This window comes from Mixophyes fleayi, chromosome 4, assembly GCF_038048845.1.
Source record: "Mixophyes fleayi isolate aMixFle1 chromosome 4, aMixFle1.hap1, whole genome shotgun sequence".
NCBI classification, from domain to species: Eukaryota; Metazoa; Chordata; class Amphibia; order Anura; family Limnodynastidae; genus Mixophyes; species Mixophyes fleayi.
The window spans coordinates 120380865-121534297 of record NC_134405.1 but is presented as its reverse complement, the minus strand read 5'-3'; the positions used below and the strand labels follow the sequence as shown (position 1 = coordinate 121534297).

At 39.8% G+C, this 1153433-nt stretch overlaps 2 protein-coding genes across 3 annotated transcripts; one reads left to right on the top strand and one right to left on the bottom strand.

The window, feature by feature from the left end:
- The first annotated feature begins 106167 nt into the window (after positions 1-106167).
- APBA2 (amyloid beta precursor protein binding family A member 2) lies at positions 106168-390192 on the top strand. Of its 2 annotated transcripts, XM_075208106.1 has the most exons (13): positions 106168-106308; positions 231079-232073; positions 263342-263422; positions 273471-273522; positions 281036-281181; positions 285428-285463; positions 301529-301615; positions 319443-319628; positions 332158-332337; positions 332560-332772; positions 340493-340612; positions 385095-385235; positions 390062-390191. In XM_075208106.1, the coding sequence occupies exons 2-13, from the start codon at positions 231117-231119 to the stop codon at positions 390131-390133; spliced, it is 2271 nt and encodes a 756-aa protein (XP_075064207.1). In that variant the 5' UTR covers positions 106168-106308; positions 231079-231116; the 3' UTR covers positions 390134-390191. The 2 variants fall into 2 exon arrangements, with proteins under 2 accessions (XP_075064207.1, XP_075064208.1); XM_075208107.1 differs by lacking the exon at positions 285428-285463 and having other exon boundaries at positions 390062-390192.
- A 13668-nt stretch (positions 390193-403860) lies between these two features.
- On the bottom strand, positions 403861-1053542 carry ENTREP2 (endosomal transmembrane epsin interactor 2). The gene is made up of 11 exons (XM_075208108.1): positions 1052138-1053542; positions 819903-819959; positions 656345-656455; positions 593280-593411; positions 530770-530877; positions 495916-496076; positions 493812-493947; positions 463279-463354; positions 459359-459943; positions 407518-407843; positions 403861-404559 (listed from the first exon to the last, which is right to left on the bottom strand). The coding sequence occupies exons 1-11, from the start codon at positions 1052363-1052365 to the stop codon at positions 404374-404376; spliced, it is 2106 nt and encodes a 701-aa protein (XP_075064209.1). The 5' UTR covers positions 1052366-1053542; the 3' UTR covers positions 403861-404373.
- Between the last annotated feature and the right edge of the window lie 99891 nt (positions 1053543-1153433).

Below are 1153433 nucleotides of genomic sequence, written 5' to 3'. Positions count from 1 at the left end.
ACTTTTTCATTTAAAGGCACCATCTTTCAAGTGTAGTGTTTGTAAGTCTAAGTCATATTATACTTTTGGTAAAATTGGTTTATTTTGTTCCTCTTTATGGTAATTAGTAATAGAATTAAAGTATTAAATAGAATTAAAGTATGAAATAGAATTAAAGTATTAAATAGAATTAAAATATGAAATAGAATTAAAGTATTAAATAGAATTAAAGTATGAAATAGAGTGGTATAGAGTTGTAGTGTGGTATAGATAGAGTGGTCCCCACAATATAATAATAAAACCCTCAACTGGTCTGAATTCCACCAAACAAGTATCTGGACTGCGTAGTGTGGTGGCCCCGGTACACAATTTGGTACCGAGGCCACAATATAATTAAAAAATTGGGCATCAACTGTCACCGTTGTTTAATATCTGATACACCTAAATATGGACTGCACAGTGGAGTGGCCCCGGTAGTAAATTTGGTGCCGGGGCCACAATACCTCCTCCAACTTCCAAGTGTAGTGTTTATAAAGACAGACAGCGTCGAAGTGTTATCAGTTGGCTTTCTTAACCCTAAAATTGTCCCTGTTGCAAATATTCGTGCAATGGACAGTTACTTTTTTATTGAAAGACTCAAGCTTTCAAGTGTAGTGTTTATAAAATATAAACAACAATACAGTAGTTTTAGAGCACGTCAAAAACTCTTGTTTTAAATTATGACACGGCATTTTACTTTTGGTTTAATTTCTTGAATTTTTTAAAATTTGGTTTTACTTTTTGAACATGGCAAACGACTGTTGATTGGTCATATAATGCCAAAAAAAAAGTTCCAAGATGGAATTGTCCTTGGGCCCTCACACCCACCCTTATGTTGTTGAAATAGGACATGCACACTTTAACAAACCAATCATTTCAGCGACAGGGCCTACCAAACAACTTTGGCTGAAATGATTGGTTTGTTTGGGCCCCCACACCAAAAAAGCTATTCATCTCTCCCTGTACAGACTAAACAGGCTCTACTGAGGCAAGATGTCGTCCTCATCCTCAACCTCTGATTCCTCTCCCCCTACAGTGTGTACTTCCTCCTCATCACACATTATCAATTCGTCCCCGCTGGACTCCACAACCACAGGTCCCTCTGTAGTATCTGGAGGGCAGTGCTGTACTTCATTGAGGAATTGATTATTCATTTTTATAAACATCATTTTTTCAACGTTGTGAGGAAGCAACCTCCTTCGCCGCTCACTGACCAGGTTCCCCGCTGCACTAAAAACTCTTTCCGAGTACACACTGGAGGGGGGACAACTCAGGTAAAATAGAGCCAGTTTGTACAGGGGCTTCCAAACTGCCTTTTTTTCCTGCCAGTAACAATATGGACTGTCTGACATGTCTACTTGGATGGTGTCAGCAAAGTAATCATCCACAATTTTTTCTATTGTGACAGCATCCAATGCAGCGAGAGTAGACATGTCTGCAATGGTTGGCAGGTCCTTCAGTCCGGACCAGATGTTATCAGCATCCCCGCCAGTGCCTCTTTTGGGAAAACTGAGCTTTTTCCTCGCAGCCATAGATGTGGAAGAAAATGAGGGTGGAGCTGTTGGCATGTCACGGTCCTCTTCAGAGGACAATCTCCTGACCAGCAGGTCTTTGCACCGCTGTAGACTTGTGTCCGCCGGAAACAGAGACACAACATACGCTTTAAACCGAGGATCGAGCACGGTGGCCAGAATGTATTCCTCTGACTTTAAAAGAGTGACCACCCTCGGATCCTGGCAAAGCGTACGAAGGGCTACATCCACAAGAGCTACATGCTTGGTGTAATCGCAATGGCTTACCAGCTCCTCCCTCACTTTCTCCAGCTGCTTCTGCAACAGCCTGATCAGGGGAATGACCTGACTCAAGCTGGCAGTGTCGGAACTGACTTCTCGTGTGGCAAGTTCAAATGGCTGCAGAACCTTGCACAACACGGAAATCAGTCTCCACTGCGCTTGACTGAGGCGCATCCCCACTTCCTTTGCCTATGTCGTAGGTGGCTGTGTAGGCCTGAATGGCCTTTTGCTGCTCCTCCATCCTCTGCAGCATATAGAGGGTGGAGTTCCAGCGCGTCACAACCTCTTGTTTGAGGTGATGGCAGGGCAGGTTCATGCTTTTTTGATGTGCCTCTAGTCTGCGGTAGGCACTGCTGAATGCCGAAAGTGTCCAGCAATTTTGCGCGCCACCGCAAGCATCTCCTGCACACCCCTGTCACTCTTGAGGTAATGCTGCACCACCAAATTAATGGTGTGGGCAAAAACATGGGACGTGCTGGAAATTGCCCATATTTAATGCCCGCACAATGTTACTGGCATTGTCTGACACCACAAATCCCCATGAGAGTCTAAGTGGGGTAAGCCACTGGGAGATAATTTCCCTCATTTTCTCTAATATGTTGTCAGCGTTGTGCCTCTTATTAAAGCCTGTAATACACAATGTTGCCTGCCTTTGCACGAGCCGCCATTTTGTAGTTGCTGCTACTGATGCAGCTGTTGCTGTTGCTGCGGAAGGGATGCATCTACCCAGTGGGCTGTCACAGGTCATATAGTCCTTCGTTTGCCCAGAACCACTTGTCCACATGTCCGTGGTTAAGTGGACAGTGGGTACAACCGCATTTTTTAGAGCACTGAGGACACTTGATCGTACTTCTCTGTACATTTTTGGTATCGCCTGCCTAGTGAAGTGGAATCTCGACGGGATTTGGTACCGGGGACACAATACCTCCATCAACCCTCTAAATCCCACTCCACTGATGGCGGACACCGGGCGCACGTCTAACACCAACATTGCAGTTACAGCCGCAGTTATACGCTTTGCAATAGGGTGACTACTATCGTATTTTGTGGTCATGGCAAACGACTGTTGGACGGTCAATTGTTTTGTGAAAGACTTAGCGGTCTTACGACTTCCCCTCTGGGAAGATGACCGACTAACAGCAGCAACAGCAGCAGTGGCAGTAGTAGGCGTACCGCTGCAGGATTCTCGGATGAATCCCGTATTGAGGAGGACTCAGTCTGGCTGCTGACTTGGGCTGCAGGACTGAATCTGATGGAGATTGTGGAGGAAGTTGACGAGGAGGGTGTTGCTGGTGTGTATCCAACTGGACCACGGGATTTAGGTGTCCCTGTACCGCTGAGGGTCCTAGCCCCAGTTCCTGAACTAACCACTGAACTATGAAGGTTATTCAGGTGACGTATAAGGGAGGATGTTCCTAGGTGGGCCAAGATCCTTACCCCTGCTTATTTGAGCTTTACATAAGCTACATATGGCCATACATTGGTTGTCTGGATTTGGATAAAAATAACTCCAGACCGAAGAGGTGCATTTTTTGGTCTTCTGACCAGGCATGACGATGGGCTTTTTCATCCATGGACATCAACTGTTTCCCCCCCCTGGTGCCTCATTTACAATAACCACACCACCATCCTCATCATCAAGTTCCTCCACAGCGCCAGCTACATCATCAATAGCCTCCTCCTGAGCCACCTCTTCCCGTACAGTGATGGGAAGGTCAGGCTTGACAACCACCAACATCCTTGGACTCGCCTTGTGGATTTGTGATAATTTCTCTTTAGAAGGCAGAGTTGTTTGCTGTTTTGTTGCTGACAGCATAACTCTCTTCAATTTTTTGTAGGGGGGGGGAGGAGGAGGAGGGCTAAGATCCGTGGGTGAAGCTGAACCACTAGTCATGAACACGGGCCAGGGCCTAAGCCGTTCCTTGCCACTCCGTGTCGTAAATGCATATTGGCAACTTTACGTTTCTCCTCAGATGATTTAAAGTTTCTCTTTTTGCTACTTTTTCTTAACTTGGGCTTTTTTGGATTTTACATGCCCGTACTACGAGATTTGGGCATCGGGCTTGGAAGACCGACGTTGATGGCATTTCATCGTCTATGTCATGACTAGTGGCAGCAGCTTCAGCATTAGGAGGAAGTGGGTCTTGATCTTTCCCTACTTTATCCTCCAAATTTTGGTCTCCATTATATGTAGCACAAGATACTGCAGAATGTGTGAACTTGGTAATATTGCAGTACCAATGGACTTATACTGCTGGATTGGTTTTGCAAATTTGGTTATAATTATTATATATTTTTTTTTTTTTTAAATTTTTTATTTTTTTTTACTTTTTTTTTATTTTTAAAAAACTTGGGAATAGTGGGGAAATAACTATGCCCTTAGAAGCACAGAGCACCAGGACACAGCACCACTGGACTGAACAGGACACGGCACAGGACCCAGCAGCACTACGGAACTCAGCAGGACAGAGCACAGGACACAGCACCACTGGACTGATACTGCAGAATGTGTGAACTTTGTAATATTGCAGTACCAATGGACTTATACTGCTGGATTGGTTTTGCAAATTTGGTTATAATTATTATATTTATTTATTTTTTTTTGACTTTTTTATTTTTTTTGACTTTTTTTTATTTTTTAAAAACTTGGGAATAATAGGGAAATAACTATGCCCTTAGAAGCACAGAGCACAGGACACAGCACCACTGGACTGAACAGGACACGGCACAGGACCCAGCAGCACTACGGACCTCAGCAGGACAGAGCACAGGACACAGCACCACTGGACTGATACTGCAGAATGTGTGAACTTTGTAATATTGCAGTACCAATGGACTTATACTGCTGGATTGGTTTTGCAAATTTTGTTTATAATTATTATATATTTTATTTTTTTTTTTAATTTTTTATTTTTTTTTACTTTTTTTTTATTTTTTAAAACTTGGGAATAATGGGGAAATAACTATGCCCTTAGAAGCACAGAGCACAGGACACAGCACCACTGGACTGAACAGGACACGGCACAGGACCCAGCAGCACTACGGAACTCAGCAGGACTAGCACAGGACACAGCACCACTGGACTGATACTGCAGAATGTGTAAACTTTGTAATATTGCAGTACCACTGGACTTTTACTGCTGAATGTGTGAACTTGGTAAATATTGCAGTACCAATGGGCTTATACTGCAGGATTGGTTGTGCAAATTTTGTGGTAATTAAAAAATATTAAAGTAGTTTTTGGTATTTTTTATAAAAAACTTTTTTTTATTTTTTTAAACACAGGGGAATATTGGCGGAATATTGCCCTTAGAAGCACAGAGCACAGGACACAGCACCACTGGACTGAACAGGACACAGCACAGGACCCAGCAGCACCACTGACCTCAGAAGGACAGAGCACAGCACACAGCACCACTGGACTGATACTGCAGAACACAGCACAGCACAGCACAGCACAGCACAGCACAGCACAGAACTAAACAGCACAGAACTAAACAGCACAGAACTAAACAGCACAGAGGACCACCTAACACACCCTCCCTCTACCCTGATCAATGCCCGAGTGAAGATGGCGGCGACTAGCGGGGGAATTTATAGGATCCGAGTATCGCGAGATCCGACAACGGGATTATGAGTCAGAGCCTCAGTTTCACATTTGAATTTGGCGCCAATACCCGGATCTGTCTCGGATCCGACTCGGATCCGCAACGTTCGGGTGGGCTCGGATTTCATAAATCCGAGTGCGCTCATCCCTAATATATATATATATATATATATATATATATATATAATATATATATATAATATATATATATACACACACATACACAGTATATATAGTTGGATGTAGATCTGGGGTTTTTTTAAGGGTGTGCACCGGGCACTTTTGGGGTTTTGGGTTTTGGGTTCTGCTTAGCTTGAGGTTTTGGGTTCTGATTTGTTTTGCCAAAACACCCCACGAAAGGTTTTAGTTCTGATTTTGGGTTTTGGGTTCTGATTTTTTTTTAAAAAGCATAAAAAGTGCTAAAATCCATATTTCGGTTTTTTTTTCACTCCTACACTATTATTAACCTCAATAACATTCATTTCCACTAATTTCCAGTCTATTGTGAACACCTCACACCTCACAATATTGTTTTTAGTCCAAAAGGTTGCACCGAGGTAGCTGGATGTCTAAGCAAAGCGACACAAGTCGGTGGCACCAACACGTGGCCCATCGTAGGTGGCTGTGTAGGCTTGAATGGCCTTTTTCTGCTCCTCCATCCTCTGCAGCATATAGAGGGTGGAGTTCAAGCGCGTCACTACCTCTTGTTTTTGTTGATGGCAGGGCATGTTCATGCTTTTTTGATGTAGCAGGAACAGTGAACGTAGTTTAATATCTGATACTAAGATTTCTGGACTGCGTAGTGGAGTGGCCCCGGTACCCAATACCAATACCTCCTTCAACTGTCTAAATTCCACTGCACAGATGGCGGACACCGGATGCACGTCTATCACCAACATAGCTGTTAAGGCCGCAGTTATCCACTTTGCCATAGGATGACTACTGTCGTACTTCGTGATCATGGCAATCGACAGTTGGACGGTCAACTGTTTGGTGAAAGACGTAGCGTTCTTGGGACTTCCCCTCTGGGAAGATGACCGACTATCAGCAGCAACAGCAGCAGCGGCAGTAGTAGGCGTACCGCTGCAGGATTCCTCGGATGAATCCCGTATTGAAGAGGACTCAGTCTGGCTGGTGACATGGCCTGCAGGACTAAATCTGATGGAGATCGTGGAGGAAGTTGACGAGGAGTGTGTTGGTGGTGTGTATCCAACAGGACCAAGGGATTTAGGTGTCCCTGGACTGCTGACGGTCCTAGCCACAGGTCCTGAACTAAACACTGAATTATGAAGGGTCTTTAGGTGACGTATAAGGGAGGATGTCCCTAGGTGGCCAAGATCCTTACCCCTGCATATTTGAGCTTTACATAAGCTACATATGGCCATACATTTGTTGTCCTTATTGGGATAAAAATAACTCCAGACAGAAGAGGTGGATTTTTTGGTCTTCTGACCAGGCATTACTATGGGCTTTTTCATCCCATGGACAACAACTGTTTCCCCCCCTGGTGGCTCATTTATGATAACCACATCAGCATCCTCCTCGTCAAGTTCCTCCTCAGCGCCAGCTACATCAATATTCTCCTCCCGGTGTACAACATTCACACCTTCATTAGCCAAATATGTAACTGGACTGTGGGTGATCCTTCCAGCATATGCAGAGGGCTTGCTGCAAATGGTGGAAGGAGCCACCCCTTCCCGTACAGTGATGGGAAGGTCAGGCTTCGCAACCACCAACACCCTTGGACTCGCCTTGGCGATTTGTGATGACATCTCTCTAGAAGGCAGAGTTGTTTGCTGTGTTGTTGATGACAGCTTAAGTCTCTTAAATTTTTTAGAGGGGTGGGGAGGAGGAGGGCTTAGATCCTTGGGTGAAGCTGAACCACTAGTCATCAACACGGGCCAGGGCCTAAGCCTTTCCTTGCCACTCCGTGTCGTAAATGGCATATTGGCAAGTTTACGTTTCTCCTCTGATGATTTGAATTTTATTTTTTTACTAATTGTAGTGAACTTTGGCTTTTCTGGATTTTACATGCCCTCTACTAGGAGATTGGGCATCGCCCTTGGCATTTCATCGTCTATGTCATGACTAGTGGCAGCAGCTTCAGCATTAGGAGGAAGTGGGTCTTGATCTTTCCCTACTTTATCCTCCAAATTTTTGTACTCAATTATATGCAGCACAAGAGAGCTTACCCCTAAACCACACACACTTTGGGACTGCTGAAACAGTGAACGTAGTAATATAGATTGCAGTTCCTATTTTTTTGGACTGCAGAAACAGTGAACGTAGTAATATAAATAAATGGTGATGATGATGATATTGATTGCAGTTCCTATTTTTTGGACTGCTGAAACAGTGAACGTAGTAATATAGATTGCAGTTCCTATTTTTTGGACTGCAGAAACAGTGAACGTAGAAATATAGATTGCAGTTCCTATTTTTTGGACTGCAGAAAAAGTGAACGTAGAAATATAGATTGCAGTTCCTATTTTTTGGACTGCTGAAACAGTGAACGTAGTAATATAGATTGCAGTTCCTATTTTTTGGACTGCAGAAACAGTGAATGTAGAAATATAGATTGCAGTTCCTATTTTTTGGACTGCAGAAACAGTGAACGTAGTAATATAGATTGCAGTTCATTTTTTTGGACTGCAGAAACAGTGAACGTAGTAATATAGATTACAGTTCCTATTTTTTGGACTGCTGAAACAGTGAACATAGTAATATAGATTGCAGTTCCTATTTTTTTGGACTGCAGAAACAGTGAACGTAGTAATATAGATTGCAGTTCCTATTTTTTGGACTGCAGAAACAGTGAACGTAGGTATTGCAGTACTAATATTTCAGGACTGCAATAATATATTGCTCTAGAATTTTTTTATATTTTTAAATTATTTTTTAATATTTTTTTAAAAAATTTTTGTCTAATTTTTTTTTTTTTATTTTACATTTTTTGGGGAGTTTTTAATAATTAGAAAATTACTATGAACTTAGCACAAAAATGCACAGGACTAAAGCATCACTGGACTCAGCAGGACAGAGCACTGGACACAAGCATAAGGCGCAACTGGACTGATCACGCAGGAGCACCACTACCCTACAACCTCCCTCTTCCCTGATCACAGCCCAAATGAAAATGGCGGCCGCTAGCGGGGAATTTATGCAATCTGAGTCTCGCGAGATCCGACGCGCGCACTGTTCGGGTGGGCTCGGATTAGCGGAATCCGAGCCCGCTCATCCTTAGTTTTTTTTAGTTTAAAATACACATTTCTGTAATGCACACATGTCTGAATGTAGATTTTGTCACACCTTACACTATGCTTGGAGAGACAGAACAGGGGAGAGAAGGACAAGCGGAGGCCAAGTACAGTAAGGAAGTGAGAGCTTTTAATGTCTACTGAACGTAAAATACATTTTTACAGTTGCTTCTGATTGTAAACACATGTTATAGTATGCATGCGAGACTGTCATCACTACTGATCAGGACATAGACTAGCTCTGTAGCTGGAGCAAGAGATACAGCAGAAAAACTAGTAACTTTGAGTTGCTCAGAGCTTGATTCTGACACCGCTGTGTGTGCTTGTGTTTGGCACATCCCTACTGTAAATTGACTACGGACAAATGCCCCTTTCCCACCCCGTTCCCTCCATGAAATCATAGGCTGTAGTAAGTGTCCTTTGCATAGGAAGATGGAGCGGAGATAGCTGCTTTTATTATTATTATTTTATTATTAATATTTTATTGGTTTATTTATTTTATTGGTGTATGTCCTGGTTCTGGGCATGCACAGAGTGATTTTGCGTACAATACGTTCAAAATCAGCAGATATGTGACTTGATGAATCAGACCCAACATGTTTAAAATTCACTTAGGCTAATATGAGTTAAAATACCAAACAACATCCAGTTAAAAATGACCACATTTGAAATCTTTAATTCTGTCCTGCAGCAATTTAGAAATATATTCTGTAATCACCAGACACCATAACGCTGGTCCAATATAAATACTGGTGCACTGAGGTATATTCTACACAATTGAGGCAATTCAACTGAAGTAGTTTACCAAGGTCAAATCTATTATTTATTTGACAACATAGTATGGATTATTGGTAGGTACAGAAAAGGACATAAAATGAGCATTGAATATCCTTGTGCTCAGTTCTAATGTTAGCATGGTTCTGAGCTACACTAAGTGCAAGCAGAGGACACATACATTCAGCTGATACATGTTAGAGTAGGTAAGGATGGTCTTTTTAGAAAGGGCTTCAGCACTAATCACCTCCTGAGTATTCCAATGACCAGGTCTGCCATGAGGAATTTTGGGCCCCCCGGTACTGCAAGTTCTTGGGGCCCCTTCCATAGCCACTGAAGAGGGCAGGTTCCTCAAATTACACTGGCAGTACAAGGCCTCCATTTATGCCTTGTACCACCCCTCCCCACACCCCATCTTGGCACCCCTACCAATGACTGGAAAAAAATAAAAATTGTGCCTGAAAAGAAATAGAAACTAGACTAATGTCTATAGCCATTTTGTCTAACCTTCTCCTGAGTGAATAGTAAGGGTTTCTGGAGTGTGGAAGGTAGTAATGTCCACATTGTAAGCGAAACAGTAGACATATTTACCCAAAAACCTGCTAGTCCAATAAGCAGTGAGTAAAGCAAAATGATGTGCCAATAAAGAATTATCTGCTGGTTGACTTTAACTTCATGAACTGTGTACATTAACACATTTATAAATCATGATAAGACTTGTAAGGTTTGCAAACTGCATTGTCTCACTCAAGCCCTGTGTGATACAGAGCATTTGTTTGTGTATTGTAAAACTTCCCCTTAATATCAGAGCTGAGTCCTTAAGATAAATTGCTACTAAAGAACATCAATTTTAGAGGGCACGCCTTGTCCCAAACTACCATTTAGTAGAAATCCATTGGCTATTAGATTAGTATCTGGTTTGCTCTTAGATTGTATTTTCTTTTCAAACTGAAATCAATAATGCTGTATGCATTACAGTGCAATGTAAAACTTCTTTCTAAATCATTCTCTGAGTTTATTACAAGGAAATGTCATGGAGCAAGCATCTACTATCCACCTACTTAAAGTAGAATAATACAGCATACAATGATTATAGTTAAGTTCTATGTCTTGGTTATACAATAAAAAAAATGTTTTACTGTAGATTTAACACAAGCATGACAGTCCACTTCTCTTTTTATTAATACATTTAGTATTACACAAACAAAGATGAGGAGATTATTACAACCGGATATATACAGATAGATAAAATATCATTACTTCAACACAAAGCAACAATGTCACTCTGTCTGTATTGAAAGTCTTCAGACCTGCCAGCTTTGAATTTGTAATATAATTATTTCAGCAGAAAAGCAGACACTTATTATACATGCTATGGTATAAAGGATAGTCTCTTTTCAGTATGGCAAAAATGTAATTAATGTAACGCGGTATTATCCAAAAAATTATACACTGTCCTCTCCCTTATAACTTCTTCTATAAAAGTATTATTCTTTATTTCTACAGAATCAATATACAGTATTACACATCACTGTAGAATCAGAGAATATTTATTCATTTACATCAATCTCTTCCCCATATAAATCCAATTTTCCTACAATGGTACAAAAATGCACATTTGATGCTCTAGAAGGTGTTGTGTGTGTGGACTCTTAGATATGTGAAGGGCTCACCGGTAACTCCAGCGTCCGGTGAGCTACTTCCATCTGCAGCAGCTGCCCCCTATTGCCTGGGTCATGGCCATGTTAATTTTGTAAGAGGTGGGGCATGGTGTTTGATGGGCTACACCTTAAAAAGTATTAGAGTTATTAAGCTGAAATGGAGAACCATCTCTGTGTGTTGAGTGCCAAATTATTATTTATTTATTTTTTTAACCTAATCTAAATTTGAAAATCTCGCTGTTTTTCTCCCAGCTCTTGTTTTGCAAAAAGTCAGCTTTTACGTTTGTATTTTTAAAAGCGTGACTCAATATGTAGTCCGTTTAAAGACTAGTGGACCATTTTATTAGAAAGCTATTGTGACAGTAGAGTGTCTTTGAGGGATGACATTGTTGGGAAAAATATTGTTTTTTTTAAAACTTGGTAAAATGTACCCATTTCAAAGATAGGTGACTTCTTAGCATTGTCAAAGAGATGTGTGTGCTGGGTGTACTCTGAGTGGCTTCACTTGAGAGAAAAATATGGCTGACTTCTCTTGCTTAGAGATTTTAATCTCTGAGCTGGAGGAGTTTTCCATATTTTCCAGCCACTAGTGGGCTGGTTTGTGCTTTGGGCCTATGTACTTTCATCTCATGTACTACTTACATGGGATGATAAGTAAGCCGGGTCCGTGCATTGGCGTTTTGAAGTGACATCATGTTCAGCAGCAGGGCCGGACTGGGACTAAAAATCAGCCCTGGCATTTATAGTCCACAGGCCCACCTCAGTTCCAGCAGGAAAGAAACCAAGGTGGGCCTGCGCGGCGGCACCGAAAAAGGCGTGACCACATTGTGTTGTGGGTGTGGCCAACATGGGGCAAAGATACATTCATTAAAATAAAACATTACATTTATCATGCCACCCCGAGGCACATTATGACACCCCCAGCCCACTGTACTTATCTATGCTTCTGGTGCTGCTGACATCCATCAGGGTGGGAACTTCCTGTAGAGTGAGCAGGGAAGCTCTTAGTCTCACGAGATTACCAAATCTTGTGGTACTTAGAGCTCCTCGGCTTGCTCTGCAGGCTGTGTCCTATCCAGAGACTTGGAGCAGCTATCCGCTCCCTCTTGCTAACCAGAGCTAGATTAACGCTTGGGGGGCCTGGGGTATTTAAGACAGGGAGCCCCTATTATGTAACATGGCTATCATTTTAGACAAATGTTAGACAAATACACAGGCAATACTGTGTGCAATACTGTTAGTTGCACGCAGCTCTGCCTTCACAAGCAGTACAGTGTGAAGCGGGACATACCTCCCAACTGTCCTTGTAGTCGGCCCAAATCTCACTAAACGAGACAGTCACCAAAATTCGGGACTTCCCCACCAGATTTAGGACAGTTGGCAGACTGTCCTGCTCTCTTCTACCTGTCTTGTTAGTTTCACCACCTCTGGCTCCTGGTGACTTTAGTTCAGTTGCTGCTTGTCTGGATACTGGAATGCTGGAGGCCCTATTTGGAAAAAAAATGGGTACATGCAATTTAGAAAACTCCAACCAGCCCTGGTGTTTAATCAATACAACCCATGTTTTATAATTAGGCCTCCCTCCAGTCCCAACATTAAAATACTAGTATTCACATTTAATATAAATAGTTGCTGCTGCTGCTGATAAATAACCCTATTTCCCTCCCTCCAAACAACCCCAGCAATAAATGAAATAGCATTTACGTTTAATAAATATACCTATTTCCCGCAACCATCACTGCCATTAAATAATTCATATTCACATTTTTTTTCACAAACAGCCCCACTTTCAATTAATAGCCCCCAAACCACCCCATCATTAAATTAAAGGTCCAATCACCCTATCTTAAATTGCTAGGTACTAATATAAAATTAACCCACATCACCCCACAAAATCATATTATGCCACACAGTAGTGCCCCAAAATCATATTATGCCACACAGTAGTGCCCCAAAATCATATTATGCCACACAGTAGTGCCCCAAAATCATATTTTACCCCACAGTAGTACCCCAAAATCATATTTTACCACACAGTAGTGCCCCAAAATCATATTTTACCCCACAGTAGTCCTCCAAAATCATATTTTACCACACAGTAGTGCCCCAAAATCATATTATGCCACACAGTAGTGCCCCAAAATCATATTATGCCACAAAGTAGTGCCCCAAAATCATATTATGCCACAATAGTGCCCCCAGTTGATATTATGCCACAATAGTGCCCCCAGTTGAAATTATGGCACACAATAGTGGCCCAAATCATATTATTCCTCGTTTTTTGTGTGGCACCTTCTCTCTCCACCCCCCACCTGCCCGTTATTGTCTGGCACCTTTTGTGTTCTCCCCCCCCCCCTGTTATTATCTGGCACCTTTTATGTCCCCCTCCCCCTGTTATTGTCTGGCACCTTTTATTCCCCCCCCGCCCTGTTATTGTCTGGCACCTTTTATGTTCTCCCCCCCCCTGTTATTGTCTGGCAACTTTAATGTTCTCTCCCCCCTCACCCCGGTTTACTTACCTTCTTCTCAGCGCTCTCCTGTCCGCTCTTCAGCTGCCTTCCAGGACCTGTACTGATCACATGTGCCGCGCACAGCGCTGCGCGCGGCACATGTGACCAGGAAGTGTCAGTGCACTGACCGTCCAGTGCACTGACTGATCGAACCGGCCCTACTGACCATCGGCCCTTCTGGCATTTGCCAGAAGTGCCAGATGGCCAGTCCGGCCCTGTTCAGCAGTAGGTAACAGATTGGGTCAGGAAGTTACTGTGTCAGTGTAATGGTAAGTCTCTGTTTCTGTCCTTTCAAGGTGTCAGAGTTTGCATTTTAAATGTCAATCTACTCAATGTCGGTGTACTCAGTATTGGGAAAGTGAGTACAACCGATTAGCCCTGGCATAGCTCTCATTACAAAGTTGAATGTCAGAGACGGCTGTTTTAGAAACCATTTTAAATTTCTGCCACCCACTGTGAAGTCACTTAATTTATTCACTGCACTGAGCTGGGAGCCGGAGATTTAAAAGTGCTTCTGTGACTGGCTCACAAGTGTGTAATAAAAAGCTGTAACTATTGTAATGATAATATTTGACAGATCTACATTCATAAATGTGCTTTTATCCCAGTAATAGTTTAGAGTACTATATAATGGGAGCATATGGTAGGGGAGGTATTTATGAAGCAGTCTGTAGCAGCACTCCACCACAAAGCACATCTCCAGGACGAGTCGGCGGCCCCTGCACTGCTCTTAGGACAGGCCTGTCAGCAGCTTCATTAGACTGAGGGCTGCTGGGCGCAACAAATGTTCCAATTGGTAGATGCTGGCTGCCAGGGTAGTCCTGTTCACTGCTGCGTGGAGGACCAACCGAGGAAGGGGAAGAAGCAGAGGAGGAAGACTGGAGAGAGATTCCTATTGTGTAACACCGATAAAAGGATCAGACTACCTCAAAAACATGACAGCATTATTTGTGGGCTTAAAGGGATCATTTAAGGAGGCGTGGGGTCCACAATGTATTTTAGTAATGATTTTCAATTATAGAGGCAGCGCCTCCTTAAATGATCCCTTTGTTATCTGATCTCAATTCTTCCAAATCAGTATAATAAACATTCAACTTCTCAGTGATGTAGGAAAAGTGCCAGTCGGGTAATCCATGTCGGGGTAAGTAGTATCGGGCTATTGGTAGTCGGTGAAATGATTACCACCGGATTGGAGACTGCAATCAGCTTGGCAGAAGCAGCATTCTGAGTTGCTGAAATTGATCAGGTGACTATATCCAAGATGACAGCTAGCAAGTACTAATTTTGAGGAAATCTGAAATGGAGGCTATTATCACCTGATTGGCTGAGAGGAATCACGTGACCGAATCCAAGATGGCCACACCCATACTCTGATTCAGGAGGGATCTCTGGAGTGGAGACAGACTGGACAGCATCTTACTGAGAGGTCTGAAACCAGTAGACCATGTGAACCACAGGGACAACTTGGAAGGGCAGCGAAGAGGTAAGTGACAGAACCTGAGAGTCTGATGTATGACAAAGCCTGTTTAAAGCAATGGTGGCAATGTGATGGACCATGCAGGATATTCCCTCCAAATTATGACTACATAAAGAGGAAGCAATGATCGTCAGAACACCAAAGACTTTGTGGCAGGGCTGTTATAAAAGTCAAGGAGCCAGAGAAAGGTAGCGAGGATTTTATGATTAATACGCATGTATCAAAGTTTAGGACTTCATTGTGACTAGATTATTGTTGTTTGACAATGTCCTGATAACTACAAACAGATTTGAAACAGGGTGTACATTCTTTATTTACAAAACACCTCTATGTAGGCTGATCATCTTGTACAAGGAACTTGTTTTGTTTAAAATTGAAACTTGTGGATTTTAAGAACAACAAGACCTAGAGCCAAGGAAAGTCCTGGCCCAGTTTTTAAAAGGCCTAGGCTGGAGTCACCAATTGTTATAAGTAATGACTCAGAATAAGGTAAATTACATTTAGACAGTTTTATAGAAATGTTAAATGTTCTATTTTTTTATATAAATTGTGTTTATGCATAATTATGTAAATACCAACATCAGATATGCAAGCAAACAAACTCCCAACAGCTGAGGTACAACGTTACAATATTTAAATATGTATAGCATTAATAGTAACGCAGTACAAGGGGAGTAGAAAACAGTACAATTCAAGTATAACTGGAAACAGAATTTTCTAAATGACAACACTCAAGAAATAATAAAATTCAAGTCTTTTTTAATTGCATCTAAAATCTCTGGAGTCCTATGTTTACAGAAATATTTGTATTATTATAGCCATTGTGAAAATAAGGTTTAGTGATTGACAATTAGTAAAAAAAAAAGTGAAACCAATAACAAATATCAAACTGTTAAAGTATTGAGGGTTCCCATTACTATGTCTAGTAGCAATGGGAACATTTCATTCAATATTATATTTACAACCACTGGCTCTGAGGTAAATTTTTCTTTTTAAAATATATATAATATCGTTGATTCTTGCAAATTAATGCTCCACTCATAATTGTCCACTCATAATTGTTTCTATTTTGATTTATTACAATGTTGTATTATTTTGTCTGTCATTTTATTCTCATTCTATTGTTCTATATTATTATACCTTTAATAATCTCTTTAATACTGTTTATATTCTATACTCATGATATTTGTTCATAACTAATTTATTTTATCGCTTTGATTTATTCATCCACAGGACAAGAGTTCTCATCATCAAATTGAAAAAAAGAAAGATTAGAAAAAGTGTATTCACCTGTGTGTAATTCTCTTTAATTGTATGTCCTTATCTTCATTTGTTCATACATTTAACATTGTTCAAAACCCAATTTTTATATAATCCCATGATAAAATCCTTTAAATCAATTTAACTGTGAGTTGTCAACACATCACTGTTACACTGGCCCTGGTAAAAAGTAAAAGAATAGATAAAAGTTAAAAAAAAAAAAAAAAAAGCGTGGGGTCCCCCTGCTATTTATGCTTAACCCTAGTGCTGCTTGACTAGTGCTGGTCCCGTGAAAATCGGGGAAAAATTTTGCGTGGGGTTCCCCCGATTTTCACTTTACCAGCACTAGGCAAACCAGCCAGGGTTGGCGGCACTATAGCAGGGGGACGCGCGGCAGGGGTCCCCCTGCCATAATGACTAACCAACCCTAAGCTGTTCAGCGCTGGGCTGGATTCCCTAGGGAGTGGGGTCCGCCGAAAAAAAACGAGCGGGCCCCCCCTAGAAAGAACCAGCCCAGTGCTGATAGCACTAGGGCTCTTCCTACTACCCCTGGGCTGTGGGTAGTAGGGTAATACGGCGATAAAGTATTAAAAAAACAAACTGACACCAATTTTTTTTGTGGAACTACAAGTCCCAGCCAGCCAGGTTGCCAAAAACAGTGTGGCCATGCTGGTGCTTGTATAACTACAAGCACCAGTATACCCACGGCAGCCAGGGCATGTTGGCACTTGGAGAACCACAAGTGCCAACATGCCCTGACATCCCTGGCTGGTACTACAGGTCCCAGCAAGCCAGGGCAGTGTAACAGTGATGTGTTGATACAACACGCTGCTATCAAGCAGCGTGTTGTATCTGGCATGTATAGAAGCAAACTCTCCTGAGTTTGCTAACTTGCAGCTTCATACATTGGAGACTTGTATAGCTGCAGTGGCAAACAGTGGTGAGTTTGATCTCTGGCGATTTTGCAAGCAGCGATTTTGACAGAAGCAGAACTCTGGCGATTTTGTATGAAAACTCAGCTTCATACATCAGCGAGTTTCAACTCTCCCGAGAAAATCGCTGGAGTTGCAAACTCGCACTTTGATACATTTACCCCCTGGTGTCAAGGGCACTAGGAGTTTCTACCCAGGATTCACCAGGTGTGATTATGCTTACCAGAGGGGCGGAGTTTATCACAGTGATCCTCTGGGCAGTATGGTGAATTGTTGGAACAGTACAACAACTTAGGATAAGAAATGTCAATGGAGAGTCAGCGACTTGCAGCTCTGCAGCAGGAGAGTCAGCGACTTGCAGCTATGCAGCAGGAGAGTCAGCGACTTACAACTATGCAGCAGGAGAGTCAGCGACTTGCAGCTATAATGCGGAGGTAGGTATAACAACTGATGTGCAGTGAAGACTCGTGCCAGTGCAGGTGGGTAGCGGGGAGAGTCAGTGGTCTGCGGATAGCAAGTTGTACCACTGCTGTGATGGGAAGAGTTGTCCAGGTGCAGGTAGGAGCGGGAGCGTCAGTGGTCTGCAGATAGCAAGTTGTACCACTGCTGTGATGGGAAGAGTTATCCAGGTGCAGGTAGGTAGCGGGAGCGTCAGTGGTCTGCGGATAGCAAGTTGTACCACTGCGGTGATGGGAAGACTTGTCCAGGTGCAGGTAGGTGGCAGAATAGCGGGTAGTCTGTAGCGGCAAGTATACCACTGATGAGCAAGGGAGACTTGTCCAAATGCAGGCAAGCAGCTGAATAGCGAATAGTCTGTGGCGGGTACGTTACCACTGATGAGCAGAGCAGGCTTGTCCAGGTGCAGGTATGCAGCGGAATGGCAAGCAGTCTATAGCGGGTACGTTTACCACAGAAGAGCAGATAAGACTTGTCCAGGTGTAGGCATGCAGCGGAGTAGAGGTAGTCTGTAGCGGGCAAGTTTACCACGGATGAGCAGAGAGGACTTGTCCACAGCAAAACCGATCATACGAGCAGAACACAGGAAACACCTAGGAGTCTCAAGGGAATGAGAACCAAGAACAGGCAACGATACTAAGGACACAGGTGCCTTAAATAGTGAGTGGTGATTGATTCACCAATAGGATCAAAAGCAAGGTTTTAAGTTCAAGAGTCCTGCACATGCGCAATCCAGTCAAGATGGCGGACGGCCGCGGCTTAGGACAGGCGCCGGCAGGAATGAGAGAGAGCCACGTACCAGACCAGAGGCACTAACCGTCCGGTGAGTGACATCTGGAACATGTCTGATGGGTTAAGAAACACTGATATAGATTCTTGAAAAGAGGTACTTTTTTTTCTCTAAGGGGGTCAACAACCATAAAACTATTTTAACATGTATTGTTTGGGTTCTTTATGTAAATAAAAATAATTCTGTATTATTTCAGATGCTTTAAATTGTTTAGCGGTTGATAACATAACCATAAACCTTTAACCTAAACACTCATGCGATGTAATAAAAGACACCACATCGACTTGTTGGCAATTAACTTTGTTTATTGAATTAACCTTGCACTGATATGGTGGAGGGAGTACACTGTACTCAGTCTTGGTTACTGATCAATATAAATCAGGATGTCCCATCACGAGCCTCATCCTTGGGACATCCGTATTTATCCACTTTTTTACATAAGCACACCGTTGTAGTGTATCCCTAATCTAGGCAATTAATCCCCCTGGCATTCTGGAAACCGAAGCCTTCTGGGCTAATTGCAATGCACAGCAAGCCAGCCTCCAGGGGCTGTACTTGCACCAAACCGAAGCCGACTTTGAAGTGAACGGGTTCCAAAAGCCTCACTACCATCAATGTGCAGTTTACCAACCTTGCTTATCGCCTGTACAGTGTTCCCCTGCCATGCTAAATGCTGCACTAGCCTCAGGACCCCAGCCCTGACATCAAGTCCGCGAACCAGTGGCTGCACAAACCTCTGGTGCTAGACCAGCACATCCGTAGCATACCAAGAGCCTGTGCACCAATTGGCACAACCTACCTCCGGGGCTAGACCAACACACCCCTACATTACCGTGAGCCTGTGCACCAATTGGCCCATCATACCTCCGGGGCTAGACCAGCACAACCGTACCTTACCATGAGCCTGTGCACCAATTGGCACAACCTACCTTGGGGGACTAGACCAACACATCCCTACATTACAGCGAGCTTGTGCACCAATTGGCCCATCACACCTCCAGGGCTAGACCAGCACACCCATAACTTACCATAAGCCTGTGCACCAAGTGGCCCAGCATACCTCTGGGGCTGTACCAGCACCTGTACCAAATGTCAGAACTCGTGCAACCTCTGGTCACACAGCATCAGACCAGCACCTTAATCCGGGCAAAGATACGGAGAGCACCTCCCCTACTGCAGAGCATATGAGCAGGAAGGAGAGCACCAAAAGCCAATTGACACCGAATCAAGCAGCCGGGAATGGGCGGGAGGGATGCTTACCTTTATCCGAGAGAACTGGATGACTCCTCCCTGTGATTTTATTAGCCTGTTCCCTTTGTTCTGCGCCTTTATGACAGCTACATAGGCACCACCACAAGTTCCATGACTTGTGAAAACTTAGTGAGGCCAAATAGATATGTACACAAACTTTTAATCTCCCTCAAGCTTAATCCATCCTTCAACTCTAATTCCCCATGGTCCACTTGTTATTTCACAGAGGGTTAAAGTACAAAAGCACCTGCATAGTAACCTGACAAAAATCATAATTCATCTGTGTGATGTCCCAGTGTCCTGTTAGGGTTATAGCAGTTTCCACGAAAATCCCATAACAAATATATATTAAAAATATTTTTGTGGTGGAAATCACAAACATGACACTTCTTTGAAAAAGTATGTGCTTTAACTTGTAAAAATGACATCGCAAACTGACTTAATATGGGCACTGCTAGTAAGATGCATAAGTACCATTAGAAGTAATAGCCTATAGTGTCACAATTTGCTTCAAGCCAGACTAATATTTAGTTGGTTGCTACAAATATATTTACAGCACAATTAACCTAAATTATTCCGCAGGTATAGGGTTGTAATAATCAGTTTCAATCTCCAACTTTTTTTTCAGTTGCAGTAACCTGTTTGAATTAAAGGATTAATTGGATTATTCTGTTTGAATGGATTAATTTGTGTTAAAGAAACTTTTATTATCAATTATTTTATTCAGTAGTTCTTTATTGAAGTAAAAAAAATAATTTAGGAAAAGACAGAACAAAATGTTATCATACTGTGCAGTGGCTAAGGTGGACAGATGTCTATAGATCAGAAAAATACTTACAAAGATTGAAAGAGTTTCTATTTAAGTTTCCACAAGAAATGCATCCTGATATTCTGGTTACGCAAAATTGATAACATCAATTGTGTGAGTCACTGTTAGTAATGATTCATTCAACATGAACTGTTGCTCCCAGATACTTTATTTTAATTCCTCACATGATACTTGGATGGTAAAATTGTACTTCAACCAGCAGCTAGTTAGCTGAGCATCATGGGAGATAGAAACAGCAGGTATTCCAGACATCATGCAGCTATGGATGCATCACCTCTGCTATGAATGCAAATGGTTTTAAATACACTTAAAGCCTACAAATGTCTAAAACGCCAACACTTTCTTAACACAGATGATATCAGGGGTGATGTGCTGCCATTAAAACATCCATTCGAAAGCCTACTGACTCATTTTTAATGCTTGAATTAATTTTTTATTCCAGGGAAGTCTCTGAATGGAACCTTTCCATGACTGTAATTCATTCGTGAGATTTGTTGCTGTGCAAGGGATGAAGGCTTTAAAAGTTTTAGATGATTTACATGTTTATTTTATCCCTTTACATAGAAAAGGTGCTGCAAGACCCAAGTACAGGTTAGAACCAATGTTTATATTGAAAACACATTTATTTATTATAATCATTACTTTATGAGTTTTTCCTTATAGTATAAGACCTATTAAAACAAGAAATAATTAACGGTATTGGGCAGAAAGGTTTGTGTAACATACTCATTAATAATACCAAATGCCTAGTTATGACTTCTCTAAGAGAAATCTTAGGTTTTGTTCCAGAAGAGGAGTCTACATTAGGCCAAGATGCTACTGATTTCACTTTAGAATTAGTTCCCACTATGTAACTTGTATATAACCCTAGTGTCAAGAGCTATTTATAACTCAAGCAGGATTAGACCCCAGTTGCTGATAAACTCTGCCTCTGGCACCAAGCAGCACAATACCAAGATGATACAGGTTTAAAATGCTAAAAGTTCAGTCTTTAATTTGAAAGACAGGTCATCTCCAATACTTCTTTAGAGTATATCTGAATCACAATGCGTAGATAGTAACGTCACACTTCCCAAGAAGTCAAATTACACACACACTTCATATTTTTTATAGGCAGCAGAACAGCAGTATTTGTATGTCATATAACTAACAGCACGTAAGACAGACAAGTTCATGCTGGTCAACATATACGTTTATGTTATGTAATGTCAGAATGCACTCACAGACTCTGAATAGTAATCATAAGTCCCAATGTAGATGGAAGCTGAAAGACTGCTGGAAGGCACAGTTAAAAATATGATCATCTTTGCGCTGCCTTTTAAGTGTGTGTGTGTGTGTGTGTGTGTGCGACTTTGACCAAGACTATCCCTTATTCAAAGACAAAGGGACCAAATTTAGGCTGTGTTATTCTAGGAATAATGCGGCCTGCGCACTATTACCGTTAGCACGGTAATTTTAACGCTGATTTTTGCTCGCACCTCTCAGGGCCGCAAGTATTAATCTATATTAAAATGACTGTATTAAAGGTAATAGTCCTAGCGCTGCGTTTATCCTAGACTAACGTGGCCAAACTGAATCGATCCCATAATATGCAAAACGGGAAATCAGTCTAAGCGCACTGTGACACTGGTCTATGAAAATATAGGAGATTTGGTGAGAAAATATATCAAATTTAAAACGTAGATAAATATAAAGGAAGCTTTGTGTAGTCAAACAAGGTGTTTATATAAAATCACAAATAAAAAATACATTTAATTTATAAATTGTACAATAAACCAAGAGATAGGCAAACATAGCTATGAAGCCTAGAACAAAATAATGGCTCTTAGCTGCTCAAAGAAAGCTATGTACATATAATAAACAGAAAACAATCTATGTGCAGTTATCTGCTGAGTGAATACAAGGTCATAAAGATTGCTAGTTGTGTATCTGATAGCTAAGGCTGCTCTATATGGAATCATGGCCGCCATGAGGAATTTCTTAGGTACTTCCATAGCTGCTGAAGGAGTCAAGGTTACACCAGCTTTACGGCTTCATCATGAATTTATCAGTAATAGACTATAGTGTCACAATTTGCTTTAAGCCACACATGTTTGGTTGGCTGATACAAATATATTTACAGAACAACTAAGCTAAACCTTTCCACAGGTATAGGGTAGTCATAATCTGTTCCCAATTTTCCAGGGTATTTCTCAGTTGCAATAATCTGTTTGAATAGTGACGTGTAGAGGTGGGGGAGAGGCATTTTATAACCCCACATTCATGCATATGCTAATTGAGCGATTTTAATTGGATTGTCGGACTTACTGTGTATTGTGTTGCCATGGTCACTTTTCAGTGTGGTGATTTTCACAACAGGATACAGTTCTCAATAAAAGCTTTTGATATCATAAGAGTGATAAGTAAACAACTAAATAAAATAATTAGATCAGATTATGCAGCAGTGTTAGGCAGTGATAAATGGTTGTTAGCTTTATTAAAGGTGGTAGGAACTGAAGATAAGGTGTAAGCTAAATTAAATTGAATGGCAATGTGTAATTTAAATTAATTTTAAAGTGGTAAGAGTTTATTATAATGGTGCAAACATGTAAATGAAAGAGGCAGTGTGTAAGCAACTGCTGCAGACAGTCATTTTTTTTTTTTTTATAGGAATGAAGCCAGTTCCAGGTCTATATTCAGACCTATGGGGCTGAGTGTATCTAAGGAATAAATCTATTTCTCTTCTTATTTTGCTATTTTTGTTACATAGTTTTCTACCCTCCCACACTTTCTGGGGAATTTTTTGATTCCTATAAATTGATGGATTGATGCTATTCACTTTTGTAAAGTGCTCTGGAATACTGTGTGTATTGATATTCTTCTTGCTGATTCTTAAATTTTCTGTGATCCTTCTTTTTAAATTTTTGGTGGTTGAAACTGTAATTTGCACGGGTATTGTAACAGGTATATGGCCCCGCTTGAATCGCATGTCATTTTCTCAATTTCTCTGAGTGGTGTGGGATTAGAAGCATGTTGTAGGTTTGGTCTTATTGTTGCTCAGCAATCCACAGACCACATATCTTGTTCAGTGGATGAAGCCTCTTTTTTTCTCTTGCAGCCTGGTTTCTTTTTCAATTATTTTAGCAGCTTCCGCAGTGCTGCAACCAGTGTGGTTTTAAGATTTTGTGCTTTCCTATAGACTGTTCGTGGGTTTTTTGGGAGCATGCTTTGTAATTTTTCAATCCCCCAATAGAATGTGCCAGTGCTTATGGAGGATTTTCTCTAATGATCTATATTGATCATTGTATGGCGTGATAAACAATAGGTTGTCGTTATTTTGGTGGGCTTTTGTATTTTGTTGTATTAACTGTCCTATCAAGATTCTCCATTTCCTTACATGTTTTCTCAACTATTTCTTTGTTGTAGTTTGTTTCCAGGAATTTTAGTTTAAAGGTAGAAGCTTGTACTTGATAGTCTCTGATTTTCTTCTAATTCTGCAAAATTGTCCTCTGGGAATATTTGTTAAGCCATTATATAAGTTTTGGTGTTTATTTTGTTCTCTTGAATGAATATTTCCAAATCTAAGAACAAGACTTTTTCATGGCTAATTTTTTGCTGTAATTTCAACATTGAGGTTGTTGGAATTAATACGTGTTTGGGTTATTAGTCCAGATGTATACATTTTCCCCTGTAGGCCACAAATAAATAGTTTTGCGCAAATGTTGTGCCCATTGCAGTTCCTTGTCTATAGTGTGTCACGTTGAACCAAAGTGGTTAAGTTGAAGAATGAAAGAAATGACTGCTACAACAAGACTGTTCCACTTCCAACCAGTCAGAATAAATTCAATTTATTCTGAATGGTTGGAAGTGGAACAGTCTATTCCTGAGACTATAGGTCTTCCAGGTGAATCTTATACTTTCTTGTTAATTTTTGGGAGATGGCAAAATATGGGTAGTCTTTGTATATTCTAGGTCCTTATTATTGATTAAAGTAGGGTCCTTTATTACATATGTGATTTCATCCTGTAATAGTCTTTAAGCTTCCTGTGTGTAATCAGTCCTGATTTGTATCACTATTCCCCCGCCATTGTCTGCGAGTTTAAAGATGATTTTTTCCATTTCACTCATTTTTGTTTTAGAGTAGATTTCTCATTGCTGGAAGGTGCAGAACTTTCACGTCAACAGAGTATATCCATCACCTGAATGAGAAATCACTGGTCATGAAATGGACAAGCTGCAACAAACTCAATGCCATTGCTTTCAGGAAGATATATACACAATGGGATCAGTAATAACTGGCAGAGAAGTGGACAAGTTGGAAGAATTTCAGCGTTAACACTCAGAATAAGCTGGTCTCAAGGAACCAGAATGAAAAACATAGAGAGAAACTGCAGTAGGATGTACAGAAGCAACCATGGAGTGAAGACAGGTTGATCACTTATGTCTCCTAAATACCATCAATCCACAAAGTTCAGCAGGTGTAGATAACGCTAGACACAGCAGATACATTAACAGAATAAATGTAATAGTTCAGTGTTAGATATCAGATGTAGTAATGGAGCACAGTATATAGTTTAGTGAAAGATAGCAGGAAATGGAGTCAGACACAGACAATGCAGGAATGGAGTATAGCAATAGTTCAATAAGTATAGGCTTCAGCATTAAGTAGTACAGAGAGGTTCAAGGCTAACAGTAACATATATTAGCAAGATTACAGGCAAAGAAGTACAATGTTGTCAAACAATGCATGGTCAGAATGTCAGGCACCTAGCAGCAGTAGTTAGTACAGAGCAGGATTGGGATACAGGTAACAAGATTAATGGAAACTGGTGTGAGAGACTTAATCATTTGGCAAGGGATTGGACCATATAAGCACATAGGGGCGGGCTGGGCTGGGGGAAAGTGGGTTCATATGCCCCCGGACCGGACAAAAAAAGATTGCTTTGGGTCGGTCCCTACAGCCGTCCTATTGTGGTCACATGGGACGCGCACCATGTGACTGGTGGCGTCCTATGTGTGAAGAAGAGAGGAGGAAACTGCCCGGCACGGATGGAACCAGGTAAGTGAGGGGGTGCTGTAGCGTGTGTGTGTGTGTGACAGCATATGAATGTAGAGTGTGCTTGTGGTCAGCATATGAATGTAGTGTGTGTTTGTGATCAGCATATGAGTGTAGTGTGTGTGTGTGTGACAGCATATGAGTGTAGTGTGTGTGTGTGTGTGTGACAGCATATGAATGTAGTGTGCGTGTGTGACAGCATATGAATGTAGTGTGTGTTTGTGGTCAGCATGTGAATGCAGTGTGTGTTTGGGGTTAGCATGTGAATGCAATGTGTGTTTGGGGTTAGCATGGGAATGCTGTGTGTGTGTGGGGTCAGCTAGGAATGCAGTGTGTGTTTGGGGTTAGCATGTGAATGCAGTGTGTGTTTGGGGTCAGCATGTGAATGCAGTGTGTGTTTGTGGTCAGCATATGAATGCAGTGTGTGTTTGGGGTTAGCATGGGGATGCTGTGTGTGTGTGTGTGTGTGTGTGTGTGTGTGTGTGTGTGTGTGTGTGTGTGTGTGTGGGGTTAGCATGTGAATGCAGTGTGTGTTTGGGGTTAGCATATGAATGCAGTGTGTGTTTGGGGTTAGCATGGGAATGCTGTGTGTGTTTGGGGTCAGCATGTGAATGCAGTGTGTGTTTGGGGTTAGCATGTGAATGCAGTGTGTGTTTGGGGTTAGCATGTGAATGCAGTGTGTGTTTGGGGTTAGCATGTGAATGCAGTGTGTGTGTGTGGGGGGGGCTAGTAAATTAATGTAGTGTGGGAGGGAGGGGGGGTCTTAATATAATGTGGGAGGTAGGCTATTAATTTCATTGTGGAGTGCAGGTGAGGGCTATTTATTGGGTGCTATTTTATTTGTGGGGTGATGGTGGGGCACTTTAATTTAATAGTGGGGCCTATAAATTTATAATGGGGTAATTGGACCTTTAATTTAATGCTGGGGTGGTTTGGGAGATATTTATTGATTGTGGGATGTTTGTGGAAAATGAGGTCTATTTATTAAATGTGATTATGTATTATTTATTGCCTGTGATTGTTGTGGGAAATGGTAATATTTGTTAAATGTAAATGCTATTTAAATTATTTCTGGGGCTGTTTGGAGGTAGGGGAATAGATTTATATATTAAATGTGTTTGCTATCTAATGTCAGGGTTGGCTGGAAAGAAATAGATCCATTTAGCAAATGTGAATATTATTATTATAATGTTGTGGCTAGAGGTTGGCTTAATTATAAAATGTGGGTGCTATTGATTTAACACTGGGACTGGTTGGAGTTTTCTAAATTTTATGTTCCCATTTTTTTTCCAGATAGGGCCTCCAATATTCCAGGATTCGGACAACCAGCAAATGAGCTAAAGTAACCAGCAGCTACAAGTGGTGAAAGTGACAAAAACAGGTAGGAGAGAGCAGGACAGCTGTCCTGAATCTGCTAGGACAGTCCCGAATTTCGCTTTGGACAGTTGGGAGGTATGTCCTGCTTCACCGTGTACTGCTCGTGAAGGCAGAACTGTGTGCACCTAACAGTAGTGCACACAGTATTGCCTGTGTATTTGTCTAAAATGATAACCATGTTACATCATAGGGGGTTACCCTGTCTAAAGTGCCCAGGCCCCCCAGAGCCTTAATCCAGCTCTGGGCCTGGGCATAAAAATATATATATGAATTAAGCAACACTAGAATAGGCTTTTTTTTATATAGATAAATATATATTGTACCAAAAACCACTCTTTAAGGATGGGCCACTACTTATGGGCCAGTGCTGTGTGCTTGCCCCCCGGGCTAAAGTCTGCCAGCCCTCCCCTTTGAGCCCAGGTATTCCCTCATGCATCAAACCAGAATTCAATCTAGAAAAGGTCTGTGAACCATAATTCCTAAAAGATATATTTTATTTCACTTTCTTTATAGCAAATGTTACTCTAGTACTCTAGACTTTAGATGACGCCAAGGCTGAAACAGTTTGTGACACCCAGTTCTATGTTGAAGTCGATACCACAGTGGGAGCTACCCTTGTTATTAAGGGCTAATAGAAAATTTAGAAACTAGTAACAGAAAAAGAAAGAAAAGTTTAAAAAATGTTGAATAGAAGGGTTGCCACTGCTTTATTTACATAAATAGAGACAGGGGTAATGGGTATTTGGGCCTTGACTCAAAGTTAAAGATATAGGGCTTAATTCATTAAGGAAAGTAAAGCAAAAAAAAGGAGTAACTTTTCATCTTGGCAAAACCATGTTGTATTGGAGGGGGATAGGGCATGTCCTAGATCAACTTTAAATTTTGCTGCTTTGATAATATATATATATATATATATATATATATATATATATATATATTTATATTGGTTTGATCTGATGCTGCCATTTGGGGCTGAATGAAAGACAGCAGCCATTGAAGTAGAGTTCAAACAACGAGCTTAGGAGTGAAGTGGAAGAAATGTAGATATGTGTTGCTAGTTATATTTCTTACTTACTGGTGACTGAGATACAACTCTTAGGGAGAGGTTCAATTAGCTGCAATATACCTGAGAACATCGCGGCCGCAGGATTTTTGCATGCAATCTCAGCTGATTTTTCATTACGCCCCATAGAGGTGCGAGGAAAAATCAGCAGAGAATTTCCTGTAGTAATGATAAAAATGTGCAGCAGCGATGTTCTGAGGAACAAACTCTGCTATTTAAATCTCCTCAGAGTGAAAAAAATTAGGGATAATGTGGGGAGTCCTGAAGATGACAATTTGTGTTATGTCGCTATTGCTGAACTGAGATATCTTTTGCAAAGGCAATAGAAACTACTGAGAGTAGGTGGTTACTATTATAAAAGAGTGTGTTTGACCTGCTTCAAGTGATACAGATGTTTGCTGAGCTAACAAATTGTTACTGTTGACAGAAGTTGTAGTACTACAGGAAAAATAAGCTGCTGAATAAAGAGAAGTGAGTTTGCTACTAACCATTTTGTGTGAATTTAATTCAGCCAATGAGGAACAGCCATTACAGAGAAAGTTATGCTATTTGGTATGGAAATCTATAACTGCATTTATTCAACAGTCAAAGGATTTACCCTGTTAACTAGTGTGTGTAATTACACATAATTTATTCACAAGACTGTGTTTTAGTTCAAGTTGCTGATCTGCATAGAGTGTGATTATTAAACTGTGCTAGTACTTGTCTAGAGAAGAGTAATAACTGGATCACCAGGGACGTAAGAGGTCTCTATTCAAAAGCACCTGTGTAAAGTACTGTGTCCAAGCATTATCTGTCTAGTTTAGGTATATGCATAGACTGTGATGGATCATAGGCCACCGGTATGCATCAACAAGAGAGCTAAAAGTATTATTGTGCATTTACATGGATTTTGGACTGGTACATTGTGATGTGAACTGTGTAAAATAAGGTGATATTGTTGCATAACCTGTATAAAAAAGTTAAACTACTAATGGAAATAATGCTGCAGGCTGTTGTGCAATCAAACCAGCTAAAGTAATTAGATTGCCAGAGATAACTCATCTTAAGGCACTAAGTGAGAAGTAAAGGTAGGACTGCAAGGCAAATTTTGGGAGTTGCTATGCAAATGGTTAGCATTCTAATATTTAAATGTTGCTTTTATTATTGTATGTTGATCTGTTTTATGCCCTGTGTTTATTTCATTTCAAAAATATATTTTTGCTATAAAATACAGAAAAATAGTTGCTGGCCAGTCCTCCTCTAATAAATGTACCTGGGCGGATTTTTCAATATAACGCTCAGGTTTTTATGAAGTTTGACCAAAGAAACTGAAAATATGTTATTAACATGTATCACACAATAAAGGCAATGCTATCCTGCATTGATCTGTCACCTTCTATTTGAATTGAATTCTTATATTCATACAGGCATATAGGGAACAATTTATGAAAACTGGTGCAATGGAAAAATAGTTGTAATACCCATAGGAACCGATCAGATATTTGCTAGAAGTACACTACACAATGATATTATTCCTTTTCACTGATTTCACAGTTGCCCTTTAATATTGCCTATATTGAGGTCCATTCTAGCCATGTTCTGAAGCCATTTATGCACCTCACAAAATATGAGCACAGACAAAGCATCATTCTATGTTTTCCAGTTATGCCAAGATTGTGAGACTATTTATGACCAACATAAACAGTCACTAGAGGTTTATGCAAGCCCACGGGTACAAACTACCGGGGCCCAGCCTGCCGGGGGGTTTGTTTTTCTTTTTTTTTTCCACCAGCGGGTGCACACCCGCAAATTGGAGGTGTGGGTAATGTTAATGGGTAGGGAGCGAGCTGACAGCTGTCAGCAGCTCCCAGTCCCTGGACAGTGTGTGACATCACACATTGTACCAGCAGCCTGGAGAACAAGGAGGAGGAGTTCCAGCTTAAATTAGGTAAGTGAGCTGGGCTGGGGTTGTGGGGGGCAGGTATTATGATGTTTCTGCTGGGAGGGTGCTTATGATGTTTCTGGGAGTATTTTGATGCGTCTGCTGGGGAGCTATAATGTGTCTGCTGGGTTTATGATAAGTCTGTGGGGATTGTAATGTGGCTATGGTGGTTATGACAATGAATGGCTTATATACTGCATGCTAAAACTAAAAATTAAGAGGCGTTCAAAAACCCTTAAAAATATATACCTATATCCATATCTATCTATCTATCTATATATATATATATATATTAAAATGGATAGATAGATATGTTTAAGGGTTTTTGAGCGCCTCTTCACTTTTAGATAAGACATACATTATAATAAAACACCTCGCGGCAGAGGATCCAACTGTAATTGCCAATTACAATTGCAGAATGTCCGTGTGCCACATCGCCGGCAATTGAATCTCCTCCATATTGTTACTTTATGAATTAATTATTTTGGAGTTTAAAATTTTATATAATTTTCTCTCATTATTGAATTTATATTTAAGGGTTTTTGAGCACCTCTTAATGTTTATTGTGTGTTTATCTTTGTATGGGGTTGCAGAGCCCCTAGAGGCAGCCATTTTTTCTTATACACTTACATTTTGTTTCATTATCTGACCATTTCCAAACATATAGATATCTGTGATTATTTTTATCAAACATATTTTGCTTGTTATTAAATTATATACTGCGTGATCTGTGTTGTGTACTGTGTTCACTAATTACTTTCCATTTTTCATGTACCTATACATTTTACAAACAGGTCCCAACATTCCAGGATCCATACAAGAATTCAGTAGAAATTTCTGACAAAATCTTCGCCATGAAGTGTCTCGCAGACGTTCCTTTGTGGCTAATTGAATTCCCCTCATAATGTCACGTGTAAAGAGGTGCAGCCACAGCCAAGTTGGCCACTCCTCCTTCGATGGCAGCGGCAGTGCACATCTCCATTTCTCCTACTATGTGTGGAGGAGGGCCCAGAAAGTTGCTGTAATGGGCCCCAAATTACCCTGGGGGTGAGCACCAGAGGGTCTAAATGATATAGTCTCCTATGCCTCAATATAAAATATGAGGGGCACATAAAACTATATGGGCATACTACCTACAGAAAAGCATGTGAGGCTGCTAGGGGCCTAATAGCCATATATTGGAATAAAATGTAAGGAGGTTATTTGACTATATGGGGTGTATTGGCTATATGGTTGCATGTGAGGCTATATAGATGAATACTAGCTATGTGGTGGATTGCAAAACTACATAAGGATATTGACTACATGTTGGGATATTTGAAGAAGCATCTACATTTGACTGATATGGTATTTATTTTACCTTGCCTTTAATTTTCTCCATATGTCAGTTTACCATGGCTAAACCATGCACGTCAGGTATTTAAATATTTATATTAATATGTATTTTAGATTTATATTTTCTCTAATAGCATGGTAATTCAATTCAATAAATATGCACTCATATGATTATAGTGCACTAAACACCATTTACATCCAGTCCTTTGGAGGTGCTAAGCATGGGACAATGGCACAAAAGGTCAAGGTTTGGACTTAGAGATTTAGTAAAGGTCATGTCCAATCTTGTGCAAAAATTATACTTGTTTGTATCTGTATTGGAATATAAAAAAATATGTTATGTGGGGCGCGTGGCCTAACGTGGCCATATAGAACAGACATCTTTCTCTGAAGCTCCATCTCTATCGCTGGCAAACCAGCTTTAGTTTGGGTATCCCCTATCCCTTCACCTCCAGACCTCATAAATAAATGCCTAGGAACATCAGAGGTACTGTTTGAGAATGTTCATGGTGCTTTAAACTGCCGCGTAGCTTTGCATCGACCTGAAGTCTATTTCACACCATCCAGGGACTGGCGTGAACTACAGAACGATTGCTGAAGCAGTCATCCCTATTGTGCATGCCTTCAGCATTCACCTCAATATCCACTGCGGGCTGGACATTCTGCTCTGAGGATAGAGTGGTGGTGAAGCTGTTTCTCTTTGCAGATCTGCAGTCGCCCCAGGCTCCACTTCATGGCTCTGCTGCTGGGACTCAGACACCAAAGTTGGGTATCCCCTGTTGAGCAATTCTGTGACTCCCCTACACTATCGAGACTTCCTTTTACTGCCTGGGAAGGAACTTGTCAGTCACTCTATCTCTATCTGAGTCCTTGCATCCTGTTTACATCTGTGGGTGTTTCCTATATTCTGCCACAATTCTGTGGACATTATCAAATGTTGAAAAAAGGGACCTGCTCATCCAATTAAAGTCTTCTTCTAACAGAAAAAATGGAATTGGACTCCTCCAATTGAAGTTCAGATGGGACCCTATAAGGGATACACCAACGCCATTTTTTGCCCTCCTATCCCCTGCTTAAAACTGCATGATAAACTTCCATGTTTATTCTATTCAATTTTATTGCAGTTCTCTCACCAAATTATTTCACTAGAATGTCATTGAGAAATGACTATAGAATTATTCAGTGATCTCACATAACAGCAATTATATATTATCTAAGCTGTTTGCTGCACTGTGGTATTTCTAACTCCATTGTGTTACATCATTGGTACCTGTCCCTGTTTGCCATTCAATTTCTGATCCGCACATATCCTGAGCATTTTTGTCTAACATCATTTTCCATTATCCCGTATTCATCTGATGATATCTGTACGACTGTGTTATTTCCTTCCATTGCTTTGATACCCACACACAGGCCTCCTGACTGGCAAATGACCTTCTCCCAAACCACACAATCTTGGTCTGATTGACGGATGTGTAAATGTGAGTCGCCACCTCCAGACCTGTATCTAGTGGACCCTCAGCGAGTGTTCATAGATTATTGTGCAGTGTTTTCCTTTACCATCTTTCCCCACTACCCCACCCATCTCTTCATATTTCTACAGAAGAACTTGGATTTATTTCCAAGACAATTATGTCTCAAAAGCACAAAAAGCACATTCATGGCTCCTTCACTAACTTATTTGGCACGAGAGGCAAACTCTCCATCTCACAACCGGACCAACCTGAAACTTCGCACTTAGAAGTTGAACTTCATCCACAAATACAAACAGTGAAGACTAATCTTGAAAGAGACAAGACAACATACAATCAAGAATTTTATAAAGTTGTTAATAATTTCAAATGTGAAATAACTTCACTGGGCAACAGAACAGATGCACTTCAATTTAAGACAGACAAACTCTGTCACCTGCAGAATGTGTTTCATGGGGAGATATTAATTATCTTTAATCTCTCCCTCTCCACTGGCATCTTCCCCTCCTCCTTCAAACATGCTCTCGTATCCCCCATTCTTAAGAAACCTAATCTCGACCCCACTTCTCTCTCGAACTATCGCCCCATATCTCTTCTTCCTTTTGCCTCCAAAATTCTCGAGAGGCTCGTCTGCAGCCGTCTCACCTCCTACCTTTCTGAATACTCCCTCCTTGATCCTCTCCAGTCTGGTTTCCACCCCCTCCACTCCACTGAAACTGCCCTGGCTAAAGTCACCAATGACCTCCTCTCTGCAAAAGCCAGGGGCCACTTCTCCCTTCTCATCCTCCTTGACCTCTCTGCAGTCTTTGACACCGTTGACCACCCCCTCCTCCTTCACACCCTCCAGTCTTTCGGCCTCTCCGGCCCAGTCCTGTCCTGGTTCACCTCTTACCTTACTCACCGTTCCTTCTCTGTCACCACCTCTGGGTCTCTCTCCCCCCCGTCCACCCTTCCAGTCGGGGTCCCTCAGGGCTCTGTTCTGGGACCCTTACTCTTCTCTCTATAGACCTCCTCCCTGGGTGAACTCATCAGCTCCTTCGGCTTCAGCTACCACCTTTACGCTGACGACACTCAACTATACCTCTCCTCTCTTGATCTCTCTCCCTCCCTCCTCTCTAGGGTGTCCGCCTGCCTCTCTGCCATCTCCTCCTTGATGTCCTCTCGATTCCTCAAACTTAACCTTGCCAAAACTGAGCTCATAGTTTTTCCTCCCTCTCATACCCCATCCCCTTCTGACCTCTCCATCACTGTCGACAACACCTCTATCTCCCCTGTCCCCCAACTTCACTGCCTTGGTGTCATCCTCGACTCCTCTCTCTCCTTTGGCCCCCACATCCTCTCTCTTGCTAAATCCTGCCGCTTCCAGCTCCGCAACATCGCTCGCATCCGGCCCTTCCTCTCCCAAGATGCCACCAAATGCCTTATCCACTCTCTGATCATCTCCCGCCTGGACTACTGCAACCTCCTCCTCACTGGCCTCCCCCACTCTCATCTCGATCCCCTTCGATCCGTCCTTAACGCTGCAGCTAGGCTTATTTTCCTCTCTCGCCGCTCCTCTTTTGTCTCCCCCCTCTACCTAGCCCTTCACTGGCTCCCATTCCCCTTCAGAATCCTCTTTAAGCTCCTCACACTCACCTACAAGGCCCTCGCCAACTCCACTGCGCCCTACATCTCCACCCTCCTCTCTATTCATGCTCCATCCCGCCCTCTCCGTTCTGCCAATGACCGTCGCCTCTCTTCCTCCCTTATAACCTCCTCCCACGCGCGTATCCAAGACTTCGCCCGCGCTGCCCCCCTCCACTGGAACAAGCTCCCTCCCTCCATCAGAACTTCCCCTAATCTGTCCAGTTTCAAACGGGCCCTAAAAACCCACCTTTTTCTTAAAGCCTTTCTGTCTCCCACTTAACTTCCTACCTTATCTTCTGCCTCTGTCCCCCTACTCTCCCTCTCTCCCCTGCGTCTCTCTGTCTGTCCACCCCTCCCCTTAGATTGTAAGCTCCTCTGAGCAGGGCCATCTCTCCTCCTGTTTCCACCACTTCTAACTCTGCTCTCCAGCTACTTAGCCCTCCTCCTCGAGGGTCCTCCACCCCACGTCCACTCTCGCTCCCTCCTCCCCCCTGGGGGTCTCCCTGTCTTCCGCGCCCTCCTTCTTGGGCCCCGTCATTTGCGGATCCTCCCTCCCCCTTCCCCGCCCTCTCTAGCTGTGCATTGAGCTTACTGAGTTGCTGTGTTTACTGTACTGTGCTGTCTCCCATTGTATTGTAATTTTGTTTCTCTCTGTACGGCGCTGCGTATGCCTTGTGGCGCCTTATAAATAAATATTAATAATAAATAATAATAATAGGGAGCTGTCCCATTTGCATGAGGAGGTAGAGGCTCTGAAAGAGGAACAGTAGGATTCGGAAAATCGCTCTCACCATAATAAGATCCACATACTGTTAGGAACCCCTCCAGCCGGCACAACACAACCCGGAGTCTACTCTGCCAATTAGGTGTTCACTGGAGCCCCTGATGGTGGGGACAGACTGGGCTGCAGACTGACAGAGGGTCGTAAAGTGTGTACCGGCTGGGGAGAACCCAGGCAAGCGGGGTAAGGTCCAAGCGGAGGTCTAGGGCCGGCAGCAGGTAGCAGATCCGATAAACAAACCAAGGTCAGGGGACACGAGCAGACAGGGAGGTCGGTATTCAAGCCAGAGTTCAAGGTCACGAGAAACACAGGCAGGGTCAAAATCCAGGCAAAAGGTCATACACGGGTAGTCAGTAGAATTTCCAGCAAACAGGAACAAGGCAAAGAGCAGGTCAGCAGACTGGCAAACTGGAGCTATAACCGGCAAAGAGGCAGCAGACCTCATTGCCTTAAATACAGACAACAGCCAATCAGAGTTTGCCCCTGGGAGATACATAGCTGCAGACTAATTGCCTGCCATACCAATAGACCAATCAGGGCTATGAGGAAAACAGCTGCAGGCTAATGCCTGTTAATTAAACATTGAACACCTAATAGCCATCAGGCTATTACAGACCTGTGCGCACGCGCCCGGCTGTCCCCTTGTTGCCGGGACGCGGCGCTGCTTTGTAAAGAGTCCGACCGTTGCTTTGGCAATGGCCGGGGTTTAGGAGGAAGTGACGTCCCAGTCGTCATGGTGACGGCCGGGACGCCTGGGCACACAGGAAGCGAGCCGCGGAACACATACAGAATGTTTTGGAAGATATTTATCCTTCAGAGCTGCAGCCTTCCCTCAATGACTTATTTATACATATTCTTCCAAATCTCTCTGGCACAGACTGCCTCATGGAGTGGTCACATAGGGCTCTCAGAGCCAGACATGCGGATCAACCTCTGCGCAACATCATTGTCCAATAATGGATTCTTATGGCTACTAGAAATACCTCCTCAATAGCCTTTAGGGAAATGGATGTTCAATTTTTTGGAGATCTTGCCCCTTCCACAATTTAGAAATGGTGGACCTTGAACCTGGCACCAGAGTTCTTCATTAACATAACATTAAATATCACTTGTGCTTCCCTTTTCAGCTACAAGTTTTTTCAGCTAATACTACACATTATGTTAAAAACCTGGATCAAGGTCAAGGAATGTTAGCAAAATTGGATATTCTCCCTTACTCCTATAATCCTCAGAATGGCACATAGAAACTCAGGCGTTCGACTCTCCAACTCCTGACTGGCCCAGAGTTCCTTGATGTTGACTCTGGGACAAGTCTTCAAGATTGACCCTCTATTACTCCTCATCAATTCTTTTTTTTCTCCCTCCCCCCGACCTTCCATCTTCTCTTACTACACAACTCTCTCTATTTTCTGGAGAGCGATTTGCTATGTAATGTTTGTATTGATCTTTTCAGTTCTATCTAGCTGGTCCCTGTCAAGATCTGCCAGCAGCCCTCTGCATTGCATGCTGCTTTGCATTGGCAGCTCCTGCCTCCAGAACTATAGGACTTTAAATTTGTGTTCGTTGCATATATTCTGGCAGTACCTCTGTTCACCAGAGATGCTGTTCTTGTGCCATTTTCCTATGTTATTTCTAGGGGTTAACCTGTGTCACTAATTATCTCCTGCACTTGGGTGTTCCCTATTTATACCTGCCTCTCTGCCTCTCCTGTGCTGGTCATTGTTGTTGTTTTGTTGCCTCTTGGTTCTCCTGTGCTCTTGGACTTCACATCACTACTCCGGATCTCTCTTCATCTAACCTTTCCTCCTGCATCTGCAGTATTCCTTGCAACCAGTATCAAGTCAACTCAGCTATTACTGTGCAGTTTTAGCATTATTTGGTTTGTACTATTTATCTGCATTTTGAACAATAAACATCTATATTCTTTATCACATCCTGGTCTCCATAGTTGTTACTTACTTTGAAGCTTGACAGTCCCAGATCTTGTCAGACTTTCTAAATGCTTTTGGCTCACCCCCCATGCACCCTATATTATTGGCATATTGTTTTACAATGTTTATATATAGTACTTTTGAACCCCTTAAGGGTTTCTTTGTTTAAGGGTTCCTGCCCAATTGGACTTTCTTTCTTCTATTTTTTTTTCTCTTTTTCATTTCTGTCTCTTTTCTTTTCCTTTTTTCCTCCCTCCCTTCTAGAAGGCCTAATTTTCTCTCTCTCTGCAGTATGTTGATTGCTTTATACTCCAGAGACGACACCATCCTGTGGTCATGGCCCTGAAAGCTCTCTCCATCAACTCCCCTCGCAAGCGTTCTTTAGTTCTGGAAACCTGTAAGAGGGAAAAGGTCTTCTGCTAAGAAACCCATTTCACAAGTTTTCATATGCAGCTATAGGGTAAGCAGTTCTCCCAGACCTTTTTACCTCTTCGGACTGTAAAAAAACAGGGTTTTGCAATTCTTATTCATAGTAAAGTCCCTTTTTCTGCATTATACCACCTATGCTGACCTAGAGGATTGTTTTTTACTAGTAGTTGGCACTCTCCATTCCACCACATTGTTATCTGTTTATGCTCCAAACCAAGGACATGGCCCTTTCTTCACTAAACTTTTAAGAAAGATTGAGAGGCTGGCATATGGGCATGGTGTAGTAGGAGGTGACTTTAATGTTATTCTGGATCTGGCCTTAGAAAGACCTCCTCCCCCTCCCAAAAATTGGGTGCTGTACCCTAAAGAGACTCATTGACTTTGTTCGTTTTACTGAAACAGCACAACCTATATGACACAACGCAGAATAAACCCATTTTTCAGCTACTCATTACATATGTTCTCGGATTAATTTGATTCATGTCTTCCACTCACTAACAGCTTTGACCATATAAGCGGGTATCACTTCCTTTTGCTGGGCTGATCATGCAGGTGTGTATATTCTCTTGGATTTACTGCAGCAATACCCTCGCCCATGAAGATGGCACCTGAATAATTTGCTGTTGTTAAATTTGACAACTTTCTCAGGCATCAAAACTGCAATCTCATATTATTGTCAAGAAAATGGGTGTCCAGAGATTGCACGAGGTATCGTATGGGAAGCCCATAAAGCCAACATACATGGTCACCTCATTAGTGCTTCCTCGGCTAAGAAGCTTTCTGCCATAGAAGTATTTTCCCTTGAGCAACGTATAGTGTTGCTCTTGGCCCAACATCAGCAAAACTCTGATCTTTCCCTGCTCTCACAGATTGTACAGTCTATGAATAGTCAATTAAACACAATATTTTCTTATCTGGCGTCCTTGCTGAGCAGTGTTTCTATGATAAAGCTGATAAAGCAGATTCTATGTTGGCTAAAAAACTGTGTCAGAAACATGACTTAGGCCTTATTGATAGAACTCCCTTACTTATGACCCCCTAAAAATTGTTAAGGAGTTTAGGGAATTTTATGCCTCCCTCTATAACCTGCCTGTGCCTTGGTCCCGAGGGGGCCCTCTTTGGCTGGTCTAGAGTCGCACCTGGCTCGTGCTTCCCTCCCCAAACGCATTCTGCCTCAACTTTCCTCTTTAACTTTGGATATTACCCCAGAGGAGATCTTGGCTCCCATTAAATCTCATCCACCCCTGAACCAGGCAATTTACGGCCCAATACTCTAAGAAATATTCAGGGGTTCTTGATCCTCATTTAACTGCTTTAATAATAAAGTGTTAGAAAGGGCATCCTTTGATACAGCTATTACCTTGGCCTGTCACAGTTATTCCGAAACCTGGGAAAGGCCTAATGCTCCAGTTATACACCAAGTTCTTTACTTAATGTCGATTTAAAACTTTATGCCAATTTTTTTTTATCCTGCCCTTAGTTCACCCTGACCAGGGATGCAGGCACCAGATAACACCAGGAGGACTTTCAGCCTGATACATGACAGTAAAATCCCTTCCATAGTTATAGCACTAGACGCTGAAAAAGATTGTATATCCTAGCTGTTTATGTAAAGGGTGTTTGGGTTGATGGACTTCTTTGGCAAGTTTCTGAAGGGCATCTTGGCCTTATACAGCTTCCCTCAGCTACAGTTTCTGCTAATGGTCTTTTCTCAAAGTCTTTTGGAAATGCTAATGGCACACATCAAGGATGCCTCCTCCCCTTTGTTTTTTTTTTCACTAATTATAGAACCAATGGCTGCCAGGGTGCATGCTAATAAGCAGATTTTAGTGTCGCCACCAAAGAGCAAAAACTATACGCGGATGATATCCTGGTGACCATAGCTAGCCCAATAGCCTAACTTCCTGCACTTTTAACTGAACTTAATTTATATGATAATTTCTCCGACTATAAAGTTAATCCAGACAAAATGGAAATCATAGATTTTTACATTCCTCAGGTGGATAAATCCTTCCTAGAACAAAACTTTCCTTTTAATTTAATATTACAAAAATGTAAGTGCCTACGAGTCTACATAACAAACTAAATGTTACCACCAGCTTTTCAAAGCAAACTTCCCCTACATTCTGTCCCAAATTAAGTCAGATGTCGCTTTGTGGTACTATCACTTTATTTTTCTGATAGGTTGTGCTACTGCTATCAAAATGAATATCCTGCCTAAACTATTATACCTCTTCCAATCCTTCCAATTCAAATCCCCCTCTACATTTTCAAGTTCCTTCAACATTGTACCTCTAAATTCATATGGGCAGGTAGGTACGCAGAGGTTTTCTTGGGGCGGGGTCTGGACATCTCAATTTTCAAACGCTGCTACCTCTCTGCCCTGCTTGTTCAATGTGTCTTATAGTGTAACTCTGCAACTTCCAGAGTTTGGTTCCTCCTTGAGGCCGAAGGTCTGAGATTACTCTCCCCCATTTCCCTACTCTGGCTCCCATGGGCTCACCTCCCGTAACAAGTTCTGGCTCATCTCACTGTCTCTCTTCTTTAGCAATTTGGGATTTTGCATTTAGGACATTTGGTTTATCTACTCAACCTTCTCCAGTTATTCTACTTTGTAATTCACCTCGGGCTTACTACCATCTGAATTTTTTCATTGGCACTCATTGGATACAATGTGCCTCTGCCAGAGAACCACGGGTGGCCCAATTTCCACTATATACTCTGAACTTACCCATCCTACTGAGTTTGGTCAGGATACCCATGAACTGGCCTGGGAGCAGGTTTGGGTGAATCTTTAGATGATGATGAATGGGCTGAGATTCTTGAGAATGTAGCCTCAAGTTCCATCTGTGTAAAAATAAAATAAAATGCGTACAAAATTATTTTTTGCTGGTACTATATGCCGACTCAACTCAAAAAGATGCTCCCTGACGCTTACAATAGATGTTGGCATGTGTGTGGTGTGGTGGTGTGGTGAAGGCACATTTGTTCACATGGGGTGGAGGTGACCACTTCTGGCTAGACATTTAGGGCCTGAGTCATTAAGGAGATCAAAAGGCAAAAAAACCCCATAAAATTGATCCTGGACAAACCATGTTACAAGGCAAGGGGTGCAATTTTGTTTAATTTGCATGTAAGGAAAACACTGGCTGCTTTTTCATGCAGCACACAAATACTTGATAGCTTTATTTTTACATTGAAATGTAAAGTTGATCTAGGACATGCCCTATCTCAACTTTAACTGTGTTCCCACATTTTAAATTTACCTCCCTTTCCAATGCAACATGGTTTTGCAAAGGTGCAAATTTTCTCATTTTTTTGCTTTGCTCTCCTTAATGACTCAGGCCCTAAAAATCTGATTTTTGCTGTTATTCAAATTGATATCCCCTAGATCCAAAATATTTCCTTCTACCTCTTGGATTCCCCGCTGCCACTCATCATCAGAACAAACTTACCAGGCATTTCATATCGGTTGCTACCTGTTGACTTGCTGACAATTGAAAACAGCATGCCCCTGCCTTACTCCAAACTATTGTTAGCAGAATCTGTCATGTGCAATGGATGGAATTTATGACCAGCATTATTAGAAATTCCTCTAAATTCTTCAAAGTCTTGAGCTCATGGTCCATGTCCATTTCTCAATTCAGTTCTAACTTTACTTAATGCTGATGTTCTCTTTTTCTCATTGTATTCCTTCCTCCACCACCTTTTCTCTTTCTTCTTTGGTGGATTTTAGTCACACCACCCTTCTCTCTTTCTTTTTTCCTCTCTTTTTCTCCCTCCTCACTTTAAACAAAAAATGAAGTCATCACATGCATGTTGATATGTTTGACAATGTTACATATAGTTATGTCTCTGTTGATTTCTTACAATATCAGGCATTTTGAGTTTTGCACTGATATTCTATCATATATGTTGTCATGTCCATTTACAAATAAATACTAAAACTGTTAGGCTGCCGGTCTGATAACAAACTTACAGAACTGATGGAAGAGGCCTTCGCCTATAGCGGCTGCCTTTCCCATAGAGCTTTATGTGCTCACAGGTAATCGGATGCCCCAGGACTTAACTGTAGTGCAAGTCTGTTAACAACATCGCAACGGCAGGGCCGGCGGAGGCTGAGTAGATGGTAACGGATGGTCAGACGTAAGTTGAGGTCAGAGATCCGAAGCAAGTAGAATAGTCAAATAACACGCCAAAGGGTCAGGGTCACCAGCACGACAGCAGAATCCAGAAACAAGGCAAATAGGGTCACAACTGGAGGTCCAATAGTAAACTGGCAGAGTATCCACAGGAACCTGGGAGAAAGCAGGAACAGGACAGGAGCAGGTCAGCAATAGACAGAATCCATGCTATAACCGGCAGGGAGGCTAAGCCCTCCCTGCCTTAAATACTAGAGGTAGCCAATCACAGCTTTTGACCTGTAATTACCCTCAGGAAGTGATAATTAAATAATGCAATATTTAATTAGCCCGCAGGCTTGGTGGCTGCCCTGTGTTGCCGAGTCGCGAGAGCTGTCAATTCAGCGTCCGGTCGTTCCCCTGGCAACGGTTGGGCCGAATACCGGAAATGACATCCCGGTCGTCATGGCGACGGCAGGGGCGCCAGGAGGAGACTGGAGCGAGTTGCAGCTGTGCCAGCGGCTGCCGTGGCTCATAACAAAAACTAAATATTATAATAAAAATGTGCTGTAAACTTTATCACAAAGGTTAGCTAAAGTGTCAACTGTATATTAACAATTTACTTACACAGGATGAGTTAACTGCTAAGATTACTTGACACCTGTTTTACATAGAAAAAAAATGTATTATTGATTTAGCCATCATTTTTACCAGAAGTATAAAATCTAAGTGTTCTCTGAGGCAGTTTCTATTTGTTGTTTGCGGGCATAGAAAATGTACAATGCTAAGCAAAGTACATTGTAGGAAAGATATAATTTTGATAGACATACCACCATCTAAACTAAAAATAGTTTTCAGGAAAGCCCCCAATCTTCAGACACATCTTACCAGAAATCATATACCTATGAGCGAACATGGTTAGAGACAAATGTGAAAACAGGTTTCTATCATTGTACAAAATGTAACAACTGTAAAAAAGTAAGTTACCAATCCACAAAGCATATTGACACATTTAAATCTCACCAATTGGGTGAACAGTACAGTCCTCATAGAATTGTTTGTATATAGGCAATAAGGGTGCTGTGCGCTGGGAATATCTATTGTATATTGTGTATTCGAAGAGAAATATAGGAGGCTGCTCTTGTCCCAAGAAGCACGCATGCCTGATAGGTGGAGAGTGCATTTATGTAGTATATTAGTGTCAAACGTAATGAATCTTTATTACAGTCGTAGGCTTGGGTGATATCAAAAATATAGTAGAATATATAAATAAATATATGTAATATACTCACTGGTTTATAAAATTCAGGTTTAATCCTCAAAGTGTCCATTTATGCCAATGTTTCCCCCAGCTAGTGACCTTCTTCAATTCATGCCTTTGGCATAGATTGCTTGATGTTTTTGTGGATTAAAACTCACTTTTGTTTGAAGAACTGTGTAATATAGTACTTAAATATATAATAATATATACACTCAGGGTCTGCTTTATTAGGTACAACTTTCTAGTACTGGGTAAGACTTTCCTGTACCCCCAGAACAGCCTGAATTCTTCATGGCATGGAATCAACAATGTGCTGGAAACATTCCTTAGAGATTCTGGTTCATGTTGACATGATGGTATCACCCACATTTGATGGCTGCACATTCATGCTGTGAAACTCTTGTTTCACCACATCTCAAAGTGCTCTATTAGTCTGAGATCTGGTGACTGTGCAGACTATTGTCATGTTTGTGAAACCAGCCTGAGATGACATATGCTTTGTGAAATGGCACGTTATCCTACTGGACATAGACATTTTATGGTAGGCAGAATGTGGCCATAAAGGGATGCACATGGTCAGCAACAACACTATGATAGATTGTGTCATTTAATTTATGCTCGATTGGTTTTGGGCCTAATGTGTGCCAAGAAAACATTCCACACTCCGTTACACAGGCAGGTTGAATCCATGGATTCATGTTTACATGAAATTGTGACCCTACCATCTGCATGTTGCAGCAGAGGCCAGAATTGGCAGATATTTTTCCAGAACTATTCTGTTCTGGTGAGCCTGTGTCCACAGTAGCCTTACTGACAGGAGTGGAACTTGGTGTGGTTTTCTGCTGCTGTAACCCATTCACTTCAAGATTTGAAGTACTGTACATTCATAAATGATCTGTGACACACCGGGCGATCGGGCTGCACACCCGATCCCCGGCACTCTTACCTGCCTCAGCCGACCACCCACTCCGTCCTGGGCGCCACCATCTTCGCTCCGGGTCTTCGCATGAGCAGACCCGCTCCATTCATTTACTCGGCTCCTCTCCTATTGGCTAGGGATTTTGGCTCCAAGTTTAAAAGGCACCTCCTCTGAATCGTCAGTGCCTGTTATTTTAGTTACCTTTCTGGTACTAGACATGGCTCCTGTCCAGTGTAACCTGCTTGTCTGCAGAGCTGACACTCTACGCTACTCTTCATTCCAGTGTGGTAACCTGCTGACTACAGTATAGACTCTTCTCAGTATACCTGCCGCTATTCTAGTGCTAACCTGCTTGTCCACAGAGCTGACACTCTACGCTACTCTCATCTCCATTCCAGTGTGGTAACCTGCTGAACTCAGTATTTTCACACCACATTGTACCTGCCGCTATCCTAGTGGTAATTTTCTTCTCCGCAGAGCTGACACTTTACTCACTTCACCTCAGTTTCAGTTGTAACCTGCTGACTTCAGGACTAATACTTCCTAGTGTATCTGCCGCCATCCAAGTGGTAACCTGTTTGTCTGCAGAGCTGACTATCTACCCAGTGCTTCATCTCTGTTCCAGTGATAATCTGCTAACTTCAGGACTGACACTTCCTAGTACATCTGCCGCTATCCCAGTGGTAACCATTAGTCCGCAGAGCTTACACTTCATTCTAAGCTGCTTGCTGTCCATCCCTGCTGATTCCCCTAAAGGGTTTCGCCCTGTACTCCTAGTAGGGGCTGCGACCTGCGAGACAGACGCAGCTAAGGCCAAACCGCCTTGCGACGGTCCCTGATGAATACTGTCTCCTCATTAGACTTCGCACCCTACCGAGTAGTGCCAATATGGGCAAACCTTAGGATCCAATCTTCGCAACCATGACATGCTCTTCTGCGTACCACTTTGTAACATATGTTTATTTGAGTTACTGTAGTCTTCCTGTTAGCTTGAACCAGTCTGGGCATTCTCCTGGCATTGCAGAAAGTAAGGAAACTTTGGAGTTTTCCTGGACATCTGGGAAGTCGTTCACCACCATAAGTGACCGCTACTCGTGTGTATTGTATTGTTCAATTACATGTATTTTGTGATATTCTGTGTACTGTTATAGTTGTAGTAGCCATTGGAATGATGTGTACCTATGTTTAATAAATCCTGCCAATTATTAAGAGATATCTGACTAAGTGGTGAAAGAGAACTCAGGGTACGATAATGTAAGTTGCCACTAGGGACCTGTTTTTTCCCAGTACATTGTCAGTAGTCCATTATATAAGACTGGGGGCTACTGAATGGATCTTCAGAGGTTCTAGTTCCTGGTATTGTCACACTGCTGAGGTTCTCTCCTCAGCCAGGGACTGTGGTCACTCGATCACTCACTGTGGTTTCAGTTCTTCAGGGAAAAGTCGCCCTCCTGTCTCCTACTAGCCACTGAGTGGTAATGAATTTATACTGTAAACATCAATGAAGCAGGAACTGATGTGAATTGTTAACTATTCACTGTGATGCGCTGCATAATATTGTGGCCCTATCTAAGGAAATTTGATTGTTCAATATGTCTTTACTTTTTTTTTCATTGTAAACATTTTGATGATGATAAATATTTACCAAGTACCTCTAATGTACACAAATTTATAACAAATAACTTTGTCTTACAAACAGACATCATGGGCAATGCATTTCCACATTACAGGCATCCAAATGGGATATAATATTCTGAATTTACAAGACGCTTACAGTATTGCACAGAACTGTTTTCTGCCACATTACATGAAATAATGAGACAACAGGATAAGTATACTGTACATTGCATAGCAATTTACTCTATGCCTCAGAGCCAGAGATATATTCAGCAGAAGATGATGATGATCGTAATTGAGGTTTCTGTTAGGAAGTGAATTCCACTGATCAATACGAACGTGAAATACTGTAGGAGTTTTAATTTAGTGTTTGAGACATAATCTGGTGTTGAGATTAAAACTGGCAGCTTTCCCCATGGTGATGTCAATAAACATTTGACATTTTAATAAGGTTTTTATGTATTAAATTATGATCTAAATATAATAGGCCTGATGTAGAGTTGGACACAAAATGAGCATAATTAACACTGAAAAAAGCATATGCAAAAGTAGAATATTTTTGCCCATATGCAGAGCCACATTTCAAGATAAATCCTGTTTCGCATCAGCAACATATGCGCCAGAGTTACTCCAAGTGTAAGATATTAAAATCATGGCCAGAGGCGCTAAAAGCAAATGCACCATGCTTATGGCAGGCGTATTTACAGTTAAACCAACCCAGAAGGCAAATGCACGTATAGTGAAAACTAGGTTCTTTAATGATTAAACACTATTTCATATCACTAAATCAACTCATATTACCCCTTATGGTGTACTGCGACATTCCCATTACTACCTTATGATATATTTCAACCTATTCAGATGTGCTCATTTACTCATAAAAACACGCACTTCTTAATGTTTTAAAGCACCAACACTAGTCTCAGATGTAAATTCTTTATTGCCTGCAATACATCACATGTGCATAATGTTAGAATGCCTCATTAACAGTTGATATGTAAGCCCTATTCTTAAGGAACACTAGAATTCCAACAATGCTTATTGTGTTAGTTGTTATTAAAGTACACTCATATGATAACAAATTAGTAAATATGTTTGTTTGATAATGGTTATGTTTCTTCTCTCTCTTATACTAGCTCCTCTATGTATTTATCATTGCTAATCATATGTCACTGACTCATTAGCACTTTGGCCACTTCGCTACTAATATCTTAATAGGTAAATGTACCCTACTGTCTCTGTAACACTGACATCTTAATTACACTGTTCATGAATATTCCATTCACTTCATTTGAAAAACATACACACACATAAATAGTTTGCAAGGAAATAACCAGATGTGATCAAAGATATATTATTTATTTTAAACATAATTTTGGTTAGAAAAATAGATTTATTTATTTTTAATTTCTAAAAAAAAAAAATCAATGTATTGGACAATATGCCACACAGACATGGCTGCAGATTGCCAATTTCTCTGTGCAGGACCACCAAACATGCCTTTTGGCAGTGCTTGCGGACTGTGGCTGGCAATTGCTCCATCTCACCAGCATATGTGAATGGTAAAAAGGAAACATATTAGTGTTACAATCATCATGTGTTTAAATAATAAATCATTACATAATTAAAAAGTACACACATAATCTTGCTAAATTGGGGGATGGGTGTTTGTATGTAGTAGAAACACCCAACCAACCAACCCAACAACCCTAGGAATTACACTACATACATATGTTATACATGTCATAGGAATGCACTTTGAAAATATTTACATTTTCAAAGAGGAGAAAATTTACCTTCAGACACAACAGCCATTGTCTGTTCCCCCTGTGGTCCCTCTTCTGCCACCTCCTCCTCTAGTGTCTGAGCTGCCTGCTCTCAGTGTGGTAGCCCTGTGTTTTATTGTTTTGTAATCAATAGCTACATAACTCTAAGACATACTTATGTCCAAAGTAACAAACCTTTAGGTTTTTAAAAATAGGAGAACAAGACTTAATGGATAAAAAAACGAAAAAAAATATTTTCAAGTGCTAGAGGGTTCTTTCCAAACCCAGTCCTCAGGGAACCCCAACAGTGCTGGTTTTCCAGGTCCCAAGTGAAATAATTATACCACCTGTGGATCTTTCAAAATGTGTCAGTCAGTAATGACTACACCTATGCTCCAGCAAAGAGATATAGAAAACAAGAGCTGTTAGGGGTCCCTTAGGACTGGATTTGGGAAATGCTGATATTTACCACGGAAACCAACTTTGTGATATAAACACAATTCATATAGAGCACTGTATCAAAACACAAATCAATGTGATGGCGATAACAAAAATATAAATAACATACTTATATTGAATACGATGCAATCTGGAAGAAATCTTCTATTTGTTTTCCCAGAATAATGTCTAAATTCATAAAAGAAAAAAATATGTAAAATAATGTATTTCTGTTGGTATCAATCCATAAAAAATTTCAACCAATCACCACAATATAAGTGAAAGAAAAAACTGTGATGAAAAAAGTAAAAATATAAGGATCTTTACTCTTCTCTTTTATGTGACAGGAGCTCAGGCAGAATAGAAACCTCCTGTGGAGCAGAAAGGTCCCCTAGTGGTGGAGGTTATTACTTCAATAGGCCTTATTAGGAATGTTTCTTCTCCAGATGTTCTTTTCTTCTTAAAATTTTATTTCCTCATACAAGGGAATGGATAAAAGAAAAGACATCTAGCATAATATTGTCTGAGATATGCGTATGCTTTTTATTTTAACACTTTAAAAGTTTAAAAAAAAAATCATCCAAAGAAACTTTTTCATACAAAGAGAAATACAATATGGAAATATATGATGTAAGTGCTCCTACCAGACAAAAGATCTTGTTTGCCCAGGAAAGTAGAAAAAAACTGATGATTGAATCCAGTTCAAATGGAGCAGCACAATGGATTGACATGTTTATGTAGCTTTGTTTATGTAGTTTGTATCCTCCAGCTCATTTTCAAGCTGATGTGCAGTCTTTATCAAGGTGGATTCTTTTATTTCAGTTGTAAATTAGCTTACCTTAAACCTTGAGGTCAATTTCAGAGGGGCTGCCCATGATAAATTAGTAACTAATTCTAAATATCATCATTTTTATATGTATTGTTGTGGCTAACATAATTTAAACTGTAACTTTGACTGAATAAAACGTTTTTTACAGTTACTATTGAATATATTTGAGATGTCTGCTAATAACTTATTTTTATAGGTATACAATGATTGGCTCATATATTTTAGGTGTACTAATAATTGGACTAGTACCTAGAATATTCCTATGGAGATTCAGATCCACTTGTAGAATGCATTGCTCCATATGAGTTTTGGGTAATAAATACAGTCATGAATATATACATGGTATGCGGTTGGTTGTTATTAGAGATAAGTGCAGTTTAGATCTGCACCCCGCCTCCCACATTTTCATCTCCTTACAAATATAAAATCAGTTAAAGTTTGTGAAGGCGATGGAAAATTATAAAGTGGTGCAGAGGAGTCATTACATCAAGGACTGTGTTGTTTAGAAGCTCTAATACTATCTATGTTTAGCTGCTCGATCCAACTGCCATTACTGTCTACTGTCATTGCAATTGTTATCTCAGTTCTTCATTTAGTGATCTCCACTGCTTCCTCAACTCAATGACAGCAGCTGTCGCTGCACAGGGGATACGTGAGTCCTGGCGCTGTTTCCAGCAGGGAGCATGACACTAAAGTAAGGCCCCAGGATACTCATGGTTACTCCAAGTTGGCAGGTAATCACAAGAGGATGGAGATTCAGTTACTATTAGTTATTGCAACTGGTGAAAACCAGTTCCGTTTGGTAGCAGTTGACTATTTGGTTCTTGTTTCATATCTCCACCTTCTGCTGTCTCTCCTGTCTGCTGTCACATGAGAGTTCAACACTGCACAAAGAAAATTATGTGGCTTGGGAGTCAGCTTTCCGACCAATATTATCTGAAACTTCAATTGACAGTTTACTCTTCGCTGAAGTCACTACAGAAGCTAATTATTGGAAACAAATTCTTGAACGCATCCTGCATGTTGTTCTTTATATTTCTGAGCAGGGATTGGCATTCTTTGGTTCACGTTCACGCATTGGTGACCGTAATAACGGAAACTTTCTAGGTATAATCGAGCTTATCAGCATTTATGAGCTGAATTTATCGAGGCATGTTAAATTTGTACATGAATCACTCATGCACAACAAACTTATTGAGATGTTTGAGTCATTCGCCCAAGAAGCAATTCTTGATGAAGTTAGAAATTGCTAATCGAGTATTGGAAAATTTGATAGGATTAAAGTTGGATATTCAAGCATGCATTGGCCAAGCCTACAACAATGGATCTAACATGGCTGGCAAATACAATGGAGTACAAGTATTTCTGCTTGAGCGAAACTCATACTGTATTTTCTCCAGCTGTGGAAACCACACACTAAACCTGCACTGAATCCTGTAAGGAGACAATTACTTACTTTGAAACTGTGCAACAAATGTACAATATTGTGAAAGTCAAATAATTGGATGAAGTTGTTTCAAATTAATAGCCATCAATTTAATTGGCTTTATCTAAAAATATGCGAATAGTATGCCAAGGCGTGGAAGGGTGTATTACGTAATAACACTAGCGAACACTTCTTCATACATTACACTCACACATTCATTTGTAAATAGTTCACCTTAATGAAGTTCTAGCACATTGTCTTTTATAATCAAATGTAATAGATTTAATAGTTTAATATAATAATGTTAAAACCACTTTATTGACAACTAAGGTTCAGGATAAAGGAAATGTATCATGTTTGGTGTCATACTAAACCATTTTCTGTCATCGGACATCTGCTACAATCAGTTAATTGATCACACCTTGCGTATGCTAGTTATGGATGATAAAAGATTAATGCTCAAAATGATATTGTGTTTGGAATGCTATTAGGCTGATTTGAACCAGTATTTCAGCGGGCTCCTGAGGGAAGATACATAGGCAACAGTTGGAGAGTTGACCCCCTTCCTTAGAGAGCATCATTTGAACTGACCTATGACCTGCATTATACTGGAATGTCCTAAATCTTGAACCAATGGAAAAATACCATGACATCCCCACTGTTTTGTTATGTACCACTAATTGTATATAAACCAGGCATTGAGACCATCATTCAGTTTACTTTGACCACAGGCTTCAGGACTGAATGACTGTATACTGGATCCAGTGTGGTGTGTGTGTTTCGGCTGTACTTTATTTTATTTAATTGTTATTTGTTTCATCTTGCTATTAAATCTCTTTGTGCGTTGGAACCACATTGATCGCAGCGGACAATATTTATTGATAGCGATTAAACAAACATAACAATATCTTCAGTTCCTCTCCACAGATGTAGGAAATTCTGAAAGAGCATCTCCCTGATTCACTTCATAATGCATCCACAACTAGATGATCTGCCCGCATTGATTCTGTTATTCCAGTTGCACATCATTTGCATTCTATGGGAACGGCTTTATCAGATATTGAAATTCTCAATCTCACTGCACAAACTCGATCAGAAATTTAGTACAGTAAGAAGTACTTGTCGAAATTTGAATTCGTCATCTCTGTGGATAAAGCTACTTACAATTATCGACGAAAATACCCTCCATATTGAAACACACAATGCCACATTGGACGTTGAGCTGGACAACATGAAATGTCCTATCAAAGACATTGAACAGATGCGCAATAAATGGGATGAGATCATCATAGAGTACAAAATTGTATCAAAAAACCGATTCCAACCGAGTTCCCCACCAGTCGCCACTTACCTACTCAACCTGATGCTGAAAAGCACTACAGGGTCAACGTTTTCTATGTAGTCGTAGATCCATTCTGTCTGGTCTTCAGCGTTGATTTACTTCATTGGAAGTAATTTGTAACTTGTTTAAGTTTCTTTGGGAGTTCAACAAAATAACTACTGAAGAACTGTGCTCCATAGCTGAAAACTTTCAGCAATAATACAAGAAAGATATTGCCAAAATTTGAGTGACCTAATTTTCCTGAAGCAAATATATAGAAAATAAGCCAAAGGAACTTCTTACAGAAATCCTAGAATTAGGACTTTCTGGGGTGTGTCCCAACATTACAATTGCTTTGTACATTTTCCTTAGTTTGCCACCATCTATTGCTTCTGGTGAACGAACGTTCAGTATGCTGAAGAACATAAAAAACTATCATCGCTCAACTATGGGAAATTTGAATGGGCTGGTCCTGCTCAAGATTAATTGTGAAAGTTGGATTTTTTCAAATTGCTGCATATGCAGAAAAAAAAATAAAAAAGCACTTGGAAATCTCCAATATTCCAGTGCATCTGTATTATTTATTTGTAAATTTTAATAAGATTAAGCATGAAAATCAATTCAAAATACATTTTAAATGCATTTTTAATGTTTTTTTTTAAAGAAAGACAGGGTGGGGGGCCTCTTAATTTGGGTTTCCCCAGGCCTCTATGAACCTCTGAAAGGGCCTGGTTGCACAGATATATTATCATATAAACAAGGAATTGTCTTTCACACAACAGGCATTGTGCCAATCTGAACATAGCACAGTAATAGGCTAAATAATTTTATTGCACATTAATATAAAACAAAAGTTGACACACCCAATACATCAAAAGGCATCAGATTTCAGTGCAAACCAACTTCTAGGCTCTGATACAGGTATATCATGTTTCACTAACAAATCTCTAAAATGCAAACTGCTATTATAACAAAATAAAGGTGGATCTTGTAATTGATCATCACGGATTCGATCTGTGTTAATAATATGCCAACTTTTTAATATGGCATCCTGATGGTCTTTGTAGCAGCCCATAACATGCTGGTAAAATAAATTTGAGATGATTTCACTTCCTTAGGTTTAAGTGCTAGTAATTCTGTGTGATCAACAGACAGATAAAACTCTGAATGACATAATTAATTTCACATTTATCATATGCCTTTTTTAAGACCCTCATTAGCATATCATTAAGGACTGCAGGTGAGGCTGGGTACACACTACAGAAAATTTTTCCTGATGCGATATCTTTAACAATTTTACCAACGGGACTGAAGGTCCCGATCAACATGCCGATTCATGTGTACACTACATGTTTTACAAGATTTACCTTCATATCTGTGCTCTTCATTTGTCATAACCATCGGCTGCCTACAATGCTGGCCATGAGTGCATTGTAGGCATTCAGAATTTGCCTGACATTGTTCCATCTTTTATAGAGACTTTTAGTCCGGCGATAAAATCAAATCAAATGATGCAATGTGCTTTGGTAGGATAAAGCATGAGCATGGGAGCATAAACACTAATGCAATATTGGACCTAATGGTCGTTTATTGTGTGATTGGCATGACAAACGGGAATCAGAATATACAATGTTTATATCCAAAAAATGATGGTCAATAAACTGTAGGATAAAGTGAAATGAATGGTTATGTTTAATGAATTAGTTCACAAAACTGGCTAATTGATTTATCAAAGTATAAAAACATGTAATTAGACTAAAGGTGACTGAATGTTCATAAAATAACCATTCACTTATTGACACATAAACAATTTAGCATATGAAGAGGCCATATTTGACCCCATCGCAGTTCCCTGAAATTGTCAATTTAAAAAGCTGTTCAAAATGTATTGTTTATGTAAAATAATATCTACAAGAAGCACCAAAAAATCTACTGGTGGACCTGAATAATATGGGCTAGAGATGTTTGGTCATCTATCATCATCATCACCAATTATTTATATAGCGCCACTAACTCCGCAGTGCTGAACAGAGAACTCACTCACATCAGTCCCTGCCCCATTTGGGCCTACAGTCTAAATTCCCTAACACGCACACACACAGACACACACACACACACACACTAGGGTCAATTTTGTTAGCAACCAATTAACCTACCAGTATGTTTTTGGAGTGTGGGAGGAAACCGGAGCACCCGGAGGAAACCCACGCAAACACGGGGAAAACATCCAAACTCCACACAGATAAGGCCATGGTTGGAATTGAACTCATGACCCCAGCACTGTAAGGCAGAAGTGCTAACCACTGAGCCACCGTGCTGCCCAATAACACCATCACTGTGTATGTTACTGGTGTACAAACTAGAAACATCTAAATTCAATAAGTAAAAAAGCTCAATAGATAGCCAATTAATGACATCAGTTGTAACTCATATGAAGAAGGATGAGTTTTGAATCACATTTTATATATAAAAATGAGGGTGGGAAATAATTCAACCTCAAACATAAAAGCATTTTCACAGTCAGTAATTACAAATGATAGTCCCTTCCTTTGTACACTCATTTCAGAATCACTCAGAGTATTAAAAACCACAAATTTATTTTTAATCTTATTGTGCTTACGGCCTCCCCTTTACATGGTTTACTTTTAACACTTTATCATTTTGCTTGCTTCTGGTGTCATCTTTCCCCTTTAAAAATAAGAAGCAATACCTGAAGTATAGGATCAGAATTAGTTAAGAACATCAGCATAAGGCTTAATTAAATGTCACTGTGAAAAATCACTGTGCAGTAGTTCTTTTCTTCGAAGGTAAGTAGACCTGATGTGAAAGTATTAATCAAAGCTTCCAATTTGGATATCTAATCAACTGAAGAATCTAATAATCAAATCCAATCTATTTCAAGGCAATAGTTTCCTTATTTTTACATTCATTGTCAGAATTGACCTGCTCTAAAACCATCAGATGTAAAGAACACAAATTCAATACTTGACACCATTGTTTGTAAAACACCAGATTATTCCTGCCTAAAGTTGGGATTATATCTGAAAATCACGTGGAAATAATTTTTCCTTGTGATATTGTGTAAATTAAGCCATTTAAATTCAATTCAACATTATCCTTTTTCAACTTAACTAGATCATTAAACATTTCCATTGGACTGTCAACATCAAATACTAGGCTTTCAGTGTTGCTGAATGGAATCCCTGAGATGTCTTTATCCAAAAAATGCTTAGTGCGTCCAAATCAAGACCATGTCCATCCATATTAGGAACAAATGTCTGCAAAAGATTTTCAATAAAAAATGGCAAAAATGCAATCAAGTAGAAAATGGTGGTGCAGTTAAACATAAATAATTGCACAAACTAGAAAAGGAAATCTGCACAATACATACAGTTGCCTAAAGCACACAATGGAGTGCAGGGAGAGAAATTAATAAAACAGTCCATCAAAGGAAAGCAGGAAGCCAGTTCACCAAATATGAAAAAAATGAAGGAAAATTATTGCATCAAGAGCAGCCGTAATCTTATAAGCTCAATGACCATTTTAGTGCTCCTTATGTACCTTTCTCAAGAGCTAAAATAAATGTACAGTTAACTTACCCCTCTTACATACCCCCATTGGTGCTATAAACCAGAAAAATCTACTTTAAAGCCACAACCCCATTGCCACTCAATGTTAATTATTTAGCCAATCTAATAAATAGGCAACAGATGAGGCAGATACAGCAGTCATGTGACCAGAATCAATAGAACTATCATAAATAGCACACAGCTGTAATGCACTTGCTGTCATATCATTTTGACCCTTTCATTACCAGAGGACCCAGTCATCTACTGCCACTCACTGCATTGATGGACCTTCTGGCATTTAAAGTGTTAATGACGCAGATGTACTCAGAAATTAGAAATAACATAATAAAGCATACCTGTAAAGATTGGTTGGGTACGGGTAAATGATGGCTATAATTCAGAGGACACCTACAAATAAAAAATTAATTTGCTAAAAACCAATTGAAATATAAGCAGACTTACCTGAAAACCATCTGTGCAGATCACCGATGGGAACAGCATGCTGACTGCAACTTATTCCGATTCGACAGGTCTTCAGCAGTACAATAGTCCTCACTTTCTGTCTCCAGGTGATAGCTATTAAAATTTTTATAAGGACATTAATGAGTTAATTATTTTGCAGTAATGTGAACCTGTTGCCAGTTGCCAAGAAAAAAATGTAAGTGTGATTAAACCACCTTGTCTCTGTTAAGTTAATTGGATAGAAAAATGTTTTACTATACCAATAAAGCAAGCAGCTCATGATTTCCTACTACAGAATGTCTAGTAGAAGTTGTGAATCCTCTAATTTGCCTTAAGCAATATTTCGTCATAATATCATATTGAGGACAAATAATTGTTTAATGTTCAGCATAAAGTCCAGAATTTTATTTTTTTAGTTTAAAATCATTTAGAGGAGGAGGGCGGGTATTCTGCTAAATCACCCTCCCTAAAAAAGAGTCTAGATGCATATCTGGTAACACTATGCAAACAGGTGTAGTACTCACTCTGCATCTTCTCCAATGTGTATTAGTTATACTGTTGATTTCTAGCAAGTATAAACATTAATGCAAATTTGCACATTTTGGAAAGTGTATGGGGAAGATAAGAAGAATGTCACAGACCTGCATAATATTTGTTTTGTGACATCACACACACTGGCCATTTTTCTGCACTTGCATCAGATTTGACAAGTACATGCAATGTGGGGGGGTACAATAATATTTTTTGAGGATTTTATTTTGTAGGATGAGACCTTCTAATGAAATTCTGTGCTTTTCTTTCTCAAAAAATTTTGTCTGCTGAATCCAACTACGATGTTTGTAACCGAGAACTCCGCCATTAAAAGGACCTTCGAAGAATGAAGGTACTGGTCAGTCATTACTGATCACAAAAATTTGCTGTATATCGAGGCAGCTAATAGACTAAGTTCAAGACAAGCTCGTTGGGCACTATATTTTACACAATTCAATTTCATTATTATATTTAGGCCCAGCTCCAAAAACCTCAAAGCTGAAGCTCTTTTCCACAGCTTTCTTCTGAACCATAATCTTGAGTCTGAACTACTGCCTAAAATTCCTGCTTCTTCCATTTCATCAGGGCTCACTACCCTATCTACCCAATTGTCACAAAAGCAAGATCAACCTACTCTCAAAACATCTGCTCAGCTTTTATTTGTTCCTGCTGGTTTTAGGAAAACAATGCTTAAACCTTTATCCCGTTCTGTGTGGTGGCAATCTATGTATATGGAAGTGAAAGAATTTGTCCTGTCTTGTGAGATATGAACTAGAAATAAATCTCCTAGGAGTGTTCCTTCCGGACCAGCTCTTGCCTCTTATACATTCAGCAAAGAATTAACTCTCATGCGCTCATACTCCAAGTTTAACATGCAACATCTGATTACTCAGGAAGGCAGTCTCATGTCACATCCTATCTTAGGGGTGCCAATCCTTAAAAAATTACCCAATATCCAGAATATAGTGAAAGGTGCACCATAGGACTAGGCAATTGTCATTGAGGAATACTAGCCAGCATAAATAGTGTGGAATCCGTACAACAATCAATAAATTCTATTTATTAAAACATCAAATGACATAAATGCAGACAATAAAGAACAGATATCAACAAGACAAAAATACATTTTTTTCTTCTCAGGTGATTATAATCACAACATTGTGCTAGTCATAATTATCCTGATATTACAGGTCTCCCAAAAGAGCAGGCAGATCTTGTATTAAATAATATAAAAACTCAGTACTTCAGACACACAGTATTAAATAATTGCACAGTGTCAAATCTCTTATCAAACTCTTTCATAAAATCTGGGTATATACTCCAAAGTGAATGGCCAGTTCACCTTTTGGAAAAAATTTGTATAGAAAATCTTTATGTGCTTCCTATTGTAATGCTGACATCATGTGGGACTCGATCAGAAGCATAAATTGCAAGAAAGTTTAAACTTGAAAGCAATTTGGAGTAATTTCACCCGATCAGACGTGATAACTGTCAGGGGAGGACTCCCATTCATATTTTCCACAGAGCCAGAGATAGTTCACGATCACGGTCTCTCCACAGTAATCCACATGCTGAATCAGCATAGCTCTTGTGTGTTATAACATAGTCCCTTTCTTCACATATGTAGCAGTTTAATGTGCACAAGTAAAGATTAACAAATGCCTGCTCGTTTGACCTGCCCAAGAGTACAGGATATAAAGTAACTGACGCGTTTCGTCAATAAAAATATGAGAAAGTCATCAAAATCAAATTCCGGGTGGTACACCCAATACACTTAGTAATACATGTGCAAGGACTCAGAGAAGAAAGGGAATATATCATACATCGGGGCACTCTGTGAATTACTGATGACCATAATTTAAACTTAATTCTTTATTAGAATTATTTGAAAAAGAGAAATTCCCATTTATTCTTGAATAATCACTAGTCGCGAAATAATTAAAAACTAAAAGCTAGGGAGTGCTGTGAAGGTAGTGAAAACTAATAAGTGTGTGATTTAAAATGACATAAAAACTACCTCCTTTTCTTCTCTGAGTCCTTTGTTATGCCACCAATATATGAATGTAATTATGTCCCTTTTTTCTGTTGGGTCTAATCTGTAGGTCACAGGAATTTCAGCATAGAGAAGTTTCCAAGCAGGTCTTTGAAGCAGGTGATGTTTATTTGCTCTCACACTGGTTGAAGGTACCAGTGATCAGGTCAGATGGAACAAGAAGAACGAACATAAATACAAAACAATGCTTTTTTATACAGTTTTTGGCTACATGCTTAGCAGAAGGTATACTGTCTTCCTGTCCCTTTAACCAATTTGGGTTGATTCATGCAGTCTGCATGCGAATCAACCCAGAGAGGTCACCACTTTTTTACATAGATACTAGTGGCAGGTGGAAATATATACTTCACCCCTGTGCTCAAGCTGCCAGGGAGAGGGGGGCTCAGCCCACTCTCCTCCCCTGGTGCCGTTCTGTCTGAGGCCGGAGATTTTTTTTTTAAATCTCTTGTTGAAACTGACTTCCAGGGACTGGGCTCCGGGGTCTGGCTCTGCTCCCTAGCTGAAAATAGTACCAGGGGTGAGCAGCCAGAATTCGGGGCAGCAGTCCCTGCCCTGTCACTAGTTGAAGCTCTTTGAGCTCCAGCTAGGGACTTAGCTTCCTGGGACCCCCAGGAGGTGCTGCACCTCCTGGACCCATTGTATTCCAGGAGGCTGGTTACTAAGTCCCTCCACTGAAGCTGGCTGCCGGAGGGTGAAAGGGGTCCAGGGCTGCCTCTGCAGCAGGGGCAAATGCAGGATTTGTAGAGGGGGGTTTCCACACCACGCCGCCAGTGGGCATGACCAGCATGCATGGGGGCGTGGCTATAATTTTAGACAGTGCTTGACTGCTCTCCAACTCTTCCTATCCCCATAATATACATGGACAATACTGCGTGCACTACTGTTAGGTGCACGCAGCTCTCCCTTTTCAAGCAGAGCTGTGTGAAGCGGGAGCAGGGTCCAGTCATCTCAATTATACAGTGCCCCAAGCTTTGAGGGGGGTCTTCCAGACACTAGAAAACCCCCCTCGGTTTGCCTATGTGCAGCGCCACAAGGTAAGTTTTTATTTTACTTTGCACATATACATATACACAATCACTTTATACACATTTTTACTTTTAAAATATACATAGTTACACTCCCGGCGCCTTGCTGGAAGTTAACTCTTTCAGCGCTGAGCGTCGTTCTTTACCGGTGCTGCAGCGCCTACACATATACATTTTCATTGTAATTACACTTTTACACTTGCTGGGGTTTAACTCATTATATGCTGCAGCGCTGGGTGCTACTCAGTCAGCGCTGCAGCGCGCACATTAAAATACATTTTTATTTAAATAACAGATATTTTTATTACCAACATTTCATGTGGCGCCTAGTGCCAGTGATTTATCCCCTTCACTTCAAGATGGCCAACGCATGAGTGTGGTGGCCGGTACTCGGGGGGCCTGGCCGAATAATTATAATAATAATAATAGTAATAAATACACTACAAACGTATCTGTTATACTGAACAGTACTGTAATCTACTGCCTATATAGGATCAGTATTCACGTTAATGTATGAAAAAGGATTATATAAGGAAGGCATTGTTTAGACCTTCTTCAGACCTCACTAGTGATTTAAGAAGGCTGTGTCAGATATACTCCATAAAATATTCCTTGATGCATGATCTAACCAAGGCCTGCTTGCTGAAAATGGGGTCTCCATGCACTGTATCACAGGAATGAAGTCTTGTCTAACAACTTATTGAAGCTCAGTCATTTTAATTGTGATATTATGTATTATTTATCGATGCTTGTATAATTCTTTCTTTGTGCCTATATTTCAAGATTGTAATCTTTATAACCTGATACATTTTTAATTCAATATATATTATTATGGGTGGTATAGGTGGTGGTATAGTTAAGTAAGTTATAGTTAAGTAAGTTGTAGGCAGCACGGTGGCTTAGTGGTTAACATTTCTGCCTCACAGCACTGGTGTCATGAGTTTGATTCCTGACCATGGCCTTTTCTATGTGGAGTTTGTATGTTCTCTCTGTGATTGCGTGGGTTTCCTCTGAGTGCTCTGGTTTCCTCCCACACTCCAAAAACATACTGATAGGTTAATTGGCTGCTATTAAATTGTCCTTAGTCTCTCTCGGTCTGTGTGTGTTTATGTTAAGGATTTAGATTGTAAGCTCCAATGGGGCAGGGACTTATGTGAATGAGTTTTCTCTACAGCGCTGCAGAATTATTGACGCTATATAAATTGATGATGATGAAGTAAGTATTTAGGTACAAAAGACATGTCTCCACTAGGTAATTATGAGTTGGAAAACAAAACTCACTTTAATTATCAGCAATCGTAAAGCAAAATGACAGTGGCTTAAAGAAAACAACATAAACAAAAAATTAGCCCCCATAAGGAGTGCTGACTCACTTTTTTGTGCTCTATACCATTTTACTGTAGTTGCAGTCCCTGTAATGCTGAGGTTCTCTCCTTATTCAGTCACTGTGGTCACTTGCTATGGCGCTAGCTCTTCATTCACATCAGTCCCAATGGAGTTGGGACTGATGTGAATGAGGATTTCTCTGCATGGCTCCCTCACTCCTTATCTTCAGAAATCCCCACCCTCATCTTGGGTGATTTCAACATCCCCATTGATAACCCACCTTCCAAAGCTGCTTCCAAACTACTCTCTCTAACCTCCTCATTTGACCTCTTCCAGCGGATTGAATCATCTACTCATCAGGATGGCCACTGCCTTGATCTTGTTTTCTCTAGTCTATGCTCAGTTTCTAATTTCCTTAACACACCCTTCCCCCTCTCGGATCATCACCTTATCAGCTACAAGCTCATGCCCACTGCTCTAACCTCTCTACTGTCTAACTCTGCCAAGTCTCCTCATACCCGCAGAAATCTTAACTCTATTAATCTTCAACAATTTTCTACCTCTCTCCCAACACCTTCTCTCCCCTATCTCTACATTCTCCTCCCCTGAGATGGCAGTACCTCATTTTCACCAAACCTTAGCAATGGCCCTTGATCAAGTGGCTCCAGCGACACTACATACTACACATCGAATTCGGTGTCAGCTGTGGCACACTACAGCAACGCAAAATCTTCAAAAACTTTCCTGTAAAGCAGAACGTCACTGGCGTAAATCTCGTACCTCTAATGACTTCTTCACATATACTTCTAACTACCGCTTCTATCGAAATTCTCTGGACACTGCAAAACAAACATACTTCCAATCTCTCATCTATGCCCAGGCTTCTAACTCCAAACACCTTTTTAACACATTTAAATCTCTTCTTAATCCTACCACCCCAAACCCACCGTCTACTATTAGTGCCCAGTGTAAGAGGTCCACTGGGGAAGGGGTGGGGATGTCCGAGTGCCCAAACGCCACAGGGGAGGAAGGCCCCTGACTTTGTGTGCAGGGCACTCAATTTGCTGTAAGGGGAAAGGAGGAAATACGGGAGGGACAGCCCCACAATGTGAGTGCACCAAGGGAGAAGCCCTCACCGCGGCTATACTCACGGACGCGACGGCAACTCCCTCTCTCCCTTCCACTCCAGAAATCCTCCACAAACCTTGTCTTATGAACCACACCTGCAAAACAAGGAGACAAAGCCTCAACAACACTCCCTTCCCCAGCACCCCAGGTACTCACTCAATCCCGAGGGACTGCTCTGGAACACACCGTACCTTCTCCACACACGGAACACTCCCACGCCCTGAGACGCTGTCACTCCACAGGCCTTCACCCACGGCCCAAGCCCTGGCTGTTAAGCCCGCCTTGTCCTGTGGCTCAGGACTTACGAGCTCTTCCGGACGGATGGAAGGGTTCTTTAAATCGCTTCAGAACACTGCTTGTTAAGTAGTGTTCTGGACCTGCCTCAGGACCTAGCATCCTGCTAGACCTGGGCCAAATGCCCACTACCAACTATAAGGGCCTACCGCCCACTCACCATCAGGGACCCTCTGTCCCGCTAAATGCAAGGACCCAAGATCCTGCGACACTACAGGGCAGCTGTCCTGCTACACTAGCGGGAGCCTATTGCTCCCCTCACCCAGAGTCCTCTCTACTCTCTACTCTAAAAAGGGCCTTGTGCCCTGCTACGCTCACAAAGGGCCTTGTGCCCTATTATGCACACAAATGGCCTTGTGCCCTGCTACGCTCGCAAGGGGCCTTGTGCCCTGCTACGCTCACCAAGGGCCTCGTGCCCTGCTATGCTCACAAAGGGCCTTGTGCCCTGCGATGCTCACAAAGGGCCTTGTGCCCTGCTACGCTTTAGGGCCTCTTGCCCTCCTGCTTTCTAGCTATGGGGCCTGATACCCCTCTAGCCTATAGCTGGGGCCGTGTGCCCTCTGAACACTACCTAGGGCCTTGCGCCCTCTGAACACTCTCTAGGGCCTTGCCCCCTATTGCTGGCTATGGGTGGGGCCTTACTATGGGGGCCTTGTGCGCACTGAACACCTACAATGGCCGCCTCTAACTGTTCCACAGGCCTAATGCCTGAAAGGTGCCCCCGGGTCTTGTGCCCGAACTAACGGAGGAAAATATACTTACCTGCTCCTCGCAGGAAACTCCGCTTGCCGCGCCATCTTCAGGTCTTCAGACCCTCCAGCCGCCGGCGCCTCTTCTCCTGTTCGGTGCTCCTGGAGTCTTCTTGGTGGGGGTGCTCTTAGCCCTTACAAGGGCTCCCTGCTGATGTTTACCGCGCCGGCATCTTCTTCAGCATCTTCGGGTGTCAAGGTAGCTCACAGCCCTTACAAGGGCTCCCTGGCACTTTTGGCGGCTTCAGCAGTGCTGGGCGGCACTAGACGTCTTCTTAGTTCTTCTCCGCCACCGGACTGAGGAAATGGCGGCACCCGGCGGCTTATAAAGCCCTGATTGGCTCGTGACAGCGGTGTCAATAGTTGAAATGGCCGGAGGCGAGGCTCGCCGGTCCGGCCACTGATTGGCCAGCAGCGGGAAGTGAGCCGTGATTGACAGACAGCGGCAAGATTGATTTTCCCTGCGATTTGTTATTCCTCTGCTAAATTTCTCTGTTTGTCTCTACACTGGTTGCCTGTTTTCTACTGAATCCAATATAAAATACTTTTACTAACCTACAAGGCCATCAACAAAGCTGCACCAACATACATCTCCTCTCTTGTCTCAAAATATCTCCCAACTCGGCAACTTCGTTCTGCACAAGATCTGCGTCTCTCATCCACCCTCATTACATCCCCCCATTCACGTTACAGGACTTTTTTGGGGCTGCACCACTCTATGAAATTCATTCCCCTGCACAATAAGACTCTCCTCTGGTCTACAAACTTTCAAGCGTTCTCTGAAAACTCACCTCTTCAGACAAGCTTATAATATTCCTCAACCACCCTCTTAACATCACTAGATTACCCTATTACCACCCATTTCACACAAGACAACTCAACTACCCCCTGACCAATATTGTTGTGTGATGGGATCATTTAGCTTACAACTCACTTTTACCTTTGCAGTTTGGCTGGACCGAAATTCAAAATGTAGACTTAACCTCATGTATCAAACTCCCATTGTCCCATAGATTGTAAGCTTGCGAGCAGGGTCTTCTCAACTCTTTGTCTGTTTTACCCAGTTTGTTTCTTACTGTATTTGTCTTCAATTGTAAAGCACTACAGAATATGTTGGCACCATATAAATAAATGATGGTGATGATGAGGATTAAATATTCTATGTATAGGGTGCAGCATAATATGGTGGCACGAGCACTAGAAAAACAATAAACAATACATCAATTGTGCAGAACTTCTCTACTCTTTTATTGCAAACATCTTGATGATGATAAATATTTACCAAGTATCCCTTAGGTATATAAATTTATAGCAAATAACCTTGTATTACAGACAGACATATATGGCAACGCATTCCTCTATACCAGGCATCCAAATGGGATGGAATTTTCAGAATTTTCTAGATGCTTACAGTATTGTGTGGAACTGTTTTTTGCCACAGTACATGAAATAATGAGACAACAGGGTAAGCATGCTGTACATTGCAGAGCAATTTGCTCAATGCCTCAGAGCCAGAGATACATTCTGCAAATGATGGTGAGGATAGAAATTGAGATTCCCGTAAGGAAGTGAATTCCACTGATCAATACTGACGTGAAATACTGTAGGAGTTTTAATTTAGTGTTTGAGACATAATCTGGTCTCTTGAGATTAAAACTGTCAGTTTTCTCCATGGTGATGTCAATAAACTTTTGACATTTTACTAAGGTTATTGTAGGAAATTATTAATTAAATATAATGTGTATTACTTTTTGCTGTTGACTTTTGCAGGTATAAACATTATTGCAAATTTGCACATTTTGGGAAATGTATGGGAACGATAAGAAGAATGTATCAAACCTGTAGAATATTTATTTTGTGACATTATGTGCCCATATAACTGCATCAGTTTTAACAATTTAGTGCACCGTGAGGGAAACAATCATTTTTTTCTCTTTATGATGAGAGTGACTGACTGGATCAGGGCTTCTATTGTTGGACACAGGCTAGCCATACTAATGCAACTGAATATGTGATCAAGTGCAAGAATTAGATTTCATTTTGTGGGATGAGATCTTGTAATGAAATTCTAGAGGTGGAAACTGTGCATTTAGGGAGGGTTTTCACTTTAGTAGTACCCACATAGCCTTTGTGAAGATACAAAATCCCCTAATTTCTGAATGTCTTTGGGTTGGCAGTGATTAGGTTCTGCCCATTTTTTCCAGGGGGAATTCCTGACAGACCAGATGATACCTTACACTCAAAATTTAACTACGACATAAGCGAGACATCAACACATAGAGTTAAAAATAAATTGTGAGAATGTACAGGCAGATGCGGTAAATGGAGGGCCCATGTCAACAATTCCCCACGGTGCACTGAGCTACATCCATTACTTACTATATATATAGTGGGCAGCCGCTAGAGAGGCGTAACCAAACCATCAGAAGGAGTGTGGTAAGCCCATGGAGGACATCTAGCACCATAGTGTAGTATATAAAGAATGCATACATAAAGAGTTCACTTCTTGGTCTGCCCCTTAGTTGGGCAGAACAGTCACCAAAAAATGTGATTGTCCCACTAGAATCAGAACATTTGACATATTGTCCTGTTCTCTCCTACCTGTTCTTGTCCCTTTCACCAACTGTGGCTGCTGGTTTCTTTAGTTGCAGCTTGTCTGGGTCCTGGAATGTTGGGGGCCCTATTTGGGGAAAAAATGTGTACATTTAGAAAATTCCAACCAGCCCCGGCGTTAAATCAATAGCACCCACGATTAATAATTATCATCATCATCAACAACATTTATTTATATAGCGCCAGCAAATTCCATAGCACTTTACAATTAGGAACAAACATTAATAAAACAATACTGGGTAATACATACAGACAGAGAGGTAAGAGAACCCTGCTCGCAAGCTTACAATCTATGGACTTCCTCAAGCCCCAACATTAAAATAATAGTTTTCCCATTTAATAAATAAACCTATTTCCCTCCCTCCAAACAGACGCTGCAATAAATTAATAGCATTTACATTTACCAAAAAGCAGGATGAGACAATGCACTTTTGTATTGTCCTACGGCCATATATGTGCATCTGCACAAGAAAGAAAGCACTGCTTCCCAACTCCCCATGAGTAATTATAAAAGCCAGAAACAAACAGACATGCTCTGTTTTTATTTTGTTTTGCAGTAGACATTATTTGATACCCCACTAATTTGCATATACTATTGTTTTTTACAGGGCAGTCATAATATAATCAGAATGATTTTCATATGTACAGTACACACAGAAGGCAGTCATCTGCAGTTAAAGATACTGCTACAACACTATTCTCGCTATATACCCCGCCTGCACAACCCTAAAAACATATATGCTACCAACCATATACAATTCAAGATAATATGAAAAACTCAATGGGAGTGGATGCACTCTGGATATATATAAATGCAGTTGATGTTCCTCTTTTTCCCAGTCATAAAATCTTCTCTTAGGATCCTGGCAGAGATGAATACCAGGCTTCAATACCATGGTGGAAGTGACACATCAGAAAAGCAGCTTGCTGCTCCATACTCAGGTGTAAGACTGGTAACTATAAGCAGCTGAAATCTAGCATCCTGGAGCGGATTCTGGTCACCGGTATGGGTGGGGTTCAACAGTATCATGACTAGAGCTCAGGCTGCTGAACTCTGTAAAACGCTTAAAAGGGGTTGCAGCTAGAAAAGAACACTGTGTTCTGGATGATCGAGATTCTGGTTATCTACCATTGTATCTGAGATATGGACAAAGGGCTCCAAAGGTGACCACCGCAGAACGGCCCTCAGACATATGAGAAATTGGCCACTGTAGTAGAGAGATACAGTGTCTTGCAGCTTATCCTGTGTTGCCTGCTTCAAAGTTAGTGCCTTTAGAAGTGATGGTATGAAAAATGTAATGGTAATGAAAGTGAACGGAATTTGATAAATGTACAATGAAATATGTATAGAAGAACAGCGCTGTGGAGAGTAGATATATATTTACTCTCCACAGAGCTGTTCTTTTGTATATATTCTGTTGTTTTTGTGTAGGGTTTGCAATAGGCCCTGAACTAGCTGCAGTGGAGAGTGGCTAAAATAATATTACTATTACTATTATATTATTATATGATTGTATTATTCGAGTGTGGATACATTTAGATTTTTGCTATTGATATAGAACAACCCTCCCTCACTGTAAGCGCCGTATCTTGTCCCTTGGTGCGAATCAGGTTGTTACTATCTACATTTATACTGAAGGCAATAGGAGGAGTGGCGATATGGCATACCACAATATACACCCCCATTTTGCCCAATATATATATATATACATACTCTGAAAGTCAAACAATTGGATGAAGTAAACCAAATTGATTAATATTGTTTTACCATGCGATTGCGATCAGTACGCCACGTGTTATGACGCAATTGCAAGGATAAATAACGCACACATACTTTAACACTGACACATTCATTATGTAAATAGTTCACCTTAATAAAGTTCCAACACACAGTAATTTATATTCGAATGTAATAGATTTAATAGTTTAATGTAATAATGTTAAAACCACTTTATTGATATCTGAGGTTCAGCATTTAGGAAACATATCCTGTTTAATATCATTTTAATCCTCTTTTTTACCACCAGACATCCACGACTAAGAGATCGCATCTTGCGCATGCAAGTTATGGATGATAGAGGAATAATGATCAGAATGATATTGTGTGTATAATGCAAATAGACCAGTTTAAAGTAGCTTTGCGGTGGAAAGACACATATGCAGCGGTTGGAGAGTTAACCCCTACCCTTGGAGGGCATTGTTTGAACCGACCTATGACCTGCATTACACTGGACTGTACTGAATCCTGAGCCTATGGAAACATGCCAAGACATCACTGCTGTTTTTTTATGTATCACAAACTGTATATAAACTAAAGGTATGCACCGGGCACTTTTGGTGTTTTGTGTTTTGGGTTCTGATTAGCTTGAGGTTTTGGGTTCTGATTTGTTTTGCCAAAACACCCCACGAAAGGTTTTGGTTCTGATTTCGTGTTTTGGGTTCTGATTTTTTTTTAAAAAAGCATAAAAAGTGCTAAAATCAATTTATTTTTTTCACTCCTACACTATTATTAACCTCAATAACATTCATTTCCACTAATTTCCAGTCTATTCTGAACACATAACACCTCGCAATATTGTTTTTAGTCCAAAAGGTTGCACCGAGGTAGCTGGATTTCTAAGCTAAGCGACACAAGTGGGCGGCATAAACACGTGGCCCATCTAGGAGTGGCACTGCAGTGGCAGACAGGATGGCAGTTTGAAAAACTAGGCCCCAAAGAGCACATAATGGCCAAAAAACAGGTGCAAGCTGGAATTGTCCTTGGGTAATCCTCCACCATTTTTTCAATTGTGACAGCATCCAATGCAGCGACAGTAGACATGTCTGCAATGGTTGGCAGGTCCTTCAGTCCGGACCAGATGTTCTCAGCATCCCCGCCAGCGGGTCTTTTAGGAAAACTGAGCTTTTTCCTCGCAGCCACAGGTGTTGAAGTAAATGGAGGAGCTGTTGGCATGTCACGGTCCTCTTCAGAGGACAATCTCCTGACCAGCAGGTCTTTGCACCTCTGTAGACTTGTGTCCACCGGAAACAGAGACACAACATACGCTTTAAACTGAGGATCCAGCACGGTGGCCAGAATGTATTCCTCTAACTTTAAAAGAGTGACCACCCTCGGATCCTGGCAAAGCGTACGAAGGGCTTCATCCACAAGAGCTACATGCTTGGTGGAATTGCAATGCTTTAACATCTCCTCCCTCACTTTCTCCAGCTGCTTCTGCAACAGCCTGATCAGGGGAATCACCTGACTCAAGCTGGCAGTGTCGGAACTGACTTCTCGTGTGGCAAGTTCAAACGGCTGGAGAACCTTGCACAACACGGAAATCAGTCTCCAATGCACTTGACTAAGGCGCATCCCCACTCCTTTTCCTATGTCGTAGGTGGCTGTGTAGGCTTGAATGGCCTTTTGCTGCTCCTCCATCCTCAGCAGCATATAGAGGGTTGAGTTCCAGCGCGTCACAACCTCTTGTTTGAGGTGATGGCAGGGCAAGTTCAGCCTTTTTTGATGTTGCTCGAGTCTGCGGTAGGCAGTGGCAGAATGCCGAAAGTGTCCAGCAATTTTGCGGGCCACCGCAAGCATCTCCTGCACACCCCTGTCACTCTTCAGGTAATGCTGCACCACCAAATTAACGGTGTGGGCAAAACATGGGACGTGCTGGAAATTGCCCATATGTAATGCCCGCACAATTTTATTGGCGTTGTCTGACACCACAAATCCCCAGGAGAGTCTAAGTGGGGTAAGCCACTGAGAGATTATTTCCCTCAGTTTCTCTAAGAGGTTTTCAGCGTTGTGCCTCTTATTAAAACCGGTGATACACAACGTTGCCTGCCTTGGAACGAGCAGCCGTTGTGGAGATGCTACTACTGATGCAGCTGCTGCTGTTGCTGCGGAAGGCGATGCATCTACCCAGTGGGCTGTCACAGTCATGTAGTCCTTCGTTTGCCCTGAACCACTTGTCCACATGTCGGTGGTTAGATGGACAGTGGGTACAACCGCATTTTTCAGAGCACTGAGTACACTTGTTCTTACTTCTCTGTACATCTTTGGTATCGCCTGCCTAGTGAAGTGGAATCTCGACGGGATTTGGTACCGGGGACACAATACCTCCATCAACCATCTAAATTCCACTCCCCTGATGGCGGACACCGGGCGCACGTCTAACACCAACATTGCTGTTATTGACGCAGTTATCCGCTTTGCCATAGGATGACTACTGTCGTACTTGGTATCATGGCAAATGACTGTTGGTCGGTCAATTGATTGGTGAAAGACGTAGCGGTCTTACGACTTCCCCTCTGGGAAGATGACCGACTACCAGCAGCAACAGCAGCAGTGGCAGTAGTAGGCGTACCGCTGCAGGATTCCTCGGATGAATCCCGTATTGAAGAGGACTCAGTCTGGCTGGTGACATGGCCTGCAGGACTAAATCTGATGCAGATCGTGGAGGAAGTTGACGAGGAGGGTATTGGTGTTATGTATCCAACAGGACCAAGGGATTTAGGTGTCCCTGGACTGCTGACGGTCCTAGTCACAGGTCCTGAACTAAACACTGAATTATGAAGGTTCTTCAGGTGCCGTATAAGTGAGGATGTCCCTAGGTGGCCAAGATCCTTACCCCTGCTTATTTGAGCTTTACATAACCTACATATGGCCATACATTTGTTGTCCGGATTCGGATAAAAATAACTCCAGACAGAAGAGGTGGATTTTTTGGTCTTCTGTCCAGTCATGACGATGGGCTTTTTCATCCCATGGACAACAACTGTTTCCTCCCCTGGTGGCTCATTTATGATAACCACATCAGCATCCTCCTCGTCAAGTTCCTCCTCAGCGCCAGCTACATCAATATCCTCCTCCCGGTGTACAAAATTCACACCTTCATTAGCCAAATCTGTAACTGGACTGTGGGTGCTCCTTCCAGCATATGCAGAGGGCGTGCTGCAAATGGTTGAAGGAGCCACCTCTTCCCGTACAGTGATGGGAAGGTCAGGCTTCGCAACCACAAAAACCCTTGGACTCGCTGGACTTGGACTAGTTGTTGATGACAGCTTAAGTCTCTTAAATTTGTTAGAGGGGGGGGGAGAAGTGCTTAGATCCATGGGTGAAGCTGAACCACTAGTCATGAACACTGGCCAAGGCCTAAGCCATTCCTTGCCACTCCGTGTCGTAAATGGCATATTGGCAAGTTTACGTTTCTCCTCAGATGATTTTAATCTTCTTTTTTTGCAAATTTTTGGGAACTTTGGGTTTTTGGATTTTACATGCCCTCTACTAGGAGATTGGGCATCGGCCTTGGCAGACGACGTTGATGGCATTTCATCATCTATGTCATGACTAGTGGCAGCAGCTTCAGCATTAGGAGGAAGTAGGTCTTGCTCTTTCCCTACTTTATCCTCCAAATTTTTGTACGCCATTATATGCAGCACTAATGAGTGTACCCCTAAACCACACACAATTTGGAAATGCTTAAAAATTGAACGTATTAAATGTAATATAGATTGCAGTACCTATTCTCTTGCACTGCTTAAAAATTCAATGTAGTAAATGTAATATAGATTGCAGTACCTATTCTCTTGCACTGCTTAAAAATTGAACGTAGTAAATGTAATATAGATTGCAGTACCTATTCTCTGGAATTGCTTAAAAAATCAATGTAGTAAATGTAATATAGATTGCAGTACCTATTCTCTTGCACTGCTTAAAAATTGAACGTAGTAAATGTAATATAGATTGCAGTACCTATTCTCTGGAACTGCTTAAAAATTGAACGTATTAAATGTAATATAGATTGCAGTACCTATTCTCTGGAACTGCTTAAAGAATGAACGTAGTAAATGTAATATAGATTGCAGTTCCTATTTTTTGGACTGCTGAAACAGTGAACGTAGTAATATAGATTGCAGTTCCTATTTTTTGGACTGCTTAAACAGTGAACGCAGAAATATAAATTGCAGTTCCTATTTTTTGGACTGCTGAAACAGTGAACGTAGTAATATAGATTGCAGTTCCTATTTTTTGGACTGCAGAAACAGTGAATGTAGGTATTGCAGTACTAATATTTCAGGACTGCAATAATATATTCCTCTAGAATTTTTTTAGACTTTTTAAATTATTTTTTAATATTTTTTTTTACTTTTTTTTGTATAATTTTTTTTAATTTATTTTTTACATTTTTTTTTGGAGTTTTTAATAATTAGACAATTACTATGGACTTAGCACAAAAATGCACAGGACTAAAGCACCACGGGACTCAGCAGGACAGACACTGGCCAAAGCACCACTGAACTGATCACGCAGGAGTACCACTACCCTACAACCTCCCTCTACCCTGATCACAGCCCAAATGAAAATGGCGGCCGCCAGCGGGGAATTTATGCAATCCGAGTCTCGCGAGATCTGACACGAGACTTGGACGTCAGAGCCTCAGTTTCATTTTTTTTGGCGCCGGAAATACCCGAACAGTGCTCGGATCCCGTCGAATCCGCACTGTTCGGGTGGGCTCGGATTAGCGGAATCCGAGCCCGCTCATCCTTAATATAAACCAGGCTCTGAGTCCACTGTACAGCTTACTTGACCACAGACTTCAGGATTGAATGACTGTAAGCTGGATCCAGAGCGCTTGCGTATGTATCGGCTGTACCTTATTTATTGAATTATTTGTTGCATCTTGCTATTAAATCTCTTTGTCCGTTGGAACCAAACAAATCGCAGTGGACAATGTTTACTGGTAAGCGTTAAAATGACTTTAATAATATATATATTTATATATATAATCCTATTGTGTGCTCCTAACACTTCAATACAATATAGAGTAACTAGTCACAGAACAAATTATAGAAGATTTGCGCATGCTCAGAAATGGATGTTACGCTAATAAATGCAATGGCATGCAATTCATGTCTGAACACATTTGACACTTATTACCTCCTATGACTTAAGAGGTGAAACAAGCAAGGGAAGTGGTAGACGAATGTAGCCCAGATACTGTAAGTGTATTATGACGCAGATGTGTTCGATTCAAGTTTTGACGTTATCATAAGTCTTTTCAGACATAAGGTTTACAGCAGCTCCAGGGCAGGTGAAACTGATGGTTCATAGTGATATCCAAACATATCATCATCATCATCACCATTTACATAGTACCACTGATTCCACAGCGCTGTACAGAGTACTCATTCACATCAGCCCCTGCCCCATTTGAGCTTACGGTCTAAATTCTCTAACATACATACACAGACAGAGATGTGTCCTCCTAACATTACACCATACTGCACAATCAAAGAAAAAACACCTGACTGTAATTAAATTGAATTAAACACTTAATACCATTCTTTAGATTCTATTCATTTGTTCTGGCTCTTCATTTCTTCAAATTTTCCGTTTTCTTCTTCTTCTTGAATATTTTCTTTGCTCCTGTCTGTGTTCTATTTTGTATCTCTCTCCTGCATTATTCAGTGTAATGACTGGCACTCAGCTCAGGATCTCTTACATACAGTAAACAGACTATGCTCCGAACTTTGGCACGACCAACCTTACAAAGCATTTAGCAGAGAGTATTAAAGTCCTTCTGAAACTCCGTTGGCGGCATGAGAGAGTGAGGATGATGCTCTAAGGGCAGGGTGTGGATGTGATGAGGGGACCTGATTGTTAAGAATGAGAGACTGAGGGAGTTTCATGAACTTGTTGAGCCTTTGTTATGGTCAGCAAGTTCTATGCTCTGCGGTGAGATTATCCATACTGTTTGGGTGTTCCCAGTGAAATCGGGTGGAGCCAGGATTCAGTGTGCCTGTGCTTGAGAGGGATGCTCCAACATAGAGAGATAGAGAGTGAGAAGACAGAATGTGAGGTTAGCACAGTATGCCACTAGCCTAGCCCACATATGGGTCAAGTGTTGTGTGAGCGTGGGTGCAATTTTCTGTACTCTGTACTCTAAGTGCAATTAAGAAGGAACTAAGAGAGTTGGAATGTGACAGCATGTGAGCACACTATGTCACAAATCGGGGTCTTGGTCCTGTTTACACCACTCGGTGGTACCATATCATCGTACGTCTCCCTCCTGGTCGAACGCAGCATTCTATCCTGGGACAAGCATGACTTCTGTCTGCAGTACTGGAGGCTGCCATCTTGGGTGAGATATTTGCCAACCATCCTGCTGAGTGGGAACACCTGATGTCATTCACCAATTGGCTTCATCTGCAGACTATAAGAGTCTCCTCCTACACTCAGCAAATTGCCAGTGCAACACTTTCCTAGTTCCTGAACTCCATAGTTGCTGTATACAGATCTCAACCCTTCATGTGAATTCAGCTTCAGCCTGGTTGCTGCTTCAATCCTCCTGCTGTATTCAGATCTCCACCATTTATCCTCTGAGGGTATTCAGCCACATCCTGCTGCCGTATTATGGACTTCTCTGTGTGAGTTCAATTTCATCTTGCTGGCTGTTATATGAACTGCAAACCAATAACCCTTTGTATGAATTCAGCTGCTTCATCTAGTTGCTGTTATATAAACTGCCAACCAGTAACCCTTCGTGTGAATTCAGCTGCTTCATCTGGCTGTTGTTATACGAACTGCAAACCAATAACCCTTTGTGTGAATTCAGCTTCTTCATCTAGTTGCTCTTATATGAACTGCCAACCAGTAGCCCTTCGTGTGAATTCAGCTGCTTCATCTGGCTGTTGTTATATGAACTGCAAACCAATAACCCTTTGTGTGAATTCAGCTTCTTCATCGAGTGCTGTTATATGAATTGCAAACCAGTAACCCTTAGTGTGAATTCAACTGCTTCATCTTGTTGTTGTTATATGAACTGCAAACCATTACCCCTCCATGTGAATTCAGCTGCTTCATCTCGTTACTATTATAGGAACTGCAAACCATTGACCCTTATGTGAATTCAGCTGCTTCATCTTGTTGCCGTTATATGAATTACAAACCATTGACCCTTGTGTGAATTAAGCTTCATCCTGTTGCTGTTATGTGAACTCCAAACCATTAACCCTTCTGTGAATTCAGCTTCATTCTGCCTGCTGAAATAAATATTTTGTTATTTATTCCTTGTGTGGATTAACCTTCATTCTACCTGCTTGTGTACAGACTCCAGCTGTTATCTTCTCTGTTATCTTCTCAGTGGATCCTCCGTCTAACATCCTGAATACAAGCTCTATGAGCAAGGCAGTCATCCGGCCTCCCAGTTTCCACTACACTCCTGCCACAACTAGTCCCAGGGGTCCCAAGACGGATCCCAAAAACCCTATTGCCGTGACACACTAAAATGATTGCTGCAGTGTAAGGAAAAGAAGGAGGAGTCAGAATGATAGCCACAACTATGACATCTCAAAACTCTTACTTTTCTTGATGAGACTCACACAATGGGTGTCACGGACACGCTCACAGCTGCCGTGATTTTAGGGTGATTGCTATATGAGGTCACACACGATTCTAGCCCGCAGTCTCTCTTTACCCATCACACAGGTTATAGACCTATTGAATCGCCCACAAACAGAACTCACTGCCCCCCCCCACATTCTTCAGGTTTGCCACCACCTATTGAAAACAGGCAAGAGGATTCCAATATACTGTTACACACTGGCACACAAGGCTTCTAGCTATCCACAGACTAGCAAAACCCACACCAGCAAACAAAGGGTTCACTCTTCACACCTCCAGACTGTTACACAAATGTAAATGCAAGCACACACTAAGCTTGTTAATCAAATGTATCAACAAATCACACACTTGCATTCAAAGGGTTAATTTGGTCAAGCTATATTCTTCTTAAAAGGCTAATGGATTTGTTAGAGTATCAAGGATGCCACATATTAAATTATAGATTTAATATACAAAAATACAGGGCATTCAGATATAAAGAAACATAATGAATAAACAATTACTAGATTGACATACACAAGCAAAACAGTTTCAAATTAAAAGAATTAGATTAAGAGTACAACTTACATTGAAGTGGTATATTGTGCCTAGGGAAATTGGTTTGGAAGATGGACAGCTTATCAATGTGAATTGATTTCCCAAAGTCTGACAATTTGCTGTAACTGGTTTCAGCTTTTTAAAGACACTTCCATACCTCCTCCTAACCCAGGGGGGTTGTGGCCTGTGACACCTTTTCAATCACCATTTGCATGTTGTCTGATTTGCTACCCAATACTATGTGACCTAACGTTTCTGTGGAGCGTCACACAGACCCAATTTTTATTTATTTATGTATTTTTATTATTAAGAAATCCCTTATGACTTTGTCGATCTCTTGATAACAAACATGATGACATTTTGACACTGTGACGTACCTTTTCTAAAGATATGTGATTTTAGCTGTTCCCGAATACCTGTACCTGTCATTCACAAGCCTGGTGTGATTTCTACTCCTCAGTATGGAGAGCCGCCCGGATTTCCCAAAATATGAACTATGAAGACATTTTCCTTTGAAGCTCATATTTCTATAGACCTGTGTAGGCCTTCAAAATTCAAGGATCTCCAGCTGTGAGCAGCCCCACAAAGTCTATTCAGGTGTCCAAAAACTAACTTGTGTCAGCATATATCTCACAGCAAGAGCACTTTGAAGCTGCCACAGGTGACACTGCTATCTTCTCACACTGGAATGTGCAAAGCCATGAAATACATTTACGTCAGACTTTCTGTCTTCACATTTTACACCTTAGTAGCTAAATTTATCAATTGATTCATTTGATATAACATATTTACAGTTATTATTCATCCCTTATAAATAACTGAAAAAGTTCCCTATGATCATGACAATGGGGTAAAAAGAATACAAAGGCAACAGCACTGGCAGAAATATGGCCACACATAATCCTTATATATGAGCGTACTATGTAACTTAAAATGCCCAATATCAGAGGTTAAAGAACCCACAGGACAGGCAGTAGGACTGCACTAAGGCCTTAAGGGGAAAAGAGACTTATTGCAGTGCTCATTTGAAACTTTTGTTTATATATGATTTTATTTTTTTACCCTTGGGGGTGTGGAACTAATTAAAGAGTTTTACCAGCAGCGTAGATAAAATAAGGTGAAAGGATCAACGCCACTGATGGTGACCAACTGAAAGCTGGTGGTGCATGCCTTCATGTCACATGTCATGGGTATACCACTGGAGCAGCTCTTCTAGGAGTAGGTTTACTGCCATAATAATACCAGTAATATGGGCACATTACTGATAGCATATTAATGACCATTATCACAGAAGAGCATATTAAAGGCATATTATGGCTTGTTGGCACATTACTGTTATATTACTACTAATAATATTTTAATAAATATCTTTTTGGGCATTATAAGTGAAGGGCAAGACCTAATATTACTTATGAACACATTAGTGGTATATTTTGGTTAATAGACATATTATTACCTAAGAGCAGGATAATGGCATATTACTGCACTACTTATTGACATATTACTACTAGTTTACAGAAATTGTCATTGTTATATGATGTGGGAGCTAATGTCACTATAATATATAATCTAATGTGGGTTATTTTGAGCTATATTATAGGAGGCTTATTGTGTATGTACAAATGTAGGGAACATTACCATCATTGCATTTTTTTTAGATTTAGTATATATTATGCTTTATATTTGCAGTCTGGATTAATGTGAGTATTCAGTGGTGGGTGTTTGAATGCAATTTTGACACTGGAGATTCCTATGTTCTTGGTCTGCCATTGAATGAAATATGTACCTTTATAAATAGGTCAATGCAATGATAAACTATTCTACCTTTTACCTCTTCAATCTGGATTCAGTAACCAGATTCCCAATGGGAAAAAGAAGGTGCATGTTCAGTTACAAATACTGTATGTCACACCTATGTTGCAATGGTTTTCGCTCCAATTTTCTCATTTTAGCTCTGAAGTTTCTATAAATGTATCCCATACTGTAAGGGTTCTCAGAACAAGCACAGATAAAGTTGTAAGTCTTTCTGTTGTGATTAATAAACCTTTATATTTAGTGGTATGAAATCCAGTTATCTCTAAGGCTATTTTACATCTTGGACAAATACAGCTGCATGCGCTTAGGCTATCATTAATAATTTGAAAAGCAGAAAACATATGACCATGCCCCCGATCTGCTTGGCCATAATATGATCCACACTGACTATATCCTCAATCCCATTTCCCTGTGGTAAAAAAACAAGCAAACCAGCAAACAGGACTGTCCCTTGAAAATAATATTATTGGGATTTCTAGTTACGTTGGCCTGTATAGAAAGAACGTGAAGCAGCATGATATGCTGATCAGTCACCTAATGTTGAATAGAGATGGTGTTGGTGCTGATGTTGTTGTCAGAGGCAGAACTAGTTAGCTATGGGTAGCAGTGCAGGCAGGTGGGGAGGAGGATAGCAGGTCACCTGACCTTCTGCATCTGTCATGCAGTGTGCCCCATTATCTCCATGGGCCCTGGTGCACAGCACCTGTTGCACCAATGGTAGTTCCACCACTGGTTGTTGTCTTCCAGGTCCACCCCTGCTTTAAGCAGCAATAGCTCTGATAGAGCTGGGGAACATCCTCAGATTGATTAAAAAAAAACAAAAAAAAACAGTTGTACAATTATAATTTATTTACATAGCAATGACATGTTATGCAGCTCTGTACAGAGAATGTGTTAATGCTCATAAGTCCCTCCCCTAGTAGAGCTTAAAATGATAGTTTTCTATCATAGGCAGATATATATACAAATATACACACACTGTGGCCAATTTCATAGGAAGCCAGTTAACTTGACAGTATATTTTTTAACTGTGTGAGGAAACCGCCTGAAGGAAACCCAAACAAACACCGTGAGAATGCCGATAGTACTGTGGTCAGACTCAATCCCTCCGAGCTCTAGTGCTGCAAGGCAGCACTGCTAACTGCTAGCATTATAAAACCTAAAGATCAAGATCAATAGATTTCATACACTTCGCTGACTCCTATACTTACCTGCTGTATTTATAATGGGCACATGAATAATGTTCAATGTATTCTTTTTTTCTAAATGTACTTATTTATTGCTCAAACCAAATTCTGTGTGATTTTTGAATAATGCTTGGTAAACACCCCGCTAGAGATCAATGTAAAAAAACATCCACATTTTCTTACTGCTGCTACAGAAGCAAAACAGTCCTGCAAAATAACCACTCAATTATTTTTTTTACAAGATTAGCATTTCAGTACATAAGCACCAGCTGTCATCATTATTGTTTGTCGCCGAAAAGTTATCTTTGGAATAGAAACACAAAAACTGAAATGAAGACATAGCACTGTAAAAATAGCATTTTCCATAGAACATAGAAAACCAGAATTTGATAGCTAAAAAATGACTTGAACATCTAGGGGAAGATTTACTAAGCGGTGGTATTTTTCACGGTTTCACAGCCCACGCACATTGCCGGAGGTTTAAACATTCAACATTTACTACTCATTGGTTTGGAGGGAGAAAACTGAAACCACTAGCAATGTGTGTGACAGTGGTGCAAAAGCATATTTTTTTTGAAAAATACCAATTTCTGCTTACAATGGGTTTAAAACAGTTTTTTTTTTTGTTAAATCTTGTCAGTGTTTTCTGTGTGTGAGTATCAGAGGGGTTTGTGCACTGTGTTATGTATTTTTTCTCTTTGTTTTCTGTGTAGAGTGTGGAGGGTGTGGAGAGAGAGAAAGGAGAGAGGGAAGGAGTTTGGAGGAAGAAGATAGGCAGTAAGGCTAGGTACACGCTGCAAGACACATGACAATCATGGGGAGCCTATGGGGCTTGAAAGTGAAGAAATCCAGCAATGCCAGGGTACCCTCAGTTCTGAGACCCTCACTCCCCCCGACAACTCTGCTGATGTTCCCGCTCTGCTCTTAATATATGTCTCTGCTCTGTGGTGATGTTGTCTCAGACTAATATGAATCTTTAGCACGCAAGACATTCAGTAATCTTGACAGTTTATAGGATGCTACCTTTAGCTCATGACACCTTGCCTTCTGACTGGGGAATCAGATATATGTATGTGACAGAATTATTAGTGCACTTAACTCTTGGTACCTTGACGATGTCGGCTATTGAATGCCTACAACCTGTTACCACACAGATTGGAATGAACCTGTGGCCATAAAGTGTCCAGCACATAAAAATGTGTGCAGCCAAGGTTTGTTCGATTGAGGCAAAACATTTGTACATTTCCTGATCGCTCTGTGAGGCCTCCGCTGACCTGGTGCTGGTGCCACTCTTTCTGACTGCCAATTATCCACACCCACAGTTGCAAACAGGTTTCTGCTCTTTTTTTAAAGGCATTATAAGCCAGTGGCCTGACATTTCAGTAATATTGCAGCTCAGAATCACTTCTTATTGGTGTTTTTTCCTGCAGTTTGTAAAAGTACAGCTTGATAAAATTCACCCTTTGTATTCTTATTATTATGTCTAAAGTGGCGCTGTGTAAAACAGCGACTTCTAGTAGTTGTTAGTGGATATGCCTTTAGAAAATCTTGCAGCTGTCATGCCTGTGTCTTCTCTTCTACACAGGGACAGGAGCCTGCTTCCGGCTCGCTTCTCGCGTCTGGTTGCGGCATAGCACTATCTAAAAGATAATAATCACCCCGCAGTGCTAACGATTAAAAAATGAAAAGGTGACAATAGTCCAAATATATTAGAAGTTGTCTTCCTTCTTGTGCTATGTAGTTTCAAAACTCACACGTGCTGCCCCCTAGTGGTTTTGCACTCACCAAACTTCAACGTTTGAACTGGCCTCAAACAAGAAACTTGTATGATGTATTCATGTCATCTAGGAGACAAGCTCTCCATTCAATTACCCACTACATTATATGGAAGCATGTGTAATGAAATAAAAGGAGCAGAACTAACATGATCTCATTTTAAAACCTCTCAGCTTTTAATATTGACAAAATCCAAGTTCTAACTCACATATTCACAAACATTTAGCTCCAATAAAAATCCAACAAAATGAATGTGCATAATAACTCCTACCAGAAGAACTGAGATAAGTAAGCAGCGTATAGAAGATGTAAAATGTCCCCAAGGTATACAAAGCACTGGATGCTTATCTAGTTCACAAGAAGTCTTCCTGGTAGGATGGCAAGTAATAAAATTATTGATCTTATAGGCTTGATTATTCTCAACAAATTCTTGAATTTTATTACTCTTGTTAGTGTTTTTAATGGTCTGGCAAGCCAAGCACATACCACATCTAAAAAAAGCTTTTGTTTTTATCTGACCTGCAGAAAGGTTTTCAGGTAGCGCTCCTCTGACAAGCCTATCCCTGAAATTAGGGGAACTTTTGTAAATAAAACAAGATTTATTTGGCAGAATCTGATGTAAATCTGACCTTTATGTGACACTTCCAAAAATTTTTGAATTATATTCTCTATAAGTTTATGATGATGACTATATTCAGTAACAAAAGATAATATAGGTCTATTGGTATCCTTTGATTTATATACTTTAGGGTATAAAAGATTGTTTCTTTTAATATTGAGGACCTTAGCCTGAGCCTTATTTAGATGATTTTCTAGATAACCCTTTTCTTTTGAAGTTTCATTTCATTTCATTCATCTGAATAGTGAGAGCTTCAATCTCTGTACAATAGCTATTTAGCCATCGTTCATGGTGTTCACTGTTGACATCTGTCGGCATTTTATAGCACTTGAACTGTATGCAGTCCTTATTAATATAGATTTCCAGATCTAATAAAATAATAGATTCTGTACTCTCATTGAAAGTGAACTTTATGTTCCAGTTTGTCACGGGCACTAGGAGTCTTTACCCAGGGATCACCAGGTGATAGGCTTACCAGAGCAGTATAGATGGTAATATGGTACTCTGGTAGCAGGGTGATCACGGAACAGGAGATAGCAGATGATAGAGATGCTCAGGAAAGTCTATGACTAGCAGCACTGGTAATATAGATGAAGTAATGCACGAGGAACTGTATGGACAAAGGACACGTGAGGGTAGTCAGTGGTCTGCGGTAGCAAGTTGTACCACTGCTATAGTGAGGAGGAATGTCCAACAGAAACGAGGAGGTGATGAGAGTCAGCGGTCTGCGGTTAGCAAGTTGTACCGCTGTCTGGGTGAAGGAATGGAATCCAAGTGGAGGTATCCGGGGAGTCAGTGGTCTGCGTTAGCAAGTTGTACCACTGCTATGTGAGAGGATACTGGAACAGGTGACACAGGAAACAGGGATCAGTGGTCTGCCTCTAGCAAGTTGTACCACTGAATATATGTGTGAGGAGGAGCACGGGGAGAGACTGCAATACAGAGGATACACGGGCACCTTGAACTTGATCCACAATAACATGCACAATATAGTAATGACTGAACAGCACTGCAATTATAGAAAGTCACAGAAACAATCCGGGCAAATGATAACACAGTCAATGATGGCAATAGTCTCAGCGGATAGTAAACTCCAGAGGAGAACAAACTCAGTCCAGCAAGATATGCAATACACGAGCACAGTCAATGAGAAGTATGCATACCGTGGTTCAGGAGCAGGCTGTCAGACAGGAGTGCAGAGATACCTGAACGGCTGGAGGCCGGCAGGAAGCGAAGTCCCTGGAGGGTGAAGCGGTAATCAAGTAGGTGCAGCGCACAGGTAGGTAGACCAGCAGGGGAACAAATACTCAGGAAGCAGTAGTATGAAGAACTGGACTCCTGGAGGACCCTGAAGAGTAGCGATGGTCTAGACGAGATGAAAGCAGTGAGGCGCAGATCCAATGCAGACTAGCGAGTAGAGACCAGCAGGAACACGGAGAAGCACGGAGAGCGGATCAGCTGTTGTAGACACGAGTAGAACTGAGGAGTAGCAGCCAGCAGGACTCTGCAGGTACACGGAGGTAGCAGATAGCAACCAGCAGGTGCAGCCACGATGAAACACGGGAGAGCAGAGCTGAGCTGGAACTGTTGAGCACGGAGAGCAGCGGATAGGAATCAGTTGTAGCAGTCTCGAGGAAACACGGGAGAGATGAGATGAGCTGAAGACTGAAGCGCACGGAGGCAGCAGATAGGAATCAGCCAAACAGTCACGATGAAACACAGGCGGGTTGAAGTGGTCTGAGGACTGTAGTGCACGGAGGCAGCGGATAGGAATCAGCTAACAGTCACGATGACACACAGCAGAGTTGAAGTGGTCTGAAGACTGTAGTGCACGGAGGCAGCGGATAGGAATCAGCTAACAGTCACGATGAAACACAGCAGAGTTGAAGTGGTCTGAAGACTGTAGTGCACGGAGGCAGCGGATAGGAATCAGCTAACAGTCACGATGAAACACAGAAGGGTTGAAGTGGTCTGGAAACCACAGGAGTAGAAGTGGTCTGGAAACCACAGGAATCAGCAGCGCTGAATACACGAGGAAACACAGGAACACCTTCAGAGGCTCATGGGGAATGGGACTCCAAGATCAGGCAACGTGGTATTGACCACAGGTGCTTAATATAGGGAGTGTTGCCTGATCTGCCAATTAAGTTAAAGGAACAGGTACTGAAGATTTTGAAAGGGCTGCGCATGCGCAGACCCTCAGGATGGTGGACGGCCACGGTTCCTAAACATACGGGAAGAAGCACTCACAGTCCGGTGAGTGACAGTACCCCCCCCTTTTAAAGGTGGGCACAGAACGCCTGGAACCGGGCTTGTCCGGATTTTTGGAATAAAACTTCTTAAGAAGAGCTGGGGCATTGAGATCTTCAGCTTAGATCCATGAACGCTCCTCAGGACCAAAACCCTTCCAATGAACGAGGAAACGGAGAACTCCTCGCGAAATTTTTGCGTCCAACACATGAGTAATCTCGAAATCCTCCTCCTGATGAACTTGAACTGGCTGAGGTGCTGAAGGAGGAGCCGAGAAACGGTTGATGATGAGAGGTTTGAGCAAGGACACATGGAAGGCATTGGAAATACGAAGGTTCTTAGGAAGTAGAAGTTTGAAACAAACTGGATTTATCACTTGAATGATCCTATATGGACCAATAAAACGAGGAGCGAATTTCATAGATGGGACCTTCAAACGAATATTTTTGGTAGATAACCAGACACGATCTCCAATTTTTAGTGGTGGAATAGCCCGCCTCTTCTTATCTGCGAAAGACTTATATTTGGCAGATGTCTTCTTTAAACAGGTTTTGACCTGAGACCAGATATTTTTGAAGGTCTGACAAACAGTCTCTACAGCAGGAACTTGGGTGGGAGGGAGGGCAGGAAATTCCGGAAAAGACGGATGGTGACCGTGAACCACCAGCACTTGACTTTTTGAAGATAACTCCTGAGATCCATCTTCAACGTCCGATGACGTCACGAACGCCCGATGAGGAGGAAGGCGTTCAGACTGAACCTTATCGCACAGATCCGTAGATGAAGGATCCTGTGGAGGAGGACCTGGTGGAATAGACGAATGCTGTCTTTTGAATGAAACCACTTGAGAGAGACAACGATGATGACATTCAGCTCCCCAAGATGTAACTTGAGAAGTGCGCCAGTCAATCTGGGGAGAATGACATTGAAGCCATGGAAGGCCTAAGACAATCGGACTTGTCGTAACAGGAAGAATTAAAAACGAAATCTCTTCATGGTGTAGCACACCAATCTGAAGCGTTACTGGAGACGTACTCTGGGTGATGAGACCATTGATGAGACGTGATCCATCTATAGCAGTCACAGTAATCGGTGTTTTCAAAGTAATCACTGGTAGGGACCATTGATTCACTAGGGATTTAGAAATGAAATTTCCTGCTGCTCCAGAATCAATCAGTGCTTGAGACTCAAAGGATTTGGTAGCAAAGGAAATCGTAACATCCAAAGCGCAGACTTTTAATTTCGTAGAAGATGGAGAGGACTCCAGGAACCCTAACCTTATCTCCCCAGTATTGGTTAGAGCCCGGCATTTCCTGGGACAAGAATTGAGCATATGCGTAGAATCAGCACAATAGATACAAAGTCTATTCTTTATTCTTCGGTCCCTCTCCTCTAAAGTTAATTTGGAGCGACCTATCTCCATGGGTATCACCGGAGATGAAGCTGGGTGAAATTGAGGATTTGAGAGAAGAGGTGTTTTAACCGAAGTTACTTTTTCGGAATCGTTCTCACGAAACCTCATGTCTACACGAAGGCAAAGGGAAATCAAATCATCCAAAGAGGAGGGTACTTCTTGTGAGGTCAGTGCGTTTTTCATTTTATCGGAAAGCCCCTGCCAGAAGGCGGTGATCAGTGCCTCAGCGTTCCACTGAAGTTCAGAGGCTAATATCCGAAATCGAATGACGTACTGAGCCACAGTGCGAGATCCTTGGCGAAGACGGAGAATGCTGGATGCAGCGGAAATAACACGACCTGGTTCATCGAATACACTTCGGAACGTGGAAATAAATTCGGCACTATCCTGTAACAATGGATCGTTTCTTTCCCACAGAGGGGAAGCCCATGCGAGAGCTTGTCCAGAAAACAATGAAATAAGATAGGCCACTCTGGAACGATGGGTAGAAAAATTTTGAGGTTGGAGCTCAAAATGAACTGAGCATTGAGTAAGAAAACCCCTACAAGTTTTGGGGTCTCCATCGTATTTTGACGGAGTAGGCAGGTGAAGCGTGGAAGCCGTAAACACCTGGGATGGCACTGGGGAAACGGAGGAAGGCACAGGAGTATCAACAGTAGTTGTGGCATCTTGCACAGACGTTCTTTGGGAGGCTAACGCCTGGTAACACCGCAGTAAATGCCGTTGGCGAACTTCCTGTTGCTCAATACGGGTAACCAGATGCTGCAGCATCTCTTTGGCTGTAGGTTCCGTATCTGGGTCTGTCATGGCCTGATCTTACTGTCACGGGCACTAGGAGTCTTTACCCAGGGATCACCAGGTGATAGGCTTACCAGAGCAGTATAGATGGTAATATGGTACTCTGGTAGCAGGGTGATCACGGAACAGGAGATAGCAGATGATAGAGATGCTCAGGAAAGTCTATGACTAGCAGCACTGGTAATATAGATGAAGTAATGCACGAGGAACTGTATGGACAAAGGACACGTGAGGGTAGTCAGTGGTCTGCGGTAGCAAGTTGTACCACTGCTATAGTGAGGAGGAATGTCCAACAGAAACGAGGAGGTGATGAGAGTCAGCGGTCTGCGGTTAGCAAGTTGTACCGCTGTCTGGGTGAAGGAATGGAATCCAAGTGGAGGTATCCGGGGAGTCAGTGGTCTGCGTTAGCAAGTTGTACCACTGCTATGTGAGAGGATACTGGAACAGGTGACACAGGAAACAGGGATCAGTGGTCTGCCTCTAGCAAGTTGTACCACTGAATATATGTGTGAGGAGGAGCACGGGGAGAGACTGCAATACAGAGGATACACGGGCACCTTGAACTTGATCCACAATAACATGCACAATATAGTAATGACTGAACAGCACTGCAATTATAGAAAGTCACAGAAACAATCCGGGCAAATGATAACACAGTCAATGATGGCAATAGTCTCAGCGGATAGTAAACTCCAGAGGAGAACAAACTCAGTCCAGCAAGATATGCAATACACGAGCACAGTCAATGAGAAGTATGCATACCATGGTTCAGGAGCAGGCTGTCAGACAGGAGTGCAGAGATACCTGAACGGCTGGAGGCCGGCAGGATGCGAAGTCCCTGGAGGGTGAAGCGGTAATCAAGTAGGTGCAGCGCACAGGTAGGTAGACCAGCAGGGGAACAAATACTCAGGAAGCAGTAGTATGAAGAACTGGACTCCTGGAGGACCCTGAAGAGTAGCGATGGTCTAGACGAGATGAAAGCAGTGAGGCGCAGATCCGATGCAGACTGGCGAGTAGAGACCAGCAGGAACACGGAAAAGCACGGAGAGCGGATCAGCTGTTGTAGACACGAGTAGAACTGAGGAGTAGCAGCCAGCAGGACTCTGCAGGTACACGGAGGTAGCGGATAGCAACCAGCAGGTGCAGCCACGATGAAACACGGGAGAGCAGAGCTGAGCTGGAACTGTTGAGCACGGAGAGCAGCGGATAGGAATCAGTTGTAGCAGTCTCGAGGAAACACGGGAGAGATGAGATGAGCTGAAGACTGAAGCGCACGGAGGCAGCAGATAGGAATCAGCCAAACAGTCACGATGAAACACAGGCGGGTTGAAGTGGTCTGAGGACTGTAGTGCACGGAGGCAGCGGATAGGAATCAGCTAACAGTCACGATGACACACAGCAGAGTTGAAGTGGTCTGAAGACTGTAGTGCACGGAGGCAGCGGATAGGAATCAGCTAACAGTCACAATGAAACACAGGAGGGTTGAAGTGGTCTGAAGACTGTAGTGCACGGAGGCAGCGGATAGGAATCAGCTAACAGTCACGATGAAACACAGCAGAGTTGAAGTGGTCTGAAGACTGTAGTGCACGGAGGCAGCGGATAGGAATCAGCTAACAGTCACGATGAAACACAGAAGGGTTGAAATGGTCTGGAAACCACAGGAGTAGAAGTGGTCTGGAAACCATAGGAATCAGCAGCGCTGAATACACGAGGAAACACAGGAACACCTTCAGAGGCTCATGGGGAATGGGACTCCAAGATCAGGCAACGTGGTATTGACCACAGGTGCTTAATATAGGTAGTGTTGCCTGATCTGCCAATTAAGTTAAAGGAACAGGTACTGAAGGGTTTGAAAGGGCTGCGCATGCGCAGACCCTCAGGATGGTGGACGGCCACGGTTCCTAAACATACGGGAAGAAGCACTCACAGTCCGGTGAGTGACACAGTTATTTTTATTTAAATAATTATAGCATTGAATAAGAAGCTCTCTTCCTCCATTCCAAATGAAGAATACATAATCAATGTATCTGTGCCAGGATACCAGGTCTGCCCCAAAAGATGTTTTTTTCCTATATGGGAATTCTCCCAAAATGGTATATAGAAATTGGTATAGCTTAGGGCAAACATGGTACCGATAGCAGTGCCCATCCTTTACAGGTAGTATTCATCATTAAAATAGAAGTAATTATTCAGTAGAATAAATAGGATACTTTCCTTAAGCAACTTTACAAGATTTTTCATATATTTAGTTTTACCAAAGAAAAAAAACTATTGCTTTAGGCCCTTTTCATGGTCTATTTTAGTATACAGGGATGCCACATCAGTCGTGACTAAATAATATCCCTCCTGCCACATGGTCTTGTATAATTTTTTCAAAATGTCACTGTCATCCTTCAAATATTAGGGGGTGTTTATTACTAGAGATTATAAGCAATGATTAATATTTGATGATAGATTGGTTGTAGTGCTGTCAACCACTGAAATGATGGATTTTTCCAGTGAGTCTATTACGCTCTTGGGAATTTTAAGTAAAACATAAATGAAAGGTGTGGTTGGGCTTTCTATTTTTAGATAACAAATCTCCTCTTTATTAAGAGTGTTACTATGTTAATATTTTTTAATGAAATGTACAACTTTCTTATGAATGTTACAAATGGGATTATTCTTCCATTTTTCAAAAGTTTGGGTGTCTTTTAATTGCCTTTCAATCATGTACTTGCTTTTATCTATAAAGATGAACCCTCCCACTTATCAGCTAGCTTAATTATGATGTTAATATTTTCCTGCAATTTCTTTAAGGCCTCTTTTACTTTGGCCTTTAGATTGAATGTTGATATTTTGTATTTTTTTGCTTTATTTTTTTCCAAAGTTATTAATTTCTTTATCGCATCAGATACCGTTTTAATAAAATTTCCAAAAAAGGGCCCTTAAGAAGAAAATAAAGTAGATATTTTCTTGAATTTGTTAGCTTCCATCATTTGATTTGGATCCTCAATTTCTATTTCACCAATCTGAACTTTTTCTTCTGTTTTAGAATGAAATTTTTTTCAAAGTTAATTTTCTTATATATTTTTGAATATGAATAAGCACCTCAAATAGATCTAAAGGATTGGTAGAGGAAAACTTTAAGCCTTTCACAAGAAGTGTGCTTTCGCATAATAGTCTGGAACTTAGATTATATTTTTTCAACATCTACTTTCTTAATAAGATATTTATTCGCTCTGTTTAGTGATAATCATTTTATATTTTTATTTTTTTAATATTGCCACCCCTTTTAGCTTTTTTTATGAGTTTTTATTGTTCTTATTTTTGTTTTTTGTTTATTGGGGATTAATGTTTTTTTTAATAATAATATCTACTCCGCCTCCATTCTTTTCTCTAGAGTCTCTTTGTAGTTAGCACTTCTGCCTCACAGCACTGGGGTTATGAGTTTGATTCCCAGCCATGGCCTTATCTGTGTGGAGTTTGTATGTTCTCCCTTTGTTTGCATGGGTTTCCTCCAGGTGCTCCGGTTTCCTCCCACACTCCAAAAACATACTAGTAGGTTAATTGGCTGCTGTCAACAATTGACCCTAGGCTCTCCATCTCTGTCTGTCTATCTCCCTGTCTGTCTGTGAGTGTGTGTCTATATTAGGGAATTTAGACTGTAAGCTCCAATGGGGCAGGGACTGATGTGAATGCGTTCTCTGTACAGCGCTGCGAAATCAGTGGCGCTATATAAATAAATGATGATGATGATGATGAGTCTCTTTGATGTAAAAAAAGGAGAAGGACTTGGACTTTTTAATAATTCATATCTTTTTCATGTACCTGGGGATTAGAGATCTTTATTGTCAAAATATCCTTTGTGACCTTTATTCTCTTTAGGGGGACAATTATATTTTGCATTGTTTTGCCACTGATTTTTCTTAAGTGATCTTGGGTAATTGATATCTTTAGGAGGAGACTGAATAGGGCCCCTCCATAAGATATAGTTCTTCTTCCTCCCAAATTAGTTCTATTAATACAAATTATTGTGAATAATCAAAAATACAAGATCAATCATTTTATTACTTGCCATTCAAAGAATATTATTTATTTACTAGAGTGTGGGTGTGGCCTATTTTACATGGGCAAGACTACAAGAATGTTGAAACAACGCATCTCGGAACATATATGGAATATTAAGAAAGGTGTAGTCACACTCAGTATCACTGTACTTAAGGAACATCATAATTTCTCAGAGAAAGATCTAGTTAATTTTTGGGGTATTGATCTAATATGTAGCAATTGGATATATAGGAATATTGACAATCAACTTGCCAAGACAGAAATGTCATGGATATATAAATTGAATTGTCTTATTCAATATGGACTTAATAAAGATTTCTAGATCAAATGCTTTTTGGTTTAAAGTTGTTAGATCAAATTCTATTCTGATGTACTGATTTCTCCTTCTTTGAGATCTTTTCAGGTTTCTTCTGCCAAATTTTCTTGCCTATGATGTAAGCAATAAGAAGATTCATTTAACAAGCAATAACTATGTGGAGCAGCACATTGTGTGTATTTTTTTATGTATATAGTTGTTTTTTTTTGTTGAAGCTAATTACTTCTCCTGTATATATAAAAACTATTTTTCAAAGATTGCCATTTTGGCACTTTCCTGTAATAAGAAAGTCTGTTTAGGAATAATCATTAAATTATAATCTTATAGACAATCGTTATGTGATGTATTACAATAGTCCTATGTGATGTATTACAGATTGTGTGACCATAAAAAAACATTTTCCTTTTACTTTTAGCAAGAGGTGGAACACAAACAAAGAGGACCGGAAAGGCCAGGTATGGCACTTTGGTTCTTTGTTGGAATGCAAGGGACGCAAGGCCGGAAACAGCAAAGGATAGCAACTTTCTAGCGTATCCACAATTTCGAACTAAATTAATATAATCTTTTCGAGTAACCCAAATAACTATCTCCAATATATATGGAGATTGGCGGTCAGGAGATAAGTCGGTATCATATGACACTTTACTGTTTTTTTGTATTCTTATCATAGGTATAATTACAAAAATCCTATTGGTGAATGGGATTATAAGATGAAGCCGAAGTCGACACACCTCATCCGCCTTGATAAAGACCCTCCGTCAAAACCCGTTGGAGGATGAAATTTTAAGCTGTGCACCATCTACACCAGGAAGACTTCTTGTGATCCAGATAAGCATCCAGTGCTTCATATACCCTGGGGACATTTTACATCTTGTATACGCTGCTTACTTATCTCAGTTCTTCTGGTAGGAGTTATTTTGCACATTCATTTTATCAGAATTTTATTGTAGCTAAATTCATGTGAATATGCGAGATAGCACTTGGATTTTGTCAATATTAAAAGCTGAGAGATTTTAAACAAAATCATGTTAGTTCTGCTCCTTTTATTTCATCTCACATGCTTCCATATGACGTAATAAGGAATTAAATGGAGAGATAGTCTGCTAGATGAGATGAATACATCATACGAGTTTCTTATTTGAGGCCAGTTCAAACGTTAAAGTTTAGTCAGTGCAAAACCACTAGGGGTCAGCATGTGTGAGATTTGAAACTACATAGCACAAGAAGGACGACGGCTTCTGATATGTCTGGACTATTGTCATCTTTTCATTTTTCATTGTGAACACTGTGGTGTGATTATTATCTTTTAGCTAGTATTGTACTATGTGGATTTTTTTTTTATATGATCCCTTTGAAAGATATATTTTAAGAGAAACATGAAATCACAGAGACATCAAAGAAAATAAGTATATTGTTTTATTCATATAGTGTATTCACATTTTGTATCTCAGAGAGATCACAAGTGCTTAGGTTTTCCTAGTTACTCCTATGTTCATGTTACCTGTTGTATTGGTTACACACTGCTGGGCAAGTAGGCACTGTGGGGTAACATGAGGCTCCTCTTAAGCTGATGTGGCAAGACCCGGGTGTCAAATGCACCTGTATGTGACATTAAATCCAGATAAACATATTTTCATTTCCTTTCATATCCTAACTGCACACTTCTGAGGAAGATTTTATTGTCACGTTATTTTGTTATGTTTAAATACCTATTCTGGTATAAACTCCACTCTTGATCAATATAGTAGAATTTATTCAATATACAAAAATGCATGTAGAGACCACATCTAGATTTGACCCTCAAAAATTAAATTATTCCTATAATTATCATAAAAAAATAATATATTAAAATATATTTCCCTTGAAAACAACAAGATTAAAAATTAATATTTGGTATTTTTGACCAGAGTGTGACATTCTGAGAGAGAGAGGTTGTGACTTTTTTTCTGTGAAATTATCTGAAATCAATGATGCAAGAAAAATGTTAGATACTTGCAAAATAAATACGGATGTAAATGCTATTATGTTTGCTTTATGTATTTTTTGGGGTTTTTATGTGCTATGATTGAAGGAATAGTTGTTATGGTAACTACACTTAAAATACAATTTAAGCATATTTATATGCAGACTTAAAATGGAGCTTTCACTCTAATGTAAAATTTTATGATTTAACAGTATATCAAAATCATGTTAGCCATATGTTTCAGAAACCTTTACACCAGTGTGCAAGGAAAGGTCTAGTAGGTGTGATTGTGTTCTGGCACAATGAGCATACAGATAGCGTGGGACCACAAGAGGTGTAAATAATTCATTTGGTGTCACCACCAGAGATCTGGGGGTCTGTATTGTGTCACCAGTAGAAATTAGTAGTGGCATGTTTTATAAAGCCACCAGGGATTGGAGGAGGTGTGTGGGTGGCCATTATAAAGCAATTATAGATTTGCGGTCTGTAAAGCAATGCCACCAGAGGTTTGAGGTATGAGTCTGCATTATAAACACAATAGAGAATTTGCGGGAAAGGATGTGGGATGGCCAAGTCTGTACTATAGAGCCACTATAGGTATGAGGTCTGTAAAGTAAAGCTATCACAACAACACTCATTTGAACATACATTGCATGTGGGTGTGAAAAGGTTAATCAAACAACAACACCAGGTCTGTCTAAAAATAAATAAATTCCAATTGTAAAGCGCTTCGGAATTTTCTGGTGCTATATAAATAAATGTTGATTATGATGAGGAAGATGAAATTCTCCACTAATTATTTTTCACATTCACTATTAGCTACCAAGTTCTGACACTTTGAGGAAGTATTCAGATACTCCCTGACTTATGTCAAAATATAACTTCAACCTGATTTAATTAGAATTATTGTTAACCAATTATCTGATTTAGATGTAGTGTTAAAACTAAGCCTAGCTGACATGTAAACCCTTTAAGAACACAAAGTCAGAATATTATTAAATGGTGTTTAATACAATGAAGAAAGTCACAAAGCTTAATGTATGTAAAAGAATACTAAATTGACATACAGAAACACAGTTGCAAACAAGTTTATTAAAACAAACATGAATAAAACAGAAATTGAAAACTCAAGCAATGTTCATGGAATCTGCATAGGGGAATAGCACTCAATCGGGAGAGTATGGAAAATAAAGGTATGAGTAGGTGGAAGTATTTTCATTAATCTCACTGGAATGTTTTAAGATAGAATGAGTGTAAAGGATTTACGTCAGAAGAGGGAAAAAAAAGGAAAAGGACATTTTTTAAATGAACCAAAGGACATTTGGGAAATGATCCCAGTCCTTTTTGATTTTGGATAATGTAAGTGGGGAAAATAGTTTTGAAAAATTCTTGGCTATTTTTGTATATATGGACACCATTGGGGAACAAATTTAGGCACAAATGCTATATGCTTTGATATAATTCATGGATTTGCAAAGTGTTTCAAAAGAGAACTACACAGATGAGAATAGATGCTATGTGCCCCTGGTTTAGGAGATATCCAGAAAATGAGGCAACATTGTTACTGGAAAAGTGATTTTCTAATACCTAACAATATGCCAAAGGGTCTGAAAGTGTATTGAAACCTTAAGTCAGCCAAGGATTATCCAGGGGTGATTACGGATAAATGAATGAAGTAAAAGGGCTGTTGAATCACTCTGTATGTCTCTACACTGGTTGCCTGTTTTCTACTGAATCCAATATAAAATATTCTTACTAACCCACAAGGCCATCAACAAAGCTGCACCAACATACATCTCCTCTCTTGTCACAAAATATCTCCCAACTCGACAACTCCGTTCTGTACAAGATCTGCGTCTCTCATCCACACTCATTACACTCCAAAAACATATTGCTAGGTTAATTGGCTGCTATCAAAAAAAATTGACCCTAGTCTCTGTCTGTCTGTCTGTCTATCTCCCTCTTTGTCTGTCTGTGTCTGTGTGAGTGTGTGTCTATATTAGGGAATTTAGACTGTAAGCTCCAATGGGGCAGGGACTGATGTGAATGAGTTCTCTGTACAGCGCTGCGGAATTAGTGGCGCTATATAAATAAATGATGATGATGATGATGATGATGACTACATCCTCCCATTCCCGATTACAGGACTTTTTCCGGGCTGCACCCACTCTATGGAATTCTCTCCCTCGCACAATAAGACTCTCCTCTAGTCTACAAGCTTTCAAGCGTTCTCTGAAAACTCACCTCTTCAGACAAGCTTATAATATTCCTCAAACACACTCTTAACCTCAGTACATTACCCTATTACCACCTGTTATACAACTACCCCTTGATCACCATTGTTGTGTGACAGGATCATTTAGCTTATGAGTCACTTTTACCTTTGCAGTCTGGCTGGGCCGACTGCAAATGTAGACTTAACCTCATGTGTCAAACTCCCATTGTCCAATAGATTGTAAGCTTGCAAACAGGGCCTTCTCACCTCTTTGTCTGTTTTACCCAGTTTGTTTATTAGTTTACTATGTTTGTCCCCAATTGTAAAGCGCTACGGAATATGTTGGCGCTATATAAAGAAATGATGATGATGATGATGATGGAGTGGATGGAAAGCCCCCTTTGACCAGCCACCAATGGAAGGGCTGCATATTTTCCTGTTGGGTGTGATCCCTATAAAAAAAAAGAGCCTGGGAAGTTAAGGCTGATCCATTATTTGTCATTTTCAAAGGGCTACTCCGTGAATGATGGTATTAACAAGGCAACAGGCTTGGTGGCTTAGACATCTGGGGAAATGGATGCTAGTAACAAAACATATATAGAGTCCATGTGTGTTTACTTTCAGGTCATACTGAATATTTTTACTTGTTAGGATGTGTGTGGGAGAAAAAAAAATTATATGGACAAATGTTTGCCCAAGGGCTGATCAATATTGTGTGTCTTGTTTGAATCATTTAGTTCCTTTTTAGAGTGGGTTCTAAGAGAGCAACCAAGAATCAATTTGGTGGTCCACTATGTGGGCCCAAGGGACTCATAGGTATGTGCAGCATTGTTGTGTTGCAATGGAGCAGCTGGGGGATCATTTCATGGTCTCATAGTGCAGGACAAGACAGAATTCCATAGCTAGTCCATGAAGTTCTTGGGCATAGACACTGATTCTATTTTGGTGGAATGCAGGCAGCACAATATAATTTGTTTTGAGGGCATCACTATGTAACAAGGATCATCCCCATGGGATGAATAGTTAGCAATAGGTTGTATAAGCATGTATGTGTCCCATGTCACTTTATCAGAGAAAAAAGGAAATGAGCGAGGATATAAAGACATGGGACGAATGAGAAGACTATGTGGCCAATTTAGGTCATAGATAATAGCAGCCTGCATATTTTTACAGATGTGTAAGGAGCAGTGTTGATTAGGGCATACTTGCAAGATGATTCGTGCAATGAGAGATGGCCAAGTGGATCAGTTAAGGCAGTTTTGAAAAATAAAATAATATGGTGCTGCTTCAATTGTTTCCAATAGTGTTGCAGTAGAGTTATCGGGTAAAGGCTTTCAGCATAGATGTCAGGATTTAGAGTTCTGGTAACTGCAAATTGTAGACTTTGTTATTGTATTATCTCATTCTAAGAGGTACTACTGTTTCCTGGACTTCTGCTACTCCTGCAGTTTTATAGTTAACCAGTTATGCTTCATTCCCTGGAAGATAACAAATGGGAACTATTGTTTGTTGTTTGGCATGTAAGAGTCCGGCTCTCCCTGCAATCAATACCATATCATTGGTGATATTAATTATGTGTATGCTGTATTAACAGACAAATGCACTCCTTTATTTACAGCACCATCCTGTCTGCACCGAATTAAAAGATTGATCCCAGTTTCCGGTTCTGCTTTTAAAGCTAATATCAATCCTGAGATACCATTCCAGTCTAAGCACTCCCAAATCACTGTCAATATGAATTCTTGTATGATTCCTAGTTTGTTAAAGAATTCTGTATCTTCGTCTGTGTCTGATTCCATTGGTATCAATAGGAGAGTATTTTACTCAGATAATATGTGTGTGATCATGGCCATTAACAACTTATCTTCTTCCTCGTCCTTAGTCGTCCGCTTTTTCTCATCTTCTAAATGCAGTTGCTAGTTCTGTTGTGTTTAAAGTAGAACATATTATTTTGTGCTAAGCATTTATCAAGAGTTGAGAATAGGGTTTTTGATGATGTATCTCAATTCCAGATTAATAAGTTTCATTAACTGGTGTCAGAGGCAGACAAGCACAGCTGTAATTGCCTGGGGTTTCTTTGGCAGATGACTTGTAGGAGATAATCAATGGTAGCATGGCTACTGCCAGACAGAACACAGGCAGTGTATGGTTCAGTATGGTGGGAGCATCATAGCTGGGAGGCACAGGTGGGGAGTTTTCCAAGGGGACAGCACTTGCCTTGTTAATCAGTGACATGCAGTGTTATAATACACTTTTTCTGCCACCACAAAGGATATACTATGAAGTCCTTATGTTCACCAAAAGCACTTATTAATATTACAAACTTAAATCATATATACATGTAGCATGAGCCTCACTTAGCTTGGTAAGTTCACAAACAATCACGGAGAAAATGCTAGGTTAAATCTATCTAATCCGAAAAATGTTTTCAAGGCTTAATTACAAAACAGTTAATTACAAGACATACAAAATAAGTTGCACAAATAAGTTTCAGAAATAAAATAGGTAACAAAACCTGAGTCACTAGCTTACTAATTTAAGACTTGGCGTGTGAGAACTACAATTTGCGAAGGATGGCAGACTTCAACCTAGATACTGTAGGGCTCTTCTTTAGAAACAGGCAAATAGCAACTGAGGGCAGTTTATGGTATTGATTAAAATCCAACTATCGAGGGCCTTTACACACCTAGGACAGTTAGAGGTGAGAAGGAAAATATTAGATTAAGTTATAAAAATGGTTATATAAATTATAGTTATGGTTATTAATATATGTTTGTGGATATAAACATGTGAGACTATCTGCTTTCTCCATTTCTGTAATCAATAAATGCTGCGGCCAATTTGCATCAACGTAATTGTTGGTGTCAGTTTTTGATGAGTTATAGGTATGTAATTGTTGGATTGGAAGAAAGCAGAATTGACTCTGTACTGAAGTAATATGTAGGTACCATTGCAAACACATTGAGATTAGTCAGGACATCTGAATGCTAGAGGATATTAAACTGGTCTTGTTCAAGACTTTATCATCATCATCATTTATATATATAGCGCCACTAATTCCGCAGCGCTGTACAGAGAACTCACTCACATCAGTCCATGCCCCAATAGAGCTTACAGTCTAAATTCCTTAAGACACACAGATAGATTAGGGTCAATTTGATAGCAGCCAATTAACCGAATAGTATATTTTTTATAGAGTGTGAGAGGAAACCAGAGCGCCCGGAGTAAACTCACGTAAACACGAGAAGAACATACAAACTTCACACAGATAAGGCCATGGTCAGGAATTGAACTCATGACCCAGTGCTGTGAGGCAGAACCACTAAGCCACAATGCTGCCCAGTTCAAACAGAAAACAGAAAAAAAAACAAAATTGGGCCTGATTCATGACGGCACGTAAAATGAACAGAATTTTTTTTATTGAAAAGACAATTTGAACATTCGCACGTCCATATTCAACTACAAGCAGATCTGAAGATACGTCTCTTGGTGAATACGGGTCTGCTCTGACAGACAAGACACTGCAGTATACATCCAATACATATGTGAAATATAAAGTAACCAAGAACACAACTCAGTACCACGGGATCATTGTATGCTCTATGGCTGACGTTCACTTGGGCTTTGGTGTAACTGCAAAGTACACACAGGAGTGTAGGAAACTTGACCTAATGGCTATTATGGTCTTCCTCCAAGCTGACACTGGAGACTACATCAGGAACGAAGAGACACTTAAATAAATCAAATGGCTTTTTAAGACTTTCTTAATTGGAGGACTCCTGCTCCTGTAATACTACAGTAAATAAGCAGTGGAGATGGTCTGTTGGCTTCAAGTACTTGCTCAATACAACTTCTGTCTTCAGTTATGGGGTTTTTACCTCTGTTGAAGATACGGGTCTATCTGAGCTAATAATAACTGTTTGTTTGAACTGCTGATTCTACAGCAACCGAGAATGCAAACGTGTTGTTGCAATTCAATTGTGGAGGTGAATGCCGACAGATTAGGATGGCCATGCGGCATGGGAGTACCCGGCACCCTGCTCAGGAAAGTCACTTAATAAAGTCTTCAGTAGTCTTACACGAAAAATGCAAAAAAATTTATTCATATAATATAGTCATTAAAGACAAACAAGGGTTTCCCTCCCCCACCCCCATAAAATACATTTGTTAGGATGTTATTAATGTCTACTGTACATAAAATGCATTTTTACAGTTGCTGCTGATTGCAAACACATGTTCTAGCATAGATACACAGCCGTCATCACTATCACTCGGCATTTACACCCACCCTGTAGCTGGTGCAAGTGATATGACAGAAAAACACGTACCACTTACTCACATTTAGCGGATTGGCAGGTACTAAAGCATTTTCAATTGTGCACAAAGCCCGCTACTTTTCAAGTAGGGAACTTTGCCAGGGATTCCAAAAGTAAGATTTCTTGGCTGTGTGAGGAGTGCAGTGCTGCTTTCCTGTACTAAGAGTAGTCTCAGAAGAAAGTTTTTCTCAGAGCTAAGAACAGCTAGAACAGTGTTTCCCAAGCCCAGTCCTCCAGGAGCCCTAATAGGGCAGGTTTTCCAGGTCACAATTGAAATAATTATACCACCTGTGGATCATTCAAAATGTGTCAGTCAGTAATGAATACACCTGTGCTCCAGCAAAGAGATATGGAAAACAAGAACTGTTAGGGGTCCCTGAGGAATGAGTTTGGGAAACACTGAGATAGAAAAAGCTGTCTCAGATCGATTTTCCTGCTGGCGTAGTATCCAAGCAGTTTTTCAGCAGCTGTTTAATCACTTATATGATAGGTTATAGGAAAAATAACATAGACACCTGTGAAGTGCTTTTTGCCTGTTTTTCACCTAAGCATAAACACTGTTTGCAGCTTTTTAACAGCTGTCAGAATAGGAAATCTGCACTGTGTGACTTCCTCTAGGCAAAACCAATTCATTTCAATAGGACAACATGTTTTTTAAAAAAAAAAAAAAACACCGTAGGAAAAAATCCATCAGAAAAAGAACTCATGTGATACCATTCATATCGTTGGAATCCACTGAAATTAGTGGCATGCAGACTAACACAAGCTCTTTGGCAGGGGGAAAGTGATTATATTCTGCATAAATTGAGATGGTCTTATTAATGACGTGCACTTGATATGCACCGCAAAATGCTTTGGTTTTGCATCAGTGCTGCTGGATTTGAAGAGTGTGCAAAAGTGTAAACATCACATCAAAGTCCAGCTTCCTATCACTCTTTTCATTAAATTAAATTTTACAGTTTTTCTCCTACAAATCTTTGTTTAAACTAATTTAGGCTTAAATTAGTGATGAGAGTGAGGAGACATTGGAACTGTCTTTATAACGTGTTACTTCTGTATGTGTGAAGTTTTGTTTAAATTAAATTGCACCTACAAAGACCACCAAAGTACAACGACTCTTATTAAAAGTAAATAGCAGTCTGCTCCTCAGCACAGCAAGGAACTCCCCTTAAAATGCACCCACTTCACTCTTTTATTGCATGTCCATATTCACTTCCCACAAAATGAAATCTCTCTTTTGTGCCAATGCCCCTATTCATAATCATGCAAAGAACCCGATCACACCACATAAATCCACCCTCAGTTTATGTAAAGGGCTCCTCCACAAACGCTACCATTTTGCTCTGCATAGCTACGTGTACTTCAGCAAATCAGCACCAAAGCTGATATTGCACTGTGCCTTGAATATTTTGCATATCATAAATTACCTCTTGAGTATTTATACATCAGTTACATTAGTATACACATGAAATATCTCTATCCAGGTAACACCAGGTTACATTTTCACATACAAGCAGTGGTTTAAGTGAGCTGGTATATACGGGTATGCCATACTGCAAATTCTCCTCCTTCTCCTATTCACTACATGTTTCCATTCCACCACTTCTAAACATTTTGACTATTACATTCAGGTTTAATTAACCTTTTTTATTGCACCCAATTATACTATATACAACACTGACACCCACCCATCTTGGTGGATGTAGATGCGGCCTCTTAGCAGTGGTGCACCACAGGGATAAGTAATTACCTTCTCTTATTTTTCTTCATTCACTCTTCAATGCTACTTCTTCTTTATACTTTGCCTAACTGGCTCCTCTCGGTTCCTCTTCACTCACAGGGTTGTGACATCACAACGCCGGGCACTCTCTTATTTTCTCTCTGGGAATGTGCGAGCAACATGGGCAAATTGCAGGCGGCTGTTGCGCCCCCATGAGCTTGTGACCACCCGCACCGCCCTCGTTGCAGCTCTGACCATTTTACTTGCCTAAGGGAAAAATTGTAAGGAATATTTTGGCATTTAAACTAACTCCACACAGGAATATCTGCATATTTTCAGAAAACTTAACTTTAAGAAATTGAAAGGATATTCTTTGTAACTATATAATTTAAAATATTTGATTATTTGACCCTAAGACTATGCCACTTTCCCCTTATGTTTCTTTTAATTGACTTTTATTCTGTATCTATGGTAATACTGGAAGGCTGGATACTTGAATCTGTCCTCCCCTAATATAACAATATTTAATGTTCAGTATTCGTATGTTATGTGCTATGATGATAATCTCACACAATGTTCCATATTGACAGCTTTCTGTGGAGTTCCCTCCCTTCTACCCTACCAGTTCTCTGTTCCTCTTGTCCCATAACCCCCTAATAATGCATGTGCAAGTTGTATCTGTTTACATTGTTGGTATTTTCTGCAATGTTATTTATGTTTCCTTGAAAATAAATAAAATGTTATTCTAAAAAAAAATGTTTCTTGTTTCAAATATGTACAATGTATAGTTTTGTGGTAATTTGCATTGTTGGTGTCAGCAGGATCCACAAGGCCGCCATGTTGAGAGACCCTAGACCTCCCTAAGCAAGAACTGAAAAGTTTCACAGGCGGGGCAGACTTACCAGCCTTGTGTTTCTTGGGGCAGATAGTAAATTATTTGTAAGTTTAACTCGGGAGCCCATTGTTTTTGTGAAGTGTGTGGGGTTATCTGTGCTTCTTTGAGTAACAAACCACTGCTAACCTGCAGCCAACAACAAGCACAGCTACCTCCAACCCCCTTGCCCCACATAAACACACACACTTCTTTGTTTTCTAAATACTGAAGTATGTTAATGAAACAAGGGGTATAATGTATAAAATTAAAGCCCCTGTCTATCCTTTTTTTATTTGTCAGTGTTCTGCTCTAGTAGATAACATTAACTGTAATACATACTTGCCAACTCTCCCGGAATGTCCGGGAGACTCCCGCATTTTGTGAGAGTCTCCCGGACTCCCGGGCGAGTGTGGCAATCTCCCGAATTCTGCCCACTTCACTAGGAAGTGCCCCACTTCCTAGTGAAGTGGGCAGAATTAGATCCCAAACGCCGCGATTCCCGGTGAATCGCGGCGTTTGGCCCCGCCCCCGCTGTCAAATGACGCAATTTGCGTCATGACGTCACAGGGGGCGGGGCCGAAATGACGCGATTTCGGCCACCCCGCCCCTTCACGCCCCCCTCCACTGGCTGGCTCCCGGAAGGGAGCTGAAGAAAGTAGGTAAGTATGCTGTAATATTCAAATATTCTGTCTTCTCATTGGGCCATGTATTCCTTTCACATACATGGTCGCCTCTAACACTGTGTCATTTATTATTATTATTATTATTATTATTATTATTATCGTTTATTTGTTAGGCTCCACAAGGTTTCCGCAACGCCGTACACAGCACAAACAGTACACTATACAGGGTAAAACAATACAGAACAATAAACACAAAGTACCAGAACTTCAGAAACTCCAGGCAGGCAAATACTGTAAAGTCGGAGCAGAAGAACAGGTGTGGAGACAGGAGGGGAGAGGGTCCCTGCATATACGAGCTTACATCCTAAGGGAGGGTAAAGAAAATCAGGCACAAGAGGGAGCCAGTGAAGCAGAGGGGAGAGTAAAAAGGAGCCAGGGGAGAAACAGAAGAGATGAGAGGTTAGTGGATAGTTGGTAGGCCTTAAGGAACAGGTGAGTTTTAAGTGCCCGCTTGAAGGAGCACAGATTGGGTGAGAGACGGATGGAGCGAGGGAGGTCGTTCCAGTGAAGGGGGCAGCTCGGGAGAAGTCTTGTATTCTAGAGTGGGAAGAGGTGATCAGAGTGGAGGAGAGGCGGCGATCATTGGCCGAGCGCAGGGAGCGGGCGGGAGTGTGAATGGAGAGGAGGTTAGAGATATAAGGGGCAGTAGACTGGGAGAGAGCCTTGTAAGTGGTGTTGAGAAGTTTGAAAAGGATTCTGTAGGGGAAGGGGAGCCAGTGTAAGGCAAGACAGAGAGGGGAGGCAGAGGAGGAGCGGCGTGAGAGGAAGATGAGTCTCGCAGCCGATTTTAGTATAGAGCGGAGGGGGACGAGGTGGGAGCAGGGGAGGCCAGTAAGGAGAAGGTTGCAGTAGTCGAGGCGGGAGATGATGAGAGCATGGATGACAGTTTTGGTGGCATCTTGAGAGAGGAAGGGACGGATGCGAGCAATGTTACGGAGTTGGAAGCGACAGGCTTGGGCAAGGGATTGAATGTGGGGGGCAAGAGAGAGAGAGGAGTCAAGAGTGACTCCTAGGCAGCAGAGTTGAGTGACAGAGGAGATAGTGGAGTTGTTAACGATTATAGAGAGGTCATGGTGGGAAGGGAGTCTGGGTGGGGGAAAGACAATGAGTTCAGTTTTGGAGATGTTAATTTTAAGAAAGCGAGAGGACATCCAGGATGAGATGGCTGAGAGGCAATCAGTTACACGAGAGAGGAGGGAGGAGGAAAGATCAGGAGAAGAGATGTAGAGTTGAATATCGTCAGCATATAGGTGATATTGAAGACCGAACGAAGAGATGAGAGCTCCAAGGGAGGAAGTATAGAGCGAAAAGAGTAAAGGGCCAAGAACAGAGCCCTGAGGGACTCCAACAGGGAGAGGGGAGGGGGTGGAGGAAGAACCAGACGTGGATACAGAGAAGGAGTGGATAGCAAGGTATGAGGTGAACCAGGCATGGACAGAGCCCGAGAGGCCGAGAGAGAGTAGAGTTTGCAGCAGGAGGGGGTGGTCCACGGTGTCGAAGGCTGCGGAGAGGTCGAGGAGGATGAGTATGGAGTAGTGACCCTTGGATTTGGCTGATAGGAGATCATTAGTAACTTTAGCCAGGGCTGTTTCGGTGGAGTGGAGGGGGCGGTAGCCGGATTGGAGAGGGTCAAGGAGGGAGTTGTCAGAGAGGTGTCTGGTGAGGTGGCTGCAGACAATCCGCTCAAGTAATTTGGAGGCATATGGGAAAAGATAGATAGGGCGGTGGTGAGCAAGAGAGGTGGGATCAAGATTGGGTTTCTTGAGGATAGAGGAGATAAGAGCGTGTTTGAATGAGCATGAGACAATGCCTGAGGAGAGTGATAGGTTGAAGAGGTGAGCGAGGTAAGAGCAGGCAGTGCGAGAGAGAGAGCAAAGAAGGTGGGAGGGGATGGGATCAAGAGGACAGGTAGAGGGTGGAGAGGAAAGAATAAGGGAGCGAACTTCTTCACCTGAAGTGGGGATGAAGGTGGACCACAGCTGGCTAATGGCGGAAGGTGAAGTGGAGAGGGGGGCGGGAGAGCAATGGGAGGTGGAGATGTTCGGTCTGATGGCTTCAATTTTGGAAGAGAAAAAGGAGGCGAAGTCAGAAGCAGAGAGGGAAGGTGGGAAAGCAGGAGGGGGGGAGAGGAGTGAGTTGAATGTGGCAAAGAGGCGGCGGGGATTAGAGGACTGAGAAGAGATAAGGGACTTAAAGAAGGATTGTTTAGCGAGGGACAGGGCAGAGCAGAAAGAGGAGAGGATTAATTTGAAGTGAAGGAAGTCAGCCAGGGAGCGAGATTTCCTCCAGAGGCATTCAGCTGTGCAAGAGCACTTTTGGAGGGAGCGGGTGAGTTTGGAGTGGCAGGGTCGGGGAATAAGGCGACGACGGCGGTTAGAAGAGGCCGGGGCAACGGTGTCCAGGGCAGTAGCAAGAGATAGGTTGTAGAGAGAGGATGCCTGATCAGGGCAGGCCAAAGAGGGAAGGGGTGATAGGAGAGTATTAAGAGAAGAGGAGAAGGAGATGGGGTCGATGGCATCAAGGTTGTGCCTGGTGATGGTGGCTTTAGGCGGGGTGCAGGGGCGCATGCAGGGGGGGTTTCTGAGTCTCCAGAAACCCCCCCCCCTCCGCGGATCAGTCGGGCAAAAGCATGTGTTAAAACATGCCAAAGATTTTTTCTATTACAGCATCGCCGCGACGCTTCTGTCACTGCGCCACGACTGCTGTATAACCCCCGTTCGGCGAGAAGGAGCTGCTGCGCATGCGCGAGCGCAGCAACTGCTCCCTTGAATACCCGGCATCACTGGCTGGCTTCCCTGCTGGGGCACGGTAGGGCTTGATGTTTCAAGCGCTATTTCAATTATTAAATAATAAAAGCGCTTCAGATACTGGCCACAATTAATCTGATGTACTGTTTTATTAAAAGACCAAAGACTCCATTTCTGGGGAGCCTGCAGGGTATGCAGAGCTTTATGATTATATATAAATATTGTATTATAGGATTATAATGTATAATAGGATTATTAGGAATCCTATAACACAATATTTATATATAATCACACAGCTCTGCATAACCTGCAGGCTGCCCAGAAATGGAGTCTTTGGTCTTTTAATAAAACAGTACATCAGATTGATTGTGGCCAGTATCTGATTTCACCCTGTAACCCAATAACAAATCTATTTAAATATATATATATATATATATATATATATATATATATATATATATATATATATATATATATTTATTATATATAGTCCAAACTTGCGTCATGTTATAAATGTTTTTTGTTTGTTTTTGTTGTTCGTTTTTTTTCATATACATTAGCAATGTTAGTTTTAATGTGTGTTATCAATACTATTTTGATGTGCGGTACCATTGCTAGTTTTAATATGGAGTTTTAATACTCATTTTAATGAAGGGTTTAGATTGTTTTAATGTACAGTATTTTAGTGTGTGGTAGGAATGATTTTTTTATGCTTTATTTTGCTTTGTTCCGAATTCAACTATTTGGAAACCCCCCCTTAAAAATCCTGCGTTTGCCCCTGGGGTGGGAGCAGGGGCGGAGGACAGAGTGAAGGAGAGGAGATGGTGGTCAGAGAGTGGGAAGGGAGAGTTGGAGAAGTCAGAGAGATCACATAGGTGAGAGAAGACAAGGTCGAGGGAGTGACCAAGACAGTGGGTAGGGGAGGAGGTCCACTGAGTGAGGCCAAGGGAGGAGGTAAGAGTGAGAAGTTTGATGGTGGCAGGGTCTGAGCAGTTGTCAATGGGGATGTTAAAGTCACCCAGTATAATGGAGGGCAGGTCAGAGGAAAGATAGTGGGGGAGCCAGGCGGCGAAGTTGTCCAACATGAGTGGGTTTGAGTTGTACAGTACAAAAATTATTCATACTTTGAAGTTCAATATTCATGTGATGATGTCTAGGGACCATGTTGCAGTATACATACTGCAACAAGGTCCCTAGTCCACATGGTAAATTGCACATATATATCTATAGATATATATATATATATATATATATATATATATATATATATATATATATATATATAGATAGATAGATATGTATATAGATATATAGATATATATATTGATATATAGATATAGATATATAGATATATATATATATATATATAGATATAGAGAGAGAGAGAGAGAGAGAGAGAGAGAGAGAGAGAGAGAGAGAGAGAGAGAGAAAGAGAGATATCTATATCTATCTATCTATCTATCTATCTATCTATCTATCTATCTATCTATCCTCAATTGTTCAAATAAAATGAACAGACCAGCACCAGCCAGAGTACAAAAACACAACAGCATTTTAATAGAAAAATACAAAAAAGTCCGGAATAATCAAACAAAAAAATACATTTGAAAACATTCCCTGCCCATGGATCGTTTCAGTTACAGTTATTTATACAGTATATATATTGCAACAAGGTCCCTAGACATCATTGCATATATATATATATATATATATATATATATATATATATATATATAAATATATCTCACATTGATGCTCAGCCAGTACATCTATGCAGGTTATGAGTGATACTGTCTCAGCAGACATCGGAGCACTATTTTTTTTGCATTTTACTAACTGTTAACTTCCACCACGCCTAAACTAGAGAATAAGAAGCAATAGCTAGAATTGCTTGCAACTGACACACATGAAAATAGGACTTTTGTGTATATATGAACTACACTGTCACTGCTGAAAAATTTCAGGGAACAAATCTTTAAAACCTTGGAGTGTCTCTAAAACATATGGACAATTTAATAAAACATAATCTAAGAAGTTATCACAAAGTCATTGTGTATTGTTGGAGCAGGTAGTTTATTCGTTAATACACTGCAAAAGAATTGAACAGGGGTAGTAAAGTGCATTTATTAGAGGATCACATTTCACTGAAGTTATGGATCTATTCATGAGCCCTAGAGTAGAACTTCTAGGTAGAAAAATACTACTGTTTAAAAACATCAACATTTAACCAGAGTGAACTGGAGCAGATGGGGATAAACAGGCATTTACCAACATTCCCCTCCAGTGTATTGCTCACACTGCATTTCTTTACTACAAGGCACAGAGGCCTAGAGGAGGAGGATGGGGCAGCCGTCACTATGGTAACAGCCTCATCCCCTCCCTCCACTCTCTGGTGCATTCTTCTCCCTTTCTCAGCCAAGGGGTTGCTATTTCTGCTTATACAGGTTGCAGGGCAACCACTGAGATGCTTTGTCCATGCAGCTTCCCGGGTTAATTAGTAGTCTCAGCGTGTGGCTGGGAAGCAAGCACACAAAAGAGCTGTTTGCTGCCTGAGAATCTGGAGCTTCCGCAGAGAGGGAGACACACCAAGGCACTGCAGAACAGGTAGGGGCATATGCAACTTGGCAAGGGATGCAATCTTTTACATGCACACCTCCAAAGGGCTGACCTTTTTAGTGAGAGATTTGAAGGGGTGTGGAATAAGCATGAAAGTAGAGTGAGACAGGGACCACAATCCTTGCATCGGAGGCTTGGGCATGGCCCCATTTGTTTATATTATTGAAAGACAGGATCTGGCTGGAATGTTTATTTTTTATTTTCTAGCACTATAATACATGTGATACATTTAACTATATAATATTTATTAGTTAGGACGGCGTCTTTCTGTATCATCAGCATTGTTTGTTTCTTTTAATCTGTTGCTAAAGGGAAATTGAGGATGCCTTTAAAGGAACATTACATGTCCCAGTAAACATCTGCAGCTGGTAATCACAGGGGTTCAGACCTGTAAGTGGAATATGCCCACAGGACCTCCTTGTTAGTTATAGGAGGTGCTGTTCCTGGTCCTGAGCAAGGTGCAATGAACAGGAAACGTACACACCAGCATGATGTGGTAGCTGCTTCTCTCATCGTGATGTAGTAACTAATAACGTACTCATCGCTATATGCTTATTCCTTTTGAACAGCACTGCTTTGTGTACAGCTTGTTACACATATTATGCAGACACACCTAGTCTTTATCCCAAAGAGCTTACAATTCAGTGAACATTGATAATGGAGTGGTACACAGTAATACCTATTGGTCTTTAGCATTGCCCACTTTAAACACACAAGTGCTTTGTGCTATTTCACATTTAACCCTTACCCAGTATTTCAAACTCGTATATAAGCACTATTATATGTCTAGTATGTGTATGTGTGTGTCTGTGTTTATTACATAAGGCATATTTTCTCATATATTCTTATGTACTGTTAATTCTTGGGAAAGCTGTAGTGCAATAAAAAAACAGCTATAAATAATGTTTTTTTTTCTGTTAGCTGACCTTGTCCTTGTGTAATAATGTATACATATCAGTAAATAACTTTGTGCTGTAATGTTGTTACTACAAAGCATTAGTTCTATTAATGGATCTAAACATTGAAATTTAAAATATCAAATTTTGGATTATTAGCCTTATTATGAATGTTAGTCATCCATTAGATGCCTGCAATCTGGCACTAAAGAAAATGATTAGGGCTAATGATTGCATAGCTGTCCAGGTCACGGAATACAAGTGTTAAATCTAATAACTCTCAGTCATTGCTAGTAAGCCTTGCTGCTTTGATTTTTAGCTTTATGGTTGTCCATGGAGACTTGCTACATGGATGACAAATGATTCCATTAAACTGTCATCTTTAGGTCAGCAGCCACCATACTTCACTCACTTGTTCTGCTGGTCACTTACTCGCTGCTTATGGGATAATTCAATAGCTGAATTTACATATGAAATTCCCCCTGTGTTTGGTGTAATGCTCTTCCTCTCCTATTGAGTCTAATGCAGCCATAATATGTAGAGCTCCATCATCATTTCCTTTAATGCTTTTTTTTTTGCACTTACATTTTGTGCTTTGAAAGACCTGCATAACATCTCAGAACATGACACAATAATGCACATCTCATTCTATTATATTCATTTTTTCATCTGGTTCTTATGATCTTATAACAATATACAGAGAATAGTTGCATCATTTTTTATAACTTTATCTGCAATCAATGATGTATAACAGGATTCTAACAGGAATAACAGGAACTGTTCTGTGGATAAAACATGACCCCGTAATGTCAAAGCATCTTTAAGAAATTTTTACAAGAGGAATTTCAACAAAAAATATAACAAGAGGCTTAATTGGAAATGCGTTAAAATAATTATGCCTTCTGCTAGCTTTTTTAAAAGCTATACAAAGTACTCAGTGTCCTTATCCTTTCTTTACCTCTTGGATACATAACTAGGTATAAAGTGTGGGGTAAAACTTGAATACAATATGCTTTATCCACAAAATAATTAAATATTTAACATAATTATGGTGCTCATCTATTTTGTATCACCTAATACACTTTGCAATATGGCAAAAAATTGTAAAGTCATAAAATTGTAAATTGGTCTTAAAATATAATAGCACATACTGGAGAGAGTAGAGGAAAGTTCAAACATATATATATATATATCTATGAACAGTTAAAGTGAATATTCATCTTTTAAAAAGAAAACAGAGGCAGAATAACTGTGGTCATGAAGATAGCAAACTTGATGTCACCCCTGGCCCATGGGTATAGGTGCCCAGGACTATATGGATGGAGGACATGCACTATAGTGACCACTGCCGTCATTGGCCATCCCCTAACAGACAGCAAGGAGTGCTTTATATCACACACTGTCTCCACAGTGTGAAGCTGTACGTTAAATCACTCTATATTTCACAGATATAGCACATAAGCTGGGCATAGGCAAACTGAGGGGGGGGGGGGTATTCTAGTGCCTGGAAACTCCCCTCCAAGCCAGGTGGCTGGACCCTGCTCCTGCTTCACACGTTTCTACTTGAAAAGGGAGAGCTGCGTGCACCTAACAGTAGTGAACGCAGAATTGCCCATGTATATTATAGGGATAGGAAGAGTTGGAGAGCAGCCAAGCACTGTCTAATATTATAGCCACGCCCCCATGCATGATGGTCACGCCCACTGGTGGCATGGTGTGGAAACCCCCCTCTACAAATCCTGCTTTTGCCCCTGCTGGGGTCTACCACACCAGGAGATTTTCTTCTACCCTTTACCTTATTAATCAGGAATTGTTTCATACAGCTACTTCAGCCTGTTTTCAGTTTAAAGACATTATTTATAACATGAAATCCAACATCTGTTAGGATGGATAGTAGTTGCAGATGAATACGTACATCTGAGAATTCAAAGTGACCAAAATAATATTCAGTTAGCTAAGGATGCTGCCATGGGCCTCATGTTCTCCTCCAAGAACACAGTATAGAGAGCAGTTTTATTAAGATATTAGTGTACCTCGAGCAAAGACCAAATTAAGAGTAACTTGTAAGCTTTTGCCAAAGCCAGAACATATCATGATTTCACAAGATATCAGTTGATTATCATTAACATTAAGAAATATGTTTTAACGTTTTCTTTATAAGTAATGATGCTGCCTGTATTTATTACATTAATAGAATTCAAGGAGGATGACTTATTTAATGCTGGGAATAGTTGTAGAGTTTGCGCTAGGTTTAGGGTTAGGATGGCTGGGTTAGGAGTGATATTGGACTCATATGAAATTGAGCCTCGTCATCCCTTGTTTGATGAAATCAATTTCTTCCTGGGATACTAGGAAGACAGAGGCACTTTTGAAGATTTCCTAATCCAGCCTAAATGTGTCCCCTCCTGTTGAGGTGGATCATAGGCAAATGCTCAATTCCATTTATTCAAATGATGCTTCTTAGACTTCATTTACACCGTCTGGTAATGGTCAGGATCAGTTGTAAAACAAGTGATCCATACGTTTAAACTAATATTGCCTCCATAGAATTTAGTAATTTAATAGTAAATTAGGCAAGTGTCTAAGCATGTCAAGGAGCTCTTGACCATCGCATTTCAGGAGCCTATAATTATACAGAAGTGCTCCAAAAACACATCCATATACAAACAAATGGAATGGAATCATTGTCAAAGATGACATCACCTAAGTCCTTGTGAGACATGTAAGGCAGATGATCAAATCATCATTCGGGTAATTCTGTAAAGTAAGCAAGATACAAGATAAATTATAGAAATAATAATACAAAGTGCTATAGTATTTTGGACTTAGTATTGCTCTTTATAGTATATATAATAAAAAAGGTCTGATATGAATACAAACTTTTAGCAAATTCTGTTATTAAGAATCTTATATGCTATAATAAGCTGTAAATGTACAGCATATATGCAAGTCCATTTAAAGAATTGCATTTGCTCAATGAATAAAGGCCATTAATATGAAGCTTAGTGACGATTACTAACCTTTGCTGCTTCAGTGAAGTTCTGACTCACTCTGTGACTCAGAGGTAAAACATAAATAGTGAACGTGTAGGTTAAAAGTGTTTGGTGGTAGAGGAGGGCTCAAGGGGTATGGAATGAAATAGAATTAGGGAGAGGATGAAGAGTTGAAGAAAATTTGCATTAGGAACAATGAAGTAAAAAGGAAAAGTATTTGTAGTATGAATGATAGTGTTATGAAGGAGCTGGGAGGGGTGACAGACAGCAGCAGTAGAGAAGAGATGTTTATATCAGTCAGCATGAATAAGAGAGGGTGGGATATGGGGGTTTGGAGAAGGGAACAGAGAAATTCTAAGTAGGGACTGTGAATGGGAAAGGGTTTGGAATAGGAGGTAGGTAGTTTTTCTAGGGGAGAGTATGGAGTTTTGGAGGAAGACTGATGAAGACTTGAAGCATATACTATAGATGTCTTTATATACTCATTACAGCTAGAGCTGAGGCTTCCAGGGAATCAAAATATGACTTTAAATCATACTTGCCAACTCTCCCGGAATGTCCGGGAGACTCCCGCATTTCGCGAGAGTCTCCCGGACTCCCGGGCGAGTGTGGTAATCTCCCTGATCGGCAAAATTCGGTTTAAACGTTGCGATTCACCCGGAATCGCGGCGTTTTCCCCCACCCACGCTGTAAAATGACTGAATAGTAAGGCTGCCACACGTTTGGGGTCTGTATAATAAATCTATCAAAGATTTGGGGTGGTCTTCATTATAATGTCATCAGAGAATTTAAGGGTCTGTAACATCACCAGAGAATGTGGGAAGCTGTATTGTAAAACCAACAGAAATTTGAGAGGTTATATTTTAGAGTTATCTCCAAAACATCAATTACATTGAATAGTAGCTAATATGAATTGTGTTTTGATTAGTGCCTGTAAGAATTCTCTCTGTATGAGTCATTAAGATGTTATCTGTATTACATATAGGCTATACAGGTGCTCTCTTTATTGTATAGAGGTCACTAGAATGTTCTCTGTAATGTATATCAGTCTTTAAGTTGCTCTCTGTATTGTATATCAGTCATTAAAATGTTCTCTTTGTTGTATTGAGGTCACTAGAGTGCTTCCTGCATTGCATAAAGACCACTAGAATCATCTATGTATTTCTTTTGGTCACTAGAAAGCTCTCTGTATTATATAAACATCACTAGAATGTTCTCTCTAGTTTATAATGCTTATTAAGATGTTCTTTCTATTGTACATTGCTCATTAGATACTCTCTGTATTGTATATTGGTCACTAGAATGCTCTCTGTATAATAAATTTGTCATTATAATGATTTCTGTATTGTGTAGAGGCCACTAGAATAGTCTCTGCATTGAATAGTATTTAGATGGGCAGGGCTGTTGTAAGCTTTGTGGGTGCCCTAAGTGCCCCTCGCACCTCGGGGTCAGCCCACTCACCCCCGCTGCTTTTTACCTCAGCTGGTGTAATGGAAGGGGGGATGCGGGGGCGGCATCTTCGGCTACTGTCGATTTGGTAGTCTGATGCTGGTCAGTGACATCATAGCCAAGCGCCAGTCTCCCAGCACATCACTGATATCGTGGAGCAGCATCTTCACAGGTAAGGAGCCGCCAGCTGCTTCTCCTGCATTTCACTCATTCAGTGTTTTCTGCGCTCCCTAACCCTTGCCTCTCTAGGTGTCCACCTAGGATTGCTTGGTAGCCTTGGCTTTGCAGATGAGGCTGGCAGGTGTTATATTTGATTATAACTATTTAATATGCAAATTTTTCACATGTTTTTTTCATTGAGACGCTCTGGTAGAAGAGCCTGGGCTACTTGCTTATGTTAGCCCTCCAGGACAAAAGTTGCCAGCCATGCCTGCTGCTGAAGACCACTGCTGTTTGGATGTGGCTGTGGCCTGCTCCTTCTTCTTGCTCATGTCCTACTCTTGTTCATTCTATGGGGTATATTTACTAAGCAGTGATTCTCTGCTCTTTGCTGTCATTTTATAAAATGATAATTTTACTAAAGACAAAGTCCAGAGAATCAGTAGTTCGCCTTTCATTTCTGTTTCTTCTCTCTCATGCCTACCTTATATATCTTTTATCTATCTTCCACCTCACTCCTCCTTCACTGTTTACTTTGACTGCCTGACTGGCAGCCTTACTATCTAAGGCTGGGTACACACTTCAGAATTTTCGACCAATGTGTTATCTACGATTGTACCTAGGACTGAAGTTCTGACCAGTTGGTCGATTCATGCGTACACACTATACAAGTCTGAAACTATTCTTGCACTAACTGCCCAGCCAGGGATTTTTGGCTGTCATAAAGTTGTCTCAAAAGATTGTGATTCCGTACACACTGAAACGATATATATGGGCTCCTTGCAGCAATATACCAAATAAATTAAAATAAAGGACTGAACTTCAGCAGCAAAAACTCCCACAAACTCAGATTCCGGAAAAGGAAATACGTAATCGCCATTCATTCTATAGCACATCTTTGTGTATAGTGTAAATTTGTTCGCAACTGCACATTTACTACAGTTTACTATGGTTTATTTATACAACTGAACAACAGGAAGCTCATGGTCTTTTGCTAGTCGCTATGGCAAGTACAGACCCGGAGGATAAGAGGGAGAAAGTATCGGACCTGTAGGACCAAAGAGTGGTTCCAGAGGAGATTCTCATTTTCTCATATGCCATTGCTACAGGAGATATGGGACAACAACCCTGATGACTCCAGGAATTTCCTGAGGTTGACTGATCCTACGTTCTAGGAACTGCACCAACTTGTCACCCCACTCATCCAGAAGTAGAACACCCATGTAAGGAGACCCATATCTTCAGAGCAGAGACTGGTTGCTACCCTAAGATTTTTGTCCAGAAGGACACTGGCTAATCTGAAATACAACACAGCAATTTCACTGTTATGAAATTGTATACATAAATACTATTATGCCACTCTATTTAAAAAATAATTAAATATAATGTTACAAAATTAAATAGATGGACACATGTCACATCAGGAAATAAATGATATTGTAATGTATATTTTCACATATGATAAGAATACATGTTGTATATACTTGCATAGAGGAACACATAAATGACATATGTAGCATGTAAAACAGGTTTATTATTGCTTCTCCATTAAAAGCACATTATTCACCTTTGATTTACGTTTTGACACCGCACCATGTGGCAGAGGTAGAGACAACAACATAAATTTAAATATACACTGAGGGGGGAATTCAGTTGGCTGCGTTACTGTAAAAAGTAAGGCGGCCTGCGCACTATTACTGTTATTCTGGTAGTTTTAACGCCAGCTTGTTGCTCGCAGCTCCCTGAGCTGCAAGCAGAATGCCGGGTTAAATTTATCGTAATATCGGTAATAGGTTTAGCGCGGTGATACTCGGTGTGGAATTGAATTCCCCCCTGACTGTCTGACTTACAATAATACAGTAATCTACTGGCTAAATGACTAAATATATTTTACTGACTAAATAATGATCTAGTAATTTACTGACAGACCAACAATAATTTAATAGTTTACTGACTGACTAAATAAATTTTACTGACTAACAATAATATATTTTAGTAATATCTAGTGATTTACTGACTAAATTACAAGCTTTATTTTCGGAATTTACGGACAACTCTCTTTGTCTTTCCTGTACTTTTATTTCTGCTCTATCTTTCTCATACACATGCCTTCCTGCATTGTCCATTCCCTCTACACTATTACTTTGGTCTTTGTTTTATCTCTGTTTAATCCTGTAATCTTTGTTATTCCCTCAGAATGATCAGTTGGTGTAGGATTGCAGACATGGTGCAATATCTGGGCAGTTTGGTTGTAACTAAAATGACCAAACCTATCACTACACCTACTTTGAAAATATTGGTGATTGAATATATGTCAAGGTAGCATTAAATTTTAGCTTTAGCCGATCACCCCTGAATATATAAATATAAAGCGACAGGTGGTAAATTACAGTTAATTTGAAAGCAGCATTTGTCTCCTATCATTTTGAGTAACCAGCGATTCATAACACTATATTTACTATACTGTACAGTACACTATTGTAACCCTTTCTAGATCCCATAAAAATATTTTCTTAACTTTAAATCGTGTAAAACTGATTAATATGATACAATTGACTGACCTTAAATCATATTACTTTGTAAGTGAGAAGTAACTTATATATTAAGAACAATAACTGAAATGTTATACATAATAGTCACACATAAATTAACACATGTACCCTCTGGCCAAGGCACTAAGGGCCTGATTCATTAAGAAAAGTAAAGCAAAAAACGCAGGGGCTTGCACCTTGATAAACCCATGTTGCATTGGAGCGGGGAGGTTAATTTAAAATGTGGGGGACAGATTTATAGTTGGGGTATGGCCATACATGCCAACTCTCCTGGAGAGTCCGGGAGACTCACGAAATTCGGGTCAGTCTCCCGGGCTCCCGGGCAAGCTGGCATTTCTCCCGCATCCCAATCTCACATCAAGAATCGCATCATTTGACGCGATTCTCGGTGAATAACGCCATTTTGGAGGGCGGGAGGGGGCGGGACGAGGCCAATCGCGTCATTTTGGCCCCGCAAATTACGTTTTCACGGGGGGCGGGGCCAAAATGACGCAATTGGCCTCGTCCCGCCCCCTCCTGCCCTCAAGTCACTCCCCCTCTCCCGGAAACTTGTTTCCGGTAGTTGGTAACTAAGAGTATAGCATGTCCTAGATCAACTTTAAATTTCAGTGTAAAAATAAAGCTATCAAGTATTTGTGTGCTACATGAAAAACCGCCAGTATTTTCCTTATGTGCAAAATAATAAACTAATTTGCACCTCTTGCATTGCAACATAGTTTTGCCAAGGTTCAAAGTTTCTCTTTTTTTTTTTCTTTCCTTTCCTTAATGAATCAGGGCCTAAATGTCTAGTTATAGCTCTGCCATGGATATTTTCAGTGAAACCCACAATCCTGCAAAAGTAGTGATAGAGTGTTTTTCTGGGGGCAGTTCCAAGAACCAAATTGTGGGTATGCACCTGTGTATGTGCAGTCGGATAAGTAGGTGCATTTGTGTAAAATAAAAAGTGATTCTGGGGAGCATTTCTTTCTAATTTGTAAAGGAGTCTTCTTGAATTGAATTGTGCCATGTAAATGTAGTGTAATAGCAGTCCCTAAGTTTGAGAAAACGTTTTCTCACCAAGAAAAATACCAGGATGTTGCTAGCCAAGTACGTCATAGGAAGGACAGCATAGCAAAGCAGAAAAAGTAATGTCAACACACCCACAGAAAGAAATATGTAAGATAGATATGTATTAGAAAAGTACCTACTCAGTGACACAGTCCCCAATGGGCATACAATATAAACATACCTGTACATACATATAAATACATTGTGCAATTACATACCAAAATATAAAAATGACCATCTTATATAGAGCCCAAGTGGCACCAAAGGTGTATAACACAGCAGACTGTAAATCGGTTGATATCACTGTCGCCATTACAATGTAATGTCATCATAACATTTACACCTAAGTAAACAAAAATAGAAGCAAAAACAGCGTAGAAAACTGTATTGTTGCATCAAGCTGCAGCAGAATAAAGATGCTTTATTTCCGCAATCTAATTGACTTCTGGAAGGTGGGTGGTTACCATAATAATCGTGATGCAGGTGTATAATTAACAAAATACACACATAATAATCAGTGTAACACACGTATGTAAAACTAATAAAGTAACTTTTAAAACCATAACGAATATTTAACTAATGTACAGTATATGGGTTAAAGAAATACAGACAGTTCCTTATCTTCATGAATCTCTTTTGGAACTAGTGTGTCCATCATGCAAATACAGTGCAATTCATTTTGTTTTAATGTATCTTATACGTCACCACATCTTATATGGGTGACGTTTTCCACTGCAAAAAAGTGGGACTTTGATGTCTTCTTTTAGTACACACAATATAATATTAACTTCTCCTTTTCTCTGCTTGCTGGACTGTTTCTAGAAGCAGGATACCAGAAAGTAAGTCATTACAGAGGCCAGTTGTCAGCTCTGTCACAGCCTGTATTTTATTGTGTGAAAAGGCTGGTGACAGGCCATACCCATCTGTTACATGGAAAGCATTGGCTATTTATAACATCTTCTCAGGATGACAGAGAAAGATGTCACCTACATGGACTGTGAGCTAATGAGTTTAGGAATGTGATAGATGACAAATAAGGTAAAGACCTGCTAATTTGAAACTAGGGTGATACTCTGAATGTACTTTTTGTTGTGATCTATATAACATACTAGATGCATTCAATGTCAAAATGTATATCATTGCTACACAAATATAGTTCTTAAGGCTTTGATAGATCAGTCTGTAAACTTGCTATAAGGTCAGGGATTGTGCTTCCCTCTCCTTGCTGGACTGTGTACATTGTATATGTATTTTTTTTTCTGCATTTAAGTAAAAATCCATGGCTCCCCCATTATAATGCTGTCAAAGTGGAAACATGCTGTACTTGAGAGCTAAAAAAGACAGCAAGAGTGAACAAGACTCAGGGGTAAATGTATCAAAACTTCCAAAAAAGGAAAAGTGGAGGTGTTGCCCATAGCAACCAATCACATTCTATCTATCTAGCTATCATTCAGTAGAATGTACTAGATAAATGATAGCTAGACTCTGATTGGTTGCTTCACTTTTCCTTATTCCTCACACCATTATTATTGACATTTATTTATATAGTGTCAGCATACTTCACTGCACTGTGCGATTGGGAACAAACACAACGAAAAAAACAAGACTGGATATTAACAGACAGATAAAGAGGGCCCTGCTCTCAAGTTTACAATCTATAAGACAGTAGGAGTTTGATATATAAGGTTAAGGGCTATATATATATATATATAGCACATTGGTCCAACCAGAGAGCAGTGTACTTGGTTGTGGCTATATGATGCAGTCACACTGCAATATTGACTTGTGGTAGGTTATTTGAGTTTAGAATTAGATAAATGTAAGTATTGCATCGACTGTGCAGAGTGGACGTAATTGGGTAGAATAGCTTTATGTGGTGATTTGGAAATTGGTTAAACTTTCTTAGGGGTCTGTTTATCAAGGATTTTTCCTGTGTTGAACACCCAAACAGTTTTCGGGTGTTTACCGTGAAATTACTATGTATTATTGAAGCATCGCAGCAGATATCTCAGATATCTGCTGCTTTGCATTTGCTATCGTTTTTCTGAGCACTCCCCATAACAGTGTATGGGAAGTGCTCAGAACCGCTATGTATGAAAGTCTAATTAGAGAAAATGTTCTCTTTTTCTACATGTTAATGTACGCCATCTGAAGCTGGCGTACATTAACATATCTGAAAACTTTCGCGCTATCCAGCTCTGCTCTGAAGAGTAGAGCTGGACAGCGCATGTGTGGAGGGATCATGTGATCCCTCCCTGTCACTCATCCTACAGTTTGCCATCCAGGATGCTAGTGCGCATGCACCAACTTTTCAGTCGGTGCATGCGCACTAACAAAAAAGTAAAAAAAAAAAAAAAGAGAAGATCACCGCAGCCTTTAAACTTGAGAAAAGACTGCGATGATCAGGTGAGTCACTTCTCAGGGACAGCAGTCTATCGGCACTGCTGTCCCTGAGAAGTTTTTTAATACATAGCCGTTACTTTTCAATCCTTATCAAGGAGATAAGGATTGAAAAGTATCAAGTGAAAAAAAGGAAGGGTCATAAATAGACCCCCAAAAGAGCTGAGTTTGAAGGAATGCTTGAAGGTTTAGTAATATGGGAAAATCCTTGTTGTATGAAGGAGAGAATTTCGCAGAATGGAGGCAGACCACGAAAATTGCTATAACCAGGATTTTGAGCAGGTAATAATTGTGGATGTGAAGAGCAGCTCAGAGGTGTCCAGTTTGGATATTTCGAAAGGAAGAAATTGTTTTGGTGCATTTTTGTTTATGGCTCTGAATGTTAATTGAAGCATTTCATATTGGATTCAGTAAAATACAATCAGCCAATGTAGAGACTGGCAGAGCTGAGCAGCAATAGAAGATTGTTTTGCAAGGAAAATTAGCCTAGCTGCTGCATTCAAAATAGATTTTATAGTCAGTGGGAGATGATGAGTGCATGTATTAGTTTTTTGCAGTGTCTTGTGTGAGATATGTGCATATTCTAGAAATGCTTCTTAGTATGTAACAGGATTTGGATACAGATTGGATACAGATTGTCAGGACAGTTGTTGGTGCATGCATGGGTTCCCATACTAAGTGGCTAGTAGGCAGAGGCTGGCTGGGTTGGGGGGCCATCTAGCCTCCGGACCAGTCCCATAGTGGACTACCTTGGGCTTGGTCACTAGGCCACCTTCATTTTCTTTCCTTTAAAATAGGATGCTGCGAGTCGAGTGTTGCCGTCCAGGGATAAAATTTGCCAGCCTTCCCCTGGTAGATGGTCATGCATAACTAATGCATAAACAAATATTTTCAGATGCTCCAAGTAGGGTTAGTAAATAGAAGGTACGTCAGATATTTTATACTAGATATCAGTTATTAAACATAAAATAGTCTGGGTAAAACTAAGTAGTGTTATGCCCACTTAAAAAAAAAAGAAAAGAATATATTGTAATGTTTTAGCAAAGGAATGCAAGCAGCAAAGTGTTGTCAATGGAGAAGTATTAACTCTGATGCCAAATTCATCTTTGGATTTGACACAGCTTAATCTTCACATAATGCAACTGGGATATAAACCAAAGCAGAAATGTGAAGGTCCTTATCTTTCTCACATAATATTAAACTAGTGTGTGTTATCTCTAGTAACATCCTCTGTGCACCTGCAGTGGGCTTTTGTTATTTTCAATACAGCTGATAATATTTTCTTTTTCTCTTTTTTTTGCCAGTTCTAGCAATAAGACATTGCAAAGATAAGAAAAAGGATAGGGATGATACAGTAACCAGGCCATATAAAAATATACTATAAATTGCTGACACATTTAGTTTGGTTCATGAAAACATTTGTGTATGTGTCTGAATCCATTGATGTCATAGGGGGCTCTGTCATTCCTCCATCCATTGACAATGTACACTAGTGATGACCAACTTCAGTGTGAGCTTGTGATTATTTTGTTAAAAACTATGCTCATTTTGACAAATGTTTTGAAACCAAACCAGCCTGCTAATGATAAATTAGATGAAAAGAAAAAAGGTATGATTCAAATGGGGCACTCCTATGAGGTCAAGTGTCAAAAATAATGTTAAAAACTTAAATCTTTATTCATTAGTTCATTAAAAATATTATAACATATATCAGGATCCTTATTCTTGCTTGCCTACTTTCAAATAGTGCTGGGCCATCTATATATAGATGTATACAGATACAGATATAGATATAGATAGATAGAGATAGAGATAGATAGATGTACTTGCTCAGTGACCCTTGTAGGTTTTTTTTGCAGGTTTTTTTCTTTTGCAGGATTATTTATTCTCATTAAGAGCCGTGTCTATGGGGCCCCCTTGCCCGTGATGCCCCCGGGCAGCTGCCCATCGTGCCCAATGGAAAAGATGGCCTTGAAATAGTGAAGTCCGGAAGATCCCACACAGGGGGCCTGACTAGAAGACGGGAGGGGGAGGAGCGCATTTTGCCACCCCCCCCCCCCGCAATGAAAACAACGTTTTGTCACGGGGGTGGGGCCAAAGTGACGCAATTCACCGCGGATCGCATTATTTTCGCTAACAAATTGCCAGATGCAAGACTTGCCTCTTCTTCTGGGAGTCCCGGAGACATACTCGGATTTCGGGAGTCTCCCAGACATTCGGGGAGAGTTGGCAAATATGTCCTTATTTAGTACCACCACCAAAAATATTTAAAGCAAATTGAGTGAAACAGTGAAAATGTGTAAAATTTTGTAACTTGCAAATTAAAATACGCAGTAAATTGTGCAAAACTGTGTGTCTCCTTTATTAATCTTATTGTTTATTATTATAATAATTATACCCTTTATAGTACAAGTTTTTAACATCTTTATTGCTCCCTTTAAATTCAGGTATAACAGTATTAAATATTACAATAATAGTAAGTAACAACACCACTCTCTGGAACATCTATGATGTCCATTCACATATGAACTGAGACTGCTAATTAGAGATGGGCGGGTCCGGTTCTCCGAGAACCGAACCCACCCGAACTTTGGGTATCCGAGTACCGAGCTGAGCAGCTCGGTACTCTCCCGCCAATTCCGAATCCAAATCGAGGCCGAACGTCATTGTGACGTCGTCGGATCTCGGGACTCGGTTCTCGCGATACTTCAACTTTATAAATACACGCCTCCACAGCAATCCATCGCCATTTGACAGAGGGAGAGAGCAGGGTGTAGTCATAGGCTAATTAGAGCAGGGACAGAGAAAGAATACAATATTGTTCTTGCAATTGCTCTAACCAAAATCGCTAGTGCAGAGAGGAGGATAGAGGTTTATTATTTTTTCTTCATATTTGGCACTCCCCAGCGCTTTTGGGTTGTCCCCCATAATTGTGCATTAATATTTCTGGCTGTCAAAAGTCATATCTGTCAGCAGTATCTACTCAATAAATGTTAGCACTCCTCAGTGTTTTTGGGGTGTCCTCTCTAATTGTGCATTAATATTTCTGGCTGTCAAAAGTCATATCTGTCAGCAGTATCTACTCAATAATTTTAAGCACTCCTCAGTGTTTTTGGGGTGTCCTCTCTAATTGTGCATTAATATTTCTGGCTGTCAAAAGTCATATCTGTCAGCAGTATCTACTCAATAATTTTAAGCACTCCTCAGTGTTTTTGGGGTGTCCTCTCTAATTGTGCATTAATATTTCTGGCTGTCAAAAGTCATATCTGTCAGCAGTATCTACTCAATAAATTTTAGCACTCCTCTGTGTTTTTGGGGTGTCCTCCCTAATTGTGCATTAATATTTCTGGCTGTCAAAAGTCATATCTGTCAGCAGTATCTACTCAATAATTTTAAGCACTCCTCAGTGTTTTTGGGGTGTCCTCTCTAATTGTGCATTAATATTTCTGGCTGTCAAAAGTCATATCTGTCAGCAGTATCTACTCAATAAATTTTAGCACTCCTCTGTGTTTTTGGGGTGTCCTCCCTAATTGTGCATTAATATTTCTGGCTGTCAAAAGTCATATCTGTCAGCAGTATCTACTCAATAAATGTTAGCACTCCTCAGTGTTTTTGGGGTGTCCTCTCTAATTGTGCATTAATATTTCTGGCTGTCAAAAGTCATATCTGTCAGCAGTATCTACTCAATAAATTTTAGCACTCCTCTGTGTTTTTGGGGTGTCCTCCCTAATTGTGCATTAATATTTCTGGCTGTCAAAAGTCATATCTGTCAGCAGTATCTACTCAATAAATGTTAGCACTCCTCAGTGTTTTTGGGGTGTCCTCTCTAATTGTGCATTAATATTTCTGGCTGTCAAAAGTCATATCTGTCAGCAGTATCTACTCAATAAATTTTAGCACTCCTCAGTGTTTTTGGGGTGTCCTCTCTAATTGTGCATTAATATTTCTGGCTGTCAAAAGTCATATCTGTCAGCAGTATCTACTCAATAAATTTTAGCACTCCTCTGTGTTTTTGGGGTGTCCTCCCTAATTGTGCATTAATATTTCTGGCTGTCAAAAGTCATATCTGTCAGCAGTATCTACTCAATAAATGTTAGCACTCCTCAGTGTTTTTGGGGTGTCCTCTCTAATTGTGCATTAATATTTCTGGCTGTCAAAAGTCATATCTGTCAGCAGTATCTACTCAATAAATGTTAGCACTCCTCAGTGTTTTTGGGGTGTCCTCTCTAATTGTGCATTAATATTTCTGGCTGTCAAAAGTCATATCTGTCAGCAGTATCTACTCAATAAATTTTAGCACTCCTCAGTGTTTTTGGGGTGTCCTCCCTAATTGTGCATTAATATTTCTGGCTGTCAAAAGTCATATCTGTCAGCAGTATCTACGCAATGGATTCAAAGCAGTCCACATATGATCTAAATGAGCAACCAGGTTCTGTCACCAGTCCTGATGTTAGTGTTCCCAGTACGTCATCTGGCCAAGGCGATGTCAAACAACAGAGTGTTTTCAAATTAGTGCAAAAAACAAAAACCAAAAAAAAATTTACTGTATTGAAGCGAAAACGAAGTGTAACTGAGCAAAAGTTAAGTGACGATAAAAAAAAAATTGCAAGCATGCCATTCTACACACGCAGTGGCAAAGAGAGAATGAGGCCTTCACCTTTGGCTATTAGTGGCAGATCCCAAAAAGTTACCCAGCCTACAATTGGTGCACAACTACTGTTACGCGTCAAAGCTGAGCTGCAAGATACCAGTGAGGCATTACAGGAGAATATTTGCTCTGATTCACAAATGACAACAATCCCTGTGGAGAGTCCATCCAACAGTGGGATGTCTAATCGTGAGCATTCTGCTGATGTGTGCCTTAATAGCCCGAGTGTAGCCGGTGATACCCAAATTGAGGATGCCACTTTGGAATTAGAAGAGGATGAGGGGGAGATTTGTGTAGGCGACGAGGGCGCTAATGAGGATGTTGATGAGGATGAGGTTGTTTGTGTAAGTCCTGCACCAGTGGCAGCAGTTCTGGCACGTGACAAGAAAAAGGCCATTGTCATGCCTGGGCATAAAACAAAAAAATCCACTTCTTATGTGTGGAATTATTTCTACCCAAATCCAGACAACAATTGTATAGCCATTTGTAGTGTATGTGAAGCCACAGTCAGTCGAGGGAGGGACCTTAACCATCTTGGAACCTCGTCTATGTTACGCCATTTAACGAGAGTTCATGGCAAAGTGTTGGGAAAAGCTGAAAGTTCTTCCCAAAAGAATACAAGCACTCCCTCATCAGCTAAGACCCTCCGCTCACCGACATACCGACGGCCACAAAATACACCCACCACACCATCCTCATCAATATCCTCAGTAGCGCTCGGAGTTAGCCCGGCATCCCACTTAAGGCTGGATGACTCCGGCACTATTATTGATTCCTCTGAAGAAAGCGTTAGTCCTGCTGCTGCTGTTGCTGCTGCTGGGGGTGAATCGTCATCCCAGAGGCAGGTGAATAAAATGAGCAGTCCTACATTTCAGCAATTAACTGTGAAACAATCCTTTGCGAGGGGAAGCAAATATGACAGCAGTCACCCAGTCGCCAAGCGAATCACAGACGCCATGGCTGCAATGTTAGTGTTAGATCTGCGTCCAATCTCCACCATAAACGCAGCTGGTTTTTCACAGTTAATTGAGGTTTTGTGTCCGCGTTACAGAATTCCATCGCGACACCATTTCTCCCGTAAAGCTATTCCACAACTATACCAAAAAGTGTGTAAAAATGTAGAGATTGCGCTGAAAAATGCCATTCTGCCCACTGTTCACTTAACCACAGATATGTGGACAAGTGGAAGTGGCCAAACCAAAGACTATATGACTGTGACAGCCCACTGGGTTGGTCATTCACCTTCACCAGCAGGAACAGCAGCAGCATGTACACCACTACGTAACATTTGTCACAGGCAGGCCACTCTTTGTATCACCGGCTTCACTAACAGGCATACGGCTGACAATTTGTTACGCAAACTGAGAGATGTGATTGATGCATGGCTTATACCACTCGGACTCTCCCCAGGGTATGTCATTTCAGATAACGCCAACAATATAGTGCGAGCATTACAGCTGGGTGATTTCCAACATATTCCCTGTTTTGCTCACACCATCAACTTGGTGGTGCAGAGCTTCCTACGAAACAACCGTGAGGTGCAGGAGATGCTTTCGGTGGCCCGTAAAATTTCAGGCCATTTCAGGCATTCAGCCACAGCATGTAGGAGATTACAGCAGCTCCAAGAGCAGTTTAACTTGCCCTGCCACCAACTTAAGCAAGAGGTGGTAACTCGGTGGAATTCCACCCTGTACATGCTTCAGAGGATGGAGGAACAGCGCAAAGCCATCCAAGCATATTGCACAAGTCATGACATTGGGAAAGGAGGGGGGATGTATTTCACTCTTGCACAGTGGGGAATCCTTTCAGTGCTGTGCAAGGTGCTGAAACCATTTGAAGTTGTGACATGTGAGGTCAGTGCAGACTCTGCTAGTTTGAGCCAAGTCATTCCTTTAATTAGACTATTGGAAAAGCAGCTTGAGAAAATGAAGGAGGAGCTGAAAGCAAGCAATTCAGCAAAGTATGTTGGCCTTGTCGATCAAGTACTTAATTCGCTTCACAATGATCCTCGAGTTATTAAGATCTTGAACTCGGATCAGTACGTTTTGGCCACTGTGCTTGATCCAAGGTTTAAAACCTACATTGAGTCTTTACTTGTAAATGAGCGAGATGTGAACTTTTGCAAGGAGCTATTGCTCAGCAAGTTGGCCGCTGAACTGGGCCTCGGCTTGACGACGTGTCCTCCTTCACTTTCTCAAGCTGTTGCTCGTAAAAAATTAAATTTCCAAAAAAGAAGCAGGGAAGACACAGGGGGCAGACGAGAACAATTTAACATCTGGGCTGGTTTGAAGGATTTTTCAAAAAAAAGTGTCACTTTGCCCATAAGTCCATCCAATATGAGTATAAACATGCAAAGGATGGTGGAGGATTACTTTCAAGAGGTAGTTGATATGGAAATGTCAGACAGTCCCTTTCCTTACTGGGAAGAAAAGCAAGCTATTTGGAAACCCATGTACAAACTTGCTTTGCAATACCTAAGCTGCCCACCCTCCAGTGTGTACTCTGAACGAGTGTTCAGCACAGCAGGGAACTTAGTCAGTGATCGCCGTAGAAGGTTACTTCCCAAAAATGTGGAGAAAATGATGTTTATAAAAATGAACTACATCTTCCACGAGGAAGGCCTTCACCATCCAAGACATGCAAGCACTGACTGTTCTCTAATGGCGGATTCAAGCGGCGATGAATTGATAGTCTGTGATGATGACGATAACACTGATGAGGGTGAGGATGAAGCTGAAGATGATGCCGATAACATCTTTTTAAAACTTTCTATGTAAGTGTAGGGTGCAATCTACCCCCAAAGAGGAAAGGGACTTGTGGCATTTCCATATCACATACCATCTTGAAAGGCTGCTGTTAGGGCAATTTATCCTTAAGGGTAGGGTGTCATAGACAGAGTGACCCTAAACTGGCTTTGTCCATTTTTCATAATATTGTACAGTCTATAATGGCTGAATTTTTTAGTATTTTATACAAGTGGAGGGGGGCCTAGAGAGACAGAAACCAAACTGGCTTTCTCCATGTCAATTAATATTGTACAGTCTATAATGGCTGAATTTTTTAGTATTTTATACAAGTGGAGGGGGGCCTAGAGAGACAGAAACCAAACTGGCTTTCTCCATGTCAATTAATATTGTACAGTCTATAATGGCTGAATTTTTTAGTATTTTATACAAGTGGAGGGGGGCCTAGAGAGACAGAAACCAAACTGGCTTTCTCCATGTCAATTAATATTGTACAGTCTATAATGGCTGAATTTTTTAGTATTTTATACAAGTGGAGGGGGGCCTAGAGAGACAGAAACCAAACTGGCTTTCTCCATGTCAATTAATATTGTACAGTCTATAATGGCTGAATTTTTGGGTATTTTATACAAGTGGAGGGGGGCCTTGAGAGACAGAAACCAAACTGGCTTTCTCCATGTCAATTAATATTGTACAGTCTATAATGGCTGAATTTTTTGGTATTTTATACAAGTGGAGGGGGGCCTTGAGAGACAGAAACCAAACTGGCTTTTTCCATTTCTTTACATATTTAACTATAAGTGTAGGGTGTAATATACATTCAAAGACGATGGCTGCCTTGCCAATATGCATAGATGGAGAGGAAGACAATCTGTTTTGTGTGTAGAATAGGCCTACCAACGAAGAATTAAACTGTTTTTTGGGATGATTTATTACCTCAACAATTAGATTACTTGTCTCTAAAACAGTTGGAGCACTAAATTGGGTTAATTTAGGCCCAAAAACATGGATTTTCCCAAAAAATAGCAAAACAAAACCAAACAAAACCAAAACCAAAACCAAAACACGCAATGGAGGTTTTGCAAAACCAAAACCAAAACCAAAACACGACGGTAATCCAGATCCAAAACCGAATCCAAAACCAAAACACGGGGGTCAGTGACCATCTCTACTGCTAATACAGTTGTTGTATAGACTTTTGGCACATCGAGTGTCCACTGATAGATCAGATAGTATCTATCCAAATCTCATTCATTCATACACACATGCAGTAATTAACTGATGTATCCTTTCTGCAGATTCTAAAGCCTGTTATCTAATACCATTCATACATAGATGTAATATATGTTGAAATTATGGTCAAAGAATTAAAGGGAGCTAAAAGGATGACATTTATGGCAAACACCGAAGCGTGCTTCACTAGAGTTCCAGCTTTCTCAAGGCAGAGAAAGTGATCAGTTAATTACTGTATGTGTGTATGAATGAATGAGACTTGGATAGATAGTATCTGATTTATTAGTTACTTACTATTATAGGAATATTTAATAGCATTTGTACCTGCATTTAAAGGGAGCAATTATTGAGATTAAAATCCTCTAATATAAAGGGTATAATAATTATGATAATAAATAATAAGATTAATAAAGGAGATATGCGGCTTTGTAGTATTTACTGCGTATTTTAATTCACACATTATCCAATTTTACGTATTTTCATTTTAGCTCTCATTTTGCTTTAAATATTTTCACTGGCTGTACTAAATAAGGATCCTGATGTGTTATAATAGTTTTAATGAACTGGTGAATAAAGATTTCAGTTTTAAAACTGATTTTCTCACTTGACATCCTAGGAGTGCCTCATTTAAATCACAACCTTTATTCTTTCCTTTTCTCAAATTTAGGTGTGATTGTGCACCCTCTTGTATATAATATAATAATATAATTACAAAACCGGCTTAGGAATTTAATAAAAAATAAAGTAGCAAACTTATCTCTCAGTATAACTACATCAGGGCCACCAACCTTTCATTGTGTACTTTGTCTTCTATCACCTTTCGAAACATTTAGTACCAGATTTCTAAGGTGTTATTTTAATTGTAGATCAATGGTTTCCCCATTTGAAATAATTAGTTTGCTAAATGGTATTAATTATACATTAGGGGATAGTATCTAACAGAAGCTGGGTATTTCATTCTACTGAATGTACTGAAGTCTAGGGTTTTTATAACAAAAGAGTACACATAATGAAATCTGTGAGTTAATAAATACAGTGCAAGTTAGATTATATTTAATTTCTTCTACATAATATACAGTTATTTCAAAAGTGTTCTCTATGGGTAGAAGACAGATAAAATGTATAAATGGAGAGTAGTAGGCTACATGGCAGCCTAGACAATTACTCTACATGTCAGTCTAGAATGACGCTACATATCAGCCTAGACCAGTGTTGATACATGTCATTCTAGACAATGACACTACATGTTAGCCAAGACAACGACGTTGCATGTCACCCTAGACAATGGCGCTACCTGTCAGCCTAGACAATGACGCTACATGTCAGCCTAGACAATGACACTACATGTTAGCCAAGACAACGACGTTGCATGTCACCCTAGACAATGGCGCTACCTGTCAGCCTAGACAATGACGCTACATGTCAGCCTAGACAATGACATTGCATGTCACCCTAGACAATAACGCTACCTGTCAGCCTAGACAATGACGCTACATGTCAGCCTAGACAATGACGCTACATGTCAGCCTAGACAATGACGCTACATGTCAGCCTAGACAATGACGCTACCTGTCAGCTTAGACAACGACATTGCATGTCACCCTAGACAATGACGCTACCTGTCAGCCTAGACAATGACGCTACATGTCAGCCTAGACAATGACGCTACATGTCAGCCTAGACAACGACATTGCATGTCACCCTAGACAATGACGCTACCTGTCAGCCTAGACAATGATGCTACATGTCAGACTAGACAATGACGCTACCTGTCAGCTTAGACAACGACATTGCATGTCACCCTAGACAATAACGCTACCTGTCAGCCTAGACAATGACGCTACATGTCAGCCTAGACAATGACGCTACATGTCAGCCTAGACAACGACATTGCATGTCACCCTAGACAATGACGCTACCTGTCAGCCTAGACAATGACGCTACATGTCAGCCTAGACAATGACGCTACCTGTCAGCCTAGACAATGACGCTACCTGTCAGCCTAGACAATGACGCTACATGTCAGACTAGACAATGACGCTACATGTCAGCCTAGACAATGACGCTACCTGTCAGCTTAGACAATGACGCTTACCTGTCAGCCTAGACAATGACGCTACATGTCAGCCTAGACAATAACGCTACATGTCAGCCTAGACAATGACGCTACCTGATAGCCTAGACAATGACGTTGCATGTCACCCTAGACAATGACGCTACCTGTCAGCCTAGACAATGACGCTACATGTCAGCCTAGACAATGACGCCACCTGTCAGCTTAAACAATGACTCTACCTGTCAGCCTAGACAATGATGCTACATGTCAGCCTAGACAATGACGCCACCTTTCAGCTTAGACAATGACGCTACCTGTCAGCCTAGACAATGATGCTACATGTCAGCCTAGACAATGATGCTACATGTCAGCCTAGACAATGAGGCTTTTTTACAAAAGTGGAAAGCTGTGCAAATGCTGTTTTTTGCTGAAATACACCCGTTTTTACATTGCATCTTAGTCTGCACTGGACACAACTTAAACTAAGGTAATATAGCCCTGCATGTCACCCCCGCCTGCACTTGATTGGATACATTCCTGGGTGATAACTAACATTCAGTCTCTTAATATGGTAAGTCTAGTTCATGTCCTTGCAGACACTTACCTCACATTTCTTATGGGGACACCTGCAGGAAACAGGAAATTACAAATTCACCTTGACCTACATATGCAACTTTTAAAGTGACACATCTACGTAACAACCGATATCCCCTCATTCTCTTAAATGACTTAAGATATAAATGAAGCTAAACCAAGTACTTTAGAAGTACAAAGTAAAAATTATAATTAATAAAGTTGTGCTAAATGGGTAGCAATTTGGACTTTTTACTCTTTTTGCAAGTTGCATCATCAGGTAAATCCACAAATCTAGACTCAGGCTGATTCTCCAGTTATGGTTCCAATGACTATGAAGTAGACATGCACCTCGAGATTACTTGGTGGGCAAATAAATGCACTTTCTGAAATAAAGAAACACCATGGGTCTGCATTTTTTGCGTTTTGTAAATGAGCTTTAATGTCCTCAAATGATCTCTTCCATCAAAATCTATACAATATATATAGAGTGTTGCAATTTTTCTTAAATACAGGCATCACTTACCTTCAGAAGCATAATTAGCAGTGTATTATTCCAGAAAGAGTAAGAACAACATAGATTCATCTACAGAATGTCACCTGCCGATCATTTTTCATTACTACAGGCGGTAAAAGTACAATGTTACAACAGTAAACTGAGCTGAACAAACAGAATCATACTGACATTTATATCTTGGGGCTATAGATACAGTAACATATCTGCGCTACGAAAATTCTAATCAAAGATGGAATCCCACCTACCAGCCAGTACATCACTAGAACTAAGGCGTTGATAAGTAAGAAGTCTGTTAAGAATATGAAAAAGATTTTTATGGGAATGATTAGTGAATTGAAAATGTAAATATATATTTTTTTTATTTGCTTGTTTTTTCTTAATAGGAATGCTTCATTTAAATATTTGAACCATGTACATTTATCATGTACCATGACAAACCACTCAAAACATCAATAACACATAAAACATTTTTATTGCCCTGTAAGGTCAGTTTTTACAAAGCATAATTAGGGAATTTTTAATATGCAACAAGAACACAATAAAAAGTTCAGACTGGATTTTTTGTGACAGGTTATGGGAGCAAGGTAGCATCTTTGCAAGTAAAGTTGGTGGCTTAAGACTTCATATATAACTTTTAGATATGTGTACTAAATAAGCTATTAAATGTTCGGCTATTGTTTAATAGAATGTATGATTATGGTGTTTTTAAAACCGTTTCGTCCAACCCCACCCAAATAAAAAATGTTAAAAAATGTTATTTAACATTTGTTGGTTAGTCACCAACAGGTAAAAAAAAGGTCATATTTATATCTCAAGTTATAAGGGAGTTATATTAATGTAGAATTAATACAGTGCTGTTGTGGTAAAACCCATTGTGCAACTCATAGTAACCAGTATTGTGGTAAGTGAGGAGTCTCAGGGTTACGGGATTGAATTATTGTGATGAGGGCGATAAACCAAAAATAAGGTTTGAGAGAAGAAATGTAGGATGGGTCCTGATGCTTTCATGATTTGGCAAGACATTTAGCCACTGCCTGGATATGGGATGCCAGTTTACTAGAGTGTTTGTCTGCTTCATCCAGAGGGTATATTCATTATATATACAACTAAAATATACTATATAACATATATAATATTATTAATTGATACTTATAACTAATAATTCAGTTTAGCTCTTTATATTTGTACCCTTATTATTTAATGCAAAGCAGTATCATTCTAATTATGGGCATGGTTATTGAATGAAAAGACTATGCCAAAGCATAAAGGAAGGCAGGGATTACACATGTCTTTGCACCTATGGGATGGGAAGTGCAAATATTCCGCTTTCTCAGACCAATTGTAAAGAGAGGGCACACGTTAAGACTCTATAGGTGTCTATATGTGTTTACAATGCAGTCTCATTTGATAAAAAAGAACATGTACATCATGTACTTACCAACTTTTTACTCTTTCCCTCTGGGAGATCCTGGGTGAAGTGTGAGAATGGAGGGGGGCGGGTCAATATGAGTCGCGCCATTCTGGTCCCGCAACACAATGATGCAAAAGCATAATTTTGCCATGCGGGTAAGGCCAAAACGCACCACGGAGTATCCCTTCCTACCCATTTCACTACGAAGTGGGCAAGCTGAAGGAGAATGGCCTGCACTCCCAGGAGACCTGCCCAGGATTCAGGAGTCTCCCAGACATTTCAGGAGAGTGGGCAAGTATGATGTACATGTTAATGCAGGCAATTTACATTATCATTGTCTTTACAAAGTCATTACAGGGTATTGCAGCAGATTTAAAATAGGCCCAGCTCTAAATTATTATTAGAGATGGGTTTTTAGAGAACGTTTAAAGATTTGAAGGCTGTGGGAGAGTCTCATTGGGCATGGTGGGAAATTCCTTAAGTGGGGAGCAGCACGGGAGAAGTCTTCTAGGTGGGAGTGATGACCCTCAAAGTGTGTTTGTGTAGTGATCGTCTGCCCATCTGTTTCAGTTAATGTTAAATCTAAAATGTCTATGGTATTTTGATACATCTCAGAAGTAAATGACAATTTAAAAGGATTACTTTTAAGGCATATGATGAAATAGAAGATGAAGTACAACCCCAGATAAAAAAAAGATTTTATATATCACAACAATAAAGCACTTTGCGACAAAGGGGCAATTAGTCCAGATGTATGAAGTTCCCATTTTCCTTCTCTGGAAAAGTATGCATATTACACTGTCTTGCAATAATGAGTCAAATTGTATGTGTAAATAATTGACCAGGCAACAGTTATCTTCATATTTTAGAAGTAAAGCTGATCTAGAAGGAGACAACTGGGCATGTGTAACCCTCACCTACCCTCTGGTTTCCCTATGAAAAACTGTTATATAAGGTCTTGTGATTAGATATTATCCTTGTAATATCCTTCTTCATTGTTGATTGCTGCATGATATCATGTGTTCTGCTGAACTTGTATTTTTATACAGTGTAGACGAAACATGAACTGGATGCATATGTATTGCTTGGCTCAGTCCCCTGTGGGGGCGATAGGAACAACTTGTACCCATGGTGTAACTTGTACCAATTGGTGTCTTTGGAGTTAGCAATTGATATGGTCAGTTTACTTCCCAGCATGAATTACATTCATTCACAGTGTAGTGCACATATAACTGTACTGCACAAAAAAATACATTTAAAAGTAGAAAAAGCTCTAGGACATAATGAATTTCCATATTTTAATACACAGTATTTCTACCCCAAGCATTAATGTGTCGGGCTCAATCTGACACTCTCCACACAGTTTCAATGTTTTGCTACATTTACAAATTAAATTAATACAAACTAGAAACCTGTATGTGCCTGAAGCAGAATACTATGTAAACGGCTTTGATGCAGCAAGTGCTTTCTTAAAAACATCAAGGTTAATATGAAGTCAATGAACATATGTGAAAACATCATATTTTTAATGAGCCAGTGGCTAAATCATTGATAATACATCATGCATAAAAGGGTAGTAGTAGCTATGCTGCTACTTTTCATTCAGTAGTGCAGCAGTGGGTGTAAAAATCTTAAAGCTACCAGTCTATGAAATCATGTAATGAAACAGAAGGTTATTAATACAGTTATGCTGGGTGAACATCCTGGGCCTGAGTCATTAAGGCACGCATACTGAGCGCATTGTGCGTTTGTTTTAAACTGCGCGTAACTCAGCGCTATATACTCCTGAAGTCAACAAGGAACAGATCCTATGTGGAATATAACATATCAAAAGAATGCACAGGAAAAAAATAATCAATTAATGTTACATGTCAATATTATAGTCATGGAAATTTTTCTGGAAAAACATGTATTAGGGTATACTTAATGTCTACTGTACATAACATACCATGTTACAGTTGTTCCTGATTGCAAGCACATGTTATAGCATGCATATGTGACTGACATAGCTAGGGCTCAGGACTTAGACTAGACCTCTAGCTGGTGCAAGAGATATGGCAGAAAACCCGCATACCTCTCTGATCGCCCGAGTCTGACTTGGACGTTACCTCCCCTTGAAATCGTAGGTTGTAGTAAGTGTCGTTTGCGCTCGAAGATGACTTGGACGTGGCTGCGTTCTGTTACGCATTGTCTGGTTCTGAGCATACGCAGAGTGATTTTGCAGACAATACGCACAAAATCGTCAGATTCTTAATGACTTGCGTCCCCTCTGTGCACAGCATTTAGAGGCAGGGACAAATACTACAGGATCAGAGTTTACAATGACATTATCATCGCTTGACGAACATGCAACGAGAAACGAGATGTTGGGAGTGGATATAACACCTCGTGTGTTTTCTTTCCAAGGGTAATGTAAGAGTAAGAGTAATGGGAGAATAGCAGGAGTGTCAGAAGATAATCATGTCTCATTTTCAGCAGTGCTAATTAACTCCACAAATGTGTTACTGCGTCTTACTGGGTGCTAACAGGCAGCTAAAATAAATGTATTGAATTGTTTTATTTGAATGGCCAGAATTGGATGAATACCCTCGCAGATCTCAGAGGTTTCTATCTATGCACCAAAGTATTTGATGTGCACAATAAAGTGTACTTTGAAGAAATGAAAAACTGTGAGTGGTGACAGCACAGAGGTAGTCAGTAGGTCTGAACACAAAAGGAAATAAAGGTATATTTATATTTTTTTCAGAAACAAATCGCATAATAGAAACCCTTTGTTCTCTTAACCTCGTTATTAAGTATGTTATAGGTATGTACATCTTGTTCTGAACAAAGTATATGTGTTGATTGTCAGTTGTGCTCTCAGGGCTATATACTGTGGATATAATCATTCAAATGTCAGATGTATTAGATACTTTATGTCCGCTAGCAGGCAGAGTTTTTGTGAGTCTGACACCATTCCTAGTATATACCACCATGTACAGAAATTCTGTTTATGTGTTAATATACTAGATATGACGATGGGCAATGACTTTGGAAGGCAAGTGCACCCCAAAGTACAGTTTCATTGCAAATATTAGTCAGGTCCAACTCTAGCAAGTTTATATATTACTAGGTGTGTATAACTTAAGCTATTGGTGTAGAAAGGCTCATCTTGGATTTACATGGACAGCAGTGTTACTAATGTGAAACTCAGAGTGACGTTTGGACAATTATCATCAGGGGATAATAGCATAGACTAACGGGCCCATCATATGATTGACTGTTTTCACATCTGTGGTTATATATTAGAGACATATTTAGCATAGATGCTGGTATGATTAATTTGTTAAGCGTTAGAAAGGAAATGAGTAACCTTGCTTAAATGTCATTGTGAAGTTGAAAACAAGCTTCAAGAAAAATGCAAATGATTAAAATAAAATGAATAAAAGAAGAATGAAAAAAAGAAGAATGTAATAGTGGAAGCAATTTGCCTGGTATATGCCAGGACTATAATCCCACAGAATGAAGCAGCAGCAGAAATGTCTGATCTTTCTTGCCAAATATAAGTGTACATGGAGGGAGGCCTTACAAGGATAATAATGGAATAATACATACATTGGTCTATTTATTAAGCCTTAAATCATGCACCAATGGCTTTTTCTACATGGTTTATGCATTATAACATGTTTATTTATCAATAGCCTAACACAGGCGATAAGTTTCACATTAAACCACAGTCCCCAAAATTCTCAATGGAGACTTCTGTCTGGGCCAATTAACAAGCTCCAAAAAGCCTAGCTTTTCAGGGCTTGACCCCGATGGCTAACGCCATCGCAGGAGAGGGTCTTCGGATCGCTCTCTTGCAGCCTTAATGCTCTCCCCTCCATTATCTAGCGAAACATGGCTCTTGCGCATGCCCATTAAATATTCTGGGTTAGATCCCAGAATTATTGTAAAAGTTAAGTCATTGCCGGGACAGCCTCTTATCGGATGTGCTGTCCCGGGATAATTTTTTATTAAATGGCCACGTTGTATTATCCCTTATCATTGCGATAAGGGATGCTAATTAAAGGTGGTAAGGGGAATGTGGCCATTAATAAACAGGCCTCATAGAGTGAAAGAAAGATTTTCAAGCTAATTCATATAAGCTTTATTTAGCACACAAGTATTTAACAAAAATAGGCAACATAAAATATGTCTTCTTGAGTGTCATAGTGGCTTTGTGAAAAAGCGAAATACAAAATACATTACACGTATTTTAGTTTTTTTTGTCTTGGATTTCGTCTGTTCTTTCATAAATTATTTCTGTATAAATAGATTATACATTATTGATTTACTTTGTAGGATACCTCTTGTTCTAAATGTGCTATTGAACACGTTACTTTATGTTATGCTGACTGTCAGAGCATATTTAGCATTGTAGCTCTTTAAAGCATGTATTTCCACGTGTTGCCAGACCCTTATCCAATAAAATGTAATGCATGTTTATACTGGCTTAAAGTCAATACACTTTTTGGGCATTCGTATACATCAGAGCTTTTATTTTAATAAATATTATATAAGTATTGAATCTATTTTTTCAGAATACAGTGTCTTCATGTAATTTGGAGTACCGGGCCCAAACTACACTAAATTACGTTTAAAAAATGCCCACTGTTTCCTCACACTGCACATGGTGTTCCCCTTTTTAATTAAATTGTTTAGTAGTGCTCTTCACAGTGACTGTAGGAAGAAACAATTAGTGATCAGGTGTGTACTTTCAAGTTATTCGTGAACAGCAACTAAAATGTCCTGTTTCTTTTCTAGCTTTCTGGATAATGAAATTCTGTATAAGTGATCCCATTACCTTACCTGATATAATAGATTTTAACAAACTTAATAAAGGATACTCAAAACTTTAAAAAAAACATATTTTGGGTGGCATGTGTGTTCTTAATTCGTACTAGAATTCATAGTTCTAATAACTTGAGATCAATCAATCTAGTAAGTCCTCAGAATCTGTCAACAGTCCAGCGATGCACTCCTTGCTCCTATTTTTAAACAGGCTACAGTGTTGTTGATGCCAGTTACTAAGGACCACTGCAAAGTCTGTGTGTGAGGTTGTAATATATAGCTGTCAAGTAGAAGTTATACTGTATACTCATCCTTTGCACAGAGACTGACCCATTTGAACAACAATAGCCACAATAGCAACAGAGATCAGCTCTTTCCACAAAGATTTCCCCACCTTTGCAGAGACACTCCTCCCATTTACAGAGAGAAAGAGAGATCCCCTACCCTTTACTTACTTACCTAATAGGGTTATGAATATCCCTGTGATCAGAGCCCCTCATAGCACTATAAGCGTCTCTGTGATGAGAGATGCTCATAGCTCTCTTGGAGCGTGCAGCCATCACCTTGTTATGTGGAGTCTTCAGGTGGAAAATAATGATTTGCACTGCACGTCTCTGATCAAAGGGGTTGGGTGGCAGTGTGGCATGTGACAACAGAATTGCTGGCTCAGCAGTAAGCCCAGCAAGCATTTCCACTTTAAGACAAGAGGCAATGGAAATGTGGTTTCCAGCCCGAACAACATGAACCCTCTAGGCGTAGACACAGTTGGGACCACTGTAACTACTGGTCAGTGTCTCTCATGAGTGAACGGTCTATCTATGCATTCCCATGGGACAGAGGCATCTACAATACTGTTGGGTGTTAAAATAAGCCCACCTTAATAGTAAAAAAGAGAGCATCGCTGGACCGGTGGAGCACTCAAGGATCCTAGATCTATATCATGGAGAAAGCCAGACCCCAGGTAAGTAGAACTGTATATTCTAGAATAACATATTGAGCTCCACTGTAAACTAAGTGTTACATTTTGGGTGGAGTTATCATTTCAGTATATATAGAGCCAGCATACACTTTATTCTATCCTTTAGAGAAAGCTGTCATTTGCAAATAGCTCCTTCGGAATGTGGTAATTTTTTATTCTGTATCACTCTGGTTCAAAAGCCATATACTATGTGATTGGCTGAGAGGTTGCTAAAACTGTTTCTGATGTGTGTGGGTGGAGGGGGAGCTAAAACGTTGTACTTCATATATGCATATTTAAATTATGGGTTTGGGATTCAATTCTCTTTTTATCTCACATAAAACAATTAGGACTTGCTTTATGTATTTAGACAATAAAATGGAAAATAAACAGGAAACAATAAGGAAATATTTAATGCCTGTAATTTAATTTAATGCTTGCTTAGTTTACATAGTGGCTTCCCCGATTATTTTGAAAAGGGATAGATGGTGTGATAAGGCAATACACTCCAGCAGCAGAAATAATCAGCTTGTTTTGCATTTAGAACAGGGCTGCAGTGCTGAATAAACAAGATAGCAGCTCTGAAATGTAGCAAACACGGTTCTCTTGTTTATAGGTTCCACATTAGAATGGCAAACACTACTCTACATAGCTACATAGTCTAACAACACCTGCACAACAGTGATAATGCAACAAACTACATCTATCATTTCAAGTCATTAAAGCCCTAGCTCTGTCTACAATTATTTTCTTTCATTTGATCTGTCGTATAAGCAGTTATACCTTTATGAATGCCTTTAGTATCTAAGCCAGAAGTTATATTATAAGTTACCATTATTTCACGGAAATGAAGAACCCACAGGTGTTTTTTTTCTTTTTAACTGAAGAAAGAGCAAAATAACAACAAAGATTCATTTACTTTGCAGCTAACTAACGAGGGTATCACTGTAGTCCAGAGCAGGTGTGAGACCGTTGTGGGCATTTGCCACTACAGCACCTCTGAGCTCGTACATTTAATTTCCCCAGCCAGTTTTAATCATACTCATAAGTATTGCTTATATCTAGGGTAATGTTTTGCATAGTCATCCCTGTGTGGGTTACTTGAATGTTTGTCTGCTTAATAGCCCTTTATTAATACAGGAACCTGCATCATTTGCCTTAGTAATAACAACATTGCACACATAACAGAATGGAATAATTGTGCAACTAAAACTAACAAATGTATTTTAAAGCAGCAATCCCACATAGGTTTTTGATTGTTTTTCCCTTTAAATAGTTATGTACCATTTAAGCATGCATGTCGTAGTCATTTTTCTTAGCTATCATCCCACAAATTATTATCTCATTTTCAAAATCTCTTTGGAGGCAAAATAAGAATGGCTGCCAGACATAGGCATCTTCAGTATGTTACACAGATGCAAACTCTGAGCATGTCATGTGATGACAGAGAAGGAAGAAAGAGGGGAAGGATTTTACATTGAAAACAGAGCTCAGATGGGCATTCCAAAGCCTATCTGCTCACTAGATCATATGCCATGTGCCTCTGGTTGCTATGGTAATCCCATTCCACCCCTAAAAGTCTGCAGAATTATAAAGTAATAGCAGTCTGAAGAAATAAACCAAGGAAAAAGGTAATTACCAGGCTTAATGCCTGTCACAGTTCTTTATGTAAACACAAAAATACACCTAATTTTTTCATGGGATTGCTGATTTAAAGGTGATACCTTTAAGATTAACTATTGCAAGTATTCAAGTATATAAGACCCCATCATCTGACGAATTAAGTTCAGAATTTATTATATTGCAAGACACAAATCTTCTGAAATGGCAAATGGGGTGAACACATAAAGTTTGAACAGAGATAAATACATAAACTACTGTAATGTGAAAAAAGCATTTGGTGGGAAACAGTTATTAAAGTAGAGGTGTAAAGTGTTAGGTTGTCTGCTGATACACATACCTTTGTATAATAAGTAACTTGTGTCAGGTCAGACTTTATGACTGTTAATTAACTATAAGTCCCAGGCTCTAATATGAAACTATTTGTAAACCTTAGAATTCTTCCTACAATTAAAATTTCTAGATTTTTCTTTCCTTTCCAGTGCATGAATTTCCCTTTCACTGGTAAATTGTTGCATATTAATCTTTTTTTGACATGTGCTTATATAGCACCATGTAGATATCTGAGCATTTCCTGACTTTTATTGGGTACCCTATGCTGCCGGATGCACAGGTGGATATTCCCTGAATATTATATTCCTCCGATTAACTGTTATTTTGTCTCTACCAAGGATGCATGGGCTTGTATTACATTTTTTTTTTCACCCATTTGTTTCAAGTTCTAAAACAGAACTCAAAATCAGAAAATTCCTTAAATTAGGAGTGGTGGTTCTGGGGATATTTATTTTACACAGTAATCCATTGCCACTCCCTTCAGAAAATTGCCTACTTACTGTCTCTTGCTGTGGGTCATATGTCACAACTATTGGTATTGTTTCTGGCTGCTCCTGTAATACAGTATTGGGGGTTCTGTGCATCTGTCTCTATGCAGACTGTGGTCTGTAGTATCTGAATATAAAGTAGTTCTTAAAGGGATGTCTTTTTCTGAGGTGACATAATAGATTGGATTGGGATGTAATGCCTGGCTGACGATAATGGAACGCTTAGTGTGTTGTAGATGAAAGATGTCATACATACACAGTGCACAGTGAATGTCTTGTGAATGGCAGCATAAATTAAAGTGACAATAGCTATATCATGCATGGGCTGAACACAATGTCCATTGCTGTATTCTGTCTCTGTCACTGTTTCCTTGTGGAACATCTAGAAGACATCTGTTATTTTTCTCATTTGGAAGTATTTAGAATTTCTATTTTCCAATACATCTCAACATCTGAAATGGCTAAAATAGAACTGTTAAGATTTGTTATGAAAACATGTACTTTATTCATTCATTCGAAGCTATGCACACACAACACAGACTTTTGCTTAAAATAACTGTAAAATATATTTTAAAAGGAACTAAACACCTTTGCCAAAGGACAAGGCCATATTATTTTTGAGAATTTTCTGTTTAGTCTTGTTTGTTTGTCCCTAAAATTATGCCACATATTTTTCTTCTGCCCTCTAACATAAGCAATGAGAATATATTATTTTGGGCATGCTCACCTAGACCTTTCTATATGAAATGTGGGCTTCACATATCTGACCAATCATAATGAAGCATCTTTGCTGCCATAGAACTATATTCTGTTTTTGACAGCCTCAGTCTGCTTTTACTATTACTCATTTAAAACCAATTAATTAGTCCAATAAGAGAGTAGACGTATTTTTGAGTTTGCTGATTAATATGCAATTTATTTACCTGTGCTAGGCCAAGACAACTATAATTTTAAATGTAATCAAATTCAAAAAATATCCCCCAGATAAAAGTAAAAAGATAAATTGACTAGTTAAGTACATTTCAAGCATTTTCTTTTGTACACACACATTGTTCACGGTATAGAGCACTTACTTTGTACCTCGGTTGCTAATTTTGAAAAATGACTTTTAGGCAAAACAAAAAAAACTAGTATTTTAGAGAAAAGTGAAGCACTCAGGGCTTGGAACATTTAGAGGTCAGCTTAGAATGATAATGACTTTGTTATTTCTTTGTGCGACCTGATCAATTTCATCGTCCTTTACGCTACTTAACATCACTAGTTATTTCTCTTTGGAAAGTGAGCAATCCTCAGCTAGTCACTCACGTGCTATTTTTTTTACTTACATGGCCAATCACTGTACTTTGTACACCCCCATGCTGGTATATTAAACTCTGACCCAGTCAGAGTGCAGGATGTTGAGCTAACCTACCATATGCCAGTGTTACCTGTCCTCTGAGATTTTCCTGATTTGTCAGGTCCCCCATTGCTTGTATCAGACCTCCGTTAGCCTGTTTCAGAAAGGCAGTCGTCTTGTCAATTCTCTGCCTCTGTGAACTTTTCATTTGTATGAATATAATGTGAAAATATATCAGACCTTTCACTCCTGTACTCCACTAGGTCAAATATGATGTGAATCTTAGCAAGTTATATACAATCATTTATTTTGTTTTTGTGTTATGTAAACATTTTCATATTGCATGATATTCCACATATTATCTTCTGGTGTACTATAAATATATGACCCCTTATATACTTGGTCACTGAATAATCAGAGTTGTAATTATTGCATAACAGAACTGGGGTCATAATGTCATCCTGTCATAAATGTCATATTTTCATCTTAGTTTATTGGGGGCTGAGAAGTATTAGTGTTTAAAGGAAGAAATTAAATTTAAATGGAAACATTACTTATTATTAGTATGCAAAATAAAAGATAAAAAAATAATCTGTGCTCATTAATAGTTCGTAGGCATAAAAAACATTCCCATTATTCTTTGTACAAGATCTTTCACATGAAATGCTAAACCCTCAAGTAGATTGTAAATATTATATTCGTCTGCAAAGTGACTTCGGATTTGCTATTTAAACCCAACCAAATGTTTTTCTCTTATCCAATTAAAAACCATATTGCTGAGGGGTTCCTACTAGATTTCGCTTTGTGTGTAACAGATGCTTTCTTGTCATATCACAGCTAATTTCATTCTTCTCTTTATATTCAAATATGAGACACACCAGCTTCCATCTGTGCCTGCTAAGCTTCTTAAAATGGTTTCTTTCAGAGCTCACTGACTACATATACAGTGTAATCATATTTATTAGGCAGATCAAATTATGTGGGATGAGGAACCAGCCCTGAACCAGTCGATTGTGACATTATATCAGCTATCTTCCTTTATTGAATACTCAGATCTATCCTGCCAACATTACAATTTTGTCGTTTTACATCTATGCATAGTGACTTTACAAAAAGTCTTTATCCTGTAGAGTCCACAAAATCCCGGTCGCTCATCAGCCATTGAGAAACTACAAGTAACAATATTGCCTTTCATCCAGGACATGGAGTGGGGACATGATTTAAAAGATTAGGGACAATGCCTTATGAACAATAGGGTTGGCTAATTGTGTCCTGCTTGACAGGGTTGTTGTGATGTGTGTTAATTGTGCTATTTCAAATAATACTGACATTTTACCAATACTTCTACTGAACACCGATATGAGGAAATCACAACTGTGCAATCATAACTGATGGAATTACTAAACTCCAATATTCTCTAGGTATAACAGATCATAAAATAAATGATTCTTGTGTACTATAAAAAGTAACATTTACAGATTATTAAAATAACAAGACCAGTCTGTGTGAATCGAGTTTTGTAGAACAGGCTGCTTCACAGAGGTGTGAGATTCTGTCAATACAATCATGGAGTTCCAATTTTGCTTTACTATTCCATAAAATGCCATTTGTAAATTCTCATTTCATGATCTATGCCTATGAATAGAGCTGGTATGACATTGGTCATACCATTGGTGTGGTTTGGAACACTTAAGGTCAAATTCAACTGTGAAACTTGCTGAATTTTTTGAAGCCATTTGAGGAATGAGGCAAATATTTTGTGGAACAGTTTTGAAAAGTTTGCTCATCTGTAGTAACATTTCATTAGGTATCTCCTGTATCGTGACTAATAGTCTGTGCAAATTAGTCTCTATTACCCAGAAGAATGCAGTATGAATCCTGTATGTTTGCATGATCTAACATTCTGACCTTTAAATGAAAACTTACCGCGACAGGGCAATCTATTAATTCTACTTACAAACGATAATGACAAACCCACATTAATGCTGTTGTTATGCTCTCTGCCTTTAAAATGAGAATTTCAATGAAATGTCGTCATGTGACTTAATGAATTGTGATTGTGGAACAGCATATGTGGCTTATTAAATGTACATACAGATATGGGATCTTTTATATGAAATGCTTTCATGTACAGTTTTTCCAATAGGGTTTTTTCCCCATAATTTTGAACATCATACCTATAATTTTTTAATGTTCATTTACAATTACCTATCTTTCCTCACACTTTTCATAACATCCCGTGCTTAATAAATGATGTAGCCGTGCTTATCACAGTGACTATAGGTGTAGGCACTTGGTGATCATGTCTGTGTGTGTGACGCAATCACCAGCAGAAGCAATTGTATATCTTGTTTTTCTTTCTGGTTCTCTGAACTTTCTGCTCAATTGTTTCCAAATGACTTGTTGTATTAGCCACTTTCTATTACATCTGAATAGGCAGTTGTGTGACTGTTTTTATGTTGCAATAAAATGTTCATTGAATGACAATGTCAAAGGCATTCTGTAGTTTTGCTATATAACAAAAGAATAAATATACAACTGAAACATTTTACTACTATACAAAGTAAGATACCTGACCTCTGTGCTAATTAGTATGCATTGTGACAGCACTTGACAAAATGTGTTGAATAAATGTATGAGTCTGTTAAGTGACTTTTCTATACAAGTTAAAGCAGTGACTATAAATAACATGTGATACTTACTGTGCTATCAGTATCCTGATGTATTTTCTGTATGTATTGTCAACAGCTAATATATGGACTATTGTTACATTATTACAAAATCATAAAACAAATTGTTTCCTCTTTAACTCCTACATTGCTAAATGAGAATGGGACTCGTCCTGTATATATGGCTACAAAGGTCAGTCCCACTTGACCTCAGCAGTGCATGGAGTTTTGGGGAGGAAGGAAATAATACTATTATTATTATTATTATTATGATTTAGGCATCTGGTGCAAGCCCAAGGGTAAGAGCCCAGGTGTGGGTTGAGGCTCTAGAAGAGCCTTCATATACCTCTTCACAGCTCCTACATGTAAAACTCTCGCTTGAAAGGAGGCGAGTTTCCTCTTTTAAACTGTGGTGCTATTCAACAAAATACACCAAACTACATTTTCATATATGCAGAATATGCATATACTATTCATATATAAGTAGGTATCCCCCTTCCTTATTTCATTTTTGTTTTTACGCAGAAGGTTTAATTCTTGCAAATGTTTGGCCTGAGATTAAAATTTGTATGACTGCAAAAGTATAGACCGCTCCTCACATAATTGTTTACTGTTCTCTGTGTGACATGCATTCATTTATGTGTGAGTGTATGATACAGAAAACTGTTGACACAGTGACACTGTTTTAAAGGTCTAAAACATACTTGCCAATATTGGCAATTAGTGCTCTGGGAGATCGGGGGGAGGTGGACGTGTTGGGGGAGGGGCCCGGTGGATTGTGTCATTTGGCCCCGCCTCCTTAACGGCAATCATTTTTTGGACCAATTACAGCATGGGGCAGGGCCACAATGGCGCGTGATTCACGTCATAAGCCCCGCCCCCACCACCTTACTATTGAGTTCTTTGGGAATCGGGAGGTTTGCCTGCTCTTCTGAGAGTGCAGGAGGACTCCCAGAAATTCTGGAGTCTCCCGGACATTCCGGGAGAGTAGGCAACGGTCTAAGAAGGGACATTACGGTGAGGTGGGGATATATTCTAAGTCTATTTTTAATATGTAATGTTTAATAGTCATCTACTGCTAGCTATTGTTTAAGCTATTCTATTACTGTAGAGCTACAAGGGAGAGCTGGAGCCTGGAGGAAGTCTTAGTAATGTCACAATGACATTACAAGGTTTCCATGGCAATAGAAATGCTACATGGCCCAATTAAGAAATGGAATTTCCACATTGAGGTTCATAGCATTTATATTGAATATATCGCTCATATTGAATGCTGTACTGTATATTGCCTACCTAGGCAGGGCCAGTTTTAGACTAGATGGGACCTAAGGCAGAAAGAAAATATGAGGCTGTCTAAGATTACAAACTGCATACAAATTAGTTCTCCAAGCAACAGAAATTATGAGATTACCTGTGCTATAGGTATGTACCATATTTAGGCTTTTAAAAGTGTTGAGCAATTGGGAAGTAGTTAACTCTACAGATGCTGCCATTACTTGTCCTGTTACACTTTCTATAACATATATTGCTGGGTTTATTATTAGGCTGTTTTGCCCCAGTTCCCATTACACTATGTATGTACTTATAAATGTTTGTCTTATTAAAGTAGACTTGTCAATAACACACAGTCATTCCTCTCAACATGGAATTGGGACAAAACTAGCCCCTCCCTGATCCACACAAATCCCGCCCAGAAATGCCCATTTCCCAGAAACGCCCATTTTGGGACAGAACTCCAACCAGTTTTGCAAGCCCCATTCCATTTACAGTCCTTGAATCAGGACAGTTGATATGTATGCACAGAGGAGGCTTCCATTTTGTTTGCTGAACTAAAATTCATGAGGAACCGTAACTCATGAATATAAGTCAGACAGGTCTCAGTAATGACACTCATTGCTTCCTAGCATATATTGCATATTGGCACAACCCACAAAATGTGTGCCTCTACTGTGTGTAGCTGACAGGTCCACTTTAATTGACTGTGGGGTCTATTTATCAAGACCCTTGAAGGGTTTCTGTCATGGCCACACAATTTATCATTAAAATGTCATCGGGGTAACTGAGCCATGCTCAGCTCTCTGGTGACACTGGCCAGAAGCAGTCTGGCCAGGCCTGTACAGAGTCCATCTGCTTTGCATGGGAAAGCTTTAACCACCAAGGAGGGCTTATTAAATAGGTTGAAGACCTAAATCCAGATTTAGAGCTTTTCCCTTTTTGATAAATAGACAGATATGGTTACATATGTGTATGAGGCACTACATAGCGAACTGTGTGCACTTTATAATCTTCAGGTAACAGCTATTGAAAAGCAGTGTGTATACATACCCGTTTTGTATTCATCTTAACAGCAGATAACCTTGGATTGAACTGAGCAGACAAAGAATCTTACAGAAATATGAGCTCTCGTGCTCTCTCAGTGGCGGTGACCTGCAATATGAGGACAGCTTGTATTAGACGTTTTAGAGGAATTGTGAATGCAGCATATTTCTTTATTTCTTATCAGCCAACTTTGAATTTACAACTAGTACAACACACACATGAAGAACTGAGAGGTATAGCTACTGAATATACTGAAAGACACATACATGTGGGCAATGTTAGCATATCCAGTTATACTTGAATAAGGTCAGGGGCAGGCTGGTCTGGGGGGCAGGCCGGTCCCATAGTGGACTATGGGGAGACGTATGTGGGGTTAGACGTGTGTGATTTCTGCACTAAGTGGGATTTTCTCACAAAGTGGACGAAAATGCACAGTTAGACAACACAGTTGGACAAACATTGGACTACATTTGACTTGCTTTTACTCCCATCAATAAGCAACATCTGCCACAGCCTATTTCAGCACTACTTGTCTATTTATATGGAATACTGCTAAGAGGTAATTCTTAAAATACCCTTGCTTTTTGCTTTTACCCCTTTTATCACAATGTTTCACAAATTGCTTTTCTTAGTCTCCTTTCATGGCATGATCTTTAGGACTGTGTCATCTTTCACCCCTCCACCAACACACAAATTTGTTCATATTGCACCTGCATTACTCCACTCACCTCTATTTAACACCCATGAACTGTTGTCCTATTTATTATCTCTAACAAGTACAGCCTCCACCTGTCGCCAGAAAATAAAAGGCCACACATCTTACAATCCCCTTGCCTATCTTTCGCTCACTCTGCTTCTATTAGCTGGTGATATATCACCTAATCCAGGTCCCCCACACTCCTCACACACACATACATCAGAACACTACTGTTCTATAGCAAACCTCAAACACATCACCTGTCTCCCCTCTCTTCCCAAGTCCTTTAAATGTGCCCTTTGGAATGCACGCTCTGTTTGTAACAAACTTACCTCCGTTCATGATCTCTTCCTCTCAAAAAACCTCAACCTTCTGGCAATAACAGAAACATGGCTCATGCAATCAGACACTGCCTCACCTGCAGCACTTTCACATGGTGGCCTCCATCTCACCCACACCTCCAGACCTGAAGGCAGACAAGGAGGTGGGGTTGGACTACTTCTCTCCCCACAGTGCACATACACAGTTCTACCAAATGTCCCATCACTCACGTTCACATCTTTTGAAGTACATGCTATTCGCATTTTTAATCCATTCTCCCTACGTGTTGCGGTGATCTATCGTCCCCCTGGAGCACACCAACAATTTATTGAGGATTTCTCTGCATGGCTCCCTCACTTCTTATCTTCAGACATCCCCACCATCAGCATGGGTGACTTCAACATCCCCATTGATAACCCACCTTCCAAAGCTGCTTCCAAACTACTCTCTCTAACATCCTCACTTGACCTCTCCCAGTGGATTGAATCATCTACTCATAAGGATGGCCACTGCCTTGATCTTGTTTTCTCTAGACTATGCTCAGTTTCTAATTTTATTAATACACCCTTCCCCCTCTCGGATCATCACCTTATCAGCTACACTCTCACCCCCACTGCTCTAACCTCTCTACTGTCTGACTCAACCAAGCCTCCTCATACTCGTAGAAATCTTAATTCTATTAATCTTCAACAATTTTCCACCTCTCCAACACCTTCTCTCCCCTATCTCTACATTCTCATCCCCTGAGATGGCAGTACCTCATTTTCACCTAACCTTAGCAACGGCCCTTGATCAAGTGGCTCCAGCGACACTTCATACTACACGTCGACTTCGATGTCAACCGTGGCACACCAAAGCAACACGAAATCTTCAAAAACTGTCCCGTAAAGCAGAACGTCACTGGCGTAAATCTCGAAGCTCTAATGACTTCTTCACATATACTTCTGTCTACCACTCCTATCGAAATGCTCTGGACACTGCAAAACAAACATACTTTCAATCTCTTATCTATGCTCAGGCTTCTAACCCCAAACGCCTTTTCAATACATTTAATCATCTTCTCAATCCTCCCACCCCGAACCCTCCATCTACTATCAGTGCTCAGGATCTTGCTTCCTACTTCAAGGACAAGATTGACAAGATCAGACTAGAAATGGTATCCTCTTCCTCAACAAGCCATCAGCTCATTTCCTTCCCACTACCCTCTGACACCCTTTCTTCATTTGACCCCACAAATGAAGAGGAAATTTCTACGCTCTTCTTATCTTCCTACTCTACCTCCTGTCCTCTTGATCCTATTCCCTCGCAAATTGGTAGATCCCTGTCTTCTGTGCTCATTTCACCTCTAACTCAAATCTGTAATCTCTCACTCTCTACTGGCATCTTTCCATCACTATACAAGCATGCAGTGATTACTCCTATTCTAAAAAAACAAAACTCCGACCCAAACTCTCTCTCAAATTACCGTCCCATCTCTCAGCTCCCTTGCCCCTCCAAGCTTCTAGAGAGACTTGCCTACACTCGCCTCACACGCTTTCTTTTCGCAAACAACCTGTTGGATCCTCTTCAGTCTGGCTTTCGTTCTCAACACTCCACAGAGACTGCGCTGACCAAGGTTGTTAATGATCTGATCACTGCTAAGACTGAACGCCATTACTCTCTCCTAATTCTCCTTGATCTCTCGGCTGCATTTGACACCGTTGACCACTCTCTTCTCATACAAACGCTGCAATCCCTAGGTCTTCAAGACACAGTTCTATCCTGGTTCTCATCTTACCTCTCTAATCGCTCTTTCACTGTTAATTTCTCTGGAGCCACCTCTGCTCCGCTTCCCCTATCAGTTGGAGTACCACAAGGCTCGGTGCTTGGTCCTCTGCTGTTCTCTATCTATACTGCTTCTCTTGGAAATCTAATAAGTTCCTTTGGCTTTCAGTATCATCTCTATGCGGATGATACCCAAATCTATCTATCCTCTCCTGATATCTCGACATCTGTGTTGTCCCGTGTAACTGACTGTCTTTCTGCCATTTCATCTTGGATGGCCTCTCGTCAACTCAAACTTAATCTTTCTAAAACAGAGTTAATAATATTCCCACCCGCCAACAAGAGCATACCTGACATTTCTATCTCTGTTGATAACATGACCATAAATCCCACCCCACAAGCTCGCTGCCTAGGTGTAATCCTTGATTCATGCCTATCCTTTGTTCCCCACATTGACTCTATATCTAAATCATGTTACATACATCTAAAGAACATTTCCAGAATCCGCACATATCTCACACAAGACACTGCTAAAACCTTAATTCATGCACTAATCATCTCCCGCATTGACTATTGCAATTCCCTCCTTACTGGTCTTCCCAAAAACAGACTCAAACCCCTAAAATCTATTTTGCATGCTTCGGCAAGACTGATTTTCCTTGCAAATAGCTATTCCTCTGTTGAATCACTCTGTATGTCTCTACACTGGTTGCCTGTCTTCTACCGAATCCAATATAAAATACTTTTACTAACCTACAAGGCCATCAACAAAGCTGCACCAACATACATCTCCTCTCTTGTCTCAAAATATCTCCCAACTCGGCAACTCCGTTCTGCAAAAGATCTGCGTCTCTCATCCACCCTCATTACATCCTCCCATTCCCGGTTACAGGACTTTTTTCGGGCTGCACCCACTATATGGAACTCTCTCCCTCGCACAATAAGACTCTTCTCTGTTCTACAAACTTTCAAGCGTTCTCTGAAAACCTACCTATTCAGACAAGCTTATAATATTCCTCAACCACCATCTTAACCTCACTACCTTTAGCCTGTTACACAATTTCACACAAGACAACTACCCCCGGAATAACATTGTTGTGTGACAGGATCATTTAGCTTATGAGTCACCCTACCTTTGCAGTCTGGCTGGGCCAAGATGCAAAATGTATACTTAACCTCATGTGTCAATCTCCCATTGTCCCATAGATTGTAAGCTTGCGAGCAGGGCCTTCTCACCTCTTTGTCTGTTTTACCCAGTTTGTTTATTAGTTTATTACGTTTGTCCCCAATTGTAAAGCGCTACGGAATATGTTGGCGCTATATAAATAAATGATGATGATGATGATGATGATCTTGGGCTGGGTCACTGGGCCACCTGCATTTTCTTCCTTTAAAATGTTCCTAATGGGCTGCTGAGTCGAGTGTTGGACCCCAGGCTAAAATTTGCCAGCCCTCGCCTGGATAAGGTTAAAAATAATACATTTTGAATGTGTTTTAAGCAAGATCTGCAGCAGGTACGAGTTTTAAGCCAGGGCTTAGGGGCAGGGCTGCCAAGAGGAATTCAGGGCCCCGGTACAACAAATTCATGCCCCCCCCCCCCCCCCTTATAGTCGAGTATGCTAAAAAAAATCTGAGGTGTGGTCATGCACTTGGGGGCGTGGCAAATGCGCCATTGGGGCGTGGCTAACACATCAAAATCAATAGGCTTTCAATTCGCTGGAGCGTCACATATGTCCAAGCACTCCTAACTTTCAGGACATCTAGCACCACAGTGTAGTGTACAAAGAATGCAGTGTGCACACAAAGAGTTCAGTCTTGGCCTGCACCTTACATTGGGCACAACACTCACCAAAAATTGCCATTGTCCCTACTAGAATCACAACATTTCATATACTGTCCTGCTCTCTCCTACCTGTTCTTCTCACTTTCACCACCTGAGGCTGCATGTTTCTTTAGTTGCGGATTGTCTGGATCCTGGAATGCTGGGGGCCCTGTTTGGAATGATCTAAATGTAGCCATTTTTTTCCAAACAACCCTGGAGTTAAATCAATACCACCCACGATTAATAATTAGGCCTTCCTCCAGCTCCAATATTACAATAATGTGCCCATTCATCATCTCCTTGCCTTATGATCACACTGCGCCCTGCATGCTGCCTTTGCCCCCTTCACCTGGCTCCCCTTCATCACACTATACTATGCTGCTCCCCCCCTTTGTCAATCCCACTGTGCCATGCTGCCCCCCCACCCCCGATTTTTAACCCCTCTGTGCCCCCCCTCGTTTTTTAATCCCTCTGTGCCCCCCCTCATTTTTTAACCCCTCTGTGCCTCCCCTCATTTTTTTACCCCAGTGCCCCCCTCGTTTTTTAACCCCTCTGTGCCCCCCTCCTTTTTTAACCCCTCTGTGCCCCCCTCCTTTTTTAACCCCTCTGTGCCCCCCTCTTTTTTTAATCCCTCTGAGCCCCCATCCTTTCTTAACCCCTCTGTTCCCCTCTCCTTTTTTAACCCCTCTGTGCCCCCCTCTCCTTTTTTAACCCCTCTGTGCCCCCCCTCGTTTTACTCCCTTCACTTATTTTTTCTTCTCTCTTCTTTCTTGATCTTCTCTGCTCCTTTGTGCACCACTGCTCCAGACTGACTGAATGCTGGGCGTGACATGATGACGTCACACCCGGCATTCAGTCTGAATGGAGCACAGAGCAGCAGAGAGGAGGGACGCCGGCGCCGCGATCACGTGAGTATGTTGTTTTTTTTTAACTACCCTGCTCCCCCTACCAACGGGCCCCCTGACATGCCCGGGGCCGGGTAATTAGTACCCCCCCCCCCCTCTCGGCGGCCCTGGATGGGATTGGATTGTAACATTCCTCATTTGTGCACTTCCATACAAACAGATCTCCCAGACAATCCATATATATATATATATATATATATATATATATATATATATATATATATTAATGTCCAGTCAAAAAGGGAGTAAAATGCCAGTCTAATAATGTAAGCTAATTGCTGATTTGGATGATATTGTTATAGCTACACATACATATTTTTGTATTGAAAAAATGTCTAGTTCTTAGTATCACTGTAGGTTTATTTGTGAAAAAGTGTACTGGACTACAGTTGTATATATTGATTCCAATGCTACTCAAAGGAAGTCGCATTTTATTGGGAGGAAGGTCTTTAATATATATTAAAGGAGTAAACTCAAATAAAGGGCATCATTTAGAATTACGAGCTAAGCAAAAAAAAGAAGCAAATTTGTTTGTGGACAAATCATATAGCGAGGCAAGGGATGCAAATGCATTTATTTGTTTTGCATGCAGGGGTAAATCTATCTGCTTTTGCATGTAGCACACATGCTGGACAGCTTTATTTTTACACTGCATTTTAGAGGACAGCTAGGAAATGCCCCCTCCCAGTTCCGAATCTGTCCTCACATTTTAAAATGTTCCCCTCCCTTGTTTTTTTTTTTTGCTTTGCTCCTAACTATACATGAGACCCAAAATGTTTAATGCTAAAACCCTCTCTATCAATCATTCAATGCTGCAGTATTCCAACATCCAGGACCCTTGCTATTTAGGAGATGCTGGACTCCCTAGCATAGTGGTTCTTAACCTTGTTGGAGATACTGAACCCAAGTTTCATACGTGCATTCACCGAACCCTTCATAGTTGGGAAAAAAAAATAAAATGTTTTTTTTTTTTTTCAAATTCAAAGCATAGAGATATATATTTTATTAGTGCACAAAATGAACCATGCATCAGTTGCACATAAAATCAGTGTGTTCAAAAACATAACTCAATAAATATTTACTGCAAATCAATGTGACTTTTGCTGTTGCATTTTAGAGACAAGTTCAGAAATGCACCTTCCCCTTGGCAAGTGCCACTCTCATATCGCGGCAAAATCTGTTCCTTTTCTTCATTTTTATGTCTGCCATCCTCCAAAAGGATTGCTCGCAAAGATACGTTGTAACAAACGGTATGAATATCTCAAGGGCTTTCTTAGCAATAAGAGGGTACGGTACGATTTGGTGAAACCAAAACGTTGAGAGCATTGTTGTTCTGAAGACTTGCTGTTGAACCTGGCTCTGCTGAAGTTCAATGATTTCGTCGAGGTACTCATCATTGACATCTGCTGTCGCAACACTGAATGGCTGTCTTACCCATGCTGGATATGACTCTCTGGTGGGGAAGTATCCGTTGAGAGACTTTGCAAGCTCATCTAAGTGCATGGCAATTGCTTGTTTCATTTCCCGGGTACAGAAATGTCTCCGATTCCAAGCTCATCTTCGATCTTACTTACACAGTTGTCCAGCAGGGGAAAGTTTGCGAAGTTATCATTCTCTGATCGCCGTTTCCATAAAGATAGCTTTTTTTTAAAAGCCTTCAGGTTTTCTTCCTGCATCGATGATGTTGCCTCCACCCCCTTGCATCTGTTGATTGAGATGATTGAGAGCATCGAAGATATCGGCCATGTACGCCAAAATGAAAATGAACTCAGAATTTTCGAAGCAATCTCCATGACAATGTTGGTGCTAGCGAAAACAGGGCTAATTCCACACGCCTGGCAAAAACACGATTCAGCACCTTTCCTCGGAATAACCACCGAATGTTAGAATGGTACAGAAGTACCTAGAATTCAGAGCCCATTTCATTATACAGCTATTTGAAGATGCGGTGCTTCAGAGCACTATTTCACACATGGTTAACACATTCCACTACAATTTTTAATACTTCTGCCAGTTTTGGAGGCAAGGTTTTTGTTGCCAACGCATGCCTGTGCAGAACACAGTGTGTAACAATGATGTGTGGGGCAGCGACTTTCACCAGCGCACCAAAACCAGAGTTTTGTCCCAGCATGGCTGGAGCTCCGTCCAAACAAATTGCAAAAACCATATCCCATGAAAGATCGTTGCCTCTGAAGAGGTCAACAACAAGATTCTTCACGTTGGCTGCTTTAGTTGTTGTTGTAAGAGGCTTACAAAATAAAAAATCTTCCTTTATCATGTCGTCTTTCACATAGCGCACAAATACAACAAGCTGGCTTAGATTGGAAACATCGGTGGTCTCGTCGAGTTGGAGGCTGAATTTTGCTTGGCTTGAAATCAGATCTTCAACCACTTGAGCCAAGATGTCATTGCTCATGTCATCTATTCTGCTGCTGATGGTGTCATTTCAAAGAGGAATTTGGGACAACTTATTTTCAGCAGTTTTTCCCAGCATTATATTCGCCATCTTCAACGCAGCTGGTTTTACGAGTATTTCACCAATTGTGTGTGGTTTTCCCTGCTTTGCGATCAGGTACGCAACTTCATATGATGCTGTTAAGATCGGTTTGTCGATGGGTACAAAGCCGAGAACAGGCAGAGTGGACCTTTCATTGAATCTGGCTCTCTTCACCTTGAATTCAGCAAGCATTTTGTTCTTGTATTTCCCATCTCCATACAGCTTTTGGAAGTGTTCCCGGTGCTAAACTAGAATTTCTCAACTTGGCATTGCAAATCTTGCATTGAGGACGCTGACTTCCATCACATTCTGTTATACACGTGAATCCATATTGTACGTATTTGTCCGACCACTTTCTTATTTTGCTCAACATAGTACGAAGGGATTGGAATATTAAAAAGGAAATCACAAATGACGTACAATCACGACAGTCACAAGTCGACTACTGAGCGTACTAAGTTCCCTGCAGCACAGATAGCAAGGCCAAGCGAGCAGCCAATGATGGCCATGCTGAGCACGTGACGTCACGAATCATATGAGTGGGGTGAACGGCAGGGCTACCAGGTTGTGCCATGTATGGCATTTTTTGCCATAAATTACGCAATTTTTTTTAGAATTTATTAAAATATTCGTCAATAGCCTTCAGTTTCTTATGGTGAAACATTAAAAATGCCATTTTTATTGTATTGTTTGAATACCAAAAGTATATTAATGTCCCTGGCGAACGGAATGGACACACACCTCCGCCGAACCTCTGAGACTAACTCACCGAACCCCTGGGGTTAGATCAAACTCAGGTTAAGAACCACTGCCCTAGCACCTGTGTAACAGCTAATTCTCAGTGCTCATAAGAACATGGTACTTGTGTTTCCTAGTTGGTGGCCCAGACATTTTCATTCTGTTAGCTGTGGTGATGGGGTTTTAGTTTGTGATTGCAGCTAAAAAGCAGCCCTGGCATACAAACCATATCAGCCCACATTGGTGTGCATGCTCACTATTATGTCTATCATCTCACTAATGGGACTGTCTGTGCCACTGCTGACTGATATACTGAGTAGCCAGATTAAATTAGAAAAATGTGGAAATTGGCCCACTGATACGCTCAGATACAGCCAATTTCTAAGAAATGCCAGAATTGCCAATTTCATTCTGGGCTTGGGGTTTATCATTAGACATATAATTTAAAGAGCTAGGGGGGTGGGAGTAATTTACACTGAAAAGTGTAAATTGCATCCCGTATTTACACAGTATTCCAAGTAGCACAGATCTTCAGTTCCGTGCGACTCAGAATACTATGCAAATTGCACCAACACACCTCTTTATCTGTATTATGGATCAGTGTGCATGATACACTTCATTAGTGTATGACTCACAGCAGCCCTGTAAAGCAGATAAATTATTAAATAAATTCATGTAAAAAAAATAGTACTTCTCCCCCCAAACAGCACTAGGGTTGGTTAAGTTGTTCGGGAGGGGGTGCACACCTTTTTTAAAATGTAATTAATTTTTTTACTTTTTTTTAATACAGTAAGGTTTGTTTCAGAAGGTTTGTTACAACATTGCCATAGGCACGCCCGCTACCTTCCTTCTACCTCTCTCTAAGCGAATAGAGGTGCAAGGAGGGGATCTGTCTCAGTCAGCAGTCAGAGTACAAGCTGAGACAGATCCTTGACTAAAAGTGCTTATTCCGCTGATCAGTTGGACCTGCATCCAACTGTACATCAGGCTCCGAGTCTTTTACTTGTGCTCTAGCAGTTTAGTTATAAAGAGTCATGTCATAAACATAATGAATCACTGTTGCAGTGTATTATGCAGGCAGCCTTTGCAGGCCAGAGAGGACAAACAGGAATGTAGCTGTAGATTAAAGATGAGCTGTAACTGTGTCCAGGACCAAGGGTGTGAAGGGCTTTGAAGGGTGGAAAGATAGTTTAGTATTCAATATAGTGCATAATCAGAAAGCTGCATCAGGAGAAGGGTAAAGAAACCAATAAGAGGATACAGTTACCATCTATTTGAGCAGATTGGAGGAATGACAGCAAATGGGTTTGTGAGAAATAGTAAGAACTAGTAGATTTTAAGAGACAACATGGGGAGAGTAATCATATTTTAGCAGTAAAGAGAGAGATAAATGGAAAAACCCTTAATATTGTGCAAAAAGCTAAACTGCAAGATGTGTGGATAATGAAACTGAATGGTCCCTTATTTAAAAGGAATTAAGTTTATATTTATGCTGTTTTCATTCGTTGTTAGTTAGTTTAGTTTTAAAGCACTTAGTACACCATTGAATTTACTCTTGCGATACACTTGCGTTCTCTGGCGTATGGTTAGTTTCTGAGCATGTGCAGAGCAATATAACGTGAAATATGGCACATATCAGCAATTGTGTTCCTTGATGAATCAGGCCCAAAATGAGCAAAACTCCCATTCAGTGACTCTTCTAGACCAAGTAGCACCCAAGACGAAAACTACCTTTTGCATCCACTCCTCAAAAATGCTATTACCTCTGGATAGTGTTTTCAGCATTCCAATCATGTGGTGTAGCAAGGAGCCATGGCACCTGGAAACAGTAGTTGCTCAGATGCCCCCCCCCCCCCCCCTCCTTTTCTATTGTGCAATCTGCATGCTGCCAATGGGGGCATGCCTAAAGGTATTGATGTGCTTGGCATCCCTCCAGACACTTCGCCCATCAAACTCTATGGACGTACATTAAACAGATGTGGGTAAAATAGCTACCAGCACTACCAAGCAGTTAACAAATGAATACATTTATTTCATTAAAAGAATAACTACATTTTACCATGGCATGCAAAATGTATTTCTTTATTTTTGACACTGTTATCAATTTTGCCCCACCATCCCTCTTTATCATCCCCCTTCATAAGAAAGACTCAATTGTTGTTCATCAGCTACCCTCCAATTATTCATCACTCCCCTTCATTATACCTCTTCATCATCCCTCCACTCCTGTTATTCATCACCCAGACTCATAGGTGATTGTAAAATCAGGACTGATGCCAGTGCCCCCAGCATGCTGTGCCCCTGGGCAGCTGCCTGGTCAGAACATGTGTTCAGATCATTCTACCCTTATCAGAATAAGTCCAGCTCATTTTATGTGAATGGGTATAGGCTGATGTGACATGATGTGGAAGGATCGGGACTGAGTGGATTGTGCATAGCCTGATTTCTTCCATGGTTCCAGTGAGGAAAATGTTGGGAAGTATGGCTACGTTTTCATGTCTGAGTGCTTGCTTTCTATTCATGTGCATAGTTACTTTAGTGTGGAAACTATAGGCCTTTGGAAGAGGGACATAAGGATAATTGTTATTTTACTTTTTCTAATAATCAATATTTATTTTCAAACTACATAAAATAAAGTTTATGAGATGCAAATCTATGCCTAATATTCAATTCAGATTTTCGTTGCAGTGGTAATGTCTGCTGAAATACAAATGAATTAATACATGCAAAGAATACAAAAATACAGCATTCTTATTATTTCTTTACAGTCTGCTCACTGCAGCTATAAAATAATTTTACACAAATTTAATACATCTGGTATGCATGATTTTTATTATTCATACAGTTTACAATGCTTTGTTATGATTAGCCTCATTTCTGGTGTTTTAGGAGATGCTACAAAAAATGAGTTATGTAAACAACAATTATACTGGAAAATTTAAATTTCTACTTTTTTTCATGTAAATTGTATCGGATAGTACATATTAAGCCTTATACAGAAATAATTAATTGACTGATAGAATTAAGTATTTTTTTTGTATAAATGCAACATATACATTGTATATAAACACATAAAATCACTTAAATGGAATTCCATTTAAAATATATTATGATTATGAATATATGACCCCTTTTAATACCTTCCTCTGGAGAGGCTGAATTCTATCAAAATAAGCGCTCCAAATTCTTGATTTCCAATCTGTCAAAAATAAGACTAGAACGTATTGGAAAACTGCTTTGTTACCGAACAATTTATTGCATTCTTGTAGAGATTGTATATTCATGCAGTAGATCCCCTGTTAGCGTTGTGAATGATTAATAAAGGTCAACATTTGATTGTCCCACAATCTTATAAGTCTAATGGGTATATTTACTAATCTGCAGGCTGAAAAAGTAGAGATGTTGCCTATAGCAACCAATCAGATTCTAGCTGTCATTTTGTAGGATGTACTAAATAAATGATAACTAGAATCTGATTGGTTGCTATAGGCAACATCTTCACTTTTTCCAACCCACAATTTAGTAAATATACCCCTAACACCTTATAATCCCTGTCTTGTATTTGTCCTGTCAGTCTGAGCCATACATTCTTACTGACAGGGCTTGCACATTTATTCCTGGCACAAATATTAGCAGGCTGTGTGTTTGAAGTATTTTGGGTAAAGTCCTGGCACAGCATTTCTTTCTTATGCACTTGGAAAGGGTGAAAAGGATCACTGATCAGCAAAAGTGGTGGAATTGTTCTGGTTATCTAAATGCTGAAATATCATTTATCCTAGTACTGTATAAAATTGCACAAATATAAACAGGTGAGCAGAAAAGAAGTTGGATACATACATATAAGGGTGGGGAAGGACCCATCCATGGCTCTGAGATGGATTATGGATGCGGTCTATGCAGTCACACCTGCAGGACTGCACGCGCAACATTGCAGATTCTATAGGTTACAGCTCATTACTCATTATAGTTTTTAATTAATAAATAACAATAATTATGTTTTTGTTTTAATGGAAACAAGAGTTACTCCTATGTCAAAATATTAATTATACTGAATACTATTGTGAGGATAAAGATGGATATTTTCTTTTGTAGTCCAGCAGTGTGATTGGGTGTCTTTTGCCGATCACAGTGATTGTGCCTTTCGCCTTTTGTTGTACTTTTCTCTAGGCCTCTGAGAGTAATCTTGGGGCCTGGTGCTGCCTGGCATTCAGCCTCTGGGAGTCTAAACATGGACTCTCCCCAGGCTGTGTGCGACACCTAGATACAAGTCAGTGCTGTTACCATGGTGACCAATAAGAAGCTATTGGTTTGGTTCAAGCAAGTCTTATAGCCCAGTCTTTTATGTGGTTCAGCTGGGGTCATAAATAAAGCCAGAGTCCCATTGGCCCCCACCATAATCTGCCACCAGCAGGCCTCGAAAGAAGGCCCAGGCCTGGGTACTTTGTTGTTACTCCACCCCCCTCTTGGAATTCCTCCCTCTGGACCATACCAACCAAGAAAATTTTGTGTGTGGGAGATACTAATATATCTTGTTCCAGCACATTTACATTAATTAGAAATGTGCCAGAATGAGCCACTTGTCTACAAGAGCCAATCACAAGTGGCCAGCATTAGAAAACGCTTGTATTTGATTAGCGGGTGCAGGAGAGTCCCAGAGATTTACAACTTTGATCATTTAGCATTGGTGGGTGGTGGGTGTGGGTGGCGCTTTTTATGCAGATATTATGGTTTGTTCCTTATTTCCATTTGGACTACTTCAAATTAAAAAAGAGTATTTTTTAAAATAAAGTGGTCAACTAAAGTCAAAGGGTTCAAGTATTTCATTCAGTTAAAGTTTAAATGAAAATGTTGCATTTTTTTGTTGCTTTTTGTTAAATTTTGTTAATCTGGACAGTAGTTTTAGGGTCTTAAGGATCTCCGAAAACAAATATACTTTTTTCTTATCACTCACACTCACACTTATATTTACTTGGTTTAGATTTAGCCACAGTCTCAGACCATCTCTTTAAGTCCCAAATTCAATACAAATAGAAGAATCCAAAACTACACACAATCTGATAAGTGAGCAATTGTCCTTAAGGCCTGTGCGCTGACACGGCCGCATCCCGTGTCATGGAAATGCGGGTGCCGTTAAAAAGCAGCCGAAATTGCGTCCTGGGGGCGGCCGGCCCAAACATCAGTGAGAATGAGCGGCCTGGGGGACCGATGCCCCCCTGCCCCCCGGGCCAGCCCGCCCCTGGTCCCTATGGTCTAAGATTAAGAGCGCAGTGGTATCATTCAAGGAGAGTTACTTACTAACCCAATTTTAAATCACTTAGATCTGAATATACTACACTATTAGGTCTCTTGATTATGTAAATGAATAATGGTGCCCCTTGATGATTTAAATTAATAAAAGTACCCCTTTGATTATCTTAATTAATAAAAGTGCCCCTTTGATGAATTAAATTAATAATAGCATGCCTTTGTTAATTATCATCATCATCACCATTTATTTATATAGCGCCACTGATTTTGCAGCGCTGTACAGAGAACTCACTCACATCAGTCAGCAGCCAATTACCTACTAGTATGATTTTGGAGTATGGGAGGAAACTGGAGCACCTGAAGGAAACCCACGCAAACACAGGGAGAACTTACAAACTCCACACAGATAAGGCCATGGTCGGGAATTGAACTCATGACCCCAGTGCTGTGAGGCCGAAGTGCTAACCACTTCGCCACCGTGCTGCCCACTTAAAAGCATTTAATAACAGTTCCCCCTTGGTGGTTGTAATTAATAATAGCGTACCCTTGACAATTATAATTAATAATAGTGTCCCTTAGATGACCTAAATTAATAATAGTGCCCCCTTAATGATCTAAATTAATAATAGTGTACCCTTGACGATCATAATTATTAATTTTCCTTGCAAATCGTTTTACATCTGCTGAGTCACTCTGTCAGTCTCTGCATTGGTTGCCTGTTTTTCAACAAATCCAATATTAAATTCTTCTACTAACATACAAGGCCATCAACAAAATTGCACCAGCATACATCTCCTCAATTGTCTCAAAATATGTCCCAACTCGACACCTCCGTTCTGCACAAGATCTGCATCTCTCTTGTCACACTTCCTCCCATTCTTGGTTACAGGACTTTTTTCGGGCTGCACCCACTTTATGGAATTCACTCCCTCGCACCACAAGACTTTCCTCTAGTCTTCAAACCTTCAAGCATTCTCTGAAAACCCACCTCTTCAGACAAGCTTATAGTATTCTTCTACCACCCTCTTAATCTCCCTAGGTTACCCTATTACCACCCTCTACACAGCTAACATAAGACAACAACCCTCTGACCAACATAGTTGTGTGACTGAGCATACAGCCCACTACTTTGTAACCTTTGCATTCTAGCTGTACAAATATTAAAAATGATGTAGCAATTACCCTTCTGTATCAAACCATTGCCCCATAGATTGCAAGCTTGCGAGCAGGGCCTTCTTACATCTACGTATGTATGTATTACCCATTACTGTTTGTTCCCAATTGTAAAGCTCTACGGAATCTGCTGGCGCTATATAGATAAATGATGATGATGATGATGTGTCTCATAAGAAACACTTAACATATATTCACAATGCTTTTGGCCTGGTACTGACTGAAATCCTGCTATATGTCTGATGTTTCACTCAAAAGTAATACTAGGAAAACTTGAATATATTTTTAGTTTTAGAAGTGCCAATGGGCAGTTAAATATACAATAAAACAAATAATTTAAACCTGCCACAATTAAATATTGTGTATTAAAATCTCAAATTGCCTTCTTAGCACCAAGTAACAGAGCTACTGAGTTTCCATGCATGATACCCCTGGGGCTTTGGATATACTCACCAAACCTCCTAGCCTGGAGAAAATATACAAATGGTTCTGGTTGTTGGCTGGAACATATTCGTTTAATATGGTAAAGAGCCTTTTTTATTTTGACTTCTCCAGGCTTAAACCAAAAGGATTATGTTAGCTGAGGTTCTATAGATGAGTATCCTGTATTACGACAGTCCAGGTTATGAAACTAGTGCTGGATTTAGAAAAAATGGGACCATAGGCTGAAATCATGATGGGGTCTCATGCTTAGTGAAGTCTGGGCTAGCAGCTTAGAATCATAGCACAAATGCCAGTCACATTGCCCATACCACATTGCCGATTTCAGAATACAGAACGTATTGCACTGCACCCCCAGCTTTTTAAACTATATATTTTACATGAGACATATATTTTTTGCAGACATACATTTTGAAGAGGTTGTCCACCACCATCCCCATTTAAGTCTTCAACCCCATTTACATGAAGCAGGAAACAGGACCTTGTTATATATTTCTAGGCAGCAGTGAAATTTACAGTCTGGTCTGAATCCTGGCTTCAAGTAACGGAGTATGGGGGTGGGGAAGCCCCTGTTTGCTACATGGAACTAGTAAGGCATTAATTATAGAGGAAGTTGGCACTGGAAGTCACTTTAATGAAATCCTAGGGTGGCGTTTATACAAGGAAAGTTTTCCAGATGCGTTAGTTTTGTTTTATGATGGTATAGCGCTGCACTGGGTTAATTTTATGCTTTATATCTTAAACACTTTTAGTCTTGTGTTTTATTGCACAATATTACTTGATTGTACTGCACATTTTTGGTTTCTCACCAAAGAAGTGTTATTTTGCATGAAAACAATCAATTTATCTGCTTTCTGTTACCATTAATTAATACTTGAGTAATGAAAATTAGTTTTTAATTTTTTTAAAGTAAAAAGAGTGAATGTGATACATATATATATATATATATATATATATATATATATATATATATATATATATGAATTATAGGGTTGTATAATTTCTGTATTCATTATCCATTTTGTTACAGCTCTCTTATTACAAAGAATAATGTATACAATGTGAATGTGGTCTATGGACCACATACACACATTAAAAGAAATGCAGTAGTTTTTGGGAGTTGCCTGGGAATAGTGCTGACCTTATTATGGCATTGTGCGACATTACTGGAGGAAGGGTTCAAATATAAAAATCCAGACTGATACACTATTATTCCAGAAATATTTGCGAAGGACCACTTTGGATAGCAGTGAAAGACAGAGGTTCCCATTTTATTGCTGAATAGTACAATAGTACAAATACAATGATAGAAATGTACAATGTTTCAGGGTACAACCCAAAACCCTCTACTGTTGTGGCCTGAATGGTCTATTAAACCATTTTTATATTTTATAGGTTGCAGGCAAAGTGGAGGCAGACACAAACTCCACTGTTTGCCACAATCTGTACAGAGCATATGAATTACGTTTTACTGGCCACAGTTAAGCAAAGATATTGCTTATTTTACAATTTATTGACATGAAATACACAGCTGTAGGCTGCAGTGCTGTGACACGATAAGGGATTGTGCTGGTCCCCATTAATATTACGTCTCTTTCGTCTGTCAGATCTCTGCTCGAAGTATGTGAAAGAGAATGTGCAGTGACTGGCTGATCACAATACTGTAGCATCACATGCAGAGGTAGGACTTTACATTCTGACCCTCTGCCCACAATGCTGCATCTTGGCTTGAAAAAATGCCAAAAGTTTTGGTCCTGGAGAAAGTGAATAATAGGGAAAGACTAATTAAATAGATCGCTCACATTTTAACAATGCCAGTGCACAATATATCTGTTCAAATCTTCCGTGTCCTGATCACTGCCAAATACAAGTGGGCTTTTTGTCTTGAATGTAAAACATTACTTTATTGATTATTTGGCACATACCGTATATACTCGAGTATAGGCCGACTTTTTCAGCACATTTTTTATGCTGAAAAAGTCCCCCCTCGGCTTATACTCGAGTGAGTCCCGTTCTCTCAGCTCTTAACTTCCGCAGTGAAACGCATTTGCGTTCCACTGCGGAAGTTAAGTGCTTAAGAAAATCCCTCCCTCCCTACCAGACACAGAGGAGAGTAAACACAGGGGGACACATCCAGAGCTCCTCGTCAATGAGACAGAGATGCAAGATGTGTGTACTGTCCTAAAGACAGCCTAGTAGGAGACGGGCGCAGTACCTGGGGTGAGCAGTTTATCTAGTAATTATTAATGACAAACATATCCTCCAATATTTTCCAAATTGTGGCATCTGCTATCCCATGTGAACGCTATATACACTATATATACACTATATATACACCTTACTAATATGGTTGCTGATTTTTTGGTACATTTGGAGACATTTTGGGAGCCTGAGCTTATTAATAGAAGCAAGTCATTTCCCACCCTAGGCTTATACTCGAGTCAATAAGTTTTCCCAGTTTTTCGTGGTAAAATTAGGTGCCTCGGCTTATATTCGGGTCGGCTTATACTCGAGTATATACGGTATATGGTAACTGACCACACTAACGGAATTTCACTGATTTAGACACAAGCATTCTATAGTAACAGTACAAAGCTATGTATCAGATGATAGAGACAGTTTGTACTGATGATGCTACTACATCTGTAGCATAAGACAAGGCAAACAGACTGTAATCTATTCACAGCTGGTTCCTTTTTAAGGAACTTCTTCAGTGTAATGATTTTAATACATTTACCACAGTCTGGGCACAAGGACATATTGGCATTGTTGTTGCCAAACCATTGCCAAAAATAATGAGGCTGAAAATTACAGCTGTAGTGTACAGTGATCAGGGCTTTCAGCTGAGCATCAAACCTGTCAGGACAGACAAATAGCATCATTTTATGTTCTCAAGTCTAAGACTGTAGTTTGCACTGACTTCTGGCCCGTTCCTTGTAGTCTAATTCTTCAATGTCATTCATTGGTAATTGTTATAAATTTCCAGTATAAGCGAGAGACTTCTACATCTGCCAGAGCTGTGATTTAAATGTGACATTTTATGAAAATGGTTCACATAGACGTATCGTGTAGTGTTTCTAAAATGTGAAAATATGGAGTTCTTGCTCTTTGATTTGACTGGCTATACATGTCTGACAAGTAGTTCTACATTTTAAGTGACAAAGGAAATCCATCAGGAATAAAGTTATTTTTATTTATTTTAGTTTAGTGATAATGCCTTCGCATCAGAGGCTGAGCCTTGTACTGGTGCTTAGATATATGTACTGGTGCTTAGATATATGTACTGATGCTTGGATATATGTACTGGTACTTAGATATATTTGGGTTGAAGCTATTTGAATTTCTAAAATCTGCTCACAAAATATTATCTACTATCTGCGCACTGTGGAGTTTAACTAAGAATGTTTTTTCTCTATATTTTAAGGATTTCTTTAGACCTAGAAGCCATTTCTCGCATTTATGTTCCAAATAATTAGTTTGTAAATCACCCCACTTGCTTACTTGGTGGGATAGATTGAGGATAGGCATGCCATTCATCCCTCCTCTAGTCTAAATGCTGCAGGATGGGGCAGACAGGATGAGCTGTTACCAGTTTAAAGAGGACTTGTCACCAAAATTACCAATTTGTTGTTTTTTTTTATGTAAAAAGAGGGACTGACACACAAACATCAGGAGAACGCCCTGTAAGTGACATTGTGCTGGAGAGACAGCTCAGTTGTTTTGTAAATACAGCAGTACCTTATCAGTGGAGTCCTATAATGTAGTGGTCTAGCATGTACTTGCACTCATAGCTGTCCAGCTGAAGGTTTGTTTCCTTTTGCTATAGGTTACCCCAGCAGGCCTTCTTGCTGCAGCCCCGCCCACCAGAGGGAGAGAGGACATATATATTTTTGGTGACGGTTAAGGGGGGGCTCACTAAAAAAAATATTTTTAGATGGTATTTCTTATCCTTTAACATAAGTCATTTTTGAGTGGTGCTGGTATCCTCTCTCTAAACTAAAATATATGATATATGATTTACACTATTATGATAATTAGAAAATACGCATACACCTACCTCTCCTTGTTTTAACCTTAAAGTACTGACTGCCTAAAACAAAGCTTAAATATGAACATGACGCCCCCCCCCCCCCCCTACAGAACACTGGTCCTCACTGGGATGAAACATCAAAAAAAACACATAGTTCAGCAATTCTTTGAAGCATAATGAAGCAATTTTAAAAGTAATTTAATACAACACAAATCAAGATTGGCAGCTCAGAAGTGTTTTTATTTAAACAATATAATTAGAATAATGAAATATAGCCGTACACGTGTGTTTCTCTATGAATAACTGAATCATCTGTCCTCCTTTGTATGCTTTTATTGGTTCAATGTTGTTCATTTGGTAGTTTAATGCAGATTCCTATTGTTACTTTGTATAATATAGTGACAGAATACATCTTAAAAGAATAGACAAAGAACATAATAATAGGACTTCTCTGAAAAGACGTGTTCATTTTGAACTTCAACAAATCAAATATTTTATAAACTACTAGCTGTGCCTTACAAAGAAAAACTGATGTTGGTGATAAAATGATTTCAGAGATTTATTTTCTTGCAGTATTTTCCTTGCCACAACACTGCTATTTTTTTTTCTTTCGTGAAGATATATTGTTTCCTTACCTAAGCTGCCCAAGTAACATCCAGACAGATGCTACATATGAGTAATGAATGTGTTTTTATGGTACAACAATAGAGTACTTATTATATACAGTTCAGATTGTGATTCACTTGCCACCTGCGGTTTAATGTCACTACTTCATTCAGGATTGTCGGTTAAATGTAGCCTTGATTTTCTGTTTTTTCCCCCAAATTCTGTCAAGTGTCCATTGTCATTGTATCATTCAATGATAAACTTAAACTATTCAGCACCAGATTATTATTTTCATTTGGGCAGCTAGGTAATATTTCTGCCATTGTTATCTGCTTAAAGACAACCTGCCCTAAAAAGAGCTAAACAGTAAATATGACATTGTGTCATGCTTTGTAAAGCTAAGTGCAAATTTACATTCAATAAACACTATGGGACCCATGCTGAGTTGGGTGTATTCCTGTTTGCTTAGTTTGAAATACCCAAGTTTGTACTGCTCATGCCCACAAACAAAAAAAGGTCTACTTCCAAATGCAGATTTGGTACTTGTGCATCCACACACTAGAGGGGCAGGACAGGGGATTGTAGGGCTTGTTCACTTAATTGCGAACTTAGGCATACCCGTACGGAGTCGTATATACATTAGATGTATCAATTGCTGGTGACTGACGACATGTGCAAATGCAGGTTGATGATGACGACTTCTGATTGGCTGGTTGCGGATTCACCTCTAAAGCTGACAGATGCTTTCTTCATTAATTGTGCCTATATTATATGATTCTGTGAGCGTATTTCGGCGTTCATTTTTTCACTCCTTTCCCTTTGTACATATTATATCTACTTTAGTATGGAGAATTTTATTTAAATCAAACTTACAGCAAATTTATTATCGAAACAAATGTGAAAAACTTTTCTTGTGTTTATGACCTGTTTGGGTGTAAGTTACCTGCTTGTAAGTAAACCTGACACATATGCTATTGGTGCATCTTGAGATGCCTATGCCTCAGCTTATGGGCGAAAATACGTTATTTTTAAATACGGCTTATTGTTTTAATGCATGTGCACCTATGTCAGCATCAGCCAAATAAAAAAACAATTAGCAAGGAGCTAATGTAAACAGATGAAGGACATTTTTAAAAACTGTAAATGTACCCTAAATAACACCATGTACTTTTCCTGCGCTAACTGGTATATTTATGATTATCCAGCGACAACATAGATTTCTTTTTACCGCCACTTTTTTTGCAGCGATAGGAAATATATTATAGCCACAACTCACATTGAAAATATGGCTGGAGCAGCGGTAAGTTGAGTCTTACTGTTTCGCCAACCAGTCTTGGTGCATCTGTACATGGGTGACCAGGCTTAAGCATGAGTGACCCATCTTGCCACATTCCTTGTTAAATAGGCTTCCCCATGATTTCCACCCATATTTACAGGTGATAGGGCTTTTCACAGCTTCACAAATAGACCCCTTAGTCTGGCCTGACATCAGATTTGTCACTATGGGGCATATTCAATTGTCTGGGGTTTCCACTGCGGAAAAACTATTACCGGTATTATGGTAATAGTAAGCCGGATTTCAGCTTGCAGCTCCCTGACCCGCGAGCTGAAATCCAGCGAGAAAAGTACCGTAATACCGGTATTTGCACGCACTACTACCGCAATGACGGTAATAGTGCGCGGGGCGCATTAAATTGGGCTGTAACGCCAACAATTGAATATACCCCTATTAGTACTATTTATTTATATTTGTTTAAAGTGATACTTTTCTTGCTTAAATATCATTAGATTAGATATCAATAGATTCCCTTTGCAGATTAATTTTATAAATTCCCTTAATCGAGTTCCCATACTCTGTATTTCTGTAACATCAGTTTGAGAAATTAAATTAATGAGAACACATTGAGCATTATACCACATGTCAGCCTATATGTACCTTGTAATTGTTCTTCCAGTGATGGAACTAAATCAATTAATAAGAGTCTGCCTGTTCACATTTTTTAAAATTAATTCTTGAACCTGTTCAGGCTTTGTACGGTTTAAGATTTTAATTGACTTATCAATCTTTACAGCACTGCACCTTGTGAGCTGGTGTGCTGATTTCAGTACTGTGGAGAAACTGTTTTTAATTTTTTTTTATTTTTTTTTACACAGTAACTGGTAAACACTAAGTAAATACACCTCAATAAACATGATGCCAATGATAAATTTGAATTTAGGTCCCAGACTGATAATATAACTAAATAGGTGAACTAATATAGAATAATATAGACCAGGCCTGTCCAACCTGCGGCCCTCCAGGTGTTGTGAAACTACAAGCCCCAGCATGCTTTGCCAGTAGACAACCTGTTGATAGCTGGAAGGGCATGCTGGGACTTGTAGTTTCAAAACATCTGGAGGGCCGCAGGTTGGACAGGCCTGATATAGACCCTTCTGAGAGACAGCAGAAAAATTAAAAATTATAGAAAATTATAGAAAAATTATATTTACAATCACTGAGTGAAATATCTGGTTTTGAATGTAAGTCCACAGTTGCAAATATTGTTAAAATTGAAAACTGAAAACACTTGCAATGTTTCTTTGTTAGACTACATGCGAATAAATCACAAAATATCACTAGATCAATATTACATGGATTTAATATCCAGATAATGATGCTCATGTTACAATTTATTGCTTATATCTGATTGAAAAAGATGTTTATGTAAAATGGCCAAACTTAATGAATCTGTTCCCTGTTATTATTCCTTATCTGTGTGTACTCTCAGATTCTGTCATTAAATAATGTACATTCAACTTCCCCAAATCCACATGATTGTTATGATGGATGTTTCTATCATGCAGCAAGGTGAGAGCCTCATCTCCAGCAGCAGACTTCTAGGTACAGCAGGCAGAGAGAAGGAGCTTTGGTTATTTTACCATTGAGGAGCCTCATAATGCGTATGTGTTAGCAAAGCTCATGGTCACTACACATCAATCATTGGGAAACAGAGTTTGGATAGTAGAGTTTTGCTTTGAATTGTAACAAAAACTTTTTTTTATGATAATGTTCTTTATTACAATGTTGTAGCCTGCCTTTAGTTACCTCTATGTGGCAGTGACAGATCCAGTTCAAGGATTGGCGATTGCCACCCCTAGCAGTGGACATTGCACTTTGCAACATTCTGAAATTCCTTTTGCTGCTGGGAAAGTAAAATCTACCTTTCTGGCAATGAAAAGGATTTTAAGTGACAGGTGTACCAGATCCAGTGACCAACTGGGAGGAGAGGGATGAGCCAAGTCATGTGACTAGCCAGGATGGGAGGGATTTCGAAACTGGGGCCATAAACACAAAGTTTAGACCCGTAAATAGTGAACAGATAGATATATATATATATATATATATATATATATATATGTATGTTTATACACACACACACACACACATTATATATATATATATATATATATATATATATATATATATATATATATATATACATATATGTATATATATATACACATCACACAGTATAAAAATTCATTGTGTGTACAAATAACCTTGTTAACAATTGAACTCAACAGAGAGGGGTAATTTCGAAAGGGTTAAAATATAAATTGATAATTTTAGCTATTCCTTACTTAGCTTTGGTACCAATGTTACAGAATTGTTATCAGAAAATGAATTTAGGTAATTGAGGAATAGTTAAAATTAGCAGTTTACGTTTTATCACTTCCGAAATTACCCCTGTCTTTTGAATTCAATTGGGCAAGAGTAACACGAAATTTAAGTACAGCAAAACTTATCAGAAAATTAATACAGAAAAATATACAGTAATGTATATGGTAGTGGTTAATCATACAAAATATGTAATATGTAAGGGTAGGAGGGAATGTAAATGGACACCAAAACTTAGCTGTTTCCAGGTTACAGTGTGGCTGGAAAGATTGATTAGGTATTCTCTCCTTAGTGGTATGGTCAAAGTTTTCTGACATGTCCTTATCTAATATGCTACATAAGACAACCTTTTACAACCAAGCACTATAGCACCTCTCTGCCTTAAAACAGATTGTGAGGCCGATTCATTAAAGGGAGAAAAGTCCTATTGTGATTAGAGATGCTCACTGACCCCCATGAAGTGGTTTTGGTTTTGGATCTGGATTAGCTTCATGTTTTGGTTTTGGTTTTGGCAAAACCACCCTCGAGTGTTTTGGTTTTGGTTTTGGATCTGTATTTTTTTAGACATTGCTCAAATATGTTAAAATTACCTAATTTGTTTTTTTTTTTCATCCTACATTATTATTAACCTCACTAACACTAATTTAAAGTAATTTGCTCTCACAGGTCACAATATTATTTTCATACACTTTCAAACAAATATTGCAGCAGTTCTTGCCAGTGATAAGAAAAAGGCCATTGTCATGCCTGGGCTTAATACCAAAAATCCACCTCTTATGTGTGCAATTATTTTTACACAAATCCTGACAACAGTTGTCTAGCCATTTGTAGCGTTTGTAAAGCCACACTCAGTAGAGGTAGGGACCTAAACCATCTGGGATCCTCATCCATGTCACGGCGTTTGAAGCGAGTTCAAGGAAAGCTGTTGGGTAAATCAGAAACTTATGTTAAAAAAATAACAACAAGCAGTCCAGCATCATCTGCTTCCCTTCTCTCATCTAGATCCCAGCACCTGCAATCTACACCCACAACATCGTCATCATCAATATCCTCACAAATGCTGGGAGTTAGTCCTGCATCCAAGTTGCTAAGAGTAGATGACTCTTCCACTAGCCATGTTTCCTCTGAAGAATTAATGAGTGTTAGTCCCGCTGCTTCTGCTGCTGGGGGTCGATCTTCAACCCAGTAGAATACTACTAGTAGTTTACAACAATTGACTGTTAAACAATTTTTTGCTAGAGGAAGAAAGTAAGAAAGCTGTCACCCAGTCGCAAAGCGGATCACACACGCCATGGGGACTATGCTAGTATTAGATCTGTGTCCAATATCCACTTTTAATGCAGCTGGTTTTAGACAGTTACTTGAGGTCTTCTGTCTCTATTACCAAATTCTGTCACGGACCATTTTACTAGAAAAGCTATTCCTCACCTCTACCAGAAAGTTCGTAAAAATGTAATTATTGGGCTACAAAATGTCATTCTACCCACTGTACACTTAACCACAGATATGGGGACAAGTGGGACTGGGCAAACTAAAGATTATATGACTATGACAGCCCACTGGGTTGGTGATTCGCCTTCACCAGCAGTAACAGCAGCAGCATGTACCCAAGTACGTCACTTTTCCAGAAGTAGGCTACTCTGTGTATCAGTGGCTTCACTAAGAGGCATACAGCTGACAATCTGTTACAGAAACTAAGGGATGTCATTGCAACATGGCTAATCCTGCTTGGACTCTCCTGAGGATATGTGATTTCTGATAACACCACCAATATTGTTAGAGCATTACAGTGGGGAGGGGGGGGGAATCACATTTCCTGTTTTGCTCACACAATCAACTTGGTGTTACAGAACTTTTTAAAAAATGACAATGACATGCAGGAGATGCTGTTTGTGTCCCGAAAAATTTAGGGTCATTTTCGGGATTCTGCAACAGCATGTAGGAGGATGCAGCAGCTGCAAGAAGACTAGAATTTGAGGGGAATGTACTTTAGTCCAGCGAAGTAGTCACCTGTGAAGAGAGTGCAGACACGGTTAGCTTGAGTCAAGTGATTGCCTTAATTATCATTTTTGAGAAGCAGCAAGAGAAATTGAGGGATGAAATAAAACTAAGCAAATCCGCTAACTATATTGATGCTGGTATGCCTGGTAATATTTTGGGTAGAATGGTATCTTGGCAATTTTATGTTTTTCTACACTTTTTTTAGAGAAGTTTTTTTTTCTCTAAAAAAGGTACAAGCTTTTTATTTACATTTTTGTTTACCTGACTTAAAACCACTATGCACTTGAACATAAGCTTTAGCACATGAGTTAGAGGGATTAGTATCATTATGACTGAGACTGGAGAGTGACACCAACAATGTCACCCCTCCTGTTTCTGTATGAGCTATGGCACAGTACAATGTCATTGGAGACTTTGAAGAACATTACAATTTCTGTTTCAGCACTGAACCCTGCCACCTCTCCTGTTTCTGAGTGAGCTATGGAACAGTAAAATGTAACTGCAGATTTAGACCAAGCCAGTCAGACCTATAATTTCTATTTCAGCAATGGCTCATAGCAATGGAGCAATCCTCTTTGTCTGTTGCCTATTTAACGCAGTAGAATTTGCCTGCAAATTCAGAAGACAAGCCTGCTAGCCCTCCTATTTGTATTTCAGCAATGACTCTTAGCAATGGAGCACTCCTCTTTGTCTGTTAACTATATAACGCAGTAGAATTTGCCTGCAAATTCAGAAGACAAGCCTGCTAGCCCTCCTATTTGTATTTCAGCAATGACTCTTAGCAATGGAGCACTCCTGTTTATCTGTTACCTATATAACACTTCTGAATTTGCCTGCAAATTCATAAGAAAAGCCTGCAATAATTAGTATTTGTATTTCAGCAATGACAATTAGCAATGGAGCTCTTGTCTTTGGGTGTATATAACACCCTACACTTTTCGGTGCAAATTCAGAAGAAAAGCCTGCAAGGGCTAGTATTTGTATTTCAGCAATGACAATTAGCAACGCAGCTCTCCTTTTTGTGTTACCTATATAGCACTCTAGAATTTTACTGCAGAATTACACCAACCCTGACAGCACTAGGTTTTTATTTTTATGCAATGAAAATTACCAGTGCAGCTCTACTTTTTGTATGTTACCTATATAACACAGTAGAATTGGACTGCAGAATTACATCAACCCTGTAAGCACTATTATTTGAATTTTTCTGCAATGAGATTTAACACTGGAGCTATGGAGGTCTCCTGAATGTCACTGATTACTTTCTTTAACACTGCTACCAACCTCCTCTTTCAATTCTCTAACTTTGCCTGCTCAACTGTTCTACACTCTATGCTACCCCTTCTGTATCCCTCTCTCAAATGGCGCTAGATCGCCGTGGAGGGCAGTATTTATAGATTCTAAAACTCCCGAGATACGAGATACGACGATATCATGATGATGCTTTGCCTCCTTTTGGAATCCGAAATAAGCGCAAAAGTACCGAGCCAACTACTCGAATCCCCTAAGTTTGGGTGTGTTCGGTTTCCGAGGAACCGAGCCTGAGCATCTCTAATTGTGATAGGGGTTTTTTCCATCGCCCTATGCATCTGATAGATATCGCTGTTATCAGCCATGAGCCATGCCAGTAGCAAAGACCTTTGCATGTGGAAGCCTATGTAACAATATCATGGTGGTACTTGCACCTGCAGAATATCTGTCTTGAGCCTACTTATTGCTTGGCATAGCAGAGGCAGATTGACTACCTGGAGTTTATCCACCAGAGACTTTTAAACTTGGCAGTAAATATATAAATGCCCATAATGCCACAGTCATTTTACATTCCAATTACAATTTACATTTCTTGCACTAAAAACCAATACATGCTTCCTGTAATAAATATGATTGATATTATCTTGAAAACAAAACTTGCTACCTAGATAGACAATCAAATTTTTAACATACCTGTAGCTATTGGATGGTGCAGTGCTTTATCTCATGTGTCATTTAATGCAGCTCTAAAAACCTCTTCCAATTTGTCATACGAGTTCTCAGGCTACAACACTTGCTTGTTAACAGATTGGTTTCCTGGAATATATTTGTGTCTGGAAAACAAAACTATGAAATCTGTGCAGTCTGTTTATCTTGAGTTGCTGTGTCTTTTAGGAAAAAAGGACACTTTTAAATCTCTCTTTTTTATTTACTTTGTTTGTGTTGTGTTCAGGAAAGTAAATGTGAAAATCTGTCAGTTTTTAAGCTATGATTTTATATAAAGACCTTCTGATGTCTCCCTCTCCTCCTCCTCCCACATCCCTCCCTTGTACATTTATGTCTGATAAGAACGTACTTTTCTCCACATTTGAGAAGAGGAGTGGTGCAGATAGTTGTGCGATGATAACAAACACATATATAGAAGTAGGTTTCATCTTCAAAGGCAACAAGGATAATGGTGGTACTTCCAATTGGCTGTATAATTAATATTTGTAGCAGGCAGTGTCACAGAATATACAGAGCATTAATTCTCATCACAGTAATAATAAAATGTAAGACCTGGCATGGCTTAACAGTCCTAAATAATATTGCAGCAGTCATTGGGATCATCTACTCCACTGGTGTACAACATGTGGCCTGCAGAACCGATACAGGGAGATCTGGGAACTGCCCTATTTAAGGAAAAGGAACATATTTAAACTATGACTGCTTCTGGTAGGTATACTGTAATGATGACCTGAAAGCATTATTGACCATTCAGGTTCTGGTCGTTAGCAATGTTAGCAAGTTCTGATGATTTACCAATTGTAGAATAGTGTTTTGGAGAAATTAGTCCGCGATTTGTGCTATATTTTATGTAGCAGGAACCTAGATCTACACTAGACTACCTTGATCCGTCTTATGTTACCTAGATGCACAATCTGAATGAAAATGATTCATAATTAAGTGTTGCATTGCTATATTTAAGTTTTTCTTTCTAATGACAAAAAAGTACTGCCAACATACCCAAACAGAAATTCTGCCTGACAGCACTTGGTAGAAGTAAGCACATAAATTAAAGATGTGTCTATTGAGAAATGAACCATTGAAGCAACCAGGGAGAAAGCACAGATAGATGAAAGGTATATAACTGCCTATGGGGACCTGATTGAAGCACAGCATGTCAAACCCAATATAAACCAAGTAGCAGGTTCTAGTCTTTGTCATATTCTGAGCCACCTGACCATTCCTTTATTAGAACAGAAACCCCGCAATCACGACAGGATAATTAAAAGCAAAAAATGTTTCCTTATGACAGATGGATCGTGATTTTTTGTGATCAAGGGAAATAAACGGCCTTTACTGTGTAAAAATGGCAACCTCTTCTAAAGGCAATATGGTAAAGCAAACATGCTATACACATATTCAGGTATATTAACAAGCCATCACGACAATTGATAAATAGAGGTAGAAGCACATTGAGACATGCACTGTAACTGGTCTGACAATCCAAAAGAACAGCAGATTTAGGGAAGAATTTAATTGACTTTACAAGTCCACATTTGACATGTTCATACAATCACATGGAGTATCAATCAGATGGATCCTCACAGTTATTTTAATTCCTAATAGAGCTTTGCTAATTTTTCAACAGCAAAATATTTGTCTCATTCTGCATTTGGCAGCAAAATTTCATACATATCACCGGCGGAACTGGGCCTTAAGTGTTTCCAATCCTAGCCATATCACATCAGACAGTAGAATTAATTGATTGTCATTGTCCCAGCTCTATTCATAGAGTGTAAAAGAAAATGTGATTTACAAATACTGTGCAGAACGGCAAAGCAAAATCGGAGATTGTATTGTCAAAACTTCACACTACTGCAAAACAGCCTGTCCTTCCACAAATCTCAATTTGCGCAAAATTTAACTACAATTATGCTCAACTCTACTCATGAGCCTTGTTTTTCTACTAGACTCTAAACTGCTTATAACATGTGTCTGGGGTGCTTCACACACCTACAGATACATTTACATATGCAGCTTATAGCAGACCGCAGGTTTTTAAATTGGTTACCATTTTGACGTGGCCATTTTCTTATCAGAAGATAAGAAAATGGCCACACACGTACAGCAGATAGCGCCATCTGCTGATAGCCTTTATGGTCATGCCCATTGGAGATCTATTCATCTTGGGGCCACATACGTGGTGATATTGCTAATATGCCACTGTGCATCATGGCTCATGTGTAGTCAGCATAATAGATACAACACTGAAAATAATTGTAATGGGTATCTTAGCATGGTTGAATCATTTTCTTCTATATGGTCCCTGTATTTTTGATATTAATATTAATCATGAAGAAACCCACCAGGTTTTGTGAAAGATTTCAATTAACCCCTCAGCAGCAACTTTATAATTCTAATAATAATTATATTCTGTGTAGTTCATTAAGTGCTTATATAAGAAAGTACTCTCATAAACTGATTGCTATTTGCATATCTGTTCTGTTTTTGAGCAATTTAGTTGTAAACCTCTAGCCTTGCAGTTAGTACCCTCTAGTTGCCGGATAAATTCAAAGTTGATCTGCACAATGCTATCTGAATTTGGCTTTTCATTGCTACGATTGTCCTGCTGTATTAGAGTGCTCAAATTTGGATGGTATGTGTGCTGTCTGGAATTTGAGATAAGGATTGGGCTGACTCATACTATAGAAATGGAGATCCGCATCACATGTTAACTGTGTTGGGGGTGGAGAAGATAAATTCAGCTAAGTATCGCTGTTATAATTCTTCTTGATTTGGGAAGCTCATTATTCATTAACTGGATACCATCGATTTACTTTAAGCGATTGAAATCTATGAACTAATTATCCTATAGCTGGGTCTATGAACTTTGGCCTTTATTAGTCTGCTTTGTACTTGGTCATCATCATCATCATCAATTTATATAGTGCCACTAATTACACAGAGCTGTACAGAGAACTCCCTTACATTAGTCCCTGCCCCATTGGAGCTTACAGTCTAATGTCTCAAGCATACACACACACACACACACACACACACACACACACACACAGAGAGACTAGGGTCAATTTGATAGCAACCTACTACTGCAACCTCCTCCTTACTGGCCTTCCCCTCTCTCATCTCGCTCCCCTTTGATCTTTACTTAATGCAGCCGCTAGGCTTATCTTCCTTTCTCGCCGCTCCTCTTCTGTCTCCCCCTCTACCAATCCCTTCACTGGCTCCCCTTCCCCTACAGAATTCTGTTCCAGCTCCTCACTCTTACATACAAGGCCCTCGCCAACGCCACTGCACCCTACATCTCCACCCTCCTCTCTATTCATGCTCCATCCCGCCCTCTCCGATTTGCCAAAGACCGTCGCCTCTCTTCCCCACTGATCACCTCCTCCCATGCGCATATCTAAGACTTCGTCCGCGCTGCCCCCCTCCACTGGAACAAGCTCCCTCCCTCCATCAGAACTTCCCCTTATCTGTCCAGTTTCAAACGGGCTTTAAAAACCCACATTTTTCGTAAAGCCTTCCAGTCTCCCACTTAATTTCCTACCTTATCCTCTGCCTCTCCCCCTTCTTTCCCCTTACCTGCCTCCATCCCCCTACTCTCCCTCTCTCCCCTGCGTTTCTCTGTCTGTCCACACCTCCCCTTAGATTGTACGCTCCACTGAGCAGAGCCATCTCCTCCTGTTTTCACCACTTCTAACTCTGCTCTCCAGCTACTTAGCACTCCTCCTCGAGGGCACTCCACCCCCCGTCCCCTCTTGCTCCCTCCTCCCCCCTCTGGGGGTCTCCCTGTCTTCCACGCCCTCCTTCTTGGGCCCCGTTTGCGGATCCTCCCTCCCCCTTCCCCCGCCCTCTCTAGCTGTGCATTGAGCTTACTGAGTTACTGTGCTTAATGTTTACTGTACTGTGCTGTCTCACCTTGAATTGTAATTTGTTTGTCCCTGTACGGCGCTACGGACACCTTGTGGCGCCATATAAATAAAAATTAATAATAATAATAATAATAATAATAGCAGCCAATTAATGTATCAGTATGTGTTTGGAGTGTGGGAGGAAACCAAGAACCTGGAGGAAACCCACAAAGCACGTGGAGAAAATACAAACTCCACACAGCTAATGCCATGGTCAGGAGTAAAACTCATGACCTCAGTGCTGGGAGACAGAAGTGTAAGCCACTAAGCCACCGTGCTGCCCAATCATGTAACGTCAGTCATGTTGAGACTCTTTCTTCTAATGCTTCATCCATCGTAACCTTAACAGAAGTAATTAAGCAAACAATACAGGAAAAAAATTAAGGCGGTGATCGAAAAGTTAAAAATGGAAGTGACCTCACTTGGTGCCCACACTGACTTACTAAAAGCAAAAAACGGATTCGATATGTAACTAACAAGTAGCATCAACAAGAGAAATCAATGAAATGTGGAGCATGTTGAGAATGTCAAAAGAAGGAACAATGTGCAAATTAAAAATATACCAGAATCTATCAGCCCAGAAGCTCTTCCAGACTATTTGGAAAGATTTTTCAAACAAATGTGTCCAGATCTAGAGTTTCATAAGTGAAACTGGATCGTGCCCATTTGACCCAGAGATCCAAGCCACCATTGGTTCTGCCTCCATGTGATGTGGTGGCTTGTCTCCATTATTTCAAAAGTAGAAAGTCAATTATGGCAGCCACCAGACATGTCTTTGCCATTACTTACGCAGGCTCAAGTTTCCAAAGAAATTATTTCATCTGAGCAATGTCACCAGAGCCCTCCAAAATCACCAGATAAAATGCAGATGTGGCTTCCTGTTTCAATTTTTCATATCTCATGAAGGGTACAGCCACTCAGTGAAAATACCTGGTCAGGAACTTAAGCCTCTTCAAAATATGGGTGTAGTCAGAGCCTGCTGTTTCTTCCACCTCCAAGAAAGGAAATAAAGCTGCTTCTCTAGAGTGGTGCACCATATGGTACCAGGCCTGTCCTTCATCTCTACAAGAAACATCTTACTAATTGAGAATGCTCTAAAATTAGCTGACAAAATAGCTTAAACAGATATATTTCTAAAACAATCATGGCACTGACAAAAGACACCTATGTTCTTTTTGTTGAAATAATAGCAGCCCTCTCCCTACCGTTCTACTCCGACTTACTAGGTGATCCGGGTCGTCTTTGGTGGTTGATATCAACCATGCTCTACCAACGGTTCATATTTAAACATGTGATGGGATGCGGGGGATGTCAGAAACAGCGCTGAAACAAATGCATTTTACTGTTATATCTTTAATGTTTACTGTTCTTTATGGTTGCTATTCCTATTTGTTTTACTGCTCACAAGTTATACTTACTGTTAATGGGATTTACTCCTTCAAACAATACTAGCACAGGTTTCTACAGGTAAGACCATATCCTCCTTGCCTGGACTGAGCCTTTCCCCACTGGTGCCACCAGATTTACTGTTACTTCTCCCCAGGAGAACTCCATTGGAACTCTAAATCCCCCTACTTCTCCACACATAGGTTCTAAGTGACCTGACATACTGTCTCCAGAGGTTCTTTGCGAGTCACATTTCCCCTGCAAGGGTATTAATGACACATATTATATGCCCTCTAAATATGTCTAGTGATGGATACCTCAACCAGAGTCTACTTTCTTCCTTATTACTCTTGTCAGATCCGCTATACCTATGACCTTTTGTTGCCCTCCCCACCTCATTTGGAAACCCATTGAGCTATCCTGCAAGAACAACGATAAAATCCTGGTGACTCTTTAAAATGGCATAGGCTTAAAAATACTCACTTTCAATGTAAATGGTCTTAACTCACCTATTAAGTGCATTATGGTCATACCATATTTCATATAACAACAAACTAACCTAGTCATGCTCCAAGAAATGCAACATTCCCACCCTAGCCTTGCTTCAATAGGAAATCCCAAAGCATTTTATTCTACTGCAGAAACCAACTGTACAGTAGAATCCTCAGAAGTGATACTTTATACTAGTGGGCAATGGTCAAAATGGACATTTAGAAGTGGCGGTATGAAAAATGTAATGAAAATGTAAGTTAAAGGAAGTTGATAGTTTTACAGTGAAAGCAGTAGGAGAAGTGGCAGTATGGTATACCACCGTACAGGGCCACCATCAGGGGGGGTACAGGGAGTACAGCTGTATAGGGCCCAACAGCAGAGTGGGGCCCCACCAGTCCTGGGCCCAAACAAATTTATTATGGGCGGTGGCTTCCGCATTGAATTAAGGGAGGTAGCGAACGCCATACCTAGGCAGCAGCTGCACTTGAAATTATTATTATTATTATTCATTTTTATTTATAAGGCGCCACTAGGTGTCCGTAGCGCCGTACAGGGACAAACGAAATTACAATACGAGGTGAGACAGCACATTACAGTAAACAATAAGCACAGTAACTCAGTGAGCTCAATGCACAGCTAGAGGGGGGGGAGGGGAGAGGGGAAGGTCCCGCATACGGCGGAGCCCAAGAGGGAGGAGCGGATGACAGGGAAACCCCCAGAGGGGAGAGGAGGGAGCAAGAGGGGACGGGGAGAAGAGGGTCCTCGAGGAGGAGGGCTAGGTAGCTGGAGAGCAGAGTTAAAAGGGGTGAAGACAGGAGGAGAGATGACCCTGCTCAAAGGAGCGTACAATCTAAGGAGAGTTGCTGGGGGGAGAGACCTCTGCGCGCAATTAAGGATGCGGCAGAGGGCCCCCTTGTAGGCACCATTTGTGCCTCCGCTCCCAAGAAGTTGGGGCCCATAGTTGCCGCTTTTTGCTCCAGTCCCAGCCCCCTAGGTGTCCAGCTCCCGAACAGTGATTAATTAAGAACGTCACAGAGGAGCCGAAAGGAGATCACAAGAAGACGCAGAGAGGTGAGTAAACTACTGCAGGGGTTAGATGGAACCAGGGATGGGGGGTGACTGTAGAGAATGGGGGCGGGAGGCAAATGTTGGGTAGAGAATTATTTAAAAATGAAGGTAGGGTGAGAAAAGGAAGGAGGGGGAGCCTCTGCCTGTTACATTTGTACTGGGCCCTGCAAGTTCAGATGGCAGCCTTGCCACCATATACACCCCCACTTTGACCACTGCAACTTGGTAAATGCCAAATTTTTGACAGAGTGTCTTTTTTGGCTGAATTAAGTAATCTTTTTAATGAAAAATAAGTTTACAATATTAACATAATGTGCATATTATAACAAAGATTATATATGTATATTGGGAGTGGCACCGTTGTGGCAGTGTCTTCTTGGCACTACCTACTGTATTCCCTAGTGTAGACCACCCCAGACCACATATGTAAACAATGTTTACACACCACATGTAAAATGTGATCGCATTTGACAAATGGTGTCACTTTTCTTAACACAAATGCGTAACCTCTCTAATGGGGTTTTATCTTATCCATACATAGAATTGGTCATACTGTTTAAGAAGACAAGCATACATTAATTTTGTATCTCTAATGATATGTTTTACCATTTATTTTCTTAATGTAAATGGTCTGCTGTGTCATGGGCCTCTTAGTTGCCTTCAACACCATGTCTGAAATTTGGCAGCTACTGTGCTATATTTACTGAAAGAGATAAAAAATGTTTGCTTTAGTTGTCTGTTCTTTCAAATGGTTAAAAGAGATAACAAATATGCTGCAACATATACAGTATTGCTTCTAACTGGGCAGTTTGTTAACTCATACAAGTCGGGCTTGAAACGTCAGCTAGACTTGCTCATGAAGATAGATAGATAGATAGATAGATAGATAGATAGATAGATAGATAGATAGATGTAGAATATTGAATATACCAGTATCCAGAGGGCAACAGTTATTTTCTGGTTAAACGCAGGTTTGTGTAAAATCCATACAAGCCCAACCCTAATGAGGCTGGGTGTAGGGGTGGAACTCCTGCTTATGTTGTGACTTTTGTTTTTATTTTTTGTGTTTATTAATAATGTGTTATTTACTTATTATAATCATTTAAACATTTGTTATTTACTTAATATAATCATTATTTTCATTTGTTTCCTATCCAGTGGGGGTAGGATACAAGGAAAGATATAGCAGTGTTGTGGTGGAGGAATGTCGCGGGACATAAAAAGGCCTAACCTTTTCTTATTTCTTCTAGAGTGACATATTACTATTAATAATAAATAATATTACTAACACACTTACCCTTCGTACAATTGACAGTTACATCATCATAGCCAAGAAACTGAAAGTTGAAGTCTGCATTCCATTTGGAATAAAGAATAATAGTTCTCAGAGAAACTGTTTTCAGAGAAACTGTGATGAAATATGTTTTGGCAATTCTAATTAGAGAGCGAGCAGATGGCAAAAGCCTAATAAAATGACTCTCAAAATAAATGAATTTGCCAAGCTTTAATCTTTGATTACGTGCATGATTTCTCCATTTATTTTCTGTGTTGCTTTTGATGTCCATGCCTTAGGGTGATGGCTCCTGCAAGTACAACAATAACATAAGCTGGCCAAACTACTAAGTGTGTACAATTATCTCAACAAATAATAGTAAGCTATAAGAATTTCATGGCTCCTTTGGGTTTTGTTAGGGAACGTTGGCCTTTATAAAACATAAAGTGCTAGACACTGCCAGAAGGCAACCATCTTACATGAAAAATAGAAAGTGCCTGGATTTAAAATTAGCATTAATTTGTATCTAAATTAAATAATATGGACACTACTTAAAACAGAATTGGATATCAGTAGGCCTGACCTAAAAAAGGTCACAAATGTTCTAACTATAGTAATTTCCACTTTGTACATTTAGTCCCATTCCTAGGGACTGCAGTGTCATACGGGGAGATTCAAATGGCTGCGAGGACCTTCACACAATACCACAATTGCAGTACAGAAAATATTGGTCATTTTTGCTCGCACTTCTCTAATGTGTGAACAAAAATGAGCACAGATTATTACCCGAATCATCCCGGACAGACACATTGTGCAAGATTTCTACTGGACTTTTTAACTATTTGAATCTCCCCCTTAGTGTGAGCACAGTACATTCATCCAGTCTGTTTAGTAGGTTTGTCAGGGTGAGGTATACCTAACAACTTGACTTACCAGCCATAGATTAAATTACTGTTTGTGCTGTGTGAACATGGTATGTTACTACTCTGATCTCATAATGTGATTTGATGCTGCCTAGCTCTGGTAGTAGGTCCCTAATCATGTCCCACTCCCAATGAGCCATTTGTAATGTAATGACTGATCATAACTTTGGAGACTGTAACCATTAGTAGCAACACAAGTCAGTGTATTTCCCCTAGGGCTTGGTCCACTTAGCATGTTTAAGAAGTTGATTGTGCTTGTTTTGTTTGTAGCATTTGGGTATTGATAGGTAAAGGATTATTCCAGAAGCTTAACATTTATTTGCAAATTCATAAGTAATCAGATAAAGTCACTTACATGGGGTCCAGCATTCCACTCGATTCTACAGTTCCCTTATGTCTGTTATGGTTTGGCAATGCTCTCTGTACATCTGCTGGAACAGGGTTTTCCAAGCCTGCAGAGTGAGCATATTTTCTCTCCTAATTGAGCAGGCCGAGAAGGGCAGATTAGGTGTTTCATACAGACTACAGCATATGTAGAATAATGCACCTGATTCAGATTTATAACTACAGAAATTACGTTTCATTTTGATAAATTGGATGTTATAATGAGATTTAAGAGGTAATGGGGCCTATTTATAAGCCTCCAAAGCAATTTAATAATAAGAAATTAATTAATGTGGCAATTTATTAAAAGTGATTTAATAAATAGTCTTGAAATTTGCTGCATTTGCAAGTTTTTAAGATTTTTTTAATAAGACGATTACAGCAGATATATTTGATATTTGCTGAGGTCCCAGCCTTTTCAATCACAAATCCAGTCCCCATAGTAGCTTACGGGTATTGCGGTTTTACACAGTTTATCAAGCTCCGATATTTGGAGCTTGACCCTGCTAGCTAACACAATCTTAAAATGGCCATTATAACCTATGGGGAGAACATCCCAGGAGAGGGATCTTCGTGCTCTTCCATCGCAAATTAAGTCAAGCCAAGAACTTGTTAGTAAAGTGATCACTATCGCTTTCACTTTACTATACTATTTCACTTTATTATTCGCTTGGACAGGCTCCTATTGGAGCCGCTGTCCCAGCTAATCTATTTTATTAAATTGCTACGTTAATTCATTTCTTATCATTGCAATAACAAATTAAAATTAAAGGGAGCAATTTGCAATTGGTTATAAATAGACCCCAAAGATTGTGGACATTTGGAGTTTTAGTGGAGTCCATAAGCCTCTTTACGCAAGTAATTTGACCAGACATGTTTATGCCATATATTAAAGGTCAAATAAGCTGTAATTTAGTAGAAAAACAATCTTTAAACTTAAACTACTTAAAGTGAGGTTCGAGTGTTATTGCAGGCTGTATTGTCAGGTGAAGTTTCCAAGAAAAACAAGTTTCTGTAGTAAATTGCATTAATGATCACCAGCCACTGTAATATATGACTTATTAATTAGTGTACTGATATTTTTGTATGGTTTGGTAAGGAAATATCAATCATCCTTATGTATGTTTAATCTTGGTATTACTATGTATATTATTAGAGATGTGTGAACCACTTTGGACAGTTTCAGATTTCTTTCTAAAATCCATGTAAGTCCACAGTATGGAACGTGATTCATTACATATTTTTGTCAAATAGAACCAATTAGAAGACTATTAAATGAGATGAGCACTTTCTATTATGTGGAACAGAAAATGATTAAGTTAGAAAGGGAAAGATAAAAGCAGATACAGGTATGCAGTATTTATTGTTTTGCTAAAACAATGGGGATGAGTTAACAAAATTATTAGCAAACCAAATTGTGACACGCCTGCTAATCTCTATTTTAACTCAAACAGCTAAATTGTAATATTCCAGATTTCAGAGAGTCAATGTGGAAGTCTGTTCGAAATCTCTACAGTATTGTTACACAAAATATGATTTCCTTTCCAGAAACCTCCCAGCCAATCATGATATATAATGGATTTGAAAAACTATTTTAACTTGATACCCTCATTATGCAGCTCAGTCATAGATCACCATATATCCTATGACACAGTACTGATAATCTAAAGTAATTGCACCTACTTTTGAAGTAATGGCATAACTAGCGATAATATAATTGTAAGGCCAACAACAGTTCATACATTAGTTGTATAGTTTAGAAAATAGCCATATAATGGCACTGGAGCCTTATATAGATATGAAGCCTGATCTATCTTCGAACGAAAGTCCCTTAGGGGGGAATTCACATCCCCCCGAATTTCCGCGGCATTAAAACTATTACCATTATTACGGTAGTTTTAACCCGGCTTTCTGATCTGCTTGCAAAAAGCCTGCATTGAAACTACCCTAATAACGGTAATAAAGCACATTATTACCGAAATTACTTTTACTCGTAATGTGACTAATTGAATTCCCCCCCATTGAATCAGTCTCTGTGTGATATAGGTCTGCGCATGCTCAGAAACGGACCTCATGCCAATGAACGCAATTGCATGCAATTCATGTCTAAACACAAATGACACTTTCAAATGCCTACAACTTAAAGGGCGGAACGTGGGAGGGAAAGGGAGAATGAACGTAGGCAATGTACAGTGCGTGTGCTAAGGGCCTGCCAATGCAGATTCGGACGATTCAAGTCCTGGGTTTCTCTTAAGTATGCTTTTTTTAGCCATATCATTGCATCAGCTACAGGCCAGGTGTAGGTGCTGACTGATAGTGATGATTGACATGGAATAGTCTTTGTTTTAAAAACTACACATATATGTGAATCTAGCAAGCACTGAACATGTGTATGCATGGAAGATAGACTATAAAAATGTATCATATGTACAATACACATTAAGAACATACTGATTTATATATTTACTATTAAAACAATAAAAAACAAAACGCTTTTAACAATATTTTTTTATGCATGTGCCTTTATATTGCACATATGCATATGCGTATCCTCTACTGCGTTTGGTCTGTCTACATAGAAAAGTAACATTTTGGCAGAGCTACTTAGAGCGTAATACCCACATTCAAACGGAAGCGTATTTTGAGATCCGCTTGTATTTGAATACGTTCAGAACTACACTCAAGTTCCGTGCTCGTTATTTAAACTTAAGTTGCGTGCAGGTGGTGTCCAAAGATTAATCTGGCCCATCTTGTTTAATATAAAGAATCCTGTGCAAGACTTATAAGTGGGACTACAGTAGTTAAATATAATGTACAAATAAATGATGATGATGATTATTTATATGGCAAACCTTTTATTGGTTGAACTGCCTTTACTCCCTTTGACTTAGTTAAGGAGGAACAATAATTGTAGAAGAAAACTATATATAATATTATCTGTACAGCTCTGCGGAATTAGTGGCACTATATAAATGATGATGAAGATGGAATGTAAGAATGTTACCTCAATTAAAATATAAAATTAGCCTGGTACAAGGATGGCTGTTGAATGCTCCCACTGCCGTTTCTGTACCTGCGGTATTACATTGAGGCAAAATTCATGTTGATTGAGACTTGTCAGAGCCTTTTAAAAGACTTCAGGAGGACCAATTACAGCAAAGGTTAGATACGTAAAATATGAACTGTAAGTTTGTGATTAATTTTGGTATGGAAAACATTTGCTTGTACCAAAAGGAACCCGCTTTCAATAAATTCAAGCAAAAATATGATCTTCCTCCTGTTTAAACATATAAATATGGAGACAATTTAAACACTCAAAATGTGACAATATTCATTCATGTTATATGTGTACAAGTGTTTAAAATGATCAGATCACATCTTATAAGGTTGCTTGCTGTTCTGTTGATCAACTATCTAATCTACTTCAAAGATATGCAGTCTACTTAATCTTAGTTTGCATGTAATCTTTCCCTGCGAAGTGCAAGCATAGTAAAATCCTCAACAGTATATGAGTCATGTTTGATAAAATAGCTCGGTGGCTCTGTTGTTTTAGAGAACAAAATATCAACCATTTGGTGGAAAATATGATAGCATCTGTGCAGCATATCAAGAGAGCATAAAATACTATAATAGGACTTCAACAAACCATCTTTCACATATTTTTATATAACTAACCTTAGTGCAAAAATGTGATTTTAACCTTTGACATATGGAATAAAAACACTCACTTCTGAGTTTGGCCCTATCAGCAGCAGCTAATGTTCCCTCTATCTCTCGATTACCCTCATCTGTGTACTGCTGTAAGAAGTCAATACAATCTTATATAACTAAAATAAAATTATAGTACATTGCCACTTAACCTTTTAATGCTTGCTTTAATGTTTGTCTTCTTAGTCTTGGAAATTGTGGGTGACTCTAATGTTGACTATGGTCATGGTAAGGTGACCTCATAATGTAGTCCTTGCTTTCATATGAGACCTTTATCCCCTTATTTTATAATTTTGCTCTTATATTCTGCATGAGGCATCATAAAAAGGTACAACAACAAAAACAATTGCACATCTCATTCTGACTCCCATGTCTTGTACAATAATTCAAGTACTGATGTAAAAGTGTATATGGATTAAAAGCACAATAATTGGACCTCAAATAGCAAGTCTTTCATGACATTAGTGACTACAAACATCCGCAGATTAATAGGACTCGTGCATTAGCGATGTCACTAGTTCCTAGTGAAGTGATGTGTTTAATATTGGCTCACCCATGAAAAAATAATTTTTTTTGTGCAGATAAAGGATAAAAATAATTTTGCCACAGGAAGAAAATAGTTAACCAATATTAAATGGCAAAATACGCATATATTTTTAAATGCAATCAATGTAGATATTCTGAAAGATCCATGAATAAAGGCAGTTGTGGTGAAACCCTGTGCTGTACAGCAGTTTGTGACGTCGACATGCTGTTTGAGAAGTATACTTTATTGGATGTTTGCTGCGACATCCACATAAGTGGAGTGAAACATCTGCAATTTCAAATATTTTAGTCATCCCCATTTGTAAATTAGTATCTTCCATGCACAGACGCAGTATATTTGTATGAAGACAGTGAATACTCTTTATTCTGGTAACATTTTTGCTGTTTTGTATTACATCTTAACTAACCGTATGCTATAGTACTGTTTTTTTTTATTAATATAACTTCCCAGTGTTTTCACACCTATAACCACATATAACATCTTAACTGACACACTTTACACATTGGTTATGTGTGTCAATTATTACCAGCATGTGTAATTCTCTATTCCGATTATTTCTCTCTTCTCTCCCCTTGACATAACGAGCATCTTTGGAATAACTACTGATACTGTATGTCTTCTTTACCAATTATTCCGTATAATCATTATCTTCTAAATTGTTTTAAAATTAATGCATATTTTAACATTCTATATTGGTTCGGTACTTTTATTACTGTTGTTTTTATCTCTACACTTTGTTCTTTCATTCCTTGCCATGATCTGAGTGCAGCACGATAGCTTTGTTCTACCGCTCTATGTATCCATGATAGCAAAACTTAGCAGGACACACTCCAAAACCAACAGCAGGCAGCGAAATTACTAGCTCCTTGGTGGCTGCTGACCACTGTACAATCCTTTCAAACAGTACTATACAAAAGGCAAATTGCTCAATAAATTTATAGACAGCAACAGGTGCTTTTCTAGACAAATAGAACAAATAGGGAAAAAGACACACAGTCCTTACATTGTCTGCTGGAGACATTGGGATGCCTCATGTATGATTTGCTCTCAATTGAAAAATACAGAAATATGTGTGATCTACTATAGGTTTTCATTGTTTCCAGTTTGAACTATCCTATTAGCTGAAATGTATACAACTGAGACACCTGCATTGTATTCATATTTTATAAGCCGTTTTAATTAGTCTTATTTTGGTGGTAGCAGCTAAGTGGTGGAACATTCTATGTTTGGGGTTTTTTTTGTCCTCAAGGACAGTCATGATCTTTCCCTCCATGGAAGTACTTCTGAAAGTGCTCTAATGGAAAAGCAAAGTGCTTTTATTTCTACTTATGAACCAGTAGCAGTTTGGAGCATATTCAGTTTAGGTGCCAGTAATTGTCCATTTTGTGTGTGTGTCGCAAATGGACAGTTCTAAACATAGTACAAAAATAAAGACATTGTACTATTGCAGTCAAAGATGTTTTCAAGCATAATGATGACAGAACAGGATATTAAATTATGTTCATGCACTAAAATAATAGACATAGGCTTATTATCCATTCCCCCCAGTCATAGCACATATACGTCCTGAATAGTAAAAAGCTGATGTGGAAATATAAAAAGACTAGCAAATATGAGGCTATTTTGTTTTCAACTATTGGATGCTTGCCTGGAATGTTGTCTCACAAGTGGATCTCGGTCTTAATGCGTATGAAAGATTATTTTTTGCAGCAACAGAGGCTCAAAATCAGTCACACGTTTGTTGTGACTCAGTGACCTGTCATTTTCCACAATATCCACTCCTTGGTTACCATTACATGTTTTCAGGTCTTTAAAATGAAAAATATTGAGCGTGTTCCTGCTTGTAGATGCTTAAAAAAATCACTTTCCTGATATCTTAGACTTTTATTTTTCAAGGACTTTCCTCTGCTATTTATTGATACTTATGCTGGGAATAAATCTGTAAGTGTGATATTGCACAAGCTATGTTGAAATCTAATCACGCTACTCCTGTCTGTCTTTGTTATACCTCAAGGCAAGGAAAACCTGCACTGCTAGGACTCCCGAGGACTGGATTTGGGAAAAACTGTCCCAAGGAATACCCTATCCCATTCATCTCTGTTTGTGGAAAGCAGATATACAGGGTTTCAGGAACTACTGATTTCACCATTGCAAAGGACAGCACATTGTAGACTTTCCGCTTGCTTCTAAAATGGACCTGTCATTCCCTCCAAAAAAATCCAGCTGCATACACTGGAGGTCATCTATGAGGGCACAGCGATGCTCAGCAACGCAAACTACAGTTTTGGATTCATTGTCTGCCTTGATTTGTGCAGATGGACCTAGATTTCCGCTTAGGGCGCAAAGGTGTGCGGAGTGAAATGGCTAAATTTGTGGTAAATCAGAAGCAGAGGGGAAGAATTGGGCTAGTGAAGGTATGCCGACAGAAGCATGGACAAGGTACACTGGTGCACAGTTTTGTGGAGCAGAACAGAAATTTAGTTTTTATTCTGTACAGCAAAATTATTTCAATAAGATAAAGGGGGTGTAGAAGGCACATTTACAGGGGTGTTCCATACAATGTATGCCATTGCCCTCTGTAAAAGGACTTAAATTCTGTGCCAGCTCAGAGTTGGTAGCGATCAGGTCTCGTTCTATCATGTGAAGAGACAAAACACTTCCCATACACAGTGTAATAAAAATAAATGATTAAAAAGAACAGAGTGACCACCCCCAAATCCTCAGTTAGCCCTAGAGCCAGACAGCCTGGATTGGGTTCCAATAGCACAAGGAGATCATGAGCATGAGATCCCACCACTCAGTGCAGAGCTAATACGTCTGTTCGGGGAGGGGGAGTGTGTGTGCAAAACTTGCATGCACCCCCTCGCTGAGGCTTCTAGCCCTGCGGTAGGGCAATTATCAAATTGCACATTCCAGTGTAATGGACAGGGTTCCCTGCCTGTTATACCAATGAGTATATAAATAAGCATATACAAAATTTTACAATAAACTTTTTGAATACAATACTAATCTTGTTTTTTTTTCTTCTTTGAATAGCTGTATAATAGGTGAAAACAAACTCAATATATCTCATTAAATATATATATATATATATATATATATATATATATATATATATTTACTGTGGCAGGGGTCTGCACGCTGTTCATCTCACTGTTGTACTGGAAACCAGCCCAAGCTTTGATATCTAGGTGTACTAAGAGTAATATGATAAAAAGCTTTACACACACAGTAGTACCACATGTAATAAGAACAGCCTCATTATCTTGTCACTCTTATGATTTAATTAAGCCATAAATAAAACTAAACGTAACAGTAGTTTAGGAGAAAAACCTGAAATGTATTCAGTTGAAAGAGTGGTACTAAATGGATAGCAAGTATACATTTGACATTTACATTTTTGCACAGTGAAGCTCTTAAAATTTCTTCTGCCTCTCTGCACTTTGAGGCAAACATTAGCTTGTGAACGTTACTCCCAAGTACGGAAGTTTAGGTGGCATCTGGTGTACATCCTAACTGACCTCAACTAGTTTCTTTAAAACATAAGTATTTGTCTAGTTGACTGTGTGTTAAAGGTACTTAAAATAACATAGACTCCAAAAACATACTAGTAGGTTAATTGGCTGCTATCAAAATTGACCCTAGTCTCTCTATCTCTCTCTGTCTGTCTGTCTGGCTCCAATGGGGCAGGGACTGATGTGAATGAGTTCTCTGTACAGCGCTGCGGAATTAGTGGCGCTATATAAACAAATATGATGCTGATAATTGTCTTTTTGTTGTTTGACTAAGAGAAACATTAGGAGGGATACATTATTCTTTTTACACTAATAGATTGCCTGTGTTTTGCAATTTAGTATTACTTTAATGGAGTGCTGTACTATCCTCCAGCCTGCAGGAATCATTATATAATCCATAGAAAAAATAAATACAGGTATTATACAAATTGGTTTGTAACATTTCTTAGATGCACTGCACAACAACAGATGTTCCAATCAGTGTGAATAGCAGCACAGCATACAATATTCAAAACTAATTAACATCCTGCTATGTCTTTTTGGGCTCTTCAATAAACTGCAATGCCACTAGATACAAAAGATTTTACTTTTCCATAATTTGTCTTTTTATCTGTGGCTTTATTTTAATAGGACTTTGATGATGAAGTTGACCAGTCCATTTTACATTAGTAAAACAAGTGGTATTTGATACAAACTCTGAAAATGTTTTAATAAAATGAAGTGATTAGCATCAGGGGCATACATCGCTACCCGAACACTTTTAATTAATATGATGTTTAATAAAATTTGTTGCTACTTGTGTCTTTGAACTATTTAATTAGTTTGAAATCTCATCAATTTTTAACCTCCTTATTTCTAAGAGTCCCATTTGTTTCAAGTTAAGCACATCATTTATCATTTATAATTAAAAACCTGGATTTTCCAGTGGAGTAATTTTTACAGCTGATGCATTATTGCGGGGTAGAAAATCATAGGAGCTAAAAAGATATTTTGCTGTTTCAACAAAGTGGCATATTGCAAAAGTGTGAGTGTGATATACATAAAAGTTTAATATGTGACGCACTTGTAACTAGCTTCATATTTAGCAGAGAGACTGCGTCTCCCATTCCAGGGGCGCACGCAGGATTTTTAAAAAATATAGAGAGAGAGAGCTGCTGCACATGCGGCCTCGCATGCACAGTAGCTCCATTTCGCCGGCATTGTATTGATCAGCAGCCGCGGTGCTGTCAAAGAAGTGTCTGCGGCGGTGCTGTATTGTGCTACAGTACAGCACCGCCGTGGGCGCTTCTTTGACAGCGCCGCGGCTGCTGTACAGTACAGTGCCGCTATGTAGGGGCACTGTTTAGCCCCCGTTCTTCGCAGAGGGGAGGGGTTACTGGAGAACCAGAAACCCCCCCTGCGTGCACCCCTGCATTCATACCATACCCACAATGTAAGAGTGAAGTACTAATCCTAAAAATATATACCATTGAAATGAATAAAACTTGGGAGTGAACTGATCATTCATGAACCTGCATAAAAACTGCTGGGGTGCAAAAGACTAAATGTAATGGGACAAGTTGGGTGGATAAGGGTTTTATTGCAGGCTGGGTTATCTCAGTCACTTTATATTGTGCCCACATGCAAGAACAATGGGTGAAGAGAAGGCATTTACAGGGGCATTCCCTGGTCGGTTGTAGTTTCTACTTGCTCAAAGACAAAACAGGAGTCAGGGGCAGGTTGAGCTGGGGAGCAGGCGGGCCGGTCCCATAGTGGGCTACCTTGGGCTGGGTCACTGGGCCACCTGCATTTATATGACAATAAATAGCCCTGTAATCAAAATATTCAAACACACAAAAGTGACACATGTAGTAAGGACAGTCACTGACGATGTAATGATTAATATGACATATATAAGGAAGGTTTGAGTAGAGAAAAAAATACGTTTTATTTAATGAAGGGGTGAACCTAACGTGGTAGGAGGGAGGACTTTGGGAAAACATGGCTCAATGTCAGGCCGACCTCATCAGAAATCCACCTTGTGTGGCTGCCTTATCCCAGGCTCCTCAATCAGTTTTAACCACTCTCTATAGAAAATATTGGCTGTGCCGTGAGAAACAGTATAACTTAGTGTATGCTAATACTCCATTCCTGGTACTTTGTTGTGTTTTTAAGCTCTGTATATAGCCTGTATGTAGCAAATCTCCTTCTTATCATGATGTTTCTTTGGCGTACAGGCACATTTGCAGCAGGTAGTAAATAGTTAACAGGTTTTTGGTCACAGTGGTAAAATAAAATACGTAATGAAATGAAATGTGTCTCAGATGACACTCTCTATAAAACCATCTGATTTATTGTTGTCCTTCATAATATCCCCAACAAGACCTTGGCATGTTGCAGATTTCTGTACTGCAATCTGGCAAGACAAGGTTCATAGTTTTGAATTATTGAATGCCATGACCCACAATTGATTTTTCTTTTCTGTGGCAAATCATACAAGGGAAAGTTTATCTCCAGGGGACTAATTAACTTATGCTGCCTTCACCAATAACAGCAGAGTTGTGAAGATCTCTCTTTTCAAAGTGCTTGTAGTTAACACTTGCTTACATGACTGGGCCTGGGGAGATGCAATGTAAATGCATATGAAATACATTTCTCTAGACTAGATCAAAAGGTTTGCTTCCCTCTATTTCAGCTCAGCGGTGTTTTGTCGGAATAGCAAGCGTAGAGAATACATATCATATCCTAAGGAGAAGCAGCAACTTGTATCTGTAAGGACTATTAAATGTGCTATGTGTGCTAAACATTTATTCTACTTTCTCGTCATAGTACACACTGCTTGTCTAATTTGCCCTACTCTCATACTGATATTTATTTGTTTTTCTATTTGCCCATCGAAAATCTAGCTTTACGTACCCTCAATCTGGGTGATGCTTTTTGAACTCTTTAAAGCATAAAAGTGACCCTTTAAAGGGAACAGAAATCAACACCTACATGCTTAAAGAAGGAACTTCCCTTTAGTCAATTTAAAGCTAAATATCGCTAAATATTACTCACCTGTTAAAAGCTACCCTGACAATCTTAACAGCTCACATTTGCTTGTGGACTCATAGCAAAAATAAAAAACAATGCAAAAATGTAACCTGCCTAAGTACCCACCACACATTATTATACTAAATGTGGCTAACACAATGTGCACCAGGGGGTAGTGACACCATTCTTAGCATTGCAGTGCAGATAGTACCAGCAGTCGATAGCCTAGTTATTGTGTACCATATACTGTATAATACAGTAAGCTATGCAATTGCTGCACACACTCTGCTCTGCAATGCTGAGGCAGTAGGAAAAAAACTACCCTGGTAGGAGAAAATAGATATTAAATTAGAAATGTATTGGTGGGTAGACGGCTCACCACTAATATTAGGTCCAGCGTGCTGTTAGAGAGATGCCAGACTTGCCAGTTAGCAATCTGGTATCGTGCAGTTAACCAGGCCATTGTGCTGGCTATTTAAGTGATGTGTGGCAGCCTATTAGGAAAGCTTTCAAAGAAAAAAATCTGTCCCCTAGAGGGTATATACCCACCTGCCCCCCCCCCTTCTCCCCACCCAGCCTAGCCAGCCCCTGATGAAAGCACAGCCAACACAACAAAATTGGTTATGGTTCCCAGATTAGGTCTTTACAACTGAGTATGTATGAAAGAGCCGCATTGGAGGTTCTCAGCAGGATCTCAGCAGGGTTACAAATGCAGACATGTAACGTGCATACAAGGCAAATTGCAGTGCAGTATATGTCTAAAGTGAATAAAAATTGAACATTTTGCCTTTGTAGTCAATGTAATAGTCCAATTATAAAGGAAACATGATGTAGCTATTAAGGGACTATATAGCTAACATTATGGTAGCTGTAACTATATTAGCTATCCCTGCCAGTTAATGATATGTGAGTTCCATTCAAGCTTTAGCGTGAAGATGCACTGCAATTTCAATATTGTGCAATTATGCCTTTTAATGGAGTGAATATATTGGAATCCTCATGGAGCCATATAGATTAATGATTTTTACATAGAAGTACTCTTTAGAACAATTTATTTATATATAGCATATGTATAGTGCTGCACAGTGCTGAAAGAACAGGTCATTGCTATGGCTACAAAAAGTGTTTTGGGTATTGAATGATAGTGACATGGTAATTCTGCCTTCTACTTTCAAAAGTGTATAATCTTCTCAAGACCTATGCAAATAGATTTTTCAGTGTCTTTAAACCTAATTCATAATTGCATGCCAGTAGAAAATAAACACTTTGCTTAACAAGCTCAATTTTGCAAAATAATATAATAGCTTGCTGAATTATAAAATGTTTGACATATTTCAAATGCTATTTCCTGACCTAACGAAAGTAGGGATTTGGACACAGAACTTAAAATTAGCTTAAAGTTTAACAGTAAATAAACCTGGGGGTAAATGTATCAAGCTGATATTTTTCCGGCAGGTTTGAAAAACAAATCAGATTCTAGCTATCATTTATTTAGTACACTCTACAAAATGAAAGCTAGAATCTGACTGGTTGCTGTAGGCAACACCTCCATTTTTCAAACTCGCTGGAAAACTCTCAGCTTGATACATTTACCCTCTGATCTTCTGTGTAGAGTAATTAAAAGAAAATTAAAAGAAAATCTTCATATGAGTCATTTTGCACCACTGCCTTATATTGTTTCTTATATTACAGTAGTTTGAAATTAATTAGCATTTGAATATTATTTAAAAATTAAAATACCATTTGCATGTATAATATGTGAAGATTTTATTTTGATTTAATATAGAATTGTATCATTGTAGCATGGCCTGTCTTGAAACTGTGGAAGGCCATATGACTATTATTATACTTTCTTTTTACTTTTCTATTCCATAAAGTGTACATTTCAACAATCCCATGAGATTGGGTTTCTAAAGGCTACTACCTTATGGTAATCTAATACCCTCTCTCCCACTGTTGTCCTTCTACCTTGAAGATAAAATTATGTATTTATTAGCAGATCTCACTTTGTGCATACACACCCATTAGTATATAGGGTTTGGAGAAACGGTGCATTGATAGGACATTATCATTAGAACCCTGATAGCCGTGATAAGTCAGATATATTTATCATGGCTTATCACTGCGATAAAAAGGTAAGTTATTGCTGCTATTTAGCAAAAAATATAGCTGGCGCAGTTGAGTATCTCCCTTAGTGGCCTGGAGCACTAAGGGTTAAATTGCCACTTTGCCATGCCGATCTTTGTACAGATTTGGGCTTTCAGTTCCACTGAAAAAAGCACAGTTTAAAAATTGATAACATTTATTAATAAACTTAAAAAATGTATTTAGAAACCTAAAGGGGCATATTCAATTGTTTACTTTTTTCGCCGCGGAAAAAGTATTACCGATATAATGGTAATTGTAAGCCGGATTTCAGCTCGCAGCTCCCTGAGCCGCGAGCTGAAATCCAGCGTGAAAAGTACCGTAATAACGGTATTTACGCGCACTATTACCGTAATGACGATAATAGTGCGCGGGGCGCGTTATTTTGGGCTGTAAGGCCAACAATTGAATATGCCCCTAAGAATGAAACATTTTTAAAATGATTTTAATGTGATCATGTCATCCTAAGATACTTGTGAAGTAGGTTTCCACAGGCCAATCTTACTGCCGGCAGGGTTATCAACGGTGAGAACAGTGTTACCTCTGGCAGTAACCATTTGATATGTAGAGCAAAATAAAAAACTAATATTAAAATCGTCCTGTTGCTGGGTAAACTCCCATTGTCACAGGCAATGAGGCTCTTTGACCTTTGATAACGCTCCCCCTGTGTCTTGCTGCTGAAAGATGTTTTGGTTTGACAGTTTTGCACCATATTTGCCCATAACTAGTTAACTCATTATAGCTTTTGCTTTTGATCTTCCATCATTCCTGGTTACCACAGGTTATTGGGGCACAGTGCTACACTTTTACTGGTACTGTGTCCTGGATTAAATGAATATGCTAATCAGCTTTAATCAGCCATAACCCCATGTGCATGCACCGCGTGCATTGGATGCCTCTAGTACACTTTCTGCTCTCTGTACTGCTTTCTATGGGATACAATAATTGCAAAAATTACTTATCTGTCAGTTGTTTTTTGTTTTGTTTTTTTACTGTTATTAAGTTATTTGGTGTTGTTTTTATTAAGGATAAATGATTGAATCTGCACTTCTAGATTCTCTGAATTAAAAGAGTTAGGGAGACAAAATGTACATGCAAGGTCAATAACGGTCTAGATATATTTCCTACATTATTGTTCTTTAAAACATATGCTCCAGCTGTCCTTGTAGATAAGAGGTTATTGCCAGGGAATATACTGAGGTATCGCTCTTGGGAAAAATACAACAACACTGTTTATCTTAATCCTTCTTGTGTTGCAGTTGCAGAGCAAGTAAACTACGCAGCATCATTCTTGGTATGTTTTCTGCTATGGTTAAAATAAATAGAATCTGGGCATTTTAAGGCAAATATTTGAACATCCCAGGAGCATTTCCAAGTAATATATTCCACATACTGTTTTAATTTTCTTTTTTAACAGAAAAAAACATGGTGGCATTTGTCTTTGTGCCGCTGTGCCATGGTGGGTTTAGCAGAAGATAGCTCAGGATAATGGATGGATCTGTCATGAATATCTGCACAGTTCAGTTCTCCAAGACTTAGAGACTGGGCATAATGTTTATATTTGACATGCTCAGGCGCGGGCTGGCAAAGTTCAGCCCGGGGGCGCACAGGCGGCCGCATCACATGACACGCGATGCGGCTGCTTGTAATATTCATTAAATATTGTGTTCAAGGGGGAAGAAGGGTGGGTGGCCCAAATAGCTGTCAGACAGAGATGCCCCCCTGCCCCCCGGCCCAGCCCGCCCCTGGAAATACTTGTACAAAAGATCTTTTCAGCATTGTTTTTTTAAGGGTTGACATTCGCACAACCTGGGAGCACAAGGTGCACGTTCAAAGCTGCACTAGGCAAATAAACCAATGTTTTTAATGTTACAAACTCCCAAAAATAATATTTGAAATAAATAAAGAATAAAGAAAAAAAGTAAGTTGTCCACTTACTTACCCGTGTAAATTAATAGATAATGAGAAACTTACAAGCAGATAAACTGTAGAAATTAGGAACAGTTTGATATATTGCGAGGTCAGAATGGATAAGTAAATAGTTAGTGACTCGTACTTTAGCACCTCATTTGCAGGGGAATCTCACCGCACCATATGGGCAAACAGGTGATTTGCACATTTTTCTGCATGAACCAAAGCTGACAGAAATGGAGGCAGTTAAATATATTTATAATTATAACATAATTTCCAAATGTATCTTTTCAATTATACTTTTCTTCTTTTTTTAAAGACTTTATTTATTAAAGTAATTACAATCAACAAGGATAAAAGATACAATAATTTTTTTTAACATTTGTTTTGAAAGTAAAACATGTATATATTATTGGGTATGATTTAAATAAATATCTCGTTATAATATATATTATTATTATTATTATTATTATTAAAAATTATAAATTAATAATTACTTACTATTGTTATTTACAAATGCAATAGTCAATATCAATATTAATTATTATTAAACATTATAATACAGCAGATATAAGATTCCTTTTTGTGTATGTATGAAAGTTGTAGGAATTTAATTGTAGAATACACTCATAAAACCATATAATATAGGCATGAGGAGAAAAAAAAGTGTGTTATTTTTCTAGTATGTTATTGTCCTTGTTTCACTATTTTATTACTATATTATGTTTTTATGAATATTGAAAATAAAACCATATCACTAAATTTATTTTTCTTTTAAAAAGCAGAAAAAAACATACATCATTATATATTAATACAGCATCCACATATTGTACTTCAGAGTGCTGTACAATGTTTTGAAAGTTAAGATAAAGGCCTAACACAACAATGGATATCAAAATGTCAGCAATTTATCTGTCCCTGAGGTGTGTTGTAATTTCTATTATTTCTAAATAGTTATATTTTTGACTTTTAGACTATGGGTGCTCCCTGGATAACTATAACTATACTATTCAAAGGGGAGTTGTAGGAAAGGGTTTTCCATTGAAAGGGGCACTTTTTATTTCCAAAATAATTTTATTGTGGCATTGAAAATCACAAAAGGGCTACAACATTGTAAGGCATGGTAAAATACAAAACAGAAATAGATTCATTAAAACAATGAATGTTTTCCGGTTACAAAGGGGCTCGCTGAGATCAGCAAGAGGTGAAATGAATACATGAACCATGAGAGTCCCAGGAGATAACCAGGTAGCCACATTTTTAATTGCATACTAGGCCTAACCATGGATAGAGAGCTGGGGCAGCTAAGGGAAGCCAGCAGTCAGTGTCATAAAGCCAGACAAGGACTAAGAGTAGGCACAGTCTTAGACCAAAATTACATACTAAAACCTATGAACTAAAAACTAGTGCTCATCCGATTCCAGAGATCAGCGATCCATCCACGGAGTAGGAGGTTGGATATCTCAACAAGTGTGTGGAGAGAATGTAAGGGGTCATCGTTCTAGTAAAAGGTGATGAGATGTGTGTGTGGGGGGGGGGTGGGGGCTGGTGTCAAGAATTTTTATTGTGTTTTGTTTTTAGCCAGTCCATTTGAAATAGGAAGATGAGTCTTCAGGTGGCCATGTCTGGAGATAGCGGAACAGAGTGATTCCATTGCTAGAGGACAGCTTTACGGCCCACTGCAGCCAATAGCATCAACAGCTTTTTATCAAGTTTCGGGATGTCAGGTTGATCCGCTAGATAGCCCAATATAGCCCACTGGGGAGTAGCTTCAGAGAACAGGAAATCAGTTTGTCCCAGAATGCACATATATGCTGACAGTCCCACAGAAATAGGTTCGCCTTAGGTTTCGTACATTTCAGACAAAGACTGTCTGGGGAGAGGCCAATCCTGTGTCGTCGCCTGGAAGATAGATAAGCTTGATGTAAAATCTTATATGTCATGTCCTGGTAGTGTCCTTTGCACCTGGAAGGTACAAAAGATGACAGTATTTGAAAGGGAGGGATGTGTTCAGGTTTGATATCTGTGTATAAAGCTGAGATGGAGTGGGGCTGATCGCTGCATTCCGCTCCTGACGGCCACCATGGTGCTTTCGTGTCTGCACATGCGAAGACCCGATCCTCTTATGATCTTTGACCTCATTCATGGGAGGCTCATTCATTCCACTCTCTCTATTTAAAGCATCTCACTTCAGTCCTTTGTGCCTGTTCTATTAGTTCATATTGTCTGTTTATCTCTCTAAGTCATTTCGCTTAATAGAGCTAGAGAACCTGGATCTAGTCTGTTCTAATGTCCTAAAATGATGCCACACTCGTATCATTAGTCCAACGTATGTTTTGCTTTAGGCTTGTTAACAGGAGTTCTGTACAATAGTAAAACATTGCCTGGTATGTAGTTTACTAGGAGAAAAAAGGAAAGACATGGAATGTGAGGATACAGAGCATTCCAGTCCCAAATAAAGGCGGACCATATGTAATCCAACCCATTCTTCCATGCTGGTTATACTCCATAAAGCACTGGTCATTGCGTCCATCCATACAGTGACTGCAGTAGAAGGGGCACATGGAAACTTATCACCATGTGCTATCTCTTGCTGATAAAACATGCATGCGTGAAAAGTAACTATATCCTTCCCAAGTTTGCATTTTGTGGTATGTCATCATGATACTTATCCCCCAAATCATCCTTTCCACACTGCTGACTTTTTTCATTATGAAGTAATCAGGTCCTTTTATTACATTCCCTTATTAGAGAAATGTCAAGAGATGAAATTATGTATGCAGAAACATAACCTGTGGTTGGTTGATATTAATCATGTAAAGTGAAGTACAACTCACATTTTTCTCTGAAATACACCTCCATTACCTGAACTGAAACTAATTTCTATATTTCATGGTCAGTTGCTTCATAAGCATATTCATTAAAGGTAGGTAATTAGAAAGTAGGTTATAATTATTTATGGTTAGGTAAATTATTACAAGCGTTGTCTGCCTATCAATGGCAATACTATAACTATAATGCCTTTCAAGGTCATTAGCACAAGTGCATGAAATTAGTTTAACACTTTTTCTAGAGCAGGTGGTAAAAATCAACCGGTTTGCACATAATGTAGGCTCATTTAGTAAAGTGCAAACATGCAGTACTACTGTACAGCACAAAAGCTATGTTGTGTCATCATACACCTACTTTTATGCAGCTGTATCTAGTTTTATATGGGAGTGGATGGATTTGTGGATCAAGATTGTGGTGTCTGGGTGGTACAAAAGTTTGCAACATGTGATATGTGGAGTTGGGCAGATAGTAAGTGTTCTTTGCTGAGTACAAATTAAGCACATAGGTGCAGTTTAACCAATGTATTTAAAGCCTGAAAATAAAACAAAAGTGACATATGAATAAACACAATACCAATGTCCCCTCATTCTCTGGATTCATTTAAGACATAATTGGACCTGAACCGAGTCATACTTTAGGAGATAAAGTGAAACATTTAAATTAATGAGGGTGGAGATCCTAAAGTATTAGTAGGTTGGGCTTTGAAGTAATGTTTCACTCTTTCCACCACATACATTTTCAGGAGTACCCAGAACCCTGCATATAACAAATAAAGATATGCAAAATTGTCAAACCTGTGCTGCTAAATATTCAACTCATTCGATTTGGCCGTAAAATTCCCTAACCACTCTACACAGCAGAAAGAATTGACTATATTTATAGATTATAAATAAGTTGGAATGGATGATGGATAGAAAAATAAAAGGATAATTGAGAGAGAAAAGTGAGCAACAAATTGAAAAAAGAACAAGGTTGAGAGAAATAGGAGGAAGCAGAATAAGCTACAGGTAGGAAGACAGCAATAAAAGAAAGAACGAGAAGGCAGAAGAGTATGGCTAAAAGAGGATTCAAATAGTCAATGTTCTGGTCACATACTGAGACCTTTGTCAAGCCTTGACAAAGGTTTCAGATTGTAACCAAAATGTTGACTATTTGTCCTCTGCCTCTATGTTTATTATTTAAATATTTTGAGAGCAGAGTGGGCCCCTCAGGAGGGAGCAGGGGCCTTAAAGCTGGGAGCAATTATCATCATCATCATCATCATCATCATTTATTTATATAGCGCCACTAATTACGCAGCGCTGTACAGAGAACTCATTCACATATATATATATATATATATATATATATATATGTATATATATATATATATATATATATATATAAACTTGTTAACTTTAAGCCTTCCTGTCCCTGCAGCTTTCTAGTTATACAATTTAATTTGTTTCTATGGGTGAAGTAATATGAAATGGAAATTATTCACTGTGAAGTGAGCCAAGAATTGGACTCTGATTTTCAGCTTCATTGAGCATTAATTCAGAGTAGCTAACATTGTCACTCACGCAATTATATTCAAGCCCAGCAAATGTCAGACCGAAACCGTCCATACTGTTCCTCTACTCAAGCAGAACCCAGTACAACTGCATCGCCTTCTCTCATTAGTCATCAGTATGTTTTGGGGAAGTGATATAGTTACTGATAATTTGAATGGTGAATTAATACAGTAAGTGTTTTCTCCCAACTCACTGTTCTGCCGACCAATGACCTACATCTGTTTTAAGTAGTTCAATGCACCATTTATAGTCCTTTTGTTTTCTTTTTAGTTATTAAAGGAGATTTGTTTCAGATAATTTAGTAGACAGAAGATGTTTGTACTCACTTACAGCTGTTCTGCATTATAGAATTTTGCATACTATGGACCTTATGTAAAAAGTGATTGCACACCACAAATCACTTTGAATTTGAAATGGTGCACCTATGTGGTCCTCCCAGCACACTTTAATGGGCACATCTACACTACCGTCGTTGCAGATAGCTCTGCAAACTAGAACTGCGCCTAGGTTTGTGGGAACTGTACCAAAATGCGTGAACAGAACATCAAAGTCCAACCACCTACCACATTAGCACCACTTCTGTCTCTAAATTACATTGTTCGAGTTTTTCTCCTACAATATGAAATAACTTATGATAATAACAACAACATTCACACATATTTGTGTAACATCAAGTAGACACACAACAAAACTGGAATTAGGGGTAATTAAAGATCACTAAACCTAATAATGGCCACACATTGCAATCTAGTTGTTCAGCTAGATCACCAAACAGTTGGATTTGTGAGCTGTTTAACCATTATTTGAGAGTCAAATGTTTGAGAACCTGATAAATGATCAGATCAGACCACTTATGCTTTCTTTGCACTTTTTTGCTGTCTAATTGATTCAAATTTTAAGGGTTACAAAAGAAAAGCATCTACACACATCAATTTTACAGCCCTGTTCTTGAGATACCATGCTATTTTCATTGTTTGTCAATCTGTGGCTTCCATTCCACTCCTAACATTATGATACTGCCCATGGGCCTGATTCATTAAGGAAAGTACTCTTTTTTTTAAGTTTTCTCCTGGACAAAACCATGCTACAATGCATGGGGTGCAAATTAGTTTATTATTTTGCACATAGGGAAAATACTGGATTTTTTTCCTAAATCAATTTCAAATTTCAGTGTACAAATAAGCTATCAAGTATTTGTGTACTACATGAAAAAAAACAACCAGTTTCCTAATGTGCAAAATAATAAACTAATTTGCACCCCTTGCATTGCAAAATGGTTTTGTCCAGAAAACTTAAGTAAGGAAACTTATTCAATTTCTTGCTTAACTGTCCTTAATGAATCAGGCCCCATAACATGCAGCCCTGTCCTTGCTATCATAATTAGGCAAGATCGCAATCACAAGTTCAGCAGACTCAACTCCGGAAATGTTATATGCGGCTCTGAACATTTTGATGATCTAATGAGGTTACAGTTTGTTTTCCCTGCTCACTTCAGAACAGGATACATATGGATGTACAGGAGGATGATAACTAAATGATAACTAAAAGCTGCTCAGACTCCACTCTAGTGCACTTTGAAAAGCCTGTTTAAAAATAACCTGGGGCAAAGTGACTGAGACCTGTATTATATCAGAGACGTTTGCTTTCTACAGTAGTCATTCTTGTTGCAAGGAAGAATAGCATTACTGCTTCTGTGCTTGAGTGTGCCTGCATCTGCTTACAAGCATTGTCCCCTGTCTGCCAGATTTACCTGTGATTTCACAATTAAACATGACAGCACTCAACATATCTAAGTACTGCCTAGGTATGTACCATGTGCATATCCTCATCATTGAAATAATCTTCATTTATAATTGTTCTACTAAAACTAATACTAAGGGGTATATTTATCAAAAGAGCCCTATAGGGGTCATTAATGCAGTGCCTAATATGGTAAAAGGGCTATTGTTTGCGGTGTTAAGATTTGCCAGCTTTCTCTGACGAAAGCTTCCCCATGCATTTGCATAGGGAGGCCTATTTAATTAGTATTCCATAGTACTATTACTGCCTCAATGCATGTTCTATTATCAGCAGTTCAACAAAGTTCTCATCTGAATAAGAATAAAGCATTTTAATCGTTTTAAAAAAAAAAGTCATTTATTTTTAGACTTTTTCATTTTTACTTTTTCATTAGTGAAGCTGAACCCCAAATCTGGGCTTTTTAGTTCTACTCCCCATGCGAAAACTAACTTGCCTACACACATCAGTAACCCTTCCTGCTCTGGGCCAGTAATAGCGGCGATAACTGATTCTTGGGAAAAAAAATTATTTTGTGCAATGGGGCTCCCAATAATAAGTAGGCCCCTAAGCAGCTTTTGGAGTTATGAGGAATATATTGTTGAACATGTTTTGTTGTGCTCATATATTCATCATGTACATTTTAAGTGTTAATTTTAATTTGGGCACATCTACCATATTGAATTTTCATGTTAGCAATGCCCCATGCAGCGAGTTAGCACTAAGCTACTCATACCTGATGATTTGGTCATAGAAATAGCTCAACTTATTTCTGTATATGAACGTTACTGCAGCCATTTTGTTCTTAATGCGCAGTATCTGAGAGCAAAGTAGCAGGTGAGGCAATGCTATTATCAATAGCAGAAGCAACAATAGTCAGTTACATAATTTGTCTTAAATCAAAAAGTATTCATTATTTTATGGAGTCTGAGATTAAGCCTGTAAATACATTTTCAGTATTCTCCACTATTTCATTTCTAACAGTCACCACTATCACCAAAGTCATTGTTCTATTTTTTTGTTCTCAACATTCTCAAACTATAACTAAATATATCTGTATACTAGATGCATATCTTTTTCACTGTTTGTGCAGATCTTACAATGGTGAATCTTTCTTTTATGTCATGTTGATATTGTAAGTGTAAATCCCAGCGAGCACAGATGGTAGGTTAGTCCAGGAAAACAGCAGTAAGTCGTATTACTGCATAATCAGTAGAGAAATTTCACACCACCTACAGAATAAATGACCCAGAGAGAAGGAGGATTTTGGAATAGCCAAGTGAATTTATTACTGCATATTGCTCCAGTTCATATAAGAATCAAGTCAGCATGAAGCAAATTGACTATTCCTTAGAATAAATTGTTTGTATGTGCACCGAGCAGAGGAAAGTGTTTCTACTGCAGGCTATGTAAGGTCCAAAGGACTACGGAACTGCAATCTGGTTAATTGTTGTGTGGATTGTACTGCTGGATTTAAATCTAGCATGCATGGGAATATCTCCCAAGAGAAATTAGGGTGCAACATGCTTGCTTCTTCCTCTTACAACATCTGTCTCTTTTCAACTGAAATTAAAAACAGTTATTTTGAATGCAATAAAGGGACATTTCATTTTTCAAATAAAAAGTATCTTTTTAATGCTAAAACGTTAACAAGTGATGATATATTTTGTTGCTAAATAAAAAAAAATGACTACCACCGCAACTTTGTAATCTGGTGGGAATTCCAGATGTGCTCCAAATGACGTAGAAATGTAGGTTATCAGGATATATTTTTTTGGGACCAAATAATAGCATATGATTATTCACTGACTTCAAACTTCTCTAGTATTTTTGTAATAGTCAAAGTCTACTATAATTTATTATAGATGACTGTGGATTATATTGTTAAAGTAATTATTTCATTACACAATGCTTATAAAGGAACTTTAAGAGGACTTTGAAATGATGCAAAATGTTGTATCCTGTGACTTCTCTTTAGAGTGTCCTGGTAAAGTAAAGGAGATGTTCAGCCATTTATTAAATGTATATTCCTCAACTGATGACAAGATGAGCTGCATACATTTTATTTGTTATTTTGCTATTTAATACTAAAAATAATGTACACACATACTTCCTGACAAGCTAGGTAAGGCATGGTACTTAGTACATTATGCTGCAGGGAGGCTTTGAGAACACACTTTCAACGCTCTGTTAAAAGCAAAAATAAAGTGCAAGGTTTTGTCGTTTAACAGGTGTTGTTTTCAATGCCCCGTTTGCAGTGCCATCTGCTTGAGAAGAACGACATCATATGAATTTTCTCTGTAACACTAAGGTAAAGTTTTTCGTAGCTACAACACTGTTGCAACAAAGTAATGAAGAATACTAATAGTTGTGGCTGCCACCAATTCTATTGTATTAAATATTTTAAACTGAATATAAAAACGTCAGTCTTTGTTTCCTTCTTACAAGTATGTAAGATAAAATAATGTCAGTATGCCCTTTTCTTCGACAGAAAACGTAAGAAAAGTTTATACCAATATTCTTATTATAAGTAGGGAATATAAGTAAAGACACTTTTCTGTCGATTTTGAATGTATTATACGCAAAATCACTCTGTGCATGCCCAAAACTATGAGATACGTCCGTGAACATAGCCCTGTCCCCAGGGCCGGATTAAGGGAATGGAGGCCCCTGGGCTAAGGGGGCCTCGATTCCCCTGTGAGGGCCCCCCCCCGTGATTCGAGCCGCCCCCCCCCCGGTGAGCCGAACCGCCCCCAAGGCACTTACCTCCTTCTCCTGGCGTTGCAGTCCTTCCTCGGCACGCTGTATGCTCTTTACTGAGGAGATCTTGTGAGATTGAGACTCACGAGATCTCCTCAGTAAGAGACTACAGGGTGCCAGGGAAGGACCGCAGTGAAAGTGCTCAGCAGCACTGATCGCGCCGGGGGTGCCCCCGCCCCCAACCGATCAATAATGCTGTTGAGCACTTTCAAGGGCCCCGTGGATGCCTGAGGCCCCTGGGTTGTAGCCCAGTTAGCCCTATGGTTAATCCAGCCCTGCCTGTCCCCTGCGTCCGTGAACGCAAAGGACACTTACAACAGCCTACAATTTCAGGGAGTGAACAGGATAGGGCAGTTTTGCCATAGCTAATGTACAATAGGGGCATGCCAAACTCAATGTCACTTCTGTATCAAGCTCTCAAAGTTACTTGTTTTTTTGCCCTATCGCTTACTTCAGCTACAAGTCCTGTTCAGTAGAGATGACAGTCTCGTATGCATGATATAGCATGTGTTTGCAATCACAAGCAACTGTAAAAATGTATTTTATGCTCAGTAGACATTAACAGCATCCTAATAAATGTATTGCATGGGAAAAGCAAGCACTTTTTTTTAAAAACTGTTTTATCATTAATGCGTATATTATTAACAGATGATATTAATTCAATAATTGTTTTTTTCTGTGTGTTCTTTTGTGAATTTATGATCCACATAGATATTGCAGTCAGGGCCATCTCAACATCATTATGGGCCCCCGGGCAAAGCCCTGCACCGGGGCCCCTATATATATATATATATATATATATATATATATATATATATATATATATTTTGGCAAGAGCATACGCAAACAACTTCTTCCTTTTTATGTAGTTTTATTGTCAGGATGGTAAATGTTTTGACACCGTACAGATTTCACAGCAATACTTGGAGACCCTAAACGCTAGCTAGACATAGCTCAGCTCTCTCAAGGCCAGCCAGCTTACCCAGCGTTGATCTCCGTGCACAAATGATATAAACAAGCTTTTATACCTAATACTCCTCCCCCAGCCTTAGCTTGATGGACAGGTGACACACTCACCTTCTCTTTAAAAGGAAACGCCCATCACTGGCTCTGTAATTCAATCAGACACACCCTGTCTGTTTGCTGAGAGGAAGGATTTCAAGTCATGTAAGTTAAACCAAATTTAAACTATTGCTTTTCATACATAGGTCTTTACGTTCAATCTAGGTGCATTGCTGCACAAATGTTTTACTCTACTTCCCTGCTTTCTCTGCATATTGCCAGCTAAATGCCTCCTTTTGTTACAATATATAGATAGATATAGATAGATGTACTTGCTCAGTGACCCTTGAAGGTTTTTTTTGCAGGTTTTTTCTTTTGTAGGATTATTTATTCTAATTAAGAGCCCTGCCTATGGGGCCCCCTTCACCGTGGGGCCCCCGGGCACCTGCCATCATGCCCAATGGAAAAGATGGCCCTGCACACACACACAGACAGATAAAGACTAAGGTCAATTTTGTTAGCAGCCAATTAACCTACCAGTATGTTTTTGTAGTGTGGGAGGAAAGCGGAGCACCCGGAGGAAACCCACACAAACACAGGGAGAACATACAAACTCCACACAGATAAGGCCATAGTTGGGAATTGAATTCATCACCTTAGCGCTGTGAGGCAGAAGTGCTAACCACTAAGCCTCCGTGCTGCCCATAATAATAAAAATAATTTCTTCCGTAAGAGACATGAAGACCTTACGGCCCTGCCTATGGGGCCCCCTTGCCCCTGCCCATCGTGCCCAATGGAAAAGATGGCCCTGATTGCAGTGACTTGTGCAGTAGAGCACAGCAGACTTGCCCCCAATTTCAACAGCACACGTATCTTGAGATCTGTGCCTTGATGAATTCAGGAGTACACAAAGAATAAATATGGGCGTTTAATACTAAACGCAGGTTGCTCTCAGAATGCATGCCTTGATGAATCCGGCCCATGTACTTGAGCTATTTTGCCATTCGGAGCATAAAAGGAAGCATCAATCATATATAAATTATTGAGGCAGTCTTTATTTATTTATTAAGTTGCAAAATTAATTTATGATTTACTTATGAGGAAAAAATTTCTTTAAACATTTAAGGGGGCAAAATTATTGAATTATTATATTATTCTGGCACTATGTAATGCCAAATTGTGCAACAAATATAATATTATTAATGATATTAAGTGATTACTAATGGTGAATATTATTGTTTCAATTGCACAATTTGGCATTACATAGTGTCAGATTAATATAATAATTCAATAATTTTGTCCCTTTAAAATGTTAAACAATTTTTTTCCACATAAGTAAATTATAAATTAATTTTGCACCTTAATAAATAATGATTGCCTCAATAATTTATATATGATTGATGTTTCCTCTTATGTTCTGGATGGCAAATTCTTCAAATAGCATGCAGAGGCAGGTATTTAAAAACCTGTCTTTTGGATGGCGATTTTAACCAAACCAGCTTCAGTTTTGCTATTTCCAAAACCGCCACACATCGCCAGCCATTTCAAATCGCAGCCTCAAATCGCCAGCGATGTGTGGCGGTTTCAAACCGCACCCAAACTTGATTCTTAGTAAATCTAGCCCCTAGTCTTTCAGCTAAGTTTTGTGCTGTAGGCCATACACCATTTTAGTTGCCCTTCTTTGTACAGTCTTTAATGCATTTATATCCTTTTGGAGATATGGCCTCCAGAACTGAACACAGTATTCTAGATGAGGCCATACCAATGACCTATACAGTGTCATTATTTCTTTCTGCTACTGATTCCTCTCCCCATATTATGGTACCGCGCATATGAATACATCCGCATATAGTTTTTTGCTTGACCTGCGTCTACTTACACCTGGAGTAGTGGAATGGGGGACATCAAGCATGGCTGAGTACATTAATTGAGAATTCATGTAATTGCAGCAGAATTACATGTGAGCACATCCGCAGATATGCCTCTTTGGAGGATGATCTCCTGCAGGTGCTGGAGGACTGGTGCAACAATATGTGCAGCGATGATCATCACTCTCAGCAGCACTGCCTCCAGCTAGTAATTCTTAAGTCATTGATGTCATATAATCTCAAGTTGTGACCAACTATTCCCACTACTTAACTGGCATTTTCCAACAAAGTATTAAAAAGTGAAAGTTTGATGTAGGATTGTTTAGTTTGTCCCATTACTTTTGGTCCCTTAAAAAGTGGGAGGCACATATAGAAACCGTTGTAATTCCTACACTGTTCACCTGATTTGGATGTAAATACTCTCACATTAAAGCTGAAAGTCTACAGTTAAAGAACATCTTGTTTGTTTCATTTCAAATCCATTGTGGTGGTGTATAGAGCCCAAAATATGAGAATTGTGTCGATGTCCCAATATTTATGGACTTGACTGTACCTCAAGATATGCCAGTAGTCATTATTAATATATAACTTGCATCAGAACTGTAGACATGCTAAAGATACGCCTCCTAAAATGAGCATCTAAAGGTACTTGCAGCTCTAAATAGGATGCAACTCTAAGGGGCATATCCAATTAGGTTTCCGGTTCGCGGGAATGCACCGGAACGGGCCGTGAAGTCAATCCACGTTACCGCAATAATGTGGATTTTTGTGCGCACCCCGTAGGGTTGCATATACGAAAATCTGCGTTATTGCGGTACCGTATTACCGGCAATACTGCGCAGGTTGAATAATTGAATATGCCCCTAAGAGGCATGTTTAGCTATTGTGCACATGCCCTTACTGTATGGCACGTACGCCTCTAATCTGCCTCTCCAGTTAAAAAAGTCTACAAGTGCAAGATACTTATAACTCTAAATACGGAAGCAAGTTGTGCGTATACATAAAACTCATAGTTACAACACCTAAATGCACTTATATACTACTCTAAATTAGGACTCAAATGGAAAGGACACAGATATAAAAAAAACCTCATGTGTTTTGGAGAAAATAAAGATGAACAAGATATGAAGAGGGATAAAATGGGAAGGTAACATAATAATAATATAAAATAATATTCATTGAAAGTGTGAAAATCATAAGGTCGTGATAACTACTAGATTCATTGTGGAACAGAGTAATAACATTCCACTGATCAGTATTGCAGAAATGTTACATGCATCATGGTCTCGTGCTCTGTATTCAGCTATATGATAGCATAATAAATTGGTATCATTAACCTCTGTAGGAAAGGGATCTTACGTGGAAATTGTCATTTTTCCTAATGGATGACAGAACACTGCATTTTCTATTTTTGGTGCGTTGTCTATTTGTTAACTAGAAAGAGGATATACTCTATTCATTAAGAAAAATAAAGCAAAAAAAATTAGTAACTTTGCATCTGAGTAAAACCATGTTACATTGGAGGGGATGCTAAATTTAAAATGTGAGGACAGGTTTATAGTTGGGATATGGTATGCCCTAGATCAACTTTAAAGTTCAGTGTAAAAATTAAGCTATCAAGTAATTGTGTGCGACATGAAAAAGCAGTCAGTATTTAACTTATGTGCAAAATGATAAACTAATATGAACCCCTTGCATTTTAACATGGTTTTGTCTAGGATCAAAATACACTTGATGTACACGGCAAAACACCGTGGTTCAAAGGTGCAGCTGGATCATCCACCCAGCGCAATTCATGCTGAGAGGCGAACTGCGCAAAGTATAAAAGTCCAGCCTATTACCATTTGAAAACTACTCCTTTCATTAAATTAAACTTTTTCTGTTTTTTTCTAAAATATTGCTCATTTTAGCCTCATTTATGACAGTGAGGGGACAACAAGGCGGATTTAATTACGCGTGACATTTTTTTGTGTGTGATACTTTTTTTACATTACTCAAAGTGTGCCTAGAAATGTACTTTTCTGCAGCATGGAGGTACACTATGGGTCCCATTAAGTATAGAGTGAAGACCACCAGCTCTGAGCTGCTGCAAATTTCAAGTCTTTTTACAGAGTTTAAATGGCCATTTGCCCCTCTGTTCAGCATGGAATGCGCCTAAAAATGCATCACCTCCACTCCTTTATCTTATTTCAATATTATGGTCTGTCAAAATTAAATCTCAATTATGTACTTGTCACTTTACCCAACTAACTCCACCCAGCTGCTTTGATCTGCCTGTGCCAATGTTACCATCTTTCTCTTTAAACATATCCACTTTGGTATAGATCCAGATGCACTTGTCAAAACTGATGCATCAAAGCAGTTAAAAAAACAGAAGAATAATGAAACGCTGATAATAAACCAACAAAATGTCAAAGACTCAGAGTCTCGTTTTTCCAAGAGCAGAGAAGGGATCTACAGAGATGATGGAGAAGCATCGCCAAGCTCCCCCCAAATTTTTTGCCATACAATTGTGCATACATACTGGGTGAATGAAGTGTTTTTTTGTGCCTATGGATAAGAATACCTAAAATTGCCCTGGTAAATGCAACCCCTCCATAATTTCCTGTCGAGTTACTCATGTCAACAGTGATAACATTTTCCTCCTGGTATTCCTCATTTATTTCCCAGTTGCAACAACCCGGTGAACATAGCAGAGATGACTATTCCATACAATGTTTTTGCGGAAAAGACCGTCTCTGCTTAGCATATTGCATGTGATCTTTCCAGGGCCGGATTAAGGGAAGGGAGGCCCCCGGGCTTATGGTACTGTGAGGCCCCCCCAGCCATGAGCCCCCCCTTCCCCATGAGCTTACCTCCTTTCGTTGTTCCACTCCCTGTAGCACTTACGTGGTACGCAGTAATCTCATTACTGAGGAGATTTAAGGAGATTACTGCGTGCTGCGTAAGTCCTACAGTAACAGCAGGCAGCTAACAGAATAACATTTGCTGTTAGCTGCCTGCCATTCTCCTTGAACAGGTGACAGTCGAAGCCCCCGACCCGATGAATGTCGGCGGACCCCCCAGCTGCCTGGGCCCCTGGGCTGTAGCCCTTTTAGCCCTATTGTTAATCCGGTTCTGGATCTTTCACACCCTGGACCACATTTGGATGGGGTCTAATCTTTACTGATTTACTGTGAACTATGTCCTTCAAATAGGTCATGTCTGTCTGTCATTTGCTAATAGAAAAAAAAAGTTTCTGTTCAAATTTCCTAATTGTATCAAACATTTTCAAATTACCATGGTCTAAAAGGTCTTTAATTGAGAGACATTACTAAATAATATCTTTCATTGGATCACAGTGGTGTGTAATAAATGATTGAATCAGTGGATCATAAAAATACTAACAGCATTTGTTTTGCATAAGATAAGGCAAAGCTTTTTCCACTAGTAAATGGGTATAAGACATACTGTCTTGGATTCAATTTTTCAGCCCCCTGAATTTCATGGAAATATATCCTTATAGATGTGTGGGTGGTAAATGGAAGCAAATACTGAATCTGTATGTGTTTTCATAAGTGCTCAAAAACATAACCCCCAGTGTGCTAACAAGTAACTTCAATTACTTTTCATGGGGTTTTAATTAGTGCGTGATTGCATATGAAGTACAATTAATGTATCTCTGTGTTTCACTCTGCACCTGGTAGGGAAATCATATGGGACTGTGCACGGATTATTTTAATGTGTTTCAGAACAGTAAGAAATAAATCACAGACTGATTTGTCATTCTAGCTTTGGGACATGTAATGTTAGAACAGGGTTAGACAACAGGTATGGATTATCTTATCAGATTCCTGTTTGATGTATGCGACACAACTAATTGTTTAATTATTTCGCTCTTGAAGGTGTTGAACTGAAACGCTGTCCTAGGGTTTGTTATCAAACTGTACCAGCTGCAAAATGTTTGGAATAAATAAAGAGAAATAATAAGTATTGTGATAAAAACATTATTATAACCATTTGTATTATTAACACTTATTTATATAGCACAGTGCCTCGTGCAGCCTAAATTATCTACCACACAAATACACACCCACTAACACAACCTACTAGTATGTTTTGGACTGGAAATGTATTTAATGGATAAATAATAGACACCTCTTGTCTACCTTGTTGATAATGATGGCATGTTGGTGTTGAACTTGGTTTGAGGTTTGGCAATAAATGCAGATATGAATTTTACAGGGAATTATGGTTGTGTTCTGGTTTTGCTGTCGGGTAAATAAGCTAAGCATACAAGCCATTCATTTTACGTTGTATTGCTGTGCACTTTTTGGTTTATATTCACTGACCTTCATTTTTACTGAAATAATAACTTGTCTAGAGTTAGAAAGAAGGTCCACTTTGGAAAACTTCCTTCTTGGAACCATGCTGAAGTGCTAAAATTGGGGGTTTGGAGTATTACCTTAATAAGGTACGTTGTCTGAAAATGTTAAAGATATATATGACCCAGGCTTATTGTCTTATGTGCTTTAAACCCCAGGCAGATTGTTTGTGTTTGGGAAAAGCTTCCCAAAGACAGCTGTTTTTCGGCTGTAGGAAAAGCCTGTGTAATTGTCCCTGAGGTTATGGATGGAGAGAGTGATTGGACTCCATTTTTAAGGCCCATTTTGAGTTTTCTAACCTTCTAGCCAGTTGCTGGATAATCAAGAGTTGCACCTGCAAGGTACTGGTAAAAAGCTACTAGGCAGTTTCCTCACTCTTGCCACCTGGGAAACAGGTTAGATGGCTGTGGAGAGACACTTCAATTTGTGACCAGTATGTGCTGATATTTTGTGTGTATGACACAACGCCCTTCACTTGAGAGAGGGTGTTCCTCTCTATTAGTTAAAAGCCGGACAGGCTAGGAATTTTGTTTATGTTTTGTTTTGATACATTGCGAAAAAATCTAGCTGAGGTTAGTTGAATCAAGACACTGGAGTGGTGTGATATATTTGGCTGATGCGTTTGAAGTGTAGCCGTCTAACCCCAGGAAGTGGTACCCCTAACCCGATCTTGGGTTGCAAGATCGGATTAGGGGTACCCGAAATGGGCCTTATGAATGGAGCTCGCTATCTCTCTCCATTCATAACTGCAGGGAGCCTTACACTGTCTTTTCCTACAGCCAAAAAACACTCTGTCGGAAGCTTTTCCAAAGCAAAAATCTCTTTGGGGTTTTAAAGCACATAAGACAGAATGCCTGGGGCATACAGTATATATCTGCCATTTACCACTTTCCTAGCGTTTCTGTCACATAATATATATAGCACCCTTATAATATTAAATATTTTGAGTCTCTTTAGATAGAAACTAATACAATACTGTGTCCTTTTTATGGTGGTATCTTCAGTACAATGATCCTAGTGTGTCTCTAAAATACAATAAAAGTGTGGGCAAATTTATCAATCTTGACCCCGATGGCTAACGCCATCTGATGATGGCGTTTGCCATTCAGACCTATGGGGAGAGCATCGCAGGACAGAGATCTTCGGATCTCTCTTTGGCAGCCATCCTGCTCTCCCCTGCATTAATTAATGGAAATGACTTCTGTGCATGTGCAACCCTAGGTCAGAACCCAGATTTTTTATTATTACAGAGTCATCGTCAAGACAGCCTTCTATTGGAAGTGCTGTCCCGACATTTTAATAGTAAATTGCTCCTTAAGTCATCTGTCATCACTGCAATGACAGATGATACTTGATGGGGCTAAATTGTGAATTATGGTAAATATGCTCCAATTTCACATTAGAGACAGAAATATAATCACTACATTACCATATGGCTTTGTGTTGGACTTTTTAATCGCATGTATGTAAAAGTTGATTTACATAGTGCCACTGGATATGCAGCGCTTTACAGATTTACAAAACTACAGTACAGTAACTTGGAAAATAAATCCTGATGTTATATGTATTTACCAGCATTTTGTACTTTTATACTTTTGATGATTTACATGACTGATAAAGCCTATTTTCTGTAGAGAATGGACTTTTATATTTGCATGCACTGCTGCTCTCTCTGTGAATATTATGTTATTACTTCCCAATGTTGTGCACCACAGCTCACTATCCCTTTCTCACAGTTTACCAGTTACACATTATGCCAGTATACTGCTTCTATGCTATTTAGAATTTAGAGCTTCAATACATATTGTTTTAAATGGTCCACCCAGTGCATATCAAGACCCCTAACCTCCAATCTTGTTAGATGACTCTGCAAAAACGAAATGTACCCATTTAGATTCCTGTCTTGTGTCCTTTTAGCATATTTCACACAAAATAGGTCTAAAATAATGTGCAAATGCAGCAATGATCATTTCAAGTAGCTGCAGAGTTTCAGAAATTTAATTGAAGGTTCGTTCATACTTATCCGTACTTTTAATCAGGCTCATTCAGGGGCGGATTGGGAACTTAAAGTGGCCCTGGAAAAAAATTCTTGAAGTGGCCTCATGTGGGTGGCACCAAATCAGCTGTAGGAGGGACCAACACAAAAGTAGGCGGGACTTTTCCTGGTAAGGTCTATGACCAATCCGCCCCTGCCTGGCAGTGTCTTCTGTCTCTCAGTTTGAGCCTTAAATGATCAAACTGTCTTGCTTTGTAGCTCCAACCTGGTTATATAGTTGTATAGAGAGGAAAAACACCAATTGTGCAGTTAATGTTTGATAGGCAAAAACATATGTATATATATATAAAAAATTCAATGGTCAACATTAACTCTGCGGAAAGCTTCCTGCTTATGGTCATGGAAGTATTTGTCTCTGACAGTGGGGGTTATGTACTAACAAAGCACAAAAATGATGGAAGTCCCAGTCTGAGATTTTTTTTTTGTGATGTTATAATCCTCTTTAATAAATATTCATTTAACCCAGAAAAAAAAAATACAGTGAGTACCTAGGACTGTCCTTGGAAGTTAGGGACATTTAGCATATGTGACTAATACTAATAGACTCTATAATAATAATAATAATAATAATAATAATAATAATAATAATAATAATAAAAGTAGTCATTATCCCATAAAAAGGATAATGTTTGAAAATTTAGGTGGACAGAGAAGACACACTATCCTTAATTTGAATGGACAGTACCAACTTTCAAAGGTTTGCTCTTGGAAATGTCCCTACTTTTTATATCAACCAACTACACAATAAAATGCCCTTTCCAGCATGTTAGCTGCAATTCTTACCATTTACTCATCAAATTCAGTATAAATGAAATGACGCGCATTGCATTGATAGACATCATACAGGACATACTAGGCTGCACTGACCCAACAGCAAAGAGTCTTCTACATTTTAAATATGTTGGCAAATATGAATAGAATAAACATTAGAAGTGGAAATAGTGCATGATGAATGTACGATATTAGCGTTACTTGAATGTGTTTTAATGTTAGTTATGCGGTGTCAAACAAGTTTTTTGTGATGCCAGTTTACAAACTTACCTGTGCCGGCGCCGCTCAGCTCCGTTATGCAGTGCAGTGGACAGAACCTGTGTGGAGCTGAAGTATCGCGAGAGCCTCTGCAGCCCCCTCTCTGTGATAGGCAGCCTCCATATTCGCTGCCAGGACAGCATCACTGCCGTCAGCCTCTTCAAGACAAAACAAATGAGAAGCGGATTCCCCCCTCCCGATCTCTCTACCACCCACCACCATCCCCCGCGCCGCCGAGAGACAAATTAAAAAAAATGTACTAAAAGAAAAAAAAAAAGACATGAGGCAGTATCCAGACGGCCTCATTAGGCCATCGGCCTCCCGGTACAAATTCCCTGTGAGGCCTATGGTCAATCCGCCACTGGGCTACCATTGTGTTCTAATAGAATGCATCACAACCTAATTGTCATTAGTTAATGCGCACTACCACAATAATTTGTATTGGTAAAGGTGCAGTACATAACAAACTCATGGAAAACATGATAAAAGTACATTAATTTTCATACAATTTTCCCAATTTTCCCAGCACATATGTGTGAAATAGCCTTGACAGCATAGTGTAGAAATAGAAAATAAATCAAACAAACTTTAGCCTTGTAGTAATATGTAACTAATGCAGTTGAAATAAATGAATTGGCTTCAAAAGAATTATTATTTGAAAATAATATTTTACTGTAAAGTTTCAAACAATATTTCTTGAAAAAAAAACCTACTGAAGATTTCTACCGTTGTGTGATGGGTAATAGTAATGATTCTATTAAAGCAATCCATTTGGGCATTAACATTCAGACTGCTATGTACAAGTAGTACTTTATTTGTCTGGGAACTTGAAAATAATGATCAAAGTGCAATTTTAGAGTGTTTTATGTTAATGTTTTCTTGGCAGAGACAGAAACATCACTACTTTTTCAGAAAACATTTCTTCCTTCTCCCATTAAAGCTAAAGGACATATAAATGTACTGTGGTATTTTGGCGGTGGTTGCACTATATCCTTTTTCTATCATGCAATCCTTTCCAAAGCCATGTTACCCATTTATTTAGAGAACTTTCATTAAAGTATTCCTTAATATATGCCAATATTATTAGTAACCTTTGTGTTTTGTTCCAATAGCCTATACTTTTAGAATGCTGTTTAATGCCTGCGTTAAACTCTGTGATTCACTGTTACTATCTGACACTTAAGCACAATAAGCCGTAGTATTTGGTTAAGATCACAACCTGCATCTTCCATGCTCAGAGTGAAAATGAAAATCTCTGGTTAACTTTCTGCATTATATTTTTTATTATATCCTGCTCAACAATTTATCTTCCAAACTAAAATATATATATATATATATATATATATATATATATATATATATATATATATATATATATATATTGTTTCATTGATTCAAACAAACTGTACAAATAGAAATCTACTATACTAATGTACAGCCTTTTCTTCACTTACATACCAATGCAATTTCCGGTTGTTTAAAAAAAAACCCAGAGGCATTTTGTGAAGGTGTTCCTCCTCTAACTCTGGGGTGTAAATTTATCAAGCTGCAGGTTTGAAAAAGTGGAGATGTTACCTATAGCAGCCAATCAGATACTAGTTATGATTTAATGAGTACATTCTACAAAATGACAGTGTTGAGTCTGATTGGTTGCTATAGGCAACACTTCACTTTTTCAAACCTGCAGCTTTAGAAAAAAATGCCCCTGGGTCTCTTGATCACATTCAATATCATGTCCTCAATCCCTTTTCTTTACGTGTTGCTCCCAAACTTACTGTACATTATTTATTAATCAATTGCAAATTCATATTTTCCACCCTCCTTCCAGTGCCGGATTATAATAAGGGTAGATTATTTTCCCATTAAAACTCTCTGGTGTGGTCTGTAGCCTATGGGTCTATTAATTAAGGGTGAAGAGCCCTATTGCTTGCTAAAATGGATGCGTTCATTGGCGAAAGGGTTCTTTATCGCATTCCCCTATACATTGAAGGTGTTATCGCTGGTGATTAGTATCTGCTAAGCTCAAGATGGCATTACCAGAACAAAAGCATTCAAGAAATGCTTTATTCCTTGAATAAATAATTTTTAATGCAGTAATGTTATAATAATATTACTTGATGTTAATTGAGCCTAAAAGCTAGATTTACTAAGCTGCGGGTTTGAAAAAGTGGGGGCGTTGCCTATAGCAGCCAATCAAATTCTAGCTTTCATTTATATAGTAATTTCTACAAAATGACGGCTAGAATCTGATTGGTTGCTATAGGCAACATCCCCACTTTTTCAAACCCGCAGCTTAGTAAATATAGCCCTAAGTCTGTGCTCTCAGTTCCACTGCACATTCCATTTCAAGTTGGCTCGCACATGCGCAGAATGATGGAGACTTGCGCTAGGTTAACTATTACCTGCCCATTAGCTCTTAACTGCCTGTGCAAAAATTTTTCAGAAATTTGAGTGGTAAGTAGTTTTCTTGTATAATAAAAAAATATATTTACTGCAGAGATGGGGAAAATGTTACTTAATAGGCCCTCAGCGTAAATATGTTGTTAGGTTATAGTGAGTGGTTTGCTATATGACCCAATGTGGCTATCAGAGTATTATGAGTGTGATTGTGATTCAAAAGAGCATATAGTATAAATGCTTTTTCATGAAAAGAGTAAAGCTATCTATTTGCATTGTTCCCCTTGAAAAAAACATTTCATTCAGATCACGTTTCCCAGTATGCAATATAGCAAATCAAGTGAATTCCATAATTAGGCCAATCCGAAATAAAGATTATTTTACCACATTCCAAATGAGTAAAAACTAGTAGCTGAAGTAAAGTTCATTGAGCGGAAGTCGTTTACCAAATTCCCATAGTGCCCTCAGAAAAATCCTTTGTTAAATTATATAGTGTTACCATTTTTAAACTACTTGTGGCAGTTAGGTAAACAAATGCACAGCCTTCCTCATTATTTGGTATTATCATTATACTATTTCCCATCACTTCGCTAGTGAATTTACATATATTAGAATAGATCCTATTTTGGAACAGCATAGAATACTTTTACTGTATGACTACTAAAAGTAGGGCACTTATGAAATGTATTACATTACTAAATCATCATCTCTTAACCCGACAATGAAAAATTCATGTAGAACTTAGTAAGTTTAGGCCACATCCATGCTGAAGTAAAGTGTTCTGGTTATAAAGACAGAAAAAGACTGCTGGGCTACGAGGCACATGCTCTGATTTGAATAACACAGATTATATATACTATAATTAAAAATGACCAGATGTACGGGTCTTATGGGCCTGATTCATTAAGGATCTTAACTCATACTTACCTACTTTCTTCAGCTCTCTTCCGGGAGTCTGCCAGTGGAGGTGGGCGTGAGGGGGGCGGGGCGGCCCAAATCGTGTCATTTCGGCCCCGCCCCTGTGACGTCATGATGCAAACGCGTCATTTGACAGCGGGGGCGGGGCCAAACACTGCGATTCACCGGGAATCACAGTGTTTGGGATCTAATTCTGCCCACTTCACTAGGAAATGCGGCACTTCCTAGTGAAGTGGGAGGAATTCGGGAGATTGCCACACTCACCCGGGAGTCCGGGAGACTCTCGCAAAATGCGGGAGTCTCCCGAACATTCCAGGAGAGTTGGCAAGTATGTCTTAACTTGAGAAACTTCTTATTTCAGTCTCCTGGACAAAACCATGTTACATTGCAAGGGGTGCAAATTAGTTTTCTGTTATATTGGTCAAACCAACAATAAAGTGTCCATATTTGTGTTTTAAGTATAAGGATATAAATAGAATACTTTCATTAATACGGAATTACTGGCAATATATGTTACATAGTTTTCTTCTGTGTCTGTTTTCAATGGACAGCGGCCCTCTTCACTGACAGTGGCTTTATATTGTAGAGAAACCACACCTCTCTGTATATATGCTGGATATAATTCTCAGTAATTGTATTATTTAAATTGTGCAATTAACTTTTACTAATATAGAGTACTAAAAATTTTTTATTTCCAAGTAATGGTAGACATTGCAATAGTTAGATTTGGCATGTAAAGAACCCAAATTCTATTAGAGTGCACCACACATATATTTTATCCTTTATTTATATAGCATCTACATATTACAAACTAATTCAAAGAGAATGTTTTACTCATTCACTCATTCATCTCGGCTCGGTTGTAGCTAAAATTCCAACTACATTTTGTCAGAGTCCAACTGACGTACCAGTGTTTGTGGACTACGGAAGGAAACCCAGACGAACAGACAGAGAACATACAAACTCCACATAGATAGTGCCCTGGTCAAAATCTAACCCATGGCTCCAGTTCTGTAAGGCAGCAATGCTAACCACTGTTCCATGTTATATAGTTACAGTTTACAGATTCCATGTCTAGAACAAGGCAAGACAAAGGCAGTGTAGTTTTTTTTTAGTGTAAATATGCTATTATATATACTAATGTGCTATCTACTATATAAAAGCCTAGTGGCGTGTGTCTGTGTGTGGAAAAAAAAAACCAAGCTGCAGCGTCACCTGCTGGGCGAAGTTATACACTGACCTACTAAATTCTTAGTGTGTGTGGGAAAAAAAAACTCAGAAAGGGCTGAAATTTGCTGCAGCGCCACCTGCTGGGCGGAGTTATACACTGACCTACTAAATTCTTACTGTGTGTGGAAAAAAAACTCAGAAAGGGCTGAAATTTGGTATACTAAGATGTTTTTAATTTGTTAATTTAATTTGTTATTTGTTAAAAGTGTTTAGAAAGATTTTAAAAAAAAATATATATATTTCTTGAAGAAGAAGTGACAGTTGGGAGTGGTTGGTGGTTGCCGGGGGTGACAGTCCGAGAGGAGTGTGATACTCAGGACCGCTGGCTGAGAGAGATCCCTGTGTCTGGATAGACATCTGGATAGATGTAGCGATAAAGATGAAGGATGAGGTAAGGGAGAAAAATGATGAGGTGGTGACATGTGGACAAAACCACGTTAAAAAAGGGCGCTTATGTCGGGAAGTAACGCTCTTCCCCTGAGGATGCCTGGCCTAGCCCCAAATGCATGACAAGAACCTTTTTAACACCTTAAGTAGCTTGATTTGACTAGAATGCATGAGTATCATGCACGGGTTAACTTGTTTACTATAATACTTTACTTTTAATTCATTAATCCATTCATTTAACTATTTTATACCCAGAACTCTTGCAGCCATATAAAAGGCCATTTCCCTCGGTCAAGCCATACTTGGGTCTGAGTCCCCCTGGTTCAATAGGTCATTGATTAACAGTTGTGCTTAAATGCATTAATCCTTTACGAAAAACATTTCCAGCAGTATGTCTCTGAATAAACAATCTTAATAGTGAATGCTTACCTGCATGTACTTCTTGGAGATATAGAGGGTCACATACAGACTAATGGAGCCATGCAGAGATGTATAGATGTTTTTATATAACATTATGCATCTGGTTTTCTGTATTACTATATGGCATGGACTTGCGGAGGGGCAAGTAATTGCTCTGTATAATGTGCAGTTTGGGGTGTTACATATGTATATTGGTCATGTTGCAACTGTGAGCCAGGCACAGAACAAAAAACACTGCCTTTATTACATATATATCAATGGTTTTATTATATTGTAAAACTGAGCCTATAATCCTCTTTTTCATATGAAGTGCTCCTAGAAGATGCAAATCGCTTCCTATTCAAGTATAGGCTGAGCCCCCATCTACAGGAGGAAATGCCCCTTCACTCTTCACTCTAAAGGTTATTTAAATGTCTGATTTCACAAAATGAAAGGTCCTTTTTTCACGTGGATGCAACATGAATGTGGCTAACTTGCACTTAGTTAGGAGTCATGGTTCATCCAGCTTCCGCCATCAGAAGGAGGAACACTTCCCCCCCACATTGGCTTGTCTCTTAACCCACCAAGGCACGACCTGTATAATACATTTGCGCATGGTATCACAAAATGATGTCATCATTTAAACTGAAGACTGTATTTTTGCTGCGTCATAAATTATATTCCATCTGTTTATTATTATAAGGCATTAATGTTTTATAAGGACAGTTAGATTTTTCTGACTTGTCACTTAACCTGATTCTATCGGTAATTTAGATGACTTGGTTGACTGTTCCATGTTGTACAATTAGTCCAAGTCTCTGCCAAATTTTCATCAAGTGAAGACATCTTTTCCTTATTAGCTGTTATCCATTCCTCTCTGTGGACAATCTACCAAATAAGAACACTTGCAATTTAGCAATATTTACCTGTTGTATAGTCTTTAGTGAGTACTAAGCTCTACAGGGCTACTCATTAGTTAATATATTCCCTAGTGTCTTAAAAGTCGGTTTGTTCTTGATACAAATTGTGCTAATTGTATATTTAGAATCACTGCATCACTGTATTGTTAAACATAATGAGCTATACATTTTCTCTGTTCTCATTGACAGCCACCATTACATTGATATTAGCGTATGCCGGGTGAAATGTCTAGAGACACCATCCTTGGATATGAACCTGTCAACCCCAAACATCAGAGTACAGCACAGTGCTGTCATATCTGTCATTTTACTTGTGGACAGTGCATTTAAATGCAATAGTGCAAGCAATTTGGTAAGCAGGTCAGAAGGATTTGTCAGCTGCTGTATGACCGCAGCCTCTTGCTACGCTTTACAAGGAACATTTCCATGAAAGGTATTAAAACTACATATATTGATTTATTTTTTTCTGAGCTTCAGATTAATTCAGTTTTTGTGCTACTCTGGCCACTGTGTGCAGACAGAGGTCAGACATTGAGTGTTGGATTCTGGATCCTTTCTAACCTTTCTTCCACCAGAAGAACCCACATCTGCAGGATTAAATTAAAGCTGAGAAGGCTGTAGGTTGATGTCATTCTTAGAAAATAGCCCCAATAGATCCTGCTTTTTATTTCTGTTTATGTCATATTGTTGTTTTGGAAAGATGCTTAGAAAAGCTCATTCCACCAGGTAGGAGCCAACATGTTTTTATAACACAATAACCTAAGAACTGATAAAAACCAAATAATTAAAAATGCAATATGGGGGTAAATGTATCAATATGCGGGTTCTTCAACACCCGCGTGTTCAGCCTCTTCCGCGATTAAATTTCAAGCGGCGCTGCATTGTAAAGGGAAACTTCCCTTTACAATGCAGCGCCGCTTATAATTTAATCGCGGAAGAGTCTGAACACGCGGGTGTTGAAGAACCCGCATATTGATACATTTACCCCCTGGTGTCAGATTCGCCAAAAAGTCTCTTTTTATGATTTGAACTACCTAATGAATTAATTATTGAGTTATCATTGTACAGTTTTTTGAAGTTCATATTTTATGAATAACACATGAGAGAAAAGATGATTGGTCCAAGTAGTCAGGATAGGTCGACCATAACTATCAGCTCCCCTCACATGAGGCCTTCAGTGTTGACAGAGTGCATCTAATGCTGCTGCTGAGAAATAATATGAATACAGCACCAAATCATGCATTATGCAGTAAACATCAAGGCTCTGCTATCTGTCTGCTCCCTGGAGAGCATTATCATTTCCTGAAAGGACCATTACACCTGTAATGCAACTTGCTTGATATACAGTAAATGAAATAGACATATAAGGTGCACATATACATGTCAGATAATGGCATAGACTTGGAAACACTGTGAATGTGGGAGAGCACCAGATGTCTCCTATATCTATCAAATAACATTTTATTTACAATATCTGTGTAGCCTACAGATGACAGTACTTGTCATCTGTAGTTTATAGCAGTGTATATTTAGATTTACTAAGCAACATATGATGGATTAAAAGGTATTGTTTCAAATGGTGAATAATTTGCTACTAATAGAGATTTTCTTTCAGGCATCATCATGTAGTAACTCCATTGTTCTCCACTGTTTCTGCCTCCCTGCCATTATATTGTTGGATAAAATACTCTCCTGATGCCCATTTAAGTAAATTAGAGGATGCTATTATTTTATAGATTAGTACAACAATAAACAGGGAAAATATTCAGTGTCAAATGAAAACAAATATTTGGAATACACGTTATACATTTCCTTGTAAGACATCTTATTACAAAGCATAGAGATATAGTTACATAATACTTCATCTCAGCATGGTTCTCAATTCTTTATGTTCCCAATGCAGATTTCCTCTACTTACTTACCATCTGCCCTTCTCAACTCCCTCATCGCAGCACTTCTAGTTAACGCCAAGGCCTATTTATTGGCTCTGCTTATGATGTAGGGTTATAGAACAGCCAGCTCATCATCCCATGTGGCCAATCATATTATACTAAAGCATACAAAAAGCTCATTCCCAGATCAGCTAATTATCCAGAACTGTTGTGTTTTAGTGCATGATCTTAATTCATCTTGCTTCCATTAGCAGGTGGATATATGTATATTTTTTTCTGGTAATGGAAACAAAATAACCGCAATCATTTTCTGTAATACCAACAGCAACCTTACTGTTTACAATTTGTAGAAAAAATGTTTATTTGAATATGTCATTTCACACTAATTGCAAATATCTGCTCTAATGAACTCGAACCATTAGTTTCTAAATTGATTTAAATTATACTTTTTCGTTGGAACAGAGTGCCTCTGCGTTACTGGGAGCAAATGCCAGCAAAATATTAGTTATGTACTTCCAGATGTCTGCGATTTTGCATTTTACTGAAATAACTTCTGATCTTCTGCTATTGGATCACACATTTTGAGTGTTTATGGTATACTCATTAAAGGTTTGGCCATTTGACTAAAAGTAAGTCACCCAAATGAACAAGTGTGATAGAAATTAAAGACGCTAAGGCTGCCTGATGCAATCTATACCAGCGGTCAAACTGACATGGCTGTAAGCCAAAGGACAGCGAGTGTGTTTGCTGATGGTGGGATGCTTTGGAGCCATATATTTTTATGTTTTGCAGATTTTAGTTGCATACATTATGACTTGGCTTCACTGTAGTCCACATAGAACCTGAAAAGCCCTTTAATGACATGTAGGTGAGAACAAATCCTTTTCATGTGTAGCAGGTATAGAAAGTGTTTAATCAGCGCAGTGTGTGTAGTTGCTGCAGGAAATTATGTGGCGGGTTTCATTAAGATTTTTCTCTGTCACCTTAGCAGTTGAATTGGAAATGTGTTTGCTAGTCAAGGTCTTTACATGTATATGTAGTGAAAAGTAGTTCATGACACTTTTACTATCCCATTGTTTATATGTGCTCATGATTCTTTTAGATGTTAAATGAAACCATGGAAATAAAAAAATGACATGATTTTTATTATGTAATTAATTACTCATCCCTGTAGTAAGTTTCTGCCAGAAAATAGGTCACCACAATATAGATATGTTGTGTTTGTCTAATTGTATGCTTTTTAGTACTAAAACCGTTTATGTTAATCCATTTTAGCATTGCCAAATATGTAAACATTAAAATTCAGTGTATTTTATTAAAATGTACCATTGCACTAGCATCATTTTTTGTTACAGTGTAATAAACCACAAGCTGATGGGAATGGCAATGCTAATTTAGGTACATAACAGTATTTTAAAACTGCATATTGTCTAGCTGCATTTGTTTCTGTGATTGGTTTCTTCCTTGTTGCCATATAGTGTATTAAGTTCACATGCTCATAACTAATACATAACAACTAGCTTTTTCATAGAATCATAGGGCGAAGGATTTACCTACACCCTAGGAATTGTGGCTACAAACTGGCCTGTTGACAAGCCATAGCTTATATATAACTAGCAGACAGCCGATTCATTCTTGTTAGCTCATCAACAGGGAAAGGTTATTTGTTGGCCATTAGAGAATTTTCAGACAGTGTTCTTATTATGGTAATAGTTAGATGGGCTAGACATAGCTAGCTCTACGTTATAAATATTACAATAAGACCTTTCTTATAACAGAAGGTGTTCATGTGCTCACCAAAAGGTTAAAGTGGATATATTCATATATTTTTACTGAGGGTATTAATAACGTATTTTAATAGAATACTCCATGTATTAATAATTAATATTAATGTACACATCTATATTAATTTTTTGTTGGGTTTTTGAGAGGAGACCGTTTTAGCAGAGTAGTCAGGTCTGCTTATGTAATACTAAAGTTTAATGTAAAAGCAGTACAAGCTTTTATTCCAAAACAGCTTTTCTTTTCTTGAAGCACAAATTTGCAATATGAGAAATCTTCATTAGTTCGTATAGTATCTGCATTTATTTTTATACTTTTCTCAGTGTTGGATTACAAGCTCTAAAAAGAGTTGTGGTTTGAATTGTCTGTGCTCAATTTTGAATTCTTTGTTGCTGTTGCTTTCTAAGCCCCATGGTACAACAGATGATGTTAAAATACCTAAACAGAGCAAACCGGTGATGGAAGCATTAGAAATGGAAGTATATTTTCCATCAATGATTCCTAAAGTAAGTTAGACATGAGTTGTGTTAGTCATCAGTGAGAAAGCTGCAATGTGCTCTATAATTATGTTGGTATTAAGGAAATCTTAGATTACTGCATTATAAACCACAGCTGTATCGTGCAATTTTAAGTCATTATATTGCATATGCTACCAGTTTAAATGACTTTTATAAGTTGGTATATAGTAATCATTGATGTGCTTGTTATCACTATCGTGTAAGGATGGTGATAACAGAAGAAAATGAATGAAAAAGTGCTAAAGTGCTTAATTATTTCAATAAAGTAATTTTTCAATTATTAATGGCATTAACATATGTATTTTCATATTTTTATATATTGTTTAAATATTTAATTATTTTTTATTAGTGAACAGAAAGCCTAAGCTTGGGCTTTCATTTCCACTGCTCATTAGCGAGCTTGCTAACCAGGTCAATGCATGCACATGCCCCTAACCTATAAAGCACTCTTTAACGCCTGCCATTCTGTCAATGACCTCCTCTGTTATCACCACTTCACACTTCTGCCTTCAGGACTTCTTGGAACTCTTTATCCCACCTGACCAGACTTGCCCCCAACCTCCAATTTTTCAGGTGCTCCCTCAAAATTCACAGTTTCACACCTGTCTGTCCGGCCCATCCAGATACAACTCCTTCCGCATGCTCCACCTACCCCTTCTATTCCTTTCTCTCCACCATTGTCATCTCTGTTTGTTTCCCTGCCCCTCTAGGCTGTTAGCTCTCACAAGCATAGTCCTACCTACATCCTGTCTCCTCATCCACCTTGAAGGGTTTTTCTTTCTTCTAGTTGTGTCTTCTAATGTAGTTGCTTATTCTGTTGGTTCATCTTGTATTGATCTTTACTGATGCTGCAGATTCTGTGGTACCTTATAAATAAACTATGATGATGATGATGATGATATCCACCGAGAATGTGGAGTCGAGGTATGTTAAGTCTTACCGCTCCCGATCAGTAATGCCTGGCTGCCCCGGTGATAGTTTATTAGTAAATTGCTTCAGCAACTGCTTTTCTATTTCTGCATTAAGCGGCAATAGAAAATCAGCCTTATCATCACTGAATGATATATTGGCCCATAAATATTATACTCACAGAGCATATAGTACATAGGTAAAAATGCAATTTTTACTTCGTAAATGGCAAAATAGTTTTCAAAAATAAGCAATGTCTAGGTCCCAGGCTAAAATAAATATATACAATAATGACATAATACAAACTAGGAATACAAGTATAACACAAAGCTTCAGGAAATTTGTAAGCAAGTCCTGACAAATGCCATCTATTATATCAGCATTCTAAAACATAATAATGGAAAAACTGAACTCTTGTGTTTATTAACTAAAATTAAATACTATTTTAATATGCTGTGTATTCCTGTATTTCATTCTATATTCCTCAGTAAACTAAAACCATGTTAGAGGGAAGCTGAGTAATCCATAAATATCTTAATAAGGGAAGTATTAAACTTAAAACCTCTCTGGACAGTTAACCTTCCCCTGCAGCTGTATGTATCCTGTAAACACTAACAATGCTCTCTAAGGGGTTGATTTATCAAAGGGCTAAATGTCCAATTGCAGTTGAATACAGGTGTCTTTGCCGACAATAGAGCTTGTTCTCACTTTGCTCTATACTACAAAAGGTTAGTGCAGGTGATAACACTGCTGTCAATAGATTCCCTGATGCGTAAATATTACTTCTTCTGGATCTAAAAGACCTAAATGTGGTCTTTCAATTCCACTGCGCATGCATGAGACTGACCTGGTGAAGGCGGTAAGTTAACCTTTACCACTAGAGGCCAATATTGCGGGGGCAGTCCTAGTGATATATTAGATATTTTTATACATTGGCGCAATAAGTGGCGATAAAAAGTCATCCTTAACGTTGGAGAAAGGTGGCCTATTGATAAATAGACCTCTTTAGGTGTTTAAGTCTAAAGCAAGTAGTGTGCGACTTACCAGTAACATTACAAGCAGAAATGGATACTCAATACTTTATAAAGAGATTCCTGGAGTCTCACAATAGTCTTGCAGCAGATGGTGCTAATACCTTATTGAAGGTGAGATATCACAGGGGATATTTTAGAGGAAACAACATCCTTTCACTTTCTACTTTGTGGCAGCAATAAGCAAGTTTCCGTCTTTATTTAAAATGTCCTATTTCTTTTGGTAGTCAATGGTTGAATCACCTGTTTCTTTCTATTTGGCAAAACAAAGCCCAGATGTTTCTGCTTGTGAGTCAGATTATTCTCACTGTCAGTACATTTCTATGACTCATCCTTTTTCTCAGTGATTCTAGCAATGCCATGAAATTACATATTCAAATAGTTTACCAGTAGTATTACAAATAGGAGTGGGTGCTTAATGCTCTTCAGGGATTCCTGGGGGTAAATGTATCAATGTGCGCATTTTGCAAGTCACCGATATTCTGCCACTATACAGGGCAGATAAAATGGCAATGTCTTTACATGCGCAGATTGATACATTTACCCCCTGAAGTCTCCCACCATAGTTTTGTTAATATGCCAAAACAATCACATGGACTGATAAACTAGGTAAACAATGTAGATATTAGGATATTTCCTGGGGTATTTGTCCTATTTTACCATGGCAGTTTTTGTAACTGGTAAGCTATAAATCACTATCATCATCATCATCATCATCAATTTTTTATATAGCGCCACTAATTCCGTAGCGCTGAACAGAGAACTCACATCACTCCCTGCCCCATTGGAGCTTACAGTCTAAATTCCCTAACACACACACACACACACACACACACACACACACACACACACAGACAGACAGAGAGAGAGAGAGAGAGCGAGAGAGAGAGAGAAAGAGACTAAGGCGAATTTGATAGCAGCCAATTAACCTTCTAATATGTTTTTGGATTGTGGGGGGAAACCAGAGCACCCGGAGGAAACCCACACAAACACGGGGAGAACATACAAACTCCACACAGATAAGGCCATGGTTGGGAATTGAACTCATGACCCCAGGGATGTGAGGCAGAAGTGCTAATCACTATTCATTCAACTGTTTTACTGCATACGGCACCTTAAAGGAAGTGAGGGATGGTATTAGGGGACAGCACAAACTTCAGTTCACATGGGTATCCTGGATTACTGGTTAAAAAGTATGTCAGAGCAATACTTTTTTGGAGGGATTAAAGCAGATTGATCTTCATGGAGAGACACACGTAAAGTACACATGGGAATACTTCCAAGACAGATGACAGATAAAAGATGGGGAGCAGAAAAACATGTTCTCCTATCTCCACTTCTGCTCTGTCATCTGCCTTTCTAAGATGTCATATATAACTTCTGAGAGTTTCTGTCACCCTTCCACTCCGCTGTCAAAATGGAACAGAGGTGATTTATGTAGCCTATGTGCTCAGACCCTATAAATACTATGATTGCCTCAGTCCCCATTTAAGATTGCTTTTGAAATTGAGGATGTGCTTGAATGAGTGAGCCAAATGTAATTTCTGTGTAAAGCAGTCCTTGTTAATTTCAGAGTATCACATGTCCTCCTAAGACCTTAATGGCTTCTTTAGACAGCAATGAATAATTATATTTCTCCAAGTTTGCCATGATCTGTACTATCACATCTGTACTATCACATTTAAATAGAATATATAAATGTGATGTTGCTGCTGGTAAATGCATGATTTCATCTGTAGAATTCTAACTTTCTCTCTATATATATTTTCATAGAAACTTTCATGAAATGATGGTCATGTAAAGTGTTGAATATGGCAAACAGAAAACGTCAGAGCACCAGAGCCAGCATGCTGGACCAAAGACCAAGATCCTGCCCTTCTTCTCCTCAAGTCATAGGTCGTGATAAAGAGGACTCTGTTTACGAGGAAGCTGTAGTACATGAGTATACAAATACACTGTTACCTAACAGCAGGCACACCACAAACAGCCAGGAGGAACAAGACTGTAATGACAATAGTGGTGATGGTGACTCAAGCTCTGACTATGTGAATAATACATCTGATGAGGAGTATGATGAAGGGCTTCCTGATGAAGAAGAAGGCATCACTTATTATATACGATACTGTCCCGAAGATGATAGCTACCTTGAAGGCATGGACTGCAATGGAGAGGAGTATATTCAAAATGAAGAGCCCCATATACAGACAGATGAATGTGTTGAAGCAGTGGAAGATGAATGGAGAGAATCCAAGATACAACAACAAGATTGTAATGATGGAGAAATAGGGCAAGAAAGTCAGATGCAAATTTTGGAGGAAGATAATTCCTCCTCCTTAGAGATACAAGACCAGGAGGAAACAGCACAGTATAGTGAAAATGAAGACGTATATCAAGACTACTATCCAACTGAGGCTAATGGAAATTCACTTCCACAATCCCCATATCACACAAGGAAAACTAATGGCGATGTGGAAGATCAAGAGGAGGACATTGACCAGATAGTGGCTGAGATCAAGATGAGTATGAGTATGAGCAGCATCAATAGTACTACTGACATGAGCCCTGAGCATAGTGGAACAGAAAGTGTGACAATAGAACATAAGGAAATATGCCAGAAAACAGATACTGGCCTTTCTGCTAACAGACATGAAGGTCGACCAAAATCTTTAAATATTCCCTCAGCTTCGAAACATGCTGGTGACATGCCAAGAAGTTATAAAACAAAAGTTCGGACTCCAGATGATAGACAGAAGTGGTCTCAAGAACAGGTTGGTTGCATTTATTTACAAATCCAGTTTGTATTATATACATTTTTTCTTGTTTTTAGCTCCATACTGTAGGTGATACTCATCTGCACTCTTCACTTCCCAGCTTGCTGTATGTTTTTACTTTTAGTAGATCACAATTTATTGCTTACTTATTATCATGAGTTTATCCTGATAGTAACTTGAACAACACTAATTACTGTGCATGAAATATAGTTTGGTAACCCTTGCATTAAAACAATTGTGGGTAACTGCCAACGAAGGGGCCACATACTAAAATGTAGCTCCCTAGTTCAGAGAAATGTAACTTCCTAGTAACTATAACATCACAACAAACACAATGAACTCACACAGTCTATCTAGCTGGTTAATCCATGATTGGATAGTTATGCTTGCTCACTAGTTTAACTAGTCAGTTAAGGATCAGCTACTGTTTGGTCGGGTAATCTCTTCATGCAACTGCTGTGATCTCATAATGTAATCTGATTTTGCACAACAAAGGTAATGTATGGCCCCCTTGTGGCTCTAAGGCCCACTTGTGAGGCTCTGCATTAATATCATATTGCCCACCAATATTTATTATATGAAACATTAATTCCAATAGATGGTTAAAGGGTCCCATCAATTTGTTTTACAATAATCGCTCAGTTTGTAAATATGCTATTGAAGCCATTGGGTGTTTAGTGCTGCTGTAATCACTTTGTAAATCAGTTAGATCAGTGAATCTCACGTAGAAAATGAATATACTAGGTCATAAATCAGTGTAAATTATTTAAAGGGTTTTACCTGCTTTTGAAAGTTTAAATGTATGTTTATTAGGTAATTGACCCTGGGTTGGTTTGGATATTACCTTGGTATAACAGTATGTTAGAACACGAGCTTGGTAATCAACATTGATATCTAAATAAGGTCAGATAAGTGCTGTGTGCCAGACATTGAAAGAATGTTTGTTATGAATTCATTATATTCTTCATTATAACTTTTTTTTAACTTGGAAAAATATAGATGAACATATAAAAAAAATTGTCTTAGGGGTCTATTTACAAAGGAGCAGTTAGCCATAAAAACGGAGAAAACAGTAGTTTTCTCTATAAAATGGCCATTTTTCCTGCCATAACCCATTTAACATGGCTTATAGCAGATTCCACATATCAATATGGGGACTGTGAAGGTATCCAATTTACAAAGCTTTTCACAGCAAGATAATGCCATCTCAGGATGCCGTTACCTGTCATTTTCAATGGGATTCATCTGATGGACCAGGTTCTTTGGATCCCTCCCGGGTGAAAGCGCTATGTGCATAGCACTTTTTTTTATTTGCCAGTAGCATTAGGCTACCTGTGAACTATTAAAAGTCTTTGTGGAAGGGGGAAGGGGATCAATGCCAGGGCTCCCAGAGCAGCTCCAGAATGGTAAATTGCAGTGGAGCTGCATCATACTTCCCAAAATGTGAGAATTACTCATTGGGACGGGGGCTTGGCCACGGCACGGTGGGGGTGTTTGATACATCTTGTTGGAGTGCTTTTGAAGTGCTGGGCTGCCCGTACTGTCCTTCCCTCTAAACACCTCCATTACCGTGCACACCAGAGCAGCAGTGAATGAGACATACCTCCAAAATTTTCCACCTATGGGACAAAGCTGTCCGGATCAGGATGGCTGGACAAAGCCCTCAAATTGGGATGGTTGAGAGGTATGTATCTTAGACAACTACAATACTATGTGCACTGCTGTTAAATAATTCATATTCACATTTAATAAATAGTCTTTCTTCTTCCCAAACTCAGCCCCGCATTCAATTAATAGCCCCCACCATTAAATAATTTGCCCCATCCACACTCCACCATTAAATCAGTAGCCCACCTCCCATTCACATTACATTAAGACACTCACTGGCAATAAATTACTAGCATTCACATTTAATAAATATTCTTATTTCCCAAAAACAACCCTAGCATTAAATAATTAATTTTTACATATAAAAACTCCTTTCCCCCAGACCTATCCCCATGTTCAATTATTAGCCTCCAACATTCCAACAAACCACTACAACATTAAATTAAAGGTCCTATCACCCCACCTTAAATTAATAGGACCCACTAATAAATTAAATAACCCCACAATTGCCACACAAATAAATGAATAGCACCATTAAATAACTGACCCCCAGCATTAATTAATAGTCCACCTATCACCTTCATTACATTAAGATTGTATTTCTGGAAATCATTAATACAAACACTTCAGTTATTCCATGTGCATAAGCGAACACAACTTTGTACTAGTAGAATATTCATATATTTAAATCTAAAAAGTCAAATAAATGGGTAGCGAGGTAAAGTGGCTTTCCAATGTAACTGTGTTAAGGGATGCAAAATACTCCATTACATGACAAACATACAAACACACCACACAGCTCATATAACAGGAGGATGTTCTTGTTGAAACTTAAAGAGTCATCGCTGGTCATGTTTATGCCATGAAATTCCCAATATGAACTTTACATTTCACTTAGTCGCAAGTAACATGTTCTGTAGCTATAGTGTTCATGCAGCTGCTATTGGTCCTAGAGATATAACACCACCAGTTTAACTGGTTTACCTGGTGGTGTTGTGAGACATCTGACATGATCCGCCACATTGGTCTCAAGCAATACTGTGGCCATCCAGTTCTAGTTGGGAAACTGAGCCTGTCACACAAGAGAGCATCCTGTCTACATGTGTATCTGTTTCCAAATACAACTGGACAGCAGGGAATGGCGGGCGGGCGTGGGAGCGTAGCAGTATTATGTAATCTGCTGGATCTCCACAAAAGCTATAGATTTTGTAACGTTATCATGGCAGAGAAAATATTGTATTGTATGTGCTGAGATTAAAAGTTTATTTTCTATCTAGAGTTAAAAATGAACTATTAATGTTTAACCACTAGCTATTACTTTCCTATATCTGCAGACCTGTTTAGATAAAAATGTGCATTTATTGATATATTCATTGTATAGATATTTGTGATAGCTGGCTATGGCTGCTTATCTCTCCGCACACATGTTCACACTCTAGTTTCCTTAAAGCTATTGCTCCAGGGCATCTATAAATTAAGTAGAATGAGACCACCCTGTTGGTTACTTAGATTATCGCTCTTGCTCAAGCGGGCAATTTGAACAGTGGTCGGCTAAACATGGATGTTGTGAAACGTGCATTGTTTACAAAGACACAATTAGACAGCCATGGGCTCACAAGCCAAACTCCTGAGAAATAATTTACAGCATAGTGACGTGAGAATCATGTCCAGCTTGTAGTTGTCTTCTACACTGACGGTCTCCTACACTGACCATCTAAATGGATAAAGCGTCCATTTTGAAAAGTTTACCATGTTTCTGATTGGCCAACCAATCAGAAACTTGGTTCATTCAGATGGAGAGTTAATGAGACTCTCTATGACAAACTGCGCTAATGATTGGGAGGTTATCCCTTGTTTTGCCCTTGTTTTTTTTTTTCTTTTTTGGGATTCAAGATGGATTAAACAGTCAGTGGCTGACCTTTTTGGATCAAGAAAAGGAAACCAAAAAGATCTTGTTTAATAAGCAAATCTAATGAAAAATGATAAATGTTTTCAATTTTTTCCCCCAAACTTACTTTTAGATATAATGCAGTGGCGTACGCAGGGGGGGGTTTCTGGGTCTCCAGAAACCTCTCCCCTCCGATAACGCAGTGCCCCACTTAGCGGCACTGTAATATACAGCAGCCGCGACGCTGTCAAAGAAGCATCCACGGCGGTGCTGTATTGTATACAGCACCGCCGCGGACGCTTCTTTGACAGCGCCGTGGCTGCTGTATAGTACAGTGCTGCCAAAACGGAGCTTCTGCGCTTGCGCGGTGGCAGGCGCAGTAGCTCTCGTTTTTTTGGGGCTTTTTTTCGGTGGGGGGGGGGGAAACCGCCCCTTAACAATCCTGCGTGAGCCCCTGTAATGGATAGGGCAAATAAGAAGTGCACAGGCATACACCATTCTGATACTTGTAGTTCCACAAGAGTCTGAGAGTCACTGGTTGCTAAGTATTCTGTACTATTTTGTCTCGTGTCACTCCTCTTTTTCCAGGTTTCTCCAGAAGCGCAGTTGGTGCTAGACTACGTTAGATCAAAATCAGAAGGCCAGAAGATCTTTTTACTTTTTTTTAGCAAATATTTTTTAATGAGGGAGTATATGTATTTTATTCAATTAAAACTTATAAAAGAAAAGTGGGTGTCATTATTTCTTATTTTTTATAATATAATAATGAACAGGAGTCTTATGGAATTTTAAATATTTTTCTTATCTTAGAAATTTCTGGCACTAAAAGTTATGGTCCTAGCTCCTAACTCTTGGAGAAATTTGTTGAGCTAAATATTAAGGGGATGGATAATGTTTAGCTGGCCTGAATTTCAGTCTGTCTATTGAGTCATATTGATTATTTGTATTACAAATCTCAAAAGATTTAGGAGGAGACTGTTTTCTTATTATGGTGGCAGAATGTCACCCATTCTGTGATAATACCCAACCCAGAAATCTAAAATCCAACCCTTAAGATTTTTGCCAGGCCTTTGTCGTACATTTGATTATTGTGATGACAACAAACTATAACTAATTGTTACTTCCGAAATTGTGAAGCAAATGACTCCAACTCCAGAATACATTTTTGGACTTGTCGATAAATTTACCTATAAAGGTGTTGTTGCAAAAACTGTAAATATTCTTTCTGTATTCTGAAATAATTTTTCTTGATGTAAAATATTTATGCATGCTATTTTAATTCTGGGTATGTTTACCCACCATTTATCTCATTGAAAAATAACTTTAGCTTTAATTAGTCACAGGTATTTTTCTGACTTTAATTCCTTGAGCATTCCATCATTTTAACTGCCATATGTCATATTTTTGTCAATAGTTCTGTTTTTGTCAGTAACCAGTAGTAAATAACAGCTTTCTGTCACAGTGACGCTATAGAGCAATTATAAACTTGCTACGATAAACCCAAAGAATCTAGCCCAGAAGAGGGCGCCGTTTACTCTTCTTAATCTCTGGAGTAAAGTTTTAAAGAGAATCAGAGTTTCTCAAATTATAATAACTGAGAATTGCTAATACTGGAGTTTAATAGATGAGATTTCCCAAGAGGATTTATATTCAAACATTTGAAAACTCTATACATGTAAGCCATGACTGTAAGAGGACAGCATGCCCTGAGGCACTAATTATGGTAATTATGCATATCATGCTGTATTAATTATCTTTTTGTTCACTATAACTTGAATAATAATTTGATGGGGAAAAAAAAGTTTTCCTTCAGCAATTTCATATTAGTCACTTATTATTAATAAGAGTACTTCCAGTGCATCTTATTTATCTTGTATGATAACTTATTTATATATGTCCCCATTATTTTCTATGGAATTAAAATATATAATCTACCCAGAACTGTACTGCTGATGTTGGAAAAGTTTTAAAAAAATAAGACAGTTGATTTATAGTTTTATGAGCCCAGTATTCCTTCACTAATTATCTTTGAAATGTTTGTTTTTTAAGTACTTTATGTTCATTAGCTCTATTCTTTGCTTGTATTATTGTCTTTTGACTCAGCTGCTTTCTGTAAAACTCATAAGTTTTAATTGCTTACATTTCCAGAACCAAGCCAACAGATTTCTATACAAAAGAGATTGTAATGAATACTATTATATATACACTATTCTTCAAACTGAGATTGGCTCAACTCCAAGCAGACAAGCCAACAATAAATCCAGAATTACTCTATTCGTTTAACAACCACTTTGCAAAATGTTTTCAGCTAAAACGTGTTTTCACATCTCTAGAATCCAGGAGTTGTGGATTACCACAAAGATTAAAAACATGTACAATCATTCTGAAAGCCCAAAATAAAAATCGTCATCAGCATAATTTCTGTGTAAGTTGCCTCCAAACTCTGCAGTGCAGAGGAGCCAGAATGCAGATCATACAAACCACACATAAAAACACAGGTACATACGACGCAGGAGGAAGGAAGGGCAGACATGAAACAGAGAGGGCCCTCCTCGTGAGAACTTACAGTCTAGAGAGAGTGGGCAATGCTGAGACAATATGAGTGAACTCAGAGTGGAGTTTGGAGCAGGAGCTGGAAGTACACCCAGAAGAAGTAGTATCAACTGGGGGTAGAATAGGCTAAGAGGTGAAGAGGTGAGGTTTGAGTGCTTGACAGATTGAATGCTCAGGGAGATTCTGGTGAGGCGGAGGTAAGGAGGTCCACAGGGCCATAGCTAGGGCTGTGGGATAGGAGCGACCACCCAGGGCGCAATGCTGAAGGGGGGCGCAGTTTATTTTAGGTTCTTTTGGTTAAAATTGAGGGCTAGGGGGGCAGCATTTGTCTTTCTCGACCCAGTCGCTAGAATTCTAAGTTACGGCTCTGGAGGTCCATAAGTGGGGAGCAGCAATGAAAATATAATCAATACTGTAGCTATTATAGATGACATATTCTTTTTTATGGGCAGAAGGAGCAGAACACCTATAAATGTTTGCTATTGTCATTGTAAGTCTTCATAGCTGAAGCATACCTTATTCACTTCCTGTTCTTTCTCGGTCTTATTTGTCTTGCTCACATGCACTTAAAAATTAGTTATAAGTAATACAGCAATTACGGTTACTTATTAAATTTTCATTGACCTGCTCCTTCTGTGGAAGTTGAAACTGTGTTTTCCAGGTGCTCCTCTGTTCTGTGCTATAGCACCTGCAAAAGTTGCTTATTTGCCTTAAAAAAAATGGCTGGTGAAAATGACTGTGAGTGGTGGGTGTGAGTGGTACTTGGGGCTTCTTATTGGTCAGCATTGTCACACCTCTGTAGGCTGTAGCGCAGCACTGCGTGTGGAATACATTGCTTCTATTAGTGCTTTGTACTATAGAATGAATGTTCCAATGTGAATTTCCCAGGGCTCCACTAACATGAAGAAGCAGGACAGTGAAAATCAGCAAGTGTTGCGAGTAACTTTTACTCCTGTCCTATGTTTCCATCTAAGAAGGGATGCGCCTGGTAAACTATTTAGGCTGTCATTCTCTGCTTCCTTTATTCACACACAGTGAAATGATTAAGGTTGTTACAGAGCCTTTGTAAGGTATTACAGACTTTGTTTTGATTATTGATTATGATTTGATGTTGTACGTTTGCTGGAAACATTTTGAGTTGGACACATTTGCGCACTGAACATACGTAGGAAAAGAGGTATGTAAGAAAAGCGTACTTATATGTATATGTTGAGTTGTACGCTTCCAGCTTAAAAATCAATAGTAATTACACCAATTGTACGTCAGTGTGCATAGCTATAGATATTCAGTATGTGTGTGTGTGTATGATATCTACATATAATATATGTAGACTCCGCACTCTGCCTGAGAAAGATTGACAGATGCAGATGCAAAATGCTACCAAAATTCTTATTCATTCTTTCATCATCTACCTGACTACAGCAACCTCCTGCTATCTTGCATTCCTCTCATCCTCCTATCCCCACTTCAATCTTAAATGTCGCTGTAAGAATGATCTTCCTCTCTCAGTGCTCCATATCTGCTGCACCACTTTGCAACTAACTACGCTTGCTCCCTGTGTCCTCCAGAACCAAATTCAAATTACTCACCCTCACATACAAAGCCTCAACAACACCAGCTCTTCATACATCTCAAATTTCATATCAAAATACTCTCACATCACCCTCTAAGATTTACCTCTGGCCTGGGCTTCGTCTGGTCTCTGGGAACCACCTCTAACTCCCACCTACAAGACTTCTCCTGTGCTGCTCTCCACTTATCAAATTGCCTACCACGCCCAATCAGACTTTTCCACAGCTTCAAATATTTAGATGGTCTTTGAAAATCCTACTCTCTATTAGAGTTTACCCAATTCCTGTAGATAATGCTCACTCTAATGCATCCTCACAACTATCCAAACATACACTCTGAACCACACTTGTTCCTCTTGTGATATTTTAATAAATTGTGGCGATAATAGATTTTCTATTTCTGCGATAGAAAAATCTGTGTTATGGACACATATTAATAAATAGGGACTTATATGTCTGATTAGCTGATAAGTTTTTAGTTTTACATTTTTGTGAAAAATCGTAACAGAATCTTCTCCTGATGACTTACTGTTTGTCAGGGTTCCCAAGGTAAGACCACGGAGAGAAAGTAGGTGAACAAAGTGTTTTTTTTACAACACAGGTAATACAGGTTCAGGATGCAATAACTGGTAAGGCAGTAATATAACCACAAATCTTAACTGCGGAATAGGCAATACTGTAAAGTGATCGTGAGATGAGTAGCCTGCCGATTGCAGGGTTGGATACCTCTGGAACGGTGGTGAGAAGTGTAGCCTGCAGATTGCAGGGTAGATACCTCTGGAAAGGTGGTGAGAGATGTAGTCTGCGGATTACAGGGTTGGATACCTCTGAAAAGATGGAGAGATGTGTAGCCTGCATGTTGCAGGGTTGGATACCTCTGGAAAGATGGAGAGATGTGTATCCTGCATGTTGCAGGGTTGGATACCTGTGGAAAAGTGGTGAGATGAGTAGCCTGCGCGTTGCAGGGTTGGATACCTCTGGAAAGGTGGTGAGATGAGTAGTCTGCAGATTGCAGGGGTGAATACTTCTGGAAAGGTTGTGAGATGAGTATCCTGCGGGTTGCAGGGTTGGATACTTCTAGAAAGGTGGTGAGATGAGTGGCCTGCGGGTTGAAGGGTTGGATATCTCTGGAAAGGTGGTGAGATGAGTAGCTTGCAGGGTTAGATACCTCTGGAAAGGTGATGAGATGATTAGCCTGCGCGTTGCAGGGGTGAATACCTCTGGAAAGGTTGTGAGATGAGTAGCCTGCGGATTGCAAGGTTAGATACCTCTGGAAAGGTGGAGAGATGAGTGGCCTGCGGGTTGAAGGGTTGGATATCTCTGGAAAGGTGGTGAGATGTGTAGCCTGCGGGTTGCAGGGTTGAATACCTCTGGAAAGGTAGTGAGATGAGTAGCCTGATAATGCTGAAACACTTGAGAGCAGACAGCAGGTAAAGGCAGAAGTAAGCTGAACAGGTTACACTGAGAAGCAATGAGCTGCAGAGAGCAGAAGCACAGAGATACGCACAGGATAACTCAGGAACTGGATGTATAACTCAGGAACTGGATGGATTATGAGCTGTGTCAGCGGCACTGGAATGAACAGCAAAAGCACATGTCAGGTACACAGGTAAGAATAACCAGGACAGGAGTCAAAGAATTGCTTCCTATTAGGTAGAGTAACCTGATGATCTGGCCCATACTGCAGGACGAGGCTGTCTATTATGGAGTGTAATCATTTTGAGAAAATGACCTTAGCTCAGCAGGAAGGGAAACATTTCAAGTGCCACAGTGGCCCCTTTGGTGGTATGGTGGTACTGCAGGCTATATATATATATATATATATATATATATATATATATATATATATATATATATATCGAGAATGACCAACATAGCTCCTGGCAAACAGGGGCTGCAGGAGTCAGATCGTGACACTCTTATAGTTCACACTGCAATAGAGAATTCTTTCCAACCCCCACCCCAACTAATGTTCTGTTTATGTAGAGCATCTTAGTAGACCATAAAGTATTACAGATAATAAAATAGACAGCATATAGTATTTCAGTTTAGCACTGTATCAGAATCTATTCAGAATATCTTTTTTTAGGTAACATTTACACTGACATTACAACTCTGCATTCAACATGCAGATGTAAAGAGATATAAAATAAAAAAACATTGTACTAAATGAGATTTTAAATATTTGCGTTTTTGAGTTATTTTGTGTAATTTTGAGTGCTTCTTTTTCCATTTTACTGTGTCTAATGCATGTCAACACAGTTGAAATCTTACATTCATCTGAATGAGTGTGGCTCAAGTGTTTGCACTTGTGTTTTGGCTTTAACAACATGGCATTTTCTTTTTTGACAGAAAAAGCAGTCAATTGACACTTACAAAGGGAAAATATGTATATTTTCTATAGTTCCTTTACAGATCAAGAGGTGCAAGAAAAGTAAAAGTTAATATTCGCAAAGCCAGGGTCTGAAATGCTGGGAGGTATGAACTTACTTCTATTCCGGTAATAACTTTTAAGGTTTCCATGTGCTTATTCACAGCATTTCTACATTATTTGGCCTGTGTACCCTAACCCTTTGCTATATATCTTATAAGTGCGGGATTGAGCACTTTACAATAACTCATTCTCAATAAAACAAACCTCAATGTAACAGGGAGTCGTTTCTTTGGGGTTATACTTTGCCCTGGCTGAGTATTTTGTTTTTTTCAGTGCAGTATGAAAATCCAGAAATCCATGTAAACTCGAAGAATTTGTCATCAAATTTCCCCAGATCCATGTCCAGAAAGTTGAAATTGCCTTTAGGCAGTTGATGAGAAAACAAGGAATGTACCCAATAAATTATCTTTCTCTTCCTTGTGGCCTAAATTCTTATGTGAATCATAGCTACGTCCTGAAGCATCAGACTGCCGAGAATCACAAATCCCATTTTATTTCAGCTCGTTGACAGAAATTGAATTGTTGGTAATAGTCTAGGTAGAGTTGGTACCCACATATGTTTAAAAATGCAGTTCGGACACATTTGTGTACACAGTTAAATCAGTGGTCATAGTGGGCTGGTAGCTGGTATACTGTGGTAAGTCATGCTGCCACTTTCCTGCTGCTCTCTTTGTAAATCTATCAAATTCCATTCACGTACATTTTCCATATCTCCACTTCTAATTTCTCCCTTCTACCACTAGTTAAACACATATTAGACACATATGAATGCATAATAAACACATGTTAAACACACATACAGGCTGTAAGGTTTTATCTATTTTCACTAACAATAAAATAGTTGCAAACTCCAGTGTTAGTCTGCCATATGATATTGATATATATTTACTAAATAGGTACATTCCTGTGTAAACAGTGGCCCTCTTACAAGTATCATATGTCTGAGATACTGATTTGCATCAATGGTAGTGTGTTAAAAGAATAGCTCTGTTTCTGCTTTATATCTAATTGCTTTATATCCTAGAGGCTGAATACATTATACACTTACTAAACTTCTAATGAGAATCAAGTACTTGATATAAAGTGTTGAATCTTATAGTACATCCATATAAAATATTAATCTGAATATGCTGCAGCAGCATTTTATTTTAAATAAATTCTAGCTATGGCACACACATCAAGAGACTGCTTGGGCGCTATCCAGCACAAAATGGTGATACTCAGAAGAAGAGGGCACACATCCAGACTTAACAGCGGTTAAGATTGTATATACACACACTATATGTCTGCACACACTTGACTAACAAAGACTATTGTAATAAAAATCAATAAAAACGTGCAAGCACTCTCATCTCCCTGGTCTCCTTGAGATTACCTATCTCTGGCATGTTTATTCCAGATACACCTATATCACTCCAATTTCTTTGATTGACATAGTCCTTGGCTCTAAATCCCTCCCTATCTTCTACCATCCTTTACTCCCCCCTTTTTCTATGTATATATACAAAAAGGAAATGTCCTTGTTTTCTATATATGTTATGACTTTATACTTGTATGTCAGTATCCAATCTTTCTTTGCATTTGTTGTACCATTCTTTTATTCACAACCAGGATACTAAGTAAAAAAAAATCTTAAAGATTAATTCCACCAAAAACTACGCTACAAGTGTTATTTTGGGGGGGAGCTCACCAAGATAACTGAGATAATGATTATTGGGCATTAAGTTCAATCTTCTATAGACCCTGATTCGAAATTTGCAGCTCACATTTGCCGTTCAGGGTTCACCATTTGAGGTACACTGTTCGAGGTTCGCGTTCACCATTTGTGTTCAGCATTTGCAGTAAAACTAGTGTTAATAAATATTTTTATTTTAAAATATTCTGTAAATAATATGTTTAAATAATAAACAAATATTATTTTATATTTTTTTAAATTTAATGTGGCAAACACTACTGTAGTTCACTATTTGCAAAGAAACATTAAAACTGTATCAATTTTAACTGAAACACAAACGGACCAGATCAGTCATGTGCAAACCAGCTAGAACATTGTCAAAACTTGAGAAAATCTGGTGAGTTTTCAATTTTTTGTATTGATTCATCAAATCGGTTTGCAAATCAATCCGCACCTGGTTCGAGCGTCTCTGCTGGAGAAAATAGAAAGAACAGTTTTATAACACAGCCAACAGTCCAGGTTTATAGAATTGATTAAATAAGACTTTGTCCTGATCTGTGTGTAAAGTACGGAAGGGTATTATAAAGCATGCGAAGCGTAACGCCTACACAGAAGGGCTTTCTTTTAATCAGCCAGACTATAAAGTTGTGGATCTCTCAAATAAAGTAATGCTTAAATAAGTAACACCAAAAAGACACACTATATTAAAGATGTTCATTTTGTAGATGTGCTCTACAGCCAGTGTATTCACAGCCAAGCTGTAGTGGCTGCATTGGAAATTTAAAGACACAGGACACATATTGAGGTATGGCACACAGTGTGGTTACAAATATCTTTAGGCCACACACTTTATTTATTTTATGCCATTACTCTTTGCTTCACACCGACCATATTAATATTTGTGTTTTACATCTCATGGACCACCACATACCCAATCCCTTCCTGCGGCCTCTACCTTCAATCACACTGCAGATAAGCCATGTATAGTACTCTCAATCATCCAGTATCGTCATTGGATGCACTACAGGGAATGGAGGGGGATGCGAGAGCCCAGTCTATTATCAGATAGAACTGAAACATGCCAGCTGACATATAAAGCTCAAAAGTAGATACAACATAAAAATATGATGAAGATGATGATTATTATTATTATTCTTAATAGGGGGGTGGGGAATTCAATTAGCTGCAATGCTCCTCAGAACATCATGGCCACAGGATTTTTACAGTAATCTCCACTGAGGTGCGAGGAAAAATTAGTTGAGATTTTACCATAGTAGCAGTAAACAAGCAGTGAGGAACATAGCAGATAATTGAATACCTTCCTTCTAGCACTATTATTAGTATTAAAATCATATGGCATTTTATGGTAAAATTTCAACATGTTCGAAAAGTCTACTGTAGTTCAAATATTTTATCTTGGAATTATTAGTTTATCTTGAAAGCACAAGTAAATGCAATCTCTGAAAAATACCTCAGTGATCACCAGGCCAAGCTGGGTCAATCCTCACAGCAATATACACTGATCCACCACAACATTAAAACAACTGACAATAGGGAATAACATTGATTATCTTGATACAATGGCACCTGTCAAGAAGTGGGATATATTAGGCAGCCAATGAACAGTCAGTTGATGCATTGGAAGCAAGAAAAATGGTCAAACATAAGGATTTGAGTGATATTTACCAAGGCCAAATCATGGTTGCTAGACATTTGGGTCAGAGAATCTCCAAAACAGCAGTGCTTGGGGGGTGTTCCTGTTATGCAGTGGTTAGTACCTACTAAAAGTGGTCCAGGGAAGGACAACCGGTAAACCGGTGCGCAAGGTTCATTGATACCCGTGATGTGAAGGCTAGTCTGTCTGGTTCAATCTTACAGGTGAACTACTGTAGCACAAATTGCTGAAAAAGTTAATGCTGGCTATGGTAGAATATTGTCAGAGCACACAGTGCATCGCAGATTGCTGCATATGGGGCTGTGAGGCCGCTGACCAGTCAGAGTGCCCATGCTGACCCGTGTTCACCACCGAAAGCACCCACCTAATGGGAACGCAAGTGCCAGAACTGGACCATGGAGCAATGGAAGTAGTTGACCTGGAAAACAAGTCAAAGCCATGAAGGCCCCACCTTGCAATTTATAGCACCTAAAGGATCTGCTGCTAATGACAAGTGAAGCCATAAGCTAAACGTCCTTAAATTCAGGTGTTGGGGTTAACGTCTGGTGCTTACTCATTCAAGGTTAAGTCTTCTGCAGATCCCAGCCAATAGAAAGTCCATAGGAGTGTTTTTAAATATAGTATATAGCCCCTCCCAAAGCATGCTGGATCCTCTTTCTCTGCTGGAAATCCTGTCCGACAATTGTACAGTGTATAAATGCTATGTTTAACCAATTTCTTTTCTTCTATACAGAGCAGGCACAGTTGGCAGAAAGGTATTTGTGAGTCGATGATAAGTTCATACCGTGCTGTCGCTAATTGGCCACAGGTCGCTACCCTCTTGGAAGTACTTTGGCTGTTGGTCCCCATGTGAGGGGGATTCCTTGACCTGCCTTGTGCAGGCACGTCATTGTGAGTCACTCTGACGCCAGATATAGCACCGGCCAAACATAAAGGACTTTGTGCCTGGGACCAGTGGTTAGTGCCGGATGGCCATGCACTGTTTTGTTATTGCTAGTTGTTGTGTCAATTTACTGTTTGTCTTCTCCTCCACCATTTATCTTTAATAAACTGTGACCTATTATTTTGTCTATGAACTCTGGTGTCATGTCTTTATTTTAGTATTAGTATTTAAGACTTAAGGTGTGTTTGGGGTTTATAGCAGTGAAAGTGACACATCTTCAATCTGCAGTATGACTTGGTGCCAGACAATATTAGGTAGATACTTTTAATGTTGCAGCTGATCCGTGTATATTAAACCTGATCAAAAACTGCTTTTAATATTTGCTGTGATTTAAAGATAATTTATAAGAACAAAATAATTACCAGCGTGCTGATTTCTCCTTGCTAGGACATGTAGTATATTTATATGTCTATCATCGTTAGAAAAGAAAGTTCAATCCACTCGTATGTTATGGGGTGGAAAATGCACACACATTATTTCTATACTTGTATAAAGGAACCTAACCTGCACTGATAAGTGTTTGCATGTGTGTCAGTGATTATTCATATTGCTGATCAGCAACTTGCAGCTTATTTTAGATAACTGTGTAATTAGAAAGCTGTCGTGATTTTTATGTCACTGTACTACAGACGCTGACATCTGCAGAACAATGCCAGTGGGTCTGCTTATCAATTTTCACCATGAACTAGCAAGCCGCTAAGATGAATTAATTGGTCTGGGCAGCTAATATCAGGTGTGTGACAGCAAATGAATGTAATTATCCTGTGCTAGACAATAAGGCATATTTTTGTTCACCAACATGATTTGTTTGGTAGAATATATTAAATGTTTTACTTTCTTGTCCTATTATTCTGTCTAAAATGGCTCTTATACTTTAGTGCTCATAATTTAAAGGAGGATGTTATTGGCAGTAATTCAGGGTCAAGATATGAAAAAACCAAATCTAGAAACACAGAGGTGAAGGACTGACTTGACAGAAGGGAGGCCTAGGTGCCTAGTCTCTTTATAAGCAACAACCAGACGGTGCAGACAACTTGTAACTGTTTTAATTAAATTATCTGCAGATAGATAGATAGATAGATAGGTAGATAGATAGATAGATAGATAGATAGATAGATAGAACAATTTGTTGGCAGGAAGATCTCAACATCATTATTCACATAGGCATACCCTGTCAACACAAATACTGTAAATTTACTGACATATATGACAAAAATAGCCAATTTTTACATGCCAGTTTTGTGCGTATAATCCGCAAATTTGATCTGCACATGCCCAGAACTAAACACAGCAACAATCAATTAATCTTCATAGGCAAATAACACTTACTACAGCTTGTGATTTCGGGTAGGAAATGGGGCTGGGAAAGGGAGATTGTCTGTAGTCAATATACAGTAAGGACGTATCAAACTCAAGTACAAAGTATCTGGGCCCGGTTCTGCATGGGGGCCTGGCCTGTGTAGTCGGTGTAGTGGGAGGAGCCTACAACCTGGTGACCTGGTGTGGCCACACCCCTTTTGATTGCTATGGAAGGGGCCCAATAATTTGCAGTACCGGGTCCAAAATTTCTCTTGGTGGCCCTTACTGAGACTACATCTGATTTCTGAGCTTTCTAAGGTTTTACATTTTCCTGCCAATTGTCTGAAAATGCATTCCTTCTGAAAATTGCAAAGACTAATGCAAGGGCAACATTTGGATTTCAAGTAACTGCATTTGAATACTTTTTGGTGTTTATATTTTTCTACATACAATTTCTACATAACTGAGGTGATTAAAGTTGGGCAGTAAAGAGAAAATAGTGGGCAATCACCTCTAAATAAATTCAGTGGCTGCTGGCTGATAAAAAAAAATATTTACTCCCCTGGTTGCCCAAACTCTCACTCTCCTCCTACCCCACTATTTACTACCCCACTTTAATGCTGGGCCAGTTTGCAAACATTGACATTTATTTCGCCCCTGCTGTCTCCCCTTACTCCCATGACCACTAATCCAAACTTTCCCCTGGGTTGGCACTAGGGACTCTCAAGGTATAGTCTACAAGTAAGGTGATCAGGTGTGGTCAGCTAGGGGCCAGTGAATGTGTTTGCGGCTTCTCTCCCTTACAGGAAAAATTGGGCCTACCCCCAACCGAGTTCTTGCTGTACTTGCAGGCCAGACATTATCTACAGTCAAAAGCTGTTATGGAGGGATCAAGCAGGAGCCTGTCTGGTTTCAGGAGCTGTGCTGAGTCTCCACGAAACCAATTGCTCATTGTTAACCTCTACCCCACCCTATCTGGCTATGCCTGTGCATGGGATACAGAACTTGGGAGGCCTACCTCCCACCAATAATGAATTCAGGGCAGATTCAGGGCACAGCTATGGGGCAGCTTGTGCCCTGACTGTTGCTAACCTCTATCTTGGCAAGTGGAAGGGGGACACTGTATTCAATGAGGATATATGTATGTACACTGACCAGGTTCTTACCTGGGCCTGGTACATAGATGATATTCTCATTTTTTGAAAGGCAGTGAGGAATTGTTCCATCAATTTATTGCAATTTTGAATGAAAATCCTAACGATTTAAAACTAACGTTCAATATGAGTCAAAATCGAATAGACTTTCTGGATATCACCATCAGGAAAAATATAGATGGTCATCTTGATACAGACCTTTTCAGAAAAGCCACGGCAACAAACAGTGTCCTTCACAAAAATTGTTTCCACTACCATCCAGTTGTCCGTAATATTCCTAAGGGAAAGTTCCTTAGGATCAAACGGAATTGTTCTAATTTCCAATATTTTGTAATTCGGGCAAATGAATTAACACACAGACTAATAGAAAGAGGGTGTAGCAAAAGATCAGTCAAAAGAGCATTCAATGATGTACGAAGAAAGGATCGAGATGGCCTAATCTACTCATCCAAATCTCTGAATGATCAAAACCCAATGAGGTTTATAGGAGATTTTTGTGAGGAGTGGAGGGAAATCCAGGCCATCATCCAGAATAACTGCCCAATTTTCTTATCAGATGAGGGATAGAAAAATATCCTAGGGGAGAGAGTCCAATTTAGTTGGAGACGTGCAAACCAACCTCAAAGATAGACTGGTAAAAAGCCACATTATTGATAAGTGGTCGGAAGACATAATTAAAGGATCATATCATTGTGGATGCTGTAAAGCTTGTGACCATATGGAAAAGATGGTAGAAATTACGGATAAATACGGAACAAAACATTGTATCAATGGATACATCAATTGCAGTACTAGTGGTGTCATATATGTTTTGAGATGCCCGTGTACTAAAATCTACATGGGCAAAACCAAGAGAAAATTGAATTTGAGAATTCTTGAACACATTGGATCGATTAGAAATGCCCGGCGGGATAGAGAATGTCTAAAACAACTGCCACCAGTAGCTAAGCACTTCCTCCATAAACATGATAGTAACTTTAGAGGACTGAAATGCTATGGAATAGAGAAAATACTGATGGGGATTAGAGGAGGGGAAATTGATAAATACCTTTTGCAACGTGAAAGCAGATGGCTTATTTTTACTCAACTCTCTCTCTCCTCAAGGACATAATGAAAATAACAGTTATGTTAGTTTATTATAGGAAAGAACAGGAGGAGACTTTTAGTTATACCAGTATTAGATTGTAAGTTTTTCTCTAACAAATACGAGATGAATTCTGAAATTCGGTCAATTATGGTATTTATGATAGTAGAATGAGATTTCACACCTAATTAAATTTATTACACCTTCCTATATATATGGGAAAATTCAAAGAAATAGGTAACATTTTTCAGAAATTCCATGGAGAAAAATATTCAATAAATCTCAAGTTATAAGAGTATACAATATAATAAGTAAAAACAAAACAACGCATGGATATGAGTATAAAAACCTAGATACAATCTCAGAAAATGTCTATCAGTCTATGGTGAAACTCGATACAATGTACAACCTGTGTTTTGGAGAGAATGAATCAAATGCTATTAAGTGCAGTATTTAATCAATAGCCACATAAAGGACGAATGTGAGAATCGATGGCATAGCATAAAACATCTGATAAAATAAACTATCTGTGACTTATGTTGAGAAATATCTGAGCACAATTAGTTGAAATATCTAATTAAGATACAATAGTACGGGGGTAGACGTTGAATCTACTGCATTGGCATTATACACACATGTAGCCACGTATTACCTGTAAAGAGTGATTATCACCAGTGTATATATTAACCACCTCTTGGAAATTTGAGTCCTCTCATATATATATATATATATATATATATATATATATATAAATATATATATATATATATATATATATATATATATATAGTGCTTTTTTTGTAAAAAAAAAAGGTGCCGGAACTCACGTCTTATTAATCTTTTATGAAAATTTTTTATATATATATATATATATATATATATACACACATAAATTTACTCCCTTCCTTGCCCCTCACACACTTGACAATTGTAAAATAAAAATAATAACTCCTACCTCCTCCTGGTTGGCTGGTAAGGCTGCAGTCCAGATGACTGATGGAGTAAACGCAGGATATCTAGAGGGGAGGCCCCATATGTTAATTTAATAAGACAAACATAACAACTGGACATCACTCATCTGTTACACACTGACATGTCCCCTGCTGCGGCTGCCTACCAACTTTTCTCACATATGGCCGCTAGCTATTCTCACCCCTATTCTGCACCCTGGTTTTTTTGTGGCCCTCTCTTTCCACCTCCCTCCTTTTTCTGTAGCCCTCTTTCTGCTCCCCTTCTTTATTCTGTAGCCCTCTTTCTGCTCCCCCTTTATTCTGTAGCCTTCTTTCTGCTCCCCCTCTATTCTGTAGCCTTCTTTCTGCTCCCCCTTTATTCTGTAGCCTTCTTTTTGCTCCCCCTCTATTCTGTAGCCTTCTTTCTGCTCCCCCTCTATTCTGTAGCCTTCTTTCTGCTCCCCCTCTATTCTGTAGCCTTCTTTCTGCTCCCCCTCTATTCTGTAGCCTTCTTTCTGCTCCCCCTTTATTCTGTAGCCTTCTTTCTGCTTCCCCTCTATTCTGTAGCCTTCTTTCTGCTCCCCCTTTATTCTGTAGCCTTCTTTCTGCTCCCCCTCTATTCTGTAGCCTTCATTCTGCTCCCCCTCTATTCTGTAGCCTTCTTTCTGCTCCCCCTCTATTCTGTAGCCTTCTTTCTGCTCCCCCTTTATTCTGTAGCCTTCTTTCTGCTCCCCCTCTATTCTGTAGCCTTCTTTCTGCTCCCCCTCTATTCTGTAGCCTTCTTTCTGCTCCCCCTCTATTCTGTAGCCTTCTTCTACTTTCGCCCCTTCCCGCTTTCTGTAGTCAGTATTACTTACCTTCTTTGCATACTTCTTTTCACTCTTCTTAGTTCGATCGCTGCTCCTCCCGCTGCCCTGCTTCCGGCCGACGGAAGCAGGACACACACACACACACACACACACACACACACACAGATGCGGTGCTGCACTGTAGCAGCACCGCAGAGAAAAAAAAAAAGTAAAAAAAAAAAGGTGCCGGAACGCCGTTCCCAGCGTTCAATGGGAAAAAAAGCACTGTATATATATATATATATATAAAATCAACCCTACAATTACCCAACTTAGGTGGAGTACCTAATTGACATGTAGCTATATGTATAGCACCTATTAGAACTCAGTGTATAGTATTAACTATTTACATACCAACATAAGGATAAGCCTGATATGATATCCCATATGTGATTCGCACCCAGTTGGAAATGAGCATAATTAAGTTCAGCATCTAATCAAGATATAGGGGATGTCGTTGGTACCAATTTCATAACACCAATATATTCAAAACTTTACTAGGGAGCAAAGACTGATACCTATGCACATATTGTTTATTTCTTGGCTTTCTGAGTACATTATATGTAATTAAACCCACAAATATTTCATTTGAGACTTTGAAGAAATTTGTGAGCAAATAAGAGACTCAATATTTCATATTGTCATTAAGACACCCATGGCCGATCAACTATTAGTAGGAATCTTATGTATATTTAAATACAATATAATGGGCTAATATGATAGTGTTCTGCTCCAATAATATATGATAACGCCACTGTAGGGTTCCTCTGTTATATTTTAATACCCAGCACATATACACACATCATAATTTGTAACCAATATTTCACCTTTGTGTCTGAAAATCAAATTATTTTAATAAGCTTTCAATAAAATTAAGTTTTAATATGTAATAAACAATTTTCTTGGAGACAGGAGTGTCTCTCTTGTTCTTTTTCTTTTATTTTCTTTATTATGGGTGTAGATTGTGTCCATGTAGTTGGTCATGGGTGCAGGTTTTGCATTTTTTGTTTTTGCAAGGAAAGGTGTCAGTCTCTGATGGCGATGAGTGGGCACTTCTATCAAGGAGATTTCTTATGTTTGTAGGCTGTTTGTATGAAAGGAGAGGTAAATCTGGGAATATTTCCTTCAGTTTTTTGTCTTTCTGAAATATGGGTTGAAGGTCAGCAGCAATTTTCCCCAAGATGTTCATGTGGGGATTGTAAGTGACCACTAGGGGCTCCCTGCTGTTAACCTCCTTCTGTTTGTAATCCAGGAGGCTACTCCTTGGGATATTTGTGGCTCTGTGGATCTGTTCATCTACAACTAATGGATGGTATCCTTGTTGTAGGAATGTACTCCTCAGTGATAGCAGGTGTTGTTTTCTGTCTTCACTGTCTGAACAAATCCGAATGTATCTCAGAGCTTGGCTGTAAATTATGGACTTCTTTATGTGTCCTGGGTGACAGCTGTTCTATCTCAGATATGCTGGACAGTCTGTAGGTTTAAATCTGATGTTTGTATAGTATTGTTTTTAATTGTATATGGTCATGTCCAGGAAATATATCTGAGCTCATGAGTAGTTAAGAGTGAGTCTAATGGTTGGGTGAAATTTGTTTAAGTTTTTATGGAAAGTCAACAGCTCATCCTCAGAGCCCGTCCAGATTAGTAGCAAATCATAAATATAACGAAAGTATGCTAGAGGTTTCATTGTGCAAGTTGATAAGAATTCCTCCTCTAGTTTAGCCATAAAAACATTAGCATACTGAGGTGATATCTTACTACCCATGGCACTTCCCATACATTGCAGGTATATGTCTTTCCCAAAAGAAAAGTAATTATGATTGACTACGATCCTGTTCAACTGCAGGGTCGGCTCTGTGGATAGACTGTTTTTGATGGTAGTGTTGGCATGCAGCTATGCCATCCTTGTGGGACCTGTGCCATCCTTGTGGGTCCTGGGACCTAGTGTCTGACCTAGGCAAGTGTCAATGGTCTTTTGAATATAGCCAGGCCCAGAGACAGATATCTGAGTAGTTGTGTATGCAGAGGAGTTAGGCTTAGCCAGGCAGAAAGATCAGAGGAGAGAGATTATCTGAGGTGCCCAATAATATATCTCAGTGATAGATAATTTACTTCGGGAAAACTCTGTGTCATTTTGGGAATCAATCTGACTTAATTGAAAGTGTAAATTCCTAAGGTGGGGATGAAGAGCCTGTAAGAAGGGCTTAAAATCTTCTGACTTAGACAATAAGGTGTCCATTTCTTTGAGGAGGGTCTCCCACGACTGAAATGTGTCATTCTTCTCAATGTGTACTCCTCACAAGCCTATTCCTGAACTTGAAAGTAGGGTTTCTGGTTTTATTTTGTTTTTTGAAAGGTATATGCAAATTATCATTTCTTTATTATCTTTTTGTAAATAAGCCTTGGAAATATTTTTCAGATTAAACATATTTAATTTAGCGTATTTCTCCGTGATTCCTTTCGAACTTACGATGTCCAGGGAGGCTCATGGTACATGTGTATCTTATTTAAGTGTGAAACATTAATAAGTGGTTCTGGTGAACGTAAGGACACCATAATAATGCCTTCGTGGTGGCAAAAAGGGTGTTTTCATTGCTAAGTGACTGAGGTGACACCAGTCATGACCAGCTGTTCAGATTGCTGTATCTGAGGCAGGCGGAGCGAAGAATGTAAGGCAACCAATGTGCTTAAATAAGAGAGTATTGGAGGCAATAAGGATGAAAGCGACAATTTAAGTTGTTAAAACTACAAGAGACTGAACATTCATTATGGAAATACAAGGGATATAGCAAAATATACTACAGCAAATCAGGTTAGCAAAGATTGAAGCTGAAAACTTATTGTAAAAGATATCGGGCCTGATTCATTAAAGAAAGTAAAGCAAAAAAAATGAGTAACTTTGAACCTTAGAAAACCTTGTTATATTGGAGGGGGGAGTAAATTTAAAATGTGGGGACAGATTTATAGTTGGGGTAAGGCATGTCGTAGATCAACTTTTAATGTCAGTATATAAATAAAGCTATAAAGTATTTGTGTTCTAGATGAAAAAACAACCAGTAATTCCCTTATGTGGAAAATAATAAACTAATTTGCACCCCTTGCAATGTAACATGGTTTTGTCCAGAAGAAAAGTTACTTAATTGTTTGTCTTGCTTTCCTTAACGAATCAGGCTCATCAAGTCTAATCCAAACACATTTATGTAGTACATAAACAGCAAGAAAAATAAATGCTTAACAATGAGATACTAAATGGCTCAATGTAGGAAAAAATGAAAAACTTCCCTTTACAATGCAGCGCTGCTTGAAATTTAATCGCCGAACACGCTGAACACGCGGGTGTTGAAGAACCTGTATGTTCATACATTTACCCCCAGGTCTTTAAAAAAAAAATTTCCATCTGTATTCCTAAAGTAGAAAATAGGTTGTGCACACCATTAAATATTACACGTCTAACACAGAAGAATGGCAAGTTATTCCTAAAAAAAGATAACGATTGATAAAGCACTTAGTGCAGGTGGCATCCACCCATGTGTGCTAAAGGAGGTAAGTTCAGTCATTGATGGATAACTATTTCTTATATTTATGGACTCCCTCACAAAAGGCTCAGTGACAAAGCAGGTATGCTGTCAATCTTTTAGAGGGGACCAAGATCAGAACCAAGTAATTATAGACCTCTGAGCTTCACTTCTGTGATGGGTAAATTACTTGAATGGATTCTTGGGGATGAAATTCTGAAATATATTCTAGGAAATAATTTGATAAGTGTCAGCATAGTTTCATGGCAGACCAATCCTGCCTAATAAATATGATTACTTTTTATAAGTAGGTCAGTTTCAAACTGGATTTTGGTATTGCAATTGAATTTGAGAATTTATTATTTTTAACATTTATTTATATGACACCAGCATATTCCATAGTGCTTTACAATGGGAATGTGTTTGATACTGTTCCAAATGACAGTCTGGCACATAAGGTGAGAGAGTACTAATATGTACTTAGATATATAACTGATTGAAAGATAGAAAGCAAAGGGTTGTTATAAATGGGGTACCAAGGGGTCAGTATTGGCCCTGTACTCTTTATTCTGTATATTTATTATCAACTGTTAGACGACCTAGAAAGTAATGTGACCATAGTATTGCTAAGCTATGCAAGTATTAAAAGCTGTTACATCTTGGACCTTTAATTAAGTGAAGTTTCTAAAGTTCTGCATTTTTTTTTTAGCCATAAGACTCTTGAGGGCATAACAATACATTTCCCCTCCTGCCCCTTCATGTGTCCAAATAGAATTGCCCACCATTATTAACAAGCAAGGTCAAGACATATGTCAGGCATACAAGTGTGTATATATGTACCCCTTAATGGAGAAAGCATAATGAAAGGCCTTGACAGTGTTAATAGTAAATGCTAAAGTTACATTACCCTATGCGCAAAAGAAAATATTGTGTTGAGTTATTAATAAATGTAAAAGTTGTATTTTCATTATAAAATGTCATTAAATACAAACACAAAATACAAATGAAATTAACTACAAATATCTATTTTTCCCCTTAAAAATCGAATGGAATTCTTCTATTCTGCAGTAATCCAAATAGAAATAGAAATTCAATTTTACGAATAGACGGCTGTGATACAATGTAGCTGGAACGCTAATGATTTAAGTACTATCAGCTGGAGGGGTCAATATGCAATTAGCTAATCAGAAACGTATTGTTGCACAAGCCCTCCAGCACTCGAAAGTGATGCACATCTCAAAAGGCATAGCTGCTGATATGTCCAGGTCAAATTGCAATTACATGTACATGAACATTACTGTACTTGGCCTACACTTGTCCGCCCCTGTTCTGTCTCTCCAGATATAAGGAGAAAAAAAGACGTACGTCCACCTCTAAATTAACCTCTCTATGTTAAACTTTGTAAACCCCTGAAGATTTTACTATAATGTATACACCCAGCCATATATACCCCTAAGAATTGCCTTAGAGAAATGAATTGTTAATGTAGGCACCCATCTAATTTAGGTCACCTTCTTGCAGCTTGATCAAAATGTGCACTAAAAACCTCATGTTCATTTCAGATATTATATAGCAATATTACATATACTAATAATAGACAAATGTTTCTTTTTTATTGTGATTATTATGTTTTTAGACTCCTGCCTTTTAGTCGTGCATAATGTAAAGTCAGTCACAGTGGCGATGCACCTTTTCATACTTTTCTCAAATTTGAGTGTGCAAATTAAATCCCAACTTTTTATTTCAGATTCACTATAAGCTCGGCCACCATTAACACAATAATAAAAAAAACTCCAAGTCACAGAACACGTGCAAATTTATGTACAAACAGTGAGCACTCTGGAAAGCCAACACATCTATCACTTACAAAATACATCAATTTTGGCAAGAGGTACTCCGGGAAATCGGGGGGAGATGGGCCATCACAGTTTCTGTCCAATTACAGCAGGGGGCAGGGCCACGATGACGCGCGATTCCCATCATAAGCCCCAACCACTTTAATATAGAGGTGTTTAGTAACCAGAAGGTTGCCCTGCTATCCCGCGAGTCCGGGAGGACTCCCAGAAATTCAGGAGTCTCCCGGAAATTCCGGGAGAGTAGGCAACTATGGTACATCTGTGTTCCATACTGTCTCAAGTAGGTGCAATTATGTCAAGTATGGGCAGACATGGCAGCTTGGCAGAAATGCTCACATATTGCCTGGTTTTAAGTTAGGAGCAAAGCACAGAAAAGGAGCAAATTTGCACCTTGGCAAAACCATGTTGCATTAGAGGGGGAGTTAAATTAAGGGTGTGCACCGGCCACTTTTAGTGTTTTGGGTTTTGGGTTCTGATTAGCTTGAGGTTTTGGGTTCTGATTTGTTTTGCCAAAACACCTGACGAAAGGTTTTGGTTCTGATTTATTTTTAAAAAAGCATAAAAAGGGTTAAAATCAAGTTTTTTGTTTATTTTTCACTCCTACGCTATTATTAACCTCAATAACATTCAATACCAATCATTTCCACTAATTTCCAGTCTATTCGGAACACCTCACACCTCACAATATTGATTTTAGGTACAATATTTGATTTTTGGGTACAGTAGCAACAGTGAACGTATTTTGAAATAGCAGTACCTATTTTTTGGTACAGCAGCAACAGTGAACGTAGTTTGGAATTGCAGTACCTATTTTTTGGTACAGCAGCAACAGTGAATGTAGCTTAATATCTGATAAGCATCTATGTGGACTGCGTAGTGGAGTGGCCCCGGTACCCAATTTGGTACCGTGGCCACAATATATCACCCTCAACTGGTCTGAATTCCACTGCACATATGGCTGCTCCTACATCCTCTGCAGCATATAGAGGGTGTAGTTCGAGCGCGTCACTACCTCTTGTTTTTGACGACCATGGTACAGAGCATTCATCATTGAGATCCCATCAAGTATGTCAAAGACAGACAGCGTCAAAGTGTTATTTGTTGACTTTGTGAACAAAAAAACTGTCCCTGTTGCAAATATTCGTGCAATGAAGAGTGACTTTTTCATTTAAAGGCTCAAGCTTTCAAGTGTAGTGTTTATAACATCATTACACCAACAGGTAAAAATACTTTTAATTGGGATAATGGAGCCACAAAGGAAATTGCACATATGTAATGCCCCCACAATGTTACTGGCGTTGTCTGACACCACAAATCCCCAGGAGAGTCTAAGTGGGTTAAGCCACTGAGAGATTATTTCCCTCAGTTTCTGGACTGATGCACCACTGGACTCAGCAAGGACAGAGCACTGGACTGATGCACCACTGGACTCAGCAATGACTTTTTTGATTTTTTTTAAAGGATTTTTGTAGAATTTTTCTTTTTTTTTCTTTTTATGGAAGAATTTTTAATACTTTTAAAATAAATATGCACTTAGCAGAACAAAGCTCAGGAAAAAAGCACCGCTGGACTCAGCAAGGACAGAGCACTGGCCAAAGCACCACTGGACTCAGCAGGACAGAGCACAGGACAAAAGCACCACTGGACTCAGCAGGACAGAGCACTGGCAAAAGCACCACTGGACTCAGCAGGACAGAGCACAGCACAGCACAGCACGAGAAATATCAGGACAGAGGACCACCTAACACACCCTCCCTCTTCCCTGATCAATGCCCGAGTGAAGATGGCGGCGGCAAGTGGGGAATTTAAAGGTTCCGGGTATCGCGAGATCCGACAGCGGGATTATGACTCAGAGCCTCGTTTTACGTTTCGGAATCAGCGGGAATACCCGGACAGTGCTCGGATCTGACTCGGATCCGCACTGTTCGGGGGGCTCGGATTCCAGGAATCCGAGTCCGCTCATCCTTAAGTTAAATATGGTAAATATAAAATGCAGGGACAGATTTATAGTTGGGATACGGCATGTCATAGATCAACTTTAATTTCAGTGTAAAAATAAAGCTATCAAGTATTTGTGTGCTGCATGAAAAAACAGACAGTATTTTCCTTGCGTGCAAAAAAAATAAGTCAATTTGTTTTCCTTGCATTGAAACATGGTTTGTCCAGGTGCAAAGTTGCTCTTTTCTTTGATTTGTTCCTAACTCAAAATCAGGCCCATACTGTGCATATTGAATAGCCCAGACTACAGCGTCGCTTAGACGAAAGCGAGTGGAACTGTAGCTAAAGTGCCACCTAAAAAAATATAGATCTTTTTGTTCTTGACATCTCTTCCGTAAAAGCTTCATAGGGAAATTTTGGCAAGGGGAATTTAATATATGCATTGTTAGAGGAGGAAATTACTGGGTAGTTAATTCAGAATAGACCATCAATCAGAACTGGCTGAGCAATATTAGACACAGATGAATTTGTAAGTATTTCATTTTTTACCATGTTTTTCCTGCCCTTCAAATTATGCCACCTGGAAAAGCAGCCTGTCCCATTAAGAGGCCACCAGTGTGGTTACACTTTTATGCCTCCAAGAAATGAATCAGCTGTATTTTAAACCGCTGTTAAATTGCTGTAGGCCAAAATATTGCTGTGACATTTATAAAGGAATTTTCTAAAACCAGTATAATATTAAGGACTATTATTACAATAGTGTCTCTCATTCAGGAAAGGTCAACACTTAATCGAATAGATATACTTCTCTCCTGATATTTCTAAAAGCCAAAAGGGACACAGTGTTAATGTCTAAAAATGCAGCCCCCACAGTACAAATGCTGATTTGTAAAGTCATGCGCCTAGTTCATGTTTCAGCTGAGTTTATGTGAAGAGCAAGAAGTACACGTCACATGGCAGCTCTCATAAGCTTTTCCATGTTCTGATGGGAGAGGTTGGGTGGATGGGTGGCTTTCATAACTAGGTACACTTGTGTGCCTCATTTTATTGAGGGTGCATTTAGGAGGCATTTCCTGGGTTGGGATCAGGCACAGATGCTTTTGCCCCAGCACAAGGACTTATTTTGTACACATCCTTGGAGGTAGCAGGAAACATGTCATAGTCTATATTTTCTATAGGAATCCTGTTGCACCTTCCAGGGACACTTTATATAGGAAAGTACAATTCTACTGTATCAATGTAACAAAAACATTACATGTTTCTGCATAACTGATTTTAATATGAGAGGAACCTCCATTCTGCTTCTGGGCTAAATAAAATATATTTCATCAGTAGGCTCCAATGGAACAGTTCCCATACTAGCTTTATAAATATATGTAATGTCAGAATACTTGCTTGGCTTTCTCATGAAGAAAACATATGTGAAGTCAGGAGTATATTTTTGGCAATGAGAAAAATATCTCTACATTTGTAAAACTTAATTTATATTATATCGTACTTGCCAACTCTCCCGGAATATCCGGGAGACTCCCGAAATCTGGGTCAGTCTCCCAGACTCCCGGGAGAAAGGGCAATTATCCCGATTCCCGACCGCCTGTGGAAAAGTAAATGGAGGGGGCGGAGCTTATTGGCATCATGGTTGAAAAGGGTGGTGACAGCATTGGGGGTGGGGCTAACCACACAATTCTTTGAGCCCCGCCCCCACACACACACCTGCCCCCCCGGTCCTCCCATAACACAAGCTGCCAATGTTGGCAACTATGTATTATATTATTCTGTTTCTCTGAGGATCAGTTTCAGTTTTAGCTCAGTTTCCTATAGATTATACTATAACTAAAAAGCTGTAATTCTTCATTGTGCTGTACATTGCAGTTGAGTAGATTTAAAAACACTTGCCATAACTTTTTTACTTAATTCCTATAAGGTATGAGCTGTGTCTTTGTTTTTAATGTGTAGTGCTAAATGAGTGATGTCACTACACAATATTTATAACTGATGACAATATAATCTACTGTACATTATCCCACTGAAAGTAATACCTACAGTATTTTATTGTCCTCTTAACATCATTGTTCATAATATTATTATTATTATTATTATTATTATTATTATTATTATGTGTTATTATTATTCACCAGGGCTGCCAAGAGGAAGATCCAGAGATTTTGGCTGAATTTTCTACCATGTTTTCTGGCAATGTGTGCATGCAATGTCCGCGCACCACATCGCCAACAGTTGAATTCCTCCCATTATATATTAAAATGCTACATATAAATTGTTCCTCTTGCGCTCCTTCAGAATTGGGGAAGGGATTAAGGGATGCAGCCTGTTAAATCCCTTGGGGGTACCTACTAAATTCCCACAGGTATAAGACAAAAAAATCGGGATAAGGCGCAAATTGGGTGGTGTAAGAAATAACAGGTATCCAAGTGCCAATATGCATACAAGTATTACAATATATACAGATGGGAACAGCAAATTGCTGCAGTGTTCAAACAAAATGATAATAGTCACAGTAAAATGTGAACTGCAAGTATCAATGCTACAGTCATTTTCACAGAAGCATTTCAATGGTGTTCATATTGGTCATCAGGGGTCTCCTCCTATGTCTTTCCAAGTTTCTCACTGAGCAATCACACATATAGAGGGGAGAGAAGAAAAGACATCGGTGCCCCGATAGTGTAATACTTAAAGAATTGTTTAATGAACAAAGGATAAAATACACTTACATTTCGTAAGTGTAAACATGCACATCAAAGTATCTTTAGGTTCACATAAATATCCTCCGCTCGTGGTCCGTATCGCAGTCAAACTCCGTACAACTTCCGGGTTTGGTTGTCCCGGTAACAAATCTCAGCTCTCATTGGTACCCTACGCGCTTCGTCATTAAGACTTCGTCAGGGGTGATATATATTAAATTATGTATATATATATATATATATATATATATATATATATATATATATATATATATATATATATATTAAAATGCTGTTGCTCTCACCTACCTGTTACTTCAGCTTTCACAACCTGGTACTGGATTTTTGTATGGATCCTGGAATGTTGGGACATGTTTGGAAAATGTACATGAAATATGGAAAATAATTAGTGAACACAGTACACAGCACAGATCATGCAGTATATAATTATAACAAGCAAAATATGTGTAATAAAAATAATCACAGATATCTATATGTTTGGAAATGGTCAGATAATGAAACACAATTGTAAGTGTATAAGAGAAATGGCTCTGCAACCCCATACAAAGATAAATACACAATAAAAGTTAAGAGGCGCTCAAAAACCCTTAAACATAAATTCAATAATGACGAGGGAAAATTACATAAAATTTTATACTCCAAGCTAATTTATTCACAAAGTAACAATATGGGGATGATTCAATTGCCCGTGGCATGCAGACATTGTACGTTCACATTGCTGGCAATTACAGCTGGAATCTCCGCCACTAGGTGTCCTGTGGACGTTCCTTAGATACCTCAAACAGACACATCATAAGTCCCCCCAGAGAAATCACAACCCCCCTGAAACATTATAAGCCCCCCCAGCAGATACATCATAACCCCGCCTCCTCCCACAACCCCAGCCCAGCACACTTACCTAAGCTGAGCTGGAACCCCTCCTCCTTGTTCTCATTGCTGCTAGGACAATGTGTGATGTCACACACTGTCTGGGGACTGGGAGCTGCTGACAGCTGTCAGCTCGCTTCTTCCCCCTTAATATTTCCCGCACCTCCAATTTGCGGGTAAATAACAAATTACTGGACTGCGGAGCCCCCCAGGCAGGCCAGGCCCCAGTAATTTGTACCCGCTCCCCACCCCTCTAGGAGTCCCTGTTTCTCACTCTCACACCACTGCAAAATACATGCATGCAAATTATAGTGTTATCAAGCATTTTCTTTGCAATATTCCCGTCTGGCTTTTGTCCATGGTAAAATCCCTGTTGAATGTTCCCTGTTAGCCATATATACAGTAATATGCCTAGAACCATGCTCTGTATAGTTTATTGTTCTCTGTTGAAGGTGACTATTTTAAATGCAACATTACTATAATTATGTCCAGTGATGTCATTATGGAACTTATAGCTATGGTGTATGCTGGCTTTGAGTCTGCAACTCGGTTTCATGTACACCCACCAAGAATCACAATGTTTAAATTATTTTCAAATATTGGTAACTACTTGATATTACAGTTCTACTGATTGGATTGCCTTTGCTTCGTGTGTGTAATGAAGTGTTTAAATATTTATTTGTCTAGGTGTGTAACAGTGTGGAGCAGCCCAGGAAACAACAGCGCTCTGACCTGAATGGACCAATTGATAACAACAATGTTCCAGAGGTAAGCAGTTCTGTAAGACAAAGCTTCACACACTGACTTACAAATAGTGATTTACAAGACCTATTATGACATACAGGAAATGTTCTTCTTATATCTCCATCTATAGGGATAGATCATCACTGTTCATAACACTGCTAGTTTATTTCATGTGTTCTCTGTCAATAAAGGATGCACTGAGTCACAATGTGAATTTTGGCTTCTAGGTCAAAAACATTTTTGTTTATACTGTACATAACACTGCAGACACAGAATGTAAGCCTTTATCTTAACCAGAGCCGGATTACGGCTATGGGGGGGGCTAGGGCACTTAAGACAGGGGTACCCCTATGGTCTAAAATTAAGAGCATAGTGTCATCATTCACAAGAGATAAATAGTTACAAGTAGGTGGTTAATATATAAAAAAAAAAGAAAAAGTAAACTTAGTGTGCATTATATTATATGTATATAAATATAGATTCTGTGATAAGCACGGCAAACAGATGATGCTCACACAGTTTTGCTGAACGACTTTGCTACACTTCATTCAGGGATGTCAGAACGTCTCAACCAGCAAGAGGTGTAATTCCCATATAATTACATGACTTGTTAGCAGAGAAAGTAAAGTAAACCATACAGAGCCGGATTTACACCTCATGGAGCCCTAGGCAAGATATCGGTTTGGGCCCCCCCCTTCACACACACAGTGGCCCCTCACACACATACACACACACACATAATACACGCACGCAGTGGCCCCTCACACACACACACACACACACACACACACACATAATACACGCACGCAGTGGCCCCTCACACACATAAAACACGCATGCAGTGGCCCCTCACACACACACACACATAATACACGCACGCAGTGGCCCCTTACACACACACATAATAAACGCACGCAGTGGCCCCTCACACACATAATACACGCATGCAGTGGCCCCTCACACACACACATAATACACGCACGAAGTGGCCCCTCACACACACACATAATACACACACGCAGTGGTCCCTCACACACACATAAAACACGCATGCAGTGGTCCCTCACACACACACATAATACACGCACGCAGTGGCCCCTCACACACACATATAATACACGCACGCAGTGGCCCCTCACACACATAATACACGCACGCAGTGGCCCCTCACACACACACACACACACACACTATACTACCCTACCCCTCCCCCAACTTACCTTTTTCCATCTAGGAGCTGTGCAGTCTTCATCCCCCTTCACACATGGGACGGCACCTGTGATGTGGTGCACGTCCCATGTGACACACAGCAGGCCACACAGAGGATGGAGGGAGGAGACCAGCCACCACACTAGCCCCGTGTGGCCCCTCCCCCGACTCACGGCACCCAACCCACCCTCCCCCGACTTGCGGGGCCGTTTTTTTATAGTTTTTTTTTCTCAATTTGCTCTTGTCCCCCCCTAGCTGGGCCCCCCGAGAGCCGCTAGGCCCTAGTCAGGTGCCTAGGTTGCCTAGTGGTAAATCCGGCCCTGAAACCATACCATGATGAGATTGTACAGTGATGCCTCTTTATACCACCCCTTTATAACACCAGTATTGCAGGTATTTTCTCAGTACAAAAGTGCATTCAAATATTACAGTGCACACTCTATAACCCCAGAGTAATGCACAGGCCAAAACTACTGTTATAGTGATGGTGGCATTATAAAGAGGGTGGCAAATAATGGAATGAATACTTTATTAACGTACGTTTGTGCAGAGACTACCTGATGCTAAGCGAGGGTGGTGTTGTAAAGAGGCAGCACTACAATTACATTGTATGTTATGTACTACAATAGAAAGAACAGCGAGTTCCATGTCCAAATACTGCAAACAATATGTCAGTTTGATGTCAGCAGAAAGTTATGACAGATGCTGTCAAGTAAAGAACAAGGGGAGATTTGTCCAATTAAAGTAGTGCCAATCACTCCATGCACCAAAAGCTGTATTATATCAATTCATGATGTGTATCTGACATGTTTTCTTTGTTTGCAACACATTCCAAAGCTGTATGTTCTGTGTATGCCTATAATATACTACATAGCTACAATTAACCAGATACAATCTGTGGCTGATGTTGCAAACTGTGGGTTTGGACTAGAGATGGTCACTGACCCCCGTGTTTTGGTTTTGTTTTTGTTTTTGGATCTGGATTACCATTGTGTTTTGGTTTTGGTTTTGCAAAACCGCTATTGCGTGTTTTGGTTTTGGTTTTGTTTTGCTATTTTGTTGGAAAATCAATGTTTTTGGGCATAAAGTAACCAAATCTAGTGCTCCACCTGTTTCTTGGATAAGTAAGGTAATTCTAAAGCTAATAAATTAGGAAGAAAACAGTTTAATCCCCGTAACGCCATCCTTAATTCTGCACACGAACCTGATTGTCTTCCTCTCCATCTTAGCCTATTGGCAATGCAGCTTTCGTCTTTGGGTGTATATTACACCCTACACTTCTAGTTAAATATCTAAAGAAATGGACAAAGGCAGTTTAGTTTCTGTCTCTATAGCCCCCCCCCCTCCACTTGTAGTTGAATAGAAAAAAAGCAGCCTGGATAGACTGAAGAATTAAAATATAAAAAAAAATGGACAAAGGCAGTTTTGTATCTGTCTGCATCAGCCCCCCCCCCCCCCATCCACTTGTAGTAAAATAGAACAAAAGCAGCCTGCATAGACTGTAGAACTAGAAATTCGAATATACAAAGAAATGGACAAATGCAGTTTGGTATCTGTCTGCATCAACCCCCCCCCTCATCCACTTGTAGTAAAATAGAACAAAGGCCACCTGCATAGACTGTAGAACTAGAAATTCGAATATACAAAGAAATGGACAAAGGCAGTTTGGTATCTGTCTGCATCAGCCCCCCCTCCATCCACTTGTAGTAAAATAGAACAGAAGCAACCTGCATAGACTGTAGAACTAGAAATTTGAATATACAAAGAAACGGACAAAGGCAGTTTGGTATTTGTCTGCATCAGCCCCCCCCCCCCCCCCAATCCACTTGTAGTAAAATAGAACAAAAGCAGCCTGCATAGACTGTAGAACTAGAAATTAGAATATACAAAGAAATGGACAAAGGCAGTTTGGTATCTGTCAGCATCAGCCCCCCTTCCCCATCCCATCCACTTGTAGTAAAATAGAGCAAAAGCAGCCTGCATAGACTGTAGAACTAGAAATTTGAATATACAAAGAAATGGACAAAAGCAGTTTGGTATCTGTCTGCATCAGATCCCCTCTCCACTAGGAGTAAAATAGTAATCTATTCAGCCGTTATATAATCTAGAAATTAAATAGAAATTGAGAAAGGCAATTTGGTATCTGTCTGCATCATAATCATCAACACCCTCATTAGCGCCCTCGTCGCCTACACAAATCTCCCCCTCATCCTCTTCTAATTCCAAAGTGGCATCCTCAATTTGTATATCACCGGCTACACTCGGGTTGTTCAGGCACACATGAGCAGAACTGCTGAAAGGGCCCCTCTTTATGGGTACACTAACAGAATGCTCAGGATTAGACATCCCACTGTTGGATGGACTCTCCACAGGGATTGGTGTAATTTCTGATTCAGAGCAAACATTATCCTCTAATGCCTTACTGTTATCTTGCAGCTCGGCTTTGATGCGTAACAGTAGCCGTAAGCACCACTTGTAGGCTCGGTAACATTTTTGGATCTGCCACTAATAGAAAAAGGCAAAGGCCTCATTCTCTCTTTGCTACTGCGTGTGTAGAATGGCATGTTGGCAATTTTTTTTTTATCGGCACTTAACTTTTCCTCAGTTACACTTCGTTTTCGCTTCAACACAGTAAAAAAAATTTTGGTGTGTGTTTTTTGGGATGATTTCAAAAGACAGTGTAGTTTGACATCGCCTTTCCCAGATGACGTACTGGGAACACTACCATCAGGACTGGTGACAGAACCTGGTTCCTCATTTTGCTCATATGTGGACTGCTTTGAATCCATTCTGAGCCCAAAGCACTTGTAGTGCTACAAATTGTTTTTGACACTGCTGCAATATAGTACTTTTTTCACAGCCAGATAAATTTCTGCAAAAGAATGGGGGACACCCCAAAAGCAAATAGAAGTGCTAAATGTATTGTTTTTACAGTGCTGCAATATAGTACTTTTTTCACAGCCAGATAAATTTCTGCTAAATAATGGGGGACACCCCAATAGCACTTGGAGTGCCAGAAACTGAACAAAAAAGCCCTCCTCTCTTCTCCTCATACTGCTGTAACAATCTGGTATTAAGCTTTCAATGCTGCTTAATACAATAAATCACTGTCCCTGCGCTGATATAGCCAGTGTGACCTAACCCTGCTCTCTTCCTGTCAAATGGCGATGGATAGCTGTGGAGGCTGGTATTTATGCTTTTTAAATCTTGCGAGATCCGAGCTCAGAAAAACGAATACGTCACGATGACGTTTTGCCTCGATTAGAAACCGAATGGGCGGGAGAGTACCGAGCCTGCTCGGCTCGGTATTCGGATACCCTAAATACCCTAATTGGACCAACAGTGCTGCTAGGGGTTAACCCTGTCTTGCCTTGGTTGCAGAGTTTAATAGATAAACAGTCTTCATCAATGGGTCCCCCACAGGTCACAGGCAGATATGTGATTATGGCAATAACACTTGAAGATACAAGACATACTCTTTGCAACCTTTACGCCCCAAACATTTTCAGCAGAACCCTATTCCTTGATATAAGTGATAAGCTATAATCCCATTATCTATCAACTGACAATAGCTACCCCAGTACTATACAGAAAAGTCTCACCCAATGCCCAAGGTCGTCAAAAACAAAGTAGGCATTCAATATGTCACCAATTACAGGTTTCAGGTATCTGTAGGTTAAGACAGCCAATAGATTTAGAATATACATAATTATCTTCATCAAATAATTATTTATCGCACATTGATTATTTACTCATCTCTAACACATTAACTAGCAGAACCCAAGAAACTCAGACTGAACCTGTAGGCCTCTCACATCACACCCCTATATGGTTTTTAATTGAAGGAACCGTTACAATAGGTGGACACAGACAATGGGGATTCTCCACCAGTTTAACAAACTCTAAACAATTTAGAGATATCATGGTAGCAGCCTGAGCCCATTATACTATAAGCATCTTAGAACACACTACTGACCCAATTCTATATTGCAGTCAGATAAGCAACGCTCAGGGGCAAAATGATGTCTTTTGCAGTATTGTTTAAATGGACCGGTCTGAGGCGTACTGATCAGCACAAGCGGAACTTACACACCGCCTTCCTAAACATGAGAAAAACAACCACAAATTGGCCAAAATTATATAAATAAGGGGACATTTCAATATTATAAATTCGGAAATAAAGCAGGGCGAATGCTCTCTAGTCTAATAAAAGTAGATAGGACATAAAGAAAAGACATTGTAGCTATACTACAAACTTTCTAGGAAAATCTTTATATATTAGACAAAATAAACTATGAGGCCAAAAACAAATTTTGGGACATTAAACTTCCACATATTTTCAAACAACAAATGGACATGTTTACACAACCATTCTCTGAACTAGAAATCGGTAAGGTGATTAAAGGACTGAAGTACTTTAAATCTCCAGGGCCAGATGGGATGAGTAATGAATTCTACAAACTCTTCCAACCTCCAATTACAGAATCATTAACACATTTTGTCAATACATTCTTAGTTAAAGGCAAACTTTCGCTTCACTTTAATAATGATTTGCTTAAAATAGCACATACCCCACAAATGTTCCCTAAATATAGTCCTGGGCGACAGAGCGTGGGTTACTATCAACAACAAATACAATAGAACCTATCAATTAGAGATGGACGGGCTCGGTTTCCTTGAAACCGAACCCACCCGAACTTCGGGGATCCGAGTACCGGTACTCTCGCGCCTATTCGGATTCCAAAACGAGGCAAAACGCCATTGTGACGTCGTCGGATCTCGGTTTTTGCAAGTTTTAGAATCAATAAATACCCACCTCCACGGTGATCTAGCGCCATTTGAGAGAGGGGCAGAGAAGGGTTATGTCACAGTATAGAGCAGGAATAGAGCAGTATAGAGCAGGCATTTTTCTAAATTTGCACTACAAAGTGTTTGGGGTGTCATATACCCCCTTCTAAAAAAGCTGAATTGTCTGAGTGCTGAACTCGTAATATAGCACAATATTTTTCTGAATTTGCACTACAAAGTGTTTGGGGTGTCATATACCCCCCTTCTAAAAATAGCTGTATTTTGTGAGTGCTGAAATTCTAATATAGCACTGTATTGTTTTTTTTGGGGGGGGGGGCTAACAGGGATTAAACTGTATTTTTCTGAATTTGCACTACAAAGTGTAGAGTCTAATATACACCCAAAGACGAGTGTTCCATTGCTAACAGTCAATGATGAAGAGAAAGACAAGCAGACTTGTCTGTAGAATTTGCAGGCCAGTTACATTGAATAAACAGACACATAGGGGGATAAGGAGAAGTGGGAGACAGAAAATTAATCATCTTCCTCTTAATCAGGACTTTCAATGGTGTTATAGTCTCTTAGTAGGCTGTGAATCAGCCTGCGACAGTCCTGGGTGGTCATCTTCTCCCTTTTCAAGATGAGGCGATTCCTAGCAAGCCAAATAGCGTCTGTAAAGCAGTTCATTAGGCTCCAGGCCGTCTGGATTTCTCCAATGATGTGAATCCCAGGAAATAATCCATAAAATACTGAATTGTATGAAAGGCAAGTTCTGGGCACACTGTCCTTATGTTCATGTTCCAAGACATCCAACAGTGCCTGTGCAAAAAAAATGCTGTACTGTTTCCCTTCTGGTGATGCAGAAGGGGCAGTGGACATATCGGCACAGGTTCCGGGAGTGCATGAATGTCCTGAGAGGCAGACATCCCTGGATAGCCATCCATGCAATGTCTTTGTGTCTAGTAGTCAGCATCTTAGAGGCCACATTCTCCCACACGTGTTTTGTTGTGTTTGTAATCAGCACTTTACATGAAAGGTACCTAACTAGATTATAATTTTGTGGGAATTGGGGCTGATTCGAAGCTCACTGATGAACTGGCTTTTTGCTAGGAATTTCAATGGCTCTTTTTAGTGCATTGTCTGGCACCCTGTATTGGTGTGTGTCTGATAAAAGCACGCATCCCTGGGGGGGGTCAGCGCTCGTTGCCATGTATTAGCTGTAGAATTACCTCACTTATCCAAGAAACAGGTGGAGCGATCGTTGCCATGTATTAGCTGTAGAATTACCTCACTTATCCAAGAAACAGGTGGAGCGATCCTTGCCATGTACTAACTGTAGAATTGCCTCACTTATCCAGGAAACAGGTGGAGCGATCCAATGAACCATAACTGATTTCATGATCCAAAGAAAATTCCATCTTTTCCCATTTTTCTTTTCTGCCACTACTGTGTGTCAATGTGTCCTAGATATGGTAGGAACTGCCGTGTGTTTGAGTCATTGCTCTGTCACTTACCATCCAGCCAGTTCGCTGCAGTATTTGGCTGAAAGTGTATGAAAAGCATATTGTGACCTGTGAGATGGTAAAAATTGAATGGAAATCACTGGAATTTAGTGTTAGTGAGGTTAATAATAATGTAGGTACAAAATAATAACGAAATTATGTGATTTTACCCCAAAAAATGAAATTTAATAAAAAATAGCTAACCAAAACCAAAACCAAAACCCGCAAAGGTGGTTTTGGCAAAACCAAAACCCGAAGCTAATCCAGATCCAAAATAAAACCAAAACCAAAACACGGGGGAAAGTGAGCCTCTCTACTATCAATGCAGTAAATATATCACTTTTTTGGGTAATTCTGACTATCCTCCTTCTTTAGAAAAGTCAACTTTTTTTTTCCTGGAAAGTCACAGGCATTACTGAAATTAGAGCTGTATTTAACCCGGAAGGCACCATGTACAGCTTCCAGCATTTCACAGAGAAATATGAACTTCCAAACTATGCTCTACTGTATGCTCTACAGTATGCTCTTTTTTTCCAAGTGTACTTACTCACAAATTGGAGGTAGCTATTTTGTGGGATAAACCATGTCTCAGCGTATATTGTTTCAGCCCCTGAAAAAACAGCCAGTATTTAACTTATGTGCACAATAATAAACTAATTTACACGCCTTGCATTGTAACATGGTGTTGTCTAGAAAACTTAAGTAAAAAAACTTACTCCAAAAATTTGTAAGTTCCTTAATGATCAGGCCCATTGTTATTACCATGCTTAGGAATCAGCCTTCAACCAGCTTTGGCTACAAACACACTAGTTTTAAAATTCTCAATTGAAAATGTGTTTCTATGTCAAGTTAAGTGCATGTTCATGGCTATAAAAATAAAAGTGATTCATGCTTACAAACTATAAAGGTCAAGTGACAAGTGCAGGTGGGGTGTGGCACTGCAAATCACTGAATTTTGCCTCTCCTTACCTCGCTGTTGATGCCATTCGTGGCAAATCGTGTCATTGAGGCCCCCGCCACTTGACTAAAAGAGGACGGGAACCAGAAGAACTAAATAAAATTTATGAGTCTTCCAAACATTCCTGGATAGTAGACAAGTATGAAATGATTGTACCAAATGATACATACTTGTGTTTATACGTGTGCTTACATTATATTGACCTGCAGAGAGTTTTTTGAATACTTGTTGAATCTCATTGCATCAGACCTGTGTTAGAACAGTTGGAAACTTAAATTCATCTCAATAGGAGTGCATTGTAAACGCAATGAGATGCGGTTAAGAAGAAGTATCTCCACATGCTTTTGACTTTAACAAGATAACAACAACCTGTTTTTTCACAGACACATTTTAGAAAAACACAGATTGAACGCACTTGAAAACACAAATCAAACGCATACTTAAAGCAATGTAGTTTACATGTGTTTTTACTAGCATTATATTTTACTTTTAAAAAAAACCTTGTAGATGTTAGTGTGTGTAGCCTTACCTTCACAGATTGGTAGGGAAGCTGTAATCTCCCAGGCTCCTCAATCTGCTCTGAAAAGAGGGACCCTCTGCTGATAAGAGCGGTAGCCTCAGGGGGCTATGTGGGTGCTCAGGAAGTGTGCAAGGATCTCCCATGGGGGCCACAGAGGAGTAGGGGGCATGGTCATTAACGGCTGCACCTCTTACACCCAATGTATTTCAGCCACTGGTCACAGACCCTATCCCCATTGCCTATTGATTGCAGGCTCTTGTGAGCAGGTCTCTGTACTACAGCATGTTTGAATCAGTCTGTATTTCTGTTCAACATTATATACTGCCAAGCTTTGGTGAAGGACAGTGGAATATGAGTGATTATAATTATAATATTTCCCTGGAAAGGAAAGTACTTATAGAAACGGTGATAAACAAACGCACAGGCTGCACTGATTTATGGTTACTTACTCATATAGCTAAATAATTGAAAAGGTAAATTATATGCACAGAAAAAGCAATAATTATAACAGTGAAATAATAACATTTTTAAGTTGTTTTTGATTGTCTTCGTCTGATGACTTAATTTAAGTGGCTGTAGAAATAGAATATGTGTTTTTGCATTCATCATGTACATATGTAAAGATGATATATTTATATAATTAGAGATTGTGTCTACAATGTGGTATATATTCTCACCATGGTATACAATATATTGTAAATAAGTGTCAGTATCCTATACCCAGTAGATCACTAAAACGCTATACTGAAGGTCAGGGAGCTGCTCAGTTTCATATAAATCTGTTCTCTTCTGTAGGAACTGTCACCTTAGAGATATAGCTACATTTTATGCAGATTATCTATCTTGGCTAATCATGGAGTAGTTGTTAACAACTAAATATGTTACCAATCAGATGACACAATACATTGCTACCTGAGTTGCAGTCTAATAGTTGCGGTTGTTGTATAGTTTGTGGATGAATAGTGTGATCTACTGTATTAAGTGTTTAGAAGTGTTAGTAATATTAGTACAGTCATTTCCTCATTCTTTTGTTATGGGCAATATATAATATTCTATTTATTGTCAATATAGTTAGCAGTCTTTTTCTTTTCGCAGCAGCAGCAGCAGCAGACAAAGAAAGCGGCATCTTTTCCTAGTTTTGTGGATGGTAAGTGCTTCCTTCTGTTCTTTTCTTATCCTGATGTCAGCACTTCATGTTTTCAAGATCTGAATAGAGCGTTACAGTTACAAGTAAAGGGAATGCAGCAAGTAAGGACTCCCCTTTAAAGGGAAAATGATAAACAGAAAAGGAGGCAGAAGTGGAATAAATATGATTGTGTATTATAACGTTAGATACATGTAATTGTTAGCGTTAGGAACATTTCATTTTTAAAAGCTGTAAAACTATCATATTAAAAGTGCTAAAATATATAAATAGTGTTAAAATAATAAGACCAATGATCACAGCCACCGGCCGCTTTGTCTGTACGTCTGGGGTTGCAATCTATTTCACCCTGTTCGTCCTACCTTTCCCTCCATTCTGTGCAAATTATTTCTGCAATTTTAAATTAATTAAATATAATTTTATAGCAGTTTTCTTACATTCTCACGTATTCATGCATTAACAATTTAATTAACTTCTTTTGCTTACTGCTATATTCTTAGGTTGGGTCTGGGCTGGGGGCAAAAGACCATTTATAAAAACTATAACTACAGCCTTCAGGGCTTGGTCGGTGGGTTCTGAAAATTCTGAATATATATCACAGACTTGTTCGAAATTGTCATCTGGTGATTCCCATTTGCTGCAAACCAAACATTTATTTAAAAACATTTTATATCAGTTTGTATGTATTACAAAATCATACTTTATTGCATTTAACAGATGATATTTCATACTTGACAACTCTCCCGGAATTTCCGGGAGACTTCCGAATTCCGGGTAGGTCTCCTGGACTCCTGGGAGAGTAGTGTATCCTCCCGAATCTGCCCACTTCCTAGTGAAGCAAAGAATTGCGTTATTTTGGCGAGGGCAACATGACATGATTCGTCAAGCCCTGCCCCCTCTGCCCATAGCCCCTCTGTGAACTCCGGAAGGGTTGAACAAACGTTGACAAGTGATATTTACAGGTTGCTAGATTGCACTGCTTTGGTCTCTTTTAGGTCATGGTGCCTTACCACTCTCAGCATCTGGTTAATATCCCCCAGCTAGGATTATAGCATTATGACACAAAATTTGTCTATCTCTTCAAAAATAAATAAGTACAAAAAAACGGTTTAGCATTAAAATGAAAACAAGCCCTCTAACAGTACACACAAATAATGAATGCAAGTAAATAAATGTACATTAAACAAATAGACAATTTTAGTAGTAAACATAGAAAACATCTTAAAAAGTCTGTTTTCTTTCAGTTCTAATTATTTCATTATTTTCCTACATCTCAGTTAACCTTATGTAATCCTCTACAGAGTCTTTCTAATTGTTGTATATTTAAGATCACATTTTCCAATTAAAGCTAATTATAGTTTTTCTCTTTCTTAAACCCTTGCCAATCCTGCATGTACTTGTGAGTTTCTATAGTGTGTGTAGGTTTCCTACTGATGCACTAGATAAATGAGATGGAAGCAGAGCAATAATCCCACTCACCATGAAAAGACTATCCAAACAGATGGTGGAAACCAGCTGTCACCTATACTTTTAGTGAGATGCTTCTTGCACCTTCCAGGAGGGCGTTATGCGGGAAGATGCATTTCTAGGCGCATTTTAACTTGTAATAAAAACCTTTAAAGACAGAAAAGTGACATATGTAATAATTAGACATATTCCTGTAAAATAGGCGTACATTGATTTTCCAAAAACGGGTTGTGGACAAATAGAAGCTCTATAAGTGGATCTAATCCACCTTGTACAACAGTTTGGTTGCAGATAGAGACTTTATGGATTTCTGACTCATATAATACAGTAGCAGTCATAACTTTCACCTGAGAAACGTATCATATTTGCATGAAATATGCATCAGTTGGCATGGAAAGTGAACCCATTTTATTTCAATTTTACTGTATTTTTCATGCCTGGAAAATAACCAAAAATACACACAATTGAAAGTGTGTACAGCCAACCCTGAGAACACAACATACTCTACAGGCATGGCTGGATTAAACCTTCCTGTTTTTGCACAGGAAGAGATTTTTGTCTCTCAAAGCCAGGGCTCGAGAGAAAGATGTCTATAGTATGTCAATTGGCATTGAGAGAATTAATAGTTAATGCATCCTGGCCTAGTAATATTCATGCTGATGGTTATCGGGCTGCTTGGGTCCTTTGCAGCAGTATTCTACGAGACTGAAACATGTTTCTCTCATATTGGATAGCTAATCTGTTTTACTGTGTTCAACGTACATTTGTTTTTTTAAATAAGCAGAATAATTTTAAAAAAGTGAGCAGACCATTCCCTCTCGATGCATATGGCAAACATAAGGAGAAAATATGGTTTATGAAAGTGTGAATACTAAGAATATAGACTCCAGGCAGTCTGGCTCGCACATGCTCCCTCGAACTAGAAGCCTGTACTTGAGCTTCCAGCTCCAGATGCAAAAGATATTTTTTTTAAATAAAATGTAAAAAAATAGATTAAAAAATAAAATAACTCTTTATTTTAATAATGAAGCATTTTTTTTCTGTGGGCACGACCTAATGCCATCCTGAGATGGTGCAATCGGAGGACAGCAGCGAAACTTGTACTTCTTTCTTTCCTTAGTAAATATGTTTCCTAACGCTTTGAATGGGAAACCATCACAAGAGGCCAACGGCGATGACTACTACCAGCAATAGCCAGCAATAGTTTTGGATTTGGCGAATAGGAAGCAGCTCTAAATCCTCCTCATCTCCCATTGATAAATAGACCCCCAAAGCACAGCTGATTTCCCTATTTGGACTTCACTGATAATTACTAAATTAGCATTTTTTTCAAATGCACTACTTGTTTGACCCACATTTTGGTATCACAGGACTTGGTAAAGTGAAAATACATCAGTTCTTTGATGTACGGCGCTACGGATACTTTGTGGCGCCCTATAAATAAAAATGAATAATAATAATAAAAAGTTCTACTTTTATTTTATGTATTTATTTTGTGGTTGTTTGCTTACTATTTATATTGTTTCCATTTATGAACATATAGCACACCATTGAGCACAGTACAGTAGAGCTATCTCCATTACCAAGGTGCTGTCAGAAACACTAATTTCTACCTGAGAAAAGGAGAGAGAGGAGCTAAGATGCAGGAAATGACTTTAATTATCATGAAAAGTATATTGATCTGTTTATTGATTATAGATTAGTATAAATAATTAATGGCAATGTAGAAGAAAGACCAGTGATGAAAGTGGAGCTAATTAATGCAATATAACATTTTCACTATTTTATGTCAGTGGCAGAGACAGATAAGCAATACAGCCAAAGACGTTAGTGTTATTTAATATACTATAAGAAATATATCACTCATTTAGGGTCAAATAACTATGATACTACATGTGAAGCAGTTAGCAAATTTGTGCTATGTAGACACAATAAAGTAACAATAAGCAATGCATTGAGTTGTACTAGGAGTTTAGCACATAGCTGAAACTTGTAATAGAGGCACACATTTTCTACTGGGCACAATGACATCCTGGGACAGGCACACTTCATGTACATTTCAACGGAAAATAGCATGGGATTGTCAGAGTGGTAAGTAACTGATTTCAAGTTCGGAGGTTGTCTGTATTATTAACCAAATATCTGGTGTCTGTATAGAAAAGTCTCCAAAGTTTTGGGGTCTGTACAGTAAAACCAACATAGGTCTTTGGTCTGTATACTAAAGCATAGGGTCTGTATAATAAATCCACTAGGGATATATGGTCTATATAGTAAAGCCACCATAGGTCTGTTTTTTTCGTAGTAAAGCCACCAGAGATTTGGGTGGTCTGCGTTATAAATCCACCAGAGATTTAGGGGGACCACATTGTAAAATAACCAGAGATTTGGAAGTCTGCACTCTAACGTGGCCTCCAGAACAGGGTTTGCATTAAAGCATATTCACTAGTGTGCTTTGTGTTTGCTGTAGGGGTTACTAGAATGTTCTCTGTATTGTATAGATGCCATTAGAATGTTCTCTGTATTGTTCTGTATATTGTTTGTTATGATGCTCTCTGTACTGTATCGCTCATTAAAATGTTCTCTCTATATTGTTTATTGTTTATTAAGTTGCTCTCTATAATATATATTGGTCAATAGAATGCTCTTTATAAAGAGGTCACTAGAATAGTCTGTATTGAATAACACTTAAGCACACCTCTTTCAGTGTGGACATGGATTTGAGCAAGGAAAAGTGTTTAAAAAGTAATGTGATAAGTTTTAAAATTGTCTATATTTGGGTATCAGTTTGCTACTGAGAATTGTTCATTCCTTTTAGCCTTTCTACAAGCATCAGATTGCCCAAAAGAGCATGTAAATGTGTTTCTAACTACTGTGGCACTACTATTTCTGTTTTATTTTAAAAAAAACTGTTTTGTATTTATTATTTTGCATGTCAATTTGTTACCGCCATTTAAATTCAATTAGCATTATGACTTTTTTCATATTTAATTACATTTATTAACGTTCTGTCTTCATTTTCTTAAAGAATTTACGTGTTAGGATTGCTTTTTATAACATTTATGCAGGGAGTTGTTTGGTTTACATTGTCTCTGATTGAATAAGGTTGTGTTTGCATTTTCAAATAAAGCAATGAGTAACTGAAGATGTTCTAAGAGTGCCAGCTTTAGAATAAATCTTAGTGGTGGTTGTATTTCGTGTTTAATGTGAGTGTTAGATATATGGGGGGGGGGGGGGCTTGGTAATTTTTAGACAGGCCAGGGGGGTTTTGATTTAATTGAAGGGGAAATTAGATCCGAGAAAGGTATTTTCCCTCAAAAAGAGCAACGGCTATCTCTGGTGTTTCATCCCTTAGTGAAATATTGCAACATATGGAAAGTTAAAGAGCTGAAATTGCCTCTCTGTAGTTAGCATAATAGGTATGGCAAAAAAAAAATGTATGTATAAGGCATTTCTGCTCTATTTTAGGGCTTTTTATGAGAATGTTGTAGTACTGTATTTGACAAACGCAGATGACAGAATGATACAGACATACTCCTGTGATCTAATGTACTGTAGAAGCGAGGTCATTTAAGTAAATTTACAGATGCCAAGCAGTCTGAATGCTCAGCGGGAATATGAAATCAGCTTTTAGACCACTTTTACTTTTTGACATTTCAGTGATCTAGCAATAAAAAGCTTGTAGCATTTTTAACGTTAGACACAGTATTTAGAACAAGAAGAATGATTCAGTGGAACACGGAGGTCTCCCATCTGAGTGGCGTTGGATGCAGGGAATGCCTGCTGCTTTTGGCCTTGTGTCTGCAGTCAAGCATATGTTTTCTGCATGTAACAAATGACCTTTCAGACTCAGATTAACAATAACCATTTGGTGCGCAAGGATGATTTTAAGATAAATTTCAATAGCTAAGAATTTAATTTGTCAGTCAGGTGCTACAACATTTATATGTTGTTTAAGTGCGGTAAAAAAATCATGGTGGGGTTGTCTAAAGGGAAGAAATTTTCAATTCTGTAATTCCTTGAAGAACAGTTAATAACAATTAAGGAAAACTTAATGATGACGGGCTGATTTATCATGGCCTGGACGTACTTAGTTTTTTCCAGGTGTTCAGATATTCACTAAAGACATTCTTGCCTACTTTTCATACTTCCCATGTGGGTGATACAGAGGGAAAGTTTACATAGGTGTTACTTACATCTTTAACAAATAAATATCTTTAATTGTTTTGTTTTCTATTAAAGTTTTTTTTTTTTACTTTGTTTGAGCTTTAGTTACTAGACTATAGAAGTTACCTATAGACCAACAGCAGTGGGCACTGTGCAGAATCTTCCTTTGTACATACAGTGCAGAAATGTAACCTATGTCTCACAGTTACTAATATTAAGCATCTGGTTGCCTCACATTAAATAGCTATGTATACAAAGTGATTTATAACATACATGCAAGGGCGATTTTCATTATGGTCTTCAGGATTGACAACCTGTCCCGTCTTTACCAAACCTCTCATAAATTCATTAAGTCCAGTTTTATGGATAATTACATATATGATGACACAGTTCCATTTCATATGATTACTTCACCCCTACATAAACAGATAGGTCATTGTAAGTATAAATGTGTGTATTGGTATGAATAAATGACTAGAAATACCAATCTAGATATAGATTTTGAAAAAAAAAATTTGATAGGTGTATAGACAGACTAAGAAAATGATTAATAATTTTTAAATAAGTACATTTGAGCCTGGATTTTAGGTTATTAGATGTATAATATATGATTGTTTTGTTTTATTAGACATGAAGGAGAATGTTATAGTGCATGAAATTGCATATATTGTAATTCATTAGAAGTATTGTTCTACAAATTTGGGACCTGTTTTGGATACAGATGATTGTGTCATTTACACTGGAGGAGTAGCTGGAGGCGGACACAGACTCACACATCTAAAGAGCATGGCGGCCACATGGGCTGATGACATGGGCTGATGACATGGACTGTTCCTGCCACTTGACTCAAGCTCCGAGTTATAGGGTCACTAATTTGCACCACACTTAGGTTCACATCTGGAGCTTGAAAGGTTCTGTTAGTGTAATCATCATCATCATTTATTTATATAGTGCCACTAATTCCACAGTGCTGTACAGAGAACCCACTCACATCAGTCCCTGCCCCACTGGAGCTTACAGTCTAAATTCCCTAATATAGACACACACTCACACACAGACAGACAGACAGAGAGTGAGAGTGAGTGTAATTGGAATAAGCTTAATAATACTTAGGCTGATAGTGGTCATCTTCCAATTAGATATTCCAACATGATTAGGGTTATTATTGGGTATCTCTGTGTTTTGGGGTTGTACGTGCTGCAATATTGGGCAAGTAACTTCATTTGACATGTGCTATTACACCTTCTCCATCAACTCACAGCCGTTCATTTTCCCAGGGACCCCGCAATATTTATGATTAACAAACTTCTTCCCTCCATCAGCAAGTCAACAGACCATTTCACTCTTCAAATTAGTCAAGCCTGCAGATTATTAATAGCCCGAGCAGGAAAAAAACTATTCCCCCTACCAAACCTTAATTAATAAACAGGTTATGGCACATCTCATCCATGGAATATATTACAGCCCTCTTTAACGACTCACTCCCTAAATTTCGTTAGACATGGTCCCCATGGTATAGCCTACAGGGCTCCTCTGTTTCGGGTAATAAGTAACTGAGAAATCATGGCTCCTCCCTACCCCTCCCCCTCCAACACTTCCTTCTTTCCCTTTCTTCTTTCTTATTTCCAGCACAGTATCAATAAAAAAAAACATGTCAAATATGTTCTGCATTAAAGTTTTCTCTTTGTACAAATTGTAAAAATAAAGAGATTTATAATTTACAGTAGGGGGTAGATTATCATATATGTACTGTATTGTGTATGTTTATGATAGTGCCATGATCAGTATCACTGTCTTCATTTCAGTGTGTCCTTCCAACAGAAGGTAAGATTAATTAATCATTAAGTTCTGCTAAAAATAAAAGACTATGTATTTCTGATTTCAGTGCCTGGCCCTTGTGAACCCGAAGATCTCATTGATGGAATCATATTTGCAGCCAATTTTTTGGGCTCCACACAGCTCTTGTCAGAGCGCAACCCATCGAAAAATATCAGGATGATGCAAGCCCAAGAAGCAGTGAGCCGTGTGAAGGTAAGGACTAAGGAGACATTCAGGGGCTACACTTTTGTCTTAAAAGTAGTGGCTAAAAACTATTCTGAACATGTGTCCTCTTTAAATTAGTGTGTCCAGTGCTGGATTTACATTGTAACAGGAGAGCTATAGGTTTAATGGAGGTTATGTGAAAGTAGGTTTAGTTATAATGCAAAACTTACATGCTTAAGCTATTATCATCATCATCTATCTATTCATCATCATCTATTTATTTATATAGCACCACTAATTCCGAGCGCTGTACAGAGAGCTCATTCACATCAGCCCCTGCCTCATTGGAGCTTACAATTTAAATCCCCTTGCACACACACATACATACTGAGAGAGACTAAGGGCAATTTAATAGCAGCCAATTAACCTACCAGTATGTTTTTGGAGAGTAGGACGAAACCGGAGCACCCGGAGGAAACCCACGCAAACATGGGGAGAACATACAAACTTCACACAGTTAAGTTATTAATAAGATAATTACTAATTATGTAGGTGGTGCTAACATGACTGAAATACTGCAGTCCAGTGGATGCCTGTTGAAACATGCCTTATGTATCTAATTATAAGTAAAGAAATACAGAACTTCTGTATACCTGATGTGAGGATAGAGTCTCTTACCTCGTACTAGTAAGAAGAAAACCTATAGATAATAAAGCCAAACAGAAACCAGGTGGGAATCCTGGAACGGAAGGTTTATTTTTATACTGGTCGTCATGGAGAAAGATGTATAAGTAAACATGAAGTCCCCATAGACTTCATGGGAGAAAAAAGTGGATTTGTTTTCCATTCGGTTATAAAAAAAAACATGACTTCCTAAAATATTTTTTTCAGTCACATGTATCTGTCCCTCTATAGCCAGGGTTTGCTTTTTAACAGGCAAAGAATAAACAAAGAAAATATTTGACGTGTAATGCAGACTGAAAACTGACATGTTTTTAAAGATGGTGAATTTCTCTTTGTGTGTTTCTATCAGTAGGGATAAGTGGGTATAGGTCAAGTCAGTAGGTGGTTCACCTACATCTGACCAAGCTAATATAAAAAAAAATCCTGGTACAAATAACAGTTATAGTAAGAAGAGATTCTCAAATTGTGGTTCATTCCACTGGTTCTAAAGTCCAAAAATGTTAAATAAGTTCCAAATATTAGACTTAAATGTTTACATTCATTAACATAAAATAAATAGTTTAAAAACTTAAAAATACACTTTTTAAACTGAATACTAAATATTATTTTCTGCTGGTAGACATTCTATAGAAAAATGCTATGTATTTGTTCCTCCACACATAACAATCAGTTCCAGAAAGCAGAGACGCTCAAAACTGTTTCAAAGTCGTTCAGTGAACAACTGGTTCTAGAGTTCAAAGATTTGCAATAAATTCTGTGGACTAAATTTGATAGACTAAAATGTGTGATGGCATTAACAGAAAAAATAGGCTGAATACATGCCATTGTTTAACTTGAATTTAAATGTTTATTTATGGGGTGGGGTGGTAGATATTATATATACAACAAAAGCTATATATTTGTTCTAACAGTGGAAATGGAAGCTAAAACTGATATTAAATATTAGCTTTGTTTGTTCTTTGAGATATTATTGATAATGCTTTTTAACACACCTTTCTATACATCTTCTGGAATCCATATAAAAAACATCTGCCCAGCAGAGACGTAATACAAACTAGTCTACTTTTATGCAGAAAAAATACCTGATTTTATTTGTAGTTGGTGTTATATATACTTCTTACAATATAGAAAGTCATAATTAGAAATATATATATAGACCAGAGAAACAGCTCGTATGAAGCCTGAACAGATTTAGAGATGTTTGAAACATATATGTTTTGTTATTACACCATACTTAGTATTAAAATAGAATAATGCACATCAGCCCTTTCCCCCAAATCACCCCCAAAAACAAAAATGCAAGCACCCCGTTTCTCATCATTTCCAAACTGAGTTAATTTGATTTAGCCATTGACACATGTAAAATCAATAGTATATGAAACATTAACATTTTATGTAAACATAAAATACTCAATAAAAATGCAATATCTTAAAGAAAAAAATATTTTATGTGATAAATCTTTATTGACCAAGGGACACTTTTTTTTGTAATATTGTTAAAGAATAGTTCCAATATATCAGCAATTACATATTGGGAATCAGGCTGGACATGGCTCAAATGCTCACCCCTCTTATACAAGCTAAACACATTGGAGGGTTGTGCAACACAAAAAAACTAGAACAAAATACCAAAATACTCACAATGTGCACTCAAAAGACCAAATAGTAAAAACATGTATGTATATTTTATCTATTCAATGTCAAATGACATGGTTATTAAGTCAATTAAAAACAAAAGCATTTAATAAAAACCCCACTACCTTATTCTCCCAGCAGAATACTCAGCTACATAAGTAATATAAATGTCTAGCCAATTAGAAAATAAAATGTACATGACTATAATTATTTAAGAGCAATGATTTTATTTTATTGAGTTCTCACATGGAAAATGTAAAATAACTTGCATTAAAACTAGTAACAAGTAACTAACTACTGAGTTATTCACAGAAATACAATAAAGTATAGAAACCAGGAGCGCTGAAATAAACTTTGTGGAAACCATATAAGTGCTATAGTGCATTTAAATAAGTCTGAACATTATTAATTCATAAACTCTAATGAACATTTAAGTGAATGGCACTAATGATTAATACAGTAAAATGTCACAATGAACTAAATTATGCTAGCAATTACTAAGTGAAAAAGAAATAATAAATGGTAACTGTGAATGCACAGGAACTAACCAATAAATCGCTTGGGAACTCAAACACCTCTTAGCACTCTTTGTACAGCGTCTAGTGTACATGGAATGTTAGCATCCCATATATGTATAGTAGGTTATCCTGAGTCCAGTTGTGCATCATCTGTTATTCACAATAGTTTTTGAGTCTTTATGAAACATTTAAGCAGATTTACAGAATAAAAATGTGATCATACATGGTATGATTCTATTGGGCGATTAGCTCGTTTTATACAAAAAGACAGCAGATCCTGATTGCGATCTTTCTACCATGACGGCTAGAAGACCCAGTCAGACTACTACCAAACCCGACCATCATCCAAGCATGCTAACTGTGCCACTACCTGTACCCAATGGATCAGCTGCCTGGTGGCATTTTTCAGATTTGGCAAACTCAGACATACTGTAGATCAGGATTTTTGGAGTCTGTGTATGTTCTAAATGCATTTATCATTTATAAGAAGAACTAAAATCACATAATTGTAGTGCATAAGTCGTGTTAGGATCGCTAAAAGTAAAAGCAAATAATGCGATTAACTTAAAATTAACTATTTATGTGATTTTTTTAATGCAATTGTTTTATTTACTATTGGCATATTTGCATATGAAAAAGGTGTATTCAAAGCATGATGGACTCTGGAGATACGTACACAAAGCAGGTTGCTGACAAACATAATAACAATGCTAATAGCATAAATTATAATAGTACTATTATTTACACAGCATATTTTTTCAATGGGATTTGAGATGCTTCATAATCAGTGTAAATTTAATATGATTACATATGATTTAACAGCATATATTTAGAATTTATAAGCAAAGTAGTTGTAAGCAGTAGCAGAGATAGGGATCCCCAGCCATACACTTTCTATTACTAGGCTCCCATCTGTCTTCAATTTAGTGAGTTGGCTACCCACATTTTATGGAGAGACTAAGGCATTAGCCCCATCCATGAAAGTTTTTATTTTTTAGGTTGTAAAACCTGTTAAAGTTGAAAAGGACCAGGAAACCTAAAATACCATTTGTCTCAAAAGGTTGATAGTATCCTTTAATGGGATTACTAACAGGGAGTTTATTAAAATGTCTACCCCAATGATTTCAGCTTTATCTTAAATATGTTCCATTCTGATAAGCTACTTAAATATTTACATATGTATTGTGAGTATTTATAGCAACTCTGCAGTATTGCATTATAAGGCAACTAATATTTTAGGTTTATTGGTCCTATTACCAGTAGCACTTTGCCTGGTTGTATATTTATATATATATATATATATATATATATATATATATATATAGATATAGCTGGTCTTTGTGTGAGTTTCCTTGTCATATTCTCAGGATTGTGTGCTAATAGATTACTCTGTCTCTGTTTTTCCCTCTTTGTGTTCACACTCCCTTATGTTCTATCTCACGCTGCTGTCTACTCAGAGGATGCAGAAGGCTGCTAAAATCAAGAAAAAAGCGGTGTGTGGAATGTTTCATATTTATAATGAAATCCATTTCATTGTCTTTTTTCATTACATCCAGACTGTTTTAATTTAAATTTTCATACAGTGTTGTTTGTCTAAGCAAACACATTTACTTCACATATATACAAATCACATCATTCTATCACCATCAGAATTGAAGGTGCTACTAATGAATTAATCCATTTCATATGGTGGGAAGTGATGGTTGCATGTATTACAAGAGTGGGGTACTATGGGAGACTGAAGTACGCTGAGGGTCATGCATGTTCTCGGTTTGTTGGATTTAAACGTGTTCACATGTAAATGGGGATGAGAATATGTTTTTGTTATTTTTGACAAATTAGCCTCACAGGAGGAATATGCCAAAATGTATCCTGAAACTCTTACCATTTAGTGGACCATAATACATTTTAAATGTAAATGCTTATGTACTTCATCTTTTTTTTTTTTTTACATGTTTTTTATATTATTTGTTTATTATGTTTTAAAATCAGCTAGTTTTATAGCATCGTCATACATGCTCCAATATTGCAGCAACTTTTAGAGAAAAGATCTGGGACTTAAGGGACCCAGATGTGTTACCTTCTGTTTTCTCTGTGTCCCAGAATTTCCCACTGGGCTATACTGGATTTTTCAGGTACAGTTTAACTACCCAGCCAAGGTCACAATGTAGTTCTAAGTCCCAGAAAAAAGGGAGATAAATGGCCTCATTTAGAGTTTTATGCAATCCAACTACAATGTAGGGGCAAGTCATGTAGAGATGCATGTGGGGAGCAAATGTGTTGAAATGCCCTGGGACTGGGGAGGTGCCTGGGTGCCTGGGTCTTGACTCCCAATAATGGGGTGTTGAACAATGGTCTTACCTGGTCCCGTGTCAGACTGATCTAGTGTGCCACATAAGTTGTGCAATCACTTACATGCCATGAAAGAAATGTCTGGCTAACCTTAATGAAGCATATAACAAGGTTCATTTATTAAACGTATGACATGATTACTTTCCTTGCAAAAAGTGGCCAAGGATAAAATTCTCTTGGTATTGTATTGTTGTTTTCAGAGATGCCTTTAGAACGGTCTTCTGCTCATGTTATCAATAGTTGACATATAAATTCTGTACAGTAACCTCGATCCTTGAACTTGTCTGTCATTTTCTCCAATCACTGGGAACATAAATCAATGTATGTCACCATGCATTTAACCAGCACCATCTGTGATAAAGGTAATGAATAAATCATTATTTATGGTGACAGCTGTCAGATGCCAGTAGACTGTTTTTGTTTGTTAATTTAAAGTACAGGTCACAAGGCAAGGCGGTATTTTTTTCCTGTAAAAGAAGTTTCAAGAAATTTATACTATTATGACAAAATAGCTGTAAATATAAAAAAGCCATCTTTATCAGCACTCTACAGCATGAGGACATCATTGATAATTCTAACCCATTTTATAGCATACTGTTGGAATAAAACATTGGAGTACTGTAAAAAGACAAGCAACTAGCACTGAAGTTCTAATAGAGAGACAAATACGCTAATGACTATTTAATAACTAATTGCATTAATCTCTTTAATTACCCACTCACAAAGGCAGTTTCCAGTTTGCCACTATGCATTATGGTTCCTTTTTTGCTCTAAACTAGCCCTCTGTTAGACATATCTATCACTACATACTTGTCAAACACATAGCAGACATCGTAGACAATTCTCCCAGATACCATATTGTCTATATAATAACACTTCTCCCAGTAATTACATCACACTGCTCCCAATAATCCATCATCATGATTAGCTACTGTACTATCTTGCACATCTATCACATTTATACCTTCATAATCCAATACTATCCTTCCCTATAGAGTTACCCATACCCATACTGAGCATCCCTTGGTCCACTATTGCCCATGCAGTTTGGATGAGGATGTATGAGGTGAATAGTCTGGTAAAAAAGAGAGAAGCTTTCTGTCTGTCACTTTTATTAACTTTGTCTGTGGGAGGAGCTCTATGCAAGAAGTTGTCACTGATCCATTCATGTTTAATTTGGGTTCAATCCTCAAACACTTTAAACAAAGCATATACCAATGAACTAACTATTCCGTGCCATGTAGAATTGTAGATGGGAGACCTGTCCTTTATCAAATACACAAACATTACCTCAAAATCATTATTAAAAATGATTGCATTGGTTGGTGCTGTGTTACAGCTCATCACTGTGCCAGAGCGCTGCCTATAGAATTGTTTGTCAAAAAGAAGATAATTGTATTGGAAAACAACAGATAACCACATTAATCAGTGCCATAATTGCAAATAATGTAATTGTAACCCCATTGATTCTCTTCCTTAATGTACCACAAACTTATGCCCAAAAGTCACTTTCCTACACTTCTGTTATTTACTGGAGATTCCCGTGGCGCCAAAAATAACAAATAAAGTATAAATGTAGCAAAACCACTTTATTAGTACAAGTGGGTTAGAAGGTCCAGTACCACAAATAGCAGACAATGTTATAAATATAAAAGCAATTCACTGCTATTCAGCTGGATGGTGGCAGTAATCCTATACCAATGATATGACAGATAGGTACATAAATGAACTCTGATAATAAAGAGTTCAATCGCCACAAAATTTCCCTGAAGTCAAAATGTGCAACGATGGATGCAAAATGCATATAAGTGCTCAGTGGCAAAATAACAGACTGTAGTTCAGTATGCAAAGTAGACAGGGTGCAAATATATACCTGTTGACTGGCATAGATCAGACGTCAATGCTGGTGCCAATGGATATAGATCAATATGTGGTCTCTAATAGTAAAGAGTTCAATCATCACATATGATACAAATATGAAGTATATTGGACATCAATCTGTATAAAGATATGGGGTCCCAATAAGAAGGAGTCGGTGTTCACAGTTTATTGGACCGGTTAGTATTCTTCCATATGGGCCTCGTGAGTATGCACGATATAGTCCCTGGTAGGCCACGGGAATCTCCAGTATATCCCATTACGTTATTTAGAGGGTGGAAGCCTACCCCTCAATCCTCTCGAGGCAGCCTAAAACCTCCACATACCCAAAGGAAGCGCAGGCCCCAACCCACCTCCATACTTCTGTTATTTAGCCTGTTTTATAAAATATTGCAATAAATGAACTTCAACTGCATGCTGGGAGTGCTGGATCTACTTTTTAACCTCTGGATTAGATGACCTTGGCAATAGGCCTAAACCTGGCACATGGTGACCTGAGTTTATCTTGTGGGGGAGTGTTTGCAATATATGTTCAGTGGGATGCCATTTGGGCCTGGTAGGTTCACTGTATATGGCAAAAAAACATTTTTAGGTACATTTATACCAAGTTCATAAAAACATTAAACTATACAATGGTAATATATGTATAACATCACTCTAATAATTATAGACACAAATAAGCAGCATTTTAGGAGAAAAAAAGAAACGTTTAATTTAATGTAATAGGTAGACCTAAATTGCGAGTACACCGGACTTTGAAGGAACAATTTTAACCTATCCACTATTTCCAGCTGAATGCACAATCCTGCATGAATAGGCACAGAATGATTTTCCATGGGGCAGTGTTCAATAGCAGTATGTTGTTGTACACTTATGTATTTACTATGTATGTATTCACAGGACGGACATAATGAAATGCTCTGTGGGAGCACATTTTGTTGGTTTGTAAATTATGCCATTTTTTAATGACTAAGCTCCTCTTTCTGCTTGGTGTGTCCCAAAAATCTATACCTTTTAAATAATTTCTTCTGAATATGTATTACTCATTTCTTCCTCACCTTCCTCCTCTTTTCTTTGCATTGAGGGCCTGATGCAGAGTGGATGTACATCGGTTTTATTAGCATAAAATACCCATTATAAATAAAAAATACTCTTATTGCGCATGAGCACCAAAAATGCTCACTTTTCTCTCTGCTGCATCTGTGTCAGGAGTGTTGCTGTCTAACCCACCAGGTCAATCATTCCTGCACAGTTATGTTTTGTAGAATAGTGAGTCACTCTTACATACTAATATCCACATAGGCAGTAGGGCTGTTTTTTTTCTTTTTTTGTAGTATCTAGGTCACTTTAATTCAGAAGTACAAATTTATAATACATATTCCCATCAATTGTGTACTCTTGTATCTTATCATCCTAATAGCACATGAAATGAAAGGCAGAACAGAATATCCAATTCTAATTTCACCAATGTTGAATTCTGCTTGGATTATGGTACTTTCATTTAAGGAACATGCAGTATATTATTATTACACTTTCTATCATCTCTTTCAATGTGTCCATCAGTTTTTCCTTTAAGTGATCAGCACCTGAACAGTCATTGCTTTCATATAATGGGCGCTCTGGAATTGCAGACATACACATTATTTTTTGCTAGGTATCCAATTACTAAAAATATAGGATTCTATTGAGATCCAAACTTTAAAACTGCTATGGGCAATCTTAAAACATCCATGAATAAACACAAGGTTTTTGAAAAGTCATAAATATTATTGGAAATCGTTTTTTCAAATTTTTAAGTACGTGACCTTGGAATATTAACTTCCTCAAATCTAGTTAAATTATGTACAAAATATTTTTGGTTTTATTGAAATATTCCAATCATGGCCTGAGGGAATTAGGTTTTATATACAAACAAATGCCCAAATTTGCAGATTTTTTTTCTCCAAAAAATCTCTTTATTTTCACACTTTGTTAAACAGGCAAAATTGTAGAACAAGTACAATGAAAGAAAACAATATGATATAAATATTGGTTCCACGTTATATCTTATCAAAGGGGTTTAAATATAAGAAAGCTGTATTTCCAATAATGTTGTAGAGGAGGAGAGACTCAAAAGAGAGCCTGTAAGAAAGGGAAAGGAAAAGGTATAGGGCAAAGACGTAGAGATGGGGAGGGCTAAAAGTTCTCATTTACATGCAACCCAGAATTGGGGAGCCGTGTAGTCTGGGGAGAGTGTCGTTAAGGAGGGCTGTGATGTATTCCATGGACGAAATGTGCCATAATCTATTTATCAGCTCTGGTTTGGTAGGGGAAGTGTCTTTTTGGAAGCTCGGGCTCCAAATTTTTACAGAACTAAATGTGTACAGTGAATAATAGTAAGTGAACATGGTAATGTAATTTGCATGGGATCAAATAACATGGAATGAGCCTTGTGCAGATGGGTGTCTTTACCATTTACCCTGAACTTTTTTATCCTAGATCAACAAGTTTGAACTAGATTATATGCACATTGAATGCAGATTTAGTGTAATCTGTGTAGATTCTGGTTTATGTAGATATATGTGATGTTTGTACATTTATTTGGGGAGGGTTAGTTTAAGTGATATATTTGCTACATCACACATATATAAGCTGTTGCAGTAAAGTCACAGGCCAGTGACAATGTATGAGGAGGATTGGTATATGTAGAATCCCTTCACTGCCGAGAATCCCCAAAACAGGTAAAGTCTTGCTGATCTTTTCAGTGCACTCGATTGGTTGGAAAATTGAATAAACACTTGGGAAAGCATCTCACCAGATATATTAAAAGAACAAATATTATCATAGGTTCCCATATGTTAGCTCTTGTTTCAACAACGATATAATTGTGACCTTTTGCCTATTTGGCTGCCAACCAGAGGTCCAATACTGTACGTCAGCTACAAAAGGTGAAATATGAACTCACATCTAATTTTTTTTAGCACAGGAAACTGCAGTTCGGATTCTGTAAGGGCTCCTTAAATAACCTACTTCATTAATGAGAGGAGCCGGAGGCCCTATTTTATGTTCCAGCAGAGTCACTCGGGAGGTCATCACATGCATTTATCTGGCAGTTGCCCTATCTGTTTCTGAATACATTTGAATGAAACGTGAATGTATATATCTGTAAAGGTTTTGTTGAACTGGTATATGATCTAATATCTGGAATGTTTGGGATTTTAAGTGCTTTTTCCATAATTTGGAGCACTATGCCTAAACATCCGGGTACATTTAAATATTACTCCTGTGTTACCCGTGCAAGCGTTAAGCTTTGCTGGCTTTTGCTGGCTAGTTTGGCCATCTAACAAGCATCACGCAGGTATATTTACCCTTTGCAATATTTGTTCTGTTATCGCCATCTCAGGATAGATATAAGCAAAGAAAATGACTGAAAACATGCTGTATTATTTGAATAGTTTGTACATATTTTCATTTATTTTTTAAAACTATTTCTAATCTATTTTTAAACCTATTTATGTCCACATTAGTGGAGCTTAAAGCCCAGTTCTGGGTTTTTATTTCTACTGTGTATGAGCGAGCCAAGTACCCGGCTCATCCAGGCATATTTCTACAGAGACTGGCCGGCTCTTACATGCATATTTCTGCAGAGACTGACCAGCTCATACTTGCATATTTCTGCAGAGGCTGGCTGGATCATACATGCATATTTCTACAGAGGCAGGCCGGTTCATACCTGCATATTTCTGCAGAGACTGGCCGGCTCTTACATGCATATTTCTGCAGAGACTGGCCAGCTCATACATGCATATTTCTGCAGAGGCTGGCTGGATCATACATGCATATTTCTGCAGAGACTGACCAGCTCATACTTGCATATTTCTGCAGAGGCAGGCCGGTTCATACCTGCATATTTATGCAGAGACTGGCCGGCTCTTACATGCATATTTCTGCAGAGACTGGCCAGCTCATACTTGCATATTTCTGCAGAGGCTGGCTGGATCATACATGCATATTTCTGCAGAGGCTGGCCGGTTCATACCTGCATATTTCTGCAGAGACTGGCCGGCTCTTACATGCATATTTCTGCAGAGACTGGCCAGCTCATACTTGCATATTTCTGCAGAGGCTGGCTGGATCATACATGCATATTTCTGCAGAGACTGGCCAGCTCATACAAGCATATTTCTGCAGAAGCTGGCCAGCTCATACTTGCATATTTCTGCAGAGGCTGGCTGGCTCATACATGCATATTTCTGCAGAGACTGGTCGGCTCTTACATGCATATTTCTGCAGAGACTGGCCAGCTCATACTTGCATATTTCTGCAGAGGCTGGACGGATCATACATGCATATTTCTGCAGAGACTGGCCGGCTCTTACATGCATATTTCTACAGAGACTGGCCAGCTCATACAAGCATATTTCTGCAGAGACTGGCCAGCTCATACGTGCATATTTCTGCAGAGACTGGCCGGCTCATACATGCATATTTCTGCAGAGACTGGCCGGCTCTTACATGCATATTTCTACAGAGACTGGCCAGCTCATGCATGCATATTTCTGCAGAGACTGGCCCCCTCATACATACATATTTCTGCAGACACTGGCCGGCTCATACATACATATTTCTGCAGAGACTGGCCGACTCATACATGTATATTTTTGCAGAGACTGGCCGACTCATACATACATATTTCTGCAGAGACTGGCCAGCTCATACTTGCATATTTCTGCAGAGGCTGGCCGGCTCATAAATGCATATTTCTGCAGAGACTGGCCGGCTCTTACATGCATATTTCTGCAGAGACTGGCCCGGCTCATACATGCATATTTCTGCAGAGACTGGCCGGCTCATGCATGCATATTTCTGCAGAGACTGGCGGGCTCTTACATGCATATTTCTGCAGAGACTGGCCAGCTCATACAAGCATATTTCTGCAGAGACTGGCCAGCTCATACATGCATATTTCTGCAGAGACTGGACCTGGGAATCAGGAACTTATCTCTTACTGCTCAGAAGTAGTATGGAAATTGATAACTTGGTAAATTGTGCTAATAAGTCATTTTGTTTATTGCTGGAATAAGACCCAACTGGCCCCTGTGTTCGCTTCCCCACTGCTGTGTTCCCGTCCCCATTGCTCTCATTAAAGTTGCACATATCTTAAGACATGTTCAACTTGAAATCTACAGTTCAGATACATCCAAGAAAAACTGCAGCCTTTATCCTCATCAACTTGTAAACTTGCAACAGGCCTATGAGATGCACAAAGATACACCTCCTAAAAAGCATGTCATAAAGTTATGTGTAAGTCAAAATCGGCATGCTGCAGGTATAAATTCTGTCAACTCAAAACGACCGCAAGATGTGTGTGCACGGAAGCATTGCAACACGTCTTACACATGATATATTATGTAAATGTGTAAACACACGCACATGCACACATGTGCACTAAGGACCTGATTCACATGGTTGCTCTGCACAAAAATATTATCTTTCAGAAAACCACCAATCCCATACCCCCAATAACCAGACCAGACCATGGAGTGTGCTGCTATCCCTCACATCTATTCTTGTACTCAGCTATGCAGACTACATGATAAGTGCCTTGACAGATGAGATGTAATTTACTGGAAAACCATTTCAAAACTCTCCTGTGTGGCTTTGTTTTTATGTCTCATGAGAGGATTTAATAATTATGGAACATGTGCCGTGGCAGATCTTGATAACAATATTCCTGATAAAAGAACTGATTTTTTTTCCTGATGCCAGAATTTTTTTTGTTTTAGCTGAAAGAAATATTATATGAATTGTATCCATAAGTCAACATGTGTTTTTTTTTGTACAGGACTGCATAATATGATTGGCACTATATAAATAAACAATAATAATAAGTGAGTTAAAATAATGTAAATGTATATTTGTATAAGGTCATAGTGGCATTTTAATGGAAATGTGTTTTTCTTTTAGATTTCACAGGTGTAAGATTTATGCAGATTGTGTGATTGTGCCCGTTGTCATTTCTTCATGTTGTTTTTCCATATCAGTCCACATTGACTGGTTTTGATGCAATTATGGACTTTTCAGAAGCAGAGACCATTGATAGAATAGATAGAACATTAGTTCTATACCACATAGTGCCATTTAACAGTTGATTTCAGAAGAATATCAGGGAAAGTGATTGCCCACTCAGAGAAGCCAAGAAACATCGTATTCTGTAGAAATTACTTTACTGTCTATTGTGCACATAGATTTCTCTTCACTGCCAAGATGTTCTTTGATCTAAAAGCCAAAGCTCCTTTGGGTTGTAATAATTGCTTAAAAAGTTTTAGATGTTGAAATGAGCACAAATTGTATTTAGAAATATGCCTAAATGGTGCTTCAGCAGAACTGTCTTAGGCTGGGACTTAATTATTTGGAAAAATAAATGCATTCTGTCAAAAGATTACTAAACCTCCAGCTGGAACCATGTTCCTTTCTGGCAGCCGATAATAGGGACTCTTGCCTGACATAGTATATCGATCCATTACATAGATGTTTTGAAAACTTTTAACCCCTTGTGGGAGTACAACTCCACAGATTGACAATTAGTTATGTCTTTCTAGAAAAAGGCCATCACACCCCTGAACGCCCTCGACCGCTTCACAGCGGCGTTTAATGGCAGTTGACATGGCAAGGAGCAGTTTTGCTTGCTTGCTGGCGCTGCAATCTACACAAACAACATTGTGGTGGGATATCCCCTTAATGTCACCAGTGACTTCCTCCTTACAGAGAGGACTTGAATTTGTGCCCTGAATTAGTCTATCAATTCAAGGCATTACTAATAGAATCATGCTGACATGGGCCTAAGAGTAACTGTATTTTATAATACTAGCTTAAAACACATACTAAAACTGATGTGTTTGGCGTTATAAGGTGGGTGTGACGATTATGTATTATTGTTATTTTCCCTTAATAATCAGGTATGACAATTTATATTGTATGTAGAGATGGGCGGGCTCGGTTCCCCCGATCTTTTGCATTAGTATTTCTGGCTGTCAAAAGTCCTGTTTGTCAGCAATCTGAAAAATAATTTTTAGCACTCCCAAGTGCTTTTGGGGTGTCCCCCATTCTTTTGCATTAATATTTCTGGCTGTCAAAAGTACTATTTTTTAGCAGTCTAAAAAAATAATTTTTAGCACTCCAAGTGCTTTTGGGGTGTCCCCCATTCTTTTTCATTAATATTTCTGGCTGTCAAAAATGTCCTATTTGTCAGCAGACTAAAAATATAATATTTAGCACTCCAAGTGCTTTTGGGGTGTCCCCCATTCTTTTGCATTAATATTTCTGGCTGTCAAAAGTCCTGTTTGTCAGCAGTCTAAAAAAAAAAAATATTTAGCACTCCAAGTGCTTTTAGGGTGTCAACCATTCTTTTGCATTAATATTTCTGGCTGTCAAAAGTCATATTTGTCAGCAGTATCTAAAACAATTTGTAGCACTACAAGTGCTTTGAGCTCAGAATGGATTCAAAGCAGTCCACATATGAGCAGAATAAGCAACCAGGTTCTGTCACCAGTCCTGATGGTAGTTTTCCCAGTACGTCATCTGGGCAAGGCGATGTCAAACTACACAGTCTTTTGAAATCAGTCAAAAAAACACACTCCAAATTTTTTTTTACTGTATTGAAGCGAAAAAGAAGTGTAACTGAGGAAAAGTTAAGTGCCGATAAAAAAGAAATTGGCAACATGCCATTCTACACACGCAGTGGCAAAGAGAGAATGAGGCCTTCACCTTTCTCTATTAGTGGAAGATCCAAAAATGTTACCGAGCCTACAAGTGGTGCACAACTACTGTTACGCGTCAAAGCCGAGCTGCAAGATAACAGTAAGGCATTAGAGGATAATGTTTGCTCTGAATCACAAATGACACCAATCCCTGTGGAGAGTCCATCCAACAGTGGGATGTCTAATCGTGAGCATTCTGTTAGTGTACCCATAAAGAGGGACCCTTTTAACAGTTCTGCTGATGTGTGCCTGAACAGCCCGAGTGTAGCCGGTGATACACAAATTGAGGATGCCACTATGGAAATAGAAGAGGATGAGGGGGAGATTTGTGTAGGCGACGAGGGCGCTAATGATGATGTTGATGAGGATGAGGTTGTTTGTGTAAGTCCTGCACCCGTGGCAGCAGTTCTGGCACGTGACAAAAAAAAGGGCATTGTCATACCAGGCCATAAAACTAAAAAATCCACTTCTTATGTGTGGAATTATTTCTACCCCAATCCAGACAACAACTGTATAGCCATTTGTAGTGTATGTCAAGCCACAGTCAGTCGAAGGAGGGACCTTAACCATCTTGGAACCTTGTCTATGTTATGCCATTTGACGAGAGTTCATGGCAAAGTGTTGGGAAAAGCTGAAAGTTCTTCCAAAAAAATTACAAGCACTCCATCATCAGCTAGGACCCTATGCTCACCGACATTCCGACGGCTACAAAATACACCCACCACACCATCCTCATCAATATCCTCAGTAGCGCTCGGAGTTAGCCCTGCATCCCACTTATTAAGGCTGGATGACTCCTGCACTATTATTGATTTCTCTAAGGAAAGCGTTAGTCCAACTGCTGCTGCTGTTGCTGCTGCTGGGGGTGAATCGTCAGCCCAGAGGAAGGCCCAGAAAAAGAGCAGTCCTACATTTCAACAATTAACTGTGAAACAATCATTTGCTAGGGGAAGCAAATATGAAAGCAGTCACCCAGTCGCCAAGCGAATCATAGACGCCAGGGCTGCCATGTTAGTGTTAGATCTGCGTCCAATATCCACAATAAACGCAGCTGGTTTTTCACAGTTAATTGAGGTTTTGTGTCCGCGTTACAGAATTCCATCGCGACACCATTTTTCCTTAAAGCTATTCCACAACTATACCAAAAAGTGTGTACAAATGTGGAGATTGTGCTGAAAAATGCCATTCTGCCCACTGTCCACTTAACCACAGATATGTGGACAAGTGGAGTGGTCAAACCAAAGACTATATGACTGTGACAGCCCACTGGGTTGGTCATTCACCTTCACCAGCAGGAACAGCAGCAGCATGTACACCACTACGTAACATTTATCACAGGCAGACCACTCTTTGTATCACTGGCTTCACTAACAGGCATACAGCTGACAATTTGTTACGCAAACTAAGAGATGTGATTGATACATGGCTTATACCACTTGGACTCTCCCCAGGATATGTAATTTCTGATAACGCCAACAATATAGTGCGAGCATTACAGCTGGGTGATTTCCAGCACATTTCCTGTTTTGCTCACACCATCAACTTGGTGGTGCAGAGCTTCCTACGAAATAACCGTGAGGTGCAGGAGATGCTTTCGGTGGCCCGTAAGATTTCAGGCCATTTCAGGCATTCGGCCACAGCATGTAGGAGATAGCAGCAGCTCCAAGAGCAGTTTAACTTGCCCTGCCACCAACTTAAGCAGGAGGTGGTAACTAGGTGGAATTCCATCCTGTACATGCTGCAGAGGATGGAGGAACAGCGCAAAGCCATCCAAGCGTATTGCACAAGTCATGACATTGGGAAAGGAGGGGGGATGTATTTCACTCTTGCACAGTGGGGAATCCTTTCAGTGCTGTGCAAGGTGCTGAAACCATTTGAAGTTGTGACATGTGAAGTGAGTGCAGATTCTGCTAGTTTGAGCCAAGTCATTCCTTTAATTAGACTATTGGAAAAGCAGATTGAGAAACTGAAGGAGGAGATGAAATCAAGCAATTCCGCAAAGTATGTTGGCCTTGTCAATCAAGTACTTCATTCGCTTTACAATGATCCTCGAGTTATTAAGATCTTGAACTCGGATCAATACGTTTTGGCCACTGTGCTTGATCCAAGGTTTAAGACCTACATTGAGTCTTTGCTTCAAAATGAACGAGATGTGAACTTTTGCAAGGAGCTATTGCTCAGAAAGCTGGCCGCTGAACTGGGCTTTGGCTTGACGACGTGTCCTGCTTCACTTTCTCAACCAGCTGCTGCTCGTAAAAAATTTAATTTCCCAAAAAGAAGCAGGGAAGACACAAGGGGCAGACCAGAACAATTTAACATCTGGGCTGGTTTGAAGGATTTTTCAAAAAAATGTGTCACCTTGCCCATAACTCCATCCAATACGAGTATAAACATGCAAAGGATGGTGGAGGATTATTTTCAAGAGGTAATTGATATGGAAATGTCAGACAGTCTCTTTTCTTAATGGGAGGAAAAGCAGGCCATTTGAAAACCCATGTACAAACTTGCTTTGCAATACCTAAGCTGCCGACCCTCCAGTGTGTACTCTGAACAAGTGTTCAGCACAGCCGGGAACTTAGTCAGTGATCGCCGTAGAGGGTTACTTCCCAAAAATTTTGAGAAAATGATGTTTATAAAAATGAACTACATCTTCCACGAGGAAGGCCTTCACCATCAAAGACATCCAAGCACTGACTGTTCTCTAATGGCGGATTCAAGTGGCGATGAATTGATAGTCTGTGATGATGACATACACACTGATGAGGGTGAGGATGAAGCTCCAGATGATGACGATAACATCTTTTTAAAACTTTCTATTTAAGTTTATTATTATTATTAATTTTTATTTATAGGGCACCACAAAGTATCCGTAGCGCCGTACAAGGACAAACAATAGCACAGTACAAGGTGAAACAGCACAGTACAAGTAACAGTAAGCAATATAACTCTGGGGGCTCAGGCACAGCATGAAAGAGAGGATGGGAGGGGAAAAGTGAGTATAGGCAGGTAATTATGGCCCAAGAGGGTGGGCACGGATGACAGGTTGAGAGTCACTGAGGAGAGTGGAGAGAAGCGAGAGGAGACAGAGGGCAGAGGGACCGAGAGGAGGTGAGCTGAGTAGCTGGAGAGCGCAGTTAAAAGTGATGGAAACAGGAGGTAGGAGAGCCCTGCTCAAAGGAGCGTACAATCTAAAGGTCTAGGGTGCAATCTCCCCCCAAAGAGGAAAGGGACTTGGGGCATTACCATATCACGTACCGTCTTGAAAGGCTGCTGTTTTGGCAATTTCTCATTATGGGTAGGGTGTCATACACAGACTGACCCCAAACTGGCTTTGTCCATTTCAATTAATATTGTACAGTCTATAACGGCTGATTTTTTTTGTATTTTCTACAAGTGGAGGGGGGCCTATAGAGACAGAAACCAAACTGCCTTTGTCCATTTCTTTACATATTTAACTAGAAGTGTAGGGTGTAATATACACCCAAAGACGATGGCTGCATTGCCAATATGCATAGATGGAGAGGAAGACAATTTGGTTTGTGTGTAGAATTAATGAAGGCCTACCTACCAGGAATTAAACTGTTTTTTTGATAATTTAGTAGCTTTACAATTACATTACTTATCCAAGAAACAGGTAGAGCACTAAATTTGGTTATTTTATGCCCAAAAACATTGATTTTCCAACAAAATAGCAAAACAAAACCAAACAAAACCAAAACCAAAACACTCAATGGCGGTTTTGCAAAACCAAAACCAAAACCAAAACACGACTGTAATCCAGATCCAAAACCAAAATCAAAACCAAAACACGGGGGTCAGTGAGCATCTCTAATTGTATGTAACCTTGTAATGTAGTCTCAATGTGTGCTTTGCTAAAGGACATGAGTCTGAACCTATGCAAGTGTCAATAATGTTTTGAAATTAGCCAGAAAGAGATAGATAGGCATCTCTGAGGAGTTTTTTTTGTTATGCAGAGGATGTGGACCTGACCAACCAAGCCGAAAGAGCAGAGGCGAGAAATCAGGCCCTGTGAACATTCCAGATCTCAGCATCACATCCCTAGCTCACTTTGAAAGCCCTGTGACATTTGGGAAATAAATCTATCCTTATTGACAGCTAAACTCCAAAGGGGGAGTAAGAGCTATGTGGAAAAAGGTTTATAAAATTATGTCTTAGACAATAACATGTGCATTTTCATGAGGGGGTCTATCAAGACTGAAATGTCCCATATTTCTCAATTATTTTCCCTCACACACAGTCTTAAGTAGTAAGTAGTGACTCCGGTTTTAGTTCCTTTATACTGAAGCTTATTTGCGCAACTTATTGTATGTCTTGTTATAAACTTTTTTGTAACTAAGCCTTGGAAACATTTTTTCAAATTAAATAAATTTAATGTGTTCTCCATGATTCTTTGTGAACTTACAAAGCCCAGAGAGGCTCATGCTACATGTGTATGTGATTTGGTGAACATAAGGACACCATAGTAAATCCTTTGTGGTGGCAGAAAAGGTGTATTCATCGCTAAGTGACTAAGGTGACGCTAGTCACAGCTAACTGTTCGGATTGCTGTATCTAGAACAGGCTGGGCGTTTGTGACAGAGGGTGACACATAAGGGCATTAATACATTTGTGTAGACAATATACCTGGTGATAAATGAAGGTTGGGATATTTAGGTGGTTGGTATAAAATGAAGACACTGCTGCAAATCGCAGCGATGCATATTAAAACATCATTGCTATTTACTATGCCGGGGCTACACAAGGAGGTTACTTACTATGGAGGCTATTTACTATGCCGGGACTACTAAAAGAGGTTGCTTACTATGGAGGCTATTTACTATGCCGGGGCTACTCAAGGAGGTTGCTTACTATGGAGGCTATTTACTATGCCGGGACTACTAAAGGAGGTTGCTTACTATGGAGGCTATTTACTATGCCGGGGCTACTCAAGGAGGTTACTTAGTGTGGAGGTTATATACTATGCTGGCGCTACTCAAACACCGACTATACTAAGTGTTTGATGTCTTCACTGGCAGTGTACCCGATCAGAACTGCGCATGCACAGCTAATCTCCAATTTCTCCTGTGTTAACCTCTTGATAAATTGTGTGATGGCCATTCCCGGAGAAAAAAAGCTTTTTTGACTGGTCATAAATAGACCCCTGTATATTAAAGTTTTGAAGTGGTTAATGAAGGTAAAACAAAGGGCTCTCCCACATCTTTATTATAGTGTCCTAGGGGGCTCCAAATTAAATCCCCTCCTTTAAATTAGACTTTTGTTCTTATTGTTAAACTTTTTGAACCATATTAGCCGTGGTGAAACACTGATATTAGTGACATAATTCATTTATCTATACTCTTCCCTTGCATAGAATAATTTGATTTTTAGTTTACTGTGGGAATTGTGTAAAGGCATTCTGTTTACATTGTAAGAGAATATGTATTTGAGTAACTTGAGTTCACAATAGAGTACACCCATTATTTCAGACCTTCAAACATTTCTATATGTCACTTTTTATGTCTCACTTTTATTGACTGTGATCATTTAAATTTGTAAACTAATTATTTTCTATTGGTTGCCACTTTTTAGAATTCTGAAGGAGATTCACAGACGTTGACAGAAGTGGATCTTTTTATATCAACACAGAGGATCAAAGTTTTAAATGCTGACACACAGGTAGGCTTTATATGAATTGCTCTCCGTTCTTCATGAAAAAGTAAAACAAAATATATAGAGTGACTATATCATGGGAATGAGTGTGAAAAGCTAGTGCATTTGTGGTTAGTACATTCATACAATGCTTATACTATATTTTTCTTTGTATGACAGATGTCACATTAATATTGCAATTTAAAAGAAAGTTGTTGTTATAGCGAGTAGTCATTCATTTTCATACATAAGAGGAACATGTAATGTATGCACAACATTAGATCTCCAGTTATGAATTTGAAATACACAGTAGGGAGTTAAAATGTCATTGATTTCCATAAAAGTAAATTTCACAGTTTACAATATCTGGAAGCTAAGGAAATACTTTTGACTGAAATTATTTTAGATCTAATCCTGCTAAAGTCAACCCTTTCCAATGGACATGTCATGCTGGGAGGTGAGATATTCCATGCCACATGCAATGTTAGAGGAAAACGATTATAATAGAGATGTTGTAATAATTTATTTCCAGGAACAGCGTTTTTTTAAAGAGATCTACCAACTATTATTATTTATCCATTCTACCTCTCCATCCCTCTTTAGAAAAGGGTAATTAAAAAAGTGAAAATTAATGTGGATTGCAAAATATTACTGACTGCCTCCCACTATATAGGTGTACACCCACATTTGGGTTTTGGAACAACTGGGAAATCAATTTGCCTTTACTTTCATGGGACTGCCAGTCTTAGTGGACATATGCATGGTTGAAAGAATAAAAAGTCAATTCTGCTTAATACCCCTCTACAACCACCTCCTTCATTCATTTCAACATTTCTGATTTTCACCCAAAAGACTGCTCAGTTTACTCTAATCTATATTTTAAACTAATCATGAGAGTTAGTGGACACTGGTACTATCTCTATTACATGTGTCACTTTTATGTGTTTGTTTTTTAAATTGTTTGGAGTTTCCCTAAAATTGTATGTTCCCATATAAAGTGTGCCTGGAAGGTACAAAAGGTAACCCATTGAAAGTATAGATTGATGTTTGATTTCCAGCACCTCTGAGGATGTGTAAATACCAAGGAAGAATAATGCTTTGGATCCCTGGACCTGCTTGTGTAGTGGGAGAAGCCACCTATCTGGTGTACCCCCGCCCCATTCAGTGGCTATGAAAGGGGCACCAAATAGTTTATATATTGGGGCCTTAAATATCTCTTGGTGGCCCTGCTCCTGTTAAACTGAGGACATCCATCTACAAGCACGTGTGTTCTAGCTTTGGCCTCACTAGTCACAGGCTCCAACTATAATAGCATTCCACTCTGTGGATCCCTTGGGTTCCAGTGACACTTCTAACTTCCTATAATGCACTATAATCTGGTCTGCGTATATCCATACCTAAGAATAGTAATTGGTGAGTCCAGGGGAGCTTAAATTTGAGAACTGTCAAATTATGGAAATATAAGATTAAAAGGGACGACCTGGGATAAGTGCAGAGCTTGCAGTGCTGGAATGTGGGTGTTCGTTAAGTATCACTGAAAAAGCACAATAAAGGGAGCTGATGGTAAAATATATTTTTATTACCCTTTATTCAGAAAGAATAGCTTAAAAATAATCCAGATTTCAGTCTATTCTTTGTTTCTCATAGGGATGCTTAGCAGTGTTTATCCAGGGCAAAAGTCCCTCCCCAAACATCAATAGTGAAATTGGTAGCATCTGAGAGGGAGGCCTGCTCTTCCTGGCATTTCAGGAGACTCACGAAATTTCCTGGTATGTCTCCTGGACATTTTGTGAGAGTAGGCAACTGTGGTATAGCTTAATAGATTCAGTATGCATAAGAAAAATAATTTTCCTGACCATCTAATGACACAGGACATTTATAAATATACCTGTCCAGTAACACATAGCTTGACCTACATTACAGATACAGAAAAATGAAAACCATCCAAGCGAATTAGATAGCTACTCTATCTGTCCAAATGAGGGCTACTACAGGGGCTTTGTGATTTTTCCCCATAATACTCAGCTAGCCTCATCTGCTCTAGATCAAAGAGATATATATCTGCCGCCTTCATTATTAGACCTGCTGTGATGAAAATGGAAATTCATGTTTATTCTTTTCTGTCATTCTTATCGCTTGACATTGTGGCAAAAAGGTCAATTATTACACAGCCAGTCAACCTAATTGTAGCCCTTCCATCATGGTTCATTGTATCTCTTTTTTGACTCATTTAATTTCCTTCTGCTTTATAATGCACATGAAAGCAAAAAATCATTTTTTATCAACATGCAGTTATTTATTTAAGCACAATGCATCTTTTTGTGTGATGCCTCATAACAAATATAAAATAAGGCTTCAGAGTTCACATTTGTCATTGAATTAGACAATGGGAATGCTGGTCTCTCCACCACTAAATTATTACTTGTTCAACTTCATAATACTTGGGTAAGAAAACTGTCAATATAAAAATACATTTTTTTACCTAGACTATAACAATAGAATGTAGTTCCTTACAAAACTGAACACCTTAAATAACACAGCTGCCAGATCCCATGCTGGATTTCCCATTGAAGAGAAAATATTACAGTACAAGTTGCTATTACATGAAAGAGAATTTGAAAAACATCAAATAAATGTTTCATAGTTTCCATACCAGGACTGACATTGTACTATTGGTGTGGTACAAATCGATCAAAGCAGACAACAATGATTACAATATCCTATTTTAGCTACAAATCATGTAATGAAAAAATCAGTTACCTTCACACCACTGTGCTATGCTACTTCACCTTATGTTTGTAATCCCAGTGATAGAGTTGAGTTATAGTTTTCACTTCAGTTCTACATCTTTATGAAATGTGTGATAGAGATCTGACTGTTAACTCTCACAAGTTTGGCCCTCCCTACCTCCTATCTCTTCATTCTCTTTGTAATGTTTCCTTTGTTATAGTAGTGTCTTATTATTAAGTTGCTTTCTCTATAGTCTCTTGCATTGATTTTTACTGATTCTATTGTTTCTCTTGTCCCTTATCTGTATTTTTTTTGTTTGTTTTTTGTTTGTTCTGTGGCGCCATATCAATAAATTAAGATGATGATGATGATAATCCAAAACGTAGCCTTTATTATTTGTCAGTGTTATCTGGTGTATTGGATCGCACAGACCCCATTTAACACCATTAACCTAATAATAATACACATGACCCTCCATAATTTTTTAATGAAAAAAATGGGAGTAGGCTGGGTAAACCTGGAAGCATCCCCTCCATGTGCAATGTGGTTGCAGGACTTTTTCCAATGTGTTTTCAACAGGTTGGATGTTTATGACTGGGATGTGGTCTTTACTTATATTTTAGTACAGCTAAACAAGTATTTAGGGCTTGCATAATAATACATTTAAAAGAATTGGGACATCCATGTGCCCTGATGTTTGCCCCTTCCAACTTGATCTGACCATTTAGGTTCACTGTGAATTCACATATTTTCTGCCTGGTTTGGAGATCAATGGAAGTAAAAGACATTTAACTTACAAGTAAAAACTTTAATGGAGCACATGACTGTTGCCCCCCCCCTTACTTCCCCAAGTTGCTTAGCAGAGAAAAATGTTTGAACCAAACAGTGAGGCGCATTTACTAATGTCAAGTTGCTTTAATAAAAGGAGAGGGTATCTAATGAACTTTTCGGGGCTGTCATATACAGTATATATTAGTTGACAACCAGAAACCAGTTTGTAAAAATGCTCAAAAGACCAATAGTCATTTATGAAGAGTCCTGGTTATATTCAGTCTGAGATCTTCAACCCTGACTTTACATATTTGCCCTAGTAAGGTAATATGCATGTAGGTATGGTTCACAATTAATTTGTGCAATTATTCAAGTGTGTTGCAAGTAGTCTAGTTTTCTGCTCCTGCATTTCCTCTACCTCCAGAGTTACATATATTCCCATGTTATATTTGATTTATCAGATCTCTTTTGGTTTAATACCAAACCAGTTAATTAGTACATCTAACCTTCCAGGAAAAACAAATTAGCTGTCAGTAAAAACATGTTTTGTGTGAGAAAGTGTCTCCAAGTACCAGCAATCTTTACATATGGCACATGTTGTTGGGCCAGTTAAATACTAACTTATCATAAATTTTATACTGATATATTAATTAAAACTTCATTTACAAGTAGATGTTATTTTTTGTAAACATTTAATATTTATTTGAATTACCCATCTAGAAAACAGTTCTGATTGACTGTGTTGTTTTTCTCCCACTTCATTTAAGAGAAAGTTACCAAGTGTAATGAAATGTTTCAAGCAGTAGATCTAGTGGTGAACTCTATCCATATAATTTAAATTTATATACTCCAATTTACTAATCATTGTTATTCATATTTAAATAAATAAAAACAAAATGTAAACAAAATATACTGGATAAGTAATTGGGCAATCTAGTTACTAACTGAAGTATCAGTACGAAGAACCCTTGATATATAAGGTAACACATTATCCAAAGTATAGTTAACTCTAAACTCTCTAAAACACCATTTGGTCAGAGTATTCCTGTCTATTATCCTATTATAAACATTAGCTTTACCTCTGACCTTTTACCAAGATATCCCTTATCCTCTCTCTCATCACTCCCGATATATTAAAGCAACAATCCCAGGCAGAAGTTTCTTTAAGTATCTTTTAAGCATGCATTTGATCTCTCTAGAAGGCTGACAAGTATGGCTGCCTGCCACACTCACAGACTCATACTCTATGCATGGCATGTGAAGTCAGAAGGGGAAGAAGGAGTGGAGGATTTTACAGTGCAAGCTGAGCTCAGTGGTGGGGCGCCAAAGTCTGTTTGCTCACTACATCATATGTCATGTGACTGGGGTTACCATGGTAGTCACATAACCTTGTGGAAACTGCTCAGAATTATACATCATTAATAGCAGCCTGAAGAAACAAGAGAAGGAAAAATGGTAATAACCAAGTTTCTACTTATAATCTCCCACAGTGATTTATGTTAAAAAAGAAACCTAATTTTTTTCATGGGATTGTTGCTTTAAGATTTTTCTCTTCATTAAAGTTAAGCAAATACATATGTTTGCACATCTACTTGAGCTAGGTTGTCTCTGCTATTTATTTGTATACATCATCATCATCATCATCATCATTTATTTATATAGCGCCACTAATTCCGCAGCGCTGTACAGAGAACTCATTCACATCAGTCCCTGCCCCATTGGAGCTTACAGTCTAAATTCCCTAATATATACACACACTCACACAAAGACAGACAGAGAGGGAGACAGACAGAGACTAGGGTCAATTTTTTTTTGATTGCAGCCAATTAACCTACCAGTATGTTTTTGGAGTGTGGGAGGAAACCGGAGCACCCGGAGGAAACCCACGCAAACACAGGGAGAACATACAAACTCCACACAGATAAGGCCATGGTCGGGAATCGAACTCATGACCCCAGTGCTGTGAGGCAGACGTGCTAACCACTAGGCCACTGTGCCCTAAGGCATCACAAACCACTTTAACAAACCCTTGGGCTTTAGAAATTATATTTATTAAAGTTGAGCATATAAAATGCAAACAAAATTATATAACATCCAAGTTCAGGAAACACGTCAAGATAGCAACTGTTGTACAGTGACAACCAACTAAACAGAACTGTGCACAATATGCAAAAAATTAGCAGCAAAGGTGTCTCTGATTCAAAATGTCAGTAACTGTGCAGTATAAATACTACAGTTTACCACAAACTGCCAGATGGACAGAGAGCCATGCTTCACTGTTGTGTTTTAAACATAGGATGCATCTTGACATTGGACGGAACTGAGATACATACACTTTCCTTTTATAGAGAGACATCTTCTGAATTTCCCAGTTGTGTCTCTCTGATGGCAGCAATAAGTACACAGGCACGTTTAATTCATTCCACGCCATAGCTGTGCTTGTTTTTATTTTTGTCACCCCGTGAAATTGTTTAGTGGATTGATGTTAAGCTCAGCCTAGTTGAATGATCCTCCATAAGAAATTCCATTTTCCATGACGCTAATGCCTCAAGGATTGTCTTTTCATGTGCTGTTTCCTAAATCCAGCAAAGTGAAAGAGATGGATATATCAAAATGCTAAATATTTTGCATTGAAATGTGAAATCAAATTTTTATGGTGTAGTTTAGGGCAAGCTTATCTTAAAGGTACATTGGCATGGATAATGTTTTGTACTCTATTGCATATTTACATTTTTATCTATATTGGAATCAATGAGACTTATTTAATAATATGATTCAGTGCTTTGAAACTAGAGATGTTCACTGACCTTCGAGTTCTGGTTTTGGCTTTGGTTTTGGATCTGGATTAACTTTATGTTTTGGTTTTAGTTTTGGTTTTGGTTTTGGCAAAACCGCCCCTTGCGTGTTTTGGTTTTGGTTTTGTATCCCTATTTTTTCTAAAATCCCTATTTTTTTTGTTGAAATCACATAATTTTGCTCTTTTTTTCCCTACATTATTATTTAACTCATTAACACTAATTTCAAGTCATTTGCAGTCAATTTTGACCACCTCACAGGTCACAATATTATTTTCATACACTTTCAAACAAAGACTGCAGCGACTATGGCCCACCCTCTTGGGCCATAGTTACCTGCCTGTACTCACTTTTCCCCTCCCTCCCTCTCTTTCATGCTGTGCCTGAGCCCCCAGAGTTATAGTGCTTACTGTTACTTGTACTGTGCTGTTTCACCTTGTACTGTGCCATTGTTTGTCCTTGTACGGCGCTACGGATACTTTGTGGCGCCCTATAAATAAAAATTAATAATAATAATAATAATAATAATGCTAAGCGACAGAGAAATGACACAAACGCACGGCAGTTCATAGCACATCTAGGAAACATTGCCACACAGCATTGGTAGAAAAGAAAAGTGGTGCGAGATGGAATTGTCCTTGGGCGCTCCCACCCACCCTTATGCAAGATATTGAAAAGTACATGTACAGTTTAACAAAGCAAGTACTCCTGCCACAAGCAGTGCCACTTTCATGGCTGAAGTGCTTGGTTTGTTTGGGCCCCCCCAAAACAAGCTAACAATGGGCTAAAGGCACCTAAGCAAACAGTGCTGTTAATGAACTCTACTGAGGCAAGTCATGCACCAGTGGAAGCAGTTCTTGCCAGTGGCAAAAAGAAGGCCATTTTCATGCCTGGGCATAAGAACAAAAAATCCACCTCTTATGTGTGGAATTATTTTTACAGAAATCCTGACAACAGTTGTCTAGTCATTTGTAGCATTGTACAGCCTCAGTCTGTAGAGTTATGGACCTTAACCGTCTAGCAACCTCATCCATGTTCCGCCATTTGAAGCGAGTTCATGAAAAGCTTTTGTGAAAATCAGAAACTTATGCTAAAAAATAACAACAAGTAGTCCAACATCAGCTACCTCCTGTAACGAGCTGCGGCGGTACTCACAGCCGCCGCGGCTCGCTTCTCATGTGCTCCAGCATCCCGGCCGTCACCTTGACGACCGGGACGTCATTTCCTATTCCTGCCCGGCCGTCACCATGGCAACGGCCGGACGCCTCTGCTATAGCGCTGCGTCCCGGCGGTAGGCGGGCGCATGCGCATGTCAGGCAGCCTGTAGGCTGATTAATCTAAGGTCTGGTTTACAGGCATTAGCCTGCATCTGGGTATTTCAGGGACAAGCCCTGATTGGCCCTGCTCTGTATGAGCAATTAGTCTGCAGCAGTGTATCCTACTCTTGATTGGTCTGTACTTGTACTTAAGGCAATGAGGTCTGCTGCCTCATTGCCGGTTATAGCTTCTGCTACCCAGTCTGCTGACCTGCTTTGTTCCTGTTCTTGTCTATTGAACTTCTACTGATTCTCTGTGTATGACCCTTGGCTTGGATTTGGACGTTGCTTGTGAATCTCATGACCCTGACCTCTGGCTTGAATACCGACCTCCCTGTCTGCTCATGACCCTTGACCCCAGCTGGTATACTGGTACTGTTGTCTGCTGCCGGCCCCTGACCTCTGCTTGGATTCCACTCCGTTTGCCTGGGTTCTCCCCAGCCGGTACACACTTCACGGCCCTCTCAGTCCGCAGCCCAGTCTGTCCCCACCATCAGGGGCTCCAGTGAACACCTGACTGGCAGAGTAGACTCCGGGTTGTGTTGTGCCGGCTGGAGGGGTTCCTAACACCTCCCTTCTCTCAGCTAGATCCCAGCACCTGCAATCTACACCCCCAACACCTTCATCATCAGGATTAGGTCACCTCTAGAAAAGAGATGTGTTTTCAAAGAGTATCTAAAGATTTGAAGGCTGTAGGGAAAGTCTGATTGAGCGTGGTAGGGAATTCCATAAGTGGGGAGCAGCACAAGAGAAGTCTTGTAGGCGGGAGTGAGAGATGGTTATCAGAGACGAGACAAGGCGCAGAACAGAGGTAATACCGCTGACAACCTGTTTGAAAAACTAAGGGATATCATTGCAACATGGCTTATCCTGCTTGGACTCTCCTAAGGATATGTGATTTCTGATAACGCCACCAATATTGTTAGAGTATTACAGCAGGGGGGGAATTTTATCACATTCCCTGTTTTGCTCACACAATCAACTCGGTGGTACAAAACTTTTTAAAAAATGACAATGACATGCAAGAGATCCTGTCTGTGTCCCGAAATATGTAAAATCATTTTCGGTATTCTGCAACAGCATGTAGGAGAATGCAGCAGCTGCAAGAAGAATAGAATTTAGAGAGAATGTTCTTTAGTCCAGCGCAGTGGAGAATACTTTCTGTGTTGTGCAAGGTGCTGAAACCACACGAAGTAGTCACCTGTGAAGAGAGTGCAGGCACTGTTAGCTTGAGTCAAGTGATTCCCCTAATTAGACTTTTAGAAAAGCAGCTAGAGAAATTGAAGGAGGAAATGAAACAAAGCAATTCTGCCATATATGTAGGACTTGTAGATTAAGTACTTTATTCACTTTGCCAGAGTTATCAACATCTTGAAATGGGATCATTACATTTTGGCAACTGTGCTTGATCCTAGGTTTAAGAGCTATATCTTCTCTTTCTTTCCAACTGACCCAGATCTCAAGAAATGCAATGAGCTCCTGGTCAGCAAGCTGACAGCTCAAGTGGTACATGACACAATGACGTCTCCTCTTTCAGTTTCTCTGGAAATTGCTGCTAGGAAAATCTCAGCTTTCCCAAGACACCCAGTGGTGATGCAGATGAGTCTGCACAACATTTTGACATTTGGTCTGGTGTAAAAGAATTGCCCAAAAATCGTGACAGCTCTGCCGTAAAATAAACTACAAATTCCATGAGGAAGGCCATTACCTGCAATAACATCAAAGTACATAGAGGTGATGGTGGATTCCAGCGGGGATGAATTAGTATTGTTTGAGGATAATGTACACACTGATGACAGTGTAGATTGCAGGTGTTGAGATCTAGCTGAGAGAAGGGAGATAGCTGATGCTGGTATGCTTGGTAATATTTTGAGTAGAATGGCATGTTGGCAATTTTATGTTTTTCTACAGTAATCGTTCACCTTTATTAGAGAGGTGTTTTTTTCTTTAAAAAGGTACAAGCTTTTTGTTTACATTTTTTTTCCCCTGACTTAAAACCACTATGCACTTAATGAACATAGGATTTAGCACATGAGGTAGAGGGATTAGTATCATCATGACTGAGAAAGAAGAGTGACAAGAACAATGTGATTGAAGACTGGAGAGTGACAAGGACACTGCCACCCCTCCTATTTCTGTATGAGCTATGGTACAGTAGAATGTCACTGGAGACTTTTAAGAACACTGACAGCCCTATTATTACAATTTCTGTTTTAGCACTGAACCCTGCCACCTCTCTTTTTTCTGAGTGAGCTATGGCACAGTACAATGTGACTGCATATTTAGAACAAGACTGCCAGCTCTATTATTTCTATTTCTGCAATGACAATTAGCAATGGAGCTGTCCTATTTGTGTGTTAGCTAGATAACACAGTACAGTGTGACTGCAGATTTAGAACAAGACTCGGCCCTATTATATCTTTTTCAGCAATGACAGTTAGCAATGGAGAAATGGAGCTATCCTGTTTCTGTGTCAGCTATAACTCAGTATAATGTCACTGGAGACTTTAGAGAACAAAGCTACCCTTCCTCTTTTTTTTATAGCTGTGACGTTGCCCAACTGCACTAGAGACCGCCAAGAACCGTGCTACCCCTTCTTTGTCTCTCTGTGAAATGGAGCTGGATCACCATGGAGGGTGGTACTTATAGAGTCCCAAACCCTCGATATCCGACAACGTAACGTTGACGTTTTGCCTCGTTTTCAATTCCGAGAGCGCAGAAGTACCGAGCCGGCTCGGCTCAGTACCCGGATCTGCTAAGTTCAGGTGGGCTCAGTTCTTGGAGAACCGAGCCTGAGCATCTCTATTTGAAACCCATAGCAATCAATTAGATGTTAGCTATGACTTTCTAAATTGTACTGGAAATAATAAATTATCTATCATTTAAAGAAAAGCCCTATCTCTGGCAAAAATAGGCTTCTCTTTATTTCACTGGGTATTGCCGGTAATAGCTTTTGCCAGGTATTGTCGGTGATAGCTTTCACTTGGAATTGCCGGTAATAGCCTTTGGCGGGTCTCTGTTGTGAAAGTTTCTAAACGTAAAGCATGGGAAAGCCAATTTAAAAAGGAGAGTGTGGGTACAGTCTGTAATTATGACTAATCATGATTTTGACTTAATTGAAGGAGTGCAGTAACAAAGTTTTTGCTGTGTATTCATCTCTCTGTTAAGAAGCCTATTTCATTATATCTTGCCTGTGTCATGGTGAAATGTTACCATTTCCGTAATATTGTACTTTTACCTTCCGCTAGACATTCATAATATACCTTATCTCCACACACTGAACTGTATAAATATATTTAGTTTCATATAAGTAGTCAGATAATCTGTACAAATTTGCCAGCACATGAATATCACCGTTCTAGACATCTCTTAATACTGAAATAGTGCACATCAAAGTGACACAAAGGCCGCAGTCAGCAAACCAAATGAAAATAAGAGCAGTCTGGGCTGCAAAGTAGATAACAGTGATTTATACCTTCTTCCTGCATGGCCCAGACAGATAGGACATTTCACAGCCGCATAATCTCCTCATCTACACTGTGGCAGGGAGCCTGACATAAATAAATAAGAATGTGAAAGTCATATCTTCCCGTGTAAAACTAATTTCAGCTCTACTAAAGTATTAGGAAAGTTTTAGCAACCATTTGTAATCCTTAAATCATGCGGAAATGGCTCTTTCTGCATGATTAATGCAAATATTAGTGTCTGTGCCATTTAACAATAGGCTAATGCATTAACAAAACTAACGCTCAATACTGCCATCCCCATAGTTCTCTGTGGGGCCGGCGAACTGGAGTAATTTATTTTGCTCTGAAACTGGCGATAAGAGATGCTTGTTTATGGGATAAAATAGCAAAAATGTATAAATGGGGCTTTAGAGTGAAAACAAAATGTTTTTTATTTAAAGTGCAAAAATTCTAATTAGATTACAACTTCTTTCCGCAAAATTGTCTTTTGCTTTGCTTTAAGACTTGCAGCCATTGGGTCATTTGTTAACATTTAGTTTACAATGTAAGCATGCATCCATTCAAGAGTGAAAGGGTATATATTTGTAAACTGTAAATTAGAAACTGTAAAATTCTTCTGAAACCAAATTGTCAAGTCTGATAGTGATTACTTTCTTTCTTTCTAAATACAATTTGAAGACAATTGCAATGTAAACAGTTAAAACAACATTTTGGGCTAAATTTACTAAAGGGCGGTTTGCTCAAACCACCGGTTTTTGGCTATTTTTCCGGCGATTTTGAAGCCGCCAGATTTACTAAAGCCCAAACCACCGTTAAAACGGCCAGAATTGACATTTTTCAAAACCAACACTTTACAAACCGCCATCCCGATTTTAACAATGATGAACATACAAACTACCAGATTTACTAAGCTGGGGTTTTGAGTACCGCCGCCAAACGGCCAAAATAAAAGAGGTAGTTTTGATTGGCGAAATTGATCAAACAGCATACTGTTTGAGCTACTATGCCAATCAGAACATAAGAGGAAGCTCCACTGACATTTAAATTATTTGGGCAATCATGATTTTTTTTATTAAGAGGCAAAATGAATTTAATATTAACGCATGAGGAATTTTTGTTTTAAATATTTTTTTAAGGGGACACTCTTATAACATTATATTATGTGGAAAATTTGACTATATAATAATGTTAACTGATTGTTAATGGTGGATATAATTATTTATGTTGCACAATTTGGCATTGCATAGTGCCCGAATAATAGAGTAATTAAATAATTTTGTCCCCTTAATATAATTACATTCCCCCCCCCATATGTTAATATTAAATTCATTTTGCCCCTTAATCAATAAATGATTGCCCAAATAATTTAAAAGTCAATTGTGCTTTCTCTTATGTTCTGAATGGTAAAATAGTTCAAACAGGATGTTTGAGCTATCAAGCCATTCAGAAGCAGGTATTAAAACTGTCCTGCCCTGTCTTTTGTATGGTGGTTTTAACAAAACCGCCATACATCACCATTCATTTTAAAATGAAGCCTCAAACCGACCTATAGTAAATGCGCCAGTTTGGACCACTAAAGCGCCAGCGATGGGTGGCGGTTTCAAACTGCCAACAAAATCGATTCCTAGTAAATCGAGCCCTTTGACTATACTTAATAAGAGTATTGAAATTATTTATAAATAGACAGTGACCTGTAATGATTTTAAAAAAGTCGACAGAAAATAAAAATATGTCACAAACTCCCAACCTGTCCCAGATAAAGCTATCTGAACAGCTGGCCGTGACTGGCGTCACCTTAGTCACTTAGCAATGAATACACCTTTTCCGTCACTACAAAGGCTTTATTATGGTGGCCTTATGTTCAGCAGAACCACTTATTAATGTTTCACACTTAAATCACATATACATGTAGCATGTGCCTCCCTGGGCTTCGTAAATTCACAAAGTATCACGGAGTATACACTAGATTAAATTTATTTAATCTGAAAAATGTTTCCAAGGCTTAATTACAAAAATTAATAACAAGACATACAATATGTTACACAAATGAGTTTCAGGAAATAAAATCAGATTTACTACTTACTAGTTAAGGCCTGATGTGTGAAGGAACACATTTGAGAAAAATGATACATTTCAGTCTTATTAGATCCCTCATCAAAATGCACCCATTATTGTCTAATTCAGAAGATGTTAAACCTTTTTCCAGATAGCTATCACTCCCCGCCTTTGGAGGTTAGTCAATAAGGACAGATTGATCTCCGAAATATCACAAGGCTTTCAAAGTGAGCAAGGGATATCCTGACATCGGAATGTTCACAGGACATAATCTCCAACTTTGCTTGTTCTGCTTGGCTAGATGGTTTACAACTTTGGGTCTTCATACTAATCCAAGATCCTATCTCTCCCTGGTCTGGCTATTTCAACAGATTAATGACACTTGCATAAATTCAAACTCATGTCATCTAGCAAAGCACATGTTGAGATTACATTACAAGATTACCTACAATATACATTGTCATACATGAATTCAGCAGAAAATAACAATCAGTCATTAGATATACTACATAATCATCACAATATATATATATATATATATATATATATATATATATATATATATATATAGACAGGGCCGGACTGGGACTAAAAATCAGCCCTGGCATTTAAAGCACACAGGCCCACGTGTTGTGGGCTCCATGCACTATATTGCTGCATACTGATGCTGGCGCAGTGCGCGTTGCTGGTGCAGTACAACATAATGTAGTACGAGTGTGTGTGTGGGGGGTATTTATTTCTCCTAACGACCCTCAACATTACATTGTTAGCACCACAATTACATCAATAAATACCATGACAATACATTATGAGTACGCAAATTATAGCAATAAATAACCCCCCACACACACTCATACTACATCAATACCCACCCACATTACAGCAACTGGCATCACCCCCCACATTACAGCAACCGGCATTACCCCCCACATTACAGTGTCCAGCATGACCCCCCACATTACAGCATCTGGCATCACCTCCCACATTATATCAATATCCTCTTCTACTTATTAACAATACTAAGCCCCAAACACACTACAACATTGCCACCAGCATGCCACCCCATACTACAGTAATACCACCAATTATACAGGTGCCACTGTAGGAAACCAATGTTTTTCTTTTTTCAAATCTCCCACAAAATAGCAACAACGAACAGAATACTTACACACATATAGGTAACAGATACCCTTTTCCCTCAATTAAATAGTAATGGCAGAATTTTCATGAATAAATTAAATGAAACTCTATACTCGCATATATCAAAAAACAAAAACCATAACTATTGAATGATCATTTGAACCTACATGGCCACATTAAAAGCATTTCCATCTTCAGCAAAATGTCAGAGAAAAATATTTTTTTTTACTACAGTAACTGGATATGCGTCTTTTCTATTCATTTTAAATAACACAGTATATAAATTAAGGGGGATAGAGGAGGTGGGTGAGAGATAATTGGATGTGATCCATCAGTTTGATTAGATAGGAAACATTTAGATTATTTACCTGGAGAAGTCTACCCCCGATACAGCAACTTCTTTGGGCTCCCATCATATTCAACAATGAAAGACTTGCCTTTGGCAGAAGTTCATATGACGCCACACCGTAGTGCGACCAGTTCATATTATGCCACATCGTAGTGCCCCAAGGTCATATTATGCCACATCGTAGTGTCCCAAGGTCATATGCCACATCATATTACCCTCAATTCATATTTGGTCATGCAGAAGTGCCCCCAAATCATATTATGTCACAACATTGCCTCCAAATCATATTATGCCACAATAGTGCCTCCAAATAACATTATGCCATAGTAGTGCCCCAAATCATTAGTAGTGCCCAGACAAAAACTCATTCACAAATAAAAATTCGTACAGCATATCAGATACTGAGTGTGAGTCCCAAAAGCAGCTTAATACACCATTTACAATGCCAACAAAAATAGATATATTGACACAATCACAGATAAAATTTATGATAAGCAGTGCTTTTTCCTCTTAATTAAAAAACTCTGTACAGATAAATATGCAACAAACATTACAGCGCAATAATGAGCAATACATAGTGTTTTAAACGTCATTGGATACACAGTAGTGCCCCCAGTTCAAGAAAGGATGGTTAAAAACACATTGCACACGAGAAAATATATGAACTTACCTGATTATGGCATCCTGTGTTCTGTTCTCCTACTGGGCGCGCTGGGCGAGGAGGGATCAGCAGCTGTCAGCTCACACAGGCAGTCGGGAGCAGGAACAGAGGGCAGTGGTCGAAGCAGAAATTTAGAAGTGGGGGTATGGAAAATATAAGTGAATGGACTATGAAGGCTTGATTTTTTTTTTTTTTTAACAATTGTCCCCTCTGTGCATTCCCATTCTTCATTACTACTTGTTTTTTATTATGGCTGCATCCCTGACATTCCCATTCTTAAGATGTCTCTCCCTTTACACTTTCTTTTACCTATGCCCCTGCACCATCTTATCCTTTGTCCCTCTCACTTAACCCCCTGCATCACCTTCTCTGCTGGCTCTCACACATCTTATTGTACCACCTACTCCCCTGTCTCTCTCACACGTCTTCCTGCACCGTCTACCCCCCTGGCACTCACACGTCTTCCTACACCCTCTACCCCCCTGGCTTTCTCACCCCCTCTCAAAGCACCCTTTCCCCTTTGGCTCTCTCACCCCCTCTCACAGCACCCCTTCCCCATTGGCTCTCTCACCCCCTCTCACAGCACCCCTTCCTTTTTGGCTCTCTCATTCCCTCTCACAGCACCCCTTTCCCTGTGGCTCTCTCACCCCTCTCACAGCACCCCTTCCCCTTTGGCTCTCTCACAGCACCCCTTCCCCTTTGGCTCTCTTACCCCCTCTCACAGCACCCCTTCCCCTTTGGCTCTCTCACTCCCTCTCACAGCACCCCTCCCCCTTTGGCTCTCTCACAGCACCCCTTCCCCTTTGGCTCTCTCACCCCTCTCACAGCACCCCTTCCCCTTTATCTCTCTCACACCCCCTCTCACAGCACCCCTTCTCTTTTGACTCTCTCACCCCCTCTCACAGCACCCCTTCCCCTTTGGCTCTCTCACCCCCTCTCACAGCACCCCTTCCCCTTTGGCTCTCTCACACCCCCTCTCACAGTACCCCTTCCCCTTTGGCTCTCTCACACCCCCTCTCACAGCACCCCTTCTCCTTTGGCTCTCTCTCACCCCCTCTCACAGCACCCCTTCCCCTTTGGCTCTCTCACACCCCCTCTCACAGCACCCCTTCCCCTTTGGCTCTCTCACACCCCCTCTCACAGCACCCCTTCCCCTTTGGCTCTCTCACACCCCCTCTCACAGCACCCCTTCCGCTTTGGCTCTCTCACACCCCCTCTCACAGCACCCCTTCCCCTTTGGCTCTCTCACACCCCCTCTCACAGCACCCCTTCCGCTTTGGCTCTCTCACACCCCCTCTCACAGCACCCCTTCCCCTTTGGCTCTCTTACACCCCCTCTCACAGTACCCCTTCCCCTTTGGCTCTCTCACACCCCCTCTCACAGCACCCCTTCTCCTTTGGCTCTCTCTCACCCCCTCTCACAGCACCCCTTCCCCTTTGGCTCTCTCACACCCCCTCTCACAGCACCCCTTCCCCTTTGGCTCTCTCACACCCCCTCTCACAGCACCCCTTCCCCTTTGGCTCTCTCACACCCCCTCTCACAGCACCCCTTCCGCTTTGGCTCTCTCACACCCCCTCTCACAGCACCCCTTCCCCTTTGGCTCTCTCACACCCCCTCTCACAGCACCCCTTCCGCTTTGGCTCTCTCACACCCCCTCTCACAGCACCCCTTCCCCTTTGGCTCTCTTACACCCCCTCTCACAGCACCCCTTCCCCTTTGGCTCTCTCACACCCACTCTCACAACACCCCTTCACCTTTGGCTCTCTTACCCCCTCACAGCACCTCTTCCCCACACTCGTGACCCCCCCCTATGCGAAAATCGCGGCACCCCCGCAACCCCTCCCACGCGAAAATTGCGACACCCCCGCGACCTCCCCCATTCAGATAAAAAAAAATCTGGAAACTCTAGTGTGGCAGTGCACAGCATAACGGGGGAGGGAGTTGGCCAGTCCGGCCCTGTATATAGATATATCTGTCAGTACCAGCTGAAGAATAACGTAATTAAGGCAATCTGGCTGAAAGTATGTATGTGTTTATTTATTAAAAGATTTTATGCACCGCCTATATATTGGGGTGGGCTGGCAAATTTTAGCTCAGTGGGCAACTCAGCAGCCTATTAGGAACATTTTAAAGGAAAAAGATGCAGGTGGCCCAGTGATCCAGCCCAAAGTAGCCCACTATGGGACAAACCCGGGGGAAAAGATGCCCCCCTACCTCCCAATCCAGCCTGTTCCTGCATATTACACATTGTTTTACAGAGAATAATTATAAAATTAAGGTCACTAAAAAATAATCCTAAAAAGTGTATTTTAGCTAGTTACTAAGGGAAGGGAAAGTTTGTACAGTATGTATGAATAGAAAATATAAGCATTTTGGTGGAAATCAACATTTGCACGTGCCCAGTCCCTGATGCTTCCTTGTGGATCTGTATTTTATAGCTCTGTACTGTCCCCAGATTTTGCTTCTGCTTCAGGCCCTGAAAGCTACATTAGTGTTGATTTACTTGTGTGTAAAGTAGATTGTAGAAAATAATTTGTTCTGAGCTCATGTGATTTATTCTCCATATACAGGAAACAATGATGGACCATGCACTGAGGACAATCTCATACATTGCTGACATTGGTAACATTGTTGTCTTGATGGCAAGACGTCGGATGCCAAGATCTGCATCTCAAGATTGTATAGAAACAACACCAGGTGCTCAGGAAGGAAAGAAGCAGTACAAGATGATCTGCCATGTGTTTGAATCAGAAGATGTAAGTTTTTGCTTTATATTAAATTGTAAAATAGGGACCCATCGTCCCTCCAGCTAGCAGCACCAGGACCCCTGCAGTAAGGACGATAAGTCCCATAGCACCATGGTGTAACTGCAACTGTGCAATGTCCCATACTGTGGGGTAGCCATGATTTTGCTACTTGTCTGTATAAAACTTCTCCTCCACACTAAGCAGGCTTCCTTTCTATAAAATAACGGTTTGGTAAAGGATGGGATATAAAGAAAACTAGAAAACATATTGAATTACTATATAAACATGTTGATATCTTCTTCAGCAAAATCCTAAATGGAGTGTTTTAGAGTTAAAGTTCTAGTATCAGAATATTGTGGGCTACAACCTGGATTAAAGATTGACAGACTTTAAAAAGAGGCGACAACAGTGATTTTCTATTGGCACTATAAAATCTGTTATTGCCGACATTTATCAATAAAATATCACCAAAGCAACTGAATGATCCTCAGCTACCTCATTGAAACTGGCTGAGAGGGGTAATGCTTACTTTACCTATCTGCCGGACCAGACTTGGGGGAGTATGAACATACATGAGCCAGTAGCTGGTTCAAACCTGCACAGTGTAACTGAAAGGCCAAACTCTAATAAAAAATAATACTAATAAAATAAATAGTTTAAAAATAGATAAAATATTTTTTTTAAAAAAAATCAATAAATATTTTTAAAATTATTAATTAAAAAAATGTTTTATTCAGTTTTTCTTTGATTCCAGTGATGGGTATAACAGAACAACAATTGCAGCAGTACTTGTCCTGCCACAATCCTTTTTAAATAGACTGGGCATATTGGAATCCCTCATGGGGCAAAGACTGCACATGAAGGGGTGGCAATTGTACAATTAGGAGTTTTTTACCAGATTAGCTGCAAAGCCTTCTCAGACCCACAATAAGGTTGGATTTTTACACCTCATCAGAGGTGCTTGAGATCAGGAATTGGATGGTTTTCGTAAAAGAAACTTTAATTTGTACAAACCCGATTAATGAATTAAGACAGCCTCAGTGTGCCCTTACTGTCATGAGTTGTTTAACACACATTTGACGCTGGAACAAGCAATACCTTAAGAGAACAATTGTAAGTAATTAAAAGGGGTGGTTTAAGTGACTGTAAGATTAACTTGTGATGAGATGTTTTACAGGAATGCACATGTAGGTAAACTACATGTGCATTCCTGTCTCAGTTCCACAAATAGTTCTGCATAGCAACTGCACTTATGTGTGTGCACAATATTCACACAGGCACATTTGCACAAAAATATTTTGCACATCTTTGTTTGGATGCATGTGCTTGCGCTTGTGCATGTGTTTTTGTGACCATAAGACACTGTCTTGAAAAGGACACACCAGAAACTTGCTTTATTTCTCACATCCAAACTTTCTTCCAGTCCTATCGATTCCACCTTAAAAACAGAATACACCCTTTTCTTACTCAACATGCTACCAGAACACTTAACCATTCTCTCATCATCTCCCGACTTGACTATTGCAACCTCCTGCTATTTGGCATTCTTCACACCCATATATCCACACTTCAATCTGATTGCAAGATTGATCGAACTCTCTCTCCGCTCCACATCTGCTGCACCACTTTACAAATCCCTACACTGGCTCCCTGTGTCCTCCAGCATCCAATTCAAATTACTCACCCTTATCTACAAAGCCCTCAACAACACTACCCCTGCATACATCTCAAATCTCATATCAAAATACTCTCCCTCTGCCCTCTTATATCTACCTCCGACCTGCGCCTTGTCTCGTCTCCGGTAATCACCTCTCACTCGCACCTACAAGACTTCTCCACTGCTGCTTCCCATTTATGGAATCCCCTTCAAATCTTTTCTCTAAAAAAACCCATATCTTTTATAAAGCTTACCTTATCCCTGATGAAACTAGTCTCACTAATACACCCTCCCAGCTGTCTCAATCTCTACTCTAAACCAAAATTGTTAATTTTGTTTCAGCTGTGCCCTGTTCCACTCAGAATCTAATGAACAGGGTCCTCCATATTCTCTGTTTTCATGTCTGCATTTATATTGTCTGCCTTGTATATCCTTGTTTTATGTTTGTCCTTGTTTCCATACTGTATGGCACGGCAGAGCACTGTGGCGCCTTACAAATCTACGACAATAATAATCATAATAATAATAATAATAAAAAATCTAGCAATCCCAAGGGATGGAAAGAAAAAAGCCCCTTATTCGCCTCTTTCCCTGTGCACAGATAAGCGCAGCTGCCATCTCTGACAAGAATGACAGCATTCAACAGGGTGGACTGTCCGGTACCCAGCCACTCTCTCCTCCCCTGAATCTGCTCTATGTATTAAAAGACCACTTCAATATTCATGCTTTTAAAAAATGTGATTTTTTTTTTCCACTTACAAGTAGAGAACCATTTTGGATATAATGTAATTTGTAAAGGGGAAAAAAAAAATCAGGTTTCTGTTACCATTCATCATCAACATTTATTTATATAGCGCCAGCAAATTCCGTAGCGCTTTACAATTGGGAACAAACATTAATAAGACAATACTGGGTAATACTTACAGACAGAGAGGTAAGAGAACCCTGCTCGCAAATTTACAATCTATAGGACAATGGGAGTTTGAAACACAAGGGCATGTGCTACATCATATTACACAATGGACCAGCTAGAATGCAAAGGTAAAAGTATTGAGTGGGCTGTGTGTGTGGCATTGTTGGTCAGAGAGTTGTTGTTTTGCGTTAGCTGTGTAGAGGGTGGTAATAGGGTAATCTAGGGAGATTAAGATGGTAGTTGAGGAATATCATAAGCTTGTCTGAAGAGGTGGGTTTTAAGAGAACGCTTGAAGGTTTGAGGGCTAGAGGAAAGTCTTACTGTGCGAGGGAGAGAATTCCACAAAGTGGGTGCAGCCCAGAAAAAGTCCTGTAACCGAGAATGGGAGGATGTGATGAGAGTGGAAGAGAGACGTAGAATTCAGAACGGAGGTGTCGAGTTGGGAGATATTTTGAGACAAGTGAGGAAATGTATGTCAGTGCAATTTTGTTGACGGCCTTGTATGTTAGTAGAAGAATTTTATATTGGATTCGTTGAAATACAGGCAACCAATGTAGAGAATGACAGAGTGGCTCAGCAGAGGAATAACTGTTTGCAAGGAAAATCAATCTATCCGCTGCGTGCAAAATAGATTGATAGGGGTTCAAGTCTGACTTTGGGAAGACCAGTAAGGAGGGAATTGCAACAGTCGATGCTGAGTGCATGAATTAATATTTTTGCGGTGTCTTGTGTGAGATATGTGTGTATTCTGGAAAATGTTCTTTAGGTGTATGTAACATGATTTAGATAGATAGTTGATGTGGGGACTAAACAACAGTTGTGAGTCAAGGATTACACCTAGGCAACGAGCTTGCAGGGCGGGATTTATGGTCATGTTATCAACAGAAATAGAAATGTCAGGCAGGAAGCTTCTGTTTTTGGGTGGGAATATTATTAATTCAGTTTTTGAAAGATTGAGTTTGAGTTGGCGAGAAGACATCCAAGATGAAATGGCAGAAAGACAGTCAGTAACGCAAGACAACACAGATGGTGAAAGATCAGGAGAGGATAGATAGATTTGTGTATCATCCACATAGAGATGATACTGAAATCCAAAGGAGCTTATTAGTTTTCCAAGAGAAGTGGTGTAGATAGAGAATAGCAGAGGACCTAGGACTGAGCCTTGTGGTACCCCAAATGATAAAGGAAGCGGAGCAGAGGTAGATCCAGAGAAATTAACACTGAAAGAGCGATTATATAGGTAGAATGAGAACCAGGATAGGACAGTGCCTTCAAGACCTAGGGATTGTAGCGTTTGTATGAGGAGAGAGTGGTCGACAGTGTCAAATGCAGCAGAGAGAGATCCAGGAGAATTAGAAGAGAGTAATGGTTATTACGTTTTGCTGTGATCAAATCATTGAAAACCTTAGTCAGCGCGGTCTCTGTGGAGTGTTGAGAGCGAAAGCCTGACTGAAGAGGATCCAATAAGTTGTTTGCTGTAAGAAAGTGTGTGAGGCGAGTGTAGGTAATTCTCTCGCGAAGCTTGGAGGGGCTTGGGAGCTGGGAGATGGGGCGGTGATTTGCAAAAGAGAGTTAGGGTCAGAATTTTGTTTTTTCAAAATGGGAGTAATCACTGCATGCTTGAATAGTAATGGAAAAATACCAGTAGAAAGAGATAGATTACAAATTTTAGTTAGAGGGGGAATGAGCACAGGAGACAGGGACCTACCAATTTGTGAGGGAATGGGATCAAGAGAACAGGAGGTAGAGTAGGAAGATGAGAAGAGAGTAGAAACTTCCTCTTCATTTGATCCCACAAATGAAGAGGGAGTGTCAGAGGGTGCTACAAGGGAATTGAGCCGATTGCTTGTCAAGGGAGATGATATAATTTCAAGTCTGATCTTATCAGATGTTAGTTGGAGGATTTGGTGATCCCACTGGTCTAATATGACTCAATGCGAAATTCATGCAAATTTCATGGCAGAAAAGACTATTTTTCAGGGGTACAAAGTCAAAGAGTTCCGCTTTTGCTTTGCTGTTCTGCGCTGTATTTGTAGATTCCACATTTTATAGCATTTAGTCTACTAGAGCTGTGACCACGACATGCAAATGGACTTATGTCCAACTCTAAATCAGACCCTCTGTGCTTATCAGATAAATTGATTTTGACACCATGATCTCTCCAGATAAATGTTAGTCTGCAGAGTATGGCTGTCCTGGAAAAATATATATCACTTTATTACATTTTATCACATCTTATAAAACCTTAAGCTGTTCATGTAGGTTACCTGTATGCTAGTTGCAAAGAAACACTATTGTAATGCTGGACAAAATTTTACTCCTTTTCCTTCATAAACGTTTCTGCAATGTCATCCATTACTTTGGGCCTTGAATTCAGGTGTTTAAGCAAGAGACAGATTATTTAAAGACACTATTTTATAAGTACATTTAATTTTTAAAATATCTCTCATCTCTTATTCACACTGCTCAAAAGTATCCATCACTAGATCTGAAGCTTTTACTTACTTGATTTTGAGAAATTGGGTATAATAGTTAAAGTTTTCTTGCTCCACTTTCTTACACTTGTGGACATCAAAGGACCTTACAATAGAAGCTCACCAAGTAACAGCGTCTTTGATGCATTTCTTTAATGTCTGCTACCTGGAGTGGCCCAGCTGAGGTCGTCCTGCATGCAGAATTGTCTCAGCTTTAATAAGACATTGGACTCATTCACCGCATACAGGTACATTTATTATCCTGTATAGACTACAAATGACTACTGATTGTTAAATTACATTTCATATTCAGTAAGTTTAATTTACAACAATGTATGCAGTGCTCTACCTAACTGTTTAGGTGATACCCCTGCAACTTTGAAAAACACAAAAAGCAATTTCATTCAGTTTAATGAAATGATCTAATGAGCCCTGAGTTTTCTGTCTGCTCCTGGCAGCACGGAGTAGTGTTAGACCCTTAATTAGACTGATTTTTAATTCCATCTATGTATGGTAGCTATTTCAAGCATGCCTTTACTTTGAATGTATCCCCTTCAGGGTGGCTCTAAGCCTAGTTTGCCTCCCACAGTGCAATCACATGCTGATATTTTTATTTCCTTCTGATTAAATTGGATCTGGTGTGTGTGCCTATGGCAGGGAAACAAGATCGTAAGCCTCACTGGGACAGTCAACGTATATCCAAATAAATATAATTATCTTATTCCAAAGCGCTGCTCTATTTACAGTAAATGAAGGATAATAATAACATCCATGTGTCATTCAAAGCAGGACTCAGAAACTACATGTCCTGGACAATATATTATGTATACATAGTAGCTATTTGAACTTTTTGGACACTCTTCCTACCATGCAGGGATTCTTCTATTGACATCAAAACAGGCATCAGGTTGATCATGGCAAGGATAGAATTTATAGTTTCAGTCTTGGCGCTCCTTCTCCAGAGTCTTTTGGTTTTGTGTACTCTGTGTGTTTCCCCCAGCGGGCACGCTTTAATATGTTAATGCACCGGTTAAGTTGGATGTTTTGAAGCGTGAGTTTCTGTTATTATTGCATACAAAATTTATAATGAAAATAGGCGTTGAGAGAATTGAAGGCTGGATTAATAATGAGCAAAATTCTCAAAACTGTTCTATGACATATTCTCCACATTCACCATTTGGCCATGAAATTTCACATGTTTTTCCAGCAGAATTTAACCTTAAGTGATCCCAGTCCTACCCCAACCACATCACACAACAGATTGAACTGACCATCATCGCCCCATGTCTGTCCAAGTGTAAGTAAGTGTAAATTCAAAGTGTTAAGTTACAAGTGATGTGAGGCCATATCAGCATGTTGTCCACCGTTACTGGTCTTTAAATACCAGATTAGAGGTAATAGTTTCTTATAGCTCCCATACAGCTTTATAGATAGAGGGTTACACTGACACAGCTGTGATTGCTTAGGTAGAAAAATAAATAAGTATATGTTGGAATAACTCTCTCTCTGATGAGTATCTTAGGCTCTCTTAGGCCGTTGGATCTATTGGTGCACCTAATCCCGATTTTGTTCTTTCATCCTCTAATTTTTCTATCTTAGGCTTGTCTAAACTGAACCCCAATCTGAACCTACTATCCTGGCATGCGCAGGGTATTGTTAATATTATATCTCCGTATGGACTGATGGTAGTCTTCAAAGCGACGCTGTAAACCCCAATAGCACATACCCCGACATTATGACACCGATGGTGTCATCCCCGACAAACTCTTCACACCGACTGCTTGAAAAACAGACTTAAAGCAATTCTGATCAATAAATATGCCAGGCGCCTACAATGATGTCACTTTGAAGGCCTACTGTATTATTGGTGCTGTTAAGGTTGTAATTTAAGGAGTTGCCGGCAGTACAATGTACACAAGGCTTTATAATGCACAAGCTTACTACATATCTTTTGGTCATGCCCAAAATTGCAGACTTTATGGAGTGAAATTTTTGATTTGATAAATGTGGTGTCTGCCTTCCCCAGAAATAGCCCTGCGTCACCTATATTCCCCGCATCTTCAGCAACATAAAAGATATGTGGTGAGTCATATCCTCATAGCAGCTAGGGCTTCTATTGCTCAATTTTGGAGATCTAATTTCCTCCCATCCCTCTCATTCTTCAAAGTTAAAATCCTTAAATAAAATGTTTTTATTGAGATTTTTTAGTTATAATATACAAATAACATATCTAACATACAATTTAAATAAACATCTATTCCTACCTTTGTCGCTATAAACATTATAAGTGATATTGTGTGAACTTTTAGGCCGATGATCCCATCATAGTATTTTTATTGCACCCCAGGTTAAATTTATTGAAGCTGCATAGGGCTGAGAGTTAACCATCCACCTGGTCATTCCCCACATCCATCATATCATCCTGATAAAGGTGGATGACATAACTTGATTCATACCTGTGGGGCCATATCTTATGGTATATATATATGGCTTTTCTACTTTCACACATGAACCATTCATGCCTCCATACTTCAGTAATTAGATTGATCCAGTGAGGTACACTAGGTGGTTCAGCCGCCATCCATCCCCTAGCTATAATAACCGTAGCTAGGGAGGCTAAGGTAAATATATATTTGAAGAGTGTGTTACTTAAACTTTCTTTTAGTGCAGTGCCAAACAGACAGTTCATAGGGCATTACAAAGGGGTCATAGGTAGTGTGGAGGAGATGCAGTCCCATATTTGGCTCCAGAAGGACTGGACAACTGGACATGATCAGAAAAAATGCCAAAAAGTGCCCTTAGTGATATCACACCTGAGGCACTCAGAGGTGCGAAGTCCTATTGCGTGCATCTTGGCTGGTGTTAAGTATACTCTGTGCACCATGTAAAAATGGATCTGCTGAAACCTAAGACAAGATGTGGCATGTCTAGTATTTCCCACCACTATATTCCACTCCTCATCAGAAAGAACCCCTAGATCGGATTCCCATTTTATTCTGAGCAGATCTAATCCTCTTGGGGACACCTGAGGCAATAATACGGCGTAGAGCACAGAAATAGTCTTATATGACCCTACAGATCGTAATATATTTTTAATCGGAGAATCTGACATATGAAGCAAACCCTCAGTAAATTGGGCATTCAGTGCATGTCTCAGCTGCAGATACCAGAAGAACTGATTGTTGGGTAATGGGAAGGTCGCTTTCAATTGTTCATATGTAGCTAATTGATTGTCTATATATATTTGACCAATGGTGGGAATTCCTCAATCCTTCCACAGCACAAAATCATTTCCAAAGCTAAAATCCAGAGTTATGTTTTGGAGACGCTTGGTCTACCTTATTCACAGTCTACCTCATCTCCCTCTTCTTAAGTGGTTACATTTTAGTTCGTACTATTCTGAGCAATTAGCTCCTTCGCAGCTACCCTCCTCCTTGTGATATCATTGGTGTATCTCTTGATTCTTGTTTATCACATCTGCAAGATTTTGATGTACTTTATTATATATATATATGTGACTTGTTCCCTTTCTCCCCATATTACCCTCCTTTTTTATTTAATTGTTTATTTTGCTATTATGCATAGGTTTTGGTTTTCTTAGTTTTTGTCCTTTTGAATATTTAAAAAATTCAATTAAAATTGTAAAATAAAAGAAAAGAAAAGTGAACAAAGTACATCATGTTGTGAGACTATTCCTGACTAACAGGTATGAGATATTTAGCATACATGACCTATAGGTGTATGTTATGGTAATATTATGTAGAGAAGTACTAGTAATTTGGAAACCATTATGTGAAAACAAGAACTCTGAGATCAGAGATAGTAAAATGTTTATAGCTTAATATGCCAGTTCCTGTAGGAGTAAAAAGTTTACTTGTGCTGTTCGTTACCATCGTAATAGTATATTTATTTCCTTTTAGAGGTGTGTATAAAAGGAATAATTAATGTAATGATTATCTTGAATATTCCTTGCTGTTTGCATCATTTCTTTGTAGTGCTTTTGATTAAAGAATACATTACATACAATATGAGTCCTGACTGATCAAAAAAAGAAAAGAAAAGAAAGAAAGCTACAGTGTAAAGTCACTGTAAGACTAAACACTGGAGTTCATCTCTCTGCTTAATAAATAAACATTTTCCATTGTTGGGTTTAGTTTTCCCACTGTATGGATCACTCGTGAATCCCAGGTCTCAGCAGACTAGAATGCTGCTTTAATATTGATTGAATTCCTTTTTTATATACACAGAATTTCAGTTGGTTGAAATCTACGTTATGAGATCTCTCAGCACAGGATTATTCTTCATAAAACTGATTCCATTATGACAGCCTCTCTCTAGTCTACAATATACCAATTATATTTTAGTTTTCTCAAAATGGATATATTCCCTTTGCCTGCAGTCACAAAATGTGTTGTGTGGAGATAATCTCCAAACCCTGAGGGACGCATCAGCTTTGCCATAGAAGGAAAACATTACATCAATAAGAATAATAAAGCTGTGCCACATTATTTGCAGAATCCTGCCATTGCTGTGACTCTTTAGGCTACATAAGTTAATAGAACACTCATTAGTTGTTTTTTTTTTCTATGAATTCCTGAATAAAACATAGTGATATTGGAATTACAGTAATAAATTAATGATAATCTTTTAGAGTGTAGAGGGAAGCTATGAATCAGAGAACATACTCTTTAATCCAAGCAGAGTTAAATGTCAAGGGAGATGCAATAGCAGTAACTATTTACGAGTTGAAAACTGTGTAACGGAAGGTCTCATTAGAAAGGGCATTGCTCTGTACATCTAGTCTAGGCCTGCAAATCTAGTTCCAGAATGCCTGGGAACAGCAACTCAGACCTCAATGAAGCTTGGGATTCTGCTTAAAGCAGTGTATACAGATCAGTGTTCCCTCCTTTGAGTACTAGAACCAGGCAGTGACAGTCTCCAGTTGCAGCAATGTGTCTATCTATGAGCCATTTTTTTCCAGGCAACCACTGTTACATAACCTTCCATATGAGCCTTACATAGCTCCGTACAGAAACAAGTTTTAGTTTGATACAAGACAATGATGCAGACATAATATTTTTGAGTTCATCTCTATGCCACATATTTTATTGCTGTCCACGAGGAGAATTCAATTACTACATATTATAATACTCGATAATGAGCCACCGGACATCACCGTGATGTAAGGATGCGCTCATTATCGAGTATTACGGTACTTGATCATCACAGATTTTCCTGTTCACAATCAACATTGCCATGAATTGCATTCACTACTGTTGCAAAGGCACTCTGTGGCACATCACGTTCCTATGTATGTCCACAGCAGAGGGGTTAATTGATTTCACTTGTGTGACATTCTCTCTGGAATATAATGTATTCAAATTCTAAAAAAGCATTCACATAGACAAATAGAAACAGCACTTAGTCAGGACATATAGAGGGTTATTTACGAACCGCAATGCTTTTCTTATGATCTCACATTCTACTTTTGCATAATTACACACAGTTTTATAGGTAAATGTATGTATTTGCGGCCCAAGGTGGCAGGGTCTGCAGAGGTGAGCATAAAAGTTTGCACCAGTTGATGGGATGAGTTAGGCGTTCCTTGTGCATCCACACAGATAAACAAGATGACCCTATAGTGGTGTTTGTTCAGCCACTGCTTTGAAACACTGTTCACTCATTCTACCATGTGCCTTTTCAGGTATATTAGCAATGGTCTGTGCAGATTGATTTACCAGGGACAGTTCCAAGGACTGTGAAGTGACAGTAAACCTTGTAATGTACTAGGTAGACAGATAGGCTCACTTGCACAACTATAGAAGCATTGTAGGTCACAAATCACCCTCATAGTCTGATGGAAAAGTGTGCATGCTGTAGCCCAATTCCCACATTTTTTATTCAAACATCTCAGGGCTGGGTTTTAGTGGCTGTCAATTCATTTATCCTGCCTGAGGGGTTCCACATGCAGAAACACTTCCAGGTCACTTCACCAACAGTTTGTATAGTGGAATATAAATACTTAGCTATGTTCTTAAAGGAGGGGCAAAGCTCGAGTCTTTGCTATCCTAGCAAGCATACAGGAGCAGCAACCACATAGATTATGTGGAGGGTGTTAAGGGAGAGTTACTAAGATTATCCTTGGGTAGAGATTACCTTGTTTTATTAGAATATACTTTGGTGTCAAGATATTTTTTAATAAATAAAAAACTTTTTTTTTTTTTACTGGATATGTTTTATATTTATATTGTTGTAAATAGTACTGGTAGTTGGTGCCAGTGGCCATCATGTTCTCATGTACCACTGATTAATGATCAAACAGTTTTTTCCTGGATATTGCTTGTTAAGATATTGTTAATGCATTGTACATGCAGATTTTGCAAATTTTGAAAAGATGTATATATATATGTATATTATATTAATCATTCCTGGTGCAAGAGTCTGTATAATAGCACATATTTATTGTATATAGCACCTGTATATATTGAAGCAGTACTAGCCTACTGTCTGTGCAGGGTATATATTTCTTTTCTAGAGGTTACCGTAGTTATTGTTTTGGCTGGCGGGTACAGAAAATCATTCTTGGATTCTATTTTTAACTCTAGCCAATTTATCAGTCACTCCATGGTATACATTTGAAGGCTTGACACTTTTGCAAAATATTGACAGTCTAGAAAATTGATAACCTATAGAAGGTCCTATTCCCCAGATTAAATGATGCCTTAGGCTATTTTATGGATGTTTGATGACAGACCTTGTCAGCACTCTCTTGTAGAAAAGGCAAGTGTCCCTTTGGGGCTTAAACATGTCACTACTTCAGTACAGGTGAAAGAAAATAAGTAATTCATCTGTGATCAAGAAGGGATATTGACACCTGACAGCTATAGTCATAAATTCTGTTACTGTACTAATCATTTCACCTACATGCTAAAACATGATAATATTTAATATTAAACAAAAATGTGCGTTTGTATATTTTGCGATTGTAACACTTTTGATTGTTAGAACTTAGTGCAATGTTTAGCTGAACAGAAACATCCATTGTAATTGCCATCTGAGAGTATCTCTTTTGCCTGGCAGTAGGAAAGCTCTCAGATCTATGTTTTTTGCCTATACTGTCAGGACAAGGGCTGAGCACAAGTAGATTTATCAGAAGATATAATGATGTGCTTATCTGCAGGCCAACATCTTGACCCTTAAAGAAATACATATCTACATATTCCTTGTGCAAAATGATTCACACAGACTTCTATGGGAGATATTATTTTGTAGGACGTCAACTTCTTTTAGTTATTAGTTATTACACAGTGCCACACAGTGGTAGTAGCATATTTAGGAGTATGGTTTATGACAAGTCAATGGTTTTTTTTTTTTTGCAGAAAAAAAAAGCTAATCCCACGCTTCAAATTAAACTAACCAAAATGTGTGACATCAGTATGTAATAAAACATATTGAATATACTTAAAGCATAATGTAGCCTCTTTCTATTGACAGGCACAGCTCATTGCTCAGTCGATTGGCCAAGCTTTTAGTGTTGCTTACCAGGAATTTTTACGTGCCAATGGGATCAACCCTGAAGACCTCAGTCAAAAAGAATATAGTGACATAATTAATACTCAAGAGATGTATAATGATGACCTCATTCACTTCTCTAATTCTGAAAACTGCAAAGAGGTAATATGTTGCTAAGCTTGGAGGTATTGGAGTCTTAGTTTTACTAGTTTTTTTCTGTACTGTTTTACCCTGCATAGTCTACTGTTTGTATTCTATATGCCGCTGCGTAAATCTTGTGGCGCCATCTAAATAAAGGATAATAATAATGTTATCAAGTCTTAATTTGATATGCTTTTGTGCACTTGCATGTGGTTTCTCATTCTTCGTTCCACGTTCTTACAGCTGCAGGTGGAAAAGCTCAAGGGAGAGATATTGGGAGTGGTTATTGTGGAATCTGGATGGGGCTCAATACTTCCCACTGTAATACTGGCAAATATGATGAACGGAGGACCGGCTGCACGTTCTGGGAAACTCAGCATCGGGGACCAAATTATGTCCATAAATGGCACAAGTTTGGTTGGTCTTCCCCTAGCAACATGTCAAGGTATTATTAAGGTACGGCACATGAGTAAGAAACAGACTGAAAGATCACTTAGTAGGCAGTGGTTCTTTTATGGTGTTGAATGCTTGATAGAACTTGATAAAATATCACATAATCAAATGCTGAATTTCCAAAACAATGAGTTTATTTAAAGTTTTAATTTGTTCATACCGTGAAATTGCACATTGATATAAAAAAAAGTTACAGTGGATAAATTGCAATAAACCTTTGCTATTACTATTGTATACTGGTTTCTGTCACATAAAAAAACCTAAGGGGATAATGTGCTAATATGTCTAATATGCTAATATATGAGGATAGCACATATAGTCCAGCTCAGTAACTCATAGCGACCAGGCAGATATGTGCTTTTATCTTTTATTAGTCTGACTGATCAAAGTATCTCTCCCTCTCTCTCTCTCTCTCTCTTTATATATATATATATATATATATATATATATATATATATATATATATAAAATATATATATATATATTAAATATACAGAAGAATATGGGGAAAGTTATTAAGCTTCTTTTCTCAAGATAGATTTTTTTCCTACAAGTGGGAATCCACATCCAATTGTAGAGTAAAAAGTCAAAGAGTGAATGTGATTTCATATAGAAACAACAGTGTTATTAAGGTAATATAAATATTCCTTGGCATTTCCATGTGATAACAAGAGCAATGTGAAAAAACCGAGAAAGGACACTGGGTCTAGATCGCACTAACAGGTGAGGATCCTAGAACAGGGACTCCTCAAACCAAGGGAAAAGGGATCATATTAAAAACCGGTGGTCATTCTTATCATTAATGAGCACCCTTTATTAATTAATAGTTAATTATTTGAAGAGTCACTAGAAAAAACACCACAGCCCGGTATCCTTGGCATGTAACATTCTGGGAAGCAGTAGGATTGGGACACAGGTAAAAGATATGTGTATTCTACTGTCAGGTTAGTAATCTTTTAGGCTGTCTGTACACCGTATTATACAGCATAGTGGGGTCTAAACATGATTGGTGACAGTAGGGATGCAGAATTTATCAATATGTATCGCAGAAGAACGCTGCACTGCATATTGATGTTCCGCCTGAATCCAACAAGCCTCTCCCTTCTTTTCAAGACTTGCGCAAAACCCCTGTGCTGCAAAGTATTTTACCTGTTTATCGGCAGCCTAGCTCTGCCAGTGAAAGGAGTGCACAGCACTTATACTGTATTCGATTCTGTGAAGCCAGAGAGGCTTCAGCAGAATCCAATAGGAAAAGATAGGTAACGCCATCCTGAGATGGCATTACCTGTCTGCGCAAAGCAAAGCTTTGCAAAGCTACATGCATTGCAGAACATCGCAGTCCCCATATTAATCTATGGGGACTGCATGCTAGGCAGTTAATGCATGGCAACTATACCGTTTTCACATCTTTTAAATGTCAAATTAGCATAATGCATAGACCCTAGTATGCACTGCCTGTGACTGGTGCAGTTTATAAGCAATGTCTTGTCTGGAAGAAATGATCTCCTTTGATTATAATATATCCTAGTGAAGATTTTTAAAATATATTCTAGTGTAATACATCATGCTCTACTATCATTTTACTTAATCTGCTCTTGAAACTAAGCTACAAGTACAGAGTTGATGGGAACACTGATAAAATCCACTATGCTATCAGCAAGTGGATATTAATACTGCTGAATGCTGAAGGAACATGAACTAACCTCAGAGGACTACCCTGCCTAACAGAATGACAATATATACTCTGTTCTTACCAGAAAATGTTCCCCCCATTGTGCTATTTACAGACAGCCTGGGGTTATCCTGAGAATGTCCCTGTATGTCAGCATTGACCAACCGCACACTAAAATTCCTATTTTTCTGAATGTTAGATGTAATTCTTACTGTCTACTCATATTCTCTGGGCTTTAGAAGTTAAAATTTATTGAAGAGGAGTAATGAAAATGTCAACATGCACACTATTACCAAATGCAGTAAACATGACATGATGGGGATTGTAGTGCTCCAAGATCTGTCAAAACAGTATCACATGCAACTTGTTTTGTGCCCTGGTTCAGCAGCAAAGTGTCCATGATTTTTTTTTTTTTTAAATGTTGGCAACTTTGCCACATGAGATTGGTTCTCTCATTACCAGTCTAATTTGAGTCTGCTAAAATAAAAATGAATAATATAGTACCCTAACAAAATATAAATATATGCCGTGTGACCAAGCAAAAACAAATCACATAGTGGGAACAATAATAGCATACTTGCCAACTCTCCCGTAATGTCCAGAAGACTCCCGAAATTTGGGTCTGTCCCCTGGACTCCCGGGAAAGCAGGCAATTCTCCGGATTCCCGGCAGCTCGGCAAATTAAACGGAGGGGGTGGGCCTTTGAGCCCCGCCCCCACACACCTGCCTGCCTCCCGGTACACAAGCTGCCAATGTTGGCAACTATGAATAATAGTAAATCTACTCTGTATGTTACATTTAATCTATTTCACTGCAAGTGATCGTATTGTGGTCATGGGAGTGTCCTTTGTCCTTTCACCACCCTTGGCTGTAAATGTAAACACTGATTAACCACTGCATGTAAAATGTACTCACATTTCACATAACGTTTAATGCAATACCAGTGATTAAGGGTGATTATGCTCTATTACTTAGGTGTTTTACCTTCATATAGACTGGATTAATATTTCTTTAACTAGAAAGCTAGACATGTCCAATTTGGTTAAGAAATCCCAATGCAAACTGTTATGTCAAACAGCTATAATCAAATACAACACAGCCCCATTCTAGTAACATACATACAATACACATAGCCTTCTATTGACTGATACACAATACAGAGAGTACTCTAGTTACTACTAAACAACACAAAGAGCATTCTAGTGAAGCTTATACAAAATGCAGAGCATTCTAGCAATCTCCACACTATACAGAGTGCATTCTAGGGACCTTATTTATTGATGTACAATCATACTTGCCAACTTTTGGTCGCTGGCTTCAGGGAGATCCCCCAGGATCTCCCTCATCATTGAGTATCTGCCCCAGCTACCGCTGGCACCTACCAATATGCTTGCAAGTATTTTTGTCATCTAGCTATTTTGTTATGGCCAGAACTTTGTGATTATTACCTTGAGAACATTACTGTGCTTATGCACTTCTAGTGTATAGTTGCTTTGTTTGTTTGATTTCTCATAGTGTGAATAAAAATCACATTTTATTAAACTTCATTTACTTTCACTCCTACCCATAACCATCACACATCCTTCAATACATAGTTATTTGCGCTCTGGAACTCTACCCTACAACTCCATTCTAGAGACCTACAGTCAGGTCCATAAATATTGGGACAGTGACACAATTATCATATTTTGGGCTCTATACACCACCACAATGGATTTGAAATGAAACTAACAAGATGTGCTTTAACTGCAGACTTTCAGGTTTAATTTGAGGGTATTTATGTTAGGAACTCCCAAGTCAGTACAGTGAAACTCGGAAACTACTCTGAAGGCCAGGTGTTCGCTGGAGCCCCTAGTGGTGGGGACAGACTGGGCTGCGGGCCGACCGAGGGTCGAGTAACGTATACTGACTTAAAGGAGTTCCCAGAAGTGGAGTGATTGGTGGACTGTAGTATAAGAAGAATCCTAGGTCAAAAAGGTCACAGGCACAGATGCAATATCCAAGGGCAAGCGAAGGGTCAAACTCACAGGCAGAGAAGCGAATTCCAGGCAAAAGTTCAAGGTCAGAAGAGAAGGGTCACAGGTCCAATAACAAGCAGGGGTCAAAACACGGGTAGTCAAATCCAAGGTAGTAGGAACCAAAATGGATAGCACAAGCAGGCAGCAGAACTGAGGACAGAACGCTATAACCGGCAATGAGGCAGCAGACCTCATTGCCTTAAATACAAAATACAGACCAATCAGTAGTTGGATACACAGCTGCAGGCTAATACTCATACAGAACAGGGTCAATCAGGGCTTGTCCCTGAAATACACAGATGCAGACTAATGCCTGTAATATCAGCCCACAGCCTGCCTGTCATGCGCATGCGCCCGCCTACCGCCGGGACGCAGCGCTATAGTAGAAGCGTCCGGCCGTTGCCTTGGTGACAGCCGGGCAGGAAGAGGAAATGACGTCCCGGTCGTCATGGTGACGGCCGGGACGCCAGGGCGCACGGGAAGCGAGCCGCGGCGGCTGTGAGTACCGCCACGGCTCGTGACAATTTACATCCAAATTAGGTGAACGGTGTAGGAATTACAACGGTTTCTATATGTGCCTCCCACTTTTTAAGGGACCAAAAGTAATGAGACAATCGACTCAAAAGCTATTTCATGGACATGTGTGGGCTATTCCCTCGTTATTTCATCATCAATTAAGCAGGTAAAAGATCTGGAGTTGATTCTAGGTGTGACATTTGCATTTGGAACCTGTTGTTGCCGACTCTCAATATGAGATCCAAAGAGCTGTCAATATCAGTGAAGCAAGCCCTCATTATCCTGAAAAATCAAAACAAACCCATCAGAGAGATAGAAAAAAACATTAGGTGTGACCAAATCAACTGTTTGGAACATTCTTAAAAAGAAAGAACGCACAGGAGAGCTCAGCAACACCAAAAGACCCGGAAGACCACGGAAAACAACTGTGGTGGATGACAGAAGAATTTTTTCCCTGGCGAAGAAAAACCCCTTCACAACAGTTGGCCAAATCAAGAACACTCTCCAGGAGGTAGGTGTATATGTGTCAAAGTCAACAATCAAGAGAAGACTTCACAAGAGTGAATATAGAGGGTTCACCACAAGATGTAAACCATTTGTGAGCCACAAAAACAGGAAGACCAGATTAGAGTTTGGCAAACAACATCTAAAAAAGCCATTACAGTTCTGGAACAACATCCTATGGACAGATGGGACAAAGATCAACTTGTACCAGAGTGATGGGAAGAGACGTATGGAGAAGGAAAGGAACTGCTCATGATCCAAAACATACCACCTCATCAGTGAAGCATGGTGGTGGTAGTGTCATGGTGTGGGCATGTATGGCTGCCAATAGAACTGATTCCCTTGTATTTATTGATGATGTGACTGCTGACAAAAGCAGCAGGATGAATTCTAAAGTGTTTCGGGCAATATTATCTGCTCATATTCAGTCAAATGCTTCAGAACTCATTGGACGGCGCTTCACAGTGCAGATGGACAATGACCCGAAGCATACTGCAAAAGCAACCAAAGAGTTTTGTAAGGCTAACAAGTGGAATGTCCAAGTCAAACATCTGACCTGAATCCAATTGAGCATGCATTTCACTTGATGAAGACAAAACTGAAGGGAAAATTCCCCAAGAACAAGCAGGAACTGAAGACATTTGCAGTAGAGGCCTGGCAGAGCATCACCAGGGATGAAACCCAGCGTCTGGTGATGTCTATGCGTTCCAGACTTCAGGCTGTAATTGACTGCAAAGGATTTGCAACAAAGTAGTAAAAAGTGAAAGTTTGATGTAGGATTGTTTAGTTTGTCCCATTACTTTTGGTCCCTTGAAAAGTGGGAGGCACATATAGAAACTGTTGTAATTCCTACACTGTTCACCTGATTTGGATGTAAATTACCTCAAATTAAAGCTGAAAATCTGCAGTTTAAGCACATCTTGTTTGTTTCATTTCAAATCCACTGTGGTGGTGTATAGAGCCCAAAATATAAGAACTTTGTCGATGTCCCAATATTTATGGACCTGACTGTATATACAACACAGAAAGCATTATAGGGACATATATACACAGAGTCAGACTGGGGCATGAAGGGCCCACCGGGGTACTGCAGTGGTAAGGGCCCATGAAATATTGTCTGTGCACCACTGCAAAATGAGACCGTTCCTCTTAAAGGCAGCCACCATAGGGTCAAGCCAGCCAATAGAGGGAGTGTGATCAATCCACAAGATAAATTATATTTTTTTGTATTGGTATTTGTTAATTATACAGAAACCAATGCAGGCTGTTTGAATCTATAAATAAAGTAATTAATATCTCCCTCATCTCACTTCATTGTAACGCCTATAGGAAACATCAATTAATTTAAACATAATCTGTCTGCTGCCAGAAGCCTTTCACATACATACACACACTACCTTCCACACACTTACTTCCACAAACTAACATCTTCCTGTCTCCAACTTATTTTTCTGTGGCTTAGCACAGCGGGTATGTCTATGCTCCAATTGGCTAAGTGACTGTGTTATGTCACTCAACCAATTGGAGCACAGCCTGAGCAGGAAACTCTTCAGTACAACAGAGGTTCAGACTGCCCCTCAACTTGGTGCATGCCCTGAGGGCACTGTTTTAGCCCCCACTATGGAAAGGGGGCAGTGTGACCCTGTATATACAATGCAGAGACCTCTGTACAATATAGAAGCATCCTAGTGACATCTATACATTACAGAGAGCATCCTAATGACCTACATACAATATATAGATCATTCTAGGGACATTAATACATACATATAGGGAGCATCCTAGTGACCTATATACAATACAGATATCATTCTAATGTCATTTATGTAATGCAGAGGTCATACTTGTTACTCCTATGCAATACAGAGTACATATTAATAACCGTATATGTACAGGTAACATTCTAGTGACCTCTATACAATACACAGAGCCTTTTAATGAGCAATATAGAATAAAGAAATCATCTTACTAAACAATATACTTACAGAGAGCAGTTTCTTGACCACTAGCCAAAACAATTCATATGGGTGTCTTCTATTCAAAGGAAACCTTGTTCTGGAGACTTCTTTAAAATGCAGCCCCTCAGATCACTTGTGGTTTTACAGTGTAGGTCTCCAAAATATCTGGTGTCTTTGCAGTGCACCAAAAATCTCTGGCAGTGTCACTTTGCAGATCCTGAAAATCTTTGGTGGTTTTATTATAAAGACCCCAGGCCTGTAGTGTTTTATAATGAAAATGCCAGATCCTGGATGGCTTTATAATGCAGACCCCTCGCTCCCCAATCTCTGCTGTTGAGAAAGTTCAGACCCTAGATCGCTGGTGGCAGCCCAAATTAATAACCACGCCCCCGCAATCCCATGCTGTCTCAGTGCATACTGTAAAAGGAGTTTGGTTGATTTGGAACACCATACTCAATAGACAGCTCCCACCACTTTGATTGGTCGATAGTTCCAGCCATTCACCAATGAGTATGTGGGACCTTCCTCTAGCCATTCACCAATCAGCATATTATTAGCCATCTACTGGGAATGACAGATATCCAGTAAGTGTGCAGCAATGGGAAAGGCTGGAGAGCATCCTCTGCCAGTCATTAAGTCATGGCCATGCACTGTGTGGCTGAAAGCAGCCAGACCCAAAACTGTAATAGTCCAGGGGGCTGATGTCCTCTACCACTGGCCTAGCCCACCTTTGGTTGGGAGCTACTATTTTGGGATACAGTTAGCACTATGGGTAACAAGTTATTAGACCTGTACCATTTTTATAAAATGGAGACCTGTGGGTGCAGGGTCCCAGGCAAATGCCCCCTCACCTGATGCTGGCAAATAAACAAATTTGAAGGAGTAGATGTGCATCCCTATAAGCGATGGCAATGTATCTAGGGTCAATGCATAATCTCCTTTGTTTTAGTACTGATACTGTTGCTTGCTATGTGAGGATGTTACAGTGCCTCAGTAGAGGGTATATCTTATATGGTTGATGACAACTCACCATGCACATACTTATATTTGTACAGGGCCTTAAGAATCAAACACAGTTGAAGCTGAACATTGTGAGTTGTCCACCTGTCACTACTGTCCTTATCAAGAGACCTGATCTGAAATACCAGCTGGGATTCAGTGTGCAGAATGGAATTGTAAGTGAACAACATACTTTATCTGGTTTTTACCTTTTCATTGTTATTCATTAAAAACAGTCAATAGATTTTGAATGCACAAAGCATCCATGTGACCATAGCCCAAGAGCAAGTCTAAGAGCAAAACTAACTTACATGTAAGAAGTTGCTGCTGTATATATCTGATCAGGCACACTGAGATTTGAAACCCACTGACACTGAGCAGCTGAGCAGTTCTTTGAAGTTCAGGCAGAGAAGGTTAGATACACCCTTCTATAGAGAATATGTGTCCAATATTTGTGTATCAAGATTTTGTACAGGCCTTTTGTTACACATATTAATTTTATATTCCTGAATTGTTAAGGTTATTTTTTAAATATGTTTGGTAATATATTGGTTAGTTTTCTTTTCGTTACTGTCAAGATATTAATTGTGTTTTTGATGTTGATATAGAGTCTTAGGGGACAACTTACATTCTGTAAACATAGCAACATGTTAATGGAGGGGTGTTAAACAAACCATCAGATATAATGAAAACAAAATATATTTTTGTAGTGGATTATATCTCAGTATTCAGCTACATGTAATTGGTTACTGATGAGTTATATGTAATTGTATATTGAGGAACAGACAACATACAATTATAGTATGTAATTATTTGGAATCACTTGCTTACAAGTCATAACTTCAATCACCTCGTTATGAGCAATACAATCTAAAGCTCAGTGAATAAACGGCAGCAAGCATCAACTACTTCCTTAAAAATGTGTCTTTACAGTAACTAAGGAGAGTCCCAGCAGCATAAAATACTTCATACATCTGGTTTCTTCTTGGTGCTCCAGCTTCCTCCCTTGGCCCAAAGAAACACTGGTGTATTAAATCGCTTGGGATTAATTTGGCCATGGTGTGTGTGATCCTGTAGTATAATCATACTTGTCGGCAACCTCACGGAAATTCCGGGAGAGTGGGCAAGAATGGGTATAATATTGTAAGATTGTAGATCAGGCCTGGCCAACCTACAGGCAAAGCATGCAGGGGCTTGTAGTATCACAACACCTGAAGGGCCAAAGGTTGTCCAGGACTGTTATAGATTGTAAGCTCCACTGTGGCAGGGACTGATGCATCTGAATAAAGTTATCTGATTGTACAGCGCTGTGGAATATTTGAGGCTATATAAATAAAAGAACAATAATAATGCCCAATGTGAGAACAAGGTCTTGATAAACAGGAGTTGGGTTTCTTTCTTCATCATGTGAATTGCATTCTGTGCCACTTATGTGTTTTTAAATAAGAACCAAATGCAGCGTTTTGATAATACTGCATACTATATCTGGTTACCACTATATTTGTTATACATACTTACAGCATACTTGCCAACCACGAGGGGCACGAGGGGTATATGGACGGAGGCGGCGGGGCTTCGTGAATCGCGTCATTTCGGCCCCACCCGAGTAACGTAATGCCTGTTTGGGGCCTTTTTGCATTGGTAAAAAGACCCCAAACAAGATTACATCACTGGGGGCGGGGCCAAAATGACGCGATAGGCGAAGCCCCATCCCCTCCGTTCGTTCGTGCCGGCTCTAATTTAGTGAAAAAGGCAGATACGGGAGAATCGCCAGCTCTCCCGGGATACCGGGAGACCTACACGGAATTCGGGAGTCTCCCGGACATTCCCGGGAGAGTTGGCATGTATGACTTACAGTATTAACATATATTAAGCGCTACTCTACCCTGTATTGACTCTACCCTATTTATAAATATGCCCCTTACTCTGGCAATAAGTAGGATCTTGTATTTCCAATTATTGCAGTGATTACACATCACTTATTGCTGCAATTGAACAATAATATATAGCTGAGGCAACAGAGTACTCTGTTGCCCTGACAATACTGGTCCAGGACAGCAAAGGTTAACATACCACTTTGCCAGGCCAGTTTCTGCAGATATGAGTATGTGTGTTCAGGCTTTCTGGCTCTAGCATGTGCTGGGTAACGGAAAGTCAAATTTGGACTTTCAGTTCCACAAATATGGAAAAATAGATACACATTTATTTTTTTAAACAACAAGAAAAATTAACAATCATTAAGAAAAGTTATTCAAAGAATTATCCAAAGAATAAAGCATTTTTAGAATTAATTTAATGTATTATCACCTATATGGCGATAATATAATAGATGTTGGCAGTATAATTACTGCCATGATATTTGTTAAAAATACACAGGAAAGCCATCGCCGGCAAAAGTCACACAATTATACCAATGTTATCGTCGCCAATAACCCTTACATGTATACGGCAAGTAAAAAAAAAGCCCACAGCTGTTACTGCTGGTGAAGACTCTTGGTTGCCCATTCATAAATGAGCCCCTAAAGATTTATAAGACCCTAAAATGATACTGTAGTTTAGAAAACAAATTATTTTGATTTGGGTTCCTCTAGTAGTAATTTGGCACCATCTGCTGGAGATAGCACTCAACTACATTTACTAATGTCTACAACGATGATAATAATAACAATAATGAAAATAATAAAAATAAGAATAAGACATTTATATAGGGCATTTCTCCCAATAAGACTCGAAGCCCTTTTCATTTACAGTATGAAAACACATGATACAAAATATATAAAAGATTAATATAATACACTAAAAGAGCTGAGCAATGGCTATTATGAAACTGGAGGTGCATTAATGAAATGCATGATAAACAGGTATGCATTGAGTCTGTTTTTGAACAATTCTAGATAGGAGCCTCTTGGATTGGACAAGACAGCCAGTTCTAAAAAGTAGGAGCCACAAAACTAAAATCTCAGACCCCAAATGAAGTATAAGATATTACAGGTACTGTTAGTAGTGTTTCATCTGCGGATCGCAGTGAGCCATTGGGAGTGTAGGGAATTAAAAGTTGTTTCATGTATCTAAGACCCTGATTATGTTGGGTTTTTGATGTCAATATTGAGACAAATTCACCATCTTACAGACTGCCTGCAAAGGGAATGGAGAACAGGTATTATGTAGCAGGAAATGGGGCATTTATGAGTGTAGGAAGACCTTCTTGGGGAATCAAATGCTTGATTTTATCCCTAAGATGAAAGAATGAAGATTTGATCACGGCTGACACCTCATGTATAAATGTCGAGCCACAATCAAGGAAAACAACAATATTACGTGCATGATCAGAGTTTGGCAATTCAATACCTCCGAACTTAAGCCCAGTTGGTTGCATCAAATGCAGTCCTGTCACTTGAAGGTGAGTAACCATGATAAGAACCTCTATATAGCCATTGAGGATTGATATTGGGTTCTTAGTACCTGGAGCAAAGGACAGCTACAGTTGAAGATCATCTGCATAGCAGTGGTAATGCAGGTCACAAAATAATCACAAAATTACATTTTTAAATGGTTGCATTCTATCTTGTCAAAGGTCTCTCTGCCACAAATGTTCAAAATAATGTATATTGGCACCAATATTCAGCGTTATTAATATATTCATAAATATGTGCATAATATTGTTGACATGATATTAATATACCTACTTCGTGACTCAGGACACACATGAAAAGAGGGCATGACTCTCCACTTTAGAGGTTTGGTCGCACGACAATGGGCATGGCCCGAGGGCGTGCCTGGCACTTCATCATCATCATCAACAACAACATTTATTTATATAGCGCCAGCAAATTCTGTAGCGCTTTATAATTGGGAACAAACAGTAATAAAACAATACTGGGTAATACATACAGACAGAGAGGTAAAAGGGCCCTACTCACAAGCTTACAATCTATGAGACAATGGTATTATTATTATTATCATTTATTTGTTAGGCGCCACAAGGTATCCACAGCGCCGCACACAGTACTAACATTAAACTATACAGGGTGAAACCATACAGAACAATAAACAAAAAGTACCAATACTTCAGAAACTCCGGCCAGTCATATGCAGTAAAGACGGAGCGGAAGAACAGGTATGGAGACAGGAGGGGAGGGGGCCCTGCTCATACGAGCTTACATCCTAAGGGAGGGTAAACAGACCAGGCACAAGAGGAGCCAGTTGAGGCAAGAGGAGAGAAGGGAGGACGAGCTAAAGGGAGGAGATGGGGGTTAAGTAGATGGTTGGTAGGCTTTGAGGAAGAGGTGAGTTTTGAGTGCACGTTTGAAGGAGCACAGAGTAGGAGAGAGACGGATGGAACGAGGGAGGTCGTTCCAGAGAAGGGGGGCTGCATGGGAAAAGTCTTGGTATCTGGAGTGGGAAGAGGTGATAAGAGTGGATGAGAGGTGGCGGTCGTTGGCCGAGTGCTGGGAGCGGGAGAGGTTAATGATATAAGGGGCAGTAGAGTTGGAGAGAGCCTTGTAAGTGGTGGTGAGGAGTTTGAAAAGGATTCTGTGGGGGTATCCTTGTGTATGATACACAAGGGTAAGTGCTACATCATATTGAATATTTGTCCAGCTAGAATGCAAAGGTTACAAAGTATTTAGTGGGCTGTATGCTAAGTCACACAACTATGTTGGTCAGAGGGTTTTTGTCTTGTGTTACATATGTAGAGGGTGGTAATAGGGTAAACCTAGGGAGATTAAGATGGTGGTAGAGGAATATTATAAGCTTGTCTGAAGAGGTGGGTTTTCAGAGAACGCTTGAAGGTTTGAAGACTACACCACACTTGCACCACAAACTAAGGTTTGTGGTGCAAGGGAGTGAATTCCATAAAGTGGGTGCAGCCCGAAAAAAGTCCTGTAACCGAGAATGAGAGGAAGTGATGACAGTGGAAGAGAGACGCAGATCTTGTGCAGAAGAAAGGTGTCTAGTTGGGAAATATTTTGAGACAAGTGAGGAGATATATGTCGGTGCAATTTTATTAATGGCCTTGTATGTCAATAGAAGAATTTATATTGGATTCTTTGAGAAACAGTCAACCAATGTAGAGACTGACAGAGTGACTCAGCAGACGAAACATTATTTACAGGAAAATTAATCTAGCTGCTGCATGCAAAATAGAATGTAGGGGCTCAAGTCTGATTTTGGGAAGACCAGTAAGGAGGGAATTACAATAATCGATGCAGGAGATGATGAGTGCATGAATGAAAGTTTTTGCAGTGTCTTGTGTGAGATATGTACGTATTCTGGAAATGTTTTTTAGATGTATGCAGCATGATGTAAATATAGAGTTGATGTGGGGAACAAAGGATAGTTGTGAGTCAAGGATTACACCTAGGCAATAAGCTTGCAGGGCGGGATTTATGGTCATGTTATCAACAGAAATAGAAATGTCAGGCAGGAAGCTTCTGTTTTTGGGTGGGAATATTATTAATTCAGTTTTTGAAAGATTGAGTTTGAGTTGACGAGAAGACATCCAAGATGAAATGGCAGAAAGACAGTCAGTAACGCGAGACAACACAGATGGTGAAAGATCAGGAGAGGATAGATAGATTTGTGTATCATCCACATAGAGATGATACTGAAATCCAAAGGAGATTATTAGTTTTCCAAGAGAAGTGGTGTAGATAGAGAATAGCAGAGGACATAGGCCTGAGCCTTGTGGTACTCCATCTGATAAAGGAAGCGGAGAGGAGGTTGTTCCAGAGAAATTAGCACTGAAAGAGCGATTAGATAGGTAGGATGAGAACCTGGATAGGACCTAGGGTCTTGAAGACCTAGGGATTGTAGCGTCTGTATGAGGAGAGAGTGGTCAACAGTGTCGAATGCAGCAGAGAGATCGAGGTGAATTAGAAGAGAGTAATCACCTTTAGTTTTAGCTGTGATAAGATCATTGACAACCTTGGTCAGCGCAGTTTCTGTGGAGTGTTGAGAGAGAAAGCCTGATTGAAAAGGATCCAATTGGTTGTTTTTCAGAAAGGAAACGTGTGAGGCAAGTATAGGCAATTCTCTCAAGAAGTTTGGAGGGGCATGGGAGCTGAGAGATAGAACGGTGATTTGTTTTTTTTTAGAATAGGAGTAATCACTGTGTGCTTGAATAGTGATGGAAAAATACCAGTAGAGAGAGATAGATTACAGATTTTAGTTAGAGGTGGAATGAGCACACGAGACAAGGACCTACCAATTTGTGAAGGTATGGGATCAAGAGGACAAGAGGTAGAGTAGGAAGATAAGAAAGTAGAAACGTCCTCTTAATTTGTGTGATCAATTGAAGAGAGGGTGTCATAGGATGCTGGTTGCTAGTCGAGGGTGATGATACCATTTCAAGTCTGATCTTATCAATCTTGTCCTTGAAATAGAAGGCAAGATCCTGGGCACTGATGTTAGTTCGAGGGTTTGGGGTGGAAGGTTTGAGAAGAGATCTAAATGTGTTAAAAAGGCATTTGGGGTTAGAAGTCTGAGCATAGATGAGAGATTGGAAGTATGCTTGTTTAGCAGTGTCCAGAGCATTACGATAGGAGTGGTAGATAGCAGTATATGCGCTGAAATCATTAGAGGTACAAGATTTACACAAGTGACATTCTGCTTTATGAGGAAAGTTTTTGTAGATTTCAAGTTACTTTAGTGTGCCACGGTTGACAACGAAGTCTGCACGGAGTATGAAGAGTCACTGGAGCCACTTGATCAAGGGCAGTTGCTAGGGTATGGTGAAAATCAGAAACTGCCATATCAGGGGTGGAGAATGTAGAAATTGGGGAGAGAAGGTGAAGAGAGGTGGAAAACTGTTGAAAATCAACAGAGTTAATATCCCTGCGGGTATGAGGAGGCTTGGAAGAGTTTGACAGCAGGGAGGTTAAAGAACTGGGAGTGAGTGAGTAACTAATAAGGTGATGATCCGAGAGGGGGAAAAGAGTGTTAAGGAAATTAGAAACTGAGCATAGTCTAGAGAAAACAAGATCAAGACTGTGGCCATCCAGATGAGTAGCAGATTCAATTCACTGGAAGAGGTCAAGTGAGGAGGTTAGAGAGAGCAGTTTTGAAGCAGCATTGGAAAGAGGATTAGCAGAACGGATGTTGAAATCACCCATGATGATGGTGAGGATGTCACACGATAAGAAGTGAGGGAGCCATGCAGAGAAATGTTCAAGAAATTGTTGGTGGGGTCCAGGGGGGCGATAGATCACAGCGATACACATAGAGAATGGGTCAAAAATCCCAACAGTATGTACTTCAAAAGATGTGAACGTGAGTGATGGGACATTTCGTAGAACTGTGAATGTGCATTGTGGGGATAGAAGTAGTAGAACCCCACCTCCTTGTCTGCCTCCAGGTCTGGTGGTGTGGGTGAAATGGAGGCCACCATGTGAAAAGGGCTGCAGGTGAGGCAGTATCTGATTGTGTGAACCATGTTTCTGTTATTGCTAGTAGATTGAGGTTGTTTGAATGGAAGAGGTTGTGTACGGAGGTAAGTTTGTTACAAACAGAGCATGCATTCCAAAGGGCACATTTAAAGGACTTTGAAAGAGATGGGAGACAGGTGATGTGTTTGAGGTTTGCTGGATTTCGGTAGCGTTCAGATATATGTGTGTGGGAGAAGTGGGGGGGACCTGGATTTGGTGATATGTCAGCAGCTAATAGAAGCAGGGAGAAAGAAAGATAGGAAAGTTGATTGTAAGATGTGTGTCATTTAGTTTCTGGCGACAGGGTGAGGCTGTTATAACTATTGAATTTAAATAGGACAACAGTTCATGAGTATTCACTAGAGTTGAGTGAAGTAATGAAGGGGCAATATGGACAGAGGTGTGTGTTGCAGGAAGGGTGAAGGCACTTCTGAAATGCTAATCCTAGTACTCCTCCCCTTCCCTGGAGACACATCTCCATTGCTGCCAGGAACCATACACACAGTTTTGCTGTGGGTAATGGAACATACCTCCCAACATTCCCAGCAAGTCAGGACAAATGTCATGGCTTCTGGGATGGTGGGACAATCCCGATTCTGAGGGACAGTTGCGAGGTATGAATTAATTTGTAAGATAAATTGAGATAATACCTTCTCTCTCCGGAAGAAAGAATAAGGAGACATACCCTGGGACTTTGTCTCTACTGTGGTAACAAGGTCCATCTTGTCCTCTCTTGTCCTAACAAGTTGGGAAAAGAGCAGGCCTAGAGAACGAGGAACAGGTCTGTCTAGGTCTGCAGATAATATCTTCCAGAAATGCACTTCTGGTTCCTGCCTTGATTTCTTTGGTTACACGTTCTACCTCTGTCTCTGCCTTTTTGGACAGTGGTGCTACTGGGAACTTGCTGGATGTCGAATTTGCCAGCTCTTTTGGATTTTTTCCTGTGAAGATTGAGCCTACCATTACAGTCTGTGGTCTTAATGGTGGTCCGTTACCTGGTGCCAAGATAGAGACATATATTCTGTAGCTCACTCTGCTGTCCCTGCATACTGAGTCTTTATCTTTCTATCTCATCAGTTGCCCTGCTGTTCCATTAATCTTGGGACACCCCTTGCTCCAGGTCCATAACTGGATTAGTTATCGATTGGAACAAGGGAGAGATTGTTCGTGGGGGCTCTTCCTGCTACTCTTGATTGGTTCTACCCATCTGGCTGCTTCAGTCTCTGCCAGATTAGCTACCTTTGCCATATCATGTTTTCTGGGATGCAGTCTCCAAAAAGGCAGCTGACACGTGACCTCCTCATCGCAATTATGATTGCACAATAGATTTATTTCCGGGCTCCAAACTGCTCAAGGGAAGATTCTCTCTCTTTACTTGAAACTTGGGCCATGGAAGACTACATAAAGAAGAATCTTCACAAAGGCTTTATTAGGCCTTCTAAGTTCCCTGTAGGAGCCGGATTCTTCTTTGGGTCCAAGAAGATCGGAACTTTCTGACCCTGCATAGACTTCTGGAGTTTAAATAAAATTATTATTATAAACACTTCCACTCATATTAGTTCTGTTTGACCAACTATGGGGTTGCTCCAAGTTGGTCAAACTTTTGCGCATCAGAGATGGTAAAGAAATGGAAGACCGCATTTAACACCCAGTCATGCCATTACGAGTATTTGGTCATGCCCTTCTAGGAATGCAATGCTCCTGTTTTCTTCCAGGATCTAATCAATGATGTTCTCAGAGAATTCTTGGATCACTTTGTCATGGTATATTTGGTTGACATCCTGATCTTTTCTACGTCTCTGGCTCAGCACCGCCTTCACGATAAACAGGTCCTCTTAAAACTCCAGAAGCATCAACTTTTTGCTAAGTTGGTTAAGTGAGAATTTGAGGTCCAGAAGGTCTCTTTATTAGAGTATGTCATCTCTTCTGATGGGTTTTCTACGGACCCTAGCAATGTCCAAGCAATCTTAGACTGGGTACGCCCAACTAATCTGAAGACCATCCAAAGATTCTTGAGCTTCGCAGACTATTACAGGAGATTTATCCATACTTTTTCAGACCAAGTAGTTCCGATTAGTGCCCTAGCTCGCATAGGGGCAGATACTGCTAACTGGAATCCTGACGCAAATGCTTCATTTGAGGCGCTGAAATCAGCATTCACCTCTGCTCCCATCCAGAATTGTTTTTGGTGGTGAAAGTAGATGCCTCTGATGTGGGTGCTGTTTTGTCTCAGAAGGATCCTTGAGATTGCAGACTGCATCCCTGCACCTACTTTTCACGAAACCCTCGTCTACTGAGGGTAATAACAATGTGAGCAATCGGGAACTTTTAGCCATAAAATGGGCATTTCAAGAGTGGTGTCACTGGCTGGAGGGAGCTGTTCATGTTATCTCAGTTATTACATATCACACGCCTAAACTCCAGACAAGCACGTTGGGCATTGTTTTTTTACCCGCTTTAGGTTTCTTAATATCTTCAGACCGGGTTCCAAGAACATTAAAGCAGATGCACTCTCCCAGAGCTTTGTTTCTTGCCACTCTCCACCTACTGATCCTCTGCCCATTATTCCACCATCCTCAATTCACTCTGGATTGACTCGGGATTTAGGTCTACTCTTTAACATTTCCAGAGAATGTGATTTCTTATGAAGAATGTGCCAGAGGCAAGTCCTCCTGGAATCACCCTTCTGGCCTATTGATGCCTTTGCCTACTCCAATTTAACTATGGATACATCTCTTGATGGATTTTATTGTAGATCTCCCCTGGTCAACTGGCCACAGCACCATCTGGGTGGTCATGGATCGCTTCAGTGATATGGCTCACTTCACTCCTTTGGACTAAGCTGAATAATGCCTGAACTCTGGCTTCATGGTTCATTCAAAATGTTTTTCATCTCCACAGCCTTCCTGAAGATATCGTCTCTAACCGTGGTTCCCAATTTGTTGCTCAGTTTGGGAGATCCTTCTGCAGTCTACTGTGGATAAAAATTAGCTTATCATCTGCATACCATCCACAGTTCAACAGGCAGACGGAGAGGGTAAACCAGTCCTTTTAACAATTCCTCCAAATTTCACGATAATTGGTCATCTTTACTTCCTTGGGTTGAGTTTGCTTATAATAATGCTTGTCCTTCCTCTTCCCACATGTCTTTGTTTTTCTGCAATCTTGGTTTCAATTCTAGTGCTAACTCTCTCTTCTCCATTATTCCTTCTGGTCATCCTGGAATTAATTCAACTGCCTCTCGCCTTAGAGTCATCTGGAAGAAGTTCCACTCTGCTTTGCTCTAGGCCTCCACCCGGTTTAAGTTCTTTTCGGATCGCTACCGCAGAGCTTGCTCTTTTAAAGTAGGTGATGAAGTTTAGCTCTCCATCTGGAACATGAAGCTTAGGCCTCCCTGTAAGAACCTTGGGCCTAGCTTCATTGGTCCTTTTACCATCATTAAAAGGTTGATCCTGTTGTGTTCGGGTTAAAGCTTCCTCGTTCTTTAAGAATCCCAAATACATTCCATTGCTCCCTCCTGAAGCCAGCTATCTGCTCGAGCAAGTTTACATTCCATTAATACAAATGTGTTTCGAGCAGGCTGAGTTCAGACAATAGGAAAAATGGATCTAAAAGCTACCATGCTTATAAAATGGCTGTCATCTAGAAGCTTCCATGTGAAGAGAATGTGGATAGTGAATAATGGCTGTTGGACTTTGACTGAGATAAGTGAAATGAAATTATGGATGGATAAATAGTAGAAGTTTTGAGATAAATGTGAGAATATTTGGAAGGTTAAAATGTGTGCTTGATTGTGTGTCTCTCGACCCCACAGGTCCTTCCTCCCCCTACACACACACACACACACACACACACACACACACACACACACACACACACACATTCACACCCCTTTAGACAATAGTTAGTTAAAACACAGACACAATGTATTATATATTTATAAAACAGGTGATTGACTGACTGCAATGTATTGTATGAAACGAAATCTGTTGAGTTTCTATAAATATGCTGTTTATTGTTTTATAATATATGCATACATTTTATAATTAGAGTGTTAATAATACAACACGTTTTAAATGAAGCTATATCTTGTCTGTGGTTATTCTTGAAGAGATAAGCATAAGTTATTATATGAATATTGGTCCTGTGGATTTAAGGGAAAATAAGAATTATATTTCTTAGGTTAAATCAGAATTACCTTTGTGGGGAGTTGGTTGACGATAATAGTCATAAATAACGTTATTAAATGGTCATCCATACATTTGCCAGACTATTAAGGAGATTAAAACCCCAGACACCCTAGTTACCCTTCAGTGCTGTAACTTTTTGGTTTTGTATACGTTTTATGTGTATGCACAGAATGCAGCTAGGTTGTGGGTGTATCAAGGTGGGCAACAGGCACCAACATGTGAACAACAATTTGTGCATCTGATGCTATACAAAAGCACTACATCAGAATGACAGCTTTGCAAGCAAAAAATAAAATAAAATAAAAATTGAGTTGACTCATTTTTACACTTCAACTGAGGATTTTTTAACTGGGTATTTAGTTTCAGAGTATGTGCAGATCAAGCAGATTGCAACTCTATGCAAATGTGAGATGTTCATGTGATTAAAAACATAAAACAGATCACACACATGCATTAGGCATCAACATGAATTGTTAAATAACATTATGAGAGTCAAACCAGCACTTAAACAACAGTACTTGGGAAAATTGCTAATGAGTGGGTAGGTAAAAGAGACACAGGCAGTCAGTACATAGAAAGGTAAGACATGGTTTGTGGTCAGCTAGTACACAGAAAAAGTCAAAAATCACATCTCACCATGCACTCAGCAAACAACCAAGAGCTAAAATAAACTAATTTGTGTGTTGCTCTTGCTGGTCGTAAATGTACCTTTTTCCCATTTTTTTAAAATTTGAATTGTGCATTTTCAAACTTAGCATTAATGGTTATTAAGAAAATACAGTTACAGAGCAGTTTGTTTTCTTATTATCAAAATGCATCACTAGATGGCAGACTTCACAATGCGAGACTCCTCTTGAATGATCATTTAATTTTAACCACACTAAAAGAAGTCACTAAACATACATTTTGCACATCACAGAAGACTATGCAATACAGAGAGCATTCTAGTGACAGCTATACAATGCAGAGAAAATTCTAGTGATTTCTGTACAATACAGATACTTTTCTAGTGACTGCTATACAATACAGTGTACATCTTAATGACTGATACACAATACAGAGACACACATTGTGCTTCCCCTGCCTACCCTTTTCCTTGTCACACAGTGTACTCCTTAACTCTGCCCTTGTCACACATTGTGCCATGATCCTCCCTTTGTCACACATTGTGCCATGACCCTCCCCTTGTCACGCATTGTGCCATGACCCTCCCCCTTGTCACACATTATGCCATGACCCTCCCCTTGTCACACATTATGCCATGATCCTCCCCTTGTCACACATTGTGCCATGACCCTCCCCTTGTCACACATTGTGCCATGACCCTCCCCTTGTCACACATTATGCCATGACCCTCCCCTTGTCACACATTGTGCCATGACCCTCCCCTTTTCACTCATTGTGCCATGATCCTCCCCTTGTCACACATTATGCCATGACCCTCCCCTTGTCACACATTATGCCATGACCCTCCCCCTTGTCACACATTATGCCATGACCCTCCCCTTGTCACACATTATGCCATGACCCTCCCCTTGTCACACATTGTGCCATGACCCTCCCCTTTTCACTCATTGTGCCATGATCCTCCCCTTGTCACACATTATGCCATGACCCTCCCCTTGTCACACATTATGCCATGATCCTCCCCTTGTCACACATTGTGCCATGACCCTCCCCTTGTCACACATTATGCCATGACCCTCCCCTTGTCACACATTATGCCATGATCCTCCCCTTGTCACACATTATGCCATGACCCCCCCCTTGTCAAACATTATGCCATGACCCTCTCCTTGTCACACATTATGCCATGACCCTCCCCTTGTCACACATTGTGCCATGACCCTCCCCTTGTCACACATTGTGCCATGACCCTCCCCTTTTCACTCATTGTGCCATGATCCTCCCTTTGTCACACATTATGCCATGATCCTCCCTTTTTCACACATTATACTATCACCCTCCCCTTGTCAAGTACATTATCCTCATCCCTCTCCTCATCACACATTGTGCTCCCAAAATCACCCCTTTGTCACACTTACATTTTCAGATTCTACTTATCACGCAAAACCTCTTCTCCCCCTTTCTCCCTTTGTCACACATTTTACCTCCCGCCCCTTCTCCACCATCTCTTACCTTGCTGTGGTGTCCAGTGGAGGCAGGAGTTAGAGGGCCGCTCAAATCCATGTTGAGCAAAGAAGACAGTGTCTGGTAAGTGACTCCATCTGATGATGTCAGCGGCACTCTGCACAATATTTTTCTGCCCACATGGAGCAGTGTGAGTGGCTGTGAAGAGCATCCCTCTAACCCCCTCCTCCACTGACACCAAAACAAGGTAATAATGTTGGAGGAGGGCAAATGCAAACATGATCAGGATGGACAGTTTAATATGGGGGGCCCGGCCCAGGCAGCTCCTGTAATAACTATGACAAGCCATTCCTAGCAAGTATGTTTTATCAATCAGACACTGTGAATTTGCATTAACTAATTTAAAGGTACATTTGAGGCTATATGTTCTAATGGCACCAATGCTTTTATTATAAGACAACATCTTTGTAGTTAGCCCCTGATGTGCACACTACACAGGTCTCCAGCCAAAGAACCAAAAGCACACTTCTCACTTTGAGCTATGTCTAAAATAGCTGTTGGCTCCCTCCTCAGTCTGCTCACCAGTTTGGTGCCAGTTCAATCCTTTGGGCATGACTGGGTTATGAAGATGTTATGTGTCTCAGACTGACAGAGTAGTCACACCCAGCTCTCTCCATAACCTGAACTCCAGTTGGATTTAGGCAAAGGTTGAATCTGGGATCAACATTGTACCTTCCCTCCATCTACACTATTTACCTCCCTATATATTTGTTTATTAGGATGAGAAATGTTACTATTTTTTTACACAATAAGATTGTTTAGAGGCCAAATGCTTTTATTACAATTTTATAAAGCTACGCAGCAAAAGAAACTGCATACATAATCATTACTATGTTTTATGTTGACAATTATTGTTACTGTTTATGGCTTATTAGATGATACTGAACATTCATATTTTCAATTAATTTGAGTGCAGTTATCAGCAATATTTATTCTGCCTGATTCAGATGATTTCAGCACCATAAGATGTGGCTTTTAATATTTCCTTAGTAAATGTTTTTGATGTAAAAATGTTGCATTAGAATACAATCTTAAACCCTGCTTGAATTTACTTTGCATTATTCGGAAGGAGCTGTGAGTTGATTTCCAAAGTATCTGAGGTTTTTTACACAGAGCTTCCTGCTGACTTTATACACTTAGGTGGCAGTACTGCATTAAAGACTGCAGATTATGAGATGGAAAATGTACACAGAGCCCTATAGCAGACATCTCTCCAATTGATGTGTGGCACTCTACAGAACGGATAATTTGCCAGAATGGGTGTAATTAAACATCCCCCACCTACATGTCATTTTCTCATTATGCATGCAGCTGCTAGTTATTTACTTGGCTCGCCACATGGCAGATTTTTTTTTTTTGCTTTCATCCTGCATAATGTAGAATGCAAAGCCATTCCATAACAGGGAGCTAAGAAACTTTAACTGCAGAAAAAAGCCACTTAATCTCTTCTTGATCTCAGCGAGTCACTAGCTATAAACCCTCATATCTGTTATTTGTTTCCCTTTCAGCAAAAAAGAAAATATGTTTATCTTGGGTTTACGAAATGTCTGTGCGGTACAATAGCAAAGGACATAGGGTTAATCATAACAGCTAGAAAAGGACAATGCTGTATTTGTTACCTTTATTTATTTCATGTATTTTGCTTCAATAGAAACAACAAAAGCGGAATGTGTGCCTTTCCTCTTACGAGAAGGGGTTGGTGGTGGTGAAAATCACAATTTTTTTTCCATTATACATGCTTCTTTGTGAGAAGGACAAGACCTCTTTGCTATGCCCTATTGTTTAATATAGTAAAATAGTACTTGCGTTTGTTTCCCATAACAAATTGTGAGTGATATTAGATCATTTTTATCAAAGGCTTTAGTACACCTCAATAGTTTCTCATTTTAATTGTATATCTAGAGACATCCCTTAAGTTAGCCTCTGATTAGAGGGTTTGGACAGAGTGGGACTTCCTTCCCTGATAATGATAGTCTGGGAAATCTCTAAATAGTGTAGAGATATGATTTTCCAGAGAGCTTCAAGGCAGTATTTCAGACAAGCCCATTGTCAGGCACAATAAATGATGTCATTATAGAATTGCTTTCCACATTGGAAAATAACCTTTCCTCCTATTCCCTTTTAAGCTGTGATATTAAAATACTGGCGTTATGCCTCATATATCCAAATCAGTTAATATACACAGGCTATCTCTTGACTTAGATATGACAGCTGACAACATACAGAATAGGGCTGTGCTGTCACTAGATAGCGCTGAGGCGTTTGACTCTGTAGAACTTTATTTGACATGCAGACAGGGTTAGGGCAAAATGGGCGATAGGGCTTCAAAATAAACATTGTCTGTAAGATTTTACATGTGTGGCCATTTTTTTGATCTGTGCTTATTTTCCTTTGTAGTGTAAGAACACTGCTATCTGACTACATTGTACTTTATTGAGAAAGATTAGCTTCAAAGAAGCCACTGACTGATAAGCATAACATTTTTATATAAAATGTTGCTTCTTTTTTTCTGATGATGATGATCTATGGTATGTAAAATGCTACATGATGAGTGCCTTTTCCTTTATTTTTCTTATATTTATAGTTTCACACAGTGGGTTGTGGAACATTGGAAAGAAGGAACTGCTAATTTGGGCAGTGCTTGCTGTGAATTGGTTTTCAATTTGGTAGTGTGAGCGCTGACATAGGAATCTATATTGATAATTTGCAGATTGGACATTTTTGTCTGTTGTAGGTACTGCTGACAAGTTGGTGGTGGGCAGTGAACAGTGAGTAGTACAATTGTAGTAATTTCTTCAGACAGCAGAGTAGGGAAGTGTCGCTCCGTAGCTGGAACAATGATATCACACCTGATGGGTAACGGCAGTCAGATACATTGTAATGCCTCTGGCATTTCTATGGAAATACACACTCCTGGGGAAGTCACCAGGAGGGCACTGCAGGAGCGAAGCTCTGGCCTCACGAGAGTTGATTCCTGACCATGGCCTTATCAGTTTGTATGTTCTCCCCATGTTTGCGTGGGTTTCTTTCGGTGCTCCGATTTCCTCCCACATTCCAAAAACATACTGGTAGCTTAATTGGTTAATGACTAAATTAACCCTAGTCTTTGTGTGTGTTAGAGAATTAGACTGTAAGCTCCAATGGGGCAGGGACTGATGTGAATGACAAATATGCTCTATACATCGCTGAATTGGTGGCGCTATATAAATAAATAGTGATGATGATTGTCACGGAATTGCAGAGATGGCCGCTAACCGGTATTGGCACAACTGAACAGGGAAGCACGGAGTCTAACCTACCCCCGGTATTCACCAGGGACCCCCGCAAGGTGGTTTGGGCTTAGCTGCAGAGGGTACGCAGGTTGCGGTTCTCCAAGACAGTCACCGCTTTAGCGGGAGTAGTAGACAGGCGTAGTCAGGCAATCCAAGTCAGAGCCAACCGAGCGGTGCTGTACACAGGGAGGATCCAGAGAGAAGTCAGGTCAAGCCAAATAGTCAAACCAGGGAGGTACCAAAACGAAACACAGGAGAGTAGTCACAGGAAGCCGAGTTAGAACCGAAGAACACACTGGATCAGAAGTTCAGGAACGCTGGAACAGGAGTGAACCAATACTCTGGCACTAGACATGTGTCAGAGACTGCTTTATATACCCTAAGGCGCATCCTGATTGGGTTAGGGAGATTTTGGCGGTCAGACATGTTGGCTGCCGACAGGTGAGCAGAGATAGTGTCCCGCTGTTAGGCAACAGGAAGTGGTTGCTGAGAAGGTGCAGACGTCCGTCTCCTGCACCAAGTGTCAGTGCGGAGACGGCGCCTGACAATCATGATGTTGATACATGGTGACCCAGACAGCCATTCGTGGCGGCTGGCACAATGGCCAGTTAAATCGAGCAGAAGAGAAGGGCCTGATCAACTAAGGTTCAGAGAAGGCAGGCCCCCACCTTTAGGGGTACCCCACAAGTAGACAGCACTAACCCCACAGTGGAGAAGCAACATAAGTAGGAAGGAAAGGCTAAAACAATTAGAAGGTTTTGTTGGGAATGCTCTACTTGGTCTGATGCGGACAATGTATATTCTTTAGGGTATGTTCATGTTATGTTATGTGTATTGTTTATAATAGACCACTATAAGTCATGTTCCAAGAAACATTAGTAAATCTTCCATAGCAGTGGGACTCACAGGCAATGCGATATAATAAAAAAAGTGGTCTTAAAAAAGAATTATGTTGTTTATAAATTTGGGAAATAACCCCTTTTTTGAAAGGGCTCCTGCTGGACTTTAAATAAATTCATACAACCAATGTGTGTACAAGATATATTTAACTATAGCAAGCCGCCTTTCTTTTAGAGAACCACATTCTCGCAGGTTCATGAATGCCCCCACGACTTGAGCTCTGAGTAGTAGGAATTTGCCTTAAGTGCCAGTAGCAAAGGAGTATAGAGGCTGAAAGTATACAGGCAGGCTATAAAGAAGTACAGCTGAATGTGTACAAGAAAATAATCAGAGAGTAGGGGCAGGCTGGGTTGGGGGGCAGTGGGGCATCTGCCCCACAGGCCGGTCCCATAGTGGGCTACCTTGGGCTAGGTCACTGGGCCACCTACATTTTTTTTACTTTAAAATGTTCCTAATAGGCTGCTGAGTCCAGTCTTGCCCTCGGGCTAAATTTTGCCAACCATCCCCTGCCAGAGAGGATGCAATGGTAGCGAGCAGGGAGAACCAGAGCCAAGACATTGGTAAGGGCAGGCAGCGAGGAGGTCCAGTAACAAAGTCAAAGGTGTAGACGGGCAGTAGACAGGGAAAACTAGGGACAAATCAAAGGTCAGGCAACAAATGGTCAGTAATAAATAGAGCAGCAAAATAGCAGGCTTCACAAATGCAACAGCAAATGCTATCACCAGCAGGGAGGCTAAGCATCCTCTGCCATTTAAACTAATGGTAGCCAATCAAATTGCTCGGTCAGGAGCGAACTCCCCACAGTCTGTGGCTGCAGTTGCTGACTTGTGACCACCCAAAAACAGAAAGAAGTGTCCTGGCTGCATAGCAACGAGCCGGGACGAAACTATTCTGTGTCAGTCGCTGTGGAAGCTCGGAACAATACTCCCCCTTGAATTTTTCCTTGGACCTATTAAGAATTTCAAAATTGTTTCTACTATGTACTCTTGGTGCCTATTGACAGCTGTCAGAGGAGGTTATGCAGATAAACTAGATCCTAACCTATTAGAATTAAAAACAGGCTTAAATATAAAACAGTGAAAGGTGTTGGGAATTATAAATCCAAGCAGAAGGCCACCGGGTTCACTTTCTTGAGTGGGCCAATATACCTGGGCACCAAACTTTTTTGATGGTTGTGTGGGAATAACCAGATGCTGTTACCACTTTAAAGGTACATGCCTTGTGGTGTTGATCTGCGAAAAAAATTTGAGTGAAAAGAAACACATGATGAAGCTGTATAACCTCCTTCAGAAGAACTTCAAATATAAAGGAAGTGTGTCCTACTTCAGGAAAATTAGCAGGAATGAGAGGAGGCAAAGAATTGACCCTGGGATGCTGACCATACAGACAAAAGAATGGAGAGGTATTAAAGGAGCAATGACAGGAGTTATTGTATGCAAACTCTGCCCAAGCTAAATATTCACCCCAATTATATAGTTTAGAAATGTAGCATTGCAGGTAATGTAGCAGAGTCTGGTTCAGTCTCTCAGTCTGGCCAGTAGAATGACGGTGATAGGCAGAGTATTTGCTCAGATTAATATCCAGCAGGGAACAAAAATACTTCCAGAATCGAGCAACAAACTGAGAACCTCTGTCAGAAACTATATCTGTTACGGTCTGCTGTGTGTTACAATGATTGCTTAAGAGTCAGGAGTAGGTGAAAGATTAGAACGTTTATTACTGTACAAACACACAGTATAGTGGAGCCCTGAGGCTGAATATTGGAGCATGGTTAAAAAACAAAAACAGTGTCAAGTCAAGGATAGTAAGATATAAAAACACAATCAGGTTATGGCAGGATATGTATGTAGTATAAGTCATTGAAAAACACACAGCACAGCAGGGAAGCTGAAAACTTACAAGCAGGGAAAATGTAGACACAGGTGAGCTTAATGCTGGGAGATGCAGGCAAACTGTGAGCTAGAAATGATGGTAATCAGACAGGTCCAAGGAGACATGGAAATAGACCACTGGTTAGCAGGCTATCCAAAGCATAGGAACATAAGATCAGACATGCTGGAACATAGCCAAACACTGTTCATGGGAAGCAAGCAGTGACCAGCAAGGTACAGTGTATGGGGCAGGAATATTAAGTCAGTGAAATATGTGCAGGTGATCAATCAAGTGAAGGAGATTAACTCCTGCAGGTGAGGTGCAAATGTCCAAAGGTTCACAAGAGCAGCACCTGTGGTAAAACAGAGGTACTGCAGTGCTAATAGAAAATACTGACCCAGAATTTAGCAGTGGGTTAAAGGGACAAAACGAGCCATTTTCTAAATCGATCAACAATGACCCAAATAGTATTATGACCAGAAGATTCAGACAATTTTACAATAAATCCATTGAGAAAAGTGTCCAAGGTTTGCTGGGCACAGTCAGTAGCATTAGTTGACCAGGAGAGGACAAACTCTTTGATGTCACATTTGACTATGTCCACCATGCTGAGTGGGACAACAGTTTAAATGTTTTAAGAATACCAGGGTGACTGAATGTAACTCAGACAGCACCTCTTTTCTGAAACCTTCAGGTACAAATAACAATTGTGCATGAATTCCAGGCAGAGCTTGATCTTGAACCTGCAATAACTGGAAGAGATCCTTTGTAAGACAAGCTAAAAATGATGATGCAGGAATTATGGGTAAAGTAAAAGGAACTTGATTGTGTCTAGAGAGGAAGCTCCTGGATAAGGTGTCGACTTTAAGGTTCTTAGAGCCTGGTCTGTAGATGATAGCAAAGTTGATTTATGTAAAGAGAAAAGCCCAACAAGCCTGCCTGGAATTAGCTGATTCAATATATAGTAGTTTTTTGTCATTCGCGAAGACTGTAATAGTATGATTTGCTCTTGCCTCCATCTTAATTGAACTCAACAGTATTAAACTTTTGGGATAGGAAGGCACAGGGGTGTAACATTTTATGCAGTGGGTGCATTTGAGAAAGGATAGTCCCCAGGACCAATATTGTAAGCATCCACTTCAATAATGATGGGCAATTCAGGATGGGATAGCAGAGCACTGGAGCAGTGGTGGAAGCTCTTTTCAGGGCAGTGAAAGCTTCCCAAGCTTCTGAGGCTTGGGGAGACAGATGTGTTGGCAGTCTTTTTAATCAGGGCATTGATGGATGTAGTCAAGCCCAGAAAATGAAATAATAAATCTCCAATAATAATTGACAAGCCCAATAATTCTTTGGATAATTTTTAGGTTAGTGGGTTGTACCAATGACAGAATGGCCATAGAGAAACCTTCAGAGACTATTCAATTCACATTTTTCCAGCTTAGCAAATAACTGGTACTCTCTAAGCTTCTAAAGATTTTTTTCTAACAAGAACCCAATGTTCTGCTAAAGAGGAGGAATAAACAAGGATATGTATCGACATATGCTATACCAAATTTGGCCAGGAAATCATGAAATGCATAATTGATTAGATCTTAAAAGACATGACAAGGTATTCATAGTGAATTGTGTATTAAATGCAGTTTTCCCACTCATCTCCATCCTTAATGCGAATTAGATTATAGGCCCCAAAAAGCTCTATCTTGAAGAAGATTTTAGCTCTCTTTAGCTGGTCTGACAAAACAAAGATATGTGTGTGGTTTGACCAGCAATAGTTATTTTGTTCAAGTACCTGAAATCTCTACAAGGTCATAGACTCCCGTCCTTTCTTGAAACAAAAGGCAGGTGACTTGGATGGCTTTATAAAATCTTTAAAATTATATCCTGGGATCTTGCAGCTTGAACTCTGAAAAATCACAATGGGGTATATTACTACACCACTAGGGTTAGTTCTAGCATTGGGCTTTCCCATGTCCTCAGCACTGAGGTCATAGGAAATCCCATTGAATCAATAGGACTAGCGTGTGTAATGACTCATGGCTGGCGCTGGCATTGCCCTTTGAATGTAGACATTGTGACTGTTGACTTTACTATCTGTCAACAGTCACAATGTAACCATTTTCCCACTTATACACACTGAACATTTCGAAATTCTGACTGCTGACATTTTGATGATTGTTGTCAGGTTCAACGTCAACAGATCGTACCCAACCCACCCCAAACAACCTTGCTCTTAATGACAATAGGAATTTTGAGAACCTGCGCTCCCTGTAGGTGAATATGTGGTGATGCTGCCGTTAGGGACAAAGGGGTTTGCAAAGAGGAGTTCCAACCTTCCTTTGGTAATCAATAATGTTGTATGCCCTTGGTGCAAAGATTATACATCAGAGAGAGATGCCCACTGGGGAATGAAGACACCCATGTATTACCATCACCCCATGCAATCTTCCAGAGTCTATTCTTTTCTTCCCTATAAGGAACATTTCTCAATATTTCGACTACTACGGAAAACAGACTTTTAATCTACGATTAAAATCTATCTACTGAACTATGAGCGGGACATTGGGGCTTATGTTACACCACTTGCCTTTTTTATCTACCTAAACTTTTTTCATCTATACTGATATATATCCAAGTATAAAGTACTGAACTATTTAAGATCATCATAAGATGCTATATATGCACATATGGGATATTGTTTATGAATGTCTAATTAGGCTGCTATCACTATAGCAGTGTTATATATAATTTCACCACCACATGTGCATTGTTATAATACATTAGGTTGTACAGAAGGTCCATGTCTCTTAGTCATAAGGTTATAAGACATAGGTACATCTCTGATGTATAATCTTTCCACCAAGAGCATACAACATTCTTGCTCTTAAAGAGGCTAACTGTTGAAGGCCACATTTTGCTTTCTGAGCCGCATCTCTTTGTCTCTGGTGCTTGGTGGATTTATTTCTGTGTCTCACTTGCCCATGTCCTATGGGAACCGGATATGTATTGATATGAGTCTTGAAGCAGTCTGTGCCAAATCATACATATATTATACATATATATTATGTTTGATAGTCAAGTAGGTTTTAATAGTTTACACACCCTTATATGGACCCTTGTAAGTCATTTAACCTTTATCAGAGAAAAACTATACTTCAAGTAATAATATAAGAGAAACCTACATATGCAATAGACTGATGCATATGTGCTGCTATTTGTATTCAAATTAACATTTCTTTGACTCGTTGACTTTCAGCTCACATTTTTTGTATTGTCATTTGTGATAAAAGTAGAGGAAACAGATAGAAAAGGTTTGATTTTATCTTTAGTTGCAGTAGCAAAGCCGCTGAGACTGCTGTTTTAGCTCAGTGGTGGAGATCCTGAAAGGAAAGCTGAATATTGCCAATGTGATTTTGTATTTCGGCAGTTACTGCAGGGTGCACAGCCAGAGTTATTTATCCCACACTGCTTTAGTCAAAATGGAATGCAAAGAATAAGGCTTAAACTAACTGCACAAACCCTTCATCACAAACTCAAGCCTCTTGAGAGTCCTGTTTCTATTATACTGAATTAAAGCCTAGGTTTCAAACAGTGAAGGTAACTTTTGAAATGTGAAACATCCACTGTGCAGTGCAGAGGCAGCTATGGACCTACCTTGCACCTTGATTTGCGCAAGTGCTCCTAAATTTCCACCAACTGATCTTAGCACCGGCTTCCCCCAGACTCCTCTGATAGGCTAATAAGGCCCAACCAATGAGAGGAGACCTGCATGTCTGTTTGCAGCTGCCAGAATATCATTGTGGAGAATGAATTTATAACTTTTTTTTTTTTTACTATTTTGATAATTTAGATGTATGTCTTGTTCATGTGTAATATAATATAAAATAAAAATGATTGGAAGCTGTGTTCTGAGCCACATCACAAATGTAGTTTAGGAGAAAAAATAACATCACATACATTTAGTTTCAAATATGGGCTTAACCTTAAAGTAATGGAGTCCACTAGTGATCCTACACTAAAATCAGAGTATTCACCTAGAGAGCAAAAAATAGACATAGAATTGAAAACTGCAGCCAAATTTCATACAGTTCTGGCGTTACAATCTTCAGGTTCCACTTTTACTTCGCCATGACCTGAGCTGACATTCATTTTTTGGTGATAGTGGTGGTTGAAATGTTTTATTGTTCAACGTTACATGGACCTAGAATGCAGCTTTATTACACTGTCCCTTAAGATCACAGAAAAAGATAACATCATTATTATGACATTAGTTTAGCCATAGCATTTTGCCTGGATTCTTCTCTTTCTATCTCTCTGTTACATTTTTACTATATTTTATTATTAGAATATTGGTAGAACTCCCATAATTTTCAAATGAAAAAACGGGTCTCCTATGTGACTTGAAGTTTGCTCTGTCCATAAAATCCACCCTTTATGTCCCAGATAAGATAAAACATTTATTGGAACCTATTTCAGTCTGTCCTGCAAATCAGGGAGTTTACATTATGAGAAAATAAGCATTCACAGTGAAAGATTTTGGATTGGAAGAAGGGGACTTAACAGGAAAACCAGGTTACATGGAGCCTTAAATATTGGGCCCTAAAACTTAATTGAAAAAGTATCTGGCAATTGTAACATTCAAATGTCACATGCCGGACCCACAGATCCCCTGGCTGGGGTCCGGCATGTTTACCTGCCCATCCTCTTTGGCACTGAGCGCTGCAGCCCCCTCCTGGCAGCTGCATCTTTCTTTCTGGTCTGCACATGTGCAGACCCAATCTTTTCTCTCCTCCTCCTCTCATTCATTGGAGCCCAATGCATTAGCTTTCTGGTACCTGTACCCTGCTTAGACGTGGCTCCCAGAGGTTGTCTGTTACTGCTGCCACAGTTGGGATTTGGGGCTGTTAGGGTTTTTTGAACCAGTGTTCAATATAGTTTGAACTCCAGCCACAACATTTTCTTACTGACAGAGCAAAGGTGTGTTATATAATTTCCTTGTTAGCAGGTCAAGTCTTTGCTTGGGTCTCCCCCCTGTGGGAGCGGAGTAATCTGCCTTTATTTCTACCTTTCGCAAGACCTTCGAGGAGCCTGGATGAGTCACTTCTTTGGCCTTCAGTATTTTAAGGCTTTGTCAAGGATCCCGGTCAGTTGCCCAAAATGTTATCCAGCTCCACACCTTATCATCTGAGCTCCAGTGGCAACATTCTGTCAAGGTCTTTCTGACCATATAACAAATGATTTTGTGTCCCTGGAATTACCACCTACCTTGGATGCCTTAATTTCTCTATGAAATAGGGGTGATCTTTGACTCCGAGAGAGATCTTCTGATAAGGAACCTACCCGTCGCCCCACTTTCAAGTTGCTTCCCCGATTTCAACATCTGACACCTGCAGACGAACCTATGCAATTGGGCCACTCCTGTCTCAATCCAGAGGAACGCAAGAGAAGACTGAGAATCTCTGCATTAATTGTGCAGATCCTGGCCACCTTCTCAATTCCTGTCCAAAGCGTTTGGGAAATGCTAAGTCAAATCCTGCTCTGGGAAGGTCAGGTTAGGGTCTTCAAAATTCTCTCCTAATTCCAGTAATCCACTTAATTGCTCCATTCTGGTTATGCTTCATTGTCCCTCCAGTACATTTAATTCCTCTGCCTTTGTGGACTCTGGAGCAGTTGGGAACAGTTATTTTTTTTATTTGTTCTTGCAGTAGTGCTTGCCTATGGTTCCCTTCAAAATTCCAGTTATTATCACCGTCATTGATGGAGTCATCCGCATGCAAACCGAACTCCTTACCCTTCAAGTAGGGGCTCTACACCTGGAGCAGATCTCCTTTCTCATTTTATCACAGACCATGAGCCCTATTATCATGGGTCTCCCATGACTCCAACTACACTCATCTCAAGTGGGTTGGACCTCCTCCCAAATTCTGACTTGAGGGACAACCTGCAGGTCTTAATGTATCACTCACATTAAAACTATTTGCTTGGTGTCTGTCTCATCTGACACAGTGGCCTCTGTTCTGCCATCTCAGTATTCTACCTTTTCAGATGTCTTTAATAAGGGCCAATCTGAACTTCTCCTACCACACCGTCCCTGGGATCTCCAGCCTGCCAAAATACCTCCTAGAGGTTTACCCTCTGTCTCTTCCCAAAACTCAGGCCATGGCTGACTACATCAAGGAGAACCTCCAGCGTGGATTTATTAGACCATCCACTTCTCCTGCCGCGGCCGGGTTCTTTTTTGTTGAGAAGAAAGATGGGTCCTTACGCCACTACATAAACTATCGCGGTCTAAACTTGATCACTATAAAGAACCACTATCCCATTCCGCTGATAACAGAACTCTTCAACCACATCAAATGAGCCAGAATATTCACAAAATGGGCTCTCAGAGGAGTCTATAATCCCATAAGAATCTGTAGCGCTGACGAGTGGAAGACTGCAGTGAATACTTGTGACGGTCATTATGAATATCTCGCCATAACATATGGGCTCTGCAATGTCCCTGCAGTCTTCCAAAGTTTTGTGAACAAGATCTTCAGGGACTCTCTTTATACTTGCATGGTCATCTATCAGGATAACATAATCATCTTCTCCCGAAACATCTCCACCCATCATCTCCATGTGTGTGAGGTACTCTCCAGACTCAGTAAAAATCTTCTCTTTTGTGAGTTGGAAAAGTGTTCCTTTGAAACCTCTCATAATGCCCTTTCTCTGGTACATAGTTTCCGATTCTGGTTTACAAATGGATCCATAGAAGGTTCATGCCATACTGGAGTTGCCACTCCCATCTGGTCTTAAGCCCATCCAGCATTTTCTGGGATTCGCAAATTACTACAGACAGTTTATCCAGGGCTATTCTACTTTGGTCGCTCCCTTTGTGGCCCTTACCCGGAAAGGAGCCAATACCAAGACCTGGCCCCCAGAGGCTTGTAAGGCCTTCAATTTTTTCAAGGAAGCCTTCTTCACCACACCCACACTCAAGCAAGAGGATATCATATTGCATTTTTCCCAGTAGGAGTAGGAGCAGGACAGCCTTGCACCTTGTACTCGCACAATTTTCTCCCTGTGGAGAAGAATTATATTATGGGGATAAAGATCTTCTGGTCATGAAGTTGACCCTCCTAGAATGGCAATATCTTCTGGAAGGTGCTCGACATCCAGTTACCATCATCACGGACCATAACAATCTCCTGTACCTTCAAACTAACCAATATCTTAACCCTTGTCCGGCCCATTGGTCTCTGTTATTTTTGTGGTTCATCTCCATTTAACCTACAAACCTGGTTATAAGAACAGAAAGGTTCTGAAGAGCCTATTGATCGTCCCATCATGGATCCTAGGTGTCTTCTCTCCTCCTCTGTGGCACCATCCATTGTTCTACCACCGAGCAAGTCCTTTACTCCTCCACGTATCCGAAGAAGACTTCTTAATTTGTTTCATGTCTCCGGCTCTACCGGATATGCTGGTTCCCTCAAGACTGCTGATCTCATTGCTAAGAACTACCTGTGGCTGTGGCCCACATTTCATTCAGATGCTAGAGAATTTGTGTTGGCTTGTAAAATCTGCGCCTAGCATAAGTCTCTCCATCAAGGCCCTTTGAGTCCTCTGCTACCTCTTCCAATAACTACCAAGCCGTAGTCTCACATTAGTATGGATTTCATCACAGACCTGTCTCTTAGCAAAAGGTTTGACACTATCTGGGTGGTAGTCAACTGTTTTTTGAAGATGCCTATTCATTTCTCTCATTGGCCTTCAATATTCAACACTTCACTAAAGAGATTTTCCGGCTTCACGGCTGTCCTCTTGACATAGTGTTTGACCGCAGGATCCAGTTTATCTCCAAATTTTGCAGAGATCTTTGCAAACTTCTCAACTTTTGATTGAGGATTTCCTTGGCCTACCATCCTTAGTCGAACGGACAAATGCGGAGGGTCAACCAATATCTCAAGACAAGACCGTCCTTAGAATTTTCTCCTCTGCTAACCAAGACAACTGGTGATCTTCTGCCTTAGGCTGAGTTTGCTCATAACAATTTATTCCACAAATCTACTTCCGCTAAACCCTTTTTAGTGGTATATGGTATTCAGCCTTCTCTTACCAAGTTCTCGTACCTCCCTCCCATCCTGGTTCTGGCTGATGACGCTCTACAACAAGAGTTTGTTTCCATCTGGTTACAAGTTTTGAGATGCCTCAAGAAGTCCTATTATTATTTTAAGCTTTTCACAGACAAGAAGCACCAGGCAGTTCTCCGCATTTTTATTGGCCCCTATAAGAGCTAGCAGGTCATTAATCCTGTCCACTTCAAATTAAAACTTCTGGCTTCTCTCCACATCTTCAGTACATTTCATGTTTCTTTAGTAAAACCTTTGGCTATCAAACGATTTTCATCATCAACTCCATCTCCAGCTCCTCTCAAGATTCAACAGGGAGAGAAATTTAAATTCAGCCAGATCCTCGACTCCCAAAGCTCCAGGGGAGGAATCAAATATTTCGTGTATTGGAAAGGGTTCGACCCTGAAGAACGGTACTGGGTCAACGCTTTGGACATTAATGCTCCTTCCTTACTAAAGAAATTCAATGCCGAATTTCCCTCGGAAACCCAGTCCTGGGTGTCCAGTGTCCACCTTTAACGGGGGGCTAGTGTCACACGCCGGATCCAAGCATCCCTTGGCCGGGGATCAGCACACTTACCTGCTTGCCCTCTCCGGTGCTGAGGGCAGACATAATCTTTTATCTCTTCCTCCTCTCATTCATTGGAACCCCATACATTAGCTGTAGGTATTTAAGGCACCTCCTGCACCTTCTACAGTTTGATTGGCACCATCGATGCAGAGGAGCGAATATCTGCTGCAGCAGTAATAGAGAAACTCTGGGATCCACATCTGAGCAGGATGTAGACACAAAGAACAGACACTGATGTGACTCCAGGAGGTTCTCTGTTACTGCTGCCGCAGATTATCTCTCCACTGTATTCAACAAGCAGCCAAGCTTCCTAGTTGTTCACAGAGGTTAATAATAACAGCCGCAGAATATTGCTCCTCTGTATTCAGCAAGCTTCCAAGTTGTTCACAGTGGTTAATACTGCAGCTGCAGACTATCGGTCCTCTCTATTCACTAAGCTTCCAGTCATTCTCAGTGGTTAATACTGAGGTTGCAGACTATAACTCCTCTATGTTCAGCAAGCATCCAAGCGTCCAAGCTGTTCACAGTGGTTATTATTGCAGCTGCAGACCATCGCACCTCTTTGTACAACCAGCTTCCTAGCTTACAGTCATTTGCAGTGGTTAATATTGCAGCCGCAGACTATCGCGCCTCTGTACTCAGCAAGTTTCCAAGCTTCCAGTCAGAACCATCTTTTCTCTTAACTTCCAAGTTCTCCCATTGGTTTCGCCTAGCACCTTCGTGAAGGGCAGTGACCTGCGGTGTAGAAGCTGCGTCCCATTGCGGGGGTCCCTGGCAAAAAGCACATACCTCGTTATACTCTGCGCCTCTGGGATGGGTAGGGTTAAGCCAGGCAAACCAAGAGGGTCCAACAATCCTAGTGCCAGTGACATTAACAACAGCATCGTGGCCACAGGCTGTCTAAACCTGCTACATGGGTTATAGTTTTTTTGTATTTGCAATGCAATGCTCATCAACAGTGACTTTACCTTGTTATATCTTAGAATACAGTATCCATCAATCTCCGCTAGTTCCTAGTTACAGTGGACATGAGGCTAATTTTTCTGCATAGCCACAGTAACATATGAAGCACCCAAAGAGTGTCTCAACAGCAATAAATATTCATTAAATATACAGACAGGTTACCCACCACTTAATTGTGTTGTATGTAATTTATACAGTTCATTCTACAAGTGTCATACACAAATACATTTCCCCTACAAATTTGGATCAACTAAGCCAACCCAAATTACGTACATTCACAAGAAATAATCTTTTATCTCTCTTTTTTTTTTTCTTTTTTTAATTTGAATTTATTTAAATCCCTGCACAAGTAACAGAAATCATGTGTGTAATGGTTTTTCCAAGCGAACATGCCTAAATCTCTTGGAAAAGTTGCTGATGTTCGAGTTAGTCTTGCTCCAGTGCTCTCTATTTTCAGCCTCATTAGCCTTGGAGAATCCTACATTGCAGCACAAAATACACTTTACCTTCCACGTATATAGACTACTCAAGTAGTGTTCTCTGTAGATCTTTTAGGTGATTTTGTTTCTGATTTATAAAGCAAATAATTCTTTTTGTTACCTAACATGCTGTTTACTTTCTCACTAGAATAGCAAGTACAGCTCTTTCTAGATGAAACAGAAGGAAAGATCTTCAGAAAAAAAGGTTTTGGCAAATTCAAAGTCAATTTACAGCCAGCTACGAATTGTAGGTAGAGATGCAAATTAACTTAATTCTGCCTTTATGCCTAGTAAAATCATATGTACATTTATTACACAAAATAGATTTAAATACATAAAAATATTTTAACTGTCATCATCACCATTTATTTATATAGCGCCACTAATTCCGTAACATTGTACAGAGAACTCACTCACATCAGTCCCTGCCCCATTGGAGCTTGCAGTCTAAATTCTCTAACACACACAGATAGAGATTAGGGTCAATTTGACAGCAGCCAATTAACCTACTAGTATGTTTTTGGAGTGTGGGAGGAAACCAGAGTACCCAGAGGAAACCCACGCAAACACTGGGAGAACATTCAAACTCTACAAAGATAAGGCCATGGTTTGGAATTCATCATCATTATTTATTTATATAGCGCCAACACTGAACTCATGACTCCATTGCTGTGAAACAGTAGTGCTAACCACTTAGCCATCGTGCTGCCCATAACTATGTTATTAGATCTCATCAGCACATCATGAGTTCTTCCTACTTCTCGGGACTAAACTTGGAGAGACATTGGGTAAGACAACAAAATAGCTTCTGTTGAAAAATGTTATTAAAAGCTATCCTCTGACCAGGGCTGCCAAAAGAAATTTCAGGCCCCTGTACAACAACTACTTTAATAGCCCCTGAAGGGGGCCTGTCCACACCAGATTTGTGGCTCCTCCCAATACACAGTCATGATAGGACCCCCAGGAACTTTGTATTTGTTCTTTCCCTATTCTTGGTGCCTCTGCCTCTGTCTATAGTATAGTAAGAACCTTCGTCATGTAATGCAGCATTTACAACAGTATCAGTCAAATACTAACATTGCATTTATGTGCACAATTTGCACTGAACCAAATCAACCAGCTAAATGAGTGTATATCTAGCTTTGCGAGTTAGACAATGAAAACAATTATCTAGGTGTGGTGGTTCAGGGTAAATGTTGTGCATGCGTTTACCAAATAAGTCTTAGTATAAGTATTTCCACTGCAAATAAAGAAGAACAAAACATTTCTGGCAGCCATGAAGTGCCCGTGGGCGCACAGTATGTAACAAAACAGGCTAAGACTGGCCATGGAATGTACTGAAAGAAAAGGACTGCAGCACTTGTTTGTAGAAAACTCAGCACATCCAGCAAAAGGAGATAAATGAACTTTCTTTATTAAGCCTGATGGCATTTACAAATGAAGATACACATAGTCACATTGAACCAGACACATAGATAAGCAGAGTGTCACATACTTCTGCTGCTGTTTCAGCACTTTACCATGGTAACCATACTACAGCTCCTAATCACAGTTTTGTTTTTTAAATAAGTTTTAAGGCTGCCCTTTGATCAGGAATCCACAATTGAGCTCTAAGCCTAATTTATCACTCAGTCATACCTCAGTCAAGCAATATTTGAGAAAACTGACTTTTTTCCCATAAGTTTCCTAAAATATTACAATAATGCTTTCACTACATTTCTTATAGAATTTTGGCATCAGCAATGGGCCTATATGTGTACATTTTCTGGAAGGTCCACCATGCTACTGTTAGATACAGGATAAAAACTTCTAGGTACAATCTAGGTTATTATTATTATTATTATCCTTTATTTGTTAGGCGCCACAAGATTTCCGCAGCGCCGTACACCATACAAACAGTACACTATACAGGGTGAAACAGTACAAAACAATAAACAGAAATACCAGTACTTCAGGAACTCCAGGCAGGTTAAAGCAATAAACACGGAGCAGAAGAACAGGTGAGGAGACATGAGGGAAGAGGGCCCTGCTCAAGTGAGCTTACATCCTAAGGGAGGGAAAACAGAACAGGCACAAGGGGAGCCATGAGGCAAGGGAGAGAGCGAGTGGAGGAGATTAAGGGGTTATGCGGATGGTTGGTAGGCTTTATGGAAGAGGTGGGTTTTCAGTGCACGTTTGAAGGAGCACAGAGTAGGAGAGAGACGGATGGAACGAGGGAGGTCATTCCAGTGACGGGGGGCAGCACGGGAAAAGTCTTGGATTCTGGAGTGGGAAGAGGTGATAAGAGTGGAGGAGAGGCGGTGGTCGTTGGCTGAGCGCTGGGAGCGGGCAGGAGTGTGAATGGAGAGGAGGTTAGATATGTAGGGGGCTGTAGAGTGGGAGAGAGCCTTGTAAGTGGTGGTGAGGAGTTTGAAAAGGATTCTGTAGGGGAAGGGAAGCCAGTGTAAGGCGAGGCAGAGAGGGGAGGCAGAGGAGGAGCGGCGTGAGAGGAAGATGAGTCTTGCGGCTGCATTGAGTACAGAGCGGAGGGGGAGAGATGTGAGTGGGGGAGGCCAGTGAGGAGGAGGTTGCAGTAGTCCAGGCGGGAGATGATGAGTGCATGGATGATAGTCTTGGCAGCATCCTGAGAGAGAAAGGGACGGATGGCAAGTAAAGTGTAAGCTCTTTGTGCCAGGACTTGATTTCCTTTTTTATTATTTATCAACTGTTCTTATAAATGTACTTTGTGTAGTTTTGATTTTTAAAGCACTGTTAACATATAATAACATACATATGCATGTATAAGGATATGATTAAAAAATAAATATAAAGTACAGATATATCCAAAAATGAAATTCATACATGTATGGCGCAGTAGTTCATAGATACTTTAAGACACTTATTAAATGGATGCTTATATAGGACGAAAATAATCGACATTGGACCTGGCCCAATGTTTGAATACTGCAAAAAATTTCATGTACCTAGAAGTCTCAGGTCCAAAACTTCTGAATAACTTCCGCTTCCACCCATTCAAGTGTCTTGCAGCATAGAGAAACTCTGTTCTACCTGTTTGATAATTGATTTCACCTTGGGGGAGAAACAGCTTCATTTCGTTAATTAAGTAAAAACCCTTCAGTTACTTCAGCTATATTATTATGCCCAGTAATATCAGTCCTTTATATCTATATTATTGTCATAGTGGACTTAATTGCTTCTTAAATGAGATTACCCATCATTTTATACATTGATATTTCGTAAATGATTATAAGACGAATTTCTTGTTATTGCTAAAGGGATTGTGCCATGCTCTTATTTTGATTTGTACCCCCCCATATAGCAAAATGTCACTCTATCAGGACCCTCTCTTACCTGAAACAGTGAGACAAGCTCACATGATTGGAGGACTGATTTTGTCCAGTCCTTTTGAATGGCACTGAATATGGAAGCTTATCAGTGTTACTGAAAAGGACTGCATGGATTCAGACCACCTTCAATTCGAGCTCACAGCGCAAAGTGACCCACAGTTTCAGGCAATAGTGGGCCGATAGAGTGACTCGACTTTTCTACATGGAGTGTAAAGGTCAAAATAAGGATACCTGGAGAACGTTTGGACAACATTAGCTGCTTTTCTGCCTTATATTTAGAGGTAAAATTTTTCCAGAGTATTGCAACATTGTTTCAACAAAGTAGAAATTTAATAGTACTTAGTAAGAGTAACCTCGCTATACCTGAGGAAAACATGTTTATTGGTATATAGATCAATTAGTCCTATACCTAGTATTTCTCTGCACACACTGACTAAAATTAGCTATAGCTGTATCGCGATAATACATCAACATAATACACACTTAAATTGTATTCATGCCTTGTAATCACCCTCTTCTAAAAGGCTTAATGGCTGATATCATAACTTCCTTTACTTTCTGATCCTATTTATCTATATCCTTAAATAACTGACATGAGACCTGAGTGTGGCAAATTTAAATAATTTATTTAAATATGGTGGAGAAGAGAGCAGTCAGTCCGACGTCTGCCAGGCAAAAGCCAACTGTCCGAGCATTAACCAATGGGACCTCATCAACTGGGGACAACCAGTCAGACCTCTGGGTTCAAGTGGGGGACAACCAATCAAACCCCGGGTACATATATCTACCTTAGTGGACACCCCGTCCCAGGCTTACAGAACCCGCCCATCCTCTGGGTGCAACCACAGGGCAACCCACAGGGGCGGTATCTGTACCGAGACTATAGCCAATTCACTCGAAGAGAGGCGGGTTCAGCATGCCCACTACCATAATGTGCGCCCAAACCACTGGCCGTCGACTGTACTGCGTTTTCCGGCAACTCTCCATCCAGGATCACGAACAGCTGTGCCTAGCACGCCAATAACTGAGCACCAACAAGAGAAGCATCCATTCCTGTCTCCGTGCTACCAAGTACCGACAACCATCAACGTCCAGAACTGCAGAGACTGATTAATTCTCCCCCCATCCCACTTTTAGACCCTGTCTACCCCTCCCCTATGACACCAGATGGGCGTACTCCCATAGTTTACTATTAAACTCCAGAGAATAATTCAGTTTGAAGATGCAACCTCTACTTTTAAATTGCCTTCAGGCTTATTTCATCCCTCACTTCTTAATACATGCTATTACCACATGGCCTCTCTATATTGCTTCTGTATTAAGTTTTAGATTGTGCAATTAAGTAGAAAAGAAAACAATTTAAAAGCATGTATAATTGCCACATTGCTCGTTATGAACATGTTTTGAAAGACAAGTATGATAAATAATACAACTACCTGCCATTTAATTAAATATACATAATACATATTTGCTTATATCAAATGAATAGATGGGAAGGATTATATTTCCTGCATTGTGCTGAGTTTGAGCTATAACATCTGAACTGCTGGCTTATACATTCTATAAAGAAAAAACACATTAAAAAGATTGCTTGGGCAAGGGACAAAGTGATAAAAATATAGCTACAGGGTAAATCATCACAAAGAAATGAAATTAAGAAAATATATTGAGTATTTTTTTAAGAAAAGCAGCTTAAGGCAAAAGTATACCTTGAGAATACTAATTTAGTTTTTGCCATGTGCATGTGGCAATATTTATAGGATAAGGCACTAATCTGTATTAGATTAATGCACAACCAGATTAATGCATGTAGTTTATCTTTACAAGCAACTAATTCCACAGGGAACTAAAGGGTATAAGTTAAATAGCTTTAAATGGCTCTCTCTATATAAGAGCTCCTGAAGGCTCATAAACCCCAAGATGTACAGTTTTAACATTATTTTATTCCTAACACCCCCTTGAGAGCTTTATATGAGCCAAGCAGTCCAGTATGGGAAGACCATTAATCAGAACAACACTGCATCTACCTACATATTTCAGCTAAATGGAACTGACCGGCAAAGGTTTCAACACTTGCGGGGAAATTGTGAAATCTTTTTTTATGCTTTATGTTTAGTAAGATTTGTTCTCTAATGTATTGACCTAGAGTATATCATGTTATTTAATTACAGGCAACCAGGAGTTAGATAATAAATTGAAAGCTGACTTTGAACCTGTCTGGAATATTTGCAACTTCAAACATACAATATTTGTTTAGAAATAATTTTTATTGCTGTAAATAAACAGTTTACTCCTAACACTTGTCATAGTAACGTAACTAATTATTTAGTTCAAAATGATTTATGTCTAAGGTAATAAAACTTTAAGTAGCTAATATAAACAGGAGATTATATCTGCTACATATTGCATATGAACATATTTTGCATTTTGGTCATCAATCTTGAACAAGTTACGTTGAAGCAGCAAAAGGTATATTTTATATTTTATAAGCCACTCAAATAGAAGTTGGATTACGTTTACAAGTTAAAAATGAAATTTAAATTGTAGTTAACAATTGTAAAGTGCTATGGAATCTGCTGGCAGTATATAAATATATGCTAATAAAGGTCACAGCTTTAATAGCTAACTATATTGAAAATCATTGTGAGCTTCCACGGTGCTAAGTCTTGTAAGCTAGCAGTAATTTCCAATATTTAACTATTAAAGGTATCAACGTTAAATTATGTTTGTGCAAGGTTGGAGGCTCCATCACAAAATATTGATGATGCCTCTTCAACCACCCAGACCCCCTCTTTGCTCTCAGGATTCATAGGTTTGAAAAATTGTGTACCAAATTGCAGAACTTATTCAATTAAGTATGCATTATTCATTCTGATTTACGATTTAAAGTGTTTTATTGCTATGTTTTGTTTTTTTCATTGAGAGACTTTATAAATTCTATTTAGTAAACAAATTAGTTTATATATAATTGTAGAAAGGTCTGCATTCTACGGTCATGGCCAAAAGGTTTGAGAATGACACGAATATTATATTTCACAAAGTCTGCTGCCTCAGTTTTTATAATGGCAATTTGCATATACTCCAGAATGTCATGAAAAGTGATCAGAGAATTGCAATTAATTTCAAAGTCCCTCTCTGTCATGACAATGAACTTTATCCCCAAAACAACATTTCCACTGTATTTCAGCCCTGCCACAAAAGGACCAGCTGACATCAGGTCAGTATTTCTCTCGTTAACACAGGTGAGAGTGTTGACGAGGACAAGGCTGAGGATCACTCTGTCATGCTGATTCAGTTAAAATAACAGACTGGAAGCTTTAAAAGGAGGGTGGTGCTTGAAAACATTGTTCTTCCTCTGTTAACCATGGTTACCTGCAAAGAAACACATGCAGTCATCATTGCTTTGCACAAAAAGGGCTTCATATGTAAGGATATTGCTGCTAGTAAGCTTGCACCTAAATCAACATTTATCGGATCAGGCAAGTGGGAGTGCATCTGCACGCACAGTGAGGCGAAAACTTTTGGAGGATGGCCTGGTGTCAAGAAGGCCAGCAAAGAAGCCAATTCTCTTCAGGAAAAACATCAGGGACAGACTGATTTGTTTGTGTACAGGAGCGCTTTCGCTTCATCTTCTGCGCGTTTCCATAGCAACGCTGTAATCCCCAGTGGTCTAGGAGGAGAACAGGAAGTGGTGCAGGACATTGGCACCCGGATTTCGCTACTGCGCATGCGCTGGCACATAATAACCAGAAGTTCGGCTTCGTGCCGTCACTTCCATTAAGACATTGAGAGAATCGGATGCACTAATTGCTCATATAAGCCCTCAAAGTGCCCACAACTATAACCAGAGGCTCCCTTCTGTATCCCTAATACATATAAGAGGAGTCTGCAACAATAAACTGCATGGCTGTGCAGTATATAGTAAATCCTGCCTGCATCTATATATCTACATAAGAGTGCATCACCACCAGCTTATATACAAGTGTGTACTGTATAATCTGTATTGCCTGATTGCTGCAACTGTTGTTACTGCTGAATGCTGTTGTACTACAAGCAACTGTGAGTAACTGCATTCATCTGTTGTTATCATCTTTAAATAAACAGCAACCTGTTTAAGTTACAAAAGTGTTGTGGCTTAACATCCACATTAAAATCGCTGAACGCCTTTAGTAACATCAGAAGGTATAACCAACATGATATGCTGCAAAAGGTACAGGGATTGGACTGCTGAGGACTGGGATAAAGTCATTTTCTCTGATGAATCCCCTTTCAGATTGTTATGGGCATCTGCAAAAATGTTTGTCTGGAGAAAAAAAGGTGAGCGCTATCATCAGTCCTGTGTCATGCCAACAGTAAAGCATCCTGAGTCCATTCATGTGAAGGGTTACTTCTCAGCCTAAGAACACAGCCATGAATAAAGAATGGTACCAAAACATCCTCCAAGAGCAACTTCTCCGAACCATACAAGAACAGCTTGGTGACGAACAATGCATTTTCCAGCATGATGGAGCACCTTACTATAAGATAAAAGTGATAACTAAGTGGTTTTGGGGGATCAAAACATCAAAATTTTGGGTCCATAGCCAGGAAACTCCCCAGATCTTAATTCCATTGAGAACTTGGTCAATCTCAAGAGGCAGGTGGACAAACAAAAACCCACAAATTCTGACAAACTCCAAGCATTGATTAGGCAAGAATGAGCAGCCATCAGTCAGTATGTGGCCCAGAAGTTGATTGACAGCATGCCAGTGCGAGTTGCAGAGGTCTTCAAAAAGAAGGGTCAATACTGCAAATATTGAATCCTTTGCATAAACTTAATGTAATTATCAATAAAAGCCTTTGACACTTAGGACATGCTTGTAATTTTACTTCAGTATACCATAGCAACATGTGACATAATGGTCTAAAAACACTGAAGCAGCAAACTTTGTGAAAACCAATACTTGTGTCATTCTCAAAACGTTTAGCCATGACTGTATTATTGTTAACAGTCATAGACTGTGATATAATATTTGGGGATTTTTTTTTTTATCTTTGGGCTTGTCCTTGTATAACATGATCTAATCTTTTGACCTCCTGAAGCATAAATGATTTGCATTAATTTTTATCCATGCCAAATAGACTGGAGTAAAATAGAGTTTTAAAAGCTTGCTAATTCAAGGAGGAGGAGCATTTACCTATACCCTAAGTGCAAGTCAGTGCAAGTCAGCGGTAAGTGCAAGTCAGCAGGGTATGACAGTAATAACAAAGATAAGTCAGTAAGCCACAGATGCAGATAATGGACAATAATATAGTTCAAGAGTCAGTGCTGAGAGGCCTAAAGGCAAGTCTGATTCTGAGGCCAGAGAAGCAGGTAAGATCACTGTTATCAGGATACCTGAGAAACTAATGAGGCACAAGGCACCAGATGAGTCACGGGTGTGAGGACTCAGGTTATACAGGAGGCACCAGAGGAATCACGGATGTCTGCACTCAGGAGACTCGAGGCATCGGAGGAATCATGGGTATCAAGACTCAGGTTACTCAGGAGACTCGAGGCACTGGAGGAGTCACGGGTACAATACTCGGGATGCTCTGGAGAAACGAGGCACCGGAGGAGTCACGGTTATCAGGATTCAGGATATACTGGAGACACGATGGTGTAACTACTGCAGACGTGGGAGCTGAATAGCTGCCACAGACTGTAGAAGCTGGATTGCTAGGGGAGCAATACACTGCAGACACAATAACAGAGAAGAGTCAAATGAGCAAGGGATCAAAAGCTAGACAGTTCACCACGATATCAGGGAGAAGCATGTTGTCAGGCGACGTCCCCGCTGATCCTCCGTCAGTCGGGGAATGGACGCCCTCCTTCCTTCCGGCCGCAGCCCTCTGTTGCTAGGCAACAGACGTGCTGCGGCTTCCGCCTCAGAGGCTTGTCGGGCGCATGCTCCCTGCCTCGTCCTGTTGCTTAGCAACGGGACGCTTCCTGTCCCGCGGGATTCCCCCCTGCTGGCTCCTCCAATCATCCTCTAGCCTGTCCTATTTAAACCTGGCTCTGGCGCCATTAGGGTGCCAGAGTAACAGGTTCAATCCTAGCATCCTGGTTCTCCTGCTTCCTTGTTCCCTATTGTACTACCATTATTCCTGCTCTCCATTGTGACCCGGCTTGGCGACCATCCTATTGTCTGTGTTACCCATATTGTACTTCGACCTCGGCTTGCTGACCACTCTTTCGGATTCTCCCTAGTACCGTACATTCCTGATTGGCTCGACCCGGACCGTCTGACCCTTCTACACTACATCGGCAACTGGTTAGTAGGACCGCGACCTGCGTACCCTGTGCAGCGAAGTCCAAACCTCCTTGCAGGGGTCCCTGGCGAAAACCAGGGGTACGTTGGACTCCGCACCTGCTAGTTCAGTGGCGCTAATACCGGTTAGTGTTCTGTTCCGTTATACTCCTCAGAAGGCCTGCGGCCTGACACAAGTGCAGAGTCACAACAAAGCCAAGTCAGGGGTCACAGAAAGAGGTACAAAAACAGGGGGAAGAGTAACAGAGGAAATCAATCAAGGATAACACACTGGAGGAACAGCAGAGGTCAAGGCAACAGATGAACTGGCAAGGATTGCTGGGGAAAGGCAGTCTTTATAGGCCAGGGACAGGTGCTAAGCATCCCGGAGTAATGAGCGTAGGAGAGCAGTCCAAGTACCACTGTGGCCACTTTGGCGGAACAGTGGCACTACAGGCTGGATACACACAAAGGCAAATGTTCAAAATAGTACCTGGCAGACGGGAGCTGCAGGAGGCAGAGTCTGACACCCTAAAAGGATTGTCATCCTTTGAGGGTTATCAAAATTAATAACTAGTCCTTCCTCCCAGACATTAAATAGCATATACTGTAGACTGGAGTAAGCTAAATCTGACAGATGTAACTTATAGTAAACAAGCTCATGTTTAGTTATTAGGGAGGATGAGCCAGATATTCGATATTGCATTAGAGGAATATTGAGGGAAATTTGTTGGGGCAGTCTAAAGTGCATTTTTATTAGGCTTAATTTAATTTTTTACAATACAGCAGATAGATGTAAAGCATGAAACTCACGGCTAAGGCTGTCAAGAAGAATTCCGGCCCCTGGTACAGGGACTTCTTGGGGGGGCCTTCCATAGCAACTGAAAGGAGGTGTGGCCACACCAGGTTGATGGCTCCTCCCACTACCTATTCAGGCCAGGGCCCGAAAGCAGGTCCAGGCCCTAGTTCTTTGTACTTGTCTTCCCCTGCCTCTCAGTGCCACTGCTTACAGCTCCTTTTAGCATTTGTATTTTTTTGGTCTTCAGCAGCTAAAACATTTCACTAGAGGGTCACAATAGTGTAGTTAAGAGCAATCCTTACCAACAGCCATTCATGCTTTCTCAAGGTAGTGGGATACTTAATGACACCCTCTGACTAATACGTATGTATAACTTGAAATTGTGTTCTCTAGTCACACGTATATGTGCAGGTGAAATTTCAAAAGCAGTGTTCAAATGTATAATGTTACATAATCATTTTGAAGTTAGAAAAGGTCACAATATTTAAAAGCTCTATTAGCCCATATAATGATGTACATTGACTGCATACATTTATTTACTTAGGAATGCTATTTTTCTATCAATAAATTGCAATGGGTCCACAGCTCTAGTGAGTGAGATCCATACCTCCACATCATGCTTATTACCACTCCTGTCTGGAATCAGAAACAATTTAATGCCTGTAAAAGTAATGTCAGTGCTGCCATAATGGTATTCCCATAATTGGCAACTCCCGGAAACTTGTTTCTGGGAGAGGGGGCGTGACTGGAGGGCGGGAGGGGGCGGGACGAGGCCAGTCGCGTAATTTTTGCCCAGCGACGTAAATTACGTTGTTCGCGGGGGGCGGGGCAAAAATGACCCGATTAGCCCCGCCCCGCCCTCCAAAATGGCGTGATTCACCGAGAATCGCATCAAATGACGCGATTCTCTGTGAAATCCGGGATGTGGGAGAAATGCCAGCTCCCCCGGGAGACTGACCCGAATTTCAGGAGTCTCCCAGACTTTCCGGGAGAGTTGGCAAGTATGGGTATTCCCACACATGGGAAATGAATCTAGCAATGCAAATTTTAATAATAATAGATTATTAATGGTCCTGTACCAGATCCTACAAACAGCGAACAGTTTTTCCTATACAAAAAGGGCCTTGTGGACAGAGAAGTGTATGTGCAATTAATTGAGTCCTGTATGCAGTCAATTGTTAAATTATTCAACACCATACTTATGCACATACTCTTTTACAATAAAATTACACAGTACAGCTCCCACACCTATGATTAACGTTAGGTTTATTCTCAGATAGCCATGTAGTTTGTTTTTCTTTGGTTCTGTACACTTTTTCGTATATGAAAGGAAATTAATGGTATATAAACTGTTTTCTCTAACAATTTTAGGTTACTCTCAATGATGTACCAATTATTATTAATAACCCATTTTATAACCTCAGGCATTGGAGTGTATTTAAATGTCAGCACAAAGCAATCCTGATTTTTTTACCTACTCAATGAAAATATCAAATGTTTCTTTAGATTACATTTTTTGAATATCTCAATCATGTACTTTCTATAGCAAATGTGTCTATCTGAAAGGTTGGAATATTAGCACGAATATTACTTTCATATTCTCTTTGAAACTTAATTTGCATTGATCCCATATCTGTTGTAAGGTCAGGATAGATGGTATCTGTTATACGAGTTGGGGGCTTATTTATTAATTAACAGGGTTTTGTCCCGTTCGTTATCATCTGTCATCAGAAGGATGACAGATGATTTTTATTAAGCATTTATCAAAAAATCATCTGGGGACAGTGCATCTGATAGATGACTTTACTACCTTAAATTTCCAGTCGCTTTCACATGCGTGACCTAAGGTGACACATACACAAAGCCATTTTGCGATAATGACCGGAGGAGAGAACAGGTAAGCTGCGGTGAGAGATCTGAAGATCCATCTACACCAATGCTCTCCCCATAGGATTCAATAGCTAATGCCATCTGAAAGCCATTGCAGACAAAGTTAAGAAAAGCTAAGTTTTTCATAACTTGATAGAAGTTAATGTAATAATTTGCTGAATGAAGGAGTTATCTCTGACATATATAAGACTTCTCATAAATTAATATTTTACTTAAAAATGCCTAAACCATTAGGAAAAAGCAGTTTCCACATGGTTTAAAGCTTCATAAATAGGCCCCTTTGTCTTAAAATGCACATTTTTAGTTAACATAAACAATTGTATAATAATGTTTAGTTTTATAGTGTTGCATGGTGATCCAGTTTGGAGTTAGAATATTATAGTGGCACACCTATGCTATGAGGTATTATTACTATGACAAGTGAGGCACATAATGGATGCACAATTTGGCGAGAAAGCTCTGTGCCATCGCTGCCACTGCCCCCGTCGAACCATCCTGGCTCTTGGTTCCTTAGCGTGGGCACATCTTTGTGAGCCCAGAGGGGGAGTAGTCACAATGATGCCAGAATTAGCATCAATAAACTGTGACCTAATTAGCCAAACTCAGAAGTTGTCTGTGTCTTTATATCACTAAAGGTATTAGAGTCAAGTATATACACCATGTGAGGTTTTCTGCAGTGAGAAAATGAATCAGCAGTATGCAGTTTATAGATAAAAAGTCAGAAACATTGTCATTGTATGCTTTTTTCTAAAATTAATAATACAAAGGAGGTTACAGCACTTTGTAAATTATTTGGATCACACATATTTTCATCATTTCACTTTTTTTAAATACTTTTAGGAAAATTATCATTTTGGTAACGTGAACCGTAACAATCATGCTTAGATTGAATGAGCACCATTTTAGAGGTAGATGTTTCAGTTGTTGGAACAAGTCTTATTCGTTTGTTTTATAAAGACTATTGATATAATTAGTACTGTACACGGTGGTAGTCAGCATATCGATGCTGACTACACCGACAACACTTACCTCGACATTTTCAGTCCGGACGGCTGCCTCCCGACAAGGATCCATGACGACTGTTCTGTGAAGTGACTTCAGCCAAGTGTTGTCGGTGTAGTCAGCACCGTTAAGCCGTACCACATCCACTGTACATTTGATTACTAGATATCTGATATAAGAAAACCTGATTTGGAATGACTGGGGATTTGCAACCAGCTTGCATAAGTCGACATTAGAAGTAATTTTTGCATGAGATCTGGTACCATGTATTTAAATACTGTCACCTCTACTATTCAGGATTTTTTTCACCCCGGGAGATCAGTGGTGGACATGAACCTATTTTGGGGTCCTTATTGTTGGTGTAGAGTGTTGACACAAACACGGTCATAGAGGAAGTCCTGCAGGTCACATGAAGATAATTACAGTATAATGTAACATTTTTGCTAAAGTTCCAGTGATGCATTCATTGTGTTGCTTTTAGATTTATAAATATAGTTGATTATATTATATTATTGTATTTTATTTGTTAGCTTTCTGGAAGAAACTTTATAGATATACGCATTATAAAATGATAGCATAATACATGGTTACTTTTTTAGATTTCCCTCCTTGTGATTAGTCTCCTGCCTTTTCTGCAATCATCTCCTGCCTGTTGGCAGAGTCAGCAGTATGCAAATGACAAAAAGACAAAGCAAGACAGACAAAGCAGCATCCTAAGGATTTAGTTCTTTGTATTTACATGAAAAGAAAACTTGCCTGGTAGGAAGGTATATTCCAAAATGTGCACAACAAGTATTACTGTCAGTTGCAAAGGTGAAGTTCATAGGTGATAACTTACTTGCAATAGAAAAGACAACTTGTATTATAGTTTGATTTTGGGTGTAGTCAATGTTTATTATATATATATATATATATATATATATATATATATATATATATATATATATATGGGAAAGCAGCCTATCAATGTAACATACACTTATGAAATTACTGTACTGATATTACTGTAGAACCATACTAGGAACAGAGGCACATCACTAGGAACTAGTGACATCACTGAATCATGTTGTGTCTCAGTGATGTCATCCGGTCCCAACACTTTGATAGGCTGCATTTTTATGGTATTGGTTTAGTCTATAAAATAGCTGCCTTCACCCTGTGGCTGCCCACTTATGTCAACAGTTCCTAGTGAATTGATATGCTGCATTTCCATGAAAATTGATCCAGCCCATAAAATGCTTGTCTCCATTGTGTACAGGCAGCAACAGTATTATAAGGATTGTGAAGAATGAAAAAATTATTAATGTTAAATTATAGACACATAAATCCTGTAATAAGGTTTAGCACATTTACCTGTGTAATGCATGTATTGCATGTGTGATACTAAATTCTTTGCCTTTGATCTGTCATTCCATGTCCAGATCTGCAGCCTCATGAGAGGAGGAATTGCTGAGAGAGGTGGAGTAAGGGTTGGGCACCGCATTATTGAGATCAATGGACAAAGTGTGGTGGCCACAGCTCATGAAAAGATTGTCCAGGCACTCTCCAATTCAGTAGGGGAGGTAAGAATTTGTGAACGTGCTCATAGTGATGTGTCTACATTATTATAACACAAGACTTCCAGCATTTAAAAGATGATGAATGCTTTTCATTCATGCTAAATAGTACACAACAAATTGTTTCTGTAATTGCAAGCTGAGTAAGAATGAATAATGCTGTAGTATATATTAATACATATTATCTATTAAGGCATTTTGGGATATGAGATTACTGGAATGTATAAAGATTTTATTGTTTTGCCATTTTGCTGGATGTATTCTCTGTGTAAGGAGAGATAATGCATCCCACTTACATGGTAGGGTACCTACAGCTTGTCTATTGTTAATATGACCATCATGCAGTCACATATTTCCATCATGATTAGAGGGGGCAGCAGACATAGGGATTAACCTTCCTGTGCAATGAATTGATATGTTTGGTTCTATGAATATTTTCTTTTATTTGTGAACTGTTTTACATTAGCGGAAGAAGTCTGTATCCCCAGCCCTGATATCCCGCGTTCAGTTGCATTGTGCGGCCCAAGGCTTTGAACATTTTATTTTAGATGTTTCATTGATGAGATAAATTGATATTCAAAAGCAGTGAACAAGAAAGGATTTTAGATTTTCTTTCAAAATGTATGAACCCCATTCATGTCTTAGGTAATTTTTTTCAGTTTTGTATGTTCACATGTGATAAGGGACCCCAGCCGAGGTCTCTGTCATCTTGCATTTATGTCTAGACATATATATATATATATATATATATATATATATATATATATATATATATATATATATATCTCATTCCTAGTAAAACAGCATACCACAGTGTCCTATTTTATAGCACTATCATTACTACTGTTGTTCCAGGAATTTAGTGTAACTGCATGTACTTCACAATGCCACCTAAACATTTAGGGCTAGATTTACTAAAGGGGGCAGTTTGATGAAATGAACAGTTTTCTGTGGGTTTTCTGGAGAATTTAAAACCGCCAGATTTACTAAAGGCCAAACCACCAGTTCAAAGCAAACAGTTTAACAAACCACCACTATGCAAATCTCAATCCTGATTTTTAACAAGATCAAAATAAAATACAGCCAGACAGAATTACTGCTGTAAAGCTGCTGTTTGACAAACCGCAGGGAAAACTGCCAGCAAAACAGCCAAAACAAAAGAGGTGGTTGTTCGAGGCAAAATTGCTTAAACTGCTGCTGTTTGCGCTATCTTGCCATTCAGAACATAAGTGAAGGCACCATTGACATATAAGTTATGGGGGCAACCATAATTTATTAAGGGTTACAATTCATTTATAATTACCTATTGGAGCAAATTTTATTTTTCATTAAATTAAAGGGGCAAAAGTATTGTATTATCATGGGGAAATATGTAATGCCACATGTGTGCATCACAAATAATGATTGCCCCCATTTGCAATCAAATTAATGCATATTGGTCCCATAATATAATACAATAATATTGCCTCCTTAATATAATGAAAAATAACATTTCCCCCCACAAGTTGGTTTTACATGTGCTTGTCCCTTAATCAATACATAATGATTGCCCCATAAATCAATGGTGTCTCCTCTTATGCTCTGAATGGCTAGATAGCTCAAACAGCATGTTTGAGGTATCTAGCAAATCAGAAGCAGGTATTAAAAATTACCTGCCCGACCCGGGTTTTAGAAAAAAAAAAGTGTTAAAAAAATTTTTAATTAAAAAAAATTACATAAGAAATGTTTACTTAACTTATTTTCAGCCAGCGGTGTCTCCGGTGCGTTGCCGGCTGTCAGGGGGACCTCTGGGTACTAAAATGACGTCATTTCTAGTCCATTAGAAATGACGTCATTTTAGTACCCAGAGGTCCCCCTGACAGCCGGCAACGCACCGGAGACACCGCTGGCTGAAAATAAGTTAAGTAAACATTTCTTATGTATTTTTTATTAATTCAATTTTTTTTTTTTTACAGTATGAATGGTGAGACCCGGGAATTACACGGGTTGCACCATTCATACTGCAGGCGAGCGGGGTCCAACACGGGAATTACCCCTCACAAAATCCCGGGTCTAAGTCCCGGAACTTTAGACCCGGGATTTTGTGGTTGGACTATTTATACTGCACCAAGACCCGGGTTTTTCAGCGTGCCTCTGCAAAAACCCAGGTTTTTGGTGCAGTATGAATGGGGTATAAATTGCCTGCACTTTAGTTGTTTTAACATCCCAGTCTCAAATAACCCTATAGTAAATGCGTCAGTTTGGAGTATGCCGGGGATGTGTGGTGGTTTAAAACCACCACCACCAAACATGATTTTTTATTAAAACTACTTCATGGTTACTTAGTTACAGCTTATATATATATATATATATATATATATATATATATATATATATATATATATTGTCATACAGAGACTAGGGTCAATTTTGATAGCAGCCAATTAACCTACTAGTATGTTTTTGGAGTGTGCATGCCTCAAGGTTTAAGTAAATAATGGATACTAATACTAAAGCATTCATCTCCTAGATCGTATTACCATGGTAGAAGTAAAAGACAGGTAATAAGATATATTTATGTCTTGAAACATAATTTATTATATAGTCTCCTAAAGTCACAGCGTCTCTCTTTACCCAGTTATGGGCAACAGGCAGCTGTAGGGCCGCTTGCATCCTTCCAAACCTCCACCTAGGTCACCTAGCCATTTCCTCACTTCCTGATTTATGCCCCATTAGTCCTTTTCTCTGCTTTAATCTATGTCAATCCCAGGTCTTATGCCCTGCTGAGCTTATTGACTAAGACCTCGGCAGCAGGTGAAACTTGGTGGGCCATAAAACAGAGAATAAGATTGAACTTAATCTTATTCTTTGCCTGGACCAGCCAATTGCACTTCACGTAATGTCCTCCACACAACACAGAAAGGTCACACAGTGCCAGCAACACATGTGAGATCAGAGGAGGAATGTGCAAGCTGCACTACGTGATCTCCTTCCTTTCTCTTAAGGAAAGAGCTGCATAATTCCCGCTTACGTCATTAAAGAAAGGTCAGGAATTTTACATCAGGCCCTGTTACGCACCAGTGTGCTGCTAAGTTGTTGTCTACTTTTGGTTCCACTTACACCTGTGAACAGACATTCTCTTTGATGGGCACATTAAAAAAACAAGTGCAATAGGTTGACATATGGAAATCTCTGTGCAGAATAGTATCATGACTGTTCCAGACCTTTCTAAATCTGGTGGGAAATCTGCTCATCCAGAAGCAGAGGCGGGCTGGCCCGGGGGGCAGGGGGGCATCGGTCCCCCGGGCTGCTCAGTTTACCCATTGTTAGGGCCGGCCGCCCAGCTCCGCCTCCCCCCCCCCCCCCCGGCTGCACTATAACTTAATTATTACCGGCAGCTGCATCACATGACGGCCGCCGGTAAAAATGCCATGTGACGCGCCTGCCTCAGCGCACTGGCAGGCACGTCACATGGCACGCGATGCGGCCGCGTCATTGATGACGTGGCCGCATCATGTGTCATGTGACGCGCCCGCCTGTGCGCCCCCCGGGCTGCATCTTGCCAGCCCGCGCCTGTCCAGAAGTTACATTGAAATGTAAGATTTGTATGTTATAGCTGGTAACATTTATTTAGCTAACACTAAAATGCCTACTGATATTTTATTACAGACTGGTAGCTCTTTCTTCAATTAAATTTATTGTTTTAACTTATTACTTGAGATTAACGAAAATGTGCAGTCATTTTGAATGTTAGAGGGCTGCATGTGTGGCCCATGTGATTTGTTATGATGCCCATTACTGCTGTAGATTGTATGGCATCTTTAGATATTTTCAGTGATGGCAATAGATTATTTCACAAGGCATATTTATATAGACTATCAAACAGTAAAGAATATGTAGCTATATGAGATAGATGTATATCTGTATAAAGAGATCATACCCTATTAGAAACATTGTATTTGGTCTTGAGTTCACATTTTTAGTACCAGTTGAAGTCCCAAAAGCCCAAATTACTATTGTGAGGATTCACACCACTAACTCCAGATGGCAGCTGTCAAAAAACAATTACTGTGAGAATTCATATACTAGCTGTCAGATAACTCTTCACAGTGACAGCTACAAATGCCTTTTCTCAATTCCTGTAATCAGCACTCTGCTAAGAACAACAATCTAGCTAGTCCCTCACCTAGACTACTGCACAGCTTTCTTCACTCTGCAGTCAGTCCTTCAGTGAAAAGGTCAAGTCAATCAGAACAATTTATCTCACTAGATTGTAGCCTTATAAGTCGCTCAGAAAGATATGTATTGGATCTCTCTGCTTGTGCTTTGAAAAAGACTTGTTTTGTTGGACTGTAAATCATGATTCTACCTTCTCTGATCCTTTGACCTTGCCTTCGTATCCCCCTATTCTATTTTCTCCAATCCCTTGACTTTGGCTTCTTCCATCACTATTCTACCTTCTATAATCCTTTGACTGCAGCTTGTACCTCACGACCAGTCCCTCAAGACGAAGTGGCTTGGCCGGACGTGGTGTGCCTCTGATATCCACCCCAGCCAAGTGGTTCTTTTCTGGGAGCTGCACTGTAACAAGCCCTGTTAATCTCTCAGTACAGACACTTATCATCTATACAGGAGTGGCCACCTGACCCCCTGCCAGTCACACTTTGATTTGCCCAGTTGTATGTGTGGGTTTATGCATATTTATAATATAAGGCAATGTTTGAAGGGTAATGGTATGCCCAGATGATCTGTAACTTTCTTGACAGTAAGGGAGAGAGAATGAGGGAGTAACTTGATGTGATGCTGAATCTTTCCAACCTCAGTTTTATAACTCTTTCTTCTTTGTACCACAGATCCATATGAAGACCATGCCAGCAGCAATGTTCCGGCTTCTCACTGGACAGGAGACACCTCTCTACATCTAACAATGAGCAGCCATAAGAGATCAATACACATCCACATATCGAAAGAGACACTGGGCAGACATTTTGTATTTTGAACAAAAGAGCAACAAATACCAATAGACTGATGCTTTTCCCTTCTCCTTTTCTCTTGCTTCTTTCTTTTGCCAAAGGCGATACCAGTTCCAAGCAAGTTCATGACCAACAAGGACAATTTGTAAATCATAGAGTGTGACATTCTGGACTGTTTACTTATCATGACTAGTGACAAGGATATTTATTTGTTATTGTACATGTAGTGTTAAGGTGTTTGTGCTGAATGTTTCATTGGTTAGTGTGTGAACATTGAGACGGAGGAAGAAACAATACAAAGTGGACTTCTATAGGCCAGTGACATCAAGGCTTTGCTTATGTGGAAATGCAATGCTATGGTGGTCATATTAAACCAAGTCTTTATAATCTGATATTTGTAATGTCTAACCTATCATTTATAACGGACTGTGCCCAGGCCATTCGTGTTTATTGCTGATTGTAATTCTTTTTACTGTAACACTAAGCTTGTTGACATCTCATGTTTTGATAGAATGGGACATTTATAGTTATAGTGTTTCAGAAGGTACTGGAACAACATCAACATAAACTACTGCTTTCAGACACTTATGAAACAGGCATAATTTATTAATGTTTTTCTGTGTTATTCATTATCCATATCCCCTTTGGTTTTGATTAAGACACCAGAAAGTTATCATTGTAGCAAAAAAATTGCATAATGTTAGTTATCTTTGCCAAATTAGAACAATTGAAATTTTAAAGCAGCAATTTCATGACTAAAATGAGGTGTAATTCTTTTTTCACATAAATCAATATGACAGGCTATTAGAAGAAGATTGGTAATTACCATTTTTTCTTAATTTGCTTCTTCAGGCCACTATTACTGATTTATAGTTATGTATGGTTTCCACAGTGTCATGTGACTACCATGGCCACTACACCCACATGGCACATGTGGGTGTAGTGAGCAGAGGGATGTTGAAATACCCCTCTGAGCTCTGTCTCCACTGTAAAATCCTTTCCCTCTCCATCTGTTGCCATCACAATACATGCAGAGTCTGAGGGATATATTTACTAAACTCTGGGTTTGAAAAAGTGGAGATATTGCTTATAGCAACCAATCAGATTCTAGTTATCATTAATTTAGTACATTCTACAAAATGATAGCTAGAATCTGATTGGTTGCTGTAGTCAACAGCTCCACTTTTTCAAACCCGCAGTTTAATAGCAGTTAATATAGCCCTGAGTCTGTGAAAGTGGCTGACAGCCAGGGAGATTGTCAAAGTTTTTAGATAATGATTTGTTGGAAGACAGTAAAGATAAATGACAGACATCAGAAGAATGCTTAAAAACTACTTAATTTGCTATTTACTGGAAAAACCTCCTATGTGGAGTTGCTGCTTTAACTTGTTGATTTAGACTTTATTTTTTGATAACAATGTTGCACTTAGGACATCACAGTATTGTTTCATTTTTGTTATGTTTAATTTGGCTAAAGTACCAAAATTAATGGCACAAATCACTTGCAGTAACATACAAGCTTCGGAAACATTATTGATTTCAATGCCAACTATTGGCAGATGTTACAGTATGCATTTATTCTGTACATGCTGTGTGTAGCTAAAAGATCACTATGATTTCACATTGGGGAAACAATTTATAATATGACTGCTTTTCAAGCCCTGTTTGTTTATTTATGTAAATATTGATTTTCTAGAATGATGGGGAGCCTTGTGTAAATTAGTGTAATAGTGTAAAGCTGAAAACACAGGTGGCAGGCAGTACAAATCTGACATATGATGCAGTGATATGAGTAACATGATCATCTCTAAAATAGATATTGTATGAACCAAAGAAATGGAAGGTGCTCAAACAGATAATAAGCCATCGATCTATCAGCTCTCATGACTGAGCATGATTTTTCCTCTTTTAGTTTATATGAATTAAATGACATAGTGTATAATTAATTTTTATAAAGAAGTTGCTTTGCTTACTGTACTTAATGGCCAGGTTCAAGCCTCACATGTTATATTGATGACAAACATAGCTGTATTAGGTAGGGTGCATATTTAATTATTTAGCCAATTACTGAATCTTTTCCTTAATTTTTGGAGGATTCATATGGATGCATTTTGCTTTTAAAACTCTTAATTCATTTAAAAAATTGAGTGTACAATTACCTTTTATTTCCAGGAGCTCACGGCGATGGTGGACAAGTCCACATTCAGCAATAGGCTGACTGCACAGTCCCCTATGGAGCTTGGATAGCTGAGGTTCAGTGTTCATTTCATACTCAGCCAACACTTTATCATTAATTCCACTGTAATACATACAGTATTTATACAGTAAATATACATCCCCTCTATTTCTAGACTCGCTGACAACATAACCATACTTTAGCCTCAATTTGCACTGGGTTGTTCATGACATAAATGTCTCCCTGGATGTTGGTAAATTGTATACAGAGATCTAAGAGGCATAAAAATGTATGTTAAATCAGAAAACATTTTCTCCGAGAGTCTTGATGAATATGGACGAATCTCTAAGTGTATGATGAGGGAGCAACTACAGTCCCCCACAGCAGTATATTATTATTTGGGGAAAAAAAAAGTATCTACATATTGATTATGAACCTATGCTTGCACTGGAGCTGTGACTTCTCTGGGTCATGTGGCGTAGGTAAGATGGTTTGTCGTGTGTATACATGTACTGCTCAGTCAGCATATGGATCTTGTTTTTACTGTTTATTTTCAAGCTCTGACAGATAAAACTTTGCTTTCTTGGACAAAGTCTCTAGAGGGAGCGATACTGTTATTAGACATGCTATGATTTTTTTTCATTACTTCCTGTACAGTTACAGTTAACAAAAAGGAGAGAGAAAACAGCTTGGCTTGCTTCCTTGTTTTATTCAGTCAATGACAAACCATGACCTTTTCCAGTATTAGATTGTGTGCATAGTAACATTGTATTTCATTAACAAAATAAATGTTTATTGGTGTTCTTAATTTTGGCTTAGACCATGAATAGTATACACTGTGACTTAAGAAGCCTTACCATACAGTTACACAAATGTACTGTATTCCAAGGAGTGACCTATACGTTGCATGTCGCTGCCAACAAAAGGAAAGGATTAAGTTATCACTGTTAATAAATTTAATACAAACGAGGAGCTGTTCGTCTGTTATTTATATAACTGATCTCAGCATTTCTCTCTGGCAGATAGTTCAGGCATTTATTATATCTAATATTCAGTGTTTTGTGGAAAGGCTGCAATGTACTGTCATTATGTACTACATGTATTGTCTGATACTTGCAGTGTACCAATCTAGATCCTCAGAGACACATCAGTCTTCTATTGTGACAAAATTGATGGCAACTTTCTGGATCCCTGTTAACCTATGATATAGAGAGTACAGTATTGCTTCACTTATGGTCATACTCCCAAGTCTAGTGCCCTGGGATCACCCTACTGGCTGAAAATATTTTGAACTTTCAGCTTTATCATTGCACAAGGACTTGCATTGGATCTTTTTTTGCTGGGGAGTGTGGATTGTAGGCGTTTCCATAGCAGGATGTGTATATAACGTATATGTTACCGTGAAAGACCGAAATTGGAGAATGTCGACTTTCACCAGTGAATGTCAACAAACACCAAATACGTCGGTGAAAGATCGAATATTTCATTACATTCTTGTACATTCGGACCCTCACTGGTGTATGTCGACAATCACAGACATGCTCTGGTGAAGGACGAAAAGGGAGGAGCCGACATATAGGCGACAGGTTGTTTCCTGTCAAATCCCGTGTTCTGGTGGAATGAGTGATTCCGATACCCTAATTTATACAGAATGGATACTGGAGTGGATTGTGATCTTTTTCTTGAAAAGTTAAATGCATTAATTGCAAGTAAACGAGAAGACAATTGTTTTTATTTTTCTCAAGAAAAGTACTCGAAAATACTTTCTGAACTGAACTACGGAGAAAGAAATATGAATCTCGAACATGTTCAACATTCACCATTAGTGCATGGTGAATGTCGACATTCACCGGTGTAAGTCAGAAATAAGGATATTTAACAAATATTTCGGACATACACCAAGCGACTATGTGAATGTTGACATTCACTGGTGAAAGTCGACATTCTCCAATTTCGGTGTTTCACCGTAACATATATACTATATGGAGTATTTTAAAACAATGCATAAAAAAGTCACCCCTGTCAAAATACTTTGCTTGCCCCTTACTTACATTAATTATTAAGTTCAACATTGATTTGACGGTAGGTTAATGATACTAATTTTCATTTTAAAAATTATAACACAGTTTAATCTGGATAAATGTGGATTATTTTCAGCTGCAGGGGACATTTAGTGGTAATACATTTAATTTCTTTTTTAATGACTTGCTTAAAAAAAAACTGCTATTTGTGGCTACAACTTTTCTACTTTCTCAGATTTAACTGATTAAGAGTCTGCACTGCACCTGCCCACAAAGAAAGCGCATGTATTTCCGCGTACATGCAGAGCTGTGCGCATCTGACACCTGCACCTCCTTATGTCTAAAGATGCGGAATGGTGGAGGGAGGAGTGGTCTAACATAGGCTGAGTACAGTAAGGACATGTTCACGCGAATGAGCTGAATAATATATGTAGGAGAAATGAAACCACTCTCCCCAGAAATTGAGCCTTTTATTCACTGGTTCTTATCAAGACACAGATCTTCAAAAGTAAAATTAGTAAGAGCATCTAGAGAAGAAAGATGATCAGAGAAGGCAATACAGGTATACAGAGTTTCAAAATCATTAGTTCAGTATGCAGTATAGGTGTGTCAGGAAACTGTCAGATTTTTACTGATATTTACATTTTTATTGCTCAGGGATGAAAATGTAAATATATTTATTGTCAGTAAATTTACTGATGGTTGACAACCCTTTGACAGAAGATCTTCATCCCTTTTCTGTGCATGATAAGCACTTATGTGCTCTGTGTATACTAGGACTTATGTAGGGTACCATTGAACCAGGTCAGGGTGGTACTTAGGAGTATAGGAACTGAAAGCAAATGGACAGATGCTTCAAGACAAAACATATTTGTAGGCATGGTTGGACTGGAATGGTTTATCAGACTAAGATATGTTAATTTGAGATGAAAGCACAAGCAAGGACATCTGACAAGTGCAATACCCTTTTCTGTTAGAGAAGCAGTAACAGTTGTCAAGAGTATGACGAATAAAGTTTTTGTTGAAGCTCTAAGATGCAGGACTAACACTGGGTCTGCAATAATGGGACAACACTATTTTAATCAAGTGCCAGTACCCAAGACATGGTGAACAAAAATGTCTCATTTACTGAAGAAATATATAGTCAACTGGCTCACAAATTAATGCAGCCTGCATACACATGTAACACAGTCACGCCAGGCTGTAATATACTAAAGCACTGCACAAAAGGGAGGTAGACTAGGCACTTTCAGAATAAAAATCTTGGAAAAGAAAGAAGCACAACAATAAAGAGAAAAATGATATCAAAGTTCAGGACTGCCCAGATATTATAAAAATATGCTGATAAATATCAAAGTCTTTTTTTCTCTTATACGTTCCCCTTGTAAATGTACTCACATATAAACGATGTTTGAATTGCAAAGCGCATCCAATCACTCTCATGTAATAGCTGCTTGAAACATGAACAGACTCCTTCGCTGATATGCAGTCACCTAATCATCCTTTCTATGTCTCTCAGACTATGGAGTAATTCCTGGTTATAAAAGAGTCCTTTACACTTACCCACCGGCAATATGCATAAAAATCAAAGAGAACAGAAGCACATATCATATAGCAGTTACTAATTCAGGTTTAAGAGAACGGGTGAAAAAAATGTTCTTTATCCTATGCACACACATCAAGTTTAAGAACATATAGGAATATAATGGGCAGCACAGTGGCTTAGTGGTTAGCACTTCTGCCTCACAGCACTGGTCATGAGTTCGATTCCCGACCATGGCCTTTTCTGTGTGGAGTTTGTATGTTCTCCCTGTGTTTGCATGGGTTTCCTCCGGGTGCTCCGGTTCCCTCCCACACTCCAAAAACATACTGGTAGGTTAATTGGCTGCTATCAAAATTGACCCTAGTCTGTATTTCTGTGTGTGTATGTGTGTGTGTGTGTTAGGGAATTTAGACTGTAAGCTCCAATGGAGCAGGGACTGATGTGAGTGCGTTCTCTGTACAGCGCTGCAGAATTAGTGCCGCTATATAAATAAATGATGATGATGATGATGATGATAATCAAATCCAAACATGAGAAGTGCTCCCGATACCTTCTCTATTAATCTCTCCCGTTGTGATTATACTCATGGAAAAAAAATGTTTAGACAATTCCACACATAGAAATTCTAATAGATGAATGCTTTTCTATCCTGCCAGGATGTTTTTATCCAACATGAGCTGCTTGTGATCCATTTATACTTCTCCTCTCCCCCATCGTCAGTTTACATATAATCAAAGAGATGAAAAGATTTCTAGCGTAACTTCATTTTATTAACAGTAAAATACATGCAAACACAAAGTATGCACTTACAAAAAATACTAAAATCAAGACAATATGGATACAGAATCAGATCAACCAAACCCGTACCAGATAGATTGATATAGGCAATCATGAAACAATCTTGCAGTGAAAATATCCCGGGTTGTATGTGTTCATTCCAGATGGAAAATAGAATCTCTCATTCGTGCACTGTTGGATGGCTGATCAGAATTGTTCTCCCCTTTTATACACCAACGCGTTTCAACCAGTCTTTTTCACGGTGATGAGAGACCACACCATGCCTTTCGGTTTTTATAGAAAACAGTCTCCGGTGTTCATGATGTGTAAAAATATATAATCACATGTTAAAAAGTATTCTTTTCATTTCATAAAATAAACCACACTTTCCTACATAGAAACACTAGGTATTCTAAAAATGACTAATAAAGATAAAATATTTAAAACTGAGGACAAAATTCCAGCTACTTGTCTGTATATAAAATACACTGGCTCTCTCCTCTAATGAAAAAACAACAAAGATATGTCTCAATATCGGGAATGGACCATAACGGAAACAATAAAAAAAGCAAATGAAAAGAGATTTATAATTATGAAAGATGGATAAATAGCTCTCACTTATTCTCTATACTAAATATTACAAATAAAACAAAAAACATAATGATGTGTAAATAGAATGACAACCCGACCATATCAATTCAGATTGAATAATACAGTGGATCGATCATTGCTTAAAAACCACTTCAACTTGAAGTCCTGATTAAGACCACCAGGAGACAAGGTTTTAAGATGATATATCCATTTCATCTCACAATTAGCCAGGGTCACATGTCCATCCCTTCTTCTCCAATTATTAAACACCTTCTCTAGAGCCCCCAAAAATTTTTAAAGCACCCACGTAGCATTACCTAATATTCGAAAATATTCAGCTAGCCGAGTCTAAAAAGGGCAAGATGTTTGCCCCACATCAAAGAGGCTACAAGTACATTTTAAAAGGTACACCACATTGTTGGTTTTACAACTTAAAAAAATCTTTAATTTAATATTCCAAAAAATAAACAAACACATTTTGTAGTTAATAATCAGAATGATGAAATTAAAGATTTTTTTAAGTTGTAATACCAATAATGTGGTGTACCTTTTAGAATGTATTTGTGGCCTCTTTTATGTGGGTCACCAATAGAGAGAAGGGTAATGCAGTTTTCAGATGCCCTTGCATGTGCTTTTATCTTGTATTTACATATCCTGGTCTGATAAACCATTCCAGTCCAGCCATGTGAATGTTGAGCATGCCTACCAATATATTTATTATGAAAGCGCCTAGTTTACCCCCATTTTGGGAAGTGTTTAAAAATTTATCAGTGTCTTTATTGGTCTTTCTGAAAACTGTGAAATGTGCTGAGTTACTAAGTTGTGATGACTTTTGAATGCTGCGTTTGTGTGGATAAAAAGATAAAACCCTCTACATTCAGAAGTGCTTGTGTGACACCAGCCTAAATTATTTTTTTGTAACTCAGAACATTTGCACTTATGCTCCATGAAACGTTGCTGATGATCCTGAGCACATCCTAGGACACTTGCTTTATCATCTTCTGTTCTTTCCTAATCCATTTATCTTTCATATTTACTAAATAAACAGACCCTGCCCACTTGTGTGACAGCACTCCTTTAAATCTTGTTCCGCAATGGAATGCATACTAATCACTGAATCCAAAACACATCTACATATGGGTATTACTGTGCTACACTTCATATAAGCAAGGTATTTATCAATTAGATCACCTTGTTACAATGTATTTCTGGATTCAATTACTAGGATTGCAGCTCGTTTTCCTTTAGCTGTTCCCCTGTGTCACTACCAACACTGCAAGGTTCTGAAGCCTCAAATAAAAACATCAGTGCCCTCCCAAAAATGTAATAAATCCCATACACGCAGCCATACAACCATGGGGCCAAATCGTTCACCTGATACCCCAGGAGTACTCCCACTCAGTGTATTGACCCATGTTCATGTAACTGTAGAAAAGGTGGCGTTGCCCATAGCAACCAATTATGTCTGTATTTTTTCTAAAACATTTTAGGGAAATAAAATTAATGAAAACAAACATCATTACAGTAAGAAATACCACCTTTTCAACATAGTTAATATGTTGAATTCTGTTGTGGAACAGGTATAAAATCATAGAGTAAGTACACATAAGAAACACTGAAAGTTTGTAAGTTGTGTTTAATACCTTTGACAAAACTAATGTAAACATGTTTGCAATTTTCCATGTACTGTATTATGATTAATGTAAGTAAAACTGTTAAAGTCATAATTGAATTTCTACAGCAAACAAACTTTAAGAAAAAAGTATAATTGTTTATTTCCAAAATTGTTTGTGTTGTGATAATATAACTTAAAAATTCAGTCCTGAAATTCTGCCCCTTTGCATGAAACAGTTCTTTTTATAAACACTGAACAGTAGGTTGTATTACAATTCAAATGGCATACTACAATTGCCTGAGATAGATTATGGGTGTTTTTTTGCTGCTTCAGGGTCCTAAGGATGAAATGGGATGGTTTAGGAAACTTGGAATGTCTTTGTCCATCTGTTCTTCGAATTAACTCTTCCACTGCTGCTCACATCCCTGTCCTCTGCTCACAGCTCACACAAATAAATAAAATTGGCATAAAAATAACATAAAAAATGATAAACTAAAATACTATAAAACAATGTAATATATATTTCATGCTAATATATTGGCTTTATCCAAAAATAACTGATAGTTCCGCACTTTGATAGTTATCTAAACTATGAGGTTTTATTTGTTCAACATATTGTATAAGTTTTAATTCAAAATCAATAATATTCCTAACATAAAGAGAAAAAAATCTTCCTAATGATTGAAATCATAAACCAAAACCTGAAAGCCATTTTATAAATGTAACTAAAAAAACAATATAATTATTAACTATTTCCTCTAGATTATCTGGAATGTTACACAATTACCTCCTGTTTGTGCAGTATGCACCAATCTATGTTGTATTACAACCAGTCCAAACCACTTCAGTTCCCAGATTTTAATTTCTTGCGTTCTTGTAAAAATTAACACTTTCAGTCAACACCTTTGGCAACAATTTTAAGTAAAGAGATTGTGCTTCACTAGATCTCTCAGCAACTGGTCTTCCCTCTAGCAAATTAGGCAACTCTGTAAAGTGTAAAGGTTCTGGCAACAATTCAACATTTTGGTGTCCATGTGGTGTATGTGTTGACATATATACATTACAGTTGGCAGTTTCTCTTCACAATCTTCAGATTCATCTTCAATTACTTGTCCTTTAATTCTACGTTTATATGTGTCATTATTCTATGTGTTAGTTATGAGTAGAATGAATGATGAAGACAGTTCTGATTTTATGCCCCCATTTCCTCAAAACCACTACCAGATCTAACCATCAGGTTTTCATTAAGGAAATGTCCAAAAAATATTATATGGTATAACAATAAAAAAAAAACAGATCATGCCTATAGCAATGGCAACAGTAATAAAGATATTTTTCTTTGACTTCTGGATCAGATTCTTCTTCCCAAACCAAATCACTGTCAGAGTCCTGAAACAAAATTGTTATATCTGATTCCAAAACTTTATAAGTCTCAACATCTTTCCAGGTCACTGTCGGATCAACTACCTTCTTGCAGTGGGATACGTGAATCCAAGTATCTCTTTCAGCTACTTTCAATGCTGTGGTCATTCCCATCGATCTGTCAAACTACTAGAACATTAAACATTTCTGACCATAACATTCTCCTGGCTATTACATTCTGACAGTTATCAATAGGCATTTGTAGTACAATCAGTTTCAAAGTCTCTAGTTGCTTTTGTAACTGCTTACTCATCTCATTCAGGTACTTAACAATTACATCTTAAATGCATTTTTCTCTATATCATCATTATTGAAATCGGCTTTATTTTATCGTTATACCAATTGTTGGAATTATAAACTTAGGAATAATGTACCCCATCCGTTGTGAGTGCTATTTGCATAGTCTATACATAACTCTTCAGTCTCATTTTATCTATGATAGCAACCATTTGTATATAAAATTAGATCTGCTTCTAGTAAGTGTGTATGCTCAATGGCAGATCTAACTGTAAAGGCTCTAGTCCAAACATGCCATACAATCATGAATGGGCATTAATTCAGCAGGAATCATATACTTATCAGTGCTTTTCTGATAAACCTCCACCCCTTGTGCATGCACACGCACACAAAATAAGAACATAGCAGTATTAAAGATTGTACACCAACAAATGGAAATATGAGGTAGAGCCATAAGTGCTAATTTACTAATCTGGCAGGAAAGACATGTCGTGTTTGTTCAAAATTCATCAAGAGCAAAACAGCAAAGGGTATACAAGGGATTAATTCATGGCTAAGTCCTAGATATTCTGTTTTTTCTATGAATAGTGCTACAGTTGCAACTACTCTTAAAAAGATTGACATGGAATAGGCATATATGTCTAAATTTTGCACTATAATAAACAACAGGTCTTTAATAGTCTCCATGTAAACTCCAGCTGCACACCCCTAGAAAGATGCGCACTTGTGATTTATTTAGTTTCAAGTGCATATGCAGAATAACTTGCACTCTCTGAGGTAAGATACGTCAGTCCTTTGATCAAACAATAACACAAATACTTAACCTGAGTGTGGAAAGATTGCAGTTTATTTATGGTACCTGTGTGGCCATGTTGATATAGGAATATTAACAGCTAAAATTAGTATCTGCAAGCTTGTAAAAATAAAATACACAAGTAAGGTATCAACATATAGGATCAATGCAAAATCACATTGTGATATAATAGTCTAAGGACAATCAGACAATAAAATGAATGGTTCAACATATGAAGTTTCCAAATTGGCTAAATTCAACAAATCACAGGTATGATCATCAGATTATGAACAAAAACTAAAATATATTTTTTTCCTTTTCTGGTGCTGGTAAGAAATCTGCAGATGTGTGTGTGAGTGTTTTTTCCAAAGCCCATGGCCCCCCTTCTCTTTCTGCTGGACACAAAGGTGTGTGGGATGGGTCTGTGTTTCCCTGTCCTAACACAAAAAAAACCAAAGATAGGTATAACTCTTGTCAATATGGAAAATAGTTACCAGCCATTTTTAGGTGTGGTTCACAATAATTGGCCATTAATTCTCTGCTTTTCTAAAGATTTTAATTGAACAGTCATTAATCTGTGCTTCATATCTTCCTTTTTCTTACTAATACTAATATATCATGATTATTGATCAACTCTTATTTCCACAAAAGTCTCACTCCTGCACCCTGGTGTTGCAATTTAAAGCCTGTTTATCAGTGTTTCTGCTAACACTTCAAGTTCAAACTTCATCAGTCATTTATCTATGCTCTGTTATGTCTATCTATCTATCTATCTATCTATCTATCTATCTATCTATCTATCTATCCCCATTTCATGTGACATGTTAACCACTTCTTTGCATAATAGTCTGTAGATTTACTATTCTTTAGCTTAATCAACTCACAGGAAAAAATACATACTCAACAATGCAATGTCATTAAATATTAGTAGTATTAGTCTGATTAACAACATCATTCGTGAATGGCATTTATTATTCGCAAGGACAGAATTATCACAAAATTGAACAACCTTTAATCCCTCAGGCATGTGAATTTCCAATAGCCCTAATAATTTCTGAAAACCTCACAACTCTGTCTTCGGATTAAAATTAAATATAACTGGTTCTGATATTCTAAGGCAGCCCCCGCACCATCTACTGGTTACTTCTGGTATTGCAGCAACTCCCTATTCAATTATTTGTATTGGAATAAATCTAAATTACTTCTGCTATTTGATTTTCTGTAAATTATCTGAATCGCTTTCTGTTTTGGAATAATCCTCCAGCTATTTTTATTTTTATCATATATATTTTCAGACTTAACCGTTTCAGAATCACCTACATCAGATTTAGGTGACTGTAAAACACTTTTAAAGCTCCTAATAGCGTCTCAATTTCTGTTTACACGTTTCCAAAATATTTTTTTATCAAAGGACCCTGCACTTGGAAACTGCTTATCGCAATGATTAGTCATGTTCATACAGTTTTGGACAAATCACTCAAAACACAGTTTTGTAGCCCCGCAGTTCTACTAACATATAACTTATTTTTCTATCTAATACTATGGACAATCTATTTCTCATACTTCATTGCAGATTTATCCTCCGCAGTACATAAATCGCTCCTCATATTTTATATATATTTTTTTTTAAGGACTTGACCCCGCGGTAGGCCAGCCCAATTTTCTCAAGTTGAATACGTCCCGCAGTCCACAATCAATCCATACTGGCCCCGCAGTTCAACTGTCCAGAATGTCCACTCAGGCACCACATATGGGAAGATAGCCTCAACCTCAACACTGTATTCAGTGACTATGTAGATTTATTTCTCTGTAGTTTATTTCTTAACTTCTCAACACTTATTATCACAACACTCACACATACTTCGATATGCAGTTCACAAAGCAGCTTCACCTGAACTCAGGCAAATATTATTTATATTAGCAGAACTATATGTTGACTGTTTAGCAAAGTGGCAGACAGAAATATGTAACACTTTAAACCCTAACTTTTAAATTGAGAAACAGTTACTCTAAACAAAAACAAAACCAGTCACCAATCTATGGTGTACATTTGTTTTGGAAAAGGATAGGCAATAACTTACAATACAAGCTTGAGCTATGATAATATAACTTAAAGTTTCAATTCTGAAATTCAGCCTCTTCACATGAAACAGTTCTTTTTATAAACACTGAACAGGCATAATACAATTGGCTGAGCTAGAATATGGGCATTTCTTGGTGCTTCAGAGTCCTAAGGATGGAATAAGATGGGTTTGAAAACTTGGAATGTCTTTGTCCACTATTGATTAGGAACAACTATTCTTCAAATTAACTATTCCACTGCTGCTCACATCCCTGCCCTCAGTTCACAGCTCAGACTAATAAATAAAATTGGCATAAAAAATACCATATCAAATAAAATGATAAACTAAAATACAATAAAATAATGTAATATATATTTCATGTTAATATATTGGTTTCATCCAAAAATAACTTTGACAAAACAAAGAGATTAGATAGTTGTTGTTCTTTTTTTATTAAAACACTTTGTGAAAACACTTTGAGGTACATAAAGTAATACAACGCAGAGGTTGTAAATAGCTTTCTTCTTCTGAAGATTCTTTTAATAGTTATGCTACCTTTCAATGGTGGAACAGATAATACACAATTTGTTAATGTTGTCATGTTGTCTGCAAGCTTGCAGGATCACAAAATGGCCCCCTTTGTGGGAGGTGGGAACTATTGAGAAGATGGTGAACATTAAATGAAGCTACATGGCAGCAATATCCATATCTCTATTTTAAAAATAAAAAATAGATTAAACTCCAGACATCTATTCCAAAAGGCTTTTTGTGTTGAAATAAAGCTTGCATTGTTGTTGCAGAACCTATTACATTCAGGGATCACTTCAAACTTGGAGTCTGTTGTCCCATGCATGACCAAGTCTAGACAGGAGATGCCATGTTGTAGTTGGTGCAGGTGACAGAGATTGATTTCAAAGTCCTTGGTTTTGCATGCAATCTGTTCAAAGACGGTAATCAAAGGATGGTTTCTCTGCAGACTCCAATTAGACTATGTGGTCTGTCCTGATTCAGATCTCGTGTTAAATGTATCCTGTGTAGAAATGCTACTGGGGAACTGAGAGCTCCACAACTCCGAAGGTGAAGGTCTTCCTGCAGCCGTTTTCTCGATATGCTGACATTCTGCTGAGAGCTTGTAATTACCTGTAGGTCAAGACACAATGTTTAGAAGGTGGTTCCTGTGCACTTTTACATCACTTTGTTGTAACCATTCTGTTGCCTGGGACAGCATCTTAGCTGGCACCCATTACTTCCTTAAATATTTGCAGATGAGTTGTGTACACTTTCAAAAAGACACATTTTGCAATTTGTAGGCATTCTGCGAAGAAGGTAAAGACCACCCATTTAGACTTTTGCACCAAGACAATTAGTGTTCCCTTAATTTTTCTGCCCACAAAATGTGCTGCCTGAGCCAGCTGACTTGCGTTGGCTTGCTATAGGCCCACCACTATGTAAAAGTGATAATGAATAATTATGCATCAGCATCACTTGTTTTAAATAATGCTACCCCTCTTAATTGACAGTTAGGATAGTGTCACACACAATGCCAGCATTTTGCAACTAAAGAAATCAGCAGGTATGAAAGGGAGATGTCTCAATCTCACTCTTTGCTACAGGATCAATCCTGCTTTCACGCTGGACAAGGGGGCCAGTGCACCTCCTCTTGGCAGATCCAGTGGCAAGGAAGGAAAATATGAGGTGGGCAGGGCTTAATGATGAAGTTTATGACAAAAATTAGTTGGTGCAATCATGCTTTTAAGCCACACCCAACTTACTATACACTGAGTTTAGGGGTTTAGCAGGTGTTTATTCTTGTGGAAAAGACTTAATGATTCAGGTCTGCTTCATGGTCCCACCCACCTTGTGACAGGTAGGCACTCCCAGAAGGTTTGCCTGCTCTCTTGGAAGTCTGTGAGGTCTTCACATAATTGTGGAGAGGCAGCAGCGATGGGACAGGGGAGAGGTAACTTCTGGCCAAAGTCATCCATTCCCGGCTGCCCTATACATTCTACCACCTAGGGCAGAAATGTCCCTGTATTACTTTATAATAGAAAGTGACTATTTTCTCCAGCCAATTGGGTCTAGGGATTTGCATTCATTGCACATATAAAGTGTAATATTATTATATTTTTACTCATCAGTAAACTAAAGCAGTGATGTTTCTCTTATAGATGACAATAATTTAATTTTTAATAGATTCACTGAAAAGAAATGAAGGACAAGAAGCTAGAAGAGATACTGTATATTTAAAACATACAATAATACAATCACTAGTTTCTCAGGCTTGCATTTCAACATGTTTTAGAAAAATGTATTAGGATATTTTGATCCATTGCAATGGTGTTTTTGCAATGTTAGAATAAACATAAACCAGCCAATGAGAAAATATATTCCGAAATCTAGAATCATTAAATATTTGCTAGGTTTTACTTTCAATCTCAAACCAGTATAACCCTGATGACTTCTTCATTAACAGTATAGTAAATTATTTTATCAATGTGAAACGATAGTTGAGAACACCATGAGCAATACCTGATCAAGGCACATTTTAACATTTTGAATTGCTCTTATTAATCACTTGGAAATTCTTTATTCTTTAAATGTATGAATGTCTTTAAGTTGCTCAATGACCAATTAAATAATTAAAAAAGGCCCTGTGTAGCATCAGGACAGTATGCTCTGTAATAGAATTGGGCAGTGAGTTATTAAGTGAAGGTTTGAAAGACAAGGGTGTTAGATGTTTTCAAAGCTTGTGTTTTATGAATAGGTAATGAATTTGCTACACATGAGTGTTTAGTACTTTCAGTTGATTTGCATAAAGTTGAATGTTAATAGGATATCCATAAGTTATCCTTAAAATAACATCTGGCTGAACAACAAGGGAGGCACTGCAATCCTGTCTTTAAGCAATCACTTATTTTTTCCACATGCTTTCCTACTTAAGTAGTTTCTTGAATTGCTTATATGCTACTTTTACCCCTGCCAATATTTGAAGTGGTTTTATTTATCAGGTTTTCATAACTAAATAATTTGTCAAAAAGTTACTGTTACATAACAGATTTTAATCATTTTAGATCTGGATCTGGAGCCACACACTTCAGTTTTGTTGCTGTTGGTTTCTGTTGACTCAGCAGATGTTCTCAGTGGGATTTCACTGAGTATATATAAAATTGTGCTGCTTACAATAACTAAGCCTCAATTAGTATGCAAGTGAGGGGAGAACTGCTGCACATTTATATATTGGCATACCATTTACGTTTGTTATACAATCAATGTTTATTCTTAAAGATAATAGGACTTTTGAATATGTGCATCTGCCGGTAGTACCATTTACATGAAAATGGGTTAGAAATATTTCACTTTTTAACTTCATAAGAATTAGTCAATTTCTGTTGTTCTGTTCAGACATTGGGAATCCCCAGATACAATATCTTCAATTAACTAGCATCTATTTCTAGTTGGTCCATGTATCAATTAAATCATACTACATTATTAAAAGTATTATCCTTATTTAGGGACTAACTATAGAAATGACAAAAAAAATCAGCTGTCCAAAGTTATGTTTACATCAAAGTAGGTTGGGATATTTGTAAACTGTAGATGTACACATTAATTGGGATATTGCATATGTGGTTTGAAAAGATAGAATACATGGATTTAATAATAAATGGGCAGAGTTAGAATAGCTGAGTTGCCTGGCCCTAAAGACAGCCTTCTGGTAAGTAAATATGCAGCCATTAAATTGCTCAAAATGTCAACTCTGATTGCAGAACTATCAGTGTGTGTGTGGGATCAAATTATCTGATCAGGAGAAGCAAAGTGTCCTAGAATATAAGAACATTATGTATAAGTGGTGAGTGTTCTTTATAATAATTATAATCCAACACCTCTGTTTTTATTAAAAGTGTGTGCCGCTTTAACATTGGACTAAAAAGAATTCAGCAGCCATATGTACAGTGACTCTGTCGTTATACTACATCTACCAGGAAGTTGAGCCCGACAAGGTTATGTGGAAGATGTAGTTCAGCAGTGGATTGATACTATGAAGTGTAAGGGATCATGTTCACATTTGTTTGTTCATACACTGGCACATTTGTTTACCTGGTCTATAATGTTGGCACTAAAAATGGCTTCCTCCATGTGCCTTTCATCTGACTTGATTACAGATTTAATACTATTCACAACATGTTGCACTTCTGGAGAGAGGTGACAATTTGAATGTTCCAGAAACTTGGCCACTAAAATCTTTGTGTCCTTGTAAGTTTTCAGGTCAACCAGAGAATTTGGCCTCTCTTTTGAGATGTTCTTTAAGGCCTTTGGTTTGATTCGATGATTGCCTTTCCTTGAGTCTTTCTGTCTTCCCAATAATAAATGGTTTCCTGTCTCCTGGCAGGCAGAGGCAGTCATGTGAGGATATGAACAAGGGACTGAAAGAGAGAAGGAAAAAAATCCACACAGATTGAAATAAGATGTTAAGACTAAATTGACTGGATTAAAAGCAAAATCAAACATCAAGATGCAAAGCATAAATAATTAATAAGTCAAACTCTCCCAAGTGAGCATTTAGTCGTCTAACTATATTCTGCTCACGTCTGTAAGAAAATGCTTTTAGTTCCCCTTACGAATGTCACTCTACTGTATAATCCAACTGGGAGCAAATCACCAGGATGGGTACATAATTTGATTTCTAAGAAGCTCAAAAGTTATTTTGTTTCACTTGAATTTAGACATGTTGACAATGTCTTACATAAACATGAAGCCATGTTGATATAAATGCCTAATACTCTTTATAAAATGTTATAATACACTTTAGAACTCATCATTATCATTGTTTATACGTAAATTACAAATCATAGAAAATACAATTGGCTATAAATCAAAATACAGACTAGGTTTATGAAGGAGGTGCAGACGTGAGACAATTGGTAAAAAGGGCCCTGATCTTGCTACCTTACCTTTGAGATGGGGAGGGCAATTCTGAGCCAATAGGAGTTAGTTGGACACAGAGTAGAACATGCAGGAGGTAAGATAGGATTTATGATAGGCTAGGTGAAGAGGTTGGTTTTGAGAGAGTGGCAAAAAAACTGGTGAAGAGTCTTGTCAGGTGGGGTAGGGAGTTCCATAAGGGGGCAGCAGCACTGGAGAACTCTGGAAGATGGGAGTTGGAGGTTGTTACTGAGAGTGAGTTTTAATTGAATTCCAGAGAAAATGGGTAGCCAAGGATTTGCAGAGTGGTGCAATGTATATGGAGTGGTGAGAAAGATTGGTCAGTCTTGCTGCTGCTTTTGAGATGGATTGAAGAGGGGAAAGATGGGTGAGAGGAAGGTCAAATAGTAGGAGCTTGCAGTAGTGAAGGTAGAAGATAATGAGAGAATGGATAAGCGTTTGGTAATGTTCTGAGCGAGAAAGGGGCTGCAACTGGCAATGTTTTAAAAGAGGAGGCACCAAGACAGTGCAAGGCACTGCATGTAGGGGGGGGGGGGTTAAGCTGAGGGTTGAGCATAACCCCAAGGCAGTAGGCATGTGGTATTGTCAGCTGTGAGGAAGGCTAGAGGAGGAGTATTGACACTAAGAGGGGAAAAGCTGATGAGCTCTGTTTTGGATACATTGAGCTTTAGGTAGTGATGGGACATCCAGGTGGACATGGCAGAGGGGTACTTGAACACACAGGATACAGGGTGAGAATTAATGGGACGAGAGCTAGCTTTGTGTGTTGTCAGTATAGCGGTAGTGCAGGCCACAAGATTGTATTAGTTCACTGAAAGAGGAGACATAAAGGGAGAAAAGCATGGCCAGTGCCTAGACGAATCCCAACAGATATAGGGGCTAGTGGAGAGAATGTGTGATCAATATAAACACTGCAGAAGCGTTTAGAAATGTTGGAGACAAATCAGGAGAAAACAGTGCTGCAAAGGCCAGGGGAGTGAGGGGTGTCAGGAAGAAGACTGTAGTCAATTATATTGAAAGCAGCAGATAGGTCAAAGAGGATGAAACTATCACTGGCCACTTGAGGACAGTCTCTGTGGAGTGTGGAGGGTGGAAGCCTAATTGCAAAGGGTTGAGAAGAGTGTGTGCAACATAATAGTTGTGATGTTAATAAGGATTATTAGATTGCAAAATAAAGGTTGGTAAATATATATTTAAAGGATTACTTAAACCCCACAATTGAAATATTGCATGAAGCATGGAGGTAAAATACATTATCGAGGAACCTGAATTTCCACCAAAGTTTCATTATAAAGCAAAAAATAATAGAGAAATACTTCTTCATACCCGTACAGACAGCTGAAGTCCCACCACACCTATCTAGGACCATGTCCTAATGGGTTCTGAAATGTTAGCATTTATTCTGCTGTGACATCGCTTGCCCTGTCTCTGTGCATGAATTCCTATAAACAAAGAGCCAGTCTGCAAGCCTGTCACTCACACACTGCTGATTTAGACAACACACATCTTCTTGGTAACATCACAGCATTTTAGATTGTGGTAAAGGAAACCATAAAAGAAAATGTGGTTAAGTATAAACACTCTGGATATTCCATGTACAGTATTCAGCTCACTATTATACATACTTTGATATATTGTTTTTATCAAATAGTGGCTTTTAATGTTTCTTTTTATTCTGACTAAACAGTGAAAAAAATCATCCTTTATTTAAAGTTGTATTTATTATACCATCATAATAATAAACCTTGATATAGCATTTCTCTGAGAGGATAGTGAAGGTTACTTTGGGTGTACTGAACATTTTTTTCTGTGTTGCAAATGATGCTAATAATCTTAATTATAATTAATATATTTATGGCGAGAAACAAGTTATGTCAGTGAATCAGTTTTGCAATCCTTTTAATACTTTATTTTTGTCTAAAACTAATGTATATTGTTGTTACTGATTAGTAATTGGTAGTACATAGTAGTTTTACAAAAATAAGAGCATGGACTGACTAAAAGTTTTCAGACCCCTTATTTAGAATTATATTAGGATACATGGTGACTAAAAGCAGATCACTGCACCAAGACTTTTGAAAGCAGGGGAAGAGAGGGAAGAAAGGGAAGGTGGAGCAGTACATATGGGGCCTCATTATTATTATTATTGTTGGTTTGTATGTCTCCAGAGTGCTCCGCAGCCAAGGACAGTGGGGGAAACATAAATGCAGAAGGGGTGGGGGTGGGGGGATTTATTGTGCAATTGGATGGAAAGAATGTTATTTTGGCACAATTGCTAATACCCTGCATGGCACAGTCTGTCTGACTTCATGCAGTGGATATTTGACCCAGTCACTAAGTTTTATTTAGTGTACATAAAGGTGTTGGTGGTAAGGAATGGCCCCTTGAGTAAAAACAGGTGTATGAGGTGAGGTTCCCGTTACCAATTTACTGTAAAAATATCCCGGTTCAGGTGAGCTAAGAGGGAAATCTGACCCCACATGAAGTACCCTGCTTATGTAATGAATAGGCTCTCCTCTGTAGGTCTCTGCTATTACATATAATTATCTTTCCTGGTAATCCGAATTGCTTAAGGACTGAAGACTATAAACTGTGCTGACCATTTAAAACAAGATGGAAGTATGACCTTTAGAGATAATGCATGCACAGTATTATCAAGTGGTTGATATAGAAATGCACAGGAGTGAGAATGTAGCATGTAGCTAGACAATTCTTATGCAATTCTCTTTTCTTTTCTTCAGTATTTACCAGAGAGGAACAAATGGCAGGAGTAATACATAAAAATGGAAATGAAACCATGCCATTAATTAATACTTGGTTGTAAGATGAAGAAGTACAAAGGCGACTGAAGAATATTAAGATAAATAAAGCTCCAGGTCCAGATGGCATAAACCCAAGGGTCCTTATGGAGTTAAACTCGGAAATAGCTAGACCGCTATTCTTAATTTTCAGAGATTCAATCTCATCAGGCTCAGTACCAAGGGATTGGCGAATAGCAGATGTGGTGCCGTTGTTTAAAAAGGGGACAAGATCACAGAATTATAGACCTGTAAGCCTGACATCAATAGTGGGGAAACTACTGGAAGGTATTTTAAGGGACAGTATTCAGGATTACTTGGTACGCAATAAAATTATTAGTGGGAATCAACATGGATTTGTGAGGGATAGGTCATGTCAAACTAATCTAATTAGTTTCTACGAGGAAGTTAGTGGGAACTTAGACCAGAACAGGACAGTAGATGTGGTCTACTTAGATTTTGCAAAGGCCTTTGATACAGTGCCACACAAGAGGTTGGTTTACAAAATAAGGGAACTGGGTCTAGAAATCAAAATTTGTACTTGGATCTAAAACTGGTTAGAGAATAGGGAACAGAGAGTTGTGATAAATGGAACATTTTCTAATTGGTCAAAAGTCTTAAGTGGAGTACCTCAAGGTTCCGTGCTGGGACCACTCCTTTTTAATATATTTATTAATGACCTTGGTGATGGTTTAGAGAGTAAAGTTTCTATTTTTGCAGATGACACTAAACTCTGTAAGGTAATAAAATCAGAGCAAGATGTAGCTTCTCTACAGAGGGACTTAAATAAACTGGAAGATTGGGCGGCTAAATGGAATATGAGGTTTAACACAGATAAATGTAAGGTTATACATTCAGGGATCAAAAACAAGAACGCAATCTATAAATTAAATGGAATTAATTTGGGAGAATCTATAATGGAAAAGGATTTGGGAATGCTCGTAGACAGTAGACTTAGCAATAGTGCTCAATGTCAAGCAGCAGCTGCAAGGGCAAACAAAGTATTGGCATGCATAAAAAGGGGCATAGATGCAAGGGAAGACAGTGTAATTTTGCCACTGTATAAATCGTTGGTAAGACCTCATCTTGAATATGCAGTACAGTTCTGGGCACCACTCTATAAAAAAGATAATTTGGAACTAGAAAGGGTTCAGAGAAGGGCGACAAAATTGATAAAGGGTATGGAGTCATTAAGTTATGAGGAAAGGTTAGCCAGTTTAGGCATGTTTACTTTAGAAAAGAGGCGTCTAAGGGGAGATGTGATTACTATGTACAAATACATTAGGGGTCAATACGGAGAGCTTTCATGGGAACTTTTTACCCCACGGACCATACACAGGACACGTGGTCATCCCCTAAGGTTAGAGGAGAGGAAATTTCACAACCAGCAAAGGAAGGGGTTCTTTACAGTAAGGGCAGTCAAGATATGGAATTCATTGCCAGGGAAGGTTGTGATGGCAGATTCAATAGATATGTTTAAGAAAGGGTTAGACAAATTTTTAGCGGAAAGGTGTATCCAGGGATACGACCGTTAATTTAAAATAAAGGATAGTAGTGGATATAGGGTAAAAATTGGATTGCAATATTGAGTCTGGGGGGATTTTCAAAATTGAAACAGATGGGCGGTTGCCTACTCTGGATTAATTTCAAATATAAGTGCAGGATCGCAGGAGATCCAAAATAGGTTGAACTTGATGGACTGGTGTCTTTTTTCAACCTCATCAACTATGTTACTATGTAACACGACAACATTAAGAGGTAAGTGGAATTGAGCTCTGTATACCACAGGGCACCATAGAAGCTGAATGTACTGCTTGGAATGTAGTTAGCCATTGACTAGTACCATGATGGTGGCAGCAATCCCTAATGAGAGATTGGAGAATATAGAATTTGTGTATATATAGTAGATATAAATATTGTTGATGATGATGATGAAAGTAACCATACATGTGTATTATTATACACTCATAAGTTCTCTTTCAACTCCCACGATGTCCCTCTACCACAATGAATAAACATAATTACGCATCCAAATGAAGCCATCTTGTGCTTGATCACTGTACAGTTTCAAATAAATATTACCAATGGTTAAAGATACATATAATTTCAAATAACCTTAATGTATGAGACCAGCAAAACTGATAACAGCACTAATAAAAAAGGCAAATCTTAAACTTGTATTACACTTGTAACAATAATTCAAAAGTCTTAGGGAATCTATCAAACAACGAGGTTAAGCATTCAGAAGTGATTGCTGAAATATAATGAGTTGCACATCAATTTAGTGACATTGCAGTTAAAATGTAAGTATTTGCTCTATAAATCAATGCATAGAAAACGTTTTAATGGCCCATACTGCTTTCATCGTGACTTCAAAACAATAAACCTGTCCGGCAAGAAAATGAAAGAAGCCCTGGAAGTCATAGAGAATGTCCACATTGCAAAGTCAGGACTTTTTTTTAAAGGGTGTCCTTCTGCATGTTATAGGCAGCAGCTTGAGATAGAAACTGAATGTTATGTCATACTAGAAAAGTGCAGTAGTTCCAATTAGAAGAAAAATGCATAGATTACCGATCAACGGATACAAAGATGGTATATTAATGATTTTGTAAAACTTCTGTTTGTGTACCAAACAAACTCTTTCCTTGTATACTACTTAACCAAATACATAAATATGCCTTTCAGTTTAAAAGATGTCAAATATGTTACAAACAATGCATAGATTTTTTTTTTACTTTTTCTGCAGACATGTCACTTGAATATTAGTATTTAATTCTGTATGGTGTTGTATTGTGAATAGGGCAAAGGGGTCCTCAAAACATAGGATAACATAGTAATGTTAGTGGAACAGTTTATACAGCATAGGAAGTCTCCCTGCAATGCTTAATAAATACTCAGCAGCAAGGGTGGGTGGGTTGGCTGGCAATGGTGGCAAGGGCAGCCCCCCCCCCCCTCCACCCTCGGTTGGTGTCACTGCTATAAAAGATTTTAGATATGAAGCAGGCCTAGATTTAGACCTTGAGGTGCAGCTTGTGAGTTACTCCCCATAAACCTCTGCAGGGACAATTCCCTCCACTAATAAGATGCAGGTAGAGGGTGGCAGATGTATTCAATTCATGTCTGCACTGGCATCCAATGTCTTCTTTAACAGCCTTGGCTGGGATGAAAAACAATGTAGTGGGACTTACTATGTAGATCCACAGCTCTCTGCTATTGAAGCATTTTTGCTATGTATTGTAGTATACAATGGAGAGATGATCTCTCTGGAAGCTCCACATAACTAATGTGTTAAGATTCCAGGTTAGTAAGGCTAATACACATAAGCACCTGTTAAAGGTGTTGACAAAACCTTATGCTTTTTTTCTCTTACTTTTAGCAGAGCATTCAGCGTGTTTTTAAAGCTTCCTTGCAGCATAATGTACTATGTAATACATGCTCTCATAGAACTCCTTTATATTGTACCAGCTTTAATACCCATGAACAGGTCCGGACTGGGACTAAAATTCAGCCCTGGCATTTAAAGCACACAGGCCCACGTGTTGTGGGCTCTATGCACTATATTGTTGCACACTGATGCTGGCACAGTGTGCGTTGCTGGTGCAGTACAATATGATGTAGTGTGAGTGTGTGTGTGGGGTATTTATTTCTCCTAATGACCCTCAACATTGCATTGTTAGCACCCATATTACATCAATAAATACCATGATAATACATTATTAGTACCCAAATTACAGCAATAAATAACCTCCCACACACACTTATACTACATCAATACCCACCCACATTACAGCAACCAGCATCGCCCCCCACATTACAGCAACCAGAAGCACCCCCACATTACAGCAACCAGCATCACCCCCCACATTACAGCAACCAGCATCACCCCCCACATTACAGCAACCGGCATCACCCCCACATTACAGCAACCAGCATCACCCCCACATTACAGCAACCAGCATCACCCCCCACATTACAGCATCCGGCATCACCCCCCACATTACAGCAACCAGCATCACCCCCCACATTACAACATCACCCCCACATTACAGCAACCGGAATCACCCCCACATTACAGCAACCGGCATCACGCCCACATTACAGCAACCGGCATCACCCCCACATTACAGCAACTGGTATCACTCCCACATTACAGCAATACCCTCTCCTACTTATTAACAATACTAAGCCCCAAACACACTACAACATTGCCACCAGCACGCCACCCCATACTACAGTAATACCACCAATTATACAGGCGCCACTGTAGGAAACCAATATTTTGCTTTTTTCAAATCTCCCACAAAATAGCAACAACAGAATACTTACACACATATAGGTAACAGGTACCCTTTTCCCTCAATTAAATAGTAATGGCAGAATTTTCATGAATCATTCCACAGGAAATAAAACTAACATATATCTAAAAAAAGCATAACTATTGAATGATCATTCGAACCCACGCGGCCGCATTAAAAGTATTTCCATCTACAGCAAAATGTCAGAGAAAAATATTTTTATACTATAGTAACTGGATATGCGTCTTTTCCATTCATTTTAAATAACAATTCATAAATTAAGGGGTATAGAGAAGGTGGGTGAGAGATAAATGGATGTGATCCATCAGTTTGATTAGATAGGAAACATTTAGATTATTTACCTCAAGACATCTACCCCCTTGACTCACAGGCAGGGCCGACATGAGGAATTTTGAGCCCCAGTACAGCAACCTCTTTGGGTTCCCATCATATTCAACAATGAGAGACTTGCCTTTGGCAGAAGTTCATATTATGCCACAACGTAGTGCCCCCACTTCATATTATACCACAACGTAGTGCGCTCAGTTTATATTATGCCACATCATAGTGCCCCAAGGTCATATTATGCCACATAGTAGTGCCACAAATCATATTATGGCATAGTAGTGCCCTCAAATCATATACCATACAGTAGTGCCCCCAAATCATATTATGCCACAATAGTGCCCCCAAATCATATTTATGCCATAGTAGTGCCCCCAAATCATTAGTAGTGCCCAGACAAAAACTCATTCACAATTAAAAATTTGTACAGCATATCAGATACTGAGAGTGTGAGTCCCAGGAGCAGCTTAATACACCATTTACAATGCAAATAAGCAGCGTTTTTTCCTCTTAATTAAAAATCTTTGTACACATAAATATGCAAGAAACATTACAGTGCAATAATGAGCAATACATAGTGTTTTAAACGTCATTGGATACACAGTAGTGCCCCCAGTTCAAGAAAGGATGGTTAAAAACACATTGCACACAAGAAAATATATGAACTTACCTGATCATGGCATCCTGTGTTCTGTTCTCCTACTGGGCACGCTGGGCGAGGAGGGATCAGCAGCTGTCAGCTCACACGGGCAGTCGGGAGCAGGAACAGAGCGTAGTGGAAAAATTTTTAACACTTGTTCCCATTCTTCATTACTACCTGTGTTTCATGGTGGCTGCATCCCTGACATTCCCATTCTTAAGATGTCTCTCCCTTTACAGTTCCTTTTACCTATGCCCCTGCACCATCTTCTCCTTTGTCACTCTCACCTAACCCATCTTCTCCCCCGACACTCTCACCCCTCTCCCAGCATCCCCTACTCCGCTGGCTCTCTCACCCCTCTCTCTGCACCCCCTTCCCCCCTGGCTCTCTCACCGCTCTCCCAGCACCCCCTTCCCCCTGGATCTCTCACCCCTCTCTCTGCAGCCCCTTCCCCCCTGGCTCTCTCACCCCTCTGCCAGCACCCCCTTCCCCCTGGCTCTCTCACCCCTCTCCCAGCACCCAACTCTGCTGGCTCTCTCACCCCTCTCTCTGCACCCCCTTCCCCCCAGGCCCTCTCACCCCTCTCCCAGCACCCCCTTCCCCCCTGGCTCTGTCACAGCATCCCCTACCTCCTGGCTCTCTCACACTGGTGACCCCCCACGAGAATCGTGGCAGCCCGCGACCACTCCCCCTCGCGTGAAAATCGCGGCACCCTGTGACCCCCCCCCGCGAAAAAATCGCGGCACCCCCGCGATCCCCTCCCCCTTTCAGAAAAAAAAAATCTTGAAACTGTGTCCAGCTTAAAGGGCTTAAGGGGGAGGAAGCGAGCACGCAACAGAGGTGGCTGGTTCCTCCAGCCACATGGAAGCCAAGAAGAGTCGGGCCGGCCCATACAGCCATCGGCCCTTCTGGCATTTGCCAGAAGAGCCAGATGGCCAGTCCGACCCTGCCCATGAATACTGCAGGCAATGCTCGTCAGAAACTGTTAAATCATTAAAACACGTTTATCAGGCTTTAATGACACACATTTAATGTCTGAAATTAACACCCATGAGCTTAAGCTCTAAAACGATATGGCTGTATATTCTCTGTATGTATATACATCTCTGGCTTCACCAATGTATGTATTTATATAAGTCTCTGGCTTCACAGGTGTATGTATGTATATATGTCTATGGTTTCACCAGTGTATGTATGTATATAAGTCATTGGCTTCACCGTTGTATGTATGTATAAAAGTCTCCGGCTTCACCAATGTATGTATGTATATAAATGTCTAGCTTCACTAGTGTATGTATGCATATAAGTCCCTGTCTTCACTGTATGTAAGCATATAAATCTCTGGCTTCACCAGTTAATGTATGTATGTATATAAGTCTCTGGCTTCACCAGTGTATGCATGTATATTGGTCTCTGGGTTCACCAGTGTATGTATGTATATAAATCTCTGGCTTCACCAGTGTATGTATGTATATAAATGTCTGGCTTCATCGTTGTATGTATGTATGTATATAAGTCTCTGGCTTCACCAATATATGTATGTATATAAATCTCTGGCTTCACCAGTGTATGTATGTATATAAGTCTCTGGGTTCACCAATGTATGTATGTATATAAGTCTCTGGGTTCACCAATGTATGTATGTATATTAGTCTCTGGGTTTACCAATGTATGTATGTATTAGAGATGGGCGGGCTCGGTTCCCCGAGAACCGAACCCACCCGAACTTTGCCTATCCGAGTACCAAGCCGAGCAGGCTCGGTACCCTCCCGCTCGCTCGGAATCCAAATCGAGGCCGAACGTCATCGTGACGTCGTCGGATCTCGGGGCTCGGTTCTCGCGATATTTGAAAATTATAAATACCTGCCTCCACAGCAATCCATCACCATTTGACAGAGGGAGAGAGCAGGGTGTAATCACAGGCTGATTAGAGCAGGGACAGAGAATACAATTCTGATTACAATTCTGATTACAATTCTGATTACAATTCTGATAACAATTGATAGAGAAGAGAGGAGGATAGAGGAGTCTTTTTTTTCTCCAATATTTGGCTCTACAAGTGCTTTGGGGTGTCCCCCATTCTTTTGCATTAATATTTCTGGCGGTCAAAAGTCCTGTTTGTCAGCAGACTTAAAATATAATATTTAGCACTCCCAAGTGCTTTTGGGGTGTCCCCCATTCTTTTGCATTATTATTTCTGGCTGTCAAAAGTCCTATTTGTCAGCAGACTTAAAATATAATATTTAGCACTCCCAAGTGCTTTTAGGGTGTCCCCCATTCTTTTGCATTAATATTTCTGGCTGTCAAAGGTACTATTTTTGAGCAGACTAAAAATATAATATTTAGCACTCCCAAGTGCTTTTGGGGTGTCCCCCATTCTTTTGCATTAATATTTCTGGCTGTCAAAAGTCCTGTTTGTCAGCAGACTTAAAATATAATATTTAGCACTCCCAAGTGCTTTTGGGGTGTCCCCCATTCTTTTGCATTAATATTTCTGGCTGTCAAAAGTCCTATTTGTCAGCAGACTTAAAATATAATATTTAGCACTCCCAAGTGCTTTTGGGGTGTCCCCCATTCTTTTGCATTAATATTTCTGGCTGTCAAAAGTCCTATTTGTCAGCAGATTTAAAATATAATATTTAGCACTCCCAAGTGCTTTTGGGGTGTCCCCCATTCTTTTGCATTAATATTTCTGGCTGTCAAAGTCCTATTTGTCAGCAGACTTAAAGTATAATATTTAGCACTCCCAAGTGCTTTTAGGGTGTCCCCCATTCTTTTGCATTAATATTTTTGGCTGTCAAAAGTCCTGTTTGTCAGTAGACTTAAAATATAATATTTAGCACTCCCAAGTGCTTTTGGGGTGTCCCCCATTCTTTTGCATTAATATTTCTGGCTGTCAAAAGTCCTATTTGTCAGCAGACTTAAAATATAATATTTAGTACTCCAAAGTGCTTTTGGGGTGTCCCCCATTCTTTTGCATTCATATTTCTGGCTGTCAAAGTCCTATTTGTCAGCAGACTTAAAATATAATATTTAGCACTCCCAAGTGCTTTTGGGGTGTCACCCATTGTTTTGCATTAATATTTCTGGCTGTCAAAAGTCCTATTGTCAGCAGACTTAAAATATAATATTTAGCACTCCCAAGTACTTTTGGGGTGTCCCCCATTCTTTTGCATTAATATTTCTGGCTGTCAAAAGTCCTATTTGTCAGCAGACTTAAAATATAATATTTAGCACTCCCAAGTGCTTTTGGGGTGTCCCCCATTCTTTTGCATTAATATTTCTGGCTGTCAAAAGTCCTATTTGTCAGCAGACTTAAAATATAATATTTAGCACTCCCAAGTGCTTTTAGGGTGTCCCCCATTCTTTTGCATTAATATTTCTGGCAGTCAAAAGTACTATTTTTGAGCAGACTAAAAATATAATATTTAGCACTCCCAAGTGCTTTTGGGGTGTCCCCCATTCTTTTGCATTAATATTTCTGGCTCTCAAAAGTCCTATTTGTCAGTAGACTTAAAATATAATATTTAGCACTCCCAAGTGCTTTTGGGGTGTCCCCCATTCTTTTACATTAATATTTCTGGCTGTCAAAAGTCCTGTTTGTCAGCAGACTTAAAATATAATATTTAGCACTCCCAAGTGCTTTTGGGGTGTCCCCCATTCTTTTGCATTCATATTTCTGGCTGTCAAAGTCCTATTTGTCAGCAGACTTAAAATATAATATTTAGCACTCCCAAGTGCTTTTGGGGTGTCCCCCATTGTTTTGCATTAATATTTCTGGCTGTCAAAAGTCCTATTTGTCAGCAGACTTAAAATATAATATTTAGCACTCCCAAGTGCTTTTGGGGTTTCCCCCATTCTTTTGCATTAATATTTCTGGCTGTCAAAAGTCCTATTTGTCAGCAGACTTAAAATATAATTTTTAGCACTCCCAAGTGCTTTTGGGGTGTCCCCCATTCTTTTGCATTAATATTTCTGGCTGTCAAAAGTCCTATTTGTCAGCAGACTTAAAATATAATATTTAGCACTCCCAAGTGCTTTTGGGGTGTCCCCCATTCTTTTGCATTAATATTTCTGGCTGTCAAAAGTCCTATTTGTTAGCAATCTGAAAAATAAGTTTAAGCACTCTCAAGTGCTTTTGGGGTGTCCCCCATTCTTTTGCATTAATTTTTGTGGCTGTCAAAAGTCATACTTGTCAGCAGTATCTAAAACAATTTGTAGCACTACAAGTGCGTAGGGCTCATAATGGATTCTAGGCAGTCCACATATGAGCAGAATCAGCAACCAGGTTCTGCCACCAGTCCTGATGGTAGTGTTCCCAGTACGTCATCTGGCAAAAGGCGATGTCAAACTACACAGTCTTTTAAAATCAGTCAAAAAAACACACCCCCAAATTGTTTTTTACTGTGTTGAAGCGCAAAAGAAGTGTAACTGAGGAAAAGTTAAGTGCCAATAAATTTTTTTTTGCCAACATGCCATTCTATACACGCAGTGGCAAAGAGAGAATGAGGCTTTCACCTTTGTCTATTAGTGGCAGATCAAAAAAATGTTACCGAGCCTACAAGTGGTGCACAACTACTGTTACGCGTCAAAGCCGAGCTGCAAGATAACAGTAAGGCATTAGAGGATAATGTTTGATCAGAATCAGAAATGATACCAATCCCTGTGGACAGTCCATCCAACAGTGGAATGTCTAATCGTGAGCATTCTGTTAGTGTACCCATGAAGAAGGGCCCTTTCAGCAGTTCTGCTGATGTTTGCCTGAACAGCCCGAGTGTAGCCGGTGATACACCAAGTGATGATGACACTTTGTCTTTAGAAGAGGATGTGGGGGAGATTTGGGTATCCGACGAGGGCGCTGATAATGATGCGGTTGATTGTGTAGGTCCTGCACCAGAGGCAGCAGTGTGGCACCAGTGGCAGCAGTTCTGGCACGTGAGTTTCTGGCACCAATTTGCACTTTCCAAACACAAGCAGGGATGACACAGGTGGCAGTCCACAACAGTTTGACATCTGGGCTGGTTTGAAGGATTTGTCAAAAAATTGTGTGACCTTGACCATAACTCCAACCAATCCTACTATTAACATGCAAAGGATGTTGGAGGGCCTATCAGGGATTAAACTGTATTTTTCATAATTTGCACTAATAATGTTTGGGTGTAATATGCACCCAAAGACGAGTGCTCAATTGCTAAGAGTCATTAATGAAGAGGAAGACAAGCAGGCTTGTCTGTAGAATTTGCAGGCAAATTGTGCTGTGTTATATAGGTAACACCCAAAGAGAAGAACTCCATTGCTCCATTGCTAATTGTAATTGCTGAAATAGAAATAATAGGGCTGACAGTCTTGGTCTAAATCTGCAGTTACATTTTATTGTACCATAGCTCACTCCGAAACAGGAGAGGTGGCTATTAAAGTAATTTTATCGTTTTAAAATAAGCATTGCCCAATCAATTGTATGTGTTTCCAAAGCACAAAGTGATTTATTTTAGCAGATGTAAATAGTCAACAATTCAATACATTATTATATTATGATAAAGTACAGTACAGCCAATACCAAAAGATAAGTACATACCAATGCTATCGCATGCGCTCGCTGCGCACCCCCCGGGACCCGGTGGACAGTATATCTGTTAGAATACTGTGTCAGAGTTGACTAAGGCTGGTGGGGGATGCAGCTATTATATATACAGTCTTCCTATCATTGTGAACAATAGAGATGACGTAGCTTGCTTCTATAGGTCCAGACATTGGGTGGTTTGGGGTAAACAGATCATAGGTTGATTCAATCTAAGGAATCCAAAGGTGGGGGTCGTCTCTCCAGGGGGTCTGCTCCTTTCATAATCAGCATCATACAAAGGATTATTTCCTAATATCAATAACTAAAGTATGCAATGTGCGATCTCTTCTCCGACTGCAGCGGACAGCTGCTGATGATTAGGGGATCAATATGATATCAGGCATGACACCTTTCCTATAACCTAAACCTTTAATAACAATAAAGTGTACATATAATCATACTATATATATATATATATATATATATATATATATATATATATATAGACTAATAATAAACCAAACATTATCTGCTCATAAATTACAGTGTAACGAAACCAATATGAATATGAATTATATAAATAACTAAATGTTGTAATGCGAGTGTGTGCGTATTTTACCGTGCGATAGCATCACGTCACGTGTTACGTGGCATACGCTTCACAATCGCACGGCAAACCAATATTAAACCAATATACTTTCGTTCATCCAATTATACGACTTCAACATGGCAGGGTTTAGTGATAATCTTCCTCAAACAATACTAATTCATCCCACCATCATAGAAGTCTGTGTAGTATGATGTAATTGCCGATAATGGCTTTCCAAATGGAATTACTAGTTGATTTTAGGGCAGAGCTGTCACGATTTTTGGGCAATTCTTTTACAGCAGAGCAAATATCAAAATGTTGTGCGGACTCATCTGCATCACCACTGGGGGTAAATGTATTAAGCTCCGGGTTTCTCAACACCAGCGAGTTCAGCGTCTTTGGCATTTAAAGTTAAAGCGGTGCTGCCTTGTAAAGGGAAACTCGGGTGTCTTGGGAAAGCAATTTTTTTTACAACAAGCAGTTGGCAGAGAAACTGAAGGAGAAGACGTCCAAACAAGATGTTGATAAGTCTGGGATCCTTGCAAAGAAAATTAAGTATTTAATCTACAATTAAAATATAGTTAGCACATTTACTTTGCTTTATTTCACACTATAATTTTCTGTAGCACCATTTCAAAATGTATTATTAAGGCAATGACTTGACTCAAGCTAACCGTGTTTGCACTTTCTTCACAGGTAACTACTTCGCTGGACTAAAGTATTTTTCCCTCAAATGCTATTCTTCTTGCAGCTGCTGCATTCTCCTACATGCTGTTGCAAAAACCAGAAATTGACCCTAAATGTTTCTGGACACAAACAGCATCTCCTGCATGTCATTTTTAAAAAGTTCTGTAACACCAAGTTGATAGTGTGTGCAAAACAGGAAATGTGATGGAATTCAACCCCCCTGTAATGCTTGACCAATATTGGGGTTGTAATCAGAAATGACATATCCTCAGGAGAGTCCAAGCAGGATTAGCCATCTTTCAATGACATCCCTTAGTTTTTGGAACAGATTGTCAGCTGTATGCTTCTTACTGAAGCAGCTGATACACAGAGTAGCCTACTTCTCAAAAATGTGACGTACCTGGGTACATGCTGCTGCTGTCCATGCTGGGAAAGGCGAATGACCAACCCAGTGGGTTTTCACAGTAATATAATCTTTAGTTTGCCCAGTTCCGCTTGTACACATATCTGTGGTTAAGTGTACAGTGGGTAGAATGCCATTTTGTCGCCCAATAATTAAATTTTTAGGAACTTTCCAGTACAGGAGAGAATTAGCTTTTCTAGTAAAATGGTATAGTGATGACATTTGCTAACAGGGACAGAACACCTCAATTAAATGTCTTAAACCAACTGTATTATTAGTGGACATTGGACACAGATCTAACACTAGTATCTAGGGCGTCTGTGATCCGCTTTTCGACTGGGTGACAGCTTTCATTCTTGCTTCCTCTTGCAAAGGATTGTTTAACTGGCAATTGTTGGTTCAGGGGATATTGATTATGAAGGTGTTGGGGGGGAAGATTGCAGGTGCTGGGATGTAGATGAGAGAAGGGAAGTAGATTATGGAGGACTGCTTGTTGTTATTTTTTTTAACCTAAGTTTCTGATTTTCCCAACAGTTTTCCAAGAACTCGCTGAAAAATGACGAAACATGGATGAGGTTCCCAGATGGTTAAGGTTCCTACCTCTACTGAGTGTGGCTTTAAAAATGTTACAAATGGATAGACAACTCTTGCCAGGATTTGTGTAAAAATAATTCCACACTTAAGAGGTGGATTTTGGTCTTATGCCCAGGCATGACAATGGCCTTTTTGTTATTACTGGCAAGAACTGCAGCCATTTTTCTTTTCAAGTGTATGAAAATCATATTGTGACATAGGAGGTGGTCAAAATTGAATAAAAAATGACTGGAAATTAGTGTTAGTGCGGTTAATAATAAATAATAAATAATAATAATAATAATAATAATAATAATAATACCTAAATTATGTTATTTTAGCACAAATTAATGTAATTTTTTTTAACAAGCTGCAAAACAAAAACAAAACCTAAACACGCAAGGGTGGTTTTGCAAAGCCAAAACCAAAACCAAAACACGAAGGTAATCCAGATCCAAAACCAAAACCAAGACCAAAACACGGGGGTCAGTGAGCATCTCTAGTATGTATGTACATAAGTGTCTGGCTTCATCGTTGTATGTAAATCTCTGGCTTCATCAGTGTATGTATGTATGTAAATCTCTGGCTTCACCAGTGTATGTATATATATATATATATATATATATATATATATATATATATATATATATAAGTCTCTGGACAGGGTTGGCTCAACAAAATTTGGTAAATCCCCTTTGATGCCAATAACAAGACAACCCATTAAACACACTTACTTGTAGCACATGTAACAGTCTCTCAATATATGTACATTACACATATTGGTCTTTAAGTAAAATTCAAGAGATAGGGAAATCATAAGCCCTATCTCCTAAGTCCAAGGACAGGTCCAAGAACCATTTTGTTCAGTTCCTAGCCTGTATAAGCTGCATTCAAAGATAAACTTTGTACTCTTTGTACAATGTGCACAGGTACTTTCACATTCTCATTTGAAGTCCTAAAGATGTCATTTAGTGTCTTTTATATAACCCACTTAGTTATAAGTAGAGATGAACAAGATGTCAAAGAGTCTTGAGCGACTTAAGAAGAGACTTTGGGGAAACATTTTTCGAGCTACAATTTTGTTAATCATTTATAAATTATTATTTTCTTTGAAAGTCATTTTGAAATGGAATGCTTGATTCCACATCTTGCCAACTAATTAAAAACCCAAAGAGCAAATGGTCTTTTGTGATGTCATGTGCCAACTTTGTGCAACTTTCTATGCCATGCTTCCAGGAATAAGAGCATATTAAAGATATTACTATACACGCACTTTTTCTGTACTCCCCCTTGGATACCTCATTGTTTCATTACATCAACAGTTTCTTTTGTATTTAAACCACATTTACTCCAGTCCTTTATTAATTGAATAATATAAACTCTTTATCCAAACTTATAGTCCAGTGCAGTTACAGTTCAGATAGATATCTATCAAATAGTATCTTACTTACACAACAGGGTACAACAATATATCTTCAATAACACAATCTTATACACAATGCATATAACTGGTCAACATTATCTTTTAGAACTGATCTGTTCCTGTATGACTCTAATCTCCAAGTGTATGTGTACGTTTTCAACAATGCTGAGTACAATGTCAGCATTGCAATCTCAGACCCAGTCTATCAATCCCAATCATATCAATCACAGTCTATACTCAACCTATAACAAGTCAACCCCATCCTATAAGTTCCTACCCAAAATCCTACAGGTGTCAGAGCGCAAACCACTTACTCTGTTTAAATCCAATATTGAATTATTAAAAAAATAAGTATATAACATCATGTACCCTCAATAAAAAATTACCTTTCCTAAAAAGGCAAAATCATTTTTGAGACTGAATTGGTTGCACCCACTTTTGTACTTTGTTCACTAAGGTATGTATCTGCTGATTTTCAGCATATTGTACACAAAATCATTCTGCACATGCCCAGAACCCAGACATATGCAGGTGAATGCAGACCTGTCCACTCCTTCTTTGAAAGCATTGGACACTTCCTACAACCGATGATTTCTTGGAGTGAATTGGACGGAGAAGGGGCGTTTTGCCGTAGTCCATGTACAGTAAGAGAATGTCAAACTCAAACTCACGCAGCCACATCCTAATCAAGCTCTGGGCATCTCAGAATTACTTGTTTATCTGCCATATCTCTTGTTCCAGCGTTAGTATAAGTCCTGATCAGTAGTGATGACAGTCTTGTATGCATGCTCTAACATGGGTTTGCAAACAGGAGCAACTGTAAAATGTATTTTTTCTTCATTAGACATTAAGAGCATCTTAATAACTGTATTTCATTGGGGAAAAATTATAAAAAAAATAATAAAAAAAAAATCAGTTTTTTCACAAATGCCTTTGCTATTAACAGGTGACAATTTTATTTTTTTCTTTTGCAAATTTATAATCCACAAAGGTATTGAACGTCTCCTGCAGTGTCTTGTGTAGTAGAGCACAGCAGACCTACACCCAAATTTAACAGTGCAGGTATCTTGAGATCTGTTCCTTGATGGATTCAGGAGTGCGCAGAGGCGATTTACGTGCGCTTTTAAACAAACGCACATTGAACTCAGTATGCGTGCCTTGATCAATCAGGCCCTATGTCTCAAAATAGGTGTTTAGAATGTTAAAAGTGGAGCTTATTATTTCAGAGTAGCAGGTAAAGACCAACTTTTGTGAATTGCATCTGTGCTGGAGCCCATTGTTTATAACAGCAACTGTGGCTGAAAAGACTAGAGCTAAATTTGTTTTGTCAGTGGTGTGTGATCTGTGTGTTTACACAGATTGACAATATTATGGGGGCAGCAATCCTGTATAAGTGCCCGCATATGACCTACTGCAAGTCCCTCATGATAATGCTACAAAACGTTGCACCAAAAGTCATAATATTTGATGCTACTTGTATTTATTTCAAGCACAGTTTGGAAGTTTCTGGGTCTGCAAGACACTAAGAGAAAGCAATTCTGATTTGTTGTAGCCTCTGTTGTACTGTAGATCACTTAGCGTGTAGTTGAGGCCACAGGCTAGTATTTTTAGTGCAAACATTCTGAGCTGCAAGAGAGTAAACAGGCCGAGACAAATGTACAAACTATGACTGAGCCACCATTGCCCCAAGCTCACAGATAAGACAGACACAGTAACGGTACAGCTGTATATGTAATGACCAAAGTTAGCAAGAAAACCAAAGTGTTTCAAGGTACTGAACTCGATAACTAAGGGAAGTTTAATAGAATGTGTAGCGGACTGCATGGTGGACATTGAGGGCAAGATTCATGTCAGGGATTGCCCGACTCTAGCCATAGTCGCCTTCTTTTCCGGAAAAGGCTACCGATTTCGGGGAGTCCTCCCGGACTCCCGGAAGAGTAGGCATACCTAAAAAATGCAGAAGTTCACGGCATTGAATATCAGCGGTGGAGCTTAATCATGTCATTCAGCCCCACCCCCTGCTATTCAATGCTGTGAATTTGGGCATTTTATAGTGGGGATGGAGCTATGGAGAGGCAATGAGTTACCACGCCCCCTCCTACCCCTCTCACATGACCTGTCCTCCAGGATCTCTCCGAGGACAGAGTCACAAGGTCGGTGAGTATGTTCTAGCCACTCCCTGATTTAATATCTTATCATATATTCAACCAGTCACACAATATATCACCTCTATTCTGTTATAAATCTCTCCTAACTACCTTTACCAGTCACAAATCGCACTCTGCGCACTCGTGAGTGAGTCCTCTGTACAGCGCTGTGGAATTTGTGGCACTATATAAATAGCTGCTGCTGCTGCTTACGATGATGTTGAAACATCGCTATAATTTTAAAACAATAACAATGCAAACTGTCAGATGTATTAAGCTGCGGTTTGACAAACTGCCGTACAAAACAGCCAGTAAAAAGGGTGGTCGGGAGATATCTCACACTCACCTACAGGAGATGCATTGACGTGGCAGCTAAGCTTACATTCCAGTATAGCTATATTGTGCAAAGAATGCTCCTTTATGTATATGCTGGCACATAGTCATTATATATATATATATATATATATATATATATATATATATATATATATATATATATATATATATATATATATATTGTTTGTGTTTGAGCTCTGGAAAACATTTGTTTTGTTTTCACACTGCATGCTGTTTTAGCTATTTTGCCATTCAGAACACAATAGGAGGCACCATTACCTTATGAAACTTTTCACTCCATTATATTATACTTTTGCTCCTTAATATAATGAAACTTTATTTGCCCCCTAAGTTTATTATAAATTAATTTTGCCCCCTTAATCATTAAATAAATAAATAGTACCTCATCTTCTGAAAGGCAAGTTTGAGCTATCTAGCCCAGTGATAGGCAACCTGATGCACCTAAGGAACCTCATGGGCGGCCCTCTAACCTTAAAAAAAGATGCATACATATACAATATGAGATGATATGGCGCTCCACTAAGTATGCAGCCCGTCACATGTGATAGAGGGTCCACCTCTCTCTAAATAAATATATACCGTATTTCCCCATGTATAGGACGCTCCCCTGTATAAGACGCACCTATATAAATCATGTGAAAAAATTGAGGATAAACATTATCCTCAATTTTTTCACAGAGTAATTGTGCAGCTTATACAGAGGAGAGACAACGCTACAGTGAATTCTGACTTACCCTGTCAGATGATTCCTCTGTCTGGTAAAGTCTTCTGTCTTCTCTCTGTCTGATTCTGATGCTGGAAACCAAATTAAGGTCCTCTCTGCGATGTCCGGATGTCCTTTCAGGACCTTGACAATCCTCAAGGTCCTGAAAGGATGCCTTTCAGGACCTTGTCAAGGTCCTGAAAGGACATCCGGACATCGCAGAGAGGACCTTAATCGGGTTTCCAGCATCAGGATCAGGCAGAGAGAAGACTTTACCGGACAGAGGAGTCATCTGACAGGGTAAGTGCTACTACCCCTGTATAAGACGCACCCAGTTATTAGACCCAAAATTTTGGGGAAAAAGGTGCGTCTTATACATGGGGAAGTACTCAAAATAAAACACACGTACGTTTGGCACAAACCTTCTCACACATAAACGATGTTCAAAATAGATTCCTCCCACTAGAAGTAGAACAAAGTCCTTCTCTGCAAATGGGTTAGGGTAATCTAGTATGAATAGCAAATCCAGCCAGTGAAGTCCGTTCAGCTTACATATAACCTACGCGTTTCGACTCAGAACGAGAGTCTTTGAAAAAAGACTCTCGTTCTGAGTCGAAACGCATAGGTTATATGTAAGCTGAACGGACTTCACTGGCTGGATTTGCTATTCATACTCTTGGAGACTTTTTTGATATACGAATTATTACAGCAGAATCTGGTATGAGTTGCTATATCACTATTTCTATATATATGTCTGTATCAATCTGAAGATCTGCTTTTAGCATGATATACCTTTGTGGAATAAATACGGTGTTTTGAGATAATGCACCAGATTTTGCTTATTATTTCTTTCATCATCCATTCCGTGGAGCGGATTCTGTGATGGGATTTAAAGGAGAAGCCCATGGAGAGATAAATATGAGATGCTTTATACCACTTTAATTCCTGTAAGCATAATACCATTGGGGGAGATTGCGGTGTAATCTACACGGACTCTCTTTGGTGTTTATTCCAATTCTTATGCACAGAGTGGAGGAATATAAAGAGTTCATCTTTGGGACTTTCTGGACTATCTACATATGAACTTTTAACATATTACACTATTATTGTTCTATATTTGTGTTTTTATGAGTCTGCTCTAGATTAACCTGTTTGCAGAGAAGGACTCGGTTCTTCATCTAGTGGGAGGAGTCTATTGTGAACATCGTTTATGTGTGAGAAGGTTTGCGCCAAACGTACGTGTGTTTTATTTTGAGTTTAAAAAAAGATGCACATTACCATTAATCTCACTAATACATTAAATTAATATATTTAATCAAAGACAGAGACACCTATCTGTAATACTATATCAACAGGGATGTTAGACAAGTGTTACAAGCTATAACAAACGATCCTGACAATAATGAAGGAAGAAGCTGGTGATGGCTGGTGGTTTTCGACGGTTTTAACTGAACAGCCAGCGTTTTAGGTCTTTTGGTGCTGACATACATCACCAGCGGTTTGACATTTTAGCCTCATGCCTCCCTATTGTGAATGTGGTGGTTTGGAGCACTAAGCGGCTGGCGATACAAGGCAATTTAAAAATCGCTCAAAAGAAAAAAGTATTTTTAGCAAATCTAGATCTAATACTTTAACTTCTTTCATCTACACTGAAGAAAATTGGGTAACATCTGGTGCATGCTGAACGATATTATTATTAATATTTATTTATGTAGCGCCACCATACTTTTGTCCAAATATAATATATGACTAGTGTGAGAGGTGGCAGAGAATGTACAAGATCTAGCCAAATACGTTAGTTAATCTTAACAGAGCGCACTGACTGTGCCAACAATAGAAGGAATGTGAATATTTTCCCCATATTGTTAGCACAGAATATAATTTTCTTGCAGGAGAATCACTAACTTCCCCTAACCAGCTGTGATCTACAATACGTGCTGTAGGAAGCCTTTACCTGCTGTGTTTTTCATTATGTTTAAGAATATTATTTGCCTTGAATGGCAAATGGGTAATTGATTCTCCCAGTAGTAATTAATGTAATAGCTATTGATTTAAGAAGCTCTCCATTGCAAACACCCTTACGATAGAGGGAGGAATCACTGATACATTTTCTGTCTCTCTCAATTTGGTTCAGGGGAGCCGAGCCATTGTATTGATATATGTGTTCCATTTGCAACACAACCATCCTTTATGGATGCACAGCCAGAGCAGATCTTAAATCATCTTTGATGTATGGTTGCATTTTAACACAAACAAAGGCAGCCAAAGAAATTTATGATATAGTGTGCTAGTAAATCTTTCCAAAGTATTGACACTCTTCCTATCTCCAAATGGGCCGTATTAGATATACGGCTCAGACCTAACAAATTGAATCCCCAAAATCATACTACAATTGTATTATTCAATCCGAGGACATTTCTGGATCGAACAAAACCAATAGATCCTGTAAGAAGAAATTGGAAGAGACTCTCTGTACTCGCTTGCCAAAAATGTGAAATTAGTGTATAGGAAGAACATACATTACAGCAAGTAAAGATGTAGCAATTGTAATATTATAAATGTGATCATATATCATTACACAGAGTGTATTACCAAGAAACAAATGAACAAACCAGCTGTGTTTTGCTATCTCTTTCCTTTCATATTCACAGCTCAGTCTCTCATCAGCTTGTGATTTAAGTCATCAAAGGCATATAATGCTCGTGATCAGTAAATATTAGCTCCAGACATAGTCTGCAGTGTGATGCCGATAATGGAGCTTAATTGTAGGAGTGCTTACATTTTTGGCTTCACTCTAGGTGAAGTGTAACTGTCATTCTGATAATACTCCATTAATTGTATACATTTACAATGCAAATTATTTGCAACATCTTTCTTGATTGACTTTGCTATATTGTTTCAGCCACCATGAAGAACAAGAGCTCAAAATGAGATAAGGATAAATATAGTAACTGTAAGTGTAAAATCAACTTATTGCAGCGGGCTTCACAGATCCCACGTGTGAGACCTGCCAACATCAATGTTGTGTGTATCTAAAAATACACGTCTAACATCTGCTGCTGTATCAGCACAACTATATTCTTTGCCACTACAATTAGATTTAGTATTTATCATTTCTCAGTAATTTGCCTAGAATATTTTGTGTATGCTGAGTTAGACCGGCCAGCACAATAACTATAAAAAAGTTTGTGGCTAAAAAAGATAAATCAATACATGAGTGACTAAAATGGTCTATTGCCAACTGAGCAGTGCAAGTTACTATAAACCTAGTTTTTACAAATATTTGCACCAAAAAGTTCTCTGGATTAAAGGGTTTTCTGCAATCTGCATCCCCATGGGCAGCACAGTGGCCTAGTGGTTAGCACGTCTGCCTCACAGCACTGGGGTCATGAGTTCAATTCCCAACCATGGCCTTATCTGTGTGGAGTTTGTATGTTCTCCCTGTGTTTGCGTGGGTTTGCTCCAGGTGCTCCGGTTTCCTCCCACACTCCAAAAACATACTGGTAGATTAATTGGCTGCAATTAAAAATTGACTCTAGTCACTGTGTGAGTGTGTGTATATAGTAGGGAATTTAGACTGTAAGCTCCAATGGGGCAGGGACTGATGTGAATGAGTTCTCTGTACAGCGCTGCGGAATTAGTGGCGCTATATAAATAAATGATGATGATGATGATGATCCCCATGACTAAAATTAATTAGAATACATTTAAAATCAACAATGTCTTCCCCTACACTGTAATTGTCATTCCTCTAACTACCTTGTGTAGCAGTGCTCTTCACAGTGTCTGTAGGAGGAGGTGCTTAGAGATTGCATCTGTTTGTGACATCAGTGAGCATCCACAATTATTTACTTTCTTTTTTCATTTTGGCTTTTTGGAAAGCCGGTCACCAGATAAGCAACAACATGCTATTTATAACTACAGCTCTATGGACCTGAGCAGTCAAAGCACATTATAGAGCAATGCACAATATAAGAGAACAACACAGTTTTGTGAAAAAATGTACAAGGGTGTAAATAGTTTGACAATGTAGTGTACATTATCTCACATTTAAAGGAACACAAAAGCATTGTGTAAAGTACGTTCACACAACGGTCTGTTATAAATGTATTTCATTCGGTGGTAATCAGTGTATCGACTGACTACCCCGACAAGACTTACACCGACTTACATACGAAGGGCTCCTACCCGACGAGGCTACAGGAGGACTGATGTGCTCACTGACTGCAAGCAAACATGATGAATGAAGAAGCCAGCGTGACTTAATGACATCACTGGGAACCGCGACGCTGTTATTGGTGCTGTTAAGGGGGTAATGTAAGTATATGGCCATGGACAATGTACAATGATTTGTAAAGTAGATTGTCCATGGCCGCATACAGTGACATTATCAAGTCGCACCGGCTTCTTCATTCATCGCGATTGCTTGCAGTTGGTGGGCACATCAGTCCCCCTGTAGCCTCGTTGGGAAGGAGCCCTTCGGTGTGAAGACGTTGGGGTAAGTCTTGTTGGAATAATCAGCATCATTATTCTGTACCCCATCCATTTCATTGTATACATTATTATGTACAATTGGGTTCCTTTAGATTTGGACATATGTTTTTTTTTTATTTCCATACTTTGCATGCACACAAACCAAGTGTATGAATACGTCCATATATATATATATTTACAAATCTTTGCCTGAAGAGGTCGAGTGGTGGCAGACAAGCATAGGATGAGTACAGTAAGAGCATATTGACGTAACTGTAGCACAATTAATTGCGGACACATCCCCAGAACAACTTACAAGATGTTTATCTATGCTGGAAGGCTGGTGCAATTATATACAATGATGATGGCTATCAGCATCACTATCCAGCCATTTCTGATTGGCTGACAGTGTATTGACCCCTCTAGATGATTAGTATCATGGCTATATGATATTAAGTTGAGACTGTCTAGTCACATTACTTAATTATCTTTTTTATTTGGACTACTGCATGACAAAAGATTCCTATTAAATGAAATATATATTGTGCTTGTTTTGTTACATAACTGTCATGACACTAGACACAATTTTGTGTATAAGACAAATCATTACATTACTGTATTGTATACAAATAGCGTAATGTAACTAGAGATGGGCGGGCTTGATTCCCCGAGATCCGAATCCATCCGAATTTCGCCTATCCTAACAAAATTTCGCCTATCGGTACTCTCCCGCCCATTCGGAATCGTAATCGAGGCAAAACGTCATCGTGACGTATTCGTATTTCTGAGCTCGGTTCTCGCGAGATTTGAAAAGCATAAATACCAGCCTCCACAGCAATCCATCACCATTTGACAGAGGGAGAGAGCAGGATTAGGGCAGAGGCTGTAGTAGCGCAGGGACAGAGCAATAATTGTACACCGTATTCTTTCTATTATTCTTTCATTTGGAATCTATTCAATTCTATTATTAAATCAAATTCTATTTGCAATTGTTAGAGCAGCAAGACAGGAGGATAGAGGAGGCTTATTTTTCAATTTTTTTGCACTACTTTTGGGGTCTCCCATATTCCCCAGTTTTTACACTAATATTTCTGGCTGTCAAAAAAAGTCATATTTGTCAGCAGTATCTATATAAGACAATATTTTGCACTACAAGTGATTTGGGGTCTCCCATATTCCCCAGTGCTTTACACTAATTTTTCTGGCTGTCAAAAAAAAGTAATATTTTCAGCAGTATCTATATAAGACAATTGGCACTACAAGTGATTTGGGCTTAAAATGGATTCAAAGCAGTCCACATATGAGCAGAATCAGCAACCAGGTTCTGTCACCAGTCCTGATGGTAGTGTTCCCAGTACGTCATCTGGAAAAGGCGATGTAAAAGTACATAGTCTTTAAATCAGGGACAAAAACACACACCCCAAAAAAATTTACTGTGTTGAAGCGAAAAATAAGTTTAACTGAGGAAAAGTTAAGTGCCGATAAAAAAAGAATTGCCAACATGCCATTCTACACACGCAGTGGCAAAGAAAGAATGAGGCCTTTCGCCTTTCTCTATTAGTGGCAGATCCAAAATGTTACTGAGCCTTCTTCTTGTACGGTCACTCGTAACTAATTAAGACCAAGTAATTTGGAGTCTAAAAGTGGTGCACAATTAATGTTACGTGTGAAAGCCAAGCTGCAAGAAAACAGTAAGGCATTAGAGGATAATGTATGCTCTGAATCAGAAATGACAACAATCCCTGTGGAGAGTCCATCCAACAGTGGTATGTCTAATCGTGAGCATTCTGTTAGTGTACCCATAAAGAAGGACCCTTTCCGCAGTTCTGCTGATGTGTGCCTGAACAGCCCGAGTGTAGCCAGTGATACACAAATTGAAGATGCCACTTTGGAATTAGAAGAGAGTGAGGTGGAGATTTGTGTAGGCGACGAGGGCGCTAATGAGGATGTTGATGAGGATGAGGTTGTTTGTGTAAGTCCTGCACCAGTGACAGCAGTTCTGGCACGTGACAAGAAAAAGGCCATTGTCATGCCTGGCCATAAAACAAAAAAATCCACTTCTTATGTGTGGAATTATTTTTACCCCAATCCAGACAACAACTGTATAGCCATTTGTAGTGTATGTCAAGCCACAGTCAGTCGAGGGAGGGACCTTAACCATCTTGGAACCTCGTCTATGTTACAACATTTAATGAGAGTTCATGGCAAAGTGTTGGGCAAAAGCTGAAAGTTCTTCCAAAAAAATTACAAGCACTCCATCATCAGCTAAGACCCTCCGCTCACCGACATCCCGACGGCTACAAAATACACCCACCACACCATCCTCATCAATATCCTCAGTAGCGCTCAGAGTTAGCCCTGCATCCCACTTATTAAGGCTGGATGACTCCTGCACTATTATTGATTCCTCTGAAGAAAGCGTTAGTCCCACTGCTGCTGCTGTTGCTGCTGCTGGGGGTGAATCGTCAGCCCAGAGGATGGCCAACAAAAAGAGCAGTCCTACATTTCAACAATTAACTGTGAAACTATCATTTGCGAGGGGAAGAAAATATGACAGCAGTCACCCGGTCGCCAAGTAAAACACAGACGCCATGGCTGCCATGTTAGTGTTAGATCTGTGTCCAATATCCACAATAAAAGCAGCTGGTTTTTCACAGTTAATTGAGGTTTTGTGTCCGCGTTACAGAATTCCATCGCGACACCATTTTTCCCGTAAAGCTATTCCACAACTATACCAAAAAGTGTGTACAAATGTAGAGATTGCGCTGAAAAATGCCATTCTGCCCACTGTCCACTTAACCACAGATATGTGGACAAGTGGAAGTGGGCAAACCAAAGACTATATGACTGTGACAGCCCACTGGGTTGGTCATTCACCTTCACCAGCAGGAACAGCAGCAGCATGTACACCACTACGTAACATTTGTCACAGGCAGGCCACTCTTTTGTTTCACCGGCTTCACTAACAGGCATACAGCTGACAATTTGTTACGCAAACTGAGAGATGTGATTGATACATGGCTTATACCACTTGGACTCTCCCCAGGATATGTAATTTCTGATAACGCCAACAATATAGTGCGAGCATTACAGCTGGGGGAATTCCATCACATTCCCTGTTTTGCTCACACCATCAACTTGGTGGTGCAGAGCTTCCTACAAAATAACCGTGAGGTGCAGGAGATGCTTTCGGTGGCCCGCAAAATTTCAGGCCATTTCAGGCATTCTGTCAGAGCATGTAGGAGATTACAGCAGCTACAAGAGCAGTTTAACTTGCCCTGCCACCAACTTAAGCAAGAGGTGGTAACTAGGTGGAATTCCACCCTGTACATGCTTCATGGAGGAACAGCGCAAAGCCATCCAAGCGTATTGCACAAGCCATGACATTGGGGGAGGAGGGGGGATGTATTTCACTCTTGCACAGTGGGGAATCCTTTCAGTGCTGTGCAAGGTGCTGAAACCATTTGAAGTTGTGACGTGTGAAGTGAGTGCAGATTCTGCTAGTTTGAGCCAAGTCATTCCTTTAATTAGACTATTGGAAAAGCAGCTTGAGAAACTGAAGAAGGAGATGAAAGCAAGCAATTCCACAAATTATATTGGCCTTGTCGATCAAGTACTTAATTTGCTTCACAATGATCCTCGAGTTATTAAGATCTTGAACTCGGATCAGTACGTTTTGGCCACTTTGCTTGATCCAAGGTTTAAGACCTACATTGGGTCTTTGCTTCAAAATGAATGAGATGTGAACTTTTGCAAGGAGCTATTGCTCAGCAAGTTGTTCGCTGAACTGGGCCTTGGCTTGACGATGTGTCCTCCTTCAGTTTCTCAAGCAGCTGCTGCACGAAAAAAAAATATTTTTCAAAAAAGAAGCAGGGAAGACGCAGAGGGCAGACCAGAACAATAACATCTGGGCTGGTTTGAAGGATTTTTCAAAAAAATGTGTGACCTTGCCCATAACTCCATCCAATATGAGTATTAACATGCAAAGGATAGTAGAGGATTATTTTCAAGAGGTAATTGATATGGAAATGTCAGACAGTCCCTTTCCTTACTGGGAAGAAAAGCAGGCCATTTGGAAACCCATGTACAAACTTGCTTTGCAATACCTAAGCTGCCCACCCTCCAGTGTGTACTCTGAACGAATGTTCAGCACAGCAGGGAACTTAGTCAGTGATCGCCATAGAAGGTTACTTCCCGAAAAGGTGGAGAAAATGATGTTTATAAAAATGAACTACATCTTCCACGATGAAGGCCTTCACCACCCAAGACATCCAAGCACTGACTGTTCTCTAATGGCGGATTTAAGCGGCGATGAATTGATAGTCTGTGATGATGACATACACACTGATGAGGGTGAGGATGGAGCTGAATATGATGACGATAACATCTTTTTAAAACTTTCTATGTAAGTGTAGGGTGCAAGCTACCCCCAAAGAGGAAAGGGACTTGGGGCATTTCCATATCACGTACCGTCTTGAAAGGCTGCTGCTTGGGCAATTTCTCAATAATGGTAGGGTGTCATACACAGAGTGACCCCAAACTGGCTTTGACCATTTCAATTAATATTGTACAGTCTATAATGGCTGAATTTTTTGGTATTTTCTACAAGTGGAGGGGAGCTTATAGAGACAGAAACCAAACTGCCTTTGTCCATTTCTATTAATATTGTACAGTCTATAACGGCTGAATTTTTGAGTATTTTCTACAATTGGAGGGGGGCCTATAGAGACAGAAACCAAACTGCCTTTGTCCATTTCTTTACATATTTAACTATAAGTGTAGGGTGTAATATACATGCAAAGACGATGGCTGCATTGCGAATATGCTTAGATGGAGAGGAAGACAATCTGGTTTGTGTGTAGAATTAATGAAGGCCTACCAGGAATTAAACTGTTTTTTGGATAATTTATTAGCTTTACAATTACATTACTTATCTAAGAAACAGGTGGAGCACTAAATTTGGTTATTTTATGCCCAAAAACATTGATTTTTAAAAAAAATAGCAAAACAAAACCAACCAAAACCAAAACCAAAACACGCAATGCCGGTTTGGCAAAACCAAAACACGATGGTAATCCAGATCCAAAACCAAAACACGGGGGTCAGTGAGCATCTCTAAATGTAACGTCTATCACTGTCACATGCTATTGTAATGTGCGTATTGTCGCTAACCAATAACGATTGTCGACCCTCGATTTGTGTTTCCAACGCACAAAGATTTATTCGCAATAAGTGGAAAAAATATGCTCAAGCGATGTAATATTAAATACAGCCGTTACTTATCGCAGGCGCTCTGGATCCAGTGCAGTCATTCAATCCTGAAGTCTGGGGACAAGAAGTCTGCACTCTGGATCACAAGCTGCTGCTTATATACACAATCAAGTACAGTAATACAATGAAGATGGTATGGCTTGCATCTATTGGTCCGGGTCTCAGGAATGTCCAAGGGGTCGTCAATCATTGGCTGGTTCATCCTAAGGAATCCAAAGGAGGGGGTCATCTCTGCAGGGGGTATGCTCTGCTCTTCCCGCCAGAATTCCTTAGTCTTAAGTAGTTCATAATTCCCTATCATTCATAACTTGCGTATGCACTCTGCGATTCCCTCGCAGAGCGCACCAAACAGTAGGATATGTAACAAGGTTCATTATGATACCACTCATGATGTTATTCCTTTAACCCGTTCTGTGTATTTCACTAATATGCATGTAACTCTGATATAACATATAAATACTACTATATTTCGACATAACTGACTATGTGTTGCAACTACCAATAATGTGTACTATTTTATAAGTATGCGTGTTTGTGCGAATGTATGGTAAAAGACCAATTACTGTTGCTGCCACGTGTAGTGGATGCGTACGCCCTTTCACGCCGTAGCGTGCCCTGGTACGTCAAAGCGTACCGTACGCATCTTTTCAGACAAAGACAACCAAGTTTGCTAGACTTTAATTGAAATGACTTTATCCAATTTGCTGACTTCGACAGGTCCACCCTTTGATAGTGTAATAAACTATCACCCAATCACCGTTTCAAGTTCAGGATTATACAATACTTCTTCACAGACCATGATCTCGGTATCTGGTACCACCCTTTCAGTCTCTTTACTCTTATGAGACCGTTTTCCACACTTCAACACAGTAGGAACACATTTGACAACTAAACCAATTGCTAAGATGACACCCAGTATAAGGAGAAGGAGCTTACCTACACTCGCAATCATTTCCTGTACCCACTCCCCCAGACCGGAGAACCATTTTGCTGGGTTCAACCACGAGAACCAACCCGCCACCTTTTCCCCGACCTCATATAACGAAGAATTATGGCTCTTTCGAAATTCCCATTTCAGCTGCAAAATTTCCTCCATCTTCCGGTCTATAACCTCTTTAGGGTCTTCCGTATTATTAGTAATGTACGTGCAACATTTGACACCGAACTGGGTGGCCAGTGTCACACAGTACCCACCAGTAATGGAGGTGAGATAATTTAGTACCAGTCTATGTTGCACCAACTCCTTCTTGTACGCTTGTAGCTCCCTTCCAGTATACCTGAAAGTGTCATCATACATCTCGGTGATATTATCTATTAATTTAGCTAGGTCTTGGATATACTTAAAGTTTAATGTTCCCCGAGCGGTCCTGGTGAGATCTAGAGCAACCATAACTTGGAAACCAGCAGTTTCACTAATCAATTTTGTAGCTATGGGTTCCTCACCAGGAATCATATTTCTCTTGCCACGGTGTTCATACTGTGTGTGTATGTATGGTGGTGATGTAGTCTTGTGAATATCTACCATTTCTTCATGAGTAATAGTCATGATTTCAGGAACCAGTTTAGCTAAGAAACACAAGCCCTTGGAACTCGGAGTCACCCAGGAATAAGCTTTCCTCCCACAAACAAAATACACATCATCAGGGAGAACATAAGGAACAGTATGCCCATGAATTATATCACACAGAGTTTTGATAAAACTACCCATGCCTAGTGTCTCCATCTGCTCTAGACACGTGTCGGCATTAATGATATTTTCACATTTATCTGTAGAGACTTTTCCAATAGATACCTTCTTATGTTTGGTTATACGCCCTAACTTGTGACTTCCATCAGCATTCCTGCCTAGTAGTGACCTTGTGAGTCTCTCTCTAAAATGAGTGTGGCGAGCCATTGTCTGATCTGATAGGTCAGCCTCCCAATTCTCCAGGCGCTTTGCATGAGATATGTTTAGGCACAGCAAAGATCTGCCTATGGAGTATTGTCGAAGCGTCAGACTAGGGGACCTAGTGTTATTGTACCTCCCTTCTATGGGCCTCCCACCCCTTAATTCGAGTACTTCGGATATGTTTAGCGGGAATGGCACTAGTCCTATGTTATGCTGCCCTTGAGGCACGTGAGAGCACACCCAACACTCAGTTTGGTTTAGCACCTTACCCACCAGGGAGTGATAATCCTCCAAAGGATGTCCGCCTATATTCAGAGTACTGGGGGACTGGCATCGTTGGATGCATCTCTCGTCAACTAGGGAGTTGCAGAACTTGCAGATACAATACTCATCAGACAATAGCCCCTCACACTGCCTCCGAGTTCCTGAGCTAGCAGACCTTTTCATAACCCCTGGACCAAGTTTGATAATGAGCTGCTCAGGATATCCTATTAACTTTTCTTCGGCCTCCATTTCATCCGTATCACTCCCAGAACTCTCCTCCGTCCTCCATCCTCCTTCACAAAAATAGAATGTCCTAGAAAAAGTAAAAACAAGGAAAATCCTGGAACAAAAGAAAAACAAAAACCGCCACTCCATCGCTGGAAAGATAGTTCTGAGGCAACGTCTCTGGTTCAGGTGTCTTAACTGCAGGCTTTAGGTCTCCCGGAACAGGCTCACAAGTGACAGCTCTATGTCGTCGGTCTGAGTCTTGTCTTGCACTTTCTCCGGATTATGGACTCTCCTGCAGTGGGTGGAATGGACCCAAGTGTCTCTCTCTGCAACCTTCAGTGATGTAGTACTGGTCAGCAGCACTTGGTACGGGCCTTCCCAACGGTCTGTTAAACAACCTGAACGTAAGAAATTGCGGATCATAACATAGTCTCCAGGTTCAACATCATGACAGTTCGTTTCTGGCATACCAGGTGACAGCATTTTTAGTTTTTGTTGTTGTTGTTTCAGCTGTCTACTCATTCTTATAAGATATTGTACAGTCACTTCATTATTACACTTTAAGTCGTCCTGTGGACTCACGATCAAATGAGGTTGTCGTCCGAACAGTATCTCAAAGGGGGACAGATTAAGAGGAGGTCTAGGAGTGGTTCGAATGCTGTGGAGGACCAACGGCAAAGCCTCAGGCCATGCCAACCCAGTTTCAGCCATTATCTTACCTAGTTTGTTCTTGATAGTACCGTTTACTCTCTCCACCTTACCACTGGCTTGTGGTCGGTAAGGGGTGTGAAGTCTGCTACTGATTCCCATGAGTTTACACATATTTTGGAAGACATCACCAGTAAAATGGGTACCCCTATCACTTTCAATGATTCTAGGGATACCGAACCTACACACAAAGTCTTGTACAATTTTCTTTGCAGTGAACACAGCAGTATTAGTGGCTGCCGGATATGCTTCTACCCAACCGGAAAACACATCAATACACACTAACACATACTTCAGATTCCTGCACGGTGGTAGTTGGATATAGTCAATTTGTATTACCTGAAAAGGTCCGTCTGTAGGAGGGATGTGGGATGGCTCAGTTGGAATAGTTTTCCCAACATTTTTCCTCAAACAAGTAAGACATGACATTGCTTTCTTACCAGCTTGAGAGGAAAATCCGGGAGCACACCAGTATGCTCTCACCAGTTTGCACATACCTTCTTTACCCAGGTGAGTCAGGCCGTGTGCTGCTTCAGCCAGGCTTGGATAGTATGTTCGGGGAGCTACAGGCTTACCTTGTCCATCCCTCCAGAGTCCTGAGGACTCTTGACCACATCCCTTCGCCTTCCAGACCGCCTTCTCCTGCAGGGAACACAAATCTTGCATTTCAATTAATTTCTGCGTGTCTAATGTCTGAAAAACCATCATAGTCTCGGTCGATACAGTCATAGGTTGCCCTGCTGCCCATTTAGCAGCTTCGTCTGCCCTGTTGTTGCCCAATGACACTGGGTCTTCTTCAAAGGTATGGGCTTTGCACTTTATGACGGCTACTGTTCTGGGTAACTGTATCGCTGTCAGAAGTCTTTTTATGTGTTGTGAGTGTGCCACTGGTGTACCTGCTGCTGTCGTAAAGTTTCTAAGACGCCAAAGGGCCCCAAAATCATGCACTACCCCGAAGGCGTACCTAGAGTCAGTATATATGTTGGCTGATTTACCCTCTGCCAATTCACACGCTCTCCTTAGTGCTACTAGTTCCGCCACCTGGGCTGAGTGAGGTGGACCAAGGGGTTCAGCTTCTACCACATCCTGATCGTCTACAACAGCGTAACCAGTACATAGCTCTCCTGTCTCTGTCTGTCTATGGCAACTTCCGTCTGTATAAAACGTAAAATCTACATTTTCTAAGGGGGTGTCACATATGTCGGGCCTTGCAGTAAAGGTCTGATTCAGGTGTTCCATACAGTCATGCGTGTCAGTATTCTTGCCTAACTCATCATCAACCAGGGTCTCCTCACCTCCCACCCTTTGTGTCTCTTGAGACACATACGGAAGGTATGTAGCTGGATTTAGGGTGCTACATCGTTTGATGGTGATGTTTGAGGGTGCCATCAGGGCTAGTTCCCACTTTGTGAATCTAGCTGAAGAAACATGTCTGGTTTGGGCTGAATTTAACAGAGCTGATACAGCATGGGGTGTATAGATGGTTGAATTATGTCCTAATACTACATCCTCGCTCTTACTTACTAGAAGGGCCGTTGCTGCTACACTTCTGAGACAAGTTGGGAGTGACCTTGCCACATTGTCTAATTGTGCACTGTAGTATGCTACCGGTCTGCTAGCGTCACCATGTTTCTGTGTGAGGACACCTGCTGCACAGCCATCAGCTTCTGTACAAAATAGCTCAAAAGGCTTTTCATAATCAGGTATTCCCAATGCAGGTGCTTTTGTCAGACTATCTTTAAGATTAAAGAACGCTTGCTCCGACTCTTCTGTGTGTACGACACGTTCTGGTTTTGAGGAAGAGACTAGCTCCTGCAATGGTAATGCCAGAATAGAAAAACCTGGGATCCAGGACCTACAGTATCCACACATCCCCAAGAAAGTACGAATCTGCTTCTGGCTCTGCGGCAGGGTCATGTGTTGTATGGCCTCAATTCTGTCGGTTGTCAGGTGTCTTAGCCCCTTAGTGAGGCAGTGTCCTAAGTATTTGACCTTAGTCTGACATGGCTGTAATTTATCCTTTGCCACCTTGTGCCCTGTTTGTGAAAGATGAAGCAACAACAATTTAGTATCATGTAAACATGACATAAAAGAATCAGAGCACAACAACAAATCGTCCACATATTGAATTAGAACAGACCCATTGTGGGGTTGAAAGGATTGCAAACAGTCATGTAAGGCTTGGGAGAAAATACTGGGGCTGTCAATGAACCCCTGGGGTAGTCTGGTCCATGTGTATTGCACTCCCCTGTAGGAGAATGCAAAAAGGTATTGGCAGTCAGGGTGAAGAGGGACTGAAAAGAAAGCAGAACATAGATCAATGACAGTAAAAGGACTGGCAGACGGTGGAATCTGCATGAGGATGACAGCTGGATTCGGCACTACGGGGAATTGGCTCTCAACAACTTTGTTAATTCCCCTTAAGTCCTGGACTAATCTATAGCCCCTCCCCCCACTCTTCTTCACAGGGAAAATGGGACTATTTGCTGTACTGGCTGTACGAATTAAAATCCCTTGTTGTAACAGCCTCTCAATAACAGGATATACCCCTAGTTCCACCTCCGGTTTTAATGGATACTGTGGGATTTTTGGGGCTATCCTACCACTTTTTAGATTGACCATGACAGGGGCTACGTTTGCCATCAGTCCAGTGTCCTGTCCATCTCTGGTCCATAGGGAACCTGGTATTTCCAGCAACATCCCCTTTACTTGAGATGGATTTTGTTCTATAACAGGAGAGTGTAACATTAACCTTGGAGGGGTGTCCAATATGTCCTGTACCTCATGTGCAACCTTCTCGGGTATATCTAGGAACACACCATCTGAAGTACAGTATATGACACATCCTATTTTACATAACAAGTCTCTCCCTAGCAAGTTAGTAGGAGCCGCTGCAGCCAAGAGAAACGAATGCTTAGTATGCAGAGGCCCGATAGTAACTTCGGCGGGTTTAGTTAGAGGATAATGTAACACTTTTCCCGTCACCCCCATAGCTGGAATAGTTTTGCTGGTCACCTGTAGATTGAAAGGAGAGGTTATCACAGATCGGGCCGCCCCTGTATCTACAAGAAAAGTTTGTTTCCTGCCAGCTATGTCAACTATCATTGTTGGTTCTTCACTCTGACTCTCAGTTAACCTCACTGGCTGTAGACTACAGGTATGACCTGACCCCTAGCGCTGACTAGTGATTTCCCGCGCAGCATTTGCTGCCGTAATATGCGCGGGTAGATGTGAGTCTTCTAGTCTATGTGAATCCTTTCTTGGAGGATATCTATGTGACCCACCCTTATGTGTATTGAGTCTTTCTTTATTACAATCTCTAACGTAATGTCCTTCCTCGTTACAGTTGAAACACCTGATCACTTTAGGTTTCCTGTTATATGGGTTGTATGCTGGTGGTCGTGTATGCACCCCTTCTAGAGCCTGTATACTTACCGTCATTAACCTATCACTTTTCTCTTCCCTTTTTCTAAAAAGGTTCTTGTCATGCTCCACAGCAGACTCCCTAAGGGAGTCTACCGTGACGCCTCTCCAATTAGGTAATGTGGTTTGTACTCTCGTCTTTAAATTTTCCCTAAGGCCATCCATCAGTACCCCTACAGCTACCTCTCTGTGATGTGGGTCCTCACTTATGTTGGATATCCCAGTAAATCGTGCAATCGCTGTTATAGCTCTAGCAAAGTAATCTGAGGCAGTTTCACTATCTTTTTGTTTGATGGTGAAAATCTTACTCCAATTTACTACTACTGGAAAACAGATGGCTAAGTGTTTGACAATTTGTTCTATATTCCGTTGGTTAATCTCATCAGTCAGGGTGTCATCTTCCTCCAACAAACAATCTCCAATAAATTTTTGTATGTTAGTATTGGGAGGAAGACACGCCCTCAACACTACCCGCCAATCCTTACTGGTTGGTTCATGAGCATTCCCTAAGTCTTTAACAAATTTCTGACATTTAGCTAACTCTTTTCTAGGATCTGGGAATTCAGTCATAATGGAACGTAATTCTGATCTAGTCCAGGGACAATGCATTGTAACATTTCTTAAAGGAACTACACCATCCTTATCCGGTTTCCCATTAGGAACTGATATTGTGCGGACCGGGAACACACCCTCTGGTACACTAACTTCAGGGGACGCTACAGGATTTACAGGCCCTAGATTTAGAACACTTTCACTCCTAGTGATCACGCTACTCTCACCTATCTCAGCCATTTTCTCATACTTGCGCTGAGCCTCTAGTACATTAACAGCATGGGCAATGGCCGAAATCACAGTGGGTTCATCTTCGTTTTCAGATACACTTGATTGAAACTGATTTAAAACAGGGTACAACTTAGTAATTTTTCTATTTTCCGTTTTAACAACGGCTGTACTTACCCCTCCCGCCACATAAGGTGGCGGGGGCGCGCTTGCGCTGAGTTCGCCACGCTTCTCAATGGTTACATCCGCCTTGCGCGCGCTTTTCGCCACGCCTATTTCCGGTTTGTATTCGCTGCTCTGCCACGTGTTACCTTCCATTTGCCACAATTTTAAACAATCATTATGTCTATTTCTCTTTTTCGTTGACTTGATCAACCATATTTTATCTTTTACAGTATTCAGTACCTCTGCATTAAAACTCCCTATTGTTGGGAAAGGCCTATCACAAGCTTTGGTCATCCCGACCCACGTGTCACAATACACAGTTGCATATGCACCATACTTCTTACACATGAGAAACCTCGCTGAACCAATAGGGCCTTCCTTAGGCAGTACACTGACCATCTCTAGCGTATGCTTAGCACCCATGTTGAACAATATACCTTCTACCCGGAACACAGACACACCGCAATGCTCTGTTCCTTCCGGCCAAATGTGAAATACAGACACACCGCAATGCTCTGTTCTTTCCACCTAATAATTTCAACTCTGTTGCTATACTCACCGCTAGAGATCTATAATCCTCGGTGAACGTATTTCCTTTAGCCGCGTTCACTCGCTTTTCTCGCCCCTGGCGAGGATCCCTAATACAGAAATATCACTGTGGGCCCCAAGGGCTATCAGCTCCTCGATACCCTGGCTAAACCACAAAATCTGCTGAGTTAATTATCGCTGGGAGCGCAAAGTCGATACAATCAACCTGCCTTTCCAGTATAATTCCTCCTAGCTGCTTCACCAATTCGCACTAACGGTGCGACCGGATCGCACTGCCTACCAATACTAATTATTAGCAAACCTTGCGATCTATTGGTAGCGCTTTGCGAAAACCCAGTTTTCGCATTCGGTATACCTGCCCTGTATACCGTCCTTCAGTTGGGCAATCCGCCTCGTCAGACAGCAACTGAGCACCTCAACAATAAAACAGTGTATCTACGTTACAACATCACACACTATACACCTTTTCTGCGCAGAAAATCAAAAGTTCCCAACAATAGTAATAATGTCTCAGAGGCTTTCACAAGTAATTATACTATGCATGTATAATAACTATCAACACGATTGTTTAACCACGTGGCAAGTTTACCGGAAGTTCGCGTACGCACAGCAGGAAGTACACATACGCTAAACAATGCAATACAGTTAAAACGCACAATGACAGAAAAAAGAAACAGTTTTCTCTTTTGTCCCTAGGTTCTAGTTAGCGTGCCCTAGATAATGCAAAACGGACATTCGGTTTCGCAACACAGAGTAAAATTCAGGTTTTGAACACCATGCGTTCTTACCCGTTTATGACGCGTCTCCACCCTTTGTTGAGGAACCGAAATCCGTTGGTCTTGCATATCATCGGCAACGAAACCTCCAAAGCTCACGAGCCCCCAAATTGTAATGTGCGTATTGTCGCTAACCAATAACGATTGTCGACCCTCGATTTGTGTTTCCAACGCACAAAGATTTATTCGCAATAAGTGGAAAAAATATGCTCAAGCGATGTAATAGTAAATACAGCCGTTACTTATCGCAGGCGCTCTGGATCCAGTGCAGTCATTCAATCCTGAAGTCTGGGGACAAGAAGTCTGCACTCTGGATCACAAGCTGCTGCTTATATACACAATCAAGTACAGTAATACAATGAAGATGGTATGGCTTGCATCTATTGGTCCGGGTCTCAGGAATGTCCAAGGGGTCGTCAATCATTGGCTGGTTCATCCTAAGGAATCCAAAGGAGGGGGTCATCTCTGCAGGGGGTATGCTCTGCTCTTCCCGCCAGAATTCCTTAGTCTTAAGTAGTTCATAATTCCCTATCATTCATAACTTGCGTATGCACTCTGCGATTCCCTCGCAGAGCGCACTAAACAGTAGGATATGTAACAAGGTTCATTATGATACCACTCATGATGTTATTCCTTTAACCCGTTCTGTGTATTTCACTAATATGCATGTAACTCTGATATAACATATAAATACTACTATATTTCGACATAACTGACTATGTGTTGCAACTACCAATAATGTGTACTATTTTATAAGTATGCGTGTTTGTGCGAATGTATGGTAAAAGACCAATTACTGTTGCTGCCACGTGTAGTGGATGCGTACGCCCTTTCACGCCGTAGCGTGCCCTGGTACGTCAAAGCGTACCGTACGCATCTTTTCAGACAAAGACAACCAAGTTTGCTAGACTTTAATTGAAATGACTTTATCCAATTTGCTGACTTCGACACTATCTCTATGCTATTCTAGGGTGTAAGTATGCACACTTATATCCTTGATATATATTTGACACAAATTATACTGTATTGCAGAGCTATACACATATTTTAACATAGATATTATTGCATTAATATATGCAGCTAAATGCGCTTTTTCTTGTGTGCCTGTTTTTCTATGTATATTTGCAGTGCAAATACATCCAACTTTAATTGATCACCAATATGTTTTAAGATCTATATATAAAACTACAATGCCGAACTGATACTTCATAAATATTATGTCCATGTTTGATTTTCCTACGTGCAGATATATCAAATGGTGATGGTAATTTCTCATTTCAACATGATGTGAGATGAATAAATACTGTACACTGTAGATTTCTTTGGAAGTGAAAAGGTAAATGCCTGAGCAACTTCATAGGGAATACATCATGTGAGACTCCAGTATGATAAATGCTGCTGTCCTACTCCATTCCTGAGACTCTATTTTAAAGCTCTGAAAATCCAATTGGGTGATGTGTCAAGCTTTTAGTGTGACTGATTGTAGCAAAAAGACAAGCAACAAAGGAATCTCCTGTGCAATAGGGATTCCTTGTCCTCGCTAATGAAAATCTCCACAGTGGGTACAAAATTTCCACAAGGGCACTAATCAAATTATTGCATGAAAATAGAAGAACAAATGTCAATGTCAGCTCCATAATCCTTGTCGTGCCCGTAGACTATAATTTGTCTAAACTCTAACCATCACAATGATGAAAGTTAGGATTATTGAAATAATTGGAAGCTTTACAATCAGTGTAGAATTTCCCGATGGGAGTATTAAATTTACCTCGAACTTCCTTTTTGTGGCAGTGGATGGACACAGACATCAACTCTGTGAGTGCTAGATTATCCCCATTATTTGTTGTACTCCTAGTTAATTAGTTTTACTCTAGCTGGTAGTCAGACAAGCAACCAATTAAGGAAGAGGTGTAAGATGCTTGGATGCAAGGGTGCCAGGGTGCCTAGACTTAGGGTGCTGCTAACCAGCTGCCAGCCCATTCCCTTCTCTGATTTGCCACTGTTAGACATGGGGCATAGAGGTGTTTCATTGCAGACACAATTCTTCAGTGAATTGACTCTTCATCCTTCCGTCCCATCTACTGCACAGATGTCTTGGTCTGACTCTGTGGTGTTAAGGGGCGGTAACAGACCTGCAGAGCAAGCACAGCGGTAAAGAAGAAGGAGGTGGATCTGCTGATTTCTTTGATGTAAGGGTGTATTCCTGTGTGTTGGGGGTTAAAAAAGTAAGCTGTGGTGTGAGGTGGTTAAATACAGAGACATGAGGTAAGGGTTAAAAACAGACATATGGGGGGGATTCAATTGACTGTGTTACTAGTGAAAGTAACGTGGCCCACGTTACTACACTATGACCGACACTACAGTAATATCCTTATTACCGTTAGTACAGTCATTTCAACGCTGATAGTGAGCGGGCTGCGTTGCTTTAACAAGTAATGCATCCATTTGAATACCCCCGAAGGTGTGTGGGAATGACCTATATAATGAGAGCTGGATTCTGGGAGAGCTTGGTGAGGGTTGAGGTGGAAGAGGTTAAAAAAAGGTTAAAACCAGGCATCAGGTGGGGGAGATTAATAACAGAGTGCTTTATATTTATTCCCACTAAAATTTGAACTGACATTCTAAATGCTGTTGGGGTATATGTGAGGGAGCAGTGTGTGTGTGAGTGTGCAGTGTGTGTATGAGGCCGCATATATTATATATATATATATATATATATATATATATATATGTATGAGTTTCTGATATCAATAGTACAGCCAAAATGATTTGTCAGACTAACTGGTTATTCAAAATAAGCAGAAAAATAATAAAAAATATCTTGGAGGAGTAACAAAATAAAATATTGGGGATATGTATCACTCACCAGTATGACAATCTATATAAAAAAAATTCGCCCAGATCATCAGATCCATTAGGCTACACCTGTACAGATAGTAAAAATTGTATATATCCTGTCTAGGTAGAATCACTGCTCGCAAACTGAATGTACTGGCTGGACTACTCTATGTCTTCAAGATTCTGATGATCCAGTTGCCTAAGCACATGTTACATCAGCTACACAAATGGTTTATTCAATTTGTCTGTTACAATAAGCATTCAAGAACCAGCTTCATATATCTGAGACGCGCCTCCTCCAATGGAGCAAGAGGCTTCCCAGACATCCACCTATACTATTTGGTGTCCCATTTAAGTCAGTGGTGGTTTGGTTTGCAAACAACGTTATCCCTAGGTGGATAACTCTGGACGTAGACTCCTGCACAATCCCCTCCATGGCAACAGATGCAGGCGTCATGGCCAGGGGAATCCCAGTAACACATGCATGACACATGGTTAATTTCTGAGCACGTGCAGACAATTTTTTTACGTAAAATACGGCACATATCTGCATTTATGTTCCTTAATGAATCAGGCCATATTCTTCTCTTCCCAAGATGCACTGCGATAGGTTTTGCCTTTGTTGACACAAACCCTACTCAAAAGTTATCATTTCATCCCTCTATGGCTTGATAGTAAATAAAACAACTTCAGTTCACTCCCAAATATGAAATCAAATGTGAATCAGATACGGGAGGTCCACTAGATGAGGATACATGGACACTAATTAGGGAATGAGTGACAAACTCCATCTTGACTTCCATCAAAGTAAATTTGTATGAAATCTACTTTGGTGGTACCTAGTACAAGCTAGACTTCAGAAAATCTTTGGTACGGCTTCCCCTCAGTTTTGCAGAGGCTATTACATCTGGTAAACCTGCAGTAAAATAGTCAAATTCTGGAACAACATCGCCGAAGGTAGAGGTTGCTAAGTTCCAATCTCTAAAAACCCTTTCTTGCTGGCTTGCTGATCAAGCGCCTAGATAAACCATCAGACAAATTATCAGCTCAGATTGTTAATGCGGCCAGCTGCCATATTGATAGCAATTCGAAGAAAGTGCCCACCCCCCTCCTCGCAACAGGTGCATAATAAAATATGACACCTCATGACCATGGATAAAATATCTGCTTACCTGAACTGTAAAGCCCATAAATTCATCCCAATCTGGAGCCTATAGAACATACTAGAATAACTCATCCGTCAAAGCTTTACAAATAACAGACTTTCGGACCTTTGTTGATGTTTTTGCATATTCTCTTAGGATGTAAGCTCGAATGAGCAGGGCCCTCTTCCCTCCTGTCTCCTTACCCGTTCTTCTGCTCCGTGTCTATTGCATCTGCCTGCCTGGAGTTTCTGAAGTATTGGTACTTTTTGTTTATTGTTCTGTACTGTTATACCCTGTACAGTCTACTGTTTGTACTATGTGCGGCGCTGCGGAAACCTTGTGGTGCCTAACAAATAAATGATAATAATAATAATAATAATAATAATAATAATTCTCCTCTCCTCTCTTCTCCCCTCCCCTCCCCTCAGGCAACCTACAATTCTAGATAGCTCTTGCATGCTATAATGATCTTGCACGATTTGTTGTTTTGCTCAACCCTATTCTCTTCTGTTCAGTACCTGACTTTATGTATCTATTTCTTCCCTGTTAATATTATTGGCTTGCTGTATGTTAAAATCAAAATAGAGTATTTTAAAAAAAAATGAATGTATGTATTTATGCAGACATAACCTTTAATCCTGGTCCTTAAGGTATTATTAGAATTAATAGGAATCATTCCCATAGTACAGCAACAGGATTTTTTGTTTTTTATTTACACTGACACAATATGGGCAGAAACACAAGATGTTCCTGTATCCAGTAACGTGGAGAGCCTCACTGGATTGTATTATTAGAGAACTGTAATGATAATGGCCTCCTGATGGTGTACAGAAGGGATGCTGATGCTGTTTGTTCCTAAGGTAGGAGTCCATTATCCTGCTGTAACCATCCACTCTTCTGATATTGCTTCCATTATACCAATAAATTATAAATAACACAAAACAGAGTGAACTCTTCAGTGCAGCCTTTCCTGAAAACGCTAGCAGATTAGGAAGACAGGTGCTATTTGTACTGCTCAGTGAGTCCTTTTGTTTGAACCTGTGAGTTTAGGCAATCAGAAGTCAATAGGATATTATTTTTCATTCTATTTTTATGTCAGAAATATGTTGTGCTGTTGGTGTTATTGTCCAAATACATTTCATAAGTTTCCTTAAATCGTTTGCTGCATTAGCAAAATGTTAACTTTTTAGTTATATCAAAATAGCTTAAAGGCAGCATATAATAAGGCCTAAAGGATAACAAATAGAGCGAGAGATTATTTTTAATGGCAGTAGTTAGCATCCCACAACCAATAAATTAATTTATATAGACGGGCACAAAATAGCCAAGTTTCTGAATTGCTTATTCTGACCCTTAGTACATATATATACAGTCAGTCTGCATAGGGTAAAGAAGGTGGAATAACATTGTGCATGTTGTCATACAGATGAGCAGAACAAGGAATGGGGAACATCATGGAGCGCATCATTGTATTTATCAATAATCAAAGCTAGGGGGTATATGTACTAAACTGCAGGTTTGTAAAAGTGGAGATGTTGCCTATAGCAACCAATCAGATTCTAGCTGTCATTTGTAGAATGTACTTAATAAATGACAGATATAATCTAATTGGCTGCTATAGGCAACATCTTCACTTTTTCAAACCCACAGTTTAGTAAATATACCTCTAAGTCTTTTTTCAGTGCATGGCTAAAACCTGTTTTGGCAAGAAAACGTTTTTAAAGTTTTAATTTATGTATATTTAAAACAGATCGTAACAATTAGAATTATAAAAAATAATCTTAAAAACACATTTCAAGACTCATTAGCTCATTAGATGACAATTTAACATTTTGCTCTCTGGTCTTATGATTCCCAAAATTAATCAATATTTAAAACAGTATAACTGAGGATAGTCTACTTAAATGCCCAGAGATCTTGGATTTCTGAGACCTATTTCCTGGCACTGGTATCCCTGCCCTTTGGTCCCTTGACAACCTTGAAATTGTATTATTTAATAAATATCTGGTTGGTGGGATTTCAGGGGTCATTTAGTTGGATATTCAGGGCAGGCGGAGTGGTAGTGACTCATCTGGGACCTTAGATGATGTTTTTATTGTTTTTCTTTCTGCTTTCCCCTCCTCTAACAAATAGCACCCAATTAAATATAGTTTTTATTATTTATTTGTATGTATGATTTTTATATTTCTTTCTAAACGTCATACATTTTAAATTAAAAAGTTTAAAAGGAAAAGTTTCCCATTTGGTGTATTTTATGGAGAAATTAACAGCAATGTTAATTTTTGCAGTTAGTTGAATGATGAGGTAGAAAAAAGGGAATTGTCCCTCCAAAAGTATATAATAACACATTACCTTTATATCTGTACCAGGTAGGTACAAAACGAAAAAAATATCTTGGCTTTAAACTGTTGTTCAATATTATTTGTACCAGGCCAAAGCTACAGTAGTCTAGTTACAGAATTGTCAATTACTATTCAAAATCTTCTTTCCAGATATGTTTTGGTTGTAAAAAATGATGCTTTTATCTTTTATGGGAAATAAACAGCTTATGATTGATGTTCTACAGAGCTGGTAGTTTTGTGCTCCATGTAGTTCATTGGACATCCCTCATAGACAGTTGTATTGGCAGCTATGAGTATTGTATGAGAGCCTGGTGGACGCTTAGAATACTGATGACAACACTGAGATGACTTGCCCTCTAGCGTGCCACAGGTCTCTGACTTCCACTTGGTCTGAATAAATATATAAAACTGTCTGAACACGGATGCAATTTCTATACACATTCACCAGGGACTTGCATGCTGATGTTCCCAACAGAAACATGAAAGGTGAAGTGCTCACACTGTACACATTATGAAAGTGTCTCTTTGACGTATATACTCCTTTTACACAAATAGATTTAATGGGAATGTTTGCATAAGTATCTCTGTGCTGTCGTAGCATTTCATGCATCTGAAGCCATTCCTTTAGGGAGTTACTGAATGTACAGAAACATCAAACAGAGATGGCTAATATAGTCAATGTTGCTGCCTCTCTTAGCGTTATTACATGTCAAATTAGAGATTTCTGGCATCCTGGTTGTAAGGGTATTTAAAAATGATTCAAATAGACACAGAAGGCTCAAGTTTTCTAAGCCAGTTTAAAGGTAGTAATTATGCACTACACACAGTACATCCACGGTACAAGTACAATTTAGTATTTATATTAACTTGTTGTATGCCAACAAAAAGTACTTTTTTTTTTAGGGCAGCACGGTGGTGTAGTGGTTAGCACTTATGCCTTACAGCACTGGGGTCATGAGTTCAATTCCCGACCATGGCCTTACCTGTGTGAAGTTTGTATGTTCTCCCCGTGTTTGCGTGGGCTTTCTCCGGGTGCTCCAGTTTTCTCCCACACTCCAAAAACATACTGGTAGGTTAATTGGCTGCTATTAAAAAAAAATTGACCCTTGTCTGTCTGTCTCTGTATGTGTGTATGTTAGGGAATTTAGACTGTAAGCCCCAATGGGGCAGGGACTGATGTGAGTGAATTCTCTGTACAGCACTGCAGAATTAGTGGCGCTATATAAATAAATGATGATGATTTTGAGTCGAGATTTTTTTGTAATAAAATCAAAAGTTGGAGAGGACACATTTTCTGCAGTGTTATTGATAAGTGGAGTTTTATCCTATACCTTTAATGAAACAAAACAATTCCCATGTACAGCGGCATTGGTTATGTTTTTTTCCAAATAATAATTATAAAATGGGCAGGATGCCCCCTTCTTCAGGTATTTAATTAGCCCAAGTGCTGGATCGCCACGATTGATATAGTGGGTTCCACTATAAAGGGATACCACAAAGTATGGGGGGCACATGGCCACTGCAGAGCTGTTGCATGTATGGGAGCCAGGAGCACAAAAATCAGAATCTCCCCTCCCAGACCCCTCACACTGAAAAGCACTTGGGACCTTCCTGCTCTCCTCTGTGGTGGTGGGCTCGCTGTGTTTTGAATAAGATTAGGACCCTTGAATTGGTTATTGTATAATGGGAATGGTTAATATGATGGCCCATTATATGAAAAATAGCAATATATATATACATTGATCAGCCACAACATTAAAACTACCTGCCTAGTATTGTGTAGGCCCCGCTCATGCCACTAAAACAGCTCTGACCAGTCGAGACATGGACTCCACAAGACCTCTGAAGGTGTCCTGTGGTATCTGGCACCAATACATTGGCAGCAGATCCTTTAAGCCTGTAAATTGGGAGGTGGGGCCTCTATGGCTCTGACTTTTTTCTAGCACATCCCACAGATGCTTGATTGGATTGAGCAACACCTTGAACTCTTTGTCATGTTTCTCAAACCAATCCTGAAGAATTTTTGCAATGTGGCAGGGTGCATTATCCTGCAGAAGGTGGCCAATGCCATCAGGGGATACCATTGCCATGAAGGAGTGTACTTGGTTTGTGACAACATTTAGGTAGGTGGTACATGTCAAATTAACATCCACATGAATGCCAGGACTCAAGGTTTCCCAGCAGAATATTGACCAGAGCATCACACTGCCTCAGCAGCTTGCCTTCTTTCCATAATGCATCCTGGTGCCATCTTTTCCCCAGGTAAAAACCGCACAAATTGTAAAAGAAAATTAGATTCACCAGACCAAGCTCCATGGTCCAGTTCTGGTGCTCATGTGCCCATTGTAGGCACTTTTGGCGGTGGACAGTGGTCACCATGGGCACTGTGTGTTCAGACACCTTTCTATCCAGCATTAACTTTTTCATCAATATGTGCTACATTAGCTCTTCTGTGGGATTGGACCAGATGGGTTTGCATTCACTCCCCACACGCATCAATGGGCTGCCCATGGCCCTGTTGCTGGTTTACCAGTTGTCCTTCCTTGGATCACTTTTGGTAGGTAGTAATCACTGCATACCATGGACCCCACAAGACCTGCTGTTTTGGCGTTGCTCTGACCCAGCCGTCTATCCATCACAATTTGACCCTTGTGAAAGTCGCTCAGATCCTTAAGCTTGTCCACTTTACCTGTTTCCAGCACATCAACTTCAAGAACTGACTTTTAACTTGCTGTCTAATATATCCGACCCCTTGACAGGTGCCATTGTAACGAGGTAATCAATTTTGCAAACTTCACTTAACTTCACAGTGGTTTTAATATTGTAGCTGAATGGTGTGTGCTGTATATATATAAACAAATACACAATTTTAAAATAAAGTTTGATTGCATAAAATACATCCTCAAAAGATTTCTTCATCCATTTATTCATTAAAAGATAAAACATTTTGTTTGTCATCCATTGTAGTCAAAACTGAAATAAACCCTTAGGTATCCTCTTCACCAACAGCCATTCTGAAGCAGCCAACATGGATAAACGTTTATTATTTGCTTTTTGTGAAAGGAGTCCTGTATAGTTACTTGGTGCTGATCATTTATAGGGTGTGCTTTATTTTATGGGGGGGGGGGGTGGTCCTCTTCTCCTATGATGGACTATGACCAAAAAGAGAATATTTTTTTAAAATATGTGATAAAGTGGTGACCAAGTATTTTGGAGCATCTTTATTTATTATTATTTTCAGCTGCCTTAGATATACCCTGTTCATTATACTGAGATCACTGGGATAGCAAATTTGCCACTTCAGTAATCCCAACCTTGTTAATTACCCAAACGCCACAACCTAGTTTTTTTTTAGCTTGATGCTTTTTCATCCCCACTCCCATAGAGGCACCAGCCCTGCACTGAACAGCCTGGGGCTGGTTTTCACTCTAGCAGGGGACCCCAGCCTTGCGGTCTCCCTGCTTTAGTGGAAAACATCCAAGTAGGTACTATCTAAGAATAAAGAGCAATAAAATGTACTGGAATAGTTGTTTAATGCCTTTAAGATTGATTTGCAAGTACTGCATATGAACAATAAAAAGTAATTGCTGCCAACAATAGGAAAGTTCGTAGGAATGCTTTCACAACTCAATTTATGTGAACAAAACACAATTATCATATATTAAACAACTGCTCCTGTTACCATTGATCAGCAAGAACATTATTAAAATAGACCAATTTTTCTCTGCATTTTCCAAAATTGCCAAGATATATTTTCAAAATCAGTTTAATAAAGGTCTCTGAAATGATTCAGGCCAGATCTACTTAGGCAGCAATTTACTAAACAGAAGTCAACAAGAGCCTATTTGCAAACAAGACTTTGTAAAAGTCATATAGACTCATACTGTGAAATCACAGCTGGAAATACAAACCATTAAACTAGTCGGATCATTCTGCAAGTGTGTTAAAGTTCAGCTTCATTTTCCCAGTTGGGGATACAAACCCTATTACTGGTGTAGTAATTTGTGATGTGCAAAAGTGCGTTCGCTTTAGTTCAAGCTTCCCAATTTCTGTCCTAATTAATCTACAAATTGTACTGCAGAGCTACTGCCGCTGACTGCAGCTTTTCTTTGTAGTAATAGCGTACTCTAAAGTACGAACACTAGAGTGGAAATGGCTGTAGTTCATCATATGTTATTCTAACTTGCAAGAAAAAGATTTTGCATCTGGAGCTGAGAGCTTTCATTGATTGGTGTATTGGTGTCGGGCAGCAGGTTCAGGGGCAGGAAAATGTAATAATACATTCTAACAATATGATAATTTTCTTGCTGTAAATCTCACAATGATGGTAGATGTAATAATGATTAATTTGGGAATATTAGCATTTCATAACGTATACTATACTGAATATTTATTTTTGTGTAAAGATATATTGTTTCAGTTGCCACAACAATGCATGTGTACACTGTTGATTGTCCATAACCAGATTGTCCAGTGGATATCAGAGGGAAGATTGAGCTGCGTGTGTGTGTCCATAATACACATCTACACATCAGTTTATGTGTCAGTAATTTATATGTCTGTGTCTTTAATGTTCCGAAAAGGTTTGTCTGCCTTTCTTCCCATAGAATGAACTTTCCCTCAACCTACATACTTTAAAATGGCTCTCTATCTAAATCCAGGGACACAACTGCCCCCTGCAGGCTGCTTAACCATCAGCAACTCCTCTTTTCAGTCTGAGCAGCTGTCTTCTTGCAGAATCAAGCACGTCGCACGTAGGCTGTTCTCTAATTTATTATATTTACATTTATAAAACACTTCTGACCACATACTTTTATACTTGAGAAAAAGTGTCAACAGTAGTTGCTATTAACGACAGTAGCCAACCAGATATTTGTATTTACTGTCTAACTGTATGTTACACCAGTCATCCATATTAGAATTTGTTTTCCAAGAAAAATTTTTTTTTGTAAAGAATGAATGTTATATTGGGGACAATATTAGTCCTGCAGATGCATGTGTGTATTGTGGCTCCAATTATTATAATCCTCATCTATTTATATAGCACAACTGATTCCGCAGCGCTGTACAGAGAACTCATTCACATCAGTTCCTGCTCCAATGGAGCTTAGAGTCTAAATTCTCTATTATACACACACAGACAAAGACTAGGGTCAATTTTGATAGCAGCCAATTAACCTACTAGTATGTTTTTGGAGTGTGGGAAGAAACCAGAGCACCCGGAGGAAACCCACACAAACACGGGAAGAACATACAATCTCCACACAGATAAGGCCATGGTCAGGAATTGAACTCATGACCCCAGCACTGTGAGGCAGAAGTGCTAACCACTAAGCCACTGTGCTGCCAAATTATTGAGGAATGCAGTTTGTTACTTAGAGATAAGGCTATGCTGAAGATTATAGAAATGGAAACTCTTGTATCAGTAGAAGGGTGTTGCCGTGATTATATACAGTTTGGATTAATTGCATGTTTATTTTCAGGAAGGCATATTAAATAAATGTGACATAGTCCCATAGACAAATATGACCCATAGCAACAGAACAACTTGTATTGTTTTTAAGGCACTGTTAAATGAAATACTGTATTGAGATCACTGCTTCAATGTGACATGATTACATTTACCTTCTGTGCTGGATGAGCAGGAAACAGGGTCACTTGTGGATCGGACTATACTGGCAATCCGGTATTTTCTGGCATGATGCGGCTGGACTGTCCTTTCCTGGCGTCCTGAGTGAGGTGCTGGATTTACGGGTAATGTGCTAGGCGATGGTTGGCACTGACAAGGCGGCTGACTAAACACGCCACAGCACATTTTTATAGGTTTCAATGACTGAGACACTTTCCTTTCTTTGGCTGAAAGCTGAGACTCTCTTTCTTGTGCGCTGAAATTCTCAGTAGAAGAGTCTAATGACCTGGACTGAGTATAATTCTCACAATCTTGCCATTGAGACCTGTCTGTGGAGGCTCTGCTTCCATCGTCATCAGGTGAACACTGGGAATTGGTGAGATGAAGGCCACAGCGCAGGCTATGTTCTAGGCTGGCACAGCTACTCCTCGTGGCTGCTGTGCGTATGGTACTATATGGGGAAAAGTCTGCAGAACGCAAAGAGCCCTGAACCTCGAGGGAGCAGAGGTCCTCTGATGAGCAGCTATGAGCTGGGATGTCAGCCACTTCAGACACCAGAATGGAGGTGCTATCTACAGACACTGCAATGCAAAACACAAAGATAAGATAGTAACTCATGTATAATACTTTTCAGAGGTTGCGTAAACAGACACATTTAATTAGGATGCTTACTACCATGTTACTAGACATAAAGGGCCTGATCCATCCTGGAACACAATGTGAAAGCAATTTGCGTTTAAAAATATTGGGCATTTATTGCATGCATGTCCGCCTGTATTCAAGCACAAGCTTGAATTGGATAAATGTTAGTATGCACAACCTCATCCAGCCCCAACTGTACATTGCCTAAGTGAGTCTGCCCCTTCAGTCATAGGCAGTCAAAAGTGTAATTTGCTTTTGGACATGAATTGCATCCAATTGTGTTCACTGTCGTAATGTCTATTTTTGGAACTTTACATTCCACTAAGGAGAAAACAGATTGTTGTGAGACGACAAATGAGTGGAGCTTGTTCCTTTAGTACATACAGCGTACTGATCAGGATTTTGAATGGGTATTCCAGAAAATTCAGTCAATGGCTATGATATGCTTCTGTGAGCAATCATTGGCTGTTTGGCTAGAACAACAAATGTCTGTCCACTTTGGTCAGCTAGAGAAATGAACTCAGTTCCTGTTGTTCAGTGCTCACACTGGGTGACATGATCTGCCCAGACAAGAGCAGCTTTAGACTTAAACTATGTGGAAGTAGAATGTGCAGTTGGAGCGAAGACAGTAAGATTCTGAAATCATGTCTACTATGTGTAAATATAAACTGAGCATTTGCCAGTTTAATATAACATCATATTTAATAGGATATATGTAATTATATAATAAGGTTGTTATATTAGCTTAACATTAACTAAATCCAATACAAATATGGTTATTAATTGATACAAAACTGTATAGAACATGTTACTATGAAATGTGAACTAAAATGAAACCAGTAATTAAATAACTTGTATGTTTCATTTTTTGTAAAAGAACATATTCTAGTTCTCATTCATATGGTTAATATAAAAGTATTTAAAGTACTATACATGTAAATAAATGTTTTTACACTCTAGTAGGACATGACTTCTGAGGTATTTTAAATTGTATTTAGTTCTAAAATATTTTGCCAAAGAGCATGTATTTTGTTTCAGTAAAATAGGATAGGAATGATTGGTGCAAATTTTCCTTCCCAATCCAAAAGGTAATATTCCTATTTACCTTAATAATCAAAAAGTAGTATCTGAAGAGGAGGAGCCCACTAAGAAGTCATTGAAAAGGATTACATGCTATAAAGAGTAAGAAACAGTTTAACCATCTCTTTTCCTACACATACACCATTAATAGCAAATGTTCTTTGGGGGCTTACACATACCTCCAAACTGTCCCAATTGTGGCAGAACAGTTTGGAATCATGCACTTTGAAGCATACACATGCATGGACGGAGCTTTGCCCATAAGTTGGTGTTTTGGGGCGGATTAGGGTATAGCGATGCAATTCTACAATTACATACACTAACATATCTTCAATATATTAAAAAATGTAAACTACTGTCAGTCTGCATTAATATGGCATAATTTGTCAAGCACAAAAATGGCCACAGGCAGTGCAAAATTCTCTTTGATGACATATTGGGCCTGACTCATTAAAGAGAGCAAGGCAAAAAAAGGAGTACATTTGATCCTAGACAAACCATGTTACAATGCAAGGAGTGCAAATTAATTTAATTATTTAAAATACTGTTTTTTTGTCATGTAGCACACAAATAATTGATAATTTTATTTTTACACTGAAATTTAAAAGGTGATCTAGGACATGCCCTACCCCAACTGTAAGTCTGCAACATGGTTTTGCCAAGGGTCAAAGTTCCTCCTTCTTTTTGCTTTGCTCTTCTTAATAACTCCTTAATAACTCTGGCCCATTGTGCCTGGTGTGTCTAGATTGGTTTGTGGAGCAGAAGTTTGCATCAGCCAATCAGAGGAGTTGGGCTGAGCGAGAAGGTTTCTTGGAGTAGGCGCAATTGTGTATCTAATTTTGTGAAGCTGGGCAAAAATAAAATGTAAGGGTTGGAGAGGACAAAAAGTAATCTCTTCATCCTTGATGCTTTTCCCCCTGCTGTGATGAACCTATTTTGGCACTATTAGGGCTAGTCACATTCCAACATATCAGTAATTTGCTTATGCAGAACCCACACAAAGAATAGCTTGTTTTTTCCCCAGAAAATGCCATTAGTTTACCTTACACTTTACATTCTAGAAAAATGTACCCAAAATGGCCAAAAAGAGCCAAAACAGCAAAAAACAGTGTTCTACACTTGAAAACTATCATACATTTTTTTTTTAGCGTTCTTGTGTGAAAAGCACAAAATATGTAAGGATAATATGAGTAGCCGATTTTTAAAAAAAGTCAACATACCGCAACAAATGAAGGTACCCCCACCAGAGTTCATCTCCCATCCCTGGACTTCTTAATGATTTCTGTAGTGTAGTGGTAATTGTCATGATCTCTAAACAATAATTTCTCAGCTACTACACTGTTTGAAAAAGGGGACCCCTAAGATTATAGCAGCAAGATTGAGGAAATTGTGCACTTTTAATGTCCTCCTTCCTATCCCTGCACTAAGGATGTTTTTAATGTGGTGCAGTGGTTGAGCTCAATGATGTCATTACACACCAAAGCAATTAAGTCATTATGCACTGGCTCCCTTCAGCAGGAATTACTACTGGGGGACTGATAGAGATTTCTCTGCTGTGGTAGTCACCAAAAACTGTAATGTAGGTGTGCACCCTGATGTGTGCTGGGCAGACCATCTAGGTGCACCAATGGAAATCCAAATTGCTTTTAAGATGTCTGTGAAATGTATTAAGGTAAGGACACAGAAAATGAGGGTTCATTAATTTCTTTGGTGAATACTCTTTGTACTCGCATTCAGTTGCTATGAACACGAGGTAGACTTTGTATACAAGGCAATGCTACTAGCAGCAATACCTTGTGCCCAAAGGCACACAGAGTTAAACTGTGAATGCCGTAAATGTCAGGGGGCTATATATAATATAGGCAAATCAACTATTTATAAGACAGAATAAGTAATGGAATTCGCTAGCATTTTGATACACTTTTCCCCTAGAAAAGTTTTTTGGTATGTACCTGGGGTGTAATACATAACTTCCAAACAAAAAAAAATGTAAAGATTATAATAGTGAATGTGTGAATTGTTGTTGTAAGTGCATAGTTTATTATGTAGAGTAATTCAGGTTTTTACATAAAAACAATCATACATTAACTGTACATTCTAAACAGTGAATATATAAAAATAGAGAAAAAAAAAATATGATCAGGTTCAATATGTAATTTATTTTGCCAAAAGGATTATTCAGAATGACACTAACCTTGTGTGCTGAAGCCAGCTGTAGTGTTCCTGTCGCCAAGGCTGGATTCTGTGGCCTGCTGGTCTGTACTGGTTCCCTGGAGGAATATAACACACACTTTTTATCTATGCAAAACATTTGCCATTAATCCTTTAATGCATTTGCATTTTAATCTAAACAACTATGTGCGTATCATTTAATGCTGGAGGGATCTTTTACCCATTACAATCACTACTGAAAGTAATTTATTGTGTGCAGAATAAGCATTTTCCTATAATTAAATTTACCGACTAGTAATATTTTATTGTACTGTATTTGTTATGGCAATTTCGACTAAGATTAACCTGTTCCATTTTGGGACCTTATGACCTTAATGTCACCTAAAGGCAAAAGCAGTCAGTATTTGTAAAGTGGAAAGATAATCGTGTGCGCTCCTTTGGGCTAGGCACTGTTAGTTGGATGAGCTCACTATGCGGTTAACTAAGTGTAACTATCCATCCAGCTCAAATGTGTTTGTTAATCTCCTCATCACCACCATGCACTGCGTGGCAATATTTGTCTGTTGATCTGCCATTCACAACTGGGCTTGTGGCTAGGTTTGGATTATGATTTGAGTAAATCTACAGACAACACTTAATCACAGTTTAGATTTAAGACTAGGGCAATGTACATATCAGTATTTTAAGTTATAGGAGCCTAAGATGTTTTTTTTCTTTTACTTTTAGCTGTAAAGAGGAGGTTCTAGTTTGAAACAAATGGTCTCTTGTCTTGCAGTAGGCTGACATAGAAGCTTTCCAATCCAGACTCCATTAGTTGGAAGTGTAATGCTTTCATGAGACAGAACCTGACCCCTGTTGAACTGAAAAGGGTACAATGTTTTAAATAACTGCTAGTGCCTTTTGTCATCTTCCCCTTGTACACTACTGTCCTATTCCTGTTTGGATTTTTTTTATTTTTTCCTGAAGAGTTACCAGTATCATATATGAACATTTGCCTCAGCTGCCCATGTAAGTCATGCCCTAAATAAGCTTATTTTTACTGGAAGCACAAGGATATGTGTGTCATGACTGCATGTATGCAGGGGAGAGGTGTGTACCAGGCAAATTTTTATATCTTCTGATGGTAAGAGTTGGCCCACTAAGGTGTTCCTTAGTAAATACAGTTTGGGTCCCTTTGTGTGCCTTAAAATGCAGATTCGTTTGAACAAGACAATCAAGGAGGGCAAACAGTTAATTTACAGGGAAGTTCCCTGGTTAGTGGTTAGCTTTGGAGCCTCTCTGTCCCCTTGGTTGGTTTTTTATGGGTGCTCAGGAGATGCCAGTAATCAGGAATTGTCTTATGCTTTGAATGGGATGGCTTTTCTATCATTCAGATTACATGTGCACAAAAACAAACATATTAAATTGACACATAGAATACACATAGTCACTTGGTTCCCTCACTCTCATTATTAATTTATGACATACATGATGCTGGAATGAGGAATAGGAGAAAAGTAAAAAAAAAGTATCATTTGAGAACTTTAAAGTGACATTTTTACTCTTTCTACTATGCACGTTGTCCACAATCTCAAAAAGATAGGTGAAAAGTAATTTTTTTTTACGGGTGCAGTTTTGAAAAACAGAATTTAGACTTCTATCTATCTATCTATCTATCTATTGTATGGCCTTTATTGTATTATGCTATTCTCACTCATCTTGAAATGTAAAAATAATGAAATCTAAATCACATTTCTTTACTTGCATACTCCATTATTGTGACAGACTGTCACTTCCCCTGTTGCTTCATTAGAATTTTCCGCACCCTATGCAGCTTTAAAATATATTGACATTTAAAAATGAATTAATCACTTTCATTTCGTGGCATTTCCTAATCTGCCATATATTATAACAGTTCTATTTTTAAATACTGCTAAAGTATTGTCAAGCACAGCAAAACGTAATGAAATTGTAAAACACTATTACTGTTGTATTGAACTAAATTCATATATTTCTGTTCGGTTGTATGATAAATAGATTATAAAATATGCCAATAATTTCACGAATTTAAGCTGCTACTGTTTGGCGGATGAGTTTCATTGTGGAATACACTGCCAGGCAGGGCCTGATCAACCACTAGGCTGACCAGGCTGCAGCCTGGGGCGCTGAGTCCTGGGGAGCGCAGCGTGGCACACTAGCAAGCTGGTTTTTTTTTTGTTTTTGTTTTTTTATTCAAATGCCGGCGATCGGCTTCTTTCTCCTCTGATGGGGCCGCCCCTGTCGACAAGGGGCGGTCCCGCATGTTCCTATACCTAATCACGCAGCTAACAGCATCTGATGCTGTTAGCTATTAGCTGCTGCTGTTAGTCAGTGTATTGCTTAGTGTGGTCACGTGAGATCTCACATCTCACGTGACCACACTAATCACAGAGAGCGCGCCCGCAGTGACAGTGACAGTGCAGCTAACAGCGTCGGATGCTGTTAGCTGCGTGTGAAGATGACAGAAGCACCGGCTGGTGAGAGGAGGAACAGAAGACAGCAAGGTAAGTGCAGCTTGTTAAATATCAGGGGGGGGGAGACACATCGGATGTGGATGGGGGGACTAATGAACTGGCTAATGTGGCTAACGAGGGGGGTCTTATAAATTGGATATGGGGGGGATTAATGAACTGGCTAGTATGGATTGGATAGGGGGGATTAATGGAGTGAAAATGGGGAGGTAATGAACTGGTTAGAGGGGGGCTTATGAATTGGATGGGGGATTAATGAAACGGCTAGGGGGGATTAATGAAGTGCAAATGGGGATTAATGGACTGGCTAGAGGGGGTGCTTATGAATTGGATAGGGGGGTGCTTATGAATTGGATGGAGCGGGTTAATGAAATGGCTAGGGGAGGGGATTAATGAAGTGAAAATGGGGAGGTAATGAACTGGCTAGAGGGGGGTTAATGAATTGGATAGGGGGGATTAATGAAATGGCAATAGGGAGGTAATGAACTGGCTACAAGGGGGGTTAATGAATTGGATAGGGGGGTAATACACTGTCTGTTGCGGGTCGATAGGGGGGATGAATTAGCTGGTGGCGGAGGTGATGAAATAGCTTGTGGGGAAAGGATCTCTGTATTGTGTGGCGGTGATGTGGATGCTGACTGTGGTTTCAGTGGTCACTAGAATACTAAATACTAGATAGACAGGGCTGGTAAATGTTACTATATGAGTGTAAATAAATTTCATATATTTTATTGTCTATGTCTGTACTAGGGGGTTGTTTTGTATCATTCAGGGTTTGTTAAAATTTGGCACTATAATACAATTTTTGCACATTTTAAATACAGGACTCCCAAGTTTTCAGAAGCCGGGCAACGGACAACGCTCCAAGAACAAGCAAAAGAGAACACCAGGGGGTAAATGTATCAATATGCGGGTTCTTCAACACCCGCGTGTTCAGCCTCTTCCGCGATTAAATTTCAAGCGGCGCTGCATTGTAAAGGGAAGTTAACCCTATATATATATATTTATTTATATATTTATTTATTTATTTATTTATTTTTTATTTACCCACACATTGGTGCGGGGGGGGGGGGGGGCGATAACCAGTGTAGTAGCCTAGGGCGGCTGTGACCCTTAATCAGGCCCTGCTGCCAGGTAAAGCTTGAAGTGCATGTCAACCGTCTAAAGGACATACGACTAAACCTTTGAAACATTGAAACATGGCTGCCGTATGGGGTTCCTTGACCTGGGCAATCACATGTTGTTTCCAAGCCAAGAGGACACCAGTGCACTCTGTTATTCATATATTTTTATGCACTATTGTATATTTTATGCACAGTTTTAAGTCTGTGGGAACAATAACTGCTAAATTGGTGCCAGGGAATGGGGCACAGCTAGCAGTGTTCTGGCATAGTGTTGGTTTTCTGCCTGGAAGTTCCATGTTTCAACTTAGCACGTAATGGTTTTAGTAAAATCTGCTATGTGTGACTCTCAGCTTTGTACTTCATGTGTAGTGTTTCTATCAGCAGATGTCATCAGAATTTCCAAATGAACAGCACACATGAAAATTCCAAGAAGAACCAAAAAAACACTGCTAGGCTGCTGATCTGGCCTTCTCACCTTCCAGGATAAGTATAGAGTAATGGGCTGTGCATTGTGGCTGTAAGTAGGGATTTAAAACCTCACTTAACAATGACACTGGCATAGGTGCTGCACAAAGCTGTTGACAGTGGGAATGTGCAGTGTGACTGGCAATGGGGCCATGCATGAGGCTGTAATATGGCTGTAAATGGCAACATGTATTGTGGGTGGAAATAGCACGTGCAATGTGTAATTTGTAAGGGGATAGAAAGTATTATCTCATAGTTACTCTCTTTTTAACCCTAACACAGACAAATATGATAGATTTAAAATACTAATGTAAACTAAAAAAATATTCCAGTGAAGGATAAGAATGACTAATGTAATACATGTAAATAATGCTTTAAACAACAGTTAATAACACACATACATTACGATAATAGCAGAAGTTACCAAGGAGGATGTGTGTGTATGTATAGTCAGAATGACCTTACATATATGAACATTCTCCTGTGCATTCTTTGCTATCCTGATGGTCTATGGTTTGTGGGCTTGTCCTGAAAAGAGTTTCAAACTACAGTATCCATTTATGTTGAGTTCCCCCATATGCTTCTCGCCTGTGCTGAAATAGTCCACAGCAAGAAGTCTTTTCAATTAAATGACATATTTGAAATATTTGCTGTGAAACTTACAGCACTGATATAAGACATTTTAGTGCTGGTTTTTAGCATTTATTCTGTATTGAACAAACAGTTGGCTTTTTGCAATAAAAAGTAATCAGCTACTTCTAAAAGGAATGCAGCTGTTAATAAAGCCTCACTGCTAAATAAACCACAACAGAACATTACCAATATCCAAGTAAGAAAATAAGATTTATTTGCTCTTGATAAGAAACATCATTTTAAATAGTGTAAAGATCCTGGTAGGATGTAACTGCAGCTTCATGTAACAACAAGGATTAACTCAATGGGTGGTCGGATAGCAGGGAATAGATCACCATCTGAGAACAAGAACATAATACTTTTGTTCACAGCTTTGGATAACTGTAGTCTGAGTGCTTCTGCCATTCTCTCTCATAACATATTGAAAAATTATTTTTTAATCACATCCTCATGCAGTGCATTATTCTGTCTTCATTGTCTTTCATATTCTAAAATTACCTTGCCAAGATACACTGTATGTGTTAAGTTAAAAATAATGTATATTTCTACCATGTAAAATATTTGATTGAAAAATAAATGAAGTCTTGTAGCCTGATTAACTTTTCCAGGAGACATGGAAAATGTAAACTAAATCCAATATTGAGCATTGTTTTATATCAAATCCCAGTGGTGGAGTAAAACCACCATAGGTCCTGTGTTCTGCTCAAGTCTCTGCCTCCACTCGCCTTACTCTTGTCGTGTTTGATCATCCATTGGAATACATAACTCTTTAACATCCACTTCAGGCCACAGCAAGCCTCTCACTGGAAATATCGTATACACATCAAGCCTCATACTTCAAGTATTTTACAATACTATCACTCAAAGTTCATTAGCATATACAGCAAGGGTATTGCCCCAATAATACTTGGCATACTTGTACTGATGGGTTTGAACTGGCGAGATCTGCATTGTCCCACCCTCCGTAATTATTAATCCACCGCTTTCAAAGCCTGTGTTTTACTGAGCTAAATGAAACTGAAGTAAATTAAGTGTTTTTACTTAGTTGAATCTGTCCAGCATCCAGGGGTGACTATAGGGACCCTAAGAAATTATGGGGACCCCAGAATGCCTTCTTGGAACCAAGGAATTTTACTGTACATTGCACAAATTGAAATAAGACATATGAAAATATATATATTTAATAAAATACAGTGATGTAATAATAACCTTTAAATAACAGCTATAGCCCACAACATAAATAATTACAATAATTATAGCTGCCCCGCTGCTGTCTCTGGCTGTAACCCTATAGACATCAAATCAGATGTTCGCTTTCACCACATATGCTAGCCCTCAATTTATTCCTGGTCACACTTAGTCTCTCCGGTTTCCCTGTGTCAGGGAGAGCTGCCTCTACTGGCTCCCTGATATAATAACTGATGTAATAACTGACGTATAAGGCCCGTAGAATGCTACCCAATTGTACACACTCTGCACTCTGATAGCTAAAAGAGTTAACACTTCCCACATCTGTATTTATAGAGTTACACAGACAAGCAATCAACCTCTTCTAAATACACAGTGAATTTGTTTAGTGCAATAAGGACAGAACTTATTACATTTTCAGATTTAATATGCAAAAAAGTACAATGCTTACGGGTTATAAAAACAGTTAATAAAAGATGACATAAAACACAGCAAAACTGATTAAAAATAAAAAGGGCAAAGTTTCAGAGTATTACTTACACACTAGTTGTATAATTTGCGCCAAAGAAAATTGCTTTGTAAGATGGACAGGTCATCAATGTTGATTGATTTCCCAAAATTCTGACAATATCTTGTAATTGGTTTCCTCTTATAAAGACACTTTTGTCCACCTTTCCATTTCTACAAGGGGTTGTCACCAGGGGAGGCCTGTGGCATAGTTTTACAACCACAATTTACATCTTCCCTGTTTAATCCCCAATGTTAAAATGTAACATATCTTTTCTGAGGGAGTGTTACACAGACCCAATTTTATCATTAATAAATCCAATACCAATTTACCAATCTAAAGATACCAAACAGGAATAGGTCAAGTGTATTAGTTGAGCTGATACTCATTTCCTTTTATTCCCAGCGTGACAGACAGCTTTAATTGATGTATGGGCTGCCCTTCATCATACTATTTATTAAAATGTGGTAATTATTAATTATATTCATTGTAAGTGGGATTTTTTAAATAGAATTATATTTGCCTATATAAAATATGGCAAGCCATCATGTAGTCACAAAGCCCATGTCTCTTTGTGCAAAGTCTCTTCAGGTGCCAAAAACCACTCCAGTACCAGGACATAGTTCACCATGTGAGGTCCCAGAAGCTGTTTATTTCCCCTTAAAGGTGACAATGTTATCTTGTAGTCCATGGATATGCAGATCCACAGAATACATACAGGCCAATACTTCTGGCCTCACATTTTACACATTGAGTTAGGTCATTAACCCTGTGAGAGCAGTCTTTGCTTTGAAGTCATTTGCATTTCCATCTAGCTTACTAAATGGGTTCATTTGATACATAGTATTTACAATGCAGTCCCTTATGACTATGCTTTAATCACCACAGTTAATCCTGGCAGAATTCATAGGCTCAACATTTTTATATCCTGTCACTATTTGGCTACATCCAGGTCAATGTCTTTGTTTTCTTGGTTTAAAAACACCATCATGTACAGAAATATAGAAATGTAGGCAGCCCTCATAGACGTTTGAGCATTTTTCTACAATCTCATTGTAAGTGAATGGAGGGGCATTTTAGGAGTGCACTTGATGCATCTATTATGCTTCAAACAAAATGTCAGTCTGGCCATCATATGAACATTATCATAAAGCATTACCTACTTGACAAATGTTATGGAGAACTTTTTTTAATTTAAATATTTGTACTCAATTATGCAAATACATTTGTGCCTATAACAGTATATGTTATTAATTAGAACACATTATAATGTACAATTAGACAGTTTATAACAAATGTGAAGTATAACAAGGGTATAATTTTCAACTTTCTAAAAGAGGGATACAAATCCCCCCCACTATTTATTATCACCCATATAATGATTCTCCTATTATCATCCAGTAATGATTATCCTCCATATAAAGCTCCCCTGTATACCTTCTTCCCCATATGATGCCTCCCTGTATAGATTCTCCCTCATGCCCCCCACCCAGCATTGATTCTCTATATTATCATTAATTCTCCCCTTTATCATGCTTCCCCTGAATGAATATATCTAATAGGTCGGCTATAATTCTACACTTGTATGAGAAATTCTCCAACTGCATTGGGTGATTCAATGTTATTGGGACAAAATTAGAACTTAGCTATAGTCAAACCATGACTAACTGAATCTTACTCTTTAACAGCTTTCTCATTATCCTAAATTCTAACATTTGCTAGATGGAGATAGAAAATGGTAACAAAAAGCATCCCTGAGCAGCAGGAGGTTAAATAAAACTTAAAGCAGGAGAAAAATGTGTTTCTTTACCACATTTACAACAGCATTGCTCCAATCAAACAAAAAAACTCTGTCACGGAGAATATGGAGCATCGCGAGTTATTCTTAGTAAGTAGATCTCTCCCAGTTAGACACTGATGCAGGGTAAGTATGTGATCATTTCAAACATAATAGGCAATCCTATTTACATCTTGCAGTGGGGATGTATGATATGGAGCCCTATGCACTCAATCAAGGAAGCGGCATTGAGTTGATCACACCAGAGAAAATCAGCAGATGTGGCATATGAATTCTCAATATTCAAGAAGTGCAGCTATAAATGTAGTAGTGAAAAAAAAATAAAGTGATAGAAAATTGAGAATTCTTCTGGAGCCAGAAGTACAGGCAATCAGCCCATTTATTGTGTATGAAAATGGACTACTGTCTATAATATAGGAAACTGGACACCCGCCAACTCAAACAGCTTTCTGCAGGCAATGTCCTTAAACTGCATCTAGGGAATAATCTGTGGTTGCTGAAATTGTGCACAATATAGTTGTCTATTTCCTCTTGTTGCCATATAATGAAACATAAGTGTCTTGGGCTGCTTTAACTGATCTTAATGCTGGATTTCTGCTGGGCAATTGTTGAGTTTTTTTTGTTTGTCTGTTAACATTGCATAAACTGAAGGATGAGAAACTTTATCTTTTAGAAGCTTAGGTAAAATTATGCTGTAAATACGGCTTTGTTGAGCTCACATAAATTATGATATGTGTTGTGTACCTGCCGGATATCTTAGTTCACTGATTTACCACCCATGTGTTTTGGTACATTCTGAGTGGTTCTAAAGGTTTGGACGTAAGACATTTTTTTTGGTCACAAAATACACCTTTATATACTGTGCATGTGCACAAGAAAAATGTACACTTACATCCCTATATAGACTTGGACGCATCTCACACTTGCGACAACATTTTAATACTTGAATAATAGAACTGAAAGAATTCATCTCTGCTTTCAGTCTCATTATGCATCTCTCCATCTTTATCACTCTCCTTCACCCCATCACCATCCTATTTCCCCATTGCCATTTCTTCCTATGATAATCAGTTTCTCCTCAATTTAAGCTCTTTCCCCCCTCTCTCATCTTTATACCTCTCATCACCCCTTCTATTATTTAGCCCCTTTATTCGACCCCTGTATTAAATAGCCCCCATCAGAATAATCTCTCTTCACCTTTCTCCTCACTGTAGCATGCTTCATTGGGACGGATGTTTCTGTGGTCTACATCACTTGTTATCTAAAGCTGCCAGCTTTCAGCATTGTCCCCCTGTCAGCATTCTCCTCCATTCAGGGTTCAACCCCCTGTTGGCATTCCCCTCTATAATATCCCTCTTCCAAATCATATATTCCCAATGTAGTATTATGCCCCCTGTAATAATTTATAACCACCTGTGATTAAATATTACCTCTGTAGTTATATATCTCCCCATAGCCATTGAACCCAAGGGCTACAGTGGGGGTAATGCTACAGGTTGTGGATGAATGGCTTGGGGTGGGGGGGGGGTAATTGTCTAAATGACAATTTAATGGCTATGGGGGGATGCTTTTTTCCCCCCATAGCCATTAAATTCTCCCCTGTAGTATTGCCTCCACTGTCCCTCTGATTTGATGCCTTATCATATATATGCATCCTGTTCAGAGGGAACAGATTTGAGCAGGATGAATTTATTACAGAGCAGAGCTGATTCACGGTCTAAACACTTTACAAAAAAAGTGATGTATCCAAAGTGTATATCAAAACGCAGTATGACTATACTGTGAGAACCCTGTCTCAAAAATAACCTGGCATATTGAGCATGTTCACTGTAATGAGACTGAAATCGCCTTGGTCATTAAATTTCCCAAGCACTTGAAGAATAGGTGCATGCAACTTCAACATTTTTAGAATAGAGACAAAAAAACCTGGGACTGAGAGGTGATTCAAACTGTGGTGAAGCACATGATGAAGTTTATTCAGACATGTAGGGTGCCTGAAAGCATGATTGCGTTGCATGCATTATGGCTGAGCCATCCGTACTGAGATCGAAACTGGTTAGCTCTGAAATTCTACATATTGAACAAGATACCAGCTATAAAGAGAAGTAAAATGGTTGAATAAATACACAGTGGTTGATTATGACTATACTTTGTTTGACTAGCCATGGCTAGGTGTCGGTGTAAGCGGGTGTATGGATGTCCTAAGATGGTCGGAATACATGAATTTGTCCCCACAAGGCAGTGTGGATTCAATCTTTTGGTCTAGGTCAAACTGAAAATTTCAAGTCATAACTGTGGTGATAAATGGATCCTCAACATACCCATTTGTTTGTCCTGTCGAAAGGGCATTAGGAAGGCATGTACTAGACATGGGTCCTCACAATGCAATAACACCAACTATGTATGTGTGTGTAAACCAAAAACGAAGAAAACTGGACAGCTTAGAAAAATGGGTCAACAAAGTGGCTAACACAATTATGTGTGTAAATACATAAACTGCTAAATTAAATCAAGGCATAAATTAAAAGGCATAAATTAAAGGCATAAATTAAAAGTGCCGCTATAGTTAACAATTCTGCAATTTATGAATCAAATTTATTAATCAAATTTGTTTTAACCAAGCTTTAAAATCAAAATAGAACAGACAATACAAATAACAATATCCAGCTTCACAGTCTAGGGACTTTTTAAGATTCCTATTTCCCAACACAGCAATAAATAGATAAAGAAAGGGGCTTATTGCCACTGAGAATAGAATATACTTGCTCGTATTGCTCGAGATAGTGGAATAATATTGCGTGCTTGTGTTAGAGGACAACAGCAATTCCCCTCTTTGCTATAGACAGCAATATCCATCTAATCCACCAACAGACGCTTTGATTTTTAGCCAGTAGCTTGACAGTAATTAGAAGATCCAAATCCCAGGATGCATTAGAACAGTCTCTCTAATGTTAAGATATATACAAGAGTTCTAATCAATCTCTCATGCAGCAATTCTGCCTTAGGTAAATACGGATAGGCATATAAAAAGAAAGCTATAGTTCTAGTCAATAAGGCAATTTATTGCCAGGCTAATCAGGAGTAAGTAAATTACAACACTTACATTCTCCATGATCCTCCGTCCTTGTAGGTTCCTAGATCCGAATAATTTCCAATATTGGTGGTGCGCACCACCAAAATTCTTTCAGGACAGTATGTGCATGTGTGTGTGTGCGTGTATGTATATATATATATATATATATATATATATATATATATATATATATTTCTAATATTAATTAATTTCCCCTTCCTTCTTTACAGGTTTTACCAGCCACTGACTGAGTTACGTGACCTAAGCTTTTATGGTACAACAATTAACATCTGTCGGGAACTTAAAAGTAAATAAGAAAACACTTAAGGCTTCATTGCAATGATAAAACTATGGGTTCTAAGCTATAAATAACATACACAATGTGCTATGACAAGGTCGAGAGGACACACAGAGGATGTCATGTTTGGCAAAAAGCATCATCCTAGCTCAGTCTGAGCACACTTAAGCGTCCGACATCTCATAAAACCGGTGGCAGATCCCACGAAAACTCATCAATCACTTCTCAGCCAGCACTTGTGTCCAAGACTTAATTTAAATTTGGCCTTTCATAAAACTAAATGTGACATGCTATTTTAAAGCTATTAGGAAGAGAGCTTTCAGTTCGTGTGGAATTTTACATCAATATGTGTCTTCCGACAAAGTCAAAAAGGAGAAAAAAATATGTTTTGCAACCCATTTTAAATCAGTAAAGACAAATTTTACAAAGAGATCAGCAGTCACTGTCTGCATGTGAATTTTGTTTCAAGAAATGTGTCATACAAATGTGAGATTTAATAAGATGTCTGATATGTTAAGATGCATGACCAAATTCCATTAAGCAGACATTGTGTTTCACATTTATATAGCACGCAAAGCTGAAAATTGAATATTTTGGAACAGTGGAATGTGGGATATTAAATCTAACCTTTGTTGTGGAGAAACAGGAAAATTCATTTGCAAAACTAGTTTATTTATTATTCTCAGGCTAGTATGAATTCTGTTTCTATTATTCAGTGCTCTAAGTTATAGAAAAACAGACAGATAGAAGATATATTGATAGAAAATAAATGTATAGAAGAAAAACATGAGACAGATATTAGATTAGATTGATAGAACAGATTTAGACAATTAAACAATTGTGGTGTATAACTTTAAAGAGCTTTCAACCTAACGCCTGTTAGGAAGCGGATCTTTAGCACCTGCTATAGGGTAGGTGCAGTTACTCTCTGATGAGGATCCAGGCACATATGCTGCTGATGTGGAGTCGGACCCATGTCGAAATGTGTATGGTTCTGCATATGGCTGGAAAGATGCTCTTTTATTATGCTCTTTTTGCTCCCATTTTGTAACCATCTCTTTGTCAGTCCCTAAGTGTTAACACAAAGAGCTATTGTAAAATTGTTAAAAAGCAGTGCAGCAGAACAAATATATATTCACTACCAATTTAGTAGGAACCTCAGAAAAAACATCAATTATTTTGCTGTTAGCATTGTTACTGGTTTACTCATTTCAGTCAGGGGGGCATATTCAATTAAGACAGCAGATCGTGATTAGGCACGGCTGCGCACATAAAGTGCCAATACAGTACCGCAGCAATGTGTAGTTCGATTCGCAACCTTATGGGATGCGAAGGGAAATCCGCAATATTGCAGTAATGGGAAGTGTGCAGCCGTGCATAACCGCAAGCTGCCGTCTTAATTGAAGATGCCCCTGAATGTGCAAAAACAGCATGAAACATCACAAAAACAATGGATGTCATTTTGTGCTCTTGCATTTTATGCTTGTGTATTCAATGATATTCATGTGTGCAACTTGCACAATGTATGACAGTTCCCAATCTGGTGGTCAGTCTGAGATGGTTCCTTATTTGTGTTTCCTTACTATGGACAACCCAAGCACTCTAGGGGCAAAGGTTATGTTCCCAAATTGCTGCTGTTACTTGAATTACATATTATTATTATTACTATTATTATTGTTAATCTTTTTTTATAGGGCACCACACATTGTCTGCTGTGCTGTACAGAGGGCAAACAGTAAGACAGTATATGGCATAACAGTACACATACACAATACAGTAAACAAATAACACTACAACTCTCACTCTCATTACAGCTACTGATAGCCTGGACGGGTAATAGGGTGCAAGGGGCATATTCAGCGCAAGCTGAAACCTGTGTCCATTAGCGTGGGCACAACTAACAGGTTTAAAGCCATTGAAAGAGGTACAAAGACAATGGAGGAGTTGAGTTAATGGGCAGAGAGCCTGAGGAGGTGCACAGTGTAGCTGGTGATGTAATGAGAAGAGGAGGGAAGAGGGCCCTGCTCACTAGCGCTTACATTCTAAAGGGAAGGAGGCGGACAAACAGTTAACACATGGTAATGAGCCAGTGTAAGGGGATGTGAGGGCAAGGTGCAAGATTGGGAGAGATAGAGGAAATGATGAAAGAGGGAGAGGTATACTACATGGTGAAATGGTTAAGTAGAGGATTGGAAAGCTTTTATGAATCGGTGGGTTTTCAGTGACTGATTGAAGGTATACAGGGTTGGGATAGTCTGATAGACTGAGGGAGATCGTTCCAGTGTTCGGAGGCAGCAAGGGAGAATTCTTGGATGTGGAAGTGAGAAGTGGTTACCAGAGAGGAATAAAGGCATCTGCCATTGGCCGACGGAGATGGCCGGGGGAGGTATGTATGGAGATGAGTTTGGAGATGTGGGGAGCAGTGGAGTTGGAGGAGGCCTTGTATATGAGATTGAGACGTTTGAAGAGGGTTCTGTAGGGGAAGAGGAGCCAGTGTAATGCTTAGCAGAGAGGGGAGCAGATGTTGTGAAGTGAGAGAGGAAGATAAGTCTAGCTGCAGCATCAAGTTTAGATCGAAGAGCAGTGAGATGGGAGCAGGGGAGGCCAGTGAGGAGAAGGTTGCAATAGTCGAGATGAGAAAAGACCAGTGCGCGGCTAAGAATTATGGGGCCTGATATGAGTGATGTTGTGGTGCTGAAAGTGACAGGATTGGGCAAGAAATAGAATGTGATGGGTGAAGGAGAAGGAGGAGTCTAGAATGACATCCAGGCAACAGAGTTGGGGAACAGAGGAGATAGTGGTGTTGTCAACAGTGATAGAGAGTCGGGAGTGGAAGAGACTTTTGATGGAGGGAAGACAATGAGTTCAGTTTTGGCCAAGTTAAGTTTGAGAAAGCATGAGGACATCCAGGAGGAGATGGCAGAGAGGCAACTGGACCCCGAAAGAGGAAGGAAGGGGGGAATCAGTAGATGAGTGTTATAGTTGGGTGTCATCGGCATAGAGATGTTTCTGGAGGCTGAAGAAACTGTTGAGTTCAACCAGGGAGGAAGTATACACAGAAAGAGTAGTGGGCCAAAGACAGAACCCTGTGAGACTCGTACTAGAAGGATAGATGGGGTGAGGAACCTGTGATTGGAACAGAGAAGGAGTGGTTTGGCAAGGTAGAAGGACGGTTCCAGAAAGGCCAATGGTGTGAAGGGTGTGTAGTGGGAGAGGGTGCTCCATGGTGTCAAAGGCTGCAGAGAGGTCCAGACCAAGAGAGAAGATCATTGATTTTGGTTGTCAGTTTCTGTGGAGTGGAGGGGCCAGAAGCTAGATTGGAGAGCATCAAGGAGGGAGTTGTCAGAGGGGTAGCTTGTGAGACGTTGTAGATAAGTCACTCAAAGTATAATGGGTGAGATAAGAGCTTGTTTAAAGGATGAGGAGAAGGTGCCCGTGGAGAGGGATTGATTGAAGAGGGGAGTGAGGTGGGAGAAGGCAATGGAGGAGTGGGAGTGAAGAAGGTGAGAGGAGATGGGTTCCAGGGGGCAGGTTGAGGGGGGAGAGGATATTATAAGAGATTGGACTTCGTCACTCGTAGTGGGGTGGAAGAAGCACAAGAGGTGGTGGCTGGAGAGAGAGGAGAGTGGAGTGGTAGGGGTTGCAGAAAAGTAATGGAAAGAAGAGATTTCATGTTTCATAGCCTCAATATTGGATTTGAAAAAGGAGGCAGAGTCAGTGGCAGTAAGGGAGGATGGGAGGGGATTAAACCAGTGAACAAGAGGACAAACATCATTTATGTCATTTATACTCTGTCACTTTAATTATTTTGTTTACCTTGTTTTTTGAAGCACAAATCTGTGTATCAAGTGCTTGCAAGCATGTCATGTAGCACACAGTCTTGCACTAAAGACATATTTTTATGCTATCTGAGCCGCTGTGGAAGTCCACTATGGTTGTGTACAGCAGCCCTTGGAAAACCTCCAAGTTTTCTCAGTTAACTCTATTCTTGTTCATTTAAACAAGCGGGTCACAAATCTTGTGTTGCTATTTTACAGTTGAACCTCTAACTGGTAATGTTCATTTATATTTTTATTAGTATTACCCATAGAATGTTAGTTTGTGAGTAGGGACTTCCCCCTCATTGCCACTATTACCCAGTATTGTTTATTACTGTGTTTGTTCTCAGTTGTGAAGTGCTAAGGAATTTTCTAGCCCTATTTAAATGATGAATGTTGATGATGATAATGATGATGACTACTATTATTATCATTATAATATTATCATTGTACAGTCAAGCTATGTAGGTTACCAAAAAGACAACCATTTTGTCATATAAAGTCTTCATTTTGCTTGCACAAACAGGCGCACAGAACCAAAGTATTACACACATTTGTGAAACTGTGGTGAATGTCACCCATTTTGTTTATATATCCCTGCATTAATTGTTGATACATTCTGATAAACTGCATACTACCATGGAGAACAAAGACTTTATATCCCACTGCAATAATCCAGTGGAAATACAGTTGTGGCAAGCAATGCATTAATCAATATAGTGTATAGCTTTTTAATAAATTCCTTCTAGCTTTTGTTTCAGAAGAGAACAGTTATGGTAACTTGAATTCATTAATCTATTCCTGTCTCTCGGTGACATACAATACAAGCAGAACACAAAGGTTAAGCACCTAGCTTCAGGTTAATCTTTGCAGCTAACATCAGTGGGGCATTTGTAAAGTAGCAGGTGACCCATGTTGAAATGAGTATTTAAACTACCTTGCATATATTACTTAGCAGTTGTTACCTGTGGAATATTAATACAAAAAAAACAGATTCAGAAAAGTGGAATAAATAATGAGATATATTCAGTAAGTTTTGCTAGTGTAATATGCAAACTTCTTTCAAATGGACCAAAGAGGAGACATAAAAAGGAAATAAACACATGAACTAATATGTACTGTTAAGTTAATTTTATTGCTACCAATGCACATTGTCCATTGTGATTATTGTGGCTCCAATGCACAAAGATATTTAAGTGCAAAATATAGCAGAATTTACAGTGAGCCATTATGACGTATAAAAGATATTATAATAAACAGGAAAGTATAAAAACCGAATACATTACAGTTTCGCAAGAGCGTCCTGGGCCCAGGTCCATTGTCCAGCTTCAGTCTGTAGTTAGGAGGATAGAAGATTTACAATGGCCCAGGAGTTTGCTTATATGCAGTCTCAGTTAACAAAAAAATCAATGATGATGTCACTATGTACACAGATAACACTTAGAGAGGTCTTCATTGGTCCAGGGTTAATGATGTTCCAGTTGTCTGCTGGTCATTGGTCAGTTCATTTGATCTTCAACAAAGGGTGGGGGACAAGTTCCCCCAACTGTTGTCTACGTGTCTTCCCTCTGAATAACCAGTTCAAACTGACCCACATACAAAGTACTTTTGAGTACTAATCTCATATTGCTCATAACTTGTGACCGCTAGATCTGATCGCTACTCTGTTGAAACTGGGTTAATGCTGGTGAAATAGGCTTTAATTTGAGTCCAAACTCTTTACCTTTTTGATGACCTGAATCATATATACCTTTACTAAAGTTCTATCCATGTCTAAATAATCTCTAATATATTTTACTAATAAATAAATGTGGATTTGAACATTAATAAATGTATATTATTTACAATTGTAAGTGCGAATGTAAATGTGTGTGTTATTAATTTGTGCAATTGCATCATAACACGCAGCGTACTAATCGCAATCGCGTGGTAAAACAATATTAATTAATTTACTTTACTTCATCCAATTATTTGACTTTTACAGTACAATGTTAATGATCATTACTAAATAGAGCCACTTTTCTTTTGACTAATGTTAGTGCTGATGTGCTGGTGCCCTGATGTAGAGGTGGACGCATTTTACATAAAATACCCAAAAAATGCGTTAAAAAAGATTCATCTTCGTGTTTATGGAGAGCTGCACATATCTAAATATATGTGCAACACAGCTTACTACGTTGAACATATTTACTACTTGATGGTACATTTAAAGCGAATCTTATGCTTTGTGTTGTAAATATATTCACACATGTTTCATAAATTTCCTATACACTTCATTTTACAGTTAACACTCAATAATGCTAATAAAAAAGTACACACTTAAGATTCTGACACATAATACTGTCAACTACACAAATAGAAGCCATTAGATCTGTTTTTATTTCACCTTCATGTAATAATTACTACATGAAAAGTGCTTTAAAACTGGAGGTCTAATCGAACACTGAGATAAAGTTGTTTGTTACACCATTTACTGAAATTTACCCACATTGTAATTTGCAAAAGAGCAAACAAGTAAAGTTGATAGTGTACAAAATATCCACCAAATTTGAATAGAGGTTTGGTCATACATCTTGGCTGCGTCACAAGATATTATACCCCTGCTCAACCACTCCTCTCTACTTCATGTCTCATCTCTGTCTATCTTGTCAAATCGTACTCTGAATTATGGTGTGAGTAGTATGTTGACTATCCATTTCACTTATGCCCCATCTGCTCTTACTGTCTCTCTCTTCCCCCTCCCTCTAGAATGTAAGCTCTTATAAGCAGGGTCCTCTATAGCTCATGTCTCATGTCCATCTGTCGGCCTCTTATGCTTCTGTTTCTTTCATGTCTTACTTTGAATTGTGGTGCGAGCACTATTCTAACTATCCATATCCCTTCCACTTGTACCACATTCCTGCTATTCTGCATATTGTATTCCTAGTTCTGCTATTATACCTATTTCTATTCTTATACTTGTAATAACACTTAATTGTGCTCATGTATTATTCTTGTATTGTTATTAAGCTTGATTGAGTGCACACTGCCACAAAGCACCAGGACAATGTTGGGAGACATGCTTGTGTGTCTGATTAATAACTGATTGCTGGCATATATCTCTGCCATTCTGGATAATCAGGTTCTTGCATTGACACACCTATGTTCATCATCACCATTATCATCATCAACAACATTTATTTATATAGCGCCAGCAAATTCCATAACACTTTGCAATTGGGAACAAACATAGTAATAAAACAATACTTGGTAATACAAACAGAAAGAGAGGTAAGAGGGCCCTGCTCACAAGCTTACAATCTATAGGACAATGGGAGTTTGATACGTGAGGTTAAGTACTACATATTGCATATTGGTTCAGCCAGAATGCAAAGCTAAATGGGCTATATGATCACACAGTAATGTTGGTCAGATAGTCAGAGGGTTGTTGTCTTGTGTGAACTGTGTAAAGGGTGGTAATAGGTGTTAGGACTCTGATACTAATTTGTATCTGGCCTGCAGTACCTCTGTGCTACCAGAGATGTTGCTGTTTTGCCTTTGAATATTTCCACCTTGCCTGCAGGAGTTAACCTCCTTCCCTGATTATCACTTGCATCTGTTCCACTGCCTTATATTCCCAACCCAAAGATTTCTCCTTGCAGTTCAGCAATTGTTTACTGCTTCTGGTCCCTGTCAGAGTTCCTCTGTTATTGTGCCTGTTGTTCTCCTGATTATCTGACTTCAGCCTGTTCCTTTGTTTTTCATCTTTGCCAGTGACCCAAAACCCTAACTTTGTTTGACGTTGCCCCTGCTTACTCCCTGGTATCATTGTGGATCTTCTGGCTTCTGACTGTTGGCTTGCCTAACCCTCCTTTGCCTGATTCTTCTGTAGATCATCGGGTGACACCTATCACCCTTTACACCTGGAAACCTGCATCTGCCCATTCCTATTTGTGCCCGACATCCAGTGCTTTGTGCCTCCTGACTAACCTGGTATTCAGTCTCCTTGTGCCTGTACCTCATCTGTGTACAATGAGAACAGTTTCTACTAACCTGGTAACCTGAATCTGCATTTCGTCATTTGTGCCTGATACCCAGGGTTTACTGTGTCATTTGTTAAACCTGGTAACCTGAATCTGCACTTCACTTCAGTATCTCCTGCTTTGTTATACCCGGATAAAAGCTTTACCAAGTGTTTAGTTCCCGTTTGAAACAGTGTGTCTTTGTACCATGACCTGATTCCGCTAAATACATTCTGGTTGCTCAATAACTGCTACAGTAAGCTGCCCTCTCCATCAGACTAGCACCAGACTATTCTGCATTAACCACTGCCTGTCTGACTCTGAGTTCTGCAATACATCTAATCAGCGTTACATGTTGTGACTATGGACTTGTAATACCTATATTAACATTGACTGCATTTTGATATTAATTGTATAACCTGTGTTCAAAATAAAGACACTCCATTTGCAGTAACTACCAATACTTTCCGCTTTTTCATACTGGGAGCCTGAACAATAGGGTAACCTAGTGAGTTTAAGAGGGTGGTTAAGGAATATTATAAGCTTGCCTGAAGTGATGGGTTTTAAAAGAATGTTGGAAAGCTTGAAGACCTGTGCGAGGGAGGGTTTTCCATAAAGTGGGTGCAGCCTGAAAAAAGTCTTATAACCGGGAATAGGGGCATGTAATGAGAGTCGATGAGAGACACAAATCGGAGGTGTTGAGTTGGCAGATGTTTTGAGACAAGTAAGGAAATGTATGTTGGTGCAGTTATGTTGATGGCCTTGTATGTTAGTAGAAGTATTTTATATTGGATTCGGTACAAAAACAGGCAACCAATGTAGAGACTGACAGAGTGGCTCAGCAATGGAAGAACGGTTTGCAAGGAAAAATCAGTCTAGCCGCTGCATGCAAATAAGATCATAGGGGAAAGAGTCTGATTCGGGGAAGGCCAGTAAAGAGGGAATTGTAATAGTCAATACGGGAAATGATGAGAGCATCAATTAAAGTTTTTGCAGCGACTTGTGTGAGGTGTGTGTGTTTTGGAATTGTTTTTTAAATGTATGCAACACGATTTAAATATAAAGTCATGTGGGGAACAACGGATAGTTCTTAGTCAAGTTATCACACATAGGCAACAAGCTTGAGGGTCAGGTAGTAATGTCTGTTGGCGGGTGGGATTATTATTAATTCTGCTTTTGAAAGATTGAGTTTGAGTTGGTGAGAGGACATCCAAAATGAAATTCCAGAAAGGCAGTCAGTAATGCGGGACAACACAGATGGCGAATGATCCGGAAACTATAGATACATTTGCATCTGCATAGAGATGATACTGAAATCCAAAGGAGCTCATTAGTTTTCTAAGGGAAGTGTCATAGATAGAGAACAGCAGAAGACCTAGTACTGAGCCTTGTGGTACTCCAACTGATAAGGGAAGAGGAACAGAGGTGCATCCAGATAAATTAACACTGAAAGAGCAATTATATAAGTAGGATGAGAACCAGGATAAGACAGTGTCTTGAAGACCTAGGGATTGTAGCATTTTTGTGAGAAGAGAGTGGTCAACAGTGTCAAATGCAGCACAGAGGTCTAGGAGAATTTGAAGAGAGTAAAGGCCTATAGTTTTAGCAGTGATGATATTGTTGAAAACCTTAGTCAATGTAGTCTCTGTGGAGTGTTGAGAATGAAAGTCTCAACACTCCACACTCCATTCAGCTGTAGTTTTTCACAAACTCTAGTATTTACTGTAGTATGATTTATACTTTTTGATGCTCTAGAAAATAAAATAAATAGTTTATGTGGCAAGGGAAGAAGGATTTAATAATGTGTTTGCAGCAAGGAAGAGTGTGACTTCTTGGGTATCCTAAAAATTCCTTCTTCTGACTATTTTCATTGGACCTCTGCTCATTCAGCCTGCCCAGTCTTCCCTGATTCCTATCTTGTGTCTATATCCTATAGCCCGCTCATCCTTACTTAGTACAGATATTTCATTGGAGTTAAAAAAAAAAAAATGGTCAAAGTTGTAACACTTAAAATAATCTTCTTATTTTCTTTGATAAAATGTTGCAGGAGGGCTACTCATGCAATTTTAATGTTTATACATTGTGATGAAGGGGGGTCTTGTAATGAAGGAGCAGAAGTGTGATGAAGGGGAACAGTGTGATAAAGGAGAACAGTGCAATAAAGGAGAACAGTGCGATAAAGGAGGAGAACAGTGCGATAAAGGAGGAGAACAGTGCGATAAAGGAGAACAGTGTGATGAAAGGGGAAACAGTGTGATAAAGGAGGTAAACAGTCTGATAAAGAAGGAGAACATTGCAAAAAAGGAGGAAAACAGTGTGATGAAAGGGGACCAGTATGATGACAGAGTAGTCCAATGTGATGAAGGAGGGGAGCAGTGTGCAACTTTTCTTCTGAGAAAATTCAGCAAAGGAAGAGGGAACTATATCAATATGGTAAGTCATGCACCAATATACCATCGACTATTTCAGAATCTGTCACACACCAGACACGGGTTCACCGACTGAGCATACTTGTTCCCCACTCCCTGCGGCTGGTCCCGACAGCCATCTTCCCGGCGGTTCTGCACATGTGCGCAGAACCTCTCGCATTGTTAAGCCCTCTGCTGGTCTTTCATTGATGTCCCACTCATTGCAGACACTAAAAAGAGCACCTAATTTCCTGTGCTGGTTCTTTATGTCACTTTGCTCTGCATTGCTTTGCATTAGGACTGTTTCTCCTAACCTGTGTTTCCTTGTGTCAACCTGCACAACATCGCACCAAATATTTTCCTTGTATCAGTTTGCAGAACATCGCACCAAGAGTTTCCTTGTGTCAACCTGCAGAACATTGCACCAAGTGTTTCCTTGTGTCAGCCTACAAAACATGGCACCAAGTATATTTTTTGTGTCAAACTGCAGAACGTCACACCAAGGTAATTCTTGTGTCAGCCTGCATAACATAGCACCCACTGTATTGCTTGTGTCAGCCTGCAGAACATCAAATCAAATGTATTTCTTGTTTCAGCCTGCAGATCATCTCCTATTTGTAACCATTTCCCCTTCCTTGGTGGTAACTCTACATAGACTGTTGCATCCTGTGCTTCCCGTGTGGTATCCACCATTAGCCTTTCAGCCTATGTTCCAGCAATATCTTCTCTGTTCAGAACTCCAGGGTCTCGTGGGTTATTCCCCGTGAGGGTTGCGACCTGCAGTACAGAGGCAGCGAAATCTATATCTTCTTGCGGGGATCCCTGGCGAAGACAACCTGTGCTGTTAGACTCCGCACCTCTAGAAGGAGCAGTGTCAAACCTGACAGATCCAAAAGATCCAACAAGAGTCTCAGTTGAACGTGATAGAATCACTTCCTCATTACACATGATTTGATCAACACACAGATAGAGCCCCGCTACCATCAGCTTTGTCTCACTCTCCCTTTTACCTCCATCCTACGAATGGGTATTTTTATGGTGGTACAATTATTTATTTATCATGAGTGCACTGATTGCAGCAATAACTAAGATTTTTATTTCTCAAAACACATTACCAATGCTCAGCTGCCATGGTAACATTGGCTCAGAGGTTAACTTACCACTTTGCCAAGCCAGTTTCTGTAGTTGTGCACAAGCATGAGCTGGCTTACCAGCTCGCACAGACAGATTTAGGCTTTTAGTTTCACTTAAAAAAAAACCAAAACATATATACTATAAAGCAGTTGTTCTATTTCCGCTACCCTGATATGGCAATAACAGAATTTAGAATTCTGTCACTGCAATACTTAATAAATAGGTTTCCTCATTTACTTGTAGCTAATTTTATGTAGCTACCTTTGGTATTAGATTAGCAGAATTCTAAACCTAGATAGGTATAGAAACCTGGTGCTGACTAAAATAGTCTATACCTTTTATATTATAAACATATGACTAATTTGGTAACCAATTACATACTTAGAAAAGGATTAAAGTCGCTGCTTTATTTCCGAAGTTGTTGTGTATCAACTTCAATTAGGACATAAAACAAAAACTTTTGTATTCCAATTGATGAGGTTCCTACAACTCACAGAACTTAAAGCCGTCTTCGTTATACAATCATTTTTATGTCATTTAAAACTTCTAAAACAACCATTATTCACAATTTTTTTTTCCTATAAGTGCACTGTAGGTGTTTTTTTATAATATGAGATATAAATTGGTCCGGGTCTATGTTTATTTGGAGTCTGTTTATTAGCTGTTTAATTGTCTTATATGTACATGTATTGATTGTGGATGTTTAAATATAAATAAAACTTTTTTATTTTATTTTAACTCTATGGTGATATTTTTCTCTTAGGATCTAACTTGCGCTTTTTTGTTTACTTTTTTCTGTTTTATGTATTAGGTGAAGTGAAAAAAAAACTTATCTTGACCTTTTACCCTTTGATAAATATATACAGTCATGGCCAAAAGTTTTGAGAATGACACAATTTTGCCTAAGAACACAGCCATAAAAACATCCAACTTCTCCCAACCATCCAAGAACAGTTTGGTGACGAACAATGCTTTTTTCAGCATGATGGAATGATCGAGCACCTTGCCATGAGGCAAAAGTGATAAGTAAGTGGCTCGGGGATCAAAACATCGAAATTTTGGGTCCATGGCCAGGAAACTCCCAAGACCTTAATCCCATTGAGAACTTGCGGTCAATCCTCAAGAGGCGGGTGTACAAAGAAAAACCCACAAATTCTGACTAACTCCAAGCATTGATTAGCCAAGAATGGGCGGCCATCAGTCAGTATGTGACCCAGAAGATGATTGACAGCTTGCCAGGGCGAATTGCAGAGGTCTTCAAAAAGAAGGGTCAACACTGCAAATATTGACTCTTTGCATAAACGTAATGTAATTGTCAATAAAAGCCTTTGACACTTATGAAATGCTTGTAATTTTACTTCAGTATACCATAGCAACATCTGACAAAAAGGTCTAAAAACACTGAAGCAGCAAGTTTTGTGAAAAACAATATTATGTGTTATTCTCAAAAACTTTTGGCCATGACTGTGTGTTCCTAATTTCTTCGCTCCACTATACAATGGCAGTTGTACTTGATTTTATGCTTGTTGACCTCTGTGTTGATCCCTTTTCTCTTCTCCTTTTTCAAGATCTGTACATCAGCACAGTTTGTTTTGAATGTCATAGAAGAACATTATCTAGACTCTAAAAGAAATCTGTTCTGAAGGAAACAGCTGCCACCTTACTGTAGAGTCTCCACACAAAGCTTGTTAGCTAGATATACAACAAAAACAGACAGAATTTGCTCAAAACACAGTGAAAGAAAAAAAGCATTTGTAGTCTGAGTTTCTATAAAACAAAAATTCCAGACAATGGCTGTAGTCAATAATTTATCTTTCAGTTGTTTAAATCTGGGGGATTCACTTTAGTAAACTAATGTGAAAAAACCCCATAATTATTATGCATAAAGTTTAGAGGTCACACATACCGCACGTTACCTGTGTTATTGCAAATGTCATCTTGCTGCACACAGCACAGCATCATAACTTACGGTGCTAATTACTTTGCTTGTGTCAGCCTACCAGAGCGAAGACCATGTCACTGTTGTTGGGTAGGTGCTGGAGACAGGAGAAAGTGCTAGCACGCAGCTTCACTAGAAATTTGCCTTCATATAGCTTGGATAATTATGCCCTCAAGGGACACTTTATATAATGCATATGGCACTTGCTGTCAATCACCATAATGTAATTTCAGTGGAAATTCTGTCCATCACTACAGGAGCTGTCTGAAGCATATTGCATGATCCCAATACATTTACAGACACAATTGTGAAATCTAATTCCATCTACCTTGGGGCATCTAAAGTGCATATAGAAAGTTGGTTTTGATTCTCCTCACTTTTAGACATTCAGAAAGGCAATACAACGTCTGACTAATATCAATCAACCTGGAAAGAAAATTAAAAGGTTTATTCCCAACAAAAATAAAAAAATATTCAACCAGATACTATACAGAGAAAGCACTCCATCTTCTTTGATGTAAAATTGTTAACATTTTTTTTCTTCATAAAAGCTATGGTTAATAGACCCTAAAGGTTTACGCCCTGTGCATCTGCCCTGCCCTTGCTGCTCTGTCGACCTCCTGATATCAGTGGCATTGAAATCGCTGTTACTCATAGCGTATTCCATGGAAAACAATAATATTTAGCTGCAGATAACATACTCATAAATACATTCTGATAAAGCGTGTAGCTAACCAACAAATAAAGTCAGGAGGGCTACTTAGAAAATTGACCCTTTGATCAGGTTGAGCTTAGTTTAATAGAAAAAAGCCAAATGTGAATTTGTTGCCTCAATTTAGCAGTATGTAACATAAGTGCAGCTGGTCATTTTGCACTCTTGTAATGTTTGATACCCAAAGTAGAGAAAGGCTACCGCTTTTTTTTCTATTAACTTATGTGTTTTTCTTGTTGCTGGGACAGCTCTGTTTGTTGAACAACTATGGATCTATTAAGTGCCTCCTCATGTATGTGTATATATATATATATATATATATATATATATATATATATATATATATACACACAAATATACATATAGGTATATATATAAATATATATATATATATACATATATATATATATACATATATATATATATATATATATATATATATATATATATGAAACCCAATGTTTCTAAGCTATAGAGCGCTAATAAAGTGCAAATGTGAATAATAATTAAAATATACTTAGATAAGGTAGGCAGCTCCCCAGTCATATGACACCTGTCTGCAGGTGTAAAACCTAGTAGATAAAATACAAAAGACAGGGGGCGCCACACATAGTGCAATTAAAAGTGATATACAATCGTAATCTTCCAAACATATATAGTGCTCGTACCAGATGTTCAAAGTATATAAGTCAATAAGTATATAGGAAAATCCTTCTGATGGCACTACAAATGGAGACAGGCGGTCAGGGTGGTCCTGGATAGCAGATATTCCCTCTTGACATGGAACATGGAGAGTACTGCAAACTCAAAGACAGGCCACAATAGTATAATACCGTCAGTGAACCACACCTGATTACTTATAAAATCAAGGATTTAATCACATAAGATTTCACACAGCAGGCTCTGATAGTAAATGCCTATACATGAAAAAAGTAAATAGATAATAAAACAGCTTATCTGTCCAATGGACACTCGCAGATAATGGAAAATACCAGCCGGCGGCAATCCAGACATCCAATAAGTGAGCACAGGACTTGGAGAACAGCGCAAACACCACCAACGCGTTTCGTCTTGAAGAAGACTTTTTCAAGGAGTCATAGTGAGACATATGGCAGCCAGCTCTTATATTCAAGTCCTCTTTAGCGTGGCACCAATCCGATCGTGATTTCCAGAATAGGCGGGATCAACTATGTCCCGATATGTCACTTCCGGCTTGGCACTTCCGGTATAGCGATCGTGAATGAATAACTTAAACCACTAAGCAGGACTAGTCATATGTCAACACATAATGATAAATACATAACCCAAAAAAGAAGTGCATCTAGATTAATAAAATATAGACGGCTATGCCAATCAATACAAACAGAGATATAAAACCGAATACATTCCGGTAACAAGTACAAATACATATACAATGATATAAAATAAGAGGTCCTTAATTAGGATCCACATTTGTGGTGCCATCAGAGGGATTTTCCTATATACTTATTGGCTTATATACTTTGAACATCTGGTACGAGCACTATATATGTCTGGAAGATTACGATTGTATATCACTTTTAATTGCACTATGTGTGGCGCCCCCTGTCTTATGTATTTTATATATATATATATATACATACAGGTATAGATGGATATATACATATATATATATATATATATATATATATATATATATATATATATATTAATATTTATATATATATAAAATTATATATATATAGTACATGGGAAACAGCTATATTGGTGTAACATATGCAGTTTAAAGTTTATCTCATAGAGCTGCAGATCAAAGGTGAAGTCATGGTTTAAACATGTGGAATGTAGATTTGATAGCTTAGTCAGAAGCTTTGCCATCTTAAGAAAGATGGGGTCAGCAACAAAGGAGTATTTGAAGCAGTTCTAAGGATTGAAAATGAGGATTTTTCCAGATTTTTGCTGCCTATAGCTTTATGATGATGGGGAAGATACAGGCTTATAAGGGTCATATGCTTTTGCTCATCTGAAAGTTTTCATTTTTGAAGACATACTGCTGGGGTTTTTATCAACATACATACCATTAATATCAAAACCAAAAAGCAGATGATGGTGACCGGTGCCCTCATCTTCTGTCATCATGTTATTGGTGAGATTTTTTATATGATATATAGAGGTGTTGCAGTGCAGTGGACAATTTGCATTACCTACCACAGCTGTCATTGCTTTATTTTTTTACTTTGCAAAAAATACCTGTTGGTATTGGGGGCTGGCTGGTAAATTTTAGCCGCAATCAAGCACACAGTGCTGGCCCGTGAGCAGCAGCCCATTCTTGAAAAGGTAGTTTAAGCAAAGAAAAAAAAAAGCAAATAATTAGTTAAAAATAGATCACAAATTCGAAGGAAAAATCAGATTGTAAAACTTTTGATAAATTCTTATTAAAGTATCTTTCATTTTCTTCTGTTATTGACATCCTGAGATGACAATGACAGGAAAAATATTGTGGTGGTACTTTAACCCGTGTATGAATTGGGCGAAGCCCTTTAGCTGGGGAAAACACACGTTTTTGCCAGCAATAGAGTTTTTTGCCCTTTGTTCAATATACACTTAAGTATCCACTGGTGATTGTTAACTTATTCATATACCTACAAATTATTCAATGATATATGAGAAATAGACATATTTTAATGTAGATGTAATTTATTTTCAATTATATACAAAAACAAAAAACATAATTTAAGTTAGTTCTATGGGGAATAATGCACATTATTCAGATCATCAATATGTGACATATTAGTTGTTGATAGCAGCTTTAAAGTTATCATAATACCTCCAACAAAAATGAACAAACAAACAACACATATTTATATAACTATCAACTGCATGTTAGACAAAGGTTCAATGACAAAGGACAAAATCACAGCCGATCCAAACTATATAATATGATATGAAACTGTTGATATCAGATGTCAGTCTCCTTCTTACTAGCACAGACCCATCGAGTTCCTCTAGACACATACATACTTGAAGGACCAGCAATGTGCATACAGCACTCAAAGGGACAGACTGAAGGGAAGACCTCATAATCTGCGTTAGTGAATGAGGTGGCCACTGTGGCTCTCATAGGCTACATCAAGTACTACCTGAAGTAGCCTCGTAGCCCTGTATGACCAATGCTGCATCAGTGATAGATGCAACTACACGGGGTGTGCAGCCCGCAGACGCATCAAGCCATACTAGGCAGGCTGGATGCTAGCCTAAAGCATCCAATAGGGTTCCGACCTAGGGGGCATATGTCCCACTGTTCAGCCTGTCCCTGATTGCCAGTGCCTCCTTGAAAATTAATAGATAGAAAATACATAGTGATCAATAAAAATATAGCACTCTTTTCACACTACACTAAATGTATAATGAACAGGTTGGCTTATGAATCTTACATTTCCAATTACTGAGATCCTTAGGTTTCCTATATGTATATTTTTCTATGGTACACAATTTAGCACCAAAAAATGATGTTCATCAGTTCCATTTTTTTTTAAAGTGTCAGTAACATATGTTGAAGATGTGATGACCTATTTGTTTATTAGAGGTCCTTCAGTCCTTCTTTTCGTGTGCCTTATATGTGTAAGCACTTCTGTTTTTTAACATATGCATAGGAGATGTAAAGAGATTTAAATAAATAAACTGAAATAATAAATTAAAATGAATGTCAATTGCCAGTCTGGACTTCCTTGCTTTGACAGTTTGAGACTAAGTTAAACCTTCAAGTGAATGATTTGATGCAAACTATGGCCAAAGGTTAGGCTAAATAAATATTGGGACACTTAAGGTTTGGGCAAACAGTTGCATGTTTGTAGTTATATCTATATTTGCACAAATATCCCACTGTAGACATTTGGATACATATCAGAAAAAAACAACTTTTGCATAAAAATAATCATACAAAGGAGGACAATTTTAATAAAAATATACAGTATACAGCGAGATTTTAGTGACAGGTTTGAGTCCAGAGGAAGGACTATCTCTCCAAAAGAAGGCACAGCGGAAATGTATACTTATGGAAGTGATGTTCAGCAATTCTGGTAAATAATGTACAGTTCTTGACCGTATTATATAGCAAAGAAGATTTTGTGACTCTGTTATCAGTAGTGAGTTCAATACATTTAGCTGGACACGAAAACTCAATGCACCATCAAATAAATATACCAACATAGACATTCAGGGCCTGATTCATTAAGGAAAGTAAAGCAAAAAAATCAGTAACTTTTCACCTTGGGAAAACAATGTTGCATTGGAGGGGGCAATCAATTTGAAATGTGGTGACAGATTTATAGTTCGGATAGTGCATGTCCTAGATCAACTTTAAATTTCAGTGTACAAATAAGCTATCCAGTATTTGTGTGCTACATGAAAAACAACCAGTATGTTTCTTAGTGCAAATTAATTTGCACCCCTTGCATTGTAACATGGTTTAGTCCAGGAGAAAACTTACTAATTTTTTTTGCCTTAATTTCCTAATGAATCAGGGCCTCAGATTGTCACTGCTAAGTGTCAATTCTAACTTATGACAGGTCTTTTTTTCCACAATCACCATCAAGCAGCAGGATTATATATCACTTCACCCACAATGTAGCATGGACATTATATAATGGATTGTTATTGACAGTTTTGTTGTTTGTTCTATATATAGTCATTTGTGCATATTAAGCTTGTGTGATCACAAGGTATGGGCGCTGCTAATTGATATTTCTGAGAAAGACTTTGAAAGTCTTTGTACGGGACTAAAGCAATAACAGAATGTTATGTGTCCAGTCGACAAATACAAATGACAGACAAATGTGTCCTAGTAAAGAGCAATGTATGTAACACATAAAATTACACCTGCCAGCGAAAGAATGTACACACTCCTCACTGCTATCTATTATTCAAAAATAACAAAAGAGTTATCCTGTAGCCAAAATGTATTGATGAAAGTTGTATGTATTTCTTACCTGGCTTGCAGGAGTGTTGCCAACCACAGCTTCATAGGGAGGAGGGAGCTCAGATGGGTACAACATACCAGGGCTGTTTATGGATACTTCATACAAAGCACTGAAGGGGGAGTGTGGGAAGTCCAAGTGAAGTCCTCTGAGGAGAGAAACCACTGTCATCATTACCTAGTAAAAATATCCTTCACAAAAGATTAAACTTAATAGTCACTCTTTCTGACTGCATGATCACTGCTAATAAAACAGCTTTACCTGTGTGCTAAATCACCCTATTTAATACTTCATAACTGCACTTTTACTATCTAAATGCACCCAACAGACCAGATTTCAATTTATCGGAACCATAAAGAAATTTGACCATTGTCTACTAACAAATGGTTTTCCATAAAACAGCTTTAACATGTTTAATCTCCATTTATGTTCCTTGGGTTTGTAATTTACTGTATGTTTCAGTTATACAGGGTAAACTGCAGTGGCATTGACAACTTGTATAACATATCTGGAGGTGCTAGAAGGCTCCCCATGCAGTGTATAAGGTTGCCTATCACTGGCCGCTGATTAAGATCTTGATGGCCTTCTGCTTAGGACTGCACATCTATATTTGCATGCACTGCTATGGGACGCTCTCCATGAAAACAAGAGTTGTTTTACAATGAGGGAGAAAACCACTATAAGAATATTTTGTCCTCCTTCCTTATCACTGGCTGAACCTGACAATTACACTTGAATGATTGTTGTGACATTAAAGAAAAAGCTGAGATAGGGCAGGTATATCTATCAAGCAATGTCATTGCTTATATCTGGATAGTAGTGACTCCTGTAAAATATAACTTATCTCCAAAGAGTAGTGATGTCCCCTGTGTCAGATGATGGGAGGTGATGGTTATATTCAGGTCAGTTTTACCTTTACTAGCAACATTTATGCATTCCATCATGGTACACTTTAAGAATGAGCCATGTGTCAAAAGTAACATTAATACTCTACAAATATAACTTATGACATCATAACTCACAAAATATAATTATACCTTACATTACATTTTGCATATTGTTAGAGATCAGCAGTTGTTCCCTGAATCTTTGTTTTCAAGTTAGCCTGATCTGCTGTGCAGGTGTAAGAACTGTTTTGTGCATCCTTGATTTCAATTAGTCCTGAGCTGCAGTGCATGTGTACCTTCCTCTTAACAGCTAATAGCTGTATTATTTAAGACCTCTCTTGTCTGCATACCTTTGCAAGTGATAGCATTTTGTACCAGCTTCCTGGCTTTTATGCTCTCTGTTTCCTGATCCCTGGCACTGAATTTGACTGCTCTCTGGTTCATGATCCGCTGAACCTGCAGATGGTACACTGCTATACACTGCTATTTAGCTGTAGTAAAGTTGCAATAAACTTTTGCTTATTTCTCAACACTAACTTATATCTCTCATTCTTGCACATATATTCATGCCACTGGTATATAAAATGTAATACTATAAAAAAATACATAATGCACAAGTAGTAAATACTTGACTTGACCATATATGGATGTTTTTTAAAGCAAAAATGTTAACTCTAATATTCTGTACACTTCACAGTTAAAGGGCAGATTCACATACAAGCAGTGAACTCATGCTGTATGAAAGTTAATTACATTTCATGTTACATGTCCAGTTTTCTAAGAGTTAGTGTATGTTTTCCAATGATATACAACTTTAGAATATCACTTAAGAATGGAATTTTACATTTCAGAAGAACTTTTAAAGTTTTAAATGATGGGTACAAATGTATATTGCAATATATACAGTATATAAAGAAAAGCTTGAAAAGCTTAAAAATATGTATAAAATGCACATTTTTCACATGTGAACAAGGTCTAAGGCAAGTGCCTGCCTTTCATATTAAAAATATGATTTACTATGTATAATAATCAATGTATTGATTATTCTGTGTTCCCATTTTAAAAAAAATGAAGATCTGACAGGCCTTTTACCAGAATTGAGCTGCATGGTTGTAAGTGTCATTTTGAATCTTATTTGCAACCATAACAGCTGATCAATGCCCCAAACTGACCTAAATCCTGCACATTAATTACACATGTCATTGTGATCAGCGTAAGCTTATATTCACCTTTGCACTTCCATAACAGGTGTACAAGTGTATTCAGGTGGATAGTATGGAGGAGGTGGAATAGGTGGAATAAACTCATCAAAATCCAAAGTCTGATGAAGAATCGTTCCATGGGCCATCATACAGTCCATATTTGTGCCATGTCCTCTGTACGGTAAAAACTGAAAGCAAAATAGGAAATGAAGATCCAACTTATGAAAAGGAAATCAGGGCGATTTGTTTAAACAGTCAAACAGTGTCAACAAATCTGTGCACTTAGCATTATCTTTTATAGTTTAAAACAAATATTAGACAGTTGATAAATATATATTTAATGAAAATAAACATAATATACTGTAATGTTAAATATTAAAAAAAAAAATCATCCCTAAATCTTCTTCTTATTCATCTCCAAATAAAAAACACACAATAATTGCTAAATATTCATCATGGTGCTAAAAATGACTTATCTGAAGGATTTACCAGCACTCAACCTCTCTCTGTGGAAAATTAATAATTTGAGAGCTATATTTTTTTAGTGCTCTCATGGCCTGGACCAGACAGCGCTAAAAGGTTGGCTGTGAAAAACTGCTGTACTCAGCTGCCACCATCAGCTGAAAATTACCTGACGCAAGAAAATGGAACACACTTGAAGAATTTAGAACAAAACTGTCATGTGTTGACATAAATTATTATTATACTTAACCTGAAAATGTTTCCATTTTCTGAATAAATAACCTGAAAACTGCTGTTTTTAAAACAAAGGGCACTATTTATCAAAGGGTGAAAAACCCTTTTCGAGTGAAAACAGGAGTACGTCATTAGAGATACCACAGAGTTATTCACAGTGATATAACAGTGATCCTACAGGTGGTAAGATTGCATTGTCTCCATGCCTTTGAATCGGGGTACCTATTTATTAAGTATTTATCACAATACCTGTTCTATTCCATATTGTTAAGAGATAGAAAACCTGCAAAATATAATACTGCAAAAAATAAGCTCAAATCTACATCATATCCACTGTTTGTTCATTCCTGCGGTAAATGTATTATGCTGCATTTTTTGCAAGTCAACGATATTCGGAGACTTTGCCGGGCACATTTAAAATGGCAATGTCTCTCTACTCATAACAAATAGAATAATGTTCAGACCAGTGTCGGAGACTGCAATCTCCAGAAAGACAAAGTGGAATAAAGGCAAAACTTGCCTTTAAGGAGCATATGCAAATGTTGGCGTTATAGCCAAAAATCTAGCAGTGCGCGCACTATTACCACCATTACGGTAATAGTGCGTGTAAATACAGTTATTACGGTAGTTTTCTCGCTGGATTTCAGCTCGCAGCTCCATGACCCGCGAGCTGAAATCCAGCTTACTATTACCGTAATAACAGTAATAGTTTTAACGCCGCTGGGAATTCAAACAATTGAATATGCCCCTAAATGTGCCCTGCAAAGTCGCTGAATATCAACAACTTGCAAAAACCGTAGCATAATACATTTACCCCCTTGGTGTTTAATGCTGACAATATTAGTTAATTTAATCCACAGTCATTTAAAGATGGAACAAAATTTTATCATCCTAACTTGTAATATGGCAAATTAGCATTGTTCCTATTAGGCAGTATTAATGAAACTTCATTATTTATGCTCCACTAGTCAGAATGACAACCCTCAATCTATTCCATTTATTTTTTTACAGCAAGCTCTGAAATGTGAGCGACAGAGGAAGAGCGGTATAACGACAGTAATGCTAACAAACACTTTCAATTACATGGAAAAACAGGAGCCTAATGAGCCTGTTAGCAAGACAAACCGGTACATGATACTGCAGACACTGCTGCAGAGATCAGAGTGTGATCCCTTTGACCCTGCTCCTTGTGCTCAGCAATGGAAAAATCACAGCTAGTGCCAATCGAAAAACATGGTGTCTCTGTTTCTCCCATAGGCAAGGTTCTGTGTTGTCATGTCATTTTCACTGGATCTCTAGCAGGCTGAGTCTTTAACTCTTGCCTCCAGTAACAAGTGAGCTAATAATATTTGCTAAAGGCAGAATTCAGTACTGTGCTTGAACTATTGAATGCTTGTGTGTGTGCTGTTGTCTGCTTGCATTACTGTGATCTACAGTCAATCTTAAAAAAACATAAATAGAAAGACCATTGCTAGTCTTATTCCACTTTTCCTTTCTGGAGATTGCAGTCTCCGACACTGGACTGAACATTAGTCTGTTTGTTATAAGTAGAGAGATATTGCACTCTTAATAGAGTTTATAGACAAGTTGGTGGATAAGGCAAAATGAAAAACAAAAAAGGTCATGTAGAGAAAGGGGAGAATTAGACAAAAATAATATATACATTTGAAAAATTGTAGCAGTGCCCATGCAGTGTTGCTGACAATGAAGCTGGCAATGTGATTGTACGATGAAGGTGTAATTCTTAATATCTGTTTTTTTCTGTAAACAAAGGTAAGCGCATAGTACGACAAAAACATTTGCATGCTGAAAGAGAAGTTGTGGGCTAAAACTTTGCATAAAGTTTGTTACAAAATTCATCCTCAGGAAGCATAAATGCTTGGTTGCTGCTATGACCTACAATCACAAACAACATGCTTGTTACCAACATAAACAAACAAACCTTAGATAATCAACTGTGGTTGGGCCAAACCATTAAACATAACAAATAATAGACACATATATAACAGGAATACTAAATACACTATTTCCTTCTGTTCTGTGTTTCTGTGGACTCAAGGGCACAATCGTAAGTGAACATTTTCTCAGCTTCTATAAAGGCAGTTAAAATTGTAAGGGGTAACATCAAGCATCAATGGCTTAGTTAAGTTTAGCAATAAGTGTTTTCTTCTCAGTTTGAATGGTTGACTAAACCAGACAGCCAGGTACTCAGCTAAATTACTGCTGGAGCACTGGTCTGTAAGTGTAGCAGATGATAGCGCAGACAGAAACACACACCTGGGAAAACTTGACAGCCACATGAACAATTGCTTATCTGGCAGCATATGAAAAAAATGTTGCAAAGTGCTAATCTTTTTATGAAGAGAGACACATACACAATGAAATCATGTGCCCATGGGCTGAATACTAGTAAAAAATGATGTCATGCAACAGAATCTATTGAATCTGTTAGGTGGGTGGGGATCAAACAAAACCGAGCCATAACCTAGTAACTTTACAATGTATTGTTAGTAAAATACTCACAAAAAGTGATGCGCGTGTAGTAGATTAGTATTATAGTAGTTAGATGTGGAATAGTGCATCCTGGGAACCTCCTAACCTCCAGGCTGCCAATGGCTGTATCCACTGCACCTCCTACAGTTCTGCCCTTGACAGTAGTATATTCTAGTGTGGTAGTGTAGTGACATAACTGTAGTTAGAAATATTATTTCTGTATGCACACTATATAGAAAGAATGTGCCTAATTGAAATAATATTACATTGCAAAGTTAATAGTTAAAAACAGGGGAGTATGTTGAATGATTTTTGTATTTAGGTGGACAGCCCTTTAATTCTATGGTAAATAGAAACCAGCTCGGCAAAAGCACCTAACACGAAAACAACAGAAGGCATCTTAATAAAAATGTGCCAGGTGGTTTTCTACTCCATTACATTTGCCACAGGTAGAGATTTCAGAGAGGAAAAGCCATTTTAATTGCCAGTCATCCTTTTAAACCTTGGCAGGACATTAAATCCATGCAGTGCAAGAAAAAGCATTTATTCAATTGCAACTGAAAAATAAAACAGTAAATATTAGGAACCTGGCATTGTAATAGTGTAGGTGTACAATACAATGTTTCTGAAGGGCACACACCATTGTGTTGAGCAGTCTACTATTTAAGATTGTTTTGTAATACAATTCAAGTGTTTCTTTAAATAAAATAAATTTGGGCCTAAATCCACCCATATCTGCTCAAGTAAGGAGAATAATGTGCTGTTACAAAACACAGTGACTGCTTTTATCCTCCCTCTTCTGCAGTAATTTGGCACTACTATGACTGTAATCAAAGCTGTTAGTGACAGGTTAAGGTTGTACTTTCCTTATAATACCCTGTGATTTTAAATAATACTTTTACAATTTAAGGTGATACACAGTAGTAAAATATGCAGGAGGAGGGATATTGTTTAAAGTTTGTTTTCATCTATACATTAACTGTATGTAGCTTAATATGGCCCCATTGGATAGAGAAGATAGAAGTAAAGCATTTTACGTGTGGGAGTATTAAAATTATGTGGTGCTGATTTACCAATGTTATGTAGTGGTGGAGTATTAATGTGATGATGGTGTGGTGGAGGGTATTAATGTTATGTTTTGTAAATTGTGAAGCAGTACAAAATTTGCTGGCGCTATATAAATTAATGTTGATGATGATGATGATGTGGTGACATTTCATTAAATGTGTGGGTTGGTTGGGGTTATTAATGTTCTGTGATTTCTATTTATAGAATGTGGAGGCTTTTAATGTAAAGTGTGGTTGATGCATTTAGTAATATGCTGCAGGGACTATTAGTGCAATTTGGTACTTCTATTAAATATGGGGGCTATTACATTGTAATTGTTCAGGGGTCATGGGACATATTAAATACATTTGAATGGTATTAGTTTAATAATGGTACTGAAGGTAAATAGCATATAACTCTTTTCAAAACAGGGTCTCAACATTCCACAATCTGGTCAAGTAATGAGTTTAAGACATCAGTAGCAGCAGCAGATAATCAAAGCTGCAAGAATAGGTAAGAGAGATCAGCACAGTCTGCAAACTGTCCGATTCTCACGAGACTGCCCCGCCTGGTCAGGACTATGTTGTTATTACAGTATCAGTAGTAAGGTATATCCCGATTCACAGTGCTTTGCTGATAACTCTGTACCAAATCTGCCCTTGTACCGCGCTTTCTGTCTGTATAATGTGTATGGTGCCTCTTTTGGAAATACTTTGTGTGAGGGGAGGGTCTCTTCCCCTAATGTAGCCGATTGTGGAAATACTACTTCTTTATTACAACCTTTGCAAAAAGACAGTTTGTGGGATTTCCTCCCGGCTGGATAGTCCACAGTCAACTGTAAGTGATATTATTAGAAAGTGGAAGCGTTTATGAGTAACAGCCACTCAGCCACGAAGCAGAAGACCACATAAAATCATAGAGCGGGGTCAATGACTGCTAAAGCGCATGGTGCGTAAAAGTCACCAACACTCTGCTGATTACATAGCTGAAGAGTTCCGAGCTTCCACTGGCATTAATGTAAGCACAAAAACTGTGCGTCTGAAGTTTAATGGAATAATTGTCCATAGCTCAGCAGCTGCATGCAAGGATCGGATGGAGTGGTGTAAAGCACTCTGACACTGGACTGTGGAGCAGTGGAAACGTTCTGTGGAGTGACGAAACATGCTTCTCTGTTTGGCAGTCAGATGGATGAGCCTGGGTTTGTCGGAATGCCGGAAGAACGTAATCTGCCTGACTTCCTTTTGCCAACTTTGCAGTTTGGTGGATTAGGTTTAATCATATGGGGCTGTTTGTCAGGGTTTGGGCTAGACCCCTTATCTCGAGTGCAGGGCAATCTTAATGCTTCAGCATACCAAGTTATTTCGGACAATGCTATGCTTCCATCTTTGTGGCAACAGTTTGGGGAAGGCCCTTTTCTATTCCAACATGACTGTGCACAAAGCAAGGACTACAAAGACATGGTTTGATGATTTCAGTGTGGAAGAACTTGGCTGGACCACACAGAGCCCTGACCTCAACCCCATCGAATACGTTTGGGATGAAGTGAAATAGAGATTGCGAGCCAGGCATTCTCGTCAAACATCAGTGCCTGATCTTATAAATGAATGAATGGACGCAAATTCCCACAGAAACACTCCAGCATCTTGTGGAAAGCCTTCCAAGAAGAGTGGAAACTGTTATCGCTGCAAAAGGGGGACCAACTCCATATTAAAGTATATGTAGTTGAATACAATGACATTACAGTCAATGTTGGTGTAATGGTCAAGCGTCCAAATACTTTGTCCATATAGTGTAAAATAGTGGAACTTCATAATGGGTAAGAGACCTGTAATAATGTTCTCTAACCTAAGTATTATTCAAACGTAATCACACTTGTGGGTTTACTGTAAGCACATTTATCTTTACACTGCACATTATCCTGTAAATCTTCTATTTCAAAATAGCAAAAAAAGAAACCCTTACAAAGTCAATTCTCTACATAAGCACCCAGATACCTTTTTCTTCCTCTTGAGACTGAATTATTGGTTTTGCTTTTCATTTTCATCTCTATTTTACATCTCTTCTCACATCTTCTCCCAGGCGGCTATAACAGGAACATTATTCAGGCAACAGCTTTTCAAAGCTGTCTGCAGGCCGCACTTTAAAGTTAACCTGTTAAGGACCATCTATAAGGGGTGGGCCAGAAGTTCAATGAAGTTCCAGCCGGGGTAGTTTAATAAGCAGGAAGCCGGGAATGTCTGATCATACCAAAATAAAGGCTCTGATTTTATCCAGAATATTTATGAGGGACTTGATAATTGGAGAGAAAAGCTAGTAAATCAGCAACTAAAATTGTAATCCTTAGGTATCAAAAGAAAGAGAAATGTACTGTAATTCTAGGGAGGACATAAAAAAAGCAAAGAATCATACAGGAAAATGTATCACAGAAAGAATTTTTTTTTTTTTTAATTGCAATTTTTTTTTTTTTTTAAATTGCAATTTTGTTTTATTAAGTTTCATTTAAGTATTCAGATGACACCCCCTTACATGTTACCAAGATAACAGACAATGAAAACTTTTCAAAGTGTTAGGGATAGTGCCCATTTATAAGCAGAGAGTTACAGAGTTTTCAAGGCAGAAGATACAAAGACATGTTTGGGTAAACAGCTGCACACACAAGCAACACAACCATCATTGTAAAAGCTCCAATTGAGCAGCAGAGAATGACAATTTTAGACATTTTTTGTCATTTTGATGAGGAGAAGATTACATCGGTTGTCTAAACAGACCTATTAATATCATCAGCATTTCAGTTGTGTCTTTCAAGTATTTTATCCGGTACGCAGAATCCTTAATTAGTGGTGATCTCACTTGGGAATTGAGTCACTTCACTCACGTGTGTGTTGCACTGACTTCACGGGTTTTCCAATTTGAAAGTCACGTGTTTTTCTTATTCAGAAATTATTGTAGTGCATTTCTCATTCCATGTTTATTTGGTAATACACTATGTGGCGCCCTGTTCTTTGTACTTTTTTCCATATATATATATATATATATAAAAGTCTGTGGAGTTTGTATTTTTCTCCCGTGTTTGTGTGGGTTACCTCCAGGTGCTCCGGTTTCTTCCCACACTCCAAAAACATACTGGTAGTTTAATTGGCTGCTATTAAATTGACCTTAGTCTCTCTAAGTGTTATGTTAGGGAATTTAGACTGTGATCTCGAGGCAGAAACTGATGTGAGTGAGTTCTCTGTACAGCGCTGCGGAAATAGTGGCGCTATATAAATAGATGTTGATATGAAAAATAGATGCTATCACATAAATGGTACTAAACAGAAAATTATGTTTTAACCATATCTGGGAACTCTCTGTTTTTGAGTTACATCTCTCAGCTAATGAAGAAATTCCCAGGGTTATTTAGCAGTCGCTTTCTCCTACAATGTTTATTACTGATTCCAGACTCATTGTCACTTATTCTTTGATTTAAATCACCCTCTAGACTTAGAACATCCATGATGGTGGTTTCCATACTATTAAACCAAACTGGTATAATTAAAGGGAATTCACACATCTTTTGATCAGTTCGTACAGGTATAATTTAATACCAATTTTTCAAGCACAACTAGACATAAGAATAATTTTATAACTTTGGAAGAAGTTACACAACTTGTGCTATATACCATAAGCAGTACATAATTATTTCTGCAAGCAATATAAAAAGGTCACAGATAATTCATGTACAGGTCACACACACAGCAGGACCTGAGGGTACCACATGTGCTTGTGAAAAGTCATATTACTGTACTTTAACTGTCCCTCTTAGAACACTGAACTGTAGAGTGAAAATGGTAGTGTGTCATTTATGTGTCAGGCCTGTCACATTTAGGCTTTCTATTACATGCTGTGTCATGTGCACATCAATTTGGCTTTCAGAGAAAATAACTGAAATTAGATCTTCATTGAAAAGAAGCAGTTCACACATCTTCTACCTGGTAACACCTTCAGTATCCTGCTATCATTGACTGTCCTTATGTATTGGGCCACCTCCATTGTAAGTTTAAAAGAGTATACACTTGGTCAAAATCTAAATGCAGGATATTAGAGAGCCACAGGTGCGCACTTAGGGGGAATATTCCCAGTGGCAGTACATGGGGGAGAGGCTAGTCACTAAAAAGACAGCCAGTAGTGAGGTCCTTTTACTGTTAGGACCAATTTATTTTAACAAAGAGATTCAGGCAAGGAGCTAGTAAAGCGCAATTTGCCGCACTGCTCTATCACCACCCCAAAAACACCAGAGGGTAAACGTATCATGCTCTGGTTTGTACAAGTCGCTGGAAATCGGCGAGTTGACAGCTAAAATTTAAAGCGGCATTGCCTTGTAAAGGGAAACTTGCCTTTACAAGGCAGCGTCGCTTTAAATTTTAGCTGTCAACTCGACGATTTCCGGTGACTTGTACAAACCGGAGTATGATACATTTACCCCCAGATCTATAATAATTTACCTGCATGCTGAAGCAGCTGTGTCTCACCATGTACTTGTATGCTTTACAAGCACTGCATTGTAGACCATGGTCCTGATTCATTAAGGAGAGTAAAGCAAGAAAAATGAGTATGTTTGTTCCTGGAGAAACCATGTTACAATGCAAGGGGTACAAATTAGTTTATTATTTGGAACATAAGGAAAATACTGGTTACATTTTTATGTAGCACACAACTATTGAAATTTAAAGTTGATCTAGTACATGCACTTCCCATCTATAAATCTGTCCCCACATTTTAAATTTACCTCCCTGCCCAACGCAACATGGTTTTGCCAAGGTTCAAAGTTACTCCTTTTTAGAAGTGACAGTATTTCATACTGGCACCTACCTCCCCACTTTGACCACTTGGCTAGTAGCCATCACTGGGGGCTTCTTGCGATGCATCATCATTAACTGGGGGTGCCCACAGGAAAAAAATCATTTATTATTAACATTTTTTTTCCTTTAACACTGCCAGTCAGTGTTACCAGGGACAGGGGCTGGTAGGGCAGGGGGGCATCTGTCACCTGAGCTGGTCCCATAGTGAGCTACCTTGGGCTGGGTCACTGGGAAAGATACATTTTTTTCCCTTTAAAATGTTCCTAATAGGCTGCTGAGCCGAGTCTTGTCCCCTGGGCTAAAATTTGCACCCCTGACTGAGAAGCTGAGCATTGCTCATCTGCCCTAGTGACAGTTTTCTAATAGTTTGGCTGAAAAAGATTTTTGATCACTGCAATGAACGTGATCGAAAATCTTACTAACGTAGGGGTCTTAATAAATAGACCCCTGATCATTTGTTTATGCTTTCCAATTTAGTGTGTGCCTGCAGGGCTTCTTTAGACATGTTAATCTATCTCTAAGGTGGCTGTGATCAGGCTTCAGTCTTCTTTGGGATGCCTTCTGCACCTCTTCTTACTGTGGACACCATGCACATTCCTATGAAGGACTATACTGCAAATTGTCACGCAAAGTGGTTTAAAAAGTAGTGAGGTTGTGATCCTTAATACACAAACTGTGCATATACAGTTTTCCTAGTTTTAAAAAGACCAACCAGTTCTCAGTGATACAGTATCAGTTAACATATATTTTATGTGTCCACAGGTTTTTTTAAATAAGATATAGTTCAATGAAGTACTCTGGTGAAGAATATTCTAACCTACTAACCTTACTGAAATAGTTATCTTTAAAACTGTAGTTCCTGAATATCACACAGCATCAGAATTTTAGTCGTGGACACATCAGTCCTGTTTGCTTTGAGATCATTGAAAAAACATAGGGATCATTGTCTATACAGCAAATCAGATCATCCCACCGTATGGTTACATTACAGAAGATAGACAGAGAATTAACCTTCCAAAGCAAACTCTTTGCAAAAGGCAGATTGTTTTTGCCATAATGAGTGAAGTCAAAAGTTCATAGTGTGAATTTTACAATAAAAAATGACTTTGAAATGAGAAATAATCTGACTAAAAAACCTGCAAACGTCTTGAACAGATTTATCTGATTTATACCACCACTGAGGGTTTGCGCTGGAGACATTATTGCTAAGAATGCTTTTAATCTTGATGATAAAGTATTGTACATATGTTCTATATGCAGATATCTGTGGGATGCATTTACATATTCTAAAAGTTCAACCTCATTTTAAAGATTATGAATATGAAATAATGTCATTTTAAGCTCTTCACCTGTGACTTATAAAGTGTATATTTCTAGTAGTTCCCAAAGTTCTTTAGAAATGTTATATGTTTCAGTGATATTTAAAATTCTTATATACTGACATTTGGGGATTTTTTGCTTTATTAGAAAAATACATTTAAATGTGATTCCATTTCTAAGGGTATGTAAGCTTTTAATAGAATGCATAATTGTGAAAAAGTAAAGAATACCTATGTATGAGGTTCAATACTTGCCACTTGCCTTTTTTATTTGGCAGGCTTGTTTTTCTGATAGGGATGGGAACTTCTTCATCAGAGGTGAGACCATTGTGACCATATACAAAGCTTTAGGCATTTGGCCCCGTCCCCACTGTCAAATGACGCAATTTGCGTCATGCCGTCACAGGGGGCGTGGCCGAAATGACGCGATTTCGGCCGCCCCGCCCCCTCACGCCCACCTCCACTGCCTGGCTCCCGGAAGGGATCTGAAGAAAGTAGGTAAGTATGCATAATGTTCAGCTTGTATATCTACCTGCAACTCTCAATCTTTATTTGAAATGATTGAATGGAGGTTTTCATTTTAGATTTTCCTGCTAAAATACCTTATTAATGTAAATGTAAAGTAAACCATACTGTAAATCTGTTTGTGATATGTGAATCTTGATGATTAAAGGCTGTCCCTGAAAATGTATTTGTGTCTTGCTGGATTGTTACTATTATATTTCAAATGATTTTTTCCGTTAATACTACATTTCCCTGCAAAGCATTGTAAGTTTAAATGTATGAATTCAGGCTAAAATTCATTTTTACGGAAAAATGTTTTTATTTTTTAAACATTTGCGACTTGCGAAGGACAGATTCTATCCATTGACACTTACAAAGGTCTTGATCTCACATGCTGTTGAATATAAATGATTTTTAGATTTGATCAAGAAGAGTCAAAATGTTTTTTTACTGTCAAACATATAGCTTTGCCTGGCTGCTGTGGAGGAAATAAAATTTGTACACATCAATACAGACACAACCTTCCAATAAAAATAGATGACAACCACATGGTTATTAATTGATAAGAAGTAGTAGAATTTATTTTTGAATTGATCATGTATTGAAGCATTCAAATGTAATTTATTTTAGTGTACCATTTCTGAAATTGCTTAAGGCAAGAATGCTGCTGTACTGTAATTAGTTAATGCGTTGTATAGGCTGTAAGACAGGATATTAGTGCGACAGGTGAAATTCAACACCGTTGTTGACAATGCATAAAATCCGCTGGCAAAGCAATACATACATGTGGATTATCTGTGGGGTTTACCCTTACAGAAACAGCACTAAAACATCTTGCATTAATTTAAGACCAGACCCATGTTCATGATTATGTACTTCAAGGGTATGTTTTAGCAACACTGATATAGAATACTTTATTACAGGTGTTATGTATGCATAATTATTTCCCAATATATTTTTGTATTGCCCCTTAATGAGTTGCTGCCAGAAAAGTGAGTACTGACATAAAGGTATATATAGATATATTTCTGATATAAAATCTCGGTGTGGCTTTTATACTAGCATATAATTGGTCATTGCTATAAGGTAGTGTTGACAAGAGATATTTGCAAAATGTTCATTTGCTGTTTTGGTGTCACTTATTGAGTTTAAATGTGCGTATTATAATAGAGCAGTTGTACTAGTGCTATGTGATATGGCAGTTGTCGGAGAGAAAATTTAGAAGTGCTGGTTTGGAACTTTCACTTTGGAAATGAACGGCCTAGGTATTCCGAAGGTTTACGGTTTTAAAAGAGTGAAATTAATTTGAAATGTATTTTAACACTATATAGTATATTATAAAATATATTAAATGATGCAAGGCTATCCGCCCTGTGTCCCCCTCCTCTCCTGTGCAGGGCCACCATCAGGGGGGTACGGGGGGTACTGTTGTACCGGGCCCGGGCTCACCAGGGGGCCCGGTACAATAGCGCAGCACAGACTTACCAGGGGCCCTGCTGGTTTCCGCTACTCTGTCTTCAGCCTGGCTCTCACAGTGACAGCCAGGCACCAGGATGCGATCGTAGGGGTGGAGGATTCATTCTCCCTGCGATCATGTGATCTGGCTGTCACAGGCAGATCACATGATCACAGGGGGAATGAGTCCTCCACCCGTGAGATCGCATCCTGGTGCCTGGCTGTCACGGTGACAGCCAGGCTGAAGAAAGAGTAGCGGAGACCAGTGGGGCCCCAGGTAATATTGTGTTGCTGTTGCTCATGAGGGGGGGCGCTCATGGGGCAGTGGGCCGCGTGGGACACGGGGGGCCTGTACTGGGCCCCATGATTGCTGAAGGCGGCCCTGCTCCTGTGTAAAATTACCTTTTCTCTGTGTCCCTCCAACTTTCTCTCTTGTCTTCTTTGTGTACTTACATTTTCCCTCATATCTCCATATTACAATAAAACTATCCAAAATATCTCCCTTATACCTTCCATGTTGCCCTTTATCTTTTCCTTTCTCTATTTATATGTGCCCTTCACTTTATTGCAAGTATCTCCTTCTCTCCCTCCCTACCTGCTTATCAGGGGTAAGGGAAGAGAGAGAGAAGCAGGATCGTAAGCATCTTGCTTGTGTTGCTCCTCCTCTACTCTTTGGTCCTCTCTGTCTATCCCCGTTCCTGCTACTTTTATTTCCTCCCACTAGTGAATTCACACTTGTGCCTCCTTCATCAGACTTGTCCCCTCCTTCATCATCACACTGTGCTCCTTCCATTCATCACACTGTGCTCCTTCCATTCATCAAACTGTGCTCCCTCCATTCAACACACTGTGCCCCCTCCATTCATCACACTGTTGCCTCTTCTGTTCATCGCACTGTATCCCCCTCTGTTCATCACACTGATGCCTCCTCCATTCTTTGCTTACTTTTGTAAGACCTTTTCATCCTCTTTTGTCCCTTTTGGCAGCGGCTCCTCTGTGTCGCTCCTCACTGACAGTGTCGGGATGTGATGATTTGACAACCGACTGTCAGCGAGAATGGAGCAGGAGGGAGGACGCCACCAGATGCAGCACCAATCTACTGAGCTGGAGCACAAGCAGGGAAGGAAGGCGCCCTCTGTTTTGCTTACCCCACATTCCGCTGTACCTGGCTGCTTGAAAGAAAGTGGGGCGAAGAAGTGCCAATATGTCATACAGGCATATACCTCCCCACTTCAAACACTGACAATAGGAGTAAACAGGGTTATATTGAGACAGTGTGCATAAATATGGAACTGTGGATGGATATGATGGATAACATAGGACACTGTGGATATGTCTGTAGGCGTTTGAGATATATATATATATATATATATATATATATCAATGTGTGTGTGCATATATATATGTGTGTGTGTATGTGTATATATAAACACATATATATAGCCTCTCTCCACACTCCTTGTCACTCACCAGACTGTGAGTGCTTCTTCCCGTGTGTTTAGGAACCGTGGCCGTCCACCATCCTGAGGGTCTGCGCATGCGCAGCCCTTTCAAAACCTTCAGTACCTGTTCCTTTAACTTAATTGGCTGATCAGGCAACACTCCCTATTTAAAGCACCTGCTGTCCATACCTCGTTGCCTGATCTTGGAGTCTCATTCCCCATGAGCCTCTGAAGGTGTTCCTGTGTTTCCTTGTGTATTCAGCGCTGCTGATTCCTGTGGTTTCCAGACCACTTCTACTCCTGTGGTTTCCAGACCACTTCAACTCTCCTGTGTTTCATCGTGACTGTTAGCTGATTCCTATCCGCTGCCTCCGTGCACTACAGTCTTCAGACCACTTCAACTCTCCTGTGTTTCATCGTGACTGTTAGCTGATTCCTATCTGCTGCCTCCGTGCGCTACAGTCTTCAGCTCATCTCAACTCTCCCGTGTTTCCTCGTGACTGCTACAACTGATTCCTATCCGCTGCACTCCGTTCTCAACAGTTCCAGCTCAGCTCTACTCTCCCGTGTTTCATCGTGGCTGCACCTGCTGGTTGCTATCCGCTACCTCCGTGTACCTGCAGAGTCCTGCTGGCTGCTACTCCTCAGTTCTACTCGTGTCTGCAGCAGCTGATCCGCTCTCCGTGCTTCTCAGTGTTCCTGCTGGTCTCTACTCGCCAGTCTGCATCGGATCTGCGCTTCACTGCTTTCATCTCGTCTAGACCATCGCTGCTCTTCAGGGTCCTCCAGGAGTCCAGTTCTACATACTACTGCTTCCTGAGTATTTGTTCCCCTGCTGGTCTACCTACCTGTGCGCTGCACCTACTTGATTACCGCTTCACCCTCCAGGGACTTCGCATCCTGCCGGCCTTCAGCCGTTCAGGTATCTCTGCACTCCTGTCTGACAGCCTGCTTCTGAACCACGGTATGCATACTTCTCATTGACTGTGCTGGTGTATTGCATATCTTGCTGGACTGAGTTGTTCTCCTCTGGAGCTTACTATCCGCTGAGACTTTTGCCATCATTGACTGTATCATCTTTTGCCCGGATAGTTTCTATGACTTTGTATTATTGCAGTGCTGTTCAGTCATTACTATATTGTGCATGTCATTGTGGATCAAGTTCAAGGTGCCCGTGTATCCTCTGTATTGCAGTCTCTCCCCGTGCTCCTCCTCACATATATATTCAGTGGTACAACTTGCTAGAGGCAGACCACTGATCCCTGTTTCCAGTGTCACCTGTTCCAGTGTCCTCTCACATAGCAGTGGTACAACTTGCTAACGCAGACCACTGACTTCCCGGATACCTTCACCTGGATCCCATTCCTTCACCCAGACAGCGGTACAACTTGCTAAACGCAGACCGCTGACTCTTATCACCTCCTCGTTTCTGTTGGACATTCCTCCTCACTATAGCAGTGGTACAACTTGCTATTGCAGACCACTGACTACCCTCACGTGTCCTTTGTCCATACAGTTCCTCGTGTATTACTACATATATATTACCAGTGCTGCTAGTCATAGACTTTCCCGAGCATCTCTATCAGCTGCTGTCTCCTGTTCCGTGATCACCCCGCTACCAAAGTACCATATTACCACCTATACTGCTCTGGTAAGCTTATCACCTGGTGATCCCTGGGTAAAGACTCCTAGTGCCCGTGACACTCCTATAGATCGCCAGGGATAGCGTCTCACTGGGTCTTGGATCCCCCACTGCCACCAATGCGTTTCAATTGTAGTAATCTTTGCCAAGGTGTCGCTACCCTTGGAGATCTATAGGAGCGTGGAGAGAGGCTGCCAGCATCCTGCGGTGATACACTGCAGAGATTTTCTTCTTTTACATGTCTGCTGTTTGCGCCAATGGGTTAAGCGCAAAACCACAGGGAAATCGAAAACTGTATATGGATTTGAATATTGTGTTTTTCATTTTGCTATCCAGATTTATCTAGTAATAAAGATTATTTGCTTTTATGTTAATATTAAGGTCTTGTTCCATTACACACAAGTATTAATCATTAGAAAATTTGCAATCAAATGCTATGGATTGACTCTTATATGGGTGCATTATGAGGAAGGTTTCTTACTAGAAAAATTATCGTTTTATATTATCAATTCAAAGTTTAAAGTCTGAATAGAAGGCTCCTGTGGCACAGAGGATAGCCTTCTGTTTATAGTTTCTACAGTTAGGAGTTTAGTCTCCATGTTGGGACAGTGTAAGAATTCTTCATAATATATCAGTCCGTTACTGAATTTGCAACAATATATGACCAGTCTTCTGTGGAAATTTGCATATTAGATTATTTTAGGTAAAGTTGAAAATACAATCTTCACTATGATGTGTCTGTGTTTGATCTTTTACATGTTTCAACGAGAGAAAAAAGAATAGGATGATCTTGTAACAAGAAAGAGAATTACCACATCCTAAAGAACTGTCTGATTGTTTTTGGCAGGGCCTGATCAACCACTAGGCTGACCAGGCTGCAGCCTGGGGCGCTGAGTCCCGGGGGGCGCTGCACTGTGGGTATTTTTTTTAAAAAAAAAAAAGTAAAATTTTTTTTTTTTTTAATTTTTTTTTTTTTTTTTCATTCATTTTTTTTCCCGGGGTGGCGGAGGGGGGGGTCGCCGCTGGGGATCGCCGCGGGGGGGGGGGGATCGCCACGGGGGGTGGAGGGCTCGACGATCAAAAGCATTGGTGGTCAGTGGTTAGCAACACACAGCCAATCGCCAGGCTGCCTGTTGCTGTGCAGCAGACAGGAAGCAGGACGTCTTCACTTCCTATCTGCTGATCTGAGAAGAGGAGCGACGCTGGCACAACTACAGGTAAGTGAAGGGGGGAACTGCCCTGCATATCTATAGGAAGGGGGGGGGGAACTGCCCTGCATATCTATAGGGAGGGGGGGGGAACTGCCCTGTATATCTATAGGGAGGGGGAGAACTGCCCTGCATATCTATAGGGAGGGGGAACTGCCCTGAATATCTATAGGAAGGGGGGGGACTACCCTGCATATCTATAGGGAGGGGGGGAACTACCCTGCATATCTATAGGGAGGGGGGGGGACTACCCTGCATATCTATAGGGAGGGAGAGGGGGGACTGTCATGCATATGTATAGGGAGGGAGAGGGGGACTGTCATACAAATCTATAAGGTGGGGGGGCTGCCATGAAAATCTATAGGGAGGTAGAGAGGTTGATATGTATGAAGGAGGGCAGAGAAGGGGGGCTGATATATGTGACTGGGGGAGTTTTGATGTGACGGGGGGGGATAGCTAGCTAGCAGAGTGGAGGTAAGGAAAATAGCTGCAAGGGGGATGGATGCAGGGTGGGAGGTAAAGAAAATGGCTGCAGCAGGGGTTAAGGAAAATGGCTGTGCGGGGGGGGGGTTGTGGTTAAGGAAAATGGCTGCAGGGGCTTTTTAAAAAATAGAGCAGCTTTGGGGGGCAGAATCTCATGATTGTGTGGTGGTCACATGGGTGGTCTCAGCAATCACTAGAATACTAAATATTAGTGAGATGGGGCTGGTAGAGGTTTGTATTTGATTGACAACAAATATTCAGATATTGCTTATATATGCCTGTCCAATGGGGTACTTTTAGCTGGCCATAATGGAGTGTTTTGTTTTAACTAAAGGGCCTAATAATTCAGGGTTTGCATTATAATACATTTTTGCATTTTCAAAAAAGGACGCCAACTTTCCAGAAGCCAACGAGAGGATAACAAAGTTGCAAGAGAGAAGAGCAAGGACAGGTAAGAGACAATGGCACAATCTGTCTAAATTTGAATGCTGGAGAATACACCTGAACATTCATATTCAGGAGTGTTCCTATACACCTATATATTCGGAGGAGGGGGGGGGCACTGCGGCCGTATTAGCCTAGGACGGCCAGAACCCTTAATCAGGCCCTGGTTTTTGGATACAGATTATATAATGATTTGTTGAAATTTCATGTCATTTATGAGAATTTGATTCCTTGGGTCACATGCGCCATTAACACCCTCTTTTTATTGTAATGTTAGTACATTGTTGTGTGAGTAAAGATACGATTTCATGCATATATACCTGCATTGTGAATATAGGTTTTATAACTTTTGTAACTGCTGGCACAGGTGTCTGGAGTATGCAGTTCACTTTAGCAGCTATTTGCAAAATTAACTAATTGTTGGGTTGTCTGTTAGCATTTATGTAATAAAAGGAGAATCCTTTGCTCCACATGTGCTATTTATCTGACACACAATATTAACATCTGGACCCACATACCACATCCTTGTAGCCTCCATCTCTCCATTTACCGGGCCTGCTTTCTCTACCCGTTTGGAAGGCCATGCCATCTCGATCATCACTCCCGAGTTATCTTCACTACAATGGTTTCTGCCTAGCTTACCTCTAAATCTTTTACTTGTTCCCCGTCTACTCTATCTGCCCTTCTTTTGCCTCGCTTCCCTATAATCCCTACCTTATATTCCCTACTACCCTGTCCTTCCATTGGCTTTTCAATGAATCTTCATACAAACACCTTCCTACCATTTAGTTTTACTTTTGTTCTGTTTTTCTTTTTTGATTCTTAACCTTAGTTATTGTTAAACTGATTGCTACCCAATAGTTTCACTCCAGCACTGTTATTTGATTCTTGTTGCTGTGTTTACTGTATTTTATAGCCATTGCTTTACCCATTCTATTGCCACTGCTTCTCCCATTTCATCGCTCCACAGCATCCTACTTCTCCACCACCCCTGCTTGCGCCTCAATTCCTGAACTTACTATACTGCACCACTGAAGTATCCAGCTCCCTGCCTCCAAATCTCTCCATGTTCTATGTCTACGACAACTCTCACTCTCACTCATCTCTTATTCCTACCCAATTTGCTCCTCCCTTGTTATTTCTCAATGCACACCTGATTTCCCCATTCACAGATGTTGCTGCTACTAAACGTCTCTCCCTCTCTTCTTCATTTGGCTTCTCACAATGGACTTCCTCTCCCACCCATTGTAATGGTCACTCCCTTTGTCCCTTTCATGTCATCTTCTGCCATCTCTGTGCCATCTCTAACTTTTCCAACTCATCCTTCCTGCACTCCTACTACACCTCCCACTCCTTAAGCCTCTCCCCACTGCTCCTGTCACCTAATCCCTGCTTACCAAATGTTATCTTGATTCCCTCAATCCTGTCACATTTTCTTCCTCAATTGAAACGCTCCTCTATCTGCCGACTGCTGTCGGAAGAATTTTTGTGCTCATACCGACTTCCTCCACTTCTAAATCATTATCTCATCCTACAGCTCTGCTGTTTCTTGGCTAAATAATTCTACTTTAAGTATCTCATTTCTACCCCAACACATTGCAATCTTGAACTCTTAATACCCTCTTCCCCCTTCTCCCTCATCAGTCGAGACTTCGCCATCCACTTCACCTCCAAAATATAAACCATCTGTCAAGAATTCTATTCCTGTCAGGCCCCTCCCACCATAATCTCTAGCTTTCCCTTTATCCAAACCAATCAATGCACCCCCCACACCTTCCCATCTCCAGTCTGGCTTCCATCCCCTCCCCTCCACAGAGACTGTCCTTACTAAAGTCATCTATGAATTTCTCTCTGCCAAGTCCAAGGAACATTTCTTTTGGCTCATCCTACTGGATGTCTCTGTGGCTTCTAACACTATGGACTACCCTACATTTGATTGGCTTTGCGACACGTTCTCGCAACACTGTCCTTCTTTGTTCCAATATCCAACTCCCATCACTGGCTCCCTTTTCCCTACAAATCCAATTCAAACTCCTTACTCTGACCTACATACCCCTTTGTCTCTCACTCTCCTACATCAGCAACCTCATCTCATTGCCACCCTCTATGCTCTAAAAATGAATGCTGACTCAAGGCCCCCGGTGACAACCACTTTACACTCCCACTTCCAAGACTTCTCCCATGGTGTTATAAAAAACACTTACATTGCTAGTCACACTTTCCACCATCCTCCAATGCTCCAAATGTTCCTTAAAAAACAAAGCCTACCAGACCTCCCCTAACTCCTCCCCAATGCCCAACCTCCCCACACTGACATACTTACTCTGCTTCACCCTCTCTTGTGTCAGCCCCTCCCTTTTAGAATGTAAACTCTCACAAGAAGGGTCATTCTTCCTCTAGTCTTCTAGTCTACTTCCCTGTCATCCATTTCTGCGTCCTCGTCCTTTGCCCCGTACACTCTTTATGTCACCTATTTTTCACTACACCTATTATATCTTACGCACTTGTTATTTGCTTTACCAGCTTAAATGCAGAATTATGTTTTATAATAATGCTTTACTCTCATGGTTCCAGTACGTCATCTCTTTGCCTGCTCTTCTTATGTAATCTTTGTTATATGTGCTCTACAGCACTGTAAATCTATGTGGTGTTATAAATACACATTAATAATAATAAATGTATAGAAAACTTTGTGTATCTTAGAGATTAAAGTGGTGGAAAGAACTGGTGTAGGCGTGGCTTTTAAGGAAATGTGTGAAAAGCAAGTGAGTGACTAACATGACTATCCAGGAACAGTGTATCGATATAACATGCACATAATAATATCTGTAATACATCCTATTATGTTATTACAGTTAGAGATGCTCACTGACCCCTGTGAACTGGTTTTGGTTTTGGATCTGGATTAGCTTTGTGTTTTGATTTTGGTTTTGGATCTGGATTTTTTTTTAAATTGCTAAAATCACATAATTTTACTTTTTTTTCCCCTACATTATTATTAACCACAATAACACTAATTTCAAGTCATTTGCAGTCAATTTTGACCACCTCACAGGTCACAATATTATTTTCATACACTTTCTGACAAATAATGTAGCGACCTGGCTTGAGGCTAAGCGACAGAGCAATGACTCAAACACACGGCAGTTCCTAGCACATCTAGGACACATTGACACACAGCAGTGGCAGAGAAGAAAAGTGGTGCAAGATGGAAATGTCCTTGGACCCTCCCACCCACCCTTATGTTGGATCTTAAAAAGGACATGCACACTTTAACAAACCAAGCACTTCAGCCACAAAAGTACCACTCCTTGTGGCTGAAGTGCTTGGTTTCTTTGGGCCCCCACAAAACAAGGTAACAATGGCCTTAAGGCACCTAAGGTAACAGTGCTGTTAATTAACGCTACTGTGGCAAGATGTTGTTGTCATCATCCTCAGCCTCATCCTCTACCTCATCAGTGTGTACATCATCCTCACACATTATTAATTCATCACCGCTGGAATCCACCATTGCAGAAGTCCAATTCCAAAGTGGCATCCTCAATTGAAATATCACCGGCTACACTTGGGCTGTTCAGGCACACATCTGCAGAAATGCTGAAAGGGGCTTTCTTTAAGGGTACACTATCAGAATGGCCATGATTACAGATAGCACTCGTGGATAGACTCTCCTCAGCGATTTGTGTCATTACTGAATCTGAACATACATTTTCCTTTAATGCCTTACTGTTTTCTTCCAGCTCGGCTTTTACACGTAAAAGTATTTGGACACCTTGTCCGAATGACAAGGTCTTGCTTGGTCATGACTGACCTTACAAGTAGATGCCTCAGTGACAGTTTGCAGAACTCTCACTCGTTTTTTTCTGCAGATAACTTTGCCTGGATTACAGGTCTTTTTTTCTTGACCAAGGTAAAATGTGTTTTTTTATATTTTTGTTTCCCTGACTTAAAAACATTATGCACTTTAACATTAGCTTTACCAGATGACATAGAGGGATTACTATCATCATGACTGATGCCAGCAGCTGCTTGGTGTACTGCTGTGAATCCATTTTGATTACACCGTACACTTTGACTGCAAATTCAGAAGAAAAGCCTGCCAGGCCTAGCATTTGTATTTCAGCAATGACAATTAGCAATGGAGCAATGATGCTCTTCTCTTTGTGTGTAACCTATATAACGCTGTACATTATGGGACTGCAGATTTAGAAGACCAAGCCTGCCCTATTAATTCTATTTCAGCAATGACAATTAGCAATGGAGCTCTCCTGAATGTCACTGTAGACTTTGTTGAACACTGCTACACCCTCCTCTTTCTATTCTATCTATGATGCTACCCAACTGCTCTAGAGACTGTGCTACCCCTTCTGTGAAATGGCACTAGATCTCCACGGAGGGCGGTACTTATAGATTTCAAAACTCGCGAGATCCGAGATCCGACAATGTAACAATGACGTTTTGCCTCGTTTTCAATTCCGAAAAAGCGAGAAAGCCGGCTCAGCTCAGTATTCAGATATGCTAAATTTGGGTGTGTTCAGTTCTTGGGGAATTATACTCATACTCAGCAGCATAAGGTGCGTCAGAGTTTAACACTCTGATATATGAATCATTATTTGCACTCCATATGGCAACACATGATTTACTGTAGTCACTAATGACAGACATTTAGGGGGATTTAAAAGAAATCTCAATTTCTTATAGACATGGTCAATTAACAAATATTATAATGACAGCTTTTACTTTACTAATTGTAAACCTTTCGACATGCCTACTAGTATTGCAGAACTGAGGAGGCTTTGGAAAGTTCATACACATTAGCAATTTGGAAATATTTTAAAGATAACATGTAAAGATTCATGTCTGTCACCAATGTTTTATTTTCAGAACACTACAGTTTTATTTGATTGAGATATATCTGTGTAAAACAGAAAAAATCATTATCCAAAGCAGGTCACACTTAACTATGAGTTTGGTCAATACATGCTATAGATTTCCTGTCATACGGTATACATCCCGCTAAGCATCTTCTTGCAATCACAGAACAGATTAGTATGGTATCTTCCATGTAATCTACATCGTTTTCCCTGGGTCATCCCTCTGGTGTATTTATGCTAACAGGAAAGGTATAATGTAGTAGAAACACATGCCAACAAACAACAGTAACAATATTATATTGAAGTAATTCTGGATGTGAGCACCCAAACAACATGTAGGTCCAGAGTATAAACCCTTTATAGAAAAACTGATATTAAAGTGAAAAGAAGGGCCTCTTGAGGGATTATTGTTAAAATTCTATGCTATTAAAAAAATTATACTTTCAAATCATCATATGTATTAATCAAGTAGATTATTGTTGTAGGGTAACTGTAAAGAAAGATCATTGTTACAGTTCTGTTTCTGATCTGTTTGCACAGCAATGACAGTGAATGCCTCTCCATAAAAAGCCCTACCCTACACCTGTTTTTGCCAGAGACAGGGTTTTTCCCTATCAATGAAGTGTGTTCTGGAGAAAAGATTTGCTGGGTTTTTTTCCACATGCGTGAATCAGCTACAAATGTGTATATCCAAGGAGACCGGCCAGCAAGTCTTAATTCTTATCACTGAACAGCTGAGTATCACGTAGGTGGCCCTGCAATATTTTATTAGTAAATTATGGCAATAGGAGCTTTTCTATCACTACGATAAGCTGTGTCACAAAACCATCGTTGTCAACAGTTTTTAATAAATAGGCGCTATAGAGAGCAGAGTGACTGCAAGTGAGTTGACCATATACGCTGCCATGGAGGAGGCACTAACCACCAACAGGTGGTAAAAATGAAAAGCGTAAAACAATTGAAAGAGCTAAAAAAAGAGACATGATGAAAGGGGTGAGGATATACATAGGGAGTAGAGGCATTAAGATTAAATAGAGGAGGTGTGATTAATATTATTAATGAAAGGGGTAAAGTGCTATCAAAATTGACCATAGTCTCTCTGTCTGTCTGTGTATATATATATTAGGGAATTTAGACTGTAAGCTCCAATGGGGCAGGGACTGATGTGAGTGAGTTCTCTGTACAGCACTGTGGAATCAGTGGCGCTATATAAATAAATGGTGATGATGATGATGAAGTGCAAAAATAGAAAAAGATGTATTAATAATGAAAGTGGTAAAGGACGTAAATGGTTTAAGGGACATTTACAAAAAAGCTAGGTGCATTAATTAATATTGAAAGCCGTAAGGAGTATTAATTAATGTTATAGTGAAATGCGGTGGCAGTGGGGGATCCCAGACCCAGTGAGACGCTGGTGATCTATAGGAGCGTGGAGAGAAGCTGCCGGTGTCCAGTGGTGATCCACTGCAGAGATTTGCTACTTTTATATGTCTGCTGTTTGATCCAGTGGCGTAAGCGCATACCCACAGGGGAATCGGAAACTGTATATGGATTTGAGTATTGTATTTTTCGTTTCGCTATCCAGATTTATCTGGTAATAAAGATTATTTGTTTTATGTTCATATTAAGATCTTGTTCCATTACACACAAGTATTAATAATTGGAAACTTTGCAATCAACTGCTATGGGTGCATTATGAGGAAGGTTTTTTATTAGAAAGATTTTAATTTTTCCAGTAACATTAGAGGATTGCCTTAGTACAATCAAAGTTAAACGTTTGAGCAAAAGGCTCCTGTGGTACAGAAGACAACCTTCTGGTTATAGTGTTTAGTGTTAGGAGTTCAATCTCCATGTTGAGGCAGAGTAAGAGATATTCATAACATATCAGTCTGTTTCTGAATTTACAATTATATAGGACAAGTCTTTAAGTTATCTTTGGGAAAGTTAAAAATACAATTTGCACTATGATGTGTTTGTGTTTGATCTTCTACATGTCCCAATGAGAGAAAAAAGAATAGGATTTTCCCACAACAAGAAAGAGAATTACCACATCCCAAAGAACTGTCTGACTTTTATTTTGGATACAGATTATGGACTGATTTGTTCATTTCATGTAATTTATGAGAATTGGATTCCTTGGGTCAAACGCATATTAACACCCTCTTTTTGTTGTATTGTTATATGAGTTGTGGTTTCTCTGGATGAGAACCAGTAGTGGAGGTTACTGCATGTGACCGAAGCGCAGGTCAATCTAGAAAAAACAGTATTGTTTTTTTCAAAAATAGAAAGAGATGTATTGATAATGAAAGTGGTAAAGGGCATAAATGGTCTAAGGGACATTCAGGTTAGGTGCATTAAAATTGAAAGCCGTGAGGAGGATTAATTAATGTTATATTGAAATGTGTGTGGCTTTGTCCTGTGTGTGTGTATTTAGAGTGGCTTTTGTGCTAGGTGTGTGTTTATGGTGCTTTCTATGCTGTAAGTATAAATCCACTCATAGCCACGGAACACTGTAGGTGGTCCTTAGATGTCCATGTCTGGGGTAGTGTTGTGTTTTTGATGATGACATGCTGGGGGTATGATGATCTCCATGCTAGCATTTAAATAAATACATAGGGGAGAACAATGGAAGTGGAGGTATTATAGTGGTTGTAAAGAAGCATGTCTGTTTGGCAAAAAGGGTGAGAAATCTGGTGATGTAGGATATAAGAATGAGTCAGCTAGGTTTGGATATTGGTGATATAGATAGGAATGAGAATGCTGTAATGGACTAAAGATATTTTGTGTATGATTTAGAATGGATGGGGTGTATGATAGGAAAGAGGATGTGTCACGCTCTAGGTTCTGGAAGAACCCGTATGGTCTGCTTGAGTTGATGCCAGCCTTTCAAGAGGCATGAAGTCTAACGCAGAGGGAGCTATTTACCCGGGACCCCCGCAAGGGAGATTGGACTTTGCGGCTCCCTAACTGGAGGCTGCGGTTCTCAAGGAGGGTAACAAGCGAGAGGAGAACCAGGTCACAGGAGTAAGTTGCTGATAGTAGTAATAGTAAGGAATATATTCTGCAGGTAGACGAAGCACAGAGGTCCTGTGGAGCTAGGAGGCCCCTATGGTCAGGATCATGAGGAAGTGCGGAAGTCTGCAGGTAAAAAGTGAACAGAAGCATCGATGTGCAGGAGATGGAGACTGGTAGAAACACCCTGCAACAGGTTGATGCTGTAACACCAGACATCTGAGAACAGGTATTGGTGGTAACACTCTGTAGCAGGATAATGCTGACACACCGGAGAGCTGGGAGCAGGTGTAGGTGGTAACACTCTGCAGCCAGATGACGCTGTAACACTGGAGAGCGGGGAGCAGGCTAAGGTGGTAATACTCTGCAGCAGGATAATGCTGTAACACCGGACAGCTGAGAACAGGTATTGGTGGTAACGCCCTGTAGCAGGATAATGCTGACATACCGGAGAGCTGGGAGCAGGTGTAGGTGGTAACACTCTGCAGCCGGATGACGCTGTAACACCGGAGAGCTGGGAGCAGGTGTAGGTGGTAACACTCTGCAGCAGGATAACGCTGAAACACCAGATATCTGAATGCAGGTATTGGTGATAGCACTCAGCAGCAGTAGGAGAACAGGAGCCAGACTGGAACACATCTTCACAGGAGAAGAGACCTGAAGATCTGGCACTCAGGTAAGGAGACAGGTGCTTTAAATTGACAGGACAGACAGGCAATTAATCAGTCAGGTGAATGGAAGGAGTTTTGAAAAGGGCTGGTTTCAGACAGGCAAGATGGCGCCCACCAGAGCAAGTCATGGGGACCCACTGAGAGAGGAGAGTAACGGTCAGAGGTAGGTGGGAATGCCGGACCCAAACCAGGTGGTCAGTGGGTCCTGTGCCTGACAGGATGTGAAAATAGGATAAGTGATAAAGGGTTGGGTAGAAATATATAGGAGTGGGTAAGTGAAGCGAAAATATATACTGATTAATCCTTTACAAGTCATCCTGTGCATCCAGGTGACTTGTGGCGGGTGTGTGCCATGGAGAACTTGTTGTGCTGTTTGTGTTTTCCTCAAGGGCTGTCGCTGTTTCATGTGAGTCTACAGTGTCATTTTAAAGTCCTGCCCATTGTAACTTTTAGACAACCCTTTCAATAATTACAACTTTTCCAGTTTCCTCTTGTCGATAAGCCACCTTACTCATAGGAATAAAAAGGCCTTTATTTCATGTGTCACATTCAAACATCTCAAAATTTCATTCTATTATAGAACAGCACCTTTAAATGTGCTTTCCTGCATAAAATACTTCTGGAGGGTGTAATGGGCAACTCATTGACAGTATAGGCTGAATACAAATGACCGTCACCTCTGAAAATGAGTAAGACTAAGAATTATAACAATTTGGTGTGAAAGACTGTCTGTGGAAACCTGCTAATCCAGAAACACCCCCAAATTGTGCACCACTCATTGAAGCTAATTGAAATATACTATTCTGCAACAGATAACCTCATTTGCGCATGTGGATGCAATCCAGCCACATTCCCTTTGTATTTCGGTCCATGCAGCTCAGTAGTCACAACCACCTTGAAATGCTATCCCCTGTATTTATCATATAAACTTGTACAATTGTGTGTGATGTCATACCACTAGCCCTGCGAGTCTGCATTCTTTGTGCACCCTTGCTGACTTTAGTAGAAGAAATCCCATTCAAGTATTTTTTTCTGTTATTTTGAAAACTTGCAATCTTAGTCAAATTTTTATTGATTATTTGCCATTCTGTGTGCTGATTGCTCCTTGTTATTGCTCTATTTGTTTTAGTGTTTTTACATATATTATACCAATTATTTTACTGAATGTTTAATAAGCACCTGGGTCAAGATAATTATTTAGGGTTAAAGGGTATATGTGGGTACCCCCATATTCAATGATTTTATGAATATTAATTGAATGATCTTTTCAGACACCATATTTTCATTGAACAATTTATGCACACACAGAACTAGATCTAAATCTGATAAACTTGGTATAGTGAGAATGTGCAGGCAGAAGATAATTTAATTATGACCATTTAATCTGCCCACACACATAGCGATACAATTGTTCTCATATATTTCTGAACAACCTTTTTCAACAAAGATAATTCAATTCGTTTTATGTAACCCACATAGTAATAATTGTAAGATTTAATCTAATAGTGTTATTACTAACATTATTAACATTTATGTATATAGCGCCAGCATACGCTGTAGCAATTTAAAATTGAATGATCACAATGTTGAAAAAATTGCTGTGTGGGAACCTTTAGGTTGCCAAGGTGTAAACAGCAAATAGATCATATTTAGAAGACTATTCCTACTTGACAGTAAATGAATTCACCATTCAGTTAATTTTGATAAATGATGTACATTTACTGTGAAGGATGAATGTAAGCTTGATTATGATTGGCTATGGATTGGTTACTAAAACTAAAAAAAAAGGAGAAAGACATAAAAAAAATTCAAACCTCATTGTACCACTAAGGGGCATATTCAATTCTTACGATTCCCCGCCGCGTTAAAACTACTACCGTTATTACGGTAATAGTAAGCTGGATTTTAGCTTGCGGCTCAGGGAGCTGCGAGCTGAAATCCCGCGAGAAAACTACCGTAATAACCGGGTTTACGCGAACTATTACCGTAATAACAGTAATAGTGCACGCGCTGCGAGATTTTCGGCGTTTCCGCCGACAATTGAATATGCCCCTTAGTGTTCAAAACGTTACATTTAATTTTTACGAGTTGGAACAAGTACTTACATGCCAAAAAATGTACAGAAAGATGGTAGGCAATATATAGCAGCATTTGGGTATTTTCCTTTCATATGTTGGGTTTCTGAACAAATAAAGGTCAGAAAATCCCTGCTTAGTAATCATTCTCATTACCTGCTACTTAAAGACCAGCCGGGTGCACTGTGCAGCTTTAAAACATATGCAACAACTGGGAACACAGACGGCACGGGCATATGAAAGATTGCCCGGAACCAAGAATGGAAGCCTCATTGAGACACTGGTAAAATGCTTTTGGGATTAGGCAAGAATTACAATAATTGAGAAGACATTAAAGGCAGATGCTGGACAATAAGAATTCTTAAGCAAGCGACTAAACAAACATCACACATGTAAATGGTTCTTTCTGAGACCAAAACGGTCTCTGGATGTTTAAAATGATCATGGGCAGGAGGAACTGCAATGCATCTGAGCACACATCAACCAACTGCTACCTCGTTATACAATTTGGAGGAAGCAATTAGCTTCAAAGGACTTACAGAGCAGTAACTAAGATTTAATTTTCTCTTTATAATGTTTTTCTCCAGATCTTTTATGTAGAATCAATAATTAACACTTTCTTTAGTTTAGTCTAAACCTTGTTTGCTTGTTCTAGAACCCTCAATATAGCTGTAGAAATTGCAAAATTAAAAAATGTAAATATGGCAATTACTTCTACCATTTAATGAGCTCAGCCCCATATTTAAAACAACAATAAAATGTCATTAGTTACTAAGACATTTTTAGCCGATAATAAACCAGACAATGTTTTTCATAATCAAAAAATTTACACTGCTTTCACTTTCTTGGAATAAAATGTATTTGTACAGTTTTTACTTAGCCTTTTACTTAATACATTGTTGAATTTAGTCTAAGGGGTATATTTACTAAACTGCAGGTTTGAAAAAGTGGAGATGTTACCTATAGTAAACAATCAGATTCTAGTTATCATTTATTTAGCACATTCTACAGAATGACAACTAGAATCTGGTTGCTATAGGCAATATCTCCACTTTTTCAAATCCGCAGTTTAGTAAATATAACCCTAATCCTTAATACTTGTTCTAGAATATGAAATAATTATTTTTTTATTTAAAATCAATCACTCATACAATTTAACCAATCAAAATCCCATTTTTTCTTTGGGATCACTAAAACTGAAACCTTTTATTATAGCACGTATGTTTTACATAATCTTTATTTCTTAAAATCAAGCTGCATATTCAAGTAACTCTCCTTTTAATTTGTCCATTTTAATTCTGCTGTATATAAAAAAGTTAACTTCTCCCTTGTTTTTATATATAAAGCACATATAAACATGAACATACAGTCATGACCAGAAGTTTTGAGAATGACACAAATATTGGTTTTCACAAAGTTTGCTGCTTCAGTGCTTTTAGACCTTTTTGTCAGATGTTGCTATGGTATACAGAAGCAAAATTACAAGCATTTCATAAGTATACAACAAGTGTAAGGAAAAATTGGCGCTGATGGTATAAATCCTAAAAGTCTCCAAAGTTAATAGTCCCAAAAAAAGTGTCCTTCAAGTACAGTAATAAAACGACCAAAACTCCGGAAATGATGATAATGATGTAATTCTTCTATGCTTGATCCAATTTTTCAATCTTGATCTCATAGATGAACTAGACGTAGTGAAATTTCAAGCATAGAACCAAACAGATATAGTTTCTCCTGTGACCAACTCCTTCAAATCCGAATATCCACTCCATCAGAATAAGGACCAAAGAAGGGAAAAGAAATAGATCTCCATAGTGTAAAATCTTCCCATTTAATTTCCACACATAAAAACTTTACACTTTACACATGTAATAAACTCTAAAAAATAAGTAGCGCTGAGTCCTGCTACAACGGAGATAGATGGACTCTTACCGTCCTTCCTTTCAAAACAAGCGTGGTTGATGTTAAATCCACTATCGCCAGCTGTGTCCCGGGTAACACTCCCGCGATCCACGCTGTCTGAAGAGAAGAGACGACGGGTGGAACCTCCGCTGTAAGCGTATGACGTCACTCACCCCCGTCTGCCGACGCGTTTCGATTGTAAATCTTTATCAAGGCGTGGTGAGTTAACAAAATGACAGTCTTTTATCTTACATCCGGACCAATCATAGGCTTCCTCCGGGTCTTCTGTGCAATTTCAATTATAATAAATGCTCGCGGGTCCTTATAAACATCAATTCAATATAAAAACACAAAACTAAAAAGAAAAACTTTTAAAACAAACAAACCAAAAAACAATAAAACATTAAATAGGGTTCCTACATATGAATCCAGAACTTTTTATCAATCGATCGCATCATATTAATATTGATACAAGTCAATAAAGTATAAATGCCTTATACACCTATATCTAAAACCAATCTAATGGATAAAAACACTAATACATGTGTTGGAAAGGCACACTAAAGATTAAAAATGAAAATTAAAAATAGCAAAGTTCATAAGTGTCAAAGACTTTTATTGACAATTACAAAGAGTCGATATTTGCAGTGTTGACTCTTCTTTTTGAAGACCTCTGTAATTCGCCTTGGCAAGCTGTCAATCAACTTCTGGGCCACATACTGACTGATGGCCGCCCATTCTTGCCTAATCAATGCTTGGAGTTTGTTAGAATTTGTGGGTTTTTGTTTGTCCACCCACCTCTTGAGGATTGACCACAAGTTTTCAATGGGATTAAGGTCTGGGGAAGTTTCCTGGCCATGGACCTAAAATTTCGATGTTTTGATCCATGAGCCACTTAGTTATCACTTTTGCCTTATAGCAAGGTGCTCGATCATGCTGGAAAAGGCATTGTTCGCCACCAAACTGTTCTTGGATGGTTGGGAGAAGTAGCTCTTGGAGGATGTTTTGATGCCGTTCTTTATTCATGGCTGTGTTTTTAGGCAAAATTGTGAGTGATCCCCTCCCACCAGTGCAGAGCTTGCACAGGAATGGCAGCAGGCAGGTGTGTGTACATCTGCACGCACAGTGAGACGAAGACTTTGGAGTATGGCCTGGTGTCATGAAGGCTCACAAAGAAGCCACTTCTCTCCGGGAAAAACATCAGGGACAGACTGATATTCTGCAAAAGGTACATGGATTGGACTGCTGAGGACAGGGGTAAAGTCATTTTCTCTAAAGCATCCCCTTTCAGATTGTTTGGGGCATCTTGAAAAACAATTGTCCAGAGAAGGAAAGGTGAGCGCTACAATCATCCTGTGCCAAGCCAACAGTAAAGCATCCCGAGGCCATTCATGTGTAGGGTTGCTTCTCAGCCAAGGGAGTAAGCTCACTCACAATTTTGCCTAAGAACACAGCCATGAATAAAGAATGGTATCAAAACATCCTCCAAGAGCAACTTCTCACAACCATCCAAGAACAGTTTGGTGACGAACAATGCCTTTCCCAGCATGATCGAGCACCTCGCCATAAGGTAAAATTGATAACTAATTGGCTCTGGGTTGAAAACATCAAAATTTTGGGTCCATGGCTATGAAACTCTCCAGACCTTAATCCCATTGAGAACTTGTGGTCAATCCTCAAGAGGCGAGTGGACAAACAAAAACCCATAAATTCTGGCAAACTCCAAGCACTGATTAGGCAAGAATGGGCAGCCATCAATCAGTACGTCGCCCAAAAGTTGATTGACAGCATGCCAGGGATAATTGCAGAGGTCTTCAACAAAAAAGGTCAACACTGCAAATATTGACTCTTTGCATAAACTTAATGTAATTGTCAATCAAAGCCTTTGACACTTATGAAATGCTTGTAATTTTACTTCAGTATACCATAGCAACATCTGACAGAAAGATCTAAAAACACTGAAGCAGCAAACTTTGTGAAAACCAATACTTGTGTCATTCTCAAAACTTTTGGCCATGACTGTATATAAAAATTTTATATTATATTTCAGTATTTATTGAATCAGGTCTCTAGTATCTATTTAACCACCTTGTGTCAGTCTTATAACCACCATCAGTAATGCTTTTCTAGGTCCTAAAACCTTAATTTAAGTCATCTTATACACCACATTTTTCTCCTCACATAAGTCTTTTATGGTAACTCTATAGTTTCTGATTTCTATGACAAAAGAATAATGCCTGCCGGCTAATTATTATGTCACTTCATTTGTAAATTCCAAAAATGGAGCCAGTAGAAGTGAATTCAGTATATCGTTCAAGGGATAGCAATGACATCACCTTGTAATAATCTAGCCTATTACACCAATGTTTTATAGATGGATGGGTGGTTAATGTTCATTTGACTGAACTGGCAGCTTTTGCTGCATTATTTAAGTGCTTCAGAAGGGATTTTTTTCTTCGTCATAATTCAATAATTCAGGGAGAGCCGGTATATTTTCTCCTAATATTTCTTTAGATATGTTTATTACTTCTATCCAAAATGCTGAGAGCACAGGGCATCCCTAGAGAGATTGCCTGCAGCTGGTTTACACCTTTAACAAGTATCTAGTAATCCTGAAAACATTTTGCTAACACTGGGACATTTTGTGATAATTTTATAATGTGTGACTAATACAGTTATAATGCTATTGGTTTTCCCAAGTCTTGGCTCCAGGTATAAGTTGTCTTAGACAAAGAGACATATATATTTTATATGATCCCGAATGCATTGAATTGACACTATGGACTGTCTACGACTTGAAGGGTAGAACTGAGTTGGGGAGTGGTGGATGGACGTAGACAATGTACAGTAAGGGCAAATCCTGGGGTTCTCTAAGTAAGTTTTGCACCAGCTGCAGAGCAGGTGTAAGTGCTGACTGGTAATGATGACTGTCTTTGTATTAAAATCTACAGGTATGCGTGCCACTAGATAGCACATTTGTATGCAAGTAAGAAATAATATAAAAATGCATCTTGTGTACAGTAAAAACATCATGATTTATATATTTAATGCATGATGAGTTGTTCATTTATTTGTTAGAACATTTTTTTTTACATGGGTTCTGATGGTACTTTATATTGCACATATGGATGTGCGTATCCTCCCCTGTTAACATACGGCAAGCAATGTTTAGGCAGAGCATACTTACACCCAGACTTAACTTGGGATCCACTTGGATATGAATACGGTTGGACTACACTCAAGTTTCATGCTTATTTTTTAAACGCAAGTTACATGCAGGTTGCATGCGAATAGGAATCGGGCCTGGAGTGATTAGGAGATTCTTGCATTCTGCAAAGTATTTAAAATAGTCCTTTCTTTATTCTTATGTATTTTCCTTAAATAGCACCTTATTTATAGATGTAAAGTTTCTAGAATAGCCTGCCTCCCGCCTTTGCTGATATGCAATGTTTCATGGCCAAGGTTTCCAAGTCAGGGGGGAAGTCTGGTTTAAATGTAAGTGCCGCAAGAGGCAGGGCCGGTGCTAGGGTCCATGGCGCCCTAGGCATTTTTACAAAATCGGCCCCCCCCCCCGCAAAAATCTGCGCCCTCCTCCCCCCTCACCCCGTCTTTCCTTACCTTGTCTCACCACCGCCGCCTCTCTGCTCCGTCTCCTCCCCTCCACTCACTGACACTAGTGAGTGGAGGGGAGGTCCACTCACTGACACTAGTGAGTGGAGGGGAGGAGACAGAGCAGAGAGGCGGCAGTGGTGAGCAATAGCCTCTTCCCCCCTCCCCGTGCATTTGAATGCTGTGCGGCGGCCGTGACAGGTATGGTCAGCGGTCGCCGCACAGTTTTAAAGTAATTTACCATTCTGTGGCGCCCTCCAGGCGCCCTCCAGATCCCGGCGCCCTAGGCAAGTGCCTAACCTTGCCTAATGGGAGCGCCGGGCCTGGCAAAAGGAGATATTACCATTGCGATATGTTGAATAGACCTATGTTGTCTCCAGTGTTGTAGAGTGTGAGTAATTGTAGGGTGTCCTGCTCTATGTATGACCTAATGTCCAAGGTATTATCTCAATTGGTGTAAGCAAAAATTTCTCTTCTACTGAAAAATAGTTATATATTACATATTAATGGAGATTTTTTTTTAAGTGAAGTGCCTTGGGGTAAGTTTACAATAAGCAAGTCATTCTTTTCAGTAATCAGAACAAAGTCATTATGTAATGAATTGTTTTTCTTCCCTGTGATCCATTTCCTAGATAAGTCATGCTTATTCCAAAACAATTGAGTTTGTTTACACAATGCATGGCAGGAGTTAGGAGCCTCATTTACAAAAATTGTCAGGTAGGATAAATTCGGGTCATATTTAAAATTAATCATTTAAATTAAACATTTAAATCTACTTTTTATTTAAAATACTATAGTATGAAGTAAGTATACAAGTCCATGCTATTAGGCAATGTCTGAAGCTTCAAGTGATTCAATACCTCTGGCAGAATGAACAGGCCGGAGAATTATGTACGTGACAAAACCATTGAATGAAATTAAAACTAATGAGGATTGTATTGTCTATATAGTAGATTATTGCTTACTTGCATTTTAAAGTATGTGTTACATTAAAAATCGTATAATTAAAAAGTATTATAATTACGCTATAATGGGCTATATTTTACTGATGGACTCAGCATACCAGCGCCTTCTCTCCTGAATCCCAAGTTATACAAACACATTTCATGTTATTGGGAGTTGGGTTCATGAACAGAACTGACGTTCCTGAATCTCTTCCATGTTACTCACCAGCTGTAGACCATCAGCAGAAACCATCTGCATGCAGCACATCGCTGTAGCCAAAGCACAGACAATTGTTGAGATAATATTCAGAGCACACACACTGAACAACAGGTCCTGTGAAAAGATGCAAAGAAAACCATCAGGTTTTTATCTTGAAATGCATGTGACAGGACTGCAAACATCTTTAATTGGTTTGATAATAGCGGCTGTCACTTGCTATCTATTCAGTGTGGGATTAATTAGTTTGCACTGTCGTTTATTTAGATCTTAACCCCTTAGTGCTGAATTCATCCAGGGCACAAAAATGTTATCAATTGGTGCTAGCCAACATGACCTGATATCATGATGAAATGCTTTTATTGTTTTCTGTCTGAATAGCAAAAGACTATAATGCCCAGTATATCTTATGTTCTCACATTCTTGCAGCATAAATATGAGGTAAATATATATGTTTCCATACCCCACTTCCAAATTTCAACCACTGAAATATATATATATATATATATATATATATATATATATATATATATATATATATATATATATATATATTTACAGCATCATCATCAGCTATTTATATAGTGCCACTGATTCCGCAGCGCTGTACAAAGAACTTATTCACATCAGCCCCTGTTCCATTGGGGCTTACAGTCTAAGATCCTTAACATACACACACACACACATAGACCAAGAGAGACTACGGTCAATTTAATAGTAGCCAATATTAACGTACTAGCATAACTTACATCTCCCCTAAGATTGATCCACTCATTCGAGTACAATTTAAATTTATGACTGCATTATAAACCTATTTTTGGCTATGAATAAGGAACACAAACAGACTACAGTGTTTCTGTTGAGTTTGTGGTGGTCTGGGGAAAGCCCATACAGGAAGCTCAGCATAAACTATGGCAGTCATAGGGCAATATTAAGATGGCCTAAAAAGAAACTGAGACTTTGTTCCTTTGGTTTGCCAGTATATTATCATAGCTGCAGCGTTATCCCCGCTGACACAGTTTGGGCATACACCTCCCTAAGAACCTGTGACAAAAGGTCTGCAGACTAGGAGCTGACATGCTGAGGACCAAAGCAGACAAATTCCCAATGCAATTCTAACCCTTTTTTGCTAATCAAAACCACAAAGGACCATTCAAAATTTTGTAAATGTTAAACTGCATCTGTATATTAAAGTTATTTTGAAAAAAAACTGTTTAGCTGAGTTATGTTTCCCCAGAACAGGTCTCCCTCAGGAAAAATGACTGGACTGCAGGATTACAGTAGATGTCCACGGAAATTAAATATTTAATGTTCAATTCTCCTCCCCCAACTCTCAAAATGCCAGTGGTTCTGCTCATTACTTTGTAAAAGCTAATTTTCTTGCTGTGGCAGGCAGAAGAATTTTAAACAGATTGTGTGTTGGGAGCATTCACTCAATGGCCATGGCAGGCAGCCAGTCAGCGCACGTTAATCCCTGATATGTTGGAAGTGATGCCCTTACAGATTATCTCCCAAATTAAATATTTTATGTTAACCCCTACTCCCATGAATACATAAAGTCATGGAGCCAATGTCTGCTCTTATGCTGGTTGAGAGGAATGGGTTTAATATAAGATATTTAAATTTGGTTAACACCTCCTTTAAGACTGAGCCCACTGCTATTCAAACTAAGACTCTGAAATCTCAATGGGAGACAGGGATAGTAGGTAAGTAAAACCTATTTGTTGTCTTTACAGTATGCAAATATTCCAGATCTGTATTTTTTGGCTGAAAAGCAGCAAAAGTAAAAATAGTACTGCATCTTCTGTACATAGAGGTATTATGGCGTTTTCTGTGCCAAACTATTTTTAACACCAATGACCGTCTCATGGCAATATGGCTAAATCTATTGGGTATGTATTGTAGGATTTGAAAACTCCTATACCTAGAAACCAGCATGATGTATCTCTTAAATGGTTTTCCATTAACCTGACAGATGTAGAGTATTGCTATAATACTAGGCAAAATATATACTAAATCCAGCCAGTCACTGCTTCCTGACTGCCATAAAAGAAAGTTCTGTCACAGGCAGAAGTGGGGCACACCTGCCTTTCCTGCAGTGATCGGTTTTAGTACAGCAATGGAAAATAAAACAATTAGCATTTCACTTTTAAGGTATGAATTAAGAAACATAATTACTGGGAAAGATCAAGCTAATCAACTATAAGTATTATGTTTATAGTTTCCATGGTGATGTTAATCAGTGTTCAGCTTCCTAACAAAACAGCATGTGCTCAGTGCTACATCTTTTCTGAGATATATAGGAAATGTATATTTTGTACGGCTGGAGTTTACACCTAAACCAATCAGGTATATTTGTTTTAAACATAGTTCTCAAAATATAATTATTCAGTGAAAAAATCAATTGAATAAGCTGGTGGCTCTACTGTTTGTGCTGTATACGCTGTACAGAAGGCCCATGTTTATTTTACATATGGGACAATCCTGCAACCCCTAAGTGTGGTGTGTGCGCTGAATTGCACCTAACCTTTCCTATTCTACTTCAATGGAAAAAGCGTGGGATTAATCGCATATGGTACAATCAATATGCATGCGACTCTCTCTGTTCATCTAAACGAAAAGGTGATCTATCTGAATATTGTATTTAATTTGAAATATGCCTGGAATTTAGTGAATATCTTTTGAATGATACATTCAACAAGGAATAGTTTCAAAGAAAGGAGCTATGTTAAATACATTACAATTGTGTATTTAGGTTTAACAGTTCCCTTCTTCTACTGTTACATTAGTCATCAATGGTAATTGGAACTATAGTCCAATTCCTATACAAATGTACATTAATGTGATCTCAGATGAAGACCTTAGCGGATAAATAGTAACTTTTTCATGATGAAGAATGCACTTCATCTATGAGAAGGAAAACAATGCATTGCTTTCTATGAAATTGCTCTTTCATGATTAAATATATTGCTATTTGTAGAAGCTGTTGTCCGGGGCAATGCACAAGCGGCGTGGGCCATTAGATTTATAGTCAACACTGTTTTTTTTCTTTAGTTTTTTTTTTTTTTTTACAAGAGTGGGTAAATGCTAGCAGAAAAATCAGGAAAGAGAAGTGAATAGACATGTATCGATGCTCAACATATCCACTAATAAGAGTTTAAGGTTTAATTTAAGAGACTTCCACCTGACTGTCTATATTGCGCATATGCTACTACCAAATACAATGGTGTTTACTTTGCTGTCTTTAACACTATAATTTCTAAATTGCTCAACTTAGTGGGAACTGTGCAGGCAGACACAGATCATTTTGAAAAAAACACAAAAGAATAGCCTTATACAGTGCCTAAAGAAAATCATCATACCATGTCAAAATTATTACCTTTTGTCAGATAACATCATGGAAATTTAAATAAATTAAATACATTTTATTTCTATCTATATTTACACTTTATAACCCTCAGCATCAAAGTGAAAATAACATTTGCAAAAAGTCTCAACAATTAATATAATTTAATTACTAAAATACCTGGTTTTGGATAAGTGATCATACCCTTAGATTAGCCACTATAAACTTGTTCAGGTATATCCAATGACCTTCCAGATCACACAAGGTAATTGGCTACTCCCTGACCTTCATTTCTTCAGAATAACAATTGGCTGTGCCTTAAAGATCCCACTACTAGTAGTGCATGGTAAGGCAAATAATTCACCAAGGTTAGAAAGGTGCTTTCAAAAGGGCTCCGGTATAAGGCACAAGTTAAAGATTTCAAAGGCTTTTACTCTAACTCTGAGCAATTTTCAAAGCATTATTAAGAAGTGGACAGTGTATGGTACCCCCAACACCTTGCCTAGATTTTGCTGTCCCTCCAAACTGGATAAAACTAGGAGCATATAGATCAGGGAAGCTACCAAAAGGCCAATGGCAACTTTGAAGGACTTACAAGCCTTTATGGCTGAGATTGGTCAGTCTGAGCATTTGACAACTATCTCCTAAACTTTACACAAAGCTGACCTGTATGGCAGGCTGGCAAGAACAAAGCCTCTTCTGAAATAGTGATACACTCAGTCTTGTTCGCTCCTTGCAAAAAAAACTTGGAAGATTCTTATGTCATGTGGCAAAAGTTTTTAAAGTCAGATGTGAGCAAAATAGAACATTTTGGACTAAACTTTAAGGACTATGTTTGGAGCAAACCAAACACAACACACCATACCTACTGTGAAGCATGGTGGTGGCAACATTATGTGGGGGAGGTGTTTTTCTTAAGCAGGGACTTGGCAATAGGTCAGGATTGAAAGGTAAATGGATGCTCCCTAGTTCACCCAAATTCTGGAGGAAAATCTGCAGCCCTCTGCTAGACAACTGAAGATGGGCAGGTTGTTCACCTTCCAGCATGGCAAAGACCCTACACATACCGCCAAGAAAATAATGCAGTGACTTAAGGATAGGAAGTTGAATGTCCTTGACTGGCAAAGTCAGAGCCTTGACCTAAATCCAATAGAATATCTGTGGATGGACTTGAAAAGAGCAGTCCATCGCAACTCACCAAAGGTGCACAAAGCTGGTAGAGACATATCCAAACAGACTGATGGCTGTAACAACAGCAAAAAGTCACTCTACAAAGTGTTAAATCAGGGGAATGATCAGTTTTCCAGACCTGTTATTTTCGGAATTTTTGCCTTTTTTCCGTTAGTTGAATGTTGTAAGGCGAAATGTGTAAATTAAGCTGGAAAAGTTTGATTTATTTAAATTTCCATGGTGTAATGTGACAAAAGCTAATGATTTTGGGTATAATGATTTCTATAGGCACTATACATGGCTACAGAATGAACTCTACATTGCAAGCTTCCTAAACTAATATTATCGGGCTGCCATTTAGAAACCATTTGTAACCAAGCCAATGCTTTACCTGCATTGGCTAGTAGGGGTTAGCATTACTGCCTCAAAGTGCTGCAGTGGTTAGCATTGCTGCTTCACATCGCTGAGGCCATGGGTTAGATTCGGACCAGGGTACCGGTACAGGAGTTTGTATGTTCACCTCCTGTTTGCGTAGGTTTCATCTGGGTACTTTGGTTTTCTCCCTCAATCCAAACACATTCGGGTAGGTTAGCTGGCTTCTGACCTTAGTTTGTATGTTTTTTTAGAGTCTGCAAGCTCCAATGAGGCAGAGCCGGATGTGACTCAATATATTCGGAAAAGCACTGCGTAATACGGTGGCACTATACAAATAAACAAAAATAAAGCACATAGACAACATATATTTAAAACAATTGAACAAAGGACACACATTCCCCACCCTTTAATTCAACAAATATGTATTTAAAAAATATCTTAAACTTTGCTTTTCCACCCTTAACAATGTTATTTCTTGATCCAAAGTAGTCCAAGGGGAGGGAGAACAAATCCCTCTTCTCAAAGAATGAATAAAACCCCACTAAAAATCACCCTCCTCTGTTCATTAGCGCTATCTGAAGTTGAACAAATGTAACAATTTGTGTCATATGAGCATTGTCTGAATTGACCTGCCAACCAGAGGTATTGGACAATTTTCTCATTTGTCTTCTCAGTTGGTTTGATGTGAGAAATTTTCTAACACCACAAATTAGTTGTCTGGTCCACAAATAGCTACACGGAGTCTATGAAACTCCTAGCTATATTAATCCTACACCATCAAACAACAAACTGACTGTCACAAAAGACAATTGTTGCCTACACTTGCCATTACACATATTCACTATGTGTAGAATTACACAGGCAATATATCGTGACCACAACTGGTGCATTTATTTAATATTTTGTTACAAAACACATTTTCTGTACTTTTCTTTCATGTCCTCACTTATATAATTGTTGAAATATACAAGCAATACATTATGGATTTGTTAAAATGGTACGAGTTGAAAATTTTTTTTTTTTTGCTGCATCTAAAAGTAAATCAATGCTAGTGCAATAAACACGTACACAATCTCTTCAATCATTCAAACAGGAGAAAAAGAAATATGTAAGAGAAAAAAAATTGGCAATATGTTCAAGATAACTTCATGTCAGTAGTAAAGAACAATATAATGATATTCAGCTTTCATCAAACCTCCTTATCAAGGTATGAGAAAATCTATTAAAAATTCATAAAAAAATCTATTTTCCTGGGTATGACATAGAAGTTTTTTTTTGTTGTTTCTTAAATAATGATGAAGACCCACCCGATTCTGCAACTAATGGACAGAAAATGGTGGAAGCATAAAAGAAATGTACCTAGTACTTCTGCTGACTGTGAATTGCTGGAATATTGGCAGAAGCTTGACCAGTGACCAGAATTTTACAAATTTGCCACTGAAACATTTTCCTGTCCATGTCTCGTACTGCCTGAACATGTTTTCATTGCTTCTAGCGATAATGCAGACAAAAAAGGGCAGTAAGTTATAAATGTGACAATACTGAAATTTATAAAAAAAAATACCTAGATTGGATGATACTTAAAGGTCATCGCACCTCAGCACAAAATAACAACTATTGTGCTATTTAAAAAACCCAAAAAACTGTACCATGATAGCAAAGATGTGAACCATTGTTGTGGAATTTCAAATTTGGTTTGGAATCCTGCACTACAGTATAACATTCCACATTGTATTTTTAAATTGCGCATCCTGCATTTACATATGAGAAGCTGCTGGCTGATGCTTCTACATGTTAGCGTCCCAGCCCTCAATTGTAACCAAATTAGCCTAAAATATTCATAAACTGCGCCCACCTTCACAATTGCGCCCTGGGCAGTCACCCCTCTCCCACAGCCCTAGTTATGGCCCTGTGTCCGACACTCCATATAGGGGCACCGCTGGCACAAACAATTCACTGGAGAAGTATCAGACACCTCCTAACCATTAGCAGTCTAGGCAACTATCTTTGTTTGCCTAAGGGTAACACTGGCCCTACTTTTATATGACTACAGACAAGATAATTATTTCATTCTGCCTGACAACCTCGCTTGAAATTCTCTTGGTAATACATGAAAGTTGAATGAGTCTATGGGATTAGGGTGGAAGGTGGCAGCACATTTAAGATTCTTTTTCTTTTAATGGAATTCCCTTTCCTTCCAATTCTGAATAGGTCCCACTTTGAAAATATATATGGATGAAAATAAAACAAACAAAATATGTATATAACATCGAAATTAGGGATAGAGGCTTATCAGTGAAATATAAGCAATCAATGAACTTTTTAAAAAGTCATATGATACCCTGTCGAATAAAAGAAAAATGGTTAAAGGGTCACTTAAGCAATGCATATTTAAATAAATTTAAAAAAACTACTACTTTCATACTTGATACTGGATGGTGATCTCCAAAGGCTTTGCTAAGGTAGGCGCACAAATAATTATGTCCTGAAATGAATACAGAGCAGCAATGTGGACCAGGCTGGCTTCTCAGTATGTTTAACAGCTTCCTCCAGGGCTTACTTACTTCATTTTAAGGACATCATGAAACAATTTGCTGTGCAAGAAATGCTACAATTCTCTAAAGGGCAAGACGACTGGAAATGCACTGTACTGCTCTGTATCATGATGTACTTTGCAGATGATAAATTCTTGCTCCACTGCACTCAATGTGTTCCTGTGAGTGGCATGCAGAGCAGGTTTAGAAACAGAGAATAGTATTGCATGTATAGTATTTACTGATACATTTTTCTTCATAGTTGATACTATAAATACAGTACAGAGAATGATATATATATGTTCATGTACAAGTCACATATAAGTGAATGTAGCATGCACATCGGTAGATTGTTTCTAGCAGAGGTGTCCACATTCTTCATATATATATATATATATATATATTGTCATGAGCGCTCAGCCTGTCCCAGATACAGCAATCTGAACAGCTGTCTGTGACTGGTGCCACTTTAGTCACTTAGCAAAGAATATACCTTTTCTACCACCCCAAAGATTTATTATGGTGTCCTTACACACTTAAATTATATACACATGTAGCATGAACTTCCCCAGGCTTCATAACTTCACAAAGAATCATGAAGAACACACTAGATTAATTTATTTAATCTGAAAAAAGTTTCCAAGGCTTAATTACAAAAAAAAGTTAATAACAAGACATACAATAAATTTGCACAAGTAAGTTTCAGAAAATAAAATAGGACAAAAAACCTATTTTACTTACTTACTTAGTTAAGACTTGGTATCTTGGTATGTGAGGGAACACAACTGAGAAGGATGGGACATTTCAGTCTTGATAGAGCCCCTCATGAAAATGCACACACTATTGACTAAATATTGTAGTAAAACTATAAACACTGCGGGCCTAATTCATTAAGACGCACGAAACAAATGTATTGCACGTTTTCCTTTTAATGTAAATCGGCATACGTATATCTGTATTCAATGGGTAGTGGATCTAAAGATATATGTTTGCTGAATCTGGGTCTAGATCCGCTCTGCTTTAGCAGACAATACACTGCAGGATACGACCAATACATAAGTGGAATATAAAGTCCCAAACAAACACATGCAAAAAGAGAAATCAGTTAACATCACCTGCTAATAATATAGTCATTAATAACAAAACATTTTTTTAAACAAATATATATATATATATATTAAAAAAGAAAATGTTTAGTCATTAATAACTATATTATTATGATATACATATATATATATATACATATATTTATTTAATCAATAAAACACATTTATTAGGATGTTATGTCTACTGTATATAAGATGCATACTTACAAATGCTACTGATTGCACACACATGTTCTGGCACGCATCTGCGTCCGCCATCACTATCACTCGGCACTTACACCAGACCTATAACTGGTGTAAGTGATATGACTGAAAACTACGTACCTTTGAGAGGTCGAAAGTTATATCGGATATTGCGCTCAAGCTTCGCACGCCTTTACTGTACATTGACTACATGCATGCGCCCATTCCCCTCCCCGTTCCACCCCTGAAATCGTAATCTGTAGTAAGGGTCTTTTGCACTCAAAGGTGAATTAGATATTACTGCGTTCTCTGGCGTATGGTCTGTTTCTGGACATGCGCAGTGCAATTTTACTCAAAATACAGCACATATCGCTATTTATGTTCCTTGATGAGTCAGGTCCAGTATGGTTAAATGCACAGTATTAATTATTTTTTAAAAAAAATTGGCAATATTAAAGATGTAGACATGTATTTTCTAATAATAAAGCCATTAGACTGGTCCACGTCCATAGCTGAATTTGAAAAAACATTTTCTGAATTTGTTAATGATACCTAAAACATCAGAAAACCAATTCATTCAATAACATGCATATTTCTACTCAATAGCAACACTGTACTTATGATGAGTAATTTGCTAATGGTATGCTTGTTGCTAAAAAAATTAGTCCAGGTTAGAGTTCAGGAGGTGATTGGGAAATCATCTACATCTTCTAGAACGATCAAAAAATCTTCATTTGTTCTTGCTTCCTTTATAATTGTAATAAGCAACAAAACTTCACAAGAATTATGAGTCACCACACTAATATTCACAGAATAAAGATCATCCCAGCAGTAAGAAACAGAATTAAAGGATTAATGTGTTGATTATATTTATGCAAGTGGCAAGATGCATTATTAAATATACATTTATTTACATTTTCTATTACATAAATCTTCAAATGAAATGCTTTTAAACTAAATTATGTCACTAATGGTTTAGCAGCTAATGTCACAAACATGTTGTGAATGTTTTCATTTTATTATTTTTATTATTTATTTACTCGTTAGTCATGTACTGTAATATTACTTTTTTGTTGTCCTATATTCATCATATTTTTCCCTGATATCTGAACTGAGTGAACACTTACACTGCAGAAAAGAGAAGCCTTCATGGGGAGGGCAATGGAAAAGCAACGTTTAGGTATCACTAAGAAGGAGAAGGACAGTACGAATGAGCAAGCTGTGGTTTAGCCAAATATGGCTCTACCTACTGTTGTCTATGGAAACAACATGTTTCCTTGAGATCACATTTTCACTGAGACTTGCACCAATCCAAAAAGTCAAGTAAATGTTGTTTAAATAGAAACTATTATCATTTTATAGTAATTTATTATTGCTACAAAGATGAGAGTTAACAAAAACTCCCTCTGCATCCCTGATCTGTTTATTTCAAAAGAGATAGACAGTAAATCACATGTACTTAGGTAATGGTGATTTCACACGAGGGTCAGCACTAGTGTGTGGATGGCCTCACTGTCACACTTGAGCACAGCTGTAGACACACATTTTCAGATTATGCCTATCAATAGTGTAAAATTGTAATAAAACCAAATTAGGCTAGATAAGCAAGCAAACAAATCCAAGAGACACAGTATGTTTCACATAAATAAAATAGAAACATTGTCTCCTTACACAGTTACTAATATATTTTCATAGAGGAATGGGGAATAGGAATGCACACCCAATCTGTCTCAGTCCCGTTTTTGAATAACATTCCTGAATTCATGATGGGAAAAGAGACATGGGTTACTGGATTGGGACATGGGTAAGGCACAGTTTTGCTAGGTCCATTGTACTGTTGAAATACCACATGGATTGCCAGAAACCTCTTACAATTTCTTGTAAACTGTATGAACACTGCAATGTTTAAAGCTAAGAAGCAAAACCAATGTGCCAGTTAATTTCGCATATGAGTGTTTGAACCTTGATAAGTCACCTTCAGTGTGAGATATGAATTCTAGATAGTGTGAAATAAGGCTCCGCAGACTACCTGTCAGGGGGGAACAGTGCATCACTGGGCCACATAGTAAAATTTGGGTAAGGGCCCAATGATATTTCTGTAGCATCCTGGGCCCCCTCTCTGCTTTTTTTTAGAGTCTCATGTGGTGCTCAGAAGAACAGAGCAGAGGCCTGGTGGGGGTGCATGGGCCTTGGAGAGGAGGGAGTGCGGGTGACGACCAGCATTGCTGCCCCCCCACATTTGGCCGCACACCCTATACCCACAGTAGTTCCACCACTGCTGCTTATACAAACCCTTTACGACTAAAATAAAATGACTCGAGAACTCCTTCAAGGTTGCTACACTCTCTTCTGCTGCTTTGTGCTTCTTGTTTGCACACAAATAGTTAACATAAGATTTATCCAAAATAAATTTCTTTTTTATTTTTTTTCTAAAATCATTTAATCTGTTTATTTAGATAATGGTTAGAATAATAATGCAAAACACGCTCAGATCATCCGCATTGAAACTGTGACTCATTTTACCCTCTGCTGGATTGAAAAGCTCATAGAATTTGTAATGTTCATTCAAACCTGGCTGCCGCATTTGGCATCTATTCCCCGGCATGAATGCGATTCTATTCCCTTTCTTTTATGATCTTTCAGATAATTAAAAAACATCCATCCTTTGCCCAGTTACTGTGGATATTTGAGCGCGAATTAATTAAAAAGCAGAATGCAGGCACACTCTAAGAAACAATAAAACAACTTTAAACACAAACGTCACCAATGCAAATTCTTAAATGTTGTGATTAAACTGGAGGAACATTGAGGACTCAGTATAACTGGTGTGATTATTCATCTATAGTATATTACATTTCTATAATAAGCCAATCTACTTGAGACAACATGAAGTGATTTAAAATCAGTTTGATAAAAACTGCATAACGTACGTCTCACTTTGCTGTAAGTGGATGATTAAGATGCGCTGATTTTGGTCATCAGAAATAAGGCTTTTAAGATGAAATGGCAAACTGTTCTAAACAACCCTTTAATTTTTTCTGTGATGGGATAAATAGGGGGCAATTTAAGTAGCTTGTCCAGCAACAGATAAAAGACACTTGTAGTTGAGTGATGTTTGGTTTGTGTGACACAAATAACGTTATTAATGAACAGAGAGGAAAAAAGGCCTCCAAAGTATTGTGATATACAAAACCAATTTCAAATATATCAGAACCAGGACCTTTCCTAACCCACATTCTGCCCAAAGTCACTTGTATCATGTACATGTTATTAAATCGTACCCACATTCTGTCACTTTAAGAAGGTTGTTCAGTGTATCTCATGGCAGAAATACCCTTGATTATAGTATATATGTATCACAAACTACATGGACTGTATGTTTGTATTGGCATCTTTGAATATTATATTAAAATATTATTTCTGATATAACTATGAAAGAGGCTTTTCAGTTTCAGGTACCTACTGTACAAGATTCACTCTAGTAAAAATTGTATCAAAGCAATTTTTTAAATATATGCTGGCAGTTCTATTTGCAAAATAGACCTAATAAGTATAAAACATTTACAAAATAAAGTGGACATATCTTAAATACATAGTAAGTACATATATTTTTACTTTAGTGAACTCTAGTATATGGTTAGCAATAAGGTTGTTAAGAATGTGGCATGGAAGTGAACCCACTATGACTCTGGTAATTGGCACTCACTCACAGTTTTTAGTGCAAAAATAGTAAGGCTTTGTTGTTATTTTTATGATTGGCAGCTGTTCCTTTTGAATTGTTACATAGGCAAGTCCATTTCCTGCACATAAAAAGATGTTGTTTTTTTTAATTGAGCATGTGCATGAAAAGAACACTTATATTTAGAGTTGGACATGAGTTGAGCTTGTGGCCTCTTATACCTGAGGACATGGAACATGTATAAGTAAGTGTAACTTCAGTACAGTAAAGGCATGTTCAAGTAAGTGTGAAATGCCCCCTTGGAGACGTGGCCTAATTTGATTCGAAATAAGCTTCTTACATATCTTTTTTGGGTACCAGATGTTTGGTGTAAAAAATATGTGTTGATGATGATGACAGCAGTAATCAGCTGCTTCTGATTGGCTGTTTGTATATTGACTCCTCCAGCTGATAGTATTTCATTCATTAGTGCTGCTATATTAGGATAAATTGCATCTTTGTTTTCGGATTTGCCAGTTTGACTGTTGCAGCCAGAAATATTCTCATTGGATTTATAAAGTTGAAAACATGGCATGTGGGGGTGTTCTTATTTTAAGACATTTTCTCAGAATAATTGGATTTTCACATTCGGCACTCAATTCTTCTCACTGTACTCTTACACTATTCTCTTATGTATACCTGACACTTCTTAACATTGTATTAACACTGTGTCTGACTTGTGTAATGTCATTATCACATTTGGCACTAAAGAACACTGTCTCTACCTAAACTATTCTCACTTGTTTATATGGAACAGTATTTCTTATTTTTTCAGGGAGTTCTTTCAGAAAATGAGTGTGAGGTGTACTGTGCCATATAACAAATTTGTTTATTAAATCTGTGAAGCTGTTCATTATAGGGTAACTGTTACACTTTTAGAATGTACAGTTATATTACTGCACATAGTGATCGTACTTCGAATGGTATGAAAAGGGTTTTTCTAAGCACATGTATCATATATGCCGCAAGGATGTCATACATATATGATATAATTGTTTATGTACACCTGCTTAAATACACAGTATACAAAATGAAAAATGATAAGTGTGAAGTGTGTATTAAACTTACACCAATTAGCCACAACATTAAAACCACCTGCCTTATATTGTGTAGATCACCCTTGTGCCACTAAAACAGCACTGACCCATCAAGACATGGACTCCACATGACCTCTGAAGGCATCCTGTGCTATCTGGTACCAAGACATTAGCAGCAGATCCCTAAATTCCTGTTAGCTGTGAGGTGAGGCCTGCATGGCTCTGACTTGTTTTTCCAGCACATCCCACAGATGCACGATCAAACTGAGATCTGGGGAATTTGGAGTCCAAGTCAACACCTTGAACTCTTTGTCATGTTCCTCAAACCATTTCTGAACCATTTTTGCCATGTGGCAGGGTGCAATATCCTGCTGACAGAGGCCATTGCTATCAAGGAATATTGTTGACATGAAGATGTGTACTTGGTCTGCAACAATGTTTAGGTAGGGAGTACATAACATCCACATGAATGCCAGGACCCAAGGTTTCCCAGCAGAACATTGCCCAGAGCATCACACTGCCTCCACCGGCTTGCCTTCCTCTCATAATGCATCCTGATGCCATCTCTTCCTTGGGTGAAGGACGAACACACACCCAACTGTCCACATGATGTAAAAGAAAATGTGATTCACCAGACCAAGCCACCTTCTTCCATTGTTCCATGGTCCAGTTCTGGCACTCACATGCCCATTATAGGCTCTTTCAATGGTGGACAGGAGTCAGCATGTGTTCTCTGATCGGTCTGCGGCTACGCAGCCCCATATGCAGCAAGCTGTGATCCACTGTGTGTTCTGACACCTTTCTACAATAGCCAACATTAACTTTTTCAGCAATTTGTGCTACAGGAGCTCTTTTGTGGGATTGGAACAGACAGTCTAGTCTACGCTCCCCAAGCATATTAATGAGCCTTGGGTGCCCGTGACCCTGTTGCCGATTCACTGGTTGTCCTTCCCTGGACCACATATCACAGGTAAGAAGCACTACATATCGGGAACACCCCACAAGACCTGCCGTCTTGGAGATGCTCCGACTTAGTCCTCAAGCCATCACAATTTGACCCATGTCAAAGTCGCTCAGATCCTTTACCTTGCCAATTTTTTACCACTTTCAACTCATTAACTACAAGAACTGACTGTTCACTTGCTGCCTAATATATCCCACCCTTTGGCAGGTGCCATTATAATGAGATAATCAATGTTTTTCACTTCTCTTGTCAGTGGTTTTAATGTTGTGGCTGATCGGTGTAAGTTCCCTATATTAAAGAATGTCTATAAATAGTTGATGATGATGATGTGATGCGTTCATGTGTCATATTTGCTTGTATTTGATTGAGAGGACCAGCAGTAGAGGAGGCAGAGATGCAGGGACAGAATAAGAAACTTTGGAATACATGACACTGAAGTTATATGCCGTTCAGGCTTCCATCTTATGTCATCCTGGAAACTCTGAAGATTGGTTGCTCAAGGTCACAGTGCACAGACAGCAATATCTGTTTGCCTGGATCATTCCAGAACACATCAGCTGTGGTGGTCAAGAGGGCACAGTCTGCTATTAGTCAGGTACTGAAACATACGAGCATTCCTACTGCACATCAAACAATTTATCAATTTATTGAATTACCATTGGCTGGGGACTCCCTTTTGAGAATAAAACAGCAATATGCAACATTACTTTTCACAGATCATAAGGGCAGTTGATATTTTCAGAAAGGTGATACCTGGTTTATATGTGTAATAACATTTCAGAATCTGAAACATTTTCATGTGATTTACACCCAGACTATATGTTTCTCCTCATATGTAGCCTGGCTGTCACATTTCCTGGCTGCACCCCTGCATAATGAGGAAAGCAGGGATTTGGCAAAATATTTTGGGAGAGGCAAGGTGAACAGAAGTGGCTCTTAGGTAAGTGCATAATGTAATAACTCTACATATTAGTCTGTACAATAATTCTTCATGTTACATGTATAATGTTCTTACACTCATTATGACCTGTGTGTAGTATGTACATAGAGCCCCGTTGCTGCAATATTAGTCCATGTATGGGATCAAAGTAATCAAGCAATGGCTCTCAGGTAATGGTTGTCACATATGTGCTCAGAGCATATAAAGGGAAGAGATCCCACAAAGAGCTTAGTTATGTGCACTCGTTCTCAGGATTCGTCCAGTTCAAAAACAGTAACAATTGCCCTACATCTGTCAGGTGTACAAGTGTGAATACTTATGCCCCAAGTTCATATATCATGTTTCCCAATACAGCTAGCAAGAAAACTAGCTGTAGAGGAGGAGCTCCTGGGGGAGGGGGCAGCAGTGGAGGTGGAGCATGTGGAGGATAAGCAAGAGGTGGAGCATGCAGAGGAGTGGTAGAGGTGGAGCATACAGAGGAGTAGAAAGAGGTGGAGGAGGTGGAGCATGTGGAGGATAAGTAAGAGGTGGAGCATGCAGAGGAGTGGTAGAGGTGGAGCATACAGAGGAGTAGAAAGAGGTGGAGGAGGTGGAGCATGTGGAGGATAAGTAAGAGGTGGAGCATGCAGAGGAGTGGTAGAGGTGGAGCATACAGAGGAGTAGAAAGAGGTGGAGGAGGTGGAGCATGCAGAGGAAGGAGGAGTTAGAGGTGATTGAGGTGAAAGAGGAGTAGGTACAACAACTATAGCTATATATGAGTGTAAATGTGTAACTTGAGAAATTATGTAGCATTTTTATTTTATCCACCATAATTGCAGAATGATTGGTCCACATAGAAATCATCAACCCAGGTACTGCATTTGCTCTCAAGTCCACAGCACCCAGAAACTTTATTAACTCCCTTCTAAAAATATGCCTTTTTGCAATATACAGGTTTATGACAAATAAACTCCACTAAACATTAATTGGACACATGTGAAATAGTTATAGTATGCGTAGAAGCTTGAGAGCTAGAGGCCCTTAGGGAAGGGCTTTTTATATTTTGTAATAAAAGGAAATTTCATTTTCTCCTTTATAAATAAGCATATCAATTGGCAATGTTAACATAAATGCATATATGATGCAAATAATCCAAAAATAGTATGCAAATAAAAATTAAATTACTCTAGATATACACACTTAAACTGTGTATTTATGCTATGTTATGTTAACAAAATAAGAATTCTCCATGATGTATATTGTTACACTAAATAACTTGCTTCTTCTCAGTTACAGGTGCTGCACACATGGAGGGCTTCCAAGAGGAGCAGCCACATATAGAACCTCTCAGAGCGTATCTGAATGTCATTCATAGACAACTGGGTGCCATCAGATATGCTCTGGTGCAAATAGAGTAATAGGATTTAATTTTAGAACACGTTTATTGCTTGTCGCGTTGGTTTGTTTTATAGTTTAATGTTGTAAGTTCATTTATTTATTAAAGTTATATTGTTTCTAAAATATGATTGATTTATTTTACATATAACAGTAGTACAAAGTGTGACTATAAAGAATTGTACTGATATGCAAGAGTGAATAGTATAGTTATAGTGAGGTTTTTCTTTTTAATTAGAAATGCATAAATCACATTGCACAAGTAGGGCATTTCATATAAAGTAATGTACTAATACACAAGAGAGAATAGTGCAGTTACAGTGATTAAATTGCATTAAACAAGTTGTACACAGTGTTGATACAATGTATGCATGAAGTCTCAAATACACAAAAGAGCAGAGTAGGCACAGTGACAGGTGACCAGTTTATTCTGAACCATAAATACCATGCAGAAATGTCTAGCATGCTAAATTAGCTGCACACTAGCTGCTATAGTTCGAATGGAGCGGTAGTATATACCTAACGCATTTCTGCACCTGATGTATGAATACTGCTGTATTTTCAGTTGGACAAATGTAAGATATGTGCCACTAGAAATAAATACATAACATCACAATTCTGTATTTTAAAATGTACGTTTTAGCTGCAAAATTGTATCCAACTATTGTGTCCAGCGCTAAATGAGGCCCAATGGGGCATATTAAATTGTCTGCGGTTTCCGCCGCGGAAAAACTATTACCGGTATTACGGTAATAGTAAGCCGGATTTCAGCTCGTAGCTCCCTGAGCCGTGAGTTGAAATCCAGCGAGAAAAGTACCTTAAAAACGGTATTTATGGCCGTAATGCTGGTAATAGTGCGCAGGGCGCGTTAATTTTGGCTGTAATGCCAACAATTGAATATGCCCCTATGTGTTTATGTTATTATTAATATTATTATTGTCCATCGCAAGGAGGTCATAGTCCTCAAAGGAGTCTTACAGGACAAATTCATTATAGAATCAGAAGATAAGCTTGTGGTTCAAGGGTAGGCAGAACACCACCACAAGCAAATAACCTGAGTTAGGTACCTACAGTCATATAAATCACTAAATTGTGCACAAGAGCTCAAGACACATAAACCGTTCACGCAAAAAAATGAGCAATAAGACACATATTATAGGAAGAAAATGTGACATCACAGGAATGTACCTACACTTGCATACATATTACTAGGTTAAACAAATGGAGAAGGAGACAGGGTCACATACCGTAGGTTCAACAGACTAAGAAAGGGCTCTCCTGAACAGTGTGGCTATAAGTTACAATTAGAGGAACAAGCATGTGCCTAATAGGTGCCCAGCAACCACATAGGTGGAAAAAGATGGAAACAAAGGATTAAAAAAAAGGTTTTGGGATGTCAGAGATACTCTACGTGGTATCTGGTCAGCGATAACAGTTATCATGACGTACAGGTCATCAAAATGGGGCTATTGACTATACACAGTTAATCAGAATGAGCATTGAATACATATAATGGTCAGATGGGAGTGTGTTTTATTTCATTATAGCTCTTTGAAATTGGAATTTTTAATAAATGTAAGCTGGCTGTGTAAAACCGTGATTACATGCTGTGGGCATGTCCTCCTTTTGTTATGGTCCAAAAGTAAATATCTGAGTAAATATCTCCTCCATTGTCCCACCTAGAAAAGCCCCTTAATGTCCACAGGCTGTTTTTGAGATGAGCAGCAAATAATACAATCTTAGGTGCACAAAGTTTTATTATATAACAATCATGTCAATGATTTGATTGGCCTCAATTAATGTAGATTTTCTTCATGGAATTTTTTTTTAAAGTGTTTCTGTTGTGTAGAAAAAGTAGAGCATAAAATAGAGATTATCTGTGCTTGGATGCTGTCTGATTTATGACTGCACTTCAAATATGAAGTCCTAATAAGGAATATTAAATAAGGTAATAGAAATAAATTAGAAAGTAATTTCAAGATGAAAGATGTCGTGGGTTAGTGATGGTCCTTTCTCAACAACTGCTTAACTAATGCAGTGATTATGGCTCATCGATCCCACTTTCATTCCACCCACCACCATTCTTCATATGCTTATACCTCCTGTGCTCAGTGTTTAATACATTGTCTTCTTTCCATGATATATTAAAGGAGCACATTTTAGATTTACAATTTATCATTACTAAATGATGATCCCTGAACCGTTATTAGCGGTGTCCTTACTCCCAGACCAAGACTCATGAAGCGTGAAGTTACTTTAATGCACATTATTATTTATAGTTTCCGTTTACTTTCATGTTAAAATAAAGCAATAAAGAAACCATACATGTACTAAAAGAATACACAAGCAAATAATGTACGTGCCATTGGTTCGACCATCAATATTCTCCAAGTATTCTCATGATGTTGGTTAAAAAATGAAAAAAAAACAGAACATAAGATATATTTAATAAGAATATTATTTAATAAGAACAATGTAAGTGGGAATATTATAGTGGATTTCAATATTGTTATTAATCAAATTCAGGGCTGTTCCTTCGGTGCCCGCTTTTGTATTTAGACCAGACAATTACCATAAACTTGTAAATTGCAGAACATAACTCTTAAATATTATAATAATAAGTACTATTACTATAAGTATTATTGCTATTATTTTTTTAAAATTGTACCCACATATTCCAAATAACTGTATAATCTGAATTTTTTTATTTAGGAACATCAGTTCCTCCCCCTTAGGAACTTATAATATAATTTCCCTAGTACAGGTACTCAAAATTACAACATCACAGGCGTTTATCCTACTAGTATATTTATGGATGATGGGAGGAATACGTGGCATTTGCAGGAAACCCACACAAACTCTTAAGTCCTAGATTCCACTGACATCAAAAACCACCGCACAGCAAGACAGCAATTTTAAATGTATCTGTTTTTGCTACCAAAGGGCAGCACAGTGGCTTAGTGGTTAGCACTTCTGCCTCACAGCACTGGGGTCATGAGTTCAACTCCCGACCATGGACTTATCTGGTTTCCTCCCACACTCCAAAAACATACTAGTAGGTTAATTAGCTGCTATTAAATTGACCCTATACTACAATTCTGTCAGATGCCAAGGCAAATTATTTCCTAAGAAAAAATAAACTATATATATATATATATATATATATATATATATATATATATATATATATAGTCATATTTCCATAGACACACAAAAAGAAACAAATATAGTATACATCTAGTGGTATAATAGTGGTATAAGCAATAATAATAGACACACATATATTAGCAAATTTACATATACATCACAAAAAAACCATATAAGCATTCCAATGTAAAACACTGTGAATGTAAGAAAGCATAAGGGACACCCTGTTCCGTTTATATTACAAAAATGACGTTTATATTTCACTTGGTATGGACCAGCACAGCAGCATGCCTGGCCACTTCCAAGAGGGACATCAGCATAAAGTGATTTCAAGCAGTGTCCAAGGTGAGGAAATGGTAGTAGTCCCTCTGCTATAAACAATGCTGTGTTCTGTTTCTTCGTAAACCATAATGAAAATACTTGTCCTTTCCTTATATAGATAACATCGTTATATCTGACGAAAGTTCAGAAGAAGAGAAGGATGCAATACGCAGTAATATTTATAGTACTTCCGGCGATGGGAAAGGTGTGGTCGAGAAGATGGAAAAGCTGAACGAATATTTTAACGAATTGAAAGCAAACATTAGTGATGTTAAGAAAAAGTTCCACAAACTGAAGAAAAATTACCTGGAATTGATTCAAATATATGAGAGAGTAATGTTAGAATGTAGCAGCCAGGTTAAAAGTTAAATATGTTTGTGGATTAAGAAGTTCTGGCAATTTTTCTTTACATCCATTTCAGTGGATATTGTTTAAAAATAAAAATAAATGCTATTTGATAACAACGTTGTGGTTTTATTTGGTGCACTTGCAAGAAAGATAGACTTCAGATACTGGAAAAACCAATAAACTTGTCCAATACACATCTATGGTCTTTGGGAGACACACAGGGTGTATGCAGGTGACAAATTACCCAAGGTGACATAAGCAATACATATCTATAGAATACACAGCTTTGTGCATTTGGTCCTGACAGGATGGACACCTGTCTAATTATGCAATGAGACTTATGAAATATACACCTATATAAATTGCCGGCTACTCACACATTACTTTAAGAAAGTTCTATATACATAGCGGTTTCACTGGCCTTAATATGTACAATCAATACACATACATATACGAATATTACGGCATTGTATTTGATAAATAATTAGTAAATACACATAAATGTAAGAATACTATGGCATTATATTTTATAAACAATTAAATAATAGTAGAAAATCAAATAGATGGACACATGTCACATCAGGAAAATAATGATATTTTAATGAGATTATTTATTTTCACATGTGGTAAGGATACAAGTTGTATACATTTGCATACAGGAACAGATACATTTAATATGGAGCGTGTAAAAGAGGTTTACTATTGCTTTTCCATTAAAAACACATTATTCCCATTTGACTTACGTTCTGACAACGCATCACGTGGAAGAGGTAGAGACAACATCAGAAATTTACATACACTCGTCCAGAAAGGAGTCGCTGTTTGAGGAGCTACTGGCAGTTGGTTGACCAATCGGTTGTGATTTCATACACACTGTAGAACAATAAACTGAAACGACGATCTGTACTTTGGAACAACTGCCGTTCACCGTGTAAGCATACACACTAATGTAATATTAAGAAAAACGATCTTTGGTGTTTGGCCCAATGATTGGATGAAAAATCTGTAGTGTGTACCCAGCCTTAGTCATGAACACTAAGGGGTATATTTACTAAACTGCGGGTTTTAAAAAGTAGATATGTTGCCTATAGCAACCAATCAGATTCTAGCTGTCATTTTGTAGAATGCACTAAATAAATGAAAGCTAGAATCTGATTGGTTGCTAAAGGCAACATCTCCACTTTTCCAAACCCGCAGTTTAGTAAATCTAGCCCTAAGTGTAATATCCGACAGATCTTTACATGTCACTTAAAATTAACAATTTGTGTGACTGGACGAGCTGACTCTTATGAGCCACAAGAGAACAGCACAAGTGTGATTTGATGTGGAATACATGATTCTATCTCGGCAGGTTTTAAAGAAATATGGTTTTAAAAGGTTAAAAGTCCTATTGCACTTTCATTGCACCTATTGAGAAAACATTTTGGCAAACAGTGGAAATAATGAGTGGAACAGCAGCTTTGTATTATCCAGACTCCCACGAACTCCTTCAGGATATAATTTAGTATGCCAGGATATTGTATGCAGTTGACTATTTTCACTCTCTACTAAGCAAAACATGTTCAATTTCAAACACTTAGAACAATTTAGTACATTGCTTTCTGCTTGAAAAACTCCCATTGAGAAAATGCATTTCTTACATTTAAATTATTAGCATGCAGGCAAGTTTGCATAACATCAACAACAGCTATTTAGATGGGGGAAAAAAATCATTGCTTCTCGATAGGCACAGTGTATCTAGATAATTTAACTGAAATGTCAAATGTGGAAACTCGTTTTTTAATGACTAGTCTTACTTGAAATTGTAATCAATATGATCATTATGAAAAAATATATTTTAGTTTTATCTCTGCCATTTGGAAAGCCAAGGGACATGACTATATTTAGATTTTGTATATGGAATAGCATAGGATGGTTATTGTATAATTTTGTATTATCAGCAAGTATAACAGTTTTCTGTGTAATTGTGCGTTTCTTTCTTTTTGGAAAAATGCCTTTTATTTAAAAATGTAGAAATGCTGCTTTTATTCTTAAGGATTTGTGATAGATATGGTTTATGTGCTACGGTTTATATCATAGTAACCTACTCTACCAGAGTATCGGATACATGTTACGCTGATGGTCTGTTCACAAACTCACAGAACTAGTTGGCAGAGGTCTTCACCTTTAGCAGCCGCCTTTCCCATGGAGCTTTATACACTCACCGTTACTCAGATGCCCCCAGGACTTAACTCCAGATGTAGTGTAAGTCTGCAATACAAAACCGTAGTGGTAGGCCAGGAGGCAGCGTAGATGGCAGCGGATGGTCAGACGAAAGCAGCGGTCAGCGCTCACTAGTAAGCAGAATAATCAGGGTACACGCCAGAACTCGGGATCACAGGCAATACAGCGGGGTCCAAGGTACAGGGAAATGAATCATGGTCACAGGTAAGCAGGTAAGGGTCATACACAGAAGTTCAATCCAGAAGGTATACACCAAACAGCACAGGAGCAGGTTAGCAGACAGGAAACTGGATGCTATAACCGGCAGTGAGGCGGAAACTGGATGCTATAACCGGCAGTGAGGCTCAGACCTCACTGCCTTAAATAGTACCAAGAGCCAATCAGGACAGAGGAGAACAGGGCTGACAATCAGCCTCAGGAGGCTGCTAATTAATTACTAGCTAGAACTGGCATAGGTAATAACATAAACCAGGAAGCATGTATAAAAATATAAATGAGCCAGTTTAAATCATATGAGAGCTCCCCCTGGAGTTAGAGGATGTCCCTACACCCTCCTACATCTATGCCACAAGGATAATCCCAAAGAATAAAAACAGAGCATAGAAACTAGAGCACGCGCCCGGTTGCTAGATCACGCCAGGATGCGGCGTACCGCTGCTGCACGTGACATTACATTTCTAGATTACTGGGAGACCTCCCAGACTCCCAGGAAATTCACCATAAAATTTGGTTAATGGCCTGCAAAGTGGTCAGGAATGAGTCATCAAACCACGTAAATCATGTTTGTGCAAAGCATCTTGGGGTAAATGTATCAAAGTGCGATTTTGCAACTCCAGCGATTTTCTCGGGAGAGTTAAAACTCGCCGATGTATGAAGCTGAGTTTTCATACAAAATCGCCAGAGTTCTGCTTCTGTCAAAATCGCTACTTGCAAAATCGCCAGAGATCAAACTCACTACTGTTTGCCACTGCAGCTATACAAGTCTCCAATGTATGAAGCTGCGAGTTAGCAAACTCAGGAGAGTTTGCTTCTAAACACGCCAGATACAACACGCTGCTTGATAGCTGCGTGTTGTATCAACACATCACTGTTGCACTGCCCTGGCAGTGTTAAAAAGTTAAAGAATAGATAAAAGTTTTAAAAAAAAAAAAGCGTGAGGTCCCCTCACTATTTATGCTTAACCCTAGTGCTGCCTGACTAGTGTTGGTCACGTGAAAATCGGCGAAAAATTTTGCGTGGGGTCCCCCCGATTTTCACTTTACCAGCACTAGGCAAACCAGCCAGTCTAGGGTTGGTTAGTCATTATGGCAGGGGGACCCCTGCTGCGCGTCCCTCTGCTATAGTGCCGCCAACCCTGGCTGGTTTGCCTAGTGCTGGTAAAGAGAAAATCGGGGGGACCCCACGCAAAATTTTTCCCCGATTTTCACGGGACCAGCACTAGTCAGGCAGCACTAGGGTTAAGCATAAATAGTGAGGGGACCTCACGCTTTTTTTTTTTTTTAAACTTTTATCTATTCTTTAACTTTTAACCAGGGCCAGTGTAACAGTGATGTGTTGACAACTCACTGTTACAACACAGGTGAGTTTGCCAAACACAGGAGAGTTTGCTAAACTCGTGAGTGTTTACATCGCTCAAAATCGCCAGAGATGACCAGCTGTTTTGAACATGAGTCTCAAAATCGCAGCTTGATACATTTCCATTTTGTTTTTAAAACTCGCGGGTAAACACCCGCGATTTGCCGCGATTTAAACACGCTGGCAAACTCGCACTTTGATACATTTACCCCCTTGTGTTAAATACTTGCTGATGATGATGATTTATTGTATTCAGCTTATGATGCTGTATATCGTATATGCTGCTGATGCAGAGGAAAACGCATCTCGACATGTGTACGGATCTGCATATGGGCAGATATATGATATTTTTCTGTGTTCTTCTTTTTTTTTTAGAGTAATTTACTTCCATTTTGCAACCAACTGTGTATCAGACCCTGAGTGAGCAGGACTGTTATTTGCAGCGTAAATTGCCTCGCCCCACGCACTTGATAATGAAAACTACATCATCAAACCCTGCCCACATCTTCATATATGTCATGAAAGAAGGTATGAAAAGTAGGTAAGTACGGTTTATGCCAGAGATTTGACTGTTAATATGTCATTAGCCAAGCCTATTTCTGGGTGTTTGCAGATATATATTTTATTTTTTCAATCGTTCTTTCAGTTCCCCACTTTATCCTTGCTTCTTTTTGTCAATTCAAAGACCTCATAGTAAAACATAAATGACAAGTAGCATTATGTACCTCACCAACACTCACACTTACATCAGTTTATGTACAAAATAATTTTTTCTGTAAAGCAGGCAGTATCTACTAGTCTAGACATTACTAAACTTTGACCATAACACATTTCAGTGTTTATTTAAATGGGAAGCTACAAGTGTCCACACTCAACAAGACATACATGTAGCCAACAGATGGGGAAGTAGATTCTTTAAATTCTCTGGTTACCAGCTTATTGAACATTTATCTTAAACATTCTTCTAAAGCAGGAGTTTAATATACAGTAAACTCCACCATGACAATCATGGACTAGATAAACACCATTTACAGCAGGTCCGGACTGGCCATCTGGCTCTTCTGGCAAATTCTAGAAGGGCTGATGGTCATATGGGCCGGTCTCAAGCAGTCAGTGCACGGCAGCCTGTCAGTGATAGGCTGCACCTCCCCAGGAACCAGCCACCAGATCACATGCGCCGCACGCAGGGTCCTGCACGCTGTCTGAGAAGCCGACAGAAGAAGACAGAAGACAGAAACAAGAAGAGAAAAGAAGATGAGATGGTGAGTACACAGAAAATGGTAGGGGGGGGCGGGGGAAGAAGAGAGAGGATGCCAGACAACAAACGGGGGGGGGGGGGGGGGGGTTAGGGTAGCGGGAGGAGAGAGGATGCCATACTGAAAATGGGGGAAAGAGAGGATTCCACACAGAAAATGGGGGGGGGGAGCAGAGAGAGGAAGCCACACAGAAAACAGGGCAGGGGGGAGAGGTTGCCACACAGAAAATGGGGGAGAGGAGAGAGGATGCCACACAGGGGGGAGAAGAGAGAGGGTGCCACACAGGGGGGGGGAGAAAGGATGCCACACAGGGGGGAGGGGGAGAGGAGAAAGGATGCCACATGGGGGGGAGGGAAAGGATGCCACACGGGGGGGGGGAGAAGGGATGTCACACAGGTGAGGGAGAAGAGAAAGGATGCTACACACAGGGGTGGGGGCGAAGAGATAGGATGCCACACAGTGGGGGGGGAGAAGAAAAAGAATTCCACACGGGGGGGGATGTTACACAGGTAGAAGGTGGAGAGAAAGGATGCCACACGGGGGGGGGGGAGAAGAGAAACAATGCTGTATAGTCCAGGGAGGCCTAATTATAAAACATGGGTTGTATTGATTAAACACCAGGGCTGGTTGAAGATTTCTAAATTACATGTACCCATTTTTTTTCAAATAGGGCCTCCAACATTCCAGGATCCAGATAAGCAGCAACTAAAGTCACCAGCAGCCACAGGTGATGATAGTGACAAGAACAGGTAGGAGAGAGCAGGGCAGTCTGCCAACTGTCCGGAATTTTGGTGACTGTCTCGTTTAGTGAGATTTGGTCCAACTACAAGGACAGTTGGGAGGTATGTCCCGCTTTACACTGTACTGCTTGTGAAGGCAGAGCTGCATGCAACTAACCATATTGCACACAGTATTGACTGTGTATTTGTCTAACATTTGTCTTAAATGATAACTATGTTACATAATAGGGGCCCCCTGCCTTAAATACCCTGGGCCCCCCGAGCATTAATCCAGCTCTGGTTAGCAGGAGGCAGCGGATAGCTGCTCCCAGTCCCTGGACACAGCCTGCAGAGGAGCTCTAAGTCTCACAAGATTTGGTAATCTCGTGAGACTAAGAGCTTCCCTGCTTACTCTATATAAAACCTGTGGATTGATTTTGTACATACGAACTGACACTTGCTCAATCTATGAAAGATAGCCTATGCTTTGTTTTGGTTTCTCGTAACTGTCAAACTCTAGTCATTTATTCCAATTATTCTATTCCAGAAAAATTAAGAATGGAAATCTTGGAAAATAAATGTTAATTGTTCAGCAAGAAAAACAATGACCTGGGAAAACCAGATACATGAGCACTTACAGAGAAGCCTTGCACACCACATCTAGCCTGTGAGCTGCAACGTGGGCAGTCCTGGGATAAAACACACATCTCAAGCACAAGTGCCATCTCCTGGACTAGATGGTAGTGAACAGCAGCAGAGAAGTCACACAAGTCCAGGGTTATTGGTACCGCTGGCTAGTTTTATTAAACAGAAAAAACTTCAAAATAAACACTTTGCCTGTCCGGCATTAACTAAACACATAGGAAAACTCTCTCTCCTGTGAAGACATTTGTGTCCCACACAGGGCCGGTGCTAGGGCTGTAGGCTCCCTAGGCAAAGTTTCAGGCCCCCCCCCCCACCCCTGCGAGGTTCTCACACACAAAAATGTAATTAATGAATCGGTATTCTACATTTATTATTACTGTAGCGCCTTACCTGGTTTTGTTCGGACCACCTGCCAGTCACACCCTTTCTTCAGCAACAATCTGTCCACGCCGCTTGAGTCTAGTGGAGAAAGCGCAACATTACTGGAGTGCAATAATCCGTAGGGGAAGGAAGGGGGGTGTCCGAGGTGACAGACGGAAGTAGAGACCGAGCACTCTACTCCTATTGCCGACACCTCGATTTGCTCTGGCCCTGGGCGCAGGGCTACAGATATGACTTTCAAAATATGGGGTAGAAATTCTACCCCATAGTTTGCAAGTCAAATATAGAGCGTGAGGTGCCAATAAAATAGTCATTTTCTCCCCTATACTTTGCAAGTCAAATATAGAGCATGAGATGGCAAATAGTCATTTTTGTATGGTATAAAAATTACTATTTGCCACGTCATACTCTATATTTGATTTGCAAAGTATGGGGGAGAAAATGACTTATTTGGCACCTCATGTTCTATATTTGATTTTAAAACTATGGTGGAGAAAATGATTATTTAATTGGCATCTCATGCTCTATATTTGACTTGCAGTTGTCAAATATAGAGCATGAGGTGGCAAATAGTCATTTTTATACCATAGAAAAAGGACTATTTGCCACGTCATACTCTATATTTGATTTGCAAACTATGCATGAGAAAAATGACTGTTATTTGGCACCTCATGCTCTATATTTGACAACTGCAAGTCAAATATAGAGCATGAGGTGCCAATAAAATAATCATTTTCTCCACCATAGTTTTACAATCAAATAAAGAACATGAGGTGCCAAATAATAATCGACCCCCCCCCCCCCCACCCATTTTTTATTTTTTTCAACTTACCACTTCCTTATTGGGCTTTGTGCACGCCTTTTTACAAATAAAAAAAAAATAAAAAAAATAATAATATTCTATTTACTTACTTTTTTTCTCTTGTCAGCAGATGCAGGGGGCTCTTCACACTTCTTCTGTTCTCTCCACTGGCTGCCAAAACGCTCCTCGGCTTCCAAAAACACAGAGGAGGGGGGTGGAGCAGAGCGGTGCATGCTGGGAGGGGAGGGGGCTCTGGGAAATAACTTTATTCACACTGTCTGTCAGTGACAGTGTGAGAACACGGGGGGGTGGGGACAGCACTTCTCTGGACCTGGAAGACGCCGCCAAAGAAGACTGATATCACATGCTCACTGACTGATGTTAGTGGTCATGTGTGAGTGCTGCGCGGACTGGGGCATCCACAAAAAAAAAAACGGAAACAGCAGGCGCCATTCCGCCGCTGTACTATGTCCCAAACACCGCTGACTAGATTACAAAATCTAGTCAGGGGCGCCCTGCAGGTCCCGGCGCCCTAGGCAACTGCCTAAGGTTGCCTAATGGGAGTGCCGGGCCTGGTTCCACACACATACAAAACATAGAGGTAATTGCTAACCATTTGCAAAGTCTCTTAGGAGTCATCCAACCTTCTCCCCAGGTCTGAGAGACTGAATATCCAGCCTGGCTGCTTTTTAAACACCCACACACAGGTGCAGTTGCAAATCAGCCTACACTTAGGCTGGGGGCCCAGAAGACCCGGAATGGGCCTGATGAATGGAGCCTGCCCTCTCTCATAATCCCAGGGATCCATACCATATTTTCCTACAGCTGTGAAACACACTTTGGGAAGCTTTTCCCACACTCATAAACATAATCCCCCTGCAGTTTTAATGTACACAAGACGGAAACCTGGGATATATATCACTGCCATTCAGCACTTTACCAGTCCTTTTGTCACACTAGATATAACAAAAACTTTGCTAGAGAACCCCGAATTTCATAAATAACAGTCCAATCCTTCCGGAGAGTGCCAAAAACTCAAAATATAGATGCAAATTATAAAAGGGGTATTAGCCACTAAAGCTTATGTCATGGGAGTATTCAAAATGACGGCAAATGATAAGACAATAATAATATATATGAATAAGAGTTCAAGTCCACCTAGAAAGAAAGTTCCATGGAAATTTCCAAATATTCCTCTGTAAATGTTTCCTTATTTTCAAAGTCATATGAGGATTCCACATAAAAGGAACAATACATTTATATATTTTTCCCCCCTTCTTTCTCTACAGGAAACACAGGTCAGCTAAAAGCTTGTGCTGGCTGAAAAAGCTTGTAAGAGTTGATACTGGGAATGCCACTTTATCATCCTGGCTCTGCCCCTTAATTACCCTGAGTATGTCTCCATTGTTTAAGGTTGTGACCAGCTAGACATCTTGGAGTCAAACCAGCAGGGAGTCAGGAGGTGTATTGGTATGAAAAGATACAGCCCTGTAACAGCCCCTTATGACAGCTACTACATCAGTTAGGGGTGATATATCTAAGTCCATCTATGGTCTAGCCCCAGGAGCGTAGATAATCTGTTTTTTAAAGGAGTAACCCAGCTCTGGGACAGTTGGTTTAAAGAAGAGAGAAAATAAGAGTGCAGAGGTTGCTCTGTGAGGGTCCACATGTTGGAGTGTTTGTTTGGCTTCTGCCGGACTGGGGCTTGCTCACGATTCGTCAGTGCATCACTCTATGAATCTGATACCTTGGTAAGGGACAAATTGTGTGTTAAACCTGCCTGACTTTTATTTAAAGTGTATTTTATTCTGGCGCATTATATTATAATAAAAGTACCATTGTGCTTGATATCTGCTTTGCCTGAATGATTGGTGAACCTCTAGAAGGTACTAAGTTAACTTCCCTGTTCTAGTAAGTTACCCCTAGGTGGGTAGCCAGTACATAGTGGGTATAATTGGGTCAGATAAACCTTCTATCTTTACACCATGTGTTACCTATGTTACATTCTCCAAGTTGATGAGGAGTTTCCAGCCATTGTGTTAGTGGTACTCACTGGCTGATGGATAATACTATGGTTTGAGAGGCAAAGGTAGAAAATGTACATTCCATTAGCAAAAATATGGGTAATAGCTCTTAGCTCAAAAACTGTTATTAACATACATATTGACAATGTGTCTACAGCATATGATGGATTTGCTGCAATGTTCTCTGTAAATATATGCCTGCCAAATATTACACTACACATTGCAGTGACTAAGATATTTTCTTTGCATAAACAACTGTATACATGAGCTTTTACTGCTATAAAATTCATTTTGTTACACACAGGAGTGTGCAGACTTTCATTTCAGAAAGCCAAAGAAGCTAGGAAGAGATCCCCACTCTCCTCTCTTTAACCCATTCTAGTCATTCCAATGTTACAGTGCATTCATACAGCCTATAACAGGCTAATAAATGACTTAATGGTGATTTTTCTCTAACCAGGTTGACCAGTCAACAATGAATTTACCCTTTATGCTATTTGAATGAATATTTCTTACTGGTGCTTTGATCACATAATTGGGTCACTTGTGAGACCCCTGAAAATGATCATGTTGCCCACCACCAGTGTATAATGTATTCAGTCACACTTACAAAATGTTTATACAGCCTCCATCCACTGCAGACTTTAAAAACAGAGAAATAGATATCGTTCCTTAGTCTTGTTTTTACACAACAAAAATGATTAGTTTAGGTGACATTATGGCTATCACTGCCCCTAACTCAGCTCACTTATTAAGGTTAACCGCTAAAAAGAAAAGGACAAAAAGAACCTTTCTTCATAATATTACGTTACAACCCAGTACTTGTTCTGTTAAGTTGCACTGAATTGGTTCAATCTTTATTTAAAAAAAAAAAAAATCAATAAATCATTAAAATACAAAATAAAATATTGTACATACTAGGCCTGATTCACATGAAATAGGTAAACGCACATCGGTATTCAATAAGGAGGATACGTGTGGTGATGAATACAGGTGTAGTTCTGCTCTGCTCTACTAGACAGGACCCTGCAGGATACGTCCAGCACATATGTGGAATATAAACTCACAAAAGAACACATTGAAAAAAAATATATTCAATTAATGTCACCTGCTAATAATATAGGCCTTAAAAAAGTTTGCTTTATTTAAAAAAATATTTCCCCAAGAAAAATGTTTGTTAGGATTTAATTAATGTCTTCTGTACAAAACAGTTTTACAGTTGCTCCTGGTTGCACTGTCCTAGCATGCATTCTCAGCTGTCATCACTAGTAATCGGCACTTAGACTAGACCTGTAGCTGGAGCAAGACATACATCTGAAAAACAAGTAAATTAGAGATGACCAGAGCTTGAATTGGACGCTGCTGCATGCGCTCGAACTTGGCACACCCTTACTACATATTGACTATGTGCATAAACCCCTTCCCTGTCCTGTTCCCTCCCTGAAATTGTAAGCAGTCGTAAGTGCACTTTGCGCTCAAAGATGAATTGGACATTGTTGTGTTCTGTGGCATTTGGTCCAAAGTAATTAGGTGCATTGTATCTACAGTTACGCTCCTTACTGAATAAGGCCCACTATGTTAAGCAACATTCAACTGGCTTAGTCTTTATAAACAAACAAAATAAAAACCAACAAAAATGCTACAAACCACTAAAGAACTAACTGATGCTTTTAGCTGTCTCCACTATGTGTGCCATCTTACACATTTGCATAATCAATGTAAAACAATGTATAACTATACAGTATAGTAATAGAGACAGCCAAACCTACAGTCAGAAAGGTGCAATTACAGGTAATATAATTATCCATTCAACATATTGCAGCTTCTGATCTATGTAAATTATTTACACATTTTGGTTTCTCTCTGGCTTCCTCACAAGGCCCTCCAGTGTCCTAACGTCTAAATATAGCAGAGGAGATATGTTTGCAAGAAGGTATACCCTACAGAAGGATAGAATTCATGCAGTAATGTCAATCGTGTACAATTATTATTATTATTATTATTATTATTATTATTATTATCATTTATTTGTTAGGCGCCACAAGGTTTCCGCAGCGCCGCACATAGTACAAACAGTAGACTATACAGGGTATAACAGTACAGAACAATAAACAAAAGTACCAATACTTCAGAAACTCCAGGCAGGCAGATGCAATAGACACAGAGCAGAAGAACGGGTAAGGAGACAGGAGGGAAGAGGGCCCTGCTCATGCGAGCTTACATCCTAAGGGAGGGTTAAACAGACCAGGCACAAGAGGAGCCAGTTGAGGGAATGGGAGAGAGGGGAGAATGAGTGGAGGAGATGGGGGTTAAGTGGATGGTTGGTAGGCTTTGAGAAAGAGGTGAGTTTTGAGTGCACGTTTGAAGGAGCACAGAGTAGGAGAGAGGCGGATGGAGCGAGGGAGGTCATTCCAGTTAAGGGGGCTGCACGGGAATTTTGGAATGGGAAGAGGTGATCAGAGTGGAGGAGAGGCGGCGGTCATTGGCCGAGCGCAGGGAGCGGGTGGGAGTGTGAATGGAGAGGAGGTTAGAGATATAAGGGGCAGTAGAGTGGGAGAGAGCCTTGTAAGTGGTGGTGAGGAGTTTGAAAATAATTCTGTAGGGGAAGGGGAGCCAGTGTAGGGCAAGGCAGAGAAAGGAGGCAGAGGAGGAGCGGCGTGAGAGGTAGATGAGTCTTGCGGCCGCATTGAGTATAGAGCGGAGGGGGGAGAGACGGGAGTGGGGGAGGCCGGTGAGGAGGAGGTTGCAGTAATCCAGGCGGGAGATGATGAGTGCGTGTATGATGGTTTTGGTGGCCTCCTGAGAGAGAAAGGGACGGATGCGGGCGATGTTGCGTAGTTGGAAGCGACAGGCTTTGGCAAGAGAATGAATGTGGGGGCAAAAGAGAGAGAGGAGTCAAGGGTGACACCCAAGCAGCGGAGTTGGGTGACAGAGGAGATGGTGGTGTTGTTAACGACAATGGAGAGGTCATGGTGGGATGGGAGGCTGGGAGAAGGAAAGACAATGAGTTCAGTTTTGGAAATGTTGATTTTGAGAAAGCGCTCCGACATCCAGGAGGAGATGGCGGAGAAGCAGTCAGATACCTGAGCGAGGAGGGTGGAGGAAAGATCAGGTGAAGAGATGTAAAGTTGAATGTCATCAGCATAATACAATTATTCCGCACCTTTAATTGCAGGACAAGCTTCCTAGTCTTGGTACCACAGTTGAAAGCAAATACCTCTCAAAATGGCATGGTCCATATGAAATTATGAAAGAAGCTGGTGATGTCAACTATAAGATCTGTCACCTGTGTAAAAACCCTGAGCATATTACCATGTAAATATATTTAAGCAAAGATAGTCTTGTATTCTAAATACTCCTTGCAGGGTTTCACAACAGAGATTGTGTGGGTAAATATTGCAGTCCTGTATGTAGTACAGACACATAAGTCAAGGAAATAATAATGTTTTCTCAGAAGAATTTCCTGATTACAAATATGTAATAAAACATGATTTAATAACTGAACTACAGGTATAGGTTTTTCTTAAGCCTGAGAGAGTCCCTGAAGCCTTATACAAAATTATTACTGAGATGGTTAAGAAAATATTAGACTTGGTTATTTTAGGGACTATAAATAAATCTTTAATAGCCTCCTTCAATACACTGTGCTACCTTGGTTACATGGAGCCTCTGCCACCTTTCAGAGAATGATGGACATCAAACTCAATGACTCTTGTCAATATCATCTGCATACCTTAACTATGTAGTCATGTAGTCAACTATGTAGTCTGTCAGGTACTGTGTTAGTACAGTCCCTGATTTATACTGCTATGCGAATCTCATATGCCCTGTAAACATCACTGTTAGCACAAAGTGATCACCATTTGAAATCATGCATCTTTTCTCTTATTATTAACTTTTATCTATAGGGCACCACATGAGGTCTACAGCACTGTACAGAGGGCAAACAAGACAGTACATGGTATAATAGTACATTAGAGTAAACAAATAACACTATAATTCTCAACACAGCTACTGACAGCCTGGATGGGTAATATAGTGCAACGGGTATATTCAGCACAGACTGAAACCTGTGCCCATAAGCGTGGGTGCAACTAACAGGTTTAGAGCCACTGAAAGAGGTGCAAGGATAATAGAGGAGTGAAGTCAATGGGCAGAGAGCCCAAGAAGACGGTGCGCAGTGTAGCTGGTGAGCAACAGTTATAGGTAATGGTAACAGGAGGGAAGAGTGCCCTGCTCACTAAAGCTTAAAATCTCAAGGGAAAGGGACAAACAGTTGAGACATAGGAGTCAATGTAAGGGGATCTTAGAGAAATAAGTAAGAGTGGGAAAGATTGAGGATGAAAGAGAGTGAGGTATACTACATGGTGATACATGGTTAAGCGGAGGACTGGTAGGCTTTTATGAACAGATGAGTTTTCAATGACCATTTGAAGCTATACAGGGTAGGGATAGTCTGATGAACGAGGGAGATCTAAAAGGGTTCTTGTTGTTCTGTTGTCACACACACACAGGGTTTTTCATGCCACTTGTCCAGGAGGAAGCTGGTGCTGTTGGACTAAAATCACAAACTCTTTTCTCACCAAGACTGTTCCTGTTAATGGAATACACAAATCAGTATCTGTCATACAAGGGCCATAATTAATGACGAGGTCTATAGGAGGCCTGCTATTAAGAGTACACGATTGGATGAAATGTGCTTAAACCCCAGATAAATAAGATTGAGGCTTTCCAAGATTTGACACAACCAGTATCAATGAAACAGGTTAGAGTTTTCCTGGGACTAGTGAGATATTATCATAGGTTTATTCTGAATTTTCCCTCACTGCAGTAGTCTAAACTGATCTTACAGGGGCAAATAAATTGGATATTATAGCATATAACCTAGAGCCTGAAATAGAATGTTAGAAGTTAAAATTAGGAGTGTGTAAACAGCCTATATTGGTCACCTCTACCTTAAAGAAAGAATCCTCCATGTTTCAGATGTAGGGCATGGTCAGTACTGCCACAACTAACTAATGGTGAGGAGCGTCCAGTTGTATGTTTGTTCAGGAATTTTAATACTTGCGATGGAAAATATTCTATCATAGAACATAAGTGTCTGGTAATCAAGTGGACAGCGTAGTCTTTGAAATATTATCTTTTGGTTACAGTATTTTAGCTGGTGAACTAACCACTCTCCTCTCCTCTGGGTGTGTCAAACTAAAGAAGGAAAGGCAAGAATCATATGGTAGTTTCTTGCAGAATTTCAGCTGTATGTAATGTCAGCCTAGTCAGAACCCTTTCTCTAAACATATTTTCTCAATGGGCTCACTGGTAATTTGTTGCCATCATGACTACTTCATGGAGTTTTTGGTCAAAGGCAAGGGCAGGAGTAACAAAGGTCAGGGCTGGCGGTGATCAAAGTTGAGTGTTCAGGTGGGTACACAGAAAAACAACTGAGCACACACTGGTAACAGCAACAAACCTATAATAAGCAATGAATGCCCATTAAATAGGTGCTACATAAAAGCTGGCTAAAAGGGACTGGTGCTTGACTTGTTAAGAGTATAGTTGGTTTATCAATCCATAATCCACTTCAGGTGTCCAGCTTCAGCTGTGGTTTACAGTATGAAGGTGAGGCTGTGAGAGTTCTTTATCTGTGGAGCAGATGTACTGGGAATGGTGGCAGCAAACAAAACAGACTTAGTAAATAGCACGTTACTACACTTAAAAAATCACTTGATTCCATGTTACCCTTTAGGAGGCACTGGCATAAATACAAGTAATGTTGTTTAGCTAGCACTCAGTTAAGCTGGATTTTCTTGGAGTAAAAGGGCTATGTAAATGTGGCTATGAGTGTCTGGACTGCATTGGTCTTCAAGAATAATGATGGTGTTAAATTTGCACCTTACATGTAGTCATTTGTATGTCAGCCCCATCACTGGAAAATGTAATTGCTTTACTTAATAGTTGGACTCTTCTTTATTGTACAAGAGAAGTATTAGTTATTCCAAGTTATCACAAAATAATTAATTTTACAGATCATTATTATTGGGAGAAAACCAATTTCCCTGACAAAAATGGATGCCCCATCATTGAAAGGTTTTGCTGGGCTTCCAGCTCCACTGCTCAAATGTGATTCGACAAAGCATATCACACATGCACAGATATACACCAGAGTGGCTGTCAAAGAGGTAAGACTCCTCTTGCTGCAACCAGCAAGTATTACTCAGCTAACCCGGCAAAATTTCATAAGTAAATACTGGCGATACAAGATATTCTATCAGTGCGATAAGTGTCAATAGAAAGTTTTAGACTACTTAATAGTATATACAGTAGTGCGATATTTCTCAGGCTATCTGGGATTTTTAGCTGAAGAGCCACTAGTTAAAACGTATTCGTCAATGTAGAATAGATTAATTTGGCTCATAATAAGCTGAATGTCCGAGATATTTTTGGATAACTACTGATTTATTGGGTGATTACCATAACAGCTTATTTTTGGTATATTTAGTGTCCAATGCACAGAATGACAATACATCCACCTATTTAACACACAATTTTGTTTTGATGATTGATAACTGTTGTATTGAATGATTATAGGAAGCAAAACTGTAAAAAAAAACATTAATCCTCTGACCAGCATTGTCATTATCTTATTAAATTTCTAAATACTGTATTAAAGATGACCTACAACTACTCAATCCTGCTCTGTCCTACAGAGTATACAGGGAATGCATGACTAAATTATTTAGAATGATTACTTGATTAAAGATACCCGTTTAGATTTTCAAAAAGGATAAATACAAATTTATGCAAATGTGCATAGTTTCAAGCAAATTTGCATCCCGTCCTACTCAAGACACACAAAATAGTCTTTCTGATTGAGAAGTAGTGCAAATTTGTCATTTTTGGAATCAAATTTGTTTATTCACTGTACATTTCTTCAAACATCCTATTTCAGCTGCAAAGAAACTATTTGCATAATCTTTCAGTTAGCTCAATTTAATTAGGAAAAACATTTTTTCTTGCCTAGTCGATGCCTGAAAGATTTTGTGCATAGTATAGTCTCTACTTTATTAGCTTATATCTTTATTTTCTGCTTGACTAAGTACTTAACTTAGTTGTCAACTTAAGGCTGTATGCATGCATATCCAATCATAAAACATATGTTAGTGAATGATGCTAAAATTCATGATGTTATGTGCTGCATTCATAATTAGGGTATGTGCACACGGCTGGTTTTAAGCCACCAATGCTCCATTTGTCCATTGCATATAATGACTAGTAGACTTAGGGTGATTTGAAGATCACATAAGTCTGATTGATCCTATAGACTAACATTTTAAGCATGCACACATGCAATATAATTTACCAGTTGATGGACATGAATTAGAGAAAGTAGAGTAAATCTTATTTGCTCACACTGTGCATTATAACTGAGCAGCTTTACTCCATAAATATTAATGGTCCCTCTGTTATCCCTCATCTATCAGTCATTACGTGCAACTGAGTCCGTGTCCACATGGTTTGAAGCAATTTATTAACCTACCCACAGCAATTAGAGAGATCTAGCTATATAATGTCTTCTAACCACCAAGTTTTCACCAGCATCCATTCTAAATGGAAGCTTAAATGATCTCACTGACCTAACTGAAATGACCGCACCTACACAAAACCTATTCAGTAACCCAACCATTCAGTGCCATATGTAAAATAGACAATCCTGTGGGGTAAATTTATCAATCTGTGCGTTTGAAAAAGTGGAGATGTTGCTCATAGCAACCAATCAGATTCTAGCTGTCATTTTGTAGGATGTACTAAATAAATGATTACTAGAATCTGATTGGTTGCTATGGACAACATTTCCACTTTTTCAAACCCGCAGCTTGATAAATTTATGATCTGATGTCCCGAACTAGCTTGATAAATGTAAGCAAAGGCCAAACCATGCAGCACTTTATGAAAACACAGAAAAGTTATATTTCATGAAATGAATGATTCTAAAGTAGTAGGAAGTTGGATTTTGTTTACACTCTTATAAAGTGCCTCTCTAGGGATTTATCCACCTCTCCACAAACCTAGGTAGACTGCCAGCTTGCAGAGACGTCTCCCGAGAATGTTATGTGAGCGTGCATTGGGGAGTCATCTAGGTACAGCGTAGTATAACCAAGGCATTTGCAGTGCACATTAATTGCACTTTGTAAAGGTCTAGAAAAGTTATTACTTTATTATTTTTTTTATATTCAGACAAGTATAATGAAGATGCCCGCTTAATTTTAGCAATTCATGTTTGCAAACCGATAATAAGATCATTTACAAACATTGTTATCCATTTTATTTCCTTTATGGTTGGAAATAAAATGTAAAACTGTCAGCTTATCTGCAGTAGTAAGGACAGGCACAGATCTTAGCAGTGAGCTATAGATTCCGTATGATTTGACTGTCTGGAGCGTTGCGCCCATTGTGGACACTACTGCTTACTAGTCTGCCTCATTTAGAGCTAGTGGACCTGATTTAGAATATACATGTATAAATTCTGTCACAAAAACTGTGCTTATGTCTGTATTTTGAGTCTCTGCATTTTAACATACGTCCACATCTAAAAACACGGCAAAAATAATGCAGAAACTTACACTCAATGATGGCATAGATATGTGTCTTTACAGTGCTAGTTATAAATGTAAGAGTCACATTACCCATTCCATACACAATATAATGTAATATAATGTAATATAATGTAATAAAATGTCATATACAGAAGACAGAATGTCTTGGCAGTGTTATTAATACATGTAAAAGTTGCATTTTCCATATAAAATGTAACTAAATACAAATACCGACACATCTGTCATTTACAACTTTAGAATCAAATGTGAATCTTCTTTGTTACAGTTGTTCAATGACACATAGGAAATCTGAATAGAAGACAACAACTTGATATAATATAGTCGCGATGCTAGTGAATGAAGTACTATCAGGTGGAGGGGTCAATACACAAACAGCCAAGAAGAGGAGGCTTGAAAGTGCTGCTGTTGCTGGCATCATCATGTATCATTACATAAAATCTCAGGTACTCCCAAAAGATATACCTCCTAGAAAGCATATCTGGGGATGTGTCCAGGTCTCACACCTCCAGGAAGCACGCTACACTAACACTTACGTTTACAAACAGTACTCTACTTAATCTTTCTTGTCCCCGTTCAACCTCTCCAGGCACAAGGAACCACAAGTCTAAGATCAAAGCTATATACCCACGCATTGGTACACTTGCCATATGGAAATACATATATTGTTCCCACAAAAATGACACTTACATCCAACTCTAAATGATGCCTAAGTATGTGAACATTGTGTGTGCAGTGGCATTGGGGTCCATTATTCCAATGCTTTCACTATTCTCTGTGTGCTGTGTATGTGGTTCATGTGGTCTAACTGTGGTCTAACCACACCACATCCACAGTGCATAAAGTGCAATTTTCTGAACATGTCTAAATGTGAATGGTTTTGCAGAGAGCTGCAACATTTTACAGCAATATAAACAATCAACATACAGTCAAGTCCATAAATATTGGGACATCGACACAATTCTCATATTTTTGGGCTCTATACAACACCGCAATGGATTTGAAATGAAACAAACAAGATGTGCTTAACTGTAGACTTTCAGCTTTAAATTGAGGGCATTTACATCCAAATCAGGTGAACAGTGTAGGAAGTACAACGGTTTCTATATGTGCCTCCCACTTTTTAAGGGACCAAAAGTAATGGGACAAACTAAACAATCCTACATCAAACTTTCACTTTTTAATACATTGTTGCAAATCCTTTGCAGTCAATTACAGCCTGAAGTCTGGAAGGCATAGACATCACCAGACGCTGGGTTTCATCCCTGGTGATGCTCTGCCAGGCCTCTACTGAAAATGTCTTTGGTTCCTGCTTGTTCTTGGGGCATTTTCCCTTCAGTTTTGTCTTCATCAAGTGAAATGCATGCTCAATAAGATTCAGGTCACGTGATTGACTTGGCCATTGCATAACATTCCACTTCTTAGCCTTAAAAAACTCTCTGGTTGCTTTTGCAGTATGCTTCGGGTCATTGTCCATCTGCACTGTGAAGCCCCGTAAATGAGTTCTGAAGCATTTGACTGAATATGAGCAGATAATATTGCCCAAAACACTTCAGAAATCATCCTGCTGCTTTTGTCAGCAGTCACATTATCAATAAATACAAGGGAACCAGTTCCATTGGCAGCCATACATGCCCACTCCATGACACTACCATCACTATGCTTCACTGATGAGGTGGTATTTTCCATACTCTTCTCTTTTCATCACTCTGGTAAAAGTTGATCTTTGTTTCATCTGTCCATAGGATGTTGTTCCAGAACTGTAATGGCTTTTTTAGATGTTGTTTGCCAAACTCTAATCTGGTCTTCCTGTTTTTGTGGCTCACAAATGGTTTACATCTTGTGGTGAACCCTCTATATTTACTATTGTGAAGTCTTCTCTTGATTGTTGACTTTGACACATATACACCTACCTCCTGGAGAGTGTTCTTGATTTGGCCAACTGTTGTGAAGGGGTTTTTCTTCAACAGGGAAAAAATTCCTCTGTCATCCATCACAGTTGTTTTCCATGTTCTTCCGGGTCTTTTGGTGTTGCTGAGCTCTCCTGTGCGTTCTTTCTTTTTAAGAATGCTCCAAACAGTTGATTTGGCCACACCTAATGTTTTTGCTATCTCTCTGATGGGTTTGTTTTGATTTTTCAGCCTAATGATGGCTTGCTTCACTGATAGTGACAGTTCTTTGGATCTCATATTGAGAGTCGCCAGCAACAGAATCCAAATGCATGAGTCACACCTAGAATCAACTCCAGTCCTTTTACCTGCTTAATTAATGATGAAATAATGAGGGAATAGCCCACACATGTCCATGAAATAGGTTTTCAGTCGATTGTCCCATTACTTTTGGTCCCTTAAAAAGTGGGAGGCACATATAGAAACCGTTGTAATTCCTACACTGTTCATCTGATTTAGATGTAAAAACCCTCAAATTAAAGCTGAAAGTCTGCAGTTAAAGCACATTTTGTTAGTTTTATTTCACATCCATTGTGGTGGTGTATAGAGCCAGAAATATGAGAATTGTGTTGATGTCCCAATATTTATGGACTTGACTGTATGTCTTGGCTGCCTGCAAGGTTCTATTGTGGTAACTAGGGACAAAGAGGGGGATGTGGGCGCTATGATTAGCATGCCTCATACATGTCAGCACACATGGGGCATTATTTATTAAGCATATATATTTTTTAAAAAAACACATTATTTAGCGGATATGCAGTTACAGCAATTTTATTAAATGTAAAACCATAGTACCAGCATGTCTAGCACCAGCCTGAAAGCTGCTTTTTTTTTACAACAACTAGCCATCTGTTTATATCAATATCTGCTGTTTTGTGGTGCCTGCATAATTATCAAGAACCTAATGTGCTTTATCTATATGGTGTGTAAGTCATGTGTATGTCATATGCTGCTGGATTGGAAGTGATCATTTTCATTGCCTAGTTTTTAAAGAACTTTGGTGAAAATGATAGATGGAAGCAACACAGATACAGCAATGTGTTTAGTAAAAGTTGCATGATGGCACATACATAAAATGAAAGTCAACTGAAGGGTTCAAGACCTTTTATAGCTTCTACAATGAAGGGTATCTTGACTTAACATAAATCCTATAATGCATTTTACAGTATTTATTACATATAAGGTCAAAAGTATAATGTGAGAAACTATACTTTAAGGACTTGTTCATCAAGACCAACAAATGAAACAACAGAATTTTAAATTCAGGAAAAGCTTGCAATCAGGTACACGGAAAGGACACATACATATATATTTGTATTGTTTTATATTAACATGTATGTGTAGCTTACTAGCACTTTATTATAGAAATACATTTTCATTTATGACTCATTTTTATTACTTATGAGGTCTCATGGATAGCTCATGAACTGTTTATTCATTTGCTTTCTTCAGTTCCACTGTTTGGTAATGTCAACCGTAGAGTTATAGTGGCTGAATTAGATTTTTACAAGGCACATACTTTACATAATTAGTATTTGTGAGTAGCCTAGAAACCAGAGCTCAACATAATCAGCATCTAATAACCTGCATTAAGCATCACTTTCCACGCTACTCTAAGAAGTCACCACTAATATCATCCATAAACAGGGGACTGACACAAGGCACATAATAAAATCTATAACCAGTTAGCACAGCACTGATAAAAGCTTCACACCTCACTATTTAATCTCTACAGAGGAATGTCTCGTTCACTCTACAGCACTATACGAGTTAATTAGAATAATATAAATCCAATGGTTATAGAGCTATAGCCGTAAAGATTCAGACACAAATACATAGCTACAATTGATCAGTAAAAATGATTCAATTTAAATACAGCTATTGATTGGCTGCACAGGCTGCCATCTTTAGAGATGTCTTGAAAACAACTTTTATCCTTGGTTGACTTCAATTACAGAACCTCATTTCTAACATCACAATAATCTGAACAAAGATAATGAGCTGTAAAGCTTTTCCACCCATGAAATTACTACACACACCTTTCACTTGGCATTCAAGGACAGATGTGTTTCAACTTAAATTTTTCTTAAGGAATTATAATTGCAGTACTTGGTCCTTTGAGCCAGCGCTAATTGTTGTAAGACATGCGAGAGCTGCTGTGCCTCTGGTTTAAGAAGTTTGAGAGAATTTGCTAATTAAATAGAACTACTTGAAGACATTAGAACTGCCTGCTGTGTCTCCAGTAGTCACTATGCTGTATTATCTGTAGAAATATTAAGTGCAATGTAGGGACAAACTGAGTGACTTGAAAGTAGAGATATTCGAATTTGCTTCAAAGTGGTTCTGTGGTTCTCGAACCAGTTTTTTAAATCTTTTTTGAAATTCGAAAAATTCTCAAACTTTAGACAGACTAAAAAATTCAAGCTAAAAAACAGGTTTAAACATGTTTGAGCTTTAATGGCAATATTCAGTCGTATTTTTAACAGTTTTCCTTGAGAAAGTAGAGTTCGCTGTTTGAATTAAGAAAAAAAACTTTACAAATACCACAAAATGTTATAATTAAAGCTAAAACTGGCAACATTGTATAGTTTATTTTAACATATTATGTTTTAAATGTGAGCTGCAAACTTAGTCACAACAGTCAAATCGAAATCAAAGCGGCGCAAAAATCATGAACATATTGAAGCCTTGAAATCTGCTAAATGCAATCAAATTTGAACCATATCAAATTATTTGGAAGGAATGCCATTGGATTTGCCCTTGTGCAACTTTCATTATTTAATACAATGTGCATAAAGTTGCCCCATGATCAATGCTAGTCAGAATTCATATTATATTTGTCTTTGTGAGTTTGCCCTCCTTCCCAGATTCAAACTCCATGCCTTAGTATAGAACTTATTCTGATGATTATGATGTAAATGATTTTAATATTAAACAACTTTTTTTTTATTGAACAGTTTGATTGGCAAAGCATGTGCAAAGCTCATGACACATGTCAATTGTTCCATTGTACAGACTGTCTCTGTGTGTTCGGAAATGGTGTGATCTTACACAAACACCATCTTTTTTTGCAGTAGTGGGCACAAACATACTAAAGCAGGCACAATGAGGCATTTTCTTCATGCAGCTTTTTCATATTAGTAATGGTGAACACAATGCATGCCCATCTATAGACTTTGGGGTAGGCAGAAGAGCACTTGACCACTGTAAGTATAACCTGCTTTTCCATGATTTATTAGATGGATTTTAGGCCATTATAAAGCAGAAGATATATACTCTGTAGCACTTCTATTTTGTGAGTGGGAGGTTACGCCATGTGTACTAGGCACTATTACCTTGGGTGGCAAAACACCTTGTCACGCTGCTATTTTTAATTCTTGTGTCAAATGGCAACCCTTAAGAAAGGTGACTGAGGGGCACCAAAAGGGCTGTTGGGTATTTTCCTTTACTTACACAAATATGGGCACATTTATCCATATTACCTTCTAAGATGAGTATACTTTTATAATCTAGTACCTATTTAATAACATTTATCTTGAAAGGAACAAATCAATGGAGTATATTTAAAATTGAGTGTAATTTACATATACATAAAATAAAAAGGGCACCCAGCACCATGGCGAGATGCAACTTATTAGAGGGAACCCTGATATACGGGCATGATCTCACTGAACTGAAATGAACACCTGTCAGTATAAGAAGTGTTGGTATGAAATAGCAAGAGCACATGTCTTACGATTGGTGCTATTCAATTATTCTAATATATTAGCTACATCCCCTTTTTTGGTTCTATATGGTGATACATTTTAAAAGTGATCAGGAGAAAACCAGTGAAAGTGCTTCAATTGATTTTATGAATGTGGATCTATGAATAATAATATCTTCTCAAACTTCAGTTTTATAATTATCCTGTTTCAGATATAATTTCCTATTCAAAAAAAGAAACAGTAAATCAATAGCTGTCCATGGTGCTGAAAACAACAAACCAATTTTGCACATTTGCAATGCATTTTCAAACCAGGAATGCTAACAGCACTGGATCTTTTTATGTGGATTAATCAGGGATCTCTCAGACACTGGAGGACATTATTAATAGCTAGTGCAGGTGCAGTGCAAGAACAGGAGATTGCCCACTTGTTACATCTGCAATGTTATGCAACCTGAGATGACCTCTTTGTATACCTTTGGCCCATTAATAATTATTATCTAAGTGCTTGTTTTGCACATAGACTCACATGGAAGTCTGGGCGCCTCACTTTTTCAGAGTTAAAACCTGGTCCAAATATGGATTTTATTTTAACGGAATCTTGTCAGTGTACGCAAGTGTAAATAGCCAGAAAAAAAGCAAGCAACATCTTAATATTTCTGAACATGCTAAACTGATGCTTGAAATCACTAATGAGTAAGTGGATTATGAGTATGTCAAACAGAGCTGTTTAATATTGTGGGAGATACCAACAAGAAAATGCACTACAACATTCTAAAGCCATGTTTGTGAGCCTGGGTACAGATAGATATGTCTGCTCTACTTACCTTGCAATACCATGTCAGATTGGCAGTGATCATGGTAAAAGGTTACACTTGGGCACCTTAAAATGTAAAAACTTACCTTTATTATTGACCTCTACTAAAGCTGTGGTTTCTTTTGGAGAAATTATGGAGACTACTGAACGATAGTGAGGACCTTATTTTTGATAAACGTATTTTTGTAATTAGCTATAATCTAGTTTACCTACTAATGCCCATGAATGTGATATTATGGGGTATCTTCTGATTACATATCCTAAAATTTTCAGTTATATAATAATATAAAATAAGAAAAATAAACTGATTTTCCACAAAATACACCACATCCACAGCTTAAATACTATTTGGTTTAATTTCAATATTTGCTAACCTTTGACTCTTGGAAAGTCTATATGGAATTCTTTATACATATGATTCAGATAACAAATGTTACAAGGAATGAATACTCCCCTCCCTGAGTCAGCAGTAACAACTCTAGGTTCTGCTCCACTGGAGTATTTTCTTACACTGCCTTATGGGCCATAAACTCCTCCGAGAACCAGAATGATTAATTTCATTCCTTCTGCATTGTTCACAGAAGTTAATTTTGCTAACTGGCTTCTTTTCAAACTTTACACACAAATATGCTTAGATGTTCAGTGCCTCATGCTACCATTGGAATTATTCTTAGTTGGAAGCTCAGCAACCAACTTTGAGAACTTCAATATAAATAACACAACATAATTGGTTTTTTAAAAAAAGGCACAAAAAGGCATTTTTCCCCCAAGTCATTGCTCATGACATATTAGAAAATGGAGACTTAGGCTTCTGGCAAAACTATAAAATTAAAGTTTTTCTTCTTGCAGCACAGTTGTAGTGAAATGAGAATAACCACATGGTCAATTTACTTTCATCACATGACATGCTTTAAATAGAGAAAGAATTTTCATTAAACATTTTGCTTGTGTCCTTACTTGGAAATCATAGCCACATATATATGTTAATAGTTTGTACTGTTATTTAATTGGTACATTGACATATTATTTTTTCCACAGTCTTCATTATTCTAGTTAGTAGATGGATAGGCCGATACAGTGTACTGTACAGAGTGAATTAATTTTTTTATTTGAATGATAAAGGGAATAAATAAGTACATTTTAGATGGCACTGACAGGCAAGAAATCCAGGACAAAATAGGCAATGAAGAACAACTAAAACATATGTGCATTCAAACACTGTATGGAAAATACTTTAAATGCATTTGCTATGACACTGGTGATATAATATTATACACTATTTATTATTAAGTATTCCAAGGCACATGTAAATTGAGAAGTAAACTGAATTCACAGGGATGCCTGCAGATTAACTGGAATACACCGTTGGCAAAAGCAAGCAAAGTTGCTCTTTGACATTTATATACACCAAAGTCAACAGAATACTAAGCAATATGAAAGACAGCAAATATGTTTGTCATGCTTTTGCTGTTTCGCTCATGGCATCCACATTTGGAGGGAAATGTAAAAACTGCGTTAGAGAACAAAGATGGTAAAACAATGGCAACAGTATTGATTGTAACAGACCATAATTTTATGGTAATTTATCAAGAAATTCAGATTCAAGTCAGATTAGATGAAAAGCAAGTTTCTTTGTTTATTTCATTAAAGACACATACAGTATACGTGGATGCCTAGCTCAGTATTAAGTAGACACGCCACTTATCAGACAGGCATAAGATGTTATACCCAAATGACGTCATAGGGAAAAGATAAGGAGAATGATCACAACTTATAACACATTGATTACTATTACAAACAGTTACATATATGCCTCTTAGAACCAAAGAGAGAAACAAGAAGAAATGTCTTTGTTTAACGCGTCTCAAGTAGAATCAGCATCTTATCAGCAAATAGTTTCACAATGTCTGAAAAGGAGCGTATCCTTCACAAGCTGGCACAGAAATACAGAGACTAGGAAGTTTTACAAAGCATGCAGTTTAACTAAATATTTTCAGCCATCCTTAGTTCATCCAGCAAACCATTTTCTGCTAATTTCCATCTCATTAAAATCTAAATCTAAAACAGAATAACAAGGCTACTCAAATTGTTTTCTTTTTTTCTTTTTGCTTTCTAATTGGTGTAATGGCAGACATTGTTATTATTATTATTATATTATAATTTATTTATAAAGGCCATGAGGTCCGCAACACAGTACAAAGGGTGGTAGAACAGAACAAAAACAAATTAAACAGCTACAAAATAACATAATACAGACTAGGGAGGAAACGAGCAAGGGGCCTTCTACCCCTGCAGAAATATTGTGAGTATAGGAGCAACCAGAAGGCTTGAGATGCAGAGAAGGATGCATAGTTACCAGGTAATACCTGAGTGGAGGAGAACAGGGTAGGAGGTGGCAGAAGACTAAAAGGGCCCCAGCTGGGAGAACTTACAATTTAAAGGAGAGGTGCAAACACAGGAGAAGGTGACACACAGTGGGTGAGGAGGGGAGGGGGGCAGTGAGGATGAGTTGGGAGATGGACTGGTAGGCCCAATGCCATTTTAAGGTAAGTAAATGGGAGAAGAGTGGGTATAATTTCCCTTTTAATTCATTTATATATCAGTGGAGCACAGACAAGAAAGTAAAGAAACCCTCAGTGGGTTCATGTGTTCACATAAATCCACATAACATCTCATTTATGGTTATGAAAGAATCAAGTGGAAGATCAGGTTCTTACTCAAGTTTTTTATAGTATAAGAGGATCTAAGCTGAGATTGTCCATATCACAGAGTTGTTTTATATTCATCTCCTCACTGTTCTACGTTTTTGACAGATAAATGGTGGAGAGACAGAAAACGGATCAATGAGCTGTGTAAAGAGTTCACTGTGTGCTTTACAGAATTGAATGATTGAGCAAGTGCAGGAATAGTAGAACATGTTGTATCACCAAGTTCTTCATGTCATCCACTTCTTTAAAGAAATGTCGGTCCAGTTCTAAAGTGTGAGCTCTCACTCTCTGTCTCAGAGTGAGACCTAACAACTTCTTTGTCATCCATGTATTTAGTTGTTCTGTTTTTATGTATGATTTTTTAGAGGGCTGAATAACCCATTACGTGACCTATGCCCCTGCCTAGGGCCTCTGTCACATACTGGGTACTCCATATTACAGGGATAATTGAGGGCTGGAACTGCTGCTGCTCTGCTTCCTGGTGGCTGGACGCCACCAGACCATACACAATGCACTGTACTGCGGAGCCATTCCTTCCACTCACCTCCCCTCTAGGGCACTAAAGGTGTTATGAAGTGCTGTGCACACTTCATTTCTATGCCCTTTTCTTCTGTTGTGTACATTGCTGCAGCTATGCAACATTGTCTGCATTGTTTGCATTACTTTTATTATGCATCAGTTCCCAATTGCAGATACTGTGACCATGCAACCCCTTTCAGAACTTCTATGCAGACACAACAATATTGTTGTGACTGCATAGAATATAAGTTTTGACCCTTCCTTCTCCTCTTCATTAGACGCGCCCCCCCTTCCTTCTCTCTGCACACTGGATAGTGACCACAGCAGATTCTTCATGGATAGGTAAATGTTTTGGGGGAGCGGTGAATTGATGTTATCTGGGAGTTACTTGGTTATGTGTGTTAATGTTATTTGGCCTATATAACCTTAATCCTCCCCCAGCTAACAAATAAGATGCAAATGTACTATTAAATAAACAGTCCTTCCAAGCAATGTAAGAAGCCAGCGCTCGAAATGTAAAAAGTGAAAAGCAATTGTACTTAACAGCAGTGCAACAAGATATCCAGCGTACCTGACGGCCATTTCAGACACATTTCTCAAAGACTTCCATGGAAAGATAGGCAAAACTTTGGAGTCAAAAATGTAAATAAGTAATGTTATAAACACCCATACCCACACACACACACAAGCAACCAAAATACAAAAAGCTGCCAGTTGCAATAAAAAGAGACTAAACCCCCTGTTGCTAAGTAACCAGAATACTAACAAAACATATGTGGTAAATGGAAGGGCGGGAACAGCAAATTAATAACAACAAACTCAGTGGCCATGTGACCGGAGCAAGCCACACAGCAATATCTGTGCACATGACTAAAATAAGCTCTGAGTAAGAGCACTCAAACACCGCTCTACCAGAGCCGCACATGGGCACAAAATTATGAGTTACCTTGCAACAAAACAACAAAATCAGTGTTAAACGAGCCACCAAAATTCTACCAGTGGTAATAGGTACAACTCTTAAAAGCTGTGAAAAAGACAGACATTTTTGAGATGGCCTTGAATGAAACTTATCAGCTATACATATAGTATATTTTTATCACTATTTTTCTATAAAGTACAGTAGAAAATCAAAATGCACAATGTTTACATCCAAAAAATGAATAGTGGACAGATTATACGATAAACTGAAACAAGTTCATCATCAGCTATTTTATATAGCGCCACTAATTCCGCAGCGCTGTACAGAGAACTCACTCACATCAGTCTCTGCCCCATTGGGCCTTACAGGCTAAATTCCCTAACATATATACACACACAAAGAGAAAGACTAAGGGGTCAATTTGATAGCAGCCAATTAATCTACTAGTATGTTTTTGGAGTGTAAAAATTGTAATGTTTAAGGAGTTAAGTTTATTCACAAAGACAGTTAGCTGTGGCTCATCTAAAGTCTACACCATGAACAAGTCATCTATGTACCAAACATAGAAAATCTGAATTAGGAAAAAATAGGATTTGCCAAAATGTATCAATTCTCATACTGATGCCTACACAAAGTTGCATAAAATGTGGCCTTATTTGACCCAATTGCAGTACCTTGTAGTTGTAGATAAAAATAATCTCAAGCAAAAGATCTTATGAAGGATAACATCAATTAAAAACATCAAACAATCTACAGGAGGACCAGAATAGTGTGGAATGGAGATGATAGAATGTCTAATCACATCAATGCCATCACCTTGTGGGATATTGGTTTATAAACTTGAAATATTTAAAGTTACTAGATAACAAGGGTTGGGAATAAATAAAATACCTGTGATTTAGAAAATATATAGTGTCCTCTAAAAAGGGAGATGTAGTTTGAACAATAAGTTGTAGATAAAAATCCACTGTAATCGCAGTTGGCATAGTGAACCACTAGATGAAATGGTGGGCATACCAGGAAGCGTAATCATTGCTTAGTCCTAATTGTATAATACCATTTAGTTATTTCTTCTATTCAATTGTCGGCGTAAACGCCGAAAATCCTGCGGTAATTTACTCGCTGGATTTCAGCTCGCAGCTACCTGAGCCGCGAGCTGAAATCCAGCTACAAATTACCGTATTATCTGTATTAACTGTAGTTATTTTGCCCCTTAATATCAGAACTGACTAATGGAATCACTAAAATTATTAAATCCAATGAACATTGATTGACTGTTTTACACCACTATATGTAAAATACTAGTTTATTTCAACCTATTGTTTTTAGATGGAAATCACAAGGAATTAGTTTCTCTTTATGATATAGAGACGTTAAACCATGTAAATTCAACTCAAAATCACGGTTCTTTAAATTAACTAAATCATTACAAATACTATTGTACTATCTATGCCAAAAGTCAATGTTTCAGTTTTGTTGAATAGGATTCTAGAATTATATGTTTATTAGCAATATTAGTATTATATTTACATATGTATAGACACTTTTGCAAGGATAAAGGGGATCCGAATCAGTATTTTGCCCGATGGGGTCTTAATCCAGCAGTGATTTGTTAGTTATACCCACTGCTCTGCACTGGAGAATTTTGTAGCACCTTACAAATAAGCAATTTTGAGGATGATCTCCTCACAGAGACCAGTCTCCTGTATGCAAATATTTGTCTCTCTTTTTCTCTTTTTCAAAAATCATGGAAGGGAGAAAAATATAGACACAGCCTTGTGTACATGGGTTTTGGCATTTGAAAAAACAAGAGGCTCAAATGCAGCATCTCAAGCTAATGCACATTAGAGAATTATGAGTAGTATTATTATAGCTGAATAAACAGTGTCTGATTAAACAATTGTGTGACAATCACTCAGCATGAACGCAAAGATAAAAATGAAATCCTAGACTGTTTCTCGAGTGCACACCTCTATATAGTTTTACAGTCTAATGAAAACATAATTACAGAGTACTTGCATTTGAATTATGTACGTATAAAAGGACCACTCTGTTTAGTTCAGCCCATTAAACAAAAAATAATTAGCTGCAATAGCGATAAAGAAAGTAATATTATTATTATCATTAATCCAATAAATAATAGCCTAGATTTTCTGCTATTCTTTTTATTAACGCTTAACATTAATAACATTATCTGGGACTGATTTTACAACAAATTGGACATCATTTTCAAGTATTCTTATGGTTATCAGTTATATAAAATGAATTTCTTTGCATCCCCAATAGGAAATTCTGTGACTTAGTAATAAGCTACATCACAGCTGTCCAATCGGTGGCCTGAGTGCTAAATACAGTCTATTCAGATGTGTCTGTGGTCCCAAGTTACAATAAAATCACCCATATATTGGAGACCATGGTTGTTTAAAATAACATCCAGCACACAAACACATAGTATAATAAATGTATGGTCTTGATCATGGAATTACCTGGAGCTACATCCTTAGCTGGGAGTAGATTTACTTTGTTACCATGTCAGCCATACCGTGTTAGGGTTAGGCTTGCAGAGGACAATAAATAAGAATATTGCCCCGCTAACTTTATGTAAGACAAATATCTTTTATCTGTAAAGCACTGCAGATTATAAATAAAGCTGCTTTCACTAAATACCCGTCATACAGAAGAATAGAGCATGGACCAATGTTTCAATACAGGTCTCTGCCTCTCTAATACTATATAGGGTGCTATATCTCCTAGCATATTGTAGTGAAACATAGCACAATAATGTGCTATGCAAATTAATAATACACTGTATTAAAAAAACAGCTGCACTTCATGGAAAGGTGGTTAGACTCAAAAAATAATGTCTGTACATCACTTAGTCAGCACTGGAATTGCAAGACAGTTGTGTAAAAATAGACTGGGGGCTAATATTTGGTTGGAAGGGAGAACAGTTTATATATTTTATTGGGTAATCTCCTTCAATGATGTGGTCTTCAATTAAGTTGTACAAAGCGGTATATTCTACTCCTCCTGTCTCATACATATGTGTATATAGCTGTGTTATAAGATTGCATTTATCCTACATGGTTTTCAAATTACAGTGATTCTTATAATCCATGAATTGCAGCTTTCATTCTATACAAAAAAACAAAGCACATCATAGTCAACATCATAGTCAATTATAATGCAGAAAAGGCATATGACAAAATTGCATTAATCCAGAAATGAATACTGGGGAAGAACTCTAGCATCAAGAAGTGGGAAGTTCATCACCACAAACTATTGTTGTAAGACGTCCTAAATCCTTTCCAACTTACACCAAAAATGTTACCTGCAAGCAACTATCAGGATATGGCATACAAGATATAAGACTGCATCATGCATACCGTTCTCTAAAAAGAAGGTGTTTGATAGGCCTCTCATCAGACAGCATGTGCCCAAAATACATGACATCACAGATGCAGATTTATTTTCCTGCTTTTTACAGTGCAAATTCATTCAACATTTCTGCGAAGACTTTAATACATATGGGACTACCCCACTGTTACACATTTCAGGGTATCTCACATTGGACTGTTTTTGTGTCTTTAGCAGATAAAACAAATATCTCAAGAGTCAATAAAAACAAATATTTTAATATTATATTAATATTTAATATTATGCTGCCAGTGGGACTAGCTATCTTACAACAATGGTTACATAATGTGCATCTGATTTTAGAAATCTAAAACTCTCCAGGCTACTGCACCTATTTAGAATGGATTATCTTGAAACAGCCCACAATAAAGAACTTTTAACACCACCACTATTTCAATTCTGGGGCAAATTCATAGTTAATCTTACCAGTAACCACTACATAGACAATTCCAATCGACCCCCTATAGATATCTAACATATATACTAAAATATATCTCAAAATCTCCAACGGACATCTCAATGTTTAATTATGTTTAAATATTACGTTTGTTGTTTTTCTTTTTTTTATATTCTGTATATTAACCACAAATAAAGAATTGATAACAGAAGTAGTAAATTATATAATAATAATAAACTCTTCTGTAATATCACATATTATAATGTATGCAATGATCATACAGTTGTTCTTTATTGAATGCATTATATACTTTAATGTATTTGTTCAAAGCAGAAATATATTTTGGAAAAAAATTGCTAAATAAAAATATACAGCAATGAAAGTGAGCTCACACTCCCCATTGCAAATCCCAGTCAACTTGCTAATAAACTCTACCATTCTGCTTCATTAAATAATCCCCTACAGGAGAATATTACATTGATATGTTTCTCTTTCTAAAAATCCTGAGTAAAAAGAGACATTCGTCAGAAGTATACATCATACAGAATGTTCAAAAAATGTGCCAAACATTTAAAGAAATGTGTTCAGTCTTTGCAAATCACATTCTTCTAGAATCCAATACATCAAAATGTTGCATAATAAAAACTTCTCCAAACGCAGTTTATTAAGTTTTTTTATTCACAAGTTTAGATTAAATTAACCAGAAGCAGAAATTACTGGACTCCAGAGCCACACAATAACTTATTATTTACATATATGACAAAGCTGTGTGAAATATAGTGTATTTATATTATTATATATATTATAAATATATATATATATACACTATGTTATGTGGGGCTAACACTTTAAATATAAGGCACATGGTGACATGTTACATGTATAATAAGTTTGAAAAGGGTCACATCTAATTGTGTTAATTCAGAGGACGGCAAACCAAAACCCCTAGTGTCACAGCTGCCAATTTAATCTCACAGGGGAAAGCAATTACATCCTGACCCCCAAAATGGCAATGGTTTGATCACCTCATTATATGCATTTCCTTACTTCTTCCCTATTACAATAAAGAACCCCTTGCTATGCTGGTGGAGAATCCACTTTTCTTCAATACATAATTGATGACCCTCGACCCCTGTATGGTCCTTGGAACAAAAGTATTGTCAGGCAAATCTTTGTATTGATTGGGAATATATTTATACGTATTAAGTAGGTCACCTTTAAGGTGGCTTTTATCGAAGTAAACAAACACAGTTTTCTAATCTCCCTCTATAATTTAACCCTTTCAATCCCTTTACTAATGAGGTTGATCATCACTGAACCATCTTGAGTTATATGTACTTCTTATTTTGAGGTGCCAAAGGGGGCAGATGAGAGGGGGATGTGGTATCCTCTGTATGCATCCATAGGCATGGCCGGGGATACCATTAGGTGAATCTACACTGAAAGCCGGCCACCGATATGGAGGAGAAGCAGTAGACAGCTTCACAGGAAAGAAGATGCTGGCTGCTTACCTTTCTTATCGGTGGACGGTTCTCAGTGTAGGTTCATCTAATGGTAGCTCTGGTCCTGTCTAGGGGTGCATGTAAATTTAGAGGCCAATGGAAGCTCTCTGAAAGCTGTTATGGTGGATTCTAGATCCCCAGTCAAAAAGAGCCCATTTAAAAAAATACCCTGACATAGTGCCATAGTTGTCACTCACCGGACTGTGAGTGCTACTTCTAAGGTAGCTAGGAACCGTGTCCGTCCATTATAATGAGGTACTGCGCATGTGCAGTCCCTTTTAACCTTCAGTTCTGTTCCTTTAACTTAATTGCCTGATCAGGCAACACTCCCTATATTAAGCACCTGTGGTCAATACCACGTTGCCTGATCTTGGAGTCTCATTCCTCATGGGTCTCTGAAGGTGTTCCAGTGCCTGCTCGTGTGTTCAGCTGATGCTGATTCCTGTTTGCCGTTTGTGGTTTCCAGACCACTTCTATTCCTCGTGTTCCTAGTGTCTTCAGCAGCTGATTCCTATCCGCTGCCTCCGTATATCTACAGTTACAGATTACTGCAAACTCTCCTGTTTTTCATCGTGACTCCAGCAGCTGATTCCTATCCGCTGCCTCCGTGTATCTACAGTTACAGATTACTTCAAACTCTCCTGTGTTACATCGCTACTGTTCCAGCTGATTCCTGTTAGCTACTTCAGCGTGTCTACAGAGTCCTGCTCGTCCCAGCGCTCCAGTCTGCATTCTACCTGCCGTCAGCTGACCCGCTGCCTACTGCTTCTACAGTGTGTCCATTTGGGTCAACTTGCCTGTTAGCATCGAGTCTACGCTCCTCGGCTTCCAGCCCTGCTACATCGCTTCAACTCTCCCGTGGTCTCCTGCTGTTCTATTCGATATACTACTTCTTCCTGAGTATTTGTCGTCCTTGCTGGCCTACCTACAGTGCGCTGCACCTACCTGCCGCTTCCATTCTGCAAGGACTTCTCATCTCGTCTGTTCCCTGCCGCTCAGGTATCCCTGCAGCTATCTCTAACAGCCTGCTCATCTGAACCACGGTATGCATACTTCTCATTGACTGTGCTGGTGTATTGCATACTCATCTGGACTGAGTTGTTCTCCTCCGGAGTTTCCATCCTCTGAGACTATTGCTATTATTGACTGTGTTTCCTTTTGCTGGACTATTCTAGTGACTTTGTTTATCTGTGCAGTGCTGTTCATTCATTATTATTGTGTGCAGTTCAACGTGGGATCAAGTTCAGTGTACCCGTGTAGACTCTGCATTGCATTTATCTCCTCGTGTCCTTCCTTACATATATATTCAGTGGTACAACTTGCTAGAGGCAAACCACTGATTCCTGTTTCCCTGTGTCACCAGTTGCATATATCCTCTCACATAAGCAGTGGTACAACTTGCTACACGCAAACCACTGACTTCCCCGTTACCTTCCCCTGGATTCCATTCCTTCACTACAGACAGCGGTACAACTTGCTATACGCAGACCGCTGACTTCCACCTCCTTATTACTCCTGGACATTCTTCTCACTATAGCAGTGGTACAACTTGCCGTGCGCAGACCACTGACTACCCTCACGTGTCCTTGTCCATCCAGATCCTCGTGTTCAGTTACCTATTGTTTACCAGTGCTGCTAGTCATAGACTTTCTGAGCATTCTCTAACCATCTGCTGTTTCCAGTTCCATTATCACCCTGCCATCAGAGTATCATATACCAACTCTACTGCTCTGATAAGACCATCAGCGGGTGATACTGGGTAAAGACTCCTAGTGCCCGTGACAATATCCTACATAGAGTATATTACTCATGAAGGTTGCTTCAGATGGTTGCCAGATCAGATGCTAACTGCCCAAAATGCGGAGATACTGATGCTATCCTCTAGCACTTACTATAGAGTTGCCCTATCATTGGGGAATTTTGGTTGTGAGTAGTAAAGGGTAAAAGAAATACAGGTATTCAAGATTCCATTGCTGTTCCCCAGGGCATGTATCTCTGGTCTAGGAATGAATATTTTGCAGAATAGTAGTGCTACTAATTATGTTCTTAATCTGCTTGCCCTGGCCAAAGTAATTATTGCTAGAACGTGAATGTCCCCAAGAGAAACCTCAATTTACTAGCTGGGTGGGCCTGGTCAATGAGGCTGTAGGGCTTGATAGATTCATGCATCATTCACAAAATACCATGCCAAAATACTTTGGGAAAATCCAAAATATTCGGTGCAATCTTTTTCTGCCAACTTTGATCCGGGTTAAGTGCTTCCAACACCCCCTCCCTCATCTTCCCCCTTTCCCTATTACTAAATCCATAATCATATACATGTTATATAAGACTAAGCTATGCTAAGACACTTGACTTATTGTCATTCATTTTTGTTTTTTTTTTTAGATCTTCCCTCCAGGGCTGAAGGTACCCAGGATAGATAAGCATGTATCTTTTAACACATCACATTTCAAATCTACTTTAATATTAATACAAGGTTGAACATCTAGAATTGATTTACTTGTTACACTCATTGAGTGTGGAATACGATATCTGTTATTTTGTTATTTTTATTTCTGTCTTGTTTGAAAAAAAAAAATCAATAAAATATTTGATCAAAAAAGAAAAAAATACCCTGACTTTTTTTAAGGACTTGGTCGGCTCCCAGGAACACTTTCAATTCATGCCAACTCTATAGTCAATCCAGTTATACATCACTATTAAATCTAAGACTAAAATAGTCTGCAGCTGTACAATACACACCTCCATCTTAGCCAGCTGATTTGGTAGCCAGGAATTATTCAGCCATATCAGTCTGCTTGCTTCCCTCTCAGCTGTCAGATGCTAAGGAATAATTATCAAATGCAGGTAACCACAGAGGTATCATATGGGGACTTTCAATATACTGACTGAAGAGGGTTTTTTTTTTTAAACAGAAGGAGTTGTCTAAAAATGGAGAACCCCTTAAAGCAGATGGACTTTGTCAAATCTATATTAGGGAATTTAGTCTGTAAGCTCCAATGTGATAGGGACTGATGTGAATGAGTTCTCTGTACAGCGCTGCGGAATTAGTGGCGCTATATAAATAAATGGTGATAATGATGATGAAATATGCAATAAATAAAACTTAAACAATTAATGATTTGACTTAACATAAATATGCACGCAGACAAGGTAAGGCGAACCAGCAAGGTTCACCCTATAAAATAATGTATAAAAATACGCAATTTTAATTTTATATCTACTATAATTACCTTGCAGAAAATTACACTAGAAAAGGTCACCATATTACTACTTTTTTTGGACATAAAAAGTATATACTAAGGTTGGTTCGCTGTTACAGACAGAACATTTTGTTTACTGAGGTCAGAGTATTACTTAGAAAAGTCCCATGATAGACCATATTGAAAACTGCAGACAGATTTGGGACAGGCAGAATGAACAGATAACAATCATTCTTCGCCAGGAGCACATTGACTGTGACACAGACAAGTGCGCTTTCTGTCTTATGTTCTATTTCCTTAATAACTTTGTTTCTTACAGATTGTTTTTTTTATGGCTGATTTAAAACTCCAGTGGCTTTCGTGATGGCAGCAAAATCTCCAAACACTATTGTTTCTCTAACAAAAGTTACTTTTTTAAATTAATTTTATATGACATAGGCTTGAAATATATCTTGCCAGTTCCTCCTGTGCTACAAAGATGAATTCTTTATGGAAGCTTTAATAAATGACAAAATGTTGATGTTTTAGTTAGAGGAATACCGGAGATGTAAAGGAAGCTTGTAAATCTATTTCTTTTTCTAAATTCCAGCTGAGAAAGCCAGAATAGCAGTATATGAAATTCAAGCTGTGCAGACACAATATAACTGTACATTATCTTTCCTTAACATGCAATGTTGTCTTGGGCCTTAACATAGAAACTGATGGTGTGGAAATTGTAAAATAGCATATGCAATTTACAAGATATCTTTTCTTATTGTATTCCTTGTACACATACTGTACAACATAGGTACACTGCAGAATACTGCAAATAATTTGTAGGTTAACTTAACCCATTGGGACTTGAATTACAACAATGCCAAAATACAGGACCACCTAGACCATTTTTTCTGTTTTGCCCCAATCCCACCAGCTGCCATAGTTATCTATTGTCCCTGTATCTACAAACTCCAATGGATAAAAAAAGAAACAAATGAAAATTATCCAGTTTCAGCCCATAATTAAATGTTTAAAATATGTAAATAATGAATGTAATTGGAACATTCATGGGCAGAGCAGTAATGAGGATGGTGCGGGCTTACAGCTCCCCAAGGCATAAGGTCAAGGGGGTGTAACACCTATTGGCATGAAACCTATTATCAGGGCATTTGTGGTGTTATATGTAACAGATGTCAGCTGCGTTGTTGGTAGATGTTAAACCACAAGAAGCTTTTAGACTTAACCCTTTTTTTCAGAACTTGTTGTAACAGATGATATATGCATATATACAGTTGCTCACAGTTGTCATGTCTTTACAGTTCCACTGTCACTGGAAGAACTTGCTGAGAGCTGAACTTCCTGTCTGTGCATGCTCAGTAGAGCGATGAGGAAGGCTGGAGGCTCCCCCACTTCCTGTCTTCACTAGACCACAGGGGACACCACTAACAAGATGGGAGATGGAGCATAGCATTCCATATTAACAATGTCCACCAGCAAAATGCAGCCCCCAGATAGATATCAAGCCCTCTGACACATACCGCACGGCTACAATTGCTCAGTGACAGGGAGTTGACACAATGAAGAAGGTGCCCAGCTTCCTGCTCCCTGAAATGCAGTGTTGCTGACGTGCAATCATGATGTCAGGACGCTGTAGAGGAGCCACCATGGAAACAAGAAGAAGCAAGAAGAAGATATACAGAACAAGATGCTGACAGAGCAAGAAGAAGAAGATACAGCAAGAAGAAGCAGGAAGAAGACACAGAGATAAGCAGAGAAGCTGGAGACCCTTAAGGTAATTAATTTACTGTAAGGGCTAGAGAGAACAGGGGAGGGGGGGCTCTTTGGAGTACATAAATATATGCTACATTAGTACAATAAAAACAATAAGTAATTAGTTATAAAAAATAAATAAGTACTATATTCAAAAAGACAGTGATGTGTTTATCATTAATAATAGTCTCTATTAAATGTGGTGGAAAGTTGTAAGCCATTAATTTGATTGTAGGGCTGGTGGGGGAAATAGCCCTTTATATTACATGGGAATGCTATTAAAATAATGTCAGGGCTGGTGAGGGATGAAATAGGTCTGTTAATTAAATTGGAATGCAACTAATGTAATGTAGGGGCTGGGGAGAAATAGGTCTGTTAATTAAATGGAAATGCTGTTATTTTAATATCGGGCTGGTTGGGGGTAAGGAGGCTTGTTTATTAAACGTAAACTCTATTTAATGTTGGCCTGGTTAAGGAAGCATAGTTATTAAATGTGAATGCTATTTATTAAATCTGGGGTTGATTGGGTTGAAGGAGCCATGTTTATTGAACAAAAAGCTAATGATTTAATGTTGGGTTCGTTGGGGTTAGGGTGGCCTTGTGTTTAGTCATTGCTCTACCTTCCAGGAGGGAAATAGTGACTATCTATTTTATAAACAGGTCCCCAACATTCCAGAATCTGGCCAACCAGCAACTGAGCTTAAGACACAGGCAGTAGCACCATGTAGTAAAAGTTCCAAGAACAGGCCAGAGAGGGCAGCGCAGTGTTGAAGAATAGCATTGCACTAAAAAATGGCTAAGCATGTCCCCTATGGTAGGGTGGAAGGGGAGGGGAGCGTATGTGCTCTGTCTTGTCCAGGGCACTAAAATAACCTTACATCTCTGTTCACGGGACAGGAGCATTAATATCCACTTAGCTTGTTTGAAAAAGGGCAAACATTGAGAGTTCAGAATGGGACAGTAAAGTGCATGTATTTCTTTGTGGATTTTAGTTTTAGGTGAAATTTTTGTTGTAAAGTGCTGGGATTCATGTCCAGAGCCTTGCACTTCATAAAGTCCTGATGTTGTTACAATGGGTCTATGTTTGGTAACTCTCTGATTACATAGTGTAATGGCCCCTCCGGGCCATTACAGTAAAAAAACAGCCATACATCAGACAAACTGGTGAAATGTATCCTTGTGAATTAGTTAAACACTGCATTACGGGATATTTTAACATATTTTTCTTTATTATGACCATTTTTCATAGATCAGATTTATATACCAAACAAAATCATCTCTGTAAATATTATTTATAACATTTGGTGAAATATAAATTGAGGGATTAAGGCAAAAAAATAAAGATGTAATCTACAGTATACAGTATTATACAGTGCATGGGTGCTACAGTAAGAGAAAATACTATGTGGTCTCCAAACAGCTCCTGTTGCATTTATGCTGCCTTTAATGTCATACTGATTGTAAGCTTGCGAGCAGGGCCTTCTCACCTCTTTGTCTGTTTTACCTAGTTTGTTTATTAGTATCCTGTGTTTGTCCCCAATTGTGAAGCGCTATTGAATCTGTTGGCACTATATAAATAAATGAAGATGATGATAATGATACTGTCACATCAATAGAGATTATTAAATCTACAAATCTACAAATTGCCTCATCACATTATTTCATACATACCATATCAATTGGACAAATGATACATTTACCGTATATATACACATTCTATTGACAGATAGGATTGTCTGGATGATTTAACATATCTACATCTATCTATTAAGCCTCTTACATAGGTCTAAGAAGAGATTATTTAGTAGGGAAAACAGATTACAATTCCATCATATATGGCTAAATATATAGTGAAATGCAGTATACTACTACATCACAAAATATATGCAAAATTATTGGCATTTGTCAACTGTGAAACTTTCACTAAAGACTCAAATGGATCCCAAATCTAGATTATTTCTAAGTAAAAATTCCAATTTTTTTATATAAATTAGTACACACTAATAACTTTAGAAAAAAAAACAACAACTATAGGAGTTATAGCACTCGGAGATGCCATTGATGTAAATGCTGTGCAGAAGGTAAATTTATATAAATTTATCAAAAATATATTCCATTTTAATGACCCTGTTACAAAGGAAAAACATGAAATGAAACATTTCATAATTTACAACACTACTCATGTCATGTATCTTTTGATTTGTGCTTGTCCCTACTATTGCGTAGGATATATTACCTGTCAATTGAAAGGCAGGATGAGCGAACACTGCACAGCAATAAACAAAACAAGTATGATACAGCTGTTGCACAGCATTCTGCATAGTTTCAATTATCCTAAACAGCAGTTCTAAGAGCTACAAAGATTGATAAAGTCTCTGCATTATTTCAAAACAAGTAATATACATATAATGCTGCTGGAAAGGGAAACAAAGTGGATCTCAAACTTGGCAACTACTCAGAAGTACTATTTGAATTATTTTTATATTAAAGATATATTTTCAGAATCAACCTTTTAGTATGTTTTCTGTTCCACTGCTTCTAATCTTTGTAGTATCATATGTATTGTATAATATCTGGTTAAGTGATGGCTAATTAGGGAACAGTAGAAACAGAAACAGTGCTATAAATTGTTTTATTTTATTGTTGTAAGAACATATTTAATTATGATGTCCTATGCTGACACTTGTTTTTTTTATGAACATTTTCGATAACGCTTTGATTAAGATATTATTTCAAATGTACATATTCCTGATTTCTGATTAGTGATATCATACTACTCTATATATGGTTTACTGTTAGTAATCATAGATCGGGCGCTGTTTGTCTGTTGTCTTACCTTAAGAGTCAGTCTGACAGCACTGCACTCCTGCAAAGGATTGAGTTTTAATGTTTCACCAGGGTTGCTGCAGCCGGACGTTTGATGCTGCATTTCACAACAAACACACACTCCATCGCTATTGATATTTATCTAAGAGAGAAAAAGACAAAGGTTTTATTTACATTGAAATTACAAGAGAATCTATTGTCAAATGAATGAGATGTTCACTGACCCCCGTGTTCTGGTTTTGGTTTTGGATCTGGATTAACTTTGTGTTTTGGTTTTGGCTTTGGCAAAACCGCCCTTGCATGTTTTGGTTTTGGTTTTGGATCCCTAGTTTTTTTGGGGGGGTTTAATCCCTATTTTTTTTTGCTAAAATCACATAATTTTGCTTTTTTTATCCCCCACATTATTATTAACCTCAATAACACTAATTTCAAGTCATTTGCAGTCAATTTGGACCATCTCACAGATAACAATATTATCCACATATCTGTGGTTAAGTGTACAGTGGGTAGAATGGCATTTTGTAGCCCAATAAATACATTTTTGCGAACCTTCTGGTAGAGGTGAGGAATAACTTTTCTAGTAAAATGGTGTTGTGATGGAATTTGGTAATGGGGACACAAGACCTCAAGCAATTGTCTAAAACCAGCTGCATTAATAGTGGATATTGGACGCAGATCTAATACTAGCATAGATAGACTCTCCTCAGGGATCTGTGTCATTTCTGAACCTTAACATACATTTCCTCTAATGCTTTACTGTTTTCTTTCAGCTCGGCTTTTACACGTAAACCTATTTGTACAACACTTTTGGAGACTGAATGACAAGGTCTTGCTTGGTCATGACTGACCTTACAAGAAGATGCCTCAGTGACAGTTGTAGAACTAGCAGTCATAGAGAAAGGCGAAAGCCTATTTTTTTCCTTGCCACTGCGTGTGTAGAATGGCATGTTGACAATTTTATTTTTTTCTGCAGATAACTTTGCCTGGATTACAGGTCTTTTTTTCTTGACCAAGGTAAAAAGTGTTTTTTTACATTTTTGTTTCCCTGACTTAAAAACAATATGCACTTTAACATAGGCTTTAGCAAATGACGTAGAAGGATTACTATCATCATGACTGGTGCCAGCAGCTGCTTGGTGCTTCTGGTCTTCTATGTACTGCTGTGAATCCATTTTGATAACACAGTACAACGTGACTGCAGATTAAGAACAACACTGCCAGCCCTATTATTTCTATTTCAGCAATGACAATTAGCAATGGAGCTCTCCTCTTTGTATGTTACCTATATAACACAGTACACTATAACTGAAGATTTAGAAGACCAAGCCTGCCAGCCCTATTGTTTCTATTTTAGCAATGGCAATTAGCAATAGAGCAATGTAGTTCTCCTCTTTGTGTTTTACCTATATAGCACAGTACAATGTGACTGTAGATTTAGAAGATCAATTCTGACAGCCCTATTATTTCTATTTCAGCAATGGCAATTAGCAATGGAGCTCTCCTCTTTGTATGTTACCTATATAACACAGTACAATGTGACTGCAGATTTAGAAGACCAAGCCTGCCAGACCTATTATTTGTATTTCAGCAATGACAAATAGCAATGGAGCAATGGAGCTCTCCTGAATGTCACTGGAGACTTTGAAGAACACTACTAACCCTCCTCTTTCTTTTCTACCTATGACGCTGCCAAACTGCACTAGAGACTGCTTAGAACTGTGCTACCCCTTCTTTGTCCCTCTGTGAAATGGCGCTGGATCGCCGTGGCGGGCGGTACTTATAGAGTCTAAACTTATGAGATCCGACGATGTAACGATGATGTTTTGCCTCGTTTTCAACTCCGTGGGCGCACGAAAACACAGAGCCGACTCAGGTCTGCTAAGTACAGGTGTGTTTGGTTCTCGGGAACCGTGCCCGAGGATCTCTAGAATGAAGTATATACATCATGGAACATTCAAATGGAATCTCAATATCCTCATAATATTCCTTCCAAGAGGTCAGATTTTGTTGGTCTAAAAGGAGTAGGGCTCGTTGGAAAGTGGTAGTGGCCGTGAGCAAATGTGGTAGGTTGGGTGGATCAGAAATAATTCTATCCCATTACTATAATTGTTACATATAGCTTACAACCTTGCAAATAGATAAAAAAAAGACAACTAATGGAGATAGCAACTTGATGTTTTATTTCTTCTTCATCTTATGATAATAAGATGATCTGTAACCACGTAATTTATCAACAGCAAAAAAATGCTAATCTGCAAGAGTTCTCTATTTGCGGATATGCTTCTAATTGTCCAAGTACCACATTCCAAATTGAAAGCTCACTTTCTGGCCTTGGGAAACACCTCTGTTGGAGGGGATTGCACATATATTTACAGATTTGGATGCACCAGAAAATGTGCATGGCTGAAAAAATGATTCTATCCCAGAAAACAGGATCCCGTTTTTACATGTGCAAGGAAAGCTTCTGATCTGTCCAAATCCTGCCACAATGTCCACCCAAAATTTCAAGCGCTTACCAGCAGATCCAAGTGCATTTGCGAAAAGTAGGTGTGTGATCTCACAAAAGAGAACTTGCATTGTTGATTTGCCCCTTTGCATGGCCATGAATGGGCCTTAGTGAGTTACTACAGCTCAGCGATAGCTGTAACATAATTATTAAAAGTAGTTTTTTAGCAAACATTATTTCTATGCCATAAGTAATGTAATACCAGAATATTGTTAAAAGTTGAGATAGCCTTTAATGAATTGCATTAGGCAGTACGGTGGCTAAGTGGTTAACACTTCTGCCTCACCCCGATGTGGTCATGAGTTCAATTGCCGACGATGGCCTTATTTGTGAGGAGTTTCTATGTTCTCCCCGTGTTCGCGTGGGTTTCCTCTGGATGCTCCAGATTCTTCACACACTCCAAAAACATACTAGTAGGTTAATTGGTTGCTAACAAATTGACCCTAGTCTGTGTCTCTGTCTGTCTGTGTTAGGGAATTTAGACTGTAAGCCCCAATGGGGCAAGGACTGATGTGAGTAAGTTCTCTGTACAGTGCTGCGGAATTAGTGGCGCTATATAAATAAATGATGATGATTATTAGCCCATTCTAATCATGCAATAAAAAGTCATATTTACCCATGTTATATGCCAGGAAGCAAGAGATGGTTCTTCAATGACACCATTGTTTTATTGGCTACAAATCTTTTCATGGAATGCAGTCTAAACACAGAAATTGTTGGATCCTCTAAGGGGGGAATTCAATTCCCCCCGAAGTACCACCGTGCTAAAACTATTACCGTTATTACGGTAATAATGCGTGTAATTACCGTTATTATTAGCTCCCTGAGCTGCGAGCAAAATCTCTGTCACGGGCACTAGGAGTCTTTACCCAGGGATCACCAGGTGATAGGCTTACCAGAGCAATGTAGATGGTAATAGGGTACTCTGGTAGCTGGGTGATCACGGAACAGAAGATGGTGGATGATGAGATGCTCAGGAAAGTCTATGACTAGCAACACTGGTAATATGGAGGTAGTAGTACACGAGGAACTGTATGGACAAGGACACGTGAAGGTAGTCAGTGGTCTGCGATAGCAAGTTGTACCACTGCTATAGTGAGGAGGAATGTCCAACAGAAACGAGGAGGTGAGAGAGTCAGCGGTCTGCGGATAGCAAGTTGTACCGCTGTCTGAGTGAAGGAATGGAATCCAAGTGGAGGTGTCCGGGGAGTCAGTGGTCTGCGATAGCAAGTTGTACCACTGCTGTGTGAGAGGATACTGGAACAGGTGATACTGGAAACAGGGATCAGTGGTCTGCTACTAGCAAGTTGTACCACTGAATATATATGTGAGGAGGTGCACGGGGAGAGGCTGCAACACAGGATATACACAGGCACCTTATACACAATCCACAGTAACATGCACAATATATATGAATGACTGAACAGCTCTGCAAATATAGAAAGTCTCTTGAAGTAGTCCAGCACAAGTTAACACAGTCAATGATGGCAATAGACTCAGCGGCTAGCAGACTCCAGAGGAGAACCAACACAGTCCAGCAAGATATGCAATACACCAGCACAGTCAATGAGAAGTATGCATATCGTGGTTCAGAAGCAGGCAGTCAGATAGGAGTGCAGCGATACCTGAGCGGCCAGAGGCCGGCTGGATGAGAAGTCCCAGGATAAATGAGGCAGCGGTCTAGTAGGTGCAGCGCCCAGGTGAGTAGACCAACAGGGACACGAATCCACAGGAATCAGTAACACGTGGAACTGGACTCGTGGAGGACCCAGGAGAATGGAGATGATCCAGCAGAGGAGTAGATGATGAAATATAAATCCAATGCTGACAGGAGGGTAGAGACCAGCGGGACACGTGAAGGCGTGGAGAGCGGATCAGCAGTAGATGGGTGATAGCGCGGTCAGCAGCAGCAGGACTCTGCGGTACACGGAGGTAACCAGTAGCAACCAATAGGTGTCAGTCGCGCTGGAACACGGGAGAGCAGAGTAGACCAGGAGCTGTTGATCACGGAGAGTAGCAGATGGCAATGAGAGCAGCAGTCTCGAGGAAACACCGGAGAGCTGAGAAGAGACTGCAGTGCACAGGGGCAGCGGATAGGAATCAGCTAACTTGTCACGATGATGAACACAGGCGAGTTGCAAGCTGGAGGCTGTAGTGCACAGAGACAGCGGATAGGAATCAGCTAACAGTCACGATGATGAACACAGGCGAGTTGCAAGCTGGAGGCTGTAGTGCACGGAGGCAGCGGATAGAAATCAGCTAACAGTCACGATGATGAACACAGGCGAGTTGCAAGCTGGAGGCTGTAGTGCACGGAGGCAGCGGATAGGAATCAGCTCACAGACTTGATGAGGAACAGGTGAGTGGATGTGAAGTAGAGGCTGGAGTGCACGGAGGCAGCGGGTAGGAACCAGCAAACAGTCACAATGAAATATAATAGCGTGATGTGGTTTAGAGGACTGTAGTGCACGGAGGCAGCGGATAGGAATCAGCAAACAGTCACAATGATATATAATAGCGTTGAAGTGGTTTGGAAGACTGTAGTGCACGGAGGCAGCGGATAGGAATCAGCAAACAGTCACGATGATACAGTTGATGGTAGAAGTGGTATGGGAACCACAGTAGTAGAAGTGGTTTGGAAACCACAGAGGTAGAAGTGGTTTGGAAACCACAGGAATCAGCAGCGCTGAAAACACGAGGAATACAGGAACACCTTCAGAGACTCATAGGGAATGAGACTCCAAGATCAGGCAACGTGGTGTTGACCACAGGTGCTTAATATAGGGAGTGTTGCCTGATCTGCCAATTGAGTTAAAGGGACATACACTGAAGTATAGGAAAGGGCTGCGCATGCGCAGACCCTCAGGATGGAGGACGGCCACGGTTCCTAAATGTCCGGGAAGAGGCACTCACGGTACGGTGAGTGACAGTACCCCCCCTTTTAAAGGTGGGCACAGAACGCCTGGAACCGGGCTTGTCCGGATTTTTGGAGTAGAACTTCTTCAAAAGGGCAGGAGCATTAAGATCTTCAGCTTTGATCCAAGAGCGCTCCTCAGGACCAAAGCCCTTCCAATGAACGAGGAAACGGAGGACTCCTCGCGAAATTTTTGTGTCTAGTACCTCAGTAATCTCAAAATCCTCCTCCTGATGAACTTGAACTGGCTGCGGAGCTGAGGGAGGATTTGAGAAACGGTTGATAATAAGAGGTTTGAGTAAAGACACATGGAAGGCATTAGAAATCCGAAGATTCTTAGGAAGAAGAAGTTTCACACATACTGGATTGATTACTTGAATGATCCTATATGGACCAATAAAACGAGGGGCGAATTTCATAGATGGAACCTTCAAACGAATGTTTTTAGTAGATAACCAGACACGATCTCCAATTTTTAGTGGTGGAATAGCCCGCCTCTTCTTATCTGCGAAAGATTTATATTTGATAGATGTCTTCTTTAAACAGGTTTTGACCTGAGACCAGATATTCTTAAAGGTCTGACAAGCAGTCTCCACCGCAGGAACTTGGGTGGGCGGGAGGGCAGGAAATTCCGGAAAAGACGGATGGTGACCGTAGACCACAAAAAATGGAGTTTTGGATGATGACTCATGGTACATGTTGTTATGGGCGAATTCAGCCCAAGGAAGCAACTCTACCCAGTTGTCTTGATTGGCTGAAGAGAACATCCTTATAAAAGTCTCAAGATCTTGATTGACACGTTCAGTTTGTCCGTTAGATTGCGGATGGTAAGAAGATGAGAGTGCTAATCGTATGCCCAAGGTTTTACAAAGGGCTCGCCAGAATCTGGAAACGAATTGTACTCTTCTATCCGACACAATCTCAGAAGGACATCCATGGATACGGAAGATCTCTTTAATGAAATGTTCAGCCAGAGTAGACGAGGAAGGCAAACCAGATAGAGGAATGAAATGAGCCATCTTCGAAAATCTGTCCACCACCACCCAAATAGTGTTATGATTCTTACTAGGTGGTAAGTCAGTAACGAAATCCATACTAATATGGGTCCACGGTTTGGACGGAATGGGTAGTGGTCGCAGCAACCCTGCTGGAGTTCTGCGGGAGGATTTGAACTGGGAACATAGCTCACAGGAAGCAATGAACTCTTTGACGTCTCTCCTCATTGAGGGCCACCAGTAACTTCGAGAGAGAATCTCCAAGGTCTTGTGTTCACCGGCGTGTCCAGAAAAACGAGAGGCATGGAACCACGAAAGGATTTTCCTCCTTAGAGTAGGAGGCACGAAGGTCTTCCCAAATGGTAGCGTTTTGGTGGATGAAGCAGCCAGTGAGATACATTTGGGGTCTAGAATGGTATGGTTGGAAACCTCTTCTATATCAGAGGACGTCACAAAAGCTCTAGATAAAGCGTCAGCTTTTTTGTTCTTGGCAGCTGGTTTGAAGGTTATAATTAATTCAAAACGGGAAAAGAAAAGAGACCATCTTGCTTGACGAGGGTTCAAGCATTGGGCAGACTGGAGATATGACAAGTTCTTATGATACGTGAAGATCGTCACCGGATGGCGAGCTCCCTCCAATAAGTATCTCCATTCCTCTAATGCAGCTTTGATAGCTAGTAACTCCTTGTCCCCGATAGTATAATTCTTCTCTGCGGGCAGGAGACCCCGAGAATAGAAGGCACAAGGATGGAATTTTTGCTGTTCCGAGCGTTGAGAGAGAATAGCTCCTAAGCCCACATTAGAGGCATCTACTTCCAGGAAGAAGGGGAGTGTCACATCAGGCTGTCGAAGGATTGGAGCCGAAGAGAAGGACTCTTTTAGTGTTTGAAAGGCTTGAAGAGCCTCAGGTGACCATTGCTTAGGATTAGCCCCCTTCCTAGTCAGGGCCACAATAGGAGATGCAATGGAAGAAAAGTCTTGAATGAAGCGTCTATAGTAATTGGCAAAACCTAAAAAACGCTGGATAGCACGAAGAGTAGTTGGCTGGGGCCAATGTAGTACAGCATTCACCTTGTCTGGATCCATCTTCAGGCCAACTCCGGAAACTATATACCCCAAGAATGGAATCTGGGGTAATTCGAATGAACATTTTTCTAATTTACAGAACAATGAATTTTTCCGTAGCCTGGAGAGGACTTCTGCCACATGTTGGTGGTGAGAAGGCAGGTCCTGTGAAAAGATCAATATGTCGTCCAGGTAGACGACGACACATACATATAATAAGTCCCGGAAGATCTCATTGATGAAACCTTGAAAAACAGCGGGGGCATTACACAGCCCGAAAGGCATTACCAGATATTCGTAATGCCCGTCTCTGGTGTTAAACGCTGTCTTCCATTCGTCACCGGAACGGATTCTGATTAAATTGTAGGCCCCACGAAGATTCAACTTAGTAAAGATACGGGCTCCCTTGATGCGATCGAATAGCTCAGTGATCAGCGGAATGGGATACCGATTCTTGATAGTAATGGCATTGAGTCCACGAAAATCTATGCAAGGGCGTAAAGATCCATCCCTCTTTTTAACGAAGAAGAACCCAGCTCCAGCGGGAGAGGTGGAAGGTCGAATAAACCCTCGCTGGAGGTTCTCTTGGATGTATTCAGATGTAGCTTGAGTTTCAGGTAACGAAAGTGGATACACCCGACCCCTAGGAGGAGTCTTGCCAGGTAGAAGATCGATCGGACAATCCCATGAACGATGAGGAGGAAGACGTTCAGACTGAGCTTTATCAAAAACATCAGTAAATGAAGCATATTGAGGAGGGAGTCCCGGTGAGGGAGATGAGATGGAAGATTGCTGTACTTTGAGAGGAATGACTTGGGAAAGGCAACGATGGTGACATTCAGACCCCCAAGACGTGACTTGAGGGGTGCGCCAGTCAATCTGGGGAGAGTGACGCTGAAGCCATGGAAGGCCTAAGACAATCGGACTTGTCGTAACAGGAAGGATTAAAAACGATATTTCTTCATGATGCAGGGCACCAATCAGAAGGGTTACTGGAGACGTACTCTGGGTGATGAGACCGTTGATGAGACGTGATCCATCTATAGCCGTCACAGTAATGGGTGTTTTTAATGTAATCACTGGTAGGGACCATTGATTTACTAATGATTTGGAAATAAAATTTCCTGCTGCTCCGGAATCAATCAATGCCTGTGACTCAAAGGTTTTGGTAGCACAGGAAATTGTAACATCAAAGGCGCAGACTTTAGATTTCATGGAAGATGGAGAGGACTCCAGGGACCCTAACTTCACCTCTCCAGAACTAGTTAGGGCCTGGCATTTCCCGATCTCTTAGGGCAAGAGCTGAGAATATGAGTGGAATCAGCACAATAGATACAGAGTCTATTCTTTACTCTTCGTTTCCTCTCCTCTGAAGATAATTTGGAACGTCCTATCTCCATGGGAATCACAGAGGGTGAAACTGGACGAAATTGAGGGTTAGAACGAAGAGGTGCTTTAGCAGAAGTTATTTTCTCAGCCTCTCTTTCACGAAATCTCATATCAACACGATGGCATAGAGAGATCAAATCTTCAAGTGACGAAGGAAGCTCTTGAGTAGTCAGTGCATCTTTAATTTTATCGGAAAGCCCCTGCCAGAAGGCGGCAACTAGGGCTTCAGTATTCCACTGAAGTTCAGAGGCTAAGATCCTAAATTGAATGACGTACTGGCCTACTGTATGAGATCCTTGTCGTAGACGGAGGATGCTGGAAGCAGCGGAGGTCACACGACCTGGTTCATCGAACACACTTCGGAATGTGGAAATGAATTTGGCACTATCTTGTAATATTGGATCGTTTCTCTCCCACAGAGGGGAGGCCCAAGCCAGGGCTTGTCCTGAAAACAAAGAGATAAGATAGGCCACTCTGGAACGATGGGTAGAAAAATTTTGAGGTTGGAGCTCAAAATGGACTGAACATTGGTTAAGGAAACCCCTACAAGTTTTGGGGTCTCCATCGTATTTTGACGGAGTAGGCAGGTGAAGCGTGGAAGCTGTAGACACCTGGGATGGCACTGGGGAGACGGAGGAAAGCACAGGAGCTTCAGTTGTAGCTGTCACAGTCTGTCCAGATGTTCCTTGGGAGGTTAATGACTGATAACACTGAAGTAACAGCTGTTGGCGGGCATCCTGTTGCTCCACACGGCTGACCAGATGCTGCAGCATCTCTTTGGGGGTAGGTTCCGTATCTGGGTCTGTCATGGCCTGATCTTACTGTCACGGGCACTAGGAGTCTTTACCCAGGGATCACCAGGTGGTAGGCTTACCAGAGCAATGTAGATGGTAATAGGGTACTCTGGTAGCTGGGTGATCACGGAACAGAAGATGGTGGATGATGAGATGCTCAGGAAAGTCTATGACTAGCAACACTGGTAATATGGAGGTAGTAGTACACGAGGAACTGTATGGACAAGGACACGTGAAGGTAGTCAGTGGTCTGCGATAGCAAGTTGTACCACTGCTATAGTGAGGAGGAATGTCCAACAGAAACGAGGAGGTGAGAGAGTCAGCGGTCTGCGGATAGCAAGTTGTACCGCTGTCTGAGTGAAGGAATGGAATCCAAGTGGAGGTGTCCGGGGAGTCAGTGGTCTGCGATAGCAAGTTGTACCACTGCTGTGTGAGAGGATACTGGAACAGGTGATACTGGAAACAGGGATCAGTGGTCTGCTACTAGCAAGTTGTACCACTGAATATATATGTGAGGAGGTGCACGGGGAGAGGCTGCAACACAGGATATACACAGGCACCTTATACACAATCCACATTAACATGCACAATATATATGAATGACTGAACAGCTCTGCAAATATAGAAAGTCTCTTGAAGTAGTCCAGCACAAGTTAACACAGTCAATGATGGCAATAGACTCAGCGGCTAGCAGACTCCAGAGGAGAACCAACACAGTCCAGCAAGATATGCAATACACCAGCACAGTCAATGAGAAGTATGCATATCGTGGTTCAGAAGCAGGCAGTCAGATAGGAGTGCAGCGATACCTGAGCGGCCAGAGGCCGGCTGGATGAGAAGTCCCAGGATAAATGAGGCAGCGGTCTAGTAGGTGGAGCGCCCAGGTGAGTAGACCAACAGGGACACGAATCCACAGGAATCAGTAACACGTGGAACTGGACTCGTGGAGGACCCAGGAGAATGGAGATGATCCAGCAGAGGAGTAGATGATGAAATATAAATCCAATGCTGACAGGAGGGTAGAGACCAGCGGGACACGTGAAGGCGTGGAGAGCGGATCAGCAGTAGATGGGTGATAGCGCGGTCAGCAGCAGCAGGACTCTGCGGTACACGGAGGTAACCAGTAGCAACCAATAGGTGTCAGTCGCGCTGGAACACGGGAGAGCAGAGTAGACCAGGAGCTGTTGATCACGGAGAGTAGCGGATGGCAATGAGAGCAGCAGTCTCGAGGAAACACCGGAGAGCTGAGAAGAGACTGCAGTGCACAGGGGCAGCGGATAGGAATCAGCTAACTTGTCACGATGATGAACACAGGCGAGTTGCAAGCTGGAGGCTGTAGTGCACAGAGACAGCGGATAGGAATCAGCTAACAGTCACGATGATGAACACAGGCGAGTTGCAAGCTGGAGGCTGTAGTGCACGGAGGCAGCGGATAGAAATCAGCTAACAGTCACGATGATGAACACAGGCGAGTTGCAAGCTGGAGGCTGTAGTGCACGGAGGCAGCGGATAGGAATCAGCTCACAGACTTGATGAGGAACAGGTGAGTGGATGTGAAGTAGAGGCTGGAGTGCACGGAGGCAGCGGGTAGGAACCAGCAAACAGTCACAATGAAATATAATAGCGTGATGTGGTTTAGAGGACTGTAGTGCACGGAGGCAGCGGATAGGAATCAGCAAACAGTCACAATGATATATAATAGCGTTGAAGTGGTTTGGAAGACTGTAGTGCACGGAGGCAGCGGATAGGAATCAGCAAACAGTCACGATGATACAGTTGATGGTAGAAGTGGTATGGGAACCACAGTAGTAGAAGTGGTTTGGAAACCACAGAGGTAGAAGTGGTTTGGAAACCACAGGAATCAGCAGCGCTGAAAACACGAGGAATACAGGAACACCTTCAGAGACTCATAGGGAATGAGACTCCAAGATCAGGCAACGTGGTGTTGACCACAGGTGCTTAATATAGGGAGTGTTGCCTGATCTGCCAATTGAGTTAAAGGGACATACACTGAAGTATAGGAAAGGGCTGCGCATGCGCAGACCCTCAGGATGGAGGACGGCCACGGTTCCTAAATGTCCGGGAAGAGGCACTCACGGTACGGTGAGTGACAATCTCATATTTAAAATTGTACACAACATTATTTCCACCGACACCTGTTTTGCTGATATAAAAGGAAATATTTAAAACCTGTGTTAATTTAATACAATATGAAAGAAAAAGCTTGAAACTATTTTGTACAACATTACATCAGCCATTGTATATCAAACAGGAGTATGAAATGACTGTAGAGGTGTCTGGTATTATATATCAACATAGATCAGACAATTACTCAGTACCAATTAAATATGTAATGCTAGGGTCGTTAGTCTCTACTGGGAATGCCAAAATACTGGCCATGGCAGGTGTTAAAACATTTTTTTGTACAGGCTACAGATTCACACTTTGAAATCTGTGTTCTTTCCCATGCTAAGGCACTTTAGCTAGAGAACAAATGATGTAATAGTAAATGGTACACTAAAAAAATCAATATGTTCTTCAGGAGGGAAAAAGCTTCCCTACATGGCATGTTATTTTGCACTTAAAGGAGCACTTTGTGTTCAGAGATAGAAAAAAATCAAATTCCAGTGAAAAAATTTACATGATGTTATGTCTTGTGCCTAGAACAATTCTCTGCATACTGGTTAGGGCATTATATACTAAACATGCATTTTTGCTCTATATATATATATATATTTATATATATATATATATATATATATATATATATATATATATATATATATATACATATATATAGATATACATCATAAAGTAAGAAATTATATATATATATATATATATGTGTATACACACATATATATATATCTATATATATATATATATATATATATATATATGTGTGTATATATATATATTTATACATATATATATTTTAATACATATGTATATATATATATATATATATATATATATATATATATATATATATAATTAAGTTATTTCTTACTTTATGATGTTAATTTCATCATAATATTAATAGTAATGGGAGCAACAAATAAAGATTCATGTTATGCCACACAGTAGCTCCCCCAGTTCAAATTATGCCACATAGTATTATTCTCAATTCATATTATGCCACAGAGTAATGCCTTCAGTTCGTATTATGCCACAGTAGTGCCCCAATTTGTCTTATGCCACACAATTTGTATTGTGCCACACAGTAGATCCCCCAGTTCATGTTATGCCACATAGTTATTAGAGAAACTGCTTAATACTAATGTAAAAACAATATAATATAGTATATAGCATAAGTAACATAATATTATTGAGGCATTTATAGGTGGGTGATGAGATTTCAAAAACAGTTTTATGGAACCCAGTGATTTCTATTTATACCTCTGATAGTAGAGCATATTGTACATCACCCGTGACTTTTATTATTTAGTTTATTGCTTCTCCAATGTTACATTTTTGTTGTTCCACGGGGTTGCACTGTAGATCAGATACTATTACTACGTGCTTAAGTCCTGGGGGCAGCTGAGTACCGGTGAGCATGTATAAGTTCTATAGGAAAAGTAGTAGAGGTGTGTCCATAAGTCTTAGGCTACTACGTAAATATCTGACACAGGTGAAACTATAAGGCCAATTAAATTTTTCATGATGTCCCATTGAAGCCTCGCTTAATGAACCTCTGCTGGATGTTCAGTATCCAAAACATAAAGATATTGATACATGAAGTTTAAATATGATATTAAAAAATGTTATTATATACACTAAAACACACACATTATATACATATATATTAGGATGACCATTGGTTAAGAACCCTGTAGTAATAAATATACAATTTTTTAAATAATACAAATGTCACAATGACTCCACGTTTGTTGATAATGCCGGCAGATAGTAAATGTCTGCTCTGATTTCAGAATCAGCATCAGCAACTAAATAACACATTTTGTTTGAACTTCTTGTTTCTCTGACTTTCAGCTAAGATCCAGTGTAGCACTGCAATAGAGACCCCTGTGATAATGAACAATCAACTTTGGTCCCATGGCCATTAGCTGACGACAAGAAAGCATAATGTGCTATGTTCCCCAGGGATGGAAACCTGAAGGACTGGGAGTGGTTACCCCACATTGATTCATACAAGCTTTTTCTTAGCCTTATGTTTAGGCAATAAACATTTTTAAAAGGCAGAACTTGGGTCTATAATCTAAAATACTATGGGCCTTATTCATTAAGGAAAGTTAAGCAAAAGTAAGCAAGAAAGGCAAAACCATGTTGCACTGGAGAGGGAGGCATGTCCTAGATCAACTTTAAATGTCAGTGTACAAATAAGCTATCAAGTATTTGTGTGCTATATGAAGATAAAACAGCCAGTATTTTCCTTATGTGCAAAATGGTTTTGTCCAGAAAACTTAAGTAAGACAATTTACTCCCTTTCTTGCTTAACTTTCCTTAATGAATCAGGCCCTATATTATTATTTTTTTTATTTTTCTTCTTCACATTTATCACGTTTTCTTATGCTATGTTTTTCCACTTTAGATGAAAAAGGTGCTGTGCACCCAAGATCTAGGGGAGGTGGTGTGAACTTTTGTTCCCACTACCCTAACTCTTTTGGATTTTCCTCTTTTGTTCACAAGTGTTTGAAGCTAAAGGGTCTACTTTGATAGAGTGCTCAGAATGTTCAAAATGTTCAACATTACACACATGTTTTTGGTTTCAGGGACTGTTTTGGAGGGGAGAACCAACAAACCTCACCCTTAAAAAATAATTTCCCTCCTTATTGTTTTGGCTCTGGAGTGAGCCTTCATTAGCCCCATGGTAATAGGTCCACGTCCACTTAGACTTTCCGCAAAGGAGATCTGAAGATCCAATGCTCCCTAAGTAGTCTTTTGTTCGCAAGTGTTTGAAGCTAAAGGGTCTACTTTGGTAGAGTGCTCAGAATCAAAATGTTCAACCTTACGCACTTGTTTTTGGTTTTGTGGAATGTTTTGGAGGGGAGAACCAACAAATCTCACTCTTAAAAATGAAAATCAATTTTCATTGGAGCTGTTGTACAAGATAGGACTCATTTCCCTTATTTGCCCTATGTTGCTTTGTGGATAGAGGGTGTCTGCTAGGAAGGATTATCTTTTTTGCTGTTGGCATCATCACTTCCTCTCTGACCTACTTCACAGAAAGAGAAGAGGACAAAATAAAAATACAGCTTGCTAAGAACCTTAGTCCAGCCTTATAAAACAATGAACAATCTTTTGTTCTGCTGACATATAGGATAAATGACTCCTCTGTTAAACATCCCTGTGCAATAATAAGTGAGACATCCCAAGGCCCAAGCCAGATGCATGGCCAGAAATTACAATACTTCATAGCAAAACTTGAAAATAGCCTCCTCTGCATTATAAAACACCAATTAGGCATGAGGTTCCAAATTAAAGTAATATCCCTTATCTAGAAAACAGCATTACAGATAATAGATCACATACCTGCATATACATTTATATCTGGCTTCTCAAAAGAGCAAGTTCATTCAGTGGCAAAATTCCTGTGCACTCAGGGGGTGTGGCTGCGTCAAGGCCAACCCGCACCCTCAAAGGCCCTAACCCCCAACCCCAGCACTCCCTGAGGCCCCCTCTCTGATATGAAAAGGCACATGCTTAGAAGAGATCCCCTCTCTTTCAGATCAGAGTGCTACAGTGTCATCACCGGGCTCCTCCTCTGAGTTCCTGTACAACCAGACCTTACAAGCATGTAAATACTTATGTGCCCTAGGCTACATATCAGTCTCTTGAAATGTTATGACTATAGATATGCACTGAGACCGTGTCATAAATTGAAATCACAAAAGACGGTCCAAAAAATATCAACTTGTTGCATATTGTTGCAGTTGGCAAATGTACCATTATCAAATTAATATGATACAATAGTCTAACAAATGAAACAAATCAATACATTAAAAAACCCATTTCTCAGAGCATTTTAGAATTTGATTATGTATATATACATATAGTTAGGAGCGAATTCAGCTACTGGGTGCTGGAGAGGAAAATGCAAAATACACAACCTGATTTAAAGTTGTGAGAGGGGGCAACATCTAGCCCAACTCTAAACTACAGAGTAACCCTAGGGCAGGTAAGCATGTGTGTAGAGCATAAAAGAGCAGTATTTGCCTCAATTGCAGACACAATTTGCATTTGCACCCCTTGTAGGACAATATGGTTTTCTCAGCTGTAAGTTCTGCATACAGGCAAAATTTGCACTGAACTCTAACGCAGCTCCTTAATGTACATTAAACACATGAATTAGAATATATTATATAAGGAAAACAACAACAAAAAAAAACCCATAGAAAAAAGAACAACATGAAAACCATATAAATATGAACACTACTACCCCCGTTATAAGTGCAGAAGCTTCAAGTATCTCTCTCTGTGTAGCCAGAAGACTGTGCTTTGGGTGCAGAGGGAATGAAGACCAAAGTAAATATTCAGTTCCCATTCAACAGTAGTTTGAATATGCCACAGATTTTTAAGTGACATAATATACTGATATGCTGTGTGTTTAATCACGACTGACAGTTTTCATTAGCAACTGGGCTTTAAAAATAATCTGGCATTCTGCTCAGGCATACCACTTTACTACAGGTTTCTTAAGGATGATTTCGCCTGCACAAATTAATACCCGTCAGCATTAGAAAGCAAAGGCAGTATATATCTGAGCATTTCATATGTTACACTGTAAAACGTCTGATTGTTTTGGGTATAATGGTTCTGAGCAGTGATCAGCAGTTACAGAGTAAAAGCGGGTTAAAGGTAGTTTAAAATTCTCTTGGATGACAGTTTTCCCATTAGAAAGAATCAAAACAATAGATGGTATTAAGCAATTTAGCTCACTATGTAAAAGTCTATCACGAGTATTATGCTGAGTTCTGGAATAGCTGCCCTTGTATATTAAAGTTGGCAGATTCTGTGGGGTCCTATATGACTAGGAGGCACAGTGCATTGGAGGGGGTATTTCTTTTTAGTAGTGTACTGCAACTACTTTTATGCCATTGAACTAGGCTTTGCACAGCAAGATGGCAGTTTTTGAATAGGTGCAAATGTTTGCTCTAGATCAGGGGTAGGGAACATTTTTTCTGCAAAGGACCATTTATATATTTATAACATCATTCGCGAGCCATACAAAATTATCAATTTAAAAATTAGCTTGCTATGCTTAGACAAAATTTAATTATCTCACTGTTACTGTGATGGCTGGAACTGCTTGTCTTTGGTGAGGTGTGTGATATTAGCTGGTATTGATAATTGTTCTCCCATTTGTCTCCCCTCTTTCATGCTGTGCCCTTTTATGCTGTTTTTTTCTCCCCTTCACTTACCTTTCGATTGCCTTCTTTATTCTCTTCTGTTTTCTTTTCTTCAAGTACTCGTCTTCTCTTCTGTGTTGTTCGCGGCTCCTCTCTGTGCGCTACTCATGGCAACTGTCGCGCTTGATGACGTCACACCCGACATTCAGTGCACAGGAAGGAGCAGAGGAGTGCACCGGTCTGTCAGAGAGGTATTTTTTGCATATTTTTTTTTTCTTTTGGGCCGGCGAAGAAGCGGGGGATGGCAGGCGGGGGGGAACCTCTCAGGCCTGGCACCCCCTTGCTTACCCCGCTTACTGTGATGATGACCCCTTACCCCTGTTCTAGATGATGACTGCATTAGAACTACTTTCATTACATTATAGATACATTTCCACTGCCCAGGATTTGCTTTTGTTGCACTACTTCCAACTGAGGCATAAAGCATAGACAGTCACTCTCCCCCATGAATAGCGATGGATGCAGCACTTATCTATCCTCACTGGTGATTTGTTTGAAGCACTCTACTTTACAGAGCAACTTAAATCCACACAATATGGCAACCACTTACTACAGTGCATGGCCCCATACACTGAGTCCATATGCAAATGAAAGCCGCAGGGAAGTGGTCATTCCTGATCACCAGATTGCTATAAACAATGCTATGAATAGCTCAGTGGAGAAGCATTGACTGTGGAATTTATCACAAGAAATCCTGTGGCATCACATTGTTGGCATCATTGGAGATTTTTATGAGTGAGGAAGCCCATGAAGCAGCAAGGGAGCTCAGTAGTACATCCCCTCTGGCTACCAGCACTGATAGATCCATTGTATGTTGTATCCAACAGTGATTCATATATCAGCTGCTATCACAAAAAAATTAGACTGAATCTATTGGTGCTGGCAATAGAGGAGACCTAAAATATCCTGTCTCGGAGAAAAAAATCAAATAAAACTAATAAAGAAACGCCTCCCAAGTATCTCTCTCGGGAGCAATGCATACTTATCCCTGCAAGTATCAAGTGACTGTAACACATTATTTAATGTGTTAAATAATACATCTTTAATGCTGTGTATGACTTAGTCTGAATACAAAATCACGCTAGTAGTAATCCATTAGAACCAAGTCAAGCTTCTATCAGTTGCTCTTACGAGTGTCTGAGAGAGCTAATATCGAAATCCACTACACGAACTGACTATCCTAGGGAGACAGATCACTGCTGATTTGGATTTATTATATTACACAGAGGAATATTCTTATTAACCAGAACAGAACTTTGACCCAAGCTATACTGTTCAAAGCACTAAATAAGTTTGATTAAGCACTCCTGGGCAATTAGATTATATTAATTGAATTTGCTCTGAATATAGATTGTTTTTATCATAGTTTGATTTTTCGAGATTAGCTGTTTATGCTGTTTTAATAAATAAACTTGTTTAAATGAGCTGGTTTTTAGGACTACTGTTTATGGTTTTCTGCCATAGTTAGATATCTATTCAGCTTTACAAAGTCATCAATCCCACTATACCTTACATAATATATACCGGTACATATTTGATATCTTTATACTCAGAAGACCTAACTTACAAATGTATGGGGCAAACTATTTTCTTCACTATACTACCAAAAGCCCTGTCTGTCCAGTGAATAAGTGAACTTTAGCAAGGTACACAAAGTAGTTAAAGATCACTTCTCAGTTAAAAACTGTGAAACATGGTCTGGACCTGAACATCTAAAAGACTTCTGGTCATGAAGAGGTTGACAGGACACACACGTGTGTGTGTGTGTGTGTGTGTGTGTGTGTGTGTGTGTGTCTGTGTGTGTGAGAAATATGCTGCTAAACAATTAGTATAAAGCCACCTGAATGCATCATACTTAGGAGATCATACAATAAGAGTCTTAGAAGCATGGCTGCCACATAAATAAACCATGTCACTTGTAGCCTCACAGTTATTAAAGGGTCATTCCCTAAGTTAAACTGCTGTTTTTAACAATGTTTTAACAGTGGCAAGGAAACCCTCCTGCCTAGTGAAATGCTTTATTGTTCATATGCCAGTTTTATGGGATTAGCTATTAAGCCAAAGCATAACCTGTGAGGCTGAATTCTCCAGACATGATGTAAATGCTCAAGACCAGGCAATATTGTCATTCTCATTCTACTCTGCAAAAATAACACAATACACTTAAGGAACCTGATCTGTCTATATATAAAACATTTCACAATGCCACAAAATCAACACAAATTCCAGATTTTAAAGCCACTTAACATTTCTAATATAGTTCTGCCATATTTTCCAATAAAATAGTAAATGACTTGAGAAAGGCTTTCCTATTTTTAAAAGAATATGCAAAGGTGCTGCGTAATTTTGGTGTGGTTATACTTTAAAGCACTGTGTTTGCTTTTTCTTTCAAGTCAATTATGGTTTCATATTATAAAAAGTTACTCCATCATCATCTCCATTTATTTATATATCGCCACTAATCCCACAGCGCTTTACAGAGAACTCCCTCACATCAGTCCCTGCCTCATTGGGGCTTACAGTCTAAATTCCCTAACACACACACATACTATGGTAAATTTTTGATAGCAGCCAATTAACCTACCAGTATGTTTTGGAGTGTGGGAGGAAACCCATGTAAACACAGGGAGAACATACAAACTCCTCACAGATAAGGCCGTGGTCGGAAATCGAACTCATGACCCCAGTGCTGTAAGGCAGTGTTGCTAACCACTCAGCCACTGTGCTCCATGAATTTCCATTCTTATTGTCAAAATTGGAATGAACCACAGATTGATCCACAGATGTATATGGACATCTTAAATAATTTAGTTTTTAGGGGCATATTCAATTGACGGCGGGATCACCGAAAATCCCGCGCTCAAAAAATATTACTGTTATTATGGTAATCCTGCACGGGAAAACCATTAATACGGTAATTTACTCGCTGGATTTCAGCTTGCAGCTCAGGGAGCTGCGAGCTGAAATCCAGCGAGATATTACCGTATTAATGGTAATATTTTTTGAGCGAGGGATTTTCGGCGATCCCGCCGTCAATTGAATATGCCCCTTAGAGTTGATGTTGCTGTAGGTTTAGATCCTAAATATTTACCCAATAAGTTAATAAAATAAACATAAATACATTTCCATGTTACCCCTAAACAGTGCCATTGTAGGAATATACGTCTAAAAGGTAAATTTAACCCTGATTCTAACCAATTTACTCATCTCTACTGCTTGCCAATGTGTGTTACCAGACACATATGCAGTAAGAAAAAAAAACCATCTTATTTAGATCCCTCACTTATGACTCCTCAAGACTTGGCTAACTGCTTCTTTCCAAGCAAAGTTCTTTTACTTCTTGGTTAGTTCAAATCCCTAACCTATGTATTCACATGAATAGCTGGATGTTTATTGCTGGAGTGGACTGACCTAAGGGGCATTAGTGTATCATGATCAGATTGGGGCAGTCTTGGACTAGAATTTGGGCGATTGATTTCAGGTTAGGTTTAGATATTCTGAACCAAACTAGCAACAACTGTCACTTATAGCTCATAGCAGAATGCCATGGTGTTATGTTAAGCCACATTTCAGAATTAATGTTTCCAGAAAAGAGCATGAGTATAGTGGCAGTAGGAAGAGACAGACGAGCGATTAGGGATGACAGTTATGGATGTGAATTTAAAAAAAAAAATTGGAGCTAAATTTGTTTAAATTCTTTTTTCCTCAATATTCATGAGATGATACAGTACATGTAAAGGCATTGGGCCTGATTTATTAAGGATCTTAACTTGAGAAACTTCTTTTTTCAGTCTCCTGGACAAAACCATGTAACAATGCAAGGGGTGCAAATTAGTATTTTGTTTTGCACATACTGACTGTTTTTTCATGTAGCACACAAATATCAACTTTAAATTTCAGTGTACAAATAAGCTATCAAGCATTTGTGTGCTACATGAAAAAACAGTCAGTATTTAACTTATGTGCAAAACAAAATACTAATTTGCACCCCTTGCATTGTAAGATGCTTTTGTCCAGGAGACTGAAATAAGAAGTTTCTCAAGTTAAGATCCTTAATGAATCAGGCCCATTGTCTTCTTTTTTCATTCTTATTTGCTTTAACTAAGCAAAAACAAGAGTTACAAGATAAAATGGAAGTAGGTAGGAATGTTTTAGGCACAGGGCACCACTGATGATTCACATCCAAGCTAAGTATAATCAAGGTTTTTTTTCTTAACTCCTTGAAAAGTTTGGTTTCGGTTTTATATTTTAACTACACTTCTTTCCCACTTTTCTTTTTTTTTTTTTATGCCAGTCACATTTGACCGCGCTCCCGGCTGCCTTCCGGCATCACATCAGCCCGTTGGTGTGGTTGGAGGATGTCCAGATAGACAAACCAATAGACATCATCTTCTGACAGCACTCATCAACATGTCTGATACTGATCTGATCTGACATGTTGAACTCTTTGGACAATGTATAATGCATTATTAGACCAATAGCCCAGTATCGCTGCAGGTATTGCAGCGGGTGTCGTCAGCGCAATTCTCTATTACCATACTCATTCGTTTTCTATTCACCTTCGACTGAAAAGCAGTTAGTAGATAAAAACTACTACTGACTTGCTAGATTCATATCTCACATTTGTGAGTGGATAAAATACACCATAATGACACCTGAGGAATATTATGTGGACCACAAATCCGTCTGAAACCTGATTAACTGTAAAAGTAAATTACCTCAGGAATTTGCTTACACACAAAATGTGTGTCTCACCATTGTTTGATTAAAGCTAATTTAGACAAAAGCTATCTTATAAGTCATCACATTTCAAAATAATTAAGGGCTTAATATCAATTATCCAGTGACAATGTTATTCTTAATTACAAGTGGCTGTTATTCTAAAAGAGAGACACATAAATATAAATAAACTAGGGCTATAATTAAACCGACTTCTTAAAGGTTTGTATTGTTTTATATAATTAGCTATCTTCTATCAAATATTTATGTGTGGGTATAATAATGGAAAGTAAGAAGAAATATTTTAAAGGCAGACGGTTAATAAAAACACAATAAAAATGCAGACAAAAAAAAAAGAACAAACTCATACTGTCAATGTGTATGACTTACAAGAAGGACTATAACAATTGGCAGCTAAGCAACCCTCTATGCACTCTAAAATGGTGTGTGTGTGTGCGTGTGTGTGTGTGTGTGTATCTTATGAAAACTGAAGTGTGAGACACCAAAGGACTGATGCAGAGTGAGTTCTACGCCAGTTTACCGAAAAAGTGGGCACAAGCATATACGTCCATAAAAATTTATGTGATTCTGCCATGTATGCCAGCCTAAGTCTAGAGAGGCGGGACAGCTGAATTCTAACGTAGGCAGGGTACAATAAGGGCATGTTTGTGCAATTGTTAACAAGTACAGATTGGGAAAAAGACACATGTACAGCAGAGAAATACAGAATATTTACGGGTGGTCATGGGCAAATGTAAATAGCGAATGATGATGAATGATGGTCTACAACACTAGCGAACTGCTTGTGATTGGCTGTTTGATTTGCACCACTGAAGTTGATTGGTGCTTTCTTCATCACTCTTTGAAAGATTAATCTTTGTTGTAGTTGTGTCTTCTAATGTAGTTTTTTTTCTATTGTCTCATCCTGTATTAATTGTTACTGATGCTATTGTCTCTCTTGCCCTTTGCTTATTTGTATTTTGTCTTGTTTATATTTTGTTTATTATACAGTGCTGCAGATTATGTGGCTCTCCCTAAATAAATAAATGATAATGATGATGATGATTTAGTGCCCTAAAGCCTGGCAGAGAAGCAGAGATAGTACACCGCACTTAAAAGGCTATAGGAGATTGGAAGGGTTACACATTCCTTAGACAGACCTGCCAGTCTCACAATGCAAGCTGCACTTTTAACAGAGAAAGCTGTCAGCAATACAAATATGTCAGTCTAGTCCAAAGAGTTGCCAATCACTTAGGAAGAGCTACAAGACCAAATGAAGGGATTGCCAATCCCAAAGGGATAGTCTGTCATTGTCAGAGAGTAGGCTGTCAAGGTCCAGCAAGGAGGAACATAGGGAGTCCAGGATACAGCCCAAGGATCTTGGGAGAGCCCAGAAATAGTGGTTTGTTTTGCCTGATCTGTCTCTGTGCCATTTTTCTAGGTCCTTGCTCCTTCCATTGCTAATACCCAATCTACGCCATTTGCTCTTAGAACTTGTCATATTAGCTTCCACATTATATTCTTCAGTATATACCTTTTTTTTTTACTATACTACAATAAGTCTTCTTCATATTACCAGCTATCTTCTACAATATTGTTATGCTATAGAGTTGCTAACATTTCCATTATTGATGCTAAGGTTGTAATGTTCTATAATGCTACCTCATTTCCTACAAATTCATTCCCTGTCACAATTCGGGGGGGCTGACAGGCCCCTTTGACCTGCCGATTTTAGCATTACTTACCCTACTGGGAGGGGCGGAATCTAACGACAAGGAAGTTTTTCACTAGTGGCCCCTGCAAGGGGATATTGGCTTGGCTGCTCCTATGGTGCAGTTCACGGCCCTCCTAGTTGGGATTAGGCGAAGTCTATTGGAGAGTTTTGAATAGCAAATGTAATGTACAGAATACAATAATGGATGTTGAAGAGAACTGGGATCTGCGGCCAGGTGTATACTTAGGACCAGATATGCTAGGATGTACAGGATCTGGATCAGGAAGAATACAGCAATATGCAGCAGAGGTACAGGTGATCATTGGAGCACTATACAAGTGCTGAAGAGATAGGTACACAGGAGCCTGGAACAACGTCCATTCACAGGGAGAGACTCAAAGAACTGGCATTGAATGAATGAAGAGGTGCAACCAATAGCCTAAAGAAATTAATGGAGCTGTGAAAGGACGGGACCATGCATGCACAGACCAGAATCAAGGATTGTGCCGGAACAGAGGGAGCAGCAGCGTCTCCCTGATGTTGAACAACAACAGATGATCTCCTGGTTGAGCGGACTGGGACCCAACTGAGTGATCAGCAGGTCCAGAGTGTGATATTCCCTTTCTTCGGCCCAGAATGTACAACTTGCTCACCATAGTTCTTAATTTAAATTTTTTTAAATATTCAATTTGCTGTATCAGTATGTATGTGTGTGTGTGTGTGTGTGTGTGTGTGTGTACCCATAGTTAAATTAAGAGATATTCCTCTTTACTATCATGCTAGTGTTTGATTCAAGCAACTACTTACTTAGTAACATGATATATTTATTTTTCATAGTCGGTGCCAAGGATATTATTACCCTGTTTAGGAGTCATTTAAAGTATTTTAACTGTGATTATTTGCATTCATAACACTGTTGTTGTTGTTCATCACCTCATTGTATTGAGTATTTTTTGTATCTTTTGCATTGTTCAGATGATTCTATCTCCAATTTATTAGACTTGTTACCATACATTTATCATCTTGAGGTTACATTACTGTTTACTGCTGGTGCGCGTGTGTGTGTGTGTGTGTGTGTGTGTGTGCTTCCACAAGTTACTTTTAGGGAGTCTGGCAGGGGTTTTGTAGAGTGGACCCTGGTGGGCCCTGCTGGGTTTTACAGCCTGAAAAGGGAATATGACTCAGGTGGAGGCACTGTGTTTGGGAAGTCGAGAAAAGTTGAGTCGATGCGAATGATGACGTTTACCACCATTCTCCCCACCATGAGCATTCATCATCATCATCAACATTTATTTATATAGCGCCAGCAGATTCCGTCGCGCTTTACAATTGGGGACAAACATTAATAAGACAATAGTGGGTAATACATATAGACAGAGAGGTAAGAGAACCCTGCTCGCAAGCTTACAATCTATAGGACAATGGGAGTTTGAAACACAAGAGCATGTGCTATATCATATTGCACAATGGACAAGCTAGAATGCAAAGGTAAAAGTATTGAGTGGGCTGTGTGTGTGGCAATGTTGGTCAGAAGGTTGTTGTCTTGTGTTAGCTGTGTAGAGGGTGGTAATAGGGTAATCTAGGGAGATTAAGATGGTAGTTGAGGAATATCATAAGCTTGTCTGAAGAGGTGGGTTTTCAGTGAACGCTTAAAGGTTTGAAGACTAGAGGAAAGTCTTACTGTGCGAGGGAGGGAATTCCACAAAGTGGGTGCAGCCCGGAAAAAATCCTGTAACTGAGAATGGGAGGATGTGATGAGAGTGGAGGAGAGACGTAGATCTTGTGCAGAACGGAGGTGTCCAGTAGGGATATATTTTGAGACAAGTGAGGAAATGTATGTCGGTGCAATTTTGTTGATGGCCTTACATGTTAGTAGAAGAATTTTATATTGGATTCGTTGAAATACAGGCAACCAATGTAGAGACTGACAGAGTGGCTCAGCAGAGGAATAACGGTTTGCAAGGAAAATCAATCTAGCTGCTGCGTGCAAAATAGATTGTAGGGGTTCAAGTCTGACTTTGGGAAGACCAGTAAGGAGGGAATTGCAATAGTCGATGCGGGAGATGATGAGTGCATGAATTAATGTTTTTGTGGTGTTTTGTGTCAGATATGTGCGAATTCTGGAAATGTGAGCATTGAGGTACCCAGCAATGTGGGGCTACAGAAGAAAATCTAATAAACTTGTTATTGCTATATTTTGCATTTGTTTTTTTTGGCATATACAGTAATTTATAGTTCAAGACATGTGACACTACATTAAAGACACAACAGTAGTCTTCCAATTTACAGAGACCTCAAAGGCCTATTTTTTGTTTATAGCTGTTCAACTGTGAGCCACTGAATGATCTAGTACCAAAGAAAAGCCATATAAGTCAAGCACATGAGAGATTACAAGTGTATAGATTGTCACCTGTAGGTATTAAGTATTGCTTAAAATATGAATAAAGGCTGTAATACAGCAATTTCCAGCACTGCACAACCATTAGCAACAGTTATTTATATAGCACCACTTATTCCGCAGTGCTGTACAGAAAACTCACTCACATCTGTTCCTGCCTCATTGGAGCTTACAGTCTAAATTCCCTACCATAGACAGACCAAGAGAGACTAGGGTTGATTTAATAGTAGCCAATTAACCTACTAGTATGCTTTTAGAGTGCGGAGGAAACACGCAAACAAGGGGAGAGCATACAAACTTCAAACAGAATAGGTCATGGTCTGGAATTGAACTCAATGACCCCAGTGCTGTGAGGCAGAAGTGCTAACCACTAAGCCACCGTGCTACTCAGTGCTGCATAATCACTTGTACTGGTTTATTATGTATGCTATCTGTGGTACATAGAATATGGAACTGATAATAATTAAAATGTGTCATTTAAGTATAAAAGAATGTATTATTTCATTACATGGATAACTTTGTTGTGATATCCATGGTTTCTAGTTTTGCTGCTGTGTAATATGTGGCAGGCCAACCCATATCCTGGACAGTGCTCAACACAGTTACTTCTGTAGACTGTAAAAATTAAAAAGACCACATACTGAAAAAGAAGCATTAATAAAACAAAACATTCAATATAATAAAAACTGCATTTCTTTCTCATTAAATATATTGTAAAGTGTAATTATATTAAGTTTTAAAGAACATATTTCAAAGTCATACTTTCATTATATTTTCACAGCTACTCAGTTTGGAAATTAAAGGCAAATTAAACATCAGCAGCTCTGAATTCTTTAAATGAGATTAAGTGTGATCTGTGAGTATATGCCGCTCACTTAGCCCATTTGTTAGTTTGAATGGAGTCTTTAGCTAGTGAACATAATATAGTTGAGTCTTGCCTCTGCTTTGGCTGGTAAGGCTGCCTGTTCTTCTACTGAGTGTGTTGCTCAACTTATAATAATTCAGATATTTGAATGAAATTACTTTTTGCCACTATTATATCTGTATAAATTTGATTTATATAAAAACTATTTTTATTATCACTGATTAGACTCTTGAGTGTTGAGACAATTACCAATAATTCATCTTCTAAATAAGGGACACGGTTGGGTGGGGAGGAGACACTGTTGGCAGGTATCTGTAATTTTTTTGCAGAAATATATAGACACTATTAATTAATCTTAAATTATTAGGAAAAGAAAGAGCTTTGCAATATTCTTTTGCAATATCTAGAAGTACACAGTGCAATACTTTATGTTCAGCATTCTTGCATTTAGCATGCATATATTATACATTGACTTAAATAGGCCTATAGGTATATATAACATATGTACTTTTTAATCATAATCCAGACAATAAAATATATGTATACAATTGTAAGGCCTCCTGCATTGGTTATGATATTTGCTAATATAGATTTTGCATTTTACAGGAAGTTCATTGATTTGCGTGTCAAAATGGCGACGTTGGCAGGGGGCAACCAGCTCCTCCCATCTTCTGCCTTCTAGTGACGGGAGAAGCTAAGTGGAAATGGGGCGTATCTTGCTAAATTGTAGCTAGTCCAATATCAAACTTACCTTTTTATTTTTGCCATATTTCATTTAGCAGTTGAGACTTTTATTAGTTTGATTGACAGACAGTGATTAAGTTGTGTTTTGTTGAGTTCACAATAAGTTGCCTGTGCATGACTTCACATAGATAGCTAATGGCACTATTGCAGGGGCTTGCTGGTTTAGGGGGCAATTGTGCATCGGCCCCCCAGGCCGGTCCCATAGTGGGCTACCTTGGGCTGGGTCACTGGGCTACCTAAATTTTTTATTTCTTGAAAATGTTTCTAATAGGCTGCTGAGCGGAGTCTCTGCACTAATGACAACTACAATAAGAAAAAAGTTTGGGTCAGTTTGTTTAAAAAAAAAAATAACCACTTGATATTATTATATTATGAATGAGCACAATTCACTGGATTTCCATTTTGACACTTATAATACTATTGATTAAAAAAAAAGTAGTTTTATTGCATAGTAGTAAATATTGCACATTGTTAATAGTGACTCATATTACTGCCACAATTTAAGCAGTACAAGTGCAATTGTTAATGCAGGTGTATATATTGGACTAACTGCAGTCTTGGGGCCTGCATATGCAATACAACAATGTGGAATTCAAAGTTTCACATTTGCAGTTCCCTGGAGAAGCACATCAGGGACGTTAAAGCACACGTGTGGAAGCCACTGAGGCAGTTTCTCCCGATATACAGCTACTCAAGCAAAAATCCAAATGGTTGACTATGATAATCAATATGGATCTTTAGTTATGTGGTCGACGGCTAGACTTTCATTTGATCGACATTTAAGAAAGTCAACAACATTAGGTTGATAATTCAAATATCAACAGTATTACTAGGTCAACAATTCACATGGTTAATAGTATTGTTAGGTCAACAATTCGAATATTAACAGTATTATATGGTTAGGAATAGGCATAGGGATAGTGGGTTAGGGATAGGTTAGGTTTAGGGATATTATTGTCTACCTAATAATACTGTCTACATTTCATTTGTCGACCTAACAATGCTGTTGATGTTATTATTATTGGCTTTACAACCCTGTCTATATTATGTTATCAACCATATAAATGTCGCCCATGTAACTCTCGAACATATGTATCAAATCCAATCTTTACAAGTGTAAAATAAATAAATTTATTTTAAAAAAAACACATAAGCCTTCTACCAATAAAAAGTACATCCAGCACAAATGCTCATAGTCTGGCCTTGTTACAGCTAATGAAAGGGGACGAACAGCGTGGTGTAAACCCCAACCAAGGCCGCAACTAACACCAGACTATAGCAGACTGGACCGGTCCCACTATAATAGGGAAATCCACTGCATGGGATCACTCTGATGTACTAGTACATGCTCTCAGTCTGATAAACATGGGGGTGGAATTCCCTAGGATAATCAGGCCCACAAAAATGTGAACCCCTAGGGAAATTCAGCCCTGTGTTCATATATTGGGTCTACTCTTAAACCCCCTGAGAGGTGGGGCTTGACGTTGGTAATGTAAAGTGTAAAAGAATAGTTATTTAGTATTTACTAGCAATCCATGACAGCCAATAACTGCTTGGGTATACCCATGACTGCCAGAGCAAGCTGAAGCTTGCAGAACTATAAGCACCAGCATACCCTGACAGCCATGGCCCACTGGGAATTGCAAAGACACATAGAAGCCTAAAGTAAATGGAATGCACACATTTTATTGTAAACACTCACCCACCCCCACGTTGTCTTCTTTATCCCACTTTATTTAACTGTAATTCAACCCTTGTATGAGTGAGCAATTTCACAGTGTTACTTCTGTTGGTAGCTATGCTTGGTTCAATTCTCGGTATGTATATTATTCTCAATTACCTAATATCCCTTCTAGCTGCATGCTAGATAAAACTATTATAATTCATATTTATTTATTTATTTATTTATCACTTAAGCTGTGTAGTATAACTTACTCAAATATAGTAGAATTATATTTTAGTCAAGCACAGTGGCCATATAATGCTTATTCCAGTACATGCCTAAAGTGATTTACCCATGATAATATGTAATTGTCCAGAAAGCAGGGATGGAACTATGGGAGGTGCAAAACAGATCTTTGCACTGGTGCCCTGTACATAATAGGGAAATTCATGGTCTCCAGTAAGGATCATTAAATGGGCCCTTGGCTCACATTGTCCTTCCTGTTGACCCTGCCTTCTGCCGCTTCTTTGGTGACCAGCAGAGTGGAAGTACTGGGTAACACACTAGAGGCCACTTTGTACTTCCACTCTGTACTTCTACACTATAATTGTGTCAATAAGCAGTTATTATTACTAGACAGCTTCCAATGATGGTAAATAGCCAGCACCATCCACCAGTCAGAGTGATCTAGTGCTGACTAATTCTCAAAGAAGAGCATGCTATGGGAGCAGGTGAGCATGTGTCACTACCACACATCTGTGATATGAAATGTATTGACATTCATTCTGAGGCTCCACAATTAAATCCTGCTCATAGGGGAAGGGAACTCTGATGTTCCCTTAGTTCTGGAGCAGGAAGCACAGAGTGGCGCCAGCCCAAAGTATCTACTTAGGTGCACAGTTTTTGGGGAACCATCAAAATATTATTATGAGGCTGAGAAGTTTCTAGTTATACCCCGAATGACATTACACCTCTGCATTCATATATGTGTGAATGTAACCAGACTTCACAAGGTTGCATACATAGTGACTTAAAGACTAGAAAATATATTATATGAATATGATCAATGGTCAAAGTAGACATTGTGTAGTGGCAGTATGAAAAATAGGATGTGAATGTCAGTGAATGGAACTTGATAGTTTTACAATGAGGAGAAGGAGAGATGGTGGTATCACATACTACTGTATACACCCCCGCTTCAGGGGGGCATACGGTCAGGCCCGGCACTCCCATTAGGCAAGGTTAGGCAATTACCTAGGGCGCCGGGCTCTGCAGGGCGCCTCGAAATTAAAAAAAAGACTATTGTCATTTAAAACGGAAATCCACGGGGAGGAGAGGAGGGAAGGGGCTATGAATCTTACCTGCATGAAGCTGCTCCTCTCTGCTCTGTCTCCTCCCCTCCGCTCACTGACAGTGACAGGCTGTGATGATGTCATCATCACGGCCCGACAGTGTCTGTGAGTGGAGGGGAGAAGACAGAGCAGAGAGGAGCAGCTTCATGCAGGTAAGTTAAAGAAAGACATGGGGAGCTGAGGGGAGGGAAGCGCAGCGCCAATTTTGACAGGGGGGAGTCGATTTTTAAAGGGGGGGGCGCCGATTTTTAAAGGTGGGGCGCCGATTTTCACACTGTGCCTAGGGCGCCAAGGACCCTAGCACCGGCGCTGCATACGGTGAATAAGATTATGTAAATTGAGCATGTCCTGATTGTACTGCTCCCTCTGCTATCTACTTGCATCATTGTCCTGTCCTATTACTCACTGTCACTGACCACAACTGTGCAGTTATCATCCCATCAGGCGAAGATTAATTTGACCCAAAGAAGTTCCAGCTAACAGGACTGTTGACAACCCTATTTATAGAGGACTGTCACTGACACATGGTTTAGGCAGCAGTTTTGTGGTCTGAACTAATATTCATGAACAGGTATCCAATTAATTCACTGGGATTCAATGCCTCATGAATGCAAATTAAACTAAAATAAATGTGAAGTGCATCTGTGATCTCACTGGTTCCGAACAAAATGACTACATACAAGTATAGTCTAGATAAAGGATGCAGCCACTGTATTTAGGGGATAGGTCCACTTTAATGTCCCCCTTGTATAGTTCCTGTGTATTAAACACATAATTGATTTCTCTTAAACTACCTTCTCCTCCTCTACCCAAAGTAACTGTTTTTTAACTAATATAATTCCTGCTGAGTCTACTTCCTATTTTCCTCTTTATCATCTGCATAATATGCTAGTGAAATTAGAATCAGCTCCAGTAGACTATACAAATAGGATTCCTGAAATAGTTAATACTAATTAAACTTACTGTGAAAGTCCAGTAATTAAAATGATTCTCCCTTATTGATGCCACTACTGCACAGCCAGGAAACGTGGTGTGAGCCCTGCCACCATATCTCCTGCTAATTAACTGCATTCATGTGAACAAAGTTAGAACAACAGATGATCTGTCCTATTCCTAGAGGGGTAAAGTTAGGATATGCAGCAGCAATCTGGGGCCCTCATCACTCTCTACTACAGACAGGCTGAAACATCATGATTTCCAGGCTGAAGTGCTGTGTTTTTCCGTTGTTGGTAATAGTATTCACAGAGAATGAAGGCATATTGGCTTATCATTGATCTCACGAGCCAGTAATGATAGCTCTGTCTCTAAAGAACAAGTGCAAGTGTATAAAGACGAGCTCTGTCAATACCGCTCCCGCATGCTCTAGGGCATTTATTAGTGTTATAATCACTATTCATTTAAAATTACAACTGGACACCAGAGAGACAGATTATTTATTATATGTGAAATATCTATTTTTCCACATTTACTATTAGCAACATCATTTTTCTTTCTATTTTCCAATCTAATGAGGCTAATGTCACACAAGCTACAATTCACCAACATGTAGAAGTTAAAAGAAATAGTGTTCAGTCACTATATTTCCCTGCTTATTATGTTATATGTATATTTAGTTTCTTCAGCTACAAAACTCTATTCTTTGTTTGTGCTTTTTATTCTTAGAAATATGGTATTTACATGGCCATAATATATATGTAAATTTTGAGTTTCTGGTACAGGGCACTGATGCACTCATCAATGCTCTGCCCATTATATGCAGGCAAATTGAGAGTATAATAGCAAAATAATAGCATATTTGCCTACCCTCCCAGAATTTACGGGACGCTCCCGAATTTCGGGATGTCTTCCCAAACTCCCGAAAGAGCAGGCAATCTTCCTGATCCTTGTGGAGGGGTCCGTGATGACATTGTCGCGTCACCATAGTCCTGTCCCTACTATAAAAATGCCGAAATTCACGGCATTGAACAGAGAGGTGGGGCTTAATGGCACAATTGCATCATTATGCCCCGTCTCCCTGCTATTCATGTCATAGTAGAGGGTGGGGCTATGGTGACGCGACAATGTCATCACGCCCCCTGTCACATAACCTGTCCTCCGATATCTCCTGGAGGACAGGTTATAAAAGTTTGCAAGTGGTAATAATAGCCAAGGATAAAGCACACAGGTGCACAAAGTGCCCATGGAGCGCATATATAAATCCACCAGCTTGCCAATGCTTGTATAGTTACTGGGGTCTTTTGCCGCAGTGAAATATGAGAAATGCAAGAATTAAATGTGGATTATGCAGGTAACCAATTCATCCTTGAGTGACCTTTTGCAATATATCTATTTCCATAATACCAATCATACAACAAGAGCTATAAATTCATCACTTGATGGCTGGCTGATGATTTGGTTGTTGTCCAACAACAATTGATGTCAAACACCATTGTTTTTAGATACAAATTGATATTAAAGATTATTGCTAAAGTTAAACAGATCCTGAACAGCATAAAGAGCTCAGTAAGCAGATAAGCCTGTCTCTAATGTCTTATAGTGAATAAATCACCTTACATCTCAACCATCAGTGCTACACACATATCTAGAAAGGAAAACCACACAAATCTTTGTATATGTGACAATCCTTTCAGGTATGTAGGACATGTACTGTACCCTAAACATGCACTTTATAGGTTGTTATTTCTTAGTACAGTAGGCTGGCTTCATAAGTCATTAATTAATATTTTGCACTGATGAGTTCTAATAAGACTGAAACAGTCGTCTCCAAAATGGTTATATATCTCCATATACTGCATATGAATGCAGTACTTATACGTACATGTGTAACATCTCCAGGTGAGCTGAATTGAAATGTTCACAAAAATCACATTTTTAAGTGGTACTGGCCACTTCACAGAGGAGGTGATACTCCCGAGCTTCACTTTTGCTCTGCATCCTGAAGACTTTATAGTCTATTATTATTATTATTATTATTATATAGAGCCACTCATATTACGCAACGCTGTACAGAGAATTTGTAATCATTCACTTCAGTCCCTGCCCCCCTGGAGCTTACACAAATGCGTGGAGAACATGCAAACTCTACACATATAAGGCCCTATATAGAATTGCACCCATGACCACAGTACTGTTACACAGCAATGCTAACCACCGTGCTGCCTGAATCATCTATAAAAGGAACTGCGACAACAATGCCATCAATTCATTCTGCTCTGTCTTGAGATTGGGGATAATAAAGGAGATGTCAACACAGAGCAAAAATGATAGGGTAATTCAGGACAGAACAAAAACAGTAGGAACAGGAATGGGAACAATTAAGGGCAAATTTTGCAGTAGAAACATACAAACCGCCATGCCCGAATGTGTTATGGGGTGAATATTTGACGTAAATCCGCAAGACTTACCTTCACCTCCTGCCAAGTTCTCACTTGGGTCCTTGCCCTTCCCGCTGGTTTGGGCGATGCATCTCCTCAATTCCCAGATCGCGGATGCGTGGCTCCTCTGGGTCATTATGTATGAGGTCATGTGATCAGCTACAGGGGTGGGATTTTCAGAATTGGGAGCTCTATTTAAACCTGCTCTGAAAACTGAGTCAGTGTCAAAGCAACCAGTATCCACCCTAGTGTCTGTCTCCATTATTGTGCATAATCTCTTTTGGATCTTTCTGGTATTCATGATATTATTGCCTTGGCTGTGACTATTCTTCTGAATTCTGATTTTGTACCTTCACTGACCTCTTGTACATCAGACCTCGGCTTCCCTGACTAATCTCCGTCAAACTTACTGCAATTGGCTGTTACCATCACGTTCCGCCAGAAGCCAGTGCGTAAGGCTGAATCCTGTAAGCTCCCAGAAGCGAAGCCCATACCACTTTGCAGCAGTTTCTGGTGAATACCGGGGCTTATTAGATTCTGCACCTCTACACTGCTTGTGCAAATTTTGACGAACGACCGATTGCTTATTTTCGTGACAGTATTCAATAGAACAGTTTTGAGAATTACACATTTCTCTATGCAATATGTAACTGTGCAACATTGTTTCTCATTTACAATTTGTCATGCTTAGTTTTGTAAAAAAAAAACAACAAATATTAATATTGTTTGACAAATATAACATTTTTGGAAGAATAGTGTATTTGTATATTAATTTGTCAATCATTTGTTCCGGCAGATCCACATGTAACTGTTACATTTTATTTTATAAGGAATGAGTATTACTGTGCTAGACATTCTTGACCCATATACTATTTTATATACATGAGACAATAATAATATATCTTGATTTAGAGTGTGCTGCTCTACATGAATATAATTTATACAGCCAACAAGATATATTCATCAGAGAACAGACAGGTCTAACAAATTATAAACACGTCCTTCTAGATTCAACTATTCCTCCTTTCTGCATTTTATTTGCTCTTATTGAGTTTCAAAGCTATGCATACCAGAGCAGCTTACAGTCTCGGCAGACTTTATTTCAGCAATATATTACCTGCATGATTTTTTAAATTATACAAAGTACCCTTAGGGCACAGCTTGAGTGACATGTAATTTACACACAAGCCGCAAAATTTAGTGTATTCTTACATTTTTGGTCAGCGTGAAATTCAGTTTGCTGATAAGAATTCATTGAGATGTTCTACAGTACATGGCTTATACTATTAAAAAACTGACAATTTCATTTTCTCACAACAACTTCTCAATACCAACATGTTTCAAGTGGATTTTTGAAATGCATTCCTCTGTTACACAAAATGTTATGTACTAGATATATTTTCTATTTCAATGGTAACCACAGAGAATGAGTCATTTAGAAAATAAAGGGCAAGATGGTCTATTAGACATAAATATGAATTAAAGAGAAATTCTGTTGATGAGTTTGTATAATAATGTAAGCCATGTGAGGAACACACCCAGAAGTCCTATCTAAAGCTGGGTACACACTACAGAAATTTTAACCAACTTTTTATGCCGATCGATCTACATGCGATCGATGGTCCGATCGCTCGGTCCATAGACTGCATACACACTAGCCTTGTTTAGGACGATAAAGGGAAGAGCGGACGTCCCTTTAACGACTTTTTACAGCCATGTTGTCGTGAGCAATGACTGTAATTTCGTACTCCCTGTTGTGGATCGGTCGGAAGTTTATACACACTACACAGCGGAAACGAGATTGGAACGAAAATATTAAAAGGTACGACCAACCAAATGAGGCGACAATCGTCCATTTGGGCAGACTTTCAACCATCGTGTCACTGCACACACTGACCTGACTTTTGAACGAGCGGTCGTATGTTGGCTGATTTAGCCGATTATTGGATGAAAACAGTGTAGTGTGTACCCAGCTTAAGGCAGTACAATTTGGGGCTGCACAATGTAATAAACAAATTAAAAATGTATTTATGTCTAACTTTGTGGTCTCTATGTTATTGGTAGAGATAATAATAAAAGAGACAATATGGCGGGAATTAAAGTGCTGGTGATGTGGCGCATCGACATCGGGCTGCGCACATTGCCGGCAATTACAGTAGAAATCTCTGGTCATTTTTCCTCGTACCTCTAGGGGATTCTGTCAAAATCGTTAATTGAATTTCCCCCACTGTGTCTTATGTAATGATTCTCAAATCCAGTTCCCAGGGACCACCAACAATGTATGTTTTCCATATATCCTAGCTGGAGCGCAGGTGCATTAATTACAGAGGCACAGGTGGTACTAATTATTTTATTTGTGATTTTGTAGGGAGACCTGTAAAACATGAAGATCGGAATTGATAAACACTGGTGGACACTATTACAAAAAAAGGAGTTAATTGTACAAGAGCCACGCTAGCTTGGGTTTCCGCCCTCCTGTCATTCCAGGGATTCCGTTATCTTGACAGAGCGGGTAGGTGGTTCAAGATAAACAAATCATGTCCCTTCACAGAGAACTGAGACACTGACCACGAGCTTTAAATAGGTAGATACATGCTGAAATGGATGAACACAGATGGTCCAGCAGTCCAGAGGTTCAAGAGCACACAACACTCTAATTGAATGTGTTCTCTGTACAGCGCTGTGGAATTAGTGGTGCTATATAAATAAATGATGATGATGATGACTGTGGGATCAACAAGAGCAGGGTGGGTCACTTTTGTCTGCGGTGGCGTTTTGGTGTATAGTAGTGCTGAGTTTATTGTATGGTATTAATTAAAGATGCATTTTCTGTTTATTATACTGATTGCAAGAATGGAGTAAATAATAGGCGTTGTATGCTTAGAAAAGTGGTGGGGTGCAATAAGCTCTGAAACATTTTAGTACAAGCACAGTGAATAGATTTGATGACGCTGGTTAAAAACTCAAATTGTACTATTTCTCCTGATTCCATTATTGATTTACATATTAAGGTTAAAATAATGGCATCAACTTCAATCTTTCAGAAATTCAAATTGCTTTAAACCAGAGGAAGCCACCCCCTCCCCCCCCTCACCACACTCAAACACACACAAAGGAGATTTCATTATTTACCTCTTACTGACGCATTTAAAGCATTGCTTTAAGTTTGTTTCCCAAAGCATATTGAGATTCCCTGCAATACATTTTTGTGCCACCGGATGACCCTTTGAGAATCTTCCTATTACAAGTACGCAGCGCATGCATACTGTGCTTTTTTAATCACATTACTATATTTGCATCCAGTCTTTCCACAGATGCTTCTTAACAAGCAATGGTGCTAGAGATCCCGGGCTGGTTTCCGCTATAACAAGGAGACCATGAGTGTGGAGTTAACCCGATATTATGAAAATCAGCCATCAGGATGGTTAGTGCAGGTCTGATGCTTCTGTGAGATGGGTGCAAAAAAAGCAGCACTGGGCCTCTTACCTACCTGGGCAAAGTGGGCTGGGATAATTAACAATATTGGGACCACTGAAATGGCACCATTGACACTCCTTTTCCATAGGAATTCTGTCCATTATATTAAAAAAAGTAAAAGCCAAAAACTGGGATATATAATAATATTAGGACCCTTGTAATGGTAACACAAAGAAAGACAATACATTTTAAAAATGTTTTATTTTATATCAGATAAATGGGATATATTGGGCTGGTGACATAAGTTGCCATTTCAGTTCCAATATTGTTAATAACCCCAGCTGTCATTTTTCAGCGCGCCAGGAAGAGCCCCAGCGCACTGTACGGGTCTTGTAGAAGCTGGACTAGCATGCTGTTTTTTACACACCACCTTAATGAATGCACACTGTGGGGTTTATATTAAGCTGAACGCAAATTGAGTTCTTGACATAAAATACACTTTTTTACATCCGAACATGTGCACAAACCACTAGTTTCAGAATTAGTGCTTTGTGCTTTAAACTCTCCTGAATTTTAACCTTCTTAAGATGATTTGTAACTAGTTATTTATACAATGGTAATATGTTTTATTGTGTGCATTCCAGCATATTATTGCATTAACTGCCTGACACTGTGTTTTGCTACTCACCTTTCTAATCCTAACTCCTTCCACCTCTTCATTCAATGTGGAGGCAGCATAGTTATTACCACAGTACAGGGGAAAAACCCTAAACTCATCATAACATTTGGCAGTGTTTGCAACTTTTCTAACTCTTTCTGTAGCAAGTTACTATCCTGGCTCTTTGTTAATAACCCTATATAGCTTAGTGTCATTAACAAAGATGGTCATAGACTATTTACCAAGACAGGATCCTATCAGAGCCACTGTTCTGGCTGAACAATTTTAATAAATAGGCACATTAATTCATATCTCATTATTGCAATAAGAAATGATAATTAACATGAAGAAACTATGATGGGTCATAAATTCTTTTTTCTTACTCTTCTTTGTAATATATTATGGGAAACTTCTAACTAGTCCAATGTGAGGAAACAAACACCATAAAGGCCACAAAAAACTCTGCTGCCATTAGCTTAAGGAAGTTTTGGTCAAACTTGCTATCCAGGGGTCCTAATGTTTTGCATTAACCTTGATTCCGCAGAAAGAACATGAACACCATGCAAGGAGGGCCTGGTAGTCTCTGGGAGTGGGGTCCACTGTTTTATTTGCCTCCCACACCAAAGAGGCTCCAGCTCTACTATGACAAATCTGGTGCAGGTTATGACCATGACAGGGCACCCCACAGTTATTGTACCCCTGTTTTAGTGGAAACCATCCCTGGCTTCCAGCACTACTGTTGGCTGTGGATTTTAGATGGGAGGTGCATGCGTAAAAAAAAATGACATATAATTATGAGTGGAGTTTCTTTCATTCATTTCAAAAGCCTATTTTAGAGGCTTTTCAACATGCTGGGAATCAAATTGAAATGAATGGTCTATTGGGAAAGAATTGGAAAACTTTGGTGCCATTTGCGCAGGGATGCATTCACAAAAGCACCCACACCCAATGCATGTCAAGCTCTGTGTACCGTATGTGAACCGCATATCAAATGCATGGTATTAACAAGCCTTTTACAAGTAGTTTATTGTACAGTTAACATTTGCATTTTTTGTTGCATAAACAAAACAACAGTCGGTAACTGCCTAGAGACTTGCACTGAAAAAGTAATTTATTATGGTACAAACAGAACATGTATTACTTAACTCTGACAGGCGTTGTATCAGCTTTTAAGGATTTTTACTAATTAAAAGTGTTTTATTATTTTTCTGAATAAAATATACATTCCAGCACATCTGTATTTGATTCCCACTGCCTGAATTTTTTCACCACCTAAAGTGTAGCAAGCACATTCAGCCGATAATATAGTGCAAAAGTCTAGTATTTATAGAAATACAATAAACAAATTTAATAATAAACAAATTTGTACTAAATCATATCCATTAATTAGGTACTGACTTCATTACCTGACTTGCACTACATAGATAAAAGCTAATTTCAGATTGGTTGCAGTGGTTTTACATCCTTAATGCAATGTTAGAAAATGAGCCCAAAAGTGAAGAGTTATTATTCTTTTCTTTGTATTAAATGACTTATTGGCTTTAGAATTAGCATATTGCACTCATTCTATTCACATTCTATTCAGGCCTTCATGATGTTGCTGCAAACCCAGGTACTACTACAGAAAGTGCTTTGTGAAATATAGTAAAGGTGTAATTTAGGCATTTCATGTTTTACAGTAACCTTAAACTGCAGCAAAATAAAAAATAAGTGCCAATTTAAATGCACAATTTCGCATTCAGACACAAAGATTCCAATGCCTTCCAGGAGCAGCTATGAGCTCAAATTGTGGAGATAATACAACTATGTCTTACTGTGGAAGCACAGTGTGAATTCTGTATTCAGTACCAGCCAAAAGTGACTGCATTTGACTCACATGAGAAAATGATACATCTAACAATAACTGAGTGTATTGTGTACTTTTGCACAATTATGTTCTAAATTACTCACAGGATTCAGAAGCTTTCCACTGATCTCCAACACCTGCATTGTTTGACAACAACCAGAGAAATGAGTTACCTGTCTTGACCACACGCCATCGGCCATTAAGATAGTAGATTTAATTATGACTTTCAGCTTGTTCAAGATGAGCAAATCCTGGAAAAATTTCACATGAATGAAGCTTTGCTCCAGAGCAGACCGATTCACAGAGATACAAACATCTGGAGATAAAGTTCCATTTTAACCTCACCATTCTGCAGAATACCATTCTGGGGTGTATTTGTAAAGTCCACTGAATCTATATGACTGGGACCATGCAGATGAGGCAAATTGTATTCATCATTTTTAGCTGCTTTATCCTTCAGATATGCAGGAAACCACTCTCTTAATATAATCTGTCAATTCTATAGCAAATAGGGGGGTACCCCTGTTACCCATACTTTTACCTAAGGATGGGAGCCAGCTGAGTGTTACAATCCATCCCATCCACCTCAATAGAGTTTTGTGGAGCCTTGTTATAGAACACTAGGCAGATTAAGTCATCTAGTGCCATGAGTTTGAATGCCAGTCCTTAGATTCCCTGTGGGTGTTACCTGAAGGCAAATTATATTACAAGGAGGTTGTCCAAAATTGGCCTCTTCAAAGTCCATATCCTTTAGCGTCAACATTTTTAACGCAAAAATAATGCACGAAAATTATTTGAAAATGGAAACCAATGACCTCATAAGCCCTTATTATTATTATTACTTGTGATGTTCCTTGCGAATGGAGCACTGCAGCTTTGTTTCAGTTTTCTGAGCGCTGTCTGCTCTAAGCAGTGTGTCACATTGAGGCCAGTGGCCTGCCAAATGCAAGCAGAACTACACCATACCAAACACAAATGAAACACCAGTGGGGACTCAGTCCTGTTTTTAAATACTGTGGGTTTCTATCCACTAAACTTTGGTGTTCCAAATGTAAAAAGAGCTCCCCTAATGACAATTAACTTTTAATGTGGAACACTGTTCCTCTATTTCTTTCGGTATGTTCAGCCATCAAATATATGTTCTTGGGTACCAGTAGCTGGAAACTCATTAAGGGATGCATACTAAGTGCAATGTGCATTTGTTTTAAGACGCACGTAATTTGGGTATACGTATGCCCGAATTCAACAAGTAGTGATGTGAAGATACGTGCACTGATGAATACGGGTGTAGGTCTGCTCTGCGCTACTACACAGGACACTGCAGGATACCTCCAATACATATGTGGAGTATAAATTCTCAAAAGAACGCACAGAAAAAAAACCTATTCAATTAAGGTCACTTGTTAAAAATATAGGCATTAATGATAAAACATTAAAAGTAAAAACATGTTTTCCATTAAATACATTTTTTAGGATATTATGAATGTCTACTGAACATAAAATAAATTTTTATAGTTGCTACTGATAGCATACACCTGTTATATCATGCATACTCAGCCGTCATCATTTGGCACTTAGACTAGCACTGAAGCTGGAGCAAGACATACGGCACAGTAATCATAGGGATGATACGCACAAAATCGTCTTTTAAGTCCCTTGATTAATCAGGCCCAAAGTGTTAATAAATGCCTGTATGGCACAGCCGTAATAGGTATGGATTATTCAAATTATACTGTATGTCTATTCTCTTGGTGCCTTTGAAATATTTGTTGGTCGTTATCAAATATTATGGTCTACAGGTAAGACTGTTATTAATGAAGAATTGCAGGATCTTTGCTTTTTGGCTTTTTGCAGGATTTGCCAACTTGAAGTTGGTAATAACTAGCTCAGGATGGGGTTGTGAACAATTTGCAAGAGTGTTGGTACAAGTGGGTAGGGAGGCAGGTGTGCAGGCTGGTAACAGGTCCACTGATTTAGGCTGGGTGCAGGAATCTACACTGCGACCTGTACACAAAATGTACACTTGGTTGCTGGATATGATTAAAATGAAAGCAGCCAGCACAGCCAGTGGTAGAGTTGGATGTTTGCCATTAGCTGTGCAATCTGCAGTCACTTGCAGGAATATAAAATACTCAGAACTGCTGTGTGTTTGGGAGACAGATAGAATGGGGTCCAATAGAAAAGTATTTACACAATTATTATTAAATATTTTTTTCCAGAACTACGATACACAATATCATACAGAAATGATTGCCAATGGATACTATGTATGAAGTAGCCGTATAATAGACTGCCTGTACTGTCAATGTGACCTGGAACTGTTGCCCATATAACAACTGACGCTATTCCCAGGGCCGGTGCTAGGGTCCATGGCGCCCTAGGCATTTTTATAAAATCGGCGCCCCCCCCTGCAAAAATCGGCGCCCTCCTCCCTCCTCCCCCGTCTTTCCTTACCTTGTCTCACCACCGCCGCCTCTCTGCTCCGTCTCTTCCCCTCAACTCACTGGCACTAGTGAGTGGAGGGGAGGAGACGGAGCAGAGAGGCGGCGGTGGTGAGCAATAGCCTCTTCCCCCCTCCCCGTGCATCTGAATGCTGTGCGGCGACCGTGACAGGTATGGTCAGCGGTCGCCGCACAGTTTTAAAGTAATTTACCATTCTGTGGCGCCCTCCAGGCGCCCTCCAGAGCCCGGCGCCCTAGGCAAGTGCCTAACCTTGCCTAATGGGAGCGCCGGGCCTGGCTATTCCATGTATATTTTTGATCTTTCAATAACAAGTTTCATGCATAATAATTCTCTTCTATCGCAAAGCTTAGGTAATATCCAAAGCATGTTTCTAGTTTTGAGATGAGTAGGTTGCACATACCTCAACTTCTGAAGAGAAAATATACACATTGCTCTGTCTTGGTATAATTTGTTTGTAGTCTAAAATACCTCAGAGTTTTTATAATCGCTGTCATCTAGGAGGCATGAGTCAGCAATATTGTCAATCACTTCCATTCAATATGTGCTCAGAGCAATAAATTGCCAATCCAGGCGTGCATACTAATGTACCCTGAGAGAGACTTGACAAAGAAATGTAACTAAATGTGGAGAACTCTGACATTTATATCCTGTACATTTTTTAAAAACTGATTAGGTAAATATTAATGTAAATAGAACATGGACATTAAGGTCATTTGCAGTATGAAAGGGGAAAAATGTAAACACTCTACGCATTTCATTGTGTACAACTGTGTCTTTTATCTAATTATCTCTCTCATGGCTCCCTTCCCACCATGACCTCTCTATCGTTGTTAACAACTCCACTAACTCCTCTGTCACCCAACTCCGCTGCCTAGGTGTCACTCTCGACTCCTCTCTCTCTTTTGCCCCCACATTCAATCCCTTGCCCAAGCCTGTCGCTTCCAACTCCGTAACATTGCCTGCATCCATCCCTTCCTCTCTCAAGATGCCACCAAAACTATCATCCATGCTCTCATCATCTCCCGTCTCGACTACTGCAACCTCCTCCTTACTGGCCTCTCCTGCTCCCGCCTTGCCCCCCTCCGCTCTATACTCAATGCGGCTGCGAGACTCATCTTCCTCTCACGCCGCTCCTCCTCTGCCTCCCCTCTCTGTCTTTCCTTACACTGGCTCCCCTTCCCCTACAGAATCCTTTTCAAACTCCTCACCACCACTTACAAGGCTTTCTCTCAGTCTACTGCCGCTTACATCTCTAACCTCCTCTCCATTCACACTCCCTGCGCTCCCTGCGCTCAGCCAATGATCGCCGCCTCTCCTCCACTCTGATCACCTCTTCCCACTCTAGAATCCAAGACTTCTCCCGTGCTGCCCCCCTTCACTGGAACGACCTCCCTTGCTCCATTCGTCTCTCACCCAATCTGTGCTCCTTCAAGCGGGCTCTTAAAACTCACCTGTTCCTTAAGGGCTACCAACCATCCACTTAACCTCTCACCTCTTCTGGTTCTCCCCTGCCCCCTTTCTCTCTCCCCGTTGCTTCACTGGCTCCCTTATGTACCTGATTCTGTTTACCCTCCCTTAGGATGTAAGCTCGTATGAGCAGGGCCCATCTTCCCTCCTGTCTCCATACCTGTTCTTCCACTCTGTCTCTACTGTATCTGCCTGCCTGGAGTTTCTGAAGTACTGGTACTTTGTGTTTATTGTTCTGTACTGTCTTACCCTGTATAGTCTACTGTTTGTACCATGTACGGCGCTGCGGAAACCTTGTGGCGCCTAACAAATAAACAATAATAATAATAATAATAATGGGTGCACGCCCATACTGCACTTTCTGTGCCTAGGTTTCTGGGTCCAGTTGGCAAAGCACATGATGGAAACAGTCCCTGCAAAGTTCTGCCCACTACCACATTAAAAACACAACGTTCATTAATTTAAACTCTGCCATTTTTCTTCTAAAGCACTGAATGTGCCAGTGTAATTTATGTCACAGAGTATTCTGAGAATACAGGGTCATCTGGGTGGTCTTTTTACACATATCCAATTTGTCTGTTTGATTATTTTATATTACAAGAGTAACACATATAAATCCTCTTACACCACTACATGTGCCTGGATGGTAAAAAACAAACAAAAAAAACACTGTCCCAGCCAAAAGTGACTGAATTCTGCTCAAACGAGAAAATTATACATCTGTCAATAACTAAGCTGGGGTGAGAGGCTTTGTGGCCACAAGCTAACCAAATGCCCCATAAATGTGCCCTCTGAAATCCAGGACTCTCAAATACATAGCAAGGGGAATACTTCCCAGTACAGTGTTGAAATTGTCATTTCAAACAACCACTTTTGATCTACTTACGTTTTTGACACTCAACTCTTACATTTTCAAAACTGATCCAAGAAATTTCCTTCTTTGCCGTTGAAATTTTGTACATTTTGCCATTGGAATTTGCCCTTAAATGTTCTCATCCTTACCAAAACCATAGCACACAACAGAAAGAACTGCCCATCTATGTTCTCTACGGGGTCATGTAGAGTTGGATACAATTTACACTTTGTAACACATATCTCAAGATACGTGTGACTTGGAACAGTACGCAGTATGTGTACCAATATCATTAGGGGGGCGTATCTGTAGCTGTTTCCCGCTTAGCATAGTAATGTTAACACACCTACATCTGTCCACCCACTTTCTCACCTGTTCCTGTCACCTGAAATGCATAAATCAGGATGTCATCACAGCGTACTGTACATAAAATGCATTTTTTTTATAGTTTCTCATACTTGCAAGAACATGTTCTGGCATGCATGCATGTCAGCCATAACTATCAGTCAGCACTTATACCTGCCGTGTAGCTAGTGCAAGTGATACAGCTAAAAAGCACAGTGCTAATAGATGCCCAGAGATTGAATTGGATGAATGTGCATGAGTCGACCTCAACATGCCCTTACTGTACATTGCGTATGTGCGTTCGGCCCTTCAAGACCCCCAATCCTTTATTGTATGTATGTATTATGTATGTACAGCATCAAACTTTGCAAACCACTAGTGCACCATATATAGACACACATATATATATATATATATACAAACACACACACACACACACACACACACAGTGGTCAAAGTGGGTTGGTTCTCTCTTGTGTAAATGCTTTAAGTTTGTCTCAGCTAGTGGCAGGAATGTTTTAAAATCATCTAAAATTAATTTCACACTATCAGAACCCCGGCCAATTTTCCATAGCAGCACTTCTAATTCTAATTCTAATTCTAATTTCCCGCTTCGACTACTGTAAATACATATATTGTTTTAGAAGACACTGCTGGGCTGCTCTCATGGCCTGGTGCCTGTCAGCAATATCAGTGCTGTTCTACGGAATGCTCAGCTGGACCCTGCAATTTAGCAGTTGCTCAGGATGCAGATAGGCAGATGGCCAGTGGTTAAGCAGTGTTGGGGATTTTCAGGGAATTTTCTTTGCCTTAGAGCCAAGAAGGTGAGCAGAAGGAGTTAACATTGGATTATGAACCAGAGATTCCAATAAGTCTCTCATTTTCATTTTTAGTGTATTTAACCACATTCTGGGATACCATTGGGAAAACATTCAACGCGTCGTACATTTCTGTAACAGATGAATCCGTAGTGTTTCTTATCTTTCTTTATTGCTATAATATATAATATATATCACTAGAGATGTAAAAAGCAATCTATAGTAAATTAAGGTATTATTTCATTGTTCTCACCAACATTATGAATGTAGCAATGCAATTCTTAAATGGTAAAATACCTAAGGAAAACTCAGTATATAGCAGGACTCCCATGGACAAAAACAAATAAAACCTGAAGGTTATTTTTATTTCTTAATTCCTGTGTGTTTCATATCCAAGTTTATGGCATCATTATTAAATTTTTATCTTTATTTCTTAGAAAATATACTGTTGTTGTTATATTTAATTAGCAAATGAATGATTCCTCCGTACATTGCACAGTCAGAAAGTAACATTCATACAAGTGAAGTAATATATGCAACATATATATGCAACCTAATACCTTTCCATATTTAATTAAACATGAAATCCCTGAGTCCCTTCTGACAAGATTAGTGGCTTTCAACCAGCATCTCATAAAACAGAACTTTTCTACAAGGCTGTAACTAGGGCTGTACAAGTGGGGCAACTGCCCAGGGTGCAAAGCTGAAGAGGGGGGCATAGCTGGGGGCTGACTGGGCTGGGGGAGCAAGGGGGCCAGGTGGGCTACCTAGTGTTGGGTCACTGGGCTACCTAGGCTGCTGAGCCAATTATCGCAATAAAAGAAATACTAAAATGTTTGATTTTGTTATCAAAAGCTACTATTCATGTACTATTATACCCCCTTGGCATTTTTTTACAGTTTAATATTATACATCATGTGACCGAAATGTATTTTTGTTTATTCAGAAGTTTACACAACTACTATTATATTAAATAACATAGACAGATCCAAAGCTTTTTCTTAATTGAAAACAAATAAAAAGCAAACATTTTGGGATTAAGGTCTGGGCTGTTACTGGGCCACTCCAGGACATTGTTTTTCTTTGTATTTCAGCCACTATAATGTGGTTTTTGATACATGCTTTGGGCCATTGTCCTGATAGAATATAAATCTTCTCCCAATCATAGGGCTTTTGAAGATTGCAGAAGATTTTTCCCCAGTGTCTCATGTCTGTCTACTCTCTGTTGTCCTTATTTGTCCCTGTCATGTCTTATACTAATTTTATTGTGTATGCGATTTGTTCTTTTAATTGGATTCATGTATTTATTATTCTGCTCAACTGTGCCCTCGTTCCTGTTATTATGTATACTGTTTTCATGTACATAATATCTGTATGATTGTATCAGGTGCACACAGAATCTGTGTTGGCTATATCTTTCTTATGTTTACTAATCATTTAAGAAGAGAAGTATCCCAATAGTAATAAGTCCCTGACACCATGCTTCTCCCTAGTGATAATGTTTTTGGGATTATGCATATTATCAACTTTAGACGAAACATAGTGCCTAAAAATGGTCAGACCACAGAATCGTCCAATATGTGCCACGTGCCATACGGGAGATTGCATGCAAGTTTTCTTTAACAATATGTAAAGTACTCAATAAAGATGAATACATTTTTTAAAACACAATACAAAATGCTGCACACTTCATCCAGTCCTACCCCCACCACACCACACAGAATTTGAATTTACAAATGCAGGGCTCGAATGTAATTGATCCAAGTCAAATTTCACATATATAACTGTGTATAAATTCTAGTTTGCTAACTTGTGCTGGCTCTCCACAATACATTTTACATGCCGAGCTGAGCACATTGTAACAGTTGCCATCGGGGTCACTAATTAGAGAACACTTACATCTGGAGGCCTGCTAGCTCCTGGGATAACTGCATTGGAATTCTGCTTGATCAAAAGAAATAAATAATAGCCATTGCAAATTTGCAGTAATCATAACTGAGTCATCATGCATGTCAGAAGGTACACTGGAGCTACACAGAGCTTAACAAACAAAGATGAATAGATCAAAAGAAATGAAACCATAAACAAGCTACTTAAAAGTCTAATTTTACTCCTCCAAAAAATGATTATCACCACTTTTGAAATTATATATATATATTACATTTTGGTGATTTAATTTAGTACAGGGAAATTATTTCATCATGTGTCCATTGAAAAATAGAAGGAACTGTACACAGACTAGAATTTTAAGTATTGTATACGATTTTTCCATTCCCTTTATTTCTGTGTCTGTTTAATTGTTATATTGCATGTTGTATTACTTATCGTTGTTTGTTATACGCTTTCCTTTATTGTAAGTTTGCCTAATATACTTTGATCTTTTATAAAAAGGAGAATATTAGTTAAAAATATAATATGAAAATGTGCTTTGCAGATGCTAAGCTGAAGTTTGAATAAGACTTTTTGGGTATTCATTAAAAACACCAGGAAGGACATTATAATGAGCAAGTAACTTTTGATGCTAGACATAAAAAATGAAAATGGGGGCTCATAAAGTACAACTATACTCATATATTAATCATGAAAGTAAAATTCAGTGTTCAGTCTTTAGTCTGACATGTCACTGCAGCTCAATTAACACCTGTAATCATTTACTCAGTCCATTCTCAATCAGTAGTCATCCAGTCCTTTGGCTACATTTGGCCATGAATCTAAGGTGCTGCATCTCAGAAACCATATCAGGCAGGTTGTCTACATTGCACCGTACCCTACTTCTCCTTTCCTGGATAACCCTCCACACATTCCACCCTAGCCCTGGACATATTGGCCCATTAATTACCTTACCTGCAGCACATGTAACCACCTCTGTCTGGTTTCCACTTTTCTCTCCATGGTTAGTTGATGGTTAATCCTGCGGCAGGGGCTACTTTCCCTGGCTATCTGCCCATAAACAGATCTTCCTGCCTGCCCACCCGACTGCCAAACCTGATGACATGAGCACTTACCTACAAGAGATACGGATCCTGACAGGCATATATGTGTCTACGTCCAGGGCCGGTGCTAGGGTCCTTGGCGCCCTAGGCACACTTTCAAAATCCGCCCCCTCCCCCCCAGACACACTTTCTAAATCCGCACCCCCCGCACATCTTTCCTTACCTTAACTTGCCTCCATAAAGCTGCTCCTCTCTGCCGTCTCCTCCCCTCCACTCACTGACACTGTCGGGCCGTTATGATGATGTCACGCCCGACAGTCAGTGAGTGGAGGGGAGGAGACGGAGCGCCCCATCAGCTGTTGGAGGGGAGGGCGGCGGTGGTGATCCATAGCCCCTTCACCCTCCCCGTGGATTTATCTGAAGCTGTGCGGCGGCCGTGGAAAGTATGGTCAGCGGTCGCCGCACAGTTTTAAAGTAATTTTAATTCTGTGGCGCCCTCCAGAGCCTGGCGCCCCAGGCAACTGCCTAACCTTGCCTAATGGGAGCGCCGGGCCTGTCTGCGTCCAGACCTACCACAGACAGATTTACGAGAACAGGTCCTTACTGTACCCAGCTATGCTTCCTGCCCCTCCCCTCTGCCTTTCTGCCTCTGTAAGTGTAAGGAATTGTAAGTGTAAGAGGCAACCAAACCTACATACGGACGTATGTGTAGGTTAAACTGGTAGGCATGTGCAATAAGGATAACAAAACAGATGTAATCTAAATGTACATAACACCCTATATATTGCTTTCACTTTTGCAGTATAGATGCAGTCAGATATGTACATCTGTGGAGCTAATCTACCAATGTATTAAACATTCACATTTTACAAACACTTGGTATAAATTGGCAATTGTCCTTTTTATTTTGCAAGAGATTTACTATCTAAACAGGGGAAGAAATGGAAAGTTTAATTTAATGAAGTGAAAAAGTCCTAAAGGAAACAAATAAGCATGTATTCATTTTTGCAACCCATGCACAGAGAAGGAATAACACACATAAGTGCAAAATCATATGAGCAATTCTGTTGCACAACGGAACACAAATCTAAATGTGGCGTGCTACTTTCTAAGGGATCAGTCATAAGTGATTCCCAAGTGTATGAATTAAAAACAAACCGTACTGTATATAGATATTATTGTTACATCCCTTTATATACAAAATACCAACCAGTGGCCAAAGTGGGCTAGTTTACGGTGGTATGCCATACCGCCATTCCTTATAGTCCTTCAGTGTAAAACTATCACATTTTATTCAGTTACACATTCCATACAGCCACTTCTAAATTACCACTTCAACCACTGCTGTACAACTAGTGTGTGAAATACAATGACAAATTTTGAGATTCAGTGAAACAGGAGGTAAGTTAGCCCAGTTCGCTTACAATCTAATCTAGGTTAATATGTATTTAATAAGAGAATTGTATTGCTTGCAATGTTAAGGTACATTGTCCAACTGATGAATCAATATAGAAAATGTAATCTTCGCATTTATTATATCCGGCTAGCTTTTGGAAAAGAGAGAAAGTAGTTCAGGGAACATGGTTCTGAAATAAATCATGCTAGCATGAAAAATGGTTTTAATCACAGAGTTGACATTCACCATTGTACATTAGGATAGACTTTGGGTAACTGACAACTCAGAAGAGGTAGGAAAAGTGTTGAAAAAGACAGAACAGGAAATAAATTCACTAAAGGTAATTTACAAGCTGTAAAAGTGCAAAACAGCAGCACAAATTCTGTTTTGTGATGTCACTGTGATGTGATGTCACTGACCTACACATGTTTCAGTGCGTGTCGTTCTACAGGAAAGCATGTGAAGGTCAAAGTGGCTGTACCTGCAGGATTATAAATAAATGTACATAAAGATAAGAGGAACTAGGCAGATCAAGATCAGATCATTACATCCTCCCATTCCCGGTTACAGAACTTTTTTCGGGCTGCACCCAATCTATGGAATTCTCTCCCTCGCACAGTAAGACTCTCCTCTGGTCTACAAACTTTCAAGCATTCTCTGAAAACCCACCTCTTCAGACAAGCTTATAATATTCCACCTTTAGCCTGTTACACAATTTCACACAAGACAACTACCCGCTGACCAACATTGTTGTGTGACGGGATCATTTAGCTTATGAGTCACTTTTACCTTTGCAGTCTAGCTGGGCCAAAATGCAAAATGTAGACTTAACCTCATGTGTCAATCTCCCATTGTCCCATAGATTGTAAGCTTGCGAGCAGGGCCTTCTCACCTCTTTGTCTGTTTTACCCAGTTTGTTTATTAGTTTATTATGTTTGTCCCCAATTGTAGAGTGCTACGGAATATGTTGGCGCTATATAAATAAATGATGATGATGATGATGATCAAGGGTAATTAGTTCTGATTAGGTATATAGACACATAGATTTGTACTGAAGTGCAAAAACTAGATTCCATTTCATGGTATGGGATTATTTAAATGAGATAAAGGGAGAGGGCACTTTTGCAATGGTGTCCCCTGATTTGCAGGAGGCACAGATTTTTTTCGCCCTGAAAAGCATCCTGAATTCTTCACTACCTGAAATTGTTCTGAAGATTGAGTCTCATCCCTTTAAAATTATATTAATAGCGTACTCTGTGCACCTTCCATTTGCACTTCTGAGCTGGGCCTAATTAAGGGTTCAGGCTGCCCTAGACTAAAACGCTCATAGCGCCCCCTCGTTGTCAATGCCAAGCTAATACATGGTGGGTAAAAACGAACTTTGTCCTTAATTTAAAATCTGGTTTCCATCACCCCCCTACCCATGTTTATATTCCCATGTTTTCAAAACTCAGCTCCGCTTGGCTTTTCAAAAGGGTTGCAGCAATCTTCGATACTCATTTAGTTTTCATCTCGTTAGCACCTGTCGCCTTCCTGGTTCCTAAATGTTTATCCTCAAGCGCTGGCCCAAGGATGACTCATTGTCTTCAGCCTTTATCATGGGAATACATAAAGATTAAAACCTTATTACATTTTTCCTTCATATTTTCTTTTTACTCTGGAGAACAACTATTCTCTTATATTTTAAATTGAATTTCTTTTTATACCTCTCCCTGTCACAATTTTGCACACTGAAAATGGTTGACCTCTCGCCCTCCAATAAAAGCCTCGCGCCCTAGGCTGATGCCTAGTCAGCCTATTGGGTAATCACGCCCTGCTTCTGAGGGAAAGCACCTGCAAAACTAGGCACATAACGGGAAGCGATTTATAAATGATCCATCAGTCCCAATCAGTATGCCGATTCATGTGTACACACTAAGCAACTTTTACACTATTTACCTTCAGATCTCTGCTCTTCATCTGTCATAACCATTGGCTGAAAAGATGGTGACTCTGCACACTCCATAGAGATCTATGGAGACTGCCGGTCATGAGTGTATACACACTGCAGAATTGGATTGGAGCAACACTCTACCCAGGGGAGGGCTGGCAAATTTTAGCCCGGGGGCAAGACTTGACTCAACTGCCGATTTTAAAGGGGAAAAAATGCAGGTTGCCCAGTGACCTAGCCCAAGTTAGCACACTATGGGACTAGCCCGGCAGATGCCTCCCTGCCCAGCCTGCCCCCGATTGTACCATCGTTGAGTGATATTTTTAGTCCAGTTTTAAAATTAAATGAAACAATATGATGTGCTTTGAAACCATAATCATTTATTGTTGCAGCATACATACAATATTGGGCCAAACGGTCACTTGTCGTGTGATTGGCCTGATAATTGGCTGAAAACATTGTAGTGTGTTCCCAACCTTATATAGTTTGTGATAATGAATAAAGTCTATCTTTTCATGCTGAATAAGACAGTTCTTTTCTTAACCACACGCTTAACTAGATTGTAAAAGTGAGAGAGACAAAATAGGAAGAGACAGTCAAAAGAGTGAGAGATGAAGACGTGAAAACCTTCAGGGACAAAGAGACGCATGGAAAGCAAAAATACGACAGACTTGTATTTGGAAAGCACTGGTGATGAGTATCTTGATATGTATGCAAAATCTGAAAAAGTTTACATAAGGCAATGATGGGCAAACTTTTTCAGGAACGGGCCAAATAAAAAAGAAAAACTTTAGGCGGGCCAATATAATTTATAAAAAAACTCAAATATCGAAATATATAATACAAATTATTTGAATGGGACGGGAGGGTGTTATATAGCAGTGTTACCTCTATAAGTGCAGTGATCGTACAGACACAGCACTTATTTCAGCAGGTTGTTGCAGATGCGTCTTTCTGGTGAGCCACTAACTGACAACACAGCAGCCAATCGAAATCCACCTTAGTATATGGCCCAGCCCATCTCTTCTCACATGACTTTCAGCCATTAGGGGGCGGGCAGGTGTTTGAGTGATAGACATACGAAGTGTCCTTTTAGGAAGGATGATGAAGTGTAATATGGGAAATAGCTGGGAAGCCATAAAAATGAAGGTTCTGACACACAGGGTCGGCCCTAATAATTTTATGCATATTTTAATGAAATTTTTTAAAATATTGGCGGGCCGGATAGAACCTCTAAGTGGGCCGGATCTGGCCCGCGGGCCGTAGTTTGCCCATCACTGACATAAGGTGACAAATTCATGCCCCAGAAAATGAATGACGCCCAGGCAAAAGCCATTTCTCCTCCTGTTTAAAGGTCACATGACTTCTTTTGTGTCTGTTGTGTCTAACTTTACAAGTCAGCACATGGCTTTATGTGGCATTTATATGTAAATTATTTGTTTTGGACAGTGAGCAGATTGGAATAATTAATGTTGTTACTTATACAGAGCTACTTAGTCACATGAGTGCTTATCACTAGACTGAAATTTCTTCCATTGTACTAGATATAAAAATAAGCTGTAACAGGTGGAGTTCTTGAAGACTTTCAAAGTTTTGCAGGGTGTCAGAGCACAAAAGGTCTTTGTAAGAACACTACCTATAAAATGGTTTATATGCTTATTTCAATGGAATTCTGCTTGCTTAGCCTAGTTACATATGTATTTAATATAGAATTGTATAAAATTATGATGTTCTAAGTCAGACCCATTGTTGCCTTATTTGAATACGTTATTTCAAAACTGAATGAAGGTTGAAAGTTCAGTTTAATAAGGGTCCAAATGCGTACACAGAATATGCTTTTACTTTGCACACTGTAAGCAAAACCATCAGAGCAAAAATCCAAATTGATTGTAAGTTCAGGTTTGACCAAAAATGTGCATTTGACAAAATGTAAGAACAACCGTGCTTAACTAAGACAGACAGATTATGCCCAGACTCTGTTATATCTAATCTCATATGCCAGAGGCTTGGGTCTGCACATTGTTCAGGACAGATACAGTAATTATGTGACTACTGAAGAGCCATCTTGATTGCTGGCATACAGATCAGAAGAGAATCAAGATTGTTTTCAATATAAAAGTACATATGGGGTATATGTATAACCAGTCCATAGATGTTTTAACAAGAGAACCACCAGGACACAGGACCCACCGTTACACTTCTGAGTAATGGAGCCTGTATATGGGAGGCAATAGATTAAGCGCTATCTCTATTCCCTGGTATCCTAGAAAGATAAGTTACTCCTTGTTTTAAAGAGATAAGTGTCATCTTTACAGTTACTTGACCAAAGTATCCCATAAATCTATAACCCTATATTCTAAAACTATAATCCTAACAAGAACAAAACAATAAATGTGAAATAAACCCCAGTGTTCACCTTACACCCAATTTAAGTGTCTTAAACCAACTATAAATCCTAATCATAAACCTAGCTCAGAAGTACAGATGCTCAAACCGGCCGCAAATCATTTCTCGAACCGCTTTATTGAATCCATACAAAAATTAGAAATGTCACAAGTGTTACACAAAATTTTTTAATTAGAAATTTGAGCTAACATACTGAAGCCTGCATGTACTGCTTTGTATAAGGCATTATAGCCACCCCTCTCCAGAGCACGTACCTCAAAGAGACCAAAAATATTGCTAATCCCTGATGTTTTTCATACTCAATAAAAGGTTTATGCCTATTGACCTTCTGTTTCTTAAGATGACTTAACAGTAAGCACATATGAAGAAGCTATAATGAGTTACTAGAACTGGCTTTTCACCCAAAGAACGATGTGGAAGTTATAAAATGTTAAAAATAAATATTCATTCAACAGTAGATATTAATCTTCTTCAGACAGTCTCCAATAGTAAAAGCACACATATCAACATAATAAATAAGATCCACAAAATTATCAGTAAACGTCGATAACACTTTGGGTTGTTTAAAATCCGCTGTTGTAGCCCAATCTCAGTCGGTGACAGAATTTGTAATTTGACGATAAGGAGGCACCAGAGAATTTATTAATTAGTGCCTCAATGGCAAGTAAAAATGTACACAGTACGTAGTGTCCAGTTTGCAGTTGTGCAGACAGCTGTCGGACACAACAAGGTCTTGGATGGAGTTTTGCACATCCTGGTCTGAGGTCTGGTTGGAGACATCCCTACGTGGAGCCTTATCTGGGAACACTTGTCTGAGATCTGCAAGGAGCTGCATTTCTGTGGTGGTGATTTTACAGATATGTTAATAGAGATATTTACTATGTATGTTTTTAATTGACATTAAGGGGCATATTCAATTAGCAAATAAAAATGTTCCTCCAAACATTGTGGCTGCAAACGTTTTCCGGTACTCCTGAGCCTCAACAATGCAGATTTCACCTCGCACCCCAATGGGGGGCAAAGAGAAATCCGTGATGTTACATAGCCGCAGAGTGCCTTCACGACCGTTCCGCTGGCAATCTGCAGCTAATTGAATATGCCCCTCAGAGCGCTAGTTAATAATTTGTACTACTTATCTTCTACTTACCGATTTATATAAAAAGAAGTGTAAAGGTTTTCTAAAACATAGTTTTTTTTAAAGTAAAGTGATAAAGTTTACCTAAAAAACATAAGAGATCTGCATATCTGTGTGGTCCACCTTTAGGAACTGAGATTTAAAGAAAATTTAAAACCAATATTTTATATTATTATATTCGGTGTAACTGTAAAATGCTTAGTCTTATTGTATATTTCCACTGCAGTCAATTTATTTTTTTTAAAGACCCACTAAAGCCCAAAATTGACATTTTCAGATACGAACCATGAAGGTAAAAATTCATTTGGATTCACACCAGGTTCATACGTTGTAAAAGTAATGTTGTTGTATGAAAACATCAGTCAAGGAGAGAATGGATTTTAACTGATAAACTGCATTTCTCTTTATAAGTACATTGGTTGCTTTTTATTTTCATTGTTAACCTGGCATTCTGCTGCAGCTCTGCTAAAAAGTAAAATATTATCTCCCTACTTCATTATAGACAGCTGAAGCTTCTGCCACATCTTGTGACATTCTGATCTGTTCCACAGATACAAAAAGCTAAGGCTACATTCCCTCTTACTACTGTGTCATCACTTGCCCTGAGTATTAATAAACCAATCTACACAGGGTATTTCTGTGGTACAAGTCTGCCAGTCATTCTTTGCCTGGTGTGTTAGATAAACACATAATATAGCAACTTGCTACAGAGGATTGAAAGAGAGTATGTTATGGAGAACATATTTATCACAACACTCCAGTTATACCAAGTATATACTTCAGCTAAGTATTACTGCATAAACTTGATGTACAGTCATGAAATAGTGGCTTTGCTTGCTCTTTGAGCCAATGGCTAAGATGCTGCTGCTATGGTTCAACACAAAGGGCTAGATTGACTATACTGCGGGTTTGAAAAAGTGGAGATGTTGCCTATAGCAACCAATCAGATTCTAGCTGTCATTTATTTAGTGCACTCTACAAAATGACAGCTAGAATCTGATTGGTTGCTATAGGCAACATCTCCACTTTTTCAAACCCGCAGCTTAGTAAATATACCCCAAAGAGTTAAGCTCTTATTCCCCATAATGTGGTGACATCACTGGATATGACCCTATGACTAAATCCACTAATCTATACAGAGCACCTTTCTTTAAGTTAAATGCAAACAAAACACTGAAAATCTGTGAAATTCCAGGCTTAAGACAACCTGTCCTTCTTTCTATAGTCATTTAAGAATACTACAATATATAAAAGCTGTGCATCCCTGCACAGTATTGGAAATGGCAGGTTTTACAAAGGAGAAAAGCAGCATGTTTTACAGGTTCAGTTAAACAGGACCAGTTGTAAAAATAAATCTAATAATTACAGTGCAGCCTTAGTAAAAGCCTAAATGCAACCTATGATACGTACAATTCTTGAGAAAAACAGCTAAAATGATGTCTCTCCACCTATGTCACACATCCTGCTATAATAACTATGCATTATTTAAAGACAAGTGTCTGCTATCGGGGGCAGAATTGGACAATTCAATCCTATTCTTTTGGGACTGTTAATATTTTCTAGTTCCCTACACAGAATCACAGCTGAAATAAGCCCACGTGGAAAATTTGTATAGTTTAAGTCACTAGTTTGAATGACCTGATATTGATTGCCATTTTGCTTTGTTTCTATACTAACATATGGATTAGAAATCGAGGCATACAGACCCAATAGCTAAGAGAAAAGCTCAAAGTCTAAATTAAAATAGGTAGTTTCTCACTTCTGGCATAAGTTGGACCTGCTTGCAGTCATCCTCTAAGTGGATTTACTAACATGCAAATAGTGATCCAATCAGATTGCTATTAAGCAGCGTGGTCAATTCTAGGACAATCTGCTGATGTAGCCAGCATGAAATTTAGCCATAAGGAAATCATGATTTCAGAAAATCCCCAGTCATCCAACATCAGTCACATGTCATGTTGGGTAAAGCAAGCCGAACAAGAGGCACAGCTATGGAAAAGGTAAGGCTGGGGACACACTACAGGCTTTTCAGCCAATTATCGGGCTAGCCACATGAATGACGAATGACTGTTCGGCCCGATATTGCATAAGTGTGTACGCTCCAACGATGAACGATTATCGTTCCAAGGCTTGTCGAAATGTTTAATTTGATTTTTAAACCGGACTAAAAATCTCGTTCAACGATGGAACGATGTTCTTCCAATCCTGCAGTGTGTATGCACTCATGATCAGGATCTCTATAGAGTTTACAGAGTCAGAATCTTTTCAGCAGATGGTTATGACAGATGAAGAGCACAGATCTGAAGGTAAATCTTGTATATAGTGTTTACTGTGCACACATGCATCGGCATGCTGATTGGTTGGGTCTTTTTTTTTCAGTCCTTGGTAAAATCGTTACTAATATGACATTTGGAGAAATGTTCTGTAGTGTGTACCCAGCCCAAGTGTTGTGTATATGGGTGCATTGTGTGTGTTTAGTGCTGCCAGGAGTGGAGCGTTGGACCTATAGGCTCAGGGGAACCTTACCTCTGCTCTATATGGAGATCCTACAATGACTTATGTCATGTACAAGTACACATTTAGTTTATAAAAACCTGTTTTGTTCTTACACAACTGATACCATCAAACTTCAATATATCTACCCTTGTCTTCACAGCAGCAAGTTATGTCGCAGTATTAACAGAGAAATCAGCCTGACAAATGAAAGCAGCTTCTTTGATATACTGGAAAATGGTTTAACTTAATAAAACATTCGTTATGCAGAGAAAAAGCGTACATATTTTATAACTTTTGACAGAATGATTAGAACAAGCTCGTTATTTAATTCTGTTCTGTAATAAGATGCCAGACATTATTTTTGTAAAACTGTATTTTTTTCATGATCTTTTTATAGAGGTTATTATTTGTAGTTTTACTGTATATCAATATTTAGTGTTTTTGTTTAAAGTCCTAAATACTGGAACTAATTATTTATTTTTCATTGAAAGCAGTTGTTCACTTTTTTAGCACACTGATGAGCTAAATTAGGAAGCTCACACACAAACACAAACTAACTGATTGTGCCTATTGGCTGTCCACAAAGAACATGATGTCATCTACTAAGCCAACAATAGGTCAGTAAGTTGCCATCTCTGTAACACGAAATGGTATTGGCCCCTCAGAAAACACCTACTACTACTACCAAATAGCACTTCTTGTGGTTACAGCTCTACTGTGATATTTTGGCAATCTTGGACATTAAACAGTGTAATGGCACATGGGGATACCGACCACTTCAATGGTAATTATTCAAGAAAACACATAGGATATGTAACTACTGACTGCATGCACAGTCAGGTATGCATTACAGTGAACATTAATTGACATTGTACCCTATTCTGTGTTCGCCTGAGAATCCACCAGTAGTGTTCTTAAGAGTATCCCCTTATCGCTTGAAATTACTGTTTTTCCAGGCTGGTGGGTGCTTACTTTCTAGAAGATGAGGAAGTTCATTTTTATTACGAAATATCATAATGTAACGTTGAAAACAATGTTTTTCAGTCTATGGAAAGTGTTCATCATAATAACCATAATGGGCCTGAGTCATTAAGGAGAGAAAAGCAAAAAAAAAGTGAGTAATTTTGCACCTGGGCAAAACCATGTTGCATTGGATGGGGAGATAAATTTAAAATGTGTGGACAGATTTATAGTTGGCGTAGGACATGTCCTAGATCAACTTTAAATTTCAGTGTAAAAATAAAGATATCAAGTATTTGTGTGCGACATGAAAAAGCAGCCAGTATTTAATTGTATACAAAATAATAATCTCATTTGCACCCCTTGCATTGTAACATGGTTTGTCCAAGATCAAAGTTACTCCTTTTTTTTGCCTTGCTGTCCTTAAATGGCTCAGACCCAATATCTGTTCTAGCATTTAAAATATGTCTAAAATTCTGCACATTGTAACAAAGAAAACAAAACAAAACATAAAATCGAGTTTTACAATAATCACTCTACTTAGATTTTTCACCAGGCCATATTTAATAGCTGTTAGTTTGATGGGTGTTTAACTGCACAAGACGAACATGATGAGCATGTCCAGCGAGATGAATCAGTTTTGTTTGGTGTTTTTCTTATTAAGCTAATTGCAAATGATTCGTAATCCTGACAGCTGCAAATAGTCTGTCGCATTCAAATGCATATTTTACAGAGAGATTAAGTGGAGGTCAGGACCTGGTTTAAATTGCCATGGTTTAAACAGCTCCCGATGCCCTAACAAAGAGGACTACACCAGGCTCATGTTGGATTGCAATTCAGGACATTATTGAATATTGTGAATTTAAATTAACTATTTTATGCATGATATAGAATGACTACTAATCTTAAATGAAATTGGATTCATCAGCTGTAATAAAGGGAATACCAAGAGATGTGAAATAGATGTGAAATAGAAAAGACTGAAATTGAAAACAGCACGCAGCTGATTAAGTGGAAACAAAGAGATAATGAAAAATTGAAGGCCCTCATGCAAGGATATGTTACATCACATTTGTTTGTTTTTAGATTGGCAGATACAAGATGTCTACTTTAACAAACTATTTTTAGTTTGAGTTATGGGTATTAACTGACGGTGTTTCCAGAAACAACAGTTCTGTACGTGAGTCTACAGATCTATTGCCCAGCCTGGAGCACTGCTGCTGGCTACTATTTTGGCAGGAAAGAGCACACAGGTTTTAATTATCTATTTATTGTTTTTTAAGCACAGTAAGGATACATGTTGATACTATCATCATCTGCAGATAAGCCTTAGCGACCTGTAATAATTAAGTCTCCTGAGAAGCGCGTCTGGCGGCCAAGTCTAGCTAGGCCATATCTCTAGGGCACGTGCTACGTGTGCACACCTCTATTGTACTCTACTTGCACATCCCCATTCCGCTTCTCCAGACATTAGGGTTACTCAAACGTTAACTATGCCCGCATTTCACTGCGCTTCCGGCCCTTAATTATCAGAATTGGACTCCACCCATTAGGCTTTTTGCTGAACCTAGGTCCACCAAATGCCCCTGGCCCAGGCTATTATCCCAAATGTCCTTTTTAGTCCACCACTGATGAAAGGAGCATTATCACCGTCACTGGCTGCTCCCAAAAGGTGTCAGAGTAGTCTGAAGCCCGGCTCTGGTATTATAATAAACATGAGTGAATGTTTGATATAACAAATAGAAATAGAAAGTTTAACAATGTCTACAGCATATTTCAGTTAGCATTTTTAATGACGGTTCCCCTATAAATCATAGAAACTGGTACACTTTAATGGATGATCAATAATTCTGGCTAGTAACGTCTTATCAACTGACCAGTTAAACCATAGTTTGTGTCTAGGCTGAGAGAATCTTTGCTACATCACAGTTACCTATTTTTGAATAGGCAAACACCCAATTTCCACTGTACGTATAAAGAAGAAGGAAAATACAATTCAGATGTGCAGTACCCTGGCTCAATCTATAGGCAATAAAACTTTTTCTAAACAAAGTATGCTATAAAGAATGTAAGGAATAGGAAAGGAAATGAGTGAAATATAGAGTGATGGCCTACTGTTTAAAAGACTTCAAATTTGTTATTGGTTGGTACCTGGCCAATACACTGAATATAAACCACAGAGGCTTTGGGTGTCTTACCTCATTTATCTACTGGACACAGTTGTTCTTGCACAACACATTTCTCCTGACATTACTCACAAGAGGCAGGATATTGTATTTCTGTTAGTACTGCATGTTATTGTATTTCTGTTGTTAATTTGTTGTCTTCTGTGTTACATGAGTGCTTATTGTAATTCCCATCACATAAAGGTACAGGAACTCTCCTGGAGGGTTTGAAATGTCCAGCAAATCACCTATAGGTACGAATGTCCACAGAGTCTCATATATATGTAGTTTGACTCAAAACATGTTGCATGTATATGGCGATCCTCATACCTTTCACTAATGGTCACTTCAGTGCAATTGTGACATCACTATTTATGAAGCCCTAAACCATGTGTAAACTGCTTTTTCTGCATAGTTTTGGCATTTTTAAGCAAAATGTTCATTTAAGAAAAGCCAATGCAGGAGTATCAGATATATCGCCTCCCCTGCGCTGTTTACAGCAAATGGCAACTGCGCAGTAAAAAACAGAACCCAGAGTCTTCATTAACAAAAAAGTAATCACTGGAACAACCTCCTAACAGATGCACTGTCCAAACATGACTTGTTTATTAAATTGTAGGGGTGAGCGGATTCGGATTCTTGAAATCCGAACACCCCCGAACAGTGCCGATCCGAGCCGGATCCGAGCACTGTTCGGGGATTCCCGTCCGACGCAAAACTCAGAACGAGGCAAAACATCATCATCCCGCCATCGGATCTCGCGAGATCCGGATTAGTTTATGGGAAGATGTGAATTGTTTATGAATGGAAGCCTGAGACTGAACGCTATCAGACGAAGGGGGGCAGGAAAACAGAGGAAATGGATTTAAAAAGAAGTTTAGGAAAAATATAAGAAAGGTAAGTAGATGAAAATGTAATTAGCACAGATTGCTGAAGGAAGAAAGATATAGTGAACAATATTCATAGAAGATGTAGAAGTTAATTGATCAAAAAAAGGAAAAAAGGAGAAAAATGAATTCACTACAAAAGTAAAGGATATCTTAAAGAGAAAAATAAATTGAGAAGTTTTGAAAAGAGCAAAATTAATTTAGATTATGTTGAGATATTATAAGATGTGTAAAAGGAAAAGGAAGTAATAATGTAAATAGAGGAGAAAGAGAGCAATACAGAAAACAAAAGTAAGGCAGTAACAGCCCTGAAAAGGCTTCTAGCAGATGTATTAGGGATGATTGCACCATGTGGGTTAATGTACGTGACGCTTAGCTTAGTCATCCAGCTACCTGGGTGCAACCTTTTGGCCTAAAAACAATATTGTGAGGTGTGAGGTGTTCAGAATAGACTGGAAATGAGTGGAAATGAATGTTATTGAGGTTAATAATAGCGTAGGAGTGAAAAAAATAAATCTGGATTTTAGCAGTTTTTATGCTTTTTAAAAAAAAAATCAGAACCCAAAACCCAAAACCCAAAACCTTGAGGGGGGTGTTTTGGCAAAACCCATTAGAACCCAAAACCTGAAGGTAATCAGAACCCAAAACCCAAAACACGAAAAGTGGTCGGTGCACATCTCTATTAAATTGCCTCGAAAAGTCATCTGTCATCATTGCGATGACAGATGATAATTAACGGGACAAAAACACGATCTTGATTAAATAGGCCCCTATGTATCTTAGCTATGCAAAGTATTCTGTATACATGACCTTCTAAGAGTATAATTTCAACAGCGGCAAAAATGCAACAGTTGTTCAGTAGACTATATTTAAAATGTTGACAGTTATGCTTTATTACTGTGAAAAAATAAAATATTACACTTTTCTTCAGTTTGGCCAGAACTACTATATTTCAACTCTTTCTCCAGATTTAAAGTTAATAGTGCAGGAAATATATACAATATTCAGGTCAATATGGGTTACGCGGCAGGTACTTACCAGTCGACAGCCTTCAAGAGAGCTGACTAGTTGAGCATTTTGACAGGACAGAATGGAACCCGCCAAGTTGAGCATGACACACACAGCAGACAGCAGCATGAAAAAGGTTATCTGAAAATAAAGGGCAAATAGTAAAAATCCAAACATTAAGTAAAATAATAAATTTATCTTGTATTACCATGTAACAAAAAACCACCTATTATTGCAAATTACTTATACAAACAAAGGAAAAACACAGTATAAAAATGGATGTGCACATAACATTTTATATAGTTTTGCATCAAAAGTTATAGGAGAGGAACAGTTTTAGTGATGTACTTAGCTAACCTTACTGCTCAGTTAGAGAGGTCATTATCACACCTTGCCATTGAAATGAACCATTTTGTGACATATGCACTGTGGCTTATTGTAGAAGGTGATTATATATCTTAGCTACTTTATCTGCGTGGGTCTGGATGGTTGTCGTAGCATGACAAGTAGAAGACTAGCTATCCTAAAAGCTAGCTATCCTAAAACTGCCTAAACAGTTCCTTTTCCACATAAATATCATTATATTAATGTTTTAACTATTTTTGGTCATTGTACTTCAGGTTTAGGGGTCTATTTATTAATACTGTGTGGTGTCAGTCCATATGCAAATCGCAGCATTGCATAATGACCATGCTGTGGCTGCTCTTCCACAAAGATCTTTTGCTATTCACCGGCAGCCTGATGCTTGCAGCGTATGACGGAAATACTGTGCGCATGCACACAGCATGTCCACAGGGAGGTATCCGGTGATGCCTGGAGAGTCATCAGCTGTATCACATTATAGAAGACAGGTAACACCATCCTGAGATGACATCACTTTTTGCTTTTTGCGCACCTCAATAAATTGACTAAGTGCTGCTATTCCCATAGATGTCTTTGAGGTTAATTGGGTTAAGGCCGGAGAAATCTCTGTGTTAATCCTTTCTCAAATAGCAAAATGCTGCTTGTTGCCGGTGTTTACGTGGCAATTTTGCCTCTTGAATGCTTAATAAATACACCCCTCAGTTATGGTTGCCTTGTCTATGGCTGGTATTAATTATAAACTACAAACAAGAAGATTTCATGTCATCACTTCAGTGTTCATTAAGAAATAGTGTGTATTATAAGGAACAAAACACCCCTTACTGTAAATTATTACAGATATTAGAAGGATTTATCTGGTCTGTATAAGGCGCACACTACCGTCTTGTGCTTTTACATAGATTTTATTTGTGCAATGACAAAAACAGACATTCATCTTGATTAAGTAAACTTGGGCTCTATTAACACTTGTCCATAGTGAAGATTTTGTATCGCTGCTTATCGCAGAGATTGAAAATCTTCTTTTGGCAAAATGATGTAGCTCCCTGGCAATACTGTCTGGCAGTGGTAAGAGGGCTCTTACCGCTAACCAGGCCACTGTAGTGTCCCTTTGTACATACGTAAGCTGGCTTGTCGGCTCATGCAAGTGAACTCGAACTGGAAGACTAGACGACGGCTTCCACTTCCAATTTCGAGAATAAAAAATCTGAAAGAAAGAAATCAATAACCCCCGGCTATCAATAGTGATAGGAGAACTGCGACTGTCCATGTTAAATAGGCTTACCCATGCTTTGTCGGACTGGGAAGCTTTTATCGGCAGTGTGCTTTATAAATACTGATAAGTCCTAAATCTCCTGTTTTCACTGGGTTTAGGGCTTTTCCCTATTTGATAAATAGGCAATATTGTATCAATTGTGACAAATAGTTATGTGCAAAAGGTGATTGATGGACTTGTCCTAGTAGATATTATAAATATACCTCTTTGATATAGACAGGAAGCAAGGGGCTTAGGACCATGCAGAACTAGGGAGGAATGGTACACAAAAAGTGTCCTGAGAAAATGTATCCCAGCCCCAAAGTACAGGATCCTTACAGTTATTGCCATTCCTACACTGAGTTGTCTGAAACTCCACAAACGTTTGTGTGTGTGTGTGTGTGTGTGTGTTTGTGAGTGTTAGGGGATTTAGACTGTAACCTACAGTGGGGCAGGGACTGATGTGAGCTCTCTGTACAGCACTGTGGAATTAATGGTGCTATATTGATGATAACAAAATTTTTGCCACAGAATAGGCCAATTCACAGGGGTGCGAAATTCCATTGATACAATTTTAGAGGTCAGGGCCAAACAATTATAGGGGTGTTACTGGTGCTACAAAGATTGAAGGTGGAATACTGCAAGAAACACTTAAGGACAATTTCCATTGTGGGAATGTGCAAAGTTTAATACAGAATGAGGCAAAGTTTTGAAAATATCATTCATCTCTACTTCTAACGTTTCATGCCTTTTGAACACTGGGATGTAATTAAATGACTGAAGAATTAATGTACTTTCTATGCAGGCCCAACTTACAGCTAGACATTACCTATCTCTTTCCCTTCACCTTTCTTGGTGTTTTTATTAGATATGAAGTGTCAATGAAACTGCATTATGTCTCCAGCTCTTGTGTGGTTACTTTATTTCCATTTGTAAGAAGAGAAAATGTATGCATTTGCATCTCATGTCTCTAAATGCCTTCCTAATATTATAATATTGCTATAATAGCAGAAAAAGACAAAAGAGCCAATTTAGAACCTTTTCCACTGCTAAGAGCTTTCCGTGTCTTTGTACTAAATTGTAGCCTACATGTGTCTCTGTCTAAACTTACACACATTACAGTAATGGACTGAGATGCTAAATTGCTATTTCATATCAAGCTACAGATGTGACCCATGTCCTGGTTGATACTAAATAACAGCATTTGCGCTGTAAGAAGTATTAATAAGCAATGCATCTGTTTTTCGTTGATTTTATAGTAATATTCTGGAACATGCAATGGAATATGAAACATTTCTTGTGGTATCGGTTTTCATGCATATTGAGTTACTGCAGTCTTTCAAAGATTTAAGTTTTCTTTTTTTTTAACAAAGGGATCATCAAAAAGTTTATATTAGTCGAGGATAGAATTTCTGGTCATCTCCATTCTTCTTTATGAAACACAATAAAATGCCCCTACATTTTAATTACATATTCTTAACAAGGATATTTTTCTGTTTTACACTACTTAAAAATACAAAGAGCATTTCTGAGGTATCTAATGAGACCAGCAAATTATTTGGCAACTGGCAATAAATGGGGCGTAAAGTTTAGTATTGTCTTATTGACTCATACTTATCCTTTTTTTTAAAAAACAAAAAACAAAACAAAACAAAAAGTATTAAACAAAATATAGTGATCAAAAGAGTTTTCTAGTGAAATAAAATAAATCATAGATTAGAATCCCAATTCTGTATAATTTTTATTTCCAATTAGATTAGATTATAGGGCTAAATCGGACCCAATAAAGATATCTTAAGGACCCGTGTTACCCAATCCCCAGGAGTTCAGGTATGAGGCACACTGAAGGTAATTTACCTGCCAATCTAAGTACATACACACAATAGTGTGCACTAAACAAATATATTGTGTCTTATCTCATCTCTCTCTCCTCAGAGAGACTCAGCTCTCCACAAACAGAGCTTCGCCATACAAAAGCTGCATCTTAAAATAATGAATGTACTTCAGTCATACATGAATACTCTGACAGAATTTCCAGACTCCTGGAAGAGTAGGCACCTTTCCAGCTTCAGGCGGAGGCGGGGCTTAAATAGCATCTTCAGGCACATGATATGTGATGACGTGACTCTCCCCATCACATAGCAGGGAGTGGAGCCATGGTGATGCAACGACTTTACCACATCCCCTCCAGCACTTGTCACCTGACTTCCTGTCTGGGGTCTCCCACAGAAGGAAGGTTATAAAAGTTGGCAAGTTTGACTTCAGTTGACATAAAACTAAACGTCTTACTATTAAAATACATCTGAGGGGACATTTTTACTCCGTTTGTCACTGTTTTTTAGTTTGTACATATTTTTTCCATTTAAACTACATTGTATTAAGGTATCAAATCGAGGATCAACCTTTTCTTGCTGGTGGTGTGCTTGTGTGTGTGGGATTAAGTGCTATTAGCACATAGATTATCTCAGATCAAGGGATCTATTTATCATAGTGGTGTCTAGTGGGCGCCAATAAGTATAATTTTATATTGCTGCATACCGTAGAGATACAAAAGGTACTACCGCTGGTATTTACTCATTGGTGAGCCCTGGCAAAACCCCCTCCCTTAAGATAATTAAAAACTCATTCACCAGCAGCCCAATGCTGCCAGCAAATGAAGAATCTGACCTCTTTGTGCTTTTGCGCATGCTGTGCTAAGGTTGCGCATGCGCATAGCAATGGGACCTGTCGATGAATTCACAGAGACTTCTTCGGCATCGATGGGCGGCTATGGACTCCATTGACATGTTAAGCTAAGGCTAACTTGAGAAATCTCTGGTTTCTCCTACTTTAACCCCTTGATAAATTGAATGTAGAGCTGTAATGGCCTTTCTTAGGAAAGAACAGCTGTTTTCTCTAGATTTTTATACTCATCACGGCTTAGTACATAGACCCTCAAGTTACAGACTGAAGGTATAAATGATTTTTAAACAAGGGAGTGGCGTATGTGTGTTTTGCTTCATTAAGATTTTCTTAACCTATGTGTTTAGAAGAGTAATAGTAATTAGAGAGGGGTAATTGTCATATGGCAGATACGTTTTTTAGGACAGTCTTCCCGATCTCACTTTTACCTCTCCCTTCGCACTCAGTAGCCAGGGACCCCACCCCTCGATGCTCATAATTTATTTAATAAACATATATTATACATTGCTGGAGGGCCAATTCATTTTATTACAGCACTTTCTCCTGATCTAGCTGTTATATCTGGACCATGACAGCTCATTACTTACTGCTGGGGGTTTTCCTTTGCAGTACTGCTTATTACTATATACCGTAATGTATACTCGCCAGATATTGCATTTTACAATGATGGCAAACTGCATATTAATAACCATTGCAATGCTAAAAATTATATACCTGCAATTTATTGGTTATAGTACTGGAGAAAAGTTTTTTTGCTATGTGACCTAAAACTATCCTTTCTTTATTAAATATGTGCATTCCTCCTTGATAATTATGAACAAAGGCTTCTTCTCCTTTTATGGACTTTCTTTCCTTGATGGTTTTTACGTAGGCTGCCATTAACCAGGTGGCAGGCTGCCAACACAAGGCTTTCTCCCCCATTCTACCTGTAGCTTCCAAATCGTATCATTTGTGGATTGTAATAAAATAACGTAATGTCAAAGTTCTGTGCCAATCTGAACTGAATTATAAAAGGTGCCTCATGCTAATACATCTATTTTAATTGTGTAGCCGTCTTTGTAAAGGAAAGTTATAAATTAGGTCTAATTTGCTTCATGCCACCTACAGAACTATCCTAGGACTCCGCTGTATTTCATTATGATGTGAAAGAACAGTTATGTAGGCGGATTCATTTGAGAAACGGAGGAATTGTTTAACCATTGTATTTAAAAAGAATGTTTTACATTGGCTAGTAAATCAATGACACGTGCAAGAGTCTTGCTAAAAGCCCATATCTTAAACTACGGTATTAACAATGAGCAGGTACATATGTGCAGTTTAAAGCATAATCCCTATAACTGTACTAAGTTTTCTTTTTATTAGCAGTGAACAAACCTCTACTGGTAAAAGGGTTGTAGGTAGTAAATGCATTTTTTCATTGGTAATACGAAAGGTACAAAACACAAAACGGCTAATTTTGGTTACAATGCAATTACTGCAGTCATTGTTACATCACCATTATATATGAGTATTATATTATTATTATTATTATTACATTATTATTATTATTATATGATTTCACCTGTCTATTGACAAATTTGTACTTGTTATCATACATTGATTACAGCTGCACTGTATTGAATATTTTGCAAAATGTGTACCCAATTGTGCTATATAAATAAACTGATACACATATCTTAATAAATCAGAATAAGTTTAAGCATAATGCTGTCAGCTTCCTAAAAGCAATCTTGCTACACATACCTTATTACACATAGTGTACAGAAGGGTGGGCCACTTTACCTTCATTGTGGCAATAATTCAATCTAAGGTTATACAGAAAGTTTTATACTAATTCCACTAGATGGCTAGTCAGGTTAGGGGGAAATAAAGTTACATGGGCAGGTGATTAGCTGGGGTAGTTGCTGCCAAGACTTAGAAATGTCAAAAGACTTTTCAAACTCGTTTCCTGGTAAACACATTACTGACTTCTGAGGACTAAGCTATCGGCGTGTACCTGCCACCCTGTAACTGTAACCACATATTTTGCTTTATATTTTATGCTTGTACTCTTTGCTCTGCTGCGCTCTCTTCATCATCTACAATTGTATCTAGAGAACTGCTTTTTATCATATCCCAGGGTGAAAAAAGTAAACACGTCTGCCTGTTGATGTACAGTTATGGCTAATAAAACCAGAAATAAGACAATCAGATGAAGCAAAGTAATAAGTAACTATCGCTTATCATGTACAAGCAAATCAAAGCAAAGTTATCTGAAGGTGGCTGTCCCTTTAAACAAAACCATTCTAAAACTAAAGATGTTTGCGTCTTCAAAAATGTAGATGTCGGTCTAACATAGTAGCCTAGGGGTCTATTTATTAAACAGTGAAAATATCTATTGCCTTATACATCAAGGGCTCACAATCAGATTTCATTGGCTGTAGCTTTCTCATTCAGTTCATCCGTAGAGTCTGCTAGGGTCACATATGGACAGATCCCTTCAGACTGGAGTCTGCTAGGGTCACACATGGACAGATCCCTTCAGACTGGCTTGGCAAAATGGTAGGTTAACCCTTACTGTTCCGGGTCAGTATCGCTGAGGCAGTTGAATATCGCTCGGATGCTAAACGAGATTCTAATGGCAAATTACAGAGATAATTGCTACTCTGTTTAGTAGTGATTGGGAAATTTGATTTATTGCCATAAACTACAACATTATATATTATATTGGTTACTAACATTGCACCATGTACTTAGAAATCTATGACAACAATTACTGTTAAAAATGCTCCTCCCCAAGCATATGAATAGTGTTGACCAGTCCTATTGTGTGCCACAAGCGCACTCTAAAAACACAATAACTCATCACACAGGTTTATTTATATGCAAGACACAATCCAAAGACCATATGGACATCTCATTGCTGCCACATAGTTGTGGATTTCCAGATGTTGGTAATGTGGACCTTTAGCTTTTTGGCATTGTGTTCTGGAGTAAGTGCATTCCAGATGCCATACACAAAGAATTAAACATATGGGATATTAGAAGAGTTCATAAAATATTGGGTCAAATTATGCTCACAAAGAAAGACTGGAGAGCAACTACAAAGACTACTGTTCCACTTTAGTACTAAAATCTCCTGATACTGAAACTGGAAAACACTAAAAGCTCAAAATAAAAGCAAAAAGAAAAAGAGCCATCTGGTCAATCAAATATATTTTTATTATTATTTGGATCTAAACTGGGGCATATCCTGCAAGAGGCACACGAGACAAAAACGTAATATTTTGCCAGCTGAATGAGAGGATGGTTGTCACTGCTGCCTGCCAATGCATTTCTACCCAATGTCCCTAAATGTTATGTATTTGGACCATTGGCAGGGATAATGGCACAATTTTTATATGCATGCCAGATAGAACTTGGCATTTCTTTTACAAGTAGCATAATATTTTATTGTGTTTTTGCTGTTGTAGTGCTCACCTGGCTACAGAGAATAGGAATCATTCTGCCAATGCATTTTCTGGTTAGACTGCACGGCATTGTCCAGGATTTTCTGCAGTCCATTATTTTGGGCATATCATTTTATGGCCATAATGACTTTTATTGAAAAGTATCCTTTACCAAAAGTCTGATGATCATATCTATATTTACCAGTGCTTCAGTCCATAACTGTCCTTGTGTTAGAGTTTTATTATTCATATTCCTTTTCATTCAACATGATTGTGTTATCAGTAAATTAGCACATTTAATATTGCATACTGAGTATTTGCTTACCTCCCAGCGATCCTGTTTTCAACACCATGGACACAATGACAGAGGGATGTAACATGGGTGGATTAACGAAATGTCTTAAGATTATTCTGATTTTCTAGTTGGGAATGTTAGGAGTTCTGCACTTGTTTATGGCCATATCTTGGATCTATTTTACAAATATGAGTGAGCTATTTGTACTTGTTGTGTATAAGACATAAATAAAAAAGATCGGCTCAGATAACCAGGGACAGTGTCAGACAACAGCTACTGTACGTTTTATGCATGATGGAATACTATGAGATTATACCATGAATCATTCTGCTGTAAAATAAAGACATTAGTTTATTAAAGTCTCTCTCTTTCATCCAAGAACAAATGTGGTTTTTGTGATGTTTCAATTGGACTCATTTACAAAGTGCAAAATGGACAAGTGTAGTGAATTATCCTCTTTGGTGACATCATGTTGTGCCTATATCTGTGCCATAGAGCACTATTGTGCTGAGCAAGATGGCAGCATTTGTGGAGCAGTAGTTGTTTGCTCCAACTGATGAGAAGAGAGGGGCAGATAAGGGCGTTCCTTGTTATGCATGAAGCATGCACATGATGGGCCTAATTCATTAAGGAAAGTACTCTTTTTTTTTTTACTTAAGTTTTCTCCTGGACAAAACCATGCTACAATGCAAAGGGTGCATATTAGTTTATTATATTGCACATAAGGAAAATACTGCCTTTTTTTCCTAGATCAACCTTAAATTGAAGTATACAAATAAGCAAGTATTAGTGGGCTACATGAAAAAACAGACAGTATTTTCCTTGCATTGCAAAATGGTCTTGTCCAGAAAACTTAAGTAAGAAAACTTACTCAATTTCTTGCTTAACCTTCCTTACTGAACGAGGCACTATATTTGTAGAGATATAGGGCCTGATATATTGAGGAACTTAGGCAAGAATTTGAGTAAGTTTTCTTACTTAAGTTTTCTGGACAAAACCATGTCAATGCAATAGGTGTAAATTAGTTTATTATTTTGCACATCATCATCATCACCATTTATTTATATAGCACCACTAATCTGCAGCGCTGTACAGAGAACTCACTCATATCAGTCCCTGCCCCATTGGGGCTTACAGTCTAAATTCCCTAACACACACACACAGACACACACACACACTAGGGTCAATTTGTTAGCAGCCAATTAACCTATCAGTATGTTTTTGGAGTGTGGGAGGAAACTGGAGCACCCAGAGTAAACCCACGCAAACACAGGGAGAACATAGAAACTCCTCATAGATATGGCCATGGTCGGGAGTTGAACTCATGACCCAGGTGCTGTAAGGCAGAAGTGACATAAGTTAAATACTGACTGTTTTTTCATGTAGCACACAAATACTTGATAGCTTATTTGTACACTGAAATTTAAAGTTGACATTTATGTGCTACATGAAAAAACAGCCAGTATTTAACTTATGTGCAAAATAATAAACTAATTTACACCCCTTGCATTGCAACATGGTTTTGTCCAGAAAACTTAAGAAAACTTACTCAAATTCTTGCCTAAGTTCCTTAATGAATCAGGCCCAGAGATATTTTGCAGAGCAAGAATATTACAGTGAAAGAAAGGGATGGTATGGGAGAATTTTGGGCATTGCATGCTTTTTAGAAGGACTCACTGCCATTTTCACGCTTCAACAACACTTAAATGTTGTATTCGGAGCTGGCAGAAGTAGAGTCTAATCCTGTAATTCTAATGGGATTCATTTTGCATCTTGCAGCTGCAATGGCGAACTGCATTTCTAGGTGTAATATGACCAATGATAATAAAATCTTCAAACATGTACTAAAGACAACTCAAACAGTGCGCCAGACACGAACTTCAGACTTTTCTGCCTCCCTGCAAACATAAAGGAATTTACATACTTCAAAGGCCATCACACAAAGCAAAAGTAATTTGCGTTGTGCATCCAGTATGCTCCACAAATGATTCCTATGATTCAGGAAAATTGAATTATTAAACCCTATATTCAATAGCTTAATAAAGCTTCTGACTGATGAACTCAACTTAAAAGGGGACTACTGTTAATTATTTTTTATTTAAAATAAATAATTTTTAATTTACTAAAATGAAAATGCATTCTTTGTTTTCAACTAAACCAAAACCCACGTGGTTTCTTTAATCCTAGACCTACTGTACTATTTTATAAGACTTCCATGTATCCCTGTAAGCAGGGTGCAGTCTTGTTTTGGAACTGGTAATTGTTTTTTCCACAGATGTCAGATCCCTTGTGCTGGCCTGTGGCTTTAAACAACAAACACTCACACCCAGCTACCATTAGATCACAGTTATCTTATTCCATTACACCCAGCTTATTATGTTTATTTTCATGTAAAACTATTCTGCAATGGATTTCACGTCATTGGTATTCCTTACTTTTTGGCTGTAAGTGGCATCTATATGTCTAATCTCAGCACTGTAGTACCCCTGACCCGCCACACCCCATCACGGTACATTACAATCTACAATCAGATTTCCATGTGTATCAGTGTTATACTATTTCTGGAAATCCCTCAGATGTTTTTCCCCTATTGACAGTGAAACTGGAAGCCCAAGTCTGGGTTTTCAGTTAAACTGCTCACGTGTGAACCGACAAGACAACTCACGCATGCGCATTTGCATCCACACTGGTCTGGCAAAGCAATAGGCTCAGCATAGTCACTGCCAGCCATTATCACCAGTTTACTGAGTATCACTCTCTGCTGCTCTGGTGAAATGTTAATTGTAAATTGTGGAGATGGAAAATTTTCAATCCCTGCATTAAGTGGTGATAGAAAATCTTTGGTATTTCCAAGCAATGGGAAATAGGGGCCTAGGTCAGATTTCCTTTCTAGATTTTGTTTTGGTAAAGGATCATGATTGACAAGTAAAATGTGCTGTCATCCATAGTAATCACTATATTGGTTCTTTTTATTCATTAAATTACATGATAAGTGACAATTAGGGGGAGATTCAATACAGTGTGATGTGTCTCCGAAACAATCCATGGAGACAGATCTTGCCGATGTTGAGGATGAAATCTCAGCTCAATTTTCCTTGCACCTTTATGGGGTGAGCGGAGATTCCTTACCGTAATCAATGTGCACAGCTGGACATCATAGTGTCCGGTGGCACTTCACGGACAATTGAATCGCATCCTTAGAGTCTAGTTGGCTCTTGTGTCTTACAACACTGTTTTCTAGTGCACCAGTTTTTATTAATGTTCCCAATATATTATTTTGTTACAAAATACATGTAGATTTAAGCTAGGTATGCACCTATGCAATCTTACTTCAGATGCAATTTCTGTAGCAATTTCACCAATGAGTGAAAGCCCTGATGCTTATGCCGAGTCAAACATACACACCTACACAATTTACCTTCAGATCTGTGATCTTCATCTCTTATAACCACCTGCTGAAAAGATTGTGACTCTATACACACAGATATCTGCCTACGCTGCTGCCTGTGAGTGCATACACACTTCCAAATTTACCCGAAATCATTCCAGCATTGATTGTGATTTTCAGTAAGTTTAGAAAACCAAGTCAACAGATGCGATGTGTTTTGGTATGATAAAACATGATTGTAGGGGCATACACACTCTTGTAATATGTGATCAAATGGTCGTGAACTGTGACCTGCACAATAATTCCATAGATGTGTACCCAGCTTTAGAGTGATTGAAGATATTATATATTTTTACATTAAGGAGAGATTTTCTGAAATATGCCTAGTACCAGTGGTAGCAGTGGAAATTTAGAAGTAGCAGTATGGAAAATGATAAGTGAGTGGAATAGTTTTACAATAAAAGCAGTAATATAGCATACTATCCTATACCAGCCCACTTCAGTCAAATTAAAAGTATTTTAATACTTCTTCTAGGTCAGATTAGGTTATCCTAAAATAGTGTAAAACATGATATGTAAACTTATTCTTTTGAGCACTTCACTGGGTACACACTACAGAAAATGACTGATATCTGTAACGATTTTACCAATGACTGAAAGTTCCGATGAGCATGCAGATTTATATGTACACACCTACACGATTTACCTTCAGATCTGTGCCCTTCATCTGTCATAATCATCTGCTGAATAGATAGTGACTCTGTACACTCTATAGAGATGTCTACACTGCTGCTCGTGAGTGCATACACGCTGCCACATTTGCCCAAAATTGTTCCTTCTATAATCGGGATTTATAGGAAGTTTAGAAAACCAAATTTGGGATGGTAAAACCTAATCGCAGGAGAATACACATTAATGCAATATCTGACCAAACGGTTGTTTATTGTGTGATCTGCACAATACTAAGATGAAATTACTATAGAGTGTACCCAGCTTAACAGTTCCTTACCCCTTATCACACTACTGCAACGCAGGTGTAATATGAATCTGTCACTCTCCACACCAGCTCTGCATTACATAGAGCATGTCTTCTTTTTATATCAGTGTGCCGGATAAAATCTAGTTCAAGCCAGGTGTGCCAGTTATATATATATATATATATATATATATAAATATATATATATATATATATATATATATATATATATATATATAAATATATATATACACAAAAACATTTCAATATGTCTTATTTTATGATGCTAAGGTCATCATACTATTAATCGTAATGGGACCAATAAATAAACATTCATGTTGTGCCACACTGTAGTTCCCCCATTTTAAATTATGTCACATAGTATTACCCTCAATTCATATCATGCCACAGAGTAGTGCACCCAGTTTGTACTATACCACACAGTAGTGTACACAATCCGTAATGTGCCACATAGTAGAGCCCCAGTTCATATTATACCACATATTTGTGCCCAGATTTCATATTAGGCTGCATAGTTGTGCTCCCAATTTGTATTATGTCACACATTGGTGCATCTAAATCATATCATGCCCCATAGTTGTGGCCCCAGTTCCTATTATGCCTCATAGTTGTGCCCCCAATTCATATTATGCCACATAGTTGTGCCCCCAGTTCATATACTGCTATACAGTTCTGATCCCAGTTAAATTTCAAACTTACAACTATTGCTACTCACCTCTGGCATCAGCACACACGTCTGGGATCTGGGACTGGCAGCTGCTTCACTAAAGCAGCCAAAGATGGGCGGAACGTTCATGTTATGCCCCTAGTTTCAGCCAGCTTCGGCTGCTTTAGTGAGGAAGCAGCGGAGCTCTGGCGTGCTGGATAAAAGTGTGCCAGACCCCTGCTGTAGGGTTTAAAGTATGGTGTGTGTGATCAAAACAAGATTTACTTTCCCTAAATATAAAGGAATGAATATATGGATATTAAAATATTTTAGTTTATATATATATATATATATATATATATATATATATATATACACATATATATATGTGTATATATATATATATATATATATATATATATATATATATATATATATATATGTATATATATTTATACATATAACTATTTATGTATATATATATATGTATATATATATATATATATTTTTTTTTTTTTTCTCTGTAACGTACTAGTGCTACATGCATCTTGTGATTATATAGATAAAACTGTAGTATAGTATTGTATAAAGACAAAGAGCTACAGAAATAAACCTGGTTAAATATCAAAGACACAGAGGAAAAACTGGATTGAAACCAGGGTCTCCAGCAAGCACCTCAGTGTCATTATCATTCAGTCAGTGCATTTAATCACCAAGCTACTCTTTCCATCTAGCTATCAAGATTGGGGCTGCTGAAATATTAAATAAGATTGCAGTGTTTTATTAAGAAGAAAATCTACCACGCCAACCTGTGCTTAGTGCGTAAAATATCACATTAATGGCAAAAAGCTAGTTACAATTTATTCTGTATATGCCTAAAACTGTTATTCTCTTAAAACTAGGGCCACTTAAAGTGCAAAAAATTTATAATTCACCATAACATGGCAAGGAACAATCCTAAAATAACACAATTGCACTGGTGTAACAATAGTATATTTAAGACAGAAATCATTTATGTTCAATAAACCATTAAAATGACTACATATTTAATATAATAATTGAAAATTAATATAAAAGAAATATAGCTAAAGTAATAATACATAACAATTGTACAATATATATTTCTATTTCATAAAAGAAACAAATTTTACCAGATTACAAATCAATAAATGCAACGATAAATAAATTCAATCTACATTGGAATATTGGGAATTGAGCTATTAAAAAAAGCTTCCAGTTATTGGTAAAATACATATAAATAAATATATACATAAACATTCAGAAAGGAATGGCAAAAGCTGCAAATGAACAATATAGTCAACACCCTCACCCAATGGAGAAAAGAGTGAAAGCAGAGATATATGAGAAGTGTGATATGTAATATAGAGTGTAAGCTCCACATGGACAGCGACTGATATAAATGATTACATATTCTCTGCGGAGTGCTGCGTGATATGTAGGAGCTATATAAAACTACTCCTAATAAATAAAGGAGGTGAAGAGAAAATGGAAGGAAATGGTTCATCCTTTTCCTAAAAACCATCACAGGAGTGAATGTCCACAGATTCAGGAAGGAGTCCTTGGTGTCACAACGGGGCTCATTTAGAGGTAGCAGCACATGTTCTTTGCTGCACATTGGAAAAGACGCACACAAGACAAGCATACTTGTGTTTGTATTTAGTGGGTCACATATTGCGAAGTGAGCAACTCAAAATCAGTACTACTTACGCCAAGCATATACCAGGCATACCAATGTGTATCTGTACACCAGTAGGATACGACGGCATTAGGCATATGTGTTGGTACTCAATGCAGAGATAGCATTACCCTATTTCTATACAATCTAATAATGTAATAAAAAAACATGTTTTAATACTATATTATGTTTCATACATATAGGATAACACAGTCAAATACGCAATTATTAAAAAAAGCAAATGTTGGATTTACCAGGTATATAATGTAATGAAATACAACACCTACATACTCGATTATTATCCCTTTAAACGTTCAGTGAAAGTCATCTTTCCAGCAGCAGTCCATATGGAAATGACAATTAAGCAATGTGAAAAGATGGCCGCTAATTAATTTAATTAATTGATCTAATAGAGCCGCAATGCTTGTGAATGAAGTGCTAACAGCTGGAAGTCAATCTGCAAACAGTCATTCAGAAGCAAAACAGAAAAGAATAAACGTGGACTAGGTTAATCATATACTGTCCAGGGTACATGCTGCATGGCAATATAAATGTCCTTTATGTATACAAACAAAAAGCACAGTTGTTGTCAGTGCATATCCTTACTATTACAAATGTTTATAGCTCTATGAAAATGAAAGTATGAGGTATTAGTTCAGAATTTGGTTAAAATGTTTAAGTTTGCATGAGTTGGCACTCATGGGTTTCATGTTTGCAAGTAATACACTAACATTGTTGCTTCAAACAGTACTGAAATGCAATATCAAAGGCACACCTCTCACGTGGGGGGCTGGTTTAAAAACCAAAGGGCTGGTTTACAAACCACATACAAATTAAATGAAACAGGCTGGATCAAGAGCTCAGAAGCAGCTAGATAGTGCCGCTGATCATTATTATCATTACTGCATATATTTGTACCAGACATCCTGCACCTGCAAGGTTTATGCCTCCTGAACCCCAGACTGCTACCCCTCCAGATCTCTGCCTAGAAGTGGTCAACAGTTCTCTGAACCCGATAGAAGGAATCAATGTGGGAGAAAGGAGCATCAAATACAACTACGTTAATCTGTATTATTTCTGCAGAGGTGAACACATTGCTCTACAAAGTTACAGCCTTAGATTTATTATAATATTGAGCTAGTAAGTACAGATAAAAAGACTTGTCACACTTTTATGAGGTTATTTGGCATCACCATCAAACTCAAACTGGCCTGTAAAGTTGTTAGTGGATCCACAGCACAGTCAGAGCCTCACCTGGTTCCACTTGCAGATTTGAAAACAGAAAACATGGCTAAGACTAAATTTTTCCACTGTGAAAATCCATCCTGAATATGCTACAATTTGTGTAATAATGGGCATTTTGAGTATAAATTTTCGTGAGATACATATATATATATATATATATATATCAATAATGTTTATTTAGTTGGCTCATGTAATGAGATATCCTAGGGACCCTATTAGCCCAGAACTGATCCACACTTTCCTTGAAACAATTGAGCGCCTTATGGCTGAGATTCAAGCTGCAAGTTATTACTGTCTGTAGTGAGAATTGTACAGAAATACCTATTGATTCATACTCTGGCATTACAATATTATTCTAATTTATTTGTTTAACGTTCATGCTTAGTTTTCAGTCTCATAAAAAGTTTTGGTTTTGTCTTAAGGAACATAATCTACCGCATAATACATCGCCACCTCTACAGCTGCCATCTGTTGTTACTAGCAAGCAATTTTTCTACTAGTTAACCTGACACAATTTCTTGCTTACTCTAAATATGTTGGAGGCCTGCAAGACACATAAACCGTAAATGATTATCAATAGGCAATAAAGCCATCAAATCAGTGTGGTCTCCTACAGAGAACAGTATGCGTATAAACCTGGAATAGCCAATTTAAATACATTGGTAATGTATTTGTCTTTATAAATGCTTAGAGGAGCTGAAACTTTAAGGCTACTATATCCATTTGGTCTTTCTAGGTTTATATTTTAATGTGATCCTGTATTTGGAGTGATCTTGTTTGTTAAGAGGTTTTCAGGGAACAGATGAGTTTGATCATTTATCACTAAACCGCCAGTTTAAATTTAGCAGCCAAATTGTATAGCCATATGTACCTAAACACACATATACACAAACACACACATGCACACACACACGCACACATACACACATCACACACACACACACACACACACTTTTTTGCTTAGGAGTGTCTGAATGTTGCATTTTAAAATAAATACAGATAGGGGTATTGCATTCTTGCTCTGTGCCAGATTTTAACTAGAGATGCTCAGGCTCGGTTACCCGAGAACCGAACATACCTGAATTTAGCAGATCCGAGGCAAAATATCATTGTTACGTCGTCAGATCTCGGAACTCGCGATTTTTGGATTCCTTTTTAAGATCCAACATAGCGGTGGGGGTGAGGGAGGGAGGGCCCAAGGACAATTCCATCTTGCACCATTTTTCTTTTCTGCCACTGTTGTGTGCCAGTGTGTCCTAGATGTGCTAGGAACTGCCGTGTGTTTGTGCCATTGCTCTGTTGCTTACCATCCAGCCAGGTCACTGCAGTATTTGTCCAAAAGTGTGTAAAAATAATATTGTGATCTGTGAGGTGGTCAAAATTGACTACAAATGATTTGAAATTAGTGTTATTGAGGTTAATAATAATGTGGTAAAACAAAAAGAGCAAAATTTGGTGATTTTAGCATATTTTAGGATTTTTTCTAAAATATCCAAAGCCAAAACGAAAACACACGTGGGCGGTTTTGCCAAAACCAAAACACAAAGCTAATCCAGATCCAAAACCAAAACCAGTTCACGGGGGTCAGTGAGCATCTCTAGTTTTAACTGACCTCTATGTATGATCATTTAACTTACCAAGTCAGCTTTGATTTGTTATGAAGTAACTTGGGGAAATAAGGAAACATAGTTGTATTTCATTCATATTTCTGGTTTGTCAGGTTTACAGTGCACTTGTATATCACAATACATGCACATTCCTCACAACAGTTCCATCTGAAAAATCAGGTAACTTATAATAGACCCACCCAGACTATGCCTGACCCATTAATAAAAAAAACTAAAAATCACAAAACCAAACCCTTATTCCAGAGGGCCACAATCCATCTTGGAAGCCAGAAATTTTGGATGCACCCATGTAGGTGTGTAATCTGTTTCCCACTGAAAATTAGCATTACGATGAATTTGATCTAATATTGGATTAAGTTTAGAAAAAGCCTGGTAACTCTAAAAAAAAAGGCTGTCAACTCTTTTTAACTCACGTAGACACCAGAGTCTGTATGCTGTTTGAATTTGGACTTTTGTGAGAAAGCAGAAAGCATACACAAAACTAATTATCTCTATGACCATCCCTGATACTCCCATAGTTCTACTAAAATGTATGTGCATCCACAAAGTCACATATTTGCCTGTATAAATACCATCTCATTACACAAGAGCAGGTGGTATTAAATCACAAACACTCTATATTACAACACTACTAATAATAATCTATCCATCATCCATTATTTCAGGACTGGGGATGGTGAGCAGCACTGTTCCATTTATATAAGCAGCTATTAATGTTTTGTTAAGTAAATGTAAAATGCCTCCTCTTGTTTCCTAGTTCAATAATAGCATTAAAAAACGATTGTCACATGTTCAAAATTTCTGTAGGGCTGTTAGAAGTAGTGGCAAAAAAAATACCTACATAACAGACTCACAAGGCTAATGAAAGGAAATAACACTGTATACCAGCTGCAATGACATTAATAGGAATATTTTTGCTGTCATGCATCAATCACCCATTAGAAAGTCTTTTAATAGTCTGCACATAACAACTAATGACAGCACCTGATTTTCAAATCAGAATAAAGTTAAAGCAGCTAGGATGTTGCTTTAACAAATAACACAATGTCAATGTAAATCTCTTTCTGTATTGTGTAGGTGTGCTTCCACTGCGCAGCGACAGAAAAGAGAGCCAGCAGCAAACAGACATAATTAATACACATTAGCACAATTTTCGTATGTGAGCTGCTTTTCCTATAAATTACACATTTGGGTAAAGCTACTGTCAGATGTGTTCTGAGCGAGACAAACGCCCTCGGTGGTGCACTTCTTGGAAGCACAGAGCATTCGTATCATGAGCCCTTTGAACAGCACATAAAAACCTGTGGACTTGTTGGATGTGACAGGCTCATTGAAAAATTCAATATCCCTCTTGTCAATCAATCATGCTTTTCAGTCCCCACTTCAATCAATCACATAAAAATGTCGTGTTCCGTGATAACTACACAAAGCAGAGCACAATGCTTCTGTGGGACTACCATGCTATGCTCACAAACTGCACAATGAATGAACTTATCTCTTCTCCATAATTCTACCGACGCTAGACGTTTATTTCAACAATGTTAACAATGTTAGCAATCTATTGTTTCAATCTTTTCCATGGAGATACATTACTGCTAAGGTTCCACAGCATGAACACCTCATTTCTTATGCTTCTCTAAATACTTTAACTTAAATCATTGTTAAACTATTGCGTCATCATAAGCAATTGTTCTGTGCATAAGGTTTATATAACTGCAGAAACAGAGATAAGAAACATTAGGCTATAGCTTATACTGCATTTAAAAGATTACGGGGAAGGTCCGGACAGAGTCCTTTCCACAGACTGTTCAGTGAACACTTCCCCATTGTTCACAGACTGTAAAAAATGGCCCCTTTTGAAGTAATAATGAAATAATTATGTGTTATTAATTAAGTCACTTCCACAAAACATTTAAAGCTTATTTATTGGCATTGGAATTATTAATGTTAGCGTTAATATGTGTTCTGAAGGTCAGTTACAAAAATGTGAATGCACATCGAAAATGCAATTTTCGGTAAGAAAATTGGTAAATTTAAAAATGTTGGTGTCCACATATGTATTTCCTTGGTTTGCAGTGGAATACACTAAAAGAAGAAACATGTCTCAAGTTGTAGTTTATTTCACACAGAAATCCCTAAATGTGGTGGACAAAGTTTTTTAGCAGTAGTTAGAAATAATTAGATTTCAAGCAGGTGATTATCCTTCCCTTTAGAATGAAACTCAACTTGGGTGAGTATCAGGTGCCTACAATATAAAAAATATTCACTGATTCATTAAGGCATGTAAATGACCATACGTGCTGTATTCTGCATAAAATCGCCCTGCGCATGCCCAGAAACAAACCATACACCAGAGAACCCAGCAATGTCCATTTCAGCGCAAAGGGCCCTTACTACAGCCTATGAATTCATGGGTGAAACGAGGAGCGGAATTGTACAGTAAGGGCACTCAAAGTTCGAGCGGATGCAGCAGCATCCGATTCAAGCTTTGTACATCTCAAAGGTGCGTGTTTTTCTGTCGTATCACTTGCACCAGGTACAGGTCTGGTATAAGTGCCCAGTGATAGTGATAATGGTCGAGTATGCATACTAGAATGCTAGAACATGTGTTTACAATCAAGAGTAACTGTAAAAATACAAAATCTTCACATCTGGGAGATCTGGAGCAGTTTGCAGAAATAGAGGAGACCAAACTGCCAGTAGTGATGTGCAGGAAACTCATCTGTGACTATAGGAAGTTGTTGATTGCAGTTATTTGGACCAAAGAGTGGCTTACCGACTATGAAGTGTAATTTTGTCAATGAAATTTCTTTAAATTTTTCTGATTTAAAAAGATAAACTGTATTAAATACAGATTAAAAAACAATGGTTCTGTATATTAACAGAGAAAAAATTGTGGTGACCATATATTGTTGTTAAATTCACTTTATGTTTAATTATGAGTTATTTGAAAAAAAGTGAAAAGGTGCCAATATTTTTTATTAATAATTGTACATCTGCAGTGAGGATGACAGTAGCATTAGCTAGCCACTTCTGATTGGTTGATTGAAGATTGACCCCCAAGCTCATTAGTGTGGCTCCTATGTTATATGAAGCTGCAGATTTTTAAAGGGGAAAATAAGAGGAGTTTGTGTTTAATTGAACCTCATTTAATTTGCATTTAATGATATTTCATATGGTAAATTTGACTTTTGCAGTTATTAATAACTTTGAAGACACTATTCTCTCTTGTGTATATGACACTTCATTACAATAGTATTCGGTGCACAAATAAGGTAACGAGATTTGCATTTACTACTAACACTGTCAAGCCACATCTCTATGCTATCCCTATGCTTTCCCCATGCTGTCCAAAAGCGTGTACACACTTGTTACTGCTGACGTAAAGCCTGGCACATACATTAGTGATGTACAGCTAGACTCATCGGGTGGTGCATCCGACTGAACATATACACGTTAATGCACTTTTTCATTCATGCCTCTTTTACTGTGTACATTCGTGGAACAAATGCATCTAAGCTCTACATTTAAATATATGTAGTATATTTCAATATGTATTTTAAAAAGACAGTTAGGAGTTGTCAACGTTTCTTATAGTTTTGATATAATTTTATTTATCATAGTTTATTTATAATGTAATCATAAAGCATGCAGATGCCTCACCTCATGAAAAGGTAAATAAAGGGTCTAGTTGGTACAGCACCAGTGGTTATATAGTAATAGGAATTATTTAAAAAAATAAATAATAAAATTGCTCATAAAACAGTTATTTTATTGAGAGATGTTTTGAACTTGTATAGCTAAATAATCTTCAGAATAAAATGTATTTTAAAGATCCACTTGTAGGTTTTGAGAGGCATTCATATAAAGCCATTTTCTATGGCTACTCTCGAAAGGTGCCCATATTTTGCTTTTTTCTAAACACTGATTGCTCTTGATCGCTGCACCTTTCATGGGATACACAATACTTTCCCAGACTGACAGTTCTCCTTAGCTAGCTCCTTATAAAACAACTACCTTGCAGGAGTTCAGAGTAGATGTAACAATCGCTTTTATCATGTGATGGCCAATCACTGTCAAAGTATCGTGCCCAATCAGCATAATGAGAGCTATGTAACCATGTCCACTCCTGTGCAGTATACTATGTAAACTGTTTCCATTTGCACTGCAGCGTGAGGAATAATGTATATAACAAGAGAGCTACAGTAACCACAGGAAACTTACCCCTCTCAGTGATAGGGAAAACACTATCATTTTTCTCTTCCAAATGATAGGAGCTTTAGTTCTGTTGGGCTTAGCTCTTACTGTCCAAAATTCATGCGAGGTCTGAGCTAAACCCTGTTCTGTGTGATAAATATTGTTGACTGTACAACTCTAATACGCTGATGTCAGGCCAATCATGCATCAGTGGGGATGGAAGATAATGTACCTCTCTGCCCCACACAGCACCCAGAAGCAACAACAAATGAGGATTGTTAATTGGTATAGATAATAATAATAATCTACTAGAGACAGCATCTAGCTAACAATTGTAGCTAAGTCGGTGGAAGAAACTGGAAAAAAATCCAGAGGGGTCCTTCACATTTAAATATGTGAAAAAAACAAATATTTCATCCATTAATACCTGCGATTAAAAAATAAATAAATAAATTAATCTTCATAACTTTCTTTATCCTTTTATTCTCATTTTTTAAATACATTGTTTTTCTAGATGCTTTTTTTTATTTTTTATCACCATATGGTGAACGTCGGGTCATGTAAACAAGCTGAGGAATGATGGCTTTGATATTTTATAGTGGTAGTGTGTGGTTCGGCACACAGGGATTTGGACCAACATGTCAAAATGAGGATCAAAAATTTTTATTCAATGGTATTTACCGTGAAAATATGTATTTTATGAACATTTTATTTCTGCATTGGTGAGCACTAAACAGAATAAGAACTCTTTAGTTTTGTAATTCTGTCTAGCGTTCACTACTAACAATACAAAAATCTGTGCACACTGACGTGGAGGTGCACTTGGGGGAACACTCCTGAGCTGCATCTAGGCATTGACTGCACTGATTCGTTTGAGTTTGGGTGCAGGCTCCTCAGTCTCCACTGGATGATCACAAAACAATTTTATGTACATTCTTTCATTTCTTATCTTGGACTATAACCTCCTGCATCCTTACTGTGTATCAGTCAGGAAAGGTTCCAGAAATATGGAGGAAATTCAGATTGCAATAAGATGGAGCTTTGAAGGCAGCACATGATTGGTCTGCTGCCACTACCATCCAATTAGGTGGCACTAGAAAACAATTTGCTAATATGGAGCCAAAAATGTGTTGAAAACCAATTTGGAAAACGAAGAGAGACTATAGAGAAAGCAGACGTTCATTACATTGCCATTGATTTCAATAACTTATCCTTCCAATAGGTGCAATTTTAGTGAACTATATTTATTTTGCAGGGAAGTACAGTATATATATATATATATATATATATATATATATATATATATATATATAGGTGGATAGTTAGAGAGAAATAGATTTTATTCTGGTTATGTCACAATCAACATAACATGTGATCACGTGAAGTTTACGATGATTTATTATACGTTAAGACAAGAGAGATAGAATTGCATCTACATGGGTCGCAGTACCACAAGGAGAGACCAATCTCAAGTTCAAGTTTGATTTGGAGCTAGTGAGACAAGAAATTGAAGCTCTTGAATTTCCACATTGGACACATTGTGTCCTGACAAGGAGTGTGACTGGTTGATTAAACTGCAAGATTCAGTTGCTGGTTTCAAAGACCATCTTCTTAAATTTTAAAAAAACCTAAATACAGATGTGTGAAACAGGATTACAAGGAACAGATTTTGCAATTGCGTGTTTGGCACTCACACTAAGTGCCTTAGAAATCCACCTCTTGGTTATAAAGGAAGGCAGCCCCAGATAGTTTTTACTGATCTAGAAGGGCAATCTCAGACGTCCCAAAGTGACTCGGACACTACCAATACATCTACTAAACTGAGACCTGTTATTTTAGAAAGAAATACACAGTTCACCAGGGGGAGTCAAAATGCTTTCACAAAACACAATCTGATGAGGGAGCAGACACTATAATAAGAAAGCCTCTCAACCAAAGTATATGGGGGAAGAGACCAATGTTCACATTCTCTTAACCATCAGGAACTTTCTACTTTGAAAAAAGGTTTGTCTTTTATTCCTGCCTTCACCCAGAATAAGTTTGACTGACAGGTAGATTTATATAGACTTCAGGGACAACATAAGCTTAAAGACTAAAGCTGCTAAACCTGGTAGATTTAAGAAAAAACTTACTATGATCCTCCTAGAAACAATGCCTCAAAAGTGGTGCTTATGCACTTGATCAAGAGGGATGCTTTTCCTTTCTTTGAGTCACACAAACATCTACAGGAACTGTACAAAATATTAAATTATCTGCGCTTAAATCTCTTAAACAGAACAAGGAGCTCATCATCCGACAAATGTAAAGGTGGCTCAATAGTGGTACCCTCGATGTAAGGAAGCCTGTTTACTAACATAGTAATATCATACAAGAGGAAGGAATACTGGAACACTGGTTGTTCGGAAGACTATTTAGTGCTTGTTATACACATCATATTACACATGAGCTACTTCCTTTCTGAGAATCAGATGTACTTGCAACTACAAGGTTCTGCATTGGCGTCTAATATGGCCCCCACCTATGCTAATACTTTCACTCAACAGCCCTGTCAACTTCACATTGTCCTGTAGTACATCAGCTATACATTTTCTTGATGTAACGGGTTAATAATATAAATATTTATTTTCATATTTTCACGGAATGAGACTGATAGTGCTGCCCTCTTACATTGCAGTAGTTTACTTCTATACAAATTAAAATGTGGACTACCTTTTTTAGAACTTCTATGGGTGGTCCACTTTAATTATGCCCTGGAAAAACTTATATCTGCTTTTGTTGAGATGGGTCATCATTTTATAGAAAGGGACTATCATTCCAAAGAAATTCAACAAGCTATTGAAAGATGCCTACAGATTGATTGGGACTCTTTATTTGAACCAAAGAATAAATCATCTGATCAAGGATATAATCCTTAAACACTGGCATGTAATTGCCACAGTTCAGATACTTTCTTTGGTATGTCCAGCCTCTATTTTGCTACCAACATGGGAAGAGTCTTAGGGATCACTTTGTACGTGCTGATACAACCTCCATTTCTCACTCAGCTTCCACTAACTGGCTTAAACTCAACAATGGTGTTTTCTGATGTATTAGATTTGATAATTGCTAAAAATTCCAGTTTTATACATTTGTTGACTACAAAATCACTCATGGTCAACCCTCGGCTTAACTGTGATAGTCAGTATCTTTTCTTTATAATCCAATGTCCATGTATGTGGGGAAGTTGATAAGAATGGTCAAGGAACGGTTTGCCAACCACAGACCGTCTGTTAAGAAAGGTCTGTCTAAGGATACTATAAATACCAATATGACATTGTTACTAATTCGCTAGACATTGTTAAATAACTGAAATTTATGACAATTGATCACATTCCACCTCTACGTAAAGGGGGTGACTTTAACTACAATTGGAACTGAAGAGGCCTGGTGTCTTGGCAAGCCTGGTGTCTTGCCAAAGATGGACTCAGTGAAGACTTCATACTATCATGTTTTTTATAATCATTATTTTTGGTAAAGTATACTTTCTTATTCTATGTTTGGATCTCTGGTGTTATTCTAATGCATAACCATTGCTAGTGGTTTGTTTTCTGTGCTTTATTGCTCTTTTTTTTAAAATCATTTTATATTTTTCCTTTTTTATTTTGTTTCGGCTGTGCTTATATGTCCTGTACGTTTATATCTTCACAGTGATCATCTAGCACTGTTTTCTTATGCTTCTGCTTTCCAGCTACTAAGTTGATTATTGCTGTTGCCATGACCACCCTCACTAGTGTTTACATGCCAGTTTCTGTATTTCTCAGTTCTTATTCCTGAAGTGGTTGCTATGTATACCATGGGGCTATGTTAGACCCCTCCACAAAATGGCAATGCATAGATTGCAGGTCATGTTCAAATCCTACACAATACCTCGTTTTGGCAGTATGAAATACTGTTAAGCCCAGGAGTCTGGGCTACCTACAGTCATTGGAACCTGAAAATCTATTCTTGTCTAAGACACTTCAATACCAGTTGAATTCTGGGAAGGGGACAAATGGTCTATGGCAAATACTGCGACCATTAACATCCAAAAGCAATGGAAATAGAGAATGGGGGGTTGGAATGAGGCTGAACAGTCATGCTATAGCTGCCACACTTGCCACTGCCAGATTCTACCGATGGGCTGTGTCTGCAGACATCAGTGCATTCATGTCTGTTACAGACAATCTGCGTGACATTACGGTAATTCATTAACACTAAAAAAAATGGTGGGAAAGTCTCCACACTGTCCTTAACTCACTAGAGGTCGAGACACTAACTGCTGAAACTGTCGTCCTCCGAAGAGGGACTACTCATCAGATCTAGAAAGCCAACATTGCTTCCCAGAACTCATAGCATACCCAGGGGCGGGCTGGGCCAGACCCAAAAAACTATTTTGGGCCGGCAGATCCGACTGAAAGTCCGCCCTCCCACCTACAAAAGGTTTGTTCGGCTTTTGCTGTGACATGGGACGCGCACCACGTGATAGGTGCCGTCTGATGTCAGAAGACTGCAGTGCAGAGTGTGCGGTCGCGGATAGAACAAGGTAAGTGTGGGGAGGTGGGGGTGCTATATTAAGTGTGTGTGTGTGTATTGTATGTGTATATTGTATGTGTGTCAGCATATTGTGTGTGTGTGTCAGCACATTGTATGTGTAGCAGCATATTGTATGTGTGTGTGGCAGCATATTGTATGTATGTATGTGTGTGTGTGTGTGTGTGTGTGTGTGTGGCAGCAGATTGTATATATATGAGTATGGGGCCAGTATATTGTGTGAGTGAGGGGCCAATATATTGTGTGTGTGTGTGTGTGTGGGGGGGGGGGTAGTAAATGAATATAGTGTTTGTGGGGGGCGGCAATAAATGAATGTAATGTGTGCGTGTGTGTGTATGGGGGCAGTAAATGAATATAGTGTGTGTGTGTAGGGGGGGTAAATGAATAGTGTGGGAGGGGGGGGATCTTAATATAATGTGGGAGGTAGGCAATTAATTTAATTGTGGAGTGCAGGTGGGGGCTATTTATTGGGTGCTATTTTATTTGTGGGGTGATAGTGGGGCAATTTAATTTAATAGTGGGCCCTATGAATTTATAATGGGATAATTAGACCTTTAATTTAAAGCTGGGGTGGTTTGGGAGCTATTTATTGATTGTGGGCTGTTTGTGGAAAATGAGGTATATTTATAAAATTTAATTATGTACGTTTTAATGCCTGTGATAGTTGTGGGAAATGGTAATATTTGTTAAATGTAAATGCAACTTAAATTATTGCTGGGGCTGTTTGGAGGGAGGGAAATAGGTTTATATATTAAATGTGTTTGCTATCTAATGTCAGGGTTGGTTGGAGGGAAAGAGATCTATTTATAGGAATATTGTTTTTATATTGTGTGTCAGGCCGCAGGCCTTCTGACAAACCTTGCCAGTAGGTAGCTGTCAGAGCCTCATCATTCCACCCCAATTCAGAGGCAAAGGTACGGAACTGAACAGCGTATTGGCCAGCCGAGAGGTAACCTTGACAAAGGGCCAGAAGACTAGAGGCGGCAGAAGACACACGGCCGGGTTCGTCAAATACCTTTCAAAAGTTTTCGATAAAGGTGGCAGAATTATAGAGGGATACATCATTTCACCCCCAAAGCGGGAAGGCCCAAGCCAGGGTTTGTCCAGTGAGGAGGGAAATAATGTAGGCTACTTTATCTCTTCCGGAAGAGAAATTTTCCGGTGCCTGTTCAAATTGGATGGAGCCTTGGTTAAGAAATCCTCAACATCCCTTGGGATTACCGTCATACTTCTCAGGTGTGGGAATCCGTAGTGTCCTAGGAGTAGCGACATTCCCACTAGGAGGAGAAGAAGGAGTAGGAGCAGCCGCCTGAGGGATATTCAGGGAATTCAGACGGGAAATCACTCCTTTTATGCACTGTAGGAGCTGCGCCTGGTTGGATTCTTGCTGTTCCACTCGCTGTCCTAAATGGAGGAGGAGATCTACAGCAGAGGGTTCTCCGGAACCTTCAGTCATGGCCAGAGTAAACTGTCAGGCCGCAGGCCTTCTGAGGAGTATAATAGAGAAAACACTAACCGGTATTATCGCTACTGAACTAGCAGGTGCGGAGTCTAACGTACCCCTGGTGTTCGCCAGGGACCCCCGCAAGGAGATTTGGACTTCACTGCACAGGGTACGCAGGTCGCAGTTCTACTAGCCAGTTGCCGGTGTAGCGTAGAAGGGTCAGATGGTCCGGGTCGAGCCAATCAGGAATATATGGTACCAAGGGGAATCCGAAGGAATAGTCAATAAAGCCGAGGTCGCAGTACAATATGGGTCACACAGAAAACGGGATAGTCGCCAAGCTGGGTCACAACAGAGAGCAGGAACAGAAGCACAATAGGGAGAACCAGAGCAGGAGAACCAGGAACACGGAACAGGAAACCTGTTACTCTGACACCCTAATGGCGCCAGAGCCAGGTTTAAATAGAGGCAAGGTACCGCTGATTGGTAGGCTGAGGGGGCGGCACGATGGAGAGAAGTAGCGTCCCGTTGCCTAGCAACAGGATGGAAGCAGGGCGCATGCGCCCGACAACAGCGCCATCCGGAAGTCGCAGCGGAAGTCAGACGTCCGTCCCCGTCTGACAGGGGATCAGCGGGGACGGCGTCTGACATTGTGGCTGTAGGGAGGCATAATTATAAAACGTGGGTTCTATTGATTAAACACTAGGACTGGTTGGAGTTTTTTAAATTTTATGCACCCATTTTTTTCCAAAGAGGGCCTCCAATATTCCAGGATCCAGACAACCAGCAAATGAGCTAAAGTAACCAGCAGTCAAAAGTGTTGACAGTGACAAGAACAGGTAGGAGAGAGCAGGACCGTCTGCCAACTGCACGGAATCTGGTGGGACAGTCCCAAATTTGCGTGACTGTTTCACTTAGGACAGTTGGGAGGTATGTCCTGCTTCACCGTGTACTGCTCGTGAAGGCAGAACTGTGTGCACCTGACAGTAGTGCACACAGTATTGCCTGTGTATTTGTCTAAAATGATAACCATGCTACATCATAGGGGGTTACCCTGTCTAAAGTGCCCAGCCCCCCCAGAGGCTTAATCCAGCTCTGGGCCTGGACATATATATATATGGATTAAGCAACACTAAAATAGCCTCTTTTTATATAGATAAATATATATTGTACCAAAAACCACCCTTTAAGGATGGGCCGCTACTTATGGGCCAGTGCTGTGTGATTGCTCCCCAGGCTAAAGTCTGCCAGCCCTCCCCTGAGCATACTCCCAGCTGCCACATACCACACAACAGCAGAAGATGCTGGTGCTCTAACTGCACAACCTGCTTCTTTGTGGTCAGCACTAACATTCTGGGTAGGATATTGCACCAATGTGATATGGTTTGTATTACAGTGAAACTTAGTTTGCACGAAATTTTATCTTAATTTTTTTCTCTACACATTTACCTTCCAATTTCCCTTTTCATCTTCCCCCTCACAACCACATGGGATGAGTACTTTATCAACATTTTGGAATTTTTAAATTGGTTGATCGCTACTTTAAAATATGTTGAGGGCAGTTTCAGAGTAGGTATATAGTGAGTAGGGAAGATAAATAATTAAGTATAAATAACTGTTAAATAATGTAGTTGTAATGTATACTGTGTTAGGTTAAAAAAAAAACTGTGACTGAGGAATGATTGATATCACTAAATTAATTCCATTGAGATTGAAGACATGTCAAAGTACTAGAGGGACAGCCGTCTGCTAAGTGATCTGGATCAGATACAGCAGAACCTTATTGGTGGAGACAGCTATCTAGATAGCTGTGTATTGACAAGAACAGACACATGGCAATGTTACCTGGATAAAAGTCCTATCTCCTATCTACATAACAAATGTGATTTACAAACTTTCTCTATTCATTAATTTACAGCACTTATCTCTGCAGAAGAACTGCAAGCAACTATTAACTTGCTTCTACAAAACAGAGTTTGCTAATGCTTTTGGGAAAAATCAATACCTTGAATAAAAAAAACCTCCACTGTCTTTCAGAATGTGGTTTTCTAATAGATAAAATAAGACACCTAAAGGAAGTGTTTTTCTTAGTCTGTGTAGCCCAATAATTCCATTGCAATGACAAAAGGCAGCATGTCATTACAATTAAAGTGAGCTTAGTAGCATGTATATTAAGCTGTTATCATTCAGGGGTGGGTCTTTCACATAAGACTCGTCCCTATCGAGGCCCGCGATTTGTTGGGAGGTATTATTTACACTAGGCAATATTAATGCAACAGCTAAGCAACTGTAAGTCATTCTGAAAATGCACCAAGTGGGACGATTTTAAGCATCAACACATTTATTAAGTAAATGTAATATAACAAACTAACAGATGTCACTGTAATGTTAATGTGACACAGGTAACTCCAAGATGGTGCTCTCAAGTATTTGTGGTACGACAATCTACTGTTTTATTTTCGGCATGGAAAGCAAGAGTCACATACACATCCTGCTGGCAAGTCCCATCACTAATTTAACATAGACCACCTGTCTATTAGATAATCCAGCTCATTGAGTATCGATCGCCCTGCACACAAGAAACTTTACTCTTTTAAACCCTAAGCTCCCCAACTCTATTTTAATTTACAGATGTCAAACCTGTGAATTTCCCTCTCCTGAGTTTGACACCAACCACCTCCCCTGAATAAAGCTGATTAGGACAGGTGCCATGTTTTGCCTATCTGTAAGGCCTTATCACAGCCAAACACAGACACACACATGGAAAGTTACTAGCATTGCCAAAGTATTTTTTCCTAATATATTGATTACAATGGCCATTCAATATTGCTTCATAATATTACTAGTAACATGCCTTAACATAACATTTATTTTAATAAACTGGGATAGTCTGTCTGCCATTACTTCCCTTTACTTTTCATGACTAACTCCATGACTCATTTATTATTTAGAGGTAAAACTGCAAGATTATCTTGTCAGCCACAATTATATTTGTTATAATGCAGAAGATTCTGCACGTGGATCAGGGCGGAACAACCAATAAAATAGGTATGTTTTCCTAATTCTCCAGTTCTATTTCTGCATGTTATATTTTTAGAAAGATGAAACGTATGAAGCACATTAAGCTAAAAAAAATTGCTGATTTAATAGTCAACATTACAATATACAGTTTATATAAGGTGTACTGGCACTGGATGTAAAATTGCCATTAAAGTCAAATACACTAAAAAAGGACAAAAAACTAATTTTTAAAACTCCATGTATGGTGCATCTATTCATGCCTTTATGTGAAAGTGATCAATAAAATTATACAATTATTTTAAGTGCTGATGCATGCTAGTCTGTCACTGCAGCCTAATACACAAAAAAATACAGATTTTCACCTTGCAAGAATTTCATCTCCTCTTGTCCTAATCTGTAACAGCAATTCCTATCCTTCTAAAATGTGAACAGAATGCTGGTTCTCTTTTCAATGACATCTGAGTTCATCTGTAATTCTTTCACTGCACCAACTTAGTCTTCTCATGGCTAGCTAATGTAAAAATACCATGAGCAGAGGCAGGGGGGGGGGGGGGGGGTGGGGGTGGCAAATTTAGCCCAGGGGGTGGGGGGAGACTCAGCAGCCTACTAGGAACATTTTAAAGGAAAAAAAATGCAGGCGGCCCAGTGACCTAGCCCAAGGTAGCCCACTATGGGACTGGTCCTGGGTGTAGATGCTCCCCTGCTCCCCAGCCCAGCCTGCCCCTGAGCAGAGGGTTGCTTAGGATGTGGTTCAGTGGGTTGACATAAAGAGGAAAATTATGCATCCTTCCAGCATACTTACCAACTTGTGCATTTTTCCTTTCGGAGGTCAAGAGGCAAGAGCAGGGGGAATTTTGATGTCCCAAATCATGTCATTTTTGTCCCACCCCGCAATGCAATGTTGTCACTAGGAAGTAGGTGGGATCTGGGAGAAAGAACTACTCGAAGTTTAGGAGTATGCCCTAAAGAGACCTGATCCCTTTATATAAAAATAATTTTACACAACATTCACAAAAGAATGCTGTTCATGCATAGGTTACACTTTCTCATTGTGGACAACCACAGTGACATCACCACTGGCAATTCCCTGCAGAATGAAGAACAGGTCTGCAGGTGCTTACTGGATATAAGGAAAACTTAGGCCTGAAGGACTGTAGTCAGGATTCCTATGACATAGAGCAGTTAGAGGTCAGTGAGCGAGGTCACAAAATGCAGGGGATTGGCTACAAGCAGGAAGTGGGCAGAAGTCTGAACTGAGCATGCTCCTGGCAAATTCATAGGGTACTAGTTCTCTAGAATCTATGTGATGTTAAATACTTTCATGTCAAAAAAGACAAAAGTATTATAGGAGTGATACATTTATTGGTTAACCAAAAAAAATATTGGTTTTGCTAGCTTTCAGAGCACAGAGGCCCGGTCATCAGGCAAATTTACAAATGAATGACTGAGAAAAAGGCACAACATTTAAGAGCTGTTACATCAAGAAATTTGTACAGAGTGGGATACATCATTAAGATAAGCTAAAGTAACAATACATAGGTTTTAGTTACAATGGAAGAGTAAAAGTCCTATGAGTTCAGAAGTCTGGAGTCACTCTGCTGTGGAGTGTGAAGTGTGTCCATGTAATGGGTCATAAATCCAGGTGTTAGATTGAGTCCTTTAGTCAATGACTGGAGTGTTCTTATCAGCTTGAATAACCAAATTTTTGTCCTCCTGTCATTTTTAAAAAGACTAATTATATTAGGACTTTTAAATCAGTCATACTATGTCCTGGTCAAGAGAAGTGTTCAGAGCCTTCTTTATTGTGTGTCTGTGTAGATTCATCTTGGATTGCAGTTTCTGCTTGGTCTCTCCAATGTAAATTCCCTCAGGGAAATTTGTACAATGTACCATGTACACCACATTGGAGGATATACATGAGAATGTGTCAGTAATTTTATAGAATAAGAGCTGAGATAAACATTTGCCGCTGTAGCTCACCAAACAGCACCATTGTTCCCAAGCCCCCGAGGGCAGTGGTTAGCTCTTGTGTAGTCTGCATATTTAGTCTCATATATAAAGTGGCTTCAATCATTGGTGAATCACACAGTGGAAGTTGACACTCTGGACCTGAAATGACCCAGATAACATCTTAATAAATGAAAGAGCAAATACATAAAGAAGTAAAAACAAAACTGTGGCTCCACTATAAATTGTTGAAAAAAAATCAAATTATATATATTTTAAGACATTAAGGTTGCAATTAATCTGTAACAATTATGTAGCAATGTAAGTATGACTTCCGGTCTCTGGACAGGACAGACGTGTCCTTCTTGCTCTCCGCTGGAGCCCAGCTTGGAAAACTTCTGGGCCCTGCATTCCAGCCTGGAGATGCCCGACTCCTCTACCGGATGCTGATCGCTGGTGAACACTAACTCCCACGATGCATCCCCCTGCTGCCATCCCTACTCTCGGCCGTGGCTTCGGCCTCACTCTCCGGCCACTACTGGCGCGGGCTTACCTACTGCTCTCCACCCGCCTGCAATGCCTGCCGCCTTCTAGCACCCGCTGAATCCTGCTCCGCCTCAGCTATACTCACCGTGGATGACGCCTGCAGTCTTCCTGACCTCCACGACGCCGCTTCCAGCCTCCTCTCCGTCTCTGCTCTACTCGCCTGCAGCCTTCCTGACCTCTGCGACGCTGCTTCCTGCCTCCACGTCACAGACCTGTGCCGCGGCTCTCCTTCAAGTCCTCTAGTCGCTGTTCCTCCTGGCCTGTGGTCTCTAGCGGCTGCTGCTCCGTTACTGGTCCTTGGGCATTGGATCCTCCTGCTGCCACTCTGTAACGGGTCCTCTGGCTGCTGATCCTCTGCTGGTCTCCCGCTGCTCTGTTCCTGTGGCCTCTTCGTTCCGGTCCCGACGCTGCTGGTTGCCTCTAGTCCTGCGGATCTCATCCAGGTCAGTGTCCAGACCTCCAGCTACTACGTCCTGGATTTTGCTACTCGGTTCCTGAGACGCCCTCGCTGCTCCGGCTGTTGCCTCTCCCTGGCTGTGCCCCTGTGCCTGGAGGCATCCACGGCCTCGTACCTCATCAATACTGGCCTCCATCTTTGTTGGCCTTAGTGCCCCAGTCTCTGCCTCCTGCCTCCGTAGGCTACCCCACGTGCCCCTGCCCTCCCCCACCTACAGCCCTTACTGAGGCCTACTGACCTCACCCAATGTCCTGACCCGCCTCCGGGTCCATCTGAACCCGTTCTGGACCGTTCTCACCGCCTGCACTAGCCTCCGGGTCCATCTGAACCCGTTCTGGACCGTTTACACCGCCTGCACTACCCTCCGGGTCCACATGAACTCTGGTCCGTTTGCCTCGACCCTCCGAAATCTGATCCCCCTAATCGCTGGACCCCTGGACCTCTCCTGCTCCCTGGACCTTTCCTGGTTCTGGTCCCCACGGACTACTCCTGCGATTACCTGGAACTCCTTGTCCCGTGTCCTTCGTCTCTCCTGGTACGGAGGACTCCTCATTTTTTCTTGGGTTTTATTTCTTGTGTTTTATTTTATTTATTTTTATTTATTTTTATTTTATTTGTGTTTATTTCTTGTGTTTTAATATTTTATTTTATTTTTTCTTGTGTTTTATTTCACCCCACCACCAATCCATTTATTTAACTTAATTTTATCTATTTATTTAATTACTCCACCTTATTTTACTGCTTACTGTACATTGTTCTGCTTTGCCACTCCTCTTCTCCATCTACATTGTTTCATTGTCTACACTGGTTAAACTGCTATACCACTACCCTTCTGTTTCACTCCGTCTGGTTCTGTGCAACTCACCTCCCGTCTCTCCACGCTCCGTTAGTGTCACCTGACCTTACTCGAGTATTCTCCTCCTGCCTCCATTGCCTCTTCACTCTCACTCCTGCCACACATCTCTCACTATGCCGCCCCGCTCCTTTCCCATTCCCATCCTCTCCCAGAGTCACCCGTACCGGTCCTCCTCTCATGGTCCCTTCTCTTTCCCGGGCTCCAATAACCTCTCCCCCACTGCCCCCCACTGGTCCAACTCTCACCCCCACCCTCGCTCCATCAACCTCGACAACCTTATCCGCATCTCCCCTCATCCTTCCCTCCCCTTCTCATGTGCCCTCTGGAACTCTAGGTCCATTCGTAACAAACTGACCTCCATCCACGACCTCTTCATCTCTAACTCTCTCAACCTTCTTGCCATCACTGAAACCTGGCTCACTCCCTCTGACACCACCTCACCTGCTGCCCTCTCCTATGGGGGCCTCTCCTTCACCCACTCCACCAGACCGGATGAGCGTCCAGGAGGTGGAGTGGGCCTCCTCCTATCCCCCTGCTGCACTTACCGGGTCATTCCCACCGTACCTTCCCTCTCTTTCTCCTCCTTTGAAGTTCACTCCATCCGTCTCTTCTCTCCTATCCACCTCCGCGTCTCTGTCATCTATCGTCCCCCTGGCCCTACCTCCCTTTTCCTGGATAACTTCGCTGCCTGGCTCCCCCACTACCTTTCCTCTGACCTTCCTTCCATCATACTCGGCGACTTCAACATCCCTATTGATAACTGCTCTGACCCTGCCACCATCAAACTTCTCACCCTCTCCACCTCCCTTGGCCTCACCCAATGGACCTCCTCCCCCACCCACTGTCTTGGCCACTCCCTTGACCTAGTCTTCTCTCACCTCTGCGATCTCTCTGATTTCTCAAACTCTCCCTTCCCACTCTCGGACCACCATCTCCTCTCCTTTACTCTGTCCTCCTCCCCTGCTCCCCCTCCGCCGAAAGTCACCCTCACCAGACGCAACCTTGAAACGATTGACCTTACCTCTTTCTCCTCCTCTCTTGATTCTCTCCTCTCTCCCCTCCCTTCCCTGGCCTGTCCAGACCAAGCGTCCTCTCTCTACAACCATTCACTCACTACTGCCCTGGATGCTGTCGCCCCCGCCGCTCCTATCCGCCGCCGCCGCCTTATTCCTCAACCGTGGCACTCCAAACTCACTCGCTTCCTCCAAAAGTGCTCCCGCACTGCCGAACGCCTCTGGAGGAAATCTCGCTCCCTCGCTGACTTCCTTCACTTCAAATTCATCCTCTCCTCTTTCTGCTCTGCCCTCTCCCTTGCTAAACACACCTTCTTTAAATCCCTCATCTCTTCTCAGTCCTCTAATCCCCGCCGCCTCTTCGCAACCTTCAACTCCCTCCTTTCTCCCCCCTCTCCTCCAGTCCCACTTTCCCTCACCGCTGCTGACTTCGCCATTTTTTTCACTTCCAAAATTGAGGCCATCAGACTTAACATCTCTTCTTCCTCCCCCTCTCCCCCTGCCCCTATTGCTCCACCCCCATCCAACACGCAACTCTGGTGCTCCTTCCACCCCACATCTGGCGATGAAGTTCGCTCCCTTATTCTTTCCTCTCCACCCTCCACCTGTCCGCTTGATCCCATCCCCTCTAACCTCCTTCGTTCTCTCTCTCTTACTGCCTGCTCCTACCTTGCACACCTACTCAACTTATCACTCGCCTCAGGTGTTGTACCCTCCTCATTCAAACACGCTCTCATCTCTCCCATCCTCAAAAAACCCAATCTTGACCCCACCTCCCTCGCCAACTATCGCCCCATCTCACTTCTCCCCTATGCCTCCAAATTACTTGAGCGGATAGTCTGCTGTCGTCTCACCAATTACCTCTCAGACAATTCCCTCCTCGACCCTCTCCAATCTGGCTACCGCCCCCTCCACTCTACTGAAACCGCCCTGGCCAAAGTCACCAACGACCTCCTCTCAGCCAAATCCAGGGGTCACTTCTCCATACTCATCCTCCTCGACCTCTCTGCGGCCTTTGACACTGTGGATCACCCCCTCCTTCTGCAAACTCTTCTCTCTCTTGGCCTCTCTGGTTCTGTCCACGCCTGGTTCTGCTCTTATCTCGCCAACCGCACCTTCTCTGTCTCCACATCTGGCTCTGCCTCCACCCCTTCCCCTCTCCCGGTTGGTGTCCCCCAGGGCTCTGTTCTCGGCCCCCTACTATTCTCGCTCTACACTTCCTCACTCGGGACTCTCATCTCCTCCTATGGTCTTCAGTATCACCTCTATGCTGACGACATTCAGCTCTACGTATCTTCTCCTGATCTCTCTCCCACTCTCCTCTCTCGTGTATCTGACTGCCTCTCTGCCATCTCCTCCTGGATGTCCTCGCGCTTTCTCAAAATTAATATCTCTAAAACTGAACTAATTGTCTTCCCTCCCCCCAGGCTCCCCTCTCACCACAACCTCTCCATCGTGGTTAATAATTCAACCATCTCCTCTGTCACCCAGCTCCGCTGCCTGGGTGTCACCCTTGACTCCTCTCTCTCTTTTGTCCCCCACATCCAATCTCTAGCCCAAACCTGCCGCTTCCAGCTGCGTAACATTGCCCGCATCCGGCCCTTCCTCTCACAAGATGCCACCAAAACCATCATACATGCTCTCATCATCTCCCGCCTCGACTACTGCAACCTTCTCCTTACTGGCCTCCCCCTCTCCCACCTCGCCCCCCTTCGCTCTGTTCTTAATGCGGCCGCCCGACTCATCTTTCTCTCACGCCGCTCCTCCTCCGCCTCCCCTCTCTACCGTGCCTTACACTGGCTCCCCTTCCCCTACAGGATCCTTTTCAAGCTCCTCACCACCACTTACAAAGCCCTCTCCCAGTCTACTGCCCCCTACATCTCCAACCTCCTCACCATTCACACCCCTGCCCGCTCCCTGCGCTCGGCCAATGACCGTCGCCTCTCCTCTACTCTGATCACATCTTCCCACTCCAGAATCCAAGACTTCTCCCGAGCTGCTCCCCTCCACTGGAACGACCTCCCTCGCTCCATCCGTCTCTCACCCAGTCTGTGCTCCTTCAAACGGGCACTCAAAACTCACCTGTTCCTCAAAGCCTACCAACAATCCACTTAACCCTTACCTCGTTGCACCTTCGCAAGCATCCTTCTCTTGTTCTCCCCTCTCTCCACCAGCCCCACCCTTCTCTCCCTTACTTTAATGGCTCCCTCCTGTACCTGTTTGTCCACCCTCCCTTAGGATGTGAGCTCGTATGAGCAGGGCCCCTCTCCCCTCCTGTCTCCATACCTGTTCTTCTACTCCATCTTCACTCATATGTCTGCCCGGAGTTCTGAAGTATTGGTACTTTGTGTTTATTGCTGTGTACTATGTCACCCTGTATGGTCTCCTGTTTGTATTATGTACGGCGCTGCGGAAACCTTGTGGCGCCTAACAAATAAATGATAATAATAATAATAATAAGTAATGAATATGGAGTACTTGCCTTACTCTAGATTAGTGCTGGCCTGCCGGTTCACTAAGAACCGCCGCAAGGCGGGATGGGCTTTGCTGCGGAGGATCGCAGGTCGCGGTCCACTGTTCTGCCTCTAGAGGTAAGGATTAGGAGGTAGCCCACGATAACACTGGAACTGGAAGGTAGGATCAGGATAGCCGAGGTCTGGTACACTTGGAATGGAGAGGAATACGTTGTCAGCAAGCCTTGGTCTGGTACACTTGGTGTGGAGATAATTCGTAGTCAGCAGGCCTAGATCTGGTACACTTGGAGTGAAGATAATACGTAGTCAGCAAGCCGGGGTCTGGTACACTTGGAGTGGAGATAATACGTAGTCAGCAAGCCTGGGTCTGGTACACTTGGAGTGAAGATAATACGTAGTCAGCAAGCTTGGGTCTGGTACATTTGGAGTCAAGATAATGTCTGAAAAGCCTGTAAGGAGCTGGTACACGGGAGACACACGAGAAGCACCTAGTCAGGGTACATAGGAAGTTGCTCTGACACTGTCCAGGCGTCAGAGCAGGACTTTAGTAGTTTACAGATTTGAATTCCCCGCCCCGACTGTCATGTGACAGCGCCGCCGTGACCCGGAAGGAAGAGAGGATCGTGGCGCTGGAGCGAGGACAGGTGAGTTGTAACAGTACCCCCCTCCAAAAAAGGTGGACTTCGGACACCTATACCGGCTTGGTGGGGAATTTGTTATGAAAGGCTCGTAGAAGTCGTGGAGCATGCACATCAGCAGCAGGAACCCATGAACGTTCTTCGGGGCCGTATCCTTTCCAGTCCACTAGAAATTGCAGAACTCCTCTTGACCGACGGGAATCCAAAATTTGTTTGACTTCAAACTCAGACTGTTCTTGAATGACCACAGGATGTGGAAGCCTCTCTTCAGTAGAGAATTGATTGTTAATTACAGCTTTAAGGAGAGACACATGGAAGACACTGGGAATATGTAATGATGAAGGAAGCTTTAACTTAAAATCCACCGGATTGATAACCTTGGATATTTCAAAAGGGCCGATGAATCTAGGAGCAAATTTTTTGCTAGGAACCTTCAAATGGATGTTACGGGTGGATCACCACACTTTGTCCCCTGGGATGAATTGAGGAGCTACCTTCTTCTTCTTGTCATACGACCTTCTAAGCGTGGATCGCGGATCTCCTCAGGCTGGTTTTCACTAGATCCCAGATGTCAGAAAACCTGCGAAAGAGAGAGTCCACTGTTGGTACCTCTGAGTGAGGAAGAGAAGAGAAGGCTGGTAGCCTAGGATGACAACCATACAAGATAAAGAAGGGGGAATTGGAGGCTGCTTCATGGAAATGGTAGTTGTGAGCGAACTCTGCCCAAGGAAGGAGGTCAACCCAATTATCTTGATTGGCAGAGATGTAAAACCTTAGAAACTTCTCCAATTCTTGATTAGTCCTTTCAGTCAACCCATTAGTCTGGGGATGATATGCAGATGAAAGATCCAGTTTGGTTCCTAATTTTTGGCAAAAGGCTCTCCAGAATTTAGATACAAATTGTGACCCACGATCAGATATTATGTGTGTAGGACAGCCATGAAGTCGAAATATCTCTTTAATAAAAAGATCCGCTAACACAGGAGACAAAGGGAGTTTCTTCAGGGGAACAAAATGTGCTACCTTAGAAAACCGGTCAGTGACGACCCAGATGACGGTATGTCCTTTAGAACTTGGCAGGTCTGTAATAAAATCCATTGAAATATGAGACCATGGAATATCGGGAACAGGTAAAGGCATAAGTGGACCGATTGGTCTCTGTCTGGGAATCTTATGCTGGGCACATCTCGAACAGGCAGAGACAAAAGACTTAACATCCCTGCGTATGGTAGGCCACCAATATTTTTGGGAGACTAATTCCCAGGTCTTCCGCATCCCCACATGTCCAGAAAAAAGGGAAGAGTGAGCCCAATGTAGCAATTTAACATGGAGGGGTGGGGTTACAAAGGTTCTCCCTGGATGACAACTCTTCTCGATCAATGGGGACAAGGCCAATATACAGTTGGTATCCAAGATTGGTTTGTCTCTCTCTGAAGCTTCTGTATCGGTAGCATCGAATGAGCGAGAAAGGGCATCTGCTTAAACATTTTTTGAGCCTGGGCAGAAGGTCATATTGATATTGAAGCGTGAAAAGAAGAGCGCCCATCTGGCTTGACGAGGGTTTAGACAATGTGCAGACCGTAGATAAAGTAAATTCTTATTATCGGTGTATACTGTTACCGGAAACTGAGCACCCTCCAGTGAATGTCTCCACTCAGAGAGAGCTAATTTGATTGCCAAGAGCTCCTTATCACCGATTCCATAATTCTTCTCTGCAGGCAGAAACCGGCGAGAAAAGAATCCATAAGGATGATATTTGCCACCTGGATCTTTCTGGGATAGTACCGCTCCGACCCCTACGGAGGATGCGTCCACCTCTACAAAAAAGGGCCGTTGACAGTCTGGTTGAAAAAGAATAAGAGCTGTGGAAAATAAGGTCTTGAGGTCCTTAAAGGCTTGCACTGCTACAGAAGTCCAGATTTTAGGATTAGCGGATTTACAAGTGAGGGCTGTAATGGGAGCTACTAATGAAGAATAACCCTTAATAAACTGTCGATAATAATTAGAGAACCCTAGAAATCACTGAGTAGCTTTAAGGCCTGATGGTTGTGGCCAATCCAGGATGGCTTTAAGCTTAGATGGGTCCATTTGAAGGCCAGTCTTGGATATAATATATCCTAGGAAGGGAAGATTCTTTTGTTCAAACACACATTTTTCGAGTTTGCAAAATAATTTGTGGTGCCCCAAAATCTGAGTACCCTGGGGTGTATCTATATGTTTTTAATTTGTTAATTTAATTTGTTAATTGTTAAAAGTGTTTATAAAGATTTAAAAAAAAAATAATAATAATATTTTCTTGAGGGAGAAGTGACAGTTGGGATTGGTTGGTGGTTGCCAGGGGGACAGAAAGGAGGAGTGTGTGGCATAGCAACAAGACCACTAACTTTGGTAATAACTGTGAACTCCCAGAAGGCAGTGGGAAGAGGAAAGTTCTAGACTTCTGAGGGAGAGAGATCGCTGTGTCTGCATAGACTGAGAGAGAAAAATAGGAACAGAATGAAAATCGGACAAAGTGAAATATAAGCAGATTAAAAGTGAAGTAAGTGTAAGAAGAGAAGAAGTGAGCCAAAGAGAGGTGTGAGTAAAAAGGAAAGTACTGAAAACAAATAAACAGTATAGAGATCTGTGACATCACACTAAACAGACTGAGCTATGTACTGAGAACAGTGTGAGAGGTCTGTGAATACACACAAAAGAGACTGTGCAATACAAAAGATCATCAGTTTATTTGGCGTGAAAAAGTAATTTATGGGCCCCAACCACGTGCACCACTTCTACTAAATTCCTGTGCACAGTTCAACCCAGGACTGAGTGTAAAATATGGTAACGTTACCAAGATAATATTGGTGCACCAAATGTATTAGTTGAATATTAATGTTAAATGATTTAACTGAAAATTGATTTATTGTTATTATATGTTAAATGCTATTGTGCTCTATGTTGATCAAATTAATATTTTGTCATTACCATTAAGTTGAAGGGGTCAGTGGCGCGGTTGCTTACCAAAATTATCTTTACCGCATTATTAATAAACCCAAGTTATTTATCCAATCCTTGTCCCTTTCATTGAAGAATTTATCTCCTGACCACCGGATATCCGACCAAAAAAGAACCTGACTCGTGTCCGGAGGACAAGGTAAGGGAAGGAACTCCCATCAAGTACTTGGTCACCACAAATTGATATCTCCGAAGCCTGCTCAATACTTCTCTTACATGTCTGCGATGTGAGATCTGGGGAAAATATAAGGATGTCATCTAGGTAGATAACTACAAATTGGTAGAGTAAATCTTGGAATATCTCATTCATAACGTTTTGGAAAACAGCAGGAGCATTACACAGCCCAAAGGGCATTACCAGGTATTCAAAGTGTCCATCCCGTGTATTAAAAGCTGTTTTCCATTCATCCCCTTCCTTTATTCTAATTAGGTTGTATGCACCTCTTAGGTCCAACTTAGAAAAAACAGAGGCCCCCTTTTTTTGATCAAAGAGCTCAGAGATCAAAGGCAGTGGATATCTGTTTTTCACTGTGATAGAATTGATGGCACGGTAATCAATACAAGGGCGAAGGCCCCCATCCTTCTTCTTTACAAAGAAAAGACCTGCCCCTGCTGGAGATGATGATTTCCGTATGAATCCTCTCTTCAGATTTTCTTGAATGTATTCAGATACTGCATTGGTTTCGGGAAAAGACAAGGGAAAAAATGCGTCCGTGAGGAATAGGTTTACCAGGTTGAAGATTAATAGCACAGTCCCAACTCCTATGAGGTGGAAGTTTAGTAGCTTCCTGTTCGCAGAAGACATCTGAAAAACTTTGGTAATGACTTGGCAATAGTTGGGGGTTGCCCAGTTGAGCACTGATCTTGGAAAAAACAGGGGTTACCTTAGTCTGCTGTGACAGACCGGACTCCAGGAAAGAATCTCACCAGTATGCCAGTCTATTCCAGGAGAGTGATGACGAAGCCATGGCAGGCCAAGGATCAAGGAATTAATAGTCTTAGGAATTACTAAAAAAGAAATGGTCTCAACATGAAGTGCTCCAACTTTGAAAGTTAAAGGTATGGTCTTGAATAGAATATGTCCTCCAGAAATGGTACCTCCATCAATGGCGGTCAGGGAGATGGGCCTCTCTAAGGACTGGGTAGGAATGCCTAATTGAGAGATGGCCATTGAAGAAATAAAATGGCTTGCTGCCCCGGAATCCAATAATGCAGAAACAGGGTGGACCTTGGAACCTACCACTACTTCACAGGGAATAATAAGACAATCTTTGTTGTGGAAAGAAGAGAGTATTTGAACAGAAGAGCCTAATGAAACCTTCCTATTTAACGTTAGGTTCTGTTGTTTCCCGGACGCTTAGGACAGGTACTCAAAAGATGACTCCCCTCGCCACAGTACAAACACAACCAGTTCCTGAACCTTCTCTCTCTCTCCTCAGCTGAGAGGCGGGTTCTTCCAAGCTGCATGGGTTCCTCCAAAAGGCTGAACAGGGGTCTGGAAACTAGGAGCGAGACGAAAGGGACCACGCCGGGATTGTTCTTTTTCTAAGGATCGATCCTTGAAGCGAAGATCTATTTTAATGCATAAGGAGATTAAGTCATCCAAAGAAGTAGGGAGTTCTTGGGAAATCAATTCGTCCTTAATTCGGTCTGTGAGACCTTGCCAAAAAGCAGCTATTAAAGCTTCGTTATTCCATCGGAGCTCTGAGGCCATTGTTCTAAACTGCACAGCGTATTGACCTACAGAAAGGCTCCCTTGCCGGAGCCCAAGAATACGGGTAGCTGCGTTAGTGACTCGTCCTAGCTCATCAAAAACCTTCTTGAAGGTAGAAAGGAAATTGGAGTAATTATGTAATAAGGGATCATCTCTCTCCCAAAGTGGCGATGCCCAGGCTAGGGCCTGGCCAGACAAAAGGGATATTATATATGCTACTTTTGCTTTTTCAGAAGGGAAGTTTCCAGGAAGAAGCTCAAATTGTATAGCACATTGGTTTAAAAATCCCCTAAATAATTTAGGTTCCCCGTCAAACTTAGGCGGGTTAGGAATATGCAAAGATGATGCTGCACCTGCAGGTGAAGGAGCTGCTGGAGGAGCCTGAACGGGAGCTGATGCCATCCCGGATGCTGCTAAAGTTGTTTGTAAGGTATCCATTCGGGCTGATAGTCCCTGTAAAAATTTTAGTAATTGATCCTGATTGGATTCCTGTTTCTCTACTCTTCCTAATAGGTGTTGGAGCAAATCCCTAGGGGAGGGGTCTCCTGGAGTATCCATATTTTTTGGTCAGAGCAAACTGTAACAATTATGTAGCAATGTAAGTAATGAATATGGAGTACTTGCCTTACTCTAGATTAGCGCTGGCCGGCTGGTGGTGCGGAGTCTAACGAACCCCCTGGTGTTCACTAAGAACCGTCGCAAGGTGGGATGGGCTTTGCTGCGGAGGATCACAGGTCGCGGTCCACTGGTCTGCCTCTAGAGGTAAGGATTAGGAGGTAGCCCACGTTAACACTGGAACTGGAAGGTAGGGTCAGGATAGCCGAGGTCTGGTACACTTGGAATGGAGAGGAATATGTTGTCAGCAAGCCTGGGTCTGCTACACTTGGCGTGGAGATAATTCGTAGTCAGCAGGCCGGGGTCTGGTACACTTGGAGTGAAGATAATACGTAGTCAGCAAGCCTGGGTCTGGTACACTTGGAGTGAAGATAATACGTAGTCAGCAAGCCGGGGTCTGGTACACTTGGAGTGGAGATAATACGTAGTCAGCAAGCCTGGGTCTGGTACACTTGGAGTGAAGATAATGTCTGAAAAGCCTGTAAGGAGCTGGTACACGGGAGACACACGAGAAGCACCTAGTCAGGGTACATAGGAAGTTGCTCTGACGCTGTCCAGGCGTCAGAGCAGGACTTTAGTAGTTTACAGATTTTAATTCCCCGCCCCGACTGTCATGTGACAGCGCCGCCGCGACCCGGAAGGAAGAGAGGATCGTGGCGCTGGAGCGAGGACAGGTGAGTTGTAACATAATCTTGACAAATAGTGTGTTTACCTATATCCTGTTCATCTGTTTGTGATTGAATGTACCATCCATATTTAAATTATATTAAATATGATTTAGTATTTTGCAGAGATGGTCGGACCCACCCGAACTTAGAGGATCCTAGTAGGTTTGCAAGCCGGCTCAGTATTTACGCACATTCTCAGATCTGAATCGAGGCAAAATGTCATTGTTGCGCTGTCAGATCTTGCGGGTTTTGGATTCCATAAGTAGCTCCCTCCCCAGGAGATCCAGCACAATTGCTCACACTGAAACAGGGGTAGCAGTGTTCTTGTCACTCTCCAGTCTCCAGTGACATTGCTCAGTGCCATTGCCCACACAGAAACAGGGGTAGCAGTGTTCTTGTCACTCTCCAGTCTCCAGTGACATTGCTCAGTGCCATTGCACACACAGAAACAGGGGTAGCAGTGTTCTTGTCACTCTCCATTCTCCAGTGACATTGCTCAGCGCCATTGCCCACACAGAAACAGGGGTAGCAGTGTTCTTGTCACTTTCCATCACCAGTACCATTGCTCAGTGCCAGTGCTCATCCAGAAACAGGAGGGGTAGCAATGTTCTTGTCACAACAAAACTTGACTGGAAATGACTGAAAATTAATGTTATTGAGGGTAATAATAACGTAGGAACAAAAAAAGAGCCAAATTATGGGGTTTTAGCAAAAAAAAAAAGGAATCTCAAACCAAAACCAAAACAAGCAAGGGCGGTTTTGCCAAACCAAAACACGAAGTTAATCCAGATCCAAAACCAAAACCAAAACACAGGGGTCAGTGAACATCTCTAATGTTTTGTTATGGTACATATACTATTACCATTATTTCTTTACCTTTATAAATGGAAACCTTAAAAGTGATCACTTGCTAAAATATTTTTAATGATCTACATCATTTCATGAACTCTGCTGCCCTTCAATCTTAAAACATAAATTGAGCAAAAAAAAAATCAAATAAGAGTTGTCTTTCTTATTAAAACACTTTTTTGAATGAGTAACCTTGATGTGCTTGTGATGTAGTTTTGTCTTTGATTGATTCTCCAGCTGCAATCGGTTGTAATTACAAAGTGAGATAGCTTTCCCTATGTCATTGGAGTGATGTTGCTTAACCTCAAAAGCCATGTGCTTGTTTTTTCTTGTTGCCTAGCAACTTGTGAAGCTGTGACTAGACTGACTGGCCAGAATTCCAAATTGGAAAGGTTTACTACACTGTCATTTTACTATGTCTTTATAAGAGCAAAGCTGTAGAATGCCCTTTCTAGTAACCATCTAGGTTTTGTGGTATTTTCACTATTATTACATAGAATGGTACAAATTGGTCCAGGAACAATAAACAATATATTGTATGGTCTGAGCAATCTGTAGTCGATGCATCAAATTAAAAGTACTTTGTCATGTCAATATCTATTTTATCCTGACATATAAACTAGGTTACCCAGACCTATCCCACAAACAGAATGAAAGGATGTCTTGTGGAGTGTTCTTCATAAATCAGCAGCTTGGACTCTTATTGATAAATGCATTTAATACAAGTAGTTCCAATAATTATCTTGCACTCATGTTGTTACATTGAAACCCACAATAACAAATCCATTTTTTCCTGCTCAGCCTAGCAGTAATTGACTTGGTTTTGAATCAGGGAAGGTTTTAAATGGATTTCCTTCTTGGAGTTACTGTCTGACTATAGAAAATCAGTTCTTGGATGTATATTATTTCATTTCCATCAGGTCTTAAAATTATTCGGCCATTTCTTGCTTGCAATGGACACGCCAAATAATTCCAATTATTGTAAGTATTACTTTTATTACTTCTCTGTCAGGAAAGAAAAGGCTTTGTAAGCCTCTATACTATTATCATTATTTCATTGTCAAGTAAATATTGATGAGGGCATAAATATGAGCTATCTTGTACAGATTACAGCTAGTACAGCATCATTTGTATATAGATTGATTTACTGTTCTGTGCTGAACTAGTTATTTCACTTCTGGGTCATGTCTTGGCAAGGTATAGCCAGATACCTCTCTCTTCAGTCTCAGACCTACCTTTGACCACAGTAAACAGAGCAGATTGTCTGCTTTTGAAAAGGTTTTTACATTAAAGCTGTCAAAATGCACAGGATAAAATGTGAACAGAACGGTACAAAATGACAGTGTAATTATGCCACCTGCATATGTGTAAGCAGCAATGGAAATAATGGATAGGTACGGTTTGGCATTTGTTCATTATGTGCCTAAACTCCTTCACCCTGCATTGAGGACTATATACTAAAATTGCTGAAAGGCGGAAATCTGAACTAGATCCTTCGAAACCAGTAAGATGTTATTTGCTCATCTCAGGATTGCAATAACAGGAAAAAGTTTACAAAAAAATGTTTTCTTACTTTATTAAAGTATTTCTGCTTTGGTTCATAGCATTAAAAAAAAAAAATTTTAAGATTTTTACCTGTTTTTATCCTTATTTATTTTATTTACTTTATTATTAATGGAACTAAATGATCAAGTCTGGGCATTCGCATATCCCACATGACTGGCCCAGCAAAGCGCTAAGTTAAGCCTTACCATTTCTAGCCCGTTATCGCAGAGGCAGTTGAGTATCACTCAGCTACCCTGTTGAAATTGTATTGTGTCAATAAGAGATTGTCTATCACCACGATAAGCTTAATAAATAGGCCCCATGTGTTGGTTTCCAGTATCTGAATAATGTTTCTGTTCTTTCCAATGAATGAATTCTCTGCTTTCCTTAAACAATAATTTTGTGGGGGAATTCAATTTTTGGTGATGTGGCGCACGGTCATCCCGCTGCTTACCAGCAATTACAGACATCTCTGCCGTGAAGTGTCTTCAGAATGTCCGCGGCTAATTGAATTCCCACCATCGACAACATTAAAATCCAGGGAGTAACTTGATTTCATCTTTTTATAGTGCCTGCGAAGGCTGACCTATAGACAGAATTATACATTTATCTGCTTCATAAATATTGTACTTGCACACGGATATCAACATTTCTACTTTGGCTCATCTTCTATCACATTTTCAGTTTTCACTTTAATTCCGTACAGCTAGAACTATTCCACAGAAAAAAACGCCATAACTTCTTTTCATTTCCATTTTTTTTTACATTTATTTGGCTATAAAAGCTGCTGAGCCAAAGCTCAACAAACCCCAGGAAACAATATGTGCTCAGAATGAATAATGTGCAGTTGAAGCATTTACATGAACACAAGTCCTTTTAATCAGATGTGCTGCACAGTACTGAATAACTCTGATCTGGGATTTTACACTTTTTTTTAAGGATGTCACAAAAAGTAAATTCTTGTCCACTAAATGCAGCTCAAGTGCTCTTTTTACTATGCAGTTGTTTTGGATTACATTACAATTGATCAGGAACCTCTGGATTTCCACATGTTACAGGACTTCTAGATGGCGGTTTCCAAATGCATTATTATTACTGCGCAAAATTACAGCAAAAATTGTTGTACTGTAAATATGTAAAATGCAATCACATAGTGCTGCTTACTCCCATCTAGTGTTAGATGCTATCGCATAAAACTAATGGCATATTTATATATTTTTCACACATTTCTGAGAACATCTTGTGGTTAGCCATTTACTTAATACATAGGCGTGCCCCATGAATAGCCGGAGAAAGCTATCTCTACAGTATCTGGAAAGACAAGGCCCAATTTGGATGAGGTCTGAAGACTAAAACATGCCCTTGGTAGAATCCAGCCAGTCATAGTAAAGTTTATAGGGCCAATTAAAAAAAACAGTAGAGAGCAGAATGAATTGACACCATCATTGTCCCAGTTGTATTTATTCCTTTTGCAAAATAACATACAGAACGTGGAATTTACAGATACAGGGCCTGATTTATCTTGGAATGCAATGTGAACTTAATTTGCTTTTTAAAAAATTGGAAGTTAAATGCGCCCACGCACATCTGTATTCAAGTTTCCATTTGAATAAAGGTGTAAGTTCGCTCTGGGTATACTTAGTTTACCGTATACAGACAGACTGCAGAATACACACATAAATATGTGCATCATAAAATCCGATTAGAATGCAAACCACAAAAAAAAAAATTAAGAAATTAACAACACTTAATAAATTATTTAATTAATAAAAATATTAAAACAAGGAAATATTTTAAAGAAAAAATAGTAATTTTTTTTAACATGCAATTCTTAAATCAGGATATTGTTAATGCGTACTGTACATAAGATGCATTTTTACAATTTCTTTTACTTGCAAACACATGTCTGGCATGCATACGTGTCAGTCATCACTATCAGTTGGCACCTACACGTGCCATATAGCCAGGGGAGGGCTGGCAAATTTTAGCCCAGGGAGCAAGACTCCACTCAGCAGCCTATTAGGAATATTTTAAATGAAAAAAATGCAGGTGGCCCAGTGACCCAACCCAAGGTAGACCCCTATGGTACCGGACATTGGGGCAGATACACCTAAAAACAAGTACCTAAGAGATGTCCAGAGTTGAGTCAGACAAATGTGCGTGCGCACGCTCTTACTGTACTTTGCCTACGTGGGTCTGTCCCTTCCCTGTTCCTTCCTTCAAGTCATAGGCAGAAGTTGTCATTTGCATTTGGACATGAATTGCATGCAATTGCGTTCATCAGCATAAGGTTTGGATCTGACCATGCACAGAGCTATTTCACGCAAGATACAGCACTCAGTGCGACTTACGTCAGAAGATGAATCACTCTCACAATGTAGAACTGCTCGGCGAAACAGCCTGTTACTCTACGGGCACAAGATTCTGTTGCAACCATGCTCATCTCTACACAGCAATCAGCATTATATGAAACGCAAATCAGTGCCTGCTTAGTGAATCTTGAAAACAGCAAAGTTGACTTTTTTTTGTAATTTCCTTATCCTTCGGCAAATAAATACCAAAATAGGGGGCTTTAATTTTACTATAATATAGTGTATTATAATTGCGGCAGAAAGTAGTGTGTTGTCTTTCACTGGTGTAATGCTGTTGGCCAACTGACAAGTATTAAGGTATTATAATTCATTGCAATTGAGACAGCAAACTGTGGATTTTTTGGAATTCCCTCGTTGGCAGTGCCTCTGAAGATTAATTGCTACTCTGTAATCAAAATTGACAAAGCATAGGCATAATAAGTGCCAGTGACATTGATGAAACTATAAACTACATTAATAGAGGTACAACACTTGGATCATAGATGACCAAATCCAAGAAAGAAAAAAAATCAATCAAGGGAATTATAGCACAACAAGGCTTCATTTACAAAGCATACTTGATGCATTACGTAAAATGCTTTGTTTTTGCACCACTGTGTCTAGATGGTCTGCCCAGCACATACTGTATCAAGGTGCACAATTACTATCCATCCTACAGAAGTCATCTCTGGAAACTAAAATGCACATTGCTGCGATCATTTCTCTTCTGAAATACTGCTTAGCATCATTTTTTTTTAAATTAATCCTGGAGGTGAGGGAACTTTGCGACTGTTTTATTTTATGTAGCATTTTTGTGTGTATGGAAAGGATTTTCTTACATTTGTTTGGGGTGTGCATAGAAATGCGTTTCTGCACAGAAGTACACCATGGAGGTGCAGGATGGGATCCATTAAAAGTATAGGACAGGAACTGAAGACTGACAGTTCCTAGCTGGTGCAGAAGTCCTTTGGCAGAATGGAAATGATCATGCTACCTTACAAACAGCAAGGAATGACCGTAACAATGCTCCCTTATCTCATTTTAATTGTCTCACAATTCAAAATAAAAGGAGGGAGGAAGTGACTTCCCGGTCGTCATGGTGATGGTCGGGATGCCAGGGCGCACGGGAAGTGAGCCGCGGCGGCTGTGAGTACCGCCGCGGCTCGTGACAGTACTCCCCCCTTAAGGAACCACGACACCCAGGTTTCTTAGGAAATCTCCGAAAAAAATTCCTTCAACTGTCTTGGAGCGTACAATCGTCTTTGCGGGACCCAGGACCGCTCTTCTAGTCCACGATTTTTCCACTGTACTAGGAAGTGCACCTGCCCCTGTACTGTTTTAGAGTCGAGAATCTTCTGGATGGTATAACTCTGTGGTTTGTTCCTATTCTGCACAGGCGAACTTAACGATTGAGATAGATTAGAGTATAACACAGGCTTAAGGAGGGAGCAATGGAACGTGTTGGGGATCCTCAACGAAGCAGGAATTTTCAATCTGAAAGCTACAGCATTTATCTGCTTGATAATGGGGAAAGGACCGATGAATTTAGGCCCCAGTTTCCTGTAAGGCTGTCGGAGCCTAATATTACGTGTGGACAGCCACACTTTCTGGCCCACTTTGAGGGAGCAGGTGGTACGGTGACGGTCCGAATTTTTTTTTGCAAAGAATGAGGCTCGTTTCAATGATGACTATACCTTCCTCCAGATGACCTTGAGATCCCTGGATACCAGCGGACTTGAGAGAGCACAGGGAATTGGATCTGGGATGATAACCAAAATTGCAGTAAAATGGAGAAATTTGAGTGAATGCATGACACGAATTATTATAGGCAAACTCCGCCCAGGGTAACAAGGAGGACCAGTTGTCATGAAACTCCGAAGTATAACAACGCAGGAACTGCTCTAAGGACTGGTTAACCCTTTCAGTTTGCCCATTAGACTGAGGGTGGTATGCGGATGAAAGACTGACCTTGATGCCAAGAAGGGAACAGAAGGATTTCCAGAATTGCGCTATGAACTGGGACCCACGGTCCAAAACAATGTCAACCGGAAGACCATGGAGGCGGAATATGTGCTGGATGAACAGGAGAGCCAGATTTCGAGCACTAGGGGGCCTGGTTAATGGTATCAAGTGAGACATCTTGCTAAATCGATCTACTACAACCCATATGGTGTTGTGTCCTGCAGAGAGTGGCAGATCGACTATAAAGTCCATGGACAAATGAGTCCAGGGTTTTGCAGGAACGGGCAATGGAATCAACTGACCTACCGGATGATTCCTGGGAACTTTATTCCTGGCACAACCCTCGCAAGAGAGAACATAACTCCTGACATCAATAGGTAACGATGGCCACCATACAGTACGGGATAAGACTTCCAACGTTTTCCGGATTCCGGGATGTCCGGCAGTCTTACTATTGTGAGTTTCCGCCTTCCTTAAATGAACCGGCACAAATAAACGTCCCTCCGGTGTATTATCAGGGGCTATCCTTTGAAACCTTTGGAGTGTAATGCTCAGGTCTTGGGTTAAGCCAGCGTGGATAATGGAAGAAGAAATGATAGGTTCTGGGTTCGTAATTGGAACATGATTCGCCAGGAAGCTTCTGGACAGAGCATCTGCTTGGACATTCTTAGAACCTGGTCGGTAGGTGATCACAAAATCGAATCGAGTGAAGAACAGCGACCAACGGGCCTGTCTGGGGTTCAGACATTTGGCCGACTGAATATATTCCGTAATAACAGAAATCTGATGAGTAGCACCCTCCAGCCAATGACGCCACTCCTCAAAGGCCCATTTAATTGCCAATAGTTCTCGGTTACCCACATCATAGTTGGCTTCTGCCGAAGAGAACTTGCTAGAAAAGTAAGCACATGGGTGCAGACGGTGAGTATGAGAGTCCTTCTGAGACAAAATAGCACCAGCACCGACAACAGAGGCGTCGACCTCAAAGACAAATGTTTTTTTAGGATCTGGGTGTCTAAGGACCTGAGCGGATACAAAGGCCTTTTTCAAGCTTTCAAATGCAGCAATTGCTTGAGGCGACCAATTAGTGGAATCCATTCCTTTGCGGGTCAGGGTAACAATAGGAGCCACAATATCAGCAAAGCCACGAATGAATCTTCTATAATAATTGGCGAAGCCCAGGAACCTCTGCACCGCTTTGAGATTATTTGGTCGCACCCAATCCAGGATAGCTTGGACCTTGGTTGGATCCATGGAGAACCCTTCTGAAGAAATTACATAACCTAGGAAGGATACCTTCTGCATCTCAAACTCGCACTTTTCTAATTTGGCGTAAAGGTGGTGTTCTCGCAATTTCTGTAGGACCTGTTTGACGTGACCCCGATGTACAGTTAAATACTTGGAATAGATGAGAATATCGTCTAAATAGAACCCCACAAAACAACCAAGGAACTCCCGTAGCACTTCATTAATCAGATCTTGAAACACAGCAGGTGCATTACTGAGGCCAAACGGCATGACCAGATATTCGTAGTGGCCAGAAAGCGTATTGAATGCCGTCTTCCACTCATCTCCTTCTCCGATCCGTATGAGGTTATATGCACCCCGAAGATCAATTTTGGTGAAGATGGTTGCACCTCTTAACTGATCGAACAAAACGGAGATGAGAGGGAGTGGGTAGGTGTTTTTGACCGTGATGAGGTTCAATCCTCTGTAGTCAATACAGGGTCTTAATCCCCCGTCTTTTTTAGACACAAAAAAACATCCAGCTCCTACTGGAGATTTGGATGGTCTGATGAAGCCCTTTTCCAAATTCTCCTCAATATAATCCTGCATGGACTTGGTCTCGGGACCCGAGAGAGAATATAAACGTCCCTTGGGTAACTTGGAACCAGGTATGAGCTCGATGGCGCAGTCGAAGTCACGGTGAGGTGGAAAGGTATCCGCAGCTTTCTTGGAAAACACATCCCAGAACTCGTGATATTGTGAGGGAAGTTGCTCCACAAAAGACTGGATCATCCGCAGAGGCAGTGTCAAGCAAGACTGTGAACAAGACGAGCTTCACTGAACAATCTCTCCTTTCTCCCAATCCACAACAGGGTTGTGACAGGAAAGCCAAGGATGGCCCAGAATCAAAGGAACGGACGGACATTCGATAAGGAAGAATGTAATAGACTCAGAATGGAGAGCTCCAATGTTCAACTGTAACAGTGGGGTCTCCCAGGTAATCTTGCCACCAGGCAAAGGACTCCCATCTAGGCCACATACAGTAATGGCGGATTTGAGCTTTACCATCGTAGTTCCAGCAGAGCGGGCAAACCCGATGTCGAGGAAGTTGCCCGCAGCTCCGCTGTCAATGAAGGCCGACAGGTCCACAGATCCAGAACTGGACGTGAACCGTGCAGGAATTAATACATAATTTTTTGGGGAAACAATTTGCAGACCTAGGTGAACTCTCCCCTCATTCCCTAGGCCTGCTCTTTTCCAGGCTTATTAGGGCAGGAACGGGAGAAATGGCCCTTAGTGCCACAATAGAGACATAGGCCTTGTGATCGCCTCCTATCTCTTTCCTCGGGGGAAAGAGGGTACGCTCCCAATTGCATGGGCTCCTCACCATCCGTGGTAACAGGAATCAGGGCAGATGGAAAAGAAGATGCCTCCTTCTCAGACTTACTTTCCTTAATTCTCCTGTTAATGGCGAGGTGCATCAGTTCCTCCAATGAGGTAGGAGTCGGGTATTGCACCAAAGAGTCTTTAGTCTGTTCCGACAGACCTAGGCGAAACTGACTACGTAAGGCAGGGTCATTCCATCCACTGTCGGGTGACCATCTACGAAATTCAGCACAGTATTCCTCTGCCGAGCGCCGGCCTTGTTTCAAGGTCCGTAGATGGGCTTCAGCAGAGGCCATTCGATCCGGGTCATCATATAATAGACCTAATGCCTCGAAGAAGGTGTCCACTGACTGCATGGCAGGACTGGTCGGCAAGGAAAAGGCCCAGGACTGGGGGTCACCCTGTAGGAGGGAAATGATAATCCCAACTCGTTGCTGCTCGGAACCAGAGGAACGGGGTCTCAACCGGAAATAAAGCTTGCAGCTCTCTCTGAAATTCCGGATCAGGAATCTATTTCCGGAGAACCGATCCGGTAAGTTACTTTTAGGTTCACAGGTAGAAATTGGAGTGGGTTGTGAGGTTTTCGCAGCCTCTTCTTAAGCAGACAAACGCTCAGACAATCCCTGGATCATTTGGTACAGGGACTGGACATGGCCCGCTACGGAACGTCTGTTTTTAGGCCGGTTATAATGTTAGGAACCCCTCCAGCCGGCACAACACAACCCGGAGTCTACTCTGCCAGTCAGGTGTTCACTGGAGCCCCTTATGGTGGGGACAGACTGGGCTGCGGACTGACAGAGGGTCGTGAAGTGTGTACCGGCTGGGGAGAACCCAGGCAAGCGGAGTGGAATCCAAGCAGAGGTCAGGGGCCGGCAGCAGACAACGGTACCAATAAACAAGCTGAGGTCAGGGGTCAGGAGCAGGCAGGGAGGTCGGTATTCAAGCCAGAGGTCAGGGTCACGAGGTTCACAAGCAAAGTCCAAATCCAAGCCAAGGGTCATACACGGGAAAACAACAGCAAGTCTAATAGACAGGAACAAGGCAGAGAGCAGGCTTAGCAGACTGGATACAGAAGATGCAGAACTCACTGCCTTAAATATACAGGTGGACCAATCAGAGCCTAGCTCTGCAAGCAGACTCAGGGGCTGGCTAATTAATAAATTAAGGCCAGATAGCCACCAGGCTATTAAGTATTTCTGCGCATGCGCCCGGCTGTCCCCTGTTGCCGGGACGCGGCGCTACACTGCGGGGCGTCCGACCGTTGCCTCGGCAATGGTCGGGCGCATGGGAAGCGAGCCGCGGCGGCTGTGAGTACCGCCGTGGTTCGTGACAACTGATTGGAGAAAACTAGCTGAATAGACAATCACATTCTTGTGTTTCTCCTTTTTGTCCATTACTTTACAGGCAACACCAGTAATAGGGAATTGAGCTTGTATGCACCAGAGCATTGAGTATACAAGAGGGGTATAACTCCATTCTTCCACAAGAAAGTCCCTCAATTGATGCCTGGTTGATAGAGATGGAAAACACTGCCTCAGGTTGTGTTCCATAATATTCCATAAATAAATGACAGGGTTCAGTTCTGGTGATTGAGAAGGCCATGACTGGATGGTTAACATTAGACTCAAGCTCATCAAACCATTGAGTGACCCGCTTGCTCTGTGATGGGGGCATTCTCATCCAGGATGTCATCCCTTTATTCAGTAAAGAAATGCTGCAGCATAGGTTGAAGATGAACACTCAGTACCATTTAGTAGACATTAGCATTGACCTTGCATTCTATAGAAACCATCCAGAAAAGTATATGCTTAAACCTACTGTTGACTTTTGCTTGCCTCGAAGACCCTTACGGACATCACACGAGGGAACATTATCAAGTTGTGCTATCTTGGTCACTGAAGCTCCTGTCTATCGTGTCCCAACAATCTGCCCTTTGATTTTTTGTTGGATGCGCCTAAAACGAACTTTGCGTCCGACTCTAAATGAGGTCCATAATATCCCACTGTATTATTGCTGATTGTGTACATAATGCATAAAAGTAATTCTATTTTATTTGTAAAGCAAAATATTAATTGATAGCCGTGTAGGAAATGTAAAATTATATATATATATATATATATATATATATATATATATATAAAATCAGCATCCAGCATAACTGACATACAGTATCCCAGAGTAAAGCCTGTTTTCTCTTACAACAATATATAATATTTCTATTGAATGTTGAATGCCTTTTCTCAGCTGAATATTCTCATTGTAAGACAGTGATTCACTGTTGCTGCAGTGCAACACAAAGAGCTCAGGTATCGTACATGAGATAGGTTAGGGTTGTCTATAAAACTGCTAACATAAATGGGGCTCTAGGGCTATATCCTATTTAATTTGCAGGCTGCAGTCATGTCATCTGTGCTCCCTTGAGTTGTCAGAATGTGAGAATAAATACATTCTATTGCTATTGCCTATCATGAGAGAGCTGTTATTCTATACAGGAACACTGAGAGAAGTGAGACACAGATTTACCACATCAATAAATAATAAGTCAATGAGCACTAAATAAATACTATTTGAATAGTATAATGCTCACATTTGTATTTAATATGGATGTGTCTGTGGTTAATCCAATGAATGCAGATAATAGCAGTAACTTAAGATATGGTTACATATGTACCATATTAGTTGTTTTATAACAAATGTAAACGGAGACACAAGAGGGCTGATTCATCAAGAGACGCACACTAAGCAGATTGTGCCTTTGTTTTAAAATGCACATAAATTGGGTATAAGTATGCCCAATATCAACAAAGGGCGGATGTGAAGATATGTGTGGTGATTAATACAGGTGTAGGCCTGCTCTGCTCTACTAGAGAAGACACTACAGGATATGTCCAATACACACAGAAGGAAAAAGAGCTATTCAATTAATGTCACCTGTTAATAATATAAGCATTAATGATAAAATATTAAGAAATAAAAAAGTGGGTTTTTATTTTTATTTTTTTCATGGAATACATTTTTTAGGATGTTATGAATGTCTACTGTATATAAAATACAGTTTTACAGTTCCTCCTGATTGCAGACACATTTCCTAGCATGCATACACAGCCGTCATGACTAGTAATCAGCACTTAGACTAGACCTGTAGCTGGAGCAAGAGATACGCCTGAAAAATACGCACCTTAGAGATGCCCAGAGCTGGAATTGGACGCTGCTGCGTGCGCTTGAGTTTGGCACGCCCTTACCGTACATGACTACGTGCATTCGCCCCTTCCCTGTCCTGTTCCCTCCCTGAAATTGTAGGCTGTAGTAAGTGTCCTTTGTGCTCAAAGATGAATTGGACGTGGCTGCGTTCTGTGGTGTATGGTCCGGTTCTGGCCATGTGCAGAGTAATTATGCAGATTATATTCACAAGATCGCCGTTTACGTGTCTTAATGAATCAGGTCCAGGGTCTCATTTACAAAGTGCAAAATGTTTGAAGCATAGGTTAAAATCTCCTTTGGAGGTGTTGTGTGCCTTGATTTGCGCAAAAGCGCCTCTGCAAATAAAGAGCCTGCATGCAGAAATGAGTGCACCAAATTTCTGTGTTTAATCCAGATTAAACTCATTTGACCTCATGATGGTGCGTTGATTATTCATTTAACTTCATTGTTTGGAACTGTAGCAGCTGCGGCTCTAGCTACCTGTAGAAATATACCTGTGCTGTCTGACTACATTATATAAATTTGACCAACTGCATTGGTCGGTGGAGCAAGATGGCTGCGTTTGCCGAGGAACAGAATTTTGCACAGACTGATCAGTTGAGTTAGAAGTGGTGAAGTCGTACCTTCAGTGTCGGACTGGCCTGCCGGGGAGCCGGGGTATCCCCCGGGAGGTCCTGTTGCCTGATAACCCCGCCCTCTTTGTTGGTGAGGCAGAGCAGAGAATTACCGAGTTGCGGTCAGTCTACATATGAAACGGAGACTGTCAAACTAATCCCTGCCTACAGCCAGCACGTGAGAACACTTCCTGCTCCTGAGACAGAGAGAGGCAGAAATGCTTCACAGTGACACAGATCTCAGATTACTCCTTCTGCTGTAGTTGCAGGCGTCCTGTAGTCATAAAGTTGCCATCCTAACTGCAGTGTGAGTCCGTGTAATCAGTAAGTAATAAATCGTGCAAACTTCTCTAGAGCTCTCCACTGTGTGACCTCGGAGGGAGGGAGATAAATTAGAATGGCTTCATTGCAATATACGTCTTCAGTGCCTCTATAAAAGGATCCTATTGCAGCTGACCAATGAATGGATTCCTAATAAACTAGTAACCAAATTCACTGTTTATATCATGTTCCATGTTTATTTGTTTTCAATCAATTGTGGGACTCTATTCCCTATAGAAGCATATCTTAATCAGAATAAAACACATTCAGACAGTTAGGTCCTTATAGGATTGCATCTGCTATATGCTTAAATATTAATGTTTTGCTTTTGTCCTTTGTAGTGGCATTGGATTATTATTGAGTGTACATTTTGTGGGTAGATCATTTTTTAGAGTCCTGTTTTTATTTGCCAGTGTCTAGAGTGTAATTAGATTTATGTAATATTTTAAATGTGCATATATTTTTATGCTAATAATTTTGTGGTCTCCATAGTGCTTCATGGATATATTAATTTTTAGTCTATACCCTTATATTGTGGTTTTCATATGATGAATGGTTGATCTCTAGTACTGTAGTATAGCATTTGTTTTCTGTGTACACTATGAGGGGAGAGAACACTAACCACAAAGAATGGACAGCACACAAATAGCTGATGATGATTGATTGTATTCAATTCATCCCTCCCCTTTCCCTGTCTCCCCTGTTTCACACAGTGCCCTCCATGCTGCATTTGCTCCCCTTCACTTACTTTCCTATTGACTTCTTTCTTCTCTTCTGTCTTTTCCTTCGCGGCTCCTCACTGCAAATGTCCTCTTTTTCTTTATGGACCATACTAAGGTGCTATACGTTGTCCTCCATGGCCTGACCCCATCCCCTTTAATGACTGACCACAACCCCTCTTACAGTTGGCCACACCCCATTGTAGTGGGCCCCTACCGCTGCATTTCCCCCGGTGGGCCCTTCATGTCCCAGTCCGACACTGCGTACCTTGATAAGTATGGAGTAGGTGCGCAGGTGCACCTAGTTTTGCAGAGCAGTGAAAAATATAATTTAACTTCGTGAAGGTTATTGAAATGAGATTGAGGGGTGGAGAACCACATTTTTAAGGTTGTGCCTTCCAGTGCATACATACAAAGTGCCACATGTCATAAAGGGTTATAAGGATCTTAACTTGAGAAACTTCTTATTTCAGTCTCCTGGACAAAACCATGTTACAATGCAAGGGGTGCAAATTAGTTTATTATTTTGCAAATAAGTTAAATACTGGCTGTTTTTTAATCTAGCACACAAATAATTGATAACTTTATTTGTACACTGAAATTTAAAGTTGATCTAGGACATACCCTACCCTATCCCAACTATAAATCTATCCCCACATTTTAAATTTACCTCCCCCTCCAATGCAACATTGTTTTGCCAGGTGCAAAGTTGCTCCTTTTTTATACTTTGTTCTCCTTAATGACTCAGGCCCACAGCCTCTTATACCTGGAGAGGTAGAACTGGGGAGGACAAATGTAAGTAGAGTTAGAGTTAAACCTAGTCTTAGGCACATCTTTTGCGATTACCGGAGGCCTAGTATAAGGATATGTGCTGATGATGATGACACCAGCAGCACTATCTTGCTGCTTCTGATTGGCTGTTTGCATATTAACGCCTCCAGCCATACTTCATTGTTTTGTACTTCATTGTGCAGCCCACTATGCGGATCTCTTGTCATTTCCATTTGGACTGTTTCAAGACATAATATCCCCATTGGATTTATAAAGTGGTAAATGTGTTTGTATATAATTAAACTTCATATGAAAAATCCAGGAAAGTGTTGTTATTATTATTAATGTTTATTTATGTAGTGCCATATTACCCAGTGCTTCAGAGAAAATATTTTAATTAATCTAATCAGTCCCTGCCCCAGTGGAGTTTACAGTTTAAATTATCTACCCCACAAACACACCCACACTAGGTTTAAATAATCTACTAGTATATTCACCGCCATGCCGCCAAAAATTATCCACCACAAATAACTTTTCTAGTTTTTAGTCCATCCAAGTGATTTTTATGCATTGTTTGGACAGATACACATTCAATTTATACCTATCATTGAGTTCCACTATTGCTTCTACATTCCATGGAATGTCATATCAAACTATATTGGTAAGATTGCAATTTTCTGAATTTAAAGTCTAAATAAATCTGGGACAAAAAGTGCATCTATGTCACTAAGGTCCAAAAGTGTAAACAGATCCTCCCCAATCAGTGCGAAGTCAGCTCTGTGACCAATAAGTTTATTTAAAATTGAGGCAAGAGCCAACATATAACAGGATGTTGGCACTAATGTCAGTGGAAGGTGCAGCTGGGCTAATCTACAGGAATTTTAGAATTCATCCAGATCAAATGTGCTGTCTTTATCCCTTTGTATTATATGATTTTGTTTTCTACTTGTAGATTAATGAAGACATATTTTGATTGTATGCAATAATTCGAAAGAAAGATTGCCATTTTTTTAATGTAGAACAAATGTTTTTATTCCACAGCAATAAGATTACGTCTTCTTCTACCTCTGAAATAGTATCAAAATAATGGAGAAAGTAATGAGCTAGTACACCAAGCTTCTATTTAAATTACTATGCTTCAAGAGCACATTACAAACCAACATTTCAATAGAGTCATCAGGGGAGAAGAATTTGCTATGTATCATTACGATTTCATTATGTTAATAATAGCAGCTTAGCATGCATTGTTCTAGGATTGACTGGGCTGACATGCCTTGCCACATAAACCACAGAATGCAAGAAAAAAGCAATGAGTTGTGACAACAATGTGTACATAAATGTGATACCTTTCCAAACGTTCCATGCCATTGAGTAGTTCCAGGATAAATGTTAGTTTTTATAGTAAGGTTAATCCAACCCCTCAAGTGACAAATATTTTGTACATAACATAGATAAACATCCTAAATTTTTGTCTCCAAATAGAAGAAGGAACTATGGAAATTACAACTTTTTAGATTAGTTCTTTTTTCATTCTGAGTATTGGCATTCCTAGAGGTGCTTGACTTTAAAAGTATATATGTACTGGGAAAATGCTGGCTATTGTGTTTTAAAAACTGCAATGTTCTAACCTAAACCCTTTCCTTGTGCTCTCACTGACTCAATGCTTTTGTAAAGATTCTTTATTTTTAATTGGTAACCTCTCTATATAGCTAGGTATTTTTCACAATTAATTGAAGTAAATAGATTTAAGCAGACCAGCAATCACAGGAGCATAGTTTGCAGGTGTAGGAATTTTGACAGATTAGTTACATGTAGTGTTGCTCATACTTTATTGTACTGGAACCCAGATCCATTAACTGATAGGTGTTAAATGGTTATATAAAAAGTGACTTCAGGTAGTAGAATTAAGTTAGAATGTAAGTTTTTGGGACAAAGCTTTCAGGCTTATTACAATAAAAATAAAATAAATGGCAACCACATTGCACGCGCCCCATACCAACATTGTCAGGCACACTGCACAGACTCCATTGTCAGACACATAGCTGAGACCCCAAAAAGATCTCACTCATATCCAAACAAGTTGCAGAAAACATATTGAGTCCTAATTGTAAGCCAGATGGCATGCATGACTTCAATAAGATCCCAATGACAACCACATTGCACAGATCCCATAGAATAACCCATTTCTAATAACCTTGCACAATCCATGGGTAGACACATTATACAGACCTCACTGACAGTCATATGGGCTGAATAGCTGTTTGTAGGGACTTTATTCCTGCTACTGGTGCAGTTTGTACTAAAATAAGTTCACATGTAGTGTATGGGATGTAACAGAGCCAGCTGCTTTGTGTAGGTAGGATGGCATCTAGGGCAGGTAGTACTCCTGGTTAACCAGAAGAGCAGAGGAGTGGGGAATATTAATAGAGCAGAAGAAGAAGAAGAACATTATTGTGAGTACAGCCCGGAGTAAATGGTAGTGATAAATGTAAGTGGGGACTAGAGAAGGGGAAAAGCAATACTTTAAACTGGCAAAGGAAGATATATGATAGGCACTAACAACCCAAGACCTTGATTTAAAGGGTAAGACATAATATCCATTCACAAACCAGCACTCTGCTTCCCTTTATTCTGTGGCACCTCGACTCCCTGAAACATAAACCCATGGGATTAACCATGGATTCCGTGTTGGTGCTAGTAGACTCCTTAAAATGTGTTTAGAGCAGGGGCTATTAGCTTAAAGCACCCCTTCTGCACAAGGACATTAAGTGGCAATTCCTTTATCTTTAATCACAGACCTCAAGCCACATTCTGTAACAGATACTGGATTCTACTACTACTACTAATCTTGATTAGCGCTAGCTTACCTGAGGCGCGGAGTCTAACGATCTCCCCGGTGTCCACCAAGAACCGCCGCAAGGCGGGGTGGGCTTCGCTGCCAGGAGTCGCAGGTCGCGGTCAAGATGTAGTGCAGCGGAGTGGAGCGGAAGATGTGGAGTCAGACAAGCCGGATCGGTGCACAGGAATGGAGTCAGGCAGAATCAGGAGGCAACTCGGAGTCAAACAAGCCGGGGTCGGTACACGGGTCACAAGAACAGAAGGATGGTCAGCAAGCCGGGTCGGTACACAGGGATAGGAGAGCCAGGATAGTCTAACAGGCAGAGATCAGCACACAGGAAGACACAGGAGACTGGAAGACACAGCAATCCACGAAGTACAGGAGCCAGGAACAGGTAAGTGTTGCTCTGACACTCAGCGAGTGTCAGAGTGAGGTTTTTATGCTGAAAGGGATTCAAAATCCCCGCCTTTGGGTTGCGGTCATGTGACCGCCGAACCCGGAAGTGCGGCATCCGGAGGGAGCGGCGGGGAGCAGGTAAGTTCGTGACACATTCCTTCTATTTCCTAAATGTCATTGCATTATCGTAAATAGACTACTGATGTAGCGAACCCTGCAGTGCTGCGGCTGGGTTTGGGATTTAGCTTGGTTCTTAACCAACTGGAAACCGGGAAACTGACCCTGAGGTAGATGGACACTGGGATGAGCACAGCAACAAAATGATACAGCAATTACTGCATTTCAGCTTGCCTATTGTATTATTTTTGTTTGTTCAAGTTCAACATGGTTTTGCAAGGTGCAAACCTGTACCTTATAACTGGATTTACTACGTACTCTAAATGAGTCCTTGTGTGAACTATATAATTACTATTGACTTCATGTTTTGTGTAAGCGATTGACCTATGCACATGCTTTGTATCATGTGGATACTTAGCTTTTCATCAATTTCAAAGTTGCATGTAGTGTTCAGAGCATTCAACATGTGCTATTAATACAATTGACATCTGTGGAAAGGCATACTTAGAACTTCCCAAAGCATTCAGTTAGAGTTTACCATAGAGTCACGAGCTCAGCTCTGAACAGCCTGGGGCTTATTTTCACTGTGGCAGGGGGATATCAAGCATTGGTGCTTTATCTTGATGTATTTTTGGGGTTCTATACATCTCTATTCACAATAGTATAATATGTATGCTTGAAATTATCAGAAACACCAAAAAATACAGGTTGTACTCTCACAACAATTTCTCCACAGTTCACCAACAAACCATTTCCTCTTACCCACAATTCTATGTTCTTTGTTTTGGAGAAAGTATGACTTTGACTGATTGTACAGTTAAGTAAAAAACAATGTAAAGTCACTTAATAGGTCGTTGGTCCAGCATAACCCCCATGCGCCATGACATTGAGTCAATCAATGTCTGGAATTGTGCAAGAAGAATGCAGCACCAATCTTCCACAAGAAATTCATTCAAGTGACACCTAGTTAGAATGCTGGTGGAAGACATTGTCTCAGGCATTGTCCAGGCAGTGGTATAATATTAGACATTACAGCACATGTGACTGCAATGTGGCTTGTAGTCAGAGAGCCTACTTAAGTCTTTGCTGCCATCTTCTCCTACACACCTACTACTATAGCTAAAAATATATGCTAAAATATGAACTGCTGGCCACTCATCCCTATGGTCACATTGCTGTTTGACAGTTGCTGCTTTACACTTCTATTAGGTAGAGTAATACCTATAATGTTTGACAAGTATACCGATGGAGCAGGAATTGCTCTAATTAACAGATGCCATGTGTGGGAGCCAACAGAAGCAAGGTGATAGCTCTGAAGTGTAGGTAGTTCAATAGGACTACAGGTAACTTTGCAGGCTGTCACTTTCAGTAAGCATGTGGTGAGAGGGATGGGGCACATTGTTTTCTAGTTGATAGCCTGGTTCCATAATATCCCATACATGATTGATTGGGTTCAGATCTGATGACTGAATGGGCCAAGGCATATGGATAACATTACTGTCATGCTCCTCAAACCATTGGGCATCGCATACTCTGTGGATTGGGCATCATCCTGGAAGACACCCCTCCAATCAGGAATGAATGCTGCAATGTGGAGTGAAGATGGTACCTCAGTATAAATAAGTAGCAATTAGCATTAACTTTGCCTTCAAAGGAAATGACTGCGCCCAAACCAAGCCAGGAAAATGCACAACCAAACAATAAAGAGCTCACTGTTAGAGACAGGCGCACAGAGCTGTAGAGCTCTTTAGGTTTTTGCCACATGTGCATGTATCTGTTTGTTGAGAACATAGTGAAGGATTAATCATTTAACAGCAACACTTTCCCTAACTGCTTGCTAATCCATTGCCTGTGTTCTTTGCACAACTGAACTTGCAAACATACATTGTCAGGTGTGATGAGCATTTTATGCACTATACCTGACCTTAATATCCTCCTCTGGGGAGTTCTTGTCAGATCATTATTGATGAAACATTTTGTGCATTTTGTGCAACAGCTTTAAATTAGTAGTCAACTGATCTGCAGTTACTCAGCCGTTTTGCATTGCACTTCCAATTAATGCATGGATATCTCAATCCTGGAGAATGTGCTTCCGTCTGCTGTTACCCTCTGTTTATAATGATTTTGCCTAAAAGTTCCATGCTGACATGAACATTAGACATTAGACACTGTTGCTTGTGAAACATTAACAAGTTGAGCTGTCATGGACAAATGCACCCCAACAATCTCACCTCTCTTTCAGTATTATGAAGGTCTTTACTTTCAGCCATGCTAGACATAGTGTCACAGGATGTATGCGTGTTTTTTTTACATTTTCTATCCAAAGCACTTTGCCTACAATGGTGCAGCAAATCTTTGAAATGCGTTAGTGAAAGCTCTCTGAACACATTTTAAACATGAGCTAAACACGATGTTACAGCGAAAACAACAAACTCTTAAATTAGCATTTATCCTGCTTTGTTTTTCAATGCCTGTGTGTACGAGTCTTTAACTGGGAAATCTACATTTTTTGAAAATCAAAAGCAAAATGACTGTACTGAAAAAAAGTGACAACATCATATTTCTTCCAGCTGCACCAGACATAACAAGATTATATTACACCTAAGGTTATCATAAGGCTGCTATAATTAAAAAAACATTGCCTAAGGTAAAATATTTCCTCTCGGTTTCCAATTATGATTTAATAAAGTGCTATTTCTATGCCTATTAAGGTTTTATACTGATAGAATAGATTAGAAAATCAGCACTTTCTGACGAACATTAATCAAATTATATTTATTGGGATGGACTATACTGAGACTAATTTATATAAACCAAAATACTTTTGTTTTGGAAAGATAACAATTACATTGCAGCCAATGTTGGAGAAGGGAGCCACAGGCCTGTTACCACCTGTGTCACCACTGTGCACAAAGAGAGACAGGAGTTCCAAGAATCTCAGAGGAGACATGTGCCAGTGCCAGTAAAACAGTAGGCAGGGCCGGATTGACAATGAGCCTGATAAGGCTGCAGCCCCAGGCCTCTCCACAGAAATAGGCCCAGGCCGGCCAGGAGGGAGGGGGGTTTGGGGCAATGAGGGGGGCTGGTGATGCGGACCGCCCGCTAGCAACTTCCCCGTTGGTCCCGTCATTGGAGAACAACAGGCAGCCAATCATGAGGCTGCCTGTTGCTGAGTGTGGGTGGGGGTGGAGTGGGAACAATTTATTTTACAGAGAATATGTGACAACAGGGGATATGTGACAACATAATATGCACGTGTGACTGGCCCGTGTGTATTAGCATAGGAATCAGTACCTTTTCTTACAATAAAATTACCAACTTTTTCAATTGAGATTATACCATGGTGCCACTGACAGTTAACTGTGTTTAACTATTTGTATTCTGAAGTTTGGTCAGATGTATGAACACTTGAAAAATTAATAGTTTTTAACAAATCTTATACATTCCTGTGACAAGATGGACCGCCTATGCCACCCTGTCTGTTGTTGGTGGGGACCAGCTGGGCTTACTTTGCCACTGTCCCCTTTTTTTTATCCCAAATTGCGCACCCTAGCCGCAGTAGGAGGGGCTTACGATGCTGCCACCACTAGGCTCCTACACCGGCAGCTAGAACTGCTTCCTTCTGATTAACTCTCACTGCTAGGGTGCCCCCTTGCTTCTCCAACTGGGCTGGTGCATCTGACCTCTTGCCTTTAGATCAGGGTTGTTGTGGATGGTTGCCCCCCGGCCTATCACACTGGCCAGAACCGAGGGTACTAGGCAAGGTGTTGGTACTGGAATGCTGGGTCCAACCTCAGAACAGCGGAAGAACGGATTAGATTTGGGTCTAATCTGCAGGTCACAGATATTACAGCAGGGTAAGTAGTTGTCAAAGTAGGTTATTGAAGCATATTATGTTTATTAGCTCAAGTAGTCCTAATAAGTACAGTTACATTCACTGGTTGAAGGTACTAGTGACATCCAGAAAGTTAAAGATGGTATAATACATTAGATGGTGAACAGCTCTCTTTTTTACACAGATTCTGACACAAATGCTGGCTGTGAGTAAACCAGTATTAGGATGCAATATGTTTCCCAAAACATGGATTTAAATGCAATGCAATGCAAAGTTAACAAAATGTACACTTATCTGTTATCCTAAAACTTGCTGGTTGCATTATTTGGACAGAACCTGAGATGCCGGAATAAAAGCCACACAGAACAGAAAGGCAGCTGCTCCTTGCTGTATATACAGGCTAAACAGACGTGTTGGCCACTGAGATTAATTTGTCTAAATAATATGACACTACCTGCCTTCAGACAGTCTGAAGGCAGTTAGTGTTTGGTCTGAACAACAATTGCCTTTTTTGACCATATATAGTAAGAGATCAATATAGATACATATAATAGACATACAGACAGTCTGTTTTTACACATTTATATATAGATTCAAGTTGTATTTTTGTTTTATTTATTTTTCTTAACTTTTCAGCACCCTGTTCTTTGTTCAATGTTAAAAACCTGAAAATGAGAATTTTTCATGTATATTTGTTTTTAAAGCAATTTATAATAATCAACCATTGTTTGCATTTTTGTCTTCAATGATCAATAAAATAACATACCTTTAACTTTCAAGGGCACGTTTCCATCAGGATAGTCCTGATTTTAGGGGACTATCCTGATCAGCCAGAAGCTTGTCCCAGCACGAGGGACAGCTTGGACATATTTCCACTCTTCATTTTACATACATGCTGTGTGAACCAGTTAGTGGTGCACTCTTTATATAAGGGAAGATGGAAGGGAGATGTAAGTGGCTGGAGGAAAGTGCAAGCTATGCCCTCCATGGTGCTGGCCACGCCCACACATAGCTGACCACACCCACACATCACTGGCCACACATCCGGTGGAACGGCACTTCTCACAATATAATCCTTTATAGTTTTCAGCCCCAGGCCATGTGGCCCTTAATCTGGCCACAGACTGAGCACTGCAGGAATTGAGTCCTGCTGAGACACATGTCAAATGTCCCACTGCTGTGTACTTACACTTAGGGCTAGATTTACTAAGCTGCGGGTTTGAAAAAGTGGGGATGTTGCCTATAGCAACCAATCAGATTCTAGCTTTCATTTATTTAGTGCTTTCTACAAAATGACAGCTAGAATCTGATTGGTTGCTATAGGCAACATCCCCACTTTTTCAAACCCGCAGCTTAGTAAATCTAGCCCTTAGTGTAGTAGTTACATTCACTAGTTGATGCAGACACTTAGGAGAAGCACATTTCAGCAACTGGAGTTAGATAACTTCACTAATCAACAAGTATATCAGTTAATTAGTTTACAGACTAATTATTTAGGATTATATGATCATTCACCCAGAAAAATCTGAATTAATAGAGACTTGTCCTTTTCTAATGCCAAGTGAAAAAAAGTCAAGTCCAATTAAGTGTACCACTGAGAGTCCAGCCATACCGCTGTATGTCACATATTTAATAACTATTACAGAGATATTGGAGATGCTAGAGCTACAAAAAACATTACAGGGGGAACAGTGACTATAGGAAGGTAAAGGAAATCCATTGATTGATTTGTTTCACCATAACTTCTGTTATAAATGTGTCTTTTTTTAAATAATATGTTTACTGCATTTCAGGGCAGATATACACAAGAAAAAGATGATATAAACACACACACTAAACAATCGCAGAACAGGTCATTTTTATAAAGAAACAACTATCTACTGTAATAAAATACAAAAGCTGTCAACATATATGGGATGTTTATAATGGTAAAGGTAAAAAAATACAGGTGTAGTGAGTAGGGAGCCGATAGGGAATAGGAGGGGTGGGGAGAAACTCTAAGGGTGTGCGAAGAGGGGTTGTAGTGTCTCTAAATGATGGGTATACATGAGGAGCCAGACTGTGACAAAGCTCTGTTAAACCCTCTGTCTGATCAAATTCTCTTTATGTATGCAGTGATTTTCTCCATAGTTGTCACATGCCAGATTCAGAGACAGATTTAGACCTCGTGGGACCCTAAGCCAGATACTGGTTTAGGGCCCCCCTCCCTGAAACAATCCATAGCACCATATTCTTGTATCATACCAAATACCCTTATACATACTTGCCAACCTTTAAAAAGTGAATTTGGGGAGATCCCGGGAAGGGGGCGTGTTGGAGGGCGGGAGGGGGTGAGGCACAGTCAATCGCATTATTCTGGCCCCACCTCCGCGACAAAACGTAATTTTGTCGTGGGGGACCGGGTCAAAATTACGTGATTCACTGCGAATCGTGTCATTTTGACCAGTAAGTTTCAGTATGCGGGATACTTGCCTGCTCTTCCGGGAGTCCAGGAGACCTACCCGAATTTCGGGAGTCTCCCGGACATTCTGGTAGAGTTGGCAAGTATGTCCTTATAATTAAGTAGAAGGGAAGCTATGTGCTACCGCGCAACGGTGGCGCACCTCCAAAGGAGGTGTGGCTATACCATAGGGGGCATGGCTTGCATCATAATATACCTAACATGTGAAAAAAGCTAGGGCACCCTCCTACAGAAAAGGCACCCCTAAATAATTATCGAGCGGTCCCGTTTTTTAAGTAGTTGGGTCAAAGCAACTTAATAAGTATTTATTTAAGTCAGATCAGAAATACTGATTAAGTTGTTTGCAAAAATAATACGCATAAATCCAAGGATGTGCCCTGTGTCACTTTTGTCTCTCTATCATCACATTGTGACCCTTTACAATAACACATGTGCCCCTTCATTGTCATTTTTGTCCCTCCATCATCACACTATGTCCCTTCATTGCCACTTTTACCCCTTCACAATATCACATGTGCCCCCTCAAATGAGCACTGTGCCCCTTCACATTAACTCTATGCCCCTTCACATCACCCATGTGCCCCTTCACATCACCACTGTGTCCCTTCACATTACCTCTGTGCCTCTTCAAATCAACTCTGTGCCTCTTCATATCACCTCTGTGCCCCTTCACATCCTCACTGTGCCCCTTCACATCACCTCTGTGCCTCTTCATATCACCAATGTGTCCCTTCATAATTGTGTTTGAAACATCTTATTTCCCCTTTACCATAGTGTGTCATTGTGTTTCTGTTAGTTTTCTACTTTCTAATTTCCCATATTCTGTTCTGTTTTGTCTTCTTTCTTGCCCCGTTGCGTGCGATGCTACTCTTCGCTCCACAGTCTTCTGTGAATACGATGTCAGGCGTTATGATGTCACACTGTGTAACTCAAGCCCGACATGGAACGCAACGGCGCAAGGAGTAGAGGAGGAGGCTGCCGGGGGCTACTGCAATCATGTGATATTTTTTTTTTTTCTCTCTCGGACAGAATATTTTTTTTTTATTGGCTGGCATACCCCACCACCCGCCTTGCCGCCGGGTCCCCTGGGAACCGTTGGGCTCTAGGCAATTGCCTAGGTTGCCTAGCGGTAAATCCGTCCCTGGCCAGATTATGCTATGGAGTGTAGACATGGGAGGCATGTGCTTCCAGTGACTAGAGACTGGACACTTTGTGGGTTCAGTTTCTGAGAGGCCAATTTATCCTTATACTTATCAATACATTTATCGAGAGAATGAGAAGGATAAAACAGGGCTGTTTTTATCCGAAAAATCTGCAATCTTGGGGCATATCCACTAGGACCTCACATTGGCACAATTGACTGAGGTTGAGCCATATATACTTTGTCTAGAAGGCACTAAATACAATCATAGTAGATTGTATAAAAAAAAAATCTTAAAGTCAAAAATGATGATTTAGCTATCCTCTCTCTAATTGTAGTCCAAATATCCTACTCCATGGCCAGACCAAGAAGGCTGCCATTTATCTTCATGTTTGGACGTAGAGGGTTTGTTTTGAAGACAAAATTATATTGTATTCCTTAATATAAACATTTATGATAGCAAATTGCTTTGAATTACATATCTAATAATACTCTCTTTTGGGAGCGATGGTGACAAAAGAATAAAATTAATGAAAAATGTTTTATTATTTGTAAGAAAATATTTTTTATTCGTCAATAGTTTTTAATTTATGTGTATTTTATTTTTTATAGCCTATTTTAACTTTTTTTTACATTAGTGGAACTGAAAACTTAAATCTGGGCTTTCGATTCCACTGTGCATGCGTGAACCGGCTAGAGACTGGCCTGGTGTAGAGGTGGGTTACCCTTTACTTCTCAAAGCCAGTAATACCAAGGCTGAAATATTGTGACAATAGTGGATTATCTGTCACTACGATAAACTGCATTATCACCCCATTTTAATAAATAGGGGCCAGAGAGAGAGAGTGACAGAGAGGGAAACAAACACGTTATTGATCTCTGGATTGTTGTAAAGTCTGATACGCCGTAGCTGAGTTTGAAAACTCACATACACACACCATGTGCTAATATTATATTCAGATTTCTAAGCGGAAAATACAAACGTTCCATTACATTTCTGCATTGCTATTTTTGCCAGCCACAAGGTGACATTCTGGGAGCAGGAAGATTGTGTTGCTCAATCATGCCAAGGAGAAGTTTTATTTCCACATTAATACTGAGAAACTCCTGCACTTCTATCCATCATCATTTTTCAAAAGGAAGATAGTGAAGATACCATAAAGCTGATGTATTTGAATGAACTAGACCTTGCTATTCTCATTCACAGAATAACGATATAAAAACATTATTTCCAATTTACAATCGGTGTTTAAGGAATATATAAAATGTAAAGGGACACTGTCATTTAGTACTGTATATCATAGAACATTTACTGCTTCTGATGTAGGAGTAGGATGAAACAACCATAGAGAGTTCATAATACGCCATGAGATTAGGCCTCTTTAATAATCTAGTTTTAAAAATAATACATAGTCTATTACAGTGGTAAAAGTGGAAATGTAGAAGTGGCGATATGGAAAATGTAAGTGAATTTGATAGTTTTACAATGAGAGCAGTAAGAGAAGTGATGGTACCCGGTATACCAGGACACTTTGACCACTGGACTATTATAAATAAAATGTTTCAGAAATAATCAATAAAGCTAATTTACTAACATTGCATTTATGTTATTGCACAAAACCATATCAGCCAATTATACACTAGCTTTCATTGCTTAACTTGACATAGAAAGATAGAAGCTAATTGCTAATTGGCCGCTGAGATTCAGTGCAAATTTTAAATACAATACAATACAATGCAGTGTTATTAAATGTATCCTAATGTATATGTGAAGACCCTCTGATTACCATGGGTGATCCTTAGCTCTGGCTAGCTGGTAAACAAAGAGCAGAGGGAACCCCGAATACTCGGGTATTTAACACATTATTTCCCTGGAGATGGACACATGCATTGTGGGTAGTGCAGTGCAAAGTCTGGGAGCCAGTTCATCTCATGACACAAACAAAAAATCATTTTATTTACACATCTCATCCTGCATATACCCCACCAGCACATTTCTTTAGCTGATGTCACATCAGGGGCTGGCTGGAAAATTTTAGCTCAGGATGCAACACTCGACCTATTAGGAACATTTTAAAGGGAAAAGAGTACAGGTAGCCCAGTAACCCAGCCCAAGCTAGCCCACTGTGCGATCGCCTGGGGGGCAGATGCCCCACTGCCCCCCAGCCAGCCTCTGTCTTCTCCACCTGCACAGTTCTTGTTGCATTAGCATCATAGCAATCTACATACCAGTAGGTCCTGCTGGGAGCAGTAGTTCCCTACATATTCTTACAAGATAGCTAGCAGCCATCCCCAGGGACTCCTCTGCTCCATGTAGCCATGCTGACAAGACATTGGATCCCTCCTCACAGATGGAGACACTTTTAAAGGGACTTTCCTCCCGCTGCTGCACTGACAATAATCACTCTCAGCCATCCAGCTCCTGGCAGAGCTCTCCCTACCTGAGGTTTATTCAGGCTGCTCCTCTTACATTCATCCCAATATCCAGGGACACTACTAATACAGCCACACTGCTCTACAGAGCCCTTTCCCCTCCATAGGGTTACTTTCCTCCAATCGCGGGACTGTACATGTGGAACACTTTCCATATGACTCCTCTTTAGCCAAACTGCTTGTGCAGTGACCCCTCCTCTCTATGGATGCACTTTTTAATGGCTCTTTAAATGAGGTCCTCACCCCTCCTACTGCTCCTCAATGCTGTGCCTGTACAATAAGCCCCCAATTTGGCCACAAATCCACTCCCAGAGCGTTGACATTCCCTTTTAGGGTAGAGGCTTCTTTCATATATAGGCCCTCTTGGTTATTGGGAGTCTTAATTATTGGGTGGTCTCTTGAGATTTCTTCATATAATGCCGGGAGTATTACATGTACACAGGGTCATTTATAAAAGTGCAGAAGAAAATGCTTTTTTTTGACAGCAGACTCCTTCACTCAAACCACTCACAGCCTGTGGCTACAGTTGTTTTATAGGCACCGTTAGTGCAGAGGATGTGAAGATGCAGGGTTCGAGGTGTGGAGGGACATGATTTTATTACTAAGGAATACATGAAATGCCAACAGTTCCCACAGTGCTGTACAGATATGGCTATTATCTTAGCATGGGACTGTATATAGTGAGCATAGCACTGTATATGGTTGTATGAGCCTGAAATGCTGACATGGGGCTGCATATGATGGGTATGGGTCTTTATGCGGTTGGCATTATGCTGTATATGATTGACACCAGACTGTATATTGATGTCATCAGTTTGTATATAATTGGTATGGGTCTGTATATGGTGAGCATGTGACTATTGTGGGCATGAGTTGGTTGTGCTTTCATGGGGCTTTGTCCATGGGTGTGTATCCATAACCCTGTGTGTGGGGAGCTATGGCACTATAATGCTGGCAATGAAGTAGGATAGTAGTTGGGACTTGCAGTACCCCTCACCCTCACTGCTTGTCCAGGCAGTAGCAGTCATGGAAGGTTTGGAATCACTGTATATACAGGATTATAGTCATTACCCTTGCTCCACTATTAGATTAGCACTGTCTGCAGGATGCAATTGGCAGATGTGGAGAGATCAGGTCTGTGTGAATTCAGTAACTGTGTCTGCAGTTGGCTTGTGGTAGGTTCTTGTAGATCAGATCAGTGTTGCTAAGGCACCAGAGCTTTTATTAATGCCACAGCCAGAGCAGGACATGATGAGTGGTTTTCAGGTATTGCAGAAATAGGGGGGAGCCGGTAAGCCACCTAACAGTAGCTTCTACCGATAGACATGGGACTACCATGCCTATTGTCAAATCAGGGCCTTCTGTGCCATAATATAATTCTCTGTAGCTGAATCTTTAAAGGCTCAGATTTATTTTGGTTCTTGTGATAATTATTATTACTGCATTTTTTGCAGCCCTCTAGATTACATGAACAAAATTACTGTGAGAACTTTCATTTTAGTATGTACCTGTATATAACCAGAGAATGTCACATTAATGTGGCCCTTCATATTCAGTCCTTAAGGGTAACCAGTTAAAGCTTTTTAAGATTGTCGTAACATTTAATTAACCATTAACATGGTCCTAATTATTACTGTGACAATTTCATTTGTATATTTAATGTCATCCTGGACGCCTGGTCTCCTGGTTTTCTGACTGCAGTTGGGACATCAAACTGCTGGTTACAACCTGTTACATGCATAATATTCCTCGCTGTTCATTTAATAACTTTATTTTACAGATTACTATGCCCAGAAAGAAAAACCCAGTGGACCTTAAACTAATTGAAATTCAAAATTGGGAATTGAATACTCATTTTCCATGACAAATGTATTCATATTTATATGTATATATGTGTAAATTTTAATTAGTTTCAGGTTGACTGGCTTTCCATTCTTTGACTATATGAAATGACATTCACAGGTACGCAAACAAATTATATTTTATTAAGCTAGGCTTTCAGACAGTACAACATATTTCCTTTTAATGTTTTCATGCAAGGATTAAATCTGGAAGAAAATATGTATATATAATTATAAGCTCTGCTAAAGACACTAGGGCAAGCATAAGCAGGAGGCGCCGTTGAGCAACAAGTAAAGTGTTTGCATTAGGAATTGCGCTGACCCCGTGATTTTCCACTTCTCTACAAGTGAATTTTGCTTTTGCAAATAGTATTTTTGCTAACTGAAACACGTCTTAATGTAACAGATAGATGTGAATAGTGTTTCCCATTCATTCTATCATACACTCTCCACGCTTTATAATGATGAGATTTCCTAGTCTGAAAATCCTGGTTTTATAAAATGCCCACGTGAGCATGTTAGTATCCAGATAGGACCCCTCTCTCATACATATAGCCTACTGACTTCTGGTTAACAGGGAAAACTGGCTACTTTAGCATGTCGGTACAAGCCCGGCCCCCACTTGGCTTGTCGTATTGCAGACATCTTTGAGTCTCAAAGCTCCAGAGGAAACAGACTTTGCTCTGGGATTTTTAAGTCCACTGATTTCAGAGTTTCTGCAGGACTGAAAAAGATACAGCTGCCCTGAGGCAAAATAAAGGGACACAAGTCTGACAAGAGGAAAGAACTCCAACAGAATGCGAAGCTTGATAAATAGGTGCACCATGGGAAAGGTATCGCCTGTGAAACACAGCAAATTTTATCACCAGTGGGGGTTGCCACCAGTGATAGCACTGATGTATAGGACAAAGCCCAATCACTGGTGAAAACGCCCATTTACCCTTTGATAAATATGCCCCTAAGTTTCTTACTCTCCATGTACTACTCAATTGAGCCTTATTTATTTTTCGTGTAACTCTCGTTAGTAGAGAGGTATTGTGGCTATTGCTTTTCTTAATAATATTGGTTTACATACAAATAAATATAGACATGGCTTTATTATTAATTACAAGCATTAAGGGGGCACTTTTATTAATTAATGTAATCAAGGAGAGACTATTATTAATTACCCCCCCTAAAAAACAGGCTTAGGAAATCTGTGGTGCTTCATCACACTTTAAACTTGCAACCTCATGTTAAATTTCTAGCTATGCAGAATTACAATACACTTGTATAGCTATCAATATAATTAATTTAATACAGGTGGACTTTTGTTGTGTGGTAGAGGTGTTCAGTGGCTTTCCCTTCACTAAAGGGTTATGGGGTAAATTTTGGATTTTTGGACTTACGGTACAATAAGGCTTACACAACTGACATATTGACAGGTTGGTTTAAGTTGCACTACCACCCTGGTGCTGCTATATTGTTGCACTGTATCACCTGAAGACACGGCCAGACTGAGCAGCTGCATGGGGGCACCAGCAGGACCACCCCTATTCTTCTGCACAATTGGTTGCATGCTACCCTTTTGTCATACAGAGGCAGTACACACCCACTTGGTTCAAATAAGGGGCACCTCTTGCAAAGTATCTTGCACATACATACCACCTACCCCACCTCTACTCTTCTGCTTCCTCCATTGCCCCACTCTCTGCATCTTTCTGCACTCTCTGTTTCCATCTTTATCACCCCCATGTCTCTGTTTCCCCTTTTGTGTTTACCTCTCTTTCTCCAACTTTGTGTGTGTACTGCTCTCTCCCTATGTCTCCTTATGTTTACTCCCTTTATTTCCCCTTCTTAGTGTGTCTATCTTTGTTGGTACCTCTCTCTCTCTCTAAATGATGGCAATATGTTCTTAATTTTAACTGAAAATAAGTTTATTTAGTTTTCTAAGGTATTTGCTGGCAGTACAGAAAAAAGAAAACAGGGGAAGGGGAGGACATAAATCGGGGAATAGGGGTACATAGTGGGTACAAAGCACAACAATATATCATAAAACACAGGCAATCTACACTGTCATCTCTCTGAAGTATTTAAATATGAGTATAACCAGTTGTCTAATGAAATTAGAGTTCGAAACCATAAACATAAGTCATGTCTTCTTTTACGGTACGGAGCCTAATCCATTATACCCATGTACTTAAACCTAAACACTAAATACTTCTTAGATCAAAGAAAGAAACCCTTAATTTCCAATTGGACCAGACATGTCAAACCGATGATGTTCTTAATTTTAGACCATAGGAGATCACCTGTCTTAAGTGCCCAGGCCCCCCAAAGCCTTATTCCAGCTCTGAATGCATCTTGAGCATAAAATTAGCCCAATCATAAAACTGTTAGCAACCACCAGATCCATAACCTGCAAGGCTAATGTCTAGTGTGGTTGGTACATAAATGAACCTTGATGTGCATTACCCATTTAACATTTTAAAACACAAATAAACCCTGAGTTTACAAAAATGTATAAAATTTTATCTTTTAAAAACAGGTAAACAATTTTTCACGGCCTAAATATGTCTTAATCAGACATACTACATTAAATTGGCTAGATTAAAAATGTAGGTATTGGGGGCGGAGCTTGGTCGCCATCCTGTCTGGCTGTATGTGGAGGGAGCTCCGCTGCAATTACTCCCTAAGCAGCGGAAAAGGAGCTGTCAAAACAGCTTAATCTAAGCCAGCACGTGGAGGATTCTGCAGGGAGGCTGTAGAGACCAGTGTGACCCCGAGAGAAGCGGACCTGGGGCCGCTGTCGAGCGGCGGAGCGTCAGGCTGAGTGGGGCAGTGAGGCTGCAGGCAATCTGTCGCCCAGGAGTGGCCCCTGAAGTGCCTGCGCAGCGTCCTACCTGTTCCTGGGAGTCTCCGGTGCCCGGCAGCGACGGCAGGAGTGCAAGGCCGACACAGCAGCGGTCTATAGTTGCGCAGGGCCCCCCGGTTACATCACTTCCGGTTTGCGGGTCCGGACTTCCGGTCGCGGGCAGCGGTTCAAACGGCTGGTGCAGAGTGGGACTATAGCCCAAGAGCGGATTCATCTTTCATTAGTAGCCCATAGCAGTGGTATTTGGGCTGGCAACTGGAGCTGGAGACTGGAAAAGCCTGGAGGCAGTGGCTGAGCTGGGGGCAGACCTGGAGGCTGTTGTATAGCTGCTGCAGTTAAAGGTACCTGTGAGCCCTTATCTCTATGTGCATGTGAAGATATTTCTGATGTAAAGAATCTCCACCCACCTGGCACTCACCCCAAATCATACCAGTGGGGTAGTGTTATGCTCTTTTTCATATGATGCTGGACTGAGCTTTTTTGGGTCCCCTACCATGTTGCAGCACACCCCTCACATGTGGTGCTGGTTCGCCTAGTATTCTCAACTGTACCCGGATCCTGCATTCAATTAATATTTCAAGCCCTTAGCCTGGCATTTACCTTTTCTCAGTCTATAATTGGATCTATGCAAGGCGCCATGGCACCCAAAAGAGTGAAACCTATCCAATCACCGCCGCCAGGTCAATTCTTTAAATCACAGGCCTCCTCTTCCTCTAATGTGGGGAAAAACAAACATCCTGCAAATGCTTCGGTGCTAACTACCTCACCGTCCGCGATAGAGGGCCCCAACAGTGCTTCTCCGTCCTCTCCCCCCCATGTCGATGCGGATGGCCCTATCACAATTAAAGCTATACAATCCATGCTTGCCACACTCAAGTCAGAATTACTATCAGAGATGAGGTCTTCAATTACAGATATTCAACGTGAAGTTGCCGAACTGGGAGGAAGGACAGGCCATCTGGAAGATAAATTTGAGGAAGTGGCGGCCTCCCACAATGAGCTAATCTCAGAGCACGAAAAACTGAGAGCGGAGTTCAATGCCTCTCAAGAAAAAGCGGCGGATATGGAAGACCGGTCAAGACGTAACAATATTAAAATAAGAGGGATTCCGGAGACAATCTCCTCAGCTGAGCTTCTGCCGTTTGTTACCAATCTATTCCACCAACTTTTACCAACAGCATCTGATCTCGATTTAACCATCGACCGTATTCATCGCCTCCCTAGGCCGAGGTTTGGTCCTGAGTCCCTCCCCCGGGACACCCTCCTCAGGGTTCATTTCTTTCAGATCAAAGATCGCTTACTACAGGCAGCCAGGCTGGATGAAAGTTCCTCGATTCTTAAAGAACTTCAATTCTTTCCTGACTTCTCAGCTGCCACTATAACCAAACGCAGATCCTTTCAAGCAGTAACCAGCGCTTTAAGGGAACAAGAGATCCAGTATCGATGGGGTTTCCCAGTAAAGCTGTTAGTCCGTCGCCAAAATGTCTCCCATGTGATCACATCGGTAGAAGATGGCATTGCTCTATTGAAATCCTGGGACATCCCAGTGCGCGAGATGGCACCGGGCCCGAAATCGAGAGTGAGAGGTGACTGGTCGAGAAGTGCTTCAGAAGAGGTTTATTTCCCATGCTCGGCAGCAGATTTATCCCTGACTGTTTGGTTTCTCGCCCAGCTTCTAATGTTTGAAAGTGAAGAAAACAGACTACCTCTTAAGGACTTCCCTGTATAGGGTGACCGATTGGAAGCCACAGGTGGGGTACTGTGTGTCTGGTTTGTAATTGTTACTGTGCCACTTAAATGCTTTTCCCTCCAGAGACTCCTATTGTTGTGTTGCAACAGTTTATATGTTATTAGATAATATCGTTATGTAGTGGCAGTCCTTGTTATGCCGCTCTGAAAGCTAAGGTATTGCATATTACTCTTGTTATGATGCTAGATGTTACCTGGGTTTACAGTTGTTATTGGGTTTGAGTGGGTGATTTGTACGTGGGTGGGGACCCCGTTAGTCCATGCTCCCCCCGTTACTTATTTTGCTGGTTTTCTCCTTTTTCCCCTCCAGCAAATACACTAACCCAATGGTTTGGGTTATTTCGGTTAGTTTGCCCTATTTTCTCTCTTTTGCTTTTCTCCCCCTTTTTTCCTCTTTTACCCGACATGCCTTTGATACTACTCAAGAACACACCGCTGTTCAGGCTGCAATTGTGGTTCGCTCCCCTCTCTGGATTTTGGAGGGGATCTACCTTGGTTACAGGTTATACAGTCAATGCCATACCCTCCTCAAGCTAGATGGTTAAACTACTTTCTCTTAATGTCCGGGGCTTAAACTCACCAAATAAACGCCGTATGGCGCTGTCCTCCTTTTTTAAGCAACGGGCAGATATTGTTGCATTACAGGAAACTCACTTTTTAGCCTCTGCCCCCCCCACTTTCAGAGACAATCACTATCCCACAATTTATATGGCGAACGGTCCACTAAAACGCAATGGAGTTGCCATTTTGTTCAGCTCTAATATCTCTTTCACTCTTAAAAAGCGGGTAGCAGACAAAGCGGGTAGATACCTGATTTTAGTTGGCCTGCTGGAAGACACTTTAGTCACTCTCACCTCCCTCTACGCTCCAAATTCTCGCCAGGTACCTTTCTTAAGAGAGGTCTTCCAGGAAGTGGATAAACATAAGGAGGGGTGTCTAATAACGATGGGTGATTTTAACATAGTGGCAGACCCCAGGATAGACAGATCTCCATCTGTCCCTCCCTCTGCGGCCTCCTCTCAGCTAGGTCCGGCAGGTGCGTTCTCAAAGCTGTTGGCAGAGCATGGTCTGTATGACGTGTGGAGGGTCTCGGAGCCAGAGGGGAGAGACTACACATATTTCTCCCATGTCCATAATTCGTACTCACGGATAGATCTTATATTAACAGATAAATGGACGTTACAAAGGTCTATCCGCTTGGAGATCTTGCCTTTGGCGTGGTCGGACCATGCTCCGTTACTCTGGTCCTGGCGTCTGTCACGCCCTCATATACCTCCCAGACCATGGCGTTTCCCAGCTTATTTGCTTTCCCTGCTAGAGGCGAAACTGGCTTTAAAGGACTCTATTTCCTTATTCTGCCAAACCAATAATCCAGAAGAGACTAATATTTTTAACTTTTGGTGTTCTCTAAAGGCGGTAGTGCGGGGGGTCGCCATCCAGACCGGGGCTAGATTAAAGAGAGCAAACGCACACTGTCAGAACGTGTTAGAAGCTAAACTTCAAGTGCTTGAGACGCAAAATAAGGCCCGCCCATCTAGAGAGATTAAAAAGGAACTTACTCAGGTAAGAGCCCAACTACAGAAATTACTTATGGCTAGGACCCAAGCAGCCCTAAATAGATTGCAGCAAAAATTCTATGTGGCCGGGAATAGAGCAGGGAGGATGTTAGCGCGTAAACTTAGAGGCCGTCAGGCTAGGAACAGAATAAAATATCTATTGGAAGAAGGTGATCGAAAAGTCTCTAATCCCAAAGACATAGCTAATACATTCGCTAAGTTCTATGCTACCCTATACAATCTGAAGGAAGATCCCACCACGATCCAGCCAAATAGCAAAGCCATAGATTCCTTCCTGGAGGGCCTTAATCTTCCCAGTCTTGATCCTGAAACAGCCATGGCTTTAGATACCCCGTGGACACAGTCTGAAGTTGAAGAGGTTATTAAAAAATCACCGAAAGATAAAGCCCCAGGCCCAGACGGCTATACCAATAATTTCTATAGTGCTTTCAAGTCTGACTTAGCCCCTATTCTTGTGCAAGTGTATAATACTGGTACTGAGCAGGGGCACTTCCCCAAAGAAATGCTCGAGTCTCAGCTGATAACAATCCCGAAGCCGGGGAAGGACCCCGCTTGTTGCTCAAATTATAGGCCCATTGCCCTGTTGAATACTGATATAAAAATTTATGCCAAGCTCATAGCTAATAGACTGCAAAACCTTATCCCACAGCTCATACACCCTGATCAGGTGGGGTTTGTTAGCGGACGCCAGGCCTCTGACAATACAAGACGTGTCCTTAACATCATCGAAAGTATGAATGGGTCCCACCTTGAGCTAGTAATTCTCTCCCTCGACGCAGAAAAGGCCTTCGATAGGTTGCACTGGGGGTTTATGCAGCAGGTCCTTCTTCGCTTTGGGCTGAAAGATAGATTTTTGAACGGGATCATGGCCCTTTATAGTGACCCCACAGCCAGAGTACTCAGTAATGGTTTTCTCTCTGATCATTTTAAGATTTCGAATGGCACCAGACAAGGGTGCCCCCTTTCGCCCCTAATTTTCATTTTAGCAATAGAGCCTCTAGCCCAAGCTATTAGACAGGCCAAGTCCTTTCCTGGGGTCACAGTCAACCAGACTGTTCACAAGCTGTGTCTTTTTGCAGATGACATCTTATTATTTGTAACTGACCCGGAGACCTCGCTGCCGCCCCTCCATGTTATACTTGAAAAATTTAGTGGGGTATCTTACTATAAATTGAATACCACTAAATCCGATGCGTTACCTATCAATCTTCCACCACCTAAAGTGTCGAGTCTTAGGGCTCTCTTTCCGTACTCCTGGAAGTCAGAAGCGCTTCCTTATTTGGGTATTCAGATTACTCCCTCGATAAACAACATTGTAGACTTTAACTTTGTGGCTCTGATTCCCCTAATAATCACCTTGACTAAGTCATGGATGTGCTGCGAGGTCTCCTGGTTAGGTAGGCTGGCTGCCTTTAAGATGATGATTTTACCGAAGCTAATGTATCTGTTCCGTACGTTACCATTGCACTTACCAAAACCTATACTGGACAAGTTACACTCTATCATGTGCTCATACATTTGGAAGAACAAACCTCCACGAATAGCTAGTGTTCGTATGTCTTTAACTAGACAAAAAGGTGGTCTAGCTCTCCCAGACCTGGCTAGATATCATATGGCTTGCCTTCTGGCCCAACTTAGAGACTGGTCTCTCCCCCCAATACAAAACCATGGGTAGATTTGGAAAGAGCTCGCAATCCTCATTTCCCCTTGCAGGATCTACTCTGGCTGCCTAGACGGTGGCGCCCACCATGTGGGTCCCTGTCCCGGCTAGCTGTTGACTCGTTAAGGGCCTGGGATAAGCTGATTGTGAACTCATCTGCCATATCTCTTCCCACTAAGAACCTGTCATTGAGTGCTTTGGCTAAATTGATCCCGGATGTAAATTTGTCGCTGTGGATAGCGAATGGCATGGTAGTCCTAGGATCATTATTTGATGACCAGGGGTTGATGTCTTTCATGCAAATCCAACACCAATTCCATATACCTGCGAGAGATTTTTACAAATACCTACAAATCAGACACTGGATATCCTCCCTCTCGAGATATAATCTGTCCCTACAGGCCCTCCCAGCCACGCTCCTCTCGAAACTTACGAAAGGAAATAATAGAGCTGGGATCACCTTTTGGTACGGTTTCACCTCCCCGGAGCCAATAGCCAAGTGCTCTAGCCAACTCCAGTGGGAATCAGATCTCCAGATAGCCCTCACAGAGGACCAGTGGCAGGCAGTCTATGTAAATGCTTTTCGCATGTCCAAATGTTTAAACCACACTGAAATGTTCATCAAGCTAGTTAATAGACTTTACCTGACCCCCTCTAGAATCCATAAAATGTGGCCCTCCCAGTCTAAGCTGTGCTGGAGACAATGCTCGTTGGTTGGGGATTTGCTTCACATCTTTTGGACATGCCCGGTTTTGCGCTCTTTCTGGGCTCAGGTATTTGACCTTGCTAAAAGAGTGACCAGATTGGATCTTCCTCAGACCCCCGAGATTGCCCTTCTCCAGGTATATCCGCCTCATGCCCCGAGACAGGCCTGTTATGTGTTTAATCATATACTTATTGCCGCCAGAGCCGCCATAGCCCAGGCATGGAGAGCACCGCTCCCCCCCTCTCTGTCAAAGGTAATTACCAAAGTCCAGTATGCGTTTGAAATGGAAACACTAGATGTCCCTTATTCAATGAGACCATCTTCCCCATTGATGAAATGGTTTGAATGGCATGTCTACGTGACCGACGGGGGTGGGGCTCCTGTAAATATTTCTTCTTCTCCCCCTGATATTGGTGGTTCTTTGTCAATAGTTGCGCCCTGATTGAGTGTTTATGTCGGGTTTTCCAAGTCCTAGGCCAGGTCTGGTGAGTTAGTTTAAAGTTCCACAGTAAACTGAATACTATAAATTGTATACTGTCTGTAATTTGCAAATGCTATATTGGTGTGTTCGAACTCCCCCCCCCCCCTTCCCCCCCCCCCTTTTTTTTTTCTTCTGTACCCCCCATTTACTTAAAAAAAATTTCAATAAAAACGATTGATGATAAAAAAAAATGTAGGTATTGTATTGTTATATGTTTCAAAAAAAATAAAAATATTTTATCAGGAAAAAAAAGTGTAGGACAAGTCTCTGTATCTCAAAACCAGATGCAGAAATTCAGTATTTTTGTAGAATGAAAATGGCAGTGAGCTCCTCCGCACAGCAATAAACACCCTTAAGAAGATGACCTTCTGCCCTTTATTTAATTTCAATATTCAGACTACACAAAATGAAATATCATTTTTGCACTGCTCAGCAACACAAGATGCATCTGTGTGCCTACTTTGTCCAACTCCTCCCTTCAGCCACTGCAAACCTCTGCTTAACCGTAAACATCCAAGAGGAATTTCTGGCCCCTGTAAGGAATTTCATGGGGCCCCTGCCATAGACGCCCAAGAGGGACATAGCCTCACCAGGTTGGAAGGTCTTCCCACTACACCGGCAGGCCCGTGCCCTCTTGTTTATAAACCAATGTGCTTTGGTAGAAATCTAGGTGCACCTGCGCAAATTGAAGCCCACAGCATCACCGACGAGGATTTATTACTGCACATTGGCCATTTTGTGCTACATTGCTTTAACTTTATACTATTTTTCCATCAATGACACCATAATCATTCACAGAGAGAACACAGTAACTAGCAAGCATAAGGAAGTCCTGTGTACACACCTGTTATCAGACCTGTGGGAATCCCTTCTGTCTCCCATTACATTATGTCTAAACACAAAGCTACTTCTGTATCATTCTACCAAAAAAGAGAACGGAAAAAATGGACTGAGCATATTAAATTTTGGAGCCACTAAACATCTGCTAATTAGAGGATGCTGATGCTCTGCTGACACACAGAACAGATCTCCCCAGGCTTATTGTCAGTAAAGCCTTGTTAAATTAAAGTTTTAAAAGAGCTTTATTGCTATAGACATTAGATAAACAAACTGTCTTTATATCAATCAACTGTGTCTCAGGCTTATCAGTCAGTATGCACCAACAAACCAAAAGATATTGCTGCATAGAACACAACTCATTAACCGTGTCATTGAGTGAGCAGAACATTTCCCTTGTTTTGAAGTCATTTTTATTGTTCTCTGTCCGTATTCATGAAGCCACCAGGAACATGGAAGACTTTGGATGACAGGTCATTTCATTTTTAGCCATACATTATGCTGTTTACATTACCATAAAAAAAACAAGAGCATTTTTGATTCTTGTTCGAACAAAGTCTTGTAAATGAAAAAATAATATGTATGAAATAATAATATCTATGCTTAGATCAGGCCACATAGTCTTGTAAAGCAAAAGAGTCTTTCCTTTGACATACATACTATTTTACTCTGCAGTTTTCTTCCTTCTATAGGTTTTCCAATAATAGCTCATTTGCAAAGTGAAATACACACACAGACTGCTCCATATTCTATTGAGGTTGTTTGTTCTAGGACAGGAACGGTAATGAAGAACATTTCCATCATTTTTTACTGTTATTAACCATATGTTTAGATATTTTTTGGCCAACAGCTGTGAAATATTCCAATGTGTCTCTAACCATATTGCCTTGTGTTGCACATAATAAGTTATTGGCACATAGTACTTCTGAATTGAAATAGACATAATACTATTCCAATTGTAGAGCATTTCGAAAAGTCAGGCATGTGGAAAACAAACAAAAGTAATAATATATTCATAATATTTATAACAAGGATGTGTTATATTTCATGATATAATAAATTCTAGAATACGTTAAAGCATTTTGAAAACAATTTGGGCAGGAAACTTTTACTACATACTTTTGTTTTCTTAAGAGTAGCACATAATACACAAATTGTAAGTGTTTTACTCATTCTCACAGCAGAGTATTGAAATGCTTTTCAAATTATTTCTCCTCCTGGTTGCATAGTGAAAACAGGAAGGAATACATTCAATTGTCATTTGTCTTCCTGAAACTACTAGATTGTCTGCTATACCTGTCTGGCCTATTGTAGTCACACGCAAATAGCAAAGGATAAAGAGAAAAATAAATAAATACGTGTATTAATAAATCTCTATATATAATGTGTGGATGAACTGGTCAGAATAATATTACTGATGTTTAAATGATAACTCACTTTATGAAGTAGCTACCTTGCAAGATCTCATTATGTTGTGAAGTGATGTAGTGACATAATGTGGTGGGGGGGCGACAGAATGCCCCTCTATGATAATCTCTGCAGATGGGGTACTCCTTTGTTGAGGCCCATCTCTTCAGGTGTCCATCCCAAAGCAGAAGAAAGGGAATCAGAGCTCCATTACACATGTAGGGAGGGGGGTGCATTATTAAAAGGACTTTTTCCGGGCAGACTACACTGGCAATTTTCCCATAGCGATTAAATCACAGCAATTTTCCACATAGTGTAGCATACAAATCAATGAGTCTGTCAAACTATTTTGTAGTTCAGGTTGCTAGGAAAATGCTGTGAGCAACAGTTCGACAATGAAAAAAATCGCTAGGAGATAATACTGCACTATTGAACACAATGTAAAGCAATGACTACCATTACGAGCATGTCACACTGAGCGATTAAACTGTCCAGATAACTCATTATCGGGTCTATATATATGTAGAGAAAATCCCTATTAACACCCATTTTCAGCTGAGATAGGGCTTCTCCTTATCTATAAAGGATTATCGCTATTTATTTAAATAAAGCATTTTTTACTTTTCTTTTATATTTTTAAACATTTCATTTTTTTTTATGTTTTTTGAAAGTGGAACTGGAAGTCCAAGTGTGTTCCGTCGATATTCGCTTGGTAAATTGTGGTGCAAGGAGGTTTTCTATTACTGTGATAGAAAGCCAGCCCTATCGTACTTAATAGTAATTAGACCCAAGTCCGCTGCTTTCAAGACAAGATTTTTAAGCAGTAATAAAATCTAATTTTTAAGCTCCATTCAATTTCCAACTAACTTCAGCTACTAAATTGCTTAGGGCTCTATTTAATAAGATGAGAAAAGCCCTATTTATCACCAGCGAAAGCTTACGGAGACGCCCACTTAACAAGGATCATGGTTGCATATGTACTGCCGCAGTCCTCCTTACACTTGGGACATTTCAGGATGGTGATAGCAGAATATATTTAATGCTAAAATTTGCAGCTCCTCCAAAACTGTCCATGTGAAGCGATCATACTACTCTTACAGATGCCAGTCGAAAATTACGGCGATAACTGACATTCTATCTCTGACATATACCGCAATAGTAAATCTGGGTTGATGCCGCATTTAATATCTAGGAGCCTTAGAGAAAATCAATAGTGTGCCTTAAACTGGAAATGTCCAAAAAACTAGTCTTATAATAGTACTAATACTGTATAGACGTAGATATGTGTTTTCTAGTAACAATTTTTATGTAATGGAGTACTGTGTAGATATGGTACTGTGCGGTATTAATGTAGCACTCTATGGGGCATATTCAATTAGCTTTTGGATTCGTGGTAACGCGCCGGAACGGCCGCGAAATGTAATACACGGTACCGCAATAACGTGGATTTTCGTTCGCAGCCCATAGGGTTGCGTATGAAAATCCGCGTTAATGCGGTACCGTAATACCCGCAAGAACGCGCACTTTTTTTGCGGTAACGCGCGTTACCGCAAATCCAAAAGCTAATTGAATATGCCCCCATTACTGAACTGTAAATACGTGCAATGTGATAATGAAGTAATGTATGACTGTGCTGTACTTATTTTGCAGTGTGATAATTGAGACAAATAACCTTGGCTCGAGATCCATGAAAACGAGGCCCCAAGTCACCTAAAACCTACTCTAATTGGCCCAACCACACCCAATTCCTAGTGAAGCCTCACTCTCTTCTCAGGAAGCCCCGCCGCTTTTGGGCTTCTCAGGAAGCCCCGCCGCTTTTGGGCTTTAAGAATTGGGAGTGGGAGTGTTATATTTAACACCACTTTTAAGCAATCCTTCAAAGTAAATTGTGTTACATATAGGCGATTAACAGAAATAATAATGCAATAATAATAGTAACATATTTCTATTATGTTATTCAAAATTTCACTAGCACATAGTTCCCATAGTTCTTATTTCCTGAGGTAAAAGAGGAAGCCTTTCTGTTCCTGGATTCATATCAAGGCTTTCTTCGCCACACCCATTGGAGCCCAAGGGATAATTCAAAACAGACCAGGGGAAACTTTAACCCCTGAAGGTAAGTGCATTGTAAGCCTACAAGCCTGACATTAAAATGCATTCATCCCTATGCAGGTCTTCATTTATCATTTAATTGAATATGATTAAAACATATAATATATAATATGATTAATGCATATAAATAATTAATAATATGATTAATGCATATAAATGAGTATATTAATTTTTACTGTGTATATTGGTGTCTTAACAGCAGTAGTAGCCCTGGGGAGTTTTGTGGCACATTGGCCTCCTAGTTTATTGCTGTGTGCAGTTGGTTTGAATTTAGAGACAGGGTAAAGGGTAGCAAAACTGTCTCGGTTATGCAGTATAAAGTAATATGTCACTGTAATGTATTCAGTACTAGTGTGTATGCTATAGTAATATCTAGTGTTCAAAGCAGGCAGGTATACGGTGGTATGCCACAGAGCCACTTCTCCTACTGCCTTATTGTAAAACTATCAAATTCTATTCACTTAAATTTTCCTTACCACCACTTCTAAATTTCCACTACGACCACTGGTTTATGTCACTATCTTCTGTTTTGCGGAGTCATCATACCTCTATGGTTGGTGGGACTTCATAAGTCAGAATCCGGGAATCACGATAGTATGTTAACAGCGAAGTTTTCAAATCACTACTCGTCACAATCACGAACAATGCAGAAGCCGGCAGACAGAAAGTCATGTGACTTTCATGCAGTGTACTATTATTAGGGGTGTTAAATGACTAAAGCAGGGAGCCGCTGAATGGACAATATTTAACATCAACCTTTCTACTTTGTCCACTCCCTGCTTTAGTGATTTAACACCCTTAATAATAGTACACTCCAAGAAACTGACATGACTTTCTGTCTGCCGGCTTCTAAATTGTTCGCAATTGTGACAAGTAGTGATTTGAGAGCTTCGCTGTTAACATACTAACGTGAGTCCTGGATTCTGCCTTATGAAGTCGGATAAGTCGTTGTTTTCGCTGTAGTAGTAATTGGAGACACATACTCAACCCAACCCTAATGGTGTTAAGCCAATTAAGTATCATGGAAAAAATAGACGGAATAAAGGAATAGACTGTGAAAATTATAATTTATTGATTCAGGCTGGTACTTTTTAAAATAAATGCGGCTATTGTCCCCAATAAATAAATATAATATAACTATCCATATATACTGTTCTAACAACGGAACTGTTCTGTGCATGGATGCTTAGCAGAGTGGGGACTCCTTATCATTCTGATTATTTCTTGCCTTGTCAGCTTGATAAAGCACATGACATCATCAAGTTAAGCTCATCTCTCCTTCTCACACCTATGAGAAGTTGGAAAGTGCTTGGGAGTATAAGAAATAATCCTCTTGAGTTGAATCTTGATGTGGGTCTGGAAGGTGTACTGTTTTTTATTGTTAAACTCTGCTAGTCCAATACAAATTGACCTTATTATCTTTCCAAAAACTAGCATGTAATTTATATTGATCTTGGTTACTAGAGCATGCAATTAAATAATTAAGAGAAACAGATGTACATATTGTGTAAGCGGGTTTTTTCCTAGCTTTCATTCCTTTAAACATGATTTAATAACAATAACACTGTGACAAGTAAAAAAAAAAGGTTTGACATGTAATTAATACACATACCAATTTAAGTATACTGCAGAACAATCGTAGCTGTTTGTAACTGAGGGATAAATGCACCCGGAGAAAAGACTGACAATTCTGTAGGACAAAAGAGATGAATTCAGTATTATTTTCTTTCCTGTTAAACTCTGCTAATCCCACACTGAGATGGCACACACTTATCCCTTGGCATACTGACATCTCTGACACTTGTGCATAGCCATTCTTTTATGTTAAATTACCATGTGACTCTAACTCTGTACAGGTAATACTGCACTTATTGTAAGGAGCTATCAAATGTGGAAAGGCAAGGAAATATTCACCCCTTGTAATGGGCCTCATTCAGAGATAGGAGCGAATCCAACTATAATGTGCAATATTGCACCTTGGCAAGATTAGCTTCGGAGAGGGCAAACTTAAAATGTGCGTACAAATTCAGAGTTGAGAGGGGGTGCATCCTAGCTCAACTCAAAATTGCAGTGTGAAAATAAAGTTGCCTGGTGTTTGTGTGATTCATGTAAAAACAGCCAGTATTTTCACTGCATGCAAACAAAAGACAAACAGGAAAAAAACAACAATTGTAACCCTTATGTCGCACCATTGTTTGCACGTCTTATTGCACATTTATGCTTTCCAGCGGCGCACGGAGGATTGTCGGGGGGGGGTTTCCCCCCGCCGACCCAAGAAAAAAACCAAAAAAAAAACCCGAAACCCGTTTCGCCAGCGCTGTCCTATACAGCCGCCACGGCACTGTCTAAGAAGCGTCTGCGGCGGTGCTGTATACAATACAGCACCGCTGCGGACGCTTCTTTGACAGCGCCGCGGCTGCTGTATAGGACACTTAGTTAGCGCAGGGGGGTTTCTAGAGACTCAGAAACCCCCCCTGCGTGCGCCACTGGCTTTCAGCTGGATTTACTCCTAACTTTAATAATTTTATTTAGCACATTTTATTTTATTTTAGTTCTCATTGTTTATTTTTTTTCTTGAATTTTTGACACATTTCTATGGTAGCATGACAAGCAAGTTTGTGCAGAGATATTATAAACTTAACTGCAAAAGTACAAAACAGCAACATGTCTTTTGTGACATTGCAGACTTACATTTGTGTAAGTGTAGAGGTGCCCCCGGGAGCCCTGGATCCGGTGCCCATGAAGAGGGTGAAGATGGAAGCTGCTGCCATGTCCCTGGAAGTACAAAAGATGGCCCTGGCTGCTGTGCCCATCAAGAAGAAAGAAGAGGAGAGGTACTCACCGTTCCAGCGATCCAGTGTTGATGCGTATATCTTCTTTTCCACAGGTCTGGGCAGCGGAGGAAGGATGAGCCAATCAGGGCTCGCCTTTCTCCGCTGGCCAATCAGCGGCCGGATAGGTGAGCCAATCACGGCTCGCCTCTGGCCGTTTGAAAGATTGGTGCCGCGGCGAGCCAATCAGCGATCGCGGCGGCACCCAGTGATGACGTCGCGCCGGCGAGTATATAAACTGCCGGCTGGTGCCATCTTGCCAGAAGTTTATCGGAGCAGTGAGAGGAGGACGTTGTGGGACGTCTGGAGCGGTGGATCAAGCAAAAGAAGATGCCGGAAGTGGCAGGGTGCCCTTGTCAGGGCAAGGAGCTACCCTGCCACTGTCACTCACCAGCAGAGATGTCGGCGGGGAGCCCTTGTCAGGGCTAAGAGCGCCCCCGCCCAGAAGAGAAGACAGCAGCGGCGAAGACGTTGGCGGGAGCCCTTGTAAGGGCTTAGAGTGCCCCCACCCAGAGAGCTGCAGGAGATAGCGCGTCGAAGAGGAGAAGAGGCGCTGCCAGCTGGAGGGTCTGGAAGACCCGGAAAAGAAGACAGCGCGCTCAAGTTGAGTATCCTGCGCAGAGCAGGTAAGTATACTCAGTGTTAGGTCGGGCATAATGCCCGTGGGCACAGTCGGGCATTAGGCCCATGGCCACAAGACAGGGGCATAAGGCCCAGGGAGCTGGGCACTAGGCCCTTATAGGTAGTGGGCTGGTAGCCCATAGTGTAAAAAAGGGCACAAGGCCCTTGTAGCTAGTTAGTGGCCTAGAGGCCATAGTGAGGAAGGCCACAAGGCCTAGTGAGGTAGGGACTAGTGCCCCTAGGTAACAGGGCACAAGGCCCTAGTGAGTGGGCTCAGAGCCAAGGTAGAGTGGGGGCTAAGGCCCATAGGCAGAGCACAAGGCTCTGGAGTCAGCTGGGCAGAGATGCCCACGGTGTAGGGCATAAGGCCCTGGTGTAGTCAGTGGCGTGAGAGCCCTGAGCAGAGTAGGCGCGGTCTCATGTATGTGAGGTGAGTACAATAGGTGGGAGACAACAGTACAGCAGAAGGCTCCTGTTAGTGCTGTAGTAACCGGCTGGTTAGCTAGCATCTGTGTACTCGTGTGATTAGCTTGCCATATACTGTAACAGTGTGATATTCTGTCTGTGTTGCGAATATTGCTTTGTATATTGTATTTTGGTGTGCTGTATATTCCTTTCCAGGTGCAAGACGTCAGGCCCCCATTAAAGGTAGGCTCTTGTACTTGCTGTTTTTCTGTATTGACCTGTACTGTGGGGACAAGTGTAGTTACAAGCTTACACATAGCCAGGGAAAGAACACACATAGTTTTCCCATACCGTAGGTCCCTGGGGTTACGCTGGTTTCCAGAGGTGGTGATCGAGTACCTCACTAGCAGTGCGGCACAGCTCAATTGAATTTCAGGGGCGGCCTGTGGTTCTGGTTGAGTGTCCCAGTCCTTAGTTCGGTGCAGGTTCTCTGACGGTTCCGGAGTGGGATACGTGTTCCGCCTGGGGGGAGGCAGTCGTTGCGGATTCGGTGGTGACGATCGCCTATTCCATGCGGCAGTCGACTCTCAGGTTAGTGTGCTGTTCCAGTGAGCCTCTTTCGGGCCTTGTGCAGCCGGTCCTTAGGATTCCGTGGGTGACCCCATAGCAAGAAGACAGTCTTCTTGGTACGAACTGGGTGAGGGTGTTAGGAACAGCCCTCCGGAATAGACCGTGAACACCGGCTGGTGTTACCCGTAGAGTACAGTGAGTAGGTCCGGTTAGTACACCACACTCAGTGTTATATTTGTTTATTCTAGTTGCGTTGCCGGCCATCAGAGAGTTGTTAGGGTCGGGTCACCTGCTGTAGTAAGTTTAGTGTTGTGGGTGTACATCTTAGCCTCACTGGTAGAGCAGAGGGAGGCCGTGTGTTACTTGTCATCCACAGGTGCCAGGGAGGAGCAGGAAAGCAGGGATCTGATGTTGGAGTGGCCGGAGTGTAGTCCCGCGCCTTGGCAAGAGAAAAGCGAGGTAGCGGCAAGCGAGCCTGACTAGAGTGTCTTCGCTCATTTCCGTGGTCTCGGACAGCCCTTTCCTGGTAGGCACAGCCGTAATTCCTGTTTCTTCCGTAGAGGGAAGTGGTTGGAGGTAACAGAGGGTCGGTTGCTGATCTGCTGGGATCGGATAGCGGCTGGGGTGCATCGGAAGCGGACAGGAGGTAACCATCGTTTGTAAGGTAAGTTCATCTGTGTGCATCTGTCCTGTTCCCTGCAGGCGCTACATAAGCACACCTAGTTTTACAGAAAGCACATGGATTTATGGGGCAAGGTGGTGCAAACGTTGCAGTGGTTGATGGGAAGAATTAGGTGGATCAAGACTGTTCCTTTCTAGGTGTGATCAAGGACCACGAGCCTACCTAATTTTTGCACTGAAGTTCAATAACAATATTTCATCTAGGACTCAACCCTTTATATTTATATTGGGACACATGTTTCACCGTCCAGTTGCATTTGCAGGGGCAAATACAGGATTTCTACAGTGCTGGATTTCAGAGCAAAGCTAAAAATCCTTGCTGCAATAAACCCGCAGCAGACAATTTTTTGAACTCTAATTGCAAACAACAAATATAGTTTAGTCACAAAATGTATAAGATGTCATCTAATAACAAGATTGAAACTAAGAGTATTTAGTTTACTTTTAAAAACATTTTCTGTGAATTGCAGTTATTATTACTAGCTTTTATTTATATAGATTGTTTTCTTTAAAAAAAAAAAATCACAGCAGCGTTTATTGGAATACACATAAATATAAGTATTATTCATACTGACTTAGGTCAGTTTTTGTAATGACATTAAACCACCTCAGCCAGGGGTGTATCTTGAAATTTGGGTGCCACATAGTGACATTATAAAGAGCTCCCAAAGTACTCAGGGAGAGACATTCTTTCCCCCACCTTACCGGGTTGACAGCAAACTCCACTTATCTACCGCTTTGCTGTGTGCCTGCTCTGATCTTCCTCAGAGAGGAATAGAAAATTATTGTTCCAGAGTAGCATGGGTGACAGCATCATAGAACCTTCTCAGCTGTCAGTTCCCCTGTAGATGTTACCCCTGCTGGCCCAGTAGATGCACCCATCAAGTCAGCTAGTCATAGACAAACTGCTCATGTAGGAATTACATATAAAAAATACCCGCCTAATGAGGAACACGTTACTCGTCTGAACAATTTTGTTTGGCATATTAAGCAAGATTCCAAAATCTCTAGAAAGTGACCAGTCTTGCTTCATTCATAAGGCCTATTGGATAGTCAATTCTTACTCTATTCTGCGAAATATTACCACTGTGAGCTTATGTTAAAAAAATACTCAGCATCTATTTTCCCTCTCCCCGAATGCATGCCCACCTCTAACGCACCTCTTTCACCTGTCTCTCTCCACTGGCACATTTTCTAAACCTTGGAAACATTTTTCAGATTAAATAAATTTTATTTCTTTGATAACTTACGAAGCCCAGGGCTCATGCTACATATGTATGTGCTTTAAGTGTAAAACATTAATAAGTGGGTTTGGTGAACGTAAGGACACCATAATAAATCCTTTGTGATTGCAGAAAAGATGTATTCATTGCTAAGTGGCTAAGGTGACGCCAGTCATGGTCAGTTGTTTAGATTGCTGTATCTGGGACAGGCTGGGCGTTTCTGACAATCTCGTGTAACCAACTGTCTTTCTGCTATCTCCACATGGATCTCCCAATGCTAGTTAAAGCTCAACATATCCAAAACAGAACTTATAATCTTCTCTCCTGCCAGAGTCACCACCTGCCCTCAAATCTCCCTCACTGTCAATAACACCACAATTTCCTCTCCCAAGCCCGCTGCCTTGGTGTCACACTTCACTCCACCCTCTGCTTTATTCCTCACATCCAGACTCTTTTCCAGTTCTGTCGACTCCACCTTCAAAACATTACCAGAAAACGCCATTTTCTTACTCAACATGCTACCAAAACTTTTATCCATTCACTCATCATCTCCTGTCTTGACTCTTGCTATCTAGCATTCCTGACACCCATATATCCGCACTTCAATCCATCCTAAATGCTGCTGCAAGATTGATCTTCCTCTCACACCACCCCACATCTGCTGCACCACTTTGCAAATCCCTACACTGGCTTCCTGTGTCCTCCATAATCAAATTCAAATTACTCACCATTACCTACAAAGCCCTCAACAACACCTCTGCATACATCTCAAATCTCATATCAAAATACTCTCCCTCCCGCCCTCTTAGATCTACCTCTGAACTGCGCCTTGTCTCGTCTCTGATAACCACCTCTCACTCCCGCCTACAAGACTTCTCCCGTGCTGCTCCCCACTTATGGAATTCCCTACCATGCTCAATCAGACTTTCCCACAGCCTTCAAATCTTTAGATGCTCTTTGAAAACCCATCTCTTTTTTAGAGGTGATCTTATCCTCGATAACACTATTCACACTAATGCACCCTCACAACTATCCCAATTTCCACACTGAGCCACACTAGCTCCTCTTGTTTCAGCTGTGCCCTCTTCCCTTTAGAATGTAAGCTCACTAATGAACAGGGTCCCCCATACCCTTTGTTTTCATGTCTCCATTCATTTTGTCTGCCTTGTCTGTTCTTGTTTTACATATGTCCTTTTTTATGTGTGTCCTTGTCTTCCCTACTGTACGGAGTTGCAGAGCACTGGGGTGCCTTACACATCTACGCTAATAATAATAAAGATAATAATAATATGAGTGCAAATGGAAAGATGACTGATTGCTGCATAAGCCCGAAGGCATTTTAACGCCAAGGTTGGGTTCGGATTCCTGTGCATGTGAATGTAGAGGTTAACATAGCAGTTACATTTATGCTATGGGGATGGTTATGGGAAAGGACCAATAAGTGTGAAGTATGGAGGGTTTTTAAGATCTAGGAGTCTCTGATCACTTCCTCTTGCCTTTGTGAATTTCCCTCCATCCCACACCTTTATTGTGTTTTTGATGTTTATTAAATTTTACTTGTTGTGCACTAACATTTCTATTTTCAGACAGGACACAGAGAGGCAAGAACTCTCGGCATAAATATGTCTCCTGGACTGCATTTTATTATAAGATTTACGGGTTGTGGTTTTGGAATTATGTGCAGGGAAAGAACATCAACCTCTAGATTGCCTATAATCTGTTAGAATGAAGATTTAATGATAAGATAACACTAATGTAAACTGTGCAAACATGATAAGTACAATTGTCACACAGGTTGAACCGGGAGTACAGGAGTGACAGCAGTTAGTTTAGGGCAACCAGATAAATCCTTGCTGCTGGGTAGTTAGTTTAAATGGGGTGCATGTGAACTCGATCCTCTGGTAGTAAGATTGGATATCCAGAGTGTCCCGCTGCAGAGGGCAGCGGCTCAAGTGGTTGGAGTGGGGAATTTCTAAGTAATGGGAACTAATGGGGACTCCCCCATGTGTGTACCGAAAAGTACATTTCTAGTCCAATTCAATAATAAGCATCAAACACACAAAGTGACACCTGTAAACACAGCCCTGAGGTCTCATCACTCCCCTAATTCATTTATTACACAAATGAGGCTAAACCAGGCAGTATTTATTGTAGAAAAACTGGACAGGTTTAAATTAATAAAAGGGTTGGACCTAAGAAGACAGTAGGTGGCCTTGTGCCATTTTTACTGTTTCCACATCTTTAATATCTAAGTGCAGTTCAATTATAGATAACCAAGTAGATAAGGAGGGTTGTAGGTCCATAAAATTCCCAATTCATAAATTAAGCTTATTGGCGGCTACTTTAAAGAGTGGGTAAGACTGTGGGCAGTATTTAAATCGGGTTTAATGATTATCCTAAGGCCCAAAATGTAACATTTCATGAAGGAATCCATTCAAAATGCTTGTTCAAAATGTATTCTCTTTCCTGTTTGTTATTCATAAACTCTGCCTGCAATTTGGGAAGCTCTGATTTTATTTTTCGTGTTTACCTCTGTGTTAGCATTTTGGACAGCAAACAACAGATAGTACTCTTTGTTCCAATATTTTTCAAGCAAGTAGAAAAACAAGGAATTGTTCCCTACAGGATTAAATTAAACAAAAAAACATGGGATGAACAATCACAAAGAACAATCACAAAATACCCTCATTATTATCTGTGGGGGATAACAAGTCAGCATTAATTTTTTTTAATACACGCACATTGACACAAAAGACTATTAGTTAAACATAGCAGGAGACATACAAATGTTGTATCTATCATTAGATGTAAATAATAAACATATTTCAGAAAATATCTCACATCATATGACAGCATCTATACAGTTGTAATAAATGAGGACCTGTGAGTAGGTTACAACTTTCAAGCAATAAAGCAAAGATATGGTGTATAGGTATTAATAAATATGCACATCTGTTTCTATCAGGGTATAGTACCTGGGAATCCTGTTTATACCCATAAGGATTTCATGTTATTTGTACACCAACTGCAATTATGGAGTAAAAATAAATAATCCCATGTTGTGCAGTCCATAGAAATTAAAATGTAACATGATGTGTGTGAAGATACGTTGTTCCCAAATCACTCAGACACGGTATTAGAGGAAAAATAGAAGGATGATTTATTCTGCAGAACATGATTAAATACAACACGGCCCCTTAATGATAGCAGGTCTAACAAGTGAGGAAATCAGTTCAAATAAATCCCGTGAGATATGTTCCACAGCGCATCTCTGGCAGAGCATCACCTCTTGGCCAAAAGTTAGTCACACCTGTGTCCAGATCCCAGGGTAGCCTCTTTTATCACCTCCTTATCCCACCTTGGGAACTGCCTGCCCAGGGGAGTTGCAAACGGTCTTGATTGGTGTTTTTTTCACACTATCCAGCCTCCTCCACTACCTCCCCAAGTGTCTTCCCTCAGGTGACCCCTGCTGGGTCCAGCTCCTGGCTGTCCATAGAGTTCACTAATGGACAATAGGGAGCAAACAGAAATAACAATTGTAGCTTGATTCACTCAACTCCTGAGTGTTCCCTGTTGAGGTGGAATTTAACCCCTGAAGTACTTTTCCCAGGAGATGTTATAGTTCCTTCACTGATACTTCCTGATAACAACATGGATAAAAAGTGCGTTCAGGTATGGATTAGATTAAGGGGTTGTAACACCATATACCCTACCCGTTGCTTTACAATATGCATTTAAAATGCTCAAAAACAGGGAAAAACACAGAAACCACATGATTGGTTTCAGGCAAATGACGTATAAAAAAAAAAGTAGAAAACATTTTATTTCCCAATGGACTGCAGTGCATCAAGGAAGAAGAAAATATTTTTCTTTATTTAATAAGGTGGTGAAAAAAGATGTTGGAGAGTTTATTATTCGATTCATTTGCATTTATAAACTATGTAGATACCTCTAGCTTTGTTTTGCTCCTGGGTATAATGGGCAGGAGTGTGCCGATTCACCAAGGCAATGCCCCCCAGATGTCGCCGTCTTAATGAGTATTCATGCTTTTTGCTGTCCCTTACTGCACTGGAGACCTTTGTCCACATACTACTAATTGTAACTAAGTATCTGAAAGCATCCAAAGTTGCTGAAGGCCTCTGAATTGCTACAAAATGTATTAAATGGTAAAAAAAAAAAAATGTGTTAGAAATAATTCTACCTAGTGTAACATTACCTTTAAAACTTCAAGGTATGTGAAATAGCTCCTAGATCCATTGAGCTGTTGTTGATGGCTTATTGCAAGGTATTTTGTGTGACACAATATGAATTCTATAGGATCCACAGTACAAACTAAGCTGTGGACACAATGTGCACCTCCACTTTGGCAAGTACACAGAGATTTCCCCTGGGACACATACATTTGTGGAGCATGATGGGTACATTTTCAGAAGAGCTGAAGTTAGCACAGGCAAATGGGAAGAGTTGGGCAGATCAGGGTGAAAACTATCCTAGCAAAGTATGGAGTAGGTGCAGCAGAGCGCCTCATTTTGTGGAGCAGTGCAAAAACGGGATTCCATTCTGTAGAGTAGGATTATTGTAATGAGATAAAGGGGTGGGGAAGGTCCTCACCATTTACAACCATTCCCCCTCTGAATTATGTGTCAGTTCAGAGCTACTGGAGACCGGGTCTCACGTTATACTCTTAATGAAGCAAAACTGAAAGCAGTGCAGCTGCTATGGGGCCCATAGCTGAGGGGGGCCCATCATCCCTGTCAAAGCCACATGTTTATATGTGTGTTTTTCACCATTGGGCGATACATAGGGGCTCTTACAAAATTTTGCTATGGGGCCCACAAATGTCTAGTAACGCCCCTTGGGTGTAGCCAAATTAGCCCCCTCCCCTCACACACTCTCATGCTGAATAGCAACTAATTAGAAACAATTCTAGATGTAAAAAAAAAAGAAAAGGCGCATATGGACATCTATTCATTATATCCAAGCTTGTTCTGTATATTTGTAATTGAATCATTATTTATTATTTATTTCTTAAGATTGATAAAAAAAACTATATGTTATATAAAACAAAAATGATCCCCTAATTTGACAGATTGCAAAAATTAAAACCCCATAAAGTTTGACCATTGGAATCCTGACATTTAACATGGTTCCAGTCAGATATGTATTAGCATAGCCACATGTTCTGTAATAGGATTATTGTCACATACTTTATGAGTGTGAGCACCCAGCACTTTCCCTGGTTTTGTGAATAAAGAAGAGCGGTTCTCACTGCAGAAACACATTTGCTGAGCAAAGCTTTACCTCTCATGCAGAAAATGAGTGCTCTATTTTACATTGTACCGTACTGTTCCACAGCAAAAACTAAAAAGGAAATACATCCCAGCTTAAAGCTTACTTTTTTTTCATAACTAGTAGAAATAAACAACATTAACTAAGCTTCATTGCTGCTACTGCTTCTTGTCAGGCATTGATGATGGATCATTGTTTACCATTCATACTCAACACTCCACTTGCTTCTGACAACTAGCAAAGAAGTAAAATATGCAAACGCTCTTTTTATGACCTTTGTTGTCTGCTTTTGTACAGCTCACATAATGTGCGTGGGTGAGCCTGAAATGTTTTTCTTGTCTCCTTTAGAGTCCTGTTTTCTCATAAATACTAACCAATGCAGAACAGCCTAAAAGGAATTGTTGCTTCTTAGAGTTGGCTTTCTTTAGCTTTCTGTGGATCTGGCAGAGTTGGGAAATAGAAGCAGATGATCCCGCTACATTTAAAACAAAAATAAAGGGAATGTAGCACAGAAAAATCATGATTCTCTTATCCTTAATATATTATGTTAAATTTGCTCTTCCCAGGTATGTGGTTAGTCTAGTTTTTCTATATACAGATGGACATGCTTTGTTTTTGATAAACAACAGCATGATTCAACACTTGTCTAACTTTATTAAATACGCAACATCACGCAGCATTTGCTTTGTTCACTCACAGGCACGTCAAGGTGAATGTGGAATGTCTAGATCTAGGAAGCGGGATCAGTACACTCCATAACGAGTGGCTCATTTGGCTGCTTAAACAAACAATAATGAATGCTGTAAAGAGAAAAGTTAAAACAATGATCTGGGGGTAATTGTATCAAGCTGAGAGTTTTCCGGCGAGTTTGAAAAGTGGAGATGTTGCCTATAGCAACCAATCAGTTTCTAGCTATCATTTGGTAGAATGTACTAAATAAATGATAGCTAGAACCTGATTGGTTTTTCAAACCCGCCGGAAAACTCTCAGCTTGATACATTTACCCCCTGGTGTACATACAATTAGATGCCATATTAATCTAAGTTATATGTTGTGCTTCACCCACACATGCTGATATACATGCATGGAAAGTCCGGATTTCATTGGCACAGCTGACATGATATGCAGCAAAATGGAAACTATTATATACAAAATAAACTGCCCATTTGAGATGAGGTGAAAGCGTTATACCCTGTTTTTATTGCTGTGATAGAATTGTTCATTTTTCTGGCTTTTACAGACACCTTTATAGCACATGGTAAACCTAAAAACTAATGTAAAATTGTAATTTTAACCTCCAGCATAACCTTTTGGTGAAACTGCCCTGATTTTCAGACCCTATTGAAAGTGAGTTTATTTTGCTACAATTCTGTTTATTGAATGTTGGCTGCTATGACTTCAGTGTCTCTTTACTATCTACATATATGTATAATTGGAGTTGGAATAGGACAATGTGACTAAATGCAGGGGCAAACGCAGGATTTGTAGAGGGGGGTTTCCACACCATGCCACCAGTGGGCGTGACCAGCATGCATGGGTGCGTGGCTATAATTTTAGACAGTGATTGGCTGCTCTCCAACTCTTGCTATCCACATAATATACATGTTCAATGCTGCGTGCACTATTGTTAGGTGCACGCAGCTCTCCCTTTTCAAGCAGAGCCGTGTGAAGTGGTCCCGCCACCTCAATTATACAGTGCACCAGGCTTGGATAGGGGTTTTCCAGGCACGAGGAAACCCCCCACTCGGTTTGCCTATGAAATACACTCTAAAATAGTAATTGCATGTCCTGCACTCTAGTTAGCAATGACTGACTGGCAGACACTATACAGTACAGTGGAGAAAAAAGGAGAGTAAACAAATGTGATACACTAACCAATTTCTCTGCTCTTTTCTGTAAATTATTACAAGTTTTGGGCCTTAGGCTTTTGTAATATGCCAGCAGATGCGCAAAGAAATTTTAAACTGAGCCACATATGCAACACTTTTTTGGGTATATCATTATCATTTTTAATGAATGACTCCTGTAGGACAAGCACAAGACTGAGCAAAATGTTCAAAATTGTTGCGTGATATGTTCGCCTCAATTCGCACTTGCCAATAAAATGTATCAAGTTTCTTTAGCAGAACTTGGCCTGAAAGAATCCCAGCCCTGCCCTGATCACACCACAAAGCAGAATGAGTTGTCCACCGTCATTGCAGCTCTTTCCGCGTAATTATTCTGCTAATTTACAAATACAGAGTAGAATGGTGAATATTATATATACCCCATTCCTCATTTTATTTTATTCAGTTTTCAATGCGCTGTGCAGGGGGTCTTACAAACTGTCCAACTTGTATAATGGCTAGGAGTCTTATAGACATCCTGACTAATATACAATACAAGAATCCTGGCCCTGAGTCACTCCTAGGGTTTTTACTACATTACTGAGTAGGCAGGGAAGAGTGGGTGGGGATTTTGAGATTGGAGCCTGGATACAAGGAGTCGGCTTATTTGTTTAGGCCCCACCCATTTAAACTACTTTACCATTTAATATGATAAGGTCAGGATGCACTAAACTGGTCAAAATGCATTTAATTTTTACCCAAGTATAATTATTTTACTCACCTCTGATACTAATGATAGCTGTAAACGAGGATACAGCTTCATCTTTCAATGGTAAACATGATTTTGGTGTACAGCTTAAGTCAGTCTTTTATGTTACAGACATAACACATTATTTTAATTATAATTTGAAATATGATGCAGTAAGTAAACATATTGTCTCATAAGCCATAGCTTGTTCAAGTCTCAAATTTCCAGTAAAGCGATGTCTGAAAAATACAATTATGGAAGTACTACAGAACTAGACATACATTGTAGTACACTAGGAATAGAATAATCCTAGACTTGCTGGAAAGGGCAGCAGCTCACACATTCTGCCTCCCAAGCCATCTAGAAATATGACTTACCATTACGTGGCATTTACCTAGTTCCTGAGAAGTCTAGTACATAAAAGTCTGATAACTCTGTGGAAATTGCTGTGAAATGACTGCTAAGCAAACTGTAGACATGGCTACAGTACAGATATAAATAGCAAGGACATTATCCACTCCCTGAGCTGTATTTATACTTGGAATCTTTTTACAATGTGCATGCAAATATCAATTCCTTTCATTATCTTTTTAATAATTGCTGTGCAATGTAATGATCCCAGAGGAAGTGCCCCATTTCTGTGAAATAGTAATAATTCATTGTGTGGTTCCTACAATACGAGGGCATGTTAAATGCAAGGAAGGTTAACGGGTTAATATATAAAGTGAATAAAAGCTTCACTGTCTTTGAGTAAGACATGTCTTAATCCCTGAGGTAATATTAAACTTCTACATTTATTTTAATGGAGCTGTGGAAAGAGAATATAGGAAACACACACAGGGGAATTTATGCATGACTTGTAAAGTGTACCCATCATCTTCATAAATCAGAGGTAGCCGTTTTACACAATAAACTAATATTCATAAAAATGCAGCATAAAAACCAAGGACTAGTGACTTATTTCCGCAATAAACTCAGTATTTCCTTGTGACTTGACTAGTAAATTTGATTAGATAGAAAGGGTTGCGTGTGATTGGTTGTGAGACTTGGCAAAGTGGCTCACAACCAATCATATGCTGCCTTCAGAACCAGGATCATTAAGGGGGCATGACTTTGGACTCATTGCTAATAGGTTCCCTAGAACCAGATTACTAACTAAACATCTTAGGCCTTTATGTTGTTCAGTAACTAATTCATTATTATAATAATCTGTAATCTGAGAGTGACATGAACATCATGGAAGAGCACAGACTGTTATTAATTGAAAACCAACTCTGTACTCTATCAAGGTAAATGCTCTTATTACCAACTTCTCTATCCTACCCATATAGCTATTATTTGGTAGTATCCCATCCACTCACGTATTTATTTAGCTTTTTCTTCAGAATTTAGATCCAGGAAACAAAATGGCAGCCTACTGAACAACCCTGTTGATTTAAATCATACTTGCCATCTTTTGAAAAATCGTTTCAGGGAGATTGTACAAGTACCAGCTAGGTGCCACAGGTAGTGAGGAGCACCAGCAAAGGGTGTCTGATTTTCATTGGCCAAGGGGTGTGTCTAGCTGCACCATGTGAAAGTTATATTACCATGTCCAGCAAAACAAGGAAAGAATAATTGCAATACAAGCCAGAAATTAGTCTACCTTCTGGATGTCCAGGAGGTCTCCAATATTCCAGCAGTCCAGAGCTGTAACTTTAAATTTTAGCGACAGAGGCGAGAAACAAAAATGCCGCCCCCTGAATCCTCAATTTTATTCCAATGAACCTTAAATATTCATAAAATGCGCCTCTCTTCAGCACTGCACCCTGGCCAGTCCCCCCTATTGCACAGCTCTACGGCCCTGCAGGAGTCTCACGGACATTACAGGAGATTTGGAAACTATGTCCTTAGCCCACCAAACACTGCGTTTCCTTCTACATAACTCCTTAACTTTCATTCCACCAAACAGTCCCTGCCCCAAAGAGCTCCTTACCTAACTTCCACCAAACAGTGCCCCCTACAGAACACCTTAAACCGTCCACCACTTCCACACAAGGGAAACTGAGCTGAGATTTTAATAGAAACTCTGATGTGAAGTGTCTCCGCAGTCTGTTCTGGAGACACATATTGGTTCCTAGCAACTTCCCTGCATTGCTGTTTAATGAAAACCAGTACATTACCTACTTGTTCCTAGATATTGATCATCAAGCTTGAAAGTTTTCCTGGACAGATAGCAACACACACAAAGGATGTCATTCATGGTAATATTGGGACATGGGCACTATATATGTGTATATAATATAAAAAATAAACGGGTCATATCAATAGCAGATGTTTGTCTAACTAAGTGACTGTAATGTGCTGAAAACTTGCTTTTTATTCTTTTTATTTATTTAGCTGTAAAATATAAGGCTTTCTGCCATACTTGTTACCTATCTGTGGACATTAGTGCTGTATATGTGCTTGCATTTTAAATGAGTGAACATTCAAAAAACTTTTTTATTAACATAAATAAATAAATATAAATATATCCAGTGGTCGTACTGGGAATTTAGAAGTGTGAGGTTTCCAGAACTTTTGGGGATTTTGATAGTGTGAAATGAATTTTAGATGTATTTTATCATGTAACACATATGAAATAATGCATGTTATCCGCCTTATGTCCCCCATCACTCATGTAAGGCATACACACAGTTTTTGGTGGTTGATGCGCAATTATCATTTAAATTTTGTCAAGCAACTTATATTATATTTCATTTTTAAAAATTGCTAAGCCTGAAGGAGACTCAATGTGTTATAGCCTGAAATTATTTTTTTCCTTTTTTTCTCAATTAGCCCTTAAAATATCACTTTTACAGTATTTTGTTGTTTTAGCCAAAAAGGTGGCCTCATATTTCGTACTGATAAACAAGAAATGCCAGATTTATTTTTACAATCTGTTAACATTAAAAACTGCACATGAATTCACTCCAAGACACACTATTCCTCATATTTTGTTGGTGATATAGACATCTATTAAAGTCAGTACATCTGATTATTTGCTGCTACAATGATTGGCATTGTTTTCTTCCATTACCATTGTTATTCTCTAATAGAGTTCCAAGAAATTTAAAAGGATTTACAATGCTGACATGTAAGCCATCCCCACCATACCTGAAGACCTGTGCAACCTGTGTGTGATACATAAAGGTGGGTGTCTACAAATAATCCAATATATACAACTCCGCTCATCCCAAATCATGCTGTCCTTCTCCGCACTGTTCGGCTAGCTGGTGGGTGGGGTGGTTGGCTTTTGGGTGGGGTGGTTGGCTGTTGTCTGATGAGCCGGCAGTTGGATGGATGCCCTGATGCATTGCGCCCTCCCACCACCCCACACAAGACACAGTCTTTTCACAGTCATTTGCTCACATGGTCTGCAAGGAAAGTAGAGCATGTGTGCAGCTAAAATGAAATGGGGAGAAGAAGTTCCGGTATGTCATACTGGCACATACCGACTCACTTCCTGCACTATATATATATATATATATAATATATATTGGAGCAAAAAGGGCAGTTTGTCACAGATTGTTAAAAGACCTACGCCAAACTAGTCTGATAGTCTATCTGGGTGTCTGCAGGCTCATTCTGCAGACAGGGTTTATTACTTACACTCCATTGCACAGAGTTTCACAGGGGGAAGACATGGGTGTGATTGATTTCTGGTTTAGCAACTAGTGCTGGGGAGGAAGCATAAATAGCTGGTTTTGTGTTGTAGGTGGGGCGACCTACGCCAAACTAGTTGGCCAGTGACTAGTGAGGAGGCTGGATGTTTAGTCTGAAGCAGGGTTGTGGGAAATCGTAAATACATTTGTTTGTTTGATTGCTGAAACTGCACCTCTTGCTGGTTGACCTGTTCTGACATCCCTGACTAAAGTGCAGCAAAGTGGTTCAGCAAATCTGTATGATCATAATTTGTTTGGCGTGCTCATCACTATATATATATATATATATATATATATATATATATATTTGCACTAAGACAGACACACCCTGTCTGTTTGCTCTGAGGAGAAACATTTCAAACCATTCCTAGTTTTGGAATCCCAAAAATAGAAGGTTACACAAGAAGGAACTTGAGACTTCAGAGGGATATTCATCTAAGATAAGCGCATATATTATCTTACTTTGGTACGAGGCCAATTTGAATGGTTTGGTCACCACTTCTAATTGATGATATCACACTATGTTTGGCACTTCTCTTTCTTTTGTGTGTATATATATATATATATATATATATGTTTATAATAATGAATATTTAGAACTATTAAATAGTTAAAACAACATGGAACCTACAGACGTTATGATGAAATTGTTACCTGTGCCCGTACACGTAGTCTCTGTAAAGTGTTTTCTATTTCTACAGCAAACAAGCAACTCGTTTAGAAAGGAGATGACATTCTGCATTGATGACCTTTAAGACCACCAATTGTTTAATGAAGAAAAGATCCATGGTAAATATCACAGGGTTGAAGCACAATTCTTTTACAAACATTCCCAGAATGCATGGCTGGGACGCAAGGAAGATTTTCCCAACAAATGTTAAAAGCTATAAACTCATTATATATCACCAAATGGGAGGAACAGACGATAAAACCACCAAGATTTATTTTTTATTAGCTGCCTCTTTTGCAATGTGTTGGCTCAGTGGGGTAGATTCCTGAGTGAGTGCCAGTCAACCATGACACAGACACAATTAGGCGTAACCTTTCAGCACTAAGTACAATTTACATGGATGATGAATAGAAAGCCTTACTGTGCAGTATGCAGCTCTGGATTTGGGAAAAGGCTACATAGGTCTGTGACTAGGACAGCAGAATTGCATTGGATGGCAGGTTGCCCTTTGATTCACCACCTTACCACAATTATAATATGGCTTGTGATGCCTATCAGCAGAGCAAACCCCATAATGGGGCTTGGTGCAGGTCTGACATCTTGGTGCAGGTTGAGACCATGGACCTCTGCAGCACGTCAAAAATGCCAATGGCCCATCCCATCTTTAATGAGCAGGTGCACCATAATGTAGCGCATTCTGTGGCTCAATACCCTTTAATGGACCATATATCTGCCAAGATTCCTGAATTGTAAATTGGAGAAATTAGATCACGCCCCAAATTTGCTCCAACCAACACAAACCATGCCTGTTTTGGGTAATACCAAATCTCCTCCTGTCAGCCATGCCCCTTTTATCAATAAATATTGTGACTGTCTTTCAAACATTGGTATTGCTGGCAAGGATTTTGTTCCTTTGACTAAGCTTAGTGACATTCCTAGATCTTGAGAAAAATAAGGCCAACGATTTTAAAAGTAAATAAACTGACTCTAAATAGTGACCCGTCTAACAGTAACAACATATATTGATGGGTTTAAGCAAGAAGTAGCACAATAACATGTCACTGTGTCACTGGCTTACTACTGTACCTGGGAATACTCTTACACCACCCAGCTGAGATCTTCTCTATAATGAGCATTTTTATATTGTGTCTACAGAGAGATAAGTATATGCAATATTCAGCATACATACAAGATGATTATATTGAACTTAATCCAAAATCAATATAAAATAAATATTAATACAATAGTACATGTTGTGAGCAATCTTTGCATATAATATGTGCAATGTAATATTAGTGGGTATAACTATGATAGCACCTCTGCATCTTGCCCTTAATCTTGTTTCTCCGTTGTACACATGTATTATCATGCACTGGATGACAATAAGTATCCTCAAGCCATTTCCCCTATAGGAATTGACTTGAGCCACCCTATATCTCTCCCTCCCAAAATACTTAACGTCTTCTACTTAAAATTGTATATACGTATGTCAACTGCAGAACTTATTCATATTATTTTGCTTTCATCTTTTCATGTCTTTGCTGGAATGAAAAATAATTATTTTTATACTTTTATACCATAGTAGCTGAACTTTAAAGTAATTCTACTGGATTATGAGTTTGTTTTCAGATGGAAAGGAAACAATATCAAATAACCCAAATAATAGCACTGTCAACTCTGTAATGTTTGTATACTTCAGCTGTCTAAGAATATCTGCACATCTTGTTGTTTGATTTATATGCTTCTATATCTATTTAAGGCCAAAGGACACAACTTTAAAACCTTAGAAACTTTGGAACTTAACAATACTATTACTACTGTTAATTTAGCCTTGCAACAAAGTTACCGTTTGATGTTAGTGAATACCAGCAATGCCATTAAAACATAAAACAAAATTAAATGTTTCAGATATACTCAACATACAGGATACATACTATGATGTATATTTTTTATAAAGAGATGAAATTGTATGAGCTGGCAAAACAAAATATGTACATTATGAATATATATAGGGTCAACATTCCATTGCCAACTTCATAAATATCTCTTTGCACCATGCCATAATTATTGCATTCTGACTACAGGACACAGCATCTGGGTCTTCTTGTTTCTTGTCTTGACAAAACACATCTAAAATATATGATATTTGAAACTGTGTATTTGGTTCTGATATCTGTTTTGTGCAAACCAGTACCAACCCCCACCCCCACCATGATGTATGAATTTTGACAAAGTGGCAGCAATAGAATTTCACTTCTAAATCACTCACTCTTTGAATAAAAATATTCTGAGCAACAATATCACCATTTCCTAGTTCCCCAAATGATTGCTGTTTTTTTGTTAGCTTGTACTATTGTCTCAAGACACTAGAGAGCAGGTAACTGCTAATGACTAGTGCTGGGGTTAATCATTTTCCATGGCTGCACAGTGGTTCAGATAAGACCAGGGCTACTCCACCCAAAGGTATGGAGGAATTTAATAATACCACATCATGCAGAGGGAGGTCCTCAGGAACCCTCACAAGGAGACATCTCCAGTTCCACCCCACACCAAGGTGCCTCTGGTAGGAACCCAGCACTAGACTATAGGCTATTGACGGCTCCCTGGCTTCATGCTGTACCATAAGAGGCCTATAAGAATGGCAATGAAGGATTTTTTTTTGTAATTGCTGGCTGTGCGTCAAATCACATGAGCCATGTAGGGAGCACAGTATTAGGCTGGGTCATTTTATTATACTGCTCCCCTAACTAACAGGAAAGTGGGCAGATAGGTATAACCACTGGTTTCACCTGCCTGAGGAGATCAGGACTAAAGCCCTGATCTGTAGACTGGGGGGTATTTTTTTAATTAAAAACATTCTTTACAAGTCGCTGCCCAGGTTGAGCAACCTCACACTATACACATGTACATCAGTAGGAAGCATTTCTATAGCAGCCATCAGTTTATTAACACTTTTAATCATTGTCCAACTTGCTGCTGATCACTGGGCTTTCTTTTGTTTAGTAAATTACCCCCGTGAACAGCAGGGAATGGAAGTGATATATGAAACACAGCAAAACTGCATGTTAGTAAGAGACCACCATCGTGTACAGAATAAAGCTGGGTACACACTACACTGTTTTCGTCCAATAATCGGCTCAAACAGCCGACATACGACCGCTCGTTCAAAAGTCGGGTCAGTGTGTGCAGTGACACGATGGTCGAAAGTCTGCCCAAATGGACGATTGTCGCCTCATTTGGTTGGTCGTACTGTTTAATATTTTCGTTCCAATTTCGTTTCCGCTGTGTAGTGTGTATAAACTTCCGACCGATCCACAACAGTGAGTACGAAATTACAGTCATTGCTCACGACATCATGGCTGTAAAAAGTCGCTAAAGGGACGTCCGCTCTTCCCTTTCTCGTCCTAAACAAGGCTAGTGTGTATGCAGTCCATGGACCGAGCGATCGGACCATCGATCGCATGTAAAATCGCTCGGCAAAAAAGTTGGTCGAAATTTCTGTAGTGTGTACCCAGCTTAAGCCTATCAGTATAATGTTCCTGTAAATCTAAAGGAGGACAAAAGTCTAAAGGAAGATACAGTGGCACATAACTGTAGGATGTCTATAAGAAATGATATTCTAAAGAAATGCAGAAACTGCACTGTATAAAAATATAAAGGTCTTTATCTAGATACGCACAAAGGAAATGTCTAATTCTTGAGAATCTGTTTGTGTATTCACTAGATTTTTGAATAAGGTTTTAGATTGTCTAGTCTGCTGGATTGATTATAGTTATTACTATTCTCCTGACAATAAATATAAATAATATTTTTGCATTCTAAACTCAGTATCAATTCACTCAAAGAACTGTGCATCTATCTATTATAAATATTTCATCAGTTACCATTTGCTTTTTCCTTTTCTTTCTTCTCTATATTTTGATTCATTCATTTGTGAGCCATCCTCCCAACTTTTCAGGTTCAATTATCTTTCATTCTAAGCAATTCCTTGTTTTCATGATCAAACAAAGCAAAGATTCATGTTTCATCCCAGAGTGTTTCAATAAACCGATGGTTGTTAAACAGGTAAAATGCGTGCCTAAATAGCTGTAATTATATACCATATGCAGGAGGGAAACTATCGCCAGTTTCTGAGAGGGGTTTATTTTTCATTCAAGCTTTCTTTGCACGTTACCATTTCAACAGTGCCAAGGTTCTCAGAAGGTTTGCTGAGCCAGAACTTCTGCATTTCAAAAGCTACATGTAAACTTCCACTTTTTGTAACATCGTTGCACACACGTACTTATACCATGAATGAAGAGGATGCGACAGGACCGGCGCTCCCATTAGGCAAGGTTAGGCACTTGCCTAGGGCGCCGGGCTCTGGAGGGCACCTTAGAAATAAAATTTGTTTTGTGGCCGAGTGACTTTTAGGTGTCCGTTTATTTATTTACCTTCAAGGACCTATGTACTTATGCGCATGCGCAAACACTAAGGAACTCGGAAACAGCAGTAAGAGGACCATGACAGATGGCAGAGATCGTCGCCATTTGACACCTTCCTGGGACCGGTCCAGTGAGTAGATGGGAGATTGTACTCCTTGATTTATGGACACCTATTTTCATGCATGAACTTTAGAAGCGCTATATTAGAAAGTCAATCTCTTTTCTCTAGTTATTACAATGGAAGTTCTGTGGCAGCATACTCTTTTCCCACTTACCTGGAATCCCTGGATAGGGTGGAGCATGCTGCTTTCCTTTACTGGAGGACATTAGTGCACATAATATATGTTTATAGTACTGTTTCACCGCCCCATTTTCCATTTTTTGTTTTTATTTTGTTTTTGGTCCAGTCTTTTTACATGTTTCAATATTTTTTGTTCATTATTTTTGTGTTTGTGTCTGCAGACATTTTTATTCTGTGTTCATATTGATTATTGCCTATTTATTTTATATGTTTTGAATATACACTTCGTATTCATCTATTTACCTGTGGTTTCTGCAATTTATATTTAGCGCCGGGGAATTTTGGTTTGTTTGTCTGTGGATACTTGGAGAGGATTTAGGATTACCTCCCATTTCCCCATTTGGCTGCTTTTTTACATTTGGGTGAGCGCTGGTATACTGTTTATCCTTTAAAACTGTGCGGCGACCGCTGACCATACCTTTCACGGCCGCCGCACAGCTTCCGATAAATCCATGGGGAGAGGGGAAGGGGCTATGGATCACCATCGCCGCCTCTCTGCTCTGTCTCCTCCCCTCCACTCACTGACACTATCGGGTGTGACATCATCATCACGGCCCAACAGTGTCAGTGAGTGGAGGGGAGGAGACAGAGCAGAGAGGTGGCAGTGTTGAGGCAAGGTAAGGAAAGACGTGGGGAGGAGGGAGGAGGGCGCCGATCTTTAAAGTGTGCCTGCGCCGAGGGGGGGGGTGGCGCGACGATTTTTAAAGTGTGCCGGGGGGGCGCCGATTTTGACAGTGCGCCTAGGGCGCCAAGGACCCTAGCACCGGCCCTGGGATGCGATTTCCTATTTTAAGATGGCTCCAATCTAGAGCTGATTTTCTTTTTGATAGGACCCCTGGGTGGATTGGGGCATTGCTCATTCTTTTGTTTTGAGGCATTTAAATGAGCCTAAGTTGGGTGGAGAATGCCCACTTACACTTTAGCTGGTGGTTACAGACCCTTTTTCCCTTCTGATTACCTGATGTCTGCATATCCTCAGAGGTGCTAGAGATATACTTTGAATGGGATACCGTTTGCACCAACCAGGGACACTTTATACAGGAAAACACATTTTTATGAATATTAATAAAACAACATTAAAATGTAGACATTTTTTACATGAAATTAAAATGGTCAAAATATCTCCTTACATTGATGACTTATTTAACATATATATATAAGGCTAAGTAAAAAGTAAAGGCTATGATTAATTGGGTGGTTCAAAAGTGACGGTAGGTACACAACTGACTGTGCAGAACATCTCCACGGGGTGCTTCCCAAATAACCAAGTGGTAGTGCTCCTTGTTATGTGGGCAGCAGTATAAGCACATTTGCACCAGAATTCTACGTAACAATATCAACATACAATTGAGGTACATATGTAACAATATACTTAGAGCAGTTTCTCCAATCATCATCATCAACATTATATTCCGTAGCACTTTACAACTGGGAACAAACAGTAATAAAACAATACTGGTTAATACATACAGACAGAGAGGTAAGAGGGTCCTGCTCACAAGATTACAGTCTATGGGACAATGGTGTGATACACAAAGGTAAGTGCTACATCATATTGCACATTGGACCAGCTAGAATGCAAAGGTTACAAAGTATTTAGTGGGTTGTGATCAGTCACACAACTATGTTGGTCAAAGGGTTGTTGTCTTTTGTTAGCTGTGTAGAGGTTGGTAATAGGGTAACCTAGGGAGATTAAGAGGCTGAGGTGGTAGAGGAATATTATAAGCTTATCTGAAGAGGTGGGTTTTCAGAGAACACTTGAAGGTTTGAAGACTAGAGGAAAGTCTTGTGGTGCAAGGGAGTGAATTCCATAAAGTGGGTGCAGCTAATAAAAGTCCTGTAACCGAGAATGGGAGGAAGTGATGAGAGTGGAAGAGAGACACAGATCTTGTGCAGAACGGAGGTGTCGAGTTGGGAGATATTTTGAGACAAGTGAGGAAATGTATGTCGGTGCAATTTGTTGATGACCTTGTATGTATGTAGAAGGATTTTATTTTGGATTCCTTGAGAAGCAGGCAACCAATGTAGAGACCGACAGAGTGACTCAGCAGACAAAAAACAGTTTGCAAGGAAAATCAATCTAGCTGTTGTGTGCAAAATAGATTGTAGGGGCTCGAGTCTGATTTTGGGAAGACCAGTAAGGAGGTAATTACAATAGTCGATATGGGAGATGATGAGTGCATGAATTAAAGTTTTTCCAGTGTCTTGTGTGAGATATGTACGTATTCTGGAAATGTTTTTTAGATGTATGCAGCATGATGTTAGTATAGGGTTGATGTGGGGAACAAAGGATAGTTGCGAGTCAATGATTACACCTAGGCAGCGAGTTTGCGAGGTGGGATTTACGGTCATGTTGTCAACAGAAATAGAAATGTCAGGCAGGAAGCTTCTATCTATCATTACACTTTAATTGCATGATTACAATTCACACATTTCAATCAGTTTCATCGGATCGATTTGGGCTGGAACATTTCCAAAAACATTATTTGACTATTAATCATTTTGGCCATAAACATCTGATCTCTTTGATAAGATTATCAGCCATGTACCAATGTAAGGCATGTGGCCAGCTTTTAGTCAGCGCTGTTAGTTGTCCATCACTTGTTTATTGTATATCCGCTATCCGCATTTAGTATAAGATACAGTCACTATAATCACAACATGCTTTAGCAATAAAATACAGAGAAAAAGCATTTCATGATTCACTTTGCTTCAATTATTAAGGCTACATTTTACTAATTTTGCTTCCCACTCACCCAGTGAGAAATCTTCAAATACCAATCATGTCTTATTAAAACACATTTACATATTTACCACAATGACAGACTAAAAGCAATAAATATAATCTAAAGTTGCTGCTGTCTAAGGTGAACGGAACAAGTCACTGTAGTTTTGATCCATGCATGCAGCTTAAAAGGAAAACCGTGTAACAAGTGTTTTGACACTAACAGCGTTTGTTATGGCTTCTCAGGGAATTTAAAATCAAAGCCTGAAGTTAAATATTCCTTTAAATAAGCAGAAAATGACTTAGTGTGGCATCTTCTCGTAAATAAAGTCCTTGGCACATTAAAGTGTCATTTTGATTATTGGTGAATTATAAACAGTACTAAATAAATCCCACAACTTTGTGCCTTTAATTCCCAGAACTGCGTACCTTTACAGAGAACTGCAAAGCACAGTTTACACTCATTTTCCTCTGGAAACAATGCCTTCAATATTTGTAAAGATATGCAAATAAATAGATATATGTTTACAGATCTCTGTTTGTAACTTTATTCAAAAATACAAGATTTTTTTCTACTTTGTTTCAAATGTTTCATCAAAAATTATACATGATAAATATCTATAAAACAACTAAAACAAATGAACAGTATCTTAAGCACACAAAACTAATTATTTATATTTTAAATATTTAAGTAATCACTATATTTAGGAATGTGCCTGCCTCAAGCTGGGTACACACTACAGAATTTTCCACCAACTTTTTATGCCGAGCGATTTTACATGCGATCGATGTTCCGATCGCTCGGTCCATGGACTGCATACACACTAGCCTTGTTTAGGACGAGAAAGGGAAGAGGGGACGTCCCTTTAGCGACTTTTTACAGCCATGTTGTCGTGAGCAATGACTGTAATTTCGTACTCACTGTTGTGGATCGGTCGGAAGTTTATACACACTACACAGCAGAAACGAGATTGGAACGAAAATATTAAACGGTACGACCAACCAAATGAGGCGACAATCGTCCATTTGGGCAGACTTTCAACCATCGTGTCACTGCACACACTGACCCGACTTTTGAACGAGCGGTCGTATGTTGGCTGATTTAGCCGATTATTGGATGAAAACAGTGTAGTGTGTACCCAGCTTAAGGCAGTACAATTTGGGGCTGCACAATGTAATAAACAAATTAAAAATGTATTTATGTCTAACTTTGTGGTCTCTATGTTATTGGTAGAGATAATAATGATTAAAGAGACAATATGGGGGGAATTAAAGTGCTGGTGATGTGGCGCATCGACATCGGGCTGCGCACATTGCCGGCAATTACAGTAGAAATCTCTGGTCATTTTTCCTCGTACCTCTAGGGGATTCTGTCAAAATCGTTAATTAAATTTCCCACACTGTGTCTTATGTAATGATTCTCAAATCCAGTTCCCAGGGACCACCAACAATGCATGTTTTCCATATATTCTAGCTGGAGCGTAGGTGCATTAATTACTGAGGCACAGGTGGTACTAATTATTTTATTTGTGATTTTGTAGGGAGACCTGTAAAACATGAAGATCGGAATTGATAAACACTGGTGGACACTATTACCAAAAAAAAGGAGTTAATTGTACAAGAGCCACGCTAGCTTGGGTTTCCGCCCTCCTGTCATTCCAGGGATTCCGTTATCTTGACAGAGCGGGTTGGTGGTTCAAGATAACCAAATCAAGTCCCTTCACAGAGAACTGAGACACTGACCACGAGCTTTAAATAGGTAGATACATGCTGGAATGGATGAACACAGATGGTCCAGCAGTCCAGAGGTTCAAGAGCACACAACACTCTAATTGTAGTATGAGCACTGTACTGCATGTCATAGAATTACTACTAGTCTTCTATCTATCTATCTATCTATCTATCTACTGGGTTGGGTACCATTTTTTTGTCCGTGGAAAACCCGACAGTACTTACCCCGGCTGGAGGAAACCAAAGAGCTGGTTGCCGACTCACTGAAATGAATGACAGCTTCCAAGGTAGACTTTTGTCAATTGCGGCCCCTGAATAAGCCGGCAGCGGTGGCTGACGTCACATTGAAGAGACTCAATGTGATCCGACTTGTTCGGGTAATAATTTAAGGAGGAAACACCTGTACAAGGTTCATTACTATACCATGTACCTTGTACACACGTTGCCTTCTTAAATTATTACCCGAACAAGTCGGATCACATTGAGTCTCTTCAATGTGACGTCAGCCACCGCTGCCGGCTTATTCAGGGGCCGCATTTGACAAAAGTCTACCTTGGAAGCTGTCACTCATTTCAGAGAGTCGGCGACCAGCTCTTCGGTTTCCTCCTGCTGGGATAAGTACTGTCGGGTTTTCCAAGGCCGGAAAACTGACTACCACCGATCTATCTATCTATCTATATCTATCTATCATTAATGCAGGCCATAACCTTGTGTTGTCATCCTTAGGGTATAACCTGCATTAGTAATTCCCAGCATTATACTGTATAACATTGTTCCATGCAACTAGGCTTCCACTGACTGCCTAGGTCAAACATGGGGGTAAGTAATTAACATGGGCAGAAAAGTTGGAAGCCCCAACTAAAATGACAATTAGTTGTCCATCTCTTCTTATGGTCAATTGGTGGCTGTGAGGTGAGCGGCAGCTCTTTCCTGCAGATACATTATATAGATTATTCAGTGAAAATAAAACAAAGCACTATAGTTGCCATCTGTCCCCAGAGACTATTCTCAGGAGTTTTTTAAAAAATATCCCTGGAAATTTGTGTGGCTGGAAATATCCCAATCTTTCTGTATTGACTAAATATGAAATAAAATGGGTCTTTTTCTGTTAGCTAAATGCAATCTCCTTATTTGCATTCTCTTAGTTTTGTAAACTAATATTTAGTGAAGATGATTATAATGTGCATTATAATAAAGTTTAGCAAACATGACATGATGGGGTTTGTACTGCACCATGGTTCACTGAGAGAGTAGCGAGTGGGCACATATTGGTTCAGCAATACAGCATCATCCTCAGAAATGATTTCAAAATGTTGGCAACTATAAAGTACAATTTTTTCTCCCTAGTTTAAATTGTAATAAAGTTATTCAAATCCACATATTTAGCAATTATTGGTAAATGCATTTATCGAGATTAGGAGGGCAATTATTACGCTTTGGTAAAGCCTCTACAACATTGTGTGAATGTTATAAAAGCATAGCTAAATGACAAGGTTACATATTCACTTAAATTTTTATATTGTGTTATCTTTGTGATTAATCTACACAAATATATATTCTTTCACTGTAGGTGAAAATCAAATTGTATTTCAAAATAAATGAAATGAAGGTAATCCCACAAAATGTATTATGTCAAAAAAAAAGCCCATTTTAACTCTTCCATTTTAGATCTCATTGCTTTCAGAGAGCCTTGGTCACGTGATCATGTCACTTGGCAAGCTATTAAGTGTCAGCCTATTTCAGTCACCACATTCAATTTCCTGCATGACTTCCTCCCACCGTTGGTGTTCCCTGCCTTTAATACTGAGCCCATCTCTCAGAAGATGTGCCGTAAGGATTAAAGATTTGCTTGTATTTTTATCCTTGTACTGTACACAAACAAATGGGGCAAACCTTGGGTGGTGTTTAATCCTTTCATGTATTTTATTATTAATGTATTATCTGAGAGGTTTTATTACAATGTTCATTGAAGGTTGTCAATTTCCTTGTATGTTCTGTTTTCATCTGCTTTCGTCTATGCTGAAGGAATCTATTTATCAAAGAGAGAAAAGCCCCATCTATGGCAAAAACAGGTGATATTCAATGAATTAATTCTTTATTATTCAAATTTTGCAATTGTGAAAAATATTAAAATAATATTTTTTCTTAAAAAAAATTAACAAGTGGAGCTGAAAGCCCAAGGGATGTTCAGAGGGCGAGGCCTGTTTATCAAACATAAATGCTATTAATATAATGTTGGGATTTTCTGGGGGGGGGGGAGGCCTAAGTATTAAATGAGGGAGCCTTTGATTTAATGTTGGGAATGGATGGGGGAGAGAGAAAAGGTCACCTAGAATGTTCACTCATTGTTCTGCTTTATAGGAGGAGAATGGTACTTATCCAAACAGGGCCCCAACGTTCCAGGATCTGGCCAAGCGGCAACTGAGCGTAAGACAACACCAGCAACAAGAAGTGGAAGTTGGAAGAACAGGTAAGAGAGGAGTACTGTCTTAAAATTATCCTTATTCTAGTGGGACAGTCCCGTATTTGGGAGACTATTCTGAGTTGTCAGGACTTTGTCCCTACAGCAGGGACCACCAGGAGGTGTGTCTTAATTCATGATTCTCTGCTCATGACAGGAGAGAATGTGCAACTAGCAGTGGTTATTCAACAGAGAAAGCTGCCTGCTGAGCTTGAATAACAATATTAAATTATTTCCTCCCACCCTTCACACACCAAAAAGAAAAAACAGCCCTGAATAGTGATATATAGGTGTGGCCTTAAATAGAAAAATCAAAGGAAATCATGGCAGTTTTAAGGCTACATTTATATATATCACTATTCAGCGCTGCTTTTTCTTTTTCGTTTGTGGCTGTTTTTGTTTAGCAATTGGCCCTGCTTTTCAGCTGTGATTTGTGTTTATTTGGTGTGATACAGCCTAGCGCGGGATTCCTTTTTCTTTTTTTGTTCATCCCACCCTTCACCACACAACTAATATCATCAATCTAGTCATAGACCTGGGCCCAGATATGCCGTGGGAAGCGTACATCCTCATATCATCTACGGACAGTTTGTTAATATAAAGGCGCTATTCAGATCATTTCTGAAAGTGAAAAATTGCAGACCTTCGGTGCAAATGATGTTTTGTGTAGTTATGTGTGCTTTTGAAATGAATGGCCTTTATTTTCTGTGCAGGGGTGCAGCATTTTGCATGTTCAGACGAGAGGAACTGTGCAGAAAGCACTGCTTAAACTAAATGCTGGTACACCTGGAAAACAAGCAAAAATAAATCTTTCGGGTGCCTATATATTCAGCCATTCTCTGCTTTGCAGGAAGACGCTGAGCATTTTCTCTGGTGCATGAATTAAGAGGGAGAGGGCTGGAGGGCGATCTAAGGATAGGAACACCTTTTCGGCAGTTTGCTCATGCATCCTATGGCAGTGGCACACACTGAGCTCCCATAAAGTTCCCAGACTGTTCATATTGTTGCTCATCCAACCAAGATGTAGGCCAGTAAGCAGATTTAAACTACTTTTATATATCTTTGAATGGGAAATCCGTGCACATATTTTTAAATTTATGTTCTCCAATTGATCATAAGATGATTTGTAAGTAAGTGATTTTATTCTAGTTTATGGTGGAAATATAGCACCTTATTTTGCTGGTGGAGAATCCAGCTGACCTCTATCATATAAGTTAGAAAATATGCCATAGGTCCTGGCAGACAGGTTTTATCCTATTTTGCAGTTTGATACATTTTACAAACTATTAGTCCAACTGTTGACCTGCTGTGGGTCTCATTTACAGTTAGGAGTAAATCCAGCTAACATGTGCAAATTGGCACCAGGACAAACCATGTTGCGATGCAAGAAAAGTAAACATAGAATATGCTGCCTGCTTTTCCATGTAGCATACCAATACTGAGCAACTGGAATTTTATTTTGAGCTAGTTCAACCCACACCTTAGCTCTTAATCTGCCTGCACATTTTAAATTTGCACAACATGGTTTTGCTTAGGTACAAATTTGCACCGTCCAGATTAAATTACTCTTAACTGTAAATGATTCCAGATAAAAAACAAGCCCACACTCGCTCTATCCCATATTATATATGGTACCAGCTGCATGCAGCTGTCCATCAAGTCTATTTAAGGCACATTTGGGTGTGGCTAACAAGCCAGCCCTTGCTAGATGTAAACCCCTATACCTGGGAGGTGAGTGCATCAGATTTTAACTGCATTTTAATGATGTTTAAAGCATATAGGTCAGTGTAAAACTTGCATATAATGAGGTGCCCTTGATGCTGGAATGCAGGCTTAAATGTTTTGATCAAAATATGAACCTCATGTTTTAATTTTGCTAGATACACACAGATATGCAGTGTTACGGATAAACACTGACAACTGTCTTTTTTGTTTTGTAATTGTAAATTATGCCTTTTTTGAGCAAATATGTTTCTGTGTTTGTGCGTGGAGATTTAAAACTTTATTTTTACTAAACCTGTTTTGTTATGCCGTTTAAAGATGGGCATGGTTTATAATTATGGATTGGTGCAATGAATGACCTAATCTAACCAGTTAAATTGGAAGCAAACTACCTATCCAAATGACTGAGCTTGTCCTAGAAATATGTTTAAATTGTTCCATCTGGAAAGACTTAGAATGTTAGGCTAGTACATTCGTATGATGTGCAAATATATGGCCAGATTATAAAGGTCTTTTATTGGGGAACATTTCTTACTACTAGAAGCAGAAGAATAGGAATATGTAATGCAAATGTATTTAGTCCCATTTTGTACATTAGCTGTTACTAATACAGAGCTTTTTTATATTTCCCAAAAGTATTTTATACTATTTCATGATCTTTTCCAGGTAATGGTTTATTAAATACCACAGCACTAAAGGAAATTAACCAGAAAATGCCTTGATCATTAGAATAGCCACATTAATGGCATAATGGATTGGAATGGAGTTTTACACTGTAAATCAAAGACTTTGACCATGTTAACATTTACGAAGTGCTTCTACCTTTTCAATATCCTATCATTTTCCTCATTTAGCGGTGCACATTGACAGCTTAGCAGTTACTTTGAGTAATATTATTTTAGCAGACTAGAAATTCCAGTCTTGCAAAAACCTAATTCATTTAGATTGCATTTATTTGTATGCAGAAAGGTACAGTGGGGAAGTGTAGTGTTATTTTTGGAACTCATTTTTCTGTGTCATCCTTGTAAGTTGTACAAGCTATTCTAGGACAAACTCCAAGGGCAGCACTTAAAAAACATTTAAACACACACAATTTCAAAAGAGAAGCCTAAACTACAACAATGTGTTCTTATATCATACTCACGCTGTCGGCAGAGAATCTTATTTTGAAAGCACTGTTGGGTCAGCAATTCAGTACAAACAATTCCTAAACAATACCCATAAATTAAATGTAACTGACCATTACTCCTATGTATTTGCAAAGCAATCAGTTACAGGCTTCACATGTATTAAAAGAAAAAGCTTACTTATTCTTAATTAATGGAAATAGAATAAAATACTAAATATACATCTGATGTAAAGGTAATATAAATGGAATGTCTACCTTTAAACATTCTATTTGAAATGTATTCTTCTTTTCAATATGCATTTACATGGTAATTTGCAATTAGCTGTAATTGTGTACAATGTTCCAGTAATTCTCTTGGTCTATGGCCCCGTCATCACTCAGCTTTTTCCTGTATTGCCCTATAGCTGTCAAAAAAAGATAATTTATGGATCACGAAAGTGTAAAAACGTATGCTAATAATTTCTTACAGAATTTGCCATTTTTACCTTGTAATGTGCTGATGACTTTATTCAATTGAAGCAAATGGATTTTCCCACCGTAATTGATAAGTTTGAAGTAAACAAGAAGCAGTTAATAAAGGCTGACCACTGCAAAGCTTGGAAAGGGACTGTAAAATGGTCAGATTACATCCTGGTAGAATATTGGTAGCATTTAATATATGGTGATGTAGCAGTTCAGACAACTGTAAGGAATGGAGTATAAAATGTAGTGTAAAATGATGATGACTCATGCTTCTTTATGTACCGTGAATTAGTAAATACTATAAAGAACCTGTTCTCATTAGAAGCTGCAGTACCGCATAGAAATGCTGTTACTGAACTGGTGAGCAATTCCTATCTATCTATGTATTTATTACACAATGTACGGTAGTTTGTAGACTATATGACTATATATATGAGGGTATATATTAGTACAGGCAAAGTGTGAAGAGCCAGGATAGAATAGAAGTAGGATTTGAAATTGAACAATAAGTTTAATGGGAAGCCAGACAATAGAATAGAATAAAGGGTTGACCAATACAGAGTGAGGGAGTCAACTTGTAAAAGTTGAGAATTAAGAGCTGGGAACCTGGTTGGAAAACAGCAACACTTGGCCCAATGGATACAATTGGTGGGATGCTCAGAAGAGGTAGCTGCTCTGTTCTTCTGAGTTTGTGCTGGGCCATCTACAGTGCAGCGGAGAAGAGCAGAGCGGGGACCTTTAGATGATGAACTGGTATTACCATCCCCCTCACCTCAGGACTCTGTAGTGCCTGCACCCCCTGCAACAGCAGCAGCAGCAGCAGTCGTTCTAGCACATGCTGAGGAAGCCAGTAAGAAGGAGGATAAATTAGGTATATATTTGTATTTCCCCTCCAGCTTTTACACATGGATAGAATAGTAAGAGTAATGGTGACATTTCATGTGAAAATCCAGTTGTAGCAGACTTAGCAGGTATGGGATAATACACCCTAAGATATACCTGCATTCCTGGCCCTGAAATCAGACATGTTTTGCATAAAAATAAATATAACACAAACTACTTAAAATGTGAACAAATGAAAAAAAAAATGTATAATTGTCAGTGAACTTGAATAATTTGCTCATTTTAAGAAAAAATATCAACTGACTAATAACTGAATTACATTATGTATCATCATGAAAGCTTTAACCTCTGTTTAAGTTATGAAATATTCCTAATTTATGGCATTTTATAGTTAAGTGAGGGTAGTAAAATCATCTTATTGGAAACTATTGAAGTCTGAAACTGTTACTAATGCATGTGAATACTAACACGTATACATAGTTCCAGTAACTGTATTGGTCTTCAGGAGATTTAATTTGGGTGCATATTAAAAGAACACTCTAGATACTAATGATTTATTGTTATTACATTTACTGCAAATTAAAACTAAACAATATAACACATTTATTTATAACTAGGCAATCTATACACAACCTTTACAGTTTGCAAATTAACTTATTTGACAATTGTATAAATGTCTTTCATTTTTTTCTTCTTAAACTCTTTTTGCTATAATGGGCCAGTATACTGCAATCACTAGATTGGCAAAGTTGTTAATTAACCTGGCCCCATCAGCCTGGGGCCATCAAAGTGCATTGGTTTATTGAGGTATTTTGGACATTTTGGATCCAGCATCACTACAGGATCACATAAAATTGCAAGGATACTGCTGTTCTTATCTTCAAAAAGGGACTTATCACTTTTAGATGCCCAGTAAAAGAGGGGTAACTTTCAGGTCAGATCATTGCCCTGCCTGGCAAAAGGCGAAATACAGTCATGGCCAAAAGTTTTGAGAATGACACAAGTATTGGTTTTCACAAAGTTTCCTGCTTCAGTGTTTTTAGACCATTTTGTCAGATTTTGCTATGGTATACTGAAAAAAAATTACAAGCATTTTATAAGTGTCAAAGGCTTTTATTGACAGTTACATTACATTTATGCAAAAAGTCAATATTTGCAGTGTTGACCCTTCTTTTTGCATACCTCTGCAATTCGCCCTGGCATGCTGTCAATCAACTTCTGGACCTCCTACTGATTGATGGCTGCCCGTTCTTGTCTAATCAATGCTTGGAGTCTGTCAGAATTTGTGGAGTTTTGTTTGTCCACCCGTCTCTTTTCCTGGCCATGGACCCAAAATTTCGATGTCTTGATCCCCGTGCCACTTAGTTATCACTTTTACCTCATGGCAAGGTGCTCCATTATGCTGGAAAAGACATTGTTCCTCACCAAACTGTTCTTGGATGGTTGGGAGAAGTTGCTCTTGGAGAATGTTTTGGTACAATTCTTTATTTATGTCTGTGTTCTTAGGCAAAATTGTGAGTGAGTCTAATCCCTTGGCTGAGAAGCAACCCCACACATGAATGGTCTCAGGATGCTTTACTGTTGGCATGACACAGGACTGATGGTAGCGCTCACCTTTCCTTCTCCGGACAGGAGTTTTTCTAGATGACCCAAACAATCTGAAAGGGGATTCATCAGAGAAAATTACTTTACTCCAGTCCTCAGCAGTCCAATCCCTGTATCTTTTGCAGAGTATCAGTCTGTCCCTGATGTTTTTCCCAGAGAGAAGTGGCCTTCTTGACACCAGGCTATCCTCCAAAAGTGTTTGCCTCACTGAGCGCGCAGATGCACTCACACCTGCCTGCTGCCATTCCTGAGCAAGCTCTGCACTGGTGGTGCCCCAATCCTGCAGCTGAATTAACTTTAGGAGATGGTCCTGGCAGTTGATGGATGTTCTTGGGTGCCCTGAAGCCTTATTCGCAACTATTGAACATTTCTCCTTGAAGTTCTTGATGATTCAATAAATGGTTGATTTAGGTGCAATCTTACTAGCAGCAATATCTTTGTATGTGAAGCCCTTTTTGTGCAAAGCAATGATGACTGCATATTTTTCCTTGCAGATAATCATGGTTAACAGAGAAAGAACAATGATTTCAAGCACTACCCTCATTTAAAAGCTTCCAGTCTATTATTCTAACTCAATCAGCATCATCATCATGACAGAGTGATCTCCAGCTCTGTCCTCGTCAACACTCTCGCCTGTGTTAACGAGAAAATCATTGACCTAATGTCAGCTGTTCCTTTTGTGGCAGGGCTGAAATGTAGTGGAAATGTTGTTTTTTGGATAAAGTTCATTGTCATGGCAAAGAGGGACTTTGAAATTAATTGCAATTCATCTGATCACTCTTCATGACATTCTGGAGTATATGCAAATTGCCATCATAAAAATTGAGGAAGCAGACTTTGTGAAAAATAATATTTGTGTCATTCTCAAAACTTTTGGCCATGACTGTATAATCCCTGGCTTTCTGGAGGATATTCAGCATGACTGTTGACCAATGCTTGTGTTTGTCAAGTATTGTAAACCTTTGTGTATTGTATCACTGCATACTTTGTATGTACAGAGTTCTTTTACAAATTAGAGGAGGGGAAACCAACTACTACATTGCTGGCACCCATTGAGAGGATCTGATCCGGGCGAGACCTAACAGATGGGGGGCTTGGGGCCAGAGCCCCCCTTAATCCAGACTCGGCCATGTAACCCCCCACCCCCCCTGAGCCACCGAGTACAAGATACGTTCAACACAGAGTATGGGCATAAGTTGTGCCCAGAAGCAGTGTAACAAATTTTACAAAGGTCAACAAGTGGATCAAGTGGATTTACATTCAACTGTAAGTTAGGTCCAAAATGATTTTCAATTTAAGATATTTGGTATTGAGCACTTTGGACATATGTCCATATGCTCACGAGATTAAAGAGAAATTACCCTAATGGTAGTAGAAGCAATGACAGCCCTCTAATGAACCTTTTGACTTTGTGGGTTTTAAGCAGGAGTTGTCAGAAAAGTTAACAGATAAAATAAGTATTGCAATTGTGCCTCTTGTATTTGACACAGTACAATGCAAGGTATCCTGCTATCACAAAACAAAGTAATTTCGGTATTTGGATCCACTATACAGTATATTACCTACATTTGAATGTTACACACAATGCACTGTATGCAGATCTATGTGTACTATCAACTGAGGCAGGGTACACTCTACAGGTTTATCCCCCGATTATCGGGCCAATCACCTGATAAACGACCCTTCGGTCAGATTTCATATGAGTGTGTACGCTCCAATGATGAATGATTATCGTTACAAACACATTGTAGCATTTGGTGTGATTTTATAAATGGACTAAACATCTCGTTCAACAATGAAACAATGTCGTTCCAGTTTTGCAGTAATTATGCACTCACGATCGGATCTCCATGGAGTTTCCAGAGTCGTGATCTTTTCAGCCGATGGATATGACTAATGAAGACCACAGATCTGGAGGTAAATATTGTAAAACGTGTATAGTGTGTACACATGAATCAGCATGCTGATCAGAACTTTCAGTTGTTGGTTAAATCGTTAATGATTTCGCAACGGGAGCAACCTAGTCTTAGTCATATATACCACTGACATTGAACATAGCTATACTCCCATTTTTTAGCATTGTGTAGTCTCATATCTGTTAATTAACTTACAAACCCAGAGAACAGTTGCGGATAGGAATTACATCTTATATACATAATAAGATAAATTATACTGAACAGTGTTGAAAAATAGGGACGTTAGCAGGGACATAACTTTTCACAGGCAAGTCTTTAAATTCTTGGATTGCCCTATGTTGTGATACAACCTTTAATCAACATATAAAAGACACAGCCACAGCAAGAGCGCCATATTACTTAGAGACCATAAAACACACTTTTCCTAGCTACTGCCAAAAAATACAGATTTGCACATTGATTCAGTTAAAGAAATAAATGTAATGTATGAGTAGTGCGACGTGTTTTGTTTATAACCTTATTAAATGTAATTGTCAATATTCATTCCTGTAGTTGTAAATAATTTAAATTGTACTTTAAGGAGACATTATTCAAAATTAGATGGCTTTGCTCAGTTAAAAAATGTCCTGTCATGTCTCAGCGTACTGGTTGCCTACATACAGATATACACACAGATTTACAAGGCAGGCAATGACTGAAGAACAACCCAATATCTGCTTTGCTTTGATGGTGCACCTAGGATTCTGAGAAACGTGTAGGTGTTTATGGAAGCAGATTGTGGCATTGGTGGAGAAGCAGGAACTTTATAGACGGGATGGGAGGAGTTGGGTATATACTGAGGGGGCACCTTTAGGTGTATTTTTGTTGTGCAGAGGACACATAGTCATTTGCACTATGCAAAAGCACCCCTATGCTCTGGAGATCAGATCTTATCATAACATTTTAATGCGGTGCAAGTTGCATCTTCTAATTGCAATTTAACAGATAAACACATTTTAAGTGCACTTTGCCAGATGTAATAAGAAGCTTCGAACACACCTAAGTGACAGTGTGACATTTAAAAAAATGCAGTCACAATGTCCCCATCACTGTCATGAACGGGGAGGTTCTAAAGATGTATTTTTATCTTTATCACTGCCATGTGTTAAACATTGAAACATATTGCATGCATCTGTTAAATTTACAAACAAATGTAATATCAGGACTATGGGTCTGATTCATTAAGGAAAGGCAAAAATTTAGTAAGTTTTCTCCTGGACAAAACCATGTTACAATGCAAGGGTGAAAACTAGTTTATTAGTTTGTACATAAGATAAATACTATCTGTTCTTTCATGTAGCACACAAATACTTGATAGCTTTATTTGTACACTGAAATTTAAAGATGACCTAGGACATGCCTTACCCCAATTATAAATCTGCCATCACATTTTAAATTTACCTCCCGCTCCAGTGAAACATGGTTTTGCTCAGGTGAAAAATTACTCATTATGTTAGCTTTACTTTTGTTAATGAATCAGGTCCTATATCACTACACATCACAGAACAGTGCTAATACCACATTCTAGGTGTACTTTCTGGCGCCAGAGGCACACTATCAACTATACAATTTCGAAACATCCAGGCAGCAATGGATAACTGCAGAGCCACTTGTTGTCCCCCCCCCCCCGGAACCATCACATCCTCGCAACCACTTCATCCCTCTGTATTGTTGTGGCAGTCTAAGATAACACCTAATATCCAAAAGAGTAGTGCTTTTTTTTTCTCTCTTACATTTGAAAATGTAGGAGTTTGGGCTTTTCATGTGACGTATACATACGCCACCTTAGATTTCTCTGCCTCCCCACAAGTCTAGTTGCATATTTAGGGCCTGATTCATTAAGGAATGTATCTGCCGATTTTGAGAGTTTCGTACTCAAATTCACTATGCGCATGCCCAGAACCGGTAAACCAGCCCTGTCTGCTCCGTCTTCAAACGCAAAGAACTCTTCATCATCATCATCATCATCATCATTTATTTATTTAGTGCCACTCATTCTGCAACGCTGTACAGAGAACACACTCACATCAGTCCCTGCCCCATTGGAGCTTACAGTCTAAATTCCCTAACATTCACACACACACACACACACACACACACACACAGACAGAGACAGAGAGACTATGGTCAATTTTTGATAGCAGTCAATTAACCTACTAGTATATTTTTGGAGTGTGGGAGGAAACCGGAGCACCCGGAGGAAACTCACGCAAACACGGGGAGAACATACAGGGGTAAATTTATTAACCTCCGGTTTCTTCAACTCCCGCAAGTTCGGCGTCTTCAGTGCTTAAATTTAAAGCGGCGCTGCCTTGTAAAGGGAAACTTACCTTTACAAGGCAGCGCCGCTTTATGAATGAAGCTCTAGACATCGCAAAGTTACATGTCTTTATTTGTTAGCTACAGGGCTAGTTTAAGTACTGAGTGCTAGTGATGACAGTCTTGTATGTATGCTATAACTTACATTTCCAATCAGGAGTAATTGTAAAAAAGTATTTTATGTTCAGTAGACAATAACAACATCCTTATAAATGTATTTCATTGGGGGGGGAAATTAAATTAAAAAACTTTTTTTTAACTGTTTTATCACTAATGGTTTTATTATTGATTGGTGGCATTAATTCTCTCTATTTTATTTTGTACACTCTTTTGCAAATGTATAGTCCGCACAGGCTTTCGGCGTATTGTGCAGTGTCTAGCGTAGTAGAGCACAGCAGACCTACACCCGAATGCGACAGTGCACGATATCCATCCTTTGATGAATTTGGGAGTGCGCAGAACAAACAAGTGCGCAGGCACTTAGCCCCTTAGTTAGCAGAGGCTTTACCAAAGAGATATGTACCTTAAAACGTTGGCTCATCCAAGTATACTGTTGCAAAACCACAGCATTTTGTGTTGCACATTTAGCTTACGCACAGAAGGCCCAGTGTAAGCAGCTGTTTCCTACATTAAAAACCTGCTCACACCTTTGAGACATATTTTTAACGATTATTCATGAGGCATATCTAACGTCCATTAATAAAAATAAATTTATAGTATTTTGCCATCCCAAATTTAAACATTTTGTCTTGGAAAAAAAAAGGTACTTTACTTCTTGCTTTGGATTAATCACTGGTAATTGTGTGATAAGTGAAATTATTTAAGCAATATTAGTGACTGCAAAGCTCCTCCAAAGAATTAGAACTGCTTTTATCAGCTAGACTTTCCTAACAGATGAAGTGTTCAAAATGGATATTATGTTTTAAGTAGTGTTTCTAATTTTTATACACCAAGATAAATTGGCCTATTTGGCCTGGAATGGTTTGTCTGCTATTTTATTTTAATTAGCTATCTTATCTGTCAATAGAAGTATGTTGGAAAAAGCAAGAAGTACACCAGACTGGATTAGGGAGTCACTCACCTTTCCTTGTGACACACTGATTAACACAGGTCAAATGAAAGCCAGCTTCAGCAATTTACAGGTCATTCAGCAATACTAACCATTGGATTTGTTCATTTTTAACATTTTAAATGAGAGTCTTTTATTCTTTATGGTATTAAGTGTCATTTCTGTTGTGTACTAGATTTGTATCGAGTTTTGAAATAAAGTTAAATTCTCCAATTATGTAATTATGTAAATAGTAAAAATATCTTGCAACATGTCTACACTGTATTTAACCGCTCTGAAAGAGCAATAGCTTCAATTTTTGAATAGAATATTTGTGTCCTTTGCTTAGACTCAAGTTTTATATATGTAGCAGTGAATGCAAGAACAAAACTGTCTTTGTCACACACCAAGCTCTCAGGTCCTGTCACTTACCCTTCCGCTGTCTTTCTAAACTGTTCCTGTGGTCCACAGGCTAAGCTGGTTTCAGATCTCTCTGCAAGATGCTGTCCAGTCTGTCTCCACTCCAGAGATGCCTCCAGAATCAGGGTATGGGCACTGCCATCTTGCATTCGGTTACATGATTCTTCTCAGCCAAGCAGGGGATAGCAGCCTCCACTCCAGGTTTCCCTCTAAAACCAGTTCTTGGGTGCTGCCATCTTGGAACTAGTCACATGATCCATCCCAGCAACTCAGAGTGCTGCTTCTGCCCAGCTGACCACAGTCTCCAATCAGGAATCAACAACTACTATAAAAGGACTTCCTGGAGCCCTTCCTTACCTGTTGCCAGTGCAATGTTGTATTTCCAAAAGCCAACCTGGTTCCCAGCAGTCTGCAGTCTTTTCTATTGTTCCAGCTCAGACAGTGCAATCTGCATCTCAGTTCCAGCATTCCAGTTCAGCAATCCAGTTCCTGCCTGGTCTCCACCTGTACCAGTCCTTCCATCTACATGCAAAGGAACATAATCAGGTCACCCAGCTTTGTGTTTCAAGTCCCCAGCCTAACTCCAGAGACACCACCCAGTCTGGGTACAGACAGATCCTCAGACATGACAGTCTTTATGTATTCTCAGTCCTAATTTCTCGATGTAATATGTTACTGATATAGATGTACAAGGTATGTCTATTAAATAACGAGACTGTGATTCCTCCTAGTAAACAAAGCAGTCAGAACCAGTAGTAACTGCATACGTAGTAACCTTGATCCTGTATGAACCTGCATGACAAGCTGCAACAATCTATGGCGTTCAGTTGTTGTGAGTCGCCATTGAGTTTGGTTGTGTTTTCTGTAGAGTGCGGAAAAAATGCTAAGTTTAAAAGTTGAACAATGTGTCAATTTGAAATTTTTTGTAAAATTGCACAAAACACCAATGTGTTCAAATTCTTACTACGGCCTATGGGAATGACTGCTTGTCTGGTGTGCCCGTGTGTGAGTGGCACAAAAGATTTAGTGAGGGACGTGAGAATGTTGAAGATGATGAACGCCCTGGACGACCTTGCACTTCAAGAACCAAAGAAAATGTAGAAAAAATCAGTCAGATTGTTGGAAAAGAACGTCAGTGTTTGAATGACAGCTGAATCCGTGAACATTGACAAAGACACCATATGGGAAATTTGGCGTGAGGATCTTAACATGACGAAAGTTTGTGCAAAGATGGTTCCAGGGGTTCTCACACCAGAGCAAAGAGAACATCGCAGATCCAAACCTGTTTCATACAGTAATCACTTGTGATGAGACCTGGATCTTCCAGTACGATCCTGAAACCAAAAGACAGTCCATGCACTGGAAAACACCGTCATCACCAAGAAGGAAAAAAGCTTGTCAAAGCAAGTAAAAATTCAAAGCAATGCTCATTGTTTTTTTCGATATCAAAGGTGTAATTTTGGAAGAATGGGTTCCAGAAGGCACAAAGGTTAATCAGCATTATTATAAGGAAGTTTTGAAAAAGCTGAGAGAAAGAGTCGTAAATAAATGTCCGCAACTGTGGTAAAATGGTTTCTTTCTTCACCAGGACAATGAGCCTGCTCACACAGCACTTTCTGTGAATCAGTTTTTGACCGACAAACACATAACTACACTTCAACATCCTCCATATTCGTCTGATTTAGCACCTTGCGATTTTTATCTTTTCCCAAAAGTTAAATCAGTGCTTAAAAGGACCCATTTTTAGTCAGTTGATGCTGTAAAGAAGAAAACGACAGATATGTTGCCTTCGACCAGTGGAAAACAAGACTACAGCGATGTATTAGTGCAAATGGGGAATATATTGAAGGGGACAAACATCAAATTTGTAATACCAATAAAGGTGAGTTATTTAATCAGTGTCGTTATTTAATAGACATACCTCGTATATCAGCATTACAGTTGGAATAATTTATTCATGAATTCTCAATAAGGGTAGTCTGCATTCAGATATATGCAATGAGATGTTTTATTTATACTAGAATACTTTTAAGCTTAATCTAGGATCACCACTGGGGTCAAGCTGTTTTCTTCTTGATAATCATATGGATATAAATAGGGATGTGTGGATCAAATTCAGGTTAATCCAGTAAATTTGAGGTTTGCAAATCCAAATTGATCTTTGGATTGATTGCCCACGCTCCTTGTATCTGAAAACTTGGCTAAACACCATTCTCACATAATCTGACTTCAGATGTTGTTTGCTTTTATTAGGCTCAATAGGCAGCAAAGGAAAGGGAAGGAAGGACTCTATCTGCTAATGAACTTCTGGAGAGTGTAGCACTAGTATCACAATCTTCACTTTTTATATTTAAAGACTAATTGGACACTTAGTAGCAAAGATTGTAGATAGATAGATACTATTTTCCACTGCAGCTCAATGCAGATGCTCATTGCAGGCCCAGCATAATTCAGTTTGCCAGTATTTATAGAACATCAAAATCCCAGTTATAGATAAATATATATTCATTGGTGTTGGGTAGCACGGTGGCCTAGTGGTTAGCACTTCTGCCTCACAGCACTGGGGTCATGAGTTTGATTCCTGACCATGGCCTTATCTGTGTGGGGTCTGTATGTTCTCCCTGTGTTTGCGTTGGTTTTCTGCAGGTGCTCCGGTTTCCTCCCACAGTCCAAAAACATACTAGTAGGTTATTTGGCTGTTATCAAATTGACCTTAGTTTTCTGTGTGTGTGTATGTGTCTGTGTATGTATGTTAGGGAATTTAGACTGTAAGCCCCAATGGAGCAGGGACTGATGTGATTGAGTTCTCTGTACAGCACTGCAGAATTAGTGGCGCTATATAAATAAATAACTGATGATGATGATGATGATGATGTTTCCTCTGCAGCTGTTTACTTATAAAGTATAAATATTTTTTCAGCTCATCAGTGTGTCAGTGACCTCAACTGCCCCCAAAACTTATTATAGTTCTGTAGTAAATGCTTCCTGAGTGTAGTCAATGCATTTGTCATCCTATCCATCTAAAGTTACCTTTCCTACCTCTCTGTTTATTGCATGTAGTTATGTATAATTATTGTTCTTATCATTTTTAGTGTTGCACACTTTTTTATGTATTTGCTTGACATCAAATGTTTTTTCCACCTAGATAATGTATACACCTCTGCAAAAGCAGATATTATTAACTAAACTACTCAATGCAAAATGAGAACATTAAAATTGGATGGAAACATAGAGCATCATTCATTGCAGTAGAAAACAAGTGCATGTTTTTTCTTCTGCTTTGTGTAATTAATTCCCATAACCAAATATCTGAGTACAAAAGTAGAATACAATGCAATAAACAGAGCTAAACAGCACGAGATTATGTAATAAATTTAAAATATTATCCTCTCAGATGCAAATAAAACTGTAATAATAAACCAAATGAGTTAGAAGTTGAATATTTTTAAATAATTACATCTATAAAAACAAGAAAAGTTGGACTAGCAATAACCTTGGCCTGCCACACTTTATTAGTGAAACAAAAATTGAAGAAAAGCTGAAATAAATGTATGATGTGCAGTAGAGAAGTACATAGCTGCTATGTCAATTTAAGTGATCTTCACCTTGGCCTCGTGTTTGTGCTTAATGTTAGGCTGAATCTCTGTCCTCTGACTCAGTACTGAATAGCTAAGAACAAAGCAGATATATGACAAAGCTTTGTGTATCAATGCTGAGCATACCATACTACTTACTTAGATGTGTCAATTAACATAAAGACATGACATGAATCAGCAATCTTGGTCATCCGGTGTCAATCAGCTTCAATTCTTTGGACAGCCATCCACAAACAGCTTGATTGTTAAAATTGTAACTTATTCAGATCTGGGTAATACCAGATGCCAGGTGTTGTGAACAGAGAAAGTGGAAGGATTGCCTACACAGTGCTGAAGTTACAAACACTCTATGTAAAGAGATATCTCAGTCTAAGGGCTACACCATATGGGAAACTAGTGATCTCACAGTAAATTGGTGCTGACATACTATAGTCTATGCCAGGGTTTCCCAAACCCAGTCCTCAGGGCTCCCCAACAGTGCAGGTTTTCCATATCTCCTTGCTGGAGCACAGGTGTATTCATTACTGACTGACACATTGTAACAGATCCACAGGTGGTCCTAATTAATGTCCCATGTGATCCAGAAAACCTGCACTGTTGGGGAGCCCTGAGGACTGGGTTTGGGAAACCCTGGTCTATGCTATCACATCAAATATTTCTCTACCATCCAGAAATGTATTCTTAGCTTGTAGACATGACAGGTGTGATATTTTATAAACAAAAATCATCATCTGACCAGGAAAAGTCTATCTCAGTAGGAAATTTGGTAAGTGAGATAATGCTGATTCGCCAAAGCATGACATATATATTCTTGGGACTGGGGATGATGGTGTATTTTCATTATTAAGCAATAGTTAAATATGTTTCATATGATACAATGCGGTGTATCATTGCCAAGGCACTATTAAAAATTGGAAGTGACTAATCCGGGATGGAAAATATGATTCTAGATATATATGTTTCAAAGCTTTCTGTAAGAATGTTCCCTTTTATGCAAATACAAATAAACATGGGATTTACCAGCTAGCTATGCCTTTATACCCTCAGTCAGACTAGCTGCTGCCCAAAGCTTCCTGCTCTCCGCCCTTGCCTACAACTCACTTTCATATTTATCCATCTATCTTTCATAACTAGGGGCCTGATTTTTTCATGTAGCACACAAATATCTTATAACTTTAAATTTCAGTGTACAAATAAGCTATCAAGTATTTGTGTGCTACATGAAAAAACAGTCAGTATTTAACTTATGTGCAAAACAGAATACTAATTTGCACCCCTTGCATTGTAACATGGGTTTGTCCAGGAGACTGAAATAAGAAGTTTCTTAAGTTAAGATCCTTAATGAATCAGGTCCTAGGACACAGCCTATAATGCTATGTGCTGCTAAACATTTGCATCTCCATAGTTCAAACACTATTGGAAACTCTATGTTGACCTAAAATGTGCCAACCCCTCTACATACCAGCTTCTAGAATTTGGTGTTCTAATTGTCAAATCAGGCTTCTTTCCTATGTGTTAAAGTCTTCGGAGCAAGCACATCTTCACATTCCTCAATGAAGACCCAACATGTATGACAAGCCATCACATACACAGCTCCTAAAGAGTGGTACCATCCATCAGTTATGCCAGTTTTAAGTATCGTCACCGTGAACATTTGCTTAATGCGTCTGTTTGTTTTTTCTTTATTTTGGTAGTTCAATGATAAATATAACAGTATAAAAATAAGAAAAATTAAATGAAAACAGACCATGTTTTGTCAAAGTCACATCCAGTGACTAGACATAGCATTAACCATATAAACTGCATCACTACTGAATTTGACTCACATTTTAAAGAAGAATTTGGTGGAGGGGGGGGGGAGCTAGGTGGAAAGGAGTGAAGGAGGGGGAGTTACAAGACTACAGAGTGCAGTGTTAGAGGGGACCAAACTTAAGTCTGGATAAAGTATAAGAGAGATAACCTTTCCCATAATGCATGGTTTAAAGGGAAGGAGTGCTACAGGGAGGATTCAAGAGACAGTGGCATTCTGCAAAGAGCCATGGGGTCCAAAGTTACCAGCTATACCCAACAGTTAGGGTAAATGGGCATCATTAAGAAATTATTGATTAGTAATTCTTTGGATTGATTGGAGTAGGGAGATTGTCTAGGAATATTAAAATGTTTGTTATAGTAGATTTGGCATACATTCAGAATATCTCTATGGCCATGTATTCATTTTTCTGGTTTAAAGCTAGGTGATGGCTGAGCAGGATTATATCTTTTCGGGAGTATGAATTGGGGACTGGAAGGTATACTCTCAGCTTAAAGGTTCTTTTAGGATTTGAGATCTCAGGAGATTTATTACAGACTTGGAATAACTTCGATAGTCAGATTTGTCAACAGTAGCAGCCGTAAAGGTAGACCTATTCATGGTGTTCAACTCTGCATTAAAACCCAACCTGAACACTCACCTGTCTCTACCTTTATCATGGGACAATTATTCAACTTTCACATTTCTCCTATTTGTTGTTTTCACACGTTACATCTCTTACTTCTGTGTACCATGCCTGTTGTCACAGTGGCCATTTCTGGTATTATATCTATATTTGTATCTCAGATTCTGTTTCATTATTATACTGTACATACTGTTTGAAACTGTTTTACAAGTTGACTTTGTTGTGTAATTATTGTACTTGGTCGTTTAATTTTGTAACTATGTAATTCATGTAATTTCTTGCATTTTTGTATCTCTCTGGGTCATTCCTGGAAATAGCTATGTCTATTTCTACAGCACTGAACCAGTCAACAAAACCAAATAAAATATAAATGAAAAATTATTGAGTGCATAATTGTCTAAGTGCAGCATCCTAAATGATTGTTTTGTGGAGTTAAGTCATTGACAACAACTTACTAGGTTTTAGTGTTACCATTAAGTTATATATTGTATATGTCTCTTGCTCCTAGAATTTCTATCCGTTAATATATATATACACAGATATGGAGTGTTTTATCCAGTATTCACGAAATCCTGTACAAAGGAATTTCCAGATGAGGGGAATATTATGGCTACAACGTACTAAAACACATTTAAAAATGCAGCAGTCATCAAAATCATTGCAGGATATGAATGCATGACATCATCACAGGGAAGCAGCAATTATTTACTTTTGTTTCTACTGTATGGAAGTGAGTGCGTGTGTTGTAATTTAACAAGAGATGGATTGCTGATATAATATATATATATATATATATATATATATATATATATATATATATACACACATACATACAATTTCCCTTGGCCAGAATATACCACTCATCTTTCCAGTCCTAATTATCTGATGTCCTAAAGAACCTATACAAGAGGACTCTTATCGTATGTCTACCTTTGGAGTGACTACGTCAGATAAGCTGCATATTATTTTATCTTTGGTACAAGGCTATTTCACTTGTTCTTTTGGAGAAATATTTTATTTGTAATACACTATGTGTGGCGCTTCTATTTTTGTTTTCTAGATCTTCTTGAGCACTTGCAAATAAGTGCTAAAAACTAAGGAGCTGCCTACTGTATACAATTGTATGTTATATTTGATTTGTTAACACTTTTATGGTGTTTATTTATTTACACACTGGGTTTGAATTAATTAAGATGTTTTTTTCCGGTATCACATTGCACTAAGCGCCTATACAGTTTTTTCTACTATATAAATATATATATATATACATAGATATAGCAATCAGTGCGCACAGCTTCAAGTCTAATATCAGTCCATACAAATAACGTGCCAGTTCATCAGCAGGTAAATGTTCCACCAAACTTCCAACACCAGCAGATTGTATTCTGCGCGTCCTTCCCTCTTTAACCACCCGATCTCCACAGGGGAAACAGCAAAATCCTAAAATTCAAACAAAAGGGGCGCTTCCATGGTGTATTATCCAAGTAAAAAATTTATTCAAAGGAATAAAATTGCACGTACCACAGGATAAAATGTTTCAGGCATATGTTACAATACAGCTCCCTTCTAGTCTCCATACACGGACATCAGATTCGAAGTAGCAAATATCAGCATAGTATCAGCATAGATCCATGAACACCTCTACGCGTTTCATCTCAAAGGAGATCTCGAAGTAGCAAATATACTATGCTGATATTTGCTTCTTCGAATCTGATGTCCGTGTATAGAGACTAGAAGGGAGCTGTATTGTAACATATGCCTGAAACATTTTATCCTGTGGTACGTGCAATTTTATTCCTTTGAATAAATTTTTTACTTGGATAATACACCATGGAAGCGCCCCTTTTGTTTGAATTTATATATATATATATATATATATATATATATATATATATATACACAGATATATACATATATATATATATATATATATATATATATATATATATAAATAATATGTATAGAAATATAATATATACAGTATCTCACTATAGCATGGTCTCAAGTGTTTGAACCACAAGAATTTCTATATATTAATGTATGAAAGAAAAATAGCTACCATTCGAAGTTTTAAATTATACAAAAGTTAAATTCAATAAAGTGTTTAGCTGATTCTGCCCTAATATATCATGGCTGATGGATATGGCGACTATACACTGAATTTTAAAATTTACCCAATACCCTCACATTAAACCTCTGGCAAATGCAAATATTTCCAATTTCCAAATTCCCAAGTCCATGTCCATGTACAATGTAGAACTCATTGGTCTGCACTTACTAGATGTGTCAGTTTAATATATCTGTTTTGGAGATGAATGAAAGACAGGTCTCAATATGATTAATAACATTTTGATTTCTTTCTACACCAGTATGGAAGCCTACAGCATAGTGACTAATTAGTATGCCGACAGTACCCTATTCCATTTGGTTGTAAGGTCATAAGACATCAATGACAAGACTGAAGGGATAATCAGGAGGCTGACATGTACTAGTGAAAGGATCTGCAGTTCAACTGGAAAATTACTATGGTAAATTCAATGTCACCATTGAAAAAAAGTAAATTAAGAATACATTTTTATTTTTTTCATGACTTTATTATTCATGCTGATAATACTAATTGTCATCATATGTTGTAAATATTATCTTATAAGTAAAATCTAAGTATAATATTAGCAGATATTCAGCCATCAGCACTGTTCAATGACTGAATTAAGAGGAAAGTACATTTAAAAGATCATAGCGTAGATAGATAGAATGATACATAGATAGATAGATAGATAGAGGTATAATCTATTTTTTACAATTTTTTTGATAAAAAAAATACTTTATTAATTCATAGGAACGAAGAGAAAAATGACAATGACAATAGACCCAAAATTATGTCCATAGTTTAATGTTGTCTCAGAATGTTGTCAAATGGACATTTCTTTACAGCCTCTCAAAACTGTCCTCCTTATACACTTTCTCTGCTTTTTCAAGCTTTCAAAACTTTGCCATATATTATATTAAATTACAGTGATCCCCAACCTGTTCAGTTTTTATGGCATACTCTGCAATAGTCCCCCTTTTTACAGGACAGTCACAATTTTTGGAAGTTAAAACTGGAGTGGCCTTGCAGCAGGACATGAATGAAAATTAATTTGGCATGGGCAGATTACATAATAGTTTGGTGGATCTGGACATGGCCTAATTTGTCCCGGTTATTCAATCGGGTATGTTGGGATAACGCTGCTAAATTGATTACATTTGTTTGTGATTAGCCAATATTATGATATTTTCTTAGACAAATCTGTAATCATTGACAAACCTGAGACTATCTGAAAAGGGGAATCTTGACTGATTGGCTTTCTTTTACATTTTCTGCAAGAGATCTCTATTGATGATACCAGAGCAACACTGAAGGTGGTCATCATAAGCCTCGTCTATATAAGTGTCAGGACCTTGCTACTGAGTACATAGAGTGGCAGAGCGATGGTCACCCCTCCCCCACCCAGTAGGGTATAAGACAGTGGAAAACCCCTTTAACTTTTTTTACAACATGTAATACACTAAATCCTAGTCACATTGGCATTTTGGAATAAACATATTTGTTAAAATATTAAACACAATATATAAGTGAATAGGAAAGAAAACAATCTAAGAATAGGCCCAGAAATACTTTCCCAAAGTTTTCCCCATACCACATATGGAAACATTACACACAATTTGCCATATTTAAAAAGCCAGATAAAGGGAATCACTTAATATTTTATTTCATTGATCATTGATCTTTCTTAACCGGAGTGCTCTTTTCTAAAAGATTAGAGTAAACTGTTTCTAATAATAAGTGATAAGCCAGCAACTATGATATCCAATTTACATTGACCTATTTCTACTGCTTAGCAATGGACATCTGATTCTGGTCACCTTTGCATCCCAATGGACAGCCTTCCACTAAGGGTTAATGTGATGTCACCAAAGACCCTTTTAATAGGCATAAGTATCAAACTGTGTGTAGCAGCCAGGTTACTAGAAAATGAACAAAACTGTCTTGGGCCACAGCACTGAACGCCTTCCCTATAGTTGATAGAGAAAGTTTACAGATGATCTTATGTGCAGGAGTACAGGACTCGAATTTTTGCAGGGCAAATATATTTGTGCAAACAGATTGAGGATTTTATATTATGGATTATTTTAATTTTGTTCTTACATCAAGGTGAACAGTAAAACAGATAAACAAAGTATTACAATTTACCATATGCTTTTAAAAAACACTATATATATATATATATATATATATATATATATATATATATATAAACTCCTCCATTCACACAGGCTTATTTAACTATAGCCAGCCCCTACTAAATGAAACCACTATACCTAGGAGCTGAGTGCATCTGATTTTAACTGCAATTTAATGGTGTTTAAAGCATATAGGTCAGTGTAGGACCTGCATACCATGAAGGTACCCTTGATGCTGGGATGCAGGCTTAAATGTTTTGATAAAACAAGGAACCAATACCTTATGTTTTCACTTTGCTAGATACACACAGATATGCAGTGTTAAGGATAAGTGCTGACAGCAACTGTCTTTTTGTTTTGTGTGTATATATATATATATATATATATATATATATATATCTCTATATATATATATATCTATATATATGCATTTATATTGCCACACAGCTGGTGCCATATATAACATGGGTTATATTGAGCGCAGGCTTATTTATTCTCTGGTTTTCTTTAACTATATATTTAATGCACCATACATTCTTGTGAATAGGGAACTGAATTACCGGGCGAAGTTCAGCTGCCACTACTCTGGACCTGTGTCTGAGGACAGGGGTGCGTCAGTGCTAGCAACCTAGTGGGGAATGCTGGCGTGAGCCTGCAACTGCCAAGCGAGCTTTGTCTACATTTGCTGTATTAATTCATTGCTACGAAAATAATTCCCTTTTCGACAATTAATTCAGATAGAGCCTGCTCTGGCAGCCATGTGTATGCTGGCACTTGTAGCTCTACAAGAAGCAGCATATCTAAGAAGTTTATGGCTCTAATTAATGTTCTTAGCTCATCTCAGATGAAGAATGAAGCTTCAGACCAGAACTTAGAAAGACAGAGTTAAACCAACATTTCCGACAATGTTACAGCAACCACTTATCTGAAATGTATTAAAGAAAAAACACATTCCTCTGTTGAGCACAACATCTACCTTATTCTGCAGTCTATGTTGCACAGCTTTTTGCAAAATGAGTTCCTTAAATAAAGCAAATATATTATGGACCCAGCTGGGCTTCCAGAGTGAACAGATAAAGGTTTGTGCTGTCTGCAACAGGAGACAAAAGGCAGAAACTGATTGTCTGAAGATGAAGTGAGCTTGTGGCCATGGCAGCATAGAATTACATTACTCACTGTGGCTGGTCAAGGTGGGTTCAAGCTAAATTTTGCTTAAATTAAATGTAGACACAAAAAAAACTTTATTCACAGTGTAAAGATTAGTGTACTGTGTTTTCTTTGTTCAGAAATTGAATTAAAGACTGATGTTTTCAAAGGAAAGATTTTAAACCTGGATACCCCTAAATAAGGTATATTAAAGGGCAAGACACAATAGTTGGTTGACTAAGCACTTAGTATTGCAGTATTAAATAAAAGCAAACATTCCATACAGGGAACAAGTATTATTAGGCAATTGTACAGCAGAACAGTATTAGAGTTAATGACGACCTGTGCTGTTCTTGCTTTGGTCTCTGCTCTTTAGTGATCAGGAGAATAAATATGGTGCAACTGCTGCCACCATTGCTAGTGTCAACCAGGCTAGCAGCAGAACTGGCATTGCCACACAGAAGGTAGACACTTTTACGCCAATGAAGATTGTGACTACTGTACTACTGTATCTGGACACATACACAGCCTCTCCAGCCTTCAAAGTAGAGATGTTCACTGACCCCTGTGTTTTGGTTTTGGCAAAACCACTCTTTCACGTTTTGGTTGCCGATTTTTTTTTCCGAAAATCCCTATTTTTTTTTGCTAAAATCACATAATTTGGCTCTTTTTTTATCCCTACATTATTGTTAACCTCAATAACATTAATTTCCAGTCAATGTTTGTCATGTGACAAGAACACTGCTACCCCTCCTGCTTCTGTATGAGCAATGGCACTGTGCAATGGCACTGGAGAGTGACAAGAACACTGCTACCCCTGTTTCTGTGTGAGCAATGGCTTTAAGCAATGTCACTGGAGACTGGAGAGTGACAAGAACACTGCTACCCCTGTTTCTGTGTGAGCAATGGCTTTAAGCAATGTCACTGGAGACTGGAGAGTGACAAGAACACTGCTACCCCGGTTTCTGTGTGAGCAATGGCACTGTGCAATGTCACTGGAGACTGGAGAGTGACAAGAACACTGCTACCCCGGTTTCTGTGTGAGCAATGGCGCTGGATCTCCTAAGGAGCGAGGTACTTATGAAATCCAAAACCCGCAAGATCCGACAACGCAACAATGACGTTTTGCCTTGATCCAGATCCGAGGACACGAGAAAGTAACAAGCCAGCTCACAAGCCTACTCGGATCCCCTAAGTTCGGGTGGGCTCGGTTTTCAGAAAACCGAGCCGAAACATCTCTACTTCAAAGGGACCGCACAGAGGAATGAAGGAGAACACAGTGCACTCCCTCCTCCGCATGACCTCCCTGCACTATGCAAAGGAGGTCATGTGATGTGGAAGTCTGCTGCCCCCATTCTGATAAGATCTGGCTGGCTTGCAGATGGCTTACGGTGTGGCACTGGCAGTCAGTGTGCAAGCTTCACCTAACCTCTCAAGGTGGTTGCCACTTGTATGCTGTGCCAAGCATAGATGAGGGAGTGATACATAAAAATTTGGGGTCCATTTGTAGCTTCATCTAGGGAAGGCGACATGCAAATTCAAAAAGCAGGTTCATGAGTAAACAGCAAATATACTATTAAATCTTCTCATCCTAGTGGCAATTGTAGTGTGGACAGCAGGCTGAATGGTGTGCTAGTTAGAGGGGTGCTCTACCCAGTGTGGGGGGAGGGGTTCATTGTCAATGCATTATATGTGTATACTAATGTTTTATTTTCATTGAAGAAAATATCTGAATAAAGACCTGCAAAATTACTTTTAAAATTAAAATATAATAATATATTTTGTGAAAGATAATAAAAAATATATGAATATGAAGACGCACTTAAAGCCTGACTATTATCTATTTCTCTTCTCCTTTTGATTTTTTTTACAAAATTTCCCCTTATTGCTATATGCTCTCAAATATAAATGCAGTTTGAATTGCAACATTTTTTAACTTGCACTTTTTTGTTTGGTTTGTTTTGGAGTTTTTTTGTCACAGATTCGTGCTAGAGGTTCTATTAAATAAATCTCTTTGTTTCAAAAAAATAAGATGTAGGATAAATGAAGTGACAGGGAGTCTGAGCAATACATGAGGAATTCAGCAGTGTGGCGATCATTTATAATATTAGTTGGGGCTGAGTACATTAGAGTCCATATTGTAGAGCCAAAGGAAGACCATATTTAAAACTAAGCAGGAAAAGTGGCTTAATATAATGTGTTCCAGAAGACTGGAGGAAGAAACAGAGGATACATTCTATAATATATTATTTATTTAATATATGTAAGTATATTGGTGCTTATACTTTTGAATGAATGAACTGGCTATTTTTGAAAGAAAATTTATAGAGGTACCTCAAAGTTCATTGAGCAGGAGAATATAATATTCAACACGCAAACTGGTATTTTTTTTTTTGCCATTATTTCCCCTCTGCGGGCTTCAGATACTTTGATTTGTGAAGTGCTGCTCACTGGAAAACAGCCATAAGGTATCATTAGTCATTCTACATTGAAGGTGAATGTCTCATAGAAAGACTAGAGATATTTTGCACAGCTCTGTTTTTATTTTGTAAGACAACTGCTTTGCCTAAAGGTGAGGAAGATGCACGAAAGTATTTTTCAGTGTAGGGTTCAATAGATTGTGTGCCAATAGGCAACTACCCGCCCCACCCCAAAAAAACAGAAAATGTTAAGGTTTCAGCTTCCAACATTTAGTAAGAAAACACACAATATGTTATGTTAATAAAGAAATATCAGACTTCATGAAAGGGATGTAATAATAATATTTTAGAGAACCTTACTCTAAAAAGACTATTCCCTTCAGTTCACCGCCATTGCTTGATCCATACTCAACCCTACACCTCTTGACTGGTTAGAAATCTCAGCTGTTCTAAACACAAAAATGTTCTTGTTTGATGTTATTAAGATACATTTAAACAATTTTATACTATTGCCACTGTTATGCTTTTCCATCCGTTCTCTGTTCCCTACTACACTATCCGACCTATACTGTGTCATCACTATTGTAACCGATCAAAAAGGGATACAAGAATTATAATACAATGACACAGTTGGCAATGATACAAATGATCATTACACCTGGCTTACTGTATTCAGCTCCTAACATGAAGAAACAAGAAAGTACACAATAATAGTAGGTTCTATTAAGCCTTTAGGAGTCAAACATACACTTTAGGGAGTCAGTGGAACAGTTATCTACAGAGCTATATAAAGTACAGAAAACCTAAAAGATGAACAATTAATAATTTAAGAGATATGAGGAGAGATGTGTCCAACAGAAATGATAGATTATACATGTCTTCTCAAACGCATTACTTCCGTGTCTGATCCCTTTCCCACTCTTTTCTCCGATTGTATATATTCATTTACCACCCATATTAGCTATTGTAACTTCACTACAGATTTTCTTGCTGCTTATCCTTAAGTTTTAGAATAACTATGTGAACAAATGTTTAGTTTTATCAACACCAATAGAAAGATTATGCATCTTTTATATATAAAATAAAAGACATATTGGATATTGATAAGTTTATTTTTATTTTTTTACTATTTCCCAGGATAACCATATTAGAGCATGCCAAAATGTAAATTGTTCAACTCAAGTTCCCTACACCAATTTGTACAGTTGTAATAAAAGATGTAATACCCTTGCAGCGCTACAAATACCACTTCTGCAAATCAGTGAGATGGAACTTTACACCCAAGTTAGAGTAACATATAGAGAAAAATTTGTAAATCACTTTTCTGCGCTGTGATTTCCCAAATACAACTAATAAAGTAAATCTTAAGTATAATAAACAAAAAAAAAAGAATACTTATATCGGTTGATGATATGATTTTCAATTTCTTTCAAACGATCATAGAAATTTTCTGATGGCAATCCAACCATGTAAAGAGAAAATTACAATAGTGTGATACTGTATAGTACAACAATGTATGCTCCTAAATATTAACAGTATATACAGAATTTTTAGTCTCCAATCCCGATGATTGTGACTATGTATTTCATCATATGTGGCAAATATATTCCAGGTAAATAGTAGATATATAGTGTGGGATCCCCCACAATTCAATCTACTTACACTGTAGATTCTTTAAAATTGGCACTTCAAAGTAAGCTTTAACCTCCGCTTCTCCCTTCTTCTTTAGAACTTCACGATAAATATAAGAAACAGAGAGATATATCTCTTAGGTAGTAGCTAAAAACATTTATTAAGTAAAAACATAGATGTTCCTACGGCGGAGTAGATAGTGATCAGCATATCACATGTGAGCCATTCCCAGCGGGTAAATCGTACACCGATAGTGGTTAACAAGATATCAGTAACGTCCCGATATAAGCTGCAAAGTTTACAGGACAGCAAGCTTGCAGGCTGAGCACTCACTGAAGTCTCGATCTAAACGAGTCCCGTCTCGGCCGGCAAACACGGAAGAAACGCAGTTTACAATCACCGACTAGTTTCGATCCTTTTCATTGGATCTTTTTCAAGGACCTTGTAAACTGCGTTTCTCTTTACATGGTTGGATTGCCATCAGAAAATTTCTATGATCGTTTGAAAGAAATTGAAAATCATATCATCAACCGATATAAGTATTCTTTTTTTTTTGTTTATTATACTTAAGATTTACTTTATTAGTTGTATTTGGGAAATCACAGCGTAGAAAAGTGATTTACCAATTTGTACAGTGTCATTTCAACAGCACACATTGGTGGTGCTCACAAATATCACACGCATACGGAGCACTCGCTTAAAGAGGTGGGTGGCTAAAGGAGGGGATGGCAAATAACAGATGTTGGGAATGCATAATATATAGATCAGTGTTGGCTAACCTGTGACACTCCAGGTCAGAGCCGTAACTTCAAATTCTAGCGCCTGGGGCGAGAAAGTCAAATGCTGCCCCCCTAGCCCTCAATTTTAACCAAATGAGCCTAAAATATACCTAAATGGCACCCCCTTCAGCGTTGCGCCCTGGGCGGTCACCCCTATCGCACAGCCCTGCTCCAGGTGTTGTGAAACTACAAGTCTCAGCATAGCCTTCCAGCAATAAGCTGCTATATATTTGCAAAGCATGCTGGGACTTGTAGTTTTACAACACCTGGAGTGTCACAGGTTAGCTAACACTGATATAGATGAAGGTCCACACTGGAACTGAACTTTGGCCAGCTCGACTCAAACCCTGACATGAACAGTCACAATTACAGTTGGGCACTCTCTTTTATAGAAGTGATCCTGGGTGAACAATAGAGGACACAGACAAAAATAATAAAATTAGTGAACAAAAAAGGACAGCTAAAAATACAAAATTTGAAATGCAATTTTGAAGCACTTTATTTTACATTTTTTTTAAAAAATATGCAAAACTCCCAACAAGTCCCCATTAAATAGGTTACCAACAGATCAACTGGGTGGGTGTTTTTGTTGCTGCCAAAAAAAAGAGAGTGTCATACAACTCAAGGGTCTAGGAGACGTGTAGAGTAATTGTCCTTTGATCAAGGGAAGCAAAAATATGGCTGGATCAAGCTTTATAAGACTACTCATATAAAGTTACAGTTTTCTTACTTGGAAAATTATTTCAAACTCAGTGGGTAGAATGAACTAAACATTATGCTTAATATCATTAGTACATGTCAGCAATCACCTTTAATTACCGGTATCATAAAATCCCTGAGTCAAGAAGAGGCTGTTTGCTAATTAATCCAAGTGACTGATGGTCCTTCCTTAGTGAAAAATTCTATAACACTAAGCACAGTGACTACAGATCATATAACTTAAAGCAAGGATACATCATTTACAGAACTCACCATTGTGCTCAATAATATTGGGTTTTTCTTTCATGTCAGACAATACAATTGACAATCACAGTAAACATAATGAGGAAGCAAAGTGTTGTGATTTCTAAAGCATTTTATTTCACAAGCTATTTTGATCCTCTGCTGTTAAAAAGACAAGTGGAAGCCACTGCACAGAAGAAATACATATATTATGTTTATTGAAGGTATCGCCCAGTCAGAATAGCGCATTATGTGTATTATTGCAATTGCAGACAAAATGAAAGCGATAAGAACTGGCTGATTCAATAGATGTGCGCAGAATACAAATGCATTATTTGTTACTTGCTGCATAAAGCCTGGCTAAAGACAGAGCAGCACCACGGCCGTGTCGATAGGCGGGAAGAGAGAGACATTGTCACTTCAGTGTCTCATCTCTCTCCAGGAGGAAAATGCAATATGTGCACTTTCTGGGTATATATCAACATATGTCCAAAGAGAACTGATACGCAGGCACAGGCATTGCTCAGTGCTATTCTTATTTACAAGTATAATGTGAAAGATTTACTTCATTTCCTACTGTATGTCTTCTGCATCTATTATAAGTCCTATCTAAAGACAGGTTAGCATTTGCTGTATGGTAGCGGTGTCCCACGGCATTGGGCATACCCCTCAACATTGCTAATTTGACAATCAGTTCATTTTAGATCATTTCCCTGATCTTCCCAGGAAAAATCAAAAGCGTATGCTCCAGAGGCGGAACTAGCGAGCAGTGGGTCCCGGTGCAGGGAAGTGGGGAGGAGAGAACTGGGGCCCACAGCTTGCTTGCTCCCATGCAGATTGCCCTATTATCTCCATGGGCCCCGGTGCACCGCACCTGCTACAACAATGGTAGTTCCACCACTGGCATGCTCCAAATTGTAAGGTCAAGACACATATCGTCATGGAACAGGGACTGTTCTATTAAAGTTGTAAACAACACCAAAAAACAAAAAAATGGGGAAGGTCCTGCACTAGGCTACACTAGGCTCAAGATATATCAAACAGCTGTATCAATTAGGGATAATTGCTAATCCCCAAAAAGGAAAAACCAAACAAACAAAGTAACAGCGCTGAGATACAATCAAGAGTCAGCAATAATAAAACAATAATAATAAAAAATGTCAATGACCAGGGCAGAAATAAAAACAATATATTTATTGATTAATGTACTATCAATACATATATTGTTTTTGTTTCTGCCCTGGTCATTGACATTTTTTATTATTATTGTTTTATTATTGCTGACTCTTGATTGTATCTCAGCGCTGTTACTTTGTTTGGTTGGTTTTTCTATTAAAGTTGTGACTGTTGAGGTGAAGGCGTTAGAGGATTTGTTGATAAAGTGTGTGCCTGAGTCTAATTTGTTGCTCTTGTGCTTTAACACGTGAAGTGTTAAGATATACTATTATAAGAATATACAGGAGGTTTTCATATACTAGATCTAGACTTTCCAAGACCAGCTCACAAGGTAAAGCCACAAGAATGTTCTACTTATTTTCTTGATGGATAGTAAATGCAGACTCAGGTTTGTATAAAGGTCACATAAAACTGCAGAACTGCAGGGGTGACCGGCTCACTCTTGCTTCCTTATCACTATTTCTTCTTAAGTATTTCCACCAGCATTAAAAGAAATCAATGATCATTTAAATTACTGATATAATACTGGTTTTATTCACATGGTCTATGTTGGGCCATGGCGGTCTGCAGTGAAGATGACTTGGAAGAAGAGAGTGGGTTGGTGGTATATACAAATTTAAATGTATTACATAATGGACAGTGAAGTCTACTGGTTTACATTTCCTTTGTTGTGATAGCCACAATGTTTACTTATAATATCATTTAACCCTTGCTAAATAAATGTCCCAAAGAGCAGATGGCAAGCACTGTCAGTTGTCATTGGTTGGCTTTATTAGTGCTGAGAAAATATCCAATACTGAGAATGATGGTAACGTATGGTAATAACAAAGGTGACGTGACCCTCACGTTTCTTGAAATGTGTTTAAAGGGAACACATTCTCCAGCACTGCACTGCAATTAGTCTGTGCAATCCAGCAGAACATTGCCCTCTGTAATTGTTGTACAACTCTGCAAAGCCTTGATTTTAATTAATTCATGCTTAATTCAATATATCTTTTCTATGTATAAGACTCCATTGACTTTAATTATAAACTCATCCATCTTTATTTGCAAATTTATTCATCAAACTTTCTATATGATTTTAAAGTGAAATCTATGTCTGCACAGCTTTAATTAATAATGTATCCAAAGGTCCACTAAATATACAATTCTAATTAATCAAATACAAAAAAACTTTACATGTGCAATGTTTGACTTATTATCTAACACATTGCAATCTATTGTCCTCGGGTCTTGGCCAATACAGTATAGTATATCTGTGCATGGTACATATCCCCTCTGTTTCCTCATTAGAGCTGCTGCTCAGGGTCAATGGAGTCAAGTCATCCATTGCTGATGAGGTACATATGTTCCTATTCATTGGTGCAGAGCCGTGGGGGGCCAAGGTGCTCACCCAAGAGGGGGGACTGTCCCCTTAAATGGGTTTACTGACTGAAAAGTTAGTATACACAGATAACAAAAAGCCCTTACAATGAATAATCCAACCTATATTTAGTTATAATAAGCTCCTGAAACCAATCTATATATATATATATATATATATGGTTAACGCTGCTCCTCACCTTTATAAATACACACACAAAACACACAAACAAATTTTGTAAAATGTTTGCAAATTACTCGTTTGTGTACTTGACTATTTCTACTGACTATATTTTCCTCATTTCTTGGGCTTTTTTATTGGTTTATTTAGGTTTTTGGGTGGCAGTTACCATTTATAACGATCTTTGCTATTCCACATTGACTCGATTTTCTATACATTTATTTTATTTTCACTTAGAGTTAAATTAATAGGAATATACTAATTAATTTAAGCAACAAAGTCTAGCTGGAAGGCCACCTAAAAGCAAATGTCTGCTGTGGGAGTAACTGCACAGCAAGAAGCAGCAAAAGGCTGAAGAGCGGAGCGGGATAAAGCCAGACAACAAACTATGACTGATGACCACAGAGAACGCAAACGTGATCATCATTGCCATGCAAATATGACTGCTCAGCAAATTGCCCATCACAGAGAAAACAATCGAAGAGTGAACAGAACAGAGGTAATTTCACGTCAACGCCTACTAAGTCAGCAAACAAGACGCCACGCCATTATTGATGCCGGTAACTTTGAAACAAATTAGTGCTCATAACTGTGGTCCTATAAAAAGTATTTGAGAATTATGCCACGCTAAGCACTTTGTGGCTGAGCAGCCATCTGACAAACTATTAAATCAATGCTGCCACAAGGATAAAGTCAAATTGGAGCGATAAGGTCTGCCCCTGTTATTGAGCACTTAATGAAAGGACAGCATGAACATGGAAAAAACACTCTTATTTTTTTCTGTAATTTTGATGGGCTTTTAACTAGCAGTTATATATTTGTGAAAATCATTAGTGCTTAATTTATATGAAGCAAATAGCATTTTAGACTTAGCGATCATAAGTAATAACTTATATCAGTTTATGGTGTGGGCTGTGTTTTTGTTAGGAGTGTTGACTGACTGACTTCTAGCTGAACAACAGTGGGTGGAGCCTTAGGTTAAGTAAGCTTGCAAGAGGTTCAAAGAAGTTCTCAGGTGAATGAGGGACAAATACAAGCCTGGAAAGGATTGATTTCACCTGAAAGAAGCTGTAAAATACCAAATTATACGTTACTTATTTTTGCTTAGGTCCTTTATACCAAAGTAAAAAACAGATAAATATAGCATAGATTTGCTAGGTCAGTAGCAAAACTGTAAAATCAAGAATTAAAGAGGTTACAGGCGCACTCGATCAAAACACAGACAACAGCAGTTCTGTTTAGATATACCCACATGTTAAGGGCAGAATAGCATGAAATCCTCAATTGATAGAGCCTCTTTGTGAGATGTTCACCTTTTCAAGACCCCTTTACAAGGAACTTGTTATGTTCTACAGTACTCAATTGCCCTCAGGCTCGGGTAGTAGCAGTTGTTGATCTAGCACCTGCCCAATGGAGAGGATAGAACACAGTAGGAGGTAATGGGCAACCAGACCAGCAAGGGTTAATGTGGAATAAAAACAAAAACAGAGGGAGTGCCAGGGGACAGAAGCTAATAAGAGTTAATATCTGTCACAAATATAGTGCAATCCGTATGATAAAACTATACATTTATTGCAGATATAAAACAAATAACAACAATGGGATTCTAAAACAAATGGAAAGATTCGTCTCTACCTAAATAACCAAATGTTATCTAGCAGTGCATATATTACATTAATCCCAAATGTCCAGATAACTCAAGGTAAGCAGATGTCAATCATATACAAAGTGCAAATTTGCATTCTCACACAACAGCACAACCTTGTTCTTGCTGTGTCAAATATTTCAATAGCGCTAGATGGAGATCCAAATCTCAAAACAACGTGAGTGCCCAGTTCACTTATAATAAAAAGACAAATTTGTGTGCATATTTGAATCGCTGTCTTCAATTCAACAGCATCTGGAGCTGTGTAGAGGTTGCATGCATGTGAACACTTCAAGAAATATGTAGGAGTGGTCTCACCCAGTCTGACGCAGTGGCTGTTAGGGAGAAAACTTTCCCCTTCTGGTTGATCACACAGCCCAAGAATACTCAGTGTTCTAGGTCTCACTTCACACTGATGTGATTGTTGGTTGTGCTCAGTCCTAATCATATTAGACACAATTCTGGTCTCTAAAGGGCATCAATAATGAAAGTAACACTTGTCCATTCATATACCTAGAGTGCTGGATGTGGGAAATACATTAATAAGGGTTAATGTGGAGTAGTCTGGCACTTGTCTGATGGAGTGGATAGCACACGGCAGCAGGTAGTGAACAACCAGTCCGTATATAGCAGAACTCTGTGTCAGACAGGCAAGGGCTAAATCAAAGTAGTCTGGTATTTTTTTGATGGAGAGGACAGCTCACAGTAACAGATAGTGAGCAACCAAAATTTAGTCAGACAGACAGGGAGCAAGAGTAGAGAAGACAGCGGAATCCTTTAAACAAGTCAGGGGTCAGGGCAGGTAGAGATATAGAAGAAAATCTGTTTAACAAAGCCAAGATTCAAAAGTGGGGAAGACAGCAATTCCTATAAACAATTCCGGTCAAACACTAATAGCAGAAGAAGTGAGGATACAAGGACCACTAGGTCATGCAGAAACTATTACCAGTATTGGTATGCTGCCAAGAAGAGGTTTATAAAGGCAGAAGCACCAATCAGAACCGCAGGATGATTAGCTGCATGAGTGTAGTAGGTGATTGCACACCTGAGGCTGTCAGACTGAGAGCTGAATGAGCTTGTAACTATTTGACTTGCAACCAGCTGAATCAGTGAACTGCAGGAATGACCCTACACATAGTAGTAGCAGTAATTGCACAGATGATAGATCAAACAAACAGGAGAGCTCCTATTTCTTAGCACCACAGTGCTTCTCAGACATTTAATTTCCAATCCACATAAAAATGTGTAAAAAAAAAAATATATACAGAGAAACGCAGAGTGTGTGTCAAAAAACCTTATTTAAATTAATTCAGGACACACAATTAAAGGAATGTTCCAAAGATTTAACAATTAATTTTAATAAATTAATATTTTAAACATCCAATGATAAAATGGTTTCTTATACAATATATGCAGTGTGAGCAGCACAAGCACTTTTGAAAGGAGTCGTAACTTGAAAAGGGCACTGTCTGTCACAGTATTAATGAAATAGAGCCAGCTTTATCCAAGTAATGACTCCACCTCTAAATTCAATGCGGGACATAGGTAATCGTACAATGTACAGAGGCGCACGCAGGGGGGGGGTTACTGGGTCTCCAGAAACCCCTCCCCTCCGCTAACTAAGTGCCTCACATAGCGGCACTGTGCTATACAGCAGCCGAGGCGCTGTCAAAGAAGCTTCTGCGGCGGTGCTGTATTGTATACAGCACAGCACCGCCGCGGACGCTTCTTTGACAGCGCCGCGGCTGCTGTATAGTACAGAGCTGCCGAAACGGAGCTGCTGCGTGTTTTTGTTTTTTTTTTTGTTTTTTTGGGTGGGGGGAAACCCCCAATCCAACTATAAGGGAATATGCAATATATCCGCAATCCTCTATAGATGCAGCCAGCTCTTATGTGGTTCTAATTACCAAGCCGATATCTGGATGGCGCAGTACAGTTCCGACTGCAAATCACATATTCTTTAGCTGTAGCCGTTAATGTAATCATCCACAAAGGCAGCCCATGCCGTTATATACACACAAGCCCCAATGTTGAGAAGTAACCAGTTCTCTTGGATCAATATAAAAACTAGAGATGGTCACTGACCCCCGTGTTTTGGTTTTGGATTCGGTTTTGGATCTGGATTACCGTTGTGTTTTGGTTTTGGTTTTGGTTTTGCAAAACCGCCATTGCGTGTTTTGGTTTTGGTTTTGGTTTTGTTTGGTTTTGTTTTGCAATTTGTTATAAAAATTACATTTATTGGTGCTAAAATAACATAATTTAGGTATTATTTTGTAGCTACATTATTATTAACCTCAGTAACACTAATTTCCAGTCATTTTTTATTCAATTTTGAACACCTCCTATGTCACAATATGATTTTCATACACTTGAAAAGAAAAATTGCTGCAGTTCTTGCCAGTGATAACAAAAAGGCCATTGTCATGCCTGGGCATAAGACCAAAAATCCACTCTTAAGTGTGGAATTATTTTTACACGAATCCTGGCAAGAGTTGTCTATCCATTTGTAGCATTTTGAAAGCCACACTCAGTAGAGGTAGGGACCTTAACCATCTGGGATCCTCATCCATGTTTCGTCATTTTTCAGCGAGTTATTGGAAAACTGTTGGGAAAATCAGAAACTTCGGTTAAAAAAAAAATAACAACAAGCATTCCAGCATAATCTACCTCCCTTCTCTCATCTACATCCCAGCACCTGCAGTCTTCCCCCCCAACAATTGGCAGTTAAACAATCCTCTGCAAGAGGAAGCAAGAATGAAACCTGTCACCCAGTCGCAAAGCGGATCACAGACGCCCTGGGTACTATGCTAGTGTTAGATCTGCGTCCAATGTTCACTATTAATACAGTTGGTTTAAGACATTTAATTGAGGTGTTATGTCCCTGTTAGCAAATGTCATCACTATACCATTTTACTAGAAAAGCTAATTCTCTCCTGTACCGAAAGTTTACTAAAAATGTCATTATTGGGTGACAAAATGGTATTCTACCCACTGTACACTTAACCACAGATATGTGTACAAGCGTAACTGGGCAAACAAAATATTATATGATTGTGAAAGCCCACTGGGTTGGTCATTCGCCTTCCCCAGCATGGACAGCAGCAGCATGTACCCAGGTACATCACATTTTTGAGAAGTAGGCTACTCTGTGTATCAGCAGCTTCACTAAGAGGCATACAGCTGACAAACTGTTCCAAAAACTAAGGGATGTCATTGAAAGATGGCTAATCCTGCTTGGAGTCTCCTGAGGATATGTCATTTCTGATTACGACCCCAATATTGGTCCAGCATTACAGCGGGGCTGAATTCCATCACATTTCCTGTTTTGCACACACTATCAACTTGGTGTTACAGAACTTTTGAAAAATGACATGCAGGAGATGCTGTTTGTGTCCATAAACATTTAGGGTCAATTTGTGGTTTCTGCAACAGCATGTAGGAGAATACAGCAGCTGCAAGAAGATTAGCATTTGAGGGGAATATACTTTAGTCCAGCGAAGTAGTTACCTGTGAAGAAAGTGCAGACACGGTTAGCTTGAGTCAAGTGATTGCCTTAATAATAGATTTTGAAAAGGTGCTACATAAAATTATAGTGTGCAATAAAACAAAGTAAATGTGCTAACTATATTTTAATTGTAGATGAAATACTTAATTTTCTTTGCAAGGATCCCAGACTTATCAACATCTTGTTGGGACGTCTTCTCCTTCAGTTTCTCTGGCAACTGCTTGTAGTAAAAGAAATTGCTTTCCCAAGACACCCAGTGGTGATGCAGATGAGTCCGCTAAACATTTTGATATTTGCTGTGCTGTAAAAGAATTGCCCAAAAACCGTGACAGCTCTGCCCTAAAATCAACTAGTCATTCCCTTTGGAAGGCCATTATCAGCAATTACATCATACTACACAGACTTCTATGATATTGGGATATTGGGATGAATTAGTATTGTTGGAGGAAGATTATCACTAAACCCTGCCACCTCTCCAGTTTCGCAGTGAGCTATGGTACAATAAAATGTAACTGCAGATTTAGACCAAGACTGTCAGCCCTATTATTTCTATTTCAGCAATTACAATTAGCAATGGAGCAATGGAGCTCTTCTCTTTGGGTGTTACCTATATAACGCAGCACAATTTGCCTGCAAATTCTACAGACAAGCCTGCTTGTCTTCCTCTCCATCAATGACTCTTAGCAATTGAGCACTCGTCTTTGGGTGTATATTACACCCAAACATTATTAGTGAAAATTATGAAAAATACAGTTTAATCCCTGATAGGCCCTCCACCATCCTTTGCATGTTAATAGTAGGATTGGTTGGAATTATGGTCAAGGTCACACATTTTTTTGACAAATCCTTCAAACCAGCCCAGATGTCAAACTGTTGTGGTCTGCCCCCTGCGTCATCCCTGCTTGTGTTTGGAAAGTGCATATTGGTGCCAGAACCTCACATGCCAGAACTGCTCCCACTGGTGCCACACTGCTGCAGGACTTACACAATCAACCGCATCCTCATCGTCGGATACCCAAATCTCCCCCACATCCTCTTCTAAAGACAAAGTGTCATCCTCACTTGGTGTATCACCGGCTACACTCGGGCTGTTCAGGCACATATCAGCAGAACTGCTGAAAGGGCCCTTCTTTATGGGTAGACTAACAGAATGGTCACGATTAGACATCCCACTGTTGGATGGACTCTCCACAGGGATTGTTGTCATTTGTGAATCAGAGCAAATATTCTCCTGTAATGCCTCACTGTTATCTTGCAGCTCGGCTTTGACGCGTAACAGTAGTTGTGCACCAATTGTAGGCTGGGTAACTTTTTGGGATCTGCCACTAATAGCCAAAGGTGAAGGCCTCATTCTCTCTTTGCCACTGCGTGTGTAGAATGGCATGCTTGCAATTTTTTTTTTATCGTCACTTAACTTTTGCTCAGTTACACTGCTTTTTCGCTTCAATACAGTAAATTTTTTTTTGGTTTTTGTTTTTTGCACTAATTTGAAAACACTCTGTTGTTTGACATCGCCTTGGCCAGATGACGTACTGGGAACACTAACATCAGGACTGGTGACAGAACCTGGTTGCTCATTTAGATCATATGTGGACTGCTTTGAATCCATTGCGTAGATACTGCTGACAGATATGACTTTTGACAGCCAGAAATATTAATGCACAATTAGAGAGGACACCCCAAAAACACTGAGGAGTGCTAACATTTATTGAGTAGATACTGCTGACAGATATGACTTTTGACAGCCAGAAATATTAATGCACAATTAGAGAGGACACCCCAAAAACACTGAGGAGTGCTTAAAATTATTGAGTAGATACTGCTGACAGATATGACTTTTGACAGCCAGAAATATTAATGCACAATTAGAGAGGACACCCCAAAAACACTGAGGAGTGCTTAAAATTATTGAGTAGATACTGCTGACAGATATGACTTTTGACAGCCAGAAATATTAATGCACAATTAGAGAGGACACCCCAAAAACACTGAGGAGTGCTAACATTTATTGAGTAGATACTGCTGACAGATATGACTTTTGACAGCCAGAAATATTAATGCACAATTAGAGAGGACACCCCAAAAACACTGAGGAGTGCTAACATTTATTGAGTAGATACTGCTGACAGATATGACTTTTGACAGCCAGAAATATTAATGCACAATTAGGGAGGACACCCCAAAAACACTGAGGAGTGCTAAAATTTATTGAGTAGATACTGCTGACAGATATGACTTTTGACAGCCAGAAATATTAATGCACAATTAGAGAGGACACCCCAAAAACACTGAGGAGTGCTTAAAATTATTGAGTAGATACTGCTGACAGATATGACTTTTGACAGCCAGAAATATTAATGCACAATTAGAGAGGACACCCCAAAAACACTGAGGAGTGCTTAAAATTATTGAGTAGATACTGCTGACAGATATGACTTTTGACAGCCAGAAATATTAATGCACAATTAGAGAGGACACCCCAAAAACACTGAGGAGTGCTTAAAATTATTGAGTAGATACTGCTGACAGATATGACTTTTGACAGCCAGAAATATTAATGCACAATTAGAGAGGACACCCCAAAAACACTGAGGAGTGCTAACATTTATTGAGTAGATACTGCTGACAGATATGACTTTTGACAGCCAGAAATATTAATGCACAATTATGGGGGACAACCCAAAAGCGCTGGGGAGTGCCAAATATGAAGAAAAAATAATAAACCTCTATCCTCCTCTCTGCACTAGCGATTTTGGTTAGAGCAATTGCAAGAACAATATTGTATTCTTTCTCTGTCCCTGCTCTAATTAGCCTATGACTACACCCTGCTCTCTCCCTCTGTCAAATGGCGATGGATTGCTGTGGAGGCGTGTATTTATAAAGTTGAAGTATCGCGAGAACCGAGTCCCGAGATCCGACGACGTCACAATGACGTTCGGCCTCGATTTGGATTCGGAATTGGCGGGAGAGTACCGAGCTGCTCAGCTCGGTACTCGGATACCCAAAGTTCGGGTGGGTTCGGTTCTCGGAGAACCGGACCCGCCCATCTCTAATAAAAACTGACGCATATCTCTGGCAAGATACCAGTTTATTCAGAGGTTATTTACATAGAATAATAGCTATTAATAGCATAATAACCTCTGATGAAACTGGAATATTGCCAGAGAAATGTGTAAGGATTTTGGTATAGAACAAGAGGATTGGATGCTTCTAGCCAGAAGGTACAATCGTGCCCTTTGGCAAAACCATGTTGCATTGTAGTCTTGGGGATTTAAATTGTGCAGACATACTTATAGTTGGGAGGGAGATATTTTCTACTGTTTAAATAAAGCTACCCAGCAGTTGGTTACTGTGTGAACAGGCAGAAAGTATTTTACCTGCATGAAAGAAATGCATTTGCAGCTCTTGTTTTGAAACATGGTTTGTCCAATTGCAAATGTGTAGGCTTTACTTGGTTTTCCTCAATCCAAATAAGATCCTTTGTCTTGACAGCTAGATTTGTAGTATTCCAGTTAATGCCTTTTAAATGGTTATTTATGAAAACTTAGGGCCTGATTTAAGTGTCAGTCCACCTTGCCCCACAAAAAATGCAACCTGCATAAAATTTGTTGTACTGCATGGACACTGAGTGCATTATTTTGAGTTCCACGTGTCCTATATTTACACCAAAATGCACTTGGAGAAGCAGGTCAGGGACGCTCACATGTAAATTCAGAATAATAAGGATGTGGAGATGCACATCTATCACGCCCCTTACAGATATGTCCATATTTGATTTCCATGTATCTTTAATATACATCTTTAGGTAGACGTATCTTTGTGGGTCTCATAGCCTCATGGCCTCTCTCTACAAACCTCCTCTTGTTTTACAACAAATATGTGTCAGCCATAAATGCTCATTGCTGATGATGAATTAATTATTGAGGAATATTTTTAGAAAGCAGCCCAGTTATGTTCAAAAAACATTTCAAGAACTTGGGTTTCTTCTCCTGTTAACAGCAGAGCACTATCTGCTAAATCTTCCATTGAACACAGAGCCAGACTTTAGGGATGTTTGGCAAGGGACCCCAAAACCTAAGTGACCACACAAAAGACTACGTTAGTTTGCTTTTTGACTGGGGTTCATGGATAAATAGGAAACCGTCAGCAGAGAGCTAGTGTCTTCCTATTGGTCCACATTTTCTTAGTTCCCTACTGCACTAATGTAGGACCCTCAGGAAAAACTGTGCTGGGGCCCCATTAGTTACTTGACCTGGGAACCCAACAAATCCTAATCCAGCCCTGACCAACAGTTGGTTAAGATGGTTGAGTTCTAGCCACTGAAACGCTACATTAGTAAATTAATGTTTATTGATGAATCCGACAATATGAAGACATCCATACCATGAAAAGAAATATATTACTAGATGAATAAGCATGGATTTTTATGTCTTTGAGTGCTGTCTACCAAATTAATTTAATGATTCCTGTCCCTTTTCGTTTTTTCTTTTATGTTTACATTTTTGTGATATAAAATTTAGTATACACATAACTTTATCATTCTTAATATTTTTCTGTACAAGAAAAATCTTTAATAAAATGTAATTTTTATTACTAAAAAAAAGTTTTCATGAAACATAAAAAACAATGGTGGCAAAACTGATCGAGACAATAGCCAATAAAACAATTTATGGACATTCATTGTTTTAACCCCCCACCAAGGCACTTTTCATTCACGGTTACTGCTCTGGAAGGGGGTAATCTTGTGGGTTCGGGGAGTACTGATGTTTGATTATTAACCATTATGAATGACCCCTAATGCGTGTCCCGTTTTATAGTACCATCTGAGGATTGGCAATGTCTCTCTCGATTCATGTAAAGCAGTGAACACCATTATGTACTTCTTTATACAAATATTTATATTTTAACCAATCTATTTAAAAGTAGAATTCCTACAGTGCAACCTACATATTAATACATGTTTCAATATGAGTTCATTTATAAAACTGCTCAACCTTCCAGGATCCAGAATCACAGTAATGATTCAACTAATAGATATAAAGTAAACAAGTAAAGAGTACAATAGTGTAGCATAGTAAAGGTACGAGCAGGGCTGAACTGGCCATCTGGCACTTATGGCATTTGCCAGAAGGGCCGATGGCTGTGTGGGCCGCTCCGGTACCCTGCGCTGCGATCATGTTACTATTCGTATACTCACATGATTGCGGCGCCGTAGCCCACCCTCACTCCAATCTTTTTTTTGTTCTTAACCTACTTTTTTAAACCTTTTGTTCTTTCTATTTTTGAAGCGGGGAGTGGGTCTCCGTCGCCACCGCGATCATGTGAGTATGCAAATACTCACATGATCGCGGCGCCAGCGTCCCTCTCCCCCCCTGTTTGCACTGAATGTCGTACGTGACGTGCTGACGTCACGCCCGACATTCAGTGAGGAGCTGCGCCCAGAAGAAAGAAAAGAGAAGAGAGAAAAGAAGAGAAGAGAGAAAAGAAGAGAAGAGAGAAAAGAAGAAAATAAATACAGAGGTAAGTGAAAGAGTGGAGAAACAAAGAGAGGCACAGGGGGATGAAGAAGTGGGGGGGGAGGGGTAGAAGGAGTGAAAAGGCACAGGGGGAATGAAAAAGAGGTGGCATAAAAGGCACAGGGGGAATGAAAAATAGGGGGCATAAAAGGCACAGGGGAATTAAAAAGGGGGCATAAAAGGCACAGGGGGATGAAGGGGGGCATAAAAGGCACAGGGGGATGAAGGGGGGCATAAAAGGCACAGGGTAATGAAGAAAGGGGGGATAGGGACAGGGTGATGAAGAAAGGGGTGGGCAGCATGGCACAGGGTGATGAAGAGGGGCAAAAGCAGAATGTGATGAAGGGGTTAAAAGTAGCATGGAGGGCGCAGTGCGATCATAAGGGGGCACAGTGTGGTGGTGATGAAGGGGCACAGTAATGTTGCAATGCAGTGGGTGTGAGGTAGATGGTGGCTAATTAATAAGTGCTATTTTGTTTGTGGGGCAATGAAATAGAGGGGACTGTTAATTTAAGATGGGGTGGTTTGGGGGCTATTGAATGTGGGGGTGAGTTTGGGGAGGAAGAGGTCTCTTTATTAAATGTGACTATGAATTTAATGGCAGTGATGGTTGCAGGAAATGGGTATATTTATGAAATGTAAATACTATTAATTTATTGCTGGGGCTGTATGTAGGGAGGGAAATAGGTATATTTATTAAATGGGAATGCTATTATTTTGATGTTGGGGCTGTAGTGAGGCCTAATTTTAAAACGTGGGCGCTATATTGATTTAACAGCTGTGCTTGGAGTTTTCTAAATTTCATGTACCCATTTTTTTTCCAAATAGGGTCCCTAATATTCCAGGATCCAGACAAGCAGCAACTGATCTAAAGACACCAGCAGCCACAAGTCAGGTAGGTGAGAGCAGGACAGTCTGCCAACTGTCCTGAATTTGGTGGGTGACTGTCCCGCTTAGTCAGGTTTTGGTCTGACTGCAAGGACAGTTGGGAGGTATGTGCTTCTTCACATTGTACTGCTTGTGAAGGCAGAACTGTGTGCATCTAACAGTAGTGCTCACAGTATTGCCTGTGTATTTGTTGAAAATGTGTCTAATAACCATATTACATCATAGGAGGCCCCTTGTCTTAAGTGCCCTGCGCCCCCCGAGCCTTAATCCAGCTATGGTTAGCAGGAGGAATCTGATAGTTGCTCCAAGTCCCCGGACAGGACACAGCCTGCAGAGCAAGCCGAGGAGCTCTAAGTCTCATGAGATATATTAATCTTGTGAGGCTCAGAGCTTCACTGCTCACTCTACAGGAAGTTCCCACCCTGATGGATGTCAGAAGCATAGATAAGAACAGTGGACTAGGGTGTTGTAATGTGTTTCTGGGGTGGGGGGTGGCGTGATGTGGATGGGGAGTGCCTGATAAATGTAATGTTTTATTATAATGTATATATCAATGCCCCATGTTGACCACGCCTCCAACATAATGTGGCCACGCCCTTGGCATCGCCGCCGCTGCGCGGCGGCACCAACAGAGATGGGCCTGTATGCTTCAAATAACAAGGCTGATTTTTAGTCCCAGTCCGGCCCTGGGTACGAGTGTCCAATGTAAGTAGTGTGCCTACATTTATAGATGTAGTTAAGCAGAATGATAAAGGAGCTCCTGTGTTCCTGTGGCAACTCCTGTGCTGTCTTAGTGAATCTGATGGGCTTTACATTTTTAAGAGTTTGCTTAGAAGCTTTCACTAATAATACAATAAAGATTATGTTTAACATATTTTAAGCAAGGCTTATGCACTCTTTATGCTGGAGGATATGATAGATTATCACCTTCTTGAACTCTCCTGTACAGCTTAGTATGTTTTTTTCTTTTTTACCCTATTTGCACTGAATTGATAGTGCCTCTTAAAGATCACGCTCATAAAAACGCCATTAGCAAGTAAACCATAGTAACCATTCTCAATTACCTTTGATCAATCTAGTGCAGTTTGATCAGTGGAAGCTATTGTCTGGTTAGTTGCTACTGGTTACTGTACATATACTAGTAAAGTACAGTCATGGTTTATTACTACCATAAGACTCTATAGTGGATTGAGCCTGCAAGAATACCCAGATCTTACACAGCAAATGCAAACAATCTTTAAGTATTACTATATCTTCCTAAAACGTAAATCCCATACAACATCCAGACAACAAGTACTTTTGTGGACAATCTGGCCTGGCATCACTTTAATATGGATTTTAAGGCTGAGTTTTAATAGACTGTCTCCTTTAAATTATATATAATAAATAACAGCCCCTGCTCCCTTCCCCCTTCCCTCTCAATCCGCTCCCTTAACCTCACCAAAAACCCCAAGAGCCTGAGGGATTTTTATTGTGTGAAATTAATTGTAGATGCTTTTAACACTATATATGTTTCCTTCCCCTCTCCTTCATGTACATGGTGTGCCTCCCGTGTACCTACATCTCTCTTATGTCTCCTTTTTGAATTTCCATGTATACTAGTAGCCCATAAGTATATTCTTACAGCGTAGGCTAGTCACACGGAATGATATTAGACCTCCGCCCCTACCCCACCACCGAAGCACCAGGAAAGTGTCTGCCTCTCTCATAAACACAGACAGATGTTGCTATATATTATTTACTAGGTAATCCCCCTAGTGTTTCCTCTAGATAACTGACCTTCCAGATTGCCCTCCATAGAGTATAACAATTATAATCAGTAATGTAGACCAAAGAAAATGGCCAATGCTTTTCTACACTGTGGACTGATGAGGAAGCAATGTCTGTTAATCTAAAGGTCACATGTTCTGCACACAAAGCAAAGGACAAAAACGTAGGCGCTGAATAATCAAATAGTTAAAATGGGCTTCAGTCAACTATAAAACAGCCTTGCAGTGAGGGGATTGCCTCCGCCCTCCATAAGGAAAGAAACACCAGAAAAAAACTGGAGGAAGTGGGGAGAAGTATTGGTATATTGTACTGGCACATACGGGCCCAAATCGAACACAATATATATATATATATGGTGTCATTGAACTGTTGGTACTAAATAAAAATAGATTACGTAGAAAAATAATACATTACATCAATGTGTTTTGCATTTCACAGCAATTTGCTTGCTGGTCCAATTGTCCAAGTAAACAGACAGAGCTCTGCCTGACATAATTAGGTTGTTACTTACCACAAGTGAGAGAGGCCGTTTCCAAGCGACGACACCAATCAGTCCTGACAAGAGCACCTGGAATGAAAGCAGAAATGTCAGTGAACAAACCCCACAGTGCTATTTCATCTATCCACCTCCACAGACACAAAACATGCAGTTTGTACATTATTTTTCTTCAAAAGAGAATTCTTTCACTGCAAAGTTCTCTGACAACAATGGTGTGTGAAATTATAGATTACGCATTGAAATGTGTTTCGATGTAAATGGAGGATTGTTTTTAATAAAACTGTAGCTGTAATAAACAATATGATATATTAATCTATCTTACTTGCTTTAAAGTGGAATTTACAACCTGTCAGAATTTTATCTGCAGATTTTCAAAATCTTACACATTTCTACTTAGAATAACTGTTTATTGCCAGGAATCTGCTGGCCAGCTGCCCTAATGGCCAAAATGTAACTAATGTTTTATTATAAATTTTTAATGAAATGTTTACAACGTGAAAGTTAATTTTCATGACATGCAAGATTGAAATTGTGAATCGCACCATGTTGCCTATCATAGATGTACTTCATGTTGTCATCACTCTATATAAGGTGCTCAAACTTTTTTATCTACAAATTATGTGTATATCAGGTTTCCGATCTATGGCTTAGTTATTCAGTACATTAATAATTTCCTATTAATTACATTGCTGTTATGTACAGTGTTTCTAAAAGCTGGTCCCCAGGGACCACCGCTAACAGTGTATTTTTTCCCACATCTCCTAGCTGGGGCACAGGTATATTAAGTTTAAAAGATTCACAAGTGGTACTAATCATTTCAGTTGCAATTCTGTGAGGAGAACTGGAAAACATGCTCTGTTAGTGGTTCCTGAAAGCTGGTTCTCCAAAACACTTGTTTACATTCCACTGTTGTTAAAGCTGCTCTTTCAACTACCACCTGGTTTGCTGACTCCCCTCCCCTATTCCATACAGCCGTTTTTCCCAGGGATCCTCCAATTCTATAATGGTGGCGGAGCTGGTGTGAGTGAATGGGCCAATCAGAAACTGCAATCTTACCCAAAGCTCGTTCCACCCAAATATAGATTTTTAATTCCAGAGTTCCAATGAAGAGGAAGTAAAAGGAAGCCGCTATACTCACTAGAAAGATTCCAGAACACTAATTGGTGCACAGCATCAGCCATTCATCAGTCAGAATGCCAGGAGCAATCTAGTGGGTATGATCACTTCTCGACACAGTTAAAAAGAAATGTGGGTGTAAACTGACTTGATCAGTAATTGATCTTAAAGATCCTATTATTAATTTTTTCCAGATCTACCTGGCTGTACTCCACTAAGAGATTTAAGCTAACTACAATACCTTCTCCAATAACCTCGGTCTAGGATAATCCTGATTTTCCATCTGACTCTTCTTTATGTAATTATCCCTGGAGAAGAATCAACAGGGGAACTAAGTTAATTTATGACTTTATTGCTTGAATGAGTTGAAGGTCTTTGGATTCCCTGTTGTAAAAATATGGTATACCTCTTTCTAGCATTCGAATACTGTGATATATTCTCTTATTTAGAGTACTTGCTTATAAGGCTACTATTCAGGATCCTTACTCAATTCAAGAGCAAGTGTTATTATAATCCTAACAGGAAGAGGATGATCTCTATACTCTGTCATTTATTCCTGACTGCTACTGCAGAACCATCATTTGGACATGAGCTTGAATGGAGAGGGACCTGGGGCCTCTGATATATGAGTTTCCAGGGCTTCCATTTCCAATTTGATCAAAGAATATTCATAGAAAATAAATTCTAGATGTTACCTTGTACCAACAAACTGCATAAGATATTTGCAACTACTCCCCCCTTATGCTGCCCAGGCTGTGGACTTAGAGGGAATTTCATCCATATCTGGTGGCACTGTGCTGAAATTTTGGAGAGAAATTTACACAATGCTTGAACAGATATTGGACTCTAAATTTCAAATTTCCCCAAGGTCTGCTCTCCTGTTTCTGCTGGTCCCTGTTTTAGGAGCACAGTCCAGCAAAGTTTCACAGTCAAGCAAACTTTTCTCTCATCACATTTTGAGTGCAGCCAAATATTCTTCTGTACTGGAAGTGCCGGGACTGTCCTGGCATGTTAACAATGAAATCTGGTTTATCGCTTCAATGCGAAAATTACATTTCAGTTGCACGGAACAGCAGAAAAATTAGACCCCACTTGAGAGCCCTGGTTTCCATTTGCCTGCCCTATGCCCTCCACTCCATAACGGCAGAAATCAGTGTTCTAGATTGTCGCTTCACATCATCATAATTATAATAATGATAACACAGTTCTGCCATGAAAAAGCTTTTTTAACAAATTTATGTGATACTTATAGATTTTGGCTTCTGAACTCACGATTTTGCATATCACACCACGTTTCTCTGCAAAACGTGCATTTATGAATAAGTCATTTTTTTCATATTCTTTAAAATAATAAATATATTCTGCCTACATTTATTATAAAACATTGACTTAAATGAATTCAGTCGGTAGTATAGAACGTTGCAATTCAGTTCTTGTCATAAAACTTCCCCCCGCCCAGTGCCAGATTAAGGTCCACATGGGTCTGGAAATTAAATTTACAAAGGGCCTAAACCCCATACTGTCTAAAGAAACATCGCACACACACAACAGCTACAACTACCAGGTGAGCTGACGAACGCAATGTGAATGCTTGTGTTTAAAAAAGAAAACTGCAGGAAACTTGTATGCACATTGTCCGAATTCAAATACAAGCGGATCTCTTCTATTTGAATATGGGTGAATATGTTATATGTAGACAGGCAGAACAGCAGGCTGCCGGATACACTCATGCATATGTGCAAAATAAATTCCCACCAGAAAGCATGCAAAAAAATTTTATAAAAAAATGTATGAACTCCTTGTACTATAATCATTAATGAAAAATTGTTTTATATCCCCCTGCAGGTTGTCCTGTCTGATTCTACATCATCTCAAAATAACGTTAAAGTTAAAGAAAAAGTCAGTGGATGGGAAGAATTTGACCCACTGTCTTCCACGCGCTTACAATCTGGGAAATTGGGAGATAACGTTTGTGAGACCAGGAGTTATACAAAAAAATGAAAAAGAATAACAGACTTGTGAGACTTGACAGCTCTGATGCTCCTCTATGTTTCTTTATTTCTGTAGGCCTGCCAAAATGAAATGTTCTTTTGCCAACAAGTTCTGACAAGGTTAAACAAGCTCAACCTGTTAGCTGAAAATGTATTGATGTATTTTACAGCCCAAAAGCAACATTTTAAGGGGGTCTCCAGTGTTTCTAGAGGGAGCACACTCTGCCTCTACTTACCACTCACTTACTAGGCCAGGGCTGTTCTGCGCTTTTTGCTCAGTGGGGAAGGGAACAGGAAAGTGTCAGCTCATGTGCACAGCATTCTATTGCTTCAAATGTCTTGTCTATCACACAACAGAGATCTCATTAAGCTCCCTATTGACCACGTACACCAGCTATTTCCTCTGTGTACAGTGCTCAGAGGAGATGACAGAGGATAGAAGGGCCCAGAGCATCATCATCATCATCATCTATTTATTTATATAGAGCCACTAATTCTGCAGCGCTGTACAGAGAACTCATTCACATCGGTCCATGCCCTATTGGAGCTTACAATCTAAAGCCCCTAACATACACACACACAGAGCGAGAGAGACTAAGGGCAATTTAATAGCAGCCAATTAACCTACCAGTATGTTTTTGGAGTGTGAGAGGAAACCGGAGCACCTGGAGGAAACCCACGCAAACACGGGGAGAACATACAAACTCCACACAGATAAGGCCATGGTCAGTAATTGAACTCATGATCCCAATGCTGTGAGACAGAAGTGCTAACCACTAAGCCACCATGCTACCCACAAGCATGGTGGCATTTGCACAGGGAGCGACAGCAGAGGGCCATATCTGCTACTTGGCTGCTGTAGCAGATATGCCCATGTCAAAGCCAATAAAGAGGGCAGATGCTGCAGGCTGGAAAATGGCTAGCTAAACAGCTGGAGAGACTAGTACAAATATATGAACCCAAACTAAGAAGTAATAACGGAATCAAAAAAATGAAAGGCGGTGCTCCCTAATGTAGATAACTTGTTACATTTTTTCAAGCTTCATATAACACTACAGGTAGATAGGTATAAACAACAAGGCCTATCTCTCTATGATGTGAGCCAATCATCTTTTGCCTAAATGAGTTGAAACTTACGGCAGGCCAAGCCAAGCCATGAGCCAACATGTTTCATCACAGAAGGGCTGGTGTTCTTCTGCATGAGTCTTTCAGGACAGGTAGGGGAAACATGCAGCAGTTCTACTTAGCATCCCATGGGCCCCCGACCTTGTCATCATCCTCCTAAGCAAATATTTTTGCTTCCATGCTAATTTTTAAGCAAGTCAGCAGACATATATGTAAACACACCGTAAGAATTAATTATTGCCAGAGATAAACTAATATCTTTAAAATGTGTATACCATTAAATTGACATCCTTTGTGGGGGGCACATTTGCACAGTGGTTCGCATTGCTGCCTCATAGCACTATGATCATTGGTTTCAATCTGACCATGGCCCTATGTGGATTTTGAAAGTTCTCCCTGTGGTTGCATAGGTTTCCACCAGTTACTCTGACATCCTCCACACTCCAAAGAAACTTATGGAAGGTTAACTGGCTTCTGATGAAATTAAAACTAACGTATGTGTGTGTATGTTTGTGTGTAGTTCTCTGCCTTTCGGCTACGATCAACTGTAGTATCTGTCCTTGTAAGGACATGCTGCATTTGATCCTCTGGCTGGATGGTTTTGAGACGGTGCTAAAAGCCTGGGACTAAATGTGCCTCCGGAGTGGCGACCCAGGGGTGCCATAAATCACCCCTGGCACATGACTTTTGCACATTTATACCACTTTCTCTTATTCACCACCTCCCTGGCTTTTTGACTGTGAAGGAGAATTTTTATATTTAGTCCGACCAATAGGCTGGGTCTGTAAACTCACAACACTATTTATTTCACATCTTGATTGTCATCTTCACTTTTATGGGTTTTTTTTTCACAGTATCTAGGTGTGTGGTAGGCCCTTATAGGCCCGCCTCCCCGATGATCTAGAAGGGGGGATGGCCCTGTGGGTCCAACCGCCTTCAAAACTCCTGACGCCATCCCATGATTTCGAGCTCTGGGTGAAGCCTCGGTGGATCCCAGGTCAAAGCAACCCTCCCTAGGCTTGTGACGAAAAGTGGCCTTCAGACCCTTGCCCCCTAAGGGATCTTGTGGTCTTGTGGGTTGGGGATAGAGGGTCCTTCCTCTTTTGAGGAGGGCTTTAATTTTCCGCAACCATGTGTACTTTTTTGGTCTTTTCACCTTTTTTTTGCACGGAAGAGCCGTACAAGTCCTTTCCAAACAAAAAAAGTGTAAGTGTGTGTCCATGTGGTAGGGAATATCGATTGTAAGCTTCACTGGGGCAGAGACTAATGTGAATGATTACATTTTCTCTGTAAAGTGATGTGCAATATGTAGACTCCATATAAAAAAAACTATTAAAAACCTATTAATAAATAAATAATTCTTTGCTAACAGCTTAACGGAGCATTTCAATACCAAATCACAACATCTGTCATTTAAGCCCTGAAGTGGTCTTAATGCAGCAAAATACTTCAAGCTTATTTAAGCGGAGATACTGTTAATTAATGAATAAAATAAAACATGAATGCTGGTTTACTTTATCAACCATTTGATTTGCTCATTGTTTACCTTTTATATTACATTCATAATGGAACAGGGAATTAGTTGTGCCATTTACATTAAAGAATTACTATATTTGAAATCCTTGGTTTCCCCATTTATATAACTAAACAGAAAAGCTAAACAAAAGCTTTGGGAAATCTTTTGTAAGTAGGTTTATTTGTGTCTTTGACAAATAATTGTCTTCTTTCCAGCACAAAACATTATAAAGCACATGCAAGAAAATGTTACTTTATTGAGTCGAGCCAGCTGCCAGAGCATTATTCCTGCTTCAAAAGTGGAGCTGGAAATATGTGGCATGTCATTTTTTAATGTCACTCATTCACAGTGAGTGACTCTCAAAAGCTGGCATGCCTGTGTTTACTTTTAGAACCTGAAAGGAATTAAGTTCATTATAGAAAAAAAGAATTTAAAATAATTAGTTTACCCATTACATACTCTCCTATTGTTGCCTGAATTAGATCATTAAATATTCAATTTACAACAACCAGCAATGCATATTCTAAGCTCGTTTGCAAATTGTAGGAGTATAAAACTAATATGTAAATTTTGCTATGTGCCTACTTTTTGCAAAAGATTTTATGGGGAAGTGTATAGATTTTAGTCCAGCAGATCCCAAATTGTGCGCCGTGGCTCACTGGGGTGCCGCGGCGCTGTCACAGGGGTGCCGCGATCGCCCTATCAAAAAAAACCCAAAACAAAACAAAAATCTTACCAATCATCCAGCGCCGGATCCTCCTCCTCACTGACTGTCTGGCGTGATGTCATCACGTCCGTCAGCCTCAGTGAGGAGCAGCAGCAGAGAGGGCGTCAGGAAAGAAGGTAAGTAAAGGAGAGTGAAGGGGGGCACAGAGAGACATGCTGAAGGGGACAGAGAGACACACTGAAGGGGGCAGAGAGCAGGGCCGTTACTAGGGCTGTGCGACAGGGGCGACCGCCCAGGGCGCAACGCTGAAGGGGGCGCAATTTAGGAATATTTTAGGTTAATTTGGTTAAAATTGAGGGCTAGGGGGGCTGCATTTGTCTTTCTCGCCCAGGGCATTAGAATTCTAAGTTACGGCTCTGGCAGAGAGACACGCTGATCGGGGACACAGAGACACGCTGATGGGGGACACAGAGACACGCTGAAGGGGGGCACAGAGAGACATGCTGAAGGGGATAGAGAGACACGCTGAAGGGGGATAGAGAGACATGCTGATGGGGACAGAGAGACACGCTCAAGGGGGACAGAGAGACACGCTGAAGGGGGACAGAGAGAGACACGCTGAAGGGTGCAGAGAGACACCCTGAAGGGGGACAGAGAGAGACACGCTGAAGGGGGACAGAGAGAGACACGCTGAAGGGGGACAGAGAGAGACACGCTGAAGGGGGGGACAGAGAGACTCGCTGAAGGGGGACAGAGAGACACGCTGAAGGGGGACAGAGAGAGACACGCTGAAGGGGGACAGAGAGAGACACGCTGAAGGGGGACAGAGAGAGACACGCTGAAGGGGGACAGAGAGAGACACGCTGAAGGGGGATAGAGAGAGACGCTGAAGGAGGGGGACAGAGAGAGACGGTAAAGAAGGGGACAGAGTAATATGGTGAAGGGGCGCAGTGATATGATGAAGGGGCACAATGTGATGGTGAAGGGGCCTATATACATCTTACGTCATTTTGACTCAACTATTTAAAAAACGGGACTACCCGGTAATTATTTTGGCTTAGGGGTGCCTTAGAAAGATTATGGTGACCCTAAGGGTGCCTCGAACTAAGAAAGTTTGGGAACCACTGTTTTAGTCCCATCTCTAGGTGTGCTTAGGTGTGCACTGTCAGCTGCTTTGCAGGAGGACACAGGGCCATGCTATCCCCACAAAAGGACTTGATTTTTACACCACCTTTGAAGTGACAGATATTGTTTCCATTTCAATGGGATGCATTTTGCACCTTACAGTCGCACTTTTATGGGAACACACGTTTCTAGATGATTTCTAGATGCACAGGGACGCCGAGAGGTGGGGGGAGTATGTACAGTGTACCAGAGATTGTCTGGGGGACCGTGAACATCCTGGTTAGTAGGAGGAGTCACCAATCTGGTGTGGCCACTCCCCTTCTGCAGCTGTGGAAGGGCCCCCAAGAAGTTGCTGTACTGGGTGCTCTGTAGACACACAATGACATGTGTAATGAAAACATTTAACCACGCCTAAAGCGACATGTAACAACACAATACTGATATTCCCACAGTCTCATGGTTCATTTAAGCAGTAAATGAGACTAAACCTGGTAGTATTTTAGGAGAAAAATATAAAAGTTGAGATTAATGAATGGGATGGTTCTAAAGTGTTGTTGATTTGATTTACAAATAATGCTTATGTCATTACCATGTACATTGTCAAGTGGATTGCAAAACTAGGCACAGATTGATTCTCCAGGGGCAGCTCCAGCGATGGAAAATGAGCAGGCACCCTGAAGTGTGCTTGGCCGGCAAGTAGGTGCACATAGAGAAACATATTGTCCAAGTCACATATAAGACTTTTCAGGCTCAGATTTGGACCCATGTTCAGTTTATGACACACTTCCTTTACTAATGGCTTCAAACTAAGTGTATTATTATTACTATATTCATTTTTATTATATTGCTGCACATAAATCATACATGTGTACAAAATAATATTCAAAAATGATTGATTATAACTTTCATGGTAGCATAGACTATATTGCAATGAAAGTTGGGAACCCAACCTAAATATTTTGTGGCCCTCTTTGTTCATGTAAAGCACGCTAGTGCATAGCAATTAGTTTAAGCAAGGCACCATCAGGGCATCATGTTTGCAGAATAAGATGGACGCATAAGTGAGGAGTTGGGCAGAATGAAGTTATTCCTAGTGAAGTATGAAGTCGATGCACCAGTGTGCCCTACATTGTGGAGCAACGCAGAAATGAGGTTATTGTAATGCAATAAACAGGTAGAAAGGGAACATTTTCATGGATATTCAAGCAGCATTTTCTCCTCTAAACCCTCAACTAGCCCCCATGCTAGGCAACCTTGGTTGATTTTCACTATAACAGGGAGACAAGGACCATGAGGGCCACCTGCTATAGTGCTGATCAGCACACGGCTATTGTCTCTATGGGGGTGGAGGACAGTTCTCCAACAGGGTAAAATACTTCTGGGTATGTGTTAGGAACTCCTCCAGCCGGCACAACACAACCCGGAGTCTACTCTGCCAGTCAGGTGTTCACTGGAGCCCCTGATGGTGGGGACAGACTGGGCTGCAGACTGACAGAGGGTCGTGAAGTGTGTACCGGCTGGGGAGAACCCAGGCAAGAAGAGTCAGGTCCACGCAGAGGTCAAAGGCCGGCAGCAGGTAACAGTAACAATGAACAAGCTGAGGTCAGAGGTCACAGGCAAAGTAGCAGAACGGGTAAACGAGCCAAGGATCAGGGTCACAGGAAACACAAGCAAAGTCCAATACGAAGCCAAGGGTCATACACGGGAAGTCAAAACGTAGATACAGGATACAGGAACTGGAACAAGCAGGTCAGCAGACTGGAGCACAGAAGCTGTAACCGGCAATGAGGCAGCAGACCTCATTGCCTTAAATACAGACATAGACCAATCAGGACTTGTACACACACCTGCAGAGTAATTACAGGTACAGAGCAGTACCAATCAGGGCTAGTCCCTGAACACACACAGTTGCAGGCTAACGCCTGATAATCAACCCTGACGACTGACACTTAATGCGCATGCGCCCGGCTACCAGCACCGCCGGGACGCAGCGCTAATGAAGTAGCGTCCGGCCGTTGCCCTGGTGACGGCCGGACAGGAGGAGGAAATGACGTCCCGGTCGTCAAGGTGACGGCTGGGACGCTGGGGCGCATGGGAAGCGAGCCGCGGCGGCTGCGAGTACCGCCGCGGCTCGTGACAGTATGTCCTAATTTGGACTACAATGGACCAATAAAATAGGCAATGAGGGTTTTGGAAAGTCTTTTATTCAATTGAGATATCACATTTTATAAAAATAGTGGCGTATGTGCATTTAAAAAAATTGTACATTAATTGCACGCACGTATATTAAAGTATAATCGGATATCAAGAAATGTTTCCATTTGAATATAGCTCTGGCTACACGGTACTTGCAGTATGCAGACATAACAGACTGCAGGAGACGCACATGTATATGTGCAATGTAAAGTCCCATCACAACGTATGACAAATAGAAAACCCATTAAATAAATTAACACCTCTTAATATCATAATCATTAATGAAAATACATATTTTTTTTTTTAGTACATAAAATGCATTTTATAATTTATATTACTTGCATGCATACGCCTCCATCATTGCTATCAATCCGCACTTAAACCTGTCTTGTAGTTCGTGCAAATGATATGGCTAAAAATCACATACCTCGGAGATGTCAGAGCTTGAATTGGACAAATGTGATGGCAAACGCTCGACCTTAAGTCGCAGGCAGTCAGCATTGCCATTTGCGTTAGGACATGAATTGGATGCAATTGTGTTTACTTGTGTGAGGTCCGTTTCTGAGCATGTGCAGGGCAATTGCATGAAAGATACAGCCCACCAACTATGGTTTGACTAGCCTGGGGAACTTACACTGGTGGTTTCCAGGTTACAAACCAGGCCATTACAAATCTATGCTTTTTCAGGTGCATTTAGAGTAATGTTTTAAAACATGTACATGTAATAAAAAAGTACCAGTGTCCCCTCATTCTCATGCTCTATTTAAGCCAAAAATAAGGCTATACTGAACAGTATTTTAGGAAAAAAACAGAAACTGTTATTCAATTGAAACGGGTGTACTTACGGGAAAGGGGGTAAGAATTTGATATAAGATAGAGTCAAAATTTTAGTTTGCACTTTAGTTAAATGTGGCGGACCAACAAGGTGCACTGGTGCAAAACCAACTTGTTTTGCGGTACACAATGGGAGCACATCATAAATGATCTCAACTGTGTATGTAGGTATGTAAGCAATTTGATTTTTCAAAATGTGTGAATTACTGTACATATAGAAAACAGAAAACACATAAAGTAAAGAGACAGAAGTAAACAAACAAAAGCAATAATTTGTATATACAAATGAAACATGCAACACATCCATCAAAGGTTGTCAGCATGTCTGAAACATGTCAACCATTTCTAGTGGTCTTGCATTGTGCTGTATGGAAATAAAAAGTCATGCAATTTGTTTTCATTTTTTCTATTAGTGTTTGCTTGTTTTTCTAACGCAGAAAGAATATCAATTTTATTTGCTTTGACCATGTTAGATTTTACTGTGCACTGTGAGAACCTTGACAGTGTTTACAGGTTGCTCTGAAGTCCTCATCTTTGGTGTAGAGAGCAGATCCCTCAAGAAATGAACCAATCATTTTAAGGCTACTCCAGGCTAAGGCCATGTTCATGTGGTAAAGACTATATCAGTTTTTCATTCATTTTGAAGGCAGAGCCAATATTCTAATATACCTTTTAAAGTACCACTAATCCTAAACTACACATTGATTTATGCAAATGAGCTACCAATAACATTAATAAACAAATGTGTTCAAGTAGGAGCCTATCACATATGTGAGCAAATTGTTGAGTGATAATGTTGCTTGGGCCAAGCAGTAAGCTCTGTCCATCTGAGGCCGTGTTTGGTAATGGGTGATGTATAATAGATAACTATGATTTAAGCATTAGTGGTCCTTTAATGGATCGTTCCACCTAAAACTGAAAATTCAGTTTTGGGTGAAATTCCACAGGTTAAACATTAATGCTAAGTATCAACTACCTGGGATCAGGAATTCCATCTGGCAGGACCCACCTGCTCTGCCATGTTCGGGAGCTCTTTTCACCTCTGCAGGCAGCGTGTTGTCATTTGACTGTATGAATAAAAGCTGCTTTGGCAGCAGTGAGGATAGGTAGACATTTATGATATAGGCAGCATGTTGTCCAAGGCAGATATCGTGATCCCATCAGATGGTGTGGGACCCCAGGTAAGCAATATTCTCCATTAATGTTAGCCTTTAAAGTGTGTCTTATATGAAAGGGTAATAATATTTATTACCCTTCCATATAATAAGACACACTTTAAAGGCTAATTCTATTTAAAACTGAAATTTGAAAATTAAACAATAATGCAGAATATTGCTTACCTGGGGTCCCACTCCATATATAGAAATGCAATTTACGTTCGTTGTGCATATGCCTTAATAAATCAGGCCCATTATCTCTAATGGGGTTTTGGGAATGATAAATAATATAACAAAAGTTTACTATTGTACCTGTCATCCTTAGCCACAAATATGTGGCATTGGGCATGATTGTGCCTCTGTTCATGTACGTCACTTCACCAGCACTCGTTCTGCCTACCACTTCCATGCAAAATACTAAATTGCAACATGGTTTGTACAGATGCAAATTTATACTTTACAGCTGCATTTGCAACATAACCCTTTAGCAGATTTTTCAAATCTCAAGTGTTTAAGAGGAGTACCTAAGAGTTCCAACATGAAAGATGATTCATTCATTCAATATAATTGCTACATGAACAGATCTGTGGGCAAGTTACCCATAGACATGATGTTGGCTTGAATGCACGAACAGCACAATACAAGCTGCACATAACACATACTTGCACATTCCCCTGGAATGTCCGGGAGAGTCCCTAATTTTGGGTATCTCTCCTGGACTCCGGGCAGAGCAGGCTGCCTTCTCACCCCCTGCCCTCATCCTAGCAACGTAGGCATGACAGGGACCTCAATGATGCAACTGATTGCAAATCACGTAATTTTGGCCCCACCCCATATTGTGTGGGGTCAAATGGCGCGATATGCTGTGCCATACCCCCTCCACACAAGCCACTTGACACCTCCCCCGGGTTTCATAGAGGAGAGAGTCAGCAAGTTGGCAATCATGGTCAGCTGATGACCTCACCAGTGTGCTTTCAGAGAAATTAATGTTTGACAGGATGTATACTATATAAAAAGTTGGATATATTGTGGTTTTACATTTATAAAAGATTTGATGTGTAAATATAAACACGTGTAAGGCAGGGGAGGGCTGTCAAATTTTAGCCCAGAGCAGGGCCCTCTTAAGAACCTCTTGGGCCCCCGGGCACAGCAGTGCACCGGGGCCCCTATATATAAAAAAATAATAATGATTATATATATGGGCCCTGCAGCCCAGGGGGGACCTTCGGAGGCAGGGAAAAAAAAAACCCTGAAAAAAAAGAAGAAAATACTTACCGTGCTGTCAGCTGGCGATCCGGCTCCCTCCCTGGTCTCCTCCTCCGTCACGCTCCGCAATGGATGTCGGGCGGGCATGATGACGTCACGCCCGACATGCACTGCCAGCGCAACGGAGGAGGAGACCAGGGAGGGAGCCGGATAACCAGCTGACAGCACGGTAAGTATTTTCTTCAGGGTTTTTTTTTTTTTTTTTTGCCTCCGGAGGGCCCCCTGGGCTGCAGGGCCCCCGGGCACCTGCCCAGCGTGCCCAATGGGAAAGGCGGCCCTGGCCCAGAGGGCAGGACTCGACTCAGCAACCTATTAGGAGCATTTTAAAGGGAAAAAATGCAGATGGCCCAGTGACCCAGCCAAAGGTAGCCCACTATGGGGCTGGCCCGGGGAGCAGATGCCCCCCCAGCCAAGCCTGCCCCTGGTGTAAGGTTAAGCATTTTGGATTTAAAACATGCTACTTATCCATAGAAGAGTAGAAGTTTAAGGACAGAAAATGGAGGATGCTGTCTGGTGTTGGAACCTCATCTAGAATAGTGTATACGGTTGAAGGAGGGGGTGGGCTAAGAATGTTTTGTAAATAATACCAAAAATGCTTTTTCTTTGTTTTGTTTTACAGCAAGGTCCATAAAGATGTTGGAATTTGGTTAGGGTTGTGGTGTTGTCTAATAGCGTCAAGAGTTTTTTTCTATATAAACATACAACTTAGCCTAAGTATGACAAGAGGAAATAAAAGACAGCAACATCTTGCTACCAAACATTAGTTTACCAATGCAGTCATAGGGCTAGATTTACTAACAGGCGTGTTTGTAAACCCGCCGACTTTTGGCGGGTTTGGCGGCGGTTTAGCCATCGCCGGATTTACTAAGGCTAAACCCGCCGTCCAAACGGCCAGAAATTATGTTTTCAAACCCGCCTCTGTATAAAGCGCCATGACGGTTTCAACAATGTTCAACATACAAACAGCCGGATTTACTATTAGGGGGTTTATAAAGCCACCGGAAAACCGCCATTCAATAGACCAAAATGAAAGCGCTGCTTGTGAGCAGCGAGATTGTTCAAACAGTGTGCTGTTTCAGGTATTTGGTCAATCAGAACATAAGAGAAAGCACCTTTGATATTTTAATCATTTGGAAAATCATTATTTATTGCTAAAGGGACAAAATAAATGTAATAATAATTTATGAAATAATTTTTTTTTATATTTTTTTTTTAAAGGGACACTGTTATAGCATTATATTTTGTAGAAAATGTGAATATACAATATTAATAAATGATTGTTAATGGTGGATATAATTATTTATGTTGCACAATTTGTCATGACATATTGTCCAAATAATGTAATAATTAAATAATTTTATCCCCTTTATATAATGAAAATTTTTTATTCCCTCATAAGATAATATTTTATTCATTTTGCCCCTTAATCAATAAATAATGATTGCCAACATAATTTAAATGTCAATGGTACTTTCTCTAATGTTCTGAATGGCAAAATAGTTCAAACAGCATATTTAAGCTATCAAGCCATTCTGAAGCAGGTATTAAAACTGTCCTGTCCTGTCTTTTGGCTGGCGGTTTTGTGGCGGTTTTGTGGCGGTTTCATCCAAACCGCCGGCGGTTTGGACAAAACCGCTGGCGGTTTAGCTTTTTCAATCCGCCACACATCGCCAGTCATTTTAAATTGAAGCCTCAAGTCGCCCTATAGTAAATGCGGCGGTTTGAACCACTAAACCGCTGGCGATGAGTGGCGGTTTCAAACCGCCACCAAACACGATTCTTAGTAAATCTAGCCCATAGTACTAATTAGATAAAAGAGGGATGTTTTGCTGATAGTTATGTTTCTTATTACAATACTTTACCCTGGATAATTTATTCCTAAAGCTTAGGAATACAACTATAGACCTGTCAGTGTCATTCCAGATGCGAGAACATGTCAATGCAACTTGCTTGAAGTTCCGTATGCAATTAGTAGCTGGTTGACTTGATCTAAAGATCACTGCGCTGACATGTCATTCTCACGGTCTAAACTTAGCCAAATATTCGTCAATATACCTGGGGCATTTGCACAGGTTTTCTGAATAGAGATGTTCTAAATGTCACTTGGAATACAAGTATCTTCTTTCTAATGTATTTATTTATATTGTCATATAGTTCATCGATCTTAGGGTCATTTAAAAAAATAGATTTTTCTCACACTGTCAGGAATATTGCCATAGACTCAATCAGATGCTGAAACTTTCCCAACCACCATAATGCTGCAGGATTATATATAAGCAGCATAATACAGTTATTATGACATTAGTGTCGATAAAGCTGACATTTCTGCTTAAGTGTGTCCATATGCAAGATAGAAAGAAATATTCCACATAGAGGTTTCTGTTTTATCCTCACCACTGGCTGCTATTCCTTGTTAGAGTTATTGAACCATGTAAATCATTGCTGAACACAAGCTGTTCCTCACATGGTCCTGCAGTGAGTGACTGGTGACCAGAAAGTTGGAGGGGAGGGGGGAGGGACAGTGTAAAAGTAAATATAACTGTTGACTTGGCTTTTGCTTTCAGTTAACATATACTGGGCCTGATCCATTAAGGATAGTAAAGCAGAAAAATGAGTAACTTTGCACCTTGGCAAAACCATGTTGCATTGGAGGGGAGGCAAATTTAAAATGTGATGGTAGATTTATAGTTGGCGTAGAGCATGTTCTAGATCAACTTAAATTTCAGTGTACAAATAAGGCTATCAAGTATTTGTGTGCTACAGTAAAAAACAGCCAATATTTATCTTATGTGAAAAATAATAAACTAATTTGCACCCGCATCCCTTGCCTGTAACATGGTTTTGTCTAGGAGAAAACATACTATTTTTTTGCCTTACTTTCCTTACTGAAGCAGGCCCACTGTATCTAGTAATATATATACAGTTGAAATGTCCTTGCTGGAGACAAACAGTGTAATCAGGCACTCATTATGGAGTGTACTAATTGCAGCTTGTGAGCCAGTGATAACATTATGTGAGTGGGTGGGCTAATAAAATGTACACTGTTTCATTTAGATAAGCAAGATTGCCCCAAAGACAGTACACTTATTTTAAATTGATAACCTGGAGGTAAAGTACACAATACAAGTAAAGCTAAATTCTCTAGCAGACAAAATGTCAAATTGTATGCCAGGCAACTGAATATTTTTTTTCCCTGGATCAGCACTAAACATTCCATTTAGTTGTAAGTGTGTACAGCTTCCAAATACCCGTTGGGAGTGTTATGGATGATATACAGGAATTGGATTAGTAGACCCTTGGCAGAGGTTGATATCATCAAAGGTTTTAGAATAAAATAATCATCATAATATGTGTATATATATATATATGAAATTGGGGGAACTAATGTGTGGCATAATATGAACTGAGACCAGTACAATGTGGAGAGTAAGCCCATCAGTCACAGATATAGTGGCAATAACGAGTTGACGTGTGACTTCCACATCCAAAGTTCTCTGTTGACAGTTTGAGAATTTAGACATTTTCTTGAGGGTCCTGTAGGCCACTGGTAGTCAGCATATCGATGCTGACTACCCTAACAAGACTTACCCCGACATGAGGACTCCGAAGGGCTCCATCCTGCTGATCAGCGATGTCGACTACTGTTCAAAGCGACTTCAACCAATCACGATCAAGTAAGAAGCCGTCTCCACTTCATGATGTCATTCGCCATAGCGACGGTATTATCGCCGCCATGGTGATAATCGGGGGTAATGTAAGTATGCGCTCATGTACAATATAAAAGGCTTTGTAATCATTGCCGCTTTGAACAGTAGTCATCATCGCTGATCGTCAGGAAGGAGCCCTTCGAAGTCCTCATGTTGGGGTAAGTGTTGTTGGGGTACTCGGCAGCGATATGCCGTACCCCACCCCTTGTAGGCAATCCAAGCCTGACCAGCATGCAACTCAACAGCCTATTTTAAAGGAAAAAATATGCAAGTGGCCCAGTGACTCATCCCAAGCTAGCCCACTATGGGACAGATAGCCACCTGCCCAGCCAGCCCCTGCCTGCCCCTGCCAGTATGGGTGTGGATAATACAGTACAACCACAACTGGATAAAGTATTTATGCCATTTTAAAAAATACCGTGCTTACACTTTATTAATATTATAATACAATGAAGCAACTGCAACGGTTTAATTACATTGTACTGGCAAAATGACCTATCTCTGCATGATATGTCACTCTGCCAGCATTTATTTGTAATCATACATAATTAGGTAAGACTTTCACTGTGAATGCAAGAGAAAAGGATGTTTCCTCTAAATCATTGAAGAGGTTGGCAGTTTTTGGAACCTGACAATTTAGTAACTAATTATCTAAAGGTTATTATTCATGTTTTAAAGAAACATTTCCACAAGCAGAAATGGCAGACAATTAAAATCAATCTCCACTAACAAAATAATATATATGACAGATAATGTGTAATTTCTACTTGATTTGGACACTTAGATAAAAAAGGCCAATGAAGTGTTTTAGATCTGCAGGAACAGTTAAACATTCAGTCCACACTTTGTGAACTAATTATATTTTTCACTTTTTTCGTGAACAAATATGTTGTACTTTTTGTTTTCTAGTATTGTAAATCAAGAAAAGAACTGAAGAGGAAAACAAAATCATAAACCTCAGTGTATATATAGCAGAAGAAAGCACTCTGTATTAAAACATTTACTAGCCCTTTGTCTCCATGTAACTTAGGTCTCTAAATTAAAAAACAGGAGGAAACATTTTAAATATCCAATTGGATGTCTCACTCTGGATCCTGCTTCGTTTATCACTTTAGGAAAATGCTGTAGACCAGTGCCGGTGCTAGGGTGCATGGCGCCCTAGGCATTTTGTAAAAATCGGCGCCCCCCCCCCTGCAAAAATCGGCGCCCTCCTCCCTCCCTCCTCCCCCCTCACCCCGTCTTTCCTTAGCTTAAATCACCACCGCCGCCTCTCTGCTCCGTCTCCTCCCCTCCACTCACTGACACTGTCGGGCTGTGATGATGATGTCACGGCCCGACAGTCAGTGAGGGGAGGAGACGGAGCAGAGAGGCGGCGGTGGTGAGCAATAGCCTCTTCCCCCCTCCCTGTGGATGTATCTGCATGCTGTGCGGCGGCCGTGACAGGTATGGTCAGCGGTCGCCGCACAGTTTTAAAGTAATGTTCATTCTATGGCACCTCCAGGCGCCCTCCAGAGCCCGGCGCCCTAGGCAAGTGCCTAACCTTGCCTAATGGGAGCGCCGGGCCTGCTGTAGACCCTTTGAAGATGAACATTACTATAATAATCCTGAATATGGCCCTGTGACCTATACACATTTTATGGGCCTAACAATTCACTAGTAAATAGTAAAATCACTTACGCATGTGCCATAAAATCACCTCACTAGTTCCTGGTGAATTGATAGGCTGGATGGTTCTACCCACACAATGGTTTGGAGGCATTTATTCATGCATGCAAAATTGTTAAGTGGGTAGTATATCCTCACTTTGCTGACTGGAGCTGACAGGATGATGTCTCACAAAGTGAGTACTATTTTGGTGAATTTATTAAAATATAATGTTATGGTAATTTAAAAAGCATAATATGTAAACAGATAAAGAAGGAAAAATAAAGTCTGCAGGAGAATTGATTGCCAATAACAATGCGATTTACTTATTGCTGCAAGTCAGTGACTTGGATGAAACTTCACAAAAAATATTGCTGTGTTCAGTGAACACTTCCTGATTGAGCTACTAAGCAAATATAATTATTATCATTACCAACTATTTATATAACACCACTAATTCCGCAGCATTGTACAGAGAACTCCCTCACATCAGTCCCTGCCCCATTGGAGCTTACAGCCTTAATTCAGTAACATACACACAGAAATGGACTAGGGTCAATTTAATAGCAGCCAATTAACCTACTAGTATGTTTTTGGAGTGTGGGAGGAAACCGGAGCACCCGGAGGAAACCCACACAAACATGGGTAGAACAAACAAACTCAACATAGATAAGTCCATGATCAGAAATTGAACTCATAACCCCAGTGCTGTGAGGCAGAAGTGCTAACCACTAAGCCACTGTACCTGCATAGTGCCACACACATGAGAATTTGGTGTGGTCCTGTCACTTTGGGACCGCCACAAACCTCATGGGGGCAGGGCCGGATTTACCGCTAGGCAACCTAGGCACGTGCCTAGGGCCTAGCTGCTCTCGGGGGGCACAGCTGGGGGGGACTCATGCGGGGGGTAGGGGGGTGTCGTGAATCGGGGGAGGGGGGGTCGGGTGCCACAAATCGGGGGAGGGGCCACATGGGGCTAGTGTGGTGGCTGGTCTCCTCCCTCCCTCCTCTGTGTGGCCTGCTGTGTGTCACATGGGACATGCACTACATCACAAGTGCCGTTCCATGTGTGAAGGGGATGAATACTCCACAGCTCCTACAATGAAAAAGGTAAGTTGGGGGATGGGTGGGGTAGTATATTAAGTGTGTGTGTGTCCCCACTGCGTCCGTGTATTATGTGTGTGTCCCCACTGCGTCCGTGTATTATGTGTGTGTCCCCACTGCGTCCTGGTATTGTGCGTGTGTGTCCCCACTGCGTCCGTGTATTATGTGTGTGTGTCCCCACTGCATCCGTCTATTATGTATGTGTCCCCGCACTGCGTCCGTGTATTATGTGTGTGTGTCCCCACTGCGTCCATGTATTATGTGTGTGTGTCCCCACTGCGTCCGTGTATTATGTGTGTGTGTGTCCACTGCGTCCGTCTATTATGTGTGTGTGTGTCCCCACTGCGTGCGTGTATTATGTGTGTGTGTCCCCACTGCGTGCGTGTATTATGTGTGTGTGTCCCCACTGCGTCCATCTATTATGTGTGTGTGTCCCCACTGCGTCCGTCTATTATGTGTGTGTGTGTCCCCACTGCGTCCGTGTATTATGTGTGTGTGTTCCCACTGCGTCCGTGTATTATGTGTGTGTGTGTCCCCACTGCGTGCGTGTATTATGCGTGTGTGAGGGGCCACTGCGTGCGTGTATTATGTGTGTGTGAGGGGCCACTGTGTGTGTGTGTGTGAGGGGCCACTGTGTGTGTGTGAGGGGCCACTGTGTTTGTGAAGGGGGGGGCCCAAACCGATATCATGCCTAGGGCCCCATGAGGTGTAAATCCGGCTCTGCATGGGGGAGTCCCTGAGCCACCCCTCATCTCACCTAAAAACACCTTTTTCAATGCCGTGGGCTCCGGACACTTGTATGAGAGGTATTGAAGGGGCAGTCGTCAGCAGAGCACATCTCCCAACTTTTCTGGCATCAGGACAACAGTCCTAATCTGCAGGATGGCAGGACAGTCCCCTCAACTTGGAACCTTTAGGTTGGTATGATAATGCCATAGAACATTATTACTTTGTGCTTTACTAGTGTTTTTTAATGCCAGTAAAATGCATGTAAACATCATTGGGGCAGTTATTAGTGAATGGCAGCATTACAGTGGCTTTCTGTTCACATTATGGTTTTCTGTTTCCATATTGTGTTCTATTTTTTGCGTTTACTATGGGTAAAGATATTGGGTAGAACTACAGTGAGCTCCAATGAGTTCTTAAACATTAGTAACAATCTCATATTTTGCATTTGACATACCATTTTAATAACATTGAAAAATACAAATGCAACACCAATGGGTACATGGCTTGAGCAGGGCTGTTGTAAGCACTGTGGGTCCCTTAATGGATTCCCCAACCCTTAGATTGTGCCCCTCTCTCGGAATGTGGTGTCCCCTCACCATTTTGTGATGCCCCTCCACCACCCCTCGGATTCATACCGGTGGGAAGCAGTCGACATCTCCTTTAGTCATACTCATATAGGCAAGTGTGTGCTAATCCTGTGTCCTGTTTAAAGTGTTTGTACAGGAATGCAGTGCTATGCAGTTTTGCCCCCTTGTCCATCTGGTAATGATCCCTTAATGGGATGATGACTAACACTGAATTGCGCTCATCTGTATGACACCTGACTATGATTAAGAAATATACATGAATAGCATGGCTATTTGTAAAGGCCATTCAAAGAAGCAGGTGATTATTTTGTAGTAGTTTATTTGGTCGGACAGGGGACAAGAAAGGTTAACATAGAAAGCTGATGTCGGTCTAGTTTTCAAGCAAAAATAATCGTAACACAAAGCTGAGATTGGTGTTAACAAGGACATCGGGGTCAATCCCTACACATTAGAATAACAGACAAAAGTTAAAGCAGAGGTCAGAAACATCAAATGAGTTAGCTTGTATTATTACATATAGAGCAAATAGCTGTACTGTTGTACATGACATGTAAATCAAAAGCAAAATTGTGAGCCTTCTGCTCTCTGTCTCCTGCTTGTTTATTGTGCACATATATATGTATATGACTTGCATCAATGTACCCGGTTTTGAAAAAATAATCACGCCTTAAATGCAACAAATGTTGTATTGCCTGATACTCTGAGAGCTCATGCTCATACACTGAACTCCTAAAGACTAAATGACAATCTAAGAGGACAGGCTACCATGATCTGAATATAAAAGAGAGTTCAACACAGTCAGAAAGAACTCAATAAGAACTGAAGATTGTAATTGCATTTCAAGTGAATAGTGCAATCTAGCCTTTCTTTTCTGTGGCTGACTACTCATTTGTCAAATGCCACACTGATTTTTTTCCTGTAATTTGGACAGCTGAGGCCACCAACCTATTCCTATAGACAATAATATTTGGTTATTTCTTCATATTTCGAAAGTTTCTGCCACTGAAGAAATGGCACAACAGACAACATTACGTATGTCAATTAGTAGTTGTTATGTGCTTCTTTTCTGAGATTTACAGTCTGCGTGTGCTTGAGTGTTCTGCAATCAACAAGCCTGTGATTAATGAAATCATTAAAAATCTATTTTTCTTTCTCTAAATAAAATCGTAGCTGAGCTACTGTACATTATTAATTAAAGAAGCTTGGTGGAATCAGGTTTTTTTAATCTTTGCACAAAGCTATATTGTGACCAGCTCGGCCTGTCAAAGTCTAGTACTAGTTGTAGCTTTGCGTGTGGACCCAACAATGGTTCTTAGATCACTTTAAGCTGAGGGCACACTTAAAAGAAAAAAAGAAGAAATATATATATATATATATATATATATATATATATATATATATATATATATATATATATAATGAGAGAAGGGAAGTAGAATGCATCAAGGTATATGCTGTATGTGCAAATATAGCTGACTAAATTAAATACTATCATCATACTTGCCAACTATTTACATCTCCCCTCTGGGATTAGTCGCAGTAGATGGTGGGACCAGGATGACGCAATTCTCTGTGAACCGCTTCAACAAGCACCAATTTACCAATTTCACTAGGGAAGCGGGCATGAAGCTGAAGGTGGAACTGCTCTCCTGAGAGTCCGGGAGAACTCTGAGAAATTCATGAGTCTCCCAGGAGTAGGCAACTATGCTACTATTTATTACAAAGTGGGCGAGGACAGAGAGTTGGGCAACAATTACATTATTTTAAATGTTTAATAATTTTTAATTTAAAAGAATGGAACCTAAATAAAAATGTATTTATTTGAACTAAAACACATTTTATTGATACTTTTGAAAATAAATCCCTTTTAATCTCATTGTTCCTTTCCTATTCATATGGAGCCATATAATAGCTAAATCTTGCATTCTGCTGCTTGCAATTGAAAAACAGGTGCTTCATCATCCGCTCATGGACTATGGGAGTGTGGGAGTGTGGCATGTATAGTGGCAGGGGGCACAACCAGCATGCTCCATGACAGGCGTCCAATTGTGCCACTTGGCTAAAATAAACAGGCTCAATTTGTAGTATAAACGTTTATTGACATACAGTATATCTCCAGTATCTAATAGTTATGTTTAGTAGAACAAAATATCTTGATTTTTTTTTTTAAAACAAATAAAAAAATGTTTTTGTTAAACGGAAAAGGGCAAACTAGAGAATGCAGCAAATGAGCAGGGTAGAGGAGTATGGTGGTAGAAGTGGTGTGAATGAAGAACAGCTGAAGGGGGTGACGTAGTGTGGTGCTGTATGCTGCTGACAGCTGGCAATAAATCATGTACTCCGTGTGTGTGTGAAAGCTTTGTGAATGGCAAAAAAGCCTAAACGTCATTAATAGGATTTAGACAGCTATAGACCACACTGAGATATACACTGCTGTACCCTTAAACTGCACAATGTTCAGATTGTCTACATGTACAGGATGTAGTTTCGATTGTTCATTTAAAATATGCCAAATTTCTTGATACAAAAGTCTAAATGTGTATTATTGACCTTATTGATAAATCAAGTAAGGCTTAAAAATGACAATATTTGACTTGCAATGTGCACCCACCTAATATACATGTTATGGCAGTTTGTATAATAGATTATTGGATTGGCACAGTAGATGGGAACAGATTGGTTAAGCACACCCCTGGTAGGGAGCATATATCTTGCTCCTTATATACCTCATCTGATAGTATTTAAGATAACAGGGTATGTAAAATGTGTATTACTTCATGCACTTTAAGAACAAGTACAGTCCCTAAGTTTGATATGAGCTTCACCACTATGTTACTCCTTCCACTACCTGGCTCAGTCTGTGTCTTTCCACTCTTCTCCATTTCCATCCTCACGGCATGCCCCTGTCACATGCCACCCTTTCCAACACAATCACAAAGTCACACAGACAATTACAGTCATCTCCTGATATACTGTGAGCATTCTGACTACCTGTTTGGCTATATGTGATGTATGGAGCAAACTAAAGACCGTCTACTTGCTGGAAGCCAATCTAAAGATTACCCAGTGCCCTGGCAAGCTAGACCAAGCTAGACCAAGCTAGACCAAGCTAGACCAAGCCCATTGTTATGTGCGTATTGTCGCTAACCAATAACGATTGTCGAACCTCGATTTGTGTTTCCAAAGCACAAAGATTTATTCGCAATAAGTGGAATAATATGCTCAAGCGAAGTAATAGTAAATACAGCCGTTACTTATCGCAGGCGCTCTGGATCCAGTGCAGTCATTCAATCCTGAAGTCTGGGGACAAGATGTCTGTACTCTGGATCACAAGCTGCTGCTTATATACACAATCAAATACAGTAATACAATGAAGATGGTATAGCTTGCATCTATTGGTCCGGGTCTCAGGAATGTCCAAGGGGTCGTCAATCATTGGCTGGTTCATCCTAAGGAATCCAAAGGAGGGGGTCATCTCTGCAGGGGGTATGCTCTGCTCTTCCCGCCAGGATTCCTTAGTCTTAAGTAGTTCATAATTCCCTATCATTCATAACTTGCGTATGCACTCTGCGATTCCCTCGCAGAGTGAACCAAACAGTAGGATATGTAACAAGGTTCATTATGATACCACTCATGAGGTTATTCCTTTAACCAGTTCCGTGTATTTCACTAATATGCAAGTAACTCTGATATAACATATAAATACTACTATATTTCGACATAACTGACTATGTGTTGCAACTACCATTAATGTATACTATTTTATAAGTATGCGTGTTTGTGCGAATGTATGGTAAAAGACCAATTACTGTTGCTGCCACGTGCAGTGGATGCGTACGCCCTTTCACGCCGTAGCGTGCCCTTGTACGTCATAGCGTACCGTACGCATCTTTTCAGACAAAGACAACCAAGTTTGCTAGACTTTAATTGAAATGACTTTATCCAATTTGCTGACTTCGACACCATGTGCACATGAATGCAGATGTTGCATTTAGTGTAAATGGTCATTTTTATGGACTCTAAACCATTTAATATTATTGAGAAAGTCCTTTTGCTAAAGGAGATTCAGCTATAGTTAGGAGCAAATCTAGCTATAGGGTGCAAATTTGCTTCTGGGCAAACCATGTTGTGAAACAAGCGGTACAAATGATAATTTTTTGTATACAGAGAACATACTACTTGTCTTTCCATGTAGCACACAAATACCAGGGAGCTTTATTTTAACACATTAACTAGGAAGTGCCCCTCTCCCAATACTAAATCTGTCTGCACATTTTGTATTTTCCCCAGTACAAAATGGTTTTGTTAAACTGCAAAATGACACCTTCTAATTGGATTTACCCCTTACCCTCAAGAGGCCCAACATGTTCATAGTGTACATGGCAAACACATGCACAAAAAAGAAAAACAATAAACAGTGAGATGCACACAGATCTATCTAGACTGGGCAACTCAAACTTATCAACTTCCGAAACAGAAAATGAGGGAAAAAAGCTTTAAATATTAATATTAATGTTTTTCCTGTTGCCCCTGTCATTTCATTCAGCGTAACAGGAATATATATATATATATATATATATATATATAGAGAGAGAGAGAGAGAGAGAGAGAGAGAAAATGAGTATTCCTATAAAGAGATATAACTACCATACAATAGGTTAATTTTCTTGTTTAAAAAATAATATACCACTAATTACTGTTAATATCAAAGCTAATATGTGAGTGTTTAGAAAATGTGTTGCTGGAGTCCAACAAGTTAGTTGCGATACACCACCAAGAGCCATTGGTGCATGTTATTTGTATGAGGTCACTTTCTCATTTAACTGGAGTGCATGGGATAAGTAGCTGTTAGCCAAGGCTCCCGGTAGCAGCAAAAGCGCACGTTCCTATGGGTGGTTAATTAAATTTGCTCACACAGCTAAGATAGCCTATTATTACTGTTATGATAACTGTCCCTGGGTTGTTAATCCTGTAATGCAATATTGCACTGGAGAAGATAAAATGACAAGGTTAGTTGGTTTAGCTTTCCTTTAGACACAGACAGACTTAAGTGAAGAGTGACAGGAATTACAACACTTCTAAAAGTGAAATGAAAAAATGAGACAAAACAGTAATAACTCTAGAAATACAAGAGGCAATTCCATAGGGTGGACAAGCAATGAGCGTATGAGCCTTGGAAACAGAATACGAATAGGGAATGACACTGATCTATGGACTGATGATTGGATCTATAGGAGCTTTTCCCATGAGCAAAATTCAGTACGCGTTGTAATCGATGCCTCCTGCTAAGCACTAATGGTGTGTGTCAAAGGTATTGGGATAAGTGCAATGATCACTCTTACTGAAAGTTATTGTTTATTCCCATAGATTTATAAAAATATATTCTGTGCAGTACTGCCATCTGATGTTATTCATATTTGATCCACCATTGAGTCCCTGCAAAAAGCTTGGACTGAGCAATGAATGGGTTCGCTAAAAGCTATAGTCTCAGTTTCATGCCATTTTCATGCCGCAATCAGCTGTATTTTTGACCCAGGTTGAACAATACAGAACATTAATTCTGGTACACACAGTGACGGTTTTTAAATCTGTAATAATATTAATATTTGATACTGACCCATAACTTGTATACCTCCAAAGCTGTGGCAAATACAAGATAAATATGGAGAAATGAGAAAGAATGTAGCTAGACGGAGAATACTGTCCTTATCAGAACACAAACTACATCAGTCTCATTCTCTGACCTTTATCCTCCTTCATGGCTAATCAACCTGTCTCTCCTCTTAGGATATTGAGTCATGGGCTCCATTCTAATTCACAGCTGAAGATGTAACAGGCCTATACTAACGTAAAGAAGGCAGAAAGTATCCTACTGAAATTAAAAGCACATATTGTAGGAGCTACAGGCGTTGATGGTATCTTAAAGCCATTTTCTTCAATGTCAATGGATTACAGAGCAGCTGGTTTATTAAACAGTAAAGTAAATCTTATGGCATAAATACATATAAAGTATCATAACCAAAAGCAGTAGTGATTTGATCTACATGGTTCCATGTTAAACCTATGAGCCATTTTTTTAAAGGGAAAAGCAATGTTTCTGAACTTACTAGCAATGTTTTCAAGCTAGACCCAGTCATGGGCAGTTTAGTGATCGCCATTGGCAATGTGTTGGTGATGGCAGTACATTGCCAACCATCATTGCAGAAGTAAGCAGGTGAGGTTGTGCATATTCAATAAATATATGGAACTGTCTCTGTGGATAGCTGTTGTTGTTGCTGTAATCCTTTATTTTCAGCAAGAGTAGAATTTCCACCACCAAATGCCCCAACATATCTAAACTGGCAATCTAGTCTCAAAGAACATCTAAAACTCCTTTAAATGAGAGAGAAAAGTTATAACAATGCTAAAATTAATTATATACTTAAGAAATACATAAAATGCACTTACTGATCTCAAAACTTTGCCTCCTCGTGTTTGTTAAATTGAATCAACCAACTAAAAATACCCAAAAGGGCAGTATTTTGTTGCAGTGTCCCACAATGCACCTAATCACCTTTCTCTGTTGACACAGCTCAATTTATTAAACTACATTGGTTGCAATGTCAGACGCTCAATGTAGGCCATCATGATCACAGTCAATTTTTTTTTTTTTTTTAAAAACAACTTGAATACATCTATTTATTTAACTGTAAAAGATATTCAACATACGCTCAACAATAAGAGAGCAGTTTTCTTTACTACTTAAAATACTGAAACTGCCAATGAGGACAGAATGCCACTCAGCCAAATGACCTTCACCCTGACTCTCATCCTCAGCTAATGAGGTAGTGAATATATCTGGCAGTTTGGATTTCTTTACAAAATGTGATTTATTGCCAAACTCAAACTGGTAACAGTTCTATCAAGAAAGAATCATTCCTGGCTTCACTTTGCTGACCTAAATGGAGTTAGATTTGGTATTTGGTTACATGTTATACAGAATACATTTAAATATACTAATTAGACAGTTGAAAACAGTTATAATAAATATTATAAATCCATAAATCTACAAACAATAACTGGTAAAAGTTATGTCAGCAATATATAATTAATATATATATATATATATATATATATATATATATATATATAAATATATATATATATATATATATATACATTGGCAAGAATTCTGTCTGATTCTTGGCTTCACTTGAAAATTGCTGACTTAACATAGATTTTTTAGATTTGGCATTTGCTACATTTACATGTGCAGAATACATTTGAATAAACTAATGAGCCAATTTGAAACAAACATTTTTATTCATCTTTCATGAAGTATTAACTATATGACAATGCAATGCAGGTAATATAATTCATAAATCATGTAAAATTGATAAATCAACATTGACAAAACTTTACAATTAATGTAACCATTTGAAAAAAAATGCAGCTTCTGATTGTTAGAAATAAGAAGGGTTAATCTTTATGGACTTGAATATTAATGTTACCAGAGCATTCTCATGTGGGTTCCAAGTCTTTGTTGGTCCTACCAAATTTTGAATCCAAGAAAAATATTTGAAATGTCACTTTATTGCTTTGAAACAACTTTTTACTAACTTGCTTATTCCCCTAGCAGAATCCCTATTTTTTTTGTAAAATCCCATATTTTTGCTTTTTCTTTCCCTTACATTATTATTAACCTCAACAACACTAATTTGAAGTCATTTGCAGTCAATTTTGACAACCTCATAGGTCACAATATTATTTTCATACACTTTCAATCAAAGACTGCAGATTTAGAAGACCAAGCCTGCCAAACCTATCATTTGTATTTCACAATTAGCAATGGAGCAATGGAGCTCTCCTCTTTGTATGTTACCTATTTTTTTTATTTATTTTTTTTAAATTCAGTTTTAATACTTTTTTTTTTTCATAATTTTTTACACTAGTCGGTTGAAAAACCCCGGTCTCACCATTCATATTGCATAGCGGACCTTGGAATTACCCCACCAAAAGACCCGGGTCTAATTCCCGAGTCAGCAGACCTGGGAATTAGACCTGGAGTCATTCATACTGCAGTATGAAAGTTGAATAAAAAAAAAAAATCACAAGAGGAGCCAATCAGAGCTCCTCTTGTGATGTTGCCATGGAGACCTGGGCAGACCCATGTTCAGTATGAACAGGGTCTACCCGGGAATTTCTCTCCGTGGGAGTCTCTGTCCTCCGGCAATATCCTGGGTTCATATACCCGGGATATTGTCATGGCAGCAGTATGAAAGTGGTATTACTTACAAAGGAAGGGATGAGGGATCCGGGAGGATGGCATCCTCTTCTGGGGGTTCAGGAGAACTCCCTGAAATTGCAGGAGAGTAGACAAGTATGGCACACACCAAAACATTATATTCCATCTTGGGATCTTTTTGGAGAATATTACGAGAAAAAACGAATAATATATGTAATACAACACGTTAAATATATATTCCATGCTGCTGTTAAATTTTGCATGTATTTAGCACAAAAACCATAGGGGCATATTCAATTCCGATCCCGATCCGCGGGATCGCGCCGGAACGGCCGCGAACCTAATCCGCGGTACCGCAACAACGTAGGGCTGCGTACGAATATCCGCGTTATTGCGGTACCGTATTACCGGCAGTACTGCGCATTTTCCGCGGTAAGATCGGATCGGAATTGAATATGCCCCATAATGTCTAAAATCCAGTAATTTGAGTGAGCTGTATAGAATGTCATCCATATATACATTATTGGAGCAAACAGGTTTAAAATACATTTATGGGAAGAGTAGATTTATAACACAATAGCTTTGTTGCTCCAGGTAACATAATGTTACCCAGATGATAGCTATAAGTATATGATATTTAAATGCACTCCTTAATGTTATTCAAAGCAAATGGAGCTATTATTTAATCATCTTTATTGTGCTTTTCACAGTGTGTTACTGTTCTCCCTTACCTAAATTGCAGAAACTATCTCACTTAATAAAAACTACCAATAAATAGCAAAGAATATGTTTTAGCATTTTACAGCCATCTTGCACTTTTCAAAATCTTCCTTCACCATAATGATATTCTTATGGCTGTATAAATGTATTTTTTGTAGCAGACAAAGAGGAACCCTTATTAATCTCCAACTGTTTGCTTTTAGGGATACACATTTCTGCAAAAAATCCATTTGATTCAAAGGTTAAGTACAAAATATGATTTAATTTTCTCTGACTCAGTACTGTATCAAAAGAACCTATATACTATGAATACTATTTATTCCAGAAATGCTTGTCTGTCTGTCTACAGGGCATCCACTTGACTTTTTAAAAGTGTTCCATAATGGAATGTATAACAGTGATTGAATGTGACACACATACAACTGTAGTGTACCCACTGCCAAAGTATTATTAAGGCTATCTTTTTGTGTACTGAACCAATATTCATGGCAACTTAACCTATCATTTCACTAGGAAAGCTGCCTATGAATTAACCACAAACTTGTGGCATGATTGAAACAATGCAGTTTATATGTGACTGGGGCACTTTAAGAGCACTTCTTACAAGCTACACATTTTATCTGTCTGCTCCTCCCCCCTCTACTAGCAGTCACTCCATAATGTCAGGGCATTCTATGCAAATGACTTGGAGGATATAGATTTAGCAGGTATTTTTAGTAGATGGTCCCTTTTATTGTACATTGCAGAGAAAAATGAAAAGATTACTACAAAACTAATTTGTGTTGTCAACATAGTTATCTTTAAAAATCCTTATTTGGCATTTTACATCAATGATGATACTTATATGTGGTGGTGATATGCTCAATTACCAATACATGATCATCAATCACTACTGTGTTGTTAAAATATACTGGATTTGCTCTGTTGGAAAATCTGTTACTTTGAAACAATATAATGAGAATATCTATGTTCTGAATCTGAACTTGCAACTGGAAAATGACAACTCAGCATTAATTGCAAACCTCACAACATTTAAGATTGGAAAACTAGAAGAAATTAGGCCACATCACTGATGCTCCCAAATGACCTCCTTTTCATGTCATACCCACTTCAAATGAGAAAACTCCACTTTTCCTCTAGTACATAACTGGGAGAAATTGGGACTGGTTTGTGAAAATCAGGCCTGTTGAGTGGTTTGTAGTTATGGTGATGTTGATTTAATTTGCATATCTTGATGCCTCCTTTTCTAATCTACTGCTCATATGTAATCTAATAATTTAATGGATTTTTAAATATTTTTTTCTAGTGCCATTGGGTGCATTATCATCATAACTGTTTATTTATAAGGCGCCTCAAAAATCTGCAGCGTCCAGCCTACAATAATAACATACCTTTAGGCAAAATAAGGGACATATCCAGAGGGACTGTATATGGGAAGTACTGAAGAGGATGAGCTTAGGATAACACCCAATCAGTGGACATGTGGAACAGAGGAGAGCGTACTGTTATTCATTCAAAGGGAGAGGTGAGGGATTTAGAGACTTTAGAGGAAGGGAAGATGATGAACTCTGTTTTAGATAATATTGAGACATCCATGAGGAGATAACAGAAAGACAACTGGACACACAAGAGAGGAGAGAAGGAGAGATATTGGGGGAGGAGTGGTAGATTTGAGTATCATCAGCATAGAGGTGGTACTGAACACAGAAGGAATTGTTTAACTGGAGGAGGTGTGTGTACAAAGCAGAGGTTCAAGGACTGGAATGGTTAGAATCAGAGTAGGAGAGGAGGAGCTGGAGGTAGAAACAGAATAAGAGCGGTTAGACATATAACAAGTGAACCAAGAAAGAATGGTAACAAGAAGGCCTATGGATTGAAGGGTGTGCAGGAGGAGTGGGTGGCCCATAGTGTTGAAAGTGGCAAAGAGCACCAGGAGGACATGTAAGGAAAATTGACTCTTAGGGCCTGAGTCATTAAGGAAAGTAAGGCAAAAAAAGAAGTAAATGTTCTCCAAGACAAACCATGTTACAATGTAAGGGGAGCAAATTAGTTTATTATTTTGCAGATAAGTAAATACTGACTGTTTTTACATCTAACAGACAAATACTTGCTAGCTTTATTTTTTCACTGAAATTTAAAGTTGACCTAGGACATGCCCTACCTCAACTATAAATCTGTCCCCACATTGTAAATTTCACCCCCCTCCAATGCACAATGCAATATGGTTCTGCCCAAAGTTAGTCCTTTTTTATAATTTGCTCTCCTTAATGACTCAGGTCCTTAGACTTTACATAGAGAAGGTGATTGGTGAATTTGGTAAGGGCAGTCTCTGTGGAGTGGAGGGGATGGAAGCCAGATTGGAGTGGGTTTAGGAGGGAGTGATTAAAGGAAGCTTGTGAGGTGGTTTTAGAAAAGGTGAATTGAAGGAGAGAAATAGGGCAGTAGTTTGAGAGAGAGGGAGGCTCAAAATGGATGAGGATGATGATTAGGAGGATGGATGAGACAAGATCAAATTTAAAAGATGAAGGGAAAATGCCAGTGAAGAGGGATTAGCTGAAGAGGTGGTCTAGGTGCAGGCTGGTGTTGGCAGAGAGGGAGCTGAGTAGGCGAGAGGGAATGGGGTAAATAGGGCATGTGGAGGAGGTGCATGAAGAAACAGCCATGCCATACCAAAAACATTATTTTTTAAGAGCAGGACAGTTCTTGGAAATGTGGTGGATGTGATGTATTTGGATTTTTCAAAAAACTTTTCCAACCAATATAAAATGAGAATGCCAAGACAAGGGACAACCAATATGCACTCTGATACATAACTGGCTTAAAGATGGGAATTGTTACAAATGGAACATATTCAGGCTGGGCCACAGTTTTTAGTTGGTTACCCAGGGATCAGTATTGGACTTTTCAATACTTTTTTTATTATCTCATAGATGACCTAAAGTAAAGTGTCCAGATTTGCTGATGACACTACACTATGTAGAGTTACAAACACAGATGAGAGTAGTTTGTAGCTACACAAAGAGTTCTATAAATTAGTAAATTGGACAATGGCAGATGAAGTTTAATATATATAACTGAATGGTTATTCACCTTTGCTGTGGTAGAAATGAAAACACCTACTCAATAAGTAGGATGGAAATAGGAAAAGTTTAGAAGGAATACTAGCAGAATGAGATTAATAGCAACTGCTGAAAAGGCTAATAAGGGGCAGAGATACAAGCAGTCAAACCACATATAGAGTGTAGGGTACAATTTAGGGCACATTTAGGGGTTACATTAAAAAGAGAGATTAGACAGATTAGAGAGTTTTAGAAACACAAATGTAATAATGTAAACATGTCTGAGGTCAGTACAAACATTTTTGCACCCAGGACTGAAGAGGGAATAACCACTATATCTCAAAGAAAGGCTGTTTTATCATCACCATAGAAAAAGATTCTTCACTGTAATTGTAGTTAGGCTATTGAATTGGATTTAAAAGATTCTAAGTATTTGTTCTTATTCAGAATTAGAATCTACACAACACTCTGTCTCGTGCTGCCCTAGTCTGTATTAATGGACAACAACAAGTGCCATTCTCCACTGTGTATGATAGATATAATTCTCGTTACCTGCATGGAGAGCTGCAAAGTACCATTTATTTTGTTCTGCATAATGAGTGTACATTTCAGTGTTTGTGTACTACCATTTCTAATTTTTGTATGCTGGATGTAATTCTCAGGACAACCTCACCCCCATACACCATATGATCATACAGCACACATATATCAAATTCTAGTAGATATTTTATAACTTGACTCCCATTAAATATATTCCATTACATGCACCATTCTCTATATTATTTATGTGTATATTGTGGGCTTGAACTTGGGCATGGCTGTGGGCCCAGGTCTTTTTGAGAGCCTTGCAGCACTCCTGCCTTCAAAGCAAGACATTGTATATCTAGCTTTAACTATGGCTTTATCCAGGAAAGTAGGATTTTCCCCCTGCTATGAGGACAAGTTAGCAACTGCTCTTGAAAAAGTTATGATTTAACTTGCCGCTGTCTACTCCAGTCTGAGTTGAGTTCATTTTGAAGCTTCATTCATGATAACATTAACTTCTGGCTGAATAAAACCTCAGATGGCTAGGTGGTTAGTACTTCTGTCATACAGCACTGGGGTCATGAGTTCAATTCCCGACTATGGCTTTATCTATGAGGAGTTTGTATGTTCTCCCCGTGTTTGTGTGGGTTTCCTCTGGGTGCTCCGGTTTCCTCCCACACTCCAAAAACATACTGTAGGTTAATTGGCTGCTAACAAATTGACCCTAGTCTGTGTGTGTGTCTGTGTGTGTATGTTTAGACTGTAAGCTCCAATGGGGCAGGGACTGATGTGAGTGAGTTCTCTGTACAGCGCTGCGGAATTAGTGGCAGTATATAAATAAATGATGATGACGATGATCAATATTGGTTTGTAAAGGAAGTTGCTAAATCAAAGATGTATCCGGTTTCACACTGACTGCAAAATTGTTATCACTTCTAGCTAAACCAAAGAGGAGAAACAATTAAAATTAAAATGTAGACAATAATGAAACAGGATCAAGTTGCTTACCAAGATGGAGCTAAAGTGTTTAAACCTTAATATCCTTGTAAGATTTCTGGAATATAACTTAATGTCATTAAGAATGGCCAGGGTGTTCATACAAATGGCCATTATAAACAAAAAGCATAATTTTAAAATAACAAAACTTTGATGACAATATTGTTACTCTATTACTTCATTGGATAAACACACTATAAGCTGCCAGAAAACCATGGTCACTTCATCGGAACATATTCAATTTAAAATGGGCATGGTTGATTTAATAATAACTCTCTTTGTCCATGAATATACTGTAGGTTGTTATCCTATCATTTAATTATTATTCTTTGATAATAATAAACTGTTAATCCTCTTAATGTTGAACGAGCTTGCTGTTCGAATAGCTCTTTCACTACAAATGTTCACAGAATATCATGGACAGCTTGTACATGATAACTGTCATCTCTTTCAATGAAATGTAGAATAACAAAACTATGATGTGTCAACTGATGTGATCATACGCTTCCAAATGATAATTAGACACAGTCCTGCATTAAGCCACTTGCTGCCAATTATCCCTATAATATTTTACAACCAGAAGCCACTTAAGTTAGGAGCCAATGCAACAGAATGCAACTTTTTTTGTTACTTAAATATAAGATATTTTTACGCTTATAATCTTCCAAAATACAGTGCAGACAAAATAATGCGCCTGTATTGGTTTGCACATAATTTGCAATCGAGACATATATTTAAAGACAAACAATAAAAATCTAGATAAATATTTTGTTCATCTTTGAAATGGCACCAGCAAGGGCAATCCTTTCTTGGCGCCCATTGTTAGGTCTACACTAGTGACGAATCAAATAATCTGCTTCATGTAATATTTTGTTAGAACTTCTATTTTCAATTGAAATAGTGAATTTCAAGAGCTTCCCTCACAGCCTTTAAACCATTTTTCGGTGGCATGAATTGTGAAATACATATCCTGCAATGAATACAAATTCTAAATATTTCTGACAGCATTTGCAATTTGCTAGTTTTTCCCATTTGTATTGGATGACACAGGCACCTGGCACTGGAATTGGGATCTGTCTGTAATAACAATCACACACACATAGTAACATAAGCAGGAAGCAATTAGCCCTCTCAGTCTGTTGTTTTTTTATTATTTACCTGCTGTTAACCAGTTGAACACTAATACAACTTTGCATGTCTTGTATATTTAATGTGGGACAGCACGGTGGCATAGTGGTTAGCACTTCTGCCTCACAGCACTGGGGCCACGAGTTAAATTCCTGACCATGGTCTTATCTGTTTGGAGTTTTTATGTTCTCCCTGTGCTTGCGTGGGTTTCCTCTGGGTGCTCCGATTTCCTCCCACACTCCAAAAACATACTGGTAGGTTAATTGTCTGCTATCAAATTGACCCTAGTCTCTCTCTGTGTCTGTGTGTGTATGATAGGGAACATAGAATTAGGGAAGTAGACTGTAAGCTCCAATGGGGCCGGGACTGATGTGAGTGTGTTCTCTGTACAGCGCTGCGGAATTAGTGGCGGTATATAAATAGACGATGATGATCAGTATCACCATATGTTTAAGTGCGCATGACATTGGCTGCTTGGACATACTAATCAGAAGCGTTTTTGTACTATTATATTCATGGTGTTATTGTGCATGAAAACTGTGTTTTAATTTATCGCTACAGTATATACTAACACTTGTATTAAAATATGCATTAATATTGCAATTTCTTCCAGAAACACAACAAAGCCTTAAAGCAACAAAACATGCAAATAGTTTGTCTTCATATGATGATGTATAGCAATACATTTTGGGGGAACATTATAAACAGTATGTTGTGCATCATTATGAACCAAGTTTTGTTTGTGCTGGAAGCGATGTCTGTAAAATGAGAGAAAAGGTTACTAAGGACATACTCTGTTTAGTTCTGTTCTAAGCTATATAAGAGGAGAAGAAACAAGTTGGATGTATGAACCTTGTTTCATATAGCAGTGCATTTGACACCACAATCGTCCTGCATCAGGATGACAGCCTGACATCACAAGCCTGTGCTGTTGGAGGACAGTACCTAACTATCAGAATGTTGTTTATTGCCGGCCTCCATCGCGCTCCTCACGTCAATACACAACCCTGTCTGCACTTACATCATCACTGGAGTGGACAGGTCACTGTCTCCCACAAGGTCAACATATCCATCTCCTGCTGTGTACATTCTGATGACCAATCAATAAACCAATAAACAGGCTACACATGGACAAGCAGGAGATAAGTAGTGTATACAATATGGTGGTCAGACCTTATTCTAATGTACTTTAACATGTCAGAGAAATCAGATACATTTCATTGGATGAATGGAATTACAGATGACACCCACTAATGTGTGAAGAAATCAAATGCAAACTGCTCAGTATTGCTGGTTATTATATCAGTAATGAGGGTAAATCATTCTGCTAGTTTATTGAAAAAACAAAATGAAACAACGTTACGTAGGTATATTTACCAACTAACGGTTACTGTTCTCTAACATTTTGCTAGAAAGTGAAGACATCTGAAAGGAAAAGGCGCTGATAGGTCAAGTGCTAATAAAAGTTTATTATAAACGACACAAATTGCACTTACAGGATGATAGTAATCATGAGTATATCTAAAGATTGGTAACCTAGCTACACCCAATGGGAGACACTATACAAGAGTAACTGATAGCCCCCACATTACCCCTAATTGTGTAAACCCAGCCAGCACTGAGACCTAGAGAGACCAACTTAATCACCATATTTCTTCACAATCTTGCATACTACAATCTAGTAATAAAAATGCGTATTGCTCTTTACAGCCCTTTTAGTGCAATATTTTTCCAGAAAAAAAAGAATTTGGGTGCAAAAGAGCTTGCTGTGCAGACAAGAAACAGTATAGTAACCAAACTTGACTCACTACTTTCCAAGGGATTATAGATTCACACCATCAATACCTTGGATAAATTGGTTTGCTTTATCAATTTGAACAAATTTCCATGCAATTTGACACCTACGTTTTTTCCCCCTTGGTGAATATGCCACGGAATTTGATATATGCACCTCAACCAACATTGACATTAGTACCAATATAAATGCAGACATTTTAAATGATTTATCAACATATCTATTCCAGTTTTATGACTTTCACAGTTCTTTCAAACCACCATATACCTTCACTCCCTCCTCTGCAAAATGTCCTTATATAGATGGCGTTTATAAGATCACTACACAGGATCTTAACTCTTTAATCATGTATTGGTCCAAATTAAGGGGCAATTTAAATACAATATAAAGATTATATCTCAAACAAGAATTGTCATAAAAGAAGACAACAAAGGTGGGGACAGAGTTATTATGAACATCCTTTCTGACAATCATACATATAAAGCACTATATAAAGACTTCACCGAAAATCATAAAAAAAAATCCACTGGGCAGACCCATTATCTCTGGAATACAAAATGGGAATCTCACTTGTGAATATAAAGTGTTTAGATTCAGTTATAGACCATTTACAATTTATTGAAGCCATTTTTAATGCAAACTAATGTTCCAGAGAGTTAAATCAACATTTTTGTGGAATGCCTTTCTTTTGCCTCCAATACTTAGCTGTTGCCATGGGAACATTTAACATCTGTTGTTCAGAGCCTCACAAACCTATTGATGGGTTTTTGGGAGAACTCTTTTATCTGGTCTAATAAGTATATAGACATATGGAGGCACTTTCTCTAAGTATATTAACATATGGAGGCTCTGTATTGATGACCTTACCTTTATTTAGACTGGTAATCATAAACACCTGGATACATTTATTACTTATATTTAAATTCTAATCAATTAAACCTATATTTTTCCCTTACAGCTATTCAAGAATCAGTTGGTTTCTTGGATATTTTTCGCTAATTTCAAAGAGATTACTTGAATGGCAACAGTGGCCATAAAGACCATTGGTTAAAGTATATTCCGAACAGCTATTTGCTACGCATGAAAAAGAATTGCACCTTGCTAGTGACCATGGAATGGAGCATATTTTTTAATGAAAAGGCTTTTAGAAAAAAGTTAGGATTCTGCTAAAAAAAAGAATTGGTGCATCTTAACAATGGACCAAATGTTAGAGACCCTCCTTATGGAAAGACATATTATATTAAAATAATAATTTAGCATTTTTTCCCATGAAATACATATATCAGGATATATCAGGATATTCTTAATGCCTACCATACTTAAAATGCATTCTTACAGTTGTTCCTACTTGCAAACAGACGTTTTGACATGCATACGCACCGTCATCACTATCAATTGCCACTTACATCTGCCCTTTTGCTGGTGCAAGTGATATGGCTAAAAATCATGTACCTGAGAGACGTCCAGAGCTCGAATCGGGCAAATATGCATGTGCTCGACCTCAGCACCCCCTTACTGTACATTGCCACCTCTTCTCTCCCCCATTCCGCCCTCTTAAATCATAGGCTGTAGGAAGTGTCATTTCCGTTTGGACTTGAATCGCATGCACGTACATTCTCTGGCGTAAAGTCCATTCTGAGCATGTGCAGAGCAATTTTATATAAGATATTGCACGCAACAGAGATGAATCGAAGATGAATCAGGCACTGTATGAGCAATGATCAACGATCAAAACTGTAACTTAATATAGAGAAAGCAAATTAGCAGTAGTGCACTCATAGCCCAAGTATTTGGTTCAGAGGTATGGTTGAACAGCAGTCAAAGTACATAGACAGGTTTTGGTATGGGAGCAGACACAGCAATCATGGAACTTCTAGCAAAACCTGATACTTCAAAGCAGTTAAATTCATGACGGGTATCCAGTTCACGGTTATGATTACGTAGCAGTTACAGTTCAAAACCTGGATGGTATGCTCAGTAGACTTAACCCAGCTTGCAGCCAGAATCCGGTTTTCAAATGATGAATGATCATCAATCAAATAATATTTATAACAGCATAGGAGCAGTCAGAGTTCAAAGTCAGGATCTGATACACAGAATACAATAACCCATAGTCAAGTTCATAGTCAAGGTCTGATACAAGATTTCAGGAACACTGGAAATGCCAGGGGCTCAAAAAATCTGGTAAGTCACGCTTGCAGCTGGCAGATACTTATAGACAGAGGTGAGTGATCAGCACATGTGAGACATCACTTCTCATTAGGACATCCTCTCTTAAGCTGCCCTAACCTGGAAGCTAGTGTAGCAAACCTATATGATTTATACCTCTGTGACAACTTTCTATACAGACTGGTCCTGACAACATAAGTAGCCCTGTGCTGTGATAAATGCAGACGCTACTATTGCCTTGATTTGTGACAATATGTTACAATATATGTTATGTGATATTTTGCAAATTTGTAGACTATTATGGATTTTTTAGCACTATTATTAAAAAGGGTTGTCATTTCATGGGATGCAAATTCCAAGATTGGTTTAGTGTCTCTCATTAATTGTAAAAGGAGATGCCTCTGAAGTGTGCAGCTAGGAGACATTGGATTCAAGTTCCCCATTCTTTCACATACTCGTGTTCATCAACATCTTGCAAGTGTAATTTGCATTTTGTTTTTATAATAATAAACTTTAAACAACACTTGGGGCTAGATTTACTAAGCTGCGGGTTTGAAAAAGTGGGGATGTTGCCTATAGCAACCAATCAGATTTAAGCTTTCATTTATTTAGTACCTTCTACAAAATGATAGCTAGAATCTGATTGGTTGCTATAGGCAACATCCCCACTTTTTCAAACCCGCAGCTTAGTAAATCTAGCCCTTGATCTCTTAGTATGTATTCATATCCATCATACAGTCTATGGGGGGAATTCAATTCCCCCCAGAATAGCGGCGCGCTCAGTGTATTACTGTTAATGCGGTTGTTTTAACAGAGATTTCTGCTTGCAAACACACTGGCATTGAATATAATAGTAATAATATAATATAATAGTATATATTATAATATAATATAATAGTGTGCATATTTACCGTATTAACGGTAATTATGTGCACTGTTACTGTAATATCGATAAGAGTGCAAATTGAATTCTCCCCTATACACGCTGGTCTTTAACATGTCATAGTCTTATAATTATTTATTAATTTCACTAAACCAGTAATGAACAACTTAGATGATACCATTTCCATTATCTTAAGTATTACATTTAGAGAAAAGAATTGCACTAATTCATGGAGAGTGAGTTTACATTACTGAAGTTTACTGGGTTTTTTTTCAGTGAAACGGTAACCAGCATGATGTCAGGAGATAATAGACCAGGCTGGGGGCTGCTGCTATAACTTTCCAGTTAGCCAAGCTTCTAAGATCCACAAAATAGACAATCCATTTTCAGTATATCAAAACATGCAATGCTTATTAGACAATATGCTTCTTTTCTTTTAAACATCCCTATTCATTGCAGACCAGCCTGCATACATGTTGTCACAGATCATTAGGTTCATCAAAAATTTGCATCAGAGCTAGCAAGATGTTAAGCCAGCATATATTTAAATAAACTCATTTATAGATGCATTCAGTGCTGATATTATCAGCAACACAGCCTGAATGGATTTTCTCTTACAGATGAATCAACTGCACATTATCACTTGACCCTTAGTTATTGTCATGGCAGACTGATAGGTAATTTCACTGCCTGGTGAGGTAGATTCTGTTTCCTTTCTTTACTGAAAAATGCCACTGTTTTCTTTGGTAGTACCATCTCTGGTTGCTTATGTGGAAAATAGTCCATGGGATGTGAGCTTTGCAGAACACTTATGAGTGAAAAAATTTATTTCAAGGACTTTTAAAAAAAATACACCATAGGCCTTATTTAATAATATGGTACAAAGAGAAATGATGTGCTATAACCCTAAGCAACCAATTCAATATCAGCCTTAGGAAGTCCAGTATAGAAAGACTAATAAAATCTGATTGGTTGCTATGCTACAGGCCATCATTGCTCTTTACACTGTATTATTAAATATGCTTTTAAGTGACTACAGATATGCAATGTATGTTTTCTAGGGCTAGACAGTTGTCAGAATAATAGCATTGAAGTATACTTTTTCTGGTAGTTGGCAAGATACATTTGTTATTTTTAGCAATCTACTGTATAGTTTGAAACCAAAACTACTGCAGTCAAGGAAGTCTTCCCCCTCGTCTAACTCTATCTATTTCCATTCTAGTTTCTCATAATGAGTGTTTTCCAATTGTATCCAAGCCTCTCAACATTCCAGAGGAAAGAACCTGGGACAAAATAGGACACGCCATGGTAGAACTAGAAATGCTCAACTGGGGCCGTGGATTAACACCCTCCACCCATAGGCAAACTGAGGGGGGTTTCCTAGTGCCTGGGAACCCCCTCCAAGTCTGGGGCACTGTATAATTGAGGAGGCTGGACCCTGCTCCTGCTTCACACAACTCTGCTTGAGAAGGGAGAGCTGTGTGCACCTAACAGTAGTGCATGCAGCATTGCCCGTGTATATGATGGGGATAGGAAGAGTTGGAGAGCAGCCAAGCACTGTCTAATATTATAGCCACACCCCCATGCATGCTGGTCACGCCCACTGGCGACATGGTGTGGAAACCCCCCTCTACAAATCCTGCGTTTGCCCCTGCCACCATAATGGTCACCGCCATTCTCCCAAGTGAGGATCAGGCCCTATTTACGCACCTGTACCTTTATAATTACTAAGCTTCAACAAATCTAATGCTGTACAAAATAAAAACAAACTGTGAGCACATTATCCTGAAGACACAAGAAAAATAAATTATACTATACATTTAATCAATATTTAAAATAAAAAAACAATTGGTAGAAAACAAGTTAGACTTCTTTTCAAGTAATCTTACACAACAGTGTCCATCCTCAGCAATGCCTGAATTGATTTTTATTTCTATACTTGTAGTCATTCTTCAAGAGTATACAAACAACTTGAGAATGCTTATTATTGTCACTATTATTAATATTAACTATTATTATGTTTGCACTTTGAGTTTATGTGGTTTTTCTAATTATATAATCAATACCGTCTTACCTACTAAATAATCATTTATCTAATTTTCATGTTTAAACTACAGAGTATGTTGCGCAGATCAGTGAGACATCATTTAATGTGTGTTTAATTATACTTATCTAGGAAACAGAATGTTAAAACATATTAAACACGCTGTTATTGCAGATCAAAGTCAGCAGATTACAACACAAGTCTATTAGTTTGAAAAATGCATTGAAAGGTACAGTATTTTACTCACACATATTTGGATCATCAGAGACCAATGTCCTTGGGAGTAAATTTCATTCCTCTGTGAACCTTTATAGCTTGTTTTATAAATTGATGCCACATACTGAATATGTTGTCTGAATGTGTTTAAATTGCCAAGTTAGTATATATATTCTCACGAAGGTGGCTTATAGTCTCATGCTAACTCTGAAATTTAAACTCACCAATATATTTTGATGTGCTGGTCCGAACTGTTCTGTATTAATAGTAGGGATGACCCCCGTATTTTTGGTTTTGGATCTGTATTAACTTCGTGTTTTGGTTTTGCCAAAACCACCCTCATGTGTTTAGTTTTGATTTTGGCTTTGGATCTGTATTTGTTTTGCAAAAATTGCTAAAAAATGGTAAAATCACATAATTTGGCTCTTTTTTTTGTCCTTTATTATTAATAACCTCAATAAAATTAATTTCCAGTCATTTCCAGTCAATTTTGACCACTTCACAAGTCACAATATTATTTTCATCCAATTGAAGCCAAAGACTGCAGCGAGCTGGCTGGTTACTAAGCGACAGAGCAACGGCAGAAACACACGGTAGTTTATAGAACATCTATGAAACGTTGCCACACAGCAGTGGCAGAAAAGAAATGTGATGCACAATGGAATTGTCCTTCGGTTAGGGTGGATTGCCATAATATGATTGATGGGCAGCAGACTAGACAAGGTTATAAAGTCGACAATATAATGACAGTATTATTAGGACAACAATTGAAATGTAGACAGTATTTGTTAGGTTGCCACTTCAAATGTAGACAGTATTATCCCTAACACTAACCCTGTCCCTATTTCTACACCTGTTCCCCCATCCCTATCCCTGTCCCTTGACCTGTCCTTAACCATATCCCTAGCCTATAATAATACTGTCCACATTTGAATAGTCTACCTAATCATACTGTCCACTATGTGAATTGGTGAACTAATAATACTGTTTCTGTGTGAGCAATGGCACTGGAGGCTGGAGAGTGAGAAGAACGCTGCTACCCCTCCTGTTTCTTTGTGAGCAATGGCACTATACAATGGCACAAGCGACTGGAGAGTGACAAAAACACTGTAATCCCTTCTGTTCTTTTTGTGAGTAATGGCACAGAGCTATACAGTAGAGTGGAGAGTGAACAGAACACTGCTACCCCTGTTTCTGTGTGAGCAATGGCACTCAGCAATGTCACCGGAGACTGGAAAGTATCAAGTATGCTGCTACCCCTCCTGTGTACTTATGGAATCCAAAACCCGCGAGATCCGGCAACGCAATGATGACGTTTGCCTTAATATCAGTTATGAGGACGCGGGAAAGTACCAAGTTGGCTTTGCACGGTACTCAGATTTGGGATGTTCGGAGGGGCGCTGTTTTCAGAAATATGAGCCTGAGCATCCCCAATTAATATGGACTATTACATGGGTGAACCGTGTTTAATTGAAACAAATGGTGTAACACAGCAGATTTTTGCATAGATAAATAAACTTACCAAGTGTGGCACGCTCACGTACACACTCACTAAGTGACTAGCAGTGCTACATGTAATTTTTTGTGGCTTAAACTCACTCTATCCAGATTGCTAAAACTCTAATAAATTACAGAATCGTGTAGACATTTGTAGACACTTGTCTACATTTGTGATGTGTCCACGTTTCTGTATACTTCAGATGGTCTCACTTGTCTCATGAGATATTAGTCAACTGATGATAGACCTCGAACACTGCTATGAGTTTTACCGCTTCCTTTCTATGTATCTGTATGATTAAACTGTGCAAGCACTGCCTCTTAATTTATGAGGGTTTCAAGTACCTTATATATTGAATATCTCATTTTTTGTGCTTTTTTATTATCCACAATCACCATGGCATTTCTAAGTCGATCAGAACAGCATGTGAAGTGTAAATGCGCAATGAATACAATTTTTTAACGTGAAATAGGAAAAACTGAAAAATGGTACAATCTGGAGTTTTGCTGCTAGCTGAAAATTTGCAGATCACCTAGAAAAATGAGCTTAAATCCTTCATCTCCCTGTACGAAGACAAATGGGGCTTTTAAGAATAAGACAGTAAATACAGGGCAATAGATTGTGAGATTGCTGCTACTTTCTGTACTGCAAAATATCAGCTCATATGCTCTGTTAGACAGTTCTACTTATTTTCCAGTATTAAAAAAGACCATTCTTTTCTATACAGATGGAAAAAAATTTTTTTTATTTTGTGTGGAGATATTATAGGTGTCTGTGTCTGTTAACTGACCTTACATCTTCTATCAGTAGCAGTTAAGAATATGCAGCTGTAAAGTCAGCTAAAAAATTACTCAGGCATTTACATATTTTCACAATCATATCTTTAGTAAAAGTCAACTATCGTGTGTAACAATTCACATAAGAAGAAACAGCAGGGGGTATATTTTTAAACTGCAGGTTTGAAAAAGTGAAGATGCTGCATATAGCAACCAATCAGATTCTAGCTGTCATTTTGTAGAATGCTCTAAATAAATGAAAGCTAGAATCTGATTGGTTGCTGTAGACAACATCTCCATTTCTCCATACCCACAGTTCAGCAATTGTTCCCCAGGCAGGGCCATCTTTTCCATTGGGCACGATGGGCAGCTGCCCGGGGGCCCCACGGGCAAGGGGGCCCCATAGGCACGGCTCTTAATGAGAATAAATAATCCTGCAAAAGAAAAAAACCTGCAAAAAAAACCTTCAAGGGTCACTGATCAAGTACATCTATCTATCTATCTCTATATATCTATATCTATATCTGTATCTGTATCTGTATACATCTATATATCTATATCTATATCTAGGGGCCCCGGTGCACTGCTTTGCCCCGGGGCCCATAATGTTGTTAAGATGGCCCTGTCCCCAGGTTTAATAAAATTGTCGGTGCTTCAAATCTATTCTATACAAAGAGGAGTGTTTCAGCTGATTATGCTCACCAGTTATACATACATACAAATGCCGACAGGTAATCTGTATTGTGTTGCAGATACTAGATTAATGCAGTTTCAGTAGTGATAAAAAGTGAGCGGTAAGAAAGAACTAGGGATGTGCACCGGCGACTTTTGAGTTCTCGTGTTTTGTGTTTTGGATCCGGATTTTCGCGATGTTTTGGGTTCGGATTTGTTTCGCAAAACACCTGCCGAAAGGTTTTGGTTTGGATTTAAGGTTTTGGATTCGGATTTTTTTTGAAAAAAAAACTAAAAAGTGGAAAAATCAAGTTTTTGGGCTTATTTTCACTCCTACGCTATTATTAACCTCAATAACTTTCAATAACAATCATTTCCACTAATTTAAAGGCTATTCTGAACACCTAACACCTCACAATATTTTTTTTTTTTTAGTACAAATGTTGCAACGAGGTATCTTTCTGGACTGCGTAGAGGAGTGTTCCCTACAATATAAAAAAAACCCATCAACTGGTCTGAATTACACCCAACAGGTCTGAATTACACCCAAAAATAGTACCTGGACTGCGTAGAGTAGTGGGCACTGGGCACCACAATATAATATATATAGAAAACCTTCAACAGGTCTGCATTACACCCCAAAATAGTATCTGGACTGCATAGAGTAGTGGGCACTGGGCACCACAATAAAATATATAGAGAAAACCTTCAACAGGTCTGCATTACACCCCAAAATAATATCTGGACTGCGTAGAGTAGTGGGCACTGGGCACCACAATAAAAAATATAGAGAAAACCTTCAACAGATCTGAATTAAACCCAAAAATAGTATCTGGACTGCGTAGAGTAGTGGGCACTGGGCACCACAATAAAAAATATAGAGAAAACCTTCAACAGGTCTGAATTACACCCAAAAATAGTATCTGGACTGCGTAGAGTAGTGGGCACTGGGCACCACAATAAAATATATATAGAAAACCTTCAACAGGTCTGCATTACACCCAAAAATAGTATCTGGACTGCGTAGCGTAGTGGGCACTGGGCACCACAATAAAAAATATAGAGAAAACCTTCAACAGGTCTGAATTACACCCAAAAATAGTATCTGGACTGCGTAGAGTAGTGGGCACTGGGCACCACAATAAAAAATATAGAGAAAACCTTTAACAGGTCTGAATTACACCCAAAAATAGTATCTGGACTGCGTAGAGTAGTGGGCACTGGGCACCACAATAAAATATATATAGAAAACCTTCAACAGGTCTGCATTACACCAAAAAATAGTATCTGGACTGCGTAGAGGACTGGCCACTGGCCACCACAATATAATATATAGAAAACCTTCAACAGGTCTGCATTACACTGTACATACGGCTGCTCCTCCATCCTCTCCATCATATACATGTTGGAGTTTCAGCGTGTCAAAACCTCTTGTTTTTGATAATGTCAGTGCATTTTGAATATTTTTCGATTTGCCCCACAACACTGAATGTACTTTATCTATGATACGCATCTATCTTTCTTGACTGCGTAATGTGGTAGCCCCGGTACACAATTTGGTACCGAGGCCACAATATAATTAAAAAACCCTCCACGGGTCAGAATTCCACCAAAAAAGGGTATGGACTGCGTAGTGTGGTGTGCCCGGAACACAATTTTTTACAGCGCCAACAATATAATTTAAAAATTGGGCATCAACTGTCACCGTTGTTTAATATCTGATACATCTAAATATGGACTGCACAGTGGAGTGGCCCCGGTAGTAAATTTGGTGCCGGGGCCACAATACCTCCTGCAACTTCCAAGTGTAGTGCTTATAAAGACAGACAGCGTCGAAGTGTTATTTGTTGACTTTCTTAACCCCTAAAATTGTCCCTGTTGCAAATATTCGTGCAATGGAGAGTTACTTTTTCATTGAAAGACTCAAGCTTTCAAGTGTAGTGTTTATAAAATATAAACAACAATACAGTAGTTCTAGAGCACGTCAATACCTCTTGTTTTAAATTATGACAGGGCATTTTACTTTTGGTTTAATTTCTTGAATTTGTTGCAATTTGGTTTTACTTTTTGAACATGGCAAACGACTGTTGATTGGTCATATAATGCAAAAAAAATAGTTCCAAGATGGAATTGTCCTTGGGACCTCCCACCCACCCTTATGTTGTTGAAATAGGACATGCACACTTTAATAAACCAATCATTTCAGCGACAGGGCCTACCAAACAACTTTGGCTGAAATGATTGCTTTGTTTGGGCCCCCACACCAAAAAATCTATTCATCTCTCCCTGTACAGACTAAACAGGCTCTACTGAGGCAAGATGTCGTCCTCATCCTCAACCGCTGATTCCTCTCCCCCTACAGTGTGTACTTCCTCCTCATCACACATTATCAATTCGTCCCCGCTGGACTCCACAACCACAGGTCCCTCTGTAGTATCTGGAGGGCAGTGCTGTACTTCATTGAGGAATTGATTATTCATTTTTATAAACATCAACGTTCTGAGGAAGCAACCTCCTTCGCCGCTCACTGACCAGGTTCCCTGCTGCACTAAAAACTCTTTCCGAGTACACACTGGAGGGGGGACAACTCAGATAAAATACAGCCAGTTTGTACAGGGGCTTTCAAACTGCCTTTTTTTCCTGCCAGTAACAATATGGACTGTCTGACATGTCTACTTGGATGGTGTCAGCAAAGTAATCCTCCACCATTTTTTCAATTGTGACAGCATCCAATGCAGCGAGAGTAGACATGTCTGCAATGGTTGGCAGGTCCTTCAGTCCGGACCAGATGTTATCAGCATCCCCGCCAGCGCCTCTTTCAGGAAAACTGAGCTTTTTCCTTGCAGCCATAGATGTGGAAGAAAATGAGGGTGGAGCTGTTGGCATGTCACGGTCCTCTTCAGATGACAATCTCCTGACCAGCAGGTCTTTGCACCGCAGTAGACTAGTGTCCGCCGGAAACAGAGACACAACATACGCTTTAAACCAAGGATCAAGTATGGTGGCCAGAATGTATTCCTCTGACTTTAAAAGAGTGACCACCCTCGGATCCTGGCAAAGCGTACGAAGGGCTACATCCACAAGAGCTACATGCTTGGTGTAATCGCAATGGCTTACCAACCCCTCCCTCACTTTCTCCTGCTGCTTCTGCAACAGCCTGATCAGGGGAATCACCTGACTCAAGCTGGCAGTGTCGGAACTGACTTCTCGTGTGGCAAGTTCAAATGGCTGCAGAACCTTGCACAACACGGAAATCAGTCTCCACTGCGCTTGACTCAGGCACATCCCCACTCCTTTGCCTATGTCGTAGGTGGCTGTGTAGGTCTGAATGGCCTTTTGCTGCTCCTCCATCCTCTGCAGCATATAGAGGGTGGAGTTCCAGCGCGTCACAACCTCTTGTTTGAGGTGATGGCAGGGCAGGTTCATGGTTTTTTGATGTGCCTCTAGTCTGTGGTAGGCACTGGCTGAATGCCGAAAGTGTCCAGCAATTTTGCGCGCCACCGCAAGCATCTCCTGCACACCCCTGTCACTCTTGAGGTAATGCTGCACCACCAAATTAATGGTGTGGGCAAAACATGGGACGTGCTGGAAATTGCCCATATTTAATGCCCGCACAATGTTACTGGCATTGTCTGACACCACAAATCCCCATGAGAGTCTAAGTGGGGTAAGCCACAGGGAGATAATTTCCCTCAGTTTCTCTAATATGTTGTCAGCGTTGTGCCTCTTATTAAAGCCTGTAATACACAATGTTGCCTACCTTTACACGAGCAGCCATTTTGTAGATGCTGCTACTGATGCAGCTGTTGCTGTTGCTGCGGAAGGGGATGCATCTACCCAGTGGGCTGTCACAGTCATATAGTCCTTCGTTTGCCCAGAACCACTTGTCCACATGTCCGTGGTTAAGTGGACAGTGGGTACAACCGCATTTTTTAGAGCACTGAGGACACTTGATCGTACTTCTCTGTACATTTTTGGTATCTCCTGCCTAGTGAAGGGGAATCTCGACGGGATTTGGTACCAGGGACACAATACCTCCATCAACCCTCTAAATCCCACTCCACTGATGGCGGACACCGGGCGCATGTCTAACACCAACATTGCAGTTACAGCCGCAGTTATATGCTTTGCAATAGGGTGACTACTATCGTATTTTGTGGTCATGGCAAACGACTGTTGGACGGTCAATTGTTTTGTGAAAGACTTAGCGGTCTTACGACTTCCCCTCTGGGAAGATGACCGACTAACAGCAGCAGTGGCAGTAGTAGGCGTACCGCTGCAGGATTCCTCGGATGAATCCCGTATTGAGGAGGACTCAGTCTGGCTGCTGACTTGGGCTGCAGGACTGAATCTGATGGAGATCGTGGAGTAAGTTGACGAGGAGGGTGTTGCTGGTGTGTATCCAACTGGACCACGGGATTTAGGTGTCCCTGTACCGATGAGGGTCCTAGCCCCAGTTCCTGAACTAACCACTGAACTATGAAGGTTATTCAGGTGACGTATAAGGGAGGATGTTCCTAGGTGGGCAAGATCCTTACCCCTGCTTATTTGAGCTTTACATAAGCTACATATGGCCATACATTGGTTGTCCGGATTTGGATAAAAATAACCCCAGACCGAAGAGGTGCATTTTTTGGTCTTCTGACCAGGCATGACGATGGGCTTTTTCATCCCATGGACATCAGCTGTTTCCCCCCCTGGTGCCTCATTTACAATAACCACATCACCACCCTCATCATCAAGTTCCTCCACAGCGCCAGCTACATCATCAATAGGCTCCTCCTGAGCCACCTCTTCCCGTACAGTGATGGGAAGGTCAGGCTTGACAACCACCAACACCCTTGGTCTCGCCTTGGGGATTTGTGATAATTTCTCTTTAGAAGGCAGAGTTGTTTGCTGTTTTGTTGCTGACAGCATAACTCTCTTCAATTTTTTGTAGGGGGGGGAGGAGCAGGAGGGCTAAGATCCGTGGGTGAAGCTGAACCACTAGCCATGAACACGGGCCAGAGCCTAAGCCGTTTCTTGCCACTCAGTGTTGTAAATGGCATATTGGCAACTTTACGTATCTTCGCAGATGATTTTAAGTTTCTCTTTTTGCTACTTTTTCTTAACTTGGGCTTTTTGGATTTTACATGCCCTGTACTACGAGATTGGGCATTGGGCTTGGAAGACGACGTTGATGGCATTTCATCGTCTATGTCATGACTATTGGCAGCAGCTTCAGCATTAGTAGGAAGTGGGTCTTGATCTTTCCCTACTTTATCCTTCAAATTTTTGGTCTCCATTATATGTAGCACAAGATACTGCAGAATGTGTGAACTTGGTAATATTGCAGTACATATGGACTTATACTGCTGGATTGGTTTTGCAAATTTGGTTATAATTATTTTTTTTTTTAATTTTTAATTTTTATTTTTTTTATAACTGTTTTATTTTTTTTAAAAACTTGGGAATTATGGGGAAATAACTATGGCCTTAGAAGCACAGAGCACAGGACACAGCACCACTGGACTGAACAGGACACAGCACAGGACCCAGCAGCACTACTGAACTCAGCAGGACAGAGCACACGACACAGCACCACTGGACTGAGCACAGCACAGCACAGCACAGAACTGAACAGCACGAGATATAGCAGGACAGAGGACCACCTAATACACCCTCCCTCTACCCTGATCAATGCCCGAGTGAAGATGGCGGCGACTAGCGGAGATTTTATAGGATCCGAGTATCGCGAGATCCGACAACGGGATTATGAGTCAGAGCCTCGGTTTCAGATTTGAATTTGGCGCCAATACCCGGATCTGTCTCGGATCCGACTCAGATCGGCAACGTTCGGGTGGGCTCGGATTTCAGAAATCCGAGTGCGCTCATCTCTAGAATGAACCAGAATATCCCTTGTGTGGTTGGAAGACCCACCGAGCCAATTAAAACAAATACTATTTTACAAACTAATAGCACAAGCAGGGCTGTATTTGCCCTATATGTTAGATAAGCTCCTGCCTAAGAACACAATGTTAAGGGGGCAGCATATACTATAATTACATTTTTATTAGTTTTAATTGTTTGTTTGCCATTTAATATTCTTTTTTTCTTGCTTGGTTTTTACCAACCACTTATTTGTTTACAACAGAAAGTGGAACAGGGAGTTTTTGGATAGAGGGTCATGACTCGTGGGATGTACAATCGTAAACATATGGCATCTTGACTCACAACAACTCTAAATACAGGGCACGTTTCTTGTTGTTTCAAATTATAAGAACATGGTATGGTTTACTGTGTATGGGTCAATATATGAAAGAGTTTTTACTGATAACTAACATTTGATGGAAAGTATCAATATAAGAGTGTATCTACAGAGGCACACTGCAATTAGGCACACTGAGACTTTTGTCTCCACAGATTGGTTTCTAAATTGTTGGAAGGTCTTACAATGAGACACTACTTGTGCTTTACAGTGTACAATATGCTAATATAAACAGTGGTGGAAGTGGGAGTGTATATGGTGGTATACCATAACACCACTTCTCTAACTGACTTCTTTGTAATACTATAACATTCCATTAACTTACATACCCATTACATTTTCCATGCCACCATGTCTAAATTTATAAGGTAGTAGAGGCGCTCCATTATAGTTGCCACCACAGGCATCACTCTTGCTAGGCACAAGTCTAAATCCAAACCAGAGACATTCAGCAACTCTACATATTATCGCTAAAACTAAGGCTCCATTATAGCTGCCACCTCAGGCATCATACATACTAGGCACAACTCTAAACCCAAATCAGAGACAGTCGGCAACTCTACATATTCTCGCTAAAACTAAGGCTCCATTATAGTTGGCACCTCTGGCATCACGCATACTAGGCGCAACTCTAAATCGAAATCAGAGAGAGTCAGCAACTCTACATATTCTTGCTAAAACTAAGGCTCCATTATAGCTGCCACCTCAGGCATCATACATACTAGGCACAACTCTAAACCCAAATCAGAGACAGTCGGCAACTCTACATATTCTCGCTAAAACTAAGGCTGCCATCATTTTGAAATGAAAAACTGGGACACTCATGTGAAGTAACAATTGCTTATAAAATCAAACCTATATTTAGTTTCAGGTGCCAAAAAAGCTAAAAAAATAATTGAAAAACCTATCCTCACTGATCTTGTTAAATTGGGTGCATCAAGGATTTGTATAACGGGACAATAGGAATTCTGAGCTAAAGATATCTAGTGCAAAAGTAGATGGAAACACTATCTAAAAGTTTAAAAATGTAATGTTTTTCCAAAATGTCATATGAGTCAAGTTGAAATTCAAATACACTGTATCAGAAATAGACCAGTACAAACTAATGGTTCATACTACTTGGCCGTTATTTTCTGTTTCTTGGAAACAGCAGCTTCAAGACTACTGAGGCTAAAAAAACATTAGAATGAATGCTTTACTGCAGCAAAATCAAAGCCAGTTCAATAAAAGCATGATTTTAAATTTGTATCACACTGGCAGTATGTTGTTTGTTCCGTTCATTAGCTGCTCAAGATTTAGAAATATCTTGACAGCTTGCCTTGCTTACACTCAGTGTGCTCGCTGGATGCTAAGTAGGGCTCGTAGATTTTGTACTAAAGCATTTTACGTATAATTTTTTATTGATGTTCCTAAGCAAGGACTAGTATCACCCTGAGAAGAATACAGACGATCTGTTGAATCCACAATAAGTGACTTGCCATGAAATTCAAATACATTAAAGTGGAGAGTTATAGCTACTATTTTATTTCCTGGAACTATATTTGTGTGGCTACTATCACATCATATTACTAAACGTAAGATACTAACCATATTATAAAATACAGGAAAGCAAATAGATTCCTTATACAGTACTATGATACTTAACCCCATTATATTTTGTAAAAGCAAACGCTTATCAATGAGCAAAATAAATACAAATTATTTTGTTTAATAGTATTTTTGATGACAATAAACAAGTATCATTGCAGTTTGCTACACACAGTGTATGCTTTCCATTTCCACGTTTGAGAATTTTAAGTGGAAGAGATACATTTGTCTGGAAACTATCTAACCAATACAGTTACAGCAACCACAATTACAAAACAAAACTACGGATGCCACATCCTATATCTACATAAGACATTTACATTACTACACAGTTTAGAAACAAGAAAAAATTATAATTTTTTTCATTGTACCACTTCTTCTGCTGCTCATGTTGATAGCAGGAGAGGCTTCCTCAAGGATGGCTGGAGGGCATTTGCCTACAGGGCGACTCTTGATTTAAAATTTGAGGGTCATGAAAGAGAGGAAAATGGGGGGTTTCCTTACGTGCTGTAATTAGTGTACTTTTGTCCACTTCAACTGACCATTCTGTAGTTACATAGCAGATTTGCCCATAAAAGTAATTTCATAGGGCTAGATTTACTAAGCTGCGGGTTTGAAAAAGTGGGGATATTGCCTATAGCAACCAATCAGATTCTAGCTTTCATTTATTTAGTGCTTTCTACAAAATGACAGCTAGAATCTGATTGGTTGCTATAGGCAACATCCCCACTTTTTCAAACCCGCAGCTTAGTAAATCTAGCCCATAATATGGTTTTATTTTTGCTGGCTTCTTCTGTGATCCTGGTCTGTCATGGGGGTGAGACTCCATGGTTGCTATGCCGGAGTGCCCATAGCAACTCAACACAAATTTTACATATGCTCACTAAAGTCTACTATTTCCCTATAATTCAAAGCAATGATTCTACGGTGGAAATTTGAATGGCCTCTTTATAAGATCAGTTTTTATTCAGTATAAATTGTGATCATTAGAGTTCATTATACATTGTTAGTCATCTGACACAAAAACAACTCCTGATACAGTGTCATTTAAAGCAGATTAGGGCAAACTTTAATCAGACTACAAGAAAGGATCGGAAAATTAACACAGGTAATGCAATAATGTACTGTGCAGCATGGTCACTAATATGAAAAGCCTCTGTTAAAAGTCTTTTGGAAAGAATATAGTGTCAGTTAGAAAAATGTTCTATTATTAAAACGAGATATTGATCACACGACAAAGGAGAAAGATAATTCAATAGCCGTATTAGTGTCAGAGAAGGATGTATAAGATCTCCAGCATTGTAAGCTAAGAGGTTACAGTGCACTTGTCATAAGAAAGATTTTTGAAGGAGAAATGAGATAAGATACGAGCCAATGGGACACCACAGACCTCATATTTTATTGTAATCGTCCTGCATCGATAGACTAATAGGTTTAGCACTCATGATGAGCATTAGAGAAAAAGCATATTTTGTGTACTGGGATTAACTCTCTATGATGAGAAATAGGCATAGCCCCACTCTGACCAAGGCTTGTTACATTTTTATTGTTATAAACTGGTAAAAACAAATATCCATGGATGTGCCCCATCTGCAAAAAATCTACTTTCATTTGTTGAGCAATTGAAGGAACTTCTGTGCTGTAGGATTTTTAGATGACCTTTCATTGACCTGACAGAGTTGACAAGATCATCATCTTCATTTACTTATATAGCGCCAGCAAATTCCGTAGCGTTTTACAATTGGGGACAAACACAATAAATAAACAATACTGGATAATACAGACAGAGAGGTAAGAGGGGCCCTGCTCGCAAGCGTACAATCAATCTATGGGTCTGAATGTTTCATTGCCCAGTGTAACTGGGTCCTGCAATCAGAGAACCTCACACATAAAAAATTTGCAGCCATCTTTTTATTGGTTTTACTAACTTTTACTGTTTGGCATTATCTCTCTCATATAGCATATGTGGATATAGTACTGTGCTATAGACCAGCACGTGAGCAGGACCATCCTACCTCTTTGTGTTAATACCTGGGGCTAGATTTACTAAACGGCGGGTTTGAAAAAGTGGCGATGTTGCCTATAGCAACCAATCAGATTCTAGCTGTCATTTTGTAGAAAGTACTAAATAAATGAAAGCTAGAATCTGATTGGTTGCTATAGGCAACATCCCCACTTTTTCAAACCCCCAGTTTAGTAAATATACCCCCTAGCCTCATTGTATTACTGTGTTTGTTCCCAATAGTAAAACACTACAGAATATGCTGACACTATATAGATGTTATTATTAATAATAATACTGTTCCATTTAATTGTGTAATCTTTCCATGATACCATAGCATGTAACAGCCCTGTGGCTATAGTTAGGGGGACGGGCGCCTCACTAAAGTCTTTTTTATATGTGGTTATGCAGCTATACGGGACTATATAAAAATGTCTAAAGTGGTGTTTCACAACACAATACATTTCTTTAAAAGCATGCAGCCACTTTTTGTATATTTTTTTAAAAAAAACTCATATTGAAGTGTTCTGTGACCACCGTTTACCCTTTTCACTCAACTACTACAAAAAACTCAATTCTTCATCCATGCTTCACACAATTTCATCATAGAAGCAGATATACCTTTCAATTTTGTATTTATTAAAAATCATTTTATAAAACTATTTTGCCTGTTCAGACTAAGCACAATCCTCTAATATCTATGGGAAGAGCACTGTCATTGAAGTTAATGGAAATGTTTCTTTATAGGTTGAAACTATTGTCACTGAAGTCAATGGGAAGAGAACTATCACTGAAGTCATCTCAGAAATTGTCAGTGTAGGAAGGCAGAGACTTCTTTATTTTTTATTATGAATGTCACTTTTTGTCCATATTTTTTATATTTTAGAAAATGGGTGCTAGTCCTTTGAAATGTTCTGTTTTGTTCTGGTTTTTCCTCTTGGCTGTGAATAGCTAATATTGCACCATTGCTAAGTGGAAATGTCTGTTTACAAAGAAAACTCTTGAGAATTTTAATGGTTTCAATCAAACAAAAAAGTATTTCTGTAATGTGGGTAGGTGTAAGAGATAAATGGGTTTAGTTGCAGGAAATGTCATATAAAATTACAAGCATAAACTCCCATTCTTTGATTATATAATAGGCTTTCAAATATGACATGCTATTGACTTTGTACATATATATATGTATATATATATATATATATATATATATATATATATATATATTTATTTATATATATATATATATATATATATATATATAAATCTATCTATCTATATATATATATATATATATATATATATATATATATATATATATATATACATATACAAATTAACCCATGCATGATACTCATGCATTCTAGTCAAATCAAGCTACTTAAGGTGTTAAAAAGGTTCTTGTCATGCATTTGGGGCTAGGCCAGGCCTCCTCAGGGGAAGTGCGTTACTTCCTGACGCAAGCGCCCTTTTTTAACGTGGTTTTGTCCACATGTCACTACCTCATCATTCTTCTCCATCACCTCATCCTTCATCTTCATCGCCACATCCTTAATCTCCATCGTCTTACTGTTCTAAAACCTCTCGATACACAATGTTTCTTCTAAACACCTTATCGCTGTGCTCAATCAGTCTTCCTTGAAGGGCAGTATTCATAACCTGCACTTTCACATCACTGCTTCTCCGTACTCGTGAAAATGGGACATACAATTGTCCATGACCAAACACAGGCTGCGGTAAATAAATACCCACACGGCCAAGAGTTTGAGCCCTCAACTGGTAAATTTAGCCTTTACTACCCCTCCCACGGGGGGAAGGGGGAATGATGGAAGTTAACTGACTTCACTATTATAATTTTTTTGTCAAATAATGTCAGTATACCAAATTTCAGGTCAATTGGATGAGCCCTTTCTGAGAAAATAGTTTTTTCCACACACACACACACACACACACACACACACACACACACACACACTAACACACGCCGCTAGGCTTATATATATATTAGATATATATGTATATATATATTGGAGTAATATATTATTTATATGATTGCCTTATTTATTTGATGGTGTACCCCAGTATGTTTTTCAGCTTTTGTTTAGGACAGTAGTTTCTCCTACTGACCACATTGTCACTTGGTTTTGTATCAGTGTAATATAACTGAACAGCCACTCACCGTGCATCATTTAAGATGTCGTATAGCTGTTGTGTATAAAAGTCATCATCTGCCTTCAATGTAAAAAATAGTTGCATTGGAGTATTATCTTTTTCATTTTATTTTATCTAGTGTAAATAATTTGTAGCGTCCCCCTGCAAAGCAAATTTCCTTGAACTTTACTTTCATTTTATGAGCTGTATGGTGTGAGCTTCTTCCATAGCGAGTAATAAAGCACTGGTAATTTCTCTGTCCCTGAAGAAAATAAGATCTGTATTTGGAAAGACTGGGCCCAGCAGCAACACTTTAACTGGATTTAGAGCATTTCTCATAACATAAGACCTGATTCTCTGTGCAATGAGCATGGCATCATGGCTCTGTCTCCCTCGTTTACCGATTGTGAACCAAACACTAATCTGATCCTAATTGCTATGGAAACAGCAGCAAAGACATAAACTCCCTTGATGCCCTTCATGAACAGGACAGTCCAATTACCTGCAGATTCATATCGCTCTGAGGGTTTATTAACATGCTACACTTTTGATCTAATTTGAAGTCCATCTTCATGTATCTGTGCTTGCTGGTGTTCTGCACACAGTCGCTGACATCTACATTTTATGTATAAGAGGATTCTGAATCACAAATATAATGTAGGAATAAAAAGACGTGCCTAGCAAACAGCTTTAACACTGCACACAATATTCTGAATATCAATGAAATGCTATGTAGCTTGGTAATGTATTCTGCTATTTCCACCTTTATTGGTTTACATGATGTACATTACTACTATAAGTTGTTCATGCTTATATTGCAGTTGTACTATTGTTTTACAATTCTATGCACCAAATGGACAAACTGAATCCTGATATGTTTTCACTTTTTGTGGCCCTAGAACAACAATGATGCTAGTACGGTTCAAGCATCAAAATACACAGTTGCACAATAGGTACGTTATGATGTCATTATTAAATATAAATATACCAGTGGCAGATTATATAAGGGTTATATGGAATGATATTCTAATAACCTATGGTTGTAATGGAGCCTGGACGTTCCACACTGAAACTCAGTGGTAGAAATATGACATTGACAAATAATACAATTGGGGTGAGTGGGTAGGTAATGTATACTTCAATTAAGTTTATGAGATGCTCTTGCTATTCACTGCAAATTACTTGGTGTATGAATCTTGCTGTGTATATTAATACACTACATGTTAGGTGTCTGTTTAGTGTTCTAGTCTAAATGTAAAATCAAAGGTTATCGAAAGTTTCGAAATTCAGTGGGTGATCAAGCATGTAAAATAATGTGGACACAAGGGGCCCTTAGCTTGAGCATAGACCATGGTAATTTTACTCCACCACTGTAATATATTATTATGATCTGATCCTAACTGCAGCACTTGGCTGATTTCAATACACTAGATTAACTCAGTCATGGGAGTACAAGAAAATTACCATTTGTGGTAGAAGAAATGATGTGTCTGTTGAACCTAATCGCACAGTATATATGACTTATGACATAGTACTGTATCACAGTATAGTAGAAACTCTTTCAATAACTCTGAGTTTAATTCTCCATCCCCTTCATTGTAGTGAATGGCCTTCTGTTACCCACACATTAGTATAGACAATTGGCACAATATCTCAGTGCATGTGGCCCCTAAATGAGTCAGATTCCTGATAGTATTCAGAATGAAACTGAATTTTTATGCACACTGATAAATCCAGTAGAAGGATGACCACAATCAGACGATTTGTCCAGTTATCTGCTAACTGCACTAATAGGCCCCGATGTTAAGGGAGAGATACAGCCACTGATCTCAAGGAGTCAATCTCATTCAATAGTCCCCTACTTTTCTCAACAAAATACTCTGATCATGTTGGTTTGAGCTGAGGCCAAGGGGCTGAACTAGCACATGTGTAGTGACCTTCCGGCTTTAGGTATAAATGAAGGTTGGAAGCTTATCAGGTCTTTTACTTATCAAGGGCCTTGTAGCAGTTCAGATAATTATATGGGAAGTGTTAGGTTAGTAGTAGAAACTACAAGGTGTGTGACATAAAATGACAGTCTTTATTTTATGATACAATTGATCATCAAGAAACAGTACATGCAGAGTATCAGATGCAGGAAATCCGATGCAGACTTTCAGGTTCAGAATCATATGGAGATTTATCAGGTTCAAAATCATATGCAGATGGCTCTGCTATCAACAGGCAAAATGCAGGATACAGAAAGTCCCAATATCAGACAGGAGATTAACCCAAATCAGCAGATGTGGTACAGTGGAATGTCAGTATACTTATCAGCAGTGTATCACAAGGTCCAGAGAATCCAAAGTATTTTGAGATAGACCCAGAGTCCCTCAGAACAAACTGCCACAAAAGCAAAAACCAATGCAAAGACTCCAATTGAACTGAGTGGAGTTGCACAACCGCTAACCAGGATGCAGGCTGCAATGGATGTGGAGTAACTGAACACCAGAGAGATGTACCACCAGACGTCAGCAAACAGAAAGGGTTCTATAAATGGTAATGATACCACTGTTCCGGCTTTCTCAGGACAGCACCACCTCAGTCAGGAATGGAACGCTGATTATTTGGCAACCAGGCAGGTAACAGGAACACGAATGGTGAGCCATAGCCTGGTATCAGAACCAGAATCGTAGTCAGATGAAGCCAGGTATCAGAACCAGAATCGTAGTCAGACTGATTATCAGAACCAGAATCATAGTCAAACTAATCCAGATATCAGAGCCAGAATCGTAGTCAGACAAATCCAGGTATCAGAACCAGAATCGTAGTCAGACGAATCCAGGTTATCAGAACCAGAATCATAGTCAGACAAATCCAGGTATCAGAACCAGAATGCAGATACAGGATTATATAGCACAGGATCCAGGAGGCTAGCGTTAGAAGCAAAATGCTATCACTGGCAAAGATGGAGTGTTAGAGCATGCCTGTCACACGCCAGTCCATTACACAGGTACCGGCGTTTTTACCTTCCTCTTGTAAGCGGTGATCAAAGCTATTAAACTTCATTATCGAGACATCATTTGCATTTGGTTCTGCGCATGTGCTACCTGTTACCCTTGCTTATGACCTCCTACCTGTTCCCATTGGTTCTAAGCATTTTGGAACACTATTTAAACCTCCCATGGTTTCCTGTCCTTTGTCTGTTTTTCAAGTTACTCACTCTAGGTAGGATTTTGCTTCCTTTGGTCTGACTCACCTGTTGCCTGTTTGCACGTCTGGAATCAGCTATACTCCTCGCTGCTACTGCCGTTTGTGAACTACCTGTTGCATCTGTACTCATCGCTGCTGCTCGAAATCACCATCTCCCGTTCAGCTAGCTCAATACCTCCATTATATTCTCATTGGGACTGCCTCTGTACAAACAATTTACTCGTTGCTTTGATTCACCATGCACGAATCAGCTCAGTTCTATTCCTCCGTTACTTCCACATATTGAACTGTTATTAATGAACTGCTTGTTACACCTGTACTCATCGCTGCTGCTCGGAATCACCATCTGCGGATCAGCTAGTTCAACATCTCTGCTGTTTCTACATTAGAATTACTGCTATGCCAGTAACTCACCTGCTATTCTGAATCACCATTCATGGATCAGCTAAATTCTATAACATTACTGTCTCTGTTTGAACTGCTGTTGTGTCAATGATTCTATTGCTATGCTCTGAGTTATTATCTATGGATCAGCTAAGTTCTACTTTACCACTACCTTTGTCTAAACTGCTGCTGTATCAGTGATTCACCTACTATACTTTGAGTTACCATTTTTGAACTAGCTAAGTTCTATCTCTGTTATTACCATTGTTGAACTGTTGCTCTATTCGTATTCCTTGTAGTCTCCATGAGTTATCAATTGTGGATTAGTGTTTTATATCTCATCACTCCTATCTGATCTGTTGCTGTGTTAGTGATTATCTGCTGTTGCCCGAGTTACTCACTACGGATCAGCCCTATATCGTTATTTCGTTCATTCAACTGTACTGCATCAGTATCTATCTGCAATTATCCTGACGTGTCATCTATACCTTTGCTATCATATTTTAGCATTTCTACTGCTTGTGTTACCACTGAGCCCAGGACTATTAGCTCGTGTATCCAGATTCTCTCTGACCACCTGTAGTACCAACCCATTGTGTTCAAGCTCCACTATTTGCTCTGCCAGCATTCATTCAGGAGAACGTGACCTGCGGGATAGGAGTGGCAAAATTCATACCCTCTTGCGGGGGTCACTGGCGAAAACCCCCTACCTGCTAGACCCGTTAGGCAGCCAATCAAGATAATACAGGTAACACTCCTGCAATGCAGCTCAGCCTAATTGAAAGCAGGTAGCACTCATAGACATAGAAATACAGCAGAGCCTGACATCTAACAACAGAATCCTAATACATGCAGATAGCATACATGCATTGCAGCTCAAACTAATTGAAAGCAAGGAGTTCTCACATACAGGGAAACAGCAACAGAAACAGAATAAAAATCCTAACAGAAAACAGAATGCTACATCAAGCATTCTGTTAGTTAGGGTTGTCCAACTGGTAGCTCCTAGCCATGAATTGGAGTCACAGGTATTATTGAGGCTCTCAGCTAAGGGGAAGAAGGTGGAGAAAGGATAAATTTTAGCTTAGAGGGCAAAGCCATTTATATTGTCCAGAAAATGGTAACCGATATCTAACATTCTCGCTCATTTAAATAGCTTTTATCTGACCACCCATAAGCTTCTTAAAGAACTTCCATATATGCAGTCCCCCCCATAAAACATGTGTAAGCAATATCCATACTTCATATATTTGCCTTCTTTAGCTGGCAGAGATGAACACATTGGACCAGGGGGTAAATGTATCATACTCCGATTTGTACAAGTCGCCGGAAATCAGCGAGTTGACAGCTAAAATTTAAAGCGGCGCTGCCTTGTAAAGGGAAACTTGCCTTTACAAGGCAGCGCCGCTTTAAATTTTAGCTGTCAACTCGCCGATTTCCGGCGACTTGTACAAATCGGAGTATGATACATTTACCCCCAGATCTCCTCTATTTGCTGACCTCAATGTAACGTGAGATGTGAAACATTACCCTTTATTTCTAGCTGAACAATTACAAATATATCATAGCCAATATAAGGAAAATGAAATGAAAGGGGATGAAAAGCGTATTAATAACAGCTAATAGGATTATTAGTCCTGGTGAACCTGCGCATAAAAGCTGCAAAATTAATTTTGATCTGTAAATGTAGATGCTTCCCCTAAAGCTTTTATGCTAACAACCAGTACCAAAGCAGGCACAGTGAAAAAAAATCAAAATATTTTAGGAATTGTCTTTATTTAGAAAAAAATACATAGATTTACTTTATGTAAAAAAAGCAGGGTGAAGAAGCTTTATAAAGAGTTTAAGATGAGTGTTTTTGGAAGAAAAGAGAAAATAATATACATATTAGATACAAGTTAACCCGTGCATGATACTCATGCATTCTAGTCAAATCAAGCTACTTAAGGTGTTAAAAAGGCTCTTGTCATGCATTTGGGCCATAGCCCAGGCCTCCTCAGGGGAAGAGCGTTACTTCCCGACGTAAGCGCCCTTTTTTAACCTGGTTTTGTCCACATGTCACCACCTCATCATTCTTCTCCATCACCTCATCCTTCATCTTCATCGCCACATCTATCCAGATGTCTATCCAGACACAGGGATCTCTCTCAGCGGTCCTGAGTATCACACTCCTCTCACTCTGTCACCCCCGGCAACTACCAACCACTCCCCACTGTCACCCCCGGCAACCACCAACCACTCCCAACTGTCACTTCTCCTTCATGAAATATATATATATTTTTTTTAAATCTTTATAAACACTTTTAACAATTAACAAATTAAATTAACAAATTATAAACATCTTAGTATACCAAATTTCTGCCCTTTCTAAATTTATTTTTCCACACACACTAAGAATTTAGTAGGTCAGTGTATAACTCCGCCCAGCAGGTGGCGCTGCAGCTTGGTTTTATTTTTTACACACACACACACACACACACACACACACAGACAGACTAACACACGCCACTAAGCATTTATATTATAGATAAGCTGTTTGTGAGATAAATTGTATCATATTTTGGGAAATGTGATTGATTAACAATATGATAAAGAATGTCTTTGAAAGAAACCAGCAATACCTGAATTTCCACTAAAGGTTCAAAGAATCTTGTTCCCTTTCAAATGGTCCCTCTTTTGGGACTGATGTATTGTTCGATATGGATACATTATTGAACTGGCTCCTAAAATTTTCTTGGTGGGTGAGATATAATAAAGGTGGAATTGTAGATATATTGTCATATGTTAATCTTGAGCCTTTAATTTGTGTCCTTTTTTGGGTTACACGTAAATTTGAAATACACTATATGCACAAAAGTATATGACCACACCTGTACATTATTGAATTGAGATGTTTCAATCAGACTCATTGTCAGAAGTGTATAAAATCAAGCACCTAGCCATGCGGTCTCTATTTGCAAACATTTGCGATACAATATGGGTCGTTCTGAAGAGCTCAGTGACTTCAAGCGTGGTACTGTGATAGGATGCCACCTTTGCAATAAGACGGTTCGTGAAATTTCATCCCTGTTGGATATTCCATGGTCAACTGAAAGTGATATTATTAGAAAGTGGAAGCTTTTAGGAACAACAGCAACTGGTGCGTAAAAGTCGGGAACGCTCTGCTGATTCCATAGCTGAAGAATTCCAAACTTCCACTGGCATTAATGTAAACATAAAAACTGTGCTTTGGGAGCTTAAAGGAATAGGTTTCCATGGCCGAGCAGCTGCATACAAGCCTCACATCACGAAGACCAATGCCAAGCGTCGGATGGAGTGGTGTAAAGCACACAGACACTGGACTGTGGAGCAGTGGAAACATGTTCTGTGGAGTGATCCATCACGCTTCTGTGCTTGGCTGTCAGATGTGCGAGTCTGGGTTTGGCGGATGCGGGAGAATCTTACCTGCCTGATTGCATTATGCCAACGGTGAAGTTTGGTGGAGGAGGGATAATGGTATGGGGCTGTTTTTCAGGGTTTGGGCTAGGACCCTTATCTCCAGTGAAGGGTAATCTTAATGCTTCAGCATACCAAGTCATTTTGGACAATGCTATGCTTCCAACTTTGCAACAACAATTTGGGGAATGGCCTTTTCTATTCCAACATGACTGTGACCCAGTGCACAAAGCAAGGACTACAAAGACATGAATTGATGAGTTCAGTGTGGAAGAACATGGCTGGCCCGCACAGAGCCCTGACCTCAATCTCATCGAACACCATTGGGAGGAACCAGAATGGAGATTGCTAGCCAGGCCTTCACGTCCAACAGCAGTGCCTGACCTTATAAATGCTCTACAGAATGTATGGGCTCAAATTCCCACAGAAACACTTCAACATCCTGTGGAAAGCCTTCCAGTAAGAGTGGAAGCTGTTATCGCTGCAAAAGGGGGACCAACTCCATATTAAAGTATATGTATTGAATACAATTACAGTCCCTGTTGGTATAATGGCCAAGCTTCCGAATACTTTTGTCCATATAGTGTATGTTGCTTAACAAGTGTACATTCTGTACCTACACAAGACAGAGGCAGTTTTCCAGGTGATAATGATGATTGAAGCATATTTGTTCCAGATGCATCTATGCCATAGATTTAAGTTTGCATATACCTTATGAAGCACTTAACTCAAAATACACACGTGGAAATGTTAGCGCAGATGCATTTTTATGCATACGCAAATGGACATCTTTTACGTTCAAGTCTACATCCCCCCTTAGTGTCTACAGTTATAATTGCATCCATTATGTACTATGCCCCTTCTGATAAGATAGCAGTGTCAGGACATTGAAACTAAGCCTGATTGACACTTCTTCTTGTCCAAACTTTGTTTTTCATTGCTTAGATGGTGTTGTGTTAAACATGATATATGTACTTTATGTCCATTGTACAATTCTTAAACGTTGGCAGGTGAGATTGCACATACTGCTACTATTATATTAACATGACATTTATTTGTGGACTCTTAATTGTGTTATATGCCTCCTGGTTGTTGCAACTATACACCAGCAGCAGGTGTCCCATGGAGTCACATGCTGCTTTGCCAGATGTGTTGGAGCCACACACCGCAGAGTGCCTGCAAGTGTGCTGAGGACTGGGGAGGTCCATGGGCAGCCCCATGTAAGTGGAAACCCAATCCCAGGTGGGGGTGTGAGCTAAGGGAATGCCCATCTGAAGACACATCACAGCGGTAAGGAGGGGGGATTTAAATGACATGGATGCAGGTATAGGAATGTGTAGTTTGCAGTGTGGTGAGCCCTTTGGTATTTGTGCACACTTGCTGCTATGATGTGTGATATATATACATATATATATATATATATATATATATATATATATATATACACACACAAACATTGGCATCCTCACATCCCTCCTTTATGCCACCAACTTAGAACTCCTTTGAAAGCTATAAGAACATTGTTGGAGACCAGTTACAAGGCCGATGCTACAGGTGAAAAATAAAAAGTTCCATCAATGGATATTTTACATGCCCAGTAGAGAAGAAATACGAGAGAAATGTATTATTTTGTGTGTTGTATCTGCTTACACTTACTGTCATTTGGGAATTAGTATAAAATCACGGTTCATGCACAATATATAATCTGATTTTTATGCTAAAGCATTTCAACAAGAAAAATAAATACACCGAAGTTTGGTGCTATGGTTACTGCTGTGGATACAGATGTCATCCTTCCCTGTGACCTTTGGCAAGTCACCTTGTTTACTGCTGTCACAATTAGACTACAGGGACCTAATTATATTTATATCTTACTATTGTACCTACTAAATAAGAATTCAATTCTCTTCCTGGGAAGCAGCACATTTTTCATGTGTGGATAACTGGAAGTATGTAGGGTGTTATATATGTTTTCTTATCTATTTTTGGTGCCTCATGGTAGTTTGTGTACATCCAGAACACTAATTGATATTGCACTGATTTTCGTAACATAAGCAATATGTAATTCAGCAGCCAAACAGTAGAATAAGAGCAGAAAAAGATTATGCTCGCGAGTGTAAGTATAAATAATATAACAGATAGAATTGTGAGACTTTTATAAGCTATTCATATATTAATTCAAATACTATAAGCAGAATTTTAAGTAACAAAAAAGGAAGATAAGGTTCTTTGAGCAGCAACAAGCTCCAAACCAGCTCTAATTGTAATTCTGTATTGTATGGATAAGGTTGTGCTGGTTTTCTTGCTGCAGTCCTCTGCAATAGCCTAATGAGCCCAGTTTGTGACTGAAAAATGACATCATACATGCTTGCAGTTGCTTGACTAAAACTTCAATTCTTCTTGTGATTTCTGACACTAAAGTACATTAAGAAATAATCAATGATCTGATTTCCTTTCTTTAGAGCAATTAGTAGAGTCACATTAACCCTGTTATGTGGGAGAGGGGGGGGGGCGCACAATTAAAAATAAGAGATAAATAAGAGATCAAGATTTCCATTGCTATGCAGAAATTAATATTCCTATGCTATATGCAGAGATTAGCACATGAACATATCCAATGGAAATGTTTACTCTAATTCACAAAACGTGAGTCATTTCTGACACAACTATTTTAGTGGCAGACTCACCTCTTCAAATGTCATTTCCCATAGTACATGTTAATGAGAAGAATTTACGCGGTTGCCTATGGAGCTGACAGCATGAATTTTCTACTTACAACCCCTTGGGGAATTAGTTTATCTCATGTATAATTGATGAAAGCACATCAGCCAATATCAGCCAACCACATGCAGTCTTTATCTGGGTGGGGCACATATGAAATAATCATACTGTACTTCATATAATATAAACCATACCTCCCAATTTTGCACCTTTGGGACTCATGTTCCCTGGTGGCGTGTGTGGCACTTCTGTAGCGCTAGGCCACCACCAACCTCCCTTCGCCCCCTATATACAGCCATGCCTTGCCAGCCACTGGCACACAGGGCGGACATACCTCCCAACACTTCCAGCTGTGGGGGGACACAATACCTGCCTGGTAGGACTGCAGGATAGTCCATTATAATCAGTACAGTCCTGCCGAAATCGGGACAGTTAGGGGTATGTATAAAGTTGTGTTATCTATGGGTTTGTTAGATTTATTATGCAGTTTCAGATGTATAGGAATTACAAAAAACATGAATGCAAGCAAAACAGTATGTCACAGGAAATAAGACCCTAATTAAGTTTATAATTCAGTCTTTAAAGACAACCAGTCACAAAAAAGTTTATTAAATCAATAACCAATCACAAATCACTATGCTGATTGTTTGCTGTATTTTCTAATTTCTGTTCCTTTTTAACATAAAAAACAAAGTTCCTTTGCCAGAATATGCAAAAAATAAAGAGAAATATATATCATGATTACTGCTAGTTTAAAAAAGCAACATGGTCTCTGAAGAATGGAAAGCTACAAACATAGACTATTATACATTTATGTGTTGCTATTATATTTGTCTTCTTTTGTTAGGGTTTGCTTTATCTCTTCTTTACACGATCATGAACTTTAATGCCAGACTCGAGAGCATCAAAAATCAATATTTATTTGATTCAGAAATATTTTATGTTTACTCTGTAATCAAACTATGAAGACAAATAGGTTTTGTGTAAGGAGGTGAACCGTTACTTCTCATAAAAGTTACAGCTAATGGTGCCTTTCTTCAGAGAAGGTTATGTGGCTTTTCAGATCTTAGACAGTTTTATGGAAAGTTCAGTAATGTCATATATGTTGTAAAAGTCCAATAGCACTGAAGCCCTCTTACAGTACCTGGCCTCCAGTGGGTATCTTAGATGCATTGTCTCCTTAATGTAGTATGTCTCTGCAAAGTAGTAGTTTATAGTAAGGATTTAGCTGAGTTACACTGCATATATGTTTATTATTAACATCTACTTATATGAAGCCCACACACTATGCAGTACTTTACAAAGAATCATAATTTATAAAGCACCACAGATTCCGCAGAAATGTACAGTCGGCAATACACAAACAGTACATAATAAAAATATATAACATATAACATATATAACATATATAACATATCTCTCATTTTATCCTCCCCCCCCCCACTACCTGCCCCCTGGATCCCATCCCCTCCCACCTTCTTCGCTCCCTTTCCCCCACCACCTGCTCCCACCTCGCTCACCTCTTTAATCTCTCCCTCTCCACTGGCATCTTCCCCTCCTCCTTCAAACATGCTCTCGTATCCCCCATTCTTAAGAAACCTAATCTCGACCCCACTTCTCTCTCGAACTATCGCCCCATATCTCTTCTCCCTTTTGCCTCCAAAATTCTCGAGAGGCTCGTCTGCAGCCGTCTCACCTCCTACCTTTCTGAATACTCCCTCCTTGATCCTCTCCAGTCTGGTTTCCGCCCTCTCCACTCCACTGAAACTGCCCTGGCTAAAGTCACCAATGACCTCCTCTCTGCAAAAGCCAGGGGCCACTTCTCCCTTCTCATCCTCCTTGACCTCTCTGCATCCTTTGACACCGTTGACCACCCCGTCCTCCTTCACACCCTCCAGTCTTTCGGCCTCTCCGGCCCAGTCCTGTCCTGGTTCACCTCTTACCTTACTCACCGTTCCTTCTCTGTCACCACCTCTGGGTCTCTCTCCCCCCCATCCACCCTTCCAGTCCGGGTCCCTCAGGGCTCTGTTCTGGGACCCTTACTCTTCTCTCTATACACCTCCTCCCTGGGTGAACTCATCAGCTCCTTCGGCTTCAGCTACCACCTTTACGCTGACGACACTCAACTATACCTCTCCTCTCCTGATCTTTCTCCCTCCCTCCTCTCTAGGGTGTCCGCCTGCCTCTCTGCCATCTCCTCCTGGATGTCCTCTCGATTCCTCAAACTTAACCTTGCCAAAACTGAGCTCATAGTTTTTCCTCCCTCTCATACCCCATCCCCTTCTGACCTCTCCATCACTGTCGACAACACCTCTATCTCCCCTGTCCCCCAACTTCGCTGCCTTGGTGTCATCCTCGACTCCTCTCTCTCCTTTGGCCCCCACATCCTCTCTCTTGCTAAATCCTGCTGCTTCCAGCTGCGCAACATCGCTCGCATCCGGCCGTTCCTCTCCCAAGATGCCACCAAATGCCTTATCCACTCTCTGATCATCTCCCGCCTGGACTACTGCAACCTCCTCCTCACTGGCCTCCCCCACTCTCATCTCGATCCCCTTCGATCCGTCCTTAACGCTGCAGCTAGGCTTATTTTCCTCTCTCGCCGCTCCTCTTTTGTCTACCCCCTCTACCTAGCCCTTCACTGGCTCCCATTCCCCTTCAGAATCCTCTTTAAGCTCCTCACACTCACCTACAAGGCCCTCGCCAACTCCACTGCGCCCTACATCTCCACCCTCCTCTCTATTCATGCTCTATCCCGCCCTCTCCGTTCTGCCTCTGACCGTCACCTTTCTTCCCCCCTTATAACCTCCTCCCACGCGCGTATCCAAAACTTCGCCCGCGCTGCCCCCCTCCACTGGAACAAGCTCCCTCCCTCCATCAGAACTTCCCCTAATCTGTCCAGCTTCAAACGGGCCCTAAAAACCCACCTTTTTCTTAAAGCCTTTCTGTCTCCCACTTAACTTCCTACCTTATCTTCTGCCTCTGTCTCCCTACTCTCCCTCTCTCCCCTGCGTCTCTCTGTCTGTCCACCCCTCCCCATAGATTGTACGCTCCTCTGAGCAGGGCCATCTCTCCTCCTGTTTCCACCACTTCTAACTCTGCTCTCCAGCTACTTAGCCCTCCTCCTCGAGGGTCATCCACCCCACGTCCACTCTCGCTCCCTCCTCCCCCCTGGGGGTCTCCCTGTCTTCCGCGCCCTCCTTCTTGGGCCCCGTCGTTTGCGGATCCTCCCTCCCCCTTCCCCGCCCTCTCTAGCTGTGCATTGAGCGTACTGAGTTGCTGTGTTTACTGTACTGTGCTGTCTCCCATTGTATTGTGATTTTGTTTGTCTCTGTACGGCGCTACGGATGCCTTGTGGCGCCTTATAAATAAATATTAATAATAATAATAATAATACAAATATTGGAGCAATAGAACAAACAATAGCAGAAGATAAAAATTAGAACATAAAGAAAACTTTACAAAGGACAATGAGGTGAGGACAGGAGATGTGAAGTGGAGAGGGCACAGATCATGACAGCTTATATTCCAGAGGGGCGAGGAAACATATAGAGGCAATGGACGTGTTTAATCATTCACATCAAGCCCCCAATGAGCTTACAGTCTAAATTCTCTACCACACAAGCACAGTAATATTAACCTAGCAGTATGTTTTTAGATTGTGGGAGGACAATGGAACACGAGAGCAAACCTACAAAAGCATGGAGAGAACATGCAACATGATGTCCTGGTTTTAAATAGAACCTATGTCCCTGGTGTTGTGGGGCAGCAATGATAAGCCAGGGGTATTGTGCCAGACTATATTGTGCTGCACCAATAGCAATTTACTTTGAATGCTTTACAATTGAGAAAACTGCTGTCTGCCTTTTGGTCTGGAACTGTGAAATTGTAAGAAAAATGTTTGAAATTAACTAGTGTGCACCATATCCATAGACTGACACCCAGATACTCCACACTGAAAGTTGAAAATAACTTTATTCAAAATTCAACCATTATGTGATGTGCAATACAATACACACCAAATACATTACTCTTCTTCCTATGGTAGGTTTGGGTCACCTACCTGTTCCCTAATTAGGGCTGTCCCAATCATTACACAGCACAGATTGGGGGCTGGACTTGTGATGTTGACTACACAATGTTATAGTATTAATTCACATATTGTAGATAATGCATTCAATGACAGTTTTAGAAAATATAAGTCCCTGGGCAGAAATGAAGGTGAATAAAATAGAACCACCACTTTCATTATACAGCATGATACCATGAATACCTCATATGTTGTAATTATCAGCAATCACTTCATTGTAATAATAAACATTGAGTTACAAATGAACTACACTGCGGGGTACTGCAGTAATTACAGCATCCAGCCAGGTGCCACCTAAGGGAGGAATGTCTCATCTCTCTCTTATCCACATAGACTGCACGGAGCACAATTCAGTTTTACTAGAAAAATAGAATCTAAACTAAAGTTTTACTTAACTGATCTCCTCCGCTGCCTGTCACAGATGTGCTTCTCATGGAGATATAAGAGGTGATGTACTGTGACAAGTCAGTGAAGGACCTGGCTACTGCATGAAACCGGATTAAATATTCAATGTACCAGTTTTTCTTGGTCTGTGACACTTCTTGGATGCATCCTATAATCAACATGTTAGGTTTAAGTCTGGAACAGGCACAACGCAGTTCTGCAGAGAGGTTTCCATCTGTCAACTTGTCACACTTGTTGTTTTTAATGTACCCAACGATAGAGATTGTCTCCACAATTGGATGCAAAGGACATCATTTAGATCAGGCCTGGCTCTCCAGGTGCTGTAAAACTACAAGCCCCAGCATGCTTTGCCAGTAGATAGCCAGTTGATAGCTGGGAAGGTATGCTGGGACTTGTAGTTTTGCAACATCTGGAGAGACACAGGTTGGCCAGGCATGATAGATCTTCAACAGTGGCATTCTACGGCAGGTAAGGTGCCCATTCTAAAATGAATGTCCGCTCACACTCTCAGTATGGATCAATCATTTTATCCTGCTGTAGGAAATGCGTGGCTCAGAAACTGCAGTGGAATTACCTTGCATGCCTTGCCAAACAATGGGTTGTAGTTCCACAGCATCTGAAACGTCACAAATTGAGTAGGCTCAACATACACAATGCTAATCAATATCATAGACCAGTGAAAGGATACCTAATGCATTTCAAGGGTCGCAAGTGTCGTCCTCTAACGTTCAAAAAAGCGCATTTCTCTGTAATAAGTTAAAACAATAGATTTATAATAAATAGACACACATCTGTAATAACATATCAACGGGCATTTTTATCCAAAATAATCAAGTATTACAAGGTATAACAAACAAATCTACAATTAAATGTGAATTCTAGGAGACCAGATTTTCTAACAGCTTTTGAATGGTGAAAGGCTGGAAGAGTCACAATGCAATTTTTTAGAAAGGTTTTTTCATTGGTCAACCTGTTGCATTTATTGTTTTTAATGTGCCCTATGATAGATACGGTCTGTTCACATGTGTAAGTGAACCAAAAATAGGCAACTACTTTGTGCCACACTGTGGTATTAAAAGGACCTGCCGTATATATCTCCTTAACATACTATAATGAAATAAGCAGAAATGCCGCAGCTGTTTCTCATGGAGGGAGTAAGACCACGTGGTGCAGGCTGCACTTTTCTGCCTTTCTGATCTCAAATGTGGTGCTGCTAGTGCTTCGTGACCTCCCTGCATTGTCAGGTTCAAGATCAAGTTCAATCTTATTCTCTATTCTTTATGTCCCATTGCGCTTCACCTGCGGCCGCAGCTTTCAATAAAGGCTTGGGCCCCAATGTGGAGAAAAGGACAACAGGGCATAAATCAGGAAAGAGCTGGTGACGGTTCGGGGAACCCCATGGTGCCCTATGCTACCTGTTGCCCATCACTGCCATAGATGGTACTTTAGAAGCTTTCTCTGTTTATAAGCATTATCTGTTCTCTCTCTTTTCTTAACTTACACCGGCCCACCCAGGCATGTCCTATATCCGATAGGATTATTAAACCAAGTAAATAACCACGTAGTGATGTATTTACTATAGAGAGTAGCTGTGAACTGCTGAGTATAGTTAGTCTTCATTTGTAAAATCAAGACTAGCCAATAGTATTATTATGCCCCAACTATAGTATAGTATAGTCCAGAAGAAACAATAGTGTATGGGGAAATTCTACATGGAACAATTAAGGCCAATGCCGGCAGAGTTCCCTTAGCTCATTTGGCATTAGACACTATTTTCATATCTGTCAATATAGAGGGAAACTCCAGTCAAGATAAATACAGTAATTTAATAAAATCCTGTTACATGCTATTTTTACTTCCAATCATTGCAAAGTAGCTTTTCCACAGGTCTGTATTTCATGTATAGCTAAAGGCATACATTTCGAACTGCTACAGCATTGGTTTTAGCAGGGTGCTCTCAGGCAAAAGACTACCTGCCCCATCATGCGTAGACCCAGTATCTGGTGTTTCTCTTGTTAGCCAGTGACTTACTGGAGGCATTAAGGCAGGTACAGAAAACTGTTCATATCTGTTTATAGGCACTGAATATGCACTAAAGTTCTGGGAACTAATAGCCACCATATAGACACCAAAAAGCCTCAATTAAGTGGATGAAAGGTGCATTCAGAAAAAAAGGTGTAGGACATAAACTGATCATACTTTAGGCTTCTAAAGATATGACAGAGTGACGTTCCCCTTTAAGTAAAATATGGCAGAGAAAGATTTTTGTCTCTAACGTATAAACTTCTTCTCCATTTCTGAGTCACAGTAACGTCATTCGCCCAGTCTCGACAGTATGCTATTTAATAGTCACAGTAGTTTAATGCCTGACTTCCTATTCTCACAATTTATTAAGACCTGTTTCTTCATCCTTAAAATGCAATGTAAAATGTGTCTTTGTCCCTACTAAAACTCATATTTCAGAAGGGGCTATTGTAATCTGTTATTGGCTAAATCATCTCTTTCATTAGCACAGTTTACACACTTTACAGCTGCCCACATAATTCTTTTAATGGATAGCTAATACCAATTGTTTTATATGGCAGAGTCACTAACAACATTCACAAATAGAGATGAACAAAATGTTGAATACTCTTCCGCAAGACATTTGCCTCCTCTGCATTTGGCTTTAATTTGGCAAGTGGAATTTGGACTTAAGCGAAATGCCAATGTGCAAGCACCATGCAGAATGAATTCTGAAGAATGGCGAAACAAAAGTGCAATTTGAAGACTCTGTTGCCAGGGACTTAAAAGGACACATTCTGCCTCCAAACTCAATTTGTGTAAAATGTAACCATAATTCAGTCATCTCTATTCACAAATATATATGTAAAAGTTTAAGGAACTACTCATAACTGAGGATATTTAGAGATAAAGGGCCTGAGTCATTAACTAATCTAAGGCAAAAAAGGAGTAAATGTTCTTGGGGATAAACCATGTTGAAATGCAAAGGGTGCAAATTATTTTATTATTTTGCACATAAGCTAAATACTGTCTGTTTTATCATGTAGCATATAAATATTTGATAGCTTTATTTTCACATTGAAATGTAAAGTTGATCTAGGACCTGTCCTACCCCAACTATAAATCTGTCCCCACATTTTAAATTTACCTAGTCCTCCAATGCAACATGGTATTACCCAGGTGCAAAGTTAATCCTTTTTTATGCTTTGCTCTCCTTAATGACTCAGGCCCAAAGTCGTGATCATAAGGGGAGATAGAGGTGGATATGTCCTATAGCACACAGACTTCCTGTTAAGTACAATTGAAGGGCACTGCAGTCATCCTCTCCTGAATTGGCTGATAACACAGAACGGAACAGTAACTTGCATTCAACTACACAGCAAATTATTGTAGAAGTCTCCCACTTGAGATATTTGACTTTATATATTATGTATCTGTGGGTGTTATTAATAGTTTATTTATGCCATTATTGTGTAAAGCAACACATTTTAGGTTTAGTGGCCCCTTTAAAACTCTTTCCTCTTCTCTTTTACTGAATTTGAGCTTTTCACTTACTTACTGAAGCATAAAATACAAAATGATCATTCTCTCTTTCAGGGCTTTATACTCCTCTGCATCTTCTTACGTATCAGCCCTTATCTCCCAAAATACATTCTTTATGCCATTATAGTCAGCTCGTGAAAATGATTCACATTCAACAATTTTTCTAAAAATCCATGGAATCTCCTAATTGACCAGAAGCAGCCCGCAGTGAGATGTTTCAACCTCCTCTTAACTTTCTTCTCAAAGTTTTTTGTGTGTAATAAATCATACCGGAAAATCTACATAATCTTTTTAACAATGCTCATAGCCAATTTCTTTTAAAATGTTTACCTGTCACTTACATACAATGCAGGCATCAACCTTAAGGTCTGCACCAATATTATTGAGAATGTAGCCACTTATATCACTGAAGCTGCGAAACCGAAGGCTTTGATGTGCTTTGATGTGCGACTTGTACACCATGAGATTTACTAAGTGCCAAACTATACATCAAAGCGCATGAATGAACATCACTCGATCTGAAATAACCATCCCGATCTTTACAAATGGGAACCATACAGATCAGGCAATGTATTAAGCAGCCACTTATTAGTAAAACAGAAAATGTTATGGTTTTGAACGGCAAAATGTCTCAAACCACATGCCTGTCAGAGCTGGAAGAAAGAAACCATTAAATAAAGAAAGAAAATCTTTCCTTTCATTCTCTAAAAGCTCAGTCTACTCAGCATTGGTCCCTGTCCCCTAGGGAGGGCCCAAAAATATAACCAGTCCCCCAAACCTAGAGAGTACCGACCCAATGTTAAGCAGCACTTGGCACCTCCTGTTACCTCTTGCCATTGTGTACCAGGGTAACATTGTAAAAATATAGTGCATGCTATTGTGGCACTACAAGTGCCAGCATGACACTAACAGCCCATGAGTGTTCTTGCATGCATGTTATTTTGCAAGCACCAACATGCTCATGCAAATGCATACTTGCACTTGTAGTGCCAAAAGTGTGTACTAGTAAGTGTTGTCCTCATAATGGAAAAGTAACTTGAGCCTCCATCATAACAAAATTGTTATTGCCCCCTGTAATAAATGCAACAGTACAGCCCCAGTGTAAAAAAAAAAATTAGTAATGACCTCGGGCCTGATTCATTAAGGATCTTAAAAGAAGAGGATTCTTATTTCATTCTCCTGGACAAAACCATGTTACATTGCAAGGGGTGCAAATGAGTGTTCTGTTTTGCACATTAGTTAAATACTGACTGTTTTTTCATGTAGCACATAAATACTTGATAGCTTATTTGTACACTGAAATTTAAAGTTGATATTTGTGTGCTACATGAAAAAACAGTTAGTATTTAACTTATGTGCAAAACAGAACACTTATTTGCACCCCTTGCAATGTAACATGGTTTAGTCCAGGAGACTGAAATAAGAATCCTCTTTATTTAAGATCCTTAATGAATCAGGCCCCTCATTCCTGGTGTACTGCGTGCTGTATGGGCTCTATTAACCTACAATAGGACTTGAAATTTACAGGTGCTATGAAGTTGCAAGTAATTGATAGTAATCCTATACTTTCAATTGAACACCTTTTGCAACATCCAAGGTCTAAATTGATTTTCGGAATATATGCACACAAAAACCTGTGTAGTAACTGAAGTTCTAAAAATCATATATGTTTATATATGTTTTCTGCCTATGTTTAAGTCATGTACTATTCTAGAATTGCTGGAAAGTCAATTAAACTTATAATCTATAAATGTTCATAACCATCTGTCCATCAGGGGGCAGTGTTCTATATATACACAAAGCAACCTTATGACAACGTCTAATCAGAAAATAAAATGCTATAGATTCTTTGTGCAGAATAACTTGTGTCTGTCCATTTTATTGTAGGTTTATATAAAAATAAAATAAAAGTAACTTTACCACTAAGTATGGTATGTTGCCTTTAAAGTAGCGTAAATAAAGTGAATAATATTTTGAATTCTCTAAAAACGTTAACTCTATTACAGGACAAAATCATCTTCTGTCATCTATGATATGTTGTATTGTGTTTACTTCAATATCCCCGATATAACAAGCATGTAATTGTGAACTTTGCTGCACTGTATCCTTTCCCAGATCGCTATGCTGTTGATCGTTTTTTTCTCCAAATAGCAAAAATCAAGTTGGATGACTTTCATCTATCTAATCTCCAACCAACGTCTACTGAGACTGATTTCTTTGTAAGCTTATCTGACTCCCACATCACAGGCAGAGGAGACAAAGCAGCCCTGGCACCAATCTGCAGGGGAAGTATTCACAGCTATTACCAAGACAAATGGAAATACTACAGCTTGGCCCGCTGGGACAAAGGAGATTTGAGAATAAAATCCTGTTACCTAAAGAGAATCCACGGCTGCTTATCTTTCCAATGACAGTGTTCTTCCCCTTATAGCCACTGGGGTTAATATACTACCTTTTTTATGGGCAGTTAATATAGTTATTGGCAGGTGGTTAGAGTTTGGAAGTGTCTGATCCCAGAATAAAACAGATATAATACGGAAATGAGAAAAAAAAGAATAGAAACACACAAGGATTGTTTGCTAATTGAAAACATACAAAAAGAAACATACATAAGCCTATGATGAATAATATAGTGTTAGACCTATATAATTTATTTCTCGACTCTCATTGTTCACTCCTAAATTTATAATCCTGTAGAGGAAATATCAAACAGTTTTAGAGAGTATTACAAAACTGGAGCTATGACCCCAGTTTCGAAGTACTCCGTTTTTATCTATAAGACATTTAAGCTCAGGCTAGAAGTGTTTCACCTACATGCCCACTGGAGTGTATGACCAGGATGCAGTCATTTATCTCCTCTGCGGAATGGCCCATTTGAAACATCGGCCAAGGTGGTCACATAATAACAAGTGTTTTGTGCTGCTTTAAAATTCCTAGCAATAACATATACTGCTTACCACAAACTTGATATCAAACTGGTATCCTTAGGCTCCACATATTATGTATTATTTGACTCAATTAGTTGTCTTTGTACACAAATGTAAATTGCATTTTTTTGGTTGCACGTAAATCAGGCAAAGGCAAGTTTGTATTCCATTAGGAGCGGATCCTAAGATGTGTTTTTTGTTTATATGGATCTAGGTGTGCTCTGCTCTAACACCAAAATTCACTGCAGGATACAACCAATACATATGTGGAATACAAAAAGTCTCGAAAGAATGCCAAGAAAAAAAATCTTTTAATGTCACCTGTTAATAATAGTCAATAAGGAAAAACATTTTTTTTAAGAAAAAAAAAGTGGTTTTTTTTTCCCATGATTTTTTCCTTAAAATGCATTTAATATGCTTTAAATATCTACTCTACATAAAATGCATTTATTAGGATGTTATAAATATCTACGCTGCATAAAATTCAATTTTATAATTATTGCAAACACATTCCCTAGCTTGCACAAGGGATCGTCATCACTAGTAATGAGCACTCACACCTGACATGTAGCTGGTGCAAGTAATACAGCAGAAAAACACGTACCTTTGCGGCGCCCAAAGCTTGAATAGGACGTTTCATGTGCTCGAGCTTTGGAGCATGGCACGCCCCTACTGTACATTGACCACGTGCATAGGCACTATCCCTTCCCCACTCTGCACACTCGAAGATGAATTGGTATGTTGGCGTTGCTGTGTTCACAGACATATGTGTCACTCACCGGACCGTGAGTGCCTCTTCCCGGACATTTAGGAACCGTGGCCGTCCACCATCATGAGGGTCTGCGCATGCGCAGCCCTTTTCTATACTTCAGTGTATACTCCTTTAACTTAATTGGCAGATCAGGCAACCTCCCTATATTAAGCACCTGTGGTCACCACCACGTTGCCTGATCTTGGAGTCTCATTCCTCATGAGTCTCTGAAGGTGTTCCTGTATTACTCGTGTATTCAGCGCTGCTGATTCCTGTGGTTTCCAAACCACTTCTACTACTGTGGTTCCATACCACTTCTACCATCAACTGTATCATCATGACTGTTTGCTGATTCCTATCCGCTGCCTCCGTGCACTACAGTCTTCTACACCACTTCAACGTTATTTTATATCAATGTGACTGTTTGCTCATTGCTATCCGCTGCCTCCGTGCACTCCAGCTTTTACCTCACTCACCTGCTTCTCATCAAGTCTGTTTGCTGATTTCTATCCGCTGCCTCTGTGCACTACAGTCTCCTGCTTGCAACTCGCCTGTGTTCAACATCGTGACTGCCAGCTGACTACTATCCGCTGCCTCTGTGCACTACAGTCTCCTGCTTGCAACTCGCCTGTGTTCAACATCGTGACTGCCAGCTGACTACTATCCGCTGCCTCTGTGCACTACAGTCTCCTGCCTGCAACTCGCCTGTGTTCAACATCGTGACTGCCAGCTGATTACTATCCGCTGCCTCCGTGCACTACACTCTCATCTCATCTTTGCTGTGACTTCCTCGAGACTGCCGCTTTTCATACCATCTGCTACACTTCGTGATCTACAGCTCCGGCCCTGCGCTGCACTCCTGTTTCCCATCGCTGTTGGTTCCTGTGGTTGCTACTGGTTACCTCCGTGTGCCGCTGAGTCCTGCCGCTGTGGTCAGCGCTATCGTCCATCTCCTGCTGATCCACTCTCCACGCCTTCACGTGTTCCACTGGCCTCTACCCTCCTGTCAGCATTGGATTGGTATCTCTTCTACTACCCTCTGCTGGATCATCTCCATTCTCCTGGGTTTCCTATGAGTCCAGTTCCACGTGTTGCTGACTCCTGTGGATTCGTGTCCCTGTCGGTCTACTCACCTGTGCGCTGCACCTGCTAGACCGCTGCTTCTCCTATCCAGGGACTTCCTATCCAGTCGGTCTCCAGCCGCTCAGGTACCGCTGCAATCCCATCTGACTGCTACTGCTGAACCACGGTATGCATACTTCTCATTGACTGTGCTGTGTATTGCATATCTTGCTGGACTGTGTTTGGTTCTCTCTGGAGTCTGCTATCCGCTGAGTCTATTGCCATCATTGACTGTGTTATCATTGTGCTGGACTACTTCAAGAGACTTTCTAGATTGCAGACCTGATCAGTCATTTACATATATATATATCTATATTGTGCATATTACTGTGGATCGTGTATAAGGTGCCTGTGTATATCCTGTGTCGCAGTCTTTCCCCGTGCACCTCCTCACATATATATTCAGTGGTACAACTTGCTGATGTCAGACCACTGATCCCTGTTTCCGGTATCACCTGTTCCATTATCCTCTCACATAGCAGTGGTACAGCTTGCTACCGCAGACCACTGACTACCTGGATACCCCCACTTGGATTCCATTCCTTCACTCAGACAGCGGTACAACTTGCTACCCGCAGACCGCTGACTCTCATCACCTCCTTGTTTCTGTTGGACATTCCTCCTCACTATAGCAGTGGTACAACTTGCTATCGCAGACCACTGACTACCTTCACGTGTCCTTGTCCATACAGTTCCTTGTGTATCATTACCTCATTATTACCAGTGTTGCTAGTCATAGACTTTCCTGAGCATCTCATCGGCCATCATTTCATGTTCCGTGATCACCCAGCTACCAGAGTACCCTATTACCATCTACATTGCTCTGGTAAGCCTACCATCTGGTGATCCCTGGGTAAAGACTCCTAGTGCCCGTGACAGTAAGATCAGGCCATGACAGACCCAGATGTGGAACCTACCGCCAAAGAGATGCTGCAACATCTGGTTAGCCGTGTGGAGCAACAGGATGCCCGCCAACAGCTGTTACTTCAGTGTTATCAGTCATTAACCTCCCAAGGAACATCTGGACAGACTGTGACAGCTACTACTGAAGCTCCTGTGCTTTCCTCCGTTTCCCCATTGCCATCCCAGGTGTCTATAGCTTCCACGCTTCACCTGCCTACTCCGTCAAAGTACGATGGAGACCCCAAAACTTGTAGGGGTTTCCTTAACCAATGTTCAGTCCATTTTGAGCTCCAACCTCAAAATTTTTCTACCCATCGTTCCAGAGTGGCCTATCTTATCTCTTTGTTTTCAGGACAAGCCCTGGCTTGGGCCTCCCCTCTGTGGGAGAGGAACGATCCAATATTACAAGATAGTGCCAAATTCATTTCTACATTCCGAAGTGTGTTCGATGAACCAGGTCGTGTGACCTCCGCTGCTTCCAGCATCCTCCGTCTGCGACAAGGATCTCATACTGTAGGCCAGTACGTCATTCAATTTAGGATCTTAGCCTCTGAACTTCAGTGGAACACTGAAGCCCTAGTTGCCGCCTTCTGGCAGGGGCTTTCCGATAAAATTAAAGATGCACTGACTACCCAAGAGCTTCCTTCGTCACTTGAAGATTTGATCTCTCTATGCCATCGTGTTGATATGAGATTTCGTGAAAGAGAGGCTGAGAAAACGACTTCTGCTAAAGCACCTTTTCGCTCTAACCCTCAATTTCGTCCAGTGTCACCCGCTGTGATTCCCATGGAGATTGGACGTTCCAAGTTATCTTCTGAGGAGAGGAAACGAAGAGTCAAGAATAGACTCTGTATCTATTGTGCTGATTCCACTCATGTCCTCAGCTCCTGCCCTAAGAGATCGGGAAATGCCAGGCCCTAACTAGTTCTGGAGAGGTGAAGTTAGGGTCCCTGGAGTCCTCTCCATCGTCTATGAAATCTAAAGTCTGCGCTTTTGATGTGACTATTTCCTTTGCTACCAAGACCTTTGAGTCACAGGCATTGATTGATTCCGGAGCAGCAGGAAATTTTATTTCCAAATCGTTAGTTAATCAATGGTCTCTACCAATGATTACCTTAAAAACTCCCATTACTGTGACGGCTAAAGATGGATCACGTCTCATCAACGGTCTCATCACCCAGAGTACGTCTCCAGTAATCCTTCAGATTGGTGCCCTGCATCATGAAGAAATATCGTTTTTGATCCTTCCTGTTACGACAAGTCCGATTGTCTTAGGCCTTCCATGGCTTCAGTGTCACTCTCCCCAGATTGACTGGCGCACTCCTCGAGTTACATCTTGGGGAACTGAATGTCATCATCGTTGTCTCTCCCAAGTGGTTTCATTCAAAAGACAGCATTCGTCTATTCCACCAGGTCCTCCTCCACAAGATCCTTCATCTACGGATCTGTGTGATAAAGTTCAGTCTGAACGCCTTCCTCCTCATCGGGCGTTCATGACGTCATCGGACGTTGAAGATGGATCTCAGGAGTCATCTTCAAAAAGTCAAGTGCTGGTGGTTCACGGTCACCATCCGTCTTTTCCGGAATTTCCTGCCCTCCCGCCCACCCAAGTTCCTGCGGTGGAAACTGTTTGTCAGACCTTTAAAAATATCTGGTCTCAGGTCAAAACCTGTTTAAAGAAGACATCTATCAAATATAAATCTTTCGCAGATAGGAAGAGGCGGGCTATTCCACCACTAAAAATTGGAGATCGTGTCTGGTTATCCACTAAAAATATTCGTTTGAAGGTTCCATCCATGAAATTCGCCCCTCGTTTTATTGGTCCATATAGGATCATTCAAGTAATCAATCCAGTATGTGTGAAACTCCTTCTTCCTAAGAATCTTCGGATTTCTAATGCCTTCCATGTATCTTTGCTCAAACCTCTTATTATCAACCGTTTTTCAACTCCTCCCTCAGCTCCGCAGCCAGTTCAAGTTCATCAGGAGGAGGATTTTGAGATTACCGAGGTACTAGATGCAAAAATTTCGCGAGGAGTCCTCCACTTCCTCGTTCATTGGAAGGGCTTTGGTCCTGAGGAGCGCTCTTGGATCAAAGCTGAAGATCTTAATGCTCCTGCCCTTTTGAAGAAGTTTTACTCCAAAAATCCGGACAAGCCCGGTTCCAGGCGTTCTGTGCCCACCTTTAAAAGGGGGGGTACTGTCACTCACCGGACCGTGAGTGCCTCTTCCCGGACATTTAGGAACCGTGGCCGTCCACCATCATGAGGGTCTGCGCATGCGCAGCCCTTTTCTATACTTCAGTGTATACTCCTTTAACTTAATTGGCAGATCAGGCAACCTCCCTATATTAAGCACCTGTGGTCACCACCACGTTGCCTGATCTTGGAGTCTCATTCCTCATGAGTCTCTGAAGGTGTTCCTGTATTACTCGTGTATTCAGCGCTGCTGATTCCTGTGGTTTCCAAACCACTTCTACTACTGTGGTTCCATACCACTTCTACCATCAACTGTATCATCATGACTGTTTGCTGATTCCTATCCGCTGCCTCCGTGCACTACAGTCTTCTACACCACTTCAACGTTATTTTATATCAATGTGACTGTTTGCTCATTGCTATCCGCTGCCTCCGTGCACTCCAGCTTTTACCTCACTCACCTGCTTCTCATCAAGTCTGTTTGCTGATTTCTATCCGCTGCCTCTGTGCACTACAGTCTCCTGCTTGCAACTCGCCTGTGTTCAACATCGTGACTGCCAGCTGACTACTATCCGCTGCCTCTGTGCACTACAGTCTCCTGCTTGCAACTCGCCTGTGTTCAACATCGTGACTGCCAGCTGACTACTATCCGCTGCCTCTGTGCACTACAGTCTCCTGCCTGCAACTCGCCTGTGTTCAACATCGTGACTGCCAGCTGATTACTATCCGCTGCCTCCGTGCACTACACTCTCATCTCATCTTTGCTGTGACTTCCTCGAGACTGCCGCTTTTCATACCATCTGCTACACTTCGTGATCTACAGCTCCGGCCCTGCGCTGCACTCCTGTTTCCCATCGCTGTTGGTTCCTGTGGTTGCTACTGGTTACCTCCGTGTGCCGCTGAGTCCTGCCGCTGTGGTCAGCGCTATCGTCCATCTCCTGCTGATCCACTCTCCACGCCTTCACGTGTTCCACTGGCCTCTACCCTCCTGTCAGCATTGGATTGGTATCTCTTCTACTACCCTCTGCTGGATCATCTCCATTCTCCTGGGTTTCCTATGAGTCCAGTTCCACGTGTTGCTGACTCCTGTGGATTCGTGTCCCTGTCGGTCTACTCACCTGTGCGCTGCACCTGCTAGACCGCTGCTTCTCCTATCCAGGGACTTCCTATCCAGTCGGTCTCCAGCCGCTCAGGTACCGCTGCAATCCCATCTGACTGCTACTGCTGAACCACGGTATGCATACTTCTCATTGACTGTGCTGTGTATTGCATATCTTGCTGGACTGTGTTTGGTTCTCTCTGGAGTCTGCTATCCGCTGAGTCTATTGCCATCATTGACTGTGTTATCATTGTGCTGGACTACTTCAAGAGACTTTCTAGATTGCAGACCTGATCAGTCATTTACATATATATATATCTATATTGTGCATATTACTGTGGATCGTGTATAAGGTGCCTGTGTATATCCTGTGTCGCAGTCTTTCCCCGTGCACCTCCTCACATATATATTCAGTGGTACAACTTGCTGATGTCAGACCACTGATCCCTGTTTCCGGTATCACCTGTTCCATTATCCTCTCACATAGCAGTGGTACAGCTTGCTACCGCAGACCACTGACTACCTGGATACCCCCACTTGGATTCCATTCCTTCACTCAGACAGCGGTACAACTTGCTACCCGCAGACCGCTGACTCTCATCACCTCCTTGTTTCTGTTGGACATTCCTCCTCACTATAGCAGTGGTACAACTTGCTATCGCAGACCACTGACTACCTTCACGTGTCCTTGTCCATACAGTTCCTTGTGTATCATTACCTCATTATTACCAGTGTTGCTAGTCATAGACTTTCCTGAGCATCTCATCGGCCATCATTTCATGTTCCGTGATCACCCAGCTACCAGAGTACCCTATTACCATCTACATTGCTCTGGTAAGCCTACCATCTGGTGATCCCTGGGTAAAGACTCCTAGTGCCCGTGACACATATGGTTTGGTTCTGGGCAAGCGGAAAGCGATTTTACACAAAATATGGCACATGTCAACATTTACATTCCTTAATGAATTAGGGCAATAATGTTTTTATTCTATATTTCTGCACTGTACTTTTTTCTTTTTCTAAACAGTAATGTGGCCAACTTCCACATTATCTGAGAGTGTGGAAAGCAGCTCCGATTAACAAATAACACATTATATACGCTTTCTATTCAGAGTAATGACTACCCAGTGAGTGAATACCATACTAATAAGGAAAGGATTAAAAATAACTTAAAACATTGTCAGTATTTTAGTGTAATGCTACCTACACTGTAAACAGGAATCAATAAGTAACACAATATTATAATAATGTTGAACTCCAATCAGTAAGGAGAAGTAAAACATTTCTACAAATAGATACCTTTATATATTATTTTTATTATTGTCGTCATTTTGTAAGACACCAAAATGCCTTCAGAACAGGAGAGTGGGGAAAACAGCATACACAAAATAGGGACATACCTGGTAGACAAAATAAATGCAGACATGACAACAAAGGGTGGGTAGGGCCATGGAAGAGCTTACAATCTAATTGGATAAGTTGAAACAGGAGGAGCAAGTGTGGCTCATAGTACAGATTGTAACAGTTGTGTGGATTTATTTTTGTGAGTAGTATAGGTGGGAATAAAGTATGAGATGAATTTTCATAGAGAGTTTAAAGATTTGAAGGTTGTAAGAGAGTCTAAATGGGCCTGGTATGGAATTCCATAAGTGGGTAGAGGCAGGAAGTCTTGTGAGATGTGGTTATTAGAGACAAGGGGCCTGATTCATTAAGGAACTTAAAATAAGAAGTTTCTTATTTCAGTCTCCTGGACAAAACCATGTTACAATGCAAGGGGTGAAAACTAGTTTTCTGTTTTGCACATAAGTTAAATACTGACTGTTTTTTCATGTAGCACACAAATATCAACTTTACATTTCAGTGTACAAACAAGCTATCAAGTATTTGTGTGCTACATGAAAAAAACAGTCAGTATTTAACTTATGTGCAAAACAGAAAACTAATTTTCACCCCTTGCATTGTAACATGGTTTTGTCCAGGAGACTTAAATAAGAAACTTCATATTTTAAGTTCCTTAATGAATCAGGGCCAAGGTGACAAGCCTTAAGAGGGCATGAGGGAGAATATTTTGATAGGAGTTTGGATATGAAGGTGAGGTGCTGTGTAGAGCTTTATACATGAGGGCGAGTAATTTGAATTAGATTCTGGAGAAAACGTGGAGCCAATGTAGAGATTTATGGAATGGCTCTGAGAATGTGCTGCGCAACAGAGAAAGATCAGACTTACCATGGCATTTAAGATGGATTGAAAGTAAAGTGATACTAAAGAGTCTAGAGGTCAGAAAATAAGCAGGGGGTAGAGATAAGTGTTACGTCAAGGCATCAGGCTTGGGAAATGGAGGAAATTGTGGTGTTATTGATGGTGAGGAAGATTTGAGGGGAGGTGTTGATTCTGGAAAGAGGGAAGACGTTAAGCTCTGTTTTGGACATTTTGAGTATTAAATAACATTGGGACATTGATGTGGAGATAGCTGAAAGACAGTTGCTTACACGAGACAGTACAAGGGGAAAGGAGAAGTAGATTTGGATGTCATCAGATGGTACTGGAGGAATGAGCATATTAGTTTGCCAAGAAAAGGGGTGTACAATGAGAAAATCAGTGGCCAAAAACAACCTTGTGGTACACCAACTGTCTGTGTCAGTGGAGATATAGACACAGGAGATCAACTTGTAGGAAGCGAATCAGGAAATAATTGTGTCACAAAGGCCAAAGGAGTGAAGCATGTGTGGGAGAAGTGGGTGATTAATAGTGTTGAAAGCCTCAGATTGGTCCAAGAGGATGGGTATGGAGAAGAGACCCATAGACTTTACTGTAAGTAGAACATTGATCACTTTTGTGTGGGCAATCTCAGTGGAATATTTTTGCCATAAATCTCTTACAATAGGATGGTAGTTGGATAGAAAGGATGTGTTGGGAGATGGTTTCTTTAGGATTAGTAAGATGAACTTGTCACGGTTCAGGAATAGATCCTTCGGCTTGCCTAGATTTACACTACTAGTAAGGCGCTTAATCTAAAGGTGAGACGGTATTCACCAGCGACCACCGCAAGGTGGTTTGATTTTGCTGCGTTTATCCTGCAGGTTGTGGCCCCTGCTAACAGTACCAGGCAAAACCCATAGGGGAATTAATAGAGAGGGTCAGCAATGGCAGACAACACAAGGAGAGTTGAACAGAGTTGAAGATGAGAAATTGCGGTCAGCAGGTTACCACTGGAACATGGCGTAGTATACGAGGAAGTGTCAGCTCTGCAGACGGCCGGTTACCACTGGAATTGTGGCGTAGTACACTATGAAGTGTCAGCTCTGCGGTCAGCAGGTTACTACTGGAAGTATGGGGAAGTACTCAAGGAAGTCAGCAGGTTGTTGCAGGATGCACTCCACAAGGAGAGAAAAACATAGCAAGAGAAATGGAGCCACATCTAGCACCTAAGAGGCAACTAAAAAAACAGGCACCAAACATCAGGAGGAGGTGCCTTTTGAAGTTTGAAGCCAAAATGACGCAGCCAATAGGAAGGGAGCAGAAGGAATGACCCAAAATGAAGATGGCGGCGGCTGGGATGGAGAGAGCTGTCAGCAGGAACCAGGTATGTGTACCGGGCATCGAGTGCGCAGCCCTATTTTCCGGCGAGTGACTACCCGGCGTGTGACAGTACCCTCCCCCCTTTAAAGGTGGGCACTGCATACCTACTGCTAGGCTTCATAGGAAACTTCTTATGAAATCTCTTCGACAATAGAGGTGCATGAATATTGGAGGCACGCACCCTGGAGCACTCTTCAGGGCCGAAACTCTTCCAGTCCACCAGATACTTCAGGCCACCTTTGTAGTACTTGGAGTTCAAGAATTGCTTGAGTTCAAACTCCTCTTCTTGTTGAGCTTTTGGAATGGTGGAGGATACAGATGAGAAGCGATTAATAATCAGAGGTTTCAACAAGGAAACATGGAAGGAATAAGAAACACGTAAGGAGGCAGGTAACCGTAATTTAAAAGGGAAAGGATTGATAACCTGGAAAATACTGCAAGGACCAATGAACCGTGGAGCCATTTTCATACAAGGAACCTTGAGACATATATTCTTGGCAGGTAACCACACCCTATCTCCAACCTTAAAAACAGGAAGTACCTATTGTTTCTTATCTGCCAACAGTTTGTAGCGATTGGAAGATTTTTTTATGACAAGACCTTAATTGAGTTCAGATGGTGAAAAAACTCTGGTGTAAAGTATCAGCAGCAGGGACCTGTGTGGGAGCGATTGAAGAACATTTTGGAAGAGGAGAATGATGTCCATAAACCACAAAAAAGGGCGAGGCAGTGGTAGACTCATGAAAGGCATTGCTATAGGCGAATTCAGCCCAGAGTAGGAGGTCAACCCAGTAGTCTTGGTTGGCAGAAAAAAACATCCTCAGGTAAGTCTCTAAATCTTGGTTCACCGATTCGGTCTGCCCGTTGCATTGGGGATGGAACGAGGAAGATAGATTCAATTTAATTCCCAACAGTTTGCAGAAAGATCATCAGAACTTAGACACGAACTGGACGCTCTAGTCTGAGACTATTTCAGCAGGACAGTCATGCACTTAATAAAGTGACATGCCAAAACCAGAGAGGAGGGAAGACCGGACAGAGGGATAAAATGGGCCATTTTAGAAAATTGATCCACAACAACCCATATGGTGTTAGATTTCTTGCTGGGTGGAAGGTCCGTAATAAAGTCCATGCTGATATGGGTCCAAGGTTGCAGTGGAATGAGTAATGGAAGTATCTGGCTCGAGGGAGGCTGGCGAGCTGACTTATGCTGGGCGCAAATGCCACAGGAGGAAACAAAATCCTTAACATCGAAGCATAGGCTTGGCCACCAGTAGCTTCTAGACACCAGTTCGATGGTCTTACGGACCCCAGTGTGTGTAGAATGGAAGTGTCTAGGGAGCCTTTTGCGGAGACCGGAGAAAACGAAAGTCTTCCCAGGTGGAGGGGTGGGAGATTTGAGCAAATTGGAGAATAAGAGGCATTTGGGGTCCAGGATGGGACGAGAAGGAAGGTCCTTCAAAATAGTGTCCGAAGGAAATGCACGAGATGCATCAGTTCTCCTCTTCTTCTCCGCAGGTTTGAGGGTTATGCGAAGGTCAAAACGGGAAAAGAAGAGTGACCACCGAGCTTGTCTGGAATTCAGACATTGTGCTGAATGGAGATATAATAGGTTCTTGTGGTCAGTAAAAATGGCAACCGGGTGTTGAGCACCCTCCAAAAGATAACCCCATTCGGTAAGAGCCGCCTTGATGGCAAGCAACTCTTTGTCTCCAATGGCATAATGCCTTTCTGCAGGGAGAAATTTCCTAGAGAAGAAAGCACAAGGATGAAACTGACCTCTGGGTGACTTCTGCGAAAGGACTGCTCCCATGCCCACAATAAAGACATTGATCTCCATAAAAAACGGTCTGAGGACAGGTGCTGAAGTGAAGGTGTTCTTGAGAAATTCAAAGGCCTCCAAGGCGGCTGTGGACCAAGATTTGGGTTTAAAACTCTTTTGGGTAAGGACCAATAAGAGCCACAATGGTGGAATAATGTATGATGAAACGCCCGTAATAATTGGCGAACCCAAGGAACCGCTGAATGGGTTTGAGGCCTAGCGGAGACCAATCCAGAATTGCTCTAACCTTATCGTAATCCAGAACCAGACACGATGTAACCAAGGAAAGGCATTTGAGTTAGTTTAAAGAAACACTTCTCAAGTTTACAAAAGAGTTGGTTTTGGTGGAACCTGGAGAGGACTTCTGCCACTAGGAGGCAGTGAGAGGAATTATCTTGGGAAAAGATTGAAATGTCGTCAAGATACACAACCAAACATACATAGAGAAGATCTCTAAATAATTCATTAACAAAACTTTGAAATACAGTGGGGGCATTAAACAGACCGAACGGCATTACAAGGTATTAATGACCGTTGTGTTTATTAAACGCTGTCTTCCATTCATCCCCTGATTTGATTCTAATGAGGTTATAGGCTCCACGAAGATCTAGTTTGGTGAAGACTTTGGCTCCTTTGATATGGTCAAAGAGCTCCATAATGAGGGAAATGGGGTAACGGTTTTTGATGATTATAATGTTGAGTCCCTGGTAGTCAATACATGGCCTCAAAGAGCTGTTTCTTCCTCACAAAGAAGAAACCTGCTTCGGCAGGCAAGGAAGAAGGTCTGATGAAGCTCCGATGAATATTTTTTTTAATGTATTCAGACACGACCAGTGTCTCAGGAAAAGATAAAGGGTATACTCATCCCATGGGAGGAGTTTTTCCTGGCTGTAGTTCAATGGGACAGTCCCATGGTTGATGAGGAGGCAAATGCTCCAAACGTATTTTATCAAAAATGTCCAAAAATGATACTGATTGGGCAGCCTTGTGGACTTAGATCCGGGTAAGTTGGAGATAGCTCTGAGAGGTTGGACATGGTTAAGGTATTTCTGAAAACAGGCAAAACCCCAAGACAGGATATGGAAAGTAGACCAATCCATTTGGGGAGAATGGTGTTGGAGTCACGCAAACCCAAGATGACAGGAGTAGTAGTTGAAGGCAGAACATGGAAGGAGATCTGTTCTTGATGTAATGCTTTGACTTGGAGGGTGATAGGTTTAGTGCAAAATTTTACTGTTCCATTAGCTATGTGACACCCATCGATGGTCGTAATTGAAACAGGAACCTCCAGGGGTACAAATGATATGGAACCCTGAGAAATTAAAGAAAGTGAAGTAAAATTCCCAGTCGCTCCAGAATGTAAAAGAGCGGAGGTGTAAATGGAACCCGAAGGCCCATGGAGAAAGACAGGAAAGGAGCAGATTTTAGAAATTTCAAGAGAGGCAGAGGTTTTGGAGAGCGCTGATCTGACCTCTCTGGTGCAGGTTAGGACCTGGCATTTTCCGACCTCTTGGGACAGGCATTCAGCAGATGACCAGGATCCGCTCAATATAAGCACAATTTACTCTTAAGTCTCCTGTCATGCTCTTCTGGAGTCAGACGAGAACGCATGGGCTCATCTTCAGATACTGGATGAAGAAAGCGAGGAGCTAATTTGACCAGAGGGTACCGGGAACTATCCTTCTCGGAATATCTTTCCCGAAAATGGAGGTCTACTCGATTACATAATGAAATAATAGCGTCTAAGGTAGTAGGAAGTTCCTGCGATGCTAGGGCATCTTTAATTTTGTCCGAGAGGCCTTACCAAAAGGTGGCCACCAAAGCGTCGTTATTCCAGCGAAACTCAGATGATAAGGTTTGGAATTGAATGGCGTATTGAGCCACAGAACGGGAACCTTGAGGGAGACAGAGAATACTGGATGGTGCAGAGGTTACACGTCCGGGCTCATCAAAAATTTTACGAAATACGGCGATAAAAGCTGCGCTGTCTGCCAGGAGTGGGTCATCTCACTCCCACAGAGGGGATGCCCAAGCTAAGGTTTGACCCGACAATATAGAAATTAAGTATGCCACCCTGGATTTGTGAGACAAATGTAAATTTGTCCCCGCATTTTAAATTTACTTCTCCCTCCAAAGCAACATGGTTTTGCCCAGGTGCAAAGTTAATCCTTTTTTATGATTTGCTCTCCTTAATTACTCAGGCCCAAAAGGTGCAGCATGGAGAAAATAGGATGCCTTCTGTACCACATTCTCCGTTTCTGAGTCTGGGAGTGTGGCCTTAGAGAATGCCCTGTAGAAGAGAGCTGCAGTGAATGTAGTGTCAGAGGAAGTAAGCTATGTTTCTTTAATGACAAAGGGAAAGATGGATTTTTAAATGAATAGATCATGGTTGGAGAGAAGTGTGTTGAAAGTAGGAGAAAGAGATAAGGTAAATTGATTAGTGTATGGTGGAATGATGTGAGAGATGTGGATGAATATGGATTAGATGGAGTAGGTATGGAAAGAGTGGGGAAGAACAATTGAGGCTACTTTGCTGTACCCAGCTGGATAATGGAGTAGACCACCTCAGTTTGAACATGTGATCCAGGACACTGACTGTTGGGCTCAGTGAATTCGGCAACCAAAAATAGATGGCAATAACAATCACACATGAACTCAGTGGGTCAGTCGGTTATAGTGTTTTGTCTGCACCTCATTTACCTGCTGTTTTGCTGATGGCCTTGTTTATTGATTCCATGTTGCCTGACCTTCTGGCTGTTCCTGGATATTCTCTGTTTGCTGCCCATCTTAACCCTTGTTCACAAGGCTTAGCAGCCACTCTTTTCATGTCAGGAGGCACACTGCTGGTTGATGCACAAAGACTTCACACACTCCGTTCCCTACTCCAGGGACGCTTCTTTCATGATGAAGTCATCCCCTAATCTAAGGACTTTCCTCATTATAAGAATTCCCTAATCCAGGGACTCTTCTCTTCTTGTAGTCATGCTGCTAGCAGCACCCCCACCCCTCTGTAGAATTTCTTGAGGATACTTCACCATAACCATCCCCTAATCCAGGGACTCTCCCTTTTTACACCTTTTCTGCTTCAAACAGTTCTTTGGAAGGGTTTCCCTCTCTCCTGTTGTTCACCTATCCTTTTTAACACAGGTAAGCGCCTGTCACTTTCCCTCCCCTCTTAACAAGGTTCTGTCCCACTAGATCTGGTGCTCCATGCTGCATCTTGAAGCAACACCCCTCTCTCTAGGGTCTATCTTCTGTATATACGGGGGCTCCTTACCTCTAATGTACTCCGCAGGGTTCTCTTTGATGCAAAGTAACTGTAGGGGTTCTCTCCACAGCCTCACATTGCTTTACCTCGAACCCATTACTGGGAACACCAGGGAAGTCTGGGACCTCCTCCCCTCCTGTCCCAGGACTCTGGCTACTGCATTCTCCTTCCCCAAGCGCGGGCAAACCATTATATAGACTATATTACTCCCAGGTAACATGCCGAGCAGTAGGGTTAGTTACTTTCGTGACTAGACGCTCAGCCATGCCCCCTATGTTGATGAGATTTCAGTATCACCACTTCCCTTCTCACACTAGGCATCAATGCTGTCCTCCTGGTGAGCCTTGCCTGCCGTCGCCGGGGGTCTGTGTTTTACTAAACACTTACAGGTCAACAATGTAATTATGCCATCATTCTGACTGGTGTAATAAAATCAGCTTACAATTTCCTAGAACGTCCTTTATTAAAAAGTGATTGGCATGTAGTAGTATTACTGTAGTAATACTAGTAGTAGGGTTAAAAAAAAGTCCATTAAAATCTCTATGCTATCACCAAGGACAATGATTACATGGTTTTGTATATACTATTTTCAATCTGGTAAAAGAAACACAACAGTGTGTTATTCATCAAGTTACAGTTGCACATACTGAGGCAACGGGAATTAAAATGTGTTTGGTCTGTATATATTTGGATATAGCAAAGGAAACCAAAAGATTGAATAGAATCAAGGGTCACAAATACATAAGAAAATTAAAGACAAGTTGAGGCAACCATTTCATATGCCCCATTTACTGTGATGTTTCTATGGCTACCAACAATATTTTCGGTGGGGGACTGATGTTTTTTGTGAGATTTGAAAGAAATCTAGTTGCTTTATCATGTATAATGGGAATTTTATTTATATCCTTTTAAAATAAGTTTGAAAAGTTTACCTACGCTCTCACCTCAAAATATTTTTGCAAGTTATAATGGAGCATAAGTTTTTTAATTGAAACAGACACCATTGTCTGTACTCAAGTATTCCCTGTACTCAAGTATTCTCTAAAAATTACTCCTATTCATCCTTGAACAAAAGTAAATGGAAAAGTATTTTTTAAATTGCTTAGTGCAGACACAATGCTAAAAAATTTGGAGGTAAACTAAAAGCCGAAATGAATAAATTATGGACAATGCACAAAATTGTTAAAGAGTTGTCAACCGAAAGCTAAAAATGGGCAGTGACTAATACAGAGGTAGGATGGACCTTTGTTTTTCTCTGTCTATTGAAGAATTGGTACTTATCTACAATCCTGGCACCTGTGTTCTCCCTGCATTGTGAAAGCAAAAACAGGAAGGTATAATTTGAACTGCAAGTGGACATTCTGCTCCTCTATACATGGCTTAGTACAAACTAAATGTAGCGGAATAAACTGAATTTCAAACAGTAGGTAGCACACAGGTGTTGGGAAGAGAGGTAGCTGTTTTTCAATGGATAGTGAAGGACAGCGAGTCATATCATTTTGTCATGTACTGCCCTCATGAAATTCATACTTGCAACTATATTCCTATACTGTATCCTGATCCTCATGATGCCTCCTCTAGTTCTTTTGGAGTGTACAGTCCATTGTTGTTAGTCCCTGGGCACCTCCTTTTAGTTCTGGTTACAATGGAGGTATGCTCTGGGTATGGAGGGTTAGGTTCCCTGGTAACCCTAAATGGTGGCCCTTCTCTCCCAGGCTGCCTAGAGATTTAACCTGTTGCTGTATTGGTGGTGGTTTCCAAGGTTACCAGCCCACTGGCACTTCCTGTGCATGTTCAACAGTCAACTTAACATCTGCCCTGGTACCTGTAGAGGAGAGAGCTTGTACATGGTGCACCCAGTGTAAAGGTGCACCCAAGATAGTTCTTGCATTAGAGGATACCCCAGGCTATTTTTGGACCAATTTTATGAAACTGTTCAAGGAAATAGTTTGCTGCTTGCTCTAGCACATCTATTAACATTATCTATTATCTATCATTCAGATGCCATCATGTACAGCACTAAACATTCCCCCTTATTCAAAGCTCTACCGGCTAAACTCTACTAAAACCAGTGATTGACAATTAACATGATTTATGTGTGCAACCTCTTTAAGACTAGGTACATACCATGGAAAAAATAAACAATTAGCAATTTACAAACAACAGAAAGAAAAAAATCCCAAACAGCTTGCCGATTCATGTGTACAGACTGTACATGATTACCTTAAGATCTGTGCTCTTCATCTGTCATAACCATCAGCTGGCGGTCAGACTGCCGCTCAGCAGGGATCTCCCCCCATGCTCTCAGACTGCATTCCAAGGTATGTGTGCCCCCCTGCCTCCCATAATCTCTTGTTCCATTTCTGAACAAGATTTTTAAGTCAGTTTGAAAATCTCGATCAATTATTTCATTGGCATTGAAACGACTATCAGTCATCATTTCACTGTACACACTAAGGTTATATTGAGCTGAACGATCGTTTATCATCCAATTGACCCAATCATTGGCTGAAAATACTAGTCTAACTAAGTAATCATCCACATGAGTGCAGTTGAAAAAAGTACTCATTAGCATTGCAAAAGGAATGTGAGACAAGTAAAATACTTACTGCTGGTTAGTTATCACTATATCATAAAGCCTTTGCTGTCCATATTACATATGTGGCACAGCGGAGAGCACAAGGCACTTATAATTGCATAACCTCTGAAAGAATTATGTGAAATGAAGGTAAATGAATGACAGGTAATCTTATGATAAAAATACTGTCTTCCTTGAAAAGAGCAAATAGACAATATAAAAGGTCCAATTCTTACCAAGAGCATAAGAAGTTGGAGTTCCTCATTCAATCCAAAGTACAATTTAACCTGCTTACCCTCACCTATAAAGCTCTCTAACACCTCACCCTCCTACATCTTTGACCTTGTCAAGAAGTACTCCCCTATATGCTCATTCTGCTCTACTGATGACCTTCGACTCTCCTCTTGTCCTATAACCACCTCACACTGCCGCTTCATGCAAGACTTCATCCATGCTGCTCCCCACCATTGAAACTCACTGCTCAGCCTGACCAGTCTCGACCCTAACCACCAATCTTTCAAGTGCTCCCGCAAGACTGAACCCTTCATGCTTGCCTATCCTGCCCCATCTTAAGACAATTCCCTCCTCATGCTGCACCTGTCCATTCCACTCATTTCCCATCAGAATGTTAGTTCTTGTGAGCAGGGCCCTCTCTAGCTTGTACCTCTTTGTCCTCTTGTAAAGATTTCTTTATGTTCTAATTTGTGTCTTCTGCTATTGTTTGTTCACTTGCTCCAATATTTCTTTGTATTATGTTCTGTATGTGTACTGCTGACTGTGGCACTTCATAAATAAATGATGACTGCTAATGTGAAAATGTATAGTCTATGCCCAGTGTAATGTCTCAATTTGTACATCACTTTTTCTTGACTTTAAATTACAAACATATGCTTCAATGTTTCAATCAGACTCAGGAAGATGGCTCAGATGCACATACTTCACATACTAAGCCAATTGTTTCTCCTTACTGCCTAAACAAGCAAACCAAATGAAAAGGAAATTTTCCTGTTTCCTGCTCCAGGCCATTTATACCACATTATTTAGCATAAAAGTAAATCCACGCTATACTATATCAATGCAGTGATATAAACATTCACAATTAAAAAACAGGACAAACTTGACCATGCCCTGATTGGTTTTGACCATGCTATGATTTTCCCAGTCATGCCCCTTATCTGTCAACCATGCCACAATCTACCATGGCTACTTGGCCACTCCTTTTTGTGCCCTTGGTAACCATGGGATTGTGGCATGAACAATGACATAGTTGAGGGGTATACGTAAATACAGGGCTGGTTTACTGAGGTGTAATACACGGTTTGACACCAACAGTCCTTTTGTTTTACCAGTATGCTTTTCTGACAATACAAAATAAAGTAAGACATTGTGAAATGGTCTTTCAACATACCTGTTACAAGAGGGACTGCTATAGAGTAAACCTACAGTTCTATTGTCTCAGCTTAGAAAAATGGAAGTGACATATAATGCACACAAGGCTGACCAATCATGCATAGCTTTTGGATAACTACAAGTAAATTGATCTGTAAATTAATATTAAGAGAGTTAATCCTCTTCATTTCCCAGGGAGCTCTCTAAGTTTGCAAAAGACACAAGAAATATACTGGCAGACAACAGTTTTAGGGTTTTCACCAGTGCTCCTAAACAAAAGTGACATGTGATAAAGAAACCACATCTATAATGTGCAAACAGGTCTACGAGATAGAAGAGAAATGTACACAGGGCATAACTACAAAGTGCACATTGCAGAAAATCTGCAAGCTAATAAATGGGAGCTGTGTGCAATGTAACATTAAAAGGTGATCAGTGGATGGGATTTGTTGCACCATTTTTAGGGGGTTTAGTAGTTGTACCGCTGACAATACAGTGTGAAAATCAAATGGTTATGTGGTATGCATTTAATGATATACCACTAGCCACATCACAATATTTATTTAGACTGGCCCGGGGATTGCATGGAAAAACAAAACACAAACTTGCAGAATACACCTTGAACAGACTTTTTTGTAGTCCAATTGTCTTATGATAAATACATGGCTGAGTTACAAAGATGTTATTTAAACAAAGGTCACTTTTCTCTATTAAGACCTTTATCTCCCAACAAAATATTTTTTGTCTTCCAAGCTCTCCTTTTTCTCCTCAGCTCTGTCATTTTTCTTTACCTTCTCTGAGCTCTCTGTTCTCTCCTAGATCTCTCTTTCCTTTCTAATTGTTTTTTGCCATCTCCCCTCAGATTACCTCATACATTCCTCTGCAGGCTCTTTTATTTCCTTGTGGGTGTTCTCTTTTCTCCCATCATTTGGTTCTTTTCTTCTGTGGACCTGAAGATAAAATACCACTCCTCATTGATTGTTCACCCTCCGTCCATGCTAGAAGACCATCTTGGAAAGAAAAAACAGCTCATCTCTTCACCATCCCCCTGTACTACCTCCGGACACCTGGGCATAATCTGGACTCCTACTACACACAAACACCTGTCCTAGTAATGGATTGCCCCACTCAGAGCCACACACTATCTCTTCTCTTGTGCAGCAACTATCTCTCATTGACAGCATCCCGCTCACTGGCAGCTCTCTCTCAAATGATGGCAATAAGGTCAACTCTCTTATAGTTGTAGCTCTCTATCTGGCAGACATCTCTTTGGCTGTTGTTCCCTATGTACTCACTCCCCACCATTAGGCAGTGCTCCGTTGCAGGCTCATGTCCTCTTAACTGGATGCCTTTTCTTGCCCAGCAGCTCTTTTTGTTGCAATAGCTGCACCTCCTTTCTCTGCATTATTTTCGGTAATGTCCATGTCTCTTTCCTCAGCTACACTCCCAAGCTTCTTCATTTTCATATGCACCAAAGCTACCTTGATGGGTGTGCTCTGACATCTCCTGCCCCTTTTCACCTCAAGCATGCTGAGGTATGTAGGGTGAGTGCCGGTACCAGGTGTTACATAAAGTACACCCTAATCTGAGCAAACTTATACTGAAATATTCTCCCTCATGCCTTCCTAGATCTCCCTCTGTCTGTGTCTTGACCCATCTTTAATAAGCACATATTATTCCTGCCTACAGGACTTCTATAGTGCTTATGTTCACCTATGGAGTTCCGTACTATGTCGGGTCAAACTTCCCAAGTCTTCAAATATTTAAATGATTTCTAAAAAAATCAACTCTTTACTAGATCTTACACTACTCCCTACTCCCACAGTATACACTAGGCTAGTGCCTTCTGTCACAATCTCCACTCTGAGCCACACTTGCTCCTCTTCTTTCAGCTCTACTCTTCTCTCACTAGATAGTAAGTGCGCTGCTGAACAGGGTCTGCCCTACTCTTTGTTTTCAGATCTGCATTTATTTTGTCTGCCTTGTAAGTCTCTATTTTATGTATGTCCTGTTTTATCCACTCTCTGGTGCTGTGGTGTCTTACAAAGCAACAACAACAGTAAGTCGGAATATTGAGAGCTTTGCAGTATGTCCTGAAAGCCTGTCTCATTATACCATCTTTTTGGATCTAGAGCAAAACTATTTTTTTCAGGGAATTAATATAGTTGCCCAAATCTAATTATATTCTGGACACTTTTCTGCACAAAATGTGCACCTAAATATAGTAAATCACATTCAAGACAGTATTACTGGGCAGAGAGAATTACAACTCACAACAATATTTGATCGCTAAATCGGATCATAATATATTTTTAATTATTTTCTACATACCCTCCTTCAATAAATAGTAATATATACTGCAGTAAAAGCTTGGACAAGTATTGAGAATGTTATATAGAACAAGATCATTAGCAGTGTGCACTTGTCATTAACAAAATCTTGAAATCCAGGAATTATCTATGGAAATTAGGGGCAGTTGACAATTTTTAACTTTCATTTGATAAACATGAAGCTTTTGTTCTGATCATATTCAAGTTTAGTAACCCTTTCACATATTAGCCTACCCTCTTCTTCTTTGTTCTTGTAAAATGCTCACACAAATGTGGTTAACTGTAATATACAGACAAAATGTAGTGTGGTATCACACCACAAAAACTGGAGATCAAGGCAATGTCTGGCAAAGACTCCACTGCCCCAGGAGATTCTCATCTACAATTTTACACTGAACAACTGTTCTTTGGAGATAAAGACGATTTGAGGGATGCTAAGCCTAATATCTACACATCAAAGTAAGATCTTTGTTATGTTATCCCCAAGTACAAATCAATATTGCCAATCACTGCAAGTCAGTCTCACTTTAGGCACAGTTCACTGGTGGTGTGTGCTGATGTGTTCCCCCTTTCTGTTAGTACAGACAGCAGAAGTGAAATTTAGTCAAAACTTAGCAGCTAGGTCTGTTTTACAAAATGCAATATGTCAGGGTATGTATTTTTATCAACAAACTCAAAATTTCTCTATCCGTCCAAGCATGTTCATACCTGCATCCCGTGTGTTGTAACTGATTAGCAGATGAGGAGACAAAGGTTGGCTAAGGAAGCCATATACAGACATGTGTAAGTGTTTTATTTAGCTCTGTTACGTCTGCATTTGTGACCTACACAGTTAGATTTATAGCACAGCGAACTAGAAAATTGTTTGTGTGCTCAGACTGTCTTGTGCACTGTACTTCCTCTGTCCTAGGGGTATACAGGTGGAAATGTCAAGTCAAAAGTACTCCTGACTTTGTTATGTTTGAGTTTAGCTTATCATTAACTTATTCTTGTACTGTTTTCACTTTGTAATATTTGTAATAATTAAAGTTGAAATATGGAATACATTGACCTAAGATGGGCCTGAAACTGGTAGATAGCTGGAGCTACAGAGAAGACCTTTTATACCGTGCATTGGGATGACTTTAAGTTTACTCTCTTTTTTAAATAGGAGTTGCAAGCCGACATTTATTTTCATGTGTTTGTCAATCCCCATAGGCAGCTCAATATGCATAAGAAATGACCATTAAACAGTATCCTGTGTATCTCTACAATAACCACATATCTTCCAAAGACATGTGCAGACTAGAACAAGTGCACAACGTTAGCAGGGTGACAGCCCAATGGATGTCTAATTGTGACCCCACGAGTCCCGTTATGTTATATTGGAAAATGCATATTTTAGTATTTGTGTGCATATTCCATTCTCAGGGGCTTGTAAGCTGTTAGGGAACTCATTTACATGCAAGGTATTAGCCATTTCATGTGTATTTCAAAATGAAAACATCACTAAACCAAATCAATAAACTGGCCTGTAAATAATAGATGCTGTCAGGAGAGTTGTTTAGAAGTGACTGTTTATCTGCAGACAAGTGAATGGGATGTTAAGCTTCTTAGAGATAGGAGGCTTGTAGTAAGCTTAATAACCAGGAACCCTCATGTTTACATGTGGTAGACTGAGCACAGAATGAGTGTAGCACAAATGACAAAACATTAATACACTACACAGGTTCATATGCTCCAATATCTGGGCTGGTGCAAGCCCTGGGGAGCCTCCTTCCCACTTGGAAGCAACCCCCCCCCTTCAGATTGGTGCCTCCATCCCCGCTGTGGCTCTTGGATGTGACATCATAGACAACACTCCCAGCGTACACTGATTGGATGAGCAGATGCTGACAGCTCCACATGTAAGAAGCTGCTTTTCTTTCATGTCGGCAGCAGAAGCTCCATGTGGAGGTTCCACAGAGGCAATGATATCACTAGATGAGTGATATTATGTCAATCATTCAGTGTTTTAGGCTCCTCCTAACGGTTTGCACCCTAGGCAAAAGCACCTGGTCCTGTCCAATATTCATATTCTGCAAACAAGCATCTTCAGGAAAAAAAGGTTTCCATTAGAAGAGCCACATTCACATGCCATTTTTTTCACGCGACATGAAGATTGCTCAGGAGAAAAAAATATATCCACTTGTTTGCATAAAATTATAGTTATACATTGTCTTTTACTTGATAGTACAGATCCCAGAAAGTATTCATACTAGAAAAATAATCATTTTGTTTTATCCTCTGTTTACAATGCAGTATTGGTATTACACAAACACACACTGGTCACATGAAACTGTATACTTGTAAACACAGTAAACTGATTGTCTAAGTGTTTTTTATAGTTTTATTTATCATCATCATCATCATCATCATCATTTATTTATATAGCGCCACTGATTCCGCAGCGCTGTACAGAGAACTCACTCACATCAGTCCCTGCCCCATTGGGGCTTACAGTCTAAATTCCCTAATATACACACACAGACGGAGACAGAGATAGACAGACAGACTAGGGTCAATTTGTTAGCAGTCAATTAACCTACCAGTATATTTTTGGAGTGTGGGAGGAAACTGGAGCACCTGGAGGAAACCCATGCAAACATGGGAAGAACATACATGAAGTAATATACATGAAATCTATATTTAACAGATGCCTAGAGAAGGGAGAATACATTTCAGCGCTGTTGGCGCATTGATTAGCTAATTGTTCCCGTTTCAGCAAAACTTTGCAAAATAAATAATACTCACTGCAGAATCAGGATAATCACAGTGCACGGAGTGTACAAAAGCACATCAGCAAGCATCAACAAATGTCACATGTCTATAGCCTTATAAAAGGAGCTTACATTGATCATGTCATGCTGGCTCCTTGTGTTGTCAAAGGGTTGTGTAGAGAAATCAACATGCAATACATACAGATTCACCTGTCTAGAAATCAATCTGTACACATTATTTCATGTTATCTGCTTGAAAGGCTTTTATTATTAATAAAGCCTGCAGCTGGTTACACGTGCTTGTAAACTGGGGCAAACATGTTTGCATGTTAGGGGCTGAATATTTAGATTTTTAACATGTTTTCCTCCTACTACACCTGTCTCATGATTTTTTTGGGCATTTAAGACTGCTCCAGCTTAAACAAGGACACATTTTCAAAAAAACTATTTCAACAGTTTATAGAACAAAATAGAAGCACAGATAAGAGTGAACATCATACATAAGACGTGCTGATAAGGCTCTAGCAATCTTTCGAAAGGCCCTATAGGCTATATCTCTGCACTTGTCCGTATAATCCACTGAATGGCAATTTGCATTATTGACTCAAAGGGCTGCCTTGCAAACGCTCTTTCCCAAAAATGACTGCTCTCCGTGGTGCTGTTTACAGGGCTTTATTAAAGTTGAAAAGACTTGCAGTTACATCTAAAGCAAACAAAATGGTATAGAAATGATTTAAACCTGTTGAAGCGTTTCCTGTTAATATTACATTAGTAATTTGCAGTCAATGCCTTTAATTCTAAGAGATGTTCTGGTTGTGAGTCTATGCACTTAAAAAAATATAGTTTACTTGTCACTGTGTGTATTTCTTGTAAATGAAACTGCGAAAACTGCAACGCTCACATAACATGTTTTACAGTGTTTTTGGAAGTGAGCAGTCAGTGATATAGTAGACCCATATAACCAGCCCTGGCTGCTACAGAACTTGCCTATTCCGCACACAGAACACAAACAAGTAGAAAATATTTGCTTTAACATTGTGTATGGCATTTTGTGGAAATGTTCACTGGAAGACTCAAAATCACTCTCAGAACTAACTGGTAAGAAATTCTGTCTGTATAATGGTGAAGGCAATTAAAATAAATAAATAATAAATAATAAAGAGGCAGCATTTACTACCTCCTACAAATTATCCAACCAGCCACAGCCTGAGACAGATGGGACTGATTCTCATTATAACAGAGAAACCGCAAATATGGTGTTCCCCTGTCATAGTGAAAACCAGCTCCAAGGTTTTTCATCGCAAGTCTGATGCCTCTCTAATAGGGCAAAAATCTGGGCCCCATCCTGGAAGTAACCAGTTTGCAATGCATAGCCTGGAAGGCTTTTTGGTATGCCAGCGTAACACCATGCTTGTGATATCTCTTTGATTGCGAGAATCAGTCTATACCAGTGTTGGCTAACCTGTGGCACTCCAGGTGTTGAGAAACTACAAGTCCCAGCATACCCTTCCAACAATAAGCTACAATATATTGGCAAAGCATGCTGGGACTTGTAGTTTCACAACAACTGGAGTGTCACAGGTTAGCAAACACTGGTCTATACTTTCCAGCACTGATCATTTTTAGAGGGACCACGCTGTCCGTACTGGTTCTTTTATTAATGGATGTCCAGTGGTTTGTGTTCTAACAAACCACTGCCTGATTTTTAGCTCTGTTTTCAAATGCTCATTGCTATTTACTGATGGATCCCCCCCCCCTCCGAATAATTTCAGCCTTGCTAATGATCACCATAAACATTGGTAAATTTGAAATAAGGTAACTAACTTTCTGCTAAATGTGACCTTAAATGAGGGAGTAATTTCACTATGTTTTTGACTTTTGGTAAATAAACCTCTAAATATTGAAAAGTAAACAGCCCTCAGAGAGAAGAATGGCAGAGGTCACTTACCTTTCTGAAGGTATGTTTTATAAATTCATGTTCCATAAAAGTTGATGAGATTATGTGCAAACATTGTTATTCGTTTTCTGGTGTGTTACGTTTGAAAGAGAGCATTTAACCATATCAGCTTCACAATGCCGATAACGGTTAACTGCTTTGCACAGATTAACAACAATGTTTCAATCAAATTAAAAGCTAACAGCAGACAAATGCTATTGTAGTCAGTGATGCAAGAGAGGTGCTACCGGCCAGCACACCTTACCATTAAGAAATTGATTAATGGCACACTGTACCAGGGTGGTATCCAGAGGGGGGCGATTCAGGCGACTGCCCCCCCAGCACACTGCCTTCAGCTCAAGGCGTGATTGGACAGTACCTCATTCCAGTTCCAGTGCCCTGCTCCCTTCTTCTCACTGACTGTCAGACGTGACCTCATCACATCCCAACACTCTCAGTAAGGAACCAGGCAGAAAGGAGATGCTGCCAGAAGAAAAGACGACCACAGAAAGGTGAGTGGAGAATGGGATGAAGAAGGGGGCACAGTGTGATGAAGAAGAAGGGGGCACAGTGTGATGAAGGAGAGGAACGGTGTGATGAAGAAGAGATCCACAGTTTTTAATGTAATAATAATTGTATAATTTCTAAACTACGTTGGGTGGGGGTCACCAAACATTCATGCACAGGGTGCTGCTAGTCCTGGAGCTGGCCCTGACCGCCGCGATAACTTTAACTGCACTCTGCACCTTTCAGTGTATGTGCTGAGCCTGGGCAGTGCAATTTTTTAAAGTTTTCCCCATTGCAGCACCAGTACAGGAAGCGGAAGTAAAAAGAGGAACCATCCACCTCTTTTCATTCCACTCACTCCGTCCTCACTTCCAAGCTGACCAGCCAGCCAGTTTGTGTCTATGTCTCCCTGTGCCTCCATCCCATCTGTCCCCCTCCTTTTTCTCTCATTAGCATCCACAACCCACTATTCTCTTGTGCCACATCTTCTCCCCCTCGTCTTCCACTTCTCCTGTTACCGCCTTTCCTTCCTCCTCTTCTGCTAGAGTCAAAGTGGAAGGCAGTACCAGTGTTGGTGGCTGCTGATCAGAAGTGACGAAAATGAACAGAGGAACAACCATGCCCGATGCCACATATTTGTGCCAAAGGTTGACAATAGTAAATGTTTGTTATGTTATGGGATTTTTTTATTATTGTTAAAACCCCATTAGTGCATGTGCTAATGTTCTCTGTTCCCGTAACCTTACCACTAACAATGTACAAAACCTACATAAGTGCGCTTGAGTACTGTTATTACAGTACTGGAGCTCACTGTTTTCTACCTCGCCTACATCTGATAGGATCTCCGTAGCGGGGCTCGCTGCGAGGTGCTGATGGATGCAGGTAAAATACCATCTGCACCTCTCTAAGAATTTAATCGGGGCCAATTTTCATTTAAAAGATGTGGAAAGTGGAGATAGTGAGGTACAGTATCACTAATAATTTAAATATACTTGCACCACTGATTGTAGTGAACAAGGTAGTGAGAAGTGTAAGAGAGCTCAGGCCACTATCACATTTATTAACACAATTATGTTAGAATCAACGTTAATGCATGCTTAATTATTTCAGCAGAAAAATAATTCATAAATCAAATCATCTTCTATAAACTGAGAGATGTTTATCTAACAATAGTGATGTTTACATATGTTTATTAGTCCTTGAGAAAATGTCATAGTTAACTAGTAGTAATTGGATTGTTTTGATCAAATGTGATTACATATTTGATTTGCCACACACTGAAAGTTGTTTAATGTAGGTACCTTTAGGCCTTCTCACAGCAGAGAAGTCTTTAATTCATGTTTTATCATTTTTTATAATATATAATCTTTTATTCATCTTTATCATTTAGTTTTTTTGGATGTTGCAAACAGTGAAACAAAATCCCAGTTAAATTAATATATATATATTTTCATTTTTATCAGGCCATTTAAGTTTATTTAATACAGTGGTAACCTATAAACATCTGAAAGTGAATAATGCAACGGGATTTCAATTTAAAATGTTCACAGTGCAAATAATTCATGAATAGCCTTTCTTTGAAAAGATCAACAACATATAAAATAATTTCTAAACATATATTGTGCAGAAGACTAAAGGTACAATGCAGAACGTGATTTATCAGAAGATATATTTCCAAGAATCAGACTGCTTTTATTAAAATGTATTTCATTCTCCTGGAATGTTGTTGTCACCTTATCCACATAAATCTACTCTATTCCACCATTGTTTGTTGACTTAGCTGTAGTCTCATATCACACTACACCTCATGCACACCTAGGTAAAAGGATTGTGTTTTACCTGCAGTGCAGCTACCTTTGTTCACCACACGGTGGATGCAGCTACAACGCATTGCGCTAAAGTGAAAAAAATCATTTTAACTAGTGTGTATAATTAATTTCTGCAATATTTCCAATTCTACTGCATTGCAAAGCAGGTCCCGTTTCCGTTGTATACTGAATACTATTTCCAAGCGTAAATGAGTGCTTGCTCTACTTTTGTTGATTCTGTTTGACACTTTCTGCATTAACTGCCTACTTAAATTACAGCTAGGACATTTTTTCACACTTGTATATAAAGCTATATATGTTCCATTATTTTATACTATGAATGTAAATAATATCGTAATACCAAGGATAAGATCTCCAGTTTCTCAGATTGATATGGAAAGCTACTGGCTTAACTATGATCTACAGAACCATAGAACAATGAGCTACTGAGCTCCCCTTGTATGTATAGTAGCACAGAACATTAACAATGTGTGCAGGATATCCCAACATGTGGTATGTAAAGTTCAGTATATAATGGAATAATACTAGTGGAGAAAGTGTGATATCATAAAGTAGTATGTAATGGTTTAAGGTGTAAGTGATCTGCACATGTACTGGGCAGGGCCATCTCTTCCATTGGGCACAATGGGCAGGTGCCCGGGGGCCCTGCAGGCAAGGGGGGCCCATCCAAGGCAGCTCTGTAAAACAAAAATCCTGAAAAAAAAAAAAAATGAAAATACTTACCTTGCGGTCACGTCAGCGGCGATACGGCTCCCTCCCTGGTCCCCTCTTCCATGCTGTGCTCACAGGGAATGCTGGGCGTGATGTCACGCCCAGCATTCACTGCAACCACAGCACGGAAGAGGGCAGAAGAGACTCAGCGGCGCGGAAAAAAGAAGAAGGGGATCGGACTTAAGGTAAGTTACGGGGGCCCCTAAATATATATATATATATATATATATATATATATATATATATAAAAAAAAGTGATTATATATATAATCACTTTTTTTTTACATACATATATATTTTTTTTTACACTCACACACACACTATTTTATATATATATATATATATATATATATATATATATATATATATATATAATTTATTTTTTTTAGGGGCCCAGTGCACTGCATTACCGGGGGGCCCATAAAGTACTTAAGGTGGCCCTGGTACTGGGCACTCTAGGAGTGTTGTTCTGCTAGTGGTCATATGAGAGTGGTAGATAAACCCTTAATGACAGCTGTTTTTGTTTATACCAATCCAGCTTCTAATGTTTGTTGGATCTCTACTGCTAACATTAGAATGATGGTAGGAGGGTCAAGGTTGGCTGTTCATGCTGGGAAGAGTGCTGGAGCTTGCTGGCTTAAGGTGTCTGGATTCCCTTGATAACCATAGGAAGCCACTGAAAAGTTCAGGCTTGCTATGATGGCAAAAGGTCTCCAAAACAACAGATGCCAGGTAGGACATTCAATTTGATTAAAATCAATACACATGTGTGGCAGTTTGCAACCCACATATTAAACCACACTTCTTCCCCTATCCACTTGCATATACTCTGACCCTAAGTGGTAAATACCTAAAAGTTTGTGCTAAGGTTCATGGGGCAACAAAGTGAACATACCCAGCCCTATGAGAAAAGGGGCTGCTGAAGGTGAAGTGTATGAATAAGCCTGGTCTTTACTGGAAAGGCATTATAATCAGCCATTTATGATTGCCTGGCAGTGAATGGGGATGTATAGGATACTTCTGGTTTTTTCACGTCATCCATAGTGTGCTGGTGGGTCAATTTTTAAACTTTTATTTTTCGGGGGGGAGGGGGGGGTTATTCATCTAGACTACTTTAGTTGCATTGTTCATTCTTGATTATGTCTCTCTACCCATGTCAAGGGGTTGTATAGTAATCTGCTACAGCTACAGATTCAACTTATTTAATTGCTGAATACTAGAGATGAGTAATTGCATCAAAGCAGGTCATTGTACAAAACTGTACCAGACAAAGTTTTGAAAATTTTGCTCAACTCTATTGAATACCTATGTAATGTTTGTGCTAATGAGAGAGCCTATGTATTATATGCAAACTATAGCACATTAAATAAAGACATGTGTGATTATATATTATGATGATAACAGCTGATGGACACAGTATTTGGAAATACAACTGAGGCCTGTGAACTTCACTTGCTGTTTCACCAGCACAGTCTCTGGGCATATGTGCATGAGTGACACGGCTAGCCAGCCTGTGCATGCGCAGTGGAATTGAAATCCAAGGCTTGAACTTCAAGTTCCACTTGGTGGGAAATATATATATATATATATATATATATACATATATATATATATATATATATATATATATATATATTTATATATGATTAAAAAAAAGATATAAAAATGTAAATATTATTTTTCAAATGTTTAATTTTGAAAAATATCGTTATTTAAATAATAAAGCATCTTCTCTTTTCATTATCTTGTGCTATTGCCATTCTGAGAGTGAAGGAAGGATTGTGGCGGTATATGGGGAAGCTCTTTGCACAGGATATAACCTTGACAGGTAGGGAGAAGTCCTATCTCTGGCAGAAACACTAATTATCTTGTTTACTAAATAGGCCTATAAATATAACACAGGGTCAGCCATATGAGAGGTGCTCTTATATACTGTATGCTTTTTTAAAAAAAAATACCTTCCTAGGATGCGATTTCCGCTCTGTTCAGTGATGTGATCAATTGGAAGCAACTTCGCTTAGGTTGCCTAGTGCATGATAACACTACAATCTCCTTAGTGTAATGGGAAAACATATTATTAGTATGCTCACTATAAAAGGCTTCTGTCGAGAGGTATGTAACATTGATAATTGCTGAGCATTGGCTGACTGGACAAACCCATCTGTCTCCGGTTTAGCTAAGTGTCTTTTCCTGTTGCATGCAAACCAATCAGATCATTTGCTAATGATTTGTTCTTCATTAATGAAAACATTACTTAAAATAATACATGTGATACATGGATTTTAATTCATATTTTGCAGCTCCCCTTTCTAGAAACTGGCACAGACACATCTATGCCAGCCAATTCTCTTTCAAATCAATTTTTCAGTGCCCATTTGTGCAGGCTGCAGCTGCATCTTTATTGGAATTGTAAATCCTCAGCAAATGGAATTTATTAAGGAAACTCTAACCTTCCTGGATAGAAAAATGCTCACTTAATCACATTTCTAAATGGCACTTCATTAATGGGGTCCTTGGCACCAATGCAATGATAAAGTCTTTAAGCAGATGTTCACAAGTATGATATTCATTCAACTCCACAATGAGCGCTGCAGTGCAGTTGCAACACATAATAATGTTAATGTCGCAATGAGGAAATCTTGCTAGTTTACAATAAACAATGTAGACAATCAATTTAATAAGAGCCACTTTGTGCCTCTACAAAGGCTAAAGAGCTCCTTGAATATTAGTTCTTCATTACACCACACAGACATAATATTGTTTTAAAATGCATGCAGTCTCAGAGTCTTAATTAACATAAATTTGTAGTTACAACGATTATTGTATACATAATGAGCTAGCTGTAACTTGCAAAAAGTTGTAAAAAGTAAGAAAATGCTATCAAAGCAATTCAAAGCTTCTCCTGAAATGATTTGGTTCAATCAGCCGAGATAGCTCTAGAAAATCTTGTGCAAAGGTGCAGGGTGTTCATGTACATAACAGTATGTATACAATAGAGTGGCAATAGGCATAATATTTCCACTTTCAGGGATTGCGGAGAATCCCAATATGTTTCATTATGAGATAAACCTGACTCCAGCTATTTATGAGAACCACAAATACAGTTTCATCATTGGAGGAAATAATAAAGGCAACAGCGTACCCTTTAGGGTTATAGAGAGGTGGACAAGGAGGAGTGTAAGAGCTCATCACTCTACACAATACAGTAAGAGCCTTCTATTCATCATCCTCATCATCAGTATATAAACATAGGCTGTCTGTACATTGGATCTCTAGCTGTATCCATGCTAGTAAGTATTGATCTGGATCCATGGTTGGTCAATTCCAGGAAGGAGTGATCAGCATCTCTTCCCAGAATACCTAGGTTGAAGTAGAAAACTTCTTTTGTTTTGTGTGATAATGCTAGTCATTACAAACTAATTATGAAAATGGAAAATTAAATGAATTACTAGTGTCTAATGCGCGTTCTTCAAGTCCAGAAAATAATGTAAAGGAATGAACCTTTACACATGCTCTTTTTGACAAACGTTTGCTTCGTTTTGCTGAATTTCATTGCTGCCTGTGTTATACAGAAGCATTAACGCTTGGTAAAAACACAATGGTCCTCTATGGGAATGCTGATTAAGTACATAGTGCACTGTCCTAATGAACATACTTTATACACTCTGGTAAAGCGAAGACAAAAGTGCAAACTTTTGTCCATGCTATAAGTAGCTTTGATTTCCCACACCCATATGGTTGAACCCTAACAGCACTGGCCCTTCAGGTGTTTGGGAACAGTTTTTCTCCTTTTTTTGGTAACTGAAAGCAGAGAACAAACAGTATTTTCCATGGAGCAAAGCGGCAGTATAGCCACTTCACAGCTTGGTAAATACATCCAATAAGTAGATGTTCAGATATATCTAACAACTAAACCTGGAATGTTATTGGAATGTTCCCTATCTGACTGAGTGTAGGACACATCCTGGCATTTCACAAAATAGAGTGCAGTGTATTTACAAATAATAATATATATATATATTACACATTAAGATATAATGGTACTTTAAACACATGTAAATAAATAAACACACTTTTCTAAACATAGATTTTAGATGCTGTAATAACATAACGGTCTCGTTATGAATTTCCATGACAGCACACTCAATTACACCCCATAACTGTTATTTTTACTATTTGCTTTGTACATGAACTTAATGGTCCACCAAACCATTCGTTCAGGCTCATTGCTTTATACATGAGATAAATACAGTGGATATAAAACAAATACATATTTTTATTCTTAACCCTTACTTAGACCTTTTATTTACTGCCAAATTATTCCAGTAGAATAGGAAGCTGGTTTTTAACTCTGTGAAGTTACAAGTCTACTATTGCATAAGCAGAACCAATGTGCCTAAGAATGCAGATTATAAACAGTGGTCATTTTTCAGAAAATATATGCAGAGATATTCAGCCATTGAGGTAGATGGATCCTTGTCTTTCAATAGACTTTCAGACAAGGGCATGCTTATAGGGAGACAAACTAAGGCAGGTGCACAACAGCCAGTCGCACAACTAAAGTGTCTTGGGTCTCTCCTCATGTTTTCACACTTCTTATTACAATCACCACACAGACATTTTATCAACTTTATCTGCCCTTCTTGGGGCTTCCAAATACTAAAGTTTGCTATAACCATATGTGATACCCTGCTACTCAAGGCATTACTTCCACATTGCGGATGTGCACATATGCCATCTGGCCTCACCAGCTCTTACGGCTGGCAGAAAGATGGAGAGGGGCAGCTGATGGAATGGATCCCGCACGAGCGTGTGCAGAGCCAAAAGACTGGAAAGTTTAAGCGAGACAGTGAGAGTTTACATTGGAAAAGGACAGTTGTCAGGTAAAGGAAGGAGGTGACAGTGCAGGCAGTGTGAATGAGGTTTGTGAGAGTAAAGAGGGAAAGTTAACATAGAGTGGAAGAGCAGCAAAATACACATGAATGAGGAAAACGGTAGGAACAGCGGAGGCTGAGTTAAAAAGAGCGTCATTACAGGAGAGTGTGCTCAGTGCCACGTGTAACGGAGTTGGATTGATTGCTATTGGAGATGATCCGAATATCAAGCTATAAGGGAAGAACCAGGAATGTTTTCCAAAGTGATGTTGAGCAAGAGCAGGCAGATGAGAGACTGTTTTAAACACTATAGCTACCTGTCAGGGCATGTCACATTTTATTTACATCCCGCCGAATCCACATTTATCATTTACGTGCATTTCATAAAGGAAGCTGGGGAAAGTAATCAGACTATATTTATAAATACATTTTACTACAGCAACATCAACTCCGTTATTTTTAAAGCATAAAGGAGTAAGCTGGACAACGCAAAAGCTTGAACACGTTGTGAGACTGTAAGAACCTCCTACAACAAAGAGCCCTAACAAAGGCCTGCACCACGTAGTCTTCAAGTGCACCACCTCAAGTGTAACCTATTGTTAGGATTCCTATTCAGCCATTGCAAGCAGAGTGTATGTGTGAGTGCAGAGTAATGCAAAACTAATGTATTATTAATGTACGGCTAGCGTCTTATCAAAAGTGTCATTAAAGTATTGTAACCTTGCTAGAGTTTTATCTCCTAAATCACAGTAAAAAATTATATATGTATGTAGGTTCTTCAGTTTTAACAAATATTTATTCTTATGAGAAAGTGCAATAAGCTATCACTATATGTGCAGTGGTAACTGCTACTTATTTTAGTGGAATAAGTGCAAATTCTTACTTAGTGATGAAGTTTTAAGTTAAATTATTGGGAAAAGTGTCATGTAACAGAGGGAACATTTTTTATTATTTTTTTTCTAATTTTTTTATTAGAAACATCTTTTCCCATAGAAAATGCATTACAGAATCTCGAGAGGTTAAACAGAAATAAATACCACGTGTTTACATACAACAGGTTCTCTCACACTTGGGAGATAAATGTATATTTATCTATCTAATACTGCAAAGATGTTATTTTAACTTTTCAAGTTTGAAGGGTATAAAGGGTGGGGGGACGGGGAGGGGGGGTAAGGGAACATTTTTAGGTGATAGAACATAGCTTAAATTAGTAAGGGTGTATAAGTATTGGTTAAGTAGTGAAAGTTCAATCCAGTTTCAAGCAGATATAGCGAGTTCGTAGAATAACCTAATACTCAGTTATTGTTTGGCTATTTAATGAGTTCTGCTCTGACCACTCCATCAAAAAATGCTGGCTCCTTCCCCCACATCTAATAAATCTGACAATTAGATTGTCCAATCCTCCTTGTTCCTTGTGGCGTCTCTTTATTTGTCTGTGTGTTTGTGGCGTCTTTGCCTCTCAGCCGTGGGGTGTGTTGCTACAGAGCGTCAAATCAAGCAGAACCAAGGTGTGTGAGCTATAGTGACATTCTCTAAGGTAATTCACATATCCATCTAACAAAACCTGTGGGCCTCAATACCAATCCAAGGTACCACACAATTAACAAGCAAAGCTGTGGCTTCCATTGTCACAAGGAAAGGGAAATAACAAATTGCTATAAGCCAACGCAGCATATATGAGTTGCAGCACCTAAGATAATAACTAGGGATGTGCACCGGCGACTTTTGGGGTCTCGTGTTTTGTGTTTTGGATCCGGATTTTCGTTATTTTTGGGGTTCGGATTTGTCTCGCAAAACACTTGACGAAAGGTCTCGGTTCGGATTTAAGGTTTTGGATTCGGATTTTTTTTTAAAAAAACATAAAAAGTTTAAAAATCAAGTTTTTGGGCTTATTTTCACTCCTAGGCTATTATTAACCTCAATAACATTCAATAACAAGCATTTCCACTAATTTACAGTGTATTCTGAACACCTCACAATATAGTTATTAGTCCAAAACGTTGCAACAAGGTATCTTTCTGGACTGCGTAGAGGAGTGGGTCACCACAATATATATTAAAAACCCTGAACTTTTATGATTCGCACTAATAAATGTACCTGGACTGCGTAGAGGAGTGGGTCACCACAATATATATTAAAAACCCTGAACTTTTATGAATCGCACCAATAAATGTACCTGGACTGCGTAGAGGAGTGGGTCACCACAATATATATTAAAAACCCTGAACTTTTATGAATCGCACCAATAAATGTACCTGGACTGCGTAGAGGAGTGGGTCACCACAATATATATTAAAAACCCTGAACTTTTATGAATCGCACCAATAAATGTACCTGGACTGCGTAGAGGAGTGGGTCACCACAATATATATTAAAAACCCTGAACTTTTATGAATCGCACCAATAAATGTACCTGGACTGCGTAGAGGAGTGGGTCACCACAATATATATTAAAAACCCTGAACTTTTATGAATCGCACCAATAAATGTACCTGGACTGCGTAGAGGAGTGGGTCACCACAATATATATTAAAAACCCTGAACTTTTATGAATCGCACCAATAAATGTACCTGGACTGCGTAGAGGAGTGGGTCACCACAATATATATTAAAAACCCTGAACTTTTATGAATCGCACCAATAAATGTACCTGGACTGCGTAGAGGAGTGGGTCACCACAATATATTAAAAACCCTGAACTTTTATGATTCGCACCAATAAATATATCTGGACTGCGTAGAGGAGTGGGCACTGGGCACCACAATAAAATATATAAAAAACCTTCAACAGGTCTGCATTACACTACACATACGGCTGCTCCTCCATCCTCTCCATCATATACATGTTGGAGTTTTAGCGTGTGACAACCTCTTGTTTTTGATAATGTCAGTGCATTTTGAATATTTTTCAATTTCCCCACACCACTGAATGTACTTTATCTATGATACGCATCTATCTATCTTGACTGCGTAGTGTGGTGGCCCCGGTACACAATTTGGTACCGAGGCCACAATATAATTAAAAAACCCTCCACGTGTCAGAATTCCACCAAACAAGTATCTGGACTGCGTAGTGGGGTGGCCCCGGTACCCAATTTGATACCGGGGCCACAATACCTCCTCCAAACATGGTACAGACAATTCGTCATTGAGATCCCATCAAGTATGTTAAAGACAGACAGGGTCCAAGTGTTATTGGTTGACTTTGTAAACCAAAAAACTGTCCCTGTTGCACATAGTCGTGCAATGAAGACTGACTTTTTCATTTAAAGGCACCATCTTTCAAGTGTAGTGTTTGTAAGTCTAAGTCATATTATACTTTTGGTAAAATTGGTTTATTTTGTTCCTCTTTATGGTAATTAGTAATAGAATTAAAGTATTAAATAGAATTAAAGTATGAAATAGAATTAAAGTATTAAATAGAATTAAAGTATGAAATAGAATTAAAGTATTAAATAGAATTAAAGTATGAAATAGAGTGGTATAGAGTTGTAGTGTGGTATAGATAGAGTGGTCCCCACAATATAATAATAAAACCCTCAACTGGTCTGAATTCCACCAAACAAGTATCTGGACTGCGTAGTGTGGTGGCTCCGGTACACAATTTGGTACCGAGGCCACAATATAATTAAAAAATTGGGCATCAACTGTCACCGTTGTTTAATATCTGATACACCTAAATATGGACTGCACAGTGGAGTGGCCCCGGTAGTAAATTTGGTGCCGGGGCCACAATACCTCCTCCAACTTCCAAGTGTAGTGTTTATAAAGACAGACAGCGTCGAAGTGTTATTAGTTGGCTTTCTTAACCCTAAAATTGTCCCTGTTGCAAATATTCGTGCAATGGACAGTTACTTTTTTATTGAAAGACTCAAGCTTTCAAGTGTAGTGTTTATAAAATATAAACAACAATACAGTAGTTTTAGAGCACGTCAAAAACTCTTGTTTTAAATTATGACACGGCATTTTACTTTTGGTTTAATTTCTTGAATTTTTTAAAATTTGGTTTTACTTTTTGAACAAGGCAAACGACTGTTGATTGGTCATATAATGCCAAAAAAAAAGTTCCAAGATGGAATTGTCCTTGGGCCCTCACACCCACCCTTATGTTGTTGAAATAGGACATGCACACTTTAACAAACCAATCATTTCAGCGACAGGGCCTACCAAACAACTTTGGCTGAAATGATTGGTTTGTTTGGGCCCCCACACCAAAAAAGCTATTCATCTCTCCCTGTACAGACTAAACAGGCTCTACTGAGGCAAGATGTCGTCCTCATCCTCAACCTCTGATTCCTCTCCCCCTACAGTGTGTACTTCCTCCTCATCACACATTATCAATTCGTCCCCGCTGGACTCCACAACCACAGGTCCCTCTGTAGTATCTGGAGGGCAGTGCTGTACTTCATTGAGGAATTGATTATTCATTTTTATAAACATCATTTTTTCAACGTTGTGAGGAAGCAACCTCCTTCGCCGCTCACTGACCAGGTTCCCCGCTGCACTAAAAACTCTTTCCGAGTATACACTGGAGGGGGGACAACTCAGGTAAAATAGAGCCAGTTTGTACAGGGGCTTCCAAACTGCCTTTTTTTCCTGCCAGTAACAATATGGACTGTCTGACATGTCTACTTGGATGGTGTCAGCAAAGTAATCATCCACAATTTTTTCTATTGTGACAGCATCCAATGCAGCGAGAGTAGACATGTCTGCAATGGTTGGCAGGTCCTTCAGTCCGGACCAGATGTTATCAGCATCCCCGCCAGTGCCTCTTTTGGGAAAACTGAGCTTTTTCCTCGCAGCCATAGATGTGGAAGAAAATGAGGGTGGAGCTGTTGGCATGTCACGGTCCTCTTCAGAGGACAATCTCCTGACCAGCAGGTCTTTGCACCGCTGTAGACTTGTGTCCCCCGGAAACAGAGACACAACATACGCTTTAAACCGAGGATCGAGCACGGTGGCCAGAATGTATTCCTCTGACTTTAAAAGAGTGACCACCCTCGGATCCTGGCAAAGCGTACGAAGGGCTACATCCACAAGAGCTACATGCTTGGTGTAATCGCAATGGCTTACCAGCTCCTCCCTCACTTTCTCCAGCTGCTTCTGCAACAGCCTGATCAGGGGAATGACCTGACTCAAGCTGGCAGTGTCGGAACTGACTTCTCGTGTGGCAAGTTCAAATGGCTGCAGAACCTTGCACAACACGGAAATCAGTCTCCACTGCGCTTGACTGAGGCGCATCCCCACTCCTTTGCCTATGTCGTAGGTGGCTGTGTAGGCCTGAATGGCCTTTTGCTGCTCCTCCATCCTCTGCAGCATATAGAGGGTGGAGTTCCAGCGCGTCACAACCTCTTGTTTGAGGTGATGGCAGGGCAGGTTCATGCTTTTTTGATGTGCCTCTAGTCTGCGGTAGGCACTGGCTGAATGCCGAAAGTGTCCAGCAATTTTGCGCGCCACCGCAAGCATCTCCTGCACACCCCTGTCACTCTTGAGGTAATGCTGCACCACCAAATTAATGGTGTGGGCAAAACATGGGACGTGCTGGAAATTGCCCATATTAAATGCCCGCACAATGTTACTGGCATTGTCTGACACCACAAATCCCCATGAGAGTCTAAGTGGGGTAAGCCACTGGGAGATAATTTCCCTCATTTTCTCTAATATGTTGTCAGCGTTGTGCCTCTTATTAAAGCCTGTAATACACAATGTTGCCTGCCTTTGCATGAGCAGCCATTTTGTAGATGCTGCTACTGATGCAGCTGTTGCTGTTGCTGCGGAAGGGGATGCATCTACCCAGTGGGCTGTCACAGTCATATAGTCCTTCGTTTGCCCAGAACCACTTGTCCACATGTCCGTGGTTAAGTGGACAGTGGGTACAACCGCATTTTTAAGAGCACTGAGGACACTTGATCGTACTTCTCTGTACATTTTTGGTATCGCCTGCCTAGTGAAGTGGAATCTCGAGGGGATTTGGTACCGGGGACACAATACCTCCATCAACCCTCTAAATCCCACTCCACTGATGGCGGACACCGGGCGCACGTCTAACACCAACATTGCAGTTACAGCCGCAGTTATACGCTTTGCAATAGGGTGACTACTATCGTATTTTGTGGTCATGGCAAACGACTGTTGGACGGTCAATTGTTTTGTGAAAGACTTAGCGGTCTTACGACTTCCCCTCTGGGAAGATGACCGACTAACAGCAGCAACAGCAGCAGTGGCAGTAGTAGGCGTACCGCTGCAGGATTCCTCGGATGAATCCCGTATTGAGGAGGACTCAGTCTGGCTGCTGACTTGGGCTGCAGGACTGAATCTGATGGAGATTGTGGAGGAAGTTGACGAGGAGGGTGTTGCTGGTGTGTATCCAACTGGACCACGGGATTTAGGTGTCCCTGTACCGATGAGGGTCCTAGCCCCAGTTCCTGAACTAACCACTGAACTATGAAGGTTATTCAGGTGACGTATAAGGGAGGATGTTCCTAGGTGGGCAAGATCCTTACCCCTGCTTATTTGAGCTTTACATAAGCTACATATGGCCATACATTGGTTGTCTGGATTTGGATAAAAATAACTCCAGACCGAAGAGGTGCATTTTTTGGTCTTCTGACCAGGCATGACGATGGGCTTTTTCATCCCATGGACATCAGCTGTTTCCCCCCCTGGTGCCTCATTTACAATAACCACATCACCATCCTCATCATCAAGTTCCTCCACAGCGCCAACTACATCATCAATAGCCTCCTCCCGAGCCACCTCTTCCCGTACAGTGATGGGAAGGTCAGGCTTGACAACCACCAACATCCTTGGACTCGCCTTGTGGATTTGTGATAATTTCTCTTTAGAAGGCAGAGTTGTTTGCTGTTTTGTTGCTGACAGCATAACTCTCTTCAATTTTTTGTAGGGGGGGGAGGAGGAGGAGGGCTAAGATCCGTGGGTGAAGCTGAACCACTAGTCATGAACACGGGCCAGGGCCTAAGCCGTTCCTTGCCACTCCGTGTCGTAAATGGCATATTGGCAACTTTACGTTTCTCCTCAGATGATTTAAAGTTTCTCTTTTTGCTACTTTTTCTTAACTTGGGCTTTTTGGATTTTACATGCCCGGTACTACGAGAATGGGCATCGGGCTTGGAAGACGACGTTGATGGCAATTCATCGTCTATGTCATGACTAGTGGCAGCAGCTTCAGCATTAGGAGGAAGTGGGTCTTGATCTTTCCCTACTTTATCCTCCAAATTTTTGGTCTCCATTATATGTAGCACAAGATACTGCAGAATGTGTGAACTTGGTAATATTGCAGTACCAATGGACTTATACTGCTGGATTGGTTTTGCAAATTTGGTTATAATTATTATATATTTTTTTTTTTTTTAATTTTTTATTTTTTTTTACTTTTTTTTTATTTTTAAAAAACTTGGGAATAGTGGGGAAATAACTATGCCCTTAGAAGCACAGAGCACAGGACACAGCACCACTGGACTGAACAGGACACGGCACAGGACCCAGCAGCACTACGGAACTCAGCAGGACAGAGCACAGGACACAGCACCACTGGACTGATACTGCAGAATGTGTGAACTTTGTAATATTGCAGTACCAATGGACTTATACTGCTGGATTGGTTTTGCAAATTTGGTTATAATTATTATATTTATTTATTTTTTTTTTACTTTTTTATTTTTTTTTACTTTTTTTTATTTTTTAAAAACTTGGGAATAATGGGGAAATAACTATGCCCTTAGAAGCACAGAGCACAGGACACAGCACCACTGGACTGAACAGGACACGGCACAGGACCCAGCAGCACTACGGACCTCAGCAGGACAGAGCACAGGACACAGCACCACTGGACTGATACTGCAGAATGTGTGAACTTTGTAATATTGCAGTACCAATGGACTTATACTGCTGGATTGGTTTTGCAAATTTGGTTATAATTATTATATTTTTTTTTTTTTTTTAAATTTTTTTTTTTTTTTTACTTTTTTTTTATTTTTTAAAAACTTGGGAATAATGGGGAAATAACTATGCCCTTAGAAGCACAGAGCACAGGACACAGCACCACTGGACTGAACAGGACACAGCACAGGACCCAGCAGCACCACTGACCTCAGAAGGACAGAGCACAGCACACAGCACCACTGGACTGATACTGCAGAACACAGCACAGCACAGCACAGCACAGCACAGCACAGCACAGAACTAAACAGCACAGCACGAGATCTACCAGGACAGAGGACCACCTAACACACCCTCCCTCTACCCTGATCAATGCCCGAGTGAAGATGGCGGCGACTAGCGGGGAATTTATAGGATCCGAGTATCGCGAGATCCGACAACGGGATTATGAGTCAGAGCCTCAGTTTCACATTTGAATTTGGCGCCAATACCCGGATCTGTCTCGGATCCGACTCGGATCCGCAACGTTCGGGTGGGCTCGGATTTCATAAATCCGAGTGCGCTCATCCCTAATAATAACCAAACTAAAACACCAATGTTATTCAGTAAACTAAATAGAGGAACTTTGAAATCGATGAACAAACTATATGGTAAAATTCCAGACAATATACTAGAACATATTTAACAGTGAAAGATTAGAGTAAATTGGAAAGAATTCAGATATTATAGTATGAGTTAGACCGTAGGTACAGAATGATAGCTGCAGATGTGTCTTTGAAAGGGAAATTGTAATTTGTCAGTAACTACAGCAGAACGCTGGTGTTGGATTCCAGCAAGTGTAATGAAGATGTTAAAGTGTTAAACTCATAAATTATTATTATATAGAAATCGAAAAAAAAATTATAATTAATTGTGTTGTGAACATTTGAAATCCATCCCCTAATAGTCACTCAAGTGACCCATATAGAGTTGTGTTGATTGTGCAAAGAGTCAATATTACGGCAACTTACTACAACAAGCCTGCAATGTTTGATGTTAATGGGTATGATTCATCAAGGCGCTCTGAGCGCAATGTGCATTTGCTTTAAAATGCACATAAATCGGCTCTGCGTACTCGCGACTTTCACAGAGACAAAATATTTCAAGTTATTTGCGCTGATAAATTCGGGTGTATGTCTGCTGTGCTCTACTACACAAGACACTGTAGGATACATCCAAAGCCTATGTGGATTATAAATTTGCAAAACAAAGCACAGAAAAAAAATAGAATGCCACCAGTTTATACTAAAGGCATTAATTAGAAAAGAGTGAAAATAAAAGTGTTTTTCGTTTTTTTCCCCCTTTAAATACATTCATTTGAATGTTCTTACTGTCTACTGAACATAAAATACATTTTTAGAGTTGCTCCTGATTGGAAACACATGTTATAGCATGCATACAAGACTGTCATCGCTAGTACTCAGGAGTTAGACTAGCCCTTTAGCTGGAACAAGAGATACAGCAAAAAAACCTAGTACTATGCCATGCCTAGAGCTGGATTAGGATGTGGCTGCATGTCCTTGAGTTTGACACATCCCCTACTGTAAATTGACTACAGAAAAACTCCCCCTCCCAGCCCTGTTCACTCCCCGAAATTGTAGTAAGTATACTGCATGCGCAGAGTGAGTTTGTGCACGATATGCTCAAAATCAGCAGATATGTTCTTTGATGAATCAGGAGCAATATGTACACCAGCACATGAATGAAATCGAACTGTAAATAATATAAATATATATGTTGTTGGGAAGCAGTGTCTAGACCTAGATGATAGGTAAATTACTAGATAAGTGATCCAGGAACTCGATGAACAGATTTATCTTGAAATTTAGTAACATGTAATTTATTTATGCCATTAGCAAACCTTATAATAATCTAGGACTAGTAATATTTAACTTAAAATAGGTGGTTTTGACATAGACGTTAAGACCCAAGGCACTTTAGTATTAAGTATTATTTGATCTCCAGTGAATTGCAAAAAAAAGAGAGAGGAAAATTATTCCAGTATTAGTTTGTAGAAAGGCGAATCATTACCCTGATTAATAAATTGATGTTATTCATTACTTTAATTTGTGTCCATTTTATTAAGCTTGGGGAAACACTGCCTCTCTGCCGTGGGGGAGTACTTCATTGCAGATCAAGAGAATGAGAGGTCTCCCTCCACACTATGGGTAATTTTAGTCTCAAGATACTTACCTGTGAGCCCACACACACACACACACACGCAACACCTTCTCGGCCATCACACAATCACCCAATAAATAATCATATGAGACGTCTTGACTGGATTTACAAATAGCCACAACGGCCTTTTTATTCAACAAAACAGAACATTTTTAAGCAGGATGAAATAGTCGGCCGTATTGCAATATTTATCATAATTGGCAGAGACACTTGGCAAAAGAGAGCATCTCATGTTTGGCTGTTTGTCCACCATGTGATCCTCACAACCAAACCTGGGACGCCCTTTTTGAGCAAATATGACCTGCTGGTTCAGAGACCTTTGGCCAATTGCAATAAATATTATGTTGCCAGGGATTTCCTCCATCTTCAAAAAAAGAAAACATGTAAATTAAAAGCAACGTAAACACTATACTGTATCACACTCAGGAAAACTGCACTTACCCATCATAACAAATAAAGGAAGCGTAGACGAGGTATTATAGATAATACACTTTACCATTGCTTATGCCAGCTATGGAAACCTAATGGACATCCAGATGTTAGTCAGCACCTACCACAAACCATTATGTCATAAACATGATGAAAACCATCCTAAAACCCCCATACCTTAAGGATAACCTGCTAACTACTATAATGATAGCAGGTAATGGCTACCTCTACATTTATGGAAAACAGTTAAAGCCACCGATAAACTTAACTAGTTTAAACTCCCCTAAATACAAACTCACTTACCCTCTAGGTACCACCACTAATGCCATCGCTAAGGTAATTAGAGCTTTGGTTTTTGCCTTATGCTATTAAACTTCACTAAAAACTAAATTTATTGTTTTCGGTTATTCTTAAACACATCTAAAAAGTTGTCCACAATTATCCATATGTACAGTATTTATATGTGATACAATGACTTTAGTAAGACGTATTACTCCAATTATCTAGCTTTTGTATAAATCTTCTACATTCTCAGACAGCATACCAGAAAATCAAATGTAAAAATGCAAAGTACAAACGGTAAACTACCTAATGCATGAGCAGAGATCAGTCTACTTTATCATAAAGAGAAATACGTAAAAAGTTTATTGATTAACAAAATATCTGTTTCTGAAAATTAAATTTCAGACTTGATGTTTTACGATTTGAAGTACATCCCATTAGCATTTTAATAGCCACAACCTACAGCTTTGAAGTAAAGGCTCTCTTTGGATTAACAGTAAATTGTATAAATCTGTAGCTATTGTTGAATCTGTCCCAAAAAAAGGCAAATTCAACAAGTCAGTGATGTACTCATTTACATACCAAAGAACCCACTATCTCGCCACACTGGTATTTTGCATCTAAATGTGAAGTATGAAGCAATGTGTTGATGTGATATTGCCATAGTTATTTATATTTTTCTCCCTGTAGCTATGCAACATTGCATTTTGGAAAAATATTAAAACTCTGTATCCATTAATTCATGATGTGTGGTAATTTCTTTTGTCTATAGAAAATAGCCTTGCAAGGGATAAAATAGATTATCACTGCATTGAAAAGCACTTTAATGGACCTAACAAAGTCAAGGGCGCCACAGATGATTCTCCCCTGTTGCAACTCTTCCAAATTCCACTTCTGTATGGGTTGGTCCAAAAACAACCTGTAAATATTAAATGTTGTAACAGAGTGATCCCCTGAAGAGGCACCATGAAGAGGGTGAAGAGAAGAAGAGGATTTAACTCACCAGACCAGCGATCCAGCACAGGTAATTCCACTCTTCCCAAAGCGCACCCTGGCATTGGTGACAGCAAAATCTAAACAGATGCGTTGTCAGCCAAAGAGTGGCTGGGACAGCGAGCCAATCACAGCTCGCCTTTGGCCATTTTGATTTAGCCAAGCTAAGTCCCATCCCTTTTCAATCAAGAGGACCAGCCTGTTGGTGAGGATTAAAGAGGATGGAGCCTTTAAATCAAGTGAAGTGCCACACAGGAGAAGAGGCACCACCTGCTGAAAGAACTGGAGGAAGAGGAAGCAGCGGGGAGAAGACTGAAACAGGTAAGTATATTTTACATGCTATTTGTACCATTGCCACTTGTACCAATGTCGGGCACAAGGCTGGGACACGTAATATTATTCTTTGGGCACATTTTATACAGGCTTAAAAACCTGCCCTTCAGTTAGTTCAAGCTTAGTCTGTGGGACCATAGTAATTCAGGCTGAGAGACTATGCAGCAAATTTACTAGGCTCAGAGCCTAGGAAGGGGACACTAAATCAGGCATAGCCTATGGTCAAATGAATTCAGACATTAGGCCTGTGGGGACAATTTAGGTCCTATGATTATAGCAAATAGGAGGTCATTTCCCTTTCTTTAAAAACCGTGCCCGGTGTGGTACTCCCATTTTTGTCCCCTTTGTCCTGCCCAAAATCCCTGGCAGCCATCATGCGGTGATCACTTAGCTGTAGATTCTCCCGGTGTCCTACATTTCTGCTCCCTATGGTCAGGCCCCTATTATAGGTAGGACAGGCGGTCCCTATTTTATGGTGTTATTGCATTGTGTGTATCCATGGTGTATTGTATGTTGTAGAATCATAATGGATATACAATAAAAGCTAAATTGTTGGAGTTTAGCAGTATATACAATATATATTAGAACAATACAATCTATAGTTCTATAATATAGTCCACATGAGGAACATGGAGCTTTAGCTGCGGCATAGAGTAGCACTATAACTTTGTATTTGAAATAATTGCCATAGTTTTATCCTTCTGTGACTCGCGCATACAAGGCAGTAGGACCTTTTCATTAAGTACATTCAGAGAAACAAATGGATGACATATATCTTTCAATAAGGCAAATTGTTCAGCCAACCCTATGGAGACCAGTATGAATCTAAGGTATCACTTGGAACAGAATTTGGAGAACAAATGGAATTTACAGTGCGTAATGTTGCCAATATAGCTTTGCTATATGCATCCATATCTAAATGCAGTGAGAAGTGGACACAATCAAACACTAATGATACATTTAAACTTTGAATTACAAGATGCTACAGATTGTTTAAGCCGGATAGGGACACAAACTTTGTTCTATTGGAAAACCCCATCAACAAGAATAAAATATTGTCTATTTCTTACTCTATTTTTCTTTGGAGAACTACTTTGGAAAAGGTGCAGCAAAACTATTTTTAGAATGACAATGAGTAGGGGATAATAAAAAGAAAATGAATATGAAGACACATACAACTATTATTTCTACTATGATTGGTTTATATTGTGTGTCTTTGCTTTCTGCTGTCTCTCCAGGTTCCGACCTTGCTGCACCACCAGCAGCTGCACAGAATCGCCAATGACAACTTTATTATTGGCGTCTGATAATACTATCTTACAATGGCCACACACTTTCCCACCAGCAACTCTAATTGTTATTATGCTACCTTATGTATTAATTGTTCTCTACACCTCTTAGATTGTATGCGCATTTAGGCAGGGACAACTTTGCATTCTGTTTCTTGTTGTTATATAGTTTGTGTCATTATCCATCCAATGTACAGAGCTGTGTAATATCTCAGTGCTTTATAAATTAAAAATCATAGTCATTTTTCATCACTATACTTAAATGTGAATCCTATTATAGCTCTTAGTTTTTGTATGTTAACCACATTGTTGCACATATAAGCAACTAGTGGTTGTTTGGTGAAAAAAGCAGAATAGATCTTATGGTCTCTTCAGGTCTGAAATTTTACAGTTTCTAATATTAATAAGAGGGGCGTTTCTTTATTCTAATCAGGTGGGCACAATTATAAAAAATGCAGTGGGTCTGTCATTCAAATCGGCTCAATTTTACAACATGACTGGGGTGAGAGTTGGGCCACAATCACTGTTTGTGAGTATAGGTAAGTGGACAGTTGGAAAAACAAATGGAAACCACAAGCCAATAAAAAACAAGAATGTATCAGGACAGAATGGAAGATGAGTGTGTGTAATGAATTGTTACCCGATTGGACAGGAAACTAGGCCTTTCAGTCACTCCCCTGTTCCATTATATTGAGCCCACAGGACAGATTAAGTTGACAGCCTTGATAATGTATATCTCACTCCTGCCTGCTAGTTAAGGTAGCATGGTGGTTCAGCACAGGTAGTGATGCAGTTTCTGTAGGAAATCAAAGTGAGTTTACGTGTAGGGGGAGGGCGGGTTACATAAAAAGGGAAGGTTGTCCAAAAGTCACCAACCTTGTAATGATTTGCTTACTGAATTAGCTGTACTGAATTTATGACCCCATTTGTATTACAATGCTTAACTAAAGCCTGCTGCACAAAAATGGTGAATAATGTTGTGTTTACAAATTTATGTTGCATTGTGATTCTCCTCTACAATGAGATCATTGTTAAGATATTGTTCCTTTCTTACTTTTCTATATAGTCATACTTATAGATCACTTCAGCGCCTCTTTGCCATGTAAGATACAACTAGTAAGATTCAACAGTTAGAGAATTGTACTGTGTTGTTAGATAAAGAACATGGGCTGTCCCAACTTTTAGTTATGGGTTTATCTCGTCGACAGTTATATTGAAATGGCAGTTGGCAGTCCTAAAAAGAATTGAGTCTGATGTGCCATTTGCCATCATAACCCTTTCAGTTTACATAGTGAAAAGTTTTATGAGAGACACTGAAACACAGATCTGTACTGACAAACACAATCCCCTCATTTATCCTCTTCCTGGTTCTACATGCAGTGTTTCAATGACTCAGTGAGTCAATAACTGCAGTAAAAATAATGGGGAAGAATCATTTCTCACCTCCCTGAAAACACTGCAATGGCTGCTGCCTGTATTTTAACAGTATTCTGGTACAAACACGCTGTGATTTGCTAGTTACGATTTCTATCTCTGAACAGCTTAGTACAAGCATGATGATGCTGTACCAATTCATCCAGTTGTTTCCAATCATCATCATCAACATTTATTTATATAGCGCCAGCAGATTCCAATGTTCAGAAGGACTCCAATTATCTGCTCTTAAGGTTTGCCATACTCTAAACTGAGAATAGAAGAAACAGCAGGTGAACGTATGTATGGTACAGTTTCAGTGTGGGAGGACTTCATTCCTGTATACAACCAGAAGGTAAACACAACACACTACAATTCACATTTAAGTGCATAACATATGTTATTACTGCTATTTAACAAATGTGGAGACCGTGGTGATACAACCCCTTTAAGATTGTCAGACTCCATTATTATCTGATTGAGGGAATATTCTCTATCATGCACCTTCTGAGATGTTCACTAAAGAATTCTGTGGATCAATCTTTAACCTGGTTGCTAAACAAAAGTTCATCAGTCTCTCAAATGTCTCTCACTGCTTCAATCATCATTTGCTTCATCACCATGAACCACTAGTAATAATACTTTCTGGAATATCATTTTAAACCATAAAAGTATCATTTATGATATATAAACCCCACAGATGGTGTTGAAATGTCTAGATAATTGTACAAAACATTTTAGGGGCGTTGTAAATACTATTATTTTCAGCTTGAGAATGTTTAATGATGTTGTTTGTTACATCTGCCACTGGAAATGTATTAAAAAAAATTAGACTGTTAACAGGCATAACTAATTCTGATTGGAATGGCGGCTACAGCATAGACGTTAACCTTCTTATGACCTCAGCTAAATATTATAATCTTTCATTTCATGCATGTTTATCTGAGAAGATAAATAGTATTATAGGTGAATCAAGCAGTAGATAGTAAGTGATGATTGTGTGAAAGTAGCAGCTGGCCTGAAATAGGATTTTAAATGTTAACATAGTAATTGAGAGACATAACCAAGTGCCCAGCTTATAAACGCCCAAATAAAAGACAACATATAAGCTGCAATCTGGATAATGGTCCAAATTCAAATAATACATATGCTGATTTTGAATAATCTTGAATTGAAATAGAATTATAAGGGAACTGTTTGTTGTTTGTTAAAAATTGAAGATACAGGGTTTGATTAGAACTTTGGCTGAAAGTTCCATTTGTTATTTCCCTATATAGAGCTGTTTAGTGGAATAATATTCATCCTTATAGGAGAAAAGCAACATTGTCAAAATCACAGGAAAATGTCCAAAAAAGTCCATTTTCATAGTGGAACATTTCACAGAGGTGCGAAAATCTAATGATACAATTATCAAGTTCCCCTTTTGCGATGCCATTCTGTGGAATTCTATTTCCCACTGTATTTGTAACGTTACGTTTTGCAATATTTATAGCCTATGAATAGAGCTTTGATGAACAAAGTCAATTAATTCTTCTGTGCAATGTGGTTGGGGTAGAATCGGGAACACATAAGGCCAAATTACAGCAAAGAAACATACACAATTCTGCACAGAAATATATCATGAGGTGAATATTTTGTGGAACAGTTTTGCAAATTTCCTCTAACTATAATTCAATAAAACATATATATTTGTGGATAAACTTTGCACAGAACATCTCACTCCAAAGCCATTATTCTTGATTTATATAGTGATATAAGATAAATAGTTTAAGTGTTAGTTTCCTTTTACATTTAAAATAGCCATCTTACAAGTACAAAAGATGGCATCTCAATAAAAACTACTAATTATAGCTGTCTAAGAAGTAGACTCCAAATCAATAATACACACTGAAGTATGGCAGGTCTGTCTAAGGTATTTCTTCAGATACTCACAAAACCAGTTATTTGGTAAAGATGTGATACTCCTCATTAAAACTGTTTAGACGCAGTGAGTTATTGTTAATTGCTCAAAAGCATTACAAATCTTGAGAGAGACAGGACCAAATAACGACTTTTATTATTATCCCATAAAAATCAAGCAAAAATTACTTTTCAAAGAGGATCTGTCATGATTAACATAAAGACCCTTATTTATTAATATGCATCACCACTTATCGCAGCAATAGAAAATCTGTTGTCCCCGCAATTTATTATTAAAATATTGCTGGAGCAGCGGTATCATTTTCAACTGCATGCCGATATTAGCTGGCAGCATTAAGAGTAGTCTTACCTCTTCAATTGGCCAGTCTTGGTGTTCTGAACGTGCTTGACCCGGGCTGCCAAAAGCTAAGCATTTGGGTTTTTTAGAAAATGAGGGGGCATTAATGAAATGCTTCATTAAATTTCTTAGTCTACAGTCTGTTTTTAAAGATTCCTATAGTGGGGGCCTCACACACTGTACGATGCAGTGAGTTCCAGAGAGCAGGAACAGTATGGGAGATTCTAGGAACTTTTAATAGTCCTCCTTCTGTGGATCAAAGTGAGTGATTGAGTGGGAGTATGGGAAATCAGAAGCTGCAGCAAGTATCCAAGACCCTGCTTGTGTAGGACTTTGAATGTCAATAAGTCAATCTGGAAAAAGATTCACCATCTTAGAGGTAGTTGGTAAAGTGAAAGAAGACCAGTTGCAATGTGGCAGATTGGGAGCAGGTTAATTTACAGCCTGGCTGCTGCATTTTGCAAGAGGTGCAATTCTCTTTCTGGGAGACCCAAGTACAGTGTATTGTTCAAGCGTTAGGAGAAAAATACATCTATGAGTGTTGGAAGCTCTTCTGAGAGGAATCAAATGCTTGAATCTGGCTATGTTCTTCAGATATTGCATATATGTGTGTATCTTGCAAAATTAAAACATGAGGAATTCATATTCTCATCAAAAATATAGGGCATTTCTATTTCTGCAGCCGTTGTCATGTATAATATGGGATTAACCGAGTGCTGGCTTATTTTTTCTCTGGTTTTGTGTCAAAATATTGTCTTGTGTTGTCTTGGCAGCTTGCCAGATGTAAGCCTTTTTGCCTGGGAGGTGTGTATTGATTTTAACTGAATTCTAATGACGTTTAAAGCATATTGGTCAGTGTATGACCTGCATAAGATAAGGTAACCTTGACGGTGGGATGCAGGCTTAAATGTTTTGATCAAAATACCACATGGTTTCGTTTTGCTAGACACACATATATATGCAGTGTTAAGGACAAGCGTTGACAACAACTGTCTTTTCATTTTGTATACATATAGGGCATTTTTATTGCCATGCAGCTGGTACCATGTATAATATGAGGTTAACCGAGCGCAGACTTATTTCTTCTCTGGCTATATTCTTCAAATGAAGCAATGAGGATTTGATCATTGCTGAAACCTGGTGGTTAAATGGCAACAACAATCAAGTACAGCACCAAGATTCTGCATGTGAACAGAGTTTTTCCCTTCCAAACCTCCAAGTTTACGCCCAGTTGATTGACACAGCTGCTATCTTGTTATATGGCATTGAGCTCTTATCATAAGAGCCTCTGCTTTATCAGGATTCAATCTCATCCAACAGCCTACTTGTCAGGCGCCATCCCTATGCTGCCTCGGGACAGGCGCTTGGCAAGACTGCCTAGCTGTCCATGACTGTCTGCCTGTTTACTTAGACAAGCATATTTCCCCTAACATGGCAACCGGATGCAGAGAGTTGGAAGGGCATGATGGAAATATTTAAATAGGTATAAACACTTCAGTTATTATACAGACCTCGATAAATATTAATGTCAAATGCTGTCTTTTCTAAGTCTTCGTTCTTAAACATTATGGGACGCATACTGAGCGCATCGTGCAGTTGTTCTTAATGGAACATAAATCGGCTCTGCATACCCCCGGAGTCAGCAAGGAACGGATCTCAAGATACGTGTGGTGTTGACTGTGGGTGTAGGTTCACACTGCAGGATGCGTACAAGACGTATGTGGAATATGAAATCTCAAAAAAAGTACAGAAAAAAAAATATATTGCTCAATTAATGTTACCTGTCAATAGTATAGTCATTTATGATTAGAAATGGAAGTTGTATTAAAAAAAATTATATAATTTTTTTTTCCGTCGATAAACATTAGGTTAGGCTGTCCTTAATGTCTACTGTACATAAAATACATTTTTACAGTTGCTCCTGATTGCAGACACATATTATAGCATTAATATGATACTGACTGAGGACTTAGACTAGCCCGGCGGTTCCCAAACTGTGCGCCGCGGCTCCCAGGGGTGCCGCGGCGCTGTCTTAGGGGTGCCGCGGGCCAGCCATAAAAAAATCAAACAGAAACACTTACCAATCCGCGCGGCGCCGGGACCCAGCATCCTCCTCTCTCACGCAGCTGTCATATCAGTGACAGCTGCTGCGTGAAAGAGGAGGATGCTGGGTCCCGGCGCTGCGCGGATTGGTGTTTCTGTTTGATTTTTTTATGGCTGGCGCGCGGCAGAGGGGACAGAGCAGAGTGACAGCGTGACAAGAGGGGGACAGAGGAGAGTGACAGCATGACAGGAGGGGACAGAGCAGAGGAGCGTGACAGGAGGGGACAGAGCAGAGTGACATCGTGACAGGAGGGGACAGAGGAGAGTGACAGGAGGAGGACAGAGGAGAGTGACAGCGTGACAGGAGGGGGACAGAGGAGAGGGACAGCATGACAGGAGGGGGACAGAGGAGAGTGACAGAAGGGGGACAGGGGAGAGGGACAGCGTGGCAGAGAAGCTGTGACAGAGGGCAGAGGAGCTGGGACAGAGGGCAGAGGAGGGGGACAGAGGGCAGAGGAGCTGGGACAGCGTGACAGAGGAGGGGGGACAACGTGACAGAGGGCAGAGGGGGCAGCGTGAGAGAGGGCAGAGTGTCTGGATGCAGAGGGGGCATTTTTGCATACAACTAAATAAGCATTTCTGTCCTGACCTAAATACTTATTACAATTTTTTGACCCAACCACTTCTAAAACAGGACTGCTCGGTAATTATTTTGGAGGGGTGCCTTAAAAAAATTATGGAGACTCTAAGGGTGCTGTGAACTGCAAAAGTTTGGGAACTACTGGACTAGCCCCCTAGCTGGTGCAAGAGATACGGCAGAAAAAGAAGAAACTTTCACACAAGCAGAGCTTCATTCCGACGTGGCTGCATTCACTTGAGTTTGGCACGCGCACATTGTGCATCGAGTACAGGCACACGCCCCTTCCTCGCCCCATTCACTCCCCGAAATCATAGATCACTGTAACTGTCATTTGCGTTGGTATACACAGCGGACTTGTTTTCGTTGGCAGATGAGTGTCCTCGTTCTGGGCATGCACAGAAGGGAATTGCGTATGAAACGGACAACAAATAGAGGTACGTTCCTTAATGACTCAGGCCCGATATGAACTCTTTAACAGCAGTTTTTAATGAAAATCTCACTATAGTAAAACATGGTAAAAGTCAATGTATTACTTTAATGTGACTTCATTTAGGAAATCATGAAATTTCCTCCCAGTGGTATTCAGAACAAAGAAACTCAAACCTATGAGAGCTCTCTCATTCTATAGAGTTTCCCTCTATCATAACCTAGTCTCCACTGTACTCTCCACTAGGTATGTGTTTGATTCTTCCTTTGAGGATCAATTAATTTATTATATGGCTATACTCAAGTCAGACTTTTTTGGCAACAAGTTCTGTACATTCAGTTAAATTTCTGATGAGGTTTTAATTAGCAGTTGCCAGAGTTAGCAATTTTTGTTGACAGTTCATATACATTTCCTTTAATTTAGCAAATCCCAATTTCTTTCCAAGTAATATACATTCAAGATAAGAATTGGCAATTTAGGGAATGTCACTCAGTACTGTATGTATTGTGTACTTTTTTTGTTTCATGAGGGACATGGGAGAGCTGAAGCAGGAGCATATTGCAGTAGGATGTGCAGCAACAGGAGAGTTCAAGGCATTGCGGGAATCATTGGATTGCATGGATGTCCAACGTCAAATAAGTAATCATAATATAAGTAATACTTTTGGGTGGAATTACCCTTTAACATAAGGGACTTTAAGACTGAAGATTGAAGGAAGACAAGAAAACACAGAAGAGAGATAAAAAGTGCCCTAAAGGACATTAATCAAGGGGCCTCTATTATTAATAAAGATCATCAGGGGGCACTATTACTAATTACAACCAATAAGGATGCACTATTATTAACTACAGTTATAAAAGGAACACTATTAATTTAGATCATTAAGAGGTCATTATTAGTAATTACAACAATCAAAGAAGCACTATTATAAACTACGACCATCAAGTGAGTACTTTTATTAATTACAGTCATCAAAGAGGTACTATTATTAACTACAATCAAGGGAGCCCTATTATTAATTACAATCATCAAGGGGGCACTATTATTAATTACAATCATCAAGGGGGCACTATTATTAATTACAATCTAAGGAGTATTATTATTAATTACAATCATAAAGGGGGGGCTATTATTAATTGCAATCATCAAGGGGAGGACTATTATTAATTACAATCATCAAGGGAGCACTCTTATTGTGATCATCAAGGGAGCATTATTGTTAATTTAGATAATCAAGAGGACACAATTATTAATTAAAATCATCAAGAGCACACGTTTATCAATTTATATCACCAATGGGACACTTATTAGATCAAGGGGACATCAATATTCATTTAGATCATCAACTAGCCTAATAGTGTCATGTATTCATAACTATGTGAATCAAAATTGGATAACTATCCTTGATTGATGGCATTATGCTCTTACTTTTAGACCATAGGGGCCTTCTGCGCTTGAACCGCCAAATCCTTAATCCAGCTAGGATTCTATACACTTTCCATTTGCAGCTAAGCCAGTGCATTCACTCTGATAAGACATGGTATTGTCTTGGAGGACCTTGGCGCATAATAGTCCCCATTATTCTATGTCTAATGAATGTGATAACAGTGAACTTTTTTTCTATTGTAAATTCTTATTTTCAATAATTATTAACTTATAGCCAAGATAATAAGAACAAATGATAAACATTGCATCCAAAACGCAGAATAGGGGACATTTTATTGTACAGTTACTACTGAAAAATAGGAACATTTCCAGGGGAAATAATTTCAGGCATGAATATTAAATACCTGGGTCTAAGAGATGCAAGTTGATATCCTGAAGACGCATTATTTGTATACTGTGTGATGTGATATACAATGTAATTAATGACTTAATGAAGCTAGCAATAGTTTTAATTATTTACCTTTTTACAGGTCTTAGCATTTCCTTTGCTGCTATTCTATGTTAAATAGAGGTGTCATTCTACACAGAATAACAATAGTGAGGGGAAGTGGGGACCATAGGCATTGTAGAGGTTTAAGGAGGAATAACAGAACACTCTTTGTAGTAAGAGTAAGATGTACACTTTAATTTCTTTTGCTCTATTCACCTAATCCCACCCCATGCAGCAAAACAGCTCATTAAAAATATAACAAACAAGTTAATGTTTTTTTCATGTCTATACATATATAATTAGAGTTTATTTAAAGATATAGCATAAATCAACATTATTGTTTCTATGCAATGTTATTCTATATATTATCAGGACACACAAATGTATGCTTGCACATAATTCAAAATCTATTAATACTTGAACATAGCTCAGCATTTTTACAGGAATAATTAACCCTAATTTTCTTTTATTCTACAAAGTTTTGTAACATTCCCTATGGCTTTCATCCTCTAGCATCTAAGCCCAATACATTGTTTGGATGTTCTTTTACTCTGGAAAGTCATTCATGGCTGAACTTTATTTATTCCTTTGAGATACTCAGTTGATTTCTCAAATGACAGCTTACAGGAGGTGCCATGCATGCAACAGACAGGATTAATTCAATCAATCAGAATCTAGCATACTCACAGTGCTGCAATACAAATAGGAGCACACAGTAACCTCTGTACAAGGTGAGATATCTACAGATCTTCAGCTATTATACATATTGTAAATATCGAACTGGTCACACACAACGTTTTTTAATATACACACATATACCAACTGAAGCAGTATTTTTTAATACTACTAAATAAACAAAACTATTTAATAATGTGTATTTCAACACATTAATATGCTAACAAGCATAAAGAGGTGCACAGATTTGCACAAGCTTAGTTTGATCCAGAATACAAAAAGGTTGTTACGTTGGATAATTGAGTCTGATAATGGGAAATAACGGTTAAGCAAATTAAATATAGAAAAATGAAAATAGAAAAAAAAGCACTTTACCCAAAATTTCTAAAAATGGTTATTTTCTCGCCTTAACTGTGATGAGAATACCCTGTGTATTATCATATTGTATAAAGGGTTGTATTGCAAAAGGGTTTCAATCTAGGCTCTTCTAATGTGCACCATTCATTCATAGTGTATTTAGAGATAAGCAAACCTTCTATTGTTCCGTGTGTTTGTTTTTAAATATTCATCTTATTTATTTACTTTCTAAAGCACTGACATATCCATCAGCACTATGTAAAGTAAGCATTAAATGCATTTTATTATTAAAATTACCTGATTTTATCACTTAGGCCAATATGGAGACAGAATAGAAATAAGAGACCTGTTTAAAAAAAAGTTTACAATCTAATGGAAAAAGTAAACCAGTATGGTGATAGAAATTACAATAGGCTCATAATTGTAAGATAAAACAATTCAAGCCCCCCCTATTTAAATGAAAAAAGTGGTGTGTTGTTTATAGTGTATGTTTGTTTAATATTGTTTTATTTTTGCAGAAATATTATATATATATATATATTGTAGCCAGGTAAGGGGGACAGGTGCCATCTCCTGAGGTAGATTGTAGTGTACAGCAGCAAAGAAGTCACACAAGTCCAAGGTTTTGGTACAACTTAGCCAGTTTTATTAAGCAGAAACAATAGAGAAACCTTCAAAAGAAACCTCTTGCCTGTCTGGCACTAACTAAACACACAGGAAAACCCTCTCCTCTGTGAAAGACCTTGTTTCCCACACACATAAAAAATACAAGATTTACTGGTCACCGTTTGCAGTGTTTCTCAGGAGGCATCACACCTCCTCCCCAGGTCTGAGAGAGACAGGGGAAATTGCCTAGCACATTTTTATCAGCACCTTGCAGGTGAAACTCCTGATTACCAGCATTTGTTAGCTGGCTGGAAAACCTGAAATGGGCCTAATAAATAGAGCCCTTCCTTCTCTCTCCATTTATACCCAAAAGACCCTTACCAGTTTTTCTTGAAGCTGAACACATTTTTGGAAAGCTGCTTCCCGCACAAAACAATCTGTCTAGTGTTTTTAAGTATACAAGACCGAAAGCTGGGGACATATACCTGTCATTTACCACTTGCCCAGTGCGTCTGTCGCTATATAAAGAATATTTATTGATTGAAAACAATATTTAAACTATAATTTCTAGAAATTCCACTCACCAATTTTCCTCTAAAAGTGAGCTCCTTGCAATCTGGTTCACATGTTCATTCGGGATCACTAAACTGACCAGGATCAAACTAATGCACAATAATGTTAAATTGAGTCACTAATTTCCAGGTTGTCATAAGTCACCCTAGTATTATTACCACAGCTCCCAATGACCTCAAGTGGTTGCTATGTGGCCTCACCCTGCTGCAGACATGGGTTGGTGAATCTTGGCATCTTTGGGTAGTTCAGGCCATGGTCAAATTATGTTCTGCGTTAATGCTTCAATATTGGAAAATTATTACAATCAATTATAATGAAAGATTACATTATTGGTTCTTTATTTTATGTTAATGCTTCCTTAACCTTTAGTGACCACAACTAGTGACATTTCAGGACCCTGGCAATCCAACTTCCAGACAAGGATCACCCATACCCTGAGACAGATACATTAAAAAAAAAAAACTTGGTCTTTCCACCCACTTGTCTTTTCATCTACAGTAAAGGTAGTATAGAAGGAACCAGTTTTACACCTGTTTTCCAACATATTATTTGACTGGCAATGCTTTCTGTTAGGACATTTAGTTAGCAGGATGTCTATACCTGACTTGTCATGCCTCCTGCCATATTTAAAAATGCACTTGTCCTTAGTACCATGAGCAACTATGTAAACACTTACAGTTGAAGAGAAAAACAGTTCTAATGTAGGACCAGAAGTGTAGCATGTGCTTCAGGCACCGGATGCTCTGTGGTACGCTGGAGTCAATGTAGTATTGAATGGGGCTTCAGCACGATCAGGATCGGATAGTAAGTGTATCTGTACCGGAAGGTTTAGACCACAACAAAATGTCCACCACTTTGCATGGATACTGCATTCGGTTGTGGGTTCCTTTGCTACTGGTCAATACTGATTTATTTTTTTTACCCCGCTAGCTGTGGGGGTAATATGAAACAGCCGCATTTCGTACTCATATTCCTGTATGTGAGGCTTGGACATTTCTCTTTATAAGGAGAAATTATCAATGTGCACATATATTATACAGCCAAATGTTCCGTATAGAATATTCAGTTACAGAGATAGTGTCCATTACACCAGCACTACAGCCTCTACATTAGAAAAGTGTCCATTTTTCCCACTTCAACTTGTCATCACACATTGGCCATGACCCCTCCCTAGCGCACTTCAGTACTGAGGGGGAAATGGGATGTACCATGTGCTTGCTCCGGTCACCATGGCTCCATGCTGGGCCTCTGTCTAGGACCAATTCTCCAAAAATGTCATTTATAATTTCTGTTAGTGTAAAAAATAGACATGACTGTGAGGGCTACTCTCCGTGAGACAAGACAGCAGTTCTATTTGGAATGTGCAGTCAATACAAGCTGGATATAACTTTCAATTTTCCAGTACATACCATGGACTTGTCATTTAATGAGAGCTCGGCTGAAGCATATTATACTATCCCAGCAGTGGTTCTTTCAAGTGGAAACTTTCATTTCAACTTGTACATGGCACCTTCTCTGCTTGAAAAAAGTCTAGCTGCAAAGTGCTGACATTTTTAACCCCTCAAAGCTGAAAAGCATATTTCCATCTTGAAATTTTTGCAAGCAGAACATAAATAAAATTCAACAGCAAAAAGAAAAAGAAAAAAACTAATTTTCTGCCTCTTAACTTTTGGCAGGCATCCAATACAAAGACACAGAAATATACAGTTTATTAATTTCTTCCTCCAAAAATCCATGCCAATATTCACACTGCACCTCTTAAGCCAACTATGATATCATAAATTCATTATCACTGTGCTGAATTGCAATAGTACATTAGTCTTTGCATGGAGGTAGCACAGCAGCTCAGTCTAAAGCAATGTTTGACCTCTGTCTCTTCAAAATAATGTTTTCAGCTTAGTTAAAATTTGAAATCATGTTAAAACTCTAGTGTCTTCAACATGTTGAGATATAAGCACTGCAGTTTTTATACATGAAATTACCTACTGGGGTTTGAATATACTTAATAGGCCTAAACACACATTCACATCATGCAGTGAACCCCACAACAAAGGCATAAAATGTAATGAACAAAATAGCTCTAATGTAGGACCAGAGGTGTAGCAAGGACAGAGCAAGTGGTGCATGTGCTGCAGACACAGATGCTCTGTGGGACGACAGGGCCAGTGTAATACCAAATGGGCCACCAGTGTGATCAGGACTGGAGAATGTCGCTTGGTAGGTTCAGACCACAAGAAAATATCTGCTGTTTTGTGTGGATCCTGCATTCGGCTGTAGCTCTCTTAGCTACTGGTCAGTACTGGTTTATTCTGCTTACTCCCCTAGCTGTGGGGATAATAGGAGAAAGCAATATGCAGTAGGGATGCTCAGGCTTGTTTTTTTGAAAACTGAGCCCCCCCACCCCCCTAACTTAGGCAATCTGGGTGCCGAGCTGAGCCGGCTCAGTACTTTTGCGCATCCTCAGAACTGAAATTGAGGCAAAGCATCTTCTGCGCGTAGCTTGATCTGAGTTTTGGAATCCATAAGCACCGCCCTCCATGGAGATCCGGCGCCATTTCACAGGCAGACACAGAAGAGGTAGCAGTGTTCTTGGCAATCTCCAGTCACATTGCTGAGTGCCATAGCTCACACAGAAAACAGGAGGGTGGCCGTGTTCTTATCAGTCTCTAGTGACATTGCTCTGTGCCATTGCTCATACTGAAACAGGAGGGATGGCAGTGTTCATATCAGTCACCAGTGACATTGCTCTGTGCAATTTCTCATACAGAAACAGGAGGGGCGGCAGTGTTCTTGTCACTCTCCAGTCACATTACTGAGTGCCACTGCTCATACAGAAACAGGAGGGGTTGCAGTGTCCTTGTCACTCTCCAGCCACATTACTGAGTGCCACTGCTCATACAGAAACAGGAGGGGTGGCAGTGTCCTTTTCAGTCTCCAGTGACATTGCTCAGTGCCATTGCTAACACAGAAACAGGGGTGGAAGTGTTCTTGTCACTGTCCAGTCTCCAGTCACATTACTCAGTGTCATTGCTGACACAGAAAAAGAATGGATAGCAGCAGTGCCGTAACTAGCCATTTTAGTGCCCTGGGCGAGACAGGGAACCGGCGCCCCCCATCTAAGTGGGAGTGTCAATTGTCGGGTGGGTGTGGTCAACCTACTGTGGGGGCGTGGCTAGCACTTTACAAGTTCTAGACCGCACTGAAACCACCTCCCTCTCCATTATTCTTGGTCTGGCTTTGTAAGGATCTTTATGTAATAAGCCTCCATAGAATCAAAGTACTTTAAATGCAGCTATCACATGCTAGCTGTATAAAAAAATTAATTGGTTATTGAAATAAAACTCACTGAAACAAATTAAAACATAAATGTAATGGTACCATCTGTATCACACTGCCCCTTCATCCCACTGTGCTCTCCATAACAGTTTCTCCTTTATCACACCGTGCCATGGAGCCATCTCTATCATTGTGCCCCCTTGTCACCATCACACTAAATATAATATATATAACACAAAACAAATGGGAGGGGACGCCAAATAGTATAATACTGTATATAAAAATACAGAAAGGTGTACCAAAAGTCAGAATCTTAACCACTAAATAGGTATAGACACTCAGGTAATAATAGTGGATCAACAGGAAGAAGGAAATGAGGAACCACTCTAGAACACCAGCGCCGTGCCAATATAATATGCGTACCAGATAAAAGATCTTTAAAGCTTATCTGTAGGTATAACCGGTATCTTCACCAATCAAGTTGAGCCTTATTACCCCATGGGAATAGCAGATGCTTCATACAATGTTGAAAGGTTCCAGAACTGGCACTTCATATATACTCAGTAGTATTCAGGATAATGGAGAGGAAGAAACTCACATAGTGTAATGCTGTATAGCAATACATTTATTACATAAATAATGTGGATGTGCACTTACATAAAAAATATATATATATATATATACACACACATGTACACACACACATACAATATAAAGAGCCTCCTAGTGTCCGCCGTACCTTACAGAGAGCATTCCTGTGACCGCCATACCTTACAGAGAGCATTCCTGTGACCGCCATACTATACAGAGAGCATTCCTGTGACCGCCATACTATACAGAGAGCATTCCTGTGACCGCCATACTATACAGAGAGGATTCCTATGATCACCATACTATACAGAGAGCATTCCTATGACCACCATACTATACAGAGAGCATTCCTGTGACCGCCATACTATACAGAGAGGATTCCTATGATCGCCATACAATACAGAGAGCATTTCTGTGACCACCATACTATACAGAGAGCATTCCTGTGACCACCATACTATACAGAGAGCATTCCTGTGACCGCCATACTATACAGAGAGGATTCCTATGATCACCATACAATACAGAGAGCATTCCTGTGACCACCATACTATACAGAGAGGATTCCTATGATCACCATACTATACAGAGAGCATTCCTGTGACCACCATACTATACAGAGAGCATTCTTGTGACTGCAATACAGATAAATACCTCACCTGAAATTAATAGACCCCACCATTAAATTAAAAAGCCCCATCAATAAATTAAATTGACCCACCAGCACCCCACAAATAAACTAGTACCCATTAAATAATTAGCCCCGCCTAAACGTCACCATTAAATTAATAGCCTACCTCCCACCCATGTACTAAGACACCCAACCTCCCTACCCTCATATCACACATTATATTAATACATACCCCCCTTCCCTCACACATTAGGGCAGCATACCCCCCCATCCCTCATAAAGCATAGCAGCATCCCCCCCCTCCATAATAGCAAGATGCAGCACACATTCCTCCCCTCCCTAATAGCAGCACACATTCCCCCCCTCCCTAATAGCAGCACACATTCCCCCCTCCCTAATAGCAGCATACATCCCCTCCCCCCCTCCATAATTGCAGCTTACATTCCCCCCCTGCCTCCCTCCATAATTTCAGCTTACATTCCCCCCCCCTTGCCTCCATCCATAATTGCAGCTTACATTCCCCCCTCTCCTTGCCACCATCCATAATTGCAGCTTACATTCCCCCCCTCTTGCCTCCATCCATAATTGCAGCTTACATCCCCCCCCCTTGCCTCCATCCATAATTGCAGCTTACATTCCCCCCTCCCCTTGCCACCATCCATAATTGCAGCTTACATTCCCCCCCTCTTGCCTCCATCCATAATTGCAGCTTACATTCCCCCCCCCCCTTGCCTCCATCCATAATTGCAGCTTACATTCCCCCCTCCCCTTGCCACCATCCATAATTGCAGCTTACATTCCCCCCCTCTTGCCTCCATCCATAATTGCAGCTTACATCCCCCCCCCTTGCCTCCATCCATAATTGCAGCTTACATTCCCCCCTCCCCTTGCCACCATCCATAATTGCAGCTTACATCCCCCCCCCTTGCCTCCATCCATAATTGCAGCTTACATTCCCCCCTCCCCTTGCCACCATCCATAATTGCAGCTTACATTCCCCCCCTCTTGCCTCCATCCATAATTGCAGCTTACATCCCCCCCTCCCCTCCATAATTGCAGCTTACATCTCCTCCATAATTGCAGCTTACATCCCCTCCATAATTGCAGCTTACATCCCCTCCATAATTGCAGCTTACATCCCCCTTCCCCTGCTTTGAAACTTACCTCCTGTCCAGCCGTCGCTGCCTGGCTCCTCTCTGCTTCTCTGCTCCTCTGCTGCCTAGCAACGTCATGACATCAGACGCTGAGGCAGAGGGCAGAGTTCAGAAGGGGGTGGAGCCGGGTGCCGGCCGCCATCTTGGATGCGCCGGGCGGCCGGCAGTCTGAATCTGAGGTCTGTTTAATTTTTTTTTTTTCTTTTCACTCCTCACACAGAAGTCGGTGCGGGCGGCCACTGCGCCCCCTAGGGACTGCGCCCGGGGCGGCGGCACCGCCCGCACCGGCCTCGTTACGGCTCTGGATAGCAGTGATCTTGTCACTTTCCAGTGCTATAGCTCAGCGCCATCGATACAGCAACCAGCTGCTGGCACCAGTCATGATAGTACTAGTACTACCACCTCATCTACTAAAGCCTATGCTCAAAGGCATAGTGGATTTAAGTCAGAGAAACTGAAATTCAAAAAACAAGCTTTTACATTGGTAAAGAAAAAACACCTTTCTAATAAAGGGAAAGTTTACTGTAGAAAAACGTAAAATTGTCAACATGCTATTCTACCCAAAATATTAACAAGCATATCAGCATCAACTAGGCTCCCTTGTCTCAGCTAGATCCCAGCACTCGCAATGTATACTGTCATCATCCTCATCCTCACCAGTGTATACATCATCCTCACACAATACTAATTCATCCCTGCTGAAACCCACCATTACAGAAGTCTCTGTACTTTGATGTAAGTGACTGTAATGGCCTTCCTCTTGTAATTTGTAGTTAATTTAATGACAGACCTGTCACGATTTTTGGCCAATTCTTTTAGACCAGGCCAAATGTCAAAATGTTGTGCAGACTCATCTGCATCACCACTGGGTGTTTGGGGAAAAGCTAAGTTTTTTCCTAGCAGCAGTTGCCAGAGAAACTGAAGGAAGGATATCATTATGTCATGTACCACTTCTTCTGTCAGCTTGCTGACCAGGAGCTCATTGCATCTCTTGAGATCTGGGTCAGTTGGAAAGAAAGAGAAGACATAGCTCTTAAACCTAGGATCAAGCATAGTTGCCAAAATGTAGTGATCCGTTTTCAAGATGTTGATAAATCTTGGATCCTTGCGAAGTGAATAAAGTACTTGATCTACAAGTCCGACATAGCGTACTTGCTTGGTTTCATCTCCTTCTTCAATTTCTCAAGCTGCTTTTCCAAGAGTCAAATTAAGAGAATCACTTGAAGCAAGCTAGCAGTGTCTGAACTCACTTCACAGGTGACTACTTCAAATGGTTTTAGCACCTTGCACAACATGTAAAGTATTCTTCACTGTGCTGGACTAAAATACATTCCCCCATAAAAGTACAGAGACTTCTGTAATGATGGATTCCAGCAGGTATGAATTAATATTGTGTGAGGATGATGTACACACTGATGAGGGTGAGGATGATGCTGAAGATAATGATAATAATATCTTGCCACTGTAGAGTTCATTGACAGCACTGTTAGCTTAGCTGTCTTAAGCTTGTTTTGTAGGAAGCCCAAACAAATCAAGCACTTCAGCCACAATAGTGGCACTCCTTGTCGCTGAAGTGCTTGATTTGTTAAACTGTGTATTTCCTTTTTAAGATCCAACATAAAGGTAGGTGCAAGGGCCCAAGGACAATTCCATCTTGCACCACTTTTCTTTCCTGACATTGCTGTGTGGCACTGGCAATGTTTCCTAGATGTGATATAAACTGCTGTGTGTTTGTGCCATTGCTCTAACCAGTCTCTTCCTGCAAGCTGACAGCTCAACTTGTACATTACACAATGACGTCTCCTCCTTCAGTTTCTCTGGCAACTGCTGCTAGGAAAAAAACTAGCTTTCCCAAGACACCCAGTGGTGATGCAGATGAGTCTGCACAACATTTTGACATTTGGTCTGCTCTAAAATAATTGGCCAAAAATTGTGACAGGTCTGTCGATAAATTAACTACAAATTACAAGAGGGAGGCAGTCTCACGGTTCATTGACAGCACTGTTAGCCTAGCTGACTTAAGCCCTTTGTTAGCTTGTTTTGTGGGGACCCCAACAAACCAAGCACTTCAGCCACAAAAGTTGCACTCCTTGTTGCTGAAGTGCTTAGTATGTTAAACTGTATCTGCTACCCCTCCTGTTTCTGTGTGAGTTTGGTAAACCTTTTTTGGCATATGGGTGGGTGGAGGTCCCAAAGATAATTACATCTTGCATCACTTTTCTTTTCTGCCACTGCTGTGTGGCAATGTTCCCTAGATGTGCTATGAACTGCCGTGTGTTTGTATCATTGCTCTGTCGCTTAGCTTTCAGCCAGCTCGCCACATTCTCTGGCCGAAAGTGTATGAAAATGTTGTGAAAATTGAATGACTGGAAATTAGTGTTATTGAGGTTAATAATAATGTAGGAACAAAAAAAAGAGCAAATTTATGTGATTTTACCAATTTTACCAATTTTTTAAAAATATACAGATCCAAAACCAAAACATGCAAGGGCGATTTTGCCAAAACCAAAACACAAAGTTAATAAAGATCCAAAACAAAATCCAAAACATGGGCGTCAGTGAACATCTCTAGTATGCAGTACCCACAGCCCTTTGCGTGAGGCCTGGACACTATATATATTATATATATATATACATATATATATATATATATATATATATATATATATATATATATATACATATATAAATATATATATATATATTATTATCATTCTTATTAATTTTTATTTATAGGGCGCCACTAGGTATCCGTAGCACCGTACAGGGACAAACAAAATTACAATACAAAGGTGAGACAGCACAATACAGTAAACAAAACGCACAGTAACTCAGTGAGCTTAAAGCACAGCTAGAAGGGTGGGGGAGGGGAGAGGGGATGGTCCCGCATACGGCGGAGCCCAGAGGGAGGGCACAGATGACAGGGAAACCCCCAGAGTGGAGAGGAGGGAGCAAGAGGGAACGGGGAGAAGAAGGTCCTAGAGGAGGATGGCAAGGTAGCTGAAGAGCAGAGTTAAAAGTGGTGAAGACAGGAGGAGAGATGACCCTGCTCAAAGGAGTGTACAATCTAAGGGGTGGGGTAAACAGACAGAGAGACACGAGGGAGGGAGAGAAGGAGGATAAGGGAAGGGGAATGAAGGGGAAGAGGCAGAAGATCAGGTAGGAAGTTAAGTGGGAGACTGAAAGGCTTTAAAAAAAAGGTGGGTTTTTAGAGCCTGTTTGAAACTGGACAGATTAGGGCAGGTTCTGATAGAGGGAGGGAGCTTGTTCCAGTGGAGGGGGGCAGCGCGGGCGAAGTCTTGGATACGCGCATGGGAGGAGGTGATCTGGGGGGAAGAGAGGCGACGGTCATTGGCTGATCGGAGAGGGCGGGATGGAGCATGAATAGAGAGGAGGGTGGAGATGTAGGGTGCAGTGGAGTTGGCGAGGGCCTTGTATGTAAGAGTGAGAAGCTTGAAGAGGATTCTGTAGAGGAAGGGGAGCCAGTGAAGGGATTGGTAAAGGGGGGAGACAGACGAGGAGTGGCGAGAAAGGAAGATAAGCCTAGCGGCTGCATTAAGAACAGATCGAAGGGGAGCGAGATGAGAGTGGGGGAGGCCAGTAAGGAGGAGGTTGCAGTAGTCCAAGCGGGAGATGATCAGAGAGTGGATAAGACACTTGGTGGCATCTTGGGAGAGGAGGGGCTGGATGCGAGCGATGTTACGCAGCTGGAAGCGGCAGGATTTCGCAAGAGAGAGGATGTGGGGGCCAAAGGAGAGAGAGGAGTCAAGGATGACACCAAGGCAGCGAAGTTGGGGGACAGTGGAGATAGATGTGTTGTCGACAGTGATAGCGAGGTCAGATATATATATATATTAAAGCTACATTTTCTGTAGTGAGAATCCAGTTACTCAGATAGTCCATTACAAAAGACGTAGTGAAGTGAAGGTCTAACCTTTCCTCTATAAAATATTTTGCTACTTGGATATTGAGCAAATAAAGCAGATTGTACCACATGGTTTAATTTATCTAGTAACAGTTTATTTGCACAACAATATTATTGTGCAATTGTTTAAAGCTTTATTGTTCTCTTGTTAGAGATGTTTGTCGCTAGAAATGTACCAGTTATTTACTATATAAAAAAAATCAAGTCTCTATCATTCTACTTCCATTATTGAACATGGATCTAGGAGTCCGAGTCGGCAAACCAGAGCACTCATGCGCAGATTAGCAATGCACTGGCCTGGCAAGCAGTAAGACTCCTCTTACACCATTAGTCCTCAACCCTGACCTCATGGCTCAGCAGTAGTGCTTGGCTTGTGGTTTGCTTCACTGGTGAATGTATTAAATAGTTTGAATCAGTGAATGAAGCAACAAATAAAACAAAAAGAGGCCCAAGGACAAGTTTCAAAACTACTTGTCTAGATATTGCAAGCTATCAAATCAGGAGTCTCTGATGACATGTCTACTAACCAGTTATATATATATAGAACAATTATATTTCTTTTTAAATACAACCCATCAATAAATATTAACTTATACAGCACATATTTTAAGTATGATGCAAGCTGTATTGTTTTATAATTTCCTGTTTTATCCCAGTGTCTACATTAGAACATTTTATGCTGTTATTATTCTCTAAAGTTGATAAAAAATAATAAAAACCATGCTAAAAACAAAGACACTCTATGAATCTAATACAACCAATTACAAATTGTAGTGTGTAATTGTAGTTATCAACATCATAGTGACTGAATCAGACACTAAGGAGTCTATTTTTCAAATAGGGAAAAGCCTTAAAACTATCCCTCTAGATGTTTTCTTTCACCCACTATTAGTGTCAATCACAAAGCATTAGAAAGTCTATTTGCCATGGACAGAGAATGTACAAGTACTGCTGCCGTCCTTCTATAGCTACCCCTAACCTCAGGATGGCGGTAGCAATGCCGGTACACAAGAAAAAAATGCTGTTTTATTGGGGGGATGGGGGGAGTTAAATTTTTTTTAGAAAACTTTATTAATATATTTTTTTTTATAATGGCTCTGGAACTGGTAGCACACGTCTGGACTTCCAGTTCTAGTGCACATGAGTGAGTTGGCAGGCCAGGTCAAGTATGTGCAGAGGGACCCTGTACTGGCCTGGCGGTGGTAATACCTGTGGGGGGAGTCGAGTATCGCTCAGCTGCCCTAGTGACATTTTAATGATAAGCATACAGTAGGCAGCAAAAGAAAATTGTCAGTTTAACAGGTAAATAGACCTCTCAATGCTTAATAAACTATGCCAGAGTCGTGAACAATATAAAAACTGTCACTCACCGGACTGTGAGTGCTTCTTCCCGGACATTTAGGAACCGTGGCCGTCCTCCATCCTGAGGGACTGCGCATGCGCAGCCCTTTCTATACCTCCAGTGTATGTTCCTTTAACTTAATTGGCAGATCAGGCAACCTCCCTATATTAAGCACCTGTGGTCATCACCACATTGCCTGATCTTGGAGTCTCATTCCCCATGAGTCTCTGAAGGTGTTCCTGTGTTTCCTCGTTTATTCAGCCCAGCTGATTCCTGTGGTTTCCAAACCACTTCTACCTCTGTGGTTTCCAAACCACTTCTCCTACTGTGGTTCCCATACCACTTCTACCATCTACTGTATCATCGTGACTGTGAGCTGATTCCTATCCGCTGCCTCCGTGCACTACAGTCTTCTAACCACTTCTACTCTACCATTTATTATTGGGACTGTTAGCTGATGCCTATCCGCTGCCTCCGTGCACTACAGTCTTCAACCTGCAACTCGTCTGTGTTTCATCATCGTGACTGCTAGCTGATTCCTATCCGCTGCCTCCGTGCACTACAGTCTTCAACCTGCAACTCGTCTGTGTTTCATCATCGTGACTGCTAGCTGATTCCTATCCGCTGCCTCCGTGCACTACAGTCTTCAACCTGCAACCCGTCTGTGTTTCATCGTGACTGTTTGGCTGATTCCTATCCGCTGCCTCTGTGCGCTTCAGTCTTCAGTCCTTGTCAACGCTCCCGTGTTTCCTTGAGTCTGCCTCCACTATTGCTACCCGCTATTCTCCGTGATCAACAGTGCCTGTTCAACTCTGCTCTCCCGTGTCCCATCGTTACTGCACCTGCTGGTTGCTATTGGCTACCTCCGTGTTCCCGCAGAGACCCGCTGCTGCTACTCCTCAGCACTACTCATCCATCTACTGCTGATCCGCTCTCCACGCTTTCCTGTGTTCCCTGCTGGTCTACCTACCCGTGCGCTGCACCTACTAGACCACCGCTTCACCCATCCAGGGACTTCGCATCCTGCCGGCCTCCTGCCGTTCAGGTATCTCTGCACTCCTGTCTGACTGCCTCCTGAACCACGGTATGCATACTTCTCATTGACTGTGCTGTGTATTGCATACCTTGCTGGACTGTGTTGGTTCTCCTCTGGAGTGTGCTATCCGCTGAGTCTATTGCCATCATTGACTGTGTTATCTTATGCTGGACTACTTCAAGAGACTTTCTATATTGGCAGTATTGTTCAGTCATCTATACATTTATATTGTGCATATCACTGTGGTTCAAAGTCAAGGTGCCCGTGTATATCTTGTGTTGCAGTCTCTCCCCGTGCACCTCCTCACATATATATTCAGTGGTACAACTTGCTGAAGGCAGACCACTGATCCCTGTTTCCTGTATCACCTGTTCCAGTATCCTCTCACATAGCAGTGGTACAACTTGCTATCGCAGACCACTGACTATCCGGATACCTCCACTTGGATTCCACTCCTTCACTCAGACAGCGGTACAACTTGCTATCTGCAGACCGCTGACTCTCATCACCCCCTCGTTTCTGTTGGACATTCCTCCTCACTATAGCAGTGGTACAACTTGCTACCGCAGACCACTGACTACCTTCACGTGTCCTTTGTCCATACAGTTCCTCGTGTATTATTACCTCCATATTGCCAGTGCTGCTAGTCATAGACTTTCCTGAGCATCTCATCATCTGCTATTTCCTGTTCCGTGATCACCCTGCTACCAGAGTACCATATTACCACCTATACTGCTCTGGTAAGCCTATCACCTGGTGATCCCTGGGTAAAGACTCCTAGTGCCCGTGACAGTAAGATCAGGCCATGACAGACCCAGATACGGAACCTACTGCTAAAGAGATGCTGCAGCATCTGGTCAGCCGTGTGGAGCAACAGGATGCTCGCCAACAGCTGTTACTTCAATGTTACCAATCGTTAACCTCCCAAGGAACATCTGGACAGACTGTTACAGCTAGTATTGAAGCTCCTGTGCTTTCCTCCGTTTCCCCAGTGCCATCCCAGGTGTCTACAGCTCCTACGCTTCACCTGCCTACTCCGTCAAAATATGACGGGGACCCCAAAACTTGTAGAGGTTTCCTTAACCAATGTTCAGTCCATTTTGAACTCCAACCTCAAAATTTTTCTACCCATCGTTCCAGAGTGGCCTATCTTATCTCATTGTTTTCTGGACAAGCCCTGGCTTGGGCCTCCCCTCTGTGGGAAAGAAACGATCCAATTCTACAAGATAGTGCCAAATTCATTTCCACGTTCCGAAGTGTGTTCGATGAACCAGGTCGTGTGACCTCCGCTGCTTCCAGCATTCTTCGTTTGCGACAAGGCTCCCATACAGTAGGACAGTATGTCATTCAATTTAGGATCTTAGCCTCTGAACTTCAGTGGAACACTGAAGCATTAGTTGCCGCCTTCTGGCAGGGGCTCTCCGATAAAATTAAAGATGCACTGACTACCCAAGAGCTTCCTTCGTCACTAGAAGATTTGATCTCTCTTTGCCATCGTGTAGACATGAGATTTCGTGAAAGAGAATCTGAGAAAACAACTTCTGCTAAAGCACCTCTTCGTTTAAACCCTCAATTTCGTCCAGTTTCACCTTCTGTGATTCCCATGGAGATAGGACGTTCCAAATTATCTTTAGAAGAGAGGAAACGAAGAGTAAAGAATAGACTCTGTATCTATTGTGCTGATTCCACACATATGCTCAGTTCTTGCCCTAAGAAATCGGGAAATGCCAGGCCCTAACTAGTTCTGGAGAGGTGAAGTTAGGGTCCCTGGAGTCCTCTCCATTGTCTATGAAATCTAAAGTCTGCGCTTTCGATGTTACGATTTCCTTTGCTACCAAATCCTTTGAGTCACAGGCATTGATTGATTCCGGAGCAGCAGGAAATTTCATTTCTAAATCACTAGTGAATCAATGGTCCCTACCAGTGATCACTTTAAAAACACCCATTACTGTGACGGCTATAGATGGATCACGTCTCATCAATGGTCTCATCACCCAGAGTACGTCTCCAGTAACCCTTCAGATTGGTGTACTACACCATGAAGAAATTTCGTTTTTAATTCTTCCTGTTACGACAAGTCCGATTGTCTTAGGCCTTCCATGGCTTCAATGTCACTCTCCCCAGATTGACTGGCGCACCCCTCAAGTTACGTCTTGGGGGCCTGAATGTCACCATCGTTGTCTCTCTCAAGTTATTCCTCTTAAAGTACAGCAATCTTCCATCTCATCTTCCTCCCCGGGACTCCCTCCTCAGTATGCTTCATTTGCCGATGTGTTTGATAAAGCTCAGTCTGAACGTCTTCCTCCTCATCGTTCTTGGGATTGTCCGATCGACCTTCTACCTGGCAAGACTCCTCCCAGGGGTCGGGTCTATCCTCTCTCGTTACCTGAAACTCAAGCCACATCTGAGTACATACAGGAGAATCTCCAGCGTGGGTTCATTCGACCTTCCACCTCTCCCGCTGGAGCTGGGTTCTTCTTCGTCAAAAAGAAGGATGGATCATTACGCCCTTGTATAGATTTTCGTGGACTCAACGCCATTACTATCAAGAATCGGTATCCCATTCCGCTGATCACTGAGCTATTTGATCGCATCAAGGGAGCTCGGATATTTACTAAGTTGGATCTTCGTGGTGCCTACAATTTAATTAGAATCCGTTCCGGTGACGAATGGAAGACCGCGTTTAACACCAGAGATGGGCATTACGAATATTTAGTAATGCCCTTCGGGCTGTGTAATGCCCCCGCGGTTTTCCAGGGTTTCATCAATGAGATCTTTCGGGACTTATTATATGTATGTGTCGTTGTCTACCTGGACGACATATTGATCTTCTCACAGGACCTGCCTTCTCATCACCAACATGTGGCAGAGGTCCTCTCCAGACTACGGAAAAACTCATTGTTCTGTAAATTGGAAAAATGTTCATTCGAGTTACCCCAGATTCCATTCTTGGGGTATATAGTTTCCGGAGTTGGCCTGAAGATGGATCCAGACAAAGTAAATGCTGTACTACTTTGGCCTCAGCCAACTACTCTTCGTGCCATCCAGCGTTTTTTAGGTTTTGCCAATTACTATAGACGCTTCATTCAAGACTTCTCATCCATTGCATCTCCCATTGTGGCCTTAACTCGGAAAGGGGCTAATACTAAGCAATGGTCATCTGAGGCTCTCCAAGCCTTTCAAATCCTCAAAGAGTCCTTCTCGTCTGCTCCCATTCTGCGACAACCTGATGTGACACTCCCCTTCTTCCTAGAAGTAGATGCCTCTAATGTGGGCTTAGGAGCTATTCTCTCCCAACGCTCGGAGCAACAAAAATTACATCCTTGTGCCTTCTACTCTCGGGGTCTTCTGCCCGCAGAGAAAAACTATACTATCGGGGACAAGGAGTTGCTGGCCATCAAAGCTGCATTAGAGGAATGGAGATACTTGTTGGAAGGAGCTCGCCATCCGGTGACGATCTTCACGGATCATAAGAACTTGTCATATTTGCAATCTGCTCAATGCTTGAACCCTCGTCAAGCAAGATGGTCTCTTTTCTTTTCCCGTTTTGAATTAATTATAACCTTCAAACCAGCTGCTAAGAACAAGAAAGCTGACGCTCTATCTCGAGCTTTTGTGACGTCCTCTGATGTAGAAGAGGTTCCCAACCATGCTATTCTAGACCCCAAATGTATTTCTCTGGCTGCTTCATCCACCAAAATGCTACCATTTGGGAAAACCCTCGTGCCTCCTACTCTGAGGAGGAAAATCCTTTCGTGGTTCCATGCCTCTCGTTTTTCTGGACACGCCGGTGAACATAAGACCTTTGAGATTCTCTCTCGTAGTTACTGGTGGCCTTCAATGAGGAGAGACGTCAAAGAGTTTATTGCTTCCTGTGATTTATGTTCTCAGTTCAAATCCTCCCGCAGAACTCCAGCAGGGTTGCTGCGACCACTACCCATTCCGTCCAAGCCTTGGACCCATATTAGTATGGATTTCGTTACTGATTTGCCACCAAGTAAGAATCACAATACTATTTGGGTAGTGGTAGACAGATTTTCGAAGATGGCTCATTTCGTCCCTCTGTCCGGTTTACCTTCCTCGTCTACTCTGGCTGAACATTTCATTAAAGAAATCTTCCGCATCCATGGATGTCCGTCTGAGATTGTGTCAGATAGAGGAGTACAATTCGTTTCCAGATTCTGGCGGGCCCTTTGTAAAACCTTGGGCATACGATTAGCACTCTCATCGTCTTACCATCCGCAATCTAACGGACAAACGGAACGAGTCAATCAAGATCTTGAGACTTTTATTAGGATGTTCTCTTCAGCCAACCAAGACAACTGGGTAGAATTGCTCCCTTGGGCTGAATTCGCCCATAACAACATGTACCATGAGTCATCATCCAAAACTCCATTCTTTGTGGTCTACGGTCACCATCCGTCTTTTCCGGAATTTCCTGCCCTCCCGCCCACCCAAGTTCCTGCTGTGGAGACTGCTTGTCAGACCTTCAAAAATATCTGGTCTCAGGTCAAAACCTGTTTAAAGAAGACATCTAACAAATATAAGTCTTTCGCAGATAAGAAGAGGCGGGCTATTCCACCACTAAAAATTGGAGATCGTGTCTGGTTATCTACCAAAAATATTCGTTTGAAGGTTCCATCTATGAAATTCGCCCCTCGTTTTATTGGTCCATATAGGATCATTCAAGTTATCAATCCAGTATGTGTTAAACTTCTTCTTCCTAAGAATCTTCGGATCTCCAATGCCTTCCATGTGTCCTTGCTCAAACCTCTCATCATCAACCGTTTCTCGACTCCTTCCTCAGCACCGCAGCCAGTTCAAGTTCATCAGGAGGAGGATTTCGAGATTACTGAGGTATTGGATGCAAAAATTTCGCGAGGAGTCCTCCGTTTCCTCGTTCATTGGAAGGGCTTTGGTCCTGAGGAGCGTTCATGGATCAAAGCTGAAGATCTTAATGCTCCTGCCCTTCTGAAGAAGTTTTATTCCAAAAATCCGGACAAGCCCGGTTCCAGGCGTTCTGTGCCCACCTTTAAAAGGGGGGGTACTGTCACTCACCGGACTGTGAGTGCTTCTTCCCGGACATTTAGGAACCGTGGCCGTCCTCCATCCTGAGGGACTGCGCATGCGCAGCCCTTTCTATACCTCCAGTGTATGTTCCTTTAACTTAATTGGCAGATCAGGCAACCTCCCTATATTAAGCACCTGTGGTCATCACCACATTGCCTGATCTTGGAGTCTCATTCCCCATGAGTCTCTGAAGGTGTTCCTGTGTTTCCTCGTTTATTCAGCCCAGCTGATTCCTGTGGTTTCCAAACCACTTCTACCTCTGTGGTTTCCAAACCACTTCTCCTACTGTGGTTCCCATACCACTTCTACCATCTACTGTATCATCGTGACTGTGAGCTGATTCCTATCCGCTGCCTCCGTGCACTACAGTCTTCTAACCACTTCTACTCTACCATTTATTATTGGGACTGTTAGCTGATGCCTATCCGCTGCCTCCGTGCACTACAGTCTTCAACCTGCAACTCGTCTGTGTTTCATCATCGTGACTGCTAGCTGATTCCTATCCGCTGCCTCCGTGCACTACAGTCTTCAACCTGCAACTCGTCTGTGTTTCATCATCGTGACTGCTAGCTGATTCCTATCCGCTGCCTCCGTGCACTACAGTCTTCAACCTGCAACCCGTCTGTGTTTCATCGTGACTGTTTGGCTGATTCCTATCCGCTGCCTCTGTGCGCTTCAGTCTTCAGTCCTTGTCAACGCTCCCGTGTTTCCTTGAGTCTGCCTCCACTATTGCTACCCGCTATTCTCCGTGATCAACAGTGCCTGTTCAACTCTGCTCTCCCGTGTCCCATCGTTACTGCACCTGCTGGTTGCTATTGGCTACCTCCGTGTTCCCGCAGAGACCCGCTGCTGCTACTCCTCAGCACTACTCATCCATCTACTGCTGATCCGCTCTCCACGCTTTCCTGTGTTCCCTGCTGGTCTACCTACCCGTGCGCTGCACCTACTAGACCACCGCTTCACCCATCCAGGGACTTCGCATCCTGCCGGCCTCCTGCCGTTCAGGTATCTCTGCACTCCTGTCTGACTGCCTCCTGAACCACGGTATGCATACTTCTCATTGACTGTGCTGTGTATTGCATACCTTGCTGGACTGTGTTGGTTCTCCTCTGGAGTGTGCTATCCGCTGAGTCTATTGCCATCATTGACTGTGTTATCTTATGCTGGACTACTTCAAGAGACTTTCTATATTGGCAGTATTGTTCAGTCATCTATACATTTATATTGTGCATATCACTGTGGTTCAAAGTCAAGGTGCCCGTGTATATCTTGTGTTGCAGTCTCTCCCCGTGCACCTCCTCACATATATATTCAGTGGTACAACTTGCTGAAGGCAGACCACTGATCCCTGTTTCCTGTATCACCTGTTCCAGTATCCTCTCACATAGCAGTGGTACAACTTGCTATCGCAGACCACTGACTATCCGGATACCTCCACTTGGATTCCACTCCTTCACTCAGACAGCGGTACAACTTGCTATCTGCAGACCGCTGACTCTCATCACCCCCTCGTTTCTGTTGGACATTCCTCCTCACTATAGCAGTGGTACAACTTGCTACCGCAGACCACTGACTACCTTCACGTGTCCTTTGTCCATACAGTTCCTCGTGTATTATTACCTCCATATTGCCAGTGCTGCTAGTCATAGACTTTCCTGAGCATCTCATCATCTGCTATTTCCTGTTCCGTGATCACCCTGCTACCAGAGTACCATATTACCACCTATACTGCTCTGGTAAGCCTATCACCTGGTGATCCCTGGGTAAAGACTCCTAGTGCCCGTGACAAAAACATAGCAAATCTATATAAGGAAGCCACATATCCTCAGTCTGGTGTGTACTAAACCTGGGAAAAGTAATGAATTTTACGTGTGCAACAGAACAGAGAAAACTTTTGTTATATTTCTTAATAAAGAATTTGTATGTGCATGTTTTTTAATACAAACATGAATCACATGCTTACGCTTATATTTGGAACAATGTAGCATATTATATATATATATATATATATATATATATATATATATATATACATATTCACATATACACATATATATACACACATATATATATATATATATATATATATATATATATATATATATATAGATATATATATATAGATATATATAGATGTATACACACACACATGGTATGCCTAAGACAGAACCACAATGTTTACACTCTTTATGAATGAAGATGAATGAGGAGAGGAACAATGAACAGCTCAATCTCGCAATGCCAAATGTAAAAAAAGTAATGCAAAAAAAAATCTAGTCTTATCTTTTGTCTGCACGTGTGAAACAAATAAACCCATTAATGGGAAAATCACATTGTAAAAGGCATCTCTCAAAAGCTTTATATATCTGTGCTTTCTCAGGTCTCTGAAGGTCCATTACCCAGAATCCTTGAACACATATTGGTTTTCCTGTGTCCACAGAACAATCTCCTTCCAGACATTCATTTACAGTCTCATATGGTACCCAAGGCACGGAGAGATATGATGGGTCATGTATACAATAGAGCGGGAGAGTGACAAGCCAGTTTTGTTCCGGACAATGAATGTGCCTTAATAACACTTATAGTGGTATATTTGCTAAATGGCAATGCTCCCAATCCAATAAGAACAGTGTTACATTTGTCTGTTCCACAATGTACTTTTAATTATTTTGAAATGTTGTAAACATTCAGAGAACACTGTTGATGCAATATTTCTCCACTATACACTACAGTAGGTCCAATATAAAAATGTGCACCAACAACATCATAATATGACATAAATACTCCAAATCAGTGTACCAGACTTGTTCTATGATACACAAAATAGCCTGATGGTTAGAAACAAAGTGTACTGGTTTATGTACATATTATGTAGCTAGTTCCAGCTTCTTACACCACAAACACCTGACTTTCAGCAGCTTATCACTACCAACACAACAGTGTGTAGACAATGAATGTCCACTTCAAAAACATTAACCGTTACTTATTGGGAACTTCCTATATCACTCAATAAATCAATGCATCAATTCATTAATTGAATGTACTACAATGCACCCTCTTACTTCTTTCATTCATTCATTCATTCAGGATAATAATGTTACTTGTAGCTGTTAAAATATTGGCAACAAATAACTTTTCACTTTAGAACAAAATTTCCAAGAGCACATGCTACTGAGCCACCATATACTCTAGGGGAATGTACAGGACAAAGCCTCCAAATATCCTCATGTGCTCTTTATTGCATTTTAACTATTTACTGTACTTGGTTAATATAGAGACTAAAATTCTAGTGACAAATTTTCCAGATCTTGGCCTGCCCTTGGAAGTCAGTAAAAGGAGAACTCTGATTCATACTTGCCAACCTTTTGAAGTTGACCTCTGGGAGCTCCAGGGGAAGAAGTGGGCATGTGGGGATAAGGCTTGATGTATCGTGTCATTTTGCCACGCACCCTGTGAGGAAATTCACGGTATTACATAGCAGTGACAGGGCTTAATGGCGCAATTGGATCATTAAGCTCCACCACCATAACGATCCAGGGGGTGCCTACTGTTCCAGGAGGACTCCCCGAAATTCTGGAGCCTCCCGGAAATTCTGGAAGAGAAAGTATGCTCTAATTACATATAATATTTTAAACTACAACCATTCTCCCCAAGAAGTAAAACCACCCACTCCATTCTTGAGAAAATCTGTTGCAAAACTGTGCCCTTTATACTCTGTTGAGAATCCTGCTGAAATGCCTTAGGCATTATATTAAATTACCAGATGGTATAGTCATGTGACTTGTAGATTGTGTTCCACTAATCTCATGTGACCATCCAGAATCAAAGTGTATTCAGGCTGATAATGTTACAGAAAGGGTGTCGGAATACAGTTAGCATGCTCCTGCCAGTATATGGCACGCTTACATTCTTATGAATGCTCTTGAATATTTATTCTTGCCCAGAAGACAGCTATCTACATGCAGCCATGAAGCACATTTAAAGGAGACAAATGGTACTATCTGACTACTCCTAAAGTGAAAATAATGCCGCAAATCACGTAGCAATAACACTGCCCACTCCATTGTAAATGGTGAAAGTCAGTCTGGCAGGTGCTTGATTGCACAGTTTGCATGGTTTAAAGTTTTCCATTTGTATTTAACATATGTATAGTTGCATGTGTTTTATTTGTTGTTCAAATATCTGGTTAATGTACAGTTGAGCATACGTCACATATACTGTAAGCATTGAAAGGTTATTTTACTTTATAATGAATAGAAGTGGTTCTGCATGCACTGTACCTTACATATATAAATGATAATAACAATACCTTCTGGTAGAGGAAAATGTGGCATGAACAGCTTTATTCCATAGATCCCAATAATACTAATAGTATGAGGGAAGTCTCATGATTGTGGTTTCCAGTTTGAAGTATACAAAAATCTGTGATGAGTTACAAAACTGTGGAAAACTCCCAAATTCTCCAATAATTGTCCCTTATTCCAAGTAGGATTAAAGGAAGACTTAAATACTGAAAGAAGCACCACATTTACATCATAATGTGTACTTACTAGTTCTCTTCTGGAGCTACTCAAAATATAAGACAAACACTTATCTATGATGATCTAATGAACAAAAGATCTTTATAATATTTTTTCCTCTTGGCCGTATTCCTAGCAGTAGCATTTGAACAATAATTTTTTCTTAGAAGCAACAACCTTCGCCAGGCAATTTGAAACCCAAATCTATTAATAATACCATATAGCTCACAGGCAACAGGAAGTGGAGATGCTAAACGTACAATTAATGTGATCCTCTACTGACGGCGGAAGACGAGCACAAAATATATTCTGGAAACAAGTACTTTTTATTGGACCTTGCGGTCATATTAAGTACTTCATAACTACATTGAAGAAGTTTGCTTTCTAAACTTTCTTTCTTACTCCATCATTAGATTTAATTATCATAGCAAAATAAAACAGATGTTTACTTGCAGTACCCAGAGTATTTATCCTCATTGTCCCACATCTGTGCATTAAATAAAACTAAAAATTGATGCACCGAGGCAATTAATGTCAGAGTCATCCCAGTATCTTTTCAGACACAAGACAGAATGTCGCTAATCAAATACAAAGTCGTTTATCTTATCTGGCCTGATCTGCAAATGCTGCTCCCCTGGCAGAGTTAAATAATCATAACCTGTCAGCTCTAGAAGCTAGGTCTTTAGAGAATCTAAGTAACTCTTTTTGCAAATGTAAAAATGAGTTTGTGTGTCTGTGGATTATCTCTGGGGCCAGCAGTGAGAAATAGCAAATCACAGATACTTTAGCTCTAGTGCTTCATTATAGCTGGCGAACACATCCCGCAGTATTTCCACATACTCTGTTACACTTAACCTTGTTCATCGTGCTACTTGGAGTTAAGCCCATGCTAAAATGCCCGGCCCATGAAACTCTGGCTTTAGTCCCTCTGCATTAACTGAGTGGCATTTATCATAATTTGTGTCATTTATCTATAGAGGTTACAGCAGTGGATGGCTATGGCACGATATTACTTGTATGGAGCATTAAGGATTAATTATTTATGATCAAATGAAGCTGATGTTAAACATAGTAATTAATGTTGAGGTCACTAGCACTCTGACCACTTAGTATCCCTTCAGAAAATCCTTAGAACTTTTTAAAGAGATACTACACAAATAAAATGTGTACATATGGACCTGTGTTACAGACAGGGCCGGATTTACCGCTAGGCAACCTAGGCACCTGCCTAGGGCCTTGCGGCTCTCTTGGGGCACAGCTGGGGGGGGACAGGAGCAATTAAAAAAAAAAAGGGGGGGAGGGGGGGTCGGGTGCCGCGAGTCGGGGGAGGGGCCACATGGGGCTAGTGTGGTGGCTGGTCTCCTCCCTCCCTCCTCTGTGTGGCCTGCTGTGTGTCACATGGGAAATGCACTACATCACAAGTGCCGTCCCATGTGTGAAGGGGATGAATACTCCACAGCTCCTACAAGGAAAAAGGTAAGTTGGGGGAGGGGTGGGGTAGTATATTAAGTGTGTGTGTGTCCCCACTGCGTCCTGGTATTGTGCGTGTGTGTCCCCACTGCGTCCGTGTATTATGTGTGTGTGTCCCCACTGCGTCCGTGTATTATGTGTGTATCCCCCCACTGCGTCCGTGTATTATGTGTGTGTGTCCCCACTGCGTCCGTGTATTATGTGTGTGTCCCCCTACTGCGTCCGTGTATTATGTGTGTGTGTCCATACTGCGTCCGTCTATTATGTGTGTGTGTCCCCACTGCGTCCGTCTATTATGTGTGTGTGTCCCCACTGCGTCCGTCTATTATGTGTGTGTGTGTCCCCACTGCGTCCGTCTATTATGTGTGTGTGTCCCCACTTCGTCCGTGTATTATGTGTGTGTGTCCCCACTGCGTCCGTGTATTATGTGTGTATCCCCCCACTGCGTCCGTGTATTATGTGTGTGTGTCCCCACTGCGTCCGTGTATTATGTGTGTGTCCCCCCACTGCGTCTGTGTATTATGTGTGTGTGTCCCCACTGCGTCCGTCTATTATGTGTGTGTGTCCCCACTGCGTCCGTGTATTATGTGTGTGTGTCCCCACTGCGTCCGTGTATTATGTGTGTGTGTCCCCACTGCGTCCGTGTATTATGTGTGTGTGTGTCCCCACTGCGTGCGTGTATTATGCGTGTGTGAGGGGCCACTGCGTGCGTGTATTATGTGTGTGTGAGGGGCCACTGTGTGTGTGTGTGAGGGGCCACTGTGTGTGTGAAGGGGGGGGCCCAAACCGATATCTTGCCTAGGGCCCCATGAGGTGTAAATCCGGCTCTGGTTACAGATAGCTAATTTGGGTTGTGAGTTACATAATGAAGTTGACATGAAGTCCAATATGAAAGTGTATCTTATAACCGTCACACGTATACATATAAAATCCACAAACCTATACATATTTCCAAATGAACCTACCATCACAATATAGTGTTTTCCAATCTACTAATATAGCAAAAGCTACATTGGATTATTAATTCTAGTTGTTTGTTCCTGAAGTGTTTTGTTATTCCTATTTTCTTATTATTGCTATTCCTTTTTTTTGCTGTATAACCTTTTAACTCTGTTGCGGCCAACCCCATCCCCAGAGTCATTGGCATTGTATACCACATACCACATTGTATACCACATAGAGGCAGGAGGCAAATTTCACAGGTATGTCAGCAGTATACAGGCCAGTGTGGCTTTAGGACAAATGATTTAAATGATAGTTGTGTTTTAAATACAAAGTAAATTAGACAAATTCTTACCTTTTGTTTGAAATCACGTGCAAATAAGTTCAGGCAATTAGCTTATAAGTTCTGTACTGCTACCAATATATAACAAGTTTTCTGAGCATAGAGGGCCAGATTCATTAAGGAACGTAAGTCCATTTATGTGGCATATTTCGTGTTTTTTCACTCTGCGTATGTTCAAAACCGAAACACACTCCAAAGAACGCAATTCATGTTAACACCTATAGGGGTGTATGCACGTAGTCAATGTACAGTAAGGACGTGCCAAGATCGACAGCACGCAGCAGTCTCCAATTCAAGCTTTGAGCATCTCTAAGGTACGTGTCTGTCATTCGTATCACTTGTACCAGCTACAGGTCGGGTGTAAGGGCCTCCTTGGTATTACAACACAGAAACTTGCTTCAAATATACACATCTAGATAACTAATAGTAAATGCAGTATTTATTGTCCATAAAATCAGAAAATGTATTATATCCAGCACATAGAAAGAGAAAGTGGTGTTGTGCTTTTATCCCTATTTTCAGATTCAGAATAAATACTGGGAATTATATCCATTATTTAGAAAAACTATATATGTAGTTATATGGAAATCAAGATGGCCAATTAAATAATCCGTACCCTCTACACAATCTAGCCATGCTGAACATTTAAAGTTGCAGAATAATCAGTCAAAGCAGAATACAGACATAGGAACCTTTGTGTAGAGGCGACCACTTCCACTGAAATAATTGAACACAATCATCCAATCAATGCTAATCCAAGTGAAGGCACATCTGCTATCACATGCATCTAGGGAATAACAGTAGAACAATAGGTGTGGAGAAACAATATATTTCTATGTGCTAACCATGGAGCCAGATATTTTGATTATTAGTCCTCCTTTACTTACTGGTCCACTGTAGTACAATGTGTTCCATTTTAGAAAGCACCATTTACTTGAGTGTTTAATTGTATTACTACTTTGGGTACCCAGATAGCTAGTTCCATGCAAGCAAATAGTGTAGGTAATATCGACATGGCGTAAAATGAAATTAAATAGCAAATAAATAACAGATGGCAAAAAAATAAAAATAAAGAGCATAAGCCAATTTTCTTCCCTGCACAAATACTGACCCTGTTCTTGTGGCATATTTCAGCCTAAGGGTCTATTCAACAGTTCATCATCAGATTTCAACTTCTAGCATAGTTTGTCAATTCTCTCTCCAATATTATAGCTACATTTCTCTATGTGATAAATACGTTTTTTTTGTATGTTTTTTTTTTTATAATATATACTCTTGGTTACAAAACTGTTGGTGTTCCCACTTTGCTTGTGAATTATTGTAAATATTTTTTACTGACTGTTCTGTTACTAGCAAATTCTTTGGATATAACCAATATTTTTAGAAAATGACAATAACAACAACATCATAATGTTATCAAGAGCAAAAATGAGGATGTGGGTAGCTATGAAAGGCTGTGTAAGATTAGTGTGCCTCAAACTTATTGGTTTGGCCCATATATTTATAGAGTTTTACTGACATATATTTTCCTATTACATATGGCTGAAAATACTACATTTTACTGACACTAAATTTACTGACAGTTGGCAACCTCGCTTCCCATCCTTGGATCATTAACTATTCCTATCCAATAGACCAAATTTTCAGTCCTCCTGAAAAAAATACAAAAACACTGAGTCACAATAATATTTATTTACAAACCATAAAAAGTTTGCCTACATGTCCCCCTAAAAGATTTCAGGGTGCATGTTAATTTCACCATCATTAAAATTGCCCCCTGAAATCAATCTGCACCTATCTTTGGGGGCATGTGTAATCACCTGACCATGCACGGTGGAAGAAAACATATAGACTATCTTTATTACTTTGTGTGTTTTTTCCATTAGACAAAGAGAAGTACATAAAACACAGAGGTTCTAGCATAGTGTAATATATTAACCAATGAGAGAAAAGGTAGATGGTAACAGTTCTGTTGTCACATACATCGTAGCAACATGTGTTCTGCTAGCAACTTAATTGCATTAAAAATGAATGAAAAGCAAGAAAATTAAGAGATTAAATGAAATACAATGGCAAGAAAATAAAAAGAATACATACAAAGAGTAAAGAACCTTGCTAGGTGTTTAAATAGCATCATCATCACCATTTATTTATATAGCGCCACTAATTTCGCAGTGCTGTACAGAGAACTCACTCACATCAGTCCCTGCCCCATTGGGGCTTACAGTCTAAATTCCCTAAAACACACACACAGACTAGGGTCAATTTGTTAGCAGCCAATTAACCTACCAGTATGTTTTTAGAGTATGGGAGAAAACCAGAGCACCTGGAGGAAACCCACGCAAACCCAGGGAGAACATACAAACTCCTCACAGATAAAGCCATGGTTGGGAATTGAACTCATGACCCTAGTGCTGTAAGGCAGAAGTGCTAATCACTTAGCCACCACCATGATGATCTCTTACTAGAACAAAAGTATATGTTATGGGGATGTATTGTGTTAAGGAGTTGTATCGTAAAAAGGATGCCTTATGCCTTGGCATTTGGCATGTGCTTAGAAATGACAAACAAATGATAATGAACTACGAATTGTCTCTAACACTACTTGTTTAGAATTTGAGGTTGCAGAGTGTGTAAGCAGAATCTCCAATACATTTCTCTGTTTCACAGTCTATGAACGCAGTCATAAGATTTGGATAAAGGTATTGTTTGTATACCAATTTAAACATCCAATCGTGATAACCTGTGTTGGTCAAAGCCTGTTTTGACCTTATAACATTGGATTTCTTTGATTATACATCTGACAATCTATAAATTACATGGACATGGGAAAGTTAATTTGACAGTTCTAAACAAAAAAAAGTGAAGTCGTTGATTTGTGATGAGAACATTTATTAAAAATAATATTGCATGGAAGGCACCTAGGTTGGTGACACTTAAAGCTCTGCTCAAGTGTTGGGAAAAAAATAGTGTGAGGGTCTTTTTGGGACATTAATATGTCGGGCTCTGATTCCCGTATTATATATTTTTTGGTTTGACCTCAATGTTTTTTTAGGAAAAGGTAATTTTGCAAAATATAGCACTCTTTTTGTTTGGTTGATTTTGTTATGCATCTGTTTGTACTATTTAATGTAATTTTAAATGTAGTATTAGGTTCTTTCTCTGCTTTCTTTATCCCTAGGTTGCAGCAAGGCTTGGTTTTTAAAGTCACAATCATTCACACATTTTTTATGATCGTTACTTTAAAAATTAAAATAGCTCTTTTAATCAATTGATTTGAAATATGTGTCTGAGTTGGTATTATTGGCGGAGTTTGAGAATAAAATAATGGTATATAAAAAAACATGATGCCAGAGAGTACTGACTTTCTCAAATATCTGATATTTAAATTAATTCCTGAAGGCTGTCTGTGCTGCACATAGAAGTCCTTTCATACAAAGTAACATGTATGTAAGCTTTGTCTTTCACCTAAAATGTCTCTATCAAAGATTGTGAACTGTGGTGCTGTAATATATTCAAGTTTGGTTTGTTTGAAAACCTGTTCTAGTTATCTACCTCTACAAACAGAAAGTATGTTCAGATTCATTAAATGAAAGATACAAGATGACATACTACAAAGTAGATTATTGAGGCTCCTGTAATGGTTTAGAGGAACCCAGCAGAGATTAAAGTGAATTAGGCAAAATCAAAGTAGAAAAACTGTCCATATACATCCAAGAGCCATAGACGTGCCCAGCAAGACCAATATTTCAGCCTACGCAAGAAAACAGTTTTTGATTCAAGCTATATTCTGTGGTATGTGACCTCTCCTTCTGCTGTAATTTTACTGTAGACTTCATTTCAAAGGCTTAACATTTCATTTCATGTCTGTTTTGGTTTCCCTTTAATTTCATTTCAAACACTCCGAGCCATTCAGTGCTTCTCATTTCACTATTCCACAAGACTATTGCTGCATTTTGTGACCTTATAAAGAAAGGGCAGACAGTTTTCTCTAGGATTTAGAAGGAACTATATAAACTTTTACCCCTCTGAACATGTTGCTTACTGTTTAAAGTGCATGTGTGTCCAGGCATTAAATATAAGTCTGTATTTCCATTTTTCCATGCCTTCACTTGCCAGCTATGCTAAATGCACTCTGGATGTATAGAGCAACGCAAGCAATAATCAGCTCTGGTTTAATGACACATTTGTCATTGGTCTCTGAGGTCACCGGATGTATCATGTTGGACTTGGCATGGCTTGAGTGCAAGCTGGGAGCTGATGTAATATAGAAGTCAGATATAAATAACACAGAGAAAATTGTCCACATAATGAATGGACTCGGCTCCCAATATAGTGCACGCTGCCATAGGAGCCAGTTCTGTGGGTGTTTGAGAACCCCCAATATAAGTTCTGCTGCTGCTGCAACCATTTACCTTGTCTACGCATGCCAATTTCAGTCATATGGTTGGGGGAACCTGAATACTCCAATCATTTACAGAAGTTGGCTCCTATGCACATTTAGTAAGCAAAAAATAAATCAAAACCTTCCCAGAAACATAGAAATCACCAGAATTCCTATCTGAGTAGAAGTTCAATTTTGGTCACATGGCATTCTGGGGCATCAAGTCCCTTGCAGTGAACACACCAAGCTGACAACGCAGTGACGTGCAGGGCCCCCATAAGTTACACCACAGTGAGCATATATAGCTTAGAGGCTTCATAAAGCACTTATCTCTCTTGCAACTTCTGAACTTCTGCCGTCTTCGGAAGACTGGACATGTGAGTCTTATGCCTGTGGTCAGCCCCCTCCTTCACATCAACTTGTCAATGTCATTGACTATTAATAGAGTAGCACAAAAGAAGCTGCACAAATCTTAAATTCTATGTACAAGTTAGCGGACATAGAAAACACTTACAGATCGAATAGGAGGGTTATATTTGCTAAGTAGACCCTTGATTTCTATTTTGAAAATCGAACCGCGACAAATTTCTTTATTCTTTAAGTTATTCTTTGAGATAGAATTTAATCAGACATTGGAGAATTTCAGGCTCTTCAACTGTTATGGTACAACACGTTCCAGAATACTCTGATAGCCCAAGTCTGGGATTTGTACTTCCATATCAACTTGATCTCTGCATGTTGTACACCTCTGTCACTTTCCCTACAATACATCTTTCTAAGTAGTATTTTAATATTACCTAATCTTTAATTCAGCAAGTCACCATTTTTAAACAATGAGTCATAGGTCTATTTATTATCAGGCAGCGATAGGACTAGTTTTCTATTACTACTTATCACAGTGAGTTCCTATCGCTGCAATTTACCATTACATTCACTGTTCTATCAGAGCAATAGTCTGCTCCCCCAACATACTGGCTGGCAGCGGTAAGAATACTTTTAACGGTTTGCCAGCCAGCATTGCTGGTTCACATATGCACAATAGAACTGGGAGCCCGGACTTAGGCATCTAGTTCCACTGTCAAATAAAAATAAAATATTATTAAAAATAGTTAAAACACAAAAAAACTTTAAGAATTATAAATAGAAAAAATGCTTTATTAAAATCATGCATGCAGCCATGGGATGTGGAGTCTGGAGAATACATCTGATGGCTATCTTCCTATTTCTCCCTGGTGCCCTTTGCTATTGCCATCAGCAGATGGTGATAGCAATAAGAGGATTCTGGCACTAAATGTACCGCCGGCATCCTTCTTAAATGATTACCCAGCTATCCCGTTTTACAAAGATGGGCTTCTTCAATATAGGAGTAGTGCATACGCTTCCTGTTTTATCGTCATCCCTAATCGTGGTGGTACCAGGGCCTTAGGAGGATATTGGGAAAAACCTAACTTGCTGGGGTTCAACCTAGGCTCCAATACAATTGCAATTATCGATGATGGTAAGGATTTTAACAGGGGGTATTTAAACTTTGCCTTTCACCAGCATATTCATATTCTACTTATATACATACAAATACAGCATGCAGTATATATAGCAAACATTATTAAATATACACCCTGCATTGCAAATGTCAGTCCCCTAAAAAAAAATATAAAAATGTACAAGTACTTGGGGGAGGGCCTATACTGACCAAGAGGTGGGAAGGTTTCAATACACCTATTATACCCTTGTGCTTGTCAATGGTTTATTCAAAGTGAAGAGGAGTATATTTTTGTTGAAAGATTAAGGGGAGACTACCTAACTGATGGTTCCAAAGACACCTTTGTTCACTCATTCATACTACAAACACAATCAATTTTAAAAATGAAATCAAATGTTAAGAGATAATTCAGTAATAATGAGATTCTCATGTTATTGAGACAGATTTGAAATGTGGCAACAGAAAATTGTTATATACTGTAAATTAAATATCACTGTAAGTAATACATATTCATGGCAACACATGTCAGTTAATTTGGAAAAGCATAAAGATATAACAAGATATAACAAGAGCTGAAAATAAAACATTCATCCACGACTTATACATGAGCAGTTATCCATCCTTCTTCAATTAGACATAAGACAGACACTGACTAGCTCTTAATATAAGTATTATGCACTGCTAATCCTGAAATATTAGATGGCATGCCTCTCGTTATTAATTTCTTGTCCTGAATTTGCAAAGCAATTAAATATGTCTTAAATCTTATAATCAAAACTCACAATACAATTTGTTTTAAACTAAAGAACGTAAGTTTCTTCAAATTACTTATAATACTGGGAAAAATTCTTCTGTAACAAGACACACTGTTCTTAGGTAATAATCTTATATAACAGTGGATTCCAAGAACTAAAAGTTATAAAGGTTCTTAGGAAAGCAAGAAACTACATTGAAAGTCATAGGTTGAACAGGCTTGGAATATAACGCTCTAGTCTATGACATTTTTTAAACTGACATCCATGTAATTACAAATAGTAATAGTGCCCCTTATATGGAAGTAAGAGTGTCCCTTTACATTAAAGAGAGAGGAGGTCTCTCTAACTCCTTCCACCAGTAAGCCAGCCTACTTATCAAACAGGTAGTCAGGAGGAGTATCTCATCCGTCACTGCCATCATCCGATACTATTACTTTTATTTCTTTATAAGAGAGCAGTTTTAATTTTATTGATATATAAGGTGGCACACTATTTATTTTCTGCTAGGTGCAAGCCCATGAAGAGGACTGGGATGGATGCTAAGTAGCACAGATCTTTATGGCCAGGTAGGGAGTTTTTACGCATTTTTTAAACACATCCAGAATGCTGACAGGCAAGATAGCTCATGCCTCCATAAAACATGCTGAATACTGGTGGTTTCACACTATACTTTTAATAAATATCCATGATGGTGTCATATCTCAATTGTGCTAACTAATTGAGATTTCAATCTTAGGAAGAGGATAAGGCTGGATGCAGACTACAATGAAACGATAAATGACCCTTCGGCCCAATATCGCATTAGTGCGTATGCTCCAAAGCTGAATGATTATCGTTCCATAGCACATCATATCATTTCATTTGATTTTTAAACCGGACTAAAAATGTCATTCAACGATGGGTCGATGCCGTTCTAATTCTGCAGCGTGTATGCACTCATAGCCAGCAGTGTCCATAGATCTCTATGGAGTGTGCAAAGTCAGAATCTTTTCAGCCGATGGCTATGACAGATGAAGAGCAGAGATCTGAGGGTAAATTGTGTAAAACTTGTTTAGTGCATGCTGATCAGGACTTTTTTTTTCTTTAATTGTTGTGTATAGTGTGTAACCAGCCTAAGTCAATATATTTATCCCTTTGCTTTGAATCATACCAGCTAGTGACTTGCTCAGTGGCATGATTGACAGAACCTTATATGCACTGCATATTTAACATTTACATCCAGTAGAGAAAGGCCCAATGAATTTGAGCACAATTCTTCATCCATGACTTCTGTCTAATATTTTATTTACCATTTATGTTTTTGGATGATGGAGGAGAGAGGATGTGGTATTTTCCCTTTCAGCCATCCTAGGTGTCAATATAGGAGAGCTTAAGGAATCTAGATATCTGCCCAGGTGAAGCTTTAGGTAATCCCCCTCTCTGAGCAAGCAGTTCAGAAACTGGCTACTTGAAGTTGCGGTGGAAAAAGGCATCCTGAAGAAATTTAGGTAGACAGAAAAACAAATTGTAATTGGATAGTTCCTATAATGCTGCACGAACCCACGTCCCCTGGATGACGCACTTGATGGAACGCAGGGGCAAACGCAGGATTTGTAGAGGGGGGTTTACACATCACGCTGCCAGTGGGTGTGACCAGCATGCATGGGGGCATGGCTATAATTTTAGATAGTGCTTGGCTGCTCTCCAACTATCCCCGTAATATACATGGGCAATGCTGTGTGCACTACTGTTAGGTGCACGCAGTTCAGCCATTTCAAGCAGAGCTGTGTGAAGTGGGGGCAGGGTCCAGCCACCTCAATTATGCAGTGCCCCAGGCTTGGATGGGGGGTGGGGGTTCCAGGCACTAGGAAACCCCCCTAGGTTTGCCTATGGAACGGTTGCTGTATGTTTTGCAAATGACATGAATTCTCATTTTCCCAATGAAAGACTTGTGGTAACTGCGTATTCAAGATTTCCATGTACGCACATGCACAACTGCATTGCACAAATCAGCGCATGCACAAATAAATCATTGTGCATATGCCGGTGTGTTGTAGGCCTTTACATGTGAGATGACAATGCACACACATGACAGCAAGGCATGCTGGTCACTATACTCTACATCCTCAAGCAATGTGCAATGACCATATATTCTCTCCCCCACAATGCTAACAAAGAACAAAGCGCTCTCTCAACTAAGGAGCAACACATGGAAAGCAACTAAAGCAGCACACATAACAAGGATTAGGGAGCAGCCCACATAATAGCAACTGAGACAAGACAGACACACAAGTCAGAGCAGCAGTAGATAAATTAACAAAGCAGCACAAAACGAAGACATACTCTTATCAACTGATACAACCAACGAATAAACACAATTGCAATATACAGCAAATAATGGTGTATTCATTAAATGAAGTATGTGTATCTTATATACAGTACATGCAAGATACTGTCTATGATAGATATATATATATATATATATATATATATATATATATACATATATAAATATATATATATATATATATATATATATATATATATATAATATATACATATAAATATATATATATATATATATATATATATATATATATATATATACACTCAGTATTGATGCAGTGATTGAGGATTCTGTGTGTTATAAGTGGTAAAGAGCATTGTGTGAGCGTTGTCATTTTTATTATCCATTATTTATGAAGCTCCATATCTTTTTACATAGCACTATACATCAAGGGATCAAGATATAATGTTGGTAAAAATAGCACAACAAAAGTGTGAAGAGGATAATTAATGAGGATATCTTGGAAGAGTATAGTCTCACTATTTTTTATATAATGCCACAATTACCCTCCTCTTTCAAAGAACTATATGGCACAGCACAGCTATACATGACCAACTGTGTCACTTCATGATTCACCACATTCATTGCACAATAATTGCACCTTGGAAGATTCTACTCCACAACACTTCACTTGCATAACTGAAAAAGTCACCACAAAGCACGGTCTGCTATAATATCACATTGTAAACACAATGAGATGTATTTGCATATGTGTTTTCACATGCATTTGGTTTAAACAAGATAATAACATCCCTTAGGATGTAAGCTCACATGAGCAGGGCCCTCTTCCCTCCTTTCTCCTCACCTGTTCTTCTGCTCCATGCTTATTGCAGCAGCCTGCCTGGAGTTTCTGAAGTATTGGTATTTTTGTTTCTTGTTCTGTACTGTTTCACCCTGTATAGTCTACTGTTTGTACTGTGTACGGCGCTGCGGAAATCTTGTGGCGCCTAACAAATGAATGATAATAATAATAATAATAATAATAATAATAATAACCTTCTCTTTTAATCACAAACACATGTTTAAAATACACAAATTGAACGGACTTGTAGATCTAAACGTAAATCAATAGAATATTACCTAAAAACATAGGTGCCATGTGTTTTATATATTCAATGGCCTTTAAAAATCTTACATAGCCTAATGTTGTTGAAGGACTTGCATTAAATAGATGACAAAGCTTTTATAATAACTTTAGATGGCAAGTGTTCTATTTTCTTTATTAGGAGAATCCACTTGAATCCTTTATGGACATAATATTAATTTTGAAACACCAAAGTTATAAGGTACATTGGCTACACACAAGTATGATATGATGAAAGAGAAGCTCAGATTTATAATTCAGCTTCAACTCAAGGTTCACCGAGGCCTTGAAATGGTATCTACTCCAGTAACTACTGTGATACTCCCACTAGCAATTACCTCCAGTACTTGTACTGCCCAATTTTCTGTTTTGCTTTAATCAGTTTGTGCAACTAGGTCTCTGGATCTGTTCACACCTGTTTTCAGATCAAAGTAGATCAAATAAAACATAGAGGTTTCTACAGTTTTAGAGCTAGGGAGAAATCAGAAGTCAAACAGTCTGAAGTACTGGCAACAGTGGTGTGTAATTTATTGGTCTATAATATGTCAATATTAATAAAAACTCTATTTGCGTTCATTGTGGGACATAAACTCTGCTCTTTACAGGCAGCATTATTTGAGTTGGGGATACCTGTGAGAAACACAGACATAGTTTTTTTATTTTTCTAGAACCAATAACTAACTTCCATAGTATTGTTCCTATGTGCGAATAAGCACTACTGTCACCTGTTCCATGCAATGATGGCAGATTACAATTCTGCCCCTCTCGCCTCCCCGGGTTTGATCATTGATAGCTTAATAAGTATCCTCTAACAGAGCCAAATCAGAAGTTTTAACAATACCCAAATGGTGCGCTTACACTGCAATATCTCCTTTTCAGATCTGATCATTACCTCATACAAATCATTTAGGTTAGTTGGATATGATCGATCTCTCATAAAATCAAGCTCACAACTGCTGATTACATTGTTGTTAAAAATAATCATTTATATGGTTCTTTGGTGGCCCTTCAATCAGTTTCCCCTCTATAGAAGTGTTTAATTATTAAAGATGTACGAAATCCCAGAAGTTCTGTTCATGCTGCCTCACTCCAATTCAAACACAAATTTTGCAAATTGCAGTCTTTACAGGCAAATCAGCTAAAAAAAAAAGTCAATGTTTTTCTACGTGAATTTTGGCTGTGTGCGCTTCTGGAAAACCACTAAAATATGCACTTTGGACTCCTTTACATTTATTTTAATAATCACATTTTTGCACTGGTCCGCAAAACTAGATGCAGACTTACTTCATATGCATATTTTTTTACTGGGTGGCAATAGATGTGTCTCTAGAACAGCCCAGTTTCATGCCCAGTGGTGCTAGACATTTTGTGAACCTGTTAGAATTTTCTGAATTTCTGCATAAATGTGACCTTCATATAAGATACAAAAAAATATATAATAAATAGATATAATAATACATTTCTTTATTGGAAAAATGATGTGAAGCTATGCTTTCAGTAATTGGTGGGACTCCCTTCAGCAACAATGCCTTCAATTAAACAGTTACAGTAATGGTTGATCAAACAAGCACATCAGAGGAAGTTTGATCAATTATTCTTTACAGAACTGCTTCAACTACTGGATGCTGCTGGGCTTTCTAGCATTAAAACTGAGCTTTAGGTCTGGCTACATTTTGATTGGATTAAGGTCTGGGCTTTGACTTTGCCATCCCAAACCGCAAAATAATGGCTAGCCGGCTTGGTCCTGTGGCAGCAAAAACAGCCACAAACCATGATACTGCCTCCACCAGTTTTATATAAAGCAGTATTTGGTTGTCTCCAAACACAACATTCTCATTTAGGTAAAAAAGCTTTTACCTTAGAATCATCCATCCATAGAACATTCCTCTGGCTCATATAGGTGGTCTTCAGCAAACTTCAAATGGGCAGCAATGTTTTTCTTGGAGAGTAGTAGTTTCAAACTTGCTATCCTCCCATGCACTATATTCTTGTTCATTGTTTCCCTGATGGAGGACTCATGATCACTGACATTTGATAGTGCAAGAGAGACCCGCTGATCCCTTGATTGTCTTTTTGATCCCCCAAATTATTATATGCCTTGCTCTTGGAGTGTTTTTTGCTATAAAACCACTCCTGGGGAGAGCATCACTGGTGTTGAATTATCTGCATTTTTACAATATCTGCCTGACAGTGGATAAGTAAAGCTCAATGTCTGTAGAAATTATTATGTAAACTTTTACAGCCTGATGAGCATCAACAATTCTTTTTTGGAGGTTCTTAGAAATCTCCTTTGATGGCGGCATGTCATGTGCTCACAAACCTGTGTGGTGAAGACTCAGTGTTATATTCTTACATAGGACAGGGTCACCCAAACTCAGAACTGATATGACATCCCATTGATTGACACTGCTAACTCCTGATTAGCCCCCCTTAACTGAACTGATGCTCATCTTCCTGCTCCTCTAATGAGATGTTCATAATCAAAGTCACTTTTCCCAATGATAAAACAAACAGACCATATTTTTACCTTTTTGTTTCCTATACATATAAGTGCAGAAATTAAAATGTGGAGGTTAATTTCTCTTTAAGAATTACATGTGCTTATTCCTGGCTGTTGCACTGCACTATTAAAAAGCAATGTATGGAAACAAATTAGGTTAAACACTCCTCCCTCATAAAGACAGTCTGCCCACTGTAAATATTATTCTGCATAATAGATCTCAGACTTCTAGAATAATTGTATGGGATTTAAATTACAGCGCTTCATCTTCATATATATAAATAGGATTTATTACGTATTTAAACAAATGCTATACTCGTAAATAATTTATCAAACTATATGCGGTCCTTGTTTAATTTCTATGACAGCGCTGATAGTTATCCAGTTTCTAGCTAGCAAGACCCTCTTGTATTTTGTTACATTTTAATATAACTGCAGTCAGTCGAATGTTTTGCTGTGTGCAAGTAGCTGGCACTGTACATCAATTGGGGCCAGATGTCTTCCACCAGTGAATGGAGTTAAGTGTTGCGGCTCAGCCTATAAAGAGAACATTTTTATGCTTGTCCAATTACACCTGCTCAACAGTCAGAATTACATCCTAGCATTTTCTGTCATTTATTATTTACCAGGTAGCATTTTAAAGCTTGTAAGCGCTGAATGAACTGCAACATATTAACACATTTTTTTGCTAGGAATGTACCTTGAACTCTGGTCTCAGTCACGATCGCCTTGAGAGTAGTACGAGTCCCAGAAGGTTCCCCGAGGCAGCCTGTCAGAGAAATGCTGCCTTAGCACTTCCCAAATCGCAGCCCTTTGGCCTTCATATAAGCATCAGTATTTTTCACAAGGCTTCAGAATTTGGTTATGTGCTTCGAAACCTCAAAGCTATTGCTTTTCTTAAGATGCCTTTATTACAGTACTGGAGCTGCCTCAGGCTCTGTCTGTGCTAAATATATTTTGTTATGTGATGAATTAAAGGAAGCCTGCACCATATGACTGCATTCACGCTATTTTTTTTAATCTCATATGAGCAACGGTTCTCAGAAGAATACCTGTTTGGCTCCAAGTACCAGACAAATTTGTTTTGAGATGAAATAAAAAATCAGGGTCCCCCGTGTTAGGTAACAGGTTCTAAGAACTGGAAAGAAAGCAACCCCAGTCTGGTTAAAGTAAAGAAAATATTCATCAGTGACCGAGATTCGTTATGTTATTTATAAAACTATCAATGTACTTGAGAAATGAAAATAGTTGTCTGTATGTAATGAGACATTTAAAAATTCATTTTTACCTTAAATGCTATTCACAATGGGCCTGAGTCATTAAGGAGAGCAAAGCAGAAAAAAAGGAGTAACTTTGCATCTGCACAAAACCATGTTGCATTGGAGGGGGAGGTAAATTTAAAATGTGGGGACAGATGTATAGTTGGGGTAGGACATGTCCTAGGTCAACTATAAATTTCAGTGTAAAAATAAAGCTATCAAGTATTTGTGTGTTACATGAAAAAAACAGCCAGTGTTTAACTTATGTGCAAATTAATAAACTAATTTGCACCCCTTGCATTGTAACATGGTTTGTCCTGGAGAACATTTATTCCTTTTTTTGCCTTACTTTTCTTAATGACTCAGGCCCAATATCTTCAGCTATCTCAAAGATCATTCTTCTGTGCTGTTTATTTCACAAGTACATTTTAAACATCATTCTGTGTGCCATGTCATTATTGGGCCATTTGGCACCATCTGCCCCATGTTAGTAAAACACTGGAAAACAGGAGGCACCCACAGATAGGTTTGGTTCCTGGGTAATGTGTGCGATTATTCTTCTGTTTGACTTTATCTGAATCCCGATTCCCTTGATGTCTGCTTGTGACCCCAGTCTGCATTTTTGCTTTAATGCAGGCCTGTCCAACCTGCGGCCCTCCAGGTGTTGTGAAACTACAAGTCCCAGCATGCCCTTCCAGCTATCAACAGGTTGTCTACTGACAAAGCATGCTGGGGCTTGTAGTTTCACAACACCTGGAGGGCCGCAGGTTGGACAGGCCTGCTTTAAAGTATAGTACCTTTAATTTCCTGTTTGACCTCAGTTGGGTAATGCCCTTGTGTTTCAACTGTGATTTTGTACTGCTACCCTTATCCCATAGATCTCCTATTTTATGGAACATCGGAAGTACATGCATTAAACCTGTGGCACCTTAAAGACCGGTTTGTTTTAAGGGAAATGGGATTGCTTTATTAAGCTTAAGACACTAGTGGGTAAATGTATTAAGCTGCGTGTTTCCGGCAGGTGAGAAAAGTTGAGATGTTGCTTATAGCAACCAATCAGATTCTAGCTATCATTTTGTAGAATGTGCTAAATAAATGATAACTACAATCTGGTTGGTTGCTATAGGAAACTCACAGCTTGATCCATTTACCCCATGACCTCTCTACATTTCTGTTCTAAAGTACAAATATGTACATTAGCAAATAAAAGGTGAAACAACAAGTTTGGTTGAGACACCAATTAAAATGATACAACATACAATGTAATTTATACTATTGTAGTTAAATATAGACACAAGTTTACACACACATATTTCCAAAATACTACTAAAAATTACAGGAGACTCATTTATGAAATACTTTTAATTTTAATAATGTAATTGTAGCAAAGTTTAATCACAATGAATGCTTTCTGCATCAATTTCAATAAAAATCAAATTCTAGCGCCTAGAGAAATTGTCTCATCTAAAATGGTGAGTTGGTAAAATGGTACAAATGCTAATTAAAAAAATGTTAAAATATGAATGACAATTTTGCACCTATTTATAAATAAGGCAAAGTGCTCAGTGTGGCGCAATATTTGCACCAATATTCATAAATATAAGCATTTTTCATGGACTTGATGATACATGGAAATGTTTACACTAATTTATGCATAAAGTTGTCCAGGAGTTATTGTAATTACATTTTCATTCCTCCCAACGAGATATTTTTTTCTATTTAAAACACCACAATTCTATCTGAGGCTGTCTCCACTGTTACATAGAAACTTACCCATGTTTAGCAATGCTATCTGAAGCAGGCCAAAAAGGTTTTTATGGAGGTATCTCTGGATATCAAAAAGTTTAATAATGTTTGGTACTTATTCCTCTCCTTCCACTTAATGTCTACCTAAAAAAATGCAACCCAATTAAAGGGATAATCTAGATCAGCTGTTTAAATCCTTTGGTAAAATATTATGCCTGATTTAGCCATCTCTGCCCAACATAAATTCGGCTTTGGTCTTTACCATCAGATAGATGTTGCACCTGGATGATCTGCAAAAATTGCTCTGTAGACATGTAATGGAAAGGCTCCAAGGGGTATATTTACTAAACTGGGTTTGAAAAAGTGGAGAGGTTGCCTACAGCAACCAATCAGATTCTAGCTTTTATTTATTTATTGCATTCTACAAAATGACAGCTAGAATCTGATTGGTTGCTATAGGCAACATCTCCACTTTTTCAAACCCGCCGTTTAGTAAATCTAGCCCCAAGAGTCTTAAGCTTGTAAGCATTGCTGCCTCACAGAACTGGGGTCATGGGTTCGATTCAGGCCCTATCTGTCTGGAGTTTCTATGTTTTTGTTTCCTCCGGGTGCTTCAGTTTTCTCCCACAGTCCAAACACATACCTGGCTGCTAACATGATCTGTGTTTGTTTGAAAGAGCTTTTAGAATGCAAGCTCCAATGTGATAGAGTCGGGTGTGGATGATAAAATACTCTCTGTACAGCGCTGTATTATATTGCGGCACCACTATATATAAACAATAAGTTATAACCTGCACTAACAGAATCTAAATTTATGCCATCTTTTAGTCATCCATTTGTAAAGTCCTCCTAAAATTAATTTAATTTCTAACAGAAATAATAATCAAAAATAAGCGGTATATATTACAAGAAAAAATTGGAAAAGGTGTTTTTATTGTTTTTTTTATTCTGCATCTTAGTGCAACATATTTTGTCCCAATTCCAGTAGAAACTGGAAAATTCAGACAATGGAAAGCAGCAGGTTAAACCATGGTGTATGTATATCTTTGATGACCTTACAAATCGCATATTGGCCTGTGACATAATGCTCTCCAAAGATATCAACATACAAAGAAAGAGAAAAACTAAATACAATCAAAACAATGTACATTTTTTAAGTCAAATCTATGGAAATAAATGGCTAAGTTCAAATATACTTAAGTGTTTGTACACATGTAAAATAGTGTATTTTCATGATAGGTTATTTATAACAAATTAAATAAAAGCTATGCGATCTCTAATAGGCATGTACGGGCGCTATATGGCATCGTTCCTTATTTGTTTTGGCTCTATTACCAGGTTTTTTACCTCCAATCTTTTGTGCAATGAACCTACTCTTTCATTTTAGAAATATTTTGTGCTCTTAAAGGTACTATAAAACATTCTCTGTCAATGCCACAGAAATCGATAGTCCAGAAATTAGTGCGACACAGAGGAATTTAACAAAAATGCATGTCCAAGTCACTTGAGCGGAGAATGTATTATTGGCATTTCAGTTGTATATCAGAGGAAGGTATTATGATGTGAAATCTACTCCATGTCCAGATGGCTGGAGAAACAGGCTCCGTAAATCAAAAAATCCTTTAACTACCAAGGGCTCTATGGAAGAAAACATTGTATGTACAACATTCAGGGCCTGGTTTAGAGTAGAATGCAAAATTGCAGCCTAATGTGTTATTTTCAGTTGCATGCATCACCTATTTTTTTAGGCCCAAATACCCTAAGGAATTTAGCCCCGTGTTGATCAAGCCAGGGGTGGTTTCCACTACAACAAGGGATCCTCACCTTGTATGTCTCCCTGCTATAGTTTGACCAGCCCGACCTGGCATAGTCTGTTGCTGGTTGCTGCTTTTGCAGGGGACACCATGCTGTTTGTTTCTCTGCAGTAATAAAAGCCAGCCAAGACTATAAGTGCTGAGGGGGGCATGTTTTTATGTATTTATTATTTTTTTTCCACTTGCATGCCCATCATTCAGTGATCCAGATAGAGGTTGCCTATGAGCACAATTAGGTTTCATTCAAAATTCCATACTGTTTTACAAATCCAACAATAGAAATGTTTTTATCCACAGAACCAAAATCTGATTATTTATCATTAAGCAATTAAAAGGGTTCTTCACTATTTCTGAATATTGTTCTATGTTAAAAATGTTGTTTACAAATGGAGTAGTTGAAGAATGGTCACAGATCTCTGGTCACGATGGTGATTGTCCAACGGCCAGTTCTATCCACCAATCAGATTGTTGAAAGTTCTGAAAAATTCACAGAACAATTAAAGTAAAGGTAGAAGAGGGAATATACAGAGTGGATATTGCTGTGATCAGTATTTCCTTCTATTGTCCAGTGAATCAAATGGTGGAAGGGAGAAAGGGCCCAATTGAGGCTGTACTTACCTTTTTGGTGCTTCCATTATTGACTGAGATGTCAGCATACAGAGAAGACGTAAAAAGTCCAGCAGCATAGCACCTTGATGGTATCCTAGTCTTGCATCTATAGAATGCTTTCATGACTAGTAGGCATTAGGGTTAGGCTAGGTACACACTGGAGAATTTTCCAACCAACATGTTATCTACGATTGGACCTACAACTGAAGGTTCAATTGGTTGGGCAATTCATGCACACATACTGACACGATTTATCTTCAGATCTGTGCTCTTCATCTGGTCCTATAGTCGTTTAGAGAATGACAGCACAATAGTCATTCATTCCTATTACACTGATTAACGGCCTTGTTACAGCTATTCACATGTCATTAGGAATTTCGTTATCATCTGTGACTCTGAAATGAAATATTCAGTCTCAGAATGAACAAATTATTCTATCTACAGCACTCTCTACATTTCTTAACTGGGACATGTTCATAGCCAGCATCGGCTGGAAAGACCATGACTCTGTAAACTCTATGGGACCGTGGTCGTTAGTGCATACACACTGCATGATCAGAAGGTGATTGAAACAAGATTAATAAACAGTAGGACCAACCAAATTAAATGATGATCGGCACTTTGGGACAACTGTCATTCATTGTGTAACTATGCACAATAACACGATCTCTGACCTAACGGTTGTATGTCTGCCTATTGGCCCAATGATTGGCTGAAAAACCTCCAGTGCGTACCTAGCCTTATATAGCAGAAATATAACCCAATCCATGTGCAATTACCTATAATAAATTCTGTGACTGACAAATGCTTGCAATGCTGCTGTGGACTTCTGTGGTGTTTTGTTTATCTGGGTATTGTGGTCAGCACTAGAAAATGCAAATTGATAAGAATAAGTAGTAAAAATATTCTACTTCTGAACATATCTCTAAAGGGTGGAGTTAATGGAACAATATAAATGCAAGGCAGATAAACCCTTTCATACATATTAACAGTGTAATTTGTCAATACATTTAATTTATAGCTAATAATATCAACATATTATTTCAACGAACACTTTGCTGCTGAGCAATGGAATCTAGTGTTTACATATGACCACTTTAAATAAACATAGTTGAATTCTATTTGTAATTGAATTAAATGTCAAAGAGTAATATTTAATACTGTCCACTATATTTAGCATATAGACCAAGAAAGTAATATTATAAGACAAAGAAAACACATAAAAAAGACCTATGCTTGAAAATTAAGGTTTATTGGATACTATACCACTATGCAACACAAATGCATCAATTTGACTTTCAGTATTCCAGAGCCAAAAGATTAGGGGGGCTATTTATCAATCACATTTTTCATTAAAATCCACCAAAAACAGCAGTTTACAGGGGATAGTCTCTATTTAAGTATCCTGTTAATTTATGACTAGGGCATCGCAGAAGATATCGGAGATATCTGCTGCTGTCCCAGTCTCTTCGATTGCAAAAGCAGTCCCCATTTAACGAGTTCCAAAAATCAAAAGATTGTCGGAACTTGTACCTGATGGATAACACTATCTGCAGATGGTGTTAGCCATTGAAGCCTATGGGGAGAGCACTGCGGTAGAGGGATCTTCGTATCCATCGCCACAGCTTACCTGTTCTCCCCTACTGTCACTATCGCAATAGTGACCATAGAGAACATGACGTAGAAGACAAGGCTTCCCAGGAACAGCAATTTTTCATGACTGCTGTTCCTAATAAAGAATTTTAATAAATAGTCATGATATTTCAATCCTTATCTTTGTGATAAAATTAATGAAATTGATTGTGTTTAAATTGCAATTCATTATAAATAGGCCCAAAAAGATCCAAACATCATCATTTGCCTTGAATACTAAAATGTAATCACTCATCTGACATCATGCTCTGTGTCTGGTCATCTGCTGCCACCACCATATTTATTTAGACACTGTGTAGATTATACAAGAGCATGGAGAAACTGATAATGTATATTATTTTATATTGCATACCTCCACCTCCTGGTTTTCACTGGACAGTCCAGATCTTTGGAGGTCACAGGGTGTGTGCCTTATCAGAAATAAATATAACCTTGCTTAGAATGGGAGTGGTGTAGGAGAAGACATGTGGTTTGGTGGATTGGGGACATGATCTGATTTACCTTGATTTTACAATCAATAATGTTTTGATCTATGTGACCTATTCCTTACCTTTTCATAGATTATTTTATTTATATGGTGTCTGTCGTACAGTAGTCTAAAAGTAAGGAATGTTTCTGTTGTAAAAAAAAACCATAAGTAGCTACAGTAAGTTTTTTAATACTTAGCAAATTATTCTTTGTTTCAACTTAAGTGAAAAGACCAGATTCATTGTACAATGCTGTTTTGATAAATGAAGCAGAAATTCTGCTTGTGGGTAGCATAAGGAATTGTTTTCTGCATATGTTCTATAATTACACTGTGCTTCCTCATCAGGGAATCAGCTTCCTGAGACTGATCACGACCAACGTGACCACTGTATACATTAATTGATGTTAATGGCTGAGCAGGTTGTAGGCTGCGGCAACAGACGAATGACCACAGAAACACATTGTCAACAGACTTCAGAAGATGTTAAATGGTTTATCTAGTGTGCAGACTAATCTTTCTGCTTCAGATTCATTTCTTGTTCATTCACAGAAGAGTGCTTTGTTTACCATAATCAATTGTTTAAATGTTTAGCTGCACAATCCTCTTATGCTTTGCAGTTTAAACTGCCTAATAATTTGCTCTGTAGGTTAAATAGAAATGATTGATGCCATTTCTATACCATTCAAACACTCTTTCTCCTGATTCATCCACAATTAAATGATTAGACCAACTGGGAATACAGACGCATTTCTGAGGCAGTGGCAGCCTGATGTTGGGATCTACCTCTCCATGTGTCTGATTACTTAAACTACAGTGGGGGGTGGGCTTAATATGAACCGGTCGTACTTACATCAGAATTTTCACTATGTATAGACTGAACAATGTATATGTTATTATCATTATTATTATTATTATTTTTTATTTCCCTATGTTGTTTAAATAAACACAGGTATTTTTGGTAATTACAAGTACTGCTGTGGCAATGAGCATCTCATAAGCAGCATCTGGATAAGTCACGGTGTTCAAATGCTTTCCCTCCATACAGACGTCTTGTGTCCAGCAGAGACTTAATGGGCAGATTAAAGCCACAATATCCCTGTAGAGCCGCTGAAGCTGAAGACACTCTTTGGGAAGCTCCTTCCCATACAAGACAATCTCTCTGGGGTTTTAGAGAATACAAGAAAGAAAGCCTGGGACATATCCCTCTGCCATTCACCACTTGCCCAGTGCTTCTGTCCCAATCTTTATAGTGTGCTTCAAGCTTACTTGCACCTACAGTTTATGGCTGTAATGTTGCTGGCCTAGTGGAGGTACAGTTCTAAAAGTCTCCAAACAGGAAAAAGCAACCGTGACACGAACAATATGTGATCAGAAATATTTAAAAATTCCATTAATTAGCCCGTACATTAAAACACTTTTGGGGGAAATCAATTAGCGGTTGTACTACAGTACAAATCTCTGCTCAGTTTTCCTCGCACCTCTATGCATCTCTATAAGGCACAAGGAAAAATGAGTAGAGATTTCTGCTAAATTCTCTGCCGTTAAGTGTCTCTGGAATGCCTGCAAGACACATTTGTGGATAATCGAATTCCCCCCTATAATAATAATAATAATAATAATTTTGTTATTTAACTAATAAAAGATATTTGGTAAAATTGACCTTAGCATCCAACATATCCCCAACCCCACCCCTTATAGCATTTCCAGTTTGCAGCCTCAAATTTACAAAGAATAGTTTGTTCTATCTCAGGTACGACATATCATTGACTGGGTTGACAGATTTCTGGGAAGGACCGGGGACGGATAAGTGTTCCTGGAACACATCAGTAACAATGACAAAGTTAGTGGAATGTGGAAGGCCCTGAAAGAAATATTTCATATAATATATAACCTTTGGACTATTTTCTGAAATTCTACCTATGCCATGTGTTACACATGAGTGGCAGCAGAGGCTATAAGTGACTGAGACATTTGTGGGAAAATGAGGGAGATGGATTTTTAGAGAACTGGGCTAGTTTCTCTGTTACCTACAAACTCTACAGTAGTTATGGGCTGTTCCTCAATGTGGAAGGAGCAGCTGTGCTGGGGGAGAAGATGAATAAAAGGCTGTAGGAACTAGAGATGCTCAGGCTCGGTCCCTCAAGAACCGAACACACCTGAACTTAGGGGCTCAGTACTCTTGCGCGCCCACAGAATCGAAAATGAGGCAAAACGTCATTGTTACATCGTTGGATATCGGATCTCACGGGTTTTGAATTCCTTTTTAAGATCCAACATAGCAGGGGGTGGGAGGGAGGGCGGTCAAAAGGAAAATTCCATCTTGCACCATTTTTCTTTTCTGCCACTGCTGTGTGCCAATGTGTCCTAGATGTGCTAGGAACTGCTATGTGTTTGTGTCACTGCTCTGTCGCTTACCATTCAGCCAGGTCACTGCAGTATTTGTCCGAAAGTCTATGTAAATAATATTGTGACCTGTGAGGTATATACACAGAAAAAAATGGAGAAAACCTTTGTCAAAAATGGGTGCTTTCAGTGGAGATTGAGCTTCTTCCTATATGTCTAAATGGCACCCCTTACACTATCTGTGTAGGTAACCCCTGTCAGAGAAAGCACCCGAATCTTACCGCCAGCATGGAGAAGCCTATTTAACAAGGATATTGGTGTTACCAGTAAAAAAGCATCTCAGGATATAGATAGTAGAAGATAAGAATGAAAAAAAAGCTTTTTTGGGCTATAATAACAATATTTATTTGTGTTTTATATTTGTAAGTATGTCTTTACTATTTTATTTTTTATTATTAGTGGAACTGAAAGGCAATGGCTCAGCTTTCAGTTTAACTGTGCATAAGTGAACCGGATAGACTGCTCGTGCATCCCAAGACTGGCCTGTCAAAGTAGTAAGTTAGTCTTGCCCAGTATCGCAGAGACATCTGAGCATTGCACAAATGCTGTTGATTTTTGACACATCTTGAGAAGCATCCGACTCAGCATATACAGGTAAGTATGCTTTTTCTTGCATGCGACTTTTCCTACTTATGTTTGATATGAAAATGCAACTCTTAACTAAGTAGAGTTATTAACCTCTACCAGAAGGTTCGTAAAAATGTAATTATTTGGCTACAAAATGCCATTCTACCCACTGTACACTTAGCCACAGATATTTGGACAAGCGGAACTGGGCAAACTAAAGATTATATGACTGTGTCAGCCCACTGGGTTGGTGATTCGTCTTCGCCAGCAGGAACAGCAGTAGCATGTACCAAAGTACGTCATATTCGTCAGAGGCAGGCTACTCTGTGTATCACCAACTTCCCTAAGAGGCATACAGCTGACAATCTGTTACAAAAACTAAGGGATGTCATTGCAACCTGGCCTATCATGCTTGGACTATCCTCAGGATATGTCATTTCTGATAACGCCACCAATATTGTCAGAGCATTACAGATGGGGGATGGGTGAATTCCATCACATTTCCCGTTTTGCTCACACAATAAACTTGGTGGCACAGAGCTTTTTAAAAAATGACAGGGACGTGCAGGAGATGATGTCTGTGTCCCATAAAATATCTGGACATTTCCGGCATTCGGCAACAGCATGTAAGAGATTGCAGCAGCTACAAGAGCAATTTAATTTGCCCTGTCACCAACTGAAGCAAGGTGGGATTTAACCCTGTATATGCTTCTGCTGATGGACGAACAGCGAAAAGCCATCTACGCTTACTCCACAAGCCATGACATTGGGAAAGGAGGGGGGAATGTATTTTACTCAAGCTCAGTGGAGAATACTTTCCGTGGTGTGCAAGGTGCTGAAACCATTCGAAGTAGTGACCTGTGAAGTGAGTTCAGACACTGCTAGCTTGAGTCAAGTGATTCCCTTAATTAGGCTTTTGGAAAGGCAGCTTGAGAAACTGAAGGAGGAAATTAAACAAAGCAATTAAGCTAAGTATGTCGGACTTGTAGATCAAGTACTTTATTCACTTCGCCAGGATCCAAGAGTTATCAAAATCTTGAAATCGGATCACTACATTTTGGCGACTGTGCTTGATCCTCGGTTTAAGAGCTATGTCTTCTCTTTGTTTCCAACTGACCCAGATCTGAATAGATGCAAGAAGCAAGATGACAGCTCAAGTGTTACGTGACAGGAGGGTGTCTCCTCCTTCAGTTTCTCACTCAACTGCATCTAGGAAAAAACTTAGCTTTCCCAAGAGACCCAGGGATGATGCAGATGATTCAGCACAACATTTTGACATCTGGTCTGGTCTAAAGAATTGACCAAAAGATGTAACACCTCTGTCGTAACTTCACCTGATCCTACTATCAACATCCAAATGATGGTGGAGGATTATTTTCTTGACAGCATAGAAATAGACACATCAGACAGTCCCCTTACATACTGGGAGGAAAAAAAGGGAATTTGAAGTCCCATGTACCAACTCGCTTTGCACTGCCTAAGCTGCCCACCCTCCAGTGTGTACTCGGAAAGAGTTTTCAGCACAGCCGGGAACCTTGTCAGCGATCGGCGTAGGATACTACTTCCTCAAAAATGTGGATGATGTTCATAAAAATTTCCACGAGAAAGGCCTTTTTCCGCCAATTGCATCAAAATACTGAGACTTCTGTAATTGTGGATTCCAGTGGTGTTGAATTAATAATGTGTGAGGATGATGTACAAAGTGATGAGGGTGAGGATGAGGCTGAGGATGTTGACAACAACATCTTGCCACAGTAGAGATCATTAACAGCACTGTTACCTTAGGTGCCTTATGCCCATTGTTAGCTTGTTTTATGGGGGCCCAAACAAACCAAGCACACAAGGAGTGCCACTTTTGTGGCTGAAGTGCTTGGTTTGTTAAAGTGTGCATGTCCTTTTTAAGATCCAACATAAGGGTGGGAGGGCCCAAGGACAATTCCATCTTGCACCACTTTTCTTTTCAACTACTGGTGTGCCAATGTTACCTACATGTGCTACATACTGTTGTGTGCTTAGCAAAAATCTTAGACACCCATTGGTGATGCAGATGACTCAGCACAACATTTTGACATCTGGTCTTGTCTACTGTAAAAGAATTGACCAGAGTTAGTAACACCTCTGCTGTAACTCCACCTGATCCTACTATCAACTATAAACATTCAATGAATGGTGGAGAATTATTATTTTTGGTTTTTTTGAATGGTATAAAGACAACAGTTTTATTAACAAAGAACAACGTTGCTTGCAGAAGTAATGTAGGCATGAATGTCTAAATAGTGTATATGTATTACCTTCCACTTTGCTGCTGTTTCATCAAGTGTTTGTAATCTGCACTTTACATCAAAGGTACCTAACTATATTATAATTTTGTGGGAATCTGGGCTGATTCGAAGTTGACTGATGAACTTGCTTTTTGCTGTGAACTACAATGGCTCTTTTTAGTGCATTGTCTGGCACCCTGGGTTGGTCTGGGTCTGATAAAAGCACGCATCCCGGGGAAGTCCGCGCTCATCGCCATGTATTATCTGTAGAATTACCACAGTTATCCAAGAAATGGGTGGAGCAATCAAAAGAACCATAACTGGTTTCATGATCCAAGGACAATTTCATCTTGCACCACTTTTCTTTTCTGCCACTGCTGTGTGCCAATGTTTCCTAGATGTGCTAGGAACTGCCGTGTTTTTCAGTCATTGTTCTGTTACTTAGCATCCAGCCAGGTCGCTGCAGCCTTTGTTTGAAAGTGTATGAAAATAATATTGTGACCTGTGAATCAGTAAAAATTGACTTAACATTACTTGAAATTAGTGTTATTGAGGAAAAAAAGCAAAATTATGTGATTTAAAAATAAAATAAAATAAGGATTTTAGAAAACAATAGGGGTCCAAAACCAAAACCAAACCACGCAAGGGCGGTTTTGCCAAAACCAAAACACGAAGTTAATCCAGATCCAAAACTAAAACCAGAACACGGGGGTCAGCGAACATCTCTACTTTAAACTAATGAGGTATATTATGGACAATTCAACTGTCTATCACAAAATATATCACAGAAATTATTTGTAGGGAAATGCTTATATTGCATTGTTAGACGGCATAAACTGCAGGTGCAATAAAGGGCTTTTTCTCAGATTAAAATAGAGACCAATGTTTTGTAACTGTTGGGTGCTCCCATTCACTCTAGCCAACACTAATAAACTAGGAGTTCTGAAGCCAGCCAGTCAAGATGAGGCCAGCAGGAGGCACAAGCATTAACACCTAATAACAAGCTCATCTAACAACCCATAATTTAACTTACATCTGACATCCTAGTGTACTCTGGTTTTGTTTTACAGTATTTTGTAATGAAACAATTCTCAACATTCCTCACAGTTATCTTGTTTGCATGTCAAACAATAAATCTTCTGGGTTCGAGGTACTGAACTATAAACTTGTCTTACTAACAATTGGCACCGAGCGTAAGAATTACTTTCTAGCTCTACTTTTATTGTATTGTCATGATCCTATAAAACTACAAGTAGATAATGGATCAGAGCATCAGGAAAAAGTCACACATTGCAACATTTTTGCATTATTATTTTTATGGTTTATTCACGTTTCATCAATCACACACAAACTATTAAGTGAATAAAGTTGTTGTTTTAATTAAAATGTAAAAATGTTAAAAATACATTGTACAATTTATTGAATTCATATGTATACATTACTGGCATAAAACAATTACATTAACACCAGGCATTCTTTCAAAAAAGTTGAGCAGCACAGTGTTTATGCGATTTTATTTGCACTTTGTAAACTTCTGATCGTTGAGGTATGATTCTCATTGCACGGTTTTAAAGAAAATAAAGATGACATTGAAATATTCTAACCCTATACACAGGTAAGATAGTAGGCTCCTAGTCAAATTAGAAACCAACCTTGCACCTGATTTGTAGTGAAAATTTAAGAAAACAGCTAAGAAATTTTCCTGGTTGCAATGTACAGCTAGATAAATAAATTCCTCTTTACAAAAAAAACATCCACACTCACAAGCATCACCATCATCACCATTTATTGATATAGCGCCACTGATTCTGCAGCGCTGTACAGAGAACTCATTCACATCAGTTCCTGCCCCATTGGAGCTTACAGTCTAAATTCCCTAACATACACACACAGACAGATTAGGGTCAATTTTGATAGCAGCCAATTAACCTACCAGTATGTTTTTGGAGTGTGGGAGGAAACCGGAGCGCCCGGAGGAAACCCACGCAAACACGGGGAGAACATACAAACTCCACACAGATAAGGCCATGGTCGGGAATTGAACTCATGACCCCAGTGCTATGAGGCAGAAGTGCTAACCACTTAGCCACCGTGCTGCCCTGCAACTGCGTATTATGTTTTGCACCATATCTATATAGCAGTGTTATTCTCCATGTAAGTTTGCAATCTGTAGTCTGGATCCATGGCATAAAACTCTACCCATTTTGTATCTTGAGTTGCCTAATTTTAGTTATTATTTAATACATATGGGTCCATGGGAATTATGCCCAATTGCATTATATCCAATTAATGAGTATATGTATTGAATATCATATTATGTTTCTGTTTATCAATTGGGCAGTTCCTCCTCGGATGATGTTACATGTTTTGATGTTTGAAACAATATTATCCAATTTTAATGTCATTTGTTTTATGCCAGTAATTTATATTTATGAATTCAATACAGTGTACCATTTATTGTTTCAAATTGTATCCTAGTGTACTCATTTTTTTTACCTATTTAACAGTTGTGATAACCCAGCTCACTACAGCTTACAATCTAGGAGAACAACACGTATAATGTTTTTTTTGCCTATGTTAATCACTTTTACATTTATGTCATGATCTGTCTTATACATTACTATTTCTTGTCTTCTCAGTTATCTCTTTTATTCCTGCACTCTGGTAATGATTAATCAGTTAAAACAAAATGATTGTGCATATACTTTAATGACAAGCTGCAATGTCACCTTTCCCATTAACTGAAATTTAGCATACAGGAATACATTTGCAGCAAGATGTGAATTTAACAATCTGCTGAGCTACACATCCTTAAAGTGTACCCTGGGCCAAGCCAGGACAGAGATGGGAGCAGCAGCTGCACTCTGGGTGTGGGAACCAGCATTGTGCTATCAAACTCTCCTAGCCTTCCCTACCATGGCATAATGGCCCACCTTCTTGTGTGCGCAAACAATAGCATGGTGAGTCTAATAATGTCACATCATCTACTGGATACCTCTCTATTGTTGAAAGTCCTGTCTAGTACACCAGGTGGGGCACAGTTCAGTGTGCAGTGACTTTAACTTATATTTCCCTTGATGTGTTCAGGCACACCAGCTCTTATGGCAAATACCAGAATTGGTAGATTGTCATCCATGCCTGGATAGGGCAGTAACACTCAGACAAAGAATAAACACTGATAGCAGCTTCATTCTTTCTCCTGCACTGGACTCAAGCAGCAGAGGTCAGAGCAAGGCAGGCAACTTATTAATAATCTATGATAGTGTTTAGTTTGATGTCCTCCACTGAACACAGATTGGCTGAAAGGTTCAGTGGAGGAGAAAAAACAGAGCTGATCTCAGCAAATAATCTAGTATCAGCTCTGTAACCCTGCAGGGATAGCCACTAGACACAAGGAAATGAGCTCTATATATTCCATTGGCCACTGGGAAGACGCCCTATACATGACACTGGCCACCTAGGGACTGGTATCTATGTATTATACTGGCTACAAGAGAATGGACATGATATACAACACTGGCAACCAGAGAATGGGCTCCATATTTTATATTGGTTAAATGGTCACTGTATGTTACACTACCAACTAGAAAAATTAGCACAAAATATTACAATTGCCACTAAAGAATGGGCTCTATATATTACAATGGTCATAAGGGAAAACTATAAATTATTCTTGCATAAGAGTTTGTACACTATACATTACACTAGCAACTAGAGAAAACGGCACAACATATTACTATATATTGCATTGGCTACTCTGTCTAGGGCCATAACGATGGTGATGCGTCTGGTGCATCTGCCCAGGGTGCAAGGCCGATAGAGCGCCACTACCATCAGCTACTAAGGCCATGCACATCCCCCCAGGTATACATAAAACCAGGGCCGGCAGAACGCAATATACCCTGGGGGAGAGGGCACCATTGTACTGCAGAGGCATGCATAAGTGAATATTAACTAAAGAGCGCCTGTGTGCGGTGCAGCACAGGATGCTCCTTCCTCCAGTATTGTTTATGCCGTTTGTGGGACAGGGCACTATGTCTAATAATTTCTGTACAACAAGTACTGCAGTACTGTTTGAGTAATTTGTTTGAATCTAAAATCAGTGGTCGAATTGGACATTTAGAAGTGACGGTATGAAAAATGTAAAGGGAATGTAATAGAATGGAACTTGATAGTTTTACCAGGAAGGAAGTAGAAGTGGCAGGATGACATACCACAGTATACACCCCCCACTTTGACCACTGGTCTTAATGCTCCCTTGTTGTCAGTACTGGGGGCAGAGGTGGTGGAGTATATGGGTATGAAGAAAGTTCTTTAGAGCTGTGAGGATCCTTTGCATTGGATTGGAGCAGTTTTGCTAATAAGGGGGAGGGAAGTTAAAAAAAATAATTTTAGGGGAATAATTCCTTTAATCATTACAAACGGTCGTATTTATATTTCTAATTTGCTGATTGAAGTATTATAGTCTTACTTGTATCCGTTCAATGATGAGCTACAGCAAATCAATTTGAGTTGTTTGAATATGAAATAATATTGTATGAAATTCCAAATAAAATATAAACCAATTGGTCCATTATTGTGGTGAAAGAAAAAAGTTAAAACAAAAAAAATCACAACATAAGCAGTGAAATGACCGTTTAATAGTATGATAAATCCAGCATGAGAGTAAACGTGGTTTCAATTACACAACATAATATACATTTAGATTTTAAATTGAAAGTTTTATTAGTTTGGTTATAGAAGCACAATCATACACTAACCCCAGCGCAGAGTTACAAAAACACAGTGCAAATAATGTTATCAGCCTATGGAACACCCAAATGTGTTATGCTAGCCAATAAAACTTTACAAAATATTTTGTTAAATAAAGCTGCAATTATGCCTAATGAATTTCTCCTGTATTTTAATGTTCCAACTTAAATAAAACATATTGAAAATCGTCTATAAGAAAAAGTTACGTAATATAACTATTTATTATTCCAGCAGCAGGGTCGTCAGTAAGGTCATATTTTACAGATAATAAATAAAACTAATCTGACTTCAGAACTTTTCACCCCTTGGTTGTACTATAAAAACATAGTTAGCCAAGATTGTTCATTGTCAAGTGTCTAGTAAAATGTAATCCTGTGTAGCAACCTCTCCATTTAACATTCTGGGTTCATACAGATCAGTGCAAAATGGCTGCCATTTATTTCTTAACTTCAGCTTCAGGGCAGTAGTGGCAGTGAGCTTTTCATAGCTAATTTTCTTCATTTTGCATGAGTGAACTGGTGCTGAGGTGAGTAGCAATGTCTTCATTTTTATATTTTAACTGACAAGCAAAACATTTTGACATGACATCAACTATATGTTCAAATTTTCAAATGGCCAGAGATAGACAGTAAATATGTTGTTTAAAAACACCTTTATCATACACCCCAATTTTTTCGTACACACATTTTTCAACTGTTGTGTAAAGGCCTTGCTGGAAATTTTGGGTCTGCATCCGAAACCAATGTCCCAATCCCACAACACTTGATTTTGGGCTGAGATGACACAAATCATGTCATCAAGGTCCCGTCCCAGTGGTGGGGTCGGAGTCTACTTTCCCAGGAGTTTGGGAGAACTCCCCGAAATGTGAGCGTCTCCTTTGCACTCCAGGAGTGTAGGCTAATATGAACTAAAAAACTGAATGCACTAACCTGTAATAATAATACAATGGAGATTCTGCTATGAAGTTGAGACATAGACAAACATTTTGGAGGCAGTGGAGTTTATCCATTCAGACATATGTCATATAATATGATATAATATAGCCGCAACGTTAATGATTTGAGCACTATCGGTTGGAGGGGTTAATAGTGTGATGCAGCAAGATAGTTATAATTGCGTATTATTGCATCAGTCCTCCAGCACACGTAAGACTTAGGCCTTCTGACTGCATCAATGTCTACTTGAGTCACAATTACGTGAACACGCCCTATTTTTGCCTGCCCCTTCCCTCCCCCTGTTCTGCCTCTTAGGCATAAGGAGTCACAAGTGTACGATGTGCTAAGATCTGGATACTGACACATGCATACACAGTATGGACATGCAAATATTATGCAGCACAAAACATCCATGTTTGTGAACATTGTTTCAGGTTCCGTTGTCTACAGGAGACTTTAACAAATATTACTAGCTTTAGTGATTTGTAGTTCATCTAAATATTTTTCTTTCCTATTTCTTTATTCAATTCCTATACATTTTGACAGGTAGGATAGGGTCCACTGAGGAGACTCATGCAGCAGATAAATAACAGTTACTGCCTTAGGATGTTTGCATTGACGACTAGAGAGTGTTCTGAGAAAAGTCTCCTGAGCAGATTTGTTTATTTTGTAGGTAAATAAAAATACTGCTGTACTCTTTTTGTGCCGTCATGCAAAAAGAATACTAATGAAAAGCATTGTATTCCCGACTGCTGATCTCTCTCATTGGCAGAGATATCTTGATTTTACTAAAAATAGGCATAGAAAGAAACATCTGCTAATAAGTCAATAAAATGCAGTATTTGAGGGTATAATTCAAAGAAATAATCAATTGACAAACAAAATGCTAATGCTTCCCGTTACATATCTACCATCATTATACAGTACATGACCAAAAAGCCAGTACAGCTGTGTAATTGTGATGGAAGTATACACATGCACATCGGGCAGAGTTTCAGTAAAGGTGCTCTAATTCAGCAATATCAAAGACCAATCAAACTAGGCTGTTTCGATGGCCTCAGAGTTGTTCTGTTGTGATTTGGGGCCAGTTTGTTATCAGTTTAATCTACATTTCTAATTTCTCCTAGAAGCGAATGTAAAATGGCAATCGGAAGTGGAACACGTTCCCGTGCGTTCACCGTGCGTTCACCATGCATCCAACACGTTCAAACAGCGAATGTGCTTCAAAGCAGAACACATACATCGAGTGTTACATGTCAGTAGAATGCACACAAAGGACATTGAGGGCCTCATTCATCAAGAAACACAAAATGTAATCTGCGTTGTTTTAAAAACACATGTACATCGGGTATACCCATGTCCATATTAAACTAGGAGTGGATCTAAAGATACGTCTATTGATGAATACGGGTCTAGGTCCGTTCTGCTCTAACAGACAAGACACTGCAGTATATGTCCAATATGTGGAATATCAAGTCAGAAAAGAACGCATAAAAAATAAATAAAAATATTCAATTAATGTCACATTAATTGAATATTTTTATTTATTTTTTATGCGTTCTTTATCCCCTTCCCAGATGAGGAAAATATCGTCAATGAAGCTTAGCCATATAACAATATGTTGAGTATACATATCATTTTCTCCATTGAATACCATTTGATTTTCCCACCATCCCATGTACAGATTTGCGTATGTGGGGGCACATGTTGTCCCCATGGCCGTTCCTCTCACCTGCAAGAAGAATTTATCATCATATGTGAAATAATTGTTTGTTAGAACAAATTCCAAAAGTTGCAATATGAATCGATTGTGTTCATTTCTTGTTTTGGTCTCTAGGAAGTATTTTGCAGCCAATAGTCCTTTCGTATGTTCTATGCTAGTGTAAAGGGCCTCGACATCACATGTGCACAACCACATATTCTCTTGTATGGTTATGTTCTGTATCTTGCTCAGTACATCTAGAGTATCTCGTACATAGGAAGGAAGAGTAAATACAAATTCTCTCATATAAGTATCCACATATATACTAGCTTTCTCGGTGAGATTATCTTGACCCGAGACTATTGGTCTTCCGGGGTTTTTTTTATCATTTTTGTGAATTTTGGGAAGTATATAAAAGGTCGCTGTTTTTGGTTTTTCTATCCACAGGAAATCATAGCTGGTTTTAGTTATGATGCCTTCATCATAGGCATCTTTAACCATAATCTGATATCTAGAAAGGAAAGTTGCTGTGGGATTAGTTGGTAGTCTGGAATAGTAATGAGTATCATGCAATTGTCTATAAACTTCAATTTTATAGTCTGTAATTGGCCACAGGACTACATTACCCCCTTTATCAGAAGGCTTAATTATTATATCTGTCCATTCTTTGATTTCTTCTATTGCCTTGCTTTCTTCAATGGTCACATTGCTGGGATATCTGGTTTGTTTCATTAGGCTATCCAATTCTTTAGAGACAAGATTAATATATGTTTGGATTTGAGGACATATTGAGAAATTCGGATTAAATGACGATTTCTTTTTCAAATTCGGGTGAGTGTCTAGGGTTGTTCTGTAATTCCCTGATTCATCTTGGAGTTCCTCAAGAATTTGAATCATTCTCTGGTCTTGCGTGTCTAAGGTATCTGATTGTATTAGATCTGTGGTGTTATATCTGTCCACGTGAATTGTTTGTCTCTGTTTAAAGAATTTTTTTAGGAGTAGTTTCCTTCCAAAAAGATATAAATCTTTTTCAATGGTAAACCGATCCATATTTGTGGAAGGGGAGAAGGACAGCCCTCTCATTAAGATAGATGTTTGGGCTTGTGACAATACTCTTTTAGATAAATTTATAATCCTTAAGGCCTTATCATGTTCCTCTAATATCGGCGTTTCCTGTGTTGTGTCTGAGGAGCAGCCTCCCAGTCTCTTCTCTCTCTTTTTCTAACGCGTCGGCGTTTCGCTGGATGCCCTTCACTATCCATTTAAAAATCCTCAGATCCTTTCTATGCTCCTATTAGACCCATAGTTAGATGGAGATTACATTAGGTAGCTAGCAATACACCTTATACAGATCAGCCTAGAATACTTGCTAGATTACCGTGCCTCATTGATCCTTTGATAGCTAGACAGCTAAGGGTAATATTTAGTCAATCAGGAGGGAAGTTTATAGACAAAAAATAATGTAAGCAAATGGACCTGTATACACACATTTGTTGATAAGCTTTCACTTCCCTTTGCTTCAATTTCAACGTTACCTACTGCGTTCTGAAGAGAGTATAATCCTCAGGAACTTATAACTGTGGTCTATGGGAGCACTCCTTAAATATACAGAACACTATGCTGCAGGGAATCTCTGTGCCATGTTAGTGAACAGGCTTCCAATACTGGTAAAAACAAGGACAAAGTGCAAGGTTTTGCCCATGCTCTAATTAGGGTGGTTTTCAACGCTAATTTACAGAGTGAATATGATAATCTAAAGATAATGGAGACAGTAATGAGGAGTGTGCTTTTAGATTCATCAATAAAGGGACATGAGCTGGGGACTGTTGAAAGCTATACAGTACTCCTATTTCTATAGCCAGTGGATAACAGCTGCATGCATTCATGATGCCATTAGATACTTTGTAATATCACATATGTACTAACATGCCGGAGGGAGAAGTACAGTGCTATTAATACTAACCTAAACCTAGATTGGCATGATTTAGGATAACGCAATACTGCTAAAAACAGGTGGTCTCCAATATCTCATGGAAACTCTCATGCATCAGTATGTATCAATCTAGCCTGCAGAAATAAACAATTTCCTATCTACCTAGGTTACTTAGTTAGATCTTTAAAAATAAAAACACGTTTCCTGTGATATCTGTGTTCTCATGGTATAATACCATCTTTACTAAAATCTGTGCTCTTTGTATATGCTATGTGCATATGAAATTAAATGTGTTTCATGCAATGAAATGTTCTAGTTGGCACTCATCCATTTGTGCACCAAATTGTGCAGCAGGTTGAAGCTGGCAGGTAATTTTTTTAGGATTTATATTTCGCATTTAACTTATGTGCTAATGAAGTCAAGCCTCCAGATTTGTCATCTCTTCTACCTAGACCCATTTTTCAAAACAACCATATGTGTTTTGGATAATTTGTACAACTCGTTCTTTATAATTTTCTATTCTGGAGGTAAAATCAGAGTGTATTCTATGTAATGTCAATGTCAGCCATGCTGAGAGGAGCCGCTGCCAGAAGAAAACTAGTCAGAAGAGAAGAAGACAGAAGAAAAGAAGACCATAGGAAGGTAAGTTGAGTTTGGGATGAAGGGGGCACAGTGTGGTGAAGGAGGAGGAGGAGGAGAAGAAGAAGAAGAAGAAGAAGAAGGAAGAAGAAGAAGAAAGAAGAAGAAGAAGAAGAAGAAGAAGGAAGAAGAAGAAGAAGGAAGAAGAAGAAGAAGGAAGAAGAAGAAGAAGGAAGAAGGAAGAAGAAGAAGAAGGAAGAAGAAGAAGAAGGAAGAAGAAGAAGAAGAAGAAGAAGAAGAAGAAGAAGGGGACACAGTGTGGTGATGGAGGGGAGCACTGATGAAGGAGGGGGGAGCATCTATATATCTTTTATAATAAATTGCATTGTATTATTCCAATTGCATCATTAAGAGTCTCTGGTATTTCTTTGTTTCTCTTTTGTGAAATAAATTTTTTAGTTAATTTTTCCCCAGTTTAATATTAAAGTATAATTTCTAAACTTAGTTCAGACAGGGAGGGGTCACCTAAAATTACTGCACAGGGTGCTGCTAGACCAGGGCCAGCCCTGGCTGCCATGATCACTATAACTGCCCTCTACACCTTTCAGTGGATGTGCTGAGCCAAGGTATTACATCAAAATTACGTTTTGCCCATTGCAGCACCTGTACAGAAAGCAGAAGTAGAATGAGGACCTGTCCAGCTCTTTTCACCCACTCTGCCCTGCTTCCAAGCTGACCAGCCAACAACCCACTTTGCGTTTCCCTGTGTCCCTATCCCATCTGTCCCCCTCCATTTTCTCCCATTCACAACCCACTATTCTCTTGTGCCACACCTTCTCCCCCTTGTCTTCCACTTCTCCCCTCTTATACCTTTCCTTCCTCCTCTTCTGCTAGAGTGAAAGTGGTAGGCAGTACTAGTGCTGGTGGCTGCTGATCAGAAGTGGATGAACAGAGGAACAATCATGCCCAATGCCACATATTTGTGCTAAAGAATGACACGGTACAATTGTAAACTTTTGTTATATTATTTATCATTCTCAAAACCCTATCAGTGCATGCGCTAATGGGGTTTTGAGAAACTGCTTGCATACACTAAGGGGGCGATTTACTGAAGGGTATAAAGCATTTTAATAAATCATTATGGCTGTTTCTCGCTTCAAAGTGTTGCCACCAGTGATAAATATAAACAATAAATGTAATAAGAAGACAAAGGCACAGATTTAATTCCTGGTGAGGTTAGCGAGGTTACAGGCATACCAGTATTGCTGCACTGAAAACCTGTGTAAGTGCGCTTGAGTACCTTTATTACTGTACTTGGGTTCACTGTTTTCAGCTAGATTCCCCATAGCAGGACTCGCTGTGAGGTGCTGATAGACACACATAGCGCATCATCTGCACCTTGCAAAGAATAGAACCGAGGCCATTGACTGTTTAAAAGATGTGGTGCAAAATGTCTGTGTGGCACACAGGTGGAAAGTGGAGATGGTTAAGTACTGTACCACTAAGAAGTTAAATCTACTTGCACCACTAAGTGAAGGACGGTATATCATACTTGCCAACTTGCTGAAGTTGGCTTCCGGGAGCCTGCCGGGGGAGGTGGGCGTGATGGGGCGGGGCTCCAAAATTTGCATCATTTTGGCCCAACCTCTGTGACGTAATGACGCAAACGCGTCATTTGACAGTAGGGGGTGGGGCCAAATGCCGCGATTCCTGGTGAATCGTAGCGTTTTGGACCTAATTCTGCCTACTTCACTAGGAAGCGGGCAGAATTCTGCAAGATGCGGGAGATTGCCACACTCTCCCGAGAGTCCTTTAGACTCTCGCAAAATGCGGGAGTCGGCAAGTATGCGGTATATGCTGTCACTATTATTTTATTATTATGCTTTATAAAGCATCAATATTTTAAATAGCACTGTACATTAAGGGGATCAGGAAACAAAATACATACAATGACATGAAAGAGAAGGTAAAGATGGTCCTTGCCAAATGAGCTTGCAATCTAAGAGGTGCGGGAAACAATTTATATATAAGGTAATAACAATTATAGCTGGTGGTGGGGAACGTGTGTAGCAAATGTAAGGCAGATATAAGCACTATATAGTAACGCTGGGAATAATAGAGAATGGGGAGGGGGAATAAATAAATGAACAGTAACCAGGCACTTGGCAAAATCTTTTATTTTATATTAAATGCCCAAACAGCCTTGTTTGGACATATACTCTATTAAAACTGCAGACGCATACTGTAATCAGTACCAAATGCCTTGCACTGCTCTTTATACAAAGGTCTCTCTCCATATTTCCTTCATCACCCTGAATCTTACTAACACTTCCTTTCAAGGTGTGGATTCATCAGTAAAGTATAAATGTGAGCCCCTTTGCCTTAGGTTGAAGCTATTAAGTTGTGCTGGCTTTGAGGTGAGCATTCACATTGCCAGACATGATTTATTGTGCATTATGCTGCATGAAAAATATAATTATCATTACAAATCAAAATAGCTTCAAAAAAAAGACTGACATTAAGCCTGGGGACTTTCATTTCCCATTTTGGGTACATTTTTTCTTATGACTGATGCTTCAAAGACTAGGAAAAAATAATGTCCTTGATGCTATTGTTATTTTTCTTACCCCTCATTTGCATTGTATTTATTTCTGAGGCTCTCCCAAAGGGACAATAAAGATTATGCTGGGAAGTCTTTAGGAAAGCATGATCTGCTCCTGGCAGGTAATCTACCACCCCAGGGATCCTCCTCCCGCTGCTCTCACAGATATGTCTCTTTCGAACTGTTTTCTTCACTTTAACTTGCAATTTGGGAGCTAAGCACAAAGAACATTAAATGCCATTAGAATGGTACACAATTTATTTTCAATTATATTTTATGGAAACCTTCTTGATTTCATTGCTTTTAATATGAATCCTGTAATATATTCTTTAATACTTTAGTGCACTCAACGCCACGCATATGAAACCTAGCAAGTGACAATCACTTATTTAAAATCAACTTCTGCAACTGTACTATATTTTATAAATATATTTATATAAATGTATGTGTGCATGTATGTAAACTGAGTCAACGCCGATTTCCCTTTCTACATATATGTAGCGCTTTTCAATGAGACAGCATGATTAGTAGTCTGTCCCTGTGGGCGTTTATTACGCTCTTCACACCACCAAAATGCAGTGCGCGTGCGCAGCAGCTGCAGAGCAGATGTTGGTGCAGAAGGTGGTGCTCTCAGGGGACACTGTACCCCCCACAGGCCCCTGCTCTTAAAAAAGAAGAGCAGAATCCTCTTCTGAGCGACGCATGCCCCAGATCACACATGTTCAGGAGAGGCCCCCTCTCTGCTCTTTTCAGAGCAGAGCTAGGGTCCCGGGAGGCTACAGCGACCTCACCAGGTCCCTACCCAAATACTGCTAAGGGGCCTGGCGATGTACCCTTTTGCCCTTGGTGGGTTATTGTGGTGCGATCTGGAGCCTCCTCAACACTTTAGAGGTTACCAATTTGTGCCACTTGTCTCAGATATACATGTCCCATCTCCATGTACACCCAGATACGCTCACACAGCATACTGGGGTCACAATTGGACACCAAAGTGCTGGTACAGTTGCTACCCCTGCAACCCCTAGTGCTATTTTACCATTGCGGATAATCAAGTGCAGCGTCTACTACTATATAAGAGTAGGCAAAACTCCCGAAATTTGGTGAAATTTATGGCAGTGAATGGAGGGGGCGGGGCTTAAACCTCTCCAATCAATGTTGCAAATTTTGGCTTTATAGAGTGGGGGCAGGGCTATGGTGACGTGAAATGTCACCACGCCCTCCTCCTGTCCCATGTCACATGACTTCTCCCCCGGATCTCTAGGTATGATATATATATGGATGGCAAACATCTAAACAAAAAGAGGTCAGAATCATAGCAGATATCTGGTGCATTTTTTGCTATAGGTATATGGATCAATAAAATTTATCTTGGCTTATCCAATAGCATAATAGTACCATTAAGGTTAATTAATACTAATATAAATTGGGAAATTGTGTTAGTTTGACAATCATCTTTGTGTCAGTCTAATATAATCAGCAGTGAGGCTTTTTCTTGGCATATGTCAAACACAATAATAAATACATTTCAATCGTTTTGTGATACATAGATGAAAGGGATTGTGGATGGTATAGTGCCTGTAACTTTTATTGTTAGACTATTATCTTTGTGCTGAAATGGGAATCTGACTGTGAGCACCAGGACAGCCATTGTCAAAGACTGCTGTTATGTGACATGTTAAATTTGTGCATATCCTGTTGTGTGTTCACCAGTTCTCCTGAGGTGCATGTGAAACTAGAGACTTGCTCAGAAGGCTGACCTTCAGCTTCAGCACAACATGCAGCCACTCTCTGTCTTTCAATACACACACTCACCAGGGTATTAGCTGAGTACACAGCAGGGTTGCATTTACTGGGAACTTGCCTCTCACATGTCTGCAAAAATGTATTCCTGCAGAGATACTGTGTTTAACTTTGACTCAAAACGGAACATTACATACTATTTAAACAGAGTGGTACGAAACACTTGCAGTTGCTAGAAGAGAAGAAATAAGCTTCATCAATTATTAACTTATTATTTTACTTTAGAGAGTTAAGTAGGTAAACTTATGTATAACATTTAAGGAAAAGGTGCAACTTGAGTTACGCACCCTCACAGGATGGAGAAAGGCCCCACACAGGGAGTGTGCCTAGAATGCCACTTGCTTTATTTAGTTATTGATACCACCATTATGCCATATACAGTAGATGACTAGAATAAGTGTCAGTAGGATGGTTCTGGTTTCTGTGCAGGTCAGGTTGAAGTGATCATGTGTGGACATCACAAGTTGGATGTCACAGTCAGGGGCAGGATGGCTGGAGGACAGGGGGCATCTGCCCCCCAGGCTGCTCCTGTAGTGGGCTACCTTGGGCTGGGTCATTTGGCCACCTGCATTATGTTCTCCTTAAAATAGGCTGCTGAGTCATGCTCCTCGGGATAAGATTTGTCAGCCCTCTCCTGGTCATAGTCTCCACTTGTGATTGGTTTATAAAGAAATAAACCTCTGACGGCCAAGCACAAGGCACTCCCAGACAGTCACCTCCTTGGAGTCACGTCAGTCACTAACAGCAAGAGACCACAGTAAATCACTCAACAATAGATTCTAATATTGTTGAGAGGGTATAAGGCACAGCTGGCATTATCATATATGGGTATATTTGCAGACATTATATATGGAAATTTATGCCATCATTACCCTATATGGATACCTCTGAAGGTATTATTAAATATTATATCTGCTGTCATATATGGGCACCTTTTTATATTACATAATACCATCATAAATGGGAATTTTCCATGTATAATGGTGTATAATCATCTCTAGAGCCAGATCATATTAATCATGGAACAGTACCACTAGTATTAATCATGAATGGTCTCTGCTGATGTAATCAGGTGTATGGGACACAATTGGTATATAATCATATAGAGGTTCAGGGGTGTGAATACTTCAGGTATAAGTCGCGTATACTATGCACAATGACTGAATAGTTAGCAAAGCCATTTTTGTCTCTATGCAGTGTTCTGCACATAAAATGCTGGCTACAACTTTAATAATTTTAGGCTAAATTGGGCCTAAAATCAGATTTAATCTGGCAAGATTGAAAACCCGGTCATCCAATGACTTCATTCACATTTGTGTACAGCCAATGGCCAACCAAATGACCAGACTTGGTCAGTGTGATCTTCTGTATAAATTGGCAACCAAACCATTCTTTCCGCAATCAGGTCAAACAAGTGGGTTACCTCATGTATTGTCACCTTTATAGAGAGGAAATCTTCTGGGCAAATAAAGAAAAATGTTTATGCTGAGGTATTTGTGAATGATACTAATTGTTTTTTATGCAAGGGAAATGCATTTTAGATTTAGAGGTCTTGAAAGCAAAAAAGGAAATCTTTTTTCTAGGCTTGTGTCTTATGCTATTTACATACTTGCCTACTCTCCTAAAATCTCCATGAGTCCTCCAAGACTTCCAGAAGAGTAGTCATCCTCCCGGGTCTTGGAGGAGACAGGGCTTAATTACGCTATTTGCATCATTAAGCCCTGCTCCCTGCTATACAATGCCGCAAATTTCCATATTTCGCAATGGCGTCACCAAGCCCCCTCCTGGACTTGTCACCTGAGCACCCTTCTGGATTTCTTGGGTAGGAGGTTTTAAAAGTCGGCAAGTATGTGTTATTAGCAAAAGTGTTAGAATTTCCTGCACAATAGTGCAAACAGAGTAAAGAAAATAAATCCTGCTAGTCAAGCTCTGTCCTATCATGCCAATTAAAATTGCAATTTGATCCAATATTATGTCTATGCTAGATTTAGCAAGCTGTTATTTATTTCTTAGTAAGCAGTAATGTTAGGGGTGTGAACACTAGAATGGGGTGCCTGTACCTGTGCTTTGAATAATGTTTGATTTATATGTTTCCCTGCAAAAATACTCTTAGTATACTAATGCTACTTTGTTCAATTGCACCTTTTACCACCACATATATTCTTTGCAGAAACTAACAATTGAACACATATTATAGATGATGAAGTATATTCTACTGTCTGCACATCATCTATGTAGTACAAAATCAGTCTAGTGACATAATCTGACTTGATTTGCACTGGTGCTCCTATATTTCCAACAAGAATTCATTACTTTACAGAGCAAGGTGGTGGTATTGGCAGAGGATCATGAAATTTCAGCTAATAGGAAGATTCCGGAGGAACAAGAGCGCTCATTGCTACATATGAAGTAGGCACTCTTATGGAGCAGAGCAAAAAATATAAAATTTCATTTTGCAAGATTATTAAAATGAGATGACAATGAGGGATACCCGTTGTTGGGCAGATATCTAGTTATGCTGAAGGACGCTCTTCCATTTTCACTTTGCAAAAAGACTTGATTTTCACACCAGCGTAGAGTTGATGGCGATCGGGACTCTTCAGTATTCGATGCACTTGCACCTTCATACTTCACTTCAATGGAGAAATGCATTTCTAGGTCCTCCTGGAGGAACGTTAAAAAAAGTTTTAAAACCACGAGAGTGCACCATGTAATAAGGAAATCCCCAGTGTCCCCTCACTCTTATATTAATGTAATCCACAAATGAGGCTAAACATAACAGCATTTAGGTGATTTTAAGAGAAAAGTGGAAACGTTTTGAGTGCTAGAAGGACTGATGTGACGATTATACACTGATGTTTCCCCCTTTCCACACACCTAGGCAGGGCAACCTTAACAACATTATGGGCCCCCGGGCAAAGCAGTGCAGCAGGGCCCCTACCTCTATATATGATACACATATATATATAGATATATAGATAGATATAGATATATTTGCAGGATTTTTTTTTTTTTTCCAGGATTATTTATTTTACTTAAGAGCCCTGTCTATGGGGCCCCCTTGCCTGTGGGGCCCCCGGGCACCTGCCCATCGTGTCCAATGGAAAAGATGGCCCTGCACCTAGATGCACTTCTAGTTTGCAGAGGTGTCTCCCACGAGTGGGCAGTAGGTGCGATCCTTGAAATGATTTGGAAGGCCCTTTTAGGTACACTGGTGCAAGGTGAAGCACATACAGATCCGGTGTGCTCTGTAAATGAGCTCCTCCATTATTGCGCTCTGCCTAGTTCTCAGTGGGAAGAGCTGAGCGCAGATTCAAGTGAATATTTAGCTGTGTCAAAAAACAAGTGTAACATTCTCTTATGCTGTAAGAAAGCTGAGGCATTTAGTGGATTTCTAAATATAACATATATATAATATATGCCAAGTTATTGTATTCCTTGCTCTTCATACATTTCCTGCTCTAATGCTAATAACCATGATGGGTATAATATCCTTGAAATTAATTTACCTTAGTTGTTTACTAAGAAATGAAAGCTAATATATTTCCCATTTATCCAATCCAACAGATAATAATCCATTTGCCCATGTCCATTTCCCGAGGTATGGCCTCTTACACAAGCCTCAGTGGTCGGGGGTTAGGCTGCTACTGGGAGAAAGAAAACAAAGGGGTAATAATTGAAAACTTGCAGTGTCCATGGTATCAGACTCAGGGGATAAAGCCAGGATTTCTGTGAACAGTATAAATATGTTGATAGATCTAATTTACATGTAATTAGCACAATACTGCTAATTTACATATAAATGACAGTGCCTCTTATACAAATAAGGCTAAAAATAAGTTACCAAAATGGATTTTTATCAGAATTCAATCAGTAAATAAGGCAGAGCACATCTTTTCATAAGTGCTCGCAGACTATTTGTATCTACTAACAACAAATGTCCTTTAATGCCTGAACACTCATATTTCCATTTGTATATTGTATTAGCTTACACTATAACTTAGTTTATTTTCTACTTTAATACTGAAATAATCTAATTTCTTCATTATCATTGGAATTATGCTTCCAGTGTCGGACAAATCTGTCTCACGAGCAATCATACTGTCTTTACAACAATAACTTTTATTGTTAACAAATCTTATTACATATGGGTAAATAAAGCAAGATATTATTTTTCATATGTTACAATACAGTTTAAACCGGCGGTTCCCAAAGTGTGCGCCGCGGCTCCCAGGGGTGCCGCGGCGCTGTCATTGGGGTGCCGCGGGCCAGACATAGCAAAAAGAAAGAACACAAAAACTTACCAATCCGCCAGGCGCCGGGACCCTGCAGCCTCCTCTCTCCCGCAGCAGCTTGTCACTGACGTCGATATTCAGTGACAGCTGCGGGAGAGAGGAGGCTGCAGGGTCCCGGCGCCTGGCGGATTGGCAAGTTTTTGTGTTCTTTCTTTTTTTTCCTATGGCTGGCACGCGGCAGAGGAGTGAAAGGGATCGTGACAGGGGCAGTGTTGGGGGGCACAGCATGACAGGGGCAGTGTTGGGGGGCACAGTGTGACAGGGGTAGTGTTGGGGGGCACAGCGTGACAGGGGCAGTGTTGGGGGGCACAGCATGACAGGGGCAGTGTTGGGGGGCACAGCGTGACAGGGGCAGTGTTGGGGGACACAGCATGACAGGGGCAGTGTTGGGGGGCACAGCGTGACAGAGGCAGTGTTGGGGGGCACAGCGTGACAGAGGCAGTGTTGGGGGGCACAGCGTGACAGAGGCAGTGTTGGGGGGCACAGCGTGACAGAGGGCAGTGTTGGGGGGCACAGCATGACAGGGGCAGTGTTGGGGGGCACAGCGTGACACAGGGGCAGTGTTGGGGGACACAGCATGACAGGGGCAGTGTTGGGGGACACAGCGTGACAGGGGCAGTGTTGGGGGACACAGCGTGACAGGGGCAGTGTTGGGGGACACAGCGTGACAGGGGCAGTGTTGGGGGGCACAGCGTGAAGGGGCAGTGTTGGGGGGCACAGCGTGACAGGGGCAGTGTTAGGGGGGTACAGCGTGACAGGGGCAGTGTTGGGGGGCACAGCGTGACAGGGGCAGTGTTGGGGGACACAGCGTGACAGGGGCAGTGTTGGGGGACACAGCGTGACAGGGGCAGTGTTGGGGGACACAGCGTGAGAGAGGGCAGAGGAGGGGGGACAGCGTGAGAGAGGGCAGAGGAGGGGGGACAGCGTGACAGAGGGCAGAGGAGGGGGGACAGCGTGACAGAGGGCAGAGGGGGCAGTGTGAGAGAGGACAGTGTGTCTGGATGCAGAGGGGGCAGTGTGTTTGGATGCAGAGGGGGCAGAGTGCCTGAGGGCAGAGTGTCTGGATGCAGAGGGGGCATTTTTGCATATAACTAAATAAGTATTTCTGTCCTGACCTAAATAATTTTTTGACCCAACTACTTCTAAAACAGGACTGCTCAATAATTATTTTGGAGTGGTGCCTTGAAAAAATTTGGAGACTCTAAGGGTGCCGCGAACTGCAAAAGTTTGGGAACCACTGGTTTAAACACATATCCTTGGCTGTCAATGCAGCTCTGTTTATAGTAGGGGGGAAGTGATACCCTGACCAGGATTTGTTAGTTAATATCTAAGGCTGGGTGCACACTACAGGGTTTTCAGCCAACTATCGGGCCAATCAAACGATAAACAATTATTCAGCCTAATATTGCATTAGTGTGTACACTGCAATGACGAACGATTATCGCTCCAAAGCACATTTGATTTGATTTTTAAACTGGACTAAAAACCTCATTCAATGATGGAACAATGTCATTGTCACACGCCGGCACCGCAAGTGGGTACTAGCGCCATCCGATGCCGGGCGCTATCTTGCCGTCGGGTCTGCGCATGCGCAGATCTGCTCTCCCTTCTTCAGACCTCCCACTTGCTCCTCATTGGCCACAAACTCCTGGAGCGGTATTTAAAGCACCCGATTCTCTTGTCAGGTGCCTGTTCTTTGTGCTCACTCCCTGCAGCAGTAAGGACCTGGCTCTCTCTCTCAGTCCACTGGCTATATTGAACTTCTGCTGTTCCAGTGACTCCATTGCTACTATTCTGAGTTACCACCATTGTGTATATATCATCATCATCATCATTTATTTATATAGCGCCACTAATTCCGCAGCACTGTACAGAGAAGTCACTCACATCAGTCCCTGCCCCATTGGAGCTTACAGCCTAAATTCCCTAACACACACACACACACACACAGACAGAGACAGACTAGGGTCAATTTGTTAGCAGCCAATTAACCTACCAGTATGTTTTTGTAGTGTGGGAGGAAACTGGAGCACCCGGAGGAAACCCATGCAAACATGGGGAGAACATACAAACTTCTCACAGATAAGGCCATGGTCGGAAACTGAACTCATGACCCCAGTGCTGTCAGGCAGAAGTGCTAACCACTACGCCACCGTGCTGCCCATTCCTACTATCCTGAGTTACCACCGTTGTGTCAGCTATAGTTCTACATCTCCAGTTCGCTGGCTATATTGAACTTCTGATGTTCCAGTGACTCCATTGCTACCATCCTGAGTTACCACCATTGTGTCAGCTACAGTTCTACATCTCCAATCCGCTGCCTATATTATATTTCCACTGCTCCAGTGACTCCATCCCTACTATTCTGTATTACCTCCTTGTGTACAGATCTCGTCTGTGTCCTCTGTTCTTGGCTCCTCCAAACCACTCTGCCTGGTACTCAGTCAAGGGACTGCGACCTGCGGGATAGGGGCTGCTAAGACCATACCTCCTTGCGGGGGTTCCTGGTGAAAACCACCTTCCCGTTAGACTCCGCAAACTTGGGTAAGTCGTGTCAAATCAGGCAGATTCAGGGGATCCCTAGGTCATCCTTGGAAATTGTGACAGTAAGAAAAGGCCAAATGAGAGGAGAAAGGTCCAAGGGTCCTTGGATAATGGATGTTCAGAATCAAAATTGAGGACAGACAGGACCATGTCTCAGAAGGGGACTATACATGGGCAGGTCCACCAAATATGATGGAGCGTACCCCTTTGACCACAGTTCTCCCAGCAGCTCGGAGTAGATATGGGGAACATTTTGGTGAGTCTATCAGGGGTGTAATACCACCTGTAATACAGTTTGTAAGCAATTTCTTTAATATGTGTAGAAATGGAGCTAGTGGATGCCCCAAAGAGAAGCCAGGAAATGAACTTCAACAAAATGTGTTTCCAAGTCCACCCAAGCTATGGTGTGGTAAGGGGCATAAGTGCCCGCCAGTTGACACAGTTGGGATGCATAATAATCGCGTTTGATGACTGGGAACTCCAGACCCACTCGGATCCTGGCTTTCTTAAGGACCACTAGAGCGATTTGGGCTGTCTTACTGGTCCAAATAAATTTCAGACAAGAAGATTGCAACTCTTTAAATACAAAATCGGGAACCTTGACACTAAGAGTTTGAAACAAGTATAGGAGTTTTGGAATCAGGTTCATCTTGATAACAATAATTCTCTCCAGCCACAAAATGATATAACCCTTCCAGGTAAGAAGATTCAGTTTAACGGACTTCAGAGGGGGGTGGACGGTGGCATGAATGATTTTATAGCCAGATAGGGCCCGTACGTTTCCATGAGCTGATAGAGTGGTGGTAAGGAGGTCTAAGGATGAGTGAGGGAGAGGAGGATGTCATCGGCATATAAGAATATTTGTAATTCCCGGGGCTCCACCTCCACTTTGCCCATAGCGCCAGTCCATCCAACCATCACAGCTAGTGGCTCAATGACCTGGGTAAACACCAGTGGGGATAGAAGGCAACCCTGTCTGGTCCCACTGGAGTGTAGAAATGAGTCAGAGAGGAAACCATTGAAGGGGGAACCATGCAGAACGGCATTGAACAAGGAACGGGAACGGGAAACCAGGAGAGAATTATTTTTATAATAGGCCGCAGAGAATCTATCAGGGACGAGGGCTTTAGAGGTCTTTTGAGCTTTGATTACAGCAAAGACCTCTTCCTCAGAAATTTCCTCGAGTTGTTGGACGAAGAGCTGGGAAAGTGAGGGTAATTTAGCACATTTAAGGAAGTCCGTTATGGCATCGGTTGATGGGCAGGGGCCTGGGGATTGGCTATCTAGTTTGTACAATTCAGAGTAAAACAAGTAAAATTCCAGCCCAATCTCTGCCAGACTATATGTAAGGGTATCTGTAGCACTTTTAAGAGCCTATGCATATTTTTTTTGTATAGCACCATTGTTTAAACAGAGAGAATATGGAGAAATATAGTATTTTACAACAAATACAAAATAATATGAGAGGAGGTTTATTTTCCAGAGAGCTTACATTCTAATTATAGGTTGGGATACATACAGAGACAGAAGGTGGAGAAGTATGTGCAGTAAATGGCTGTGCTTGGCCACAGTAGTAACCATGATCCTGACTATTTAAAAGCACCTGTGGTATCTGTAGTTTGTATTTAATTGTGGGAAGATAAGATTCTTTATAAAGGTAAGTTGCAGAGAAGTAGAGGGGTTTAAAGAGATAGACAGTAGTAGAAGGGGATGAAAAGACAATAATAAAAGTATATTTCGGGAGGAGAAGAAAAACAATAAGTTTGCGTGCCTTAAAGGTAACCAGCTATTTAGGTGATCCTCGCCCCAGTAGGAAGCCATGACTCAGGAGAAGTGTTTAAAGAGTATGTGAGTATGGATCTCGGAGAACATGAAATAATTCTCAATGCAGAATTTTGGTTACATTGTGCTAAAGAAATATGAGAGGTAAAGGAGCATATTAGTAGTAGGTTACACTAATCCAACAGAGAGAGGATAAGGGCAGAGAGTTTGGACTGTAGAACAGTCGAGGGAAATGAGCAAGTTGTAGTGATATTATGGAATAAATAGCATTAGCTTATAGTAAAAATATGAATATTAGAGGAGTAAAGGAAGGGGGAGTTGAAAGTCACTCCTAGGTGACATGCATTGGCGATAGAACCAAGATATCAAAGGGGAGTACTGGTCCAGTTTTCGAAGGAAATAGGAGTGATAGATAATGATCAATGATTAATACAGCAGTATATTAAGCAATGTTATGCTTTCATTTCAATAACATACACATAACAGGTTTGATAACACATAGATTTTCAATTAGACATTGAGTGTGACTAGGTTCTGACCAAGCATAATGGACAGAAATTCTAGTGACTAGCTGACCACATTTGTTAGTGGACAGAGGGCTTATTCTGTTGCACTGCTAATCCTTATCAGGTTTGTAGACACACACCCTGTGATATCATTGAGAATTTATGCAAATGAGAACATTATTTGCATTGTTTTAAGAATATGTTGAGTTTATGAACATGCTGATTTGTTTTTTAGTAAGAATTAATGCATCATATACATTCATGTTATATCCTTAAGGTGGCTGGCTTGGTATTTTGTGCAAGTTTCAATATTATTGAAAGTGTACAAATACAGATATCATTGTTAGTTTCAGATAAGAGAAACAGAGATCAAAAACAGACCAGCTTTAGAATCCACTCTAAGCTGGTCTACGGCACTCACCCTGCTATTATCTGTCTTGGAAGAAAAAAATCTGTAAAAGAATATCTTTGTGTTGTCCAGTCACTACATTGGAGATAAGAAATAAGGCCCAGGTTTACAACAAAGAGAAGCTCAGTGTTAAACGTGTTATGTTTGAGCCACCTGAGCACCATCCAGGGGAATATGGCTGCTAGACATCAGCAATATTAGAAAGGATTTCAGGAGTGAAGTTAGGAGAGAACAAATATATATGTGTATAATGTACATATAGATGATATTTGAAAGCGTTACGCAATTTGCTGGCGCTATATAAATAAATGTTGATGCCGATGATGATATAGATGATACTTGAGGCCATATACTGATTAGGTCACCAACAATAGCATATTGTGCTAGAACAGAGATATCAGCTGAGGATGAAGAGGTATTCAGAAACAAGATAGAAAAGGAGCAGTTAGAGAAGCACAGGGACAGCTAGGACAAAGTGGATTTTCTTACACCAACAGACTGCAGAATTTTAGTGTAAACTGTTGAAGACAGCTAGTGGTCAAGTAGGATAAGCAGAGAAAATGTATGTTTGTATTTAGCGATATGAAGGGCATTTGCAACTTTAGTGAGGGCAGTTTCTGCAGAGTGCATTGTACAAAAGCCAGAATGCAAAGGGTCTAGGAGGCCGTAGGATTTAAGAAATCCAAACATGAAAGACACACCACAATATCAAAAAATTATGGTGACCACGGTCAATATCATACTCTTTTTGGATGATATGGTGGATTTAAACATCAATCATACATACAACTTAGTTACACTGGTGGTATCAAATATATATTACTTTAAAAATGTGCCATATTTATCTCATGTCTGTAGTTACCATATTTAATAGATTTTGAAAGATAGAATCAGAAACACACTATACTGCATATAATCTGTCTAGTTCCTTTGTCTTGTTATTGCCTCGTCTCCTCTGCTGCCATGTAATGTAAAAGTCAATAGGGAACTAGATATGGACAAGAAAGGTCATATATTGATAAATGGTTCAACATTGATTTGAAGTAAAACTAAACAGCATTTGTGTATAGTGACAGAGACAATGATTTATTGTCCACATTTTAAATGGTAGAGGCATCTTTGGGAGCTATACATCAAACCCTCCTGACTAAAAAAATAGGACAGATGGAATCATTTCAGTGCCAATTTCAAGTCATTTTGCTTTTTTTGTGATACATCATTCAATGCAAACTTTTTTGTCCCCCTCCTTTTTGCTTGTTACGATACAATTATTTAAATATGTTAATAGTGTCCTAGCAGTGGTAGTCATATTATGTTAAATAAGTTTCAAATGAGATACGTGGGTCTCACAGAAAATATTTATTTAAATCTATGCAAGAAAGTTTTATGGTGCTTTCTTCAGGATAGATAGGAACCTTCTTTTGGTAGCATATTGGAACAAATATAAATTACTAATAAATATAATAAATAATATAATATAATAAATAATAAATTTACTTTAAATGCGATATGCATGAAAATAAGCAGAATTGGTATTTGGAGGGGAAAATAGGCAATTGCCAGAGGGCACCAATCCTTTGTTAAAAATGTACCTCTAAAATGAAAGTCACCAACTCCTTCTCCAGATCCTCTATTCATCCTGCTCTTGGGTAAATTATTCCTCGTGATGCTTTCCCCAACAGTTATCAGTCCGCTCTGTAACTTGATAACTGATGAGGTTCCAGTCCTACACTGAACTCTGATTGGCCGATCAGCCCATGACAGACAGCACAGATTATTTCAAACAATTGTGCCCATCTTTTGGGAAGCAGTGACACATCCACAGGAAGAGAGAGAGAGAGAAAAAGATGGAAAGATCAGGGTACTGTACTTTAACAGCAGAGAGTAGTGATGAGGCTCCCAGGGCCGTAACGAGGGTGCAAGACCGTTGGGGAACAACGGCCACCCGCCATTTGCCCAAGTGCTTAGATCCCCAGATACATATGAATTTGGTGCCACCGCAGATGAGCATTGGAGACGGCCGGAGACATAATGCTGAGACCGCCGGAGAAATAATAAATGCCGCCCGAATCAGGCCATCACTGATGTCCTGTTACCAGGTGATGGGAGAGACGCTGAGATGCGGAGACAGTTAGTACGGCACATGCATGGTGGGAGCTCCTTGAATATTCTCTGCACAATTTGGCTGTAAAAACCTGGGCATCTGGCAATGCTGTTAAGTACAGACAGGAGGCTGAGGAGGTAAACATGCCTCAGTATTACGAAGAGGATACGGGTAAGAGGAAAATGGAGATGGAGGCAGTAAAAGGTTTTATGAATTTCAAACTCTCCCAACATTGCTGGAGGATGAGGTGAGGGAATACGGGTTTATTTGCATATAATGCACATCAGCTGTGCTTTCCCATATTCCACTGTCCATCCTTCCATCCAAACTAGCCACCTCTCCTACAGAACTACAAGACCCAGCAGGCACAGCTAGCTAGAGGCTGGCAATGCTATTTGTAGCTCCACTACAGGTAGAGAACCACTGGTGGTATATTTCTGTCAGACACTCCCTTGCTGTCTTTATTTGATCATTTGTCTTTGTGAGACTGCTACAATCTACAGTTTTCATTCTGCTAATATATTCATGTTCTCCCACCTGTAACCAGAATTTAAGGTACAATGAAGGTGATGTTTTGATCTGAAAGGGACTAGAGTATTTCATAAATATTTACAAGCAACCTAGCTAAATGAATTGTTGGAGCTGGCTGATGTCAACTTTGCATCCCAATGTAAATTGGGTACAATAAATTCTGTGATACAGGTCTGAGATTTCATAGATCCAGTGATGCTGCATTTGATGTACGCAATATATTATGTTACTGGTTTTGCACTCACATGGCTCTGTGGAACTACGGAAAGGATGCCATACTTCTGGGTGTGCATGCACAGTTGACTTGATGGGCCTATTTATCAACCTTTTAATCCCCCAAAAACTGCAGTTAATTTGATGTTGGGGCTGGTGGGGGAAAGGTAATTTTATTAAATGGGAATGTTATTAGTTTAATGTTGGGGCTGGTGGTAGAGGATAAGTCTGTTTATTAAATGGGAATACTATTAATTTAATGTTGGGTCTGTTTCAGGGGAAGGAGGTTTATTTATTAAAAGTAAACACTTAATTTAATGTCAGCTGATTAGAGGGAAGGAGGCCTTATTAAACAAGTGTGCTATTAATTTAATGATAGGGCTGTATTGAGGGGGATAGGCACATTTATTAAATGTGAATACTATTAGAAGGAGGCCTGTTTATTAAACAAAAAAGCTACTGATTTAATGTTCAATTGGTTGGGGGAGGCAGATTGTTGACTCATTGCTCAGATTTACAGGAAGTGAATAGTAACAGTTTCTTTTACAAATAGGGCCCCAACATACATACAAGGATCCGGCCAAGCAGCAATGAAGGTTAAGACACCAGCGGCAGCACCAGGTAGGAGAGAATTGTATGAGGTTGGAGAACCGTCTAGTATTTGTAAGAAACTAGGTATCCCCCCCCCCCCCATCACCACCACCATAGTAGGATGGTTACTTCTCTTCCAGCAGTGTGTGCCTTGGAAGGCAGCATCTACACCCACCAAATTTGGGGGGAGGGTGGCGCCAGTGGTCTCTCTTGCACAGGGCACTAAAATCTCTAGTTACGGCTCTGGAGGCTTCTGTGAAATCAACGCAGGGAGATTATGGTGACAAATGCACCTGTAATAAAAGTTCATATATCCAATTTGTTTATTTTACTACTATCCCTCACCAACTTTTTTTATTTTGATAAGTGGAACTAGAGGTCTATGTCAGGGCTTCCAGTTCCATTGCGCATGTATGAACCAGCAAAACCAGGTCATGAATATGCTGATGTATCATTGGCAGTCAGCTGAATATCACTAAGCTGCCCAGGCAATATAGTCACAAATTTTCTATTGCCACATATTAATAAATAGGGGTCTAAGTTCAAATGTACACTATTTTCATATTCTCCAACACACACACAAAATACATTTTTAGCTATGCATTTTATTGTCCCAACCCATAATACCATACATAGGACAGCAGCTGCAGTACATCACATGAAAGTCCTGCATCTGAGAGTGGAGGGCAGAGAAGTATGAAGGAACTGTCCAGCTCTCTAGTCACTAACCCACTTCCACTTCTGGAGAGAAGGTGACAGGGAGCTACAGTATGAAGCATATATGTGGAGCTGTCAGCAATTAAAACAAATATATTTGTTGGTATGATGCATTCACATGTGCAACGTTGATCTTTGTTGCCGATCCGTTTCCAAAGCATTTGACTAGCCTGTAGTAATGGATGGTACAAGATAAGATGGTGAGAAAGCCCTAAATACTTCATTACTACCATTAATATATAATCATATGACAAATAACCAGATGCCTAAAATATGTGCATAACTAGCAATAATTTAATCATGAGCCATCACGATCCACTTCTGCATGTAGTTTGCATGTTTACTGCCATCTTTATGTTGCACAGTATGACCACTTTGCTTCATACACTTAACTGTCTCATCCATATACAGTTACTTGTACTATATGTCTAACCCACACCCAAGTGCAATAAAGATAAAGGAATTTGCATAATGTATGTTTTAGCAAGTGCTGGGTTATAATAACAACATTAGCACAAAAGAACAACAGGCGTTTTCCAAGCAATAGATTAGCACGCTAACCCTATATTTATTAGCTGCTGTGTGGAGCCATTTATCCAGTATCACGCTGTGAGTGCACTGGACCTCTTTTGTGAATTAATTATAATTAATCTTAAAAATTACCCAAAGGAGTAGAGAAGAGAAATGTAATGAATTGTTACATCTACGTCATTTGGAAAATTAGATTTTTAGATATATTCACTTGAGGTCAAGGCGGTTTTAATAAAGAGGTAAAAGTGGTTCCTGCTGTGTGCCCACCATTGCAGGGAGCTCATCAATAAACTAGATAAGAGAAGTCCTAAAAGAGCTTACATCAGCTCACTTGGCTTAGATGTACCTTGTTGCAAAGAGGAGAGATTTCACTTTCATGCGATGGTACAAAGTAATGCTAAGACATAGCATAATATGAACCAGTGAAAAGATTTGACATTATTTTATTCTATTAATTTGGACTCCATTGCTCTCTTGTGAAAATGTGATAGATTCTACACTCACTAGAATACAGCTTTGAAATACCTCTTGTAAAAAAGGATATGAAGGCCCATTAATGAAATTTATGCCTTGAGTTGGCGTATGGAAATATTCTGCGTTGTACAATATATGAATACAAGATTGTGTTTGGTTATAAAAAGAGCCAATATAAGGATCCCTGGGGTATGAATGGAGAGAGAAGGGTGAGCTCCATTTATAAGGCCCATTTTGGGTTATCCAAACAGCTAGCAAGTTGGTGGTAATCAGGAGTTTCACCTAGATGGTGCTGATAAAAAGTTGCTAGGCAGTATCCTCACTCTCTCTCAGACCTGAGGAGGAGGTTGAATGCCTACTGAGAGACACTGCGAACAGTGACCAGTAAGTCCTGTATTTTGTATATGTATGGGACTCAAGCTCCCTCACTTGACAGAGGGTGTTCCAGTGTGCTAGTAAGAAACCAGACAGGCTACGAACTTTTGTTTATGTTTTGCTTGTTTTTAATATGGTGAATAAAACTAGCTACGGCCAGTTAAACCAAAACAATTGACTGGTGTGATATCCTTGGTTGATGTGTCTGAAGTGCCTCTGTCTAACCCAGAAGACAGTAACCCCAAATTAGATCTTATGACTGAACATATTTATTTAAAAGTTATCTCCTGATAATCCCAGTCAGGCACACAGTCATTTTAAGCACAATATGCATGTAGGGCTTACTAATTCAGTATGCCAATATACAGGCAACACACAAATCATTTGTCTTCAGGAGACAGATGACTTGCAAAGACAAAGTGAAATGTAACCATACACTAGTGGTCCTTTACGAAGCACCTCGGCAATGCATCAGTACACCTTGAAAAATATGATGATGGCTCACCCAGCACAGGTGCACAACTACTCTAAAAAGTCTTTAGGAGGCCACTGTGCAAATAGGGAAATACCACATCAAAGTGCAAACTCCTTACCATTTAGTACCACCCTTTTCAATTAAATAAACTTTTCAAAGTTTCTCCTAAAATACTACTCTGTGTAGCTTTATTTATGACTAATAAAGCATGAGGTTGAGGCCGAAAGGACCTAAGGACTGTGTGTATTGTATGTGTCACTTGTGTGTGAGAGATTTTTTATTCCATTGCTGGGAGTGCACCTAGAGGTTGGTAAGGCACTTCTCCACTGAAGGCTGGTAGGTATAGTTTCTCTTTCTATACTTTAATAGGACTCATTCAGCAGAAGTACATTTACAGGTACATTCCGAGTAATGTGTTACATTTTACACAAAATTGCCACCTGTAATAAAACTGTCCCCATCCCCACACTACTGTTTAAAATTAAAATAAATAATTAAAAATGGGAAGCATGCACCCTTCCCATATCTTTATCGATGCCCTAGGATGGACCACAAGCAAGGGATCCCCTGAAATCAGACCAATGCTAGTCAACATAGGGTTAGTGGCTCTATATGAGGCCAGCAACTCTGTGCTGAAACATTGGGGCTCTTCCTGGACTGCAGGGGCTGGGTTAACAAAGAAGATTTAGATTCAGATATATTGTGGTAAATGAGGGTTTTAAAGGAGTTTTTTTATACAATTAATATGTATTTTGAATTTGTGTATTTTTTTTTATTCTTTTCGTATAATCGGCAGGGGTCTTAAAAATGTGCCTTATCTACTCCTTCCTTTCAATAATTTTACACCACAAAATCAAATCTAATTTTTGCTCTGCTCTGTACTTTTATAACTCCACCCAACTCCTTCTATTGGCTGATGTAAGTTTCTACTCCTCTGCAAACACTTTCATCTTGCTCTATAAACCTATGCAGCACACTCTCCAATTAATTAGATATTTCCACATTTTTCGTTCAATACTGTAACATTAAGTATTTATTTAATATCATTAGACACAAATGTGCTATATATAATAAAAAAATGATTATCTATATATCATATATAAAATGGACTTTATTTGATTTGGTGTGTCTGCCACTACTTCCTATTTATCACATTTTCAATGGTGTTGTATGAAGACAAAGCCCAAGTGTACATGTGAGCGGGAAGCAGGCGGATCACTTTGATTGCCTATAATATTACAAAGTGATGAATTGCCAGAGGCAACTGACCAGACCGAGAAGCATTCACAGACCTGCCACTGCAGTTTGATAAAGTATAGAGAAAACATCTAGTCATTACCAGCCAGAGACTTTACAAATGAGTTTGAAATACAGTAGTAATTACATAGGAATATGTAAGTGACTTTTGAAGACGCACTCTTCTCTCAGTGGGCATACTGACCTACAAGATATACTTGTCATGTTTATCTTTAAAAATTAATATAGTGTGTGCTGTGTGTTTGGATTTTTATCCCAAGAACAATACAACACTATAGTAGAAAACTGAACAAGCCTTTATAGCTATTTATAGAAGATACTGTTGATAAAAATATACACAACCACACAGCTAATAATGCAAGCAGCAGGATTGGGGTTAGCGCATCCTGAAAACCCTGCTTGTAAAAGGGCTTAAAAAAACAGTGTGAGCGAACGTCATCAGTCATTTTCCTTATTCCTAATTCCTGTCTGTGTCTTTAGTTCATTAAATACACTTGCATATAGAGTCTGCATCCTGCATGAAGTTTATCCATTGGAAATGCTTGGGAATGTTAAAGCCACATACACAACACATTTCTCCCCTGATATCCCAAACTTTAAACCTGGAGCTATGGGATGAATTGCCTATAGTTGTTTTCCTGAGAATCCATCTTGTATACATGGGTCACATACCGATGAAACATAAACGTGATTATGGATGCAGAAGAGGGATGTCATGGTAAATCTGTTAAGATGACAACAAAAAAAGACTGCTTCCAAATTGTGTCCAGCAAGCTTACAGCATCAACAAATAATTATTGCTTTTTGGGCAAACCCTGAGTGGTACTTCCATTATAGATTAAATAAACTTGAACACTTCAGATAAAGCCACCCTGCCATGTTTGTATAGGTATAGCCAAAAGCATTTTGCATGATTAGATCCTACAATGGGCATAATGGAAAAACTTTGTGTCTATCAATGTTTTATGTATGTGTGTCCTTCTTTACCCTGTGAAATTTTCATTTGGTTCATTTAAGCAAAGTGTTATGTGCAACAAGTATTGTTCTTGTTTATACACACTATAATTGTGTTATTGCGTCATATAACACTACTGTTGAGACAAGCCAAATACAAGTGGGTTTTGTGTAAAGGACCCCATGTAGATTTCCATTGTTTAACACTTGAAAAAGTACAACTACCTATTCAAGATGGTAAAAACGACTTGTGCACAATTTGCCGTCTGATTAATGCATAAAATATTGTTGGTCCAGGCAGAGACGTTACTGGCGAGCTGTGGGCCCTGGTGCAGGAAAGCAGGCAGGAGGGAACTGGGGCCCACAGCTCACTAGTTCCGACCCTCTGCATCTGCCGTGCAGTGGGCCCCATTATTTCCATGGGTCCCGGTGCACCATACCAATGGTAGTACCGTCACTGTGTCCTGGCTAAATATAAGTGGATTTTATGCATTGGACACCCCTTTGTAGATTTCCACTGTTAGATTGCTTTACCATAGTGGTTTAAATCTTGAAAAGCTACAGACAGGTATTCAAATTGGTAAAAAATTAGTCATATGCCCTATTTGCCACCTGTTCTGATGCCAAAAACCTTGGGTCGGGCTAAATACAAGTGGGTATTACCTAAGTGATCCCCTGCCATCATGCATTGCAGACCAAAACTCATTTAACCCTTAAAAAACTAGTTACTTATTCAAATTACTCCTGTTCCCACTTTGGCACTTAATTTAATGCCTAAAACCTTGTTGTGCAAGGCTAATCTTAAGTGTTTTGTAAGGGATCCCTCTCTGTGGGTTTCCACTGTCAAATTGCTGGTTTTAACCCTTGAAATACTAAAGAATGTTATTCATATTGGTAAAAATAACTCATGTGCCCAATTTGACCCCTGTTCTGACACTCAAAATCTTGTTGGTCAGGCTACAACACGATTTTATGTAAAGGATCATCTTCACTTCACTGTGGAACTTCACTGGGAAATCAGTGATCAAACTTGATGTAATCATTGAAAAATAATGTTTTTTTAATAAGAAGCTGGATCATGAATAAAAATAGAATAAGGAATGAATAGGCAGCTGGCTGAATAAGAAGCTACCTCATCTTTTGTTTAGGGCCATCATACAATAGCTCATTTCAGTTCATTTACTATTCCATCAGTGCATGTTGTTTCAGTAATTTTATATCCCAAGTTGTCTATGATCATGATTGCATTTTAAATTTGTGCAATGGTGTTAGTGTTTTTAATATTTAGTATTAGCACAATTGTTTGTATGATTAAGAAAAGCATTGTGTAAATGTAGTGGGCTCCATGTACCATACATACATAGTATCACAGAGCAGTGTCATATGTAATATGTATGTATAACATATAAAGCAGAGCAGTGCCATATGTAATATGTACAGTCATGGCCAAACGTTTTGACAATGACACAAATAGTAGGACTGCTGCATCAGGTTTTATGATGGCAATTTGCATATACTCTAGAATGTCATGAAGAGTGATCAGATGAATTGCAATTAAGTCCCGCTTTGCCATGACAATCATTTCCACTGCATTTCAGCCCTGCTACAATAGGACCAGCTGACATCAGGTCAGTGATTCTCTCATTAACACAGGTGAGAATGTTGACGAGGACAAGGCTGGAGCTCACTCTTTCATGCTGATTGAGTAAGAATAACAGACTGGAAGCTTTAAAATTAGGGTGGTGCTTGAAATAATTGTTCTTCCTCTGTTAACCTCGGTTGCCTGCAAGGAAACATGTGCAGTCATCATTGCTTTGCACAAAAAGGGCTTCACAGGCAAGGATACTGCTGCTAGTATGGTTGCACCTAAATCAACCATTTATCGGATCATCAAGAACTTCAAGGAGAGAGGCTCAATAGTTGTGATGAAGGCTTCAGGGCGCCCAAAAACGTCCAGTAAGTGACAGAACGTCTCCTAAAGTTGATTTGGCTATGGGATCAGGGCACCACTAGTGCAGAGGTTGCTCAGGAATGGCAGCAGGCAGGTGTGAGTGCATCTGCACGCACAGTGAGGCGAAGACTTTTGAAGGATAACCTGGTGTTAAGAAGGGCAGCAAAGAAGCCACTTCTCTCCAAGAAAAACATCAGGGACAGACTGACATTCTGCAAAAGGTACAGGGATTGGACAGCTGAGGACTGGGGTAAAGTCATTTTCTCTGATGAATCCCCTTTCAGATTGTTGGTGGAAAAACGCTTGTCCGGAGAAGGAAAGGTGAGTGCTACCATCAGTCCTGTGTCATGCCAACAGTAAAGCATCCTGAGATCATTCATGTCTGGGGTTGCTTCTCAGTCAAGGGAGTGGGCTCACTCACAATTTTGCCTAAGAACACAACCATGAATAAAGAATGGCACCAAAACATCCTCCAAGAGCAACTTCTCCCAACCATCCAAGAACAGTTTGGTGGTGAACAATGCCTTTTCCAGCATAATGTAGCACCTTGCCATAAGGCAAAACTGATAACTAAGTGGCTCGGAATCAAAACATAGAAATTTTGGGTCCATGGCCAGGAAACTCTTCAGACCTTAATCCCATTGAGAGCTTGTGGTCAATCCTCAAGAGGCGGGTGGACAAACAAAAACCCACAAATTCCCAGCATTGATTAGGCAAGAATTGGCGGCCATCAGTCAGTATGTGGCACAGAAGCTGATTAACAGCATGCCAGGGCGAGTTGCAGAGGTCTTCAAAAAGAAAGCTCAATACTGCAAATATTGACTCTTTGCATAAACTTAATGTAATTGTCAATAAAAGCCTTTGACACTTATGAAATGCTCGTAATTTTACTTCAGTATACCATAACAACATCTGATAAAAAGATCTAAAAGCACTGAAGCAGCAAACTTTGTGAAAACCAATATTTGTGTCATTCTCAAAACTTCTGGTCATGACTGTATGTATAACATATAAAGCAGAGCAGTGCCATATGTAATATATATGTATAACATATAAAGCAGAGCAGTGCCATATGTAATATATATGTATAACATATAAAGCAGAGCAGTGCCATATGTAATATATATGTATAACATATAAAGCAGAGCAGTGCCATATGTAATATATATGTATAACATATAAAGCAGAGCAGTGCCATATGTAATACTGATGTGTAACATATAGAGCATCTCTGCTCAAAAACGAATCATAGCTGACCTCATGGGAGATAAAGAAAGATTTCAGTGCAGAGATGACAGGAGGTAGGTGCTCTCACTCTATCTGACTCTTCTTCTAGTCATGCTCCCCAATGGATTTTGTGCAAAGCAGCCCTCCAGATGCAAATATGGAGGCAAGGGTGGGAATGTGCCAGTCTTTCCTCCATTTTTACCTTGATACATAGACACCAATGTTTCTACTTGTTACCCATTATCATGTGATGGAAAATAAACTAATTTGCAGCCCTTTGCATTTTAATTTGCACCCCTTGCATTTTACATGGTTCGTCCCGGATCAAATTTACTCCTTTTTGCCTTACTTTCCTTAATGACTCAAGCCCTTTGTGTGTGTCATCCAAAAAATCACTCTGCGCATGCCCAGAACCAGACCATACTCCACAGAACGCAGCCACATTCAATTCATCTTCGAATGCAAAGGACTCTTTCTACAGCCTATGATTTCAAGGAGGAAACAGGGTGGAGAAGGGGCAATTGGCAGTAGCTAATGTACAGTAAGGGCTCACGCAGCAGCATCCAAATCAAGCTCTGGGCATCTCTCAGCACTTGTTTTTCAGCCGTATCCCTTGTTCCAGCTACAGGGCTAGTCTAAATGCCACTTACTAATGAGGATAGCTGTGTATGCTTGTGTCAGGTTAGCGGATCTGCTGATATTTCCGCAGCCCTATCTGGAGGGACGGTGCTTAACTTAGTTCTGGTCTTCACCGGGGACTCCCGCAAGGGAGCTTGGGTTTATCTGCAAGAGACACGCAGGTCGCGGTTTCCCAGAAGGGCTACCAGTGAGATAGATGATAGCAAATGGATAATCAGGGAAGCCGAGGTCAAGCCATGCAGTCTGTGCAGTACACGAGCAGGATGCAGAAGAATAGTCAAACAGAGAGGGGTAAAAAGTTGAGAGGACTTGCAAAGCCAAAAGGGAGAATCCAGAAGGAGAGTCAAACGAGCCAAATCAGGAGCTGTGAAATCAAACAAAAAGTAGCACAGTAACATACATGCCTGGAGGTAGGATACACCTAATACTCTGGCACCCTAATGGTGTTTCCTTATATAGTGTTGGGAAGAGAGAAGTTTACCAGCAGTGGTGACGTCAGCTGCCACCGCTGGGTATCCGGATAGCCACGTATGTGTCCCGTTGACTCGTATGCGCTGAAGGACTTGCAGGCTGGTTGGGCTTCATGCGTCTGGTTGCCAGGCAACAAGACACGACTTCCGGGGTCTGAGAGAGCGTCTGACCCTATGCGGATGGAGAAGCAAAAGGGACGGTGCCTGACAGCATGCTATAACAGGTCTATGCAATCAGCAGCAACTGTAAAAATGTATTTTATGTACAGTAGACCTTAATAGCATTCTAATAAATGTATTTCATGGAAACAATAGATGATAAAAAAACAGCGTTCATATTTTGTCAAAATGCCTACATTATTAACAGGTGACATTAGTTCAATATATATATATATTTTTACTGTGCATTTTGAGAATTTATATTCCACATAGGTATTGGACATATCCTGCAGGGTCCTATGTAGAAGAGCAGAGCAGACCTACACCCATATTCATCAGCGCACTTATCTTCAGATCTGCTCCTTGTTAAATTTGAACGTGCGCAGAACCCGAATTATGTGTGCTCTGAAACAAATGCACACTGAGCTTAGTATGCGGGCTTTGATGAATAGGCCATAGGTGTTAGAGATGATATGTTTCACAAGTTTTAAGGCTGCAGTGTGAATAGATTCTACATTAGGAGTTTAAATACATTGACAAGCCAAGTTCTGATAGGAGCATTATGTACATTATTTTATATACTATTATCTATTATCTAAATATCTAAATAGTATCTAAATATTATTATCTATTATCTATTATTTTATATACAAAATAAAAGTATCTAGAAATTAAAGAAAAACAGTGATTTTAGGTCAATTAAACTAAGAATTATATAGAGCTGTATTTTTTCATAATTAGAGTTAGTCTTTAAGTGTATAAAAAACCAGGATTAAAAACCTTTTAAAAACAAGATTACTTACACACACAAGTAAAATCTATTTAAATTAACACAAGATTAGTCCTGTTCTCAGCTCATCAAAGTGCCAGGTGTGTAAAACAAATTAATGCATTTAAAGCTTGAAAATGTTTTAACAGAGACTATTAGATTGTTGCTCTAATTTGTCCAATATCTTGAATTCTGTGCATCAATTGTTTTAAATGGAATATTTAAATAAACAGTTAATGGAACTACTCAAAACACTCTTAGCAGACAATAAAGATAATTATCTAAGGCTCAGGTTTTCAAACAGCCTATCCGGTATGTTAAGCACCTTGTTATTAGAGGATTACTATTTAACTATGTTTATTATGGATAATTGTCTAGTTTTGATTCTGATGCCATCTAGCACTGAATAGCAGAAGTTAGATGGTAAAACAAACCCTAAGGTCACCACCAAGTGGTTAAGCACCAGTGAGTATAACATCTAGTAAACAGTAGGGATTTAGACAAATGATTTTCACTACATTTGCATACAATAGACATCAGGGGTAGATATACTAAAACATTTATAAAGGAAAGTAAAGGTGTTGCCCATAGCAACCAATCAGATTCTAACTTTTATCCAGTGGATTCTAAAAAATGATAACTCATATTTGCCAACTTTCTGTTACCCCTTTGGGAGATTCTGGGTGGTAGGTGAAGTGCGACTGCGGAGTTGATGGGATATCATGTATAGCATCATGGAGGCCATTTAGCTCTTGGAAAGGGGTCAAAGTGATGCAATCGCTGTGAATCGCCTCATGGGGGCGAGGACCCTGCCCACTTTCTAGTGTGAGGAAATGGCCTTCTTGGAATTTGGGAGAGTGAGCAAGTATCTGAATCTGATTGGTTCATATAGGCAATAACTTGACTTTTCTTTTTAGATGTGTTAGTAAATCTACCCACGGGTGTTGATTGTATGGAGCACATCACTGTAAAACAAAGAAGAATTCAGATCACTAACATGAAGTTTTCCAGTAAGATAAATATGATAGATAAGGAATATCCTATAACATGACATTTCGAGATATCTAATTTCTTAAACAAAGCATCCAATGATGATCTGTCGGAAACAAGTGGTTGCCTGGGTTAATATATGTATATAGGGGCATGAGTGGCTCCTGCAGATGCCTGTTGGTATCTGTATTCAGTGCCTACCAACAACTGGTATTAAAGAGTTGTGAGGATAAGTTGCTTGAATATGACCAGTGAATAAAGACAACAGCAAAGACTTCAGATGTTCCCACATTGAGGCATATTAGGTTCCAACACACACAGATACATATACAGTCATGGCCACAAGTTTTGAGAATGTCACAAGTATTGGTTTTCACAAAGTTTGCTGCTTCAGTGTTTTTAGACCTTTTTGTCAGATGTTTGTCAATTTGGTAGGCTGCATTGTCATGGATATTGGTTAAGACTTTTACAGTAGTTTCTGCCACAGGGTGTAGGCAACATGCAAGTTACACATTAGTTAAAGCAACTAACAATTATCATCATCACCATTTATTTATATAACGCCACTAATTCCGCAGCGCTTTACAGAGAACTCACTCACATCAGTCCCTGCCCCATTTGCTTGTTATAAGAGCACAGACAAGTTTAATGTACACTTTTATTTAATAAATCATATTTATAAAAGAGATTGTCAACTAACGGAGTGTCAGATGGGCTTCTTCGAATGCTGCGTTTTTCTGACCAGGAAGTTCGAATGTGAGTATCAGGCAGCATAATATGAAAGTGAATGGAGACACCATAGCAATTCCACAGTCAAAGCACTGTATGAGGCATTTTGACAGGAGATGATAATGTTGCTCTGACTGAGCGCATCATCTTTTTACAATGCTGCAGTTTCCTGTTCAAAACATGGTGGTGTTCTACAGCGGTCATGTGACACTGTCCTATATGAAGTGGGTTTTAATGTACCTGAAGGTCACACACATTAATGATTTTACACATCCGCCATCCACCTGAAGACATTTTTTTTTATTCCCCCAACACAACTATACCACCAGAGACTCAAAGTGGAACATCACTCTATGTGATTGCCTTCTGTTACTAATCAATCATATCCGATAGTTCTGTTTTCCACACAGTGAAAGTTATATTTCTAAAGTGCATCCAATCCTCCCTCAGAGCACTGGCCTGTGAATACAAACCCAGCTGAATGGTAATTATTCACCATAATCCCTGAAGAGTTTCAGATACCAATACAGTAGCCGGGATAGTGTATTTATAAACTGATTTATTTTTTTACATTGTTATTTAGTAGGTTTACTGCAATGTCTATAGTTAAGACAATGCTGGCAATATAAACACTATAAATATAAATGCTCTTTTTTTATTATTAATACAAAGAGTTACATTTTGAAAAGGACTGCTTGGGATACAAGTACTTTCAAAGGGTTACCAACCATCATTAAATTTACAGTCAGTAAAAGGTAAGTCGCTCAATCCCTTGTTGCTCTGCCACCAAATCACTAATGTCACTATGTCCTGAGAAAAACAGGGCACTTAGGTAGAGTCCTAATTTCATAACAGTTTATTTCCAATTTTTAAGCCACTTTGTCCTTTAGATCAAACATAATATTGTTTTATTCTATTTACTTTGATATAAACATTGAGCTGATGACGAGTTGGATGTACGCCCTTTTGTGTAGAGTGAATTATGAAAACTTGCTCAGCACATGCCCACAAGGAGAGCGGATGCATATGTAGGCATGCACAGCTGTGCACTTCTGACACTTGTGCCTCTTTACGACGGGATGGTGGAGGAAAGGGGCGGTCTAGGCTTTCACACACATGCAGCTGAGGAATTCCAGCATAATTGTGGCTGAGGTATACATGTCAGGAGCTGCATATTTTGCACCTGCTAGTGGGCAGTTGCAAATACATGTTGATAATGATGGTGGTCGCCAGCCCTAGCTAACCACTTCTGATTGGCTGAGTGTGAATTCCCTTCTGAAGCCGATAGGTGCTTTCTTTATTGATTGGGCATATATCATATTTTGCGGGTGTAAATGAAAACATTTGTTTTTGCAACTTTAATTTGCATGCTAGAAGGAATATTACATCTGCTGTATTATATCTAAATTAATAGCAAATGTTTTTTTCGCTATCAAAACAATTGATAACAAACTTCTCTTGTGCTTACGACCTGGTTGTAAGGCACCTATACTATAAGTGCAGTGCTCAATGCATGTTGCAATGTTTTCAAGTCAACATATGGTTGTAAATATGATATTTTTATAAAAAGCTTTTTTAAGCATAAATTAGGCCTAACATGCATCCAACGCAACACCAGACCCATTGTGTCTTTCAGTATAGTTTGCTAAAACTTTCAGTAAAATAAATGTTTTCATAGTTTTTTAAAGAAATGGGTAGTCCTTGACTGAAGGGCATATAAAAATGCACACAGAGGTCAGCACCTGAAAAAATTGATAGCTTTTGGGTAATTTGAGTTTAGGGTGCACAAAATGCTATGGCCAAGTTTGAAAGGTTCGGAGTTACTACACACGCTCTGATGGATATAATATTATGGTAATTCTAAAAACATACTCAGAATTACCATTTAGCCTGTTCCACAATATAGTAATGCATTGAGACTTTAACAATGTATCTATAACTTGCACTCACACAATGAAGACCATTATTTTTTGGTGAAACCAATATTCATGACAATTCAGCCAACCCAGTGACGGAATTACCCTGCACCGGGACCCACAGCTCGCTATTTTCGAATCTGAGCCAATCAGTTCATTAGGAACTAGTGGCATCATCATTAGGAGCAGTAGTGATATCCCTGGTACCTACGGACTTAATAATGAATGTTGGTTCCGACCACAAAATAGTTGCTGTCACAATATTTAAGTGACAGGTGCAATTTACTGTAGAATAACTTTTGAACAATAAATCTCTGAGGCAAGGATAACTTATTCAACAATTAAACTATAGTATACATATTTAAGTAAAGCCTATGAGGTATGTACTTCTATCACTGGGTACGTTGTTCCATTAGGGTGCATGGATAATATTTACTTTTACTTTTGTTAAACAAGCAGTTTAGCAGCTTCCACTTATGTTTCTAAATGCAACAGATTCTCTATGCTAAATAACTGATGCCCAAATATTTTATTGACATTATAGAAAGATAAAGTGAGAAACGACCCTATTGTTTTTCATACCTAGCCAGCAATTCTAGCACTAGAGGTCCCTGCTCTTAGTCTGCATGGAAAACATTTGACAGATCTGCCAACCAGATTCTTCATGTGTCTCTATTGTCTTTTTTGCTACACTGTAACATGCTATGTGTGGTAGCACATGATCACTGGCAAGGTTGGGGGACTAAAAATTATTTGGCATGGGATGGGAGCAACATGGTTCTAAACAGGTGAAAGATGTAAAATAATTCACTTTAAGCGGAGGAACCCATTAAAACAAGACATCTGAATCTGACAAGATGATTATGTATTATACACAGAAACACAATTTTGGGACAGCAGTGGAGGATGAATTACTCAAATGAATGTCAATGGTTCTTTCAGATTACCTATAAAACCTGATTTGGGTCTTTTGGGAATTTATATAAACAGAAGCAGTTATCAAGCCCTCCTGAGCACATAATACAACATTCATGGCAGGGATATTTGAGATTAAACTACTAGATTGTCTGCCAAGTGTGTTTTCTCTCTCTACTTACATGGATTACCTTAGACCAGGCCTGGCCAACCTGTGGCTCTCCAGCTGTTGTGAATCTATCGGCTGGCTACCTACTGGCAAAGCATGCTGGGACTTGTAGTTTCACAACACCTGTAGAGCCACAGGCTGGCCAGGCCTGCCTTGGACCATTACTGAGGAGTTGTCTGCAGAAGAGTGGAAGAGACAAAATAAAGTGAGGGTGGTGTAGCTAGAGGACATGTTTGTTCAAACCTACATGCACCCTTCATAGGTTCCTGATTGGGGGTTCAATGAAAAGCACTACATCTGATTATACAAAAATCTATATAGAAGTAAATAGAACTTAACAGAGGAGGAGATGCAAAGTGATTACAATGGGGTCAATTTGCGATCAGAATGTGTACTATTAACAAGTGCTAAAGGCATTTTTCCCCTAACTATTTTGCACCTGGCTTTAGACCACTGGCAATGGGTGTGCAAGTAAGAGCCTTTGGGGAGGGGACCAATACTTGAATTTAACAACAGGAGTATCTGGAAGAATCAGGATGTTCAGTATCAATAATAATCTACATTTATTTATTTCTATAGTGCCTACAATTTTATGCTGTGATGAACACAGGATTGTTCCGGCACTGTTCCCTGCACAACTGAGCTGACAATCTAGATCTTCTCTAGATTTTGATGCCTTGGAAATAAGGAAACAAAGTGACTAAGCCAAAGTCATTATGATCTACTCACAACTGTGAGCCGACCTACATGGCAATATCACAAAAGCTTTTTTATTTAACATCACCCCAGAAGTCTCATTAACTCCTACTTTCAAACGGTGAAGTTTGCTCGCTCTAGGAGCACGAGATAAACCATGCAACAGTTTGGTGTATTTATCATGGAAACCAATAGTTTTTTTTATAAAATAAAAAAACATAAATATGACACTTAAAAAGGACATAAATGGTGCCCAATAATAGCAATACAGATAGAACAAGCAATACATTTAAAAATAAAAGTAAAAATAGTTAACTTTAATGAGATGGGGGATCCAAACATAGAAGTAGAGAATGATTTGATATATTTATTTTTGCCGCTCTTATATTTTATCATCAATAGATTTTTATTACAATTTTTTCTCAAGGGTAAAGGGGTACAAATGGGGGGAAAAAGGGTTACCCAAAGGAGGCTATACAATATAGACAAATACAATAACTTGTACATGAGAGAGTAATTACCATAGAAAATGCATATGGTGTGCAAATGACTTAATAAAAACTTAGTTCTTGAGCAAAAACAGAGACTAAATCACACATCAACAGAAGTGGAGGGTTAAGGAGATTCAAACAAATTGAAGGTAAGCGGAGAAGAGGAGGCACCGGGCTACTGTATGGGGCGCCCTTGACGCTCTTATATTTAAGACGTGCAAGGAAGTGGCAATCATACTACAAAAGTGTGTGAGTAGATGGACAATATAATTGAGGTGTGAACATACTTGTAAGCAAAGTGCAAAATCAACTGCACCAGAGTTAAACAAAGTGTGATACATAGTGATGTGCCATCAATAAGTTACATCGGGCTTTGCGTTGTAATAACACCACATGAATCTAAACTGTATGAAATGTTTGGGCTTACTCCAAGAATAGAGGACACTTTTGCTTTAAGTAACATACATTGCTATTACCCCTATATTTCATCCTTGCATGAGGTAAACATTGTACTTCTAGCAAGCAATTCAACAGTCAAAAGCATGTAGAGTATATATACAAAAGTCACCTTTGCACTACAATACAGGACATGTTTGACACAGTGGATAATTTAGTTATTATGTGAAATTATGTAATTTTATTTCAAAGCTCACCACAACTCTGCATTATAATGTTGGCTGTAATAGTCCCTTGTATTGTTTCATGGGTAGTGTTAATGTCATTACTCCACTTTATATGTAATTGCTGCCACTACATTTCACAGTACAGAAAAGCTCAATTATGCCTTCAAACATAAAGCGTCATCATTTGTCAAAAAAAACATCAAAAACATGCTAACAAAATACAACCCAAAATACACAAAGATTTTCAGAACTGAAATGATTCGCAGTAAGTGCCAGTGACTGCCTACAATTGAGCTTGCCAATGCTTTTCTCACACCAAGCATAATATACCTATAAATACATGTATGTAGTATTGGTTTATTTTGTATTATTATTATTATTATATAGGTGGATACTATTATTCTAAAACAAGAAAAAATAAAATAAAAAATATACAATGAATTTAATGTGCTGATTACAGCTACTTCCTGAGTTACATTTCCATAGTGCCATGCAGTTCACATTTGTGCTTCAAGTTCTTTGAAAAGTTGCATTATTTCTCACCTACAGAATTACACATGTTATAAAGGCACAAAAAGCATGACTAGGATTATGAGCCAGTAAGAGACTGATGTAGAGACATGTAGTTCCTGGTGATAGTAGCCTCAACCCCCCCCCCCCATACTGAGCACTAAAACCCACTGCATATGGCTCTGTGAACATAGTGCACATAGAGAGTTGGTCTATCCGTATTTTCTCAACCTGCCGGGGGAAAGGTTCGGTTCACTGTTTTTCTAGACGTAAAATGCCCTTGTCCTTGAAGCATCTGCAGCTGATTTGCTGGCTGCTCTGCGGATCCCCTCAGGAGAAACACAGAATCACAGCTCATTTTCTTCTCTCCATAAATTAAGTAGCACTAGATGTACAACCAGTAAGAGAGAGTCATAGAAAGCAACTGGGGCTTGTAGATTTGTGTGAAGCCAGCAGAAGACTTTATAAGGAACAGCAACCAAAGAAACTTTTCCCATTTTTTATATTATTTAGCCGTTATTCACAACTTAAAATTTCTTCAAAAGATAACTGGCTCAGTTAAAGGACATAATCTCCTAATCATTTGATACAAACTTATTCTTACAATAATTTTGTAGATATACCATCAATACTGGCATCATTTGTAAGACAGATTGTTAAGAGATTAACAGATCTAACTTCAAATTAAACCCCCTTGAAAGACTTGTTTTGGTCTGTGCATGCCCCTGTGTCAGCCTCCTAACAAGAAACTTTATATTTCTTGATCTCAATGGCAAGAAAAATGATCTTAGTAGACCTACAGGACCCAGACCACTGAAGGCCCAAAAGTATTGTATGAACTGATTTCCATTGAACAAAATAAAAGCATTCTCATAGACATACACAAGCAAGCATACATACACACAGTAATAGCATCACACATTAATTTAAACATAGTCATAGAATGCCATAGTGACTGACGATAGCTATGAAAGTAATTGGGAGGATGTACCCCATGTACTCCATGGTCATACTGTTAACCTATTGGATAAGACATGTCAGACACATCCTGTTCTTGATATAAGGTGAACTGATGTGAGTAGGCCAACACATAGGGCTAGATTTACTAAGCTGCGGGTTTGAAAAAGTGGGGATGTTGCCTATAGCAACCAAACAGATTTTAGCTTTCATTTATTTAGTACCTTCTACAAAATGACAGCTAGAATCTGATTGGTTGCTATAGGCAACATCTCCACTTTTTCAAACCCGCAGCTTAGTAAATCTAGCCCATAGAGTAGCTCTGGTGTAAGTGTGTAAGTCATACATTAGACACTGAGTTTTTCTTCTCTGCCACTAACTTATGTCAGCCAAATACATGATTTTAATGTGCACTGAAAGAGTGGATCATAGATAGAGACAGAAGTAGTAGGCGTGTAGGCTGTTCTAGTAGATATTGTATTTTGCTATTTTCTGTATTAGAACAACTGGATGGTCAGTTTCACTGTGCCTCAACAAGTCTCTTATACAGCAGGTAGGTCTCACTTGGTGTTGTCTCTTCCTCTATTCTCTTACTTAGTCAGGCTACCCAGGTTACATACATCACAATCCGCTCATTAATAATAATGCAGCTATCCATTCTTTTCTGCTTGGTAAAAATTGACTAATGGTTGCTGAAATACAATTATTATAAATATATGATCACATTTAATTTATATAGAACCAACACTGTTCCACATTTTTGGAAAAAAAAACATTTTAACAATGAAAAGGTAAATACTACACCTACAATATGTAAAGCAATATTCAAAAATGAATTACACAATCTTTGTATATGAGTTTAAATCGTTTTTAGAAATTGCCCACACATATAGCTGGGCACATAAATTACCTATAATAACCAATTAAACCTATCCTGTGTAAGAACAAAATGAAAAATCAGGGGCATCACCAAATGTCGCCTGACAGTGCTGGCACAGACCACTAGCTTAAGATATAGATATAGATATAGATATAGATATAGATATAGATATAGATATAGCATAGATAGTCGGCATCTATGTGGCAAAAGTTATTTTTCTATAACCGGTTTATCCTCAAATAAGATCATAAGCAATATATACATCTTGGGATGTAGCTGCTGAGTAAAGATAAGGTTATGGAAGATGTGTAGATTATATTATTACTATCCGCTGCAACAAGACATTCAACTGGTATCCCAATGGGTAGGGGGGGAGTTAAAATGTACTTACCGAGAAGCCTGCCCAGAACGGGCATGAGTGTCTGACCCTGGCAGAGGTGGTGAGAGCCAAGGCTGCGAAGCTGACAGCCACAATGAGACATCCTAACACCATCTGGGAGACCCCGAGAGACAGCATGATCCGGGAGCGGGTGCGGTACTCCCGGAGGCGGGACAGACTGCGTGATATAGCGGCAGGGCTCAGAGAGCGAGTGCCGGAAAAGGCACTTAGGGGCATCATGGACAACACTGAAGAGATGAGGCTCCCACAGGTAGCGGCTTAAATTATTCTTGGAACGACCCAAAGGACCAGACAAATGTATCAGGTAGCTCTTAAGATTGTAAAGTAAACCAAGTACAGCTCTGAAATCCAAGGATGATCCGCCAATACAACGTGATTAGTTCCAGATCCCTATGTCACAGGTAACCAATGCTCAATATCAAGGTGTCGCAATGATGCCTTATGAAATCAATAAGTAAAGACTGAAACAGCCCAAAGTATTGCAGACTATGAATTACATAGAATCAGGTGCAAAGAGGTCCAAGGTGATGGAGATAGTACACAGCATCCGACCGTGAACTCAACCTCCCCAACACGATCACTTCCAAGAGCCTGGAGAGCAGCGTAAAACACACAGAGCCAGCCCAATGGAAGAGTAGGAAGCATTCAGCACTGTGACCAGAGAGAAGAGATTAGCATCAAGCAAGATACAGGTCCATGTGTCGGGATCCCCATACGTGCTGATCATAATCAAATGATCCCTTCTATAAATAACACTTGTACAGACTCCAGGTGTGATATTATTGCATGTGCATCTTCCTCTCCTCGCAAGGACGCAGCTGATCTCAGATAATCATCTATTCCCTAGGTTTAGTCCACATCTCACAAAATAGAAGATAATGTAACTCAAGGGCAAGTTGTGCATCCAGCTCTCCAAAATATCATATGATTGTATGGGATCAAAGATCAGAGCAAGAGTACCAGCCACACAGCCGTGGCAAAGAGTGTGATGAAGTCACTTCTAGATAAACACGGGGCGGAGAAACAGAAGGGAGAAGACATAGGGAGCTAGGGATTTGGAGCCGGGGGATAGTGATCTGCACTGTCTCAGCTGTGATCTGGCTGCTGGAGGAGGTGATTTAAAGTCCCGTGTATCAGAGCTTTCCCTGGTGATAGCCAACGCCAGACTGTTCTGCAAATGAATGCAACTCCTCCAATGTACTGTCAGGAGGGGAGGGGGGATCAGGACAATAACCCCTTCTAATCTGAGCAGTATCCCAGCTCTGCTCCACTACTAACCCCTGTCACTGCACCGTGCAGTTATTGCTCACTACATCCTCCATATCAATTACTGACCGCCAGCCTAATTTCACAGCAGAATGCGCGATCCATTCACTATCCCAATCCCTCTCTTACCTCACAATTGAATTAGCCACTCGCTGCTAACTCCTCTCTCCAAGCAGCGTGCATGATCCTAGCAGTACTACTCACTGATTCTAACTCCTCCTTCTCTATTAACCCCTAAATGTAACCATCATGTGTGACTGCAGCTTTATCCCTGCTCCTCGTCTTGCATAGTATCCGTAGCTTTATTACTTTCCTAACATTTATACTGCTCAATGGCTTCATTACGCTCAGTTCTCCGTGACTCATACCTGCAATTTGCTACTCATGACTAACCCCGGTTTGTATCACCTCAACAGAATATTCACATACAGTATACACGAATCACAGTACTCAGCATCTCACCTCCTCACCATTAGCCTAATTCACTCCCTCCCTTGCCCTTACTCACAGCCATCACTTTCATTGACTGTGAACCTGCACTGTTATTTCTTCCTGGATCATTCATTACTACGATTTTCAACTTATCCCTGATAGCCCAACACACATCTTCTCTGTCCTGCAATAAGTATCCTGTAGAACTGGCACCCTGCTTATAACTGGCACAGCCAGACTGACTCACAATCTTTCTGTCCACAATGACCAAACACAGACTGGTCCAAGGTCAGACGCTGGCATCAAGGTTTCCATCAATTACTCTAATTTCCTGCATCACTTTTGGTTAGTTTTCTCAAGTGTAGTACCTTGGTGTGAACCTTTTATCTGGTCAAAGTTTCTTTACACCCCTGAAACATGTATGTAAAAGAAGCTATTCAGTCGTTCTCTAACATACTACTGAAGTTTTTGTTAACAATAAAGTGTAATGGAGTATTCTCTTCTTGCTATCACAAACAATAAGTCACATCCAGCAACATTTGGTTCATTCACAGCTTTCCAGGTTTAATGCACCTTTCATGTAGTTTCAAATATTGCAGTGCACACAATTTCTTTTAAAAAAAAAGGTATGCTATATTGGAGATTTTAAGTCAGCATTTTCTAGTTTTCAAGTACCAATGGATGTTAGCTGTTCATTGGAATAGATAGGAAATAATATTGACATTTTTTTATATGTTACAAGCTCTATCATCTATTAAAACGGCTTAAAAATTAGGGAGGTGTGTAAATACAAAATGCATATGGAAAGCTAATTGAAAAAAATCAGTAAAAAAAAAATTAATATCCCCACGCTTCACTATAAAAATTAATTTAGTATATTGGGGTGGACATTAAACAATGGCTAAAACATTGCAATATAGGACAAACACATTAAATCAGTGGTTCCCAAACTTTTGCAGTTCGCGGCACCCTTAGAGTCTCCAAATTTTTTCAAGGCACCCCTCCAAAATAATTACTGAGCAGTCCTGTTTTAGAAGTAGTTGGGTCAAAAAATTGTAATAAGTATTTAGGTCACGACAGAAATACTTATTTAGTTGTATGCAAAAATGCCCCTCTGCATCGACACTCTGCCCCTCTGCATCCAGGCACACTGCCCCCTCTGTAACCAGGAACACTGCCCCCTCTGCATCCAGGCACACTGCCCCCTCTGCAACCAGGAACACTGCCCCCTCTGCAACCAGGAACACTGCCCCCTCTGCAACCAGGAACACTGCCCCCTCTGCAACCAGGAACACTGCCCCCTCTGCAACCAGGAACACTGCCCCCTCTGCATCCAGGAACACTGCCCTCTCTGCATCCAGGCACACTGCTCCCTCTGCATCCAGACACACTGACCCCTCTGCATGCAGACACACTGCCCTCTCTCACGTTGACCCTCTGCCCTCTGTCACGCTGTCCCCCTCCTCTGCCCTGTCACGCTGTCCCCCTCCTCTGCCCTCTCTCACGCTGTCCCCCTCTTCTGCCCTCTCTCACGCTGTCCCCCTCCTCTGCCCCCTCTCACGCTGTCCCCCTCCTCAGCCCTCTGTCCCCCTCCGCCCTCTGTCCTCCTCCTCTGCCCTCTGTCCTCCTCCTCTGCCCTCTGTCCTCCTCCTCTGCCCTCTGTCCTCCTCCTCTGCCCTCTGTCCCCCTCCTCTGCTCTATGTCACGCTGTCCCCCTCCTCTGTCCCCCTCCTCTGTCCCCCTCCTCTGCTCTCTGTCACGCAGTCCCCCTCCTCTACCCTCTGCTCCCCTCCTCTGCTCTCTGTCACACTGTCCCCCTTCTCTGCTCCCCTCCTCTGCTCTCTGTCACGCTGTCCCCCTCCTGTGCCCCCCATCCTCTGCTCTCTGTCACGCTGTCCCCCTCCTCTGCCCTCTTTCCCCCTCCTTTGCCGTCTGTCCCCCTCCTTTGCCGTCTGTCCTCCTCCTCTGCCCTCTGTCCCCCTCCTCTGCCCTTTGTCCCCCTCTTCTGCTCTCTGTCACGCTGTCCCCCTCCTCTGCCCTCTGTCCCCCTCCTCTGCCCTCTGTCCTCCTCCTCTGTCCACTATCCCCCTCCTCTACCCTCTGTCCTCCTCCTCTGTTCCTCTCACTCTGCCCCGCGCCAGGAGTCAGCCATAGAAAAAAGAAAGAAAACAGAAACTTACCAATCCGCACGGCGCCGGGACCCAGCAGCCTCCTCTCTTCCGCAGCTGTCACTGACGTCATTCAGTGACAGCTGCGGGAGAGAGGAGGCTGCTGGGTCCCGGCGCCGCACGGATTGGTAAATTTCTGTTTTCTTTCTTTTTTCTAGGGCTGGCCCGCGGCACCCCAGTGACAGCACCGCGGCACCCCTGGGAGCCGCGGCGCACACTTTGGGAACCGCCGCATTAAATGAAAAGACACAGCAAGCAGTTTATGATTGATATGTCAATACAGACTGTACACTTGTGTGTGAATTCAATAATCCTGATCAGAATATTTATTTTAACTGGGAGATTATAACCCAATCACCCAGGCTCACCCTCCTGCACTACCCAGTGAGATGCAAATTAGATAAGCACCACACTACTACTGGTTGCAGATGTGTAAAGGTGTCTCCTAACTTTGGGAGGGACTTCACCTTCTTCCTTTTTATCATAGACTAGTACAGTGGTCGCCCCCAGAGGTAGCCACACCTTTTGCACACCTTTGCATCAATCCCCTGTGACACTTGTAGTGGGGAGCTCTGTTGGAGATGACATAGGCACTGACTGAAATAACAGACAACTCCTGATTGGAGTGGTGTCGGGATATTTAGTCATCTGCATATTGGATTATGGCTCTTTCAGACAGTATTCCTGCAAACCTCTTGCAGATGCCTCTAGTACAAATAATTACAGGGAACAGCTACATCATATAAACGGCAGGGGTTTCAGTAAAAGGTCTGATTTTTCTTCAAAGGAATAGGGAAGATAGATTTAGTTACATATAAACACTCCCATTATTTCAGCAATATGCAGAATAAGTATAAATTATGGGATCTTTTATCTGGAAACCTGTTATCCAGAGAGTTCAGAAAACCAGAAAAGAAGAAGGAAAATAAAAGCTGTTCTTTAATGATTATGTCATACACAGTGATAGAGGGTATTTTGTAGAGTTGTCACAAGCCCATATGTGTAGTGTAAAATACGAATACGAATTTTACTACTGCGCATATTTACAAAAAAGACTTACACTTGAGACTGAATGCTGATAGTTGCTTCTTTCGTATATGATGCCTTATGCTTACAGAGGTGGATCAAGAAGGCAAGGGGAGCGCAAGTGTAGGCAAACTACAAAATGGGCGCGTTCAAGTAAATGCAACAGACGTAGACCTGGACTACTATCAGTATATCTGTCAAACATACAAAACAGAAAGGAAAGTTGCTCAATCAATTTATAGGCTAACAGCCGGTGCTTGAAAGGACGGGGTTATCCTGAAAGGAGCAAATACAGAGAAAAATCCCCCAGCACACCGCTGTTAGCCAGTAACTAAGCTGCTATTTCTAATTGTACATAAAAATGCAGAATTCAGTTACACACATTTGCACATGCATGATAAGCCACTTGCCCTCTCACGGCGCTTCTGCTACTAGGGTGGTCCTAACGCTAATCAGTGAGAGTCCCTATTTTTTGGTCATACATATATGTGCTTTTTAAAATTGAGAGCTAACTTACCAAGAAGTATCCCAAGAACCTCCACCGGTAACATAGCACCAGCGCTCCCCATCAGGCACTGATACCAGAGCATGCCTCTCAAACAAAAAAAACAGAAAGGAAAGTTGCTCAATTTATAGGCTTACAGCAGGTGCTGGAAAGGGTGAGGTTATCCTGAAAGGAGCAAATACAAAGAAAAATCCCTGAGAACACTGCTATAACCAGCAAAGGAGCTGCTATTTCTACTTGTACATAAAAATGCAGATATCTGTATTCTACCCTTGGTCAGGGCCATCTTAACAACATTATGGGCCCCCGGGCAAAGCAGTGCACCGGGGCCCCTAGATATAGATATAGATATAGATATATAGATGGATACAGATACAGATATAGATATAGATATATAGAGATAGAGATAGATAGATGTATACAGATATATATACAGATATAGATATATAGAGATAGAGATAGATGTACTTGCTCAGTGACCCTTGTAGGTTTTTTTTGCAGGTTTTTTTATTTTGCAGGATTATTTATTCTCATTAAGAGCCGTGCCTATGGGGCCCCCTTGCCCGTGGGGCCCCCGGGCCGCTGCCCATCGTGCCCAATGGAAAAGATGGCCCTGCCCTTGGTTAAGTTATGTGCAATGGGTCTTTTTTTTCAGATGCAATTTTTTCCTGCATTTTAGACTCAAATTCATCTTTACATGAGGCCAATAATCTCAAAATGTTTCTTCCTGCAGTTACTGTGAGGAGCACTGCTAAACAATTTATTGAGATAGAGAATGACCAAATACAGTGTGGAAAAAGACAAGGGTAATTTTAAATGTAACTTCACACATTTTAGGCATATTTTAGGTATGATGCTCCAGATTATTGAAATTCTTATCTGGCAAATGCAACTCTGGGTAATATACCACAAACCTGTATATTAACGTGCGGTAATGGTTTTACATGTTCCATGAATCTCCATATATGAGGTATATTTTCATACTTCTGAACCTGATCTGCTGTTATTGTAGTTATCCTTTTATTTATGTAATGTCAGCATGTTCCACATACCTGTACATTCAGAATTTTTTTTTTCAGAGGTATCAATCACTGCCCAAGTAGAGCTTACAATCTAATTTGTAGACACACACACACACACACACACACACACACACACACACACACACACACACAGATCAATTAAATAAAAAGCCAATTAACCTACTGGTATATCTTCAGACATTGGGAGGAAATTGGAGTATTCAGAGGAAACCCGTGCAAACACTGAGTGAACATACAAACTTCACTCAAATAGCACTCTGGTCTGAATGAAACCCAAAGAATTAGGGCCTGATTCATCAGTGATCTTATTTGCCGTTTTTTGCTTATCTTAAGCAAATCCACTCTGTTCATGCCCGGAAAAGGGAGATAAGAAGCAAAATCCACTGCGTAAGTGAAGAATTTCTTAAGTTAAGATGAAAATCCATCTTAACTTCACTCTCATCTCTCTGTTTCTTCTTAAAATAAGCATCTTAACTTTTGCACAAGATAAGATCACTAATGAATCAGGCAACAACGTTAACCACTGCACCACCAACAACTAATTTACATAAATAATAAGAAAGCTATAGCAGTTGATAGCTAATATTCTTGAGAATAATTTGTGTGACCATGACAGTACATTGCCGTTAGGCTTTTACACAGGCTGTACTATCAGTGTTAGATAGAGATGAGCGGGCTCGGATATCTGAAATCCGAGCCCACCCGAACGTTGCCGATCCGAGCCGGATCCGAGACAGATCCGGGTATTCCCGCCAATTGCAAAACTGAAACCGAGGCTCTGAGTCATAATCCCGCTGTCGGATGTCGCGATACTCGTATTCTATAAATTCCCCGCTAGCCGCCGCCATCTTCACTGGGGCATTGATCAGGGTAGAGGGAGGTTGTGTTAGGTGGTCCTCTGTCCTGCTATATCTCGTGCTGTGCTGTGCTGTGCTTTATTTTTCAAAATAAATCCAAAACCTTAAATCCGAACCAAAACCTTTCATCAGGTGTTTTGCGAAACAAATCCGAACCCAAAACCTCAAGCAAATCCGAATCCAAAACACAAAACACGAGACACCAAAAGTGGCCGGTGCACATCCCTAGTGTTAGATTTTTCAAACATGCATGACAGGTCCACATTAACAAGACAATTTATTTATTGATCTATGGAGGTGACATAATGTAAAAAGCACTTCTGTAATGGTGCAGCAGTATCCACAACACATGTTATAAAATATTTCATTCACAGAGCTGGTTCATCATATTGAAAAAAAAATAAGTCAGTAAGATACACTCTCTACTCAAATAACATTAATATATGTCTATATCTGTTGTGTAATTCCACTTAGAAATAGCACTAAAAATAAGGCCCGTTTTCTTCATCTGAATATCTTGTTCTTACTTCCTTATTAAAAATAGAGGATACTTAAACTCCATTATCCATCTGTCCCTTCTATTGTATAGAGACTGGCTCCTTCTTCTGATAAACTCTCCCTCCATTTTTTACAATATCTAAACTTTCTTCACTTGCTTTATTCAACCACATTCCTCCTGACTTGCAGCAATAATCATTAATGCAGCACTTCATTAACTCAAATGTATTACGCCCTGTACAGTTTGTGACCCTTTTGTAACCTTTGTAGGGATATAAATGTATATTTTTCTACATCTTACATCATACGTTAATTAAACTACTTGCCTCATATATTTTTACATAAAGTAATTCATTACATGTAGCTGTCTTTGTCTAAATGATGGAAACAGGAAGGAATAAAGCTGGCATATCAAATGGCAGATACAGGAACACGGGCCATTATCTTATGACCAAGGTCATTCAGCAGTTGAATGAAACACATCTCTATTTATTTAATTCCGGCTTTCAAATTACATTGCTGACTGCTAATATCACAGAAGGCTTTATGATTAGAGTATAAATTCTTTGGCACATTTCCAATCGGATGTTAATACAAAGTTTAAATGACTAGTTGGCTTGAACAGATACGGTTTTGTAAATATTTGCATGCCTTCTGAAATTGTAATGGTTTCTTTCAGTGTAACAAATGTCTATATAATTTCATGATGTTTACTTGTATCCTTATTTGTTGCTGTTTAATGTGATTCTATTTTAATATTCAGTTTTGGGTCCATTATCCAAAGTAAAACTTGGTCCCAAAAGTTTTGCTACCTGTGGTACTGTGTCCAGGATATTTGATAGGTACCCTAATGTTTTGTTTTAGAATACATGCAGAATTGCGCAGGGATTGAGAGTGCTGTGTGCAGAAGCGTACAGAGCAGCACAGAAGCATGCAGGAGTGAACAGAGGAGCACAGGGGCAGGCAAGAGCGATCAGAGCTGTGCAGGGGCATGGATAAACGTGCAGAGAAGCACAGAAGCATGCAGGAGCGAATAGAGCAGCGCAAGAGTATGCAACAGTGATCAGAGCAGCACAGGGGCTATGCATAAGTGTGCAGAAGCGTGCAGAGCAGCACAGAAGCATGCAGGAGTGAACAGAGGAGCACAGGGGCATGCAGGAGTGAACAGAGGAGCACAGGGGCATGGATAAACGTGCAGAGAAGCACAGAAGAATGCAGGAGCGAATAGAGCAGCACAAGAGCATGCAACAGTGATCAGAGCAGCACAGGGGCATGTAGAAGCAATCAGAGCAGTGTAGGGGCCTGAAGATGCATACAGAGAAGAACAGGAGCAAATAGAGCAGAAAAGGAGCATGAAACAGCAGTCAGAGCAGAACAGCAGCATGCATAAGCGAATAGAGTAGCACAGGAATATGTAGGAGCGAACAGAGCAGCACAGAAGCAGGCAACAGCGATTAGAGCACTGCAGGGACATGCATAAGGGAACAGAGCAGCACAGGAACATGCAGGATTTACATGTAATTTTTGGTATTTATTTTGTGTTTTAGGGATTCCCTTTTGAAAATTCTGATTCCCATTAAAGTCCCAGGATTTGGCATGAACTTTGAATGTCAGCATGCAGAGAATTCAGACGATTCTAGATTAACAATATTTATGGGAATAAACACCTGTAACCTAAAGAAAGCAAATATATTGAAAGACCATGAAAAAAATCATGTCACATGGCATGGGTGTCCTAGTTTTCTGTTTTTAAAATAATTAGGAACGCTGTGAGCAATAAACCTGTAATGTGATAGAGTACAACCGTTGTGCCTAAGATAAGGGACTGCCATCAGATAAATGGGAAATGTATAAATGATGGTAGTGAAACAGTTACTTTCCCAGTTGCTTAGTTCCATGTTAATATCACTGAGACCCTGTCTCATCTAATTCTCTGGTTGCCCCTCATGATGCTTCCTGCTAAGGCAGAAATATACTGATCTGTTGCACAGTCCACAGTATGGGGTTACTGAGCTTCCTGTCTTCCTCACTCACACATCAGTCTGACAGACAGAAGCGTACATGCTCCTGCATCTGAGGTGGTAAGAACTTGTTTACAGTGTGCTGTGGAGGAGGGGATCCAGAGTTAGACAGACCCTCATGTCATGGAGGAAGTCAATAACACATCTTTGTGACAGCCTGCAGGAGATGTAGAGGGAACAGAGTAATAAAGTGAGACTATTTTATCCTGCTGGTTCTGAGTCACCATGGATATGATTACTGTGCACAGCAGTTGCAGGTATCTGTCTGTATTGGCTGTGTGCAAGTGACTGAACACTCTACTTAAAGTAAACTACAGTATTACTATTAATGGCTTATAATTATTCCCGAACACTGAATGTGTACCTACTACCTAATCTACATGCAGTATAAATAAGCTTGCACCTCTTGCACTCACAATGATCCATTTAGGTCACATGAATAAAAAAAGATAAAGGACTAGGGGCCTGATTCATTAAGGATCTTAACTTAAAAAACTTCTTATTTCAGTCTCCTGGACAAATCCATGCAAGGGGTACAAATTAGTATTCTGTTTTGCACATAAGTTAAATACTGACTGTTTTTTCATGTAGCACACAAATACTTGATAGCTTATTTGTACACTGAAATTTAAAGTTGATATTTGTATGCTACATGAAAAAACAGGCAGTATTTAACTTATGTGCAAAACAGAATACTAATTTGCACCCATTGTAATATGGTTTTGTCCAGGAGACTAAAATAAGAAGTTTCTTAAGATTCTTAATGAATCAGGCCCTAGATCTTCACTTTATATATAGAGGCAGCACTCGATTAAAGAGATGTTGGCTGTGCACAGTACAAAACAGATTACCAGAGTCCATGAAAGGATGAGCAGACCAGCACCAATGCTTCAATGAAAAAAAAGATAAGGACGTTTATTCCATAATAAGGGGTCTATTTCATGCTTGCCTACTCTCCCGGAATGTCCGGGAGACTCCCGAATTTCTGGATCAGGCAATTCTCCCGGATCCTGGCCAGCTCTGTAAAATTAAATGGAGGGCGGGGCCTAGCAATGCCAGGGCCATCTTAACATCATTATGGGCCCCCGGGAAAAGCCATGCACCGGGGCCCCTATATATATAGATAGATAGATAGATAGATAGATAGATAGATAAATATAGATAGATGTACTTGCTCAGTGACCCTTGAAGGTTTTTTTTGCGGGTTTTTTCTTTTGCAGGATAATTTATTCTTATTAAGTGCCCTGCCTATGGGGCCCCCTTGCCCGTGGGGCCCCCGGGCACCTGCCTATCGTGCCCAATGGAAAAGATGGCCCTGAGTGATGCCATGCATGCGTCATTGTGCCCCCCCCCGCCTGTTTTCATTGGCTCAAAATACAGTTTGGGATGGGGCAAATGACACAATTCTTTGAACCCTACCCCCACATACCCACCTGTCCCCGGACCTCCAGGGAAACAACTTGCCAACGTTGGCTAGTATGGTCTATTTACAAAGATGCGAGGAGCCACTCCAAAAAAACAGCAGTTTTCTGGAAAGAATGGCCCTATCATGTCATTGCATTATTTACAAAGGTATGCAGGAGAAATATTTATATTTGAAATTTAAAGGGCCAGATACCCATTTATTTGGATTTGGGAAAAGATTGTATTACAGTACCATAAGATGGAGGATGCATATAAAGCCTTACTACATGCTACAGCTGCCCAGCAGGAAGCTACAACAGTTAGCCATTGAGGAGGCCCTGAGGCAACAGCACCAGGACTGCATAACCGTAAAAGAGTTGGTACAGTCATTTCCTGCAAAAGATGTCCAAGGGTAATGATGTGGAAGCATATTTAGTGACTTTTGAAAGGACAGGGGTGAAAGTTGACCTACAAGTCAATGGCAAGGCTTATTGGCTCCCTTCCTGTCTTGGGCATATTTTGATGTAAGCCTCACTGTTGCTGGCTAAAAGCCAAAATCCTGGGTATCACAATGTTTGTCCGAGCACAAGGAGTACATGACTGGGGATACCAAGTGGTTAAACCTCCTCGCTCTCAAATACATGACCTCATCCATCACACCAAGAAGTGGCTACAACCCGAGACTTTGACAGGGCCACAGATTGTGGAAAGGGTTGTGATGGATCAGAATCTACAGTACCTGCCTGCTGTTCTGCAAAAGTGGGTAAGCCACGGGGATCCTAGAAACGCAGACCAGCAGGTGGAGATGATGGAGAGGTATGTGGTGGCTGAGGAATTGATGCGTACAACTCACCAGCCCCTAGTTCCACAATGATGATCTCCAGTGACTGCTGGTAAGACTATTCCAGGGGAAAAGGGTGCTGGGTGGTAAGAGGAAGGGAAACATCCAAAGATTGTAGGCTTGGAACCTGGAGATTGGCCAGTTATGCCAAGAAGGTTCCAGCCTCATATAAGACTGGATAAAAATGTGATGAGATGTTTTAGATGTGGTGGCCTAGGCCATATTGCTGCCAATTGTCTACTTAACTCTATAATCATGGGGATACTATGCATTTTGTTACCGTGACGTGAACATAGAAACATAGTGTGATTCCATGGTATTTCCTGTGGGAATACCAGAGGACCCAGTAAGAAGGCAGAAGACAGAAGAGAAGAGATGAAAGAAGCCAATACAAAAGGTAAGTAAAGGAATGGAGGCAAGTGGAGGAAAATAGAAAGGCACCGAGTGATGAAGAAGGGGGTGGGGGCAGCAGAAAGGCACCAAGTGATGATCAAGGGGGGCAGAGAGGCACCAGATGAAGAAGGGGGTGGGGGAGAGGAAGGCACCAAGTGATGAAGAAGAGGGGGAGAGAGAAAGGCACTGAGTGATGAAGAAGGGGGTGGGGGAAAGGAAGGCACCAAGTGATGAAGGGGGGGGGGAGCAGCATGCCACATTGATGAAGGAGAGGGTGGAGCAGCATGGCACAGTGATGAAGGATAGGGGGGGAGCAGCATGGCACAGTGTGATAAAGGGTGGGGGGCAGCATGGCACAGTGTGATGAAGGGGAAGCGGGCAGCATGGCACAATGTGATGAATGGGAGGGGGGTAGCATGGCACAGAGTGATGAAGGGGGGGCAGCATGGAACAGTGTGATGAAGGGGGGCCAGGTGAAGTGGGGTAAAGCAGCCTGGAGGGCACAGTGTGATCATAAGAAGGCACAGCATGGTGATGATGAAGGGGCACAGTAATGTGTGTGTGATGGCACAGGGAGCTTGTGGTAGTGTGTGTATGTGATGGCACATGGGCTTTTGTGGCTATGTAGTGTATGTGATGGCACAGGGGGTTTGTGGCTATGTAGTGTGTGTGTTGGCACAAGGGGCTTGTGGCAATGAAGTGCGTGTGATGGCACAGGGAGCTTGTGACAATGTAGTGTGTGTGAGTTAGGTGTGGCTAGTTAATGAGTGCTATTTTGTTTGTGGGGTGATAGTGAGGCAATTTAAAAGTGAGGACCATTAATTTAAGATTGGGTGGTTTGGGGGCTACTGTATGTGGGGGTGAGTTTGGGGAGAATGAGGTACTTTATTAAATGTGACTATGAATTATTTAATGGCAGTGATGGTTGTGGGAAATAGGTATATTTATGAAGTGTAAATACTAAAAATGTATTGCTGGGGCTGTTTGGAGGGAGGGAAATAGGTTTATTAATTAAATGGGAATACTATTATTTTAATGTTGGGGCTGGAGGAAGGCCTAATTATTAATCCTGACTGCTACTGATTTAACGCCGGGGCTGGCTGGAATTTTCTAAATGTACACATTTTTTTCTTCAAATAGGGCCCCCAAATTTCCAGGACCAATACAAGCCGCAACTAAAGAAACCAGCAGCCACATATGGTGAAAGTGACAATAACAGGTAGGAGAGAGCAGGACAGTTTGTCAAATGTTCTGATTCTAGCAGGACAATACAAATTGTTGGTGAGTGTTCTGCCTAATGTAAGGTGCAGGCCAAGTCTGTGAACTCTTTATGTACACAATGCATTCTTTATATACTACACTATGGTACTAGATGTCCTTCGTGGGCTTACCACACCCCCTCTTGTGGTTTGGTTACACCTCTCTAGTGGCTGGCCACACCCCCTCTGGTGGGCCTCTACCATTGTATTCCCCACTGTAACTGTGAATTGGGGACACTTATGTAAGGCATAATGTGATTGTGGGCACTTATGTGAGGCCTAATATGAATTGGAGCACTTATGTGTGGCATAAAAGGAATTGGGGGCATTAGTGGGCATAACGTGAACTGGGGACTCTACTATGTGGTATGTTATGAATTGTGTGCAGGACTATTTACCACAGCATTAACTGGGCCTCTACTATGAGGGCACAACTAAGAGGCACTATGAGGTCACTGTCTTGCTGTGCTGAAAGTCAGGACTGCTGGAACATATGTCATGCTCCGGCGAGCGGGCACTGCACACTTCTGCCAATGGTGTACACAGTAATGCAGGGTTTTTTCTGTAGGAGGGTGGTCTAGTGCTTTTCACCTACTAGACACGCCCCAATGATGCACAGCCAGGCAACCAATTGTATGACCACTCCTACTTGCGGTGTCACAATTTTTTTTGCCATGCTCAGCTATAAGGGGGGCCCCATGAAGTTGCTGTACCAGGGCCCTGAATTCCTCTTGGCAGCTCTGGGGATTAGTTCCTTGTTTGGGGTTTGATGCTATATTGGAGAGAGATTTTTCCCACTTCTGGAAGCTGTGGGAAACCCAGTTGGTTACACAAGTAAATAACCCAAACCAGTTTGATAATATTGATAGTGAAGGTGGAGTGTTCCTCGAGTCTGACCTGTTTCCTTTCTCAAACATGATTGGGGAGTAGGAAAATGATGAGGGCAGCAGTGGAGTGCAGGATACTGAAGTAGGAAAGGTGGTTGAACTATGTTGACTGTATACCTGATCTTGAAGTGGAAAAATATATTTTTGCCAGAGAAGACTTAATAGACCCTACTTTGGTAAAGGCTAGGGAAAATGTACAAGTGGTGGATGGAAACCCTGTAGAGACTGATAGTAGATTGTCATACCCTAACATGGCAATGAGTCAAGGATTGTTTTATCAAATGTCCAAAAAGGGAGAAGATATTGTGGAACACGTAATAGTTCTTAGGGCATATAGATGAACAGTGTAGACCTGGGTCATGGTCACATAGCTGCAGGGCATCTAGGGGTAGAAAAAGCCTCAGAAAGAATTTTGCAGTATTTTTTTCTGGCCACTGATCTATCTGACTACTGTGGCATTATTGAAAAGGAAGACTGTTTTTTCATGTAGCACACAAATTCTTGATAGCTTATTTGTACACTGAAATTTAAAGTTGATATTTGTGTGCTACATGAAAAAACAGTCAGTATTTACCGTAACTTATGTGCAAAATAGAAAACTATTTTCACCCCTTTCATTTTAACATGGTTTTGTCCAGGAGACATAAGTAAGAAATGTTTTGCCTAAGTTCCTTACTGACTCAGGCCCCATGTAATTAAATAGGTGTTAGAAACGCTAAGGTATTATTTTTTCAGTCATAAATTTAGGTTGATCAGAGCTCATGCTCTGTTAAAATGGATGTCCGAGATTAAAGAAACCAATGGAAGAATAACCAGGTGATTCTTGGCTCTGCACTATTTTAAATTCTCTTTAGACTATAGGCTAGGATACCAACTGGCAAATTCAGATTGAAACAAGGGGGGGGGGGATATGTGACAGAAGCAATGGAGAAGTTATAAATGTCCTGAAATTCTTTCACATGTGTTTTGAAACCCCAGGGAGATTGTTTGTAGGAAAGAGCTTTCCAAAGGTTGTATTCAGCTTTAGGAAAAGTCAGTGTAGGGGTCCCTGGGGTTATGAATGGAGAGAAAAGGGTGGGCTCCATTCACCAGTCCCATTCTGGGTCTTCCAACATACCAGACACTCTGCTGGTAATCAGGAATTGCACTTGTAAAGTGCTGATAAAATAAAAAAGCTGTGAGTTGATTCCTCAGTCTCTCACCTCCTGGGGAACAGGTCAGATGCTTGTAGAGAGAAACTGCTATTTAGTTACCAGTAAGTGCTGTTATTTTGTATGTGAAGGTATTTCATGCGCATTAGTAAGAAGCCGTACAAGATAGAATTTTATTTATGTTTTGTTTATGTTGATGCTATTAATTAAAACTAGCTGAGGCTATTTGATCCAAGATACTGGACTGGTGTGATATATTTGGCTGAAGCATGTGAAGAACAGGCGTTTTTTCCCCAGGAAACGTCATCTCTAACGCGATCTTGTGATAATATACATCTTTTTTATTAGCTGTCAATGTATTAGATGTTCAGGAATTTTATATTTTTTTTTTATATTACTACATTAGGCGACTTGATACAAATTGAGCATTGTTTAACTGCCACAGCCTACCTGAATATTGTAGCTGACCATGCGCATCCCTTTATAGTCACAGTTTACCCATCTTTTAATGACTATTTCCAGCAGCATAACGCACCATCTCACAAAGCACACTGTTTCTGAATTCAATTAGCTGTGATGTTCTGAGGAACATCGCGGCTGCTCCTTTTCACCATTACCATGGTAAAAATGTCCACTCAGCTTTCCTCGCGCCCCACAGAGGTGCGAGTACAACTGAGTGGAGAATTTTACCATAGTAAAATGAGTGGAGATTTCTGTTAAAATCTCTTCCACAAAGTGCCTCCAGAATGCCTGCGAGACCCTTCGTGGCTAACTGAATTCCCCCCAATGAGATCAGTGCACTCCACAGTCACCAAACCTCAAACAAATAGATCACATTTAGGAAACCGTTGAACAAAAGATTTGCTGCATGAAAGTGCAGCGTCAAATCTGCAGCAACTTGGACCATAATCTCTAAGGAATGCTTCCAGCACCTGATTGAATTCACGCCACAAAGAATTCAGACTGTTCTGGGGGAAAACGGGATCCTACCCAGTACTAGAAAGATGTACCTAAAAATGTGGCCACTGAGTATAGCTAACACAACTCTCCAGTTGGTATGTCCAACTTCTTTTCTTTTTAATCTAGCCATAGATCACTTGATTAGAGGACTACAATCATGATATAAACATACAACCTTTGGGAATGACCTGCTATTGTACATATCTTATTTTTACCTAACGTTGCAATCACTATTTGATAAAAACAGAAATGTTAGGGAAATTACAGCTTTTACAGTTAGCCAAGAGAAATCAATAGCTATGACCCTTGGCCCAACAACCAACCAAACTGGCATAAAAATGTTAAATGATCTTAGGCTAACACATCTCTTACATATTTAAGAATTCAATAAAAAAATAAATCCATAATTGATATGCTCTTAACATGAGACAAATAAAGCAGAAAATAAGACATGGTCAGTTGAAAACACATTGTACATTTGGGCTGAGATAATTTGAATAAAATGATCATATTCCCAAAGTTATTATAACAATTTAAATGTTACCTATACCATTTCATCATCATCATCATCATTTATATAGCGCCACTAATTCCGCAGCGCTGTACAGAGAACTCATTCACATCAGTCCCTGCCCCATTGGAGCTTACAGTCTAAATTCCCTAATATACACACACACTCACACACAGACATATGCATACAGACAGAGAGGTAGAGACTAGGGTCAATTTTTGATAGCAGCCAATTAACCTTACAGTATGTTTTTGGAGTGTGGGAGGAAACCGGAGCACCCGGAGGAAACCCACGCAAACACAGGGAGAACATACAAACTCCACACAGATAAGGCCATGGTTATTTATACTCAAGAACAAATAAGGCTGCAACAAAATACATCTGGTGAATTGTAAGCTTTCATGAGCATTCATTGCCCTCTGTACCATTTGATTTGATTAACTTGTACTTTCTTGTACCGTGCTATGTAAAATATCAAATACAAAACTCTTTCTATAGACCACTTTGTTTATTATGACACTAATTTAAATAATTAATGTGAGCTGGTATGTTACATATGTGGTTATGAATTCTTCTACAAGATGCTGCTACACTTAGAGAATTGACATGCTGGTAGTTAGATCTGTAGCCCATGTTGTCTTTTGGATAAAAAACATATAATTATTTTAAATTAGGATGCAATCCTTTCATGCCAAGCCCAAATCCCAAAAGTCATCATGTTTGGCATGGTGCTGCGTGTTTACCCTCTAGTAAGGGTCACGGGGTCCTGAGTATCACATATTCATGTTCTCATTATTAGTAATTCAAGTCAGAGTTTAAAGAAATTAAATTGTCACAAAAATTATACAAAAGTACAAAAATAAAGAAACATGCATATATCAACAAAAGTGTGCACAAAAAGGTTAATAAATATAAAGAGCGCCTATAAGAAATATTTCCCTTCACATCTTAATTTCTTAAATTATGAAAGAAAACAATATTTATTCTGGAGTTCATATCATTGATTAACATAAACTACTTTGTATTGTCAAAGTCTAAAACTTTTTCTTAATTATTTGCAACTAAAAATCAAACACTAATTACATAAAGATTCATTGTATTAATATTTTGTAGAAACAAATTAGATGCAATTAAAGCTGTGAGTATATATGTGTAACTCTCTACCAGCTCTGCACATCTGGACAATGTTCCCCCTTTCTTCTTTGCAGTACAAGTTCCATCAGGTTGGATGTGGACCATTGATGAACAGTCATTTTCAAATCATTCCACAGGTTTTTTTTTTTTGAATGAGGTGTGGACTTTGATTCTGGCTCTCCAAGATACTGCTGATTTTTTGTGTGTGTTTAAGAAGCTTCTAAAGCTTGCCTGGCTTACACTAAAGGAAAGTGACGCGAGAGGAATTAAAGTCAAGTAAATGGTGATTTATTTAAAATGACGATACACAGAGTCAACTGACTTAATAAAAAAAACTTACTGAAAAATGTATAATTACCTAGAAAATCTAATTTTCAATGATCATTTCAGAATTTTTATAAACTATAGCTAGGATCTCAACCTTGTAAGACCCCCTAAAAATTACCCCTGAATGTACCTCATGCAAGTTGACCTAAATCTTCATTACTTTCTTAAAACTTAGTCTTCACATACTCATGACATCCTCTCCATATATTGAATTTTAGAAACATTGTGTAATGCACCATTTGTGCCAGGAAGCATTTTTTAATTTCTTAATGTACTCAAGCGATTTTATACTTGTTTTTTTAGGTCATATATGGATTTCTTTTGGTAGCATATTAAAATATATATTTTGTAGGCATTAGAAAGGTTAAATCAGACAAGGATCACAAAAATAAACCTTTCCATAATTCTTCTGATACTGTAGTTATCTTTACATATTTGGTGCAATGTAAAAAATCACCCCCTAAGGTTAGAGGAGAGGAAATTTCACAACCAGCAAAGTAAAGGGGTTCTTTACAGTAAGGGCAGTCAAGATATGGAATTCATTGCCAGGGAATGTTGTGATGGCAGATTCAATAGATATGTTTAAGAAAGGGTTAGACAGCTTTTTAGCAGAAAAGTGTATCCAGGGATACGACCGTTAATTAAAATGAAGGATATTAGTGGATATAGGGTAAAAATAGAACTGCAATATTGGGTCTGGGGGGATTTTCACAATTGAAACAGATTGGCGGTTGCTTACTTTGGATCAATTTCAAATATAAGTGCAGGATTGCAGGAGATCCAAAATAGGTTGAACTTGATGGACTGGTGTCTTTTTTCAACCTCATCAATTATGTTACTATGTTACCTTAAAATGTATTTGCCTAGTTCTCCTGTATGAATGAAAACCTAATGGGCCTGAATCATTAAGAAGAGCAAAGCAAAATAAAGGAGTAAGTTTGCTCCTGGACAAACCATGTAACAATGCAAGGGGTGCAAATGTTTTTCTTATTTTGCACAGTAGTTAAATATACTGGCTACAGAAATACTTGATAACTCTATTTTTACACTGAAATGTAAAGTCGATCTAGGACAGTGTTGGCTAACACTGGCTAACATGTGACAATCCAGGTGTTGTGAAACTACAAGTCCCATCATACCCATTCAGCAATAAGCTGCTATATATTGGCAAAGCATGCTAGGACTTGTAGTTTCACAACAATTGGAGTGTCACAGGTTAGCCAACACTGATCTAGGACATGCCCTTTCCCAACTATAAATCTATCCCCACATTTTAAATTTACCTCGTCCTCCAATGCAACATGGTTTTGCCCAGCTGCAAAGTTACTCCTTTTTTATGCTTTGCTTTCCTTAATGACTCAGGTCCAATATGTGTAGTTTACTCTAGGGGGTAAATGTATCAAATAGCGATTTGCATATCCAGCAACTTTGCATGGTAAATTTAAAATGGCAATGGCTTTAAAGGCAAAACTTGGATATCGGCGAATTGCAAAAAACGCTATTTAATACATTTACTCCCAGGTCTCTAAAAGTTAAATATTTGTATACTATTATTTTCCTCTTTTCCTTTTTTTAACCAGGTGAGACTTTTGGGAGTCTATAGACCAATATAGGTTTCCCTTGTTTTTATCAGTAGTAGAGCCAATGCAAACTGAAGCTAATAGTGATTGAGATAGCGGTGTCCGTTTACTGCACTGGCTCACTGCCTCCCACAGGTATTGGTCACTGTCACTGATTGAGGAGTAATGAGCACTGTTGCTGGGGTAGAGCAATGATTTCAGTGTAATGGTAGAAGCCAGAGATCTCAAGCCGTTTATCGGTCACTGCCACCTGTATGCTGGGGCTACCATTAGCAGCTCCAGACTATTTGATACAAGATAGTATGGTTTTATTAATAGTACCTTGCATTGGATAGCTGATTTACCAAGAGGATATCCCAAGTGACAGAGAAGCCTCTGCAAACTTAAAGGGGGCCTTGATGCGCAGAGAAATAGAAAAAGGGGGCACTGCGGAAAATGTAAGCCTCTTACACCTTTTGTACAAGCCCTTTCAATAGAATAAACCTTTCTATTTTTCACCTAGTAGACTGCACAGCTTATCATGATTTATGGCTTCAATAAATCATTAGAGTGGGACTGTTTTTATTACATTTGTCACTTTTGTGTGTGTGTGAAGATGTTTGATACATGGCTCAGAATGTGCCTAGAAACACACTTCCCTGCTGCAGGCCTCTTTTAATGTGACTCGTTTATCAGAGAAGAACATTTGGAAGTACATTTGCCACCTGTAAGTAAACATTTTCAATGTACAATGTACGGTCTAAGACAAAACAGGGGCAGTGTGGTCAACCGCAAATCTTCAATCAGTGCCAGGCAGCCTGGGCTGGTTTCTACAATAAAAGGGTGACCCCCTGCTGTAGTGAAACCAGCCCCATGCTTGTCAGTGCAGGTCTAGTGCCTGTATGGAAGGGGGGGGGCTATAAAACACCATGGCTCCCCCTCCGAGAAGCTTTCAGTGAAGTGCTGCAAAGGACTGTGGCTCTTCCCAATCTCCAAGGGCTGGCTGTGAGGGCTGCAGTAATTAAAAATATTTGGATCCCACCCAGAGGTCCCAGCTTAATGAACTAAAAGAGTAACAAATGATATACACAATTTTTAAATACAATGTACATGAAGTGTCTGTAAACCCCCCAATTCAGTTATTTATTCAGTGAACACCTTGGAGTATATTTACTAAACTGCGGGTTTGAAAAAAATGGAGATGTTGCCTTTCAAACCCGCAGTTTAGGAAATCTAGCCCCTTGTGTCTCCATATCCATATGTACATGATATGAAATTAGTATTGGTGTTTTGCACCGTTATTGATATTTGATTGGAGTGTGCATTTGTTTCATCAAGTTTGCTGGTGACAACTGCCTTTGGAGCTGCACATGCATGTATGTTATCAATGTACTTGGCCAAGAACATGTGAACTAGATTTAAATACCTGGTTTTGTGTTTGGCACATACTGAATATAAAATAATGAAAGAACATAAAATGTTTTTCTTTATTTATGACATCATCATTCCAGACAAAAAAAAAACTCAAGTTTGGAGTGAATAGAAATCTATACTTGACCGGAAAAAAAGATATTTGGACTTGTAAAGGGGAAAAGAGAAACACATTTTCAAGGATGAAGCGTAAACCTTTATATACTTCAAATCTTCAAAACTGGCTCAGTCACCTGAGGTTCAAAACTTCCACAACTGTGTGGTTCGAAAATGTATTTAAGTTGTAACAATTACCTTATACAATGATGCAAACTGTTAGAGAACTCACACAAAAAAACACAAATAAAAGTCAAAAAAAGTGTATTCATGTTCTCAGTTTCTAACCATATCATTTACATGGTGCTGACATCTTTATTATGAGCATACAACCTGTCACCCCTTACCACACCCATCTGATAGGCTCTGAGGAACGCCATAGAATCTGGGGAAATTCAGCATTCACTCTATGTGCATCGCCCTGAAAGGTGATAAAGTCCTCACACAGTACTGTCCACTGCAGTCTTAGGTCCCTTTCCCTCATTTGTTTTGAGTTTTCCTATTTATTTTACAAAATACTATTTGTTTTACCCCCTTTTTTGTATTTTATATCATGAAAGTGAGAGTGCATTAGGAAGCCTTCCACCCATAACAGGACATTTAAATATCCTGTGTCGTAAAAAAAAAAAATCTTAATTTGTGGACTTCTTGCCTAGCTTGCACCTAGCCCATAGCAATAAGGGAATATTATCCCCCAGCCTAGATGTCAATTGTTCATCTCTAGTGCTGGACACATTAACTGCTATATCGCTATAGATGGGCAAATTACTAGGCACATTAACGCCATAGCTCTTCAGCTGAGCATACTCCTGGGCACGTTTTTGGACATAATACGGTCATGGTCTCAGCAGTATAGCAGGAGCTTTGGAAGGTGCAGGAGGAACTATTGGCTGACAGTTTTCTAGTGGTTCCTTCAGAAAATAACCCTGGTGGAACACAGGAAAAGAAATTACAACAAAAACCAGAGGGGTGAGTAGTAGGATCTACAGTGTTTGTGCCTATATATAATGCAATGCAGATTTAAAATATTAATGCCATGCAAACATCCAAAATAAGTTCCGAGGCCTGCCAACCTGGAGTGAAATAATCACAATTTTCTATGATAATTGATATGACAATTTAACGGGGGGAAAAAATGAAAATGTTAATAACAATGTATTTTTATTACCTAGTTGTTCCTACTCCTTTCTGGATATATCATCACCATCATCATTTATTTATATAGCGCCACAAATTCCGCAGTGCTGTACAGAGAACTCATTCACATTAGTCCCTGCCCCATTGAAGCTTACAGTCTAAATTTTCTAACATACATACACAGACAGAAAGAGAGAGACTAGGGTCAATTTGATAGCAGCCAATTAACCTACTAGTATGTTTTTGGAGTGTGGGAGGAAACCGGAGTACCTGGAGGAAACCCATGCAAACACGGGGAAAATATACAAACTCCACACAGGTACGGCCATGGTAGGGAATTGAACTCATGACCCCAGTGCTGTGAGGCAGAAGTGCTAACCACTTAGCTACCATGCTGCCCATCATCCTAGTCTGTTGTGACACCATCCAGGCATACCGGCTTCTTCTTCTAGTAGTAACTATAGCCGGGTATAAGTGAGCTCTGTTGTAGAACAGTGAATGCTCCCCTACCACCTGGATTAATAATGTAACATTACCACTGGTCGTAGCTTTAGCATTGCTTGTTGCTCCTCCTTCCTGTGTTTAACACTTCTGGAAGCTGAACGTCTCAGTGCTCAGAGCTCCCCCTTTATTCTATGATAATGACACAGGTACAACTGAAATGCTTCCTGATAAATGATTGCAATATGCTTCCTGAAGACATTGGTAGGCACTTAACAAGATCTCCTATAGGAATACTACATAAAACATTGAAATTGACGCAAAGCAAATGCCATTCAGAAATCATATGTAAAAATTAATACATTATTTTTTAGACTATTAGGGGGGAATTGTGCACAAAGTTTCTCTGCGTTCATTCCTTAGACACTCTGCACATATTTTTTCAAATAAATCTCTGCTGATTTTTTCCTTGCATCCCATAGAGGTGCAAGGAAAAATGAGTGTAGATTTTTACCGTACTAACGGTAAAATGAACAATGAACAAATCACCAATGAACGTAAGCAGAGCATTTGCAAGCAGCCAATCACAAGAGCTCTGCTACTGCTGAGGAGAATCATCATCAGCTATTTGCCAGTGCACCTGACCTCCCACAAATAATACGGCTTTCCCACATGCATATGCGTCATGTGCATCTATTCCAAATTGAGTGACCATGCCCTTGCTATAATCTACAGTACCGTCTTGCCCCATTCCACCTATCCGGGTGCAAGCATGTTTAAATGGCAGAACCACACAAATCTGCCTGTACTTCCACTTTTCTGGGCATACCCAGTGCGATTTCACGCAAGATACTCTACATAAGTTACGCTATGCAAACTATCATATGTTCCAGTCTACATCAGCCCCACAGTGTTCAGCTACGAACGCTATATGTACAGATTGCCGGTACAGGGTTGTCTGGCCTCATTGCTGGACACACCGGGCCTAATTCATTAAGGAACGTAAATAACAAAATGTGCTGTAATTTGTATTACTTATGATAGCCTACGATTTCATGGCAGAGCTGGGAGGGGAAGGGGAATATACGGGTGTGTTAAGGTCAAGCGCACAACAAAGCGTCAAAATCAAGCCTTGGGCACCAGCTACAGGTCAGGTGACGTATGTATGCTATAACATGTGTTTGCTGCAATCAAGAGCAACTGTAAAAATGTATTTTATGTACAGTAGACATTAATAACATCCTGAGTAATGTATTTCATGGAAGGAATAAAAATGAAAAATATATAATTTTTTTGATTCTTCATTAATGATTATGGGCCTGATTCATTAATACTTGATAGCTTATTTGTACACTGAAATGTAAAGTTGATCTAGGAAAAAAAGACAGTATTTAAGTTATGTGCAAAATGAAAAACTAATTTGCACCCCTTGAATTGTTTTGTTCAGGAGAAAACTTAAGTAACAAAATGAGTACTTTCCTTAATGAATCAGGCCCTATATTATTAACAGGTGTCGATAGTTGAATACTTTCTTTGTGCGCGTTCTGCTGTGACTTTATATTAAACATATGTATTACATGTATCCTGCCGTGTATTGTCTCTGTCTCAGTATGATAAGTGCCGTATAGGCAGAGCGAACCTACACCCATATTCAATGAAAGATGTTTTGTCAGATCTGCTTGTAGTTGAATACAGATGTGCATATGCCCGAATTATGTGCGGTTTTTTTAAAACACAGAATATATTCGTTTTTTGCGTGCCTTAATGGATGAGGCCACTGACTGTTATTGTCAGCCTTTGCCTGCAGCTCAGGGAAATATAATAGTACAACCGTCCATCTCAGTTATAACATTTAAAACCTTAATCACAGCATTGCAGTGTCAAACTTACTCCAAAGGGAAGTTCTGCCTATATCAGATCATATACAAGTCGCACAAACATTATCCACATGATTACATAGAAGCTATTAAGGGTCACACATAAAGAAATGGATCTTCAGCGTAGTTCATTGATATATGCATTATTGAAGTGTGGTGAGATTCTGTAACATTTATAGAAATGAAAACTCAATCTTATCGCATCTGCTCAGCTTTAGCAGCCATTGACTGGAATGTCACCCGCTTACGGGCTCCTCCTGGAGATGTGACCTCTACACATTTTGCTGATGCTTAAACACTCTCGTATTTAAAGCTAGGAGTAAATCCAGAAAGAAGGGGCAATATTGCACTCTGGGTGGGGGCAAATTTAAATGTGCAGACAGATTTAGAGTTGGGATGAACTGAGTCCTAGCTCAACTCTAAACAGCAGTGTCCAGTTAAAGCTACTCATTATGCATGTGATACATGCAACAACAGGCATTATTTTCCCTGCATGCAACAAATAATACTTTGCGCCCCTTGGCCCACAGCATGGTTTGTCCTGGTATAAATTTGCACCCTTTAGCTGAAATTGCTCCTAATTCTAAGTGAGGCCACTTGTGTACAATCAAGAACAACGTTTTACAAATGCAATAATCCCACATATTTCTTAGTGTATTATATTGCTACACGTTTCAGTAATCTACAGTATCTTCAGTTCTGGATCTCATTCGTTCTTATTTAATGACATAAAAATAAAGGATACATTTTAACCACAGTATGTAAATCTGTAAGACATACAGGGCCTAATTCATCTTTGGACGTAAGTTCCTTTGTGTGCCATATCTTGTGTGAAATAGTTCTGCGCTTGCTCAGAAACGGACCTTACATGCAATCCATGTCCAAACAAAAATGACACTTATTAATGCCTACGAATTGAAGGGAGGAACTGGAAAGGGAAGGGGAGGATGAAGCTAGGCAATGAATGTACAGTAAGGGCTGGCCGAATAAGTGTCAACGCTGATGCAGTCGATTCGAGTGCTGGGTTTCGCTTAAGAACGTGTTTTTTAGCCGTATCATTTACACCAGCTACAAAGCAGGTGCAGGTGCCAACTGATAGTGATGACTACGATGACATAGTCTTTGCTCTAAACACTTCATATCTAGATAGGAAATAAAATGTGCATGCAAGGTAGATTGACTATACAAACGCATAGTATGTACAGTATGCATTAAGAACATGCTGATTTAGGTAGAAACCAAAAAAAAAAGAAAAAACATTTTTTTACAAATATTTTTTATTAATGACTATAGTATCAAGAATTGTTAATTTGCTTTATAAAAAAAAAAATATTCATGCGTACTGACTGGAGTTTAGATTGCAGATATGCATATCCTGCACTCTGTTCTGTCTGTCTACATACAGCAACCAATGTTTAGTTCCACTATGTTTAATTTGAAATATCTATTCTGATTGCTGAACAGCTATCACAATTAACGCATGTACAGCGTAACCGATCAACCAAGGCTATGAGTCCATATGGATCGCATCTGAACCACTTTAATGCATCAGATACACACAGAAGACACTCCTAATCCCAGGAATCCTGTGTTCAGAATGGTCTCCAGGAGGTGGCAGCAGCCTCTTGGGATAGGCTTTCTACACTTTCTGTTATAGTCATCGGATGGTAAGCAGCTTTATGTGGACACCCTGTACCTCACTAAGTGTGCCTGTCCCAAGTGCCTATTTAAAATATGCTGTTCTGACCTGTTATCACCTTAGGATTGCTCAGTGTTAGCCTGCTTTCTGTTTCAGGGGTCTATCTATAATTAGTAGAGATGAGCGCACTCGGATTTTGTGAATCCGAGCCCACCCGAACCTTTCCAATCCGAGTCGCATCCGAGACAGATCCGGGTATTGGCGCCAAATGAAAACTTGAAACCGAGGTTCTGAGTCATAATCCCGCTGTCGGATCTCGCGATACTCGGATCCTATAAATTCCCCACTAGTCGCCGCCATCTTCACTCGGGCATTGATCAGGGTAGAGGGAGGGTGTGTTAGGTGGTCCTCTGTTCTGGTAGATCTCGTGCTGTGCTGTTTAGTTCTGTGCTGTGCTGTGCTGTGTTCTGCAGTATCAGTCCAGTGGTGCTGTGTGCTGTGCTCTATCAATTTTGAGTTCAGTGGTGCTGCTGGGTCCTGAGTGCTGTGTCCTGTTCAGTCCAGTGGTCCTGTGTCCCGTGCTCTGTGTTTCTAAGGGCATAGTTATTTCCCCAATATTCCCAAGTGTTTAAAAAATTAAAAAAAAGTTAATAAAAAAAAAAATACAAAAAACTTATTACGTTTTTTTTTAATTACAACAAAATTTGCCAAACCAATCCTGCAGTATAAGCCCATTGGTACTGCAATATTACCAAGTTCACACATTCAGCATTAAAAGTCCAGTGGTACTGCTGCAATATTACAAAGTTCACACATTCTGCAGGATCAGTCCAGTGGTGCTGTGTGCTGTGCTCTGTCAATTTTGAGTTCAGTGGTGCTGCTGGGTCCTGTGTGCTGTGTACTGTTCAGTCCAGTGGTCCTGTGTCCCGTGCTCTGTGCTTCTAAGGGCATAGTTATTTCCCAAATATCCCCAAGTGTTTAAAAAATGTAAAAAAAGTTAATAAAAAAAAAAAATGTAAAAAAAATTAAATTACAACAGGATTTGCAAAACCAATCCTGCAGTATAAGCCCATTGGTACTGCAATATTACCAAGTTCACATATTCTGCAGTATCTTGTGCTACATATAATGGAGAGCAAAAATTTGGAGGATAAAGTAGGGAAAGATCAAGACCCACTTCCTCCTAATGCTGAAGCTGCTGCCATTAGTCATGACATAGACGATGAAATGCCATCAACGTAGTCTTCCAAGCCCGATGCCCAATCTCCTAGTACAGGGCATGTAAAATCCAAAAAGCCCAAGTTCTCAAAAAAAAGCAAAAAGAGAAACTTAAAATCATCTGAGGAGAAACGTAAAGTTGGCAATATGCCATTTACGACACGTAGTGGCAAGGAACGGCTTAGGCGCTGGCCCGTGTTCATGACTAGTGGTCCAGCTTCACCCAAGGATCTTAGCCCTCCTCCTTCTCCCCCCCCTACAAGAAATTGAAGAGAGTTATGCTGTCAGCAACAAAACAGCAAACAACTCTGCCTTCTAAAGAGAAATTATCACAAATCCCCAAGGCGAGTCCAAGGGTGTTGGTGGTTGTCAAGCCTGACCTTCCCATCACTGTACGGGAAGAGGTGGCTCGGGAGGAGGCTATTGATGATGTAGCTGGCGCTGTGGAGGAACTTGATGATGAGGATGGTGATGTGGTTATTGTAAATGAGGCACCAAGGGGGGAAACAGCTGATGTCCATGGGATGAAAAAGCCCATCGTCATGCCTGGTCAGAAGACCAAAAAATGCACCTCTTCGGTCTGGAGTTATTTTTATCCAAATCCGGACAACCAATGTATGGCCATATGTAGCTTATGTAAAGCTCAAATAAGCAGGGGTAAGGATCTTGCCCACCTAGGGACATCCTCCCTTATACGTCACCTGAATAACCTTCATAGTTTTCAGTGGTTAGTTCAGGAACTGGGGCTAGGACCGTCATCGGTACAGGGACACCTAAATCCCGTGGTCCAGTTGGATACACACCAGCAATACCCTCCTCGTCAACTTCCTCTACGATCTCCATCAGATTGAGTCCTGCAGCCCAAGTCAGCAGCCAGACTGAGTCCTCTCCAATACGGGATTCATCCGAGGAATCCTGCAGCGGTACGCCTACTACTGCCACTGCTGCTGTTGCTGCTGTTAGTCGGTCATCTTCCTAGAGGGGAAGTCGTAAGACCGCTAAGTCTTTCACAAAACAATTGACCGTCCAACAGTCGTTTGCCATGACCACAAAATACGATAGTAGTCACCCTATTGCAAAGCGTATAACTGCCGCTGTAACTGCAATGTTGGTGTTAGACGTGCGACTGGTGTCCGCCATCAGTGGAGTGGGATTTAGAGGGTTGATGGAGGTATTGTGTCCCTGGTACCAAATCCCGTCGAGATTCCACTTCACTAGGCAGGCGATACCAAAAATGTACAGAGAAGTACAAACAAGTGTCCTCAGTGCTCTGAATAATGCGGTTGTACCCACTGTCCACTTAACCACGGACATGTGGACAAGTGGTTCTGGGCAAACGAAGGACTATATGACTGTGACAGCCCACTGGGTAGATGTATCCCCTTCCGCAGCAACAGCAACAGCTGCATCAGTAGCAGTATCTACAAAATGTCTGCTCGTGCAAAGGCAGGCAACATTGTGTATTACAGGCTTTAATAAGAGGCACAACGCTGACAACATATTAGAGAAACTGAGGGAAATTATCTCCCAGTGGCTTACCCCACTTAGACTCTCATGGGGATTTGTGGTGTCAGACAATGCCAGTAACATTGTGCGGGCATTAAATATGGGCAATTTCCAGCATGTCCCATGTTTTGCACACACCATTAATTTGGTGGTGCAGCATTACCTCAAGAGTGACAGGGGTGTGCAGGAGATGCTTGCGGTGGCGCGCAAAATTGCCTGACACTTTCGGCATTCAGCCAGTGCCTACCGCAGACTAGAGGCACATCAAAAAAGCATGAACCTGCCCTGCCATCACCTCAAACAAGAGGTTGTGACGTGCTGGAACTCCACCCTCTATATGCTGCAGAGGATGGAGGAGCAGCAAAAGGCCATTCAGGCCTACACAGCCACCTACAACATAGGCAAAGGAGTGGGGATGCGCCTGAGTCAAGCGCAGTGGAGACTGATTTCCGTGTTGTGCAAGGTTCTCCAGCCGTTTGAACTTGCCACACGAGAAGTCAGTTCCGACACTGCCAGCTTGAGTGAGGTCATTCCCCTGATCAGGCTGTTGCAGAAGCAGCTGGAGAAAGTGAGGGAGGAGCTGGTAAAGCATTGCGATCCAACAAAGCATGTAGCTCTTGTGGATGAAGCCCTTCGTACGCTTTGCCAGGATCCGAGGGTGGTCACTCTTTTAAAGTCAGAGGAATACATTCTGGCCACGGTGCTCGATCCTCGGTTTAAAGCGTAGGTTGTGTCTCTCTTTCCGGCGGACACAAGTCTAAAGCGGTGCAAAGACCTTCTGGTCAGGAGATTGTCCTCTGAAGAGGACCGTGACATACCAACAGCTCCACCCTCATTTTCTTCCACATCTATGGCTGCGAGGAAAAAGTTCAGTTTTCCTAAAAGAGCCGCTGGCGGGGATGCTGATAACATCTGGGGGTAAATGTATGAATCTCCGGATTCTTCATCTCCGCCGTGTTCAGCCTCTTCAGCGCTTAAATTTAAAGCGGCGCTGCATTGTAAAGGGAAGTTTCCCTTTACAATGCAGCGCCGCTTTAAATTTAAGCGCTGAAGAGGCTGAACACGCCGGAGATGAAGAATCCGGAGATTCATACATTTACCCCCTGGTCCGGACTGCAGGACCTGCCAACCATTGCAGACATGTCTACTGTCGCTCCATTGGATGCTGTCACAATTTAAAAAATGGTGGATGATTATTTTGCTGACACCATCCAAATAGACATGTCAGACAGTCCATATTGTAACTGGCAGGAAAAAAAGGCAGTTTGGAAGCCCCTGTACAAACTGGATCTATTTTACCTGAGTTGTCCCCCCTCCAGTGTGTACTCGGAAAGAGTTTTTAGTGCAGCAGGGAACCTGGTCAGTGAGCGGCGAAGGAGGTTGCTTCCTCACAACGTTGAAAAAATGATGTTTATAAAAATGAATAATCAATTCCTCAATGAAGTACAGCACTGCCCTCCAGATAGTACAGAGGGACCTGTGGTTGTGGAGTCCAGCGGGGACGAATTGATAATGTGTGAGGAGGAGGAAGTACACACTGTAGGGGGAGAGGAATCAGAGGTTGAGGATGAGGACGACATCTTTCCTCAGTAGAGCCTGTTTAGTTTGTACAGGGAGAGATGAATTGTTATTTTGGTGTGGGGGCCCAAACAAACCAATCATTTCAGCCACAGTTGTTTGGTAGGCCCTGTCGCTGAAATGATTGGTTTGTTAAAGTGTGCATGTCCTATTTCAACAACATAAGGGTGGGTGGGAGGGCCCAAGGACAATTCCATCTTGCAACTATTTTTTGGGCATTATGTGACCATTCAACAGTCGTTTGCCATGTTCAAAAAGTAAAAGAAAATGTCAACAAATTCAAAAAATTAAATCAAAAGTTAAATGCCCTGTCATTATTTAAAACAAGAGGGTTTGACGTGCAAGAATTAGTGTAGTGTTAATATGTTATAAACACTACACTTGGAACTTGGAGGAGGTATTGTGGCCCAGGTATCAAATTTAGTACCAGGGCCACCCCACTACACAGTCCAGAATTTTGTTTGGGGAAATTCAGAGCCGTGGAGGGTTTTTTATTAATTATATTGTGGTGACCACTCCTCTACGCAGTCCAGATACATTTATTGGTGCGAATCATACAAGTTCAGGGTTTTTAAATTATATTGTGGTGACCCACTCCTCCACGCAGTCCAGGTACATTTTTTGGTGCGATAAGACCAGTTGATGGTTTTCATATTATATTGTGGTGACCCACTCCTCTACGCAGTCCAGATACATTTATTGGTGCGAATCATACAAGTTCAGGGTTTTTAAATTATATTGTGGTGACCCACTCCTCTACGCAGTCCAGATACATTTATTGGTGCGAATCATACAAGTTCAGGGTTTTTAAATTATATTGTGGCGACCCACTCCTCTACGCAGTCCAGGTACATTTTTTGGTGCGATAAGACCAGTTGATGGTTTTCTTATTATATTGTGGTAACCCACTCCTCTACACAGTCCAGATACATTTATTGGTGCGAATCATACAAGTTCAGGGTTTTTAAATTATATTGTGGCGACCCACTCCTCTACGCAGTCCAGGTACATTTTTTGGTGCGATTAAGACCAGTTGATGGTTTTCTTATTATATTGTGGTGACCCACTCCTCTACACAGTCCAGATACATTTATTGTTGCGAATTATACAAGTTCAGGGTTTTCTTATTATATTGTGGTGACCCACTCCTCTACGCAGTCCAGATACATTTATTGGTACGAATCATACAAGTTCAAGGTTTTTAAATTATATTGTGGTGACCCACTCCTCTACGCAGTCCAGGTACATTTTTTGGTGCGATTAAGACCAGTTGATGGTTTTCTTATTATATTGTGGGGACCACTCCACTACGCAGTCCAGAAAGATACCTCGTTGCAACGTTTTGGACTAATAACTATATTGTGAGGTGTTCAGAATACACTGTAAATTAGTGGAAATGCTTGTTATTGAATGTTATTGAGGTTAATAATAGCGTAGGAGTGAAAATAAGCCCAAAAACTTGATTTTTTTCAAAAAAAAATCCGAATCCAAAACCTTAAATCCGAACTCCAAAAGTCGCCGGTGCACATCCCTAATAATTAGCAGTGGTAACAATAATTATGTATTGCAGCAAATCTCTGTAAGCGGTGAATAACTCTCTCCTCCACAAAGAATTTTCACTCTTCATCAGCAATCTGATGCTGTTCGTGAATGGAGGCAGTGAAATGCCGGCCCCATAGATCAGGTAAACTTAGGCCATCCTGAGATGTAGTTAGTTTGCATCGAAAAGTCTTTCGCTGCATGTTAAATACTTATATCGCGGTCCCCAAAGAATTCTATGGAAACTGCTGTAACCTATGAAAAGTAGGTTAATGCAGGAGAAATTTCAAATTTCTGTGCCCTTTGTTAAATTAAGAGAAGACCTGCGATAGCCACGGCTGTTTTCTCTGGATTGTTGGACCATTACCTCCTTATCTTGCTCAGACTCATCCTAGATTTTGTCTCCTGCTCGGACTTTGCTAATCACCAGGTTCTCTGTGTTACCCTTGTTACTTGGTCACAAGGATCTAGATTATTACAGGATCTAGGTTATTACACGTTTGGACTTTCCTTAACACAGTTCTGTTACCTTGGATCTTTGTTGTTTCATTTCATACTGCTCTGTGTGTATACTAGTTCTGTCTTTTATTGTATATTATACCTCTGGTAGTTTTTTGTGTACATCCTGTTCAGTTCTTTGGTTTGTGTTCACTTTATTATTATTGCGTTTTTATTTTCAATAAATCTAGTGTGATACTGTAGGTAATATCCTGCATTTATGCTAATCAAACCTATTGTGTCACCTATTTCTTTAACTATAAGGAGAGCATTACATTTAAAACACATCTATCTTTATTTGAATGGGACTTCTTTAGATGACGTCTGATACAGGCATCAAAAAATCGGGGACTGCTATACTTCCCATGGTCCCAGATGTGCCAACAACAAAAATACTAATACAATTTTTAAAGAGAAAAATAAAATGTTAGTCTGAATATTGCATAATACTCCTAAAAGTCTATTTGCCATAATTGTGTAGAATTACATATACTACAAAATAACTGAATTAAATAAGAAAGCAATGATTCCTTTAGCAACGCAGTTTTGGGTGGAATATTACAATTTATACTCTATCCCAAGGTTTACTTACCTGGGGGTATATTTACTAAACTGCAGATTTGAAAAAGAAAATCGGATTCTAGCTGTCATTTATTTAGTGCACTCTACAAAATGACAGCTAGAATCTGATTGGTTGCTATAGGCAACATCTCTACTTTTTCAAACCCGCAGTTTAGTAAATATACCCCCTGGTGGTCACAAGGTTCAGCTTGCCACATATTGTCTTCTCCCCACCCACTGCTCCTCTCCTGGCTCCTGTAGGTGGCATATTATCAGTGTATTCTGAGAGACAGTCAGTTGGAGTACCAACATCATGAATACCACTGAATATCATTACACATTATACTTTTTCTATTATATACCTAGCTGTCCTCTTTGTTTTTGTCTAGATCAAAATCCAAATTGTATTTGAGATAATTCGGGCAAGTTCTCAGTAAACCTTCCTCAAGTTTACACATATTTAAATTTCCAAACTTGTCCATACCCGTAAACAAATTAATTTGTCACAGTTGCATAACAACTGGATTTATATTGCCTTGCAATAGAAAAAAGATCACCAAGCTGGGAGGGAGATATAGGTAGAAATAATAAAGTTTTTTCTATTGTAAATAGTTGCTTCTGTACTAGATTAGAAAACATACAAATTTATCAGTTTGCAATCTTTCACCTACACAATAAGTTGACTCTAACTTGAATTGTAAGGCTGCAGTTTATTCAGTTCTTCAAGTTTCTGTTCATAAAATCAGTCTTTCTTGTTTACATTCATTATTATGAGTGATTGATTAATGGATTGATTGAATAGATGTCATTAATGTGCCATATATGGTTTACTATTTAACCGTGATGATAGGTATGCAATCTGCATGAACTATAGACACCTACCCGCACCCTCTTATACCGCTTTCATACTGCCACCCCGGCAATATCCCGGGTTTTTCAAGCTGGGTTTTTGCCGGTGCTCGGAGCGTCCCAGCTCAGAAACACCATTCATACTGCACCTTGGACCCGGGAATTTCCCGGGTTGACCCCATTCATACTGCACAAGTCTGTGCCCTGGCAATTTGTGGGAGTCATCACCAGAGCAGTTTTCATTGGCTGAAAAATGGTGATGTCATTGAAAGGTGACTGGTTGCTGGTAATACACACTTTTTCAGTGAAATAAAAGCAATTTTCTCCAACAAACTCCGATTCTGCTTCAGCTTGATCTGCACTCCACCATCCACCATTTCTCCTAAACTCCTTCTCGAATCTTCCACGGGCTCCCACCGATGACATCATCCTCCAGAGACAGGCAGACAGCCAATCAGCTTGTTTTCTGTGCAACACGGGTTGAAAAACCCGGGTTGCACCATTCATAGTGCAGGCAACCCGGGTCCGACCCGGGAATTACCCCTTGATAAGTCCCGGGTTGAAGACCCGGGTTTTTAGACCCAGGATTTTTGACTTGTGCCATTCATACTGCACCAAGACCCGGGTCGTTTGAGCTCGCCCCGGCAAAAACCCAGAATTTTGGTGCAGTATGAATGGGGTATTAGTAACTTAACAATTGTTCCCATATTGTGATTGTTGTATTTCTCCTCCTGTATGTTCATATATCAGAGAATGAATGAAACATGATGCAGAAAATGAAGGTGTGAGAAACATATTCATAGTTTTTTGCTGCAAGAATCACCCCATGTATAATACATTTTTGGTCTATGTTTTAATTTTGATGTAAGATACTGTATGTCATTGCTAACATATTTTTTATCAAAGTTTAAAATATACACGTATACTACAGTAATGGTTTAGTATTTTATGTTGATGTGCCTATGTGGAATGTTATACATATTAAACAGAGAGGTTTCTATCTGTTTGTCAATCCATTTTAGCTACATTAAGGAGAAGTGTATTCAACATTTCAAGACTGTTTATAAGAACATTTTCATTTAACAGTCCCATAATAGCAACAACAACAATAATAAAAAAACTAGCAGATGGCACCATATTGTAATTACAGGAATATTTAATATATGAGTCCAAATCTTGTTTAAGAATACAAAAAGAGGCTTGTTTTGGGTTTGCCACCTAGGCCTACAATGCTTTGGCACTGTACTCTTTTGTCAATAGCAGGGCACCTGATTTATTCAAAATAAGAAGTCAGTGAACACAGACAGGATATTAAACATCCTCAAACTTCATCATGTAATAAAACAGTTATGGGAACCTATTTCCACTTATTCAGTGATTCCACCTAAAATGACAAAGATCGTTTTGGATGAGAGTCAAGATAAGATTTACCACTTATTGTACCTTTTCCTACAGTTTATTCAGTTTGGCATTATCCTGATGTGGTGGGTCCCCACTCAGGCTCCAAATGCCCAGCACTGTGACCCTCTTTCCAACTACCACTTGTCAGATCCAATCAGGCAGCTGTGCTGTTGATGTCCCACCTCATGAATGTAATCGGAAGTACACTGGGAGGAGGCATCTTAGACAGAGAGAAAATTGCATCATGCTGGACCAAAGTTAAGTAGGATTTTGTATTGGATTGCAGAATAGGACCTACAAGTCAATGTAGTCTGCCATTTGAGTTTTGTTATTCTGAGCATTTTTCATCATCATCACCATTTATTTATATAGCGCCACCAATTCTGCAGCGCTGTACAGAGAATATCTGTCATTCACATGAGTCCCTGCTACAAAGGAGCTTACAATCTAAATGTCCTAATAAACACACGCATATTAGGGTTAATATCAGCTGCCAATTAACCTACATTTTCTATATTTTTGTTATTTAGTGAAAACATACCTAAAATATATTTTCAGTTTTTAGTAAAGTTTTTCTTTATTTCCATGTGTGGCCTGAAAATGACAACTGCTAAATAAATTAAAACATGTGTTTTCACAAGACAACTTCTCTGTACACATCTTACTGTACGTACGTACGTACGTACGTACGTACGTACGTACGTACACAACTCATAATGGACATTGGATACTTGTATGCTGAATATAAGTTCAAGGTAGACTCATGTGTAAATGCAATGCATTTAAGAGACCAAACACAAGCAGGTGTGTTACACCTGCCTGCTGCCATTCCTGAGCAAGCTCTGCGCTGGTGATGCTCCCATCCCGCAGATGAATCAACTTTAGAAGACTTCCTGGCGCTTGCTGGACGTTCTTGGGTGCCCTGAAGCCTTCTTCACAGCTAATGAACCTCTCTCCTTGAAGTTCTTGATGATCCCATAAATGGCCCTTTTTGTGCAAAGCAATGATGACTGCACTTCTTTCCTTGCAGGTAACCATGGTTAACAGAGGAAGAACAATGATTTCAAGCACCACCCTCCTTTTAAAGCTTCCAGTCTGTTATTCTAACTTAATCAGCATGAAAGAGTGATCTCCAGCCTTGTCCTCATCAACACTCTCACCTGTGTTAAAAAAAGAATCACTGACCTGATGTCAGCTGGTCCTTTTGTGACAGGGCTGAAATGTTGTTTTTGGGATAAAGTTCATTGTCATGGCAAATAGGGACTTTGAAATTAATTGCAATTCATCTGATCACTCTTTGTGACATTCTGGAGTATATCCAAATTGCCACCATAAAAACCGAGGCAGCAGACTTTGTGAAATATAATATTTGTGTTATTCTCAAAACTTTTGGCCATGACTGTAAAGAATCAATGTTCAAAGTTAGGAGGCCTCTGTAAACCAAACAATCTATCTCTCCAACAAGAAGTGTGGTGTATCAGCCATTCCTAGAACTCAGCAGAAGAATAGAATTAAGGCTGAGGCGATCTTAGTACTATGTCTAGGTATAATCCACTGTTAATAAATTCAGTACTTTCAAAGTAGATATTGTCAGAATATTAATGATCCTTTGTGCTTATGTATGACTGTTTCTCAGTCCCCACTACAGTTTTCTCTTCAGACTATAAATTAGAATCCGCAGTTGTGTGTGATGTTTAACTATTAACCTGCAGGTGTAAGGCCGCTATTTCCTGAGTCTGCAGTAGCACAGCGGGGTCTTGTGTTTGTTTCTTTTTACAGATATTCACAATGTGATAATGTATTATATTTTATCACCTTAAAATTAACCAGTCCTTCTATCCCCAAGAGAGACTGCTGAGACTCGTTTTATACTTGGTCTGCCTGGTCTTTTAAACACTTGAACATCATGTCAAAAGTGACAGCGCTGGAAATAGAGCACGGCTGGAGTGTGGGAAATCAAATAAAAAATGAATCAAACGGTCCCTTAAAACAACACCATTGGCAGCACCTATGAAATACTGCAGTATAAAAAGAAATGATATACATTTATAGATGGACAAGGGCATAACTAGAATTGAATGTACAGTATAACAACATTTTGAAAGGAACACTCAGCCCTATGAGAACTGTTTTAGTAATAGGCACACTCTGAAATCTCAAAATATTTTCAAAAATGCCATTTAATAATTATATGCTTAGCAGTCTCATATATAAATATCAGACCTGCCTATGCGTCATTTTTTCTAAAGTGAGATCATAGGCAATAAGTTAGTATAGTTTGCTGCCAGACAAAGAGATAAAATGAGTGCTGTGTGACACTAAATGGTGAGAAATATATGCATTCAAAAACTGAAATGAACATGCCGCTAAAGCAAGCATTACATGTGTAGAGCACAACATGTGCTAGTGTGCCTGATTCACTAAAGAACGTAAAACGAACGTAAAAACGCACATAAATCGGGCATATGCACATCTATATTCAACAAGAGTGTTGGCCCCATCTACAGTTGATTTGGTCCTATCCACACTGCTCAAGAATTTTTTCCAGGGCCACTTTAAGTTACCAATCTGCCCCTGATGTCTACTATACATAAAATACATTTTTTACAGGTGCTCTTGATTGAAAACACATGATCTATCATGCAAACGCAACCAGCACTTACAAAAACACCTGTAGCTGGTGCAAGTTATACGACTGAAAAAAACGTATCTTAGTGATGCCCAATGGGATGCTACTGTGTGCTCTTGAGCTTGGCACGCCCCTTACTATACAATGATTATGTGCATACGCCCAGTCCCCTCCTCGTTGCTCCCATGAATTTATTGCCCATCTTAATTGTCCTTTGCATTATGAATTGCATACAGTTGCGTTCTCTGGTGTATAGTTTGTTTCTGGACATGCACAGTGGAATGTAACTCAAAATACAGCACTTATCGGCATTTACGTCACTTAATGAATAAGACCTCATATGTTTAGTGTGCCACCAATATTTTACATTAGCATGGTAAAAATTAGTGTGTTCACTGTGGTGTGGGATCGTTATCACATCTCTCCATATATGAAAAGGGTTACTGTCAGTAGTGGGAAAATTGATCGACTTTTGCAGGTAAAGAATTCCCTGAAAGAACTTGATTAAAAAAAAATAATAATAATAATTGTTTGAATAAAGCATTGTATAAAGAATTTTAAATGATTACAATAAATGTTATCTAATGTTAAATTGGTTTTTTTTTAAATAAAGTATAGCTGAAATATAAATGCAAACCATGTAAAACCTGGTGCCCTCCCAAACAAACAAATTATCAGCCCTCAAAGTAATAAAAAAAAAAAAAAAGGACTATAGAATAAGTCTAGTCCACGGAGGGTATCTTGATAAAGTCCAGCAGAGTAAATAGCAGATATCATCAGAAGTAGACCAACCAGATCTTATAAATCACAAGTAGCACAATTCTTTTTGGATCTTCTTATTGGCAATAATATTCCTTGGAATTATGATGGCACACGCAAAGAAAAGAGAAAATGGTAATATAGTGTAGTACTTCCAAAGAAAGTCTACAGTTACCTACTCCATCACCCTTAAAATTCTGTTAGTAATAAGGGTACTATAGACTTATATTATCACCAAAAATGTTCCCTACTCCCTTTCTTTAGTAAATCCTCCACATATATAGAATAAGAAAAAGAACAATAGCCACTACTGGCATATTACCTTTTAAACAGAACTATTTTATTAAAGTCTAAAATTGCACACTCACATATGAATAAACATTATATGGCATATAGAAAAAATCCAAAGAAAAATGTCAAGTACACAATCAGGATTGGCGCAGGCCTTACTGAGGCGCGGAGTCTGACGGACCCCCGTTTTCACCAAGAACTGCTTGTAGGCAGGATGGATTTTGCCCCCGGGAGTCCGCAGATTGCGGCCCTCAGGGTAGCCCCCTGATGTGATAGAGGGTAGATGGAAGGATGCAGCTGGATAAACACAAGCAGGTACAGAGGTCATGGTCAATATACCAAGCCGGGTCAGATTCACTCTGAGGTACACAAGCCAGGTTGGATACACACTGAAGAAAGCAGCACAAGGATTAATCCATAAAACGTGTTTAGACAAGCCAGGAGAAATCATTAGGAGCCGAGAACCAGAGAGGACAGCAGGAGCCAGAAGCAGGGGTTAACAACCTGTTACTCTGACACAGACAGTGTGTCAGATTGGATCTTATATAGTGCAGGGAGTTTCAATATTCCCGCCTAAAGTCACATGATGGCAGCACTAAGCAGGAAGTAAACAAGAGGGTGCTGTGATCAGGAACGTGGAGCAGGTAAGTTCCTCAAACTACCAGAAGCTGTTGGGGATATCAATGTGCCGCAGATGGTAAAAATCCTTCTTTCGATTCTGGAACCATGCGCAGAGTTTCTTTCTAGCCAACACTATGTTGTCTTTTAAAAAGGGATAAGTAGCTTAGAGAATCGCTATCTTTTTATAGTGGACTGTGGGAACTTGGGATTTTGTATCTACAGGGGGGAACAAACCAGATGATGTATGTATACAAAGAGATGTTGTCCCATTGCAATACACTGAGGTGTTTGACACTGTAGGCAAAATGCTGAGAGTACAGCTGAATACACAGAGTGGGGGTTTGATAAGATGCAACGGAGTACACAGAGTTTGTAGACACTGTCTAGGCCACATGTAATGTATACTAACTTACCCGGAGATGTTGGCTCTGGTTGAACAGCTTGTAGCATGCAATAAGGTATATGGAGGTAGAAAGAAATATGATCGACTAGAACTCCCATGGGGAATATAGGGAAGGGGTGCTGGATGCTGCCATTACCCTAATAAATGGTGATACCTGATTGCCCCCAAAATGAAATAACAAAGGAAATAGATAGGATTAGGCGCAAGTGGGGTATGGAATGGTTAGGAAAGGGTAAAAAATATGGTTGTATAACATGTGATAATTAACTAATCACATAATCGCATTGTCACATGATCGTATGTTTCATTATAAACGTACAAAAAGAATACACTTGTATAAACAATCCATCAATATTTAAAAAAAGAAATTGCCAGTGCCCACATGATTAGGATAAAGTCCTACCACAGTATAAAAAGTCCAAAAGCCTATCCTGCATTCCACATATAGTTGGAAATGTCTCAGTTGTTCCTATATGACTCCTCCTTCTCCCTCGATTAGCATCAACATGGATACAGTAAAAGAAAAGGAAGAAGCGTCTTATAATGAAGTACAGCTTACAAGGATTTTATTCTTTAAAATATATAAATATCCAGGCGCGGGCTGGCAGGTATCAGCCCGGGGGGCACACAGGCGGCCACATCACAGGACACGCATCGCGTGTCATGTGATGAGGCCACCTGTTCGCTGCCTCTGGCAATATTAACCTAATTTTTGCATCCACGAGGGGGGGACGGGGGGAGGCGGCCGGCCCTAACAGCCGTTAGACTGAGCGGCCCGGGTGCCCGCTGCCCCCCAGTCCAGCCCGCCCCTGTAAATATCGCACTCACATTTAAAAAGAGGTAAAAATTCCTCGCAAGGTATCTTTCAACGTCCTTCCAACAGGAAAGCCGACCTCCTTGCCCGCGTGAAGCGTTGTCAGTACACAGCTCACCGGATCAATTGTGCATTAGGGGGCATTCCCTGATGCATTGCTAAGTGACAGTGCTTGGTTGTTATAGGACCCAACACGTTTCATCATCAATTTTAATTTCGTGTGTTAGATGTCAGATAGTGTTCCTTAAATAGTTCCTTACACATTGAAAGTGGATGAACTCGATTCTGTCTTATTTTTGTTCGCTGTCTGTAATGTTAGAGCACAGAAAGCAGACCAGGTCCATAACATGGGGTACATACATCTCTGTCAGAGCTGAGCACTAAATAAGTTTGAGAACTTCATGAATACAATGTTTGGCACAGAGGAGGATTTAGGACTAATATGCGGAAGACTATACTCGACTAAAATTACATACACAACTTTGTCAGACAATGTACACACTATAAACTGTCCCTGACTTCTGGCGGGAATAATGAGCTGACTTCCCATAAGTGACACGCACAGAGGGAGGGAGCGTATTAGACCTAAATCCTCCTCTGTGCCAAACATTGTAATCATGAAGTCCTCAAACTTATCCATGTGAAGATATGGAACTGAAGGAAGGCAGTATGGCTAACCACCTGGATCACAAGAATAAAGCAATAGAGGAGCACTCTACCCTACGTGTTTCTTCTATCAGACTTCCACAGGGAAATGTACTACTATAAATATACCAGTATATAAATAATAGTCCTTTAGATGCTGGATAAACCAGTATAAAATGTGGAAAATACTATACTGGCTGCTCTGTTGTTAATGAAGCTTAAAAAAGAAAACAGGAGACTTGAAACATACAGATGGCGTATGCTGTTGTAGTATAAGAAGTGGCTTGTAAGATTTGCTCTAGAATAAAAACATCTTCTTTAACTTCAACACAAATGAACAATGTCCTGAATTATCTGTTGCTAACAGAGCATGGCCCCAGGACAACAGTTTATGTCTGAAGCTTGAGAAAAATTGCTGTTAATAGTAACTCAGTGAAGTTCATAGTGGCCATATGACAAACCACAACTACCAGTCATGAAGGAATAAAATAAAGATGCTACTTAAAGGAGTAAGGTACATGGAAGTATACACAAGAGGCCAGGCCTGCCCCACTCCAAAATGATTGGATTAAGAAAGATCAATAAACCTAAAGTACCATTTCCTTTAGCATAGATGATGTTCAAATTGTGCACAAAATGACAGGAAATGTGAGACAGTTATACAAAGTCTATGAAACCCCAAATCTCAGCAATAAATTGCATTTAATAAATAATCTAGTGGTAGCACACATATGTAGCATTGAATAAGAAAGAAAAGACATACATATAGTTGTGTTGCAGCTCAATATATTAGGGATACTACAACACAAATCGGGATTGGAAATATAAATAAATTATAGTGTGTACCTTTCTTAAAACATGTGTCTTTAGAATAATGCTCACCTATAATGAACTTGGAGTCTGTTTAATCAAAATTGATCAATCCAAGTTGAAATTCCAAAGAAGTCATATAAAAGAATAAATATATACTATCATAAGTATTTAAATAAGTAGACTTTGAGGTGTTTTGAATTTATGGTGAAATGTGCTTACCTTTACTTTGCATGCTTTGGCATTAAATAAAGGATGTTATCACCTTCTTCCAGGGCTGTGTGGAATCTTCCTCATCACTGTAAAGGGAAGGAGGAGAAAAGCAGTATAGTGAAGTAAATTGCAGTAATGATAGATGCTCACCTTTTTTGAATCTTTCAATCAAGCATTCAATTATTCAACAAGGAAATATTTAAAACAGTGTGATACCACCAAAAAAAACAAATCATTTTAAAATCAACAGTCAATTCCACTGTCCATCTGAAAATATGGGGTGCCTTTGTTCAGTCTGCAGAGCGTGAGCATGTGTCCTTCTCCCAGTCTTCCAACGGTTTGTGCAAATAACAGCAGATCACCATTACAGTTTGTGAGCTCATGTTCACTTCTTCAGAAAGTGGGGATTGACGTCAGAGACCTTACTTTTAAAGCCACAGTTACATCCTCATTGGATGTCCTATGATGTCTGACAGTCACTGTGAAAAAAATAATATTACCAATGAGTTTTATCTGGAATAGAAGGGTAAAATTAAGAAACAGATGATTCAAATTAAAATCAAGATATAAATGGATAACATTTAAAAAACAAGAAGCAGCACCAACCAACTATAAAGAAGGTTAAACCGTCTCTAAATCAAATTGTACCAGAGCTTACCAGCTGCAACAGACATCAGACAGACAGTATCCATATGCGGCATGTGAAACAATTGGTCCACAATAAGTCATTATAAATATAAAATATTAATCTATTCAAATATTATAGCTTGAGATAGAATTAAATGTTTTTCAAATCTTTGTTGGCTAACATGTAATGCACCCCTGAAACAAGTTATGTTTGAAAATCACATTTTCATCTTTAAAATTAAAAAAAATCTATAAACTTAAACTGTTCATTATTCAGTGAATTATGGCTTTAGGTATTTTCAAAAAATAATCCCAGAGGATGACAGCTAATAAGAAGTCTGTATCTGTTCTGAATTAATTGTGTTGATTCCCATTTAAAAGTACATCTACTGAAAAGAAATACTTCCACACCATACATTCTAAAGGGCTATATGTAAAAATAGTAAGAGTTTTACTAAAAATAAGTTTGATTGTATTATTCTATAACGTATTTTACACTTTATTAAATGTTTTGATATTTTTGCTAAGTGTGTGGTGATCTTTTCATATACACACATATATCTATATATATATATATCTATATATATATATATATATATATATATATATATATATCTATATATATATATATATCTATATATATATATATATATATATATATATATATATATATATATATATATGTATATATTCACACACATATATATCTATATATCTATATCTATATTTATCTGTCTATACAGTGCTTTCTTTGTCATAGAACGCACATTCGGCACCTTTTTTCGACGGATTTTACATGGACTTCTATCATTTATTTTTTTTCTTTGCGGTGCTGTTACAGTGCAGCAACGCATCTTAGTGTGTGTCCTGCTGGCTTCCGGCTTCAGCAGCGTTGTGACGTCACAACATTGCCAGTGAGAGGAGTCGCGTTTAATCAAACAAGCAGAGAAGCGAGAAAAGAATCATAGAAGGTAAGTACAGACTACAGAAAGCAGGGGAGGGGGCGCAGAAAGAGAGGGCTACAAAAAACAAGGGCGACAGAAACAGAGGTATACAGAAAAACGAGTGGGGGGCAGAAAGAGAGGGCTACAAAAATCGAGGGGGATAGAAAGAGAGGAATACAGAAAAATGAGGGGAGCAGACAGAAAGAGCTACAGAAAACAAGGGGGCTGAACAAGAGGGCTACAGAAAAATGAGGGGGAAGAAAGAGAGGGCTACAGAAAAATGAGGGGGCAGTAAGAGAGGGCTACAGAAAAATGAGGGGGCAGTAAGAGAGGGCTACAGAAAAATGAGGGGGGAAGAATAGAGGTGAGAATAGCTAGTGGTCATATGTGAGAAAAGTTGGTAGGCAGCAGGGGACATGTCAGTGTGTAACAGGTGAGTGATGTCCAGTTGTTTTGTTTTGTATTATTAAATCTAACATTTGCCCCCCCCCTGTAGATATCCTGCGTTTGCTATTGGGCAGCAGTGAAGACTGGACAGCATTCTGCTTTAGACATCAGTGCATCTGGACTGGTCAGCCAGCCATGAGGTACGTTATTATTTACAATTGTCATGTGTGTGAGGGGAAAGGAAGGGAGTATTGGGGGGAGGAGGGGCGGTAGGTTAAAGATTTGCCTATGGTGCCGAGAAACCTTGCACCGGCCCTGTGGGCGTGGTGCTTAGTGAGAAGTATTTGATTATCTAGCACAGAGGTGTTTGTAAGGAACCATTGTACAGTTCGTATACAGTAATCACAGTGTAATACATTGTAGAGTGGCTCAAAAAGTGGTATAACATCAGCACAAAAGATTTTTTTTAATAATAGATTAACAAGATGTGAGTTCCGGCACCTTTTCTCTTACAAAAAAAGGCACTATATATATATATATATATATATATATATATATATATATATACATTTATTTATGTAATATAGGATTTACTCTTGCATTCAATAAAGAACAATCATCATTGATCTTAATAGCTCCTTAGTAACAAAATGGCTAGTATATTGGTTCGAGATTCAGAAGTTATATGAACAAAAATAAAAGCTTCTCTTCTCACATTGACCAAAGTAGGTTAGAATCAGTTACTGTACATGATGGACAGTATTTGACCTTAGATGAAACAGGGAAAGGTTACCTACACAATGTTACCATTTTGATGCCTTAGTCAGTATTAGCACAGGCTTACCTAGGGCGCGGAGTCTAACGGCCTTCCGGTCTTCACCAAGAACCACCGCAAGGTAGTGTGGGCTTAGCTGCCGAAGAACCGCAGGTCGCGGCCCCCAGATTAGCCTACTGACGTAAGGGAGAAAGTTCTAAGTGATGGCAGGCAGACAAGAAAATAGACAATGCGGTGCAAGTACAGGCACTAACCGTTAATTCCAGGCGTAGTAGGTCTGGAACAGTAACCGGTAGATGCACGGAGGCAATGGGTGCGTGGCAGGATCCAGAGAATAGTTGGTAACACAGCCGGGTCGGTGCACAGAAGGTATCAGGTATACGGTGCCAGAGGGAGATCCAGAGAATAGTTGGTAACACAGCCGGGTCGGTACACAGAAGGTATCAGGTATACGGTGCCAGAGGGAGATCCAGAGAATAGTTGGTAACACAGCCGAGTCGGTACACAGAAGGTATCAGGTATGCGGTGCCAGAGGGAGATCCAGAGAATAGTTGGTAACACAGCCGAGTCGGTACACAGAAGATAGTCCAGTTGCGTAGTGCCAGGGATAAGCCAAAGAATAGTCAGGTCACAGCCAGGTAGGTACACAGGAGTAGGAGGAATAGAGGGGTTAACAGGGAGCAGGTTCACAGGAGTCAGGACACAGGAACTGTAGCCAGGAACAGGAAACACATTGCTCTGACACAGGCAGCATGTCAGAGCAGGGAAGATATAGGAGTTTGAATTCCCCGCCCAGGAGTCACGTGATCAGCAGCAGAGAGAACCCGGAAGTGCGGCAGCGCTATCAGAAGAAGTGCTGAAGAGATGGACACCGCTGTCAGCTCCCGCTGACAGCGCAGCGGAACGGGAACAAGGTAAGTTCCTAACAGTACCCCCTTCAGGGGTGGCCTCCGGACAACCTATAAGGCTTTAGAGGGAACTTGGTATGGAATTTCTTCAACAAACTCGGAGCATGAAGGTCTCGTGCAGGAATCCAAGAATGCTCTTCAGGACCGTAACCTTTCCAGTCAACCAGGAACTGCAAGGAACCTCTGGAAATCCGAGAATCTAGAATCTCCTTCACCTCAAATTCCTGATCTGGTGCAGAAATAGCAGCAGGAGGTCTTCTTGAAGAGAAGAATTTGTTAACAACAAGTGGTTTGAGAAGGGAAATGTGGAAGACATTGGGAATCCTCAAGGTAGGGGGTAATTTTAATCTAAAGGCCACCGGATTAATGACCTCAATGATCTTGAAGGGACCGATAAATCGGGGAGCAAATTTCCTAGAAGGAACCAACAAGCGAAGATTCTTTGTAGACAACCACACTTTGTCACCAGGAGTAAGTAGTGGAGACGGTCTTCTTCTTTTGTCAAATGCTTTTTTACTGATGGCAAAGGTGTGAAGTAATTTGCGTTTGATAAGATCCCACCTAGACGAGAAGTCCGATAGAAGGGAATCCACTGCAGGAACCCCAGAAGCGGTTAACTCTTTGAAGGGTGGAACTTTAGGATGAAATCCCTGAAGAGCAAAAAAGGGAGAAATGGAGGTAGAGTCGTGTGAATTATTATTGTGGGCGAATTCTGCCCAAGGTAATAAATCAACCCAATCATCATGTTTAGCTGAAATGAAACATCTGAGGAATTTCTCCAATTCTTGATTCGTCCTTTCCGTGAGACCATTACTTTGCGGATGATATGCAGAAGAGAAATTTAACTTAATTCCACAAAGACGAGAAAAGGCCCTCCAAAATCTTGCCACGAACTGAGTTCCTCGATCAGAAACGATAATATCTGGACAGCCATGTAGGCGGAAAATTTCATTAATGAAGAGTTGAGCCAGAATAGGAGCAGAAGGGAGACCTTTTAATGCCACAAAATGAGCGGCTCGGGAAAGGCGATCGGTGACCACCCATACTACTGAGAACCCTCTGGAGGAGGGTAAATCTGTGATAAAATCCATGGAGAGATGACTCCAAGGTCGATCCGGAATTGGCAGAGGCTGCAGCAGACCGTATGGAGCTTGACGAGGAACTTTATTCTGAGCGCAAGTGGAACACGCCGTCACAAACTGTCGAACGTCCGAACGGATAGCCGGCCACCAATAACTACGGGAGATAAATTCCAAGGTCTTCTTTATACCGGCATGACCAGAAAAACGGGAGGCATGAGCCCATTTAAGGAGTTTAGTTTGGAGATGTGGAGGAACCAAAGTCTTCCCGTGAGGAATGATCACCCGAGTAGGAGTAGTAGCCAAAATACATTCTGGATCTAGAATAGACCTAACACTCTCTTCTTCGGTATCCATAGAATCAAAGGAACGAGAGAGAGCATCAGCCTTCTTGTTCTTGGACCCTGGTCTGAAGGTAATGATCATATTGAATCGTGAAAAAAATAAAGACCATCTGGCCTGACGGGGATTGAGGCAGGATGCAGTTTGTAGATAAAGCAGGTTCTTGTGATCCGTAAAAATAGTAACAGGAAATCTGGCTCCCTCCAAATGATGTCTCCAGGCCTCCAAGGCCAATTTGATAGCAAGTAGTTCTCTGTCTCCAATGCCGTAGTTTTTTTTCGGTGGATGAGAATTTACGAGAAAAGAAGCCACAGGGAGAAAACTTTCCAGTAGAATTCTTCTGAGACAAAATAGCTCCTACTCCAGTGGAGGATGCGTCAACTTCGAGAAAAAAGGGGAAGGAAGAATCTGGCTGTTGAAGAATAGGTGCCGATATGAAGTCTTTTTTAAGATACTTGAAGGCCTCTACCGCCTCTGGTGGCCAGGTCTTAGCGTTGGCAGATTTCTTGGTCAGGGAAGTGATGGGTGCAATAACAGACGAAAACCCTTTGATAAAGTGGCGGTAATAATTAGAGAACCCAATAAAACGCTGGATGGCCTTAAGTCCAACCGGTTGGGGCCAACCAGAAATCGCCTTTAATTTCTCAGGGTCCATATGTAATCCGGAGCCAGAAACCACGTGACCAAGAAAAGGAAGATGCGTTTTTTCAAAGACACACTTGTCCACATTACAGTACAGATGATGCGACCGAAGGCGTTGAAGAATCAAGGAGACATGATGGCGATGAGTAATAATATCAGGTGAAAAAATAAGAATATCGTCTAGGTAGATGACAACAAATTGATACAGGAAATCCTGAAAAACTTCGTTAATGAAATTTTGAAATACCGCAGGAGCGTTACAAAGTCCAAATGGCATGACAAGATACTCAAAATGCCCATCGTGCGTATTGAACGCCGTCTTCCATTCATCCCCTTGTTTAATACGGATAAGGTTGTAGGCCCCTTTCAAATCCAGTTTAGAAAAAATTGAAGCTCCCTTGATCCTATCAAAGAGTTCAGAGATTAATGGTAAGGGGCACCTATTCTTTTTCGTTATGGCGTTGAGGCCACGGTAGTCTATGCAAGGACGCAATCCGCCGTCCTTCTTTTTTACGAAAAAGAAACCTGCTCCTGCTGGTGACGAGGATTTCCGGATAAAACCCCTGTTTAAATTCTCCTTAATATATAGGGACATGGCCTCTGATTCGGGTAGAGATAATGGAAATACCCGTCCTCTAGGTGGTATCTTATCCGGCAACAATTCAATGGAGCAATCCCAAGGTCTATGAGGGGGTAACTTGGAAGCCTCCTTTTCACAAAAGACATCAGAAAACGAATGATATTGAGGAGGAATACCGGAGGGTGTTGGAAGACAGCCCATAGCGGGTCTATGAATCCTGGGAAGACATCGGGAATGACACTCTGAACCCCATGCAAGAACTTCCGGTTTCTGCCAATCTAAAGTGGGGGAGTGAAGTCTGAGCCAAGGTAGGCCTAAGATCAACGGGTTGATAGCCTTTGGAATGACTAAGAAGGAGATTTCCTCAGTGTGCAAGGCTCCAATGCGTAGAGACATGTTGACAGTTCTGTTCTTAATGGATCCTCCAATGATACGACTGCCATCTATAGCTGTAATGGCAATAGGTGGATCTAAGGGTTGCCTAGGCAATGATAACCGCTCTACAATGTCAGCTCGTAAAAAGTTCCCCGCTGCACCGGAGTCAATAAGCGCTGGAAGAGACAATTGTTTATCAGTATATTGCAGAATAACTTGGATAGAAAAACTAGAATCCATAGGAGAGAGAATGTTCATACCTAACTTAGTCTCTCCGTCATCAGTTAGGTCCGATCGTTTCCCGGGCGCTTCCCACATTGACTCAGGACATGACCGGGTTCCCCGCAATAAAGGCATAAATGATTCTTGAACCGCCTCTCTCTTTCCTCCTGGGATAAACGTGCTCTTCCCAACTGCATAGGCTCTTCCTCCGGTGTAATAGGACTTTGGAAGCGAGGAGCCAAACGGAAAGTAGATCGACGGGAACTCTCTCTCTCCTGAGTGCGTTCACGGAAACGTATATCAATCTGGTTACAGAGAGAGATCAAAGCATCCAGGGTAGTGGGTAACTCTCGGGCTGCTAGCTCGTCCTTAATACGATCGGACAAGCCTTGCCAAAATGTGGCCACTAAAGCTTCATTGTTCCAACGAAGTTCGGCCGCCATAGTGCGAAATTGAAGGGCATACTGGCCCAGAGTAAGGGTACCCTGGCGCAGACGGAGGAGTCCAGAAGCTGCACTGGAGACTCGTCCGGGTTCATCAAAGATGCGTCTGAAGGTTTCCAAGAAAGTGGCACAATTATGGAGAATGGGGTCATCATGTTCCCAGAGAGGAGAAGCCCAGGCAAGCGCTTGACCAGACAATAAGGAAATAATATAAGCGACTTTAGTTTTCTGTGTGGGAAAGTTTCCGGGCAAAAGTTCGAATTGAATAGCACACTGGTTCAAGAAGCCTCGGCATTCCTTAGGATCCCCATTGAACTTGGGTGGGTTAGGTATGCGGAGTTGAGAGGTGGTGGGAGCAGATACAGCTGAACCGCTTGGAGCGGGGGCAGGCTGTGGGGCCGAAGCAGGTGGAGGATTAGGAGCTGCCACCTGAGCTGCTTGGAGCGTATCCAACCTGTTAGACAGAGTCTGCAGAATCTGTAATAACTGTTCTTGATTTTTCCCCTGTTCCTCAACCTGAGCCGCTAAGTTATCCAGTAGTACTCTCGCAGTGGGATTCCCTGTCGCTTCCATCAGTTAGATAAGGGTCAGAGCAAACTGTTACGATTTTGATGCCTTAGTCAGTATTAGCACAGGCTTACCTAGGGCGCGGAGTCTAACGGCCTTCCGGTCTTCACCAAGAACCACCGCAAGGTAGTGTGGGCTTAGCTGCCGAAGAACCGCAGGTCGCGGCCCCCAGATTAGCCTACTGACGTAAGGGAGAAAGTTCTAAGTGATGGCAGGCAGACAAGAAAATAGACAATGCGGTTCAAGTACAGGCACTAACCGTTAATTCCAGGCGTAGTAGGTCTGGAACAGTAACCGGTAGATGCACGGAGGCAATGGGTGCGTGGCAGGATCCAGAGAATAGTTGGTAACACAGCCGGGTCGGTGCACAGAAGGTATCAGGTATACGGTGCCAGAGGGAGATCCAGAGAATAGTTGGTAACACAGCCGGGTCGGTACACAGAAGGTATCAGGTATACGGTGCCAGAGGGAGATCCAGAGAATAGTTGGTAACACAGCCGAGTCGGTACACAGAAGGTATCAGGTATGCGGTGCCAGAGGGAGATCCAGAGAATAGTTGGTAACACAGCCGAGTCGGTACACAGAAGATAGTAGGAGTAGGAGGAATAGAGGGGTTAACAGGGAGCAGGTTCACAGGAGTCAGGACACAGGAACTGTAGCCAGGAACAGGAAACACATTGCTCTGACACAGGCAGCATGTCAGAGCAGGGAAGATATAGGAGTTTGAATTCCACACCCAGGAGTCACGTGATCAGCAGCAGAGAGAACCCGGAAGTGCGGCAGCGCTATCAGAAGAAGTGCTGAAGAGATGGACACCGCTGTCAGCTCCCGCTGACAGCGCAGCGGAACGGGAACAAGGTAAGTTCCTAACACACAAAGATAATAGGACTGAATACCCCCTCACGGTAAAACACAAGCCATCTTGAAAAAAAACCATAATTATGTTTTAAATCAGAGTACCCTACGACCCCAAACAGAAGGATGTAGCAGCGAGAAAGAAACAAACTCTCTGTGAATGTAAAGTATGCAAATAGCATATTGTGAAGTAATCTGTGACTTTCCCTTTAAGAACCATGATTCTGCTTGCTTCTCTTTTAGAGACATTACTTTCACAGGTGTTCCTAGCTACTGTGATCTGGAACACTCCCTAAACCTCATTGGTCCTGGAGCACTATATGAACCTCCCAAGGTTATGGGCTCATTGCCTGATCTTCGTGTTACTCAGTCTACTTGGTCTAGGATAAATCTGCTGCTGCTGTTACCTGTGTGCTGGACTTCTACATCTACAAACCACCATTCCTGGTACTTGTAGTTCCACACTGCTTACTGAATCTCCTACGGCTGTTACCTGTGTACTGGACTTCTACATCTGCACACTGAACTGGCTCGTGAGTTGCCTATTACATCTGCACTCATATTGATTGGCTCAACTACCTTTCTGCTCGGCTGCCTATATTCTTTACTGAACTTCAATCAAGTTACCTTGTCATCTGTGGTTCTATGTTTGGCACGGCTATTAATATTACTCTGCTAATTATTAGTTGCTGGACTATTATCAAGAATATATTGCCCAGCTAGTAGCCAGTTCAGTTATTCAAGTTATGTGCTTTTAATCTTCATGGCGTTGTTATTGGTTACCAACTGAACTTCTTTCGTGATTTCATTGTATTTTGTGAACTGCCGTGTACTCAGCTTGCTGAGTTGTACATATCTTATACTGTTGCTGTTATATCATCTATCAATATACTACTAACGCTACTAACATCTTCTGTGTTTTGTTCAACCTCCACCATCCACTGCTATAACATCTAAGTAGTGGCAAAACGGATCCATAAAATACCCTGAGCCGTGACAGAAGCATGAGCAGCATATTGAAGTATTTATAAACAAGGCCCATGCAAATGTTCCAAAAGAAAAATCTACCAAGTGGAAAGTTCCAAGGAAGGGACACATAATTCTGCACCAGGACATCAACAGGTTAGCAATTAGCAGAAGCGTGGTGATAGAGTGATGCATAATCTTCATGATGCAGGAAGATTGAATAATAAAGAATGTTCCAACATAGCCGGGTTTGGTACGCAGTAACTCTATGAGTAAATAAAGGGTTCAGGAAGAAGAGTAGTTGAGGATAAGATGAGGTCAGTTCAAGAGTGGTAATAGCTGACAACATGATGCAGCAACAGGAACACTAGATCACTGGCAGGAGCACAATAATCTGTCAAGGGAGGCAGGAAGAAGCCAGGCTTTTATAGGAAGTCAAGGAGGGGAGTCAGAACATGCTGGAACGTAAGGAGAGCATTGAAACTGGGCTACAACACAGAGTGCAGGCAAGGAAATGTCCAGCCAACAGAATAGCTCAATCAGCAGAGCAGCAGACCACAGAAGCAGAAGCCCTCGGTTCAAATCCTGACAGTAGGGAGCAATAGAGTTGGAGACAGCCTTGTATGTGAGGGTGAGAAGTTTGAAGAGTATTCTGTAGGGAAAGGGGAGCCAGTGTAAAGTTTGGCAGAGAGGGGAGGTAGATGTGGAGCAGCAAGAGCTGCAGATAAGTCTAGCTGCAGAATTAAGTGTAGATTGAAGAGGAGCAAGATAGAAGTAAGGAGAAGGTTGCAGCAGTTGAGATGAGAAATGATCAGTGAGTAGATAAGAATTTTGGTGCCATTCTGGGAGAGGAAGGGTCTGATACAGGCGATGTTGCAGAGCTGGAAGCAACAGGATTGGGAAAGAGATTAATGTGAGGGACAAAGGAGAGGGAATAATCAAGAATGACACCCAGGCAGTGGAATTCGGGAACAGAGGAGATACGGGTGTTGTCACTGGTGATAGAGAGGTCGAGAGGGGAGGAAACTCTTGATGGAGGAAAGACAATGAGTTCAGTTTTAGCCATGTTAAGTTTGAGAAAGCCTAAGGACATCCAGGAGGAGATGACAAAGAGGCAACTGGACACGAAAGAGGAAGGAAGGGGAAAGATCAGGGGATGAGAGTCGTCTGCATAGAAGTGGTACTGGAGGCCGAAGGAACTGATAAGTTCACCCAGGGAGGAGATGAACAGAGAAAAAAGCAAAAGGCCAAGGACAGAACTCTGTGGGACTCTCCTACTGGGAGAATTGATGGGTGGGGTGAGGTATCAGAGATAGAAACAGAGAAGGAGCAGTTGGCAAGTTAGGAGATGATCCATGAAAGGACGGTGTTAGAAAGGGAAATGGTGTGAAGGGTGTGGAGTAGGAGAGGGTGATCCATGTTTTCAAAGACTGCAGAGAGGTCCAGGAGGATAAGCAGTGAGGATTATTGGTGACTTTGGACATGGCAGTTTCTGTGGAGTGGAGGGGGCGGAAGCTAGATTGAAAAGACTCAAGGATGAAGTTGCCAGAGAGGTAGCTGCTGAGAAACTTTAGACAAGATGCTCAGGTATTTTAGAGGCAAGGGAGAAGAGAACTGGGATGGTAGCTAGAGATTAAGGTGGGGTAAAGATTGGGTATTTTAAGAATGGGTTTAACAAGAGCATGTTTAAAGTATGAGGGGAAGATTCCAGTGTAGAGGGACATATTGAAGAGATGAGCAAGGTGGGAGCAGTGGGAGTGAAGGAGGTGAGATGGGATGTAAAGAACTATGGAATTTGCTGGCACTATACAAATAAATGTTAATGATGATGATGATGATGATGATGATGGGACCCAGGGAGAAGGTTGAGGTGAAGAGGATAATATAAGAGAATGACTTTGTAATCTGTGATGTGAGGAGATTTTGTGTCTCAATTTTGTAATTAAAAAGGAAGCAAAATCAGTGGCAATAAGGGAGAATGGGAGGGGAGGAGGCAAAGGAGTTTGTTGAAAGTGGAAAAATGGCAGCAGGGTTTGAAAGACTGTGAAGAGATGAGAGACTTGAAGAATGATTGTTTAGCGAGGGAGTGGGCGGAATTGTAACATGAGAGAATGAACTTGAAATCAAGGAAGTCTGCCAAGGAACGAGATTTCCTCCAGTGGCATTCAATGGTACGTGTACAGTTATTCAGGAAATGGGTAAATTTGGAGTGTCTTAGTTGGGGTTTAAAGCAGCAAAGGGGAACAGAAGACAACAGAGACAAGAGCAGTGGGAAGGATGTGGTTGTAGAGGGAGGCCGTTTAGCTGGGGCAGAGTAGGGTGGATAGAGGGCTGAGGAAAGGTAATGGAGAAGCCAGACAGCTTATACCCACTCCGCCAGCTGGGTGGTTATCAGGTCTGATGTAGTGGGTGAAAGAGAAGCCCCTATAGAATAGAGCAGCTGGGAAAGTAGTATCAGTGGAAGAAAGCCAGGTTTATGTAATGGGAAGAAGGTTAAGAGAGTTGAAGATGAAGAGGTCATGGATAGAGGACAGTTTGTTATGAATGGATCAGGAAATAGGGGGGGAAAGAAGTTGGGAGATATGGATGACATTGGCAGGGTTGCTAGTGTGTGGGGGTGGGGGGTGAGGATGTATATTGGATGGGAGCAAGGAGACATGTGAAAGACTACAGGAGTAGGGAGAGGATGGACTAGCAAATGAGTGGGTAAAGGGTGCAGGGGTAATAGGAAGAGGACCGGGGGAAAGAAGAAAGACAGCAATGTGTATGTAACAGATTGACTGACCGATGTGTGTATAACTGACTGATTGACGTGCATGAGAATGACTGATGCGTGTGTAACAACTGATTGACGTGCATGAGTGTGACTGACTGACTGACATGTGTGTAAACACATATACTACTTAATGCAAAAATTACAGTACTATATTGTCATGATTACGACATAACCAAGAGTTAAAAATATAAATATATGAATTCCCGATGATGAGTTGCAAGTGAAGTGTTAAATACATAAATCCATTTAAAAATCCTGGTGAGTATATCTATCTAGAGACATTTGCTGCAGTATCTGTCTCACACAGATTGGGTGCTGCCTCTCAGGATCACAGATTAAATCAGAATGTCAAGACAGATGCTATAATGAGGCAACAAATAGTTGGCTTCAAAATGACAATGCTGTGCGCAAGTATGTTTCTAAAATATACATAAAAGAAATATTGTTCATCATTTATACTTGCATAGCTCTCTACAAGTATATATCAACAGTGGGAGTAGACCCATGACATATGTCAAACTTCAATGCTAGCCCCTATTAAAAATACAGTAATCAAGTATCTTCCCAAATAAATATTGTCATATTTCATGTGTGGGATTTTATGATGGGTTGACTGAATGTAAAATTATTTTTCTAGCATGTCTTAAAATGTGTGTTAAAAAATAAAAATGTGGTGTGGTGACCTCGCAAGGAAGGGAGTGGGAGGCGGAAACTAGTGTTAGAAGTTGTCAGTCTTTTTGGAGGCCAATCTGATTGAGGAGCTGTCCGCATTTTTCACATCCCCCAGATGCATATTACATGAAATTACGGGAGTGTTCCATTTTATATTTTTATCCTTGACTATTTAAAATAAATCATTTTGTATCATTTTACTGTATGGCTATTTATTATTATATTTTTTTATACCTTAAACATTGTGATTTTTTGTCATATTTTATTTGTGTTCTTAAAAAATTAACATGCTAGATAGCTTGTTTATTATAAGCACTACATAACTGAACTGCAGGGGATCGTTTGGTTTACGATAACTGATTAATATAAGTTTTGATTGTTTGTAAGCTCTCATGAGCAGGGCCCTCTTCCCTTGTGTCCTCCTCCTTTTATTACCTTCGACACTAGCACATCAGCATTGTCCTGCACCTCCTACCTGGATTCTTAGCCCTTGGTCTCCACACCTCCCTAGTCTCCTTACTTCTGTCCATGGCTCTGACCCTGTTACCTGCTCCCATGGACCTGCTTCTTTCCCCTACTTCTCCTGTTTCTTTTTTTAAAATGTAGTAAGATGCTACCCCCTTCCTTGTACCTCATTGCAGCTTGTGTGGGTATTCATAACCGTGTTGTGTATTCTACTGTTATGTCTATATTATGTTGTCCTATTACCTAATGTAGGGCCATCTTTTCCATTGGGCACGATGGGCAGGTGCCCGGGGGCCCCACGGGCAAAGGGGCCCCATAGGCAGGGCTCCTAATTAGAATAAATAATCCTGCAAAAGAAAAAACCTGCAAAAAAAACCTTCAAGGGTCACTGAGCAAGTACATCTATCTACCTCTATCTATCTATATATCTGTCCATATATCTATATATATATATATATATATATATATATTCATATATAGGGATCCCAGTGCACTGCTTTGCCCAGGGGGCCATAATGTTGTTAAGATGGCCCTGACCTAATGTACTGTTTTGCTTTCTGTATGGCACTGTGGACTCTTTGGCCACCTTATAAATAAAATATATAAACAATGGTGGGATATAAGTCAGGGAGAACAGAAGAAATTCCACAAAATTTTATCTTTGGAATCAGTTTTTCTACTTTGATAATAAAGTTTAAAAAAAGAGATCCTGACCATGCTGCAAGGTTTGGTCCTCCTTTGTGGAGGTCTGATTATCTCTCTGGTGCAGAGAAAGGGGTTTCTAGGGAAGCGCAAGAAGGCCAGGATGCATCTTTTTCGAAAGTGACATGATTATTATTATTATTATTATTATTAATTTTTATTTATAGGGCGCCACAAAGTATCCGTAGCGCCGTACAAGGACAAACAATGGCACAGTACAAGGTGAAACAGCACAGTACAAGTAACAGTAAGCACTATAACTCTGGGGGCTCAGGCACAGCATGAAAGGGAGGGAGGGAGGGGAAAAGTGAGTATAGGCAGGTAACTATGGCCCAAGAGGATGGGCATGGATGACAGGTTGAGAGTCACTGAGGGGAGCGGAGAGAAGCGAGAGGAGACAGAGGGCAGAGGGACTGAGAGGAGGTGAGCTGAGTAGCTGGAGAGCGCAGTTAAAAGTGATGGAAACAGAAGGTAGGAGAGCCCTGCTCAAAGGAGCGAACAATCTAAAGGGAGGGGAAGACAGACAGACACATGGATGAGACGGAGAGACGGGAGGAAGGGGGAGAAGGGAAGAAGGGATGAGAAAGAGAGGTAGCCGACCGGTGGGAGTTCTGTTCTTATTGTGTACACATAAATACGGCTGTGCAGTATCACTTGACTTGGTTTGGCACAGTACCCCTTTTTGTGTGTGCCAAATGTCATTTTTAATATCTGCAATTATTGCATATGCAAGGAGCAGTCAGTAAAATAAAGATAGTAAGGATAAATTGCTCAATACAAAATATGTGGATGCATAGTGTTTTCACTTATGTACAAATACGACTAATTATCTTCCAGCACATAACAAGATAAATGCCCACGTTCCACTTTTGAAACACAACTCTGTACAATAAGGATGTGTATCTATTTGTAGGTGCAAGTGACAATGGTGGAAAGTTCCCCAAAAAATCACTTGTCCAAAATCTTTACTACCTCCACTTTAGAATCAACCCCTTCGTTAATTAAAAATGTTACATAATACTACACGTTCAAGCATCATTTATGCCTTAATCATAAGAGTGAGGGGACATCAGGAATTTCCTTAGTTCATTTGCCACAATGGTATACTTGGATGTTTTTATTACATGGGAATTAATATACATACATATTAGCTGACCCACATGAAACACCTCTGGTGGGCACAAAAATTGTCACTTTAAAAGTATAGGATGATTGCTGATTACCTCCCTTACCTGTTAAAAAAAAACCCCTCTCTTTTCCACAAGACATAGTAATTAGATAATATAGCGCATAATTACTAACTTTTTACACCTACCCTCTGGGAGATCTGAGAGGGTGAAGTTTGTGGACAGAAGGGGACGAAGCGCGACACATTGCGTAATTTTGATCCTGTTCCCAGAGCGCATTGATGCAAAATTGTAATTTTGCTGTGGAGGCGGAGCCAAATGACGCACAATAACTTTTTAAAAAATCATAATGTAGTGAAGAGGATCACACTCTGCGTGAAGCTCACTTACTAATGTCTGCTGTCAATGAGAACCGTTAGGCGCAGCAACATTTTATTGAGCATTACTACTATGGTAATCACTTCTCATTCTATCCAAGAAAACTTTATTTTGGGTTTTTTAGTACATATTGGAGTTTATTTTGGTAAAATATTGAAATAGGTAGCTTTTAATATTATGTCCATTAGCTGGGGAAAACTAGACAAAAACGTATTAACCTAGTTCTCCTAAGTACAGGACTAACGTGTATGTTAATCAAGGTTTCAGGGAGTTATAGGGACAGAAACAGGGATATGTTTAATTTATTTATTTTTACTTTATTATTATTATTATAAATTTTTATTTATAAGGCGCCACAAGGCGTCCGCAGCGCCGTACAGGGACAAACAAATTACAATACAATGGGACACAGCACAGTACAGTAAACAGTAAGCACAGTAACTCAGTAAGCTCAATGCACAGCTAGAGAGGGCGGGGAAGGGGGAGGGAGGATCTTTTATTTTTTATTTATTAATAGATGCAATGGAAGCTTGATCTATAAGTAACTACGACAGCAGTTACTTATCGATCTATGTCAGCAATGATCTAATAGTAATGGAATCACCGATTTATCAATTTTAAGCAAGGACCCAGGCCTACTGATCTGGAGGAAATTCCTAGCGATGTCATGTGGTCATGTCACTGGGAATCTTACAATGTGGATGTGGATGTGGTATGACACTGGCAGATGTGATGTTTCTAAACGGCAATCCCTTTTTGGATTTAAGAGTTAAACAAGCAAATGATTAAAATTGGAATTCAGGCAGATGCTTTGTCCAAACATTTCTCTTTAAAAAAAATAATTGCAATGCTCTTGAAGGGGGCCATAATTGAATGTGTCTGTATAGGTCTATGATCTGATGGCCTCATTAAATGACTAAATTGCCCATTGTTCTATTACATTTAAACAGTCTGGAAGAAAATAACAAGTATTTTCCAGAGCAGCTTTTTTTGTTAACATATCAAAGCATACTGTGCAAAACATTGAAACCAAAACATAAGTTTTAAAATAGTAAGCCATGACTTAAAGGCTATTTCCCTAAGATACATCATGTAGTTTTGGATGGAATTAGTTGACCAAAAATAAAACACAAACTTTTATTTACTGACACTGGAGGTATGAGATCTTCCCTCTAGCTCCGTCATGCCTTAAATGGTGTTATCTGAAAAGTTTCTGGGTGTGACAACTGGTACATGGCTAGAACAAGCAAGAGGAGTCTTACATGGACCCTTAAGTGCAAAAGGTGCATTGCAGAATCTCTGGATTTACTAAGCACTGGTAAGTAATGTTTTGTATTTCCTTTTAGGTCACCTAATTCCACTCAACATAATTTTTTAGTGTTTGGTGATATTAGCTTTTAAAATGGAAATTAAATAGAAAACATGTATTTTTGCTTTGTACAAATATAGCTCATAGAGGGTAAAATCTCAATTCACATTTAGGCTCATAAATCTATGTAGTTGTTTGCTTGGCCTCATTAGATCATACGGTGTATCTGGAAAGTATTCACAGCGCTTCACTTTTTCCACAATTTGCTATGTTACAGCCTTATTCCAAAATGGAATAAATTCATTTTTTCCCTCAAAATTCTACACACAATACCCCATAATGACAAGGTGAAATTTTTTTTTTAGATTTTTGCAAATGTATTAAAAATAAAAAAAAACCTAAGAAATCACATGTACATAAGTATTCACAGCCTTTGCTCAATACTTTATTGATGCATCTCTGACAGCAATTACAGCCTCAAGTCTTTTTGAATATGATGCCACAAGCTTGGCACACCTATCCTTTGGGCTGTTTCACTCCATTCCTCTTTGCAGCACCTCTCAAGCTCCATCAGGTTGGATGGGAAGCGTCGGTGCACAGCCATTTTCAGATCTCTCCAGAGATGTTCAATCAGATTCAAGTCTGGGCTCTGGCTGGGCCACTCAAGGACATTCACAGAGTTTTCCTGAAGCCACTCCTTTGATATCTTGGCTGTGTGCTTAGGGTCATTGTCTTTTTGAAAGATGAACCGTTGCCCCCAGTCCTGAGGTCAAGAGCGCTCTGGAGCAGGTTTTCATCCAGGATGTCTCTGTACATTGCTGCATTCATCTTTCCCTCTATCCTGACTAGTCACTCAGTTCCTGCCGCTGAAAAAACATCCCCGCAGCATGATGCTGCTACCACCATGCTTCACTGTAGGGATGGTATTGGCCTGGTGATAAGTGGTGCCTTGTTTCCTCCAAACATGACGCCTGGCCTTCACGCCAAAGAGTTCAATCTTTGTCTCATCAGACCAGAGAATTTTGTTTCTCATGGTCTGAGAGTCCTTCAGGTGCCTTTTGCAAACTTCAGACGGCCTGCCATGTGCTTTTTACTAAGTAGTGGCTTCTGTCTGTCTGTCTTCACTCTACCATATAGGCCTGATTGATGCAGAGATGGTTGTCCTTCTGGAAGTTTCTCCTCTCTCCACAGAGAAATGCTGTAGCTCTGACAGAGTGACCATCGGGTTCTTGGTCACCTCCCTGACTAGCGCCCTTCTCCCCCGATCGCTCAGTTTAGACGGCTGGCCAGATCTAGAAAGAGTCCTGGTGGTTCAGAACTTCTTCCATATACAGATGATGGAGGCCACTGGGACCATCAAAGAAGCAGATAGTTTTCTGTACTTTTCCCCAGATTTGTGGCTCGAGACAATCCTGTCTCGGAGGTCTATAGACAATTCCTTTGACTTCATGCTTGGTTTGTGCTCTGAAATGCACTGTCAAGTGTGAGACCTTATATACACAGGTGTGGGCCTTTGAAAATCATGCCCAATCAATTGAATTTACCACAGGTGGACTCCAATTAAGCTGTAGGAACATCTCAAGGATGATCAGTGGAAACAGGATGCAACTGAGCTCAATTTTGAGCTTCATGGCAAAGGCTGTGAATACTTATGTACATGTGATTTCTTAGTTTTTTATTTTTAATAAATTTGCAAAAATCTCCCAAAAACTTTTTTCACGTTGTTATTATTGGGGTATTGTAGTTTGGAAAGTCCAGGTGCGCTCAAATGCGATGTGGATCTGTGGTCAGGTCGGTACATTGTTAGTGTGGCGTGGAAATGGTGAGGCAACGTGTGTTGCTAGGGACGCCGCCTGAGGCTCTTCCAATGTGTCGGGTGGGCCGATGCTGCGTGGCATCACTTCCTGATCACGTCGCTCACGCAGCGCCGGCCCGCCCGACACATTGGAAGAGCCTCAGCCGGCGTCCCTAGCAACACACATTGCCTCACCCATCGGAGAACGGCAGGACAGGCACCCAAGGACAACACAGGGCTCCCTTCTATGCGCATGGTCTAGCGCTACAAGGTAATTGCACACGCATCTCATCCCGATCGCATATCCAAGCACAGATCAATATTCTGTGTCACACAAGCAAAGACTTTTTAGTCTCATCCTTGTATTTAATCTCATGTATATTTCTTCTGTGTAAGATTGTTTACCATTCTGTTGTATCGCAAGGTTCACCGTATATCCATCCCACTGCACACAACCATCTGCAACCACCTACCCTTGGGTTGCATTACATCTTATTACTGATAACAGTATTTGAGCGCACCTGGACTTTCCAAACTACATGACCTTAGGGGAATGGTTACCCCTGTCCTAAGTGCAGCTCATACTCCAATTACTATTTGTCCAGTGCATCCTTCCCCCACCCCCCCCCACCCCCCCACCCATTTTCTATTATTGGGTATTGTGTGTAGAATGTTGAGGGGAAAAAATAATATATTCCATTTTGGAATAAGGCTGTAACATAAAATGTGGAAAAAGTGAAGCGCTGTGAATACTTTCCGGATGCACTGTACGTGCAGTCACATAGCAGATTTTACAACAAACATGATTATTGTACTAATAAATGTAGTGACATAGGGACTGATTCATTAAGGACCGTAAATGCCGATACGTGCCATATTTTGTGCAAAAATCACTCTGCTCATGCTCAGAAATGCACTACATGCCAGTGAATGCAAGAACATCCAATTCATCTTCGAGCGAAAAGCCTATGATTTCAGGGGAGTAACAGGAATGGGCGTATGCGTGTAATTAATGTACAGTAAGGCCGTGCCACGCTCGAGCGCATACAGCAGCGCTCGATTCAAGCTTTGGGCATGAGTCACTTGCACCAGCTACAGGGCAGTTGTAAGTGCCGATTAATAGTGGTAACGGATGAATATGCATGCCACAACCTGTTTGCAATCCAAAGCAACTGTAAAAATGTATTTCCTGTACAGTAGACATTAATAACATCATGATAAATGTATTGCATGGGGAAGGGAAGAGGAGAAAAAATACTTTTTTTAAAAAAATGTTTTTTGATTAATGACTATATTATTAGCAGGTGACAATCATTGAATATTTTTCTTCTGTGCGCTCTGCTGGGACTTTATATTCCACATATATTTTGGACATATTTTGTAGTGTATAGTGTCTATTAGAGCAGAGCGTATCCAACAAGAGAAGTTTCTTCAGACCCACTTGTAGTTGAATACAGCCATATGACCGAACTATGTGCCTAAAAAAAAGCAATTATATTTGCTTTGCGTGCCTTAACCAATCAGGTTGCTTATGAGTTTTGAAAGGAGCAAATACAGAGAAAAATCCCCCAGCACACTGTTAGCCAGTAACAAAGCTGCTATTTCTACTTGTACATATTTTCGTGTCAAAAAAGACAGAAGTATAATACTTTTGTCTTTTTTCACACAAAAGTATTTAACATCACATAGATTTTTCTGGCTAACATGGTACTGCAATAATACAAAAAAAAAATTTTTTGCTACACATACTTGTACATAAAAATGCAGAATTCTTAGTTACACACATTTGCAAATGCATGCTAAGCCACCTGCCACGTCACGGCGCTTATGCTAATAGAGTGGTTCTAACTCTAATCATTGAGTGTCCCTATTTTTGGGGCATACATATATATGTGTTTTTAAATTTAGAGCTAACTTACCAAGAGGCACCCCAAGAGCGTCCAAATAGCAGTATAGCACCAGCACTCCCCGTCAGCTACTGATACCAGAGCACGCCTCTCATTTTAAAAACACATATATATAAGTCCCAAATTTATTCTTTTATATATATAGATTGCATTCATTTAGGGCTGGCTATATACAAGAAAATTCTTTATTTTTTTATTGCACTGCATTTTCTTGTCAAAATGCCATAAAGCATATAATATAAGAGAAGCATTACTGTGTAGATCTCCATAAGTATATGATAAGAAAAGATTCTGACATCTGCATCCAGCTTACAATGGTACGTGGGCGTGAATCTTGTTATGTGCTAGGTGGATAATTAGTCGTATTGGTACAAAAGTGAACACGTTGACTGCTTTATGAAACCCATAGCAAAGGAAAACTGCTGCCAATAATTGCCAACTGTTTCTTCAAATCTTTTACAACTGGTTATTTTAGTCTTGTTATTGAGATCACTAAGTAGACCAAGTAATTATAATGATATATTAGTGTACTAAATGTAAGTAAAAGTGTGTTCAGTGGCTGTCACCAATGTTCCCCAGACACGTGCATGCCTTCCAATCATGTCTTTCTGCTATTCCAGGAAGATACATTTTTGGACAAAGTGATTCGCAGAGTCTGAGTTAACTGAAAACTAATGAATCTTAATATTTGCCAAAGCGCTTTGGTCATCTCAACCGATTAAATGGATAAGAAACCATGCAACCTCATATTATTAATAGTGATGTGCCTTGAAAACTGAGCAAAATCATGGCATACCTATCTGGAGATGTCATCTTACGGTAGGATGTGAGCTGATCACATAATACTCTTATGTCATGCTCCTGCCATAAAACTACTCCTGGTCAACCTTCTTGCAAAATTTCAACCTTTTTAACCCTAAAGCCTGGAGGTGATTTACCACTTCATCGTCAGGTCCAATGTGCTCTAGGATATAAAATATGTATTTTTTATAACTTTATATTTTCACTTTTTATAAAAAAAATATTTTATTTCCTATTTTTATTACTAATTGATCCAATCCTCACTGCAATGACTTGTACATCAATGTTAGCATGTATTTAATAATGCTTTCGTGAAGATGAAGTATCTCCTCCGATCTTCCTACTCGACTACCTGTACACTACCTGATCCACTTGGATAATGTTGCTGCTTCTTTCACTGTCACAGTTTTGTCTATCTTTACCTGTCAAAAAAAGCACCGCACATCACAAATTAATTAAGTGCTGTGGTGTTACTCATCACAAACAAGGCCATGAACAGCTAGCTAGTATGCACACCTCTTATCATCCCTGCAGTCCATCATCAAGGCAACTACGTGTCTTGTAAATAGCATTCAGGTTTCAATAACAGATTACAAAAGCCATCAAAAATCCATTGTATACAATAAGCTGAGTTGGCCTTTGTAAAGGCAAATAGCAAATATGATGAAAAAAAAACATCAAAGCAAGATCATATTTCTACCATCTAAACTTTGCTCTGTGGAATAGGCCAGTCTTGGGAAAATATATAGCTAGCTGCCTAGCTTCAAGCAATTGTATAGAGTAATCAGGTACAATCTGGGCCAAGTAGAGATTGTAATACACTTGTATTGTTATAGTCATATTTTGCAGGAAAAACACCAATAAAGTAGAGCATCCCTTTTTTTTTTTACTATTTACTTAATTTTGTAATCATACAAAACCATTAGAGATTCCATCCCCCAATTAGGGGATTAAATATTACAGATAATACAGTACATTGATCAGTCACACAAAACCATAAACTGGTGTATAAAGAAAAGCAGGTAAGTATAGCTAAACAAGAAGCAACAATACTGTGTAACCATTTGGACAAAGAGAGAAAGGAATCGTCTCTCACACTCCTAATGAGAAGGAAGCTGTGAGTAAGAACAGGCCATGATAAAGAGCATCAAATATCCTCAATGGGACAATGAATAGTTTGGGACATTATATTTAAAAATCCCTTATAGAGATTATATGGAAAAAAATAATCTCCATTATGTGAGTAATAAGAATCTTCACTCTATAGTGCTTGCTTGTCTCCCTACCATACATTGGTGTGGTATGGAACAGTCTGTAGGCAGATTGTGCTTTAGAACTTGGGTGTGTCATGCTTATGTGAAGCTCTGAATATCGTCGATAAAGCGTTGACGTAAAAATGGCTGGAATGTCAATGGTATTTCTTTAAAATGTGATTGAAACATGTTTTTTTTTGCATAGAATGTTAAGACAGACATCAGTACGCGGCCATTATGTTATCGGTCCTCATATAAAGGACAGCTAAAATATAACAAGATATTAAGTTTATTTACAATCCGCAAAAAGTGTAAACCAGAACTTTTTCCCTATGTGTGTAAGGCCACCTACATGTCCTTCTAGCGCATTTCAAGATGCGCTAACGTGTACACTTGTAGAAATGTGATTTCCTGTAGAAGTGCAACAGAAAGGTGCAAACCATGTGCCCCATTACAAATATGGAGGTGACACCCAATCTGTGGGACCTTTTGGGTGGTGGAGAATTCAAATCCTTTTGCCAGAGGAAAGGGCTTGTAAATGTGTCCCTGTCACCCCTTTATCTCATTTCAATAATCCCATCTAGTAAATCACCTCCTTCACATTCCACAGGGAACACAGGAACGGTACAAACATCTACATCCCTACAGATGCCACCATCAGCCTCATAAAACTGAATGCATTTGCGTAAAAGTGGACACCTGAAGTCACAAAAGAGAATTTGCACTGTTTGCGATTATGAATGGTATGGAAGCTTATTTAATAACTGCTCTAAGAATGACAGAATCTGCGGGCTGCTATGGGTTACAGCAACTCATGTACATCAGCCACATTCTATAGTATGGGAATCACATACACAGCTGATTTCCCAAGAAAGTAAAACACTGTGGTGTGTGACATAAGACCAGAAGTATTCCATATTCATTGATTATACAAACAGCAAATTACAGCACAATATTTTTTACATTACTCTCCTTGGATTGTTTCCTATTCACTTCAAAGTAGCAAGCTCTGATTATCTATAGCCCATTTTCCATGGTGAAGAAAAGACCATACTTGCCAACTCTCCCAGAAAGTCCGGGAGACTCTCAAAATTCGTGTCAGTCTCCCGGACTCCCGCAAGAGCTGACATTTCTCCCGCATCCCGATTCCCTTGTTCAAAATGACGCGATTCACCGAGAATTGCATCATTTTGGCCCTGCCCCCGCGATATAACGCCATTTTACTAGTGGGGCCTGGGCCAAAATGACGCGATTCGAGGCACCCTGCCCCCTCCCGCCCATTAGTCACGCCCCTCTCCCGGACGTTGCCTACTGAATGTAGGCAAGTATGGAAATGACTCATCCCAAACATCAGAATAAACTTGATGGTTGCAGCAATATTTTCACAATAATATGAAGAATATTCTCTAATGAATGAATCCAAGACAAATACATTTCAGGGATATCAAAGAATTACATTTTGAGCAGTAGTATTTGTTTCAGGTAGAGAGTAATATTTGCTGTAGATATTGTTTTATTTTACTTAACTTTTTGCATGTTTAAGGTCATGAGCTAATGTAAACCTTACTCAGATCTATGCAATACATTTACATTTTTTCCATAATTTATGATTAACTTTAGCAATTTTGCTGCTGTCTGCATGGGAAATCACTAAAACAAGATGTTTGTTATATTCACAAGGAATCCAAATGGCCCCTGTACTCTTATGAGTTATTTAAGACCTCATATAATGAGCGCTGACATCGGTGAAATGGAGACAAATCTGCAAAAGCTCAGAATGAGGGAAAGGTCATATGTGCAGGAGGCAGTGTTTACACATGAGGATTTCCACAACATTTATAACACAAAGAAAAGGGCCAACACAGAACAATCCAATAAAAGGACAATTGCATTGCTCACTGTGTAGCGCCTAGGGGATTATGCTAATCCACGTGCAATTGCACTAAATGATTTGGTATTTTTTCTGATTTTTGAGTGACCTTTACTTTCCATGTCTGCATTTTGCTCATAACAGAGTAAGTATTTTTAGTGTGGCTTTAAATCAACATATTTGTTTACAAACTATGAATATTGGGATAGGTACTAAACACGGAGCTGAAGAAGATTCCCAATGTTCAACTGAGGACTTATAACACAAAGAAGGGTACAAATACCATATGCATGCCACATTTGTTTATGAAAACTAATAATATGCGGCCTAATGTAACTAGTATCTAGCACTACATAGATATGTCTATTTAATATAGTGTGGTTTAAGGAAGGAATATTCACAATAAACCACTGTAAATACAGTAAAGGACATGCCTACTATTGGGCAAGTGCTCCTTGTCTTGGGGGGAAGCACATGGATGTGCAGGCCAAGATAACAGTATACGGGGGAAGTTTTTATCATCAGATGGGAGAAGTTGGGTAAATCAAAGGCATTCTTTGCTAAGTGCGTATTAGGCACACCAGGGCTTCTACTTTTGTACTGATTTATAAATATAAAGGTAAATGGTGGAAAGTCCCTATTTAGAAGGTTGTTGCCTACTTTGCATGAGGGTGCCATTTACTACCCACATTTTCTACCATCTAAAAGATTTTGAATTCTCAGTCCCTGCTGAGGAGCCAGAGGTCTCGCCCTTATACCTCTAATGAGCAGCATTTCATGGAGAATAATGAAAATCTTAAAACACACAAAATGACACTTGGTTGCTATAGGCAACATCTCCACTTTTTCAAAGTAATTATTCCCCTTGGTGTGAATGATTAAACATTCTCTTTTAATTCCTGCATATTATGGTGAGGTTATATAAGCAATAATAATAAACAATAACAATATTCATAGAGTACCCATATTAAAATATGAGATAAATTCCAAGAGACCTATATCATTGTTATGTAACATCAAATACCTGGTGGATGAATTATACATATCTAATACTGCATAAATATATAAGCAAACTACTATCCTTCACTTGAGCAGTGCGGTGTAATAATTGGTGTTATAACACATGCAGTGACTGATACCATATGCTGCACATGTGACTGTCCACACTTGTAGTATTCCATGGAGTGCTCTGTGTTATCCAAGTTACACAACCATGTCACAGCATAACTATTAATGCAAACTTTCTGCTGCCTGCTGTATTGGTCTACAGCCAAGATCTCCGCATCTTAAATCATTGCTTCTCTCTGGGCTCTCAGTGTTTTGGGCATGAAAACTATCAACAGCTTGAGCAAGTGTTACTTTAGGGGTTTTAAGCAACTTTTCATTTAATGTGCTAACTGTGTCACTAAAAGCAGCAAAACAATCCTCTCGCCCAGTGTGAGGTTTCTTGTAGCTACTTTTGTTTGTTGCTTAATTTAGTTACTATGTTGTCTCCTGCTTCCTCTTACAAATTATGTTGCCAAAATCATATTGTATGATCACTCATCTTATTCTGACTGATGTTTCTGCAGATGAAGCTTTCTTATGCAGATTATGCATTTCTCTATACAAATCTGTAAATGTTTTATTCATGGAGTGTTATACCATCTTATAGACTGTGGGACTGATGCAGAGGGGGATACACGCTAGTTTGCATAGCGTATCTTGGATGAAATCGCTCTGCACATGCTAGAAATTGGGCACATGCATAAGCGCCTATATAGGCTTATGCAATACTGGCACTTACAGCCGCCTGGAGAGGCAGGACAAGGTAGGGAATGGACATTCTAATGTTAGCTGAGTACAGTAATGACGTGTTTATGCAAATCCAGCTATGCAGACCTGCAGAAACACAAATACCGTATTGCTTCGATTCCAAGAAGCATCTTTTTTCCCATATAAACATCTCTAAAACTGGGGTGCGTCTTAGAATCGCAGGTGCGTCTTAGAGCAGCAGGCGGATGTTTGACCGATGTCACTTCACCCCACCCTCTGAATACAGTGGCGCTCTGTGCAAGTGTGAAGCCACCGTTATTTCATTATAGTGGAGCTGTATTTTGTTCATTTTGATCCCTTACTGCATCAATGTTGTCAAAAAGATTGCACTATGAAACCACATTGAAATAAAAAGTTACTGTGTATGCAGAAGAACATGGAAATAGAGCTGCAAGTCAACATTTTGATATTAGAGAGGCAAATGTTTGTTGTTGGAGAAATGATTGCAATTCCATATAATCAAAGCTTTTTTTCTGTTGGTGGTACTGAAACTAGTGTACGTCTTACAATCAATAGCGTCTTAGAATCCATAAAATACGGTATATAACAATTAGGAGGCTTATGTTGTGTACTTGCTGTAGCGCAGGTGGACATACAGGCCATAAACTGGGCGCATATGCTGCTGATGCAGAGGCAGATGCGTCTCAAGATGTGTGCAGCTCTGTATATGGGCAGAAATATGCTATTTTTCTTTGCAATATTTTTTAGATTTACTCCCATTTTGCAACCAACTATGCATCAGCCTCTGTGTGTACCTATGTTACCATTGCTATCTATACATACCAGACATTTACTTTTTTGTCACCCCTAAGACATCTGTTCTGCTCCTCCTCCTCCCCACCTAGTGCCACTGAGCACCTTATTCCATGTGTACATAAAATAACAATAACTTTTTTCTACCACTAGTTAAAATTATGCTTCATCTTTTATTCTGAAAGTCTTACATAAAAAGGAAAGCAAACTGTCTTAAAATGAAAGTCCAGGTCTGGACCGATGAACATAACTGACTTTAATTTACTAAGTCTGTTTAATCACAGCAAGAAGGACATTTGAAATGTATACAATGTATGAGGAACATCATAGCAAAGTAATAAATACATCTAAAAAAGAAGCAGAAGCAAAAGGAAGATAAACTATTTAACTTTGCATGTTGCGGCATGAATAAAGCAGTCATGTGTCTTTATATAACCCCTCTAAGTCACCATCTACTGTATATCAGATTCAGTGACACTGATAGTGAGTTGACAGTGAAACATGGGACAAGGGAATGAGAGGGGTTAATGAAGTGGCGAAGGTCAACTCTGGGGGGAAGACAGAAAACAAGAAGGGTATGATGGGTCAAAGAAAAGAAAAGATAGATAACATTAATGAGAGGAGGAGAGGAGGAGATGAACAGGTTTAAGAAAACAGAAATTATGAGAGACTCAACAACAATGTGATTATTGGTGAAGACTTCACTGTAGCAATTTGAAACAGACTTGGATGTATGAATTTTGCTCCAGATAGAGATGCATTTGACAACACAATCTAACTGCATCAGTTTTACATGCATCTCACATCAATACTCTACTGGAGGACTGTACAGAATATTGATGTGAGACGCTATCCTGCTCCCAATCTATAGCTTACTGCTTGCTTTTGTTGTCCCCCCTCATACCAAGACACTGCTCTGTGCTTATAAATATATTCGCATGAGCAGAGAGGACGACATCCACAAGATCTGCACATGTATCTCCTGAAATAATCTGTGCTCCTATGAACGCACTAATGCATTTATGGGCTACAGGGTATTCTATCCCTGGCAATTTCAATATTGGGAACACATAGATAAATAGGAGATGAAGACTGAACACCAAGGGTTCTCTGACCTAGTCAAACACTCCTTGCAACAGTAAATTAATTAATGTAGTCTACACAGATATATTTTACTGGGGTTGGATACGATATGGCGACAATTGTGACTGTCAACAGGCAGGGCCGGATTAAGACAATGTAGGCCCCTGGGCTAGGAGTACTGTGAGGCCCCCAGTAATTTGTAAAGGCCCCCGCCCCCTTGCAGACAATTCTTTTCCCTCCCACCCCCACTCATGACCACCCTCAGCCCCAATGTATCAGTTCTGCTCCTCCTTCCCCTTCGATATATATACAAAAACACCTGGCCCTTCCCTCCTTGCTGCAGCCTGCAGGCTCCGGACAACACCTATTCTTTCTTCTTGCCCTGCTGTCAGTGCGGGTTCGGTGGGCAGCGTGCTGCTTAGTGAGGAGATCTTGTGAGACTATGGGTCATAGTCTAATGAGAACTCTTCATTAGTCTGGGCACTCCTCACCGTGCCCTCACTGACAGCAGAACAGCATCAGATTTGCTGTTGGCTGCACCTGCCTAATGAGAATGAATGGAAGGTAATGGCAGTGACATCCAGGGTTGGAGGTGTCCCCAACCCGATCACCGGCATTATTAGGCAAGAATCTTTGTTAGGGCCCCCCAACTGCCCGAGGCCCCTGGGCTATAGCCCAGAAAGCTCATTATGTTAATCCGGCTCTGTCGACAGGTTGTGATATTGACAGTCACAATGTGGACATTTTAACAGTTTGTCGACAGAATGGTGTCGCCATTCTGAATGGCGACATTTTCATTGTCTCCATTGTGACTACATTCCATTTCAGTGTAACACCCAGTAACTCCCTACTAGAAGAACTATCTGAGCCTTTGACCACTGTCATTTGTATCATCTGTGAGATAGAAAACCTCTGGGGATTAAGTTGCGAGTTTCCGGCAGGTTTGAAAAGTGGAGATGTTGCCTATAGCAACCAATCAGATTCTAGTTAGGATTTATTTAGTGCATTCTACAAATGATAACTATAATCTGAATGGTTGCTATAGGTGACATCTCCACTTTTCAAACCTGCCAGAAACTCGCAGCTGGATACATTTACCCACTGGTGTCTGCTAAATGGTCGATTTTTTTCATCTTTGACAAATTCAGCAGTTTCTCCTTATGTTGAAACCTCAAAGTGAATGGCCGGAAAACCTTTAAACATACACTCTCAACACGAGATATGTCAGAGCAATTGTATCTAAAACCAGGGCCGTCGAGAGGGGGAGGAGCAGGTACTTATTACCAGGCCTGGCCATGCCGACAATATTTTTTTTTAAATCTAATCTATTTTATAATTGTTCTTTTTTTTGTAGTAGTATTTTTGGAGGATGCGGGGTGTGTGGCTTCACCCCCTTCATTGGTGGGGGGAGCAGGCTATTTGAAAAAAACAAAAACAATAAAAAACATACTCACATGATCACGGCTCCAGCGACCTTCCTGCTTCCTCTCTGCTTCATTCGCACAGAATGTCGAGCGTGACGTCATCACGTCACGCCCGACATTCAGAGAGGACCTAGAGATGACAGAAGACAGAAGATGAAAGAAGCCAATACAAAAATAAGTAAAGCAGCAGCATGGCACAGTGATGGAGAGGGGGGGAGCAGCATGGCACAGTGATGGAGAGGGTTGGAGCAGCATGGCACAGTGATGGAGAGCGGGGGGAGCAGCATGGCACAGTGATGGAGGGGTGGGGGGCAGCATGGCACAGTGATGGAGAGGGGGGCAGCATGGCACAGTGATGGAGAGGGGGGAGCAGCATGGCACAGTGATGGAGAGGTGGGGAGCAGCATGGCACAGTGATGGAGAGGGGGGCAGCATGGCACAGTGATGGAGAGGTGGGGAGCAGCATGGCACAGTGATGGAGGGGTGGGGGGCAGCATGGCACAGTGATGGAGAGGGGGGCAGCATGGCACAGTGATGGAGAGGGGGGGAGCAGCATGGCACAGTGATGGAGAGGTGGGGAGCAGCATGGCACAGTGATGGAGAGGGGGGCAGCATGGCACAGTGATGGAGAGGTGGGGAGCAGCATGGCACAGTGATGGAGGGGTGGGGAGCAGCATGGCACAGTGATGGAGAGGGGGCAGCATGGCACAGTGATGGAGAGGGGGGAGCAGCATGGCACAGTGATGGAGAGGTGAGGAGCAGCATGGCACAGTGATGGAGGGGTGGGGGAGCAGCATGGCACAGAGATGGAGGGGTGGGGGAGCAGCATGGCACAGTGATGGAGAGGGGGGGCAAGATGGCACAGTGATGGAGAGGGGGGAAGCAATGCAAAGTGATGGAGAGCAGGGACAGCAGCCTGGCACAGTGATGAAGGAGAGGGGGGGGCAGCATGGCACAAAGTGATGAAGGGGCGGCAGCATGGAACAGAGTGATGAATGGGGGCCAGGTGAAAGGGGGAAAAACAGCATGGAGGGCACAGTGGCATCATAACGGGGCACAGCATGGTTGTGATGAAGGGGCACAGTCTGATGTTGAAGGGGCACAGTGTGATCATAAGGAGGCACAGCATGGTGATGAAGGGGCACAGTAATGTCTGTGTGTTGGCACAGGGGGCTTGTTATAGTGTGTGTGTGTGTGTGTGTGTGTGTGTGTGTGATGGCACAGGGGGCTTGTGGCTATGTAGTATGTGTGAAGTAGGTGGTGGCTAATTAATGGGTGCTCTTTTATTTGTGGGGTGATGGTGGGGCAATTTAATAGTGGGGACTATTATTTTAAGTTGGGGTGGCTTGGGGGCTATTGAATGTGGAGATGAGGTTGGGGAGAATGAGGTCTCTTTATTAAATGTGCCTATGAATTATTTAATGGTAGTGATGGTTTTGGGCAATAGGTATATTTATGAAATGTTTGCAGGGAGGGAAAAAGGTTTATTTATTAAATGGGAATACTATTATTTTAATGATGGGGCTGGAGAAAGGCCTAAATATTACTCGTGGGTGCCATTGATTTAATGCCGGAGCTGTTTGGAATTTTCTAAATGTACCCATTTTTTCCCCCCAAATAGGGCCCCCAACATTCCAGGATCCAGACAAGCTGCAACTAAAGAAAGCAGCAGCCACCGGTGGTGAAAGTGACAAGAACAGGTAGGAGAGAGCAGGACAGTCTGTGAAATGTTATGGTGCTAGATGTCCTGAAAGTCAGGCGTGCACAACAATGCAGGTTTTTTTCTGTAGGAGGGTGGCCTAGCGATTTTCACCTGCTAGCCCTAATGATGCATAGCCATGCCCCCAACCGTATGAACACACCTACTTTAAGTTTTGCTGCGCCGCCAATATTTTACACATGCGCAACTATAAGGGGGGCCCCATGAAGCTGTTGTACCAAGGCCCTTAATTCCTCTTGGTAGGCCTGTCTATAACTTGTCCTGACTCTTCTAGCAAGAGAACTGACCACTGTGTAAGTGCTCGGGTTAAATATTTCATAAATGATAGAGGTCCTAGATACTTAGCCCCCATAGTCCTGGTAGTTGGGTGTGTGGGAGTGGTATACTAATATTTTTGGATGTGTTGAGTACTTACAATGTATATTGTTCAGCAAGCATATACTTTTACTTGTAAATGTTATTGTTTGTTATTGTTCTAGATTTCTTATGTGCTTTTTCATGAATGTCTTTATGTCTTTTTCATTGCTTCATCTGATTAAAATAGAAGTCAATTAAGTGCAGTACCCAAAATAATCACAGTTGAAATAGCATCTCTACTTATATGGAAAATTGACTGACTCCATGATGTGTATCAAGATAATGACATCTGCAGGGTTCAAATTATTTGTGTCTTATAAAGAAGGTGCTGGGCGGATCTGGGTGTTCATGACTGCAGGATAGGCAGACTCATCCGCTTGGAAACAACAAAATGTAACATTTTTGTGGGCTAAGATTATTTACATGAAACTCAAGGGCTGGTGAAGGTGCAAATAAAGGGGTGTTCTCTGTTTACTGAGGGCAGCAAAGTATTTTTCTACCCTCAAAAGGACTTAATTTTTACACATTTTTTAGATGGCAGTAATCAGGCCTCAGCATATATTTTTGTCTTTTGCATCTTCCAGACTCACTTTATGCAAGAAAGCACTTTTCTGTCAATGTAAAACATTTAAATATATGATAATGATACATGCCACAAGTCTCAATGTCCCCTCATTCTCATAATTAATTTAGGGGGAAAATGAGGCTCACACTAGAAGTATTTTGCTACAAAAATAATATAATAATAAAAGTAATTGGCCCAGTGGTCAGAATTTTGTTGCTGTGGTGTTTTTACTGTGCCACAATGCGCATTTTCTGTAAAAGTAGGCAGAGACTGTTTACCTTAAGGCAGTTCCAAAAACCAACACTTTGTAATGAACAATAAATAGAAGATTTGCGCAAAATAAAATGTACATTACAGTTTATGAATGACTCGCACTGTCAGGTTCTAATCAAAGTGTCCAAAACCCATGGAGAGAGTTTATGTCTTCCAGAGCATCAAACCAGTAAGACAGTAATGCATTAATATGTATATTACATAGCCAGTGGGGGGCACAATTACAGTTGGACACATGCCCATTTTGTTTGCGTAAAATATGCACTTCCATACCGCACATGTGCACAAATATAAATGTATGCACACATCCTTTTGCGGAACAGAGGAGGGCAGGGGCATGCATGTGTAGGTCAAGTGCAGTAAGCGCGTGTTCACATAATTACAGCACATTCAGAGGGGGAGGCACCCACAGATACGCCTGTCACCAGATGTATTTGTTTTGTGTGCTGCAGGCACTTTCCTCTAGGAAAAAACAGCCCTGTGCTGAAGGCACTGAGACTTCTCCTAACACCCCTGCCGGTGGGTGTTGGCATAATGAATCTGTAAATTAGATATTACAGCATTTTTTTTCTCGTGGCACCACTGGTCCCAGCAAGCCCTGGCAGCCATAAACTGTTTGGGTATGTTGGTGCTTGTAGTACGATTGTAATAAAAATTAATGAATGGACTACATTGTATTAATGTAGTCCAATAGCAGCTTTATCCTGTGTGGACGTTGGAAGGAGCCATGTTTGGAGGAGGCACAGTGCTGTTTTTTCCTTGAGGGCCCCACAGGTTTTTTTTTGTGTGCCATAATCCCCCAGATTATTCAGACAGCTGTGGCTGTGTGACATTATGACAGGGGGATCCCACGCTGTGGGTTTTTCTGTTATAGTGTCAACAACCCAGCCAGTGCTGGTTGCAGCTTTTTACAGGGAGACTCCATGCTGTTTGTCCACCCAAAATTGCTGCAACCAGCCTATGCTATGAGCGCTGGAATCTCTTTTTTGATTATGACTGGAGGTTCTACCACATTAAGATAGACTTTAAAAAATCTTTATGCAGCAGATATCATACAATAAGTGAAACTCGGCATACACACGTAATAGAACCTATTTTTGACACATTTTACATCTGTATTTCTTACATAAAATGCACCCAATTGTACATGAGACCCTGTGTTTAGGCTGCTTGTTAAATCACATTTTGAATGCTGCCACCTTAACAAAAGAGCACTTAACATATCTCTGTGGTTATTGTGGACAAAACTACTGTTTTACTTGTGTGTTTTACTTTTCTGTAAAAAAACAAAAAAAAAAACACTCCGTACATTTTATCTTTGATAAACTACAAAATAATAGTCATTTAAATGAGAATATGTGGCTTTTTGAGCCTAGTGAAAGTAGGGTTGGCAGGAAAGAAAAAGAGGCTGGAATAGTAATTAATCTCCTTTATGATGTAAAATGCTTGTTCTCTAGAATCTATTTTCTACCTCTATACTTTAAGAATTGCAAATAGCTTTTAGGCTTTAGGCATTTATCATGTTTTTTTCTTTGTTTCTGTAAATGTACAGTATTGCTGTGCACTCCAGACAATCTCTGTTTTCTTTTTTACGGGTTTTACTGATCTTGTATTTCAATTTGAGAGATAAACTTTGGTTCAGAAAGAAATTCTCCATTTATTTGGGACAGCTGACTTAAAAGATTTTAAAATGCACATCACCAAGTGGAGGTAGTGTCATCTTTTTGTTTGTTGATCTTAATGACAATACAGAATATAAATTTACCATGAAACCATTGTTCACTTTCTCCATATCTGGATATTGTGCCACACTCTAAATCCCATTGTGTGCACCAGGGGAAAAATTGATGATATGTGGAGGCCCCCAATGTGCTGAGCAGTGAGTGCGCTGGTGGACTCCACACCAAGAAAAAATCCATTCCATGTCATATCATCTCTTACCTCCCTTTAGTAATGAGACTTCAAAATCCCTGGGCCAAAATGCATAGCACAGAGACATCCAAATTCATATACGTTGGGATTAAAGAGTGAATATAACATAGGAGTGGGTAAGCCTGACAGTGTGCTCCTCTATCACAGCCCTGCACATCAGAAACATCTTTGTTGGTGGTCCCATTACTTCCTTGTCTCCTATGCACAGAAAAAGAGGGCTTCAGAAGAAACAATCACAATAATCAAGAAACCGGGAAAGCCACCTCATTTTTAGAAGGACATGACAGAAATATATAAAATATATAGTTTTAAATATAAATTATAATATATTGTAGCATTGTGCCCTCTACAATAAAAAAAAAGAATATTAGAAGTCACCAAGGTCTTCCGTAGCCATGACAAATCACACGCCAAGCTCATTTATACAGGTCACAGGGTGACTTCTATTACCCTTATGTAATTGGCTTCTGACAAAAAGGATCCTATACACAGCCATGTGTATAGTGATTGGTGTAATATAAATAAATTATAATACATTTAAAAATTGATAAATAATATATGTTTTGTGTTTGATTCTGTTCAAAGAGACAAAAGAAAGCTGTCAGTCTGTCACATAGAGTGGTTCTGTTTGTGACATGGGGGAAAGGTTGGGTGTATTCTATACACTGTACTTTTTAACAAAGGTAAATTTAAAGAAGAAATAAAGAAAAGAAGCCTGGATGGTGTAAGTATTGTGCAAGGACAGCATATGAACAGGTGTAAAGTATATTATCTTTGCCTCTCTCTGGTAAGACCACCATAATTCACAAGGGCAGATTAGGAAAATAAAGTGGACCTGAAAAAAAATCTTAAAGTGGCCTCATACAGGTGGGACCAAATCTGCCATAGCCAGTGCCAACACAAATGTAGGCAAAGTTAAATTAAAATTTCCCTAATAGTGTAAAAGAAAAAAGAAATCACATTGCTCCTGCCTCTCTGTACTAATCTATCTGTTTCAAACATAAAAAGTTCATACTCGAATATAACTGTGATTACATGTAAACATTAGCACAGGGCCTGATCAACCACTAGGCTGACCAGGCTGCAGCCTGGGGTGCTGGGTCCCGGGGGGCGCGGCGCTGCGGGTATTTATTTATTTTTTTCATTCTCTTTTTTTTTTTTTTTTCTTCATTAATTTTTTTTTTCGGGGTGGGGGAGGGGGTAGGGTCGCCGCGGGAGATCGCCGCAGGGGGGGGGGGGGTCGCTGCCGGGGGGTGGAGGGCTCGACGATCAAAAGCATTGGTGGTCAGTGGTTAGCAACACACAGCCAATCGCCAGGCTGCCTGTTGCTGTGCAGCAGACAGGAAGCAGGACGTCTTCACTTTCTATCTGCTGATCTGAGGAGAGGAGCGAAGCTGGCACAACTACAGGTAAGTGAAGGGGGGAACTGCCCTGCATATCTATAGGGAGGGGGGGAACTGCCCTGCATATCTAAAGGGAGTTGGGGAACTGCCCTGCATATCTATAGGGGGGGGGGGAACTGCCCTGCATATCTATAGGGAGGGGGGGGGACTGCCCTGCATATCTATAGGGAGGGGGGGAACTGCCCTGCATATCTATAGGGAGGGGGGGGGGAACTGCCCTGCATATCTATAGGGAGGGGGGGAACTGCCCTGCATATCTATAGAGAGGGGGGGGAACTGCCCTGCATATCTATAGGGAGGGGGGGAACTGCCCTGCATATCTATAGGGAGGGGGGGAACTGCCCTGCATATCTATAGGGAGGGGGGGAACTGCCCTGCATATCTATAGGGAGGGGGGGAACTGCCCTGCATATCTATAGGGAGGGGGGGGGAACTGCCCTGCATATCTATAGGGAGGGGGGGAACTGCCCTGCATATCTATAGGGAGGGGGGGAACTGCCCTGCATATCTATAGGGAGGGGGGGAACTGCCCTGCATATCTATAGGGAGGGGGGGAACTGCCCTGCATATCTATAGGGAGGGGGGGAACTGCCCTGCATATCTATAGGGAGGGGGGGAACTGCCCTGCATATCTATAGGGAGGGGGGGGGAACTGCCCTGCATATCTATAGGGAGGGGGGGAACTACCCTGCATATCTATAGGGAGGGGGAGAACTGCCCTGCATATCTATAGGGAGGGGGAACTGCCCTGCATATCTATAGGAAGGGGGGGGGGACTGCCCTGCATATCTATAGGGAGGGGGGGAACTACCCTGCATATCTATAGGGAGGGGGGGAACTACCCTGCATATCTATAGGGATGGGGGGGACTACCCTGCATATCTATAGGGAGGGAGAGGGGGGACTGTCATGCATATGTATAGGGAGGGAGAGGGGGACTGTCATACAAATCTATAGGGTGGGAGGGGGGGGGGCTGCCATGAAAATCTATAGAGAGGGAGAGTGGTTGATATGTATGAAGGAGGGCAGAGGAGGGGGGCTGATATATGTGACTGGGGGTGTTTTGATGTGACGGGGGGGATAGCTACAGAGTGGAGGTAAGGAAAATAGCTGCAAGGGGGATGGATGCAGGGTGGGAGGTAAAGAAAATGGCTGCAGCAGGGGTTAAGGAAAATGGCTGTGGGGGGGTTGTGGTTAAGGAAAATGGCTCAGGGGGTATTTAAAAAATAGAGCAGCTTTGAGGGGCAGAATCTCATGATTGTGTGGTGGTCACATGGGTGGTCTCAGCAATCACTAGAATACTAAATATTAGTGAGATGGGGCTGGTAGAGGTTTGTACTTGATTGACAACAAATATTCAGATATTGCTTATATATGCCTGTCCAATGGGGTACTTTTAGCTGGCCATAATGGAGTGTTTTGTTTTAACTAAAGGGCCTAATCATTCAGGGTTTGCATTATAATACATTTTTGCATTTTCAAAACAGGACGCCGACTTTCCAGAAACCAGCGAGAGGATAACAAAGTTGCAAGAGAGAAGAGCAAGAACAGGTAAGAGACAATGGCACAATCTGTCTAAATTTGAATGAATGCTGGAGAATACACCTGAACATTCATATTCAGGAGTGTTCCTATACACCTATATATTCGGAGGAGGGGGGGGGGGGGCGCTGCGGCCGTATTAGCCTAGGGCGGCCAGAACCCTTAATCAGGCCCTGCATTAGCATCAACAATTTATCAGATTCTTGTTTTTTCAAGTTAAACAAAAAAAACTCCTATAACTCTGTAATTGATACAAAGCAGGTATTATAATTTTATACATAATAATTTGCACAGGACTAGTGATATAGAATACAGAAAGCATCCTAGTGACTTATCTACAAAACAGAGAACATCCTAGTTACTGCTGTGCAATACAGACAGGATCCTAGTGCTCACCATACAACAAAGAGAGCATCCCATTTACCACCATCCTAGTGACCACCATGCAATACAGAGAGCTTCCAAGTGAAAACAATACAATGCAAACATCGTCATAGAGACATTCATTCACAGTCACGTACCCAGCTTCTACTCTTTAGCCTATGCTCAGGCTGCACTTTATACAGGTTTCCTCCATCCCCTCCACCATGGGAAGGACACTGTGGAGGACTAAGATCAAGTCATCATCCAAAGTCTTGAGTCAGGGTCAAATAGGAGCTTTATTGTGAGCATACACAGCAACACACATGAACTTCAAACCAGAGCCATGTACAACATTTAAGGTATATTGGCTCCTCCTTCACTGGAGAGGTGTAAGACTTCCCAACCTCCCCAGACACCAGCCAAGACTAGACTGAATTTAAGCCCTTAATGGGTGGGACTTTCTCCTGACTCCCAGGAGATGAACCTTTCCCCAGCCACAGCCACACACAATATGTCACATAGCTAATCATGTGCCTGAGGTACCTGAATCAAACCACTCTGCCACCTGCCTCATGCTTCCACCTCTCTGCTTCTGCCTCATGTCATCACTTCCTCCATCCTTAAACTACAATGGACCTGTCCACAGGCCCCACCACCCATGCCATGGAAGGCTTTCACTCCTTCCTACTCTCTCCTCCATCCTCCACCACGCTTCTGATACTGAACTGAATCACTTAGCCTCGTAAGGCTGAGCATCAATGTGCTGAGTCCTGATTGGAGGAGCTCAGCCTATGTAGGCATGGAGCAGGGGGGGATGGATTAGCTGAGGACTTATCCTGGCACATATAATAAATTGGCGGGTCCTTTGGGCTACTCCAACTCCCTTCCCCCTTCTCATTCATCCCGCTTGCTTTTGTATAGGAGGGAGTCATGTCCTGTATTAAATTAGGTCATTCAAGATTAAAGTTAACTCTTTGCATAATCTGTAACTTTCGCTGCCTGGTCATGACCTCACTTCCTTCAGCCCAGACTGTTATGATTTGTGTTGTGTTCATTAATTTTCTGCTCATTTGTCATACCTGGAATCTTTATTTATATGCAATATGATGGAAGGTTGTGTGCCAGTGTTTTTGTTATCTTAACATTTTAAATGAAGGAAGGTAACAGGAAGAACCCAAAAACATTTGCTTAGTAAGCCCATTTTATTAGTTCTTAACGAGAGATGAGCGCACTCGGATTTCTGAAATCCGAGCCCACCCGAACATTGCCGATCCAAGTCGGATCTGAGACAGATCCGGGTATTCCCGCCAATTGCAAAACTGAAATTGAGGCTCTGAGTCATAATCCCGCTGTCGGATCTCGCGATACTCAGGTCCTATAAATTCCCCGCTAGTCGCCGCCATCTTCACTCGGGCATTGATCAGGGTAGATGGAGGGTGTGTTAGGTGGTCCTCTGTCCTGCTATATCTCGTGCTGTTCAGTTCTGTGCTGTGCTGTGCTGTGCTCTGTGTTCTGCTCAGTCCAGTGGTGCTGTGTCCTGTGCTCTGTCCTTCTGAGTTCAGTGGTGCTGTTGGGTCCTGTGCTGTGTCCTGTTCAGTCCAGTGGTGCTGTGTCCTGTGCTCTGTCCTTCTGAGTTCAGTGGTGCTGCTGGGTCCTGTGCTGTGTCCTGTTCAGTCCAGTGGTGCTGTGTCCTGTGCTCTGTCCTTCTGAGTTCAGTGGTGCTGCTGGGTCCTGTGCTGTGTCCTGTTCAGTCCAGTGGTGTTGTGTCCTGTGCTCTGTCCTTCTAAGGGCATTGTCATTTCCCCATTATTGCCAAATTATAAAAAATTTAAAAAAAAGTTATAAAAAAAATTACAATAAAAGTAATTAGAAAAAAAAAAAAAAAAAAATTATCCCAAAACAATCCTGCAGTATAAGTCCATTGGTACTGCTATATTACAAAGTTCACTGATTCAGCAGTATAAGTCTAGTGGTACTGCTATATTACAAAGTTCACTGATTTTGCAGTATAAGTCCACTGGTACTGCTATATTACAAAGTTCACTCATTCTGCAGTATAAGTCCATTGGTACTGCTATATTACAAAGTTCACTCATTCTGCAGTATAAGTCCAGTGATACTGCAATATTACAAAGTTCACTCATTCTGCAGTATAAGTCCATTGGTACTGCAATATTACAAAGTTCACTCATTCTGCAATATAAGTCCAGTGGTACTGCAATATTACAAAGTTCACTTATTCTGCAGTATAAGTCCAGTGGTACTGCAATATTACAAAGTTCACTCATTCTGCAGTATAAGTCCATTGGTACTGCAATATTACAAAGTTCACTCATTCTGCAGTATAAGTCCAGTGGTACTGCAATATTACAAAGTTCACTCATTTTGCAGTATAAGTCCATTGTTGTTACTGCCATATTACAAATTTCACTGATTCTGCAGTATAAGTCCAGTGGTACTGCTGTATAACTCCAGTCCAGTGGTACTCTCCTGTGCCGCATATAATTTTTAAAGGCTTTGCCGAGTGTGTGTGGCTTCGGGGTACTCTCTCTTGTGCTACATATAATGCAGAACAAAAATTTGGAGGATAAAGTAGGGAAAGATCAAGACCCACTTCCTCCTAATGCTGAAGCTGCTGCCACTAGTTATGACATAGACGATGAAATGCCATCAACATCGTCTGGCAAGCCCGATGCCCAATCTCCTAGTACAGGGCATGTAAAATCCAAAAAGCCCAAGTTCAGTAAAAGTAGCAAAAAGAGAAACTTAAAATCATCTGAGGAGAAATGTAAAGTTGCCAATATGTCATTTACGGCACGCAGTGGCAAGGAACGGATTAGGCCCTGGCCCGTGTTCATGACTAGTGGTTCAGCTTCACCCAAGGAACTAAGCCCTCCTCCCCCCCCTCTACAAAAAATTTAAGAGAGTTATGCTGTCAGCAACAACACAGCAAACAACTCTGCCTTCTAAGGAGAAATTATCACAAATCCCCAAGGCGAGTCCAAGGGTGTTGGTGGTTGCGAAGCCTGACCTTCCCATCACTGTACGGGAAGAGGTGGCTCCTTCCACCATTTGCAGCACGCCCTCTGCATATGCTGGAAGGATCACCCACAGTCCAGTTACAGATTTGGCTAATGAAGGTGTGAATGTTGTACATCGGGAGGAGGATATTGATGTAGCTGGCGCTGAGGAGGATGTTGATGATTATGATGCAGACAGATACCAAATTGCCTTTCTCAATTTCTATTTCTATTCTAGATTATATAACGGCTGAATAGTTTTCTATTTTACTCCTAGTGGAGAGGGGATCTGATGCAGACAGATACCAAACTGCCTTTGTCCATTTCTTTGTATATTTGAATTTCTAGTTCTACAGTCTATGCAGTCTGCTTTTTTTATATTCAACTACAAGTGTAGGGCAGGGGGGGGGGGGGGGGCATAGATAGCCACCAAAGTAACGTGGTCCATTTAATTTCACTTTCTAGCTCCACAGTCTGTGCAGCCTGCTTTTTTGTATCTTCAAAGTATTAACAAGCCTTGCAATCTAAATTAACAAGAGGTAGTGACGTGCTAGAACTCCACCCTCTATATGCTGCAGAGGATGGAGGAGCATCAAAAGGCCATTCAAGCCTACACAGCCACCTACGACATAGGAAAAGGAGTGGGGATGCGCCTGAGTCAAGCGCACTGGAGAATGATTTCCGTGTTGTGCAAGGTTCTGCAGCCATTTGAACTTGCCACACAAGAAGTCAGTTTCGACACTGCCAGCTTGAGTCAGGTGATTCCCCTGATCAGGTTTTTGCAGAAGCAGCTGGAGAAAGTGAGGGAGGAGCTGGTACACCATTGCGATTCCACCAAGCATGTAGCTCTTGTGGATGAAGCCCTTTGTACGCTTTGCCAGGATCCGAGGGTGGTCAGTCTTTTAAAGTCAGAGGAATACATTCTGGCCACCGTTCTCGATCCTCGGTTTAAAGCGTATGTTGTGTCTCTGTTTCCGGCGGACACAAGTCTACAGTGGTGCAAAGAACCGCTGGTCAGGAGATTGTCCTCTGAAGAGGACCGTGACATGCCACCAGCTCCACCTCCATTTTCATCACTGTTTGTGCAGTTCCAAAAAAGAGGAACTGCCATTTCTATTGCTACCTTCTTTATTTCTGTATTTCCTGTGTCCTGTGGTCTGTTCTGCTTAGGGCATTGTTATTTCCAAGTTATCCAAAAGTTCTAAAAAAAACAAATTTAAATTTATAAAAAAAATTATAAAAAATGAATTTAAAAAAAAATAAAAAAAATGATAAAAAATTTTCAAAAAATAATTGGAAAAAAATATTACAAAATTTTAAAAAATCTAGCTTGTACTGCTATTTAAAAGTCTAACTATGATCATTCACTGTTGCTGTACCCAAAAATAATAGGTACTGCTATTAAAGTACAGTCCAGTGGTACTCTCCTGTGCCGCAGATAATTTGTAAAAGCTTTGCCGAGTGTGTGTAGTTATGTATCACAGGTTTTAAGAAGAGGCACAACACTGACAACCTGTTAGAGAAACTGAGGGAAATAATCTCTCTGTGGCTCACCCCTCTTAGACTCTCCTGGGGATTCGAATAACTGCCATTTCTATTACTACCTTCTTTCTTTCTCTATTTAAAAAAAACAACAAAAAACTGCCATTTCTATTACTACGTTAATTGTTTGTGCAGTCACAAAAAAGAGGAACTGCTCCCTTAACTGCTATGTTGGTTTTAGACGTCCATCAGGTGTCCGCCATCTGTGCACTGGAATTCAGACCAGTTGAGGGTTTTATTATTATATTGTGGCCCCGGTACCAAATTGGGTACCGGGGCCACTCCACTACGCAGTCCAGATACTTGTTTGGTGGAATTCAGACAATTTGACGGATTTTTTATTATATTGTGGGGACCACTCCACTACGCAGTCCAGATACTTTTTTGGTGGAATTCAGACCAGTTGAGGGATTTTTTATTATATTGTGGGGACCACTCCACTACGCAGTCCACATACTTGTTTGGTGGAATTCAGAACAATTGAGGTTTTTTTTATTATATTGTGGCCCCGATATCAAATTGGGTACCGGGGCCACTACACTACGCAGTCCAGATACTTGTTTGGTGGAATTCAGAACAATTGGTTTTTTTTTATTATATTGTGGGGACCACTCCACTACGCAGTCCAGATACTTTTTTGGTGGAATTCAGACCAGTTGAGGGTTTTTTTATTATATTGTGGGGACCACTCCACTACGCAGTCCAGATACTTGTTTGGTGGAATTCAGACCAGTTGAGGGATTTTTTATTATATTGTGGTGATCACTCCACTACGCAGTCCAGATACTTTTTTGGTGGAATTCAGACCAGTTGAGGGTTTTTTTATTATATTGTGGGGACCACTCCACTACGCAGTCCAGATACTTTTTTGGTGGAATTCAGAACAATTGAGGTTTTTTTTATTATTTTGTGGCCACGGTATCAAATTGGGTACCGGGACCACTCCACTATGCAGTCCAGAAAGCTACCTCGGTGAAACGTTTTGGACTAAAAACAATATTGTGAGGTTTGAGGGTGTTCAGAATAGACTGGGAATTAGTGGAAATGATTGTTATTGAATGTTATTGAGGTTAATAATAGCGTAGGAGTGAAAATAAGCCCAAAAACTTGATTTTGGAACTTTTTATGCCTTTTTCAAAATAAATCCGAATCCAAAACCTTAAATCCGAACCAAAACCTTTCGACAGGTGTTTTGCGAAACAAATCCGAACCCAAAACATCAAGCAAATCCGAACCCAAAACACAAAACACGAGACACCAAAAGTGCCCGGTGCACATCCCTATTCTTAACCCTATAAAACTTCAAACTCAGAACAAATACATAAATTACTTATTTTGCTTGTCTACAATAAAATTGTTGCACCCTACGAACCACTCTTTTCTACCCATGGTTACAGAGACGTGTGCCCACTTCTTAAAACTCCTTCTATCCCATGTCCTGTCATGTTCCATATAAACTGCCATTAGGAAATGCAGCAAGTCTTAAAATCTTAAAACAATTTCTCTTCAATCTACAGTTATAGATATCAAGTCTGCACTTTTGTCTTTACCAAATCATTTCGATATAATGCTCTGATCTGATTATAATTATATAAACATTCTGGTAGAAAACAATAACTGTGCTTTATGCACATGTCTTTACAAAGTTGTTCTATCAAAATGCTCTTGACCCTCAAACCCCCCAGCCTTGTATTGATAAGTAAAAACATTTTCTCCTTGCTTGTACTCGTTCAGTAGAATGATTGTGGAGAAAATCTAAATCTCTTCAGATTTTTTTTCCATTACCTGAGATGCTTCCATTTTGACCTCACTCAAAGCGAACATATTTCATGTCACTCATCAACAAACAAAAAATAAATGCACATTAGCACTTTTCTGTTTCTGATTCGCTATATTGTCCCCCTCCTAATGGAGCAGCTTCTTCTATCGCAACCTGGGACTTTGAATATTGTAGTCTAAACAGAACAGAACTCATTAACAAAAATAATCAGTTAACTCCTCTTCCTTCTACCTTCCACTCATTTTCCCACTTTACTGAATAGTAATTAGTTTCAGATTAGTGCAATCCTCCTCAAAGGCCTCAAATGCAGTCTCAACCCCATTCCCCATCTGAAGATATATGTAATCAACTTTATCACCCATCTTATCTAAAATGTTTAATGCCTTGGTATCTTTCTTGTACCATTAAAGCATGTGACAATCCTATCAATGCTGAAGAATAACTCCTTGCATACAGCCACTCCCTCTATGTATCACCTTGTCTCCTGGTTGCACTTAGCTGCTAATCAACTAACTGAATTTGTAGATACCAATTGTCTACCAGATTTAGAAAGTGGATTTTGCACAAATCAATCAACAGGTATGTTGTTATGAAAGTCATTAATGAGATCCATAAGGAAGTACTCCCTAGCGGAATGTGACACAGTAGTTCCTCTCGCAGGTTCTCTATTCACTTGGTGTACATGGCACTGCTTTGTTTATTCTTGTTTTGCTAATGACTCCATTAGTGTCTCCTTTATATCCTTTATAGTTGTGGAGTTATCTGTTGGTATCCCTCTGGGATCAGTGTTAGTACCTCTGCTAATTCCTTTTTATGTGCCATCTCTTGGTTCAGATCTTTTGGACTTAGCCATCTCCTCTATGCTGATGCAGCACAGCTCTAGTTGTCAGTAGTAAAAATTGAAGTTCCCGTCAGAAATTCCTAAGTGGATGGCTCTCTGATGCCTGAATCTTAACATGAATTAAAAGGGGTCTTAATCATCCCCCCTTAGCCTGGTGCTGAAGCTCCATTAACAGTTACAGTTGACGCTTCCTCCATCACTGCTCCCTCTCTCTATAATGTTCTCTCAGGGAAGATTCACCAAGCAAGGTGCATCACAGTTCTGGCTGTAGCTTCACCTCCTTAACAACATGGCAAACTAGATGTATTGCACTGGATGATTACATTGTTTTCAAAATTGCAATTGTAATTACTTCAGATATGTTTGTTTTCCTATAGACCATTCAGTTTGTAGGCTTTTAGACAAGGAAGAGCAATTTCCATTTTCCAAAGTCTCTTTTCACTATACACATTTTCCTGTGTTTGTATATTTTAAAGATAACCTGGATTTAGTTAATGTGATTAGCGGTGATTACACTAGTCAGCCCAGAATGCTGACCTTTATTTTAAAATTGCTTTTAACCAAGTTGTTTTTCTCCAAAAATGATTGAAAGTAGTTGATGACACAATTCCAGCTAGAATTTGGAATTAAAGTTGATCTCTTCTTTTTTAACATGTACTGTAGTAGCCTCTCTTCGGCCCTCAATGTCTCCTCGAAGCATTACTGTAGATGGCTGAATGGTCATATTCGTCCATGATCATATGTTACATAGTGTTGTTACAATGATAGATAAATAAGATCTGAAATACTACATAAAGCAGGCAGATATAAACTTGGAATTGATGAAAGTTCATATATGAAAAATTGTTCCTATTGGAAACCATGAAAGTTCATATATAAAAATTGTTCCTATTAGGAACCAATACTGGATTCTGTATCTTGTGTAATTAGCTGAAAAATAAAAACATTGTCTAGTAAACATAATAACAATTATCTTTTACAGCAGCTGAGTATACAGTCTGTAATAAATCCTTGATATACTGGATTGGCAGCTATCTAGAAAAGACACAACAAGCAGACTATTCACTGTGGAGCAAGTCTCTTAACTGAGCCCCGGACCAGAATGTATGGCAACTAGCAAGAGGAAGCGGCTTGGGACATTTATCTCAACTGCCCTAGAAGTCGGTTAGTGCAGAATGATATATGTGTATAGTTTCTTTGCAAAATATTCTGTATGAAAATAGTTGTAATTTTGTTTCACAGCACTTCCTTGGTACTTGGTGTAGTACGCCTCTCCAAATGTTTAGGGTATGTAGTACTCTGTTATGCTACATTTCCTCTTTCCATAAACCACCTGTACAATAGTATAAATATATTATAAAAGTATTGTAAGGATACACTGGGCAGAATGTTTAAGTTCTAACCTGGAAAATAACATTTACATTTTTCTTCTTTTAATTGCTGCTGCATCTCTTTACAACACATGGTGGGAATAAGACTCAAAATGAATATCTAACATTGAAAATAATGATTTATAACAGATTAACAGATATAGAAAAAAAAGGAAACCTGGCGCTAAAATATAATTCACACCATAAAGGTGAGTATCAACCGCAGCTGGTCTGAGGGTGATGTGTAAAACCCCACAGAAATAGACATGGTATATATATGGATATGTACAGCGCTAGAAAGAAATCCACCTAAATGTGTGTTGTAGATCAAATATCCACCAATATACAGTTCACATATAATGAACAAAAATATAAATAAAATGTCACAATTTATTCGAACATAACATATTTAAAAAATTAGTCCAATATGGACATCAAATCACATATACATCAAATAATAAATATCCCGGGATATATATAACCCAATTGAGGTAGATAGTAAAAGTTATTGCCTTAACTGGATGGCAAATATATAGACAGAAGTAAGTGCGGCATATTATATGCTAACCCCTATAATATTGTCCAGTCTCACCAATATCTCTCCTATGGACGTTTTCTATCTGGATAAACGCCCAGCTGATTGTTTATGACAATTTGAGTCTATTTACACAGGATCCTTTCCGGATTGGCATATCTATCTATATATTTGCCATCCAGTTAAGGCAATAACTTTTACTATCTACCTCAATTGGGTTATATATATCCCGGGATATTTGTTATTTGATGTATATGTGATTTGATGTCCATATTGGACTAATTTTTTATATATGTTATGTTCAAATAAATTGTGACATTTTATTTATATTTTTGTTCATTATATGTGATCTGTATATTGGTGGATATTTGATCTACAACACACATTTAGGTGGATTTCTTTCTAGCGCTGTACATATCCATATATATACCTTATAACAGATTAACTCAAATATGTGCAATCATTATAAAGCAAGGTAATGGCAGCAAAGTCAAAAACAGGCATCTTACCATTTACAGTTGTGAACTATAGATCTATAAAATAGAAAAATGCATTTCTCCTTCAAAATATGTCTCCAAAAATGTACTCTTAATGAATATTTGTCGACATTGATCACTATAGTAGTGTTCAATACATTATAAAGCAATAAATAAATAAAAAACAAAATACACTTCTCTTATATTCACGAGCACATATCCATATAATTTGGCTGATTGTAGAATTATAGATTCAGGACCTTGGAGAGCAGACCTGCAAGAAATAAACATACACTGGCTGATTCACTTAAAGTGTAAATTTATTCCATAGGTTAGATTAGTGTTTCCCTAACTCAGTCCTCAGGGACCTCTAACAGTACATGTTTTCCATATCTCCTTGCTGGAGCACAAGTGTAATCATTACTGACTGATACATTGTAACAGATCCACAGGTGCTATAATTACAATGTCAGTAATGAATACACCTGTGCTCCAGAAAGGAGATATGGAAAACATGCACTGTTAGGGGTCCCTGAGGACTGAGTTTGGGAAACACTAGGTTAGATTATGGGTTTTAATTGTTTTTCTTTAGAAAATCAGTTTGAAATTATGTAAAACAAGGCAGAAAAAAACACATATACAGAACTGCTATTTTTAACTTATGGAATAGAGGATTTAAAAGAAAGCAAAGAGGCACAGTATATTGGGACATATGCAAGGTACACTTTGCATGCAGAGTGTAATCGAGAGAATTCTATTTATAAGATTTTACTATTGTCATTAAAGCTATACTGATATGTAATATGCTAACATAAAGAAAAAATGTGAGAAAATAGGGCGCTAGAAAATGTCCACAAAAGTGTATCAATAATAAGTATTAGTGTACAAAGTGTAAAGTATTAAAACATGCATTCCTTCTGAGATATATCATGGCAACCTTGAATAAACATATTGAGCCTGATTCATTAAGAAAGATAAAACAAAAAAATTAGTAACTTTGCACCTTGGCAAAACCATGTTGCATTTGAGGGGATGTAAATTTAAAAAGTGATGGCAGATTTATAGTTGGGGTAGGATATGTACTAGATCATCTTAAATTGAAATGTACAAATAAACTATCAAGTATTTGTGGGCTACATGAAAAAACAGACAGTAATTAACTTATGTACAAAATAAAAAACTAATTTGCAACCCTTGCATTGTAACATGGTTTTGTCCAGGAGAAAACGTATTTATTTTTTTGCCTTACTTTCCTTAATGACTCAGGCCCATTGTGTATAAATAATTAAATTGGTAAAGCACAAATTACAATATTACAGTAAGGAATGCAACAACCAATAAGGTTACATTAAAAAAGGGCAAAAACTTAGACTAACACAATGCAGAATTGTAATTAAATGAAAATAGACAGTCTAACCTTTCAGCAGCAGTCACCCTACTGTAATATCTCTAACTTATCAGATTAAACAGTGCTGATTATATGCAACTCACCTACAACTCACAACACACCCAGAACAGCATAAAGCATAACACAATTACATTTCTTGTGTTGGAGCTCTGCAGCTTTTGTATCTTGTCCTTTCCAAATATATGTCAAAGAGGAAGAAATATTAACTTTCTTCAACCCACAAATTAACTTATTAAATGTTCACAAACTGTATGCAATTATCTGCTCCCCACTGCCTCTACCAAGATGGCCGCCTGCAATATCTCTCCAATGTTAGGTTGTTTTTGCACTTTTAGTACCACAAGCAAGTTGTACTAGAATTCCTAATTTCCTAATACGTAAGGTAAAGCAATTTAGCATTTACTACTAACACTATCAAGCCATATCTCTACTGTGGGGTGTAAGTATATATACTTGTATGTCAGACGTATGTCTTGCACAAATACTGCTATTTTTGAGTTGAGTACATCTTGAGATGCATTCGACTCAACATAAACAAATAAAAAAAAAATTGTGTGCGGTTTTTTCTACGTATTTTCATTCACCTCTAAATAAGCCTATACGTGCTCATTTTTGTGTCCTTACTGGGGCAAGATAAGGTTATCTGCAGTGTGACGAAACGAGTGTGATACACTAATCATTCTGTTTCTCATTTCTCACATAATGTGGATTATAGCAAATACTTTTTATAGCTCATGCTTTTGTTCCCCAGCTCACCAGACTACAAATGCATTGTCCAGGTACATGTGGCTAAGGGGACATTGTAGCTCTTTGTAAATATGTATATTGTGTATTATATATTGATGACTTGCAGTAAGGTTATTCATTGTCTTTTAAAGTGAAGCCAGGGGGATTATGGGTAGGGATCAAGTTGCCATGTGCTGGAGTAGAAAAACTAATTAGTGTCCATTGTTCACACCAGGCTAGTACAGACGGGCTATCTAACAGGGGAGGTTCTCTGGAAGGACAGCTTATCTTCACTGCCCTCTCCAAACCCCCTATTCCAGCACTGACCAATGGTTAAGAAGAATAGACCCAGGGGTTTGCCTAGGGAGGGGAAAACACTGTGAAAATTAGACCCTAGATATAAGAAGCCACTCCAAGGGGGGAGGTGGTGTGCATTCTGGAATTTCATTCATGAAGGTGCATGATCTAGTTTTGAGTTGTCGTTCTCTAACTAGAGTCTATATATGCAGCTGAGAGAGATCCATGGGTCGTGAAGTCTGGACAGCCAGGTGACTATATCTCCTTAAGTAATTGGGGTAAGGGACAGATAATGTGGTAAACCTGCTTGGCATTTATTTACTGTGTGTACATAATATTCTAGTGTTGTTTGTATGACAATAAATATACTGTTGTATTTTTATAACTGCATTTGCCTGAGTGACCATACAAATCCTAGAAGGTACTGGGTAGACTTCCCTGGCATAGGAAGGCACCCGTGGGTGGCCAGCCAGCGTGAAGTGGGTAGCATTGGGCCAGATAAACTCTGTATCTTCACATGCAGGATGAGCACATTTTTGCACATCATGATCTTCTGATTCTGAACATGGGCAGAAAGTGCATTTTGTTTGCCAGGATGATATATCTTAACAAGTTGAAATGCACAGAGATTGAGCATATTTATGTTGTGTAATTAGTATTAATGTTCATAGGAAATGTTTGATAAATGTATTTCGCTCTACCCTTCTTTTATTGTTTCTCTTATTCCCTTTCCAGATTATCTCTGAATGATCTGAAGGTGAATCATGTTAGTGTTACTTTAATGGTAAACAATAAATTCCAGCCTTTCTTTAATTACTAAGTTTCAAATGATTCTCATAAAAGTTTAGGAGTTGAATAATTTGCGTGCCATGTAGATATGACTATTTCGAAAACTGGTGCAGTTCACGCAGCTGTATTATTACAAATACATTTTCAGTGGGTTTAGCTGGGTGTCTGTAGAATTGTATTACTGCTAAGGATGTGGCTGTGAGTTTATTAACAGATTTGCCAACTTAAGGGTTATTTTTTTTTACAAATTAGACCATCAGAAACAACAACGCACAAGAAGCTCAGTAATCATCAGCACTAAGGTATCCATTTAAAGCGGCATGCAAAGCAGTTATATTAACTTGATGTTAGAGCACAAAAAATATGCAGCACACCAAACACTGCAAAATGAATTCCCCAGTGCACTATGGTATGCAGAGAAAGCCACCAAAATGTTACATTAGCATTTTATTACATCAAAACTGCAGCACCTTGAACTTTATTGTGCATAAAATATATACCTGATATGTATGGTTTGTGGAAAAAAGTACTCATTGCAGCCATGCCCACTGGCCTTTATTGAGATTAAAATTGCTAGCACAAACAGTAGGAAAGCGCATGTAATAAAGAGTAGGTATGAGTCCTAAAGCTAAATGATATTTCCCTACCCTCCAGGAATTTCTGTGAGGATCCTGAATTTTGGGGAGTCCTCCCAGACTCGCGAAAAAATAGACATCCTCCCAGGTCTTGGTGGAGGCGGGGATTATTGATGCAATTTGCGTCATCAAATCCCACCCCCTGCTATGCAGTGTCGTGGATTTTGGTATTTCATTGTAGGGGGCAGGGCCACAGTGATGCAATGACGTCTTCACACCCCCTCCTGCACTTGTCAATTTCTGTGCAGGAGTCCATCCACACGGAAACCTTGTGTTACTATACAAACAAGTCTAAAATTATATGGTCTCTCAGTATACTAAAAAAACATGTCATAGGATCTACATTTATTTATTACATTCTTTAGTGGAAAAAATGTTTGAAACATTTAAATATAGATAAAATTTATTTAAAACATTAAAATCATTTTAAAAGCTTTAGACATAACAAAAATACTTTATTCAAGGAAACATCATACACATGGCTACATGATTTTAATCGGTTACCTGTTAACAGAATAGATATTGCAGCGTTACAAGTACCATTATAATACTAGTACATTTTGGATGGGGAAGTCTTCACTGATGAAAGGGTTATGGCCTGCAATAACCCAGTTAAAGGGCTAAAACTGCGAAAATTAGAAGATTGTGCTTACCTGCCATCTTCGGGTTTGATCATGTTGCTTCTGATCGGCAGCCAGCCAGACTCCAAAGACTTCAGCAGAAGAGGAATATAAGGGGTGCAGAGGTCAAAAATGGGACAAATAGGGGTTGGAGGAGAAGGTGCAGGGCAAGAGGATGAGTGGGTTGTGGGGGGCACAGGGAAACAGTATGTGGTAGGAGCAAATAGTAGAAGATGGTTGGGGGATAAATGTGATAAGAGGGCTGAAGGGAGACAGACACTCAAAAAAGATGAAAGAAAGGCACAGAGAAGACAGATACACACAAACAAATGAGACACATAAAAGGGGAGGGGATACTACAGAACCAGAGACACACACACTAGGGGGGGATGCAGACAGCTATTACAATGAGAGAATAGAGAGAGGCAGGGGGAGGAGCAGAGGTGCTCAAGAACTGAGCACCCAGTGGAGGAGGAGCAGAGGTCAGGAGGCACGCATGTGGACTGTGAACAGGAAAACGTTATATTCCCTATGGTAGCAGAGGAGTCGCATTGTGCCACTATATGAGGTCGTGCACAGGAGTGGAGATGGACCTGCTGGCGACCACAGCAAGCTTAAAAATGCAGATGAAAAATACGCTCCCACATAGACAATATGGGCCTGAGTCATTAAGGAGAGCAAAGCATAAAAATGGAGTAGATTTGAATCTGGGCAAAACCATGTTGCATTTGAGGGGGGGGGTAAAGTTAAAATATAGGCACAGATTTATAGTTGGAGTAGGGCATGTCCTAGTTCAACTTTAAATTTCAGTGTAAAAATAAATCTATCAAGCATTTGTGTGCTAGATGAAAAAAACAGCCAGTATTTATCTTATGTGCAAAATAATAAATTAATTTGCACCCCTTCCATTGTAACATGGTTTGTCACGGAGAACATTTACTCCTTTTTCTTGCCTTACTTTCCTTAATGACTCAGGCCCTATGTCTATACACATACTATATGGATGCATGTTAACTATATCATATAGATTCAGGAACCTCAAACTAATATGTCCAGAGGATTTACCCCATGAGCCTTGTTGGGAGCAGTGACTACACTCTAATTGCTCCTCCATTCCTCCCTGCTGTCCACTATGCTTATTAAACAGCAGAGAGCATGTGATGCTTAGGGATGAAGAGGATGGGACATCAGGGGTGCAGAAGACTTGACTTGGCCAATAGCCAGTCAGTCTAAACATCCCGCCATGATCAGATCTCATGGCGGGTTGAACTCCAGCCATTATATGTAGCCACTATGCCCTCATATAGCATTTGTAAACATATGATATATATAACCTTATGTCCCTCTATCCACCACACTCCCATGGCCCAGACTAGTTAAAGAGACTAATCAGGTAGGATTCTTCAACATAATAGTGGCACCATCATTGCTCTACCATTTCTCTCTGTCTGCATCTCCTGCCTCAGGGTACTTGGTTCAATCAATAGGCTGGCTGGTCTTGAAGAAATGTTGAGTTCACCAACTGATGACCTTTAGCTACTGTAAGAACACAATCTCATACCATGTGTCACATGAGGGAAACACATGATTTGGCAGCAAGGGCAGGCTGGGCTGGGGGGCAGGGAAGCCTCTGCCTCCTGGGCCGGTCTCATAGTGGGCTACCTTGGGCTGGGTCACTGGGCCACCTTTTTTTTTTTTTACCTTTAAAATAGTCTCCTTAATCGAATCTTGCCCCCTGGGCCAAAATTTGTAAAGTGGAAAATTCCCATCAATATACGATTGCTGTTTTATGCATATGTAATAACCTGCAAATGACAGGTATATTACTGTATGCAGTCATTCAGAAAACTACAGTTCACCAGGGTGTCTCTGTGAAGTTTAATTGTGTTGGTCATTTTGGAGTGGGCAAACTGTAATTAATGAACTAAAAAGTTCCAGGAGATTCTTGGGGAAAAGGGGAGGAGCCAAAAACGGACTGGCTAGTGTGAAAAGTGATGTGTATGTGACTGCTGGCTGAGTTAATAAAGGATCTTCCCACAATGAGCCACTGAATGCTATGGCTGAATTGTTGTCCTGAGTAATGTTTGCAGCCAGCCCAGAAATAAGCACTTTGTAGTATGGGAAAATACCTAACTTGAGATGTCAGCAGGACTCATATACACAGATAAGTTTCTTTTGTTTTGCTATGTTCAAGTTATTTAAGTGAGACATCAAACTGTGCTATTAAAACCTCTGACCAGGACTGTAATATTGCTATTGAGCGGTATTATAGGTCTAAAGGTGTCACGGGCACTAGGAGTCTTTGCCCAGGATATCACCAGATGATGTTCTTACCAGAGTAATATAGCTGGTACTATGGTCCTCTGGTAGCAGGGTGACAACGGAACAGGAGAATCAGCAGATGGTGAGAGAATGCTCAAGGAAAGTCTATGACTAGCAGCAACTGGTAATGACTTAGATGTATGAACACGAGGAACCAGATGGACAAGTAAACGTGAGGAGAGTCAGTGGTCTGCGTACAGCAAGTTGTACCACTGCTATAGTGAGGAGGAATGTCCAGGAGTAGAGAGGAGGTAGTGAAAGTCAGTGGTCTGCGTATAGCAAGTTGTACCACTGTCTATAGTGAAGGAATGGGTTCCAGGTGCAAGTAGGTAACGGGGAAGTCAGTGGTCTGCGTACAGCAAGTTGTACCACTGCTTATGTGAGAGGATACTTGAAACTGGTGCCAATGGGAAACAGGAGTCAGTGGTCTGCGTTCAGCAAGTTGTACCACTGCTATATATATGTGAGGAGGAGCACAAGGAGATGAATGGAATACTGAGGATACACGGGGGGCACACGGAACTTGATCCCACGATGATAACCACAACACAATAATAACTGACAAGCGCTGCTTGAAGTATCCAAAGTCACTATAGAGATCCAGGTAATAGGAAACAAAGTCAATAGTAACAATAGCTTCAGTAGATGGAAGACTCCAGAGATGAACACAACACAGTCCAGACGGATATGCAAAACAATAGCAAAGTCAATGGAAAGTATGCATACCGCGGTTCAGGAGAGCAGGCTGTCAAGGAGAAGTGCAGGGATACCTGAACGGCTGAACGCCGGCAGGAGGAGAGAGCATTGGAGGATGGAAGCGGTAATCAGGTTGGGGCAGCGCACGAAAGGTAACCGGTAATCAGAGGAGCAATACTCAGGAAGCAGTAGTAAGTAAAACTGGAAACATGATGAACACGGGAGAGTTGAGGCTGTCTGGTATCCGGCAGTAGTAGCGGAGGCAGCGGAGGGGAGACACGCTGAACACAGGAGAGTAGAGACGGTCTGGAATCCGGCAGCAGTAGCCGATAGGAATCAGTGGAGAGCTGACACGATGAACACAGGAGAGTTGAGACGGTCTGGAACCCGGCAGTAGTAATGGAGGCAGCGGAGGGCAGACACGCTGCACACAGGAGAGTTGAGGCGGTCTGGAATCCGGCAGCAGTAGCAGATAGGAATCAGCTGAGTGCAGACACGATGAACACAGGAGAGTTGAAGTGGTCTGGAAACCACAATCATAGTAGACAGGAATCAGCTGGAGCTGAATACACGAGGAAACACAGGAACACCTTCAGAGGCTCATGGGTAATGAGACTCCAAGATCAGGCAACTAGGTAATGATCACAGGTGGTTTAAATAGTGAGGGTTGCCTGATCATCCAATTAATTAAAAGCAACAGGTACTGAAGGTTTCATAAGGGCTGCACATGCGCAGACCCTCAGGATGGCGGACGGCCACGGTTCCTGAACACAGGAGAAATGGCACTCACAGTCCGGTGAGTGACAAAAGGAAGAGTTTGTTCCAACCAAATCTGCTCTATTTAAAGTTATGTGCAAGCTGACTTGAATATAGAGAGCAATAATTTACCACAATAATTTAAATTGCATTAGAAGTTTGATTCTATTGTGAAAATGGTTGCTGATGAGAGAAGTGCAAGTTGTTTAACCCTACAGTTGCTGGGAGAAAGCTGCTTATTCCATTAGACGGATTGCTAATTGGACACTGTCCTTTACACTGGAAATTGTTTATTGTGCAGAATTGTTGTTGTTTACGGAGGTCAGGAGTCACGCATGCGTCAAGTTAATCCCCTTGTACAAGTAATTAAGCTTCATATGTCAACTGAGACTTTTCTTAAACCTGTGGATTATAATTTACCCCCTTGGGTTTTATATATCGTAAAGAGAACCTAGTCTACAGTAATTTCTTCTAAAGCATTTAACCTGAACCAGTTGGATTACTATTTGTCGCATCTCTACTGATTTTTGTTTGATAAGTATGATCTTTATAATTGCACTAAAAGTTTTGGGATTAATTGGTCTATATTATTTGCTGTCACAGCATTTAGTGTGATAGTCTAATTAACTTTTAGCAACTGGTTGTCTCCTAAAGTATCTATCCAGTGAAATCCATTTCACTGAAGCACAGTGCCTAAATTTAAAGTGGGATATATTTATTCAGTGACCTATGTGCTGTGTTAATTTATGTTGAACCAAGATTCCTAAAATGTTATTTATTTTGTGACATGTTGAATAATATTGAATGTTGATGGTATTGTGGTATTACTTCCCTACACTAACGCTACTTATCTGCTGCTGTGGTAAAGCCTTATGCCACAAGCAAAGAGAATAAACCTACAATCAGACCTGTGTTCCTTGTTTCATTACAACACTACTGGGGGGACCTTCGCTTCTCTACCATACCACTGGGCCTGTAGAATCCTTTCTTACACTACTTTTGGGGTGCCAATCATCTGCCCTATTACACAGACAGAAGGAATACTTACCTAACTTACCTAATATAAATTTAGTATAGTTTTAGTTGCATTTATTTCAAACATGTTATTTTGCTAATTGTATCATTGCGACTAAAAACCATAGCCACAAAAAAGAGAGGTACCACCAATTGTCATAAATCTGCATTGCTTAGTCATGTTTGCACTGCATCTCTTTATGCATATAAAGCAGAAGAATTGGAAAAAAAGGTAAATTTAATGCCTAAATTGCTTCAGGGAATGTACACTGACTTCTGGGAAGAAAATGCATTGTATTTCCATCTAAGTAGGCCTTTCAGTCATGTTATTATTTATTAGAATTATGCAAATTGTCTTATAGTTTTATTTTATTTTGAGAGTTCTGGAAATGTGTGGTTGCAGAAATTAGGTTGACATTTAAAAAGTAAAATAGTGTACTGTCTGGCATAAAAATAATGTTACACTGTTTGCACACTGATTGCGCGTAGAGCATTAAACAGACTAAAAATTAAGTTAGACGTTATTACCTCTTTCATGCTTTCTACAGTCACTCTTTCTATTGGCACATTTACAACATAATACATTTATAACAAAATTTGTAAAAATAAGAAATTTAATGGTTAGCATAACATCATCAAATGCTATAGCAACAGTCACAGTACTGACAGGGCCATCAGGGAGCTACACGAGCACAGGTGCTGGAAGCCTGGCAAAATGGAAGTTGGCTGATAGAACACAGGAACAAAGCACAGGATAAAATAGATTCACTGAATGAATCTCATGGGTTATAGAACAATAGATCTCTTCCACTCTCGAGACTGACACACAGATCACAGAGTTACTGCTCACTGTACAGACACTACATATTGTGCAGTCAGTTGGAATCTATAATGTGTGGACATGGTCAATTAGATAGGCAGTGCTGAGCAGGTGGAGGAAATTCTATTAACCTGTAATATCAATGGCTGACTTGTTGCTTCTTCAGCAGGGAATAACATCAGCCCATAAAAACAAAGGTTGCTTGGATTTGCTGCTCTTAGTAGACCAGATCATTTTCAGCAGAAGCACAGAAAGGTGCGTCATGGGCTATGTATTGTATACTGGTCCCCAGAATGGGCTATGTACTATCTTTTGGTCACCTGATTTGGCTCTGTATATTGGTCACCAGAATGTGCTCTGCTTTGCTTACTTGACATCAGATTAGGAATTGTATTTCTATGGTTTTCACTTAAATGTATGGTGTGTATATTAGCTCCTATGATTA

Bases quoted from the DNA above. Each gene is read 5' to 3' on its own strand.
- APBA2 (XM_075208106.1), top strand. From the start codon at position 231,117: ATGGCAAACAGAAAACGTCAGAGCACCAGAGCCAGCATGCTGGACCAA. The intron at 301,616-319,442 runs GTAGGCTTTATA...CTCCATATACAG, and splicing joins TTTTAAATGCTGACACACAG to GAAACAATGATGGACCATGC. The intron at 385,236-390,061 runs GTAAGAATTTGT...TTTGTACCACAG, and splicing joins TCTCCAATTCAGTAGGGGAG to ATCCATATGAAGACCATGCC.
- ENTREP2 (XM_075208108.1), bottom strand. From the start codon at position 1,052,365: ATGATGCCCCTAAGTGCCTTTTCCGGCACTCGCTCTCTGAGCCCTGCC. The intron at 656,456-819,902 runs GTAAGTAACAAC...CTTTATTTTCAG, and splicing joins AACGGCCTCTCTCACTTGTG to ATAACCTTTTTCATGCTGCT. The intron at 530,878-593,279 runs GTAAGACAACAG...ATCTTTTCACAG, and splicing joins CTGTCAGACTGACTCTTAAG to GACCTGTTGTTCAGTGTGTG.